Below are 1,153,433 nucleotides of genomic sequence, written 5' to 3' on the forward strand. Positions count from 1 at the left end.
ATGCCCCCCAATAATACGAACATAGCCACTGTGCAGGCCTTCAAGACCGCTCTGAATACACCTCTCCACTCAAGGCAAGAGCCACCTGAGACCTAGAGTAGAGATGCCCCCAATAATAAGAACATAGCCACTGTGCAGGCCTTCAAGACCGCTCTGAATACACCTCACTACTCCAGGAAGGGCCACCTGAGACCTAGAGTAGAGATGTCTCCAATAATAATAACATAGCCACTGTGCAGGCCTTTAAGACTGTTCTGAATACACCTCGCCACTCCAGGCAAGGGCCACCTGAGACCTAGAGTAGAAATGCCCCCAATAATAAGAACATAGCCACTGTGCAGGCCTTCAAGACCTCACTGAATACACCTCGCCACTCCAGGCAAGGGCCACCTGAGACCTAGAATAGAAATGTCCCTCAATGATAAGAACATAGCCACTGTGCAGGCCTTCAAGACTGTTCTGAATACACCTCGCCACTCCAGGCAAGGGCCACCTGAGACCTGGAGTAGAGATGTCTTCAATAATAATAACATAGCCACTGTGCAGGGAACAGCTACCTGAGACTTAGCGTACAGATGTCAAGGCCTAGAACTTTAATTTTTCGATTTTATTTTATTGATCATTTGTTAGGCGCTTATACAACAGAATTGACTTTCAAAGCGCCACAAAGATAAATGGTAAGGAAACAGGGGAGAGAAACAGCATTGGCAAAAACAGTAAATATACAGTTGTGTTCCTACCAGGCTTTGTGGTATTCAGACGTGCAAGTGCAGTGAAGAAGTGCAGGAGGTAGGAATGGGGGGGAGGGCAAGGAATGGCTAAGTGCTGGTGGGGGGCCCGGGCGGGAGGTGCCAAGGAGGAGGGAGCAGACTAAGTGCTAGTGCGTGCAACTACCAAGGGTGGGATGTAGAGCCATCAAGAGGGGGTCTGCAGGGGCAGTGCAGTTGGTGGGGGAGGTGCTGGTATTGACTGGGTAGGAAGGGCCCGTTATCCTGTGAGATTCATGAGGACCAGACCACCGGTCTCAGGGGCAGCGGGGGGATAGCAGGAAAGGGAAAGAGGGAAAGAGGTAGAGACAAGCCGAGTTTTGAGCAGTTTCCGGAACTTAAAGAGGACCGGCTCAAGGCTTAGAAGGGCGGGGAGGCTGTTCCAAAGGGAGGCACCAGCCGAGGAGAGAGACCTGCCCACCACTCTCTGATTGGAGAAGCGTTTGACAATCAGAGTTGGAGGTAGAAGTGTGGAGGGCTCCAGCAGGGGAGTATTTAGGGAGGGAACATTGGAGATAGTGTGGTCCCTTTGTATAGATTGAAATGATTTGTCTGGAGGTTCTACATCCCTCGGACAGTGACACCAATGACTCCCTATGACTGTGAATCCCAAACCTTCACAAGCCTGTTTCTTTAGCTTTTTCACATTGTTGTGGGAATTTAATGCTACCAAGCAACTTAAACCAAAGAAAGTGCCATTCATTCAGGAAAGACTTGTGCTCCAATTACAGCTGACTCAGTCAAACACATTGCTTTAACATAATTAATTAATCATTTATAACGCACTTAATACTGGTAGACCAGTCTTTAAGCGCAGGACTGGAATCAAACCTGTGTTGCTCTGCGTAGTCTTGGGTCCAAGACAAATGTGTTGCCCCTGCGCTATCCTCTTGCCAGAATCCCCTACTCTTACTTGTATTCATGTTTTTCCAGTGAAAGACCCTGTCCTACAAAAAACAGGACCTGGGCATACTCCCCTTCTTAATGCATACCTGCTCCAATCAGATCTATTTGCAGAGCCCTCATGTTTCCCCATAATATGCCCGAGTAAGTCATGTAGTCCTGTTGGCTTCCTTGCATTTTCGTAATTGGAGTCCTGAATAAAAAATGGGCAAACCGACGTTACAAATCCCAGAATGCAAAGAATACAACTAGGAATAGTATGATCTACTCATGCATGGCATGATCTACTCATGCATGGGATGCTGTACTCATGCATGGCATGATCTACTCATGCATGACATGATCTACTCATGCAGTGGATGCTGTACTCATGCATGGTGTCATCTACTCATGCATGACATGATCTACTCGTGCACGGGATGCTCTATTCATGCATGGCGTCATCTACTCAGGCATGACATGATCTACTCATGCAGTGGATGCTGTACTCATGCATGGTGTCATCTACTCATGCATGACATGATCTACTCGTGCATGGGATGCTCTATTCATGCATGGCGTCATCTACTCATGCATGACATGATCTACTCGTGCACAGGATGCTCTACTCATGCATGGCGTCATCTTGTTACGCTCACCTGGTCTCTACAGGGGCGTTGGGGAACGGTTGGAGCCCTCCCAGAACTTGGCTCCCCTGGTTCAGACTTCTTCCCCAGCTGCTGTAGTGTGGGCTGCTCTGGATGCTGGAACTGCCCCTGAGAGAATACGAGAGGCAGTGAGAATGCTGTGTTTGAACTGTGATTTCCCTCGAACTCTTCGTTCCAGAATGAGGTGAGCATGATTTTACCCATATATTCTCACCTGTTTTCTTGTGAGGATGAGCTCTCTGTCCTGCTTCTCATCAGCAGGGGCGCCTTTGATGGACCTAGTTGCTTCACTGGTCCGTGTGCGTGGCAGCCCAGACCGGCTGTGGCTGAACCACTTTGAAGGTAAGTGTTCTTAACAATGATTATTGTCCGTATCCTTTTGCAATGCCTTTTTCCCGTGATTATTGTCTGTAACACTCGTAATGTCTTTTCTCTCCCTAATAGGTGTGAAGATGGCCACGCGGATTCGCTGTGTTTGAAGCAAGTCCAAATGGGTGCCAGAGGGGAGTACGAGGTTCCCAATTATAAGGTAAGTTGGGTTTCAAGGTTGGGCGCAAGGCTTATGTGTTGCGCGACAAAGCGTAAGATATTTGTGCAGTTCGGTTTCTAGCTGTGTGTGTCCTTTCTCTTGCAGAGATGGCCTGGCGGCATCCGACGGGAGGCGACTATCCGAAGACCTGCTGGCGATTACTGGATGGAAGCTCTGTGAGGATGCTGGATGAGAAGAAGAGCTCCCGTGTAGCTAGACAACCGGAGCAGGTGGGAATGCGCTTCGACTCCGATGACAACAGGAATCAGGTAAGATGCGATGCGCTGCAGGCGATGGAATTGCAGGAGACAGGTAAGATGCTCTTCCGGCGATGGTGTTGCTGGAGTCAGGTAAGTTGCGCTTCGAGCGATGGTGTTGCTGGAAGCAGGTAAGGTGCACACTGAAGATGAAGTGTTGGAGTCAGGTAAGCTGCGCTTCAAGCAATGGTGTAGCTGGAGTCAGGTACGGTGCGCGTAGAAGATTATGTACTGGAACCAGGTGAAATGCGCGCTGAGATGACAAGCTGGAATTAAGTAAGAGTGCTTCTGGTGGTGGTAATCGTTACGCTGCAGGAAGAAGACTAACGCGAAGCGCTTGCCTGCAGGTGGGGCAGGCTTAAATAGCCTGTTCCGGCCCCGCCCTCTTGGCTCCGCCTTGTGGCCCCACCTTGTCACTCCCAGAGCCTGTTGCACGTGCACCCCAATGTCTTCTAATGGCCATGTCGGGACTGGATGCATGTGGAAAGCCAGATAGGGGTGAAGTAGCTTGCGTCTCAGACTCAAAGTGTGCAGAGCACACTTTCTTATGAGCCTGGCGCCAAAGGATTGGGTCCATTTGGACCCTATGGATGACAAAGATAGTGGCCCTTGACCCGTGACCATGACAGCACTCCCCTTCAGGGCCACTTTCACAGGCGTTGTTCTCCCGGGTCCTGGTTTGGTGGGATTGTCACGATGGAACTGTCTGATTAGTCGTGGAGCATGGACAAATTCAACAGGTTCCCATGTGCAGTCTTGAGGTCCATAACCCTCACAGTCGAGCGATCAGGTAGTGTAATTTTGATCGCACTATCTTGGAATCTAGAATGCCTTTGACTTCATATACTGGTTCTCCTTCTATGATATCAGGTTCAGGTGGTGTTTTAATCAGAATGTCTGGTTTAATTGGTTTCAGGAGAGAAACATGGACATGATCTACTCGTGCACGAGATGCTCTACTCATGCATGGTGTCATCTACTCAGGCATGACATAATCTACTCATGCAGTGGATGCTGTAGCTGTACTCATGCATGGCGTCACCTACTCATGCATGACATGACCTACCCGTGCACAGGATGCTCTACTCATGCATGGCATCATCTACTCATGCATGACATGATCTACTCATGCATGGTATGCTCTACTAACACATGGCGTGATCTACTCATGCATGGTGTCATCTACTCATGCATGGCATGATGTACTCATGTATGGTGCCACCTACTCATGCATAGCGTGCTCTACTCATGCATGACATTCATGGCATGATCTACTCATGCATGGTGCCATTTATTTATGCATGGTGCCATCAATTATGCATGGCACAATCTAATCATGCATGGTGTGATCTACTCATGCACGACATTCATGCTGTGATCTATTCATGCATGGCATGTTCTACTCATGCATGGCATGTTCTACTCATGCATGGTGTGATCTACTCATACATGCCATGTTCTACTCATGCATGGTGTGATCTACTCATACACGTCATGTTCTACTCATGCATGGTGAGATCTACTCATACATGGTGAGATCTACTCATACATGGTGAGATCTACTCATGCATGGTGTCATCTACTCATGCATGGCATGGGAAACCTGGGCGTGGTGCTTTTCTTCGATCCCTTCACATTCCCATATAAATCTCACGTATGCGCGTTTGGAAGGTCCGAGTCTCATTTCACTGTTACTTGCAGTAAAAAGGCCTGTTTTCTGCTGTGATTCCCATAAACATTAATCATGTCCAATGCATTTCAGTAATGGTCCACATTGAGCCATCATGTCACGGCCAATGCCAGGTGACACTTACTGCAACCTCTAAGGGTGAGAGCAATGTTTCCACTCACATGTAGGCTTCCCCAGGCATTGGTGGAATCTTTACAGCTACCTGGACCCAGTGGATCCTTCGCTGGCTTAGCTTGCTCCCTCTCTCTGCAGTCTCTTCCCTCTCTGTGTCTGTCTCTATGTGTGTCTGTGTGTGTCTCTCTCTCTCTCTCTGGGTGATAGTCGCGTTGTCAGGTGCACATTGGCTAGAGTCACCACAGTTACAATTATCACTAGCCAGTGACTATTGGCGAGTGCAAAGGTTCCGCCTTGATTGGAGATATTCATTGGAGATATCCGTTGTCATCATGTGTGCCCTACAGACATGTTGCCATCACAGTGAGGGTGCATTGCTTGTGGGGCGAAGTGAAGGCGATTGAGATGGGCCCTGTGGCGGGTGCTGGGGTTCTGAAAGATCGTCTAAGGGAGCAGAGAACCAGGCTGCAGGCTCTACAACTGTGCTTGTATTTTCATTTCTAAAGTACTCTTTTGTGTGCATACTTTAGCAAATGTGTGGGTTGTGCAGCACAGGCAACAAATCAGTGGCTAGCACACGAAATTAAGCATTATCTTGGTGCTCACAGAAAAAACAGATCATTGGTTCGAATCTTAGCACAACCCTTTCCAAGAAGGAAGGACACTGTTCATTTGTAAGATCCACTTATATATGTATAATGTAGTCATAATAAGAATGATACACGTATCTTACTGAACAAAGAATATAACACAAGCTACACTAACCATACACATGTGTTTATTTTCAGATACAAGGTTATCACTCCAGGTTTAAGATTCCTGTGCACTCCCATTGTACTCTTTTGAAATACCCCTATGAGAAAGGGGGAGGGACAAATAGCAGCAATGAGGGTCCACGGCTGCTTTGTATAAAATGAAGCAGCAGTTGGGAACATAAGAATGACCGCAGATATTTACATTTGACAATTATCTCTGTGATCATGGGTTTGCGTGCTCATTAGGCATGCTGGGATTGGGGCTCATTTCATTTTTCACTACACTCACCAAAGTATTCAGGTGTTTCTGGCCATGAGCCACTTAAACTCCTTTAGACAACCTCACAGTTCGGAATTGATATGATGCGGAAGTGACATCTGTCAATCTTGTCTGTGAATGGCAGCAGTGACAATGGGGAGTAAGTAAATGGGCATTTTCTGACTAACCTGGCCCTTACCGTTCACGGGCAAAGGTGAAAAGAACAGCTTGTGCACTTGTGGTCTTGGCGTTTCTTTAGACTGATGAGTAAGGCAGGTGATTCAGAAAGTGACTGTCTACCATAACTGAAAGGAACAATGACCCCAGACAATTAAAAAAAAATGTTTTAAAAACAGGCACTCTGTTGGGGTAGCCCTCCTGCTCCTCATGCTTCTTCTACTATATGAGGAGAGAGTCGCTGCTTTTGGGAGACCGGTAGCATTTTAGAGGGTGTAAGGCCGGGTTTTAGGCTATGGATGTGCATTGGGAGAGTTACATTTGCTTTGTACACACCTAGGTGAGTACAAGTTGCAATAGTGTTCCTGACTGCAGTGGAAATCATGTCCTATGCTCTGCTCAGCACAACACACCCATCTCCTGAGTGTTGCCTCACAGAATGCCCAAGGATGTGGGCGCCATGATGTTCATTTATTGTCATGATTAATGTTTGTCTCAGAGGTGGGGGAGGTGGTGCTTCGTTGCTGGAGACTCCTGGGAGTTGCGGGAGACTTTGCAGATTTGCTACAGTGGCATCATCCCTTTCTCCCACTCCCCGGCCTCTCCCTCCATTGCACAGGAGTGTAAATAAGTGTAAATGATGTATATGGTCAAAACGTGTGTTCTCTGCCTCCACCACCTCCATCAGCTGCTCACTATTCACTATGATTGTAAATCACCCTGCTAAGGTATTGCGCTACCCCCAACAGCTGCTCACTATTCACTATGATTGCGAATCCCCCTGCTAAGGTATTGCGCCACCCCCATCAGCTGCTCACTATTCACTATGATTGTCAATCACCCTGCTAAGGTATTGCGCCACCCCCATCAGCTGCTCACTATTCACTATGATTGTAAATCACCCTGCTAAGGTATTGCGCCACCCCCATCAGCTGCTCACTATTCACTATGATTGTCAATCCCCCTGCTAAGGTATTGCGCCACCCCCATCAGCTGCTCACTATTCACTATGATTGTGAATCCCCCTGCTAAGGTATTGCGCCACCCCCATCAGCTGCTCACTATTCACTATGATTGTGAATCCCCCTGCTAAGGTATTGCGCCACCCCCATCAGCTGCTCACTATTCACTATGATTGTGAATCCCCCTGCTAAGGTATTGCGCCACCCCCATCAGCTGCTCACTATTCACTATGATTGTGAATCCCCCTGCTAAGGTATTGCGCCACCCCCATCAGCTGCTCACTATTCACTATGATTGTGAATCCCCCTGCTAAGGTATTGCGCCACCCCCATCAGCTGCTCACTATTCACTATGATTGTAAATCCCCCTGCTAAGGTATTGCGTCACCCCCATCAGCTGCTCACTATTCACTATGGTTGTATATCACCCTGCTAAGGTATTGCGCCACCCCCATCAGCTGCTCACTATTCACTATGGTTGTAAATCACCCTGCTAAGGTATTGCGCCACCCCCATCAGCTGCTCACTATTCACTATGGTTGTAAATCACCCTGCTAAGGTATTGCGCCACCCCCATCAGCTGCTCACTATTCACTATGGTTGTAAATCACCCTGCTAAGGTATTGCGCCACCCCCATCAGCTGCTCACTATTCACTATGGTTGTAAATCACCCTGCTAAGGTATTGCGCCACCCCCATCAGCTGCTCACTATTCACTATGATTGTAAATCACCCTGCTAAGGTATTGCGCCACCCCCATCAGCTGCTCACTATTCACTATGGTTGTATATCACCCTGCTAAGGTATTGCGCCACCCCCATCAGCTGCTCACTATTCACTATGGTTGTAAATCACCCTGCTAAGGTATTGCGCCACCCCCATCAGCTGCTCACTATTCACTATGATTGTAAATCACCCTGCTAATGTATTGCGTAACTCACCATTCTTATTCATTATGTGCACTGTTTCTTATATAAGCATTCCGATTTTACTTCCAACAATACAATTATAAGCTCTGCATGCCTGGCAGAAGGCCCCATGAAATAAAATACACCTTTGCCCAGTCCTGTTTGTTTAGATGACAGCAGGCTGCATGCTGGGAATCAATGCTAATGCGTAAAGGACTATATATAATGGGAGAAGTGAAACTACAACTCCCAGAAGCCAACGCACCGTTGGCTAAAAGGCCAGAGACTGAAGGTGAGCCCATTCACATGGGTCCAGCTGGCAGCAAAAACTCCCGACCACATGAAAACAACAGGGAAGGCAACTCACCAGGCCTGGCTCTTGCTCAGCCCCTTCCCTCCAGTGATCTTGGGTGGATTCCTCTCCTGTGATCTTGGGTGGATTTCACCCTAGTGATCCTGGATGAATTCTTCTCCTGGGATCTCTTGCAGAATTTAGGACAACACCCACCCAGGAAGAGAGGAAGAGCCTGGGAATCAGGGGTCCTGAGTAGGAGCCCAGCGTTGCACTGAAGCTGCTCCCAACAGGAGACACTAATGTCCCGCGCATGCGCAAAGTTGATAGCAGTGTTAACCTCCAATGCGGCCATACTGCACTCTGGCCGATAGACCATGATGCAGCTCCATTAAAGTGAACACAATGAAAAAGGCATCCCCGTTTCTCACAGGGTGCCAGCACACTGTGCATTATTCTGTGCAAGGTTTTTTTTGTTTTTTAACATCACTGTAACTAAGGTGTTTTTACTAAATATATTCATTGTTGTCAGGTCTTTACTCTGTGTACTCTTGGAAGCCAAAAGTAAGACACACATTTGTACCAGCTGGAGCTGCGAGCACGGTCAAGGGCCTGGATTACAGACCAGGTTCAAATCCACGCTGCAGAGGGAAATCTGGAGGGATTCTACACCTGGAGCAGGGAAACAACACATTCCTGGATTGACCACATTTTTCTCTCTACCAGTTTGGGCAAAATATCTGCCGCTCTTACACGGGGGTATTGTTGGGGAAGTGATCATCTCCCCATACATCATACTATGCACTTACCTTTAGGTACACATGGGGCCTCATTACACGGTAGGCGGTAGCCATGGCGCTATTAGCGCTATGGCTACCCCTTCACCTCATTCCGGGTCCGTGTTCCCGGAATAGGGACTTACTGGGTCATTCCGACCCTCCGACCCCATTCCGGGAACCATTCCCCATTCCCATTTGAGCCCCTATAGGGCTCAATGGGAATGGGGATGGAGCTAATAACGGTACCGCAATTTGCGGTACCGTTATTAGCTCTGGGGTCCCTTAACGGGTCCCTTCCATAACGCCTGGTAAAACCAGGCGTTAAGGAAGGGACCCGCTAAGGGACCTCGTAGTAGGGCGGTAAAGGATTACCGGCACCGGTGCCATTACCGGTGCCAGCATAGCTCCCAACCATTTGAGTCGCAAAAGCGGGTGAAAACACCCGATTTTGTTTTTGGCGGGTGAGAGGCCCATTGAAATGAATGGGCCTGCAGGAGGCTTGGCGGGTGAGTCCACTCTTTACAAGGCGGGTGACACCCGCCAAAAGCGTGTGAGTTGAGAGCTATGGGTGCCAGTAATCCCTTACTCCCTACCGTGTAATGAGGGCCATGGTCTTGTTCCTTAGCGAGGAGGTGTGGGGGGGTGCCATAAGATGGAATATGAAGGCATACAGTATTTTCATTGAGGCATGGGAAAGATTATGGCATTTTAAGTTGGACAGTGGTGAGAAACTAAAATCTGGCAATTAGAACATCAAGTTGCAAAAGTGCTTACGGCAACTCTCTGGCAACGGTTGTTTTCAGGGGCACCCCATGCATACTAACAACTATGGCATCAATATCCAAAAGGCAAAGGCAAAACAGAGATTGATATCAGAGCATGTTATAGAGTTAGCACTACTCATTTCCTCTTTTTGGAAGCAAAGAGGAAAATCATGCTAGAGTATAAGAGATCACTGAAACTCATTAGCCGCAAAACACACATCAAAAGAAATCAGGAGATGGTAGAATCTCTGGTTGGAAATGATGCGCAAACCTTTTTGTCAATTAAGGGGGATGCCACGAAGAAAAAACACCAATTATCCGGGGATTGTCAGATAAAGGCCCAGGATTGGGAGCAATATTTGAGTGAAAAGTACTCCCGCCCAATGAATGAACAGACTCAGGACTTTGAGTACCTTTGCAACAGACAAAGTTACTCAACTGGGATCTTGAGGATGTTCGTTGGGCCCTTGGGAAAGCCAAACCCTCATTGGCCTGATAACATCCCTCCCCTAATTATTAATAAACACGTGGAGCTGTGGCGCCTCCACTCAGGGACCTTTTCAGACATATTTCACTTTCCTACAGGGTTCCAGATACCTGGAAAAAATCCCTTATTATCACTATTTACAAGAAAGGGGATAGACAAAATCCAAGGAATTTTAGACCAATTGCCTTACTTGACTCCCACAGCAACATCGTTGGCAGCCTGCTGTTGAAAGAACTTAAAACCCATATTAACACACTTAAACTACTAACAGAACATCAAGGGTTTTTGTTCAGGGATGGGTGCGCCCCCTAGACGCCTTTACTATGGTTCCTATAAGGGCAGCCGTGAAGCAAAAAACTTTGGGGACTGTATACCTGGCCTCTATTGACCTGTCAAATGCGTTTCACATGGTCAGTAGAGGACGGCTTTGGAACATCTTGTGGCAATGGGCATTTCTCCTCAGTTTGGGTGCTCTCTCTTCTCACAGTGAGAGTGAGATTGGACAGGGAGTGGGCAGTGAGGCCCCTGTAATTACATGAGTTGTGTTGAGACAGGGATGCGTGGTAGCCCCAACCCTCTACAATCTCTATACGTCAGATCCAAGTGGATTATGGGAGGGGGCGTCTTACTATTCCATTGAGGTTGGATACAGTAACTTTGGACTGGTTTGCTTTCGCTTACGATACAGTCCTATTTGATCTTACTGCGATCATTCGGATCATTCGATCAGCAACGGAAGCCGACCATGTTCCATACATACGCGGTAGAAAATAATCTAAAAATAAATGGCCAACAATCGAGAGTACTCATTTTCTCAACAAAGCAAACCCCAAAAACTATGAGCTGGCGGGTGGGGAATGAACAATTAGACAGAGTAAACTCACTGATTTACCTGAGGTATGAGGTTGCAAATACTACTTCCATTCAATCTGGGTTCCAATATATTGACGCTAAATCTAGCCCACTCTTAACCAAAATGAAACACATACATGCCCAGCTATGTCACTTTACTTTAAAGCCATTAATACAGTTGTACCTGTCGCAGGTGGAACCTGCTATATTATAAGGCCTTGACATTAACTTGAATGATTTGGGTGATAAGCTGAATCCTACACAGGGCATGCTATGGAAAAAGACCTTGGGCTTAGCAACCTCGTTACCTGATGTAGTGGTAAGACATGAGTTTGGGCTTCTATCTCTGTCCATCAGAGCAACCTGAAACCACCTTTACAATCTCTGTATGAGGGGTGGAGTATCGGACACAATTGTGATTCTGGGTTTTCAATTACCAAATTGAAACAACAAATGTATGACCTTCTGGTTGGCATAATAATTATTTAGTATTTATATAGTGCCACAAACCCTCAGGTATCTGAGAGCTGCTTGTTATTACCCACGGTGTGTGGTGCTCATTTATCGACCACGGAAGGATGAAAGGCTAAGTTTGGTCCTGCCGGGATTCGAACCTGCGTCAGCAGGCTCTGCACAGATGTCAAAGCGAGTGCTCTACTCGCTGTGCGATCGCACCGGCTTAGGCTCCACCAAAGAAGAGTTGATGATAAATCTTTCTAAGGTAAAAAAGAAACTCTTCCACCACGACCGGGCTAAAACTAAACATGAGTTGGCTAAATACAAACTTTGCAAAGAATATGCAAAACTTAATAATAATAGGGAACAACCTGCACAATACTTAGTTATTTTTCCTTGCCCGAAACTATGGAGCTTGTAGCTCCGCTTTCAAATAAACCAATTGCTGACTATGGAGAGAATGAGAGGTTGGACTAAGGTGGGGGAAAATATAGGATGTCGTCTCTGTGGGAGGATTGATATGGCAGAAACGATAAGGCATCTAGTTTTGGACTGCGTGGCTTTGAGAGAAGCCAGAATAAAACACCTCAAAACTGAGGTAGGCAACAAAGCCTTATGGTGCAGCTTATGAGAGGGGACCTACAGAGCTTGATCTTGGCCCTATGAAGTCTGCTCTCTACAATTCTGGGAATTTGGAAGACTCAATATTGGGTGTAGATGAGGGAGGGTAGGAGGAGACTTAAATGTCTGTGTTTCTTGTGTACTCTTTTTTTCTCTCCTTTTCTGCTCTCCATTCGCTCTGTTCCCTTACATCTTCCTTTCTTGATTAATTCAGTTTTATATGTTGTTTATAATATGTTAAAATGTGTAATGTCTTGTTTAAAAGATTTTTCTGTGAAAGGTTTCTACATGCATTTTGTTTAAATCCATGCTCCACCACTTAAAATGTGTGATACTGAGCACATACTTTCCTCTCACTGTGCCTTATCTGCCACTATTTGAAGGGATCATTCGCAGTGTACACTATAGATAAAAAGCTTGAGTCACTCACAGATCAGGAAGCTACAGTGTCGCTGCACGATGTACTCCAATTCCAGCCATTCGTATATTGCATCACAAATTAATATAACACTCCATGGTGATGCACTCAACTATGAAGGACTGATGCTTTTCCAAGCTCCGACTTCAGTTTCTGGCCCTGATGATGTGTTATGTCCCGCTCCCGGGACACAAGAGCGGGACACGTAGCTACCAGGATCACCCGGATGACAGAGTACTGCTGCGATCAAGCAGCAGGGCGGACTGCAGAGGGGCACCCTGCAGGGTCCAGGTTACATAGCTCTCAACTCACACGCTTTTGGCGGGTGTCACCCACCTTGTAAAGAGCTGACTCACCCGCCTGTTAGGCCCGGACTGGGCCTTTGAAAGGAGGACAGACACACCGGTGGAGAGTATACGTCTATCTTTATTCTCGTACATTCATGAACTGCCCGCTCGTACTCCCTCCCCTATTTCTGACGTCCTTCCCCACGTGATGTCTCTCACGTGACAGGGTTGCAGTCTCTTAAGGAGACACGAGCCCTGCAATAGCATAGCCCCGTAACATCACCCCCGGACGAAATGTCCTTGCATCGAGTTCAGCACTTTTCGACCAGGCGTGCTGGTTTCTTTATAGCACGTTGGGGCCGGGTGCTGGTGCCCTCTTGAGGATCTTCTTCAGGCCTCTCTGTCCTCTTGATTCCTGGCCGGGGAGAGAACCTTGGAGGCGTCCACAATGTGTCTCGCCTGTCCACTATCATCGTCTCAGGGTCTGGGGTTTGGAGTCTCTTGGCGTCTGCGGTTGTTGCCAACTTGAACTTTGAGCAGTTCCTTGTGATTTCTCTTTCTTCGTGTTCGGCGGTCACCATTGTTCCTTTAACGGCCGTGACCTGTAGTGGCTGCGGGGAGAACCTTGAGTCGGACTTCTTCACCGTTGGCTGTTGGACAAAGACCTCATCTCCTACTTGAAAGTCTTTCGGATGTGCTCGCCGCTTGTCATCGGTTTGGATGCGGGCTCGTTCTTTTCTCTGCGCGTCTCTTTCTAGGAGTTGTGGATCTGTTTCCGGTTTGTTCAACGGGTGTTGAATGATCCTTGTGTGAACTTGGTACTTTACCATAAGTTCAGCCGGGGTCTTGTTTGTCGCTTCATGTGGCGTGTTTCTGTAGTCTCGAAGCATCCTGCACAGAGCTTGGTGGAGATCTACATTTTCTAGCTTGGCTCTTTGTACTGTTTTCTTGATAGATGACATGAACCGCTCCGCCATGCCGTTAGCCTAGGGCCAGAGTGGCGTTATTTTCTGGTGTTTGAACCCCAGGTGCTTTGCCAGTTTTGAGAAATCATGTCCACAGAAAGGGGGTCCGTTGTCAGATTTGTTCACATCTGGTATGCCCCATTCGCTCACTACTTCATCAAAGATTGCCGCTACTTGTGCAAAGGCGGTGGATGATGATCGTTTGACAATGGGGAAGCGTGAGTGTTCATCAATGAACAGGAGTAAGTATTCTCCTGACTCTAGGGGGCCGTAGAAATCTACCGCCAACCTTTCCCACGGACGTTCCGGGATCTGAGTCACTTGTAGAGGTGCGGGTGCTTCCTCTCTGGCTGTGCATTGGCATGCCATGCAGTTTCTTACCCATCGATCAACTAGGGCATCGAGAAAAGGAAACCATACGTGGCGTCGTAGTTGGCGCTTGGTGTTGTCCGCGCCTCTGTGGCCTTCATGTGCTGTCTTGATTATTTCTGACCTCAGGGCCGTTGGGATTATTATTCTGCACCCTCTGAGAAGTATGGTGCTGTCTTGTATGGCTAGCTCTGAGTGAACTCTTGCGATCCTTTCCAGTTCGTCTCGGTTTGCTCCTGGGTGTGCTGACAGTGCTCTCTTCTAGTCTTTCCACTTGTTGTGTTCTGTGAGTTCAATCGCCAAAGCCATGGATGGGTCCGCTGCTGTTGCGAGTGCCACTGTTTCCAGTGACATTGCCGGAGGTAGTGCGTTGGTGGTGACATAGCTTATGTATTCTATGTCACCTTGTCTTGGTGTTGACGTTCCGGAGGGGTGTCTCGACAGGTAATCGGCTGGATTATGCTCGCCCCCCGGTCGATGAATGATGTGATAGTCATATTCTTGCAGCCGGATGCCCCATCGTTCGATTCTGGGGGGCATTTTCGTCCGTGGGTTCCCAAACAGCGACAGGAGGGCCTGGTGATCTGTTATGAGGGTGAATCTTTTCCCGATGATAAAGTTGTGAAAATGTTCACATGCCCAGACTGCTGCTAGACTCTCTTTTTCCGCTTGGGAGTATGCGGCCTCGGGGGATGCAAGTGCTCTGCTGGCATATGCCACTACATGCCTTGGGTGAGCGTCAGCGCCGTTGGTCTGGGCGAGTATAGCACCTAGTCCCACCGGACTCGCGTCGACCACTATTTCCGTGTGCCAGTCTGGGTCGAAGTAGGCCAGTTTCCACGCTTCTGCCAGAGACTGTTTAATGGAGTCAAACGCATCCTGGCATTCGGCGGTCCAGGCGAAGAGCATGTCTTTCTGGAGTAACTTCCGAAGGGGTTCCGTGATGGTGGCATAGTGGGGTATGTATCGGGCGCAATACCCTGCCATGCCCAGGAAGGAGCGGACATCGGCAATCTGTCTTGGAGCTTGCAGATTGAAGATAGTGGCCACTTTGTCGGGGTCTGGTGTCATCCCGTCGGCCGAGAAGATGTGACCGAAAAATTTCAGCTTGCTTTTGCTAAATCGGCATTTGTCCACGTTTAGCGTGAGGCCTGCGTCCTGGATGGCTTTGCACGTGGCGCGAAGAGCGGCATCATGTTCTTCACGGGTGCGCCCAAATACCAGAATGTCGTCACTATAGTTCAGTGTGCCTTTGATCGGACGTATGATTTGCCTGATGGCTTCATGAAAAATTTCCACAGCTGACGAGATGCCAAAGTTTAGGCGTTTGTACCGAAACAACCCGTCGTGTGTGGCAAACGTGGTGATCCCCCTGGATTCGGGGTTGAGTACCATCTGGTGGTAACCCTGGTTCAAGTCCAGTTTTGAGAAGAGGGTGGATTTATTCAATTGAACTATCATATCTTCAATCCGTGGACCAGGATGCCTTTCGCGCTGGATTGCTGTATTGGCTATGCGCATGTCGACGCAGAGTCTGAGACGTCCACCGTCCTTTGGTACTATTACCAATGGGGATACCCATGGAGTCGGACCCATGGCTGGTTCAATTATCCCATCATTTAGAAGTTGATTGAGTTCTGCCGACACTGCGGCCTGAAGATGGAACCCGACTCTTCTCGGGTGTTGTGGTACAGGTCGGACGGTGGGATCTATGTGAAGTTTCACAGGTGGTCCTTTCAGTTGACCTAGGCCTTTGCAGATGAGAGGGAACTCTTTCAGGATGTCATTGCGCGACGTCATTTCAGTTTGGGTGAGCGCAGGTGAGAGGAAGAGCACTTTCTCCCTCGTCTCCGGTGTTGGGTCTGTCGAACGGATTATGTCCCCTTCACAGACATGTATGTCGATGAGTCCCAGGCACGACGCTGTCCTGTAACTGAGCAGGCATCTGCCTTTGGTAGGGCTGCGAATGACGTGGATGTCCGTCGTGGTGGATTGATTATCATGAATGAGCCGTCGGCTGAAAAATCCAATCGAATGCAGAGGAGTTGTGGCACCCCATTGGTAGATGTTAGAGTTCAAGGGTGTCAGGGGCGGCCGGTTGGTGATCTGATTGAACTCCTTCTCACCCATTATGTTAACGGTGGCTCCCGAGTCTACAAGGAAGCAGAATTGTTGCCCTGCTATGTCAACAGGTATCTTGGGTGCCTCACGGGCTTCGCCTTCGTCCATGATGAGATTCACATATTCATCGTGTGGATACTGATTGTATTGGTCGAATTCCTGTTGGCTCCCTTGCGAGCCTCCTTCATAGTGTGAAAATTGGGTCGGGGCCCATCATATTCATCTCTGATGTGGGACACTTGCTCCTCACCTTCGGGCTCTTGACTGTCATCTATGGGGTACACCTCTTCGACTACTCTGGCGTATCTCTGTGGATTCTGGGCGAATGGACGTGGTTGGTAGGCTTGGGTTTGGGGGTTCCTAATAGGCGTTTTGAATTGAGGGGCGATCGGGAACTTTTGTGTCGGGAATGGTCTGCCTTCTCTGCAAACTGACTGGAAGTGTCCCTCTCTGCCGCAGTTGCCGCATCTCTGTGATATAGCGGGGCAGGTCCCTGCGTGGGGGAAAGACATTCCACAGCGGTAGCATTGGCGTTGGGTCCTCGGCGTCGTAGAATAGTTGGGGTTGGCGCCTTTGTCCCCTTTTCTTGCGTGGCTGGCCTGTATTGCTGCACGGTTTCAGCTTTCTCTTGTCTCGTCGAGGCGGTGTTCGAAATTTGGGACACTTGCTTTTCGACTCTCTTTAGAATTCTGGCCATCTGGCTCACTTCCTCTATGGTGATAGGTTTTTTGAGGAGTTGTTTCTTTAAGGTTTGAGACAAACAGCCTTCAATAATCCTCAACCGTATGGCTTCGTCGAGTGAGAAGGCTTCAAATTGACAGTTGGCCCCTTTTATTCGTAGGCGGGTTATGAACTCATCAATAGTTTCATCGACTTTCTGCGTGCATAGGTTGAATGTGTATCTTTCATAGTCTCTGTTGGGTTCAATAACTAATCTTCTGTTTATGGCCGCTATTAGTGTTGGAAAGTCAGCTTGTTCTGCGGGGGGAATGGTCTTGGTAAGGAGTGTGATGTCATAGCCCGCCAGATTCAGGAACATGCTTTGTAGTCGAGGGGACTTGCCTTCCCCCGCTGCGTCAATGAAAGTGTTAAAGTCCTCTAGCCAATCAGTCCATCTTGGACCTTTGTCTGCTTGTGGCATCATTGAAAACGGGGGAGGCATGCGCCATGCTGTCGTTGCTGTGTTCCCCTCAGGGGATGGGGCATTCAGTGGTTGTTGGGCCTGAGGTGAGCTCATGTTGAGGGTTTATGCGGCGGGGCAAGGTATGCCTGAGTATGTGTGGTGGCTGTGTTGTCTGACCCACCTCTTTTTTTTTCCGATGATTTCTGGGCTTCCGTTGCACCTGTTGGTGGGTCGCCGTGCAGTCGGCGTGGGGCGCTACGGAAAGACACTCCTAGGTGATCAGCTCCTGTTGGGCCGCGTAGTGCCTGGCACGTGGGTTCTCTGCAGTAGTCCGGAGCCTGGTGGTGTAGCAGCTGTGTCTCACGACGCGGGCGTGGGGTCACCCGCTCTTTTTCTGTTCATTAATTTTCCTCTTTTTTTTTTTTTCCAGGAATGGACCTGGGATCAGGCAACGTCGCTGGGACCACACGGGTGGAGGAGGCGGAAATGTCCGCAGCGCAGATGCGCTGTATGCGCGGTGAGGAGGAGGCGGGCCTGGGATCAGGCTCAGCGCCGGGCTCCGAAATGCCTGCGGCGCGGATGCGCTGTCAGCGCATAGAGGAGGAGGCGGGCCTGGGATCAGGGTTGTGCGCCGGGCTGGAAGGTGCCTGCGGTGCGGATTGGAGCAGGATCGTTGCTCGCAAAGGAGGAGGACTCGGTGGTCTGGTAGGTTAGCTCGTCGCCGGACTGGGCCTTTGAAAGGAGGACAGACAAACCGGTGGAGAGTATACATCTATCTTTATTCTCGTACATTCATGAACTGCCCGCTCATACTCCCTCCCCTCTTTCTGACGTCCTTCCCCACGTGATGTCTCTCACGTGACAGGGTTGCAGTCTCTTAAGGAGACACGAGCCCTGCAATAGCATAGCCCCGTAACACCGCCTAGCCTCCTGCACGCCCATTCATTTCAATGGGCTCTCACCCACCAAAAACAAAATTGTGTGTTTTCACCCGCCTTTGTGACAGGAACGGTTGAGAGCTATGAGGTTGCCAGACCATGTGCCAAGACTGTTGGCACCCAGCTTACATTGTGGGACAGGGAGCACCCTGTCGGTCGGCACCCAGGCCATTACGTGAGTAACCCGGCCAGCGTTACCCATCAAGGGGTACTGGCATACGGGTGCAAAGTTGCCCAGCAGGGGCTCTGCGACTACTCAGGACAGGAGGACAGTGTTGCACATCAGGGTCACCCTCCTGGTGTAGGGCCCTATATGGCAGGCCTTCTGCTTGGTGCGCAGTGCTGCATGCTGCAAGGACGACACACCAGGCAAAAGTCAGTTGATTCCAAGACTGACGAGCGCAAATCCGCTCATTACTTTTATTAGTTTGGTCACGTGGTCACCGACAGCACGAGACCTGGGAGATACCATGCTCGGAGGAGGGGTGACACACCACAGCCGGGTGTCTTCTAATCTTATAGAAAGGGCCCCACTAATCTCAGAACTGGCTTCCTTTAAGCTAGAGTGCTGCATCAACATGAAGGTATGGCACTGCCCCGTTAGTGTGATAACAAAACATAGTGCATATGTTTAGGCAGGAGGGAGACAGGAGAGGGGTTAAACTAAGTGAAAACCTCAACACATCAGGGAGGGGGAAGAATAGTGTCCATGTGGGGAAACAACAGTGGCTCTGGCAGAAAAGAGAAAAGGGGGGCTGCACAAAGAGCAATGCATGATGCTAACCTTAACTTAAAAGAGTGCAGCGGTTTTGACCACACCCTCCCTTACCAGAACCTTTACAGGGCTGGTCATAAAAATGTCACAGAGAGCAGTGTGCACGGTGTTTTTACGTCTAACTGACACGTGCTGCAATGTGCCACGGACATGACGTTTGAGAGTTAATAAATCGGGCTGTGCTTAAGCACAGGCAGGGCAAGAGTTATCACTACCTACTAGTGTGCGTGGTTCTTCAGTACAGCCTCCCCGTACTGCTGAAGGTAAATGCAGCCTCCCACATGGCGCATCCTAATATCTGGGGATGGGGTCCTGCGCCTCATTACCGCAGCACTGCCGTGTTTCTAACATAGATGGTATGCCCGGATATCCCCCATGTCGTATCACACTGGGATCTGCCTTCGACACTGCGGGCTCCACAACAAAGTGTTCAAGACTTGGTACGCTTCCTCGTTTGTGGCGAGGAAGTGCCTGGACAGATCATGCCCTGAAGGCCCAAGAGAGAGAGTTGCTGGGTGGTGGCTGCATCCGGGGCACTGTGCCGCCTGTTTGACGCATGATTCAATGCTGCTGTGACTCGCACGCTACAAGCTTCAGGGGTCTTCCAGGGGACTCGTCATAGAGCTTCTGCGGCCGCCGATCGGCTCCACACATGTTGCAGCTGCTTCGCTCCTGCATCACTATCAAATACGGACAGTGAGGAAAGGGGAGAATGCCGGATCAGGCATTAAGAGGTGGGCCAGGCTGTGAGTGGTGGCATATTCTAGCCTGGAAGAGTAAGGTGAACCCTGCACCAAGTGTTTGCGTCTTTGCAAGCATGCAGTGCTCATGCAACACATACCTACCACGTAAGGCGACAATGTCCATGTCCGGCAGGGATGAGGCATGTGCAGAGGAAGAAAGCAACATATCTTCGTCCGCCAGTAGAGAGCCACTTTCCCGAGACTGCGGCTGGTCCATGTGGCCAGACAATGGTACTGCCACCATTTCATAGCAGCCTGGTGCCAGCATGTCATTTATCGTGCTCCTGGCCACATTAGGCTCCTGAGGGACCCTATGGGCAAGAGGGTGGGGATGTTGCTGCTGCAGGAGTGACAGAAAACACCACAGAAAGAAACATGTAACTCCTTTACGCTTGGAATGAGTTGCACAAACAATTCAAGACTCTTCCACAAGGGAATGGGTCTTATGTGGACTCTGGAGCTGCCCTGATGAACTACATCTCCCCTATGGTGAACATAGATCAAGAACTATTCCAGCTATGCCAGGCAAAACAACACCTGGCAGAATCGCTAGATGACTTCTGCACAAAGTCGAGACAGCTGGCTGCTAACGTGTGCGTTCCCAGATGAGGAAGGGGAATAGGAGGACAGATCATTCAGAAATGATTCTCCTCCCAACTGAGAAAGCAAATCATCAAGGAGACATACCTTCTGCTGCTAGGAATATTAGAGCTAGGCAGGCGTTATCTCAATGGCACCAACAGAACACTGACCCTCATACACAATGGATAAACCTATTCAGATGCAGCAAAACTGCAATGTATGTAAGAATCCCCCGCCTGGATCTGCCGACCCCTGCAAGGGAGGAGGTTTGCAGACACAGCAGGGAAACCCTCAAGGAGGGAAAAACCCTGTAGTCAAGTCTTCTTATATTGCGTTTTCACGGGCTCCTCTCGAAAGCTTTCTGCGATAGGTATTTATCTGTGTCTAGCCGAGAAGGGCAGCAGACTAGCGACCGGCTGAGTGAGCGGGCTTCAACAGGAATTGAAATCTCTTGGGACCAGGAGCGAAGGTGGGTTAGAAGCGAGAGAATAGACCACACATGATTCTACAAACAAGAGGTATATAGTGTATAAAAGTAGCTGCAAGAAGCAGAGGGAACGAGTAGGAGTCCGAGAAGGAACAGGAGTCGGAGATCGAGCTGATAGGAATACTGGGAAACCTGCTATCGGAGAACGGAGCGCCGAGACGCTGATGGCCTGTACTGTGAAAAGGCTGGAAAAAGCATGGCGAGGGAGCCGTGTCTCCAAGGAACCAGAAGGGTCTACAGAAGGGGATTGCATCGTATGCTGCTCTCCAAAGGCAAGTCTTTGAAAAAGTGCTCGTTCCTCTGGGCCAGTGAGATAGCCCATGATTGTGGGAAGGGCAGGCGAGTAGCCTCTGACCTCGACACGAGACACTGTAAAAGCGACCTTGAAACAATCAAAACCAGTGAGTTCAAAGTGAGAAGGGAGACCGGTTTGTGAAAGACGCAAAGCGCGAGAGATAATTTGTTGCAAGGCAAGGACAAGCATAGGGTGAAAGACACGCTGAAGAGAAAGCTTCAATTGCCCATTATGAACCTGTAATGTGGAAGCGATAATTCATGAAAGCCAGAGAGTGATCCTGCACAGGGCTGAGTAAAAATTGTGCGTTCTAGAAAGTCTCTGATATGAAGAGTTGTTGAATGAGTTGATGAACTGTAGGGGAAGGGAACCCCTGATGAAACCAGAGCAAGAGAGTCTTGTGAAAATGAAATATGATGAAAGTGAAAGCAATTGAGAAATCATATGAAGTGTGAAATGTGGAACTCCTGAGAGACGGTGACAGGAGGGGCTTCTGAGTCTCTGGAGAAAGAAAGGCCTGCGAAGTCTAAAGGAACTTTGTATGCACTATTTGAACCCAAGGAAATTCGTTGGATCCCAAGTAAATCAAACTTGGGCAAGGCAGCTATGGGACAGCTCCAGTGCCATCCTGATATCACTTTGATGCACCATTTATTTTGATCCAATCCGTACACATTATTGTTCTAGAGAAAGTGAGGGCAAGCATAGGTTCGACACAGACATCTTTATTATTTTGACCGACAGACATTAGACCACCTTTGACTTAGTTAAATGGTCGAGATTACTCCCATTTAGAAACAGGGCCAGTTAGGAAGTCTCCAACCCCATCTCACGTTAATAAAGGTTTTCAAACTTGATTCCTTGTGTCTGTGTCTATCTCTTGATTCCATGCCTGCCTCACACCAGTGACTGATGTCTATTAAGCAAAATCACATGCAAATTGTGATTCAATTTCAAAGGTAAAGGAGCATCACACAGGCTAGCGGTATAAGAGATGTTCGATAGCGCCTCTGGTGGGACACAGCCCGTCGCTCTTGACAGAAAACATAGATCTTCTTCTTTAGACTTTATTTTGGTTTTAAGTAACAATAAACGTACAGAACAGAAATAAAATGCATTGGCCCTCATTAGGACCCTGGCGTTAAGGGGTTGACGGCGCCATAAAAGGTGTCGGCGCCATTAAACCCTTAACGCCTTACTATGAGGTCCCTTTGCGGGACCCGACCTTAACAGCTGGTCTAGACCAGCCGTTAAAGTAGGGGCCCCGCAAAGGGACTCTCGAGGTAAGTACGGTACCGCAATTTGCGGTACCGTACTTACCGCCTTCCCCATTCCCATTATGCCCTATGGAGCAAAAATGGGAATGGGGAAGGGCCATGGTGGCATGGGGAATTACCGCCCCATCAACCTTGGAATGGGGTGGTAATTCCCCATTCCGCCATGGTAGACTCCGGCATGGACCATGGTGCTAATAGCACCATGGTTTTCCGCTGGAGTCCTAATGAGGTCCATTGACTAAAAGATTTTAAAATCTTAATACATACTGATACATTTATAAGATAGAATAAGAGTCATAAGATATGGGCCACATTATGAGTTTGGTGGTATCTTGGTGGTAAATCTGCTGAGCTCCACCAAATGTATTTACTGTTACCGCCACTTGTTCTGGAGGAATTACTGCTGGATTACAAGTGATGGTACGCCGGTGTTAGTCCCCATTTATGGAGTCCATATGACTCCATGGGGATTTTAGCAGAATTAGCACCAGTGGTAAATCTGTTACCATTACATTACCCCGTTTTTTGGCCACCCAATGAAATCATGATGCCCATCGTCCCATGGATAATATAATGGGTAATCACACTGAGTATCATAATTCATAAGTGGCTTTAAAGCAAAACAACATCAAATTGCAGTTTTCAAAATACATTTAAATAGATGAATAATTAAACCAACAATAAACTGTTTTCCATGTGTAATACACAATCAATAACACCAATTATTATATTTCATTACTAGAAAACTGCATAGTAATATCAGATTGCAGTATTAAAGGTACATTTAAATAGACGAAAAAAAGGATTAGGAACAGCAGTGGAGAGTAAACTCTAATCATATAATAGTCTACTATTACGCTGCAACCAGGATCTATAATTCATTCTATCTTGGATAAGTTCATAACGGCTCATGGCAATGCCAAGATCCTACATCTTATCTTTTTTTTTTTGTTGACACAATTTTTTTTATTTGAATTCAGCTGAAAAAACTCAACTTTTTCAAAACATTTTATCATTACACAATTAGTAACTTCACAAAACAAAGGATTGAGAGAAGAAATAAAAATATAAAAATCACATAAAAATCACAAAATCAGATGAAAATCACAAAATCCTGCCTCGAATAAGAAGATGTATTTTTTACATAAAAGTAATTTAAACAGGTAAAACAGAAGAACCCCATAAAAGGAGAAGATCAAGAACACTGATTAACCTATAGTGGATAACATAATCGATTTCGTGAAACAACCTCCATTTAAAACATAATTAAACAAAATACGTCGAGAACAGGAACATCACACATAAATATGTTTCATCTGATTCTCTAATCAACCTCCGGGTCTTTGATCGCATTTAAATTCAAAGCATTGAGAAAATTAAAGGTGGCTATTTGAATGCTCATGATTTTGGTCTCCAAAATAGTAGGCCATCGGTTTTCAAAAGACATTAAACCAAAATAAGTTAAGTGCTTTTTGAAAAATCTTACTCTTACATTTACGAGAGCTGGACATTCCACAATGATGTATTTCAAAGTTTACTTTGTGTCTGAGTTGCAACAGAACCTACACTGGTTGTCTTTTGGACCGATGAGATTTCTTCTAACAAGAATATCACGTGTTGGATACAAATTGAATCGTAAACGCTGTATTACAGATCTGAACTGAGGAGAAGGCACTATGCACAAGTATGGTTCCACAATATAATTTTTTTTTAAATCAAAACCATGTGCTTTAAAGTCCCTATATGTTAGGCATTGGGCTCTGGTCTCTATCCAATCTGTATCATAGATCTTGGCCTTTGCTCGATCCGGGTTGGTCACCAGCGTTTCGATCGTCACATCAGCCTTCGCCAACACTCCAAATATGCATGAGGACCAAGTGCGAACAAACATATGTGGAGACGTTAGCATATAGCCAGCCAAGCATGCTAGAATGGTATCATTTTGATAGTACATTAGGCATTTACGAAAGAGCGCCCACAGGCGCCACTTGTAGATGGATACTAATGAGGAAAGGCCCAATTCATGACTCAGCCACGGCCCAGGAACACATACTGGAAGGTGGAGCACACTTCTCCAATATTTTTGCCTCTAATTTATTCAAAAATGAAGCCGAAATAATGGTTTTAGTCTCTAATCCATAGAGAATTGTTGGAATCACCTTTTGACGCCAGTATGTCACAGCAGGACAAATGGAAAATCTGCCATATTTATATAAAATGAGCCGTGTCTGCAAGATGGCTGAATTAAGTTTATGAGTGATCATGTTTAGATGGGAATCAATTTGACGTGATGGTACGCCCAGATAGAGATACGTTGGAACAATCTCAACACTCACGTTTTTGACCTTCCAGTCCATTTTTGCTCTTTGATTTAACCTTGGTGGAAAAAGCACAATTTGTGTTTTGGTAAAATGATGATCAACTCATTCTTATCCAAACAGGAGCTTAAAGTTGACAATAGAAGCTGTAAACCTATAGGGGTTTTAGAAATTAACACTAGATCATCAGCATACCACAATGCTTTAACAGCCGTACCTTTAATATTTGGAGAACCCGAACAAACCTGAGCAAAAGCAAGCATGACATCATGTATGAAAAAATGGAAGAGGGCTGAAGGAAGGATGCATCCCTTCTTCAACCCTCTATGTGTTGCAATTTCCGCAGACAGCAATCCCATTATAGATAGCCTAACCTTAATAAAGGTATCTGAATGCAAGGCATAAATAATGTCACACCAGGCGGCTGGGCACTTTGCATTCAGCAATATCAACATGAGCTTAACTCTTGAAACTGAGTCGAAAGCTGAATGTAAGTCAACGAAAGCAAAGTAGAGTAGTTGTTTAGATGTTTGTGCATGTGCTTTCAAAGCATTCAACGTGAGAAGATTAACTGCTGTGCCAAGTCCCGCGCCAAAACCTGTTTGCTTGGGATCAGGTTGTTCACATGAGCGTATCCATTGAACAAAATCTCTCAGGACTAGCCTTGAGAAGATTTTCCCCGGAGCATCGAGTAGGGCGATGGGGCGATAGCTTGTTGGCAGGCCACGATCGCCCTTTTTAAATATTGGCACAATCAGAGAGGACCGCCATGAATTCGGTAGATTCCTAGAGTGTAGTATTTGTTGAAAAAGAATGTTGAGAAAACTAGCCCACTTTTTGGGATTCTCCTTAAACATAAAGTTGGACAGGCCATCCGGTCCGACTGCACGAGAGGCTGAGGATTTATATATACGTTCCACAATTAATTCCTCAGAGCACTCAAGATCCCACTTTGTCATCAATTGTGTCTGGTACTTATAAAAAGTGAAATTTTCATCTGCGTATAAGTGAGCAAAGTGTGCGAGCCATTGGGCTTCTGAAACAGCATTCAGTTCTACACTTGCTTGTGTTTGGTTTGATGTACTACCAAGTGATGCCCAAATCTACGCCACATTTTTGTTGTGAATTGCACTCATGAAAGCCTCACCATCAGATTGAAATAAGGTGGCTTTTCTTGCACGCGACCAGTTACCATATCTACATTTAATGGTCCATCTAACAGCAATGCGTTGATTTAGAGGAAGTTTCGAGGCTGCTCTCAGATCCTTTCTACAAGCTGCTTTTGTTTGATGAAGGATCAAATCAAACCTGTGATTATGATTCACCCGGAGCGTTCCTTTAACAGAATAGATATTTTTGAAGGCAGTTAAGACCTCCACATATGACAAGAGTCATGATCTATATTCAGGATGGCCTTGTTTAGAGCAAGGAGGGAATTCTCAGTCCATCTAAAGCAGGACTTTGCATTATTGACTACTAACATTTGATTATACCACTGTCGCTTATTTGCCTCTAGGGCACAATCCCAATGCCAATGTAATTGATTGTGATCACTAGCTGTTTGCGGAATAATTTCGAATTTTGTTTTCTTGTGAAACAAAGAATCAGACAAATATACACAATCTATGGTGGATGTTGACGTGCCCCTTTGCCAGGTGTGCTGTGCGGGGATGTCCCCTATCACGGCACCATTTGCCATATGGAAATTACGATCTGCATCAAATCATGATGTCCTACTTCCAAACGTAGTTTACGCCATGGTGGTAAAGTCACAGCCCAGGCGGTAACTTACCGCCTGGGTCGTAATGAGGCCCATAAACAGGGTTGAGTGTGTGGCACCTCAGCAGTAATTCTTTCCTTGTTCACAGTCAGTGTTTTGTTTTCTTGGATAAGACGCTCGGGATCTTGCGCAACCAATAATCCCATTTTAAATAAGTCCATTTTAGCTTTCCAGATCGTATTGAGAACTAAGCCCGATTTGATCCAGAGACGGGCAATGGACAAATTGTGATCACAGATGAACTCAACCTGATCAAGGTCATTTGAGGATATATCCTCTAGGCTATCTACATCACAGAATATGGTCAGTATGCTGGTTCAGCATAGATCATATTTTTCAAAAGGTTCATCTCGACATTTCACAATGAGAGAGTGACAATTATTAAAAGCATTTTTAGTTTTTCCCTTCGGCTGTGGATGGTTCAAGCTAGCCATTGGAGTATTATTCCTCCTTTTAGGTGAGGACCTAGCAAGGTTCTGAGGGCCTTGAAGGCAGGACTCTGTGCTAGGCCTCACACAGACATTGACGTGTTTGACAAATAAAGGGCAGGGCACAGGTTCCTTATGTATGGGATGATCAGTTTTCGCCATTGCAGTAGCAATTACAGTCACAGCAAGATCAAGAGGATTGGTTCCATGGCTTGGGAAACCCGCTGTATCAAATATGCGTCAACAGCTGTTTTTATCGCTAAAGTGCGTTCATGTAAGTCACTATCTTCTGGAGATTCATTAGGGTCACCTCCAGTAGTAGCAAGACCATCAATATGATCCTTATGGCTTTGTGAGTTTGACCCCTTGTTTGATATAGCACCAATTAGATCAACTATCTCCGTCAAGGGAGCATAGTTGGTTGGTTGTGCACACGGCATCTGAGTATTGGAACTTACAAACACATTTGGCACAATAGAAGGTGGGACAGGGCAGGCAAGAGGGACAGAACTTAACGCCGGAGTCTGTGTCAAAGTTTCAGATATGTACGTAGACTGGGGCAGTCTACACGTAAACTGTAATTGCTTTTTTGATACAGTTTGTGATTGGATGGGTGGTGAGATGAGCAGGCTGGCAAAGAAGGTGGTATTTGAGTTATAGATACATTGTGTGATTGTGCAACTTGATTAGGTTGTCCTAATCTTGTATGTTTTCTTGTGGTCAATTTGGTCCTGGTACCTTTTCGTGTCCCGCACTTTTTATGGTTTGGGATTGCTATAGAAGGTCCTCAGACACGCCTTGTGATCGAGACAACCCCTGGATAGATTTCGGATTTGCATTATACTTTGGATTAGTCATGTCCAAAGGAACCGTTGAACTCCAATCTAATATTTGTTGGATTTGTTTTGATTGATGTGACATTTTTGCATCCATGGTTTCAAATAATTTAAACAAACTAGCTACGGTGGTGTTAACTGCCGCTAAAGTTATTTCAATAAGAAGCACATTTTCTGAAGGGTTGTCTAAATTATCAATAGGCAATCTGTGCCGCGGCGTAGGTTGCAGAAAATAATCTGCAATGGAGTGCACAGAATGTATGGTAGTGTCCATTGAGCCAGGAATAGCATAATCCCTTTTATCCGAAATGGGTGAGCAACTCGTGTTGCCAGAGCTTGCATGTAACGAGATGTCTGCAACCACAGGCGACAGTTCGCTGCACTCATTGGCAGAAGGCAAGTGTTGAGATTTGGTACGGTTCATTTTGTTCGGTGTTGCCGCTATGTTTAGAATAGTGCGATCTGAGATATCCGACAGAGTCGGAACCTTGGACGGGTCACCATTCGAACAAGCCATCGTTACAACAGGGTGCTGTACATTTGTTACTGTAGAATCAGAAGTGTGTCCCTCTTCCATGCACTCATTTCTTTTCGCACATAAGGTTCAAATGTCTTTATTAGAGAGAGGGGTTCTAAGAACAATTGTTAAAGTGATAGATTTTCTAGCGGTCCGAATCTTGGGTTTTCATTTTTCAGTTGCGTTTCTTGGAGTTTTTTAAAACAAACTTGCAGTGTCCGGCATGTTAGTTCTCAAAGTGTAGAAGTAAGGTTGCATTTGTTCTCGCTAAACAAAGTGACAACGCGCACACCCCACGTGAAGTAGACTTGTATCAAAAGGCGCGGAGCTACGTTGTTTCAGCAAGAATTCACATGCACAGAAGCCCAAAGTGTTCTGCAAGCAAGGTGACGTACAGGTTATAAATAGGGCACTAGGCAAAACAAAAATGAAGATAATGCAAGACGTTAAGTATATAAGTCTACCTACTTGTACTACAAGGGCAGACACTCAATAAGACCACTTTTCCCCTGCGCAGATTGAAACACGTAAGAAAATGGGACCAGCATGCAGCACCGCGGCAAAGCGGCCAAGCGGGTACTGTTCGGTGCTCTGCTTGATGCACGTATTCTGGTGCGCGCACACCCCACGTTAAGTAAGCTTGTAGCAAAAGGGGCAGAGCTACGTTGTTTCAACACAGATTCACCGTGCACAGAAGCCCAAAGTATTCTTAGGGTTTAGTATTCAGCAAATCAAGTCACGACCACAGGAAGGAAGATCCAAAACAAGCGCCAAGCGAGTACTCTTTGGTACTGTACTCGGTGTGTGCCTACATCTTATCCACCATGCCTGGGACACATAGGTGGAAATCGCAAAGATGACTTCTGGATGTTTCGATTTCTTGCACAGCGCTTCTGCCTCGTTGAGAGATTGTATTCCTCTATTACTTAAATATAAATGTACATGTTTGTTGCGTGCCCCTTTACGCCTAGGGCACAGAAGTAGAAAATGTTGTAAGCTTTCAACCGCTTCAGAACAAGATGGACATTGATCTGACTGGTGCTTATTCCAACAAGACTTAAATGATGCGATTAGCAAAGTGCCCAATCACAATTTTATGTATAAGGACCTTTTGAATGGATCGTCAATGAAGCACAGATACACTTGTTTGATATTTAAGTTAGAATTGCCAAACACTTGTTGATGTTCTTCCCCATGGACCACTCTACATGTGCTTCGATGTTAGCCCAAGTTCTAGATGTAGCAGGATATTTAGCATGCTGTACACAATGACTGTGGCCAGAATTTTTATAAAAGAGTTGTCAATTATGCTCTTTCTAGAGATGTTGCAGCACCCCCACAAGTCTGCACCGAGCATCGCCGCTGGCAGGATCTGCATTTGGTAGATTATCAAAGCCGAGAGGAGAAAATTGTAACCAAAAGATTTGGAATAGGTCAAGATTGAACTGCTCATTTTCCTTAGGATCAGGTTAGTTTTAGCAATATGGTTTTGCGAATTCACGTTTCACCCATACCTGATTCTGAGGTAATCAAGGAAAGGGACATCCTCGATTCTAGTTCCCACAATCTAGAGTTTTCCCCAAACCTCAGCAATTTGGTCTCATCTGTGTTAATTGTGTTAGTTGACAAAATGTTCTTTAAGTTTAATCAGGCCACCTGGGGTGCAGGAAATGAGTACACCATCACTGTCAAACATTTGCAATGGAATCTTTTCACCCTATGCTAGGAACGTCAGATGTGTGTGTGAGACGGTATATTACCCAGCACCCCACTGAAGAACACATTAAACAAGATGGAGGCTAGAATACACCGTTGTCTAACATCTTTACCAATAGAAAAGTTTTACTGCATTACTGCAGTGTTTTCCACACGATTTCGGATTTCAAGTGCTGCAACTAGATCATTTTTTTTCTTCATGTAGCTAATTCTCGCTGAACCAGGACTCGCTTTTCAATTGGATTGAGGACATTGCTTTATGATTTTTGGTAAAAAAGGGAGCAAGACTAGAGGTGACCCTTTCATATGAACACCATATTTATCACTTCATGGTAAATCAATGGAATAATATTCTTGAAGTCACTGTCTCGCCAACTCAAATGCCTATTATTTATTGATGGACGTAACAGGTGGGCCGTCTCAAACGATATACATTTGCCAAGTCTGTGGTTAGGGTTATATTCAGGGGGTAGTGAACACTTTCACCTCTTTGGACAACTTCTAATGACTCTGCAGGCTGCCAGTTTCTTATACCAAAAAGTATATAATCAATATTGGTAATGGTCCTGGCGTTATGATAAGTAGGCTGAGGTGGTATATCGCCGGTTAGTGGCCCATAACATGCCCTAATACCAAATTATGAAAAAGCTGGGCAATCTGTAAAGCAAAATTATAGGATTTCCTTAGCTTTTGTAGAGGAAGGGGAGGAGAATCCCAAATCAAGTCCTCCTCAATAGGAACGAACATTTCATGTAAGGGTTCACTGAAGGTTTAGTTCGCCTACAATTAACAAAATAGTTGTGTTTAATTTATCACCCACCCAATTGGCTACCAAGCTATACAAAGTTCTCATATCATTTAAGACATAGGGCCTCATCACGAGTCTGGCGGTAACCCTTAAATGCGGTGGTAGCGCTATTACCGCCACTTTTAAGGGTCCGCCAGATCATGGCCTTGCCGGATTTCCCCCCAGCTCTGAGCGACTGGGTGCAGCTCTGAGCTGGGGGGAAATCTGCAGCAAATTTGGTGATTTTTGGTGCTATTACGGGCGGCGGGAAATCCGCCGGCAGTAATAGCGTGAATTTTTCCCATTGGGACCAATGGGGAATGAGGAACTCCTGAATGGGCCCAGTGGGGAATGGGCACTAACCGTTCTGCCAAACCCGTGATCCGGCGCTAATGGTGCTGGGGGTTTGGCGGTAGGGCTAATAGCACAGATGGTAATAGCGCCGGCGTTACCGCCTAACTCGTGATGAGGCCCACAGAGTGCCTCATTATAACACTAACCGGTCCCGGTTAGTTCACCAGCACCCTTGTTTCCAGACCGGCAAATTACAAGATTGCCTACCAGAGCCGATGCACCCGACAGGTCTGACCCTGCCGAGCGAAGCGGCCACAGTGGTCAGAGCTGTCACGGAAGCACCGGCAATGTTAGATTTTGAATAGCGAAACTGTATCCCCTCATGGGATTTCGATAAATAGGCCTTGTATATCTGGTAAACCTGTATCGATACATTTTATGTGGGCGTTCAATTTTACACTAACCCACATAGATAGCCCCCACTTGGCCATCCTATCTTATGGGAGACTGCAGAACTATGAAACACATATAACCCTCCAAATATAAATGGCTATAGGTCCATGTTTACTGGAAACATATTAAGTCTAAAGATCTAATGAAATCAACACAATCGAGGTTTTCCAGATGTTTGGGCAGGCCAGCTGTGTTCCAAGACACAAGATTGATCACCTGCATAAGGTCCCTCTCTTTTTTTCATTCAACAGTATTACCAAAAAACTGTCAAGCGTGTAAGGGAATATCAAAAACTGATTCAAGCAATGTTCAAGGGTATCTGTTCTGGATTGGGCAAGCGGGGAGGGGAATGTCAAACACTGATTCATGTGATGTTGAAGGGAATCTGTTCTGTGTTGGGCAAACGGGGAGGGGAATGCCAAACACAGATTCATGTGATGTTGAAGGGAATCGGTTTTTCGTTGGGCAAGCGGGGAGGGGTACATCAAACACTGATTCATGTGATGTTGAAGGGAATAGGTTCTGGATTGGGTAAGTGGGGAGGGGAATGTCGAACACTGATTCATGTGATGTTGAAGGGAATCGGTTCTGGGATGGGCAAGCAGGGAAGGGAATGCCAAACACTGATTCATGTGATGTTGAAGGGAATCGGTTCTGGGATGGGCAAGCAGGGAAGGGAATGCCAAACACAGATTCATGTGATGTTGAAGGGAATCAGTTCTCGGTTGGGCAAGCGGGAAGCTGGATGTCAAACACTGACTAATACGCTGTTGAAGGGCATTAGTTCTGGGTTGGGCAAGGGTTGTGAGTGGCTTCTGCATGGATTAAATCAACTGGGGATCGACCTCTCCACTCAATGGTAAGTCCTGCTGGAGGAATAGTGTGGATGTCAATTGATCAAAGACCGTATGCAAGTTCTGCATTACGGAAGTCAATTGTGATATAATCTTGGCTACCTTCCCCTAGAGCATGTAAACTCCTAGCTCCAATAGTATCATCTCTCACGATAGACAAGCAGTGTTTCGGATGGCGTATCCAATAGATGCATGCATTGATAAGACTGCCTTTCCCCTCCTGTTATCCTGATATTAATTACGGTACATTATTCATGTATAATATTCCTCCAATATGCTTATAACCAGCAGGTATAAATAGGGCTGTATGTCTTTTCTAAACTTGGTACCTAACCTCCCCAGGGCCGATAGCCCTTCACCACCACAGTATGAGGTGCATCATCTGAGGCTTTGGGGCCTTTTCCCCCTAATTTCTAGGTGGAATAAGCCCCATGTTTGGGGATGGACGGATCTTAATATGATGTTCAATCACCTGGAAAATGGGATTTGGTTAGAAGGTATTTGATTAGTTGGCATTAAATGGGAAGCAACTGTGATCCTAACTTGTGCCCTACCCACTGGTGGATTCATCAAAGTAGTTAGGTTTTTCAGATTTTGCTTGACTCGGCCAACTCTTTTTTTTAAATAACCAATAGATTGTCGCAAACTTCTAATTTCAGCCAGTAACATACAGTAATTGGAACAAGCCCACCACTGTGTGCTCAACGTGAGGGATCTGGGACTTGATTTTCATTTTTCTCATCATGGTTCAACATAGGAGTGGCAATAGTATTATCTGGGTTAGGGGCCGCTATGCCAGTACACTGCACCTTGACCAAGGAGTCCTGATTGACCAAATTAGTTAGTGGATCAAAGCAATTGGAAATTTCAATTCCTTCAGAGATACCAAAAGGAACTTGCAAGGAGTCTTCCGCCTCCGATGGTCCAATTGATGGTTGATTATTGGACAGTTGGTCACTTGAGGTAATCACTGGACCCTGCTTGGTGCAATGCATCTGAACTGGAAGGACATAATTGCATCGCCCCCATTTGGTTACACAGTTTCAGGGTCACAATAGGATCGCAGTCAGAGAATTATGTCATGTGGTGGTAACTTTACATGCTTTAGATTTAGGAAAAAATCATTGTGTTTGGTGGGTTTTCACAGAGTTCTTCCATGTTGTCCCCTTCGGTGCTTCTTGCTGCTTATCTGAAACAGGGAGGCCTGATACAGGTGCTCCAGCTGGACCATTAATATTGTCCTGAATCCCATTTAGAAACAAGTTTACCTTTGTTAAGAGTGTGACCAGGCAGGCCACATTCTTTGAGCCATTGACAGGTGAAATGTGTGGCGTAGCTTAATGCTTCAACATCCTCTTTGAAGTAAAATGTAAAGAGTATCATAAAATATGGAACCAAGTCAGTGGGGCATGCCCGACTGGCTCAAGGGGCAGCTTGCACACCATAGGCCAGTCCCACTCAAGTAGAGAATAGGAAAGATATGATAAAGTGATTGTACTACAAATACACGGGATAAATCACAAGTTAAAAATCAGTTGTGATTAATGGACCAGGACACAAATCACACTATAAATCTGTAGCTGGATCAAGACGGCAAGAAAAACAGCTTCAACAAATAAATGAAAGTAAAGCTGCAAAGCAGGGGCTGTATAGAAAACACACAGCCTCACAGCCCTTCACATAGTGCCACAGACTTCCTCGCTCTTGTCCTCTGGCTTCGCTGAGGACTCCTGTCAGGAGTCCTTTGTAACAGGGTGGCTTAGGCCAACAGAACAGCAAAGCAGCGGCACATGATCCTGTGGAGGTGGTGGACTGGTTTACCCTTGTCCCCGGTCTTCTCCAAGGGCTCGCTATCAAGCACCTTTTGGAGCAGAGTGGGCCAGGCCAACAGAACAGCAAAGCAGCAGCACAGGGTCCTGTGGAGGCGGCATGCCCAACCCTTGATGCCGAGCTTCCCCAAGGGCTCAATAGCTAGAGCCTTTTGAAGCAGGGTGAGCGGGGACAACAGAATAGGAAAGCAGCAGCACATGATCCTGTGGAGGTGGTGGACTGGTTAATCCTCGTCCCCGGTCTTCGCCAAGGGCTCGCTATCAAGCACTTTTTGGAGCAGAGTGAGCGGGGACAACAGAACAGGAAAGCGGCAGTACAGGATGCTGTTGAGGTGGCGGACTGCCACAGACTGCCTTGTCCTTGTACTCAGGCTTCGCAAGGGCTCGATATCCAGCCTCTAGATTTCTGCAGCAGCTAGCCAACCTGCTGAGCTATCAGACTGGGAATGGTGCATGAACCATGCAGGTTAAAAGCAGATTAATGTTGTGGGTGCTTAACCTATGAACTGATTCTATTTAACATATTTTAAATTGGCAACATTCACACAAAAGGTATCCTGGAGCTGGGTGCTTGGGCCACAGGAGAGCGCAGCACGGCTGCTGATTGTGGACATTTGCAGGACTTCCAAGATTCCCTAACGATCTGATTATCATCAGGAAATGGAACAGTGGTTGGAAGGGAATTCTACTTGTTGGCCTCTATATCACCGCTAGCCTTTAGATAGAGCACTTGCGGAACTGTTAGGAATATGCATGTTTCTCTTTGCAAACTATCTCTTGATTTAATATAACATAAATAATGCACCATTGTCATGAAAGTCTGTTATGTCTGTTCCTGGTCCCTTTTTATCTTTCTGCACTTCATATGGTAACGGAGGGAGGTGTGTTATGTCTGGTCCTGGTGCCTGTATGTTTGTTCAAGGTGAGTGGTGATGTCAGTGTAGAATGCCAGTGTGGAACCCTGTGTGCCTGGGAAGAAATGTTGTGTGGTGAGAGTTCTGACACAGGCAGTTGATGAAGATGTAGCCTGAGTGGTGGGAGCCAGTGGTCTCTCCACAAGATCTTCCTAGCTCCTTTGATGATTATCTGATGTAAACTTGAATACCTGATGTGGTTCTGGTGGGTTAACAAGTTTTATTCAGTAAACATACAGAATGCTATAATTTATTAAACAGTCAAAGGCAAACAACAACAATGAATCCAATTGAGCTTTACAAAAGCTCAACAACAAGAGTAAAATACCCAACAATAGTCATAAAAGATCCAAAGGTAAGGGAAGAAAAGAGAAAGAAAAAGAAGATAGACAAAGAAAGAGAACCGAAATTCAATAATATGTACAGATCTACTGACCAAATAATAAGACTGTATGCAACAATACAAACCAACAAATAAAAACAGGTTAGCAATGAAATAGAAGCAATTACAGAAACTCAGCGGCCCAAATCAATGACCTATACTAACCGTAGACTTCAAGGAAACTACTCCAGATGTCCTCAAACTTATCCAAGTCCCCAGCATTCTTGAAGATGTTTTTCTCATAGGTTGATATTGTGAGCAGCTCATCCACCCATTCATCAATATTGAAGGAGCTGCTGGACTTCCAGGACCTCAATATCATTCTCTTTGCGACCATGCATGCCCGGAGTAACCAAGTTGTCCTGCCAAAGGTGAGCTCCTCCAGACTAGATACATCTCCCAGAATCATCAAAGAAGCTGACATGGGGACTGCACAATTCAGGACCAATCCCAATCTCTCACATACACACTTCCAAAACTGTTTTGTCTTTGCACAAAACCACATTAAATGACCGAGGGTGCCTCTTGCACCCTTACATATCCAGCAAATATCAACATCCAAGAGTTGTCTCCTGAATAACCGTACAGGTGTCCAGTATGATCTAAAGAGAATTTTTGTTTGAGAAGCCCTTAGGCCCCAGTCCAGACTCACCAGACGAGTATTCTCACAGCAACGTCGACAACACTGCAAATCAATCTCTTCTCCCAGCTCATCTGCCCAGATGTCAGGTAAACTTGGATCGCCTTGACGGTGAGCTTTCAGAAAGCCATACATCATAGCAGCCGAGTGAAAAGCAATCAAACATGTCTGTAGAGCTAACCACGCAGCATTCTGACTAGGCAATTGTGGCACACCAATGCAGTTAAACTACAATATTTTTCAATTACCTATAATCAGCAAAGGTACAATCCGCCATGTTATGGGCCTGACTCAGTTGCGCATATGAGATCCAATTGTTACCATCTATTAGATCACGAAGTTATTCAATGCCCGGTAAAAACCACTCAGGCCAAAAAAGCATTTTAACTTGATGTTTCTGGGACGGCTTGAGCCAAATGGAAGCATCCAGGTGTAGGTATGGATCTGCCTTCATGCTTTTGGAAATTTCACACCAACAATCCTGCAAGAAACTCGTTAAAGGGTTCACCTGTTTCGATTTGACTTTCTTGATAGTCAGCAGAGCCTTTGGATCCAACTGGGATAATGCACTACCAGTCAATGTAAACTCTCATCATCAGAATCCAGTCAATGTAAACTCTCATCATCAGAATCCATGATCTTGCAGAGATGGCCAGCTGAAAATGACAAATGGTAATCATTGAAGTTCATCCCACCCAGCTTCAACGGAAGCTGCAATTTCCAAATAGCAAGCCTTGGTGGTTTCCCATTCCAGATGAACTTCTGCATAATTCTATCAATTTCTTTACAAATGTGACGTGGTATCTTGACTGGTAGCATTGACAGAACATAATTTATTCGAGGAGCCAGGTTCATCTTTATACAGTTGATCTTGCCCCATGTGGATAACTTTAAGAGACTCCACCTCTCCAGATTAGATCCAATTTTTGGGAGGAGGTGTCTGAAATTCATCGCTGGTAGCTTTACCACCTCTGCACCAATCCATATGCCCAGATATTTTATCTTCTCCAAACACCATTTGAATTGGAAATGAGCACACAAGTGTTGCTGACACAAATTATTGAGTGGTAGAATTTCAGATTTGCTCCAATTAACTTTATAGCCTGAAACAATTGAAAACCGTTGGATGTCACACATCAAGTGGGGTATACCATTAGCTGGATCCTGGAGAGCGACCAAAAGATCATCCGCATATAACCAGAGTTATTGCGATCTATATATCAAGTTATTGCGATCGCTTCCGAGTATTGATTGAAGGTTAACATTCGCTCTCATGCAGATTGCCAGCGGTTCTATTGACAGGATGAATAACAGTGGCCAAAGTGGGCAACCCTGTCTTGTGCCTCTATGAAGTTTAAATGCATCTGAAATGAGGCCATTTGTAAGCACGCAAGCCGATGGATCTGTGTACAACGGTTGCACCCATTGTTGAAAGTTATGACCAAAATTCATTTTTTCCAAACAAGAAAACAAAAAGGCCCACTCCACACGATCAAATGCCTTTTCGGCGTCCAATAATATTACTGCATTTGCCACTGGCTGATTATGTCCCCTTTCAATCGACAATAACAGGCGTCTCATGTTGTCAGCTACTGCTCTACCAGTAACAAAGCCAACCTGATTGACATGAACCAGAGTTGTTAATACTGGTTCCAAACGTTCAGCTAGCATTTTAGCAAAGAATGTTACAATCGCAATTGATTAGACTAATCGGCCTGTAGTTTTCACATCTTATGGTGGTTCTGTCTTTTTTCTTCAGTACAGTTATCAATGCATGGCGCATTGTTTCAGGTAAAGACCCAGTTTTAAAAGCGTCTTCATAAACTTCGCATAGGAGCTGCAAAGCTGAATCTGGTAGAATCTCATAAAACTCGCTTGGCAGTCCACTAATTCCTGGAGATTTACCCACATTGAGTTTTGAGATTGCCAGCCGTACTTCTTCAATTGTAAACTCACCCTCAAGACTTAATGATTGTTCTTCTGAGAGCTGAGGTATATCATAGCAGTGAAGATAGTTTACGATCTCAGACGCATCACAGCTCAGTTCAGATTGATAGAGCTTTTCATAAAAGTCCCGAAATAAAGAGTTCATCTCCTTTTGTTGAGTTTTCAAATTATTATTTTGACCTTCAATTGCAGTAATGAAGCGTTCACTCTCGGACACCTTCAATCTGTAAGCCAACAATTTCCTGCCTTTTCTCCATTTTCAAAGTAATTAATTTTTTGTCTGAAAAGAGCATAGTCTACTTGGCTGGAGATCAATTGATTCAATTCGTACTTGTTTTTTGTCTCCTCATCTTTGCTACTTGCAAATTGATTGTCTAATTGCTTAGCTTCAGCGGATAGCCTGAGCATTTCTTTTTCTTTTAAGTTTCTCTGTTTGCCAGTTTTAGAAATCAACACACCACAGACAAAACATTTCAGAGCCTCCCAGACATTGGAAATTTTAACATCTTTAGTCTTCTTTATTTGAACAAAGTAGTCAATTTCTTCAATAACCTCATCCTTAATTTGATCATTGTTGAGAATATTGGAATTCATTCTCCATCTTGACGATTTAACCAAAGTATGTTCCAATGACAGACATATAGATACAGGAGCATGATCCAACCGGGCAATGAGACCAATTTTGGAATCATAGCAACTCGAAATCACTTGTCCTGAGGTAAAAAAAAAATCAATGTTAGAATATGTGTCATGACATTGGGAGAGAAAATATAATCTCTATCACAGGGGTGTTCCAACCGCCAGATGGCTGCCAGGTTGAGGTCACCCATTAAACTATCCAATGATCTTTTACTCCTTGTCGGATTCTTTGAGCGGTCTCCATTTGAAAAATCTAATGCCAGGTCCAGCACCTGATTGAAATCACCAGCAACAATGATTGAATCAAAATCGAAGTGGTTCTGATGAGCATTAAACCAATGAACTATTCTGCTGACCAAGTGTATCCTTTTTACAAGACTGGATCTTAACAAAGTCCTTGTCCAACATACACATGTCTTATACCTATATGAGGGAAGCGTCTCTTGCTCTGTGCACTAGTGTGGACAGTCTCTAGTGTGGCACCTTCCATGGCTATCAAGATGTGAGCTCTGAGTGAAGCTTTTCTCACACTCTGTATACTGGTATGGCCGACCCCTAGTATGGATCTTCTGATGCTTCTGCAGATCTGATCTCCTAATGAAGCTTTTCACACACTCCGTGCACTGGTATGGTCGCTCCCCAGTATGGATCCTCTGATGATGCTGCAGAGCTGAGCTCTGAGTGAAGCTTTTCTCACATTCTGAGCATTGGTATGGTCGCGCCCCAGAATGGATCTTCTGATGCATGTGCAGATTTGAACTCTGAGTAAAGCTTTTCTCACACTCTGTACACTGGAAGGGTTTCTCTCCGGTGTGGGATCTCTTATGAGTCATCAGCTTTGATGCACGATTAAAGTGCTTACCACATTTTGTACACCCATAGGGCTTCTGTCCGGTATGGATCCTCTGATGCATGGACAGATTTGAGCTACAAGTGAAGTTTTTCTCACACTCTGAGCACTGGTATGGTCGCTCCCCAGTATGGATCCTCTGATGCTTATGCAGATCTGAGCTCTGAGTGAAGCTTTTCTCACACTCTGAGCACTGGTATGGTCGTACTCCAGTATGGATCTTCTGATGCCTGTGCAGATTTGAAATCTGAGTGAAGCTTTTCTCACACTCTGTACAATGGAAGGGTTTCTCACCGGTGTGGGATCTCTTATGATTCATCAGGTTTGATGCACAATTAAAGTGCTTACCACATTCTGTACACCCATAGCGCTTCTGTCCTGTATGGATCCTTTGATGCAGGTGCAGATCTGAGCTCTGAGTGAAGGTTTTCCCACACTCCGTACACTGGTATGGCTGCTCCCCAGAATGGATCTTCTTTTGCATTTGCAGATTTGAACTCTGAGTGAAGCTTTTCTCACACTCTGTACACTGGAAGGGTTTCCCTCCAGTGTGGGATCTCTTATGAGTCATCAGGCTTGATGCACAATTAAAGTGCTCACCACATTCTGTACACCCATAAGGCTTCTTCCCTGTATGGATCTGTTGATGCTTGATGAGGTTTGAGGGGAAACAAAAGCTTTGCTTGCACACTGTGCATTGATTGGGTTTCCCTCCAGTATGCCATTTCTGATGCTTGATCAGAACCGAGATATGAGTGAAGCTTTTCACACACTCTGAGCACTAGTATGGTTGCTCCACATAATGGATCTTCTGATGCAGGTGCAGACGTGATCTCTGAGTGAAGATTTTCTCACACGCTGTACACTGGCAGGGTTGCCCCCCCAGTATGGGTCTTCTGATGATTCTACAGATTTGATGTCACAGTGAACCTTTTATCACACGATGTAGACTGGTAGGGTCGCTCCACAGTATGGATCCTCTGATTCTGCTGCAGATCTGAGCTGTGGGTGAAGCTTTTCTCACACTCTGAGCACTTGAAAGGTCTTTCCCCCATGTGGGCTCGCTGATGTATTCTCAGGTGTGACACCCAATTAATGTGCTCATCGCATTCCGTGCTCTCGTAGGACTTCTCCCCAGCATGCATCCGTTGATGACTGCTCGTTCTCTGTTGAAAGAAGAAGAGGGACACTTTATTATTTTTTGTCCTTGTGCAGCCTGAAATAGAACAGATCTAGCACAGAGCTGTTAATCCTCGTTTTACACCCCGCTCACAAACCCAGCGAGTGGTCCTGTGATAAGCCACGCTAGCAAGCCTTTACCAATCAGGGTAGAGACATGAGAAAAATGTACTTGTTGATAAAATCCTACACGGACTTACATGTACAATACTAAGTACAAATCTAGGAGTATTTGCCCCCCATAGATGAATAGAAGAGACATGGGTATGAATTTCACTTTCACTCTTTGATGCAGTATTTCTCTAAAACAGGACATTCATTGGGGGGGGATAGAATTATCAATGAGTAGCTATTGACTATGCGACTATATTCCATCTAGAGGTTCTGAGGGAAATCTGATAGACAATGAAAGTGGAGCTCGGATTTATGATGCCCTTAGGTACCCCAAGATGGAATAAACCCCATGACTGGTAGCTGCTCAATCATAATGTTATGATGTTTATGGCCCGTGTCTTTTCACACTCAATGAGCTGCTCCCTGGGACCAGCGGTGCAGGGGGGGGGGCATTAGGGAAATATATACAACAGCAAAAATAATGTTAAGCAGCCCTCAAGGAGAAACAAGTGCACCCCCAACCCCTGACCATCGCCATGACAGTTCCCTAACAGAACCATAGCTCCTGTGCGGTCAAATGCAGTGTGGCCTGTGGCAGCACCACAGACAAAGCTTTCACAAGCAGCCAGAATCACCACTCCTGTGTGGTCAAATGTATTGTGGCCTGTGGCAGCCGTAGAGCAAAAGCTTTCACAAACAGCCAGAATCACAACTTCTACACTGTAGGGGAAGCTACTGTTGTATATGGCTGGGGTGCTGAACTTCTCCTGCTTCCCTCAGTTCTCATATGACATGGGGGAGGTAGTGAGAACGCTGGAAACCTGGTCCATGATATTACATCTATTGATTATGAATTCCATAATTCTCTGCTGCAATGTTACAGTGAGACGATATGGCACTGGGAAAAGGGAAAAATTGCCTTTGCTATACACAACAACGCTATTATTGAATATGTCTTGGGAAGATGGTGTGCTGAATGCGTGTTCTCTCCCCTCTGCTAGCACTCATTCTAAACTGTGTGCATCCTGCTAAATTATAATAAAGACAAGCAGATATTACATAAGTGCTGGTTCATGTGTTATCTCAGAAGGATCAAACTGATACACGGTGTGGACCAAGTTGAGGGTGGATACAGGCGAATGTGTGCCTCTAAGGTGAGGCAGGTGCAGTGCATAGAAGATGGGAGTGGTAACAATCGATGGAGACGCAATAATTACTTTATAATAAGCTAAATGGCGGTAACATACTCTAGCTCATCTAAAACTACAGACTATCCTACTCTTGGCTCCCAAGTTGCCAATTGATGGCTGTGCGTGTTGCATGCATTATAGAAGATCGTTTGGTGTATTATATATTTTCCTTCTCCCCCTTTCGTCTTCTCTGTCACCATCACTTGGGGAATAATATTTCTACCAACGCACCAAAATTCTTCAGTGGTAGTCCAATACTTGCTGCCACCAAATAGAGCAAATTTCCTCGTCTCTCTCAAAATATATCCAACACATCTTTGGAACTTTTAAAGTACTATATTTAGTCCAATGAAGGATCGAAATATAGAAGACACACTAGCCAGTCTTGTATAATAAGAGTCCAATAATACTTAATTCTTAAGAATTGATCTTCAGCCTAATACTCGAAGGCTGGCTCTGATGTTTGAATTTTAGAGTATACAATATCATACATTATATATAAGTAGAACATGTTACAATTAGTATTATTCCCCAAATTCTGTTCCAGCAGCTACATACTAAAAGACAACTAAGACAAATACGTGTTTCGCACAGCAGTCTTTGATGTCTACCATGTGTTCCCAAGACCAAAAAAGAGCAAAAGGAACAGACAACAAGACAACAAGACAAAAAGAAAAAGTAAAGATACAGAAAATATTCTGAGAAGATATTTGGAACTCACTATATATCCACATATTGTATTAGGGACATTTAGATGAACTCGCTGACAGGCGCAAACAACATAATCCTGTGAGGTGGGTTTTATCAGTAATCCAATGCAAAGAGATTTATGCAACACGGCTGTAGACAAACACACCCAAAAATAGAGAATAGCTATGATCAGGGCCCCAGAAAATATTCTGAAGTTGGAGTAGATTAGTCATTGGGCCTCATTACACAGTAGGCGGTGAGCCATGGCGCTGTTAGCGCCATGGCTCATGCCGGTAAAATACCGGCACCGCCTTGGCGGAAAGGGGATTTACCGCCCCATTCCAAGGTTGGAGGGGCGGTAAATCCCCCTTCCGCCATTGCCCTTCCCCATTCCCATTTCTGCCCCATAGGGCTCTATGGGAATGGGGAAGGCGCTAATTACGGCACCGCAATTTTGCGGTGCCGTAATTAGCTCCGAGGTCCCTTAGCGGGTTGGTTTTTAACGCCTGCAAAAAGCAGGCGTTAAAGCACCAACCCGCTAAGGGACCTCGTAGTAAGGCGGTAATGGTTAACGGTCACCGTTACCATTAACGGCGGCCGTTAACCATTACCGCCATCCGTGTAATGAGGCCCATTGTTTGTAAAGTTGGGAGTTAAATAGGAATTCCCATTCCAGAATGATTATTTGTTTGCAGACAATAACATATATATTTTAACCTTAGAAATGTTAACTTTTTGTAATCGATTCTTGATTGTACCTCAAACTCATGGAAGCTAATAGTTGTATTTTGCCATAAATGTTTGTCTTCGGATTTCAAAGGAATATTATTCCATCATCTTCCCGTGGTGCTGCTCTGCTGGTACCCCTGATCTGTGTCGGTGACAAGGGACTGAAGGGATGATGGGTGTGTGATACAGTTTTGAAAGGCAGCGACACAATATGAACATCATCTGAGAGCCCCTGACCTGATTACCATGGACATAGGGTGACTGGAAGGTGTGTAGGTGGGTGCGAGTGTGTGTGTGGTTCTCAGACCTGCCATAGTAGCATGCACGTAAGAGCACATGAAGCAGTGCAGGTGCAATGTAAGCCTCCGTCCGGCCCATGTCTTCACATGATTAACCACTCGAGAACCTGAATAGGGGTTACGCTGGCAGGGTATTATCAAGACTTATTACGTGTATGTTAAATATCCACGAGAGGTGGTGGTCTATATCACGTGGGCAGGTCAAGCTTAACTGTACAGGTTTCTAGTGGTGCTGTAAAGCCATCTTTGCTAGCGGAGGATGCTCAATAATAAAGTTAATTGTTAATGTAACCAACTAACAGGGTTAAAAAATTGAGGGGAGCCGGGAGCGATTGAGCTCCTGCTCCTAGCCTAGGAGAGCCTGGTTAGCTGAAAACCAACAGCTACCAGTAGCTACCTATGGCTCCCTGACCAGTTGGTGTCTTACAAACTTGCATATATGACATTACCTTTCAGTATTTGAGAATGCTTATAAAGAAGAATTGGGGTACATCTAGTCCACATTTAAACATAATGAATCATACAGAATAGTTAAAGTGTGCATCTCAGGTGGAAGTGAGATTTGTGGTGCACTGGGTACTCGCCCCTGGCTTCCCAGCAGTAGCTCCTGCTACTGGGTGAGGCCCGACACCCAGGAGCTGATTTTAGCTCCTGCTCATTAAATCTTATTTTAGAACCCTGACCTAAATGTATCATACTGACTCTTCAGCAAATGCCTTATTGTGTAAAACCTTTAAAAATATATATATTTCTGAGGCCACAATTTGCTAGTAAGCTCTTCTCCATAGCCCTGTTAAATAGAGTAAACATTGGATGGATAAAGGCAATATCCTGTCACCCTTGCAAACAGGTTTTCATGCAGCACTTTCTATTTATATTAAAAATGAATGGGAGATCTGCTTTGAGATCAGGAAATATGCATATTTATTTGGCTTTTTTTAGATTATTGTTTGTGTGTATAGGGGCACATTTTTTTTATAAATTTGAGAAACTGATATATAGACACCAGAATGTTCAAATCTTGAGGCTGTTACATAAATATTCAAAGGTGAGAATGAGACTGTACATGAGTCAAGCATGACCTTAACATGGCTTCATACCAGCACCTTTATTGTTCAGTCCGTACGCAGCTGATTTGAGGAGGGATATAAAAAGGCAGGAAATCTTTCTACAGAAAATCAGCTCCACGCATATACATTGGTTGGCCAATGCTGATGACGTCATTCTTTTTGATCACATGTAGAGCGATCTACGGAGAAGTCTTCAAAATAAGGTGGAATTTTCAGAGTAACATCATTTGTAAGTATATTGTTACGTTTCTAAAATGATGGGGTTTACAAAAAGAACAATAAGGAAACATGTTAAATGTAACTATCTTGGTATTTAAAGTAAGTTAAAACCCATAATGGCATCACTAAGGGGCTTTGAAAGAAGATATAGCGTATTTTCATTATCCCCAGATAGAATAGCTTATATGAACAGAATGTTCCCTATGATTGTATATGACGTTGAAGCGAGAATGGGACATATAGATAATTGGAAATAGTCTGGAAATAATGGTGGCGGTAAACCCGCCGGCACTGTTGTTTCCGGACCGACTGATCTCGAGTCCTGCAGGCGGAGGTGCCATTCCCGCCAGGTCTGACCTGGCGGGTTTCACATCGCCCGCCTGCAGGCGGACGTGGAAACACCGGCACAATCACGAGATGGTGCCGGTGTTTGCATGGCCCCCATTCCCATTGAGTCCTATGGTCCGGAAACAACGGTGGCGGCGGGTTTACCGCCACCGTTATTTCCGGACCGACTGGCTCGTAATGAGGCCCATTGTCTTGTGAACAAAGCCTCAAGACCTGTTTCTTTTTTAACAGTGTTAATTGAAATTTGGGGAAGGGAACCCCGAGGATTGAGAGGAACTATATTGCCTGGAAAAAGGTAAGCTTGAGACTTTTGGGGAACTGTTTTGAACTTGGGGAAGGGTAGCCGAAGAAGAAGCTCAGAACCTTATGTTGAACACTATTTATTTTAATATTGAAATCCCTACACAATGTTTAGCTCAATGGGAATTGGGATTTACCGAATTCTTCCTCCGGAATTCCTGGGACACGGAGGTCGTAATGCCCCGTTAATTACGGGAATCACGGAGGTGGAATGGTAATATGAGTCTGGCGGTAACCGAGCTGGAAAAACCATCACGTTACCGCCGGACTCGTAATGAGGCCCAATATCAGTAGTTCATCACGTCTCAGGGTCGCTTCGCCAAGATGTTAAAGGTTGCTCAAAGATTGTATTGTCCCGATCATTCGGACATGTATTTTTAAGCATATTCTAATCGATCTTAAAATAATTTTTTCCTATGCATCTTACCTTACTTTTTCTCATTTTTACACATGCGTGGCCATCTTGTGCTAATCTTATCCGTTGCTGCATTGCCCTAAATTCAAGTGCACTCACGGCAAGAATACAGATCGCCCACCCCTGAAACTGACATCACTAGATGCGTACGGCCCTTTTCACAACGCCAATGCACGTCTCTTGTCAATGTTATCTCTGCAAGCTATTGACGTGTTTCCATGGAAATGCCAGGACACCTCTTTCTCAACAAGTATAAACAGACTCTTTATCATTAGAAAGCATTGGAGTTACTTTTTCAATCGTTTCACTGTATTTTGTTTAGATTGCCCATGACTCATTTCTGCTCTGTTCAGACCTGTTCAGTACGAAGCCCCTGTGAACAAGTCCTTACACTAGCAGAACTAATTTCAATCGTTACTTGTGTTTTATTTAAATATTTGTCGTATAATGGCAACAATACAGCCCTACCAGTAGGAGCCTGAGTATTCCGAGGAGGAACTAATGGAAAGAGAAAGATGTGGAAACGATGGAGAATTGGACGATAGTTGGGAAGATGAATCACCAGAGCATGAGCCGGAACCTGGTCGCATGGAAGACGTTTCCACCTGGTGTACCTGCAATCGTTGCAAGGTCATGCCAACCGAGGTGGAGAACTACTGCTGCCAAGAAAACTCTGGATACTCGCCATACATAGCTGAAGAACACACACCACTCCCATGCATTACTGAGCTGCATGCCTTCAGGGCAGCCTACCTCACAAGGTCTGTGTTGAGGATTCTGATGGTGCTTATGCACAAACTTCACACAACAGTTCGCCCTCGCAATCCAAGTAACGAGTAAGTACTCTAGATGTGATGTCATTTTGACCACTGAGACGGCTACCATTTCATGTTTGTCTCCTAAATTGTCGTACCTTTGATCGATCACTGACAAATTAATTTAGTAGGTAAATTGAATATATATCTCTCGCTTTTTGGAAATCAGAGTGTTCATTCCTTATGTGTCTTTCACTTTCAACTAAAAAACTATATTTTTCTGTGGCCCAAACCATTCTGGCTTGAATGGGTGTTCACTTTTGTAATGTGTCGAGACTTCAAAGTCCAAGTTCATTTTTCCATAAAGTTACTTTTTAAAGGTGAACTATGCCATATAATTTAAGATGCATTGTCAAGTAAGGTGGTGCACTTATCAGATTCATTCAATTAAAATGTGTATGTTTCTCTTTCACAGGTGGTACAGGCTAGTGGCCTACTGTTCATTTACATGGTGGCTTTATGGGAGGCTTGGATTCCCGTGTTTGACGAGTAATACCCGCCTGTGTCATCGGAGCCATTCGCGCCAAATTCCCCAGTGACAGCGGACAGTACAGAGTATTTTCACACACTGTGCTGCAACCTCGAGTATACAATTTGTAGTATGTTTGTACCATCAACATCACCAAATTAAATAAAATACAAATGAGCATATATACGAATAGTTGTTTTAAGAGTCAAGAACACGTTCAATTGTCTATGAGGGTCATGAAAGAATGGTTGGTGACCTGTTGCGCTCACCTCGTCCGCAATAATCCATCCTCCCACCATTACCCCCCCGCTCCGGTACTGGGTGGGCATGGCCAAGGTGCCGAACACCATGTACCACCCAAAGGGATCCTCCAGACTCCCCTCTTCAAATCCCTGCCCAAGCAATCAACATATGTTTGTATCTCTTCAGCAGTGTTTTTGGCCTTTTGAGCTCACCTAATGCCCATCCCCCCCTCCAGTATCAATGGAAGTTCACACCTATGGCTGTGCGGTTGCCAGGGGGCTAAATAGGCGGGAAAACTCTAGTTGCCAAACGCCATGTACATTTCAAAGGGATCTTCTGCAAAGGGACCACTGTTCACATAACCTCACCCAAACCCGATGCCTGCAGACTCCTCTCTTCAAGACCCTGCCCAGCAATCAACATACGTTTGTATCCCATCAGCAGTGCTTGAGTCCTTTTGCGCACGCCTCATGCCCATCCATCCCCCCTCCAGTATCAATGACAGTTCACACCTATGGGTGTGCGCTCCCAAGGGGGCTGGTTGGGTGGGAACACTTTAGTTGCAAAATACCATGTGCAACTCAAAGGGTTATTTTGCATAGGGACCATTGTTCACACGGCCTCCCCAGACCCAGTGTCTCCAAACTCCCCTCTTCAAGACCCCGTCCCTGCAATTAACATATTTTTTTGTCCGTTCAGCAGTCTTCCGGGCCATTTGCACCCCAGTCGTCCCCATCCATCCTCCTCCCTAGTATCAATGGGAGTTCGCACCTATGAACAGGGTCGTACTGGGCCATAAGATTGCCTCGGGCACCAATGAAAATGTGGCACACAGTCCAAAGTCGCTATTCATTCCTTTTCAGGCACCGTTTTAATATTACCCAAAGGTGAGTATTTTTAGGAAAAGGTGATGCAAATTGTGCATTTAAAATAATATATATTCAGCAACAGTGTTCACTACTACTAGCCACTTATTGAAGTAACTCATCAAACAGGCACACATGGCCCAAAAAAGTAGGCCACTTTCATTAACAAAAAAGAACCACACAAGCATTTTGAGTTTGTGTTTCAACCGTGGCCCTATTGCCCTATAGGCTGTACAAACAGGCCTGTGCCTTTGCGCTCGCAAGGGGGCAGGGTGGGTGGGTATGACAAATGTGAAACATTGCCATCGAGGCTGAGTGGGTGTCAATGAACACGTCACACATTCACATTCACACCCACTTTTCTAATCCTTTATAAACACCTTGATATTTACCATGAGAAAATGAATTTGTTGTGTTTGTTGGTATGTAGGACGCTGGTCTGAATAAATATTCTCTATAATCTCTCAATTTATTTAAAGTAGTTTATTGAAAAGGTTACTTCATGAACGAGTTAGAGCTTTCGGTGTTCATTCACATCAAAGTTGTATTACACAAGTTTCCATAGTTACCAGATTCAACAGAATTTTAAAATGTTTCACTTTAGTATACTTCATCTATCCCCACTTTCGGGAGCCTCTATTAAATCAGTGAATTTTGACCCTTAGTAAAAACTACCATAGTGTTCTTTAAAAGTCACATAATGTTTTCGAAATGTGTTGGATGACATATCCTTCTTTGCCTAGAGCACACTGATGGAAGCACAGACCCACACCAGTGACAAAACCACTGACACGTCTAGTATCGCGATGGTGTGCCCTACCGACTTGCACAAAGTGACATTTTAGAGCGTTGTATGTGGCCGCATTTCGAATACCAATTTACCATTTCCATTGTACTATTTTCTGACAATGTACTGAAAATGAAGGAGCAAGACTCTGCATCAATTACTTTTCTGGAGTCAACATCAACCTCAGTCGCCTATCAAGTAATTATATTGTACTAGTCCTTTATATGCGAATGAACTACATGCATGTGTTATGCTTGGAATTTCAACATATTGAAAATCATTATGTATAGTATTGGTTACTTACACAAAGTGGCATGTATGGGCGTCTTTCTGCATGTGCCATCATTTGCATCTCGTTATTTAAGTTCCATTTCACTTTTAAATTCATATTAAAACAAGTACTGTGTTATAGGAGGATGCTGGAACTTCGACTACAATCACTTCCTCCTTTGCAACAGGTCCAGAGTATGAGATATGCGTACCTGCAGTTCCCTTGCTAGAATGAAAGTAAATCCTACAAAGGATATACTTTGAGACTGAAATGCATGTAACATTGCACTGTTTCAAACTTTTCTGATTTTGGTTCTAATGTTACACTTCCTCCATAATGCAGAATAGATTACAAAGCAAATACTGCAAACCAAACTACTTTTGAAGGCGACATTACAATCACTATGGGCCTCATTACACGGTAGGCGGAGGACCAAGGTGCTAATAGCACCTTGGTCCATGCCGGTAAAATACCGGCACCGCCTTCGTGGAAAGGGGAATTACCGCCCTATTCCAAGGTTGGCGGGAGGTAATTCCCCCTTCCCCCAATGGGCTCTATGGGAATGGGGAAGGCGCTAATTACGATGCCGCAAATTGCGGTACCGTAATTAGCACCCTGGTCCCTTTGCGGGTTGGTTTTTAACACCTGCTAAACAGCAGGTGTTAAAGTACCTACCCACAAAGGAACCTTGTAGTACGGCGGTAAGGGTTAACAGTCACCGGTACCATTACCGGTGACCGTTAACCCTTACCGCCTTCCGTGTAATGAGGCCCTATGTTTTGCAGGGTGATCTCAGATCAAGTCCATGTGTCATCTCAGAAGGTTATCAGGTGAAATCTGAAATGTATATTATGACCAAATCACGTACACTTTTGTCGAGGGTATGTTCATACGAATGTTCTATTTGTGTTGCAACAACAAACCTAATATATATTCACCCAAGAAACATTCGATGTTACCCGTTTCTCCAATTCATGTGGAAATATCACAGCCTGAACTAACAGTAGAGTATTGTGTGTGGTAACTGTTTTTGCATAACTAAAGTTTACCTTTATCTATTGGTCCTGTCCACAATAAATGTATAGATATCTTTCATAGACACTTGTCTAAGAGTAATGTGTGGTTCATTGCTGACTATCACTATCACTTCTCCTGAGACTTAGGGCCTCATCACAAGTCTGGCGGTAACCCTTAAATGCGGCGGTAGCGCTATTACCACCGCATTTAAGGGTCCGCCAGATCATGGCCTTGGTGGATTTCCCCCCAGCTCTGAGCTGGGGAAAACCTGCGGCAAATTTGCCGATTTCCAGCGCCATTACCGCAAGCGCGAAATCCGCTGGCGCTAATAGCACAAATTTTCCCCATTGGGCCCAATGGGGAATGAGGAATTCTCGAATGGGCCCAATGGGGAATGGGCACTAACCTTTCCACCAAACCCGTGATCCGGCGCTAAAAGCGCCGGGGGGTTTGGCGGTAGGGCTAATAGCACCAGCGCTAATAGCGCCGGCGTTACTGCCCAACTCGTGATGAGGCCCTTAGTCTTGACCGCATGCCAAGCTAACTAGATTTGTCTGGATTGTCCAGAAATGTCCCGTTTCACTAAACTGAGGGTGGCCTCCTAAACTTCGGCACATCAGGTAAGAGTTTGAAATGCATCTTGACACCCTCCTCCAGCACTTGTACACCCATAGGATCCTCCTTGCTTACCCTACGCACTAGCAGGGCGGATTGGAACAAGACCTAGTCGGAGCATAAATGTAACTTATTTGGTATGGGCATGCAATGTCACCTGTCTCGCATGAAGGTAGAGAGGGCTTCCTCAGGTGCGCAAGGGAGCGTGAATTATAGTAAGTGGCGTGCAATTGAAGGCTGTCACGGGTTACGCTCACAAGAGAATTCATACAACCCTCTGGAAAGAAGCCAAGAGATAGCTTGCAAGCTAAGGATAACAAGGTTCAATTGTACAGAATACAAAAAATATCATCAAAGGTTCCTATGCTCGAGAACGTTCGGACTCCAGAATGAATGTTGTTGCCTTTTGAGAGGCCACAGCATCAGTAATGACATCACATATAGGGTCTGAACCCACACTGTTGATTGGTAAGACAGTGGGCCTCATTACGACCCTGGCGGAAAACCATGGTGCTTTTAGCACCATGCTCCATGCCGGTAACTTACCAACTCCGCCATGGAGAAAGGGGGAATTACCACCCCATTACAAGGTTGGCGGGGTGGTAATTCCCCCTTCCTCCATGGCCCTTCCCCATTCCAATTTTTGCCCCATAGGGCTCAATGGGAATGGGAAAGGCGGTAAGTACGGTGCCGCAAATTGCGGCACCGTACTTAGCACCAAGGTCCATTTGCGGGTCCCTACTTTAACGGCTGGTAAAACCAGCCGTTAAGGTCGGGTCCCGGAAAGGGACCTCGTAATTAGGCGCTAATGGGTTAACGGCGCCGCAGCCTTTTTTTACGGCGCCGTTAACCCATTAGCGCCAGGGCCGTAATGAGGCCCAGTATACAGGATCCTTCTCCATAGGGGATGCCTGCCTACAATTGGTTTGTTTCTCAGCTGTCTGTTGATTCCCACGTGGGTCAGCTTGGCTCATCTCTCCATGGAGTGAAGGTCAGGTCTCTCATAAGTTACATTGCGAAAAGTACGATAATATGCTAAGGGCCTCATTACACGGACGGGCTTACTACGAGGTCCCTTTGCGGGTTGGTACTTTAACGCCTGCTGTTTAGCAGGCATTAAAAACCAACCCGCAAAGGGACCAGGATGCTAATTACGGTACCACAATTTGCAGCACCGTAATTAGCGCCTTCCCCATTTCCATAGAGCTCTATGGGGCAAAAATGGGAATAGGGAAGGGCAATGGGGGAAGGGGGAATTACCGCCCCGCCAACCTTGGAATAGGGCGGTAATTCCCCTTTCCTACAAGGCGGTGCCGGTATTTTACCGGCATGGACCAAGGTGCTAATAGCACCTTGGTCCTCCGCCTACCGTGTAATGAGGCCCTTTAAGTCTACTACTTCATCACTACGGAATGCACCAGGAAAGCTCATGGGGTGGTGCCTGTGGTAAGGGAGGAATAAATACAGTCACACTGACGCGTCATGTCTGGTTTTTTTTGTGGCATTCTTTCATAAAATCGAAAAAACTACCCGTCTCTGGCTTCAATCACTGAATACAGGCTGCTATTGCTATTGGGGCTAGGGCGAAAGTCAGCAACTGCTCAAAGGACACATACCCTAAAAATGTTTTAACATTTACTATATTGAAAGTGGACATACGGAAATGTAGTTTCCATTTCTGCGATCTGTTTTTTGCGATTAAAAACGTCATGTGTGCTGTATGCATAATGACTAATTCAGCGACATGCAAATGTGCGATTTGACCAAAATAATGGACACTGTACGTTATGTTATGCTGAATTATATTTATGCAGCGCACTATACAAAAAATGAGTGCGTAACTCGCAGTTTGTTTATCTGTCTAGTAATGATTGCTATGTGTGTATAGTTTAAAGAGGAGTGACTAGAGGTTTGATTATTCATTGACGACCCGCAACCACAACCTGTATGCAGGCTAGTGATATCTAAACCGCTTTGTCCCATGGAATATCCTGGTGTGCTGTCACCGTTGCATCCTTGTGCACCATAAAGTAGGGGTTGGGGGAGGGGCAGGGGCAGAACATTTTCCGTGGGCTCTTGGTTCGCTTTTCGATCACTAATCTTCCCAGTTCCGTTATAGTGCCATCTGTCTGTGGTTCAAAATAAAATGTTACTATCCTTGTCCTTTTTTTCAGCATCTGGTTCTCCGTCCCATTGGGAGCTATACCTACTTCACATCGATCTGACTGGTCCTTATAACAACACAACTTAAACGATGTGATTGGCAAAGTTCCCAATCACAATTGTATGTATAAGGACATTTTGAATACATCATTAATGAAGCACAGATACGCTTGTTTTCTATTTAAGTTAGAATTGTCTGTTGACAGTGCCAAATACTTGTTGATGTTCTTCCCCATGGACCACTCTACATGTGCTTCGATGACAGTGTGTCTACTTTTCAGGGTGATCACAGAGGTATTTAACCACAACTCCCCCAGAAGTGATCCCTTAGGTGTTTACACCATGGGAGGGAACTTGCATGTTGTTGCCCCAGCAGATCTAACAGGGCTTCCCTATATTTAATCAAAAGTGGATTGCCGGAAAAATTGCATACCCAATAGAGCACTGGTTTCAGGGTATACAGTGTTTATATCACATGTTTTATATTGAATGTCCATATATCAAATACTTTATATTGAAAACCTTTATAGTGAATGCATTTAGAGGTGCAGTTAAGGGTTAATATTTTTGGGAAATGGCCATGATGGGTTTTTAGGGGTTGGAAACAGGGGTTTGTGCCACACCCCCAAAAAAAAGAAAAGTGCATTCACTATAAAAGTTTTCAAAATAAAATATTTCGATATGAAGACATGTAACCTGGTTACAGTTTGATATTAACACCAATAGATGTAAGCCCAAGTTCTAGATGTAGCAGGATATTTTGTGTGCTGTCGGACGACGACTGTGAGCTGCTTTTTTATAAAAGAGCTTTCGATTACACTCAATCTAGAGAGTGCCCCACAATTCTGCACCGAGCATCGCCGCTGGTAGGGTCTGCATTTGGTAGATTATCAAAGCCGAAAGGAAAATATTGTTACCAAAAGATTTGGAATAGGTCAATATTTCACTGCTTCTTTTCCTTAGGATCAGATTGACTTTATCAGTATGGTTTTGCTTATTCATGTTTCACCCAAACCTGATTCCGAGGTAATCAAAGAAATGGACAGCCTTCATTCTGGTTTCCCCTATACATAGTTGCATATGGGAACGAGATCTAGAGTTTTCCCCACACCTCATCAATTTGGTCTCATCTGTGTTAATTGTGTTAGTTGACACAATGCTCTTTAAGTTTAATTAGGCCACCTGTGGTGCAGGAAATGAGGACACCATCATCCTCAAACATTTGGAGAGCCCAAGGAGTCTGTCTACAGTGATTGTTACTGGTGAATGGCGGCAGAGCCAGTACTGGGCTGTGGAGTTCAACTCCTTAAATGTTGCCAGTACGCAAGTAGCGCTGCATGAGTGGAAGCAGTCTGCGGCAAGAGCAGGAGAAGGGAGACAAAGGTAAGCCTCCTCCATCCCCGCAAGATGCCGGGCAAAGTACCATGTAAAAATAAACATTACAACTTGCGTAAATCAAAACCTTACGCCAAAACTAATGGCTATAAGAGAGCGAAGAGGGATGAAATCAATGACAGAAATAAAGCAAGTCCAATTTTGTGCAAATCCCCTCTCCCCCACAAAACAAATTCCCAAGATCAGCCCTCCATTGGCCATATCACTGCCTACTTCACAGCCGAAAATAAACCAAATGAAGAAAAAGATCTTTTGTCCAAAAACATTACTGAAGCTGAAATACACCCAAATAATAACAATAACAGCCTCCTATCGGCCGCTTCTGTGGGATAAATCGATGACCTATGTTACTGACTCTGTGGAGCATCACAAACAAACCCAGAGAAAAGCATTGAAAAGAATCTGAGCCAATACCATCCGCCCCCCAAACAATTGAAACTAAAATGGCAACCAGCCACCAAAGCATATCCACCACTCCCACCCAGAACTGATTTTGACAACAGTGACATGGCAGCCAGCGAACAAAGAGAAAGTGGTGTGGAAGATGGCTGACATAGTACCCAACAGTTAAGAGATGAAAATACTATTACAACTGGGTCACAAATATCAAATGGTCTACTCAACCTCGCCATTAATATCCTGCTAAAGTTCTGTGACCTCATATACATGGAGACATATAAACATGGAGAGCTGCTTGGAAGTCTCCACCACCAATTTAAAGGCGATACCAATAGCTCTGAACGCCCGGAACAACCCAACTGTGACCCAGTAAAACCAAATACGTCACCCATCATCATTAACACCCAAGATGAAGCTGAACAACTGTTAAGCACACACAACCAAACTAACTCCCCTCTTGCATACCCAACTCATAAACAAAGACGGAGATATGATTAATTACGTAAAATACAACAAAACCATAAAGCGAAACCTATTCCTGTCAACTCGGTGCTTAACGATCAGCTCCAACCCCTAAATTCCACCATTGCATCTGCCCCTGACCATTGAGGAAACTCAAAACGCTTAAGGAAGAGAGAGAACAGAAAGAAAAAATGAAGACAACAGAAAATGGGAACTTTGACTAGATGGCTACTACAGGAGAGCAATTCCAGCAATAATGATCCCCATAGATTGGCACCCCAACAAGTAAATCAGTCTACTACATCTGTAAATGAAACAAGCCCTAACCCCCAAAATGTGGTGAATCCTTCCACAAAGGCTAACGTCATTTCTTAAGATACAGTTGAAGGGAGGGGGAATGACAATTAAGAGCCTGAATGCATACTAAATGCTTGAGTTGTTGTTATCAGTGAAAAAGTTGAAACCAGATCGGAAAAACATATGAATAGTTCTTCGTCAGTAAACCTGTTCTATAAGATCCTGCCTCTACGGATTCTAAAATCCTGTGAGTTTGAATTCTTCAAACCAATGAAACGAGGGTTGGAGCCATTTCTTGCATTCATTGCGTGTTACCATCTACTGATTTTGAATGAATGGATTGTTAATGAAGCACAGATATGCTTGTTTGATATTTAAGTTCCAATTGTCTGTTGACAGTGCCAAACACTTTTTGTGTTCCTCCCCATGGACCACTATACATGTGCTTCAATGACAGTTCATCTACTTTTTGGGGTGAACACAGAGAGATTTATCCACAACTCCCCCAGATGTACCCGGTGTAAGTGATCCTTTATGTGTTTACACCATGGGAGGGAACTTGCATGTTGGTGCCCCAGCAGATCTAACAGGGCTTCCCTATATTTAATCAAAAGTGGATTGCCGGACCAAATGCATACCCAGTAGAATACTGGTTTGAATTTGATATTAATGTCAATAGATGTTAGCCCAGGTTCTAGATCGCTGCTGGTAGGGTCTGAATTTGATAGATTATCAAAGGCGAGATGAGAATATTGTTACCAAAAGATTTGCAATCTGTCAAGATTGCAATGATCCTTTTCCTTAGGATCAGGTTTGCTTTAGCAATATGGTTTTGCTAATTCACGTTTCACCCAAACCTGATTCTGAGGTAATCAAAGAAAGGGACATCCTTGATTCTAGTTTCCCATATGCATAGTTGCAAGCAGGAACGAGATCTAGAGTTTTCCCCACACCTCGCAATTCAATTGACAAAATGCTCTTGTGAGAAACCAAAGGGTGTCTCACCCGCTAGTCCTCGGGGACTTGTCATCCAACTGGTCAGGAAATGGCCATTGCTTTTGGATCCAGTTGCTGGGGAGGAGCAGTGTGGGAGGATCACCTGAGTGAGTGGTCTTCAGGGAGTGGGGGTGAGACAGCCGATAGTGAGATGCAGTATCCCCCTTTTTTCTGTTCATCTACCTCAACCTATTTTTTAGGATCTTCCGAAATCCCAACCCCCCTCCCCCTTTTTACACAAAAACTGGGCCGAGGAAGAGGGTGACTGAGAGTAACCAGACTAAGGGCCTCATTACACGGATGGCGGAGACCATGGTTCATGCCGGTAAAATACCGGCACCGCCTTGGCATAAAGGAGAATTACCGCCCCATTCCAAGGTTGGCGGGGCGGTAATTCCCCCTTCCACCATTGCCCTTCCCCATTCCCATTTTTGCCCCATAGGGCATAATGGGAATGGGGAAGGCGCTAATTACGGCACCGCAAATTGCGGTGCCGTAATTAGCTCCCTGGGTCCCTTTGCGGGTTGGTTTTTAACGCCTGCAAAAAGCAGGCGCTCAATCCCCCAACCCGCAAAGGGACCTCGTAGTAAGGCGGTAAGGATTTACCGGTACCGGTATTTTACCGGTACCGGTAAATCCTTACCGCCATCCGTGTAATGAGGCCCTAACTCTCTCACATCGTATGGGACTTGTCCCCTCATTCAGGTCAGCAAAGTCAGGCACTTTACACTAAGTGCATACACCTGATACCAGTTAGCTCTTCTCACATGAATAAAAGGCACCACCTAAAGACACAACCTGAGCAAGGAAGAACACAGTACGAGCAGAACTTCCAGGACAAAGGCAGATCCACTGCAGCAGAGCAACAGACCAAGGGACGAGAGCAGCAGGCCAAAATCCCCAAGGGTTCCCTACTGGAGGTCTTTGCCCAACATACTTCTTGACTCCGGTAGACATGTCAGGCCAACAAAACCGACAAGAAACCATTCTTGAGGGTGGCTTTTATCCCCTGATGACCAGCCACATTTGAATTATGGAGTCTGTGCAGAACGGCTTCACTTAGGGAAGCGGAAGGAACGTAAAACCTATCCTGGAAGAACAAGAATCCTTCATGCTCTTGGATACCAGGAGTATGCAATAGTTCCGTTCTAGCCTGGTCATTGGCAGTGTTGTGTACAAAGGTGCACAAGATGGGTTGTGTAGCCAACATGAAATGTTTGGAAGAGATGATAGGAGCATTGGCGCCTTTCGGGGTGCATCAGGATACTAGGAACGGTACAAGGCATTGGCTTTCAAATTGTGTGTGCAAGGGATGTAAGTAACTGTGAAGTCATAATGAGAAAAGAAGAAGGCTCAGCGGGCCTGTCGAGCAGTTCGACATTGAATGGATTGAAGGTATTGAAGGTTCTTATGAACCGTACTCACCTCTACCGGGAATCTCCCTCCCAAAAGATGGTGCCTCCATTCCTCGAACGCCACCTTTATGGCCAACAGTTTGTGAGACAAATAGGTGATGGTGTGTTCCAGCCCAGTATCAGGATTGTATTGCAACAGCACGGCTCCAATAGCAAAATCGGAGGCATCGGCCACAACGATAAACGGCATCTCCTCATTTGGGTGCTGAGGAACTGGTGCTGACATGAAGGCTGTTCTTAACTGATGGAAAGCATTCTTAGCATTGATATCCCAAAGGAAAGAAATCTTGCTACTGGTAAGATGAGACAGGACCACAGTGATCTGAGAGAAATGGGTAATAAAGTGACGATAAAAGTTGGTGAACCCAAGGAATTGGCTCTCTGCATTCTTGCATTGCCTTGATCTTCACTGGATCCATCCGTATATCTGACCTGCTGACGATGTACCCCAAAAATTGTTTAGAGTCCTGATAAAATAAACAATTTCCAGGTTTAGCAAACAGATGGTTGTCCGCAAGTCTCTGTAAGACCTTGGTCAAATGTAAGACATGGGGCCTCATTACGAACCAGGCGGAAAACCATGGTACTAATAGCACCATGGTCCATGCCGGTAACTTACCGATTTCACCATGGAGAAAGGTTGGTGGGGCGGTAATTGCCCCTTCCTCCATGGCCCTTCCCCATTCCCATTTTTGCCCCATAGGGCTCAATGGGAATGGGGAAGGCGCTAAGTACGGTACCGCAAATTGCGGTACCGTACTTAGCACCAAGGTCCCTTTGGGGGTCCTTACTTTAACGGGTGGTGTAGACCAGCCGTTAAGGTCGGGTCCCGCAAAGGGACCTCGTAATCAGGCGCTAATGGGTTAACGGCGCCGCAGCCTTTTACGGCGCCGTTTACCTATTAGCGCCAGGGTCGTAATGAGGCCCATGGTCTTCCTTAGAAGAAGAGAACACAAGGATGTCCTTTAAATATATACAGACAGAGATTCCAAAGAGATCCGAAAATATCGAGTCCATGAAGCGTTGGAAACGGCTGGGGCTTGCAAAGGCCAAGCGGCATCACTCCATATTCATAATGTCCCGATGGGGTTTTAAAGGCTGTCTTCCATTCATCTTCATTCTTAATTCGTACCAGATGGTAGGCTCCTCGGAGGTCAAGCTTGGAGAATATCTGAGCTTTGTGTAGCAACTCAATGATGTCTCGAATCAAGGGCTAAGGGTAACAATCTTTCTGAGTTATTTCATTCAACTGCCGGTAATTAATGCAGGAACGTAGGGTTCCTTCCTTCTTCTTCACCAAGAACAAGGGGAAACCAGCAGGAATTTTTGAGAGTACAAAATATCCTTTCTTCAGACATTCCTCTATGTATGCTTGCAGGACTTCTTTTTCCGACGAAGTAAGAGAGTAGATCTTACCATGAGGAATTATGGCTTTTGGTAACAATTTGATGGAGCAATCAAATGGCCTGTGTGGAAGTAATGGTATGTCAATGGGGTCAGAGAATACATGGTCAAAAGCAGAGTACTCCGCTGGGACATGGAGTACCGAAAAGACTCTGGATGCCAAAGGTCCACCCACAGATGAAACTGACGTGTGGGACTTCAAAGAGGACATTGAGGCGCTGCATTCTTCGGTGCAGTGTGTAGAGGCAAACACCAGCATTCGCGATTCACAGTTTATGTGCAGGTTATGAAATGTGAACCATGTTAAACTCAAAACCACAGGATAGGTGGGTGATTTTATGACATTGGGCCTCATTACGACCCTGGCGGAAGACCATGGTGCTGTTAGCACCATGGTCCATGCAGGTAAATTACCGACTCCGCCATGGAGAAAGGGGTAATTACCACCCCATTACAAGGTTGGTGGGGCAGTAATTCCCCCTTCCTCCATGGCCCTTCCCAGCACCAAGGTCCCTTTGCGGGTCCCTACTTTAACGGCTGGTCTACACCAGCCGTTAAGGTGGGGTCACACAAAGGGACCTCGTAATTAGGCGCTAATAGGTTAACGGCGCCGCAGCCTTTTACGGCGCCGTTAACCCATTAGCGCCTGGGTCGTAATGAGGCCCATTGAATGAGATAGTCTCACAGTGTTCATTAACCCAGAACTGCGGACATTCTGTGTGTTCCCGTACCACACCAGAAGACAGCGGGTCCCATCAATGACTTCCACCACCACTGCATTCTCTTTGCGTATCAATGGAATGCCCATTCTTTCTGAGATTTTGGCATCAATATAGTTTCCGGAAGCTCCACAATCAAGCAAGGCCAAGGTTTCAAACATCTTTCCGGAACAGGTTATTCGTACCTGTAACACCAAAAAAGGCAAGGACTGCATGGTTAGCAAAAGTGAATTTGGAAGGACTGAGGAAGAGACTGGGCCTGTCATCACCTTCCTCTCGAGTGAGAGGCCTGGTAGTTTTCCGACACTCACGAGGGACGAGTTGGGCATGTTCCAATGTAATGTCCCGATGCACCATAGTATAAACATAAGCGAAGAGTATGCCTCCTTCGTCTTTCCACATCAGTTAATGGCCCCCTCATGGCTCCTAATTGCATTGGTTCCGGGTTACCATCTGAAGGTCTGGGGTGGGTCGCAGGATTGATTGGAGGCCCGGATGGTTGACGTTCATCTCTCGCCTCGTCGTTCCTGTAGTCTGTGATAAATCCGAAGGACTTGATCCAGCAAGGCCTGAAGAGAGTCTGGTTCAGTGATGTGCAACAGCTTGTCCTTAAATTCATCCCTCAAACCACGTCAGAATAGGGTCTTCTAGGTGGCTTCAGGCTATAAGGATTCCAGCCAGTTGGCGTAAACGACTTATATTAGCAATGACGTTGCTGTTTCGCTGCTTAATCTGCAGTAGCTGGGTCTGGGGTATAGCTGCCGAGTTGGAAGACTTGAAGACATCCAAAATAAATTTCAACAGCGGGAAAGTCCTCCAGAATAGGGTTATTTGAGGACACCAGTGAGGCTACCCAAGCCAAAGCACTGCCGGTAGGATTCCCAAAAATGTAACCAATCTTTGCTTTATCCTGGATGAAATGAGTGGGGTGAAACAAAAAATGAATCCGGTTGTGGTTCCAGAATTCCGACAGATGCCAGGGATCCCTGTTGAATTTCAGAAGTGCAGAATGTGCCATGGCATTTTCTCCGGAAGCAGCAGTGCCGGCACCTTGAACCACTAATTGACGTAGACTGGCATTTTCCTGCATGACGGTAGTCAGTTCCCAGTAGAGAGCCTGTACTTCGCTACGTAGGTCTTGCAATTCCTCAATTTCTGGACTGGGTGAACAGCGTCTCAATCTGTCAAGAAGGGCGACACGTGGATAGGACGTACCTGCTTTCTTCACGGTTGGCGTTGATCTTGAAGCCAGGCTGTCGAGATTTCCAAGATGCCGAAAACTGAGCAGCATGGGGTACCAATCTAACACCCCCCTGATAAACAGACAGGTACTGGATCAGCTCCCAACGCCACGGGATGGCTCTTCCCCAATTTACGTGGCATCAGGACAGTGCGAGCATTGATGGGGAAAATCACTGTATATGTTGAGATCCCCGGACGTCCAAGTACGGGTCCCGGTAAAGCTGGTCCAGAGAGATGCTGGCTGAAGCGAAGACCAGGAAGGGAAAGGGGTGAACCAGAGAAGGACTGAAAGGGAACCTAGGAAAACAAGTGGGCACCCCAACAGGTCAAGAGAAGGATCCAAGGGGAAGGAAAACACAAGAACAACCAGAGGGAACCCTACCCAAGACTAGCAGGGCTAAGAATCAGGAAGGGGCAGGGAACAAAATAAGGAAGGCTGAGCACAAGACCAAACACACTAAACCGACAGAGTGTTAGTGGGAGAGAGGCACGATTCAAAGAGAACTGCATTGAGACACGACTGGCAGCATCTGCGGTTGCAGGAAATAGCCCCGGCAAGATCACGCGGCTTGGAATACAAGCGCTCGTTACTGTATGGCCCGCGCATGCGCAGAATGTAGAGAAACTGAGACTGCGCATGTGCTGACCTATGCAGTGTAACATTCCCGAAGGCCCGTTTTGACAAGACGCGGCAATGCGGGAAAGATGCCAGGCAGTATAGAGCCGCCAGCAGGGGATGACCAGGGTCTGGCGATCCCGGCGCTGCCGACAGATGACTGGCATAACACATGTTTCTTTAGCTTTTTCATAATGTTGTGCGTATATTTAATGCTACCAAGTACAGTAAACCAAAATAAGTGGCATTCAGGGAAGACTTGTGTCCCAATTAGAGCTGACTCAGTCGAACACATTGCTTTAACATAATTAATACTGATAGACCAGTCTCTAAGCGCGGGACTGGGATTCGAACCTGTGTTGCGCTGTGTTGTCTTGCTTCCAAGACAAATGCGTTGCCCCTGTGCTATCCTCTTGCCAGCATGCCCTACTCTTACTTGAATCCATGTTTTTCCTATGAAATGTGAAAATAGTCACAATATTATTCCTGGCATTCAGTGTTAATCATGTCCTATGCAGCGCTCAACACAACACAACCATCTCCTGAGTGTTGCCTCACCGAATTCCTAAGGATGTGGACGCCATGAAGTTCATTTAATGTCATGATTAAAGTCTGTCTCAGAGGTGCGGGAGGTGGTGTTATGTTGCTGGAGACTCCTGGCAGTTGCGGGAGACTTTGCAGATTTGCTACAGTGGCATCATCCCTTCCTTCCAATCCCCAGCCTCTCTCCCCATTGCATAGGAGTGTAAATGATGTATATTCTGCCTCTGCCACCTCTATCAGCTGCTCACTATTCACTATGATATGCTAATGTTAAAGATATGTATATAGTGCACCGTCACCAACGGAGTTGGTCTCCAGGCCTTAAGGCGGATCTGTAAACAAAAGGTGGACGGGATGGGTTAGTGGGTGAAGAGGGTGTAGGGCAGTGAGAGGTGGTGTACTGTTGGTAGCTTCAGTTCGGTTTTCACCATGCGCTGAGCTTGGGCGTGCAAATAGGATCGAAGCGGGTCCTCGCGTGCTGTTGTTGCAATCTATGGGCCTCATTACACGGTAGGCGGTGAGGGTTTACCGGTACCGGTATTTTACCGGTACCGGTAAATCCTTACCGTCTTACTAAGAGGTCCCTTTGCGGGTTGGGGAATTTAACGCCTGCTTTTTGCAGGCGTTAAAAACCAACCCGCAAAGGGACCCAGGGAGCTAATTACGGTGCCGCAATTTGCGGTGCCGTAATTAGCGCCTTCCCCATTCTCATTGAGCCCTATGGGGCAAAAATGTGAATGGGGAAGGGCAATGGTGGAAGGGGGAATTACCGCCCCGCCAACCTTGGAATGGGGCGGTAATTCCCCTTTCCACCAAGGCGGTGCCGGTATTGTACCGGCATGAACCATGGCGCTAATTGCGCCATGGTTCTCCGCCTACCGTGTAATGAGGCCCTATGTGTTGGTTGTTTGTTGTTACGGTGTGGTGAAGTTCGGGTGGTTTGCTGTGAGAGAGGTGGTTTTGTGGGTTTTGCGGGTTTTGCGTGCATTAAGTAAGCAGAAATTAGAGGTTTTGGTTAGTGGTTTGTATGTCTCATAATCCCTGTAGTTTAATTTATGTATCAGGTAATCATATTGATTGTAAATCACCCTACTAAGGTATTGCTCAACTCGCCATTCTTATTAATTATGTGCAGTTTTTCTGATATAAACATTCAGATTTATTTTCCTAAAATAAAATTATAAGTGCTGCATGCCTGGCAGAAGGCCCCATGAAATAAAATACACCTTTGCCCAGTCCTGTTTGTTTAGATGACAGCAGGCTGAATTCCGGGAATGCTAATGCGTAAAGGACTATATATAATAAGGGAGAAGTGAAACTACAACTCCCAGAAGCCAAAGCACTGTTGGCTAAAAGGCCAGAGTCGGCTGAAGGTGAGCCCATTCACATGGGTCGAGTTGGCAGCAATGACTCCCGATCACATGAAAACAACAGGGAAGGCAACTCACCTGACCTGGCTCTTGCCCAGCACCTTCCCTCCAGTGACCTTGGGTGGATTCCTCTCCAGTGATCCTGGGTGGATTTGATCCCAGTGATCTTGGTGGATTCCTTTCCCGTGATCCTGGATGGATTCTTCTTCAGTTATCTCTTGCAGAATTCAGGACAACACCCAGCCAGGAAGAGAGGAAGAGCATGGGAGACAGTAGTGGTGTCGCTAGGGAGAGTCTGGTGGGGGGTGGAGGGGGAGGCCAGTGCCGCCCCTCTGAAATCTTGTGCCCCCTTTGTGCCCCCCCCCTTCCTAAGGCGAGCAGTGACTGTGTTCTCTGTGTTATGTGGACACTCACTGAGGCAAATGTCTGCAGATCACAGGGCAATACACCTTTTGTCTCAAAGCTAGTATTGATAAGCAACTTGCAGCCCCTCCCATCAGAATGTAGTGCACAAAACTGCTAATGATGGGCCATTAGTCACTGAATACTTCCATGTCTGCATTCTGATTGGGGGAAACATGGGGGGTTACAGTGGAGTGTGGGCAGTTGGTGTGCACAAAACAAAAGCCTCCCTGGAGGAGTGCTTGTGACTTCACAAAGTACCTTTCATAGGTGCCACCCCCCCACTTTTGTCAATGCCCCCCCCTACTTTTCTCTTTGAACCCCTCTATGCCCTTCCAAAATTTGAGAGACAGTGGGTCCCGTGCAGGATCCCAGTATTCCACTGACCCTGCTCCGAACAGGAGACACTAATCACCGGAGCAGAAGACAGATTCTCTCGCACATGCGCAGAGGCGGTAGCGTGACTTGAGCTACGTGCAAGCTTCAGTGCGGCCTTAATAACTCTGGCTGATAGACCATTATGCAGCTATTTTAAAGGTATCACAATGAAAAGGGCGTCCCCATGTCTCACAGGCGCCCCAACATGTGGTACATTTGATGCAGTGAACTGCCAAGGGGGGATCCATAGAGATTCATATAATTATGTCTCTCCCACACTATCTGTGCATTATTCTGTGACAGGTGTCTTAACATCACTTTAACTAAGGTGTTTTCACTAAATATATTCATTTTTCTCAGGTCTTGGTCATTTCTGTTTACTGATGAAAGCCAAAAGTAATACACATTTGTACCAGCAGGAGCTGTGAGCACGGTCAAGGGCCTGGATTGCAGACTGGGTCCAGATCCAGGCTTCACCACTTCAAATGTGTGATTCTAAGCAACTCATTGCCTCTCGCTGTGCCTTATCTGCCAACATTTGAAGGGAACATTCGCAGTGTACACTATAGATAAAAAGCTTGAGTCGCTCACAGATCAAGAAGCTACAGTGTCGCTGCACAATGTACCCCAATTCCAGCCATTCCTATATTGCACATGACATAGATATGTGTTGCTTGGTTCACTCATCACAACTTAATGCCACTCCATGGTGATGCACTCAACTATGAAAGACTGATGCCTTTCCAAGCTCAGACTTCAGTTTCTGGCCCTCATGCCGGGGCCCCACACGTCTTCTAATCTAAACATGTCTTCTAATCTTAGAGAAAGGCATAGCTCTCAACTCACACGCTTTTGGCGGGTGTCACCCGCCTTGTAAAGGGCAGACTCACCCGCCAAGCCTCCTGCACGCCCATTCATTCCAATGGGCGTCTCACCCGCCAAAAACAAAATCGGGTGATTTCACCCGCCTTTGCAACACAAATGGTTGAGAGCTATGAGAAAGGGCCCCACTAATCTCAGAACTGGCTTCCTTTAAGCTAGAGCGCTGCATCAGCATGAAGGTATGGCACTGCCCCATTAGTGTGATAACAATACACATAATGTATATTTTAGGCAGGAGGGAGACAGAGAGGGGTTAAAGTAAGTGAAAACATCAGGGGGGGAGAGAATTGTGTCCTTGTGGGAAAGAACTGAGGGCTGCAAACAGAGCAGTGCATAAGGCTAACCTTAAACAACTTGTGCAGCAGCCCTGATACCACCCTCCATTACCCGAATGTTTTCAGGGCTGGCTTCAAACATTGTCACAGACAGCAGTGTGCAGGGTGTGATAACGTCTAACCGACATGTGATGCAATGTGCCGCGGACAGGACGTTTGAGAGTTAATAAATCGGACTGTGCTTAAGCACAGCCAGGGCAAGAGTTATCACTACCTACTGTTGGGGGTCTCTGGGTGCCCCCAATGCGTGCCCGCGAGCCCCTCCACCCACAGACTCCACACGGACACGTCTGTGTGCTTCGGGCTCCCCGGTCGCTCTAACGCGGCCGGGAACGCCCCGTTTATTTAAGGCGCACGCGGCGACGTGCAACGTCACGCCGCCGCGTGCGTATCCCCTCACGGGGCAACGCCACACCTACTAGTGTGTGTGGTTCTTCAGTAAAGCCTCCCTGTACTGCTAAAGGTAAATGCAGCCTCCAACATGGCGCATCCTAATATCTGGGGATGGGGTCCTGCGCCTCAGTACCGCAGCTCTTCTGTGTTTCTAACATAGACGGCACCCCACATATCCCCCATGTCGTATCACACTGGGATCTGCCTTCGACACTGCGGGCTCCACAACAAAGTGTTCAAGACTTGGTACACTTCCTCGTTCTTGGCTAGGAAGCACCTGGACAGATCGTGCCCTGAAGGCCCACGAGAGAGAGTTGCTGGGTGTTGGCTGCATGCGGGGCACTGTGCCTCCTGTTTGACGCATGATTCAATGTTGCTGTGACTTGCACGCTACGAGCTTCAGAGGTCTTTCAGGGGACACGTCATAGAGCTTCTGCGGCCGCCGATCGGCTACACACATGTTTCAGCTGCTTCGCTCCTGCATCACTATCAAATACGGACAGTGAGGAAAGGGGAGAATGCCGGATCAGGCATTAAGAGGTGGGCCAGGCTGTGAGTGGTGGCGTATTCTAGCCTGGAAGAGTAAGGTGAACACTGCACCAAGAGTTTGCATCTTCGCAAGCATGCAGTGCTCATGCAGCACATACATACCACGTAAGGCGACAATGTCCATGCCTGTGAGGTATGAGGCATGTGCAGAGGAAGGGATGAGGCATGTGCAGAGGAAGGGATGAGGCATGTGCAGAGGAAGGGATGAGGCATGTGCAGAGGAAGGGATGAGGCATGTGCAGAGGAAGGGATGAGGCATGTGCAGAGGAAGGGATGAGGCATGTGCAGAGGAAGGGATGAGGCATGTGCAGAGGAAGGGATGAGGCATGTGCAGAGGAAGGGATGAGGCATGTGCAGAGGGAGGGATGAGGCGTGTGCAGAGGAAGGGATGAGGCATGTGCAGAGGAAGGGATGAGGCATGTGCAGAGGAAGGGATGAGGCATGTGCAGAGGAAGGGATGAGGCATGTGCAGAGGAAGGGATGAGGCATGTGCAGAGGAAGGGATGAGGCATGTGCAGAGGAAGGGATGAGGCATGTGCAGAGGAAGGGATGAGGCATGTGCAGAGGAAGGGATGAGGCATGTGCAGAGGAAGAAAGCAACATATCTTCCTCCACCAGGAGAGAGCCACTTTCCCGAGACTGCGGCTGATCCATGTGGCCAGACAATGGCACTGCCACCATTTCATAGCAGCCTGGTGCCAGCATGTCATTTATCGGGCTCCTGGCCACATTAGGCTCCGGAGGGACCCTATGGGCAAGAGGGTGGGGATGTTGCTGCTGCAGGAGTGACCGAAAACACCACAGAAAGAAACATGTAACTCTTTTACGCTTGGAGTGAGTTGCACAAACAATTCAAGACTCTTCCACAAGGAATGGGTCTTATGTGGACCCTGGAGCTGCCCTGATGAACTACTTCTCCCTATGGTGAGCATAGATTATGAACTATTTCAGCTACGCCAGGCAAAACAACATCTGGCAGAATCGCTAGATGACTTCTACACAAGGTCGAGACAGCTGGCCACTAACGTGTGTGTTGCCATATGAGGAAATATGAGGACAGATAATTCAGAAATTATTTTCCTCCCAACTGAGAAAGCAAATCATCAAGGAGACATACCTTCTGCTGCTAGGAATATTAGAGCTTGGCTGGGCCCGGGGACTAGCGGGCACAGGGGCCACCCATTGGGAGCATGCAATGAAGGGTATGAGTCTGGAAGAAGTACATACAATGAAAACAGCATCCCCAGGTCTCGAGGGAGAGGCAAAATGGGACCACAGCTCGCATCCCAACAGAAACAGGATGCAACAAAGAACTTGTGTGAACAGTGTGGTGGGGTGCTCCCACACCCTCATAACTTCCCAGTGGTCGGTCGGCAGTGTGGAGGCTTTGGGAAGCTAAACCATTTTGCTAGCATGTGGGAGGCTGTCAGGCCTCTCCAGCTGTTCTAAAAGCTACCGTCATCAAGAGGATGCCCGGCAAGGGTGTCAGTGCTGTCTCCGAAGGTTCCAGAAGTGGACGCAAGCCAGGAGGACATATTTGACTACAAAGATGTATTTTTCATCTGCACTATTTACAAGGTAAGAAGCTCCAGCTGTGATATGCCGTGACAATAATGTTCAGCAGTTTTTCGGTTCTGATTGACATCAGCACAATTCCATAAGAAAACTCTCCACCGAGGTTGGCACTTTGAAGATCTGTATATTCATATATGGTGGCAAGCATCGGTTACTCCTGGAACGTGCATTCTACGCGCACATGGTGCACGACCGGGTGTCCCCACATGCCAACTTCTATGTCACCTCAGAGGCTCTGCTGAGCTGCAATGAGGCAGACGACCTGGGATTGGTGCACTTCATGTTTAATATATATGAAATAGACATGAAAAGTCTCAGGTCAGAGTTTCATGACATCTTTCAAGGAGTAGGTTGTTTGCAGGGGCAATAAGTGAGGTTACACATTGATGAGACCATGAAGGAAGCCCACTAGCTCCCCGTCAGAGAGAGAATTCACTTCACAAGTCTCCCCTTCACACATAAATGCTTAGCCAGCACTGCCCCTAAATACCTCACCAAGAAATTCAGAAAACTGAAGTGAATAGACCAACTAGACCCTCCCAGTCGATCATGCGTCTAACACCCAAATTCAAATTACAAAAATCCAGAGAACGCAGCTTTCCTCTAGTAGCAGCCAAACACTGAAATGCCCTACCTGCCCTACTCTATACCTCCGACTGGTCCTTCCGAAAGAAAAACCTAAAACCTGGCTGTTCTCACTAGACAACTAAACATAAGCCTACCCTCCTTCACCCCCCACCGTCCCACCTCCCCAGAGCCTTGACCCTGTATTGTAATGTTCCTTTTGTAACCTATGTCTGTCTGCAAATGCGCCTTGATGTCTACGGGTTTGGTGCGCTATACAAATACACAAATAAAGGCTTTGGCATTGCGGTATTCCTGTATCCCTTTCCATCTGCGGTAAAAAGAAGTGGAGGAAGAGCTCACTCACCTTACATGGGCATATATCGAGAGAGTGGAAGGCCCGACACTGCATCTCGTCACTGGTAATTGCTAAAAACCATAATCAACAAGCAAGAAGCAAAGAGATCTCACTGTCAATGTGGTGTGAGGGTACCTAGGGGGCCACTGGGCAAGGGTTTGCAATCAAAGAGTACAGAGATTTCTAAAACCACCAGTAAGTTATTATGACTAATACCCGGGAACAGCCAGGATGCTGCAAACAAGGGTCAGGGTACTGCTCTGCAAGTCTGTGGTAATGTTCACTCTCTTGATTATTATTATAAGCTGGGGGTCTGGGGGTGTCCACAATATTAGCAGGTGATGGAGAGTGCAAGCAGTGATGGCAATGAGGGGGACTGATGAGCGTATCTTGTGGCTGCTGATAGACATTGCCTATGGTTATGGTTAAGGCTGGGCTGGCAGAAGGTGTGAGGCAGGGGCTAATTTCCCCACAGCTGGTAAAACCTGCAGATGAGAACAACACACATGCATTGCTCTGATGAAGTTAAAGGTTTCAAGCTTAAAAGCAGCTGTAGATGATTGCATGTTAGGTGGTGTAAAGCCAAAGCCATTGCATTGGAGTACAGCTCGGTGAGAGATGATGCAGCAAAGTACTCTGCTTCTTCTGCTACTGCCTCTTTACTGTGAGAGATGTGTCCACTCTGCTTCTTCTGCTACTGCCTCTTTACTGTGAGAGCTGTGTCCACTCTGCTTCTTCTGCTACTGCCTCTTTACTGTGAGAGATGCGTCCACTCTGCTTCTTCTGCTATTGCCTCTTTACTGTGAGAGATGCGGCCACTCTGCTTCTTCTGCTATTGCCTCTTTACTGTGAGAGATGCGGCCACTCTGCTTCTTCTGCTATTGCCTCTTTACTGTGAGAGATGCGTCCACTCTGCTTCTTCTGCTATTGCCTCTTTCCTCTGAGAGATGCGTCCACTCTGCTTCTTCTGCTATTGCCTCTTTCCTGTGAGAGATGCGTCCACTCTGCTTCTTCTGCCTCTTTACTGTGAGAGATGCATCCACTCTGCTTCTTCTGCTATTGCCTCTTTACTGTGAGAGATGCGTCCACTTTGCTTCTTCTGCTATTGAGAGATGTGCCCACTCTGCTTCTTCTGCTATTGCTTCTTTACTGTGAGAGATGCGTCCACTCTGCTTCTTCTGCTATTGCCTCTTTACTGTGAGAGATGCGTCCACTCGGCTTCTTCTGCTATTGCCTCTTTACTGTGAGAGATGCGTCCACTCTGCTTCTTCTGCTACTGCCTCTTTACTGTGAGAGATGCGTCCAATCTGCTTCTTCTGCTACTGCCTCTTTACTGTGAGAGATGCGTCCAATCTGCTTCTTCTGCTATTGCCTCTTTACTTTGAGAGATGCGTCCACTCTGCTTCTTCTGCTACTGCCTCTTTACTGTGAGAGATGCGTCCAATCTGCTTCTTCTGCTATTGCCTCTTTACTGTGAGAGATGCGTCCACTCTGCTTCTTCTGCTATTGCCTCTTTACTGTGAGAGATGCGTCCACTCTGCTTCTTCTGCTATTGCCTCTTTACTGTGAGAGATGCGTCCACTCTGCTTCTTCTGCTACTGCCTCTTTACTGTGAGAGATGCGTCCAATCTGCTTCTTCTGCTATTGCCTCTTTACTGTGAGAGATGCGTCCACTCTGCTTCTTCTGCTATTGCCTCTTTACTGTGAGAGATGCGTCCACTCTGCTTCTTCTGCTATTGCCTCTTTACTGTGAGAGATGCGTCCACTCTGCTTCTTCTGCTATTGCCTCTTTACTGTGAGAGATGCGTCCACTCTGCTTCTTCTGCTACTGCCTCTTTACTGTAAGAGATGCGTCCACTCTGCTTCTTCTGCTACTGCCTCTTTACTGTGAGAGATGCGTCCAATCTGCTTCTTCTGCTATTGCCTCTTTACTGTGAGAGATGCGTCCACTCTGCTTCTTCTGCTATTGCCTCTTTACTTTGAGAGATGCGTCCACTCTGCTTCTTCTGCTACTGCCTCTTTACTGTGAGAGATGCGTCCAATCTGCTTCTTCTGCTATTGCCTCTTTACTGTGAGAGATGCGTCCACTCTGCTTCTTCTGCTATTGCCTCTTTACTGTGAGAGATGCGTCCACTCTGCTTCTTCTGCTATTGCCTCTTTACTGTGAGAGATGCGTCCACTCTGCTTCTTCTGCTACTGCCTCTTTACTGTGAGAGATGCGTCCACTCTGCTTCTTCTGCTATTGCCTCTTTACTGTGAGAGATGCGTCCACTCTGCTTCTTCTGCTATTGCCTCTTTACTGTGAGAGATGCGTCCACTCTGCTTCTTCTGCTATTGCCTCTTTACTGTGAGAGATGCGTCCACTCTGCTTCTTCTGCTACTGCCTCTTTACTGTGAGAGATGCGCCCACTCTGCTTCTTCTGCTATTGCCTCTTTACTGTGAGAGATGCGTCCACTCTGCTTCTTCTGCTATTGCCTCTCTACTGTGAGAGATGCGGCCACTCTGCTTCTTCTGCTATTGCCTCTTTACTGTGAGAGATGCGTCCACTCTGATTCTTCTGCTATTGCCTCTTTACTGTGAGAAATGCGTCCACTCGGCTTCTTCTGCTATTGCCTCTTTACTGTGAGAGATGCGTCCACTCTGCTTCTTCTGCTATTGCCTCTTTACTGTGAGAGATGCGTCCACTCTGCTTCTTCTACTACTGCCTCTTTACTGTGAGAGATGCGTCCATTCTGCTTCTTCTGCTACTGCCTCTTTACTGTGAGAGATGCGTCCACTCTGCTTCTTCTGCTACTGCCTCTTTACTGTGAGAGATGCGTCCACTCTGCTTCTTCTGCTATTGCCTCTTTACTGTGAGAGATGCGTCCACTCTGCTTCTTCTGCTATTGCCTCTTTACTGTGAGAGATGCGTCCACTCTGCTTCTTCTGCTACTGCCTCTTTACTGTGAGAGATGCGGCCACTCTGCTTCTTCTGCTACTGCCTCTTTACTGTGAGAGATGCGTCCACTCTGCTTCTTCTGCTATTGCCTCTTTACTGTGAGAGATGCGTCCACTCTGCTTCTTCTGCTACTGCCTCTTTACTGTGAGAGATGCGCCCACTCTGCTTCTTCTGCTATTGCCTCTTTACTGTGAGAGATGCGTCCACTCTGCTTCTTCTGCTATTGCCTCTTTACTGTGAGAGATGCGTCCACTCTGCTTCTTCTGCTATTGCCTCTTTACTGTGAGAGATGCGTCCACTCGGCTTCTTCTGCTATTGCCTCTTTACTGTGAGAGATGCGTCCACTCTGCTTCTTCTGCTATTGCCTCTTTACTGTGAGAGATGCGGCCACTCTGCTTCTTCTGCTACTGCCTCTTTACTGTGAGAGATGCGGCCACTCTGCTTCTTCTGCTACTGCCTCTTTACTGTGAGAGATGCGTCCACTCTGCTTCTTCTGCTATTGCCTCTTTACTGTGAGAGATGCGTCCACTCTGCTTCTTCTGCTACTGCCTCTTTACTGTGAGAGATGCGTCCACTCTGCTTCTTCTGCTATTTCCTCTTTACTGTGAGAGATGCGTCCACTCTGCTTCTTCTGCTACTGCCTCTTTACTGTGAGAGATGCGTCCACTCTGCTTCTTCTGCTATTGCCTCTTTACTGTGAGAGATGCGTCCACTCTGCTTCTTCTGCTACTGCCTCTTTACTGTGAGAGATGTGGCCACTCTGCTTCTTCTGCTACTGCCTCTTTACTGTGAGGCAGTAGCAGAAGAAGCAGAGTGGCCACATCTCTCACAGTAAAGAGGCAGTAGCAGAAGAAGCAGAGTGGACGCATCTCTCACAGTAAAGAGGCAATAGCAGAAGAAGCAGAGTGGACGCATCTCTCACAGTAAAGAGGCAGTAGCAGAAGAAGCAGAGTGGACGCATCTGCCTCTTTACTGTGAGTCTTCTGCTACTGCCTCTTTATTGTGAGAGATGTGGCCACTCTGCTTCTTCTGCTACTGCCTCTTTACTGTGAGAGATGCGTCCACTCTGCTTCTTCTTCTATTGCCTCTTTACTGTGAGAGATGCGTCCACTCTGCTTCTTCTGCTACTGCCTCTTTACTGTGAGAGATGCGTCCACTCTGCTTCTTCTGCTATTGCCTCTTTACTGTGAGAGATGCGTCCACTCTGCTTCTTCTGCTACTGCCTCTTTACTGTGAGAGATGCGGCCACTCTGCTTCTTCTGCTACTGCCTCTTTACTGTGAGAGATGCGTCCACTCTGCTTCTTCTGCTATTGCCTCTTTACTGTGAGAGATGCGTCCACTCTGCTTCTTCTGCTACTGCCTCTTTACTGTGAGAGATGTGCCCACTCTGCTTCTTCTGCTATTGCTTCTTTACTGTGAGAGATGCGTCCACTCGGCTTCTTCTGCTATTGCCTCTTTACTGTGAGAGATGCGTCCACTCGGCTTCTTCTGCTATTGCCTCTCTACTGTGAGAGATGCGTCCACTCTGCTCCTTCTGCTATTGCCTCTTTACTGTGAGAGATGTGTCCACTCTGCTTCTTCTGCTATTGCCTCTTTACTGTGAGAGATGCGTCCACTCTGCTTCTTCTGCTATTGCCTCTTTACTGTGAGAGATGCGTCCACTCGGCTTCTTCGGCTACTGCCTCTTTACTGTGAGAGATGCGGCCACTCTGCTTCTTCTGCTACTGCCTCTTTACTGTGAGAGATGCGGCCACTCTGCTTCTTCTGCTATTGCCTCTTTACTGTGAGAGATGTGTCCACTCTGCTCCTTCTGCTATTGCCTCTTTACTGTGAGAGATGCGTCCATTTGGCTTCTTCTGCTATTGCCTCTTTACTGTGAGGGATGTGTCCACTCTGCTTCTTCTGCTATTGCCTCTTTACTGTGAGAGATGCGTCCACTCTGCTTCTTCTGCTATTGCCTCTTTACTTTGAGAGATGTGTCCACTCTGCTTCTTCTGCTATTGCCTCTTTACTGTGAGAGATGCGTCCACTCTGCTTCTTCTGCTATTGCCTCTTCACTGTGAGAGATGCGTCCACTCTGCTTCTTCTGCTATTGCCTCTTTCCTGTGAGAGATGCGGCCACTCTGCTTCTTCTGCTATTGCCTCTTTACTGTGAGAGATGAGGCCACTCTGCTTCTTCTGCTATTGCCTCGTTACTGTGAGAGATGCGGCCACTCTGCTTCTTCTGCTATTGCCTCTTTACTGTGAGAGATGTGTCCACTCTGCTCCTTCTGCTATTGCCTCGTTACTGTGAGAGATGCGTCCACTTGGCTTCTTCTGCTATTGCCTCTTTACTGTGAGAGATGTGTCCACTCTGCTTCTTCTGCTATTGCCTCTTTACTGTGAGAGATGCGTCCACTCGGCTTCTTCTGCTATTGCCTCTTTACTGTGAGAGATGCGTCCACTCTGCTTCTTCTGCTATTGCCTCTTTACTGTGAGAGATGCGGCCACTCGGCTTCTTCGGCTACTGCCTCTTTACTGTGAGAGATGTGTCCACTCTGCTCCTTCTGCTATTGCCTCTTTACTGTGAGAGATGTGTCCACTCTGCTTCTTCTGCTATTGCCTCTTTACTGTGAGAGATGCGTCCACTCGGCTTCTTCTGCTATTGCCTCTTTACTGTGAGAGATGCGGCCACTCTGCTTCTTCTGCTATTGCCTCTTTACTGTGAGAGATGCGGCCACTCTGCTTCTTCTGCTATTGCCTCTTTACTGTGAGAGATGTGTCCACTCTGCTCCTTCTGCTATTGCCTCTTTACTGTGAGAGATGTGTCCACTCTGCTTCTTCTGCTATTGCCTCTTTACTGTGAGAGATGTGTGCACTCTGCTTCTTCTGCTATTGCCTCTTTACTGTGAGAGATGCGTCCACTCTGCTTCTTCTGCTATTGCCTCTTTACTGTGAGAGATGCGTCCACTCTGCTTCTTCTGCTATTGCCTCTTTCCTGTGAGAGATTCGGCCACTCTGCTTCTTCTGCTATTGCCTCTTTACTGCGAGAGATGAGGCCACTCTGCTTCTTCTGCTATTGCCTCGTTACTGTGAGAGATGCGGCCACTCTGCTTCTTCTGCTATTGCCTCTTTACTGTGAGAGATGCGTCCACTCGGCTTCTTCTGCTATTGCCTCTTTACTGTGAGAGATGCGTCCACTCTGCTTCTTCTGCTATTGCCTCTTTACTGTGAGAGATGCGTCCACTCGGCTTCTTCTGCTATTGCCTCTTTACTGTGAGAGATGCGTCCACTCTGCTTCTTCTGCTATTGCCTCTTTACTGTGAGAGATGCGTCCACTCGGCTTCTTCTGCTATTGCCTCTTTACTGTGAGAGATGCGTCCACTCTGCTTATTCTGCTACTGCCTCTTTACTGTGAGAGATGCGTCCACTCGGCTTCTTCTGCTATTGCCTGCAGCCTGTGGGCTGGAATAATTGCAGGTAGACAAATCCCCACCATTGTGGCCACAGTGAGATATTTGAGAGATCTCCTTCAATGAAATGGGAGCATCTCCCTTTTTGAAATAGGAATTTATAGGTACTCTCTTTTTAGTAGAATTAATTGATTAATTGGTGTAAGAAGTTGTAATTAATATTTTAAACTGATGCAATTCTGAAGTGTATTGATACTATCTACATCCATTGCTTTAAATTGGATTTGATTTTAAAGTTGATGAAATTTGATGAAATGTAATGTCTTGATTGTTTATTAATATGTAATGATTGTGGAAGATGTATTTTAACCATACACACAAATAATAATAAATAAATAAATAAATAAACCTGTGAGTAAGCGCCTTCTGCAGGTCAGTAGTGCTAGTGATGTTGAGGAACTGCTGCCTGGGGCCTACTTTAATCACCAGCAATACTCCCTCACTTACACTCATTTCTGTAACTAAATGCAGAGAAGCAATGGGCGCTCTGTTTTGTTCTGTGTTGCTCAGTGTCAGAATTAGGATGTTCTGCCAGTCCTGAGGGGCCTTCATAAAAGGTGAGCGCCGGCGCAGAGCGCTAATGAGCCATGTGTGCGCTGGCGCTCACCTTGCAGGCATTTTTTAAACTAAATAAAATGAGAGTGCGTGCCTTTCGCATCCCACTGCGCAGAGCACTAAAGGCACACACTTCTTGGCAAGAAGCTTTGCAGCATATTTAAAAAATAAATAACAGCAACGTGCGCCTAGGCCACTGTTTAGATGTAGCAAAAAACGAAGACACTGTAAAACACTTCATAAATGGGACAAAGTAAAGAAAACACTCCCCTGTGAGTACAAACAAGAAAAAAGGGAACGGTGCTGTTGCTGTCAGCATGGCTATAACATTCATAACAAAGTGACAATTCTTTTTAATCGTATTTGAACAGACCTTTGTGCAGATCCAGTTTGGGACACTTTTAATTACATTTTTTATTAGGCGTTTCCCTTTATAAACAGAAAACGCCCTGCTTGCATTAGCTGTCAATCAGCTTGTGTGCTCTATTGAGCGTCAGCCAATTTGCATCTTTGCCCCTCATTATGACCCGCCCCTGAAGTGCGGCTCATTAAAATTCAAATGTCACAGCTTGCGCCGTGCTTTGCCTCAGATCTTGCCCTTTATAAAATACGGGGCATTCTGTCAAGAAGGCGTAGATTGGGCTGAGAGCCCTGGCCATGATACTGCTATTCTGGTAGACAATAAGGGTGCACCTAGAGGATGAGAAGTGTGCCAAGAGAACTTCCCGTCTGGTTCCACTATTAATGGGGGCGAGAAAGAAAAAGGAGAGAGTGTGCAGGCCATATGGGGAGTCCATAGGTCAGGATAATGGACAGAAAAGAGGATGTCAGTGATAGTCTGCCTGGAGGAAGCTTCGACGTAGGTGTCAGCAATGGGCAACCCTGCGTTGGAGGCCAGTCGTGCTTTCTTAATATTTATCCTTCCAGGCTTCAAGAGAGAGGCAGGAAAGATGATAGAGTAGCAATTGGAATAGATAGGAGAGATGGAGAGCACCATAGTTGCAGGGGGGGTGGAGAGCAGATACGGGACTGTACAGTGCACAAGGAACTCACCAGATGACCTAGCAGCAGGTCAGGGGAAAAAGAGTCATCTGCAACAAATGAAACAATGAATCAAAGGGTAATTAGGGCTTGGGCCTAGGTTACAAAAGGCAGCAGGGAGCTGAGCCATTCACAAATATGGAGGCGCAGCCAGTAATGTGAGCATCCAGAAATGTTAGCCCAGGTAAAAGACCTAGCAATTGACACAGCAGTATTTCCAAATAGAACACTGATTTGAATTCCAAACTAGGTATAAATCGCCCAGCATTTTAGCACAGCCCGTGGATTGCGAGCAACATGATTTGATTTTCAAAATACAGTCAAAATGCAACCTTTGAATAAAGCCAGCAGATTCCAAAGTAACAAGAAGCAGTTTGGAAAATGCAGTCAGTGGCAATATTTGAATTAAGCCAGCAGAATCAGAGACATCGAGATTCAATATTCCAAAAATACAGTCAAAATGCTACTTTTAAAAGCAATCATCTAGATGTGTAGTAGTTTAGCATGAGGGTGCGAAAGGCCTAACATTGAATAACAGCACATATTTCTACAAACATCTAGATTTGTAGTTTAGCATGAGGGTGAGAAAGGCCTAACATTGAAGAACAGCACATATTTCTACAAACATCTAGATTTGTAGTTCAGAATGAGGGTGAGAAAGGCCTAACAATTGAGACGGCCAGCAATTGTCAGGCAGCAAACAATGGAGAGATTGAGGGCCAGAGTGAAGGGTTACTGTGTCAGATTAGACAAGTGAGAAAGTAAAGCAAAGTGAGAGAGGAAAGCCAAAACAAAAACAGCGTTTTAAAGAGCAAACCGAATCAAATATCCCTGAAGGGGAGGAGAGGCCCAGATCCAAGGCAGCAGACAGGCAGATGCAAAGTGCAACATCATGGCTCAGTAGACAAAACAGGAAGTACATTTCGTGGTGCTGGTATGGCAGGGCAAAACATAGTCATTGCAGCCAGGAATTACTAGACGATGCGATGAAGGCAAGTCTGTAGTGTTGTGTAGGCCAGTGAAACCAGCGTCAAGAAAGAGGGAGCAGGAAAGAGATATTGCAGGCTGTGAGGCAGTGGAATGTGAACGCGCACCCAGGAGGGGAACTTAGCGGGAACAATTGGCAGAGAAGTTACAGAGGGGTCAGTCCATAGTCAAACAATCACGGAATAGATAACGCAAACGAGGGGGAAGAGAGCGAGGACGCTTACCGTGTCGTGAAATTGCAGGAATCCGGAAAAGCATGAGCTCAAGCATGCAGGGTGGCGAGCAGGGAGCGGTGCCCCCTCCAGCCCCAGACAGGCCCATACAGGATAAGCCTCTACCCTTGTAGGTAGCCCTTAGAGGGGGCTGGCATTGACTGCCGGCTCCCTGTCCCGAACATGGTAATAGCCTCTCAGTAACCAATCACGCGGGGCACAGGAGACAGATGGTGCATCAGCACACTTCCATTCTCCCGGCGGCCATGCTGGAAAAGGCCCAGTCGGGTTGCAGGCAATGGGGGAGCCTGGAGGCCCATGGGTCTGAGGCAAGAAATTGCTGCAGCAGAGGCAGGAAGAAAAGGAAGGGTATATAGAACATGCTAGAAATAGAGAACGGACTACACCTAGGTATTGATTTAGGAGATGAGGAGTGATACCCCGGTTTGCCTATAGAGATAGTGGGTCAAGGTTCTGGAGCAGTATAAGCGGAGCTGACATGGGAGCAGAGTGGGTAGGTCAAGTGTACGGGGCCTAAATGTGATGCTGTCCATTCTCTTGCAAGAGGTGGAATAAAACCTTGCCTATTCATCACCTGAACCTTAAGTTGACTGCTCTCCTGTCTCGTTAATATACATTCCACTATACGTGAAAATGGACTGAATGGGCAGCTCAGTGCTCACACGTGACATCGGATTACTTGCGATATCTGTAGCATTTGTAGGTCAGGGTACGGAGCACAATTAAACAATGGTGTGTACAGCAATCCATATACAATATATATATACAATTACCGAGTCTAATGAGTTAGACGCACGAAATGTGCAGACCACCTAGATGGGTAGGAAAACAGGCAGTGCGAATAATAGTTAGACCCAGTCCGCCTTCAGAGGCACCTAACTAGAAGGAGGTCCGAGCCCTACGAAGAGTGGAGCCTTGTGCTCAAAAGTACCTGCACACGCGGGTGCCAACGGGCAAAGGGGAGTCTCCACGAAGGAATCAGGCAGTTCAGTTCGGTGAACAAATGAAGATGAACAGAGTTCCGCGACTCAAGCGCAGCCTTCACTGTGGGCAGAAGCAGAGCGCAAGTACGGAAAGGCGTGCTGTTTGACACAGCGGGGAAAAGCTATGGGCTACTGCAGGAGGGCGACCAGTTCCTAGCGATGCTACTCACTGGCCCCCGATGCAGGCAGACCCAGGCTTCTCTGCGTCAGTTTCAGTGCTTGCAAGTTCAGATACGAGCAGGGGACATCTCGGCGTCGTGTAGATTCCGCAGCAGCAGAAGTTAGAGTTTAGGATGTCCCAAACGCAGTGAACCCACACAGTTTGTTACCACAGCAGGGCAACGGAGCGGCCGTGTCTATTTCAGCCCAATATACACTTCTCACTTCAGACCTGGGAATGCCAAGTGTACGAATCGTGTGAGAGTGGCAAGGACTCGTAATACAGCAGCAACCTGACGGCGGTTACAGAGCAAGACTCCTGGGTAGGCTGGTCAGTCCACTGGATGGCCCAGAGACACTTCCGAAGGCTTATGTGCAGGAGATGGTGAAGATGCCGAGAATAGTTGTTCCCACTATTCCAAAGGGTCGAAGTACCAGTACAGGCCTTCTTGTTAGATCAGAGGTAGAAAGGGTTTCACAAAGCGACAGCAGTGCACAGGAGCAGTCCTTCAGCGGGTCACCAGCGATTCCTCAGTTCAGCCTCGTAGTTGCAGGATACTTGGCTCCTGTATTCCTTTGTTCGTGAGAACTCAGGAGATCGACCTGGTAGTGGTGTTTCCAGCCTCCTCTTATCCACGGTTCCCTTCGCGCCAAAACGGAGGGGACCCAATAGGAGATCTGCTCACAAAACACTCACACCATCGTGGACCTATCACGGACCACGGTGGTCCCAGGCATTCACGACACACTAGACTCTCTGGCACCCAGGATGTGTATTGGGACCAGACATCCCAGCCCACATCCTGGAGGCACACACAAGGCCTGTAGAAGCCCGCGAAAGCATCGGTGTTTCGCAGGAAAGTACATGCCCAAATAAGGAAGGCCCCGGGTCGGCTCGACCTGGGGAAGGTGAAGGGGGCAAGACGGACAGCGGGCAGGACAAAGAGCCTCGTGGTCTGGCCATTTTGGAAGCCAGGCCACCATTTTGGGCTAAGCGTGAGAAACGCGCTTAAACAGCCAAAAGGAGCTCAAAACACAAAGAAACGATCGCTGCCACCAGTCCCGTCCGTGATTCACTTGCACCGTTCGTTAACAATCCAAAGAGAGTGTCTAGGGCCTGTAGAAGACTAGAGACCCAAGAGAGCAGTAACTTAGCTTACAGTGCCCTCTTGTGCCATGTTGCGCGAAAGCTGCAACATGATAAAAGAACTATGGAAAACAGCGTTTCCCGGTACTGACTGTATTAAGGGCATGTCAGTTTCCCCGTAAGAGTGGAGCGAAAGCCCAGAGGAGTGCAGCAGAAGGCTGCGCTTCTCTGGCAAAATCTAGATCATGGTGAAAACAACAGCAAAAAGTTTAGGGTTAGGGCCTGGGGTGTCACAGCCACCAAGGAAAACAGGGATCCCCATGCATTTCCGAAAAGAGGACACCCGTGGAAATCCAGAGGTCTGACTTGCGCAAATCGCCACATAATTTATTACTCACAAGCCCGGCAAAGTCAGAAATTTGGCAATAAAAACACATTTTTCAGACATTTCCCACCACCAACCCACCGAAATACACAGACAACAACACTTGTCCTACCGTCTCACGTTGCCACATGGAAGGAAAATTACCCACAATTAAGAAATCTTTCCTAACAGCTTGCAATTAGTGGCTAGTAGTATGAGTGTCATACTTCATTTGAGAGGGGTTTTATAGATGGCTCTAGTACCCATAGGTCTCTCAGCACTGGAGACTTAACCCTTTGCCATAGGTCCCCCCCCCCAGTGCCAAGGCCTTTTTGGTGATTTCGGTATGTCACCATTCGATCCCTTGTAACTTTTTGCTACATGAGATATCTCAGCCAAATTTGGCCCCTATTTTCCCACATGTAGGCAGTCGTAACGCCACCCAAGAATGCTAGTTTGCTGGAGGGGGGTGCGAGACAACGGCCCTCATTACGACCCTGGCGTTAAGGGATTACCGGTAAGGGTACCGGTACCGGTAATCCCTTAACGCCTGATTACGAGGTCCCTTTGCGGGTCCCGACCTTAACGGCTGGTCTGTACCAGCCGTTAAGGTAAGGACCCGCAAAGGGACCTTGAAGGTGATTACGGTACCGCATTTTGCGGTACCGTAATTTCCGCCTTCCCCATTCCCATTGAGCCCTATGGGGCAAAAATGGGAATGGGGAAGGGCCAATGGTAAATGGGGAATTACCGCCCCGCCAACCTTGGAATGGGGCGGTAATTCCCCATGTCACCATGGCGGATCGGTAAATTACCAGAATTAACCATGCCGCTAATAGCGCCATTGGTTAACGCCAGGGTCGTAATGAGGCCCAATAACCAAAAAGGGAGAACATTTTGGGTTTTTTCAAAAAATGGCAATAAAATGTTGTACAAAGAAGTCTGTGTTTTTTTCCTTGTAAGAGCTAGGAACAAATGGTTTGCTGAGCTGAATTCGCCATTTCCCAGGCTTTCAAGAACAGGTTGAGAGTGGAAACCAAAAAAGCATATTTTGATATGTTAATCAGCTGTTTTGTGAGAGGTAGGCGATTTTGTCCTTTTTTATCCAATAGGACATGCGTGGACAGAATACAAGAAAAGGGTACGAAAGCTGAATGGGAAGTCAGAAAGGCATACATTTCTTAAAAGTAGACAAAATTCCAAGTTTAGGAAGGGGTGATTTGCGCAGGTCAGGCAACAACTATGTGGGGAAAAATTCCATAGTTTGGGGGAAAATCGGGAAAATGACAGAAAACAAAACACAATTTCTGCATATTTCACTCTGATCACCCACCAAAACACGCCACCAACAACACATGGCCTACCTTCCAGCGTTCCCACAGGTGTCCCGACAAAAACTGTATCTCACATGTGTGGGTGCACCTACCTGGGGGCAAAGGGAAAAGCCTAAAACACTGGTAACCCCAAGTCTTTCATCAGAGCAGATTTTGCTCATGTGGACAACGTACAGATTTGGGTCTATGGTGTGGAAGCCACCAAGGAAAACTGGGAACCCCATGCATTTCTAAAAAGAGGACACCCGTGGGAATCCACAAAGGTCTGACTTGTGTGAATCGGTGCAGAATTTATTACCCACAATCCCCAGCAAAGACCGAAATTTGGCAACAAAAAACACAATTTCCGCACATTTCACTCTGTTCACCCACCGAAACACGCCCCCAACAACTGATGGCCTACCTTCCTGCATTTCCACAGTTGCCTCGATGAAAACGGTACCTCGCATGTGTGGGTGCACCTATCTGGGCGCAAAGGGAAAAGCTTAAAACACTGGTAACCCCAAGTCTTTTCGCAGAGCATATTTTCAGGAATTTTGCTCATGTGCACACCATACAGATTTTTGCTTAGAGTGTCCAAGCCACCAAGGAAAACAGGGAATCCCACGCATTTCTGAAAAGAGGACACCTGTGGGTATCCACAGAGGTCTGACTTGCGCGAATCTGCCCAAAATGCATTACCCAGCATCCCCGCCAAAGTCCAAAATTTGGCCGAAAAAACCCAAAATTTCCACGCAATTCACTCTGGTCATCCAACAAACCCCAGATCTTTCGGCAGAGCAGATTTTGTTTGATTTTGCTCTTGGGGACAACCTTCAGATTTGGGCCTGGGGTGTCGCAGCCACCAAGGAAAACAGGCATCACCATGCATTTCCGAATAGAGGACACCTGTGGGAATCCACAGAGGTCTGACTTGCGCGAATCGCCATATCATTTATTACTCACAAGCCCAGTCAAAGTCCAAAATTTGGCAATAAAACATTTTTTTCAGACATTTCCCACCACCAACCCACTGAAACACACAGCTAACAACACTTATCCTACCTTCCCGCGTTCCCACAAGTGTCCTAACGAAAACGGTCCCTCACATGTGTGGGTGCACCTACCTGGGCACAAAGGGAAAAGGCTAAACGACTGGTAACCCCAACTCTTTCGGCAGAGCAGATTTTGTGGGATTTTGCTCTTGTGGACAACCTACAGATTTGGTCCTGGGGTGTCGCAGCCACCGACACCCCGCAAGGACAATAGGGAATCCCATGCATTTCCGAAAAGAAGACACACGTGGGAAACCACAGAGGTCGAACTTGCGCGAATCGCCCCAGAATGTATTACTCACAAGCCCCGGCAAAGTCTGAAATTTGATGAAAAAAACACAATGTTCAGACATTTCCCACCACAAACACACCGAAACACGCCGCCAACAACACATATCCTACCTTCCCGCGTTCCCACAGGTGTCCCAACGAAAACGGTACCTCACATGTGTGGGTGCACCAACTTGGCGCCAACAGAAAAGGCTAAACCACTGGTAACTTCAAGTATTCCAGCAGAGCAGATTTTGCGGGATTTTGCTCTTGTGGACAACCTACAGATTTGGGCCTGGGGTGTCACAGACACCAAGGAAAACAGGGATCCCCATGCATTTCCGAAAAGAGGACACCCATGGAAATCCACAGAGGTCTGACTTGCGCAAATCGCCACATAATTTATTACTCACAAGCCCGGCAAAGTCAGAAATTTGGCAATAAAAACATTTTTCAGATATTTCCTACCACCAACCCACCGAAATACACAGACAACAACACTTGTCCTACCGTCTCACGTTCCCACAGGTGTCCCAATGAAAACGGTCCATCACATGTGTGGGTGCACCTACCTGGGCGCAAAAGGAAAAGGCTAAACCACTGGTAACCCCAACTCTTTCGGCAGAGCAGATTTTGTGGGATTTTGCTCTTGTGGAAAAACTACAGATTTGGGCCTGGGGTGTCGCAGCCACCAAGGAAAACAGGGAACCCCATGCATTTCTGAAAAGAAGACACCAGTGGGAAACCACAGAGGTCTGACTTGCGCGAATCGCCCCCGAATGTATTACACACAAGCCCGGCAAAAAAACACATTTTTCAGACATTTCCCACCGCCATCCCACCGAAACACACCACCAACAACACATGTCCCACTTTCCCGCGTTCCCACAGGTGTGCTGAGGAAAACCATACCTCACATGTGTGGGTGAACATACCTGGGCGCAAAGGGAAAAGGATAATCCACTGGTAACCGGTCTTTCGGCAGAGCAGATTTTGTGGGGTTTTGCTCTCGTGGACAACCTACAGATTTGGGCATGGGGTTTCGCAGCCACCAAGGAAAACAGGGAACCCCAAGCATTTCCGTAAAGAAGACAGCCATGGGAAACCACAGAGGTCTGACTTGCGCGAATCGCCCCAGGAAAAAAAGTTGAAAACTGGTTGAAAAAACACAATTTTCAGACATTTCCCACCGCCAACCCACCGAATCACACCACCAACAACACATATGCTACCTTCCCGCGTTCCCACAGGTGTCCTGACGAAACGGTACCTCACATGTGTGGGTGCACCTACCTTCAGAGCAAGAGATTCTCGTCTAACCAAAATATGATGAGATTGAAAGCAATTGAGTGTGAACTGCAGAACTTCTGAGAGACGGTGACAGGAGGGGCTTCTGAGTCTGTGGAGAAAGAAAGCCCTGCCAAGTCTAAAGGAACTTTATGTGAACTATATGAACCCAAGCAACTTTATTGGATCCCAAGTAAATCAAGTTCAGGGAAGGCAGCTGTGGGGCAGCTCCAGTGCCATCCTGATATCACTTTGATGCACCATTTATTTTGATCCAATCCGTACACATTATTGTTCTAGAGAAAGTGAGGGCAAGCATAGGTTCGACACAGACATCTTTATTATTTTGACCGACAGACATTAGACCACCTTTGACTTAGTTAAATGGTCGAGATTACTCCCATTTAGAAACAGGGCCAGTTAGGAAGTCTCCAACCCCATCTCACGTTAATAAAGGTTTTCAAACTTGATTCCTTGTGTCTGTGTCTATCTCTTGATTCCATGCCTGCCTCACACCAGTGACTGATGTCTATTAAGCAAAATCACATGCAAATTGTGATTCAAATTCAAAGGTAAAGGAGCATCACACAGGCTAGCGGTATAAGAGATGTCCGATAGAGCTTCTGGAGGGGTACAGCCTGTCGCTCTTGACAGAAAACATAGATCTTCTTCTTTAAACTTTATTTTGGTTTTAAGTAACAATAAAAGTACAGAACAGAAATAAAATGCATTGAATACAAGATTTTAAAATCTTTATACATACTGATACATTTATAAGACAGAATAAGAGCCGTAAGACATGGGCCACATTATGAGTTTGGTGGTATCTTGGTGGAAAATCTCCTGAGCTACCACCAAATGTATTTACCGTTACCGCCACGTGGTCTGGCGGAATTACCGCTGGATTACAAGTGGTGGTACGCCGGTGTTAGTCCCCGTTTATGGAGTCCATAAGACTCCATGGGAATTTTGGCAGAATTACCACCTGCGCTAATTCCACTGGCGCTAATTCTACCAAAAAGACAGTTTTGGGCAGAAAAGTGGTGGAATTATCTCCAACATTTTGCTGTTTTTTTTTCCTCCACCTTACCTCTAAACCCAAATCTGTTACCACTGCATTACCCCTTTCTTTTGTGTCCACCCCGACAAAATCATAACAATGCCCATGATATAGAGGGCGCTAGAGAGCCGTCCAAGATGGCGGCCTCCCTGTGAGCTCCGTGGAGCTCCCTAAAAGATCCTTAAGAATCGTGTGTTCCGTGGCATCTATACAGTTTTCAATCCTCAGTTATTGACAGCTGTGGCGTTTCTACTTAAGCTCCTGCTTTTATTTCTTCTGACTGCCGGGGTTTCGCCTGTGGGCGACGGACTGTGAGGTCCTCCACCCCCTCCTCCCTTCGGCTGCCCGGTGAGCGCGGCCTTGCTGGGGCCGCAGCGTACTGATACGCACGGAAAAGCTGATCAGCCCACGCGAGTCGCTGCCCGCGCGTCGTCGGAACCCCCGCAACGCGGGGTGGAGCGGATGATCGTATCTCCGCGGCGCTCGTTGAGGACAGCCAAACCACCCATCACAGGCCACCGGAGCTCCCGGCTGATCGGAGGGAGCCGGCGGGAGAACGGCTGCGACCGACGACTGTCGGGCGAGCCGGCGGGCCTTGCTGGCGGCGTGGTCGACGCAGCGGAGAGCGCGGAGGAAGTGCAGCAGAAAGCCAGGTACGAGCGCCCTGCGACCCCACCGCGGCCGCGAGAGCCCGCGACAGGCCTGTCTGGCATCCAGAGCCCCCGTGACCACCGGCTGGCGACTTCCGAGGCCTACGGGCCCTGGGGCTGAGGGGAGACTAGGGAAGCGCGGCAGAGCCCCGGTGATGTTACATCTATAAAGCGAGGGACCTGCAAGTAGTCATCTCACTAGGCCCAAGACATCTAAGATCTCGCGCCTAATATCAGAAGGCCAAGTCAGACATTTGGTACAGCCGCACTCCCAGCACCGGACTGCGGCTTAGCCCAGACCAGAGCGCTATCTAAGGATGGCCTAAGCATAAACTAATCGACACATGTACTCTGAATTCACGGGCGTTCACTGCCCCTCCACCTCAGCCTGAGGCAACAGTGCAAAAACGAATCTGTGACCTGTGGACCGCGCCGCAGGCCAGAGGCCCCCCCAGCCTTTTAGCAACCAGAACACTCGGCGGACATACAGCTGAACCCTTCAGGCGCATCGCACGTTACCCTCCTGGCATCCCGACATCCATATTCACCGCAAAGATGGGGAAAAATGATAGGTCACAGAGGAAACTAAACTTTGAAGGCTGCGCCCCCGCCAAAACAACCGCCTCAACCAGCAGATCACAATCACCCGATCAAGAACAGCCCCATGAAGACGGAGAGCCACAAGAACTTGATATTACAGAAATCCTGCTGGACCTCAAGGCTGGAATAGGAGGCCTGGGGAGCAAACTAGACTCCCTTTCTCCCAAAGTCGACCAACTCCAACATAGACTAGACAAGCACGCCGACAGACTAGATACCGTTGAACAGAGGGTCTCCGACCTCGATGACGGTACATCGACCTTAACTACCAGAGTATCTTTATTAGAGGCGCAAGTGAAGGCGGTGAGCGCCAAGAACAAAGATCTAGAAGGACGCTCCCGGCGAAATAACCTAAGGATTGTTGGCATCAGGGAACATCAGCCCACCCAAAGAATGGAAGAATACATAGAGAAGATCTGCACGGACCTGTTCGGGACAGAGATCCTATCGAAGCTCTTCGTGGTCGAGCGGGCCCATAGAGTTCCCAATACGAAACCCGTTCCAGGAGCAAATCCTCGACCCATCATAGCAAAACTGCTCAATTACAGGGATCATGACGCTATTCTGAGAGCCGCCAGGGATAAGGGGGTGCTTCAACATGACGGAGACAAAATTCAATTCTTCCCGGATTTCTCCCAAGCAGTTCAGGCGCAAAGGCGTTCATTCACAGCAGTGAAACGTAGATTGCAAGAAAACCAAATCCAGTATTCCATGCTTTTTCCTGCGAAACTCTGTATACAATACGGAGGCAAAACTCAGTTCTTCAACACGCCTGAGGAGATCAATGAATACCTAGACCGCAATGGCTGCAGATCCGCTCCGAACGATGCAAACCCCCAAAGAGGAAACAGACCTAGAAGAGAGCCGCCATAAAAACCCACCCCACAGCTGTCACAGATAGGAGACATCTTGTTATCATAAAAGCAACAACATCACCACCATGGAACAAACTCACAATGCGACTGGGAGCCAGCCTCCTCTTGGAGGGCCACTAGCACCCCTAGCACAGCAATGCTAACTGTTTGGTTTACCGGGGACTGTTCACCACGGGCCAGTTGGGAGTTGCCCGTGTACGGGAGGGTGGGTATACCGTGGGCCTGTTGGGGTTTGCCCGCACAAGGGGGGAATCCAAAAGTTACCAAGCTGTTCTCGTTCAACCAATTGCGTTCAAGCACACAACAACCACAGATCATCAGCCCGAAGCCTGCAATGAGTGACAGGCCCCTCCGCACCTTCAAGTACTATCGGATCAGCATGACAGAGGTGGCATCAGCCCCCTCCCTTTTGTCGAAGCATGATGGGCCTGATTAAGACCACTACCTGGAACATCAGAGGTGGCAACCAATCCTCCAAACTCAGGAAAGTTCTTCAATACTTACGGAGACACAAGATCATTATCGCTATGCTGCAGGAAACCCATCTTACACCATCGGCAGAGCAGCACTGGGCCCGCTCATGGGGTTGCCAAAGATACTTTTCTTCGTATTCCTCGTATGCGAGAGGCGTTGCAATACTGATCGACAAGAAGGCCAGTTTCAGTCTAATCGGTTTTAGGAAAGATGAAGAGGGCAGGTTCCTGCTGGTAAGAGGTCTACTTGCGGGGAAGGAAATAGTTCTGGTGAACACCTACGCCCCCAATGTCGACGGACCGAATAACTTCAACTGGATCATGTCAAACCTGGAAGCATATACCTCAGTAACTATCATCTGGGGAGCAGATCTCAATACCCCCCTAAACCCCCATATTGACAAATCGCATGGTCCGAGCAACAGAATCTCTAACGCCAGTCGCCAAGTTACAGAAATCTGCCAGGCCTTTGAGTTATCCGACATTTGGAGACACTCCCATCCAAACTCCCAGGACTACACCTTTCACTCAGCAGTCCATAACACCAGCTCCCGCATTGACTATCTACTGGTATCGTCCCGTAGTCCGTTCAGCTGGGGCCCCTGCCAAATTCTATCACAATCCCTATCCGACCACTCCATGGTCACACTCGAATTCACGCTATCCGAGATCCTGAAAACCCCCGTGAACTGGAGATTCAAATCGGGTGCGCTTTTAGACCCCATCTTCGCAGATGAACTCCGACAGGACCTCACCAACTTCCTCGAGACAAACCAAGGCTCAGTCGACTCTCCCGGCACGCTATGGGAAACATTAAAATGCTACGTGAGGGGCGTATGCATGGCTAAAGAAAATGGCATCCTGAAGCTGATCAGGCAAGAGTTAACAGAAAGCGAACGACGTCTGAAAGACCTGGAAAATAAGCAAACAACATCCCCGGACGCGCAGATCCAGGCCGACCTAAAGATGGAACTAGTAAAATTTCAAGCAGCAGCCGAACGTGAAATGAAATTCTTGGGCCGCAGACATAAGATCAGACAGTACGGCGAGGGGCAGAAACCCGGGGCGCTCCTGGCCCGCCTTTTGAGACTTGATCAGACACCCCCTCGGGTGGAATGTATCCGAGACACGAACGGGAATCTAACATACACTGAAGAAGACATTGTGAACACTTTCCATAAATTTTACCAAGACATGTACAGCTCTCAAATCACTTGTAATCCGGAGGAGCTCCGGAACTACCTTAATGATACGGAACTATACTGGATTATCCATGACCTTCGCAAACCTTTGAACACGCCCATCACATAGGGGGAAATCACAGAGGCAATAAATTCTCTCCCAAATACTAAAGCACCTGGCCCTGACGGTCTCAACGGCGAATTCTATAAGGCTCACGCACTCACACTAGCCCCACTACTCCTTCAAGTATACGAAGAGGCCTTAGAGCGAGGGATTCTTCCGCCCACCCTTCGCGAAGCCAATGTCACTCTCATTCACAAACCACGCAAGCCCCGAGACAACTGTGCCTCTTATAGGCCGATCTCATTGATCAACCTCGACAACAAGATTCTAGCCAGGATCCTAGCTAACCGTCTCCTTTCCCTCATGCCTGCACTGGTCCTGGGTGACCAAGCCGGCTTTATTCCCGGACGCAGTACGACATACGGCATTCGCCGACTGTTTGGAGTCATCGCCGCACTTGACCCATCACAGCAGGCCATCGCAGTATTATTAGATGCCGAAAAGGCATTCGACTCTGTCGAATGGCCATATCTCTTCGCAACACTCACACAAATGGGTCTGGGGAAAACCTTTATCAGAATGGTCTCATTACTATACAATGACCCCCGCTCCTACATCACCCTCGGCTCTACCAGATCTTCCGGAGTTAAATTGGAACGGGGAACTGGGCAGGGATGCCCCCTGTCAGCCCTTATATTTGCCTTAATTATGGAACCACTCGCCTCCAGGCTAAGAACGCACCGAATCGATTGAGGCCTCACCCTGGGCCCACACAGACTGATCGTCTCCCTCTACGCGGATGACGTCATGCTGTTCATCAAAGATCCCCAAAACAATCTCAATCCGATAATGCGCGAGGTGATCCAATTTAGCAGCATCTCTGGTCTCAAAATAAATCATTCCAAATCAGTAATATTTCCGCTAACAACAGCTACCCCGCAATTCCGAGACGACCATGGATTTAAGTGGGAAAGCACCGGGGTTCGCTATCTCGGCATTCTCATGTCACTCGATCACGACGAGATATTTAAAGATAGCTATGGCCAAGTACTCCAATCCCTCCGTGAGCGTATCCAGAGATGGAAGTCGCTTCCCCTAACACTATGGGGGAGGGTTTCACTGACTAAAATGATGATTTTCCCCAAACTTCTCTATCTGTTCACGAATGTACCCCTAATACTCCCACGCTCTTTCCTGCAGAAAATTAGAAGCCTCATTTTGGAACTAATCTGGGCAGTCAAACCAGCGAGAGTCGCCTACACAACACTGACGTTACCAGTGTCACACAGTGGCCTTGCACTTCCAGACATTGAAAAGTACTACTGGGCCGCTCAGGCTCACTTTCTTAGCCATTGGTATGCCTCTGAGTACGTCCGTCCACATGTGCAGGTTGAGCGCGCCCTGGCCTCCCAAACTTCTTAACAGCTGTTATCTTCAGCAATCTCCCGGTTCCATATGGCACGCTAAACACAGTCCTATCCTCATACACCATCTGGAGGAAAATCGCCCGTAATTACGGAATACAGACAAGATACTCCCCGCTATTACCTGTCAAGTTTATTCCCGGCATTCCCCTAACCAACGAAAAAGTTTTCCTGATCTGGCTTAATAAAACCAACATAAACTCCATGGGGGACCTCTTCCCAGACGGCGTGTTCATTACCCCACAACTAATCAGGGAGAGGGGCGGCACCACTTCACTCGACATTTTCCTCTATTTCAGATTGCGTCATACCCTGCAGGCCCACTTCCCAACATTCCAGAAACAACCACCAACATGGACCCTGCTGCACAACGTGATCCAGGCCAAGGGAGAGGGAAGATTGGTGTCCATGATTTACAGATCATTGCTCGCTGACTCAACTGTGACCGCCGCTAAGGCGAAGCGCAGATGGGAAACGGCCCTTCATACCACGATACCCGAAGACGACTGGACTTACATCCTCCGGCAAACCCAAAAAGTAGTGCTAAATACTCGCTACAAGCAGACCCATTTTAACTTCGTGCACCTACACTCCCCAAAAGAAACGACATCACCACCCCGAGGCCTCAGACCAATGCGAAAGATGTGGCATCCCCTCCGCCGACTTCGTCCACCTCGCATGGCACTGTCCAGGTATAGCCCGATTCTGGTCCTCAGTTCTACAACACACGAGCGACATATTGGGAGAGGTGCTGGTCCCTGACCCAACAGTCGCGCTCTTGGGTATGACAAGACACCTGCAAACCCCGGTGCGGAAGCTGGCTTCTTTGCTCCTGGTGCTCGCCCGTAGAAGGATAGCCCTGGCCTGGGGACGTGGCCCCCTTCCCTTGCTCACCGCATGGAAGAAAGATATCCTTTACTGTCAAGACATGTGGCCTCATTACAACTCAGGTGGTAAGGGGTTTACGGCGCCGTAAACAGCGCCGACCCTTACCGCCTGAGTACGAGGTCCCTTAGCGCCATGGCGGATTTAACACCTGCTTTTAGCAGGTGTTAAAATCCATGGCGCTAAGGGACCATGGAGTTAATTACGCCACCGTAATTTACGGTGGCGTAATTAACGCCTTCCCCACTCCCATTATGCCCTATGGGGCAAAAATGGGAATGGGGAAGGGTAAATGGGGATTGGGGACTTACCGCCCCGCCAAGGTCGGAATGGGGCGGTAAGTCCGCCAACCACCATGGCGTAAACGTAGTTTACGCCATGGTGGTAAAGTCACGGCCCAGGCGGTAACTTACCGCCTGGGTCGTGATGAGGCCCATGGACACTGAGTTCACACGGACCCTTCCCCTACATGCGCGACCAGCTGACATTTGGGGTCCTTATATTCGATACTTACTCACTACCACCGATGTTGCACATTCCCAATCTCAAGCCCAACAATCAAAACCCAGATAAAGGTCCAGGTCCCACTATTCACACGAGTACCCGTAGAAGAGACTTTCCGACAGAACAAATAGCCCGATGAACATGTGATACGCAATTATCTGATGTGTATTGTGTGTGCTATGAGCGTAACGTTTGGCTTTTCTTTCCCTTTTTTTGTGTTAAGTAAACACAGGAGGTTTTTGTATGCTTATGTTAAAACCTTAAAATAAAGTTTAAAAAAAAAAATAAAAAAAAATAACAATGCCCATGATGCCCATCGTCCCATGGATAATAGAACGGGTAATCACACTGAGTATCATAATTCATAAGTGGCTATAAAGCAAAACAACATCAAATTGCTGTATTCAAAATACATTTAAATAGATGAATAATTAAACCAACAATAAAACTGACGCCCTAGTTGAGGAACTATTTTCCATGTTTAATACACAATCAATCACACCAATTATTATATTTAATTACTAGCAAACTGCACAGCAATATCAGATTGCAGTATTCAAGGTACATTTAAATAGATGAAAAAGCATTAGGAACAAAGTCCTTGTCCAACATAAACATGGCTTATAACTATATGAAGGAAGCTTCTCTTGCTCTGTACAATAGTGTGGTCATTTTCTGGTATGGCGCCTTCCATGGCTATAAAGATGTGAACTCTGAGTGAAGCTTTTCTCACACTCTGTACACTGGTAGGGCCGCTCTCCAGTATGGATCTTCTGATGCTTCTGCAGATCTGATCTCCGAGTGAAGCTTTTCCCACACTCTGAGCAATGGTATGGTCGCTCCCCAGAATGGATCTTCTGATGCATGTGCAGATTTGAACTCTGAGTGAAGCTTTTCTCACACTCTGTACACTTGAAGGGTTTCTCTCCGGTGTGGGATCTTTTATGAGTCATCAGGCTTGACGCACAATTAAAGTGCTTACCACATTCTGAACACCCATAGGGCTTCTCCCCAGAATGTGTCCTTTGATGGATGGTCAGGGCTGAGAGGTCACGGAAGCTTTTCTTGCACTGTGTGCATCCATAGGGCTTCTCCTGTGTATGGATCCATTGATGTTTGCTCAGGTTTGAGGGGAAACAGAAGCTTTTCTTGCACTCTGTGCATTGATAGGGTTTATCTCCAGTATGGCATCTCTGATGCTTGATCAGAACTGAGATACAAGTGAAGCTTTTCACACACTCTGAGCACTGGTATGGTCGCACCCCAGAATGGATCTTCTGATGCAGGTGCAGATATGAGCTCTGAGTGAAACTTCTCTCACACTCTGTACACTGGTATGGTCGCTCCACAGAATGGATCTTCTGATGCAGGTGAAGATGTGATCGCTGAATGAAGCTTTTCTCACACGCTGTACACTGGTAGGGTAGCTCCCCAGTATGGATCTTCTGATGCAGGTGCAGATGTGAGCTCTGAGTGAAGCTTTTATCACACTCTGTACACTGGTATGGGCGCTCCCCAGTATGGATCTTCTGATGCTTCTGAAGATTTGATCTCTGAGTGAAGCTTTTCACACACTCTGAGCACTGGTATGGCCGCTCCCCAGTATGGATCTTCTGATGATTCTGCAGATTTGATCTCCCAGTGAAGCTTTTATCACACACTGTACACTGGTAGGGTCGCACCCCAGTATGGATCCTCTGATGATTCTGCAGATTTGATCTTCCAGTGAAGCTTTTATGACACTCTGTACACTGGTAGGGTCGCTCCCCAGTATGGATCCTCTGATGCTGCTTCAGATTGGATCTCTGAGTGAAGCTTTTCTCACACTCTGAGCACTCGAAGGGTCGCTCCCCAGTATGGATCCTCAGATGCTGCTGCAGATCTGAGCTGTGAGTGAAGCTCTTCTTACACTCCGAGCACTTGAAAGGTCTTACCCCTGTGTGGGTTCTCTGATGTATTCTCAGGTGTGATGCCCAATTAAAGTGATCATCGCATTCCGTGATTTCGTAAGACTTCTCTCCAGCATACATCCTTTGATGACTGTTCGTTCTCTGTTGAAAGAAGCAGAAGGACACTTTATTATTTTATGACATCGTACAGCCTGAAATAGAACATATCTTACACAGAGCTGTGAATCCTCATTTTGCACCCTGCTCACAAACCCAGTGGGTGGTCCTGTGAGAAGAGAAGCTAGCAAGCCTTTACCAATCAGGAGAGAGACATGGAAAAAATTCACTGTTTGATGTAGTATTTCTCTAAATCAGGAAATTAATTGGGGAAATAGAATTATCAATGAGTAGCTATCGACTATGCGACTATATTCCATCTAGAGGTTCTGAGGGAAATCTGATAGACAATGAAAGTGGAGCTATGGTTTATGATGCCCTTAGGTACCCCAAGATGGAATAAACCCCATGACTGATAGCTGCCTAATCATAATGTTATGATGTTTATGGCCCATGTCTTTTCACACTCCATGAGCTGCTCCCTGGGACCAGCGGTGCAGGGGGGGCATTAGGGAAATATATACAAGAGCAAAAATAATGTTAACCAGCCCTCAAGGAGAAACAAGTGCACCACCAACCCCTGACCATCGCCATGACAGTTCCCTAACAGAACCATAGCTCCTGTGCAGTCAAATGCAGTGTGGCCTGTGGCAGCACCACAGACAAAGCTTTCACAAACAGCCAGAATCACGGCTCCTGTGTGGTCAAATGTAGTGTGGCCTGTGGCAGCACCACAGACAAAGCTTTCACAAACAGCCAAAATCAGATCTCCTGTGCGGTCACATGAAATGTGGCCAGTGGCAGCCCTAAAGCCAAAGCTTTCACTAACAGCCAGAATCACCAGTCCTGTGCGGTCACATTCAGTGTGGCCTGGGGCAGCACTAGAGCGAAAGCTTTCACAAACAGCCAGAATCACAGCTCCTGTGTGGCCAAATGCAAGAGCCACCAGAGACCTAGAGTAGAGATGCCCCCAATAATAAGAACATAGCCACTGTGCAGGCCTTCAAGACTGCTCTGAATACACCTCGCCACTCCAGGCAAGGGCCCCCTGAGACCTACAGTAGAGATGCCCCCAATAATAAGAACATAGCCACTGTGCAGACCTTCAAGACCACACTGAATACACCTCGCCACTCCACGCAACAGCCACCTGAGACCTAGAGTAGAGATGCCCCCAATAATAAGAACATAGCCACTGTGCAGACCTTCAAGACTGCTCTGAATACACCTCGCCACTCCAGGCGAGGACTACCTGAGACCTAGAGTAGAGATGCCCCCAATAATAAGAACATACGCACGGTGCAGGCCTTCAAGACCGCTCTGAATACACCTCGCCACTCCAGGCGAGGGCCACCTGAGACCTAGAGTAGAGATGCCCCCAATAATAAGAACATAGCCACTGTGCAGGCCTTCAAGACCGCTCTGAATACACCTCACCACTCCAGGCAAGGGCCACCTGATACCTAGAGTAGAGATGCCCCCAATAATAAGAACATAGCCACTGTGCAGACCTTCGAGACCGCTCTGAATACACCTACCGACTCCAGGCAAGGGCCACCTGAGACCTAGAGTAGAGATGCCCCCAATAATAAGAACATAGCCACTGTGCAGGCCTTCGAGACCACTCTGAATACACCTCACCACTCCAGGCAAGGGCCACCTGAGACCTAGAGTAGAGATGTCTCCCAATAATAAGAACACAGCCACTGTGCAGGCCTTCAAGACCACTCTGAATACACCTCACCACTCCAGGCAAGGGCCACCTGAGACTTAGAGTAGAGATGCCCCCAATAATAAGAACATAGCCACTGTGCAGGCCTTCAAGACCGCTCTGAAAACACCTCGCCACTCCAGGCAAGGGCCACCCGAGACCTAGAGTAGAGATGCCCCCCAATAATAAGAACATAGCCACTGTGCAGGCCTTCAAGACCACTCTGAATACAGCTCGCTACTCCAGGCAAGGGCCACCTGAGACCTAGAGTAGAGATGCCTCCAATAATAAGAACATAGCCACTATGCAGGCCTTCAAGACCACTCTGGATACACCTCACCACTCCAGGCAAGGGCCACCTGAGACCTAGAGTAGAGATGCCCCCCAATAATAATAGCATAGCCACTGTGCAGGCCTTCAAGACCGCTCTGAATACACCTCACAACTCCAGGCAAGGCCCACCTGAGACCTAGAGAAGAGATGCCCCCAATAATAATAGCATAGCCACGGTGCAGGCCTTCAAGACCGCTCTGAATACACCTCACAACTCCAGGCAAGGCCCACCTGAGACCTAGAGAAGAGATGCCCCCAATAATAAGAACATAGCCACTGTGCAGGCCTTCAAGACCGTTCTGATTACACCTCGCCACTCCAGGCAAGGGCCACCCGAGACCTAGAGTAGAGATGCCCCCAATAATAAGAACATAGCCACCGTGCAGGCCTTCAAGACCACTCTGAATACACCTCACCACTCCAGGCAAGGGCCATCCGAGACCTAGAGTAGAGATGCCCCCAATAATAAGAATATAGCCACCGTGCAGGCCTTCAAGACCACTCTGAATACACCTCACCACTCCAGGCAAGGGCCACCAGAGACCTAGAGTAGAGATGCCCCCAATAATATGAATATAGCCACTGTGCAGGCCTTCAAGACGGCTCTGAATACACCTCGCCACTCCAGGCAAGAGCCACCAGAGACCTAGAGTAGAGATGCCCCCAATAATATGAACATAACCACTGTGCAGGCCTTCAAGACCGCTCTGAATACACCTCACCACTCCAGGCAAGGGCCCACTGAGACCTAGAGTAGAGATGCCCCCAATAATAAGAACATAGCCACTGTGCAGGCCTTCAAGACCACTCTGAATACACCTCACCACTCCAGGCAAGGGCCACCTGAGACCTAGAGTAGAGATGCCCCCAATAATAAGAACATAGCCACTGTGCAGGCCTTCAAGACCGCTCTGAATACACCTCGCCACTCCAGGCAAGGGCCACCTGAGACCTAGAGTAGAGATGCCCCCAATAATAAGAATATAGCCACTGTGCAGCCCTTCAAGACCGCTCTGAATACACCACGCCACTCCAGGCAAGGGCCACCTGAGACCTAGAGTAGAGATGCCCCCAATAATAAGAATATAGCCACTGTGCAGGTCTTCAAGACCGCTCTGAATACAGCTCGCTACTCCAGGCAAGGGCCACCTGAGACCTAGAGTAGAGATGCCCCCAATAATAAGAACATAGCCACTATGCAGGCCTTCAAGACCGCTCTGAATACACCTCGCCACTCCAGGCAAGGGCCACCTGAGACCTAGAGTAGAGATGCCCCCAATAATAAGAATATAGCCACTGTGCAGGCCTTCAAGACCGCTCTGAATACACCTCGCGACTCTAGGCAAGGGCCACCTGAGACCTAGAGTAGAGATGCCCACAATAATAACAATATAGCCACTGTGCAGGCCTTCAAGACCGCTCTGAATACACCTCGCCACTCTAGGCAAGGGCCACCTGAGACCTAGTGTAGAGATGCCCCCCAATAATAAGAACATAGCCACTGTGCTGGCCTTCAAGACGGCTCTGAATACACCTCGCCACTCCAGGCAAGGGCCACCTGAGACCTAGAGTAGAGATGCCCCCAATAATAAGAACATAGCCACTGTGCAGGCCTTCAAGACCGCTCTGAATACACCTCACCACTCCAGGCAAGGGCCCACTGAGACCTAGAGTAGAGATGCCCCCAATAATAAGAACATAGCCACTGTGCAGGCCTTCAAGACCACTCTGAATACACCTGACCACTCCAGACAAGGGCCTACTGAGACCTAGAGTAGAGATGCCCCCAGTAATAAGAACATAGCCACTGTGCAGGCCTTCAAGACCACTCTGAATACACCTCACCACTCCAGGCAAGAGCCACCTGAGACCTAGAGTAGAGATGCCCCCAATAATAAGAACATAGCCACTGTGCAGGCCTTCAAGACCACTCTGAATACACCTCGCCACTCCAGGCAAGGGCCACCTGAGACCTAGAGTAGAGATGCCCCCAATAATAAGAATATAGCCACTGTGCAGGTCTTCTAGACCACTCTGAATACACCTCGCCACTCCAGGCAAGGGCCCACTGAGACCTAGAGTAGAGATGCCCCCAATAATAAGAATATAGCCACTGTGCAGGCCTTCAAGACGGCTCTGAATACACCTCGCCACTCCAGGCAAGAGCCACCAGAGACCTAGAGTAGAGATGCCCCCAATAATATGAACATAACCACTGTGCAGGCCTTTAAGACGGCTCTGAATACACCTCACCACTCCAGGCAAGGGCCCACTGAGACCTAGAGTAGAGATGCCCCCAATAATAAGAACATAGCCACTGTGCAGGCCTTCAAGACCGCTCTGAATACACCTCACCACTCCAGGCAAGAGCCACCTGAGACCTAGAGTAGAGATGCCCCCAATAATAAGAACATAGCCACTGTGCAGGCCTTCAAGACCACTCTGAATACACCTCGCCACTCCAGGCATGGGCCACCCGAGACCTAGAGTAGAGATGCCCCCAATAATAGGAACATAGCCACTGTACAGGCCTTCAAGACCACTCTGAATACACCTCACCACTCAAGGCAAGGGCGCCTTGAGACCTAGAGTAGAGTTGCCCCTAATAATAAGAACATAGCCACTGTGCAGGCCTTCAAGACCGCTCTGAATACACCTCGCCACTCCAGGCAAGGGCCACCTGAGACCTAGAGTAGAGATGCCCCCCAATAATAAGAATATAGCCACTGTGCAGGCCTTCAAGACGGCTCTGAATACACCTCGTCACTCCAGGCAAGAGCCACCAGAGACCTAGAGTAGAGATGCCCCCAATAATATGAACATAACCACTGTGCAGGCCTTCAAGACCACTCTGAATACACCTCACCACTCCAGGCAAGGGCCACCTGAGACCTAGAGTAGCGATGCCCCCAATGATAAGAACATAGCCACTGTGCAGGCCTTCAAGACCACTCTGAATACACCTCGCCACTCCAGGCAAGGGCCACCTGAGACCTAGAGTAGAGATGCCCACAATAATAAGAATCTAGCCACTGTGCAGGTCTTCAAGACCGCTCTGAATACACCTCGCCACTCCAGGCAAGGGCCACCCGAGACCTAGAGTAGAGATGCCCCCAATAATATGAACATAACCACTGTGCAGGCCTTCAAGACCGCTCTGAATACACCTCACCACTCCAGGCAAGGGCTCACTGAGACCTAGAGTAGAGATGCTCCCAATAATAAGAACATAGCCACTGTGCAGGCCTTCAAGACCACTCTGAATACACCTCACCACTCCAGGCAAGGGCCACCTGAGACCTAGAGAAGAGATGCCCCCAATAATAAGAACATAGACACTGTGCAGGCCTTCAAGACCACTCTGAATACACCTCGCCACTCCAGGCAAGGGCCACCTGAGACCTAGAGTAGAGATGCCCCCAATAATAAGAATATAGCCACTGTGCAGGCCTTCAAGACCGCTCTGAATACACCTCGCCACTCTAGGCAAGGGCCACCTGAGACCTAGTGTAGAGATGCCCCCCAATAATAAGAACATAGCCACTGTGCAGGCCTTCAAGACGGCTCTGAATACACCTCGCCACTCCAGGCAAGGGCCACCTGAGACCTAGAGAAGAGATGCCCCCAATAATAAGAACATAGACACTGTGCAGGCCTTCAAGACCACTCTGAATACACCTCGCCACTCCAGGCAAGGGCCACCTGAGACCTAGAGTAGAGATGCCCCCAATAATAAGAACATAGCCACTGTGCAGGCCTTCAAGACCGCTCTGAATACACCTCGCCACTCCAGGCAAGGGCCACCTGAGACCTAGAGTAGAGATGCCCCCAATAATAAGAATATAGCCACTGTGCAGCCCTTCAAGACCGCTCTGAATACACCACGCCACTCCAGGCAAGGGCCACCTGAGACCTAGAGTAGAGATGCCCCCAATAATAAGAATATAGCCACTGTGCAGGTCTTCAAGACCGCTCTGAATACAGCTCGCTACTCCAGGCAAGGGCCACCTGAGACCTAGAGTAGAGATGCCCCCAATAATAAGAACATAGCCACTATGCAGGCCTTCAAGACCGCTCTGAATACACCTCGCCACTCCAGGCAAGGGCCACCTGAGACCTAGAGTAGAGATGCCCCCAATAATAAGAATATAGCCACTGTGCAGGCCTTCAAGACCGCTCTGAATACACCTCGCGACTCTAGGCAAGGGCCACCTGAGACCTAGAGTAGAGATGCCCACAATAATAACAATATAGCCACTGTGCAGGCCTTCAAGACCGCTCTGAATACACCTCGCCACTCTAGGCAAGGGCCACCTGAGACCTAGTGTAGAGATGCCCCCCAATAATAAGAACATAGCCACTGTGCTGGCCTTCAAGACGGCTCTGAATACACCTCGCCACTCCAGGCAAGGGCCACCTGAGACCTAGAGTAGAGATGCCCCCAATAATAAGAACATAGCCACTGTGCAGGCCTTCAAGACCGCTCTGAATACACCTCACCACTCCAGGCAAGGGCCCACTGAGACCTAGAGTAGAGATGCCCCCAATAATAAGAACATAGCCACTGTGCAGGCCTTCAAGACCACTCTGAATACACCTGACCACTCCAGACAAGGGCCTACTGAGACCTAGAGTAGAGATGCCCCCAGTAATAAGAACATAGCCACTGTGCAGGCCTTCAAGACCACTCTGAATACACCTCACCACTCCAGGCAAGAGCCACCTGAGACCTAGAGTAGAGATGCCCCCAATAATAAGAACATAGCCACTGTGCAGGCCTTCAAGACCACTCTGAATACACCTCGCCACTCCAGGCAAGGGCCACCTGAGACCTAGAGTAGAGATGCCCCCAATAATAAGAATATAGCCACTGTGCAGGTCTTCTAGACCACTCTGAATACACCTCGCCACTCCAGGCAAGGGCCCACTGAGACCTAGAGTAGAGATGCCCCCAATAATAAGAATATAGCCACTGTGCAGTCCTTCAAGATGGCTCTGAATACACCTCGCCACTCCAGGCAAGAGCCACCAGAGACCTAGAGTAGAGATGCCCCCAATAATATGAACATAACCACTGTGCAGGCCTTCAAGACGGCTCTGAATACACCTCACCACTCCAGGCAAGGGCCCACTGAGACCTAGAGTAGAGATGCCCCCAATAATAAGAACATAGCCACTGTGCAGGCCTTCAAGACCGCTCTGAATACACCTCACCACTCCAGGCAAGAGCCACCTGAGACCTAGAGTAGAGATGCCCCCAATAATAAGAACATAGCCACTGTGCAGGCCTTCAAGACCACTCTGAATACACCTCGCCACTCCAGGCATGGGCCACCCGAGACCTAGAGTAGAGATGCCCCCAATAATAGGAACATAGCCACTGTACAGGCCTTCAAGACCACTCTGAATACACCTCACCACTCAAGGCAAGGGCGCCTTGAGACCTAGAGTAGAGTTGCCCCTAATAATAAGAACATAGCCACTGTGCAGGCCTTCAAGACCGCTCTGAATACACCTCGCCACTCCAGGCAAGGGCCATCTGAGACCTAGAGTAGAGATGCCCCCCAATAATAAGAATATAGCCACTGTGCAGGCCTTCAAGACGGCTCTGAATACACCTCGTCACTCCAGGCAAGAGCCACCAGAGACCTAGAGTAGAGATGCCCCCAATAATATGAACATAACCACTGTGCAGGCCTTCAAGACCACTCTGAATACACCTCACCACTCCAGGCAAGGGCCACCTGAGACCTAGAGTAGCGATGCCCCCAATGATAAGAACATAGCCACTGTGCAGGCCTTCAAGACCACTCTGAATACACCTCGCCACTCCAGGCAAGGGCCACCTGAGACCTAGAGTAGAGATGCCCACAATAATAAGAATCTAGCCACTGTGCAGGTCTTCAAGACCGCTCTGAATACACCTCGCCACTCCAGGCAAGGGCCACCCGAGACCTAGAGTAGAGATGCCCCCAATAATATGAACATAACCACTGTGCAGGTCTTCAAGACCGCTCTGAATACACCTCACCACTCCAGGCAAGGGCTCACTGAGACCTAGAGTAGAGATGCTCCCAATAATAAGAACATAGCCACTGTGCAGGCCTTCAAGACCACTCTGAATACACCTCACCACTCCAGGCAAGGGCCACCTGAGACCTAGAGAAGAGATGCCCCCAATAATAAGAACATAGACACTGTGCAGGCCTTCAAGACCACTCTGAATACACCTCGCCACTCCAGGCAAGGGCCACCTGAGACCTAGAGTAGAGATGCCCCCAATAATAAGAATATAGCCACTGTGCAGGCCTTCAAGACCGCTCTGAATACACCTCGCCACTCTAGGCAAGGGCCACCTGAGACCTAGTGTAGAGATGCCCCCCAATAATAAGAACATAGCCACTGTGCAGGCCTTCAAGACGGCTCTGAATACACCTCGCCACTCCAGGCAAGGGCCACCTGAGACCTAGAGTAGAGATGCCCCCAATAATAAGAACATAGCCACTGTGCAGGCCTTCAAGACCGCTCTGAATACACCTCACCACTCCAGGCAAGGGCCCACTGAGACCTAGAGTAGAGATGCCCCTAATAATAAGAATATAGCCACTGTGCAGTCCTTCAAGAACACTCTGAATACACCTCACCATTCCAGACAAGGGACTACTGAGACCTAGAGTAGAGATGCCCCCAATAATAAGAACATAGCCACTGTGCAGGCCTTCAAGACCACTCTGAATACACCTCACCACTCCAGGCAAGAGCCACCTGAGACCTAGAGTAGAGATGCCCCCAATAATAAGAACATAGCCACTGTGCAGGCCTTCAAGACCACTCTGAATACACCTCGCCACTCCAGGCAAGGGCCACCTGAGACCTAGAGTAGAGATGCCCCCAATAATAAGAACATAGCCACTGTGCAGGCCTTCAAGACCACTCTGAATACACCTCGCCACTCCAGGCAAGGGCCACCTGAGACCTAGAGTAGAGATGCCCCCAATAATAAGAATATAGCCACTGTGCAGGTCTTCAAGACCGCTCTGAATACACCTCGCCACTCCAGGCAAGGGCCCACTGAGACCTAGAGTAGAGATGCCCCCAATAATAAGAATATAGCCACTGTGCAGGCCTTCAAGACGGCTCTGAATACACCTCGCCACTCCAGGCAAGAGCCACCAGAGACCTAGAGTAGAGATGCCCCCAATAATATGAACATAACCACTGTGCAGGCCTTCAAGACCGCTCTGAATACACCTCACCACTCCAGGCAAGGGCCCACTGAGACCTAGAGTAGAGATGCCTCCAATAATAAGAACATAGCCACTGTGCAGGCCTTCAAGACCACTCTGAATACACCTCACCACTCCAGGCAAGGGCCCACTGAGACCTAGAGTAGAGATGCCCCCAATAATAAGAACATAGCCACTGTGCAGGCCTTCAAGACCGCTCTGAATACACCTCACCACTCCAGGCAAGAGCCACCTGAGACCTAGAGTAGAGATGCCCCCAATAATAAGAACATAGCCACTGTGCAGGCCTTCAAGACTGCTCTGAATACACCTCGCCACTCCAGGCAAGGGCCCCCTGAGACCTACAGTAGAGATGCCCCCAATAATAAGAACATAGCCACTGTGCAGACCTTCAAGACCACACTGAATACACCTAGCCACTCCAGGCAAGAGCCACCTGAGACCTAGAGTAGAGATGCCCCCAATAATATGAACATAACCACTGTGCAGGCCTTCAAGACCACTCTGAATACACCTCACCACTCCAGGCAAGGGCCACCTGAGACCTAGAGTAGAGATGCCCCCAATAATAAGAACATAGCCACTGTGCAGACCTTCAAGACTGCTCTGAATACACCTCGCCACTCCAGGCGAGGACCACCTGAGACCTAGAGTAGAGATGCCCCCAATAATAAGAACATAGGCACGGTGCAGGCCTTCAAGACCGCTCTGAATACACCTCGCCGCTCCAGGCGAGGGCCACCTGAGACCTAGAGTAGAGATACCCCCAATAATAAGAACATAGCCACTGTGCAGGCCTTCAAGACCGCTCTGAATACACCTCGCCACTCCAGGCAAGGGCCACCCGAGACCTAGAGTAGAGATGCCCCCCAATAATAAGAACATAGCCACTGTGCAGGCCTTCAAGACCACTCTGAATACAGCTCGCTACTCCAGGCAAGGGCCACCTGAGACCTAGAGTAGAGATGCCTCCAATAATAAGAACATAGCCACTATGCAGGCCTTCAAGACCACTCTGAATACACCTCACCACTCCAGGCAAGGGCCACCTGAGACCTAGAGTAGAGATGCCCCCCAATAATAATAGCATAGCCACTGTGCAGGCCTTCAAGACCGCTCTGAATACACCTCACCACTCCAGGCAAGGCCCACCTGAGACCTAGAGAAGAGATGCCCCCAATAATAAGAACATAGCCACTGTGCAGGCCTTCAAGACCGTTCTGATTACACCTCGCCACTCCAGGCAAGGGCCACCCAAGACCTAGAGTAGAGATGCCCCCAATAATAAGAACATAGCCACCGTGCAGGCCTTCAAGACCACTCTGAATACACCTCGCCACTCCAGGCAAGAGCCACCAGAGACAGGCCTTCAAGACCGCTCTGAATACACCTCGCCACTCCAGGCAAGAGCCACCAGAGACAGGCCTTCAAGGCCGCTCTGAATATACCTCACCACTCCAGGCAAGGGCCCACTGAGACCTAGAGTAGAGATGCCCCCAATAATAAGAACATAGCCACTGTGCAGGCCTTCAAGACCGCTCTGAATACACCTCACCACTCCAGGCAAGGGCCACCTGAGACCTAGAGTAGAGATGCCCCCAATAATAAGAACATAGCCACTGTGCAGCCCTTCAAGACCGCTCTGAATACACCACCACTCCAGGCAAGGGCCACCTGAGACCTAGAGTAGAGATGCCCCCAATAATAAGAATATAGCCACTGTGCAGGTCTTCAAGACCGCTCTGAATACACCTCGCCACTCCAGGCAAGGGCCCACTGAGACCTAGAGTAGAGATGCCCCCAATAATAAGAATATAGCCACTGTGCAGGCCTTCAAGACGGCTCTGAATACACCTCGCCACTCCAGGCAAGAGCCACCAGAGACCTAGAGTAGAGATGCCCCCAATAATATGAACATAACCACTGTGCAGGCCTTCAAGACCGCTCTGAATACACCTCACCACTCCAGGCAAGGGCCCACTGAGACCTAGAGTAGAGATGCCCCCAATAATAAGAACATAGCCACTGTGCAGGCCTTCAAGACCACTCTGAATACACCTCACCACTCCAGGCAAGGGCCCACTGAGACCTAGAGTAGAGATGCCCCCAATAATAAGAACATAGCCACTGTGCAGGCCTTCAAGACCGCTCTGAATACACCTCACCACTCCAGGCAAGAGCCACCTGAGACCTAGAGTAGAGATGCCCCCAATAATAAGAACATAGCCACTGTGCAGGCCTTCAAGACTGCTCTGAATACACCTCGCCACTCCAGGCAAGGGCCCCCTGAGACCTACAGTAGAGATGCCCCCAATAATAAGAACATAGCCACTGTGCAGACCTTCAAGACCACACTGAATACACCTAGCCACTCCAGGCAAGAGCCACCTGAGTCCTAGAGTAGAGATGCCCCCAATAATATGAACATAACCACTGTGCAGGCCTTCAAGACCACTCTGAATACACCTCACCACTCCAGGCAAGGGCCACCTGAGACCTAGAGTAGAGATGCCCCCAATAATAAGAACATAGCCACTGTGCAGACCTTCAAGACTGCTCTGAATACACCTCGCCACTCCAGGCGAGGACCACCTGAGACCTAGAGTAGAGATGCCCCCAATAATAAGAACATAGGCACGGTGCAGGCCTTCAAGACCGCTCTGAATACACCTCGCCACTCCAGGCGAGGGCCACCTGAGACCTAGAGTAGAGATGCCCCCAATAATAAGAACATAGCCACTGTGCAGGCCTTCAAGACCGCTCTGAATACACCTCGCCACTCCAGGCAAGGGCCACCCGAGACCTAGAGTAGAGATGCCCCCCAATAATAAGAACATAGCCACTGTGCAGGCCTTCAAGACCACTCTGAATACAGCTCGCTACTCCAGGCAAGGGCCACCTGAGACCTAGAGTAGAGATGCCTCCAATAATAAGAACATAGCCACTATGCAGGCCTTCAAAACCACTCTGAATACACCTCACCACTCCAGGCAAGGGCCACCTGAGACCTAGAGTAGAGATGCCCCCCAATAATAATAGCATAGCCACTGTGCAGGCCTTCAAGACCGCTCTGAATACACCTCACCACTCCAGGCAAGGCCCACCTGAGACCTAGAGAAGAGATGCCCCCAATAATAAGAACATAGCCACTGTGCAGGACTTCAAGACCGTTCTGATTACACCTCGCCACTCCAGGCAAGGGCCACCCGAGACCTAGAGTAGAGATGCCCCCAATAATAAGAACATAGCCACCGTGCAGGCCTTCAAGACCACTCTGAATACACCTCGCCACTCCAGGCAAGAGCCACCAGAGACAGGCCTTCAAGACCGCTCTGAATACACCTCGCCACTCCAGGCAAGAGCCACCAGAGACAGGCCTTCAAGACCGCTCTGAATATACCTCACCACTCCAGGCAAGGGCCCACTGAGACCTAGAGTAGAGATGCCCCCAATAATAAGAACATAGCCACTGTGCAGGCCTTCAAGACCGCTCTGAATACACCTCACCACTCCAGGCAAGGGCCACCTGAGACCTAGAGTAGAGATGCCCCCAATAATAAGAACATAGCCACTGTGCAGGCCTTCAAGACCGCTCTGAATACACCTCGCCACTCCAGGCAAGGGCCACCTGAGACCTAGAGTAGAGATGCCCCCAATAATAAGAACATAGCCACTGTGCAGCCCTTCAAGACCGCTCTGAATACACCACGCCACTCCAGGCAAGGGCCACCTGAGACCTAGAGTAGAGATGCCCCCAATAATAAGAATATAGCCACTGTGCAGGTCTTCAAGACCGCTCTGAATACACCTCGCCACTCCAGGCAAGGGCCCACTGAGACCTAGAGTAGAGATGCCCCCAATAATAAGAATATAGCCACTGTGCAGGCCTTCAAGACGGCTCTGAATACACCTCGCCACTCCAGGCAAGAGCCACCAGAGACCTAGAGTAGAGATGCCCCCAATAATATGAACATAACCACTGTGCAGGCCTTCAAGACCACTCTGAATACACCTCACCACTCCAGGCAAGGGCCCACTGAGACCTAGAGTAGAGATGCCCCCAATAATAAGAACATAGCCACTGTGCAGGCCTTCAAGACCACTCTGAATACACCTCACCACTCCAGGCAAGGGCCCACTGAGACCTAGAGTAGAGATGCCCCCAATAATAAGAACATAGCCACTGTGCAGGCCTTCAAGACCGCTCTGAATACACCTCACCACTCCAGGCAAGAGCCACCTGAGACCTAGAGTAGAGATGCCCCCAATAATAAGAACATAGCCACTGTGCAGGCCTTCAAGACTGCTTTGAATACACCTCGCCACTCCAGGCAAGGGTCCCCTGAGACCTACAGTAGAGATGCCCCCAATAATAAGAACATAGCCACTGTGCAGACCTTCAAGACCACACTGAATACACCTAGCCACTCCAGGCAAGAGCCACCTGAGACCTAGAGTAGAGATGCCCCCAATAATATGAACATAACCACTGTGCAGGCCTTCAAGACCACTCTGAATACACCTCACCACTCCAGGCAAGGGCCACCTGAGACCTAAGTAGAGATGCCCCCAATAATAAGAACATAGCCACTGTGCAGACCTTCAAGACTGCTCTGAATACACCTCGCCACTCCAGGCGAGGACCACCTGAGACCTAGAGTAGAGATGCCCCCAATAATAAGAACATAGGCACGGTGCAGGCCTTCAAGACCGCTCTGAATACACCTCGCCACTCCAGGCGAGGGCCACCTGAGACCTAGAGTAGAGATGCCCCCAATAATAAGAACATAGCCACTGTGCAGGCCTTCAAGACCGCTCTGAATACACCTCACCACTCCAGGCAAGGGCCACCTGATACCTAGAGTAGAGATGCCCCCAATAATAAGAACATAGCCACTGTGCAGACCTTCGAGACCGCTCTGAATACACCTACCGACTCCAGGCAAGGGCCACCTGAGACCTAGAGTAGAGATGCCCCCAATAATAAGAACATAGCCACTGTGCAGGCCTTCAAGACCACTCTGAATACACCTCACCACTCCAGGCAAGGGCCCACTGAGACCTAGAGTAGAGATGCCCCCAATAATAAGAACATAGCCACTGTGCAGGCCTTCAAGACCACTCTGAATACACCTCACCACTCCAGGCAAGGGCCCTATGAGACCTAGAGTGGAGATGCCCCCAATAATAAGAACATAGCCACTGTGCAGGCCTTCAAGACCGCTCTGAATACACCTCACCACTCCAGGCAAGAGCCACCTGAGACCTAGAGTAGAGATGCCCCCAATAATAAGAACATAGCCACTGTGCAGGCCTTCAAGACTGCTTTGAATACACCTCGCCACTCCAGGCAAGGGTCCCCTGAGACCTACAGTAGAGATGCCCCCAATAATAAGAACATAGCCACTGTGCAGACCTTCAAGACCACACTGAATACACCTAGCCACTCCAGGCAAGAGCCACCTGAGACCTAGAGTAGAGATGCCCCCAATAATATGAACATAACCACTGTGCAGGCCTTCAAGACCACTCTGAATACACCTCACCACTCCAGGCAAGGGCCACCTGAGACCTAGAGTAGAGATGCCCCCAATAATAAGAACATAGCCACTGTGCAGACCTTCAAGACTGCTCTGAATACACCTCGCCACTCCAGGCGAGGACCACCTGAGACCTAGAGTAGAGATGCCCCCAATAATAAGAACATAGGCACGGTGCAGGCCTTCAAGACCGCTCTGAATACACCTCGCCACTCCAGGCGAGGGCCACCTGAGACCTAGAGTAGAGATGCCCCCAATAATAAGAACATAGCCACTGTGCAGGCCTTCAAGACCGCTCTGAATACACCTCGCCACTCCAGGCAAGGGCCACCCGAGACCTAGAGTAGAGATGCCCCCCAATAATAAGAACATAGCCACTGTGCAGGCCTTCAAGACCACTCTGAATACAGCTCGCTACTCCAGGCAAGGGCCACCTGAGACCTAGAGTAGAGATGCCTACAATAATAAGAACATAGCCACTATGCAGGCCTTCAAGACCACTCTGAATACACCTCACCACTCCAGGCAAGGGCCACCTGAGACCTAGAGTAGAGATGCCCCCCAATAATAATAGCATAGCCACTGTGCAGGCCTTCAAGACCGCTCTGAATACACCTCACCACTCCAGGCAAGGCCCACCTGAGACCTAGAGAAGAGATGCCCCCAATAATAAGAACATAGCCACTGTGCAGGCCTTCAAGACCGTTCTGATTACACCTCGCCACTCCAGGCAAGGGCCACCCGAGACCTAGAGTAGAGATGCCCCCAATAATCAGAACATAGCCACCGTGCAGGCCTTCAAGACCACTCTGAATACACCTCGCCACTCCAGGCAAGGGCCATCCGAGACCTAGAGTAGAGATGCCCCCAATAATAAGAACATAGCCACTGTGCAGGCCTTCAAGACCACTCTGAATACACCTCGCCACTCCAGGCAAGGGCCACCTGAGACCTAGAGTAGAGATGCCCCCAATAATAAGAATATAGCCACTGTGCAGGCCTTCAAGACGGCTCTGAATACACCTCGCCACTCCAGGCAAGAGCCACCAGAGACAGGCCTTCAAGACCGCTCTGAATACACCTCACCACTCCAGGCAAGGGCCCACTGAGACCTAGAGTAGAGATGCCCCCAATAATAAGAACATAGCCACTGTGCAGGCCTTCAAGACCGCTCTGAATACACCTCACCACTCCAGGCAAGGGCCACCTGAGACCTAGAGTAGAGATGCCCCCAATAATAAGAACATAGCCACTGTGCAGGCCTTCAAGACCGCTCTGAATACACCTCGCCACTCCAGGCAAGGGCCACCTGAGACCTAGAGTAGAGATGCCCCCAATAATAAGAACATAGCCACTGTGCAGCCCTTCAAGACCGCTCTGAATACACCACGCCACTCCAGGCAAGGGCCACCTGAGACCTAGAGTAGAGATGCCCCCAATAATAAGAATATAGCCACTGTGCAGGTCTTCAAGACCGCTCTGAATACAGCTCGCTACTCCAGGCAAGGGCCACCTGAGACCTAGAGTAGAGATGCCCCCAATAATAAGAACATAGCCACTATGCAGGCCTTCAAGACCACTCTGAATACACCTCGTCACTCCAGGCAAGGGCCACCTGAGACCTAGAGTAGAGATGCCCCCAATAATAAGAATATAGCCACTGTGCAGGCCTTCAAGACCGCTCTGAATACACCTTGCGACTCTAGGCAAGGGCCACCTGAGACCTAGAGTAGAGATGCCCACAATAATAACAATATAGCCACTGTGCAGGCCTTTAAGACCGCTCTGAATACACCTCGCCACTCTAGGCAAGGGCCACCTGAGACCTAGTTTAGAGATGCCCCCCAATAATAAGAACATAGCCACTGTGCAGGCCTTCAAGACGGCTCTGAATACACCTCGCCACTCCAGGCAAGGGCCACCTGAGACCTAGAGTAGAGATGCCCCCAATAATAAGAACATAGCCACTGTGCAGGCCTTCAAGACAGCTCTGAATACACCTCGCCACTCCAGGCAAGGGCCACCTGAGACCTAGAGTAGAGATGCCCCCAATAATAAGAACATAGCCACTGTGCAGGCCTTCAAGACCGCTCTGAATACACCTCGCCACTCCAGGCAAGGGCCACCTGAGACCTAGAGTAGAGATGCCCCCAATAATAAGAACATAGCCACTGTGCAGCCCTTCAAGACCGCTCTGAATACACCACGCCACTCCAGGCAAGGGCCACCTGAGACCTAGAGTAGAGATTCCCCCAATAATAAGAATATAGCCACTGTGCAGGTCTTCAAGACCGCTCTGAATACAGCTCGCTACTCCAGGCAAGGGCCACCTGAGACCTAGAGTAGAGATGCCCCCAATAATAAGAACATAGCCACTGTGCAGGCCTTCAAGACCGCTCTGAATACACCTCGCCACTCCAGGCAAGGGCCACCTGAGACCTAGAGTAGAGATGCCCCCAATAATAAGAATATAGCCACTGTGCAGCCCTTCAAGACCGCTCTGAATACACCACGCCACTCCATGCAAGGGCCACCTGAGACCTAGAGTAGAGATGCCCACAATAATAACAATATAGCCACTGTGCAGGCCTTCAAGACCGCTCTGAATACACCTCGCCACTCTAGGCAAGGGCCACCTGAGACCTAGTGTAGAGATGCCCCCAATAATATGAACATAACCACTGTGCAGGCCTTCAAGACCGCTCTGAATACACCTCACCACTCCAGGCAAGGGCCCACTGAGACCTAGAGTAGAGATGCCCCCAATAATAAGAACATAGCCACTGTGCAGGCCTTCAAGACCACTCTGAATACACCTCACCACTCCAGGCAAGGGCCCACTGAGACCTAGAGTAGAGATGCCCCCAATAATAAGAACATAGCCACTGTGCAGGCCTTCAAGACCGCTCTGAATACACCTCACCACTCCAGGCAAGAGCCACCTGAGACCTAGAGTAGAGATGCCCCCAATAATAAGAACATAGCCACTGTGCAGGCCTTCAAGACTGCTCTGAATACACCTCGCCACTCCAGGCAAGGGCCCCCTGAGACCTACAGTAGAGATGCCCCCAATAATAAGAACATAGCCACTGTGCAGACCTTCAAGACCACACTGAATACACCTAGCCACTCCAGGCAAGAGCCACCTGAGTCCTAGAGTAGAGATGCCCCCAATAATATGAACATAACCACTGTGCAGGCCTTCAAGACCACTCTGAATACACCTCACCACTCCAGGCAAGGGCCACCTGAGACCTAGAGTAGAGATGCCCCCAATAATAAGAACATAGCCACTGTGCAGACCTTCAAGACTGCTCTGAATACACCTCGCCACTCCAGGCGAGGACCACCTGAGACCTAGAGTAGAGATGCCCCCAATAATAAGAACATAGGCACGGTGCAGGCCTTCAAGACCGCTCTGAATACACCTCGCCACTCCAGGCGAGGGCCACCTGAGACCTAGAGTAGAGATGCCCCCAATAATAAGAACATAGCCACTGTGCAGGCCTTCAAGACCGCTCTGAATACACCTCGCCACTCCAGGCAAGGGCCACCCGAGACCTAGAGTAGAGATGCCCCCCAATAATAAGAACATAGCCACTGTGCAGGCCTTCAAGACCACTCTGAATACAGCTCGCTACTCCAGGCAAGGGCCACCTGAGACCTAGAGTAGAGATGCCTCCAATAATAAGAACATAGCCACTATGCAGGCCTTCAAAACCACTCTGAATACACCTCACCACTCCAGGCAAGGGCCACCTGAGACCTAGAGTAGAGATGCCCCCCAATAATAATAGCATAGCCACTGTGCAGGCCTTCAAGACCGCTCTGAATACACCTCACCACTCCAGGCAAGGCCCACCTGAGACCTAGAGAAGAGATGCCCCCAATAATAAGAACATAGCCACTGTGCAGGACTTCAAGACCGTTCTGATTACACCTCGCCACTCCAGGCAAGGGCCACCCGAGACCTAGAGTAGAGATGCCCCCAATAATAAGAACATAGCCACCGTGCAGGCCTTCAAGACCACTCTGAATACACCTCGCCACTCCAGGCAAGAGCCACCAGAGACAGGCCTTCAAGACCGCTCTGAATACACCTCGCCACTCCAGGCAAGAGCCACCAGAGACAGGCCTTCAAGACCGCTCTGAATATACCTCACCACTCCAGGCAAGGGCCCACTGAGACCTAGAGTAGAGATGCCCCCAATAATAAGAACATAGCCACTGTGCAGGCCTTCAAGACCGCTCTGAATACACCTCACCACTCCAGGCAAGGGCCACCTGAGACCTAGAGTAGAGATGCCCCCAATAATAAGAACATAGCCACTGTGCAGGCCTTCAAGACCGCTCTGAATACACCTCGCCACTCCAGGCAAGGGCCACCTGAGACCTAGAGTAGAGATGCCCCCAATAATAAGAACATAGCCACTGTGCAGCCCTTCAAGACCGCTCTGAATACACCACGCCACTCCAGGCAAGGGCCACCTGAGACCTAGAGTAGAGATGCCCCCAATAATAAGAATATAGCCACTGTGCAGGTCTTCAAGACCGCTCTGAATACACCTCGCCACTCCAGGCAAGGGCCCACTGAGACCTAGAGTAGAGATGCCCCCAATAATAAGAATATAGCCACTGTGCAGGCCTTCAAGACGGCTCTGAATACACCTCGCCACTCCAGGCAAGAGCCACCAGAGACCTAGAGTAGAGATGCCCCCAATAATATGAACATAACCACTGTGCAGGCCTTCAAGACCACTCTGAATACACCTCACCACTCCAGGCAAGGGCCCACTGAGACCTAGAGTAGAGATGCCCCCAATAATAAGAACATAGCCACTGTGCAGGCCTTCAAGACCACTCTGAATACACCTCACCACTCCAGGCAAGGGCCCACTGAGACCTAGAGTAGAGATGCCCCCAATAATAAGAACATAGCCACTGTGCAGGCCTTCAAGACCGCTCTGAATACACCTCACCACTCCAGGCAAGAGCCACCTGAGACCTAGAGTAGAGATGCCCCCAATAATAAGAACATAGCCACTGTGCAGGCCTTCAAGACTGCTTTGAATACACCTCGCCACTCCAGGCAAGGGTCCCCTGAGACCTACAGTAGAGATGCCCCCAATAATAAGAACATAGCCACTGTGCAGACCTTCAAGACCACACTGAATACACCTAGCCACTCCAGGCAAGAGCCACCTGAGACCTAGAGTAGAGATGCCCCCAATAATATGAACATAACCACTGTGCAGGCCTTCAAGACCACTCTGAATACACCTCACCACTCCAGGCAAGGGCCACCTGAGACCTAAGTAGAGATGCCCCCAATAATAAGAACATAGCCACTGTGCAGACCTTCAAGACTGCTCTGAATACACCTCGCCACTCCAGGCGAGGACCACCTGAGACCTAGAGTAGAGATGCCCCCAATAATAAGAACATAGGCACGGTGCAGGCCTTCAAGACCGCTCTGAATACACCTCGCCACTCCAGGCGAGGGCCACCTGAGACCTAGAGTAGAGATGCCCCCAATAATAAGAACATAGCCACTGTGCAGGCCTTCAAGACCGCTCTGAATACACCTCACCACTCCAGGCAAGGGCCACCTGATACCTAGAGTAGAGATGCCCCCAATAATAAGAACATAGCCACTGTGCAGACCTTCGAGACCGCTCTGAATACACCTACCGACTCCAGGCAAGGGCCACCTGAGACCTAGAGTAGAGATGCCCCCAATAATAAGAACATAGCCACTGTGCAGGCCTTCAAGACCACTCTGAATACACCTCACCACTCCAGGCAAGGGCCCACTGAGACCTAGAGTAGAGATGCCCCCAATAATAAGAACATAGCCACTGTGCAGGCCTTCAAGACCACTCTGAATACACCTCACCACTCCAGGCAAGGGCCCACTGAGACCTAGAGTAGAGATGCCCCCAATAATAAGAACATAGCCACTGTGCAGGCCTTCAAGACCGCTCTGAATACACCTCACCACTCCAGGCAAGAGCCACCTGAGACCTAGAGTAGAGATGCCCCCAATAATAAGAACATAGCCACTGTGCAGGCCTTCAAGACTGCTTTGAATACACCTCGCCACTCCAGGCAAGGGTCCCCTGAGACCTACAGTAGAGATGCCCCCAATAATAAGAACATAGCCACTGTGCAGACCTTCAAGACCACACTGAATACACCTAGCCACTCCAGGCAAGAGCCACCTGAGACCTAGAGTAGAGATGCCCCCAATAATATGAACATAACCACTGTGCAGGCCTTCAAGACCACTCTGAATACACCTCACCACTCCAGGCAAGGGCCACCTGAGACCTAGAGTAGAGATGCCCCCAATAATAAGAACATAGCCACTGTGCAGACCTTCAAGACTGCTCTGAATACACCTCGCCACTCCAGGCGAGGACCACCTGAGACCTAGAGTAGAGATGCCCCCAATAATAAGAACATAGGCACGGTGCAGGCCTTCAAGACCGCTCTGAATACACCTCGCCACTCCAGGCGAGGGCCACCTGAGACCTAGAGTAGAGATGCCCCCAATAATAAGAACATAGCCACTGTGCAGGCCTTCAAGACCGCTCTGAATACACCTCGCCACTCCAGGCAAGGGCCACCCGAGACCTAGAGTAGAGATGCCCCCCAATAATAAGAACATAGCCACTGTGCAGGCCTTCAAGACCACTCTGAATACAGCTCGCTACTCCAGGCAAGGGCCACCTGAGACCTAGAGTAGAGATGCCTACAATAATAAGAACATAGCCACTATGCAGGCCTTCAAGACCACTCTGAATACACCTCACCACTCCAGGCAAGGGCCACCTGAGACCTAGAGTAGAGATGCCCCCCAATAATAATAGCATAGCCACTGTGCAGGCCTTCAAGACCACTCTGAATACACCTCGCCACTCCAGGCAAGGGCCACCTGAGACCTAGAGTAGAGATGCCCCCAATAATAAGAATATAGCCACTGTGCAGGCCTTCAAGACGGCTCTGAATACACCTCGCCACTCCAGGCAAGAGCCACCAGAGACAGGCCTTCAAGACCGCTCTGAATACACCTCACCACTCCAGGCAAGGGCCCACTGAGACCTAGAGTAGAGATGCCCCCAATAATAAGAACATAGCCACTGTGCAGGCCTTCAAGACCGCTCTGAATACACCTCACCACTCCAGGCAAGGGCCACCTGAGACCTAGAGTAGAGATGCCCCCAATAATAAGAACATAGCCACTGTGCAGGCCTTCAAGACCGCTCTGAATACACCTCGCCACTCCAGGCAAGGGCCACCTGAGACCTAGAGTAGAGATGCCCCCAATAATAAGAACATAGCCACTGTGCAGCCCTTCAAGACCGCTCTGAATACACCACGCCACTCCAGGCAAGGGCCACCTGAGACCTAGAGTAGAGATGCCCCCAATAATAAGAATATAGCCACTGTGCAGGTCTTCAAGACCGCTCTGAATACAGCTCGCTACTCCAGGCAAGGGCCACCTGAGACCTAGAGTAGAGATGCCCCCAATAATAAGAACATAGCCACTATGCAGGCCTTCAAGACCACTCTGAATACACCTCGTCACTCCAGGCAAGGGCCACCTGAGACCTAGAGTAGAGATGCCCCCAATAATAAGAATATAGCCACTGTGCAGGCCTTCAAGACCGCTCTGAATACACCTTGCGACTCTAGGCAAGGGCCACCTGAGACCTAGAGTAGAGATGCCCACAATAATAACAATATAGCCACTGTGCAGGCCTTTAAGACCGCTCTGAATACACCTCGCCACTCTAGGCAAGGGCCACCTGAGACCTAGTTTAGAGATGCCCCCCAATAATAAGAACATAGCCACTGTGCAGGCCTTCAAGACGGCTCTGAATACACCTCGCCACTCCAGGCAAGGGCCACCTGAGACCTAGAGTAGAGATGCCCCCAATAATAAGAACATAGCCACTGTGCAGGCCTTCAAGACAGCTCTGAATACACCTCGCCACTCCAGGCAAGGGCCACCTGAGACCTAGAGTAGAGATGCCCCCAATAATAAGAACATAGCCACTGTGCAGGCCTTCAAGACCGCTCTGAATACACCTCGCCACTCCAGGCAAGGGCCACCTGAGACCTAGAGTAGAGATGCCCCCAATAATAAGAACATAGCCACTGTGCAGCCCTTCAAGACCGCTCTGAATACACCACGCCACTCCAGGCAAGGGCCACCTGAGACCTAGAGTAGAGATTCCCCCAATAATAAGAATATAGCCACTGTGCAGGTCTTCAAGACCGCTCTGAATACAGCTCGCTACTCCAGGCAAGGGCCACCTGAGACCTAGAGTAGAGATGCCCCCAATAATAAGAACATAGCCACTGTGCAGGCCTTCAAGACCGCTCTGAATACACCTCGCCACTCCAGGCAAGGGCCACCTGAGACCTAGAGTAGAGATGCCCCCAATAATAAGAATATAGCCACTGTGCAGCCCTTCAAGACCGCTCTGAATACACCACGCCACTCCATGCAAGGGCCACCTGAGACCTAGAGTAGAGATGCCCACAATAATAACAATATAGCCACTGTGCAGGCCTTCAAGACCGCTCTGAATACACCTCGCCACTCTAGGCAAGGGCCACCTGAGACCTAGTGTAGAGATGCCCCCCAATAATAAGAACATAGCCACTGTGCTGGCCTTCAAGACGGCTCTGAATACACCTCGCCACTCCAGGCAAGGGCCACCTGAGACCTAGAGTAGAGATGCCCCCAATAATAAGAACATAGCCACTGTGCAGGCCTTCAAGACCGCTCTGAATACACCTCACCACTCCAGGCAAGGGCCCACTGAGACCTAGAGTAGAGATGCCCCCAATAATAAGAACATAGCCACTGTGCAGGCCTTCAAGACCACTCTGAATACACCTCACCACTCCAGACAAGGGCCTACTGAGACCTAGAGTAGAGATGCCCCCAGTAATAAGAACATAGCCACTGTGCAGGCCTTCAAGACCACTCTGAATACACCTCGCCACTCCAGGCAAGAGCCACCTGAGACCTAGAGTACAGATGCCCCCAATAATAAGAACATAGCCACTGTGCAGGCCTTCAAGACCACTCTGAATATACCTCGCCACTAAAGGCAAGGGCCACCTGAGACCTAGAGTAGAGATGCCCCCAATGATAAGAATATAGCCACTGTGCAGGTCTTCTAGACCACTCTGAATACACCTCGCCACTCCAGGCAAGGGCCCACTGAGACCTAGAGTAGAGATGCCCCCAATAATAAGAACATAGCCACTGTGCAGGCCTTCAAGACCGCTCTGAATACACCTCGCCACTCCAGGCAAGGGCCACCTGAGACCTAGAGTAGAGATGCCCCCAATAATAAAAACATAGCCACTGTGCAGCCCTTCAAGACCGCTCTGAATACACCACGCCACTCCAGGCAAGGGCCACCTGAGACCTAGAGTAGAGATGCCCCCAATAATAAGAATATAGCCACTGTTCAGGTCTTCAAGACCGCTCTGAATACAGCTCGCTACTCCAGGCAAGGGCCACCTGAGACCTAGAGTAGAGATGCCCCCAATAATAAGAACATAGCCACTATGCAGGCCTTCAAGACCACTCTGAATACACCTCGCCACTCCAGGCAAGGGCCACCCGAGACCTAGAGTAGAGATGCCCCCCAATAATAAGAACATAGCCACTGTGCAGGCCTTCAAGACCACTCTGAATACAGCTCGCTACTCCAGGCAAGGGCCACCTGAGACCTAGAGTAGAGATGCCTCCAATAATAAGAAGATAGCCACTATGCAGGCCTTCAAGACCACTCTGAATACACCTCACCACTCCAGGCAAGGGCCACCTGAGACCTAGAGTAGAGATGCCCCCCAATAATAATAGCATAGCCACTGTGCAGGCCTTCAAGACCGCTCTGAATACACCTCACCACTCCAGGCAAGGCCCACCTGAGACCTAGAGAAGAGATGCCCCCAATAATAAGAACATAGCCACTGTGCAGGCCTTCAAGACCGTTCTGATTACACCTCGCCACTCCAGGCAAGGGCCAACCCGAGACCTAGAGTAGAGATGCCCCCAATAATCAGAACATAGCCACCGTGCAGGCCTTCAAGACCACTCTGAATACACCTCGCCACTCCAGGCAAGGGCCACCTGAGACCTAGAGTAGAGATGCCCCCAATAATAAGAATATAGCCACTGTGCAGGCCTTCAAGACGGCTCTGAATACACCTCGCCACTCCAGGCAAGAGCCACCAGAGACAGGCCTTCAAGACCGCTTTGAATACACCTCACCACTCCAGGCAAGGGCCCACTGAGACCTAGAGTAGAGATGCCCCCAATAATAAGAACATAGCCACTGTGCAGGCCTTCAAGACCGCTCTGAATACACCTCACCACTCCAGGCAAGGGCCACCTGAGACCTAGAGTAGAGATGCCCCCAATAATAAGAACATAGCCACTGTGCAGGCCTTCAAGACCGCTCTGAATACACCTCGCCACTCCAGGCAAGGGCCACCTGAGACCTAGAGTAGAGATGCCCCCAATAATAAGAACATAGCCACTGTGCAGCCCTTCAAGACCGCTCTGAATACACCACGCCACTCCAGGCAAGGGCCACCTGAGACCTAGAGTAGAGATGCCCCCAATAATAAGAATATAGCCACTGTGCAGGTCTTCAAGACCGCTCTGAATACAGCTCGCTACTCCAGGCAAGGGCCACCTGAGACCTAGAGTAGAGATGCCCCCAATAATAAGAACATAGCCACTATGCAGGCCTTCAAGACCACTCTGAATACACCTCGTCACTCCAGGCAAGGGCCACCTGAGACCTAGAGTAGAGATGCCCCCAATAATAAGAATATAGCCACTGTGCAGGCCTTCAAGACCGCTCTGAATACACCTCGCGACTCTAGGCAAGGGCCACCTGAGACCTAGAGTAGAGATGCCCACAATAATAACAATATAGCCACTGTGCAGGCCTTTAAGACCGCTCTGAATACACCTCGCCACTCTAGGCAAGGGCCACCTGAGACCTAGTTTAGAGATGCCCCCCAATAATAAGAACATAGCCACTGTGCAGGCCTTCAAGACGGCTCTGAATACACCTCGCCACTCCAGGCAAGGGCCACCTGAGACCTAGAGTAGAGATGCCCCCAATAATAAGAACATAGCCACTGTGCAGGCCTTCAAGACAGCTCTGAATACACCTCGCCACTCCAGGCAAGGGCCACCTGAGACCTAGAGTAGAGATGCCCCCAATAATAAGAACATAGCCACTGTGCAGGCCTTCAAGACCGCTCTGAATACACCTCGCCACTCCAGGCAAGGGCCACCTGAGACCTAGAGTAGAGATGCCCCCAATAATAAGAACATAGCCACTGTGCAGCCCTTCAAGACCGCTCTGAATACACCACGCCACTCCAGGCAAGGGCCACCTGAGACCTAGAGTAGAGATTCCCCCAATAATAAGAATATAGCCACTGTGCAGGTCTTCAAGACCGCTCTGAATACAGCTCGCTACTCCAGGCAAGGGCCACCTGAGACCTAGAGTAGAGATGCCCCCAATAATAAGAACATAGCCACTGTGCAGGCCTTCAAGACCGCTCTGAATACACCTCGCCACTCCAGGCAAGGGCCACCTGAGACCTAGAGTAGAGATGCCCCCAATAATAAGAATATAGCCACTGTGCAGCCCTTCAAGACCGCTCTGAATACACCACGCCACTCCAAGCAAGGGCCACCTGAGACCTAGAGTAGAGATGCCCACAATAATAACAATATAGCCACTGTGCAGGCCTTCAAGACCGCTCTGAATACACCTCGCCACTCTAGGCAAGGGCCACCTGAGACCTAGTGTAGAGATGCCCCCCAATAATAAGAACATAGCCACTGTGCTGGCCTTCAAGACGGCTCTGAATACACCTCGCCACTCCAGGCAAGGGCCACCTGAGACCTAGAGTAGAGATGCCCCCAATAATAAGAACATAGCCACTGTGCAGGCCTTCAAGACCGCTCTGAATACACCTCACCACTCCAGGCAAGGGCCCACTGAGACCTAGAGTAGAGATGCCCCCAATAATAAGAACATAGCCACTGTGCAGGCCTTCAAGACCACTCTGAATACACCTCACCACTCCAGACAAGGGCCTACTGAGACCTAGAGTAGAGATGCCCCCAGTAATAAGAACATAGCCACTGTGCAGGCCTTCAAGACCACTCTGAATACACCTCGCCACTCCAGGCAAGAGCCACCTGAGACCTAGAGTACAGATGCCCCCAATAATAAGAACATAGCCACTGTGCAGGCCTTCAAGACCGCTCTGAATACACCACGCCACTCCAGGCAAGGGCCACCTGAGACCTAGAGTAGAGATGCCCCCAATAATAAGAATATAGCCACTGTGCAGGTCTTCAAGACCGCTCTGAATACACCTCGCCACTAAAGGCAAGGGCCACCTGAGACCTAGAGTAGAGATGCCCCCAATGATAAGAATATAGCCACTGTGCAGGTCTTCTAGACCACTCTGAATACACCTCGCCACTCCAGGCAAGGGCCCACTGAGACCTAGAGTAGAGATGCCCCCAATAATAAGAACATAGCCACTGTGCAGGCCTTCAAGACCGCTCTGAATACACCTCGCCACTCCAGGCAAGGGCCACCTGAGACCTAGAGTAGAGATGCCCCCAATAATAAAAACATAGCCACTGTGCAGCCCTTCAAGACCGCTCTGAATACACCACGCCACTCCAGGCAAGGGCCACCTGAGACCTAGAGTAGAGATGCCCCCAATAATAAGAATATAGCCACTGTGCAGGTCTTCAAGACCGCTCTGAATACAGCTCGCTACTCCAGGCAAGGGCCACCTGAGACCTAGAGTAGAGATGCCCCCAATAATAAGAACATAGCCACTATGCAGGCCTTCAAGACCACTCTGAATACACCTCGTCACTCCAGGCAAGGGCCACCTGAGACCTAGAGTAGAGATGCCCCCAATAATAAGAATATAGCCACTGTGCAGGCCTTCAAGACCGCTCTGAATACACCTCGCGACTCTAGGCAAGGGCCACCTGAGACCTAGAGTAGAGATGCCCACAATAATAACAATATAGCCACTGTGCAGGCCTTTAAGACCGCTCTGAATACACCTCGCCACTCTAGGCAAGGGCCACCTGAGACCTAGTTTAGAGATGCCCCCCAATAATAAGAACATAGCCACTGTGCAGGCCTTCAAGACGGCTCTGAATACACCTCGCCACTCCAGGCAAGGGCCACCTGAGACCTAGAGTAGAGATGCCCCCAATAATAAGAACATAGCCACTGTGCAGGCCTTCAAGACAGCTCTGAATACACCTCGCCACTCCAGGCAAGGGCCACCTGAGACCTAGAGTAGAGATGCCCCCAATAATAAGAACATAGCCACTGTGCAGGCCTTCAAGACCGCTCTGAATACACCTCGCCACTCCAGGCAAGGGCCACCTGAGACCTAGAGTAGAGATGCCCCCAATAATAAGAACATAGCCACTGTGCAGCCCTTCAAGACCGCTCTGAATACACCACGCCACTCCAGGCAAGGGCCACCTGAGACCTAGAGTAGAGATGCCCCCAATAATAAGAATATAGCCACTGTGCAGGTCTTCAAGACCGCTCTGAATACAGCTCGCTACTCCAGGCAAGGGCCACCTGAGACCTAGAGTAGAGATGCCCCCAATAATAAGAACATAGCCACTGTGCAGGCCTTCAAGACCGTTCTGATTACACCTCGCCACTCCAGGCAAGGGCCACCCGAGACCTAGAGTAGAGATGCCCCCAATAATCAGAACATAGCCACCGTGCAGGCCTTCAAGACCACTCTGAATACACCTCGCCACTCCAGGCAAGGGCCATCCGAGACCTAGAGTAGAGATGCCCCCAATAATAAGAACATAGCCACTGTGCAGGCCTTCAAGACCACTCTGAATACACCTCGCCACTCCAGGCAAGGGCCACCTGAGACCTAGAGTAGAGATGCCCCCAATAATAAGAATATAGCCACTGTGCAGGCCTTCAAGACGGCTCTGAATACACCTCGCCACTCCAGGCAAGAGCCACCAGAGACAGGCCTTCAAGACCGCTCTGAATACACCTCACCACTCCAGGCAAGGGCCCACTGAGACCTAGAGTAGAGATGCCCCCAATAATAAGAACATAGCCACTGTGCAGGCCTTCAAGACCGCTCTGAATACACCTCACCACTCCAGGCAAGGGCCACCTGAGACCTAGAGTAGAGATGCCCCCAATAATAAGAACATAGCCACTGTGCAGGCCTTCAAGACCGCTCTGAATACACCTCGCCACTCCAGGCAAGGGCCACCTGAGACCTAGAGTAGAGATGCCCCCAATAATAAGAACATAGCCACTGTGCAGCCCTTCAAGACCGCTCTGAATACACCACGCCACTCCAGGCAAGGGCCACCTGAGACCTAGAGTAGAGATGCCCCCAATAATAAGAATATAGCCACTGTGCAGGTCTTCAATACCGCTCTGAATACAGCTCGCTACTCCAGGCAAGGGCCACCTGAGACCTAGAGTAGAGATGCCCCCAATAATAAGAACATAGCCACTATGCAGGCCTTCAAGACCACTCTGAATACACCTCGTCACTCCAGGCAAGGGCCACCTGAGACCTAGAGTAGAGATGCCCCCAATAATAAGAATATAGCCAATGTGCAGGCCTTCAAGACCGCTCTGAATACACCTCGCGACTCTAGGCAAGGGCCACCTGAGACCTAGAGTAGAGATGCCCACAATAATAACAATATAGCCACTGTGCAGGCCTTTAAGACCGCTCTGAATACACCTCGCCACTCTAGGCAAGGGCCACCTGAGACCTAGTTTAGAGATGCCCCCCAATAATAAGAACATAGCCACTGTGCAGGCCTTCAAGACGGCTCTGAATACACCTCGCCACTCCAGGCAAGGGCCACCTGAGACCTAGAGTAGAGATGCCCCCAATAATAAGAACATAGCCACTGTGCAGGCCTTCAAGACAGCTCTGAATACACCTCGCCACTCCAGGCAAGGGCCACCTGAGACCTAGAGTAGAGATGCCCCCAATAATAAGAACATAGCCACTGTGCAGGCCTTCAAGACCGCTCTGAATACACCTCGCCACTCCAGGCAAGGGCCACCTGAGACCTAGAGTAGAGATGCCCCCAATAATAAGAACATAGCCACTGTGCAGCCCTTCAAGACCGCTCTGAATACACCACGCCACTCCAGGCAAGGGCCACCTGAGACCTAGAGTAGAGATTCCCCCAATAATAAGAATATAGCCACTGTGCAGGTCTTCAAGACCGCTCTGAATACAGCTCGCTACTCCAGGCAAGGGCCACCTGAGACCTAGAGTAGAGATGCCCCCAATAATAAGAACATAGCCACTGTGCAGGCCTTCAAGACCGCTCTGAATACACCTCGCCACTCCAGGCAAGGGCCACCTGAGACCTAGAGTAGAGATGCCCCCAATCATAAGAATATAGCCACTGTGCAGCCCTTCAAGACCGCTCTGAATACACCACGCCACTCCAGGCAAGGGCCACCTGAGACCTAGAGTAGAGATGCCCACAATAATAACAATATAGCCACTGTGCAGGCCTTCAAGACCGCTCTGAATACACCTCGCCACTCTAGGCAAGGGCCACCTGAGACCTAGTGTAGAGATGCCCCCCAATAATAAGAATATAGCCACTGTGCAGGCCTTCAAGACGGCTCTGAATACACCTCGCCACTCCAGGCAAGAGCCACCAGAGACCTAGAGTAGAGATGCCCCCAATAATAAGAATATAGCCACTGTGCAGGCCTTCAAGACGGCTCTGAATACACCTCGCCACTCCAGGCAAGAGCCACCAGAGACCTAGAGTAGAGATGCCCCCAATAATATGAACATAACCACTGTGCAGGCCTTCAAGACCACTCTGAATACACCTCACCACTCCAGGCAAGGGCCCACTGAGACCTAGAGTAGAGATGCCCCCAATAATAAGAACATAGCCACTGTGCAGGCCTTCAAGACCACTCTGAATACACCTCACCACTCCAGGCAAGGGCCCACTGAGACCTAGAGTAGAGATGCCCCCAATAATAAGAACATAGCCACTGTGCAGGCCTTCAAGACCGCTCTGAATACACCTCACCACTCCAGGCAAGAGCCACCTGAGACCTAGAGTAGAGATGCCCCCAATAATAAGAACATAGCCACTGTGCAGGCCTTCAAGACTGCTTTGAATACACCTCGCCACTCCAGGCAAGGGTCCCCTGAGACCTACAGTAGAGATGCCCCCAATAATAAGAACATAGCCACTGTGCAGACCTTCAAGACCACACTGAATACACCTAGCCACTCCAGGCAAGAGCCACCTGAGACCTAGAGTAGAGATGCCCCCAATAATATGAACATAACCACTGTGCAGGCCTTCAAGACCACTCTGAATACACCTCACCACTCCAGGCAAGGGCCACCTGAGACCTAGAGTAGAGATGCCCCCAATAATAAGAACATAGCCACTGTGCAGACCTTCAAGACTGCTCTGAATACACCTCGCCACTCCAGGCGAGGACCACCTGAGACCTAGAGTAGAGATGCCCCCAATAATAAGAACATAGGCACGGTGCAGGCCTTCAAGACCGCTCTGAATACACCTCGCCACTCCAGGCGAGGGCCACCTGAGACCTAGAGTAGAGATGCCCCCAATAATAAGAACATAGCCACTGTGCAGGCCTTCAAGACCGCTCTGAATACACCTCACCACTCCAGGCAAGGGCCACCTGATACCTAGAGTAGAGATGCCCCCAATAATAAGAACATAGCCACTGTGCAGACCTTCGAGACCGCTCTGAATACACCTACCGACTCCAGGCAAGGGCCACCTGAGACCTAGAGTAGAGATGCCCCCAATAATAAGAACATAGCCACTGTGCAGGCCTTCAAGACCACTCTGAATACACCTCACCACTCCAGGCAAGGGCCCACTGAGACCTAGAGTAGAGATGCCCCCAATAATAAGAACATAGCCACTGTGCAGGCCTTCAAGACCACTCTGAATACACCTCACCACTCCAGGCAAGGGCCCACTGAGACCTAGAGTAGAGATGCCCCCAATAATAAGAACATAGCCACTGTGCAGGCCTTCAAGACCGCTCTGAATACACCTCACCACTCCAGGCAAGAGCCACCTGAGACCTAGAGTAGAGATGCCCCCAATAATAAGAACATAGCCACTGTGCAGGCCTTCAAGACTGCTTTGAATACACATCGCCACTCCAGGCAAGGGTCCCCTGAGACCTACAGTAGAGATGCCCCCAATAATAAGAACATAGCCACTGTGCAGACCTTCAAGACCACAATGAATACACCTAGCCACTCCAGGCAAGAGCCACCTGAGACCTAGAGTAGAGATGCCCCCAATAATATGAACATTACCACTGTGCAGGCCTTCAAGACCACTCTGAATACACCTCACCACTCCAGGCAAGGGCCACCTGAGACCTAGAGTAGAGATGCCCCCAATAATAAGAACATAGCCACTGTGCAGACCTTCAAGACTGCTCTGAATACACCTCGCCACTCCAGGCGAGGACCACCTGAGACCTAGAGTAGAGATGCCCCCAATAATAAGAACATAGGCACGGTGCAGGCCTTCAAGACCGCTCTGAATACACCTCGCCACTCCAGGCGAGGGCCACCTGAGACCTAGAGTAGAGATGCCCCCAATAATAAGAACATAGCCACTGTGCAGGCCTTCAAGACCGCTCTGAATACACCTCGCCACTCCAGGCAAGGGCCACCCGAGACCTAGAGTAGAGATGCCCCCCAATAATAAGAACATAGCCACTGTGCAGGCCTTCAAGACCACTCTGAATACAGCTCGCTACTCCAGGCAAGGGCCACCTGAGACCTAGAGTAGAGATGCCTCCAATAATAAGAACATAGCCACTATGCAGGCCTTCAAGACCACTCTGAATACACCTCACCACTCCAGGCAAGGGCCACCTGAGACCTAGAGTAGAGATGCCCCCCAATAATAATAGCATAGCCACTGTGCAGGCCTTCAAGACCGCTCTGAATACACCTCACCACTCCAGGCAAGGCCCACCTGAGACCTAGAGAAGAGATGCCCCCAATAATAAGAACATAGCCACTGTGCAGGCCTTCAAGACCGTTCTGATTACACCTCGCCACTCCAGGCAAGGGCCACCCGAGACCTAGAGTAGAGATGCCCCCAATAATCAGAACATAGCCACCGTGCAGGCCTTCAAGACCACTCTGAATACACCTCGCCACTCCAGGCAAGGGCCATCCGAGACCTAGAGTAGAGATGCCCCCAATAATAAGAACATAGCCACTGTGCAGGCCTTCAAGACCACTCTGAATACACCTCGCCACTCCAGGCAAGGGCCACCTGAGACCTAGAGTAGAGATGCCCCCAATAATAAGAATATAGCCACTGTGCAGGCCTTCAAGACGGCTCTGAATACACCTCGCCACTCCAGGCAAGAGCCACCAGAGACAGGCCTTCAAGACCGCTCTGAATACACCTCACCACTCCAGGCAAGGGCCCACTGAGACCTAGAGTAGAGATGCCCCCAATAATAAGAACATAGCCACTGTGCAGGCCTTCAAGACCGCTCTGAATACACCTCACCACTCCAGGCAAGGGCCACCTGAGACCTAGAGTAGAGATGCCCCCAATAATAAGAACATAGCCACTGTGCAGGCCTTCAAGACCGCTCTGAATACACCTCGCCACTCCAGGCAAGGGCCACCTGAGACCTAGAGTAGAGATGCCCCCAATAATAAGAACATAGCCACTGTGCAGCCCTTCAAGACCGCTCTGAATACACCACGCCACTCCAGGCAAGGGCCACCTGAGACCTAGAGTAGAGATGCCCCCAATAATAAGAATATAGCCACTGTGCAGGTCTTCAAGACTGCTCTGAATACAGCTCGCTACTCCAGGCAAGGGCCACCTGAGACCTAGAGTAGAGATGCCCCCAATAATAAGAACATAGCCACTATGCAGGCCTTCAAGACCACTCTGAATACACCTCGTCACTCCAGGCAAGGGCCACCTGAGACCTAGAGTAGAGATGCCCCCAATAATAAGAATATAGCCACTGTGCAGGCCTTCAAGACCGCTCTGAATACACCTTGCGACTCTAGGCAAGGGCCACCTGAGACCTAGAGTAGAGATGCCCACAATAATAACAATATAGCCACTGTGCAGGCCTTTAAAACCGCTCTGAATACACCTCGCCACTCTAGGCAAGGGCCACCTGAGACCTAGTTTAGAGATGCCCCCCAATAATAAGAACATAGCCACTGTGCAGGCCTTCAAGACGGCTCTGAATACACCTCGCCACTCCAGGCAAGGGCCACCTGAGACCTAGAGTAGAGATGCCCCCAATAATAAGAACATAGCCACTGTGCAGGCCTTCAAGACAGCTCTGAATACACCTCGCCACTCCAGGCAAGGGCCACCTGAGACCTAGAGTAGAGATGCCCCCAATAATAAGAACATAGCCACTGTGCAGGCCTTCAAGACCGCTCTGAATACACCTCGCCACTCCAGGCAAGGGCCACCTGAGACCTAGAGTAGAGATGCCCCCAATAATAAGAACATAGCCACTGTGCAGCCCTTCAAGATCGCTCTGAATACACCACGCCACTCCAGGCAAGGGCCACCTGAGACCTAGAGTAGAGATTCCCCCAATAATAAGAATATAGCCACTGTGCAGGTCTTCAAGACCGCTCTGAATACAGCTCGCTACTCCAGGCAAGGGCCACCTGAGACCTAGAGTAGAGATGCCCCCAATAATAAGAACATAGCCACTGTGCAGGCCTTCAAGACCGCTCTGAATACACCTCGCCACTCCAGGCAAGGGCCACCTGAGACCTAGAGTAGAGATGCCCCCAATAATAAGAATATAGCCACTGTGCAGCCCTTCAAGACCGCTCTGAATACACCACGCCACTCCAAGCAAGGGCCACCTGAGACCTAGAGTAGAGATGCCCACAATAATAACAATATAGCCACTGTGCAGGCCTTCAAGACCGCTCTGAATACACCTCGCCACTCTAGGCAAGGGCCACCTGAGACCTAGTGTAGAGATGCCCCCCAATAATAAGAACATAGCCACTGTGCTGGCCTTCAAGACGGCTCTGAATACACCTCGCCACTCCAGGCAAGGGCCACCTGAGACCTAGAGTAGAGATGCCCCCAATAATAAGAACATAGCCACTGTGCAGGCCTTCAAGACTGCTCTGAATACACCTCACCACTCCAGGCAAGGGCCCACTGAGACCTAGAGTAGAGATGCCCCCAATAATAAGAACATAGCCACTGTGCAGGCCTTCAAGACCACTCTGAATACACCTCACCACTCCAGACAAGGGCCTACTGAGACCTAGAGTAGAGATGCCCCCAGTAATAAGAACATAGCCACTGTGCAGGCCTTCAAGACCACTCTGAATACACCTCGCCACTCCAGGCAAGAGCCACCTGAGACCTAGAGTACAGATGCCCCCAATAATAAGAACATAGCCACTGTGCAGGCCTTCAAGACCACTCTGAATACACCTCGCCACTAAAGGCAAGGGCCACCTGAGACCTAGAGTAGAGATGCCCCCAATGATAAGAATATAGCCACTGTGCAGGTCTTCTAGACCACTCTGAATACACCTCGCCACTCCAGGCAAGGGCCCACTGAGACCTAGAGTAGAGATGCCCCCAATAATAAGAACATAGCCACTGTGCAGGCCTTCAAGACCGCTCTGAATACACCTCGCCACTCCAGGCAAGGGCCACCTGAGACCTAGAGTAGAGATGCCCCCAATAATAAAAACATAGCCACTGTGCAGCCCTTCAAGACCGCTCTGAATACACCACGCCACTCCAGGCAAGGGCCACCTGAGACCTAGAGTAGAGATGCCCCCAATAATAAGAATATAGCCACTGTGCAGGTCTTCAAGACCGCTCTGAATACAGCTCGCTACTCCAGGCAAGGGCCACCTGAGACCTAGAGTAGAGATGCCCCCAATAATAAGAACATAGCCACTATGCAGGCCTTCAAGACCACTCTGAATACACCTCGCCACTCCAGGCAAGGGCCACCCGAGACCTAGAGTAGAGATGCCCCCCAATAATAAGAACATAGCCACTGTGCAGGCCTTCAAGACCACTCTGAATACAGCTCGCTACTCCAGGCAAGGGCCACCTGAGACCTAGAGTAGAGATGCCTCCAATAATAAGAACATAGCCACTATGCAGGCCTTCAAGACCACTCTGAATACACCTCACCACTCCAGGCAAGGGCCACCTGAGACCTAGAGTAGAGATGCCCCCCAATAATAATAGCATAGCCACTGTGCAGGCCTTCAAGACCGCTCTGAATACACCTCACCACTCCAGGCAAGGCCCACCTGAGACCTAGAGAAGAGATGCCCCCAATAATAAGAACATAGCCACTGTGCAGGCCTTCAAGACCGTTCTGATTACACCTCGCCACTCCAGGCAAGGGCCACCCGAGACCTAGAGTAGAGATGCCCCCAATAATCAGAACATAGCCACCGTGCAGGCCTTCAAGACCACTCTGAATACACCTCGCCACTCCAGGCAAGGGCCACCTGAGACCTAGAGTAGAGATGCCCCCAATAATAAGAATATAGCCACTGTGCAGGCCTTCAAGACGGCTCTGAATACACCTCGCCACTCCAGGCAAGAGCCACCAGAGACAGGCCTTCAAGACCGCTCTGAATACACCTCACCACTCCAGGCAAGGGCCCACTGAGACCTAGAGTAGAGATGCCCCCAATAATAAGAACATAGCCACTGTGCAGGCCTTCAAGACCGCTCTGAATACACCTCACCACTCCAGGCAAGGGCCACCTGAGACCTAGAGTAGAGATGCCCCCAATAATAAGAACATAGCCACTGTGCAGGCCTTCAAGACCGCTCTGAATACACCTCGCCACTCCAGGCAAGGGCCACCTGAGACCTAGAGTAGAGATGCCCCCAATAATAAGAACATAGCCACTGTGCAGCCCTTCAAGACCGCTCTGAATACACCACGCCACTCCAGGCAAGGGCCACCTGAGACCTAGAGTAGAGATGCCCCCAATAATAAGAATATAGCCACTGTGCAGGTCTTCAAGACCGCTCTGAATACAGCTCGCTACTCCAGGCAAAGGCCACCTGAGACCTAGAGTAGAGATGCCCCCAATAATAAGAACATAGCCACTATGCAGGCCTTCAAGACCACTCTGAATACACCTCGTCACTCCAGGCAAGGGCCACCTGAGACCTAGAGTAGAGATGCCCCCAATAATAAGAATATAGCCACTGTGCAGGCCTTCAAGACCGCTCTGAATACACCTCGCGACTCTAGGCAAGGGCCACCTGAGAGCTAGAGTAGAGATGCCCACAATAATAACAATATAGCCACTGTGCAGGCCTTTAAGACCGCTCTGAATACACCTCGCCACTCTAGGCAAGGGCCACCTGAGACCTAGTTTAGAGATGCCCCCCAATAATAAGAACATAGCCACTGTGCAGGCCTTCAAGACGGCTCTGAATACACCTCGCCACTCCAGGCAAGGGCCACCTGAGACCTAGAGTAGAGATGCCCCCAATAATAAGAACATAGCCACTGTGCAGGCCTTCAAGACAGCTCTGAATACACCTCGCCACTCCAGGCAAGGGCCACCTGAGACCTAGAGTAGAGATGCCCCCAATAATAAGAACATAGCCACTGTGCAGGCCTTCAAGACCGCTCTGAATACACCTCGCCACTCCAGGCAAGGGCCACCTGAGACCTAGAGTAGAGATGCCCCCAATAATAAGAACATAGCCACTGTGCAGCCCTTCAAGACCGCTCTGAATACACCACGCCACTCCAGGCAAGGGCCACCTGAGACCTAGAGTAGAGATTCCCCCAATAATAAGAATATAGCCACTGTGCAGGTCTTCAAGACCGCTCTGAATACAGCTCGCTACTCCAGGCAAGGGCCACCTGAGACCTAGAGTAGAGATGCCCCCAATAATAAGAACATAGCCACTGTGCAGGCCTTCAAGACCGCTCTGAATACACCTCGCCACTCCAGGCAAGGGCCACCTGAGACCTAGAGTAGAGATGCCCCCAATAATAAGAATATAGCCACTGTGCAGCCCTTCAAGACCGCTCTGAATACACCACGCCACTCCAAGCAAGGGCCACCTGAGACCTAGAGTAGAGATGCCCACAATAATAACAATATAGCCACTGTGCAGGCCTTCAAGACCGCTCTGAATACACCTCGCCACTCTAGGCAAGGGCCACCTGAGACCTAGTGTAGAGATGCCCCCCAATAATAAGAACATAGCCACTGTGCTGGCCTTCAAGACGGCTCTGAATACACCTCGCCACTCCAGGCAAGGGCCACCTGAGACCTAGAGTAGAGATGCCCCCAATAATAAGAACATAGCCACTGTGCAGGCCTTCAAGACCGCTCTGAATACACCTCACCACTCCAGGCAAGGGCCCACTGAGACCTAGAGTAGAGATGCCCCCAATAATAAGAACATAGCCACTGTGCAGGCCTTCAAGACCACTCTGAATACACCTCACCACTCCAGACAAGGGCCTACTGAGACCTAGAGTAGAGATGCCCCCAGTAATAAGAACATAGCCACTGTGCAGGCCTTCAAGACCACTCTGAATACACCTCGCCACTCCAGGCAAGAGCCACCTGAGACCTAGAGTACAGATGCCCCCAATAATAAGAACATAGCCACTGTGCAGGCCTTCAAGACCACTCTGAATACACCTCGCCACTAAAGGCAAGGGCCACCTGAGACCTAGAGTAGAGATGCCCCCAATGATAAGAATATAGCCACTGTGCAGGTCTTCTAGACCACTCTGAATACACCTCGCCACTCCAGGCAAGGGCCCACTGAGACCTAGAGTAGAGATGCCCCCAATAATAAGAACATAGCCACTGTGCAGGCCTTCAAGACCGCTCTGAATACACCTCGCCACTCCAGGCAAGGGCCACCTGAGACCTAGAGTAGAGATGCCCCCAATAATAAAAACATAGCCACTGTGCAGCCCTTCAAGACCGCTCTGAATACAGCTCGCTACTCCAGGCAAGGGCCACCTGAGACCTAGAGTAGAGATGCCCCCAATAATAAGAACATAGCCACTATGCAGGCCTTCAAGACCACTCTGAATACACCTCGTCACTCCAGGCAAGGGCCACCTGAGACCTAGAGTAGAGATGCCCCCAATAATAAGAATATAGCCACTGTGCAGGCCTTCAAGACCGCTCTGAATACACCTCGCGACTCTAGGCAAGGGCCACCTGAGACCTAGAGTAGAGATGCCCACAATAATAACAATATAGCCACTGTGCAGGCCTTTAAGACCGCTCTGAATACACCTCGCCACTCTAGGCAAGGGCCACCTGAGACCTAGTTTAGAGATGCCCCCCAATAATAAGAACATAGCCACTGTGCAGGCCTTCAAGACGGCTCTGAATACACCTCGCCACTCCAGGCAAGGGCCACCTGAGACCTAGAGTAGAGATGCCCCCAATAATAAGAACATAGCCACTGTGCAGGCCTTCAAGACAGCTCTGAATACACCTCGCCACTCCAGGCAAGGGCCACCTGAGACCTAGAGTAGAGATGCCCCCAATAATAAGAACATAGCCACTGTGCAGGCCTTCAAGACCACTCTGAATACACCTCGCCACTCCAGGCAAGGGCCACCTGAGACCTAGAGTAGAGATGCCCCCAATAATAAGAACATAGCCACTGTGCAGCCCTTCAAGACCGCTCTGAATACACCACGCCACTCCAGGCAAGGGCCACCTGAGACCTAGAGTAGAGATGCCCCCAATAATAAGAATATAGCCACTGTGCAGGTCTTCAAGACCGCTCTGAATACAGCTCGCTACTCCAGGCAAGGGCCACCTGAGACCTAGAGTAGAGATGCCCCCAATAATAAGAACATAGCCACTGTGCAGGCCTTCAAGACCGTTCTGATTACACCTCGCCACTCCAGGCAAGGGCCACCCGAGACCTAGAGTAGAGATGCCCCCAATAATCAGAACATAGCCACCGTGCAGGCCTTCAAGACCACTCTGAATACACCTCGCCACTCCAGGCAAGGGCCATCCGAGACCTAGAGTAGAGATGCCCCCAATAATAAGAACATAGCCACTGTGCAGGCCTTCAAGACCACTCTGAATACACCTCGCCACTCCAGGCAAGGGCCACCTGAGACCTAGAGTAGAGATGCCCCCAATAATAAGAATATAGCCACTGTGCAGGCCTTCAAGACGGCTCTGAATACACCTCGCCACTCCAGGCAAGAGCCACCAGAGACAGGCCTTCAAGACCGCTCTGAATACACCTCACCACTCCAGGCAAGGGCCCACTGAGACCTAGAGTAGAGATGCCCCCAATAATAAGAACATAGCCACTGTGCAGGCCTTCAAGACCGCTCTGAATACACCTCACCACTCCAGGCAAGGGCCACCTGAGACCTAGAGTAGAGATGCCCCCAATAATAAGAACATAGCCACTGTGCAGGCCTTCAAGACCGCTCTGAATACACCTCGCCACTCCAGGCAAGGGCCACCTGAGACCTAGAGTAGAGATGCCCCCAATAATAAGAACATAGCCACTGTGCAGCCCTTCAAGACCGCTCTGAATACACCACGCCACTCCAGGCAAGGGCCACCTGAGACCTAGAGTAGAGATGCCCCCAATAATAAGAATATAGCCACTGTGCAGGTCTTCAAGACCGCTCTGAATACAGCTCGCTACTCCAGGCAAGGGCCACCTGAGACCTAGAGTAGAGATGCCCCCAATAATAAGAACATAGCCACTATGCAGGCCTTCAAGACCACTCTGAATACACCTCGTCACTCCAGGCAAGGGCCACCTGAGACCTAGAGTAGAGATGCCCCCAATAATAAGAATATAGCCACTGTGCAGGCCTTCAAGACCGCTCTGAATACACCTCGCGACTCTAGGCAAGGGCCACCTGAGACCTAGAGTAGAGATGCCCACAATAATAACAATATAGCCACTGTGCAGGCCTTTAAGACCGCTCTGAATACACCTCGCCACTCTAGGCAAGGGCCACCTGAGACCTAGTTTAGAGATGCCCCCCAATAATAAGAACATAGCCACTGTGCAGGCCTTCAAGACGGCTCTGAATACACCTCGCCACTCCAGGCAAGGGCCACCTGAGACCTAGAGTAGAGATGCCCCCAATAATAAGAACATAGCCACTGTGCAGGCCTTCAAGACAGCTCTGAATACACCTCGCCACTCCAGGCAAGGGCCACCTGAGACCTAGAGTAGAGATGCCCCCAATAATAAGAACATAGCCACTGTGCAGGCCTTCAAGACCGCTCTGAATACACCTCGCCACTCCAGGCAAGGGCCACCTGAGACCTAGAGTAGAGATGCCCCCAATAATAAGAACATAGCCACTGTGCAGCCCTTCAAGACCGCTCTGAATACACCACGCCACTCCAGGCAAGGGCCACCTGAGACCTAGAGTAGAGATTCCCCCAATAATAAGAATATAGCCACTGTGCAGGTCTTCAAGACCGCTCTGAATACAGCTCGCTACTCCAGGCAAGGGCCACCTGAGACCTAGAGTAGAGATGCCCCCAATAATAAGAACATAGCCACTGTGCAGGCCTTCAAGACCGCTCTGAATACACCTCGCCACTCCAGGCAAGGGCCACCTGAGACCTAGAGTAGAGATGCCCCCAATAATAAGAATATAGCCACTGTGCAGCCCTTCAAGACCGCTCTGAATACACCACGCCACTCCAGGCAAGGGCCACCTGAGACCTAGAGTAGAGATGCCCACAATAATAACAATATAGCCACTGTGCAGGCCTTCAAGACCGCTCTGAATACACCTCGCCACTCTAGGCAAGGGCCACCTGAGACCTAGTGTAGAGATGCCCCCCAATAATAAGAACATAGCCACTGTGCTGGCCTTCAAGACGGCTCTGAATACACCTCGCCACTCCAGGCAAGGGCCACCTGAGACCTAGAGTAGAGATGCCCCCAATATTAAGAACATAGCCACTGTGCAGGCCTTCAAGACCGCTCTGAATACACCTCACCACTCCAGGCAAGGGCCCACTGAGACCTAGAGTAGAGATGCCCCCAATAATAAGAACATAGCCACTGTGCAGGCCTTCAAGACCACTCTGAATACACCTCACCACTCCAGACAAGGGCCTACTGAGACCTAGAGTAGAGATGCCCCCAGTAATAAGAACATAGCCACTGTGCAGGCCTTCAAGACCACTCTGAATACACCTCGCCACTCCAGGCAAGAGCCACCTGAGACCTAGAGTACAGATGCCCCCAATACTAAGAACATAGCCACTGTGCAGGCCTTCAAGACCACTCTGAATACACCTCGCCACTAAAGGCAAGGGCCACCTGAGACCTAGAGTAGAGATGCCCCCAATGATAAGAATATAGCCACTGTGCAGGTCTTCTAGACCACTCTGAATACACCTCGCCACTCCAGGCAAGGGCCCACTGAGACCTAGAGTAGAGATGCCCCCAATAATAAGAACATAGCCACTGTGCAGGCCTTCAAGACCGCTCTGAATACACCTCGCCACTCCAGGCAAGGGCCACCTGAGACCTAGAGTAGAGATGCCCCCAATAATAAGAACATAGCCACTGTGCAGCCTTTCAAGACCGCTCTGAATACACCACGCCACTCCAGGCAAGGGCCACCTGAGACCTAGAGTAGAGATGCCCCCAATAATAAGAATATAGCCACTGTGCAGGTCTTCAAGACCGCTCTGAATACAGCTCGCTACTCCAGGCAAGGGCCACCTGAGACCTAGAGTAGAGATGCCCCCAATAATAAGAACATAGCCACTATGCAGGCCTTCAAGACCACTCTGAATACACCTCGTCACTCCAGGCAAGGGCCACCTGAGACCTAGAGTAGAGATGCCCCCAATAATAAGAATATAGCCACTGTGCAGGCCTTCAAGACCGCTCTGAATACACCTCGCGACTCTAGGCAAGGGCCACCTGAGACCTAGAGTAGAGATGCCCACAATAATAACAATATAGCCACTGTGCAGGCCTTTAAGACCGCTCTGAATACACCTCGCCACTCTAGGCAAGGGCCACCTGAGACCTAGTTTAGAGATGCCCCCCAATAATAAGAACATAGCCACTGTGCAGGCCTTCAAGACGGCTCTGAATACACCTCGCCACTCTAGGCAAGGGCCACCTGAGACCTAGTTTAGAGATGCCCCCCAATAATAAGAACATAGCCACTGTGCAGGCCTTCAAGACGGCTCTGAATACACCTCGCCACTCCAGGCAAGGGCCACCTGAGACCTAGAGTAGAGATGCCCCCAATAATAAGAACATAGCCACTGTGCAGGCCTTCAAGACAGCTCTGAATACACCTCGCCACTCCAGGCAAGGGCCACCTGAGACCTAGTTTAGAGATGCCCCCCAATAATAAGAACATAGCCACTGTGCAGGCCTTCAAGACGGCTCTGAATACACCTCGCCACTCCAGGCAAGGGCCACCTGAGACCTAGAGTAGAGATGCCCCCAATAATAAGAACATAGCCACTGTGCAGGCCTTCAAGACCGCTCTGAATACACCTCGCCACTCCAGGCAAGGGCCACCCGAGACCTAGAGTAGAGATGCCCCCCAATAATAAGAACATAGCCACTGTGCAGTCCTTCAAGACCACTCTGAATACAGCTCGCTACTCCAGGCAAGGGCCACCTGAGACCTAGAGTAGAGATGCCTCCAATAATAAGAACATAGCCACTATGCAGGCCTTCAAGACCACTCTGAATACACCTCACCACTCCAGGCAAGGGCCACCTGAGACCTAGAGTAGAGATGCCCCCCAATAATAATAGCATAGCCACTGTGCAGGCCTTCAAGACCGCTCTGAATACACCTCACCACTCCAGGCAAGGCCCACCTGAGACCTAGAGAAGAGATGCCCCCAATAATAAGAACATAGCCACTGTGCAGGCCTTCAAGACCGTTCTGATTACACCTCGCCACTCCAGGCAAGGGCCACCCGAGACCTAGAGTAGAGATGCCCCCAATAATCAGAACATAGCCACCGTGCAGGCCTTCAAGACCACTCTGAATACACCTCGCCACTCCAGGCAAGGGCCATCCGAGACCTAGAGTAGAGATGCCCCCAATAAAAAGAACATAGCCACTGTGCAGGCCTTCAAGACCACTCTGAATACACCTCGCCACTCCAGGCAAGGGCCACCTGAGACCTAGAGTAGAGATGCCCCCCAATAATAATAGCATAGCCACTGTGCAGGCCTTCAAGACCGCTCTGAATACACCTCACCACTCCAGGCAAGGCCCACCTGAGACCTAGAGAAGAGATGCCCCCAATAATAAGAACATAGCCACTGTGCAGGCCTTCAAGACCGTTCTGATTACACCTCGCCACTCCAGGCAAGGGCCACCCGAGACCTAGAGTAGAGATGCCCCCAATAATCAGAACATAGCCACCGTGCAGGCCTTCAAGACCACTCTGAATACACCTCGCCACTCCAGGCAAGGGCCATCCGAGACCTAGAGTAGAGATGCCCCCAATAAAAAGAACATAGCCACTGTGCAGGCCTTCAAGACCACTCTGAATACACCTCGCCACTCCAGGCAAGGGCCACCTGAGACCTAGAGTAGAGATGCCCCCAATAATAAGAATATAGCCACTGTGCAGGCCTTCAAGACGGCTCTGAATACACCTCGCCACTCTAGGCAAGGGCCACCTGAGACCTAGTGTAGAGATGCCCCCCAATAATAAGAACATAGCCACTGTGCTGGCCTTCAAGACGGCTCTGAATACACCTCGCCACTCCAGGCAAGGGCCACCTGAGACCTAGAGTAGAGATGCCCCCAATAATAAGAACATAGCCACTGTGCAGGCCTTCAAGACTGCTCTGAATACACCTCACCACTCCAGGCAAGGGCCCACTGAGACCTAGAGTAGAGATGCCCCCAATAATAAGAACATAGCCACTGTGCAGGCCTTCAAGACCACTCTGAATACACCTCACCACTCCAGACAAGGGCCTACTGAGACCTAGAGTAGAGATGCCCCCAGTAATAAGAACATAGCCACTGTGCAGGCCTTCAAGACCACTCTGAATACACCTCGCCACTCCAGGCAAGAGCCACCTGAGACCTAGAGTACAGATGCCCCCAATAATAAGAACATAGCCACTGTGCAGGCCTTCAAGACCACTCTGAATACACCTCGCCACTAAAGGCAAGGGCCACCTGAGACCTAGAGTAGAGATGCCCCCAATGATAAGAATATAGCCACTGTGCAGGTCTTCTAGACCACTCTGAATACACCTCGCCACTCCAGGCAAGGGCCCACTGAGACCTAGAGTAGAGATGCCCCCAATAATAAGAACATATCCACTGTGCAGGCCTTCAAGACCGCTCTGAATACACCTCGCCACTCCAGGCAAGGGCCACCTGAGACCTAGAGTAGAGATGCCCCCAATAATAAAAACATAGCCACTGTGCAGCCCTTCAAGACCGCTCTGAATACACCACGCCACTCCAGGCAAGGGCCACCTGAGACCTAGAGTAGAGATGCCCCCAATAATAAGAATATAGCCACTGTGCAGGTCTTCAAGACCGCTCTGAATACAGCTCGCTACTCCAGGCAAGGGCCACCTGAGACCTAGAGTAGAGATGCCCCCAATAATAAGAACATAGCCACTATGCAGGCCTTCAAGACCACTCTGAATACACCTCGCCACTCCAGGCAAGGGCCACCCGAGACCTAGAGTAGAGATGCCCCCCAATAATAAGAACATAGCCACTGTGCAGGCCTTCAAGACCACTCTGAATACAGCTCGCTACTCCAGGCAAGGGCCACCTGAGACCTAGAGTAGAGATGCCTCCAATAATAAGAACATAGCCACTATGCAGGCCTTCAAGACCACTCTGAATACACCTCACCACTCCAGGCAAGGGCCACCTGAGACCTAGAGTAGAGATGCCCCCCAATAATAATAGCATAGCCACTGTGCAGGCCTTCAAGACCGCTCTGAATACACCTCACCACTCCAGGCAAGGCCCACCTGAGACCTAGAGAAGAGATGCCCCCAATAATAAGAACATAGCCACTGTGCAGGCCTTCAAGACCGTTCTGATTACACCTCGCCACTCCAGGCAAGGGCCACCCGAGACCTAGAGTAGAGATGCCCCCAATAATCAGAACATAGCCACCGTGCAGGCCTTCAAGACCACTCTGAATACACCTCGCCACTCCAGGCAAGGGCCACCTGAGACCTAGAGTAGAGATGCCCCCAATAATAAGAATATAGCCACTGTGCAGGCCTTCAAGACGGCTCTGAATACACCTCGCCACTCCAGGCAAGAGCCACCAGAGACAGGCCTTCAAGACCGCTCTGAATACACCTCACCACTCCAGGCAATGGCCCACTGAGACCTAGAGTAGAGATGCCCCCAATAATAAGAACATAGCCACTGTGCAGGCCTTCAAGACCGCTCTGAATACACCTCACCACTCCAGGCAAGGGCCACCTGAGACCTAGAGTAGAGATGCCCCCAATAATAAGAACATAGCCACTGTGCAGGCCTTCAAGACCGCTCTGAATACACCTCGCCACTCCAGGCAAGGGCCACCTGAGACCTAGAGTAGAGATGCCCCCAATAATAAGAACATAGCCACTGTGGAGCCCTTCAAGACCGCTCTGAATACACCACGCCACTCCAGGCAAGGGCCACCTGAGACCTAGAGTAGAGATGCCCCCAATAATAAGAATATAGCCACTGTGCAGGTCTTCAAGACCGCTCTGAATACAGCTCGCTACTCCAGGCAAAGGCCACCTGAGACCTAGAGTAGAGATGCCCCCAATAATAAGAACATAGCCACTATGCAGGCCTTCAAGACCACTCTGAATACACCTCGTCACTCCAGGCAAGGGCCACCTGAGACCTAGAGTAGAGATGCCCCCAATAATAAGAATATAGCCACTGTGCAGGCCTTCAAGACCGCTCTGAATACACCTCGCGACTCTAGGCAAGGGCCACCTGAGAGCTAGAGTAGAGATGCCCACAATAATAACAATATAGCCACTGTGCAGGCCTTTAAGACCGCTCTGAATACACCTCGCCACTCTAGGCAAGGGCCACCTGAGACCTAGTTTAGAGATGCCCCCCAATAATAAGAACATAGCCACTGTGCAGGCCTTCAAGACGGCTCTGAATACACCTCGCCACTCCAGGCAAGGGCCACCTGAGACCTAGAGTAGAGATGCCCCCAATAATAAGAACATAGCCACTGTGCAGGCCTTCAAGACAGCTCTGAATACACCTCGCCACTCCAGGCAAGGGCCACCTGAGACCTAGAGTAGAGATGCCCCCAATAATAAGAACATAGCCACTGTGCAGGCCTTCAAGACCGCTCTGAATACACCTCGCCACTCCAGGCAAGGGCCACCTGAGACCTAGAGTAGAGATGCCCCCAATAATAAGAACATAGCCACTGTGCAGCCCTTCAAGACCGCTCTGAATACACCACGCCACTCCAGGCAAGGGCCACCTGAGACCTAGAGTAGAGATTCCCCCAATAATAAGAATATAGCCACTGTGCAGGTCTTCAAGACCGCTCTGAATACAGCTCGCTACTCCAGGCAAGGGCCACCTGAGACCTAGAGTAGAGATGCCCCCAATAATAAGAACATAGCCACTGTGCAGGCCTTCAAGACCGCTCTGAATACACCTCGCCACTCCAGGCAAGGGCCACCTGAGACCTAGAGTAGAGATGCCCCCAATAATAAGAATATAGCCACTGTGCAGCCCTTCAAGACCGCTCTGAATACACCACGCCACTCCAAGCAAGGGCCACCTGAGACCTAGAGTAGAGATGCCCCCAATAATAAGAACATAGCCACTGTGCAGGCCTTCAAGACCGTTCTGATTACACCTCGCCACTCCAGGCAAGGGCCACCCGAGACCTAGAGTAGAGATGCCCCCAATAATCAGAACATAGCCACCGTGCAGGCCTTCAAGACCACTCTGAATACACCTCGCCACTCCAGGCAAGGGCCATCCGAGACCTAGAGTAGAGATGCCCCCAATAATAAGAACATAGCCACTGTGCAGGCCTTCAAGACCACTCTGAATACACCTCGCCACTCCAGGCAAGGGCCACCTGAGACCTAGAGTAGAGATGCCCCCAATAATAAGAATATAGCCACTGTGCAGGCCTTCAAGACGGCTCTGAATACACCTCGCCACTCCAGGCAAGAGCCACCAGAGACAGGCCTTCAAGACCGCTCTGAATACACCTCACCACTCCAGGCAAGGGCCCACTGAGACCTAGAGTAGAGATGCCCCCAATAATAAGAACATAGCCACTGTGCAGGCCTTCAAGACCGCTCTGAATACACCTCACCACTCCAGGCAAGGGCCACCTGAGACCTAGAGTAGAGATGCCCCCAATAATAAGAACATAGCCACTGTGCAGGCCTTCAAGACCGCTCTGAATACACCTCGCCACTCCAGGCAAGGGCCACCTGAGACCTAGAGTAGAGATGCCCCCAATAATAAGAACATAGCCACTGTGCAGCCCTTCAAGACCGCTCTGAATACACCACGCCACTCCAGGCAAGGGCCACCTGAGACCTAGAGTAGAGATGCCCCCAATAATAAGAATATAGCCACTGTGCAGGTCTTCAAGACCGCTCTGAATACAGCTCGCTACTCCAGGCAAGGGCCACCTGAGACCTAGAGTAGAGATGCCCCCAATAATAAGAACATAGCCACTATGCAGGCCTTCAAGACCACTCTGAATACACCTCGTCACTCCAGGCAAGGGCCACCTGAGACCTAGAGTAGAGATGCCCCCAATAATAAGAATATAGCCACTGTGCAGGCCTTCAAGACCGCTCTGAATACACCTCGCGACTCTAGGCAAGGGCCACCTGAGACCTAGAGTAGAGATGCCCACAATAATAACAATATAGCCACTGTGCAGGCCTTTAAGACCGCTCTGAATACACCTCGCCACTCTAGGCAAGGGCCACCTGAGACCTAGTTTAGAGATGCCCCCCAATAATAAGAACATAGCCACTGTGCAGGCCTTCAAGACGGCTCTGAATACACCTCGCCACTCCAGGCAAGGGCCACCTGAGACCTAGAGTAGAGATGCCCCCAATAATAAGAACATAGCCACTGTGCAGGCCTTCAAGACAGCTCTGAATACACCTCGCCACTCCAGGCAAGGGCCACCTGAGACCTAGAGTAGAGATGCCCCCAATAATAAGAACATAGCCACTGTGCAGGCCTTCAAGACCGCTCTGAATACACCTCGCCACTCCAGGCAAGGGCCACCTGAGACCTAGAGTAGAGATGCCCCCAATAATAAGAACATAGCCACTGTGCAGCCCTTCAAGACCGCTCTGAATACACCACGCCACTCCAGGCAAGGGCCACCTGAGACCTAGAGTAGAGATTCCCCCAATAATAAGAATATAGCCACTGTGCAGGTCTTCAAGACCGCTCTGAATACAGCTCGCTACTCCAGGCAAGGGCCACCTGAGACCTAGAGTAGAGATGCCCCCAATAATAAGAACATAGCCACTGTGCAGGCCTTCAAGACCGCTCTGAATACACCTCGCCACTCCAGGCAAGGGCCACCTGAGACCTAGAGTAGAGATGCCCCCAATAATAAGAATATAGCCACTGTGCAGCCCTTCAAGACCGCTCTGAATACACCACGCCACTCCAGGCAAGGGCCACCTGAGACCTAGAGTAGAGATGCCCACAATAATAACAATATAGCCACTGTGCAGGCCTTCAAGACCGCTCTGAATACACCTCGCCACTCTAGGCAAGGGCCACCTGAGACCTAGTGTAGAGATGCCCCCCAATAATAAGAACATAGCCACTGTGCTGGCCTTCAAGACGGCTCTGAATACACCTCGCCACTCCAGGCAAGGGCCACCTGAGACCTAGAGTAGAGATGCCCCCAATATTAAGAACATAGCCACTGTGCAGGCCTTCAAGACCGCTCTGAATACACCTCACCACTCCAGGCAAGGGCCCACTGAGACCTAGAGTAGAGATGCCCCCAATAATAAGAACATAGCCACTGTGCAGGCCTTCAAGACCACTCTGAATACACCTCACCACTCCAGACAAGGGCCTACTGAGACCTAGAGTAGAGATGCCCCCAGTAATAAGAACATAGCCACTGTGCAGGCCTTCAAGACCACTCTGAATACACCTCGCCACTCCAGGCAAGAGCCACCTGAGACCTAGAGTACAGATGCCCCCAATAATAAGAACATAGCCACTGTGCAGGCCTTCAAGACCACTCTGAATACACCTCGCCACTAAAGGCAAGGGCCACCTGAGACCTAGAGTAGAGATGCCCCCAATGATAAGAATATAGCCACTGTGCAGGTCTTCTAGACCACTCTGAATACACCTCGCCACTCCAGGCAAGGGCCCACTGAGACCTAGAGTAGAGATGCCCCCAATAATAAGAACATAGCCACTGTGCAGGCCTTCAAGACCGCTCTGAATACACCTCGCCACTCCAGGCAAGGGCCACCTGAGACCTAGAGTAGAGATGCCCCCAATAATAAGAACATAGCCACTGTGCAGCCCTTCAAGACCGCTCTGAATACACCACGCCACTCCAGGCAAGGGCCACCTGAGACCTAGAGTAGAGATGCCCCCAATAATAAGAATATAGCCACTGTGCAGGTCTTCAAGACCGCTCTGAATACAGCTCGCTAGTCCAGGCAAGGGCCACCTGAGACCTAGAGTAGAGATGCCCCCAATAATAAGAACATAGCCACTATGCAGGCCTTCAAGACCACTCTGAATACACCTCGTCACTCCAGGCAAGGGCCACCTGAGACCTAGAGTAGAGATGCCCCCAATAATAAGAATATAGCCACTGTGCAGGCCTTCAAGACCGCTCTGAATACACCTCGCGACTCTAGGCAAGGGCCACCTGAGACCTAGAGTAGAGATGCCCACAATAATAACAATATAGCCACTGTGCAGGCCTTTAAGACCGCTCTGAATACACCTCGCCACTCTAGGCAAGGGCCACCTGAGACCTAGTTTAGAGATGCCCCCCAATAATAAGAACATAGCCACTGTGCAGGCCTTCAAGACGGCTCTGAATACACCTCGCCACTCCAGGCAAGGGCCACCTGAGACCTAGAGTAGAGATGCCCCCAATAATAAGAACATAGCCACTGTGCAGGCCTTCAAGACAGCTCTGAATACACCTCGCCACTCCAGGCAAGGGCCACCTGAGACCTAGTTTAGAGATGCCCCCCAATAATAAGAACATAGCCACTGTGCAGGCCTTCAAGACGGCTCTGAATACACCTCGCCACTCCAGGCAAGGGCCACCTGAGACCTAGAGTAGAGATGCCCCCAATAATAAGAACATAGCCACTGTGCAGGCCTTCAAGACCGCTCTGAATACACCTCGCCACTCCAGGCAAGGGCCACCTGAGACCTAGAGTAGAGATGCCCCCAATAATAAGAACATAGCCACTGTGCAGGCCTTCAAGACCGCTCTGAATACACCTCGCCACTCCAGGCAAGGGCCACCCGAGACCTAGAGTAGAGATGCCCCCCAATAATAAGAACATAGCCACTGTGCAGGCCTTCAAGACCACTCTGAATACAGCTCGCTACTCCAGGCAAGGGCCACCTGAGACCTAGAGTAGAGATGCCTCCAATAATAAGAACATAGCCACTATGCAGGCCTTCAAGACCACTCTGAATACACCTCACCACTCCAGGCAAGGGCCACCTGAGACCTAGAGTAGAGATGCCCCCCAATAATAATAGCATAGCCACTGTGCAGGCCTTCAAGACCGCTCTGAATACACCTCACCACTCCAGGCAAGGCCCACCTGAGACCTAGAGAAGAGATGCCCCCAATAATAAGAACATAGCCACTGTGCAGGCCTTCAAGACCGTTCTGATTACACCTCGCCACTCCAGGCAAGGGCCACCCGAGACCTAGAGTAGAGATGCCCCCAATAATCAGAACATAGCCACCGTGCAGGCCTTCAAGACCACTCTGAATACACCTCGCCACTCCAGGCAAGGGCCATCCGAGACCTAGAGTAGAGATGCCCCCAATAAAAAGAACATAGCCACTGTGCAGGCCTTCAAGACCACTCTGAATACACCTCGCCACTCCAGGCAAGGGCCACCTGAGACCTAGAGTAGAGATGCCCCCCAATAATAATAGCATAGCCACTGTGCAGGCCTTCAAGACCGCTCTGAATACACCTCACCACTCCAGGCAAGGCCCACCTGAGACCTAGAGAAGAGATGCCCCCAATAATAAGAACATAGCCACTGTGCAGGCCTTCAAGACCGTTCTGATTACACCTCGCCACTCCAGGCAAGGGCCACCCGAGACCTAGAGTAGAGATGCCCCCAATAATCAGAACATAGCCACCGTGCAGGCCTTCAAGACCACTCTGAATACACCTCGCCACTCCAGGCAAGGGCCATCCGAGACCTAGAGTAGAGATGCCCCCAATAAAAAGAACATAGCCACTGTGCAGGCCTTCAAGACCACTCTGAATACACCTCGCCACTCCAGGCAAGGGCCACCTGAGACCTAGAGTAGAGATGCCCCCAATAATAAGAATATAGCCACTGTGCAGGCCTTCAAGACGGCTCTGAATACACCTCGCCACTCCAGGCAAGAGCCACCAGAGACAGGCCTTCAAGACCGCTCTGAATACACCTCACCACTCCAGGCAAGGGCCCACTGAGACCTAGAGTAGAGATGCCCCCAATAATAAGAACATAGCCACTGTGCAGGCCTTCAAGACCGCTCTGAATACACCTCACCACTCCAGGCAAGGGCCACCTGAGACCTAGAGTAGAGATGCCCCCAATAATAAGAACATAGCCACTGTGCAGGCCTTCAAGACCGCTCTGAATACACCTCGCCACTCCAGGCAACGGCCACCTGAGACCTAGAGTAGAGATACCCCCAATAATAAGAACATAGCCACTGTGCAGCCCTTCAAGACCGCTCTGAATACACCACGCCACTCCAGGCAAGGGCCACCTGAGACCTAGAGTAGAGATGCCCCCAATAATAAGAATATAGCCTCTGTGCTGGTCTTCAAGACCGCTCTGAATACAGCTCGCTACTCCAGGCAAGGGCCACCTGAGACCTAGAGTAGAGATGCCCCCAATAATAAGAACATAGCCACTATGCAGGCCTTCAAGACCACTCTGAATACACCTCGTCACTCCAGGCAAGGGCCACCTGAGACCTAGAGTAGAGATGCCCCCAATAATAAGAATATAGCCACTGTGCAGGCCTTCAAGACCGCTCTGAATACACCTCGCGACTCTAGACAAGGGCCACCTGAGACCTAGAGTAGAGATGCCCACAATAATAACAATATAGCCACTGTGCAGGCCTTTAAGACCGCGCTGAATACACCTCGCCACTCTAGGAAAGGGCCACCTGAGACCTAGTTTAGAGATGCCCCCCAATAATAAGAACATAGCCACTGTGCAGGCCTTCAAGACGGCTCTGAATACACCTCGCCACTCCAGGCAAGGGCCACCTGAGACCTAGAGTAGAGATGCCCCCAATAATAAGAACATAGCCACTGTGCAGGCCTTCAAGACAGCTCTGAATACACCTCGCCACTCCAGGCAAGGGCCACCTGAGACCTAGAGTAGAGATGCCCCCAATAATAAGAACATAGCCACTGTGCAGGCCTTCAAGACCGCTCTGAATACACCTCGCCACTCCAGGCAAGGGCCACCTGAGACCTAGAGTAGAGATGCCCCCAATAATAAGAACATAGCCACTGTGCAGCCCTTCAAGACCGCTCTGAATACACCACGCCACTCCAGGCAAGGGCCACCTGAGACCTAGAGTAGAGATTCCCCCAATAATAAGAATATAGCCACTGTGCAGGTCTTCAAGACCGCTCTGAATACAGCTCGCTACTCCAGGCAAGGGCCACCTGAGACCTAGAGTAGAGATGCCCCCAATAATAAGAACATAGCCACTATGCAGGCCTTCAAGACCACTCTGAATACACCTCGTCACTCCAGGCAAGGGCCACCTGAGACCTAGAGTAGAGATGCCCCCAATAATAAGAATATAGCCACTGTGCAGGCCTTCAAGACCGCTCTGAATACACCTTGCGACTCTAGGCAAGGGCCGCCTGAGACCTAGAGTAGAGATGCCCACAATAATAACAATATAGCCACTGTGCAGGCCTTTAAGACCGCTCTGAATACACCTAGCCACTCTAGGCAAGGGCCACCTGAGACCTAGTTTAGAGATGCCCCCCAATAATAAGAACATAGCCACTGTGCAGGCCTTCAAGACGGCTCTGAATACACCTTGCCACTCCAGGCAAGGGCCACCTGAGACCTAGAGTAGAGATGCCCCCAATAATAAGAACATAGCCACTGTGCAGGCCTTCAAGACAGCTCTGAATACACCTCGCCACTCCAGGCAAGGGCCACCTGAGACCTAGAGTAGAGATGCCCCCAATAATAAGAACATAGCCACTGTGCAGGCCTTCAAGACCGCTCTGAATACACCTCGCCACTCCAGGCAAGGGCCACCTGAGACCTAGAGTAGAGATGCCCCCAATAATAAGAACATAGCCACTGTGCAGCCCTTCAAGACCGCTCTGAATACACCACGCCACTCCAGGCAAGGGCCACCTGAGACCTAGAGTAGAGATGCCCCCAATAATAAGAATATAGCCACTGTGCAGGTCTTCAAGACCGCTCTGAATACAGCTCGCTACTCCAGGCAAGGGCCACCTGAGACCTAGAGTAGAGATGCCCCCAATAATAAGAACATAGCCACTGTGCAGGCCTTCAAGACCGCTCTGAATACACCTCGCCACTCCAGGCAAGGGCCACCTGAGACCTAGAGTAGAGATGCCCCCAATAATAAGAATATAGCCACTGTGCAGCCCTTCAAGACCGCTCTGAATACACCACGCCACTCCAGGCAAGGGCCACCTGAGACCTAGAGTAGAGATGCCCACAATAATAACAATATAGCCACTGTGCAGGCCTTCAAGACCGCTCTGAATACACCTCGCCACTCTAGGCAAGGGCCACCTGAGACCTAGTGTAGAGATGCCCCCCAATAATAAGAACATAGCCACTGTGCTGGCCTTCAAGACGGCTCTGAATACACCTCGCCACTCCAGGCAAGGGCCACCTGAGACCTAGAGTAGAGATGCCCCCAATAATAAGAACATAGCCACTGTGCAGGCCTTCAAGACCGCTCTGAATACACCTCACCACTCCAGGCAAGGGCCCACTGAGACCTAGAGTAGAGATGCCCCCAATAATAAGAACATAGCCACTGTGCAGGCCTTCAAGACCACTCTGAATACACCTCACCACTCCAGACAAGGGCCTACTGAGACCTAGAGTAGAGATGCCCCCAGTAATAAGAACATAGCCACTGTGCAGGCCTTCAAGACCACTCTGAATACACCTCGCCACTCCAGGCAAGAGCCACCTGAGACCTAGAGTACAGATGCCCCCAATAATAAGAACATAGCCACTGTGCAGGCCTTCAAGACCACTCTGAATACACCTCGCCACTAAAGGCAAGGGCCACCTGAGACCTAGAGTAGAGATGCCCCCAATAATAAGAATATAGCCACTGTGCAGGTCTTCTAGACCACTCTGAATACACCTCGCCACTCCAGGCAAGGGCCCACTGAGACCTAGAGTAGAGATGCCCCCAATAATAAGAATATAGCCACTGTGCAGGCCTTCAAGACGCCTCTGAATACACCTCGCCACTCCAGGCAAGAGCCACCAGAGACCTAGAGTAGAGATGCCCCCAATAATATGAACATAACCACTGTGCAGGCCTTCAAGACGGCTCTGAATACACCTCACCACTCCAGGCAAGGGCCCACTGAGACCTAGAGTAGAGATGCCCCCAATAATAAGAACATAGCCACTGTGCAGGCCTTCAAGACCGCTCTGAATACACCTCACCACTCCAGGCAAGAGCCACCTGAGACCTAGAGTAGAGATGCCCCCAATAATAAGAACATAGCCACTGTGCAGGCCTTCAAGACCACTCTGAATACACCTCGCCACTCCAGGCAAGGGCCACCTGAGACCTAGAGTAGAGATGCCCCCAATAATAAGAATATAGCCACTGTGCAGGCCTTCAAGACGGCTCTGAATACACCTCGCCACTCCAGGCAAGAGCCACCAGAGACAGGCCTTCAAGACCGCTCTGAATATACCTCACCACTCCAGGCAAGGGCCCACTGAGACCTAGAGTAGAGATGCCCCCAATAATAAGAACATAGCCACTGTGCAGGCCTTCAAGACCGCTCTGAATACACCTCACCACTCCAGGCAAGGGCCACCTGAGACCTAGAGTAGAGATGCCCCCAATAATAAGAACATAGCCACTGTGCAGGCCTTCAAGACCGCTCTGAATACACCTCGCCACTCCAGGCAAGGGCCACCTGAGACCTTGAGTAGAGATGCCCCCAATAATAAGAACATAGCCACTGTGCAGCCCTTCAAGACCGCTCTGAATACACCACGCCACTCCAGGCAAGGGCCACCTGAGACCTAGAGTAGAGATGCCCCCAATAATAAGAATATAGCCACTGTGCAGGTCTTCAAGACCGCTCTGAATACACCTCGCCACTCCAGGCAAGGGCCCACTGAGACCTAGAGTAGAGATGCCCCCAATAATAAGAATATAGCCACTGTGCAGGCCTTCAAGACGGCTCTGAATACACCTCGCCACTCCAGGCAAGAGCCACCAGAGACCTAGAGTAGAGATGCCCCCAATAATATGAACATAACCACTGTGCAGGCCTTCAAGACCGCTCTGAATACACCTCACCACTCCAGGCAAGGGCCCACTGAGACCTAGAGTAGAGATGCCCCCAATAATAAGAACATAGCCACTGTGCAGGCCTTCAAGACCACTCTGAATACACCTCACCACTCCAGGCAAGGGCTCACTGAGACCTAGAGTAGAGATGCCCCCAATAATAAGAACATAGCCACTGTGCAGGCCTTCAAGACCGCTCTGAATACACCTCACCACTCCAGGCAAGAGCCACCTGAGACCTAGAGTAGAGATGCCCCCAATAATAAGAACATAGCCACTGTGCAGGCCTTCAAGACTGCTCTGAATACACCTCGCCACTCCAGGCAAGGGCCCCCTGAGACCTACAGTAGAGATGCCCCCAATAATAAGAACATAGCCACTGTGCAGACCTTCAAGACCACACTGAATACACCTAGCCACTCCAGGCAAGAGCCACCTGAGACCTAGAGTAGAGATGCCCCCAATAATATGAACATAACCACTGTGCAGGCCTTCAAGACCACTCTGAATACACCTCACCACTCCAGGCAAGGGCCACCTGAGACCTAGAGTAGAGATGCCCCCAATAATAAGAACATAGCCACTGTGCAGACCTTCAAGACTGCTCTGAATACACCTCGCCACTCCAGGCGAGGACCACCTGAGGCCTAGAGTAGAGATGCCCCCAATAATAAGAACATAGGCACGGTGCAGGCCTTCAAGACCGCTCTGAATACACCTCGCCACTCTAGGCAAGGGCCACCTGAGACCTAGTGTAGAGATGCCCCCCAATAATAAGAACATAGCCACTGTGCTGGCCTTCAAGACGGCTCTGAATACACCTCGCCACTCCAGGCAAGGGCCACCTGAGACCTAGAGTAGAGATGCCCCCAATAATAAGAACATAGCCACTGTGCAGGCCTTCAAGACCGCTCTGAATACACCTCACCACTCCAGGCAAGGGCCCACTGAGACCTAGAGTAGAGATGCCCCCAATAATAAGAACATAGCCACTGTGCAGGCCTTCAAGACCACTCTGAATACACCTCACCACTCCAGACAAGGGCCTACTGAGACCTAGAGTAGAGATGCCCCCAGTAATAAGAACATAGCCACTGTGCAGGCCTTCAAGACCACTCTGAATACACCTCGCCACTCCAGGCAAGAGCCACCTGAGACCTAGAGTACAGATGCCCCCAATAATAAGAACATAGCCACTGTGCAGGCCTTCAAGACCACTCTGAATACACCTCGCCACTAAAGGCAAGTGCCACCTGAGACCTAGAGTAGAGATGCCCCCAATGATAAGAATATAGCCACTGTGCAGGTCTTCTAGACCACTCTGAATACACCTCGCCACTCCAGGCAAGGGCCCACTGAGACCTAGAGTAGAGATGCCCCCAATAATAAGAACATAGCCACTGTGCAGGCCTTCAAGACCGCTCTGAATACACCTCGCCACTCCAGGCAAGGGCCACCTGAGACCTAGAGTAGAGATGCCCCCAATAATAAAAACATAGCCACTGTGCAGCCCTTCAAGACCGCTCTGAATACACCACGCCACTCCAGGCAAGGGCCACCTGAGACCTAGAGTAGAGATGCCCCCAATAATAAGAATATAGCCACTGTGCAGGTCTTCAAGACCGCTCTGAATACAGCTCGCTACTCCAGGCAAGGGCCACCTGAGACCTAGAGTAGAGATGCCCCCAATAATAAGAACATAGCCACTATGCAGGCCTTCAAGACCACTCTGAATACACCTCGTCACTCCAGGCAAGGGCCACCTGAGACCTAGAGTAGAGATGCCCCCAATAATAAGAATATAGCCACTGTGCAGGCCTTCAAGACCGCTCTGAATACACCTCGCGACTCTAGGCAAGGGCCACCTGAGACCTAGAGTAGAGATGCCCACAATAATAACAATATAGCCACTGTGCAGGCCTTTAAGACCGCTCTGAATACACCTCGCCACTCTAGGCAAGGGCCACCTGAGACCTAGTTTAGAGATGCCCCCCAATAATAAGAACATAGCCACTGTGCAGGCCTTCAAGACGGCTCTGAATACACCTCGCCACTCCAGGCAAGGGCCACCTGAGACCTAGAGTAGAGATGCCCCCAATAATAAGAACATAGCCACTGTGCAGGCCTTCAAGACAGCTCTGAATACACCTCGCCACTCCAGGCAAGGGCCACCTGAGACCTAGAGTAGAGATGCCCCCAATAATAAGAACATAGCCACTGTGCAGGCCTTCAAGACCGCTCTGAATACACCTCGCCACTCCAGGCAAGGGCCACCTGAGACCTAGAGTAGAGATGCCCCCAATAATAAGAACATAGCCACTGTGCAGCCCTTCAAGACCGCTCTGAATACACCACGCCACTCCAGGCAAGGGCCACCTGAGACCTAGAGTAGAGATGCCCCCAATAATAAGAATATAGCCACTGTGCAGGTCTTCAAGACCGCTCTGAATACAGCTCGCTACTCCAGGCAAGGGCCACCTGAGACCTAGAGTAGAGATGCCCCCAATAATAAGAACATAGCCACTGTGCAGGCCTTCAAGACCGTTCTGATTACACCTCGCCACTCCAGGCAAGGGCCACCCGAGACCTAGAGTAGAGATGCCCCCAATAATCAGAACATAGCCACCGTGCAGGCCTTCAAGACCACTCTGAATACACCTCGCCACTCCAGGCAAGGGCCATCCGAGACCTAGAGTAGAGATGCCCCCAATAATAAGAACATAGCCACTGTGCAGGCCTTCAAGACCACTCTGAATACACCTCGCCACTCCAGGCAAGGGCCACCTGAGACCTAGAGTAGAGATGCCCCCAATAATAAGAATATAGCCACTGTGCAGGCCTTCAAGACGGCTCTGAATACACCTCGCCACTCCAGGCAAGAGCCACCAGAGACAGGCCTTCAAGACCGCTCTGAATACACCTCACCACTCCAGGCAAGGGCCCACTGAGACCTAGAGTAGAGATGCCCCCAATAATAAGAACATAGCCACTGTGCAGGCCTTCAAGACCGCTCTGAATACACCTCACCACTCCAGGCAAGGGCCACCTGAGACCTAGAGTAGAGATGCCCCCAATAATAAGAACATAGCCACTGTGCAGGCCTTCAAGACCGCTCTGAATACACCTCGCCACTCCAGGCAAGGGCCACCTGAGACCTAGAGTAGAGATGCCCCCAATAATAAGAACATAGCCACTGTGCAGCCCTTCAAGACCGCTCTGAATACACCACGCCACTCCAGGCAAGGGCCACCTGAGACCTAGAGTAGAGATGCCCCCAATAATAAGAATATAGCCACTGTGCAGGTCTTCAAGACCGCTCTGAATACAGCTCGCTACTCCAGGCAAGGGCCACCTGAGACCTAGAGTAGAGATGCCCCCAATAATAAGAACATAGCCACTATGCAGGCCTTCAAGACCACTCTGAATACACCTCGTCACTCCAGGCAAGGGCCACCTGAGACCTAGAGTAGAGATGCCCCCAATAATAAGAATATAGCCACTGTGCAGGCCTTCAAGACCGCTCTGAATACACCTCGCGACTCTAGGCAAGGGCCACCTGAGACCTAGAGTAGAGATGCCCACAATAATAACAATATAGCCACTGTGCAGGCCTTTAAGACCGCTCTGAATACACCTCGCCACTCTAGGCAAGGGCCACCTGAGACCTAGTTTAGAGATGCCCCCCAATAATAAGAACATAGCCACTGTGCAGGCCTTCAAGACGGCTCTGAATACACCTCGCCACTCCAGGCAAGGGCCACCTGAGACCTAGAGTAGAGATGCCCCCAATAATAAGAACATAGCCACTGTGCAGGCCTTCAAGACAGCTCTGAATACACCTCGCCACTCCAGGCAAGGGCCACCTGAGACCTAGAGTAGAGATGCCCCCAATAATAAGAACATAGCCACTGTGCAGGCCTTCAAGACCGCTCTGAATACACCTCGCCACTCCAGGCAAGGGCCACCTGAGACCTAGAGTAGAGATGCCCCCAATAATAAGAACATAGCCACTGTGCAGCCCTTCAAGACCGCTCTGAATACACCACGCCACTCCAGGCAAGGGCCACCTGAGACCTAGAGTAGAGATTCCCCCAATAATAAGAATATAGCCACTGTGCAGGTCTTCAAGACCGCTCTGAATACAGCTCGCTACTCCAGGCAAGGGCCACCTGAGACCTAGAGTAGAGATGCCCCCAATAATAAGAACATAGCCACTGTGCAGGCCTTCAAGACCGCTCTGAATACACCTCGCCACTCCAGGCAAGGGCCACCTGAGACCTAGAGTAGAGATGCCCCCAATAATAAGAATATAGCCACTGTGCAGCCCTTCAAGACCGCTCTGAATACACCACGCCACTCCAGGCAAGGGCCACCTGAGACCTAGAGTAGAGATGCCCACAATAATAACAATATAGCCACTGTGCAGGCCTTCAAGACCGCTCTGAATACACCTCGCCACTCTAGGCAAGGGCCACCTGAGACCTAGTGTAGAGATGCCCCCCAATAATAAGAACATAGCCACTGTGCTGGCCTTCAAGACGGCTCTGAATACACCTCGCCACTCCAGGCAAGGGCCACCTGAGACCTAGAGTAGAGATGCCCCCAATATTAAGAACATAGCCACTGTGCAGGCCTTCAAGACCGCTCTGAATACACCTCACCACTCCAGGCAAGGGCCCACTGAGACCTAGAGTAGAGATGCCCCCAATAATAAGAACATAGCCACTGTGCAGACCTTCAAGACTGCTCTGAATACACCTCGCCACTCCAGGCGAGGACCACCTGAGGCCTAGAGTAGAGATGCCCCCAATAATAAGAACATAGGCACGGTGCAGGCCTTCAAGACCGCTCTGAATACACCTCGCCACTCTAGGCAAGGGCCACCTGAGACCTAGTGTAGAGATGCCCCCCAATAATAAGAACATAGCCACTGTGCTGGCCTTCAAGACGGCTCTGAATACACCTCGCCACTCCAGGCAAGGGCCACCTGAGACCTAGAGTAGAGATGCCCCCAATAATAAGAACATAGCCACTGTGCAGGCCTTCAAGACCGCTCTGAATACACCTCACCACTCCAGGCAAGGGCCCACTGAGACCTAGAGTAGAGATGCCCCCAATAATAAGAACATAGCCACTGTGCAGGCCTTCAAGACCACTCTGAATACACCTCACCACTCCAGACAAGGGCCTACTGAGACCTAGAGTAGAGATGCCCCCAGTAATAAGAACATAGCCACTGTGCAGGCCTTCAAGACCACTCTGAATACACCTCGCCACTCCAGGCAAGAGCCACCTGAGACCTAGAGTACAGATGCCCCCAATAATAAGAACATAGCCACTGTGCAGGCCTTCAAGACCACTCTGAATACACCTCGCCACTAAAGGCAAGTGCCACCTGAGACCTAGAGTAGAGATGCCCCCAATGATAAGAATATAGCCACTGTGCAGGTCTTCTAGACCACTCTGAATACACCTCGCCACTCCAGGCAAGGGCCCACTGAGACCTAGAGTAGAGATGCCCCCAATAATAAGAACATAGCCACTGTGCAGGCCTTCAAGACCGCTCTGAATACACCTCGCCACTCCAGGCAAGGGCCACCTGAGACCTAGAGTAGAGATGCCCCCAATAATAAAAACATAGCCACTGTGCAGCCCTTCAAGACCGCTCTGAATACACCACGCCACTCCAGGCAAGGGCCACCTGAGACCTAGAGTAGAGATGCCCCCAATAATAAGAATATAGCCACTGTGCAGGTCTTCAAGACCGCTCTGAATACAGCTCGCTACTCCAGGCAAGGGCCACCTGAGACCTAGAGTAGAGATGCCCCCAATAATAAGAACATAGCCACTATGCAGGCCTTCAAGACCACTCTGAATACACCTCGTCACTCCAGGCAAGGGCCACCTGAGACCTAGAGTAGAGATGCCCCCAATAATAAGAATATAGCCACTGTGCAGGCCTTCAAGACCGCTCTGAATACACCTCGCGACTCTAGGCAAGGGCCACCTGAGACCTAGAGTAGAGATGCCCACAATAATAACAATATAGCCACTGTGCAGGCCTTTAAGACCGCTCTGAATACACCTCGCCACTCTAGGCAAGGGCCACCTGAGACCTAGTTTAGAGATGCCCCCCAATAATAAGAACATAGCCACTGTGCAGACCTTCAAGACGGCTCTGAATACACCTCGCCACTCCAGGCAAGGGCCACCTGAGACCTAGAGTAGAGATGCCCCCAATAATAAGAACATAGCCACTGTGCAGGCCTTCAAGACAGCTCTGAATACACCTCGCCACTCCAGGCAAGGGCCACCTGAGACCTAGAGTAGAGATGCCCCCAATAATAAGAACATAGCCACTGTGCAGGCCTTCAAGACCGCTCTGAATACACCTCGCCACTCCAGGCAAGGGCCACCTGAGACCTAGAGTAGAGATGCCCCCAATAATAAGAACATAGCCACTGTGCAGCCCTTCAAGACCGCTCTGAATACACCACGCCACTCCAGGCAAGGGCCACCTGAGACCTAGAGTAGAGATGCCCCCAATAATAAGAATATAGCCACTGTGCAGGTCTTCAAGACCGCTCTGAATACAGCTCGCTACTCCAGGCAAGGGCCACCTGAGACCTAGAGTAGAGATGCCCCCAATAATAAGAACATAGCCACTGTGCAGGCCTTCAAGACCGTTCTGATTACACCTCGCCACTCCAGGCAAGGGCCACCCGAGACCTAGAGTAGAGATGCCCCCAATAATCAGAACATAGCCACCGTGCAGGCCTTCAAGACCACTCTGAATACACCTCGCCACTCCAGGCAAGGGCCATCCGAGACCTAGAGTAGAGATGCCCCCAATAATAAGAACATAGCCACTGTGCAGGCCTTCAAGACCACTCTGAATACACCTCGCCACTCCAGGCAAGGGCCACCTGAGACCTAGAGTAGAGATGCCCCCAATAATAAGAATATAGCCACTGTGCAGGCCTTCAAGACGGCTCTGAATACACCTCGCCACTCCAGGCAAGAGCCACCAGAGACAGGCCTTCAAGACCGCTCTGAATACACCTCACCACTCCAGGCAAGGGCCCACTGAGACCTAGAGTAGAGATGCCCCCAATAATAAGAACATAGCCACTGTGCAGGCCTTCAAGACCGCTCTGAATACACCTCACCACTCCAGGCAAGGGCCACCTGAGACCTAGAGTAGAGATGCCCCCAATAATAAGAACATAGCCACTGTGCAGGCCTTCAAGACCGCTCTGAATACACCTCGCCACTCCAGGCAAGGGCCACCTGAGACCTAGAGTAGAGATGCCCCCAATAATAAGAACATAGCCACTGTGCAGCCCTTCAAGACCGCTCTGAATACACCACGCCACTCCAGGCAAGGGCCACCTGAGACCTAGAGTAGAGATGCCCCCAATAATAAGAATATAGCCACTGTGCAGGTCTTCAAGACCGCTCTGAATACAGCTCGCTACTCCAGGCAAGGGCCACCTGAGACCTAGAGTAGAGATGCCCCCAATAATAAGAACATAGCCACTATGCAGGCCTTCAAGACCACTCTGAATACACCTCGTCACTCCAGGCAAGGGCCACCTGAGACCTAGAGTAGAGATGCCCCCAATAATAAGAATATAGCCACTGTGCAGGCCTTCAAGACCGCTCTGAATACACCTCGCGACTCTAGGCAAGGGCCACCTGAGACCTAGAGTAGAGATGCCCACAATAATAACAATATAGCCACTGTGCAGGCCTTTAAGACCGCTCTGAATACACCTCGCCACTCTAGGCAAGGGCCACCTGAGACCTAGTTTAGAGATGCCCCCCAATAATAAGAACATAGCCACTGTGCAGGCCTTCAAGACGGCTCTGAATACACCTCGCCACTCCAGGCAAGGGCCACCTGAGACCTAGAGTAGAGATGCCCCAAATAATAAGAACATAGCCACTGTGCAGGCCTTCAAGACAGCTCTGAATACACCTCGCCACTCCAGGCAAGGGCCACCTGAGACCTAGAGTAGAGATGCCCCCAATAATAAGAACATAGCCACTGTGCAGGCCTTCAAGACCGCTCTGAATACACCTCGCCACTCCAGGCAAGGGCCACCTGAGACCTAGAGTAGAGATGCCCCCAATAATAAGAACATAGCCACTGTGCAGCCCTTCAAGACCGCTCTGAATACACCACGCCACTCCAGGCAAGGGCCACCTGAGACCTAGAGTAGAGATTCCCCCAATAATAAGAATATAGCCACTGTGCAGGTCTTCAAGACCGCTCTGAATACAGCTCGCTACTCCAGGCAAGGGCCACCTGAGACCTAGAGTAGAGATGCCCCCAATAATAAGAACATAGCCACTGTGCAGGCCTTCAAGACCGCTCTGAATACACCTCGCCACTCCAGGCAAGGGCCACCTGAGACCTAGAGTAGAGATGCCCCCAATAATAAGAATATAGCCACTGTGCAGCCCTTCAAGACCGCTCTGAATACACCACGCCACTCCAGGCAAGGGCCACCTGAGACCTAGAGTAGAGATGCCCACAATAATAACAATATAGCCACTGTGCAGGCCTTCAAGACCGCTCTGAATACACCTCGCCACTCTAGGCAAGGGCCACCTGAGACCTAGTGTAGAGATGCCCCCCAATAATAAGAACATAGCCACTGTGCTGGCCTTCAAGACGGCTCTGAATACACCTCGCCACTCCAGGCAAGGGCCACCTGAGACCTAGAGTAGAGATGCCCCCAATATTAAGAACATAGCCACTGTGCAGGCCTTCAAGACCGCTCTGAATACACCTCACCACTCCAGGCAAGGGCCCACTGAGACCTAGAGTAGAGATGCCCCCAATAATAAGAACATAGCCACTGTGCAGGCCTTCAAGACCACTCTGAATACACCTCACCACTCCAGACAAGGGCCTACTGAGACCTAGAGTAGAGATGCCCCCAGTAATAAGAACATAGCCACTGTGCAGGCCTTCAAGACCACTCTGAATACACCTCGCCACTCCAGGCAAGAGCCACCTGAGACCTAGAGTACAGATGCCCCCAATACTAAGAACATAGCCACTGTGCAGGCCTTCAAGACCACTCTGAATACACCTCGCCACTAAAGGCAAGGGCCACCTGAGACCTAGAGTAGAGATGCCCCCAATGATAAGAATATAGCCACTGTGCAGGTCTTCTAGACCACTCTGAATACACCTCGCCACTCCAGGCAAGGGCCCACTGAGACCTAGAGTAGAGATGCCCCCAATAATAAGAACATAGCCACTGTGCAGGCCTTCAAGACCGCTCTGAATACACCTCGCAACTCCAGGCAAGGGCCACCTGAGACCTAGAGTAGAGATGCCCCCAATAATAAGAACATAGCCACTGTGCAGCCCTTCAAGACCGCTCTGAATACACCACGCCACTCCAGGCAAGGGCCACCTGAGACCTAGAGTAGAGATGCCCCCAATAATAAGAATATAGCCACTGTGCAGGTCTTCAAGACCGCTCTGAATACAGCTCGCTACTCCAGGCAAGGGCCACCTGAGACCTAGAGTAGAGATGCCCCCAATAATAAGAACATAGCCACTATGCAGGCCTTCAAGACCACTCTGAATACACCTCGTCACTCCAGGCAAGGGCCACCTGAGACCTAGAGTAGAGATGCCCCCAATAATAAGAATATAGCCACTGTGCAGGCCTTCAAGACCGCTCTGAATACACCTCGCGACTCTAGGCAAGGGCCACCTGAGACCTAGAGTAGAGATGCCCACAATAATAACAATATAGCCACTGTGCAGGCCTTTAAGACCGCTCTGAATACACCTCGCCACTCTAGGCAAGGGCCACCTGAGACCTAGTTTAGAGATGCCCCCCAATAATAAGAACATAGCCACTGTGCAGGCCTTCAAGACGGCTCTGAATACACCTCGCCACTCCAGGCAAGGGCCACCTGAGACCTAGAGTAGAGATGCCCCCAATAATAAGAACATAGCCACTGTGCAGGCCTTCAAGACAGCTCTGAATACACCTCGCCACTCCAGGCAAGGGCCACCTGAGACCTAGTTTAGAGATGCCCCCCAATAATAAGAACATAGCCACTGTGCAGGCCTTCAAGACGGCTCTGAATACACCTCGCCACTCCAGGCAAGGGCCACCTGAGACCTAGAGTAGAGATGCCCCCAATAATAAGAACATAGCCACTGTGCAGGCCTTCAAGACCGCTCTGAATACACCTCGCCACTCCAGGCAAGGGCCACCTGAGACCTAGAGTAGAGATGCCCCCAATAATAAGAACATAGCCACTGTGCAGGCCTTCAAGACCGCTCTGAATACACCTCGCCACTCCAGGCAAGGGCCACCCGAGACCTAGAGTAGAGATGCCCCCAAATAATAAGAACATAGCCACTGTGCAGGCCTTCAAGACCACTCTGAATACAGCTCGCTACTCCAGGCAAGGGCCACCTGAGACCTAGAGTAGAGATGCCTCCAATAATAAGAACATAGCCACTATGCAGGCCTTCAAGACCACTCTGAATACACCTCACCACTCCAGGCAAGGGCCACCTGAGACCTAGAGTAGAGATGCCCCCCAATAATAATAGCATAGCCACTGTGCAGGCCTTCAAGACCGCTCTGAATACACCTCACCACTCCAGGCAAGGCCCACCTGAGACCTAGAGAAGAGATGCCCCCAATAATAAGAACATAGCCACTGTGCAGGCCTTCAAGACCGTTCTGATTACACCTCGCCACTCCAGGCAAGGGCCACCCGAGACCTAGAGTAGAGATGCCCCCAATAATCAGAACATAGCCACCGTGCAGGCCTTCAAGACCACTCTGAATACACCTCGCCACTCCAGGCAAGGGCCATCCGAGACCTAGAGTAGAGATGCCCCCAATAAAAAGAACATAGCCACTGTGCAGGCCTTCAAGACCACTCTGAATACACCTCGCCACTCCAGGCAAGGGCCACCTGAGACCTAGAGTAGAGATGCCCCCAATAATAAGAATATAGCCACTGTGCAGGCCTTCAAGACGGCTCTGAATACACCTCGCCACTCCAGGCAAGAGCCACCAGAGAAAGGCCTTCAAGACCGCTCTGAATACACCTCACCACTCCAGGCAAGGGCCCACTGAGACCTAGAGTAGAGATGCCCCCAATAATAAGAACATAGCCACTGTGCAGGCCTTCAAGACCGCTCTGAATACACCTCACCACTCCAGGCAAGGGCCACCTGAGACCTAGAGTAGAGATGCCCCCAATAATAAGAACATAGCCACTGTGCAGGCCTTCAAGACCGCTCTGAATACACCTCGCCACTCCAGGCAACGGCCACCTGAGACCTAGAGTAGAGATGCCCCCAATAATAAGAACATAGCCACTGTGCAGCCCTTCAAGACCGCTCTGAATACACCACGCCACTCCAGGCAAGGGCCACCTGAGACCTAGAGTAGAGATGCCCCCAATAATAAGAATATAGCCACTGTGCAGGTCTTCAAGACCGCTCTGAATACAGCTCGCTACTCCAGGCAAGGGCCACCTGAGACCTAGAGTAGAGATGCCCCCAATAATAAGAACATAGCCACTATGCAGGCCTTCAAGACCACTCTGAATACACCTCGTCACTCCAGGCAAGGGCCACCTGAGACCTAGAGTAGAGATGCCCCCAATAATAAGAATATAGCCACTGTGCAGGCCTTCAAGACCGCTCTGAATACACCTCGCGACTCTAGACAAGGGCCACCTGAGACCTAGAGTAGAGATGCCCACAATAATAACAATATAGCCACTGTGCAGGCCTTTAAGACCGCTCTGAATACACCTCGCCACTCTAGGAAAGGGCCACCTGAGACCTAGTTTAGAGATGCCCCCCAATAATAAGAACATAGCCACTGTGCAGGCCTTCAAGACGGCTCTGAATACACCTCGCCACTCCAGGCAAGGGCCACCTGAGACCTAGAGTAGAGATGCCCCCAATAATAAGAACATAGCCACTGTGCAGGCCTTCAAGACAGCTCTGAATACACCTCGCCACTCCAGGCAAGGGCCACCTGAGACCTAGAGTAGAGATGCCCCCAATAATAAGAACATAGCCACTGTGCAGGCCTTCAAGACCGCTCTGAATACACCTCGCCACTCCAGGCAAGGGCCACCTGAGACCTAGAGTAGAGATGCCCCCAATAATAAGAACATAGCCACTGTGCAGCCCTTCAAGACCGCTCTGAATACACCACGCCACTCCAGGCAAGGGCCACCTGAGACCTAGAGTAGAGATTCCCCCAATAATAAGAATATAGCCACTGTGCAGGTCTTCAAGACCGCTCTGAATACAGCTCGCTACTCCAGGCAAGGGCCACCTGAGACCTAGAGTAGAGATGCCCCCAATAATAAGAACATAGCCACTATGCAGGCCTTCAAGACCACTCTGAATACACCTCGTCACTCCAGGCAAGGGCCACCTGAGACCTAGAGTAGAGATGCCCCCAATAATAAGAATATAGCCACTGTGCAGGCCTTCAAGACCGCTCTGAATACACCTTGCGACTCTAGGCAAGGGCCGCCTGAGACCTAGAGTAGAGATGCCCACAATAATAACAATATAGCCACTGTGCAGGCCTTTAAGACCGCTCTGAATACACCTCGCCACTCCAGGCAAGGGCCACCTGAGACCTAGAGTAGAGATGCCCCCAATAATAAGAACATAGCCACTGTGCAGGCCTTCAAGACCGCTCTGAATACACCTCGCCACTCCAGGCAAGGGCCACCTGAGACCTAGAGTAGAGATGCCCCCAATAATAAGAACATAGCCACTGTGCAGCCCTTCAAGACCGCTCTGAATACACCACGCCACTCCAGGCAAGGGCCACCTGAGACCTAGAGTAGAGATGCCCCCAATAATAAGAATATAGCCACTGTGCAGGTCTTCAAGACCGCTCTGAATACAGCTCGCTACTCCAGGCAAGGGCCACCTGAGACCTAGAGTAGAGATGCCCCCAATAATAAGAACATAGCCACTGTGCAGGCCTTCAAGACCGCTCTGAATACACCTCGCCACTCCAGGCAAGGGCCACCTGAGACCTAGAGTAGAGATGCCCCCAATAATAAGAATATAGCCACTGTGCAGCCCTTCAAGACCGCTCTGAATACACCACGCCACTCCAGGCAAGGGCCACCTGAGACCTAGAGTAGAGATGCCCACAATAATAACAATATAGCCACTGTGCAGGCCTTCAAGACCGCTCTGAATACACCTCGCCACTCTAGGCAAGGGCCACCTGAGACCTAGTGTAGAGATGCCCCCCAATAATAAGAACATAGCCACTGTGCTGGCCTTCAAGACGGCTCTGAATACACCTCGCCACTCCAGGCAAGGGCCACCTGAGACCTAGAGTAGAGATGCCCCCAATAATAAGAACATAGCCACTGTGCAGGCCTTCAAGACCGCTCTGAATACACCTCACCACTCCAGGCAAGGGCCCACTGAGACCTAGAGTAGAGATGCCCCCAATAATAAGAACATAGCCACTGTGCAGGCCTTCAAGACCACTCTGAATACACCTCACCACTCCAGACAAGGGCCTACTGAGACCTAGAGTAGAGATGCCCCCAGTAATAAGAACATAGCCACTGTGCAGGCCTTCAAGACCACTCTGAATACACCTCGCCACTCCAGGCAAGAGCCACCTGAGACCTAGAGTACAGATGCCCCCAATAATAAGAACATAGCCACTGTGCAGGCCTTCAAGACCACTCTGAATACACCTCGCCACTAAAGGCAAGGGCCACCTGAGACCTAGAGTAGAGATGCCCCCAATAATAAGAATATAGCCACTGTGCAGGTCTTCTAGACCACTCTGAATACACCTCGCCACTCCAGGCAAGGGCCCACTGAGACCTAGAGTAGAGATGCCCCCAATAATAAGAATATAGCCACTGTGCAGGCCTTCAAGACGCCTCTGAATACACCTCGCCACTCCAGGCAAGAGCCACCAGAGACCTAGAGTAGAGATGCCCCCAATAATATGAACATAACCACTGTGCAGGCCTTCAAGACGGCTCTGAATACACCTCACCACTCCAGGCAAGGGCCCACTGAGACCTAGAGTAGAGATGCCCCCAATAATAAGAACATAGCCACTGTGCAGGCCTTCAAGACCGCTCTGAATACACCTCACCACTCCAGGCAAGAGCCACCTGAGACCTAGAGTAGAGATGCCCCCAATAATAAGAACATAGCCACTGTGCAGGCCTTCAAGACCACTCTGAATACACCTCGCCACTCCAGGCAAGGGCCACCTGAGACCTAGAGTAGAGATGCCCCCAATAATAAGAATATAGCCACTGTGCAGGCCTTCAAGACGGCTCTGAATACACCTCGCCACTCCAGGCAAGAGCCACCAGAGACAGGCCTTCAAGACCGCTCTGAATATACCTCACCACTCCAGGCAAGGGCCCACTGAGACCTAGAGTAGAGATGCCCCCAATAATAAGAACATAGCCACTGTGCAGGCCTTCAAGACCGCTCTGAATACACCTCACCACTCCAGGCAAGGGCCACCTGAGACCTAGAGTAGAGATGCCCCCAATAATAAGAACATAGCCACTGTGCAGGCCTTCAAGACCGCTCTGAATACACCTCGCCACTCCAGGCAAGGGCCACCTGAGACCTTGAGTAGAGATGCCCCCAATAATAAGAACATAGCCACTGTGCAGCCCTTCAAGACCGCTCTGAATACACCACGCCACTCCAGGCAAGGGCCACCTGAGACCTAGAGTAGAGATGCCCCCAATAATAAGAATATAGCCACTGTGCAGGTCTTCAAGACCGCTCTGAATACACCTCGCCACTCCAGGCAAGGGCCCACTGAGACCTAGAGTAGAGATGCCCCCAATAATAAGAATATAGCCACTGTGCAGGCCTTCAAGACGGCTCTGAATACACCTCGCCACTCCAGGCAAGAGCCACCAGAGACCTAGAGTAGAGATGCCCCCAATAATATGAACATAACCACTGTGCAGGCCTTCAAGACCGCTCTGAATACACCTCACCACTCCAGGCAAGGGCCCACTGAGACCTAGAGTAGAGATGCCCCCAATAATAAGAACATAGCCACTGTGCAGGCCTTCAAGACCACTCTGAATACACCTCACCACTCCAGGCAAGGGCTCACTGAGACCTAGAGTAGAGATGCCCCCAATAATAAGAACATAGCCACTGTGCAGGCCTTCAAGACCGCTCTGAATACACCTCACCACTCCAGGCAAGAGCCACCTGAGACCTAGAGTAGAGATGCCCCCAATAATAAGAACATAGCCACTGTGCAGGCCTTCAAGACTGCTCTGAATACACCTCGCCACTCCAGGCAAGGGCCCCCTGAGACCTACAGTAGAGATGCCCCCAATAATAAGAACATAGCCACTGTGCAGACCTTCAAGACCACACTGAATACACCTAGCCACTCCAGGCAAGAGCCACCTGAGACCTAGAGTAGAGATGCCCCCAATAATATGAACATAACCACTGTGCAGGCCTTCAAGACCACTCTGAATACACCTCACCACTCCAGGCAAGGGCCACCTGAGACCTAGAGTAGAGATGCCCCCAATAATAAGAACATAGCCACTGTGCAGACCTTCAAGACTGCTCTGAATACACCTCGCCACTCCAGGCGAGGACCACCTGAGGCCTAGAGTAGAGATGCCCCCAATAATAAGAACATAGGCACGGTGCAGGCCTTCAAGACCGCTCTGAATACACCTCGCCACTCCAGGCGAGGGCCACCTGAGACCTAGAGTAGAGATGCCCCCAATAATAAGAACATAGCCACTGTGCAGGCCTTCAAGACCGCTCTGAATACACCTCGCCACTCCAGGCAAGGGCCACCCGAGACTTAGAGTAGAGATGCCCCCCAATAATAAGAACATAGCCACTGTGCAGGCCTTCAAGACCACTCTGAATACAGCTCGCTACTCCAGGCAAGGGCCACCTGAGACCTAGAGTAGAGATGCCTCCAATAATAAGAACATGGTCACTATGCAGGCCTTCAAGACCACTCTGAATACACCTCACCACTCCAGGCAAGGGCCACCTGAGACCTAGAGTAGAGATGCCCCCCACTAATAATAGCATAGCCACTGTGCAGGCCTTCAAGACCGCTCTGAATACACCTCACCACTCCAGGCAAGGCCCACCTGAGACCTAGAGAAGAGATGCCCCCAATAATAAGAACATAGCCACTGTGCAGGCCTTCAAGACCGTTCTGATTACACCTCGCCACTCCAGGCAAGGGCCACCCGAGACCTAGAGTAGAGATGCCCCCAATAATAAGAACATAGCCACCGTGCAGGCCTTCAAGACCACTCTGAATACACCTCGCCACTCCAGGCAAGGGCCATCCGAGACCTAGAGTAGAGATGCCCCCAATAATAAGAACATAGCCACTGTGCAGGCCTTCAAGACCACTCTGAATACACCTCGCTACTCCAGGCAAGGGCCACCTGAGACCTAGAGTAGAGATGCCCCCAATAATAAGAACATAGCCACTATGCAGGCCTTCAAGACCACTCTGAATACACCTCGTCACTCCAGGCAAGGGCCACCTGAGACCTAGAGTAGAGATGCCCCCGATAATAAGAATATAGCCACTGTGCAGGCCTTCAAGACCGCTCTGAATACACCTCGCGACTCTAGGCAAGGGCCACCTGAGACCTAGAGTAGAGATGCCCACAATAATAACAATATAGCCACTGTGCAGGCCTTTAAGACCGCTCTGAATACACCTCGCCACTCTAGGAAAGGGCCACCTGAGACCTAGTTTAGAGATGCCCCCCAATAATAAGAACATAGCCACTGTGCAGGCCTTCAAGACGGCTCTGAATACACCTCGCCACTCCAGGCAAGGGCCACCTGAGACCTAGAGTAGAGATGCCCCCAATAATAAGAACATAGCCACTGTGCAGGCCTTCAAGACAGCTCTGAATACACCTCGCCACTCCAGGCAAGGGCCACCTGAGACCTAGAGTAGAGATGCCCCCAATAATAAGAACATAGCCACTGTGCAGGCCTTCAAGACCGCTCTGAATACACCTCGCCACTCCAGGCAAGGGCCACCTGAGACCTAGAGTAGAGATGCCCCCAATAATAAGAACATAGCCACTGTGCAGCCCTTCAAGACCGCTCTGAATACACCACGCCACTCCAGGCAAGGGCCACCTGAGACCTAGAGTAGAGATTCCCCCAATAATAAGAATATAGCCACTGTGCAGGTCTTCAAGACCGCTCTGAATACAGCTCGCTACTCCAGGCAAGGGCCACCTGAGACCTAGAGTAGAGATGCCCCCAATAATAAGAACATAGCCACTATGCAGGCCTTCAAGACCACTCTGAATACACCTCGTCACTCCAGGCAAGGGCCACCTGAGACCTAGAGTAGAGATGCCCCCAATAATAAGAATATAGCCACTGTGCAGGCCTTCAAGACCGCTCTGAATACACCTTGCGACTCTAGGCAAGGGCCACCTGAGACCTAGAGTAGAGATGCCCACAATAATAACAATATAGCCACTGTGCAGGCCTTTAAGACCGCTCTGAATACACCTCGCCACTCTTGGCAAGGGCCACCTGAGACCTAGTTTAGAGATGCCCCCCAATAATAAGAACATAGCCACTGTGCAGGCCTTCAAGACGGCTCTGAATACACCTCGCCACTCCAGGCAAGGGCCACCTGAGACCTAGAGTAGAGATGCCCCCAATAATAAGAACATAGCCACTGTGCAGGCCTTCAAGACAGCTGTGAATACACCTCGCCACTCCAGGCAAGGGCCACCTGAGACCTAGAGTAGAGATGCCCCCAATAATAAGAACATAGCCACTGTGCAGGCCTTCAAGACCGCTCTGAATACACCTCGCCACTCCAGGCAAGGGCCACCTGAGACCTAGAGTAGAGATGCCCCCAATAATAAGAACATAGCCACTGTGCAGCCCTTCAAGACCGCTCTGAATACACCACGCCACTCCAGGCAAGGGCCACCTGAGACCTAGAGTAGAGATGCCCCCAATAATAAGAATATAGCCACTGTGCAGGTCTTCAAGACCGCTCTGAATACAGCTCGCTACTCCAGGCAAGGGCCACCTGAGACCTAGAGTAGAGATGCCCCCAATAATAAGAACATAGCCACTGTGCAGGCCTTCAAGACCGCTCTGAATACACCTCGCCACTCCAGGCAAGGGCCACCTGAGACCTAGAGTAGAGATGCCCCCAATAATAAGAATATAGCCACTGTGCAGCCCTTCAAGACCGCTCTGAATACACCACGCCACTCCAGGCAAGGGCCACCTGAGACCTAGAGTAGAGATGCCCACAATAATAACAATATAGCCACTGTGCAGGCCTTCAAGACCGCTCTGAATACACCTCGCCACTCTAGGCAAGGGCCACCTGAGACCTAGTGTAGAGATGCCCCCCAATAATAAGAACATAGCCACTGTGCTGGCCTTCAAGACGGCTCTGAATACACCTCGCCACTCCAGGCAAGGGCCACCTGAGACCTAGAGTAGAGATGCCCCCAATAATAAGAACATAGCCACTGTGCAGGCCTTCAAGACCGCTCTGAATACACCTCACCACTCCAGGCAAGGGCCCACTGAGACCTAGAGTAGAGATGCCCCCAATAATAAGAACATAGCCACTGTGCAGGCCTTCAAGACCACTCTGAATACACCTCACCACTCCAGACAAGGGCCTACTGAGACCTAGAGTAGAGATGCCCCCAGTAATAAGAACATAGCCACTGTGCAGGCCTTCAAGACCACTCTGAATACACCTCGCCACTCCAGGCAAGAGCCACCTGAGACCTAGAGTACAGATGCCCCCAATAATAAGAACATAGCCACTGTGCAGGCCTTCAAGACCACTCTGAATACACCTCGCCACTAAAGGCAAGGGCCACCTGAGACCTAGAGTAGAGATGCCCCCAATAATAAGAATATAGCCACTGTGCAGGTCTTCTAGACCACTCTGAATACACCTCGCCACTCCAGGCAAGGGCCCACTGAGACCTAGAGTAGAGATGCCCCCAATAATAAGAATATAGCCACTGTGCAGGCCTTCAAGACGCCTCTGAATACACCTCGCCACTCCAGGCAAGAGCCACCAGAGACCTAGAGTAGAGATGCCCCCAATAATATGAACATAACCACTGTGCAGGCCTTCAAGACGGCTCTGAATACACCTCACCACTCCAGGCAAGGGCCCACTGAGACCTAGAGTAGAGATGCCCCCAATAATAAGAACATAGCCACTGTGCAGGCCTTCAAGACCGCTCTGAATACACCTCACCACTCCAGGCAAGAGCCACCTGAGACCTAGAGTAGAGATGCCCCCAATAATAAGAACATAGCCACTGTGCAGGCCTTCAAGACCACTCTGAATACACCTCGCCACTCCAGACAAGGGCCATCCGAGACCTAGAGTAGAGATGCCCCCAATAATAAGAACATAGCCACTGTGCAGGCCTTCAAGACCACTCTGAATACACCTCGCCACTCCAGGCAAGGGCCACCTGAGACCTAGAGTAGAGATGCCCCCAATAATAAGAATATAGCCACTGTGCAGGCCTTCAAGACGGCTCTGAATACACCTCGCCACTCCAGGCAAGAGCCACCAGAGACAGGCCTTCAAGACCGCTCTGAATATACCTCACCACTCCAGGCAAGGGCCCACTGAGACCTAGAGTAGAGATGCCCCCAATAATAAGAACATAGCCACTGTGCAGGCCTTCAAGACCGCTCTGAATACACCTCACCACTCCAGGCAAGGGCCACCTGAGACCTAGAGTAGAGATGCCCCCAATAATAAGAACATAGCCACTGTGCAGGCCTTCAAGACCGCTCTGAATACACCTCGCCACTCCAGGCAAGGGCCACCTGAGACCTAGAGTAGAGATGCCCCCAATAATAAGAACATAGCCACTGTGCAGCCCTTCAAGACCGCTCTGAATACACCACGCCACTCCAGGCAAGGGCCACCTGAGACCTAGAGTAGAGATGCCCCCAATAATAAGAATATAGCCACTATGCAGGCCTTCAAGACCACTCTGAATACACCTCGTCACTCCAGGCAAGGGCCACCTGAGACCTAGAGTAGAGATGCCCCCAATAATAAGAATATAGCCACTGTGCAGGCCTTCAAGACCGCTCTGAATACACCTCGCGACTCTAGACAAGGGCCACCTGAGACCTAGAGTAGAGATGCCCACAATAATAACAATATAGCCACTGTGCAGGCCTTTAAGACCGCTCTGAATACACCTCGCCACTCTAGGAAAGGGCCACCTGAGACCTAGTTTAGAGATGCCCCCCAATAATAAGAACATAGCCACTGTGCAGGCCTTCAAGACGGCTCTGAATACACCTCGCCACTCCAGGCAAGGGCCACCTGAGACCTAGAGTAGAGATGCCCCCAATAATAAGAACATAGCCACTGTGCAGGCCTTCAAGACAGCTCTGAATACACCTCGCCACTCCAGGCAAGGGCCACCTGAGACCTAGAGTAGAGATGCCCCCAATAATAAGAACATAGCCACTGTGCAGGCCTTCAAGACCGCTCTGAATACACCTCGCCACTCCAGGCAAGGGCCACCTGAGACCTAGAGTAGAGATGCCCCCAATAATAAGAACATAGCCACTGTGCAGCCCTTCAAGACCGCTCTGAATACACCACGCCACTCCAGGCAAGGGCCACCTGAGACCTAGAGTAGAGATTCCCCCAATAATAAGAATATAGCCACTGTGCAGGTCTTCAAGACCGCTCTGAATACAGCTCGCTACTCCAGGCAAGGGCCACCTGAGACCTAGAGTAGAGATGCCCCCAATAATAAGAACATAGCCACTATGCAGGCCTTCAAGACCACTCTGAATACACCTCGTCACTCCAGGCAAGGGCCACCTGAGACCTAGAGTAGAGATGCCCCCAATAATAAGAATATAGCCACTGTGCAGGCCTTCAAGACCGCTCTGAATACACCTTGCGACTCTAGGCAAGGGCCACCTGAGACCTAGAGTAGAGATGCCCACAATAATAACAATATAGCCACTGTGCAGGCCTTTAAGACCGCTCTGAATACACCTCGCCACTCTAGGCAAGGGCCACCTGAGACCTAGTTTAGAGATGCCCCCCAATAATAAGAACATAGCCACTGTGCAGGTCTTCAAGACGGCTCTGAATACACCTTGCCACTCCAGGCAAGGGCCACCTGAGACCTAGAGTAGAGATGCCCCCAATAATAAGAACATAGCCACTGTGCAGGCCTTCAAGACAGCTCTGAATACACCTCGCCACTCCAGGCAAGGGCCACCTGAGACCTAGAGTAGAGATGCCCCCAATAATAAGAACATAGCCACAATGCAGGCCTTCAAGACCGCTCTGAATACACCTCGCCACTCCAGGCAAGGGCCACCTGAGACCTAGAGTAGAGATGCCCCCAATAATAAGAACATAGCCACTGTGCAGCCCTTCAAGACCGCTCTGAATACACCACGCCACTCCAGGCAAGGGCCACCTGAGACCTAGAGTAGAGATGCCCCCAATAATAAGAATATAGCCACTGTGCAGGTCTTCAAGACCGCTCTGAATACAGCTCGCTACTCCAGGCAAGGGCCACCTGAGACCTAGAGTAGAGATGCCTCCAATAATAAGAACATAGCCACTGTGCAGGCCTTCAAGACCGCTCTGAATACACCTCGCCACTCCAGGCAAGGGCCACCTGAGACCTAGAGTAGAGATGCCCCCAATAATAAGAATATAGCCACTGTGCAGCCCTTCAAGACCGCTCTGAATACACCACGCCACTCCAGGCAAGGGCCACCTGAGACCTAGAGTAGAGATGCCCACAATAATAACAATATAGCCACTGTGCAGGCCTTCAAGACCGCTCTGAATACACCTCGCCACTCTAGGCAAGGGCCACCTGAGACCTAGTGTAGAGATGCCCCCCAATAATAAGAACATAGCCACTGTGCTGGCCTTCAAGACGGCTCTGAATACACCTCGCCACTCCAGGCAAGGGCCACCTGAGACCTAGAGTAGAGATGCCCCCAATAATAAGAACATAGCCACTGTGCAGGCCTTCAAGACCGCTCTGAATACACCTCACCACTCCAGGCAAGGGCCCACTGAGACCTAGAGTAGAGATGCCCCCAATAATAAGAACATAGCCACTGTGCAGGCCTTCAAGACCACTCTGAATACACCTCACCACTCCAGACAAGGGCCTACTGAGACCTAGAGTAGAGATGCCCCCAGTAATAAGAACATAGCCACTGTGCAGGCCTTCAAGACCACTCTGAATACACCTCGCCACTCCAGGCAAGAGCCACCTGAGACCTAGAGTACAGATGCCCCCAATAATAAGAACATAGCCACTGTGCAGGCCTTCAAGACCACTCTGAATACACCTCGCCACTAAAGGCAAGGGCCACCTGAGACCTAGAGTAGAGATGCCCCCAATAATAAGAATATAGCCACTGTGCAGGTCTTCTAGACCACTCTGAATACACCTCGCCACTCCAGGCAAGGGCCCACTGAGACCTAGAGTAGAGATGCCCCCAATAATAAGAATATAGCCACTGTGCAGGCCTTCAAGGCGCCTCTGAATACACCTCGCCACTCCAGGCAAGAGCCACCAGAGACCTAGAGTAGAGATGCCCCCAATAATATGAACATAACCACTGTGCAGGCCTTCAAGACGGCTCTGAATACACCTCACCACTCCAGGCAAGGGCCCACTGAGACCTAGAGTAGAGATGCCCCCAATAATAAGAACATAGCCACTGTGCAGGCCTTCAAGACCGCTCTGAATACACCTCACCACTCCAGGCAAGAGCCACCTGAGACCTAGAGTAGAGATGCCCCCAATAATAAGAACATAGCCACTGTGCAGGCCTTCAAGACCACTCTGAATACACCTCGCCACTCCAGGCAAGGGCCACCTGAGACCTAGAGTAGAGATGCCCCCAATAATAAGAATATAGCCACTGTGCAGGCCTTCAAGACGGCTCTGAATACACCTCGCCACTCCAGGCAAGAGCCACCAGAGACAGGCCTTCAAGACCGCTCTGAATATACCTCACCACTCCAGGCAAGGGCCCACTGAGACCTAGAGTAGAGATGCCCCCAATAATAAGAACATAGCCACTGTGCAGGCCTTCAAGACCGCTCTGAATACACCTCACCACTCCAGGCAAGGGCCACCTGAGACCTAGAGTAGAGATGCCCCCAATAACAAACATAGTCACTGTGCAGGCCTTCAAGACCGCTCTGAATACACCTCGCCACTCCAGGCAAGGGCCACCTGAGACCTAGAGTAGAGATGCCCCCAATAATAAGAACATAGCCACTGTGCAGCCCTTCAAGACCGCTCTGAATACACCACGCCACTCCAGGCAAGGGCCACCTGAGACCTAGAGTAGAGATGCCCCCAATAATAAGAATATAGCCACTGTGCAGGTCTTCAAGACCGCTCTGAATACACCTCGCCACTCCAGGCAAGGGCCCACTGAGACCTAGAGTAGAGATGCCCCCAATAATAAGAATATAGCCACTGTGCAGGCCTTCAAGACGGCTCTGAATACACCTCGCCACTCCAGGCAAGAGCCACCAGAGACCTAGAGTAGAGATGCCCCCAATAATATGAACATAACCACTGTGCAGGCCTTCAAGACCGCTCTGAATACACCTCACCACTCCAGGCAAGGGCCCACTGAGACCTAGAGTAGAGATGCCCCCAATAATAAGAACATAGCCACTGTGCAGGCCTTCAAGACCACTCTGAATACACCTCACCACTCCAGGCAAGGGCTCACTGAGACCTAGAGTAGAGATGCCCCCAATAATAAGAACATAGCCACTGTGCAGGCCTTCAAGACCGCTCTGAATACACCTCACCACTCCAGGCAAGAGCCACCTGAGACCTAGAGTAGAGATGCCCCCAATAATAAGAACATAGCCACTGTGCAGGCCTTCAAGACTGCTCTGAATACACCTCGCCACTCCAGGCAAGGGCCCCCTGAGACCTACAGTAGAGATGCCCCCAATAATAAGAACATAGCCACTGTGCAGACCTTCAAGACCACACTGAATACACCTAGCCACTCCAGGCAAGAGCCACCTGAGACCTAGAGTAGAGATGCCCCCAATAATATGAACATAACCACTGTGCAGGCCTTCAAGACCACTCTGAATACACCTCACCACTCCAGGCAAGGGCCACCTGAGACCTAGAGTAGAGATGCCCCCAATAATAAGAACATAGCCACTGTGCAGACCTTCAAGACTGCTCTGAATACACCTCGCCACTCCAGGCGAGGACCACCTGAGGCCTAGAGTAGAGATGCCCCCAATAATAAGAACATAGGCACGGTGCAGGCCTTCAAGACCGCTCTGAATACACCTCGCCACTCCAGGCGAGGGCCACCTGAGACCTAGAGTAGAGATGCCCCCAATAATAAGAACATAGCCACTGTGCAGGCCTTCAAGACCGCTCTGAATACACCTCGCCACTCCAGGCAAGGGCCACCCGAGACCTAGAGTAGAGATGCCCCCCAATAATAAGAACATAGCCACTGTGCAGGCCTTCAAGACCACTCTGAATACAGCTCGCTACTCCAGGCAAGGGCCACCTGAGACCTAGAGTAGAGATGCCTCCAATAATAAGAACATAGTCACTATGCAGGCCTTCAAGACCACTCTGAATACACCTCACCACTCCAGGCAAGGGCCACCTGAGACCTAGAGTAGAGATGCCCCCCACTAATAATAGCATAGCCACTGTGCAGGCCTTCAAGACCGCTCTGAATACACCTCACCACTCCAGGCAAGGCCCACCTGAGACCTAGAGAAGAGATGCCCCCAATAATAAGAACATAGCCACTGTGCAGGCCTTCAAGACCGTTCTGATTACACCTCGCCATTCCAGGCAAGGGCCACCCGAGACCTAGAGTAGAGATGCCCCCAATAATAAGAACATAGCCACCGTGCAGGCCTTCAAGACCACTCTGAATACACCTCGCCACTCCAGGCAAGGGCCATCCGAGACCTAGAGTAGAGATGCCCCCAATAATAAGAACATAGCCACTGTGCAGGCCTTCAAGACCACTCTGAATACACCTCGCTACTCCAGGCAAGGGCCACCTGAGACCTAGAGTAGAGATGCCCCCAATAATAAGAACATAGCCACTATGCAGGCCTTCAAGACCACTCTGAATACACCTCGTCACTCCAGGCAAGGGCCACCTGAGACCTAGAGTAGAGATGCCCCCAATAATAAGAATATAGCCACTGTGCAGGCCTTCAAGACCGCTCTGAATACACCTCGCGACTCTAGGCAAGGGCCACCTGAGACCTAGAGTAGAGATGCCCACAATAATAACAATATAGCCACTGTGCAGGCCTTTAAGACCGCTCTGAATACACCTCGCCACTCTAGGAAAGGGCCACCTGAGACCTAGTTTAGAGATGCCCCCCAATAATAAGAACATAGCCACTGTGCAGGCCTTCAAGACGGCTCTGAATACACCTCGCCACTCCAGGCAAGGGCCACCTGAGACCTAGAGTAGAGATGCCCCCAATAATAAGAACATAGCCACTGTGCAGGCCTTCAAGACAGCTCTGAATACACCTCGCCACTCCAGGCAAGGGCCACCTGAGACCTAGAGTAGAGATGCCCACAATAATAAGAACATAGCCACTGTGCAGGCCTTCAAGACCGCTCTGAATACACCTCGCCACTCCAGGCAAGGGCCACCTGAGACCTAGAGTAGAGATGCCCCCAATAATAAGAACATAGCCACTGTGCAGCCCTTCAAGACCGCTCTGAATACACCACGCCACTCCAGGCAAGGGCCACCTGAGACCTAGAGTAGAGATTCCCCCAATAATAAGAATATAGCCACTGTGCAGGTCTTCAAGACCGCTCTGAATACAGCTCGCTACTCCAGGCAAGGGCCACCTGAGACCTAGAGTAGAGATGCCCCCAATAATAAGAACATAGCCACTATGCAGGCCTTCAAGACCACTCTGAATACACCTCGTCACTCCAGGCAAGGGCCACCTGAGACCTAGAGTAGAGATGCCCCCAATAATAAGAATATAGCCACTGTGCAGGCCTTCAAGACCGCTCTGAATACACCTTGCGACTCTAGGCAAGGGCCACCTGAGACCTAGAGTAGAGATGCCCACAATAATAACAATATAGCCACTGTGCAGGCCTTTAAGACCGCTCTGAATACACCTCGCCACTCTTGGCAAGGGCCACCTGAGACCTAGTTTAGAGATGCCCCCCAATAATAAGAACATAGCCACTGTGCAGGCCTTCAAGACGGCTCTGAATACACCTCGCCACTCCAGGCAAGGGCCACCTGAGACCTAGAGTAGAGATGCCCCCAATAATAAGAACATAGCCACTGTGCAGGCCTTCAAGACAGCTCTGAATACACCTCGCCACTCCAGGCAAGGGCCACCTGAGACCTAGAGTAGAGATGCCCCCAATAATAAGAACATAGCCACTGTGCAGGCCTTCAAGACCGCTCTGAATACACCTCGCCACTCCAGGCAAGGGCCACCTGAGACCTAGAGTAGAGATGCCCCCAATAATAAGAACATAGCCACTGTGCAGCCCTTCAAGACCGCTCTGAATACACCACGCCACTCCAGGCAAGGGCCACCTGAGACCTAGAGTAGAGATGCCCCCAATAATAAGAATATAGCCACTGTGCAGGTCTTCAAGACCGCTCTGAATACAGCTCGCTACTCCAGGCAAGGGCCACCTGAGACCTAGAGTAGAGATGCCCCCAATAATAAGAACATAGCCACTGTGCAGGCCTTCAAGACCGCTCTGAATACACCTCGCCACTCCAGGCAAGGGCCACCTGAGACCTAGAGTAGAGATGCCCACAATAATAACAATATAGCCACTGTGCAGGCCTTCAAGACCGCTCTGAATACACCTCGCCACTCTAGGCAAGGGCCACCTGAGACCTAGTGTAGAGATGCCCCCCAATAATAAGAACATAGCCACTGTGCTGGCCTTCAAGACGGCTCTGAATACACCTCGCCACTCCAGGCAAGGGCCACCTGAGACCTAGAGTAGAGATGCCCCCAATAATAAGAACATAGCCACTGTGCAGGCCTTCAAGACCGCTCTGAATACACCTCACCACTCCAGGCAAGGGCCCACTGAGACCTAGAGTAGAGATGCCCCCAATAATAAGAACATAGCCACTGTGCATACTCTAGGTCTCAGGTGGCCCTTGCCTGGAGTGGCGAGGTGTATTCAGAGCGGTCTTGAAGGCCTGCACAGTGGCTATGTTCTTATTATTGGGGGCATCTCTACTCTAGGTCTCAGGTGGCTCTTGCCTGGAGTGGCTAGGTGTATTCAGTGTGGTCTTGAAGGTCTGCACAGTGGCTATGTTCTTATTATTGGGGGCATCTCTACTGTAGGTCTCAGGGGGCCCTTGCCTGGAGTGGCGAGGTGTATTCAGAGCAGTCTTGAAGGCCTGCACAGTGGCTATGTTCTTATTATTGGGGGCATCTCTACTCTAGGTCTCAGGTGGCTCTTGCCTGGAGTGGTGAGGTGTATTCAGAGCGGTCTTGAAGGCCTGCACAGTGGCTATGTTCTTATTATTGGGGGCATCTCTACTCTAGGTCTCAGTGAGCCCTTGCCTGGAGTGGCGAGGTGTATTCAGAGCTGTCTTGAAGGCCTGCACAGTGGCTATGTTCTTATTATTGGGGGCATCTCTACTCTAGGTCTCAGGTGGCCCTTGCCTGGAGTGGTGAGGTGTATTCAGAGCGGTCTTGAAGGCCTGCACAGTGGTTATGTTCATATTATTGGGGGCATCTCTACTCTAGGTCTCTGGTGGCTCTTGCCTGGAGTGGCGAGGTGTATTCAGAGCCGTCTTGAAGGCCTGCACAGTGGCTATATTCTTATTATTGGGGGCATCTCTACTCTAGGTCTCAGTGGGCCCTTGCCTGGAGTGGCGAGGTGTATTCAGAGCGGTCTTGAAGACCTGCACAGTGGCTATATTCTTATTATTGGGGGCATCTCTACTCTAGGTCTCAGGTGGCCCTCAGGTGGCTCTGAATACACCACGCCACTCCAGGCAAGGGCCACCTGAGACCTAGAGTAGAGATGCCCACAATAATAACAATATAGCCACTGTGCAGGCCTTCAAGACCGCTCTGAATACACCTCGCCACTCCAGGCAAGGGCCACCTGAGACCTAGTGTAGAGATGCCCCCCAATAATAAGAACATAGCCACTGTGCTGGCCTTCAAGACGGCTCTGAATACACCTCGCCACTCCAGGCAAGGGCCACCTGAGACCTAGAGTAGAGATGCCCCCAATAATAAGAACATAGCCACTGTGCAGGCCTTCAAGACCGCTCTGAATACACCTCACCACTCCAGGCAAGGGCCCACTGAGACCTAGAGTAGAGATGCCCCCAATAATAAGAACATAGCCACTGTGCAGGCCTTCAAGACCACTCTGAATACACCTCACCACTCCAGACAAGGGCCTACTGAGACCTAGAGTAGAGATGCCCCCAGTAATAAGAACATAGCCACTGTGCAGGCCTTCAAGACCACTCTGAATACACCTCGCCACTCCAGGCAAGAGCCACCTGAGACCTAGAGTACAGATGCCCCCAATAATAAGAACATAGCCACTGTGCAGGCCTTCAAGACCACTCTGAATACACCTCGCCACTAAAGGCAAGGGCCACCTGAGACCTAGAGTAGAGATGCCCACAATAATAAGAATATAGCCACTGTGCAGGTCTTCTAGACCACTCTGAATACACCTCGCCACTCCAGGCAAGGGCCCACTGAGACCTAGAGTAGAGATGCCCTCAATAATAAGAATATAGCCACTGTGCAGGCCTTCAAGACGCCTCTGAATACACCTCACCACTCCAGGCAAGAGCCACCTGAGACCTAGAGTAGAGATGCCCCCAATAATAAGAACATAGCCACTGTGCAGGCCTTCAAGACCACTCTGAATACACCTCGCCACTCCAGGCAAGGGCCATCCGAGACCTAGAGTAGAGATGCCCCCAATAATAAGAACATAGCCACTGTGCAGGCCTTCAAGACCACTCTGAATACACCTCGCCACTCCAGGCAAGGGCCACCTGAGACCTAGAGTAGAGATGCCCCCAATAATAAGAACATAGCCACTGTGCAGGCCTTCAAGACCACTCTGAATACACCTCGCCACTCCAGGCAAGGGCCATCCGAGACCTAAAGTAGAGATGCCCCCAATAATAAGAACATAGCCACTGTGCAGGCCTTCAAGACCACTCTGAATACACCTCGCCACTCCAGGCATGGGCCACCTGAGACCTAGAGTAGAGATGCCCCCAATAATAAGAATATAGCCACTGTGCAGGCCTTCAAGACGGCTCTGAATACACCTCGCCACTCCAGGCAAGAGCCACCAGAGACAGGCCTTCAAGACCGCTCTGAATATACCTCACCACTCCAGGCAAGGGCCCACTGAGACCTAGAGTAGAGATGCCCCCAATAATAAGAACATAGCCACTGTGCAGGCCTTCAAGACCGCTCTGAATACACCTCACCACTCCAGGCAAGGGCCACCTGAGACCTAGAGTAGAGATGCCCCCAATAATAAGAACATAGCCACTGTGCAGGCCTTCAAGACCGCTCTGAATACACCTCGCCACTCCAGGCAAGGGCCACCTGAGACCTAGAGTAGAGATGCCCCCAATAATAAGAACATAGCCACTGTGCAGCCCTTCAAGACCGCTCTGAATACACCACGCCAGTCCAGGCAAGGGCCACCTGAGACCTAGAGTAGAGATGCCCCCAATAATAAGAATATAGCCACTGTGCAGGTCTTCAAGACCGCTCTGAATACACCTCGCCACTCCAGGCAAGGGCCCACTGAGACCTAGAGTAGAGATGCCCCCAATAATAAGAATATAGCCACTGTGCAGGCCTTCAAGACGGCTCTGAATACACCTCGCCACTCCAGGCAAGAGCCACCAGAGACCTAGAGTAGAGATGCCCCCAATAATATGAACATAACCACTGTGCAGGCCTTCAAGACCGCTCTGAATACACCTCACCACTCCAGGCAAGGGCCCACTGAGACCTAGAGTAGAGATGCCCCCAATATTAAGAACATAGCCACTGTGCAGGCCTTCAAGACCACTCTGAATACACCTCACCACTCCAGGCAAGGGCTCACTGAGACCTAGAGTAGAGATGCCCCCAATAATAAGAACATAGCCACTGTGCAGGCCTTCAAGACCGCTCTGAATACACCTCACCACTCCAGGCAAGAGCCACCTGAGACCTAGAGTAGAGATGCCCCCAATAATAAGAACATAGCCACTGTGCAGGCCTTCAAGACTGCTCTGAATACACCTCGCCACTCTAGGCAAGGGCCCCCTGAGACCTACAGTAGAGATGCCCCCAATAATAAGAACATAGCCACTGTGCAGACCTTCAAGGCCACCCTGAATACACCTAGCCACTCCAGGCAAGAGCCACCTGAGACCTAGAGTAGAGATGCCCCCAATAATATGAACATAACCACTGTGCAGGCCTTCAAGACCACTCTGAATACACCTCACCACTCCAGGCAAGGGCCACCTGAGACCTAGAGTAGAGATGCCCCCAATAATAAGAACATAGCCACTGTGCAGACCTTCAAGACTGCTCTGAATACACCTCGCCACTCCAGGCGAGGACCACCTGAGGCCTAGAGTAGAGATGCCCCCAATAATAAGAACATAGGCACGGTGCAAGCCTTCAAGACCGCTCTGAATACACCTCGCCACTCCAGGCGAGGGCCACCTGAGACCTAGAGTAGAGATGCCCCCAATAATAAGAACATAGCCACTGTGCAGGCCTTCAAGACCGCTCTGAATACACCTCGCCACTCCAGGCAAGGGCCACCCGAGACCTAGAGTAGAGATGCCCCCCAATAATAAGAACATAGCCACTGTGCAGGCCTTCAAGACCACTCTGAATACAGCTCGCTACTCCAGGCAAGGGCCACCTGAGACCTAGAGTAGAGATGCCTCCAATAATAAGAACATAGTCACTATGCAGGCCTTCAAGACCACTCTGAATACACCTCAACACTCCAGGCAAGGGCCACCTGAGACCTAGAGTAGAGATGCCCCCCACTAATAATAGCATAGCCACTGTGCAGGCCTTCAAGACCGCTCTGAATACACCTCACCACTCCAGGCAAGGCCCACCTGAGACCTAGAGAAGAGATGCCCCCAATAATAAGAACATAGCCACTGTGCAGGCCTTCAAGACCGTTCTGATTACACCTCGCCACTCCAGGCAAGGGCCACCCGAGACCTAGAGTAGAGATGCCCCCAATAATAAGAACATAGCCACCGTGCAGGCCTTCAAGACCACTCTGAATACACCTCGCCACTCCAGGCAAGGGCCATCCGAGACCTAGAGTAGAGATGCCCCCAATAATAAGAACATAGCCACTGTGCAGGCCTTCAAGACCACTCTGAATACACCTCGCCACTCCAGGCAAGGGCCACCTGAGACCTAGAGTAGAGATGCCCCCAATAATAAGAATATAGCCACTGTGCAGGCCTTCAAGACGGCTCTGAATACACCTCGCCACTCCAGGCAAGAGCCACCAGAGACAGGCCTTCAAGACCGCTCTGAATACACCTCACCACTCCAGGCAAGGGCCCACTGAGACCTAGAGTAGAGATGCCCCCAATAATAAGAACATAGCCACTGTGCAGGCCTTCAAGACCACTCTGAATACACCTCACCACTCCAGGCAAGGGCCACCTGAGACCTAGAGTAGAGATGCCCCCAATAATAAGAACATATCCACTGTGCAGGCCTTCAGGACCGCTCTGAATACACCTCGCCACTCCAGGCAAGGGCCACCTGAGACCTAGAGTAGAGATGCCCCCAATAATAAGAACATAGCCACTGTGCAGCCCTTCAAGACCGCTCTGAATACACCACGCCACTCCAGGCAAGGGCCACCTGAGACCTAGAGTAGAGATGCCCCCAATAATAAGAATATAGCCACTGTGCAGGTCTTCAAGACCGCTCTGAATACAGCTCGCTACTCCAGGCAAGGGCCACCTGAGACCTAGAGTAGAGATGCCCCCAATAATAAGAACATAGCCACTATGCAGGCCTTCAAGACCACTCTGAATACACCTCGTCACTCCAGGCAAGGGCCACCTGAGACCTAGAGTAGAGATGCCCCCAATAATAAGAATATAGCCACTGTGCAGGCCTTCAAGACCGCTCTGAATACACCTCGCGACTCTAGGCAAGGGCCACCTGAGACCTAGAGTAGAGATGCCCACAATAATAACAATATAGCCACTGTGCAGGCCTTTAAGACCGCTCTGAATACACCTCACCACTCCAGGCAAGAGCCACCTGAGACCTAGAGTAGAGATGCCCCCAATAATAAGAACATAGCCACTGTGCAGGCCTTCAAGACCACTCTGAATACACCTCGCCACTCCAGGCAAGGGCCACCTGAGACCTAGAGTAGAGATGCCCCCAATAATAAGAATATAGCCACTGTGCAGGCCTTCAAGACGGCTCTGAATACACCTCGCCACTCCAGGCAAGAGCCACCAGAGACAGGCCTTCAAGACCGCTCTGAATATACCTCACCACTCCAGGCAAGGGCCCACTGAGACCTAGAGTAGAGATGCCCCCAATAATAAGAACATAGCCACTGTGCAGGCCTTCAAGACCGCTCTGAATACACCTCACCACTCCAGGCAAGGGCCACCTGAGACCTAGAGTAGAGATGCCCCCAATAATAAGAACATAGCCACTGTGCAGGCCTTCAAGACCGCTCTGAATACACCTCGCCACTCCAGGCAAGGGCCACCTGAGACCTAGAGTAGAGATGCCCCCAATAATAAGAACATAGCCACTGTGCAGCCCTTCAAGACCGCTCTGAATACACCACGCCACTCCAGACAAGGGCCACCTGAGACCTAGAGTAGAGATGCCCCCAATAATAAGAATATAGCCACTGTGCAGGTCTTCAAGACCGCTCTGAATACACCTCGCCACTCCAGGCAAGGGCCCACTGAGACCTAGAGTAGAGATGCCCCCAATAATAAGAATATAGCCACTGTGCAGGCCTTCAAGACGGCTCTGAATACACCTCGCCACTCCAGGCAAGAGCCACCAGAGACCTAGAGTAGAGATGCCCCCAATAATATGAACATAACCACTGTGCAGGCCTTCAAGACCGCTCTGAATACACCTCACCACTCCAGGCAAGGGCCCACTGAGACCTAGAGTAGAGATGCCCCCAATAATAAGAACATAGCCACTGTGCAGGCCTTCAAGACCACTCTGAATACACCTCACCACTCCAGGCAAGGGCTCACTGAGACCTAGAGTAGAGATGCCCCCAATAATAAGAACATAGCCACTGTGCAGGCCTTCAAGACCGCTCTGAATACACCTCACCACTCCAGGCAAGAGCCACCTGAGACCTAGAGTAGAGATGCCCCCAATAATAAGAACATAGCCACTGTGCAGGCCTTCAAGACTGCTCTGAATACACCTCGCCACTCCAGGCAAGGGCCCCCTGAGACCTACAGTAGAGATGCCCCCAATAATAAGAACATAGCCACTGTGCAGACCTTCAAGACCACACTGAATACACCTAGCCACTCCAGGCAAGAGCCACCTGAGACCTAGAGTAGAGATGCCCCCAATAATATGAACATAACCACTGTGCAGGCCTTCAAGACCACTCTGAATACACCTCACCACTCCAGGCAAGGGCCACCTGAGACCTAGAGTAGAGATGCCCCCAATAATAAGAACATAGCCACTGTGCAGACCTTCAAGACTGCTCTGAATACACCTCGCCACTCCAGGCGAGGACCACCTGAGGCCTAGAGTAGAGATGCCCCCAAAAATAAGAACATAGGCACGGTGCAGGCCTTCAAGACCGCTCTGAATACACCTCGCCACTCCAGGCGAGGGCCACCTGAGACCTAGAGTAGAGATGCCCCCAATAATAAGAACATAGCCACTGTGCAGGCCTTCAAGACCGCTCTGAATACACCTCGCCACTCCAGGCAAGGGCCACCCGAGACCTAGAGTAGAGATGCCCCCCAATAATAAGAACATAGCCACTGTGCAGGCCTTCAAGACCACTCTGAATACAGCTCGCTACTCCAGGCAAGGGCCACCTGAGACCTAGAGTAGAGATGCCTCCAATAATAAGAATATAGTCACTATGCAGGCCTTCAAGACCACTCTGAATACACCTCACCACTCCAGGCAAGGGCCACCTGAGACCTAGAGTAGAGATGCCCCCCACTAATAATAGCATAGCCACTGTGCAGGCCTTCAAGACCGCTCTGAATACACCTCACCACTCCAGGCAAGGCCCACCTGAGACCTAGAGAAGAGATGCCCCCAATAATAAGAACATAGCCACTGTGCAGGCCTTCAAGACCGTTCTGATTACACCTCGCCACTCCAGGCAAGGGCCACCCGAGACCTAGAGTAGAGATGCCTCCAATAATAAGAACATAGCCACCGTGCAGGCCTTCAAGACCACTCTGAATACACCTCGCCACTCCAGGCAAGGGCCATCCGAGACCTAGAGTAGAGATGCCCCCAATAATAAGAACATAGCCACTGTGCAGGCCTTCAAGACCACTCTGAATACACCTCGCCACTCCAGGCAAGGGCCACCTGAGACCTAGAGTAGAGATGCCCCCAATAATAAGAATATAGCCACTGTGCAGGCCTTCAAGACGGCTCTGAATACACCTCGCCACTCCAGGCAAGAGCCACCAGAGACAGGCCTTCAAGACCGCTCTGAATACACCTCACCACTCCAGGCAAGGGCCCACTGAGACCTAGAGTAGAGATGCCCCCAATAATAAGAACATAGCCACTGTGCAGGCCTTCAAGACCACTCTGAATACACCTCACCACTCCAGGCAAGGGCCACCTGAGACCTAGAGTAGAGATGCCCCCAATAATAAGAACATATCCACTGTGCAGGCCTTCAGGACCGCTCTGAATACACCTCGCCACTCCAGGCAAGGGCCACCTGAGACCTAGAGTAGAGATGCCCCCAATAATAAGAACATAGCCATTGTGCAGCCCTTCAAGACCGCTCTGAATACACCACGCCACTCCAGGCAAGGGCCACCTGAGACCTAGAGTAGAGATGCCCCCAATAATAAGAATATAGCCACTGTGCAGGTCTTCAAGACCGCTCTGAATACAGCTCGCTACTCCAGGCAAGGGCCACCTGAGACCTAGAGTAGAGATGCCCCCAATAATAAGAACATAGCCACTATGCAGGCCTTCAAGACCACTCTGAATACACCTCGTCACTCCAGGCAAGGGCCACCTGAGACCTAGAGTAGAGATGCCCCCAATAATAAGAATATAGCCACTGTGCAGGCCTTCAAGACCGCTCTGAATATACCTCGCGACTCTAGGCAAGGGCCACCTGAGACCTAGAGTAGAGATGCCCACAATAATAACAATATAGCCACTGTGCAGGCCTTTAAGACCGCTCTGAATACACCTCACCACTCCAGGCAAGAGCCACCTGAGACCTAGAGTAGAGATGCCCCCAATAATAAGAACATAGCCACTGTGCAGGCCTTCAAGACCACTCTGAATACACCTCGCCACTCCAGGCAAGGGCCATCCGAGACCTAGAGTAGAGATGCCCCCAATAATAAGAACATAGCCACTGTGCAGGCCTTCAAGACCACTCTGAATACACCTCGCCACTCCAGGCAAGGGCCACCTGAGACCTAGAGTAGAGATGCCCCCAATAATAAGAATATAGCCACTGTGCAGGCCTTCAAGACGGCTCTGAATACACCTCGCCACTCCAGGCAAGAGCCACCAGAGACAGGCCTTCAAGACCGCTCTGAATATACCTCACCACTCCAGGCAAGGGCCCACTGAGACCTAGAGTAGAGATGCCCCCAATAATAAGAACATAGCCACTGTGCAGGCCTTCAAGACCGCTCTGAATACACCTCACCACTCCAGGCAAGGGCCACCTGAGACCTAGAGTAGAGATGCCCCCAATAATAAGAACATAGCCACTGTGCAGGCCTTCAAGACCGCTCTGAATACACCTCACCACTCCAGGCAAGGGCCCACTGAGACCTAGAGTAGAGATGCCCCCAATAATAAGAACATAGCCACTGTGCAGGCCTTCAAGACCACTCTGAATACACCTCACCACTCCAGACAAGGGCCTACTGAGACCTAGAGTAGAGATGCCCCCAATAATAAGAATATAGCCACTGTGCAGGTCTTCAAGACCGCTCTGAATACACCTCGCCACTCCAGGCAAGGGCCCACTGAGACCTAGAGTAGAGATGCCCCCAATAATAAGAATATAGCCACTGTGCAGGCCTTCAAGACGGCTCTGAATACACCTCGCCACTCCAGGCAAGAGCCACCAGAGACCTAGAGTAGAGATGCCCCCAATAATATGAACATAACCACTGTGCAGGCCTTCAAGACCGCTCTGAATACACCTCACCACTCCAGGCAAGGGCCCACTGAGACCTAGAGTAGAGATGCCCCCAATAATAAGAACATAGCCACTGTGCAGGCCTTCAAGACCGCTCTGAATACACCTCACCACTCCAGGCAAGGCCCACCTGAGACCTAGAGAAGAGATGCCCCCAATAATAAGAACATAGCCACTGTGCAGGCCTTCAAGACCGTTCTGATTACACCTCGCCACTCCAGGCAAGGGCCACCCGAGACCTAGAGTAGAGATGCCCCCAATAATAAGAACATAGCCACCGTGCAGGCCTTCAAGACCACTCTGAATACACCTCGCCACTCCAGGCAAGGGCCATCCGAGACCTAGAGTAGAGATGCCCCCAATAATAAGAACATAGCCACTGTGCAGGCCTTCAAGACCACTCTGAATACACCTCGCCACTCCAGGCAAGGGCCACCTGAGACCTAGAGTAGAGATGCCCCCAATAATAAGAATATAGCCACTGTGCAGGCCTTCAAGACGGCTCTGAATACACCTCGCCACTCCAGGCAAGAGCCACCAGAGACAGGCCTTCAAGACCGCTCTGAATACACCTCACCACTCCAGGCAAGGGCCCACTGAGACCTAGAGTAGAGATGCCCCCAATAATAAGAACATAGCCACTGTGCAGGCCTTCAAGACCACTCTGAATACACCTCACCACTCCAGGCAAGGGCCACCTGAGACCTAGAGTAGAGATGCCCCCAATAATAAGAACATATCCACTGTGCAGACCTTCAGGACCGCTCTGAATACACCTCGCCACTCCAGGCAAGGGCCACCTGAGACCTAGAGTAGAGATGCCCCCAATAATAAGAACATAGCCACTGTGCAGCCCTTCAAGACCGCTCTGAATACACCACGCCACTCCAGGCAAGGGCCACCTGAGACCTAGAGTAGAGATGCCCCCAATAATAAGAATATAGCCACTGTGCAGGTCTTCAAGACCGCTCTGAATACAGCTCGCTACTCCAGGCAAGGGCCACCTGAGACCTAGAGTAGAGATGCCCCCAATAATAAGAATATAGCCACTGTGCAGGCCTTCAAGACCGCTCTGAATACACCTCGCGACTCTAGGCAAGGGCCACCTGAGACCTAGAGTAGAGATGCCCACAATAATAACAATATAGCCACTGTGCAGGCCTTTAAGACCGCTCTGAATACACCTCACCACTCCAGGCAAGAGCCACCTGAGACCTAGAGTAGAGATGCCCCCAATAATAAGAACATAGCCACTGTGCAGGCCTTCAAGACCACTCTGAATACACCTCGCCACTCCAGGCAAGGGCCATCCGAGACCTAGAGTAGAGATGCCCCCAATAATAAGAACATAGCCACTGTGCAGGCCTTCAAGACGCCTCTGAATACACCTCGCCACTCCAGGCAAGAGCCACCAGAGACCTAGAGTAGAGATGCCCCCAATAATATGAACATAACCACTGTGCAGGCCTTCAAGACGGCTCTGAATACACCTCACCACTCCAGGCAAGGGCCCACTGAGACCTAGAGTAGAGATGCCCCCAATAATAAGAACATAGCCACTGTGCAGGCCTTCAAGACCGCTCTGAATACACCTCACCACTCCAGGCAAGAGCCACCTGAGACCTAGAGTAGAGATGCCCCCAATAATAAGAACATAGCCACTGTGCAGGCCTTCAAGACCACTCTGAATACACCTCGCCACTCCAGGCAAGGGCCATCCGAGACCTAGAGTAGAGATGCCCCCAATAATAAGAACATAGCCACTGTGCAGGCCTTCAAGACCACTCTGAATACACCTCGCCACTCCAGGCAAGGGCCACCTGAGACCTAGAGTAGAGATGCCCCCAATAATAAGAATATAGCCACTGTGCAGGCCTTCAAGACGGCTCTGAATACACCTCGCCACTCCAGGCAAGAGCCACCAGAGACAGGCCTTCAAGACCGCTCTGAATATACCTCACCACTCCAGGCAAAGGCCCACTGAGACCTAGAGTAGAGATGCCCCCAATAATAAGAACATAGCCACTGTGCAGGCCTTCAAGACCGCTCTGAATACACCTCACCACTCCAGGCAAGGGCCACCTGAGACCTAGAGTAGAGATGCCCCCAATAATAAGAACATAGCCACTGTGCAGGCCTTCAAGACCGCTCTGAATACACCTCGCCACTCCAGGCAAGGGCCACCTGAGACCTAGAGTAGAGATGCCCCCAATAATAAGAACATAGCCACTGTGCAGCCCTTCAAGACCGCTCTGAATACACCACGCCACTCCAGGCAAGGGCCACCTGAGACCTAGAGTAGAGATGCCCCCAATAATAAGAATATAGCCACTGTGCAGGTCTTCAAGACCGCTCTGAATACACCTCGCCACTCCAGGCAAGGGCCCACTGAGACCTAGAGTAGAGATGCCCCCAATAATAAGAATATAGCCACTGTGCAGGCCTTCAAGACGGCTCTGAATACACCTCGCCACTCCAGGCAAGAGCCACCAGAGACCTAGAGTAGAGATGCCCCCAATAATATGAACATAACCACTGTGCAGGCCTTCAAGACCGCTCTGAATACACCTCACCACTCCAGGCAAGGGCCCACTGAGACCTAGAGTAGAGATGCCCCCAATAATAAGAACATAGCCACTGTGAAGGCCTTCAAGACCACTCTGAATACACCTCACCACTCCAGGCAAGGGCTCACTGAGACCTAGAGTAGAGATGCCCCCAATAATAAGAACATAGCCTCTGTGCAGGCCTTCAAGACCGCTCTGAATACACCTCACCACTCCAGGCAAGAGCCACCTGAGACCTAGAGTAGAGATGCCCCCAATAATAAGAACATAGCCACTGTGCAGGCCTTCAAGACTGCTCTGAATACACCTCGCCACTCCAGGCAAGGGCCCCCTGAGACCTACAGTAGAGATGCCCCCAATAATAAGAACATAGCCACTGTGCAGACCTTCAAGACCACACTGAATACACCTAGCCACTCCAGGCAAGAGCCACCTGAGACCTAGAGTAGAGATGCCCCCAATAATATGAACATAACCACTGTGCAGGCCTTCAAGACCACTCTGAATACACCTCACCACTCCAGGCAAGGGCCACCTGAGACCTAGAGTAGAGATGCCCCCAATAATAAGAACATAGCCACTGTGCAGACCTTCAAGACTGCTCTGAATACACCTCGCCACTCCAGGCGAGGACCACCTGAGGCCTAGAGTAGAGATGCCCCCAATAATAAGAACATAGGCACGGTGCAGGCCTTCAAGACCGCTCTGAATACACCTCGCCACTCCAGGCGAGGGCCACCTGAGACCTAGAGTAGAGATGCCCCCAATAATAAGAACATAGCCACTGTGCAGGCCTTCAAGACCGCTCTGAATACACCTCGCCACTCCAGGCAAGGGCCACCCGAGACCTAGAGTAGAGATGCCCCCCAATAATAAGAACATAGCCACTGTGCAGGCCTTCAAGACCACTCTGAATACAGCTCGCTACTCCAGGCAAGGGCCACCTGAGACCTAGAGTAGAGATGCCTCCAATAATAAGAACATAGTCACTATGCAGGCCTTCAAGACCACTCTGAATACACCTCACCACTCCAGGCAAGGGCCACCTGAGACCTAGAGTAGAGATGCCCCCCACTAATAATAGCATAGCCACTGTGCAGGCCTTCAAGACCGCTCTGAATACACCTCACCACTCCAGGCAAGGCCCACCTGAGACCTAGAGAAGAGATGCCCCCAATAATAAGAACATAGCCACTGTGCAGGCCTTCAAGACCGTTCTGATTACACCTCGCCACTCCAGGCAAGGGCCACCCGAGACCTAGAGTAGAGATGCCTCCAATAATAAGAACATAGCCACCGTGCAGGCCTTCAAGACCACTCTGAATACACCTCGCCACTCCAGGCAAGGGCCATCCGAGACCTAGAGTAGAGATGCCCCCAATAATAAGAACATAGCCACTGTGCAGGCCTTCAAGACCACTCTGAATACACCTCGCCACTCCAGGCAAGGGCCACCTGAGACCTAGAGTAGAGATGCCCCCAATAATAAGAATATAGCCACTGTGCAGGCCTTCAAGACGGCTCTGAATACACCTCGCCACTCCAGGCAAGAGCCACCAGAGACAGGCCTTCAAGACCGCTCTGAATACACCTCACCACTCCAGGCAAGGGCCCACTGAGACCTAGAGTAGAGATGCCCCCAATAATAAGAACATAGCCACTGTGCAGGCCTTCAAGACCACTCTGAATACACCTCACCACTCCAGGCAAGGGCCACCTGAGACCTAGAGTAGAGATGCCCCCAATAATAAGAACATATCCACTGTGCAGGCCTTCAGGACCGCTCTGAATACACCTCGCCACTCCAGGCAAGGGCCACCTGAGACCTAGAGTAGAGATGCCCCCAATAATAAGAACATAGCCACTGTGCAGCCCTTCAAGACCGCTCTGAATACACCACGCCACTCCAGGCAAGGGCCACCTGAGACCTAGAGTAGAGATGCCCCCAATAATAAGAATATAGCCACTGTGCAGGTCTTCAAGACCGCTCTGAATACAGCTCGCTACTCCAGGCAAGGGCCACCTGAGACCTAGAGTAGAGATGCCCCCAATAATAAGAACATAGCCACTATGCAGGCCTTCAAGACCACTCTGAATACACCTCGTCACTCCAGGCAAGGGCCACCTGAGACCTAGAGTAGAGATGCCCCCAATAATAAGAATATAGCCACTGTGCAGGCCTTCAAGACCGCTCTGAATATACCTCGCGACTCTAGGCAAGGGCCACCTGAGACCTAGAGTAGAGATGCCCACAATAATAACAATATAGCCACTGTGCAGGCCTTTAAGACCGCTCTGAATACACCTCACCACTCCGGGCAAGAGCCACCTGAGACCTAGAGTAGAGATGCCCCCAATAATAAGAACATAGCCACTGTGCAGGCCTTCAAGACCACTCTGAATACACCTCGCCACTCCAGGCAAGGGCCATCCGAGACCTAGAGTAGAGATGCCCCCAATAATAAGAACATAGCCACTGTGCAGGCCTTCAAGACCACTCTGAATACACCTCGCCACTCCAGGCAAGGGCCACCTGAGACCTAGAGTAGAGATGCCCCCAATAATAAGAATATAGCCACTGGGCAGGCCTTCAAGACGGCTCTGAATACACCTCGCCACTCCAGGCAAGAGCCACCAGAGATAGGCCTTCAAGACCGCTCTGAATATACCTCACCACTCCAGGCAAGGGCCCACTGAGACCTAGAGTAGAGATGCCCCCAATAATAAGAACATAGCCACTGTGCAGGCCTTCAAGACCGCTCTGAATACACCTCACCACTCCAGGCAAGGGCCACCTGAGACCTAGAGTAGAGATGCCCCCAATAATAAGAACATAGCCACTGTGCAGGCCTTCAAGACCGCTCTGAATACACCTCACCACTCCAGGCAAGGGCCCACTGAGACCTAGAGTAGAGATGCCCCCAATAATAAGAACATAGCCACTGTGCAGGCCTTCAAGACCACTCTGAATACACCTCACCACTCCAGACAAGGGCCTACTGAGACCTAGAGTAGAGATGCCCCCAATAATAAGAATATAGCCACTGTGCAGGTCTTCAAGACCGCTCTGAATACACCTCGCCACTCCAGGCAAGGGCCCACTGAGACCTAGAGGAGAGATGCCCCCAATAATAAGAATATAGCCACTGTGCAGGCCTTCAAGACGGCTCTGAATACACCTCGCCACTCCAGGCAAGAGCCACCAGAGACCTAGAGTAGAGATGCCCCCAATAATATGAACATAACCACTGTGCAGGCCTTCAAGACCGCTCTGAATACACCTCACCACTCCAGGCAAGGGCCCACTGAGACCTAGAGTAGAGATGCCCCCAATAATAAGAACATAGCCACTGTGCAGGCCTTCAAGACCACTCTGAATACACCTCACCACTCCAGGCAAGGGCCCACTGAGACCTAGAGTAGAGATGCACCCAATAATAAGAACATAGCCACTGTGCAGGCCTTCAAGACCGCTCTGAATACACCTCACCACTCCAGGCAAGAGCCACCTGAGACCTAGAGTAGAGATGCCTTCAATAATAAGAACATAGCCACTGTGCAGGCCTTCAAGACTGCTCTGAATACACCTCGCCACTCCAGGCAAGGGCCCCCTGAGACCTACAGTAGAGATGCCCCCAATAATAAGAACATAGCCACTGTGCAGACCTTCAAGACCACACTGAATACACCTAGCCACTCCAGGCAAGAGCCACCTGAGACCTAGAGTAGAGATGCCCCCAATAATATGAACATAACCACTGTGCAGGCCTTCAAGACCACTCTGAAGACACCTCACCACTCCAGGCAAGGGCCACCTGAGACCTAGAGTAGAGATGCCCCCAATAATAAGAACATAGCCACTGTGCAGACCTTCAAGACTGCTCTGAATACACCTCGCCACTCCAGGCGAGGACCACCTGAGACCTAGAGTAGAGATGCCCCCAATAATAAGAACATAGGCACGGTGCAGGCCTTCAAGACCGCTCTGAATACACCTCGCCACTCCAGGCGAGGGCCACCTGAGACCTAGAGTAGAGATGCCCCCAATAATAAGAACATAGCCACTGTGCAGGCCTTCAAGACCGCTCTGAATACACCTCGCCACTCCAGGCAAGGGCCACCCGAGACCTAGAGTAGAGATGCCCCCCAATAATAAGAACATAGCCACTGTGCAGGCCTTCAAGACCACTCTGAATACACCTCGCCACTCCAGGAAAGAGCCACCTGAGACCTAGCGTACAGATGCCCCCAATAATAAGAACATAGCCACTGTGCAGGCCTTCAAGACCACTCTGAATACACCTTGCCACTAAAGGCAAGGGCCACCTGAGACCTAGAGTAGAGATGCCCCCAATAATAAGAATATAGCCACTGTGCAGGTCTTCTAGACCACTCTGAATACACCTCGCCACTCCAGGCAAGGGCCCACTGAGACCTAGAGTAGAGATGCCCCCAATAATAAGAACATAGCCACTGTGCAGGCCTTCAAGACCGCTCTGAATACACCTCGCCACTCCAGGCAAGGGCCACCTGAGACCTAGAGTAGAGATGCCCCCAATAATAAGAACATAGCCACTGTGCAGCCCTTCAAGACCGCTCTGAATACACCACGCCACTCCAGGCAAGGGCCACCTGAGACCTAGAGTAGAGATGCCCCCAATAATAAGAATATAGCCACTGTGCAGGTCTTCAAGACCGCTCTGAATACAGCTCGCTACTCCAGGCAAGGGCCACCTGAGACCTAGAGTAGAGATTCCCCCAATAATAAGAACATAGCCACTATGCAGGCCTTCAAGACCACTCTGAATACACCTCGTCACTCCAGGCAAGGGCCACCTGAGACCTAGAGTAGAGATGCCCCCAATAATAAGAATATAGCCACTGTGCAGGCCTTCAAGACCGCTCTGAATACACCTCGCGACTCTAGGCAAGGGCCACCTGAGACCTAGAGTAGAGATGCCCACAATAATAACAATATAGCCACTGTGCAGGCCTTTAAGACCGCTCTGAATACACCTCGCCACTCTAGGCAAGGGCCACCTGAGACCTAGTTTAGAGATGCCCCCCAATAATAAGAACATAGCCACTGTGCAGGCCTTCAAGACGGCTCTGAATACACCTCGCCACTCCAGGCAAGGGCCACCTGAGACCTAGAGTAGAGATGCCCCCAATAATAAGAACATAGCCACTGTGCAGGCCTTCAAGACAGCTCTGAATACACCTCGCCACTCCAGGCAAGGGCCACCTGAGACCTAGAGTAGAGATGCCCCCAATAATAAGAACATAGCCACTGTGCAGGCCTTCAAGACCGCTCTGAATACACCTCGCCACTCCAGGCAAGGGCCACCTGAGACCTAGAGTAGAGATGCCCCCAATAATAAGAACATAGCCACTGTGCAGCCCTTCAAGACCGCTCTGAATACACCACGCCACTCCAGGCAAGGGCCACCTGAGACCTAGAGTAGAGATGCCCCCAATAATAAGAATATAGCCACTGTGCAGGTCTTCAAGACCGCTCTGAATACACCTCGCCACTCCAGGCAAGGGCCATCCGAGACCTAGAGTAGAGATGCCCCCAATAATAAGAACATAGCCACTGTGCAGGCCTTCAAGACCACTCTGAATACACCTCGCCACTCCAGGCAAGGGCCACCTGAGACCTAGAGTAGAGATGCCCCCAATAATAAGAATATAGCCACTGTGCAGGCCTTCAAGACGGCTCTGAATACACCTCGCCACTCCAGGCAAGAGCCACCAGAGACAGGCCTTCAAGACCGCTCTGAATATACCTCACCACTCCAGGCAAAGGCCCACTGAGACCTAGAGTAGAGATGCCCCCAATAATAAGAACATAGCCACTGTGCAGGCCTTCAAGACCGCTCTGAATACACCTCACCACTCCAGGCAAGGGCCACCTGAGACCTAGAGTAGAGATGCCCCCAATAATAAGAACATAGCCACTGTGCAGGCCTTCAAGACCGCTCTGAATACACCTCGCCACTCCAGGCAAGGGCCACCTGAGACCTAGAGTAGAGATGCCCCCAATAATAAGAACATAGCCACTGTGCAGCCCTTCAAGACCGCTCTGAATACACCACGCCACTCCAGGCAAGGGCCACCTGAGACCTAGAGTAGAGATGCCCCCAATAATAAGAATATAGCCACTGTGCAGGTCTTCAAGACCGCTCTGAATACACCTCGCCACTCCAGGCAAGGGCCCACTGAGACCTAGAGTAGAGATGCCCCCAATAATAAGAATATAGCCACTGTGCAGGCCTTCAAGACGGCTCTGAATACACCTCGCCACTCCAGGCAAGAGCCACCAGAGACCTAGAGTAGAGATGCCCCCAATAATATGAACATAACCACTGTGCAGGCCTTCAAGACCGCTCTGAATACACCTCACCACTCCAGGCAAGGGCCCACTGAGACCTAGAGTAGAGATGCCCCCAATAATAATAACATAGCCACTGTGAAGGCCTTCAAGACCACTCTGAATACACCTCACCACTCCAGGCAAGGGCTCACTGAGACCTAGAGTAGAGATGCCCCCAATAATAAGAACATAGCCTCTGTGCAGGCCTTCAAGACCGCTCTGAATACACCTCACCACTCCAGGCAAGAGCCACCTGAGACCTAGAGTAGAGATGCCCCCAATAATAAGAACATAGCCACTGTGCAGGCCTTCAAGACTGCTCTGAATACACCTCGCCACTCCAGGCAAGGGCCCCCTGAGACCTACAGTAGAGATGCCCCCAATAATAAGAACATAGCCACTGTGCAGACCTTCAAGACCACACTGAATACACCTAGCCACTCCAGGCAAGAGCCACCTGAGACCTAGAGTAGAGATGCCCCCAATAATATGAACATAACCACTGTGCAGGCCTTCAAGACCACTCTGAATACACCTCACCACTCCAGGCAAGGGCCACCTGAGACCTAGAGTAGAGATGCCCCCAATAATAAGAACATAGCCACTGTGCAGACCTTCAAGACTGCTCTGAATACACCTCGCCACTCCAGGCGAGGACCACCTGAGGCCTAGAGTAGAGATGCCCCCAATAATAAGAACATAGGCACGGTGCAGGCCTTCAAGACCGCTCTGAATACACCTCGCCACTCCAGGCGAGGGCCACCTGAGACCTAGAGTAGAGATGCCCCCAATAATAAGAACATAGCCACTGTGCAGGCCTTCAAGACCGCTCTGAATACACCTCGCCACTCCAGGCAAGGGCCACCCGAGACCTAGAGTAGAGATGCCCCCCAATAATAAGAACATAGCCACTGTGCAGGCCTTCAAGACCACTCTGAATACAGCTCGCTACTCCAGGCAAGGGCCACCTGAGACCTAGAGTAGAGATGCCTCCAATAATAAGAACATAGTCACTATGCAGGCCTTCAAGACCACTCTGAATACACCTCACCACTCCAGGCAAGGGCCACCTGAGACCTAGAGTAGAGATGCCCCCCACTAATAATAGCATAGCCACTGTGCAGGCCTTCAAGACCGCTCTGAATACACCTCACCACTCCAGGCAAGGCCCACCTGAGACCTAGAGAAGAGATGCCCCCAATAATAAGAACATAGCCACTGTGCAGGCCTTCAAGACCGTTCTGATTACACCTCGCCACTCCAGGCAAGGGCCACCCGAGACCTAGAGTAGAGATGCCTCCAATAATAAGAACATAGCCACCGTGCAGGCCTTCAAGACCACTCTGAATACACCTCGCCACTCCAGGCAAGGGCCATCCGAGACCTAGAGTAGAGATGCCCCCAATAATAAGAACATAGCCACTGTGCAGGCCTTCAAGACCACTCTGAATACACCTCGCCACTCCAGGCAAGGGCCACCTGAGACCTAGAGTAGAGATGCCCCCAATAATAAGAATATAGCCACTGTGCAGGCCTTCAAGACGGCTCTGAATACACCTCGCCACTCCAGGCAAGAGCCACCAGAGACAGGCCTTCAAGACCGCTCTGAATACACCTCACCACTCCAGGCAAGGGCCCACTGAGACCTAGAGTAGAGATGCCCCCAATAATAAGAACATAGCCACTGTGCAGGCCTTCAAGACCACTCTGAATACACCTCACCACTCCAGGCAAGGGCCACCTGAGACCTAGAGTAGAGATGCCCCCAATAATAAGAACATATCCACTGTGCAGGCCTTCAGGACCGCTCTGAATACACCTCGCCACTCCAGGCAAGGGCCACCTGAGACCTAGAGTAGAGATGCCCCCAATAATAAGAACATAGCCACTGTGCAGCCCTTCAAGACCGCTCTGAATACACCACGCCACTCCAGGCAAGGGCCACCTGAGACCTAGAGTAGAGATGCCCCCAATAATAAGAATATAGCCACTGTGCAGGTCTTCAAGACCGCTCTGAATACAGCTCGCTACTCCAGGCAAGGGCCACCTGAGACCTAGAGTAGAGATGCCCCCAATAATAAGAACATAGCCACTATGCAGGCCTTCAAGACCACTCTGAATACACCTCGTCACTCCAGGCAAGGGCCACCTGAGACCTAGAGTAGAGATGCCCCCAATAATAAGAATATAGCCACTGTGCAGGCCTTCAAGACCGCTCTGAATATACCTCGCGACTCTAGGCAAGGGCCACCTGAGACCTAGAGTAGAGATGCCCACAATAATAACAATATAGCCACTGTGCAGGCCTTTAAGACCGCTCTGAATACACCTCACCACTCCGGGCAAGAGCCACCTGAGACCTAGAGTAGAGATGCCCCCAATAATAAGAACATAGCCACTGTGCAGGCCTTCAAGACCACTCTGAATACACCTCGCCACTCCAGGCAAGGGCCATCCGAGACCTAGAGTAGAGATGCCCCCAATAATAAGAACATAGCCACTGTGCAGGCCTTCAAGACCACTCTGAATACACCTCGCCACTCCAGGCAAGGGCCACCTGAGACCTAGAGTAGAGATGCCCCCAATAATAAGAATATAGCCACTGGGCAGGCCTTCAAGACGGCTCTGAATACACCTCGCCACTCCAGGCAAGAGCCACCAGAGATAGGCCTTCAAGACCGCTCTGAATATACCTCACCACTCCAGGCAAGGGCCCACTGAGACCTAGAGTAGAGATGCCCCCAATAATAAGAACATAGCCACTGTGCAGGCCTTCAAGACCGCTCTGAATACACCTCACCACTCCAGGCAAGGGCCACCTGAGACCTAGAGTAGAGATGCCCCCAATAATAAGAACATAGCCACTGTGCAGGCCTTCAAGACCGCTCTGAATACACCTCACCACTCCAGGCAAGGGCCCACTGAGACCTAGAGTAGAGATGCCCCCAATAATAAGAACATAGCCACTGTGCAGGCCTTCAAGACCACTCTGAATACACCTCACCACTCCAGACAAGGGCCTACTGAGACCTAGAGTAGAGATGCCCCCAATAATAAGAATATAGCCACTGTGCAGGTCTTCAAGACCGCTCTGAATACACCTCGCCACTCCAGGCAAGGGCCCACTGAGACCTAGAGGAGAGATGCCCCCAATAATAAGAATATAGCCACTGTGCAGGCCTTCAAGACGGCTCTGAATACACCTCGCCACTCCAGGCAAGAGCCACCAGAGACCTAGAGTAGAGATGCCCCCAATAATATGAACATAACCACTGTGCAGGCCTTCAAGACCGCTCTGAATACACCTCACCACTCCAGGCAAGGGCCCACTGAGACCTAGAGTAGAGATGCCCCCAATAATAAGAACATAGCCACTGTGCAGGCCTTCAAGACCACTCTGAATACACCTCACCACTCCAGGCAAGGGCCCACTGAGACCTAGAGTAGAGATGCACCCAATAATAAGAACATAGCCACTGTGCAGGCCTTCAAGACCGCTCTGAATACACCTCACCACTCCAGGCAAGAGCCACCTGAGACCTAGAGTAGAGATGCCTTCAATAATAAGAACATAGCCACTGTGCAGGCCTTCAAGACTGCTCTGAATACACCTCGCCACTCCAGGCAAGGGCCCCCTGAGACCTACAGTAGAGATGCCCCCAATAATAAGAACATAGCCACTGTGCAGACCTTCAAGACCACACTGAATACACCTAGCCACTCCAGGCAAGAGCCACCTGAGACCTAGAGTAGAGATGCCCCCAATAATATGAACATAACCACTGTGCAGGCCTTCAAGACCACTCTGAAGACACCTCACCACTCCAGGCAAGGGCCACCTGAGACCTAGAGTAGAGATGCCCCCAATAATAAGAACATAGCCACTGTGCAGACCTTCAAGACTGCTCTGAATACACCTCGCCACTCCAGGCGAGGACCACCTGAGACCTAGAGTAGAGATGCCCCCAATAATAAGAACATAGGCACGGTGCAGGCCTTCAAGACCGCTCTGAATACACCTCGCCACTCCAGGCGAGGGCCACCTGAGACCTAGAGTAGAGATGCCCCCAATAATAAGAACATAGCCACTGTGCAGGCCTTCAAGACCGCTCTGAATACACCTCGCCACTCCAGGCAAGGGCCACCCGAGACCTAGAGTAGAGATGCCCCCCAATAATAAGAACATAGCCACTGTGCAGGCCTTCAAGACCACTCTGAATACACCTCGCCACTCCAGGAAAGAGCCACCTGAGACCTAGCGTACAGATGCCCCCAATAATAAGAACATAGCCACTGTGCAGGCCTTCAAGACCACTCTGAATACACCTTGCCACTAAAGGCAAGGGCCACCTGAGACCTAGAGTAGAGATGCCCCCAATAATAAGAATATAGCCACTGTGCAGGTCTTCTAGACCACTCTGAATACACCTCGCCACTCCAGGCAAGGGCCCACTGAGACCTAGAGTAGAGATGCCCCCAATAATAAGAACATAGCCACTGTGCAGGCCTTCAAGACCGCTCTGAATACACCTCGCCACTCCAGGCAAGGGCCACCTGAGACCTAGAGTAGAGATGCCCCCAATAATAAGAACATAGCCACTGTGCAGCCCTTCAAGACCGCTCTGAATACACCACGCCACTCCAGGCAAGGGCCACCTGAGACCTAGAGTAGAGATGCCCCCAATAATAAGAATATAGCCACTGTGCAGGTCTTCAAGACCGCTCTGAATACAGCTCGCTACTCCAGGCAAGGGCCACCTGAGACCTAGAGTAGAGATTCCCCCAATAATAAGAACATAGCCACTATGCAGGCCTTCAAGACCACTCTGAATACACCTCGTCACTCCAGGCAAGGGCCACCTGAGACCTAGAGTAGAGATGCCCCCAATAATAAGAATATAGCCACTGTGCAGGCCTTCAAGACCGCTCTGAATACACCTCGCGACTCTAGGCAAGGGCCACCTGAGACCTAGAGTAGAGATGCCCACAATAATAACAATATAGCCACTGTGCAGGCCTTTAAGACCGCTCTGAATACACCTCGCCACTCTAGGCAAGGGCCACCTGAGACCTAGTTTAGAGATGCCCCCCAATAATAAGAACATAGCCACTGTGCAGGCCTTCAAGACGGCTCTGAATACACCTCGCCACTCCAGGCAAGGGCCACCTGAGACCTAGAGTAGAGATGCCCCCAATAATAAGAACATAGCCACTGTGCAGGCCTTCAAGACAGCTCTGAATACACCTCGCCACTCCAGGCAAGGGCCACCTGAGACCTAGAGTAGAGATGCCCCCAATAATAAGAACATAGCCACTGTGCAGGCCTTCAAGACCGCTCTGAATACACCTCGCCACTCCAGGCAAGGGCCACCTGAGACCTAGAGTAGAGATGCCCCCAATAATAAGAACATAGCCACTGTGCAGCCCTTCAAGACCGCTCTGAATACACCACGCCACTCCAGGCAAGGGCCACCTGAGACCTAGAGTAGAGATGCCCCCAATAATAAGAATATAGCCACTGTGCAGGTCTTCAAGACCGCTCTGAATACAGCTCGCTACTCCAGGCAAGGGCCACCTGAGACCTAGAGTAGAGATGCCCCCAATAATAAGAACATAGCCACTGTGCAGGCCTTCAAGACCACTCTGAATACACCTCACCACTCCAGGCAAGGCCCACCTGAGACCTAGAGAAGAGATGCCCCCAATAATAAGAACATAGCCACTGTGCAGGCCTTCAAGACCGTTCTGATTACACCTCGCCACTCCAGGCAAGGGCCACCCGAGACCTAGAGTAGAGATGCCTCCAATAATAAGAACATAGCCACCGTGCAGGCCTTCAAGACCACTCTGAATACACCTCGCCACTCCAGGCAAGGGCCATCCGAGACCTAGAGTAGAGATGCCCCCAATAATAAGAACATAGCCACTGTGCAGGCCTTCAAGACCACTCTGAATACACCTCGCCACTCCAGGCAAGGGCCACCTGAGACCTAGAGTAGAGATGCCCCCAATAATAAGAATATAGCCACTGTGCAGGCCTTCAAGACGGCTCTGAATACACCTCGCCACTCCAGGCAAGAGCCACCAGAGACAGGCCTTCAAGACCGCTCTGAATACACCTCACCACTCCAGGCAAGGGCCCACTGAGACCTAGAGTAGAGATGCCCCCAATAATAAGAACATAGCCACTGTGCAGGCCTTCAAGACCACTCTGAATACACCTCACCACTCCAGGCAAGGGCCACCTGAGACCTAGAGTAGAGATGCCCCCAATAATAAGAACATATCCACTGTGCAGGCCTTCAGGACCGCTCTGAATACACCTCGCCACTCCAGGCAAGGGCCACCTGAGACCTAGAGTAGAGATGCCCCCAATAATAAGAACATAGCCACTGTGCAGCCCTTCAAGACCGCTCTGAATACACCACGCCACTCCAGGCAAGGGCCACCTGAGACCTAGAGTAGAGATGACCCCAATAATAAGAATATAGCCACTGTGCAGGTCTTCAAGACCGCTCTGAATACAGCTCGCTACTCCAGGCAAGGGCCACCTGAGACCTAGAGTAAAGATGCCCCCAATAATAAGAACATAGCCACTATGCAGGCCTTCAAGACCACTCTGAATACACCTCGTCACTCCAGGCAAGGGCCACCTGAGACCTAGAGTAGAGATGCCCCCAATAATAAGAATATAGCCACTGTGCAGGCCTTCAAGACCGCTCTGAATATACCTCGCGACTCTAGGCAAGGGCCACCTGAGACCTAGAGTAGAGATGCCCACAATAATAACAATATAGCCACTGTGCAGGCCTTTAAGACCGCTCTGAATACACCTCACCACTCCAGGCAAGAGCCACCTGAGACCTAGAGTAGAGATGCCCCCAATAATAAGAACATAGCCACTGTGCAGGCCTTCAAGACCACTCTGAATACACCTCGCCACTCCAGGCAAGGGCCATCCGAGACCTAGAGTAGAGATGCCCCCAATAATAAGAACATAGCCACTGTGCAGGCCTTCAAGACCACTCTGAATACACCTCGCCACTCCAGGCAAGGGCCACCTGAGACCTAGAGTAGAGATGCCCCCAATAATAAGAATATAGCCACTGTGCAGGCCTTCAAGACGGCTCTGAATACACCTCGCCACTCCAGGCAAGAGCCACCAGAGACAGGCCTTCAAGACCGCTCTGAATATACCTCACCACTCCAGGCAAGGGCCCACTGAGACCTAGAGTAGAGATGCCCCCAATAATAAGAACATAGCCACTGTGCAGGCCTTCAAGACCGCTCTGAATACACCTCACCACTCCAGGCAAGGGCCACCTGAGACCTAGAGTAGAGATGCCCCCAATAATAAGAACATAGCCACTGTGCAGGCCTTCAAGACCGCTCTGAATACACCTCACCACTCCAGGCAAGGGCCCACTGAGACCTAGAGTAGAGATGCCCCCAATAATAAGAACATAGCCACTGTGCAGGCCTTCAAGACCACTCTGAATACACCTCACCACTCCAGACAAGGGCCTACTGAGACCTAGAGTAGAGATGCCCCCAATAATAAGAATATAGCCACTGTGCAGGTCTTCAAGACCGCTCTGAATACACCTCGCCACTCCAGGCAAGGGCCCACTGAGACCTAGAGTAGAGATGCCCCCAATAATAAGAATATAGCCACTGTGCAGGCCTTCAAGACGGCTCTGAATACACCTCGCCACTCCAGGCAAGAGCCACCAGAGACCTAGAGTAGAGATGCCCCCAATAATATGAACATAACCACTGTGCAGGCCTTCAAGACCGCTCTGAATACACCTCACCACTCCAGGCAAGGGCCCACTGAGACCTAGAGTAGAGATGCCCCCAATAATAAGAACATAGCCACTGTGCAGGCCTTCAAGACCACTCTGAATACACCTCACCACTCCAGGCAAGGGCCCACTGAGACCTAGAGTAGAGATGCACCCAATAATAAGAACATAGCCACTGTGCAGGCCTTCAAGACCGCTCTGAATACACCTCACCACTCCAGGCAAGAGCCACCTGAGACCTAGAGTAGAGATGCCTTCAATAATAAGAACATAGCCACTGTGCAGGCCTTCAAGACTGCTCTGAATACACCTCGCCACTCCAGGCAAGGGCCCCCTGAGACCTACAGTAGAGATGCCCCCAATAATAAGAACATAGCCACTGTGCAGACCTTCAAGACCACACTGAATACACCTAGCCACTCCAGGCAAGAGCCACCTGAGACCTAGAGTAGAGATGCCCCCAATAATATGAACATAACCACTGTGCAGGCCTTCAAGACCACTCTGAAGACACCTCACCACTCCAGGCAAGGGCCACCTGAGACCTAGAGTAGAGATGCCCCCAATAATAAGAACATAGCCACTGTGCAGACCTTCAAGACTGCTCTGAATACACCTCGCCACTCCAGGCGAGGACCACCTGAGACCTAGAGTAGAGATGCCCCCAATAATAAGAACATAGGCACGGTGCAGGCCTTCAAGACCGCTCTGAATACACCTCGCCACTCCAGGCGAGGGCCACCTGAGACCTAGAGTAGAGATGCCCCCAATAATAAGAACATAGCCACTGTGCAGGCCTTCAAGACCGCTCTGAATACACCTCGCCACTCCAGGCAAGGGCCACCCGAGACCTAGAGTAGAGATGCCCCCCAATAATAAGAACATAGCCACTGTGCAGGCCTTCAAGACCACTCTGAATACACCTCGCCACTCCAGGAAAGAGCCACCTGAGACCTAGAGTACAGATGCCCCCAATAATAAGAACATAGCCACTGTGCAGGCCTTCAAGACCACTCTGAATACACCTCGCCACTAAAGGCAAGGGCCACCTGAGACCTAGAGTAGAGATGCCCCCAATAATAAGAATATAGCCACTGTGCAGGTCTTCTAGACCACTCTGAATACACCTCACCACTCCAGGCAAGGGCCCACTGAGACCTAGAGTAGAGATGCCCCCAATAATAAGAACATAGCCACTGTGCAGGCCTTCAAGACCGCTCTGAATACACCTCGCCACTCCAGGCAAGGGCCACCTGAGACCTAGAGTAGAGATGCCCCCAATAATAAGAACATAGCCACTGTGCAGGCCTTCAAGACCACTCTGAATACACCTCGCCACTCCAGGCAAGGGCCATCCGAGACCTAGAGTAGAGATGCCCCCAATAATAAGAACATAGCCACTGTGCAGGCCTTCAAGACCACTCTGAATACACCTCGCCACTCCAGGCAAGGGCCACCTGAGACCTAGAGTAGAGATGCCCCCAATAATAAGAATATAGCCACTGTGCAGGCCTTCAAGACGGCTCTGAATACACCTCGCCACTCCAGGCAAGAGCCACCAGAGATAGGCCTTCAAGACCGCTCTGAATATACCTCACCACTCCAGGCAAGGGCCCACTAAGACCTAGAGTAGAGATGCCCCCAATAATAAGAACATAGCCACTGTGCAGGCCTTCAAGACCGCTCTGAATACACCTCACCACTCCAGGCAAGGGCCACCTGAGACCTAGAGTAGAGATGCCCCCAATAATAAGAACATAGCCACTGTGCAGGCCTTCAAGACCGCTCTGAATACACCTCACCACTCCAGGCAAGGGCCCACTGAGACCTAGAGTAGAGATGCCCCCAATAATAAGAACATAGCCACTGTGCAGGCCTTCAAGACCACTCTGAATACACCTCACCACTCCAGACAAGGGCCTACTGAGACCTAGAGTAGAGATGCCCCCAATAATAAGAATATAGCCACTGTGCAGGTCTTCAAGACCGCTCTGAATACACCTCGCCACTCCAGGCAAGGGCCCACTGAGACCTAGAGCAGAGATGCCCCCAATAATAAGAATATAGCCACTGTGCAGGCCTTCAAGACGGCTCTGAATACACCTCGCCACTCCAGGCAAGAGCCACCAGAGACAGGCCTTCAAGACCGCTCTGAATACACCTCACCACTCCAGGCAAGGGCCCACTGAGACCTAGAGTAGAGATGCCCCCAATAATAAGAACATAGCCACTGTGCAGGCCTTCAAGACCACTCTGAATACACCTCACCACTCCAGGCAAGGGCCACCTGAGACCTAGAGTAGAGATGCCCCCAATAATAAGAACATATCCACTGTGCAGGCCTTCAGGACCGCTCTGAATACACCTCGCCACTCCAGGCAAGGGCCACCTGAGACCTAGAGTAGAGATGCCCCCAATAATAAGAACATAGCCACTGTGCAGCCCTTCAAGACCGCTCTGAATACACCACGCCACTCCAGGCAAGGGCCACCTGAGACCTAGAGTAGAGATGACCCCAATAATAAGAATATAGCCACTGTGCAGGTCTTCAAGACCGCTCTGAATACACCTCGCCACTCCAGGCAAGGGCCCCCTGAGACCTACAGTAGAGATGCCCCCAATAATAAGAACATAGCCACTGTGCAGACCTTCAAGACCACACTGAATACACCTAGCCACTCCAGGCAAGAGCCACCTGAGACCTAGAGTAGAGATGCCCCCAATAATAAGAACATAGCCACTGTGCAGGCCTTCAAGACCACTCTGAATACACCTCACCACTCCAGACAAGGGCCTACTGAGACCTAGAGTAGAGATGCCCCCAATAATAAGAATATAGCCACTGTGCAGGTCTTCAAGACCGCTCTGAATACACCTCGCCACTCCAGGCAAGGGCCCACTGAGACCTAGAGCAGAGATGCCCCCAATAATAAGAATATAGCCACTGTGCAGGCCTTCAAGACGGCTCTGAATACACCTCGCCACTCCAGGCAAGAGCCACCAGAGACAGGCCTTCAAGACCGCTCTGAATACACCTCACCACTCCAGGCAAGGGCCCACTGAGACCTAGAGTAGAGATGCCCCCAATAATAAGAACATAGCCACTGTGCAGGCCTTCAAGACCACTCTGAATACACCTCACCACTCCAGGCAAGGGCCACCTGAGACCTAGAGTAGAGATGCCCCCAATAATAAGAACATATCCACTGTGCAGGCCTTCAGGACCGCTCTGAATACACCTCGCCACTCCAGGCAAGGGCCACCTGAGACCTAGAGTAGAGATGCCCCCAATAATAAGAACATAGCCACTGTGCAGCCCTTCAAGACCGCTCTGAATACACCACGCCACTCCAGGCAAGGGCCACCTGAGACCTAGAGTAGAGATGACCCCAATAATAAGAATATAGCCACTGTGCAGGTCTTCAAGACTGCTCTGAATACACCTCGCCACTCCAGGCAAGGGCCCCCTGAGACCTACAGTAGAGATGCCCCCAATAATAAGAACATAGCCACTGTGCAGACCTTCAAGACCACACTGAATACACCTAGCCACTCCAGGCAAGAGCCACCTGAGACCTAGAGTAGAGATGCCCCCAATAATATGAACATAACCACTGTGCAGGCCTTCAAGACCACTCTGAAGACACCTCACCACTCCAGGCAAGGGCCACCTGAGACCTAGAGTAGAGATGCCCCCAATAATAAGAACATAGCCACTGTGCAGACCTTCAAGACTGCTCTGAATACACCTCGCCACTCCAGGCGAGGACCACCTGAGACCTAGAGTAGAGATGCCCCCAATAATAAGAACATAGGCACGGTGCAGGCCTTCAAGACCGCTCTGAATACACCTCGCCACTCCAGGCGAGGGCCACCTGAGACCTAGAGTAGAGATGCCCCCAATAATAAGAACATAGCCACTGTGCAGGCCTTCAAGACCGCTCTGAATACACCTCGCCACTCCAGGCAAGGGCCACCCGAGACCTAGAGTAGAGATGCCCCCCAATAATAAGAACATAGCCACTGTGCAGGCCTTCAAGACCACTCTGAATACACCTCGCCACTCCAGGAAAGAGCCACCTGAGACCTAGCGTACAGATGCCCCCAATAATAAGAACATAGCCACTGTGCAGGCCTTCAAGACCACTCTGAATACACCTTGCCACTAAAGGCAAGGGCCACCTGAGACCTAGAGTAGAGATGCCCCCAATAATAAGAATATAGCCACTGTGCAGGTCTTCTAGACCACTCTGAATACACCTCGCCACTCCAGGCAAGGGCCCACTGAGACCTAGAGTAGAGATGCCCCCAATAATAAGAACATAGCCACTGTGCAGGCCTTCAAGACCGCTCTGAATACACCTCGCCACTCCAGGCAAGGGCCACCTGAGACCTAGAGTAGAGATGCCCCCAATAATAAGAACATAGCCACTGTGCAGCCCTTCAAGACCGCTCTGAATACACCACGCCACTCCAGGCAAGGGCCACCTGAGACCTAGAGTAGAGATGCCCCCAATAATAAGAATATAGCCACTGTGCAGGTCTTCAAGACCGCTCTGAATACAGCTCGCTACTCCAGGCAAGGGCCACCTGAGACCTAGAGTAGAGATTCCCCCAATAATAAGAACATAGCCACTATGCAGGCCTTCAAGACCACTCTGAATACACCTCGTCACTCCAGGCAAGGGCCACCTGAGACCTAGAGTAGAGATGCCCCCAATAATAAGAATATAGCCACTGTGCAGGCCTTCAAGACCGCTCTGAATACACCTCGCGACTCTAGGCAAGGGCCACCTGAGACCTAGAGTAGAGATGCCCACAATAATAACAATATAGCCACTGTGCAGGCCTTTAAGACCGCTCTGAATACACCTCGCCACTCTAGGCAAGGGCCACCTGAGACCTAGTTTAGAGATGCCCCCCAATAATAAGAACATAGCCACTGTGCAGGCCTTCAAGACGGCTCTGAATACACCTCGCCACTCCAGGCAAGGGCCACCTGAGACCTAGAGTAGAGATGCCCCCAATAATAAGAACATAGCCACTGTGCAGGCCTTCAAGACAGCTCTGAATACACCTCGCCACTCCAGGCAAGGGCCACCTGAGACCTAGAGTAGAGATGCCCCCAATAATAAGAACATAGCCACTGTGCAGGCCTTCAAGACCGCTCTGAATACACCTCGCCACTCCAGGCAAGGGCCACCTGAGACCTAGAGTAGAGATGCCCCCAATAATAAGAACATAGCCACTGTGCAGCCCTTCAAGACCGCTCTGAATACACCACGCCACTCCAGGCAAGGGCCACCTGAGACCTAGAGTAGAGATGCCCCCAATAATAAGAATATAGCCACTGTGCAGGTCTTCAAGACCGCTCTGAATACACCTCGCCACTCCAGGCAAGGGCCATCCGAGACCTAGAGTAGAGATGCCCCCAATAATAAGAACATAGCCACTGTGCAGGCCTTCAAGACCACTCTGAATACACCTCGCCACTCCAGGCAAGGGCCACCTGAGACCTAGAGTAGAGATGCCCCCAATAATAAGAATATAGCCACTGTGCAGGCCTTCAAGACGGCTCTGAATACACCTCGCCACTCCAGGCAAGAGCCACCAGAGACAGGCCTTCAAGACCGCTCTGAATATACCTCACCACTCCAGGCAAAGGCCCACTGAGACCTAGAGTAGAGATGCCCCCAATAATAAGAACATAGCCACTGTGCAGGCCTTCAAGACCGCTCTGAATACACCTCACCACTCCAGGCAAGGGCCACCTGAGACCTAGAGTAGAGATGCCCCCAATAATAAGAACATAGCCACTGTGCAGGCCTTCAAGACCGCTCTGAATACACCTCGCCACTCCAGGCAAGGGCCACCTGAGACCTAGAGTAGAGATGCCCCCAATAATAAGAACATAGCCACTGTGCAGCCCTTCAAGACCGCTCTGAATACACCACGCCACTCCAGGCAAGGGCCACCTGAGACCTAGAGTAGAGATGCCCCCAATAATAAGAATATAGCCACTGTGCAGGTCTTCAAGACCGCTCTGAATACACCTCGCCACTCCAGGCAAGGGCCCACTGAGACCTAGAGTAGAGATGCCCCCAATAATAAGAATATAGCCACTGTGCAGGCCTTCAAGACGGCTCTGAATACACCTCGCCACTCCAGGCAAGAGCCACCAGAGACCTAGAGTAGAGATGCCCCCAATAATATGAACATAACCACTGTGCAGGCCTTCAAGACCGCTCTGAATACACCTCACCACTCCAGGCAAGGGCCCACTGAGACCTAGAGTAGAGATGCCCCCAATAATAATAACATAGCCACTGTGAAGGCCTTCAAGACCACTCTGAATACACCTCACCACTCCAGGCAAGGGCTCACTGAGACCTAGAGTAGAGATGCCCCCAATAATAAGAACATAGCCTCTGTGCAGGCCTTCAAGACCGCTCTGAATACACCTCACCACTCCAGGCAAGAGCCACCTGAGACCTAGAGTAGAGATGCCCCCAATAATAAGAACATAGCCACTGTGCAGGCCTTCAAGACTGCTCTGAATACACCTCGCCACTCCAGGCAAGGGCCCCCTGAGACCTACAGTAGAGATGCCCCCAATAATAAGAACATAGCCACTGTGCAGACCTTCAAGACCACACTGAATACACCTAGCCACTCCAGGCAAGAGCCACCTGAGACCTAGAGTAGAGATGCCCCCAATAATATGAACATAACCACTGTGCAGGCCTTCAAGACCACTCTGAATACACCTCACCACTCCAGGCAAGGGCCACCTGAGACCTAGAGTAGAGATGCCCCCAATAATAAGAACATAGCCACTGTGCAGACCTTCAAGACTGCTCTGAATACACCTCGCCACTCCAGGCGAGGACCACCTGAGGCCTAGAGTAGAGATGCCCCCAATAATAAGAACATAGGCACGGTGCAGGCCTTCAAGACCGCTCTGAATACACCTCGCCACTCCAGGCGAGGGCCACCTGAGACCTAGAGTAGAGATGCCCCCAATAATAAGAACATAGCCACTGTGCAGGCCTTCAAGACCGCTCTGAATACACCTCGCCACTCCAGGCAAGGGCCACCCGAGACCTAGAGTAGAGATGCCCCCCAATAATAAGAACATAGCCACTGTGCAGGCCTTCAAGACCACTCTGAATACAGCTCGCTACTCCAGGCAAGGGCCACCTGAGACCTAGAGTAGAGATGCCTCCAATAATAAGAACATAGTCACTATGCAGGCCTTCAAGACCACTCTGAATACACCTCACCACTCCAGGCAAGGGCCACCTGAGACCTAGAGTAGAGATGCCCCCCACTAATAATAGCATAGCCACTGTGCAGGCCTTCAAGACCGCTCTGAATACACCTCACCACTCCAGGCAAGGCCCACCTGAGACCTAGAGAAGAGATGCCCCCAATAATAAGAACATAGCCACTGTGCAGGCCTTCAAGACCGTTCTGATTACACCTCGCCACTCCAGGCAAGGGCCACCCGAGACCTAGAGTAGAGATGCCTCCAATAATAAGAACATAGCCACCGTGCAGGCCTTCAAGACCACTCTGAATACACCTCGCCACTCCAGGCAAGGGCCATCCGAGACCTAGAGTAGAGATGCCCCCAATAATAAGAACATAGCCACTGTGCAGGCCTTCAAGACCACTCTGAATACACCTCGCCACTCCAGGCAAGGGCCACCTGAGACCTAGAGTAGAGATGCCCCCAATAATAAGAATATAGCCACTGTGCAGGCCTTCAAGACGGCTCTGAATACACCTCGCCACTCCAGGCAAGAGCCACCAGAGACAGGCCTTCAAGACCGCTCTGAATACACCTCACCACTCCAGGCAAGGGCCCACTGAGACCTAGAGTAGAGATGCCCCCAATAATAAGAACATAGCCACTGTGCAGGCCTTCAAGACCACTCTGAATACACCTCACCACTCCAGGCAAGGGCCACCTGAGACCTAGAGTAGAGATGCCCCCAATAATAAGAACATATCCACTGTGCAGGCCTTCAGGACCGCTCTGAATACACCTCGCCACTCCAGGCAAGGGCCACCTGAGACCTAGAGTAGAGATGCCCCCAATAATAAGAACATAGCCACTGTGCAGCCCTTCAAGACCGCTCTGAATACACCACGCCACTCCAGGCAAGGGCCACCTGAGACCTAGAGTAGAGATGCCCCCAATAATAAGAATATAGCCACTGTGCAGGTCTTCAAGACCGCTCTGAATACAGCTCGCTACTCCAGGCAAGGGCCACCTGAGACCTAGAGTAGAGATGCCCCCAATAATAAGAACATAGCCACTATGCAGGCCTTCAAGACCACTCTGAATACACCTCGTCACTCCAGGCAAGGGCCACCTGAGACCTAGAGTAGAGATGCCCCCAATAATAAGAATATAGCCACTGTGCAGGCCTTCAAGACCGCTCTGAATATACCTCGCGACTCTAGGCAAGGGCCACCTGAGACCTAGAGTAGAGATGCCCACAATAATAACAATATAGCCACTGTGCAGGCCTTTAAGACCGCTCTGAATACACCTCACCACTCCGGGCAAGAGCCACCTGAGACCTAGAGTAGAGATGCCCCCAATAATAAGAACATAGCCACTGTGCAGGCCTTCAAGACCACTCTGAATACACCTCGCCACTCCAGGCAAGGGCCATCCGAGACCTAGAGTAGAGATGCCCCCAATAATAAGAACATAGCCACTGTGCAGGCCTTCAAGACCACTCTGAATACACCTCGCCACTCCAGGCAAGGGCCACCTGAGACCTAGAGTAGAGATGCCCCCAATAATAAGAATATAGCCACTGGGCAGGCCTTCAAGACGGCTCTGAATACACCTCGCCACTCCAGGCAAGAGCCACCAGAGATAGGCCTTCAAGACCGCTCTGAATATACCTCACCACTCCAGGCAAGGGCCCACTGAGACCTAGAGTAGAGATGCCCCCAATAATAAGAACATAGCCACTGTGCAGGCCTTCAAGACCGCTCTGAATACACCTCACCACTCCAGGCAAGGGCCACCTGAGACCTAGAGTAGAGATGCCCCCAATAATAAGAACATAGCCACTGTGCAGGCCTTCAAGACCGCTCTGAATACACCTCACCACTCCAGGCAAGGGCCCACTGAGACCTAGAGTAGAGATGCCCCCAATAATAAGAACATAGCCACTGTGCAGGCCTTCAAGACCACTCTGAATACACCTCACCACTCCAGACAAGGGCCTACTGAGACCTAGAGTAGAGATGCCCCCAATAATAAGAATATAGCCACTGTGCAGGTCTTCAAGACCGCTCTGAATACACCTCGCCACTCCAGGCAAGGGCCCACTGAGACCTAGAGGAGAGATGCCCCCAATAATAAGAATATAGCCACTGTGCAGGCCTTCAAGACGGCTCTGAATACACCTCGCCACTCCAGGCAAGAGCCACCAGAGACCTAGAGTAGAGATGCCCCCAATAATATGAACATAACCACTGTGCAGGCCTTCAAGACCGCTCTGAATACACCTCACCACTCCAGGCAAGGGCCCACTGAGACCTAGAGTAGAGATGCCCCCAATAATAAGAACATAGCCACTGTGCAGGCCTTCAAGACCACTCTGAATACACCTCACCACTCCAGGCAAGGGCCCACTGAGACCTAGAGTAGAGATGCACCCAATAATAAGAACATAGCCACTGTGCAGGCCTTCAAGACCGCTCTGAATACACCTCACCACTCCAGGCAAGAGCCACCTGAGACCTAGAGTAGAGATGCCTTCAATAATAAGAACATAGCCACTGTGCAGGCCTTCAAGACTGCTCTGAATACACCTCGCCACTCCAGGCAAGGGCCCCCTGAGACCTACAGTAGAGATGCCCCCAATAATAAGAACATAGCCACTGTGCAGACCTTCAAGACCACACTGAATACACCTAGCCACTCCAGGCAAGAGCCACCTGAGACCTAGAGTAGAGATGCCCCCAATAATATGAACATAACCACTGTGCAGGCCTTCAAGACCACTCTGAAGACACCTCACCACTCCAGGCAAGGGCCACCTGAGACCTAGAGTAGAGATGCCCCCAATAATAAGAACATAGCCACTGTGCAGACCTTCAAGACTGCTCTGAATACACCTCGCCACTCCAGGCGAGGACCACCTGAGACCTAGAGTAGAGATGCCCCCAATAATAAGAACATAGGCACGGTGCAGGCCTTCAAGACCGCTCTGAATACACCTCGCCACTCCAGGCGAGGGCCACCTGAGACCTAGAGTAGAGATGCCCCCAATAATAAGAACATAGCCACTGTGCAGGCCTTCAAGACCGCTCTGAATACACCTCGCCACTCCAGGCAAGGGCCACCCGAGACCTAGAGTAGAGATGCCCCCCAATAATAAGAACATAGCCACTGTGCAGGCCTTCAAGACCACTCTGAATACACCTCGCCACTCCAGGAAAGAGCCACCTGAGACCTAGCGTACAGATGCCCCCAATAATAAGAACATAGCCACTGTGCAGGCCTTCAAGACCACTCTGAATACACCTTGCCACTAAAGGCAAGGGCCACCTGAGACCTAGAGTAGAGATGCCCCCAATAATAAGAATATAGCCACTGTGCAGGTCTTCTAGACCACTCTGAATACACCTCGCCACTCCAGGCAAGGGCCCACTGAGACCTAGAGTAGAGATGCCCCCAATAATAAGAACATAGCCACTGTGCAGGCCTTCAAGACCGCTCTGAATACACCTCGCCACTCCAGGCAAGGGCCACCTGAGACCTAGAGTAGAGATGCCCCCAATAATAAGAACATAGCCACTGTGCAGCCCTTCAAGACCGCTCTGAATACACCACGCCACTCCAGGCAAGGGCCACCTGAGACCTAGAGTAGAGATGCCCCCAATAATAAGAATATAGCCACTGTGCAGGTCTTCAAGACCGCTCTGAATACAGCTCGCTACTCCAGGCAAGGGCCACCTGAGACCTAGAGTAGAGATTCCCCCAATAATAAGAACATAGCCACTATGCAGGCCTTCAAGACCACTCTGAATACACCTCGTCACTCCAGGCAAGGGCCACCTGAGACCTAGAGTAGAGATGCCCCCAATAATAAGAATATAGCCACTGTGCAGGCCTTCAAGACCGCTCTGAATACACCTCGCGACTCTAGGCAAGGGCCACCTGAGACCTAGAGTAGAGATGCCCACAATAATAACAATATAGCCACTGTGCAGGCCTTTAAGACCGCTCTGAATACACCTCGCCACTCTAGGCAAGGGCCACCTGAGACCTAGTTTAGAGATGCCCCCCAATAATAAGAACATAGCCACTGTGCAGGCCTTCAAGACGGCTCTGAATACACCTCGCCACTCCAGGCAAGGGCCACCTGAGACCTAGAGTAGAGATGCCCCCAATAATAAGAACATAGCCACTGTGCAGGCCTTCAAGACAGCTCTGAATACACCTCGCCACTCCAGGCAAGGGCCACCTGAGACCTAGAGTAGAGATGCCCCCAATAATAAGAACATAGCCACTGTGCAGGCCTTCAAGACCGCTCTGAATACACCTCGCCACTCCAGGCAAGGGCCACCTGAGACCTAGAGTAGAGATGCCCCCAATAATAAGAACATAGCCACTGTGCAGCCCTTCAAGACCGCTCTGAATACACCACGCCACTCCAGGCAAGGGCCACCTGAGACCTAGAGTAGAGATGCCCCCAATAATAAGAATATAGCCACTGTGCAGGTCTTCAAGACCGCTCTGAATACAGCTCGCTACTCCAGGCAAGGGCCACCTGAGACCTAGAGTAGAGATGCCCCCAATAATAAGAACATAGCCACTGTGCAGGCCTTCAAGACCACTCTGAATACACCTCACCACTCCAGGCAAGGCCCACCTGAGACCTAGAGAAGAGATGCCCCCAATAATAAGAACATAGCCACTGTGCAGGCCTTCAAGACCGTTCTGATTACACCTCGCCACTCCAGGCAAGGGCCACCCGAGACCTAGAGTAGAGATGCCTCCAATAATAAGAACATAGCCACCGTGCAGGCCTTCAAGACCACTCTGAATACACCTCGCCACTCCAGGCAAGGGCCATCCGAGACCTAGAGTAGAGATGCCCCCAATAATAAGAACATAGCCACTGTGCAGGCCTTCAAGACCACTCTGAATACACCTCGCCACTCCAGGCAAGGGCCACCTGAGACCTAGAGTAGAGATGCCCCCAATAATAAGAATATAGCCACTGTGCAGGCCTTCAAGACGGCTCTGAATACACCTCGCCACTCCAGGCAAGAGCCACCAGAGACAGGCCTTCAAGACCGCTCTGAATACACCTCACCACTCCAGGCAAGGGCCCACTGAGACCTAGAGTAGAGATGCCCCCAATAATAAGAACATAGCCACTGTGCAGGCCTTCAAGACCACTCTGAATACACCTCACCACTCCAGGCAAGGGCCACCTGAGACCTAGAGTAGAGATGCCCCCAATAATAAGAACATATCCACTGTGCAGGCCTTCAGGACCGCTCTGAATACACCTCGCCACTCCAGGCAAGGGCCACCTGAGACCTAGAGTAGAGATGCCCCCAATAATAAGAACATAGCCACTGTGCAGCCCTTCAAGACCGCTCTGAATACACCACGCCACTCCAGGCAAGGGCCACCTGAGACCTAGAGTAGAGATGACCCCAATAATAAGAATATAGCCACTGTGCAGGTCTTCAAGACCGCTCTGAATACAGCTCGCTACTCCAGGCAAGGGCCACCTGAGACCTAGAGTAAAGATGCCCCCAATAATAAGAACATAGCCACTATGCAGGCCTTCAAGACCACTCTGAATACACCTCGTCACTCCAGGCAAGGGCCACCTGAGACCTAGAGTAGAGATGCCCCCAATAATAAGAATATAGCCACTGTGCAGGCCTTCAAGACCGCTCTGAATATACCTCGCGACTCTAGGCAAGGGCCACCTGAGACCTAGAGTAGAGATGCCCACAATAATAACAATATAGCCACTGTGCAGGCCTTTAAGACCGCTCTGAATACACCTCACCACTCCAGGCAAGAGCCACCTGAGACCTAGAGTAGAGATGCCCCCAATAATAAGAACATAGCCACTGTGCAGGCCTTCAAGACCACTCTGAATACACCTCGCCACTCCAGGCAAGGGCCATCCGAGACCTAGAGTAGAGATGCCCCCAATAATAAGAACATAGCCACTGTGCAGGCCTTCAAGACCACTCTGAATACACCTCGCCACTCCAGGCAAGGGCCACCTGAGACCTAGAGTAGAGATGCCCCCAATAATAAGAATATAGCCACTGTGCAGGCCTTCAAGACGGCTCTGAATACACCTCGCCACTCCAGGCAAGAGCCACCAGAGACAGGCCTTCAAGACCGCTCTGAATATACCTCACCACTCCAGGCAAGGGCCCACTGAGACCTAGAGTAGAGATGCCCCCAATAATAAGAACATAGCCACTGTGCAGGCCTTCAAGACCGCTCTGAATACACCTCACCACTCCAGGCAAGGGCCACCTGAGACCTAGAGTAGAGATGCCCCCAATAATAAGAACATAGCCACTGTGCAGGCCTTCAAGACCGCTCTGAATACACCTCACCACTCCAGGCAAGGGCCCACTGAGACCTAGAGTAGAGATGCCCCCAATAATAAGAACATAGCCACTGTGCAGGCCTTCAAGACCACTCTGAATACACCTCACCACTCCAGACAAGGGCCTACTGAGACCTAGAGTAGAGATGCCCCCAATAATAAGAATATAGCCACTGTGCAGGTCTTCAAGACCGCTCTGAATACACCTCGCCACTCCAGGCAAGGGCCCACTGAGACCTAGAGTAGAGATGCCCCCAATAATAAGAATATAGCCACTGTGCAGGCCTTCAAGACGGCTCTGAATACACCTCGCCACTCCAGGCAAGAGCCACCAGAGACCTAGAGTAGAGATGCCCCCAATAATATGAACATAACCACTGTGCAGGCCTTCAAGACCGCTCTGAATACACCTCACCACTCCAGGCAAGGGCCCACTGAGACCTAGAGTAGAGATGCCCCCAATAATAAGAACATAGCCACTGTGCAGGCCTTCAAGACCACTCTGAATACACCTCACCACTCCAGGCAAGGGCCCACTGAGACCTAGAGTAGAGATGCACCCAATAATAAGAACATAGCCACTGTGCAGGCCTTCAAGACCGCTCTGAATACACCTCACCACTCCAGGCAAGAGCCACCTGAGACCTAGAGTAGAGATGCCTTCAATAATAAGAACATAGCCACTGTGCAGGCCTTCAAGACTGCTCTGAATACACCTCGCCACTCCAGGCAAGGGCCCCCTGAGACCTACAGTAGAGATGCCCCCAATAATAAGAACATAGCCACTGTGCAGACCTTCAAGACCACACTGAATACACCTAGCCACTCCAGGCAAGAGCCACCTGAGACCTAGAGTAGAGATGCCCCCAATAATATGAACATAACCACTGTGCAGGCCTTCAAGACCACTCTGAAGACACCTCACCACTCCAGGCAAGGGCCACCTGAGACCTAGAGTAGAGATGCCCCCAATAATAAGAACATAGCCACTGTGCAGACCTTCAAGACTGCTCTGAATACACCTCGCCACTCCAGGCGAGGACCACCTGAGACCTAGAGTAGAGATGCCCCCAATAATAAGAACATAGGCACGGTGCAGGCCTTCAAGACCGCTCTGAATACACCTCGCCACTCCAGGCGAGGGCCACCTGAGACCTAGAGTAGAGATGCCCCCAATAATAAGAACATAGCCACTGTGCAGGCCTTCAAGACCGCTCTGAATACACCTCGCCACTCCAGGCAAGGGCCACCCGAGACCTAGAGTAGAGATGCCCCCCAATAATAAGAACATAGCCACTGTGCAGGCCTTCAAGACCACTCTGAATACACCTCGCCACTCCAGGAAAGAGCCACCTGAGACCTAGAGTACAGATGCCCCCAATAATAAGAACATAGCCACTGTGCAGGCCTTCAAGACCACTCTGAATACACCTCGCCACTAAAGGCAAGGGCCACCTGAGACCTAGAGTAGAGATGCCCCCAATAATAAGAATATAGCCACTGTGCAGGTCTTCTAGACCACTCTGAATACACCTCACCACTCCAGGCAAGGGCCCACTGAGACCTAGAGTAGAGATGCCCCCAATAATAAGAACATAGCCACTGTGCAGGCCTTCAAGACCGCTCTGAATACACCTCGCCACTCCAGGCAAGGGCCACCTGAGACCTAGAGTAGAGATGCCCCCAATAATAAGAACATAGCCACTGTGCAGGCCTTCAAGACCACTCTGAATACACCTCGCCACTCCAGGCAAGGGCCATCCGAGACCTAGAGTAGAGATGCCCCCAATAATAAGAACATAGCCACTGTGCAGGCCTTCAAGACCACTCTGAATACACCTCGCCACTCCAGGCAAGGGCCACCTGAGACCTAGAGTAGAGATGCCCCCAATAATAAGAATATAGCCACTGTGCAGGCCTTCAAGACGGCTCTGAATACACCTCGCCACTCCAGGCAAGAGCCACCAGAGATAGGCCTTCAAGACCGCTCTGAATATACCTCACCACTCCAGGCAAGGGCCCACTAAGACCTAGAGTAGAGATGCCCCCAATAATAAGAACATAGCCACTGTGCAGGCCTTCAAGACCGCTCTGAATACACCTCACCACTCCAGGCAAGGGCCACCTGAGACCTAGAGTAGAGATGCCCCCAATAATAAGAACATAGCCACTGTGCAGGCCTTCAAGACCGCTCTGAATACACCTCACCACTCCAGGCAAGGGCCCACTGAGACCTAGAGTAGAGATGCCCCCAATAATAAGAACATAGCCACTGTGCAGGCCTTCAAGACCACTCTGAATACACCTCACCACTCCAGACAAGGGCCTACTGAGACCTAGAGTAGAGATGCCCCCAATAATAAGAATATAGCCACTGTGCAGGTCTTCAAGACCGCTCTGAATACACCTCGCCACTCCAGGCAAGGGCCCACTGAGACCTAGAGCAGAGATGCCCCCAATAATAAGAATATAGCCACTGTGCAGGCCTTCAAGACGGCTCTGAATACACCTCGCCACTCCAGGCAAGAGCCACCAGAGACAGGCCTTCAAGACCGCTCTGAATACACCTCACCACTCCAGGCAAGGGCCCACTGAGACCTAGAGTAGAGATGCCCCCAATAATAAGAACATAGCCACTGTGCAGGCCTTCAAGACCACTCTGAATACACCTCACCACTCCAGGCAAGGGCCACCTGAGACCTAGAGTAGAGATGCCCCCAATAATAAGAACATATCCACTGTGCAGGCCTTCAGGACCGCTCTGAATACACCTCGCCACTCCAGGCAAGGGCCACCTGAGACCTAGAGTAGAGATGCCCCCAATAATAAGAACATAGCCACTGTGCAGCCCTTCAAGACCGCTCTGAATACACCACGCCACTCCAGGCAAGGGCCACCTGAGACCTAGAGTAGAGATGACCCCAATAATAAGAATATAGCCACTGTGCAGGTCTTCAAGACCGCTCTGAATACAGCTCGCTACTCCAGGCAAGGGCCACCTGAGACCTAGAGTAAAGATGCCCCCAATAATAAGAACATAGCCACTATGCAGGCCTTCAAGACCACTCTGAATACACCTCGTCACTCCAGGCAAGGGCCACCTGAGACCTAGAGTAGAGATGCCCCCAATAATAAGAATATAGCCACTGTGCAGGCCTTCAAGACCGCTCTGAATATACCTCGCGACTCTAGGCAAGGGCCACCTGAGACCTAGAGTAGAGATGCCCACAATAATAACAATATAGCCACTGTGCAGGCCTTTAAGACCGCTCTGAATACACCTCACCACTCCAGGCAAGAGCCACCTGAGACCTAGAGTAGAGATGCCCCCAATAATAAGAACATAGCCACTGTGCAGGCCTTCAAGACCACTCTGAATACACCTCGCCACTCCAGGCAAGGGCCACCTGAGACCTAGAGTAGAGATGCCCCCAATAATAAGAATATAGCCACTGTGCAGGCCTTCAAGACGGCTCTGAATACACCTCGCCACTCCAGGCAAGAGCCACCAGAGACAGGCCTTCAAGACCGCTCTGAATATACCTCACCACTCCAGGCAAGGGCCCACTGAGACCTAGAGTAGAGATGCCCCCAATAATAAGAACATAGCCACTGTGCAGGCCTTCAAGACCGCTCTGAATACACCTCACCACTCCAGGCAAGGGCCACCTGAGACCTAGAGTAGAGATGCCCCCAATAATAAGAACATAGCCACTGTGCAGGCCTTCAAGACCGCTCTGAATACACCTCACCACTCCAGGCAAGGGCCCACTGAGACCTAGAGTAGAGATGCCCCCAATAATAAGAACATAGCCACTGTGCAGGCCTTCAAGACCACTCTGAATACACCTCACCACTCCAGACAAGGGCCTACTGAGACCTAGAGTAGAGATGCCCCCAATAATAAGAATATAGCCACTGTGCAGGTCTTCAAGACCGCTCTGAATACACCTCGCCACTCCAGGCAAGGGCCCACTGAGACCTAGAGTAGAGATGCCCCCAATAATAAGAATATAGCCACTGTGCAGGCCTTCAAGACGGCTCTGAATACACCTCGCCACTCCAGGCAAGAGCCACCAGAGACCTAGAGTAGAGATGCCCCCAATAATATGAACATAACCACTGTGCAGGCCTTCAAGACCGCTCTGAATACACCTCACCACTCCAGGCAAGGGCCCACTGAGACCTAGAGTAGAGATGCCCCCAATAATAAGAACATAGCCACTGTGCAGGCCTTCAAGACCACTCTGAATACACCTCACCACTCCAGGCAAGGGCCCACTGAGACCTAGAGTAGAGATGCACCCAATAATAAGAACATAGCCACTGTGCAGGCCTTCAAGACCGCTCTGAATACACCTCACCACTCCAGGCAAGAGCCACCTGAGACCTAGAGTAGAGATGCCTTCAATAATAAGAACATAGCCACTGTGCAGGCCTTCAAGACTGCTCTGAATACACCTCGCCACTCCAGGCAAGGGCCCCCTGAGACCTACAGTAGAGATGCCCCCAATAATAAGAACATAGCCACTGTGCAGACCTTCAAGACCACACTGAATACACCTAGCCACTCCAGGCAAGAGCCACCTGAGACCTAGAGTAGAGATGCCCCCAATAATATGAACATAACCACTGTGCAGGCCTTCAAGACCACTCTGAAGACACCTCACCACTCCAGGCAAGGGCCACCTGAGACCTAGAGTAGAGATGCCCCCAATAATAAGAACATAGCCACTGTGCAGACCTTCAAGACTGCTCTGAATACACCTCGCCACTCCAGGCGAGGACCACCTGAGACCTAGAGTAGAGATGCCCCCAATAATAAGAACATAGGCACGGTGCAGGCCTTCAAGACCGCTCTGAATACACCTCGCCACTCCAGGCGAGGGCCACCTGAGACCTAGAGTAGAGATGCCCCCAATAATAAGAACATAGCCACTGTGCAGGCCTTCAAGACCGCTCTGAATACACCTCGCCACTCCAGGCAAGGGCCACCCGAGACCTAGAGTAGAGATGCCCCCCAATAATAAGAACATAGCCACTGTGCAGGCCTTCAAGACCACTCTGAATACACCTCGCCACTCCAGGAAAGAGCCACCTGAGACCTAGAGTACAGATGCCCCCAATAATAAGAACATAGCCACTGTGCAGGCCTTCAAGACCACTCTGAATACACCTCGCCACTAAAGGCAAGGGCCACCTGAGACCTAGAGTAGAGATGCCCCCAATAATAAGAATATAGCCACTGTGCAGGTCTTCTAGACCACTCTGAATACACCTCGCCACTCCAGGCAAGGGCCCACTGAGACCTAGAGTAGAGATGCCCCCAATAATAAGAACATAGCCACTGTGCAGGCCTTCAAGACCGCTCTGAATACACCTCGCCACTCCAGGCAAGGGCCACCTGAGACCTAGAGTAGAGATGCCCCCAATAATAAGAACATAGCCACTGTGCAGGCCTTCAAGACCACTCTGAATACACCTCGCCACTCCAGGCAAGGGCCATCCGAGACCTAGAGTAGAGATGCCCCCAATAATAAGAACATAGCCACTGTGCAGGCCTTCAAGACCACTCTGAATACACCTCGCCACTCCAGGCAAGGGCCACCTGAGACCTAGAGTAGAGATGCCCCCAATAATAAGAATATAGCCACTGTGCAGGCCTTCAAGACGGCTCTGAATACACCTCGCCACTCCAGGCAAGAGCCACCAGAGATAGGCCTTCAAGACCGCTCTGAATATACCTCACCACTCCAGGCAAGGGCCCACTAAGACCTAGAGTAGAGATGCCCCCAATAATAAGAACATAGCCACTGTGCAGGCCTTCAAGACCGCTCTGAATACACCTCACCACTCCAGGCAAGGGCCACCTGAGACCTAGAGTAGAGATGCCCCCAATAATAAGAACATAGCCACTGTGCAGGCCTTCAAGACCGCTCTGAATACACCTCACCACTCCAGGCAAGGGCCCACTGAGACCTAGAGTAGAGATGCCCCCAATAATAAGAACATAGCCACTGTGCAGGCCTTCAAGACCACTCTGAATACACCTCACCACTCCAGACAAGGGCCTACTGAGACCTAGAGTAGAGATGCCCCCAATAATAAGAATATAGCCACTGTGCAGGTCTTCAAGACCGCTCTGAATACACCTCGCCACTCCAGGCAAGGGCCCACTGAGACCTAGAGGAGAGATGCCCCCAATAATAAGAATATAGCCACTGTGCAGGCCTTCAAGACGGCTCTGAATACACCTCGCCACTCCAGGCAAGAGCCACCAGAGACAGGCCTTCAAGACCGCTCTGAATACACCTCACCACTCCAGGCAAGGGCCCACTGAGACCTAGAGTAGAGATGCCCCCAATAATAAGAACATAGCCACTGTGCAGGCCTTCAAGACCACTCTGAATACACCTCACCACTCCAGGCAAGGGCCACCTGAGACCTAGAGTAGAGATGCCCCCAATAATAAGAACATATCCACTGTGCAGGCCTTCAGGACCGCTCTGAATACACCTCGCCACTCCAGGCAAGGGCCACCTGAGACCTAGAGTAGAGATGCCCCCAATAATAAGAACATAGCCACTGTGCAGCCCTTCAAGACCGCTCTGAATACACCACGCCACTCCAGGCAAGGGCCACCTGAGACCTAGAGTAGAGATGACCCCAATAATAAGAATATAGCCACTGTGCAGGTCTTCAAGACCGCTCTGAATACAGCTCGCTACTCCAGGCAAGGGCCACCTGAGACCTAGAGTAAAGATGCCCCCAATAATAAGAACATAGCCACTATGCAGGCCTTCAAGACCACTCTGAATACACCTCGTCACTCCAGGCAAGGGCCACCTGAGACCTAGAGTAGAGATGCCCCCAATAATAAGAATATAGCCACTGTGCAGGCCTTCAAGACCGCTCTGAATATACCTCGCGACTCTAGGCAAGGGCCACCTGAGACCTAGAGTAGAGATGCCCACAATAATAACAATATAGCCACTGTGCAGGCCTTTAAGACCGCTCTGAATACACCTCACCACTCCAGGCAAGAGCCACCTGAGACCTAGAGTAGAGATGCCCCCAATAATAAGAACATAGCCACTGTGCAGGCCTTCAAGACCACTCTGAATACACCTCGCCACTCCAGGCAAGGGCCATCCGAGACCTAGAGTAGAGATGACCCCAATAATAAGAATATAGCCACTGTGCAGGTCTTCAAGACCGCTCTGAATACAGCTCGCTACTCCAGGCAAGGGCCACCTGAGACCTAGAGTAAAGATGCCCCCAATAATAAGAACATAGCCACTATGCAGGCCTTCAAGACCACTCTGAATACACCTCGTCACTCCAGGCAAGGGCCACCTGAGACCTAGAGTAGAGATGCCCCCAATAATAAGAATATAGCCACTGTGCAGGCCTTCAAGACCGCTCTGAATATACCTCGCGACTCTAGGCAAGGGCCACCTGAGACCTAGAGTAGAGATGCCCCCAATAATAAGAACATAGCCACTGTGCAGGCCTTCAAGACCACTCTGAATACACCTCGCCACTCCAGGCAAGGGCCACCTGAGACCTAGAGTAGAGATGCCCCCAATAATAAGAATATAGCCACTGTGCAGGCCTTCAAGACGGCTCTGAATACACCTCGCCACTCCAGGCAAGAGCCACCAGAGACAGGCCTTCAAGACCGCTCTGAATATACCTCACCACTCCAGGCAAGGGCCCACTGAGACCTAGAGTAGAGATGCCCCCAATAATAAGAACATAGCCACTGTGCAGGCCTTCAAGACCGCTCTGAATACACCTCACCACTCCAGGCAAGGGCCACCTGAGACCTAGAGTAGAGATGCCCCCAATAATAAGAACATAGCCACTGTGCAGGCCTTCAAGACCGCTCTGAATACACCTCACCACTCCAGGCAAGGGCCCACTGAGACCTAGAGTAGAGATGCCCCCAATAATAAGAACATAGCCACTGTGCAGGCCTTCAAGACCACTCTGAATACACCTCACCACTCCAGACAAGGGCCTACTGAGACCTAGAGTAGAGATGCCCCCAATAATAAGAATATAGCCACTGTGCAGGTCTTCAAGACCGCTCTGAATACACCTCGCCACTCCAGGCAAGGGCCCACTGAGACCTAGAGTAGAGATGCCCCCAATAATAAGAATATAGCCACTGTGCAGGCCTTCAAGACGGCTCTGAATACACCTCGCCACTCCAGGCAAGAGCCACCAGAGACCTAGAGTAGAGATGCCCCCAATAATATGAACATAACCACTGTGCAGGCCTTCAAGACCGCTCTGAATACACCTCACCACTCCAGGCAAGGGCCCACTGAGACCTAGAGTAGAGATGCCCCCAATAATAAGAACATAGCCACTGTGCAGGCCTTCAAGACCACTCTGAATACACCTCACCACTCCAGGCAAGGGCCCACTGAGACCTAGAGTAGAGATGCACCCAATAATAAGAACATAGCCACTGTGCAGGCCTTCAAGACCGCTCTGAATACACCTCACCACTCCAGGCAAGAGCCACCTGAGACCTAGAGTAGAGATGCCTTCAATAATAAGAACATAGCCACTGTGCAGGCCTTCAAGACTGCTCTGAATACACCTCGCCACTCCAGGCAAGGGCCCCCTGAGACCTACAGTAGAGATGCCCCCAATAATAAGAACATAGCCACTGTGCAGACCTTCAAGACCACACTGAATACACCTAGCCACTCCAGGCAAGAGCCACCTGAGACCTAGAGTAGAGATGCCCCCAATAATATGAACATAACCACTGTGCAGGCCTTCAAGACCACTCTGAAGACACCTCACCACTCCAGGCAAGGGCCACCTGAGACCTAGAGTAGAGATGCCCCCAATAATAAGAACATAGCCACTGTGCAGACCTTCAAGACTGCTCTGAATACACCTCGCCACTCCAGGCGAGGACCACCTGAGACCTAGAGTAGAGATGCCCCCAATAATAAGAACATAGGCACGGTGCAGGCCTTCAAGACCGCTCTGAATACACCTCGCCACTCCAGGCGAGGGCCACCTGAGACCTAGAGTAGAGATGCCCCCAATAATAAGAACATAGCCACTGTGCAGGCCTTCAAGACCGCTCTGAATACACCTCGCCACTCCAGGCAAGGGCCACCCGAGACCTAGAGTAGAGATGCCCCCCAATAATAAGAACATAGCCACTGTGCAGGCCTTCAAGACCACTCTGAATACACCTCGCCACTCCAGGAAAGAGCCACCTGAGACCTAGAGTACAGATGCCCCCAATAATAAGAACATAGCCACTGTGCAGGCCTTCAAGACCACTCTGAATACACCTCGCCACTAAAGGCAAGGGCCACCTGAGACCTAGAGTAGAGATGCCCCCAATAATAAGAATATAGCCACTGTGCAGGTCTTCTAGACCACTCTGAATACACCTCGCCACTCCAGGCAAGGGCCCACTGAGACCTAGAGTAGAGATGCCCCCAATAATAAGAACATAGCCACTGTGCAGGCCTTCAAGACCGCTCTGAATACACCTCGCCACTCCAGGCAAGGGCCACCTGAGACCTAGAGTAGAGATGCCCCCAATAATAAGAACATAGCCACTGTGCAGGCCTTCAAGACCACTCTGAATACACCTCGCCACTCCAGGCAAGGGCCATCCGAGACCTAGAGTAGAGATGCCCCCAATAATAAGAACATAGCCACTGTGCAGGCCTTCAAGACCACTCTGAATACACCTCGCCACTCCAGGCAAGGGCCACCTGAGACCTAGAGTAGAGATGCCCCCAATAATAAGAATATAGCCACTGTGCAGGCCTTCAAGACGGCTGTGAATACACCTCGCCACTCCAGGCAAGAGCCACCAGAGATAGGCCTTCAAGACCGCTCTGAATATACCTCACCACTCCAGACAAGGGCCCACTGAGACCTAGAGTAGAGATGCCCCCAATAATAAGAACATAGCCACTGTGCAGGCCTTCAAGACCGCTCTGAATACACCTCACCACTCCAGGCAAGGGCCACCTGAGACCTAGAGTAGAGATGCCCCCAATAATAAGAACATAGCCACTGTGCAGGCCTTCAAGACCGCTCTGAATACACCTCACCACTCCAGGCAAGGGCCCACTGAGACCTAGAGTAGAGATGCCCCCAATAATAAGAACATAGCCACTGTGCAGGCCTTCAAGACCACTCTGAATACACCTCACCACTCCAGACAAGGGCCTACTGAGACCTAGAGTAGAGATGCCCCCAATAATAAGAATATAGCCACTGTGCAGGTCTTCAAGACCGCTCTGAATACACCTCGCCACTCCAGGCAAGGGCCCACTGAGACCTAGAGGAGAGATGCCCCCAATAATAAGAATATAGCCACTGTGCAGGCCTTCAAGACGGCTCTGAATGCACCTCGCCACTCCAGGCAAGAGCCACCAGAGACCTAGAGTAGAGATGCCCCCAATAATATGAACATAGCCACTGTGCAGGCCTTCAAGACCACTCTGAATACAGCTCGCTACTCCAGGCAAGGGCCACCTGAGACCTAGAGTAGAGATGCCTCCAATAATAAGAACATAGTCACTATGCAGGCCTTCAAGACCGCTCTGAATACACCACGCCACTCCAGGCAAGGGCCACCTGAGACCTAGAGTAGAGATGCCCCCAATAATAAGAATATAGCCACTGTGCAGGTCTTCAAGACCGCTCTGAATACAGCTCGCTACTCCAGGCAAGGGCCACCTGAGACCTAGAGTAGAGATGCCCCCAATAATAAGAACATAGCCACTGTGCAGGCCTTCAAGACCACTCTGAATACACCTCACCACTCCAGGCAAGGCCCACCTGAGACCTAGAGAAGAGATGCCCCCAATAATAAGAACATAGCCACTGTGCAGGCCTTCAAGACCGTTCTGATTACACCTCGCCACTCCAGGCAAGGGCCACCCGAGACCTAGAGTAGAGATGCCTCCAATAATAAGAACATAGCCACCGTGCAGGCCTTCAAGACCACTCTGAATACACCTCGCCACTCCAGGCAAGGGCCATCCGAGACCTAGAGTAGAGATGCCCCCAATAATAAGAACATAGCCACTGTGCAGGCCTTCAAGACCACTCTGAATACACCTCGCCACTCCAGGCAAGGGCCACCTGAGACCTAGAGTAGAGATGCCCCCAATAATAAGAATATAGCCACTGTGCAGGCCTTCAAGACGGCTCTGAATACACCTCGCCACTCCAGGCAAGAGCCACCAGAGACAGGCCTTCAAGACCGCTCTGAATACACCTCACCACTCCAGGCAAGGGCCCACTGAGACCTAGAGTAGAGATGCCCCCAATAATAAGAACATAGCCACTGTGCAGGCCTTCAAGACCACTCTGAATACACCTCACCACTCCAGGCAAGGGCCACCTGAGACCTAGAGTAGAGATGCCCCCAATAATAAGAACATATCCACTGTGCAGGCCTTCAGGACCGCTCTGAATACACCTCGCCACTCCAGGCAAGGGCCACCTGAGACCTAGAGTAGAGATGCCCCCAATAATAAGAACATAGCCACTGTGCAGCCCTTCAAGACCGCTCTGAATACACCACGCCACTCCAGGCAAGGGCCACCTGAGACCTAGAGTAGAGATGACCCCAATAATAAGAATATAGCCACTGTGCAGGTCTTCAAGACCGCTCTGAATACAGCTCGCTACTCCAGGCAAGGGCCACCTGAGACCTAGAGTAAAGATGCCCCCAATAATAAGAACATAGCCACTATGCAGGCCTTCAAGACCACTCTGAATACACCTCGTCACTCCAGGCAAGGGCCACCTGAGACCTAGAGTAGAGATGCCCCCAATAATAAGAATATAGCCACTGTGCAGGCCTTCAAGACCGCTCTGAATATACCTCGCGACTCTAGGCAAGGGCCACCTGAGACCTAGAGTAGAGATGCCCACAATAATAACAATATAGCCACTGTGCAGGCCTTTAAGACCGCTCTGAATACACCTCACCACTCCAGGCAAGAGCCACCTGAGACCTAGAGTAGAGATGCCCCCAATAATAAGAACATAGCCACTGTGCAGGCCTTCAAGACCACTCTGAATACACCTCGCCACTCCAGGCAAGGGCCATCCGAGACCTAGAGTAGAGATGCCCCCAATAATAAGAACATAGCCACTGTGCAGGCCTTCAAGACCACTCTGAATACACCTCGCCACTCCAGGCAAGGGCCACCTGAGACCTAGAGTAGAGATGCCCCCAATAATAAGAATATAGCCACTGTGCAGGCCTTCAAGACGGCTCTGAATACACCTCGCCACTCCAGGCAAGAGCCACCAGAGACAGGCCTTCAAGACCGCTCTGAATATACCTCACCACTCCAGGCAAGGGCCCACTGAGACCTAGAGTAGAGATGCCCCCAATAATAAGAACATAGCCACTGTGCAGGCCTTCAAGACCGCTCTGAATACACCTCACCACTCCAGGCAAGGGCCACCTGAGACCTAGAGTAGAGATGCCCCCAATAATAAGAACATAGCCACTGTGCAGGCCTTCAAGACCGCTCTGAATACACCTCACCACTCCAGGCAAGGGCCCACTGAGACCTAGAGTAGAGATGCCCCCAATAATAAGAACATAGCCACTGTGCAGGCCTTCAAGACCACTCTGAATACACCTCACCACTCCAGACAAGGGCCTACTGAGACCTAGAGTAGAGATGCCCCCAATAATAAGAATATAGCCACTGTGCAGGTCTTCAAGACCGCTCTGAATACACCTCGCCACTCCAGGCAAGGGCCCACTGAGACCTAGAGTAGAGATGCCCCCAATAATAAGAATATAGCCACTGTGCAGGCCTTCAAGACGGCTCTGAATACACCTCGCCACTCCAGGCAAGAGCCACCAGAGACCTAGAGTAGAGATGCCCCCAATAATATGAACATAACCACTGTGCAGGCCTTCAAGACTGCTCTGAATACACCTCGCCACTCCAGGCAAGGGCCCCCTGAGACCTACAGTAGAGATGCCCCCAATAATAAGAACATAGCCACTGTGCAGACCTTCAAGACCACACTGAATACACCTAGCCACTCCAGGCAAGAGCCACCTGAGACCTAGAGTAGAGATGCCCCCAATAATATGAACATAACCACTGTGCAGGCCTTCAAGACCACTCTGAATACACCTCACCACTCCAGGCAAGGGCCACCTGAGACCTAGAGTAGAGATGCCCCCAATAATAAGAACATAGCCACTGTGCAGACCTTCAAGACTGCTCTGAATACACCTCGCCACTCCAGGCGAGGACCACCTGAGGCCTAGAGTAGAGATGCCCCCAATAATAAGAATATAGCCACTGTGCAGGCCTTCAAGACGGCTGTGAATACACCTCGCCACTCCAGGCAAGAGCCACCAGAGATAGGCCTTCAAGACCGCTCTGAATATACCTCACCACTCCAGACAAGGGCCCACTGAGACCTAGAGTAGAGATGCCCCCAATAATAAGAACATAGCCACTGTGCAGGCCTTCAAGACCGCTCTGAATACACCTCACCACTCCAGGCAAGGGCCACCTGAGACCTAGAGTAGAGATGCCCCCAATAATAAGAACATAGCCACTGTGCAGGCCTTCAAGACCGCTCTGAATACACCTCACCACTCCAGGCAAGGGCCCACTGAGACCTAGAGTAGAGATGCCCCCAATAATAAGAACATAGCCACTGTGCAGGCCTTCAAGACCACTCTGAATACACCTCACCACTCCAGACAAGGGCCTACTGAGACCTAGAGTAGAGATGCCCCCAATAATAAGAATATAGCCACTGTGCAGGTCTTCAAGACCGCTCTGAATACACCTCGCCACTCCAGGCAAGGGCCCACTGAGACCTAGAGGAGAGATGCCCCCAATAATAAGAATATAGCCACTGTGCAGGCCTTCAAGACGGCTCTGAATGCACCTCGCCACTCCAGGCAAGAGCCACCAGAGACCTAGAGTAGAGATGCCCCCAATAATATGAACATAGCCACTGTGCAGGCCTTCAAGACCACTCTGAATACAGCTCGCTACTCCAGGCAAGGGCCACCTGAGACCTAGAGTAGAGATGCCTCCAATAATAAGAACATAGTCACTATGCAGGCCTTCAAGACCGCTCTGAATACACCACGCCACTCCAGGCAAGGGCCACCTGAGACCTAGAGTAGAGATGCCCCCAATAATAAGAATATAGCCACTGTGCAGGTCTTCAAGACCGCTCTGAATACAGCTCGCTACTCCAGGCAAGAGCCACCTGAGACCTAGAGTAGAGATGCCCCCAATAATAAGAACATAGCCACTGTGCAGGCCTTCAAGACCACTCTGAATACACCTCACCACTCCAGGCAAGGCCCACCTGAGACCTAGAGAAGAGATGCCCCCAATAATAAGAACATAGCCACTGTGCAGGCCTTCAAGACCGTTCTGATTACACCTCGCCACTCCAGGCAAGGGCCACCCGAGACCTAGAGTAGAGATGCCTCCAATAATAAGAACATAGCCACCGTGCAGGCCTTCAAGACCACTCTGAATACACCTCGCCACTCCAGGCAAGGGCCATCCGAGACCTAGAGTAGAGATGCCCCCAATAATAAGAACATAGCCACTGTGCAGGCCTTCAAGACCACTCTGAATACACCTCGCCACTCCAGGCAAGGGCCACCTGAGACCTAGAGTAGAGATGCCCCCAATAATAAGAACATAGCCACTGTGCAGGCCTTCAAGACCGCTCTGAATACACCTCACCACTCCAGGCAAGGGCCACCTGAGACCTAGAGTAGAGATGCCCCCAATAATAAGAACATAGCCACTGTGCAGGCCTTCAAGACCGCTCTGAATACACCTCACCACTCCAGGCAAGGGCCACCTGAGACCTAGAGTAGAGATGCCCCCAATAATAAGAACATAGCCACTGTGCAGGCCTTCAAGACCGCTCTGAATACACCTCACCACTCCAGGCAAGGGCCCACTGAGACCTAGAGTAGAGATGCCCCCAATAATAAGAACATAGCCACTGTGCAGGCCTTCAAGACCACTCTGAATACACCTCACCACTCCAGACAAGGGCCTACTGAGACCTAGAGTAGAGATGCCCCCAATAATAAGAATATAGCCACTGTGCAGGTCTTCAAGACCGCTCTGAATACACCTCGCCACTCCAGGCAAGGGCCCACTGAGACCTAGAGCAGAGATGCCCCCAATAATAAGAATATAGCCACTGTGCAGGCCTTCAAGACGGCTCTGAATACACCTCGCCACTCCAGGCAAGAGCCACCAGAGACAGGCCTTCAAGACCGCTCTGAATACACCTCACCACTCCAGGCAAGGGCCCACTGAGACCTAGAGTAGAGATGCCCCCAATAATAAGAACATAGCCACTGTGCAGGCCTTCAAGACCACTCTGAATACACCTCACCACTCCAGGCAAGGGCCACCTGAGACCTAGAGTAGAGATGCCCCCAATAATAAGAACATATCCACTGTGCAGGCCTTCAGGACCGCTCTGAATACACCTCGCCACTCCAGGCAAGGGCCACCTGAGACCTAGAGTAGAGATGCCCCCAATAATAAGAACATAGCCACTGTGCAGCCCTTCAAGACCGCTCTGAATACACCACGCCACTCCAGGCAAGGGCCACCTGAGACCTAGAGTAGAGATGACCCCAATAATAAGAATATAGCCACTGTGCAGGTCTTCAAGACCGCTCTGAATACAGCTCGCTACTCCAGGCAAGGGCCACCTGAGACCTAGAGTAAAGATGCCCCCAATAATAAGAACATAGCCACTATGCAGGCCTTCAAGACCACTCTGAATACACCTCGTCACTCCAGGCAAGGGCCACCTGAGACCTAGAGTAGAGATGCCCCCAATAATAAGAATATAGCCACTGTGCAGGCCTTCAAGACCGCTCTGAATATACCTCGCGACTCTAGGCAAGGGCCACCTGAGACCTAGAGTAGAGATGCCCACAATAATAACAATATAGCCACTGTGCAGGCCTTTAAGACCGCTCTGAATACACCTCACCACTCCAGGCAAGAGCCACCTGAGACCTAGAGTAGAGATGCCCCCAATAATAAGAACATAGCCACTGTGCAGGCCTTCAAGACCACTCTGAATACACCTCGCCACTCCAGGCAAGGGCCACCTGAGACCTAGAGTAGAGATGCCCCCAATAATAAGAATATAGCCACTGTGCAGGCCTTCAAGACGGCTCTGAATACACCTCGCCACTCCAGGCAAGAGCCACCAGAGACAGGCCTTCAAGACCGCTCTGAATATACCTCACCACTCCAGGCAAGGGCCCACTGAGACCTAGAGTAGAGATGCCCCCAATAATAAGAACATAGCCACTGTGCAGGCCTTCAAGACCGCTCTGAATACACCTCACCACTCCAGGCAAGGGCCACCTGAGACCTAGAGTAGAGATGCCCCCAATAATAAGAACATAGCCACTGTGCAGGCCTTCAAGACCGCTCTGAATACACCTCACCACTCCAGGCAAGGGCCCACTGAGACCTAGAGTAGAGATGCCCCCAATAATAAGAACATAGCCACTGTGCAGGCCTTCAAGACCACTCTGAATACACCTCACCACTCCAGACAAGGGCCTACTGAGACCTAGAGTAGAGATGCCCCCAATAATAAGAATATAGCCACTGTGCAGGTCTTCAAGACCGCTCTGAATACACCTCGCCACTCCAGGCAAGGGCCCACTGAGACCTAGAGTAGAGATGCCCCCAATAATAAGAATATAGCCACTGTGCAGGCCTTCAAGACGGCTCTGAATACACCTCGCCACTCCAGGCAAGAGCCACCAGAGACCTAGAGTAGAGATGCCCCCAATAATATGAACATAACCACTGTGCAGGCCTTCAAGACCGCTCTGAATACACCTCACCACTCCAGGCAAGGGCCCACTGAGACCTAGAGTAGAGATGCCCCCAATAATAAGAACATAGCCACTGTGCAGGCCTTCAAGACCACTCTGAATACACCTCACCACTCCAGGCAAGGGCCCACTGAGACCTAGAGTAGAGATGCACCCAATAATAAGAACATAGCCACTGTGCAGGCCTTCAAGACCGCTCTGAATACACCTCACCACTCCAGGCAAGAGCCACCTGAGACCTAGAGTAGAGATGCCTTCAATAATAAGAACATAGCCACTGTGCAGGCCTTCAAGACTGCTCTGAATACACCTCGCCACTCCAGGCAAGGGCCCCCTGAGACCTACAGTAGAGATGCCCCCAATAATAAGAACATAGCCACTGTGCAGACCTTCAAGACCACACTGAATACACCTAGCCACTCCAGGCAAGAGCCACCTGAGACCTAGAGTAGAGATGCCCCCAATAATATGAACATAACCACTGTGCAGGCCTTCAAGACCACTCTGAAGACACCTCACCACTCCAGGCAAGGGCCACCTGAGACCTAGAGTAGAGATGCCCCCAATAATAAGAACATAGCCACTGTGCAGACCTTCAAGACTGCTCTGAATACACCTCGCCACTCCAGGCGAGGACCACCTGAGACCTAGAGTAGAGATGCCCCCAATAATAAGAACATAGGCACGGTGCAGGCCTTCAAGACCGCTCTGAATACACCTCGCCACTCCAGGCGAGGGCCACCTGAGACCTAGAGTAGAGATGCCCCCAATAATAAGAACATAGCCACTGTGCAGGCCTTCAAGACCGCTCTGAATACACCTCGCCACTCCAGGCAAGGGCCACCCGAGACCTAGAGTAGAGATGCCCCCCAATAATAAGAACATAGCCACTGTGCAGGCCTTCAAGACCACTCTGAATACACCTCGCCACTCCAGGAAAGAGCCACCTGAGACCTAGAGTACAGATGCCCCCAATAATAAGAACATAGCCACTGTGCAGGCCTTCAAGACCACTCTGAATACACCTCGCCACTAAAGGCAAGGGCCACCTGAGACCTAGAGTAGAGATGCCCCCAATAATAAGAATATAGCCACTGTGCAGGTCTTCTAGACCACTCTGAATACACCTCGCCACTCCAGGCAAGGGCCCACTGAGACCTAGAGTAGAGATGCCCCCAATAATAAGAACATAGCCACTGTGCAGGCCTTCAAGACCGCTCTGAATACACCTCGCCACTCCAGGCAAGGGCCACCTGAGACCTAGAGTAGAGATGCCCCCAATAATAAGAACATAGCCACTGTGCAGGCCTTCAAGACCACTCTGAATACACCTCGCCACTCCAGGCAAGGGCCATCCGAGACCTAGAGTAGAGATGCCCCCAATAATAAGAACATAGCCACTGTGCAGGCCTTCAAGACCACTCTGAATACACCTCGCCACTCCAGGCAAGGGCCACCTGAGACCTAGAGTAGAGATGCCCCCAATAATAAGAATATAGCCACTGTGCAGGCCTTCAAGACGGCTCTGAATACACCTCGCCACTCCAGGCAAGAGCCACCAGAGATAGGCCTTCAAGACCGCTCTGAATATACCTCACCACTCCAGGCAAGGGCCCACTAAGACCTAGAGTAGAGATGCCCCCAATAATAAGAACATAGCCACTGTGCAGGCCTTCAAGACCGCTCTGAATACACCTCACCACTCCAGGCAAGGGCCACCTGAGACCTAGAGTAGAGATGCCCCCAATAATAAGAACATAGCCACTGTGCAGGCCTTCAAGACCGCTCTGAATACACCTCACCACTCCAGGCAAGGGCCCACTGAGACCTAGAGTAGAGATGCCCCCAATAATAAGAACATAGCCACTGTGCAGGCCTTCAAGACCACTCTGAATACACCTCACCACTCCAGACAAGGGCCTACTGAGACCTAGAGTAGAGATGCCCCCAATAATAAGAATATAGCCACTGTGCAGGTCTTCAAGACCGCTCTGAATACACCTCGCCACTCCAGGCAAGGGCCCACTGAGACCTAGAGGAGAGATGCCCCCAATAATAAGAATATAGCCACTGTGCAGGCCTTCAAGACGGCTCTGAATACACCTCGCCACTCCAGGCAAGAGCCACCAGAGACAGGCCTTCAAGACCGCTCTGAATACACCTCACCACTCCAGGCAAGGGCCCACTGAGACCTAGAGTAGAGATGCCCCCAATAATAAGAACATAGCCACTGTGCAGGCCTTCAAGACCACTCTGAATACACCTCACCACTCCAGGCAAGGGCCACCTGAGACCTAGAGTAGAGATGCCCCCAATAATAAGAACATATCCACTGTGCAGGCCTTCAGGACCGCTCTGAATACACCTCGCCACTCCAGGCAAGGGCCACCTGAGACCTAGAGTAGAGATGCCCCCAATAATAAGAACATAGCCACTGTGCAGCCCTTCAAGACCGCTCTGAATACACCACGCCACTCCAGGCAAGGGCCACCTGAGACCTAGAGTAGAGATGACCCCAATAATAAGAATATAGCCACTGTGCAGGTCTTCAAGACCGCTCTGAATACAGCTCGCTACTCCAGGCAAGGGCCACCTGAGACCTAGAGTAAAGATGCCCCCAATAATAAGAACATAGCCACTATGCAGGCCTTCAAGACCACTCTGAATACACCTCGTCACTCCAGGCAAGGGCCACCTGAGACCTAGAGTAGAGATGCCCCCAATAATAAGAATATAGCCACTGTGCAGGCCTTCAAGACCGCTCTGAATATACCTCGCGACTCTAGGCAAGGGCCACCTGAGACCTAGAGTAGAGATGCCCACAATAATAACAATATAGCCACTGTGCAGGCCTTTAAGACCGCTCTGAATACACCTCACCACTCCAGGCAAGAGCCACCTGAGACCTAGAGTAGAGATGCCCCCAATAATAAGAACATAGCCACTGTGCAGGCCTTCAAGACCACTCTGAATACACCTCGCCACTCCAGGCAAGGGCCATCCGAGACCTAGAGTAGAGATGACCCCAATAATAAGAATATAGCCACTGTGCAGGTCTTCAAGACCGCTCTGAATACAGCTCGCTACTCCAGGCAAGGGCCACCTGAGACCTAGAGTAAAGATGCCCCCAATAATAAGAACATAGCCACTATGCAGGCCTTCAAGACCACTCTGAATACACCTCGTCACTCCAGGCAAGGGCCACCTGAGACCTAGAGTAGAGATGCCCCCAATAATAAGAATATAGCCACTGTGCAGGCCTTCAAGACCGCTCTGAATATACCTCGCGACTCTAGGCAAGGGCCACCTGAGACCTAGAGTAGAGATGCCCCCAATAATAAGAACATAGCCACTGTGCAGGCCTTCAAGACCACTCTGAATACACCTCGCCACTCCAGGCAAGGGCCACCTGAGACCTAGAGTAGAGATGCCCCCAATAATAAGAATATAGCCACTGTGCAGGCCTTCAAGACGGCTCTGAATACACCTCGCCACTCCAGGCAAGAGCCACCAGAGACAGGCCTTCAAGACCGCTCTGAATATACCTCACCACTCCAGGCAAGGGCCCACTGAGACCTAGAGTAGAGATGCCCCCAATAATAAGAACATAGCCACTGTGCAGGCCTTCAAGACCGCTCTGAATACACCTCACCACTCCAGGCAAGGGCCACCTGAGACCTAGAGTAGAGATGCCCCCAATAATAAGAACATAGCCACTGTGCAGGCCTTCAAGACCGCTCTGAATACACCTCACCACTCCAGGCAAGGGCCCACTGAGACCTAGAGTAGAGATGCCCCCAATAATAAGAACATAGCCACTGTGCAGGCCTTCAAGACCACTCTGAATACACCTCACCACTCCAGACAAGGGCCTACTGAGACCTAGAGTAGAGATGCCCCCAATAATAAGAATATAGCCACTGTGCAGGTCTTCAAGACCGCTCTGAATACACCTCGCCACTCCAGGCAAGGGCCCACTGAGACCTAGAGTAGAGATGCCCCCAATAATAAGAATATAGCCACTGTGCAGGCCTTCAAGACGGCTCTGAATACACCTCGCCACTCCAGGCAAGAGCCACCAGAGACCTAGAGTAGAGATGCCCCCAATAATATGAACATAACCACTGTGCAGGCCTTCAAGACCGCTCTGAATACACCTCACCACTCCAGGCAAGGGCCCACTGAGACCTAGAGTAGAGATGCCCCCAATAATAAGAACATAGCCACTGTGCAGGCCTTCAAGACCACTCTGAATACACCTCACCACTCCAGGCAAGGGCCCACTGAGACCTAGAGTAGAGATGCACCCAATAATAAGAACATAGCCACTGTGCAGGCCTTCAAGACCGCTCTGAATACACCTCACCACTCCAGGCAAGAGCCACCTGAGACCTAGAGTAGAGATGCCTTCAATAATAAGAACATAGCCACTGTGCAGGCCTTCAAGACTGCTCTGAATACACCTCGCCACTCCAGGCAAGGGCCCCCTGAGACCTACAGTAGAGATGCCCCCAATAATAAGAACATAGCCACTGTGCAGACCTTCAAGACCACACTGAATACACCTAGCCACTCCAGGCAAGAGCCACCTGAGACCTAGAGTAGAGATGCCCCCAATAATATGAACATAACCACTGTGCAGGCCTTCAAGACCACTCTGAAGACACCTCACCACTCCAGGCAAGGGCCACCTGAGACCTAGAGTAGAGATGCCCCCAATAATAAGAACATAGCCACTGTGCAGACCTTCAAGACTGCTCTGAATACACCTCGCCACTCCAGGCGAGGACCACCTGAGACCTAGAGTAGAGATGCCCCCAATAATAAGAACATAGGCACGGTGCAGGCCTTCAAGACCGCTCTGAATACACCTCGCCACTCCAGGCGAGGGCCACCTGAGACCTAGAGTAGAGATGCCCCCAATAATAAGAACATAGCCACTGTGCAGGCCTTCAAGACCGCTCTGAATACACCTCGCCACTCCAGGCAAGGGCCACCCGAGACCTAGAGTAGAGATGCCCCCCAATAATAAGAACATAGCCACTGTGCAGGCCTTCAAGACCACTCTGAATACACCTCGCCACTCCAGGAAAGAGCCACCTGAGACCTAGAGTACAGATGCCCCCAATAATAAGAACATAGCCACTGTGCAGGCCTTCAAGACCACTCTGAATACACCTCGCCACTAAAGGCAAGGGCCACCTGAGACCTAGAGTAGAGATGCCCCCAATAATAAGAATATAGCCACTGTGCAGGTCTTCTAGACCACTCTGAATACACCTCGCCACTCCAGGCAAGGGCCCACTGAGACCTAGAGTAGAGATGCCCCCAATAATAAGAACATAGCCACTGTGCAGGCCTTCAAGACCGCTCTGAATACACCTCGCCACTCCAGGCAAGGGCCACCTGAGACCTAGAGTAGAGATGCCCCCAATAATAAGAACATAGCCACTGTGCAGGCCTTCAAGACCACTCTGAATACACCTCGCCACTCCAGGCAAGGGCCATCCGAGACCTAGAGTAGAGATGCCCCCAATAATAAGAACATAGCCACTGTGCAGGCCTTCAAGACCACTCTGAATACACCTCGCCACTCCAGGCAAGGGCCACCTGAGACCTAGAGTAGAGATGCCCCCAATAATAAGAATATAGCCACTGTGCAGGCCTTCAAGACGGCTGTGAATACACCTCGCCACTCCAGGCAAGAGCCACCAGAGATAGGCCTTCAAGACCGCTCTGAATATACCTCACCACTCCAGACAAGGGCCCACTGAGACCTAGAGTAGAGATGCCCCCAATAATAAGAACATAGCCACTGTGCAGGCCTTCAAGACCGCTCTGAATACACCTCACCACTCCAGGCAAGGGCCACCTGAGACCTAGAGTAGAGATGCCCCCAATAATAAGAACATAGCCACTGTGCAGGCCTTCAAGACCGCTCTGAATACACCTCACCACTCCAGGCAAGGGCCCACTGAGACCTAGAGTAGAGATGCCCCCAATAATAAGAACATAGCCACTGTGCAGGCCTTCAAGACCACTCTGAATACACCTCACCACTCCAGACAAGGGCCTACTGAGACCTAGAGTAGAGATGCCCCCAATAATAAGAATATAGCCACTGTGCAGGTCTTCAAGACCGCTCTGAATACACCTCGCCACTCCAGGCAAGGGCCCACTGAGACCTAGAGGAGAGATGCCCCCAATAATAAGAATATAGCCACTGTGCAGGCCTTCAAGACGGCTCTGAATGCACCTCGCCACTCCAGGCAAGAGCCACCAGAGACCTAGAGTAGAGATGCCCCCAATAATATGAACATAGCCACTGTGCAGGCCTTCAAGACCACTCTGAATACAGCTCGCTACTCCAGGCAAGGGCCACCTGAGACCTAGAGTAGAGATGCCTCCAATAATAAGAACATAGTCACTATGCAGGCCTTCAAGACCGCTCTGAATACACCACGCCACTCCAGGCAAGGGCCACCTGAGACCTAGAGTAGAGATGCCCCCAATAATAAGAATATAGCCACTGTGCAGGTCTTCAAGACCGCTCTGAATACAGCTCGCTACTCCAGGCAAGGGCCACCTGAGACCTAGAGTAGAGATGCCCCCAATAATAAGAACATAGCCACTGTGCAGGCCTTCAAGACCACTCTGAATACACCTCACCACTCCAGGCAAGGCCCACCTGAGACCTAGAGAAGAGATGCCCCCAATAATAAGAACATAGCCACTGTGCAGGCCTTCAAGACCGTTCTGATTACACCTCGCCACTCCAGGCAAGGGCCACCCGAGACCTAGAGTAGAGATGCCTCCAATAATAAGAACATAGCCACCGTGCAGGCCTTCAAGACCACTCTGAATACACCTCGCCACTCCAGGCAAGGGCCATCCGAGACCTAGAGTAGAGATGCCCCCAATAATAAGAACATAGCCACTGTGCAGGCCTTCAAGACCACTCTGAATACACCTCGCCACTCCAGGCAAGGGCCACCTGAGACCTAGAGTAGAGATGCCCCCAATAATAAGAATATAGCCACTGTGCAGGCCTTCAAGACGGCTCTGAATACACCTCGCCACTCCAGGCAAGAGCCACCAGAGACAGGCCTTCAAGACCGCTCTGAATACACCTCACCACTCCAGGCAAGGGCCCACTGAGACCTAGAGTAGAGATGCCCCCAATAATAAGAACATAGCCACTGTGCAGGCCTTCAAGACCACTCTGAATACACCTCACCACTCCAGGCAAGGGCCACCTGAGACCTAGAGTAGAGATGCCCCCAATAATAAGAACATATCCACTGTGCAGGCCTTCAGGACCGCTCTGAATACACCTCGCCACTCCAGGCAAGGGCCACCTGAGACCTAGAGTAGAGATGCCCCCAATAATAAGAACATAGCCACTGTGCAGCCCTTCAAGACCGCTCTGAATACACCACGCCACTCCAGGCAAGGGCCACCTGAGACCTAGAGTAGAGATGACCCCAATAATAAGAATATAGCCACTGTGCAGGTCTTCAAGACCGCTCTGAATACAGCTCGCTACTCCAGGCAAGGGCCACCTGAGACCTAGAGTAAAGATGCCCCCAATAATAAGAACATAGCCACTATGCAGGCCTTCAAGACCACTCTGAATACACCTCGTCACTCCAGGCAAGGGCCACCTGAGACCTAGAGTAGAGATGCCCCCAATAATAAGAATATAGCCACTGTGCAGGCCTTCAAGACCGCTCTGAATATACCTCGCGACTCTAGGCAAGGGCCACCTGAGACCTAGAGTAGAGATGCCCACAATAATAACAATATAGCCACTGTGCAGGCCTTTAAGACCGCTCTGAATACACCTCACCACTCCAGGCAAGAGCCACCTGAGACCTAGAGTAGAGATGCCCCCAATAATAAGAACATAGCCACTGTGCAGGCCTTCAAGACCACTCTGAATACACCTCGCCACTCCAGGCAAGGGCCATCCGAGACCTAGAGTAGAGATGCCCCCAATAATAAGAACATAGCCACTGTGCAGGCCTTCAAGACCACTCTGAATACACCTCGCCACTCCAGGCAAGGGCCACCTGAGACCTAGAGTAGAGATGCCCCCAATAATAAGAATATAGCCACTGTGCAGGCCTTCAAGACGGCTCTGAATACACCTCGCCACTCCAGGCAAGAGCCACCAGAGACAGGCCTTCAAGACCGCTCTGAATATACCTCACCACTCCAGGCAAGGGCCCACTGAGACCTAGAGTAGAGATGCCCCCAATAATAAGAACATAGCCACTGTGCAGGCCTTCAAGACCGCTCTGAATACACCTCACCACTCCAGGCAAGGGCCACCTGAGACCTAGAGTAGAGATGCCCCCAATAATAAGAACATAGCCACTGTGCAGGCCTTCAAGACCGCTCTGAATACACCTCACCACTCCAGGCAAGGGCCCACTGAGACCTAGAGTAGAGATGCCCCCAATAATAAGAACATAGCCACTGTGCAGGCCTTCAAGACCACTCTGAATACACCTCACCACTCCAGACAAGGGCCTACTGAGACCTAGAGTAGAGATGCCCCCAATAATAAGAATATAGCCACTGTGCAGGTCTTCAAGACCGCTCTGAATACACCTCGCCACTCCAGGCAAGGGCCCACTGAGACCTAGAGTAGAGATGCCCCCAATAATAAGAATATAGCCACTGTGCAGGCCTTCAAGACGGCTCTGAATACACCTCGCCACTCCAGGCAAGAGCCACCAGAGACCTAGAGTAGAGATGCCCCCAATAATATGAACATAACCACTGTGCAGGCCTTCAAGACTGCTCTGAATACACCTCGCCACTCCAGGCAAGGGCCCCCTGAGACCTACAGTAGAGATGCCCCCAATAATAAGAACATAGCCACTGTGCAGACCTTCAAGACCACACTGAATACACCTAGCCACTCCAGGCAAGAGCCACCTGAGACCTAGAGTAGAGATGCCCCCAATAATATGAACATAACCACTGTGCAGGCCTTCAAGACCACTCTGAATACACCTCACCACTCCAGGCAAGGGCCACCTGAGACCTAGAGTAGAGATGCCCCCAATAATAAGAACATAGCCACTGTGCAGACCTTCAAGACTGCTCTGAATACACCTCGCCACTCCAGGCGAGGACCACCTGAGGCCTAGAGTAGAGATGCCCCCAATAATAAGAATATAGCCACTGTGCAGGCCTTCAAGACGGCTGTGAATACACCTCGCCACTCCAGGCAAGAGCCACCAGAGATAGGCCTTCAAGACCGCTCTGAATATACCTCACCACTCCAGACAAGGGCCCACTGAGACCTAGAGTAGAGATGCCCCCAATAATAAGAACATAGCCACTGTGCAGGCCTTCAAGACCGCTCTGAATACACCTCACCACTCCAGGCAAGGGCCACCTGAGACCTAGAGTAGAGATGCCCCCAATAATAAGAACATAGCCACTGTGCAGGCCTTCAAGACCGCTCTGAATACACCTCACCACTCCAGGCAAGGGCCCACTGAGACCTAGAGTAGAGATGCCCCCAATAATAAGAACATAGCCACTGTGCAGGCCTTCAAGACCACTCTGAATACACCTCACCACTCCAGACAAGGGCCTACTGAGACCTAGAGTAGAGATGCCCCCAATAATAAGAATATAGCCACTGTGCAGGTCTTCAAGACCGCTCTGAATACACCTCGCCACTCCAGGCAAGGGCCCACTGAGACCTAGAGGAGAGATGCCCCCAATAATAAGAATATAGCCACTGTGCAGGCCTTCAAGACGGCTCTGAATGCACCTCGCCACTCCAGGCAAGAGCCACCAGAGACCTAGAGTAGAGATGCCCCCAATAATATGAACATAGCCACTGTGCAGGCCTTCAAGACCACTCTGAATACAGCTCGCTACTCCAGGCAAGGGCCACCTGAGACCTAGAGTAGAGATGCCTCCAATAATAAGAACATAGTCACTATGCAGGCCTTCAAGACCGCTCTGAATACACCACGCCACTCCAGGCAAGGGCCACCTGAGACCTAGAGTAGAGATGCCCCCAATAATAAGAATATAGCCACTGTGCAGGTCTTCAAGACCGCTCTGAATACAGCTCGCTACTCCAGGCAAGAGCCACCTGAGACCTAGAGTAGAGATGCCCCCAATAATAAGAACATAGCCACTGTGCAGGCCTTCAAGACCACTCTGAATACACCTCACCACTCCAGGCAAGGCCCACCTGAGACCTAGAGAAGAGATGCCCCCAATAATAAGAACATAGCCACTGTGCAGGCCTTCAAGACCGTTCTGATTACACCTCGCCACTCCAGGCAAGGGCCACCCGAGACCTAGAGTAGAGATGCCTCCAATAATAAGAACATAGCCACCGTGCAGGCCTTCAAGACCACTCTGAATACACCTCGCCACTCCAGGCAAGGGCCATCCGAGACCTAGAGTAGAGATGCCCCCAATAATAAGAACATAGCCACTGTGCAGGCCTTCAAGACCACTCTGAATACACCTCGCCACTCCAGGCAAGGGCCACCTGAGACCTAGAGTAGAGATGCCCCCAATAATAAGAATATAGCCACTGTGCAGGCCTTCAAGACGGCTCTGAATACACCTCGCCACTCCAGGCAAGAGCCACCAGAGACAGGCCTTCAAGACCGCTCTGAATACACCTCACCACTCCAGGCAAGGGCCCACTGAGACCTAGAGTAGAGATGCCCCCAATAATAAGAACATAGCCACTGTGCAGGCCTTCAAGACCACTCTGAATACACCTCACCACTCCAGGCAAGGGCCACCTGAGACCTAGAGTAGAGATGCTCCCAATAATAAGAACATATCCACTGTGCAGGCCTTCAGGACCGCTCTGAATACACCTCGCCACTCCAGGCAAGGGCCACCTGAGACCTAGAGTAGAGATGCCCCCAATAATAAGAACATAGCCACTGTGCAGCCCTTCAAGACCGCTCTGAATACACCACGCCACTCCAGGCAAGGGCCACCTGAGACCTAGAGTAGAGATGACCCCAATAATAAGAATATAGCCACTGTGCAGGTCTTCAAGACCGCTCTGAATACAGCTCGCTACTCCAGGCAAGGGCCACCTGAGACCTAGAGTAAAGATGCCCCCAATAATAAGAACATAGCCACTATGCAGGCCTTCAAGACCACTCTGAATACACCTCGTCACTCCAGGCAAGGGCCACCTGAGACCTAGAGTAGAGATGCCCCCAATAATAAGAATATAGCCACTGTGCAGGCCTTCAAGACCGCTCTGAATATACCTCGCGACTCTAGGCAAGGGCCACCTGAGACCTAGAGTAGAGATGCCCACAATAATAACAATATAGCCACTGTGCAGGCCTTTAAGACCGCTCTGAATACACCTCACCACTCCAGGCAAGAGCCACCTGAGACCTAGAGTAGAGATGCCCCCAATAATAAGAACATAGCCACTGTGCAGGCCTTCAAGACCACTCTGAATACACCTCGCCACTCCAGGCAAGGGCCATCCGAGACCTAGAGTAGAGATGCCCCCAATAATAAGAACATAGCCACTGTGCAGGCCTTCAAGACCACTCTGAATACACCTCGCCACTCCAGGCAAGGGCCACCTGAGACCTAGAGTAGAGATGCCCCCAATAATAAGAATATAGCCACTGTGCAGGCCTTCAAGACGGCTCTGAATACACCTCGCCACTCCAGGCAAGAGCCACCAGAGACAGGCCTTCAAGACCGCTCTGAATATACCTCACCACTCCAGGCAAGGGCCCACTGAGACCTAGAGTAGAGATGCCCCCAATAATAAGAACATAGCCACTGTGCAGGCCTTCAAGACCGCTCTGAATACACCTCACCACTCCAGGCAAGGGCCACCTGAGACCTAGAGTAGAGATGCCCCCAATAATAAGAACATAGCCACTGTGCAGGCCTTCAAGACCGCTCTGAATACACCTCACCACTCCAGGCAAGGGCCCACTGAGACCTAGAGTAGAGATGCCCCCAATAATAAGAACATAGCCACTGTGCAGGCCTTCAAGACCACTCTGAATACACCTCACCACTCCAGACAAGGGCCTACTGAGACCTAGAGTAGAGATGCCCCCAATAATAAGAATATAGCCACTGTGCAGGTCTTCAAGACCGCTCTGAATACACCTCGCCACTCCAGGCAAGGGCCCACTGAGACCTAGAGTAGAGATGCCCCCAATAATAAGAATATAGCCACTGTGCAGGCCTTCAAGACGGCTCTGAATACACCTCGCCACTCCAGGCAAGAGCCACCAGAGACCTAGAGTAGAGATGCCCCCAATAATATGAACATAACCACTGTGCAGGCCTTCAAGACTGCTCTGAATACACCTCGCCACTCCAGGCAAGGGCCCCCTGAGACCTACAGTAGAGATGCCCCCAATAATAAGAACATAGCCACTGTGCAGACCTTCAAGACCACACTGAATACACCTAGCCACTCCAGGCAAGAGCCACCTGAGACCTAGAGTAGAGATGCCCCCAATAATATGAACATAACCACTGTGCAGGCCTTCAAGACCACTCTGAATACACCTCACCACTCCAGGCAAGGGCCACCTGAGACCTAGAGTAGAGATGCCCCCAATAATAAGAACATAGCCACTGTGCAGACCTTCAAGACTGCTCTGAATACACCTCGCCACTCCAGGCGAGGACCACCTGAGGCCTAGAGTAGAGATGCCCCCAATAATAAGAACATAGGCACGGTGCAGGCCTTCAAGACCGCTCTGAATACACCTCGCCACTCCAGGCGAGGGCCACCTGAGACCTAGAGTAGAGATGCCCCCAATAATAAGAACATAGCCACTGTGCAGGCCTTCAAGACCGCTCTGAATACACCTCGCCACTCCAGGCAAGGGCCACCCGAGACCTAGAGTAGAGATGCCCCCCAATAATAAGAACATAGCCACTGTGCAGGCCTTCAAGACCACTCTGAATACAGCTCGCTACTCCAGGCAAGGGCCACCTGAGACCTAGAGTAGAGATGCCTCCAATAATAAGAACATAGTCACTATGCAGGCCTTCAAGACCACTCTGAATACACCTCACCACTCCAGGCAAGGGCCACCTGAGACCTAGAGTAGAGATGCCCCCCACTAATAATAGCATAGCCACTGTGCAGGCCTTCAAGACCGCTCTGAATACACCTCACCACTCCAGGCAAGGCCCACCTGAGACCTAGAGAAGAGATGCCCCCAATAATAAGAACATAGCCACTGTGCAGGCCTTCAAGACCGTTCTGATTACACCTCGCCACTCCAGGCAAGGGCCACCCGAGACCTAGAGTAGAGATGCCTCCAATAATAAGAACATAGCCACCGTGCAGGCCTTCAAGACCACTCTGAATACACCTCGCCACTCCAGGCAAGGGCCATCCGAGACCTAGAGTAGAGATGCCCCCAATAATAAGAACATAGCCACTGTGCAGGCCTTCAAGACCACTCTGAATACACCTCGCCACTCCAGGCAAGGGCCACCTGAGACCTAGAGTAGAGATGCCCCCAATAATAAGAATATAGCCACTGTGCAGGCCTTCAAGACGGCTCTGAATACACCTCGCCACTCCAGGCAAGAGCCACCAGAGACAGGCCTTCAAGACCGCTCTGAATACACCTCACCACTCCAGGCAAGGGCCCACTGAGACCTAGAGTAGAGATGCCCCCAATAATAAGAACATAGCCACTGTGCAGGCCTTCAAGACCACTCTGAATACACCTCACCACTCCAGGCAAGGGCCACCTGAGACCTAGAGTAGAGATGCCCCCAATAATAAGAACATATCCACTGTGCAGGCCTTCAGGACCGCTCTGAATACACCTCGCCACTCCAGGCAAGGGCCACCTGAGACCTAGAGTAGAGATGCCCCCAATAATAAGAACATAGCCACTGTGCAGCCCTTCAAGACCGCTCTGAATACACCACGCCACTCCAGGCAAGGGCCACCTGAGACCTAGAGTAGAGATGCCCCCAATAATAAGAATATAGCCACTGTGCAGGTCTTCAAGACCGCTCTGAATACAGCTCGCTACTCCAGGCAAGGGCCACCTGAGACCTAGAGTAGAGATGCCCCCAATAATAAGAACATAGCCACTATGCAGGCCTTCAAGACCACTCTGAATACACCTCGTCACTCCAGGCAAGGGCCACCTGAGACCTAGAGTAGAGATGCCCCCAATAATAAGAATATAGCCACTGTGCAGGCCTTCAAGACCGCTCTGAATATACCTCGCGACTCTAGGCAAGGGCCACCTGAGACCTAGAGTAGAGATGCCCACAATAATAACAATATAGCCACTGTGCAGGCCTTTAAGACCGCTCTGAATACACCTCACCACTCCGGGCAAGAGCCACCTGAGACCTAGAGTAGAGATGCCCCCAATAATAAGAACATAGCCACTGTGCAGGCCTTCAAGACCACTCTGAATACACCTCGCCACTCCAGGCAAGGGCCATCCGAGACCTAGAGTAGAGATGCCCCCAATAATAAGAACATAGCCACTGTGCAGGCCTTCAAGACCACTCTGAATACACCTCGCCACTCCAGGCAAGGGCCACCTGAGACCTAGAGTAGAGATGCCCCCAATAATAAGAATATAGCCACTGTGCAGGCCTTCAAGACGGCTCTGAATACACCTCGCCACTCCAGGCAAGAGCCACCAGAGATAGGCCTTCAAGACCGCTCTGAATATACCTCACCACTCCAGGCAAGGGCCCACTGAGACCTAGAGTAGAGATGCCCCCAATAATAAGAACATAGCCACTGTGCAGGCCTTCAAGACCGCTCTGAATACACCTCACCACTCCAGGCAAGGGCCACCTGAGACCTATAGTAGAGATGCCCCCAATAATAAGAACATAGCCACTGTGCAGGCCTTCAAGACCGCTCTGAATACACCTCACCACTCCAGGCAAGGGCCCACTGAGACCTAGAGTAGAGATGCCCCCAATAATAAGAACATAGCCACTGTGCAGGCCTTCAAGACCACTCTGAATACACCTCACCACTCCAGACAAGGGCCTACTGAGACCTAGAGTAGAGATGCCCCCAATAATAAGAATATAGCCACTGTGCAGGTCTTCAAGACCGCTCTGAATACACCTCGCCACTCCAGGCAAGGGCCCACTGAGACCTAGAGGAGAGATGCCCCCAATAATAAGAATATAGCCACTGTGCAGGCCTTCAAGACGGCTCTGAATACACCTCGCCACTCCAGGCAAGAGCCACCAGAGACCTAGAGTAGAGATGCCCCCAATAATATGAACATAACCACTGTGCAGGCCTTCAAGACCGCTCTGAATACACCTCACCACTCCAGGCAAGGGCCCACTGAGACCTAGAGTAGAGATGCCCCCAATAATAAGAACATAGCCACTGTGCAGGCCTTCAAGACCACTCTGAATACACCTCACCACTCCAGGCAAGGGCCCACTGAGACCTAGAGTAGAGATGCACCCAATAATAAGAACATAGCCACTGTGCAGGCCTTCAAGACCGCTCTGAATACACCTCACCACTCCAGGCAAGAGCCACCTGAGACCTAGAGTAGAGATGCCTTCAATAATAAGAACATAGCCACTGTGCAGGCCTTCAAGACTGCTCTGAATACACCTCGCCACTCCAGGCAAGGGCCCCCTGAGACCTACAGTAGAGATGCCCCCAATAATAAGAACATAGCCACTGTGCAGACCTTCAAGACCACACTGAATACACCTAGCCACTCCAGGCAAGAGCCACCTGAGACCTAGAGTAGAGATGCCCCCAATAATATGAACATAACCACTGTGCAGGCCTTCAAGACCACTCTGAAGACACCTCACCACTCCAGGCAAGGGCCACCTGAGACCTAGAGTAGAGATGCCCCCAATAATAAGAACATAGCCACTGTGCAGACCTTCAAGACTGCTCTGAATACACCTCGCCACTCCAGGCGAGGACCACCTGAGACCTAGAGTAGAGATGCCCCCAATAATAAGAACATAGGCACGGTGCAGGCCTTCAAGACCGCTCTGAATACACCTCGCCACTCCAGGCGAGGGCCACCTGAGACCTAGAGTAGAGATGCCCCCAATAATAAGAACATAGCCACTGTGCAGGCCTTCAAGACCGCTCTGAATACACCTCGCCACTCCAGGCAAGGGCCACCCGAGACCTAGAGTAGAGATGCCCCCCAATAATAAGAACATAGCCACTGTGCAGGCCTTCAAGACCACTCTGAATACACCTCGCCACTCCAGGAAAGAGCCACCTGAGACCTAGCGTACAGATGCCCCCAATAATAAGAACATAGCCACTGTGCAGGCCTTCAAGACCACTCTGAATACACCTTGCCACTAAAGGCAAGGGCCACCTGAGACCTAGAGTAGAGATGCCCCCAATAATAAGAATATAGCCACTGTGCAGGTCTTCTAGACCACTCTGAATACACCTCGCCACTCCAGGCAAGGGCCCACTGAGACCTAGAGTAGAGATGCCCCCAATAATAAGAACATAGCCACTGTGCAGGCCTTCAAGACCGCTCTGAATACACCTCGCCACTCCAGGCAAGGGCCACCTGAGACCTAGAGTAGAGATGCCCCCAATAATAAGAACATAGCCACTGTGCAGCCCTTCAAGACCGCTCTGAATACACCACGCCACTCCAGGCAAGGGCCACCTGAGACCTAGAGTAGAGATGCCCCCAATAATAAGAATATAGCCACTGTGCAGGTCTTCAAGACCGCTCTGAATACAGCTCGCTACTCCAGGCAAGGGCCACCTGAGACCTAGAGTAGAGATTCCCCCAATAATAAGAACATAGCCACTATGCAGGCCTTCAAGACCACTCTGAATACACCTCGTCACTCCAGGCAAGGGCCACCTGAGACCTAGAGTAGAGATGCCCCCAATAATAAGAATATAGCCACTGTGCAGGCCTTCAAGACCGCTCTGAATACACCTCGCGACTCTAGGCAAGGGCCACCTGAGACCTAGAGTAGAGATGCCCACAATAATAACAATATAGCCACTGTGCAGGCCTTTAAGACCGCTCTGAATACACCTCGCCACTCTAGGCAAGGGCCACCTGAGACCTAGTTTAGAGATGCCCCCCAATAATAAGAACATAGCCACTGTGCAGGCCTTCAAGACGGCTCTGAATACACCTCGCCACTCCAGGCAAGGGCCACCTGAGACCTAGAGTAGAGATGCCCCCAATAATAAGAACATAGCCACTGTGCAGGCCTTCAAGACAGCTCTGAATACACCTCGCCACTCCAGGCAAGGGCCACCTGAGACCTAGAGTAGAGATGCCCCCAATAATAAGAACATAGCCACTGTGCAGGCCTTCAAGACCGCTCTGAATACACCTCGCCACTCCAGGCAAGGGCCACCTGAGACCTAGAGTAGAGATGCCCCCAATAATAAGAACATAGCCACTGTGCAGCCCTTCAAGACCGCTCTGAATACACCACGCCACTCCAGGCAAGGGCCACCTGAGACCTAGAGTAGAGATGCCCCCAATAATAAGAATATAGCCACTGTGCAGGTCTTCAAGACCGCTCTGAATACAGCTCGCTACTCCAGGCAAGGGCCACCTGAGACCTAGAGTAGAGATGCCCCCAATAATAAGAACATAGCCACTGTGCAGGCCTTCAAGACCACTCTGAATACACCTCACCACTCCAGGCAAGGCCCACCTGAGACCTAGAGAAGAGATGCCCCCAATAATAAGAACATAGCCACTGTGCAGGCCTTCAAGACCGTTCTGATTACACCTCGCCACTCCAGGCAAGGGCCACCCGAGACCTAGAGTAGAGATGCCTCCAATAATAAGAACATAGCCACCGTGCAGGCCTTCAAGACCACTCTGAATACACCTCGCCACTCCAGGCAAGGGCCATCCGAGACCTAGAGTAGAGATGCCCCCAATAATAAGAACATAGCCACTGTGCAGGCCTTCAAGACCACTCTGAATACACCTCGCCACTCCAGGCAAGGGCCACCTGAGACCTAGAGTAGAGATGCCCCCAATAATAAGAATATAGCCACTGTGCAGGCCTTCAAGACGGCTCTGAATACACCTCGCCACTCCAGGCAAGAGCCACCAGAGACAGGCCTTCAAGACCGCTCTGAATACACCTCACCACTCCAGGCAAGGGCCCACTGAGACCTAGAGTAGAGATGCCCCCAATAATAAGAACATAGCCACTGTGCAGGCCTTCAAGACCACTCTGAATACACCTCACCACTCCAGGCAAGGGCCACCTGAGACCTAGAGTAGAGATGCCCCCAATAATAAGAACATATCCACTGTGCAGGCCTTCAGGACCGCTCTGAATACACCTCGCCACTCCAGGCAAGGGCCACCTGAGACCTAGAGTAGAGATGCCCCCAATAATAAGAACATAGCCACTGTGCAGCCCTTCAAGACCGCTCTGAATACACCACGCCACTCCAGGCAAGGGCCACCTGAGACCTAGAGTAGAGATGACCCCAATAATAAGAATATAGCCACTGTGCAGGTCTTCAAGACCGCTCTGAATACAGCTCGCTACTCCAGGCAAGGGCCACCTGAGACCTAGAGTAAAGATGCCCCCAATAATAAGAACATAGCCACTATGCAGGCCTTCAAGACCACTCTGAATACACCTCGTCACTCCAGGCAAGGGCCACCTGAGACCTAGAGTAGAGATGCCCCCAATAATAAGAATATAGCCACTGTGCAGGCCTTCAAGACCGCTCTGAATATACCTCGCGACTCTAGGCAAGGGCCACCTGAGACCTAGAGTAGAGATGCCCACAATAATAACAATATAGCCACTGTGCAGGCCTTTAAGACCGCTCTGAATACACCTCACCACTCCAGGCAAGAGCCACCTGAGACCTAGAGTAGAGATGCCCCCAATAATAAGAACATAGCCACTGTGCAGGCCTTCAAGACCACTCTGAATACACCTCGCCACTCCAGGCAAGGGCCATCCGAGACCTAGAGTAGAGATGCCCCCAATAATAAGAACATAGCCACTGTGCAGGCCTTCAAGACCACTCTGAATACACCTCGCCACTCCAGGCAAGGGCCACCTGAGACCTAGAGTAGAGATGCCCCCAATAATAAGAATATAGCCACTGTGCAGGCCTTCAAGACGGCTCTGAATACACCTCGCCACTCCAGGCAAGAGCCACCAGAGACAGGCCTTCAAGACCGCTCTGAATATACCTCACCACTCCAGGCAAGGGCCCACTGAGACCTAGAGTAGAGATGCCCCCAATAATAAGAACATAGCCACTGTGCAGGCCTTCAAGACCGCTCTGAATACACCTCACCACTCCAGGCAAGGGCCACCTGAGACCTAGAGTAGAGATGCCCCCAATAATAAGAACATAGCCACTGTGCAGGCCTTCAAGACCGCTCTGAATACACCTCACCACTCCAGGCAAGGGCCCACTGAGACCTAGAGTAGAGATGCCCCCAATAATAAGAACATAGCCACTGTGCAGGCCTTCAAGACCACTCTGAATACACCTCACCACTCCAGACAAGGGCCTACTGAGACCTAGAGTAGAGATGCCCCCAATAATAAGAATATAGCCACTGTGCAGGTCTTCAAGACCGCTCTGAATACACCTCGCCACCCCAGGCAAGGGCCCACTGAGACCTAGAGTAGAGATGCCCCCAATAATAAGAATATAGCCACTGTGCAGGCCTTCAAGACGGCTCTGAATACACCTCGCCACTCCAGGCAAGAGCCACCAGAGACCTAGAGTAGAGATGCCCCCAATAATATGAACATAACCACTGTGCAGGCCTTCAAGACCGCTCTGAATACACCTCACCACTCCAGGCAAGGGCCCACTGAGACCTAGAGTAGAGATGCCCCCAATAATAAGAACATAGCCACTGTGCAGGCCTTCAAGACCACTCTGAATACACCTCACCACTCCAGGCAAGGGCCCACTGAGACCTAGAGTAGAGATGCACCCAATAATAAGAACATAGCCACTGTGCAGGCCTTCAAGACCGCTCTGAATACACCTCACCACTCCAGGCAAGAGCCACCTGAGACCTAGAGTAGAGATGCCTTCAATAATAAGAACATAGCCACTGTGCAGGCCTTCAAGACTGCTCTGAATACACCTCGCCACTCCAGGCAAGGGCCCCCTGAGACCTACAGTAGAGATGCCCCCAATAATAAGAACATAGCCACTGTGCAGACCTTCAAGACCACACTGAATACACCTAGCCACTCCAGGCAAGAGCCACCTGAGACCTAGAGTAGAGATGCCCCCAATAATATGAACATAACCACTGTGCAGGCCTTCAAGACCACTCTGAAGACACCTCACCACTCCAGGCAAGGGCCACCTGAGACCTAGAGTAGAGATGCCCCCAATAATAAGAACATAGCCACTGTGCAGACCTTCAAGACTGCTCTGAATACACCTCGCCACTCCAGGCGAGGACCACCTGAGACCTAGAGTAGAGATGCCCCCAATAATAAGAACATAGGCACGGTGCAGGCCTTCAAGACCGCTCTGAATACACCTCGCCACTCCAGGCGAGGGCCACCTGAGACCTAGAGTAGAGATGCCCCCAATAATAAGAACATAGCCACTGTGCAGGCCTTCAAGACCGCTCTGAATACACCTCGCCACTCCAGGCAAGGGCCACCCGAGACCTAGAGTAGAGATGCCCCCCAATAATAAGAACATAGCCACTGTGCAGGCCTTCAAGACCACTCTGAATACACCTCGCCACTCCAGGAAAGAGCCACCTGAGACCTAGAGTACAGATGCCCCCAATAATAAGAACATAGCCACTGTGCAGGCCTTCAAGACCACTCTGAATACACCTCGCCACTAAAGGCAAGGGCCACCTGAGACCTAGAGTAGAGATGCCCCCAATAATAAGAATATAGCCACTGTGCAGGTCTTCTAGACCACTCTGAATACACCTCGCCACTCCAGGCAAGGGCCCACTGAGACCTAGAGTAGAGATGCCCCCAATAATAAGAACATAGCCACTGTGCAGGCCTTCAAGACCGCTCTGAATACACCTCGCCACTCCAGGCAAGGGCCACCTGAGACCTAGAGTAGAGATGCCCCCAATAATAAGAACATAGCCACTGTGCAGGCCTTCAAGACCACTCTGAATACACCTCGCCACTCCAGGCAAGGGCCATCCGAGACCTAGAGTAGAGATGCCCCCAATAATAAGAACATAGCCACTGTGCAGGCCTTCAAGACCACTCTGAATACACCTCGCCACTCCAGGCAAGGGCCACCTGAGACCTAGAGTAGAGATGCCCCCAATAATAAGAATATAGCCACTGTGCAGGCCTTCAAGACGGCTCTGAATACACCTCGCCACTCCAGGCAAGAGCCACCAGAGATAGGCCTTCAAGACCGCTCTGAATATACCTCACCACTCCAGGCAAGGGCCCACTGAGACCTAGAGTAGAGATGCCCCCAATAATAAGAACATAGCCACTGTGCAGGCCTTCAAGACCGCTCTGAATACACCTCACCACTCCAGGCAAGGGCCACCTGAGACCTAGAGTAGAGATGCCCCCAATAATAAGAACATAGCCACTGTGCAGGCCTTCAAGACCGCTCTGAATACACCTCACCACTCCAGGCAAGGGCCCACTGAGACCTAGAGTAGAGATGCCCCCAATAATAAGAACATAGCCACTGTGCAGGCCTTCAAGACCACTCTGAATACACCTCACCACTCCAGACAAGGGCCTACTGAGACCTAGAGTAGAGATGCCCCCAATAATAAGAATATAGCCACTGTGCAGGTCTTCAAGACCGCTCTGAATACACCTCGCCACTCCAGGCAAGGGCCCACTGAGACCTAGAGGAGAGATGCCCCCAATAATAAGAATATAGCCACTGTGCAGGCCTTCAAGACGGCTCTGAATACACCTCGCCACTCCAGGCAAGAGCCACCAGAGACAGGCCTTCAAGACCGCTCTGAATACACCTCACCACTCCAGGCAAGGGCCCACTGAGACCTAGAGTAGAGATGCCCCCAATAATAAGAACATAGCCACTGTGCAGGCCTTCAAGACCACTCTGAATACACCTCACCACTCCAGGCAAGGGCCACCTGAGACCTAGAGTAGAGATGCCCCCAATAATAAGAACATATCCACTGTGCAGGCCTTCAGGACCGCTCTGAATACACCTCGCCACTCCAGGCAAGGGCCACCTGAGACCTAGAGTAGAGATGCCCCCAATAATAAGAACATAGCCACTGTGCAGCCCTTCAAGACCGCTCTGAATACACCACGCCACTCCAGGCAAGGGCCACCTGAGACCTAGAGTAGAGATGACCCCAATAATAAGAATATAGCCACTGTGCAGGTCTTCAAGACCGCTCTGAATACAGCTCGCTACTCCAGGCAAGGGCCACCTGAGACCTAGAGTAAAGATGCCCCCAATAATAAGAACATAGCCACTATGCAGGCCTTCAAGACCACTCTGAATACACCTCGTCACTCCAGGCAAGGGCCACCTGAGACCTAGAGTAGAGATGCCCCCAATAATAAGAATATAGCCACTGTGCAGGCCTTCAAGACCGCTCTGAATATACCTCGCGACTCTAGGCAAGGGCCACCTGAGACCTAGAGTAGAGATGCCCACAATAATAACAATATAGCCACTGTGCAGGCCTTTAAGACCGCTCTGAATACACCTCACCACTCCAGGCAAGAGCCACCTGAGACCTAGAGTAGAGATGCCCCCAATAATAAGAACATAGCCACTGTGCAGGCCTTCAAGACCACTCTGAATACACCTCGCCACTCCAGGCAAGGGCCATCCGAGACCTAGAGTAGAGATGCCCCCAATAATAAGAACATAGCCACTGTGCAGGCCTTCAAGACCACTCTGAATACACCTCGCCACTCCAGGCAAGGGCCACCTGAGACCTAGAGTAGAGATGCCCCCAATAATAAGAATATAGCCACTGTGCAGGCCTTCAAGACGGCTCTGAATACACCTCGCCACTCCAGGCAAGAGCCCCAGAGACAGGCCTTCAAGACCGCTCTGAATATACCTCACCACTCCAGGCAAGGGCCCACTGAGACCTAGAGTAGAGATGCCCCCAATAATAAGAACATAGCCACTGTGCAGGCCTTCAAGACCGCTCTGAATACACCTCACCACTCCAGGCAAGGGCCACCTGAGACCTAGAGTAGAGATGCCCCCAATAATAAGAACATAGCCACTGTGCAGGCCTTCAAGACCGCTCTGAATACACCTCACCACTCCAGGCAAGGGCCCACTGAGACCTAGAGTAGAGATGCCCCAAATAATAAGAACATAGCCACTGTGCAGGCCTTCAAGACCACTCTGAATACACCTCACCACTCCAGACAAGGGCCTACTGAGACCTAGAGTAGAGATGCCCCCAATAATAAGAATATAGCCACTGTGCAGGTCTTCAAGACCGCTCTGAATACACCTCGCCACTCCAGGCAAGGGCCCACTGAGACCTAGAGTAGAGATGCCCCCAATAATAAGAATATAGCCACTGTGCAGGCCTTCAAGACGGCTCTGAATACACCTCGCCACTCCAGGCAAGAGCCACCAGAGACCTAGAGTAGAGATGCCCCCAATAATATGAACATAACCACTGTGCAGGCCTTCAAGACCGCTCTGAATACACCTCACCACTCCAGGCAAGGGCCCACTGAGACCTAGAGTAGAGATGCCCCCAATAATAAGAACATAGCCACTGTGCAGGCCTTCAAGACCACTCTGAATACACCTCACCACTCCAGGCAAGGGCCCACTGAGACCTAGAGTAGAGATGCACCCAATAATAAGAACATAGCCACTGTGCAGGCCTTCAAGACCGCTCTGAATACACCTCACCACTCCAGGCAAGAGCCACCTGAGACCTAGAGTAGAGATGCCTTCAATAATAAGAACATAGCCACTGTGCAGGCCTTCAAGACTGCTCTGAATACACCTCGCCACTCCAGGCAAGGGCCCCCTGAGACCTACAGTAGAGATGCCCCCAATAATAAGAACATAGCCACTGTGCAGACCTTCAAGACCACACTGAATACACCTAGCCACTCCAGGCAAGAGCCACCTGAGACCTAGAGTAGAGATGCCCCCAATAATATGAACATAACCACTGTGCAGGCCTTCAAGACCACTCTGAAGACACCTCACCACTCCAGGCAAGGGCCACCTGAGACCTAGAGTAGAGATGCCCCCAATAATAAGAACATAGCCACTGTGCAGACCTTCAAGACTGCTCTGAATACACCTCGCCACTCCAGGCGAGGACCACCTGAGACCTAGAGTAGAGATGCCCCCAATAATAAGAACATAGGCACGGTGCAGGCCTTCAAGACCGCTCTGAATACACCTCGCCACTCCAGGCGAGGGCCACCTGAGACCTAGAGTAGAGATGCCCCCAATAATAAGAACATAGCCACTGTGCAGGCCTTCAAGACCGCTCTGAATACACCTCGCCACTCCAGGCAAGGGCCACCCGAGACCTAGAGTAGAGATGCCCCCCAATAATAAGAACATAGCCACTGTGCAGGCCTTCAAGACCACTCTGAATACACCTCGCCACTCCAGGAAAGAGCCACCTGAGACCTAGAGTACAGATGCCCCCAATAATAAGAACATAGCAACTGTGCAGGCCTTCAAGACCACTCTGAATACACCTCGCCACTAAAGGCAAGGGCCACCTGAGACCTAGAGTAGAGATGCCCCCAATAATAAGAATATAGCCACTGTGCAGGTCTTCTAGACCACTCTGAATACACCTCGCCACTCCAGGCAAGGGCCCACTGAGACCTAGAGTAGAGATGCCCCCAATAATAAGAACATAGGCACGGTGCAGGCCTTCAAGACCGCTCTGAATACACCTCGCCACTCCAGGCGAGGGCCACCTGAGACCTAGAGTAGAGATGCCCCCAATAATAAGAACATAGCCACTGTGCAGGCCTTCAAGACCGCTCTGAATACACCTCGCCACTCCAGGCAAGGGCCACCCGAGACCTAGAGTAGAGATGCCCCCCAATAATAAGAACATAGCCACTGTGCAGGCCTTCAAGACCACTCTGAATACACCTCGCCACTCCAGGAAAGAGCCACCTGAGACCTAGAGTACAGATGCCCCCAATAATAAGAACATAGCAACTGTGCAGGCCTTCAAGACCACTCTGAATACACCTCGCCACTAAAGGCAAGGGCCACCTGAGACCTAGAGTAGAGATGCCCCCAATAATAAGAATATAGCCACTGTGCAGGTCTTCTAGACCACTCTGAATACACCTCGCCACTCCAGGCAAGGGCCCACTGAGACCTAGAGTAGAGATGCCCCCAATAATAAGAACATAGCCACTGTGCAGGCCTTCAAGACCGCTCTGAATACACCTCGCCACTCCAGGCAAGGGCCACCTGAGACCTAGAGTAGAGATGCCCCCAATAATAAGAACATAGCCACTGTGCAGGCCTTCAAGACCACTCTGAATACACCTCGCCACTCCAGGCAAGGGCCATCCGAGACCTAGAGTAGAGATGCCCCCAATAATAAGAACATAGCCACTGTGCAGGCCTTCAAGACCACTCTGAATACACCTCGCCACTCCAGGCAAGGGCCACCTGAGACCTAGAGTAGAGATGCCCTCAATAATAAGAATATAGCCACTGTGCAGGCCTTCAAGACGGCTCTGAATACACCTCGCCACTCCAGGCAAGAGCCACCAGAGATAGGCCTTCAAGACCGCTCTGAATATACCTCACCACTCCAGGCAAGGGCCCACTGAGACCTAGAGTAGAGATGCCCCCAATAATAAGAACATAGCCACTGTGCAGGCCTTCAAGACCGCTCTGAATACACCTCACCACTCCAGGCAAGGGCCACCTGAGACCTAGAGTAGAGATGCCCCCAATAATAAGAACATAGCCACTGTGCAGGCCTTCAAGACCGCTCTGAATACACCTCACCACTCCAGGCAAGGGCCCACTGAGACCTAGAGTAGAGATGCCCCCAATAATAAGAACATAGCCACTGTGCAGGCCTTCAAGACCACTCTGAATACACCTCACCACTCCAGACAAGGGCCTACTGAGACCTAGAGTAGAGATGCCCCCAATAATAAGAATATAGCCACTGTGCAGGTCTTCAAGACCGCTCTGAATACACCTCGCCACTCCAGGCAAGGGCCCACTGAGACCTAGAGTAGAGATGCCTTCAATAATAAGAACATAGCCACTGTGCAGGCCTTCAAGACTGCTCTGAATACACCTCGCCACTCCAGGCAAGGGCCCCCTGAGACCTACAGTAGAGATGCCCCCAATAATAAGAACATAGCCACTGTGCAGACCTTCAAGACCACACTGAATACACCTAGCCACTCCAGGCAAGAGCCACCTGAGACCTAGAGTAGAGATGCCCCCAATAATATGAACATAACCACTGTGCAGGCCTTCAAGACCACTCTGAAGACACCTCACCACTCCAGGCAAGGGCCACCTGAGACCTAGAGTAGAGATGCCCCCAATAATAAGAACATAGCCACTGTGCAGACCTTCAAGACTGCTCTGAATACACCTCGCCACTCCAGGCGAGGACCACCTGAGACCTAGAGTAGAGATGCCCCCAATAATAAGAACATAGGCACGGTGCAGGCCTTCAAGACCGCTCTGAATACACCTCGCCACTCCAGGCGAGGGCCACCTGAGACCTAGAGTAGAGATGCCCCCAATAATAAGAACATAGCCACTGTGCAGGCCTTCAAGACCGCTCTGAATACACCTCGCCACTCCAGGCAAGGGCCACCCGAGACCTAGAGTAGAGATGCCCCCCAATAATAAGAACATAGCCACTGTGCAGGCCTTCAAGACCACTCTGAATACACCTCGCCACTCCAGGAAAGAGCCACCTGAGACCTAGAGTACAGATGCCCCCAATAATAAGAACATAGCAACTGTGCAGGCCTTCAAGACCACTCTGAATACACCTCGCCACTAAAGGCAAGGGCCACCTGAGACCTAGAGTAGAGATGCCCCCAATAATAAGAATATAGCCACTGTGCAGGTCTTCTAGACCACTCTGAATACACCTCGCCACTCCAGGCAAGGGCCCACTGAGACCTAGAGTAGAGATGCCCCCAATAATAAGAACATAGCCACTGTGCAGGCCTTCAAGACCGCTCTGAATACACCTCGCCACTCCAGGCAAGGGCCACCTGAGACCTAGAGTAGAGATGCCCCCAATAATAAGAACATAGCCACTGTGCAGGCCTTCAAGACCACTCTGAATACACCTCGCCACTCCAGGCAAGGGCCATCCGAGACCTAGAGTAGAGATGCCCCCAATAATAAGAACATAGCCACTGTGCAGGCCTTCAAGACCACTCTGAATACACCTCGCCACTCCAGGCAAGGGCCACCTGAGACCTAGAGTAGAGATGCCCCCAATAATAAGAATATAGCCACTGTGCAGGCCTTCAAGACGGCTCTGAATACACCTCGCCACTCCAGGCAAGAGCCACCAGAGATAGGCCTTCAAGACCGCTCTGAATATACCTCACCACTCCAGGCAAGGGCCCACTGAGACCTAGAGTAGAGATGCCCCCAATAATAAGAACATAGCCACTGTGCAGGCCTTCAAGACCGCTCTGAATACACCTCACCACTCCAGGCAAGGGCCACCTGAGACCTAGAGTAGAGATGCCCCCAATAATAAGAACATAGCCACTGTGCAGGCCTTCAAGACCGCTCTGAATACACCTCACCACTCCAGGCAAGGGCCCACTGAGACCTAGAGTAGAGATGCCCCCAATAATAAGAACATAGCCACTGTGCAGGCCTTCAAGACCACTCTGAATACACCTCACCACTCCAGACAAGGGCCTACTGAGACCTAGAGTAGAGATGCCCCCAATAATAAGAATATAGCCACTGTGCAGGTCTTCAAGACCGCTCTGAATACACCTCGCCACTCCAGGCAAGGGCCCACTGAGACCTAGAGGAGAGATGCCCCCAATAATAAGAATATAGCCACTGTGCAGGCCTTCAAGACGGCTCTGAATACACCTCGCCACTCCAGGCAAGAGCCACCAGAGACCTAGAGTAGAGATGCCCCCAATAATATGAACATAGCCACTGTGCAGGCCTTCAAGACCACTCTGAATACAGCTCGCTACTCCAGGCAAGGGCCACCTGAGACCTAGAGTAGAGATGCCTCCAATAATAAGAACATAGTCACTATGCAGGCCTTCAAGACCGCTCTGAATACACCACGCCACTCCAGGCAAGGGCCACCTGAGACCTAGAGTAGAGATGCCCCCAATAATAAGAATATAGCCACTGTGCAGGTCTTCAAGACCGCTCTGAATACAGCTCGCTACTCCAGGCAAGGGCCACCTGAGACCTAGAGTAGAGATGCCCCCAATAATAAGAACATAGCCACTGTGCAGGCCTTCAAGACCACTCTGAATACACCTCACCACTCCAGGCAAGGCCCACCTGAGACCTAGAGAAGAGATGCCCCCAATAATAAGAACATAGCCACTGTGCAGGCCTTCAAGACCGTTCTGATTACACCTCGCCACTCCAGGCAAGGGCCACCCGAGACCTAGAGTAGAGATGCCTCCAATAATAAGAACATAGCCACCGTGCAGGCCTTCAAGACCACTCTGAATACACCTCGCCACTCCAGGCAAGGGCCATCCGAGACCTAGAGTAGAGATGCCCCCAATAATAAGAACATAGCCACTGTGCAGGCCTTCAAGACCACTCTGAATACACCTCGCCACTCCAGGCAAGGGCCACCTGAGACCTAGAGTAGAGATGCCCCCAATAATAAGAATATAGCCACTGTGCAGGCCTTCAAGACGGCTCTGAATACACCTCGCCACTCCAGGCAAGAGCCACCAGAGACAGGCCTTCAAGACCGCTCTGAATACACCTCACCACTCCAGGCAAGGGCCCACTGAGACCTAGAGTAGAGATGCCCCCAATAATAAGAACATAGCCACTGTGCAGGCCTTCAAGACCACTCTGAATACACCTCACCACTCCAGGCAAGGGCCACCTGAGACCTAGAATAGAGATGCCCCCAATAATAAGAACATATCCACTGTGCAGGCCTTCAGGACCGCTCTGAATACACCTCGCCACTCCAGGCAAGGGCCACCTGAGACCTAGAGTAGAGATGCCCCCAATAATAAGAACATAGCCACTGTGCAGCCCTTCAAGACCGCTCTGAATACACCACGCCACTCCAGGCAAGGGCCACCTGAGACCTAGAGTAGAGATGACCCCAAACATAAGAATATAGCCACTGTGCAGGTCTTCAAGACCGCTCTGAATACAGCTCGCTACTCCAGGCAAGGGCCACCTGAGACCTAGAGTAAAGATGCCCCCAATAATAAGAACATAGCCACTATGCAGGCCTTCAAGACCACTCTGAATACACCTCGTCACTCCAGGCAAGGGCCACCTGAGACCTAGAGTAGAGATGCCCCCAATAATAAGAATATAGCCACTGTGCAGGCCTTCAAGACCGCTCTGAATATACCTCGCGACTCTAGGCAAGGGCCACCTGAGACCTAGAGTAGAGATGCCCACAATAATAACAATATAGCCACTGTGCAGGCCTTTAAGACCGCTCTGAATACACCTCACCACTCCAGGCAAGAGCCACCTGAGACCTAGAGTAGAGATGCCCCCAATAATAAGAACATAGCCACTGTGCAGGCCTTCAAGACCACTCTGAATACACCTCGCCACTCCAGGCAAGGGCCATCCGAGACCTAGAGTAGAGATGCCCCAAATAATAAGAACATAGCCACTGTGCAGGCCTTCAAGACCACTCTGAATACACCTCGCCACTCCAGGCAAGGGCCACCTGAGACCTAGAGTAGAGATGCCCCCAATAATAAGAATATAGCCACTGTGCAGGCCTTCAAGACGGCTCTGAATACACCTCGCCACTCCAGGCAAGAGCCACCAGAGACAGGCCTTCAAGACCGCTCTGAATATACCTCACCACTCCAGGCAAGGGCCCACTGAGACCTAGAGTAGAGATGCCCCCAATAATAAGAACATAGCCACTGTGCAGGCCTTCAAGACCGCTCTGAATACACCTCACCACTCCAGGCAAGGGCCACCTGAGACCTAGAGTAGAGATGCCCCCAATAATAAGAACATAGCCACTGTGCAGGCCTTCAAGACCGCTCTGAATACACCTCACCACTCCAGGCAAGGGCCCACTGAGACCTAGAGTAGAGATGCCCCCAATAATAAGAACATAGCCACTGTGCAGGCCTTCAAGACCACTCTGAATACACCTCACCACTCCAGACAAGGGCCTACTGAGACCTAGAGTAGAGATGCCCCCAATAATAAGAATATAGCCACTGTGCAGGTCTTCAAGACCGCTCTGAATACACCTCGCCACTCCAGGCAAGGGCCCACTGAGACCTAGAGTAGAGATACCCCCAATAATAAGAATATAGCCACTGTGCAGGCCTTCAAGACGGCTCTGAATACACCTCGCCACTCCAGGCAAGAGCCACCAGAGACCTAGAGTAGAGATGCCCCCAATAATATGAACATAACCACTGTGCAGGCCTTCAAGACCGCTCTGAATACACCTCACCAGTCCAGGCAAGGGCCCACTGAGACCTAGAGTAGAGATGCCCCCAATAATAAGAACATAGCCATGTGCAGGCCTTCAAGACCACTCTGAATACACCTCACCACTCCAGGCAAGGGCCCACTGAGACCTAGAGTAGAGATGCACCCAATAATAAGAACATAGCCACTGTGCAGGCCTTCAAGACCGCTCTGAATACACCTCACCACTCCAGGCAAGAGCCACCTGAGACCTAGAGTAGAGATGCCTTCAATAATAAGAACATAGCCACTGTGCAGGCCTTCAAGACTGCTCTGAATACACCTCGCCACTCCAGGCAAGGGCCCCCTGAGACCTACAGTAGAGATGCCCCCAATAATAAGAACATAGCCACTGTGCAGACCTTCAAGACCACACTGAATACACCTAGCCACTCCAGGCAAGAGCCACCTGAGACCTAGAGTAGAGATGCCCCCAATAATATGAACATAACCACTGTGCAGGCCTTCAAGACCACTCTGAAGACACCTCACCACTCCAGGCAAGGGCCACCTGAGACCTAGAGTAGAGATGCCCCCAATAATAAGAACATAGCCACTGTGCAGACCTTCAAGACTGCTCTGAATACACCTCGCCACTCCAGGCGAGGACCACCTGAGACCTAGAGTAGAGATGCCCCCAATAATAAGAACATAGGCACGGTGCAGGCCTTCAAGACCGCTCTGAATACACCTCGCCACTCCAGGCGAGGGCCACCTGAGACCTAGAGTAGAGATGCCCCCAATAATAAGAACATAGCCACTGTGCAGGCCTTCAAGACCGCTCTGAATACACCTCGCCACTCCAGGCAAGGGCCACCCGAGACCTAGAGTAGAGATGCCCCCCAATAATAAGAACATAGCCACTGTGCAGGCCTTCAAGACCACTCTGAATACACCTCGCCACTCCAGGAAAGAGCCACCTGAGACCTAGAGTACAGATGCCCCCAATAATAAGAACATAGCCACTGTGCAGGCCTTCAAGACCACTCTGAATACACCTCGCCACTAAAGGCAAGGGCCACCTGAGACCTAGAGTAGAGATGCCCCCAATAATAAGAATATAGCCACTGTGCAGGTCTTCTAGACCACTCTGAATACACCTCGCCACTCCAGGCAAGGGCCCACTGAGACCTAGAGTAGAGATGCCCCCAATAATAAGAACATAGCCACTGTGCAGGCCTTCAAGACCGCTCTGAATACACCTCGCCACTCCAGGCAAGGGCCACCTGAGACCTAGAGTAGAGATGCCCCCAATAATAAGAACATAGCCACTGTGCAGGCCTTCAAGACCACTCTGAATACACCTCGCCACTCCAGGCAAGGGCCATCCGAGACCTAGAGTAGAGATGCCCCCAATAATAAGAACATAGCCACTGTGCAGGCCTTCAAGACCACTCTGAATACACCTCGCCACTCCAGGCAAGGGCCACCTGAGACCTAGAGTAGAGATGCCCCCAATAATAAGAATATAGCCACTGTGCAGGCCTTCAAGACGGCTCTGAATACACCTCGCCACTCCAGGCAAGAGCCACCAGAGATAGGCCTTCAAGACCGCTCTGAATATACCTCACCACTCCAGGCAAGGGCCCACTGAGACCTAGAGTAGAGATGCCCCCAATAATAAGAACATAGCCACTGTGCAGGCCTTCAAGACCGCTCTGAATACACCTCACCACTCCAGGCAAGGGCCACCTGAGACCTAGAGTAGAGATGCCCCCAATAATAAGAACATAGCCACTGTGCAGGCCTTCAAGACCGCTCTGAATACACCTCACCACTCCAGGCAAGGGCCCACTGAGACCTAGAGTAGAGATGCCCCCAATAATAAGAACATAGCCACTGTGCAGGCCTTCAAGACCACTCTGAATACACCTCACCACTCCAGACAAGGGCCTACTGAGACCTAGATTAGAGATGCCCCCAATAATAAGAATATAGCCACTGTGCAGGTCTTCAAGACCGCTCTGAATACACCTCGCCACTCCAGGCAAGGGCCCACTGAGACCTAGAGGAGAGATGCCCCCAATAATAAGAATATAGCCACTGTGCAGGCCTTCAAGACGGCTCTGAATACACCTCGCCACTCCAGGCAAGAGCCACCAGAGACCTAGAGTAGAGATGCCCCCAATAATATGAACATAACCACTGTGCAGGCCTTCAAGACCGCTCTGAATACACCTCACCACTCCAGGCAAGGGCCCACTGAGACCTAGAGTAGAGATGCCCCCAATAATAAGAACATAGCCACTGTGCAGGCCTTCAAGACCACTCTGAATACACCTCACCACTCCAGGCAAGGGCCCACTGAGACCTAGAGTAGAGATGCACCCAATAATAAGAACATAGCCACTGTGCAGGCCTTCAAGACCGCTCTGAATACACCTCACCACTCCAGGCAAGAGCCACCTGAGACCTAGAGTAGAGATGCCTTCAATAATAAGAACATAGCCACTGTGCAGGCCTTCAAGACTGCTCTGAATACACCTCGCCACTCCAGGCAAGGGCCCCCTGAGACCTACAGTAGAGATGCCCCCAATAATAAGAACATAGCCACTGTGCAGACCTTCAAGACCACACTGAATACACCTAGCCACTCCAGGCAAGAGCCACCTGAGACCTAGAGTAGAGATGCCCCCAATAATATGAACATAACCACTGTGCAGGCCTTCAAGACCACTCTGAAGACACCTCACCACTCCAGGCAAGGGCCACCTGAGACCTAGAGTAGAGATGCCCCCAATAATAAGAACATAGCCACTGTGCAGACCTTCAAGACTGCTCTGAATACACCTCGCCACTCCAGGCGAGGACCACCTGAGACCTAGAGTAGAGATGCCCCCAATAATAAGAACATAGGCACGGTGCAGGCCTTCAAGACCGCTCTGAATACACCTCGCCACTCCAGGCGAGGGCCACCTGAGACCTAGAGTAGAGATGCCCCCAATAATAAGAACATAGCCACTGTGCAGGCCTTCAAGACCGCTCTGAATACACCTCGCCACTCCAGGCAAGGGCCACCCGAGACCTAGAGTAGAGATGCCCCCCAATAATAAGAACATAGCCACTGTGCAGGCCTTCAAGACCACTCTGAATACACCTCGCCACTCCAGGAAAGAGCCACCTGAGACCTAGCGTACAGATGCCCCCAATAATAAGAACATAGCCACTGTGCAGGCCTTCAAGACCACTCTGAATACACCTCGCCACTAAAGGCAAGGGCCACCTGAGACCTAGAGTAGAGATGCCCCCAATAATAAGAATATAGCCACTGTGCAGGTCTTCTAGACCATTCTGAATACACCTCGCCACTCCAGGCAAGGGCCCACTGAGACCTAGAGTAGAGATGCCCCCAATAATAAGAACATAGCCACTGTGCAGGCCTTCAAGACCGCTCTGAATACACCTCGCCACTCCAGGCAAGGGCCACCTGAGACCTAGAGTAGAGATGCCCCCAATAATAAGAACATAGCCACTGTGCAGCCCTTCAAGACCGCTCTGAATACACCACGCGACTCCAGGCAAGGGCCACCTGAGACCTAGAGTAGAGATGCCCCCAATAATAAGAATATAGCCACTGTGCAGGTCTTCAAGACCGCTCTGAATACAGCTCGCTACTCCAGGCAAGGGCCACCTGAGACCTAGAGTAGAGATTCCCCCAATAATAAGAACATAGCCACTATGCAGGCCTTCAAGACCACTCTGAATACACCTCGCTACTCCAGGCAAGGGCCACCTGAGACCTAGTGTAGAGATGCCCCCCAATAATAAGAACATAGCCACTGTGCAGGCCTTCAAGACCACTCTGAATACACCTCGCCACTCCAGGAAAGAGCCACCTGAGACCTAGCGTACAGATGCCCCCAATAATAAGAACATAGCCACTGTGCAGGCCTTCAAGACCACTCTGAATACACCTCGCCACTAAAGGCAAGGGCCACCTGAGACCTAGAGTAGAGATGCCCCCAATAATAAGAATATAGCCACTGTGCAGGTCTTCTAGACCACTCTGAATACACCTCGCCACTCCAGGCAAGGGCCCACTGAGACCTAGAGTAGAGATGCCCCCAATAATAAGAACATAGCCACTGTGCAGGCCTTCAAGACCGCTCTGAATACACCTCGCCACTCCAGGCAAGGGCCACCTGAGACCTAGAGTAGAGATGCCCCCAATAATAAGAACATAGCCACTGTGCAGCCCTTCAAGACCGCTCTGAATACACCACGCGACTCCAGGCAAGGGCCACCTGAGACCTAGAGTAGAGATGCCCCCAATTATAAGAATATAGCCACTGTGCAGGTCTTCAAGACCGCTCTGAATACAGCTCGCTACTCCAGGCAAGGGCCACCTGAGACCTAGAGTAGAGATTCCCCCAATAATAAGAACATAGCCACTATGCAGGCCTTCAAGACCACTCTGAATACACCTCGTCACTCCAGGCAAGGGCCACCTGAGACCTAGAGTAGAGATGCCCCCAATAATAAGAATATAGCCACTGTGCAGGCCTTCAAGACCGCTCTGAATACACCTCGCGACTCTAGGCAAGGGCCACCTGAGACCTAGAGTAGAGATGCCCACAATAATAACAATATAGCCACTGTGCAGGCCTTTAAGACCGCTCTGAATACACCTCGCCACTCTAGGCAAGGGCCACCTGAGACCTAGTTTAGAGATGCCCCCCAATAATAAGAACATAGCCACTGTGCAGGCCTTCAAGACGGCTCTGAATACACCTCGCCACTCCAGGCAAGGGCCACCTGAGACCTAGAGTAGAGATGCCCCCAATAATAAGAACATAGCCACTGTGCAGGCCTTCAAGACAGCTCTGAATACACCTCGCCACTCCAGGCAAGGGCCACCTGAGACCTAGAGTAGAGATGCCCCCAATAATAAGAACATAGCCACTGTGCAGGCCTTCAAGACCGCTCTGAATACACCTCGCCACTCCAGGCAAGGGCCACCTGAGACCTAGAGTAGAGATGCCCCCAATAATAAGAACATAGCCACTGTGCAGCCCTTCAAGACCGCTCTGAATACACCTCGCCACTCCAGGCAAGGGCCACCTGAGACCTAGAGTAGAGATGCCCCCAATAATAAGAATCTAGCCACTGTGCAGGTCTTCAAGACCGCTCTGAATACACCTCGCCACTCCAGGCAAGGACCACCTGACACCTAGTGTAGAGATGCCCCTAATAATAAGAATATAGCCACTGTGCAGGCCTTCAAGAACACTCTGAATACACCTCACCATTCCAGACAAGGGACTACTGAGACCTAGAGTAGAGATGCCCCCAATAATAAGAACATAGCCACTGTGCAGGCCTTCAAGACCACTCTGAATACACCTCACCACTCCAGGCAAGAGCCACCTGAGACCTAGAGTAGAGATGCCCCCAATAATAAGAACATAGCCACTGTGCAGGCCTTCAAGACCACTCTGAATACACCTCGCCACTCCAGGCAAGGGCCACCTGAGACCTAGAGTAGAGATGCCCCCAATAATAAGAACATAGCCACTGTGCAGGCCTTCAAGACCACTCTGAATACACCTCGCCACTCCAGGCAAGGGCCACCTGAAACCTAGAGTAGAGATGCCCCCAATAATAAGAATATAGCCACTGTGCAGGTCTTCAAGACCGCTCTGAATACACCTCGCCACTCCAGGCAAGGGCCCACTGAGACCTAGAGTAGAGATGCCCCCAATAATAAGAATATAGCCACTGTGCAGGCCTTCAAGACGGCTCTGATCAAACCTCGCCACTCCAGGCAAGAGCCACCAGAGACCTAGAGTAGAGATGCCCCCAATAATATGAACATAACCACTGTGCAGGCCTTCAAGACCGCTCTGAATACACCTCACCACTCCAGGCAAGGGCCCACTGAGACCTAGAGTAGAGATGCCCCCAATAATAAGAACATAGCCACTGTGCAGGCCTTCAAGACCACTCTGAATACACCTCACCACTCCAGGCAAGGGCCCACTGAGACCTAAAGTAGAGATGCCCCCAATAATAAGAACATAGCCACTGTGCAGGCCTTCAAGACCGCTCTGAATACACCTCACCACTCCAGGCAAGAGCCACCTGAGACCTAGAGTAGAGATGCCCCCAATAATAAGAACATAGCCACTGTGCAGGCCTTCAAGACTGCTCTGAATACACCTCGCCACTCCAGGCAAGGGCCCCCTGAGACCTACAGTAGAGATGCCCCCAAAAATAAGAACATAGCCACTGTGCAGACCTTCAAGACCACACTGAATACACCTAGCCACTCCAGGCAAGAGCCACCTGAGACCTAGAGTAGAGATGCCCCCAATAATATGAACATAACCACTGTGCAGGCCTTCAAGACCACTCTGAATACACCTCACCACTCCAGGCAAGGGCCACCTGAGACCTAGAGTAGAGATGCCCCCAATAATAAGAACATAGACACTGTGCAGGCCTTCAAGACCACTCTGAATACACCTCGCCACTCCAGGCAAGGGCCACCTGAGACCTAGAGTAGAGATGCCCCCAATAATAAGAATATAGCCACTGTGCAGGCCTTCAAGACCGCTCTGAATACACCTCGCCACTCTAGGCAAGGGCCACCTGAGACCTAGTGTAGAGATGCCCCCCAATAATAAGAACATAGCCACTGTGCAGGCCTTCAAGACCACTCTGAATACACCTCACCACTCCAGGCAAGAGCCACCTGAGACCTAGAGTAGAGATGCCCCCAATAATAAGAACATAGCCACTGTGCAGGCTTTCAAGACCACTCTGAATACACCTCACCACTCCAGACAAGGGCCTACTGAGACCTAGAGTAGAGATGCCCCCAATAATAAGAACATAGCCACTGTGCAGGCCTTCAAGGCCACTCTGAATACACCTCACCACTCCAGGCAAGAGCCACCTGAGACCTAGAGTAGAGATGCCCCCAATAATATGAACATAACCACTGTGCAGGCCTTCAAGACCGCTCTGAATACACCTCGCCACTCCAGGCGAGGGCCACCTGAGACCTAGAGTAGAGATGCCCCCAATAATAAGAACATAGCCACTGTGCAGGCCTTCAAGACCGCTCTGAATACACCTCGCCACTCCAGGCAAGGGCCACCCGAGACCTAGAGTAGAGATACCCCCCAATAATAAGAACATAGCCACTGTGCAGGCCTTCAAGACCACTCTGAATACAGCTCGCTACTCCAGGCAAGGGCCACCTGAGACCTAGAGTAGAGATGCCTCCAATAATAAGAACATAGCCACTATGCAGGCCTTCAAGACCACTCTGAATACACCTCACCACTCCAGGCAAGGGCCACCTGAGACCTAGAGTAGAGATGCCCCCCAATAATAATAGCATAGCCACTGTGCAGGCCTTGAAGACCGCTCTGAATACACCTCACCACTCCAGGCAAGGCCCACCTGAGACCTAGAGAAGAGATGCCCCCAATAATAAGAACATAGCCACTGTGCAGGCCTTCAAGACCGTTCCGATTACACCTCGCCACTCCAGGCAAGAGCCACCAGAGACCTAGAGTAGAGATGCCCCCAATAATAAGAACATAGCCACTGTGCAGGCCATCAAGACTGTTCTGAATACACCTCGCCACTCCAGGCAAGGGCCCCCTGAGACCTACAGTAGAGATGCCCCCAATAATAAGAACATAGCTACTGTGCAGACCTTCAAGACCACACTGAATACACCTAGCCACTCCAGGCAAGAGCCACCTGAGACCTAGAGTAGAGATGCCCCCAATAATATGAACATAACCACTGTGCAGGCCTTCAAGACCACTCTGAATACACCTCACCACTCCAGGCAAGGGCCACCTGAGACCTAGAGTAGAGATGCCCCCAATAATAAGAACATAGCCACTGTGCAGACCTTCAAGACTGCTCTGAATACACCTCGCCACTCCAGGCGAGGACCACCTGAGACCTAGAGTAGAGATGCCCCCAATAATAAGAACATAGGCACGGTGCAGTCCTTCAAGACCGCTCTGAATAACCTCGCCACCCCAGGCGAGGGCCACCTGAGACCTAGAGTAGAGATGCCCCCAATAATAAGAACATAGCCACTGTGCAGGCCTTCAAGACCGCTCTGAATACACCTCGCCACTCCAGGCAAGGGCCACCCGAGACCTAGAGTAGAGATGCCCCCCAATAATAAGAACATAGCCACTGTGCAGGCCTTCAAGACCACTCTGAATACAGCTCGCTACTCCAGGCAAGGGCCACCTGAGACCTAGAGTAGAGATGCCTCCAATAATAAGAACATAGCCAATATGCAGGCCTTCAAGACCACTCTGAATACACCTCACCACTCCAGGCAAGGGCCACCTGAGACCTAGAGTAGAGATGCCCCCCAATAATAATAGCATAGCCACTGTGCAGGCCTTCAAGACCGCTCTGAATACACCTCACCACTCCAGGCAAGGCCCACCTGACACCTAGAGAAGAGATGCCCCCAATAATAAGAACATAGCCACTGTGCAGGCCTTCAAGACCGTTCTGATTACACCTCGCCACTCCAGGCAAGGGCCACCCGAGACCTAGAGTAGAGATGCCCCCAATAATAAGAATATAGCCACTGTGCAGGCCTTCAAGACGGCTCTGATCAAACCTCGCCACTCCAGGCAAGAGCCACCAGAGACCTAGAGTAGAGATGCCCCCAATAATATGAACATAACCACTGTGCAGGCCTTCAAGACCGCTCTGAATACACCTCACCACTCCAGGCAAGGGCCCACTGAGACCTAGAGTAGAGATGCCCCCAATAATAAGAACATAGCCACTGTGCAGGCCTTCAAGACCACTCTGAATACACCTCACCACTCCAGGCAAGGGCCCACTGAGACCTAAAGTAGAGATGCCCCCAATAATAAGAACATAGCCACTGTGCAGGCCTTCAAGACCGCTCTGAATACACCTCACCACTCCAGGCAAGAGCCACCTGAGACCTAGAGTAGAGATGCCCCCAATAATAAGAACATAGCCACTGTGCAGGCCTTCAAGACTGCTCTGAATACACCTCGCCACTCCAGGCAAGGGCCCCCTGAGACCTACAGTAGAGATGCCCCCAAAAATAAGAACATAGCCACTGTGCAGACCTTCAAGACCACACTGAATACACCTAGCCACTCCAGGCAAGAGCCACCTGAGACCTAGAGTAGAGATGCCCCCAATAATATGAACATAACCACTGTGCAGGCCTTCAAGACCACTCTGAATACACCTCACCACTCCAGGCAAGGGCCACCTGAGACCTAGAGTAGAGATGCCCCCAATAATAAGAACATAGACACTGTGCAGGCCTTCAAGACCACTCTGAATACACCTCGCCACTCCAGGCAAGGGCCACCTGAGACCTAGAGTAGAGATGCCCCCAATAATAAGAATATAGCCACTGTGCAGGCCTTCAAGACCGCTCTGAATACACCTCGCCACTCTAGGCAAGGGCCACCTGAGACCTAGTGTAGAGATGCCCCCCAATAATAAGAACATAGCCACTGTGCAGGCCTTCAAGACCACTCTGAATACACCTCACCACTCCAGGCAAGAGCCACCTGAGACCTAGAGTAGAGATGCCCCCAATAATAAGAACATAGCCACTGTGCAGGCTTTCAAGACCACTCTGAATACACCTCACCACTCCAGACAAGGGCCTACTGAGACCTAGAGTAGAGATGCCCCCAATAATAAGAACATAGCCACTGTGCAGGCCTTCAAGGCCACTCTGAATACACCTCACCACTCCAGGCAAGAGCCACCTGAGACCTAGAGTAGAGATGCCCCCAATAATATGAACATAACCACTGTGCAGGCCTTCAAGACCGCTCTGAATACACCTCGCCACTCCAGGCGAGGGCCACCTGAGACCTAGAGTAGAGATGCCCCCAATAATAAGAACATAGCCACTGTGCAGGCCTTCAAGACCGCTCTGAATACACCTCGCCACTCCAGGCAAGGGCCACCCGAGACCTAGAGTAGAGATACCCCCCAATAATAAGAACATAGCCACTGTGCAGGCCTTCAAGACCACTCTGAATACAGCTCGCTACTCCAGGCAAGGGCCACCTGAGACCTAGAGTAGAGATGCCTCCAATAATAAGAACATAGCCACTATGCAGGCCTTCAAGACCACTCTGAATACACCTCACCACTCCAGGCAAGGGCCACCTGAGACCTAGAGTAGAGATGCCCCCCAATAATAATAGCATAGCCACTGTGCAGGCCTTGAAGACCGCTCTGAATACACCTCACCACTCCAGGCAAGGCCCACCTGAGACCTAGAGAAGAGATGCCCCCAATAATAAGAACATAGCCACTGTGCAGGCCTTCAAGACCGTTCCGATTACACCTCGCCACTCCAGGCAAGAGCCACCAGAGACCTAGAGTAGAGATGCCCCCAATAATAAGAACATAGCCACTGTGCAGGCCATCAAGACTGTTCTGAATACACCTCGCCACTCCAGGCAAGGGCCCCCTGAGACCTACAGTAGAGATGCCCCCAATAATAAGAACATAGCTACTGTGCAGACCTTCAAGACCACACTGAATACACCTAGCCACTCCAGGCAAGAGCCACCTGAGACCTAGAGTAGAGATGCCCCCAATAATATGAACATAACCACTGTGCAGGCCTTCAAGACCACTCTGAATACACCTCACCACTCCAGGCAAGGGCCACCTGAGACCTAGAGTAGAGATGCCCCCAATAATAAGAACATAGCCACTGTGCAGACCTTCAAGACTGCTCTGAATACACCTCGCCACTCCAGGCGAGGACCACCTGAGACCTAGAGTAGAGATGCCCCCAATAATAAGAACATAGGCACGGTGCAGTCCTTCAAGACCGCTCTGAATAACCTCGCCACCCCAGGCGAGGGCCACCTGAGACCTAGAGTAGAGATGCCCCCAATAATAAGAACATAGCCACTGTGCAGGCCTTCAAGACCGCTCTGAATACACCTCGCCACTCCAGGCAAGGGCCACCCGAGACCTAGAGTAGAGATGCCCCCCAATAATAAGAACATAGCCACTGTGCAGGCCTTCAAGACCACTCTGAATACAGCTCGCTACTCCAGGCAAGGGCCACCTGAGACCTAGAGTAGAGATGCCTCCAATAATAAGAACATAGCCAATATGCAGGCCTTCAAGACCACTCTGAATACACCTCACCACTCCAGGCAAGGGCCACCTGAGACCTAGAGTAGAGATGCCCCCCAATAATAATAGCATAGCCACTGTGCAGGCCTTCAAGACCGCTCTGAATACACCTCACCACTCCAGGCAAGGCCCACCTGACACCTAGAGAAGAGATGCCCCCAATAATAAGAACATAGCCACTGTGCAGGCCTTCAAGACCGTTCTGATTACACCTCGCCACTCCAGGCAAGGGCCACCCGAGACCTAGAGTAGAGATGCCCCCAATAATAAGAACATAGACACTGTGCAGGCCTTCAAGTCCGCTCTGAATACACCTCGCCACTCCAGGCAAGGGCCACCTGAGACCTAGAGTAGAGATGCCCCCAATAATAAGAATATAGCCACTGTGCAGCCCTTCAAGACCGCTCTGAATACACCACGCCACTCCAGGCAAGGGCCACCTGAGACCTAGAGTAGAGATGCCCCCAATAATAAGAATATAGCCACTGTGCAGGCCTTCAAGACCGCTCTGCATACACCTCGCCACTCTAGGCAAGGGCCACCTGAGACCTAGTTTAGAGATGCCCCCCAATAATAAGAACATAGCCACTGTGCAGGCCTTCAAGACGGCTCTGAATACACCTCGTCACTCCAGGCAAGGGCCACCTGAGACCTAGAGTAGAGATGCCCCCAATAATAAGAACATAGCCACTGTGCAGGCCTTCAAGACAGCTCTGAATACACCTCACCACTCCAGGCAAGGGCCCACTGAGACCTAGAGTAGAGATGCCCCCAATAATAAGAACATAGCCACTGTGCAGGCTTTCAAGACCACTCTGAATACACCTCACCACTCCAGACAAGGGCCTACTGAGACCTAGAGTAGAGATGCCCCCAATAATAAGAACATAGCCACTGTGCAGGCCTTCAAGGCCACTCTGAATACACCTCACCACTCCAGGCAAGAGCCACCTGAGACCTAGAGTAGAGATGCCCCCAATAATAAGAACATAGCCACTGTGCAGGCCTTCAAGACCACTCTGAATACACCTCGCCACTCCAGGCAAGGGCCACCTGAGACCTAGAGTAGAGATGCCCCCAATAATAAGAATATAGCCACTGTGCAGGTCTTCTAGACCGCTCTGAATACACCTCGCCACTCCAGGCAAGGGCCAACTGAGACCTAGAGTAGAGATGCCCCCAATAATAAGAATATAGCCACTGTGCAGGCCTTCAAGACGGCTCTGAATACACCTCGCCACTCCAGGCAAGAGCCACCAGAGACCTAGAGTAGAGATGCCCCCAATAATATGAACATAACCACTGTGCAGGCCTTCAAGACCGCTCTGAATACACCTCGCCACTCCAGGCGAGGGCCACCTGAGACCTAGAGTAGAGATGCCCCCAATAATAAGAACATAGCCACTGTGCAGGCCTTCAAGACCGCTCTGAATACACCTCGCCACTCCAGGCAAGGGCCACCCGAGACCTAGAGTAGAGATGCCCCCCAATAATAACATAGCCACTGTGCAGGCCTTCAAGACCACTCTGAATACAGCTCGCTACTCCAGGCAAGGGCCACCTGAGACCTAGAGTAGAGATGCCTCCAATAATAAGAACATAGCCACTATGCAGGCCTTCAAGACCACTATGAATACACCTCACCACTCGAGGCAAGGGCCACCTGAGACCTAGAGTAGAGATGTCTCCCAATAATAAGAACACAGCCACTGTGCAGGCCTTCAAGACCACTCTGATTACACCTCACCACTCCAGGCAAGGGCCACCTGAGACCTAGAGTAGAGATGCCCCCAATAATAACAACATAGCCACTGTGCAGGCCTTCAAGACCGCTCTGAATACACCTCGCCACTCCAGGCAAGGGCCACCTGAGACCTAGAGTAGAGATGCCCCCAATAATAAGAACATAGGCACGGTGCAGGCCTTCAAGACCGCTCTGAATACACCTCGCCACTCCAGGCGAGGGCCACCTGAGACCTAGAGTAGAGATGCCCCCAATAATAAGAACATAGCCACTGTGCAGACCTTCAAGACCGCTCTGAATACACCTCACCACTCCAGGCAAGGGCCACCTGATACCTAGAGTAGAGATGCCCCCAATAATAAGAACGTAGCCACTGTGCAGACCTTCAAGACCGCTCTGAATACACCTCACGACTCCAGGCAAGGGCCAACTGAGACCTAGAGTAGAGATGCCCCCAATAATAAGAACATAGCCACTGTGCAGGCCTTCGAGACCACTCTGAATACACATCACCACTCCAGGCAAGGGCCACCTGAGACCTAGAGTAGAGATGCCCCCCAATAATAAGAACATAGCCACTGTGCAGGCCTTCGAGACCACTCTGAATACACCTCACCACTCCAGGCAAGGGCCACCTGAGACCTAGAGTAGAGATGCCCCCCAATAATAAGAACATAGCCACTGTGCAGGCCTTCAAGACCACTCTGAATACACCTCACCACTCCAGGCAACGGCCACCTGAGACCTAGAGTAGAGATGCCCCCAATAATAATAGCATAGCCACTGTGCAGGCCTTCAAGACCGCTCTGAATACACCTCTCCACTCCAGGCAAGGCCCACCTGAGACCTAGAGTAGAGATGCCCCCCAATAATAAGAACATAGACACTGTGCAGGCCTTCAAGACTGCTCTGATTACACCTCGCCACTCCAGGCAAGGGCCACCCGAGACCTAGAGTAGAGATGCCCCCAATAATAAGAACATAGCCACCGTGCAGGACTTCAAGACCACTCTGAATAGACCTCGCCACTCTAGGCAAGGGCCACCCGAGACCTAGAGTAGAGATGCCCCCAATAATAAGAACATAGCCACTGTGCAGGCCTTCAAGACCACTCTGAATACACCTCACCACTCCAGGCAAGGGCCACGTGAGACCTAGAGTAGAGATGCCCCCAATAATAAGAATATAGCCACTGTGCAGGTCTTCAAGACCGCTCTGAATACACCTCGCCACTCCAGGCAAGGGCCACCTGAGACCTAGAGTAGAGATGCCCCCAATAATAAGAATATAGCCACTGTGCAGGCCTTCAAGACCGCTCTGAATACACCTCGCGACTCTAGGCTAGGGCCACCTGAGACCTAGAGTAGAGATGCCCCCAATAATAAGAATATAGCCACTGTGCAGGCCTTCAAGACGGCTCTGAATACACCTCGCCACTCCAGGCAAGAGCCAAAAGAGACCTAGAGTAGAGATGCCCCCAATAATATGAACATAACCACTGTGCAGGCCTTCAAGACCGCTCTGAATACACCTCACCACTCCAGGCAAGGGCCCACTGAGACCTAGAGTAGAGATGCCCCCAATAATAAGAACATAGCCACTGTGCAGGCCTTCAAGACCACTCTGAATACACCTCGCCACTCCAGGCAAGGGCCACCTGAGACCTAGAGTAGAGATGCCCCCAATAATAAGAACATAGCCACTGTGCAGGCCTTCAAGACCGCTCTGAATACACCTCGCCACTCCAGGCAAGGGCCACCTGAGACCTAGAGTAGAGATGCCCCCAATAATAAGAATATAGCCACTGACCAGCCCTTCAAGACCGCTCTCAATACACCACGCCACTCCAGGCAAGGGCCACCTGAGACCTAGAGTAGGCATGCCCCCAATAATAAGAATATAGCCACTGTGCAGGCCTTCAAGACCGCTCTGAATACACCTCGCCACTCCAGGCAAGGGCCACCTGAGACCTAGTGTAGAGATGCCCCCCAATAATAAGAACATAGCCACTGTGCAGGCCTTCAAGACGGCTCTGAATACACCTCGCCACTCCAGGCAAGGGCCACCTGAGACCTAGAGTAGAGATGCCCCCAATAATAAGAACATAGCCACTGTGCAGGCCTTCAAGACCGCTCTGAATACACCTCACCACTCCAGGCAAGGGCCCACTGAGACCTAGAGTAGAGATGCCCAAAATAATAAGAACATAGCCACTGTGCAGGCCTTCAAGACTTCTCTGAATACACCTCGCCACTCCAGGCAAGAGCCACCTGAGACCTAGAGTAGAGATGCCCCCAATAATAAGAACATAGCCACTGTGCAGGCCTTCAAGACTTCTCTGAATACACCTCGCCACTCCAGGCAAGAGCCACCTGAGACCTAGAGTAGAGATGCCCCCAATAATAAGAACATAGCCACTGTGCAGGCCTTCAAGACCATTCTGAATAACCCTCGCCACTCCAGGCAAGAGCCACCAGAGACCTAGAGTAGAGATGCCCCCAAAAATAAGAACATAGCCACTGTGCAGGCCTTCAAGACCGCTCTGAATACACCTCACCACTCCAGGAAAGGGCCACCTGAGACCTAGAGTAGAGATGCCCCCAATAATAAGAACATAGCCACTGTGCAGGCCTTCAAGACCGCTCTGAATACATCTCCCCACTCCAGGCAAGGGCCACCTGAGACCTAGAGTAGAGATGCCCCCAATAATAAGAATATAGCCACTGTGTAGGCCTTCAAGACCGCTCTGAATACACCTCGCCACTCTAGGCAAGGGCCACCTGAGACCTAGAGTAGAGATGCCCCCAATAATAAGAACATTGCCACTGTGCAGGCCTTCAAGACGGCTCTGAATACACCTCGCCACTCCAAGCAAGAGCCACCAGAGACCTAGAGTAGAGATGCCCCCAATAATATGAACATAACCACTGTGCAGGCCTACAAGACCACTCTGAATACACCTCACCACTCCAGGCAAGGACCACCTGACACCTAGAGTAGAGATGCCCCCAATAATAAGAACATAGCCACTGTGCAGGCCTACAAGACCACTCTGAATACACCTCACCACTCCAGGCAAGGACCACCTGACACCTAGAGTAGAGATGCCCCCAATAATAAGAATATAGCCACTGTGCAGCCCTTCAAGAAAGCTCTGAATACACCTCACCACTCCAGGCAAGGGCCCACTGAGACCTAGAGTAGAGATGCCCAAAATAATAAGAACATAGCCACTGTGCAGGCCTTCAAGACCACTCTGAATACACCTCGCCACTCCAGGCAAGGGCCACCTGAGACCTAGAGTAGAGATGCCCCCAATAATAAGAACATAGCCACTGTGCAGGCCTTCAAGACCGCTCTGAATACATCTCCCCACTCCAGGCAAGGGCCACCTGAGACCTAGAGTAGAGATGCCCCCAATAATAAGAATATAGCCACTGTGTAGGCCTTCAAGACCGCTCTGAATACACCTCGCCACTCTAGGCAAGGGCCACCTGAGACCTAGAGTAGAGATGCCCCCCAATAATAAGAACATTGCCACTGTGCAGGCCTTCAAGACGGCTCTGAATACACCTCGCCACTCCAAGCAAGAGCCACCAGAGACCTAGAGTAGAGATGCCCCCAATAATATGAACATAACCACTGTGCAGGCCTACAAGACCACTCTGAATACACCTCACCACTCCAGGCAAGGACCACCTGACACCTAGAGTAGAGATGCCCCCAATAATATGAACATAACCACTGTGCAGGCCTACAAGACCACTCTGAATACACCTCACCACTCCAGGCAAGGACCACCTGACACCTAGAGTAGAGATGCCCCCAATAATAAGAATATAGCCACTGTGCAGCCCTTCAAGACCGCTCTGAATACACCTCACCACTCCAGGCAAGGGCCCACTGAGACCTAGAGTAGAGATGCCCAAAATAATAAGAACATAGCCACTGTGCAGGCCTTCAAGACCACTCTGAATACACCTCGCCACTCCAGGCAAGGGCCACCTGAGACCTAGAGTAGAGATGCCCCCAATAATAAGAACATAGCCACTGTGCAGGCCTTCAAGACCGCTCTGAATACACCTCGCCACTCCAGGCAAGGGCCACCTGAGACCTAGAGTAGAGATGCCCCCAATAATAAGAATATAGCCACTGTGCAGCCCTTCAAGACCGCTCTGAATACACCACGCCACTCCAGGCAAGGGCCACCTGAGACCTAGAGTAGGGATGCCCCCAATAATAAGAATATAGCCACTGTGCAGGCCTTCAAGACCGCTCTGAATACACCTCGCCACTCCAGGCAAGGGCCACCTGAGACCTAGTGTAGAGATGCCCCCCAATAATAAGAACATAGCCACTGTGCAGGCCTTCAAGACGGCTCTGAATACACCTCGCCACTCCAGGCAAGGGCCACCTGAGACCTAGAGTAGAGATGCCCCCAATAATAAGAACATAGCCACTGTGCAGGCCTTCAAGACCGCTCTGAATACACCTCACCACTCCAGGCAAGGGCCCACTGAGACCTAGAGTAGAGATGCCCAAAATAATAAGAACATAGCCACTGTGCAGGCCTTCAAGACCACTCTGAATACACCTCACCACTCCAGACAAGGGCCTACTGAGACCTAGAGTAGAGATGCCCCCAATAATAAGAACATAGCCACTGTGCAGGCCCTCAAGACCGCTCTGAATACACCTCACCACTCCAGGCAAGAGCCACCTGAGACCTAGAGTAGAGATGCCCCCAATAATAAGGACATAGCCACTGTGCAGGCCTTCAAGACCGCTCTGAATACACCTCACCACTCCAGGCAAGAGCCACCTGAGACCTAGAGTAGAGATGCCCCCAATAATAAGAACATAGCCACTGTGCAGGCCTTCAAGACTTCTCTGAATACACCTCGCCACTCCAGGCAAGAGCCACCTGAGACCTAGAGTAGAGATGCCCCCAATAATAAGAACATAGCCACTGTGCAGGCCTTCAAGACCATTCTGAATAACCCTCGCCACTCCAGGCAAGAGCCACCAGAGACCTAGAGTAGAGATACCCCCAATAATAAGAACATAGCCACTGTGCAGGCCTTCAAGACCGCTCTGAATACACCTCACCACTCCAGGCAAGGGCCACCTGAGACCTAGAGTAGAGATGCCCCCAATAATAAGAACATAGCCACTGTGCAGGCCTTCAAGACCGCTCTGAATACATCTCCCCACTCCAGGCAAGGGCCACCTGAGACCTAGAGTAGAGATGCCCCCAATAATAAGAATATAGCCACTGTGTAGGCCTTCAAGACCGCTCTGAATACACCTCGCCACTCTAGGCAAGGGCCACCTGAGACCTAGAGTAGAGATGCCCCCCAATAATAAGAACATTGCCACTGTGCAGGCCTTCAAGACGGCTCTGAATACACCTCGCCACTCCAAGCAAGAGCCACCAGAGACCTAGAGTAGAGATGCCCCCAATAATATGAACATAACCACTGTGCAGGCCTACAAGACCACTCTGAATACACCTCACCACTCCAGGCAAGGACCACCTGACACCTAGAGTAGAGATGCCCCCAATAATAAGAACATAGCCACTGTGCAGGCCTTCAAGACCGCTCTGAATACACCTCGCGATTCTAGGCAAGGGCCACCTGAGACCTAGAGTAGAGATGCCCCCAATAATAAGAATATAGCCACTGTGTAGGCCTTCAAGACCACTCTGAATAACCCTCGCCACTCCAGGCAAGAGCCACCAGAGACCTAGAGTAGAGATGCCCCCAATAATAAGAACATAACCACTGTGCAGGCTTTCAAGACCACTCTGAATACACCTCACCACTCCAGGCAAGGGCCACCTGAGACCTAGAGTAGAGATGCCCCCAATAATAAGAACATAGCCACTGTGCAGGCCTTCAAGACCACTCTGAATACACCTCACCACTCCAGGCAAGGGCCACGTGAGACCTAGAGTAGAGATGCCCCCAATAATAAGAATATAGCCACTGTGCAGGTCTTCAAGACCGCTCTGAATACACCTCGCCACTCCAGGCAAGGGCCACCTGAGACCTAGAGTAGAGATGCCCCCAATAATAAGAATATAGCCACTGTGCAGGCCTTCAAGACCGCTCTGAATACACCTCGCGATTCTAGGCAAGGGCCACCTGAGACCTAGAGTAGAGATGCCCCCAATAATAAGAATATAGCCACTGTGCAGGCCTTCAAGACGGCTCTGAATACACCTCGCCACTCCAGGCAAGAGCCAAAAGAGACCTAGAGTAGAGATGCCCCCAATAATATGAACATAACCACTGTGCAGGCCTTCAAGACCGCTCTGAATACACCTCACCACTCCAGGCAAGGGCCCACTGAGACCTAGAGTAGAGATGCCCCCAATAATAAGAACATAGCCACTGTGCAGGCCTTCAAGACCCCTCTGAATACATCTCCCCACTCAAGGCAAGGGCCACCTGAGACCTAGAGTAGAGATGCCCCCAATAATAAGAATATAGCCACTGTGTAGGCCTTCGAGACCGCTCTGAATACACCACGCCACTCCAGGCAAGGCCCACCTGAGACCTAGAGTAGAGATGTCCCCAATAATAAGAATATAGCCACTGTGCAGGCCTTCAAGACCGCTCTGAATACACCTCGCCACTCCAGGCAAGGGCCACCTGAGACCTAGTGTAGAGATGCCCCCAATAATATGAACATAACCACTGTGCAGGCCTACAAGACCACTCTGAATACACCTCGCCACTCCAGGCAAGGACCACCTGACACCTAGTGTAGAGATGTCCCCAATAATAAGATCATAGCCACTGTGCAGGCCTTCAAGACCACTTTGAATACACCTCGCCACTCCAGGCAAGGGCGACCCGAGACCTAGAGTAGAGATGCCCCCAATAATAAGAACAAAGCCACTGTGCAGGCCTTCAAGACCACTCTGAATACACCTCGCCACTCCAGGCAAGGGCCACCTGAGACCTAGAGTAGAGATGCCCCCAATAATAAGAATATAGCCACTGTGCAGGCCTTCAAGACCGCTCTGAATACACCTCGCCACTCCAGGCAAGGGCAACCTGAGACCTAGTGTAGAGATGCCCCCAATAATAAGAATATAGCCACTGTGCAGGCCTTCAAGACGGCTCTGAATACACCTCGCCACTCCAGGCAAGAGCCAAAAGAGACCTAGAGTAGAGATACCCCCAATAATATGAACATAACAACTGTGCAGGCCTTCAAGACCGCTCTGAATACACCTCACCACTCCAGGCAAGGGCCCACTGAGACCTAGAGTAGAGATGCCCCCAATAATAAGAACATAGCCACTGTGCAGGCCTTCAAGACCACTCTGAATACACCTCGCCACTCCAGGCAAGGGCCACCTGAGACCTAGAGTAGAGATGCCCCCAATAATAAGAACATAGCCACTGTGCAGGCCTTCAAGACCGCTCTGAATACACCTCGCCACTCCAGGCAAAGGCCACCTGAGACCTAGAGTAGAGATGCCCCCAATAATAAGAATATAGCCACTGTGCAGCCCTTCAAGACCGCTCTGAATACACCACGCCACTCCAGGCAAGGGCCACCTGAGACCTAGAGTAGGGATGCCCCCAATAATAAGAATATAGCCACTGTGCAGGCCTTCAAGACCGCTCTGAATACACCTCGCCACTCCAGGCAAGGGCCACCTGAGACCTAGTGTAGAGATGCCCCCCAATAATAAGAACAAAGCCACTGTGCAGGCCTTCAAGACCACTCTGAATACACCTCGCCACTCCAGGCAAGGGCCACCTGAGACCTAGAGTAGGGATGCCCCCAATAATAAGAATATAGCCACTGTGCAGGCCTTCAAGACCGCTCTGAATACACCTCGCCACTCTAGGCAAGGGCCACCTGAGACCTAGTGTAGAGATGCCCCCCAATAATAAGAACATAGCCACTGTGCAGGCCTTCAAGACCACTCTGAATACACCTCACCACTCCAGGCAAGAGCCACCTGAGACCTAGAGTAGAGATGCCCCCAATAATAAGAACATAGCCACTGTGCAGGCTTTCAAGACCACTCTGAATACACCTCACCACTCCAGACAAGGGCCTACTGAGACCTAGAGTAGAGATGCCCCCAATAATAAGAACATAGCCACTGTGCAGGCCTTCAAGGCCACTCTGAATACACCTCACCACTCCAGGCAAGAGCCACCTGAGACCTAGAGTAGAGATGCCCCCAATAATATGAACATAACCACTGTGCAGGCCTTCAAGACCGCTCTGAATACACCTCGCCACTCCAGGCGAGGGCCACCTGAGACCTAGAGTAGAGATGCCCCCAATAATAAGAACATAGCCACTGTGCAGGCCTTCAAGACCGCTCTGAATACACCTCGCCACTCCAGGCAAGGGCCACCCGAGACCTAGAGTAGAGATACCCCCCAATAATAAGAACATAGCCACTGTGCAGGCCTTCAAGACCACTCTGAATACAGCTCGCTACTCCAGGCAAGGGCCACCTGAGACCTAGAGTAGAGATGCCTCCAATAATAAGAACATAGCCACTATGCAGGCCTTCAAGACCACTCTGAATACACCTCACCACTCCAGGCAAGGGCCACCTGAGACCTAGAGTAGAGATGCCCCCCAATAATAATAGCATAGCCACTGTGCAGGCCTTGAAGACCGCTCTGAATACACCTCACCACTCCAGGCAAGGCCCACCTGAGACCTAGAGAAGAGATGCCCCCAATAATAAGAACATAGCCACTGTGCAGGCCTTCAAGACCGTTCCGATTACACCTCGCCACTCCAGGCAAGAGCCACCAGAGACCTAGAGTAGAGATGCCCCCAATAATAAGAACATAGCCACTGTGCAGGCCATCAAGACTGTTCTGAATACACCTCGCCACTCCAGGCAAGGGCCCCCTGAGACCTACAGTAGAGATGCCCCCAATAATAAGAACATAGCTACTGTGCAGACCTTCAAGACCACACTGAATACACCTAGCCACTCCAGGCAAGAGCCACCTGAGACCTAGAGTAGAGATGCCCCCAATAATATGAACATAACCACTGTGCAGGCCTTCAAGACCACTCTGAATACACCTCACCACTCCAGGCAAGGGCCACCTGAGACCTAGAGTAGAGATGCCCCCAATAATAAGAACATAGCCACTGTGCAGACCTTCAAGACTGCTCTGAATACACCTCGCCACTCCAGGCGAGGACCACCTGAGACCTAGAGTAGAGATGCCCCCAATAATAAGAACATAGGCACGGTGCAGTCCTTCAAGACCGCTCTGAATAACCTCGCCACCCCAGGCGAGGGCCACCTGAGACCTAGAGTAGAGATGCCCCCAATAATAAGAACATAGCCACTGTGCAGGCCTTCAAGACCGCTCTGAATACACCTCGCCACTCCAGGCAAGGGCCACCCGAGACCTAGAGTAGAGATGCCCCCCAATAATAAGAACATAGCCACTGTGCAGGCCTTCAAGACCACTCTGAATACAGCTCGCTACTCCAGGCAAGGGCCACCTGAGACCTAGAGTAGAGATGCCTCCAATAATAAGAACATAGCCAATATGCAGGCCTTCAAGACCACTCTGAATACACCTCACCACTCCAGGCAAGGGCCACCTGAGACCTAGAGTAGAGATGCCCCCCAATAATAATAGCATAGCCACTGTGCAGGCCTTCAAGACCGCTCTGAATACACCTCACCACTCCAGGCAAGGCCCACCTGACACCTAGAGAAGAGATGCCCCCAATAATAAGAACATAGCCACTGTGCAGGCCTTCAAGACCGTTCTGATTACACCTCGCCACTCCAGGCAAGGGCCACCCGAGACCTAGAGTAGAGATGCCCCCAATAATAAGAACATAGACACTGTGCAGGCCTTCAAGTCCGCTCTGAATACACCTCGCCACTCCAGGCAAGGGCCACCTGAGACCTAGAGTAGAGATGCCCCCAATAATAAGAATATAGCCACTGTGCAGCCCTTCAAGACCGCTCTGAATACACCACGCCACTCCAGGCAAGGGCCACCTGAGACCTAGAGTAGAGATGCCCCCAATAATAAGAATATAGCCACTGTGCAGGCCTTCAAGACCGCTCTGCATACACCTCGCCACTCTAGGCAAGGGCCACCTGAGACCTAGTTTAGAGATGCCCCCCAATAATAAGAACATAGCCACTGTGCAGGCCTTCAAGACGGCTCTGAATACACCTCGTCACTCCAGGCAAGGGCCACCTGAGACCTAGAGTAGAGATGCCCCCAATAATAAGAACATAGCCACTGTGCAGGCCTTCAAGACAGCTCTGAATACACCTCACCACTCCAGGCAAGGGCCCACTGAGACCTAGAGTATAGATGCCCCCAATAATAAGAACATAGCCACTGTGCAGGCTTTCAAGACCACTCTGAATACACCTCACCACTCCAGACAAGGGCCTACTGAGACCTAGAGTAGAGATGCCCCCAATAATAAGAACATAGCCACTGTGCAGGCCTTCAAGGCCACTCTGAATACACCTCACCACTCCAGGCAAGAGCCACCTGAGACCTAGAGTAGAGATGCCCCCAATAATAAGAACATAGCCACTGTGCAGGCCTTCAAGACCACTCTGAATACACCTCGCCACTCCAGGCAAGGGCCACCTGAGACCTAGAGTAGAGATGCCCCCAATAATAAGAATATAGCCACTGTGCAGGTCTTCTAGACCGCTCTGAATACACCTCGCCACTCCAGGCAAGGGCCAACTGAGACCTAGAGTAGAGATGCCCCCAATAATAAGAATATAGCCACTGTGCAGGCCTTCAAGACGGCTCTGAATACACCTCGCCACTCCAGGCAAGAGCCACCAGAGACCTAGAGTAGAGATGCCCCCAATAATATGAACATAACCACTGTGCAGGCCTTCAAGACCGCTCTGAATACACCTCGCCACTCCAGGCGAGGGCCACCTGAGACCTAGAGTAGAGATGCCCCCAATAATAAGAACATAGCCACTGTGCAGGCCTTCAAGACCGCTCTGAATACACCTCGCCACTCCAGGCAAGGGCCACCCGAGACCTAGAGTAGAGATGCCCCCCAATAATAACATAGCCACTGTGCAGGCCTTCAAGACCACTCTGAATACAGCTCGCTACTCCAGGCAAGGGCCACCTGAGACCTAGAGTAGAGATGCCTCCAATAATAAGAACATAGCCACTATGCAGGCCTTCAAGACCACTATGAATACACCTCACCACTCGAGGCAAGGGCCACCTGAGACCTAGAGTAGAGATGTCTCCCAATAATAAGAACACAGCCACTGTGCAGGCCTTCAAGACCACTCTGATTACACCTCACCACTCCAGGCAAGGGCCACCTGAGACCTAGAGTAGAGATGCCCCCAATAATAACAACATAGCCACTGTGCAGGCCTTCAAGACCGCTCTGAATACACCTCGCCACTCCAGGCAAGGGCCACCTGAGACCTAGAGTAGAGATGCCCCCAATAATAAGAACATAGGCACGGTGCAGGCCTTCAAGACCGCTCTGAATACACCTCGCCACTCCAGGCGAGGGCCACCTGAGACCTAGAGTAGAGATGCCCCCAATAATAAGAACATAGCCACTGTGCAGACCTTCAAGACCGCTCTGAATACACCTCACCACTCCAGGCAAGGGCCACCTGATACCTAGAGTAGAGATGCCCCCAATAATAAGAACGTAGCCACTGTGCAGACCTTCAAGACCGCTCTGAATACACCTCACGACTCCAGGCAAGGGCCAACTGAGACCTAGAGTAGAGATGCCCCCAATAATAAGAACATAGCCACTGTGCAGGCCTTCGAGACCACTCTGAATACACATCACCACTCCAGGCAAGGGCCACCTGAGACCTAGAGTAGAGATGCCCCCCAATAATAAGAACATAGCCACTGTGCAGGCCTTCGAGACCACTCTGAATACACCTCACCACTCCAGGCAAGGGCCACCTGAGACCTAGAGTAGAGATGCCCCCCAATAATAAGAACATAGCCACTGTGCAGGCCTTCAAGACCACTCTGAATACACCTCACCACTCCAGGCAAGGGCCACCTGAGACCTAGAGTAGAGATGCCCCCAATAATAATAGCATAGCCACTGTGCAGGCCTTCAAGACCGCTCTGAATACACCTCTCCACTCCAGGCAAGGCCCACCTGAGACCTAGAGTAGAGATGCCCCCCAATAATAAGAACATAGACACTGTGCAGGCCTTCAAGACTGCTCTGATTACACCTCGCCACTCCAGGCAAGGGCCACCCGAGACCTAGAGTAGAGATGCCCCCAATAATAAGAACATAGCCACCGTGCAGGACTTCAAGACCACTCTGAATAGACCTCGCCACTCTAGGCAAGGGCCACCCGAGACCTAGAGTAGAGATGCCCCCAATAATAAGAACATAGCCACTGTGCAGGCCTTCAAGACCACTCTGAATACACCTCACCACTCCAGGCAAGGGCCACGTGAGACCTAGAGTAGAGATGCCCCCAATAATAAGAATATAGCCACTGTGCAGGTCTTCAAGACCGCTCTGAATACACCTCGCCACTCCAGGCAAGGGCCACCTGAGACCTAGAGTAGAGATGCCCCCAATAATAAGAATATAGCCACTGTGCAGGCCTTCAAGACCGCTCTGAATACACCTCGCGACTCTAGGCTAGGGCCACCTGAGACCTAGAGTAGAGATGCCCCCAATAATAAGAATATAGCCACTGTGCAGGCCTTCAAGACGGCTCTGAATACACCTCGCCACTCCAGGCAAGAGCCAAAAGAGACCTAGAGTAGAGATGCCCCCAATAATATGAACATAACCACTGTGCAGGCCTTCAAGACCGCTCTGAATACACCTCACCACTCCAGGCAAGGGCCCACTGAGACCTAGAGTAGAGATGCCCCCAATAATAAGAACATAGCCACTGTGCAGGCCTTCAAGACCACTCTGAATACACCTCGCCACTCCAGGCAAGGGCCACCTGAGACCTAGAGTAGAGATGCCCCCAATAATAAGAACATAGCCACTGTGCAGGCCTTCAAGACCGCTCTGAATACACCTCGCCACTCCAGGCAAGGGCCACCTGAGACCTAGAGTAGAGATGCCCCCAATAATAAGAATATAGCCACTGACCAGCCCTTCAAGACCGCTCTCAATACACCACGCCACTCCAGGCAAGGGCCACCTGAGACCTAGAGTAGGCATGCCCCCAATAATAAGAATATAGCCACTGTGCAGGCCTTCAAGACCGCTCTGAATACACCTCGCCACTCCAGGCAAGGGCCACCTGAGACCTAGTGTAGAGATGCCCCCCAATAATAAGAACATAGCCACTGTGCAGGCCTTCAAGACGGCTCTGAATACACCTCGCCACTCCAGGCAAGGGCCACCTGAGACCTAGAGTAGAGATGCCCCCAATAATAAGAACATAGCCACTGTGCAGGCCTTCAAGACCGCTCTGAATACACCTCACCACTCCAGGCAAGGGCCCACTGAGACCTAGAGTAGAGATGCCCAAAATAATAAGAACATAGCCACTGTGCAGGCCTTCAAGACTTCTCTGAATACACCTCGCCACTCCAGGCAAGAGCCACCTGAGACCTAGAGTAGAGATGCCCCCAATAATAAGAACATAGCCACTGTGCAGGCCTTCAAGACTTCTCTGAATACACCTCGCCACTCCAGGCAAGAGCCACCTGAGACCTAGAGTAGAGATGCCCCCAATAATAAGAACATAGCCACTGTGCAGGCCTTCAAGACCATTCTGAATAACCCTCGCCACTCCAGGCAAGAGCCACCAGAGACCTAGAGTAGAGATGCCCCCAAAAATAAGAACATTGCCACTGTGCAGGCCTTCAAGACCGCTCTGAATACACCTCACCACTCCAGGAAAGGGCCACCTGAGACCTAGAGTAGAGATGCCCCCAATAATAAGAACATAGCCACTGTGCAGGCCTTCAAGACCGCTCTGAATACATCTCCCCACTCCAGGCAAGGGCCACCTGAGACCTAGAGTAGAGATGCCCCCAATAATAAGAATATAGCCACTGTGTAGGCCTTCAAGACCGCTCTGAATACACCTCGCCACTCTAGGCAAGGGCCACCTGAGACCTAGAGTAGAGATGCCCCCAATAATAAGAACATTGCCACTGTGCAGGCCTTCAAGACGGCTCTGAATACACCTCGCCACTCCAAGCAAGAGCCACCAGAGACCTAGAGTAGAGATGCCCCCAATAATATGAACATAACCACTGTGCAGGCCTACAAGACCACTCTGAATACACCTCACCACTCCAGGCAAGGACCACCTGACACCTAGAGTAGAGATGCCCCCAATAATAAGAACATAGCCACTGTGCAGGCCTACAAGACCACTCTGAATACACCTCACCACTCCAGGCAAGGACCACCTGACACCTAGAGTAGAGATGCCCCCAATAATAAGAATATAGCCACTGTGCAGCCCTTCAAGAAAGCTCTGAATACACCTCACCACTCCAGGCAAGGGCCCACTGAGACCTAGAGTAGAGATGCCCAAAATAATAAGAACATAGCCACTGTGCAGGCCTTCAAGACCACTCTGAATACACCTCGCCACTCCAGGCAAGGGCCACCTGAGACCTAGAGTAGAGATGCCCCCAATAATAAGAACATAGCCACTGTGCAGGCCTTCAAGACCGCTCTGAATACATCTCCCCACTCCAGGCAAGGGCCACCTGAGACCTAGAGTAGAGATGCCCCCAATAATAAGAATATAGCCACTGTGTAGGCCTTCAAGACCGCTCTGAATACACCTCGCCACTCTAGGCAAGGGCCACCTGAGACCTAGAGTAGAGATGCCCCCCAATAATAAGAACATTGCCACTGTGCAGGCCTTCAAGACGGCTCTGAATACACCTCGCCACTCCAAGCAAGAGCCACCAGAGACCTAGAGTAGAGATGCCCCCAATAATATGAACATAACCACTGTGCAGGCCTACAAGACCACTCTGAATACACCTCACCACTCCAGGCAAGGACCACCTGACACCTAGAGTAGAGATGCCCCCAATAATATGAACATAACCACTGTGCAGGCCTACAAGACCACTCTGAATACACCTCACCACTCCAGGCAAGGACCACCTGACACCTAGAGTAGAGATGCCCCCAATAATAAGAATATAGCCACTGTGCAGCCCTTCAAGACCGCTCTGAATACACCTCACCACTCCAGGCAAGGGCCCACTGAGACCTAGAGTAGAGATGCCCAAAATAATAAGAACATAGCCACTGTGCAGGCCTTCAAGACCACTCTGAATACACCTCGCCACTCCAGGCAAGGGCCACCTGAGACCTAGAGTAGAGATGCCCCCAATAATAAGAACATAGCCACTGTGCAGGCCTTCAAGACCGCTCTGAATACACCTCGCCACTCCAGGCAAGGGCCACCTGAGACCTAGAGTAGAGATGCCCCCAATAATAAGAATATAGCCACTGTGCAGCCCTTCAAGACCGCTCTGAATACACCACGCCACTCCAGGCAAGGGCCACCTGAGACCTAGAGTAGGGATGCCCCCAATAATAAGAATATAGCCACTGTGCAGGCCTTCAAGACCGCTCTGAATACACCTCGCCACTCCAGGCAAGGGCCACCTGAGACCTAGTGTAGAGATGCCCCCCAATAATAAGAACATAGCCACTGTGCAGGCCTTCAAGACGGCTCTGAATACACCTCGCCACTCCAGGCAAGGGCCACCTGAGACCTAGAGTAGAGATGCCCCCAATAATAAGAACATAGCCACTGTGCAGGCCTTCAAGACCGCTCTGAATACACCTCACCACTCCAGGCAAGGGCCCACTGAGACCTAGAGTAGAGATGCCCAAAATAATAAGAACATAGCCACTGTGCAGGCCTTCAAGACCACTCTGAATACACCTCACCACTCCAGACAAGGGCCTACTGAGACCTAGAGTAGAGATGCCCCCAATAATAAGAACATAGCCACTGTGCAGGCCCTCAAGACCGCTCTGAATACACCTCACCACTCCAGGCAAGAGCCACCTGAGACCTAGAGTAGAGATGCCCCCAATAATAAGGACATAGCCACTGTGCAGGCCTTCAAGACCGCTCTGAATACACCTCACCACTCCAGGCAAGAGCCACCTGAGACCTAGAGTAGAGATGCCCCCAATAATAAGAACATAGCCACTGTGCAGGCCTTCAAGACTTCTCTGAATACACCTCGCCACTCCAGGCAAGAGCCACCTGAGACCTAGAGTAGAGATGCCCCCAATAATAAGAACATAGCCACTGTGCAGGCCTTCAAGACCATTCTGAATAACCCTCGCCACTCCAGGCAAGAGCCACCAGAGACCTAGAGTAGAGATACCCCCAATAATAAGAACATAGCCACTGTGCAGGCCTTCAAGACCGCTCTGAATACACCTCACCACTCCAGGCAAGGGCCACCTGAGACCTAGAGTAGAGATGCCCCCAATAATAAGAACATAGCCACTGTGCAGGCCTTCAAGACCGCTCTGAATACATCTCCCCACTCCAGGCAAGGGCCACCTGAGACCTAGAGTAGAGATGCCCCCAATAATAAGAATATAGCCACTGTGTAGGCCTTCAAGACCGCTCTGAATACACCTCGCCACTCTAGGCAAGGGCCACCTGAGACCTAGAGTAGAGATGCCCCCCAATAATAAGAACATTGCCACTGTGCAGGCCTTCAAGACGGCTCTGAATACACCTCGCCACTCCAAGCAAGAGCCACCAGAGACCTAGAGTAGAGATGCCCCCAATAATATGAACATAACCACTGTGCAGGCCTACAAGACCACTCTGAATACACCTCACCACTCCAGGCAAGGACCACCTGACACCTAGAGTAGAGATGCCCCCAATAATAAGAACATAGCCACTGTGCAGGCCTTCAAGACCGCTCTGAATACACCTCGCGATTCTAGGCAAGGGCCACCTGAGACCTAGAGTAGAGATGCCCCCAATAATAAGAATATAGCCACTGTGTAGGCCTTCAAGACCACTCTGAATAACCCTCGCCACTCCAGGCAAGAGCCACCAGAGACCTAGAGTAGAGATGCCCCCAATAATAAGAACATAACCACTGTGCAGGCTTTCAAGACCACTCTGAATACACCTCACCACTCCAGGCAAGGGCCACCTGAGACCTAGAGTAGAGATGCCCCCAATAATAAGAACATAGCCACTGTGCAGGCCTTCAAGACCACTCTGAATACACCTCACCACTCCAGGCAAGGGCCACGTGAGACCTAGAGTAGAGATGCCCCCAATAATAAGAATATAGCCACTGTGCAGGTCTTCAAGACCGCTCTGAATACACCTCGCCACTCCAGGCAAGGGCCACCTGAGACCTAGAGTAGAGATGCCCCCAATAATAAGAATATAGCCACTGTGCAGGCCTTCAAGACCGCTCTGAATACACCTCGCGATTCTAGGCAAGGGCCACCTGAGACCTAGAGTAGAGATGCCCCCAATAATAAGAATATAGCCACTGTGCAGGCCTTCAAGACGGCTCTGAATACACCTCGCCACTCCAGGCAAGAGCCAAAAGAGACCTAGAGTAGAGATGCCCCCAATAATATGAACATAACCACTGTGCAGGCCTTCAAGACCGCTCTGAATACACCTCACCACTCCAGGCAAGGGCCCACTGAGACCTAGAGTAGAGATGCCCCCAATAATAAGAACATAGCCACTGTGCAGGCCTTCAAGACCCCTCTGAATACATCTCCCCACTCAAGGCAAGGGCCACCTGAGACCTAGAGTAGAGATGCCCCCAATAATAAGAATATAGCCACTGTGTAGGCCTTCGAGACCGCTCTGAATACACCACGCCACTCCAGGCAAGGCCCACCTGAGACCTAGAGTAGAGATGTCCCCAATAATAAGAATATAGCCACTGTGCAGGCCTTCAAGACCGCTCTGAATACACCTCGCCACTCCAGGCAAGGGCCACCTGAGACCTAGTGTAGAGATGCCCCCAATAATATGAACATAACCACTGTGCAGGCCTACAAGACCACTCTGAATACACCTCGCCACTCCAGGCAAGGACCACCTGACACCTAGTGTAGAGATGTCCCCAATAATAAGATCATAGCCACTGTGCAGGCCTTCAAGACCACTTTGAATACACCTCGCCACTCCAGGCAAGGGCGACCCGAGACCTAGAGTAGAGATGCCCCCAATAATAAGAACAAAGCCACTGTGCAGGCCTTCAAGACCACTCTGAATACACCTCGCCACTCCAGGCAAGGGCCACCTGAGACCTAGAGTAGAGATGCCCCCAATAATAAGAATATAGCCACTGTGCAGGCCTTCAAGACCGCTCTGAATACACCTCGCCACTCCAGGCAAGGGCAACCTGAGACCTAGTGTAGAGATGCCCCCAATAATAAGAATATAGCCACTGTGCAGGCCTTCAAGACGGCTCTGAATACACCTCGCCACTCCAGGCAAGAGCCAAAAGAGACCTAGAGTAGAGATACCCCCAATAATATGAACATAACAACTGTGCAGGCCTTCAAGACCGCTCTGAATACACCTCACCACTCCAGGCAAGGGCCCACTGAGACCTAGAGTAGAGATGCCCCCAATAATAAGAACATAGCCACTGTGCAGGCCTTCAAGACCACTCTGAATACACCTCGCCACTCCAGGCAAGGGCCACCTGAGACCTAGAGTAGAGATGCCCCCAATAATAAGAACATAGCCACTGTGCAGGCCTTCAAGACCGCTCTGAATACACCTCGCCACTCCAGGCAAAGGCCACCTGAGACCTAGAGTAGAGATGCCCCCAATAATAAGAATATAGCCACTGTGCAGCCCTTCAAGACCGCTCTGAATACACCACGCCACTCCAGGCAAGGGCCACCTGAGACCTAGAGTAGGGATGCCCCCAATAATAAGAATATAGCCACTGTGCAGGCCTTCAAGACCGCTCTGAATACACCTCGCCACTCCAGGCAAGGGCCACCTGAGACCTAGTGTAGAGATGCCCCCCAATAATAAGAACATAGCCACTGTGCAGGCCTTCAAGACGGCTCTGAATACACCTCGCCACTCCATGCAAGGGCCACCTGAGACCTAGAGTAGAGATGCCCCCAATAATAAGAACATAGCCACTGTGCAGGCCTTCAAGACCGCTCTGAATACACCTCACCACTCCAGGCAAGGGCCCACTGAGACCTAGAGTAGAGATGCCCAAAATAATAAGAACATAGCCACTATGCAGGCCTTCAAGACCACTCTGAATACACCTCACCACTCCAGACAAGGGCCTACTGAGACCTAGAGTAGAGATGCCCCCAATAATAAGAACATAGCCACTGTGCAGGCCTTCAAGACCGCTCTGAATACACCTCACCACTCCAGGCAAGAGCCACCTGAGACCTAGAGTAGAGATGCCCCCAATAATAAGGACATAGCCACTGTGCAGGCCTTCAAGACCGCTCTGAATACACCTCACCACTCCAGGCAAGAGCCACCTGAGACCTAGAGTAGAGATGCCCCCAATAATAAGAACATAGCCACTGTGCAGGCCTTCAAGACTTCTCTGAATACACCTCGCCACTCCAGGCAAGAGCCACCTGAGACCTAGAGTAGAGATGCCCCCAATAATAAGAACATAGCCACTGTGCAGGTCTTCAAGACCACTCTGAATAACCCTCGCCACTCCAGGCAAGAGCCACCAGAGACCTAGAGTAGAGATGCCCCCAATAATAAGAACATAACCACTGTGCAGGCCTTCAAGACCGGTCTGAATACACCTCACCACTCCAGGCAAGGGCCACCTGAGACCTAGAGTAGAGATGCCCCCAATAATAAGAACATAGCCACTGTGCAGGCCTTCAAGACCGCTCTGAATACATCTCCCCACTCCAGGCAAGGGCCACCTGAGACCTAGAGTAGATAATAAGAATATAGCCACTGTGCAGGCCTTCAAGACGGCTCTGAATACACCTCGCCACTCCAGGCAAGAGCCACCAGAGACCTAGAGTAGAGATGCCCCCAATAATATGAACATAACCACTGTGCAGGCCTTCAAGACCACTCTGAATACACCTCACCACTGCAGGCAAGGGCCCACTGAGACCTAGAGTAGAGATGCCCCCCAATAATAAGAACATAGCCACTGTGCAGGCCTTCAAGACCACTCTGAATACAGCTCGCTACTCCAGGCAAGGGCCACCTGAGACCTAGAGTAGAGATGCCCCCAATAATAAGAACATAGCTACTATGCAGGCCTTCAAGACCACTCTGAATACACCTCACCACTCCAGGCAAGGGCCACCTGAGACCTAGAGTAGAGATGCCCCCAATAATAAGAACATAGCCACTGTGCAGGCCTTCAAGACCGCTCTGAATACATCTCCCCACTCCAGGCAAGGGCCACCTGAGACCTAGAGTAGAGATGCCCCCAATAATAAGAATATAGCCACTGTGTAGGCCTTCAAGACCGCTCTGAATACACCTCGCCACTCTAGGCAAGGGCCACCTGAGACCTAGAGTAGAGATGCCCCCCAATAATAAGAACATTGCCACTGTGCAGGCCTTCAAGACGGCTCTGAATACACCTCGCCACTCCAAGCAAGAGCCACCAGAGACCTAGAGTAGAGATGCCCCCAATAATATGAACATAACCACTGTGCAGGCCTACAAGACCACTCTGAATACACCTCACCACTCCAGGCAAGGACCACCTGACACCTAGAGTAGAGATGCCCCCAATAATAAGAACATAGCCACTGTGCAGGCCTTCAAGACCGCTCTGAATACACCTCGCGATTCTAGGCAAGGGCCACCTGAGACCTAGAGTAGAGATGCCCCCAATAATAAGAATATAGCCACTGTGTAGGCCTTCAAGACCACTCTGAATAACCCTCGCCACTCCAGGCAAGAGCCACCAGAGACCTAGAGTAGAGATGCCCCCAATAATAAGAACATAACCACTGTGCAGGCTTTCAAGACCACTCTGAATACACCTCACCACTCCAGGCAAGGGCCACCTGAGACCTAGAGTAGAGATGCCCCCAATAATAAGAACATAGCCACTGTGCAGGCCTTCAAGACCACTCTGAATACACCTCACCACTCCAGGCAAGGGCCACGTGAGACCTAGAGTAGAGATGCCCCCAATAATAAGAATATAGCCACTGTGCAGGTCTTCAAGACCGCTCTGAATACACCTCGCCACTCCAGGCAAGGGCCACCTGAGACCTAGAGTAGAGATGCCCCCAATAATAAGAATATAGCCACTGTGCAGGCCTTCAAGACCGCTCTGAATACACCTCGCGATTCTAGGCAAGGGCCACCTGAGACCTAGAGTAGAGATGCCCCCAATAATAAGAATATAGCCACTGTGCAGGCCTTCAAGACGGCTCTGAATACACCTCGCCACTCCAGGCAAGAGCCAAAAGAGACCTAGAGTAGAGATGCCCCCAATAATATGAACATAACCACTGTGCAGGCCTTCAAGACCGCTCTGAATACACCTCACCACTCCAGGCAAGGGCCCACTGAGACCTAGAGTAGAGATGCCCCCAATAATAAGAACATAGCCACTGTGCAGGCCTTCAAGACCCCTCTGAATACATCTCCCCACTCAAGGCAAGGGCCACCTGAGACCTAGAGTAGAGATGCCCCCAATAATAAGAATATAGCCACTGTGTAGGCCTTCGAGACCGCTCTGAATACACCACGCCACTCCAGGCAAGGCCCACCTGAGACCTAGAGTAGAGATGTCCCCAATAATAAGAATATAGCCACTGTGCAGGCCTTCAAGACCGCTCTGAATACACCTCGCCACTCCAGGCAAGGGCCACCTGAGACCTAGTGTAGAGATGCCCCCAATAATATGAACATAACCACTGTGCAGGCCTACAAGACCACTCTGAATACACCTCGCCACTCCAGGCAAGGACCACCTGACACCTAGTGTAGAGATGTCCCCAATAATAAGATCATAGCCACTGTGCAGGCCTTCAAGACCACTTTGAATACACCTCGCCACTCCAGGCAAGGGCGACCCGAGACCTAGAGTAGAGATGCCCCCAATAATAAGAACAAAGCCACTGTGCAGGCCTTCAAGACCACTCTGAATACACCTCGCCACTCCAGGCAAGGGCCACCTGAGACCTAGAGTAGAGATGCCCCCAATAATAAGAATATAGCCACTGTGCAGGCCTTCAAGACCGCTCTGAATACACCTCGCCACTCCAGGCAAGGGCAACCTGAGACCTAGTGTAGAGATGCCCCCAATAATAAGAATATAGCCACTGTGCAGGCCTTCAAGACGGCTCTGAATACACCTCGCCACTCCAGGCAAGAGCCAAAAGAGACCTAGAGTAGAGATACCCCCAATAATATGAACATAACAACTGTGCAGGCCTTCAAGACCGCTCTGAATACACCTCACCACTCCAGGCAAGGGCCCACTGAGACCTAGAGTAGAGATGCCCCCAATAATAAGAACATAGCCACTGTGCAGGCCTTCAAGACCACTCTGAATACACCTCGCCACTCCAGGCAAGGGCCACCTGAGACCTAGAGTAGAGATGCCCCCAATAATAAGAACATAGCCACTGTGCAGGCCTTCAAGACCGCTCTGAATACACCTCGCCACTCCAGGCAAGGGCCACCTGAGACCTAGAGTAGAGATGCCCCCAATAATAAGAATATAGCCACTGTGCAGCCCTTCAAGACCGCTCTGAATACACCACGCCACTCCAGGCAAGGGCCACCTGAGACCTAGAGTAGGGATGCCCCCAATAATAAGAATATAGCCACTGTGCAGGCCTTCAAGACCGCTCTGAATACACCTCGCCACTCCAGGCAAGGGCCACCTGAGACCTAGTGTAGAGATGCCCCCCAATAATAAGAACATAGCCACTGTGCAGGCCTTCAAGACGGCTCTGAATACACCTCGCCACTCCATGCAAGGGCCACCTGAGACCTAGAGTAGAGATGCCCCCAATAATAAGAACATAGCCACTGTGCAGGCCTTCAAGACCGCTCTGAATACACCTCACCACTCCAGGCAAGGGCCCACTGAGACCTAGAGTAGAGATGCCCAAAATAATAAGAACATAGCCACTATGCAGGCCTTCAAGACCACTCTGAATACACCTCACCACTCCAGACAAGGGCCTACTGAGACCTAGAGTAGAGATGCCCCCAATAATAAGAACATAGCCACTGTGCAGGCCTTCAAGACCGCTCTGAATACACCTCACCACTCCAGGCAAGAGCCACCTGAGACCTAGAGTAGAGATGCCCCCAATAATAAGGACATAGCCACTGTGCAGGCCTTCAAGACCGCTCTGAATACACCTCACCACTCCAGGCAAGAGCCACCTGAGACCTAGAGTAGAGATGCCCCCAATAATAAGAACATAGCCACTGTGCAGGCCTTCAAGACTTCTCTGAATACACCTCGCCACTCCAGGCAAGAGCCACCTGAGACCTAGAGTAGAGATGCCCCCAATAATAAGAACATAGCCACTGTGCAGGTCTTCAAGACCACTCTGAATAACCCTCGCCACTCCAGGCAAGAGCCACCAGAGACCTAGAGTAGAGATGCCCCCAATAATAAGAACATAACCACTGTGCAGGCCTTCAAGACCGGTCTGAATACACCTCACCACTCCAGGCAAGGGCCACCTGAGACCTAGAGTAGAGATGCCCCCAATAATAAGAACATAGCCACTGTGCAGGCCTTCAAGACCGCTCTGAATACATCTCCCCACTCCAGGCAAGGGCCACCTGAGACCTAGAGTAGATAATAAGAATATAGCCACTGTGCAGGCCTTCAAGACGGCTCTGAATACACCTCGCCACTCCAGGCAAGAGCCACCAGAGACCTAGAGTAGAGATGCCCCCAATAATATGAACATAACCACTGTGCAGGCCTTCAAGACCACTCTGAATACACCTCACCACTGCAGGCAAGGGCCCACTGAGACCTAGAGTAGAGATGCCCCCCAATAATAAGAACATAGCCACTGTGCAGGCCTTCAAGACCACTCTGAATACAGCTCGCTACTCCAGGCAAGGGCCACCTGAGACCTAGAGTAGAGATGCCCCCAATAATAAGAACATAGCTACTATGCAGGCCTTCAAGACCACTCTGAATACACCTCACCACTCCAGGCAAGGGCCACCTGAGACCTAGAGTAGAGATGCCCCCCAATAATAATAGCATAGCCACTGTGCAGGCCTTCAAGACCGCTCTGAATACACCTCGCCACTCCAGGCAAGGCCCACCTGAGACCTAGAGTAGAGATGCCCCCCAAAAATAAGAACATAGACACTGTGCAGGCCTTCAAGACTGCTCTGATTACACCTCGCCACTCCAGGCAAGGGCCACCCGAGACCTAGAGTAGAGATGCCCCCAATAATAAGAACATAGCCACCGTGCAGGCTTTCAAGACCACTCTGAATAGACCTCGCCACTCTAGGCAAGGGCCACCCGAGACCTCGAGTAGAGATGCCCCCAATAATAAGAACATAGCCACTGTGCAGGCCTTCAAGACCACTCTGAATACACCTCACCACTCCAGGCAAGGGCCACGTGAGACCTAGAGTAGAGATGCCCCCAATAATAAGAATATAGCCACTGTGCAGGTCTTCAAGACCGCTCTGAATACACCTCGCCACTCCAGGCAAGGGCCACCTGAGACCTAGAGTAGAGATGCCCCCAATAATAAGAATATAGCCACTGTGCAGGCCTTCAAGACCGCTCTGAATACACCTCGCGATTCTAGGCAAGGGCCACCTGAGACCTAGAGTAGAGATGCCCCCAATAATAAGAATATAGCCACTGTGCAGGCCTTCAAGACGGCTCTGAATACACCTCGCCACTCCAGGCAAGAGCCAAAAGAGACCTAGAGTAGAGATGCCCCCAATAATATGAACATAACCACTGTGCAGGCCTTCAAGACCGCTCTGAATACACCTCACCACTCCAGGCAAGGGCCCACTGAGACCTAGAGTAGAGATGCCCCCAATAATAAGAACATAGCCACTGTGCAGGCCTTCAAGACCCCTCTGAATACATCTCCCCACTCAAGGCAAGGGCCACCTGAGACCTAGAGTAGAGATGCCCCCAATAATAAGAATATAGCCACTGTGTAGGCCTTCGAGACCGCTCTGAATACACCACGCCACTCCAGGCAAGGCCCACCTGAGACCTAGAGTAGAGATGTCCCCAATAATAAGAATATAGCCACTGTGCAGGCCTTCAAGACCGCTCTGAATACACCTCGCCACTCCAGGCAAGGGCCACCTGAGACCTAGTGTAGAGATGCCCCCAATAATATGAACATAACCACTGTGCAGGCCTACAAGACCACTCTGAATACACCTCGCCACTCCAGGCAAGGACCACCTGACACCTAGTGTAGAGATGTCCCCAATAATAAGATCATAGCCACTGTGCAGGCCTTCAAGACCACTTTGAATACACCTCGCCACTCCAGGCAAGGGCGACCCGAGACCTAGAGTAGAGATGCCCCCAATAATAAGAACAAAGCCACTGTGCAGGCCTTCAAGACCACTCTGAATACACCTCGCCACTCCAGGCAAGGGCCACCTGAGACCTAGAGTAGAGATGCCCCCAATAATAAGAACATAGCCACTGTGCAGGCCTTCAAGACCACTCTGAATACAACTCGCCACTCCAGGCAAGGGCCACCTGAGACCTAGATTAGAGATGCCCCCAATAATAAGAACATAGCCACTGTGCAGGCCTTAAAGACCGCTCTGAATACACCTCGCCACTCCAGGCAAGGGCCACCTGAGACCTAGAGTAGAGATGCCCCCAATAATAAGAATATAGCCACTGTGCAGGTCTTCAAGACCGCTTTGAATACACCTCGCCACTCCAGGCAAGGGCCACCTGAGACCTAGAGTAGAGATGCCCCCAATAATAAGAATATAGCCACTGTGCAGGCCTACAAGACGGCTCTGAATACACCTCGCCACTCCAGGCAAGAGCCACCAGAGACCTAGAGTAGAGATGCCCCCAATAATAAGAATATAGCCACTGTGCAGGCCTTCAAGACCGCTCTGAATACACCTCGCGATTCTAGGCAAGGGCCACCTGAGACCTAGAGTAGAGATGCCCCCAATAATAAGAATATAGCCACTGTGCAGGCCTTCAAGACGGCTCTGAATACACCTCGCCACTCCAGGCAAGAGCCAAAAGAGACCTAGAGTAGAGATGCCCCCAATAATATGAACATAACCACTGTGCAGGCCTTCAAGACCGCTCTGAATACACCTCACCACTCCAGGCAAGGGCCCACTGAGACCTAGAGTAGAGATGCCCCCAATAATAAGAACATAGCCACTGTGCAGGCCTTCAAGACCACTCTGAATACACCTCGCCACTCCAGGCAAGGGCCACCTGAGACCTAGAGTAGAGATGCCCACAATAATAAGAACATAGCCACTGTGCAGGCCTTCAAGACCGCTCTGAATACACCTCGCCACTCCAGGCAAGGGCCACCTGAGACCTAGAGTAGAGATGCCCCCAATAATAAGAATATAGCCACTGTGCAGCCCTTCAAGACCGCTCTGAATACCACGCCACTCCAGGCAAGGGCCACCTGAGACCTAGAGTAGGGATGCCCCCAATAATAAGAATATAGCCACTGTGCAGGCCTTCAAGACCGCTCTGAATACACCTCGCCACTCCAGGCAAGGGCCACCTGAGACCTAGTGTAGAGATGCCCCCCAATAATAAGAACATAGCCACTGTGCAGGCCTTCAAGACGGCTCTGAATACACCTCGCCACTCCAGGCAAGGGCCACCTGAGACCTAGAGTAGAGATGCCCCCAATAATAAGAACATAGCCACTGTGCAGGCCTTCAAGACCGCTCTGAATACACCTCACCACTCCAGGCAAGGGCCCACTGAGACCTAGAGTAGAGATGCCAAAAATAATAAGAACATAGCCACTGTGCAGGCCTTCAAGACCACTCTGAATACACCTCACCACTCCAGACAAGGGCCTACTGAGACCTAGAGTAGAGATGCCCCCAATAATAAGAACATAGCCACTGTGCAGGCCCTCAAGACCGCTCTGAATACACCTCACCACTCCAGGCAAGAGCCACCTGAGACCTAGAGTAGAGATGCCCCCAATAATAAGGACATAGCCACTGTGCAGGCCTTCAAGACCGCTCTGAATACACCTCACCACTCCAGGCAAGAGCCACCTGAGACCTAGAGTAGAGATGCCCCCAATAATAAGAACATAGCCACTGTGCAGGCCTTCAAGACTTCTCTGAATACACCTCGCCACTCCAGGCAAGAGCCACCTGAGACCTAGAGTAGAGATGCCCCCAATAATAAGAACATAGCCACTGTGCAGGCCTTCAAGACCATTCTGAATAACCCTCGCCACTCCAGGCAAGAGCCACCAGAGACCTAGAGTAGAGATACCCCCAATAATAAGAACATAGCCACTGTGCAGGCCTTCAAGACCGCTCTGAATACACCTCACCACTCCAGGCAAGGGCCACCTGAGACCTAGAGTAGAGATGCCCCCAATAATAAGAACATAGCCACTGTGCAGGCCTTCAAGACCGCTCTGAATACATCTCCCCACTCCAGGCAAGGGCCACCTGAGACCTAGAGTAGAGATGCCCCCAATAATAAGAATATAGCCACTGTGTAGGCCTTCAAGACCGCTCTGAATACACCTCGCCACTCTAGGCAAGGGCCACCTGAGACCTAGAGTAGAGATGCCCCCCAATAATAAGAACATTGCCACTGTGCAGGCCTTCAAGACGGCTCTGAATACACCTCGCCACTCCAAGCAAGAGCCACCAGAGACCTAGAATAGAGATGCCCCCAATAATATGAACATAACCACTGTGCAGGCCTACAAGACCACTCTGAATACACCTCACCACTCCAGGCAAGGACCACCTGACACCTAGAGTAGAGATGCCCCCAATAATAAGAACATAGCCACTGTGCAGGCCTTCAAGACCGCTCTGAATACACCTCGCGATTCTAGGCAAGGGCCACCTGAGACCTAGAGTAGAGATGCCCCCAATAATAAGAATATAGCCACTGTGTAGGCCTTCAAGACGGCTCTGAATACACCTCGCCACTCCAGGCAAGAGCCAAAAGAGACCTAGAGTAGAGATGCCCCCAATAATATGAACATAACCACTGTGCAGGCCTTCAAGACCGCTCTGAATACACCTCACCACTCCAGGCAAGGGCCCACTGAGACCTAGAGTAGAGATGCCCCCAATAATAAGAACATAGCCACTGTGCAGGCCTTCAAGACCGCTCTGAATACACCTCGCCACTCCAGGCAAGGGCCACCTGAGACCTAGAGTAGAGATGCCCCCAATAATAAGAACATAGCCACTGTGCAGGCCTTCAAGACCGCTCTGAATACACCTCGCCACTCCAGGCAAGGGCCACCTGAGACCTAGAGTAGAGATGCCCCCAATAATAAGAATATAGCCACTGTGCAGCCCTTCAAGACCGCTCTGAATACACCACGCCACTCCAGGCAAGGGCCACCTGAGACCTAGAGTAGGGATGCCCCCAATAATAAGAATATAGCCACTGTGCAGGCCTTCAAGACCGCTCTGAATACACCTCGCCACTCCAGGCAAGGGCCACCTGAGACCTAGTGTAGAGATGCCCCCCAATAATAAGAACATAGCCACTGTGCAGGCCTTCAAGACGGCTCTGAATACACCTCGCCACTCCATGCAAGGGCCACCTGAGACCTAGAGTAGAGATGCCCCCAATAATAAGAACATAGCCACTGTGCAGGCCTTCAAGACCGCTCTGAATACACCTCACCACTCCAGGCAAGGGCCCACTGAGACCTAGAGTAGAGATGCCCAAAATAATAAGAACATAGCCACTGTGCAGGCCTTCAAGACAGCTCTGAATACACCTCACCACTCCAGACAAGGGCCTACTGAGACCTAGAGTAGAGATGCCCCCAATAATAAGAACATAGCCACTGTGCAGGCCTTCAAGACCGCTCTGAATACACCTCACCACTCCAGGCAAGAGCCACCTGAGACCTAGAGTAGAGATGCCCCCAATAATAAGGACATAGCCACTGTGCAGGCCTTCAAGACCACTCTGAATACACCTCGCCACTCCAGGCAAGAGCCACCTGAGACCTAGAGTAGAGATGCCCCCAATAATAAGAACATAGCCACTGTGCAGGCCTTCAAGACTTCTCTGAATACACCTCGCCACTCCAGGCAAGAGCCACCTGAGACCTAGAGTAGAGATGCCCCCAATAATAAGAACATAGCCACTGTGCAGGCCTTCAAGACCGCTCTGAATAACCCTCGCCACTCCAGGCAAGAGCCACCAGAGACCTAGAGTAGAGATGCCCCCAATAATAAGAACATAGCCACTGTGCAGGCCTTCAAGACCGCTCTGAATACACCTCACCACTCCAGGCAAGGGCCACCTGAGACCTAGAGTAGAGATGCCCCCCATAATAAGAACATAGCCACTGTGCAGGCCTTCAAGACCGCTCTGAATACATTTCCCCACTCCAGGCAAGGGCCACCTGAGACCTAGAGTAGATAATAAGAATATAGCCACTGTGCAGGCCTTCAAGACCGCTCTGAATACACCTCGCGACTCTAGGCAAGGGCCACCTGAGACCTAGAGTAGAGATGCCCCCAATAATAAGAATATAGCCACTGTGCAGGCCTACAAGACGGCTCTGAATACACCTCGCCACTCCAGGCAAGAGCCACCAGAGACCTAGAGTAGAGATGCCCCCAATAATATGAACATAACCACTGTGCAGGCCTTCAAGACCGCTCTGAATACACCTCACCACTGCAGGCAAGGGCCCACTGAGACCTAGAGTAGAGATGCCCCCAATAATAAGAACATAGCCACTGTGCAGGCCTTCAAGACCGCTCTGAATACACCTCACCACTCCAGGCAAGGGTCACCTGAGACCTAGAGTAGAGATGCCCCCAATAATAAGAATATAGCCACTGTGAGGCCTTCAAGATCGCTCTGAATACACCACGCCACTCCAGGCAAGGCCCACCTGAGACCTAGAGAAGAGATGCCCCCAATAATAAGAATATAGCCACTGTGCAGGCCTTCAAGACCGCTCTGAATACACCTCGCCACTCCAGGCAAGGGCCACCTGAGACCTAGTGTAGAGATGCCCCCAATAATAAGAATATAGCCACTGTGCAGGCCTTCAAGACGGCTCTGAATACACCTCGCCACTCCAGGCAAGAGCCAAAAGAGACCTAGAGTAGAGATGCCCCCAATAATATGAACATAACCACTGTGCAGGCCTTCAAGACCGCTCTGAATACACCTCACCACTCCAGGCAAGGGCCCACTGAGACCTAGAGTAGAGATGCCCCCAATAATAAGAACATAGCCACTGTGCAGGCCTTCAAGACCACTCTGAATACACCTCGCCACTCCAGGCAAGGGCCACCTGAGACCTAGAGTAGAGATGCCCCCAATAATAAGAATATAGCCACTGTGCAGCCCTTCAAGACCGCTCTGAATACACCACGCCACTCCAGGCAAGGGCCACCTGAGACCTAGAGTAGGGATGCCCCCAATAATAAGAATATAGCCACTGTGCAGGCTTTCAAGACCGCTCTGAATACACCTCGCCACTCCAGGCAAGGGCCACCTGAGACCTAGTGTAGAGATGCCCCCCAATAATAAGAACATAGCCACTGTGCAGGCCTTCAAGACGGCTCTGAATACACCTCGCCACTCCATGCAAGGGCCACCTGAGACCTAGAGTAGAGATGCCCCCAATAATAAGAACATAGCCACTGTGCAGGCCTTCAAGACCGCTCTGAATACACCTCACCACTCCAGGCAAGGGCCCACTGAGACCTAGAGTAGAGATGCCCAAAATAATAAGAACATAGCCACTGTGCAGGCCTTCAAGACCACTCTGAATACACCTCACCACTCCAGACAAGGGCCTACTGAGACCTAGAGTAGAGATGCCCCCAATAATAAGAACATAGCCACTGTGCAGGCCTTCAAGACCGCTCTGAATACACCTCACCACTCCAGGCAAGAGCCACCTGAGACCTAGAGTAGAGATGCCCCCAATAATAAGGACATAGCCACTGTGCAGGCCTTCAAGACCGCTCTGAATACACCTCACCACTCCAGGCAAGAGCCACCTGAGACCTAGAGTAGAGATGCCCCCAATAATAAGAACATAGCCACTGTGCAGGCCTTCAAGACTTCTCTGAATACACCTCGCCACTCCAGGCAAGAGCCACCTGAGACCTAGAGTAGAGATGCCCCCAATAATAAGAACATAGCCACTGTGCAGGCCTTCAAGACCACTCTGAATAACCCTCGCCACTCCAGGCAAGAGCCACCAGAGACCTAGAGTAGAGATGCCCCCAATAATAAGAATATAGCCACTGTGCAGGCCTTCAAGACCGCTCTGAATACACCTCACCACTCCAGGCAAGGGCCACCTGAGACCTAGAGTAGAGATGCCCCCAATAATAAGAACATAGCCACTGTGCAGGCCTTCAAGACCGCTCTGAATACATCTCCCCACTCCAGGCAAGGGCCACCTGAGACCTAGAGTAGATAATAAGAATATAGCCACTGTGCAGGCCTTCAAGACCGCTCTGAATACACCTTGCGACTCTAGGCAAGGGCCACCTGAGACCTAGAGTAGAGATGCCCCCAATAATAAGAATATAGCCACTGTGCAGGCCTACAAGACGGCTCTGAATACACCTCGCCACTCCAGGCAAGAGCCACCAGAGACCTAGAGTAGAGATGCCCCCAATAATATGAACATAACCACTGTGCAGGCCTTCAAGACCGCTCTGAATACACCTCACCACTGCAGGCAAGGGCCCACTGAGACCTAGAGTAGAGATGCCCCCAATAATAAGAACATAGCCACTGTGCAGGCCTTCAAGACCGCTCTGAATACACCTCACCACTCCAGGCAAGGGTCACCTGAGACCTAGAGTAGAGATGCCCCCAATAATAAGAATATAGCCACTGTGAGGCCTTCAAGATCGCTCTGAATACACCACGCCACTCCAGGCAAGGCCCACCTGAGACCTAGAGAAGAGATGCCCCCAATAATAAGAATATAGCCACTGTGCAGGCCTTCAAGACCGCTCTGAATACACCTCGCCACTCCAGGCAAGGGCAACCTGAGACCTAGTGTAGAGATGCCCCCAATAATAAGAATATAGCCACTGTGCAGGCCTTCAAGACGGCTCTGAATACACCTCGCCACTCCAGGCAAGAGCCAAAAGAGACCTAGAGTAGAGATACCCCCAATAATATGAACATAACAACTGTGCAGGCCTTCAAGACCGCTCTGAATACACCTCACCACTCCAGGCAAGGGCCCACTGAGACCTAGAGTAGAGATGCCCCCAATAATAAGAACATAGCCACTGTGCAGGCCTTCAAGACCACTCTGAATACACCTCGCCACTCCAGGCAAGGGCCACCTGAGACCTAGAGTAGAGATGCCCCCAATAATAAGAACATAGCCACTGTGCAGGCCTTCAAGACCGCTCTGAATACACCTCGCCACTCCAGGCAAGGGCCACCTGAGACCTAGAGTAGAGATGCCCCCAATAATAAGAATATAGCCACTGTGCAGCCCTTCAAGACCGCTCTGAATACACCACGCCACTCCAGGCAAGGGCCACCTGAGACCTAGAGTAGGGATGCCCCCAATAATAAGAATATAGCCACTGTGCAGGCCTTCAAGACCGCTCTGAATACACCTCGCCACTCCAGGCAAGGGCCACCTGAGACCTAGTGTAGAGATGCTCCCCAATAATAAGAACATAGCCACTGTGCAGGCCTTCAAGACGGCTCTGAATACACCTCGCCACTCCATGCAAGGGCCACCTGAGACCTAGAGTAGAGATGCCCCCAATAATAAGAACATAGCCACTGTGCAGGCCTTCAAGACCGCTCTGAATACACCTCACCACTCCAGGCAAGGGCCCACTGAGACCTAGAGTAGAGATGCCCAAAATAATAAGAACATAGCCACTGTGCAGGCCTTCAAGACCACTCTGAATACACCTCACTACTCCAGACAAGGGCCTACTGAGACCTAGAGTAGAGATGCCCCCAATAATAAGAACATAGCCACTGTGCAGGCCTTCAAGAACGCTCTGAATACACCTCACCACTCCAGGCAAGAGCCACCTGAGACCTAGAGTAGAGATGCCCCCAATAATAAGGACATAGCCACTGTGCAGGCCTTCAAGACCGCTCTGAATACACCTCACCACTCCAGGCAAGAGCCACCTGAGACCTAGAGTAGAGATGCCCCCAATAATAAGAACATAGCCACTGTGCAGGCCTTCAAGACTTCTCTGAATACACCTCGCCACTCCAGGCAAGAGCCACCTGAGACCTAGAGTAGAGATGCCCCCAATAATAAGAACATAGCCACTGTGCAGGTCTTCAAGACCACTCTGAATAACCCTCGCCACTCCAGGCAAGAGCCACCAGAGACCTAGAGTAGAGATGCCCCCAATAATAAGAACATAACCACTGTGCAGGCCTTCAAGACCGGTCTGAATACACCTCACCACTCCAGGCAAGGGCCACCTGAGACCTAGAGTAGAGATGCCCCCAATAATAAGAACATAGCCACTGTGCAGGCCTTCAAGACCGCTCTGAATACATCTCCCCACTCCAGGCAAGGGCCACCTGAGACCTAGAGTAGATAATAAGAATATAGCCAATGTGCAGGCCTTCAAGACGGCTCTGAATACACCTCGCCACTCCAGGCAAGAGCCACCAGAGACCTAGAGTAGAGATGCCCCCAATAATATGAACATAACCACTGTGCAGGCCTTCAAGACCGCTCTGAATACACCTCACCACTGCAGGCAAGGGCCCACTGAGACCTAGAGTAGAGATGCCCCCCAATAATAAGAACATAGCCACTGTGCAGGCCTTCAAGACCACTCTGAATACAGCTCGCTACTCCAGGCAAGGGCCACCTGAGACCTAGAGTAGAGATGCCCCCAATAATAAGAACATAGCTACTATGCAGGCCTTCAAGACCACTCTGAATACACCTCACCACTCCAGTCAAGGGCCACCTGAGACCTAGAGTAGAGATGCCCCCCAATAATAATAGCATAGCCACTGTGCAGGCCTTCAAGACCGCTCTGAATACACCTCGCCACTCCAGGCAAGGCCCACCTGAGACCTAGAGTAGAGATGCCCCCAAAAATAAGAACATAGACACTGTGCAGGCCTTCAAGACTGCTCTGATTACACCTCGCCACTCCAGGCAAGGGCCACCCGAGACCTAGAGTAGAGATGCCCCCAATAATAAGAACATAGCCACCGTGCAGGCTTTCAAGACCACTCTGAATAGACCTCGCCACTCTAGGCAAGGGCCACCCGAGACCTCGAGTAGAGATGCCCCCAATAATAAGAACATAGCCACTGTGCAGGCCTTCAAGACCACTCTGAATACACCTCACCACTCCAGGCAAGGGCCACGTGAGACCTAGAGTAGAGATGCCCCCAATAATAAGAATATAGCCACTGTGCAGGTCTTCAAGACCGCTCTGAATACACCTCACCACTGCAGGCAAGGGCCCACTGAGACCTAGAGTAGAGATGCCCCCAATAATAAGAACATAGCCACTGTGCAGGCCTTCAAGACCGCTCTGAATACACCTCACCACTCCAGGCAAGGGTCACCTGAGACCTAGAGTAGAGATGCCCCCAATAATAAGAATATAGCCACTGTGAGGCCTTCAAGATCGCTCTGAATACACCACGCCACTCCAGGCAAGGCCCACCTGAGACCTAGAGAAGAGATGCCCCCAATAATAAGAATATAGCCACTGTGCAGGCCTTCAAGACCGCTCTGAATACACCTCGCCACTCCAGGCAAGGGCAACCTGAGACCTAGTGTAGAGATGCCCCCAATAATAAGAATATAGCCACTGTGCAGGCCTTCAAGACGGCTCTGAATACACCTCGCCACTCCAGGCAAGAGCCAAAAGAGACCTAGAGTAGAGATACCCCCAATAATATGAACATAACAACTGTGCAGGCCTTCAAGACCGCTCTGAATACACCTCACCACTCCAGGCAAGGGCCCACTGAGACCTAGAGTAGAGATGCCCCCAATAATAAGAACATAGCCACTGTGCAGGCCTTCAAGACCACTCTGAATACACCTCGCCACTCCAGGCAAGGGCCACCTGAGACCTAGAGTAGAGATGCCCCCAATAATAAGAACATAGCCACTGTGCAGGCCTTCAAGACCGCTCTGAATACACCTCGCCACTCCAGGCAAGGGCCACCTGAGACCTAGAGTAGAGATGCCCCCAATAATAAGAATATAGCCACTGTGCAGCCCTTCAAGACCGCTCTGAATACACCACGCCACTCCAGGCAAGGGCCACCTGAGACCTAGAGTAGGGATGCCCCCAATAATAAGAATATAGCCACTGTGCAGGCCTTCAAGACCGCTCTGAATACACCTCGCCACTCCAGGCAAGGGCCACCTGAGACCTAGTGTAGAGATGCCCCCCAATAATAAGAACATAGCCACTGTGCAGGCCTTCAAGACGGCTCTGAATACACCTCGCCACTCCATGCAAGGGCCACCTGAGACCTAGAGTAGAGATGCCCCCAATAATAAGAACATAGCCACTGTGCAGGCCTTCAAGACCGCTCTGAATACACCTCACCACTCCAGGCAAGGGCCCACTGAGACCTAGAGTAGAGATGCCCAAAATAATAAGAACATAGCCACTGTGCAGGCCTTCAAGACCACTCTGAATACACCTCACCACTCCAGACAAGGGCCTACTGAGACCTAGAGTAGAGATGCCCCCAATAATAAGAACATAGCCACTGTGCAGGCCTTCAAGACCGCTCTGAATACACCTCACCACTCCAGGCAAGAGCCACCTGAGACCTAGAGTAGAGATGCCCCCAATAATAAGGACATAGCCACTGTGCAGGCCTTCAAGACCGCTCTGAATACACCTCACCACTCCAGGCAAGAGCCACCTGAGACCTAGAGTAGAGATGCCCCCAATAATAAGAACATAGCCACTGTGCAGGCCTTCAAGACTTCTCTGAATACACCTCGCCACTCCAGGCAAGAGCCACCTGAGACCTAGAGTAGAGATGCCCCCAATAATAAGAACATAGCCACTGTGCAGGTCTTCAAGACCACTCTGAATAACCCTCGCCACTCCAGGCAAGAGCCACCAGAGACCTAGAGTAGAGATGCCCCCAATAATAAGAACATAACCACTGTGCAGGCCTTCAAGACCGGTCTGAATACACCTCACCACTCCAGGCAAGGGCCACCTGAGACCTAGAGTAGAGATGCCCCCAATAATAAGAACATAGCCACTGTGCAGGCCTTCAAGACCGCTCTGAATACATCTCCCCACTCCAGGCAAGGGCCACCTGAGACCTAGAGTAGATAATAAGAATATAGCCAATGTGCAGGCCTTCAAGACGGCTCTGAATACACCTCGCCACTCCAGGCAAGAGCCACCAGAGACCTAGAGTAGAGATGCCCCCAATAATATGAACATAACCACTGTGCAGGCCTTCAAGACCGCTCTGAATACACCTCACCACTGCAGGCAAGGGCCCACTGAGACCTAGAGTAGAGATGCCCCCCAATAATAAGAACATAGCCACTGTGCAGGCCTTCAAGACCACTCTGAATACAGCTCGCTACTCCAGGCAAGGGCCACCTGAGACCTAGAGTAGAGATGCCCCCAATAATAAGAACATAGCTACTATGCAGGCCTTCAAGACCACTCTGAATACACCTCACCACTCCAGTCAAGGGCCACCTGAGACCTAGAGTAGAGATGCCCCCCAATAATAATAGCATAGCCACTGTGCAGGCCTTCAAGACCGCTCTGAATACACCTCGCCACTCCAGGCAAGGCCCACCTGAGACCTAGAGTAGAGATGCCCCCCAAAAATAAGAACATAGACACTGTGCAGGCCTTCAAGACTGCTCTGATTACACCTCGCCACTCCAGGCAAGGGCCACCCGAGACCTAGAGTAGAGATGCCCCCAATAATAAGAACATAGCCACCGTGCAGGCTTTCAAGACCACTCTGAATAGACCTCGCCACTCTAGGCAAGGGCCACCCGAGACCTCGAGTAGAGATGCCCCCAATAATAAGAACATAGCCACTGTGCAGGCCTTCAAGACCACTCTGAATACACCTCACCACTCCAGGCAAGGGCCACGTGAGACCTAGAGTAGAGATGCCCCCAATAATAAGAATATAGCCACTGTGCAGGTCTTCAAGACCGCTCTGAATACACCTCGCCACTCCAGGCAAGGGCCACCTGAGACCTAGAGTAGAGATGCCCCCAATAATAAGAATATAGCCACTGTGCAGGCCTTCAAGACCGCTCTGAATACACCTCGCGATTCTAGGCAAGGGCCACCTGAGACCTAGAGTAGAGATGCCCCCAATAATAAGGACATAGCCACTGTGCAGGCCTTCAAGACCACTCTGAATACACCTCGCCACTCCAGGCAAGAGCCACCTGAGACCTAGAGTAGAGATGCCCCCAATAATAAGAACATAGCCACTGTGCAGGCCTTCAAGACTTCTCTGAATACACCTCGCCACTCCAGGCAAGAGCCACCTGAGACCTAGAGTAGAGATGCCCCCAATAATAAGAACATAGCCACTGTGCAGGCCTTCAAGACCGCTCTGAATAACCCTCGCCACTCCAGGCAAGAGCCACCAGAGACCTAGAGTAGAGATGCCCCCAATAATAAGAACATAGCCACTGTGCAGGCCTTCAAGACCGCTCTGAATACACCTCACCACTCCAGGCAAGGGCCACCTGAGACCTAGAGTAGAGATGCCCCCCATAATAAGAACATAGCCACTGTGCAGGCCTTCAAGACCGCTCTGAATACATTTCCCCACTCCAGGCAAGGGCCACCTGAGACTAGAGTAGATAATAAGAATATAGCCACTGTGCAGGCCTTCAAGACCGCTCTGAATACACCTCGCGACTCTAGGCAAGGGCCACCTGAGACCTAGAGTAGAGATGCCCCCAATAATAAGAATATAGCCACTGTGCAGGCCTACAAGACGGCTCTGAATACACCTCGCCACTCCAGGCAAGAGCCACCAGAGACCTAGAGTAGAGATGCCCCCAATAATATGAACATAACCACTGTGCAGGCCTTCAAGACCGCTCTGAATACACCTCACCACTGCAGGCAAGGGCCCACTGAGACCTAGAGTAGAGATGCCCCCAATAATAAGAACATAGCCACTGTGCAGGCCTTCAAGACCGCTCTGAATACACCTCACCACTCCAGGCAAGGGTCACCTGAGACCTAGAGTAGAGATGCCCCCAATAATAAGAATATAGCCACTGTGAGGCCTTCAAGATCGCTCTGAATACACCACGCCACTCCAGGCAAGGCCCACCTGAGACCTAGAGAAGAGATGCCCCCAATAATAAGAATATAGCCACTGTGCAGGCCTTCAAGACCGCTCTGAATACACCTCGCCACTCCAGGCAAGGGCCACCTGAGACCTAGTGTAGAGATGCCCCCAATAATAAGAATATAGCCACTGTGCAGGCCTTCAAGACGGCTCTGAATACACCTCGCCACTCCAGGCAAGAGCCAAAAGAGACCTAGAGTAGAGATGCCCCCAATAATATGAACATAACCACTGTGCAGGCCTTCAAGACCGCTCTGAATACACCTCACCACTCCAGGCAAGGGCCCACTGAGACCTAGAGTAGAGATGCCCCCAATAATAAGAACATAGCCACTGTGCAGGCCTTCAAGACCACTCTGAATACACCTCGCCACTCCAGGCAAGGGCCACCTGAGACCTAGAGTAGAGATGCCCCCAATAATAAGAATATAGCCACTGTGCAGCCCTTCAAGACCGCTCTGAATACACCACGCCACTCCAGGCAAGGGCCACCTGAGACCTAGAGTAGGGATGCCCCCAATAATAAGAATATAGCCACTGTGCAGGCTTTCAAGACCGCTCTGAATACACCTCGCCACTCCAGGCAAGGGCCACCTGAGACCTAGTGTAGAGATGCCCCCCAATAATAAGAACATAGCCACTGTGCAGGCCTTCAAGACGGCTCTGAATACACCTCGCCACTCCATGCAAGGGCCACCTGAGACCTAGAGTAGAGATGCCCCCAATAATAAGAACATAGCCACTGTGCAGGCCTTCAAGACCGCTCTGAATACACCTCACCACTCCAGGCAAGGGCCCACTGAGACCTAGAGTAGAGATGCCCAAAATAATAAGAACATAGCCACTGTGCAGGCCTTCAAGACCACTCTGAATACACCTCACCACTCCAGACAAGGGCCTACTGAGACCTAGAGTAGAGATGCCCCCAATAATAAGAACATAGCCACTGTGCAGGCCTTCAAGACCGCTCTGAATACACCTCACCACTCCAGGCAAGGGCCACCTGAGACCTAGAGTAGAGATGCCCACAATAATAAGAACATAGCCACTGTGCAGGCCTTCAAGACCGCTCTGAATACACCTCGCCACTCCAGGCAAGGGCCACCTGAGACCTAGAGTAGAGATGCCCCCAATAATAAGAATATAGCCACTGTGCAGCCCTTCAAGACCGCTCTGAATACCACGCCACTCCAGGCAAGGGCCACCTGAGACCTAGAGTAGGGATGCCCCCAATAATAAGAATATAGCCACTGTGCAGGCCTTCAAGACCGCTCTGAATACACCTCGCCACTCCAGGCAAGGGCCACCTGAGACCTAGTGTAGAGATGCCCCCCAATAATAAGAACATAGCCACTGTGCAGGCCTTCAAGACGGCTCTGAATACACCTCGCCACTCCAGGCAAGGGCCACCTGAGACCTAGAGTAGAGATGCCCCCAATAATAAGAACATAGCCACTGTGCAGGCCTTCAAGACCGCTCTGAATACACCTCACCACTCCAGGCAAGGGCCCACTGAGACCTAGAGTAGAGATGCCAAAAATAATAAGAACATAGCCACTGTGCAGGCCTTCAAGACCACTCTGAATACACCTCACCACTCCAGACAAGGGCCTACTGAGACCTAGAGTAGAGATGCCCCCAATAATAAGAACATAGCCACTGTGCAGGCCCTCAAGACCGCTCTGAATACACCTCACCACTCCAGGCAAGAGCCACCTGAGACCTAGAGTAGAGATGCCCCCAATAATAAGGACATAGCCACTGTGCAGGCCTTCAAGACCGCTCTGAATACACCTCACCACTCCAGGCAAGAGCCACCTGAGACCTAGAGTAGAGATGCCCCCAATAATAAGAACATAGCCACTGTGCAGGCCTTCAAGACTTCTCTGAATACACCTCGCCACTCCAGGCAAGAGCCACCTGAGACCTAGAGTAGAGATGCCCCCAATAATAAGAACATAGCCACTGTGCAGGCCTTCAAGACCATTCTGAATAACCCTCGCCACTCCAGGCAAGAGCCACCAGAGACCTAGAGTAGAGATACCCCCAATAATAAGAACATAGCCACTGTGCAGGCCTTCAAGACCGCTCTGAATACACCTCACCACTCCAGGCAAGGGCCACCTGAGACCTAGAGTAGAGATGCCCCCAATAATAAGAACATAGCCACTGTGCAGGCCTTCAAGACCGCTCTGAATACATCTCCCCACTCCAGGCAAGGGCCACCTGAGACCTAGAGTAGAGATGCCCCCAATAATAAGAATATAGCCACTGTGTAGGCCTTCAAGACCGCTCTGAATACACCTCGCCACTCTAGGCAAGGGCCACCTGAGACCTAGAGTAGAGATGCCCCCCAATAATAAGAACATTGCCACTGTGCAGGCCTTCAAGACGGCTCTGAATACACCTCGCCACTCCAAGCAAGAGCCACCAGAGACCTAGAATAGAGATGCCCCCAATAATATGAACATAACCACTGTGCAGGCCTACAAGACCACTCTGAATACACCTCACCACTCCAGGCAAGGACCACCTGACACCTAGAGTAGAGATGCCCCCAATAATAAGAACATAGCCACTGTGCAGGCCTTCAAGACCGCTCTGAATACACCTCGCGATTCTAGGCAAGGGCCACCTGAGACCTAGAGTAGAGATGCCCCCAATAATAAGAATATAGCCACTGTGTAGGCCTTCAAGACGGCTCTGAATACACCTCGCCACTCCAGGCAAGAGCCAAAAGAGACCTAGAGTAGAGATGCCCCCAATAATATGAACATAACCACTGTGCAGGCCTTCAAGACCGCTCTGAATACACCTCACCACTCCAGGCAAGGGCCCACTGAGACCTAGAGTAGAGATGCCCCCAATAATAAGAACATAGCCACTGTGCAGGCCTTCAAGACCGCTCTGAATACACCTCGCCACTCCAGGCAAGGGCCACCTGAGACCTAGAGTAGAGATGCCCCCAATAATAAGAACATAGCCACTGTGCAGGCCTTCAAGACCGCTCTGAATACACCTCGCCACTCCAGGCAAGGGCCACCTGAGACCTAGAGTAGAGATGCCCCCAATAATAAGAATATAGCCACTGTGCAGCCCTTCAAGACCGCTCTGAATACACCACGCCACTCCAGGCAAGGGCCACCTGAGACCTAGAGTAGGGATGCCCCCAATAATAAGAATATAGCCACTGTGCAGGCCTTCAAGACCGCTCTGAATACACCTCGCCACTCCAGGCAAGGGCCACCTGAGACCTAGTGTAGAGATGCCCCCCAATAATAAGAACATAGCCACTGTGCAGGCCTTCAAGACGGCTCTGAATACACCTCGCCACTCCATGCAAGGGCCACCTGAGACCTAGAGTAGAGATGCCCCCAATAATAAGAACATAGCCACTGTGCAGGCCTTCAAGACCGCTCTGAATACACCTCACCACTCCAGGCAAGGGCCCACTGAGACCTAGAGTAGAGATGCCCAAAATAATAAGAACATAGCCACTGTGCAGGCCTTCAAGACAGCTCTGAATACACCTCACCACTCCAGACAAGGGCCTACTGAGACCTAGAGTAGAGATGCCCCCAATAATAAGAACATAGCCACTGTGCAGGCCTTCAAGACCGCTCTGAATACACCTCACCACTCCAGGCAAGAGCCACCTGAGACCTAGAGTAGAGATGCCCCCAATAATAAGGACATAGCCACTGTGCAGGCCTTCAAGACCACTCTGAATACACCTCGCCACTCCAGGCAAGAGCCACCTGAGACCTAGAGTAGAGATGCCCCCAATAATAAGAACATAGCCACTGTGCAGGCCTTCAAGACTTCTCTGAATACACCTCGCCACTCCAGGCAAGAGCCACCTGAGACCTAGAGTAGAGATGCCCCCAATAATAAGAACATAGCCACTGTGCAGGCCTTCAAGACCGCTCTGAATAACCCTCGCCACTCCAGGCAAGAGCCACCAGAGACCTAGAGTAGAGATGCCCCCAATAATAAGAACATAGCCACTGTGCAGGCCTTCAAGACCGCTCTGAATACACCTCACCACTCCAGGCAAGGGCCACCTGAGACCTAGAGTAGAGATGCCCCCCATAATAAGAACATAGCCACTGTGCAGGCCTTCAAGACCGCTCTGAATACATTTCCCCACTCCAGGCAAGGGCCACCTGAGACCTAGAGTAGATAATAAGAATATAGCCACTGTGCAGGCCTTCAAGACCGCTCTGAATACACCTCGCGACTCTAGGCAAGGGCCACCTGAGACCTAGAGTAGAGATGCCCCCAATAATAAGAATATAGCCACTGTGCAGGCCTACAAGACGGCTCTGAATACACCTCGCCACTCCAGGCAAGAGCCACCAGAGACCTAGAGTAGAGATGCCCCCAATAATATGAACATAACCACTGTGCAGGCCTTCAAGACCGCTCTGAATACACCTCACCACTGCAGGCAAGGGCCCACTGAGACCTAGAGTAGAGATGCCCCCAATAATAAGAACATAGCCACTGTGCAGGCCTTCAAGACCGCTCTGAATACACCTCACCACTCCAGGCAAGGGTCACCTGAGACCTAGAGTAGAGATGCCCCCAATAATAAGAATATAGCCACTGTGAGGCCTTCAAGATCGCTCTGAATACACCACGCCACTCCAGGCAAGGCCCACCTGAGACCTAGAGAAGAGATGCCCCCAATAATAAGAATATAGCCACTGTGCAGGCCTTCAAGACCGCTCTGAATACACCTCGCCACTCCAGGCAAGGGCCACCTGAGACCTAGTGTAGAGATGCCCCCAATAATAAGAATATAGCCACTGTGCAGGCCTTCAAGACGGCTCTGAATACACCTCGCCACTCCAGGCAAGAGCCAAAAGAGACCTAGAGTAGAGATGCCCCCAATAATATGAACATAACCACTGTGCAGGCCTTCAAGACCGCTCTGAATACACCTCACCACTCCAGGCAAGGGCCCACTGAGACCTAGAGTAGAGATGCCCCCAATAATAAGAACATAGCCACTGTGCAGGCCTTCAAGACCACTCTGAATACACCTCGCCACTCCAGGCAAGGGCCACCTGAGACCTAGAGTAGAGATGCCCCCAATAATAAGAATATAGCCACTGTGCAGCCCTTCAAGACCGCTCTGAATACACCACGCCACTCCAGGCAAGGGCCACCTGAGACCTAGAGTAGGGATGCCCCCAATAATAAGAATATAGCCACTGTGCAGGCTTTCAAGACCGCTCTGAATACACCTCGCCACTCCAGGCAAGGGCCACCTGAGACCTAGTGTAGAGATGCCCCCCAATAATAAGAACATAGCCACTGTGCAGGCCTTCAAGACGGCTCTGAATACACCTCGCCACTCCATGCAAGGGCCACCTGAGACCTAGAGTAGAGATGCCCCCAATAATAAGAACATAGCCACTGTGCAGGCCTTCAAGACCGCTCTGAATACACCTCACCACTCCAGGCAAGGGCCCACTGAGACCTAGAGTAGAGATGCCCAAAATAATAAGAACATAGCCACTGTGCAGGCCTTCAAGACCACTCTGAATACACCTCACCACTCCAGACAAGGGCCTACTGAGACCTAGAGTAGAGATGCCCCCAATAATAAGAACATAGCCACTGTGCAGGCCTTCAAGACCGCTCTGAATACACCTCACCACTCCAGGCAAGAGCCACCTGAGACCTAGAGTAGAGATGCCCCCAATAATAAGGACATAGCCACTGTGCAGGCCTTCAAGACCGCTCTGAATACACCTCACCACTCCAGGCAAGAGCCACCTGAGACCTAGAGTAGAGATGCCCCCAATAATAAGAACATAGCCACTGTGCAGGCCTTCAAGACTTCTCTGAATACACCTCGCCACTCCAGGCAAGAGCCACCTGAGACCTAGAGTAGAGATGCCCCCAATAATAAGAACATAGCCACTGTGCAGGCCTTCAAGACCACTCTGAATAACCCTCGCCACTCCAGGCAAGAGCCACCAGAGACCTAGAGTAGAGATGCCCCCAATAATAAGAATATAGCCACTGTGCAGGCCTTCAAGACCGCTCTGAATACACCTCACCACTCCAGGCAAGGGCCACCTGAGACCTAGAGTAGAGATGCCCCCAATAATAAGAACATAGCCACTGTGCAGGCCTTCAAGACCGCTCTGAATACATCTCCCCACTCCAGGCAAGGGCCACCTGAGACCTAGAGTAGATAATAAGAATATAGCCACTGTGCAGGCCTTCAAGACCGCTCTGAATACACCTTGCGACTCTAGGCAAGGGCCACCTGAGACCTAGAGTAGAGATGCCCCCAATAATAAGAATATAGCCACTGTGCAGGCCTACAAGACGGCTCTGAATACACCTCGCCACTCCAGGCAAGAGCCACCAGAGACCTAGAGTAGAGATGCCCCCAATAATATGAACATAACCACTGTGCAGGCCTTCAAGACCGCTCTGAATACACCTCACCACTGCAGGCAAGGGCCCACTGAGACCTAGAGTAGAGATGCCCCCAATAATAAGAACATAGCCACTGTGCAGGCCTTCAAGACCGCTCTGAATACACCTCACCACTCCAGGCAAGGGTCACCTGAGACCTAGAGTAGAGATGCCCCCAATAATAAGAATATAGCCACTGTGAGGCCTTCAAGATCGCTCTGAATACACCACGCCACTCCAGGCAAGGCCCACCTGAGACCTAGAGAAGAGATGCCCCCAATAATAAGAATATAGCCACTGTGCAGGCCTTCAAGACCGCTCTGAATACACCTCGCCACTCCAGGCAAGGGCAACCTGAGACCTAGTGTAGAGATGCCCCCAATAATAAGAATATAGCCACTGTGCAGGCCTTCAAGACGGCTCTGAATACACCTCGCCACTCCAGGCAAGAGCCAAAAGAGACCTAGAGTAGAGATACCCCCAATAATATGAACATAACAACTGTGCAGGCCTTCAAGACCGCTCTGAATACACCTCACCACTCCAGGCAAGGGCCCACTGAGACCTAGAGTAGAGATGCCCCCAATAATAAGAACATAGCCACTGTGCAGGCCTTCAAGACCACTCTGAATACACCTCGCCACTCCAGGCAAGGGCCACCTGAGACCTAGAGTAGAGATGCCCCCAATAATAAGAACATAGCCACTGTGCAGGCCTTCAAGACCGCTCTGAATACACCTCGCCACTCCAGGCAAGGGCCACCTGAGACCTAGAGTAGAGATGCCCCCAATAATAAGAATATAGCCACTGTGCAGCCCTTCAAGACCGCTCTGAATACACCACGCCACTCCAGGCAAGGGCCACCTGAGACCTAGAGTAGGGATGCCCCCAATAATAAGAATATAGCCACTGTGCAGGCCTTCAAGACCGCTCTGAATACACCTCGCCACTCCAGGCAAGGGCCACCTGAGACCTAGTGTAGAGATGCTCCCCAATAATAAGAACATAGCCACTGTGCAGGCCTTCAAGACGGCTCTGAATACACCTCGCCACTCCATGCAAGGGCCACCTGAGACCTAGAGTAGAGATGCCCCCAATAATAAGAACATAGCCACTGTGCAGGCCTTCAAGACCGCTCTGAATACACCTCACCACTCCAGGCAAGGGCCCACTGAGACCTAGAGTAGAGATGCCCAAAATAATAAGAACATAGCCACTGTGCAGGCCTTCAAGACCACTCTGAATACACCTCACTACTCCAGACAAGGGCCTACTGAGACCTAGAGTAGAGATGCCCCCAATAATAAGAACATAGCCACTGTGCAGGCCTTCAAGACCGCTCTGAATACACCTCACCACTCCAGGCAAGAGCCACCTGAGACCTAGAGTAGAGATGCCCCCAATAATAAGGACATAGCCACTGTGCAGGCCTTCAAGACCGCTCTGAATACACCTCACCACTCCAGGCAAGAGCCACCTGAGACCTAGAGTAGAGATGCCCCCAATAATAAGAACATAGCCACTGTGCAGGCCTTCAAGACTTCTCTGAATACACCTCGCCACTCCAGGCAAGAGCCACCTGAGACCTAGAGTAGAGATGCCCCCAATAATAAGAACATAGCCACTGTGCAGGCCTTCAAGACCACTCTGAATAACCCTCGCCACTCCAGGCAAGAGCCACCAGAGACCTAGAGTAGAGATGCCCCCAATAATAAGAATATAGCCACTGTGCAGGCCTTCAAGACCGCTCTGAATACACCTCACCACTCCAGGCAAGGGCCACCTGAGACCTAGAGTAGAGATGCCCCCAATAATAAGAACATAGCCACTGTGCAGGCCTTCAAGACCGCTCTGAATACATCTCCCCACTCCAGGCAAGGGCCACCTGAGACCTAGAGTAGATAATAAGAATATAGCCACTGTGCAGGCCTTCAAGACCGCTCTGAATACACCTTGCGACTCTAGGCAAGGGCCACCTGAGACCTAGAGTAGAGATGCCCCCAATAATAAGAATATAGCCACTGTGCAGGCCTACAAGACGGCTCTGAATACACCTCGCCACTCCAGGCAAGAGCCACCAGAGACCTAGAGTAGAGATGCCCCCAATAATATGAACATAACCACTGTGCAGGCCTTCAAGACCGCTCTGAATACACCTCACCACTGCAGGCAAGGGCCCACTGAGACCTAGAGTAGAGATGCCCCCAATAATAAGAACATAGCCACTGTGCAGGCCTTCAAGACCGCTCTGAATACACCTCACCACTCCAGGCAAGGGTCACCTGAGACCTAGAGTAGAGATGCCCCCAATAATAAGAATATAGCCACTGTGAGGCCTTCAAGATCGCTCTGAATACACCACGCCACTCCAGGCAAGGCCCACCTGAGACCTAGAGAAGAGATGCCCCCAATAATAAGAATATAGCCACTGTGCAGGCCTTCAAGACCGCTCTGAATACACCTCGCCACTCCAGGCAAGGGCAACCTGAGACCTAGTGTAGAGATGCCCCCAATAATAAGAATATAGCCACTGTGCAGGCCTTCAAGACGGCTCTGAATACACCTCGCCACTCCAGGCAAGAGCCAAAAGAGACCTAGAGTAGAGATACCCCCAATAATATGAACATAACAACTGTGCAGGCCTTCAAGACCGCTCTGAATACACCTCACCACTCCAGGCAAGGGCCCACTGAGACCTAGAGTAGAGATGCCCCCAATAATAAGAACATAGCCACTGTGCAGGCCTTCAAGACCACTCTGAATACACCTCGCCACTCCAGGCAAGGGCCACCTGAGACCTAGAGTAGAGATGCCCCCAATAATAAGAACATAGCCACTGTGCAGGCCTTCAAGACCGCTCTGAATACACCTCGCCACTCCAGGCAAGGGCCACCTGAGACCTAGAGTAGAGATGCCCCCAATAATAAGAATATAGCCACTGTGCAGCCCTTCAAGACCGCTCTGAATACACCACGCCACTCCAGGCAAGGGCCACCTGAGACCTAGAGTAGGGATGCCCCCAATAATAAGAATATAGCCACTGTGCAGGCCTTCAAGACCGCTCTGAATACACCTCGCCACTCCAGGCAAGGGCCACCTGAGACCTAGTGTAGAGATGCTCCCCAATAATAAGAACATAGCCACTGTGCAGGCCTTCAAGACGGCTCTGAATACACCTCGCCACTCCATGCAAGGGCCACCTGAGACCTAGAGTAGAGATGCCCCCAATAATAAGAACATAGCCACTGTGCAGGCCTTCAAGACCGCTCTGAATACACCTCACCACTCCAGGCAAGGGCCCACTGAGACCTAGAGTAGAGATGCCCAAAATAATAAGAACATAGCCACTGTGCAGGCCTTCAAGACCACTCTGAATACACCTCACTACTCCAGACAAGGGCCTACTGAGACCTAGAGTAGAGATGCCCCCAATAATAAGAACATAGCCACTGTGCAGGCCTTCAAGACCGCTCTGAATACACCTCACCACTCCAGGCAAGAGCCACCTGAGACCTAGAGTAGAGATGCCCCCAATAATAAGGACATAGCCACTGTGCAGGCCTTCAAGACCGCTCTGAATACACCTCACCACTCCAGGCAAGAGCCACCTGAGACCTAGAGTAGAGATGCCCCCAATAATAAGAACATAGCCACTGTGCAGGCCTTCAAGACTTCTCTGAATACACCTCGCCACTCCAGGCAAGAGCCACCTGAGACCTAGAGTAGAGATGCCCCCAATAATAAGAACATAGCCACTGTGCAGGTCTTCAAGACCACTCTGAATAACCCTCGCCACTCCAGGCAAGAGCCACCAGAGACCTAGAGTAGAGATGCCCCCAATAATAAGAACATAACCACTGTGCAGGCCTTCAAGACCGGTCTGAATACACCTCACCACTCCAGGCAAGGGCCACCTGAGACCTAGAGTAGAGATGCCCCCAATAATAAGAACATAGCCACTGTGCAGGCCTTCAAGACCGCTCTGAATACATCTCCCCACTCCAGGCAAGGGCCACCTGAGACCTAGAGTAGATAATAAGAATATAGCCAATGTGCAGGCCTTCAAGACGGCTCTGAATACACCTCGCCACTCCAGGCAAGAGCCACCAGAGACCTAGAGTAGAGATGCCCCCAATAATATGAACATAACCACTGTGCAGGCCTTCAAGACCGCTCTGAATACACCTCACCACTGCAGGCAAGGGCCCACTGAGACCTAGAGTAGAGATGCCCCCCAATAATAAGAACATAGCCACTGTGCAGGCCTTCAAGACCACTCTGAATACAGCTCGCTACTCCAGGCAAGGGCCACCTGAGACCTAGAGTAGAGATGCCCCCAATAATAAGAACATAGCTACTATGCAGGCCTTCAAGACCACTCTGAATACACCTCACCACTCCAGTCAAGGGCCACCTGAGACCTAGAGTAGAGATGCCCCCCAATAATAATAGCATAGCCACTGTGCAGGCCTTCAAGACCGCTCTGAATACACCTCGCCACTCCAGGCAAGGCCCACCTGAGACCTAGAGTAGAGATGCCCCCCAAAAATAAGAACATAGACACTGTGCAGGCCTTCAAGACTGCTCTGATTACACCTCGCCACTCCAGGCAAGGGCCACCCGAGACCTAGAGTAGAGATGCCCCCAATAATAAGAACATAGCCACCGTGCAGGCTTTCAAGACCACTCTGAATAGACCTCGCCACTCTAGGCAAGGGCCACCCGAGACCTCGAGTAGAGATGCCCCCAATAATAAGAACATAGCCACTGTGCAGGCCTTCAAGACCACTCTGAATACACCTCACCACTCCAGGCAAGGGCCACGTGAGACCTAGAGTAGAGATGCCCCCAATAATAAGAATATAGCCACTGTGCAGGTCTTCAAGACCGCTCTGAATACACCTCACCACTGCAGGCAAGGGCCCACTGAGACCTAGAGTAGAGATGCCCCCAATAATAAGAACATAGCCACTGTGCAGGCCTTCAAGACCGCTCTGAATACACCTCACCACTCCAGGCAAGGGTCACCTGAGACCTAGAGTAGAGATGCCCCCAATAATAAGAATATAGCCACTGTGAGGCCTTCAAGATCGCTCTGAATACACCACGCCACTCCAGGCAAGGCCCACCTGAGACCTAGAGAAGAGATGCCCCCAATAATAAGAATATAGCCACTGTGCAGGCCTTCAAGACCGCTCTGAATACACCTCGCCACTCCAGGCAAGGGCAACCTGAGACCTAGTGTAGAGATGCCCCCAATAATAAGAATATAGCCACTGTGCAGGCCTTCAAGACGGCTCTGAATACACCTCGCCACTCCAGGCAAGAGCCAAAAGAGACCTAGAGTAGAGATACCCCCAATAATATGAACATAACAACTGTGCAGGCCTTCAAGACCGCTCTGAATACACCTCACCACTCCAGGCAAGGGCCCACTGAGACCTAGAGTAGAGATGCCCCCAATAATAAGAACATAGCCACTGTGCAGGCCTTCAAGACCACTCTGAATACACCTCGCCACTCCAGGCAAGGGCCACCTGAGACCTAGAGTAGAGATGCCCCCAATAATAAGAACATAGCCACTGTGCAGGCCTTCAAGACCGCTCTGAATACACCTCGCCACTCCAGGCAAGGGCCACCTGAGACCTAGAGTAGAGATGCCCCCAATAATAAGAATATAGCCACTGTGCAGCCCTTCAAGACCGCTCTGAATACACCACGCCACTCCAGGCAAGGGCCACCTGAGACCTAGAGTAGGGATGCCCCCAATAATAAGAATATAGCCACTGTGCAGGCCTTCAAGACCGCTCTGAATACACCTCGCCACTCCAGGCAAGGGCCACCTGAGACCTAGTGTAGAGATGCCCCCCAATAATAAGAACATAGCCACTGTGCAGGCCTTCAAGACGGCTCTGAATACACCTCGCCACTCCATGCAAGGGCCACCTGAGACCTAGAGTAGAGATGCCCCCAATAATAAGAACATAGCCACTGTGCAGGCCTTCAAGACCGCTCTGAATACACCTCACCACTCCAGGCAAGGGCCCACTGAGACCTAGAGTAGAGATGCCCAAAATAATAAGAACATAGCCACTGTGCAGGCCTTCAAGACCACTCTGAATACACCTCACCACTCCAGACAAGGGCCTACTGAGACCTAGAGTAGAGATGCCCCCAATAATAAGAACATAGCCACTGTGCAGGCCTTCAAGACCGCTCTGAATACACCTCACCACTCCAGGCAAGAGCCACCTGAGACCTAGAGTAGAGATGCCCCCAATAATAAGGACATAGCCACTGTGCAGGCCTTCAAGACCGCTCTGAATACACCTCACCACTCCAGGCAAGAGCCACCTGAGACCTAGAGTAGAGATGCCCCCAATAATAAGAACATAGCCACTGTGCAGGCCTTCAAGACTTCTCTGAATACACCTCGCCACTCCAGGCAAGAGCCACCTGAGACCTAGAGTAGAGATGCCCCCAATAATAAGAACATAGCCACTGTGCAGGTCTTCAAGACCACTCTGAATAACCCTCGCCACTCCAGGCAAGAGCCACCAGAGACCTAGAGTAGAGATGCCCCCAATAATAAGAACATAACCACTGTGCAGGCCTTCAAGACCGGTCTGAATACACCTCACCACTCCAGGCAAGGGCCACCTGAGACCTAGAGTAGAGATGCCCCCAATAATAAGAACATAGCCACTGTGCAGGCCTTCAAGACCGCTCTGAATACATCTCCCCACTCCAGGCAAGGGCCACCTGAGACCTAGAGTAGATAATAAGAATATAGCCAATGTGCAGGCCTTCAAGACGGCTCTGAATACACCTCGCCACTCCAGGCAAGAGCCACCAGAGACCTAGAGTAGAGATGCCCCCAATAATATGAACATAACCACTGTGCAGGCCTTCAAGACCGCTCTGAATACACCTCACCACTGCAGGCAAGGGCCCACTGAGACCTAGAGTAGAGATGCCCCCCAATAATAAGAACATAGCCACTGTGCAGGCCTTCAAGACCACTCTGAATACAGCTCGCTACTCCAGGCAAGGGCCACCTGAGACCTAGAGTAGAGATGCCCCCAATAATAAGAACATAGCTACTATGCAGGCCTTCAAGACCACTCTGAATACACCTCACCACTCCAGTCAAGGGCCACCTGAGACCTAGAGTAGAGATGCCCCCCAATAATAATAGCATAGCCACTGTGCAGGCCTTCAAGACCGCTCTGAATACACCTCGCCACTCCAGGCAAGGCCCACCTGAGACCTAGAGTAGAGATGCCCCCCAAAAATAAGAACATAGACACTGTGCAGGCCTTCAAGACTGCTCTGATTACACCTCGCCACTCCAGGCAAGGGCCACCCGAGACCTAGAGTAGAGATGCCCCCAATAATAAGAACATAGCCACCGTGCAGGCTTTCAAGACCACTCTGAATAGACCTCGCCACTCTAGGCAAGGGCCACCCGAGACCTCGAGTAGAGATGCCCCCAATAATAAGAACATAGCCACTGTGCAGGCCTTCAAGACCACTCTGAATACACCTCACCACTCCAGGCAAGGGCCACGTGAGACCTAGAGTAGAGATGCCCCCAATAATAAGAATATAGCCACTGTGCAGGTCTTCAAGACCGCTCTGAATACACCTCGCCACTCCAGGCAAGGGCCACCTGAGACCTAGAGTAGAGATGCCCCCAATAATAAGAATATAGCCACTGTGCAGGCCTTCAAGACCGCTCTGAATACACCTCGCGATTCTAGGCAAGGGCCACCTGAGACCTAGAGTAGAGATGCCCCCAATAATAAGGACATAGCCACTGTGCAGGCCTTCAAGACCACTCTGAATACACCTCGCCACTCCAGGCAAGAGCCACCTGAGACCTAGAGTAGAGATGCCCCCAATAATAAGAACATAGCCACTGTGCAGGCCTTCAAGACTTCTCTGAATACACCTCGCCACTCCAGGCAAGAGCCACCTGAGACCTAGAGTAGAGATGCCCCCAATAATAAGAACATAGCCACTGTGCAGGCCTTCAAGACCGCTCTGAATAACCCTCGCCACTCCAGGCAAGAGCCACCAGAGACCTAGAGTAGAGATGCCCCCAATAATAAGAACATAGCCACTGTGCAGGCCTTCAAGACCGCTCTGAATACACCTCACCACTCCAGGCAAGGGCCACCTGAGACCTAGAGTAGAGATGCCCCCCATAATAAGAACATAGCCACTGTGCAGGCCTTCAAGACCGCTCTGAATACATTTCCCCACTCCAGGCAAGGGCCACCTGAGACCTAGAGTAGATAATAAGAATATAGCCACTGTGCAGGCCTTCAAGACCGCTCTGAATACACCTCGCGACTCTAGGCAAGGGCCACCTGAGACCTAGAGTAGAGATGCCCCCAATAATAAGAATATAGCCACTGTGCAGGCCTACAAGACGGCTCTGAATACACCTCGCCACTCCAGGCAAGAGCCACCAGAGACCTAGAGTAGAGATGCCCCCAATAATATGAACATAACCACTGTGCAGGCCTTCAAGACCGCTCTGAATACACCTCACCACTGCAGGCAAGGGCCCACTGAGACCTAGAGTAGAGATGCCCCCAATAATAAGAACATAGCCACTGTGCAGGCCTTCAAGACCGCTCTGAATACACCTCACCACTCCAGGCAAGGGTCACCTGAGACCTAGAGTAGAGATGCCCCCAATAATAAGAATATAGCCACTGTGAGGCCTTCAAGATCGCTCTGAATACACCACGCCACTCCAGGCAAGGCCCACCTGAGACCTAGAGAAGAGATGCCCCCAATAATAAGAATATAGCCACTGTGCAGGCCTTCAAGACCGCTCTGAATACACCTCGCCACTCCAGGCAAGGGCCACCTGAGACCTAGTGTAGAGATGCCCCCAATAATAAGAATATAGCCACTGTGCAGGCCTTCAAGACGGCTCTGAATACACCTCGCCACTCCAGGCAAGAGCCAAAAGAGACCTAGAGTAGAGATGCCCCCAATAATATGAACATAACCACTGTGCAGGCCTTCAAGACCGCTCTGAATACACCTCACCACTCCAGGCAAGGGCCCACTGAGACCTAGAGTAGAGATGCCCCCAATAATAAGAACATAGCCACTGTGCAGGCCTTCAAGACCACTCTGAATACACCTCGCCACTCCAGGCAAGGGCCACCTGAGACCTAGAGTAGAGATGCCCCCAATAATAAGAATATAGCCACTGTGCAGCCCTTCAAGACCGCTCTGAATACACCACGCCACTCCAGGCAAGGGCCACCTGAGACCTAGAGTAGGGATGCCCCCAATAATAAGAATATAGCCACTGTGCAGGCTTTCAAGACCGCTCTGAATACACCTCGCCACTCCAGGCAAGGGCCACCTGAGACCTAGTGTAGAGATGCCCCCCAATAATAAGAACATAGCCACTGTGCAGGCCTTCAAGACGGCTCTGAATACACCTCGCCACTCCATGCAAGGGCCACCTGAGACCTAGAGTAGAGATGCCCCCAATAATAAGAACATAGCCACTGTGCAGGCCTTCAAGACCGCTCTGAATACACCTCACCACTCCAGGCAAGGGCCCACTGAGACCTAGAGTAGAGATGCCCAAAATAATAAGAACATAGCCACTGTGCAGGCCTTCAAGACCACTCTGAATACACCTCACCACTCCAGACAAGGGCCTACTGAGACCTAGAGTAGAGATGCCCCCAATAATAAGAACATAGCCACTGTGCAGGCCTTCAAGACCGCTCTGAATACACCTCACCACTCCAGGCAAGAGCCACCTGAGACCTAGAGTAGAGATGCCCCCAATAATAAGGACATAGCCACTGTGCAGGCCTTCAAGACCGCTCTGAATACACCTCACCACTCCAGGCAAGAGCCACCTGAGACCTAGAGTAGAGATGCCCCCAATAATAAGAACATAGCCACTGTGCAGGCCTTCAAGACTTCTCTGAATACACCTCGCCACTCCAGGCAAGAGCCACCTGAGACCTAGAGTAGAGATGCCCCCAATAATAAGAACATAGCCACTGTGCAGGCCTTCAAGACCACTCTGAATAACCCTCGCCACTCCAGGCAAGAGCCACCAGAGACCTAGAGTAGAGATGCCCCCAATAATAAGAATATAGCCACTGTGCAGGCCTTCAAGACCGCTCTGAATACACCTCACCACTCCAGGCAAGGGCCACCTGAGACCTAGAGTAGAGATGCCCCCAATAATAAGAACATAGCCACTGTGCAGGCCTTCAAGACCGCTCTGAATACATCTCCCCACTCCAGGCAAGGGCCACCTGAGACCTAGAGTAGATAATAAGAATATAGCCACTGTGCAGGCCTTCAAGACCGCTCTGAATACACCTTGCGACTCTAGGCAAGGGCCACCTGAGACCTAGAGTAGAGATGCCCCCAATAATAAGAATATAGCCACTGTGCAGGCCTACAAGACGGCTCTGAATACACCTCGCCACTCCAGGCAAGAGCCACCAGAGACCTAGAGTAGAGATGCCCCCAATAATATGAACATAACCACTGTGCAGGCCTTCAAGACCGCTCTGAATACACCTCACCACTGCAGGCAAGGGCCCACTGAGACCTAGAGTAGAGATGCCCCCAATAATAAGAACATAGCCACTGTGCAGGCCTTCAAGACCGCTCTGAATACACCTCACCACTCCAGGCAAGGGTCACCTGAGACCTAGAGTAGAGATGCCCCCAATAATAAGAATATAGCCACTGTGAGGCCTTCAAGATCGCTCTGAATACACCACGCCACTCCAGGCAAGGCCCACCTGAGACCTAGAGAAGAGATGCCCCCAATAATAAGAATATAGCCACTGTGCAGGCCTTCAAGACCGCTCTGAATACACCTCGCCACTCCAGGCAAGGGCAACCTGAGACCTAGTGTAGAGATGCCCCCAATAATAAGAATATAGCCACTGTGCAGGCCTTCAAGACGGCTCTGAATACACCTCGCCACTCCAGGCAAGAGCCAAAAGAGACCTAGAGTAGAGATACCCCCAATAATATGAACATAACAACTGTGCAGGCCTTCAAGACCGCTCTGAATACACCTCACCACTCCAGGCAAGGGCCCACTGAGACCTAGAGTAGAGATGCCCCCAATAATAAGAACATAGCCACTGTGCAGGCCTTCAAGACCACTCTGAATACACCTCGCCACTCCAGGCAAGGGCCACCTGAGACCTAGAGTAGAGATGCCCCCAATAATAAGAACATAGCCACTGTGCAGGCCTTCAAGACCGCTCTGAATACACCTCGCCACTCCAGGCAAGGGCCACCTGAGACCTAGAGTAGAGATGCCCCCAATAATAAGAATATAGCCACTGTGCAGCCCTTCAAGACCGCTCTGAATACACCACGCCACTCCAGGCAAGGGCCACCTGAGACCTAGAGTAGGGATGCCCCCAATAATAAGAATATAGCCACTGTGCAGGCCTTCAAGACCGCTCTGAATACACCTCGCCACTCCAGGCAAGGGCCACCTGAGACCTAGTGTAGAGATGCTCCCCAATAATAAGAACATAGCCACTGTGCAGGCCTTCAAGACGGCTCTGAATACACCTCGCCACTCCATGCAAGGGCCACCTGAGACCTAGAGTAGAGATGCCCCCAATAATAAGAACATAGCCACTGTGCAGGCCTTCAAGACCGCTCTGAATACACCTCACCACTCCAGGCAAGGGCCCACTGAGACCTAGAGTAGAGATGCCCAAAATAATAAGAACATAGCCACTGTGCAGGCCTTCAAGACCACTCTGAATACACCTCACTACTCCAGACAAGGGCCTACTGAGACCTAGAGTAGAGATGCCCCCAATAATAAGAACATAGCCACTGTGCAGGCCTTCAAGACCGCTCTGAATACACCTCACCACTCCAGGCAAGAGCCACCTGAGACCTAGAGTAGAGATGCCCCCAATAATAAGGACATAGCCACTGTGCAGGCCTTCAAGACCGCTCTGAATACACCTCACCACTCCAGGCAAGAGCCACCTGAGACCTAGAGTAGAGATGCCCCCAATAATAAGAACATAGCCACTGTGCAGGCCTTCAAGACTTCTCTGAATACACCTCGCCACTCCAGGCAAGAGCCACCTGAGACCTAGAGTAGAGATGCCCCCAATAATAAGAACATAGCCACTGTGCAGGTCTTCAAGACCACTCTGAATAACCCTCGCCACTCCAGGCAAGAGCCACCAGAGACCTAGAGTAGAGATGCCCCCAATAATAAGAACATAACCACTGTGCAGGCCTTCAAGACCGGTCTGAATACACCTCACCACTCCAGGCAAGGGCCACCTGAGACCTAGAGTAGAGATGCCCCCAATAATAAGAACATAGCCACTGTGCAGGCCTTCAAGACCGCTCTGAATACATCTCCCCACTCCAGGCAAGGGCCACCTGAGACCTAGAGTAGATAATAAGAATATAGCCAATGTGCAGGCCTTCAAGACGGCTCTGAATACACCTCGCCACTCCAGGCAAGAGCCACCAGAGACCTAGAGTAGAGATGCCCCCAATAATATGAACATAACCACTGTGCAGGCCTTCAAGACCGCTCTGAATACACCTCACCACTGCAGGCAAGGGCCCACTGAGACCTAGAGTAGAGATGCCCCCCAATAATAAGAACATAGCCACTGTGCAGGCCTTCAAGACCACTCTGAATACAGCTCGCTACTCCAGGCAAGGGCCACCTGAGACCTAGAGTAGAGATGCCCCCAATAATAAGAACATAGCTACTATGCAGGCCTTCAAGACCACTCTGAATACACCTCACCACTCCAGTCAAGGGCCACCTGAGACCTAGAGTAGAGATGCCCCCCAATAATAATAGCATAGCCACTGTGCAGGCCTTCAAGACCGCTCTGAATACACCTCGCCACTCCAGGCAAGGCCCACCTGAGACCTAGAGTAGAGATGCCCCCCAAAAATAAGAACATAGACACTGTGCAGGCCTTCAAGACTGCTCTGATTACACCTCGCCACTCCAGGCAAGGGCCACCCGAGACCTAGAGTAGAGATGCCCCCAATAATAAGAACATAGCCACCGTGCAGGCTTTCAAGACCACTCTGAATAGACCTCGCCACTCTAGGCAAGGGCCACCCGAGACCTCGAGTAGAGATGCCCCCAATAATAAGAACATAGCCACTGTGCAGGCCTTCAAGACCACTCTGAATACACCTCACCACTCCAGGCAAGGGCCACGTGAGACCTAGAGTAGAGATGCCCCCAATAATAAGAATATAGCCACTGTGCAGGTCTTCAAGACCGCTCTGAATACACCTCACCACTGCAGGCAAGGGCCCACTGAGACCTAGAGTAGAGATGCCCCCAATAATAAGAACATAGCCACTGTGCAGGCCTTCAAGACCGCTCTGAATACACCTCACCACTCCAGGCAAGGGTCACCTGAGACCTAGAGTAGAGATGCCCCCAATAATAAGAATATAGCCACTGTGAGGCCTTCAAGATCGCTCTGAATACACCACGCCACTCCAGGCAAGGCCCACCTGAGACCTAGAGAAGAGATGCCCCCAATAATAAGAATATAGCCACTGTGCAGGCCTTCAAGACCGCTCTGAATACACCTCGCCACTCCAGGCAAGGGCAACCTGAGACCTAGTGTAGAGATGCCCCCAATAATAAGAATATAGCCACTGTGCAGGCCTTCAAGACGGCTCTGAATACACCTCGCCACTCCAGGCAAGAGCCAAAAGAGACCTAGAGTAGAGATACCCCCAATAATATGAACATAACAACTGTGCAGGCCTTCAAGACCGCTCTGAATACACCTCACCACTCCAGGCAAGGGCCCACTGAGACCTAGAGTAGAGATGCCCCCAATAATAAGAACATAGCCACTGTGCAGGCCTTCAAGACCACTCTGAATACACCTCGCCACTCCAGGCAAGGGCCACCTGAGACCTAGAGTAGAGATGCCCCCAATAATAAGAACATAGCCACTGTGCAGGCCTTCAAGACCGCTCTGAATACACCTCGCCACTCCAGGCAAGGGCCACCTGAGACCTAGAGTAGAGATGCCCCCAATAATAAGAATATAGCCACTGTGCAGCCCTTCAAGACCGCTCTGAATACACCACGCCACTCCAGGCAAGGGCCACCTGAGACCTAGAGTAGGGATGCCCCCAATAATAAGAATATAGCCACTGTGCAGGCCTTCAAGACCGCTCTGAATACACCTCGCCACTCCAGGCAAGGGCCACCTGAGACCTAGTGTAGAGATGCCCCCCAATAATAAGAACATAGCCACTGTGCAGGCCTTCAAGACGGCTCTGAATACACCTCGCCACTCCATGCAAGGGCCACCTGAGACCTAGAGTAGAGATGCCCCCAATAATAAGAACATAGCCACTGTGCAGGCCTTCAAGACCGCTCTGAATACACCTCACCACTCCAGGCAAGGGCCCACTGAGACCTAGAGTAGAGATGCCCAAAATAATAAGAACATAGCCACTGTGCAGGCCTTCAAGACCACTCTGAATACACCTCACCACTCCAGACAAGGGCCTACTGAGACCTAGAGTAGAGATGCCCCCAATAATAAGAACATAGCCACTGTGCAGGCCTTCAAGACCGCTCTGAATACACCTCACCACTCCAGGCAAGAGCCACCTGAGACCTAGAGTAGAGATGCCCCCAATAATAAGGACATAGCCACTGTGCAGGCCTTCAAGACCGCTCTGAATACACCTCACCACTCCAGGCAAGAGCCACCTGAGACCTAGAGTAGAGATGCCCCCAATAATAAGAACATAGCCACTGTGCAGGCCTTCAAGACTTCTCTGAATACACCTCGCCACTCCAGGCAAGAGCCACCTGAGACCTAGAGTAGAGATGCCCCCAATAATAAGAACATAGCCACTGTGCAGGTCTTCAAGACCACTCTGAATAACCCTCGCCACTCCAGGCAAGAGCCACCAGAGACCTAGAGTAGAGATGCCCCCAATAATAAGAACATAACCACTGTGCAGGCCTTCAAGACCGGTCTGAATACACCTCACCACTCCAGGCAAGGGCCACCTGAGACCTAGAGTAGAGATGCCCCCAATAATAAGAACATAGCCACTGTGCAGGCCTTCAAGACCGCTCTGAATACATCTCCCCACTCCAGGCAAGGGCCACCTGAGACCTAGAGTAGATAATAAGAATATAGCCAATGTGCAGGCCTTCAAGACGGCTCTGAATACACCTCGCCACTCCAGGCAAGAGCCACCAGAGACCTAGAGTAGAGATGCCCCCAATAATATGAACATAACCACTGTGCAGGCCTTCAAGACCGCTCTGAATACACCTCACCACTGCAGGCAAGGGCCCACTGAGACCTAGAGTAGAGATGCCCCCCAATAATAAGAACATAGCCACTGTGCAGGCCTTCAAGACCACTCTGAATACAGCTCGCTACTCCAGGCAAGGGCCACCTGAGACCTAGAGTAGAGATGCCCCCAATAATAAGAACATAGCTACTATGCAGGCCTTCAAGACCACTCTGAATACACCTCACCACTCCAGTCAAGGGCCACCTGAGACCTAGAGTAGAGATGCCCCCCAATAATAATAGCATAGCCACTGTGCAGGCCTTCAAGACCGCTCTGAATACACCTCGCCACTCCAGGCAAGGCCCACCTGAGACCTAGAGTAGAGATGCCCCCCAAAAATAAGAACATAGACACTGTGCAGGCCTTCAAGACTGCTCTGATTACACCTCGCCACTCCAGGCAAGGGCCACCCGAGACCTAGAGTAGAGATGCCCCCAATAATAAGAACATAGCCACCGTGCAGGCTTTCAAGACCACTCTGAATAGACCTCGCCACTCTAGGCAAGGGCCACCCGAGACCTCGAGTAGAGATGCCCCCAATAATAAGAACATAGCCACTGTGCAGGCCTTCAAGACCACTCTGAATACACCTCACCACTCCAGGCAAGGGCCACGTGAGACCTAGAGTAGAGATGCCCCCAATAATAAGAATATAGCCACTGTGCAGGTCTTCAAGACCGCTCTGAATACACCTCGCCACTCCAGGCAAGGGCCACCTGAGACCTAGAGTAGAGATGCCCCCAATAATAAGAATATAGCCACTGTGCAGGCCTTCAAGACCGCTCTGAATACACCTCGCGATTCTAGGCAAGGGCCACCTGAGACCTAGAGTAGAGATGCCCCCAATAATAAGAATATAGCCACTGTGCAGGCCTTCAAGACGGCTCTGAATACACCTCGCCACTCCAGGCAAGAGCCAAAAGAGACCTAGAGTAGAGATGCCCCCAATAATATGAACATAACCACTGTGCAGGCCTTCAAGACCGCTCTGAATACACCTCACCACTCCAGGCAAGGGCCCACTGAGACCTAGAGTAGAGATGCCCCCAATAATAAGAACATAGCCACTGTGCAGGCCTTCAAGACCCCTCTGAATACATCTCCCCACTCCAGGCAAGGGCCACCTGAGACCTAGAGTAGAGATGCCCCCAATAATAAGAATATAGCCACTGTGTAGGCCTTCGAGACCGCTCTGAATACACCACGCCACTCCAGGCAAGGCCCACCTGAGACCTAGAGTAGAGATGTCCCCAATAATAAGAATATAGCCACTGTGCAGGCCTTCAAGACCGCTCTGAATACACCTCGCCACTCCAGGCAAGGGCCACCTGAGACCTAGTGTAGAGATGCCCCCAATAATATGAACATAACCACTGTGCAGGCCTACAAGACCACTCTGAATACACCTCGCCACTCCAGGCAAGGACCACCTGACACCTAGTGTAGAGATGTCCCCAATAATAAGATCATAGCCACTGTGCAGGCCTTCAAGACCACTTTGAATACACCTCGCCACTCCAGGCAAGGGCGACCCGAGACCTAGAGTAGAGATGCCCCCAATAATAAGAACAAAGCCACTGTGCAGGCCTTCAAGACCACTCTGAATACACCTCGCCACTCCAGGCAAGGGCCACCTGAGACCTAGAGTAGAGATGCCCCCAATAATAAGAACATAGCCACTGTGCAGGCCTTCAAGACCACTCTGAATACAACTCGCCACTCCAGGCAAGGGCCACCTGAGACCTAGATTAGAGATGCCCCCAATAATAAGAACATAGCCACTGTGCAGGCCTTAAAGACCGCTCTGAATACACCTCGCCACTCCAGGCAAGGGCCACCTGAGACCTAGAGTAGAGATGCCCCCAATAATAAGAATATAGCCACTGTGCAGGTCTTCAAGACCGCTTTGAATACACCTCGCCACTCCAGGCAAGGGCCACCTGAGACCTAAAGTAGAGATGCCCCCAATAATAAGAATATAGCCACTGTGCAGGCCTACAAGACGGCTCTGAATACACCTCGCCACTCCAGGCAAGAGCCACCAGAGACCTAGAGTAGAGATGCCCCCAATAATAAGAATATAGCCACTGTGCAGGCCTTCAAGACCGCTCTGAATACACCTCGCGATTCTAGGCAAGGGCCACCTGAGACCTAGAGTAGAGATGCCCCCAATAATAAGAATAAAGCCACTGTGCAGGCCTTCAAGACGGCTCTGAATACACCTCGCCACTCCAGGCAAGAGCCAAAAGAGACCTAGAGTAGAGATGCCCCCAATAATATGAACATAACCACTGTGCAGGCCTTCAAGACCGCTCTGAATACACCTCACCACTCCAGGCAAGGGCCCACTGAGACCTAGAGTAGAGATGCCCCCAATAATAAGAACATAGCCACTGTGCAGGCCTTCAAGACCACTCTGAATACACCTCGCCACTCCAGGCAAGGGCCACCTGAGACCTAGAGTAGAGATGCCCACAATAATAAGAACATAGCCACTGTGCAGGCCTTCAAGACCGCTCTGAATACACCTCGCCACTCCAGGCAAGGGCCACCTGAGACCTAGAGTAGAGATGCCCCCAATAATAAGAATATAGCCACTGTGCAGCCCTTCAAGACCGCTCTGAATACCACGCCACTCCAGGCAAGGGCCACCTGAGACCTAGAGTAGGGATGCCCCCAATAATAAGAATATAGCCACTGTGCAGGCCTTCAAGACCGCTCTGAATACACCTCGCCACTCCAGGCAAGGGCCACCTGAGACCTAGTGTAGAGATGCCCCCCAATAATATGAACATAGCCACTGTGCAGGCCTTCAAGACGGCTCTGAATACACCTCGCCACTCCAGGCAAGGGCCACCTGAGACCTAGTGTAGAGATGCCCCCCAATAATATGAACATAGCCACTGTGCAGGCCTTCAAGACGGCTCTGAATACACCTCGCCACTCCAGGCAAGGGCCACCTGAGACCTAGAGTAGAGATGCCCCCAATAATAAGAACATAGCCACTGTGCAGGCCTTCAAGACCGCTCTGAATACACCTCACCACTCCAGGCAAGGGCCCACTGAGACCTAGAGTAGAGATGCCCAAAATAATAAGAACATAGCCACTGTGCAGGCCTTCAAGACCACTCTGAATACACATCACCACTCCAGACAAGGGCCTACTGAGACCTAGAGTAGAGATGCCCCCAATAATAAGAACATAGCCACTGTGCAGGCCTTCAAAACCGCTCTGAATACACCTCACCACTCCCGGCAAGAGCCACCTGAGACCTAGAGTAGAGATGCCCCCAGTAATAAGGACATAGCCACTGTGCAGGCCTTCAAGACCGCTCTGAATACACCTCGCCACTCCAGGCAAGAGCCACCTGAGACCTAGAGTAGAGATGCCCCCAATAATAAGAACATAGCCACTGTGCAGGCCTTCAAGACTTCACTGAATACACCTCGCTACTCCAGGCAAGAGCCACCTGAGACCTAGAGTAGAGATGCCCCCAATAATAAGAACATAGCCACTGTGCAGGCCTTCAAGACCGCTCTGAATACACCTCGCCACTCCAGGCAAGAGCCACCAGAGACCTAGAGTAGAGATGCCCCCAATAATAAGAACATAGGCACGGTGCAGGCCTTCAAGACCGCTCTGAATACACCTCGCCACTCCAGGCGAGGGCCACCTGAGACCTAGAGTAGAGATGCCCCCAATAATAAGAACGTAGCCACTGTGCAGGCCTTCGAGACCGCTCTGAATACACCTCACCACTCCAGGCAAGGGCCACCTGATACCTAGAGTAGAGATGCCCCCAATAATAAGAACGTAGCCACTGTGCAGACCTTCGAGACCGCTCTGAATACACCTCACGACTCCAGACAAGGGCCACCTGAGACCTAGAGTAGAGATGCCCCCAATAATAAGAACATAGCCACTGTGCAGGCCTTCGAGACCACTCTGAATACACCTCACCACTCCAGGCAAGGGCCACCTGAGACCTAGAGTAGAGATGTCTCCCAATAATAAGAACACAGCCACTGTGCAGGCCTTCAAGACCACTCTGAATACACCTCACCACTCCAGGCAAGGGCCACCTGAGACCTAGAGTAGAGATGCCCCCAATAATAAGAACATAGCCACTGTGCAGGCCTTCAAGACCACTCTGAATACACCTCACCACTCCAGACAAGGGGGGCACCTGAGACCTAGAGAAGAGATGCCCCAATAATAAGAACATTGCCACTGTGCAGGCCTTCAAGACCGCTCTGAATACACCTCGCCACTCCAGGCAAGGGCCACCCGAGACCTAGAGTAGAGATGCCCCCCAATAATAAGAACATAGCCACTGTGCAGGCCTTCAAGACCACTCTGAATACAGCTCGCTACTCCAGGAAAGGGCCACCTGAGACCTAGAGTAGAGATGCCCCCAATAATAAGAACATAGCTACTATGCAGGCCTTCAAGACCACTCTAAATACACCTCACCACTCCAGGCAAGGGCCACCTGAGACCTAGAGTAGAGATGCCCCCCAATAATAATAGCATAGCCACTGTGCAGGCCTTCAAGACCGCTCTGAATACACCTCACCACTCCAGGCAAGGCCCACCTGAGACCTAGAGAAGAGATGCCCCCAATAATAAGAACATAGCCACTGTGCAGGCCTTCAAGACCGCTCTGATTACACCTCGCCACTCCAGGCAAGGGCCACCCGAGACCTAGAGTAGAGATGCCCCCAAAAATAAGAACATAGCCACCGTGCAGGCCTTCAAGACCACTCTGAATACACCTCGCCACTCCAGGCAAGGGCCACCCGAGACCTAGAGTAGAGATGCCCCCAATAATAAGAACATAGCCACCGTGCAGGCCTTCAAGACCACTCTGAATACACCTCACCACTCCAGGCAAGGGCCACCCGAGACCTAGAGTAGAGATGCCCCCAATAATAAGAATATAGCCACTGTGCAGGTCTTCAAGACCGCTCTGAATACACCTCGCCACTCCAGGCAAGGGCCACCTGAGACCTAGAGTAGAGATGCCCCCAATAATAAGAACATAGCCACTGTGCAGGCCTTCGAGACCACTCTGAATACACCTCACCACTCCAGGCAAGGGCCACCTGAGACCTAGAGTAGAGATGTCTCCCAATAATAAGAACACAGCCACTGTGCAGGCCTTCAAGACCACTCTGAATACACCTCACCACTCCAGGCAAGGGCCACCTGAGACCTAGAGTAGAGATGCCCCCAATAATAAGAACATAGCCACTGTGCAGGCCTTCAAGACCACTCTGAATACACCTCACCACTCCAGACAAGGGGGGCACCTGAGACCTAGAGTAGAGATGCCCCAATAATAAGAACATAGCCACTGTGCAGGCCTTCAAGACCGCTCTGAATACACCTCGCCACTCCAGGCAAGGGCCACCCGAGACCTAGAGTAGAGATGCCCCCCAATAATAAGAACATAGCCACTGTGCAGGCCTTCAAGACCACTCTGAATACAGCTCGCTACTCCAGGAAAGGGCCACCTGAGACCTAGAGTAGAGATGCCCCCAATAATAAGAACATAGCTACTATGCAGGCCTTCAAGACCACTCTGAATACACCTCACCACTCCAGACAAGGGCCACCTGAGACCTAGAGGAGAGATGCCCCCCAATAATAATAGCATAGCCACTGTGCAGGCCTTCAAGACCGCTCTGAATACACCTCACCACTCCAGGCAAGGCCCACCTGAGACCTAGAGAAGAGATGCCCCCAATAATAAGAACATAGCCACTGTGCAGGCCTTCAAGACCGCTCTGATTACACCTCGCCACTCCAGGCAAGGGCCACCCGAGACCTAGAGTAGAGATGCCCCCAAAAATAAGAACATAGCCACCGTGCAGGCCTTCAAGACCACTCTGAATACACCTCGCCACTCCAGGCAAGGGCCACCCGAGACCTAGAGTAGAGATGCCCCCAATAATAAGAATATAGCCACTGTGCAGGCCTTCAAGACCGCTCTGAATACACCTCACGATTCTAGGCAAGGGCCACCTGAGACCTAGAGTAGAGATGTCTCCCAATAATAAGAACACAGCCACTGTGCAGGCCTTCAAGACCACTCTGAATACACCTCACCATTCCAGGCAAGGGCCACCTGAGACCTAGAGTAGAGATGCCCCCAATAATAAGAATATAGCCACTGTGCAGGCCTTCAAGACCGCTCTGAATACACCTCGCCACTCCAGGCAAGGGCAACCTGAGACCTAGTGTAGAGATGCCCCCAATAATAAGAATATAGCCACTGTGCAGGCCTTCAAGACGGCTCTGAATACACCTCGCCACTCCAGGCAAGAGCCAAAAGAGACCTAGAGTAGAGATACCCCCAATAATATGAACATAACAACTGTGCAGGCCTTCAAGACCGCTCTGAATACACCTCACCACTCCAGGCAAGGGCCCACTGAGACCTAGAGTAGAGATGCCCCCAATAATAAGAACATAGCCACTGTGCAGGCCTTCAAGACCACTCTGAATACACCTCGCCACTCCAGGCAAGGGCCACCTGAGACCTAGAGTAGAGATGCCCCCAATAATAAGAACATAGCCACTGTGCAGGCCTTCAAGACCGCTCTGAATACACCTCGCCACTCCAGGCAAGGGCCACCTGAGACCTAGAGTAGAGATGCCCCCAATAATAAGAATATAGCCACTGTGCAGCCCTTCAAGACCGCTCTGAATACACCACGCCACTCCAGGCAAGGGCCACCTGAGACCTAGAGTAGGGATGCCCCCAATAATAAGAATATAGCCACTGTGCAGGCCTTCAAGACCGCTCTGAATACACCTCGCCACTCCAGGCAAGGGCCACCTGAGACCTAGTGTAGAGATGCCCCCCAATAATAAGAACATAGCCACTGTGCAGGCCTTCAAGACGGCTCTGAATACACCTCGCCACTCCATGCAAGGGCCACCTGAGACCTAGAGTAGAGATGCCCCCAATAATAAGAACATAGCCACTGTGCAGGCCTTCAAGACCGCTCTGAATACACCTCGCCACTCCAGGCAAGGGCCACCTGAGACCTAGTGTAGAGATGCCCCCCAATAATATGAACATAGCCACTGTGCAGGCCTTCAAGACGGCTCTGAATACACCTCGCCACTCCAGGCAAGGGCCACCTGAGACCTAGTGTAGAGATGCCCCCCAATAATATGAACATAGCCACTGTGCAGGCCTTCAAGACGGCTCTGAATACACCTCGCCACTCCAGGCAAGGGCCACCTGAGACCTAGAGTAGAGATGCCCCCAATAATAAGAACATAGCCACTGTGCAGGCCTTCAAGACCGCTCTGAATACACCTCACCACTCCAGGCAAGGGCCCACTGAGACCTAGAGTAGAGATGCCCAAAATAATAAGAACATAGCCACTGTGCAGGCCTTCAAGACCACTCTGAATACACATCACCACTCCAGACAAGGGCCTACTGAGACCTAGAGTAGAGATGCCCCCAATAATAAGAACATAGCCACTGTGCAGGCCTTCAAAACCGCTCTGAATACACCTCACCACTCCCGGCAAGAGCCACCTGAGACCTAGAGTAGAGATGCCCCCAGTAATAAGGACATAGCCACTGTGCAGGCCTTCAAGACCGCTCTGAATACACCTCGCCACTCCAGGCAAGAGCCACCTGAGACCTAGAGTAGAGATGCCCCCAATAATAAGAACATAGCCACTGTGCAGGCCTTCAAGACTTCACTGAATACACCTCGCTACTCCAGGCAAGAGCCACCTGAGACCTAGAGTAGAGATGCCCCCAATAATAAGAACATAGCCACTGTGCAGGCCTTCAAGACCGCTCTGAATACACCTCGCCACTCCAGGCAAGAGCCACCAGAGACCTAGAGTAGAGATGCCCCCAATAATAAGAACATAGGCACGGTGCAGGCCTTCAAGACCGCTCTGAATACACCTCGCCACTCCAGGCGAGGGCCACCTGAGACCTAGAGTAGAGATGCCCCCAATAATAAGAACGTAGCCACTGTGCAGGCCTTCGAGACCGCTCTGAATACACCTCACCACTCCAGGCAAGGGCCACCTGATACCTAGAGTAGAGATGCCCCCAATAATAAGAACGTAGCCACTGTGCAGACCTTCGAGACCGCTCTGAATACACCTCACGACTCCAGACAAGGGCCACCTGAGACCTAGAGTAGAGATGCCCCCAATAATAAGAACATAGCCACTGTGCAGGCCTTCGAGACCACTCTGAATACACCTCACCACTCCAGGCAAGGGCCACCTGAGACCTAGAGTAGAGATGTCTCCCAATAATAAGAACACAGCCACTGTGCAGGCCTTCAAGACCACTCTGAATACACCTCACCACTCCAGGCAAGGGCCACCTGAGACCTAGAGTAGAGATGCCCCCAATAATAAGAACATAGCCACTGTGCAGGCCTTCAAGACCACTCTGAATACACCTCACCACTCCAGACAAGGGGGGCACCTGAGACCTAGAGAAGAGATGCCCCAATAATAAGAACATTGCCACTGTGCAGGCCTTCAAGACCGCTCTGAATACACCTCGCCACTCCAGGCAAGGGCCACCCGAGACCTAGAGTAGAGATGCCCCCCAATAATAAGAACATAGCCACTGTGCAGGCCTTCAAGACCACTCTGAATACAGCTCGCTACTCCAGGAAAGGGCCACCTGAGACCTAGAGTAGAGATGCCCCCAATAATAAGAACATAGCTACTATGCAGGCCTTCAAGACCACTCTAAATACACCTCACCACTCCAGGCAAGGGCCACCTGAGACCTAGAGTAGAGATGCCCCCCAATAATAATAGCATAGCCACTGTGCAGGCCTTCAAGACCGCTCTGAATACACCTCACCACTCCAGGCAAGGCCCACCTGAGACCTAGAGAAGAGATGCCCCCAATAATAAGAACATAGCCACTGTGCAGGCCTTCAAGACCGCTCTGATTACACCTCGCCACTCCAGGCAAGGGCCACCCGAGACCTAGAGTAGAGATGCCCCCAAAAATAAGAACATAGCCACCGTGCAGGCCTTCAAGACCACTCTGAATACACCTCGCCACTCCAGGCAAGGGCCACCCGAGACCTAGAGTAGAGATGCCCCCAATAATAAGAACATAGCCACCGTGCAGGCCTTCAAGACCACTCTGAATACACCTCACCACTCCAGGCAAGGGCCACCCGAGACCTAGAGTAGAGATGCCCCCAATAATAAGAATATAGCCACTGTGCAGGTCTTCAAGACCGCTCTGAATACACCTCGCCACTCCAGGCAAGGGCCACCTGAGACCTAGAGTAGAGATGCCCCCAATAATAAGAACATAGCCACTGTGCAGGCCTTCGAGACCACTCTGAATACACCTCACCACTCCAGGCAAGGGCCACCTGAGACCTAGAGTAGAGATGTCTCCCAATAATAAGAACACAGCCACTGTGCAGGCCTTCAAGACCACTCTGAATACACCTCACCACTCCAGGCAAGGGCCACCTGAGACCTAGAGTAGAGATGCCCCCAATAATAAGAACATAGCCACTGTGCAGGCCTTCAAGACCACTCTGAATACACCTCACCACTCCAGACAAGGGGGGCACCTGAGACCTAGAGTAGAGATGCCCCAATAATAAGAACATAGCCACTGTGCAGGCCTTCAAGACCGCTCTGAATACACCTCGCCACTCCAGGCAAGGGCCACCCGAGACCTAGAGTAGAGATGCCCCCCAATAATAAGAACATAGCCACTGTGCAGGCCTTCAAGACCACTCTGAATACAGCTCGCTACTCCAGGAAAGGGCCACCTGAGACCTAGAGTAGAGATGCCCCCAATAATAAGAACATAGCTACTATGCAGGCCTTCAAGACCACTCTGAATACACCTCACCACTCCAGACAAGGGCCACCTGAGACCTAGAGGAGAGATGCCCCCCAATAATAATAGCATAGCCACTGTGCAGGCCTTCAAGACCGCTCTGAATACACCTCACCACTCCAGGCAAGGCCCACCTGAGACCTAGAGAAGAGATGCCCCCAATAATAAGAACATAGCCACTGTGCAGGCCTTCAAGACCGCTCTGATTACACCTCGCCACTCCAGGCAAGGGCCACCCGAGACCTAGAGTAGAGATGCCCCCAAAAATAAGAACATAGCCACCGTGCAGGCCTTCAAGACCACTCTGAATACACCTCGCCACTCCAGGCAAGGGCCACCCGAGACCTAGAGTAGAGATGCCCCCAATAATAAGAATATAGCCACTGTGCAGGCCTTCAAGACCGCTCTGAATACACCTCACGATTCTAGGCAAGGGCCACCTGAGACCTAGAGTAGAGATGTCTCCCAATAATAAGAACACAGCCACTGTGCAGGCCTTCAAGACCACTCTGAATACACCTCACCACTCCAGGCAAGGGCCACCTGAGACCTAGAGTAGAGATGCCCCCAATAATAAGAATATAGCCACTGTGCAGGCCTTCAAGACCGCTCTGAATACACCTCGCCACTCCAGGCAAGGGCAACCTGAGACCTAGTGTAGAGATGCCCCCAATAATAAGAATATAGCCACTGTGCAGGCCTTCAAGACGGCTCTGAATACACCTCGCCACTCCAGGCAAGAGCCAAAAGAGACCTAGAGTAGAGATACCCCCAATAATATGAACATAACAACTGTGCAGGCCTTCAAGACCGCTCTGAATACACCTCACCACTCCAGGCAAGGGCCCACTGAGACCTAGAGTAGAGATGCCCCCAATAATAAGAACATAGCCACTGTGCAGGCCTTCAAGACCACTCTGAATACACCTCGCCACTCCAGGCAAGGGCCACCTGAGACCTAGAGTAGAGATGCCCCCAATAATAAGAACATAGCCACTGTGCAGGCCTTCAAGACCGCTCTGAATACACCTCGCCACTCCAGGCAAGGGCCACCTGAGACCTAGAGTAGAGATGCCCCCAATAATAAGAATATAGCCACTGTGCAGCCCTTCAAGACCGCTCTGAATACACCACGCCACTCCAGGCAAGGGCCACCTGAGACCTAGAGTAGGGATGCCCCCAATAATAAGAATATAGCCACTGTGCAGGCCTTCAAGACCGCTCTGAATACACCTCGCCACTCCAGGCAAGGGCCACCTGAGACCTAGTGTAGAGATGCCCCCCAATAATAAGAACATAGCCACTGTGCAGGCCTTCAAGACGGCTCTGAATACACCTCGCCACTCCATGCAAGGGCCACCTGAGACCTAGAGTAGAGATGCCCCCAATAATAAGAACATAGCCACTGTGCAGGCCTTCAAGACCGCTCTGAATACACCTCACCACTCCAGGCAAGGGCCCACTGAGACCTAGAGTAGAGATGCCCAAAATAATAAGAACATAGCCACTGTGCAGGCCTTCAAGACCACTCTGAATACACCTCACCACTCCAGACAAGGGCCTACTGAGACCTAGAGTAGAGATGCCCCCAATAATAAGAACATAGCCACTGTGCAGGCCTTCAAGACCGCTCTGAATACACCTCACCACTCCAGGCAAGAGCCACCTGAGACCTAGAGTAGAGATGCCCCCAATAATAAGGACATAGCCACTGTGCAGGCCTTCAAGACCGCTCTGAATACACCTCACCACTCCAGGCAAGAGCCACCTGAGACCTAGAGTAGAGATGCCCCCAATAATAAGAACATAGCCACTGTGCAGGCCTTCAAGACTTCTCTGAATACACCTCGCCACTCCAGGCAAGAGCCACCTGAGACCTAGAGTAGAGATGCCCCCAATAATAAGAACATAGCCACTGTGCAGGTCTTCAAGACCACTCTGAATAACCCTCGCCACTCCAGGCAAGAGCCACCAGAGACCTAGAGTAGAGATGCCCCCAATAATAAGAACATAACCACTGTGCAGGCCTTCAAGACCGGTCTGAATACACCTCACCACTCCAGGCAAGGGCCACCTGAGACCTAGAGTAGAGATGCCCCCAATAATAAGAACATAGCCACTGTGCAGGCCTTCAAGACCGCTCTGAATACATCTCCCCACTCCAGGCAAGGGCCACCTGAGACCTAGAGTAGATAATAAGAATATAGCCAATGTGCAGGCCTTCAAGACGGCTCTGAATACACCTCGCCACTCCAGGCAAGAGCCACCAGAGACCTAGAGTAGAGATGCCCCCAATAATATGAACATAACCACTGTGCAGGCCTTCAAGACCGCTCTGAATACACCTCACCACTGCAGGCAAGGGCCCACTGAGACCTAGAGTAGAGATGCCCCCCAATAATAAGAACATAGCCACTGTGCAGGCCTTCAAGACCACTCTGAATACAGCTCGCTACTCCAGGCAAGGGCCACCTGAGACCTAGAGTAGAGATGCCCCCAATAATAAGAACATAGCTACTATGCAGGCCTTCAAGACCACTCTGAATACACCTCACCACTCCAGTCAAGGGCCACCTGAGACCTAGAGTAGAGATGCCCCCCAATAATAATAGCATAGCCACTGTGCAGGCCTTCAAGACCGCTCTGAATACACCTCGCCACTCCAGGCAAGGCCCACCTGAGACCTAGAGTAGAGATGCCCCCCAAAAATAAGAACATAGACACTGTGCAGGCCTTCAAGACTGCTCTGATTACACCTCGCCACTCCAGGCAAGGGCCACCCGAGACCTAGAGTAGAGATGCCCCCAATAATAAGAACATAGCCACCGTGCAGGCTTTCAAGACCACTCTGAATAGACCTCGCCACTCTAGGCAAGGGCCACCCGAGACCTCGAGTAGAGATGCCCCCAATAATAAGAACATAGCCACTGTGCAGGCCTTCAAGACCACTCTGAATACACCTCACCACTCCAGGCAAGGGCCACGTGAGACCTAGAGTAGAGATGCCCCCAATAATAAGAATATAGCCACTGTGCAGGTCTTCAAGACCGCTCTGAATACACCTCGCCACTCCAGGCAAGGGCCACCTGAGACCTAGAGTAGAGATGCCCCCAATAATAAGAATATAGCCACTGTGCAGGCCTTCAAGACCGCTCTGAATACACCTCGCGATTCTAGGCAAGGGCCACCTGAGACCTAGAGTAGAGATGCCCCCAATAATAAGAATATAGCCACTGTGCAGGCCTTCAAGACGGCTCTGAATACACCTCGCCACTCCAGGCAAGAGCCAAAAGAGACCTAGAGTAGAGATGCCCCCAATAATATGAACATAACCACTGTGCAGGCCTTCAAGACCGCTCTGAATACACCTCACCACTCCAGGCAAGGGCCCACTGAGACCTAGAGTAGAGATGCCCCCAATAATAAGAACATAGCCACTGTGCAGGCCTTCAAGACCCCTCTGAATACATCTCCCCACTCCAGGCAAGGGCCACCTGAGACCTAGAGTAGAGATGCCCCCAATAATAAGAATATAGCCACTGTGTAGGCCTTCGAGACCGCTCTGAATACACCACGCCACTCCAGGCAAGGCCCACCTGAGACCTAGAGTAGAGATGTCCCCAATAATAAGAATATAGCCACTGTGCAGGCCTTCAAGACCGCTCTGAATACACCTCGCCACTCCAGGCAAGGGCCACCTGAGACCTAGTGTAGAGATGCCCCCAATAATATGAACATAACCACTGTGCAGGCCTACAAGACCACTCTGAATACACCTCGCCACTCCAGGCAAGGACCACCTGACACCTAGTGTAGAGATGTCCCCAATAATAAGATCATAGCCACTGTGCAGGCCTTCAAGACCACTTTGAATACACCTCGCCACTCCAGGCAAGGGCGACCCGAGACCTAGAGTAGAGATGCCCCCAATAATAAGAACAAAGCCACTGTGCAGGCCTTCAAGACCACTCTGAATACACCTCGCCACTCCAGGCAAGGGCCACCTGAGACCTAGAGTAGAGATGCCCCCAATAATAAGAACATAGCCACTGTGCAGGCCTTCAAGACCACTCTGAATACAACTCGCCACTCCAGGCAAGGGCCACCTGAGACCTAGATTAGAGATGCCCCCAATAATAAGAACATAGCCACTGTGCAGGCCTTAAAGACCGCTCTGAATACACCTCGCCACTCCAGGCAAGGGCCACCTGAGACCTAGAGTAGAGATGCCCCCAATAATAAGAATATAGCCACTGTGCAGGTCTTCAAGACCGCTTTGAATACACCTCGCCACTCCAGGCAAGGGCCACCTGAGACCTAAAGTAGAGATGCCCCCAATAATAAGAATATAGCCACTGTGCAGGCCTACAAGACGGCTCTGAATACACCTCGCCACTCCAGGCAAGAGCCACCAGAGACCTAGAGTAGAGATGCCCCCAATAATAAGAATATAGCCACTGTGCAGGCCTTCAAGACCGCTCTGAATACACCTCGCGATTCTAGGCAAGGGCCACCTGAGACCTAGAGTAGAGATGCCCCCAATAATAAGAATAAAGCCACTGTGCAGGCCTTCAAGACGGCTCTGAATACACCTCGCCACTCCAGGCAAGAGCCAAAAGAGACCTAGAGTAGAGATGCCCCCAATAATATGAACATAACCACTGTGCAGGCCTTCAAGACCGCTCTGAATACACCTCACCACTCCAGGCAAGGGCCCACTGAGACCTAGAGTAGAGATGCCCCCAATAATAAGAACATAGCCACTGTGCAGGCCTTCAAGACCGCTCTGAATACCACGCCACTCCAGGCAAGGGCCACCTGAGACCTAGAGTAGGGATGCCCCCAATAATAAGAATATAGCCACTGTGCAGGCCTTCAAGACCGCTCTGAATACACCTCGCCACTCCAGGCAAGGGCCACCTGAGACCTAGTGTAGAGATGCCCCCCAATAATATGAACATAGCCACTGTGCAGGCCTTCAAGACGGCTCTGAATACACCTCGCCACTCCAGGCAAGGGCCACCTGAGACCTAGTGTAGAGATGCCCCCCAATAATATGAACATAGCCACTGTGCAGGCCTTCAAGACGGCTCTGAATACACCTCGCCACTCCAGGCAAGGGCCACCTGAGACCTAGAGTAGAGATGCCCCCAATAATAAGAACATAGCCACTGTGCAGGCCTTCAAGACCGCTCTGAATACACCTCACCACTCCAGGCAAGGGCCCACTGAGACCTAGAGTAGAGATGCCCAAAATAATAAGAACATAGCCACTGTGCAGGCCTTCAAGACCACTCTGAATACACATCACCACTCCAGACAAGGGCCTACTGAGACCTAGAGTAGAGATGCCCCCAATAATAAGAACATAGCCACTGTGCAGGCCTTCAAAACCGCTCTGAATACACCTCACCACTCCCGGCAAGAGCCACCTGAGACCTAGAGTAGAGATGCCCCCAGTAATAAGGACATAGCCACTGTGCAGGCCTTCAAGACCGCTCTGAATACACCTCGCCACTCCAGGCAAGGGCCACCTGAGACCTAGTGTAGAGATGCCCCCCAATAATATGAACATAGCCACTGTGCAGGCCTTCAAGACGGCTCTGAATACACCTCGCCACTCCAGGCAAGGGCCACCTGAGACCTAGTGTAGAGATGCCCCCCAATAATATGAACATAGCCACTGTGCAGGCCTTCAAGACGGCTCTGAATACACCTCGCCACTCCAGGCAAGGGCCACCTGAGACCTAGAGTAGAGATGCCCCCAATAATAAGAACATAGCCACTGTGCAGGCCTTCAAGACCGCTCTGAATACACCTCACCACTCCAGGCAAGGGCCCACTGAGACCTAGAGTAGAGATGCCCAAAATAATAAGAACATAGCCACTGTGCAGGCCTTCAAGACCACTCTGAATACACATCACCACTCCAGACAAGGGCCTACTGAGACCTAGAGTAGAGATGCCCCCAATAATAAGAACATAGCCACTGTGCAGGCCTTCAAAACCGCTCTGAATACACCTCACCACTCCCGGCAAGAGCCACCTGAGACCTAGAGTAGAGATGCCCCCAGTAATAAGGACATAGCCACTGTGCAGGCCTTCAAGACCGCTCTGAATACACCTCGCCACTCCAGGCAAGAGCCACCTGAGACCTAGAGTAGAGATGCCCCCAATAATAAGAACATAGCCACTGTGCAGGCCTTCAAGACTTCACTGAATACACCTCGCTACTCCAGGCAAGAGCCACCTGAGACCTAGAGTAGAGATGCCCCCAATAATAAGAACATAGCCACTGTGCAGGCCTTCAAGACCGCTCTGAATACACCTCGCCACTCCAGGCAAGAGCCACCAGAGACCTAGAGTAGAGATGCCCCCAATAATAAGAACATAGGCACGGTGCAGGCCTTCAAGACCGCTCTGAATACACCTCGCCACTCCAGGCGAGGGCCACCTGAGACCTAGAGTAGAGATGCCCCCAATAATAAGAACGTAGCCACTGTGCAGGCCTTCGAGACCGCTCTGAATACACCTCACCACTCCAGGCAAGGGCCACCTGATACCTAGAGTAGAGATGCCCCCAATAATAAGAACGTAGCCACTGTGCAGACCTTCGAGACCGCTCTGAATACACCTCACGACTCCAGACAAGGGCCACCTGAGACCTAGAGTAGAGATGCCCCCAATAATAAGAACATAGCCACTGTGCAGGCCTTCGAGACCACTCTGAATACACCTCACCACTCCAGGCAAGGGCCACCTGAGACCTAGAGTAGAGATGTCTCCCAATAATAAGAACACAGCCACTGTGCAGGCCTTCAAGACCACTCTGAATACACCTCACCACTCCAGGCAAGGGCCACCTGAGACCTAGAGTAGAGATGCCCCCAATAATAAGAACATAGCCACTGTGCAGGCCTTCAAGACCACTCTGAATACACCTCACCACTCCAGACAAGGGGGGCACCTGAGACCTAGAGAAGAGATGCCCCAATAATAAGAACATTGCCACTGTGCAGGCCTTCAAGACCGCTCTGAATACACCTCGCCACTCCAGGCAAGGGCCACCCGAGACCTAGAGTAGAGATGCCCCCCAATAATAAGAACATAGCCACTGTGCAGGCCTTCAAGACCACTCTGAATACAGCTCGCTACTCCAGGAAAGGGCCACCTGAGACCTAGAGTAGAGATGCCCCCAATAATAAGAACATAGCTACTATGCAGGCCTTCAAGACCACTCTAAATACACCTCACCACTCCAGGCAAGGGCCACCTGAGACCTAGAGTAGAGATGCCCCCCAATAATAATAGCATAGCCACTGTGCAGGCCTTCAAGACCGCTCTGAATACACCTCACCACTCCAGGCAAGGCCCACCTGAGACCTAGAGAAGAGATGCCCCCAATAATAAGAACATAGCCACTGTGCAGGCCTTCAAGACCGCTCTGATTACACCTCGCCACTCCAGGCAAGGGCCACCCGAGACCTAGAGTAGAGATGCCCCCAAAAATAAGAACATAGCCACCGTGCAGGCCTTCAAGACCACTCTGAATACACCTCGCCACTCCAGGCAAGGGCCACCCGAGACCTAGAGTAGAGATGCCCCCAATAATAAGAACATAGCCACCGTGCAGGCCTTCAAGACCACTCTGAATACACCTCACCACTCCAGGCAAGGGCCACCCGAGACCTAGAGTAGAGATGCCCCCAATAATAAGAATATAGCCACTGTGCAGGTCTTCAAGACCGCTCTGAATACACCTCGCCACTCCAGGCAAGGGCCACCTGAGACCTAGAGTAGAGATGCCCCCAATAATAAGAACATAGCCACTGTGCAGGCCTTCGAGACCACTCTGAATACACCTCACCACTCCAGGCAAGGGCCACCTGAGACCTAGAGTAGAGATGTCTCCCAATAATAAGAACACAGCCACTGTGCAGGCCTTCAAGACCACTCTGAATACACCTCACCACTCCAGGCAAGGGCCACCTGAGACCTAGAGTAGAGATGCCCCCAATAATAAGAACATAGCCACTGTGCAGGCCTTCAAGACCACTCTGAATACACCTCACCACTCCAGACAAGGGGGGCACCTGAGACCTAGAGTAGAGATGCCCCAATAATAAGAACATAGCCACTGTGCAGGCCTTCAAGACCGCTCTGAATACACCTCGCCACTCCAGGCAAGGGCCACCCGAGACCTAGAGTAGAGATGCCCCCCAATAATAAGAACATAGCCACTGTGCAGGCCTTCAAGACCACTCTGAATACAGCTCGCTACTCCAGGAAAGGGCCACCTGAGACCTAGAGTAGAGATGCCCCCAATAATAAGAACATAGCTACTATGCAGGCCTTCAAGACCACTCTGAATACACCTCACCACTCCAGACAAGGGCCACCTGAGACCTAGAGGAGAGATGCCCCCCAATAATAATAGCATAGCCACTGTGCAGGCCTTCAAGACCGCTCTGAATACACCTCACCACTCCAGGCAAGGCCCACCTGAGACCTAGAGAAGAGATGCCCCCAATAATAAGAACATAGCCACTGTGCAGGCCTTCAAGACCGCTCTGATTACACCTCGCCACTCCAGGCAAGGGCCACCCGAGACCTAGAGTAGAGATGCCCCCAAAAATAAGAACATAGCCACCGTGCAGGCCTTCAAGACCACTCTGAATACACCTCGCCACTCCAGGCAAGGGCCACCCGAGACCTAGAGTAGAGATGCCCCCAATAATAAGAATATAGCCACTGTGCAGGCCTTCAAGACCGCTCTGAATACACCTCACGATTCTAGGCAAGGGCCACCTGAGACCTAGAGTAGAGATGTCTCCCAATAATAAGAACACAGCCACTGTGCAGGCCTTCAAGACCACTCTGAATACACCTCACCACTCCAGGCAAGGGCCACCTGAGACCTAGAGTAGAGATGCCCCCAATAATAAGAACATAGCCACTGTGCAGGCCTTCAAGACCACTCTGAATACACCTCACCACTCCAGACAAGGGGGGCACCTGAGACCTAGAGTAGAGATGCCCCAATAATAAGAACATAGCCACTGTGCAGGCCTTCAAGACCGCTCTGAATACACCTCGCCACTCCAGGCAAGGGCCACCCGAGACCTAGAGTAGAGATGCCCCCCAATAATAAGAACATAGCCACTGTGCAGGCCTTCAAGACCACTCTGAATACAGCTCGCTACTCCAGGAAAGGGCCACCTGAGACCTAGAGTAGAGATGCCCCCAATAATAAGAACATAGCTACTATGCAGGCCTTCAAGACCACTCTGAATACACCTCACCACTCCAGACAAGGGCCACCTGAGACCTAGAGGAGAGATGCCCCCCAATAATAATAGCATAGCCACTGTGCAGGCCTTCAAGACCGCTCTGAATACACCTCACCACTCCAGGCAAGGCCCACCTGAGACCTAGAGAAGAGATGCCCCCAATAATAAGAACATAGCCACTGTGCAGGCCTTCAAGACCGCTCTGATTACACCTCGCCACTCCAGGCAAGGGCCACCCGAGACCTAGAGTAGAGATGCCCCCAAAAATAAGAACATAGCCACCGTGCAGGCCTTCAAGACCACTCTGAATACACCTCGCCACTCCAGGCAAGGGCCACCCGAGACCTAGAGTAGAGATGCCCCCAATAATAAGAATATAGCCACTGTGCAGGCCTTCAAGACCGCTCTGAATACACCTCACGATTCTAGGCAAGGGCCACCTGAGACCTAGAGTAGAGATGCCCCCAATAATAAGAATATAGCCACTGTGCAGGCCTTCAAGACGGCTCTGAATAACCCTCGCCACTCCAGGCAAGTGCCACCAGAGACCTAGAGTAGAGATGCCCCCAATAATATGAACATAACCACTGTGCAGGCCTTCAAGACCGCTCTGAATACACCTCACCACTCCAGGCAAGGGCCACCTGAGACCTAGAGTAGAGATGCCCCCAATAATAAGAACATAGCCACTGTGCAGGCCTTCAAGACCGCTCTGAATACATCTCCCCACTCCAGGCAAGGGCCACCTGAGACCTAGAGTAGAGATGCCCCCAATAATAAGAATATAGCCACTGTGTAGGCCTTCAAGACCGCTCTGAATACACCTCGCCACTCCAGGCAAGAGCCACCTGAGACCTAGAGTAGAGACGCCCCCAATAATAAGAACATAGCCACTGTACAGGCCTTCAAGACTGCTCTGAATATACCTCGCCACTCCAGGCAAGGGCCCCCTGAGACCTACAGTAGAGACGCCCCCAATAATAAGAACATAGCCACTGTGCAGACCTTCAAGACCACACTGAATACACCTCGCCACTCCAGGCAAGAGCCACCTGAGACCTAGAGTAGAGATGCCCCCAATAATAAGAACATAGCCACTGTGCAGGCCTACAAGACCACTCTGAATACACCTCACCAATCCAGGCAAGGGCCACCTGAGACCTAGAGTAGAGATGCCCCCAATAATAAGAACATAACCACTGTGCAGGCCTTCATGACCACTCTGAATACACCTCGCCACTCCAGGCGAGGACCACCTGAGACCTAGAGTAGAGCTGTCCCCCAATGATAAGAACATAGCCACTGTACAGGCCTTCAAGACTGCTCTGAATACACCTCACCACTCCAGGCAAGGGCCACCTTGGACCTAGAGTAGAGATGCCCCCAATAATAAGAACATAGCCACTGTGCAGACCTTCAAGACCGCTCTGAATACACCTCAGCACTCCAGGCAAGGGCCACCTGAGACCTAGAGTAGAGATGCCCCCCAATAATAAGAACATAGCCCCTGTGCAGGCCTTCAAGACCGCTCTGAATACACCTCGCCACTCCAGGCAAGGGTCACCTGAGACCTAGAGTAGAGATGCCCCCAATAATAACATAGCCACTGTGCAGGCCTTCAAGACCGCTCTGAATACACCTCGTCACTCTAGGCAAGGGCCACCTGAGATCTAGAGTAGAGATGCCCCCCAATAATAAGAACATTGCCACTGTGCAGGCCTTCAAGACGGCTCTGAATACACCTCGCCACTCCAGGCAAGAGCCACCAGAGACCTAGAGTAGAGATGCCCCCAATAATATGAACATAACCACTGTGCAGGCCTAAAAGACCACTCTGAATACACCTCGCCACTCCAGGCAAGGACCACCTGACACCTAGTGTAGAGATGTCCCCAATAATAAGATCATAGCCACTGTGCAGGCCTTCAAGACCACTTTGAATACACCTCGCCACTCCCGGCAAGGGCGACCCGAGACCTAGAGTAGAGATGCCCCCAATAATAAGAACATAGCCACTGTGCAGGCCTTCAAGACCACTCTGAATATACCTCGCCACTCCAGGCAAGGGCCACCTGAGACCTAGAGTAGAGATGCCCCCAATAATAAGAACATAGCCACTGTGCAGGCCTTCAAGACCACTCTGAATACACCTCGCCACTCCAGGCAAGGGCCACCTGAGACCTAGATTAGAGATGCCCCCAATAATAAGAACATAGCCACTGTGCAGGCCTTAAAGACCGCTCTGAATACACCTCGCCACTCCAGGCAAGGGCCACCTGAGACCTAGAGTAGAGATGCCCCCAATAATAAGAATATAGCCACTGTGCAGGTCTTCAAGACCGCTCTGAATACACCTCGCCACTCCAGGCAAGGGCCACCTGAGACCTAGAGTAGAGATGCCCCCAATAATAAGAATATAGCCACTGTGCAGGCCTTCAAGACCACTTTGAATACACCTCGCCACTCCAGGCAAGGGCGACCCGAGACCTAGAGTAGAGATGCCCCCAATAATAAGAACATAGCCACTGTGCAGGCCTACAAGACGGCTCTGAATACACCTCGCCACTCCAGGCAAGAGCCACCAGAGACCTAGAGTAGAGATTCCCCCAATAATATGAACATAACCACTGTGCAGGCCTTCAAGACCGCTCTGAATACACCTCAACACTCCAGGCAAGGGCCCACTGAGACCTAGAGTAGAGATGCCCCCAATAATAAGAACATAGCCACTGTGCAGGCCTTCAAGACCGCTCTGAATACACCTCACCACTCCAGGCAAGGGTCACCTGAGACCTAGAGTAGAGATGCCCCCAATAATAAGAATATAGCCACTGTGAGGCCTTCAAGATCGCTCTGAATACACCACGCCACTCCAGGCAAGGCCCACCTGAGACCTAGAGTAGAGATGCCCCCAATAATAAGAATATAGCCACTGTGCAGGCCTTCAAGACCGCTCTGAATACACCTCTCCACTCCAGGCAAGGGCCACCTGAGACCTAGTGTAGAGATGCCCCCAATAATAAGAACATAGCCACTGTGCAGGCCTTCAAGACGGCTCTGAATACACCTCGCCACTCCAGGCAAGGGCCACCTGAGACCTAGAGTAGAGATGCCCCCAATAATAAGAACATAGCCACTGTGCAGGCCTTCAAGACCGCTCTGAATACACCTCACCACTCCAGGCAAGGGCCCACTGAGACCTAGAGTAGAGATGCCCCCAATAATAAGAACAAAGCCACTGTGCAGGCCTTCAAGACCACTCTGAATACACCTCGCCACTCCAGGCAAGGGCCACCTGAGACCTAGAGTAGAGATGCCCCCAATAATAAGAACATAGCCACTGTGCAGGCCTTCAAGACTACTCTGAATACACCTCGCCACTCCAGGCAAGGGCCACCTGAGACCTAGAGTAGAGATGCCCCAATAATAAGAATAAAGCCACTGTGCAGGTCTTCAAGACGGCTCTGAATACACCTCGCCACTCCAGGCAAGAGCCACCAGAGACCTAGAGTAGAGATGCCCCCAATAATATGAACATAACCACTGTGCAGGCCTTCAAGACCGCTCTGAATACATCTCGCCACTCCAGGCAAGAGCCACCTGAGACCTAGAGTAGAGATGCCCCCAATAATAAGAACATAGCCACTGTGCAGGCCTTCAAGACCACTCTGAATACACCTCGCCACTCCAGGCAAGAGCCACCAGAGACCTAGAGTAGAGACGCCCCCAATAATAAGAACATAGCCACTGTGCAGGCCTTCAAGACTGCTCTGAATACACCTCGCCACTCCAGGCAAGGGCCCTTCTGAGACCTACAGTAGAGACGCCCCCAATAATAAGAACATAGCCACTGTGCAGACCTTCAAGACCACACTGAATACACCTCGCCACTCCAGGCAAGAGCCACCTGAGACCTAGAGTAGAGATGCCCCCAATAATATGAACATAACCACTGTGCAGGCCTTCAAGACCGCTATGAATACACCTCATCACTCCAGGCGAGGGCCACCTGAGACCTAGAGTAGAGATGCCCCCAATAATAAGAACATAGCCGCTGTGCAGACCTTCAAGACTGCTCTGAATACACCTCGCCACTCCAGACGAGGACCACCTGAGACCTAGAGTAGAGATGCCCCCAATAATAAGAACATAGGCACGGTGCAGGCCTTCAAGACCGCTCTGAATACACCTCGCCACTCCAGGCGAGGGCCACCTGAGACCTAGAGTAGAGATGCCCCCAATAATAAGAACATAGCCACTGTGCAGACCTTCAAGACCGCTCTGAATACACCTCACCACTCCAGGCAAGGGCCACCTGATACCTAGAGTAGAGATGCCCCCAATAATAAGAACGTAGCCACTGTGCAGACCTTCAAGACCGCTCTGAATACACCTCACGACTCCAGGCAAGGGCCACCTGAGACCTAGAGTAGAGATGCCCCCAATAATAAGAACATAGCCACTGTGCAGGCCTTCGAGACCACTCTGAATACACCTCACCACTCCAGGCAAGGGCCACCTGAGACCTAGAGTAGAGATGCCCCCCAATAATAAGAACATAGCCACTGTGCAGGCCTTCGAGACCACTCTGAATACACCTCACCACTCCAGGCAAGGGCCACCTGAGACCTAGAGTAGAGATGCCCCCCAATAATAAGAACATAGCCACTGTGCAGGCCTTCAAGACCACTCTGAATACAGCTCGCCACTCCAGGCAAGGGCCACCTGAGACCTAGAGTAGAGATGCCCCCAATAATAAGAACATAGCTACTATGCAGGCCTTCAAGACCACTCTGAATACACCTCACCACTCCAGGCAAGGGCCACCTGAGACCTAGAGTAGAGATGCCCCCCAATAATAATAGCATAGCCACTGTGCAGGCAAACAAGACCGCTCTGAATACACCTCGCCACTCCAGGCAAGGCCCACCTGGGACCTAGAGTAGAGATGCCCCCCAATAATAAGAACATAGACACTGTGCAGGCCTTCAAGACCGCTCTGATTACACCTCGCCACTCCAGGCAAGGGCCACCCGAGACCTAGAGTAGAGATGCCCCCAATAATAAGAACATAGCCACCGTGCAGGCCTTCAAGACCACTCTGAATAGACCTCGCCATTCTAGGCAAGGGCCACCCGAGACCTAGAGTAGAGATGCCCCCAATAATAAGAATATAGCCACCGTGCAGGCCTTCAAGACGGCTCTGAATACACCTCGCCACTCCAGGCAAGAGCCAAAAGAGACCTAGAGTAGAGATGCCCCCAATAATATGAACATAACCACTGTGCAGGCCTTCAAGACCGCTCTGAATACACCTCACCACTCCAGGCAAGGGCCCACTGAGACCTAGAGTAGAGATGCCCCCAATAATAAGAACATAGCCACTGTGCAGGCCTTCAAGACCACTCTGAATACACCTCGCCACTCCAGGCAAGGGCCACCTGAGACCTAGAGTAGAGATGCCCCCAATAATAAGAACATAGCCACTGTGCAGGCCTTCAAGACCGCTCTGAATACACCTCGCCACTCCAGGCAAGGGCCACCTGAGACCTAGAGTAGAGATGCCCCCAATAATAAGAATATAGCCACCGTGCAGGCCTTCAAGACGGCTCTGAATACACCTCGCCACTCCAGGCAAGAGCCAAAAGAGACCTAGAGTAGAGATGCCCCCAATAATATGAACATAACCACTGTGCAGGCCTTCAAGACCGCTCTGAATACACCTCGCCACTCCAGGCAAGGGCCCACTGAGACCTAGAGTAGAGATGCCCCCAATAATAAGAACGTAGGCACTGTGCAGGCCTTCAAGACCGCTCTGAATACACCTCGCCACTCCAGGCGAGGGCCACCTGAGACCTAGAGTAGAGATGCCCCCAATAATAAGAACGTAGCCAATGTGCAGGCCTTCGAGACCGCTCTGAATACACCTCACCACTCCAGGCAAGGGCCACCTGAAACCTAGAGTAGAGATGCCCCCAATAATAAGAACGTAGCCACTGTGCAGACCTTCGAGACCGCTCTGAATACACCTCACCACTCCAGGCAAGGGCCACCTGAGACCTAGAGTAGAGATGCCCCCAATAATAAGAACATAGCCACTGTGCAGGCCTTCAAGACCACTCTGAATACACCTCACCACTCCAGGCAAGGACCACCTGAGACCTAGAGTAGAGATGCCCCCAATAATAAGAACATAGCCACTGTGCAGGCCTTCAAGACCGCTCTGAATACACCTCACCACTCCAGACAAGGGGGGCACCTGAGACCTAGAGTAGAGATGCCCCAATAATAAGAACATAGCCACTGTGCAGGCCTTCAAGACCGCTTTGAATACACCTCGCCACTCCAGGCAAGGGCCACCCGAGACCTAGAGTAGAGATGCCCCCCAATAATAAGAACATAGCCACTGTGCAGGCCTTCAAGACCACTCTGAATACAGCTCGCTACTCCAGGAAAGGGCCACCTGAGACCTAGAGTAGAGATGCCCCCAATAATAAGAACATAGCTACTATGCAGGCCTTCAAGACAACTCTGAATACACCTCACCACTCCAGGCAAGGGCCACCTGAGACCTAGAGTAGAGATGCCCCCCAATAATAATAGCATAGCCACTGTGCAGGCCTTCAAGACCGCTCTGAATACACCTCACCACTCCAGGCAAGGGCCACCTGAGACCTAGAGTAGAGATGCCCCCCAATAATAATAGCATAGCCACTGTGCAGGCCTTCAAGACCGCTCTGAATACACCTCACCACTCCAGGCAAGGCCCACCCGAGACCTAGAGAAGAGATGCCCCCAATAATAAGAACATAGCCACTGTGCGGGCCTTCAAGACCGCTCTGAATACACCTCACCACTTCAGGCAAGAGCCACCTGAGGCCTAGAGTAGAGATGCCCCCAATAATAAGGACATAGCCACTGTGCAGGCCTTCAAGACCGCTCTGAATACACCTCACCACTCCAGGCAAGAGCCACCTGAGACCTAGAGTAGAGATGCCCCCAATAATAAGAACATAGCCACTGTGCAGGCCTTCAAGACTTCTCTGAATACACCTCGCCACTCCAGGCAAGAGCCACCAGAGACCTAGAGTAGAGATGCCCCCAATAATAAGAACGTAGCCACTGTGCAGGCCTTCGAGACCGCTCTGAATACACCTCGCCACTCCAGGCGAGGGCCACCTGAGACCTAGAGTAGAGATGCCCCCAATAATAAGAACATAGCCACTGTGCAGACCTTCAAGACCGCTCTGAATACACCTCAGCACTCCAGGCAAGGGCCACCTGAGACCTAGAGTAGAGATGCCCCCCAATAATAAGAACATAGCCCCTGTGCAGGCCTTCAAGACCGCTCTGAATACACCTCGCCACTCCAGGCAAGGGTCACCTGAGACCTAGAGTAGAGATGCCCCCAATAATAACATAGCCACTGTGCAGGCCTTCAAGACCGCTCTGAATACACCTCGTCACTCTAGGCAAGGGCCACCTGAGATCTAGAGTAGAGATGCCCCCCAATAATAAGAACATTGCCACTGTGCAGGCCTTCAAGACGGCTCTGAATACACCTCGCCACTCCAGGCAAGAGCCACCAGAGACCTAGAGTAGAGATGCCCCCAATAATATGAACATAACCACTGTGCAGGCCTAAAAGACCACTCTGAATACACCTCGCCACTCCAGGCAAGGACCACCTGACACCTAGTGTAGAGATGTCCCCAATAATAAGATCATAGCCACTGTGCAGGCCTTCAAGACCACTTTGAATACACCTCGCCACTCCAGGCAAGGGCGACCCGAGACCTAGAGTAGAGATGCCCCCAATAATAAGAACATAGCCACTGTGCAGGCCTTCAAGACCACTCTGAATATACCTCGCCACTCCAGGCAAGGGCCACCTGAGACCTAGAGTAGAGATGCCCCCAATAATAAGAACATAGCCACTGTGCAGGCCTTCAAGACCACTCTGAATACACCTCGCCACTCCAGGCAAGGGCCACCTGAGACCTAGATTAGAGATGCCCCCAATAATAAGAACATAGCCACTGTGCAGGCCTTAAAGACCGCTCTGAATACACCTCGCCACTCCAGGCAAGGGCCACCTGAGACCTAGAGTAGAGATGCCCCCAATAATAAGAATATAGCCACTGTGCAGGCCTTCAAGACCACTTTGAATACACCTCGCCACTCCAGGCAAGGGCGACCCGAGACCTAGAGTAGAGATGCCCCCAATAATAAGAACATAGCCACTGTGCAGGCCTACAAGACGGCTCTGAATACACCTCGCCACTCCAGGCAAGAGCCACCAGAGACCTAGAGTAGAGATGCCCCCAATAATATGAACATAACCACTGTGCAGGCCTTCAAGACCGCTCTGAATACACCTCAACACTCCAGGCAAGGGCCCACTGAGACCTAGAGTAGAGATGCCCCCAATAATAAGAACATAGCCACTGTGCAGGCCTTCAAGACCGCTCTGAATACACCTCACCACTCCAGGCAAGGGTCACCTGAGACCTAGAGTAGAGATGCCCCCAATAATAAGAATATAGCCACTGTGAGGCCTTCAAGATCGCTCTGAATACACCACGCCACTCCAGGCAAGGCCCACCTGAGACCTAGAGTAGAGATGCCCCCAATAATAAGAATATAGCCACTGTGCAGGCCTTCAAGACCGCTCTGAATACACCTCTCCACTCCAGGCAAGGGCCACCTGAGACCTAGTGTAGAGATGCCCCCAATAATAAGAACATAGCCACTGTGCAGGCCTTCAAGACGGCTCTGAATACACCTCGCCACTCCAGGCAAGGGCCACCTGAGACCTAGAGTAGAGATGCCCCCAATAATAAGAACATAGCCACTGTGCAGGCCTTCAAGACCGCTCTGAATACACCTCACCACTCCAGGCAAGGGCCCACTGAGACCTAGAGTAGAGATGCCCCCAATAATAAGAACAAAGCCACTGTGCAGGCCTTCAAGACCACTCTGAATACACCTCGCCACTCCAGGCAAGGGCCACCTGAGACCTAGAGTAGAGATGCCCCCAATAATAAGAACATAGCCACTGTGCAGGCCTTCAAGACTACTCTGAATACACCTCGCCACTCCAGGCAAGGGCCACCTGAGACCTAGAGTAGAGATGCCCCAATAATAAGAATATAGCCACTGTGCAGGTCTTCAAGACGGCTCTGAATACACCTCGCCACTCCAGGCAAGAGCCACCAGAGACCTAGAGTAGAGATGCCCCCAATAATATGAACATAACCACTGTGCAGGCCTTCAAGACCGCTCTGAATACATCTCGCCACTCCAGGCAAGAGCCACCTGAGACCTAGAGTAGAGATGCCCCCAATAATAAGAACATAGCCACTGTGCAGGCCTTCAAGACCACTCTGAATACACCTCGCCACTCCAGGCAAGAGCCACCAGAGACCTAGAGTAGAGACGCCCCCAATAATAAGAACATAGCCACTGTGCAGGCCTTCAAGACTGCTCTGAATACACCTCGCCACTCCAGGCAAGGGCCCCCTGAGACCTACAGTAGAGACGCCCCCAATAATAAGAACATAGCCACTGTGCAGACCTTCAAGACCACACTGAATACACCTCGCCACTCCAGGCAAGAGCCACCTGAGATCTAGAGTAGAGATGCCCCCAATAATATGAACATAACCACTGTGCAGGCCTTCAAGACCGCTATGAATACACCTCACCACTCCAGGCGAGGGCCACCTGAGACCTAGAGTAGAGATGCCCCCAATAATAAGAACATAGCCACTGTGCAGACCTTCAAGACTGCTCTGAATACACCTCGCCACTCCAGACGAGGACCACCTGAGACCTAGAGTAGAGATGCCCCCAATAATAAGAACATAGGCACGGTGCAGGCCTTCAAGACCGCTCTGAATACACCTCGCCACTCCAGGCGAGGGCCACCTGAGACCTAGAGTAGAGATGCCCCCAATAATAAGAACATAGCCACTGTGCAGACCTTCAAGACCGCTCTGAATACACCTCACCACTCCAGGCAAGGGCCACCTAATACCTAGAGTAGAGATGCCCCCAATAATAAGAACGTAGCCACTGTGCAGACCTTCAAGACCGCTCTGAATACACCTCACGACTCCAGGCAAGGGCCACCTGAGACCTAGAGTAGAGATGCCCCCAATAATAAGAACATAGCCACTGTGCAGGCCTTCGAGACCACTCTGAATACACCTCACCACTCCAGGCAAGGGCCACCTGAGACCTAGAGTAGAGATGCCCCCCAATAATAAGAACATAGCCACTGTGCAGGCCTTCGAGACCACTCTGAATACACCTCACCACTCCAGGCAAGGGCCACCTGAGACCTAGAGTAGAGATGCCCCCCAATAATAAGAACATAGCCACTGTGCAGGCCTTCAAGACCACTCTGAATACAGCTCGCCACTCCAGGCAAGGGCCACCTGAGACCTAGAGTAGAGATGCCCCCAATAATAAGAACATAGCTACTATGCAGGCCTTCAAGACCACTCTGAATACACCTCACCACTCCAGGCAAGGGCCACCTGAGACCTAGAGTAGAGATGCCCCCCAATAATAATAGCATAGCCACTGTGCAGGCCTTCAAGACCGCTCTGAATACACCTCGCCACTCCAGGCAAGGCCCACCTGGGACCTAGAGTAGAGATGCCCCCCAATAATAAGAACATAGACACTGTGCAGGCCTTCAAGACCGCTCTGATTACACCTCGCCACTCCAGGCAAGGGCCACCCGAGACCTAGAGTAGAGATGCCCCCAATAATAAGAACATAGCCACCGTGCAGGCCTTCAAGACCACTCTGAATAGACCTCGCCACTCTAGGCAAGGGCCACCCGAGACCTAGAGTAGAGATGCCCCCAATAATAAGAATATAGCCACCGTGCAGGCCTTCAAGACGGCTCTGAATACACCTCGCCACTCCAGGCAAGAGCCAAAAGAGACCTAGAGTAGAGATGCCCCCAATAATATGAACATAACCACTGTGCAGGCCTTCAAGACCGCTCTGAATACACCTCACCACTCCAGGCAAGGGCCCACTGAGACCTAGAGTAGAGATGCCCCCAATAATAAGAACATAGCCACTGTGCAGGCCTTCAAGACCACTCTGAATACACCTCGCCACTCCAGGCAAGGGCCACCTGAGACCTAGAGTAGAGATGCCCCCAATAATAAGAACATAGCCACTGTGCAGGCCTTCAAGACCGCTCTGAATACACCTCGCCACTCCAGGCAAGGGCCACCTGAGACCTAGAGTAGAGATGCCCCCAATAATAAGAATATAGCCACCGTGCAGGCCTTCAAGACGGCTCTGAATACACCTCGCCACTCCAGGCAAGAGCCAAAAGAGACCTAGAGTAGAGATGCCCCCAATAATATGAACATAACCACTGTGCAGGCCTTCAAGACCGCTCTGAATACACCTCGCCACTCCAGGCAAGGGCCCACTGAGACCTAGAGTAGAGATGCCCCCAATAATAAGAACGTAGGCACGGTGCAGGCCTTCAAGACCGCTCTGAATACACCTCGCCACTCCAGGCGAGGGCCACCTGAGACCTAGAGTAGAGATGCCCCCAATAATAAGAACGTAGCCAATGTGCAGGCCTTCGAGACCGCTCTGAATACACCTCACCACTCCAGGCAAGGGCCACCTGAAACCTAGAGTAGAGATGCCCCCAATAATAAGAACGTAGCCACTGTGCAGACCTTCGAGACCGCTCTGAATACACCTCACCACTCCAGGCAAGGGCCACCTGAGACCTAGAGTAGAGATGCCCCCAATAATAAGAACATAGCCACTGTGCAGGCCTTCAAGACCACTCTGAATACACCTCACCACTCCAGGCAAGGACCACCTGAGACCTAGAGTAGAGATGCCCCCAATAATAAGAACATAGCCACTGTGCAGGCCTTCAAGACCGCTCTGAATACACCTCACCACTCCAGACAAGGGGGGCACCTGAGACCTAGAGTAGAGATGCCCCAATAATAAGAACATAGCCACTGTGCAGGCCTTCAAGACCGCTTTGAATACACCTCGCCACTCCAGGCAAGGGCCACCCGAGACCTAGAGTAGAGATGCCCCCCAATAATAAGAACATAGCCACTGTGCAGGCCTTCAAGACCACTCTGAATACAGCTCGCTACTCCAGGAAAGGGCCACCTGAGACCTAGAGTAGAGATGCCCCCAATAATAGGAACATAGCTACTATGCAGGCCTTCAAGACAACTCTGAATACACCTCACCACTCCAGGCAAGGGCCACCTGAGACCTAGAGTAGAGATGCCCCCCAATAATAATAGCATAGCCACTGTGCAGGCCTTCAAGACCGCTCTGAATACACCTCACCACTCCAGGCAAGGGCCACCTGAGACCTAGAGTAGAGATGCCCCCCAATAATAATAGCATAGCCACTGTGCAGGCCTTCAAGACCGCTCTGAATACACCTCACCACTCCAGGCAAGGCCCACCCGAGACCTAGAGAAGAGATGCCCCCAATAATAAGAACATAGCCACTGTGCGGGCCTTCAAGACTGCTCTGAATACACCTCACCACTTCAGGCAAGAGCCACCTGAGGCCTAGAGTAGAGATGCCCCCAATAATAAGGACATAGCTACTGTGCAGGCCTTCAAGACCGCTCTGAATACACCTCACCACTCCAGGCAAGAGCCACCTGAGACCTAGAGTAGAGATGCCCCCAATAATAAGAACATAGCCACTGTGCAGGCCTTCAAGACTTCTCTGAATACACCTCGCCACTCCAGGCAAGAGCCACCAGAGACCTAGAGTAGAGATGCCCCCAATAATAAGAACGTAGCCACTGTGCAGGCCTTCGAGACCGCTCTGAATACACCTCACCACTCCAGGCAAGGGCCACCTGATACCTAGAGTAGAGATGCCCCCAATAATAAGAACGTAGCCACTGTGCAGACCTTCAAGACCGCTCTGAATACACCTCACGACTCCAGGCAAGGGCCACCTGAGACCTAGAGTAGAGATGCCCCCAATAATAAGAACATAGCCACTGTGCAGGCCTTCGAGACCACTCTGAATACACCTCACCACTCCAGGCAAGGGCCACCTGAGACCTAGAGTAGAGATGCCCCCCAATAATAAGAACATAGCCACTGTGCAGGCCTTCGAGACCACTCTGAATACACCTCACCACTCCAGGCAAGGGCCACCTGAGACCTAGAGTAGAGATGCCCCCCAATAATAAGAACATAGCCACTGTGCAGGCCTTCAAGACCACTCTGAATACAGCTCGCCACTCCAGGCAAGGGCCACCTGAGACCTAGAGTAGAGATGCCCCCAATAATAAGAACATAGCTACTATGCAGGCCTTCAAGACCACTCTGAATACACCTCACCACTCCAGGCAAGGGCCACCTGAGACCTAGAGTAGAGATGCCCCCCAATAATAATAGCATAGCCACTGTGCAGGCCTTCAAGACCGCTCTGAATACACCTCGCCACTCCAGGCAAGGCCCACCTGGGACCTAGAGTAGAGATGCCCCCCAATAATAAGAACATAGACACTGTGCAGGCCTTCAAGACCGCTCTGATTACACCTCGCCACTCCAGGCAAGGGCCACCCGAGACCTAGAGTAGAGATGCCCCCAATAATAAGAACATAGCCACCGTGCAGGCCTTCAAGACCACTCTGAATAGACCTCGCCACTCTAGGCAAGGGCCACCCGAGACCTAGAGTAGAGATGCCCCCAATAATAAGAATATAGCCACCGTGCAGGCCTTCAAGACGGCTCTGAATACACCTCGCCACTCCAGGCAAGAGCCAAAAGAGACCTAGAGTAGAGATGCCCCCAATAATATGAACATAACCACTGTGCAGGCCTTCAAGACCGCTCTGAATACACCTCACCACTCCAGGCAAGGGCCCACTGAGACCTAGAGTAGAGATGCCCCCAATAATAAGAACATAGCCACTGTGCAGGCCTTCAAGACCACTCTGAATACACCTCGCCACTCCAGGCAAGGGCCACCTGAGACCTAGAGTAGAGATGCCCCCAATAATAAGAACATAGCCACTGTGCAGGCCTTCAAGACCGCTCTGAATACACCTCGCCACTCCAGGCAAGGGCCACCTGAGACCTAGAGTAGAGATGCCCCCAATAATAAGAATATAGCCACCGTGCAGGCCTTCAAGACGGCTCTGAATACACCTCGCCACTCCAGGCAAGAGCCAAAAGAGACCTAGAGTAGAGATGCCCCCAATAATATGAACATAACCACTGTGCAGGCCTTCAAGACCGCTCTGAATACACCTCGCCACTCCAGGCAAGGGCCCACTGAGACCTAGAGTAGAGATGCCCCCAATAATAAGAACGTAGGCACGGTGCAGGCCTTCAAGACCGCTCTGAATACACCTCGCCACTCCAGGCGAGGGCCACCTGAGACCTAGAGTAGAGATGCCCCCAATAATAAGAACGTAGCCAATGTGCAGGCCTTCGAGACCGCTCTGAATACACCTCACCACTCCAGGCAAGGGCCACCTGAAACCTAGAGTAGAGATGCCCCCAATAATAAGAACGTAGCCACTGTGCAGACCTTCGAGACCGCTCTGAATACACCTCACCACTCCAGGCAAGGGCCACCTGAGACCTAGAGTAGAGATGCCCCCAATAATAAGAACATAGCCACTGTGCAGGCCTTCAAGACCACTCTGAATACACCTCACCACTCCAGGCAAGGACCACCTGAGACCTAGAGTAGAGATGCCCCCAATAATAAGAACATAGCCACTGTGCAGGCCTTCAAGACCGCTCTGAATACACCTCACCACTCCAGACAAGGGGGGCACCTGAGACCTAGAGTAGAGATGCCCCAATAATAAGAACATAGCCACTGTGCAGGCCTTCAAGACCGCTTTGAATACACCTCGCCACTCCAGGCAAGGGCCACCCGAGACCTAGAGTAGAGATGCCCCCCAATAATAAGAACATAGCCACTGTGCAGGCCTTCAAGACCACTCTGAATACAGCTCGCTACTCCAGGAAAGGGCCACCTGAGACCTAGAGTAGAGATGCCCCCAATAATAGGAACATAGCTACTATGCAGGCCTTCAAGACAACTCTGAATACACCTCACCACTCCAGGCAAGGGCCACCTGAGACCTAGAGTAGAGATGCCCCCCAATAATAATAGCATAGCCACTGTGCAGGCCTTCAAGACCGCTCTGAATACACCTCACCACTCCAGGCAAGGGCCACCTGAGACCTAGAGTAGAGATGCCCCCCAATAATAATAGCATAGCCACTGTGCAGGCCTTCAAGACCGCTCTGAATACACCTCACCACTCCAGGCAAGGCCCACCCGAGACCTAGAGAAGAGATGCCCCCAATAATAAGAACATAGCCACTGTGCGGGCCTTCAAGACTGCTCTGAATACACCTCACCACTTCAGGCAAGAGCCACCTGAGGCCTAGAGTAGAGATGCCCCCAATAATAAGGACATAGCTACTGTGCAGGCCTTCAAGACCGCTCTGAATACACCTCACCACTCCAGGCAAGAGCCACCTGAGACCTAGAGTAGAGATGCCCCCAATAATAAGAACATAGCCACTGTGCAGGCCTTCAAGACTTCTCTGAATACACCTCGCCACTCCAGGCAAGAGCCACCAGAGACCTAGAGTAGAGATGCCCCCAATAATAAGAACGTAGCCACTGTGCAGGCCTTCGAGACCGCTCTGAATACACCTCACCACTCCAGGCAAGGGCCACCTGATACCTAGAGTAGAGATGCCCCCAATAATAAGAACGTAGCCACTGTGCAGACCTTCGAGACCGCTCTGAATACACCTCACCACTCCAGGCAAGGGCCACCTGAGACCTAGAGTAGAGATGCCCCCAATAATAAGAACATAGCCACTGTGCAGGCCTTCAAGACCGCTCTGATTACACCTCGCCACTCCAGGCAAGGGCCACCCGAGACCTAGAGTAGAGATGCCCCCAATAATAAGAACATAGCCACCGTGCAGGCCTTCAAGACCACTCTGAATAGACCTCGCCACTCTAGGAAAGGGCCACCCGAGACCTAGAGTAGAGATGCCCCCAATAATAAGAATATAGCCACCGTGCAGGCCTTCAAGACGGCTCTGAATACACCTCGCGACTCCAGGCAAGAGCCAAAAGAGACCTAGAGTAGAGATGCCCCCAATAATAAGAATATAGCCACTGTGCAGGCCTTCAAGACCGCTCTGAATACACCTCGCGATTCTAGGCAAGGGCCACCTGAGACCTAGAGTAGAGATGCCCCCAATAATAAGAATATAGCCACTGTGCAGGCCTTCAAGACGGCTCTGAATACACCTCGCCACTCCAGGCAAGAGCCAAAAGAGACCTAGAGTAGAGATGCCCCCAATAATATGAACATAACCACTGTGCAGGCCTTCAAGACCGCTCTGAATACACCTCACCACTCCAGGCAAGGGCCCACTGAGACCTAGAGTAGAGATGCCCCCAATAATAAGAACATAGCCACTGTGCAGGCCTTCAAGACCGCTCTGAATACATCTCCCCACTCCAGGCAAGGGCCACCTGAGACCTAGAGTAGAGATGCCCCCAATAATAAGAATATAGCCACTGTGTAGGCCTTCGAGACCGCTCTGAATACACCACGCCACTCCAGGCAAGGCCCACCTGAGACCTAGAGTAGAGATGTCCCCAATAATAAGAATATAGCCACTGTGCAGGCCTTCAAGACCGCTCTGAATACACCTCGCCACTCCAGGCAAGGGCCACCTGAGACCTAGTGTAGAGATGCCCCCAATAATATGAACATAACCACTGTGCAGGCCTACAAGACCACTCTGAATACACCTCGCCACTCCAGGCAAGGACCACCTGACACCTAGTGTAGAGATGTCCCCAATAATAAGATCATAGCCACTGTGCAGGCCTTCAAGACCACTTTGAATACACCTCGCCACTCCAGGCAAGGGCGACCCGAGACCTAGAGTAGAGATGCCCCCAATAATAAGAACAAAGCCACTGTGCAGGCCTTCAAGACCACTCTGAATACACCTCGCCACTCCAGGCAAGGGCCACCTGAGACCTAGAGTAGAGATGCCCCCAATAATAAGAACAGCCACTGTGCAGGCCTTCAAGACCACTCTGAATACAACTCGCCACTCCAGGCAAGGGCCACCTGAGACCTAGATTAGAGATGCCCCCAATAATAAGAACATAGCCACTGTGCAGGCCTTAAAGACCGCTCTGAATACACCTCGCCACTCCAGGCAAGGGCCACCTGAGACCTAGAGTAGAGATGCCCCCAATAATAAGAATATAGCCACTGTGCAGGTCTTCAAGACCGCTTTGAATACACCTCGCCACTCCAGGCAAGGGCCACCTGAGACCTAGAGTAGAGATGCCCCCAATAATAAGAATATAGCCACTGTGCAGGCCTACAAGACGGCTCTGAATACACCTCGCCACTCCAGGCAAGAGCCACCAGAGACCTAGAGTAGAGATGCCCCCAATAATAAGAATATAGCCACTGTGCAGGCCTTCAAGACCGCTCTGAATACACCTCGCGATTCTAGGCAAGGGCCACCTGAGACCTAGAGTAGAGATGCCCCCAATAATAAGAATATAGCCACTGTGCAGGCCTTCAAGACGGCTCTGAATACACCTCGCCACTCCAGGCAAGAGCCAAAAGAGACCTAGAGTAGAGATGCCCCCAATAATATGAACATAACCACTGTGCAGGCCTTCAAGACCGCTCTGAATACACCTCACCACTCCAGGCAAGGGCCCACTGAGACCTAGAGTAGAGATGCCCCCAATAATAAGAACATAGCCACTGTGCAGGCCTTCAAGACCACTCTGAATACACCTCGCCACTCCAGGCAAGGGCCACCTGAGACCTAGAGTAGAGATGCCCACAATAATAAGAACATAGCCACTGTGCAGGCCTTCAAGACCGCTCTGAATACACCTCGCCACTCCAGGCAAGGGCCACCTGAGACCTAGAGTAGAGATGCCCCCAATAATAAGAATATAGCCACTGTGCAGCCCTTCAAGACCGCTCTGAATACCACGCCACTCCAGGCAAGGGCCACCTGAGACCTAGAGTAGGGATGCCCCCAATAATAAGAATATAGCCACTGTGCAGGCCTTCAAGACCGCTCTGAATACACCTCGCCACTCCAGGCAAGGGCCACCTGAGACCTAGTGTAGAGATGCCCCCCAATAATATGAACATAGCCACTGTGCAGGCCTTCAAGACGGCTCTGAATACACCTCGCCACTCCAGGCAAGGGCCACCTGAGACCTAGTGTAGAGATGCCCCCCAATAATATGAACATAGCCACTGTGCAGGCCTTCAAGACGGCTCTGAATACACCTCGCCACTCCAGGCAAGGGCCACCTGAGACCTAGAGTAGAGATGCCCCCAATAATAAGAACATAGCCACTGTGCAGGCCTTCAAGACCGCTCTGAATACACCTCACCACTCCAGGCAAGGGCCCACTGAGACCTAGAGTAGAGATGCCCAAAATAATAAGAACATAGCCACTGTGCAGGCCTTCAAGACCACTCTGAATACACATCACCACTCCAGACAAGGGCCTACTGAGACCTAGAGTAGAGATGCCCCCAATAATAAGAACATAGCCACTGTGCAGGCTTTCAAAACCGCTCTGAATACACCTCACCACTCCCGGCAAGAGCCACCTGAGACCTAGAGTAGAGATGCCCCCAATAATAAGGACATAGCCACTGTGCAGGCCTTCAAGACCGCTCTGAATACACCTCGCCACTCCAGGCAAGAGCCACCTGAGACCTAGAGTAGAGATGCCCCCAATAATAAGAACATAGCCACTGTGCAGGCCTTCAAGACTTCTCTGAATACACCTCGCCACTCCAGGCAAGAGCCACCTGAGACCTAGAGTAGAGATGCCCCCAATAATAAGAACATAGCCACTGTGCAGGCCTTCAAGACCGCTCTGAATACACCTCGCCACTCCAGGCAAGAGCCACCAGAGACCTAGAGTAGAGATGCCCCCAATAATAAGAACATAGGCACGGTGCAGGCCTTCAAGACCGCTCTGAATACACCTCGCCACTCCAGGCGAGGGCCACCTGAGACCTAGAGTAGAGATGCCCCCAATAATAAGAACGTAGCCACTGTGCAGGCCTTCGAGACCGCTCTGAATACACCTCACCACTCCAGGCAAGGGCCACCTGATACCTAGAGTAGAGATGCCCCCAATAATAAGAACGTAGCCACTGTGCAGACCTTCGAGACCGCTCTGAATACACCTCACGACTCCAGACAAGGGCCACCTGAGACCTAGAGTAGAGATGCCCCCAATAATAAGAACATAGCCACTGTGCAGGCCTTCGAGACCACTCTGAATACACCTCACCACTCCAGGCAAGGGCCACCTGAGACCTAGAGTAGAGATGTCTCCCAATAATAAGAACACAGCCACTGTGCAGGCCTTCAAGACCACTCTGAATACACCTCACCACTCCAGGCAAGGGCCATCTGAGACCTAGAGTAGAGATGCCCCCAATAATAAGAACATAGCCACTGTGCAGGCCTTCAAGACCACTCTGAATACACCTCACCACTCCAGACAAGGGGGCACCTGAGACCTAGAGAAGAGATGCCCCAATAATAAGAACATTGCCACTGTGCAGGCCTTCAAGACCGCTCTGAATACACCTCGCCACTCCAGGCAAGGGCCACCCGAGACCTAGAGTAGAGATGCCCCCCAATAATAAGAACATAGCCACTGTGCAGGCCTTCAAGACCACTCTGAATACAGCTCGCTACTCCAGGAAAGGGCCACCTGAGACCTAGAGTAGAGATGCCCCCAATAATAAGAACATAGCTACTATGCAGGCCTTCAAGACCACTCTAAATACACCTCACCACTCCAGGCAAGGGCCACCTGAGACCTAGAGTAGAGATGCCCCCCAATAATAATAGCATAGCCACTGTGCAGGCCTTCAAGACCGCTCTGAATACACCTCACCACTCCAGGCAAGGCCCACCTGAGACCTAGAGAAGAGATGCCCCCAATAATAAGAACATAGCCACTGTGCAGGCCTTCAAGACCGCTCTGATTACACCTCGCCACTCCAGGCAAGGGCCACCCGAGACCTAGAGTAGAGATGCCCCCAAAAATAAGAACATAGCCACCGTGCAGGCCTTCAAGACCACTCTGAATACACCTCGCCACTCCAGGCAAGGGCCACCCGAGACCTAGAGTAGAGATGCCCCCAATAATAAGAACATAGCCACCGTGCAGGCCTTCAAGACCACTCTGAATACACCTCACCACTCCAGGCAAGGGCCACCCGAGACCTAGAGTAGAGATGCCCCCAAAAATAAGAACATAGCCACCGTGCAGGCCTTCAAGACCACTCTGAATACACCTCGCCACTCCAGGCAAGGGCCACCCGAGACCTAGAGTAGAGATGCCCCCAATAATAAGAATATAGCCACTGTGCAGGCCTTCAAGACCGCTCTGAATACACCTCACGATTCTAGGCAAGGGCCACCTGAGACCTAGAGTAGAGATGCCCCCAATAATAAGAATATAGCCACTGTGCAGGCCTTCAAGACGGCTCTGAATAACCCTCGCCACTCCAGGCAAGTGCCACCAGAGACCTAGAGTAGAGATGCCCCCAATAATATGAACATAACCACTGTGCAGGCCTTCAAGACCGCTCTGAATACACCTCACCACTCCAGGCAAGGGCCACCTGAGACCTAGAGTAGAGATGCCCCCCAATAATAAGAACATTGCCACTGTGCAGGCCTTCAAGACGGCTCTGAATACCCCTCGCCACTCCAGGCAAGAGCCACCAGAGACCTAGAGTAGAGATGCCCCCAATAATATGAACATAACCACTGTGCAGGCCTACAAGACCACTCTGAATACACCTCGCCACTCCAGGCAAGGACCACCTGACACCTAGTGTAGAGATGTCCCCAATAATAAGATCATAGCCACTGTGCAGGCCTTCAAGACCACTTTGAATACACCTCGCCACTCCAGGCAAGGGCGACCCGAGACCTAGAGTAGAGATGCCCCCAATAATAAGAACATAGCCACTGTGCAGGCCTTCAAGACCACTCTGAATATACCTCGCCACTCCAGGCAAGGGCCACCTGAGACCTAGAGTAGAGATGCCCCCAATAATAAGAACATAGCCACTGTGCAGGCCTTCAAGACCACTCTGAATACACCTCGCCACTCCAGGCAAGGGCCACCTGAGACGTAGATTAGAGATGCCCCCAATAATAAGAACATAGCCACTGTGCAGGCCTTAAAGACCGCTCTGAATACACCTCGCCACTCCAGGCAAGGGCCACCTGAGACCTAGAGTAGAGATGCCCCCAATAGTAAGAATATAGCCACTGTGCAGGTCTTCAAGACCGCTCTGAATACACCTCGCCACTCCAGGCAAGGGCCACCTGAGACCTAGAGTAGAGATGCCCCCAATAATAAGAATATAGCCACTGTGCAGGCCTTCAGGACCACTTTGAATACACCTCGCCACTCCAGGCAAGGGCGACCCGAGACCTAGAGTAGAGATGCCCCCAATAATAAGAACATAGCCACTGTGCAGGCCTACAAGACGGCTCTGAATACACCTCGCCACTCCAGGCAAGAGCCACCAGAGACCTAGAGTAGAGATGCCCCCAATAATATGAACATAACCACTGTGCAGGCCTTCAAGACCGCTCTGAATACACCTCACCACTCTAGGCAAGGGCCCACTGAGACCTAGAGTAGAGATGCCCCCAATAATAAGAACATAGCCACTGTGCAGGCCTTCAAGACCACTCTGAATACACCTCACCACTCCAGACAAGGGGGGCACCTGAGACCTAGAGAAGAGATGCCCCAATAATAAGAACATTGCCACTGTGCAGGCCTTCAAGACCGCTCTGAATACACCTCGCCACTCCAGGCAAGGGCCACCCGAGACCTAGAGTAGAGATGCCCCCCAATAATAAGAACATAGCCACTGTGCAGGCCTTCAAGACCACTCTGAATACAGCTCGCTACTCCAGGAAAGGGCCACCTGAGACCTAGAGTAGAGATGCCCCCAATAATAAGAACATAGCTACTATGCAGGCCTTCAAGACCACTCTAAATACACCTCACCACTCCAGGCAAGGGCCACCTGAGACCTAGAGTAGAGATGCCCCCCAATAATAATAGCATAGCCACTGTGCAGGCCTTCAAGACCGCTCTGAATACACCTCACCACTCCAGGCAAGGCCCACCTGAGACCTAGAGAAGAGATGCCCCCAATAATAAGAACATAGCCACTGTGCAGGCCTTCAAGACCGCTCTGATTACACCTCGCCACTCCAGGCAAGGGCCACCCGAGACCTAGAGTAGAGATGCCCCCAAAAATAAGAACATAGCCACCGTGCAGGCCTTCAAGACCACTCTGAATACACCTCGCCACTCCAGGCAAGGGCCACCCGAGACCTAGAGTAGAGATGCCCCCAATAATAAGAACATAGCCACCGTGCAGGCCTTCAAGACCACTCTGAATACACCTCACCACTCCAGGCAAGGGCCACCCGAGACCTAGAGTAGAGATGCCCCCAATAATAAGAACATAGCCACTGTGCAGGCCTTCGAGACCACTCTGAATACACCTCACCACTCCAGGCAAGGGCCACCTGAGACCTAGAGTAGAGATGTCTCCCAATAATAAGAACACAGCCACTGTGCAGGCCTTCAAGACCACTCTGAATACACCTCACCACTCCAGGCAAGGGCCACCTGAGACCTAGAGTAGAGATGCCCCCAATAATAAGAACATAGCCACTGTGCAGGCCTTCAAGACCACTCTGAATACACCTCACCACTCCAGACAAGGGGGGCACCTGAGACCTAGAGTAGAGATGCCCCAATAATAAGAACATAGCCACTGTGCAGGCCTTCAAGACCGCTCTGAATACACCTCGCCACTCCAGGCAAGGGACACCCGAGACCTAGAGTAGAGATGCCCCCCAATAATAAGAACATAGCCACTGTGCAGGCCTTCAAGACCACTCTGAATACAGCTCGCTACTCCAGGAAAGGGCCACCTGAGACCTAGAGTAGAGATGCCCCCAATAATAAGAACATAGCTACTATGCAGGCCTTCAAGACCACTCTGAATACACCTCACCACTCCAGACAAGGGCCACCTGAGACCTAGAGGAGAGATGCCCCCCAATAATAATAGCATAGCCACTGTGCAGGCCTTCAAGACCGCTCTGAATACACCTCACCACTCCAGGCAAGGCCCACCTGAGACCTAGAGAAGAGATGCCCCCAATAATAAGAACATAGCCACTGTGCAGGCCTTCAAGACCGCTCTGATTACACCTCGCCACTCCAGGCAAGGGCCACCCGAGACCTAGAGTAGAGATGCCCCCAAAAATAAGAACATAGCCACCGTGCAGGCCTTCAAGACCACTCTGAATACACCTCGCCACTCCAGGCAAGGGCCACCCGAGACCTAGAGTAGAGATGCCCCCAATAATAAGAATATAGCCACTGTGCAGGCCTTCAAGACCGCTCTGAATACACCTCACGATTCTAGGCAAGGGCCACCTGAGACCTAGAGTAGAGATGCCCCCAATAATAAGAATATAGCCACTGTGCAGGCCTTCAAGACGGCTCTGAATAACCCTCGCCACTCCAGGCAAGTGCCACCAGAGACCTAGAGTAGAGATGCCCCCAATAATATGAACATAACCACTGTGCAGGCCTTCAAGACCGCTCTGAATACACCTCACCACTCCAGGCAAGGGCCACCTGAGACCTAGAGTAGAGATGCCCCCCAATAATAAGAACATTGCCACTGTGCAGGCCTTCAAGACGGCTCTGAATACCCCTCGCCACTCCAGGCAAGAGCCACCAGAGACCTAGAGTAGAGATGCCCCCAATAATATGAACATAACCACTGTGCAGGCCTACAAGACCACTCTGAATACACCTCGCCACTCCAGGCAAGGACCACCTGACACCTAGTGTAGAGATGTCCCCAATAATAAGATCATAGCCACTGTGCAGGCCTTCAAGACCACTTTGAATACACCTCGCCACTCCAGGCAAGGGCGACCCGAGACCTAGAGTAGAGATGCCCCCAATAATAAGAACATAGCCACTGTGCAGGCCTTCAAGACCACTCTGAATATACCTCGCCACTCCAGGCAAGGGCCACCTGAGACCTAGAGTAGAGATGCCCCCAATAATAAGAACATAGCCACTGTGCAGGCCTTAAAGACCGCTCTGAATACACCTCGCCACTCCAGGCAAGGGCCACCTGAGACCTAGAGTAGAGATGCCCCCAATAATAAGAATATAGCCACTGTGCAGGTCTTCAAGACCGCTCTGAATACACCTCGCCACTCCAGGCAAGGGCCACCTGAGACCTAGAGTAGAGATGCCCCCAATAATAAGAATATAGCCACTGTGCAGGCCTTCAAGACCACTTTGAATACACCTCGCCACTCCAGGCAAGGGCGACCCGAGACCTAGAGTAGAGATGCCCCCAATAATAAGAACATAGCCACTGTGCAGGCCTACAAGACGGCTCTGAATACACCTCGCCACTCCAGGCAAGAGCCACCAGAGACCTAGAGTAGAGATGCCCCCAATAATATGAACATAACCACTGTGCAGGCCTTCAAGACCGCTCTGAATACACCTCACCACTCTAGGCAAGGGCCCACTGAGACCTAGAGTAGAGATGCCCCCAATAATAAGAACATAGCCACTGTGCAGGCCTTCAAGACCGCTCTGAATACACCTCACCACTCCAGGCAAGGGGCACCTGAGACCTAGAGTAGAGATGCCCCCAATAATAAGAATATAGCCACTGTGAGGCCTTCAAGATCGCTCTGAATACACCACGCCACTCCAGGCAAGGCCCACCTGAGACCTAGAGTAGAGATGCCCCCAATAATAAGAATATAGCCACTGTGCAGGCCTTCAAGACCGCTCTGAATACACCTCGCCACTCCAGGCAAGGGCCACCTGAGACCTAGTGTAGAGATGCCCCCAATAATAAGAACATAGCCACTGTGCAGGCCTTCAAGACGGCTCTGAATACACCTCGCCACTCCAGGCAAGGGCCACCTGAGACCTAGAGTAGAGATGCCCCCAATAATAAGAACATAGCCACTGTGCAGGCCTTCAAGACCGCTCTGAATACACCTCACCACTCCAGGCAAGGGCCCACTGAGACCTAGAGTAGAGATGCCCCCAATAATAAGAACAAAGCCACTGTGCAGGCCTTCAAGACCACTCTGAATACACCTCGCCACTCCAGGCAAGGGCCACCTGAGACCTAGAGTAGAGATGCCCCCAATAATAAGAACATAGCCACTGTGCAGGCCTTCAAGACTACTCTGAATAGACCTCGCCACTCCAGGCAAGGGCCACCTGAGACCTAGAGTAAAGATGCCCCCAATAATAAGAATATAGCCACTGTGCAGGTCTTCAAGACGGCTCTGAATACACCTCGCCACTCCAGGCAAGAGCCACCAGAGACCTAGAGTAGAGATTCCCCCAATAATATGAACATAACCACTGTGCAGGCCTTCAAGACCGCTCTGAATACATCTAGCCACTCCAGACAAGAGCCACCTGAGACCTAGAGTAGAGATGCCCCCAATAATAAGAACATAGCCACTGTGCAGGCCTTCAAGACCACTCTGAATACACCTCGCCACTCCAGGCAAGAGCCACCAGAGACCTAGAGTAGAGACGCCCCCAATAATAAGAACATAGCCACTGTGCAGGCCTTCAAGACTGCTCTGAATACACCTCGCCACTCCAGGCAAGGGCCCCCTGAGACCTACAGTAGAGACGCCCCCAATAATAAGAACATAGCCACTGTGCAGACCTTCAAGACCACACTGAATACACCTCGCCACTCCAGGCAAGAGCCACCTGAGACCTAGAGTAGAGATGCCCCCAATAATATGAACATAACCACTGTGCAGGCCTTCAAGACCGCTATGAATACACCTCACCACTCCAGGCGAGGGCCACCTGAGACCTAGAGTAGAGATGCCCCCAATAATAAGAACATAGCCACTGTGCAGACCTTCAAGACTGCTCTGAATACACCTCGCCACTCCAGACGAGGACCACCTGAGACCCAGAGTAGAGATGCCCCCAATAATAAGAACATAGGCACGGTGCAGGCCTTCAAGACCGCTCTGAATACACCTCGCCACTCCAGGCGAGGGCCACCTGAGACCTAGAGTAGAGATGCCCCCAATAATAAGAACATAGCCACTGTGCAGACCTTCAAGACCGCTCTGAATACACCTCACCACTCCAGGCAAGGGCCACCTGATACCTAGAGTAGAGATGCCCCCAATAATAAGAACGTAGCCACTGTGCAGACCTTCAAGACCGCTCTGAATACACCTCACGACTCCAGGCAAGGGCCACCTGAGACCTAGAGTAGAGATGCCCCCAATAATAAGAACATAGCCACTGTGCAGGCCTTCGAGACCACTCTGAATACACCTCACCACTCCAGGCAAGGGCCACCTGAGACCTAGAGTAGAGATGCCCCCCAATAATAAGAACATAGCCACTGTGCAGGCCTTCGAGACCACTCTGAATACACCTCACCACTCCAGGCAAGGGCCACCTGAGACCTAGAGTAGAGATGCCCCCCAATAATAAGAACATAGCCACTGTGCAGGCCTTCAAGACCACTCTGAATACAGCTCGCCACTCCAGGCAAGGGCCACCTGAGACCTAGAGTAGAGATGCCCCCAATAATAAGAACACAGCTACTATGCAGGCCTTCAAGACCTTTCTGAATACACCTCACCACTCCATGCAAGGGCCACCTGAGACCTAGAGTAGAGATGCCCCCCAATAATAATAGCATAGCCACTGTGCAGGCCTTCAAGACCGCTCTGAATACACCTCGCCACTCCAGGCAAGGCCCACCTGAGACCTAGAGTAGAGATGCCCCCCAATAATAAGAACATAGACACTGTGCAGGCCTTCAAGACCGCTCTGATTACACCTCGCCACTCCAGGCAAGGGCCACCCGAGACCTAGAGTAGAGATGCCCCCAATAATAAGAACATAGCCACCGTGCAGGCCTTCAAGACCACTCTGAATAGACCTCGCCACTCTAGGCAAGGGCCACCCGAGACCTAGAGTAGAGATGCCCCCAATAATAAGAATATAGCCACCGTGCAGGCCTTCAAGACGGCTCTGAATACACCTCGCCACTCCAGGCAAGAGCCAAAAGAGACCTAGAGTAGAGATGCCCCCAATAATATGAACATAACCACTGTACAGGCCTTCAAGACCGCTCTGAATACACCTCACCACTCCAGGCAAGGGCCCACTGAGACCTAGAGTAGAGATGCCCCCAATAATAAGAACATAGCCACTGTGCAGGCCTTCAAGACCACTCTGAATACACCTCGCCACTCCAGGCAAGGGCCACCTGAGACCTAGAGTAGAGATGCCCCCAATAATAAGAACATAGCCACTGTGCAGGCCTTCAAGACCGCTCTGAATACACCTCGCCACTCCAGGCAAGGGCCACCTGAGACCTAGAGTAGAGATGCCCCCAATAATAAGAATATAGCCACCGTGCAGGCCTTCAAGACGGCTCTGAATACACCTCGCCACTCCAGGCAAGAGCCAAAAGAGACCTAGAGTAGAGATGCCCCCAATAATATGAACATAACCACTGTGCAGGCCTTCAAGACCGCTCTGAATACACCTCGCCACTCCAGGCAAGGGCCCACTGAGACCTAGAGTAGAGATGCCCCCAATAATAAGAACGTAGGCACGGTGCAGGCCTTCAAGACCGCTCTGAATACACCTCGCCACTCCAGGCGAGGGCCACCTGAGACCTAGAGTAGAGATGCCCCCAATAATAAGAACATAGCCAATGTGCAGGCCTTCGAGACCGCTCTGAATACACCTCACCACTCCAGGCAAGGGCCACCTGAAACCTAGAGTAGAGATGCCCCCAATAATAAGAACGTAGCCACTGTGCAGACCTTCGAGACCGCTCTGAATACACCTCACCACTCCAGGCAAGGGCCACCTGAGACCTAGAGTAGAGATGCCCCCAATAATAAGAACATAGCCACTGTGCAGGCCTTCAAGACCACTCTGAATACACCTCACCACTCCAGGCAAGGGCCACCTGAGACCTAGAGTAGAGATGTCTCCCAATAATAAGAACACAGCCACTGTGCAGGCCTTCAAGACCACTCTGAATACACCTCACCACTCCAGGCAAGGACCACCTGAGACCTAGAGTAGAGATGCCCCCAATAATAAGAACATAGCCACTGTGCAGGCCTTCAAGACCGCTCTGAATACACCTCACCACTCCAGACAAGGGGGGCAACTGAGACCTAGAGTAGAGATGCCCCAATAATAAGAACATAGCCACTGTGCAGGCCTTCAAGACCGCTCTGAATACACCTCGCCACTCCAGGCAAGGGCCACCCGAGACCTAGAGTAGAGATGCCCCCCAATAATAAGAACATAGCCACTGTGCAGGCCTTCAAGACCACTCTGAATACAGCTCGCTACTCCAGGAAAGGGCCACCTGAGACCTAGAGTAGAGATGCCCCCAATAATAAGAACATAGCTACTATGCAGGCCTTCAAGACCACTCTGAATACACCTCACCACTCCAGGCAAGGGCCACCTGAGACCTAGAGTAGAGATGCCCCCCAATAATAATAGCATAGCCACTGTGCAGGCCTTCAAGACCGCTCTGAATACACCTCACCACTCCAGGCAAGGGCCACCTGAGACCTAGAGTAGAGATGCCCCCCAATAATAATAGCATAGCCACTGTGCAGGCCTTCAAGACCGCTCTGAATACACCTCACCACTCCAGGCAAGGCCCACCCGAGACCTAGAGAAGAGATGCCCCCAATAATAAGAACATAGCCACTGTGCGGGCCTTCAAGACCGCTCTGAATACACCTCACCACTTCAGGCAAGAGCCACCTGAGGCCTAGAGTAGAGATGCCCCCAATAATAAGGACATAGCCACTGTGCAGGCCTTCAAGACCGCTCTGAATACACCTCACCACTCCAGGCAAGAGCCACCTGAGACCTAGAGTAGAGATGCCCCCAATAATAAGAACATAGCCACTGTGCAGGCCTTCAAGACTTCTCTGAATACACCTCGCCACTCCAGGCAAGAGCCACCAGAGACCTAGAGTAGAGATGCCCCCAATAATAAGAACGTAGGCACGGTGCAGGCCTTCAAGACCGCTCTGAATACACCTCGCCACTCCAGGCGAGGGCCACCTGAGACCTAGAGTAGAGATGCCCCCAATAATAAGAACGTAGCCACTGTGCAGGCCTTCGAGACCGCTCTGAATACACCTCACCACTCCAGGCAAGGGCCACCTGATACCTAGAGTAGAGATGCCCCCAATAATAAGAACGTAGCCACTGTGCAGACCTTCGAGACCGCTCTGAATACACCTCACCACTCCAGGCAAGGGCCACCTGAGACCTAGAGTAGAGATGCCCCCAATAATAAGAACATAGCCACTGTGCAGGCCTTCAAGACCGCTCTGATTACACCTCGCCACTCCAGGCAAGGGCCACCCGAGACCTAGAGTAGAGATGCCCCCAATAATAAGAACATAGCCACCGTGCAGGCCTTCAAGACCACTCTGAATAGACCTCGCCACTCTAGGCAAGGGCCACCCGAGACCTAGAGTAGAGATGCCCCCAATAATAAGAATATAGCCACCGTGCAGGCCTTCAAGACGGCTCTGAATACTCCTCGCGACTCCAGGCAAGAGCCAAAAGAGACCTAGAGTAGAGATGCCCCCAATAATATGAACATAACCACTGTGCAGGCCTTCAAGACCGCTCTGAATACACCTCACCACTCCAGGCAAGGGCCACTGAGACCTAGAGTAGAGATGCCCCCAATAATAAGAACATAGCCACTGTGCAGGCCTTCAAGACCACTCTGAATACACCTCGCCACTCCAGGCAAGGGCCACCTGAGACCTAGAGTAGAGATGCCCCCAATAATAAGAACATAGCCACTGTGCAGGCCTTCAAGACTGCTCTGAATACACCTCGCCACTCCAGGCAAGGGCCACCTGAGACCTAGAGTAGAGATGCCTCCAATAATAAGAATATAGCCACCGTGCAGGCCTTCAAGACGGCTCTGAATACACCTCGCCACTCCAGGCAAGAGCCAAAAGAGACCTAGAGTAGAGATGCCCCCAATAATATGAACATAACCACTGTGCAGGCCTTCAAGACCGCTCTGAATACACCTCGCCACTCCAGGCAAGGGCCCACTGAGACCTAGAGTAGAGATGCCCCCAATAATAAGAACACAGCCACTGTGCAGGCCTTCAAGACCACTCTGAATACACCTCACCACTCCAGGCAAGGACCACCTGAGACCTAGAGTAGAGATGCCCCCAATAATAAGAACATAGCCACTGTGCAGGCCTTCAAGACCGCTCTGAATACACCTCACCACTCCAGACAAGGGGGGCACCTGAGACCTAGAGTAGAGATGCCCCCAATAATAAGAACGTAGCCACTGTGCAGGCCTTCGAGACCGCTCTGAATACACCTCACCACTCCAGGCAAGGGCCACCTGATACCTAGAGTAGAGATGCCCCCAATAATAAGAACGTAGCCACTGTGCAGACCTTCGAGACCGCTCTGAATACACCTCACCACTCCAGGCAAGGGCCACCTGAGACCTAGAGTAGAGATGCCCCCAATAATAAGAACATAGCCACTGTGCAGGCCTTCAAGACCGCTCTGAATACACCTCACCACTCCAGGCAAGGGCCACTGAGACCTAGAGTAGAGATGTCTCCCAATAATAAGAACACAGCCACTGTGCAGGCCTTCAAGACCGCTCTGAATACACCTCACCACTCCAGGCAAGGGCCACTGAGACCTAGAGTAGAGATGCCCCCAATAATAAGAACATAGCCACTGTGCAGGCCTTCAAGACCACTCTGAATACACCTCGCCACTCCAGGCAAGGGCCACCTGAGACCTAGAGTAGAGATGCCCCCAATAATAAGAACATAGCCACTGTGCAGGCCTTCAAGACCGCTCTGAATACACCTCGCCACTCCAGGCAAGGGCCACCTGAGACCTAGAGTAGAGATGCCCCCAATAATAAGAATATAGCCACCGTGCAGGCCTTCAAGACGGCTCTGAATACACCTCGCCACTCCAGGCAAGAGCCAAAAGAGACCTAGAGTAGAGATGCCCCCAATAATATGAACATAACCACTGTGCAGGCCTTCAAGACCGCTCTGAATACACCTCGCCACTCCAGGCAAGGGCCCACTGAGACCTAGAGTAGAGATGCCCCCAATAATAAGAACGTAGGCACGGTGCAGGCCTTCAAGACCGCTCTGAATACACCTCGCCACTCCAGGCGAGGGCCACCTGAGACCAAGAGTAGAGATGCCACCAATAATAAGAACGTAGCAAATGTGCAGGCCTTCGAGACCGCTCTGAATACACCTCACCACTCCAGGCAAGGGCCACATGATACCTAGAGTAGAGATGCCCCCGATAATAAGAACGTAGCCACTGTGCAGACCTTCGAGACCGCTCTGAATACACCTCACCACTCCAGGCAAGGGCCACCTGAGACCTAGAGTAGAGATGCCCCCAATAATAAGAACATAGCCACTGTGCAGGCCTTCGAGACCACTCTGAATACACCTCACCACTCCAGGCAAGGGCCACCTGAGACCTAGAGTAGAGATGTCTCCCAATAATAAGAACACAGCCACTGTGCAGGCCTTCAAGACCACTCTGAATACACCTCACCACTCCAGGCAAGGACCACCTGAGACCTAGAGTAGAGATGCCCCCAATAATAAGAACATAGCCACTGTGCAGGCCTTCAAGACCGCTCTGAATACACCTCACCACTCCAGACAAGGGGGGCACCTGAGACCTAGAGTAGAGATGCCCCAATAATAAGAACATAGCCACTGTGCAGGCCTTCAAGACCGCTCTGAATACACCTCGCCACTCCAGGCAAGGGCCACCCGAGACCTAGAGTAGAGATGCCCCCCAATAATAAGAACATAGCCACTGTGCAGGCCTTCAAGACCACTCTGAATACAGCTCGCTACTCCAGGAAAGGGCCACCTGAGACCTAGAGTAGAGATGCCCCCAATAATAAGAACATAGCTACTATGCAGGCCTTCAAGACCACTCTGAATACACCTCACCACTCCAGGCAAGGGCCACCTGAGACCTAGAGTAGAGATGCCCCCCAATAATAATAGCATAGCCACTGTGCAGGCCTTCAAGACCGCTCTGAATACACCTCACCACTCCAGGCAAGGGCCACCTGAGACCTAGAGTAGAGATGCCCCCCAATAATAAGAACATAGCCACTGTGCGGGCCTTCAAGACCGCTCTGAATACACCTCACCACTCCAGGCAAGAGCCACCTGAGACCTAGAGTAGAGATGCCCCCAATAATAAGGACATAGCCACTGTGCAGGCCTTCAAGACCGCTCTGAATACACCTCACCACTCCAGGCAAGAGCCACCTGAGACCTAGAGTAGAGATGCCCCCAATAATAAGAACATAGCCACTGTGCAGGCCTTCAAGACTTCTCTGAATACACCTCGCCACTCCAGGCAAGAGCCACCAGAGACCTAGAGTAGAGATGCCCCCAATATTAAGAACGTAGGCACGGTGCAGGCCTTCAAGACCGCTCTGAATACACCTCGCCACTCCAGGCGAGGGCCACCTGAGACCTAGAGTAGAGATGCCCCCAATAATAAGAACGTAGCCACTGTGCAGGCCTTCGAGACCGCTCTGAATACACCTCACCACTCCAGGCAAGGGCCACCTGATACCTAGAGTAGAGATGCCCCCAATAATAAGAACGTAGCCACTGTGCAGACCTTCGAGACCGCTCTGAATACACCTCACCACTCCAGGCAAGGGCCACCTGAGACCTAGAGTAGAGATGCCCCCAATAATAAGAACATAGCCACTGTGCAGGCCTTCGAGACCACTCTGAATACACCTCACCACTCCAGGCAAGGGCCACCTGAGACCTAGAGTAGAGATGTCTCCCAATAATAAGAACAGAGCCACTGTGCAGGCCTTCAAGACCACTCTGAATACACCTCACCACTCCAGGCAAGGACCACCTGAGACCTAGAGTAGAGATGCCCCAATAATAAGAACATAGCCACTGTGCAGGCCTTCAAGACCGCTCTGAATACACCTCGCCACTCCAGGCAAGGGCCACCCGAGACCTAGAGTAGAGATGCCCCCCAATAATAAGAACATAGCCATTGTGCAGGCCTTCAAGACCACTCTGAATACAGCTCGCTACTCCACTCCAGGAAAGGGCCACCTGAGACCTAGAGTAGAGATGCCCCCAATAATAAGAACATAGCTACTATGCAGGCCTTCAAGACCACTCTGAATACACCTCACCACTCCAGGCAAGGGCCACCTGAGACCTAGAGTAGAGATGCCCCCCAATAATAATAGCATAGCCACTGTGCAGGCTTTCAAGACCGCCCTGAATACACCTCACCACTCCAGGCAAGGGCCACCTGAGACCTAGAGTAGAGATGCCCCCCAATAATAATAGCATAGCCACTGTGCAGGCCTTCAAGACCGCTCTGAATACACCTCACCACTCCAGGCAAGGCCCACCCGAGACCTAGAGAAGAGATGCCCCCAATAATAAGAACATAGCCACTGTGCAGGCCTTCAAGACCGCTCTGATTACACCTCGCCACTCCAGGCAAGGGCCACCCGAGACCTAGAGTAGAGATGTCCCCAAAAATAAGAACATAGCCACCGTGCAGGCCTTCAAGACCACTCTGAATACACCTCGCCACTCCAGGCAAGGGCCACCCGAGACCTAGAGTAGAGATGCCCCCAATAATAAGAACATAGCCACCGTGCAGGCCTTCAAGACCACTCTGAATACACCTCCCCACTCCAGGCAAGGGCCACCCGAGACCTAGAGTAGAGATGCCCCCAATAATAAGAATATAGCCACTGTGCAGGTCTTCAAGACCGCTCTGAATACACCTCGCCACTCCAGGCAAGGGCCACCTGAGGCCTAGAGTAGAGATGCCCCCAATAATAAGAATATAGCCACTGTGCAGGCCTTCAAGACCGCTCTGAATACACCTCACGATTCTAGGCAAGGGCCACCCGAGACCTAGAGTAGAGATGCCCCCAATAATAAGAACATAGCCACCGTGCAGGCCTTCAAGACCACTCTGAATACACCTCCCCACTCCAGGCAAGGGCCACCCGAGACCTAGAGTAGAGATGCCCCCAATAATAAGAATATAGCCACTGTGCAGGTCTTCAAGACCGCTCTGAATACACCTCACCACTCCAGGCAAGGGCCACCCGAGACCTAGAGTAGAGATGCCCCCAATAATAAGAACATAGCCACCGTGCAGGCCTTCAAGACCACTCTGAATACACCTCCCCACTCCAGGCAAGGGCCACCCGAGACCTAGAGTAGAGATGCCCCCAATAATAAGAATATAGCCACTGTGCAGGTCTTCAAGACCGCTCTGAATACACCTCGCCACTCCAGGCAAGGGCCACCTGAGGCCTAGAGTAGAGATGCCCCCAATAATAAGAATATAGCCACTGTGCAGGCCTTCAAGACCGCTCTGAATACACCTCACGATTCTAGGCAAGGGCCACCCGAGACCTAGAGTAGAGATGCCCCCAATAATAAGAATATAGCCACTGTGCAGGTCTTCAAGACCGCTCTGAATACACCTCGCCACTCCAGGCAAGGGCCACCCGAGACCTAGAGTAGAGATGCCCCCAATAATAAGAACATAGCCACCGTGCAGGCCTTCAAGACCACTCTGAATACACCTCCCCACTCCAGGCAAGGGCCACCCGAGACCTAGAGTAGAGATGCCCCCAATAATAAGAATATAGCCACTGTGCAGGTCTTCAAGACCGCTCTGAATACACCTCACCACTCCAGGCAAGAGCCACCTGAGACCTAGAGTAGATATGCCCCCAATAATAAGAACATAGCCACTGTGCAGGCCTTCAAGACTTCTCTGAATACACCTCGCCACTCCAGGCAAGAGCCACCAGAGACCTAGAGTAGAGATGCCCCCAATAATAAGAACGTAGGCACGGTGCAGGCCTTCAAGACCGCTCTGAATACACCTCGCCACTCCAGGCGAGGGCCACCTGATACCTAGAGTAGAGATGCCCCCAATAATAAGAACGTAGCCACTGTGCAGACCTTCGAGACCGCTCTGAATACACCTCACCACTCCAGGCAAGGGCCACCTGAGACCTAGAGTAGAGATGCCCCCAATAATAAGAACATAGCCACTGTGCAGGCCTTCGAGACCACTCTGAATACACCTCACCACTCCAGGCAAGGGCCACCTGAGACCTAGAGTAGAGATGTCTCCCAATAATAAGAACACAGCCACTGTGCAGGCCTTCAAGACCACTCTGAATACACCTCACCACTCCAGACAAGGGGGGCACCTGAGACCTAGAGTAGAGATGCCCCAATAATAAGAACATAGCCACTGTGCAGGCCTTCAAGACCGCTCTGAATACACCTCGCCACTCCAGGCAAGGGCCACCCGAGACCTAGAGTAGAGATGCCCCCCAATAATAAGAACATAGCCATTGTGCAGGCCTTCAAGACCACTCTGAATACAGCTCGCTACTCCAGGAAAGGGCCACCTGAGACCTAGAGTAGAGATGCCCCCAATAATAAGAACATAGCTACTATGCAGGCCTTCAAGACCACTCTGAATACACCTCACCACTCCAGGCAGGGGCCACCTGAGACCTAGAGTAGAGATGCCCCCCAATAATAATAGCATAGCCACTGTGCAGGCCTTCAAGACCGCTCTGAATACACCTCACCACTCCAGGCAAGGGCCACCTGAGACCTAGAGTAGAGATGCCCCCCAATAATAATAGCATAGCCACTGTGCAGGCCTTCAAGACCGCTCTGAATACACCTCACCACTCCAGGCAAGGCCCACCCGAGACCTAGAGAAGAGATGCCCCCAATAATAAGAACATAGCCACTGTGCATGCCTTCAAGACCGCTCTGATTACACCTCGCCACTCCAGGCAAGGGCCACCCGAGACCTAGAGTAGAGATGCCCCCAAAAATAAGAACATAGCCACCGTGCAGGCCTTCAAGACCACTCTGAATACACCTCGCCACTCCAGGCAAGGGCCACCCGAGACCTAGAGTAGAGATGCCCCCAATAATAAGAACATAGCCACCGTGCAGGCCTTCAAGACCACTCTGAATACACCTCCCCACTCCAGGCAAGGGCCACCCGAGACCTAGAGTAGAGATGCCCCCAATAATAAGAATATAGCCACTGTGCAGGTCTTCAAGACCGCTCTGAATACACCTCGCCACTCCAGGCAAGGGCCACCTGAGGCCTAGAGTAGAGATGCCCCCAATAATAAGAATATAGCCACTGTGCAGGCCTTCAAGACCGCTCTGAATACACCTCACGATTCTAGGCAAGGGCCACCTGAGACCTAGAGTAGAGATGCCCCCAATAATAAGAATATAGCCACTGTGCAGGCCTTCAAGACGGCCTTCAAGACGGCTCTGAATACACCTCGCCACTCCAGGCAAGAGCCACCAGAGACCTAGAGTAGAGATGCCCCCAATAATATGAACATAACCACTGTGCAGGCCTTCAAGACCGCTCTGAATACACCTCACCACTCCAGGCAAGGGCCCACTGAGACCTAGAGTAGAGATGCCCCCAATAATATGAACATAGCCACTGTGCAGGCCTTCAAGACCACTCGGAATACACCTCACCACTCCAGGCAAGGGCCACCTGAGACCTAGAGTAGAGATGCCCCCAATAATAAGAATATAGCCACTGTGCAAGCCTTCAAGACCGCTCTGAATACACCTCGCGATTCTAGGCAAGGGCCACCTGAGACCTAGAGTAGAGATGCCCCCAATAATAAGAATATAGCCACTGTGCAGGCCTTCAAGACGGCTCTGAATACACCTCGCCACTCCAGGCAAGTGCCACCAGAGACCTAGAGTAGAGATGCCCCCAAAAATATGAACATAACCACTGTGCAGGCCTTCAAGACCGCTCTGAATACACCTCACCACTCCAGGCAAGGGCCACCTGAGACCTAGAGTAGAGATGCCCCCAATAATAAGAACATAGCCACTGTGCAGGCCTTCAAGACCGCTCTGAATACATCTCCCCACTCCAGGCAAGGGTCACCTGAGACCTAGAGTAGAGATGCCCCCAATAATAAGAATATAGCCACTGTGTAGGCCTTCAAGACCGCTCTGAATACACCTCGCCACTCTAGGCAAGGGCCACCTGAGATCTAGAGTAGAGATGCCCCCCAATAATAAGAACATTGCCACTGTGCAGGCCTTCAAGATGTCCCCAATAATATGATCATAGCCACTGTGCAGGCCTTCAAGACCACTTTGAATACACCTCGCCACTCCAGGCAAGGGCGACCCGAGACCTAGAGTAGAGATGCCCCCAATAATAAGAACATAGCCACTGTGCAGGCCTTCAAGACCACTCTGAATACACCTCGCCACTCCAGGCAAGGGCCACCTGAGACTTAGAGTAGAGATGCCCCCAATAATAAGAACATAGCCACTGTGCAGGCCTTCAAGACCACTCTGAATACACCTCGCCACTCCAGGCAAGGGCCACCTGAGACCTAGATTAGAGATGCCCCCAATAATAAGAACATAGCCACTGTGCAGGCCTTAAAGACCACTCTGAATACACCTCGCCACTCCAGGCAAGGGCCACCTGAGACTTAGAGTAGAGATGCCCCCAATAATAAGAACATAGCCACTGTGCAGGCCTTCAAGACCACTCTGAATACACCTCGCCACTCCAGGCAAGGGCCACCTGAGACCTAGAGTAGAGATGCCCCCAATAATAAGAACATAGCCACTGTGCAGGCCTTCAAGACCACTCTGAATACACCTCACCACTCCAGGCAAGGGCCACCTGAGACCTAGAGTAGAGATGCCCCCAATAATAAGAATATAGCCACTGTGCAGGTCTTCAAGACCGCTCTGAATACATCTCCCCACTCCAGGCAAGGGCCACCTGAGACCTAGAGTAGAGATGCCCCCAATAATAAGAATATAGCCACTGTGCAGGCCTTCAAGACCGCTCTGAATACACCTCGCGACTCTAGGCAAGGGCCACCTGAGACCTAGAGTAGAGATGCCCCCAATAATAAGAATATAGCCACTGTGCAGGCCTACAAGACGGCTCTGAATACACCTCGCCACTCCAGGCAAGAGCCACCAGAGACCTAGAGTAGAGATGCCCCCAATAATATGAACATAACCACTGTGCAGGCCTTCAAGACCGCTCTGAATACACCTCACCACTCCAGGCAAGGGCCCACTGAGACCTAGAGTAGAGATGCCCCCAATAATAAGAACATAGCCACTGTGCAGGCCTTCAAGACCGCTCTGAATACACCTCACCACTCCAGGCAAGGGTCACCTGAGACCTAGAGTAGAGATGCCCCCAATAATAAGAACATAGCCACTGTGAGGCCTTCAAGATCGCTCTGAATACACCACGCCACTCCAGGCAAGGCCCACCTGAGACCTAGAGTAGAGATGCCCCCAATAATAAGAACATAGCCACTGTGCAGGCCTTCAAGACCGCTCTGAATACACCTCGCCACTCCTGGCAAGGGCCACCTGAGACCTAGAGTAGAGATGCCCCCAATAATAAGAACATAGCCACTGTGCAGGCCTTCAAGACCGCTCTGAATACACCTCACCACTCCAGGCAAGGGCCCACTGAGACCAAGAGTAGAGATGCCCCCAATAATAAGAACAAAGCCACTGTGCAGGCCTTCAAGACCACTCTGAATACACCTCGCCACTCCAGGCAAGGGCCACCTGAGACCTAGAGTAGAGATGCCCCCAATAATAAGAACAAAGCCACGGTGCAGGCCTTCAAGACCGCTCTGAATACACCTCGCCACTCCAGGCGAGGGCCACCTGAGACCTAGAGTAGAGATGCCCCCAATAATAAGAACGTAGCCACTGTGCAGGCCTTCGAGACCGCTCTGAATACACCTCACCACTCCAGGCAAGGGCCACCTGATACCTAGAGTAGAGATGCCCCCAATAATAAGAACGTAGCCACTGTGCAGACCTTCGAGACCGCTCTGAATACACCTCACCACTCCAGGCAAGGGCCACCTGAGACCTAGAGTAGAGATGCCCCCAATAATAAGAACATAGCCACTGTGCAGGCCTTCGAGACCACTCTGAATACACCTCACCACTCCAGGCAAGGGCCACCTGAGACCTAGAGTAGAGATGTCTCCCAATAATAAGAACACAGCCACTGTGCAGGCCTTCAAGACCACTCTGAATACACCTCACCACTCCAGACAAGGGGGGCACCTGAGACCTAGAGTAGAGATGCCCCAATAATAAGAACATAGCCACTGTGCAGGCCTTCAAGACCGCTCTGAATACACCTCGCCACTCCAGGCAAGGGCCACCCGAGACCTAGAGTAGAGATGCCCCCCAATAATAAGAACATAGCCATTGTGCAGGCCTTCAAGACCACTCTGAATACAGCTCGCTACTCCAGGAAAGGGCCACCTGAGACCTAGAGTAGAGATGCCCCCAATAATAAGAACATAGCTACTATGCAGGCCTTCAAGACCACTCTGAATACACCTCACCACTCCAGGCAAGGGCCACCTGAGACCTAGAGTAGAGATGCCCCCCAATAATAATAGCATAGCCACTGTGCAGGCCTTCAAGACCGCTCTGAATACACCTCACCACTCCAGGCAAGGGCCACCTGAGACCTAGAGTAGAGATGCCCCCCAATAATAATAGCATAGCCACTGTGCAGGCCTTCAAGACCACTCTGAATACACCTCACCACTCCAGGCAAGGCCCACCCGAGACCTAGAGAAGAGATGCCCCCAATAATAAGAACATAGCCACTGTGCAGGCCTTCAAGACCGCTCTGATTACACCTCGCCACTCCAGGCAAGGGCCACCCGAGACCTAGAGTAGAGATGCCCCCAAAAATAAGAACATAGCCACCGTGCAGGCCTTCAAGACCACTCTGAATACACCTCGCCACTCCAGGCAAGGGCCACCCGAGACCTAGAGTAGAGATGCCCCCAATAATAAGAACATAGCCACCGTGCAGGCCTTCAAGACCACTCTGAATACACCTCCCCACTCCAGGCAAGGGCCACCCGAGACCTAGAGTAGAGATGCCCCCAATAATAAGAATATAGCCACTGTGCAGGTCTTCAAGACCGCTCTGAATACACCTCGCCACTCCAGGCAAGGGCCACCTGAGGCCTAGAGTAGAGATGCCCCCAATAATAAGAATATAGCCACTGTGCAGGCCTTCAAGACCGCTCTGAATACACCTCACGATTCTAGGCAAGGGCCACCTGAGACCTAGAGTAGAGATGCCCCCAATAATAAGAATATAGCCACTGTGCAGGCCTTCAAGACGGCCTTCAAGACGGCTCTGAATACACCTCGCCACTCCAGGCAAGAGCCACCAGAGACCTAGAGTAGAGATGCCCCCAATAATATGAACATAACCACTGTGCAGGCCTTCAAGACCGCTCTGAATACACCTCACCACTCCAGGCAAGGGCCCACTGAGACCTAGAGTAGAGATGCCCCCAATAATATGAACATAGCCACTGTGCAGGCCTTCAAGACCACTCGGAATACACCTCACCACTCCAGGCAAGGGCCACCTGAGACCTAGAGTAGAGATGCCCCCAATAGTAAGAATATAGCCACTGTGCAAGCCTTCAAGACCGCTCTGAATACACCTCGCGATTCTAGGCAAGGGCCACCTGAGACCTAGAGTAGAGATGCCCCCAATAATAAGAATATAGCCACTGTGCAGGCCTTCAAGACGGCTCTGAATACACCTCGCCACTCCAGGCAAGTGCCAACAGAGACCTAGAGTAGAGATGCCCCCAATAATATGAACATAACCACTGTGCAGGCCTTCAAGACCGCTCTGAATACACCTCACCACTCCAGGCAAGGGCCACCTGAGACCTAGAGTAGAGATGCCCCCAATAATAAGAACATAGCCACTGTGCAGGCCTTCAAGACCGCTCTGAATACATCTCCCCACTCCAGGCAAGGGTCACCTGAGACCTAGAGTAGAGATGCCCCCAATAATAAGAATATAGCCACTGTGTAGGCCTTCAAGACCACTCTGAATACACCTCGCCACTCTAGGCAAGGGCCACCTGAGATCTAGAGTAGAGATGCCCCCCAATAATAAGAACATTGCCACTGTGCAGGCCTTCAAGATGTCCCCAATAATATGATCATAGCCACTGTGCAGGCCTTCAAGACCACTTTGAATACACCTCGCCACTCCAGGCAAGGGCGACCCGAGACCTAGAGTAGAGATGCCCCCAATAATAAGAACATAGCCACTGTGCAGGCCTTCAAGACCACTCTGAATACACCTCGCCACTCCAGGCAAGGGCCACCTGAGACTTAGAGTAGAGATGCCCCCAATAATAAGAACATAGCCACTGTGCAGGCCTTCAAGACCACTCTGAATACACCTCGCCACTCCAGGCAAGGGCCACCTGAGACCTAGATTAGAGATGCCTCCAATAATAAGAACATAGCCACTGTGCAGGCCTTAAAGACCACTCTGAATACACCTCGCCACTCCAGGCAAGGGCCACCTGAGACTTAGAGTAGAGATGCCCCCAATAATAAGAACATAGCCACTGTGCAGGCCTTCAAGACCACTCTGAATACACCTCGCCACTCCAGGCAAGGGCCACCTGAGACTTAGAGTAGAGATGCCCCCAATAATAAGAACATAGCCACTGTGCAGGCCTTCAAGACCACTCTGAATACACCTCGCCACTCCAGGCAAGGGCCACCTGAGACCTAGAGTAGAGATGCCCCCAATAATAAGAATATAGCCACTGTGCAGGTCTACAAGACCGCTCTGAATACATCTCCCCACTCCAGGCAAGGGCCACCTGAGACCTAGAGTAGAGATGCCCCCAAAAATAAGAATATAGCCACTGTGCAGGCCTTCAAGACCGCTCTGAATACACCTCGCGACTCTAGGCAAGGGCCACCTGAGACCTAGAGTAGAGATGCCCCCAATAATAAGAATATAGCCACTGTGCAGGCCTACAAGACGGCTCTGAATACACCTCGCCACTCCAGGCAAGAGCCACCAGAGACCTAGAGTAGAGATGCCCCCAATAATATGAACATAACCACTGTGCAGGCCTTCAAGACCGCTCTGAATACACCTCACCACTCCAGGCAAGGGCCCACTGAGACCTAGAGTAGAGATGCCCCCAATAATAAGAACATAGCCACTGTGCAGGCCTTCAAGACCGCTCTGAATGCACCTCACCACTCCAGGCAAGGGTCACCTGAGACCTAGAGTAGAGATGCCCCCAATAATAAGAACATAGCCACTGTGAGGCCTTCAAGATCGCTCTGAATACACCACGCCACTCCAGGCAAGGCCCACCTGAGACCTAGAGTAGAGATGCCCCCAATAATAAGAACATAGCCACTGTGCAGGCCTTCAAGACCGCTCTGAATACACCTCGCCACTCCTGGCAAGGGCCACCTGAGACCTAGAGTAGAGATGCCCCCAATAATAAGAACATAGCCACTGTGCAGGCCTTCAAGACCGCTCTGAATACACCTCACCACTCCAGGCAAGGGCCCACTGAGACCTAGAGTAGAGATGCCCCCAATAATAAGAACAAAGCCACTGTGCAGGCCTTCAAGACCACTCTGAATACACCTCGCCACTCCAGGCAAGGGCCACCTGAGACCTAGAGTAGAGATGCCCCCAATAATAAGAACATAGCCACTGTGCAGGCCTTCAAGACCACTCTGAATACACCTCGCCACTCCAGGCAAGGGCCACCTGAAACCTAGAGTAGAGATGCCCCCAATAATAAGAATATAGCCACTGTGCAGGTCTTCAAGACCGCTCTGAATACACCTCGCCACTCAAGGCAAGGGCCACCTGAGACCTAGAGTAGAGATGCCCCCAATAATAAGAATATAGCCACTGTGCAGGCCTTCAAGACCGCTCTGAATACACCTCGCGACTCTAGGCAAGGGCCACCTGAGACCTAGAGTAGAGATGCCCCCAATAATAAGAATATAGCCACTGTGCAGGCCTACAAGACGGCTCTGAATACACCTCGCCACTCCAGGCAAGAGCCACCAGAGACCTAGAGTAGAGATGCCCCCAATAATATGAACATAACCACTGTGCAGGCCTTCAAGACCGCTCTGAATACACCTCACCACTCCAGGCAAGGGCCCACTGAGACCTAGAGTAGAGATGCCCCCAATAATAAGAACATAGCCACTGTGCAGGCCTTCAAGACCGCTCTGAATACACCTCACCACTCCAGGCAAGGGTCACCTGAGACCTAGAGTAGAGATGCCCCCAATAATAAGAACATAGCCACTGTGAGGCCTTCAAGATCGCTCTGAATACACCACGCCACTCCAGGCAAGGCCCACCTGAGACCTAGAGTAGAGATGCCCCCAATAATAAGAACATAGCCACTGTGCAGGCCTTCAAGACCGCTCTGAATACACCTCGCCACTCCTGGCAAGGGCCACCTGAGACCTAGAGTAGAGATGCCCCCAATAATAAGAACATAGCCACTGTGCAGGCCTTCAAGACCGCTCTGAATACACCTCACCACTCCAGGCAAGGGCCCACTGAGACCTAGAGTAGAGATGCCCCCAATAATAAGAACAAAGCCACTGTGCAGGCCTTCAAGACCACTCTGAATACACCTCGCCACTCCAGGCAAGGGCCACCTGAGACCTAGAGTAGAGATGCCCCCAATAATAAGAACATAGCCACTGTGCAGGCCTTCAAGACCACTCTGAATACACCTCGCCACTCCAGGCAAGGGTCACCTGAGACCTAGAGTAGAGATGCCCCCAATAATAAGAATATAGCCACTGTGCAGGTCTTCAAGACGGCACTGAATACACCTCGCCACTCCAGGCAAGAGCCACCAGAGACCTAGAGTAGAGATGCCCCCAATAATATGAACATAACCACTGTGCAGGCCTTCAAGACCGCTCTGAATACATCTCGCCACTCCAGGCAAGAGCCACCTGAGACCTAGAGTAGAGATGCCCCCAATAATAAGAACATAGCCACTGTGCAGGCCTTCAAGACCGCTCTGAATACACCTCGCCACTCCAGGCAAGGGCCCCCTGAGACCTACAGTAGAGACGCCCCCAATAATAAGAACATAGCCACTGTGCAGACCTTCAAGACCACACTGAATACACCTCGCCACTCCAGGCGAGAGCCACCTGAGACCTAGAGTAGAGACGCCCCCAATAATATGAACATAACCACTGTGCAGGCCTTCAAGACCGCTCTGAATACACCTCGCCACTCCAGGCGAGAGCCACCTGAGACCTAGAGTAGAGATGCCCCCAATAATAAGAACATAGTCACTGTGCAGACCTTCAAGACTGCTCTGAATACAACTCGCAACTCCAGGCGAGGACCACCTGAGACCTAGAGTAGAGATGCCCCCAATAATAAGAACATAGGCACGGTGCAGGCCTTCAAGACCGCTCTGAATACACCTCGCCACTCCAGGCGAGGGCCACCTGAGACCTAGAGTAGAGATGCCCCCAATAATAAGAACATAGCCACTGTGCAGACCTTCAAGACCGCTCTGAATACACCTCACCACTCCAGGCAAGGGCCACCTGATACCTAGAGTAGAGATGCCCCCAATAATAAGAACGTAGCCACTGTGCAGACCTTCGAGACCGCTCTGAATACACCTCACGACTCCAGGCAAGGGCCACCTGAGACCTAGAGTAGAGATGCCCCCAATAATAAGAACATAGCCACTGTGCAGGCCTTCGAGACCACTCTGAATACACCTCACCACTCCAGGCAAGGGCCACCTGAGACCTAGAGTAGAGATGCCCCCCAATAATAAGAATATAGCCACTGTGCAGGCCTTCGAGACCACTCTGAATACACCTCACCACTCCAGGCAAGGGCCACCTGAGACCTAGAGTAGAGATGCCCCCCAATAATAAGAACATAGCCACTGTGCAGGCCTTCAAGACCACTCTGAATACAGCTCGCTACTCCAGGCAAGGGCCACCTGAGACCTAGAGTAGAGATGCCCCCAATAATAAGAACATAGCTACTATGCAGGCCTTCAAGACCACTCTGAATACACCTCGCCACTCCAGGCAAGGCCCACCTGAGACCTAGAGTAGAGATGCCCCCCAATAATAAGAACATAGACACTGTGCAGGCCTTCAAGACTGCTCTGATTACACCTCGCCACTCCAGGCAAGGGCCACCCGAGACCTAGAGTAGAGATGCCCCCAATAATAAGAACATTGCCACTGTGCAGGCCTTCAAGATGTCCCCAATAATATGATCATAGCCACTGTGCAGGCCTTCAAGACCGCTCTGAATACACCTCGCCACTCCAGGCGAGGGCCACCTGAGACCTAGAGTAGAGATGCCCCCAATAATAAGAACGTAGCCACTGTGCAGGCCTTCGAGACCGCTCTGAATACACCTCACCACTCCAGGCAAGGGCCACCTGATACCTAGAGTAGAGATGCCCCCAATAATAAGAACGTAGCCACTGTGCAGACCTTCGAGACCGCTCTGAATACACCTCACCACTCCAGGCAAGGGCCACCTGAGACCTAGAGTAGAGATGCCCCCAATAATAAGAACATAGCCACTGTGCAGGCCTTCGAGACCACTCTGAATACACCTCACCACTCCAGGCAAGGGCCACCTGAGACCTAGAGTAGAGATGTCTCCCAATAATAAGAACACAGCCACTGTGCAGGCCTTCAAGACCACTCTGAATACACCTCACCACTCCAGACAAGGGGGGCACCTGAGACCTAGAGTAGAGATGCCCCAATAATAAGAACATAGCCACTGTGCAGGCCTTCAAGACCGCTCTGAATACACCTCGCCACTCCAGGCAAGGGCCACCCGAGACCTAGAGTAGAGATGCCCCCCAATAATAAGAACATAGCCATTGTGCAGGCCTTCAAGACCACTCTGAATACAGCTCGCTACTCCAGGAAAGGGCCACCTGAGACCTAGAGTAGAGATGCCCCCAATAATAAGAACATAGCTACTATGCAGGCCTTCAAGACCACTCTGAATACACCTCACCACTCCAGGCAAGGGCCACCTGAGACCTAGAGTAGAGATGCCCCCCAATAATAATAGCATAGCCACTGTGCAGGCCTTCAAGACCGCTCTGAATACACCTCACCACTCCAGGCAAGGGCCACCTGAGACCTAGAGTAGAGATGCCCCCAATAATAATAGCATAGCCACTGTGCAGGCCTTCAAGACCGCTCTGAATACACCTCGCCACTCCAGGCAAGGCCCACCTGAGACCTAGAGTAGAGATGCCCCCCAATAATAAGAACATAGACACTGTGCAGGCCTTCAAGACTGCTCTGATTACACCTCGCCACTCCAGGCAAGGGCCACCCGAGACCTAGAGTAGAGATGCCCCCAATAATAAGAACATTGCCACTGTGCAGGCCTTCAAGATGTCCCCAATAATATGATCATAGCCACTGTGCAGGCCTTCAAGACCGCTCTGAATACACCTCGCCACTCCAGGCGAGGGCCACCTGAGACCTAGAGTAGAGATGCCCCCAATAATAAGAACGTAGCCACTGTGCAGGCCTTCGAGACCGCTCTGAATACACCTCACCACTCCAGGCAAGGGCCACCTGATACCTAGAGTAGAGATGCCCCCAATAATAAGAACGTAGCCACTGTGCAGACCTTCGAGACCGCTCTGAATACACCTCACCACTCCAGGCAAGGGCCACCTGAGACCTAGAGTAGAGATGCCCCCAATAATAAGAACATAGCCACCGTGCAGGCCTTCAAGACCACTCTGAATACACCTCCCCACTCCAGGCAAGGGCCACCCGAGACCTAGAGTAGAGATGCCCCCAATAATAAGAATATAGCCACTGTGCAGGTCTTCAAGACCGCTCTGAATACACCTCGCCACTCCAGGCAAGGGCCACCTGAGGCCTAGAGTAGAGATGCCCCCAATAATAAGAATATAGCCACTGTGCAGGCCTTCAAGACCGCTCTGAATACACCTCACGATTCTAGGCAAGGGCCACCTGAGACCTAGAGTAGAGATGCCCCCAATAATAAGAATATAGCCACTGTGCAGGCCTTCAAGACGGCCTTCAAGACGGCTCTGAATACACCTCGCCACTCCAGGCAAGAGCCACCAGAGACCTAGAGTAGAGATGCCCCCAATAATATGAACATAACCACTGTGCAGGCCTTCAAGACCGCTCTGAATACACCTCACCACTCCAGGCAAGGGCCCACTGAGACCTAGAGTAGAGATGCCCCCAATAATATGAACATAGCCACTGTGCAGGCCTTCAAGACCACTCGGAATACACCTCACCACTCCAGGCAAGGGCCACCTGAGACCTAGAGTAGAGATGCCCCCAATAATAAGAATATAGCCACTGTGCAAGCCTTCAAGACCAATCTGAATACACCTCGCGATTCTAGGCAAGGGCCACCTGAGACCTAGAGTAGAGATGCCCCCAATAATAAGAATATAGCCACTGTGCAGGCCTTCAAGACGGCTCTGAATACACCTCGCCACTCCAGGCAAGTGCCACCAGAGACCTAGAGTAGAGATGCCCCCAAAAATATGAACATAACCACTGTGCAGGCCTTCAAGACCGCTCTGAATACACCTCACCACTCCAGGCAAGGGCCACCTGAGACCTAGAGTAGAGATGCCCCCAATAATAAGAACATAGCCACTGTGCAGGCCTTCAAGACCGCTCTGAATACATCTCCCCACTCCAGGCAAGGGTCACCTGAGACCTAGAGTAGAGATGCCCCCAATAATAAGAATATAGCCACTGTGTAGGCCTTCAAGACCGCTCTGAATACACCTCGCCACTCTAGGCAAGGGCCACCTGAGATCTAGAGTAGAGATGCCCCCCAATAATAAGAACATTGCCACTGTGCAGGCCTTCAAGATGTCCCCAATAATATGATCATAGCCACTGTGCAGGCCTTCAAGACCACTTTGAATACACCTCGCCACTCCAGGCAAGGGCGACCCGAGACCTAGAGTAGAGATGCCCCCAATAATAAGAACATAGCCACTGTGCAGGCCTTCAAGACCACTCTGAATACACCTCGCCACTCCAGGCAAGGGCCACCTGAGACTTAGAGTAGAGATGCCCCCAATAATAAGAACATAGCCACTGTGCAGGCCTTCAAGACCACTCTGAATACACCTCGCCACTCCAGGCAAGGGCCACCTGAGACCTAGATTAGAGATGCCCCCAATAATAAGAACATAGCCACTGTGCAGGCCTTAAAGACCACTCTGAATACACCTCGCCACTCCAGGCAAGGGCCACCTGAGACTTAGAGTAGAGATGCCCCCAATAATAAGAACATAGCCACTGTGCAGGCCTTCAAGACCACTCTGAATACACCTCGCCACTCCAGGCAAGGGCCACCTGAGACCTAGAGTAGAGATGCCCCCAATAATAAGAACATAGCCACTGTGCAGGCCTTCAAGACCACTCTGAATACACCTCACCACTCCAGGCAAGGGCCACCTGAGACCTAGAGTAGAGATGCCCCCAATAATAAGAATATAGCCACTGTGCAGGTCTTCAAGACCGCTCTGAATACATCTCCCCACTCCAGGCAAGGGCCACCTGAGACCTAGAGTAGAGATGCCCCCAATAATAAGAATATAGCCACTGTGCAGGCCTTCAAGACCGCTCTGAATACACCTCGCGACTCTAGGCAAGGGCCACCTGAGACCTAGAGTAGAGATGCCCCCAATAATAAGAATATAGCCACTGTGCAGGCCTACAAGACGGCTCTGAATACACCTCGCCACTCCAGGCAAGAGCCACCAGAGACCTAGAGTAGAGATGCCCCCAATAATATGAACATAACCACTGTGCAGGCCTTCAAGACCGCTCTGAATACACCTCACCACTCCAGGCAAGGGCCCACTGAGACCTAGAGTAGAGATGCCCCCAATAATAAGAACATAGCCACTGTGCAGGCCTTCAAGACCGCTCTGAATACACCTCACCACTCCAGGCAAGGGTCACCTGAGACCTAGAGTAGAGATGCCCCCAATAATAAGAACATAGCCACTGTGAGGCCTTCAAGATCGCTCTGAATACACCACGCCACTCCAGGCAAGGCCCACCTGAGACCTAGAGTAGAGATGCCCCCAATAATAAGAACATAGCCACTGTGCAGGCCTTCAAGACCGCTCTGAATACACCTCGCCACTCCTGGCAAGGGCCACCTGAGACCTAGAGTAGAGATGCCCCCAATAATAAGAACATAGCCACTGTGCAGGCCTTCAAGACCGCTCTGAATACACCTCACCACTCCAGGCAAGGGCCCACTGAGACCAAGAGTAGAGATGCCCCCAATAATAAGAACAAAGCCACTGTGCAGGCCTTCAAGACCACTCTGAATACACCTCGCCACTCCAGGCAAGGGCCACCTGAGACCTAGAGTAGAGATGCCCCCAATAATAAGAACAAAGCCACGGTGCAGGCCTTCAAGACCGCTCTGAATACACCTCGCCACTCCAGGCGAGGGCCACCTGAGACCTAGAGTAGAGATGCCCCCAATAATAAGAACGTAGCCACTGTGCAGGCCTTCGAGACCGCTCTGAATACACCTCACCACTCCAGGCAAGGGCCACCTGATACCTAGAGTAGAGATGCCCCCAATAATAAGAACGTAGCCACTGTGCAGACCTTCGAGACCGCTCTGAATACACCTCACCACTCCAGGCAAGGGCCACCTGAGACCTAGAGTAGAGATGCCCCCAATAATAAGAACATAGCCACTGTGCAGGCCTTCGAGACCACTCTGAATACACCTCACCACTCCAGGCAAGGGCCACCTGAGACCTAGAGTAGAGATGTCTCCCAATAATAAGAACACAGCCACTGTGCAGGCCTTCAAGACCACTCTGAATACACCTCACCACTCCAGACAAGGGGGGCACCTGAGACCTAGAGTAGAGATGCCCCAATAATAAGAACATAGCCACTGTGCAGGCCTTCAAGACCGCTCTGAATACACCTCGCCACTCCAGGCAAGGGCCACCCGAGACCTAGAGTAGAGATGCCCCCCAATAATAAGAACATAGCCATTGTGCAGGCCTTCAAGACCACTCTGAATACAGCTCGCTACTCCAGGAAAGGGCCACCTGAGACCTAGAGTAGAGATGCCCCCAATAATAAGAACATAGCTACTATGCAGGCCTTCAAGACCACTCTGAATACACCTCACCACTCCAGGCAAGGGCCACCTGAGACCTAGAGTAGAGATGCCCCCCAATAATAATAGCATAGCCACTGTGCAGGCCTTCAAGACCGCTCTGAATACACCTCACCACTCCAGGCAAGGGCCACCTGAGACCTAGAGTAGAGATGCCCCCCAATAATAATAGCATAGCCACTGTGCAGGCCTTCAAGACCACTCTGAATACACCTCACCACTCCAGGCAAGGCCCACCCGAGACCTAGAGAAGAGATGCCCCCAATAATAAGAACATAGCCACTGTGCAGGCCTTCAAGACCGCTCTGATTACACCTCGCCACTCCAGGCAAGGGCCACCCGAGACCTAGAGTAGAGATGCCCCCAAAAATAAGAACATAGCCACCGTGCAGGCCTTCAAGACCACTCTGAATACACCTCGCCACTCCAGGCAAGGGCCACCCGAGACCTAGAGTAGAGATGCCCCCAATAATAAGAACATAGCCACCGTGCAGGCCTTCAAGACCACTCTGAATACACCTCCCCACTCCAGGCAAGGGCCACCCGAGACCTAGAGTAGAGATGCCCCCAATAATAAGAATATAGCCACTGTGCAGGTCTTCAAGACCGCTCTGAATACACCTCGCCACTCCAGGCAAGGGCCACCTGAGGCCTAGAGTAGAGATGCCCCCAATAATAAGAATATAGCCACTGTGCAGGCCTTCAAGACCGCTCTGAATACACCTCACGATTCTAGGCAAGGGCCACCTGAGACCTAGAGTAGAGATGCCCCCAATAATAAGAAAATAGCCACTGTGCAGGCCTTCAAGACGGCCTTCAAGACGGCTCTGAATACACCTCGCCACTCCAGGCAAGAGCCACCAGAGACCTAGAGTAGAGATGCCCCCAATAATATGAACATAACCACTGTGCAGGCCTTCAAGACCGCTCTGAATACACCTCACCACTCCAGGCAAGGGCCCACTGAGACCTAGAGTAGAGATGCCCCCAATAATATGAACATAGCCACTGTGCAGGCCTTCAAGACCACTCGGAATACACCTCACCACTCCAGGCAAGGGCCACCTGAGACCTAGAGTAGAGATGCCCCCAATAGTAAGAATATAGCCACTGTGCAAGCCTTCAAGACCGCTCTGAATACACCTCGCGATTCTAGGCAAGGGCCACCTGAGACCTAGAGTAGAGATGCCCCCAATAATAAGAATATAGCCACTGTGCAGGCCTTCAAGACGGCTCTGAATACACCTCGCCACTCCAGGCAAGTGCCAACAGAGACCTAGAGTAGAGATGCCCCCAATAATATGAACATAACCACTGTGCAGGCCTTCAAGACCGCTCTGAATACACCTCACCACTCCAGGCAAGGGCCACCTGAGACCTAGAGTAGAGATGCCCCCAATAATAAGAACATAGCCACTGTGCAGGCCTTCAAGACCGCTCTGAATACATCTCCCCACTCCAGGCAAGGGTCACCTGAGACCTAGAGTAGAGATGCCCCCAATAATAAGAATATAGCCACTGTGTAGGCCTTCAAGACCACTCTGAATACACCTCGCCACTCTAGGCAAGGGCCACCTGAGATCTAGAGTAGAGATGCCCCCCAATAATAAGAACATTGCCACTGTGCAGGCCTTCAAGATGTCCCCAATAATATGATCATAGCCACTGTGCAGGCCTTCAAGACCACTTTGAATACACCTCGCCACTCCAGGCAAGGGCGACCCGAGACCTAGAGTAGAGATGCCCCCAATAATAAGAACATAGCCACTGTGCAGGCCTTCAAGACCACTCTGAATACACCTCGCCACTCCAGGCAAGGGCCCACTGAGACCAAGAGTAGAGATGCCCCCAATAATAAGAACAAAGCCACTGTGCAGGCCTTCAAGACCACTCTGAATACACCTCGCCACTCCAGGCAAGGGCCACCTGAGACCTAGAGTAGAGATGCCCCCAATAATAAGAACAAAGCCACGGTGCAGGCCTTCAAGACCGCTCTGAATACACCTCGCCACTCCAGGCGAGGGCCACCTGAGACCTAGAGTAGAGATGCCCCCAATAATAAGAACGTAGCCACTGTGCAGGCCTTCGAGACCGCTCTGAATACACCTCACCACTCCAGGCAAGGGCCACCTGATACCTAGAGTAGAGATGCCCCCAATAATAAGAACGTAGCCACTGTGCAGACCTTCGAGACCGCTCTGAATACACCTCACCACTCCAGGCAAGGGCCACCTGAGACCTAGAGTAGAGATGCCCCCAATAATAAGAACATAGCCACTGTGCAGGCCTTCGAGACCACTCTGAATACACCTCACCACTCCAGGCAAGGGCCACCTGAGACCTAGAGTAGAGATGTCTCCCAATAATAAGAACACAGCCACTGTGCAGGCCTTCAAGACCACTCTGAATACACCTCACCACTCCAGACAAGGGGGGCACCTGAGACCTAGAGTAGAGATGCCCCAATAATAAGAACATAGCCACTGTGCAGGCCTTCAAGACCGCTCTGAATACACCTCGCCACTCCAGGCAAGGGCCACCCGAGACCTAGAGTAGAGATGCCCCCCAATAATAAGAACATAGCCATTGTGCAGGCCTTCAAGACCACTCTGAATACAGCTCGCTACTCCAGGAAAGGGCCACCTGAGACCTAGAGTAGAGATGCCCCCAATAATAAGAACATAGCTACTATGCAGGCCTTCAAGACCACTCTGAATACACCTCACCACTCCAGGCAAGGGCCACCTGAGACCTAGAGTAGAGATGCCCCCCAATAATAATAGCATAGCCACTGTGCAGGCCTTCAAGACCGCTCTGAATACACCTCACCACTCCAGGCAAGGGCCACCTGAGACCTAGAGTAGAGATGCCCCCCAATAATAATAGCATAGCCACTGTGCAGGCCTTCAAGACCACTCTGAATACACCTCACCACTCCAGGCAAGGCCCACCCGAGACCTAGAGAAGAGATGCCCCCAATAATAAGAACATAGCCACTGTGCAGGCCTTCAAGACCGCTCTGATTACACCTCGCCACTCCAGGCAAGGGCCACCCGAGACCTAGAGTAGAGATGCCCCCAAAAATAAGAACATAGCCACCGTGCAGGCCTTCAAGACCACTCTGAATACACCTCGCCACTCCAGGCAAGGGCCACCCGAGACCTAGAGTAGAGATGCCCCCAATAATAAGAACATAGCCACCGTGCAGGCCTTCAAGACCACTCTGAATACACCTCCCCACTCCAGGCAAGGGCCACCCGAGACCTAGAGTAGAGATGCCCCCAATAATAAGAATATAGCCACTGTGCAGGTCTTCAAGACCGCTCTGAATACACCTCGCCACTCCAGGCAAGGGCCACCTGAGGCCTAGAGTAGAGATGCCCCCAATAATAAGAATATAGCCACTGTGCAGGCCTTCAAGACCGCTCTGAATACACCTCACGATTCTAGGCAAGGGCCACCTGAGACCTAGAGTAGAGATGCCCCCAATAATAAGAAAATAGCCACTGTGCAGGCCTTCAAGACGGCCTTCAAGACGGCTCTGAATACACCTCGCCACTCCAGGCAAGAGCCACCAGAGACCTAGAGTAGAGATGCCCCCAATAATATGAACATAACCACTGTGCAGGCCTTCAAGACCGCTCTGAATACACCTCACCACTCCAGGCAAGGGCCCACTGAGACCTAGAGTAGAGATGCCCCCAATAATATGAACATAGCCACTGTGCAGGCCTTCAAGACCACTCGGAATACACCTCACCACTCCAGGCAAGGGCCACCTGAGACCTAGAGTAGAGATGCCCCCAATAGTAAGAATATAGCCACTGTGCAAGCCTTCAAGACCGCTCTGAATACACCTCGCGATTCTAGGCAAGGGCCACCTGAGACCTAGAGTAGAGATGCCCCCAATAATAAGAATATAGCCACTGTGCAGGCCTTCAAGACGGCTCTGAATACACCTCGCCACTCCAGGCAAGTGCCAACAGAGACCTAGAGTAGAGATGCCCCCAATAATATGAACATAACCACTGTGCAGGCCTTCAAGACCGCTCTGAATACACCTCACCACTCCAGGCAAGGGCCACCTGAGACCTAGAGTAGAGATGCCCCCAATAATAAGAACATAGCCACTGTGCAGGCCTTCAAGACCGCTCTGAATACATCTCCCCACTCCAGGCAAGGGTCACCTGAGACCTAGAGTAGAGATGCCCCCAATAATAAGAATATAGCCACTGTGTAGGCCTTCAAGACCACTCTGAATACACCTCGCCACTCTAGGCAAGGGCCACCTGAGATCTAGAGTAGAGATGCCCCCCAATAATAAGAACATTGCCACTGTGCAGGCCTTCAAGATGTCCCCAATAATATGATCATAGCCACTGTGCAGGCCTTCAAGACCACTTTGAATACACCTCGCCACTCCAGGCAAGGGCGACCCGAGACCTAGAGTAGAGATGCCCCCAATAATAAGAACATAGCCACTGTGCAGGCCTTCAAGACCACTCTGAATACACCTCGCCACTCCAGGCAAGGGCCACCTGAGACTTAGAGTAGAGATGCCCCCAATAATAAGAACATAGCCACTGTGCAGGCCTTCAAGACCACTCTGAATACACCTCGCCACTCCAGGCAAGGGCCACCTGAGACCTAGATTAGAGATGCCCCCAATAATAAGAACATAGCCACTGTGCAGGCCTTAAAGACCACTCTGAATACACCTCGCCACTCCAGGCAAGGGCCACCTGAGACTTAGAGTAGAGATGCCCCCAATAATAAGAACATAGCCACTGTGCAGGCCTTCAAGACCACTCTGAATACACCTCGCCACTCCAGGCAAGGGCCACCTGAGACTTAGAGTAGAGATGCCCCCAATAATAAGAACATAGCCACTGTGCAGGCCTTCAAGACCACTCTGAATACACCTCGCCACTCCAGGCAAGGGCCACCTGAGACCTAGAGTAGAGATGCCCCCAATAATAAGAATATAGCCACTGTGCAGGTCTACAAGACCGCTCTGAATACATCTCCCCACTCCAGGCAAGGGCCACCTGAGACCTAGAGTAGAGATGCCCCCAAAAATAAGAATATAGCCACTGTGCAGGCCTTCAAGACCGCTCTGAATACACCTCGCGACTCTAGGCAAGGGCCACCTGAGACCTAGAGTAGAGATGCCCCCAATAATAAGAATATAGCCACTGTGCAGGCCTACAAGACGGCTCTGAATACACCTCGCCACTCCAGGCAAGAGCCACCAGAGACCTAGAGTAGAGATGCCCCCAATAATATGAACATAACCACTGTGCAGGCCTTCAAGACCGCTCTGAATACACCTCACCACTCCAGGCAAGGGCCCACTGAGACCTAGAGTAGAGATGCCCCCAATAATAAGAACATAGCCACTGTGCAGGCCTTCAAGACCGCTCTGAATGCACCTCACCACTCCAGGCAAGGGTCACCTGAGACCTAGAGTAGAGATGCCCCCAATAATAAGAACATAGCCACTGTGAGGCCTTCAAGATCGCTCTGAATACACCACGCCACTCCAGGCAAGGCCCACCTGAGACCTAGAGTAGAGATGCCCCCAATAATAAGAACATAGCCACTGTGCAGGCCTTCAAGACCGCTCTGAATACACCTCGCCACTCCTGGCAAGGGCCACCTGAGACCTAGAGTAGAGATGCCCCCAATAATAAGAACATAGCCACTGTGCAGGCCTTCAAGACCGCTCTGAATACACCTCACCACTCCAGGCAAGGGCCCACTGAGACCTAGAGTAGAGATGCCCCCAATAATAAGAACAAAGCCACTGTGCAGGCCTTCAAGACCACTCTGAATACACCTCGCCACTCCAGGCAAGGGCCACCTGAGACCTAGAGTAGAGATGCCCCCAATAATAAGAACATAGCCACTGTGCAGGCCTTCAAGACCACTCTGAATACACCTCGCCACTCCAGGCAAGGGCCACCTGAAACCTAGAGTAGAGATGCCCCCAATAATAAGAATATAGCCACTGTGCAGGTCTTCAAGACCGCTCTGAATACACCTCGCCACTCAAGGCAAGGGCCACCTGAGACCTAGAGTAGAGATGCCCCCAATAATAAGAATATAGCCACTGTGCAGGCCTTCAAGACCGCTCTGAATACACCTCGCGACTCTAGGCAAGGGCCACCTGAGACCTAGAGTAGAGATGCCCCCAATAATAAGAATATAGCCACTGTGCAGGCCTACAAGACGGCTCTGAATACACCTCGCCACTCCAGGCAAGAGCCACCAGAGACCTAGAGTAGAGATGCCCCCAATAATATGAACATAACCACTGTGCAGGCCTTCAAGACCGCTCTGAATACACCTCACCACTCCAGGCAAGGGCCCACTGAGACCTAGAGTAGAGATGCCCCCAATAATAAGAACATAGCCACTGTGCAGGCCTTCAAGACCGCTCTGAATACACCTCACCACTCCAGGCAAGGGTCACCTGAGACCTAGAGTAGAGATGCCCCCAATAATAAGAACATAGCCACTGTGAGGCCTTCAAGATCGCTCTGAATACACCACGCCACTCCAGGCAAGGCCCACCTGAGACCTAGAGTAGAGATGCCCCCAATAATAAGAACATAGCCACTGTGCAGGCCTTCAAGACCGCTCTGAATACACCTCGCCACTCCTGGCAAGGGCCACCTGAGACCTAGAGTAGAGATGCCCCCAATAATAAGAACATAGCCACTGTGCAGGCCTTCAAGACCGCTCTGAATACACCTCACCACTCCAGGCAAGGGCCCACTGAGACCTAGAGTAGAGATGCCCCCAATAATAAGAACAAAGCCACTGTGCAGGCCTTCAAGACCACTCTGAATACACCTCGCCACTCCAGGCAAGGGCCACCTGAGACCTAGAGTAGAGATGCCCCCAATAATAAGAACATAGCCACTGTGCAGGCCTTCAAGACCACTCTGAATACACCTCGCCACTCCAGGCAAGGGCCACCTGAGACCTAGAGTAGAGATGCCCCCAATAATAAGAATATAGCCACTGTGCAGGTCTTCAAGACGGCACTGAATACACCTCGCCACTCCAGGCAAGAGCCACCAGAGACCTAGAGTAGAGATGCCCCCAATAATATGAACATAACCACTGTGCAGGCCTTCAAGACCGCTCTGAATACATCTCGCCACTCCAGGCAAGAGCCACCTGAGACCTAGAGTAGAGATGCCCCCAATAATAAGAACATAGCCACTGTGCAGGCCTTCAAGACCGCTCTGAATACACCTCGCCACTCCAGGCAAGGGCCCCCTGAGACCTACAGTAGAGACGCCCCCAATAATAAGAACATAGCCACTGTGCAGACCTTCAAGACCACACTGAATACACCTCGCCACTCCAGGCGAGAGCCACCTGAGACCTAGAGTAGAGACGCCCCCAATAATATGAACATAACCACTGTGCAGGCCTTCAAGACCGCTCTGAATACACCTCGCCACTCCAGGCGAGAGCCACCTGAGACCTAGAGTAGAGATGCCCCCAATAATAAGAACATAGTCACTGTGCAGACCTTCAAGACTGCTCTGAATACAACTCGCAACTCCAGGCGAGGACCACCTGAGACCTAGAGTAGAGATGCCCCCAATAATAAGAACATAGGCACGGTGCAGGCCTTCAAGACCGCTCTGAATACACCTCGCCACTCCAGGCGAGGGCCACCTGAGACCTAGAGTAGAGATGCCCCCAATAATAAGAACATAGCCACTGTGCAGACCTTCAAGACCGCTCTGAATACACCTCACCACTCCAGGCAAGGGCCACCTGATACCTAGAGTAGAGATGCCCCCAATAATAAGAACGTAGCCACTGTGCAGACCTTCGAGACCGCTCTGAATACACCTCACGACTCCAGGCAAGGGCCACCTGAGACCTAGAGTAGAGATGCCCCCAATAATAAGAACATAGCCACTGTGCAGGCCTTCGAGACCACTCTGAATACACCTCACCACTCCAGGCAAGGGCCACCTGAGACCTAGAGTAGAGATGCCCCCCAATAATAAGAATATAGCCACTGTGCAGGCCTTCGAGACCACTCTGAATACACCTCACCACTCCAGGCAAGGGCCACCTGAGACCTAGAGTAGAGATGCCCCCCAATAATAAGAACATAGCCACTGTGCAGGCCTTCAAGACCACTCTGAATACAGCTCGCTACTCCAGGCAAGGGCCACCTGAGACCTAGAGTAGAGATGCCCCCAATAATAAGAACATAGCTACTATGCAGGCCTTCAAGACCACTCTGAATACACCTCACCACTCCAGGCAAGGGCCACCTGAGACCTAGAGTAGAGATGCCCCCAATAATAATAGCATAGCCACTGTGCAGGCCTTCAAGACCGCTCTGAATACACCTCGCCACTCCAGGCAAGGCCCACCTGAGACCTAGAGTAGAGATGCCCCCCAATAATAAGAACATAGACACTGTGCAGGCCTTCAAGACTGCTCTGATTACACCTCGCCACTCCAGGCAAGGGCCACCCGAGACCTAGAGTAGAGATGCCCCCAATAATAAGAACATTGCCACTGTGCAGGCCTTCAAGATGTCCCCAATAATATGATCATAGCCACTGTGCAGGCCTTCAAGACCGCTCTGAATACACCTCGCCACTCCAGGCGAGGGCCACCTGAGACCTAGAGTAGAGATGCCCCCAATAATAAGAACGTAGCCACTGTGCAGGCCTTCGAGACCGCTCTGAATACACCTCACCACTCCAGGCAAGGGCCACCTGATACCTAGAGTAGAGATGCCCCCAATAATAAGAACGTAGCCACTGTGCAGACCTTCGAGACCGCTCTGAATACACCTCACCACTCCAGGCAAGGGCCACCTGAGACCTAGAGTAGAGATGCCCCCAATAATAAGAACATAGCCACTGTGCAGGCCTTCGAGACCACTCTGAATACACCTCACCACTCCAGGCAAGGGCCACCTGAGACCTAGAGTAGAGATGTCTCCCAATAATAAGAACACAGCCACTGTGCAGGCCTTCAAGACCACTCTGAATACACCTCACCACTCCAGACAAGGGGGGCACCTGAGACCTAGAGTAGAGATGCCCCAATAATAAGAACATAGCCACTGTGCAGGCCTTCAAGACCGCTCTGAATACACCTCGCCACTCCAGGCAAGGGCCACCCGAGACCTAGAGTAGAGATGCCCCCCAATAATAAGAACATAGCCATTGTGCAGGCCTTCAAGACCACTCTGAATACAGCTCGCTACTCCAGGAAAGGGCCACCTGAGACCTAGAGTAGAGATGCCCCCAATAATAAGAACATAGCTACTATGCAGGCCTTCAAGACCACTCTGAATACACCTCACCACTCCAGGCAAGGGCCACCTGAGACCTAGAGTAGAGATGCCCCCCAATAATAATAGCATAGCCACTGTGCAGGCCTTCAAGACCGCTCTGAATACACCTCACCACTCCAGGCAAGGGCCACCTGAGACCTAGAGTAGAGATGCCCCCAATAATAATAGCATAGCCACTGTGCAGGCCTTCAAGACCGCTCTGAATACACCTCGCCACTCCAGGCAAGGCCCACCTGAGACCTAGAGTAGAGATGCCCCCCAATAATAAGAACATAGACACTGTGCAGGCCTTCAAGACTGCTCTGATTACACCTCGCCACTCCAGGCAAGGGCCACCCGAGACCTAGAGTAGAGATGCCCCCAATAATAAGAACATTGCCACTGTGCAGGCCTTCAAGATGTCCCCAATAATATGATCATAGCCACTGTGCAGGCCTTCAAGACCGCTCTGAATACACCTCGCCACTCCAGGCGAGGGCCACCTGAGACCTAGAGTAGAGATGCCCCCAATAATAAGAACGTAGCCACTGTGCAGGCCTTCGAGACCGCTCTGAATACACCTCACCACTCCAGGCAAGGGCCACCTGATACCTAGAGTAGAGATGCCCCCAATAATAAGAACGTAGCCACTGTGCAGACCTTCGAGACCGCTCTGAATACACCTCACCACTCCAGGCAAGGGCCACCTGAGACCTAGAGTAGAGATGCCCCCAATAATAAGAACATAGCCACTGTGCAGGCCTTCGAGACCACTCTGAATACACCTCACCACTCCAGGCAAGGGCCACCTGAGACCTAGAGTAGAGATGTCTCCCAATAATAAGAACACAGCCACTGTGCAGGCCTTCAAGACCACTCTGAATACACCTCACCACTCCAGACAAGGGGGGCACCTGAGACCTAGAGTAGAGATGCCCCAATAATAAGAACATAGCCACTGTGCAGGCCTTCAAGACCGCTCTGAATACACCTCGCCACTCCAGGCAAGGGCCACCCGAGACCTAGAGTAGAGATGCCCCCCAATAATAAGAACATAGCCATTGTGCAGGCCTTCAAGACCACTCTGAATACAGCTCGCTACTCCAGGAAAGGGCCACCTGAGACCTAGAGTAGAGATGCCCCCAATAATAAGAACATAGCTACTATGCAGGCCTTCAAGACCACTCTGAATACACCTCACCACTCCAGGCAAGGGCCACCTGAGACCTAGAGTAGAGATGCCCCCCAATAATAATAGCATAGCCACTGTGCAGGCCTTCAAGACCGCTCTGAATACACCTCACCACTCCAGGCAAGGGCCACCTGAGACCTAGAGTAGAGATGCCCCCCAATAATAATAGCATAGCCACTGTGCAGGCCTTCAAGACCACTCTGAATACACCTCACCACTCCAGGCAAGGCCCACCCGAGACCTAGAGAAGAGATGCCCCCAATAATAAGAACATAGCCACTGTGCAGGCCTTCAAGACCGCTCTGATTACACCTCGCCACTCCAGGCAAGGGCCACCCGAGACCTAGAGTAGAGATGCCCCCAAAAATAAGAACATAGCCACCGTGCAGGCCTTCAAGACCACTCTGAATACACCTCGCCACTCCAGGCAAGGGCCACCCGAGACCTAGAGTAGAGATGCCCCCAATAATAAGAACATAGCCACCGTGCAGGCCTTCAAGACCACTCTGAATACACCTCCCCACTCCAGGCAAGGGCCACCCGAGACCTAGAGTAGAGATGCCCCCAATAATAAGAATATAGCCACTGTGCAGGTCTTCAAGACCGCTCTGAATACACCTCGCCACTCCAGGCAAGGGCCACCTGAGGCCTAGAGTAGAGATGCCCCCAATAATAAGAATATAGCCACTGTGCAGGCCTTCAAGACCGCTCTGAATACACCTCACGATTCTAGGCAAGGGCCACCTGAGACCTAGAGTAGAGATGCCCCCAATAATAAGAATATAGCCACTGTGCAGGCCTTCAAGACGGCCTTCAAGACGGCTCTGAATACACCTCGCCACTCCAGGCAAGAGCCACCAGAGACCTAGAGTAGAGATGCCCCCAATAATATGAACATAACCACTGTGCAGGCCTTCAAGACCGCTCTGAATACACCTCACTACTCCAGGCAAGGGCCCACTGAGACCTAGAGTAGAGATGCCCCCAATAATATGAACATAGCCACTGTGCAGGCCTTCAAGACCACTCGGAATACACCTCACCACTCCAGGCAAGGGCCACCTGAGACCTAGAGTAGAGATGCCCCCAATAATAAGAATATAGCCACTGTGCAAGCCTTCAAGACCGCTCTGAATACACCTCGCGATTCTAGGCAAGGGCCACCTGAGACCTAGAGTAGAGATGCCCATAATAATAAGAATATAGCCACTGTGCAGGCCTTCAAGACGGCTCTGAATACACCTCGCCACTCCAGGCAAGTGCCACCAGAGACCTAGAGTAGAGATGCCCCCAATAATATGAACATAACCACTGTGCAGGCCTTCAAGACCGCTCTGAATACACCTCACCACTCCAGGCAAGGGCCACCTGAGACCTAGAGTAGAGATGCCCCCAATAATAAGAACATAGCCACTGTGCAGGCCTTCAAGACCGCTCTGAATACATCTCCCCACTCCAGGCAAGGGTCACCTGAGACCTAGAGTAGAGATGCCCCCAATAATAAGAATATAGCCACTGTGTAGGCCTTCAAGACCACTCTGAATACACCTCGCCACTCTAGGCAAGGGCCACCTGAGATCTAGAGTAGAGATGCCCCCCAATAATAAGAACATTGCCACTGTGCAGGCCTTCAAGATGTCCCCAATAATATGATCATAGCCACTGTGCAGGCCTTCAAGACCACTTTGAATACACCTCGCCACTCCAGGCAAGGGCGACCCGAGACCTAGAGTAGAGATGGCCCCAATAATAAGAACATAGCCACTGTGCAGGCCTTCAAGACCACTCTGAATACACCTCGCCACTCCAGGCAAGGGCCACCTGAGACCTAGATTAGAGATGCCCCCAATAATAAGAACATAGCCACTGTGCAGGCCTTAAAGACCACTCTGAATACACCTCGCCACTCCAGGCAAGGGCCACCTGAGACTTAGAGTAGAGATGCCCCCAATAATAAGAACATAGCCACTGTGCAGGCCTTCAAGACCACTCTGAATACACCTCGCCACTCCAGGCAAGGGCCACCTGAGACTTAGAGTAGAGATGCCCCCAATAATAAGAACATAGCCACTGTGCAGGCCTTCAAGACCACTCTGAATACACCTCGCCACTCCAGGCAAGGGCCACCTGAGACCTAGAGTAGAGATGCCCCCAATAATAAGAAAATAGCCACTGTGCAGGTCTACAAGACCGCTCTGAATACATCTCCCCACTCCAGGCAAGGGCCACCTGAGACCTAGAGTAGAGATGCCCCCAAAAATAAGAATATAGCCACTGTGCAGGCCTTCAAGACCGCTCTGAATACACCTCGCGACTCTAGGCAAGGGCCACCTGAGACCTAGAGTAGAGATGCCCCCAATAATAAGAATATAGCCACTGTGCAGGCCTACAAGACGGCTCTGAATACACCTCGCCACTCCAGGCAAGAGCCACCAGAGACCTAGAGTAGAGATGCCCCCAATAATATGAACATAACCACTGTGCAGGCCTTCAAGACCGCTCTGAATACACCTCACCACTCCAGGCAAGGGCCCACTGAGACCTAGAGTAGAGATGCCCCCAATAATAAGAACATAGCCACTGTGCAGGCCTTCAAGACCGCTCTGAATACACCTCACCACTCCAGGCAAGGGTCACCTGAGACCTAGAGTAGAGATGCCCCCAATAATAAGAACATAGCCACTGTGAGGCCTTCAAGATCGCTCTGAATACACCACGCCACTCCAGGCAAGGCCCACCTGAGACCTAGAGTAGAGATGCCCCCAATAATAAGAACATAGCCACTGTGCAGGCCTTCAAGACCGCTCTGAATACACCTCGCCACTCCTGGCAAGGGCCACCTGAGACCTAGAGTAGAGATGCCCCCAATAATAAGAACATAGCCACTGTGCAGGCATTCAAGACCGCTCTGAATACACCTCACCACTCCAGGCAAGGGCCCACTGAGACCTAGAGTAGAGATGCCCCCAATAATAAGAACAAAGCCACTGTGCAGGCCTTCAAGACCACTCTGAATACACCTCGCCACTCCAGGCAAGGGCCACCTGAGACCTAGAGTAGAGATGCCCCCAATAATAAGAACATAGCCACTGTGCAGGCCTTCAAGACCACTCTGAATACACCTCGCCACTCCAGGCAAGGGCCACCTGAAACCTAGAGTAGAGATGCCCCCAATAATAAGAATATAGCCACTGTGCAGGTCTTCAAGACCGCTCTGAATACACCTCGCCACTCAAGGCAAGGGCCACCTGAGACCTAGAGTAGAGATGCCCCCAATAATAAGAATATAGCCACTGTGCAGGCCTTCAAGACCGCTCTGAATACACCTCGCGACTCTAGGCAAGGGCCACCTGAGACCTAGAGTAGAGATGCCCCCAATAATAAGAATATAGCCACTGTGCAGGCCTACAAGACGGCTCTGAATACACCTCGCCACTCCAGGCAAGAGCCACCAGAGACCTAGAGTAGAGATGCCCCCAATAATATGAACATAACCACTGTGCAGGCCTTCAAGACCGCTCTGAATACACCTCACCACTCCAGGCAAGGGCCCACTGAGACCTAGAGTAGAGATGCCCCCAATAATAAGAACATAGCCACTGTGCAGGCCTTCAAGACCGCTCTGAATACACCTCACCACTCCAGGCAAGGGTCACCTGAGACCTAGAGTAGAGATGCCCCCAATAATAAGAACATAGCCACTGTGAGGCCTTCAAGATCGCTCTGAATACACCACGCCACTCCAGGCAAGGCCCACCTGAGACCTAGAGTAGAGATGCCCCCAATAATAAGAACATAGCCACTGTGCAGGCCTTCAAGACCGCTCTGAATACACCTCGCCACTCCTGGCAAGGGCCACCTGAGACCTAGAGTAGAGATGCCCCCAATAATAAGAACATAGCCACTGTGCAGGCCTTCAAGACCGCTCTGAATACACCTCACCACTCCAGGCAAGGGCCCACTGAGACCTAGAGTAGAGATGCCCCCAATAATAAGAACAAAGCCACTGTGCAGGCCTTCAAGACCACTCTGAATACACCTCGCCACTCCAGGCAAGGGCCACCTGAGACCTAGAGTAGAGATGCCCCCAATAATAAGAACATAGCCACTGTGCAGGCCTTCAAGACCACTCTGAATACACCTCGCCACTCCAGGCAAGGGCCACCTGAGACCTAGAGTAGAGATGCCCCCAATAATAAGAATATAGCCACTGTGCAGGTCTTCAAGACGGCACTGAATACACCTCGCCACTCCAGGCAAGAGCCACCAGAGACCTAGAGTAGAGATGCCCCCAATAATATGAACATAACCACTGTGCAGGCCTTCAAGACCGCTCTGAATACATCTCGCCACTCCAGGCAAGAGCCACCTGAGACCTAGAGTAGAGATGCCCCCAATAATAAGAACATAGCCACTGTGCAGGCATTCAAGACCGCTCTGAATACACCTCGCCACTCCAGGCAAGGGCCCCCTGAGACCTACAGTAGAGACGCCCCCAATAATAAGAACTTAGCCACTGTGCAGACCTTCAAGACCACACTGAATACACCTCGCCACTCCAGGCGAGAGCCACCTGAGACCTAGAGTAGAGACGCCCCCAATAATATGAACATAACCACTGTGCAGGCCTTCAAGACCGCTCTGAATACACCTCGCCACTCCAGGCGAGAGCCACCTGAGACCTAGAGTAGAGATGCCCCCAATAATAAGAACATAGCCACTGTGCAGACCTTCAAGACTGCTCTGAATACAACTCGCAACTCCAGGCGAGGACCACCTGAGACCTAGAGTAGAGATGCCCCCAATAATAAGAACATAGGCACGGTGCAGGCCTTCAAGACCGCTCTGAATACACCTCGCCACTCCAGGCGAGGGCCACCTGAGACCTAGAGTAGAGATGCCCCCAATAATAAGAACATAGCCACTGTGCAGACCTTCAAGACCGCTCTGAATACACCTCACCACTCCAGGCAAGGGCCACCTGATACCTAGAGTAGAGATGCCCCCAATAATAAGAACGTAGCCACTGTGCAGACCTTTGAGACCGCTCTGAATACACCTCACAACTCCAGGCAAGGGCCACCTGAGACCTAGAGTAGAGATGCCCCCAATAATAAGAACATAGCCACTGTGCAGGCCTTCGAGACCACTCTGAATACACCTCACCACTCCAGGCAAGGGCCACCTGAGACCTAGAGTAGAGATGCCCCCCAATAATAAGAATATAGCCACTGTGCAGGCCTTCGAGACCACTCTGAATACACCTCACCACTCCAGGCAAGGGCCACCTGAGACCTAGAGTAGAGATGCCCCCCAATAATAAGAACATAGCCACTGTGCAGGCCTTCAAGACCACTCTGAATACAGCTCGCTACTCCAGGCAAGGGCCACCTGAGACCTAGAGTAGAGATGCCCCCAATAATAAGAACATAGCTACTATGCAGGCCTTCAAGACCACTCTGAATACACCTCACCACTCCAGGCAAGGGCCACCTGAGACCTAGAGTAGAGATGCCCCCAATAATAATAGCATAGCCACTGTGCAGGCCTTCAAGACCGCTCTGAATACACCTCTCCACTCCAGGCAAGGCCCACCTGAGACCTAGAGTAGAGATGCCCCCCAATAATAAGAACATAGACACTGTGCAGGCCTTCAAGACTGCTCTGATTACACCTCGCCACTCCAGGCAAGGGCCACCCGAGACCTAGAGTAGAGATGCCCCCAATAATAAGAACATTGCCACTGTGCAGGCCTTCAAGATGTCCCCAATAATATGATCATAGCCACTGTGCAGGCCTTCAAGACCACTTTGAATACACCTCGCCACTCCAGGCAAGGGCGACCCGAGACCTAGAGTAGAGATGCCCCCAATAATAAGAACATAGCCACTGTGCAGGCCTTCAAGACCACTCTGAATACACCTCGCCACTCCAGGCAAGGGCCACCTGAGACTTAGAGTAGAGATGCCCCCAATAATAAGAACATAGCCACTGTGCAGGCCTTCAAGACCACTCTGAATACACCTCGCCACTCCAGGCAAGGGCCACCTGAGACCTAGATTAGAGATGCCCCCAATAATAAGAACATAGCCACTGTGCAGGCCTTAAAGACCACTCTGAATACACCTCGCCACTCCAGGCAAGGGCCACCTGAGACTTAGAGTAGAGATGCCCCCAATAATAAGAACATAGCCACTGTGCAGGCCTTCAAGACCACTCTGAATACACCTCGCCACTCCAGGCAAGGGCCACCTGAGACCTAGAGTAGAGATGCCCCCAATAATAAGAACATAGCCACTGTGCAGGCCTTCAAGACCACTCTGAATACACCTCGCCACTCCAGGCAAGGGCCACCTGAGACCTAGAGTAGAGATGCCCCCAATAATAAGAATATAGCCACTGTGCAGGTCTTCAAGACCGCTCTGAATACATCTCCCCACTCCAGGCAAGGGCCACCTGAGACCTAGAGTAGAGATGCCCCCAATAATAAGAATATAGCCACTGTGCAGGCCTTCAAGACCGCTCTGAATACACCTCGCCACTCTAGGCAAGGGCCACCTGAGACCTAGAGTAGAGATGCCCCCAATAATAAGAATATAGCCACTGTGCAGGCCTACAAGACGGCTCTGAATACACCTCGCCACTCCAGGCAAGAGCCACCAGAGACCTAGAGTAGAGATGCCCCCAATAATATGAACATAACCACTGTGCAGGCCTTCAAGACCGCTCTGAATACACCTCACCACTCCAGGCAAGGGCCCACTGAGACCTAGAGTAGAGATGCCCCCAATAATAAGAACATAGCCACTGTGCAGGCCTTCAAGACCGCTCTGAATACACCTCACCACTCCAGGCAAGGGTCACCTGAGACCTAGAGTAGAGATGCCCCCAATAATAAGAACATAGCCACTGTGAGGCCTTCAAGATCGCTCTGAATACACCACGCCACTCCAGGCAAGGCCCACCTGAGACCTAGAGTAGAGATGCCCCCAATAATAAGAACATAGCCACTGTGCAGGCCTTCAAGACCGCTCTGAATACACCTCGCCACTCCTGGCAAGGGCCACCTGAGACCTAGAGTAGAGATGCCCCCAATAATAAGAACATAGCCACTGTGCAGGCCTTCAAGACCGCTCTGAATACACCTCGCCACTCCAGGCAAGGGCCCACTGAGACCAAGAGTAGAGATGCCCCCAATAATAAGAACAAAGCCACTGTGCAGGCCTTCAAGACCACTCTGAATACACCTCGCCACTCCAGGCAAGGGCCACCTGAGACCTAGAGTAGAGATGCCCCCAATAATAAGAACAAAGCCACGGTGCAGGCCTTCAAGACCGCTCTGAATACACCTCGCCACTCCAGGCGAGGGCCACCTGAGACCTAGAGTAGAGATGCCCCCAATAATAAGAACGTAGCCACTGTGCAGACCTTCGAGACCGCTCTGAATACACCTCACCACTCCAGGCAAGGGCCACCTGAGACCTAGAGTAGAGATGTCTCCCAATAATAAGAACACAGCCACTGTGCAGGCCTTCAAGACCACTCTGAATACACCTCACCACTCCAGACAAGGGGGGCACCTGAGACCTAGAGTAGAGATGCCCCAATAATAAGAACATAGCCACTGTGCAGGCCTTCAAGACCGCTCTGAATACACCTCGCCACTCCAGGCAAGGGCAACCCGAGACCTAGAGTAGAGATGCCCCCCAATAATAAGAACATAGCTATTGTGCAGGCCTTCAAGACCACTCTGAATACAGCTCGCTACTCCAGGAAAGGGCCACCTGAGACCTAGAGTAGAGATGCCCCCAATAATAAGAACATAGCTACTATGCAGGCCTTCAAGACCACTCTGAATACACCTCACCACTCCAGGCAAGGGCCACCTGAGACCTAGAGTAGAGATGCCCCCCAATAATAATAGCATAGCCACTGTGCAGGCCTTCAAGACCGCTCTGAATACACCTCACCACTCCAGGCAAGGGCCACCTGAGACCTAGAGTAGAGATGCCCCCCAATAATAATAGCATAGCCACTGTGCAGGCCTTCAAGACCACTCTGAATACACCTCACCACTCCAGGCAAGGCCCACCCGAGACCTAGAGAAGAGATGCCCCCAATAATAAGAACATAGCCACTGTGCAGGCCTTCAAGACCGCTCTGATTACACCTCGCCACTCCAGGCAAGGGCCACCCGAGACCTAGAGTAGAGATGCCCCCAAAAATAAGAACATAGCCACCGTGCAGGCCTTCAAGACCACTCTGAATACACCTCGCCACTCCAGGCAAGGGCCACCTGAGACCTAGAGTAGAGATGCCCCCAATAATAAGAACATAGCCACCGTGCAGGCCTTCAAGACCACTCTGAATACACCTCCCCACTCCAGGCAAGGGCCACCCGAGACCTAGAGTAGAGATGCCCCCAATAATAAGAATATAGCCACTGTGCAGGTCTTCAAGACCGCTCTGAATACACCTCGCCACTCCAGGCAAGGGCCACCTGAGGCCTAGAGTAGAGATGCCCCCAATAATAAGAATATAGCCACTGTGCAGGCCTTCAAGACCGCTCTGAATACACCTCACGATTCTAGGCAAGGGCCACCTGAGACCTAGAGTAGAGATGCCCCCAATAATAAGAATATAGCCACTGTGCAGGCCTTCAAGACGGCCTTCAAGACGGCTCTGAATACACCTCGCCACTCCAGGCAAGAGCCACCAGAGACCTAGAGTAGAGATGCCCCCAATAATATGAACATAACCACTGTGCAGGCCTTCAAGACCACTCGGAATACACCTCACCACTCCAGGCAAGGGCCACCTGAGACCTAGAGTAGAGATGCCCCCAATAATAAGAATATAGCCACTGTGCAAGCCTTCAAGACCGCTCTGAATACACCTCGCGATTCTAGGCAAGGGCCACCTGAGACCTAGAGTAGAGATGCCCCCAATAATAAGAATATAGCCACTGTGCAGGCCTTCAAGACGGCTCTGAATACACCTCGCCACTCCAGGCAAGTGCCACCAGAGACCTAGAGTAGAGATGCCCCCAATAATATGAACATAACCACTGTGCAGGCCTTCAAGACCGCTCTGAATACACCTCACCACTCCAGGCAAGGGCCACCTGAGACCTAGAGTAGAGATGCCCCCAATAATAAGAACATAGCCACTGTGCAGGCCTTCAAGACCGCTCTGAATACATCTCCCCACTCCAGGCAAGGGTCACCTGAGACCTAGAGTAGAGATGCCCCCAATAATAAGAATATAGCCACTGTGTAGGCCTTCAAGACCACTCTGAATACACCTTGCCACTCTAGGCAAGGGCCACCTGAGATCTAGAGTAGAGATGCCCCCCAATAATAAGAACATTGCCACTGTGCAGGCCTTCAAGATGTCCCCAATAATATGATCATAGCCACTGTGCAGGCCTTCAAGACCACTTTGAATACACCTCGCCACTCCAGGCAAGGGCGACCCGAGACCTAGAGTAGAGATGCCCCCAATAATAAGAACATAGCCACTGTGCAGGCCTTCAAGACCACTCTGAATACACCTCGCCACTCCAGGCAAGGGCCACCTGAGACTTAGAGTAGAGATGCCCCCAATAATAAGAACATAGCCACTGTGCAGGCCTTCAAGACCCCTCTGAATACACCTCGCCACTCCAGGCAAGGGCCACCTGAGACCTAGAGTAGAGATGCCCCCAATAATAAGAATATAGCCACTGTGCAGGTCTTCAAGACCGCTCTGAATACATCTCCCCACTCCAGGCAAGGGCCACCTGAGACCTAGAGTAGAGATGCCCCCAAAAATAAGAATATAGCCACTGTGCAGGCCTTCAAGACCGCTCTGAATACACCTCGCCACTCCAGGCAAGAGCCACCAGAGACCTAGAGTAGAGATGCCCCCAATAATATGAACATAACCACTGTGCAGGCCTTCAAGACCGCTCTGAATACACCTCACCACTCCAGGCAAGGGCCCACTGAGACCTAGAGTAGAGATGCCCCCAATAATAAGAACATAGCCACTGTGCAGGCCTTCAAGACCGCTCTGAATACACCTCACCACTCCAGGCAAGGGTCACCTGAGACCTAGAGTAGAGATGCCCCCAATAATAAGAACATAGCCACTGTGAGGCCTTCAAGATCGCTCTGAATACACCACGCCACTCCAGGCAAGGCCCACCTGAGACCTAGAGTAGAGATGCCCCCAATAATAAGAACATAGCCACTGTGCAGGCCTTCAAGACCACTCTGAATACACCTCGCCACTCCTGGCAAGGGCCACCTGAGACCTAGAGTAGAGATGCCCCCAATAATAAGAACATAGCCACTGTGCAGGCCTTCAAGACCGCTCTGAATACACCTCACCACTCCAGGCAAGGGCCCACTGAGACCTAGAGTAGAGATGCCCCCAATAATAAGAACAAAGCCACTGTGCAGGCCTTCAAGACCACTCTGAATACACCTCGCCACTCCAGGCAAGGGCCACCTGAGACCTAGAGTAGAGATGCCCCCAATAATAAGAACATAGCCACTGTGCAGGCCTTCAAGACCACTCTGAATACACCTCGCCACTCCAGGCAAGGGCCACCTGAAACCTAGAGTAGAGATGCCCCCAATAATAAGAATATAGCCACTGTGCAGGTCTTCAAGACCGCTCTGAATACACCTCGCCACTCAAGGCAAGGGCCACCTGAGACCTAGAGTAGAGATGCCCCCAATAATAAGAATATAGCCACTGTGCAGGCCTTCAAGACCGCTCTGAATACACCTCGCGACTCTAGGCAAGGGCCACCTGAGACCTAGAGTAGAGATGCCCCCAATAATAAGAATATAGCCACTGTGCAGGCCTACAAGACGGCTCTGAATACACCTCGCCACTCCAGGCAAGAGCCACCAGAGACCTAGAGTAGAGATGCCCCCAATAATATGAACATAACCACTGTGCAGGCCTTCAAGACCGCTCTGAATACACCTCACCACTCCAGGCAAGGGCCCACTGAGACCTAGAGTAGAGATGCCCCCAATAATAAGAACATAGCCACTGTGCAGGCCTTCAAGACCGCTCTGAATACACCTCACCACTCCAGGCAAGGGTCACCTGAGACCTAGAGTAGAGATGCCCCCAATAATAAGAACATAGCCACTGTGAGGCCTTCAAGATCGCTCTGAATACACCACGCCACTCCAGGCAAGGCCCACCTGAGACCTAGAGTAGAGATGCCCCCAATAATAAGAACATAGCCACTGTGCAGGCCTTCAAGACCGCTCTGAATACACCTCGCCACTCCTGGCAAGGGCCACCTGAGACCTAGAGTAGAGATGCCCCCAATAATAAGAACATAGCCACTGTGCAGGCCTTCAAGACCGCTCTGAATACACCTCACCACTCCAGGCAAGGGCCCACTGAGACCTAGAGTAGAGATGCCCCCAATAATAAGAACAAAGCCACTGTGCAGGCCTTCAAGACCACTCTGAATACACCTCGCCACTCCAGGCAAGGGCCACCTGAGACCTAGAGTAGAGATGCCCCCAATAATAAGAACATAGCCACTGTGCAGGCCTTCAAGACCACTCTGAATACACCTCGCCACTCCAGGCAAGGGCCACCTGAGACCTAGAGTAGAGATGCCCCCAATAATAAGAATATAGCCACTGTGCAGGTCTTCAAGACGGCACTGAATACACCTCGCCACTCCAGGCAAGAGCCACCAGAGACCTAGAGTAGAGATGCCCCCAATAATATGAACATAACCACTGTGCAGGCCTTCAAGACCGCTCTGAATACATCTCGCCACTCCAGGCAAGAGCCACCTGAGACCTAGAGTAGAGATGCCCCCAATAATAAGAACATAGCCACTGTGCAGGCCTTCAAGACCGCTCTGAATACACCTCGCCACTCCAGGCAAGGGCCCCCTGAGACCTACAGTAGAGACGCCCCCAATAATAAGAACATAGCCACTGTGCAGACCTTCAAGACCACACTGAATACACCTCGCCACTCCAGGCGAGAGCCACCTGAGACCTAGAGTAGAGACGCCCCCAATAATATGAACATAACCACTGTGCAGGCCTTCAAGACCGCTCTGAATACACCTCGCCACTCCAGGCGAGAGCCACCTGAGACCTAGAGTAGAGATGCCCCCAATAATAAGAACATAGCCACTGTGCAGACCTTCAAGACTGCTCTGAATACAACTCGCAACTCCAGGCGAGGACCACCTGAGACCTAGAGTAGAGATGCCCCCAATAATAAGAACATAGGCACGGTGCAGGCCTTCAAGACCGCTCTGAATACACCTCGCCACTCCAGGCGAGGGCCACCTGAGACCTAGAGTAGAGATGCCCCCAATAATAAGAACATAGCCACTGTGCAGACCTTCAAGACCGCTCTGAATACACCTCACCACTCCAGGCAAGGGCCACCTGATACCTAGAGTAGAGATGCCCCCAATAATAAGAACGTAGCCACTGTGCAGACCTTCGAGACCGCTCTGAATACACCTCACGACTCCAGGCAAGGGCCACCTGAGACCTAGAGTAGAGATGCCCCCAATAATAAGAACATAGCCACTGTGCAGGCCTTCGAGACCACTCTGAATACACCTCACCACTCCAGGCAAGGGCCACCTGAGACCTAGAGTAGAGATGCCCCCCAATAATAAGAATATAGCCACTGTGCAGGCCTTCGAGACCACTCTGAATACACCTCACCACTCCAGGCAAGGGCCACCTGAGACCTAGAGTAGAGATGCCCCCCAATAATAAGAACATAGCCACTGTGCAGGCCTTCAAGACCACTCTGAATACAGCTCGCTACTCCAGGCAAGGGCCACCTGAGACCTAGAGTAGAGATGCCCCCAATAATAAGAACATAGCTACTATGCAGGCCTTCAAGACCACTCTGAATACACCTCACCACTCCAGGCAAGGGCCACCTGAGACCTAGAGTAGAGATGCCCCCAATAATAATAGCATAGCCACTGTGCAGGCCTTCAAGACCGTTCTGAATACACCTCGCCACTCCAGGCAAGGCCCACCTGAGACCTAGAGTAGAGATGCCCCCCAATAATAAGAACATAGACACTGTGCAGGCCTTCAAGACTGCTCTGATTACACCTCGCCACTCCAGGCAAGGGCCACCCGAGACCTAGAGTAGAGATGCCCCCAATAATAAGAACATAGCCACCGTGCAGGCCTTCAAGACCGCTCTGAATACACCTCACCACTCCAGGCAAGGGCCACGTGAGACCTAGAGTAGAGATGCCCCCAATAAAAAGAATATAGCCACTGTGCAGGTCTTCAAGACCGCTTTGAATACACCTCGCCACTCCAGGCAAGGGCCACCTGAGACCTAGAGTAGAGATGCCCCAAATAATAAGAATATAGCCACTGTGCAGGCCTTCAAGACCGCTCTGAATACACCTCGCGATTCTAGGCAAGGGCCACCTGAGACCTCGAGTAGAGATGCCCCCAATAATAAGAATATAGCCACTGTGCAGGCCTTCAAGACGGCTCTGAATACACCTCGCCACTCCAGGCAAGAGCCAAAAGAGACCTAGAGTAGAGATGCCCCCAATAATATGAACATAACCACTGTGCAGGCCTTCAAGACCGCTCTGAATACACCTCACCACTCCAGGCAAGGGCCCACTGAGACCTAGAGTAGAGATGCCCCCAATAATAAGAACATAGCCACTGTGCAGGCCTTCAAGACCACTCTGAATACATCTCCCCACTCCAGGCAAGGGCCACCTGAGACCTAGAGTAGAGATGCCCCTAATAATAAGAATATAGCCACTGTGTAGGCCTTCAAGACCGCTCTGAATACACTTCGCCACTCCAGGCAAGGGCCACCTGAGACCTAGAGTAGAGATGCCCCCCAATAATAAGAATATAGCCACTGTGCAGGCCTTCAATACGGCTCTGAATACACCTCGCCACTCCAGGCAAGAGCCACCAGAGACCTAGAGTAGAGATGTCCCCAATAATAAGATCATAGCGACTGTGCAGGCCTTCAAGACCACTCTGAATACACCTCGCCACTCCAGGCAAGAGCCATCCGAGACCTAGAGTAGAGATGCCCCCAATAATAAGAATATAGCCACTGTGCAGGCCTTCAAGACCGCTCTGAATACACCTCACCACACCAGGCAAGGCCCACCTGAGACCTATAGTGGAGATGCCCCCAATAATAAGAATATAGCCACTGTGCAGGCCTTCAAGACGGCTCTGAATACACCTCGCCACTCCAGGCAAGAGCCACCAGAGACCTAGAGTAGAGATGCCCCCAATAATATGAACATAACCACTGTGCAGGCCTTCAAGACCGCTCGGAATACACCTCACCACTCCAGGCAAGGGCCCACTGAGACCTAGAGTAGAGATGCCCCCAATAATAAGAACATAGCCACTGTGCAGGCCTTCAAGACCACTCTGAATACACCTCACCACTCCAGGCAAGGGCCACCTGAGACCTAGAGTAGAGATGCCCCCAATAATAAGAATATAGCCACTGTGCAGGTCTTCAAGACCGCTCTGAATACACCTCGCCACTCCAGGCAATGGCCACCTGAGACCTAGAGTAGAGATGCCCCCAATAATAAGAATATAGCCACTGTGCAGGCCTTCAAGACTACTCTGAATACACCTCGCGATTCTAGGCAAGGGCCACCTGAGACCTAGAGTAGAGATGCCCCCAATAATAAGAATATAGCCACTGTGCAGGCTTTCAAGACGGCTCTGAATACACATCGCCACTCCAGGCAAGAGCCACCAGAGACCTAGAGTAGAGATGCCCCCAATAATATGAACATAACCACTGTGCAGGCCTTCAAGACCGCTCTGAATACACCTCACCATTCCAGGCAAGGGCCCACTGAGACCTAGAGTAGAGATGCCCCCAATAATAAGAACATAGCCACTGTGCAGACCTTCAAGACCACTCTGAATACACCTCGCCACTCCAGGCAAGGGCCACCTGAGACCTAGAGTAGAGATGCCCCCAATAATAAGAATATAGCCACTGAACAGCCCTTCAAGACCGCTCTGAATACACCACGCCACTCCAGGCAAGGGCCACCTGAGACCTAGAGTAGAGATGCCCCCAATAATAAGAATATAGCCACTGTGCAGGCCTTCAAGACCACTCTGAATACACCTCGCCACTCTAGGCAAGGGCCACCTGAGACCTAGTGTAGAGATGCCCCCCAATAATAAGAACATAGCCACTGTGCAGGCCTTCAAGACGGCTGTGAATACACCTCGCCACTCCAGGCAAGGGCCACCTGAGACCTAGAGTAGAGATGCCCCCAATAATAAGAACATAGCCACTGTGCAGGCCTTCAAGACCGCTCTGAATACACCTCACCACTCCAGGCAAGGGCCCACTGAGACCTAGAGTAGAGATGCCCAAAATAATAAGAACATAGCCACTGTGCAGGCCTTCAAGACCACTCTGAATACACCTCACCACTCCAGACAAGGGCCGACTGAGACCTAGAGTAGAGATGCCCCCAATAATAAGAACATAGCCACTGTGAAGGCCTTCAAGACCACTCTGAATACACCTCACCACTCCAGGCAAGAGCCACCTGAGACCTAGAGTAGAGATGCCCCCAATAATAAGAACATAGCCACTGTACAGGCCTTCAAGACCGCTCTGAATACACCTCACCATTCCAGGCAAGAGCCACCTGAGACCTAGAGTAGAGATGCCCCCAATAATAAGAACATAGCCACTGTGCAGGCCTTCAAGACTTCTCTGAATACACCTCGCCACTCCAGGCAAGAGCCACCTGAGACCTAGAGTAGAGATGCCCCCAATAATAAGAACATAGCCACTGTGCAGGCCTTCAAGACCGCTCTGAATACACCTCGCCACTCCAGGCAAGAGCCACCAGAGACCTAGAGTAGAGATGCCCCCTATAATAAGAACATAGCCACTGTGCAGGCCTTCAAGACTGCTCTGAATACACCTCGCCACTCCAGGCAAGGGGCACCTGAGACCCAGAGTAGAGATGCCCCCCAATAATAAGAACATAGCCACTGTGCAGGCCTTCAAGACCACTCTGAATACACCTCACCACTCCTGGCAAGGGCCACCTGAGACCTAGAGTAGAGATGCCCCCAATAATAAGAACATAGCCACTGTGCAGGCCTTCAAGACCACTCTGAATACATCTCCCCACTCCAGGCAAGGGCCACCTGAGACCTAGAGTAGAGATGCCCCCAATAATAAGAATATAGCCACTGTGTAGGCCTTCAAGACCGCTCTGAATACATCTCGCCACTCTAGGCAAGGGCCACCTGAGACCTAGAGTAGAGATGCCCCCCAATAATAAGAACATAGCCACTGTGCAGGCCTTCAAGACGGCTCTGAATACACCTCGCCACTCCAGGCAAGAGCCACCAGAGACCTAGAGTAGAGATGCCCCCAATAATATGAACATAACCACTGTGCAGGCCTACAAGACCACTCTGAATACACCTCGCCACTCCAGGCAAGGGCCACCTGAGACCTAGAGTAGAGATGCCCCTAATAATAAGATCATAGCCACTGTGCAGACCTTCAAGACCACTTTGAATACACTTCGCCACTCCAGGCAAGGCCCACCTGAGACCTAGAGAAGAGATGCCCCCAATAATAAGAACATAGCCACTGTGCAGGCCTTCAAGACCACTCTGAATACACCTCACCACTCCAGGCAAGGGCCACCCGAGACCTAGAGTAGAGATGCCCCCAATAATAAGAACATAGCCACTGTGCAGGCCTTCAAGACCACTCTGAATACATCTCCCCACTCCAGGCAAGGGCCACCCGAGACCTAGAGTAGAGATGACCCCAATAATAAGAATATAGCCACTGTGTAGGCCTTCAAGACCGCTCTGAATACACCTCACCACTCCAGGCAAGGGCCACCTGAGACCTAGAGTAGAGATGCCCCCCAATAAAAAGAACATAGCCACTGTGCAGGCCTTCAAGACCGCTCTGAATACACCTCGCCACTCCAGGCAAGGGCCACCTGAGACCTAGAGTAGAGATGACCCCAATAATAAGAATATAGCCACTGTGTAGGCGTTCAAGACCGCTCTGAATACACCTCGCCACTCTAGGCAAGGGCCACCTGAGAACTAGGATAGAGATGCCCCCCAATAATAAGAACATAGCCACTGTGCAGGCCTTCAAGACCGCTCTGAATATACCTCGCCACTCCAGGCAAGGGTCACCTGAGACCTAGAGTAGAGATACCCCCAATAATAAGAACATAGCCACTGTGCAGGCCTTAAAGACCACTCTGAATACACCTCGCCACTCCAGGTAAGGGCCACCTGAGACCTAGAGTAGAGATGCCCCCAATAATAAGAACATATGCACAGTGCAGGCCCTCAAGACCGCTCAGAATACAGCTAGCCACTCCAGGCGAGGGCCACCTGAGACCTAGAGTAGAGATGCCCCCAATAATAAGAACGTAGCCACTGTGCAGACCTTCAAGACCGCTCTGAATACACCTCACGACTCCAGACAAGGGCCACCTGAGACCTAGAGTAGAGATGCCCCCAATAATAAGAACGTAGCCACTGTGCAGACCTTCAAGACTGCTCTGAATACACCTCGCCACTCCAGGCAAGGGCCACCTGAGACCTAGAGTAGAGATGCCCCCAGTAATAAGAACATAGCCACTGTGCAGGCCTTCAAGACCGCTCTGAATACACCTCGCCAGTCCAGGGAAGGGGCACCCGAGACCTAGAGTAGAGATGCCCCCAATAATAAGAACATAGCCACTGTGCAGGCCTTCAAGACCGCTCTGAATACACCTCGCCAGTCCAGGGAAGGGGCACCCGAGACCTAGAGTAGAGATGCCCCCAATAATAAGAACATAGCCACTGTGCAGGCCTTCAAGATCACTCTGAATACACCTCGCCACTCCAGGCGAGGGCCACCTGAGACCTAGAGTAGAGATGCCCCCAATAATAAGAACATAGCCACTGTGCAGGCCTTCAAGACCACTCTGAATACACCTCACCACTCCAGGCAAGGGCCACCTGAGACCTAGAGTAGAGATGCCCCCAATAATAAGAACATAGCCACTGTGCAGGCCTTCAAGACCACTCTGAATACACCTCAGCACTCCAGACAAGGGGGGCCCCTGAGACCTAGAGTAGAGATGCCCCAATAATAAGAACATAGCCACTGTGCAGGCCTTCAAGACCGCTCTGAATACACCTCGCCACTCCAGGCAAGGGCCACCCGAGACCTAGAGTAGAGATGCCCCCCAATAATAAGAACATAGCCACTGTGCAGGCCTTCAAGACCACTCTGAATACAGCTCGCTACTCCAGGCAAGGGCCACCTGAGACCTAGAGTAGGGATGCCCCCAATAATAAGAACATAGCCACTATGCAGGCCTTCAAGACCACTCTGAATACACCTCACCACTCCAGGCAAGGGCCACCTGAGACCTAGAGTAGAGATGCCCCCCAATAATAATAGCATAGCCACTGTGCAGGCCTTCAAGACCGCTCTGAATACACCTCACCACTCCAGGCAAGGCCCACCTGAGACCTAGAGAAGAGATGCCCCCAATAATAAGAACATAGCCACTGTGCAGGCCTTCAAGACCGCTCTGATTACACCTCGCCACTCCAAGCAAGGGCCACCCGAGACCTAGAGTAGAGATGCCCCCAATAATAAGAACATAGCCACTGTGCAGGCCTTCAAGACCGCTCTGAATACACCTCACCACTCCAGGCAAGGGCCACCTGAGACCTAGAGTAGAGATGCCCCCAATAATAAGAATATAGCCACTGTGCAGGTCTTCAAGACCGCTCTGAATACACCTCGCCACTCCAGGCAAGGGCCACCTGAGACCTAGAGTAGAGATGCCCCCAATAATAAGAATATAGCCACTGTGCAGGCCTTCAAGACCGCTCTGAATACACCTCGCGACTCTAGGCAAGGGCCACCTGAGACCTAGAGTAGAGATGCCCCCAATAATAAGAATATAGCCACTGTGCAGGCCTTCAAGACGGCTCTGAATACACCTCACCACTCCAGGCAAGGGCCACCAGAGACCTAGAGTAGAGATGCCCCCCAATAATAATAGCATAGCCACTGTGCAGGCCTTCAAGACCGCTCTGAATACACCTCACCACTCCAGGCAAGGCCCATCTGAGACCTAGAGAAGAGATGCCCCCAATAATAAGAACATAGCCACTGTGCAGGCCTTCAAGACCGCTCTGATTACACCTCGCCACTCCAAGCAAGGGCCACCCGAGACCTAGAGTAGAGATGCCCCCAATAATAAGAACATAGCCACCGTGCAGGCCTTCAAGACCACTCTGAATACACCTCGCCACTCCAGGCAAGGGCCACCCGAGACCTAGAGTAGAGATGCCCCCAATAATAAGAACATAGCCACTGTGCAGGCCTTCAAGACCACTCTGAATACACCTCGCCACTCCAGGCAAGGGCCACCTAAGACCTAGAGTAGAGATGCCCCCAATAATAAGAATATAGCCACTGTGCAGGCCTACAAGACCGCTCTGAATACACCTCGCCACTCCAGGCAAGGGCCCACTGAGACCTAGAGTAGAGATGCCCCCAATAATAAGAACATAGCCACTGTGCAGGCCTTCAAGACCGCTCTGAATACACCTCCCCACTCTAGGCAAGGGCCACCTGAGACCTAGTGTAGAGATGCCCCCCAATAGTAAGAACATAGACACTGTGCAGGCCTTCAAGACGGCTCTGAATACACCTCGCCACTCCAGGCAAGGGCCACCTGAGACCTAGAGTAGAGATGCCCCCAATAATAAGAACATAGCCACTGTGCAGGCCTTCAAGACCGCTCTGAATACACCTCACCACTCCAGACAAGGGCCTACTGAGACATAGAGTAGAGATGCCCCCAATAATAAGAACATAGCCACTGTGTAGGCCTTCAAGACCGCTCTGAATACACCTCGCCACTCCAGGCAAGAGCCACCTGAGACCTAGAGTAGAGATGCCCCCAATAATAAGAACATAGCCACTGTGCAGGCCTTCAAGACCGCTCTGAATGCACCTCGCCACTCCAGGCAAGGGCCACCTGAGACCTAGAGTAGAGATGCCCCCAATAATAAGAATATAGCCACTGTGCAGGCCTTCAAGACGGCTCTGAATACACATCGCCACTCCAGGCAAGAGCCACCAGAGACCTAGAGTAGAGATGCCCCCAGTAATATGAACATAACCACTGTGCAGGCCTTCAAGACCGCTCTGAATACACCTCACCACTCCAGGCGAGGGCCACCTGAGACCTAGAGTAGAGATGCCCCCAATAATAAGAACATAGCCACTGTGCAGACCTTAAAGACTGCTCTGAATACACCTCGCCACTCCAGGCGAGGACCACATGAGACCTAGAGTAGAGATGCCCCCAATAATAAGAACATAGGCACGGTGCAGGCCTTCAAGACCGCTCTGAATACACCTCGCCACTCCAGGCGAGGGCCACCTGAGACCTAGAGTAGAGATGCCCCCAATAATAAGAACATAGCCACTGTGCAGGCCTTCAAGACTGCTCTGAATACACCTCACCACTCCAGGCAAGGGCCACCTGAGACCTAGAGTAGAGATGCCCCCAATAATAAGAATATAGCCACTGTGCAGGCCTTCAAGACGGCTCTGAATACACCTCACCACTCCAGGCAAGGGCCACCAGAGACCTAGAGTAGAGATGCCCCCCAATAATAATAGCATAGCCACTGTGCAGGCCTTCAAGACCGCTCTGAATACACCTCGCGACTCTAGGCAAGGGCCACCTGAGACCTAGAGTAGAGATGCCCCCAATAATAAGAATATAGCCACTGTGCAGGCCTTCAAGACGGCTCTGAATACACCTCACCACTCCAGGCAAGGGCCACCAGAGACCTAGAGTAGAGATGCCCCCCAATAATAATAGCATAGCCACTGTGCAGGCCTTCAAGACCGCTCTGAATACACCTCACCACTCCAGGCAAGGCCCACCTGAGACCTAGAGAAGAGATGCCCCCAATAATAAGAACATAGCCACTGTGCAGGCCTTCAGGACCGCTCTGATTACACCTCGCCACTCCAAGCAAGGGCCACCCGAGACCTAGAGTAGAGATGCCCCCAATAATAAGAACATAGCCACCGTGCAGCCCTTCAAGACCACTCTGAATACACCTCGCCACTCCAGGCAAGGGCCACCCGAGACCTAGAGTAGAGATGCCCCCAATAATAAGAACATAGCCACTGTGCAGGCCTTCAAGACTGCTCTGAATACACCTCACCACTCCAGGCAAGGGCCACCTGAGACCTAGAGTAGAGATGCCCCCAATAATAAGAACATAGCCACTGTGCAGGCCTTCAAGACCGCTCTGAATACACCTCACCACTCCAGGCAAGAGCCACCTGAGACCTAGAGTAGAGATGCCCCCAATAATAAGAATATAGCCACTGTGCAGGCCTTCAAGACCGCTATGAATACACCTCGCGACTCTAGGCAAGGGCCACCTGAGACCTAGAGTAGAGATGCCCCCAATAATAAGAATATAGCCACTGTGCAGGCCTTCAAGACGGCTCTGAATACACCTCGCCACTCCAGGCAAGAGCCACCAGAGACCTAGAGTAGAGATGCCCCCAATAATATGAACATAACCACTGTGCAGGCCTTCAAGACCACTCTGAATACACCTCACCACTCCAGGCAAGGGCCCACTGAGACCTAGAGTAGAGATGCCCCCAATAATAAGAACATAGCCACTGTGCAGGCCTTCAAGACCGCTCTGAATACACCTCGCCACTCCAGGCAAGGGCCACCTGAGACCTAGAGTAGGGATGCCCCCAATAATAAGAACATAGCCACTATGCAGGCCTTCAAGACCGCTCTGAATGCACCTCGCCACTCCAGGCAAGGGCCACCTGAGACCTAGAGTAGAGATGCCCCCAATAATAAGAACCTAGCCACTGTGCAGCCCTTCAAGACCGCTCTGAATACACCACGCCACTCCAGTCAAGGGCCACCTGAGACCTAGAGTAGAGATGCCCCCAATAATAAGAACATAGCCACTGTGCAGGCCTTCAAGACCGCTCTGAATGCACCTCGCCACTCCAGGCAAGGGCCACCTGAGACCTAGAGTAGAGATGCCCCCAATAATAAGAACATAGCCACTGTGCAGGCCTTCAAGACGGCTCTGAATACACATCGCCACTCCAGGCAAGAGCCACCAGAGACCTAGAGTAGAGATGCCCCCAGTAATATGAACATAACCACTGTGCAGGCCTTCAAGACCGCTCTGAATACACCTCACCACTCCAGGCGAGGGCCACCTGAGACCTAGAGTAGAGATGCCCCCAATAATAAGAACATAGCCACTGTGCAGACCTTCAAGACTGCTCTGAATACACCTCGCCACTCCAGGCGAGGACCACATGAGACCTAGAGTAGAGATGCCCCCAATAATAAGAACATAGGCACGGTGCAGGCCTTCAAGACCGCTCTGAATACACCTCGCCACTCCAGGCGAGGGCCACCTGAGACCTAGAGTAGAGATGCCCCCAATAATAAGAACAAAGCCACTGTGCAGGCCTTCAAGACTGCTCTGAATACACCTCACCACTCCAGGCAAGGGCCACCTGAGACCTAGAGTAGAGATGCCCCCAATAATAAGAACATAGCCACTTTGCAGGCCTTCAAGACTGCTCTGAATACACCTCGCGACTCTAGGCAAGGGCCACCTGAGACCTAGAGTAGAGATGACCCCAATAATAAGAACATAGCCACTGTGCAGGCCTTCATGACCGCTGTGAATACACCTCGCCACTCCAGGCAAGGGGCCCCTGAGACCCAGAGTAGAGATGTCCCCCAATATTGAGAACGTAGCCACTGTGCAGGCTTTCAAGACCACTCTGAATACACCTCCCCACTCCAGCAAGGGCCACCTGAGACCTAGAGTAGAGATGCCCCCAATAATAAGAACATAGCCACTGTGCAGGCCTTCAAGACCGCTCTGAATACCCCTCGCCACTCCAGGCAAGAGCCACCTGAGACCTAGAGTAGAGATGCCCCCAATAATAAGAACATAGGCACGGTGCAGGCCTTCAAGACTGCTCTGAATACACCTCGCCACTCCAGGCAAGGGCCACCCGAGACCTAGAGTAGAGATGCCCCCAATAATAAGAACATAGCCACCGTGCAGGCCTTCAAGACCACTCTGAATACACCTCGCCACTCCAGGCAAGGGCCACCTGAGACCTAGAGTAGAGATGCCCCCAATAATAAGAATATAGCCACTGTGCAGGCCTTCAAGACGGCTCTGAATACACATCGCCACTCCAGGCAAGAGCCACCAGAGACCTAGAGTAGAGATGCCCCCAGTAATATGAACATAACCACTGTGCAGGCCTTCAAGACCGCTCTGAATACACCTCACCACTCCAGGCGAGGGCCACCTGAGACCTAGAGTAGAGATGCCCCCAATAATAAGAACATAGCCACTGTGCAGACCTTCAAGACTGCTCTGAATACACCTCGCCACTCCAGGCGAGGACCACATGAGACCTAGAGTAGAGATGCCCCCAATAATAAGAACATAGGCACGGTGCAGGCCTTCAAGACCGCTCTGAATACACCTCGCCACTCCAGGCGAGGGCCACCTGAGACCTAGAGTAGAGATGCCCCCAATAATAAGAACATAGCCACTGTGCAGGCCTTCAAGACTGCTCTGAATACACCTCACCACTCCAGGCAAGGGCCACCTGAGACCTAGAGTAGAGATGCCCCCAATAATAAGAACATAGCCACTTTGCAGGCCTTCAAGACTGCTCTGAATACACCTCGCGACTCTAGGCAAGGGCCACCTGAGACCTAGAGTAGAGATGACCCCAATAATAAGAACATAGCCACTGTGCAGGCCTTCATGACTGCTGTGAATACACCTCGCCACTCCAGGCAAGGGGCCCCTGAGACCCAGAGTAGAGATGTCCCCCAATATTGAGAACGTAGCCACTGTGCAGGCTTTCAAGACCACTCTGAATACACCTCCCCACTCCAGCAAGGGCCACCCGAGACCTAGAGTAGAGATGCCCCCAATAATAAGAACATAGCCACCGTGCAGGCCTTCAAGACCACTCTGAATACACCTCGCCACTCCAGGCAAGGGCCACCTGAGACCTAGAGTAGAGATGCCGCCCAATAATAACATAGCCACTGTGCAGGCCTTCAAGACCGCTCTGAATACACCTCGCCACTCCAGGCAAGAGCCACCTGAGACCTGGAGTAGAGATGCCCCCAATAATAAGAACATAGCCACTGTGCAGGCCTTCAAGACCACTCTGAATACACCTCGCCACTCCAGGCAAGGGCCACCTGAGACCTAGAGTAGAGATGCCCCCAATATTAAGAACATAGCCACTGTGCAGGCCTTCAAGACCGCTCTGAATACACCTCGCCACTCCAGGCAAGGGCCACCTGAGACCTAGAGTAGAGATGCCCCCAATAATAAGAATATAGCCACTGTGCAGGCCTTCAAGACGGCTCTGAATACACATCGCCACTCCAGGCAAGAGCCACCAGAGACCTAGAGTAGAGATGCCCCCAGTAATATGAACATAACCACTGTGCAGGCCTTCAAGACCGCTCTGAATACACCTCACCACTCCAGGCGAGGGCCACCTGAGACCTAGAGTAGAGATGCCCCCAATAATAAGAACATAGCCACTGTGCAGACCTTCAAGACTGCTCTGAATACACCTCGCCACTCCAGGCGAGGACCTCATGAGACCTAGAGTAGAGATGCCCCCAATAATAAGAACATAGGCACGGTGCAGGCCTTCAAGACTGCTCTGAATACACCTCACCACTCCAGGCAAGGGCCACCTGAGACCTAGAGTAGAGATGCCCCCAATAATAAGAACATAGCCACTGTGCAGGCCTTCAAGACTGCTCTGAATACACCTCACCACTCCAGGCAAGGGCCACCTGAGACCTAGAGTAGAGATGCCCCCAATAATAAGAACATAGCCACTTTGCAGGCCTTCAAGACTGCTCTGAATACACCTCGCGACTCTAGGCAAGGGCCACCTGAGACCTAGAGTAGAGATGACCCCAATAATAAGAACATAGCCACTGTGCAGGCCTTCATGACCGCTGTGAATACACCTCGCCACTCCAGGCAAGGGGCCCCTGAGACCCAGAGTAGAGATGTCCCCCAATATTGAGAACGTAGCCACTGTGCAGGCTTTCAAGACCACTCTGAATACACCTCCCCACTCCAGCAAGGGCCACCTGAGACCTAGAGTAGAGATGCCCCCAATAATAAGAACATAGCCACTGTGCAGGCCTTCAAGACCGCTCTGAATACCCCTCGCCACTCCAGGCAAGAGCCACCTGAGACCTACAGTAGAGATGCCCGCAATAATAAGAACATAGGCACGGTGCAGGCCTTCAAGACTGCTCTGAATACACCTCGCCACTCCAGGCAAGGGCCACCCGAGACCTAGAGTAGAGATGCCCCCAATAATAAGAACATAGCCACCGTGCAGGCCTTCAAGACCACTCTGAATACACCTCGCCACTCCAGGCAAGGGCCACCTGAGACCTAGAGTAGAGATGCCGCCCAATAATAACATAGCCACTGTGCAGGCCTTCAAGACCGCTCTGAATACACCTCGCCACTCCAGGCAAGAGCCACCTGAGACCTGGAGTAGAGATGCCCCCAATAATAAGAACATAGCCACTGTGCAGGCCTTCAAGACCACTCTGAATACACCTCGCCACTCCAGGCAAGGGCCACCTGAGACCTAGAGTAGAGATGCCCCCAATATTAAGAACATAGCCACTGTGCAGGCCTTCAAGACCGCTCTGAATACACCTCGCCACTCCAGGCAAGGGCCACCTGAGACCTGGAGTAGAGATGCCCCCAATAATAAGAACATAGCCACTGTGAGGGCTTCAAGACCGCTCTGAATACACCTCGCCACTCCAGGCAAGGGCCACCTGAGACCTGGAGTAGAGATGCCCGCTAATAAAAAGAACATAGCCACTGTGCAGGCCTTCAAGACTGCTCTGAATATACCTCGCCACTCCAGGTAAGGATCCACCTGAGACCTAGAGTAGAGATGCCGCCCAATAATAACATAGCCACTGTGCAGGCCTTCAAGACCGCTCTGAATACACCTCGCCACTCCAGGCAAGAGCCACCTGAGACCTGGAGTAGAGATGCCCCCAATAGTAAGAACATAGCCACTGTGCAGGCCTTCAAGACCACTCCGAATACATCTCACAAGTCCAGGCCACCTGAGGCCTAGAGTAGAGATGTCAAGGCTGGGAATGTATTCATCTGTTGGTTCTACATCCCTCATACAATGACACCATTCTCCCTTTGACTGTGAATCCCAACCTGTCACAAAGATGTTGTCAAGAAGGGTGTCACGTGAATGGGACGTACCTGTTTTCTTCATGGTTGGTGTAGATCTTGAAGCCAGGCTGTCAAGATTTCCAAGCTGCTGAAAACTGAGCAGTGTGGGCTACCAACCCAATACCCCCCTGATAAACAGACAGGTGCTAGATCAGCTCCCTGCACTACGGGATGGCTCTTCCCCAATTTGTGTGGCATCAGAACAGTGCGAGCACTGATGGGGAAGACCACTGTAGATGTTGAGGTCCCTGGATGTCCAAGTATGGATCCCAGTAAATCTGGTCCAGAGAGATGCTGGCTGAAGAACTGGCAGTGGTGACAGCAAAGAAGACCAGGAAGGGAAAGGGGTGAACCAGAGAAGGACTGCAAGGGAACCCAGGAAAACAAGTGGGAACCCCTAGGAGGCCAAGGGAAGGACCCAAGGGGAAGACAAACCGAAGAACCAAGAACAACCAGAGGGAACCCTACCCAAGACTATCAGCGCTGAGAATCAGGAAGAGAAAGGGAGCATAACAAGGAAGGCAAAACACACTAAACAGACAGAGCGTTAGTGGGAGCGAAGCACGATTCAAAGAAAACGCATTGAGACGCCACTGGCAGCATCCACAGTTGCAGGAAATAGCCCAGGCATGAAAATGAGGTTTGGAATACAAGCACTCGTTGCCGTAGGGGCCATGCACAGAACATAGAGAAAAGGAGACCTACGCAGTGCACCAATTCCCGAAGGCCGTTATGGCAAGCCGCGGCAACCGGGAAAGACGCCAGGCAGTATAGAGCCACCAGGAGAGGATGACGAGGGACCGGCAATCCTGGCGCCGCCCACAGATAAGTGGCATAACTCATGTTTCTTTAGCTTTTTCATAATGTTGTGCGAATGTAATGCTACCAAGTACTCTAAACCAAAATAGTGCCATTCAGGGAAGACTGGTGTTCCAATTACAGTTGACTCAGCCGAACACATTGCTTTAACATAATACATTAATTAATCATTGCTAACGCACTTAATACCGCTAGACCTGTCTCTAAGCGCAGGACTAGGATTCAAACCTGTGTTGCTCTGCGTTGTCTTGCTTCCAAGGCAAATGTGTTGCCCCGTGCTATCCTCTTGTCAGCATGCCCTACTCTTACTTGTATTCATGTTTTTCCCATGAAATGTGAAAATAGTCACAGAAGTGTTCCTGGCATGCAGTGGAAATCATGTCCTATGCAGCGCTCAGCACAAGACACCCATCTCCTAAGTGTTGCCTCGCAGAATGCCTTAGAGAGGCACAGCTCCACCTCACTGATGATGCCGACTAGGCCGAAACACGTGTCTTGGGTTGCTGTTGGTACTCTTGTTCAGAGGAGAATTGCCTAGCATTTTGTTGCTGGACTGCCCCTGGGCAGGACAAAGACTGATATGCAGGGATATTTCTCCTTTGTGAAAGGGACATTGAGCTAAAGACTTGGTAGAGACTCTCCCGGGGACCTTTCACCCAAGAACAGGTCAATGGGCGGTGTTCGTGCCGGTAGGGAGACTCCCAGAACCCTCCTTGTTTTGTATATTAAGTAACGTTGGGTCTCACCCTAAGTTACCAGGGGAATCCAGACGTTGACCCCTTGCTCACTGTTCTTAGAGAGGCACAGCTCCACCTCGCTGATGAGGCCCGACTAGGCCGAAACACATGTATGGGGTTGCTGTTGGTACTCTTGTTCAGAGGAGAATTGCCTAGCATTTCAGTGCTGGACTGCCCCTGGGCAGAACAAAGACTGATATGCAGGAATATTTCTCCTTTGTGAAAGGGGCATTGAGCTAAAGACTTGGTTGAGACTCTTCCGGGGGCCATTCACCCAAGAACAGGTCAATGGGCGGTGTTCGTGCCAGTAGAGAGACTCCCAGAACCCTCCTTGTTTTTTATTATTATTATTATTATTATTATTATTATTATTATTATTATTATTATTATTATTATTATTATTTCGGTGCTGGACGGCCCCTGGGCAGGACAACAAGTGACTGCTGGGATATTTCATCTTTGTGAACGGGACAGTGAGCTAAAGACTTGGTTGAGACTTTTCCGGGGGCCATCCATCCAAGAACAGGTCAATGGGCCGTGTTTGTGCCGATACAGAGACTCCCACAACCCTCCTTGTTTTGACTAAGGATGTGGACGCCATGAAGTTCATTTACCATCATGATTAAAGTCTGTCACAGAGGTGGGGGAGGTGGCATTTTGTTGTGAGACTTCCGGGGGTTGTGGGAGACTTTGCAGATTTGCTACAGTGGCATCATCCCTTTCTCCCACTCCCCGGCCTCTCCCCCATTGCACAGGAGTGTAAATAAGTGTAAATGAGGTATATGGTCAAAACGTGTGTTCTCTGCCTCCACCACCTCCATCAGCTGCTCACTATTCACTATGATTGTAAATCACCCTGCTAAGGTATTGCGTAACTCACCATTCTTATTCATTATGCGCAGTGTTTCTGATATAAACATTCAGATTTATCTTCCAGAAGGCCCCATGAGATAAAATACACATTTGCACAGCCCTGTTTGTTTAGATGACAGCAAACTGCATGCTGGGAATGATAACACTTGGAGGACCATATATAATGGGGGAAGTGAAACTACAACTCCCAGAGGCCAACGCACTGTTGGCTAAAAGGCCAGAGTCGACTGAAGGTGAGCCCAGTCACATGGGTCGAGTTGGCAGCAATAACTCCCGACCACATGAAAACAACAGGGAAGACAACTCACCAGACCTGGCTCTTGCCCAGCCCCTTCCCTCCAGTGATCTTGGGTGGATTCTTCTCCTGGGATCTCTTGCAGAATTTAGGACAACACCCACCCAGGAAGAGAGGAAGAGCCTGGGAATCAGGGGTCCTGAGTAGGATCCCAGCGTTGCACTGAAGCTGCTCCCAACAGGAGACACTAATCTCCTGGGCATGCGTAGTGTTGGTAACGTTACTCGAGCTCCGTTAAGCTCCCATGCGGCCAATGCACACTGGCTGATAGACCATTATGCAGCTCCATTAGAGGGAACATAATGAAAAGGGCGCCCCCATGTCTCACAGGGCGCCCCAACATGTGGTCCATTTCATGCAGAGAACTGCCAAGGAGAGTTTCATAGTGATTCATATAATTATGTCTCTCCCACACTATCTGTGCATTCTTCTGTGACAGGTTTTTAACATCACTTTAACTAAGGTGTTTTCACTATATATATTCATTTTTTGTCAGGTCTTTGTCATTTCTGTGCACTCATGAAAGCTAAAACTAACACGTGTAGGAGCTGGAGCTGTGAGCATGGTCAAGGGCCTGGATTGCAGACTGATGGCACATCCAGGCTTCACCACTTAAAATGTGTGATTCTAAGCAAATCATTTCCTCTCGCTGTGCCTTATCTGCCAACATTTGAAGGGTCATTAGCAGTGTACACTATAGATAAAAAGCTTGAGTCACTCACAGATCAAGGAGCTACAGTGTCGCTGCTCGATGTACCCCAATTCCAGCCATTCGTATATTGCACATGACATAGATATGTGTTGCTTGGTTCACTCATCACAACTTAATGCCACTCCATGGCGATGCACTCAACTATGAAAGACTGATGCCTTTCCAAGCTCTGACTTCAGTTTCTGGCCCTCATGCCGGGGCCCCACACGTCTTCTAATCTTATAGAAAGGGCCCCACTAATCTCAGAACTGGCATCCTTTAAGCTAGTGCATATATGCCAACATTTCAACCCACCTGTGCGGGAGATTACATCACAAAAATCGGGAGCCAAGAATTTTCCCATTGAAATGCATTGGGCAAAGATTTATTTTAAGCGGGAGAACGTGAAAAATAGCATTATTTTTCACAGAAAAATCGTGAGTCTCCCGCCTAAATCGGGAGGGTTGGCAGGCATGCTAGTGCGCTGCATCAACATGAAGGTATGGCACTGTCTTGTTAGTGTGATAACAAAACATAACCTACATTTTTGTGCAGGGGAGAGACAGAAGAGGGGTTAAAGTAAGTTGAAACCTCAAAACATCAGGGGAAGAATAGTGTCCATGTGCGAAATAACTGCGTCACTGACAGAAAAGAGAGAAGGGGAGGGCTGCACACAAAGCAATACAGAAGGCTAACCTTAAACAACTTAAAAGAGTGCAGCAGCCCTGATACCACACTCCCTTACCTGAATGTTTTCAGGGCTGGCTACAAACATTGTCACAGACAGCAGTGTGCAGGGTGTGGTAACGTCTAACCGACATGTGCTGCAATGTGCCACGGACATGACGTTTGAGAGTTAATAATCGGGCTGTGCTTAAGCACAGGCAAGGCAAGAGTTATCACTACCTACTAGTGTGCGTGGTTCTTCAGTACAGCCTCCCTGTACTGCTAAAGGTAAATGCGGCCTCCCACATGGCGCATCCTAATATCTGGGGATGGGGTCCTACGCCTCATTATGTTTCTAACATAGATGGTATGCCCGGATATCCCCCATGTCGTATCACACTGGGATCTGCCTTCGACACAGGTGGCTCCACAACAAAGTGTTCAAGACTTGGTACACTTCCTCGTTTGTGGCTAGGAAGTGCTTGGACAGATCGTGCCCTGAAGGCCCAAGAGAGAGAGTTGCTGGGTGTTGGCTGCATCCGGGGCACTGTGCCGCCTGTTTGACGCATGATTCAATGCTGCTGTGACTCGCACACTACGAGCTTCAGAGATATTCCAGGGGACTCGTCATAGAGCTTCTGCGGCCGCCGATCGGCTCCACACACGTTGCAGCTGCTTCACTCCTGCATCACTATCAAATACGGACAGTGAGGAAAGGGGAGAATGCCGGATCAGGCATTAAGAGGTGGGCCAGGCTGTGAGTGGTGGCGTATTCTAGCCTGGAAGAGTAAGGTGAACACTGCACCAAGAGTTTGCATCTTCGCAAGCATGCAGTGCTCATGCAGCACATACCACGTAAGGCGACAATGTCCATGTCCGGCAGGGATGAGGCATGTGCAGAGGAAGGGATGAGGCATGTGCAGAGGAAGGGATGAGGCATGTGCAGAGGAAGGGATGAGGCATGTGCAGAGGAAGGGGTGAGGCATGTGAAGAGGAAGGGATGAGGCATGTGCAGAGGAAGGGATGAGGCATGTGCAGAGGAAGGGATGAGGCATGTGCAGAGGAAGGGATGAGGCATGTGCAGAGGAAGGGATGAGGCATGTGCAGAGGAAGGGATGAGGCATGTGCAGAGGAAGGGATGAGGCATGTGCAGAGGAAGGGATGAGGCATGTGCAGAGGAAGGGATGAGGCATGTGCAGAGGAAGGGGTGAGGCATGTGAAGAGGAAGGGATGAGGCATGTGCAGAGGAAGGGATGAGGCATGTGCAGAGGAAGGGATGAGGCATGTGCAGAGGAAGGGATGAGGCATGTGCAGAGGAAGGGATGAGGCATGTGCAGAGGAAGGGATGAGGCATGTGCAGAGGAAGGGATGAGGCATGTGCAGAGGAAGGGATGAGGCATGTGCAGAGGAAGGGATGAGGCATGTGCAGAGGAAGGGATGAGGCATGTGCAGAGGAAGAAAGCAACATATCTTACTCCACCAGGAGAGAGACACTTTCCCGAGACTGCGGCTGATCCACGTGGTCAGGCAATGGCACTGCCACCATTTCATAGCAGCCTGGTGCCAGCATGTCATTTATCGGGCTCCTGGCCACATTAGGCTCCGGAGGGACCCTATGGGCAAGAGGTTGGGGATGTTGCTGCTGCAGGAGTGACAGAAAACACCACAGAAAGAAACATGTTACTCTTTTATGCTTGGAGTGAGTTGCACAAACAATGCAAGACTCTTCCACAAGGAATGGGTCTTATGTGGACCCTGGAGCTGCCCTGATGAACTACTTCTCCCCTATGGTGAGCATAGATTATGAACTATTTCAGCTACGCCAGGCAAAACAACATCTGGCAGAATCGCTAGATGACTTCTACACAAGGTCTACACAGCTGGCCACTAACGTGTGTGTTGCCATATGAGGAAGGGGAAATAAGAGGACAGATCATTCAGAAATGATTTTCCTCCCAACTGAGAAAGCATATTATTAAAGAGACATAACTTCTGCTGCTAGGAATATTAGAGCTTGGCAGGGCCGGGGGACTAGCGGGCACAGGGGCCACCCATTGGGAGCATGCAATGAAGGGTATGAGTCTGGAAGAAGACTCATACAATGAAACATACAATGAAAACAGCATCCCCAGAAGTTCTCGAGGGAGAGGCAAATTGCGACCACACCTCGCAGCCCAACAGAAACAGGATGCCACAAAGAACTTGTGTGAACAGTGTGGTGGGGTGCTCCCACACCCTCATAACTGCCCGGCTGTCGGTCAACAGTGTGGAAGCTTTGGGAACTAAACCATTTTGCTAGCATGTGTAAGGCTGTCAGGCCTCTCCAGCTGTTCTAAAAGCTACCGTCATCAAGAGGATGCCCGGCAAGGGTGTCAGTGCTGTCTCCGAAGGTTCCAGAAGTGAACGCAAGCCAGGAGGACATATTTGACTACAAAGATGTATTTTTCATCTGCACTATTTCACAAGGAAAGAAGCTCCAGCTGTGATGTGCCGTGACAATAATGTTCAGCAGTTTTTCGGTTCTGATTGACATCAGCACGATTCCATAAGAAAACTCTCCACCGAGGTTGGCACTTTGAAGATCTGTATATTCACATATGGTGGCAAGCATCGGTTACTCCTGGAAAGTGCATTCTACGCGCACATGGTGCACGACCGGGTGTCCCCACCTGCCACCTTCTATGTCACCTCAGAGGATCTGCTGAGCTGCAATGAGGCAGACGACCTGGGATTGGTGCACTTCATGTTTAATATATATGAAATGGACATGGAAAGTCTCAGGTCAGAGTTTCATGACATCTTTCAAGGAGTAGGTTGTTTGCAGGGGCAATAAGTGAGGTTACACATCGATGAAACCATGAAGGAAGCCCACTAGCTCCCCGTCAGAGAGAGAATTCACTTCACAAGTCTCCCCTTCACATACATGCTTAGCCAGCACTGCCCCCAAATACCTCACCAAGAAATTCAGAAAACTGAAGTGAATAGACCAACTAGACCCTCCCAGTCGATCATGCGTCTAACACCCAAATTCAAATTACAAAAATCCAGAGAACGCAGCTTTCCTCTAGTAGCAGCCAAACACTGAAATGCCCTACCTGCCCAACTCTATACCTCCTACTGGTCCTTCCGAAAGAAAAACCTAAAACCTGGCTGTTCTCACTAGACAACTAAACATCAGCATATCCGCCCCAGAGATCAGCACTGGGGGTATAGTCACTTGTTTGATTCCTTCCACTGTAACTGAACTGTGTACATTGCCTTGACCCTGTATTGTAATGTTCATTTTGTATCCTATGTCTGTCTGCAAGAGCGCATTGATGCCTGCGGGATCAGTGTGCTATACAAATACACAAATAAATAAATAAAGACATTGGCATTGCGGTATCACTGTATCCCTTTCCATCTGCGATAAAAAGTTGAGGAAGAATTCACTCTCCTTACATGGGTACATATCATTGAGAGAGTGGAAGGCCCGACACCGTGGATCTCGTCACTAGTAATTACTAAAAAGCATAATCAACAAGCAAGAAGCAAAGAGATGTCACTGTCAATGTGGAGGGATATGTGAGGGACCCCTGGGGGCCACTGAGCAAGGATTTGCAATCTCAGAGTGCAGAGATTTCTGAAACCACCAGTAAGTTATTATGACTAATATCCGGGAACAGCCAGGATGCTGCAAACAAGGGTCAGGGTACTGCTCTGCAAGTCTGTGGTAATATTCACTCTCTTGATTGTTATTATGAGGTGGAGGTCTGGGGGTGTCCAACATATTAACAGGTGATGGAGAGTGCAAGCAGTGAGGGCAATGAGGGGGACTGATGAGCGTATCCTGTGGCTGCTGATAGACATTGCCTATGGTTATGGTTAAGGCTGGGCTGGCAGAAGGTGCGAGGCAGGGGCTAATTTCCCCACAGCTGGTAAAACCTACAGATGAGAACAACACACATGCATTGCTCTGATGAAGTTAAAGGTTTCAAGTGCAAAAGCAGCTATGGGTGAATGCATGTCTTTGGGATCACAAGCAGTTTCAGACCATGAATTCTTAATGGCGGCTATTAGGTGGTGTAAAGCCAAAGCCATTGCATTGGAGTACAGCTCGGTGGGAGATGATGCAGAAAAGGACTCTTTACTGTGAGAGATGTGTCCACTCTGCTTCTTCTGCTATTGCCTCTTTACTGTGAGAGATGCGTCCACTCTGCTTCTTCTGCTACTGCCTCTTTACTGTGAGAGATGTGTCCACTCTGCTTCTTCTGCTATTGCCTCTTTACTGTGAGAGATGCGTCCACTCTGCTTCTTCTGCTATTGCCTCTTTACTGTGAGAGATGCGTCCACTCTGCTTCTTCTGCTATTGCCTCTTTACTGTGAGAGCTGTGTCCACTCTGCTTCTTCTGCTATTGCCTCTTTACTGTGAGAGATGCGTCCACTCTGCTTCTTCTGCTACTGCCTCTTTACTGTGAGAGATGCGTCCACTCTGCTTCTTCTGCTATTGCCTCTTTACTGTGAGAGCTGCGTCCACTCTGCTTCTTCTGCTACTGCCTCTTTCCTCTGAGAGATGCGTCCGCTCTGCTTCTTCTGCTATTGCCTCTTTACTGTGAGAGCTGTGTCCACTCTGCTTCTTCTGCTACTGCCTCTTTACTGTGAGAGATGCGTCCGCTCTGCTTCTTCTGCTACTGCCTCTTTACTGTGAGAGATGCGGCCGCTCTGCTTCTTCTGCTATTGCCTCTTTACTGTGAGAGATGCGTCCACTCGGCTTCTTCTGCTATTGCCTCTTTACTGTGAGATATGTGTCCACTCTGCTTCTTCTGCTATTGCCTCTTTACTGTGAGAGATGCGTCCACTCTGCTTCTTGAGAGATGCGTCCACTCTGCTTCTTCTGCTATTGCCTCTTTACTGTGAGAGATGCGGCCGCTCTGCTTCTTCGGCTATTGCCTCTTTACTGTGAGAGATGCGTCCACTCTGCTTCTTCTGCTATTGCCTCTTTACTGTGAGACATGCGTCCACTCTGTTTCTTCTGCTATTGCCTCTTTACTGTGAGAGATGCGTCCACTCTGCTTCTTCTGCTACTGCCTCTTTACTGTGAGAGATGCGTCCACTCTGCTTCTTCTGCTATTGCCTCTTTACTGTGAGAGATGCGTCCACTCTGTTTCTTCTGCTATTGCCTCTTTACTGTGAGAGATGCGTCCACTCTGTTTCTTCTGCTATTGCCTCTTTACTGTGAGAGATGCGTCCACTCTGCTTCTTCTGCTACTGCCTCTTTACTGTGAGAGATGCGTCCACTCTGCTTCTTCTGCTATTGCCTCTTTACTGTGAGAGCTGTGTCCACTCTGCTTCTTCTGCTATTGCCTCTTTACTGTGAGAGATGCGTCCACTCTGCTTCTTCTGCTATTGCCTCTTTACTGTGAGAGATGCGTCCGCTCTGCTTCTTCTGCTATTGCCTCTTTACTGTGAGAGCTGCGTCCACTCTGCTTCTTCTGCTACTGCCTCTTTCCTCTGAGAGATGCGTCCGCTCTGCTTCTTCTGCTATTGCCTCTTTACTGTGAGAGCTGTGTCCACTCTGCTTCTTCTGCTACTGCCTCTTTACTGTGAGAGATGCGTCCGCTCTGCTTCTTCTGCTACTGCCTCTTTACTGTGAGAGATGCGGCCGCTCTGCTTCTTCTGCTATTGCCTCTTTACTGTGAGAGATGCGTCCACTCGGCTTCTTCTGCTATTGCCTCTTTACTGTGAGATATGTGTCCACTCTGCTTCTTCTGCTATTGCCTCTTTACTGTGAGAGATGCGTCCACTCTGCTTCTTGAGAGATGCGTCCACTCTGCTTCTTCTGCTATTGCCTCTTTACTGTGAGAGATGCGGCCGCTCTGCTTCTTCGGCTATTGCCTCTTTACTGTGAGAGATGCGTCCACTCTGCTTCTTCTGCTATTGCCTCTTTACTGTGAGACATGCGTCCACTCTGTTTCTTCTGCTATTGCCTCTTTACTGTGAGAGATGCGTCCACTCTGCTTCTTCTGCTACTGCCTCTTTACTGTGAGAGATGCGTCCACTCTGCTTCTTCTGCTATTGCCTCTTTACTGTGAGAGATGCGTCCACTCTGTTTCTTCTGCTATTGCCTCTTTACTGTGAGAGATGCGTCCACTCTGTTTCTTCTGCTATTGCCTCTTTACTGTGAGAGATGCGTCCACTCTGCTTCTTCTGCTACTGCCTCTTTACTGTGAGAGATGCGTCCACTCTGCTTCTTCTGCTATTGCCTCTTTACTGTGAGAGCTGTGTCCACTCTGCTTCTTCTGCTATTGCCTCTTTACTGTGAGAGATGCGTCCACTCTGCTTCTTCTGCTATTGCCTCTTTACTGTGAGAGATGCGTCCACTCTGCTTCTTCTGCTATTGAGAGATGTGTCCACTCTGCTTCTTCTGCTATTGCCTCTTTACTGTTTGAGATGCGTCCGCTCTGCTTCTTCTGCTATTGCCTCTTTACTGTGAGAGATGTGTCCACTCTGCTTCTTCTGCTATTGCCTCTTTACTGTGAGAGATGCGTCCACTCTGCTTCTTCTGCTACTGCCTCTTTACTGTGAGAGATGCGTCCACTCTGCTTCTTCTGTTATTGCCTCTTTACTGTGAGAGATGCGTCCACTCTGCTTCTTCTGCTATTGCCTCTTTCCTGTGAGAGATGCGTCCACTCTGCTTCTTCTGCTATTGCCTCTTTACTGTGAGAGATGCGTCCACTCTGCTTCTTCTGCTACTGCCTCTTTACTGTGAGAGATGCGTCCACTCTGCTTCTTCTGCTATTGCCTCTTTACTGTGAGAGATGCGTCCACTCTGCTTCTTCTGCTATTGAGAGATGTGTCCACTCTGCTTCTTCTGCTATTGCCTCTTTACTGTTTGAGATGCGTCCGCTCTGCTTCTTCTGCTATTGCCTCTTTACTGTGAGAGATGTGTCCACTCTGCTTCTTCTGCTATTGCCTCTTTACTGTGAGAGATGCGTCCACTCTGCTTCTTCTGCTACTGCCTCTTTACTGTGAGAGATGCGTCCACTCTGCTTCTTCTGTTATTGCCTCTTTACTGTGAGAGATGCGTCCACTCTGCTTCTTCTGCTATTGCCTCTTTCCTGTGAGAGATGCGTCCACTCTGCTTCTTCTGCTATTGCCTCTTTACTGTGAGAGATGCGTCCACTCTGCTTCTTCTGCTACTGCCTCTTTACTGTGAGAGATGCGTCCACTCTGCTTCTTCTGCTATTGCCTCTTTCCTGTGAGAGATGCGTCCACTCTGCTTCTTCTGCTATTGCCTCTTTACTGTGAGAGATGCGTCCACTCTGCTTCTTCTGCTACTGCCTCTTTACTGTGAGAGATGCGTCCACTCTGCTTCTTCTGCTATTGCCTCTTTACTGTGAGAGATGCGTCCACTCTGTTTCTTCTGCTATTGCCTGCAGCCTGTGGGCTGGAATAACTGCAGGCAGACAAATCCCCACCATTGTAGCCACCACAGTGAGATGTTTGAGAGATCTCCTTAAATGAAATGGGAAAATCTCCCTTTTTGAAATAGGAATGTATAGGTACTCTCTTTTTAGTAGAATGAATTGATTAATTGGCGTAAGAAGTTGTAATTCATATTTATACCTGATGGTATTCTGAAGTGTATTGATACTATCTACTTTCATTGCCTTAAATCGGATTGGATTTTAAAGTTGATGAATGTTGATGACATGTAATGTCTTGATTGTGTTAATATGTAATGATTTTGGAAGATTCATTTAACCATAAACACAAATAATAATAAATAAATAAATAAACCTGTGAGTGAGAGCCTTCTGCAGGTCAGTAGTGCTAGTGATGTTGAGGAACTGACGCCTGGGGCCTACTTTAATCACCAGCAACACTCCCTCATTTACACTCATTTCTGGAACTAAATGCAGAGAAGCACTGGGAGCTCCGTTTTGTTCTGTGTTGCTCATTGTCAGAATTAAGATGTTCTGCCATTCCTGGGGGCCTCTTTCATAAAAGGTGAGTGCCGGCGCAGAGCGCTAATGAACCATGTGTGCGCTGGCGCTCACCTTGCAGAAATGTTTTAAACTAAGTAACATGAGAGTGCGTGCCATTAGCCCCACTGCGCAGTGCGCTAAAGGCACGCACTTCCTGGTGTGACTGCATGGAGCGTTGCGTCATAGTTAAAAAAATAATTAACATCGACGTGCGCCGATAACACCGTTTAGATGGGGCAAAAAACGAAGTGGGTCTCATGACGACCCTGGCGGTAGCCGTGCTGATAAAAACGGCACAGTTGCTGCCAGAGTCATTATTTTTTTCGGCACCTGGCAATGGGGAAATACTGGGGCAATACAGCCCTGGCAGTCCCAGTAATTACCCATAGCTAGGCGCCAGGAAAAATTACTCCCCATTCCCATTCGAGTCCTATAGGACTCAATGGGAATCGGGAGGACAGTAGCACCGGCACCATTCATAACAGTGCCAGTGCTTCCATCAAGGTCTGCGAGCGGGTGCCTTTCTGCCCGCAAGGTCAGACCTGGTGGGTTGAAAGGCACCCACTCTAAGAACTCGGAGTATGTCGGTCCGGTAAAAACAGTGCCAGTAGCTTACCGGCACCGTTGTTACCGGACCGGCATATTCATAATGAGGCCCACTGTAAAACACTTCATAAATGGTACACATTAAAGAAAACAGTCCTCTGTGTGTTAAAACAATAAGGGAAAGGTGCTGTTGCTGTCAGCATGGGTGTAACAATACAAATACAGAAACACTAAGCACACCTTATTACATTTAAGTTTCTAATTAGTAGATCTAATAACTTATGGTAATGAGATGAAATCTTAACAAGAATTTAAGGTGCGTGGGAGGAACAAACAACCTTGGCATCTAGGTTGAAAAAGGAAATGAAAAACAGAAAGGGTTCCCAATCAGGGCACTCTTGTCCCCTGCACACTGTCTAAAGTCTGAATAAGTCCGATAAATCTATTGTGGGCAGTATACCATTTTTCAATTAAATTACAGTAAGTCAAAATTTGCTCCGCATATCCTTACATCTGGTGTTACAACACTGAGGGCTAAACTGCATGACAAGGGTACAGGTAAGATGTTCTTTTACATTGATTGATGTGTACAGTTTCAGTTTTAAGCAGCTGATTACTTGTCATCCACCAATGCAGCTTGTGTACACTACTGTGCGTATGGTGTACATGTTTCAAGGTTCAAGCACTGGTGTGGTTCACATCATTACTTTCTGTCCCCCCATCCCACGTGGACATCAAAAACATTCATTCTTCTGTGGCGCTAAACCGGGATGTGATCTGACCACCTGGTTATTCTATGTGTACATGGCTGCCTTGGCATGTGTGATGAGCACTTTCACCTCTGACATTCAGTGTAATGTGGTTGACACCAGACTTTCTTTAAGTCTACCCTCATCCGCATCCTATTCATCACTCATATCTAACTGTATGTCCACGACTCCGTCATGGTGTGCTGCAAACACCCTCTGCCTTAACACCAGTAGGACAGAGGTAGTTTGTATTGGGAACCCTGATCCAGCTTTGACATTTTCACAGTGGCCAGACTCCGTTGGCCCTGCAGCGGCACGCACAAACATGGATGTTGACATTTGTGGTCATCTTCAACTCCACTATCTCCTTCTCATGAAACTTTTCAGATATCTCTCGTGAGTACAACTATCAGCTAGACCTCCTCAGTGGTCCAGTGCCTTTGCTCACTTTCAAGCAGCAGGTCACAGTCTACATAGCCCTGGTTGTCTCCAGGTTGGACTTCTGCAACAGTTTCCTTATCAACTGCCCAGTTTCTGATCCACCCACTCTATGACTGGACCATGACATGACCACAAAACTTAACCTTGTGCTCAAGAGCAGGGAGCACTTCTGTGTAGCACTGAAATGCCTCCACTGGCTACCAGTGGGCACTGAAATGCCTGCACTGGCTACCCACGGCTGCAAGTGGAAAATTAGAGTAACTGCATTTTCCACAAACATTTGTGGTGCCTGGAAACTACCTATCTGGAACGAGTCATACCTAAATACTCTCCCTCACAAACACTCCACTCTTGTACCTCCAACCTTCTTCGAGTGAGCAAATTCTCATACAAGATATTGGGAGGAAGATCGTTCTTCTCAACAGGGGCCTCCCTCTGGAATGGCATCCCTGCCACATTTTGTATAATCACCTTGACTTCATACAAGTCCTCTGGGGTTTACTCTTATACTCTTCTATCTCTCTCCCTCCACCCTGCTAAAGTATCCCTCAGCTCTATACCTCGCTCACTCAATTTCTACATTCAGCCCAATGACTGGCCGCCTGATGTAGCTGAGTGTCTCACAGGTCCATGGCACGCCCGGCAGTGTTAGGCAAACTCGTCTCAGGGTCTTGCAGTGGCATCGGCCTCACAGCACTTGTGGAATGGCCCTAGTGAGTTGCATCTCTGTGCACTTACCCCCACCTCCACACACTCGATGCACTTGGAGCACCCCCAAACTTGTTCACACACTCCACCTCCACTCCCCTGTAAATGTTTGTGTACTTGCTGGTTCTGTTGCACCATGGCTGTTGATCATCTGTCTGTTCCACCCTGTCCTCACTCCCTGCATGATGGCACATTCAGTCACTTAATAAACATTGAGGATTTGCTGTCCAACAGATCCACTCTTACATCTCCTGTTAATAGTACAGTATGCAATTACTCGTCCTGTACAGACCATTAGGGGTCTTGGAAATTGAGGACTCTGAACTAGTGTTGTTTTTCAGCTTGTTCCATCCATCATTGAGCAGTTTTAGACACTTGGCTTATGTATTTGTACAGGTATCTATCTCCTTTGACATTACATACCATACCACAGTCTGGTGATAATTGGACATGACTTTGCCTTTGTACCATTCTGAATAACCGTTGCCGTTGCTGCTCTTAATAATCGTTCCTTTCGCTGCCCCGAATAATCGCTGCATTTCGTTGCCTCTGCATCATTATGAATAGCAATTTCACTGCTTGCAATAGCGGCTGCCTTTGTTGCAATATTATGAATATTCCTATCTGATGGATCCCTCCCTCGTGATCTGTGTGCTAATTTGAACAGACCTAGCCATCTGTTGTTACCCTACAGTTACCCGTTGCTTGCCCATAGTTACTTCGCATGCCTGCCAGCAAACACTATTCCGCTTCCAGTCACTATCTCCCAGCGGAGCTCTGTTTGCCTTTTGTGCACTTTCAGACTTCATAGCACTTCTGTTTTTACACCTTTGCACGCACAGTTCGTAATTGTCCATACCTACTTCTGTTAACTCTGTACTGCACTCTCTTTAACGCCTACAATCTTGCCATACTGCAGCTCACTATGTTCATGCACTACCTAATACGACACTCTCATCTGTTACTCTTCATGATAACATCCCTGGCCACGACACTCACCCACAGCCACAGCGCCCTTCCACCCCAACCCACCTCCCTTGAGATATTTAATCTCACTATGTCTAATCCAGCTAGCTGCCCTAACTACAATTGGCCATCATGCCAGAGAGCTCCCACTCCTGCCTTTACCACTGGACGGCACCATAGCAGCAGCACATCGTCGATATCCACACCTCTACCCACTAATCCATATCTGAACTCCCCTGCCCTATGGCTGGAACACTTGGCTACCAAACTCACACCCAATAAACCATGTGCCCTGTACCTAGGGAACTTCAGAATGGGTTCTAGATTCCCTCATGCAGTTTGCCATTCACAGAACCTTAACACTACATCAAAATACCCATTACCCAGCCAGTTACTCCCTGGCTCCATAAACTCCTCTCCCCCGATCACTCATGACCTCACTTCCCACTTCCCCAAGGAAACTCTGATTAAGGGTGCCTTGGTCAATGCCAGGTCACTCCCTGCTCATGTGTTGGACATCGCTGATTTTATCACAACTCAAGATCTTGACTTCCTGGCCTGGTTACATGCAGCCTCTGGACCATTACTATCCCTCACCATCCCCACTGGATATACTATCATCAGATGCGACCGTAACACCAATCAGTCGAAAGGCGGTGGTGTCGCCTTTATACCGTAATTACCTTCAAGGTCCCTTTGCGGGTCCCTACTTTAACGGCTGGTCTAGACCAGCCGTTAAGGTTGGGTCCCTCAAAGGGACCTCGTAATAAGGCGGTAAGGGTTAACGTCACCGGTACCCTTACCGGTGACCGTTAACCCTTACCGCCTACTGCGTAATGAGGCCCTAAATGTCAAATTAGCTTACTTGGTGACTTCAACCTTGGCTTTCAAGACCCTAACGACCCTAAAGCATTGGACATTGCCAACACTCTAACTGACCTGGGCTTCTCCCACCGTATCCAGGAACCCACCCATATCAAGGGGAGAACACTTGACTGGTTAGTCAACTTAAATTGCAGCATTAACCCACAGTCTAACTTACCCTGCGCTTGGTCAGACCATCATACGATTACCTTCAACATCAAAGCCAACGACCAATGACTCAAACAGGACATTGCTCCCTCAATTTGTACTAGAAATAAAATGGACATAACGAGCAAAAAACTGCTCCCTCTTACCTTACCCATTTTAAACTAAGTGTCATCATCATGCACGGACCACGCAGTATTAGTTGATATTAAGCATACGATGCTCAAAGCCATGAACGCCATTGCCCCAATCAAACTCAGGAAACCCAAACCACGTGCACACCTCAATTCGTGGTTCAAACCACATTTGACAGTGTTAGGTAAAGAAAAGCAAAACGCTGAAGCACGTTGGAAAAGTCATCCTTCTGACGCCAACAAGGACAGCCTCACTATAGTGTCCCTTAACTATAAAGAGGCTATCTTCCAAGCGAAAAAAGATACCTATAACAAGCGTATTATGCAAGCTGACTCCAACACCAAAGAGCTCTTCAAAATTCTAAAAGAACTTGAATCTCCCGCAACTCCTCCTGACACTTGCAGCAAAGACAGCACATGGTGCTCAAATATACAAAAAGTGCTCCTTGACAAAATCGCTACACTCCAATCCAAAATCAATGCTAAACAAAGTAGCCTTCAGATTGACCAGCAGCTCAACCCCCCCACTCGCATAACCACCCCCATCTCTCACACTCATAAACCCTTCAGTTTCTCACCACTAACTATCCCAGAGTTTGAAAGCATCATCAACAAACTCAAACCCTCCAACTGCCAAGGAGACACGTGCCCAGCCCCTACTATTGCGGAGGCCACACATGAACTAGCCCCTTTTATCACTGCCTATATAAACTCATCCTTCAACGCAGGCATCGTCCCGGATAACCTTAAGCATGCATGGGTCATCCCCCATTCTCAAAAAACCCACCCTTGACCTGAGCATACCCACTAACTACAGGCACATCACCACTGTACCATTCTTGCTTAAAATACTGCACCGAGCTGCTTATCTGCAGATCCAGGATTACTTGGAATCTAACAAACTCCCTGGTCTCAGGCAATCTGGCGTTTGGCTTAGGCATGGTACCGAAACTGCCCTCATTGATTTAAAAACTCAAATTGAGGATTCGAAAGATAATTGGAAACTGGCCCTTCTACTATTACTAGATTTATCAGCAGCTTTCCTTTTGGTTAGCCACCAAATCCTCTGTCGGCAATTCAAATCAGCTGCCCACTTCTCAAACTCTGCCACCTCCTGGATTAGATCCTTCCTGGATAATAGATCTATGCGGGTCTTCTCCCCTTCAGCCTCCGCTGAGCCTTCACCCGTCCATTGCGGTGTCCCTCAAGGATCTTGTGTCTCACCGACACTTTACAACGTGGTCACAAAACCGCTCTTCGATATTCTTGACTATCTGGGTGTCACCTACACTAACTATGCCGATGACACCCAGATACTCATCCCGATCCCCGGAGACCATACAGTGGGTACAAAATCCTTGATTGATGTCTACCTGGTCATTCAGGCGTGGATGGCACAACACAAGCTTTGCCTCAACAATGATAAAACGTAGCTCCTCATCCTGGGCTCCCATTATCATCTTAATAAACTAGATCTTTCATTCGAATCATTCACCATCGATGGCAATACCATCAAGGTATCCAATGATACTAAATCTCTAGACATCTACCTCAACTTTACCTTATCACTTTCCAGACAAACCAATGCTGTAATCTCAGCCTCCGCCTACATGTGCAAACTCATTACAGCCTGCCGACCCTTCCTTACTACTGCTAACTGCACCATCCTAGCTAGAACACTCATTATGTCTAAGATTGACTATTGCAATGCCCTCTATTTAGGGACAAGCCAACAAAACCTAAATAAACTTCAGGTCACACAGAACAACGCTATCAGGGCATCCCTAAATATTCCCAGGAATCAGCAAATCTTTGACACCAGACGCACTTTTACGTTGGCTCTCAGTAGCTCAGAGAATCTCCCTTAAAATGCTTGCCCTCACCCACAAGTGTCTGGCCAACCAGGCTCCCATCTACTTGGCAAGCGATTCACACCTCACACCTCTACCCAAACTCAGAGAGTTGCCCAAGCCCACTGCCTCTCCCTTCCCAGGTTCAAGCTTCAGAAAGCTCATAGGGTTAGTTTCCCGGTCGTAGCCACCAAACTGTGGAATTCTCTGCCCAACACGCTTAGATCGGAACCCGCCTTCCATTCCTTCAAGAGCAAAGCCAAACTGTGGCTCTCTTCTCAAGACAATCCTCCAATTGAATGACTCTTAACCTTGCTGCTGCCACTGTCCGGCATGCACTTTGGTTGTAATACTGTGTATATAACCTGTTTGTAATTATGCAACTTTGATTGGATATATATTCTACAATCATATATTGTATATTATGTATTGTACATATATTCTGTACCATGTCCTACAACATTTAAGCTGTATAATTTGTCAATGTGACTCAAGTTATGCGCCCAGATGCCTTTGGGCCAGGCACGCTATACAAATAAACAAAATACAAATACAAATACAAAATGACATATGGGATGGTTTATGTGACACACAGGTGATTTGATGGCTAGTTTGGTCTGCTGGTAGTGGCATACTCCCGCTTAAATGTGAATCTTTTGGAAGCACAATATGAAATTTGTTTTACTTCTAAGGGATGCACACAATGTTGCACTTCCAAGGACACATTCTCAGGGTGGTTTGGTGGTCACAGGCGATTGGCCCTTTGTCATCATTGAATGGCACCTGGAATGTGCCAGGGTTGTGTGCACTCCACAGGGGATGGATTTTAGGTGAAAAATGCCCTTTGCCCAGCCATACGCAAGCAGCGTGCATGTGGTTGGGGATGTGGGGGCACCACCATGTCCACGGTACACCACGCTGTGTTGCAACATTGTGCAGGACATATGCTGCCACAATGATCCTGCACATTACTGGTGGTATCTATAGCAGCTCACCACTGGAGTGGTCAAGGGAGCGGAAACGTGACTTCAGCACTTCAAATGTGCGCTCCACTATGGCCCGAGTTACAATATGGGCTGTGTTGTATCTTACCTGGGGCGTGTGGCAGGGTTCCGTATTGGCGTCAACATGTAGGTGCTCAGAGGGTAGGCACTGTACCCTGGAGAGGTGAAAATGCTTGTCATTGGTGTGTATGTGTATGTATGTGACATGCATGCATGTGCAGGGGAATTAATACTCACCAATGAGCCATGTGTTGCCATGCCTCCCAGTTTACAGGGCGTGACATAGGGCCTCATTACGACCCTGGTGGTAAGGCAATAACGGCACTGGTAGTGCTACCGGCGCCGTTGTTGCCTCACCGCCTCATTACGAGTTCTGCTCCCGGGTGCCGGACTGCACGTGTGGTCTGACCAGGCGTGCATACCGGCACCCGCGAACAGAGCAGGATGGTAGCAGCGGTACCGTTATTAATGGCATCGATGCTACCATCCTCTCCATGCCCATTGAGCCCTATGGGGGCTCAAATGAGAATAGGGATGTACTGGGTCCCAAAAAGTGGGAGTTACCGGGCCCGCAAAGGTCAGAATGGCCCGGTAATTCCCATTTTCCGGGACCTGGATCCGAGTTTGGGGGTAGCCATGCTGGTAAAAAACAGCATGGCTACCTCCAAACTCGTAATGAGGCCCATTCTGTATATATAACTATCATGGGTGGAGCCTGGATAGTTGCATATACAGAAGTTATGATGCCCTTGGCATCACATACAACAGGCTCTCTCTCTCCCAGTTGATGGAGTGCTAGTGTTTACGATTGTGATATATGTGCTCTGTAGCCCTCGGTGGATATAGAGCCACATGGGTGCAATCCTGGACCACGCTCTGCCTTTCTGCAGGTGTTCTGGGCATGTAGATGTGCCTGCAGACTGAGGGGCATGCAGTCATTATTGCCAACACCTGGTGTAGGCAGCGTGACTGTGGGGGCTGTGAAATGCCCCCAACTATGGCAGTGGTCCGCTAAAATGACCCAGTGGCCAAAAATGCAGTACATTGAGCCCCTTTTACAAGGGGCTCAGTGCTTAGGAGCACAGGGTGGGTGATGTAAGGTCATCTTCACACTCTGTGACCAGGTCTAAGATGATATGAGGTGGAAACCTATACATGGCATAGACCTGGCCCTTTAGGTTTTCCCCACACCTCGCAATTTTGTCTCATCTGTATTAATTGTGTTAGTTGTCAAAATGCTCTTTAAGTTTAATTAGGCCACCTGCGGTGCAGGAAATGAGGACACCATCATCCTCAAAGATTTGCAATGGAATCTTTTCCCCCATATGCTTTGAGCATCAGTTGTGTGTGTGAGATGGTCTATTACCCAGCACCCCATTTAAGAACACATTAAACAAGGTGGAGGCTAGAATACACTGTTGTCTAACACCCTTAACAACAGTAAAGTGTTTACAGCATTACTGTGTCATTATCCACGCGATTTCGGATTTCAAGTGCTACAACTAGTTGTAATTGTAATTGTTTATTTGTAAAGTGAGTATACACAAGTGAAGTGCTTCAAAGCGCTTCAAGGCGGGAGGGGGACAAGGGAAAACAGTGTCATTCTTAAGCCTTCAAGATTCCGAAAGATCTAAGAACAGTACCTAGCACACTAGGCCAGAGGCATATATACTAGTGAAGTGCTTGACGAAGGGTGAGAGGAGAAAGCGGGGGGGGGGAACACAAATCAATAAACTACATAGTCCTGGCCTGGTGACATTTCAGATTGCTTGGTGGTTGATCATCCACGCGTCTGTGCATGAGTATTTCAAGCACGACCAGCTTGGGGGGGGAGATGTAGGGAGGACTGGACAGAACAGACGGGGAGGGGTGCACGTGTGCCCATTCCAGCAGGGGCCAGGGATAAGTGCAGAGTGGTTGCCCATATCATGGAGCATATTGCAGTAGTACCAAGTAGAGGCCCGAAGGCAAGTGCAGGACTGACGGGTGAGCCTGGGACCTGTTAAGTTCTGGAGTTGCGCCCGGCGACCAGTCAGCTAAATGAGCAGGTTGGGGATGAGAAGGAGGGAGGGAAACAAGCGAAGAGAAGGAAATTAGCAGGGTAGAGGGAGAGAGAAAGAGGAAGAGAAGAGGAAGGTCTTGAGGCATTTTCCGGAACTTGAGGAAGTCCGGCTCAAGACGGAGAGAGGTAGGTAGGCTGTTCCGTTCCAGAGGTAGGCACCTGCAGAGGATAGGGATCTACCCCTAAGTCTCTGTTTGGACAAACGGCTCACCCGCAGATAGTTGGTGGAGGCCGAGCGGAGGGCTCTAGAAGGAGATTATTTGGGAAGAGAGCATTGTAGATAGTAAGGGCACAGGTCCCATAAAGCCTTGTGGCAGAGGGTCTTGAACTTGATTCTTGCAGCTATGGGGAGCCAGTGGAGATATTTCAGCGCCGTAGAGATGCAGTCCCTGGGCTTGATGCCAAGGATAAGTCTTCCGATTCTGTTCTGGATAAATTGAAGAGGTCGGAAAGTAGAAGTAGGAAGATTGAGAAAGAGACTGTTGCAGTAGTCAAGTCTGGAGAGAACCAGGGCTCTGGTAACAATGAACCTCTGGGGGAAGGTGATAAAGGGTAGAATACCTCTGAGGAGGTGCAGCTGGTAGTGGGACTTTTTGGACACGTCCGAGAAGGAGACAGTAGAGTCAAAGATGACCCAACGATTGTTTGCCTCACTGGTGGGTGGGGGCGCAGGACTAAGGGAGGTTGGCCAGAGTGAGAGTGGGATAGTGGGAACAGGGGTCCCAATGAGGACGATAGCTATCTTGCTGGCATTAAGGCAAAGGTTGTTAGCAGCACAGCAGGACTGAATTGCAGACAGACAGTCAGGAATGAGCGAGGAGGAGGAAGAGGCCAAGGGTAGCCTGAAAGAGAGCTGTGTGCCATCCGCATAGCACTGAAAGTTGGAGGTAAAGGTAGAGATTTTGTGTGCCAAAGCGGCCCTGTAGACATTGAAAAACCAGGTGATGCATTAGATCACTGGGGGACACCACAAGTAGAGAGAGTAATAGCGGAGTGGAAGGACTCAAGTTCCACCTGGGAATGACGGTCATAGAGAAAGGACGCAAGCCACGCCAGGGCCTGATCTGTGATGCCCAGGGTATCACAGAGGCGGCCGATCAGGATGCTGTGGTTTACTGTATCAAAAGCAGAGGAGAGACCAAGGAGAATGAGGACAGAAGGAGAGTCGGGTCAAGGTTTGAGAGCAGATCCTCATGGGTGTTAGGAAGAGCAGTTTCTGTGCCTCTGAATGCTCTAAAGCCAGACTGATGGTCATGGAGAAAACCAACAGATTCAGTGTTGAGGGTAAGCTGAGAAATAGCCAACTTCTCCAGGAGTTTACCTAGAAAAGGAGTGATGGAGATTGGGCGATAGTTAGCCGGAATATAAGGGTCGGCAGAGGGTTATCTGAGCAGAGGATGCACAGGAGAGTGTTTGAGAGAAGTGGGGAAGACTCCAGTGGCAAAGGAGAGGTTGCAGGGTTCTGACAAGGCTGGAGCTAGAGAGTCAATGTTGTCCTTGGTGGTTTTGGAGGGGCAAGGGTCCATCTGTTTGGAGGAGGCTATCAAAGACCGGACATGTCTAGAAATCTTTAGGTGTGACAGGAGAGAGGGAGGAGAGAAGGGGAGCAGTGGGGGCAGCCGAAGGGGGCACAGGAGATGATGGTGCACGAGTGGGTGCGGAGTAGAGAGAGGACAGGATGTTCTGTGTTTTGGCAGTGATGTGTGAAGCCAGGGCCCCACAAAGGACATGGGTGGGTGCAATAGAGGATGAGACTGCAGTAGGGTTGGCCAGCTCCTTACAGACTTTAAAAAATTCTGCCGTATTGTTGAAATCCACAGAGATGACGGCTTGAATATGGACCCTTTTCCTGCACTGGATACAGAGTCTGTAATGCATTTGCAGAAGGCGGTTGCCCAGCTTGTGAGAGGGTGCACCTGAAGAGCCCCATTTCCGTTCCGCTGCCCGGCACTTGCGTTTAAGGTCAGCTAGATCAGAGACGTACCAAGTGTTGCATTTTTTGGGAGGCTTCAGTTGGACCCTCATGATAGGGGAAAGGCTGTCGAGAGTAATCGAGATGGAAAGGTGAAAGTTGGAGAGGACTGTATCAGGGTTTGAGTCAGCTGCCAGAGCAGGAGGAGGCGAGTAGGATGAGGCAAAGGCAGCCACTGACACTTTATTCATGGGTTGGAAGACCTTGTATGTGGGAGGCAGTGCAGGGTTTGCCGGTGCTAAAAGAGAAGAGAATTTCAAGTGAGAGGACAGAAGAGAGTGATCAGTCCATGAAAGTGGAGTAATGAGAGGGATAGAGAGAGGGAGATCTGTGGAGATGAAAGCATCCATGGTGTGGCCAGAAGTGTGTGTCAGACCAGAGGGTAGAATGGAGAGAGAGAGCTAGTCGCATTTGTTGCAGAAAGCTCCTGAAGAGTAAAGAGAGTGAACTTGGATGTTGACATCCCCAAGCACGAGGAGTTGAGAGGCGGAGGACAGGAGAGAGGATGCCAGGTCAGACCATTCCGAGAGGAAGAGGGTGGAGTGGCCCGGCAGCCGATAGAAGGTGGCTGGAGTGAGAGAGGGGAGAGAGAGAGCCTGCAGACCAGGCATTCGAAAGAGGAATAGGCCTGAATGGAAATGGTAGAAACAGGGATCCATTCTGGAGAGATCAGGGCAACTCCCCCTCCTGTGCTGTTGAGCCTGGGCTTAGAGAGGATCTTGTAGCCTTCAGAGAGAGGTGTGTCAAAACTTGTGACAGAGCTGTCCTTAAACCAGGTCTCAGTGAGCGCAAGAACATCAACGTCCAGTGAGCGCAAGAACATTAAGGTCCAGGTGTTCAAGGAGGTGGCAGATGTCGGAGGAGTGCTTGACTGCAAAGTGTGGCAACGTCGAGCAGATTGCCATTTTTGAAGGACTTACAGGGGGTGCAGGGGACAGAAGTCCCAACCGTAAGCGGCGTGTGCCATAGAGATAGAGGTCATAGAAGGCAGAGGGGCTAAAGGGAGGGCAGGCAAGGGTGCCGCGACAGTAGTAGATGGCAAGGGAGCCATTGGAGGAGGGAGTTGCGAGGGCACGGGAGCCCCAGAGGCGTTGGAAGTGCATGGCAAGGGCACCAGCATGGGAGAGGCTGACAAGGTCAGTGCTGAGTGTGTGGGCAAGGGAGCCAGGATAGTAGAATACATCAAAGGAGCCATAGTAATAGAGGCAGTGTGACCAGGAGGCACTAAGAGGCCAAGGAGTGCCCTGCAGGGAAGGGAGCCAGGGAGGATGAAGGTGCAGTTGGCAAGGCAGCCAGTTAGGAGGAAGGTGTAAAGTTGATAAGGGGAGGGAGGTAACATTTCAAGAGACATTATTGATGACCCTAGAGGTTGAGGAGCAGGCAAGAAGGACCTCCCAGCGGGTGCCACCATTGATATGTGAGGAAGAGTAGGGAGAGAGCAGAGCAACCATATGAAGAGTCCATAGGTCGGGGAAGGAACAGCGAGGAAGATGTGGGTGCGAGCTCTCTGGCTAAAGCACTGACATAGGTGTCAGCGATAGGAAGGCCAGGGCTGGAGCCAAGTGTGTCCTTCTTAAGTTTCTTCCTGCCAGACTTGGTGAGCGGTGAAGGGTAGGCGATAGAGAAACAGTTGGAGAAGATAGGAGAGATTGAGAGTGCCATGAGGGGACACAGGGCGAGCTACACTTAACCCGGCTGAGCAGCTCAGGCACACAGGAGGGAGTTGACAGGGGGGAGCACACAAACAAGGAAACACAATAGGAAAGGGAAGAAACAGTGGGAGCTAAAAAGGTGAAGGAGTAACAGAGATGACGGGTCAGAGACAAAACAGAGACACGGGAGTAAGTAGGAATTTAACTGGCAGGACAAAGCAAATGCAGGATGGGAGTACATGTAAAATCTATGTTTAAACAAACCGTTACATTCATTGAATGGAGAAAAAACACCTAAGTAAAATTTTCAAACAAACCGTTACAGTCAACGCATGGAGAAAGCACACCTATGTTCAATTTTTAAACCAACAGTCACAACCAGTGCATGAAGAAAGCACACCTAAAGTTGAGTATTAAACCAACAGTCACAATCAGTGCATGGAGAAAGCACAAGAAAATCGAGTATTAAACCAACAGTCACAACCAGTGCATGGTGAACGCACACCTAAAGTAAATTTAACAAACAGTTACAGTCAAAGCATGGAGAAAGCACACCTAAGTTACATTTTTAAACAAACAGTTACAGTCAACGCATGGAGAAAGCTCACCTATGTTAAAATTTTAAACCAACATTCACAATCAGTGCATGGTGAACGCACACCTAAAGTAAATTTAACAAACAGTTACATTTAATGAATGGAGAAAGCACAACTAAAACGAATATTTTATGACACAGATATTACAGCACGGCAGCACAGAAGTGTGGGCACTGTGGTGGGAGCTCTGTAGAATTAAGAGGTAGATCTTACGTGTAAGGGTACATATATCAACAGAGCTAGGGCAATGGGCCATGTCTGGAAGGCAGAGGGTAGGAGTCATGGAGAGATGGGGAAGGCCATTGACCAACAGTGAGGGATGCCACAGCCTAAGGGATCTAGGATGCAGTACCCATCATAGTCCATGTCTTAGCCAGCAGTTACAAAGAATGAGGCCACATGTTGAGCCAGGCCCAGACAGGGCCTTAGATGAGGACTTCCAAGATTCCCAAAAGATCTGATTATCATCAGGAAAAGGCACAGTGGTTGGAAGGGAATTCCAATTTGTGGCCCCTATATCACCTGTAGCCTTCAGATGGAGCACTTGCGGAACTGTTAGGAATATGCACATTTCTCTTTGCAAAATATCTCTTGATTTTCCTGACAATAACGAATGCCCCCTTGTGATGGAAGTCCTTGTCCAACTTATACATGGATTTTAACTATATGAATTAAGCTTCTCCCACTCTGTACACTAGTATGGTCAGTCTCTATTATGGCACCCATGATGCCTGTAAAGACATGTTCTCTCATTGAAGCTCTTCTCACACTCTGTGCACTGATGTGGTCGCTCTCCAGTATGGCACCTCGGATACCCGTGAAGCAATGCACCTCTGATGCCCATAAAGCAATGTTCTACGATTGAAGCTCTTCTCACACTCTGTACACTGGTAGGGTTTCAGTTCAGTCTGAGGTGTCTAATGTGTTATGAGGCTTGATGCATGAGTAAAGTGTTTTCCACATTCTGTACAGCCATAGGGCTTCTACCCTGTATGGATGCGTTGGTGTGTGTACAGGCCTGATTTATGAGGGAAGCTTGCCTCACACTCTGATCACTCGTAGGGTCGCTCCCCAGTATGGATCTTCTGATGCTTCTGCAGGTGTGAGCTCTGAGTGAAATTTCTCCCACATTCTGTACACTGGTAGGGTCGCTCCCCAGTATGGGTCTTCTGATGCATGTGCAGATTTGAGCCACGAGTGAAGCTTTTCTCACACTCTGTACACTGGTATGGCCGCTCCCCAGTATGGATCTTCTGATGATTCTGCAGATGTGATCTCTGAGTGTAGGTTTTCTCACATTCTGTACACTGATATGGCCGCTCTCCAGTGTGGGTCTTCTGATGCTTCTGCAGGTGTGATCTCCGAGAAAAACTTCTCCCACATTCTGTACACTGGTAGGGTCGCTCGCCAGTATGGGTCTTATGATGCAGGTGCAGATTTGATCTCCCAGTGAAGCTTTTATCACACTCTGTACACTGGTAAGGCCGCTCCCCAGTATGGATCTTCTGATGCAGGTGCAGTTTTGATCTCTCAATGAAGCTTTTCTCACACTCTGTACACTGGTATGGTCGCACCCCAGTATGGATCTTCTGATGCAGGTACAAACATGAGCTCTGAGTGAAACTTCTATCACACTCTGTACACCGGTATGGCCGCTCCCCAGTATGGATCCTCTGATGCTTGACAAGATCTGTGCTCCGAATGAAGCTTTTCACACACTCTGAGCATTGGTATGGCCGCACCCCAGTATGGATCTTCTGATGATTCTGCAGGTCTGAGCTCTGAGTAAAGCTTTTCTCACACTCTGTACACTCATAGGGTCGCACCCCAGTATGGATCTTCTGATGATTCTGCAGATGTGATCTCTGAGTGTAGCTTTTCTCACACACTGAGCACTGGTATGGTCTCTCTCCAGTATGGATCCTCTTATGCTGCTTCAGTTCTGAGCTGTAAGGGAAGCATTTTTCACAATCTGTACACTGGTATGGTCGCTCCCCAGTATGGGTCTTCTGATGTGTCCCCAGGTGGGAGCTCTGAGTAAAGCTTTTCTCACACTTTGAGCACTTGAAAGGCCTTTCCCCTGTGTGGGTTCTCTGATGTATTCTCAGGTGTGATGCCCAATTAAATAGCATATTGCATTCCATGCACTCATAGGACTTCGCCACAGCATGCATCCTTTGATGGCTGCTCATTCTCTGTTGAAAGAAGCAGAGGTACACTTTATTATTGTCTGTCTCGTACAGCCTAAAAAACAATAGATCAAGTGCAGAGATTGTAATCCTCACTATACTCGAGGCTCACAAACTCACTGTGTGATCCTCTGAGAAGCCACACTTGTGAGCCTTCACCAATCAGGAGGCAGACATGGAAAAAATGCACTTGTTGAGAGAATCCTATACGGACTTACATGTACAATATTTAGTACAAATCTATTTGTATTTGCCCCCGTGCATGAATAGATGAGACCTGGGCATGAATCTCACTTTGACTGTTTGATGCAGTATTTTTCTAAAACAGGAAATTAATTGGGTAAAAATAAAATTATCCATGAGTAGATCACTTTTTAAATTTTTTTATTGTGTCATTTGGCTATTAAACAAGCCTTAAAGGAATGTTTCGGTCAAATTTTTTTATTGTCCCTACGGGTCGGCCATGTGTTTTTAAGCCTAAATCGCTCGATTTTAGAAACATTTCCTATCGACCTTACCCGAGTTTTCGTCCATTAAACGCACGCGAAAACAGGCACCAGGGCGCTGCCATTTTGTGATAATCCTATCACTTGCCGCAACACCCTGGCTGACCTGCTTTTGCGGCACTAAATCATATCCCCCGCCCCTGAGCCTGTCATCAGCAGGTGCGTACCGCCCATTTCACAACGCCAAAGCACGTCTCATGTCAACAATCGCTGCGCTTCAGCTAATGACGTGTCGCCATGGAAATGGCAGGACGCCTCTTTCCTCAATAAATATAAAAAGACCGTTTCACAACACACAGCAGCAGATTTTCGATTCCATTCCTCTCACTGTATTTCTTTGAGTATTCTGTGACTCGTTTCTGTGCTCTGGTCAGCTACCTTTGTTGCTTGTAGCCCGTGTGAACACCTGTACCATCGCTATAAATTATTTTAGTTTGTTTACCACACAATGGCTACAATAATGCCCTACACGTACGAGCCCGAGTATACCGAGGAGGAACTACTGGAAAGGGAAACACGCGAAAACGATGGGGCTTCGGACGGCAGTTGGCAGGACGAATCAATGGATGAAGACACTGGACCTAGTCGCATGGATGGTGTTTCCACCTGGTGCACATGCAATCGTTGCGAGCTAATGCCAACCGAGGAGGAGAACTGCTGCTGCTGTGAAAACTCGGGATGCGTGGCCTAAATCTCGGAAGGCAAGTCATGACCGCAATGCATCACCGAGCTGCCAGACTTCAGGGCAGCCTGCCTCACACGGTCTGTGTTGAGGATAATGATGGTGCTTATGCACGAACTTCGCGCAACTGTTCGTCCTCGTAATCCGAGTAACAACTAAGTATAATCTGCTTGTGATGCCACTGCTATTTCATAGTCTTCTACTATATCCAATATTACATATACATATCATGTTAACGCATGAAAGTCGTTCAATAGTGTGCAGTCTCTAGATAGCATTTGTCCAAGCAGAATGCCATTAGTTACAAGAATTGTCATTGACAAGAAACGTTTAATAAACTTATCTTGTTCATTTAAAAAGTTTGTAGCATTCTTTTTCACAAGTGGTACCGGCTGGTGGCCTATCGTTCCTTTACATTGTGGCTTCACGGGAGGCTTGGACACCGCGTTCGAAGAGTAATACCCGCCTGTGCCGTTCGTGCCATAAGAGAAACGTTCCCGAGTGACAGCGGTCAGTACAGGGGATTTTCCTTCGCTGTGCTGCAACCTGACCTGTACAATGTGTAAAGTCTTGTATTTTTGTGCCATCACAATAAGATACAAAATAAAACACCACATATATTTCAACAATGGTTGTTTCGATTTTTTAAATGAATGAAGTGTGTCTCCATTCAAGGATGGACGTCAGACATCTGTGCTCCGAATGGGTGAAGGTCAGGACGCTGTGAAGCGGGGTGGTCACTATCTAAGCTAGCATAATATATTCTCAATAATGCATGCAATAAATAACACTTGTTCAAAGTCTTTCAGTAGGTTATGTCTCTATAAAAGTCACACATATATCTATACTATCAATTAACACACTGGTTGAAGTGTGGGTCTGTGCTCACAAGAATCTCCGGTGTCATTTGTTATTGATAGGCAACGATATACTGTGGTAGGGGTCTAATGTTAATTGGGGATCTGCTAGGTGGGCATCATGGCGTGGTCAGTGGTCTGGCACATGAAGAGAATACCTTGCAGGGACACAGGGTTAGAATGGCAGAAAGTTTCCACTGGCGAGGGTGCGTGGGCAAGGACACGTTTGTGGAGTTGAACGAGCTATGTGCTTAGTTCAGGCTGGTTCACATGCAGGACAGTGATCTCAGAGGAAGATTGATGTGTTACATTTATTAGGTGTTGTAAATACCTCTGGAGTTTTCCAGTCAGAGTGGGAACGAGGGTGGGGGCCATGTGCTCTGCGCGCTGTACTATCGCAGTGAGGCCTGGTCACCAAGATGGAGTCGAAAGGGGGTACAAAAATGTATGCCCCGTGTCCTGTTCAGTGGTCCCATCTACGCAAATGTCAACCAAAGTTAACATCACATAAGGGCAAGGGGCAAACCCACTACTGGAGGCATTTGGTCCGAGTTTCTACTGAGAAGTAAAGGATGAGAGGGGCCTGATGGCCCCTCGCTCCCACACACTTGCCTGCATGCCCACCGGCCCATCCATCCACCCCCCCTCCCATATCAAAGGCATTTCACACCCGTGCATGAACGCTGCCATGGTGTGCTGTCAGGGGCGATAACGGCCAAGGTGCCAAACACCATGTACACTTCAAAAGGTATCCCACGCCAAAGGGGCAATCGCTCACATGGCCTCCTCAGACCCTGTGTCTGCAGGCAGGCCTCCCCTGAGGCAGGCCGCCCCCCTGCAATCCACATAAGTGTGTCTCCATTCAGCAGTCTTCCTGTGGCTTGTCTGCACGCCCACCGGCCCATCCATCCACCCCCCCCATATCAAAGGCATTTCGCACCCGTGCATGAGCGCTGCCATGGTGTGCAGTCAGGGGCGATAACGGCCAAGGTGCCAAACACCATGTACACTTCAAAAGGTATCCCACGCCAAAGGGGCAATCGCTCACATGGCCTCCTCAGAACACGTGTCTGCAGACAGGCCTCCCCTGAGGCAGGACGTCCCCCTGCAATCCACATAAGTGTGTCTCCATTCGGCAGTCTTCCTGTGCCTTGTCTGCATGCCCACCGGCCCATCCATCCACCCCCCCTCCCATATCAAAGGCATTTCGCACCCGTGCATGAGCCCTGCCATGGTGTGCTGTCAGGGGCGATAACGGCCAAGGTGCCAAACACCATGTACACTTCAAAAGGTATCCCACGCCAAAGGGGCAATCGCTCACATGGCCTCCTCAGACGCTGTGTCTGCAGGCAGGCCTCCCCTGAGGCAGGCCGCCCCCCTGCAATCCACATAAGTGTGTCTCCATTCAGCAGTCTTCCTGTGCCTTGTCTGCACGCCCACCGGCTCATCTATCCACCCCACCTCCCACATCAAAGGCATTTCGCACCCGTGCATGAGCGCTGCCATGGTGTGCTATAAAGGGCGATAACGGCCAAGGTGCCAAACACCTTGGCCAACCAACAATGCCTGCCTGTTCGATTAGCGGTTGCCCTTCGAAGACCCATGCTAAATCTGAAGGCACTACAATGCATGTATTCCTGAAAACTGTTGATCGAATAAGAGAATGGGTCAGACATTGCGGATATCCACTGGATGAGCTGGAAAGTAGAGTCCAACAAGTCTTACAGGACAAGAGGGGTGATCGATACCGCATCAGCAGCCGGCACTTTCCCTCGAACATGTACACCACATCTTGGGTAACAAAGAAGAATAAACGGCGAACGACACGATTTCATAACCCACAAACAAAATCTATATATGGGCACAGGGAACTATGCTATATTGCGCATTTTCAAATGCATTACTCAAGTATTCTGTCTCCTTACATGGCAATTTTAAATATTGGCATTTCATTATCAAACAATAATTCACCTTTACAACTGCTTGACTATCCCTTGAATCTGAAGCAAGAACATTCTACTTCCGTGACGTGCTCGCAGTTATCAACCACTTCGAGCGCGTATCAGGTAATCTTACTTGGCTATTCCGCTACAGACTTGTTTTATGCATGTCAAGTAATAGTTTTTATGTATTGTGTGCTTATTTTACCAATTGTTTGGTTAGTGCTTTCCAATTGATATACAACTTAGCTGTCGTCCCCTGGTGTTTGTTTTCAGTTGTAATTAGTGTTATCCATACTAATGCAAGTACTGTCTTTCAGGGAGATGCTGAAGCGTCTACCACATTGACAACAGCCCTAGATGTTCTTCAGCAGCACGATGTATGGATATCGACAGCTCCATCGACCGTGATCATCAGGACTGGAATACCTGTTGTTTGTTCTACACCATGGGCCTCATTACACGGAAGGCGGTGAGCCATGGCGCTATTAGCGCCATGGCTCATGCTGGCAGAAAGGGGATTTACCGCCCCATTCCAAGGTTGGAGGGGCGGTAAATCCCCCTTCCGCCATGCCCTTCCCCATTCCCATTTCTGCCCCATAGGGCTCTATGGGAATGGGGAAGGCGCTAATTACGGCACCGCAATTTTGCGGTGCCGTAATTAGCTCCGAGGTCCCTTAGCAGGTTGGTTTTTAACGCCTGCAAAAAGCAGGCGTTAAAGCACCAACCCGCTAAGGGACTTCGTAGTAAGGCGGTAATGGTTAACGGTCACCGTTACCATTAACAGTGGCCGTTAACCATTACCGCCTTCCGTGTAATGAGGCCCCATGTTTCATTCGTGGTTAGCCATTGATATGTACCTGTGCGGTCGACCCCAAGTGTGTGTTATGTTTTCAATATTGTAATCCTTACTAATGCAAGTACTATGTTTCAGGCAGTTGTTGAAGCATCAACCCCCACACTTGATGCGGAGCCTGACATTCAAGTAATTCCAGGCGAAGTGGAAGCGGGACCATGTGGATACGAATTGGCGCAACAGCTTTCGGACGTGCGCACTACATTTACAACATCCCTAGATATTCTTCTGTCAGTCTAGAAAAATGGATACCTCTACTGTGTGACCGCAAACATATTTTGGTGGCCGTGGGCCAACCGTCTCATGCACAATATGACAGAATATAGGTTTTCGAGTTTGCAAATGAACGGCCATTTTGATGTAACAAAAATCACCATTTTGTTTTCTAACCATTGCTCATTGCTTTCTGTTCCTATTGCTTTGCAGTATATTTTCCGCTTACACTGCTCGACTGTAAAACATTGTTGTCTGTACGTAAAAAGGACAAGGCTGCAGGGGCGAGAAGATCACAAGAGTTTGTTGAAACACAAACGTAGGCAACGCCAGGAAGAATGCCCGGCTCCCTCCCGAATGTAGCCTTGAAGCAGAGCTGCAGGGCATTTAATCATTTTGAAGCTGCCAGCTAGTCTCGTTATATGGTAGAATATGTTAGAATAATATAGCTAAAGGCTTGAATTATGCTTTTCTTACGGCCCCCCTTTGCTGAGCCCGCTAGAGCGTGTCGGCTCCCAGGACACGAATAGCACCTAATAGATAGCAAGGTCCGGAATGCAACTCCCCCCCCCAGTATGTAGCTTGCTTCCAAGAACAGAAGCGCTGTGTTCTATTCAACAACTGAAAGATGCCTTTGCACTCAAAAATTGCAAATTGTTACTAGAATAGATGTTTGAAGGTGTCATAGTTGTCGGAGATGTCCATCATCACACCAAGTTCAAAGCAACCCAATAAAAGGGGGGTGTTAAACATGTCATAGCTGATTGTTTGATATGCATTTTGTATATATGTAACTGATGTACATAATTCACTCTCTTGCATCCCTCAAGGTCTAGAGATACACGTTGCGGGGCGTGAGACCGAGTTGGCCAACTGAGACTTTTGCTTTGCAATAAACCCTAGCTTTGGGAATACAACCTTGTGTCTAGTGTATCTATCGTGTGTGGTGACTCACCTTGTTTCCATAGACGTTAGGGACCCCTAGGGGCCCCTTTCAAGATGGAACCCGAATAGGGACCCTACCCCACTTGTTCCATCGCATAATGTTGTAATTGAGTAAGGTGGAGAACGGCGAGGACGGGACGATCGAGCCGGGATCAAGAGGTGTTCAGGGCGGCCTGTAAAAGTGATGAGAGACTCCTTTGCAGATCTGCACACATCTAATCCCTGATCGACGTGCCTGGCTAGAGAACAAGGAGGCGAGGGTCCCGAAACGAGGCGGAAGCCAAGAAACGCAGACGCAACGTCATTTGGTGCGTCAGTATGCAGACGACTTGATCTATCAGGTGAGTCATTCCCCGATTCAAAGTAATCCTGATATTGGTTGAGAGTTGACTTTGCAAAATCAAACGCCCTAGGTAAGGTTGATTAACCAGGGGGAAGGTTGAAACATGCCTGGGGTATTGTCCACCTTAGCGGGGTTTTTCCGCTGTGGTAGACAATCTTTGGAAGATGGCCAAATTGTACCACCTGGGGGAACGCCGGCGTATGAGATGTATGTGAAGTATGGAGTGGGTGCAATAATATTCTGTGAGACTTGGCATAGGCAAACCAGAAAGCAACAATACCATCAGTGGCCGATTAATGGTAGTTTTGAGATAGCGAGGATAGACAACCTGGAAAGGGTGTTGATAAGAACGAAAGTGCGTCCTGCAGCATTTGAGACTATTAAAGACTGGAGAAAGGAAGCAATGCTCCGAATTAAAAGCAGAGCGAAGCATGCGCGCAGGCATAAATCGAAAGGTGAAGTAGCGGAAGAGAAAGAAGAGGAGGAGTGGACTGAGAGTCTAAGAAGGGCAGGTAGGCGAGACCAGTTGAATATAGAAAAGATATATCCACAACGGGAATTACACATAGCAGATGAATTGATAGAAAATATATTGACCCATACAAAACAAGGCCCAAGATCAGAAGTGAGGCCAGAAACGTCAGTAGCTATTGCCCAATCCCCGCCCGTAGCCCAAGCTCCCCCTTCGGTAGCTCAAGCCCTCCCACAGCCACAGACCACGCACGTAACACTTCCTATTAGCCAACCAGGCCCACAACAGACACTCCCTGTTCCCATTGTCCCATCCGCACCTCCCGCCTCAGACACAGACTCGGTACCGTCTGTTCCTCCTGGGGTTGAAGTTGAAACCACGGGGGCAAGAGGCGGGACTGACCAACTGGGATGCACAAGGGTAACTCGCAGTGCGATCAGCAAAGAAAGGAAGGTGGAATTGCAGCAACAGGCAGAGATGTATATAGACAGGAATGATTGGACGGCAGCATTGGCTTCGATGTCTGACTTCCGAAGAAGCAACGAAAGACAGGTAGTGTTGGAATGCATGGGCGAATATTTGGTGGAGAAATGGAAACAGATAATTGGGCAATTACCACCGCGGCGATTGATAGATTTGAATGCATTAGCATGCTGTAGGGAGAGAGGATGAAGAAGTGAGAGAATATGTATATAGACTTTTTGAGCTTAGAGATGAATTAGATAATGATTATGTCGAAATGTTTACTACACCTGCGTAGGGATATCGGGGGACCTGGGAAGGGGGAAACGGGGTCGCATAATAAACGGCAGCAGTTACCATCACCGGGACAGAAGGAGATGGTGAACGAATTATCATTGCTAAAACAGGTGGGGGCAGACTTGAAAGAATGTCTATTGAGAACACAGGTATTAATGCAGCAAGTAGTAGGACATAATAGAGGGCGAGGGAACGCACAAGGAAGGAGTAATTCGAATATGCATGGGGGAACAGTGGGACCAAACCAGTGTGCGTATTGTAAGGAGGAAGGACATTGGCAAGCGCAATGTCCGCATCTACAGAATAGAAATGGGTCTGGTTAGAGAAGACAGCATAGAGGACACCCAGGAGCAAATGGACCAAATAGGAATAGTATGCAGCAGCATCACAATAACAGAGGTAATCAAAACCAAGGCCAAAACCAAAATGCCCCAAACCAGAGTCAGGGACAGCAAATCAACAATATGGAAACCAGAGTGGGGGAAATAGAGGAAAGAGTGGGAACGTTTTTGATACACAGCCAAACACGTATTACAGTATTAGCAATGATTACACATCGGATGATGTGTTATTTCCCCAATTGGACAGCCCAGGACAGGGGTCGGAACCAGTGTTTATTCCCGTGAATCAGAGAGGACCCTACGTAGAAATAAGAGTCGGGAATGAGGAGCACCGCTTTCTTGTAGATACAGGAGCGCAGAAGTGTTCAATAGACCACCACTTGGTTCCGGATATACCACTGTCAGGGCAAAAGAATGTTTCCGTAGGGTTTGCAGGTACACCAGTCATAAACCCAGTGTCCAAACCAGTCCCAGTTACAATAGGACCATTTATTGAACATTGTCCTTTCCTTTTAACAGAAAATTGTGGGGAGAACTTGTTGGGATTAAATTTGTTGAAAAAACTAGGTTCCGTTATCCATTGCACTGCAGACGGAGTGTTCCTAACAATTTGGCCACACGATGCCCCTGTGTCAGAATTAATGTCCGAAACTTTACCAGGGGAACTAAGTAAAGTACCAACCTGTATATGGGCAATGCATGACAATGATGTAGGATGTTTAAAGATAGAGCCAGTAAAGATCATTTTGAAAGAAGGTGTTACCCTACCGCGAATACCCCAATACAGAATTTTGGCTGAAGGTGAGAAAGGATTGAGGAGTATTGTTACAGATTTGGTGAAATTAGGGGGTAATTGAGGAAATTACAGGCAGTACATGCAACAGCCTGATTCTTCCAGTTTATAAAAAAGGAGGCAATGAGGTACCATACCGTTTTATAATTGATTTGCGCGCATTGAACAAGGTAGTAGATCCACAATTTCCTCTAGTGCCAGATGTCACTACAATATTGACAATTATACCTGTTTCAGCAGAATATTTTAGTGTAGTTGATTTGAAAAACGCGTTCTTCAGTATTCCAGTGGACAAGGACAGCAGATATTTGTTTGCGTTCACATTAGGAGGATGATCATTTACATTTACGCAGAGTCTGCAAGGTTACACGGAAAGTCCAAGTATTTACAGTAGAGCATTAAAAGAGCAGCTAGACATGCTAGAATTACCCGTGGGTTATCTACTCTTGCAATACATAGACAATCTACTGCTAGCTGCTGACACAGAGGAGATTTGTAAAGAAAGCACTGTATTACTACTGTCACACCTAGCGGCACATGGCCATAAAGCTAGTTTGAAGAAATTCCAATATAATCGAAAGGAAGTGGCCTATTTGGGCTACCTACTTTCGAAAGGAGGGAGAAGACTAACGGCAGAACACATAGAAAGTATTTCTTGTATGCCTATTCCAAAGACACAAAAAGGAGTCAGAGCCATAATAGGCATGGCTTCATACTGCCGACAATGGATTGGTAATTTTGCGTTAATTGTGAAGCCATTGGTGAATTTGACTAGAAAGGATGCGGTTATGCCTTTACAGTGGGATGAGGAATGTCAGAAAGCATTTGATGGATTGAAAACTGCATTATGCTCGGCTTCAGTTTTGGGTATGCCGAATTATGAGAACATTTTTAGACTATTTGTGTGTGAAAGTGAAGGATGTGCATTGGCGGTTTTGACACAGGAACAAGGTGGAAGAAATAGGCCTTGCGGCTATTTTTCTTCTGCGCTGGACCATGTAACGCGCGCACTACCACGATGTTTGTGATCTATCGCAGTGGCTGCTGCGTCAGTGAAACAAACAGAACGGATGGTATTGGGGCACACTTTAATTCTGATGGTGCCACATGCCATAGACGTTCTATTAAATAGGACACAGACGCAACACCTCGCCTCTGCAAGATTGACAAAATATGAGATTATCTTGTTCGCGCCCCATATACAAATTATGAGGTGTAGCGCGTTGAATCCTGCAGAATTAATGCCCCCAACCATAAAAGAAATTGGGAAGGATGAATCATCCCCCCCCACGATTGCTTAATGGTCACTGAGGAAGAAACCAAGGGGAGAGTTGATTTAAGTGATACCCCACAGAAAGAACCAGATGGAGAGTTATTTTGTGACGGCTCATGTTTTAAATTACCAGATGGCACGACAACTGCTGCATATGCTATCACTATCCTAGAGAGCGTTGTAGAAAGCAAAAGAATTCCCTACAATTCGGCACAAGCCGCAGAGATAATAGGATTAACCAGAGCCTGCGAGATGTCTAAAAATTTGAATGTGAATATATATACTGATAGCCAGTATGCTTTTGGAGTGGTTCATAACTTTGGCCGACTCTGGGCTGAGAGAGGGTATTTGACATCACATGGCGCCAGAATTCAACATGGCCCTTTGATTGTACGATTGCTGTCTGCACTCCCCTTCCAAAGCGCCTAGCAATAGTGAAATGCGAGGCACACAAAAAGGTAACATGCAAAGTAGGAAAGGGAAACGCGTTTGCAGGCAGAATTGCGAAACAAACTGCCACTGATTTAAATACCAAAATGATGACGGTTCAGACTGAGGAAGTACCCTGTATGATAGAAAATGGAGTTGCCACTGTCAAGAAATGCAGGCCGAAGCTATGGCCGATGAAATACAGGGGTGGGCAGAGGGATCTGCTGAGTTGGATCTGGAGGGTTGTTGGGTGGACAAGGGAACTAGAAACTGGATGTTGCCATAGAAGTTCCCACCACCCACCAGAGGAGCAGGAGCTCCGGACCATGTCCCTGCAGGAGCAGAGGACCAACGAGGGCATCAGCTGTCCCCAAGCCCAAGCGCAGCATTTTTGGTAAGCGCTCGATCGACGCCGAAATCCGCCTGTAAAATGCGCATTTCGCCCGCGCTCCAGCATTAATTAATATTAATGCAATCTCGATCGTGGAGGCTTTGCCCACACTGCCCCAGACCAGAAGGTTACTATGAACCCAATCGCCGCCATTGCAGCACACGAGGCTCTCCCCCACTCCAAGATGGCCGCCCCCTAAAAGCAGCATCCATAGCCGACTGACCCAGGCCTCCAGCAGCCAGCTGATTGGCTGCCGGGCCTACCTATTGGCCCATTGGCCGCCGGCAGGCGAAGCCGGCCCCCTCATTCCAAGGCCCATGAGAGGCAAGGCCAGCACCTGTTTTGTGCCTGTTCGGTGCCGTGGCTGCCGTCTGCCAGACCCCCTGGCTCTTTCCACAAAGGTACTTTTACTCCTATTGACAGCCTCAGCAGTCTGATCCTGCCCATATGCATTAATGTGCGACCAAAGCCCTTTCCACATACATCATGGTTCTGCATATGCCCACACAGCCTGACCACCACAACCATGCCTTTACAGAGCCACGCGTAGTGCAAGTTTTGCATTTAGCCTATCCTTTGACTGCTTTTGCCGATCTATAATCGTATTTAGCCTACATATGATTGCTCTGACTAGCCCAGAGGCACCCTGCACCCAGACTTGCATCTAGCCTGTCTATAACTGCATTTAGCCTGTCCCTGATTGCATTTAGCCTGTCCCTGATTGCATTTAGCCTGTCCCTGATTGCATTTAGCCTGTCTCTGATTGCATTTAGCCTGTCTATAACTGCATTTAGCCTGTCCCTGATTGCATTTAGCCTGTCCCTGATTGCATTTAGCCTGTCCCTGATTGCATTTAGCCTGTCTATAACTGCATTTAGCCTGTCCCTGATTGCATTTAGCCTGTCCCTGATTGCATTTAGCCTGTCCCTGATTGCATTTAGCCTGTCTCTGATTGCATTTAGCCTGTCTATAACTGCATTTAGCCTGTCCCTGATTGCATTTAGCCTGTCCCTGATTGCATTTAGCCTGTCCCTGATTGCATTTAGCCTGTCTATAACTGCATTTAGCCTGTCTATAACTGCATTTAGCCTGTCCCTGATTGCATTTAGCCTGTCTATAACTGCATTTAGCCTGTCCCTGATTGCATTTAGCCTGTCTCTGATTGCATTTAGCCTGTCTATAACTGCATTTAGCCTGTCCCTGATTGCATTTAGCCTGTCCCTGATTGCATTTAGCCTGTCTATAACTGCATTTAGCCTGTCCCTGATTGCATTTAGCCTGTCTCTGATTGCATTTAGCCTGTCTATAACTGCATTTAGCCTGTCCCTGATTGCATTTAGCCTGTCCCTGATTGCATTTAGCCTGTCCCTGATTGCATTTAGCCTGTCTATAACTGCATTTAGCCTGTCTATAACTGCATTTAGCCTGTCCCTGATTGCATTTAGCCTGTCCCTGATTGCATTTAGCCTGTCTATAACTGCATTTAGCCTGTCCCTGATTGCATTTAGCCTGTCCCTGATTGCATTTAGCCTGTCCCTGATTGCATTTAGCCTGTCTCTGATTGCATTTAGCCTGTCCCTGATTGCATTTAGCCTGTCTCTGATTGCATTTAGCCTGTCCCTGATTGCATTTAGCCTGTCCCTGATTGCACTTAGCCTACATATGATTGCGCTGTCTAACCTAGAGGTACCTGACTCCTGCAAACCAACTGCTCGCGCCTAAAACTAAGTTAGAATGATACTAACTCTTATTTACCTATCAGCCTTTTGGACCACAATGCCAAAAATAAACCACCAACCGAGGCCTACACCACAGGGCATACCGCCCGTGGATGAAGGACTCTTAACTCCCCCCCTAGAGCCCAGCCATCAACCTTCACATTCACTTATTACCCACCAATTGCTAACATACCTCCCCTGTGACATTGCAAGTAGAAACGCAAAACTACGTTCAAGATTACCTAAAATTTACGAACCACTAGCTAGACTCAATACCTCTTGCAATAGAAGTAACACTAACATCCGAAACACTCTTCCTATAAAAATTGACCCCCATCGCAATAACCGCCCAAATAAGCAGGCCAATGCTAATAATAGCCTACCTAAAAAGAAAAGTAATGCCACCCAGGCCATAGCAAAGCCGAACCTCCAACTGAAGTGCGCCCTTATTAATGCCAGGTCACTAATAGCACACGCTACCGAAATTGCTGATCTCATTCAAATAGGAGACTATGACATCCTCGCCATAACAGAAACTTGGCTGCACCAAGCTGCAGGACCTGCCATAATGCTAGCCCTACCACATAATTACACCATACTTAGAGAAGATAGAGTCAACTCTCGAGGAGGTGGCCTAGCTATTATTGCTAAAAATAATCTCACCCTAAAAATTGAATCAAGCTCAACGACTAACTCCTGCGAATCATTAACTGCTAAACTCCTCGCATCTCCCTCTCAATCTATTACTATCCACCTTATCTATAGACCACCTGGCCCTATTGGCACGTTCGAGGAGGACATCTCCACGATCCTCTCAAACAACCTAAAAACTTCATCCCAAGCTATCCTTCTGGGAGACCTAAACCTAGGCTACAACGACCCTAAAGACCTGCAAGCAACCAATGTCACTAATATCATCTCAGAACTAGGCTTCTCCCAAAAAATCCTACAACCCACACACGAAAAAGGCTGTATACTTGACTGGGTTGCTGACTATAACTGCAATACTACGATTGTCGACATCAAACCACAAATTTGGACAGATCATGCACTGATAACCTTCCTCCTAAATGTTAACTTGACCATACCTATTGAAATTGTTCTGGCTCCCCCCCTGCCAACCAGAAACAAAAAACTTATAACTACAGAAAAACTGCTACCACTCATCCTCCCCAGACTGAACTCTCTACCTGACTCATCGGACACCTCATCACTAGTAAATGAATTCAACTCTTCTATGGCTACAGCTCTAGATACTATTGCCCCACTGAAACTGAGAAAGAGTAAGCCCAGAGCCCACCTAAACACCTGGTTTACTCCTCACCTTAAATCACTAAGACTTGAAAAACGTAAATGTGAATCTGCTTGGCGACTAGCCCCAACAGAAACAAATAAAATTACACTCATCAATGCCTCCAAGATCTACAAAAATGAAATAAAGAAAGCAAAAAGAGAGAACTTCAACAACAGAATACTGCAGGCCAAATCTGGTACGAAAGAACTATTCCTTATACTAAAGGAACTAGAAAACCCTATTCCTGTCCAGGATAACTGTGATAAAAATAAAATATGGTGCTCGAACATCCAAAAAGCACTAAATGACAAAATTGCCACACTCCAAACAAAAATTGAGATAAAGAAACAGAATATTCCACCCTCAACTAACCTAAGAGGCAAACTACCAACTAGCACTAAACTAGACCATAAATTTAACTTCTCGAAAGTAACCATACTTGAAACTGAAAAGATAATACTTTCACTCAAGCCATCCAATTGCCGAGGTGACCTATGCCCAGCCCAACTAATAAAAGACATGGCCAGAGACCTCTCCCCATTCATTTCTAAGCTTATTAATGCCTCCTTTGCTTCAGGTACTATTCCAGATAACCTCAAGCAATCTTGGGTCCTCCCCCTTCTAAAAAAACAAACATTGGACCCATCCATCCCGACTAACTACAGGCCTATCACAACGGTACCCTTCCTGTTAAAAATCCTAGACAGGGTAGCCTACCTGCAGATCCAAAAACATCTGGAGCTGCACCACCTTTTAGGCACAAGACAATCAGGTTTTAGACCTCAGCACGGAACTGAAACCGCACTCATCGATCTTAAAACTCAGGTCGACGAGCTGAGAGACTCCGGAAAGATGGCCTTACTCCTCTTACTGGACCTCTCTGCAGCCTTCGACCTAGTGGATCATGATGTGCTATGCACCCACCTAGAAACAGCTGCCCACTTCTCCATGCATGCCATCACATGGATCAAATCTTTCCTAACCGGTAGAACTATGAGAGTCTTCTCTACTTCTGCTGCTGCAGACCCAGTATCCATCACATGTGGAGTCCCACAAGGTTCTTGTGTCTCCCCCACTATGTACAACATCTTCACGAAGCCCTTGTTCGATGATCTAGATAATCTGGGTGTCACCTACACTAACTATGCGGATGACACTCAGATTCTCATACCACTCTCAGGGGATTATGAACAAGATTTGGCCTTGGTGAACAAGATTTATCTCATCATTCAGGCATGGATGGCCACCCACGGGCTATGCCGGAATGATGACAAAACGGAACTCATCATACTGGGGAACACACAAAACATCAAAAGATTAAAAGAAGAATACTCCTCCTTCGTCATAGACGGTAACACTATCAAGGTGGCAAACGTGGTAAAAACACTAGGGTTCTACCTTGATTCCCACCTCTCCCTAACCAAACAGGTGAGCGCAATGGCATCCAGCACCGCATATACCTGCAAGCTGATCAGAGCCGCAAAACCATACCTATCCACTGCCAACTGCCTAACCCTTGCCCGAGCATTAGTGCTGTCGAAATTGGACTATTGTAACGCTCTATATATAGGGGCCAATAAACACACGTTGCAAAAGATTCAAACACTACAGAACAATGCTCTTAGAGCTGCCTTAGGAATTCCAAAAAGGGAGCATATTTCAGAAGCTAGAAGACAATCCAATTGGCTCTCCACAGCGGACAAAATCAAACTTAAGACAGCTTCTCTAACCTTCAAAAGTATCAACCATCTAGCACCTAAATACCTAACTGCTAGATTCAACAGAAAAAATCTCCACTAGACCCACCAGAGAAGCATACTCTAACCAGTTAATGATACCCCCATTCAAACTAAGTACGGCCGGAGGAAACAGCTTCCCGGTCAAAGCTGCCCAGCTTTGGAACTCCCTCCCGCCCGGCCTGAGATCTCCCCAATCCTACGCTCTCTTCAGATCCAACTGTATCAATTGGATCAAAGAAAATGACCGATAGTCCATAACCACTGTTCTACAAACGTACTATGTACATAATTATATACCCTTTATCTCTCTACTGCATATTTCCTGTTTATATTATGTTATATGTATATACCATGGCCTGCATTATGTAATCTCTACTATGTATAACCACTACTTGTAATCATGTGTAACCTGTAAAGTTTAAAGTATCCTTGAACAACGCGCCCGGTTACCATCGGGTCTGGCGCGCGCTATAAATAATAAACTCAAACTCAAACTCAAACTCAAATTCGTACGTGACTGCAATGGTCACAATGGCCCACAGCCCTACCCACATCTGTGCGAAGAAGATAATACAGCACATTTCTACAGTATGGCAGAATGTAAACATAAAAAAGAATGCAGAGAGGTTGGTGCAGAACTGTATCACGTGTTTGCAACACAATGTAGGAAAGGGAACAGTGACTCCAACAGGCAGTTTTGGGCCGCCCTCTATGCCATTTGAGGTGATCCATTTTGATTTCATAGAGATGGAGAGATGCCAAAACTTAAAATACGTCTTGGTGATGATCTGTGCATTCAGTAAGTGGGTGGAGGCATATCCCTTGAAGTACTGCACAGCAATGAGCACGGCAAAAGTAATGCTTAAGGAGTACTTTTCCAGATTTGGCTTGCCCCGTGTCCTATGGTCCGATAATGGACCACATTTTGTGGGTGCAGTGGTGTTACAGATATGTGCTGGTCTCCAGATTGATAAGAGATTCCATAGTTCAAGGCATCCGAGTTCTGCCGGTCTTGTAGAGAGGCACAACGGGATTCTTAAATCAAAGATTAGCAAGATTTGTGTGGGAAGCAAGTTGAGTTGGGTGGATGCATTACCAATAGCACTATTATGCATGCGTACGTCTGTACAGGCTAAAACTGGGCTCTCCCCATATGAAATCGTGATGGGGAGGCCAGCAAATGTATGGTGCGCATCACAGCCAAAACGACTTAGTGAGGTAGAACATCCTGTGCTTAGTACTTATTGTGGCCTTTTAATGCAGAAATTGCGTTTTATTCATCAGCAGGTGCAGGAGGCATTACCAGTGAGATACACCGGTCCGGGGCACGCGCTGGAGCCAGGCGACTGAGTGCTGCTAAAAATTTTTGAAAGAAAGTCATCGTTAGCACCCAGGTGGCGCGGGCCCTATCAAGTACTCTTGGCGACGCAGACGGCAATACGGGTGGATGGAAGGAAGTCGTGGATCCATGCCACCCATGCCAAGAAGATTCCAACTTCACTGAAAGACTTGCCTGACACTGATGACCGGAAAGAGACAGCGGTCCCAGAAACGGAAGAAACTGTTGCCAGTAAACAGCCACCAAATCTGCCAAAACGAGAAGTGAAACTCGAAACAAAGCCTGAGACGATTGCCAAAGAGGGGGAAGGGCAAAGAGTGCCCCAACGTTGCCAAACAGAATCGACATCACTGCTGACCGACACGAAATCTGCCTTGCAAATACCAGCAGAAACAAATCGTGTACCCCTTTGGCGCCCACCAGGACTTGCCAACATGCCAAAGAACGGATCTGCATCACTGGCGCGGCGCACACCAGCACCTGCAGTAGCGCCACAGGCTGACTTTGAGCCTGAATCTGGAAGTGCACCGGCACTGATCACGGATCACACGATACCAGGAGTGAGGCGATACAACTTGCAGCCTCGAAAGACAAAGTGATCTGCAGTTCTTTTTTGATGTTTATGTCAACCTCTGGTTCAGCTCATGGACGGAGAAGGAACTAGAGGTGTCGAGGAGAGAAGCGTGAGAATTGTGCAAGTCGGACAATTCAAGACTCGCCGCTCCTCGGTGCAATCATAAAAGTACATGTGTCAGGAACCAGAGCGGACAAGCTGGGCGCACATGGTACTAAGGCAATGAGATAACTGATTAAAAGTACATGTGTCAGAAACCAGAGCGGACAAGCTGGGCGCACATGGTACTAAGGCAATAAGATAACTGATTAAAGGTCCTCTGAGCACTATAAGAAAGGACAAGTGATTTTGCCTAAAAATGAATAAACAAATCCAGGCTAATAAGGACAGGCAGAACTGAACTGTGACAATTCCGTTGAACTTATTGACATCAGAGCAAGCGCGACAAAGAGAGATATCCACAACGAACTGTGATAAGGAAGAAGAAGGACGACGAGAAACATGCCGGGACCGGTTCCAGCCTCCTCCTGCACCACCACCGCTGAGAATGAGTCAATTATAAAGACTGTAAGCTTAAGAAAAACACATGGTAAAACGAATTGTATGCTGGTACTGACAATAATAATGTGCTTTATGAGCGTGGTAGCACCAATATCGACAGCCCTAATCTTATGGTATGTGGAAGCAATACACCCATTAGAAATGTTTTTACCAATAATTAATATATCCACTACTGAAAGCCCGGTTCAGGTGATTACTTATACCCTGCCCCCAATGGAAGAAAGACACAGGGAAGGTTTTGGAAATAATACATTGCTATTGATCATGAACATGACACATGCAATTCTGAAGAAAACAAATTGCTGGGTATGTGCCCATTTACCACAGCATGCTGGGAAAGGAATAGGGTGGTATGTGCAGCCACTACCATTAAGTTCTGCATGTAGTGCATCTTCAGGTGCAATGTTCTATGGGAAATGGAATGAGAGTAATACGGGTCAACTAGACAGAACCAACATGAATGAGTTTGAGGAGATAATAATGAAGCCTGTGGGTTGTTCCATTTTCCATAAAGCACAAGTAATAGCCCCAGAGCCCACGAGGAAAAGTACACGAAAGATAACACGAAAAAATAGACGAGATAGATTGTCCCCACCAGAAAAGACATCTGTAATGACGTTTCGTGTAAGAACAGAAGAGGACAAAGATGCAATCCCCCCATCTTACACGGTGAATTATAGCCCAAGAACTGTCCCTCTTTGTCTAAAAATGAAGGGCTCTTTTTTAGTCAGAACATATACTGGATGCATGAATACAGTGGTATTAATATGGGAAATAGAACCAGTATATGTAGGTGATCCAGTTTATTTTATATGTGGAGAGAAAGCATATCCTTGGTTGCCCAGAAACTGGGGAGGTACATGTTACCTAGGTCTACTGTTCCCAGGAGTATTCCTCTTAGAAACAGCAGACATGGCCAGACTATCCAGAACTAGAGTCAAAAGGACGGATGAGGGTGTTTTAATAGCAACTGATGTAGCAAAATCATTCATTCCATTCTTAGGGCAGATAGTGAAATCCTATAGTATAAGGCAACTGTCCAGAATCCTAAAAAATACAATAAACACAACAACAGATATAGGGCCTCATCACGACTTTGGCGGTAACCCTTAAATCCGGCAGTAGTGCTATTACCACCGGATTTAAGGGTCCGCTAAAGCAGGACTTCGGCGGATTTCTCCCCAGATCTGAGCTGGGGGGAAATCCGCCGAAAATTCACGCTATTACCGCCGGCGGGAAATCCGCCGGCGGTATTAGCGTGAAATTTCCCCATTGAGCCCAATGGGGAATGGGGCATTCCCGAATGGGCTCAATGGGGAATGGGGATTGACATTACCGTCGAACTCGTGATCCGACGCTATTAACGCCGGGGAGTTCAGCGGTAGGGCTAATACCGCCAGCGGTAATACCACCGGCGTTACCACCCAAGTCGTGATGAGGCCCATACTATTTAACATGACGTTGGAAGAAAGAGGAATCAGGTTAATGACGCTGCAAAATAGAATGGCTCTCGATGTGGTCCTGGTTGATCGTGGGGGAATTTGCAAAATAGTGGGATCAGCGTGTTGCGTTTATGTCGATGACTACTCCCCCACGATCTTTGAAGCAATAAAGAAAATGCACGTCCTAAGCTCTGAACTCCCTACCGGAGAAGGAAGCTGGGGAATAGGATCTTGGTTTTGGGGAATACTACGTTCTTGGGGATGGAAGTTGATCTCAATATTAGTAGTGGTGTTTGGAATATTCCTAACGTGCTGTTGTTGTATACATTGTCTACCCATAGTTTGCGCTGAGGTAACTGAGGGATGTACGGAAGGATGTATGCATATGATGACAAAGAAAAAACAACCTCATGGTCGAACTGACCAAGACCCAAATGAGATGAGAGCAGTAAAACAGTTGATGGCAATAGATATTGATGAAGACAATGATGTTTACGATAGCATGAAAAATTCAGACATAAGTACTTCAGACTCATCATCACTAGAGGAGGTTTCAATAAATAGATGAGACGTTTGGCATACGACGGCCAAAGGAGGGTTTGTCAGTCTAGAAAAATGGATACCTCTACTTTGTGACCGCAAACGTATTTTGGTGGCCGTGGGCCAACCGTCTCATGCACGATATGACAGAATATAGATTTTTGAGTTTACCAATGAATGGCCATTTTGATGTAACAAGAATCGCCATTTTGTTTTCCAACCATTGCTCATTGCTTTCTGTTCCTATTGCTTCGCCGTATATTTTCCGCTTACACTGCTCGACTGTAAAACATTGTTGTCTGCACGTAAAAAGGACAAGGCCGCAGGGCCGAGAGGATAACAAGAGTTTGTTGAAACACAAACGTAGGCAGTGCCAGGAAGAATGCCCGACTCCCTCCCGAATGCTGCCAGCCAGTCTCGTTATATGGTAGAATATGTTACAATAATATAGCTAAAAGTTTGAATTATGCTTTTCTTACGGCCCCCCTTTGCTGAGCCCACTAGAGCATGTTGGCTCCCAGGACACGAATAGCACCTAATAGATAGCAAGGTCCGGAATGCAACTCTCCCCCCCGTTTGTAGCTCGCTTCCAAGAACAGAAGCGCTGTGTTCTATTCAACAACTGAAAGATGCCTTTGCACTCACAAATTGCAAATTGTTACTAGAATAGATGTTTGAAGGTGTCATAGTTGTCGGAGATGTCCATCATCACACCAAGTTCAAAGAAACCCAATAACAGGGGGGTGTTAAACATGTCATAGCTGATTGTTTGATTTGCATTTTGTATAAATGTAACTGATGTACGTAATTCACTCCCTTGCGTCCCTCGAGGTCTAGAGATACACGTCGCGGGGCGTGAGACCGAGTTGGCCAACTGAGACTTTTGCTTTGCAATAAACCCTAGCTTTGGGAATACAACCTCATGTCTGGCGTATCTATCGTGTGTGGTGACTCGCCTTGTTTCCATAGACGTTAGGGACCCCTAGGGGCCCCTTTCACTTCAGCAGCATGAGATACTGACAGCTCCATCGAGCGTGATCATATAACGTGATTACATTTGCTATACTTTCTTCCCTATTAACGCAAGTACTGTGTTTCAGGGAGACGATGGAGCGTCCACTACAATCACAACATCTCATTTAGATGATGCAGATGTAAAGAAATCGAAGAAATAAGTCGATTAAATCTGATCATATTTAAATATTCCTTGATTCTTTTAGACAAAGCATCATTTGTGGTTATCTCTTTATATGTACCTGTGCCGTCGACCCCAAGTGTGTGTATGTTTACAATATTGAAAACCATACTAACGCAAGTACTGTGTTTCAGGGAGTTGCTGATGCATCCTCTCCAATACAAACATTCATGGCAGTCCATGCAGAGCCAGAGGTATGGATACTGACAGTTCCATCGAACTAGGTCATCAGAGCTCGAATACTTGTCGTTGGATTGTTCTACACAATGTTTAAATCGTGTTTAGCTATTGAGATGTACCTGTGTGTTCGTCCTCACGTGTGTTTTATGCTAACAATATTGTGATACATAGTAATGAAAGTACTGTGTTTCAGGGAGTCGATGGAGCCTCAATCCTCAATCCGTGCTGTCTATGCGGATACAGAAAATATAGTCGTTGCAGCGCAACAGGAAGGGAAGAGATGCGGAAACGAATCGGAGATACAGCGTGCAGATGTTGAAGGTCAAGTCAAAAAAGTTGCAAAGAAAAGAAACAAAAATAAGGTTAGTTACAATCAGTTCATAACTTTAGAAATTGTTTTGTGCTGGGGACTATTTTATGTTTTTTTCCAGTCAATTGTACTATACTTTATCTTGTGTTTAAACTGAACATCCCTTTTCCAATCTGTCCTCTAGTAACCCGTGGGTGTACGAACTATACATGCACAGACAGTGAAGCGAATGAGAGATGTTGCTTGCCAGACCATTTACACTATGGAGGAACTATTAATTCAGACGCCGCGTGTTTAGACTAGAGATGCTGCTCATGTCCAATGGCCAGAACATGAATTGAATTTGTCCGGAGAATCTAGTAAAGTTGTAATGGACCATTGCTACAGTGCAACTGCAACACCACAAGAAGATGATACTGAATGTATTGAAGATAGCTCTGAAGTAGTAACAGATGTTGAAATGACAGAGAATGAACCAGCAGCAGCATTCACCGACGCATCAGAACCTGATATCAGCGATATGTCTTTCAATGCTGCTGATATGTCCTCAACGATGAGTCCGAAACAAGTGTGATGCCGGATGACAGTCTAATGAAAGAGGGCAAATACATAGTATTCGACAGTTGTTTGATGGATATTATAAGTATACTGAAATGTGGGCATTCCGTCAGAGGGAAAGTATGTGGGAAGCCATTGATTCATGTGACTCGTCAAAAACAAGGCAGTAACGTCACAATACATGCCGCCTGTAGATTAAATCATACGTTCTCATGGTCTGCACAACCGATGCTGGGGAAACTGCCAGCAGGCAATCTACTATGTGCAGCTGCATCACTTTTTAGTGGCTCCAGTTTTAGAAAGTTAAAGTCTTTCTTTCAGTTTGTGGGACTCCATTTCATTTCGAAAATGCAGTACTACAGATACCAACGTAATTATCTATTTCCGGCCATTAGTGATGCTTGGAAAATTGAACAATTGTCTCTAGCAAGTACATTCGAAGGCAAACGATTCAGGCTAGCCGGCGATGGACAGTGCGATAGCCCTGGATTTTCTGCCAAGTACTGCACCTACCACTTTCAGGACATGGAGAGTAAGAAAATGGTGAGTTTGGTGGTCATGCAGGTGTCCCAATGTAAATCCTCAGTGGCCATGGAGAAACTAGGATTTATAAAATCAGTGGAATATCTACAATCGAGGGGAATGCACATCAACCTCATAACCACGGACAGACACGTTTCAATTGCCAAGACAATGAGAGAGCAGTTCCCACATATTAAACATCAATTTGATGTATGGCATCTTGCTAAATCAATCAAAAAGAAAATCTCGGCTGCAGGGAAAAAAAAGGTTTGGAAAGTATTTCACAGTGGTCCCAGTCTATCAGCAACCAACTTTGGTGGAGCTCCAAAACCTGGGAAGGGTCAGTGGAAATCCTACTTGAAAAATGGCAGTCACTGATGCACCACTGTACCAACGTTCACCGCTGGACAGAAAACCTACATCTCCACCAATGTGAACATGGCCCTTTGTCCCCAGAGGAGGCACGGAAGAAGAAGTGGTTGGTTCCATCTTCGCCCACACACAAAGCCATTGAGAAGATTGTTTTCGATAAAACTATATCAAGAGATTTGAGGGGGCTGACAGAATTCTGTCACACAGGAGGTTTGGAAGTGTTCCACAATATGTGCCTAAAGTACAGGCCAAAGCGCTTGCATTTCAGCATGCAGGGCATGAAATATAAGACTCTACTTGCGGTCTTGGCCCATAACGAGAATGTGTGCCGTGAACAATCTAGAACTACAGGTAATGTAGGCATGCTTCGCTACACTACGGCCTTTGCAAAAAGAAGTAAGCAATGGGTGATCAAACCAGTCTATGAGGAAATGGAGTTCGACTTTGTTAAAGGCCTTATTGTTGCTGTACTCGAGAAGCACAGATATGGAATTTTGAGTGTTTCTGTGCAGAGCACTGATGCATTGCCACCAAACATTGCCACTGTGCCATGTCCACCCAAAGGAGAGCTGGTTGTGAAGTACAAATCCCGGTTTAAATAATTGTAATATGATTGTATTTTTGTAAATAAATGTTATTGTACAGTGTGCATACAAAGTATGCTAACCCTAACCCCTACCTTCACCATCCTGGGTGCCGAACAACCTGGGTGTCATCTTTGAATTCTCTCTCTATTCACCTCCTATTGCTGACCTTGTCTATATGTGTATGTATATATTTTTGTTGATGTAACTAAGTTTCGCAATCTCATGTAAATGATGCGCACTGTTAACCGAGGGGAGGCTTGCGTATTGCAAATAATAAAACAAACAAACAATAAATCTCACTTTCAACTGAACTCCTCGGGTACTTTATGCTTTCCCTGACCTTCCCCCAAAAATTAAATGTCTCCATAGTTATGGTTCTTTGGGGCTGCAAAGCTCGCGGACAACGAGGACGAAATTGGGAGTCTTAGAATGCGCCAAGCGAGCCGTTGCAGATGGGAGAGAAGCCAGTTCGCATTTGCACATTGAGGCCCAGTACATAGATGGATTCGAAAATTCAAGTTCTCACAGATGGCTTTTCTACGGGATGTTGCAAAGTAAGAATGTATGCTCATTTCGAGTGAAGGTCAGCGGCTTTGATTTTCAGCTTGCGGCCTGAAGAGGCCCACAACTCGCACTGGTAGCATAAGGTTCTATTGTTTTTTGACCTTGAGAGACAGGGACCATGCCGAAAGGAATTCATTTGAAGGAGGTGGGCAATGACGTAAGACACGATAAGGCAGAAAATTCGGAAACTAGACCGAGTTTCATGTTAGTTCAGTATACGAAAAATCGTTGTCACGAGCACAGTGGGATTTACGGACTGCATTACGCAGAGACACAATGGAAATTGCAAATATAATGTACGTAACTCTTTAGACGCTATTATACCGGAATGAAGAATTAATGAATGAATGAATGAATGAACGAAGAGCAAGTAAAACGTTTGTGGGATCGTCTTTGTACCGGCACATGGGCATGCAGGTCCACATTCCAGACGCATGTAGACAAACAGTCGTTTCTCATTGTGTATTAACCTCGATTTATTTTGTTAGTTTTAGCATTGATTTTAGAGCCGAACATTCTCCATTGCACTATCCTTGCAAGCAAATAGTTTCTGATCGGCCGTAATAAATAAAATGAATAATAATAATAAAGATCGGCTGGCGAGACTATTTATAATTTTTATGTTTTCAAAACCGGTATATCCTACCCTACTGCCACCAGTTTCATACCCCGACAGATGATTTTTTCAACCGCCAGCTGCAGCTTATTGTAAACAACTGCAGCACTTTGACGATCTTATGGGACGATCGCCAAGGGCCCATATTCCCTTACGCGGTACTAGCGGCTAGAAGCAACATATCAACCTTTACACTGGCCTAGTGCCTAGTTGATGGAACAGCCTTGCGGTTCACCGTGCGACCAAAGTGCTTCTTTTAACGAAAACCAACACCCTGTGTACCATAAAGGAACAGCGCGTGACTCACAATAAACTTTTACGGATTTGCGGATGGAGAGAAAAGAAAAAGAAAATCACATTCCGATTTAATATGCAAATTGATGAATATTTTATAAACATTTAATGTCAAATAAATGTACTTTACCAAATGTACCCTGTTGCTGTTTGATGTTAAAGTTTCATATTCCGAATTGTGGCATGCTGCGTTGTGAGTTGATCTGTGCTGGTTTCCGGGTTCTGTGTGAAGTCGCGTAGAAGACGACTGGGCGCTTTTGCCTACGCAGCACAGTAACATCACGGAGAGAGGCGGGGAATATGAATGTTTTGATAATGTCACGCTCAGGGGCGGGGGATATGATTTAGTGCCGCAAAAGCAGGTCAGCCAGGGTGATGGGGCAAGTGATAGGATTATCACAAAATGGCTGCGTCCTGCTGCCTGCTTTCGCGTGCGTTTAATGGACGAAAAATCGGGTAAGGTCCATAGGGAATTTTTCTAAAATCGTGCGATTGAGGCTTAAAAACACATGGCCGACCCGTAGGGACAATACATTTTTTTCACCGAACCATTCCTTTAAACACACTAAATACAACATTCTTATACATTACATATTTTTTCTCATATTTCATGAAAAATACAAATTCAAGAATTCATAATTATAAACAGGCATATTATCATTAATTATCATTAATTCTTTCAGCCTATCATACACATACTATAATTTCCTAATATTTCAATGAAAATTCATAATGAAGGCAGGCATTTTATCATTCATTCTTTCAGCCTTTCCTGCACATTCAACACATTTTTTAATTTTTTAATTCTTCCCATAAATGAAAGGCAGCTGCTGATACAGCCACCGAGTCTCCTCTAAACAAAGTATTCCAAAATAGATCAGAGTTAATAAGTCTAAGACTCCAGCAATTGTTCCTATATCCTTTTTCATAAAAGGTTATCATTTTGGGACGATCCGTTAAGATGTGCCTGCTTGTTTCGATTGCGTCCCCACATAATCGACATATCCAATCTTCGCATGGAAGGCCTCGCCAGATACCCATAAGCTCATTAGTCTGGAATAAATGAATTCTTAATTGTATTATGAATCGTTTCACAGCAATACAGCAACGCTTTGTTAGATATGAAAAGGGAGAGTCTGCTACAAAGCTTGGTTTAGAGGATTCAGCATATCTACTTAACTTAGACAGTCTTTCCATGTTTTGAATTCTGTCCAATATCTCAGCTTTCCTTTTCAATATCACATCAATATGTAGGCATTCATGGGCTTCTTCTGTCGTTACCTCTGAGTATTCTAGATATGCTACTGTGAAAGCTCTGAGCTCTGCCAGGTATGCATTGTTATAGGCAGACTTTCTCTCAAACCCAATATGCTGTTTAATTCATCTGTCTTCAATTTACCAGCGGACATGTTCAGACAAAGGATCACTCTTTGGACGGCCCAGCTTGTGTTAAGGGATGTGACTCCATATTCTTGACTAAGTGCCTCTACTGGAGTTCCTTTTATCTTCTATTTGTTAAAGCCACTGAATGTAGGTAGAAGGCAAGGATCCTAAACCCGTACAATAAACTGGGCACGATGCTCTCCCTATACGTTCTCAATGTCACTGGGCCTAGTAAGATCGTTGTTTTGCTCTCCCCTGTTCCCCTCCCTTGCCTTGTCGTGCTCCAAAACACTTGTGTACGAGCGCAATAGAAATAAATTATCAATATCAATATACCTCCAATAATGCATTTACATTGGAGCCTCCATTGTTGGCTAAACATTGTTCGGCTACACACCATTTCCTCCATTTATTTATTTATTTGCTTCAATTCTTGAGTAACGTGCCACATCGCCTGAAGGCTTCAAGGCACACAATATGCGAGGAATACACATCTTAGCATAATAATTCAACCCAGGGTTCTTCTTTAGGTAGAATCGTAAATACCAATATTGCTCAATCACCTCGAGGGGTTTCCCATCAAGTTTCCAACCTCTCAAAAACATAAATTCGGTTTTCTTTATGTTAATCGTCATATTGTTTTCCTTCACATAAAGATGTAGAGCCTCGATGGATCTCTGTAGTCCCACTGGAGTTAAGTTGAACAATACAGTATTGTTTGCGTATGCTAGCCATCCCGTGGAGATGTTGCTTACATTCACGGATGGTACATAAGGCTTCAGGAAGATCTGCAGCATATAAATTATATAGAATTGGGGCTAGCCCACATCCCTGTTTCCAGCCTGCATTAGTATCACAGAGACTTTCTATTTCCCCATTCTGGTTTAAACAAATGGAGACTGATGTATTAGTATAAAGCCCCTTGATGTAGTATAGCAGTCAGGGTTCTATGCCCCATTTAGTTTGTTTTCCCCACAACAAGGGGCGTGAGACACTATCGAAAGCTTGACTGAAATCTATATAACAGCCATAGAGGTTTTTACCAGCACGAGTCAATCTGGACTCTGCCATAAGACATTCCACTGCTAATATATTGCTCATGGTGCTGCAGTTCCTACGAAATCCTGTTTGGAAAGGTTCAAGTAAATCTTTCTCACACGCCCATTTCATTATTTCTTTATAGCTATAAACTATGGGAGTATATTCCATCTAGAGGTTCTAAGTGAAAGCTGATAGAAAATGAAAGTGGAGCTCGGGTTTATGATGCCATTAGGTACCCCAAGATGGAATATACCCCTTGACTGGTAGCTACCCACGCATAATGTTATGATGTCTATGGCCCCATGTCTTTTTCACACTTCATGAGTTGTCCCCAGGGACCGTCATTGCCGGGCGGTGGGAGGGGGAAGGCATGAGGGAAAGGTATATGAGAGTACAAATAAAGTTAACCACCCCCTAAGGAGAAACAAGTCCACCACCAACAAATACCCCCTGACCATCGCCATGGCAGTTCCCTAAGATAACCACGGCTCCTGTGCGGTGTAAGGAAGGCATGGTATCAAACAGCAAAGACAGACACAAGTGATCACAGTTCAAGAGTGTTTATTGAACTTCAATGGGTTGATCAAAAACCTATATAAGCCTAAATCTAAGGATGGGAGCAATCTATGACCATCACATAATTATAATGCAGTCCTATTGAAGTCTCTGTCAAAATAAAAGGACCTATACTAACAAACCTATTGCCAATCCTTACTTCTAAATATAAAAGGGTGTGGGACAATAGTGTATGCAAAAATAAAAGTGTTGAAGAAATAATACATCAGGACGTTTGAGCAGTTGGTTTACCTTCCCCATGTTTTCAGCACAGTGACACGTTTGGAATTCGCACACACTCTGGCTTCTTGGTCACGAGGATACAGTTCCAAGCATAGACATCTGGGTCTTCTGCTAAAGCATCTTTTCCAATAATAGTCTCTTACTACAGAGGGCCTGTCGTAACAAACAAATCTCAAAGTTCCATTCCTATTAAGATTTTCAAATGTACAAGTTCTCGCTTCTAATGTTCATCAGGGTCTCCCTCCTCCGGGCGTGATCTTCCTTTTTCTCACAATGTTCACACTTGGTCTCCCTCGCTCAGGCTCGGATCCTCTTGATATCTCAGTGTTTACATTTGGTCTCCCTCGTTCGGGTTCAGAGCATGGACCTCTTTTTTACCAAAATCGAAGACTTTTGACTAAGCAATGGGTTTTGCTTAAACCGCCGCAGGACCACGATTCACTTCACACAATGTTCTATTCAATCTTGTACTTTCGTTTCTCTTGGTCGGATACCTTACAGAGACCTTCGATTGAGCACATTCACATTGCCGGACCACTCTGTCAATGGTATTGCACCTTTCCTTCATAAGTTCAAACATTCATCGGCAGTTTAGCTTTACTTGCGTCTTTCATCACACCTGTTTAACAATGTTAATTCCAGTGCTCGTTATACAATGCTGCCGCTTGCAACCATGACTTCAACACAGACCGGTCTTGCATCGGTCTCCCCAACTCACCGGCTGTGTTGATCTCTCTGATGCTTCTTTGTTCTTGGAGTCAAGGACAATACCACAGGGGCTGCTGCTGTGCTCCTCCCTGCCATGGTCAGTTACACGGAGGGCCTTCGGTATCTCTGACACACAATGCATGATTCTTCAGTCTGGTTTCCTGGCCCTTTCTGCCTCAAAGGTTTCGTGAATGTAACGGTTTGTTGCCGAAAAGGTCAAGGGTATTTCCCTCCTTGCAAACCCTTCTTGGTTTCCCGTCTTTCTCCCCTTCAGCTGCCAACTGGAAACTGCTGTTCCTTCATGTGCTTTGCCTCACTCACAGTGTGCTCTCGTGCTCTGCCTTTAATCTGTATGGGGAAGTTTAATGGAAGTCAGATGGAGTGATTGTCAGCAATTGCCACACTTCACCTGACCATAGTAGCGGGACATGTCAGGTACACTGCTTGTGTGTTAGTCTGTTTTCTCCCAGAGCGGACTGTTCGTGTGGAAGTGTTGGAGAAGGGAAAGGGGGGGGGTAGGATCCAATGTATCCTTTCTGGCAGGATGGGGTAACAGTGTTGACAGGGCAGGGATAAAGTGCCTCGCCATCCGGTGTTCAACTCCCACTCCCAGAAGAACCCTCACCCAGGAGATCCTCCTGCACTGGTCGACCCCCAGAGTCTGGATCCAAAGGAGATGGATGTGCCCTGGCCACCTGAAAGACAGAACAGCGGACATTAGCGGGTGAGACACCTTCTGGTTTCTCACATACCCTTCCCCAATGTGATGCAACTGCATCTGTTTCCCAAGGAAACCGGGAAAGGAAATCGACATTCGCCTGGTCTTTGCCTTTTTGGTGTTCCAAAGTGAAACAGTTTGTTTGCAGGTCTAAGAACCATCGCATGACTTGAGGGTTAGAATCCTTTTGTTGGCGTATCAATACTAAAGGTGAATGGTCTGTGACAAGGGTGATCTTCCTTCCTAAAAGATAGTATTTTAAATGGGTGATTGCTCATTTGATGGCAAGGGCCTCTAACTCCAATACAGAGTAGATATTTTTATGTGGGGAGAGTTTTCGACTAGTGAATAGGATAGGGCGTTCTAATTCATTGAAGGTTACGATAAGACTGCTCCTAACCCTGTGAGCGAGGCATCAGTTTGTAACACAAACTCCTTTGAAAAGTCTACCACCTTTAGGATTGGGTTCTGGTACAAGGTTTGTTTAAAGTTTTTGTAACATATATTGTCCTCATCAGTACAATGAATCTTCTGGGGTTCAGCGTTCTTTAATTTGTGGGTTAACCTAGCTGTTTTATCCGAGAAATGAGGAATACACCTACAGTAATAACCAATCAATCCTAGGAACACCCACTTTTTCTCGTAGGGGCTGGACACTGCCATTCCCTACAAAGAAGCTGTGGAATTTCACTGCTGATTGGGCTAGCTTACATTAGGATGGATTGGCATTTAAGGCGGCTTTGCAGAGGGTTCTAATGATGGTATAAAGATGGAAGAGATGGTCTTCCCAGGTTTTACTGTAAATGACTATGGTCCTCATCACGAGTTGGCTGGTAGCCCTTAAATGCAGTGGTAACGAGGTTACCGCTGCATTTAGGGGTATGCCAAATCATGAGTATGGCGTGTTTACGCCAAGCTCAGAGCTGGGGGTAAACACGATAGAAATAATTATGATTCTCGGTGCAATAACCACGCAGTAATTCCACTGAAAATTCCACATTGGGTCCATAGGGAATGGGGAAAAACATTTACCGCCCAATCCTTGATCCGGCGGTAATACCGCTGGACAAGTGGGCTGTAACGCAATTAAAGTTGTGCGGTATCCCAGTCTGGATACCGCCCAACTCGTGATGAGGCCCCATGTCATTTGTAATGTAAATGACTATGTAAATGTAAATACAATGGGCCTCATTACACGGATGGCGGTGAACCATGGCGCTATTAGCCATGGTTCATGCCGGTAAAATACTGGCACCGCCTTGGTGGAAAGGGGAATTACCGCCCTATTCCAAGGTTGGCGGGGCGGTAATTCCCCCTTCCACCATTGCCCTTCCCCATTCCCATTTTTGCCCCATAGGGCTCTATGGGAATGGGGAAGGCGCTAATTACGGTACCGCAAATTGCAGTACCGTAATTAGCTCCCTGGTCCCTTTGCGGGTTGGATTTTTAACGCCTGCAAAAAGCAGGCGTTAAATTCCCCAACCCGCAAAGGGACCTCGTAGTAAGGCGGTAAGGATTTACCGGTACCGGTAAAATACTGGTACCGGTAATCCCTTACCGCCATCCATGTAATGAGGCCCAATGTAATGTAATGGAAATGGAAATGTAATGTAAATGAATATGACAAATGACTATGCACATAAATCTCTCCCATTCCAGTGCAAACATACTAAGGTAGATCCTTTGGACAGATATGTCTTGGTGTATGGGCCCCTAGCAGGGAGAGAAATTGTGTTGCTGAATGTTTACGGCCCTAATGTTGATGAATCTAGTTTTATACAGACATCTTGGACGAACTTGCCCAATATCCACTGATCCCTATATTGTGGGAGGATGGGGGGGGATTTTAACACTATCCTCGATTTGAAACTGGACAGACCCATCCACACTCAGAGAACTCATACGCGAGCTACCTCTACTATTAAAGAGGGCATGTGTTCCCTTGGGCTGGTGGATGCTTGGAGAAAATTACACACTGATGACCGCTCCTACTCATTTATTCGACGGTCCACGATTCCTTCTCCCATATTGACATGTGGTTCATCTCCAATACATTACTCGGAGGGGTTAGGGATGCCAGCATGCTGCCTCACACCTATTCTGACTATTCCCCAGTTAGTATCTCCATGACATTGCCAACACTTTCCAGGTCTCGTAACAACTGGCGCTTTAAACCGCTTGCACTGCAAGATGCAGAGTTTGCATCCACTATTGATGACCATGTGCAATTGTTCTATGAGCAAAATTTAGGCTCTGTACACTTGGGCGGTGTTCTCTGGGAAGCCTTCAAGGTCTTCATTCAGGGGATTGCGATGTCGGCAGAGTTCAGTGTCCTCTGACATAGCATACTACAGTGCGAGGACAGACTGCAGAGGCTAGAACGGGAGCTTGCTAATGATCCCCCTATGGCCACGTTGGCACAGATCAAGGAGGCCATCGACACTTTTAGGATCCATGCTGAGCGTGAAGTTAAATCATTTGATACCCCAATGTCCGCTAGGAGATACAGGGAGGGAGACAGACCTCGCAGACTGCTTCCTCGCATGGCGCGTCAAGAGAATGGCAACGGGTGCATCCCCCTCATAACAAACACCTTGAGTAACCTAGCTCACACACTCGAGGCCATCAATGAGGTGTTTGCAGGTTTCTATAAGGACCTATACACTAACAATGACACATGCGCGCGGGAAAAGATTGTTGTGTTTCTCGATACTCTTCCAATCCATCAGATATCACACGATACCAAGACCCTACTGGATCTCCCGCTCTCGCTATCCGACATTATTCAGGCAATAGACCATCTGCCATCTAGGAAGGCCCATGGTACTGATGGCCTTACAGCTGAATTTTGCAAACACTTCAAGGAGAACCTGGCCCTGCACCTTCTACAGGTCTGGCGAGAATCCCTTGTGTCCGTCAATCCCTGGCACCATGCACAAGGCAGTTATCACGGTTTTGCTGAAACCGGAGAAACTTGTGGGTCTATGGTTTACCTATCGGCCCCTATCATTAATTAGCTGATGAAGAGGACCAGCTCACATAATGACAATGCTACCATATGCAGGAGGGCTGCTCCATGATCAAGAGGGCCAGTTCACATAATGACGATGCCACATATGCATAAGTGCTGCTCCAGGATGAAGAGAACCAGCTCACAGAAGGATGATGCCATCATATGAATAAGTGCTGCTCCAGGGTGAAGAGGACCAGCTCACAGAAGGATGATGCCACCATATGCAGAAGGGCTGCTCCAGGATTAAGAGGACCAGCTCACAGGAAGACGATGCCACCATATGCATAAGTGCTGCTCCATGATGAAGAGGACCAGCTCACAGAAGGATGACCCCAGGATGCTGAAGGGCTGCTCCAGGATGAAGAGGACCAGCCAACATAAGGATGACCCCAGGATGCAGAAGGGCTGCTCCAGGATGAAGAGGAGAATCCAACATGAGGATGACCCCATGATGCAGAAGAGCTGCTCCATGATGAAAGCCAGCTCACAGAAGGACGATGCCAACATATGCAGAAGGGCTACCCCATGATGAAGAGGACCAGCAAACAGAAGGACGATGCCAAAATATGCAGAAGAGGTGCTCCATGATGAAGAGGACCAGCTCACAGAAGGACGATGCCAACATATGCAGAAGGGCTGCTCCATGATGAAGAGGACCAGCCAACAGAAATATGATGCCACCATATGCAGAAGGGCTTCTCTATGAGGAGGACCAGCTCAGAGAAGGGCAATGCTACCAGATGCAGGAGGGCTGATCCATGATGAAGAGGGCCAGTTCACATAATGACGATGCCACCATATGCATAAGTGCTGCTCCAGGATGAAGAGGACCAGCTCACAGAAGGAGGATGCCAACATATGCAGAAGGGCTGCCCCATGATGAAGAGGACCAGCCAACAGAAATATGATGCCACCATATGCAGAGGGGCTTCTCTATGATGAGGACCAGCTCAGAGAAGGACAATGCCACCATATGCAGAAGGGCTACTCCATGATGAAGAGGACCAGCTCACAGAAGGACAATGCCATCATATGGAGAAGGGCTGCTCCATGATGAAGAGGACAAGTTCACAGAAGGATGATGCCACCATATGCAGGATGGTTGTTCCTGATGAGGAGGACCAGCTCACAGAAGGATGGTGCCACCATATGCAGAAGGGGCGCTCCATGATGAAGAGGACCAGCTCACAGAAGGATGGTGCCACCATATGCAGAAGGGCTCCTCCATGATGAAAAGGACCAGCTTGAAAGCTGATCCCACCATATGCAGAGGGGCTACTCCATGAAGAAGAGAACCAGCTCACAGAAGGAAGATGCCATGATGCAGAAGGTCTGCTCCATGATGAAGCAGAAAGGAAGTGCATCATGAATCGGCATCTCCAAGCTGGGAATGTGCAGGGAGCTCTCTGCAGAACTGACTGTGTGCCCTTCCAGGACGACACTTTGCACATACCCAATACAATAAACCAATGTCCTCCATTTTGCTATGTTTGCATCTGATATTCTTTCTTCCAAACACTTGCAGCGTGGCAGATAGCCTGTGCAGTATGCAGCCTTTCAGTCAAGTATGCCAACTGTGTTCTGCTCTATGCTCTGATCACCAATGTGCCACAGGTGTGGACAACCCCTGTGATACAATCTTAGCCTTCAACCATGATACAGTTAAACCAAGGAAGAAGCAGGGCACATATTACCCCAGTAATTTCAGGCCCAGTACTAGTGGGGCCTGGGAGGCCTGCTCGCCCAAAGGGAGATCACTGACCTCCACGGCTCTTCCCACCTCAGGACACACCAATTGCATTTACCTGTGACAGCCGAAGCAGCTTAAATCTGCAAGAATAAGAATATATAGCATAAAGATCTCATGTCTGTTTCACTTTGTGTCTATTGAATTGTTTTCCAATGTTACTCTGCATATTGTCTGTGGCCAATCGAATACACGCTCATGTAAAGATTACAAAAATCTCCCCTCAAGTTAAATTAATCTCTCCCTCTAAACATGCACTCACTGACCTGTTCCAGTAGATGTGTGTGTTGAATATGAGTGGCCACCTGGAGAACCTCTTCCTCTCCCTAGATAAATGAATCGGGAGGGAATGAGCTCTCCAGGGAAACCCTCTGGGGTAAAAAACCCTGATCGCCTCAGTGGATGTAATCTTCTATATTGCACTGGATGGGGTGAGTTTCCGTTGCGGTTCCAGGTGACTGAATGCAAATACAACAAGGAAATAAGAAAGGTAAAGAATATAGAACAATAGGTTCAGGAGTAGAAATAGAGGTGAAATGATCTGGATATAGGATAAGGAAATAATTACCCTATGGAGATAGGAGATGTGCAATGAGGTATTCAGAACAGCGAGAATGCGAATTCCTTCTGAATGATTAAAATATAGAAGAAAGAAGGTTGAAGGTATTGAGTTTCCTAAATGTCGAAGTATGTTCAATCGATTGGTGAAAGGAATCTAAAATACCTGCGAAGCAGAATTCAGTCGTAAAAAATTACATGTGAACCTTGTTGTAGGAGTTCTGGAATCGGCTGTGAGCCGGAAGAGAAAAGAAGAGACGTGATGAGAAAAAGGCAGTGCTAACTAAGGCGTCAGAGCTAAACTAAGCGTGCAAAAAGATACCTGATAAGCAAGTTCCAATCGTGAGATAAGTCGGAAATGGGTCCGAAGTGAATTGCCGGGAAATGTCCGGAGAGACTGGACCGATAATGCCGGCTCAATACGTCCAGACTGGAATGAAGGTAAGCGATCCCGGATGGCTAGAAAAGGATCAGGTCTGAGTCGACCGCTGGCTCGAAAGGAACGGGTGTGACAAGGCGGAGCCTCAATTCCAGAGGAGCGGTTGGGAAGCTTTGAAAACACAGAGACAGAGAAGTATTATAATCATACAATAGGAGTTGTAGCAAGTAGTAAAGCCTAGGGGCGAACTTACGGAGCGCTGACTGTAAGGAGTAGCAACGCACTCGAGCGTTGTGCATGTCGGCAGATAACCAGAACTTTGCTGAGGGGGCGGAGCCTTGGTTGCAGGCATCCACTGCAAGGCTGGAATGCTGCAACCTGCCGGAGCCGCCATCTTGGGAGAAACAATGGCTGCCATCCGTGCCTGTGACCATCGGTGCCACAAAGACCATCTCCTTCTGTGAGATATGACACTCCCCTCCATAGTCCCAGCATCAACAGGGCACAGTGATAGGTGTGACATCACCGGCGAGCATTGTCGGATGCTATCACACCCCCCCCCCTCCAAAGTCCCAGCATCAGCAGGGCAAAGTGACAGGTGTGACGTCACCGGGGAACATTGTTGGATGCTATCACACACCCCCCTCCATAGTCCCAGCATCAGCAGGGCATATTAGAGCACCGGGATATAGGAATGACATATCAAGGACTTTCAAGGGGATCTGCTTTCTCAGACTGCAGACGTGCATCCATGGACACAAGGGGGATATCTGTAATATATTTCTTGCTTTCAACCTGTTTACTGCACATTTTACAAAAAAAGGTGTTATTGTTAAACAATGACACTCAATTTATGGAAGGCAAAAGCATCAAGGATTGAATTGGCCCTGCAAAGGCAAGGAAATCAAACGTATGGATTATTTTCTAATTTCAAGTAATGAATTAAAAGAAAACATTTGTGGGAAGAGAAGAAGAAATAAAATCAGAAATAATCTGCAAAGGGATTGGAGCATATATATTTACTTGAATGCAAAAATGTTCTTTCAAAAACTAAAAAAGAAAGTTTTATTTACAAAATTGACAAATGGACAAGTGGTCTGTTGAAAAGTTGGATTCATGAAAAATAATTGGGGGAAAAACAAAATGATGATAAACTGCTATATCTAAAGTAGAAAAATGTTCCATTGCAAGTTTCCTTCCTGCCAAAGGGTTGACAGCTCTTCAGAGTGTAGGTCCAATAGGTTTCACATCTAAAAGAATCTTTCCCCACGCCTGGGATGGTGCAGTATGTGTTCCAGTCCTTGGGAGCTCAGTTAACTCACTGCATGCCGTCACTTCAAAAAATGTGGGTCTGCTGAAGATTTCATGTTTTAATTTTAGATGTTAGATGAATGTTTTATGTGTGGCAGAACCTGAAAGCGTTATATCTACAGATTAATCGGTAGTACTGGTGATTCACGCTATGCCATATTAGTTGAAGTGCACATTGCTCCTTATCTGATTGTTAAATAATATATCATCTTCTGAGTAACACATTATCTTGTATTGAATTTAATATCTTGCTACAGCCGATACGTCTTTCGACACTTGGTCATTTTCAGGGCAAACATCTTCTTGTGTTGTTTCCCTTGTTGAAGCTTGTATCTAGACCTAATGGTCAGATCTGTGTCCTGTAAAGTTTGGTGGAACTGAGTCGTGTTCGCGCAACTTGATTATGTCCTTGTAAGATGGTTATCTTTCAGAATTGGCATATATCCCCAGGCTCTACACTCTTTAATACTGATTTGATCTTCACAGCAATACTTTTCCGACCTTGGAAGGCCCGGTTATTCCCCCTGCGCGGGACCTGCAGCCGGTACGTCCCCATTCCCATTTGAGTCCCTATGGGGAGGATGGTAACAGCGGTACCATTCATAACGGTACCGTTGCTACCATCCTGCTCTTCTCGCGGGTGCCGTTCTGCACGCGTGGTCTGGCCAGGCATGCAGAGTGCAGAGCGGCACTAGCGAGCAAACTCGTAATGTTGCGGTATGGCAACAACGGCCCTGGTAGCACTACTGGCGCCATTGTTGCCTTACCGCAACAGTCATAATGAGGCCCAAAGTTTTTTAAGAGATATTGAACAGAATTGTAGGTTTTTATTAAAGGTTTTATTAAAAGCATGTCTAAACATGGGGTTGCTCAGGAACACTCACCAGATTTCTTCGGTGTAGAATGGCGTAATGATAGTTAGAAGATGGTGGATGGCCGGATGGCCATCACCTGGATGCTTATTGTTACTGAGGTTTCATACGTACAAACTCTCTGGTTATTCATGGCATAGGAAATTTTATTTGCCCTGTTTATGACCTATATTTCCCTGCTTGGGAGAGCAGAAAGAGCAGCTCCTTGAACGCATTCTGTGAGTGTTTGCGGCATACGGCTTGGACAAGTTGGATGCAAAAGCTTGCCGTTATTTAAAAGGAAATGAGTTCTGAAAACCTGTTATCCTTCCGAACTGAATTCTGTTGTTGCTGAGTGCAAACCACCTAGCTGTGCGCATACAGACTCATGGATCGCCGCCGTGCCTGCGTGGGAGCAGGAGAACACAATGCACTGTGACATATCATTACATCACACACAGCCTAGCAGCGAGGAAACCACTGCCTACTTAATGGCTGAGATTCCAACGCTGCTACGCTATGTGCCGATTAGCATTGTAAAAAGTGCAGCTAATGCCATCCCCGCCCGTTTTGATACTTATGAACATGGCGCGCCGCTGGCTTAGCTGGCTCAATGTCTAAATCAGTATAATCTGGGACAGCTGCCCGCGCAGTCTCGTTAGAGGCTGGCACGCGGCAGTAACTGTTGTTTATGCTTCTTTTCATGGTTACCGAAAGCGCTGCTATAAGCGTGGTTTTTACGGCGGCCATGTTGTGCTGTACGAATCTCTATAGACTAGCTTCTGTAGTAAGCATCTGTGCTGTTGAATCACATTCCAGATGTTCTTTTTAAAAAAATAAATGAAGTATCTATATATCTGCTTCATGTCTGGTCGGGTATATTGGCAGAATACACTCAAAAGTACAATAGATGTAGATGATTATATAACTTCTTGATATTCTCACTTAGTCGAATAGGCAACAAACGACCCATTCAAAACCAACCAACTATGTGGGAATGTCTATAGACCAAAGCGTGGTAGTGTTGTTGATTCATTAGTGAATATACATTATGGAGATCAATGTCACAAAATGAAAAATACATAATGCATAAGTACTGTCCTACATTATACATACTTATTCATTAATGAGCATGGTATTTAAGGATCGATGTCACAACAAGATGGAGTGCATCATACATAAGTACTGCCATATATCAAACATTTACTCATATGGTAGTGAAGTCTTCCACATAAACAGGTTCATTCTATACTTGTGTTTAGGCCTCTGGTTACAGAGTCCAAATGCTGTATCCATCGTTGCTCAAGTTTCCTAAATTGGAGACCGTGGTCTCCTCCTCTAGCCAGGGTAGGAATTGTCTGAATCACAAACCAAAGGAAATCATCATGTTTGTGTTTCGCTTTTACAAAGTGGTCCACCATGGGTTTTTCTGGTACTATATTTACAGCAGCCGTGGCTTTGGTAGTATGGCATGGTAGATGTACTCTATTTACAGCAGCTGTGGCGTTGGTAGTATGGCATGGTAGATGTACTCTATTTACAGCAGCTGTGGCGTTGGTAGTATGGTATGGTAGATGCATTCTATTTACAGCCGCTGTGGCAGTGGTAGTATGGTATGGTAGATGCACTCTATTTACAGCAGCTGTCACGGTGGTAGTATGGTAAAGTAAATGTACTATATTTACAGTAGCCATCGCGTTGGTAGTATGGCATGCTAGTTGTACTCTATTTACAGCGGCCGTGGCGGTGGTAGTATGGTATGGTAGATGCACTCTATTTGCATTAGCTGTGGCATTGGTAGACAGGTATGATAGATGTACTCTATTTACAGCAGCTGTGGCATTGATAGTCTGGTATGATAGATGTACTCCATTTACAGCAGCCGTGGCATTGGTAGTATGGTATGATAGATGTACTCTATTTATAGCGGCCGTGGCGTTGGTAGTATGGTATGGTATGGTAGATGTACTATTTACAGCAGCCTTGGTGTTGGTAGTATGGTATGATAGATGTACTCTATTTACAGCAGCTGTGGTGGTGGTAGTATTGTATGGTGTATGTACTCTATTTACAGCAGCCGTGGCGGTCGTCGTATGGTATGGTAGATGCACTCTATTTACAGCAGCTGTGGCGGTGGTAGTATGGTATGGTAGAAATTATTCACAGGCCGGTGGCCTACAGGGACCTGTGTTTGACCTCATGTTCACAGGTTTGAATCCTGCCAGGTCCACTAAGCTCCTCAGCCTTACGAGGGTGATGAAAATGAGCACCATTAAGTTAGGTAACAATAAACCTCTGTTATCTGTCAATAGTGCCAAGATACCCCTCTGGTTGTTATGGTGCGCTCCGGAAATACACCCATTATGTTATTTAGAGGCTGTCATGTGTATTATTTTTTAGGACCACTTATCACTTCATATATTTCTACTTTTGTGCATATTTCATATTTCTGATAGTATTAATATTGTATGGTGAATCAGCATGCATTAGTGTTTAGCATCGTTATTGGGTTAATCTCTGAATAAGTAAGTAGGGGTTTGGCTGCTTCCAATGGTGTGGCTTTTAGTTTGTAAATATGTTTTTTTTCCATTTCTTACAAGTTAATGATAACATTATTTTACATTGTAGATAATTTCAATTCATTTATACCGGCGTGACCTGTTTTGTAATCATTTCTAGGATTATTCATGCCTAACTTCATTATCAAGTGTGAACAGGAACAGGTGATCCCCTGTTCATCCAGAACTATTAAGGACATCTCCTCTCTCGCCCCAGCTCTAGCCGGTCTCTGTTACCACTCATTTGCCACTGGCTGTTTCCCTTCATCCCTCAAGCACTCCCTTGTGCACCTTCTCCTACAAAAAGCCATCTGTGGACCCTTCCTGCCCAGATAACTATTGCCCCAACTCTACCACCCCCTTCCTGGGCACAACCTTGGGAAGGTTTGCTTTCCCCCAACTGATCCATCCCACTGAACTCGCTGGTTGCCTCCATGACCATCAATCTGTATTCCGGGCATCCAGAGGCACGGAAACTGCTCTCCTGAACACACATGATTGGCGGACCTCCTTCCTAACTAACCACCCTTCCAGGTGCAACTGGGACCTTTCTTCACCACTGTTTCACATTCTACCTGTGGCATTCCCCAGGGCTCTATCCTCTCGCCATGGCTCTTCAATATCTACTTCACCCCTCTTGCCCACTGATCTCCTCATTTCCAGTGCGATGCTGATGACAGTTTACCTTCAAACTTCCCTCTACTACCTCCTCCTCCTCCTCTCTCATTCCCGACTGTCTGACTGCTATTCAGGCATGGTGGGCTGCTAATGATCTCCGCCTTAATGCCAGTAAGACTGAGATCCTTCTGATTGGGACCCCTGCACCCTGTTTCCCTCCTGCCTTCTGGCTGCCCTCCTTGAGCCCTCTACGTCACCTTCCAGCAAGGCCAAGAATCTTGCAGTCATCTTCAACTCCTCTCTCTCACTTACCCCTCACATCTTGGACCTTGCCAAGAAGGCCCATTTTCAGCTTCATCTCCTCAGAGGCATTCGGCATTTCCTTACCTTTCCCCAGAAGCTCAATGTCTCCAGAGCTCTGGTCCTCTCCAGGCTGGACTACTCAATCTGCCTCTTTCCTCCCTCCGGCCCCTGCAGCCATTCCAAAATAGGGCGGCAAGGCTTATCCTTGGCCTCAAGCACAGGTACCACATCTCTCCTGCTCTAAAATCTCTCCACTGGCTCCTGGCAGCTGCAAGGATCAAATTCAAGACCCTCTGCATAATACACAAGGCTTTCTGGGGCCTGGGACCCCACTATCTCCAAATCTCTCTCCCCAAATTGCTCCCTGTTTGAGCCCTCCGCTTCTCTAGCTCAAACTCTCTGCTGATCCAACGCTTCTCCAGCCAGAGAGTGGGGGGCAGGTCTCTCTCTTCGGGTGGTGCCTCTCTTTGAAACAGCCTCCCTGTCCCTCTCAAACTTAAACCAGAATTCTCAAAACTCTCCTTTTCTCTAACTCCTTCCCTCTCACCCTCCCTACCTAATCCCCCCACTGCCGCTGAGGTTACAGGCTCTCTGACCAGTCTACACCAACACCCAACACCCCCCTCCCCACCGGCACTTCCCTCTGAAATAGATGGAATCTTTAGAGCTACCTGGACCTGGTGGATCATTTGCTGACTTAGCTTGCTCGCTCTTTCTGCAGTCTCTTCCCTCTCTGTGCCTGTCTCTATGTGTGTCTGTGTCTCTCTCTCTCTCTCTCTGGGAGATGGCCGCATTGAGACATTTGAGAGTAAGTAAATGTACATTTTCTGACTAACCTGGCCCTTACCGTTCACGGGCAAAGGTGAAAAGAACAGCTTGTACACTTGTGGTCTTGATGTTTCTTGAGACTGATGAGTAAGGCAGGTGATTCAGAAAGTGACTGTCTACCATAACTGAAAGGAACAATGACCCCAGACAATTAAAAAAAATGTTTTAAAATCTGCCACTCTGTTGGGGTAGCCCTCCTGCTCCTAATGCTTCTTCTACTATATGAGTAGAGAGTCGCTGCTTTTGGGAGACCGGCAGCATTTTAGAGGGTGTAAGGCCGGGTCTCAGGCTACGGATGTGTATTGGGAGAGTTAAACTTGCTTTGTACACATCTAGGTGAGTACAAGTTGCAATAGTGTTCCTGACTGCAGTGGAAATCATGTCCTATGCAGCGCTCAGCACAACACACCCATCTCCTGAGTCTTGCCTCGCAGAATGCCTGAGGGTGTGGACGCCATGAAGTTCATTTATTGTCATGATTAATGTTTGTCTCAGAGGTGGGAGAGGTGGAATTTTGTTGCGGGAGACTTTGCAGATTTGCTACAGTGGCATCATCCCTTTCTCCCACTCCCCAGCCTCTCCCCCCATTGCACGGGAGTGTAAATAAGTGTAAATGATATATATGGTGCACTGTCAGAACGTGTATCACCCCCATCAGCTGCTCATTATTCACTATGATTGTACATCCCCCTGCTAAGGTATTGCGCCACCCCCATCAGCTGCTCACTATTCACTATGATTGTACATCCCCCTGCTAAGGTATTGCGCCACCCCCATCAGCTGCTCACTATTCACTATGGTTGTAAATCCCCCTGCTAAGGTATTGCCCCACCCCCATCAGCTGCTCACAATTCACTATCATTGTGAATCACCCTGCTAAGGTATTGTGCAACTCGTCATTCTTATTCATTATGTGCAGTGTTTCTGATATAAGCATTCAGATTTATCTTCCAAAAATAAAATTATATGCTCTGCATGCCTGGCACAAGGCCCCATGAGATAAAATACACCTTTGCCCAGTCCTGTTTGCTGAAATGACAGCAAGCTGCATGCTGGGAATGCTAACACTTAAAGGACCATTTATAATGGGAGAAGTGAGACTACAACTCCCAGAAGCCAAAGCACTGTTGGCTAAAAGGCCAGAGTCGGCTGAAGGTGAGCCGAGTCACATGGGTCCAGTTGGCAGCAATGACTCCCGACCACATGAAAACAACAGGGAAGGCAACTCACCTGACCTGGCTCTTGCCCAGTCCCTTCCCTCCAGTGATCTTGAGTGGTTTCCTCTCCCGTGATCTTGTGTGGATTTCACCCTAGTGACCCTGGATGGATTTTTCTCCAGTCATCTATTGCACAATTCAGGATAACACCCACCCAGAAAGAGTCTAGGAGACAGTACGTCCTTCAGGATCCCAGCGTTGCACTGAGGCTGTTCCCAACAGGAGACACTAATCACCAGAACAGGAGACACAATCTCGTGCACATGTGCAGAATTGGTAGCCATGTTAGAGCTCTGTGTTAAGCTCTCTGCGGCCATAATGCGCCCGGGCTGATAAGACCATTATGCAGCTCCATTACAGGGAACACAATGAAAAGGGCGTCCCCATGTCTCACAGGCGCCCCAACATGTCGTCCATTTGATGCAGTGAACTGCCAATGAGAGATACATAGAGATTCATATAATTATGTCTTTCCCACACTATCTGTGCATTATTCTGTGACAGGTTTTTTAACTTCACTTTAACTACGGTGTTTTCACTAAATATATTCATTTTTGTCAGGTCTTTGTCATTTCTGTGTACTCATGAAAGTCAAAACTAAGACACACATTTGTATGCAGATGGTTCAAATCCAGGCTCCACTACTTAAAATGTGTGATTCTAAGCAAATAATGTCCTCTCACTGAGCCTTAACTGCCAACATTTGAAAGGATAATTCGCAGTCTACACTGTAGATAAAAAGCTTGAGTCACTCAGAGATCAAGAAGCTAAAGTGTCTCTGCACGATGTATCACAATTCCAACCATTCGTATATTGCACATGACATAGATATGTGTTGCTAGGTTCACTCATTACACTTATTACATGGTAGGCCTTCTGCCTGGTACGCAGCGCTGCGCACTGCAAGGACGACGCATCAGGCAGGAGTCAGTTGGTTCCAAGACTGACAAGCAGGAATTTGCTTATAACTTTTATTAGTTTGGTCACGTGGTCACCAACAGAACGAACCCTGGGAGATACCATGTTCCCAGGAGGGGTGACACACCACAGAAGGGTGTCTTCTAATCTTATAGAAAGGGCCCCACTAATCTTAGAACTAACTTCCTTTAAGCTAGTGCGCTGCATCAACATGAAGTTATGGCACTGTCCTGTTAGTGTGATAACAATACACATAATGGGCCTCATTAGGAGTATGGCGGTAAGGCAACAACGGCGCCGGTATCGCTACCGGCACCGTTATTACTGTACCACCATACAAGGAATACAGCTCGCGGGTGCCCTAGCAGCCACCTTGTCTGACCAGGTGGCCGTACCGGCACCCGCGAGCAGAACATGATCGTAGCAATGGTGCCGTTATGAATGGTAGCGCTGCTACCATCCTCCCCATTCCCATTGAGCCCTATGGGGGCTCAAATGGGAATGGGGACGTACCGGCTCTGTCACCCGCGTAAGGGGAATTACTGTGTCCGCCAAGGTCGGAATGGCCTGGTGATTCCACTTTTGCGGGTGCCGGAGCCGTGTTTGGGGGTAGCCATGCCGGTAAAACCAGCAAGGCTACCTCCAACCTCGTAATGAGGCCCAATGTATATGTTTAGGCAGGAGGGAGACAGGAGAGGGGTTAAAGTAAGTGAAAACCTCAACCTATCAGGGAGGGGGAAGAAAAGTGTCCATGTGGGCAACATCTGCGGCACTGGCAGAATTGAGAGAAGGGGGGGCTGCACACAGAGCAATGCATAATGCTAACCTTAACTTAAAAGAGAGCAGCGGTTTTGACCCCACCCTCCCTTACCAGAACGTTTACGGGGCTGGCCAAAAAAATGCCACAGGCAGCAGAGTCCATGCTGTTGTAACGTCTAACAGATGCATGCTGCAATGTGCCACGGACATGACGTTTGAGAGTTAAAAATTGGGCTGTGCTTAAGTACAGACAGGGCAAGAATTATCACTACCTACTAGTGTGCGTGGTTCTTCAGTTCAGCCTCTCTGTACTGCTAAAGGTAAATGCAGACTTCCGCATGGTGCATCTTAATATTTGACAACGGGGTCCTGCACCTCATTACCGCAGCTCTGCCGTGCTTCTAACATAGATGCCATCCCCGGATATCCCCCATGTCATAACACACTAGGGTCTGCCTTCGACACTGCAGGCTGCACAAAAAAGTATTGAAGACTTGGCACACTAGGACGTGATTGGACAGATTGTGCCCTGAGGGCCCAAAGAAAGAGAGTTGCTGAGTGTTGGCTGCATTTCGAGCACCGTGCTGCCTGTTTGACACATGATTCAATGCTGCTGTGACTCGCACACTACGAGCTTCAGAGGTCTTCCAGGGGACACGTCATACTGCTTCTGTGGCCATCGATCAGCTCCACATATGTTGCTCCTGCATCACTCTCAAATAAGGACATGGAGGAAAGGGGAACTAGGCAGATCAGGCAATTAACGGTGGACCAGACTGTGAGAGGTGGCGTATTCTAGCCTGGAAGAGTAATGTGAACCCTGCACCAATCTCAAACTGGCCAACATACTTTGGCGACAACTTGGACAGAACCAGATGTTTGGGGAGAAGCGTAAAGCCAGTCAGACTCTATCCCCTGGACCCAACACGGATGGAGTATTTTGATGCCAGTCCACAGAGCATTTAAAACGTTCTTGGGCTGCAGTAAGAGCCACAATTGCCTGTTTACAACCCTGTTGAATATCAAAAAGTAGTGCATCAAAATCTGGAAAGCATTCCAGATGGAATCCATATATACAGTGGAAAGGGCTATTCCCTAAAGAGCAATGCACAGCATTGTTATATGCAAAATCCGCCAATGTCGAGGGTTTAGCCCAATTATCACAAGCAGAAGAGATGAAACATTCTAAGTAACCCTCGAATTTTTGGTTCAACCTCTCCGTCTGTCCGTTCATTTGGGGGTTGTAGCCGATGCTCAAGGCTCACTTGAAATTTAAAGGTGAACAGACTAGTTTAGAATATCTGGATTTACACTTAGAAGCTCAATCTGAGACAATCGTATCCTGGAATCCATGGCAAATAAAAACATGATTGATGAATAAACAAGTAATTTGGGCTGCCGTGGGGATTCGGTGTAAAGCATGAAAGTGAGCCAATTTAGTTAAGTAGTCAATTGTTACCATTATGGCGGTGTGTTCGATTGAATAAGGTAGATCAATGATGAAATCTGTGGAGATCATTTGCCAAGGTCTCTTAGGTACTGCTGAGGACACCAACTGACCCAAATGTGACCTTCAGGGAACTTTGGTTTGTAGGCAGATTACACAGTTCGAAATATAATCCTGCATGTCAGATCCCATTTCAGGACACCAAAAATATCCCTGTAACAAGTCTAAGGTACTAGCTACTCATTGATGTCCGGCCATTACTGTGTCGTGGCACATCCTAAGACCTTCCTTTTGTAATGAAGAGGGCAGAAATAGTTTATGGTCATGAAAGAAAAAAACGTTGTCTTGAGTCAAATTATGTTTCCTAGTTAAGTGCTCACACATCCTGTTCAGTGACACAGTTTCCAATTTGACCATCTGCAAAACATGTGTTACAGCATAGAAAAACGTGGCCTTCGGGAATAACCTTTCTGGTTGAACTCTCGAATTGGAAGCACTGAGCTTTCTGGATAGGGAGTCTGCCATTAGATTGGCTCTCCCCGGTATTACCATAAAGGTAATATTTTAAGGGGAAACGAAATGCGCCCAATGGGCCTGCCGGCTGTTCTGGGTCTCCCCATATTGCAAACTCTTCAGGTTCTGGTGATCAGTTCTGACTTCAATGGGGTGTTTGGATCCTAAAAGGAGATGCCTCCACTGCTGAAAGGCTTGTTCGATGGCCAATAGTTCCTTTTCTATAACCGTGTAATTGATTTCTGCTGGTGATAAAGTCTTAGAGATGTACACAATGGGCATTCCTCCCCACTTGCTGATGTGTGTTTCAGTACCGCTCCCAAAACACAAGAGGAGGCATCCGTCTCTACAATAAAGCCCTTACCTTGGTCGGAATTCTTGAGGATTGGAGTGGGAGAAAAGGCTTTCTTTAATGTTTCAAAGGCGTGATCAGGGGACAGGGTCCATGTGAATCTAACACCCTTCTTCAACAGAGCTGTCAGTGGTAGGATTACTTTGGAAAATATGCTACAAATTTACAATACAAGTTTGCAAATCCTATAAATTGTTTCAGTTCTTTCATGGAACGTGGTGGCATCCATTCCTGAATAGCCAATATTTTATTGGGGTTCATAGAAATCTCTCTGGAGGACAACACGTATCCGAGATACGTGACTTCTTCTCCATCAAATTCGCACTTCTCCAATTCCTTCAACCGTTGTAATACTCATCAGACTTGACTTGCATGTTCAGAAGGGTCATGAGAGAACACCAGGATATCAACAAGATACACCACTATGGAATGGAGTAGGAGATCTTCAAAGAGGTGGTCCATAAAACGCTGGAATATTGTGGGGGGAATTTGAGAGTATGAATGGCATGTCTTTATATTCAAAGTGTTCAAAAGGGTTTAGAATGTCATCTTCCATTTATCTATAACACAGAGGGTATAATTTATAGACCGACTAGGGTCAATCTTGCATTCCTACCGTGGATCGGAAATCATGGTAACACACTATCACGGTTTGAGGAGAAAACATTCTACTAAACATATTGTATATGTATAGTTAATACCTTATACACGCTAAACAGGCTGTCCCTACCAGAACAACACCCTTTCTCTGTCTCTCCGCAGGCTCACCCTAGCATTGGGTGTAGCACCGCCTATCTAAAAGGGATAGAATGGAGAAGCTTTCCCTAATCCAACTGTCACAATTAAAAGGCCAGTTCCAAGTAGCTGGTAGCAAACTGTATGGGCATTCTACAATCAGATAATGTCAAATTCTGGGGTTTACTAGAGCTCTCTGTGCACTGTAATGTATCATTCTGTATTAGCCAATGCAGTGCCAGCTGCTAGGTATCTCCATAAACTTGAAGTGGTATACAAACACACATGTACAGCTCCTTATCTATAGGGGCCTAAAAAAGCAAAAAATTATACAAAAAAGATCTGCAACAAGGGATCTATGGCAGACCCGATAGGTCAATCAGGTCTAACTGAACTTATGATGTCTATGACAGGTTACTCAATACACAGCTCATCAGTAGCATGAGACCAGCGCGTGCTATAAAAAAGTTTGACCGGTTTCATAACCATAACAATTTAGGTCATCTTCATCAGGACGCAGTAGTGGTTCAATGTGATGGGGTCTTGTCTCCCTCATGGGCTGGAAAAGGAGCCCACTGTGGTGCTTCTTGGTCCTAGGAAAAGGTGAAAGAAACAAGGAGGTGGGGGTCACTATTTTGCCCCTTGCGGCACCATGCTAATAACAACACTATGCATATTATGGTAATCAGTGTATGTATTTCTTCACTAAGTTTATAAAATTATAACAAGTGGTCTAGGCAAAAAAGAAACCTTTTGTATTTCCAATCTTATGCCTGCTCTCTTAAACACAAAAGGGGAGGGTAGGACAGAGGTGGTGGGAAGGGGATGTCGGGAGTGCTTTGTATGCTTGTGCTACGCTTGCTATCATCACCGTAAACATGCATGAGTGGTATTCCTTATGCGCATACCGTGAGTCATGCATGCATAACATGGATTGTTGCTTACCACCGTTGCGTGGCGGACCCTCACTCATGGACTGCCCGTAGTTCTGAGTGCAGGCATGCAATGTCTTATGATCCTGTTGGTCAAAGGCAGAAGTGTGAATTCAAAACACATGTCTATGTTAAAACGGATGTAAAATGTATTGCATGTAAGTGTGCTATATTTTATCGCAAAATGCTTATCAGCAAGGAAGTATAACTCGATACACGTTCTTGTCTGTACTCAAACCTGTACATCTATTTTCAGAAGGTACCCGCTTTCATATCGTAAGGCAGGCCTCGTGGATGGGCTGGCTGTATTGCTCTGAAAGCCCTTCCTAAAGGGAAGGGAAAACAGGGAACGCGTTGGCACGCTACAGTAATCTAGATGAGCATACTTGTTTCTAGACAAAACCCCCCGGGGGCGGGAGCTTACCATAACTGGACGGCGGTGTGATTCAGGACGCCGTGTCCATTGCTACGGTTGCGATGTGCAACTGGTGGTGGGCGTAGCTAGCTAAGGTGAAAGGAGCGGCCGGCATAGTAACGCGGCTCTATGGATTGAGCGCCATCTTGTGGACATCTTGAGTCAGGCCCTTCATTGGAAGGTGTATGCTGAGGTGCCGCGAGATGATGCCTTCGCGGGGTGTACCAGAATAAGCTTTTAAATTGATAAATCTATAATTTTATACATTCATAAATTAAATACATGTCATACCACCTATTTCTCTAAAAAAAGTTACGTTCCAGTGTTACGGTCAAAGATGGCTAATAATGCCTGTATATAATGACTGGGCAACATGAAAGTAATCCAAGAATGTCAGGTTTAGGTATGGTGTAAGGTATGGTGTCGTTAGTCCAAAAGTGTTGCATGGGGCCACTTAGCCTGTGATTCACAGAGGCGGATCTTAGATACATATCGGGGCTCAGCACGCGGTCTGATCTGCATGTGCGATAGGTGCCTCAAAAAGGCTCATCTGACGCTAAGTGGGCAGTTTCTATGGATACCTGTGCGAGGATGCAGCTTAGAGTGTCATATCTAGCTAAAGACATGGTCTATGCAATAATTTGTGGATGTTCACTTTATCACGATCATCGTGGGAGAACGGCTAACTCGTTCCATTGGATTTGTTCATTAAGTCCTTCCTTATGTGTATTGAGTCTAAATATCCAATTTTGTTCTCTCCTGAGTAGGATGTTGTGATAGTTACCAACCCTCTTGGGCATTTGTATCTTTTCGATGACTGTCCATTTGAATTCTTCCGGGCGGTGTCCTGCTGTTATGAAGTGATTTACCAATGGAGCCGTGAGTTTTTTTGTCCTGAGGCAAGACCGGTGTTCAATCATTAGTTTCTTTATCGGTCTCATCGTCACCCGCACGTATTGCAGTCTGCATGGACATACTATCAGGTATATTACTCCTGAAGTATTGCAGTTGGTGAGATGGCATTGTATCCAGGGGTTCTTCAGTCCCAAATCAATTTCTTTGGTCCGTTCAGTTTGTGGACACATAGAGCAAGCGCCACATGGAGAGTGTCCGGTCGGCGGGGTGCACTGCCAGATGGTAGCAGGATGCACTTATTTGACTTCACGTAGGGTTTTAACAAGTTTGTCTCTAATGTTGGATCTCCGTTTAAGGGCAAAATTGGGTTCTTCCAATGTATGTTGTCCAGTTTTTAAGATAGGCCACAGGGTCTTAATTTCCCTTTTTATTTTGCTGACCATAGGAGAATAGCTTAGGACTGCCATGATGTTGTCATGTCGAGGTGGTTTCGGGTGCTGTTGTGAATTCATGCTTCTGGGGATATTGCGTGCTCTCCTGTAGGTGGTGTCAATGATCCTCTTTGGGTAACCCCTGTTAGCAAGTTGTACCTTCGCATTTTTGCCTTGATCTTCGTAGTCTGCTGTTTGGGTGCACAATCTTCTATATCTAAGAAATTGGCCAAAGGGCAAATTTTCTTTTAGTGCCTGTGGGTGATAACTCGAATATGTCAGCAAGGAATTCCTGTCAGTTTCTTTTTTGTACACCTTGGAACACAATTTCTCTTCCACAGCAGTGATATGCAGGTCCAAAAAATTGATTGTTTTTTTTGCTAAAATCCAACGTACATTTCAAATGCGGATTTTGTATGTTGAGCCAGGCATGAAATGCTTTTAAATCTTGTTTGGTGCCTGTAAATACCAGGAAGACATTGGGCCTCATTACACGGAAGGCGGTAATGGTTAACGGCCACCGTTAATGGTAACGGTGACCGTTAACCATTACCGCCTTACTACGAAGTCCCTTAGCGGGTTGGTGCTTTAACGCCTGCTTTTTGCAGGCGTTAAAAACCAACCCGCTAAGGGACCTCGGAGCTAATTACGGCACCGCAAAATTGCGGTGCCGTAATTAGCGCCTTCCCCATTCCCATAGAGCCCTATAGGGCAGAAATGGGAATGGGGAAGGGCAATGGCGGAAGGGGGATTTTCTGCCCCACCAACCTTGGAAAGGGGCGGTAAATCCCCTTTCCGCCAAGGCGGTGCCGGTATTTTACCGGCATGAGCCATGGCGCTAATAGCGCCATGGCTCACCGCCTTCCGTGTAATGAGGCCCATTGTCTATATACCTTTTCCAGAGTTTAATTGTGTCTAGAAAAGGATTGGACTCATTATAGATGGATTCACATTCAAAGGCATTGACATACAGGTTTGCAAGGCTGGGGGCAAAGGTGGCTCCCACGGCCGTCTCTGAAATCTGTTGGTAATAGATATCATTGCATATGAAAAAATTCCTTGTTAGGGCTATTTCCGCCACTTCTGTTATCAGCCCACGTGGTGTATTGTGTAGTTCAATCCCTGATTCCAATAGGTGTCTCACCATCGATAAAGTTGCTTGTTGGGGTATTTTAGTATATAATGACTTGATATCCATGAATTGGACAGTGTCCAGTAAATTCAACATTGCAGTTCTGAACTTTTTGATGAAATAATCTACAAACTGTGAGATGGGTTCCAAAATAGATTGTGTTCCAGATACTATGGGTCTACCCGGAGGCGGCTTGATCCCTCTATGTATTTTAGGGGTGGAGTAGAAGGCCGGTATTCGGGGATGCAGTGGTGTGAGGAAAGCTGCCTCTTTGGCGCTAATATGTCCTTCAGCCTCAGCTTCTTCAATTGATTAGCTGGGTTACCTGGAAGGGTACGGTAACTTATCAGATCTTGTAAGAGTTTATTCACCATGTCATTGTAATCTGCAGTATCCATCACAACAGTGGCTCCTCCCTTATCTACCGGTTTTATGAAAATGGCTTCATTATCTGCAGGCTTTTTAATGCTACCAGTTGTTCTTTGGTGCAGTTTGAATGTACAAACGGTATGTTAGTTTCCATTTTACTAATGCTCTTTAAAAGAGCTTGTTCAAAAGTGGTTGACTCCACAGTATTGGTGCCATATGGTGGGTAGAATTGTGAAGGTGGCTTCAGGCCGGTGGCATCTTGTTTTTCTGCTGTGCCTTCTTGAAAGTATTGTTTCAATCTGATTTTTCTCATGAGTTGATTGACCTCTATTCTTGTTTGAAATGGGTCGTAATGAGCTGTCGGCACAAAAAAAAGGCCTTTTTGTAAAATGCCCTCTTCTGGTTTGGTTAGTGTGTATGATGACAGGTTCACTGCTAATGAGCCATTGGTTGTAGTCGCCTGCGCCCTGTGCTGCGGGTGATTTACGGTGATTGGCCTTGCAATTGTTGTTTGCCTCTGTTGCCCCCTGGTTGTCCTAGAAAAGGAGGGTTAGCCGGTGGCGACGTTGCCTGATTCATGTTGAAATGTACTCTGGGATTCCCGGATCTGTTAGAGGACCCAGATGAAGAGCATGATCAAGTTCTTCTCACCCCTCTCTGCATGTTTTGAAATCTAAGCTGGGAGGCATCACGCCTGGCCTGTTTTGCTTCATCTGAAACATATTCAGCATCCACATAGGGGTAAATTTTCTCATGGGAGAATGCCGCCAGATCCTTCTTGAGTTTGGTCAATTTTTTATTTAGATTGAAGTCTTTAAATTCTTTCAAAGATGTCTCTAGTGCCAATAATTTAACAGTGTAAATGTCCAGGGATATCTTAACTTTCAAGGAACCACTCTTATCGTTTAGTTCTTTTATAAGTTGTTCTGTCACTGTTGTTGCTGTGTTAATGATAAGAATGAGCCGTTATAGTTTGTTATACTTTTGAGTAAAGACAGCAGATTCCAAAGCAACCAGATGCAATTTGCAAAATGCAATCAGTGGCAATATTTGAATAAAGCCAACAAAATCAGAGACATCTAGATTCGATATTCAGAAAATACAGTCAGAATGCTACTTTTAAAAGCATCTCGTTTTTTAGTTTAGCATGAGGGTGAGAAAGACCTAACATTGAAGAACAGCACATATTTTTGCAAACATCTAGATTTGTAGTTCAGAATGAGGGTGAGAATGGCCTAACAATGGAGTCAGCCAGCAATTGTCAGGAAGCAAACAGATTAGAGATTGAGGGCCAGAGTGAAGTGATACTGCATCAGATTAGACAAGTGGGAAGTTAAAGCAAAGGGAGAGAGGAAAGCCAAAACAAAAACTTTCGATAGTATTGATCGCAAGATATTATGGAACAAATTAATTAAATGGAAGTGCTTGCCAAGTCTTCTCTTGGCCATCAAAGATCTCCATACAAACACCAACATAAGAATCGGGCTCGACCACTTCGGAAGACTTTCACCTGCAATCAAAACTTTTTGCGGGGTAAAAGAAGGATGCCCTTTGGCATCTATTATCTTCAATCTATTCTTATCCGATATTGATCAAAGCTTAGAAGGTGTTACCTCGTTTCCCCCAAAAATCAACGACTTCCATATTGGACGTCTGCATTATGCAGACGACCTAATTCTATTGGACACAACACCAATTGGCCTTCAGTGCAACTTGAATGCCCTTGAGGAATACGTCAAGAGGAATGGGCTCACTATCAACACAGCCAAGTCGTAGATCTTAGTACTACAAGAGCAAAGGGGAAATAATGTACGAAACCAACCAAAATTCCGATGGCACCTAGGTGACATGACATTGAACACCACAATGCAACTAAATATCTGGGAATGATCATCAATCCTAATATAAATGATGCACCGTGGGTTGAAAGCATCAACACAAAATGTCACAAACTGGCAATCCCGGCTGCTGCTCTGAATAAGAAATATGGTAAATGTACACTGTTGCAAGTCCTCGCCTTTTAGAAGCAAAAGGTTGTGCCTGCCCTAATCCATGGAGCAAAATGTGCATTGGGCTGTTCTCATGAATTATGGAATACCCTGGAAAATATCTTTTGGTCACGAGTCCTGTGCTTGCCAAGGGGCACACCAACAGCATGCATTCGATATGAGTTTAGCTTAATTTCAATAAATGCCAAAGTTTGCTGGCACACGCTCAATTTATATCGCAAAAAGACAATGGAAGTGACCCTGCCACAGTTCGAAAATTCTGCATAATCCAGTAAACAGAAAAGGATGTCTGCCTATGTGGACAGATCATTGCAAAGAAATGGTAAATGAACTTAGCATTGATATGAACACCCTACAAACTAACCTTAATCACTCCAAGAAAATGCTGTGTAGACAAGACTGGATCCTAACTGGCAAACAAAGGCAAAAACATGGTATTATGAAAAACGTCCCCAGTGAAAAAAGAGGTGTAAATAAGACCCAAAACTATCTGACTAAATTCCCTGACCATTGTAGGAACTTGTATATGAAGTTTTGCATGAATCTGCTTAAAACCAGATAAAGAACAAGCCTGTGGACAAAAGATGATGAACTTATGAAGATATACAGACTGTGCAATTTACATGATGAAACGCTCAAACATAAAACGCTATCATGCACAGCGCTTCGTATAGAACCAACGAAACATCTTGGAAGATTTACGATAGCGAGACCAAGTTTAAGTGCGCAAGACTGGTGGCAAGTCCTTTTCGACGAAACAGATCGAAAACTAACAATAGCCTTGACGTTCTTTTTAGAAGTAATTACTAACCGAATTTCAACGAAAAAATAATGAGCAACATGTCGATGACTCTCAGTTTTATGTTTTGGGGCACATCTGATTGAGCTCACTGGCCACATGTAGATAAACTTAACATGGGTTCTTTCTTCTTTTACTTCTCTTATTTTTTTTTTGTTTCACTCTCTCTGACCTATTTTCTCTATGATGAATCTGTAGTGATCATGTCATTGGATATGATTATCTTTGGTATCTTAAAACATGTGCTCAATTGCGACAAGTTGTATTTTAAAGGTTTGTAATAAACCAATAAAATTAAAAAACAGGAAGTACATTTCGTGGTGCTGGTATGGCGGGGCAAAACATAGTCATTGCAGCCAGGAATTACTAGAGGATGCAATGAAGGCAAGTCTGCAGTGTTGTGTAGGCCATTGAGAGCAGCGTCAAGAAAGAGGTACCAGGAAAGAGATATTGCAGGCTGTGAGGCAGTGGAATGTGAACGCGCACCCAGGAGGGGTACTTAGTGGGAACAATTGGTGGAGAAGTTACAGTGCGCTCAGTCACATAGTCAAGCAGGCACAGAATAGATAAGGCAGACGAGAGGAAAGAGAGCGAGGAGGCTTACCGGGTTGTGAAATTGCAGGAATCCAGAAAAGCTGGAGCATGCGGGGCAGTGAATAGGGAGTGGGGCCCCCTCCAGCCCCGGACCGGGCAGGGTAACCCTCTACCCTTGTAGGTAGCCCTTAGAGGGGGCTGGCGTCCCCTTCCGGATTCCCGGCCAGAAAATGGTAATAGCCTCTCAGGAACCAACCACATGAGGCACAGGAGGAAGATGGTGTACATCAGCACACTTCCATTCTCCCGGCGGCCATGTTGGAAAAACTCCTGCCGGTTGCAGGCAATGGGGAACCTGGAGGCCCCATGGGTCTGTGGCAAGAAGTTGCTGCAGCAGAGGCAGGAAGAAAAGGAAGGGTATATAGAACATGCCAGAAATAGAGAACGGATTACACCTAGTTATTGTTTTGGGAGGTGGGAAGTAATGCGCCGGTTGGCCTATAGAGATAGCGGGTCGAGGTTCTGGAGGAGTAGAAGGGGAGCTGACTTGGGAGCGGAGTGGGTAGGTCAGTTGTATGGGGCCTAAATGTGTTGCTGTCCATTCTCTTGCAAGAAGTGGACAAAAACCTTGCCTGTTCACCTGAACTTTAAGTTAACTGGTCTCCAGTCTTGTTAATATACATTCCATTATACATGTATATGGACTGAATGGGCTGCTCACTGCTTATACTTGACATCGGATTACTTGAGCTATCTGTAGCATTTGCAGGTCAGGGTACGGAGCATGTTAGGGAGAATTCTCAAGAATGTGCTAATTTCCCTTACCTTGTGAGACCCCCAGCAACTTTGCTAGATTTCTGGGATTTGATTTTTTACCTGGGAAGAGTGTGAGTCTTTTTTTTCCCCACTCTTTCATGTACTTTGATGTGTGTTTTACTTTTGTGTTCTTTGGTTATGGAGTTTTAAAACAACTTCAAAGGCATCATCTTTTTCTTGTGTGTCACACAGCACCTTCAGTGCAGTAGCACAGGGGTGTCTTTCAGACTCCCCAAGGTTTAAATACCTTCTCTGGGAATGACTACTGTCTCCCAGAGCATGTAAAGTTAAATTGACTTTACTAGTGTTTTTAAATTTACATACCCAGCACACCCTAGCTTCCTATAGAGTGCTGGAGGGATTGCCTAGCTTTCCCTGTGTCTAAACACTCATGTAGCAGTCAGATGTTTCCCTTTTCTACTTGAAATGGGTGGTGGCAGTGGTTTTAAACAAACTACCATGATTTTTCCCAACCGCGAACACCGGTAGCTAAAAATCGGGTCAGTCGTGTTTTTCAATATGGCACCCAAGACCTATCTGTAAAAACAGACTCTGGTCGACTTTTTTCGCTGTTTCTTTTAGAAAAGGTACTTCTTGTGTTTAACTCTGTGCACCAAACCAGGTTTGATCCCTTTGTTTGTTGGCCTTTGGCGGGCATCAGTGCTGAAGCCCTCCTCTGGCGCCTGAGTGTCTGCGCTGGACAGGATGTGAAGGAGGTGCCCAAAACTCCTGGTGCTTAGTTTCCTAGGAGACCTGAATGCACCCTGGAATGATTGGCCGGCAGGCTGTCCAGCAAGGATAGCCACCCTGCTGTGTGAGCGACAGCCAGGCTGGAATGAATGGGGGAAAACTATTTAAAAGCAGGCCTCTGGGACTTGAAAAGGAGAGTCGACCACTGGAACGAAAGAACCGAAGACGAGCTGAAGGAAGATGACTGCTGCATCTCCTGGTCCACCGGTGAAGCCCTGCTGCAGGTCCGAATTGCCTGAAACTCCATCGACAGAGAAGCCCTTCAAGGTTAACTTCTTCCCTTGAGTTTGGTGGGAACAACCAACTCGTAAGCCTCCTGGACACTGTTCCCCATACTGGTCGAATTTTCTTCTGAGTGCTGTTGAAAATCCGGAAAGCCAGTGGGAAGGATACCAGTTTGTGGTCTTTAAGGCACTCACACCTTAAACTGACGTTTTGCCAAGCTTGTGCTCTCAACCCTGGGCAGTACAGGATCCTCGCGACGTCCTCCGCATTGAGTCCTATGGGCATGACATCCCAGAATGCCAATGTTGTTTTACCCCAGTGTTACCGGCAAGCCAGGTGCTAGTAAATTTTGCAAGTCTGGCAGCAACCTACTTGTAGCACCGACAGGGTTACTGCCGGACCTGTGATGAGGCCCATTAAGTCTGGGGATGTGACTAAGAGGACTTCAGGAAAAATCTAGAAGAGCTTTTAAACGTACTGGGTGATATTTTATGGACAAAGGGTTATACTTTGCCTCGCACATGGAAATTAGATTAGTGGTGCGCCATGTATTAAGTCCTTGTTCCCCTGAGGTAGCTCCTTCTTACTCTGTGATGCCGATACTCAGGAGCTGCTTTTAGCTCCTGCGCAAAAATCCTTGCTTTGATCCCTGCCACATAAGGCAAAAGCAGACCTAGAGAAACTGGGTTAAAAAACATATAAACAAATTAGCTTTGGGACAATTCTAAATCATACAAAAAAGACTTGAAATAAAGTTCTACTTTGCTGTTCGCCATATAAAACTGACACTGGTAAACTGCACAAAAATCAGGTCTTAATTTTGAAAATAGTTAAACAGCAATACCCATTTTGAAAGCTAACCAAGTGGGAGGGCTTCTTCTCATCCTGCGATATAGCAGAGGTGCTTGAGAAGTTAAAGAACTCCATAGTGCTAGGACCCAACAAATTGCGGTACCGTAATTAGCACCAAGGTCCCTTTGCGGGTCCCTACTTTAACGGCTGGTAAAACCAGCCATTAAGGTCGGGTCCCGCAAAGGGACCTCATAATTAGGCGCTAGGTGTTTAACGGCACCGCAGCCTTTTACGGCGCCGTTAAACACTTAGCGCCTGGGTCATAATGAGGCTCATACTATGGAATGGCCCGAGAGCCTTGCAATTATGTTCTGTAAGATTATATCTTCCTTAATTCTGCCTGGACCTGGACTGTATCTTTTGCTGCTCATGACTTTCAAAAAGGCAAACCAAGGGGATCAATAACTTTACAAGCTAATGGCTACAGACTAGCAGCAACAGGCCAATAGCTACAGGCTAACAGCTACAGGCCAATAGCCTTTCTAGATGCACGATCTTGCATTGCTTATATTAAAGTGACCACCACTGTACATTCAGGGTTGTCAAGGCGGAAAAGAAGGGGATTTCGGAGGTCCTAGCCAAGTAGCTGGGACAAGACCAATAACATCATTACCAAATGTATCTTGTGGGTTCCCAGAAACGGCGGGGGGCTAATATTAATAGAGTCATCATCAACAAACTGACCAGTGTGACATTGCCATACATGTAAGGCCCCTGGCGGCGCCCATTAAAACAATATTAATAGCATATAGGAAGTGGTTCATAATTAGTAGTAGTAGTCATTTGTGGTGGGAATGCCCTCCAGGTGTGGGAAATTGTGTCAAGGCTAGAATGTGTGTGTGCACTAGTGGCTGGTGTCTATTATGCAATATCACATTGAAATTGTGATTCAATTTCAAAGGTAAATGATAAGAGATGTTCCTCTTGATGGAAAACATAGCTCCTGTTCTTTAAATTTTATTTTAGTTGTAAGTAAACATAAAAGTACAGAAAAGAAATAAAATGCATTGAATACAATATTTTAAAATCTTAACACATACTGATACATTTATAATACAGAAAGCAAGTCATAAAACACGGTCCCATGGATAACAGAACGGGCAATCACGCTGACAATCATGATTCATAAGCGGCTATGAAGAGAAACAACATCAAATTGCTGTATTCAAAACACATTTCAATAGATGAATAATTAAAACAATAAAACGAACACCCTAGTTGAGGAACTATTTTCCATGTGTAATACACATTCAATAACACTAGTTTTTATATTTCAATACTAGAAAACTGCAGAGTAATATCAGACTGCGGTTCGAGGTACACTTAAATGGAAGAAAGAGGATTAAGAACAGCAGTGGAGAGTAAACCCTAACTGTATAATAGTCTACTAACAAGTTGCAACAAGGCACTATAATTCATTCTTTCTTGGATGAGTCCATAATGGCTCAATACAATGCCAAGTTCCTACATCTTATCCACCAGGCCTGGACCAAATAGGAGGAAATCGCAAAGATGACATCTATGTCTATCGTTTTCTTGCACAGAGCGTCTGCCTCATTGAGAGACTGTATTCCTCTATTACTTAAATATAAGTGTACATGTTTGTTGCGTGCCCCTTTACGCCTGAAGCACAGAAGTAGAAAATGTTGCAAGCTTTCAACCGCTTCAGAACAAGACAGACGTCGACCTGACTGGTCCTTATTCCAACAAAACTTAAACGATGTGATTGGCAAAGAGACTAATCACAATTTTATGTATAAGGACCTTTTGAATGGATTGTTAATAAAGCACAAATACACTTGTTTGATATTTAAGTTAGAATTGCCAAACACTCGTTGATGTTCTTCCCCATGGACCACTCTACATGAGCTTTGATGACAGTCATCTACTTTTCAGGGTGATCGCAGATGGATTTAAACACAACTCCCCCTGATGTACCCAGTGTAAGTGATCCCCTAGGTGTTTACACCAAGAGAGGGAACTTGCATGTTGGTGCCCGAGGAGATCTAACAGGGCTTCCCTATATTTAATCAAAAGTGGATTGCCGGACCAAATGCATACAGAATAGAGTACTGGTTTCAATTTCATATTAACGCCAATTGAAGTTAGCCAAAGTTCTAGATGTAGCAGGATATTTGGTGTGCTGTGGGATGACTGTGAGCTGCTTTTTATGAAACCGTTTCCAATTATGCTCAATCTAGAGATGTTGCAGTGCCCCACAATTCAGCACCAAGCAACGCCGCTGGTCCAGTTTGCATTTGATAGATTAAGAAAGCAGAGAGGAGAATATGTTTACCATAAGATTCGGAATAGGTCAGGATTGCACTGCTCCTTTTCCTTAGGATCAGGTTGGCTTTAGCAGTATGGTGTTGCCATATTGTTCAGGAGGATAGCTCATGGGCAACGTGCTCACCTTGGAACCAAGACGACACGGAACAACACAGGTTCGATCCCCGGTTCCGCACTTAGAGACCTCTGGGTATTAAGCGCGTTATAAATAACCTATTATATCATATAATATCAATTAATGTTTCACCCAAACCTGATTCCGAAGTAATCATAGAAAGGGACATCCTCGATTCTGGTTTACTTGATACATAGTTGCATATGGGAACGAGATCTAGAATTTTCCCCACACATCAGCAATTTGGTCTCATCTGTGTTAATTGTGTTAGTTGACAAAATGCTCTTTAAGTTTAATTAGGCCACCTGGGGTCCAGGAAATGAGGACACCATCACCCTCAAACATTGGCAATGGAATCTTTTCACCCTATGCTGGGAACGTCAGATGTGTGTGTGTGTGTGAGACAGTATATTACGCAGCACCCCATTCAATAGCACATTAAACAAGGTGGAGGCTAGAATACACAGTTGTCGAACACCCCTAACAAGAGTGAAGGGTTTAGTGCATTACTGTGTCATTGCCCACACGATTTCAGATTTCAAGTGCTCCAACTAGTTCATTTATTTGCTTCATGCAACTTTTGTCAAACCAGGACTCTCTCTTCATTTGTATTGAGGACACAGCTTTATGATTTTTGGTAAAAAAAGGGAGCAAGACTAGAGGTGACCCTTTCATATGAACACCATATTTATCAATTTACGATAAATCAACGGAATAATATTCTTGAGGACACAGTCTACCCAGCTCAAATGCCTATTATGTATTAATGGACGTACACGTGGGCCATCTCAAATGATATAAATTTGCCAAGTCTGTGCTAGGGTTATAGTCAGTGGGTAGTGAACACTTTCACCTCTTTGGACAACTTGTAATGACTTTGAATGCCGCGGACTGCCTCGCCCTCGGACTTCGCTGAGTTCTTGATATCCGGCATCTTTTGGAACGGGGTGGGCTGTGCCAACAGAAGAGCAAAGCGGCAGGACAGGATTCTGTTGAGGTGACCTGCCTTACCCTTTTCCCCGCGATTGGTCAAGGGCTCAATATTCAGTGTCTTTTGGAGCAGGGTGGGCCGTGCCAACAGAAAAGCAAAGTGGCAGGACAGGGTGCTGTGGAGGTGGCAGACTGCCTTACCCTTGCCCGGCTTCACCAAGGGCTCGATATTTAGCCTCTGTTGGAGCAGGGTGGGCGGGGCCAACAGCAGATCAAAGCAGCAGGACAGGATTCTGTTGAGGTGACATGCCTTACCCCCATCCCTGGTCTTTGTCCATGGGCTCAATAGCTAGCACCTTTTGGCATAGGGTGGACGTGCCATCTGAAAAGCAAAGTGGCAGGACGGGGTCCTGTGGAGGCGGCCGACTGCCTCACCCTTGTCCTCGGGCTTCGCTGAGCGTCTGATAGCCGGGGTCTTTTGGAGCAGGGTGGGCGCAGCAAATAGCACAGCAAAGCGGCAGGACAGGATGCTGTTGAGGTGGCGGGCTGCTACAGATTTTCTTGCCCTTTTTTCTGCAGCAGTTGGTCAACCTGCTGAGCTATCATACTGGGAATGGTACATGTGCCATGCAGGTTATAAGCAGATATTCACTGTGAGTGCTTAACCCATGAACTGTTTCTATTTAACATATTTATAACATGCAACATTCACCCCCAAAAGGTATCCTGGCACTGAGTGCATGGACCACAGGAGAGTGCAGTAGGGCTGCTTATGCAGGACTTCCAAGATTCCCAAAATATCTGATTATCATCAGGAAACAGAATAGTGGTTGGATGGGAATTCCACTTTGTGGCCCCTATATCACCACCAGCCTTTAGATAGAGCACTTGCGGAACTGTTAGGAATATACATGTTTCTCTGCAAAATAACTCTGGATTTTCTTTACAATAAATAATCCACTGTTGTCATGGAAGTCCTTGTCCAACTTATACATGGCTTTTAACTACATGAATGAAGATTCTCTCGCTCTGTACACTAGCATGGTCAGTCTCTAGTATGGCACCTCTGATGCCTGCAAAGACGTGTTCTCCGATTGAAGCTCTTCTCACACTCTGTACACTGGTAGGGTTTCAATCCAGTCTGGGATGTCTTATGTGTCATCAGGTGTGATGTATGATTAAATTGCTTACCACATTCTGTGCATTCTTAAGGCTTTACCCCAGGATGGATTCTTCGATGACTGCTCAGGGCTGAGCAGAAACTGAATCTTTTCTTGCACTCTGTGCATTGATAGGGCTTTCCCCCTGTATGGAGTCTCAGATGGTGCCCCGTGCTTGAACACTCATGTAAGTTTTTCTTGTGCTCTATGCACACATAGTATTTTCCCCTGTATGTGACTTTGATGGTTGCTCAGGGCTGAAAGGTCACCAAAGCATTTCTTGCACTCTGTGCATTGATAGGGCTTCACCCCTGCATGGATCCTCTGATGTGCCTGCAGTTGGGAGCTCTGAGTGAAGCTTTTCTCACACTCTGTACACTGGTAGGGTTGCTCCCCAGTATGAATTTTCTGATGCTGCTGCAGACATGAGCTGTAAGTGAAGCTTTTCTCACACTCGGTACATCGATAGGGTCGCTCCCCAGTATGGATCCTCTGATGATTCTGCAGATCTGCTCTACGAGTGTAGCTTTTTCCACACTCTGTACACTGGTATGGCCGCTCCCCAGTATGGATCTTCTGATGTTTCTGCAGGTGTGATCTCTGAGTGAAGCTTTTCTCACACTCTGTACATCGGTAGGATCGCTCCCCAGTATGGATCTTCTGATGCTGCTGCAGACATGAGCTGTATGTGAAGCTTTTCTCACACTCTGTACACTTGTAGGGCCGCTCCCCAGTATGAATCTTCTGATGCTTCTGTAGAGCTGATCTGCGAGTGAAGCTTTTCTCACACTCCGTACATTGGTAGGGTCGCTCTCCAGTATGGATCCTCTGGTGATTCTGCAGATCTGATCCCTGTGTGTAGCTTTTCTCACACTCTGTACACTTGTAGGGTCGCTCCTTGGTATGAATCATCTGATGCTTCTGCAAACATGAGCTATTAGTGTAGCTGTTCGCACACTCGGTACATCGGTAGGGTCGCTCCCCAGTATGGATCCTCTGATGAATCTGCAGATCTGATCTCTGAGTGTAGCTTTTCTCACACTCTGTACACTGGTAGGGTCGCACCCCGGTATGAATCTTCTGATGCTTCTGCAGGCATGAGCTGTTAGTGTAGCTTTTCTCACACTCTGTACATCGGTAGGGTCGCACCCCAGTATGGATCCTCTGATGATTCTGCAGAACTGATACCTGAGTGTAGCTTTTCTCACACTCTGTACACTGGTAGGGTCGCTCCCCGGTATGAATCTTTTGATGCTTCTGCAGACATGAGCTGTTAGTGTAGCTTTTCTCACACTCCGTACATCGGTAGGGTCGCACCCCAGTATGGATCTTCTGATGATTCTGTAGATGTGAGCGTTGAGTGAAGCTTTTCTCACACTCCGTACACTGGTAGGGTCGTACCCCAGTATGGATCCTCTGATGCAGGTGCAGATTTGAGCCCTTAGTGAAGCTTTTCTCACACTCCGAGCACTTAAACATTCTTTCCCCTGTGTGGGTTCTCTGATGTATTCTTAGGTGTGACGCCCAATTACAGTGCTCATCACATTCTATGCACTCGTAGGACTTCTCCCCAGCATGCATCCTTGGATGGCTGCTCATTCTCTGTTGAAAGAAGCAGAGGTACATTTTAGTATTTGATGTGATCGTACAACCTAAAAAACAATAGATCTAGCACAGAGCTGTTAATCCTCATTTTACACCCTGCTCACAAACTCAGTGGGTGATCCTGAGAGAAGCCACACTTGTGGGCCTTCACCAATCTGAAAGAGACATGGAAAAAATGTACTTGTTGAGAGAATCCTACACTGACTTACATGCACAATATTTAGTACAAATCTAGTCATATTTGCCTCCCATACATGAACAGATGAGCGCCGGGCATGAATTTCACTTTCATTGTTTGATGCTGTATTTTTCGAAAACAGGAAATTCATTGAGGAACAATAAAATTATCAATGAGTAGCTATTGACTATGGGACTATATTCCATCTAGAGGTGCTGAGTGAAATCTGATAGAAAATGAAAGGGGAACTCAGGTTTATGGTGCAATTAGGTAAATTAGGGAATAAACCCCATGACTGGTAGCTACTGTGAGAAACATGAAGGTGTCTGTTAAGATGGATTTCTAAACTCTGACCTGGTGGTCAGAAGTTTAGCAGGCCACCCTAAGTATAGCGAAACAGGGGAACCTTCTGGAAAAAGTCAGACCACTCTAGGTAGCTTGGCAGGCAGTCAAGACTTAGGGCCTCATCACGAGTCTGGCAGTAACCCTTAAATGCGGTGGTAGCGCTATTACCGCCTCATTTAAGGGTCCGCCAGATCATGGCTTTGTCGGATTTCCCACAGCTCTAAGCTGGGGGGAAATCCATGGCAAATTTGCCGATTTTCGGTGCGATTACCGCCAGCGGGAAATCAGCCGGCGCTAATAGCGCAAATTTTCCCCATTGGGCCCAATGGGGAATGAGGAATTCCTGAATGGGCCCAATGGGGAATGCGCAATAACCCTTCCGCCAAACCTGTGATCCGGCACTAATAGCGCCGGGAGGTTTGGAGGTAGGGCTATTAGAGCCGGCGCAAATAGCACCGGTGTTACCGCTCAACTCGTGATGAGGCCCTAAGTCTCAGCAGGGGTGAGACTGATCGGAAGCCCACAAGGAGCACACCCTGCTACAAACCACAAATTACTCTTGTACAAGTGTAAATAAAAAATATATAGACATTTATTGTCGGCCGGACCAAATAGACAAAAGTAACTGTAGTAATGCGAAAAACAGTTATACAAATCCTTAAAACATACAACTTATATATGCATTACGTTTCCTACTCAAATACAGTGATAAATGCAACCACAACCTGTAAAGAGAAGGTTAAATTAACACACAAGAGGCAGTAGGCGGTTCTTCAGAGTTCGCTCACTAGCTTTCGAGTTCAACCCTAAGAAGAGTGGAGCATTGTGCTCATCAGTACAGTTGTGCATAATTACGCACGATCTGGCAGATGAAAGAAAAAGTGGGTCTTCATTCAAGGGCTGTAGTAAGTCAGAAAGGGGCTTGAGGTAATAAAGAATAATGTTCCTCTATTCGAGTAGGCCCTGCCCTATGCAGCAAAGCAGTGTTGAACAGGGGAGAATAGCTAGGGAGCGTAGGATAACCCAGCCAAGTTTGAATACCTTTATGGTATACTTGTGCATAAAAACGATCGGCTGTGCCAGGGGACCACGGGTAAGTTATGCAAGTACTCAGCAACCCTCGGCACAGTCTGGACCAAACTTTGCCAGTTTAGTCGAGGTCGCTAGTAGGTTCGAGTCCTGCAGCTTTGTGACAGGACAGTTGCTTTTCTCTGCTTCCGAAGGAGGTAGGTAGACCATTCCAGTGCAGCGAGCATCAGGGTACAGGAGAGCAAAACAGCAAGGGGTCTACAGGGACTGTCACCAACCAGCAGTAACGCAGAAATCACAGGAGATGGTCTCGTTATGCACTCTCCTAATTCGAGACCCAGAGAAAAACTTGGCGGGAGAATGAACGGCACCACATTCAAGAGATGTCCCAAGTCTCCGGTCTGCGCCCGAGATGGCGGCTGAGCTGCCCGTTATTTTGAGGTTGAGCTGGACATTCCACTGGATGGCCTAAGGAACACTTCTGAAGGGGCTTGTTCGGTGGGTAAGCAGGGGGGCGCTGGGAGTAGGTGTGCCCACTACCACAAAAGAGCGAAGCGCCTTGGCAGGTCTTCTGGTTCAATGAAGAAAGCAGGCATCCGACAGGACAGCAGAGGGCAAAGGGTGTCAAAACCTTCTAACGCGTCTTCAGTGGTTTCACAAGTCTGTTTCTTCGTGCAGGAGAATTGGCTCCTCCTTCTGTAGTTCAGTGAGAACTCAGGTGATCGACCTGAAATGACTGCAGAGCCCCTTCTCTTATCCAGGATTAGCTTTACGCCAAAATCGAGGACTTCCAATAGAAGATCTGCTCTCTTGCAGTCATCACAGACATGGACCAATCACAGGCCACGGTGGTCTCAGTCATTCAGGCACTCCAGACATCCTGGCACCAATAGTGTGGATTGGGACTAGACAGTCCCAACCCTCTTCCTGGGCAAACGCACTTGACAGGTAGAAACCCGCAAAAGAGATCGGTTTCCGAAGGAGGCTGAATGCCAATATAAGGAAAACCCAGGTTACTAGACCTGGGTGAAGGCAAGGGGCAAAATGGCCATGGGACAGAAAAAAAAACTTTGCAGCTCAGGCATTTTTGGACCTGGCCACAGTCTTGAGCCACATGCGACTCAATAAAAAGAAGTAAAACATTATGAAAAGTAACTGCTGCCACCAGTTCATCTGAGGCATACTCATACAATCACCAAAAAATCATATGATGGTGTATATGGCCATAAAACAAAAAGCAGCAGACGGTACTAGAAGGTACATTGTGCACTGTTAAAATGTTACCAGGTAATGGCAACATAGTCAAAGACTAAGGGAAACATAGTTTCCTAGTACTGACAGTCTGAAGGATGTGTCAGTTTCCCCATAACAAGTGAGCAAACGTCAGGGGAGTTCAGCCGACGGCTGCGCTCCACTGGAAAAAGTCAGGTTAGGATGGCCAAACAAAAGCAAAAGGTTTGAGGGGTCCATAAATGGAGGGGAAAAAAGCACAAAAATTAAATCGTTCCTAACACTTGCCCCTCCCAGACTAAGGACAGCGGGACCTAATCACCCCTGGATAGGCCTCATGTTCAGGTTGGTTAAACATTCTGGAAAGCCAATCCGCATTGCTATGTTGGACACCTGGCCTGTGCTCAATGGTAAAGTGAACCATTGCCGGTTTATGGCCCACCTGAGCAAATTTGGATTCTCTCTCTTCATGTTCATCAGTCACTTTAAGGGCTGTTAAGAGGGATTTCTGAACTCTGACCTGGAGGGACAGAGGTTCAGAAGGCCAATCTAGTTTCTTGGAACAGGGTAACCTCTGGACAAGCCGGACCAATCAGGGTAGCTATGGCAGGCGGTCAAGACTAAGTCTCAAGAGGGTTGAGGGTGACTGAAAGACCTCAATGAGCACACAAAGCAAGGACACTTACAAATTACTCCAGACAGGTGTCATATTAAAAATATAGACACATTTATTACAAGGCCTTTGTAACATAGACCATAGCAAAGAATCACAATAATACTAAAGTAAACCAATACATCACAATCAACACAATATATATACAAGACCAGAGGGGTCTAACGGATTAAAAAGCACGAAATGTGTAGACCACCTAGATGGGGAGGAAAACAGGCAGTGCAAGTAATCTTTAGACCCAGTTCAACATCAAGAATACACCTAACTACGAGGTAGTCCAAGCCCTACGAAGAGAGGAGCCTTATGCTCAATAGTACATGCATGCGCTTGTGCCAAGGGACAAAATAGGGTCTCTTCAAGGGTTGCTAGCAGCTCAGGAAGGTGGATAAGGTTGATGAAAAACAAATCCCCACTATTCAAGCAGTACCTCCACTTGGGGTCAGAGGCAGTTTGAGAGTGCGGGATGGAGTCGCTATTGCACAATGGCTGTGGCAAGGAAAGGGGCCCTCTGGGGCCACTATGTGCGTGAAAATGGGCTCCTGCGCTAGGGGCCACTGGTTGGGGTATGGACTACTCACCGGTCCACGACGCAGGCAGACCCAAACTTTGCCAGTACAGTCCACTTCGCTGGCAGGATCGAATGCAACAATCAGGACGTCTCGACACCGTGTAGTTTCCGCGGTACAACAGTGATTCCCAAACGGGACAGGGGCGTTTTCTCTGCTCGGGGTAGAGGAATCAGCCCAATTCTAGTGCAGCAGGCTTCAGGGTCAAGGGGGTCACAAGTGCAGCGAACTTGCACAGGTTGTTGCCACAGCAGGGCAACACGGTAACAGCGTTTACTCCGGTCCGGGTGCACTCGTCTCACTTCAGACCTGGGAACGTACGAAATTCGGTGTGAGGGTGCCGTGGACACTGAGCAAGAAGTATACCAAGTTTTGAGGGCCTCCTGGAAACTGCAGCGGTAACAGAGCAAACGTCCCGTGTAAGCTGGTCAGCCCACTGGATGGCCCAGGGACACTTCCGAAGAGCCTTACTTGCAGGGTCTGATGAAGGTGCCGAGAATAGTTGGTCCCACTATTCCAATGGGTCGAAGAGTCTTTGCAGACCTTCTAGGATGATCAGATGCAGAGGGGTCTTGCCGAACGACAGTGGGCTCAGGGTGCCAAACCTTCCAGCGGGTCACCAGCGGTTCCTCGACTCGGCTTCTTATTGCAGGATACTTGGCTCCTTATCCCTTGTTCGGTGTGAACTCAAAAGATCGACATGGTAGTGGTGTTTTCGGCCTCCTCTTATCCAAAGTTCCCTTTGCGCCAAAACAGAGAGGACACAATGGGAGATCTGCTCAAAAACACTCACTCCATATGTGGACCAATCACGGACCACGGTGGTTCCAGGCATTCAGGACACTCCAGACTCTCTGGCACCCAGGATGTGTATTGGGAACAGACATCCCAGCCCACATCCTGGAGGCACACACACAAGGCATGCAGAAGCCCGTAAAAGCATTGGGTTTCGCGGGAAAGTGCATGACCAAATAATGACTGACTCGGGTCTGCTCGACCTGGGGAAAGTGAAGGGGCAAGATAGCCAAAGGGCAGGACAAAGAACCTCGTGGCATGGCCATTTTGGAGCCAGGCCACCTATTTGTCCCAAGCGCGGTAAGCGCGTTTTACATGGCAAGAACGTGTTAAAAAATACAGGAAAACGATAGCTGCCACCAGTCCTGTCCATAACACATCTGTACAGTTCATAAAAAGTCCAGCGAGAGTTTCTAAGGCCTTTGGAATGACTAGAGACCCAAGGGTGCGGTAAAGTAAGTTACATTGCACTCTTGTTCCATGTTGCACAAAAGCTACAACAAGAGGAAAGGACTAAGGGAAACAAAGTCTCCCAGTACTGACTGTCTTAAGGGCATGTCAGTTTCCCCATAAGAAGTAAGGGAACGCCCAGAGGAGTGCAGCTGAGGGCTGCGCTTCTCTGGCAAAGGTTAGATCAGGGTGTAAAACAGCAGCAAAGTCCTAAGAAGGCTCTCACTTGGGTCTGTTTAGTGGGGGTAGGCCAGTTGTGTACTGCTTGTACTTTACTGGGTAGAGGCTGTATCCTCCCTCCACCTACTTCATGTCCAAGGTAGACCACTGATCCTTGTCCAATCTGGCACTTACTGGCCTTTATGGTCAAGTGGGCCTTCTGAAGAGCCTGTAAAACAATCCCAAGGTGTTTCACATGGTCTTCGCAGGTGGCACTGAAAACTGCTATATCATCCAGATATGCAAGACAGAATTCATCCAACCCATTCAACACATGATTCACAAGCCTCTGGAAAGTGGCCGTTGCATTCTTCAACCCAAAAGGCATTACCCTGAACTGGTAAAGGCCCTATGGAGTTGTGAAAGCTGTCTTCTCCTTGGCATGTTCTGATAGGCTATTTGCCAATAGCCTGCAGTGAGGTCAAACGTGCTGAGGTACTTGGAGGCACCCAAGGTATCCACCAGCTCATCTGTCTTGGCAAGGAGTGGGCATCTGTCTTGGCGACAGCATTCAGAGCCCTGTAATCCACACAGAACCTCAATTCAGAAGTACCTGCTTTTGGAACCGAAACCACAGGGCTGGACCAAGGAATACTAGAGGGTTCAATCACCCCAAGATCCAACATTTTGTTGACCTCCGTCTTAATGTAAAACCTTACTTTGTCTGACATTCTGTATCCCCTACTTTTGGTAAGTACACTGTCTCCTGTGTCTATGTTATGTTTTCACCAAGGTGTCAAACCAGGGGACTGTGAAAACAGGGGAAGGAAATTGCCTCAGCAAACGTTTCACCTCAGCCTGCTGATCAGAAGTCAGGTAAGGGCCCACTCGGACACCCTCAATGGAGCTATCTGAAGGACTGCTTTGGAATAGGTCAGTAAGAGGTTCAGACTCCTCTTACTCAACATCGGAAGCCAGTAGCAGTGCTGCGATTTCAACTCTTGGGATGAAAGCCTTCAGCCAATTTACATGGAACACTTTTGGAGCCTGCCCAGGCCTTCCAAGGTCCACTAAATAGTTGACCTAACCCAGTGACTCCACCACTGTGTACGGGCCTGACCATTTATCCTGTAAAGTTCTAGGCCTTATGGGATTCATGATCAGGACTTTCTGACCAGGTGTGAAGTTGATGAGGGAAGCTTTCTGGTCATACCAATGTTTCACCAGAGCTTGTCCTGCCTTCAACTTGTCACTAGCCAAACCCATCAGGAGTACCATCCTTTTTCTGAGCCCTAGTACATAGTCTACTACGTTGGTATTAATGGGGGGAGTGGGCATCTCCCATCCCTCCTTCACTATGGCTAAGGGTCCCCTTACCGGGTGACCGAACAGAAGTTCAAAGGGGCTGAAGCCAACACCCTCCTGTGGTACCTCTCTGTAGGCAAACAGTAAGCATGGTAAAAGAAGATCCCATTTTCTTCTTTGAGGTTCTTCCAGAGCCCCAATCATACTTTTCAAGGTCCTGTTAAACCTTTTCACTACACCGTTGGTCTAGGGTGGTATGCGGAAGAGAATTTATAGGTGACACCCCATTCCTTCCACATAGCCTGCATATACTTTGACATAAAGTTGCTGCCTCTGTCAGACATAACTTCTTAGGGAAGCCAACCCTAGTAAAGATGCCAAGTAAAGCTTTTGCAACTGACTTGGCAGTCACAGTTTTTAATGGGATGGCCTCAGGATACCTGGTGGCATGGTCGACCAGCACCAGGATAAACCTATTGCCTGAGGATGTTTGGGGGTCAAGGCGACCAACAATGTCGATCCCTACCCACTGAAATGGTACCCCCACAACTGGGAGTGGTACCAATGGAGCTTGGATTGTTGAACCATTCTTACCAGATAACTGATCCGAAGCACAACTCCTGTAGTGACTTTATACTTGCACCCCCCTCTTGGGCCAGTAAAAGTGCATGGATAACCTTTGCTTGGTCCTCTTAATTCCAAGGTGACCAGCAAGGGGCACTTCATGTGCCAGCTTAGGAGGAAGGCTCTTACAGCAAGGGGAACCACCAACCTGCTATGTTCTCCTTCTGTAGACTCTGTGGGCTCACTATACAGGAGTCCACCTTCCCAATAAATCCGATGCTTCCCAGGAGGTTCATCCCCAAGCTGGGAGCAGGCCTGTTTCCTTAGGCCTTCCAGAGAGGGGCAGGGCACTCGCGTTGGCCTTTACTGAATTCTTCCCTGTCAGGACCACCTTCTACTAACAAACCGTTTAGTTGAGGATTGAGCCACAACATGCTCAATCCAAACTGAATCAAAAATATAACTGCTTTTCTACTGAAGGCAATCAAATCAAAACGGTGCAGAAAGTCAAGACCTTGGGCACCTATATGGAGGATAACCTCGACAGCAAGGCACATGTCACAGCCATTTCCTCTAATACCAACTACCATTTTAAGGTTCTGAGACAAGTTGCTCCACTAATATCAGTGGAAAACTGCATAAAACTCGTAAGAGCAGTAATTCTGCCACATGTTGACTATTGCAATGCCTTGCTAGGAGGAGCCAGTAAAACAAATGTTCAACAGTTGCAGAAAATTCAAAAAGCAGCGGTTCGAATCATCTTCCAGATGAAAAGCTCCGAACCCACTAGCGCTGCTAGAAGAAAGCTGCATTGGCTCCCGGTGGCAACTCGTATTCAATTTAAACTGCTTACTACGTGCCATAAATGCATCTTCGGAAATGCCCCTTCATATCTGAAGGAGAGGATTAGCATTTATCATCTGAATAGATGCCTAAGATCTACGGAAGGCTGCTTGTTGGTATCGCCACGTACTAAAAGATCTCGTGGATTGGGGCGTGCCTTTCATCATGTCCGGGGTGCACAAGCCTGGAATGCGCTACCAATCAATATACGTAAAACTGAGGATCATCTTCTTTTCCGTAAACAGATAAAAACAATTCTGTTCAACTAGGACCTTTTTAGTTTTCTCCACCACTGCTGTCTTTCGGCGCCTGGATGCCCACGGGCGTTGGCGCCTTATAAATCTGAATAACATAACATAATATAGTCATTGGGGTCAAATACTTCAGGGATCACCACCTCCTCGTCAGGTCCTGGTGATTGACCAACTACCTTCACCTCAGTGGTAGGTGAGTTAGGGGAATATTTTCTTTCCCTCTTTTTCTGACTCCTTTAGCCTTGGGTTTCCCCTTTGGCTGGGGCAGGGCATTGGTCTTGGCCAGTGCTCCCCTCGTTTGAGACCTTGTGCAGGGTCTGTCATCAGTGTCTCCCACAAGCCCTAAAGCTCTGCGATCATTGCCCAACAAGACCTTTCCTGGGACACTCCTCTGAATGCTCACTGGAATCCTGACTGCTGTACCATTGATAGTAACATTTACAGGTATCACTGGGAACATGAGAGGTGGGCCATCAGCCAACTTAGTGGGCATCAGAGTAGCTCTGGCAACTTCCTATGGGTCTACCAAGGTGGAATCCACTACAGTTCGACTGCACGCACTATCCCTAAGAGCTGGAGTATCTACTCCATTGATCAGCACACTGTCTTTAAAGTAGTGTTTGGTGTTATCTGGAATCCTAGCATAAGCCTCTGAGACTTTAGGCTCCCAGGAACCCAGGGAAACTAAAACTACTTCAGCTTCTATCCCACTGGGGAAGGAGTCTGAAGAGAAGGATGCTCCGGTAATCTCTTCTTCTTCGTAGGAGGAGAAGGCCAGATTAGCTGAGTGGACCCCCAAGGTTTTGACCTTAAATCTGGGATCCCCTTTTCCTTTCCACAAGCGAAACAAGATCCATTGGGTCTGTTCACATAGGGAGGCTTACTATACCCAGAGTTCTGTTTTGGAGGCTGACCTCCACTACCCTGTGAGTTCACTTGTGTCTTACCCTTATTTTTCTTTTTGTGGCCCTTTTGGGAAGATGATTTATCAGTTTCCCCACCCTCCTTATCTTTGGACTTTTTCCCTTCCTCCTGCTTACCAGGATGAGTCTTGTCCTTATGGAACACTCGATGTGAAACCCACAAATCTGCTGCAATGGCTAGCTTCTTAGAATCTATCTCCTTTGAATCTGCAAAATGCTGCTTAAGCTCAGGGGAAGAAGATGCAAAAATATGTTCCAGCATGACAAGACTTATCATACCTTCAAAGGTAGAAACCTTATAATCTTCAAACCAGCAAGCCAAGTTTTTTTAAGGATTCAGTTACATAAGATACCCAAGTACCACCTTCTTTTTTCTTATAATCTCTGAATCTTTTTAAGTATTGGGCAGGAGTCTTTCCAAACTTTAAGATGAGAGTTTGCTTCAACATTGCAAAATCTGCTCTCTCGGCTTTCGACATTTCCATAATGGCACTGCAGCCAGAATGGGGCAGTCTGCTAAGTAACCAGGCAATTTTATCAGCATTGTCAACTTGTTGAACTTCACATGCATACTCAAATGTATTCAGCCAGTCCATAATGTCATTATTTTCCTCATACACACTGAGCAGATCTTTTGGAAACCTTGGATGAGAAGAGGCCCCAGACCCATGTCCAGGACCCTTGGATCCATTGGACACTTGAAGGTTGGCCAGTTCAAACTGGTGATCCCTGTCTTTTTGTTTTTCTGCCTGCTCTATCTTTAGTTTGGCCATATTGAACTCAAGTTCCTTCTGCCTAAACAGCAGTTCTTGCTTCTTGAATTCAAGTATGGCCTCCCCATCAGCACTGGCAGAGGAATCATTCCGCATTACATCCTCCATGTCCTCATGGTCGCTGTGGATCAGTGCAGCGGGAGAACCATCAGTTCTACCAGTGAGAGCAGCCCCACCTCCTTCTGCACTGTCCTCGGAAGATATACCTCTAAGCTGAACTTCTTGCCAGTCCATGATTCTCTGGATCATTTCTACTTTTGTGCCTTGAGAGGAGACACCTCTCTCAGCACACATCTTTCTTAATGTGTTCGATTTCGAAGCATTCAAAGTTAACAAGTTACTTGTTTCCATACTGTTAGATAGGACTATGGCCTTTTAAAAGTTATACTACAACAATTCACTATGTGTCCTGGTAGAAATAACTCGAAATGCCTTCACTCGTGTGCAACACTGGATACCTTAAGTCCTATCCCACCGCTGTACACAAATTTGTTAAGAGGGATTTCTGAAATCTGACCTGGAGGGGCAGAGGTTCAGAAGGCCAACCTAGTTTCTTGGAACAGGATAACCTCTGGACAAGCCAGACCAATCAGGGTAGCTATGGCATGCGGTCCAGACTAAGGGCCTCATCACGACTTTGGCGGGAACCCTTAAATCCGGCGGTCGCGCTATTACCGCCGGATTTAAGGGTCTGCCAAATCAGGACTTTGGCGGATTTCACCCCAGCTCTTGGCTGGGGGGAAATCCGCCAAAAATTCACGCTATTACCGCCGGCTAGAAATCCGCCGGTGGTAAGAGCGCGAATTTTAGCCACTGAGCCCAATGGGGAATGGGGCATTCCCAAATGGGCTCAATGGGGAATGAGGAATTACATTACCTCCAAACTCGTGATCCGGCGCTATTAGCGCTGGGGAGTTCGGCGGTAGGGCTAATACCGCCAGTGGTATTACCGCCGGCATTACCGCCAAAGTCGTGATCAGGCCCTAAGTCTCAAGAGGGGTGAGGGTGACTGAAAGACCTCAATGAGCACACAAAGCAAGGACACTTACAAATTACTCCAGACAGGTGTTATATTAAAAATATAGACACATTTATTACAAGGCCTTTGTAACATAGACCATAGCAAAGAAGCACAATAATACTAAAGTAAACCAATACATCACAATCAACACAATATATATACAAGACCAGAGGGGTCTAACGGATTAAAAGGCACGAAATGTGTAGACCACCTAGATGGGGAGGAAAACAGGCAGTGCAAGTAATCTTTAGACCCAGTTCCACATCAAGAATACACCTAACTACGAAGCAGTCCAAGCCCTACGAAGAGAGGAGCTTTATGCTCAATAGTACATGCACACGCTTGTGCCAAGGGACAAAATAGGGTCTCTTCAAGGGTCGCTAGCAGCTCAGGAAGGTGGATAAGGTCGATGAAGAACAAGTCCCCACTATTCAAGAAGGACCTCCACTTGGGGGCAGAGGCAGGTTGAGAGTGTGGGATTAAGTCGCTATTGCGCAATAGCTGTGGAAAGGAAAGGGGCTCTCGGGGGCCACTTTGTGTGTCAAAATGGGCTCCTGCGCTAGGGGCCACCGGATGGGGTATGGACTACTCACCGGTCCCGGATGCAGGCAGACCCAAACTTCACGAGTACAGTCCACTTCGCTGGCAGGTTCGAATGTGAAAATCAGATCGTCTCGACACCGTGTAGTTTCCGCGGTACAGCAGGGATTCCCAAACGGGACAGGGGCGATTTCTCCGCTCCGGGTGGAGGAATCGGCCCAATTGCACTGCAGCAGGCTTCAGGGTCAAGGGGGGGTCACAAGTGCAGCGAACTTGCACAGGTCGTTGCCACAGCAGGGCAACACGGTAACTGCGTTTACTCTGGTCCGGGTGCACTCGTCTCACTTCAGACCTGGGAATGCCAAGTGTACGAAATTCGGTGTGAGGGTGCTGTGGACACAGAGCAAGAAGTATACCAAGTTTCGAAACCGTGGCAGTAACAGAGCAAAACGTCCCGTGTAAGCTGGTCAGCCCACTGGTTGGCCCAGGGACACTTCCGAAGAGGCTTACTTGCAGGGTTTGATGAATGTGCCAAGAATAGTTGGTCCCACTGTTCCAATGGGTCAAAGAGTCTTTGCAGACCTTCTAGGATGATCAGATGCAGAGGGGTCTCGCTGGACGACAGCAGGCTCAGGGTGCCAAACCTTCCAGCGGGTCACCAGCGATTCCTTGTCTCGGCTTCTTATTGCGGGATACTTGGCTCCTTATCCCTTGTTCGGTGTGAACTCAGGAGGTGGACATGGTAGTGGCGTTTTCGCCCTCCTCTTATCCAAAGTTCCCCTTGCGCCAAAACGGAGAGGACCCAATGGGAGATCTGGTCACAAACACTCACTCCATACATGGACCAATCACGGACCACGGTGGTCCCAGGCATTCAGGACACTCCAGACTCTCTGGCACCCATGATGTGTATTGGGAACAGACATCCCAGCCCACATCCTGGAGGCACACACACAAGGCATGCAGAAGCCCGCGAAAGCATTGGGTTTCGCGGGAAAGTGCATGAACAAATAAGGACTGACCCGGGTTGTCTCGACCTGGGGAAGATGAAGGGGCAAGATGGCCAAAGGGCAGGACAAAGAACCTCGTGGCATGGCCATTTTGGAGCAAGGCCACCTATTCGTGCCAAGCGCGGTAAACGCGTTTTACATGGCAAGAACGGGTTAAAAAATACAGGAAAACGATAGCTGCCACCAGTCCGGTCCATAACACATCTGCACAGTTCATAAAAAGTCCAGCGAGAGTTTCTAGGGCCTTTGGAATGACTAGAGACCCAAGGGTGCGGTAAAGTAAGTTACATTGCACTCTTGTTCCATGTTGCACAAAAGCTGCAACATGATGAAAGGACTAAGGGAAACAAAGTCTCCCAGTACTGACTGCCTTAAGGGCATGTCAGTTTCCCCATAGGAAGGGAGCAAAAGCCCAGAGGAGTGCAGCTGAGGGCTGTGCTTCTCTGGCAAAGGTTAGATCAGGGTGTAAAACAGCAGCAAAATGTTTGGGGGTTGACACATGGAGGGAAAATTACATTCTAATATGAAATCTTTCCTAACAAGGTTGGTAGTACCCAGTGAGTTCTAAGAGGGCTCTCACTTGGATTTGTGTAGTAGGGTTTGGCCAGTTTTGTACTGCTTGGACTTAACTGGGTAGAGGCTGTACCTCCCCTCCACCTACTTCATGTCCAAGGTAGACCACAGATGCTTGACCAATCTGGCACTTACTGGACTTTATGGTCAAGTGGGCCTTCTGAAGAACCTGCAACACAATTCTGCATTGCTCTACATGTTCCTCTCAGGTGGAACTTAAGACTGCTATAACATCCAGATATGCTATGCAGAAATCATCCATCCCCTTTAGAATATGGTTTACAAGCCTCTGAAAAGTGGCAGGTGCATTTTTAAACCCAAAGGGCATTACCCTAAACTGGTAAAGGCCTTCTGGATTTGAGAATGCTGTCTTCTCCTTGGCATTCTCTGCTAAATTTATTTGCCAGTAGTGAGGTCAAATGTGCTGAGGTACTTGGAGGCACCCAAGGTATCCACCAGCTCTTCCGTTCTAGGTAGGGGGAGAGCATCTTCCCTGGTGATAGCATTCAGAGCCCTATAATTCACACGGAACCCAAGTTCAGAGGTACCAGCCTTTGGCACTAGGACCACAGGGCTAGACCAAGGACTACTGAAGGGCTCAATCACTCCCAGATCCAACATCTTGTTAACCTCCGCCTTGATGTAGGATCTTACCATGTCTGACATCCCGTATCCCCTTCTTTTGGTAGGTACACTATCTCCAGTGTCAATTTCATGTTTGCACCAAGGTGTCAAACATAGTTAGAATAAGGAGGAGAACTGCCTCAGCAAAGTTCTTACTTCCCCTTGTTGGTCAGAAGTCTGGTGAGGGGCCACATGGACACCCTCAATGGAGCCATCTGTTGGACCATTCTGGAACAGATCATGGAGAGGTTCTGATTCCAGCTCTTCCATATCTGATGCCAGTAGCACTGCAGCTATTTCAACCTAGGGATGAAACACCTTTGGAGCCTGTCCAGGCCTTCTAAGCTCCACCAAATAGTTCACCTCACCCAGCTGCTCCACAACTGTGTAAGGCCCTGGCCATTAATCCTGTAGGGCGCAAGGCCATATGGCATTCATGATCCTGGGGTGAAGTGAACAAGTGAAGCTTCTGGTCATACCACTGTTTGACCAATGCCTGACCAGCCTTCAACTAGTCACTGGTCTGAGCCATCAGGAACACCTTCCTCTTCCTTAAACCCAACACATAGTCCACTGCATTGGTACTGACAGGAGGAGAGGGGAGCTCCCCCCTTCCTTTACTATGGACAGTGGTCCCCTCACAGGGTGACCAAAAAGAAGCTTAAAGGGGCTGAAGCCAACCCCTTCTCGAGGCACCTCTCTGTAGGCAAAGAGTAAGCATGGCAACAGGAGATCCCATTTTCTCCTTTGAGGTTCTTCCAGAGCCCCAATCATGCTTTTTAGAGTTATATTAAACCTCTCAACTAAGCCATTTGTCTGTGGATGATAAGCTGATGAAAACTTATAAAGTGACCCCCCCACTCTTTCCACATGGCTTTCATATACTTGGATATAAACTTGTCACCTCTGTCAGACAACTTATTTAGGGAAGCCAAACCTAGTAAATATGCCAAGCAAAGTTTAGCAACTGACCTGGCAGTCACGGTCTTCAATGGGATGGCTTCAGGATATCTGGTGGCTTGGTCGACCAGCACCAAGATAAAACTATTGCCAGAGAATGTCTGAGGGTCAAGGGGACTAACAATGTTGATCCCTACCCTCTCAAATGGCACTCCCACAACAGGGAGTGGCACCAATGGAGCCTGGATTGTTGAGCCACTTTTCCCAGAAATCTGGCAAGTGGCAAAACTCCTGCAATGACCTTCTACTTGCAGCCCCATCATGGGCCAGTAGAAGTGCATGGAGAACCTTTGCTTGCTTCTCTTGATTCCAAGGTGACAAGCAAGGGGGACTTCATGTGGCAACTGCAGGAGGAAGGGTTTTACTTGAAGGGGAACCACCAACCTCCTATGGTCTCCTTCAGTAGACTCTTTGGGCTCACTGTACAGGAGCTCACCCTCCCAATAAATCCTATGCTTCCCAGGAGGCCAATAAATCATATGCTTCCCAGGAGACCCATAAATCCTATGCTTCCCAGGAGGTTTCATCCTCAAGCTGGGAGCAGGCCTGTCTCCTTAGGCCTTCCAGAGATGGGCACTCACGTTGGCCCTTACTGAACTCTTCCCTATGAGGACCACCTTCAACCAAAACACTTTGGAGTTCATGATGGTCATGGGGGTTGAGTGTTTGTGACCTTGTATGATATGATATGGCATTTATAACGCACCTATACACAAGTGTTTCAAGGTGTGACAAGGCAAGGGAGGGTAAACAGAGGGAAGATAGACAACGATCCTACTAGGCCAGATGACATTGAGATTGCGCAGGTGCAGTGGAGGGGGGAAGGGGAAAAGTACTGGGGGAGGGCGAAGGGGCAGTGCAGTACATAGGATAACAGTGAAATAAATAGGACAATATATAAAAGGGTGGCCAGCTGGTGGCAAGTGCAAGGGTAAGTGCAGACCACAGGGCTCAAGTGCTAGCAAGGGCTGTAGGGATACAGAAACAGTCCCTGAGTGCAAGGATTGCCAGGGGGGCAGTGCAGATGTGCATATGGCGGGGAGGGCACCTAGGCCCAAGATCAGAGGGTAGCCCGGTAAGCAGTGCAGTTTCTGATTCAGCCAGGAGATCAGCAGGGGAGAGGAGGGGAGAAAGCAGAAGCAAAGACGAAGGTCTTGAGGTGCTTCTGGAACCGGAGATGATTCTCCTCAAGTTTCAGAGAGGCAGGGAGGCTGTTCCAGAGGTAGACCCCAGCAGAAGAAAGAGATCTACCACCAACTTGCTGCTTGGAGAAGCAACTGACCCTGAGGGAGGTGGAGGCGGATAAGCATAAAGCTCGGGAAGGAAGAGATTTAGGAAGAGAGAGTTGAAGGTATTGAGGTCCCTCCCCATATGCCCTTGTGGTCAATGCAGAGGGTGTTGAACTTAATCCTCGCTGCCACTGGGATCCAGTGCAGAGATTTCAGTCCTGGAGAGATATGATCCCTGGGCTTAAGGCCAAGGACAAGTCTTGCAGTCCTGTTTTGAATGAGTTGCAGAGTGCGGAGAGTGGAGGCAGGCAGATTTAGAAAGAGGCTGTTGCAGTAGTACAGCCTAGAGAGAACCAGAGCTCTGGAGACAGTGAGATTCTGGGGGAAGGAGAGGAAAGGAAGATTACCTCTAAGGAGGTGCAGCTGGTAGTGTGACTTTTTAGAGATGTCAGAGATGTGTGGAGAGAAGGAACGTGTGGAGTCGAAGATGTCCTCGAGGTTTTTAGCCTCACAGGTGGGAGCAGGAAGAGGGCCAAGACAGGCCGTCCAGAGAGTGACAGGAAAGGAGGGAGAAGGTGTGCCAATGAGGAGAATCTCTGTCCTGTTGGCATTAAGGCAGAGATCATTGGTGGCACACCACTCCTGGATGGAGGACAGACAGTCAGAAATTAGAGAAGGAGAAGAGGTGGCGGAGGGGAGCCTGAAAATGAGTTGAATGTCATCTGCATAGCACTGAAAGTTGGGGCAGAGAGCAGCAATGCAGTGGGCAATAAGTGCCAGGTATTGGTTGAACAGCCAGGGAGAGAGGTTAGACCCCTGGGGAACACCACAGGTAGAGATAGAGATAGAGATAGAGATAGAGATAGAGATAGAGATAGGGATAGAGATAGAGGAAGGACCCAAGTTGTACCTAGTAGGGTCGATCAGAGCGGAAGGAGGTCAGCCAAGTCAGGGCCTGACCGGTGATGCCCAGGTTATCACAGAGATGGTTGAGCAGGAAGGCATGGTTGACTGTGTCAAAGGCAGAAGAGAGATCAAGTAAGATGAGGACACATGGGGTGTTGGACTCAAGGTTGAAGAGCAGGTCTTCATGGATGTTCAGGGGAGAAGTTTCCGTGCTTCTGGCAGCTCTGAAGCCAGACTGATGGTCATGGAGACAGCCAACAGATTCAGTGTGAAGATTAAGCTGGGAGATGGCCAGCTTTTCTAGGAGTTTGCCAAGGAAAGGGTTGATGGAGTTTAGACGATAGTTAGCAGGGCAGGAAGGGTCAGCAGAAGGTATTTTAAGCAGAGGGTGCACAAGGGAGTGCTTCAGGGGGGACTGGAAGACTCCTGTGGCAAAGGAGTGGTTGGAGAAAACAGCCAGGGAAGGAGCCGGGGTATCAATGCGGTCCTTGATGGTTTTGGAAGAACAGGGGTGAACCTGTTTTGAAGAGACTTTCATAGATCAGACTTTTCTAGAAACCTTGTTTGAGGAGAACAGGGGAAAGGCAGAAAAGGAGGGAGGAGAGGTGGCTCAAAAAGAGTCAGAGGAGGAGCAGGGAGTAGAGAGATGAGGAGGAGAGGAAGAGAGGGAGGACAGGATGTTCTGGGTTTTAGAGATGAAATGAGAAGCCAGGGCCATGCAGAGGGCCTGGGAGGGGACAGGAGAGGTAGAGACTGCAGCAAATTGGCCAGCTCCTTGCAGATTTTTAAGAGTTTGGCCGAGTTGTTAGAATCCGCTGAGACTTGGGCTTGGATGTGGGCTCTATTCTTGGTGATGACAGAGAGACAGTATTGCCTTTGTAGCAGGCGGCAGGCCAGTTTTTCAGAGGATGTACCGGAAGTGCGCCAATTCCTCTCAGCCACCATGCACTTACGTTTAAGGGTGACAAGGTCTGTGTTGTACCAAGAGTTGCAATTGGCTTTGGGGTTCAAGTGGATCCTCATGACGGGCAAGAACATCAAGAGGATCAGATATAGCAGAGTGGAGAATGGAAAGGGCTGTGTCAGGGTGCGAGTCAGCCAAGGGAGGAGGGGGGGAGAAAGTGGTGGCGAAAGCCTCCACCGATACATGCTTTATGGGTAAGATAACCGAGAAGGTAGGTGGCAGTGCTGGAGTTGGCTTGGCCTGAGGGGTGGAGAGGGTGAGATAGGGGGAGAGAAGAAAGTGATCACTCCAGGAGAGAGGTGTTGTGAGAGGGATCGAAAGGGGAAGGTCTGAAGAGATCAGACAATCAGAGTGTGCCCTGCAAAGTGAGTCAGGCCAGAGGGGAGAATAGAGAGAGAGAGAGAGCGTGAGAGTCGCAAAGGTCACGAAAGAGTCCAGTGGAAGGACAGGAAGCATCCAGGTGGATGGTGAAGTCTCCTAGAAGGAGGAGTTGAGTGGTCGAGACCAGGAGGGAAGAAGAGAGGTCCACCCACTCAGAGAGGAAGGAGAAGATCTGACCAGGTGGCCGATAAATGGTAGCCACAGTAAGGGAGTGGCCAAGAGAGAGAGAGCCTATAGACAAGGACTAGGACTGCATAGGAATGACAGAGGCATGAATCCCCTCGGTGAAGATCAGGGCAACACCCCCTCTGGAGCGGTTGGATCTGGGCGTGGAGGGGATCTTGTAGCCATCTCGGAGGACATCGAGGTAAAGTTCCTCCAGGAGGCGGCAGATGTCAGAGGAGTGTTAGACAGCTGAGCAAGTGTTTAGAGTGGTAATATGGAGAAAGTTGCCATCCTTGAAAGACTTCCGGGGAGGGGTACAAATCAGAAGTACGCCCTGCAGAGATGTAGAGGAAGCCCGAGGGGGGGCAGAAGTGGAAGGAGGAGCGGGCAAAGTAGCAAAGGAGAAGACAGCAGTGGGAGGCAAGGAAGCCGCGGAGGGAATAGAGGGAACAGCAGGAGAAGAAAAGAAATTGATGAGGCGCAGCAAGTGTCTATCAAAGAGGAGAAGGTTGGCTCGAGGGCCTTGGACCAAGACGGTACCATTCTGGTAAACATTAATGATGACCTTAGAGGAGTGGAAGCAGGCCAGGAGGGCCTCCCAGTGGGTGCCATCATTAATGGGAGAGGAAGAGAAGGGAGAGAGCACAGAGACCATATGTAGAGTCCATAGGTCTGGCGAGGGGACAACAAAGAGGATATCGGTGAAGGTTTGCCTGGAGGAGGCACTGGTATAGGTTTTATCGATAGGCAGGCCTGGGCTGGAGACCAGGATGTCCTTTTTAAACTTCTTCCAACCAGATTTAGTGAGGAGAGCAGGATAGCCGATAGAGAAGCAGTTAGAAAAGATAGGAGAGACAGAGAGAACCGTAGAGTAGAAGGGGAGAGAAGAGAGGAGGGGAGGGGCAAGGGGTAAGGCAGAGCACTAGGGAAGGACACAGGGCAGGAGTAAGTAGACAATTGGACAAGATGACAGGCTTTTAGATAGTGGTAGAAAGGTTTGCTAGATGAGTGCTTTGCTAGGAGGCAAGTCACAGCACAGCACTACTTTCACAATGCAATTTTAAATACTTACACAATGCAATTTCTTTTCTTAACACTTTCACAATGCAACTTTAAATGCAGGAGAAAACACACCTAAGTTTGAGAGTCCTGAATAGTGGGGAAAAGACCTAGGCTTCACAATGCAATTTTAAATACTTTCACAATACAATTTGTTAACACTTTCACAATACCATTTTAAATACAGGAGAAAAAACACACCTATGTTTGAGATTCTGCTATATGGACAGGTTAGTAGCGTAGAGTGAGGTTCTAAACCTAACACGGTCCACTCCCCCATTCCTTAGCCGCTGATGGCTGACAGCTGGGCCACTGGTTTCCCCTGCTGACACCTGCAGACACAATATGGAGCCGCCTCTGAAGGAGCTGCCTGGGGCCCTTACCCACAGGGGCTGCACGGGCAGAGGGCTGCCCCGGAAGGGTCAGTGATGATCAGCAGACCCACCAATCGGGGAAGGAGGGCGGGGCAACAACCAGGAAATGGATGCCAGGGATGGAGAGAGGCATACAGCACTGGAGCGGTGCACTGGTAGGTGAAATACAGCAACAATAAGGCCTGGAGGGTCGCAGTGAAACCAGGCTCACCTCAAATCACAACGCCAAAGTGGCGAGGAGGGAGCTCGACGGGCCGTTAGCCTCAGGAGGCACACACACAATCCACCAATCGGGGAAGGAGGACGGCCTGGGAGGCGGGAGGGAGCAGCAACCAGGAAATGGATTCCGGGGAGGGCAGGGAGGGAGAGGGGCATACAGCGCTGGAGCGCTGCAAAGGCAGGTGAAATATAGCACAAATGAGGCCAGGAGGGTCACAGTGAAACCAGGCTCACCTCAAATCTCAACGCCAAAGAGACATGTACATGTACATGGTCTTTCTGCCATATCCCCCACAATCCCCCTAATTCGCTGCAGTCATTTCCCTGCAGAACTTTTCCAGGGACTTGCTTCTGAACACTCACAGGAATACTTACTACTGTACCATTAATATTCAGATTGACAGGCATTACTGGGAACTTGAGAGGGGCCATCAGCTAACTTGGTGGGCCTCAGGGGAGCTCTGGCAAGCTCCTCCTGGTTAACCAGAGTGGAATCTACCACAGTTCTGCTGGCTCCACTATCCCTAATGGCAGGAGTATCAACTCCACTGATCAGCACACTGGGGGTCATTACGACCCTGGCAGTAGCCGTGCCGGTAAACATTGGCAGAGCTGCCGCTGGAGTCATGAATTTTCTGGCGCCCTGGAATGGGCAATTACCGGGGCATTACAGCCCCGGCAAACCCGGTAATTGCCCATTTCCAGGCTTCAGAAAATATTACTCCCCATTCCCACTGAGTCCCATTGGACTCAATGGGAATGGGGAGGACGGATGCACATGCATCATTCATGAATGGTGCTGGTGCATCCGTCAAGGTCTGCGAGCGGGTGCCGATCCGCCCACCAGGTCAGACATGGTGGGCTGAAAGGCACCCACTCGCAGACCTCGTAGTTTGCCGTTCCGGTAACTACAGTGCCGGTAGCTTACCGGCACCATTGTTACCCGGAACAGCAAATTGTAATGAGGCCCACTGTCTTTAAAGTAGTGCTTGGTGTTGTCAGGTATCTTAGCATAAGCTTCTGAAACTCTTGGCTGCCAGAAACCCAAGGTAACTAAGACTACCTCAGATTCTATCCCACTGGGGAAGGAGTCGAAGGAGAAAAATGCACCTGTGATCATTTCTTCCTCCTCATTGGAGGAGAAGGCCAGACTCACAGATTGGATCTCCAAGGTTCTGCCTTTACATCTGGGATCCCCTTTCACAAGGTCACTTGCTCTACAAGCTACACAAGAGCCACTAGGTCTTTGTACATATGGAGGCTTACTCTAACCTGAGCTATACTTGGGAGGGTTACTCCCACTATTCTGACTCTTCTCAGGTGACTTACCCTTTTTAAACTTCTTTTGGCCAATCTGAGAAAAAGATTTTTCAGATCCTGCACCCTCCTTATCCTCGTTCTTTTTGCCCTCCTCCTGCTTACTAGAAGTAGGCTTGTCCTCATTTGACACTCTGTGACACCCATAAATCTTCTGCAATGGCTAACTCTCTGAATCCTCACCTGAAGTGGACGAACCGGAGTCCTTATGAGACGCCTTGCTTCTTTCCTTCTTCTGTTTGGTCTTGGCTTTATCCCTAAGCTGATCCTTCAAGAGCGAGGGCCTATCCTCTTCTGCCGCCACAGTGACCTCCGTGGATGACAAAAGGTAGAACACTGCAGCGACCTGGCAGGAAGTGTCCTTGCAGTATGAGGGAAAAGCCCAGTGGTGTAAAAACCCTCGGAACTAGAAGATCTCAAAGTAGCCGTAGAGTCTGTATGAGCACAAGACATCCGACCGGAATGGCTTGGTGAAGGAGGTTAGGCTACCGGAGTCAGAGAGGCACTGATGTCAATGGTAGCACCAGGTTCCAGAAGGAAATCAGCACAGAGGGAAGCTCCAGGACTAAGGAAGGGAAACAACGCTTTGAAAACAGCTGCAGGTAACGCAACTGCAAGGGGGGTATACTGCCACGAAAAGCAGCGATAGAAAAACTGTATCCAGTAGGAGGAACACAGAAGAAAGGGAAGAAGTTTTCCAGGTGTGGAAGGCAACTAAGGCAGAAGCTGGCGAGTGGTGGAAGAGAAGAAGCAGCGTTCCAGCGAGGAGGTACAGAAAGACAGCTGTAGAGACAGTGCATAGCTGCGGTGGAACAGCCTCCCTGCCACTTTCCATCTTGAGCCGGAGCTCCTTAAGTTCCGGAAACTCCTCAAGACTTTCCTCTTCTCTTTCTTCTTCTCTCTCCATCTCCCCTGCTAACCTCTGTTCTTTTTTTCACTCCACCCTCCTTAACCTCCCAAATTCTGTTCACTTTTTGCTGACTGGTTGCTTGGTTCAACTGCAGAGCCTTACAGGTCCAGGCTCCCCCGCCAATCTTTTGCACTTGCCTCTGGGCCGCTGTACTATGTTCAGCATTACTGCACTTTCAGTTTACGCTCCATGAGCGGGGCACCCTCTCTGCACATAACGCAGGGTCCTACTGGACTGGAATCTTTTGCCCCCCCCCCACCTTCCCTTCCTCGCACCTCTGTCTGAGCATGTTATGTTATGTTATGTTAAAGGTACTTATATAATGCACCGCCACCAATGCAATTTGTCCCCAGGTGCTCTGGTGGATCTATAAACAAGAAGGAGGGCGGAAAGGGTTAGTCGGGTGGAGGGGGATTAGGAGAGGGGGAGAAGTGGTGTGCTGTTGGCGGCTTCAGTTCGGTATACACTGTGTGCTGAGCTTTGGTGCAAGCATCGGATCAGGCGAGACCTTGTCTGCTGTGGGTGTTGTTTATGTGTTGTTTGTGTGTTGTTGATGCAATGTGGTAAAGTGCGTGCGGATTGCTGGGTGAGAGATAGTTGGGTGAGTTTTGGATGGGTTCAGTATGCAGAGATTTGAAAGTTGGGTTAGTGGGGTATGTATCGTGGTTCTAATACTTCTTGTTCCGTTTTAACTGTATTCCTGTGGGTGAGGTAGTTGCTGATTCCGTATAGGCCGTCTGACTGTAGCGTGTGATGGTGCGGTGCGGTCCCAGCTTTATCCTAATTAGCATTGCATGGTGTGATAGATATGTCTGATTTCTCTCCTTCCGGTGCAGGAGCTGAGGTTGGGTGCTCCCTGTTCCCTTGCTATCTATTGTGACATTAGTCTGTTGGAATTTGGAGTGGTTCAGGTGCATGTGCATCCGTCCTCCCCATTCCCATTGAGTCCAATGGGACTCAGTGGGAATGGGGAGTAATATTTTCTGAAGCCTGGAAATGGGCAATTACCGGGTTTTCTGGGGCTGTAATGCCCCGGTAATTGCCCATTCCAGGGCGCCAGAAAATTAATGAAACGTCCTAGTACTTCCGTCTTGGTCAGACTTTGTATTCAGTCTTTAGTTTCCTCCTGTCATGGCTATCTCTCAGTTAGTCGTTTGGTATATCGTGGAGTGTCTTCCTTAAAAGCTATTGTTTGATAGTTGCTTGTGTGTGATGGCGCGGCACGCTCCCAGCTGTATCCTGATGAGCATTGTGTAGTGTGATTGGATGTGTCTATTTCTCATCCTCTGATTTTGAAACTAAGGGATGGGTATTCCCTATTCCCTTGCTATCTATCATGACATGGGTCTGTTGGAACATGTCTATGGTTTGTGCCAGGGTGCTATTGATGATTAATCCTGGTACTTCCGTCTTGCACTTGCTACGTATTTGGTCTTTGGGTCCGGTCATGGCAGTCTCTCAGTTAGTTATTCGGTTTGTCGTGGAGTATCTTCCTTAAAATCCTTTACTAGTTGATTGCTTAGTGTGTCTATCTATCTATCTATCTATATTGGTTTTTTATATAGCGCTAAATCGCCCAACGGCTTCAGAGCGCTCACAAGGACAAGAACAATACAAGAAAACATAAAGAGCAAGCAGACGGAAAAAATCAGGAAAACCAGAGCATGAAGTAAAGAGAGAATTACTCAATGCCATCATCAAATAACCAAGTCTTGAGCTGCTTTTTAAAAGTCCTAATGGGCCCACAGTTTATTATAGACCGTGAATTACAAATCTTGGGGCCCCAGAAACAAAAATTGATACTGCCAACTCTTTTTAGGAGTTGGCGAGTTTGGAGTAAATCCGGATTGTTGTTGCATCGCAGGTTTCTCCTAAGAGGTGCTTTCTGCATTTTGTCAGAGAGATATTTGTGTGCCGTACCAGATAGGCATTTAAAAACTATTACAGTACTTTTAAATTTAATTCTTTGACCAACCGGAAGCCAGTGAAGATCCCTCCCCTCGGCTGATATCTTCAAACGTTTACTTAGGCCATTTACTGCTCTAACGGCTCCATTCTGGATGGTTTGCAATTTTCTTATATTCGATTTTGAAGTGCCCATCAGCAAACTGTTACAATAATCGAGTTTAGAATTAACAATAGCGCCAGCTATTATGGCCAAGTTGGGCTTAGTGAGATAAGGGTTAATTTGCCAGAGAAGGTTAGAGAAGAAGGAACAAGTAGATTTGAGATAGGAAACGTGCCTTTTGAAAGAGAGATGAGAATCCATAAACACACCTAGCGTTTTTACGTGGTCAGAGACCATAATATTGCTGTTGTTAATTTTAAAGCTTCGATATTTGTCTTCTAGATTTTTTAAATCTCTGGGGAGTACCGATTATCATTAGCTCGGTTTTGGCTTCATTAAGAGCTAACGAATTTGAAGCCATCCAGACTTGTATAGCTGAGAAAACCTCTCGTACTCTGTGTGCATCTTGCTCGTAGTCTCCAGATAGAGTGAATACCAACTGGATGTCATCGGCGTAGTTTCCAAACTTGACACCCATGGTTCGTAACATATCACATAGTAATTTTGAGAAAATATTCAATAAAAGCGGCGACAATCATGACCCCTGTGGGACTCCATATAATAGTGGGATTATTAAGGAGGAGAAATTCCCCTTTACGACTACTGTAGATCTGGGACCTAAAAAAGATTTTAACCAGTCTGCAGCAGAATAAGAGCATCTACCAAATGTGATAGGTCTTTCGGCGAGAAGTTCATGGTTGATCAAATCAAATGCTGAGGAAAGATCTAACAAAAGAAGTAATGGCGGATTCCCTTTTTCTATAATGGACGCAATATTATTCTGAATATCCAAAACAGCTGTCTCAGTGCCATGATTGGAACGAAAGCCAGATTGTTACTCAGCAAGAATGTTATTGCTTTAAACAAATTTTTTATAGTGTATGTAAGCAATCTTATCTAAGATCTTTAATAGAAACAGTACATTGGTAATGAGTCTAAAGTTACCAGGTATTGAAGGATCAAGATTATCTTTCTTTAAAAGAGGAGTGATCCAAGCCTCTTTGATGTTATTAGGTACATAAGATTCTTCGAAGGATTGATTTACGAAGTGCGTAACCCAAGGGGCCATGGTAACAGCAAAATCTTTAAAGAGTTTTGCTGGAAAGGCATCCCCCTTACAAGAGGATGGCTTTAGTTTGTGAATAATATCAAGAACCTCTGATTCTGATACTTTTTCAAAGGAGAAGACTTCCAAGGAGACTTTGGTGCCTTGGTCCGATCTCTCTGGTATCAGGAAGTGATTAGGGAGGGTATGCAATTGCTCTTTGATAGCCTGTTGGTGTTTCTCAGTTTTACTATTGAAGCCGTCGTGAATGGCTTGGCACCAGGCATTGCTTTCTTGTGCCTGATTAATAACCAATGGGTTCTTCAATTCTTGCAGAATGGAAAAGATGTATTTATTATGGGATTTGGCATGATGGATTCTATCATTGAGATGATTAGCTTTGGCATTCAGAATTATTTCCTTGCAGCGTTTAACAGCCTGTTTATAGCACACCATATTTTCGATGGACGTAACTTTTCACCAGGATCTTTCAGCTGTCCTTTTGATTCATCTAGCTATCAAGATGTCCTCTGAGAACCATTTGTTCTGATTGGCAGAGTTATTAAATTTCGCTGGTTTAAGAGGCGCAAACATGTCGAATACTGTATTATTAGCTGACCTAAATAACTGGGAGAACTTGTCAAGAGAATAATATTTCTGTAATGAGGGGAGACGCAGAACTACTAACTCCTTAAAGGCAGCATGCGTCACTTTTTTTTGGTTACGCCAAGTTTTCAAATGGTTATTCTTTTTGGACATATGGGTTGCTAGTGCTTGAGTCAAGCACTCAAAATTAATAAAATGGTGATCGGACCAGATACATTCCACAATGGTAGAGATATTAACATGGAGGTTTTTTGTAGCGATCCAGTCCAGTATATTACCGCCCTTATGAGTGGCACTGTCAACCGGTTGTTGAAACCCGATGGATTCCAACGATGAAGTTAAATCCTGGGAGGCTTCATCGAGAGGGTTATTATACCAGTGATTCATGTTCTTTGACAGATTACCTATGAAAACCATTAATTGTTCTTCAAAAAGGGAAGTGGTTTTAGGGGGTCGGTATAACAGTAGTATGCTAATAGAGGATGTGGGGTTTATGTTCAGTTTTACCATGAGAACCTCACAGTTATCAAGGTTAGGACAATTGACAGCATGCAGTTTTAGGGTCTGTTTAAAGATAATAGCCACCCCCTCCCACCTCTACTACTATCTCACATGGATTGTAAGGTTGAGTATCCCTCAGAGGTAGCAAGAAGCATGGCATGATGTGTGGATTCAAACATCCATGTCTCAGTAAGAAACAGGATATCCAGATCCAGCTCTTGAATCTTGTCAGCAATTTCAACTGAATGCTTGACAAGAGAGCGGGTATTAAGGAGACAGCATTTTAAAGTCAGAGACTTTGTACGAGGGGCCAAGTCAAGCTTAGCTTTATTGGAGTTTATAGTATTCTGAAAGTGGGGCACTTCCTCACTATGGCCCTTAGTGACTAGCTCACGGGTTAGGTGGTTCCCCAAAACCTCAGAAGTAGCAGTCGTCTCGAGACACAGAGCAAATAAATCCAAAATGGGTTCATTGGTTCCAGGCTCCCTACTCAAAGACTCCTGATTAACCATATTCCCATGAGCATTATCATGTTTAATTATTTGTGGTGTTTTAGTCAAGAATTCCCCTATATTTCCCATAAATGATGTCATGGGTGAGATAGATAAGGCTAAGTGGAGGGGGGGGGGCAGGCACACTGCGAGCGTTGAGCTTGTTTATTGACATGATTTCTTCCTGCATAACGTGAGTGTGTTTTGGCATTTCAATATACAATGCAATTCTTACCTCCGAGATGTGACTTGCATGCTTAATGGCATCCAGGACTTCTTGTAAACCCTTAATTATGAGCGGAGTAGAGAACTGTACTTCAACGTACCTTCTACAAACGCCTACTGACCGCCCCCAACGCGCGGGCACTGACACGCCCGTCGGGTAGATTTATGGTCACTAAGGGACTACAAGTATGCTGGGACTTGTAGTTCCTAGACACGTATCTGCCTTCAACAACCCTGGTATGACACAGTGTGGATCGGGATCTGTCTCTTGGTTCATCGTTGTTTTAGTTCTGTGTGTGTCCCTGTGGGCGGTCTTCTAGTTATGAAGTGAAGTGCCAGGTTTTGAGTAGTTTCCTGAATAGTAGATGGTTCTTGTGTTGCGTATGTCTACTTTGGTAGGTCGTTCCAGGATTTTGGCACTTGGTGAGAGAAAGAGGATCCTCCGAGTTTTCTTTTTTTGTAGGGTTTCGGTTTCAGGTGGATGTCATTGCTTGAATTGAGCGTTCTTGTTGGTTGATGTAGGTGCAGTTTGTCTCGCAGGAACTCAGCGTCTTGGTTGTTTACTGCTCTGTGCGCGATGCACATTGTTTTGAATTTTATTTGTTGTTTTATTGGTAGCCAATGTGGTGTTTTTAGCGCAGGTGTGATGTGTTCTCTTCGGGGCAGTTTTAGAAGTAATCTGGCTGCCTCATTTTGTATGCTTTGTAGTTATTTTAGAAGTCGTTGGGGAATACCCAAGTATAGGCTATTGGCGTAGTCTACTCGGGACATGACGAGAGCAATGGTGGTGGTTGTTTTGTTGGCAAATGATAGGAACAGTAGGATCCTCTTTGCCGTTCGCAGGAGAAAGAAGCCTTTCTTGAGTAGAGCGTTTACTTGTGGCTGTAGGGTGAGATTATTGTCCATCAGGAACCCCAGGTTTTTTTTACAGTCGGCGAAGGTGCTGAGGTTGTCCCGAGTTCCCTTGGCCAATTATTTTTGATGATCATTATTTCGGTTTGCCTGGGTTGATTTTGAGGTAGTTAGCATTCATCCAGTTGAATAGATCATGGAGGCAGTTTTCTAGCGTTGAGTTTATTTCTAGATTGTATTTTGAAGGTTATTTGTGCATCGTCGGTGTAGTTGTAGCAGGTGAGGCCGTGGCTTTTGATGATTTTGATTAGTAGAGATAGGTAGATGTTGAATAGTAGCGGTGAAAGGATGATACTTGTGGTACTCCACATGTGAAGTCTCTCGGTTTGGATTTGAAAGGTTTCATCCATATGGTTTCTGTTTTGTTTGTTAGGAACGATTTTATCCACAGTAGGGCAGTGTGTTATTCCGAGTCATTCTTTGTCTATGTCTATATGTCTATATGTTTTTAACACGCCGAAAGCCCGCAGGCATCAGGGTGCGGCAGACGGATGAAGCATAAATTACAGTTTGCACCCCAGGAAACTCATTAACCTGGCAAAGGTTGCACATATTACTTAGGAATTTAACAGTTTATTGGAAAAGGAAAGTTTTCAGTGCTTTCCTGAAACTGGTATAGTTACCCTCGTGTCTCATGGCAGCTGGTAACTTATTCCAACCTATTGCGGTCTGGACTGGGAACGATCTGCCCCATCCTGAGACCAGCTTTGCGCGGGTATATTCAAAAGACCTGCATCTGCTGATCTCAAGCATCTCCGGGGAATATAAAATGAAATTTCTTTTTGAAATAACTTGGTGCCTCTCCAAAGAGACATCTGTGGACTATCATCATGGCCTTGAACTTAACTCTGTCTTCTATTCTGAGCCAATGAAGATCTTTTCTACCTGCCAATATGTGGTCTCTATTTTTTTACACAGGGGACTGCGTCGTTTTGCATTACTTGCCACCTTTGAAGCTCTCTCTTAGCGGCTCACAGCAGCAAGGCGTTACCGTAGTATAAGCGTGACATTATAATTGCTCTCGCAATCGTTGCAGTGTTTTCTTCATTAATGAGGAGTCTTATGGCTCTTAATAGACGCAGGTAGTAGGCGTTATTTTTGTGCAGGTAATTAACTTGTGCTTCCAAGCCAACAGACGCTTCTACCATCATCCCCAACGTTTTTACTTAGGACATCACTGGAATGATGGTTTCTTTAATGGAGAAGGCTTTGTACTCAGCTCCAAGTTTGGATCTTGCCTGGTGAGACCTGAAAATCATGAGTTCTGTCTTTGTGTTATTTAGGTACATCCAATGTTTTTGCAGCCAGATGTCAATAACATTGTAGACCTCCGCTATTTTGGCGCGATCAATGCCATGGTCTACACTCAATTCAAAAATAAGCTGAGTGTCATCGGCGTAATTACTGAAAAATACGCCAATGTTTTCTAGCAGGTCGCAGAGACTTCTCATGTATAGATTAAAAAGTAATGGGGATAAGCTGGCTTCCTGAGGAACTCCAAACATAATCAGAGTTGCCTCAGAGAATTTTTCACCCTAATGTATTCTTACTTTCCTATCCTTCAGAAAGGAGGTTCATTCCAGCGCTGTAGTAGTACAGCCGGCTATTTTGTCAAGCACTGATTGAAGTAGCTGATGGTCTACCAGGTCAAAAGCTGCTCTAAGGTCGAGCAGCATAAGTATCCCGGATTTGCCTTTATCGATCTGTTCCAACATATGGGTCTGCAGGTCGAGCATGGCTGACTCAGTACTGTGGGCTGCCTGGAAACCCGATTGTTGCTTGTGTATCTCCAGGGATTCCATGTGTTTTTGCAGTTGGTTAGTTGCAATTTTGTCCAAGATCTTCAGAATGAAGTTGGAATTGTTAATAGGACATAAATTGCTAGGTCCTTTAGGGTCTAAGCCCGCCTTTTTTAACCAATGGAGTTATCGTAACCTCCTTGATAGCTTTAGGAACTAATCCCTCACTGAAGGAGGAGTTAACTATCCTAGTCAGTATGGGCACAAAAAGTTCTTTATGCTCCTGGATGATCTTTGTGGATAGAATGTTTTCCGCACATGATGTAGGCTTCATTTTAGACATTACCAGGACTAATTCCTCCTCTGGGACCGTAGAGAAAGTACATTTCTTGTTTTTAAATTTTATTTTCAATATTTGTGTTTACCCAAAAAATTGTTTTTTTACAAAGGAAGGAAGATCTTCATTTTATTTATGTAGTGTGTTTCTGTTCTTTACTCGCTTTCCTGCGTTCTTTCCTTTTCTTTTTCGATTTCAGCTAGAGCGATTTGCAGGATTTTAACTGTAGCTATTGACCAGGATGATTTTTGACCACTTAACAGGCGGGGCCACCAAGTCGCTTGCTCGCGATCCGAGAAGGGCTCTAGGATCGAGGATAAATAGCTTTTTCTACTTTTGTGCATTGCTGTTGTTTCGACTTCCTCAGCCTTTTTACATAATCTGCAGGAATTTGTTTTTGTTAGGCCTCTCATGTGCAGAATTTCATTGGTCGGTAGTAAGTTCAGTCTTGCTCTTAGAAAGAACTGTTGTGACGGTCTGCTAGGGAATTTTTTGTAAATTTCCGCTTGGTCATTTGCATTTCTTGGAAATTGTAGTAGATGACTTAGAAGTACTTCTCCGCCCTCTCAGAGGTGCTTATCCAGTCTAGTTCTTCTAGTTTTTTTTTATTCTGAGAGGGTTTTGTTGTAACTCATCTTGAGAGCATGCGATTGACTCCAGGTTTTCTCTTGTTTTTGGCCACCCACACAGATAGCATTTTTGATCTACCTGTTTTGATTTCTGCGTTAATCATTTTGACAGAGGCAAGGACCCCGGTAGCAAGATGTTTCTAAAAAGTGACATATTGTTGTTTTCCACTGTAGCTTTTAGAGAGATGAGTCCCAGCTCTCTCCTAATGGCTGGCACTGAGGTTGATTTGGGGAGGGACAACACTGACCTCCAGAAGAAACCTTCGATTTTTTCCCAAATAGCGTCTGGTAACATTAGCATTGCCTCTGCACCATATATGAAGCACGGGACCACTTTCGCTTTGTAGTACTTGAGTAGAGGAATCAAGGAGAAGAGGCCACATTTGTTATCCAACATGTGTGCTTGTGTTGTCAGTGTTCTCGTTTTTGTCCAGATGAATGTTTGCATGCTGGCTTCTGAGGAAGAGTTGTCCAACATGACCCCCAGATATTTAAATTCAGGCACGACTTCGATTTTGGTGTTTTCTAATTGCCATGATGTACCGTTGGCCCGTTTGTTTTTTTGCTCCAGAATCATGATCTTGGTCTTTTTTTGGTTGATTTGCAGCTTATTTGTTTCTATGTAGTCTGCTAAGTTCGATAGTTGGCGCTGGAGACCAATCGATGTTTGGTCAATCAAGGTGATGTCATCAGCGTAGAGCGTTCTTTGGACCGGTGTCCCCCCAATTTTCGGTTGAAATGCTTGCATGGTGGTTGTCGAGTCTTTACAGTCGCCTATGAAGGCTGTGAATAGCGCAGGTGCCAGAGGGCAGCCCTGTTTGACCCCTCTTGTTGTTGGGATTTCTTCTGATAGTGCACCGTTTCTATTCAGCTTCACCCGCATCGATGTTTCGCTATGAAGGTCTTTTATAGGTTCCAAGATCATCTTTGGACAGTTGGCCGCCCCCAGTTTTGCCCATAGTAATGGTCTGTCTACCATGTCAAACGCGTGGGTGAGGTCTATGAATGCTAGATACAGCTTTGTAGTGCCTTCTTGGGTTTTACTTTTGAGGATACTCAGGATCATGATATTGACGCTGGTACCTGAATTTTTTTGAAAACCAGCTTGAAACGGGTTGTTAAGAAGAGTCGATTTGAGCCAGGCTTGGAAGTCTTGTGGGAGAAGCGAGCCAAACACTTTTCCAATTGTGTCAAGGCACATTATTTGAAAACCATGCTGATCAGTTTCGACCATTCTTCTGGGAAATTTTTGAGGTCAATATTCGTGATTCCATCCGGACCGGGTGCCCGTGAAGCTTTTAGTTTGCAAATTACTTCTGTGATGTCCTCTTTGTTTTCCAGGTCAATCCACCCTGCATTGCTCTTTGTGCAGGCGCAACATTCCGTCTCCGATGGACCTCCGAACAGTGCCGTGAAGTGGTCAATCCAGCTAGCTTCGCTCACATTGTTCGATTGGGAAGCCTCAGTGTGAGCTCCTGCTGATTTGATCAAAGTCCAGAAATCTCCGGTGTTTTTTCCCCCCATTTCTTTCAGCATTTCATCTGAGTCTCTTTGATATAGAGTGATCCGTTGGTTTCTCAACCATGTTTTATAGGACTTTTCTTCTTTCTTCAGTTCCCTTTGTACTGCTAAAGAGTTTGTTGATTTTGCCTTCCTTCTCAGGTGTCTCAAGACGGCTCTTTTCTTTACCAGCTGCTTGTCATATTGGTGCAGAATAGGATCTCTCAGTGTGGGCTTTATTCTTATCTTCGTCTTGTATGGACTTAATAGTGCCTGATAGTCTGTTTTTTTCTCGGCTGGCGGTTTATTGCCTACCAGATGCTTGTGGTAGTTGAGTGTTAACTCTCTTATTCTTGGCTCTGTTAGCTTTAGTTGCGTCCCTCTGCTGTTACACTCGATTTGAGGTTCGCCCCTCTGTGCTGCTCATCCGGGCGTCTCCCAGGTTAGTTTAAGCAGGTTGTGATCGCTTGCAGCGGTTTTTATTACTTCAAAGGAGGTCGCCAACTTCAACATATTTTCAGACGCAAATATGTAATCGATTGTCGTGCTTGAGGTGTCTCTTTCCCACATTGGCCACCGCTTTGGATTTGGGAAGGCTTGTCCGAAGTCAAAGCAGCTCCTCGACTCCATCAGTTCCAGCCATCGTGCTCATCTTTTTTCCGACTATGAGGATCCTTGGTTCGGTGCTTCCATTGCTAGAGGGCACCTGGCATTCAGGTCTCCGCAGATTATGCTATGCGTCACGTCGGATTCTGCATAGAGCGAGTAAACTGTCTTTTCAATGGTTTTTAGGAAGCATTCGTCAGTTGTCGTTTGGGGATTCCAGTAGACAATGATAATTGCAACCAGTAGCTTTTCTTCTCGGTTATATCTGGGATCGAACACAGTCCAACTTGTCAGTACTGCCAGATGATTCAGAGAGATTGACAGTATCCGTTGAATATTGATGCCACTGCCTGAACGGACCACCAGTAGAATTCCTGCTGATGGGCGGCCCAGAGCATTTTTCTATGCCGGCGAGGTTACTATGTTGAACCCGTTGAGGTATGGTGATTCTGTTAGCCATGTTTCTTGCAAGGCTAGGATGTCAAAGTCATTCAGATTTACTCCCCCTTTTTGCATCAGGTGTTTGTAGCAGCGCGTGTTCCATGAGCCCAGATGTAAGGTGCTAGTCAACTGAGAAGGATTTTCTAGCGTCCCCGATGGTGATGCCTCTCTGCCATCGGTAGCCAATTGCGATTGTTTATGCTGAGATGCCAAGGTTTTTTGTAGCCAGGCCCACAGTTGTTTCATTGGTGAGAACAACCTTATTTTTGTAGCAGACTTTGATGGTATGAGCGGAGAAGTAGCTAAGGTATCTGCCCGTTTTACTGTAGGTGAATTTGCTGGAGTTTCGAGAGCCTCGTTCTGAGGGATGCCGTTTCTTGTCGGGACTTCTGGTGTACCCTCAGTGACTGTTTTATGGGCGTCCTGTTCCCCTTTGGAGCATACTTCGTTGAGCAGGCTGATGTTATGTTGCTTGGTTGCCTAGGCTCAGTGGGCTTTGCCTTGTGTCTGGGCATTCTGTTGGAGTTGTACAGCTCTTCCGTTTTGGACTTGTAGTGACTGCTTTCAGACTTTTGCTCTGACCTGTGTTCCTTGATGGACGTTTCTGGATTTGATTTTGCAGTATTTCCAAATGGAAGCCCCGTCGGGACAGTTCGTCCAGGGCTTTTTTGATCGAGGGTGGCAGAGCATCAGCTTTTATGTGTATGTATGCTTTTGCCGTTGACCCTCTGTGATATGGTTCAACTCTTGCATAGTCCTCTGATTTTAGGCTTTTCAAAGTTGTGATTTTGCTGAAGATGTGCCTCACTGTTCTTCTATTAAACACCATATCTTCCTTGTTTCTGGCGGATTGTTCTAGTTTCAGGGTCAGCGTAGCTGGCTTAATCTCTGTTCTTTCATATCTGGCACGTCTGTCTCACGGTGCAAATTGTTCAGTCCTCTAATGTCTTTCTTTAGGGGCTTCCCCCGTTCGTCCGGAGTAGCTGTCCTCCGGATTTCTTTGCCTCTCTGTTTTATGTGATTTGTTGGAGTGTCCCTTTTCTTTCTGGGGTGTTTGTGTATCTTTGTTGGTTTTCTGTGCCCTTTGTGTTTTCTCTTGAAATTCACCACAGTCCTTGTTTAGATGCTGTGAAATGTTTATAGAGTCCGTGTCCGCAAGAAATTCATCTGCTGTTTTCGGGGATTTCTGGACTGGGCTTTGCAGCCATTTTTTTTCCATTGTGGGTCCTAGTGGGTCTGTCCTGGGTTGTAGTTTTTCTTTTCTTGACCCCGGGTTATTGTTTTTTTTCTGGTCTTTTTCCAGGACTCAGATTCTTTGCATGTCATGTTTTTGTGCCTGTTGAGTTATGTAATTTTAGGAGCACTTGCTTTTTCAGACTTTGCGATTCCGATGTCCTGTGCTTCTGATCAGTGGGACTTTTGATGATGTTTGGCTCGTCGAATCTTAGCCTCTTGGCAGTGTCCACCTTCTGGGCCTTTGCCTTTGCGGAATGTTGTCTTGGGGAGCTTTCATTGAAGAAGGAAACCTCTGGGAGTGTGGCGCTACCTTCAGGGTTCTTACCATCCTGAGGTTTAAATATGCTGAAGTTTTAGTTTTCCCAGAGTGGGCCTTTCTATGGAGCCAGCTGCTGTCTTTCTTGCTCCGTTTGGGTGCTTTGGGTTATATACTTCTTTGTTTTTAGGTTGTCCTTTTATTTCCTGGATCTTCTCTGTTTCCTGAGACCCTCAAGTTGTTTTTGGTGGGTGGGGAACAGTTGGCATCTTTGTTATGAGTACTGATCATTTTTTCCATTGCCAGAATGTATCTTTCTAAGTATATTAGTTTTGTGTGCATCATTGCTGTCATCGTTGAGTGATCTTTCAAATTGTCATTTATGGCCTCATAGAGCTTACAGAAGGGGGCCAGCGCAATGGTAATTGCTGACATGATCATAGTCATATCTGTTTTTTTCGCGGGAGTGTCCTTTTGTAGGGGAGGCCAATGATTTCCAAGACTCTGTCGCCTCTGATGGTAATTTGCCAAGGTCTCTTTCCCCTGCGTGTAACTGGGGACTGATAGTGACCTTTGATTTTTCAGAGATTCCTTCCAAGTGTTGAGGATTGTGACTGCCCGATGCTGGCCGTGGAGGCCTCTCATCTGGGGCCGGAAGGTCCATAACTCTAAAGTACATTTCTCTTTATTTTCCTGTGGAGGAATTTCTCCCAAAGGGGTTTCTAAACTAGCAGCTGCCCTAGCTGATATAATATTATTTCTGGCTTTTAAGATTTTGGCGGCAAAAGCTTCTTGCACCCTATCACAGTCTTCCTTGGTGGGATTGTGTGGCGGTGAGAGCAGCTTAGGTTTTTCGATGCCCTTAAGAATCTCAAATAGTTTGCTGGTTGAGTTAGGAGCCTCTTCAATTTCTTTATTATAATAGTTCTTCTTTGCTTCCTTAACTCCCTCCCTATAGGATTGATCGGAGCATTTCCAGTCCTCCCTATTTTCCTGGGTAGGATGCTGGCGCCATGCTCTTTCTTTGAGTCGTTTTACCTGTTTAAGTTTGTTAGTTTCCTCATTATACCATTTAGCTTGGTTGTCATTTGTTCTGACTAACATACTCTTTAATGGAGCATTCTTTTCCACCATCTCTTGTATGTGTTTGGTGTATTTCGATAACATGTTTTCACAGTCATCGTTAGCAGTGAATGACTCAAGGATCTGCTGTAGACACGGTTTCAATTGTTCTGGCCCTAAGTTTCTGCTCCACACTTTCACATGTGGATTCTCTTGTTGTTTGATGGAAGGGTTTAGCTGTATCTCAAAAGTGACCAAGCTATGGTCAGACCAGATGCAAGGCTCTGTTTTAACCCTTGAGGATAGTAAGTTGTTAGTGCACATCCAGTCCAACTGTTTCCCCTGCAGGGTAGTGGGTTCATTGTTTATTACTTGGAATCCCAAGTTTAATATAGTATTTTCCAATGCTGTGGCTTCTTTGTCAGCTGGATTCCCCTTCCATCGATTCATATCCCCCACTAATAAGGTGGACGTGTTCTAATCTCGTTATGAGTATGCCGTGATTAACTGTGCCGAATGCTGCAGATAGGTCTAGAAGTTTCAAGACGGTGCTGTTGTCCGAGTCTGCATTTATTTTTAGGTCGTCCCATATTGAGAGGATAGCTGTTTCCTTTCCTCTCATTGGTCTGAAACCAACTTGTGCCTGGTCTAGTAGGCAGTTCTGTTCTATGAATTCTCGGGTCGTTCTGTATATGTATGTTTCGAGCAGCTTGTCTCTGTATGGGATGTTGGAGATGGGTCTGTAGTTAGAGAGGTCCTCTACATTTCCGGCTGTATCGTTCCTGTGATATTCCATGGGAGTTCCCTTTTTAAAAATTGATTTGTATATGTCCGGGTGGCAGGGGTCCTCAGGAGACCCTGAGTTATTGCTTTGATTTACCAGTTTGACGAAAGTCTCTACTGATATTTCGGGAAAGCTTCATACTTTGTTCTGATGTTCCTGCTGAGGGGATCGTAGTATGATCGGGTGGTCTGCTTTGTATGGTCCGTTGGATGGTGGTAATTTTGTTTTTGAAGTGGTTTCCTAGGTATTTGCATAGTTGTGTCGAAGGAATTTGTGTGTTGTTGCAGCCCGGTGGATTTTCTAATTCATTTATGATTCTGAAGAGTTCTTTTTGGGTTATTGGTGCTTCGAAGATTCGGTTGTCGTAGTGTTTCCTCTTTGCTTTTTGTATTTCCTTTTTGTATGCACAGTTATGTTGCAGGAATTTTAGCTTATTGGCAGTGTCATTTTTTATTCTACAATCTAGTTCCAGTTTTTCTTTTTTTCTTTTCCTGGTGCAGAGTAGTGGGGTGAACCATTTAGCCATTGCTCTTTTATGAGAAGGAGTGGAAGGTTTTTCTTTGGCAATGTTGTTGATAGTTGTTATAATCCAGCAGTGGAGCAGGGCTACTTTTTTGTCCAGGTCAGCTTCTTCCATAAATGTTGGGTGCAGTTTTCTGAGCTCCAGGAGTTCAATTAGACTGGAGTTTTTGATGGTTCTCCAGTTTCTTTTCATGGTGTTTGGTGGTTTGTCTAGTTGCCTATTTACCGGAGTGTTCATTTTGATTATGAAGGGGATGAGGTGGTCGTTCCAGAGTATTTGAATTGGGGGTGCCATGGTAAGGAGTTCTTTGTTCACGAAGATTGTCTGAAATGTATGCCCTGCTGAGTGGGTTGCTCCTTTGACTAGTTGTTTTAGATTCATTGCTGCTAATTAGCTGGTTAGAGATGTTTGTGTGGTTGTGATTTCTTCTTCGAACCAGATCTCTGAGGCCGATCAGGTGATTGTGTTTGATGGATAGGATAGTGATTGCTTCTGTGAAGGCATCTACGAAGGTTGCATCGTAGGTTGGTGGTCTGTATATCAATATGAATTTCAGGTTTGTTTTGGGGTTTACTGATAGACGTATGATTAAGGATTCATATTTATCGATGTTTAGTGGGTCTTACAGTTTGATATCCAGGTGTTCCTTGTGGATGATTGCCAGTCCACCCCCTCTTTTGTTTTTTCTGTTTGCTTGGACGCATTTGAAGTTTTCAGGCAGGCAGTTGTTGAGGGTGATCTTGTAGTTGTCCTCTAGCCATGTTTCTGTTACAAATAGGATGTTGATCCCTCCGTCGCAAAAAAGATCGTATATTTCCGTGGCATGTTTGGACATTGACCTTGCATTGATTAGATTGCAGTGGATCTTTTTGGTGTGGATTTGCCTATAGTTGTTCCTTGTTTTTGGTTTGCAGTTGTTTGGTTGCAGTGCATCTTTATTGGTGTTGATTGGCTGAGGATGAGGATCAGCAAAGGCTGCATCTTCATTGAAGCGGTCTGCTATATTGAAAGCTTGGCTGTTCAATAGCAGGGCTTCCCTATTCATGCAGATTGCTTGAACATCAGCGAAGGCTTCTTCTACATGAATCGGTCCGTTAGGTTGATGGTTGGGTTGTTGGGTATTAGTGCTTTGTCGTTTTGTCTGGTATGCCGTGGGTGTTGATGGTGTACTTCTGTTCTTGTGATGTATGGGGTGATGGGGTCAGAGACTTCCCACACTCTTCTTGAGTGATCCCGTCTTTTTTCTGGTTGTCTCAGGTGGTTCTTTGCATGTCTCGATGTCTCTGTGTCATTGGGGTATCCAGGTTCTAGGGTTGTTGCTAGGTATGGTGTGAGATATAAGGATTTTTCCCTTTCGACGTTTGTTCTGGTCGTATTGGCTTTTGGTGGTCTATTTCCTGCATTTGAGGATGTTGTTGCTGGGGTAAGTTGGATTTGTTTGTCTATATCGAATGTGGCTCTTTCTCGACGTCCATTCCTGTTCCGGGGCATTTCTGTGCTCGTGCATAGATAACGGGTCAAGTGGTCAACTTTAGTGTGTTGTGCTAGGGCAGTGGTGGTGTTTCCTCTTGTGTTGGTAAGCTTGGGTGCTGTTGGTGATGTCTGTTCTTCAGGTGGGTTGGGTATGTATCCTAGGAGCACTGTCCGGTGGGGCTGGGGGATACTGACCGTACGGTTGTCGGGTGGCCTAGGACTCAGTTCGGTAGCTGTCTATGTAGGTCTCTGAGGTATTGGTGGAGGGTTGGTACTATACTATCACGGTCTGGTTCCCTCTAGATGTGTGTCAGGTTAGTCTGAACAGAATTTGAGTACAAGACTAAACACAGCTAGGCTTGAGAATCCTGTATAGTGGGAGGAGGGTCTACACCTAACAGTGTAACATGAGTACAAGACTAAACACAGCTAGATTTTAGTGCGGGACTAACCACAGCTAGATTTGAGTGCAAGACTAAAGACAGCTAGGTTAGGGTACAGGCTAAACAAAGCTAGATTGGAGTGCAAGACTAAACACTGCTAGATTCAAGTGCAAGACTAAACACAGCTAGATTTGAGCGCAATACAAAACACAGCTAGATTTGAGTGCAAGACTAAACACTGCTAGATTCGAGTGAAAGACTAATCACAGCTAGATTTGAGAGTCCTGCACAGTGGGAGAGGGGCCCACACTCAACAATGCAATTTGGATGCAAGCCTAGACACAGTTGGAGACTTTACAATGTAATTTGAGTACCAGCCTAGGCGTAGTTAGAGCCTAACAATGTAATTTGAGTAAAATCCTAAGCACAGCTAGATTTGAGAGTCCTTTATAGTGGGAGAGAGGCCTAGACCTGACAATGCAAATTGAATACAAGAAAGTGCAGTTTGAATATAGGACACAGCTAGATTTGAGTCTTGTATAGTGGGAGAGAGACCCACACTTAACAATGCAATTTGAGTACAAGCCTAGACACAGTTAGAGCCTAACAATGTAATTTGAGTAAAAGCCTAAACACAGCTAGATTTGAGAGTGCTGTATAGTGGGAGAGAGGCCTACACCTAACAATGCAATTTGAATACAAGCCTAAGCACTTGCTGGGGTGTGGCGCAGTATATTAAGTACAGTACTAACTTGGAGGTGCAATCTATTAATCACATTACTGTTCCAAAGTATATAGAATTGTTGTGTGGCAGGGCTTCCGGAGTAGAGTTACTGCTATACTCCCCACCCTGGCCTCTCCTACCTTGTTCGTTGCTGCTGGTTGACGGCTGGCTACTGGCTTCCTCTGCGGATACCCGCGGACACTTTCTGGAGCCGCCTCTATTGGAGCCGCCCTTTGCGTTTGGGCCCTTAGCCGTGGCGGCTGCCGGGCAGAGGGTCATGGGAGGGTCACTTAGGACCGCCGTGGTCCAATCAGGGTTGGTGGACGGGCAACGGAGGTTGGAGGGAACGGTCGCAGGGGAAATGGATGCCGGGTAGAGAGGAGAAGGAAGGCTGCACACAGGCGCTGGGGGCTTCAAACTGGGCCCAAAAACGATTTTTTCAGTTGCTCAGGAGGGTCGCTGGGGCTGCTGAGCTCAGCTGATTTGGATGGATTGGGGGCACCAGCATGGTGCTTGCGCTTCAAAACACGGAAATCTTGGCCTGGGAAGCATCAATCAGGGTTGGTGGGCGGGCAAGGGAGGCGGGAGGGAACGCTCGCAGGGGAAATGCATGCCGGGGAGGGAGGAGAAGGAAGGCTGCACACGGGCGCTGGGGGCTTCAAACAGTGCCCAAAAACGATTTTTTCAGTTGGCCAGGGGGGTTGCTGGGGCTGCTGAGCTCACCTGCTCACATGCATGACCTAAATGTACCAAGACTAGTTAGTTTGTCTGTCCTGTCTCCCCCCTTTTTTGTCCCCCCCCGCCCTAGCTTGGTCGGAACTGTAACACTTCATGCACTTGCACTAGGAGAAATGCCGCCAGGCCTAGTACGCTATTTTTTTCTGTTAGATCATTCAGAAACTTCATGGCATACACATGATTACTGTGTTGCCTTGTTCCCTTCGCGCCTTAACGCGTTTTGAAGCACTCCAACTGTGTATCAGAGCTGTATAAATAAACAATTACATTACAATTGCAATTACATAGAGAGAGAAAGCCTCTTTTTCTTCCTAAAACAGGGGTTGCTATATAGGAGAGAAACGTCCATGGAAGGCGTAGTGAAGACCCAGTTAGTAATCCGCAAAACTCACCGTACGTGGGTACTGGAGATTGCATACTGCCATTTTACCAGGGGGCGAAATTCAAGCACATATCAGTGGAAGGTTTTACTAGCCAGGTATCCATGATGATATTAAAACCTTTGTTCCAGACATGTGACTTTTGTCAAAAGACCAGTACACACATTCCATTGCCTGCGACTCTGAATCCCAGTGCGGTCAAGTTCAGTGTGGCCTGTGGTAGCTCTAGAGCCAAAGCTTTCACAAACAGCTAGAATCATGGCTCCTGTGCGGTCACATGCAGTGTGGCTGTGGCAGCACCAGAGCCAAAGCTTTCACAAACAGGTAGAATCATGGCTCCTGTGCGGTCACATGCAGTGTGGCCTGTAACAGCACCAGAGCCAAAGCTTTCACAAACAGGTAGAATCACAGCTCCTGTGTGGTCACATGCAGTGTGGCCGTGGCAGCATCAGAGCCAAAGCTTTCACAAACAGGTAGAATCATGACTCCTGTGCGGTCACATGCAGTGTGGCCTGTGACAGCACCAGAGCCAAAGCTTTCACAAACAGTTAGAATCATGGCTCCTGTGCGGTCAAGTGCAGTGTGGCCTGTGACAGCACCAGAGCCAAAGCTTTCACAAACAGCTAGAATCATGGCTCCGGTGCGGTCACATGCAGGGTGGCAAGTGGCAGCTCTAGAGTCAAAGCTTTCACAAACAGCTAGAATCATGGCTCCGGTGCGGTCACATGCAGGGTGGCAAGTGGCAGCTCTAGAGTCAAAGCTTTCACAAACAGCCAGAATCATGGCTCCTGCACTGTCAGGGAAGCTACTGTTGTATGTAACCAGCGTGCTAGGCTTTTCCTGCTTCCCTGAGTTCTTATAGGATCCAGGGGAGGTAGAGAAAACGCTGGAAGCCTTGCCCATGATATCACAGCTATTGATAATTAATTCCATAATCCTCTGCTGTGATGATACAGTGGGACGATATGGCATTGGGAAAAGGGAACAATTTCCATTGCTATACAAAGCACAGCTATTTATAATTATGTGTTGGGTGTGCTGAATGCGTGTTCTCTCCCCTCTGCTACCACTCATGTTAAACTGTGTACAGCATGCTACATTTAAACCACAAGTAAATATCACACAAGGGCTGGTTCATGTCTTATCTCAAAGGGCACCAATGTCCCCACGGTACTATATTTAGTCCCAATGAAGGATTGAAATATAGAAGACACGCTAGCTAGTCTTGTATAAAAAGAGTACAATAATACTACATTCTTGAGGAGTGCTCTTCCACCTAATACTCTAGGCTCGCTCGGATGTTTGAATCTTGGAGTATATCATCTCATACATTATATATAACTAGAACATGTTACAAATAGTATTATTCACTAAATACTGTTCCAGCAGCTAAACACTAAAACAAAGACCACTAAAACCAATGTGTGTTTCACACAGTGCTATTTGATAGGAACTATAGCATGCGTTACCAAGGCCAAAGAAGAGCAAATGGAACAGAAAACAAGACAAAAAGAAACAAAAGAAAAAGATACAGAAATAATTCAGAGTAGATGCTTGGAACTCACTACATATCCACATATTGTATCAGAGAAATTGCGCCATATGAACTCATTTAGACAGCCTCAGAGTATGGAATTGACATGATGTGGCTGTGACATCTGTCAATCCTGTCTGTGAATGATTCACTGCCTCCTGGGGGACTACGAGATCAATGGCGGTAACAACAGCGGCCGTGACGATGGGAGTAAGTAAATGTACATTTTCTGACTACCTTTCACCGGCAAAGATAAAAAGAATTGCTGGTGCACTTGTGGTCTTGAAGTTTCTTGATACTGATTGATAAGGTGGGTGATTCAGAAAGTGACTATCTACCATAACTGGGCGGAACATTGATCTAAGACACATTTTTAAACAAATGTTTAGACATCTGCCACTCTCTTAGGGTAGCCATCCTGCTCCTCGTGCTTCTTCTACTATATGAGGAGAGAGTCGCTGCTTTTGGGAGACCGGCAGCATTTTAGAGGTTTTGAGGCCGGGTCTCAGGCTACGGATGTGTATTAGGAGAGTTACACTTGCTTTGTACACATCTAGGTGAGTACAAGTTGCAATAGTGTTCCTGACTGTAGTGGAAATCCTGGCCTATGCTGTGCTCAGCACAACACACCCATCTCCTGAGTGTTGCCTCACAGAGTGCCTGAGGGTGTGGGCGCCATGAAGTTCATTCACCATCATGATTAAAGTCTGTCTCAGAGGTGGGGGAGGTGGTGCTTCGTTGCTGGAGACTCCGGGGGTGCGGGAGACTTTGCAGATTTGCTACAGTGGCATCATCCCTTTCTCCCACTCCCCAGCCTCTCCCCCCATTGCACGGGAGTGTAAATAAGTGTAAATGATGTATATGGTGCACTGTCAAAACGTGTTCTTTCTGCCTCCACCACCTCCATTATTGCGCCACCCCCATCAGCTGCTCACTATTCACTATGATTGTAAATCCCCCTGCTAAGGTATTGCGCCACCCCCATCAGCTGCTCACTATTCACTATGGTTGTAAATCCCCCTGCTAAGGGATTGCGCCACCCCATCAGCTGCTCACTATTCACTATGATTGTAAATCAACCTGCTAAGGTATTGCGCCACCCCCATCAGCTGCTCACTATTCACTATGGTTGTAAATCCCCCTGCTAAGGGATTGCGCCACCCCATCAGCTGCTCACTATTCACTATGATTGTAAATCCCCCTGCTAAGGGATTGCGCCACCCCCATCAGCTGCTCACTATTCACTATGATTGTAAATCAACCTGCTAAGGTATTGCGCCACCCCCATCAGCTGCTCACTATTCACTATGGTTGTAAATCCCCCTGCTAAGGGATTGCGCCACCCCATCAGCTGCTCACTATTCACTATGATTGTAAATCACCCTGCTAAGGTATTGCGCCACCCCCATCAGCTGCTCACTATTCACTATGGTTGTAAATCCCCCTGCTAAGGGATTGCGCCACCCCATCAGCTGCTCACTATTCACTATGATTGTAAATCACCCTGCTAAGGTATTGCGCCACCCCCATCAGCTGCTCACTATTCACTATGGTTGTAAATCCCCCTGCTAAGGGATTGCGCCACCCCATCAGCTGCTCACTATTCACTATGATTGTAAATCACCCCATTAAGGTACTGGGGAACTCGCCATTCTTATTCATCATGTGCAGTGTTACTGATATAAGCATTCAGATTTATCTTCCGAAAATAAAATTATAAGCTCTGCATGCCTGGCAGAAGGCTCCATGAGATAAAATACACCTTTGCCGAGTCCTGTTTGCTTAGATGACAGCAGGCTGCATGCTGGGAATGCTAATGCGTAAAGGACTATATATAATAAGGGAGAAGTGAAACTACAACTCCCAGAAGCCAAAGCACCGTTGGCTAAAAGGCCAGAGACAGCTGAAGGTGAGCCCAGTCACATGGGTCCAGTTGGCAGCATAACTCCCGACCACATGAAAACAACAGGGAAGGCAACTCACCAGACCTGGCACTTGCCCAGTCCCTTCCCTCCAGTGATCTTGGGTGGTTTCCTCTCCAGTGATCTTGAGTGGATTTCACCATAGTGATCCTGATCCTGAGTGAATTCTTCACTAGGGATCTCTTGCCGAATTCAGGCCAACACCCATCAAGGAAGAGAGGAAGTGTCTGGGAGACAATGAGTCCTGTGCAGGATCCCAGTATTTAACTGAAGCTGCTCCAAACAGGAGACACTAATCACTGGAGCAGGAGACACTAATCTCCTGCACATGCGCAAAGGCGGTAGCAGTGTTTGAGCTTCTTGTTAAGCTCCCATGCGGCCATAATGCGCTCTGGCCATAGACCATTATGCAGCTCCATTACAGTGAACACAATTAAAAGAACGTCCCCATGTCTCACAGGGTCCTCCAACATGTGGTCCATTTAATGCAGTGAACTGCCAAGGAGAGATCCATATACAGTGGGTAATAATAAGCAGCGCTGAGGGTTCGTAGCGCTATATAAAAGCCAGATTATTATTATTATTATATAGAATCATATAATTATGCCTGTCCCACACTATCTGTGCATTATTCTGTGACATGTTTTTAACATCACTTTAACTGAGGTTTTTTCACTAAATATATTCATTTTCGTCAGGTCTTGGTCCCTTCTGTGTGCTAGTAATGGAAGCCAAAACGAAGACACACATGTGTACCAGCTGGAGCTGCGAGCATGGTCAAGGGCCCAGATTGCAGACTGGGTTCAAATCCACGCTCCACCACTTAAAATGTGTGATTCTAAGCAAATAATGTCCATACATGCCAACATTCCGAGGGACCTGGGAGGGAGATGTCAGGGAAATCGGGAGATGTAACTTTCTCCATAGGAATACATTGGGGCTAGAATAATTAAAAGCGGGAGAACGTGAAAAATAACTACATTTTTCACTGAAAAGTCGGGAGTCTCCGGCCTAAATCGGGAGGGTTGGCATGTATGAATGTCCTCTCAGTGAGCTTTATCGGCCAACATTTGAAGGGATTGTTCACAGTGTACACTGTAGATAAAACGCTTGAGTCACTCACAGATCAAGGAGCTACATGTCCTCATTACAACCCAGGCGTTAAGGGGTTAACGACTCCGTAAAAGGTGGCGGCGCCGTTAAACCCTTAACGCCCGATTATGAGGTCCCTTTGCGGGTGGCACTTTAACGCCTGCTTTTAGCAGGCGTTAAAAAACCAACCCGCAAAGGGACCTAGGAGCTAATTACGGCACCGTAATTTACGATACCTTAGCCGTAATTAGCGCCTTCCCCAGTCCCATTGAGCCCTATGGGGCAAAAATGGGAATGGGGAAGGGCCATGGCGGCATGGGGAATTACCGCCCCGCCAACCTCGGAATGGGGTGGTAATTCCACATTCGGCCATGGCGGAGTAGGTAAGTTACCGGCATGGACCATGGTGCTATTAGCACCATGTTCCAACGCCTGGGTCGTAATGAGGGCCACAGTGTTGCTGCTGCAAGGGAGGCATTGTATCATAAGTATGACACTGACACAAGAGTTACACGTTTCAAAACCTTCCTTAAATTCTTGGGGATTGGACAAACTCCTATTGTACCCTATAGCTAGGATGGGAGTAGTCTCTACCATCAAATAATAAAGAAAACACAGTCCTAATCAGTCTTTGTCAAATCAAAATGGCCTATACTAACAAAACCTAATGCCTGCCCTACCTCTTATACAAAAGGTGTGTAAAGAGGAATGTGTTTGCAAAAGAAAGTCAGTGTTTTCACATCAAAGATCAAGGTGGCTGACACACACTGGCTCAGCTTATCAAAAAAAGGCAGTTCCAAATGTGGGTCGAGGCCCGCTTGGCCTTCCACGTTAATAAATGTCATGTATTTTCAGTTCACCAAAAGTTCTTTCACAGTTCAACAAAAGTTCACGTAGGTCTCCCTCTCTCTCTCAGAAGCTAATATTCCTGGGGATTTCCCACTGCACAAAATGAAAAAGGGTCTGAGGCACTGGACAGAGTTTGTGATGAGATGGACCTCCAAAGACGGTCTCTATAAAGAGATATTACCAAACAATACACAAATGCCATATGTATACGTCCTTATGTGTCCCAGTTTCCCGCTGAAAGAATTTGGGACAATTTAATCAGATTTAGTTTAAACTGGAGGTAGTGTGGCCTAGGATGGGAATTCCTAAAAGAGAACGAGGTTGTAGGTTCTGTAAACTGCACATATTCAAGACTTTATATCATCTTGTCTTGAAATGCCCAGCACTTATGTGCAAAGGACTCTTTACAGTGAGAGATGCGTCCACTCTGTTTCTTCTGCTATTGCCTGCAGCCTGTGGGCTGGAATAATTGCAGGTAGACAAATCCCCACCATTGTGGCCACAGTGAGATATTTGAGAGATCTCCTTCAATGAAATGGGTGCATTGAAATAGGAATTTATAGGTACTCTCTTTTTAGTAGAATGAATTGATTAATTGGTGTAAGAAGTTGTAATTAATATTTAAAACTGATGGTATTGTGAAGTGTATTGATACTATCTACTTTCATTGCTTCAAATTGGATTTGATATTAAAGTTGATGCATGTTGATGAATGTTGATGAAATGTAATGTCTTGATTGTTTATTAATATGTATTGATTGTGGAAGGTTTCATTTAACCATAAACATAAATAATAATAAATAAATGAATAAACCTGTGAGTGAGAGCCTTCTGCAGGTCAGTAGTGCTAGTGATGTTGAGGAACTGATGCCTGGGGCCTACTTTAATCACCAGCAATACTCCCTCACTTACACTCATTTCTGGAACTAAATGCAGAGAAGCACTGGGAGCTCTGTTTTGTTCTGTGTCGCTCATTGTCAGAATTAAGATGGTCTGCCTGTACTTGGGGCCTCTTTAAAAAAAAAATGAGCGCCGGCGCAGAGCGCTAATGAGCCATTTGTGCGCTGGCGCTCACCTTGCAGGAATTTTGTAAACGAAGTAAAATGAGAGTGCGTGCCTTTAGCGCCCCACTGCATAGAGCGCTGCACACACTTCTTGGGGGCTGGTATGACGGAAAAGAGCATTGTAGCATATTTAAAAAAGAAATAACAGCGACGCGCGCCTAGGCCACTGTTTGGATGGCGCAACTGTAAAACACTTCATAAACGGTACAAATGAAAGAAAACAGTCCCCTGTGTGTAAAAAAAAAGAACAAAAATGGGAAATGTGGTTTTGCTGTCAGCATAAGTATAAAATTCCTAACATTTAGTAACAAAGTGACCATTTTTTGTTAATTGTATTTGAACAGACCTTTGTGCAGATCCATTTTGGGACACTTTTAATTACATTTTTTATTACGCGTTTCCCTTCATAAACAGAAATCGTCCGGCATGCATTAGCTGTCAATCAGCTTGTATGCTCTATCCAACCTCAGCCAATTGCATCTTTGCCCCCCATTATGACCCGCCCCTGAAGTGCGGCACATTAAAATTCAAATTTCACTGTCTGCAATGCGCTTTTCATCAGATCTTGCCCTTTATAAAATAGGGGCATTGGGGGGCTTCTCTGCAAGCGCAGCACAGCCTGAAGGTGCACCCCACACAGCTGGTGTTTATTAAATAGGCGCCCTGGTGTTTAAGCTCAAGCACTTTTGGTCAAAAGTGAAGTTTCCTTTTCCCATCATGAATGCAGGATAATAAAGAGCAGGTTTGCAGGGCAATGGGGGCCAAGACTGGGGAAGTCGATCACTCCTGACATTGGCCTGAAAGATCTACAGAGAGCAGACATGTATCAGCCAAGCGTCACGTACTAGCCGGTCACATGACATTCATGAAACCCCTGCATCCAGTCCTGGTTTTCCAGTTAGTAGCTGTTGGCTTTCTCGGATGTGGGCCTAGAAATCATGAACTGCAAATTGCTTTGGCTAAAAAATAACTTCTGACAAATTGACCACTATTTCTCTGCCACTACATACTTACCATGCATGGTGGTTGTCTAGCAGACATATACAATCCCTGCATTGTTTGTTTCTTTGCATTCTTATGCCGATTAGATATACCAACGTGCCACCCTCCTATAGTGGTATAGAGGAGACATGATATGGCATCATCATAAATGCCTAATTGCGTGCAAGGAGGGCATATGAATATAGAGGGAGGGGTGTTGAGTGACCGCGATATTATATCCCTCTTTGGATGCCTTTCACGTGCCCATGTATTTCATGCCCGAATGTTTGTTACTTTTTATTAAATCCAAGCGGACTGTGGGTGACGGATGTTCCCTGGAGGAGTTGGCTTTGGCAATACATGCACAAACACGCTATTGGAGCATGCGCAATGGCGTTGTTGCTGCACTCAGCACTTTTTAGACGTTTAGAAGCCCTGGGTATGGGACAACCAGTCACCATGTTTGGACTATGCCAGTTCCATCCAGCCCCAACAATGAGGCTCTATTTCAGGGCGGATATGCGTCAGAGGGTGGTACACCCCTCGCTTGAGGAAGACAAGACTGGAAGTAGATGTAAGGACTGTCCTCAACAGGAAGTACTATCTCATGGGGCATTTATTTATTTATTGAACATTTGTATGGCCCTATACAGCAAACACTGTTTCCAGGTGCCCCCAAGACAAAAGAAGCGGGAGGGGGTGGGGTAGAGGTGATAATAACAATTACAGTCCTACTAGGCCTTGTGACATTCGGATTGTGCAAATGCCGAAACAAGAAGTGCAGGGGGAGGGGGCTGACCGGGCGAGAGGAAGTGGGAGAAGTGCAGGAGGCAGGGGACCCCAGGGGCTGGTCAAGTGCTAAATGGGGCCCAGGAGGGGAAGTGTCTGGGGAAACACCGGTGGGGGTCAACTAGTGCAGGGACGGGGTGGACCAGACTCAGTAGGCTAGTCAGGGAAGGGCACCCGTAGGCAAGTGCTGCTAGAAGTGTGCAGGGTGGACCAGACTCAGTAGGCTAGTCAGGGAAGGGCACCCGTAGGCAAGTGCTGGTAGAAGTGTGCAGGGTGGACCAGACTCAGAAGGCTAGTCAGGGAAAGGCGCCCATAGGCAAGTACTAGTAGAAGTGTGCAGGGTGGACCAGAATCAGTTGGCTACTCAGGGAAGGGCGACCCGTAGGCAAGTTTGGTTGTTTGTTTATTTCTATAGCGCGCCGAACCCGGAGGTATCTGGGCGCATTTAAAATGTGTTACAGAAGTACAGAGGTACAGTTATACAGTTATGGCACATCAGGTACAGTACAGTAATACAAGTCAGCAAATTGCAAATTACAGTTTAAGGCCATATTTACAGAAGAGAAGGATATGTGCTGGTAGAAGTGTCCAGGGTGGACCAGACTCAGTAGGCTAGTCAGGGAAGGGTGCCCATCGGCAAGTGCTGGTAGAGTGTCCGGAGTGGACTAGACTCAGTAGGCTAGTCAGGGAAGGGCGCCCATAGGCAAGTGCTGGTAGAAGGGTGCAGGGTGGACCAGACTCAGTAGACTAGTCAGGGAAGAGCACCCGTAGGCAAGTGCTGGTAAGAGTGTGCAGGGTGGACCAGACTCAGTAGGCTAGTCAGGGAAGAGCACCCGTAGGCAAGTGCTGGTAGAAGTGTGCAGGCTGGACCAGCCTCAGTAGGCTAGTCAGGGAAGGGCGTCCGTAGGCAAGTGCTGGTAGAAGGGTGTAGGGTGGACCAGACTCAGTAGGCTAGTCAGGGAAGGGTGCCCGTAGGCAAGTGCTGGTAGAAGTGTGCAGATTGGACCAGATTCAGTAGGCTAGTCAGGAAAGGGCGCCCATAGGCAAGTGCTGGTAGAAGTGTGCAGGGTGGACCAGATTCAGTAGGCTAGTCAGGGAAGGACACCCATAGGCAAGTGCTGGTAGAAGCGTGCGGGTTGGACCAGACTCAGTAGGCTAGTCAGGGAAGGGCGCCCGTAGGCACGTGTTTTGACGTTCTCAACGTCTTTCTCAAATCAGGGCTAATGTTGTTGATTCAAAGTTCATTTTAAGTTTTTAGTTTATCACAAGTCATGGGTTAAATCCCTTGGTAACGCGTCCCGTGCTGAAAAGTCCTCGAATTTTCAAAGAATACGGAGAAGAAGGGTCAATTGTCTGCTTTTTCTCGCAGCACAAGGGCGCATGACTACAATTTGAAGTAACAAAAAGTTTTGTGTGCATAAAAACAAAACGGTCTTGAATATGATCCTTGCAACCACCGGGAGCCAGTGGAAAGATGTTGGGGCTGGAGAGATGCCATCCCTGGGCTTGAGGCCAAGGATAAGTCTTGCAGTCCTATTATGGATTAGTTGAAGAGGGAAATTGGAAGAAAGAGGCAGATTAAGGAAGAGGCTGTTGCAGTATTTCAGCCTGGAGAGAACCAGAGCTCTGAAGACATAGAGTTTCTGGGGGAAAGTGAGGAAAGGTAGAATGCCTCTGAGGAGGTGAAGCTAATAGTGGGCCATCTTGGCAAGGTCAGAGATATGAGATGCGAGGGAGATAGAGAAGTCAAAGATGACACCCACATTTTTAGCCTCACATGAGAGTGAGGGGATAGGGCCCACAGAGGGGGGCAAAGAGTAGAAGGGTAGTAGGGGGAAGGAGTCCCAATGAGAAGGATCTCAGTCTTATTGCCATTAAGGCAGAGATCGTTAGCAGCACACCATGCCTGAATAGCAGTCAGACAGTCGAGAAATTCAATTCTGAATACTGCCCATTTCTGGATTCATTGAGGACATTTTGGCATCTTTAAAAGGACTCAACCCACATGCTGAAGAAGCAGCTACACCAACCTTAACAAGATAACAACTTCAATTGTGAAGATTTATCTAACCTTTTTATGAGAATTTTAATCAAGGTGACATCACTCCTGAAGAAAGTCCACTAATAACTGTTGAAGACTGAAACATGTTGAGTTTGATAGCATTTGCAGACGTTTTCAGATGAGCACAAATTCATATAGATTATTAGAATATCATTACGTGGAAGATGTTCTCTATAATAAGTGAATCTATTGTATATTTAGCCTTTAGAAAGGTTTTTTGTCACAAAGACTAATAGAAGTCTTTTTATGCATGTATTGTATTTTTCTACATGTATGTGTTTTTTATTAATTGAATCTTAATAACATTGTGAATTTACATTTGAGATAATCTTGTGGCCTAACTGCTGATAGGTTCTATCTACCTCTTGTAATAATTTGTACAACATATGCAGAAACACCCTCCAAAATATTGAAAGCATTCAGGCAAACACAGACAGTGTATTTAGTTGTGTTACCTAAAACATCACACTATCAGGAAGGGAGCGAGTTCACAACAGCTGAAGAAGGGAGCGATTCCCGAAACATGTAGTGTGTAAACAGGACAAGCTCATCCACCACAGAACAATCATTAATGCATTATTATACAATCTGTAGTACTTATTCTGTATGAACTCAACCCATGCAAGCAGTGTTAACTATCCCCCTGAGAGGAGCATTATGTATAATCTTTCCTTGATTTCTGAGAAGCATCAGTTGATTTGATATATGTAATGAATGTTCTGTTTTTGCCTTAAATTTGTATCAATTAACACTTACTAATGTTCTAACACATCTCTTTATGTTTACAAACCTGAATTGCTTTTTTCTGTAACAATGTTTTCTTTAAAACTATTTCTATTCATCATTTTGAAAATCTGAATCATCATTTAGGGGCATTCCTCATAGGAGTGACCATAGGGGCATTCCCCATGGGAGTGATCATAGGGAGATTCCCCATGGGAGTGATCATAGGGGCATTCCCCATGGGAGTGATCATAGGGAGATTCCCCATGGGAGTTATCATAGGGGGATTCCCCATGGGAGTGATCATACAGGTATTCCCCATGGGAGTGATCATAGGGGCATTCCCCATGGGAGTGATCATAGGGAGATTCCCCATGGGAGTGATCATAGGGGGATTCCCCATGGGAGTGATCATACAGGGATTCCCCATGGGAGTGATCATAGGGGCATTCCCCATGGGAGTGATCATAGGGAGATTCCCCATGGGAGTGATCATAGGGGGATTCCCAATGGGAGTGATCATAGGGGGATTCCCCATGGGAGTGGACATACAGGGATTCCCCATGGGAGTGATCATAGGGGGATTCTCCATGGGATAGATCATATGGGGATTCCCCATGGGAGTGATCATAGGGGGATTCCCCATGGGAGTGATCAGACAGGGATTCCCCATGGGAGTGATCATACAGGGATTCCCCATGGGAGTGATCATACAGGGATTCCCCATGGGAGTGATCATACTGGGATTCCCCATGGGATAGATCATATGGGGATTCCCCATGGGAGTGATCATACGGGGATTCCCCATGAAGTGCCTTGCTCTTTCCCTTGATTAGCTTCAAGGAACTTCTTTAGACAGAAGTCTGTAGGGGTGCGCAGGTCAGTGAGAGCAGCGTCATCGGAGAGGGAGCAGGAAAGACATAATGCAGCCTGCGAGGCGGTAGAAGGTGAACGCGCACCAATGAGGGGTAATTAGCGGGAAAAATTGGTATCGAGGTTAGTGTGTGCTCAGTCACATAGTCAAGCAGCCACGCAAAAGATGAGTCAGACGAGGGGGCGGGGGAGAGCGAGGAGGCTTACTGGGTCGTGAAATTGCAGTAATCAGGAAAAGCATGAGCTCAAGCTTGCGGGGTGGCAAGCAGGGAGTGGGGCCCCCTCCAGCCCCAGACAGGTCCACACACGGTAATCCTATGCCCTTGTAGTTGACCCTTGGAGGGGGCCTGTATCGCCTGTTGGCTCCCGGGGCTGGAAAGGGTAATAGCCTCTCAGGAACCAATCACGTGGGGCACAGAGGCAGATGGTGCATCAGCACACTTCCATTCTCCCGTCGGCCGTGTTGGAAAAGGGCCAGCCGGGTTGCAGGCAATGGGGCACCTCGAGGCCTCAAAGGTCTGAGGCAAGATGTTGCTGCAGCAGAGGCAGGAAGAAAAGGAAGGGTATATAGAACATGCTAGAAATAGAGAACAGACTACACCTAGGTATTGATTTGGGAAGTGGGAACTGATGCACTGGTTGGCCTATAGAGATAGCGGGTTGAGATTCTGGAGGAGTATATGGGGAGCTGATTTGGGGGCGGAGTGGGTAGGTCAGGTGTATGGGGTCTAAATGTGATGCTTTCCGTTCTCTTGTAAGAGGTGGAATAAAACCTTGCCTGTTCACCTGAACTTTAACTGGTCTCCTGTCTCGTTAATATACATTCTATTATACGTGTATACCTAATTAGATATTGGGCTCTACCCCTCCTGATGGACTTAGTCACATGCTGTTCCTTCAGGCTCCAGTGCTGAGAACAGGCCACTAGAGCCATCAATAAAACCCCTCAGGTGGCCAGGGAAGGGAAGGGCTGGCGCTCTCAGATCCCAACCCTGGGGGTGGACGAGCGAGGAAGGATCACCTGGGTAGGGGTGCCCGGGGGTGTGCTCAGGAGAACAGCCCAGGTGAGAAACTGTATATTACCGGGGAAGAAGAAGAGGAGGATGAGATCCCTGAGACCTTTATAGGCTGTACCACTTCTGCCTCCCTGGCTCCCATTAAATCTCTCTTACCCAAATCCACGAACTCTCCATATAAAATAAATCCCCTATGATCCCAAACCCCATTGAACTTAGAAACGATCTCTCCCAGAATTCCTGGTATCCTGTTTCCTATATGAATACTCCCAATCATTCTTCTCCATGTCCTTCTGATAATTCATTCCTGAACACCCAGTCTACCCTGACAAAAAACTACCATTCCCACAATGCCCTCCTGTTCATTTCATGATCCCGGCTATTCCCGTTTGCTTCACAAAACCTACCAATCCTGTCCCTCTGATTATCATGTTCCGTACTCTCAGTCGAATGTGACCAAAAACTACAATTCCCACAAACCCTCTGACTCATTTCACTAAACTCACCCTTCCGAGATCAACACCAACCCTAGGACGAGAGATATAATGTGTTGTGATACTTGTTTCCCATCTTATACTATAGGACAATTAGCAACAATACGCCCACCCCCAACTTTTGTAACACAAACACTTTCCCCTACTGTGGAAAACAATGGACTAAAAACACAACTGTTTGCCTGACAAGTCAGGCAGTTGGCCTGAATCACACACACCTGACATCCCTTTCCTTTCCCCACAGGGATAAAAGGTGGCACAAGGGAGAACAGTACGCGCAAGGCAGACCGCACAACAAGACAGCTAATCAAGCACGGCAGTTCAAGAGAAGGAGAAAGGCAGCGAGAATCAAGAGGGTGACAAGGAGAGAGGTGACCTTGCCCTTTCCAATCCAAAACCTCAAAACATTCGTGGAAGAAAACGTAAGCCTGCGGACAATAGCTTGAGTGTGTTGCAGAAGATGTCAACAGTACGCAGAGCATGCTAACTCAGATAAGCAGGACCGAGGGAGACGCCTACTACTGTGGTACCAACCTTGACTCCAGATAGAAAGAAAGCCAAGCAGTTCATCACAGCCGTCGAGTCAAGGGGAGAACTGATAAGAAACTGAACTGTGTTGAATGAAAGTCACAAAGTGGCATATTGAGAAAGTTCAAAGAACTGTACATGGTAGGGGGAAGACCAGCTGCAGAGGGGACCGGCACCACGTGGGTGTTACTTAAGAAACTATGGTTGATACTTGGTTGATTGAAACTACTAATACCAGAAGGTCAAAGTGGTCATGCAGGGGTCGAGCAAAATCCCTGTACAGTCGAAGGTATTTGACCAAAGAACTGTTTAGAAAGCAAAAGGAATGGTAAAATGGCAAGAGTGAACCCGGCGGAGGGATTCCAGTAAAGAGGGGTGAAATCTAAAGTTCCATGAAAGAGTGAGTTGACAATGGAGAACTGTTGAAAAAGACATTAAGATTTGTGAATAAGAGAAAAGCCATAGTGAACCCGGCAGAGTGAGGCTAATATTCGAGAGGGTCTGCGCCCAGAAGAGGGGGAACCAGGGGTGAAGAATCATCATCCCAAATACAAGTCGAAAAGTGGAATAAAACTCTGAAAGCAAAAGAGGAAACACAGCAAATGAGAGCCAGAGTGAATCTGACGGAGGGAGGCCAATAGTCAAGCGGGTCTGAGCCCGGCAGAGGGGGATCCATGGCTGAAAGCCATCACCCAGTGACATGTGGAATAAGAAGTCGACAATAGGGAGGCTGATATTTGGCAGAGGGTTCTACGCCCAGAAGAAGGGGACCCAGGGGTGAAGAAACATCACCTCAAGTGAAATTCCAAAGAACTTTTTTGTTTGTTACTTGAATCTATCAGATCCTCGGAAGCAGGAGAGACAACCTTCGAAGATCCTGATATTGATACGAACTGTTTGAGGGGTCTGTGCCTGTAATAGGGGGACCCAGGGGTGAAACCATCATCCAACGTACATTTGAAACAGAACATTTGTTTATTTTACCGACCATCAAAGGGAAGAGACTGGTATTGAAAAGAGACTTGGCTGTCAAGGCTTCTGAGAAGTTAAAACTGGAACTGTAGTTTCGTGCTGGGGAAAGCTCGAGGAGTGTACTGGGCTGGGAAGTCCCACCTTATCCCATGCTCAAAACGTGGGGAAGGGAGACCCCTGGCAACCTGCATCCTGACTTATTATTCATGAACACTTCTTTCTTTATTGAGAAACCTATCCCACACTCTTTCTATATTTAGTTGTAAGGATTTGATTAAAGTTTTTTTTAGCATAGGACCTTTATTTTGATAAGACGCGACAAGGACTGCCTTCTTTTTCATTTGATGGTCAAAGCTTGCTCCCAACTTAGATTTAGGTTTAGATTAGCAGGGGGAGCAGCTTCAACCTTCGCAGTGCTCATCGACGGTCAGTCGTGGACGTCCTGTGAAGATGAGGCGTGCGGTGCACCTCTATGACAAGAGTTTGTTGCCAAAAAGCAGATCGATGAAGAACGTAGGCTCAGCAAGGGCGTTGGGTCGTTGGCATTGGCGTTGACGATCGGGACTCGACCACGGCTGGCTTTCGGATCTTTGTCATAATCTTTGTGGACTTCAGGTGGAGGGAAACCCATCGATGGATTCTCCTCGGCCGTCGACGACCTTGACTTTCTCCAGCGGGACAAAGCGGTTGACTCCCCAAGGGAGTCCTTGATTTCAAAGGGCCTCATTAGGAGGCAGGTGGCCACGTAATGAACGGTGCCGGTACGGGACCGGCACTGTTCATTACGGGCTGCCCTATTGAGAGGACTGCTGCAGGACCCGCTAAGGAACGCCTGGTCAGACCAGGCATCCTTAGCGGGTCCCGCTAGCAGTCCAGGATGCTAACAACGGGCCTGTCATTAATGGGCCCGTTGTTAGCATCCTCCCCATTCCCATTGAGCCCTATAGGGCTCAATGGGAATGGGGAATGTTTTTTTCCAGAGCCCAGAAAATGGCAATAACTGGGTCCGCCAAGGTCAGCATGACCCGGTTATTGCCCTTTTCTGGATCCCGGAAAAAAATCATTACCGGCGGCAGGGCACAGCAACCACCAGGGTCCTAGTGAGGCCCAAAGTGTCTTAGGCAAAGGTGGAGCGTTGCAGCTCCGGTCGTAGGCAGAACGGTGTCAAGCCGACCCCGCTTCTGGACAACATGACTCAACAGGTTTCCATCAGTCACAGCGGTCCTCTGGACCCTGGTCGACGACGATGGACTTCGATGTTTGGGTGCTTCACTTAAGGTTCTTGGTGGACCCCGTCTCCGGTCAACAACGTTTCGAGGACTGACTTCCAGGGCGCCTTGATGAATATTAACTTTGCACAATGTTCCCTCGTAGCTCGAAAAGAGTTCTCCTAGCCAGGTCTTCTATTGGAACAGTCCTTGACAGACACAGCAGCTTTCAGATTGGTGAAGGAAAGCAGTCGTAATTCTTCTTCTTCCAGCTGGGCATCAAGGTTATGCATCAAGTTTCGACTTCAGCTTCTGAACAATGCTGGAAAGTGAGAGGTACCCAGATAAACTGTTCTCTCGATCATACACACTGCTGAGCCATTCTCAGGCAGCCAATCATTCAGAAGGGTATTCAGAAGGGTATTCATGCAGGCAGGCAGCAAATCAGGCTCACAGTGCATTCAGGTGATTCACTTCCCCCCAGACAACCATAACAAGGAATGCGGATTGGGGCAAGCACCCAGCCTTTTAGCACACCACACTGCATTCATGTCAGTTTCGGGCAGGGCTGTCACACACACAGATACCAGACACCCATAACATGAAGTGCATATTGGTCACACACTCCATTCACCGAGACCCCACCCCAAGGGTGTACCCACAAAATGCAGTCACTTGGAAGGCTCCAGCCAGTCTGGCCGGGACTTCCCCGCAATGCCATATATGGAACTTCCACCCAACAGCCAGTCGGGGGAGGGGACAGAGTCAGGGCTTCCGAGGACTTTGTGAAAACAAGGTAACAGGCAATAGAAATCAAGAGGCCACAGGGGCCATCTTGTCTCCTATCAGGAATAAACAGATTCCAATATCAGGGCCTTGGTATCCCAAAATGAAGGATACTCAGAGCACATGTCAAATTCAGAATGGAGCTGCCACCAGCCCATACCCTACTCTGTTGGCCACACACAGGTGCCCATAAACATACACTAGGGGTACAGGTTTGTGCCCCCACCCATGGGTGCCATTAGGGTATCCCACGGGTTTGTTCACCACAACCAAAAAGAGGAAGAGCTGCACTGCCAGGAGTCCCAAATGGACTCCTGTGCAGAAAACAACACAGAACACACATGATAAGGGAGTACAGGGCAAGAACATGGAGGCCCTGTCCCTCCAATGCATTTCCAGCATCACAGTAACATGCTTCCTGTGACCATAATTATGATGAATACATAACATAGCCCCATGTGGAAGAAGCAAACACACTACTTAAGTCAAAGCTAGCCTATGTGACTAACAATTTTAGCTTCAACATACATGCCTTTGCGTTTATTGGCACGATAGTTGCACAGCTAGGACCAGCATTTCATTGTCATCGATTAAATATAGAACAGCCGTGAAAGCCCAAAGACAGGTACTATGTATGTTACATTAGAAATGACCTGGATAATTCTATCCATACCTGTTCATACATAAAAGTGGCCTATGCTGTAAATAACATATCATACATTCAGAATAGATGCCATTTTTACTGTTATTACAGGTAGGCTGACACCTTACTCAAGATGGTGACCAATGTCCCATTTGGACGGCCATCTTGTCAGACAGACGGCATCACAATTGCTATAGCAAAGTGGTGAGATAAAGTAAGCAGGCACAACAGTCAGCTCTTTCTTGCTTTACTGACACTGCGTGCGATCAACACTCCCTCATACACGAGAGGTAAGTTTGAACTCTGAAGTGAGCATACACGAAATAAAAATGTGTGATGATCCTTAGCATGCTGAAGTATATGTCTTTATTTAGATAAAGCACACGCTCTCAGCAAGCACAACAGGTGGTGACCGCACAGTATCAGATCTGAAGCTACTCGACTAATAGTTCCCACACATGAGAATGATGCCTTTTACTCACATTGTCACTTTAATTAAAAGCCAACAGCAATATTACTCATACCAATGCATGAGATCATTGTGATGATTGACAATTAAGGCATCCGTATGCAAGACAAAACATATAAATGAAATGGGTTTACACTATCACAGGGCCGAGTTAGAAGCACGAGCCGAAATGGTTTCTGATTAAAATATTGTTTATGTTGAATGATGGAGATAACAGGTATTCTTTATGTTTTTCTCATACATGTTTTTCATATGTATGTCTTGTGGGTGCCCTACTTATAGTCATGAGTTTTTGTAAACACACTGTTCGCATATGTTTAATTATGTGATTGTTGCGAATGGTTTGAACGGAATCTGAATTACTACGCATATCTATGGTCGGTCCTTTCCATGGGATTTGATGCACACTTCAATACACATCATGATTGCCTCATAAGTACCACTTAATTACTGTGATGATTCTGCATGTGTGTATAACCTATGGATAATTTTGATCAGGCTAGAATAAAAGGCTGTGACGAAGGACCTTGAGTCCGAAATGCATAGGCCATGTCTCGCATTTGCAACTAATTTCATTCCTATGAAATACATTTAATATATCTCTTACAACTTGAATAGTGAATCATTAAGAAGATAACAAAAGTTATCACAATACTTCATCACCTTGAGGACTAAGTAAATGAACCCTTGGTGGGTAATAGGGTGTGCGGCCCACACCAAAGGCTAATTAGCCTAGGTCTTGTTATGGATTATGGATAACAACACGCCTGGTAATACAGTCGGTCAGACATCAGGCGACTTTACAGATGAAACATACAATAGCTATAGCAAGGGGCTGCAAATGTTTGTTGAGTACAACGCACACACTTCCAAGTAATGCAAGTGTTAGTGGTAAGGAGCAGCACAGGCAGACCGTTGCTGTCGTTTGTGTTAAGAGGCCAGGAAATCGTAGCTTCCCCCTCCAGCATAGAAACCTAACAGCAAGTGGCAACTTCCTGTCTTAAACGGCATGTAGCAAGGTCAAGAGTTGCTTTTTACACCATTTCGATCTGATTAGCAGTCAAAGGACAGGTAGTACCAATAGACATGCGTTATCCCTTCAGAAGCCCAATTAATATAATGGAGTTTGAAGTTGTGTGGAAGCAAGTAACACACTTTACCCGTTCACTAAATGGAAGCCCATTTACTATAGTGGAGACAACCAGTGCAAACAGACAAAACATGTCTCTTAGGTTGGCACATAGGAATGTTGTATGTTCAAGCAAAGCAAAGTAAACACTGTTAAGCCTTAAGACTTTAACCTTGCATATAGCAGAAATGAAACATTTTAGACAGGCCAAGTCCCGCATTAGATATAAAGCGCAAGCGGACTGGGGGAGAGAGCAGAGGTTCGCACAGCAATCAGCAGACTCAGGGCTTGGGGGCTGGGAAGAGATTGGTTACAGATCCCAGAGCAGAGGCGAGAGAGGGAGAGAGAGACAAGCAGGTCCCTCCGGACAGGAAGCCGTGGGCGGTTTGTGTGCAGCACATCTTGACCTAAAGCCTGAGTCTTGCTGTGTGCATTTTGACACTAAAGGCGATGGTATGTTACACCAGTCCATAGCATACCATATCATAGCATAGCTCAACATAGTAGAAATCCCAGGTCACTCAATCTGCTAAATTATAATGATCACTTGTCCTGTTCTAGATAAATGTAAACCATGCTATTCGCTCACATAGCAGTTCTCCTCATGTGTATGGTAATGTGCTATTTCGCAGTTGCTTTAGTTATAGCATGTGCAATGCAAATTAGATCTTGTAGAGGGTAGATGTGATATTCAAAATATATGAACCTACTACCCTCATTGTCAATTACATATTTCTGAGTAGTGCATTACAATGAAGTCTCTTTGAGTCCAAAGAACTAATTTCCTGGCTGCATTACTTAAATTATGATAATGGGCACAAACACTCAGGGAGGCTGTCCCAAGCGCTAGGTCACCCACTCCAGGGGTACATATTATTATAAAACATGACTTCTGACTCCATATCCACTTCCCACAGCCTCAACTCAGGTGGAGGGAAGGGGCAGGAATAAAGCTTGACCACAGGCAATTAAGTCAGTCTTTTCTTTCTCCACATAGACTAACACATTTGGCGGGGGGACAGACCCACACCTGCCCGAGATGCACGCAGGATGGGGCAGAAATGCTGCTCATTTCCTAGACATGCCCAGTAATAGGGAGGTTCTGGGGGAGAGTGATGGAGATAGTAGCAGGAGGGGGCATTCGGATGAGGGCTTGGCCCCTGGAGTTCTGCCTGCTGGGGCTGTTCCCAAGGAGAAAAAGGGCCGAGGCACGTCTCACCAAAATAAAAGACTTGCCCTGCGTACTGGCAAAACACAGGATAGCGATGCCCAGGAAAATGGCGCTGAGGGCCCGGACTTTGAAACTTGGTGGGGTTACATAAAGAGATGATCATTGGCAGAGATCTTGGTGTGGCTCAGAGCACTGTGGCGAGGGATGCATGAAACTAACGTGGGCGTAACAGCCTGAAACACATTAGTACAGACCATGTGCCCTAACAAAGCTGAGGAGTTCAGCCCATTAGACATTACTGATAAGGGGGCTGAGAGGGAGGATGCCTGGTGGCTAGACCGTGGACACAAGGGGCACCCAATTAGAGATTGTCTTGTGGGTAATGTAAGACGAGACTTGGAAAGAGGGAGACACACATTGAAAAGAGACATACATGTACGGAAACACAGCCCACACTGATTGATGCCTCATTTCTGTACCGTTATGGAAAAACCTGTCTTTGTTGTTTTTCTGTTGGTTTGGTTGAATGGTATACATAATAAAAACATTTTTTTTAAAAGGAAAAAAATAGATGTTAGCCCAAGGGCTCCTATGCTGGAACAGGAGCCCCCCAGCATTCTCGCTGCCGCACACCCAACCGAAAAGCGCCGTGCAGAGGAGGTAAACTCCAGGCATCTTAATCCACTGCATTGAAGCCCCTCAGTGCACACCTGATCTCCGCCCGATCCGCGCTACTAACCATCAGGTATTTCCTGACATCCACAATCTTGTTGCCTCTAACAGTCCACGTGCATCAAACTGCATGCATATTTGGACTCCCTGACCCAGATCCACTAGAAACTACGAAGCAAATAACTTCTAAGATGGCTGCCGCCCAGATTTGCTCATTTGCCTGACCCTGTATTGCCGTGTGCCTGTCCTCACTCGCACCAGTTTGGCTGCTGCATTTGTATTTACTTTAGCCCAATAGCCGGCAGGCTTCTAGCCGGCCTATGAAGTAAGGCCTGTGCTGATGGAGCTGACAGAGCGCCACAGGAGCCAGGCGTCATGAATCTTTTTGCATTTGGACTGCCTGCATTTACTACTTAGGTGAGTCGAGCCCATGCTCCCTACAGCATAGATAAACATAAACATTATCACGCTAGCCCCATATAGACTACCGACTATTATCTTGTTGCTACATCTTACAGTCGGAGCGTAATTGACTTTGGTAACAAATTGCCTCTCTATGCCTAATTTAGTGCACTTATTGTTGACTTAGCTTTTGCACATTAGCGTGTGAGAATATGTGTTCCCCACAATGTCTACACGATTAGCACATTTACAACATCTTTAACCTGTTCCCTATCCAATGATATTGAATGCCTGCATATACAAATCCCCATTGTTGATTATCAATACTATCGCCTATAGTGATATCTGACTTCTCTAATACTGCCAGCCTTTACCTACATTATCTAGCATTACTATAATGTTAATTGTTGATAACTATACCCTGCTACCCTAGAGATTCTTTAATTCAACTGCAGCTGGCCTATGCACTGTTCAAGTTTCTGCTTAGTTTGATCAGCATATTGACTTAACCTAATTTGTACTATTGTGCATGCCTGAACTACTTATTTGGTCCATGTTTACAATGTTTACTACCTTCCTGCACCTGACTGCCCTTAGGTTGATAATGTCGCATATGAACACCCCCCATCCTAGATATGTCCACTAAAATCCTCACATACACTCCTAGAATGGACGCGACCTCCCCAAGCACAGAACAGACCCTAGGAAATTAACCCACTCCTAAATAGTTTCCCCGTCAAAGCCGCCCAATTGTGGAACTCCCCCCCACCCATATTAAGGACGGACCAATCATACCCACATTTTAGAACAGCCGCAAGTACCAATCAAGTACTGCCGGCTGAACGGCGGGTCCTGCTGTCGCTGCTGCCCTGAACAGCTCTGAACGGATTATTCATCCCTGCTGCATTGGAAAACATTAAAGACTGTGTCCCGGCACCAGACACGCCCCCAACCCTGTGTGCCTTGAAAACGTGCCGGCTGCGCGCACCAGCGCGCGCGCACCACCGCAAGTGCCAATCAAGTACTGTCGGCTGAACGGCGGATCCTGCTGTCGCTGCTGCCCTGAACAGCTCTGAACGGATTATTAATCCCTGCTGCATTGGAAAACATTAAAGACTGTGTCCCGGGTATATATACATATACCTTTCATGTGCTGACACTCACAGACTTTAATATGGACTTTAAACGTGCCTACAACTTCTAATCCTGTCTGTTTCTCTATCTGCAGCACCAGACACGCCCCCAACCCTGTGTGCCTTGAAAACGTGCCGGCTGCGCGCACCAGCGCGCGCGCACCACCGCAAGTACCAATCAAGTACTGTCGGCTGTCCGCTGTGCCGCAGTGTTGCGATTGTGATTGCCGTTGCACTCTGCCCTAACTTTATACTTCTTTATCCCTTTATTCAATCCTTCCCTCCTTAATTTCTCTTTCTCGGAGCTTCCACCATATGTAGGCCTGCATGTAAACCACGTTACCTTCTATGTAAACTAATCCAGTAACAGCTAAGCGGGGCAAACAAGTCCTCTTCCTGGCCCAGCCCATACGGCTGCTGTGTTACCGTCTTCACAATTTTCATATGCAGCTCGTAAACTGCTCTTCTATTGACAAACGCGTGCCCCACAGTCTGATACGATAGACACCCAATTGTATTAGCTTTTTCTAGGAAGTCACGTAGCGGAGCACTCGCCACCCGACCCTAGCGGTATCCAGTGATCACTAGGCGAATACCGGACGTCTGTCCACGAGGAGGCGAGGTGCTGGAGAAAATCAAACAGCGTCACTCTCCTAATTCCCTGAGATAGAAACTGAAAATAGTAATTGATTTACAGCGTGGCGCTTGCGAGCCAAACATTGAGGAACTCAGCTAGTGAGCAGTGCCTCGCCCGACATGCTTAGATTAACAACGGGTATGCCCCCTCATCCCCCATGCTATGCCCCGCGATTTTCGGTCCATTTACGCCCGGGCCCTCCAGTTTCTAAAATGACAAGTGGTTCTTCGACCCATGGCCTTGCAAAAGCGCTTGAAGCTGCCCCTGCTTTGACCGCTCCTTTAGAGGAGACCGCTAAACCTTTCATAACTCTCCCTGAATATCTAATTGATACCCCCCCAGAAATTTGTATGTCTGACAAAACTATCCAAGAGTGTTATGAGAACCACCCCTCCGCTTTTGATGAACGCGCTTTTTACAACTCATGTCATGACACCCAATCCCTACTTATCCCAGCTCATGACTCAAATCCCTACCAGCCCCCTCTCTATGCAGAGGTAGTGAGCGGGTCAAAGAACGGACCCCACTCCTCTGCTGCTGAGAAAGTTGATTTGAATGCGGCAAGAGCAAGAAATGATAATGATAAAAAAAAATACGAAAAAAAAACAACAACTCTGAGCCCCCCCTGTAACTACCCAATTGCACACTCAACACAATACAACGTACCAACAAATGCTGCCGTTACTGCTCTACCAAGCAAAAAGGTAACCTTGAACGACTTCACTGACTCAAGGCTTTCCAATTCCCCGGAATTGTTCCCAACAGACTGCTCTAACGATATTATCTCTTCACCGGAGTCTGTTTCATCAGGTAACACCGATGTTCCATCATTTGTGAAACCAACCCCTCGACCATCTTTTGGTTTCCCTTCACTCCCCAACTTCAATACAGAACCAGCCCTTATGGCCATAAACACTTCAATACTAGCACTCACAAAACTCTTCGAACTTTTAGACTCCCGAGTAGGCTCCCAGGATGCTCTGTTAAATAGCCTACTTGGAAAAATGGACTGGATGGCAATAACATTCCAGCATTTTTGAAAACTGAGTTAAACACTCTATGCTCAACCTTTACCCCTGTGAGAGACAGCACACCTGCCGAGGAGCCAAAAGAGCTGCTTGCTCAAAGAACAACCCCTCCGATTTCAGACCTCCCTGGGACATTGCTCGTTCCTGTGGTTGATTTGTGCTCGGAGTCCGTATCTCCTCCCTCTCCTCCACCAGTCCAAAGCCCAAATATATGAGATATTCAAGCGGCGCTCACAGAACAAGAGACGTAAACGCAAAAAACATAACAAATCAACACTTCACCAAAGTCTGAATGACACTGCAGACCTGACAATAGAAACTTCGCAAACAAATACAACAACAAAAAGAAAAACTAAGAATCAACCCTTGACCAAAAAAAACAAACTACCTGCTTCTAAAGCTAAAAAGTTTGTAGAAAATATTTCCCTACCGCCTGAACAAAACGTCCAGCCTGGGGTGACTGGGGATAAAGCGATATCTGCTCTTTCTCTTAAAGAGCCCTCCTTGAATCCCGCGATGCCCTCTAATGGTGTGATGCCTCTCGCAGGTAAGGCGCCTGTTTCTACTTCTGCATGTATTGTACCTGCATTAACACCCTGTGATACAGATTCCTTACCCAAGGATATGACAAATGAGGATCTAATTAATTTATCAGTTTACCCAAACAATATATCTATCATGGAAACAGTACACCAAAGCCTCGATCACGATAGTGATAGAAACAAACCTCGAGAGCTAATGTTCTGCATAGTACTAGATCATGAAGCAAATCCCTTCATGACCCTGGAACAAAAAAGAAGAAAACTGGTGAAAAGAGCCCCTTTTCCCAAAGACTCTCCAGTGAGAGTACAAGAACATACTGTCCAGAAAGATGTTCCTCAGCCCCCCCCTGTTGAAATTCTGAATGTAGATGATCCTAGTAATGCACCCCTTCCGGTTGAGCAGTCCGACCAAAGCCTCTATGATGCGACTGATTACCAACAAGCTGAATGGCTGCCTAGAACCCTATCAAATGAAACACTCAGACTTATCATGATAGATAGATTAGGCTCAGATCCTTTTCCAAACAGATCTACTATACTTACAATATTCCATTCCCTACCTCAGTTAAAACATGTTAACTCAGATGATATCGACGGTGTCTCCTACCCATTACCAGCTCACCAAGACACTGTGGACCTCAAAATTCGATCTTTAATTGTTAAAAACTATATTTGGGACCAACGCCAATTACTCTTTGCAAAAGGCCTCCTTTTGGAACCTATAGTCCCTCCGACCCCTGACCCTCAGAAACTACTGAGCTCAAAAAATCAAATTCCGTTCCAACCTTCTACAAATGCCTCATGTACCAAGTGTAATTCTGCAATCAAAACCCAACCCCCTGTGCCACAATCTAAATGGGCCTGGGTTTCCCCTGCCAGAGACTTAGAGAGTAATAAGCACTAGCAAACTAGGCCTTCCCTTCACCAACTTACACTCATATCCTGGAATACTCGGGGGTTTTCCCACTTACTGAACTCCAAGTCTCTATTAATCAATAACTATGATGTTATTCTACTACAAGAGACATGGATGTCCAGCACCCCGCTATGGCCAGATCACCAACTCTTAGCAATTAATGCTTCTAAACAAACTAAAGGGAGACCCATAGCGGGTATGCTTATTGCAGTAAGAATTGATTCGCAATTAACTATATCTCCATGGGAAAGTCCAGACCCTGGGATCCAACCAGCCCTACTCACGACAGAGAACAAAAACCATCCTTTCTACCCGAAAACCATGGTTATCAATATCTATTGGAATCCGCTAGCGGCAAATGCACTACAATATGCGGAGAAAATAGAGTTTATCCTCGATCAAATTCTTCTCGAAAATGACATAACCAATACAATAATTGCTGGCGACTTTAATATGAATCTGTTACTCCCCTTGGAAAAAATAACCAACATTAGACCAAATAAATGGTTATCTTTAATGAAAACCAGAAATTTCACACTATTAAATGGTACATTCCCTATGGATGTCCCCCCGAGAGCAACGTGGAAAAGAGGTAATCTCCAATCAACCTTAGACTACGTTTTCATTTCTAATAATTCAACGACATCAATAACTAACTTCCAAATCTTGGAAACGACTTCAAGCGATCACAATTTGGTGGTAACCTCTTGGAGACCGCACCCCAAATTAAACACGGATTACTATAAAGTACCGCTCGCAATTAATAAAGCAAGAACAAGACTCCGGTGGACTCCATTTCGTATAAACTATCTATCTCAACTCTTACACCAAAAACAAGAGCCCCCGAACCACACTCATTATAATGACCTGATTCAAATTATACAGGAATCGAGTAATAAATACATTAAGCCGACCTTTAACCATAAACACAAATGGAGTCCTGATATAACTGCACTCAAGGCTAAATTAAGGCTAAATTTACGATCACATGTGGCTGTAAACAACATAGCACTAAAACAAAAACTGAAAAATAAATACAGAAATCAAATTAAGCAAATAATAGCGTCTGCAAAACAAAGCAACGCAGAGGCTATGCTAAAAGCAATTTTATCGAAAAAGGCGGGTGAAATATGGGAGATAATAAACAGATCAGATAAATCAGCCGAAAAATCTATACTTTTAAATTGCATTGATCAAAAGGCATGGGTAAAACACTACGAAAATCTTCTATTTAAACAGCAAGAAGTGAATGCTCCTATAAACCAAAGCAGTCTTGTCACTAAAGCTTTGGACTTTGACCATCTGGATATAGTCATTATTATCAAAAAACTAAATAACTCTCGTGCTCCGGGCCCGGACATGATTACAAATGAAGTTCTAAAAGAAAACCCTGAAGCTTGGGCAGAGGTTTTATCCCTGATTTTTAAAAATGTTATAAACCAAAATAAATTTCCACCTTCATGGCAAACGGCAAATATAATAACCATTTTTAAATCTGGAGACAGATCTTCCCCCTTGAACTATCGCCCCATAGCACTCTTAGACGTGCCAGGGAAAATTTTAGCAAGACTTGTACTCCGAGATTTTACAAAATGGCTCTGCGATCAGGATCTAATGGATCATTACCAATCTGGCTTTGTCCCGTGCATAGGCACCTCACTAAATTTAATTATTATTGCCATACTGAAAGCTGAAGCCATTTGGCTAAAACAACCATTATATATTTCCTTAGTCGACTTTAAACAAGCCTTCGACTCTATCTCTCGCTCTTTGCTATGGGAGAAACTTGATGCTGCTAATTGCCCTGCCTACATTTTTAACTTATTTTTATTATTCTACTCGAACACGAGTGTAAGAGTCAAACTCACTACTGACGGACTCCTATCTGATACAATAAGAACAAATACAGGTTTAAAACAGGGATGTCCGTTTGCTGCTATTCTTTTTAACTTTTATATTAGCGATTTTTTTAAACAAATGCTGACAGTTCGGTCGTTCTCAGCCCGGATAGGCACGCTAACAATTCCCTACATGTTATATGCAGATGATATGGTCCTGTTCGATAAAACACCCATAGGACTACAGAGGAAACTAGGTGCACTATCAAAATATGCAGAAACAAACAAATTGGAAATCAATATCAAGAAAACGAAAATCTTAACTGTTCAAACCTCCTCAAAAAAATCCACAACCAAATTCAAGTGCTACATCTCCAACTCCCCCCTTGACATAATATATCAGTATAAATACCTAGGAGTCAACATCAACACAAGCTTAGCTGATACTCCATACAAAGAAGAGATTTCTAACAGAATGAAACTCTTGGCAACCCAAGCCCTACAAAGGAAATACGGGCGGTTCTCCTTAATACCTGCTCGTATGTTCTATTTACAAAAAGCAGTTGCCATCATAATATATGGAAGTCACACCAAGATTATGAATAAACAAATAAACTGGGACTACATTGAAGGTCTATATTGGAAAACAATATTCAATATTGCCGGTCCCCCAAAGTTTCCCAATAGCCATAATTCGATATGAACTTGGGCTATCCTCTCTAGCTGTGGCAGTCACTTGGGCAAGGCTAGCACTCTATCGGAAAGCTCTCCTTACACCAGATAATGCTAAAAACGCATTTCCGGCGGTAAAAGACTGGATGAAATCCTCAACCAACAATTTGATCTCCCCTTGGGTCGAGGAATGTAAAAAGACTCCAGATAGAGCTGATATTTCCTTCAATGACCTTGCTCTTTTCCCGGATAAGGCAAAAACTAAGCTCCTTAGATTTGACTGGATCTCAACTAGGGAACTATGCCTACATTATTCAGCCTTCAAAGCAGGTCCTTTCATGATAAAAGCATTGAACGATATTCCGAAATACATCTCATCATTCCCTGATAGATCATATGCAGATTCTTATTTGCGCTTCAGATTGGACCTAGTGCCAACGAAGGTCAAACTGGCAAAATTCTCTAAAACTACAATGCTAAACACTACTTGTAGATTCTGTAAAAACCCTAGGAAAGAAGAATCTACATGCCATCTAATATCGGAATGTTCTTCTCTCCTTGATCTAAGAATAAAACATTTCTTCAAGTTCTTTAAACATAAAATGTTACTCACAAAAGAACAACTGTGGTATGAAATATTTAATACAACAAATGTTTCTTTAATTATAGCTACAGTTCAATATCTGAATGCCTTGAATCTACTGGGAAAGTAATATAAAAGTTCTAATATGTAATGGTAGGGATCCTCTGATAATGTATCATATCACAAGTAACCTCTTGTTTCTCTGGGATTTTCACTGCTTATGTTGGATTGCTTATTGTTTCAAATCAGATGACATTCTGCATTCGACCATGTAAAAAGATGAAATAATCTTGATGTAAATATTGAAAAAGTTGATTTTTCAACTAAACCAATTTTGAATAAAAAAAAATAAAAAATAAAAATAAGTGGCTTAAATAAAATGCCAGCCACATGACCCAGTTGACCTAGCAAACAAATTGGACTTAGAACTTCGTGCGCGACCCGCACCTGCACTGCATTTTGGACTACTTACTGTATTGAATCCTCATTTGTAATGCATATGTATTACCTGTTGTATTCACACTAATCTGCATTTTGTCTATGTAATCTGTAAGCTATAAGCAACTTGTAAGCCTAAAGCATTCTTGTTCCCGTGCCCTGATACCTTCGGGTCTGGTGCACGCTACAAATAACCAAACAAACAAGTTCTTGGTGTAGCAGGATATTTGGTGTGCTGTGGGATGACGACTGAGTGCTGCTTTTTTATAAAAGAGCTTTCAATTACGATCAATGTAGAGATGTTGCAGTGCCCCACAATTCTGCACCGAGCATCGCCGCTGGTAGGGTCTGCATTTGGTAGATTATCAAGGCACAGAGGAGAATATTGTTACCAAAAGATGTGGAATAGGTCAAGATTGCACTGCTCATTTTCCTTAGGATCAGGTCGGCTTTAGCAATATGGTTTTGCTAATTCATATTTCACCCAAATCTGATTCCGAGGTAATCAAAGAAAGGGACTTCCTCTATTCTAGTTTCCCCTATGCATAGTTGCATGCAGGAACGAGAGCTGGAGTTTTCCCAACACCTCAGCAATTTGGTATCATCTTTGTTAATTGTGTTAGTTGACAAAATGCTCTTTAAGTTTAATTAGGCCACTTGGGATCCAGGTAATGAAGACACCATCACCCTTAAACATTTGCAATTACATATTTTCACCCTATCCTGGGAGCATCAGTTGTGTGTGTGAGACGGTATATTACCCAGCAGCCCATTGACAAACACTTTAAACAAGATGGAGCCTAGAATACCCCTTTGTCTAACACCCTTACCAACAGAAAAGGGTATACTACATTACTGCATCATTACCCACACGATTTCGGAATTCTTTGCTTCATGCAATACTCATCAAACCAGGGCTCCCTCTTCAATTGAATTGAGGACACTGTTGTATAATTTTTGGTAAACAAGTGAGTAAGACTAGCTGACCCTTTCATATCAATGCCATATCAATGCCATATTTATCAATTTATGATAAATCAAGGGAATAATATTCTTGAGGTCAGACCCAACTCAAATGCATATTATTTATTAACATATGTAACAGGTGGGCCGTCTCAAATTATATAAATTTGCCAAGTCTGTGGCTTGGGTTATAGTCAGGGAGTAGTGAACACTTTCACCTCTTGGGAGACAACTTCTGACTTTGCAGACTTCCAGTTTCTTACAGCAATTAGTGTATAATCAACATCTCTAAAGGTCCTGGCGTTATGATAAGTAGGCTTAGGTGGTACATCGCTGTTTAGTTGCCCATGATATACCATGATATACCCTAATACCCAAATGATTAAAAAGCTGGACAGGTGGTAAGACAAATGTATAGGATTTCCTTAGCTTTGGTAAAGTTAGGGGAGAAGAGCCCCAAATCAAGTTCTCCTCAATAGAATGACAATTTCATGTAAGGGTTCATACAGAAGGTTTAGATCTCCCACAATAAACAAAATTGTTTTGTTTAATTTATCACCAACTCAACTGGCTGCCAAATGTTCTAGGTCATACAATGTCCTACAATGTTCTCATACCATTTAAGCCACAGGGTCTGTTACCGGTATATATGTTGAAAAGCAAAAAAAGTATCAGCTCCTGGGATTTCAATAAATAGGCCTTGTATATCTGGCAAACCTGTATCAATACATTCTATGTGGGTATTCAATTTTACACTAACCCACATACATAGCCCCCCGCTTGGCCGTCCTATCTTATGTGAGGGACAGACTGCAGAAACGTGAAACATATATAACACTCCATATATAGACGCTACAGGCCATGTTTCCTGGAAACATATTGGGCCTCATTACGACTTTTGCGGTAGCCATGCCCTTAATAAGGGCATGGCTGCCACCAAAACCGGGTCCGGGTTCCCTGAATGGGGAATTACCAGGCCATTCCGAGTTTGGAGGGCCCGGTAATTCCTCCTACAGGGAACCCGGGCCCGGACCTTCCCCATTCCCATTTGAGCCCCCATAGGGCTCAATGGGAATGGGTACGGGAGCTAACAACGGGCCCAGCCCGTTGTTAGCTCCCTGGTTCCCTCGCGGGTCCTGCTATGGACGTCTGGTAAAACAGACGTCCACATCGGGTCCCGCGATGGAACCTCGTAATCTTGCAGAATGGGTTTAACGGGTCCACCACCATTAGCCGCGCCCATTAACCCATTGCGCAAAGGTTATAATGAGGCCCATTAAGTCTAAAGATCTAATGAAATCAACCCAATTGGGGGCGTCCAGATGTTGGCACAGGCCAGGAGTGTTCCAAGACACTGGTTTCAGCTCCTGCATAAGGACCCTGTCTTATTGTAATTTCATTTAATAGTATTTCAAAAACTGTCATTGGGGAGGGGAATGTCAAACACTGATTCATGCGATGTTGAAGAGTATCGGTTTTGGGTTGTGTAGCGTGATGCAGTAAGGAGGCTGACAAAGTGATATCATTTTTAGGTAGACACTTTTATTAAGTAAAGGAAGCAACCTTTCTCGCCCTACCTCTAAAAGGTGGGGCTTCCCAAGCTCAACTCAATATAACTAGGGTACTTCTCAGGCTGAAAGTGAAAAGAAATGTATATCTGGGCCCTGTATTTCTGCAGCAGTAGGCCAACCTGCTGAGCTATCATACTGCGAATGGTGCATGTGCCATGCAGGTTATAAGTAGACATTCGCAGTGGGTGCTTAACTTACAAACCTTTCTATTTAACATATTTATAACATGCAACATTCACCCAAAAGGCATCCTGGCACTGAGTGCTTGGACCACAAGAGAGTGCAGCAGGGCTGCTTATGCAGGACTTCCAAGATTCCCAAAATCTCTGATTATCATCAGGAAATGGAACAGTGGTTGGAAGGGAATTCCACTTTTTGGCCCCTATATCACCTCTAGCCTTCAGCTGGAACACCTGTGGAACTGTTAGGAATATACACGTTTCTCTGCAAAATATCTCTTGATTTTCTTTACAATAAATAATGCACCGTTGTGATGGAAGTCCTTGTCCAACATACACATGGCTTTTAACTACACGAATGAAGATTCTCTCGCTCTGTACACTAGCATGGCCAGTCTATAGTGTGGAACCTCTGATGCCTGTAAAGACGTGTTCTCAGATTGGAGCTCTTCTCACACTGTGTAGACTGGTGTGGTCGCTCTCCAGTATGGCACCTCTGATGCCTGTAAAGATGTGTTCACTGATTGAAGCTCTTCTCACACTCTGTACACTGGTAGAGTTTCAATCCAGTCTGGGATGTCTTATGTGTCATCAGGTGTGATGTATGATTAAAGTGCTTACCACATTCTGTGCATTCATAGGGCTTCACCCCAGTTTGGATTTTTTGATGACTGCTCAGACCTGGGGGAAACTGAAGCTTTTCTTGCACTCTGTGCATTAGTAGGGCTTCTCCCCAGAGTGGATTCCGAGATTGCGGGTCAGGATTCAATGGTCATTGAAGCTTTTCTTACACTCTGTGCATTGACAGGGCTTCTCCCTAGTATGTGTCCTTTGATGCTTGCTCAGGCTTCAATGGGCCTTGAAGCTTTTCTTACACTCTGTGCATTGATAGGGCTTCTCCGGTGCATGGATCCTCTGATGCGTCTGCAGTTGTGAGCTCTGAGTGAAGCTTTTCTCACACTCTGCAAACTGTTAGGGCTTCTCTCCAGTGTGGGATCGCTTATGAGCCATCAGGTTGGATGCATGATTAAAGAGTTTACCACATTCTGTACACCCACAAAGCTTCCACCTGTATGGATCCTCTGATGCTGAGACAGACTTGAGCTAAAAGTGAAGCTTTTCTCGCACTCTGTTCACTGGTAGGGCTTCAGTCCAGTGTGGGAAATCTTGTGAGCCATCAGGATTGGTGCTTAGTTAGAGTGCTTATTCTGTACACCCATTGGGCTTCTGCTCTATATGGATTTTTTGATGGTGGTGTGAGGGTTCACTGAAGCTTCACTTATAATCTGTACATTGATAGGGCTTCTCACCAGTGTGGATTATCAGATGGCGCAGCAAGTTTGAATGGTCACTGAAGCTTTTCTTACACTCTGTGCATTGGTAGGGCTTCCCTCAGGTATGTGTCCTTTGACGGTTGCTCAGGACTATGGGGTCACTGTAGCTTTTCATGCACTCTCTGCATTGATAGGGCCTCCTCCCTGTATGGATCCTCTGATACCTGGACAGACTTGAGCTCTGACTGAAGCTCTTCTCACACTCTGTGCACTGGTAGGACCGCACCCCAGTATGGATCCTCTGATGCTGCTGCAGATTTGATCTCTGAGTGAAGCTTTTCATACACTCTGAGCACTGGTATGGCCGCCCCCCAGTATGGATCTTCTGATGTTTCTGCAGATCTGATCTCCGAATGAAGCTTTTCTCACACTCTGTACATCGGTATATCGCCCCCCAGTATGAATCTTCTGATGCTGGTGCAGATCTGAGCACTGAGTGAAGCTTTTCTCACACTCTGTACATCGGTATATCGCTCCCCAGTATGAATCTTCTGATGCTGGTGCAGATCTGAGCCCCGAGTGAAGCTTTTCTCACACTCTGTACATCGGTATATCGCTACCCAGTATGAATCTTCTGATGCTGGTGCAGATCTGAGCCCCGATTGAAGCTTTTCTCACACTCTGTACATCGGTATATCGCTCCCCAGTATGAATCTTCTGATGCTGGTGCAGATCTGAGCCCCGAGTGAAGCTTTTCTCACACTCTGTACATCGGTATATCGCTACCAAGTATGTATCTTCTGATGCTGGTGCAGATCTGAGCCCCTAGTGAAGCTTTTCTCACACTCTGTACATCGGTATATCGCACCCCAGTATGAATCTTCTGATGCTGGTTTAGATCTGAGCCCCGATTGAAGCTTTTCTCACACTCTGTACATCGGTATATCGCTCCCCAGTATGAATCTTCTGATGCTGGTGCAGATCTGAGCCCCGAGTGAAGCTTTTCTCACACACCATGCACTGGTATGGCCGCCCCAGTATGGATCTTCTGATCGTCCTGTAGATGTGAGGTCTGAGAGAAGCTTTCCTCACCCTCTGTACATAGGTAGGGTCAAACCCCAGTATGGATCCTCTGATGCTGCTGCAGATTTTAGCTCTTAGTGAAGCCTTTATCACACTCCGAGCACTTGAAAGGTCTTTCCTCTGTGTGGGTTCCCTGATGTATTCTCAGGTGTGATGCCCAATTAGAGTGCTCATCACATTCCGTGCACTCATAGGACTTCTCCCCAGCATGCATACTTTGATGGCTGCTTATTCTGTGTTGAAAGAAGCAGAGGTACACTTTACTATTGTATGTCATCGTACAGCCTAAAAAACAATAGATTGGGTGCAGAGCTGTTAATTCCTGTTATACTTGCGGCTCACAAACTTGCTGTGTGATCCTGTGAGAAGCCACACTTGTGAGCCTCCACCAATCAGGAGAGAGACAATGAAAAAATGTACTTGTTGAGAGAATCCTACACAGACTTACATGTACAATATTTAGTACAAATCTATTCATGTTTGCCCCCCCATACATGAACAGATGAGACCTGGCCATGAATTACTTCACGTTCACTGTTAGATCCAGTATTTTTCTAAAACATGAAATTTATTGGGGAAAAATAGAATTATCAATGAGAAGCTAATGACTATGGCACTATATTCCATCTAGAGGTTCTGAGGGAAATCTGATAGACAATGGGCCTCATTACGAGTGCAGCGGTAAGGGGGTTAACGGCGCCGGTAAGGATGCCGGTGCCATTAAACCCTTACTGCCGCATTCCGAGGTTCCCTTGCGGGACCCACAAAGAACGTCTCGTCAGACCAGACATCCTTTGCGGGTCCCTCAAGGGGACCAGGGAGCTAATAACGGGCCCGTTGTTAACGGGCCAGTTATTAGCTCCCTCACCATTCTCATTGAGCCCTATGGGGGCTCGAATGGGAATGTGGATGGGTATTTTGAATGGGGACTTACCGGGTCCTCCAAGGTTGGAATCATCAGGTAAGTCCCCATTCAAGGAACCCAGACCCGACTTTGGAGGCCGCCATGGCGCTAATAGCACCATGGCTACCTCCAAACTCGTAATAACCACCAATGAAAGTGGAGCTCGAGTTTATGATGCCCTTAGGTACCATGAGGTGGAATAAACCCCATGACTGATAGTTACTCAATCATAATGTTATGAAGTCTATGGCACTATGTCTTTTCACACTTCATGAGCTATCTCAGGGACCAGCTGTGCAGGTTGTGGGAAGAGAAGGCAAGAGCGAAATGTATACAAGAGTAAAAATAAAGTTAACCACCCCCTAAGGAGAAACAAGTCCACCACCAACAAAGAGGTCACACTACCAGCTGCACCTCCTCAGAGGTATTCTTCCCTTCCTCTCCTTCCCCCAGAAGCTCACTGTCTCCCGAGCCCTGGTTCTCTCGAAGCTGGACTACTGTAACAGCCTCTATCTTAATCTGCCTGCCTCCACTCTCCGCCCTCTGCAACTCATCCAGAACAGAACTGCGAGACTTGTCCTTGGCCTCAAGCCCAGGGATCGTATCTCTCCAGGACTGAAATCTCTTCACTGGCTCCCAGTGGCTGCGAAGATAAAGTTCAAAACCCTCTGCATTGTCCACAAGGCCTTCTGGGGCCTGGGTCCTAAATACCTTCAACTCTCTCTTCCCAAATATCTTCCTTCCCGAGCCCTTCGCTCATCCGCCTCCAACTCCCTCAGGGTCAGCCGCTTCTCGAAGCAACGAGCTGGGGGTAGATCTCTCTCCGTGGCAGGGGCCTCCCTCTGGAACAGCCTTCCTGCCTCCCTGAAACTCGAGGAGAACCATCTCCGGTTCCGGAAGCACCTCAAAACCTTCCTCTTTGCTTCTGCTTTCTCTCTCCCTCTCCCCTGCTGAACAGCTAATATTCTTCACTGAAACTGCACTGATCCTGCAACTGGACCTCTCTAAACGGCCTCGGCCCTGGGCCCAGCCACTCTCCACTTGCACTGATGCCCTGGAACCCCTCTGCACTGCGGGACTGTCTCTGTATCCCTACAGCCCCCCCCTTCCCCAGCACTTGTTCTGCACTTACCTTGCACTTGCCACCAGCTGGCCCTATTTATTTATTACTTTACGCCACTTACCTTGCACTGCACTTCCCCCCCTCCCCTTCCCCTTGCACTTTTCCCCCTCCCCCACCCCTGCACTTGCGCGATGTGAATGACACCTGGCCTAGTAGGATCGTTGTCTGTCTCCCCTTGTTCCTCCCCTCCCTGCCTCGTCGCGCCTTGAAACACCTGTGTATAGGCGCGTTACAAATACCATATCATATCATATATCATATCATATCAAATACCCCAAGCGCATCACCATGACAGTTCCCTAACAGAACCACAGCCCTGTGCGGTCAAATGCAGTGTGGCCTCTAGCAGCAGCAGAGCAAATCTTTCACAAAAAGCCAGAATCACGGCCCATTTGCAGTCACATGCGGTGTGGCAAGTGGCAGCTCTAGAGTCAAAGCTTTCACAAACAGCCAGAATCACATCCTGCCAAATTAATTAAACCACAAGTAGATATTAGACAAATGCGGGTTCCCATGGTACTATATTTAGTCCATTGAAGGATCGAAATACAGAAACACACTAGCTAGTCTTGTATAGTAAGAGTACAATAATACTATATTCCTGAGAATTGCATAGCCACTGTGCAGGCCTTCAAGACCACTCTGAATACACCTCACCACTCCAGGCAAGGGCCACCTGAGACCTAGAGTAGAGATGCCCCCCAATAATAAGAACATAGCCACGGTGCAGGCCTTCAAGACCACTCTGAATACACCTCACCACTCCAGGCAAGGGCCACCAGAGACCTAGAGTAGAGATGCCCCCAATAATAAGAACATAGCCACTGTGCAGGCCTTCAAGACCGCTCTGAATACACCTCGCCACTCCAGGCAAGGGCCACCTGAGACCTGGAGTAGAGATGCCCCCAATAATAAGAACATAGCCACTGTGCAGGCCTTCAAGACCGCTCTGAATACACCTCGCCACTCCAGGCAAGGGCCACCTGAGACCTAGGGTAGAGATCTACCCCAATAATAAGAGCATAGCCACTGTGCAGGCCTTCAAGACCACTCTGAATACACCTCACCACTCCAGGCAAGGGCCACCAGAGACCTAGAGTAGAGATGCCCCCCAGTAATAAGAACATAGCCACTGTGCAGGCCTTCAAGACTGCTCTGAATACACCTCGCCACTCCGGGCAAGGGCCACCTGAGACCTAGAGTTGAGATGCCCCCAATAATAAGAACATAGCCACTGTGCAGGCCTTCAAGACCACTCTGAATACACCTCGCCACTCCAGGCGAGGGCCACCCGAGACCTAGAGTAGAAATGTCCCCAATGATAACAACATAGCCACTGTGCAGGCCTTCAAGACTGCTCTGAATACACCTTGCCACTCCAGGCAAGGGCCACCTGAGACCTGGAGTAGAGATGCCCCCAATAATAAGAACATAGCCACTGTGCAGGCCTTCAAGACTGCTCTGAATACACCTCGCCACTCCAGGCAAGGGCCACCTGAGACCTAGAGTAGAGATGCCCCCAATAATAAGAACGTAGCCACTATGCAGGCCTTCAAGACCTCTGTGAATACACCTCATCACTCCAGGCAAAGGCCACCTGAGATCTAGAGTAGAGATGCCCCCCCAGTAATAATATAGCCACTGTGCAGGCCTTCAAGACCGCTCTGAATACACCTCACCACTCCAGGCAAGGGCCCCCTGAGACCTAGAGTAGAGATGCCCCCAACAATAAGAACATAGCCACTGTGCAGGCCTTCAAGACCACTCTGAATACACCTCGCCACTCCAGGCAAGGGCCACCTGAGACCTAGAGTAGAGATGTCCCCAATAATAAGAACATAGCCACTGTGCAGGCCTTCAAGACCGCTCTGAATACACCTCGCCACTCCAGGCAAGGGCCACCTGAGACCTAGAGTAGAGATGTCAACCCAATAATAAGAACATAGCCACTGTGCAGGCCTTCAAGACAGCTCTGAATACACCTCACCACTCCAGGCAAGGGCCACATGAGACCTGGAGTAGAGATGCCCCCAATAATAAGAACATAGCCACTGTGCAGGCCTTCAAGACTGCTCTGAATACACCTCGCCACTCCGGGCAAGGGCCACCTGAGACCTAGAGTTGAGATGCCCCCAATAATAAGAACATAGCCACTGTGCAGGCCTTCAAGACCACTCTGAATACACCTCGCCACTGCAGGCGAGGGCCACCCGAGACCTAGAGTAGAAATGTCCCCAATGATAACAACATAGCCACTGTGCAGGCCTTCAAGACTGCTCTGAATACACCTCACCACTCCAGGCAAGGGCCACCTGAGACCTAGAGTAGAGATGCCCCCCAATAATAAGAACATAGCCACTGTGCAGGCCTTCAAGACTGCTCTGAATACACCTCGCCACTCCGGGCAAGGGCCACCTGAGACCTAGAGTTGAGATGCCCCCCAGTAATAAGAACATAGCCCCTGTGCAGGCCTTCAAGACTGCTCTGAATACACCTCGCCACTCCAGGCAAGGGCCACCTGAGACCTAGAGTAGAGATGCCCCCAATAATAAGAACGTAGCCACTATGCAGGCCTTCAAGACCTCTGTGAATACACCTCATCACTCCAGGCAAAGGCCACCTGAGATCTAGAGTAGAGATGCCCCCCCAGTAATAATATAGCCACTGTGCAGGCCTTCAAGACCGCTCTGAATACACCTCACCACTCCAGGCAAGGGCCCCCTGAGACCTAGAGTAGAGATGCCCCCAACAATAAGAACATAGCCACTGTGCAGGCCTTCAAGACCACTCTGAATACACCTCGCCACTCCAGGCAAGGGCCACCTGAGACCTAGAGTAGAGATGTCAACCCAACAATAAGAACATAGCCACTGTGCAGGCCTTCAAGACCACTCTGAATACACCTCGCCACTCCAGGCAAGGGCCACCTGAGACCTAGAGTAGAGATGTCCCCAATAATAAGAACATAGCCACTGTGCAGGCCTTCAAGACCGCTCTGAATACACCTCACCACTCCAGGCAAGGGCCCCCTGAGACCTAGAGTAGAGATGCCCCCAACAACAAGAACATAGCCACTGTGCAGGCCTTCAAGACCACTCTGAATACACCTCGCCACTCCAGGCAAGGGCCACCTGAGACCTAGAGTAGAGATGTCAACCCAATAATAAGAACATAGCCACTGTGCAGGCCTTCAAGACAGCTCTGAATACACCTCACCACTCCAGGCAAGGGCCACCTGAGACCTGGAGTAGAGATGCCCCCAATAATAAGAACATAGCCACTGTGCAGGCCTTCAAGACTGCTCTGAATACACCTCGCCACTCCGGGCAAGGGCCACCTGAGACCTAGAGTTGAGATGCCCCCAATAATAAGAACATAGCCACTGTGCAGGCCTTCAAGACTGCTCTGAATACACCTCACCACTCCAGGCAAGGGCCACCTGAGACCTAGAGTAGAGATGCCCCCCAATAATAAGAACATAGCCACGGTGCAGTCCTTCAAGACCACTCTGAATACACCTCACCACTCCAGGCAAGGGCCACCAGAGACCTAGAGTAGAGATGCCCCCAATAATAAGAACATAGCCACTGTGCAGGCCTTCAAGACCGCTCTGAATACACCTTGCCACTCCAGGCAAGGGCCACCTGAGACCTAGAGTAGAGATCTACCCCAATAATAAGAACATAGACACTGTGAAGGCCTTCAAGACCACTCTGAATACACCTCACCACTCCAGGCAAGGGCCACCAGAGACCTAGAGTAGAGATGCCCCCCAGTAATAAGAACATAGCCACTGTGCAGGCCTTCAAGACTGCTCTGAATACACCTCGCCACTCCGGGCAAGGGCCACCTGAGACCTAGAGTTGAGATGCCCCCAATAATAAGAACATAGCCACTGTGCAGGCCTTCAAGACCACTCTGAATACACCTCGCCACTCCAGGCGAGGGCCACCCGAGACCTAGAGTAGAAATGTCCCCAATGATAACAACATAGCCACTGTGCAGGCCTTCAAGACTGCTCTGAATACACCTTGCCACTCCAGGCAAGGGCCACCTGAGACCTGGAGTAGAGATGCCCCCAATAATAAGAACATAGCCACTGTGCAGGCCTTCAAGACTGCTCTGAATACACCTCGCCACTCCAGGCAAGGGCCACCTGAGACCTAGAGTAGAGATGCCCCCAATAATAAGAACGTAGCCACTATGCAGGCCTTCAAGACCTGTGTGAATACACCTCATCACTCCAGGCAAAGGCCACCTGAGACCTAGAGTAGAGATGCCCCCCCAGTAATAACATAGCCACTGTGCAGGCCTTCAAGACCGCTCTGAATACACCTCACCACTCCAGGCAAGGGCCCCCTGAGACCTAGAGTAGAGATGCCCCCAACAATAAGAACATAGCCACTGTGCAGGCCTTCAAGACCACTCTGAATACACCTTGCCACTCCAGGCAAGGGCCACCTGAGACCTAGAGTAGAGATGTCAACCCAACAATAAGAACATAGCCACTGTGCAGGCCTTCAAGACCGCTCTGAATACACCTCACCACTCCAGGCAAGGGCCCCCTGAGACCTAGAGTAGAGATGCCCCCAACAATAAGAACATAGCCACTGTGCAGGCCTTCAAGACCACTCTGAATACACCTCGCCACTCCAGGCAAGGGCCACCTGAGACCTAGAGTAGAGATGCCCCCAATAATAAGAACATAGCCACTGTGCAGGCCTTCAAGACCACTCTGAATACACCTCGCCACTCCAGGCAAGGGCCACCTGAGACCTAGAGTAGAGATGCCCCCAATAATAAGAACATAGCCACTGTGCAGGCCTTCAAGACCACTCTGAATACACCTCGCCACTCCAGGCAAGGGCCACCTGAGACCTAGAGTAGAGATGCCCCCAATAATAAGAACATAGCCACTGTGCAGGCCTTCAAGACAGCTCTGAATACACCTCACCACTACAGGCAAGGGCCATCTGAGACCTAGAGTAGAGATTCCCCCCAATAATAAGAACATAGCCACTGTGTAGGCCTTCAAGACCACTCTGAATACAACTCGCCACTCCAGGCAGGGGCTACCTGAGACCTAGAGTAGAGATGGTCCCAATAATGAGAACTTAGCCACTGTGCAGGCCTCAAGACCACTCTGAATACACCTCACCACTCCAGGCAAGGGCCACCTGAGACCTAGAGTAGAGATGCCCGCAATAATAGGAACATAGCCACTGTGCAGGCCTTCAAGACCACTCTGAATACACCTCGCCACTCCAGGCAAGGGCCACCCGAGGCCTAGAGTAGATATGCCCCCCAATAGTAAGAACATAGCCACTGTGCAGGCCTTCAAGACCGCTCTGAATACACCTCGCCACTCCAGGCAAGGGCCACCTGAGACCTAGAGTAGAGATGCCCCCAATAATAAGAACATAGCCACTGTGCAGGCCTTCAAGACTGTTCTGAATACACCTCACCACTCCAGGCAAGGGCCATCTGAGACCTAGAGTAGAGATGCCCCCAATAATAAGAACATAGCCACTGAGCCACTGTGCAGGCCTTCAAGACTGCTCTGAATACATCTCGCCACTCCAGGCAAGGGCCACCTGAGACCTAGATTAGAGATGCCCCCCAATAGTAACATAGCCACTATGCAGGCCTTCAAGACTGCTCTAAATACACCTCGCCACTCCAGGCAAGGGCCACCTGAGACCTAGAGTAGAGATGCCCCCAATAATAAGAACATAGCCATTGTGCAGGCCTTCAAGATCGCTCTGAATACACCTCGCCACTCCAGGCAAGGACCACCTGAGACCTAGAGTAGAGATGCCCCCAATATTAAGAAGATAGCCACTGTGCAGGCCTTCAAGACCACTCTGAATACACCTCGCCACTCCAGGCAAGGGCCACCTGAGACCTAGAGTAGAGATGCCCCCAATAATAAGAACATAGCCACTGTGCAGGCCTTAAAGACCGCTCTGAATACACCTCACCACTCCAGGCAAGGGCCACCTGAGACCTAGAGTAGAGATGTCCCCAATAATAAGAACATTGCCACTGCGCAGGCCTTCAAGACCACTCTGAATACACCTCGCAACTCCAGGCGAAGGCCACCTGAGACCTAGAGTAGAGATGCTCCCAATAATAAGAACATAGCCACTGTGCAGGCCTTCACAACCACTCTGAATACACCTCACCACTCCAGGCAAGGGCCCCCTGAGACCTAGAGCAGAGATTTCCCCAATAATAAGAACATAGCCACTGTGCAGCCTTCAAGACTGCTCTGAATACACCTCGCCACTCCAGGCAAGGGCCACCCGAGACCTAGAGTAGAGATACCCCCAATAATAAGAACATAGCCACTGTGCAGGCCTTCAAGACCACTCTGAATACACCTCGCCACTCCAGGCAAGGGCCACATGAGACCTAGAGTAGAGATGCCCCCAATAATAAGAACATAGCCACTGTGCAGGCCTTCACGACCACTCTGAATACACCTCGCCACTCCTGGCAAGGGCCACCTGAGACCTAGAGTAGAGATGCCCCCAATAATAAGAACATAGCCACTGTGCAGGCCTTCACGACCACTCTGAATACACCTCACCACTCCAGGCAAGGGCCCCCTGAGACCTAGAGCAGAGATGCCCCCAATAATAAGAACATAGCCACTGTGCAGGCCTTCAAGACCACTCTGATGCACCTCACCACTCCAGGCAAGGGGGCCACCTGAGACCTAGAGTAGAGATGCCCCCAATAATAAGAACATAGCCACTGTGCAGGCCTTCAAGACCACTCTGAATACACCTCGCCACTCCAGGCAAGGGCCACCTGAGACCTAGAGCAGAGATGCCCCCAATAATAAGAACATAGCCAGTGTGCAGGCCTTCAAGACCGCACTGAATACACCTTACCACTCCAGGCAAGGGCCACCTGAGACCTAGAGTAGAGATGTCCCCAATAATAAGAACATAGCCACTGTGCAGGCCTTCAAGACCACTCTGAATACACCTCGCCACTCCAGGCAAGGGCCACCTGAGACCTAGAGTAGAGATGCCCCCCAATAATAACATAGCCACTGTGCAGGCCTTCAAGACCGCTCTGAATACACCTCACCACTCCAGGCAAGGGCCACCTGAGACCTAGAGTAGAGATGCCCCCCAATAAGAACATAGCCACTGTGCAGGCCTTCAAGACCGCTCTGAATACACCTCACCACTCCAGGCAAGGGCCACCTGAGACCTAGAGTAGGGATGCCCCCAATAATAAGAACATAGCCACTGTGCAGGCCTTCAAGACCGCTCTGAATACACCTCACCACTCCAGGCAAGGGCCACCTGAGACCTGGAGTAGAGATGTCAAGGTCTGGAATTTGTATTCCTTTGTTTTTATTTTATTGAGCATTTGTTAGGCGCTTAAACAACAGAATTGAGTTTGAAAGTGCCACAAGACTAAATGTGAAGGGAACAGGGGAGAGAAGAACAACATTTACAAAAACAGTAAAGTATTCAGACGTGCAAGTGCAGTGCCAAGGTGAGACAAGGAGGAGGCCTTAAGCTAAGTGCTAGTTCAGGCGACTCCCATGGGTGGGATGTAGAGCCGCCAAGCAGGGGCCCAAAGGGGCAGTGAAGTGGGGGCTGGGGGGTGCTCGTATTGCCTGGGTAGGAAAGGCCTGGTATCCTGTGAGATTGATGAGGACCAGGACACCAGTCTTAGAGGCAGTGGGGGGAGTAGTAGGGTTGGGAAAGAGGGAAGAAAGTAGAGAAGAGTTTTGAGTAGTTTACAGAATTTAGGAGGTCTGGCTCAAGTCTGAGAGAGGCAGGGAGGCTGTTCCAAAGGGAGGTACCAGCCAAGGAGAGAGACCAGCCCCCCACTCTCTGATCAAAGAAGCGTTTGACAATCAAAGAGTAGTCGTTAGAGGAGTGGAGGGCTCCAGCGGGGGAATATTTAGGGAGGGAACGTTGGAGATAGCGTGGTCCCTGGAGCTAGAGGAGTGAAAGGCTCCAGCAGGGGAGTATTTAGGGAGGGAACGTTGGAGATAGCGTGGTCCCTGGAGCTAGAGGAGTGAAAGGCTCCAGCAGGGGAGTATTTAGGGAGGGAATGTTGGAGATAGCGTGGTCCCTTTGTATGGATTGAAATGATTTGTCTGGAGGTTCTACATCCCTCGGACAGTGACACCAATGACTCCCTATGACTGAGAATCCTAACCCATCACAAACATGTTTCTTTAGCTTTTCATAATGTTGTGGGTATTTAATGCTACCAAGTACTGTAAACCCCAAAAAAGTGCCATTCAGGGAAGATGTGTGTTCCAATTATAGATGACTCAGTCGAACATGTTCCTTTAACATAATTAATGAATCATTTACAATACACTCAATACCAGTAGACAAGTCTCTATGCGCAGGACTGGGATCGAACCAGTGTTGCTCTGTGTTGTCTTGCTTCCAAGACAAACGTGTTGCCCCTGCGCTAGTCTCTTTCTAGCATTTCCTACACTTACTTGTATTCATGTTTTTCCCATGAAAGACCCTGTCCTACAATTCCCAAAATGCAAAGAGAAAAAAACAGGACCTGCATGACGTCATCTACTCATGCATCATCTACTCATGCATGGCATGCTCTACTCATGCATGGCGTCATCTACTCATGCATGGCATCATCTACTCATGCATGACATGATCTACTCATGCATGGCGTGCTCTACTCATGCATGGTATCATCTACTCATGTATGGCGTGCTCTACTCATGCATGGTGTCATCTACTCATGCATGGCGTGCTCTACTCATGCATGGCATGCTCTACTCATGCATGGCATCATCTACTCATGCATGGCGTGCTCTACTCATGCATGGCATCATTATATATGATATGATATGGTATTTGTAATGCGCCTATACACAAGTGTTTCAATGCACGACGAGGCAAGGAAGGGGAAACCGAGGCAGGACAGAGACAACAATCTTACTAGGTCAAGTGACATTTGTTAGGGAGAATTCTCAAGAATGTGCTAATTTCCCTTACCTTTTGAGACCACCAGCAACTTTGCTGGATTTCTAGGATTTGATTTTTTTACCTGGGAATGGTGTGAGCCTTTTTTCCCACTCTTCCATGTATTCTGATGTGTGTTTTACTTGTGTGTTCTTTGGTTATGGAGTTTTAAGACAACTCCATAGGCATCATCTTTTTCTGTGTGTCACACAGCACCTTCAGTGCAGTGACACAGGGATGTCTTTCAGACTTCGCAAGTTTTAAATACCTTCTCTGGGACCGACTACTGTCTGCCAGAGCATGTAAAGTTAAATTGACTTTACTAGTCTCTTCAAATTTACAGAGCCAGCACACACTATCTTCCTATAGAGTGCTGGAGGGGTTACCTAGCTTCCCCTGAGCCAAAACACTCATCTATCAGTCAAATATTACCCTTTCCTACTTTAAATGGCTGGTTGCAGTGGTTTAGATCAAACTACCATGATTTTTCCCAACCGCGAACAACGGTAGCTAAAAATCGGGACAGCCATGTTTTTCAATATGGCGCCCAAGACCTATCTGTAAAAACAGACCCCGGTCGACTTTTTTTCACCATTTCTTTTAGGAAAGGTCCTTCTTGTGTTTGTCTCTGCGCGCCAAACCAGGTTTGGTCCCTTTGTTCATTGGCCTTTGGCGGGCTTCAGTGCTGAAGCCCTCCTCTGGCGCCAGGGTATCTGGGGTGGACAGGATGTGAGGGATCTCCTAGGAGACCTAAATGCACTCTGGCATGATTGGCCGACTGGCTGGCCGGCAAGAACAGCCACCCTGCTGTGTGATTGACAGCCAGGCTAGAATGAATGGGGGAAAACTGTTTAAAAGCAGGTCTCTGGGACTTGGAAAGCAGAGTCAACCACTGGAACGAAAGAACCAAAGACGAGCTGAAGGAAGAGGACTACTGCCATTCCTGGACGACCGGTGAAGCCCTGCTGCAGGTCCGAATTGCCTGAAACTCCATCAACAGAGAAGCCCTTCAAGGTTAACTTCTTCCCTTGAGATGGGTGGGAACAACCAACTCGCAAGCCACCTGGACACCATCCCCTCCTAGTCGAATTTTCTGCAGAGTGCTGTGGAAAACCGGATAGCCAGTGGGAAGGATACCAGTTTGTGGTCTTTAAGGCACTCATACCCTAAACCAACGTTTTTCCAAGCTTGTGGCCTCATCCCTCGGTAGTGCAGGAACCTCCCGACATCCTCCTTCTTGTCCCCATGACTGAAGCTCAGGAACAGCGAGATCTGCTCAAACTGCCAGGAACAACTGCCTCAGCTACAGCTCTTCTTCAATCTAAAAAGGTACTGTGCAAACGCGGTCCGGAAATCTTTTCGGCCATCACGAATGTTTGTGGAACTTTCCCAACTTCGAAGGCGTGTCCTTCCCTAAACATTCAACTAACTTTTTGCCTAGCCAAATTCTTCTGAACTCCGTTTGCAAAGACTTAACCGTTTACTACCAGAACTGTGCTATCCTATAGAAAGACTCTGAACCATTGACTTTGGCCCACGCCTAGGAACTGAATTGCTGATTCTTATAACCTTGTCTTTTTACCCCTTTTAAAAGTATCTGAAGTGCCATTTTGCTCACAGTTCAAGGGAGCTGAACTTGTTCAGTAACTTATAAGTCGTGTATTTGTAGTGTATTAAATATATGATATTGCTCTTGCTAGTGTAATGTTTTCAATCTGACTGTTTAAATAAATGTATATTCTTTTACCAAGAAACCTTGATTAAGTGTTTGTTTGAATCACTGTATTGGTTGTTCATTTGTGTAACTTGTTCTACTGCTCAAGCAACTCTTGAGATAAGTCTGGCTGCTCAGCAACTGCTACCACATAACTGTGTAGTACAGGCTTGTACCAAAGGTGACATTGTACTGACACTTGTAGTCTTAATTGCATGTAGTGTTCCCAAAGGGTCTGCATCTGAATTACACCATTGAGATCACGCAAGTGCAGAGGAGGGGGGAGGATGCAGTGCTGTACATGGGATCAAAACAATAACAAGTAGTGTGGCCGGCAGGTGCAAGTGTAAGTGCAGACAGTAGGTGTCCAAAAGTGCAGGTAGGGGGACTGTAGGGTTAAAGATACAGACCCAAGTGCAAGGGTTGCCAGGAGGCAGTGCAGGTATGCAACTGGGCGGGTGGGGACCTGGGCCCGAAATCAGAGGGTAGCCAGGTGACCAGTGCAGTTTCAGTCAGGAGTTCAATAGGGGCAGGAAGAGAGAAGGCAGAAGCAAAGAGGAAGGTCCCTGGGTGCATGGTATGCATGGTGTGATCTACTCCCATGCATGGTATGATCTACTCATGCATGGGATGATGTACTCATGCATAACATCATCTACTCATCCATGTGATGCTCTACTCATGCATGGCATAATCTACTCATGCACGGTGTCATCTACTCATGCATGGTGTCATCTACTCATGTATGGCATCATCTACTCATGCATGGCAAAATCTGCTCATGTATGGCATCATCTACTCATGTATGGCATCATCTATTCATGCATGGCAAAATCTGCTCATGCATGGTGTCATCTGCTCATGCATGGCATGGCCCGCTCATACATGGTGTCATCTACTCATGCACGGTGTGATCTAATAATGCATGGCATGTTCTACACATGCATGGCGTGATCTATTCATGTGTGCATGTTCTACTCCTGCATGGCATGCTCTACTAATGCATGGCATTTTCTACTCCTGCATGGCATAATTTACTCATGCATGACATGATCTACTCATGCATGACATGATCTACTCATGCATGGGATGCTCTACTCATGCATGGTGTCATCTACTTATGCCTGGTGTCATCTATTCATGCCTGGTGCGATCTACTCATGCATGGCATGTTCTACTCATGTACAGCATCTTCTACTCATGCATGGTGTGATCTACTCACTCATGGTGTCATCTACTCATGCATGGCATGATCTATTCATGCATGGCATAATCTACTCATGAATGCCATGATCTACTCATGCATGGGATGCTCTACACATGCCTGGTGCGATCTACTCATGGATAGCAATTTCTACTGATGGACGGCATGTTCTACTCATGCATGACGTGATCTACTCATGCATGGTGTCATCTACTTATGCATGGTGTCATCTACTCATGCATGGCATGTTCTACTCATGCATGGCGTGATCTACTCATGCACGGTATAATCTACTCATGAATGCCATGATCTACTCATGCATGACATGATCTACTCATGCATGGGATGCTCTACTCATGCACGGGATGCTCTACTCATGCCTGGTGTCATTTACTCATGCATGGCATGTTCTAGTCATCCCTGACGTCATCTGCTCATGGACGGCACGTTCTACTCATGCATGGCGTGATCTACTCATGCACGATATAATCTACTCATGAATGCCATGATCTACTCATGCATGACATGATCTACTCATGCATGGGATGCTCTACTCATGCATGGGATGCTCTACTCATGCCTGGTGCCATCTACTCATGCATGGCATGTTCTAGTCATCCCTGACGTCATCTGCTCATGGACGGCACGTTCTACTCATGCATGGCGTGATCTACTCATGCATGGCGTGATCTACTCATGCATGGTGTCATCTACTCATGGATGGCATGGGCAACCTTGGACTCGTGCTTTTCTTCGATCCCTTCACATTCCCATATAAATCTCAAGGTCTGACCCTAATTTCACAAAAAAGGCCTGTTTTCTGCTGTGATTCCCATAAACATTAATCATGTCCAATGCATTTCAATAATGGTCCACATTGACCCAGCATGTCACGGCCAATGCCAGGTGACACTTGCTGCAACCTCTAAGGGTGAGAGCAATGTTTCCACTCACATGCAGGCTTCCCCAGACATTGGTGCAATCTTTACAGATACCAGGGCCCGGTGGATCCTTTGCTGATTTAGCTTGCTCCCTCTCTCTGCAGGCTCTTCCCTCTCTGTGTCTGTCTCTATGTGTGCCTGTGTCTCTCTGTGGGTGATAGAGTCGTGTTGTAAGGAGCACGTTGGCTAGAGTCACCACAGATCCAATTATTACTAGCCAATGACTATTGGCGAGTGCAAAGGTTCCGCCTTGTTTGGAGATATTCATTGGAGATATTCGTTGTCATCGTAAGTGCCCTACAGACATGTTGCCATCACAATGAGGGTGCATTGCTTGTGGGGCGAAGTGAAGGCGAATCAGATGGGCCCTGTGGCGGGTGCTGGGGTTCTGAAAGACTTTTCTAAGGGTGCAGAGGCTCAGGGTGCAGACTCTACAACTGTGCTGTGCAATGTATTTTAAAGTATTAGTGTTTGTGCATACTTTAGCAAATGTGTGGGTTGTGCAGCACTGGTAACAAAACAGTGGCTAGCACACGAAATTAAGCATTATCTTGGTGCTCACAGAAAAAAACGGATCATTGGTTCTAATCTTAGCACAACCCTTTCCAAGAAGGAAGGACATTGTTCATGTTTAAGACCCACTTCGATACATATTGTAGTCATGATAATAATGATACGCAAATCTTACTGAACAAATAATATTATAAAAACACTAACCATACACATGTGTTTATGTTCTGATACAAGGTGATCACTACAAGTTTCACATTCATGTGCACTCATATTGTACTGTTTGGAAATACTCTTATGAGAAATGAGGGGGACTAATAGCAGCAATGAAGGTCCTTGGCTACTTTGCATAAAATGAAACAGCAGTTGGGAACATATGAATGATTTCAGATCTTTACATTTGACAAATATCTCGGTGATCATGGGGTAGCGTGCTCATTAGGCATGCTGGGATTGGTGCTCATTTCATTTTTAACAACACTCAGCCACGCATTCAGGTGTTTCTAGCCAGGAGCCATATAAACTCATTTAGAGAGCCTCAGAGTTTGGAATTGACATGACGTGTCATCTGTCCATCCTGTCTGTGAATGATTCACTGCCTCCTGGGGGACTACGAGATCAATGGCGGTAACGACGGCGGCAGCGACGATGGGGAGTAAGTAAATGGGCATTTTCTGACTATCTTTCATGGGCAAAGGTGAAAAGAACAGCTGGTACACTTGTAGTGTTGATGTTTCTTGAGACTGATGTGTGGGAGACTTAGACGTGTGGGTAATGGCGTTTTGTTGCTGGAGACTCCTGGGAGTTGCGGGAGACTTTGCAGATTTGCTACAGTGGCATCATCCCTTTCTTTCAATCCACAGCCTCTTCCTCCAAATGATGTATATGGTGCACTGTCAAAACTTATATGTTCTGCATCCACCACCTCCATCAGCAGCTCATCGTTCACTATGATTGTGAATCCCCCTGCTAAGGTATTGGGCAACTCACCATTCTTATTCATTATGTGCAGTGTTTCTGATATAAACATTCAGATTTATCTTCCAAAAATACAATTATAAGCTCTGCATGCCTGGCAGAAGGCCCCATGGAATAAAATACACCTTTGCCCAGTCTTGTTTGTTTAGATGACAGCAAACTGCATCCTGGGAATGCTAACATTTAAAGGACAATATATAATGGGAGAAGTGAAACTACAACTCCCAGAAGCCAAAGCACCGTTGGCTAAAAGGCCAGAGACAGCTGAAGGCTGAAGGTGAGCCCAGTCACATGGGGCCAGTTGGCAGCAATGACTCCCGATCACATGAAAACAACAGGGGAAGCAACTCACCAGACCTGGCTCTTGCCCAGCCCCTTCCCTCCAGTGATCTTGGGTGGATTTCACCCTAATGATCCTGGGTGGATTCGTCTCCAATGATCTCTTGCAGAATTCAGGACAATACACGCCCAGGAAGAGAGAAAACAGTGGGTCCCAACTAGGATCCCAGCGTTGCACTGAAGTTATTCTGAACAGGAGACACAATCACGGGAACAGGAGACACTAATCCCCCGCGCATGCGCAGAGTCGTAGCAATGTCCGAGCTCTTTGTTAAGCTCCCATGCGGCCATAATGCACTCTGGCTGATAGACCATTATATGCAGCTCCATTACAGTGAACAGAATTGAAAGGGCGTCCCCATGTCTCACAGGGCGCCCCAACATGTGGTCCATTTGATGCAGTGAACTGCCAAGGGGGGATCCATAGAGATTCATATAATTATCCCACACTATCTGTGCATTATTCTGCGACACGTTTTTTTTTGGTCAGGTCTTTGTAATTTCTGTGTACTCATGGAAGCCATAACTAAGACGTATACCATGGTCAAGGGCCCGGATTGCAGACTGGGTTCAACTGCAGGCTTCACCACTTAAAATCGTTTCCTCTCACTGTGCCTTATCTGCCAATATGTGAAGGGTCATTCGCAGTGTACATTGTTACATCCGCCCTCCGCCCCGCTGCGCGGTGATTTAGGGCGTCTCAATAAAAGCCCCGCCCCCGCGCAAGGGAGGTAGTTCCAGGCACAGACTCCAACAACGTGTGGCGTGTTTTCCTTCACTCTGGCTGGAGCTGCGCCACTGCGGCCTACCTCAGAGGCCTACTACATTCTGCCTCCGCGCGGAGCCAGAACACAACACTGGCAACGAGGGAAACGGGACCCAGCACACGCGCTCGGCGCCCGACCATCTCATTCCTCCTGCATCGCACGACCGACCAGCTTTTCTGCGAGCTGCTGGGACTGCTCTTCGACGTGTGGGCCTACCGCACAGGCAAGGCGCACCTGCGCTCACGACTGTGAACAATTGAAGAGAGGCGGCGGCCATGTCCGCCAATGATTTTATAGGCTGGCCTCAACAGGGACCATCAGAGGACGACGACACATGACATGGCGACCGCCAAGTCCACCCCTGCGCCTAGTACGCCATCCAGAATCGCAGAGAATCTGTCGGTCATGCCACCGCCAGCTCGCCCAAAAAGCAACTCGTCTACAATGATTCAGCCATTCGATCCGTTCACGGATCCATCCTCGGTTGGCCCCCGTTGGCAGCTATGGCTCCAAAAATTTGAGATGGCTATGGAGTGCAAGGACGTAACCTCGTCCAGGAAGATGAGATTGCACCTACTTCTGAACGTGGGGGACGAGGTGCTACGCATTTTCAACGCGCTAACCATCGCGGATGGCCAGGACCTTTACCAACCATCGAAAGACGCTCTGACGGCTCACTTTCTCCCGCAACTCAACCCTGACTATGAGACTTTTATATTCTGCACCACGTTCCAGGCGGAAGAGGAGACTTTGGATGCCTATCACACCCGGCTCAGGAAACTGGCAATGTCATGTGAGTTCACGGATGTCGAGAAAGAAATCCAGAGACAACTCATCAACGGCATCCAATCCGAGAAACTAAGAAGGTTGGTGTTGGGTGAGAGGGGTATCTCCTTGACGCGCATTCTGGAGCTGGGTCGTCAGAGGGATCGGGCACATGCCAGGGCCGCCAACATGGGTATGACTGCAAAAATTACAGCCGGCCCTCGCGTCATCCACGGTGGCCCAGGTCACAAATAGACAGTCCACAAGAGATGAATCCGGTGGCAATTACGTGCTGCCCAGATGGCAGCCACGGATCCCGGGGCCCACGGAGTGTGAATGGTGTGGTGGATCGCGTCACGGACGGCGAAATTGCCCGGCACAAGGCACAACATGTGAGGCATGTGGCAGGAAGGACCACTATGCCAAGGTGTGCCGTTCTTCGGGAGCTCCACTACCGCCTCCGCAGAACCCTCAGGAGAGGAGTGGAACAAAGAAGAAGCAGGGAGTCACGAGGCGCGTCGAAGCGAACAACTCGTCGACTGAGGAAGATGGGGATGACATCACAGGAACTCAACTGGACCCCGGTAGAGAGCAGCGGACCAAAGGAAGAAAAGTCTACCTAGTGTCAGCCCTGGATCGAGGGCATGATACGCAGAAGAAAGGGCTCCGGAGGCGCAAATGTCAGGTCACCCCCCAAAACCAGCAGATATGGATGACCATTGACACGGGAGCCTCGGTGAACGTCATGCCCACGTCCACGTTCAAGACATTGCAACCGCGACCAGCCCTTAAGAACACTGACACTCTCCTGTTCGCATATGGCTGCAAGAAGCCGCTACCGGTAGTTGGCAGATTCCGCACGACCCTCAGCCACGATGAGAACAGGCTACCGTCCAAAGTGTACGTAGTGAATGCGGGGATTGAATGCCTTCTGAGCGGTGATGTGGCTGAGGATCTAGGGCTGGTACAGTTCGTCAATCAAATCAAGGAAGCCCAAGAGGTCAAGAAAATCCTGGCGCAACATCCCAACCTGCTGAACGGGATTGGGTGCCTTAACGGAAAGACGATCAAACTCCACATTGACAAATCGGTCCAGCCAAGGGCCGTCAGACATCGAAGGACCCCATTCCACATGCGCAAACAGGTGGAGAGTGAACTAAAAGTGTTGGAAGAAGCAGGCATCATCGAGGAGGTGACGGGGCCGTCACCATGGGTGTCCCCGATGGTGGTCACAAGAAAACCCAAACAACCGGGAAAGGTCTGCATTTGCATTGACATGCGCCTCCTGAACACTGCCATCAAGAGGGAGCGCCACATCACGCCAACCCTCGACGAGATTGTGGCTGATCTCACGGGATCGAGAGTCTTCTCGAAAGTTGACCTGAAAGCAGGTTACCATCAGCTGAAGCTACACAAAGACTCTCGGTACATAACGACTTTTTCCACACATCTGGGTCTGCGAAGATACAAGCGGCTAAGTTTCGGCATATCTTTGGCGGCCAAAGACTTCCAACAGACCATTCAAGAAGTCATCCGGGACATACCAGGTGTCCTCAATGTGAGTGACGACATCCTGATCCATGCCCAGGACAAAGTTGAACACTCGAGAAGGCTAAAGATGCTTCTGGACCGCTTGGAGGTTGCGGGCCTAACCATCCATAAGGAAAAATTTGAGTTTTTCAAGTCGGAGATATCGTTCTTTGGCTACAAGTTCAGCAGCTCTGGCATCTCACTGGACCCCCAGAAGGTCGCTGACATACAGGCCGCAAGTCCGCCCAAGACACCCACCGATGTCCGCAGCTTCCTGGGCATAGCCACGTACTGTGGGAGATTCATCCGAAACCTGGCCACGTTGTCGGAACCCCTTCGAGAACTTACAAAGCTCAACGCGAAGTGGGATTGGCGAAAAGCTTGCCAGGATGCCTTCGAGAGCATCAAAGAGTCGCTGTCCGTAGAAACGAGAATGGCGTACTATGATACCGCTTTTCCGACTGAACTCTACGTGGACGCCAGCCCTGTCGGCCTGGGGGCCTTCCTCATGCAGGTCACCAAAGAAGGCGAGAAGAGACCCATCGCCTATGCGTCGCAAGCTCTCACAGCGATGGAGCAGCAGTACTCTCACATCGAGAAAGAGGCAATCGCCGTACTGTGGGGGTGCCGTCAGTTCCACCTATATCTGTATGGCCGCAAGTTCACAGCTATTACGGACCACAAACCCCTCCTACCCATCTTCATGGGCACCTCCTCACACCCACCGGCCAGAATAGCCAAATGGCTGCTACACCTTCAGCAGTACAATTTTGAGCTGATTTATCAGCCGGGATGCGGCAACCCGGCGGATTTCCTCTCCAGGCACCCGAGAGCGGCGACGCCACAGGAGGTTCAGGTGGCCGAAGAGACTGAAGAGCACATCTGGCAGGTGGTGCGGGCAATGAGGCCGAAGGCGGTCAGCATTGAGGACATCGCAGAGGAAACAGGCAATGACCCCTGCTGTGATTTAGTGAAGGATGCCATCATTTCGGGTGACTGGAAGTCATTCATGAAAAACACGCACAACAGGACGGAAGAGGCAAAGGCGTTCCTCATGGGAACATTCACCATCCGCGAGGACTTGTCGATAACAGAACAGGGTCTGCTGCTCCGCGGAAATCGCATCATCATTCCACCAGGCCTGCACGACCGGATAGTGGCACTCACCCATGAGGGCCACCAAGGGATGGCTCGAACTAAGGCTCACATTCGACACCGAGTGTGGTTTCCACGGATTGACGAAAAGGTGGAAAAACTTGTCAACACCTGCCTGCCGTGTCTCATAACCGGAGCCCCACCTGATCCGGAACCCATCCTATTGGCGGAACGAGACTCTGGCAGGTGGGACGCAATAAGCATTGACTTTTGCAAACTACGAGAGGGCCTGTACCTCCTGGTGGCTATCGATGACCACTCCCGATACCCCAAAGTCGAGGTGGTCGAGTCCACGGCAGCGGAAGTGGTCATCCCGGCCATTGAGAAGATGTTCGCGACACACGGACTCCCAACCACGATCAAAAGTGACAATGGAGCACCCTTCCAGGGGTGGAGTTCAAACAGTACTTGTAAGATCTGAACATCCGGTATCACCACATCATGCCCAGGTGGCCCCAGGCGAATGGGGATGTGGAACGATTCATGAGAACGATTAATAAAGTGTTGAGGCTATCGAAGGCAAATGCCAGCCCATGGAAAGTCGACCTCTATCGGTTCCTGAGGAACTACAGGGTCACCCCGCACTGCACAACTGGCGTTCCCCCAGCGGATCTCATGTTCGGCACCGTCATAAGATCGTCCATTCCACATCACCCCAGCAGAGGACCGGACGAGCTTGACAAGGGGCGCACCGATAGAAGGAGAAGGGACGCCAATGCCCACATGAATGCCAAGAGGAGGTCGCGACCAACCAAACACCAGGTGGGCGACCATGTGGTCATGTTACAGAACCCGACGAAGTCCAAAATGGATTCCCGCTACGAGACTCTAACATGAACTGTCCGTGAGACACGAGGGACCATGATAACCGCACAAAGGGGGCATCGTCAGGTGACGCGCAACGCGTCGTGGTTCAAGGCGGTACCGCGCAACCTCTGGACTTATGGGGACTGTCTCCAAGAAGATGAGGATTCGCCGCTGATCGAGGACGAACCCGAGGATCACCAGGGCGAAGAAAATGCAGGTGACAGAACATGGGAGCAGTGGAGCGAACAACACCTGGGTGAGCCGGAGGTGGAAGGTGAGAGATCTGATGAGACTGTAGAACCCACCTCCCGGGGTGGCAGATGTGGCCTGAGAACTGCCACTCAGCCGCTATCTCGGCTCAAGGACTATGTGTGGTAGTTTGAACTTTGAGATTTGTGAAAGGGGAATTGCGTTTGTATTCTGTTACATTCATAAGTAGAAGCCCATTCGTGTGGGTGTGTTCCGTTGTTGTGTTTGTTTATAATAAAGGAGGAATGTTACATCCGTCCTCCGCCCCGCTACGCGGTGACGTAAGGCGTCTCAATAAAAGCCCCGCCCCTGCGCAAGAGAGGCAGTTCCGCGCACAGACTCCAACAACGTGTGGCATGTTTTCCTTCACTCCGGCCGGAGCTGCGCCACTGCGGCCTACCTCAGAGGCCTACTACGTTCTGCCTCTGCGCAGAGCCAGAACCCAACATACACTATAGATAAAAAGCTTGAGTCACTCACAGATCAAGGAGCTACAGTGTTGCTGCACGATGTATCACAATTACAACCATTCGTATATTATGTGTTGCTTGGTTCACTCATCACAACTTGGGGGCCATATGATATGGTCGTGGACCACCTTAACACCGCTCACTGGCCTGCTACGCCCCTCTCATACACAAAGAGACGGAGGCGGGAGGTGGGGTAGAACACGTCTTTGTTGATCAAGCTTCAGACTGGAACAGCCTTCCTTTCCATTGCTAGCCCCTCCTCTTCCCACTGCCCTGTGTCCCTCCCCATGTGACATGAGTCAAATGACGACACCACAGGTCAATTCATGGAATCCAGCGCAGAAGTCCTGCAAGCGCCTCGCGCAGAGAGAGAGTGTGCGCCACGCGTGCGCCAGGCACAGCGCAAAACAGCTTTATCGCGCACCACGTATTCATGGATTTCCCGAGCCATTACCAGCCGTGGCACAGTGAACATCCAGCAGCAGCAGTTACATACATGCCAACATTTAGGTGCACCTAAGAGGGAGTTTTGAGAGAAAAAAACGGGAGATGTAATTTTTCTCATAGAAATGTATTGGCGCTGAAATTATCTTAGGCGGGAGAACGTGAGAAAAAGCAATATTTCTCATTGAAAAGTCAGGAGTCTTCGCCTAAATTGGGAGGCTTGGCATGTATGCAGATATGCCCCCAACACTGCCCCTTGCGCAGGAACAAGCCAGTGAAATGTCCAATATGGCGCAACGGCCCCGCGCTACCCTTGGCCCAGCACACAGACCCCTTCCATCGTAATCGCGTGAAACATCGGAGCGTACCCTGCTTGCGGCCGCAAAATCGCGTGAAAACTCCCTTGCGTACACCCGCGGCAGACAAATCGCATGGAAAGGGCTGCGCATGTAGTGACGGGTAATGGGGGGTCCCATATGTTGTGGGCTGCCTGCAGGCTATGGTCATGGGCTTTGGGGGTCCCCTGTGGTGTAGGCTGCCAGCAGGGCATGGTCATGGGTGTTGGGGGATCCCCTGTGGTGGGCACTGCCTGCGGGGCAAGGTCACGGTAATGGGCTGCCTGCGGGGCATGGCCATGGGTGTTGGGGGGGTCCCCTGTGGTGTGGGCTGCCTGAGGGACATGGACATGGGTGTTGGGGGGTCCCGTTATGTGGGCTGCCTGCGGGGCATGGACATGGGTGTTGGGTGGTCCCCTGTGGTGTGGGCTGCCTGCGGGGCATGGACACGGGTGATGGGCTGCCAGCGGGGCATGGTCATGGGTGATGGGGGATCACCTGTGGTGTGGGCTGCCTGCACACATGGCCATGGGTGTTGGGGGGTCCTCTGTGGTGTGGGCTGCCTGCGGGGCATGGTCATGGGTGATGGGCTGCCTGCGGGTCATGCTCATGGGTGTTGGGGGGTCCCCGGTGGTGTGGGCTGCCTGCGGGGTATGGTCATGGATAATGGGCTGCCTGTGGGGCATAGCCATGGGTGTTGGGGGATTCCCTGTGGTGGGGGCTGCCTGCGGGGCATGGTCACGGCTGATGGGCTTCCTGCAGGGCATGACCATGGGTGTTGGGGGGGTCCGCTGTGGTGTGGGCTGCCTACGGGGCATGGTCATGGGTGTTGGGGGTCCCCTGTGTTGTGGGCTGCCAGCGGGGCATGGTCACTGGTGATGGGCTGCCTGCGGTGCATGCCCATGGGTGTTGTGGGCTCCCCTGTGGTGTGGACTGCCTGCGGGGCATGGTCATATGTGATGGACTGCCTGCGGGGTATTGGGGGGTCCTCTGTGGTGCCGGGCCTTGTTGAGGGTCCTGGACCTGAAGTCCTTCCAGCGCTTCAGGACATGCTTGAAATTGCAGGGTGCCACCCCTCCTCGTTGATGGCACCCACGATGTCCTCCCAGATCCTCATCCGTCCTTCCTTGTCGGTGCGCGATGTTGATAAGAGGGCATCATAATGCCCTAGGACTTGCTCCAGGATGCCAACTTCATTGGCAGTGAAGCTGGCAGCCCTCTGCCTCTCTGCCGGCAGGTTGCCACTGGCCACAGATGGTGTTTGGTCTGACATGGCAACCCCTGAGGCAGGTGTGGGTGGGCAACCGGGTCCTGGGGCTGGGCTGTGGAGCGATGGTACAGCAGTCGGGAACCTTCTGTGTCAGCAGAGGTGGTCGCAGCAACAGGACCTCTGGCAATGTCTTCTGTGCAGGCACCAAATTGAAGGGCATGTTGGCAGCAGGCACACTGAGTGGGCTGGCAGCAGCAGATGGCTCGTAGGAGGCAACTCAGGGCATTAAGGGGCAGGTAAATGGCCTTGTGGGCAGGAGCGGGGTCTTCTGTGTGTTTTCGCATGGCCAGCATGATGCAGAGTGACTCAGCACGTGAAAAAACAGCATGTTAGCGTGCTATTCGTAGAAAGGCCCTTAGCGCATAAGCACGTAAGTGACGTGACGCGCACGGGTGGTGCCTTCAGTACCGGATAAAGGTCTTTGTAGGACACCAGTTCGCTGTACGTGCTGTTCGTGGGGACCAACGCGTGTGTTACTTCTTCTTGTGGCTTCACACGCGGTATTCTTCACTGTGGTTATAGTTTGTACTACTTGTTTTGGCGGGGGAGTGCCTATGCGCACAGGTTTTTCTTTTCCACGCAAGGCAGACATTGAATCGTACATGCTTTTTTCCCCCACTGTGGTTTCCCCTGTGTGTCGCATATCGCATTTTAGAGGTCAGAGTAGCCTGCGTGTGCCACACGTACGCATTTTCTATGTTCATCGGTGCCATGGCGTATTGCGGGACATTTATTCTACACATGTGGGCTACATGTGGGTTGCATGCACGTTTGTTTTGTTTTTTGGGGTGCCTGAGCATTGCGTGACCTGTCATTTTTCCCCTGGGGTCACAGACAGCCTCGCAGGACCACAGGGGTGCGTCTACCATCACATACCCTGCCCCCTTCACCCCAATTGCCCAGGACAATTGTGTGCACATCCCATTCGCACTAGTCCATCAGTGCCATGGTTGGGAGGCCACCAAAAGGTAAGGGCGGCAAAGCTGGGTGACCTCCCAGAGTGTTCCACAGGGGCAGGATGTCCAGCTACATGCTGGGACAGCCATGCCACCACCCCCCCCGTGGCTCAGGGTCAGACAGCGCAGGCTGCATTGGCACAGGAGGACTCCCAGGCAGATTTCCAGCTCAAGAAGGTCAAGCCACGTGTGCCTAAGATTGCTGTGAACAAGCCACGAGTTTCTGGGACAGTGGTGACATCTGCTTTCCCAAGCAGCCAGGTGGTGAAATCTGCAGGGGTGGATGCAGCCAAACACCACCCCGGCTGTGAGTCTACCAGCCAGGACTGTGTCGGTCACAGCCCTTGGCACCGAGGTAGTTGTGCCGCTGGGTCCTGGTGACAGAACCCAGCAGCCAATGACTCAAGTCAGGCCTTCCGTCCTCATGCCATTGCCTACTCCCATTGGCCAGTCCACCAGCGCCCCTGTCCATACTGACCAGAGCAGCAGTAGCCACTCAGGGTCTGCACAACCCACCAAGAGGAGGAAGCGTGTTTCTCTGCAAGAGGCTGGAACCCCAGACACAGTTTAGGCCTCCAGCACGTCAAGGAAGAAGAGTTTTAATAAAGTGGAACTGGACACACTTGTGGGATACGTTGTCGGGACACGACTGCCAAATGCTGGTGGGGCCAGGGTGCCAAACTACGTATGCCCAGCGTAAGGCCCACTGGCATTGCTTTGAGGAAAGTGTCAGTGCCATGGGATTTGAGAAGCGCACAGCTGATGATTACTATAAGCGTTGGACTGACCTCCGACGCTGTGCAAAAAACAAGCAGGCTTCTAATTACGCCTCAACTCTGGTGACTGGCGCTGGGCTAGCATCAGTGGACGATGTACTCACTACTCATGAGGAGATAGCTTCAGGGTTCATCGATGAGGGTGAAATCCAAGGAGTGGGAGAGATGCCGGATTATGATGCAACGTCCGGTGAGTGTTGATGCGTGTGTGTCCAGCCCATGTGTGTTTTGCTTGTGTGATGTGTTGAGATTGACTGCCAGTTCAGGCTATGTATTCATGAGTGCCATGTGTGACCCATTCAATGCTTGACTGATGCATGCTTGTTGTGTTGCCTTCTGCATGCAGGCTATGTGCTGCACACAGAGCCAATCCTCCTCTACACACCTGCACCCTCCTTACATGAAAGACAATCAGCAGCCTCTCTTGTCCATACCCTTGCTCCCAGACATGTTTGCTGATAGCCTGTACTGATCTTCCACTCATCACTCGGCCTATGTCGTCACATGACTGACGTCTCTGTGAGGTCACCCTGCGACCTGGTCCCCCTCAGGTGCATATTTCCTTGCCTATCTATCCCCCAGCTATGTGCATTCCCAGTAAGCCCCTATGGGTCCATGTCAAGCTACTCATTCTCCTCAATCTCCGGTATTTCATAAGTCTCATGGTATTTGGTCATCCCTTTCATGCTCACTCAGGGTCAGTGCCTCATCACACCCATTTTTTGGGTGTCCTATTCTGTCTCGAGTGTAGGACTCCCTCTGGTACAGCCTCCCCGCCTCTATGCATCTGGTGTTGTAGGTTCTCTGTGTCTTAGTGAACTTCTGATGATTACTCATGTGTTGAGCTTTCTGTCCTCCTCTCATCTGCTGTAGTCTCAGATGACTGAGGTGATGCAATAGACACCTGTCCTCACTGTCTGCTACAACACAGTACTCTGACCCACCATTCTGAGACATGCACTGCCTCCCAGCCATTCCCTGAAAGGGGGAGGGGTTACTGTATCCTGATAATACACTGCCAACACATTGCACATGATGACTGCAATTGCCCTTACACTGCCATCATCACACAACATTGACATGACTGCGTTTTTGTTTTGATCGACAGTTGAGACCGTACACATGTACTGCACTGCACCCACACACTTCTGAGCCCTGTTTCAGCCTTCTACATGCCTATTCACTTGTGTGATGTCAAGGTGACCGAGCATTTATGTATCCATGTGCCTTCCTTCACTGTATTGCAACACACTGGCATTGTTGCATCCTGTGATACGTGTGCTTTAAGTCATAGTGATTGACATGTAATGTATGGTGACATGATTTCTACATGGGCCACGGACAGTACTATCTGACTTCCATCTGGGGCTGGTTGACAGTTTTGCCATGCCTATGCTACTATGCTACGTGCCATATGTTTGTTAACATCTGTAATCTATGTGTAAGGTCTAAGCAAGGCAGGAGCTTGTGTGTGATGCAGGTGCTATGCAACATGCAGTACATGCGTAGGCTTCACATTTGACACGCATCCATGTCTGCTTTCAGGGTCACCTTCCATTTCATTTCCACTGCATGCATGCCGGAGTTTGTGTCATGTGGGACATGGCTGCTTCATGTGTTGGCTGTCAATGTTGTGGTGTCTATGTGTGTGGTATATGCTGGTGACATGTTTGCTTGTGTTTTTTTGTTGTTGTTTTTTTACAGTAATGAGGCACTTTAAGCAGAGGAGGAGGAGATGGCAGAGAGGGTGGAAGGTTCAGGGCACCAACCAAGCAGCAGTGGAGGGCGTGGTGTGGTAGGCCATGAGCATCCATTGGTGCTCCAGACCATTCAGTCCCGGACTGGCACTGGGTACACCTTTGAGGATCTCTTTGACTCTGATGCTGAATTTGATGTTGATCAATCCATGCCATTGCAGGTGAGTGATTCTGCAGTGGATGCTGTTCTGCCCGACACACCGGTAGTGGGGGTAGAACCTCAAGGGACCAGTCAGTGTTGGAATGTCCACCTGCGGTGGTAACGGGTGCAGGGTCATGCTCCACACCAGTTGCTCTTGTTCCTGGGGCAGCAGATTAACAGAGGAATACAGTCATGCAGCCACAGGCAGCGCCAGCATAGCAAGGACCAGGGCTGCTTGGGCCAAACAGGTGTGCTGTCCGGCAACGCGGTGGCTGTGCGCCACCGGGGAACACTGTGTGGGAGAATCACATGTATGTGTAACGCTCACCTGGTATCCACGGAGACATCACTCAGCCTGTTCTGACCTCTTACGACCTTGAACCCTTCCCTGGAGTCTACTCAACTGGAGACTGGGCCTTCTTTTCTTGGAAAGTGTGCTCTACATCCTGCTTTCAGCGCAGGGGTGCGTTGGTTGATGTGGGCTCGTTGCTGCCTAGTTACTTCACTGGCAAGAGTCCGACAGGTAAGTATAATGAGTCTTTTGAACAGTTCTCTAACTTCGTTCCTTTCCTTCCTTAGATGATGGCCGCCGTCCGGGGATGGCGACGTGCTGCTGAGATGAGTAGCGCTGAAGGTGAGTGAGAGCGCGATGCGCGATGCAACCCTTTCGTATTTGTATTGAACTGAGTTCTTTTTCTGTGTCTTTTAGGTGCCGCAACATTTTCAGCGTGGATGCCGGTTATGAAGAAGAAATGCAGTGAGTAAGCGCGGTATGCAGCGCCTCTAGATGTTTCCACACTAACCTGGAGTGTCTTTTCCCTCTGAAGTTCCGGACATGGAGTTCCCCCAGAGCGGCTGGGAGTCAGGTAAGCGTTTGAAGCTTGTACAGTCTTTAAAAAATAAGCGAAGATTTGCCGAATGCTTACTAATGCCTTTTTTCTGTTCTTTTCCCTTTTGCTTAGGAAGCGGCATGCCGGGATGGGAATGACACCGCCGAAGATGCCCGCAGAACAGAAGGAGTGATGAATGATGTGCAGAAGCGCCGCAAGGTAAGGCTGTTCCTAACAGTGTTCTTGTTCTTGCAGGAGCTGAGCGCAGAAGAAAGATGCAGGCCTACTGGAGACTGATCCGAACACAGTGAGTGTCACGCTGCAGGTGCAGAAAACACAAAGCATGTTTATCAGCCTGGGCATGGCTTAAATAGTCTCTGGGTATCCCAGGTGTCTCTGGGCTGAACCACACCCAAAGGACTAGACTGCACATACAGTTCTGGGAACCGAAATATGTGGGGGCATCCATCTTGTCCCCATCAATGCACTACTACAAGTCCAATCCCCAATGTTATTCTATGGGAGTGAGTGAGTCTGGTGCCACAAGCACCAAGTCTGACTCCAAGTGGGTCTTTGGAGGGATGGAGAGGCTCTTGAGGGCCATGTAGGTGATCGTGGCCTGGCTCCAGCCTGACATCTTGGAGGGCTGGGGACATGAGGGGCAGGAATCATGACAGTATGCCATTGCACAGCAACAGGGGGCAGCTATTGAGATGATGGCTCAGGTCATGGAACGTGTGGCCGATGTCATTTTCCCCCCTTTTAGGCAGGTGGAGCTCCAGCAGCAGGCAACGCGGTCCACGTGCCGCTCACGCAGGCTGAACACGTTGGCCGCCAACAGGGACCGACGACTTGAACTGGAGGCTCTGTGCACAGCCATGGCTGCTGAGGCAGAGGCCCACAGGGAAGCCCTGAGGGAAGAGAACATCTCCCTCAGACATACTCTGGCTACAGGTTTGATTGACCAGGGCACGTGGGCAGAACAGCAGATGGAGCAGCTGGAATGCACCGTCTCGGCTGAAATCCATTCAAGCGGGAAGACGTCCGTCTGTCACTCGAGGCCATGCAGGCAGAACTCCGTGCTAAATGCGAGACCTTGCAGGAGGAACTCTGTGCTACACGTGAGGTGCTGCATGGAGACCTATGTGCCATCTTTTTGCAGGAACAGGCTTACCAGACCCGCATGCTTGCTGCTTACCACACACACCTGCTGATATTCAGCCAGAGGGTGACAACAGCGACGACTGATCTCTCACTTCAGCCTAGCCGTGCAGACCATGGGCCCATGGAGGATTTCTTTTTAGTCTCAACATCCACACATGTGGGTGTTGAGGTGCACCCTGCACCCCCCCTCTCCTAGGTGCCCCCCACCTCAGTCGAAAATGGCCATTTTTTTCTTCTTCCTTTTTTTGTTTATTTTGCATTCATGTCAGTGTGTTGCTTTGTGGCATCCGAAGGCATCCACTGCGTGTTCCGGCTGGGCCCATACAGGCTTGTCTCATGTTAGTGTTTGTGGCTTCGGGTCCGGACATATATGCCACTCCTGCTTCCCCTTTCCATGGGCTCGCAAGGAAGGCACCGTGTGACAGTAACTTACACAGAGGCATTGGGCTTCCAACATATCTGTGGCCAGTCTGAAGTCCAACATGTGTATACACCCCTAGTGGGGATTCATGACGGTTTCTCCAGTGCATGGTTGCCCTGCATTTTGGTGAGTATATTGTTAACTGTGCATATTTTCATGTTGCTTATTCATGTATTGCCTTGCCTGTCTACATTGTTTTTTTTTAATTACATATTTTATTGAAAATTTTTGAACATTCATACAACATACCAACTGTTTCCCCCCACACTCCGTCTCCCTTTGCCGGGTCGATCGTCGATCTGTTCATCTCTTGCCACTCTGTACATCACCTGTCCAGCAATAAGTTCTTTGCCATGTCCATGTTGTGCTCCTGCGCTTCCCGCTCTCCCATCCCTCAGAGCAATCTCAGGTCACACGTTCTTCCCACTTTCCCCAGATTTTTGTGGCCTTTGCTGGGCATCCACACGCTGTATGAATTCTGAGTTCTTTCGCCACGCAGATGTCCATTTCGTTGGACCACTGAGCCGCTGCCGGGCACTCCGGGGCTCCCCATTTCTGCACAATGTCACGTTTTATCAGGCCCATTGCTGTGGAGAGAAGAATGCCCTCCCATTTGTTTGAGATGTTCTCATCTGGAGCCCCCAGTAACATTATTGCGGGTCGCAGTTCTATCGTGCGGCCCAGTGCTCTTGCCAAAATTTGTGAGCATTGTGTCCAGAATGTCTTGATTTTAGGGCAGTCCCAAAGGAGACGGATGAAGGTGCCCTCTTCCCCTCGGCATTTCAAACAGATTGGATCCGTTGCCCTTCCCCAACCAAAAAGGGCCACTCGGGGGTAGTATACCCTAGCTGTACCAGACTTATTCTGGAGTCTATAGAGATTTCACATGGATGTATGAGAACCTGGATCCAGTCCTCAGGCTCAATGTCCCCGACATCCTGCTCCCACCTGGCTTTGAGGTTGGTCAGCTCTGGGGTAGCAAATGCGTTAATAGCTTTGTATAGGGTGGTGGTCACCTTGGTGGGGATATGTTGTGGAAGTAAGTTGCGTTCCAGGGGTGTGTTGTCTGGGGCGTCAGCAAGTGCTTGCCTGTGGCCACTAAGTGCATGTGATAATTGTGTGTAATGGTAGTGTTCTGCTGCCGAAATACCATATTTCTGCTGGAGCATTTCAAACGAAAGAATAGAGTCCTCTGTTAAGATTTTTACTATCGTGGTTATTCCGGCCCTCACCCACTGGGACCAGGCGGGCAGCTTCCACACTTCCGTCAGCATGTGATTATTCCATAGTGGTTGTGCCATGGTAATCTTGTTCCCTCAGCCTATGTGCTTGTGGGTTACCAGACATTTCGTCGAAAAAAATGGTCGACAGGACATTTGGTCAAAACCATTTGGTCGAAAACCAAATGGTCACATTTTTTTTTAATTTTTATTTTCACTTTTTTTTTTTGGGGGGTCCCCGCCCAAACCCCCTTTTTTTCTAAAAAAACCTTTTTTCCCCTAAACTAAAACCTAAAAAATATATATATAAATAAATAAAAAAAAAATTCGACCATTTGGTTTTCGACCAAATTCCACCGACCAAATGTCTTTCGACGAAATGTCTTTCGACGAAATGTCCGGACACCGTGCTTGTGTGCCTGCCGCCAGACGATTGTGATGTGAGAGGACATTGTCTGTGCGGGGGGTCTGGATAGGCGTTGATACATCGTTTCGAGTGGTGGGGTATCTTGCCTGAAGGGCAGTTCTGTTCTGATGTGTGGTAGGTCACGGTCCCCATGGAGGAGGTCATTGACAATATTTAGTTGGCTGGCCCAGTAGTAGGACTTCAGGTGTGGGACACCAATACCCCCCTCCCAGATCGATAACTGCAGCGTGGTCAGTGCAATTCGAGGTTGCCTCCCCTTCCATATCAATTCCCTGAGGAGGCGTTCCACCCGGACAAATTCCGAGTTTGGTATGGTACGTAGAGGAACCGTGGAAGTGCCATCATTTTGAAAAGGGCCGCCCTTCCCATGAGTGTGAGGGGGAGGTGCATCCAGTGTCGCACATCCCCCGCGAAGCGGGCAGTCAGTGGGTGCAGGTTGTGACGCACATAGTCTGAGAGAACCCCAGAGACCCATATGCCCAGATAGCGGAAGCCTTCTCTTTCTATTCAGTATGGGGAGTCCCGGGGGATTGCTAAATCGTCCCCTTTTACTGGGAAGAGAACTGATTTCCTCCAGTTTACTCTAAGGCCACTGAAGTCTCCATAGGTCTTTAACATTTGGCTTATGATTGGGCATGCTTGGCCTGGGTTACTCAGGTAGAGTAATACGTCGTCTGCATAAAGGGAAAGCTTATCCTCCCGTCCATTTGGCCAACGGAATCCGGACCACGTGGCGACCTGTCGGAGCCAGTGATTCGATTGCTAGGGCGAAGTGGAGGGGAGACAGAGGACAGCCCTGCCGGGTACCTCTGGCCAGCGGGTAGGTCCCAGAGGTCCAGCCGTTCACCCTAACTGTAGCTAGTGCGGTTTCGTATAGGAGTTGAATCCAGCTAAGGAACGTTTCGCCAAAGCCCATGCAGCTCATTGTTGCCCAGAGGCTAGCCCACACCACCGAATTGAACGCTTTCTCGAAATCTATTGCGAGGAGTGCAAGTGGAGTGTTTAGGGTCGGGGCCTCTTCCAAAAGCAGGTGTAATCAGCGTAGGTTCATTCTGGTTGATCTTTGAGGCATGAAGCCGCATTGATCTTGATGTGCCAGTGAGGATATTACCCCTTGGAGCCTCTTGGCCAGTAGTTTGGCAAGGACTTTTGTTATGCTGTTGGGAAGCGATATCGGTCTATACGATGTGCACTGATCGGAGGTTTGCCTTTTTTGGGAATGACCACTATGGTGGCTGTCCGTAGATCCGGTGGGAGGGTGCCCTGTTCTTTAGCGGTGAGGAATAGATCCCGGAGGTTGCGGCCATCTTATTGCTGCCCAATTTCTTCCAGCTCTCGGCCGGGAAGCCGTTTGGGCTGGGTGTCTTCCCGGATTGTAGCTGGGTCATGGCTTCCGCTATTTCGGTTTCATCTAATTCCCTGTCTAAGTGAGTTTTCTGCAATTCCGATAATTGCGGAAGCACGATCTCATCCAGGAGGGAAGCGTCTGTGGGGACCGTTGGGGCGGCATAAAGCGTACTGTAGAATTTGGCAAATGCCTCTGCTATTTCTGGGTCTGTTTGGGCCGGCCCGTTCGGGCCATCGGTGATCTGTCTGACATGTCTATGCCCCTCCTCCCGTCTTTCCAGCCATGCCAATAGTTTGCCGGCTTTGTCCCCGTGCTCATAAATTCTTGTCTTTGAATACCAGTGCATCTGCCGTGCGTTATCAAGCGCTGTGTTATGGAGTGATGCTCTAGCCTTCAGGAGGGAGTGGTGCGTTTCCGGGGAAGCCTAGGATATATATCTGGTTTCCCATTTCTTTACTTCCTCCTCCGCCTCCGTCACCCTCTTGTGATGTTCCCTCTTTTGGTTACAGATCCAGGGTGTCATTTCCCCCCCAAGCACTGTTTTATGTGCCTCCCATAATATCACAGGGTCCTCTACCGAGCCTGTATTGATCTCAAAGTATTCATTGGATTTGTCCGTGATGTGCTCCACGAACTCGGGGAGGCCCAGGTAGTAGCCATTTAGCTGCCATGTTTTGGGCGGCAAGGGACGATCCGTACGGAGCATCACCTCCAGGGCAGAGTGGTCTGATATGCCCCGGGGATGGAAATCTGCCGATACAACCCTATATGCTTCTGGGGCCGTGAGAAAGAGGTAATCCAACCTGGATAAGGATGCATGGACCCCCGAGTGGAAGGAGAATCCATGGTCTGTAGGGTGGAGTTCTCTCCACAGATCACTCAGACCAAGCGCTGACATTGTTAAAATCCCCCCCCCCCACAATCCACACCTCTGCTTGCTGTTGTGCCATCAGGGCCGTCACCTCCCTCAGGAGACCCTCCCCCAACCCTGGCGAGGAATATATCGCTAGAATGGCCACTGTCTCTCCCCTCAGCGTGCCCCAGATCATCACACAACAGCCCGAGGGGTCCTGTACCACAGCAGATAGATCAAACGGGAGTCGCTTATGTATAAGGATCAGGGCGCCCCGGGAGCCCATCGTGTACCCTGCATGGTATGCTAGTCGGTAATTAGTTCTGCGAAAGAGCTGGCAGGTTGAACCTGCTAAGTGGGTCTCGGTAAGGAGGGCTATGTCGGGAGAGCGTCTGTTAAGGAATTGCGTGACTAATCTGCGTTTGATACTTCAGCCCATGCCATTTACGTTCCAAGTAATGATTTTGAGTGACCTGTGGCGTTCGTGGGGTGTCGTTGGGGCTAGTGCGTTTCCATAAGTGGGGTCATCTTGGCGCTGTGTGGTCATTCCTTTCTAGTGATCTGGAGTGTTGTGCCAGATGGGTGCCTGGTGCGTTTGGCCGTGGAGATGTGGCGTGTGTGTGAGGTGGAGGCATTGGCATCGGATATGGTGTGTTCGGTGGAATCTTGATCAGTGTGGACATAGTGTGATTTCCCAGAAAGTAACTAACGTAGAACTGTATCCCTTCCCCCCTCCCCATACTCCTCCCCAACATGAAGTATCTGTCGCCCAAACTCTACTGGCACTCAAAACAGTGTCACCAGATTAACTTAATGTGAACTGTGGTCACCTTCCCACCAACTTACTACTCACTTACGGGTCTGGTAACTCGGATCAGGGGCGTCGTGTCCGCCGATGGCATGGTGTGTTAGCGATGGCAGCGTGTGGCTCTCTGATCAGTTGTGTGGGAGCGACGGCTTCCCATCACCGGTGTCGATCCGGGAGGGGCGTTGCATTGCAAATGGTTGCCAAGAAAGGGATCGGTCGTTGAGGGTACTGATGGTACCGTGAGTTCCCCTCTCTGGCCAACATGGCTGTTCCAGGGACCTTGTCAGGGATCGTGGTCTTCGTCCGGGTCCGCTGGGATCTCCGGTATGGGTCGTTGGGCGGGTCCCTCTCCCTGCGGTCGGGGTCTTGGTCTACCTCTACGGTTTTGAACGGGTGCGGTCCAGTCCCCTACGATGTGGGTCTCGGCCCATTTCCAGGCTTCCTGAGGATCGGTGAAGAGGACGCTTTTACCTTTGTGCTGGATTTTTAACTGGGCCGGGAACAGCAGCTCATATCTCACGTTCATGGAGTGGAGCTTCCTTTTAAGGTGCTTGAAGGATTGTCTGGCTTTCTGGACCTCGCGGGTATAATCTGGATAGAAGGCAATTTTGGCTCCGTTATATGTCATTGTCCCTTTGGTTGGGGCCATTTGTAAAATGGCGTCCCTGTCTCGATAATTGAGCAGCCTTGCTATGATTGTCCTTGGGGGTGCACCCGGGGTCGGGCGGCCTGCGGGTATGTGGTGTGCACGTTCCACCGAGAAAAAGTTCGAGAGAGTCTTTGGCGCATACAGGTCTGCCAACCATTCCTCCAGAAAAAGTTCCATGCTGGGTCCCTCTTCGCGTTCCGGCAGTCCCAGGATGCGGATGTTGTTGCGGCGGGTCCTGCCTTTGCCCTCATCCACTCGGGCCTCCAGGGTTTCAATCTAGTTAATGCTTGCGCCAGTTCTTGGTGTACCCCACCGAGGCCATCCTCCACACCGGAGATACGTTGTTCCGCCTCCCCTCGGTAGAGATGGCATACATTTTTTGCTCCACTGAGGAGCGCGAGCTGGCGATGGCGGCCATCGCATCCTTGAGCGAGAGGGTCTCGTCCGGCGGAGGGGGGGGTCACTCCCTGGTCCTCAGTGCCCTGTACAGTGGATGTGCTTGTGGCATATTGGTCCATGGTGCTTTGTGTCAAGGTCTTTCTGCTCTTTTCTTTGCCCATGGTGTTGCTTTGTGTAGGGCCCCGTGTATCTGTCAGTGCTCGTAGAGGAGGCCCCGTTCGACAAGATTGGCTTCTTTTGCGCACTGGAGATGTCAGTGTGCTTCTGCCCGTTTTGTGTATACGTTATTGTTTCCCCCAGCGGCACTCCCTATGATCACACCGGATTCGAAATGGCAGGTCCTGCGTGGCCGTTCGCTTTAGTTCCGGGATCCGGGATTCAGGATTCCGGGCTGTTGCCACCTGTTTCAGGTTCCGGGGGGATCCGCTCTCCGTCTCCTGGGGGGGGGTCGAGTCGTCCGCACCCCATCCCCTGGCCGCACCACGTGGACCCAGCCGATGTCACAGGCTGGGGGGCTTGCGCACTCTGGTCTTCCCCGCCCCAGTAGTACCGGAGACAGATGACAGGATTCGGTGGCGGCACACCCTTGGATCGCCCTGGGATGCTAGGCGCGGCTACTGCGTTCAGCTGTTGGGGCTTGTGGGCTGCATTCGCTAATCCCTGTCATGCTTCAGCGGGTCTTGGCGGCGGCCATCTTGTTCGGAAGGTTCCCGGGTGAAATTTCCAACGCCGATATCTCGTGTTTCCCTTTGCGAACTTAACTCCTCTGGGTATTGCTCCGAGGTTCCGCCGCCCAGAGTTATCTTTATTTTGCTTTTACACGATCCATATGGCAGGATTTTACAGGATGTTTCAGGCGGCCACGGGAGCGCTGAAGATTCACGTCTTCATCGCGCGCTCGCGGGCCACGCCCCCCGCCTGTCTACATTGTTGATGCACTTCATGCTGTATGTGGTACCCTGGCCCCTTTAGCTGTCAGAGCCACACTAAAGAAGGAAGGGGGCCGTGTGGTGGCAATGTCACATTGAGACCAATCACTATAGCACAGACTTGTGCTATAGTGATTGGTCACTGTCTGACATTGGGCCTCATTACGAGATTCACGGTAAAAAACAAACTTTACCGGGTTGAAGATAATACCGCGTCCGGGTAGCATTGAATCCGCTAACAGCGGCTGATTACGTGAATGTGTGCACGCGCGTAGCAGCTTGCCAGTATCATCTGCACCGGCATGGCGTAAATTACCCCAAAACCCCTGTTAGCAGCATCATGGAATGTGCTGACACCTCCTCGCCTTCGTCCACCCCTAATTAACGGGCCCGGCAATAAATAAATAATAAATAATTTGGCATTTATATAGCGCTACGAACCCTCAGGTATCTGAGCGCTGCTTATTATTACCCACGGGAAGGATGAAAGGCTGAGTTTGGCCCTGCCGGGATTTGAACCTGCGTTAGCAAGCTCTGCACGGATGTCAAAGCGAGCGCTCTACTCGCTGTGCCACTTGACTGGCTCCGGCAACACCGGAACCGGAAGTAACATCATCGCGCCGGAACGGGAAATGGCACAGCGGCCATCTAAAAAAACACAATCCATTGCAATCCTCGAGATACAGGACCTGGAGCCTCACACCACCAGCTACATCTGCAACTACACCTCCAGCACTTTGCCAAAGGCCATATAAAAAGGTGCATCCCGCCAAATGAAGGAGAGATTTTCGGAGGATGAATTATACATGCTGGCCGACACTCTGGCAGAGGATGCAGACGGTGACTTTTCCTCAGACCTCAAGAGAGCTGCACAGCTGAAGAAGAAAGAGGTATGGGAGTTAGTGGCCCAGAAGGTCAGTGCGGTTAGCACCGCCCCGCACTGTAAAGGACGTAAAAAAATGCTAGGATGACCTGCGCCTCCCTGTTCGCAATATCTTGTCAGCTAACCAGAGCCAGGGTCTGGCTACTGTCGGCGGGTCGAACTCACCAATAAAACTCACCCGATGGGAAGAGACTTGTGCCAGCACCATTGCAATGGAGTCCATAGAGGGAGTGGGAGATATGGAACGTGGAGCGTCGTCATCGACAGATGGAGGTGAGTGTCCAAACAAAACACTGTAATGCAAAGTATGATGATGGTCCACCAATGTGACTGTAACATGACCAATGCATGGGCCATCACACACACATGGACACATCCCTGCTTAGATGCTGTCCCCAGCACTGGAGCCCCACAGAGGACCCACTTGAATTGGGCCCCTTGCCAGATGTACCATCCACCTCCACAGGGGTCCGGGATGAGGATTTGAGAATGACACAAATGGAGGGATGGCAGCAGGAGATGACCAGGCTTGTAAAATAATATGTCTCGGATGTTGACCTGATGAGGAAGGAGGCCCGAGAGAGCACTGTGGACATGAAAGGGGCCATTGAGTCCAGCACTCTACGAATCTGTGAGGAGCTGTTGGCAGTGAGGCAGGTTCTTGCTAGGATTGTGGATGCCTTGGAGGCTCAGCGTCCTGCCCCGACAGTGGAGCATGCGGCCACGGGGTCATCGTCCAGCTCCACACAGATAAGGCCCCTGTGCAGGTCTGTGCGCACCATGCGGCACCCCGACATGCCGCCCCCGGAGTCCGGCAGAGGACAGAAGTAGTAGGGTCAGCCTGCATGCACAGACTAATGCAGACTCATGTGGCATACCATTGCATGCCATGGGCCTCATTACGACCCAGGTGGAGGACCATGGTGCTATTAGTACCATGGTCCATGCCGGTGTCCGCCATGGCTGAATGGGGAATTACCACCCCATTACTAGGTTGGTGGGGCGGTAATTCCCCATGCCGCCATGGCCCTTCTCCATTCCCATTTTTGCCCCATAGGGCTCAATGGGAATGGGGAAGGCGCTAATAACGGTACCGCAAATTGATGTACCGTTATTAGCGCCAAAGTCCCTTTGCGGGTCCCTACTTTAACGGCTGGAAAAACCAGCCGTTAACGTCGGGTCCCGCAAAGGGACCTCGTAATCAGGCGTTAAGGGTTTAATGCCAGGGTTGTAATGAGGCCCCATGTGTGGGGGAGTTGTGGGAGGAGGTGGAGGGGGTGGGAGTGTGTAGGGGAGTTGTGGAGGGAGTGAGAGGGGGGAGGGGTGTGTGGGGGAGTTGTGAGGGTAGGGGGAGGGGGTATGTGGAGGAGTTGTGGGGGGAGGGAGTGTGTGGGGGATTTGTGGGGGGAGGGGGTGTGTAAGGTGGAGGGTCAGAGCACCTTTTTCAGATTTCCTGTTAAATACACCCATTGTGTACAAAAAAATCACATGACTGGACATTGATTATTGTGTATGTGTGCTTTATTGGTTTACAGTGCATAGTGTCCATGTACCCCAAACCCAGTGCCCTGAGTCCCACATTCATCCATGTGTCTTAGAAATATTGGCCTATCACAGAATGGTGCACAGCACATCCCTCCTGTGCATCGCCACCTGCATGATGATCAACCCCATCTTCTTCATTATCTTCATCCTCACCTGGTGGTTGCTGTTCAATGCCAGGCAGAGGCACGTTCCGTCGGATGCACATGTTGTGCAGCATGGCACTTGCCATGATGATCTTGGCCACCTTCTCATGCCTGTACAGGAGTGCCCCATCTGACCTGCTGAGGCAGCGAAACTGTGCCTTCAACAGGCCAAAGGTCTGCTCGATCACCACACAGGTGTGAGTATGGGCACGATTGTAGTCCTCTTCGTGCCTGTTCTGTGTATTCCGGAAAGAGGTGGGGAGCCACAGCTTCAAGGGATAGCCAGCATCACCTGCATGGGTGCAAAATAAGGTATGTGTAAGTCAATTCCTAAAATGACACCTGCACTTATCACTCACATGCCTGCAGATATTTGTTGTTCACATGCACATGTCCCTGGATGTATGCACACATTTTAACTTGCCACAATGTGTGCTGTCCCATGGTCTACAGGTGTGGGTTGGGTCATCCAGATGATGCAGGGTGTCCACTTCCTTGCTGGTTTTCATGCACTGTGGATGCCTGCCGCTGTGTTTGTTATCATTAATGTGATGTGTAGTGATTACTATGATGTTTTTACCAGCAGCCTTGGCACAAGTCTCATCATGATTTCTCATTCAGCGGTTATTATTCCCATGGTGGCATGCAGCGCTACTGTGGTGGAGGCCCAGTGACAAGCTGTGTATTCTCTTGGTGGGATTCTCTTGTATTCTCTTGGTGGGATTGATTTGTGCGCACTCATGGATGCATGTCCAGTGTTGTGTTTTGCTGCGGTCATTTACATTGTGCATACTCACAGCATGTTGCTGGATTGTATTACAGAGGGTAAGGTCTGATGATGCGCAGTGGACGTGTTGTGGGATGTGGGCTGTTTGCAAGTCAGGCATATTGTCATTGGTGTGCAGCTTCCATCTTTGTTATGGGGTTTGGGTGTCATGTTCAGTTTGGGATGCTTTGGGGCACAGTGTTTTTCTGTATGGACATTGTGCAGTCACCACCCCAGTCACACCAGGGGTAAAACCTGGTAAAACCTGCCTGCAGATGAAAACAACACAAATGCATTGCTCTGATGTAGTTAAAGGTTTCAAGCGCAAAAACAGCTGAGGGTGAATGCATGTCTTTGGAATCAGAAGCAGTGTCAGACCATGCATTCTTAATGGTGGCTATTAAGTGGTGTAAAGCCAAAGCCATTGCATTGGAGTACAGCTCGGTGGGAGATGATGCAGCAAAGGACTCTTTACTTTGAGAGAGTTTCCCACTCTGCTTCTTCTGCTATTGCCTGCAGCTTCTGGGATGGAATAACTGCAGGTAGACATATCCCTATCATTGTGGCGACAGTGAGATATTTTGGAGATATCATTTAATGAAAATGGGAAAATCTCCCTTTTGAAGTAGAAATTCATAGGGACTCTCTTTGTAGCAGAATTAATTGTTTAATTGGTGTAAACATCAAGGTAGTGCTCAATTGAGTGCTGTTTGCTGTTAGGATAGACCGCTGCAACCTTCACGGACCTTGTGATCCTAACAAACTTTGGCGTGTTTTTCGCGGCAAGCCCTCCAAGCATCGCCCCAACCCGGAAAACAGGAATTAGAAGACTGTGTGCGCGCATCAAGGGAGTGCTCAATTGACTGTTGTTTGCTGGAAGGATAGACCGCTGCAACCTGCACGGACCTCGTGATCCTAACTAACTTTGGTGGTATGGACCAAACTCTTCCTTAAAACTGGATTTATGAAATGTTGGACTACTTACAACAGTAACGTTGAATCTCTGCTGATAATATATACCTTTTCTTTTTATACTTTATGCAAGCCCTGCCCCCAACCCAGAAAACATTATTTATAAGACTGTGGGCTTCATTACGACCCACGCGGTCCGGAAATAACGGTGGCGGTAAACCCGCCGCCACCATTGTTTCCGGACCGCCTGAGTCCGACCCCTGCAGGCGGGAGGTGATGTTCCCGCCACGTCTGACCTGGCGGGTTTAACACCTCCCGCATGCAGGCGGACGAGGAAACACCGGCAGCATTACAAGATGCTGCCGGTGTTTCCATGATCCCCATTTCCATTGAGTCCCATAGGACTCAATGGGAATGAGGATTTACACCATTCCGCATTACAACCCCGGATTCCCGGATTCCCGGAAAACCGGGGTTGTAATGCCCCGGTAATTCCGGGAATCACGGAGGCGGAATGGTAATCAGAGTCTGGCGGTAACCAGTCGGTTTTACCGCCTCGGTTACCGCCGGACTCGTAATGAGGCCCTGTGTGTGCGCATCTGTGTGTGTGCATCAAGGGAATTCTCAATTGAGTGCTGTTTGCTGTTCCTTGTTCGCTGCTAAGTGGCTGAGTGGGGTTGAGGGTTTAGACACTTAAGCCGCAATGTCTGATCCTGTAACTGACCTGGTGACCACCCATAATGGTAATGATAGCAAAGATGGTAAAAACCAATTACACAGGTAAACACCATGTAATTGAGCGTAACATTGATTCCCCTCAGCCTAGCAACCACAACCTCGTAGTTGTCAGGCACCACACAAGTGCTACTCTTCCTAAAGATTCCAAAAAGCCCAGTGAATGTATTTATCCCTTCAACATCGCAAAGTATGCACCCCCAAGGTAGTGACCAATACGGAAACTCTAAAAGGTACAACGAGAATTACAAAATAATATCCCCTAACGGAAGGCCTCACTTCTTGCACTAAAGAAACCATCATGAAAGAGATTATCTCAGACCTGAACGACACACTACAATGTGTCGGAACAAAACTCATTGAAAAGGTAATGAGCCCTGTCATCCATTAAGATAGTTCTAGCAGCTCTAATATTGCTAATTTGCCAGAAGATCAACAATGTTGTGACAATGACACAATAGCGATGACTAGATCCCATGCTTATGTCATTGAAGCACATATATCAGCAGAGCCACAAGTGTTTTTGATGGTAGAAGCTGTCGATGAACCGGCAGGAAATATTGAGCTATATACAGCTGATGTAGTAATTGTCACAAGTCTCTCCCCTTATCACCTGTCTAACCTGTTTGCTTGCGACCTTCTTTTGTGACTTCTTCCACACCGTCCGGGATTTATATAAACCCACGCGCGGGTCTTTGGATTCCAGCGTGCTTTGTTCAGATTGTCCAGGACGGAACCAGGAAGGACAATGTCCGCGCGCGGAGGCACGGAAACCGTGGCTCGAGCGCAAGCGAAAATCCAGGAAAGTTTGGAAGTTTGAGGGATGAAGGAAAGGAGGAGGAATCAAGGAACCGGGAATAGACAGATCAGGAAAATAGCCCCAAGCGAACTCCGGCAGCACACGTCCAGCTACGGCGAGCAGTAGCGTTGAGACGCGCAGAGCCGCGGGGGCGTGTCTGTTTTGTTGAATGTAGAGCATGTAACGCAGAGACTGGCCATGTTGGAAGGATTACTGTGTTCAATCCCCTATGTGTCAGGGACCACGAAATCCAGCAGGGACGCAGATGGCGGTTAATGACAGTATGCCTCCTCTGAAGCCCAGCTCCTCCGGATGTATAAGATGGTATCTTTGAATCAGCCTGGGAACATTCATGTTTGACACAGGTTCCCAGGTGCAATCACTGGGAGGGTATCCTTTCAATTCGACCAAATATTGTAATTGACCACGTCGGTATCTAGAGTCACAGATTCTGGAAACCTCATATTCGAGTTGGTCATTGATAATCACTGGGGTAGATCTTGGAGCAGTTCGAGAGGGGTGAACATATGGTTTCAATAGAGAAGTGTGGAAGACTGGATGGATCCTTTTCCATGCTTCTGGTAGCCGAAGTCGAAAGGCCACTGGATTGACAATTTATTTTATAGAAAAGGGCCCGTAATACCTGGGAGCCAGTTTATTTGGTCGCAGATGTCGAGGAAGGAGTTTCGAGGATAACCAGACTTTATCACCTACTGAGTAAGAAGGCCCAGGTCTTCTTTTAGAGTCGGCATGATGTTTAATGTCTTTTCGGGCCTTCTCTAAGTGTTCTTTTGCTTCTTTGTGTACATTAATAAGGGTTTCAATCCAGGAATCAACCGTAGGAACTGGGGTAGGGTGTGGGAGAATGGAAGGTAGAACTGAAGGATGAAATACTTGACTACAGAAGAAAGGACTGGTGTTGATAGCTGAATGATCTGAATTGTTGTAAGCAAATTCGGCCACAGGTATTAAGAGTGACCAATCATCCTGGACCTTGGTGACGAAGCAGCGAAGATACTGTTCCAGAGTTTGGTTTACACGTTCAGTGGCTCCATTGGTCTGTGGGGGATAACCTGAGGACAAGGCATGTTGGATTCCCAGTACACGACATAATTGTTTCCAGAACTGGGATATGTATTGGGGTCCTCGGTCAGAAATGATCTTGGAGGGTAGCCCATGAAGCCGGAATATGTGTTCCAGGAAGATTCCGGCGAGTTCAGATGAGGATGGCAGTTTGTATAAAGGTGTAAAATGAGCCATATGAGTGAACAAATCAATGGTAACCATGATAGTTGTGTATCCCCTGGAAGATGGTAGTTCCACGATAAAATCTGTGGCGATGAATTCCTTGGGTCTTGTTGGTATTGCTGGTTGAAGCAGTAGACCTGCCGGTTTCTTATTATCATGTTTGTTCTGATTGCAGACTGCACATGCCTGGATATGGATCCGGACATCCACTTTCATCCTCGGCCACCAAAATTGTCTTTGTATTAAACGGATGGTGTTGGTGATGCCACGGTGTCCTGAATGAAAAGTATCATGACATAGGCTTGTGATATTTTGCCGCAGTCCAGGAGTGGGGATGACCACGCGATTGTCCTTGAACAGATATCCGTCCCTTGTCTTGAGTTTCCATCGATTGCTTCTCTTAAACTCCTTCCAGGTTTCAGAGGACTGAGTTTGAATTCAAATATCCTCCAGGATGGTAATTGCTTGGGCAACAAATATTGTGTGGGGAAACATCTTAGGAAAAGTCCGATCTTCAAGGGTTTCATAATCAGGACGTCTGGATGAGGCATCAGCTATTCTGTTGTGTGTTCCAGGCACATGATGGATTTGAAACTGATATTGAGCAAAAAAAAAGGCCCAACGGGCTTGACGACTGTTTCTACATTCTAGGGATTGCAGGACTTGAAGATTCTGATGGTCCGTGCGGACCTGTACCAGGTGTTTGCCTACCAGGAGAAGATGACGCCAATCAGTGAAGGCTTGGCGGATGGCTAGCAGTTCCTTTTCCAGGATGGAATAATGAGTTTCACTGGGAGTCAAGGTGCGAGAAAGATAGGCAAAGGGGTGTTCTAACTTATCATCAAGTTCCTGTTTTAGGATTGACCCGATGGCGTAGTTGGAGGCATCAGTTTCCACAAGAAAAGGGCGATCAATATCGGGTTGAGCTAGGATGGGAGCTTGTGTAAACTCCGACTTCAACAGTTGGAAGGCAGCTGGGGCATTAGCAAGTCTGAAGGGAATAACCAGGTATTCAAAATGGCCAAAAGGTGTTCTAAAGGCTGTTTTCCATTCGTCACCTTCCTCTATACGAATTAGATGGTAGGCACCTCTGAGATCTAATTTTGTAAATATTGCTGCACCTCTTACTGCTTCCAGGATATCCGAGATGAGAGGCAATGGGTAGCGGTCCTTGAGAGTACACTGGTTAAGGCCACGGTAATCTAGACATGGTATAAGCTCCTTAATATCTTTATTGGGAACGAAAAATAATGAAGCGCCCACCGGGGACTTGGATGGTCATATGGTGCCATTTTCCAAATTAGTATCCAGGTATTCCCGGAGGGCCCACTTTTCAGGTTCTGATAAAATAAACATTCTCCCGAAAGGGATCACTGCTGAAGGTTCATTATCGATGGCACAATCCTCAGGTCTGTGAGGAGGAAGGGCTTGAACTATGGCAGTCGAAAATACATCTGTGTAAGCCTGATAGGCCCTGGGAATTTGAATGATGTTAGAGACAGTGACTGGACTTTGCTGGATATCTTGCGAGTTTTCAGAGGCCTTTGGTAAGGAATCTAGGAATAAGCAGTGGAACATACAGTGTCAGAACCAAGAAACAAGGAGCCTGCTGTCCAATTGATGTAGGGGTTATGCTTCTGTAACCAGGGCATGCCTAGAACCATTGGATAGTGGGCAGATCTTATGATATCAAATTTGATCCTCTCTTGATGGTGATTTATAGAGAGTAGGATCTCTTTAGTTTGAAGGGATATGGGTCCTGAAGATAGGGGTCTTCCATCAATTGCCTCTACAGGTTGCACCGTCTCTCGAGTTTCATGTGGAATGTTGTGATTAGTGACCCAATCATGATCTATGAATATATCCATGGCTCCGCAATCCAATAATGCCAGAGTGGGGTAAGATTCTTTCTTTGAAGGCGATAGAAAGGCCTGAAGAATCACAAGCTTATTTGGTCCAGGAGAGTTCAAGGAAGGAATTGATGTGGAGCAGACATCATTCTCCCGAAACTCTGCCCCATCTAGTGTCAGGAGCTGGCGTTTCCCGAACGCTGTGGAGGAGCAATAGGGCACTCTCTGACAAGATGTTTATCAGCGGCGCAATACATACAGAGACCACTGTGAATACGGCGCATCCTTTCTTGTGGGGTAATGGGTCCACGGAATGCCCCCAGTTGCATGGGTTCTGGATCTGAGGTTGGAGAAACTGCGGGTTCTGGGCTAGAAGGGTGGTCTATGACAGCATTTTGGAATGATGATTTCGACTTCTTTTTCTCTGCCTTTCTTTCTTGGATTCGGAAATCAATTTGCAAGGAAAGGTCCAAGAGGGCCTGGAAGGAATTAGGGCGAGCTACTCTGGCTAGTTTGTCCTTTATTTCTTCATTCAAGCCTCTGCGAAAGAGAGTGAAGCTAGCCTCTTGGGACCAATCAGCTTCCTTCATAAGTTGTTTGAAACAGGTGACATAGGTAAGCATATCCTGGGATCCTTGTTGAAAATCAAGTAGTCATTCTTGAGCACTGTAACCTGTTCAGGACGATCAAACATGGCCTTTAGGGCTTCCACGAATCCATCGTAATCATCCAGGAGGGCGTCGCCCTAATTGACTAGGGAAGTTGCCCAGGTTAATGCGTTGCCAGTGAAGTGTGATATCATAAACCCCACCTTTGCTCTAGGGGTGGAAAAGTAGTAGGGCTTGAAGGTGAAATGCACCAAGCATGAATCAAGGAAGGCACGAAGGGTTGGAGAGCCATCATATTTGTCCACCACTCCTCCCAATAACACACTTTCCTTGGTAGCAGAATCACAAGACAATACCAGCTGCTTTAAGGCAGCGTTCTCAGCCTTAAGGTTTTGAACTTCTGTGGTGAGTTCCTGCATGCCTCGCATGAGGTCTTGAACCGCGGCTTCCATCCCTGTATCCATAGTGATTTTTAGGCATCTCAATCTGTCACAAGTCTCTCCCCTTCTCACCTGTCTTTCCTGTTTGCTTGCGACCTTCTTTTGTGACTTCTTCCGCATGGTCTGGGATTTATATAAGACCGCGCGCGGGTCTTCGTATTCCAGCGTGCTTCGTTCAGATTGTCCAGGATGGAACCAGGAAGGAACAATGTCCGCGTGCGGGTGCACGGAAACCGTGGCTCGAGCGCGAGTGAAAATCCAGGAAAGTATGGAAGATTGAGGGATGAAGGAAAGGAGGAGGAATCAAGGAACTGGGAATAGAGATGAGGAAAATAGCCATGAGCGAACTCCGGCAGCACACGTCCAGCTACAGCGAGCAGTAGTGTTGAGACGCGGAGAGCCGCTGGGGCATGTCTGTTTTGTAGAACGTATGGCGTGTGACGCAGAGACTGGCAAACAGCGTTCCGCATCAAACGGCCACTTTGGAAGGGTTACTGAGTTCAATCCCCTATGTGTCAGGGACCACGAAGTCCAGAAGGGACGCAGACGGTGGTCCATGACAGTAATTGCACGCAAACAATGTTTGGAAATACTAGCGTCGGATGAGAGGATGGCGAACAAATGCTTACACGTGGTCCCTTTTGCAAGCGCAGTCTCTATTGTGCCCATTGAGAAAATTGAGGATGTTTGACCATATGGGCAATGCGAGCAGCATGACAGGTGGACAGACCACCATTGCATACAATTTACGATCCCAACTAAACCCACCACTAAATTATTCTTGTACACCCCACCAGCCAAAGTCAGAAGTTCTAAGAAACTCAATAAAGATAACCTGCTCCCCTTTTTGGACCTTCCCGAATTCAAACCACCCTTCACCAACAACCCCACGATACTCGCCAACATCTGCTCCCTCACTCTTACCAATGCTATTGATACCACAGCTCCCTTAGAGGATAAGAAAGAAAAGAAATCTATGCACACGAACCCCTGGTTAACAGAGGAGCTAGCAGCCCTATGCAACCACAAACACCTGGCCCTAGCTAAGTGGCAATCAATGCCCACTCCCTCCACCCTGACAGAATTCAAAACCAGCGCCACTACATACAAAACAGCAATTTTCAAAGCTAAATTCCAATCCTTCAATCTCAGAATAACCAATGTTTACTCCAAAACTAAGGAAATGTTCACAATTTTCAAAGACCTCATCTCCCCACCCACCAAATCAGACGAAATATCTAAAGACGGAGCCTGGTGCTCCAGCATTCAAGCAGCCCTCCTTAACAAAATCAAGCTCCTTCAAGGAAAAATCCACTCTCAACGCAAAGCCTTGCCTAGCAAGGGAATCTCAACCCTGCTCATCCCCCCTTCCTCATCCCAATACCCCACTCTACTCCTTCAGAGACATCACAGAAAGGGAAGTCCTTCATCTTCTCCAACACATCAAACCTTCCACCTGCAAAGGAGACATCTGCCCACCTACTGTCATAAAAGAATGTGCCAACACTCTTACTCCTATCATCACTGTGTTCATTAACGCCTCCTTTTCATCGGAACTGTACCCCAAAGCCTCAAAGAAGCTTGGGTCCGCCCCCTCCTAAAGAACCCCTCCCTTGATCCCACATGCCCCAACAACTACTATCCCATCACCACTGTCCCCTTCCTACTAAAAATCCTTGACAAAGCCGCCCACTCCCAAATCCAACACCAGATAGAAACCAACACCATCTTGGGCAATAGGCAATCAGGCTTCCGGAAAGGTCACGGCACAGAAACCGCCCTACTAGATTGTAAAACCCAAATCACCAACATCATGGGCACTGGCAAACCAGCATTCCTGCTTCTCCTAGATCTCTTGGCCGCGTTTGATCTCGTAGATCACAACATTCTGACTTCCCACCTCTCCAACGCAGCCCACTTCTCCAAAGAAGCAACCTCCTGGATAACCTCCTTCATAGAAGGCAGAGCCATGAAAGTTTACTCCGACCAGGTCAATGCAGCCCCTGACACCATACAATGCGGAGTTCCCCAAGAATCTTGCACTGCCCCCAACCTCTGCAACCTATTTACCAGGCCACTGTTTGACCTACTGGACTCGCTTGGCATAGCATACACAAATAATGCCGATGACACACAAGTAATGCTCGCCCTTTCTGGTGACTATGACCAAGACGCAGAGGCCCTCCTCCAAATTTACACCACAATACAAACCTGGATGGCAATAAATGGCCTCTGTCTCAACAGAGACAAAACCGAGATTATACTCCTGGGTCCCAAAGAAATCTTGCCCAAGCTCAACAAAAAATATGACAACTTTTCTATTGACAACACCATCATCCCCGTCTACTTCACTGTAAAAACCCTTGGCGCCTATCTAGACCCGACCCTCTCCATGACAGGACAGGTCAGCGCCATTGCCTCAGCCTGGGCCCATACCACTAAACTCATTAATGCCATCAAACCTTTCCTTTCCCCCCAAAACTGTCTCTCCATCTCCCGTGCCACTATCGGGGCTAAGCTGGATGACTGCAATGCCATCCTTGCCGGCACCTCAGCCAAAAACCTCAACAGACTCCAGATAGTGCAGAACAATGCACTTCATGCATCTCTCAGCACCCCCAAAAGAACACATATTACTCCAGCCAGACAAGCTGCTCACTGGCTGGAGTAATATGGCTCCCGTTAAGGAGCGGGTCAAATTTAAAATCCTGAACATCACGCATAAATACATGAGTCACACAGCACCATCCTATCTAACTGAAACTATCAACAGAGTCAGTTCGACCCGTCCCAAAATAAGTCACCTTGCAAATCAACTGCAAGCCCCACTCATCAAAAGAGCTAACGCCGGAGGTCTAGGCTTCTCACACATGGCTCCCAAATTTTGGAATGCACTCCTCAGCGAACTCAGCAGAACCATCCCTCCTCATCTTTCGCAAAGCCTTCAAAACTATTTTGTTCAACTAACCTCTCACGCTCGCCTAGCAATATCTCTGCTGCCCAAATAACCTCTAAGTCATGACTGTAACTAACATATACCGCATCCTTTGTAAATTAAGCATGTATATAAATTCAACTATAACTAAACCTTACTGTAACCTTGCAACTACTATGAGTACCATGTTTGTTGTAACCACTAAACTAAAACAGCTGACCTGTAACCACTATGCCAGCTACTGCCTGTAACCAATACTTTCATTGTAACCAGCAAGTCTTTTTGTAACCGGCCCACGATGCCCAAGGGCTGTTGTGCACTCTACAAATGCTAATAAATAAATAATAAAGGTGTGAAAGAGGGGACAAGGTCATAGGAAGAGAATCCGCGTTGGTTAGTTCATCATCACCCTCCTATGATGTTGGTACTATGACTTCACAACCACAAGTAGAGCTAGATACTATTTTAGATGAGATTGTTTATGGTTGTGAGAGGCAACAACCTGAACAGGACACACGAAAACCTAGGATGAATACTGTAATAGCAACCCTGGTTAATGAGTGAGAGAGAGTTGGCTTGACAAACCCAACTCTAGAAACGCCTAGTCATATTGAACAAAACACTTGTTCAAGTAACACAAGCATTACCTCCACTGTGATGTTTGAAATGTTTAAACATGTTTTAACCAAAGCAGTTGAAAGATGTCAAAGATGGGGGGGCGCTGTTGTGCCCCGAACAAGATGGCCGCCTGAAACGTGAGCTCCGTGGCAGGCAGATCGCTCGATCCTAATCTTGTGCCTCTATGATCTACAACTTGTACCAGGCTGCTGCGATTCGCGAGCTGCTGGAGCAGGAACCATCTGGTCCAAATCCGAATGAAAACGGCGCCGGGAACTCTGTGATCGGGAACTGCCGCGACCATCCCCCATCGTCCGTGCATCAGCGCGCCGAAATCCGGCACTCGAGAAGATTCAGACAGACCAGGCCCCCGGAACCGAGACACTTTGCCACCCCTGTGGAGGCCTGTGGAGCAGTGGAACACCTCTGCGGCGACGACCGGGAGCGAACCACGTGGTTGTTTAGGCCGTACAACCCCGGCGCAGAGCACCGCAGATATCAGAACTGTAACCGCTGTGACCCTCGTGTGCTGAACTGGCGCCCGCGCTGGACGGCTCCTACTCAGGCCCTCATCGACTCCTACATCGGCCTTCATCTGGCTGTCCTCCTCGCTGGGTCCCCCCCCCAACGAAACTTCAGTGCCCGGGGTAGAGCTGTGGCACACCAACGGATGCCGGGTGCCGTGCTCCCCTCGCGGCATGGACTGGGTTGCCAGACCCTTGGTGGCCACAAGGTACGTGGGGGATGGGGATCCTCTAACACCCACACTGAGGGCTGCTAACCCCTGGCCGTCACGAAGCGGAGATAAGGGCAATTTGCTACGCTGCTCCGTGGGGGTCACCAACTGCCTGCACCCAATAGAGGACGCCCTAGGACTAGGGACTTGCTGTGGCCCGGCTCCTGCCCCGGCTCAGCTCATCCACCACGCAGGGTGCTCCCTGCAACCCCCTATGGAGTGATTGCACTGACATCCTCCTGCGCCCTCTCAGCGCGGCGCAGACCGCACTGGATTCTTGTCTGCACCTGGAGGGGCCCGGGCCCCTAGTGGCCGGGCCGCGGCCTGCTGGTTACCCTGGCTGGTGCCCCTTACACTGGCTGTGATCCCCTATAGCCCACATCATCCGGCCCCGCTGCCCCGTGCCGGTTACTCTATGACACTCGAAGCATTGCCCTGGCCCCGCTCTTCCTCCTTTCAGGGCGCCTGACTTCGGGTTCCCCAGCGCTGCTTGGCTTGTATCCTGCCAACCTTTGCCATCGAGACCACCTGCCTGGATCCCCTGGGGGCTGTGCCTCATAGGTCCCGTATGTGGCGGCGGGGGGTACCAACGACTCTCCCTCATCTCTCCTGCGTCGCATCACCGTCACAATGACTAAAGGGACTGGGAAAAAACAGAGCTCCATGAACATGTTCACGAAGACTCCGGTCAGTTCTGCTGAGGAGGTCTCAGAGCAGACCCCTGCCACTACTTCATCCCTTGCTACCTCGGAATCTCAGAACATGATGGACTTTATCCGTGAGGGTTTTAGCACGCTCCACTCGAAGTTAGACGACATGAATGGCACTATCTCCTCTATCAAGGCTCACATTGAGAGGACTGACAGTCGAGTGTTGGAGGTTGAAACCAGGGTGAGCTCCGCAGAGGATGGTCTGGGGGCGCTTCGCTTGGAGGTCACGGCTCTGTTCAATCGCGTCCTGGAGGTGGAGAAGAAAAATGAGGACTTGGAATCTCGCTCGAGGCGTAACAACCTCCGTATCATCAGGGTCCCCGAGAGTGGCATCGGAGAGCCGATGGAAGATTTTGTGGAACACACATTACTGTGCTTCTAGATTCACCGAAGCTCTCTCTGCAGTTTGCTATAGAGCGGGCACAGCGGGCCCTGACTCCTAAACCCAAGCCGGGTGCACCGCCACAACCAATTATAGCTTGTGTCCTGAACTTTTGAGACCGGGATGCCCTCCTCAGAGCCGCAAGACTCAAAGGTGAACTTCTGCTGGACGGAGCAAGGACACACCTATACCCTGACTTTACGGTGGCTGTTCGGCGGGAGCGCAAGACTTTCTTAGCTGTAAAAAGAAGACTTAGAGATCACAGAGTCAAATACTCAATGTTATACCCCGCTAAGCTGCGAGTCGAGCACAACAATCAGGGGTCATTCTTCCCGATTCCGGATGAGGCCTCCAGGTTTATCGACGAACATTTCCCAGGCTGACCTTCCTCCCCAGCTATTCCTCTACAGCTACTCAGCTTACTCGTTGGGGAGGCACCGACACCGGCTTTCCCCCGACGCCAAGAATATACCGCACCTGTACTCCTAAACAAATGTTAGTTGGATTACTCTGCATGTGTAATGCTCACCTGATTCCCGTAGAGGCGCCGGTCTTGACTGGGCGTATACCGTATCTTCAAAGGTGATGTGTAACACACGGCTGGCTCTTTGGGCTGGACCTCTGTGCACTGTATGTCTGACTCGAAGGGTAAGATGTCTGCAGATAGAAAATATGGGATTAAGGAACTGGGTTATTGAATGTCTCTCTCTTCTTCCCTTTCTCTTCTCCTGTAGAACCCCAAAGGTTAACGCTCTCACCTTAGGTAAGTGAACGCCGTGCTCTCCATCTGCCTCGGGGCAGGGTGCTGTAACCAGTTTCTTCACTGGATAAGGGGAGCAGGCCTCTTGACTTCAGAGGACTGCTGTCCGTCGTTTACTGCACGAACGGTAAGTTTCGAGTAATTCTAATGTCTTTAAAGTCTTTAGTAATGATGTTTCTTGTTTTGCAGGGTTCCGGCGATGGCGGATGACGGGCTGAAGTGAGTTGAAGATGGAGCCCGTGTGATGAATAGAAGCGCCTGGAAGCACGTAAGTAAGTGCTTGTTGCCTGCTTCACGATGCGCTCTAACTGTCTTTTTATTTTGCAGGTACAAGTTCGGAGCGGCTGCAGGGTGCCGGAATACCCACTGGGTTAGATGTGGAAAGGAGTAATGGCACGTGAGTATTAAAGTTCCCCAATGTCTTTAAACGCACCTTGTTTTGTCTTTCAGATGCGAGATGCAGCGCCGAAGGCCTCCGGAGCGTGCGAAGAGTTGGTAAGCTTTTGTCTTTCAGATACCGGAATGCAGTGTGAAGACCTCCGGAGCGCACGAAGAGTAGGTAAGCCTTTGTCTTTCAGATGCCGGAATGCAGCGCGAGGCGTTGGTGACAGCCGATGGACCAGGTAAGTGAAGAGCTGTCACTGAAGACCGTAATGCTAACCTGTTCTTTCTTGTCTTTATAGGTGTTGCTGAAGACTGGATTCAGGATGGTAAGCCTTTTTCCTTAGGCCCAGGATCAGATGCAGAAGACACGATGAGCGTTCTGCTGCAGAGGATGCAGAATAACGCAAAGCAAGATTCATCCATCGGGTGTGGTTTAAATAGCCTCCTGTAGTGCTTAGGTTTCTCCTTCCACAGCCACGCCTAGGTAAGAAAAGAGTTCCTGCTTTCCAGAAGAGTTCCAGTGTTCTGAATCTAGGGAGTGGCTCCTGCCCCACCCAACAGGAAAAGTAGTTCCAAACAGAAGAGGATCAGAGGCTCAACTGGCAGGCAAGTAAGCAGCATGGTCTGCTGCAGGTAAGTCCACCCAAGCATTATGAGCCCGGCGCTTCCAGCGCTGGGACTGGGCATATTTATGAGCCTGGTGCCACTGGCGCCAGGACTGGGTCCAAAAGGTCCCAATTGGGACTGGTTGGCACTCGGAACCTGGGTTATGGATCTGCTTCCAAGGGAGTTGGGAAAACCCTGACCTTTTGGAAGCAGGGATCATGACAGTACCCCCCCTCAAGGCCCCTCCCAAACCGGGCTTCTCCGGGGGTTTTGGCTTGTCAGGAAATGTTCGGTGAAATCTTTTGTTAGGCGAGGAGCGTGGACATATTCAGCAGGTTCCCAGGATCTCTCTTGGGGGCCGTAGCCTTTCCAGTCAATTAGGTAAAATAGTTTAGATTTGGAGATCTTGGAGTCCAGAATGCTTTTGACTTCAAACTCGAGTTCTCCATCAACTAGGATAGGTTTTGGAGATTTAGTTAGTCGGGTTTGAGGTTGCACGGGTTTTAATAGAGAGACGTGGAAGACCGGATGTATCTTCATGTGCGGGGGCAAGTCCAACTTGACCGCTACTGGGTTTACTATGGTAGTGATGGAATAGGGACCAAGGTACCTTGGGTTGAATGTGCGTGGCCCTTTTAGAGGTAGATATTTGGTGGATAACCAGACTTGATCCCCTACTTGATATTGAGGGGCTTCCTTCCGATGTTGATCTGCTCCTTTCTTGTATTGTTCTTTAGCCCTTTGAAGGTGAGAAACAGCTTCCTTAAAGGCTTGGGTGATTGTAGAATGCAGGTAGTCTACTGCTGGTGTTTCAAGATCTTGGAGAGGATCCAACTCCGAGGTTCGAGGGTGACTGCCGTACAAAAGAAAAAACGGGGTTTTCCCAGTTCCCGAATGGACAGAGTTATTGTAGGCATATTCGGCTATCCAAAGGATGTCTTTCCAAGTTTTTTCAGTTTGTTGCAGCATGCAGCGTAAATACTGTTCCAGAGTTTGATTGGTCCTCTCGGTTTGTCCGTCGGTCTGAGGGTGGTGACTGGTCGATAGTCTCACATCAATTTGAGCCGACCGACAGCAACTTCGCCAAAAATGAGAAATAAATTGACTACCTCGATCCGAAATTAGAACCGAAGGAAAACCGTGCAGTCGGACGATGATTTCGAGAAATTCTCGGGCCAGAGTTGCTGCTGTTGGCAAGCCTTTGAGCGGAATGAAATGCGCCATCTTGGAGAATAAGTCCACGATTACTAGAATCGTATTGTATCCGGAGCATGGAGGTAGATCGGTGATGAAGTCCATAGAAAGCGTATGCCAAGGGCGAGGTGGGATGTCAATAGGGCGTAAGAGGCCTGCTGGTCTTTCCTTTTGACTCTTGTTTTGGGCGCATACTCCACAGGACATTATAAAGTCTCTGATATCTTTTTTCCAAGACGGCCACCAGAAGTAGCGCTTGATCTTTTCTGAGATCTTGGCCATACCGGGATGTCCTTCCATTAAAGAATCGTGATAACAAGAGATTACTTTTTTCTGTAAATCTGTGCTGGGTAGGTATAATCGTTCTTGGAAATACAATAAGTTGTCCTTTACTGCAAAGTCCTTTCCCTGCAGATGCCAATTCTGTATGTCTGCTGGAGTTACAAGTTGCCTGGCTTTATCCTTAACTTCCTCTATGGATTCTGTGGCGATTACACCCAGAATTCTTTGTTCGGGAAGGATTGGTACAGGTTTAGGGTTGATCAAGTGTTCTTCCACTCCCATCCGAGAAAGGGCATCAGCTTTACCGTTCTTTGTACCAGGTCGATAGGTAATTATGAAGTCAAACTCGGCAAAGAATAATGCCCAACGGAGTTGTCTAGAGGATTGGGCTTTTGCGGTTTTCAAATATTGCAGGTTTCGGTGATCCGTAATCACAGTAACGGTGTGTCGGGCCCCCAGCAGATAATGCCGCCAAGCCTTAAAGGCAGACTTGATAGCCAGAAGTTCCTTGTCAGTAATCGTGTAATTGATTTCAGGAGGCGAGAATTTGCGGGACCAAAATGCCACGGGATGCAACTGATTGGTTACCGGGTCCTTTTGTGATAGAACTGCCCCCATGGCAAGGCTTGAAGCATCAGTTTCCACGATGTAGGGGAGTTCGGGGCGAGGGTGTTTTAAGATTGGTGCAGAGATAAATTTAGTCTTCAAATCCTGGAAAGCTTGTTCCGCCTCGGTAGACCATTCAAAACGTTTGTTTTTCTTTAACAAGGCAGTGATGGGCTGGACTATCCGAGAGAATTCGGGGATAAATCTGCGGTAAAAGTTAGCGAAGCCTAACATGCTTTGCACACCTTTTACGGAGGATGGTGATGGCCATTTGAGAACTGCATCGACCTTCTTTGAATCCATACGCACTCCGCCAGGTGATAATATGAATCCCAAGAATTCAACTTCAGTCACGTTGAAAACACATTTTTCCAACTTAGCGAAAAGTTTGTGTTGACGCAATCTTTCGAGGACCATTTTCACGTGTTTCCGATGTTCAGATTCCGATGAAGAATAAACGAGGATGTCGTCAATGTAAACAACAACACACACATCTATGAGCTCTCTGAGGACATCGTTCATAAAATATTGAAAGGCGGCCGGGGCATTGCAAAGTCCGAAGGGCATGACCTGATATTCAAATAGCCCATACTTGGTGCGGAAGGCCGTCTTCCATTCATCGCCCTCTTTTACTCGTACCAAGTGGTAAGCTCCTCTAAGATCCAGCTTTGTATATATGTATGCTTTTCTGACTTGGTCCAGGAGTTCAGGGATCAAAGGTAACGTATATCTATTCTTAACGGTGATCTGGTTCAGGGAGCGATAATCTATACAAGTTCTAAGGTCTCCTTCCTTTTTTGGAACGAAGAACAAAGCTGAAGAAGCAGGGGACTTGGAAGGACGAATAAACCCATTTGCCAGGTATTGATCCAGGTATTGTCGAAGGTGAAGGTTCTCAGGCTCGGTGAGGGCATAAATTCTACTACAAGGAGGAGTAGATCCAGGTATCAGGTCTATCTGGCAGTCATAAGACCTATGAGGAGGTAGAGAGTTAGCCTGATCCTTCCGGAAAACATCTTGGTATTCTAGGTATTCGGGAAGTAACTGGGGAGTCTCTGAAGAAATTGCTGCCAGTGCAACACCAGAAAGAGGGTGACAAGTAGAGACACATTCTGGAAACTGGACCGTTCTTGCTCGCCAATCGATCAGAGGATTGTGTTTCTCTAACCAAGGTATTCCTAGAATAATCTGAAACTGAGGGGCCTTGATCACATCGAACACGATCTTCTCATGGTGTCCATCTTGACTTACTAACGTCACCTCTTGAGTGGTATGCGTTACTGGCCCGGAGGCTATCTCCGTACCATCCACCGTAGTAATGACGTCCTTTACAGCCTTGGGACAAAGAGTTAGATTCATCCTCAAAACCATGTCATGATCCACATAATTGCCGATGGCACCGCTGTCGACGTAAGCTTCAATTGCATGTAATCGATCCGGATTATCAGGGCTAATGAGGACCATAGGTATCACGAAATGCGAGGTCACGGAACTGGTTTTCACGCTCGGCAAGAGGACCTCTATTCTTGTCGGGCGAGGTCGTTTCCCTGCTCAGAGTTTGTAACTTTGGTAACTGCAGCTCCTACTGCCTTCTTGGCAGGTTTCACCGGACAGTCTCGAAGAAAGTGCCCTGAGTTTCCGCAATAGAGGCATAATTGCAACTGTTTTCTCCTTTCCCGCTCCTTTTGTGTTAGAGGACCTTTCAGACCCCCTATTTGCCTGGGTTCCCCGGAGTCTACTCCTTTGGAAGGAGTTGGCGGTTTGGAAAATACTCGAGCATCAAACTTGGAACGTTCGGCCTTCCTGTTCTGCAGTCTGTGATTTATTTGAATGACTAAGTCTATATAGTCCGAACAATCTTGTGGGGGATTCACTACTTGGGCTAACACATCTTTGAGCTCTCCACGTAGACCTCTATAAAACAGCGTAATCCTTTTGTCCTCAGGCCATTGAGTTTCCACTATCAGTCTGTTGAAAGAAGCAATATAAGCCAAAAGGTCTTGATTTCCTTGTCGCAACGAAAGAAGCTCATTGTCCAAGGCCTGCCCCTGTGAATGTCTTGCGAACAGTTTTTCCATACTGAGCTGAAAAGCTTGAAAATCATGGAGGACCGGATCATCTTGATTTACTAGAGGGATCGACCAGTCTGCCGCATTGCCACTAAGGTACGAAAGCACGAAAGCTACTTTAGCTTGATCAGTTGGAAAGGCTGCTGGCCGGCATAAGAAATGCAACCGGCACTGATTGATAAATACTGCAAACCTCTTTGGGTCACCAGAAAATCGTTCGGGCGGAGCCAGAGGTACATTCCCAGGTAGGTTGATCTGCACTGGATTCATAGAGGATGTAGAAGGAAGATTTCCCCCAGATGCGGGTAACGGGGTCTGTCCGGCTTGTGACTGTAGGAATTGTCTAGCGAGATCATCTATTCGCTCCTTGGAAATAATCAGTTCCCTTCTTAGAGCGTTCATTTCCTGACGGGCTGCATGCACTTCTGCCCTTAGTTCCCCAAGTAACTGGGCTAGCTGGTCGGTATCCGAGGTTTCCATAGCGCCTGGACGGGAGTTTTGTGGTAGGCTTTGCGTTCTGTAACGCTCACCTGATTCCCGTAGAGGCGCCGGTCTTGACTGGGCGTATACCGTATCTTCAAAGGTGATGTGTAACACACGGCTGGCTCTTTGGGCTGGACCTCTGTGCACTGTATGTCTGACTCGAAGGGTAAGATGTCTGCAGATAGAAAATATGGGATTAAGGAACTGGGTTATTGAATGTCTCTCTCTTCTTCCCTTTCTCTTCTCCTGTAGAACCCCAAAGGTTAACGCTGTCACCTTAGGTAAGTGAACGCCGTGCTCTCCATCTGCCTCGGGGCAGGGTGCTGTAACCAGTTTCTTCACTGGATAAGGGGAGCAGGCCTCTTGACTTCAGAGGACTGCTGTCCGTCGTTTACTGCACGAACGGTAAGTTTCGAGTAATTCTAATGTCTTTAAAGTCTTTAGTAATGATGTTTCTTGTTTTACAGGGTTCCGGCGATGGCGGATGACGGGCTGAAGTGAGTTGAAGATGGAGCCCGTGTGATGAATAGAAGCGCCTGGAAGCACGTAAGTAAGCGCTTGTTGCCTGCTTCACGATGCGCTCTAACTGTCTTTTTATTTTGCAGGTACAAGTTCGGAGCGGCTGCAGGGTGCCGGAATACCCACTGGGTTAGATGTGGAAAGGAGTAATGGCACGTGAGTATTAAAGTTCCCCAATGTCTTTAAACGCACCTTGTTTTGTCTTTCAGATGCGGGATGCAGCGCCGAAGGCCTCCGGAGCGTGCGAAGAGTTGGTAAGCTTTTGTCTTTCAGATGCCGGAATGCAGTGTGAAGACCTCCGGAGCGCACGAAGAGTAGGTAAGCCTTTGTCTTTCAGATGCCGGAATGCAGCGCGAGGCGTTGGTGACAGCCGATGGACCAGGTAAGTGAAGAGCTGTCACTGAAGACCGTAATGCTAACCTGTTCTTTCTTGTCTTTATAGGTGTTGCTGAAGACTGGATTCAGGATGGTAAGCCTTTTTCCTTAGGCCCAGGATCAGATGCAGAAGACACGATGAGCGTTCTGCTGCAGAGGATGCAGAATAACGCAAAGCAAGATTCATCCATTGGGTGTGGTTTAAATAGCCTCCTGTAGTGCTTAGGTGTCTCCTTCCACAGCCACGCCTAGGTAAGAAAAGAGTTCCTGCTTTCCAGAAGAGTTCCAGTGTTCTGAATCTAGGGAGTGGCTCCTGCCCCACCCAACAGGAAAAGTAGTTCCAAACAGAAGAGGATCAGAGGCTCAACTGGCAGGCAAGTAAGCAGCATGGTCTGCTGCAGGTAAATCCACCTAAGCATTATGAGCCCGGCGCTTCCAGCGCTGGGACTGGGCATATTTATGAGCCTGGCGCCACTGGCGCCAGGACTGGGTCCAAAAGGTCCAAATTGGGACTGGTTGGCACTCGGAACCTGGGTTATGGATCTGCTTCCAAGGGAGTTGGGAAAACCCTGACCTTTTGGAAGCAGAGATCATGACAGCATGACTGTGCCAAGTTAAACTGTGCCAAAAATCTTTGTCAAGTTACGTTTGAAGCTTCATTGTAGGCACCATGTTCTCGCTGGATCTGCCACAGACCCGGAGCGGCGTCATCAGTCCGCCCCACAGGCCCCCAGGCGTTGATGCCACTGGTTTGGATTTGGTTAAGGTGTTTTGGGGTTGTCATTCCTCTAGTTGGGGGAGGGATGCCCACATCTCTAGTTGGGTTGGGATGGGTGTTTTGTTATAAAAAAGTTTGGCGCTGGCAGCGAGGGCGGACCGCAGGGTAATGCAGTATTAATGGGGCTACAGGGCTGCTACATCGGCCCACTTGACATTATCATCCTGGTGATATGAACGCTACCGCTCCTTAGACGGAGAACAATCTAACTTTCATGAGCTGGAATGTGAGGGGGCTGGGCAATTTTAAAAAAAATGAGACAGATACAGCTGCAAGCGGAACGGCATGGGTCCAAGATTCTTTTCTTACAGGAGACGCATGCGCGTTCTGAACATTGCATGAGATTTGCCAGAACCTGGAGCCCCCAGAGATACTTAACCAACTTCTCTACTCAAAGTCGTGGGGTTATGACTATTATTCATAAGTGTTATTTCGATTACTGCTTCCCGCAATAATTAAGAAAGTGTGAATAATCTCACCTTGACAGATCGAGTAGACCACCACAGAACAACCAAATCCAGCAGTGAAAGCTCCCCTAGGACGGCCCTGTCCTCTCCGACCCGGAGTGGGAGTAACCAGGGGAAAGAACAGGGTCGCCAGGGAAACCCTCGATAGGGAAGAAAACCCTGGTAGAATCTGGAGGTGTCGTGGATCCGGATGGCTGATGAATGTCTTCTATTAGTGGCAGTGGAAGGCAGGCAGGAAGGCTTCGTCTGGATGCACAAAGGAAAATGGTCAGAGTAAACTCGTAAAGGAGGGAATGGGAGTGGTAATTAAATGATACAGTAAAGATATCTCACTAGCAGAGGCAGGAGTGAAGAATAGGACGATTGATCTAGGGTCTCGAGCGAGAGGTGAATGGGAGACAAGAGCTCTACAAGAAATAATAATAAGGTCAGAATCAGAATCGGGAGAGAATGAAGGGAATTCTGGTAGAAGGGCACTTACGGCTAGCGGGTATCTAAGAAGAGATGAAATCAGGGCTGGAGTATTTGTGACGCCAATGGATTTCAGGGCTCGGCGAGAAATACCGAGAGATTGGAAGACCGGAATAGAAGGGGGAGGCCGGAGACGAGAGCTGAGAAACAAAAGGTTACAGAGTTAGTCGGACAAGTCAGATAGGAAAGGCAGAAATATTGGAATCCCTAGAAACAAACTCACGGAGCGTCTGTTGAAACAGAAGCGACGCAAGGAGTTGTCGGCTCCCTTGTTTGATAAAGGATCACGTGAGCAGGCAAGAGCGTCTCAGAGAGACGTGAAAAGACTAGACCGCTACCTTCAGCACGGAAGCCATCTTGAGTAGGATTCTCGGGAGTTGCGTAGTGAAGAGTACCACACAACCAGTTGCGAGCCCACAGAGACCACCTCCCACAATGTATAACAATATGAGTCTTAAATTTACACTTATTTATTCAAAAATAGACCCCCAGGGTAGATATGTTCTACTCCATGCTACACTCCAGAATAGGGAGGTGATTTTACTGAACATCAATGGCCCCAACATAGATGACCAGGAGTTTTTCACACACCTCACATCCCTTCTGGGTGGTTCCCTTTGGTTCCTATCCTCTGGGGTGGGGACTTCAACACCATTTTTGAAATAGACCTTTACAGATCTGGGTCCAGGCCCCGCCAACTCACCAGGGCAGCCTATGCTACACTGTCGTCCCTTCCTCGCCTTGCGGTTGTGGACGCATGGAGACTACTCTACCCTGAGTCCCGCGTCTATTCCTTTTACTCTTCAGTCCATGATTCCTATTCCCGAATTGATAGGTGGGTAATCTCTGATGTACTGATTAAAAATGTGGTACAATTAACGATCCTCCCTAGGACCCTATCTGACCATTCCCCGATGACCATCACCATGGGCTGGGGGCTGGACTGTGACCGAACCAGACGCTGGAGGATGAAACCTCATTCTCTCCTTGACCCTCTGTTCAGATCGGAGCTCGAGGTAGCCATTGAGGAGTTTTTTTAAATAAATAAGGATTCAGTGTCCTCGCAGGCTACCCTGTGGGAGGCCTTCAAGGCATATATTAGGAGCATAGCACTGTCCAAAGAGAGTGGCATACTTAGAACAATTCGAAGGGATATCGTTGTTAACGAAACCAAGCTATCGACTCTGGAGGCCCAGTGTTCGCTGTCTTCAACCCTTGCGACCCTTGCAGCTATAGGAGTGGAGCTGGACGTTTTTCGTTCTTTGGCGGAACGAGAACAAAAATTCCTAGATAGTCCCGGCCTGGCGAGGAGATACGGAGAGGGCGAGCGCCCCGGCCGCTTCCTTGCTAGACTCATCCGTCATGAGCTAGGTGCTCCACATATTCCTGGGATTGTTAGACCGGATGGCTCTTTAGCCATCACATCACAGGCCATAAATTCGGAGTTCTTCGCTTTTTACGAAGCCCTATACTCCAATTCGGACGAGGCCACGGAGGCGGAGGTGGACTCCTATCTTGCTGCTCTCCCCCTAACGGTCCTCTCTCCTGAGACTGCTGGGTCCCTCAATTCTCCACTCACCCCAGAGGAGTTTTCGGAGGCCATAGAATCTCTCTCCTCGAGGAAGGCTCCCGGCTCCGATGGCATCCCGGTTGAATTCTATAAATGCTATAAGACCCTCCTACTCCCTCACTTAATAGCTCTCTGGGAGGAATGGGTGGAGGCAGGCATACTCCCACCATCACTCCATGAAGCCACAATTACGGTATTGCTCAAACCTGGTAAACCTGCCACCCACTGCGGCTCATACCGCCCACTTTCCCTCATAAACTGTGATACCAAAATATTTGCCAAAATGTTAGTGACCAGGCTTGCCCCCTGTATCCCATCTATTATACACCCGGACCAGGCGGGATTCATTCCAGGTCGTTCCACCGCTCTGAACCTGAGATGGCTCTTTAATATAATTAGCAGGATTAGCCCCAATGTTCAGCGGTTGCCGCAACCCTCGACATGCAGAAAGCATTCGATTCAGTCTCTTGCAGATACCTCTGGTGGGTGCTCGAAGAATGCAAATTCGGACCGGTTTTTCGCTCCTGTGTCAAGGTACTCTACTCAGGACCTGTGGCCAGTGTCCGCACGGAGGACAGATGCTCCCCATTCTTTAATATTGCTAGGGGAAGGAGACAGGGCTGTCCGTTCTCTCCCCTGATTTTCGCTATAGCGATAGAACCTTTCCACGACATGCTTCGACAACTCCACTCACATGGAGGGCTTCGCTCGGCGGATCAAGCCGATATTATATCCCTCTATGCTGATGATGCACTCCTTCTCGTGCAGTCCCCCTCCACTAATTTACCCCCGATATTGAAAGATGTCATCCACTTCGGGCACATCTCAGGCCTCAAGGTGAACTGCGCAAAATCTACACTTTTTCTGCTCACAGAATTACCCTCCCCCCCTGATACTATGGGGTTCACGTGGGCGCAATCGAAGTTCACTTATCTGGGGATTGAAATAACACGTCAGTTCGAGTCAACCCTTGAGGAGAACTATCAAAACTACCTTGCGCACCTGGTGGCTAAGACTCTGGCATGGAGCAAATTGCCGATTTCCCTGGCAGGTAGAATAGGGTTACTGAAAATGATAGCATTGCCCCAATTACTATACAGGTTCTCCAACGTTCCCCTGTGGCCGGGCGAGGGTTTCTTCCAATCATTGACACGCAGTGTCAACTCGTTTTTGTGGCATTCGGGTGCGGTCAGGCTCAAGCTCGGTACCTTATCTACCCCGATGGCTGACGGCGGCTTCGGGGCCCCCGATTTTCTTAAATACTGATTGGTTTCTCAACTCCAATACACATCCTACTGGTTTAACACAGCAGACCCTCCTCCACATGTTAGACTCGAAAAACTGGCGGTCAGTGACTGAGACATCCGCTCCCTGGTGATACAACCCATTTCTCCGGCATGGGATACACTGAATTCGGTGGCTTGCACTTCCCTGGCGCTAACGAAAACGTGGAAATTGCTGGATACTCCTCATCCATTTCATGGCAATCTCCCACTGTGGAACATTCTCCCCGGGATCCCACGAGTACCGCAATCGACTGTGCGAAGATGGGCTGAGGCGGGATACGAGTTGCTCCGTGACGTGTTTGAGCAGGGTAGCTTTGTTGAGTGGCCCGACCTGCCGCTGCCCTTGAGGGGTGGCCCGAGTGCATGGCTTCAGTATTCATCTCTACGTAAGACCCTTAAACGAAACTACCCCATGTTTCCAGCAATGCCACCGGACGACCCCACTATTGAAGAACTGACTTCCCCCACGCCTACCAGAAGGAAAATATCTAGGCTATACGCAATGATACAATCCAGATCCACTCTGGAATTCACCGGGCTAAGGCGGGCCTGGGAGGAAGACCTCGGGGTGGAGGTGACGGACGAACGCTGGGCTCACATGTGTGCCTGTATACACCAGGTGTCTTTCAATTCCCACTTCAAATTGATTCAACTAAAGGTGTTACATGCCTGTATACACCAGGTGTCTTTCAATTCCCGCTTCAAATTGATTCAACTAAAGGTGTTACATAGGTTTCATTATACCCCGAGCAGGTTGCATCGTATGTTTAGTGATCACTCCCCAAGATGCCCCAGGTGTGGATGGGATGGCGCCGACTATATGCACATGATCTGGGCCTGTCCCTGACTCTCCCAATTTTGGGGGATGGTGTTCACAACCGTATCTGCTATTCTTGATCAACCTATCGACCCCTCCCCAATGAAGTCCCTATTCCATGACTTTCCTGGGCTACCCCGAAACTCCAAGAAACTGGCCGGCCTTTGCATGCTCCTTGCGGTACGAGCCATTCTGCTCTGTTGGCTTCGCCCCGCACCTCCCACGCATGCGCAATGGCTCAGGGCTCTCACATGGGCCTCAGACACTGAGGAAACGTGGTCCTGCCTTCAACCAGCCCACTCGAGGCCCAGGGATGTTTGGCTCAAGTTCCGCTCCTATATGTCAGATTTAAATGCGACACCGGATACAACTTTCCCAACTAATACACCCACTCATGCAGGTTGTCTATCCTGAGCTAAGGGTTCCCTTACACTGCGTTCGCACTGTATGCGTTCTTGATGGAAAATGTTCATATTAGATGCACTGACTGTATGCCTGTACTGTTTTAACTGTACCTACCTGATGCTTGCCTTGTGTCTTGTTCGCCTGTGTTTTGCTACCAAGCTGTTTAATAAAAAAACGTTAAAAAAAAAAGAAAGATGTCAAAGATTGAAGAAGAAGTTAGAAGTTAGTGCAGTCATTACTTCTCCATAAAAGTATAAATCGCTGTAGAAAAACACTACGAGAGCAAAGTACAAACACCAGACTTGAAAGTGAGTGTGAATGTGAAATCGTCCACATTGGTGAAGGATCTGACCTGAGTTGAAACTCTACAGTACACAGTTCTGAGTCACCAATGCAGCTTATACCTAGAATATCAACTGTTGTGACAGAGACTGACTTAGTAATAGGATGTAAAGCTAACAAGATAAAGTAGCATCTAAAATTAGGAGTCAAATTAGAAGAAAACGAAAGATAGTATCTCAGGCTATAATGTAGGGCAACTCTCGTTCTAAACATATGAAGAATGCTTGTGTTATAGACGATGATTCACCGCAGATTGGTATAAGAGAAGTAGATGCAGAGATAGGAGATGTTGTAATTGTGTCTAGCAATAAGGTTCAACCAGGGGTTCAAGTAAAAAGAAAGCAAACATCTATTACCAAGAGCACCATACGCAATAGTAACACACACAAGGTTAATGAAGAAGGTCAGTCCAAAATCACTAGTGAGGGGAACACTAAAAATGGGATCACGAAGCAAATTCGTGACATTCGCAGTTATATGCGGGACCAAGCCACACAGAATGGGCTACTGGAGAGTGAAAGTGAAACTGGAAATGTGTGTGCGCAGCAAAAGATATCAAAACACCTAAAAAGAGAACTAACACTGATCAGGATGACTGTGTGCTTGAGGATGTTCAGTGTTTGTTTGTAGAAGAGGTCAATACACTGTGTAATCCGAGCAGCGTAAGGGTAAAATGGGAGATAACACAAATAAGTGTTGCATCACAAACTGCTATGATCAGGTACACAAATAGTAATACAGCCAAACAAGATAAACAAACCACTACTAACAAAGCAATGGATGTGATGGGCACAATAGCCTTACAACTTAGACCGATATCCTTTGCAGACCTACACCTGCCACTAAATGGTGCGGTGGTTTCACGTATCTTGCACAACATAGTTCCCCTATGGGTGATCCCCACAGAGGATATTAATATTGTAGACCAAGATGAAACCACCACTGTTGTGGCCTCTAATATTTGGTGTCCAGTAGATGAAACACTCAACGACATCTTTGAATGTGAAATTGATCTGTCCAGGCTCGGCTACCGCTGCTTAATTGTGAACATGTTGGCCACCAATCATAGAAATATACCACAAGTGCCTTCAACAATAGACAATGGGAACCCTACTTTTACATCTCAAGGCCAAATTGTGAAAAAAATATTGAAGTTGAGAGGGGTTTATCATTTAAAGAAAGCATGAACGAAAACATGCACAGTACAATAACAGCAGTAAAGGATAGCGATGAGGGCTTTTGGCTTCTAAGGGCAACCAATGGTCTTATTACATACATTGATTTATTTGAGGTTGTGGCTTTGCAAGATACCTGGATGATAGATGTCTGGGAGATTGATGCAAAGTCCAACTCGCAGACACTAGCTGTAAAAAGGGCCCATAGGACGTCCTAAAGGGGTGATGCTTATCTCAGTACGTCATCCATGGAAAATTGAAGCAATTAATGCATCCACCAGAATGGTTCAAGCAGTCAGATTAATTGATGAGACTGTACCTAAGCATGTGATGATTGTCATTAATATCTACAATCCACCTAATGCAGTATTTAATAAACGAAACATTAAAAGGGTAATTCATAGAATTCAGCGCACAAGTGGCGCACGCGGCTAGCGCACAGTGTGCGTGTGCGACTTTCTGCGCCAGCCGCGTGCGCTAAAATCCATTTCCGCGCACAGCGTATTCATGGATTTTAACATCCAAAACCAGCCGTGGTGCAGAGTGGCGCATCGACCCTGCAGCAGCGCCAGTTACGCCCCCAACCCCTCCCCATGCGCCATGTACAGCGCACAAATCCAGTACATGGCGCACAGGCTCACAACCTCGAAAACGCCTGTAAAACTCCCTGCAAACCCCTCCGAATACACGTACCCCGCGGCGCGGGGTAGTCTCACACGTGATTGGCCCTGTGCAAGCAGGGTACGTGTATTACTGGGGTTCACGGGAAGTTTCACATGCGATTGGGCCCTGTGTGAGTGGGATACGTGTATTACTGGGTTTCGCGGGAAGTTTCACACGCGATTGGCCCTGTGCGAGCGGGGTACGTGTATTACTGGGGTTCGCGGGAAGTGTCACATGCGATTGGCCCTGTGCGAGCGGGTACGTGTATTACTGGGGTTCACGGGAAGTGTCACACACGATTGGCCCTGTGCGAGCGGGGTACGTGTATTACTGGGGTTCGCGGGAAGTTTCACACGCAATTGGCCCTGTGCGAGGGGGGTACGTGTATTACTGGGGTGCGCGGGAAGTGTCACACACGATTGGTCCTGTGCGAGCGGGGTACGTGTATTACTGGGGTTTGCGGGAAGTTTCACACGCGATTGGCCCTGTGCGAGCGGGGTACGTGTATTACTGGGGTTCGCGGGAAGTTTCGCACGCGATTTTGCTGTCAGAGTGGAGTACATGTATTACTGGGGTTCGCAGGAAGTTTCACATGCGATTGGCCCTGTGCGAGCGGGGTATGTGTATTACTGGGGTTTGCGGGAAGTTTCACACGCGATTGGCCCTGTGCGAGCGGGGTACGTGTATTACTGGGGTTCGCGGGAAGTGTCACACGCGATTGGTCCTGTGCGAGCGGGGTACGTGTATTACTGGGGTTTGCAGGAAGTTTCACACGCGATTGGCCCTGTGCGAGCGGGGTACGTGTATTACTGGGGTTCGTGGGAAGTTTCACACGCGATTGGCTCTGTGCGAGCGGGATACGTGTATTACTAGGGTTCGCGGGAAGTTTCACACGCGATTGGCCCTCTGCGAGCGGGGTACGTGTATTACTGGGGTTTGCGGGAAGTGTCACACGCGATTTGCCCTGTGCGAGTGGGGTACGTGTATTACTGGGGTTCGCAGGAAGTTTCACACGTGATTGGCCCTGTGCGAGCGGGGTACGTGTATTACTGGGTTTCGCGGGAAGTTTCACACGCGATTGGTCCTGTGTGAGCGAGGTATGTGTATTAGTGGGTTCGTGGGAAGTTTCATACGCGATTGGTTCTGTGCGAGCAGGGTACGTGGATTACTGGGGTTCGTGGGAAGTTTCAGACGCGATTGGCCCTGTGCGAGCGGGGTACGTGTATTACTGGGGTTCCCAGGAAGTTTCACACGCGATTGGCCCTGTGCGAGCGGGGTACGTGTATTACTGGGGTTCGCGGGAAGTGTCACATCTGATTGGCCCTGTGCGAGCGGGGTACGTGTATTACTGGGGTTCGCAGGAAGTTTCACACGCGATTGGCCCTGTGCGAGCCGGGTACGTGTATTACTGGGGTTCGCGGGAAGTTTCACACGCGATTGGCCCTGTGCGAGCACGGTACGTGTATTATTAGGGTTCGCGGGAAGTTTCACACGCGATTGGCCCTGTGCAAGCAGAGTATGTGTATTACTGGGGTTCGCGGGAAGTGTCACATGCGATTGGCCCTGTGCGAGCGGGGTACGTGTATTACTGGGGTTCGCGGGAAGTTTCACACGCGATTGGCCCTGTGCAAGCGGGGTACGTGTATTACTGGGGTTCGCGGGAAGTTTCACACGCGATTGGCCCTGTGCAAGCGGGGTACGTGTATTACTGGGTTTCACGGGAAGTTTCACGCGCGATTGGCCCTGTGCGAGCGGGGTACGTGTATTTCTGGGGTGCGCGGGAAGTGTCACACACGATTGGTCCTGTGCGAGCGGGGTACGTGTATTACTGGGGTTTGCGGGAAGTTTCACACGCGATTGGCCCTGTGCGAGCGGGGTACGTGTATTACTGGGGTTCGCGGGAAGTTTCGCACGCGATTTTGCTGTCAGAGTGGAGTACATGTATTACTGGGGTTCGCAGGAAGTTTCACATGCGATTGGCCCTGTGCGAGCGGGGTATGTGTATTACTGGGGTTTGCGGGAAGTTTCACACGCGATTGGCCCTGTGCGAGCGGGGTACGTGTATTACTGGGGTTCGCGGGAAGTGTCACATGCGATTGGCCCTGTGCGAGCGGGTACGTGTATTACTGGGGTTCACGGGAAGTTTCACACGCGATTGGCCCTGTGCAAGCGGGGTACGTGTATTACTGGGTTTCACGGGAAGTTTCACGCGCGATTGGCCCTGTGCGAGCGGGGTACGTGTATTTCTGGGGTGCGCGGGAAGTGTCACACACGATTGGTCCTGTGCGAGCGGGGTACGTGTATTACTGGGGTTTGCGGGAAGTTTCACACGCGATTGGCCCTGTGCGAGCGGGGTACGTGTATTACTGGGGTTCGCGGGAAGTTTCGCACGCGATTTTGCTGTCAGAGTGGAGTACATGTATTACTGGGGTTCGCAGGAAGTTTCACATGCGATTGGCCCTGTGCGAGCGGGGTATGTGTATTACTGGGGTTTGCGGGAAGTTTCACACGCGATTGGCCCTGTGCGAGCGGGGTACGTGTATTACTGGGGTTCGCGGGAAGTGTCACACGCGATTGGTCCTGTGCGAGCGGGGTACGTGTATTACTGGGGTTTGCGGGAAGTTTCACACGCGATTGGCCCTGTGCGAGCGGGGTACGTGTATTACTGGGGTTCGTGGGAAGTTTCACACGCGATTGGCTCTGTGCGAGCGGGATACGTGTATTACTAGGGTTCGCGGGAAGTTTCACACGCGATTGGCCCTCTGCGAGCGGGGTACGTGTATTACTGGGGTTTGCGGGAAGTGTCACACGCGATTTGCCCTGTGCGAGTGGGGTACGTGTATTACTGGGGTTCGCAGGAAGTTTCACACGTGATTGGCCCTGTGCGAGCGGGGTACGTGTATTACTGGGTTTCGCGGGAAGTTTCACACGCGATTGGTCCTGTGTGAGCGAGGTATGTGTATTAGTGGGTTCGTGGGAAGTTTCATACGCGATTGGTTCTGTGCGAGCAGGGTACGTGGATTACTGGGGTTCGTGGGAAGTTTCAGACGCGATTGGCCCTGTGCGAGCGGGGTACGTGTATTACTGGGGTTCCCAGGAAGTTTCACACGCGATTGGCCCTGTGCGAGCGGGGTACGTGTATTACTGGGGTTCGCGGGAAGTGTCACATCCGATTGGCCCTGTGCGAGCGGGGTACGTGTATTACTGGGGTTCGCAGGAAGTTTCACACGCGATTGGCCCTGTGCGAGCCGGGTACGTGTATTACTGGGGTTCGCGGGAAGTTTCACACGCGATTGGCCCTGTGCGAGCACGGTACGTGTATTATTAGGGTTCGCGGGAAGTTTCACACGCGATTGGCCCTGTGCAAGCAGAGTATGTGTATTACTGGGGTTCGCGGGAAGTGTCACATGCGATTGGCCCTGTGCGAGCGGGGTACGTGTATTACTGGGGTTCGCGGGAAGTTTCACACGCGATTGGCCCTGTGCAAGCGGGGTACGTGTATTACTGGGGTTCGCGGGAAGTTTCACACGCGATTGGCCCTGTGCAAGCGGGGTACGTGTATTACTGGGTTTCACGGGAAGTTTCACGCGCGATTGGCCCTGTGCGAGCGGGGTACGTGTATTTCTGGGGTGCACGTGAAGTTTCACACGCGATTTTGCTGTCAGAGTGGGGTACATGTATTTCGGGAGTGCGCGTGAAGTTTCACACGCGATTGTGCTGTCAGAGCGGGGTACTTGTATTTCGGGGGTGCGCGGGGAGTCCTACATGTGAATTGGCAGTGTGGGTCTTCCCAGGTGTCCCCTCTACCCCCCCCATGGCCCCTGAAGGCAGCCCACACCACAGGGGACTACCCTGCCCCCCTGGTCATGTTCCGCAGGCAGCCCATCCACCATGGGCATGCCCCCCCAGCCAAGCCACATGAGTGAGGGGCACCTGCCATCAGGCCCCCACACATGTCCCCCTGTACCCCCACTCCCCAGCAGTGAGGGGCACCTGCCATCAGGCCCCCACTCATGTTCCCTAGCACCCCCACTCCCCAGCAGTGAGAGGCACCTGCCAGCAGGCCCCCACTCATGTCCCCCAGCACCCCCACCCTCCAGCAGTGAGGGGCACCTGCCAGCAGGCCCCCACTCATATCCCCCCTACATGAAATAAAGATGCACAATCATGGCCCACATCTACACCAAAATACCACAGCATGCCACCCCATTCTTGAGACGCAATGATTTCCCAATCCACCCCACACTGACATGCCTATCTCAAGACACAAACCAAAAGTCAACTATGTACATCAACACCTGTCCGTCACACACACACACACTGGTTGGCATTGAATGTGTAAACCCACATTTTCACATGCATTAACCCAATGAGCGAATCCCACACATGGAACTAAAATATCAAAATGTATTATGTACAAAAATAAAGCAATGAAATGAAAGCATAAAAAAATAGCAAACATGAAATGAAAAGCATGTGCAAAACATGAAAAGTATAACCAATCCAAAGAAATCCAAAAGAAAAATAGTCCAAACTCTCCCTCCACCAACACAAATCCAAAGGAAACGTAAAAAGATAAATCCATTGATCCATGGTGAAATCAAAAGAAAAAGTTCAAATAAATCCATTGTCCAACTATGTACATTCCATTGTCAAGGGTCCATGAGCCCAACGAAAGAAATGAAACCAACCTAAGAAACTACCTAATAAAAAAAATATATACAAATGTGTGCGGCATAGTGCATTCACCACAAATCAAAGGAAAAGGAAAAGGAAACCTAACTCTAAAAACTATTTACAATGGCAGCGTGCTAGTCCGACGGCTCACTTCCCGATTTCCCGGGCCAGGGCATCATCGAACTCCCGCTCAATGTCCCGTAGGCGGTCCTCTTCCATGGCCCCGAAGGTTCGCAGGGACAATGACATGTGGACCTCCAACTCCCTGCGAATTGCCTCGAGGCACTCAGCCCGCCTCAGAGCCCTCCGCATGGAGTTCTACGCCCTGACCATTGTGGCCGTGCCTCTTCCGCCCGCTGCCGCCACACATCTATGGCCTGGCCCAACTGCTGCCACACAGAAGACACTTCCAATCCTGGGTTCTCCTGCCCTCTGGCCAATGCCTGCCCCTCCGATGTTGAAGGCCCCGAGCCATCATGGCTCCCACCTTGCTGCTGCTGCTGCTGTGCCTGTTCCCTGGCTCTTGCTGGCTGCACATCCTCCTCTGGCTGGAGTGCAGTTGTTGAGGTGGCCACCCCTGCTGGACCTCCGACTCCCAACTGTGGCAGGGATCTGTCCTCCACCAGCCTGGCCGCAGGGTCAGAGGCAGCTCCACAGGGTACCCAGGTGATACATAGGTGGGAAGATGGCATGGAGGACGACTGGCGCATAGGGGGTTCAGGTGAGGAGGGGGTCGGAACAAGGTCCAGCAAACGGAGGAATCCGGCCCTTGTGACCCGTCCCAGTAGGTCAATGCGGTCCACGAAGCATTCAAGATGACATGCAGTGTCCTCACGAAAACATTGCAGGTCACCTCGCATGCCCTGTTGACGCAACGCCATCCCACTCAGGACAGGCTCAACAAGGTCCCGGATAGCCACGTCCACAGGGAGAGGAAGGCCAGTTGTTGTAAGCGGATCCCCTCCCTGAAAACGGGTCTGGAGGTAGGCATCCCTGCTGGTGCAGGATGATGCAGTCACAGGATCGGGGACAGGATTACACACAGGCACTTCCGTGGCGGCCTGTGCTGCCTCCTGTCCCTGCCCCTGCACTGCACCACTAGCACCAGTGGAATCCCCACCTCCAGACCCTGTGTCTGTCCCTTCCACGGCCTCCTCCTCCACCAAACCCCCCACCAACCTGGATGACTCCGTGCATCTTCCTCCGTCGGACTCTGTGGGGTCTCAGCTGCCCCTTCTGCTGCCGAAGAGTCCAACTCCGAACTCCGCCTCTTGGACCTACCCTCGGCAGCTGCGGCCTGGGACGCGGCACCGGACTCCTCACTCCCTGACGAGATGACAACCTGGGAGGGGAGCCGGGCCTTGCGTCTCCGACTGGCGGTGCGATCTCTGCCGTCTTGCTCCACAGCACCCTCCCCGCACTCTTCATCAGTTGACACTGCAGACAGGGAAAGATAGAACACAAGCATCAGGGCACTGTACAATGGACTGATACACACATGACAGTTATACATGAGTGGCAGTGTCAAACTTCAGACATGTCATCGCACTCCCTAACACACATGTCATTTCTACTCACACACGAGCAATTCCACAGCAGAATTGCACCAGGCTGCACATCCATACACATACAACAGCAGCAGCATCCAAAGGTGAGCCTGACGTCACATGAAACACAGGGAGTACACAACACATGCACACAAACCAACACACTTATATGCATGTGTGCATGTCCACCAACTGTCAGAGTGATTAGATCAACATCCATGTCACATCTGGCATTGAGCCTTCTACATGTCAGTGCCACATGCATCCATGTTGCATCACAGTTGCACACTTGTCAAATACATGCACATGTACACAGTGCAGATACATGCAGCTGGAACCAACATCCATGTGTGACACCACAACCATGCCAACGTACATACACAGTAATTCAAACATGTGTGCTCCCACATCTGCAGTTGGCCGGCATGCTTACCCACACATACACCATCCATGAGTCTCACACATGAGAGGACTTGCATGTGCCAGCCTCACACCCATACATCCGTATACACTCTCCTGAACATCCGTGAAAACCTGCTCTCCAACCTCGATTCTAACATTCCCTCTGTCCTCATCCTACTTGACCTCTCCTCTGCGTTTCACACGGTCAACCATACCACCCTGCTCAATCGTCTTCATGACAACCTCAGTATCACTGATCAGGCTCTGGCCTGGCTGACCTCTGTTCTCTCTGATCGACCCTCCCAGGTACAATTTGGGTCCTTCCTATCTTCTATCGCCCTCTCCACATGTGGTGTTCCCCAGGGGTCTATCCTCTCGCCTTGGCTTTTCAACCAATACCTGGCAACTCTCGCTTACTGCATCTCAATGTTCTGCTCAACTTTCCAGTGCTATGCTGACGACACCCAACTCATTTTCAGACTTCCCTCAGCTTCCTCCTCTCCTTCCCTCATCTCAGATTGTCTAATCGCCATTAGAAATTGGTGTGCCGCCAATGATCTATGTCTAAATGCCAACAAGACTGAGATCCTCCTTATTGGTACACCATCTCCATCCTTTCCTCTCACTCTCCGGCCGGCCTCCCTTGGCACTCCTCCCACCCCCACTTGTGCGGCTAAGAACCTTGGGGTTATCTTTGACTCTACACTTTCCTTCTCCGCACACATCTCTGATGTCTCCAAAAAATCTAACTTTTTATTTCACCTCCTTAGAGGTACTCTACCTTTCCTCTCCTTCCCTCAAAAGCTCACGGTCTCCCAAGCTCTGGTTCTTTCCAAACTGGATTACTGTAACAGCCTCTTCCTAAATCTACCTGCATCCACTCTCCGCCCTCTACAGCTAATCCAGAACAGGACTGCGAGACTTGTCCTTGGTCTCAAGCCCTGGGATCGTATCTCTCCAGCCTTGAAATCCCTTAATTGGCTCCCAGTGGATGCAAGGACTAAATTTAAAACCCTCTGCATTGTCCACAAGGCTTTCTGGGGCCTGGGTCCGATATACCTTCAACTATCCCTCCGTAAATACCTCCCCTCTTGAGCCCTTCGCTCTTCTACTTCTAACTCCCTCAGGGTTAGTCGTTTTGCAAAAAAATGAGCTGGGGGTAAACCCGTGTCTTCGGCTGGTGCCTCCGTTTGGAACAGCCTCCCGGGCACCTTGAAACTTGAGGAGAAACATCTTTGGTTCCGGAAACTTCTCAAGACCTTCCTCTTTGCCTCTGCCTTTGCCCTCCTTCTCCCCTGTTGAACTGTTTCTTCTCATGGCATTCTGCACCTGGCCACCCTCTTTTCTTTCGGGCCCAGGTATCTGCTCACCCTGTCACCCTCCTGCACTGCCTCCAAGCCACCATCTGCACTAGGGTTCTGAATCTGTACCCATACAGTCCCCCTCCCACGTTTCATCTGCACTTATCAGATATACCTTTCTGGCTAACTTTCACCTGCCACTTGCTGGCTGCACTACAATGGTTTAAAGCCCTTATTTATTATTTATTCTATTTAATATTTATTTGTTTTTCTCTCCTCTGCTTCGCACTTTTCCCCCATTTTCCTTTCCCATGCACTTGCGCTTTCTTAAATGTCACTGGGCCTAGTAAGATCGCTGTTTTTTCTGTTTTTTCTCTCCCTTGTTCCCCTCCCTTTTTGCCTGGTCGCGCTCTGAAACACTTGTGTACGAGCGCAATATAAATAAAATATCATTTCATTTCATACATGGCCCTACAAAAACATATGTGCAACCTGCACACTACTGGCACACCACGACACGCACAGCGTCCAATCATTATGCATGTACACTTACAGCTCGACTCCAGAGGGGTCTGCCTCTCAAGGACCTGGACGTGGAGCGCTGGGCATATGCGTTCCAGGACCCTCATTTGGTGGTCGGACAGGTGGCCCCGGCACCCCTTGGCATCCGCTGCCTTCAAGAGGTGCCGGGCCTTGTCGAGGGTCCCAGACCTGAAGTCCTCCCAGCGCTTCTTGACATGTTTGATGTCGTGGACTGCCACCCCCTCCTCGTTGATGGCAGTCACGATGTCCATCCAGATCCTGGTCCGTCCTTCATAGTCGGCGCAAGAACTTCAAAGAGGGCATCATACTGCCCCAGGACTTGCTCCACCAGGAAACCAACTTCCCTGGCACTGAAGCTGGTGGCCCTCTGCCTCTCTGGCTGGGGGTTGCCAGTGGTGCCAGATGGTGGTGTGCCCGACATGGCAACCCCAGAGGCAGGTGTGGGTGGGCAACTGGGTCCTGGGGCTGGGCTGTGGAGTGATGGTATCCCAGTCGGGAGTATTCAGTTCCAGCAGGGGTGGTCACAACAACTGCACCCCTGCAGATGGATGATGTGCAGGCAGCAAATAGCAGGGCACGTGGGCAGCAGGCAGGCAGGCAGCAGCAGATGGAAGGAGGGAGCATGCTCGGGGCTCTGGGGGGCAGTAATTCGGCCTTCTGGGCAGGAGCGCGGTCTTCCGTGTGTTGTTGCGTGGCCAGCTTGATACTGAGTGATTTTGCACGTGAAAATCTTGCACGTCAGCGTATAATTCGAGGAAAGGTCCTTAGTGCGTAAGTGTGTCAGCACACGCACGCGGTTTCATTGGACTAAAGGCCCTTAGCGCGTAAGCGCATTTGTGACGTGACGCGCGTGGGCGTTTCCCTCGTGACGTGGCCATAGTGGCTCATGCCGTGTGGCAAAACTGCATTTCCGCGTGTGAATGCGTGTAATCCGAGGAAAGGGCCTATGCGTCTGTGATGTGACGCGCGCGGGCGTTTCCATCAACACGGGTGCATGTTCATCGTACACGTCCAAAAACTGAACGTCCGAGTGTCAGCTCGTGTAATTGGAGGAAAGGGCCTTAGCGCGTACACGCGTAAGTGACGTTGTATGTGTGGGCTGCTTTAAAAGGTACGTGTAGGACCCCATTTCCTTGTACGTGCTTTTCGTGGAGAGCGAGTGGGTGAATTCTGTACTTCTTGTCGGTTCACACGCGATTACTTCACAGCGTATCAAGTGCATACTCCCTGTTACCTCTGACAGCGTTCATTTTTTTTGTTGTGCCTGTTTCCTCAAACAGCATTCACTTCTTCTTTTGTCCTGTCTCCTCAGACAGCGTACAATTCTGCTTTTGGCGGGGGTGTTGCCAACGCGCGTTTTTTTCACGTTCTTTTTCCAGGCAGACGGTGAGACGCGCACGCATTTACCAACTGTGCTTGCCCCGTGTGTCGCGTACCCCTTCAGAGGTCATTGTAGGCTGCGTGTAACACGCATACGCTTATTTTTGTGTTCCTGGGTGCCACAGCGTAGTGCGGGTTCATTTTTCCACGCATGTGGTCTACGAGGGGTTGCATGCACGTTATTTATTGTTTTCGGGGTGCTTGTGCGTTGCGTGACTCGTCATCTTCCCCCAGGGGTCACAGACAGCCTTGCTAGAGCACTAGGGTACGATTTCCATCTAGTACCCTACCCCTTTGACCCCCAATTGCCCAGGACAATCATTTACTGCTACTCCCATATGCACAACAACATCAGTGCCATGGTTGGGAGGCGACCAAGCGGTAAGGGAGGCAAAGGTGGCCGACCTCCAAAAGGTGGGCGTGGTGGGCGCGGTAGGGGACGTGGCTAGGATTTGCAGGGTGCCCTTAGACCCCCATGTGTGGAGGACCAATCAGGGACACCCATGCCCACCCCATGGCTGTGGGAAACATAGCTGACACCATCCCAGCTTAGCCCTTGTTGGACCAGCCCATTGTGGCAACTGACCTGTGGCACAGGATGACTCCCAGGCTGACTTCCAGGTCAGCAAGTCTAAGCCACGTGTGGTGGTGCAAGTTGGTGTCACCAGGCCATGTGGATCTGGGGCAGCGATGTCATCTGCTGCCCCAAGTTGGCAGGGTGGGGAGGCTGCAGGGGCAGCTGCAGCTCTATCCACCCCAGCTCTGAGTCTCCCAGCTGGGACAGTGTCGGTCCAGGTCCATCAAACCGACGTTGCCCCTGCCAACATCACACTTTAGCCAATGCCTGCACCAAGACCTATGGTCATTGTGCCTTCGCACACTCCTAGTACCCAGTCCACCGGCGCTTCTGCCCCTATTGACCAGAGCTGCGTGAGCCACTCAGGCTCCGCTCCATCTTTGAAAAAGAGGAAGAAGGGTGCACTGGCACTACAGGCTGAGACCCCAGACACGGCTACACACTCCGGCAAGGAAGCCTAGCTTTAATGACGCCGAACTTGATGCACTTGTGACCTATGTGTCGGCACATAGCCGCGAAATGGTGGTGACTGCAGGGTGCAAGACCACACCTGGTCAACGTAGGGCACACTGGCACACCATCGCGGACCACATAAGTGCCCTTGGATTTGTGAGGCGCACAGCTGATGATTGCTACAAGCGGTGGAATGACCTGAAACGCAGAACAAAGAACAAGCTGGCCTCAAATCATGCCGCAACTCTGGTGACTGGCGGTGGGTCTCCACCAGAGGACAACAAACTCACTGAACATGAGTCTGTTGCTGGGACCTTCGTCACAGAGGAACAGATCCAAGGCGTGGGAGACCTACCTGATTACGACGCATTGTCCGGTGAGTGCCCATGCATGTGTGTGTAATCCATGTGTATGTTGTTTGGGTGACAGGTTCTGATTGAGTGCCAGGTGAGGGTGTGTACTGTGTACTCCTGAGTGTTATGGGTCACCCATGTGCTTCCTCCAATACATTCACGTGCCTTTGATTTGGGTATGACAGTATCCCTTCTGCCCATAGTAGCCAATTAGCCCCACATTACTGCTATTGCCCTTGAACTATCATCTTGCAACAACATTGTTCTGATTTTTTCTGTGTTCATTCAGGCTGATTGTTTAGATCATCCCATTTTTCATATGCTTTTCCTATCCCTAATGCCACATATGTGACATGCTTCTGTCATTGTTTACACCCCACATTGTGCCACTTTAGTTACCTGGTTATGTGAATGATTAGACCATTCAGGGCGAGGGAGTATTGGCCTGCTGAAATTTATTTTTAGGGCCTATTTGCATGTGGAACATGATAGTTGTTTCCTGTCATGTTGATGTGACCAACCATTGATGTGTACATCTGCCTACAATCACTGTCTTATTGTCCACTGGATGTGTTGCAGTGTGTGGCACATGCATATTTTGCAACACTATTCTGCATTAATCTTCTCATCATGTCCATGTGACATGGATGTGTGACAGTACTCATTCACGACATATCGCTGTAGTTGTCTAATTTACCATGGCTATGCTACATGACATCTGTGTGCTGGCATGTGTCATGTATGTGTATTGGACATGCCACTCACAGGCTGATGTGTGATGCCAGTGCTCCACAACATGCTGCAAATTTGTTGCTTTTTCATCTTGCTGTCCTCATTGTCTGCCTTTTTGACTCCCCTTCAAACTCATTGACAGTGCATGCATGCCAGGGTTATAGTCTTGTGGGACATGTGTAAACCATGTACAGGATCTCTGTCTTGTCAGGCCTATGTGTGTGCTATGGTGCTCATCCCTGTTTCCATTTCTTGTATTTCATGTTTTTGCAGGTGACAACGCACTTTATGCTGGTGAGGTTCAGGAGATGGTGCAGACCCAGGAGGATTCTCAGCTACGACCAGGCACCAGGGGGGGACGTGGTGTGGTGGTGGGTGAAAACGTTTTGGTACTGCAGACCATACTGTCAAGGGGTGTCTCTGGGTGCAGCTCCCCAGACCTCTATTCAGGTGCTGAGTCGGATGATGAGACGTATGTGCTGTCGCAGGTCAGTGCTTCTGGCAGGGATTCTGTTCTGTCCAGCCCACCTGCACCAGGAGTAGAACCCTCTGTGGGGATGTCAGTGTTGGTAAGTCGCCTTTGTATTTGTATTTGTATTTATTTATTTTTTTATATAGCGCACCAGGCCCAAGGGCAACCGGGCGCATCACTTGGTTACAGACACAGTAATAGCAGGTAAAGGCATTATATATACAAACAGATACATAAACATATGAATTAAATATACAGAGATATACAAGTGATGCATCGAATACACAGGTATGGAAAAAGGCAAGTTTAGGGCATTGGGCAGTAGAGGCAGTAGCTACTGACTCTAAGGTAAGGTCGAAGGTAGGTCATGGGTGGACAGCCAGGCTTTGGCTTTGCGTTTGAAGAGTGGGAATGCGGGTTCAGCTCTCAGGGGGTTAGGTAGCGAATTCCATAGCTTGGCTGCTAAGACTGGGAAGCTACGTCCACCTGATCTTTGTAAGTTGAAGCGTGGGATAACCAGGCAGTTAGTTTGGGCACTTCTAAGTGGTCTGGAAGTGGTGTGTCGAGCAAATCTGCAAGCTAATTAGCTAGGGGCTAGGTTGGTGAGGCTTTTGTGTGTAAGTGCCAATGCTTTAAGAGAAACTCTTTAGGAAACCGAAAGCCAATGGAGGTTCCGTCTGGAGTCTGAGATGTGCAGGTTCCTAGGGATGTTGAGGGCCGCTCTAATTGCATTATTTTGGATGATTTGTAGTTTATTTAGATTGCCTTGGTTGGTACCCAGATAAAGTGTGTTACAGTAATCAATTTTAGAGAGGACCAGAGTCCTGGCAAGTGTGGTGCAATTGGCTGGTGAGAGGAAGGGGCGGCATGCTGTGATGAGCTTACATGTGTAAGCTGCTGCAGAGTATACTGCATTAGTTTGTCTGGATAGAGAGAGTGTGGAGTCAATGTAGATGCCAAGTGTTTTAGTGTCTTTAGCAACATTGATGGTGTTGCCATCAATAGTGAAGGATTTAAACGCTGGGTCAAGTTTACTTAGTCTTTGGTGAGAGCCAAGGATGAGAAGCTCAGTCTTTTCATCGTTCAAGCACAGTTCATGCTGAGCCATCCAAGCCTGGATGACTTGGTAAATGGCATTGATGGCTAGGGAGTCAATTTTGTGGTCTCCTGTGATGGGGATAATTATTTGGGTATTGTCAGCGTTTTTAGTATATGTGACGCCCAATAGATCCGAAATGTCAAAGAGAGGTTTTGTAAAAACATTGTAGAGTGTAGGGGAAACACAAGATCGTTGGGTGACTCCACAGGTGACAGGAGAAGGTGCAGCGGTGGCAGTGGGGGAGAAGACCCTCATGGATCTATTGTCGAGGAATGAGGTAATCCAGGCAGTGGCTTTGTCCGAGAAGAGGGCAGCAGTTTTCAGGTGACGGCATAGGATTTGGTGGTTTACTAAATCAAAAGCCACAGAGAGATCTAAGTTTGCCCTTGTCCTTTAAGTCCTCAATCTGGGTTTTAAGGTCCAGAAGGTCGGTTTCGGTGCCATAGCGTGGTCGGAAGCCAGATTGCCTAAGACCTAATAGATTATTAGTTTCCAAGTACTCTTGTATCTGGAGGTATGCTGCACGGTCAAGGATTTTAAGAAGAAAAGGTACCGTAGTGATTGGCCGGTAGTTAGTGGGTATGCTGGCATCCAGGGTGGGTTGCCTTTGGCAGTTACGGATGCAGGGTCACACTCCACAGCATCTGATCCTGTTCCTGGGCCAGCAGATCAGAGGGGGAATGCAGTCCTGCAGCCTCAGGCAGTGCCAGCACAGCAAGGTGCAGATCACCTTGCCCCGAACAGGTGTGGTGCCCGCCGACGTGGTGGCCGTGCGCCACCAGGCAATACTGTATGGGAAAACTCCATGTACGGTATGGCAACCCAACAGGCAGTATCAGTAGAAATGATGGCTCAGGCAATGGAGAGGGTGGCCACTTCCATTATCCACCCTGAAAGGCAGATGGAGCCACAATAGCAGGCAACAGACTCCATTTGCCAATCACACAGGGAAGACATGTTGGCGTCCAACAGGGACTGGCGGGCGGCACTGGAGACTCTGCGCAAATCCATATCAATAGAGTCACAGGGCCACAGGAAAGCCCTGAGGGTAGAACTCCATAACCTCAGGCAGAGTCTGCTTGAACTTGAGGCTTCCCGAAATGTTAGGGCAGAACAGCAGCTGGAGCAGCTCACATGTTCGCTCTCAGCTGAGCTACAGGCAACACGTGAGGAGATCCGGGCATCCCGCGAGACCATGCGTGCAGAAGTGCAGGCAACCCGTGAGGTGCTGCATGGGGATCTCCACACTTTAATCCTCCAGAATCAGACCTTCCAGACCTGCATGCTTGCTGCCATGGAGGACCATACCAGGGCTTTTGCGTGGGCTGCCTCCCATAGTGACACCAGCTCCTGATGCAGCAGCAGAGGGTGAAGAGAGCGACAGCAGTTCTCCCACAATGGCATAGCCATGAAGGCCATGAGCCCATGGAAGTATTTTTTTTTCCGCAACATCCACGCAGGTGGGTGTTGGTGTGCACCCTGTCCTCGAACCTCCTGGGTGCCCCTCCTCTGGCCCCCACATGGCCATTTTTATTATTTTTTTATTTTTTATTTTTTACAGTGTGTTGCCTTGCGTGGCTCCCATGGGCATCCATTGTATTCCGGCTGGGCACATGCAGGCTTGTCCTGAGTTTGGGTTAGATGCTTGGGTTCGTGACACACACACCCCTCCTGCTTCCCGTTTCCATGGACTTGCAAAGGGTGTGACCAAGTGACAGTGACTTACACAGTGACATTGGGCTCCCAGGAGCTGTGTGGGCAGTCTGTAGTCAATACTGTGTGGACATCCCTAGTGGGTATTGTTGTTGTATTGTACACTGCATGGTGTATTGATATGTGCTTGTGCATCCATGTCTTCCTCATAATTTGCAGGTTCCTTCCTCATGTCTTCACAAGGCCATCTCCTTTGCAGATGGAGTTCATGTTGTATGCAGTACACTGACACATTTGCGTGGCAGCAACACTCTACAGTTGGAAGGGGTCGATGTGCTGGCTTATTTAGGTTGTAAGACTACCACTACTTTGACTTAGTACTGTCATGTTTTTGCAATGTTTCATGGTGTGTTGCTGTATTGTGTTGGTGGTAAGTATTTGTTCATGTGTGCTGTTTGTTATTGATTACTGGGAGCATATTGTCTGTGGGCAGTTTCCATTTGGGACAGTGCACTTTGTGACACTTGTGTCAGGTCTTGTGCATTGCTTTGTTTGCTTTCACATTGCATGACATGCCATGGTGTGTTGGGTGGCGGAGCTGGGGAGGGGTTGGGTGACATAGCGCTGTTTTCATGTCGTATTTTGCAAGGGGGTTATCAATTTAGCAGCATAGATGTATGTCTTATAATGACACAGCATTGGTGGTGTTTCGGTAGGTAGGGATGCACACAATGTAACACTTCCAGGTGACCAATCTCAGGCTGGTATGGTTGTGACAGTTGACTGTCCCTTATGTCATCATCATTGATTGTCAGCTGGTATGTGCCAGGGCTGTGTGCACTCCACAGGGGTGTGATTTTAGGTGAAGTAATTAGCCACCAGCTACGTACGGGCTGCCTCACCACGTGCCCTTTCCCCTCCCATGCGCAGCGGGATGTGGGGGCTCCACCATGTCCACCGGCAGGCCCCGGCGTGTTGCAACGTTGTGCAGGACACATGCTGCCACTATGATCCTGCACACTACTGGGGGAGTGTATAGCAGCTGCCCACCAGAGCGGTCAAGGGAGCGAAAGCGTGACTTGAGCACTCCGAATGTGTGCTCCACTATGCCCCGGGTTGCAGTATGGGCTGTGTTGTATCTTACCACGGGTGGTGTGGTAGGGTTCCGAATTGGCGTCATCATGTGGGTGCTCAGAGGGTAGGCACTGTCCCCTGGGGAGGTGGTGATGGGTATCATTAGTGGGTTTGTGACATTACTCAGTATCTGACATGCATGCATGCACAGTGGCATTTATACTCACCAAGCAGCCATGTATCGCCATGCCGCCCAAGTTCTAGGTCCCGGTTTAGGGTTGACATTCTGTAAATGAAACTGTCATGGGTGGACCCTGAATAGTTGGAATATACTGAGGTGATGATTCCCTTGGCATCACATACTACCTGCACGTTGATTGAATGCCAGTGCTTGCGGTTTCTATAGATGTGCTCCATTGCCCTGGGGGGGACGTAGAGCCACATGGGTGCAATCAATGGCACCTAGCACTTTGGGGAATTGTGCCACCCTGTAGAAATCCTGGACGGCAGCCTGCCTTTCTGCAGGTGTTCCCGGCAGGTATATGTGCCTGCGGACTGATGGGCGTACAGTCATGATGGCCAACACCTGGTGTAGGCAGCGTGACTGCGTGGCCTGTGACACCCCCCCCACTATAGCACTTTTCCGCTGAAATGATCCAGTGGCCAAGAAGTGCAGTACATTAAGCACCTTTTCAAGGGGGCTCAGTGCTTGGGAGCACAGGGTGGGTGATGTGAGGTCATCCTCCCACTCACTCACCAGGTCGAGTATTATGTGAGGTGGAAACCTGTACCTCCCATACACCTAGTCATCAGGCATCCCAAAAAGGCTGGTTCTGGGTGTAAAAATTCTGGGCCTGACTATCCTCCTCCTCCTGCGGTATCCCACGACCACTGCTGCAAGAAACGGTATATTCATCTTAGCGTCTGAGCTTGTTTGTTGTTTGCGCGCCCTTTTATGCTGCGCAGGTCCACGTACACCTGCTTCCTGCTGGCGTACGTGTTTCCGGATTAGCGCATCTTTTATGGTGCACGCATTAGCCCCGTTTGATTCCATGAATACGCGTTGTGGTTGCGCGTGTGGGCGTTCTGCGCATTTGCCTCCTGTACTTCCCCTGTGACGCCCACATTTTCACACGTTGTTCCCCATTCTGCGTGTTACGCCCCGTGTTACGCCTACCTTTGTTGTGTGCGTTGTGCTATGTGCGCTTTCGCTGTGCGCGTAGCGCACGCTGTTTGAAGACGTGTGCGCAAGCGTGCGCCACGCAGGATTTTAGCACACATCCATGGATTCACACGCGCATGGACCTCCATGAATCGCTGTGCGTGGGTTTCGCTGCGAGTTTCGCACTTGCGCTGCGATTCGCACGCTTGCGTGGACATTTTCAGCGCACATTAATTCCATGAATCGGCCTGCAAAACTGTAAAGACGATCCTTGATGATCTTGACCCTCATCTTCCCACATGGTTTGTAGGTGATTCGCAAATGAAAGATACACCAGGAATGATTGAATCTGCCCAATTAATTCTGCTCCACAAAATCGGCAGGGTAAAGCATGGGCGGAGATGCTATATCAACTTCACTTAATTATACTCAATGGATTTTGTTCTGGTGATGAAGAAAAAGCATATACTAGAGTTGATGGGAGAAGCGCATCGACAATCGATTATGGGTTTTTGAACCCAGCAGTATTCGTGAGGGTTGAGAATATGTCAGTCCTAATTAGGGATGAGAGTGATCATATGCCACTATGTGTGCTCCAGAAATCGTATAGAAACCTCCAAGAAAGTGACATGAATGGTAATATATTTGCCAACAATGGTTCTAATTGCATACAGTAGAACCCTGCTAATCTAGCAAAGGCAAAGTCCTTTGCGGATGTTGAGGTCACCTTTCATAGTAAATCTCTTCAGTGATGATGGTGCCCTTCCCATTGATGAATTCTCAGTCTTAGCTCATGGTATAAAAGACGTGATTAAAAAGAAAGGGAAATATAAAAGTGTTCATGAATGCTGGAATTTTAAAGCAACCAATTGTCATTGGTACGATCACAAAATTCAGCTTGCAAAAAAAGAACAACGCAAAAACATCACTGAAATTCTAGTTACTGTAAGTAGTGGTCTAAGGGAAACTGAAGCCACTAAAAGCATTAAAACACTAAATGTGAGACATCGGCAATGGATGTGAGGGCACCGAATCAAATGGGATGTTGAAGTATGGCAAGAGCTGGCATCATATGCCAGACTTGGTGACAATACTGGTATATACTGTTATGGACTGGTCCCAATTAGACATCTTACTTTTTCAGGAAACATGGTTATGTGAGCCTCCCTTGTGTGAAAACAGTACTGCCTTTTTAAATCCTCCAGCCTTGAAGGGGGTTACGAGGATGCCATTTTCAGGACTGTTGAAACTTATTAAAAAAATGTTGCCTTTGGATATCGTGAGGCTGTAGTGCGTGTGCGAAATGAGCCAGCAAATATGGCGCTGATGCAGGGCCATCTTGGACATTGATTTCCATTCACTGCAATGAAAGCCTACGTATTTCTGGGCTCAGCAAGCAAACATGTATTTCTCCTGCGAAGACACGGATACATATTATTGTCAGATTAACTCGCCGGAATCTTCCTGGAACACATATTCTGGCTTCATGGGCTACCCTCCAAGATCATTTCTGACTGAGGACCCCCAATACATATCCCAGTTCTGGAAACAATTATGTTGTATACTGGGAGTCCAACGTGCCTTGTCCTCAGGTTATCACCCACAGACCAATGTAGCCACTGAACGTGTAAACCAAACTCTGGAACAGTATCTTCGTTGCTTCGTCACCAAGGTCCACACTTCTCAATATCTCTATTGATATTTGTTGTATGGTCCGCCGAAGGACAAGTCAGAAAGGGAGTCGGAGTGCTCTGCAGGTTCAGTGATAAGGGGTAATGCGAATTAAAGCATGGAAAGAAGCTGGGTTTTTTTTCCGCTTCTAGCTGGAATGTTCCACTCTTTTTGCACCTCATGCTTATTGTCTGCTCTTCGGCCGAGGGCAGCATGGTAACCCATGAGGGGCGGGGAATCGAAAGCAGCCCCATAAAGAGAAGAGGATTTCCTCTTGGAAAAGCAGTTAGAATTTGGACCGCGGGTGATGCAGTCTCGCTGAGATGGAGGACTCTTTGCTCCAGATCCGGTTAGGACGAGCAATCTCTTTGCCTACCTGCTGTGGGACTAAGCAGTGTCGTAGTGGCTGACAAGAAGGTGTCTTCTGCAACTATCCTTACGGTGATTCGTTTTGTCTTTGTCTATGAATAACTGATTATGTGTTTATTTTTTCCTTTGTATGTTATGAGTAAATAAAGGGCCTATAATCCACCATATATATTATAATTATAACCAATGTTTCATGTGTAATTCTTTGCCTATTTGACTCCAATAACTAATTTTGCAAGGGTCCGGAGAGAGTAAGTACGAGGTCTCCCCACGTGGCCAAGAAAAAGCAAAACAGAGGCACAGCTCTCCTAGCCCCTGGATGCAAGCACTCGTAGTAAAGTAGACATACGATTATTTGAAGGAGCCTTTAATTATTGTTCTTATTAACTTGTATTGGAACCCACGAAAGTCAGTTGTGGAGCATTTATAAGTGGGGTGATGTGGGTGATTGATGAGGCCAGGGTACAGTGGGAAAATCCATCTTTTATACTGGTGGGCGATTTAAACATCAGGTGTGTTGCTTTAGAGGTTCTGGTCAGCAAGGGGGTTAAGCGAAAATTCAACTGTGAGTCAAGATCAAAAGGTATGGCTACAAGAAATGTGATCAAGAGACCTATTAATACTAAATAACAACATCACAGGAGACATACCAGCTAAGGCTTTGTGGATCAAGTCCCTGCAAAGGCAACATTGGATTACTGCTTTGTCTCCCGTAACATACACCAGGAGGTTGAATCCCTGACAGTCGTGGAGATGGAGACTAGTGATCATTCCCTTCTTAAAATCAGCTGTGCTGTACCGGTTTGGGTCGAACGTGAGAACAAAGGTTTGGTAACAGAGATTTCTCAAGGTGGGAATCGACTTCGTCTTTTCCGTCAGGATGTCCTTGATATAACCTCTAAATTACATTCTATATTGGAAATAAATAAGGGGACTCCAAATGATGTGCCTCTATTGGCCAGATATGAGCAGGAACCTGGCACAGACCAGACTTTGCTCAGAAGCATAGGTTGAACAGTAAATTGGTGAATGAATGCAAAAAATATAAAACTGACCTGAAAGCTTTGAAAAATGTGCCTCTGCTCAGTCATTCGCTTAGTAAAAAAAAGCGTCAATAACAGTATAAAAACTGGTTGCGTAGTTCTAGAGCACAATGCATGCAGGAGGACCGGGAGAACATGCTGAAGATTCTCAGTAAAAAGAATTTCAGACTCACGTGGGAGTGGTTCAATAAAGTGGGAATATCTCAGGAAGCCTGGCAAACAATTATGAATAATGAACATCAATGGTTGAACATTTTGACTCACTTTTAATGAACAAGGCAATTGATCCCCCTCCCTCAGTGGATTGGAACGACCCAGGAGTGGGAATGGAAATTAGAAAAGCCAGAAATCCTGGAGGCCATTTTAAAATTTAGTAACTCCAGGGAGCCCGGGCATGGTGGTTTATCACACTAAGCAATAAAGCAGGCACATGAAGAGTGGTCGGAATTTGTCCATATTCTATTATGTAAAGTTTTAAAAGAAAAACAAATTCCTCCTTGGAAAAGAGTGGTCATCATTCCAATTTCCAAGAAGGGGCAAAGAACCGATCCGGGCAATTATGGCCCAATAGCCCTCCTAGAAAGCCTGGGGAAAGTCTTTACTTCCATCTTATTAAAGCGTCTATCAGGGTGGGCTATAGACTTTAACCATCAAGACCCCAGGCAAACATGCTTTGTCAGAAGTATAGGTAGTAGTTTGAACCTATTCCTATTGAATCTGCTAAAGCTCGAAGCCATCAAAAGCAAGAACAAGTTATACATTGCCTTTGTGGACTTAGAGCAGGCAATTGACAGCATTAATTGAGAACGGCTGTGGTCCAGGTTGCGGGACTTGAACGGTCCTGAGGACCTGTTGGAACCAATGGAAGCTATTTACTCTGACACAACGATGGAGGTCTGTCTTAATTCTCAGGGATTGTTATCCAAAGTAATTAAGGTTAATAGGGGACTTGGACAGGGCTGTGCATTGTCCCCCATCCTCTTTAACCTTTATATATCTGATATAGGCAACTCGCAAAACATGGTTTGCGGCTTCCCACCCAAACTTAACGGGAATCCAAAACCATGGATGATTTATGCTGCTGACCTGTTACTGATTGATCAAACGCAAATAGGACTTCAAAGGTGCTTAAAATCCCTTTACTCCTACATGTTCCTAAATGACCTATGAGTTAACGCAAAAAAATCTAAAATGTTGGTATTTAATTGGGGAAACAGAGGAAACCAAAACTCTAAATTCCGATGGTATGTTAATTCACAACTGCTGGAATGTGTTCAGTCGATTATTTATTTAGGAATTTGCATTAATAAGAGTGTGGCCGAAACCCTGTGGGCTAATATTTGGAGATCAAAAGTAAAAAACCTCACTGCCCAAGGAATGATCTTGCACCATAAATTTGGCAAGTTTTCTATGATCCCGTTGATTACATTTTATAATCAAAAAGTGATCCCAATTCTTGCGTACGGTGCTGAATCATGCTTACATCTTACATGGCAAATTTGGGTAATTCTGGAAGGAATTTTTTGGAAGCAAGCTTTACGACTCCCAAAGAGGGCCTGCATTCATTTTGAATTTGGCAGTGTCCTTATGGAAATATCTTTCCTTGCTCTGCAAATCCTGAAGGCAATCCTTGCTTGCCCATACAGTCCCGCAGTTGTCCTAGGAGACAATGGGCCTCATTACGAGTTGGGTGCAAAGGGATACCGGGCACCGGTAACGACACCGGTGCCGGTAATCCCTTTGCACCCTATTCCGAGGTCCAAACGGGTCCCGCTATGGGCGCCTGGTTTTACCAGGCGGCCTTAGCGGGAGCCGCAAAGGGACCAGGGAGCAAATAACGGTACAGTAAATTGCGGTACCGTTATTAGCTCCCTCCCCATTCCCATTGAGCCCTATGGGGGCTCCAATGGGAATGGGGATTGCCTTTTTCAATGGGGACTTACCTGTCCCGCAAAGGTCAGACTAGACCAGTAAGTCCCCATTGAACCAGGTCTGAGTCAGAACCGGTTTTGGAGGCAGCCATGGCGTAAATAGCGCCATGGCTACCTCCAAACTCGGAATGAGGCCCAATGATATGTCGTCTAACATGGATCTTATCAGTGCATGGAAAACAAAATATACTGATTGTATGATAGATTGGACTCTTCAGTGGCAACTCTTAGATCCAAACCTGTATTTGTAAAAAAAACTGTGTCAACAGGATTGATAATTTAATCAGGCCAAAAGGAACATATTAATCCTTATGAAAGATTATGAGCCTCATTACGAGGTCAGAGGTAGGCTTGTCAGACACAGTTATTGACCTTTCACGGGTGCCATAGTGCTCAATGGGAATGGGGAGGTTGGTAGCACCGGTACCGTTAATAACGTTACCGATGCTACCATCATGTTTTGCTCGTGGGTGCCGGTACAGCCACCAGGTCAGACATGATGGCTGCAAGGGCACCCGCAAGCAGATCTCCTAGTATAGCGGTACGGTAGCAACGGTGCAGGTAGCGATACTGGCGCTGTTGTTGCTTTACCACCATACTTGTAATGAGGCCCTATGTCCTGGAGTGTAAATATTTAAAGCAGGTACCTAAATATCTGACAAAGTTCCTTTGTCTGGTTGTTAGAGGGCGCATTTTGGGAATGCAATTAAAGTTGTATCCCACACAGGAATTACTAGTTGCCTGGAAACAGCTGGATATGTGTCAGTTCTGTATATTCTGCCTAATCCCTCTGAAGCAGAATCATTGAAGCATCTGTTAATAACATATGTAGACTGGACGGATTGTCGGTCTGTGCTCTTGGGTCCCATAATTGCAACAGCTCCAATATTGTGTGTAGATGATTGGTGGTTAATATTTTTAATGGGGGAAACCCATCTGTTAGTTTTTGCACTCTGACAAATTCCTCAATGGATTTCTTCTGGAGTGTTAGACCCCAATCCTAGTACTAAAAGGGGACTCCAGTATGGAGAAACTGAAGTTCTATGATAAACAGAGTGGGGTGAATTGGAGAATTCTCCATTTACTTATTCATTGTATTTGTCTTTATTGATGTGCCTTGTGGGTAATAGTTTTTATATATTCTTTTTATATATCAGATGTTGTTGGGATTTGTTTTATTTCCTCTTTTTTATTTTTTACTTTGCTTATAAAGATATGGAAAGTTATTCTCTTGTTTTATCTGTTAAAGGTTTGAAATAAATCAATAAAACAATAAAATAAATAAATACTGGTATATGGAGGAATGTAAGGGGTGCGCAAAACAGTGATCTATCGATCAATGGTGTATGTGAAGGTACATGTGGGTGCACATATCGCAAAAACATTAGGAGCAGTAGAACCAGCTGACCCTGATGATCACTTTAAATGTGTACAGTGGACATGTAAAGTATCGTCTATGAGATCTCCAAGATAATTGAGCGATTGACAAATTCAAGGGCTGCAGGCCCTAATGGTACCTGTAATGGATTGCTTAAGTTATCACCATCAATCTGGACACAAGCGTTGCATATATTAAACATAAACATGGGGTAAAGTGGTATCATATCAGCTACATGGAGAGAAAGTCATATACTCCTGGTCTATAAAAAAGAGTGTTGGAAGTGATCCTGGCAACTATCGAATGCTCGCAATGTTAGATAAACCAGCCGAGATCTTTGCCAGAGTTCTACTAGATGAACTGAATACATGGATAACCACAAACAACATCCTTCCTTTGAATCAAACTGGGTTTAGGAAGAAAGCAAGCACAATACAACCTTTTGACAGTTACTGTGGTAGAATATGCCTGGTATAGACGACAATTGCCAGTTCATGCAACCTACATAAACTTTAGGGCTGCATTCGACAATGTGATGCGAAACCGCCTGTGGAACAAACGACTGTCTTGGAACATACCACATGGTCTGTTGAACATGATTATCCAGCTCCACCAATCTACAAGCATTAGCGTTTGTCTAGATGGACAGGGCAGTCTATCGAACTCATTCCCCGCAACAAGGGGAGTTAAACATGGTTGCATATTAGCTTTTTTAACCTCTACCTTGGCGATCTTGCAGGTGCACTTACCATCCCGGAGGCCTGCCCAATAAAAATAGACGCACTGAAGATAGGATGGTTAGAGTATGCAGACGATCTGCTCTTAATTGACTAAACCCAAAGGGTCTAAAATGCATGCTTGATACACTAGGAGCATATGCAGAGGAAAATGGGTTAGGCATTAATATTGGGAAAACCAAAATAATGGTATTTGCAAACAAGAAATATGTACCACCAACCTGTATACGGAAAATTAATTCTGAACCTGTTGAAATAGTAAGGCAATCCAAGTATCTGAGTGTAACTATTGATTACAAACTGAAATGGAGTGCACATTGGGAATCAACAAAACATAACTGTCTGAAGATAGCATACAGCATAAGCTAATTTATTAGTAGACAGGGAGGGTGGTCAATTCAAACAATACTCTTGTTTACTCTGCCAAAATTGTACCCTGTATGCTGTATGGTGTAGAGGTCTAGGATGAGAAATGTCATCTTCGAATAGACAAACTCGAGGCGAAAATTCTACAGATGTTATTCAGGATGCCCAAGAGACTGCCAATAGAATACATACGTCTTGAATGTGCACAATATGTATCATGGTAGAATATATTAGCAGAATGGTAATGTGCTATGAAAAGCTTGTAGTGCTTAATCATGATACCATATTGGTTGAAACTTTTAAAGCGTTCATGAATTTGGATAACTATGAACGTTTCGGCACACTTGCGAAACTATTTTCACTATCTCGGGCATGGTTGTCTGGATTTGTGTTTTCAACAGGTGGACTGCAACAAATGGCTGCTAAAAAGAATTGGTTCAAATGGTGCCTCTGTGACTGCAGTAGAGAAAGGGATGTACTAAGGCTGTCCACAACTGTTAACATTGGGTTGTTTATCCAATATTGGCAAGAACATCTTCAGACTCCTAGCTATGTAGCTGCATTTGCTAACAGCTCAGTGGCGTGAAAATATATATTGTTAAAATGTAGCATCACAAATCTACTTGAAAACCTAGGCCCAAAAAATTGGTATACAAAGAGAAGATCGTTTATGTTGATTGTGTGGCAAAACAGAGATTGAATCTACAAAGCATATCCTTGCTCCGTTTGTGAGTCTGACCAGCATATGCTATAAATAACTGAAATCATATGAGAACATGCTGAATTGTGAGGACGTCCAAGAAGTTTTATGTACCACATGGTAACCTTTTATCTGTATCGCATGAATATCCTTGAGGAATTATCAGAAAATCTTTTTTAATTAGTTATTCCTTGGTGTGACACAATGTTGTGAAATGTAACGTAATGAAACAGACTGTTTTTAAGAGTTTTATGCTATGTTATGTATTAGATTGATTTGAGAGTTTTTGTCATAGATTTCTGAAATCCTATGATAGGAATTGTGAGGACGTCCAAGAAATGTGGGTGAGGTCCATGGCAAGAATTAATATCATATAGAAACTTTTCAACTGTATCGCATTAGTATTCTTGAAGCACTATCAGGAAAGATTTTCTAATCAGTTTTATCCTTAGTGTGATATGATGTAATCGAATGTTATGAAATGTGATGGACAGTATTTAAGAGGTTTATCCCATGATATGTATAAGATTGATTTTAGAGTTTTTATGTTGTAATAGTTCTTGGCTTAATTGTTTATATACAAAGTCAATTTTGTCTAAATGTACATTAATAAATGAAATGAAAAAAAAATTGATTGGTGTACGAAGTTGTAATTAATATTTAAACCTGATTGTATTGTGAACTGAAGTGTATTAATACTATCTACTTTCATCGTTTTAAATTGGATTTGATTTTAAAGTTGATGAAATTTGATGAAATGTAATGTCTTGATTGTTTATTAATATGTAATGATTGTGGAAGATGTATTTTAACCATACACACAAATAATAATAAATAAATAAATAAACCTGTGAGTGAGAGCCTTCTGCAGGTCAGTAGTGCTAGTGATGTTGAGGAACTGATGCCTGGGGCCTACTTTAATCACCAGCAATACTCCCTCACTTACACTCATTTCTGGAACTAAATGCTGAGAAGCACTGGGCGCTCTGTTTTGTTCTGTGTCGCTCAGTGTCAGAATTAGGATGTTCTGCCAGTCCTGAGGGGCCTTCATAAAAGGTGAGCGCCGGCGCAGAGCGCTAATGAGCCATGTTTGCGCTGGCGCTCACCTTGCTGGCATTTTGTAAACTAAATCAAATGAGAGTGCGTGCCTTTAGCACTCCACTGCGCAGAGCACTAAAGGCACACACTTCTTGGGGGCTGGTATGGCGGCAAGAAGCGTTGCGGCGTATTTAAAAAATAAATAACAGCAACGTGCGCCTAGACCACTGTTTGGATGGTGCAAAAAACAAAGACACTGTAAAACACTTCATAAATGGGACAAATTAAAGAAAACAGTCCCATGTGTGTAAAAAAAAAGGGGAAAAAAGAAAAAGGCAAATGTGCTGTTGATGTCTGCATGGGTATAAAATTCATAACATTTTGGGGGTCATTACGACCCTGGCCTTAAGGGTTTAACGGCGCCGTAAAAGGTGTCGGCGCCGTTAAACCCTTAACGCCTGATTACGAGGTCCCTTTGCGGGACCTGACCTTAATGGGTGGTTTTACCAGCCGTTAAAGTAGGGTGCCGCAAAGGGACCTCGGAGCTAATTACGGTACCGCAATTTGTGGTACCGTACTTAGCGCCTTACCGAGTCCCATTGAGCCCTGTGGGGCGAAAATGGGAATGGGGAAGGGCCATGGTGGAATGGGGACATACCGCCCCGCCAACCTTGGAATGGGGCGGTATTTCCCCATTCCACCATGGCGGACTTGTTACAACACCGGCACCAACCATGGTGCTAATAGCGCCATGGTTTAGCGCCGAGGTTGTAATGAGGGCCTTTGTAATGAAGTGACAATTTTTATATATTTCAACAGACCTCTGTGCAGGTCCAATTCGGTACACTTTATTAACAGAAAACATTCGGCATGCATTGGCTGTCAATCAGCTTGTATGCTCTATCCAGCCTCAGCAAATTGCATCTTTGCCCCCCATTATGACCCGCCCCTGAAGTGCGGATCATTAAAATTCAAATATCACAGTCTGCGCTGCGCTTTGCATCAGATCTTGCCCTTTATAAAATACGGGGCATTGGGGGGTTCTCTGCAAGCGCAGCACAGCCTGAAAGTACACCCCACACAGCTGCAGGCCGATTCATGGAATAAATGTGCGCCGAAAATCCCGGCGCAGAGGGGCCAATACGTGCGCTGCGCCGAAAATCAGCGCAAAGCGCAGGGAAACCAGCGCACGTCGATTCATGGAAGTCCGTGCGCAAGAAAAGCAGAGGACGTGCGCCGAAAAAGCGCGCGGCGCAGGCCGGCGCACAGGTCAACCAACGTCGTGCGCCACGGCCACTGCGCCATCACTCCGAGCGCAGCGCACAGCTCTAAAGTAGGCGGAACACAGGGCGGGACACTCGGAATGGGGAATAAAATGGGGCACAACACTCGGAATGGGGAAGAATGTGGGCGGCACGGGGAAAGTTCAGGAGGCAAGTGCGCGGAACGCCCACACGCTCGCATACAACACGTATTCATGGAATAGAATAGGGCAAAAAAGCGCACGCTCAAAGCAGCGCACAGGCACAAACAGGCACAAACACGACCGCCACAAGAAAGCAGGCGGTAGCGTGTCTGCGCCTGCAAGAAATGTGCGCTAAAAGGCGCGCCAACAAATAGCACCTATATACAGACATAACCAATGTACAATACTGTTGCCCTCCTGGACAAATGACGTACAAAGGGGTACCCACAAACACAGACACGCGCAGAGAGAAAAAATAAACGTGTGCGTGCATACCGGGGTGCGCGATAAGTCCCACACGCGATATGGCAGGGAACGTGGAATCGAGGGGTGCGCGGGAAGTTGCACACGCGAAATGGCCGGGTACGTGGATTTCAGGGGCGCGCGGGAAGTCCCACACGCGATATGGCAGGGAACGTGGAATCGAGGGGTGCGCGGGAAGTTGCACACGCGAAATGGCCGGGTACGTGGATTTCAGGGGCGCGCGGGAAGTCCCACACGCGATATGGCAGGGAACGTGGAATCGAGGGGTGCGCGGGAAGTTGCACACGCGATATGGCCGGGTACGTGGATTTCAGGGCCGCGCGGGAAGTCCCACACGCGATATGGCAGGGAACGTGGAATCGAGGGGTGCGCGGGAAGTCCCACACGCGATATGGCAGGGAACGTGGAATCGAGGGGTGCGCGGGAAGTTGCACACGCGATATGGCAGGGAACGTGGAATCGAGGGGTGCGCGGGAAGTTGCACACGCGAAATGGCCGGGTACGTGGATTTCAGGGGCGCGCGGGAAGTCCCACACGCGATATGGCAGGGAACGTGGATTCGAGGGGCGCGCGGGAAGTTGCACACGCGAAATGGCCGGGTACGTGGATTTCAGGGGCGCGCGGGAAGTCCCACACGCGATATGGCAGGGAACGTGGAATCGAGGGGTGCGCGGGAAGTTGCACACGCGATATGGCAGGGAACGTGGAATCGAGGGGTGCGCGGGAAGTTGCACACGCGAAATGGCCGGGTACGTGGATTTCAGGGGCGCGCGGGAAGTCCCACACGCGATATGGCAGGGAACGTGGAATCGAGGGGTGCGCGGGAAGTTGCACACGCGAAATGGCCGGGTACGTGGATTTCAGGGGCGCGCGGGAAGTCCCACACGCGATATGGCCGGGTACGTGGATTTCAGGGGTGCGCGGGAAGTTGCACACGCGATATGGCCGGGTACGTGGATTTCAGGGGCGCGCGGGAAGTCCCACACGCGATATGGCAGGGAACGTGGAATCGAGGGGTGCGCGGGAAGTTGCACACGCGATATGGCAGGGAACGTGGAATCGAGGGGTGCGCGGGAAGTTGCACACGCGAAATGGCCGGGTACGTGGATTTCAGGGGCGCGCGGGAAGTCCCACACGCGATATGTCAGGGAACGTGGAATCGAGGGGTGCGCGGGAAGTTGCACACGCGAAATGGCAGGGAACGTGGAATCGAGGGGCGCGCGGGAAGTCCCACACGCGATATGGCAGGGAACGTGGAATCGAGGGGTGCGCGGGAAGTTGCACACGCGAAATGGCAGGGAACGTGGAATCGAGGGGTGCGCGGGAAGTTGCACACGCGAAATGGCCGGGTACGTGGATTTCAGGGGCGCGCGGGAAGTCCCACACGCGATATGGCAGGGAACGTGGAATCGAGGGGTGCGCGGGAAGTTGCACACGCGAAATGGCCGGGTACGTGGATTTCAGGGGCGCGCGGGAAGTCCCACACGCGATATGGCAGGGAACGTGGAATCGAGGGGTGCGCGGGAAGTTGCACACGCGATATGGCAGGGAACGTGGATTCGAGGGGTGCGCGGGAAGTTGCACACGCGAAATGGCCGGGTACGTGGATTTCAGGGGCGCGCGGGAAGTTGCACACGCGATATGGCCGGGTACGTGGATTTCAGGGGCGCGCGGGAAGTCCCACACGCGATATGGCAGGGAACGTGGAATCGAGGGGTGCGCGGGAAGTTGCACACGCGATTTGGCTGTGTGCTCCCAGGCATTACCTGTACACCCTCCACGGCCCCTGCAGGCAGCACACACCACAGGGAACTACCCTGCACACCTGCTCATGTCTCCCACCACCCCCACCCCCAGCACTGTGGGCAACCTGCCAGCAGGCCCCCACCCATGGGCAACCCATGTCTCCCACCACCCCCACCCCCAGCACTGTGGGCAACCTGCCAGCAGGCCCCCACCCATGGGCAACCCATGTCTCCCACCACCCCCACCCCCAGCACAGTGGGCAACCTGCCAGCAGGCCCCCACCCATGGGCAACCCATGTCTCCCACCACCCCCACCCCCAGCACTGTGGGCAACCTGCCAGCAGGCCCCCACCCATGGGCAACCCATGTCTCCCACCACCCCCACCCCCAGCACTGTGGGCAACCTGCCAGCAGGCCCCCACCCATGGGCAACCCATGTCTCCCACCACCCCCACCCCCAGCACTGTGGGCAACCTGCCAGCAGGCCCCCACCCATGGGCAACCCATGTCTCCCACCACCCCCACCCCCAGCACTGTGGGCAACCTGCCAGCAGGCCCCCACCCATGGGCAACCCATGTCTCCCACCACCCCCACCCCCAGCACTGTGGGCAACCTGCCAGCAGGCCCCCACCCATGGGCAACCCATGTCTCCCACCACCCCCACCCCCAGCACTGTGGGCAACCTGCCAGCAGGCCCCCACCCATGGGCAACCCATGTCTCCCACCACCCCCACCCCCAGCACTGTGGGCAACCTGCCAGCAGGCCCCCACCCATGGGCAACCCATGTCTCCCACCACCCCCACCCCCAGCACTGTGGGCAACCTGCCAGCAGGCCCCCACCCATGGGCAACCCATGTCTCCCACCACCCCCACCCCCAGCACTGTGGGCAACCTGCCAGCAGGCCCCCACCCATGGGCAACCCATGTCTCCCACCACCCCCACCCCCAGCACTGTGGGCAACCTGCCAGCAGGACCCCACCCATGGGCAAGCCATGTCTCCCACCACCCCAACCCCCCATCCACCTGGGGCACCCTCCACCAGGCCCCCACCCATGTCCCCCTGGCCCCTGGTCCTGACGATACACAATAATGGCAGTAATGACCAGCATACCCAGCACAAACACCCAGGCAAGGATTGCATGCACCCACATAGTGAATGCAATCACATGACACAACCCCAAAGGCAACTAAGCAAAAGAACACATGTCCGCCACACACACATACACAATGGGTGCAAGTCAATGTCAAAACCCATATCATGGCATGTAAGAAATCAAAGAAAAAAATGACACAAGTGTAAGATAAAATAAAAATGTATTAAAAAATAAAAATAAAGTTAACTCTGACAACTATCTGGGAAAGCAAATAAAAGGTCCATGTCCGGGAACAAAAATGAGAAACCAAAAAACAAAGGATAGAAAAAAGAATCGATTTTGTCCAAAGTAAACACAAGTAGAATGAAATGAAACATAAACCATTACGTCATGGTGTGACCAATATGAAAGTAAAAATAAATTATCTCACAAAAAAATATAACTATATTTACAGGATTGTTCAAGGGTCCATGAGCCCAACAGCACTAATTAAACCTAATACTAACTATCTAAAAAAATATGTACAAAGAAGTGGCCATTGTCCAAGCGGTCCAAAAAAAAATTTAAAATAAAGGAAACCTAGCACTAACTAACTAAAAAACTATATACAGAGGCAGCGGGCTAGTCCTGCGGCTCACTTGGTGATGTTGGCCAGGGCATCCTCGAACTCCATGTCTATGTCCTGGAGGCGGGACTCAGTCCTGGCCCCGAGGTCTCGCAGGGACAACCCCATGTGCTCTCCAAATTCCCTGCGAGCCTCCTCGAGGCACGCAGCCCGCCTCAATGCCTGATGCATGGAGATCTCCGCCCTGGCCATGGCGAGCCGCTCCTCTTCCGCCCGCTGCCGCTCCGCATCTATCCGCTGGCCAAACTCCTCCCACACGGAACACACCGCCATGCCAGGGTTGCCCTGCCCTCCGGCCGATGCCTGCCCCTCCGATCTTGATGGCCCTGAGCCATGATGCCTCCCACGTCGAGCCCGCTGCTGCCTGCGACGCCACTGCCTCTGCCAGCACGACGGCATCCAGGCTGATGGTAACCACCGACGCCGTCGTGCACGTGCCCTGCCCGATGATGCCGGCACATCTTCCATCTGCTGGGGTCCACTTGCTGTGTCGTCCACCCCTGCTGGACCTCCGACTCCCAACTGCGGCAGGGATGGGATCCCCACCGAGCTGGCTGCATTGGTTGGGGCAGGTCCACAGGGGGCCATGGTGGCATCTGGGCCGGAAGACGGCAAGGAGAACGACTGGTGGATAGCCTGCACAGAGGAGGAGAGGGCCGTCAGATTGGCCAACACATGCAGGAACCCCCCGAACATGGCCGATCCCAATTGGGCCACGTCGGCACGGTGCACTTCGTGATGACGTGCGTGCTCCTCCCGGGAAGCACGCACGGCATCACGAATCACAGCCATGCGCATCGCGACCCCAATCAGGACCTGCTCCACGCGGCCAGGGGTTCCCACGGCCGCAGGTGGAGGGGAGTCAGTTGACATGGACATCCCCTCTACCTGCGGACGGCCCTGGGACGGGGCATCCCTGCTGGTGCATGGTGGTGCACTCACAGGGTCAGGGACAGCGACATGCACAGGCCCCTCCACGGTGACCTGTGCTGCCTCCTGCCCCTGGCCCTGGACTGCACCACTTGCACCAGCAGGGATGCTCCCACCAGGCCCCATGTGTGCACCAGTGTCGGCCTCCTCCTCCTCTGTGCAAACCACCAACCTGGATGGCTCCTCACCGTCTCCCGCCGTAGCAGGCCCCTGTGGGGGCTCACCCACCCCTTCCGCTGCAGCCGTGGGGGCATCCCCGCCGCCTTGCTCCACAGCGCCGTCTCCGCCCTCTTCTTCACTAGCCGCTGTGTAGAGGGAGACAAAGAACACAAGCATCAGGCTACTGTACAATGGTCCCCTAGACAGGAAGCAATAGCAGATGAGCACCCCTGTCAAAGTACACTTCCATCATGTCCCTCCACAACACATGGGTCAGTGCAGGCGAAACACACACAGTAACAGGCATGGTGCATGCCATGCACATTTCCATGCATGTCCAAATGACTATTGAAACATTCAATGAAATGTAACTCACATGCATCATGGCTCATGCATATCACATGCACACACTACACCTCAGTCACATCCATCTGGCCACAATCACACCAAACACAGGCAAAACAAGGGTAAGGTGGGTGCGTCACTGAATCTGTGCATTGTCACACACATGAGTCATGCATCCATGGCATGCACAAGTCACAGACATGCAGGTCAGGCACACAGACATGGCTACCATATATGTACCTGGCATCAGCACCCATCCTCACCCCCATCCATGTCCAGGTACAGAGACTGCCATGCTCTCATGTCCCAAATCTGCATAGTGCTCCCCATGCCGCATTTCTACACATGCAACAACCATGTGGGTCACACATCACTGGTCGCACAGGCAGTACCATGATGTCCCAGCACACATACATGCATATATGGCACATGGCACACATACAGGCAAGTATCATAGAACCAGCTCACCGCAACATGCCCTGTCTCACACAGTGATGCTTGGACACTTACCGCTCAACTCCAGACGGGTCTCCCTCTCAAGGATCTGGGCGTGGAGCGCTGGGCGTACGCGTTCCAGGACCCTCTTCTGGATGGTACTCATGTGGCCCCGGCCCCCCTCCACGAGGCGCCGGGCCTTCACAAGGGTCCTGGACCTCAAGTCCTCCCAGCGCTTCTTGATCTTCAAGACGTTGCGGGTTGCCACCCCCTCCGCGTTGATGGCAACCACACAGTCGGCCCAGATCCTCTCCCGTCCTTCCTTGCTGGCGCGGGACGATCCAAAGAGGGCATCATACTGCCCCAGGACATGCTCCACCAGGACACCAACTTCGGTGGCAGTGAAGCTGGTGCCCCTCTGCCCCTCTGGCCTGGGGTTGCCACTGGTGCCAGATGTAGAAGTGCCCGACATGGCAACCCCAGAGGCAGGTGTGGGTGGGCAACTGGGTCCTGGGGCTGGGCTGTGGAGCGATGTAATCCCAGTTGGGAGTCTTCAGTTCCAGCAGGGGTGGACACAGCAACTGGACCCCTGCAGATGGCTGATGTGCAGGCACCAAATGGCAGGGCACGGTGGCAGCAGGCAGGCAGGCAGGCAGGCAGCAGCAGATAGCACGTGGGAGGCTGCTCAGGGCACTTGGGGGGCAGTAACTCGGCCTTCGGGGCAGGAGCGTGGTGTTCCGTGTGTTTTCGGGTGGCCAGCTTGATACGGAGTGATTTGGCACGTGAAATTCCTGCACGTCAGCGTGAAATCCGAGGAAAGGCCCTTAGCGCGTAAGTGCGTCAGCACGCATACGCGATTCTATTGGACCAGAGTCCCTCATCGCGTGAGCGCGTCTGACGTGATCCGCACGGGCGTTCCCCACTCAGCACGTGAAGACGGAGCACACGTGGAAATCCTGCACGTCTGAGTGTAATCGCGTGTAATTGGCCAAAAGTGCGCGTACACGCCATTGGCCTATGTACGTGTATTTCATCGCGTGTAATTGGCCAAAAGTGCGCGTACACGCCATTGGCCTATGTACGTGTATTTCATCGCGTGTAATTGGCCAAAAGTGCGCGTACACGCCATTGGCCTATGTACGTGTATTTCAGGGCCGCGCGGCCCCTTACACAGGCAAGTACGTCAGCGCACCTGTATGCCTGCAGCGTGGGAATATATACACGCGATTGGAGTGGGAACTCGATTCCAGGGGTGCGAGGCTCACACGCTGCCTACTACACGCGCAAGGCATTAATTTGCGCACTTTTCAATAAACAAGCCAGATGCCAGGATGAACATACCGTTCCTAGCAGCAGTGGCAGTGGGCTACCAAAGGAGGATGAGGAGGAGAGTCAGGGCCAGAATATTCACACCCAGAACCAGCCTATTCGGGATGCCTGATGACCAGGTGTATGGGAGGTACAGGTTTCCAGCACACATCATACTGGACCTGGTCAGTGAGTGGGAGGATGACCTCACATCACCCACCCTGTGCTCCCAAGCACTCAGCCCCCTGCAGAAGGTCCTGAATGTACTGCACTTCTTGGCCACTGGATCCTTTCAGCGGACAAGTGCCATAGTGGGTGGTGTGTCACAGGCCACGCAGTCACGCTGCCTACACCAGGTCTTGAACATCATCACTGCACGGCCCTCAGTCCGCAGGCACATATATCTCCCCAGGACTCATGCAGAAAGGCGGACGTGCACCCAGGAATTCTATGGTGTGGCTCAAATCCCCAAAGTGCTTGGTGCTATTGACTGCACACATGTGGCTCTACGTCCTCCCAGGGCAACAGAGCACATCTATAGAAACCGCAAGCACTGGCATTCCATCAACGTCCAAGTTGTATGCAATGGCAAGGGAATCATCACATCAGTATATGCCAACTATCCAGGGTCCACCCACGACAGCTTCATCTACAGAATGTCTACCCTATGCCGGGACCTAGAGGCTGGCCAGCATGGAGATACATGGCTGCTTGGTGAGCATGAATGCCACTCCACATGCATGCATGTCAGATACTGGGTCATGACACAACACCACTAATGATACCCATCACCACCTCCGCAGGGGACAGTGCCTACCCTATCAGCCCCCACATGATGACCCCAATCCGGAACCCCACCACGCCACCCCAGGTAAGGTACAACACAGCCCACATTGCTACACGGGGCATAGTGGAGCGCACATTCGGAGTGCTGAAGTCACGCTTTCGCTCCCTTGACCGTTCTGGCGGGCAGCTGTTATATGCTCCCCGAATAGTGTGCAGGATCATAGTGGCAGCATGTGTCCTGCACAACGTTGCAACACGCCGGGGCCTGCCCGTGGACATGGTGGTGCCCCCACATCCACAACCACATGCACGCCCGCTGCGCATGGGAGGGGAAAGGGCACGGGGGGAGGCAGCCCGTACGCAACTGGTGGCCAACTTCTTCACCTAGGAATCACAGTGCTGGCTAGTGCACACTGCTCTGGCACATGCCATCTGACAATCAATGATGACTCTACCTGACAATGTCTGCAAATTACTTGACAATGAACTGTCAGATACACATCAGCCTGAGATTGTTAACATGGAAGTGTCAATATGTGTGCACCCCTAGCTACACATACACCAGCTATGCATCACAATGCAAAGACACAACTCCATCAATCTAAAATGCATTGCCACAGGCGATTCACTACATGACAACATTGCCATGTCACCCACTCCCTTCACAGTCCCGCCACTGAGGACACCATGTCATGGTATGTGACAGCAAACAAACTGGCCATCACAACATGACACCAGTGTCACAAATAGCAGTGCCCAAAATGGAACATAGCCGCACTTGAGCAGCTAACCGCCCTGGGCCCACTACTACACACCTGTGTAAGAGTAATTTCTATCAAATTACACACCAACCCACCCTGAAGCCCACCCAAACAAGACACATTGCTTGTAATCAATGGTAGTCTCATTACCTGAATCTGCTGGTATGTCCTCACCGTCCAGGTGTACAGTGATGGCGCCATGCAAAAGTGTCAGTGCACATCTACCGACATGTAGTGTGACTCCAGAGAGTATGCCCTTGTGAAGATCTGTGTGAAATACCTGCAAAACATGAGCAACATATGTAAGTAGAGGCACATATCATACCATCATGCATAGTTAGGTGCAACAACAATGAACACTATGAATGTCTACACAGTATTGACTATGGACTGGCCAACAGCTCATGGGAGTCCAATGTCACCGTGTAATTTGCTGTCACTTGGGCACACCCTTTGCAAGCCCATGGAAAGGGAAGCAGGAGGGGTGTGGATGTCTGCTACCCAAGCATCGAAACCAAACTCAGGACAAGCCTGCATGTGCCCAGCCACAATACAGTGTATGCCCAGGTACCCACACAAGGCAACACTCTTGCAAAATAAAAATGAAAAAGAGAAAAAATGGCCATGAAAGGGCCGGCGGGGGGGGGGGGGCCACCTATGAGGTCCGAGGACAGGATGCACGCCACAATCCACCTGTGTGGATCATGGGAAAGGAAAACACCCCATAGGCTCGTGGCCCACACGGCTACTCTGTTGTGGGAGATGAGTCGCTATGGCTCTGCCCAGACCCTGCAGCTGACTCTGGAGGTGGGGGAGCTGCCTCAGATGATGGTGTGACAATGGGAGGCAGCCCACGCAAAGCACGAGTTTGCTCCTCCATGGCTGCAAGCAGGCGGGTCTGGTAGTTCTGGTTCTGGGTTATAATCATGCGGAGGTCCCCATGCAGTAACTCCCGGGATGACCTGACCTCCGCACGAGTTGCCTGCATCTCGGCCGAGAGCGTCCGTGTCAGACGCTCCAGCTGCTCCTCTGTCCTTCTATGGGATGAAGCCTCAAGCTCTAACAGGGTCGACCTGAGGTGACGGAGTTCTTCCCTCAGGGCTTCCCTGTGGCGCTGGGACTCCATGGAAAGTGATTCCCCCAGAGTCGCCAGTGCCGCCCGCCTGTCCATGTTGGACGCCAACATATCCTCCCTGTGTGCCTGGCAGATGGACTCTGTAGCCTGCTCCAGTCGCTCCATCAGCCTTTCTGGGGGGACAATGGAAGTGGCCACCCTATCCATGGCCTGTGCAATCATCTCGGATGATGCTGCCTGTTGGGTGGCCATACCGTAGATGGATTGCTCCCATACGGTATTGCCAGGTGGCATACGGCCACCACGTTGACGGGCACCACACCTGCCTGGGGCAAGGCGGACTGCGCCTTGCTGTGCCGGCAAGGCCTCAGGCTGCAGGACTGCATTCCCTCTCTGATCTGCAGCCCCAGGAACAGGATCAGAGATTGGGTGGTGTGGCCCTGCATCCGTAACCACCGGAGGCTGATCTGCCGACACTGACATCCCCATTGAGGCCAATGGCCTGGCTGCAGGTGGGTCGGACAGAGGAGATTCTCTCCCAAGAACACTCACCTGCGACTGCACATAGGTGTCATCCTCCGAGTCTACACCTGAATACTGCTCGGGGGAGGAACCCCCAGAGACACCCCTCGACAGCACGGCCTGCAGCACTTGGGGGTTTTCACCCACAAACACACCACGTCCCTCACTTGTGGTAGGTCGGCCCGGGTTGCCCTCCTGGGACGGCTCCACCACCACATCCCCAGCATCAACAAGTGCTTCGTCCCCTGCAAAGACATGAAAGAGAAAAATGGAAACAGGCATTAGCACCATGGCATGCAACAAGGGCTGATGAACAACATAGGCAGTAGTCCTACGACACATGTCCTACATGACTGGGAGTCCTCCTATGCATTCACCATCACTGGGTCTGTAGGGGAGGCTCAGGGCATACTATGTACTGATTGGACAGCAACGCCTGCTCACCTTGATGCCTAGCACTGCCATCACACATTGGGCGGTGATTGCCATGTCAAAGGCACATGCCATCACACACATGGCATGTGACATAGCCACCAAGTGAGGAGGGAGAGGAGGGCTACTTTTTTGGATTTCAACCACTCTGGTCCTGACATTGCATCGTCACATCAATTAGTATACATGTTGTACATGGATCTGCTAGTCCAAATTGGCAACGATGCACAGTGCCTTGTCTAGATCAACATAATGCAGTAAACATTGTGATTCCACCTCCCCAACACCTGTAACGGAATAATTTTGCATTCGTGAAGCACCGGTCAAGTAATGTTTGTAGGTGCAGCGGAGCACTGAGGGGTGGTGGGGCAGAAGGGGATGCCAGTCAACAATACTACTGGTGCTGGTGTCATTCATGTCACGCAAGTGCAGGGGTGGGTGGCACAATGAAGTGCAAGGGGGAGTGGCGGCTGGAAGTGCTGTACAAGGTAAGTAGGACTTGACGTCAAGGGCAGATGGTGTTAGGCGCAGACAAGTGCTGGGGGGGTGGCCTATAGGGGTACAGAGACAATCATGCTGTGCTGTGGCCTCGGAGGGGACAGGGGAGGTACACACTGCCTCTGGCTCGGCAAGGTCCTTTCAGATTTCTATGTGTCCTGCAGAGTTGTCACATGCCGCAGATATGTGCCCTTGGATTGGGGATCTCATCTTGGTGAGAAGGGTGAGGCGCTATTGCCTTTGGAGCATGTGGCAGGCCAGTTTGCCAGAGGATGGCCATGATGCAGGACATTCCCTCTCTGCCACCCGGCACCTGTGGTTTGGGTTCCCAAGATCCGAGTCATGCCAGGACTCTGCATTGGCATGGGGCTTCAGACAGGTGGTCATGACCGTGGCTAAGACATCCAGTGTACCTGACATGGAGTGGAGCATGGAGTGGGCCCTGTCAGGATGGGAGTGAGCCTAAGGGGGAGCTGGATGGGGGGGGGCATTTTGGCAGCATGAGCCTCGACTGACACACACTTCATGGGTCGGAATACAAAGAAGGTGTGTGACAGTGGTGAGGGTGGCTTTGCCTGTGGGGTGTTGAGGGTGAGCTGGGAGGAGAGGAGAATGTGATCACTCCAGGAGAGAGGAGTGCAGAGATGGACGGAGAGGGGAAAGTCAGATGAGATCAGAGCATCAAGAGTGTGCCCTGCAGAATGAGTAGGGACAGACGGGAGTCTAGAGGGTGAGAGGGAGTTGCTGAGGTCACAGAAAGGTCACGTGGGGGCGTCAACAGGCATGCAGGTGGATGCGTACCGCACCAAGGATGAGGAATTCTGTGTCTGGGGACATGAGTGAGGAGGAGAGGTGAGGACACTCAGAAAGGAAGTAGTACATTTGACCAGTTTTCCCAGACACAGTACGCACTGTTTGGAATGTCAAGGTGTGGTGGACAGTAACCTCACACAAGCCATTCCAGAGTGGAGTAGGTCTAAGTAGGTGTGACAGTGGCAGGAATACCCTCAGGGAAGCCAAGGGCACACACCCCCTGCACAGTGGTGGCGGGCCAAGGAGAGGGTCAAGGATGCAGACAGAGCTGGCCGTCTGACATGTTTCCATGAGACCAAGGATGTCAAGGTGCATAACCTCATGTAAGTGACAGTTATCGGAGGAATGCCTGATGCAGCCGCAGTGAAAGGAGTGTAATTGTGGAGGAGGTTGACAGCCTTGTAGGACTTACGGGGAGTGCTAGAGATCAGAGGTGCCGCATGTGTAGGAGTTGGAGTGGGAGGCGGAGAAGGTTCATGGGAGGGTGCAGGGAGGCAGTGCAGGATTGATGAGGAGAGAGGAGGGGGGACAGCAGGAGAGGTAAGGAAGTTGATGAGATGTGGGTAGCATTTCTCAAGGAGATTGAGGTTGGCCTAAGGGCCTTGGACTGAGACGCTCCCATTACCATGCACATCATTAGTGGTATCTGAGGATTGGAAGGAGGCCAGGAGTACACCCCAACGGGTCCCACCTATGATGGTGGAAGAGGAGCAAGGAGAGAGGACAGGGACCATGTGAAGGGTCTATGGGACAGGCAAAGGCATGTATGAGCAGATGTCAGTGAGAGTTAGCTTAGAGTAGGCTCAGATGCACTGGTCAGCAATAGGGTGGGTCGCATTGGAGGGCAGGCTGCCCTCATTTGACTTTTGGCAAGCAGGTGTCGTGCGTAGGGCACGATGGTCTGAACTGTAGAAGTCATGGAAGATAGACCATGAAGAGCAGCATGGAGTGTGAGGGAATGGGGCTCGAAACCAGACGGTACCAAAGGACCCAGGAAGGAGGTGGATCTCAAGGCTACATCCACATTATGACTGCATGTTGGTAGGCATTTATATACAGAGGACGCATTAGCATGTGGTATCATTGCATGTCAGGCATGTGAAGATGATACTTGAATGGCTGGGGGAAAGGAGAGGAATGGTATGTAAGACATCAGATGAATAGACAGGGGAGTATGAGCAACAATGTAGTGACAAAATTACTAATCAAGGGCAACTTCCATGGTGTTGGCCCATATGTGCACTGTTGCCAGTAGGGATAGTGCTGTGGCCAGATGGTGTTGCACTGAACATACTGGATGAGGCACATGGGTGCCACTATCAACTCTGCCACACACCCCCTTGACAGGCACCCAACATGAATGCTTCACACACACAACATGCACAGGGATGATACACACATGCATGTGCACTCACCGGATGATGCCTCGTAATCAGGGAGGTCTCCCACACCTTGGAGTTGTCCCTCGGTGACGTAGGATCCAGCTACAGACTCGTGTGGTGTGAGTTCTATATCCTGTGCTGGGGACCCACCTCCAGTCACCAAGGTTGCGGCATGACTTGAGGCCAGCTTATCCTTTGCCCTGCGCTTAAGGTCATTCCAGCGCTTCTGGCAATCACTAGCTGTGCGCCTCACTACTCCAAGGGCACTTATTCTGTCAGCAATGGTCTGCCAGTGTGCCTGGCGTCTGGCATGTGTGGTCTTGGACCCTGCAACGATGACCATTTCCCTATCATGATCTGACACATACTGAACAAGTGCATTAAGTTCGGCGTCTGTGAAGCTTGGCTTCCTTGATGGGCCGGACTGTGCAGCCGTGTCTGGGGCATCAGCCTGTGCCGGACGTGCACTCTTCCTCTTGCGCTTGGAAGGGGGTGGGGATCCAGAGTGTCCTACGCCGCTGTGGACACTAGGGGCAGGAGCCGTGGTGGACTCTGTACTGGGTGTGTGTGATTGCCCACTCAGCATGGGAGTAGGTGCAGGCATTGGGGGTAGTGGGATGGGGTCAGGCCTGATCTGAGGTGCATGAACTAGGACCGACACAGTCTTGGCAGGGTGTATGAGAGGTGGGGTGGATTGAGCCACACCCTGGCTACGGGGGCCAGCAGATGACCTATCTGGCATAGATGCGCGTGCCCTGATGACACCAATGTGCACCGGTGCACGTACAGTGGACCTGCTGACCTGGATGTCAGCGATGGAATCACCCTCGGACAGGTCTGGTGCCACAATGGCCTGGTCCGACATGGGCTGATCAGGGTTGGTATCAGCCACATGACTCTCAACGGGGGGGGGGGGGGGGGGGGCATGGGTGTCCCTGACTGTTCCTCCAGACTGGGGGGAACAGGGGCGCCCTGCAAGTCACAACCACGTCCCCTGTTGGATCCTCCACGGCCACCACGTGTGGCTCGGCCACCTTTGCCACCCTTACGGCTTGCACGCCTCCCAACCATGGCACTGATGGTATTGTGCGTATGGGAGTGGGTGTGCACAATTGTCCTGGGCAATTGGGTGTCAAAGGGGTTGGGTACCAGATGGTATTCGTACCCTAGTGCAGTGGCAAGGCTATATGACACCCCTGGGGAAAGATGACGGGTCACGCAACGCACAGGCACCCCAGAAAAGTAAAGGAAAGTGCACAATACCCCTCCTAGACCACGTGTGCTGATGGAAAACCCTGCACTACGCTGTGGCATCCAGTAACACAATGAACGTATGCGTGTCACACGCGGCCTAGATTGACCTCTGAAGGGGTAGGCTACACACGGGGCAAGCACAGATGTTAGATACGTGCGTGACTCACCGTCTGCCAGGTAAAAGAGCGTGAAAAAATAGCACTTTTGGTTGGCAACACCCCCGCCAAAAGAAGAGGTGTACGCTGTCTGAGGAGACAGGTCAACTGTAGAAGGGGACACTGTTTGAGGGAACAGGCCCAGGAAAACCAGTACAAGAGGAAAAAGAGAAAAGAGCTGTCAGAGGTAACAGGGAGTACGAACTGGAAACGCCGTGAAGTAAATCGCGTGTGAAACGACAAGAAGTACCGAATTCACCCACTCGCTCTCCACGAAAAGCACGTACAAGGAAATGGTGTTCAACACTACCTTTTATACAGGCCCACACGTACATCGTCACTTACGGCGTGTACGTGCTTGGCCCATTTTCACCAATCACACGCTTTGGCACTCCTGCGTGTAGGTATCTTTTCACCAATCACACGCTTTGTCACTCCTGCATGTGGATCCTTTTTCACCAATCACACGCTTCGACACTCCAGCGTGTAGCTCACTTTTCACCAATCACACGCTTTGTCAATCCTGCATGTGGATCCTTTTTCACCAATCACGCGCTTCGACACTCCTGCGTGTCCCTCACTTTTCACCAATCACACGCTTTGACACTGCACGTGCAGGTAACTATTGACGCACATATGCTGGTGACGGGTTTTCGCGCGATGAGTGGGGGGTTTTCAGGTGCACATTCACTCCCTATCAGGCTGTCCACGCGTTCTAACACGAAAGACCACGCTCCTGGCCAGGAGGCCAAATTTAAGTCCCCAAGAACCCTGAGCACGCTCCCACCTGCCATCAGCTGCTGCCTGACTGCCTGCTGGCCACGTGCCCCACAGTGCTGGTGGGTGGGGGTGGTGGGGGCCTGGTGGAGGGTGCCCCTGGTGGATGGGGGTTGGGGGTGGTGGGAGACATGGATGGGGGCCTGATGGCAGGTGCCCCTGCACTGCTGGGGGGTGGGGGGGGTGGGAGACATGGGTGGGGGCCTGGTGGAGGGTGCCCCTGGTGGATGGGGGTGCAGGGGGACATGATCGGGTGTGCAGGGTAGTCCACTGTTTTGTGGGCTGCCTGCAGGGGCCGGGGAGGGTGTACAGGGTACACCTGTGGGGGCCCACCCAGCCTATTCGCATGTGATGATTCCCACGCACCCCTGTGATACACGTACCCTGGCCAATCGCGTGTTGAACTTCCCGCTACCCCTGTAATACACGCACCCTGCCTGTTCGCGTGTGATGATTCCCGCGGACCCCTGTGATGTACGTTCCCTGGCCTATCGCGTGTTCTACTTCACGCGTCCCCCTGTAATACACGTTCCCTGGCCCATCGCGTGTTGAACTTCCCGCTACCCCTGTAATACACGCACCCTGCCTGTTCGCGTGTGATGATTCCCGCGTACCCCTGTGATTCACGTTCCCTGGCCTATCGCGTGTTCTACTTCACGCGTCCTCCTGTAATACACGTTCCCTGGCCCATCGCGTGTTGAACTTCCCGCTACCCCTGTAATACACGCACCCTGGCTGTTCGCGTGTGATAATTCCCGCGTACCCCTGTGATGCACGTTCCCTGGCCTATCGCGTGTTCTACTTCACGCGTCCCCCTGTAATACACGTTCCCTGGCCCATCGCGTGTTGAACTTCCCGCTACCCCTGTAATACACGCACCCTGGCTGTTCGCGTGTGATGATTCCCGCGTACCCCTGTGATGCACGTTCCCTGGCCTATCGCGTGTTCTACTTCACGCGTCCCCCTGTAATACACGTTCCCTGGCCCATCGCGTGTTGAACTTCCCGCTACCCCTGTAATACACGCACCCTGCCTGTTCGCGTGTGATGATTCCCGCGTACCCCTGTGATTCACGTTCCCTGCCTAGTCGCGTGTAGTACTTCCCGCGTACTCCTGATTTGGAGATTGCCCGCTTTGCTTTCCTTGTTTGCCTGCCCTGTGAAGTGGTCCGGGGTTAGCGCAGCCCTTAGCGATGATTTAGCGCTTTTGATGGCTTTTCCGTGCGCGAGGGCGTTCTTGGGGGCGTTACTGGCGCTGCTGCAGGCTCGCTGCGATTCTCTGCGCCACGGCTGTTTTGGGAGCTTGAAATCCATGAATACGCTGTGCGCGGAAATCTGTTTTAGCGCACGTGCCTGGCGCAGACTATCGCAGGCGCACGCTGTGCGCCAGCCGCGTGCGCTACTTGTGCGCTGGATTCTATGAATTAGCCTGCTGGTGTTTATTAAATAGGCGCCCTGGTGTTTAAACGGAAGCACTTTTGGTTGGTTAGACACAAGTGAGGTTTCCATTTCCCATCATGAATGCAGGATAATAATGAGCAGGTTTGCAGGGGAATGGGGGCCAAGACTGGGGAAGTCGATCACTCCTGACATTGGCCTGAAAGATCTACAGAGAGCAGACATGCATCAGCCAAGCGTCACGTACTGGCCGGTCACATGACATTCATAAACACCTCCATCCAGTCCTGGCGTCACGTACTGGCCGGTCACATGACATTCATAAACACCTCCATCCAGTCCTGGCGTCACGTACTGGCCGGTCACATGACATTCATGAAATACCTCCATCCGGTCCTGGCGTCTCCAGTTAACAGCTGTTAGCATGCCATAGGCTTGGGCCTAGAAATCATGAACTACAAATTGATTTTGGCTAAAAAACAACTGCTCGAAAACTGACCACTATTTTTCCACCACTACATACATACCACACTTTTTGTTTCTATATGTTCTTGAACCGATTACATATAACGTGCCCCTCCTTTTGCAGTATAGAGATGAGATAAGGCATCATTATAAATGCCTAATTGAGCACGGGGAGGGCACATGAACATAGTGGGAGGGGGGTAGAGTGACCGTTGATATTATAGCCCTCTTCGGCTACCTTCAACCTGCAAATATATTTCCTGCCTGGGTGTTGTTATTTTTTATTAAATCCAAGCCGATGTTCCTTGGGTGAGTTGGCTTTGCCAATACTTGGACAAACAAACTATTGGAGCATGCACAATGGCGATGCTGCACTCAACTCTTTTCAGACATTTAGAAGCCCTGGGTATGGGACAACCAGCCACCACGTTCGGACTATGCCAGTCCCATCCAGCTCCAACAATGAGGCTCTATTTCAGGGCGGATATGGGTCAGAGGGTGATACAGCCCTCGCCTGAAGAGGACAAGACTGGAAGCGGATGTAAGGACTGTCCTCAACAGGAAGTACTATCTCATGGGTATTTATTTATTGAACATTTGTATGGCGCCAATACATCAAAAATTGTTTCCTGGCACCACAAGACAAAGAAGGGGGGGAGAGAAAATAACAATTACGGTCCTACTAGGCCTTGTGACATTCACATTGTGCAAGTGCAGTAACAAGAAATGCAGGGAAAGTGGGGTGATCAGGGCTAGGAGGAGGAGGAATAGGGGGAAGTGCAAGAGGGTGGGGACCCTAGGGCTGGGCAAGTGCTAAGGTGGGCCGCGGAAGACAAGTGCCCGGGGAAACAGGGGTGAGGGTCAACTAGTGCAGGCATGAGGGTGGACCAGACTCAGTAGGTTAGTCAGGGAAGGGCGCCTGTAGGCAAGTGCTCGTAGAAGTGTGCAGGAAGGACCAGGCTCTGTAGGCTAGTCAGGGAATGGCACCCGTAGGCAAGTGCTGGTAGAAGTGTGCAGGGTGGACCAGACTCAGTAGGCTAGTCAGGGAAGGGCGCCCATAGGCAACTGCTAGTAGAAGTGTGCAGGGAGCACCAGACTCAGTAGGCTAGTCAGGGAAGGGCGCTCGTAGACAAGTGCTGGTAGAAGTGTGCAGGGTGGACCAGACTCAGTAGGCTAGTCAGGGAAGGGCATCCGTAGGCAAGTGCTGGTAAGAGTGTGCAGGGTGGACCAGACTCAGTAGGCTAGTCAGGGAAGGGCGCCCATAGGCAAGTGCTGGTAGAAGTGTGCAGGGAGGACCAGACTCAGTAGGCTAGTCAGGGAAGGGCGCCCTTAGACAAGTGCTGGTAGAAGTGTGCAGGGTGCACCAGACTCAGTAGGCTAGTCAGGGAAGGGCGTCCGTAGGCAAGTGCTGGTAGGAGTGTGCAGGGTGGACCAGACTCAGTAGGCTAGTCAGGGAAGGGCGCCTATAGGCAAGTGCTGGTAGAAGTGTGCAGGGAGGACCAGACTCAGTAGGCTAGTCAGGGAAGGGCGCCCGTAGACAAGTGCTGGTAGAAGTGTGCAGGGTGGACCAGACTTGGTAGACTAGTCAGTGAAGGACGCCCATAGGCAAGTGCTGGTAGAAGTGTGCAGGGTGGACCAGACTCCGTAGGCTAGTCACGGAAGGGTGCCCATAGTCAAGTAGTAGTAGAAGTGTCCAGGGTGGACCAGACTCCGTAGGCTAGTCAGGGAATGGCACCCATAGGCAAGTGCTGGTAGAAGTGTCCAGGGTGGACCAGACTCAGTAGGCTAGTCATGGAGGGGCACCCATAGGCAAGTGCTGATAGAAGTGTGCAGGGTGGACCAGACTCAGTAGGCTCATCAGGGAAGGGTGCCCGTAGGCAAGTGCTGGTAGAGTGTGCAGGGTGGACCAGACTCAGTAGGCTAGTCAGAGAAGGACACCCATAGGCAAATGCTGGTAGAAGTGTGCAGGGTGGACCACACTCAGTAGGCTAGTCAGGGAAGGGCGCCCGTAGGCAAGTGCTGGTAGAAGTGTGCAGGGTGGACCAGACTCGCTAGGCTAGTCAGGGAAGGGCACCCGTAGGCAAATGCTGGTAGAAGTGTGCAGGGTGGACCAGACTGAGTAGGCTAGTCAAAGAAGGGTGCCCCTAGGCAAGTGCTGTTAGAAGTGTGCAGCGGAAGACTGGTTGAAGGAGGGCCTGGCCCCAGTAAAACTCATAAGGGACACAGGCAACCAGTGGAAGTGGCAGGTAACGACTAGCAAGGGATGGGAAAACAGAGGGAGGAGGAGAAAGGGAAGGTCTTAAGAAGCTTCCGAAACTTAAGGAGATCCAGCTCAAATCAGTGAAGGGCAGGGAGGCCATTGTAGGGGGTCGCTCTGCCGATGTTACGCTGACCTGGTCTCTGCGGGAACGTTGGGGCATGGTTGGAGCCCTCCCTGGATTTGGCCTCCCTTGATCTTGCTTTAACCCAGCTGCTGCAATTTGGACTGGTCAGGTTGCTGGCAATGCCCGTGATCCACCTCGAACCCCTTGTGCCAGAATGAGATGCGCAAACGTTTTCCCATAGGCTCTCACGTGTTATTTTACAAAGATGAGCTCTCCGCCCTGCTTCTCTTCAGCAGGGGTGCTATAGACAGACCCAGTTGCTTCACTGGCCCGTATGTGTAATAATGGCCCAGACCGGCTCCGACCATTCCTCATGGGAGGTGAGTGTTGATAACAATAATTATTGTCCGTATGCTTCTGTAAAGTCTTTCCCAAGGATTATTGTCTGTATCCTTAATAATGTCTTTCGTTTACTCACTAGGTGTTGAAGATGGCTCCGCTGAGTTGCGTTGCTGACAGCGTACCCATGTGGTGTCAGAAAATAATGGAGCAGACCCCACTAGTAGGTAAGTAGGGTTTCTAATTGAAATGCAAGGCTTAGGTGTTGCGCGGCCAAGCGTTAAATGTTTATGCGGTTTCTAACCTTGTGCTGTCTTTATTTCTTTCATGGATGGCCTGGCGTCGGAAAATGGAGAACGGCCAAACGGGAAGCTGTTTGCGGCTGCGAGATGGAAGAACCACGAGGATGCCTGACAAGAAGAAGACTTCTGCGTGAACGAAGACTCTGACGAGTGAGGAAGAGGCACCTAACAGAAGATGGATTCAAGGAGACAGGTAAGGTGCACGCTGGAGATGCCTGATCGAGGTTGGGGGTGCTCCGGGCGATGGTATAACTGGATCCAGTTAAGGTGCGCGCCGAAGATGTGAAGCTGGAATCAGGTAGGTGCGTGCCGAAGATGTGAAGCTGGAACCAGAAGATGCAGAGTTGGAGACAGGTAAGAGCTTCAGACGGCGGTAAGCGTTACGCTGCATACAGCAGACTAACGTGAATCCTCAACATGCGGGTGGGGCCAGCTTAAATAGTCTGGCCCTAGCCACTCCCCTTTAGCTCCGCCTTGTGGCCCCTCTTCACCACTCCCCTAGATGATTGCATGTGCCTTCCAATGCTTCCTAATGGCCACGCCTGGCCTGGATACACGTTCCTTGGACCGAAGGTGTGCAGAGCACACTTTCTTATGCGCCATTTGGACCCTTTGGAGGGAGGAAATAAGGGCCCCTGGTTAGTGGCCATGACAGCACTCACCCTCGAGGCCCCTCTCACGGGTGTTCTTCATCCTGGCCCCGGTTTGGTGGGATTGTCTCGATGGAATTGTTTCACTAGTCATGGAGCATGGACAACTCAACGGGTTCCCAGGTGCGGTCTTGGGGTCCATAACCTTGCCAATCAATCAAGTAGTATAGTTTTGATAGTACTATCTTGGAGTCCAAAATGTTCTTAACTTCATATTCTGGTTCCCCCTCTATGATCTCTGGCTCAGGTGCTGTCGAAATCCGAGTATCAGGTTTCATTGGTTTTAGAAGGGAAACATGGAACAAAGGATGAATCTGCATGTTGATTGGTAACTACAATTTCATGGCAGCTGGATTAATGATGGCTTTGATGGGGTAGGGTCCAAGATATCTTGAACGAAAGGTCCACAGTCCCTTCAATGGAATGTTTTTGGACTCCAACCAAACTTTACCCCCGACTTGATACTGCAGGGCGTCCTTCCTGTGTCTGTCCGCAAACCTTTTTTGTTGTTCCTTGGCTCGGTTTAAATTTTCTGTAGCTTCTTTAAGCGACTGGGTGATGATGTTATGTAAGGAAGTGATTGCAGGCATTTCTAATTCGTCCAGCGGATCAAAGGAAGATGTCCTAGGATGCCGACCATTCATTGTGAAGAATGGTGTCTGTCCGGTGCTGGTATGAATAGAGTTATTGTAAGCGAATTCAGTTAGCCAGAGAATGTTTTTCCAGGATCCTTCTGTCTGCTGCAACATACATCTCAGGTATTGCTTGAGAGTCTGGTTGATCCTTTCCGTTTGACCATCGGTTTGGGGATGGTGACTTGTGGACAACCGTAGGTCGATTTGGCTGATCTTACAACATCTTTTCCAGAAGGCTGAGACGAATTGCGTTCCTCGGTCCGAAACCAATACGGATGGGAAACCGTGTAATCTGACAATCTGTTCCAAGAATACCGTGGCCAGAGTAGCAGCATTGGGAAGTCCTTTTAGAGGAATAAAATGTGCTATTTTTGAAAATAGATCCACTAAGACCAGGATTTGTTAAACCCTTCACAGGGTGGTCTATCAGTAATGAAGTCCATAGATAATGTATGCCATGGTGCTGGAGGTACTGTTAATGGGCGCAATAATCCTGCAGGACATGACTTCTGGAATTTAAGTTGTGCGCAAACTCTGCAGGTTGTAATAAACTGGGTAACATCCTTTCTCCAGGTGGGCCACCAATAGTTCTTTTGGATCTTGGCTCAAGTCTTTGCTATACCTGGATGTCCTTCCACTAATGACTCATGGTAGTTGGATATTATTTTGTTTTGCATTTCCTTGTCTTGGATATATAGGGCCTCATTACACGGATGGCGGTAAGGATTTACCGGTACCGGTAAAATACCGGTACCGGTAAATCCTTACCGCCTTACTACGAGGTCCCTTTGCGGGTTGGGGGATTTAACGCCTGCTTTTTGCAGGCGTTAAAATCCAACCCGCAAAGGGACCTCGGAGCTAATTACGGCACCGCAAAAGTGCGGTGCCGTAATTAGCGGCTTCCCCATTCCCATAGAGCCCTATGGGGCAGAAATGGGAATGGGGAAGGGCAATGGTGGAAGGGGGATTTACCGCTCCTCCAACCTTGGAATGGGGCGGTAAATCCCCTTTCCACCAAGGCGGTGCCAGTATTTTACCGGCATGAGCCATGGCGCTAATAGCGCCATGGCTCACCGCCTACCGTGTAATGAGGCCAATAGTCTTCCTTAACAATAGGGTAAGTTGTCTTTGATGGAGTACTGATCTTCTTTACTTAACCATTCTTGTTGGGCTGATTGATCCATTTGAGATTGTAGATCAGCCTTCAAGTCTTCCCAGCAGGTGGTTGTAGCAATCTGAGTCTGAATCCATACTTCAGGAATAATGGCTACTGGTTCTAATGGAGAGAAGGCGTCTTTGTCCTCTCCCATGCGTGATAAGGCGTCTGCTTTACCGTTTCGTACACCTGGCCTGTACGTTATGATGAAATTATATTCGGCAAAGAAGAGGGCCTAGCGAAGCTGACGCGAAGATTGAGCCATAGCAGTTTTCAAATATTGCAGATTCCTGTGGTCTGTGATAACAGTGACCGTGTGTCTTGGCCCTAAGAGATAGTGGGCCTCATTCCGACTCAGGCGTTAAGGGGTTTACGGCGCCGTAAACGGCGCCAACCCTTAACGCCTGATTACAAGGTTCCCTTTGCGGGATGGCTGTTTAACGCCTGCTTTTTGCAGGCGTTAAAAGCATGCCGCAAAGGGACCTTGGCGATAATTATCGCCTTTCCCCATTCCCATTATGCCCTATGGGGCAAAAATGGGAATGGGGAAGGGGCCATTGGTGAATGGGGAATTACCGCCCCACTCACCTTGGAATGGGGCGGTAATTCCGCCATCCACCATGGCGGAATTGCAACCTTAGCGGCATGGACCATGGTGCTAATAGCACCATGGTCCTCCGCCAAGGTTGTATTGAGGCCCAGTGTCTCCAGGTCTTTAGGGCTCCTTTAATTGCTAACAATTCCTTGTCAGTGATTGCGTAGTTCTTTTCTGGTGCTGAGAATTTGCGGGACCAAAATGCTATGGGATGTAACTGCCCTGTCTCGGGATCCCTTTGTGATAGTACCGCCCCCATGGCTACACTGGAGGCATCTGTTTCAACCACATAAGGCAGGTCAGGTCGAGAATGTCTAAGAACAGGCGCTGAGGTGAATGCTCGTTTCAATTCTTGGAAGGCGTTCTCTGCCTCGCAGGACCAGAAGAATTTTTTGTTTTTTTTAACGAGAGAAGTGATTGGGTGGACAATCTGTGAAAAGTTTGGGATAAATTGTCTATAAAAATTAGCGAACCCGAGCACACTTTGCACTCCTTTAGTATTTGTTGGAGAAGGCCATTGAAGAATGGCATCCACCTTACGTGTGTCCATATGAACTCCTCGTGGGATAAGCATGAAGCGCAAAAAATCGACTTCTGTGACATGGAAGAAGCATTTTTCCAATTTGGCAAATAGCAATGCTGACAGGTTTTTTCTAGGACTGCCCTTACATGACCAACATGCTCTTCCTTAGATTTTGAGTAAATTAGGATATTGTCGATGTAAACGAGGACGCAGATGTCCAATAGTTCATGAAGCACATCGTTCATGAAGAACTGGAACACCGCTGGTGCATTGCATAACCCAAAGGGCATCACCTGATACTCAAAAAGCCCATACTTAGTCCGGAAGGCTGTTTTCCACTCGTCACCCCTTTTAACTCTGACGAGGTGATAGGCTCCTCGTAGATCCAGTTTGGTGTAGATTCGAGCATTCTTCACTTGATCGAGTAATTCAGGAATGAGTGGCAGAGGGTATCTGTTCTTCACAGTGATCTGATTTAATGCCCTATAATCTATGCACGTTCTAAGGTCCCCCTCCTTCTTGGGTATGAAGAAGAGAGCCGAGGAGGCAGGAGACTTAGACGGGTGGATGAATCCATTAGCTAGGTACTGATCTAGGTAAGTCCGTAGATGCTGGTTTTCCTGCTTTGTTAAAGCGTTGATTTTGCTGCAAGGAATCTGTGCTCTGGGAATAAAGTCGATCTGGCAGTCATAAGGCCTGTGCGGAGGCAGGGTATTTGATTGTTCTTTTTGGAACACATCCTGGTAGTCCAGATACTCGAGGCGTAAGGTAGCAGAGAGCCCCAGGATGGGTTTAACTTTGACTTTCAGACTCTTTACACTCTTGTGGTAGCAACTCTTGGTGCATTCTGGAGGAAAGGTCAGCACTCAGGTTCGCCAGTCAATCCTGGGGTTGTGAGTCTCTAGCCATGGCATCCCTAAGATCATTTGGAACTGAGGTGCCCCAATAAGATCGAAGGAAATGTCTTCCCGATGACCGTCCTGACAAATCAGCATAACTTTATCGGTATGTTGCGTTACTGGGCCGGACGACAACTGAGAGCCATCCACTGTGGTGACGTTTTCCGATTGTTGTTTCTGCTGGAGAGGAAGGCCAATTTGTGTGGCCAGATTCTGATCGATATAGTTTCCAACAGCTCCACTATCAATATATGCTTCCAAGGCATGTGCCCTTGATGGTTGCTGGTGGTGGATTACAAGGACTGGAATGACCAGGTGTGAGGTCTGAACAAGATCTGATCCTTTTCATTCATGCTGTTATCCGTTGCACCTACTAATCTCTTAGGACGTTTTATTGGGCAATCCTGAAGAAAATGTCCTGTCTTACTGCAATGCAAACAAAGTTGTTGTTGCCTGGGGGCGTGGCTAGCCAGCCATGTGAGAGGCTGGAGGACATGGGAGCTCCCGCAGATCTGTCTGAATACTGTGACGGCCCGCTGGCAGTTTACATGGAAATATAACTAAAACGAGGAATTAGGACTATGAATGCAAGGGGCACATAACGTGCTGCGTTGCGCTGGATATCGATCTTCAAGGACCGAGAAAAATTGCGAGTTTAAAGACATGAGACCCCTGCGTTACCCCACCTAAAATGGCTGCTCCAGTAAACAAAGGGTGAAGATAAGACAGAAACGAGAAGAACTCGCTTGCGGCAGAGAATGACACCAGCTGATGCAGGAATTTGTGCCAAGAAGACGCAGTCACGCCGCTTGGAGGGTAGCGTGACTCGCGCTTATATGCGGGTGGTTAATGCTGCGGACGGAAGATGGTCCGATAGACTGTTGCCGTATCCCCCCTCCCGCTGAGGATAGAAGACACGGAGGAAAACAGGGACCGCCACCAGCCCTGGGCCAGCGTGAATGCACAGCAGGACACAAGCATCCAACGCGAATACATAGAACAAGCAAGTACGAAGGCGAGCAGCCGGAAGCAAGGAGAAAGGAGGAGGCCCTGGGTGTGTATGCACACGGAGCACTGGGCAGAAAACAAACTTCGTCGCACACAGCGAAAGTCCGGCACGGAGCACAAAGAGGGCCGGAAATGACACGCTAGCCCTGTGAAGACTTGGAGCAGTGAAAGTACACCAAGCAACCCCACAGGCAATAATCTGGAAATAGCACCAATCCCACTGGACTGTGTAGCATGCAGCCAGCACTAACACATACAGGGCTGGACGCAGGACTGAGTACTGAAAAGTGCCAACCAAGCAAATGAGGGAAGACAGCCTCAGGGGAAACACCACGTCTGGGCCCTGGTGAGATGGGGTGAGGCCAGCGGATACGAAGAAGCCCCAAAAGAGAAGGAAAGTGAGATTGTCAGCGCATGATAAGCACCACACCAAGAGGGTGAGAAGGGGCAGACACCAGAACTTGGACCTGGGCACATCAAACAGGTAGCGCACACCGGAAAGCACCATCATTAGGCACAACAACCTAGCCCACGCCTGGGCACTGAACACCTACTAAGAGCCGCTAGGCTGGCGCAGGGCAGCGCAGCAGAAGAACTGCCCCTGTGCCACAGGGACAGGCACACAAGCAACACAGGGAGGTCTCTCATAACCCCCAAACAAGGAGGAATAACTTATCAAGGAACGGTCCCCCGCTCCCAACTATAAACATAAGACCAAGAGACAGAATAACCTTCATGGCACTGTGATGTCCACGCTGGTGAGTGGCAGGATTGCAGGCAAGTGAGAGACCTGCAACCCAACTGGAAGGGAGATACTAAGGAAAGCATACCGAATAGGGAGGTATTTAATTAACAGACGTTACCCCACCCCGAGGGTGATCGTAGTTGAGGCCAAGAAGCCAGCACAACACTCAACGGGCCAGCAAGACAACGCCATCAGCTAGTGGGACTCTAGACCCAAGACAAACACGGCAGCACAGAAGACAATCTACGGCCAAACAAACAACAAACAACAGCAAATATAACCCCTGGTACACCGGGCGAAAAAAGCCCAGAAGCCGTTGTGGAAATGAACTAGAACAGCTAGCACTGCAGAGTCCAGCGCTATTGGTGCCTGTGGAGCATACCCCAGCAAACGCAGAGATGGCAGCAAAGGCCTCCAAATCGAAAGGAAAGCAGCCCACCATAGAGGAATATACCAGAATGCCACAGCCAACAGAAGGCACCAGAAATAGGGAAAAAACTTGCAAGCAGTCACAGAACCAGCAAGTAGTGAAAGACACATCCTAAAGGCAAGAGCAGACCTAAAGGTCACATGGGAGACCAAACTGGAGGCAGCCATGGCGAACCTCAAGACGTCACTTGAATTCAAGATTGATGCATTGCAAGTGGATGTTAACCTCCTAAAACAAGACGTTACAGCGATTGCAGAACGCACCAGCGCTCTGGAAAAGGAGATCCAAACAAACACCACCACCTGCAAGACCAACGCCGCCGAGATCCATACACTCTGCCAACAAAATTGGAAAATAGGGCAGAAGAGGTTGAAGGACGAGCCCGAAGAAATAATATACGCATTATGTTTAGTTTAGTTTATTAGGTATACATATAACAAAACAAATGTTTTATGTACCGAGATTACACATTATTACAGTATTAAAATACAAAATTATATACCAATTTACTAATAACTCACATTTAAAAAACACATTTGATTTCATACGACAGTCTTGAGGTACCCTACATAATTATACAATACAATGTAATATCAATACAATTTTCTTATAAAATATCACCATAAAATAAATTAGATTTATGTCATTACCACTCATAAACAATGGCCACAGTGTCTCAATTTCGTCAGGATTAATGGTATTATTATATGACTTCATATGTTTATATCGCAGTGCATACAGACTATCACATACAATTAGCAAATGGTGTAGTGTCTCTGTGACATTATGGCCGCACAATCGACAGAAACGCATGTCACGAGCAATACCCATTTGTGTTCCATGTGTTTCCAATGCCTCAGAAATATTAAATTTTAGTAACAAATATTGTCGCACCGTTTGAGGGCTCGGATATGCATTAATATAACTAGGGAGTTTGTAACGTGATGAGCGCTCATTATAATAGATTCCACTAAATGTTTTTGTGGATAGGTTTATCATCAGCTGTTCATAGCAGACTTCCTTCAGTACATGCTTTAATTTTAACTTCATGAGGGTCATACTCATCAATCTATATGGGGAATTCTGGCAATCCCATTTGCTATGAAATTTTTGTAGTTTGCCCATTATTCCAAATTTAGAGTTACGCACTAGGCGCAAGTAGGCAACCATATATGCACCAATGATTGTGTCTATCTGGAGACGTTTCAGCTTCTCAAAGTTAATAACGCAATGGTTAACAAATACATATACGCATTATCGGACTTCCGGAAGGCGAAGAGGGAACAAACCCTACGGAGTACATAGAAACTATGCTGCCGCAAGAAATTGGAGGAGGGGCACTTACCCAAGGATTCACGGTGGAGAGTGCCCACCGAGCACTGACACGTAGACCGGTGCCAGGTGCCCCACCAAGGCCCATTATCGCCAAAATATTAAACTACTGGAACAGGGAGAGAATCCTAGAATACTTTCACAAAGGGGGCGTGTTAAAAAAAGCAACTGCAGCAATTACAGCATATCCGGATTACAGGTTTCAGGTACAAAGATGCCGTCTAAACTTTGGAGCTGTGAAGAGGAGGTTAAGGGAAGCAAACCTAAAATACATGCTGATGTACCCAGCGAAGCTGAAAGTTTTTCACAAAAACAAAGCACTGTTCTTTGAAAGCCCAGAAGAAGCAATGGACTGGCTGGAGGCACAGAATGGCCCGCAAGAAACAGAGGAACGACAAGGGGGCAGAGACGGAAGCTGAAGCATCGGTCTCCAACTTTGAGGTGCTGTATATAAGATGACTTTGGGACTTGAATATAGTGCTGTTAAGGAGGGCTGGAAAGGGGAACAAGCCCAAGGCGGGCAAATAACATGGTAATCTTGAAGCCGGGGCACAGGGACCCCGACTCGCACACTATTATATAGTTTAGTTAGGTTGCCAGTAGGGAGGCAACCACCTGTGGGGTTTTGGCACCGAGTAAAGCGGGGCAGGACTAGATGCGGGGAGGCCTGAGATCCAGAGATGGAGCTGGGCTACAGTTGGGGATTGGGAGGGTAGGGGGAGGTGGGTCTGTTCGGGAGTTTATGGGAAGGTTAAAAAGAGAGTTAATGTTGGGTAGGGGGGAAAGCGGGAGGGAAGTTGGAAATTTAAGTAGGAGACCAAGCTTATGCATACGAATGACAGAGCTTCAGGAAGAGGCTATAGATAAGCAAAGGGGGAGAGGAACGAAGCCAGAATATGGGGGACCTTAAAGTAATTACCTGGAACGTCAGGGGGCTCAATAGCTATATAAAAAGGAACAAGGTCATGATGTACCTAAATAGGCAGAAAATTGACATTGCTGTGATACAAGAGACTCACCTCACAAAAGAGAAATTAAAAGTGATCCAAAAGAAGTGGAAGGGGACGGTCATTGGCACAACATATTTGGCCTATGCCAGAGGGGTGATCACCTGGGTGGCGTCACACGTCCCATTCCAGTTAACACAGTCCATGGTTGCAGAAGATGGGAGGACGGTGGTAATGCAAGGGTTGGTGGAAAATAAGGAGATATGCATTATTAATACATATGCCCAAAATCAGGACACAATGATACTTTAAGACCCTATACAACAAACTGAGCTTATGTATGGGAGGGGCGGTGATCTGGGGCGGTGATTTTAACTGTACATTAAATCCGAAAGTAGATAGGTCAAATGATAAGCAAGATAGGCCCTCTCCGGCTGCTAAGACCATGCAGACCCTGGTGACAGATTTTGGGTTAGAGGATATTTGGAGGATGCACCACCCACAAGATAGACAATATTCTCATTACTCTGCTCCACAGAATCTGTACACTAGACTAGACTATATGTTTGCTACGCAAGAGGTGATGGCAGAAGTTATACAGACAGAATACAAGGCAAGGGTCCTGTCGGACCACTCGCCTTTGGTTTTAATATGGCAATACCGATGTCCAAGAGCTAGGATTCCAACGTGGCGACTCAGGGCTGAAGCACTGAAGGAAGCAATGTTTAGGGAGGACTTGCGAGAAGAGATTATAAGCTACTTTGATGTCAATACTGGGAGTGTCGAGTCGGCAGGGACACTATGGGAAGCCTTCAAAGTGGTGGTGAGAGGGATAGCTATAGCCAAGTCCAAAGGGCTACAAGGAGGCATATTAAAGCAATTGCAGGCTGCAGAAACCAAATTAGAAACAGTCCTGGCTAGGTGAGGCTGCACCAAAAAGGATGCCGAAACAATAAGTCAACTGCAGCAGGAGTGCGCAGGACATTGGGAAAGACTGTGTAATTTAAAAATCTGTAGAGAGGCAACATGCGGGTGGAGACAAGCCAGGGAGGATGTTGGGGTGGTTATATAAAAGCGAGACCCCTAGATCGGTGATTACAACAATGACAAGGGTGGACGGGCAAATAGAAGACACCCACGAGAGTGTGAACCGAGAGTTCCTTGAATACTATCAAAAATTGTATGGGGATGAAGGAGGGAGTGACAGCAAGGAGATAATGGATATACTGGAAGATATAGGCATGCCACGAATAAGCGCAGAGGAACGAGAGGACCTAGATGCCCCAATCACCCTAGAAGAACTAGAAGAGGTAGTAAAACAACTACCCACTAGCAAGACCCCAGGGGCGGATGGACTCCCTAGTGAGTTTTACAAAATGTATAGAATTGAGGTGCTTCCCCCGCTACTAGCAACACTAAACAAAGCATTTGAAACAGGGCGCCTACCAGAATCCCTAAGAGAAGCAAACATTATCCCACTGCCCAAACCCAATACACCAGGTAAGGATTGTGGATCGGTTAGACCGCTATCGATGCTAAACCAAGATAGCAAAATACTTACGGTAATATTGGCAAACAGAATGAAAAGAATCATCAATAAGCTGATACACCATGATCAGACAGGATATGTCCCAGGCAGGAACATATCAGACAATCTCAGGAGACTTCACAGAGTGATAGAATATACAAAAGGGGATGAGGGTGAGATGGCAATAGTATCGCTGGATGCAATAAAAGCTTTTGATTCGGTCAAATGGCACTGGCTGACTGCAGCCCTGACTAAATACGGGATAGGGCCGGGGTACCTCAAATGGGTTAAACTATTGTACAGTGCGCCACTAGCTAGAGTCAAAACGGGGCGATCATTTTGGAAAGGTGGCAAGTAAGTAGGGGTACTAGACAAGGATGCCCGTGGTCTCAGATGCTGTACATTTTAGGACTGGAGCCCCTGGCGATATACCTGAGGCAGCAGTATGAGATAATAGGGATCAGCATAAAAGGGGAGCCGCACTTGGTCTCGCTTTACGCAGACGATATGCTGCTGTACTTACGATATCCCGAAGAAAACCTCCAATATATCCTGGAAGTGATGGAGCGATTTGCGTCGCTATCGGGTATAGCAGTGAACCCCAGGAAATCATGCATATTCCCATTGGGGAGGTATATAGGAATCCCACAGGACGAATTACCACTTTTGCAAATACCATGGGACAGAACTACGTTTAGATACCTGGGGATATACATTTACCACACGGTAGAGGCAGAACACCAACATAACATGGAGGGGGCGGTTAAAAATATAGGGAACAGTATGAGGTTCTGGACTAAGCTCCCCTTAGCAATGATGGCAAGAGTGGCGCTGCTGAAAATGGTTGCACTGCCAAGATTATTAAATTTTTTCGGGAATATACCATACCTGATACCGGGGAGATTCTTTATTAAGCTACAGAGCATATGCAGGGACTTTTTATGGCATGGGACTAGGAACAGAATCGCCCTCTGGAAGCTGCAGAACACGCATGATAAAGGGGGAATAAAATTGCCAAACTACGAGATTTACTACTAAGCTAGTCAACTGCAATATGTGGCCAAATGGCTATCAGAAGACCCGACCTCAGAATCAATATTGTTGAGACAGGAGTGTGCCCGTACTTTTTGAAAGAAGTAATATGGCTACCCAAATCAGATGTGGAAGAGCGCTCAGAGATGCTGGTACTGGGATGGAGGGTATGGCGTAGAGCATGGCAGGTCATGGAGAACACAACCCCGTGCTCTCTGCAAGTACCACTGGTCACATTGTCGAGAGGGGATGTACAACTAAGGAAGGTGATTAGGAGGCACTGGCAATTGGTGGGAGAGGTAACAGTAGGAGACATATGGCAAGAAGGAGAGATTAAGATATTCGGGGAGCTGGTTGAGGAAACAGGGTTGCATGCGGGGCAATATATCACATATAACAGATTTGTATGGCAGATCAGGGAGACATGGTCGGAAATAAGCCTAGAAGAGCCACCTGACGGCACCATCGAAACCATATGATGATATAGCAGAAGGGGAACATGAGATGTCCAGACTATATGAGCTGCTGGTGTCCAAAATGGGGAAAGAAGTGGTACAACTAAGATATGACTGAGAAGGAGAGACTGGGGTACCCATGAGTGAAGGGATGTGGGAAAGAGCTCAAGGATATCATAAGAAGGTGTCTAGGAACGCGAGGCTATAGCAAATACAGCTATATATAACCCATAGGGCATATATGACATCCCAGAGGATAGCTAAATTAAAAAATGCAGAGCGACAAGCATGCCCCAAATGCCAGGAGGAAAATGTGGGGATGATGCATATGTTTTGGCCATGCCCTGAAATTGGGAAATTCTGGGAAGAGGTAGCCCACTGGCTAAAAGAACAAGGGATCAAATTAGAAGTTCAATCAGCATGCTTAATAGGAGGATTCCCTAGGCCACGCAAATTGAAACATGTAAGTAAATTAAAGGACTTGGCATACATACTTGCCAAGCGTAGAATTGCCATGGGTTGGAAGGCATGCAAGAGACCTAGGATAGATGTCTGGAAAACAGACCTTCAGAAATGGACTGAAGCTGAAACAGCAGTGTGGCAAGAAGCGGGCAATAGAGGAGGGGAGGAAGAGGCAGAAACCCTGACAGCCTGTAAACAGTTATTGCCCACATTACATGGGCCCGCCCAGGACTGATCGAGCGGCCAGGACTCTGGCGAGGACATGGGAAACGAAACCCCTGTGGAAGAAGAAGAAGCGGACTGTGAAGTGGACCAGGCTCAGAAGGGGGGAGGTATAAGGGGAAGCAGTAGACATTGAAGAATGTACGCAAAATTTGAAATGTTAAGACATGTACTGCAAGGTTATGTTGTAAGTTATTTGGATGATAAAATTAATAAAATTGTTTTTTTTAAAAAAGTTGTTGTTGCCTCCTTCTTTCTCTCTCAGCTTTGGATATAGGGGCCGTTTATCCCCCAATCTGCATAGGTTCGGTTGGTTCTAGAGTTTTAGTTTGATTGTCTCTGGGTCGCGTGTAAACGGACCTCCCTTCAGATCTTGTGCAGTCCATTTTCCGGTCTTGTAGCCTATGGTCCAGTTGTACCGTTAGATTAATGTATTCCGCACAACACTCCGGAGGGTTGACTACTTGGGCTAGCATGTCATTTAATTCCCCATGTAACCCTCGACAGAACAGTGTGGTTCTCTGTCCTTCGAGCCAATTGGTTTGTGCAATGAGGTGATTAAAGGTGGAGGTATATGTCAGCAGATCGTGGCTCCCCTGTCTGAGAGATAACAATTTGTTGTCTAGGGCTTGTCCTTGGGTGTGCCTAGCAAACAACTTTTCCAATTCCTGTTAAAATGCACCGAAATTGTGAAGTACTGGATCATCTTGGTTAACTAATGGATGGACCAATCTGCTGCGCTGCCTCCCAAATATGAAAGTACAAAGGCAACTCTGGCACTGTCATTAGGGAAGGACCCGGGCGGCGCAGGAAATGGAGATGACACTGATCCATGAATAAAACATATTTGTTGGGTTCGCTGGTAAAACATCTGGGCGGGGCCAAAGGCACAGCCCCCGTGAGGACCACTTGGACTGGTGGTGATGGCTGCACCGAAGGGGTTGGTGCGACCACGGGTAAAGGAACTTGCCCTGCATGAGTTTGAAGCATCTGTCTTGCCAGAACATCAGTTTGTTCCCAAGCGATAATAAGATCCCTTCTTAGGGCATTAGTTTCTTGTCTGGAGGCATGCACTTTAGCCCGCAGTTCCCCCAACAATTGGGCCAACTGGTCAGTCTCAGAGGTTTCCATCACGCCCAGGCAGATATTCAGAGAGGCTTCACGTTCTGTTACGCTCACCTGGTCTCTGCGGGGACGTTGGGGCACGGTTGGAGCCCTCCTGGATTTGGCCTCCCTGGATCTTCCTTTACCCCCAGCTGTGGCGATTTGGTCTGGTCAGGTTGCTGGCAATGCCCTTGGGGAAAGGTAAGAGGCAGTGAGAATGCTGTGACTGAATTGCGATCCTCCTCGAACCCCTCGTGCCAGAATGAGATGCGCAAGCGTTTTCCTATAGGCTCTCACCTGTTATTTTGCAAAGATGAGCTCTCCGTCCTGCTCCTCTTCAGCAGAGGTGCTATAGATGGACCCAGTTGCTTCACTGGCCCGTAATGCGTTTGGGCCCAGACCGGCTGCAACCAATCCTCACGGGAGGTAAGTGTTGATAACAATAATTATTGTCCGTATGCTTCTGTAAAGACTTTCCCAATGATTATTGTCCGTATCCTTAATAATGTCTTTCTTTTTTCCAATAGATGTTGAAGATGGCTCCGCTGAGTCGCGTTGCTGACAGTGTACCCACGCAGTGTCAGAAAAGAATCGAGCAGACCCACACTAGTAGGTAAGTAGGGTTTAGGCTTAGGTGTTGTGCGGCCAAGCGTTAAATGTTTATACAGTTTCTAACCTTGTGCTGTCTTTATTTCTTGCAGGGATGGCCTGGCATCGGAAAATGGAGAACGGCTATCCGGGAAGCTGTTCACGGCTGTGAGATGGAAAAACCACAAGGATGCCTGACGAGAAGAAAACTTCTGCGTGAACTAAGACTCTGACAGGTGAGGAAGAGGCGCACAACAGAAGATGGATTCGAGGAGACAGGTAAGGTGTGCGCTGGAGATGCCTGATCGAGGTTCGGTGCGCTCCGGGCGATGGTATAGCTGGTATCAGGTAAGGAACGCATTGCAGATGTACAGCTGGAATCAGGTGTAACGCTCACCTGATTCCCGTAGAGGCGCCGGTCTTGACTGGGCGTATACCGTATCTTCAAAGGTGATGTGTAACACATGGCTGGCTCTTTTGGCTGGACCTCTGGGCAATGTATGTCTGACTCGAAGGGTAAGATGTCTTAGGTAAGTGAACGCCGTGCTCTCCATCTGCCTCGGGGCAGGGTGCTGTAACCAGTTTCTTCACTGGATAAGGGGAGCAGGCCTCTTGTCTTCAGAGGACTGCTGTCCGTCGTTTACTGCACGAACGGTAAGTTTCGAGTAATTCTAATGTCTTTAAAGTCTTTAGTAATGATGTCTCTTGTTTTGCAGGGTTCCGGCGATGGTGGATGACGGGCTGAAGTGAGTTGAAGATGGAGCCCGTGTGATGAATAGAAGCGCCTGGAAGCACGTAAGTAAGTGCTTGTTGCCTGCTTCACGATGCGCTCTAACTGTCTTTTTATTTTGCAGGTACAAGTTCGGAGCGGCTGCAGGGTGCCGGAATACCCACTGGGTTAGATGTGGAAAGGAGTAATGGCACGTGAGTATTAAAGTTCCCCAATGTCTTTAAACGCACCTTGTTTTGTCTTTCAGATGCGGGATGCAGCGCCGAAGGCCTCCAGAGCGTGCGAAGAGTTGGTAAGCTTTTGTCTTTCAGATGCCGGAATGCAGTGTGAAGACCTCCGGAGCGCACGAAGAGTAGGTAAGCCTTTGTCTTTCAGATGTCGGAATGCAGCGCGAGGCGTTGGTGACAGCCGATGGACCAGGTAAGTGAAGAGCTGTCACTGAAGACCGTAATGCTAACCTGTTCTTTCTTGTCTTTATAGGTGTTGCTGAAGACTGGATTCAGGATGGTAAGCCTTTTTCCTTAGGCCCAGGATCAGATGCAGAAGACACGATGAGCGTTCTGCTGCAGAGGATGCAGAATAACACAAAGCAAGATTCATCCATCGGGTGTGGTTTAAATAGCCTCCTGTAGTGCTTAGGTGTCTCCTTCCACAGCCACGCCTAGGTAAGAAAAGAGTTCCTGCTTTCCAGAAGAGTTCCAGTGTTCTGAACCTAGGGAGTGGCTCCTGCCCCACCCAACAGGAAAAGTAGTTCCAAACAGAAGAGGATCAGAGGCTCAACTGGCAGGCAAGTAAGCAGCATGGTCTGCTGCAGGTAAGTCCACCCAAGCATTATAAGCCCGGCGCTTCCAGCGCTGGGACTGGGCATATTTATGAGCCTGGTGCCACTGGCGCCAGGACTGGGTCCAAAAGGTCCCAATTGGGACTGGTTGGCACTCGGAACCTGGGTTATGGATCTGCTTCCAAGGGAGTTGGGAAAACCCTGACCTTTTGGAAGCAGAGATCATGACAGTACCCCCCCTTCAAGGCCCCTCCCAAACCGGGCTTCTCCGGGGGTTTTGGCTTGTCAGGAAATGTTCAGTGAAATCTTTTGATTAGGCGAGGAGCGTGGACATATTCAGCAGGTTCCCAGGATCTCTCTTGGGGGCCGTAGCCTTTCCAGTCAATTAGGTAAAATAGTTTAGATTTGGAGATCTTGGAGTCCAGAATGCTTTTGACTTCAAACTCGAGTTCTCCATCAACTAGGATAGGTTTTGGAGATTTAGTTAGTCGGGTTTGAGGTTGCACGGGTTTTAATAGAGAGACGTGGAAGACCGGATGTATCTTCATGTGCGGGGGCAAGTCCAACTTGACCGCTACTGGGTTTACTATGGTAGTGATGGAATAGGGACCAAGGTATCTTGGGTTGAATGTGCGTGGCCCTTTTAGAGGTAGATATTTGGTGGATAACCAGACTTGATCCCCTACTTGATATTGAGGGGCTTCCTTCCGATGTTGATCTGCTCCTTTCTTGTATTGTTCTTTAGCCCTTTGAAGGTGAGAAACAGCTTCCTTAAAGGCTTGGGTGATTGTAGAATGCAGGTAGTCTACTGCTGGTGTTTCAAGATCTTGGAGGGGATCCAACTCTGAGGTTCGAGGGTGACTGCCGTACAAAAGAAAAAACGGGGTTTTCCCAGTTCCCGAATGGACAGAGTTATTGTAGGCATATTCGGCTATCCAAAGGATGTCTTTCCAAGTTTTTTCAGTTTGTTGCAGCATGCAGCGTAAATACTGTTCCAGAGTTTGATTGGTCCTCTCGGTTTGTCCGTCGGTCTGAGGGTGGTGACTGGTCGATAGTCTCACATCAATTTGAGCCGACCGACAGCAACTTCGCCAAAAATGAGAAATAAATTGACTACCTCGATCCGAAATTAGAACCGAAGGCAAACCGTGCAGTCGGACGATGTTTTCGAGAAATTCTCGGGCCAGAGTTGCTGCTGTTGGCAAGCCTTTGAGCGGAATGAAATGCGCCATCTTGGAGAATAAGTCCACGATTACTTGAATCGTATTGTATCCGGAGCATGGAGGTAGATCGGTGATGAAGTCCATAGAAAGCGTATGCCAAGGGCGAGGTGGGATGTCAATAGGGCGTAAGAGGCCTGCTGGTCTTTCCTTTTGACTCTTGTTTTGGGCGCATACTCCACAGGACATTATAAAGTCTCTGATATCTTTTTTCCAAGACGGAAACCAGAAGTAGCGCTTGATCTTTTCTGAGGTCTTGGCCATACCGGGATGTCCTTCTATTAATGAATCGTGATAACAAGAGATTACTTTTTTCTGTAAATCTGTGCTGGGTAGGTATAATCGTTCTTGGAAATACAATAAGTTGTCTTTTACTGCAAAGTCCTTTCCCTGCAAATACCAATTCTGTATGTCTGCTGGAGTTACAAGTTGCCTGGCTTTATCCTTAACTTCCTCTATGGATTGTGTGGCGATTACACCCAGAATTCTTTGTTCGGGAATGATTGGTACAGGTTTAGGGTTGATCAAGTGTTCTTCCACTCCCATTCGAGAAAGGGCATCAGCTTTACCGTTTTTTGTACCAGGTCGATAGGTAATTATGAAGTCAAACTCGGCAAAGAATAATGCCCAACGGAGTTGTCTAGAGGATTGGGCTTTTGCGGTTTTCAAATATTGCAGGTTTCGGTGATCCGTAATCACAGTAACGGTGTGTCGGGCCCCCAGCAGATAATGCCGCCAAGCCTTAAAGGCAGACTTGATAGCCAGAAGTTCCTTGTCAGTAATCTTGTAATTGATTTCAGGAGGTGAGAATTTGCGGGACCAAAATGCCACGGGATGCAACTGATTGGTTACCGGGTCCTTTTGTGATAGAACTGCCCCCATGGCAAGGCTTGAAGCATCAGTTTCCACGATGTAGGGGAGTTCGGGGCGAGGGTGTTTTAAGATTGATGCAGAGATAAATTTAGTCTTCAAATCCTGGAAAGCTTGTTCCGCCTCGGTAGACCATTCAAAACGTTTGTTTTTCTTTAACAAGGCAGTGATGGGCTGGACTATTCGAGAGAATTCGGGGATAAACCTGCGGTAAAAGTTAGCAAAGCCTAACATGCTTTGCACACCTTTTACGGAGGATGGTGATGGCCATTTGATAACTGCATCGACCTTCTTTGAATCCATACGCACTCCGCCAGGTGATAATATGAATCCCAAGAATTCAACTTCAGTCACGTTGAAAACACATTTTTCCAACTTAGCGAAAAGTTTGTGTTGACGCAATCTTTCGAGGACCATTTTCACGTGTTTCCGATGTTCAGATTCCGATGAAGAATAAACAAGGATGTCGTCAATGTAAACAACAACACACACATCTATGAGCTCTCTGAGGACATCGTTCATAAAATATTGAAAGGCGGCCGGGGCATTGCAAAGTCCGAAGGGCATGACCTGATATTCAAATAGCCCATACTTGGTGCGGAAGGCCGTCTTCCATTCATCGCCCTCTTTTACTCGTACCAAGTGGTAGGCTCCTCTAAGATCCAGCTTTGTATATATGCATGCTTTTCTGACTTGGTCCAGGAGTTCAGGGATTAAAGGTAACGGATATCTATTCTTAACGGTGATCTGGTTCAGGGAGCGATAATCTATACAAGTTCTAAGGTCTCCTTCCTTTTTTGGAACGAAGAACAAAGCTGAAGAAGCAGGGGACTTGGAAGGACGAATAAACCCATTTGCCAGGTATTGATCCAGGTATTGTCGAAGGTGAAGGTTATCAGGCTCGGTGAAGGCATAAATTCTACTACAAGGAGGAGTAGATCCAGGTATCAGGTCTATCTGGCAGTCATAAGACCTATGAGGAGGTAGAGAGTTAGCCTGATCCTTCCAGAAAACATCTTGGTATTCTAGGTATTCGGGAGGTAACTGGGGAGTCTCTGAAGAAATTGCTGCCAGTGCAACACCAGGTGGAGGGTGACAAGTAGAGACACATTCTGGAAACTGGACCGTTCTTGCTCGCCAATCGATCAGAGGATTGTGTTTCTCTAACCAAGGTATTCCTAGAATAATCTGAAACTGAGGGGCCTTGATCACATCGAACACGATCTTCTCATGGTGTCCATCTTGACTTACTAGCGTCACTTCTTGAGTGGTATGCGTTACTGGCCCGGAGGCTATCTCCGTACCATCCACCGTAGTAATGACGTCCTTTACAGCCTTGGGACAAAGAGTTAGATTCATCCTCAAAACCATTTCATGATCCACATAATTGCCGATGGCACTGCTGTCGACGTAAGCTTCAATTGCATGTAATCGATCCGGATTATCATGGCTAATGAGGACCATAGGTATCACGAAATGCGAGGTCCCGGAATTGGTTTTCACGCTCGGCAAGAGGACCTCTATTCTTGTCGGGCGAGGTCGTTTCCCTGCTCAGAGTTTGTAACTTTGGTAACTGCAGCTCCTACTGCCTTCTTGGCAGGTTTCACCGGACAGTCTCGAAGAAAGTGCCCTGAGTTTCCGCAATAGAGGCATAATTGCAACTGTTTTCTCCTTTCCCGCTCCTTTTGTGTTAGAGGACCTTTCAGACCCCCTATTTGCCTGGGTTCCCCGGAGTCTACTCCTTTGGAAGGAGTTGGCGGTTTGGAAAATACTCGAGCATCAAACTTGGAACGTTCGGCCTTCCTGTTCTGCAGTCTGTGATTTATTTGAATGACTAAGTCTATATAGTCCGAACAATCTTGTGGGGGATTCACTACTTGGGCTAACACATCTTTGAGCTCTCCACGTAGACCTCTATAAAACAGCGTAATCCTTTTGTCCTCAGGCCATTGAGTTTCCACTATCAGTCTGTTGAAAGACGCAATATAAGCCAAAAGGTCTTGATTACCTTGTCGCAACGAAAGAAGCTCATTGTCCAAGGCCTGCCCTGTGAATGTCTTGTGAACAGTTTTTCCATACTGAGCTGAAAAGCTTGAAAATCATGGAGGACCGGATCATCTTGATTTACTAGAGGGATCGACCAGTCTGCCGCATTGCCACTAAGGTACGAAAGCACGAAAGCTACTTTAGCTTGATCAGTTGGAAAGGCTGCTGGCCGGCATAAGAAATGCAACCGGCACTGATTGATAAATACTGCAAACCTCTTTGGGTCACCAGAAAATCGTTCTGGCGGAGCCAGAGGTACATTCCCAGGTAGGTTGATCTGCACTGGATTCATAGAGGATGTAGAAGGAAGATTTCCCCCAGATGCGGGTAAGGGGGTCTGTCCGGCTTGTGACTGTAGCAATTGTCTAGCGAGATCATCTGTTCGCTCCTTGGAAATAATCAGTTCCCTTCTTAGAGCGTTCGTTTCCTGACGGGCTGCATGCACTTCTGCCCTTAGTTCCCCAAGTAACTGGGCTAGTTGGTCGGTATCCGAGGTTTCCATAGCGCCTGGACGGGAGTTTTGTGGTAGGCTTTGTGTTCTGTAACGCTCACCTGATTCCCGTAGAGGTGCCGGTCTTGACTGGGCGTATACCGTATCTTCAAAGGTGATGTGTAACACACGGCTGGCTCTTTGGGCTGGACCTCTGGGCACTGTATGTCTGACTCGAAGGGTAAGATGTCTTAGGTAAGTGAACGCCGTGCTCTTCATCTGCCTCGGGGCAGGGTGCTGTAACCAGTTTCTTCACTGGATAAGGGGAGCAGGCCTCTTGACTTCAGAGGACTGCTGTCCGTCGTTTACTGCACGAACGGTAAGTTTCGAGTAATTCTAATGTCTTTAAAGTCTTTAGTAATGATGTCTCTTGTTTTGCAGGGTTCCGGCGATGGTGGATGACGGGCTGAAGTGAGTTGAAGATGGAGCCCGTGTGATGAATAGAAGCGCCTGGAAGCACGTAAGTAAGTGCTTGTTGCCTGCTTCACGATGCGCTCTAACTGTCTTTTTATTTTGCAGGTACAAGTTCGGAGCGGCTGCAGGGTTCCGGAATACCCACTGGGTTAGATGTGGAAAGGAGTAATGGTACGTGAGTATTAAAGTTCCCCAATGTCTTTAAACGCACCTTGTTTTGTCTTTCAGATGCGGGATGCAGCGCCGAAGGCCTCCGGAGCGTGCGAAGAGTTGGTAAGCTTTTGTCTTTCAGATGCCGGAATGCAGTGTGAAGACCTCCGGAGCGCACGAAGAGTAGGTAAGCCTTTGTCTTTCAGATGTCGGAATGCAGCGCGAGGCATTGGTGACAGCCGATGGACCAGGTAAGTGAAGAGCTGTCACTGAAGACTGTAATGCTAACCTGTTCTTTCTTGTCTTTATAGGTGTTGCTGAAGACTGTATTCAGGATGGTAAGCCTTTTTCCTTAGGCCCAGGATCAGATGCAGAAGACACGATGAGCGTGCTGCTGCAGAGGATGCAGAATAACACAAAGCAAGATTCATCCATCGGGTGTGGTTTAAATAGCCTCCTGTAGTGCTTAGGTGTCTCCTTCCACAGCCACGCCTAGGTAAGAAAAGAGTTCCTGCTTTCCAGAAGAGTTCCAGTGTTCTGAACCTAGGGAGTGGCTCCTGCCCCACCCAACAGGAAAAGTAGTTCCAAACAGAAGAGGATCAGAGGCTCAACTGGCAGGCAAGTAAGCAGCATGGTCTGCTGCAGGTAAGTCCACCCAAGCATTATAAGCCCGGCGCTTCCAGCGCTGGGACTGGGCATATTTATGAGCCTGGTGTCACTGGCGCCAGGACTGGGTCCAAAGGGTCCCAATTGGGACTGGTTGGCACTCGGAACCTGGGTTATGGATCTGCTTCCAAGGGAGTTGGGAAAACCCTGACCTTTTGGAAGCAGAGATCATGACATCAGGTAGGTGCGCACCGAAGATGTGAAGCTGGAATCAGGTAGGTGCGCGCCGAAGATGTGAAGCTGGAATCAGGTAGGTGCGCGCCGAAGATGTGAAGCTGGAACCAGAAGATGCAGAGCAGGAGACAGGTAAGAGCTTCAGACGGCGGAAAGCGTTATGCTGCATACAGCAGATTAACGCAAAGCCTCAACATGCGAGTGGGACTGGCTTAAATAGTCTGGCCCTAGCCACTCCCTTTCAGCTACGCTTTGTGGCCCCACCTCACCACTCCCATAGATGATTGCACATGCCTTCCAATGCTTTCTAATTGCCATGCCTGTCCTGGATACACATGCATTGGACCCAAGGTGTGCGCAGCACACTTTCTTATGAGCCTGGCACCAAAGGCGCCAGGACAGGGTCCATTTGGACCCTTTGGAAGGAGGAAATAAGGGCCCTTGGTTAGTGGCCATGACAGCCAAGGAAAGAAATTTACCCCCCCACTCTCTGCTTGGAGAAACATCTGATCTGCAGAGAGTTAGAGCTAGAGATCCGAAGGACTCTAGTAGGAGGTATTTAGGGAGAGAGTGTTGTATGTAGTGAAGTCCCAGGACCCTATACGCCTTGTGGATGATGAAGAGGGTCTTGAATTTGATCCTTACAACCACTGGGAGCCAGTGGAGAGATTTTAGGGCTGGAGAGATGCGGTCCCTGGGCGTGAGGCCAGGATATGTTTCGCAGTTCTATTCTGGATTAGTTGAAGAGGGCGCAGGGAAGAAACAGGCAGATAAAAGAAAAGCCTGTTGCAGTAATCCAGCCTGGAGAGAACTAGAGCTCTGGAGACATTAAGTTTCTAGGGGAAGGTGAGGAAAGGGAGAATGCCTCTGAGGAGGTGAAGCTGATAATGGGCCTTCTTGGCAAAGTCAAAGATATGAGGTGAGAAGGAGAGAGAGACAGAGGACTCAAAGATGACACCCATGTTTTTAGCCTCACAGAGGACGGAGGGCCCAGGGAGAGGGGCCAGAGAGTAGGAGGGAAGGAGGGGGAAGGAGTCCCAATGAAAAGAATCTCAGTCTTACTGGCATTAAGGCAGAGATCGTTAGCAGCACACTATACCTGAATAGCAGTCAGATAGTCTGGAATGAGAGAGGAAGGAGAGGAGTAAGAGGAGGGAAGCTTGAAGGAGAGCTGTGTGTCATCAGCATAACACTGGAAATGAGGAGAGAAGGTGGAGATCAAGTGGGCAAGAGGTGCAAAGCAAATGTTGAAAAGCCACAGCGAGAGGTGTTACGCTCACCTGGTATCCACTGGGACGCCACCCAGCCCTGGTTGGATGATTTGCACTCTCAAACCCTCTCCCGGTCCCTTGGTAAGGCCTCTGGTTAAAGATGGGCCTGCAATATAGGAGAGCTGGATTCAATACCAGATTGTCTTTATGTTTTCCCACCTCCCTTGGCCTCAACTCCTTCCTCCCCCTTGGGCCCTCTGCTCACCTTAATATTGTGAAAGGTGGATTCTCCATCCTGCTCCTCATGGCAGGGGCGCGTAGATGTGGGGGGCAAGCAGCGACCATGTTAGTTCATTGGTGCAAGCCCCCCCTGTGGGAATCCGGGCCTGCTATGACTCCGTAAGTTTGCTGCTTTACAGTCTTTATATGCAGTTTGTATGTTCCTCTCAGTTCAAATAATAATGTTTTGCTTCTTTCCCTTTAGGTATGGAAAGGTATTTTGGTGTTGTCATGCAGTTTGAAGATGAGCATGGGCCGGTAGGCAAAAGCGCGGTGTACGCGATGCTCTCTCGTGAGTAATGTGCGATGTGCGGCGCTGTTTGGCCTTTTATATTGCTAACCTGTGTCTTTTCTCTCCTTGCAGGTTGCGATGTTCCTTGCCGAGCGCCGTAATGTTCCAGCAATGATACTGACCAGGAGATGACTACCCAGGTAAGAATTGTGTGGCTTTCTTCATTCGGGAGGAAACGTGAGAAAACGCTTAATAATGCTGTCTTTCTTTCTCCTCTTTCCAGGTTATGGTATTCCAGGATGCATGCGGTGCCGGATGATGGTGTTCGTACCTTCAGGTGAGTGGAACTGAAGTCGGCGATGGATTGAAGACAGGATACTGTTCCAGGTAAGTTTCGTAGTGTTCTTTCTCTCTCCGCAGGTCCTAGGTTTCAGGTAAGCTGGCATCAAAGAACTGGACACGGTGAGCGTTACGCTGCCCACAGCAGAATAACGCAAAGCATGTTCTGCTGTTTGGGTGCGGTTTAAATAGTCTCAGGTAAAGAAGTTCAGGTAAAATAGTCTGAGGCCTTCCACACCCAAAGTAGTCCAGGTAAAGTAGCCCCAGGCCTGCCACACCCAAAAGACTAGACCACATAGCTCAGTTCCCTGTAACTGAGCTATGTGTGTGCCTCCATGTTGGCTTAACCCCCCCAAGTTAAATAGTCCAAAGTAAATAGTCCCATTCTAATGTTGGCCTTGATGATGGTTATGAGCCTTGAGCCAAAAGGCACCAGGACTGACTCCAAGAGTGTTTTGGATGAGGTTTTAAGGCCTTTGACCTGGCCGTAACTGGAAGGCTGACCTGCCAGTGAGGGCCAGGGGCAAGGGTCATGACAGAAGATGGAGACCTGAGGCACGCCACAGGTAGAGTAAGGTAGAGGAGATAAAAGAACCCAGTTGCCCTTGGGAGAGCCAAATAGACAGGAAAGGGGTCAACCAATCCAGGCCCGGTCCGTGATGCCAAGGGTATCACAGAGCCGATTTATGAGGGTGGAGTCATTGACCGCGTCAGATAGAGGAGGATGGGAATGTAAAGAGAGTTGGAGTCGAGGTTTGAGAGCAAGTCCTCATGGATGTTCAGGAGAGCAGTTTCCGTGCATCTGGCTGCTCTGAAGTCAGGCTGGTGGTTGTGGAGACACCATACAGATTCAGTGTGTTGGATTAGCTGGGAGATGACCAACTTCTTCAAGAGTTTGCCAAAGAAGAGGGTAGTGGACATAGGGCAGTAGAGTTACCTGGGCAGGTTTGGACCACAGAGGGGGTGCACAAGGGTTTGCTTGAGGAGAGATTGGAAGACTCCAATGGCAAAAGAGTGATAACAGAACTCAGCCAAGGAGGAAGCAAGAGAGGCAATGTTGTCCTAGCGGAACAGGGAAGCACCTGTTTGGTGGAGACTTTCTTAGAACAAACTGTCTTGGTCACCTCATCCGGTGCTATATGTGAGAAGGAGAGTTGGGGGGAGACAGGGGGCCAAGGGAGGCCTGGGTGCAGGCAGAGGAGGGAGGGAGTAGAGAAGACAGAGGACGGATGTCCTGAGTTTTGGATATGAAATGGAAGGCCAAAGCTGTGTAGAAGGCCTGGGAAGGAAGAGGAGAAGGGGAGGCTGCAGTAGGATTGGCATGTTCCTTACATATTTTGAAAATTTCAGCCAAGTTGGTTGTGGCCCCAGAGATACAGGCTTGAATATGGGTCCTTTTCCTGTTGTGGGTGGAGAGTCTGGAATGCCTTCGTAGCAGGCCAGGCCAGTTTGTCAGAGGATGTGCTAAAAGCCAACCACTTCATCCGCAACTTTACACTAGGCTAAGTCGGAATCATACCACCTATTGCACTTGGAAGCAGGCTTTGTGTGGAACCTCATGGCAGAGGCAAGGATGTCAAGGGTGTTGGAGATGGAGATGTGAAGGTTAGCAAGAGCTGAGTCAGTTTAAGAGTCAATGGGCCTCATTACGACTCAGGCAGTAAGGGGTTTACGGCGGCGTAAACGGCGCCGACCCTTACCGCCTGATTCTGAGGTCCCTTAGCGCCATGGAGGTTTTAACACCTGCTTTTAGCAGGTGTTAAAATCCATGGCGCTAAGGGACCTTGATGTTAATTACGCCACCGTAATTTACGTTGGCGTAATTAACGCCTTCCCCACTCCCATTATGCCCTATGGGGCAAAAATGGGAATGGGGAAGGGTAAATGGGGATTGGGGACTTACCGCCCCGTCAACCTCGGAATGGGACGGTAAGTCCGCCAACCACCATGGCGTAAACATAGTTTACGCCATGGTGGTAAAGGTACGACCCAGGCGGTAACTTACCACCTGGGTCGTAATGAGGCCCAATTGCAGGAGTGCAAAAGCAGCTACTGACACTCGCTTCATTGGTCGAATGACAGCGAATGACAGATAGCTAGACTGGCAGTGCGGGCAGAGGCTTAGCCGGGGATCCCAGAAGCCCCAGATGGGAGGAGAGGAGAGAATGGTCAGACCAGGAGAGAGGAGTAGTGAGAGGGTTATAGAAGGAAATATCAGCTGAGATGAGCGCATCCAAGGTGTGGCGCGCTGAGTGGGTTGGACCAGAGGAAAGAATGGTGAGGGAAAGAGTCACAGTGGAACCGGAAGAGTAAAGTAGCTGCATCAAGAGTGTTGAGATGAATGTTGAAGTCTAGGTCAGAAGAGAAGAGGGGAGGTCGGCCCACTCCAAAAGGAAGAGGGTGATTGGCCCAGGGGGCCTGTAGATGGTAAGAGAGTGAGCAAGAGAGTAGGAGCGCCACAAAGCTTACAAACAAGACATTCAAAGGAAGAGTAGGCCTGCATGGGTATGATGGAAGCAGGAACCCATTTAGGGAAGACAAGGGCCACTCCATACAGTCAAAATGCAACCTTCAAGTAAAGCCAGCCGATTCCAAAGTAACCAATAGTCAGTGGCAATATTTCAATAAAGCCAGCAGAATCAGAGGCATTGAGATTCGATATTCGGAAAATACAGTCAAAATGCTACTTTTAAAAGCATCTAGATTTGTAGTTCAGAATGAGGGTGAGAAAGACCTAACAATTGAGTCAGCCAGCAAGTGTCAGAAAGCAAACAGATTAGAGATTGAGGGCCATAGTGAAGGGTTACCGTATCAGATTAGACAAGTGAGAAGGTAAAGCAAAATTAGGGCAACAGGTGAAGGAGGGAGAGAGGCAGTAAAAGCCGCTCCAGCGGCCGCTGCAGGAAAGAAGAAAGCAGAGGGGAGAGAGTGCATTGCATGGGGCCAGGATCGGGCCTTTGGAGGAGGGCCGGCCAAGCCTGCCAGCCTCCTGATTGGCCAGGATGTAGGAGGCCAAGGCCAATCTTGGGCCCCATGCACACAACAGCCCTAGCACTCCAGTGCACAGAAAAAAGGCACAGCCATCTTGGAATGGTGAATTAGCAGGATCGAGTTAGCACACACACAGACACAAAGGGATACAAAACGGAGCGTTTGCAGGCTCAAAGGTACACAAAGTTAAAAGTTGAGGACGATCGAGTCTATTTCCGCAATAATGTATCTTGAATCCATTCTTTTCCCAAAATGTGTGCTGCACACTTCTGCCCAAGGGAGCCATGCCTTCAAGGATGGTGGTGCATCCAGGGCACTGTGAGGGCATCAGGTGGAGGAGAGAGACAGGCAGTAACAGCCGCTCTGGCGGCCGTAGCAGGAAAGAAGAGAACGTGCGAAGGATGAATCATCCCTTCTTAAGTTGCAAACAAAGAACACCAAAGTGCCAAGTTTAATTCATTTAAGCCTATTAAAACCTGCAGAATGGACCACATCGTGGTCTCCTGTCACGTGAGCCAAAGATGAAAATAGAGTTCAGACTTGGAATCCTAGAACACGATAGTGAGTGCTCACACTCCCATGTATTCTGAAGGTAAGGATACTTTTACAAGGCCAAGTTCAAAGACAATCTTCATGGCAGAAGGCATGGGTGATGAGAGATGCTGGGCTAATTAGGTGGGGAATTAGTGTCATGCCCTGGCTCCCTGCACATGAGTCTGGGTTTACGTGCTTCTAATTGAACAGAATGTTCCAGACATGGCAGAAGCGTGCCAACCAATTGTAGTGGTCCACATAAAGAAGGACCTTATAGTTTGAAAACCAATGAGAAACCATGTATCTAATGTTTCTGAATATGGCATGTTTTAGAGGTAGGCATTTGTTGTCCACCTGACATGGGCAGCCAATCACAATCCTAGTTCCTATAGAAAATATACTTAGATGTTCCCCTTAAGCCAATCCAGACCTTTAGTAGGTGTTTCATTATTTGCCACATAGTATGAAGTCACCTCTGATGTATTTTTGATATATTAACTATGTTTTGTGAAAAGATCGCTGCGAGAACCTGATTATTCATCTGTTGATGTTCGTTGTAAATTGATTCTCTTCTTTTCTTACTGATCATGGTCAATCTATTTCCCTACCTCCCTATTTTTCATCTTCTCATATTCTTTTTTGCAAGGTTTCTCAGGGTTCAGCGTTGTCCCCCATGTTGTTTAATATCTACATTCAGCCGCTGATTCGCCTCATCCGTTCCTACGGTTTCCGGTGCTACTCTTATGCCGACGACACTCAGATCCTGGACCATTTGGATCAGGAACATGATACTGTGTCCACAAAGTTCCGGGACTGTCTGTCGGCAATAGGAAACTAGATGAGTGCAAATTGGCTGAAGCTGAATGGGGACAAGACCGAAGTCTTGGTGGTGGATTTTTCTTTGATCACGGCAGAATGGTCTGGTTCTTTCTTGCCTTCCACTTTGGGTGATTGTCCTACTCCGGTGAAGGTGGTTAAGAATATTGGGGTCTTTATTTCTCCTGTTCTGTCTATATCACCACATGTTAGTGCTGTTTGTAAGACTGGCCATCTCGTTCTAGAGTTCTTTGCCGTATCCTGCCTTTTTTGCCAGAAAAGCTGCGGCCCCTAGCGGTATCCTCCTTGATTACCAGCCGACTGGATTACTGCAATGCACTTTATCTGGCACGAATGAGCTACCTGCTGGCCTGAGAGCTGTAGCAGATCATCTTAAATTCTGGAAAGCTCTGAAAACATGGTTGTTCTAAGTTCCCTGCTATGGTCCGCATCTCTCTGCTATCCTTATGCAAAGATGCCTTTGGGTGATAGTGCACATAATAAATTGCCCTAACATAACATAATGTAATGCCCTGTCTTCCCACTGTAAAGACACAAATAGTTCTCCTCTTCTCTTTTTCCTCGGATGACAATGGTCCCTGTACACTCCCAATCTGCATGGGCTCCCCCTGCTCTCGTCCTGAGCATCCCACTACCTCCTTACTTCTGTCTAAGCGTACAAATGGTACCGCCTTGTTTATCCTTTTTTCCCTTTGTGCTCACTCAATCTATGATCTAACCACAGAACTTAATCAATCAATGCACTACACGATTCTGGCTGAGGTTCCACATGAGCTATCACATCCTTTATCTCCTCTCTCAACCCCTGATAAAACAAAACCGCTTGTTTAGGTTCTGGCCAAGCTGTTTCTACCACCAAGTGATTAAATTGTGTCACATAGGTAACCGAATCCTTAGTGCCCTGTCTAAGGGCTCGCAGCTCCTTTTCTTGAGCCAAAGACACATTGCGACGATCAAACAGGCGTGCAAATTCCAGTGAAAAACCCACCCAATCATACAGCATCGGATCATCCTTCTGTACTAAGGGAAATGACCAAGCTGCTGCATCCTCTGACAAGTAAGAGATAACAAATGCCGTCCGAGCATGGGTAGACTCAGACTCAAATAAATAAAATGTAGTTTACATTGGGCCTCATTACACGGATGGCGGTAAGGATTTACCGGTACCGGTAAAATACTGGTACCAGTAAATCCTTACCGCCTTACTACGAGGTCCCTTTGCGGGTTGGGGGATTTAACGCCTGCTTTTTGCAGGCGTTAAAAACCAACCCGCAAAGGGACCCAGGGAGCTAATTACGTTACCGCAATTTGCGGTACCGTAATTAGCGCCTTCCCCATTCCCATTAAGACCTATGGGCCAAAAATGGGAATGGGGAAGGGCAATGGTGGAAGGGGGAATTACTGCCCCGCCAACCTTGGAATGGGGCGGTAATTCCCCTTTCCGTCAAGGCGTTGCCGGTATTTTACCGGCATGAACCATGGCGCTAATAGCGCCATGGTTCTCCGCCATCCGTGTAATGAGGCCGATTGTGTCAGAAAAGGTGGAAAACATTCTAGGGTCCCCGACAAACCTCTCTGGTGCTGCCAGCAGAACCCTGAAATGTTGTTGCACCACCACTGTAATTGATCGACCAGATGACCCAGAAATTGGAGCTGCTGCCGTGTCCCATTGAAGCAGCGTACCTTGAGCAATTAACCCACTAACCTGCATTTTCAATGTGGCTGTCCCCTGCTAAAACTGTACCAACCCCACCTGAATATCATGCAGTGTCTGAAGCACCTCAGTTAACGGTGGAGGGGACTCCATATGGCTTAGGTGATGTTATATTCCCACTTTGGGGGTTGGTGATTATGTCACACCCCTGGAGTATTTCACAACTCTTTCCTGACTACAGAACCCAAATGCAGTTAACCCCTCTTGGTTGGCATGGACTTCTGATTTTGTATCCACAGGTAACCTTGAGACAGCCAATGGGGCGAAGTGGGTTAGGGAGAAGTTGTGGATAGGTAGGGGGTGTTAGGATAACGGGGTAGAGGGTTAGGATTCTTGAGTTGGATAGGAACGGGGAGGTACCTTCTGAACCTTCTCCTACCAGTAGTACAATATCCTTCTTAATTAAGATATTTGCTTCCTTGAACCTGTATCTCCCACCATTCATTTCTAATGAAGCCACTAACATAAGCACATGGTGTTATCAGAACATTTCTGAAACAGCTGTAGCACACAACATGAAACGGGACATACAGCAAGAAATCACATGTGCATTACATATATCGATAACACCCCAACTGGTCGTCGGGACACCCCTTTTCCTGCTGCCCAGCAGTGATGGTTTCCATAGGGCTCAATTATGAAGTTGTAGGTGATAGAACATACCCTCTTTTAGGAGTTGACAAGAGTAAGCAGCCACGAACAACACATTGTGCCCCTCACAATTTAGTTCACACCCAAAAACGTTCAGAAACTGAATCTTCGCTCTCTGCGGCATTCACTAATTGGAGTTCATGGAGATAATAGCATTATGTCATAACTCACATGGCAACAAACAAATGCATAGTGCCTCCTCTCTCCACGGCTTGCACTAATTAGAGTCTGTGGAGATAACTGTATTGTAACGCATGTGACATCGGACAAATACACAGTCTTCCATGTTGCCTACTTCACCCCCCAAAACAACCCATGTGCACTTAACTGAAGCCTGGGGGGGGGGGCGGACGGCACCTCCCCAGGCAATCCAGCTCCAGCTTTAAGCTGCCAAGCCACAATCACTGTGATGTGGTCTGTGCCTCCGTGAGGGATAGGGGAAGAGCTGTGGCTCCTCAAAGCTCCGCCCACAGTGTTCCTCAGCACCGCGCCCATGTCTGCCAGCTCCATGACCTGCTCTCCTCTGGCCCGTGCCTGCAACGCCAACAATTACCAACAAGCAGCAAGGGCCGGGGAGGAGTTTAAATAGCACGGGTCAGGTGTGTCCATGCACACTCTCAAAACCCCATGTCATCATGGGAAATGTAGTTTTCTGGATCCCTTAGCCCGCAAACAGGCCCGCTGAGCTCCCAACAAGCCCCTTTTCCTCACAACAGACTTCCTCCACCTGGCAACTCTTAACGCCAGCTCAGGCAACAAACACTCCGCTGACATCCGTCTCCTTCTTGAAGACATTGACTTCGACATTCTCGCTCTTACCGGGACATTGTTCAATGCCAGCTCAGTCACTGCTTTGTACTCCCTCCTTCCTGAAGACTTCAAGATCATCTCCAAGCCTCGACCTCACCGCATTGGCGGGTGGGGGGGGGTTGCCTTAATCTTCCCTGAATGGGTTCCTGCTTCCATCTTACCTACCCAGCTCTAATCTTCCTTTGAAAGCCTAGTTTCATCTGGTCATCTCTCCCATCTCCACCCTGACCATTGCCACCATTTACCAGCTTCCAGGCGCCACCACCATGTTCCTCTCTGAATGGGCTGACTGCTGCACTTCCTTACTTTCATCCAGATCCAACTTCCTCCTACTGGGTGGCTTCAACATCCAGTTGGACTGCCCAGGCTCTGTATCCATGCTCTTCACTGACCTCTGCACCTCCCTTCTGGGCCAACCCACTTTTCAGTCCTTACCTCCTTGTTTCTGGGCTCCATTGCTGGGAAGAGGTAAGGCCTGTCCTTCCAGTTAGCCACTGTGCCACCTGATTACAGAATACAGGTAAGCACTTCAGCCACCCCGAGAGCCAGGTTCCAGGGAAAAAAAACCTTGAGGGGGAAAAACCCCAAGGTGTAGAGAAGATGTTCCAGGTAAGTTTGGGTTGTCCTTGCAGGGACCAGTGTGAAGACTCCTGTTTCCAGGTGTACAGATCCAACAACTAGGGCTAATCCAACTAGTCCCAAATGCAGCAGCAGAAAAGAAAGGTATCCGTGCTGAAACAGGCTGGGAGAGCCACAGAAAGACTGTTGAACCGGAATGAAGATGAGAGGCAACGGAGGGAGCGGGAGCTCTGAGAAGGTAAGAGAGGCGAAGAGAGAGTGAGAAGAGGAAACTTGGAGGGCCGAGAGAGAAACGATAGTGCCATGCAGGAGGGAGGCCAGCGCAACACTGAGGGAACGCAAGGAAGGTATATCAGGAATAACCAAGAAAGAATGAAAGAGTAAGCAAAAACATGAGGTTGCAAGTCACACTAGCGTTCGGCAATAACAATTGCAACGCAAAGACCCTAACATGCTTCCTCTATTTATTTCCGGGTAGGTGTTGCCAAGCACGTAACCGAGATGACGTCACTGTGTGGCAAGTGTGTTTAGGCGCCATCTTGGTTTGGGACGCAATGTTAAAGCATCTCCAGAACGAAATCTGAGCCGACAAGCTCCAGGCAGACGAAAGCATGACAATAATACAGGAAAGTTGTTAAAAAAAATATTGTTTTGCAATGGTCGGTCCTGGGAATGGAGTGTAGTCATTCATGGTTAAAATATCACAGTGGGAGAAGATCTACAAAAATATCTATAAATCTGCATTGAGATTAATTCATCCCAGTCATGAAGACCTTTCCTGACAGAGTATCTTACAGTGATCCAATGTGTCTCTCTTTGGCGATGTCACCCTTTATACGTGATGCCTGTACCCTCTCAATGACGGTCCACTGCATCATCCACAAGGTGTGTTTTTTCTGTGAAATGTATAATAATCATATTGGATGCTGTGCCCATCCTGATGCGTGAACAGTGTTCAACAAGGCGAGTTGAAATTGTGTGTGTAGTATACCATATATATATATATATATATATATATATATATATATATATATATATATATATATATATATATCATGTTACATGTGCAGTATAGTGCATATATCCCATTCTTTGTCTTGCAGTAGGAGTGGAATCTGAGTTCCCATTTGATTTTGGTAAAAGTAAAGAATTTGGTGGTGGTGTTGGAATTGCAGGCACTACAATGGCTGCAAGGGTAGTGTCCCCATATGTGTGGTAGTCCTGACAGTTCTGTCAATGTATGCTCTTGTGGTTCTGGATATGTTCTCACCAATATTTGGTGCAAATTATTTCCTTTCTTAAATGCAAATAGAGGGCTCTTCTCTATTTGGGAGTTAAGATGGATAATCGACCAATTCTTGTTCATAGAGCGTCTTAAAAGGTTGCAAATTGGGTACTATGTCACGAAACATGTGATCATATCCGATTGGTCCTTTCTCTCTCTCTCTCGGAGAAAAAACTCTCCATGTGTATTGTTCAGCCTTCTGTGTGCAACGTTCTCAGCCTTTTTGGTGTATCCCCTTTCCCGCACTTTAAGTTGGCATTTATCAGCCTCTGTTGTGTCGTCAGTCTGGGTAGTGCAATTGCGTCTGTGTCTCAGGAACCGACCAAAAAGGTAGGGATCTTCGTAGGTTCTCAGGATAGAGACAGACCCAATGAAGCAGTGTGTTCCAGACAGACAGTTTAGTGAATGTTTTAGTTTTTTAAAATATTCTGGTTGCTCCAAATCACTAATAATGAAATGATGTCTTTGACAAATTGTACTCTGTAGTGAATAGGAAGTGTGCAGGTATTCCACTAATTAACAAAATTCAACAATTCAAGGGTTGTTCCTTCCCAGATCATAAAAAACACCATCAATACATCTTTTTTTATAGAGTTATATGTTGTGTGAATGGATTTTGTGGGCTACTCACAAAGCTTCTTTCGTAGGAATCCATATATAAATTGGCTATGCTGGGGGCAAAAGTCGCTCCCATACTGGTGCCCTTTATCTGATGAAATAATTCAGTCTTAAAAATAAAAAGGCTGCTTGTCATAGCAATTTCTGTGAGATCCATAAGGAATTATGTTGGTACTCTTTGTTGTCCCTCTCTTTGATTTAAGACAAATTCTATAATCTCAATGGATTCCCTTTGTGGGCTGTTAGTATATAGACTTTCTACATCTGAAAGTTACCAAATGTTGTTGAGTTGTGTTGTATGGTCTGACTTCAATTAAATGTATGGCATGTGTTGTGTCCTGGATATATGAAGGAATAATACTTTTCTGTGATACACTCTTCGCCTCTGGCCCCATAACTAGAGAAAGAATGTCATCCCCGATTTCCAAAGTGGGGTCAAGCCTAAGCAGGAGGTAGAAGGCTGCATTATGTACCCATCTCAAAATCTCCACTTCATATTTCGTACTGAGACAACAATACTTCCCCCTTTATACGCTGATTTGATTGTAATATTCAGATCATTACTGAAGGATTTGATAGCTGATCTTTCCCCTTTAGTAATATAAGGTTTAATGTTTCTTTTTATTTCAATCATTTTTATTCAGGAGAATTTGCAACCACATACAAACAAGTCAATCTCAAAAAGTATTCACGTAAAATCCAGAACATACTATTGACAGGGATAACAATTAATTATACTTAGTTTAATCTTAATTTTCAATTTCTCCAGTCTATGTCAGCCTAAATTAGATATTAAAGGAAGACCAAGGCGGGGGCTGGGGGCACTTCAAGCGTGGATTGATGTTTCCTTAGACTGGAAAGTGGCCAAATGTAGCACTAACTCGTCAGATCTACAATTTCTGTCAATAACTACCAGAGAGGGAGAAGGACATTTGTTGTTTAATATCTATAACAGGCCACAAGGACCCCAGGGAATGACCACGCTGAATATACTTTAAGATCTTATAAGTTTGGACAATTCCCCCACCACGTGTAGTAGTTACACTGTGGTAGCAGGGGATATGAACATTCAGATAGAACCACTAAGGAAAATAGATGGTCCTTGATTGCAGTCCCTCTCAAAAGAACTCATCGACTGGCAATAGAGTCAGCCTGCCTATTTTTTAACCTAAACTGGAGGGCATGTAATGGCCGGTTATTTAGAGACCAACCGGCCAATCTGATGTTTAAAGGTTGTAATGGGTCTTCCCATATTGACTATATTCTCATTTATGGTAACAAGTGGGGAAGAATCAGTGATTTTGAGGTCTATATGAGACCAGAAAGTGACCACTACCCCCTAACAATAGGTGTGTCAGGAATAAGGTTGGCTATAGTTTTAGCATCAGCCCTTAATAGGAACCAATTGATCATCATAGAAGGGCTGCTCGGAAATCAGTCAAATGGTCCACTATCATCGAGCGGGACACCAAGTCAATCATCTATAGTACCATTATGGAATATCTGGGCATAATATGTAATGACGAGTGTACCAATGTCAGTATTCTGGAATAGTTTGGGAAACTTACTATCAATCGGATTCTCCATATTACATTACCAGTATTAACAATAAAATGAAATACATTAATCAAGGTTAGGTGGTATGATGAAGCTTGTGCTAGGGCTAAAAAGAAGTTAGTGTCCTGTGTCAGATCTAACTCGGGGGTGGACAAAGTCAGGCTATGCCTACTAAGATCTGAGTATAAGACTCTAACCGTATCCAAAAAAAAGGGAGTTTGTGGTAGATCAGTGGTGTGTTCTTGCCAAAGCATTGGAATATAGTGATAATATCCTATTTTGGCAATTGAGCACTGCCAGAGACCTGAATAGCGATCAGACGCAGAACTGCTCTGTTAATGCAAATGCCAACCAGTCCCATTTCTCAAGGCCCCAGTGTCGACGATACCAACCAGTATGGATTACACAATCTCCACTCGCATTGAGGTCCCAATCTAGTGGAAGAGGGGCGGGCCCAGACCTAATACCTATCGACCTCTACAAAGATGAAGATCTTTAATGCAGCAATTGCATCGGGGACAGCCCCAAAATCCTTGCTTAAAGTTATTGTAATACCTATATACAGGATTCCCTGGGTAATTACAGGCCATTATCGCTGCTCGACAGTGTGGGAAAACCTCACCTCCAAGAATGGGCGACACAAATCATATCATCAGGTAGGGTTTTGAAAGAATAGCAGGACAGTAGATCACTGTTTTCTGCTACTCTTAATGATCCAGAAATACTCTGTGCTGTGGAATATGAAACTGTACCCTGTATTTCTGGATCCGGGAATGGCATTTGACTCTGTATCAAGGGGTATTTTATGGCACATCTTGACAACTCAGAATGCCCCCCCGACACTTAGTTTCAGCCATAAAGCTGCTCTACACAAAGAATCAAGTGACTGTGCGGGGGTGAGTAGACAGAACTCTATCGTGAGCAAGGGTGTGCTTCAGGGTTGCGTTCTGGCACCCCTGCTCTTGAGATATGATATGGCATTCATAATGCGCCTGTACACAAATGTTTCTAGGCACGACAAGACAAGGAGGGGGAAACATAGGGAGGACAAAACAACAATCTTACTAGGCCCTGTGTCATTCAGATCAAAAGTGCAGCCAGCGGGTGGCTCATAAGTGCAGAGAGAAGGGACTGTAGGGTTGCAGATACAGACCGGGAGGCAGTGCAAAGTGCAACTGGACATGCAGGAGCCTGGGCCCAAGTACAGAGGATAGCCAGGTGACCAGTGCATGGAGCAGTCGGGACATCAGCAAGAGAGAGGAAGAGTGAAAGCAGAAGCGAAGAGGAAGGTCTTGAGTTGCTTCCGAAATCAGAGGTGGTTCTGCTCAAATCTGTGGGTGGCAGGGAGGATGATCCAGAGGGACGCCCCAACAGAAGATAGAGATCTGCCCTCAACTCTCTGCTTGGAGAAGCGTCTGACCCTCAGAGGGTTGGAAGTGGAAGAGCGGAGAGATCAAGAAGGCAGGTGTTTAGAAGAGAAAGTTGGAGGTAGTGCGGTCCCAGGCCCCAGAAAGCAGAGATCATTGGTGGCACAACACTCCTGAAAAAGCGGTCAGACATGCTGGAATGAGAAAAGGAGAAGAGGCGGCTGAGGGGAGCCTGAAGGAGAGCTAGGTGTCATCTGCATAACACTGAAAGTTGGAGCAGAAGGAAGCGCTGTGATGGGCAAGAGGTGCCAGGTATTGGTTGAAAAGCCAGGGTGAGAGGTTAGACCCCTGGGGAACACCCCAAGTGGTGAGAGAGATAGAAGAGAGGAAAGACCCCAGTTGGACGTGAGAGGTCCGGTCAATGAGAAAGGAGATCAGCCAGGCCAGGTCCTGATCAATGATACCCACATTATCACAGAGGCGATTGAGCAGAATGACAAGGTTGACCGTACAAAGGCAGAAGAAAGAGGAGAATGAGGACAGAAGGAAGGTTAGAATCAAGGTTAGAGAGCAGATCTTCATGGGTGTTCAGGAGAGCGGGTTTCTGTGCTTCTGGCAACTCTGAAGCCAGACTGGTGGTCATGGAGACGAGCAACAGATTCAGTGTGCAGATTAAGCTGGGAGATGGCCAGTTTTTCCAAGAGTTTGCCCAGGAAAGGGGTGATGGAGATCGGGCAATAGTAAACTTGAGAGGAAGGATCGGCAGAGGGCTTCGTTAGCAGGGGCTGCACAAGGGAGAGCTTAAGGGGTGAAGGGCGAGTTCCAGTGGCAAAGGAGTGATTGCAGAAATCGTCCAAGGCTGGAGCAAGGGTGTCAATGAATTCCTTGAGTGTTCTGGATGAACAGGGGAGAATCTGTTTTGACGAGACTTTCATAAATCGGACTTGTCTAGAAACCTCATCAGGGGTGCACAAGGGAAAGGAAGAGAAGGGAAGAGGAGAGACGGAAACTGGCGGGCCAGGAGTAGAGGAGGAGGAGGAGGAAGAGGAAAGAGGGTGGACAGGATGTCCTTAGTTTTAATGATGAAGTGAGAAGCCAAGGCCATACAGTCGAGGGCACTGGGAGGGAACACTAGAGGTAGAGACTGCAGCAATGGTCAGCTCCTTGTAGATTTTGAAGAGTGTGGCCGAATTGTTAGATGCCGTAGAGACACAGGCTTGGATGTGGGCTCTCTTCTTGGCGAGGACAGAGGCCGTATTGCCTTTGGAGCAGGCGGAAGGCCAGTTTGTCAGAGGATGCACCTGATGCCCTCCACTTCCTCGCAGCCACCCTGCACGTGCGTTTGAGGGCGACGAGGTCAGAGTCATACCAAGAATTGCACTTGGATTTGAGCTTCAAGCGGATACATAGGGAGAAAAACAAGGTTATGGTTTTTAAGCCGCAAATTACAAAGCACAGCTCTTTATTAATCACAGTGAACAAACATGAGACTGGAGCAGGTCAAGCATTTTGCCTACCTGGGTATTAGGTTCCAAGAGTCAGGTGTACACAAGTCTGGCATCCCTCTGGAGAAATACAAATGGGCTACCTAATCCTTTTTTATCAAGCATGGCATTTGCACAGTTTCACTGGCGCAGGACCTATACAAGAAGCAGGTATTGCCTGCATCCATTTATGGTTCAGAGGTATGGGGTTCAGCCAAGGTAGGGAAGCTTGATATACTAGAACATAAGTTCCTGAAAAAATTGTTCCTTATACCTTATAGCGCTCCTACAGCCTAGTTTATATGGAGTTGGATGTTACCCCGATAGGTGATCTGGTTGCACTCAAGCCCATTTCATATTGGCAAAGACTCTGGAAAACGGCAGGCCTAGAGGCATACCTAGAAGACCTGATACACACAATGGGGGTCATTACGACCCTGGCGCTAAGGGGTTAACGGCGCCGTAAAAGGCTGCGGCGCCGTTAACCCCTTAGAGCCTAATTACGAGGTCCCTTGGCGGGTCCCGACCTTAACGGCTGGTCTGGACCAGCCGTTAAAGTAGGGACCCGCAAAGGGACTATCGAGGTAATTACGGTACCGCAATTTGCGGTACCGTAATTACCGCCTTCCCCAGTCCCATTGAGCCCTATGGGGCAAAAATGGGAATGGGGAAGGGTCAATGGTAAATGGGGAATTACCGCCCTGCCAACCTTGGAATGGGGCGGTATTTCCCCATTTAACATTGGCGGACTCGTTACAATACCGGCAGCAACCATGGTGGTAATAGCGCCATTGGTTACCGCCAGTGTTGTAATGAGGGCCCATGTCACTGGATAAGGGAGAAAAAGCTTAAAATGGGTCATGAAGAATTTTTCTGATTTAGTTCAGTGGACCGTATAGGCCTGGGTGTCAAGACAATTGAACACAAATGCACGATTGAGAGCAAAAGAGCAGCTACAGGAAAAAGCAGTGTACCTAAAACCTTATGCTCGGGACAACGGCTGGGTTCAACACTAATATAGATAAGATCGCCCCACCCTATGAACGATCTTTGTATGAGCTGAGGGATACTTAAAATAGCATCTTTTACACAATCATTGTCTGACTCTATGTTGGGGGCATGTCCCATGTGCAAGACACCAAGGGAAACCCGGACACATTGGGCCTCATTACGACCCAGGCGGTAAGTTACCGCCTGGGCCGTGACTTTACCACCATGGCGTAAACTACGTTTACTCCATGGTGTTTGGCGGACTTACCGCCCCATTCCGACCTTGGCGGGGCGGTAAGTCCCCAATCCCCATTTACCCTTCCCCATTCCCATTTTTGCCCCATAGGGCATAATGGGAGTAGGGAAGGCGTTAATTACGCCACCGTAAATTACGGTGGCGTAATTAACTCCATGGTCCCTTAGCGCCATGGATTTTAACACCTGCTAAAAGCAGGTGTTAAAAGCGCCATGGCGCTAAGGGACCTCGTACTCAGGCGGTAAGGGTCGGCGCTGTTAACGCTGCCGTAAACCCCTTACCGCCTGGGTCGTAATGAGGCCCATTACCTGTTAACCTGCCCCATGATATTAAACCTGAGACGCTCCTATTTGAAACCGTCCTGAGGGATGTGGGGATCCGCTGGACAGGTGAAGCTATGCCATTTTTAAGATAGTCCATGTGGCCCCATATTGCCTTTGCATTGGCGCGTTACACACATAAGGCATGGTTACAAAGAATGAGGGTCATCAAACAAACCCCCACCCAAAATACGATGAATAATGAAGATGTTCTCATATAGTCAACGCAAGATACAACAGGAATGGGGCAGGATGTGCCGTATATGATCGATTCCTGTGGGACAATGCTCTCCCCTCAGAAAAGAAGGAAAGATCTTAAACCCCCTAACGATGGAGAACGTTTATACAAGGGGGGGTAATTTGCCAGCTACCTCTTGAATCAGAAAATCTTTTACATTTTTATTTATATATCTTTTTTCTTTTTTTTATAGATAATTTTACCTCCCACCCCCTCGATACAGGTTTTCATTAATAAAATGATTGATTTTTACTATTTGACTTTATCATACCGGACTCTAAATTTGGTCTATATAACTATCATGGTTGCAGGAAATTCCCAAATGAATTGTTGCATCAAAGGTATTTTATTATCAATTTATTTTAGAATATTTAGCAGTATAAACTTTTATATAGTATATATCTTTTGATATTTAATCTCTTTAATATTTTTATTGATACTTACATTTTTTTTTTTACACCGAATAAAGTTTTTTTGATTGATTGAATTGGATTAGTAAGTAATGATTTCAGAGGACATGGTCTCAGAGGGTGTATAAAAGGAGGAGTGTGATCTGAATCCTGTGTTTGAGTCCTCTTCCCTTGTAAATAAATACTCTAATCTCATTTTACATAGAAACTGATCTATCTTGATCCTTATCCAGGCAACGTCGGCCTGATAGGTAGGGACAAAGGATAATCCTTTAGAGAGTGATTATTATTAGAATTGGTTTCATCAGACATGAGTTGTCTGGAAGACAAGAGAAATAAAGTTTGTCTCTACCATATCCATATTTGGTCTTGCTGTCTGTTGCTGCCCCTCCTGGTCTGGATCTGTGTTGGGGGTAGGGATTGCCCCTTCCTCCCCCTCGCCGGGGGAAACAACATTGGTTATCAAGTTGGTACTCTACCATCTCCCCCTGGTTGGATGGCGCAGGTCTATCTTCCCCCAAAAAGGCCTTAACCTAGGATAGGTTCCATGTTGTCTTGAGGTTCCAATGACCTCTTCTGTTGTGAAAGCAATCTGTCACAGTGTTGACAATAGCGTCACTCGCCCCGACTTCCAGGGTTTCTGTGTTGGATAAAGGGCCTACGGCTTGGATGGGAAAAGACTATCTTGGGATGTTCATCCTTAATTTCCTTGACAGCAGGGAAACGTCAACATCACTGGCCAAGTAACACAGGACCAGAGACGTTTTTATGGGAGGGCAAAAGGGGCAGTTGGCCAAGGCCCCCACCTTGGAGGGGGCACAAAGCTGCCTGATCTCAAGAAGTAAGATTCCATTGTTCACCAGTTCCTAAATAGCACACGTCAGGATATTTTATGGGGTGCTGCCGAGGGTCTAAACCCATTGCCTTTCTGTTTTGACAAATACATTCTGCCTTTATCAATTCATCATGTGTTGCTTGCTGTGTTCACTGTGGTATACATAGTTTGTGTGTTCCTTACGACACAACTCTGTAGCATTCTTTCCTTCCTGCGGGAATTATGTTGATCATGTGCAACAGGCAACGGCGAAATGCATATTGATACATTGAGTGCCACAATGGTTCAGAAGTTAGCTCAGTGTGTGAAGCCCCCACTGCAGAGATATGTGTTCATGTGCAAAATTGGAATATCAAATTCCAGCAAGGCTGGCTGAACCTTTCCTATGTCTAAAGTTTATAAACCTGCCTACTTATGTACTTGGTTTTGCAGAACAACATTTGCTCAGCAATGTACCTGTACCAGATAGGGATTGCTATAAAAACTGACATATCACACGTATGGTGAAGGTCTAGAAATTGGTTTGTTCAGATGCGGTGTTGTAAAACCTAGGTAATCGCCTCCAACGATGGCATAAACTGTTAGTCCAAGAGGTGAATAAGTATCCAAATTCAAGAATATGGAACAAAAGCATTCATGCTTGTATCCTGGATTTGCAGCAGTCGATACAGTGATCCTGGTCAAATCATCTAATATATCTTTCAATACTGTGCTGTCTTCTGTGAGGTTTGCCTTCTTGCATGCTGCTGGTATCGTATAGCCCATTACTTGATCTTTCTTCTTATGTAGGCCATTTGGGTGGAAGGGTTGGTAGACAAGAGAGCCTCAGGCGAGCATATTTTAAGGTCTGCTTGTTTGACACAAAACATTTTTGCTTTTTGGTAAATGTCTAAGGTTTTATAAACGTTTATAAATGAAAATGTCACAAGCCATGGTTTTGGAAATATTTAATGCTTTAAAATACAAAAGACATACCTAGATTAAATCTGTTAAATCTCATAGATTGGTATGCTGGTACTTATATACTTCCTTTGATGATGGAGAGACTGGAGCTATAACCATTCCAATTTTGCATAACACCCTTCTATAATATTTTGTTTAAAAATGGTCATCTTTGGTAATGTGATTTGTGTACTTTCCAAGTCCGTTTTTTATAAAAGGAGATTGTTTTAGTTCACGGTAAGAACTGGAAAAGAAAGTGTTCAAATGCAGAAATTGCAGAGTTGGTACAAATCACAGCTTCACCCCTTAACCAATGTGTGATCCTGGCCATCTCATTTAATCTTGTATTGCCTAACCTCTCAATATTGCCGCTTCCTAAACCTTTCAAAATTGTCAGCTCTTCAGAGTGATTTCCTTCGCAGGGTATGATCTTCATAAAAGACTTATTCATGGTTTCACTGGCTATAGGGTTGCTTTCACTTTAATAGCGAGCATATTTATATCGCACACCACAGGCATTTTTTCCTTTGATATCTAATGGTAACACTATTTGAAAACCATATCCCACTTCTAATCTCAGTCTGTCTGGATAAAGACACCTTTCTCGTAGCTTCTAATCTGCATCCACTATAAATGCTATGGTATGCGTAGCTTTCTTTTCCTTCCAATGTGTGTCTATCCATGCATGAGCACTTTTGCATTCTGTGAGGCAGCTAATGTGAGTTCTCTGTCTATTATGGGTTACATGTACCTTTCACATATGGTCCTGCATTAATACTACACGCTACATACTTTCCTGGATGCTCTTGATAAGAATTATCCCATATGCACTAGAACAGTAACCTCCTTGTAGACTGCTAATGTTAGTCTTCAAATGCTACTTGTTTATCATTCTGATTAGAGCAAGAATGAAGAGGTCAAGGGGACTTAAAGGGAGTAAACGTGCTTATTATGCTGCGAGAGAGCATGTCAACCTATAGATTGTGAGTGCGACGAGTTGGGCGCAACCAGTATTCTTGTTCCCTTCATTCCTTTGGTTTGGTGGAGGAGGGCCCCAAAGATGTCTGTGCCCAGAGCCCCAAAAGTGCTTAAGATGGCCCTACAAAGGACATGCACGTTACCTGGAGAAAGGTTGTTATTTCCCCAAACACTTTAATAGTTCAGGTCATTACCACAGCTGGAAAAAGGATGCAAAAACAACCACGAATATGAAACATGTGTAAACGGGCACGGGCCCATGCCAGGGGCTCTGCGGCATAACACATGCACCTAGGCAGTGTGCTCTAGAGAGGCTGCACAAGAACATCCCAGCAAAGCAGACATGCATACACTTTCAAACCATGTTCACTGTAAAGTGCACCTTCAATGTCATTCCATTTTATGCAGAATTGCACTTAACACAAGCAAGGTGCAGAATATGAACCCATAACTTTGTGGGCTTAATTTCATTGCATCTGACATTCAATTATTTATTTATAGTGCAGCTAAAGTGTATCACTAGTATGCCTCACGTGCAGAACCCAGGCATATTGTGTAAATTACTTTCAGTAGTTCCCTCCAAATGGATCCCAGGGTTACTCTATGTCGTAACACCTGTGCGACAAGCAGAGCAGGGCACATAGCACCCCCACTCTGTGCCACACCTCACTGCAGGAATGTGATCTGAACAAAGATGTGATTATGGGGGCCCCACACATGATATATGATATCATAGGTTATTTATAATACGCTTAATACCCAGAGGTTACTAAGCACGGACCCGGGGATCGAACCTGTGTTGCTCCGTGTCGTCTTGCTTCCAAGGCAAGCACGTTGCCCCTGAGCTATCCTCCCGACACATCCGTTACCACTACAAAGTAGCCAAATGGAAAGCCATACTCTGAATCCAGGTGTGTTCAGACATAGGGCCTCATTACACGGAAGGCGGTAAGGGTTAACTGTCACCGGTAATGGTACCGGTGACCGTTAATCCTTACCGCCTTATTACGAGGTGCTTTTGCGGGTAGGTACTTTAACGCCTGCTTTTTGCAGGCGTTAAAAACCAACCCACAAAGGGACCTCGGTGCTAATTACGGCACCGCTAATTTGCGCTACCGTAATTAGCACCTTCCCCATTCCCATTATGCCCTATGGGGCAAAAACGGGAACGGGGAAGGGCAATGGTGGAAGGTTGAATTACCGCCCCGCCAACCTTGGAATAGGGCGGTAATTCCCCTTTCCACCAAGGCGGTGCCGGTATTTTACCGACATGAACCATGGCGCTAATAGCGCCATGGTTCACCGCCTACCGTGTAATTAGGTCCATAGCACTTTATTTAACATGTGTTCGATGCAGTCTTCATATCTGGTATCACATGCAATGGGCCTCATTACGACCCAGGCGGTAAGTTACCGCCTGGGCCGTGACTTTACCACCATGGCGTAAACTACGTTTACGCCATGGTGGTTGGCGGACTTACCGCCCCATTCCGAGGTCGGCGGGGCGGTAAGTCCCCAATCCCCATTTACCCTTCCCCATTCCCATTTTTGCCCCATAGGGCATAATGGGAGTGGGGAAGGCGTTAATTACGCCACCGTAAATTACGGTGGCGTAATTAACTCCATGGTCCCTTAGCGCCATGGATTTTAACACCTGCTAAAAGCAGGTGTTAAAAGCGCCATGGCGCTAAGGGACCTCGTAATTGGCGGTAAGGGGTCGGCGCAGCTAACGCTGGCGTTAACCCCTTACCGCCAGGGTCGTAATGAGGCCCAATGACACCTATATAAGTGCCCAACATAGTATCCTGTAGTGCCCCTGTGCCGTCCGGACCAAGTGACCCCTCTGTGCTTAGAAAGCACCACAGTGTTGTCCTCAAGGTCTCCCCGACTCTCAGCTGCACACAGGATACACCCTGTGATTCTGGGTATAACGCACACAGGGAGAGTGCTAGAAACCAGGGGGAAGGCCTGTATGTGGCAAAGCCCCTGTCTGCACAGCAGAGCAGGACTGAGAGAACATGTATGTGCACACAGGACACAAACACACGTATTTTACTTACTACTTGTGGTAGCCTGGGGTAAACACTGTCAGCTAGTAACAGGTAGTAGTCTTCCTGAATGGGGTATTTTTAGGAAAGTCACCATATATTTTATTTTCAAAAGCATAACAATTCTTGCAGTAACACATACTTTCTGCCCATGAATGAAAAGAGGTTTGTTTTTTCCTTGTAGATATGATATGGCATTTATAAGGCGCCTGTACACAAGTGTTTCTTGGGCCAAGTATTGACCATCTTGACACCAGATAATAATATAGACGAGCTTTTGTTTCTAGCATGCACTGCTTATGCCTCTCGCCTTAGTGCATCAACACAGCCATGCAGCTGACATCACGGGACAGGCATCTGCTTGTATTTGTCTTGGGCGTGGTTGCATAATTTTAGGGAGTCAATCAGACGAATAGGCTGCCAACTGGACGGGTAGGCCGCGAGGATATCAGAGGCGTGAATAGGTGCAGGAGCAAGATGCGGATCTGACACTTGCAGATGCAGTCTGCGGCATACAGAAAACGCTTCATTTAGGGCGCAATACAAAATGGAAGGCCAAATGAAAAGTAGAGTTGGCATGAACGGATGCTCGGGTAAACAGAGGGCTCATCATGGTAAATGGGATTTTCACCTCCACAAAAAAGCCGCATTTAAAGGCTGGGCCTATCACGAGGGCGCTAAATGGGCTGTTGTACCTCCAGCTTTTTTTCTGGAGGTGAAAATCCCATTTAGCGCCCTGTTTTCAGTGCAATTACTGCCGGTTGTATTAGTGTGCAGTATTTACAATGAAAAGGCCCCATTGGATCCTATGGACCCAATGGGGAATGGGGATTTACCGTTAATGCCCAACCCGTGATCCGGCGGTAGTACCGCCGGACCGGTGGTTCTAACGCTATTACAGTTGGGTGGTATTACAGCTGGGATACTGCCCAACTCTTGATGAGGGCCAGAATCTTTACAATGGAGCAGGTGTGACCAGAAGCCACACTATCCCTCACTGGGGTGGCACAGTGCTAGTGGACACAAGAGGAGGAACAGTGTCATGCTGGCATACAACCATTCCTTTTTTTAAGGCACAGAAGGAATGCAAGGACTTGTTCCATTCACCCACTCTGCCTGCATAAAAGTTGAAAATCACTTAACACTGTAAAGAAATGTGTTAAGTCAGAAGTCGTCTTCAGCATCTTTTTTATGCAATGGTGGACTCGAAAGGGACCCCACTCCATCATGACATGCTGCGTGCACTCGCCACAGGCTTTCTTGCAATGGTCCCTTCACTGGTCTGGATCGAATTCCACAAAGAAGGGATTGTAAGATATTTTCCATTCAGCATTGTTTTTTCTGAATATGAATTATAGACATTAGTTAAACAATTTAGGCAGCACACAAACATAGCTTCTACAGTTTTTATATCACATGACTTTTTCCTTCTGTCGATAGTTCACCAAGGCAATACATTTCATGCTTCATTATGCAGGAACGACAGTGTGCCACCTTTAACATAATGGGTACATTCCAAGTACATGACACAGGACTAGACTACGAATGATGCCTACATGTGCCAATCTCAGTACTCTCGTAGCCAGTAGCACACAGTGTGAAAAGGCATCTATTCTGTGTTAGTCTAAACTCTCACATTGAAGTGCACTATTCAAGACTCCATTTTGTTTCTTGGCTCACTTGGTGGGTTCTCATTTGCATGCAGAAAATGATAGCAGCCTGAAGGGCTAGAAAATGTGTCTTTGCAAGGAATACTGAGCTCAATGTTTTTATGAGCTTTGGGCCTTGAACAAGCAGGCACGATAAAATGGTAGTTGACGTGTCTTCCTGGATCCTGACTTCCGAGGATAATTGTGCGACTAGTGATTAGAGAAAGCATAATATGTTGTGTACATTCCAGTAAGGATGAGTTAAGTGAACTACCAAGCCGAAATGTGAAGTGACCTTTTGGTCAAGACAAACATTGATAAGCTATGCAAATAATGTCTCCTTTCGCTGGAAACAGGGTGAACCTTGCTGCTCTGAGAACAGTAAATTGTACAGACATGACGTACAATGAGGACCCATGTGTTTTTGTGGAAAAAGCATATGTTACGCAGGTCATAAACGATCTGTAATGCAACAACCAAAGCAGACCCCGCAGTGTACTTAAGGCTGACTGGCCGCCATGTAAATTGCAAAATTTCTCTATGACTGTCCGCAGACATAGTTGAACCTGGGTCCGCTTGAAGCGATAATAAACTTGTTATATATTTAATTTGTGACTGTGTTCTTTATTTATTTGCAGTACCTCATTTTGAGATGTACCCCAGTACATTATTATTAATATGGTATTTATTGAGTGCAGACCTAGCTTCGAGAAGCAACAGAGGTATATATTGCTTAAAGACCCAATAAGACATTCATTTGGGTTACATATACCTAACTGCACCCCTTAAAGTGTTAGGGCGGCCACCTTAGCAGAAAGAATGTTAATCTACGCCACAATGATGGGATGAAGCACAGCCCTCATGCTAATTCCATTTTAATGAGGGGGTGGTATCATAAATTACCTCACAGAGGGGTTTTTTGTACAATGGTATAGCAATGCAATATCTCGACCCGTGTGCATATACGCAAGCCAACAGCTTCCTCTAAACCTATTCTCACATTGGTGTTCACATGTGCTAGACGACTAGCTCACCCTCCAAAAATACAAGCCTGTGCTAGGGTTCAACTCTGCTCCCCAATGCCACCACCCATACAGAGCCCTACTGTAGTCCTTTGCAAGCTCCACTTCTCCTCCGACAATCTCATGGGAGTCCCGCACTATTCAGATGCCTCTCTTAAGGAAGATCTGAGCTTTAGCAATCGTACGCTCTACCAAAATGGAAAATCCTTATTTACCTCTGCTCACCGCTGCCATGCACGATTGCTTTTCAAATTTAGGAATCTTCATGGTGTTCTCCTGATATCTCCCCCTCGCGATTAAGAACCACTCATTGCCCACCAAGCACAGCCTCCCAATTTCAAATATATATCCTCTTCACCCCATGCCCCTACCACCAGTTGAACTCCTTCGCAAGGGTGCAGGTGGCAACCACCTAGTGTAGGTTCTGTGAAGTCATCTTGGGTTAGACATTACACTATGTGCACTTCTAAGGTTTTTCCCAGGGCAGAGCGCCTCATGGTTGAACAGATTGAAGCTCAAAGTACACACAGCGCCCTGGGAAGGTCGCTTCCCCGCATGTACCTTTTATGTGGCTGCTCAGAGTTGAGGTCTGACTGATACAGGCTGTATTGTGTATGGGTCCATGGATGTGTCAGGTATGACACATTCAGATAACCGGCTGCTTTTGTAGGGTTGGTTATCTGTATGTACTATTAGGGGCTTGATAATAGTAATAACAATAATAATATTGCGAAAAGCACATTTATATATAGAACCTCATGTTGGAGTCCTTCTGCTTTTGAAAAAATGTAAAAATAGATCTTAGCACCCAGGCTGTGCGGTTTACCATTCAGAAGGCTCAGAATGCAGTCATTCTCTAAAGGCATTGCCCTGCATTATGAGAACTCAAAGTGGCTTTTCACACCTCCCCATCCCTGCACTCACCCCTGTCCCTTCCCTGATTCCCCACCAACTTTCGTTCTGCAGCTTATCCGGCTATGACTTCAACGCAGCTTTGCTGCTTCATAACATCTGCCATGGAAATGTAAAGGGGGCACCTTCTCCTCAGAGGAGAGCCTGTTCACAGTCCTGCAGGCAGCCATGTTGTCCAATCGTTGTTTCCCTTTGCAGTTGCTGTTGATGCTTATAATGGCCGCATTAGCATCCGGGTCCCATTGACCAAGTGCTAATAGCTTTTTGGCACTCACCTGTGGCCTTTGCCAGCCTGTTGATGGCCCTAAACTCGTGCTTACCAGGGCTTCCGAGCCATAAACAATCACTATATCTCAGTGAGAGCTATCAGACTTAGTAATTATTATTATTACACAGCTCAATGGAAGTCAATCTACAGCCAAAAAAAAGATGAAGGGAGGAATCATCTCTGTTGAGATGCGCACATGGCTGCTGGGTGCACACAAGATCTCTGAAGCTACGGCTAAGTTCACTGAGTTATCTTACAGACGAAGAGTAACTAAAACATCTCTTGAGCTTTTCAATCATTAGGCTTCTCTCCTGATTGGGCTCATTGACAGCTGCTCAGAACTGAGAAGTCACAGAAGGTGTTGGGGGAACTCTGTGGATTGGTAAGACTTCACCCCCGGTATGGATCCTCGAATGCTGGTACAGTTGTGATATGAACGTAAAAGTTTTCTCACACTCTCCACACTAGCAAACCTGCTCTCCAATATGGCTCTTCTGATGCTTGTACAGGTTCGAGCTGCAACTAAAGTTTTTCTCGCACTCGGTACACTGGAATGGTCTTTGCCCTGTGTGGCAGATCAGATGTTGTCTTAGGTGTGAGGCCTGATTAAAGTGCTTACCACAGTCTGAGCACCCATAGGGCCTCTCCCCTGTATGTGTCCTTTGGTGGCTACTCAGAGCCGAGGAGTGAGTGAAGCTTTTCTTGCACACTGTGCATTCATAGGGCTTCTCACCTGTATGAATCCTCTGATGGCGGTACAGATCTGAGCTGAATGTGAAGCACTTTGCACACTCCGTACACTGGTATGGCCGCTCCCCACTATGGATCCTTTGATGGGTGTTTAGGGTGGAAGATGTTCTGAAGCTTTTATTGCAATCTGTGCATTCGTACGGCTTCACCCCTGTATGAATTCTCTGATGCCGGTAGAGATCTGAGCTGAATGTGAAGCACTTTGCACACTCAGTGCACTGGTATGGCCGCTCCCCAGTATGGATCCTCTGGTGGCTTTTCAGAGTGGATGACGTTCTGAAGTGTTTCTTGCAATCTGAGCATGCATACGGTTTCTCCCCTGTGTGGATCATCTGATGAGTTTGCATGTTCAGCTTCAGAGCAAAACATTTCCCACAGTCTGTACACTGGTACGGCTTTTCTTCCGCATGTGAACTTTGACTCTTTGCTGAGTGTTTTGATTTCTTTGTCAGTTTTTTGGACCGGCCGTGTCCATCTTCTGTGGAATTCTTCCTATAGATATTCAATCGTCTCTGGTTTTTCGGCAGGCTCCTTCTTTTGGTAATGACGCCATTCTCTCCTGAAAGAAACAGATGTAACAGGAATTATTCAATGCAATTATATAGCCTACAAATGCATGCACCAAGTATAGATCTGTGCACTGCTATTACCATTCCACCACAGACACACTGGGGTCATTGTGTAATAGGTGGATTGGTAAAACCTGGCGTAAACGCTGTGTGTAATGCACTGATGATGCCTTGAGTTTCCGCTCTGGGATATTTTCATTCCCTTTGAAAGTGGAGAAGAAGCCCAAAAGGGAATTCATATTTCTGTTGTGCATTCCTCCTCAGTATTCAAAGTGCACAATTGATTCCTATGGCAGATTGTAAATGCCATCTCCAAAGCGTAATTTGCTGGCGATATTCACACAACAAATAGTAAAAGCAATAACGATTTTACTTTTTGCTTTGCAAACTTTTGGAATTGCATCCAGGATAAGCAAAGCACGTAAGTGCTAAGGTTGATGGGTCCCGGCGGGCAGCGAGCACATTCAATAGACCGAGCCCCAATGCCTGATCCTGGGCAAACCGCCTGCTCCTCAGTGATGTTAAGGCCTTAAAAGAATGAGCTTAAAACCCCTGCACAGTTTAAAAATATAAAATAAATGAAACCACAAGAAATCCTTCTGGGAACACAGAATTAAAGCAGGCAGAATGCACTTGCTCTTGGATTACAATTCTTTTGCAATGTGCCCCTTTCCCCTGCCCTGCCCTGCACTATAGTCCCTGTTATAATGCACAGGGAATACCCTGGCACTAATCATGCTTTGAATATTTGCTATAATTGAAAACCTTTTTAGAAAACATTGTAAAATAACTGCAAATGTAAATAATTATCTTTGCCTGGAAGATGGATTCCTTCCCTCCCAACTGGTATCATTTATTTTTCCAATTCTAGAAACTTAAGTTAATGTTACAAAGGGGGGCTCAGGTGTGCATTCAAAATAAAAAAAAAGATGGAGTAACGGCGAGCCCAAAGTGAGTGAAAGGGGAGGAGGAATAAGCAGACCATTTTGGGGATAGTCGTCTCTTCTACTTTGTGAAGTGTTTATGGCACATATGGAAACTTGAAAACTAATAAAGAATGTTGAATTAAAAGGAAAGACTGTAAAATAATTATTGGGATTCACATGCAGACCACATGGCCCCTCCTCAGCAAAGGGAGGCCTAGTAGATAAAGCACACTGCAACCCATCAACACCATAATGGCTGCCTGCCCCTGCACAACTTTCTTTCTAAAGAGGGAGCGCCTCCTACCCTCGCCCCTATCCATCCTACCTGATCCCACCTCTCCTTCCAGTGCTGCATAATAATGTCATTTTGTATATTTATTTTATAGTGTTATGATTTTAATTAAACATTGCACATTACAGTTCAGAATAAAAAGTACAATATCTAAAAATAAAATACAAATGCATCAACGTAAGAAGAGAAAAAAGGAAGATAAAAAAATAACAACCAAAATATTAGAGCCCAGTTCATTGCATGTATTTGTGATGTAATGTTGTATATTTGAATCAGTTCATTGCATGTGTTTGCGATGTAATGTATATTTGCATCAGTTCATCCCATGTATTTGCGATGTAATGTTGTATAGTTGCATCAGTTCATTGCATGTATTTGCGATGTAATGCTGTATATTTGCATCAGTTCATTGCATGTATTTGCGATGTAATGCTGTATATTTGCATCAGTTCATTGCATGTATTTGCGATGTAATGTATATTTGCATCAGTTCATCCCATGTATTTGCAATGTAATGTTGTATATTTGCATCAGTTCATCGCATGTATTTGCGATGTAATGCTGTATATTTGCATCAGTTCATCGCATGTATTTGTGATCTATTGTTGTATATTTGTATAGTACTCATCTTTAGTTTGAAGCAATTGCCACTAGGTCAATGTTCCTTTTCTAAGTCATGCGTTTCTTATACTTGTACACTTTGCTTTGTTTTGTTCCCAGTCTATGTCCCACTTTGTTCACACCCTCATAAACCGGCTGACCACTTCATCTCATTTTACGCTAAGCAGAACCTCCAGTCTCTCTCCGCCGATCCATGCACCCGCTAAGTAAGTCTCTGCATAACCTGTCAAGCAATGTCTGTACTATATGGCATAGGATTCCAAAGATTCCCTCCCTCGGCCAGACAAGGTGCAGTGTTTCTTCTTTTTTTTCCGGCGGCCGAGTGCCGCTCTACACTCAGACATACCTCGACTGCTGCAAGTTGCATTTCGCCGACACCCGATTTGTATCTAACCTGCCATTACAAGCTTCTTGTCATCATTCCTCCTGTTTTTTTGTCCCGCTCATCATCCTTGTTTCTTCGGGTGCTGTTCCCCCGCTCCAGGAGTCAATGCTTATCCCGTTATGCCTCCTCACATACTGCAGCCATCCATATCTGCTCCGCTACCGAGGTAGTGAACTTTGCTTCTAGCCCTCTGTGTCCCGCTCTGGGAGCGTATTATTGACTTCTCGGTCTTGTCCCGGCTTATTTAATGAAGCCCCTGTACCATGAGGAGCGACTTCTGCAATGCAATGCGATGAACTTACATGAATTTCCCTGTCCACATTGTTTATTTGATCAAGCCCCCCCCCCCCCCCGATTCCCCCGAAACATGAGGCACTGCTTTTTGCAATGTGTGGGACCGACCTGATCTGTCGCTGCCTAGTTGATGAAGCCACTCGTACCATGAGGAGCTCCTTCTACAATGTTACAACTTAAGACCTGGCACTTAACTAGGTTATCTATTGCACTATCAGGCTGTATCCCATGTAACTAATGTATGAATGTCATGTCAACATGCCTGTAACCAATGCTGTAACTGATTACCCAAGTAACCTTATCATGCACTGTCTGTAACCCATTCCAGTGCAAACAACCATTGTAACCAATCCTCTTAAACTAAAGCGCCTAGATGCCCCAGGGGTTTGTGTGCTATACAAATGTCAAAAATAAAATAAATATATACATTCTGATAAGAAACGACATCCCTGTTCTTCCAATAAAAACACATTAAAAAAACATGTCCCATGCATCACCGCCTCAGTGAAACAGACAATCATTGGAAATTGAACTATGCTATCCATTCTGTAGCCTAAAATCCACCGTTCTTGTAAAAAGGTCTACCTAAACACTAAATGAATACAAAATATAAAAAAATAATAATAGTTTAAAAAGGTTTAGTGAGCATAAGTGTGTGGAGGAGTGATATAGGTCTAAGCCAAACACAGACAAGACGGACAAGATGGAGAGTGGAGGCAGCGGGGTCCCTCTTGGTCAGAGGTTATGGCATAGTACTGGCACCCCAAAAGGTAGATACAAATCTAATGTTAAGCTCGATTCTGGCCTCCCCGGTATCCCGGTTTAGTGACGTTTTAGCCCTTATATTTCTCTATTTGGAAATAGTTTCTACGATTCTGCTGTTTTTCAATGTCTCGAGAGGCCAGCCCAATGTATGGAAAAGCTTCCGATAATGACAAACAAAGCAGGATGACCATAACACAGCCATCGCAGGTTACACCATGCCACAGAGGCAGCGGCAGGACTAGGTTCAGTGTCATAACACAGCCATCGCAGGTTATGCCTTGCCACAGAGGAGGCGGCAGGACTAGGTTCAGTGTCATAATACAGCCATCGCAGGTTACACCCTGCCACAGAGGCGGCGGCAGGACTAGGTTCAGTGTCATAATACAACCATTGCAGGTTACACCCTGCCACAGAGGCGGCGGCAGGACTGGGTTCCGTGTCATAACACAGCCATCGCAGGTTACACCCTGACACAGAGGTGGCGGCAGGACTGGGTTCAGTCTCATAACACAGCCATCGCAGGTTACACCTTGCCACAGAGGCAGCGGCAGGACTAGGTTCAGTGTCATAACACAGCCATCGCAGGTTATGCCTTGCCACAGAGGAGGCGGCAGGACTAGGTTCAGTGTCATAACACAGCCATCGCAGGTTATGCCTTGCCACAGAGGAGGCGGCAGGACTAGGTTCAGTGTCATAATACAGCCATCGCAGGTTACACCCTGCCACAGAGGTGGCGGCAGGACTAGGTTCAGTTTCATAATACAGCCATCGCAGGTTACACCCTGCCACAGAGGCGGTGGCAGGACTGGGTTCAGTGTCATAACACAGCCATCGCAGGTTACACCCTGCCACAGAGGCAGCGGCAGGACTAGGTTCAGTGTCATAACACAGCCATCGCAGGTTATGCCTTGCCACAGAGGAGGCGGCAGGACTAGGTTCAGTGTCATAACACAGCCATCGCAGGTTATGCCTTGCCACAGAGGAGGCGGCAGGACTAGGTTCAGTGTCATAATACAGCCATCGCAGGTTACACCCTGCCACAGAGGTGGCGGCAGGACTAGGTTCAGTTTCATAATACAGCCATCGCAGGTTACACCCTGCCACAGAGGGGGCGGCAGGACTAGGTTCAGTGTCATAACACAGCCATCGCAGGTTACACCCTGCCAGAGAGGCGGCGGCAGGCCTAGGTTCAGTGTCATAACACAGCCATCGCACAGCCATTGTGAACAGTTCCCAGGTTACACCCTGCCACAGAGGCGGCGGCAGGACTAGGTTCAGTTTCATAATACAGCCATCGCAGGTTACACCCTGCCACAGAGGGGGCGGCAGGACTAGGTTCAGTGTCATAACACAGCCATCGCAGGTTACACCCTGCCAGAGAGGCGGCGGCAGGCCTAGGTTCAGTGTCATAACACAGCCATCGCACAGCCATTGTGAACAGTTCCCAGGTTACACCCTGCCACAGAGGCGGCGGCAGGCCTAGGTTCGGTGTCATAACACAGCCATCGCAGGTTGGTTCAGTGTCCAAAAACAGAGAACATTCTCTCCCTGAAATTAACATTATTTAAAACATATATTTTCCAGAGTGGCCTGTCTTCAGAATCAGGTCTTACGTTATTGGTCAGAGCCATTTCTGGCGGTTCCTAATGAGCACCTCACAAGCAGTGGAGGGGGCTGGAATCAGAGCAGTCTCCAAAGAGCACCTCTCATGCAGTGGAGGTGGCTGGAATCAGAGCAGTCTCCAAAGAGCACCTCTCATGCAGTGGAGGTGGCTGGAATCAGAGCAGTCTCCAAAGAGCACCTCTCATGCAGTGGAGAGGGCTGGAATCAGAGCAGTCTCCAAAGAGCACCTCTCATGCAGTGGAGGGGGCTGGAATCAGAGCAGTCTCCAAAGAGCACCTCTCATGCAGTGGAGGGGGCTGGAATCAGAGCAGTCTCCAAAGAGCACCTCTCATGCAGTGGAGGGGGCTGGAATCAGAGCAGTCTCCAAAGAGCACCTCTCATGCAGTGGAGGGGGCTGGAATCAGAGCAGTCTCCAAAGAGCACCTCTCATGCAGTGGAGGGGGCTGGAATCAGAGCAGTCTCCAAAGCCATGAAACATGATCACTCTGATCACTCTGAAATTACCTACCTAAAAATAAAGAAAATAACATCACAATCTTTATTAATGCATACCTTTGGAAGTCCCAACACCTCGCTCACAATAAGGAAAACACCTGCCATATACTTAATGTGTATAAGTCAAGAGGTGCAGACTGATCAACTCCCTGACAAATAATGAGTGCTCCGAGGCCAACACCGGCTATGTAATGATTGCTCATCCCGGTAAATACACCCTGACATACAACGAGTTCTCATTCATCAACATCAGCTTTCAACCGTGATCACTTGTGTCGGTCTTACTTGTTGTCACCATGAGTTCCTCACACTACGGAAAATTCCCTACATAAAGGGATAACTAAGATGCTCGACAGTCGTCTTTTCCAATATCCATCATGGGTCAACCCCTGACATATAATGAACCTGCAATGGTCAACAGCAGGCAAACAAAGCGTTGTCACTGGTCACTATAAAGATCTTAATACTTCAGCTGATTTAGTTAAAGAAGGGGACTGATTGCATGCAACTTCCTTTTGGTCCCTATCACAGCATATCTTGTAGTGCTACCCTCTGACCAGGTGTGAGTAGTGTACTTTATCTTCAAGTAAACGGCATTACATGAAACCAGGGTAATTTATTACATGTATGTCTCACCTGCTGCTAAACGTGTACTCCACCCTCCTTCAGAATCCTGACATTCTCTGGCAAATGCCTCCTCATCTTCAGAGTTCACACACTTCTTAAGGACCTGAGGTTCACTGTCAGACGTTCCTTCCTCTTCTTCACTCTTCCCTTGGTTCATTGGATTCTGACAATCCTGGGGAGAGAGCTCCTCTCCCACCTTAATCTTCACCCAATCCTCGGAGCCCCAACAATGCCCTGAAGAAGCGTCTTCCTCTTCTTCAATCTTCACCAGGTTAATGGAGTGTGGACATTCACTGGAAGATGGACCCTCTTCTACTTCAACCTTCACCACGTTAATGGATTGAGGATTATCCCTGGAAAATGGACCCTCTCCAACTTCACCCTTCAGCCGCTCCCTGGAGCCCTCACAATCTGGGACAGAAGGTGCTTCTCCTTTGTTTCCCTTCACCTGGTCCATGATGACCTGGCAATTCTTAGCAGATGGCTCCACTACTTCTTCAACACTTAGTGATCTGACACAACGCTGTATTTCCTGTGAAAGAGAGACAGAGAGCAAGAGATGACACTTTAGAATATTGTCCACATGTATCTCACTTTTGAAGTCTGCTGTTGAATCTGTATTCCCCCAGAAATTACTGTACATAGCTTGGATTTTGGAGTTTGTGGAACCAAAGGGTTTCAATTACATGCCTACACAACCTAAATGAACTCCACATCAATAATGTTTCTCCTACAGAACCAAGCAGTGATTTCTTAAAATAATGACAACAGAGAGTACAACAACTGTTACTAAAAGCAACGTTGGCAGATGGTGGCGCTGTAGTGTAACTGATAATACACCAGAGATAGTAGTTACCGTACAGACATAAAAAGGATACACACTTAGGGTCTTGTGCCCATAATCACAAAAGGTACAATCTACATGCTTACATCTATGAGTGACAGAACCAGTAAGGCAGGCTTGGCGCCTGGAGGGTCTCTAGTAAGTGGCAGTGTGGGGGTTGGAAGCATTCCCTCACCAGCTGGTACGCTGAGCTTTAAGCAGGTCTTGAACAGTTTCAGTGTAGGAACTGCGTGGATGGCCAGGGGAGAGCAATTTAGTGAAACGGGGTGGGGAGAGAGACGGAATGGAAGGGGGAAGAGACAAAGCGGGCTGCGGGGAACAGAAAGGCTGTGAATAGGAAAGGCAGCACAAAGTCGGAGAGGGAGAGTAGAGAGCGATGCAATCAGCAAGGCAAACAGCAAGACTATGGGCCTCATTACGACCCAGGCGGAAAACCATGGTGCTATTAGCACCATGGTCCATGCCGGTAACTTACCGACTCCGCCATGGAGAAAGGGGGAATTACCACACCATTACAAGGTTGGCGGGCGGTAATTCCCCCTTCCTCCATGGCCCTTCCCCATTCCCATTTTTGCCCCATAGGGCTCAATGGGAATGGGGAAGGCGCTAAGTACGGTACCGCAAATTGCGGTACCGTACTTAGCACCAAGGTCCCTTTGCGGGTCCCTACTTTAACGGCTGGTGTAGACCAGCCGTTAAGGTCGGGTCCCGCAAAGGGACCTCGTAATCAGGCGCTAATGGGTTAATGGCGCCGCAGCCTTTTACGGCGCCTATAACCCATTAGCGCCAGGGTCGTAATGAGGCCCTATGAGTAGATTTAAAGATAAGGAGTAGAAAACTAGAGAAGGATCTCTTTTGCTTTAAGACCTACCCAGTGTGGCATTGGAATTATGAGGTGGGAGAGGATCTGAGTAGGTTACAGAGGGTGCGTGGAGCAAATTTCATGCGACAGCAGTTTGTTGAATGGGAGTGAAAAAGTAGGAGAAGCCCAAGGATAAAGCAGTACTTTTTGCCAATTGGGGAGTGAGCTGCATGCAGATCTTATGTTGAGATGGTCACATCTGGTGTGCTGGCAGTGTTAGCAATTTATTAAGAGAGCCTGGGGTCCTTATCACAGAGAAGGTTGTGGGCCTTCGTTGACGGAGTTCGGGAGGAAATGAGCTGCGAAAAGAAAAGTGTTGTTAGTATTGGATTTGGAGGCAAGGAGAAAGATAACTTGAGGCTTGGAATAGTTTAGCATCAGGTAGCGTAGAGTCAATTGGCAGTGAGGCCGAGGTTACATGTAACAGAAAGCATTTCAATGCTATTTTCTGTAACTTTAAAACTTTACATGGAACTGTCCAGTGCTGAAATGTTGGCACTGGCCAGCTCCTTGTAACGTTATAATTTTCTTTTTGTATATTGGGGGGGGTTCACCCCCCCAAAACCCTTCCAAACTTCATGCCCACCCCCCAACCCTAACTCTAATCTTAATATAACCCTTAATCTACCCTAGCCCCAACCCTAACTCCTAACCCCAATATAACCCTTAATCTACCCAAGCCCTAACCCTAATGTAACCCTTAAACTAACCCTGGTCCCAACCCTAACCTCTAACCCTAATGTAACGCTTAATCTAACCCTAGCCCTAGCCTCAACCCTAACCCTAATGTAACCCTTAATCTAACCCTAGCCCCAACCCTAATCCTAACCCTAAACCTACTGTAACCCTTAATATAAACCTAGCTCCAACCCCAACCCTAACCCTACTGTAACCCTTAATCTAACCCTAGCTCCAACCCCAACCCCAACCCTAACCCTAACCCTAACCCTAACCTCTAACCCTAATGTAACGCTTAATCTAACCCTAGCCCTAGCCTCAACCATAACCCTAATGTAACCCTTAATCTAACCCTAGCCCCAACCCTAATCCTAACCCTAAACCTACTGTAACCCTTAATATAAACCTAGCTCCAACCCCAACCCTAACCCTACTGTAACCCTTAATCTAACCCTAGCTCCAACCCCAACCCTAATCCTAACCCTAAACCTACTGTAACCCTTAATATAAACCTAGCTCCAACCCCAACCCTAACCCTACTGTAACCCTTAATCTAACCCTAGCCCATACCCTAACCCTAATGTAACCCTTAATCTAAACCTAGCTCCAACCCCAACCCTAACCCTACTGTAACCCTTAATCTAACCCTAGCCCCAACCCTAACCCCTAACCCTAATGTGACCCTTAAACTAATCCTAGCCCCAACCCTAACCCCTAACCCTAATGTAACCCTTAATCTAGCCCTAGCCCCAACCCTAACCCTAATGTAACCCTTAATCTAAACCTAGCTCCAACCCCAACCCTAACCCTACTGTAACCCTTAATCTAACCCTAGCCCCAACCCTAACCCTTACCCAAACCCTAGCCCTAACCCTGACCCTAAAACTAATGTAACCCTTAATCTAACCCTAGCTCCAACCCCAACCCTAAACCTACTGTAACCCTTAATCTAACCCTAGCCCCAACCCTAACCCCTAACCCAAACCCTAGCCCTAACCCAAACCCAAACCCTAATCCTAACCCTAACCCTAACCATTTCGATACTACCATCGAATTATATGCAACAAAATGGTCATTCGATGGAATGGCATTTCGTTGTTTATAATTCGAGGCTATGGTGTTCGAGGCTATGGTGTTCGATGGATTGACCGGAAAACGGAATTCTTAGATAGATGGGTGAAGGAGGAAAAGGGGTTAAAGATAAAGGTTAAAGATAAAGGATAAAGATCATCGTGACAGTGCATCATGTAATCTGTTGAGGCAGAGGTTGAGGCATTCTCTGGCTGCTCGTGTCACTACAGGATCTCTGTATGGAGCTCAAATTTCCCCGGTACTACGTGCTTTGCACTGGCTTCCGGTCAGTCGTAGAATTGAGTTTAAGTCATTAGGCCTCATTACGACCCTGGCGGAAGACCATGGTGCTATTAGTACCATGGTCCATGCCGGTAAGTTACCGACTCCGCCATGGAGCAAGGGGGAATTACCACCCCATTACAAGGTTGGCGGGGCGGTAATTCCCCCTTCCTCCATGGCCCTTCCCCATTCCCATTTTTGCCCCATAGGGCTCAATGGGAATGGGGAAGGCGCTAAGTATGGTGCCGCAAATTGCGGCACCGTAATTAGCATCAAGGTCCCTTTGCGGGTCCCTACTTTAACGGCTGGTCTACACCAGCCGTTAAGGTCGGGTCCCGCAAAGGGACCTCGTAATTAAGCGCTAATAGGTTAACGGTGCTGCAGCCTTTTACGGCGCCATTAACCCATTAGCGCCTGGGCCGTAATGAGGCCCATTATCATTGTTCATCGAGCACTCCACGGACTGGGAGCAGAATATCTTCAGTCTAAGTATGTTCGCTATCACCCTGCTCGTATGCTGCGTTCCTCCTCAGCGGAACTGCTGGTAGTCCCCTCATACCGCCGTGAACGCATTGGAGGCCGGGCCTTTTCGGTTGCGGCGGCTCAAATGTGGAACAACCTTCCTCCTACTATCAAGGCTATATCCAACCATCTAGCCTTTAGAAAATCTCTGAAGATCCTGCTATTTTAATTCTATGTGGTTTCTTCTGGCTGTTCTCCTCACCTCCACCCCAGCGCCAAGATACCTTTGGTGACCGCGCGCTTTAAAAGTTCAATTAACATAACATAACATTAGATAGCTGGGTGAAAGAGGGAAAGGGGATAACGTTAAAGTTATCATCGTGACAGTGCATCATGTAATCTGGTGAGGCAGAGGTTGAGGCATTCTTAGATAGCTGGGTAAAAGAGGTAAAGGGGGAAAAGGTATAAGTACCATCGTGAAAGGGCATCGTGTAATCTGTTGAGGCAGAGGTTGAGGCATTCTGAGATAGCTGGTGAAAGAGGGAAAGGGGATAACGGTAAAGTTATCATCGTGAAAGGGCATCGTGTACTCTGTTGATTGTACTGCAGGCATTGCCACCACCCCCACCTGTAGTGGTAAAACTAAATCCACTCGGAGTGGTGACAAAACCTAGGGAAGGGTTGGGTCCCAGCTTCTTTTAGCAAGGAAATGTACGATTCGCAGAGATATTTGTGCAGGTCTCTTTAGATCCAGAGCACCTAGATAATAGCGTTTATGTAACAGGCCTGTTTTCCTATTTAATAAAATAAATCAAATCTACTAGATCTAGAAAAGCATGCATTCTCTTCACGGATCCATTAAATGCCCCTAGCATCTGGCATAATATGAAACAACTTATCTTCACGGATCCATTAAATGCCCCTAGCATCTGGCATAATATGAAACAACATATCTTCACGGATCCATTAAATGTCCCTAGCATCTGGCATAATATGAAACAACATATCTTCACGGATCCATTAAATGCCCCTAGCATCTGGCATAATATGAAACAACTTATCTTCACGGATCCATTAAATGCCCCTAGCATCTGGCATAATATGAAACAACATATCTTCACGGATCCATTAAATGTCCCTAGCATCTGGCATAATATGAAACAACATATCTTCACGGATCCATTAAATGCCCCTAGCAACATATCTTCACGGATCCATTAAATGCCCCCAGCATCTGGCATAATATGAAACAACATATCTTCACGGATCCATTAAATGCCCCCAGCATCTGGCATAATATGAAACAACATATCTTCACGGATCCATTAAATGCCCCCAGCATCTGGCATAATATGAAACAACATATCTTCACGGATCCATTAAATGCCCCTAGCATCTGGCATAATATGAAACAACATATTGATACACTCACAACAGTCCTTGTTCCTTCATAAATTGGCACAAATACTATGGGACTTTGCTATTTAATTATTTTAAAGAATGTAGAGATAATTTACAATAGCAAGTGTTTTCATAGCCATTCGTGTTCAAAATCCACTTCATTTTTTTCTTAGGCTTAAAAGGCCTGTGCTCCTGTTTACCGTTAGTTTTAGCTCAGATCTGTTTCAATTGCGACTATATTTTGTAAAAATGAATACTTGCATGACGTTATAAAATCATGTGCTTACTTTTCATTCATATTGATTTGATATAACATATAGTTACTTCTGGGCAGTGAAAAAAAGGTTTCCAATATTCTGTAAAGGGTCACTTTTTTCAGTGTGTCTGCTGGCATCGTTTAGGCGGTCTGCCCCCTGCAACTCTGCTTGTCTCCCATCTGTCTTGTCTTGGCATCCTCCACTGTGTAGCAATCACTCTATGGCCCTCATTACGACCCTGGCAGAGAGGGTATTACGCCGGCGTAGTGCCTGGCGTACCTCTCCGCCGTACTACGAGTTCCCGTAGCGCCATGGTCGGAATTACGCCTGCTTTTTGCAGGCGGTAAAAACCATGGCGCTACGGGACCTTGTTGTTAATTACGCCACCGTAATCTACGGTGGCGTAATTAACGCCTTCCCCACTCCCATTATACCCTATGGGGCAAGAATGGGAATGGGGAAGGGCAAAATGGGGATTGGGGATTTACCGCCCCGCCAAGGTCGGCATGGGGCGGAAAATCCGCCAACCACCATGGCGGAATTGGCAGCTTAGCGCCATGGACCATGGTGCAAATTGCACCATGGTCCTCCGCCAGGGTCGTAATGAGGGCCTATGTGATTTCCACCTCATCTACTTATAGCCTGCTTGTACACTGTTAATTGACTGACCTTAGGCCAAACCACCATAGGACAGTGGTCTGAGCACCGAAGTTGGTCCGCTCTGGTTACAGGCTAGGGAATGCCCATACTTTCAGCTATACACAATTTTGCAGGTGTCCAACCTGTGTGTGTGTGTGTGTGTAGCTAATCTCCGGTCTCAAGCCAGACCTTGCTATTTGATTAACAAAATGTTAAAAGGTAATGGCCTCTTTTATGGGTTTTCTTGTTCCGGTACCAGTCACCATGTATGATGTGGGTCTGTCCGGCATTAGTGACATCTGTGAGTGGCCTAAACGTTGTCTTGCAGCTTCTGACACGTAGACACATGCATTGTTTATTCAAAGGGTCTCTTCAGCTTGGACTCTCACTGGCAAGAGAATACCAACCCTGCAATATCTATCTCTAAGCTTCTACCGGCTTCCGGAGAATCTGTTCTGAAAGGCAAGGGACGTGCTGGCAAGCTTCTAAGAGCAGGCAGTAACTGAAATTAAACCTGTTCATTTGACTGCGCTCACCTCTGGACACTGAAGACAGCAATCCATGGTGTCTTAAAACAATATACATTTTTAATAGCTCCAACCCAAGCTATTTGCTGGCAGTGTACATTGCTCTGTGCAATAGGTACAATTTTAGTACAGCATTCCAATATTTACAATACTCTTTTCACCATATAATTACTTATATGACAAATGCCTATGGTAGACGCTGGAGGATGAGAAGTGTACAGTATACCCAGAAAGGAGGTTAGGATAGGATAGGATAGGGAGGAGTAGGCTCAAGACCGAACCTTGGGGGACACCCACTGGAACGGAGTCGAGGCGATGGCGTCGCAAGCGATGGAGCAGAAGTGGTCAGAAAGGAAGAAGGCAACCCATTTAAGTTACCATTTCATTGCAGCCAAGAGAGTAGAGAGTTTGGAGTAGGGAGGGATGAGCCAGAGTGTCAAAAGCTGCAGAGAGATCATGTACACTGAGGATAGAGGAGAACTGAGAGGAGTGATCAGTAATTAGAAGGTTCTAGACGGTGGTGCGAGCAGTTTCCGCGGTGTGTTTACACCGAAATCCTGATTGGTTCTCTCACAATGCAATCCCCTCCAATGAGGTTGAAGAACACTCTCTTGAAGATGATGGCATGGTGGGTAGGAAAGAGGCAAGTATGTAGAATGAGGGATGGCTGGGGCTTGCAGCAGATCTCTTTGTGAAAGCATGAACGTGGATAGAAAGGTTGCAGTGCTAGGAGAGGTAGAGGTGGTGATGGTGGTGATGGGGCAGGCTCTTTGATCATTTGAGGTGCGATAGGATCAAAAGGAACACAAGCTGGGTTGGCTGAGCGATGGAAGGTTAAGAGTATGGTGACGGTGGGAGAACAGTGGTAAAGAGAAACATGGGTTGGGATGATGGCTGGTGGAGAGAAGGAAAGCCTGTAGGGTGGACAAGAGTCAACATCGAGGCTGGGTGCCACCACAAGCCGCGTGATGCTGGACCCAGGGGTCAGCATGGGGATGATCCCCTGGCTACCCTCACAATGCCACGCACAGGTTGAGGGTGTAAAACTGCAGGGTTAAGCGATAATCTCACACACACACACACACACACACACACACATGCACACGCACACGCACACGCACACACACACACGCACACGCACACACACACACACGCACACACACACACACGCACACACACACGAGAAACAATCAGACAAGGCTTTGCACCTGTGCCGAAACCTGGTGGGTGCTTAATGCATCAGCGGAAGAATTCCCAGACCCATTGGAGGAGGGGAGAGGGGAAAGTGATTGCAACAGATGAGAATGCATGTGAGCAATTCACTCTGCACAGGCTGTAGGCTACCTCAGAATCCAAGATGGCCGGTCCTGGAGGCAATCCCTCGGTCGTGTCCCAACTGCGCAGAACATCGTGCAATTAGCTTGGAATGTGATAGTTCCAATCTGAGCTAAACAATCCAAATGGAATGTGTCCAAATGTCCACAGGTGAAAGCAATGTTTGTAGCAGAGCCCCAATTACCACCCCAACTGGGATATAAGAAGGAAAGAGAATCAGACCCATGGTTGTGGAAGTTTTGAGAGGGAGCAGGAGAAAATTTGGCACACCTGGAGGAGCACAAGGAGCAGGGAGAGAGTTGGAGCGGGTGGCAAGAGAGAGTACACAGGTGATCAAGAGGATAAAGGAGGAGCTGAGAGTTATCAGGATTATGAGAACATAAGGAGAGAGGAGGATGGTGAGAATTATCAGGAAGAAGTAAGGAGAAAATCAGAAGGGGAGAGGAGGTGGGCAGCAATTATCAGGAGGCGAAGGCGAACATCAGAAGGAGAGAAGAGGAGTGTGAGAATTATCAAGATGAGGTGGAGCAGACCATCAAAAGAAGCACAGGATGAGGTGGAGAAGAATATGACAATGAGAGAGGAGGAAGGTGAGCACTGCCAGAAGGAGAAGTGAATCACAATGTCAGAGGAAAGAAGGAGGATGTGTTTGCTGAGAAGAACAAGTCAGGCCCTGACAGGCTGTAACGCTCACCTGATTCCCACGGAGGCGCTGGTCCCGGCTGAACTGCTGTAGTCTCTTCAATTGAGAAGCGTAGAGCTCGGATGACTCTCTGGACTGGGCTTCCTCTTATTGACCATCTGGCTTGCAGGGTAAGGTTTCTGCAGGCGGAAGAAAAAAAGGTTAATGACCGTTTGGCTGGACTTCCTCCTCACTAATCGCCAACTCTCCGAAAGTCCAATGTCCTGGTGAGCTCTCACCTTAGGCGTATAAATGCTGGGCTCTCCATCCTGCGACTTATGCAGGGGTGCGTGGGTTCCAGTTACGTCACTGGAGGTCCTCAAAGTCTTGTGTGGCCTTAGAAATGGCACAGGTGCTGAGATGCCAAAAGGTGATGCCGCCGTTACTGCACGAGTGGATGCCAGTAGGTATAAAGAGTTTATAGTCTTGAAGAGATGGGCACCTTTAATGAAGTCTTTGCATTGTCTTTTTCAGGTGAGTGAATGCTGAGGGCGTGGTCACTGACAGCGCGACAAGTGCGGTTGTTCGTAGGTATGGGAATTTCAGTCGCGGATGCACGTGGGGAAACACGTAAGTGTTAGGCTTTCTTGCAGTCTTTAATGGCACTTAAATAATGTATTTTCTTGTTTTCAGGTGCCGCGCTGCTGCGGTTGAAGAGATCGTAATACGCGCACAAAAGCAGGTAAGAAAAGTAAATGCGGCCACCTTCACCCGATTCCTACTTAACAATGTTCTTTGTCTTTACAGGTGCCGTTAGGCTGCTGAAGAGAAGGCCGCGAAGAATCTGTGAAAGCACAGATGGATCAGGTAAGCGAGCGCGGCTGCGAACGTGTTGCAACTTGCTAACCTTATGTTTCTTTTGCTTGCAGGTTCTGCCGGTGTCTGGATTCCTGGATGGTAAGTATAGTTCTCGTGTCTTTCTTCCACAGGTTGCTGAGCTGAAGCTGGAGATGTCACTGGAATGTTGGAGCTGACTCGGTGAGCGTCCTGCTGCAGATGCAGAATAACGCGAAGCACGTTTTCCCAATCGGGTGTGGTTTAAATAGTGTTGGAGTGATTGGGTGTCTTCTTCCTCAACCTCGCCCAGGTAAAAGAGTTCCTGTGTTCCAGAGCTAAGGAGTGGCACCAGCCCCACCCAGGTAAGAAAGTAGTCCCAGTTCAGGGAATAGTTCCTCCCAGCAGAAGGCTGGGGACTTCATCCTGCCAGCATTTGCAAAGGTGAGTATGCAGCATGGTCTGCTACAGGTAGGTACGAAGAACAGAGCCGAGGATGCAGGAGACTTTGATGGGCGAATAAATCCATTGGCCAGGTACTGGTCCAGATACTGTCGCAAATGAAGATTTTCAGGCTCGGTAAGGGCGTAAATTCTACTACAAGGGGGAGTGGCTCCAGGTATCAGTTCTATTTGACAGTCGTAAAATCTGTGGGGAGGCAGGGTATTAGCCTGTTCCTTCTGAAAGACATCTTGGAATTCTTGATACTCTGAAGGCAATTGCGGTCCTTCGGATGTTGCTACCACTAGGCCAATACTGGGTCGAGGATAACAAGTAGGTGCACACTCTGGGAAATGTATCGTCTTTGCTCGCCAATTGAGGAGTGTGTTTCTCCAACCAAGGGATCCCCAGAATTATTTGGAACTGAGGGGCCTTGATCACATCGAACACGATTACCTCCCGATGTCCATCTTGGCCTAATAACGTCACTTCTGTGGTGGTATGGGTTACCGGTCCGGAGGCTATTTCCGTACCATCCACTGTGGTAATGACGTCTTTAATTACCTTAGGACAAAGGGGTAGGTTCATCCTGGAAGCCATCTCGCGGTCTACATAATTTCCAATCGCTCCGCTATCAATGTATGCTTTAATGGCATGCAAACGATCCGGTCGTTCTGGATTTATGAGGACCATTGACATTATGAAGTGCGAGGTCAAAGAACTGGTTTTTACGCTCAGCAAGCGGACCTCTACACTTGTCGGGCGAGGTCGTTTCCCGGCTCGGGCTTTTCGCAATTCTTATCAGAAGCTCCCACTGTCTTCTTCGGAGGTTTCACCGGGCAATCTCGGAGGAAATGTCCTGAATTTCCACAATAGAGACATAGCTGCAATTGTCGTCTCCTGTCACGTTCTTTCTGGGTTAGGGGACCCTTTACGACCCCTATTTGCATAGGTTCTACGGCTTCAACTCCTTTGGTGTGAGTTAGTGGCTTAGAGAATACCCGAGTTTCGAACCTGGAGCGGTCTGCCTTTCTGTTTTGTAGTCTGTGATCCAATTGGACCACTAAATCAATGTACTCTGAACAATCTTGAGGGGGATTCACGACCTGGGCTAGGACGTCTTTGAGTTCGCCACGCAAACCCCTGTGGAAAAGCGTGATCCTCTTGTCCTCAGGCCATCTGGTTTCTACGATTAGTCTGTTAAATGACGCAATATAAGCCAGAAGATCCTGATTGCCCTGCCGTAGGGAAAGGAGCTCGTTGTCCAGGGCCTGCCCCTGGGAATGTCTTGCGAAAAGTCTTTCCATATTGGCCTGGAAGGCCTGGAAATTGCGAAGAATCGGGTCATCCTGTGTAACCAGAGGAATTGACCAATCAGCGGCGCTGCCGCTAAGATACGAAAGCACAAAGGCTACTTTAGTCTGATCAGTCGGAAAAGCAGCTGGTCTACAAAGAAAGTGCAATCGGCACTGATTTATGAATACCGCAAACCTCTTAGGGTCACCAGAGAAGCGTTCGGGCGGAGCCAAAGGCACATTTCCGGGGCAGATTGATTTGAACAGGATTGTCTGAAGCCGCCGGGGTATAGGTCCCTCCTGAATTTGGTAGAGGGGTTTGCCCCGCTTGTGTTTGTAATAACTGTCTGGCGAGGTCATCAGTTCTTTGGACATAATCAATTCCCATCCTCAGGGCATTCGTTTCCTGGCGGGCAGCATGTACTTCAGCTCTTAATTCCCCTAGTAACTGGGCCAGTTGATCAGTGTCGGAGGTTTCCATAGCACCTGGGTAGGAGGTTATTGGAGGGCTTCATGTTCTGTAACGCTCACCTGATTCCCACGGAGGCGCTGGTCCCGGCTGAACTGTTGTAGTCTCTTCAATTGAGAAGCGTAGAGCTCGGATGACTCTCTGGACTGGGCTTCCTCTTATTGACTGTCTGGCTTACAGGGTAAGGTTTCTGCAGGCGGAAGAAAAAAAGGGTTAATGACCGTTTGGCTGGACTTCCTCCTCACTAATCGCCAACTCTCTGAAAGTCCAATGTCCTGGTGAGCTCTCACCTTAGGCGTATATATGCTGGGCTCTCCATCCTGCGACTTATGCAGGGGTGTGTGGGTTCCAGTTACGTCACTGGAGGTCCTCAAAGTCTTTTGTGGCCTTAGAAGTGGCACAGGTGCTGAGATGCCAAAAGGTGATGCCGCCGTTACTGTACGAGCGGATGCCAGTAGGTATAAAGAGTTTATAGTCTTGACGAGATGGGCACCTTTAATGAAGTCTTTGCATTGTCTTTTTCAGGTGCCTGGATGCTGAGGGCGTGGTCACTGAGAGCGCGACACGTGCGGTTGTTCGTAGGTATGGGAATTTCAATGACACCTCAATAATGTCCCTTGTTTTCTGTTTTCAGGTCTTCAGATGTTGCGGGCGTTGTTCGTCCGTTGCCGTTGCACGTGCGAAGTACGTGAGTATAATGATCTGTGACCTTATTATAGCACCTCTAACAATGTTCTTTTCTTATTTGCAGGTGTCGGGACCTTGCGGGCGTTTTCCCAGTCGCGGATGCACGTGGGGAAACACGTAAGTGTTAGGCTTTCTTGTGCAGTCTTTAATGGCACTTAAATAATGTATTTTCTTGTTTTCAGGTGCCGGGCTGCTGCAGTTGAAGAGATCGTAATACGCGCACAAAAGCAGGTAAGAAAAGTAAATGCGGCCGCCTTCACCCGATTCCTACTTAACAATGTTCTTTGTCTTTACAGGTGCCGTTAGGCTGCTGAAGAGAAGGCCGCGAAGAATCCGTGAAAGCACAGATGGATAAGGTAAGCGAGTGCGGCTGCGAACGTGTTGCAACTTGCTAACCTTATGTTTCTTTTGCTTGCAGGTTCTGCCGGTGTCTGGATTCCTGGATGGTAAGTATAGTTCTCGTGTCTTTCTTCCACAGGTTGTTTAGCTGAAGCTGGAGATGTCACTGGAATGCTGGAGCTGACTCGGTGAGCGTCCTGCTGCAGAATAACGCGAAGCACGTTTTCCCAATCGGGTGTGGTTTAAATAGTGTTGGAGTGACTGGGTGTCTTCTTCCTCAGCCTCGCCCAGGTAAAAGAGTTCCTGTGTTCCAGAGCTAAGGAGTGGCACCAGCCCCACCCAGGTAAGAAAGTAGTCCCAGTTCAGGGAATAGTTCCTCCCAGCAGAAGGCTGGGGACTTCATCCTGCCAGCATTTGCAAAGGTGAGTATGCAGCATGGTCTGGTACAGGTAGGTCCACCCAAGCACCTTTGCAAGAATTATGAGCCTGGCGCCCCTGGCGCCGGGACTGAGGTTCCTTATGAGCCTGGCGCCAGAGGCACCAGGACATGGTCCAAAGGGCCCCAATAGGGGTTTGCTGGAGCCGGGGACGAGGGTCGTGAGCCTGCTACCGGGGATGCTGGGCTTGACATGGCTTCTCGGGAGCAGTGCTCATGACACAGGCGGGAGGCAACTAATGTAGATGTGAACTGTGATAGGTCAGAGGATGGACACAGACTCTTTAAGAAATATTTTCCAACAAGGTTTATGAAATAATAAGGTGTAACCCTAACGATGCCTATGGCTACTGTGAGAAACCTGAAGACGTTTCCCTAGCTAGATCCCGGGGATCTGTCATCCAGGTGGCCAGGACACGGCCATCGTTATTGGACCCAATTCCTGGGGGTGGACCAGTGAGGGAGGATCACCTGGTGGGGGGTCCTCGGGATGTCGGACAACGATGAGTGAGACGTGGTATCCCCTTCCTCTAACACCTTTTCCCCATTCTTTATCATAGGATGTTCCAATCCACTGCCCTCACACCCCCTTCCAACACAAAGGGCCTCATTACACGGAAGGCGGTAATGGTTAACGGCCACCGTTAATGGTAACGGTGACCGTTAACCATTACCGCCTTACTACGAGGTCCCTTAGCGGGTTGGTGCTTTAACGCCTGCTTTTTGCAGGCGTTAAAAACCAACCCGCTAAGGGACCTCGGAGCTAATTACGGCAACGCAAAATTGCGGTGCCGTAATTAGCGCCTTCCCCATTCCCATAGAGCCCTATGGGGCAGAAATGGGAATGGGGAAGGGCAATGGCGGAAGGGGGATTTACCGCCCCACCAACCTTGGAATGGGGCGGTAAATCCCCTTTCCGCCAAGGCGGTGCCGGTAATTTACCGGCATGGTCCAGGGTGCTAATAGCACCCTGGATCACCGCCTTCCGTGTAATGAGGCCCAAACACTTTTGCACAACACAAAGGACAATGGACTAACACCAGAGCCGTCTACCTAACATGTCCCAATTCAAGGGTCAGGCAAAGTCAGGCAATTGATCAGAATCACACACACCTAAAGGCCATTTCCCTTCCCCACAGAGATAAAAGTTGGACCCAGAGAGCACAGTGGGAACAAGGCGAACACGGCAGACAGCACGATGAGACAGCTATCACACGGCAGTTCAAGGGAAGGAAAAAGGTGGCAGGAATCGAGAGGGTGGCGAGGAGTGAAGTGACCTTGCCCTTGTTGTCCCATATCCGCAGAACCTTCATGGAAGAGAGCCTAAGACCACAAACAATAGCATGAGTGTCTTGCAGCCGATGTCAACTGTACACGGAGCAAGCTTATGCCGATAAGCAGGAGCGAGGGAAGTTCCTGCAGTCTTGGTACTGGCCTTGACTGCTGGAAAGTCAAAAGCCAAGTAGTTCATCACAGCCGGTGAGTCAATGGGAGAATCGACAAGAACTGAGCTGTGTTGAGTGAGAGACTTGCAACCAAGTTCAAGGAACTGTGAATGAACTGTAAAAGTGCTAAGGAGAGACCAGCTGTAGAGGGAAACCGGCACCACATTGGTGCTAAGTGAAGAGACTCTGGTCGATCCCCATCTGAGAGAAAACTACAGATACCAGCAGGCCATAGGAGAGCCAGCAGAATAGGTCAAAGTGGTCATACTGATGGTCAGGCAAAATCCCTGTACAATCGAAAGACTTTGATCTGCAAATTAGGTGAAAAGCAAGGGAAGTGAATCCCAAATTGAGAGAAACAAGGGACGTGAATCCTGCATCGAGAGAAAGGAAGGGATGCGAGTCCTGCATTGAGAGAAAGCAAGGGAAGTAACACTTGAGAGTAAAGTGAATGTGAAGTCAAGAAGGGTCAGCGGCCAGAAGAGGGGGGAGCCAGGGGTGAACCCATCACCCAACGAATATCGGAAACAAACTTTCATTTGTTAAAGGAACTTTCATTTTTGCTAGCTGAACACGCCAAGCCCTTGAAGGCAAGAGACTTTCAAGTGAAACGAGACTTGGCCATCGACGGTCCTGAAAGCGGCCATTAGAAATGTTGTCTCGTGCTGGAGAAGCTGAAGACTGTACTGTGCTCCAATCGCCCATTTTATCCCATGGTCAAAACGTGGGTAAGGGAGACCCAGGCTACTGCATACTGACATTTTAAGAACACTTCTTGCTTTTCTTGAGAACTATCCTGCACCCTTTTTTGTATTCGTTTTGAGGTTTGGAAATAGGTTTCTTTAGTATAGGCCCTTCTTATTTTGACACAACGCCACTAGGACTGCCTTAAATTTCATCTGATGGTCGACGCTTGCCCCCATCTTAGATTTAGCTTTAGTCTAGGCGCTTTTCCAACCTGCATACAGAATTCATTGTTCAATAAACACCCTTGAACTATGATCACTTCTGTCTGTCCAACATGTTGTCACCATGAGTTCCTCACACTACGGAATATTCCCTACGTCAAGGAATAAGTAAGGTGCTCGACAGTCGTCTTTTCCAATATCCAAAAAGAATCTGTACAATGACCAAACCTAACAGTCTCTGACCCTATCACTATTCCAAACAAAAATAAAAGGGGCAAGAGAATGACTCCCTTCTCCTGCTCGGTGCTTCCAGCACTTGCCTTCTCAATATGCCCTTTTCAATAGTTCTTGGTAACTCTTATCAGTTCATTCAATTATTTCCTCATTTTACTATATGCATCCATCACTTTAGATATGGTTTTACTTGGTTCAGGTTGCTCTTCAGCTTTTCACACTCTTTCTTTCTTAGGTCCCACTCTTCTGTTTGGGACACAGGTTTAAGCTTTCTTTCTTTCCAGGACAACGAGTTATTCACTTTATTATTCCTGCCTTTGGGTCGCTCTATGGGCCTCATTACGAGGAGTGCTGTAGAGGGTTAAAGGCGTCGGTAGAGCTGCTGGCGCCGTTAATCCTCTACCGCCTCATTACGAGGTCTGCTCGCGGGTCCCGCTAAGAACGTCTGGTAAAACCAGGCGTCATTAGCAGGACCCGCTAGCAGACCAGGATGCTAACAATGGTCCCGTCATTAACGGGCCCATTTTAAGCATCCTCCCCATTCCCATTGAGCCCTATGGGGGTTCAATGGGAATGGGGATGTACCGGGTCCGGGTTCCAGGTATAGGGAATTACTGGGCCCTCCAAGGTCGGAATGGCCCAGTATTTCCCCATTTCAGGAACCTAGACCGGGTACCCGGTATTGGGGTAGCCATGCCGCTAAAAGCGGCATGGCTACATCCATACTCGTAATGAGGCCCTATGTCTTTCTGTCTTTTATTCATGACACTTAAGTTCATTAAGACTGACATTGAGCTTTTCTTACTCTCCTTCACCTCCCTTTGCGGGATCGTTATTATTTCTTTTCTTGTATTTGCACAGTTCAGTTTTAACAAGGATATCACATTTCCATTCTCTTCCCCTTCAGGGATCAATATTATTCTCTTTCTCCGACTGTCACAATTCACATTCAACAGATTTATCTTCAGGGTTTTTTTCATTAGTACTGAGACAAGTACATTTTGTTGTATAATACTTGTCCGTGTCCTTCCCATGCCTCCACTGTGCCCCTTTACCTTCGGTCTCACCAGGAAATATCTTTAACGTTCGGTTCCGGCAACAGTTTTGTTTCTCCACTGCACTATTGAGCTGACTTCCTCTGCATCTCTCGCATACATTGGTTGCTCATTCTCTCGGTTATTCAGAGTCTCAAAGGGGAGCCGCTCGGCTTGTTGCAGCTTCCCTGTGGCAATATCAGCATAATTGCGTGGGCTAGTTGCCCACCACGATTCTCTCATGGTCATGCCACCATCATTTCACGAGCCCCATTCAACTCGTCCCTTCTCAGGCTCTCGGTTACGCGGACTTCCTAGCATTCTCTCTGCTGCTTCCCAGCAGATATGGATTTTGTGGGCGAAACATTCTCCTGCGGCTCTGCCACTTCCAAGGTTCACGTTACATGAGTACCTCCCATGCTTGAAGATACCTTCCTCTCTCGCATCTCGTCTCCCTTTTCGCCTCGTACTTGATGATTGTTCCTCTTTCAATCCACTCGTCTCAGTGGATTGGTCACTTTTTCTTAAAGATACAGGGCTTCATTACACAGAAGGCGGTAAGGGTTAATGGTCACCGGTAATGGTACGGGTGACCGTTAACCCTTACCGCCTGATTACGAGGTCCCTTTGCAGGTTGGTACTTTAACGCCTGCTTTTTAGCAAGCGTTAAAAACCAACCCGCAAAGGGACCAGGGTGCTAATTGCGGTACCATAATTAGCACCTTCCCCTTCCCATCATGCCCTATGAGGCAAAAATGGGAATGGGGAAGGGCAATGGGGGAAGGGGGAATTACCGCCCCGCAAATTGTGGTACCGTAATTAGCTCCACTGGTCCCGTTGCGGGTTGGTTTTTAAAGCCTGCAAAAAGCAGGCGTTAAATTCCCCAACCCGCAAAGGGACCTCATAGTAAGGCGGTAAGGATTTACCGGTACCTGTAAAGTACCAGTACCGGTAAACCCTTACCGCCTACCGTGTAATGAGGCCCAATGGGTTCCTATGGAATCCGCCTGCTTTTTGCTGATGTAAAAAGCAAGTGGATTCCAAAGCAATTCACAGCATTTATGCAGGTATGAAATGACCGTATTTGTATGGCGGAGAGGATTTATTTTATTTATTTGAACATTTATAAAGTGGTTTAGGGCCAGAGGTAAATGGGGAGGCGCTCATGGATATACCACTCCAGGCCCCCGAATCTGTGGAGCAAAATGAAAACCCAGCACTAATTTCCAACTTGGCATCGCGAGACGACACACCAAGGGTGGGAAATGCGATGAGCAGGCGATCTCAAACAACGCCATTGGAAGAAAAGGCAAGTGAACAATTGTGGAAGTTGCCCGTGACATCTCTGAAGAAGAAGCATCATTTTTGAATGCACTACTTCTGAGCCTTTGTGGTAATAGATTTCAGGGCGGCCCAGTAATAAGGGCCACTGATGTTGCCAGATGTTCTAGAATTACAATAGTAACATGGAATGTACACAGAATTGCAAAACATCTTCCTAATCAGGAGTGGGCGGAGTTCACAAAATTCTTTGATATTATAGCCATGCAAGAAATATGTGGACTGGAAGATGTCAATGTAGACAATATTCTTCGACCAACAAAAAAAATCCCTAAGGGGTGTCTGAGTGGATGGCTTATTACTTGGTTTAAATGTGCTATTTTGGTGTTTGTAGTGGCGTTTAATGTGGCGATAAGCTCCCGATCCAAGGGCTGGAACGAGGGGTAACGTCGAAAGGGCCATTAACGGGGGCTCCGGGACATTACCCCCATTCCAGCCCTTGGAACGGAGCTAAATGGCATTAGCACCCCAGGGTACCAAAGCAGTGACCCAGGATGATAAAAAAAGGATTTTCCTCGGTTCAACGGGACACTGTATGCGTCCCGTTGAATGAAAGGAAAATCCTTTACAAAGATGGCCGCCATGGAAAGGGAAGGCGGGGCTCCTCTTCCCTTTTCATGGTGGCCAGCGGGAGGCAAGGGGACGGAGTGGAAGCTGCAGTGCCAAAATAAGGGAAGTATGGGGGAGGAGAGGTGTGAGGAAAAATGAAAAGGGGGGGAGGAGGAGGATGGAGGGGGATACATGGTGGCGGGGGGACCAATCGGGGATGCAGATTTTCACCGGCAGTTCAAGCCTGCGTTCCTAGCCACCAGATTGGCTGCCATCACCCACCAGGGTGCTAATAGCTCATATAATGATAATCTGGCCGTGACAGTTGGTTAATTATAGAATGCCGAATTCTCCTAATAGATTTATATAACAGAGCGGAGGGGAAAAAGGTTTGGATTATGTAAGCCATTTAGAAAAAAAAAGTATGCTGAATGGGTGGTGGCGGAGAGGGGTGCAGGATGATGAACAAACAAGAAACTAGAAGGAAATAAGAAAATAATGTTAGGTGAAGTCAATCCCCAATTTGAGTCCCTTTCAATCTTAGATAGCCTATTAGATAAGGAGGACGATTTATACGGCAATAACAAACAGCACTTCCCAAACCTAAGCGGCACAGACAGTATGCTCTTACTGTGGCCCAGTTTTGGAATAAGAAAGGCCGAATGACATACCAAGAGGGTTCCACGTCAGCGAATGCTGAACACTGGTAGAGGGTGAAATAGGTGATCACCGTAGACCACTTTCTAGAAGTGCTCCATGCAGAGCCGCAAGGGAAACATGATCAATCTTTTATCAGTAATCGTAGAACAATGGGCCTCATCACGAGTTGGCCGGTAATGCCGGCGCTAATAGCGCTGGCGTTATCTGCCCTACCGCCAAACCCACTGGCGCTATTAGCTCTGGATCACGGGTTTGGCAGAACGGGAAATCCCCATTCGCCATTGAGCCCATTCGGGAATGCCCCATTCCCCATTGGGCTCAATGGAGAAATTTTGCGCTCTTACCGCCGGCGGATTTCCCGCTGGCGGTAAGAGCGCGAGCCGAAGCTGTGATTTGGCAGACCCTTAAATGCGGCGGTAATAGCGCTACTGCCACATTTAAGGGTTACCGCCAAACTCGTGGTGGGGCCCAATGTCTTGGTCTAAGGCAATCACCCTTTTTTCTATTATAAAATAACTCCTGTTCTAGAACAATTGGTTAATGTAATGGACGATTCAATACAAGGGCTGACATTAATGTTACAGTCTTATGGCAGAATAGTCGGTGCAAAAAAATGTTTTATTACAAAGGAGGTAATTTTATAACACCCATGAATTGCACTAGAGGGGGCTGTGTGCATTTGCACTCACGTGCAAAAGGTCCCCTTCACGCACTGTTGGTCATTTCCAAAACAAGATGAAAATGTGAACAGCAAAACATGGTGGAAATTGCTTTAAATGTATTGCCTGCTTTCCAACCTGTAAACCTAGGAAAATGTCCCTGGAAAGGTACTAAGTATCCTAGCAGGCGGTGATGGGCTAGGAGAAGGATGGAGAGAGAGCAGTCCTTATCCAAACTACCTGGTTGCCAAACCAGCCACTTTTATAAAACTGAAAAATGGTGCTTGAGGCTAATCTGAATACATTTAATTATCGACTGTCCAGTCACCATACAAGAATAAGAAGAGTAAGGCAGCTGTGTAATCTACATCCACCGCATTACGTATTCCACAATCATTTGCATATATCACTGAATGAATTGGCAAAAGAAAACAAGTGGGACAAAACCTTTACTTGCAGCAATGCTAGAACCTCTGTTGTATTTTTTTATCGTCAACCGGTTTCAGCAGATTAAGGCATTTTAAACCGCCTTCATCAGGACAGTAGGCTCTGTAATGGATCATGAGCCCTCTTGGATTCAGTTCTGTTGCCACAGTAAAAAATCACGGCTAGCCAACTTTGTGCTGTTGAGACCACACACTTGTCATGCATGAAACAGGCGTCATCTGAAAAATGCAGCGCACAGCGCACAGCTACCATAACATTGGTCACACAGCGGCCATCTTATGGTGTGTATTAAACATACTAGTCTAGCCTCTAATACCAAGAGCAGACACTTTACTCTCATCAATTATGCGCTCAACAAATCTTGGCTCAAATGCGCTATACCTGGCGTCTATGTGTGTACAAAAACACAGTATAGCATCTAACCACCTCATTCTGGGGGTATTCTTCATGTAAAAGCCCTGTCTCTATTCAAAATCTGTAATTCCCTCATCTGACTTGAATAGTTACCACAATTGGTACCATTCAGCATTTACATTACGGTCCTCTATAGTAAGATATTGGCCCTCATTCCGAGTAGGGCAGTAAGGGATACCGGGCACCGGTAAGGAGACCGGTGCCGGTAATCCCTTACCGCCCTACTACGAGGTCCCTTAGCGGGTCCCTTCCTTAACGCCTGGTCTGACGAGGCGTTATGGACTGGACCCGTTAAGGGACCTGGGTGCAAATAACGTGCTTGGGATAAGCCAGCCAGTTATTTGCACTCTCCCCATTCCCATTGAACCCTATGAGGGCTCAAATGGGAATGTGGAATGGTTTGGTTAATGGGGACTTACCGGTCCCTCCAAGGTTGGAATGGACAGGTAAGTCCCCATTGAACCAAACCGGAGTTGGTACTGATATGGGAGGCAGTCATGGCGCAAATAGCGCCATGACTACCACCATACTCAGAATGAGGGCCATTGACATGGCATCGGTGGTTACCATAACTGGTGCCATTAAAAGTTTTCATTTCATGCTTTCATTTCATGCCATGTATGTGACTCTTGGTCCGGTTCGATTAAGTGTGTGGGAATTCTCTACGAAGTGTTTTGCAAGTGGTGCTATCATGATTTTATTTTTAATACAGCTCCTGTGTTCCATCATTCCGGTTTTGACCAATCATGTGGTTTCCCAAAATAGTGTTAGATCACATGCACATTGAATCAAATAGATTAATTACATTTTTTGACTCAACATTTGTGCACTTCATTTGCTCCCAGTCATGTCCCCATTTTGTTTTTCAGATTCTCTAGTATATTACAGCATGGCCTACCTTACCATAAGCGACACAACCACCATGCAGAATGGCTGCTTTCTCGTGAGAAACATTACCAGTGAAGTGTTAGCGCCAGTGCTTTAAATGGACAGGTACTTGCCAGTTCCGAGTGCCTGCACTTCTTTTAATAGAAAGCCGTAGTAGCAACAGTTTTCAGCGGGAAGCCAATACATTTAATGGAGGAGTACCGGCACTTACCAACCTTAAGCAGGTACTTTGAGATAGTGAGTACCTGCACTTATGTGTTTCCATTGCAAGTATTGGTTAGCAGCATGATATTTAACAACACGGTCCAGAAGGAATGTTGGGGGCTCTGGAAGGCAATCCTACCTTGGGTTCCTACCCAGGAGGTTAAGCTTCCCTGTCTGACCTTGCCCTCTGTTGGCTTCAATCTTGAAGCTATCACCTGTCCCATCTTAGATGGGACAGAGCTGGATCCCAGCTTCCTACTCTGGATAGAGGAGTGAGGCAGCTAAAATACAACCTGTGTCCGTTTTTTAAAAAGCAGAGTGACATGGGCTGCACTAACAGCTACAATGAAGTCTGTGTGGACACAAGTTATGTTATGTTATGCAATGCAATGTTAGGGTGTACACCAGATCGTGGTCCGTGGAGTGAAAAAGAATCGGGCAAAGGTAAACAGAGAATGGCAAAGAGGGAGACAGTGGGAGAACAAAACAGGCGGACATGGGTCACTACAGGAAGGGAAGGTTAACATGAGGTTGCTTGATAGTGATAGCTGGGATGCATGTTAAGAGGTATGGACCAAACAGGTCATGGAAAGATCAAGAAGTGTCCATAATGGGCACATTCAATTCTCTTGCCGGGCAGCAAGCCATTGTAATCCTTTTGTTTGTTTTCTTTAGTCGTGTTTGGGGTGTGTGATGGCCTTGAGATGTGCTCGAGAGTTCCTGTGAGTTGTGGGAGCTTTACACCAGGTATTCTGAATGAGTTCCCGTATGAGGAGTACTCAGGAACCTGGTACTGCTGAGTCCGCTGACAGGTGTCAGAGCCAAGAGCTGGCTGCGTGCTGAATGGCAGCTGGGAGAGATAAAAGGGCATTAAGGCAGAGAATCTCCCCCATAGCTATGCTAGGCCAGCATCCAGAGGTGGGGATAACTGAAGTAATGGAAGGAATATCCCTTTTCCTAGTAAAGAGTGACCATCGGGTAAAAGATGACATTCTGGCTGGATGCAAGGGGTGAAATACCTATGAAACCTTGAGACCTAATAGTACATGTCCAAAAACAAGTGCCCTGGGACAGAGGTGGAAAAGCCCAATGCAACAGTAGTGCCCCTCCAGGAGGCATCCCCCAAACACCCAACAGAGAAGCGTCAGGGTACAACTGTTGCCCCAAAAACCAGCCCTTTGTCAAGCCACCTCTCCTTAAAGAGTGTGAGCGTCAAGGTGAGGTCTGAACAACTCACTGGGATCAGTATCCCCCTCCCCCGCCGAAACAGCGCAATGGGGACCAGGCGCTCCGCAGCCCCACAAGCGGCAGCAGCATCCATTATATGGGGCTGCAGGGGTGTTGCTAGGTCTGGAAAATATCCGGGGGTACGCTAATGTCGGGACTGTCGAGACTCGGGGCTAGCTAGTCTTTTGGTTGTAGCTCCTGTGCTTCTATCCAGGGCTACAACAAAAAGATCGGGGGCTATAGCCCCCCCCCCCCGCCCCTCTTAGCAAGCCTCTGTGGGGCTGGACGGACACACGCCTCTCTGCAGCATGATCTAAAGGCATGCACTTGCTTCTTGTCATGACTGGATCCATGTTGTGGGATTTCATGAAACAGTTATGCTTTCAGAGACCCCCTACGCAACACAGCATTACTGGATCAGGTTCAGAACATTACAAACTAAGCAGTTCTGAGATCTAGTGTCAAATATCCAGCTTCTAAGGGGTTAAGAGGGAATCATCAGAAGCCTGGGGTGGGGGAGTGGCTCTGCCAGGTAACTTTGACGCCATCATTAGCATGTTTTCACCTGTAGTCTTTCGGGTCAGACACAGTGCTACTGGCGTGTGCTGTCCTATTAGCCTCACATCAAGTCACCCCCTTTATTGGTCGCAAAGACCCCAGGTACTGATCTTCCCTTCAGAACATGAACAGCGAGGGGTCCCAGTGTGTGGCTGAGCCCCCACCCCCCTTACACGGGGCAGACATGGGCTGAGAAGGTGCCCCCTTCCTACCTGAGCAGAAGCCCGTACCTCTGATCCCTCCTGAAGAGAGTGCAACGAGCAGACCCCCAAAAAGCAGCCGAGAATGGGGAATAAGCACAGAGGACGCAGAATGGCCCCTCCCGAAAATGGGGCACAACACGCGGCCCCAGTCCCCATGCCCAAGAATGGGACACTCTAAGAGAATGGGGAGTAACCCCCTACCGGGAATGGGGCATAAGCCGCATTGTCTGTCGTGAATGTGGGATAATCACAAAGAGAGCGCGGTTCCTTTCTCCTGTCCGAGAATGGGGCATAACGCGACGGGCTTCTTTCGGATCCCATTCACGGCCTTACCTTGTGTGGATGAGGAGTAACCGCAGAGGATCACACAGCTCCCCTTTCCTTGGGCTGAAATCACATCCCCATCTGTGAGCTCAGGGGTAGCTAGCCTGGCTGGTGGAGACGATGCCAAGGGCATCCAGTCTTTTAAAATTGAATTGCCAAGCTGCTATGCTTCTTTAATTCTGTACATTAAGTGCCTGATTAATGGAAATATACGCAGAAATCCTTCAGTGGGCGCATGCCAAGAAGGACACTGCGCGAATCTGCATGCAGAATGATAAATGTGCACCCCACGTATTCATGGAATTTACTGCACAAAGTAACCGTAATCGCAAGTCGCGGTCAGAACGACCTGGACCACGCCACACAAATCATTAACAGCCAAAACAGCTACGTTTGCACGCTTCCCCTGGTGCAAATAAACACATCTTTCAACAGTGCATGAGGTCACCCGCAAGCAGGCCTGCACCTCCCGGACCCTGCGTGAAGTCCCCCGTAACTGTATCTGGCACCCCGACAACATGCATATAAAAAATAGTAACTCAGTAATTACTCAGGATATCTGCGTGTGAACCCCCGTAAACTATAGCTACACCTTGCTAAACTGCATACGCGCAAGTTAGATCGGAACCTCGGTTGAGTACACGCACCCTGAAATCCGACATGAAACCCCACCTCTGCGCTGCGATTCCTACGCGTAAGTGTACTTATCAGACATGCCAACATTCGGGAGCCCCTGGGAGGGAGATTTCACCAAAGCAATCGGGAACATGTATTTTTCCAATGGGATTGCATTGGGGGTATCATTATTTTAGGCGGGAGTGTTGGCATGTATGGTACTTATGCCTGCCTTCAGGTGGCGGATAGTATGAACAACATAGCTCTCAACCATTTGTGTCACAAAGGCGGGTGAAAACACCCGATTTTATTTTTGGCGGGTGAGAGGCCCATTGAAATGAATGGGCATGCAGGAGGCTTGGCGGGTGAGTCAGCTGTTTAGAAGGCGGGTGACACCCGCCAAAAGCGTGTGAGTTGAGAGCTATGTGAACAACTTGCGTGGCCTTTTCCCGGCCAAAAGGTTGCACAATCGAATCCATGAATAGGTTTTCTGCCATGCAATTTTGGGTGCGTGAGGGACTGCCTGCAGGCCCCATTTATGAGCATGTTCTCCCCCATTTTTGGTGTTCTGCCCGTTCCCAGCCCCCTGCACAAGCTATGCCCATGCTCTGCATGGAGTCTCCGGCAAAGACGGCTCGCACAGATGTGCCAAACCTGTTCGAACTCCCCGCAAGTGCAGGAAAGTACAGCGCATTCGATTCCATGAATCGACGAACAGGGATTTGCGCGCAGAATGGCGCACAAGTATCCTATTTTCCATGCAAATAATCCATGAATCGGGCCCTGAATGTGCGTATTGCGTGTTGCCATGAACTCCCTCCAGCATATCAGTATCCAGCAGCATTCTTATCACCTCTTTGCTTTTCTACTCCAGCTTCAACAACATAAACTCCTTTTGTCAGCAAAGTGCTAAAAAGCACTTTTTTAGCAGGCGTTAATTCCCCCAACCCGCAAAGGGACCTCGTAGTAAGGCAGTAAGGATTTACCGGTAACGGTATTTTACCGGTACCGGTAAATCCTTACCGCCATCCGTGTAATGAGGCCCAGTGTCTGTGCTTCCGTGAAACTCTGCGGGCGCGGGCGGGTGGCTGCCGTTCTGCCCGCCAGGTCAGACCCTGGCAGACGGTACGGCCCCCACTCGCAGAGTCGTAGTGTTCCAGTCCGGTAACAATGGTGCTGGTAGGCTTACCGGCACCGTTGTTACTCGACCGGCACACTCAGAATGAGGCCCAGAGTTTACTAATAGATGCTTGTGAGAAACCACAGGGTGTCTCGCCCGCTAATCCCCGGGGATCTCGCTCTCAGGTGGCCAGGGCACAGCCATCGCCTTTGTATCCAGACCCTGGGGGTGGACTAGTACGGGAGGATCACCTAGGTGAGAGGTCTTCAGGGAGTGGGGTGTGAGGCAGCCAATGGTGGGACGCAGTATTCACCCCCTTTTTTTTCATCTACCTCAACCTATTGTTTAGGATTTTCTGAAGTCCAAACTCCCCTCCCTTTTTACACCAACACATTGCCGAGAAAAAGGGTGCTTGAGAGTAACCAGACTAACTCTCTCACATCGTACTGGACATGTCCCGTTCATAGCTCTCAACCATTTATGTCGCAAAGGCGGGTGAAAACACCCGATTTTACTTTTGGCGGGTGAGAGGCCCATTGAAACGAATGGGCATGAAGGAGCCTTGGCGGGTGAGTCAGCTGTTTACAAGGCGGGTGACACCCGCCAAAAGCGTGTGAGTTGAGAGCTATGCCCGTTAATAAGGTCAGGCAAAGTCAGGCACATTACACTAAGTGCATACACCTGATACCAGTTAGCTCTCCTCACACAAATAAAAGACGACACCTAAAGACACACTCTGAGCAAGGCGGAACACGAGTACAAGCAGAACTTCCAGGTCTAAGGCACACCTACTGGAGCAGAGCACCAGACCAAGGGATGAGACCAGTGGGCCGAAAACCCCAAGGGTTCCCTACTGGGGGTTGTTACCTCCGACGGACCATGAAAGATACGTGGAGAAGGCCAGATCCCACAAGTGAAGATTGCATTGTGTTTCAAGGACACCAGCGCATACATACCAACATTCTAACGCACATAGAAGGGAGTTTTGGGAGAGAAAATCATGAGACGTAGTTTTCCCCATAGGAATGTATTGGCGCTGGAATTATTTGTCATGGTACATGCTCCCAAACCCCTGAAACTGGTGAGCCCATCCCTGACACTGGCATACTTAAGGGCTTATCAAGCCCCAAATAGAATCTCCTGGACTCAGTCCTGGCGCCGCTGGCGCCAGGCTCATAATTGGTGTTGACTTCATGGGACTTTATTCTCAGCTTAGTGAGGCTGAGCCTTTCAGTACAGGGTGTGGCTGTGGGACTACTTTACCTGAAGAGGCAGGATACGGTTAAGGGACTATTTGCCTGGAACTACTTGCAAGGCTATTTAAACCGCACCCTGCAAACAGAACACGCTTCGTGTTATTCTGCACTCCTGCAGCATAACGCTCACCATGTCTGCTCAGCTCTTGAACCTCTTCGGCCACGCCCGTCCAGAGTTTTCTATCCATCGGCACCTGTGAATGGAAAAGAGAAGAACAGGAGTTATTAAAGCGACGAAGGCCTTACCTGCGCTCTAACATCCCAGCCTTGCCTTCCGCTTATTTACGGACCGCCGCATCTGCAGAAGAAGCAAAAAGAAAGGTACCCGCACGGACAGCAACACTCACCTAGGGTCGGCATCTTCCAGGAACTCCATTGAGCGGTTCCTCCCTCATCTTCCTGAAATATCGCCGCACCTGCTGAATAGAAAAGACACAGCAGGTTAGTCACGCACAGCAAAGGAAAGCTTTTCAAAAGACATTCAGCGCGCCTCGCAAAGCGCATTACTCACCTGCAAGAAACCTGCTCATCATTGTAAGGAGAGTCAATCCTTCACCCGAAAACCGCTCAACTCCGCGCCTGAAAGGAAAGAACAAACATAAGTTAAAAAGTGGGTGATAAAGACTTTAAGCAGCTATTCCAAGAAGCCATTGGTATAGAGACTTACCTGCTTACTCCGGTTCTTCCAAAATCAGCAACCTTCATCGGATCAGTGAAGTAACTTGACCTTTGGAAAGACAGTACATACCGCACCCCTGCCAGAGTGTGCAGGACGGAGAGCCCACTTTTAAAAAACCCAAGGTGAGCCAGAGGAAGAGAAGGAAAATCGGAAGGCAGTGAAGCCAGATCCGGCTCCATTCAGTTGGCTAATATCTTGTTTCGACTTTGCAGGCGAACGCCTACCAAGGTGAGAACGAAGGGAAGACGCGGGCTAGCACCCTCAATTAAGCAGCACAACGCCAGTGCAGACATCATCCTTCGGCCACGAGCTACGCCCCCGTGGAGACCAGGTGAGCGTGACATTATTTTAGGCGGGTGAACGTGAAAACAAGCAATATTTATCTCGGAAAAGTCGGTAGTCTTCCGCCTAAATCGGGAGGGTTGGCATGTATGCCAGCGACCCTCCCAGGTGAACGGCAGAGTTGGGAAGGCGAGGCCAAGCCTGTGGTAATAGCCTTGACTTGTGAATTGGAACTAGCAAAACAAGAAAGAAGCACACGCAGCCGAGCAGTTGGCAAGTGACCTGAGAGAGCTGCGTGTGTTAAAGTGAATGAATTAGCAACATTGTATCATAAGTTAAAGCTGCATGCGTGGGGCTGAGACGCAAAGAAAGGCAGACCTGTGAATGAACTTTGAAGTAAAAAGCAGCTGTGAGATCAGCAACACTAAGTAATGGAGTGGTCCGACGAAAGGAAGTAGCCCAGTCTAAAGTCTCTGTGAAAGCTACATTGTTTGAAGCTATCAAGAAAAGTGCTGCAAAAGTGAATTAGACGAGAGTAAACATGAACTTTGAGTCTAAGTGGTCCTGCACTGGTCTGTAAAGAGAGCCACGGACAAAGTTAGAGAGTTCAGAATAATCACTAGTAGGATCACAAGCTGCTAAGCCTGTGAGAATGGAGTTGAAATCAAAATGTAATTCCTAAGTGAGAAAAGCACAGCTAAAGGCAATAAGGTCAGTACCCCAAGCCTAAACAGTACCTCGAGTTAGAAGAAGAGTGGTCCAGCTGGATTTCGTCTTGCCACAGCGATGCAGACCCTGGTTCCTGAGCCTCAGTCGTGGGAACAAGAGGGAGGATGTCTCGAGGGCTCCTGCAGTGGTACTTGGGAGGTCATCAGCAACTATAGACATTTTTCAGTTCAGTGGCACTTTGCGGTTTCAACACTTAGCAAACAGCACTGATGCGGATCACGGACACCGGTTGGACTCTCTTCGCTCCCTTGGTCCTGCACTCTGGTTAGGGGTCTCTGGATCTGGAGATCCTGCTTCTCGAGGGGCCTTAGGAGGCTCCTAGAGCTTTTAGCCATGTTTGTTCCGTGGCAGACGTTACACTCGACTATTGACACTCGACCCCTGGCATTGGGCTCCCACAGCAATAGAGAGGCACAGCAAGTCGGGGATGGTGGTCCAGTGGAGTTCATCTCAGGATTAGTTGGTCCCACTAAGCCAAGGGAAGAAGTCGTTCCATCCGCAGCTTCTCTGTCACAGTGAAAAGAGAGGTCAGCACTGCAGCACGGCTTCCCTGGGCAATTCAAAGGTCCAGGAGGTTGCAGCAAGCTTCGTTCATGGTTTCTTCATCAGGTGTTTCTCCCAGTGGTCGACTCTGACTGTAGTCCCAAAACCCTCACCTTTTAATTCAGGTTTCTCTCATTCATGCACAGACTAGGCTGCGGTAGAAAAGCACAATGGTAGGAAAAACTAAACCACTGCCACCAGCTATTTAAAGTAGTGAGGCTAACATAAAAATGTTACCTGAGAAAGTAGGACAAGGGGCTACTAAGTAACCCCCAGCAATCCACATAATATGGTGAGTGCCGGACCTACAAAGAGAAAAGATAAGTAAAGTCAATTTCACTTTACTATTCTTGGGGACTGTAGTTCACCCAAGAAACGGTATTTAAACCTCAGTGACACTGTGTGGCACTATACAAAAAGCAGATGCCAATGGAGTTTGTCAGAATCCAAAAACAGTGAAAACACAAAATCCAAATCAGGTAAAAACGCATGAGAGATTGAGAAAAAGGTCCCACTCACTCAGGAGTTACAAAAGAGCTGGGGGTCCCTAAGGTGGGAGGATTTTAGCACAAAAATTAAAATTATCCCTAATCCTCACCAGGATGGATCTCCTGTTGCAAGTCGGTTAAACTGTTTGCTGAGTCCAACCGCAATCTTTTGTAACCCTTGCTATGGCACTTTTTAATATTTGTTTTCATTTGCAAGCTATATGACCTACAAATACATCTCTCATATTTAATGTATAGGGAAACAGAGTTAACAGTCCCTCAGAAGTTGTGAAAACCTCTGAACCTACAATAGGGTTTTTCAAGGGGTTCTTAGAATGAAATCCCTTAGACCTAGAGGGGCCTCCATGAATTCTCATCACCTCTCTCACCTGAGCAGGTTGGGTCTCCGGTATCTTTGTTGGAGGGGCTGTGGTCAAGCAAGGTACATGCTTCCACTTCCTCTTAGATCTTGTTGTTCCTGGCTTAGAAGTTTCCCTCCTAACACTAGGATGTACTCTGGAGTCTTCAGCAGAATATCCAACAGTCTTAAGGTGTTTAGCCTTCGAATGGTCTTTCCTAGTGTAGAGGAAGAGCCAAGCACCCCCACTCCACCTGCCCCGCCTACATTACCTGAAGCGTATGAACCAAATTATGTGACATATACTGAACAGGTGAACCAACAAAGAGAAGAGCGCGGGCTCTGTGCAGTAGCCATAAGAATACCTATACCTAAGAGAATATGGGAGGTAAAGTACCCATTGAGAAAACCATATTGCATCCAAGACAATATGATGGCCATTTGAACGAGATTCCTGAAGAAACAAAGAAACTAAATGACAAAGATGAATGGTGACGTCCTACAAAGTTGAATCGACACCCATATAGAAAGATAACCAGACCAGAGAGGCAGACGATTTATAAAGAACAAAGAAATACCAAGGATAAGTGACATCTTGGGATCAAGATAAAGCGACTTATGCCACAAACCTGATGAATAAACTTAGTTTAAACGTGTACAGATGCAATGTAACGCAAGCAGCAAAGTAATCATGAATCTAGCAACCTGCTTTTAAAAATAGTTAGATCGCGGCAAGTGCCAACATATACATATATACCTCATAGATGCATATGGACAAGTAAAGGATGGATGTTTCCACTATGTATAAAGCAGTACTGAACAACGAGAAAGGCCTCATTGTATTGTTGCAGTTGAGAAAAGCCATTAAATTAAACAGAATAAAAGTGCAGCTAAGGAGTTCACTGAGCCAAGAAGGCTGGTCTTATCAAACTGGAGTTGGCTGACATTAGATACAATTAACGTGAAAGAACAGAAGCTCCTATTCAAAGAAGGTCAAGCAAAAACAAAAGACGTCAGAGGACTATTGAAGAATAAAATCAAATACAAAAAAATAAAATCAAATACAAAAAAAGGCTCAATTCATGGTGTCCAGTCACGTGATGGAAGAAGGTTGGACGAGCAAGATGATCACACCTATTCACGGAAGCCGGATAGTACCCATACTCCTTAAAAATTCTCAGAGAGCACAGTACAAACTCAAGGCCAACTTCAGAGCACTAATTGACAGTGGACCATTGAGTAGATGATGGATGATATTTTAATTGATGGGAAGCTGGTATCAAGACGAGCTTATCTGCACCTGGTTGTTCAGTCTGCATGCTGCTAACGTAGGTAGGAAAATTACTGACAGAGCTTAGAGCCAACCAATTGTAGAGGACCACGTAGTTGGGGGTCCTATAGTATGTGTAGCCAATGTGACGCTGTATATTTAGTGACGTTTATAGTGGCCATGTTGAAGGGAGGGCGTAGTAGCTTAGATGTTAACTATCCAATTGTCTCTTTCCGTTACTCCATACAGATAAAAAACCTATGCTTAGTTCTTCACCTAGAACCAACCCGCTTTTCGATAGGTTTTGGTAGTTTGTCACATAGGATGACATTGGTAATGACGCAGGTCAACACGTCAGCTATGACCAATTATGGGTATAAGAACCCAACTTTTTTATGAAGTAGTTAGAGTCAGAGTATGGAGCGATTGCTGATGTTCGTTGTACTCCCTGTTTTAAGATCCTTGACATTAAAACAGACAAACTTTGCCGATTTGTGTTGTCTTGATTATTGATGTATGAATAAAATCTGAATCCCCATCTATCTCAAGGGTACCGTTACTCATCCTAAAGGGCTGGAAGCCTCCAGTTCACTTGGTAGCAGAGGATGGTTAGATAAGATACCATTGGCTGTCGACATAAGTAACTTTAGAGTTGCGGCAATACCCGCACAACCTTTGCCATTCGGCTGTCAGGACATGAAGCTCCCCGTAGATAAAGGTTAGAATAGGTAAATCCTTGCAAGGAAAGATTTGACAGGGCCCCTATTTTAAGATAGAAACCCCTCCCATATCTACGAGAAGCGGATTGGAAAGCGGCTCGAAGAGGCGATAATGAAGGCAGTGATCCTGAGGGTCCAAAGATGAAAAATATGCGAACGATGAGTGAATAGACCAAAGAGTGTGGCAAAGGGATGCATGCATAGTAAATAATGATGAGTAACGGAGGGAAGCGGGATAAAATATAATGCAAGAGTAAGAGTGTAATATATATATGTGTATGGGAAACAAGATATTTATTGACTTGAGTGTGGCCAAGTAATATATGAGGAAAAATAGTTGTGAGTGTAGCCACGCTATGAAGATACACCCTGTTCCTAGGCTTTAAAGAGCGCTAGCAGAAGCTTTAATCCAGAGCCCCTTTACGTGGGACATATAGACGACGAAATTGATTAAAGACAATCTTAAAGGAATTAGCTTAAGTTCCAAATCGGAGCAGATGTAGAGGGTAAGGCGAGTCTTAAGAAAAGATTGTGAGTAAAACGTACATGTGGCTGGTCAAATCTGTCTGTTTTGTTTTATGTGGTTGTAAGGTGTGATGACGTCAGAGTTGAACAGAAAAATGTTTTAAGAAATAGGAAAACCGTGAAGTTGAGACGCGAAAATTGATTGTTGTATGATTAAACTTTGACGGTTGTTTTTTTAGCAAGATTAAAGTAAAAGAAAAATGGTATTGTGACGGGATTGGAGCTTGCGATGGTTGGTGCTTGCTCATAAGTGTATTTTGATTGAGACGTAAACTGGAAACGGCCATTAACGTATAAGCAAGTGGTAGCAAAGAGAAAAGTGAAGGTTAGAAATGGAAGAAGTTACGCCATTAGTGCACCTTTGCAAACAGCTAGAATGGGTTAAAGGGACCGCAGACAAAATGTTCAAGCCATGGCCACAATGCACGTCATTATCAAGAGCAGTTCTGCAGCACATGACGACATGTTTGCATGCTGCGTACACAGGAAAATAGTTAGAAAAGCGCCTTGCGAGTCTAGAGCTTTGGAAAATGTATGAACACGAAAGGGAGGAGGAGCCTGCTTTAGATTGGATACTCAGTATATGCAAAGAGGGGGTGAAGAGCAGCGATGGGATATAGCAATCCGTCATATGAGTCACCTCTGCAAAGTAGTGACGAGGGCCAAGATAGAGACACTGAGAACAAATGGGAGGTCAGATTTTACTTAAATTTGACGGAAAAAGTATTGAAGATGTAAGACAAAGAGGAGATCAAGACGAACAAGACAGAAAAGATAAAGAGAGGGAGGAAAGATTGAAAAATGAAGGAGCGAAAAGAAAAGGTAGACAAAGATGAGAACAGTTATATCAAGATGAGTAAACTAAAAAACAAGAGAAAGCACAGGAGCAAAGAAAACGTGACAATAATAAGAGAACAGCCGATGAACAGGAAAGGCTAAGAGAAAAAAGAATAGAAGATGATGAACAGGAAAAGATAAGAGAGAAAAGAATACAGAGGCGAAGGGATGAGGAAATAAAAAGGGCATATTGTCATGATGCCCGCTCCCGGGGAGCCGGTTCAAGCCCTGCGTCCCCGAAAGCGGACACCAAGTCCCCAAGGAAGGACCCAGCAACCCCATATAGGGGCCCTTTGGACAGTGTCCTGGCGCCTATGGCGACAGACTCATAAAAGACATCAGTCCTGGCGCCATAGGCGCCAGGCTCATTATGGAAGTGCTTGGGTGCACTTACCTGATGCAGACCATGCTGCAGGATCCCAGCCTCCTTGAGGCCTGAAAGGAACTACTTTACCTGTGGGACTAATTTACCATCCGGGCGTGGTCGGGGAAGGATACATACCTGATTGGAGGAAGGATACATACCTGGAACTTCTTCCAAGGCTATTTAAACCCCACCCGAACAGCCACACGTGCTTCGCGTTGTTCTGCATCTAGCAGCTGGACGCTCACCGTGTCTGCTCCTGCATCCTGACTTCTGCCACGCCTGCCAGCATCCTGGATCACCTGCAAAGGAAGAGAAGAAGAGAACAGAAGAAGGAAAAGTCCTTACCTGCTAAAACCGCATCCCGGAGACATCTCGCCGACAATCCTGAAAAGGAAGACTTTTATTTAAAAGCTCATCGCGTCGATCACTGCAGCGCCACATTCCACTCACCTTTACAGGGCCCCTCCATGTTCACCAGTGATCATCCGGATTCGCAGTCACTCCCCAGCGCCTAGGGAGAAAAAGACCAGAACAAAAGGTGAGAGAGAGAAGGGAATAAGGAAAGCTAAATCTCCATGTTAAGACTTACCTGTTGATGCATTCCCTCTCCATTTCGGGTCCGCGCCGCATCCTGGCATTTCCGGACCCCGGCCCCTAGGGGGAAAAAGAGACATCAGCGTTAATGAGTGAATGAAAAGACATTACCAAAAAACGCTCATTAAAGATTTACCTGATTTCTACAAGGATTTCACCTCTCATCTTGGGTCGGTGCCTGTTCCCCGGCATTCCGTACCCCGGCCCCTATGGGGAAAAAGACACTAGCATTAGTACATTAATGCATGGACACAAGGGGAACCTCTTATCAAAAAACTTACCTGGAAGCCAAGCAAGTTTGGTTCTCACCAATCCAAAAATCCAGTGAAGTAACTGGATACCAACGCGCCCCTGCATCAGAAGCAGGATGGAGAGCTCGTCCTTCCAGACCCTAAGGTGAGACGCTACGAGGAATCACAGAAGGGTTTCGAGGAGGGTGAGAGGGGAAAGTGGGAGGCTGATTGCATTACCCCGCAGACAGTTAATCCCCTATTTTCGCCTACAGAAGGATACTTCTGTGAGCCAGACAAGCCAGATTTGGGGGCCCGGTCCAGTCCGTCTTCTGAACCCTGCGCATCACCTTAGAAGAGGTCACAGCAGCGCGAACCAGGCCAGCGCCTCCGTGGGAGTCAGGTGAGCGTTACACATATGAATGAAGGGATATGAAAAACAAAGAGGAAGATAGAGTAAGAGAAGAAGCGAGAAAGCGCAGAGAAGTCGATGACGACATGGAACGTAAAAGAAGACAGAGAGCACGTGATCTTGAATATTTGGAAAGAGAAGTAAGAAATCCCAATCCACGGGTAGCATGGGAAGACATAGAGGAACTCTTTCCTAAATCCGAGTCATTACCAGGCACGTCTAGAGCAAATCTAGAAGATGAGTTTGACTCACAAAGCATTGGGGACACAATTGATAAAGTATACCATGAAATGCAGGCCCAGAAAGAATCACAAGGGAAGGAAAAAAATGATCGCCTCAAAAGCACTCAGTTGTATGACACGAAGGAAGCCTCTTGTAGTGAGGGACATAAAGAACTGTCTTTAGACAGACTAACATTAAATAGAGATGATGATGAGAGAAGTTGGTCAAGTTGGGCACAAGAAGTATCAGACGAAGAAAGGGAAACCTTCCTGAGGGAAGAGAGAAGTGATACATGTGGTCCAAAAGGATGTTCACCTACGGATAAGGGAGTAAGATGGTCGGATTAAAAAATACCTATGTATCAATGGCTCTCGCATTCCAATTATACCAAGACCTATCATTTGTCACCCTCCACAAAAGAAGGCTGATGCAACCAATTACGAAAGTCCTCCATGCAAAACAGATACAATATAGGTATACACACCCGTTCGGCCTTTCATTCGCGTGGGAGGGCAAGCAGAGGAAAATTAACAACTGTGATGAGGGCCGCTCGCTCCTACAACTGGAGGAGGACCAAACCCGCTCTGACGGCAGACGCCAGCACAATTCCCCAGGCACAGCGGGTAAACCCTGGGAATGGACAACCGAAAGAAAACGGAAATCGAGGAAAGCAGAAGTGACCAAGGACTTGCAACAGAGCCAAGAACAATTGGTAAGAAAAGAACAGCATAATAACCAACCAACAAAAGTGTTAATAGTCACAGAACAACCTCAGCGGACTACGCTGCACTGATCCAAAAGGAGGTGTCCGCACGGTGGACGGAGGACAATACATCTTGGAAGCTGTATCAGGATAGGGTAAGATCCTGGCAGACCAAGGACTGGGAAAATTCTAAGCCCCAATGCCCGGAGATGACAGATGGTGGATTCCTCGGAATCCAGGCCACATGTATCCCCAGACAGGGGGTTGGCGGGTGGGGACAGGGGTGGGGGGAGGAGGGATGGGCGGGGAGAGAACCAAGAGGCACAGAAAGAGATTGAGTCAGAGGTCCAGCGGAAGGAAGGGGAATTGGGTTTGGGACATAGAAGGTCCCGGTACAAGAAGCAGGAAGGGAGATTAATACAATGGTGTAAATCCCGGCACGATGGAAGAAGTGAATATAATTTCAATTAATGTCCAAGGACTGAACTCCCGGCTAAACATGGAGCGATCCTGGGTAGACTAGGAGCGATGCATGCAGAGCTAGCACTCCTCCAGGAGACACATCTCCTGCAGAAAGATGAAAAGAGGATGCGCAACAGGTCTTACCCGCTACAATTCTTCTGCTCAAGCAGGAAAAAATCAAAAGGGGTGGCTATCCTGTGCAGTCGCGACCTGGGGTTCCAGAAACAACACGTGTTGAAAGATGTGGAGGGCAGATATGTGGGGGTCAAAGGCACAATCGAGGGCAGATGTACACATTTTTGGCAGTCTATGTACCCAATGAAAGACAAGACCTGTATATTGTTAGACTGCTCCAGAAAGTGGGAGGGTGGTGCGAAGGCCATATAATCATAGGGGGAGACTTCAACTGTGTAATGGTCCCAAAGCTAGATAAAACGCTCCCCCCAACAACTGTGGACCAGAGAAATAGGCAGGCCCTAGGTAAGCTCTTTCGGGATCTGGGGGTGATTGAAACGTGGCAGTTTTTCAGGGATGAAAATAGAGAATATATGCATTTCTCGGCAGTCCATGGCGGCTACTCGAGAATAGACATGATTCTAGTCTCCTCCACATTGATCCCTAATGTCACGAATATAGAGATTGACGTACAGTACCTCTCGGAACACGTTTCAGTGTCCATTACAATAGATCTAATGAGTGGCAGAAATAGACCACGCCCACAGAGGAGACTAAACAAATCAATCCTAAGGGATATTGCCCTCAGAACACACATGGAAAATGCCATAAACAACAATTTCAGAGAGAACGACAACAGGGAAGTGGATTGAAGGGCAATATGGGATGCGGGGAAGGCTGTGGTCCGGGGGGAATTTATTGCTCAAGGGCCCACCACACTAGGGAGAAAGCTATTATCACGCGTAAACTAGAGGAAGACCTGAGGGAGGCTGAAAAGTCACATAAGACCTGACAAATGCCGAAGATGAAGACACTGCGGGTGCTCAGGAAGCTTAGAGCTAAATTAGAGAACCACACAGCAGACAAAACGGCGCAGGCACTACTAAAATCCAAACAATCATACTATACACACGGGGGGAAGGCAAATAAATTCCTTGCAGCTAAACTACGCAAAAAAGAGTATGCAACAACATCAAAAGGCTGAAAGATAGTCTAGGGGGGCTACATACGAGGGACGAGGAAACATTTGAATTAATGGTCCAATTCCATGAGGGGCTACTATCCAGCGAGAACCTAGATAAAGCTAAACAAATAGCCTATATGTCTGCACTCCGGTTGTCACAAATTACAGAACAAGACAAAACTAGGCTAGGGGACCCGATTACAGTCCAAGACATCAGCGATGCGATAGCAACCCTCCTAAGTGGGAAGACCCCGGGTCCATATGGCCTAGGAAATGGCTATTATAACTCATTCTACGCAAAACTAATAGCCCCCCTCACGCGGTTATTCAATGTAATTAGAGATAAAGCAGCGGTATCACAAGATATGGAGAAGTCAGCCACGATATTAACCTTAAAACCGGAAAGGAACCTGATTGTGCCAATTCCCGACCTATTGCCCTCCTTAACACAGATGCAAAACTGTATGCTAAAATAATAGCTAACCGTCTGATGACCGTCTTACTAGGAATAATACATGAAGACCAGGCAGGTTTCATAAGTGGGAGACACACACAAGACAACATTAGGCGGGCAATAGACGTTATTGATTGGGGTACAAGAACAAATGTGAAACTCTCAATAGCGGCCCCAGATGCTAGGCGTGCCTTTGACAGTGTGAACTGGGATTACCTGAAATTGGTGCTGGAGGGGTTTGGATGTGGACCTGCCTTCATTAGAATGGTCTTGGCAAATGATCACCTCCCGTCCACATACCTTCTTGTAAATGGCCAAACCTCTAGACAAATTGACATTAGAAGAGGCACACGCCAGGGCTGTCCCTTTTCCCCACTGATTTTCGCAATGGCAATGGAACCTTTTGCCACCCACATAAGAAATGACCCAAATATTAGGAAGTGGTTAGCGGGAAGACCCAACATAAGATTCCGCTCTACGCAGATGACATCATGCTCCATATGACAGATACTAAAAATACACTACCCAGGATAGTAGCGGAACTACACAGATTTGCAGGGGCATCAGGATTCACAATAAATTAAGCAAAGTCTAAGGCATTAAACATCACAGAGAGGAGGGAGGATTTAATACCCCTGGAGAGCCTCTTCCCCGTAAACTGGGAAAAGCAATCCCTGAGCTACCTAGGGATTCACATCACCAAAACCCTGGGGAACCTATTCAAAGCAAACATTGTGCCTCTCTGGAAATGCCTTCAAGAGGACTTGCAGAAGTGGAATATGCAGGAACTCTCTTGGTTTGCAAGAATAGCAGCTACAAAAATGACATTACTCCCCAGACTCCTGTATGCAGTGAGCTCCATCCCGGTAGATATCCCACCAAAACTAATTACATGATTACAGAGTGCAATCTTTAAATTTATATGGCAAAATAAGAAACCCAGAATCCAAAGTCGAATCATGATGCGTCCAGTGCTACTTGGGGGGCTGCGGGTCGCGGACATAGAAAGGTACATTTTAGCAGCACACCTAACGCCAATGTTGAAGTGGGCGGGTCAGAACCCCCCAGCTGCTTGGAGTAAGAACCAGCATAATCACCTACAATGACCCTGTTAAAAATCTTACATTATTTTAAGCCGGGAGCCAACGAGAATGGGGGAACGTTATTGGAAACCACCAAGCATACTCTACAAAGCTGGGATCAGGCACTCCGCAAGGGTAAGATACATAATGGACTAAGCCCACTGTCACTGCTAGCACACAATACAGACTTCTAGCCTGGACTGGACTCAAAATGTTGGGAAGGATGGAACAAGGCCGAAACACTGATGCTAAGGGACATGTATCAAGAAGGCTCCCCGGTCTCATATCGCTCCTAATGATTCTGGACTTGTCAGCAGCCTTTGACCTGGTGGACCATGCCATTCTGTCCACCAGGTTACAGGCGCATGCTAACTTTTCTCAAGATGTGGTACAGTGGGTCAGGTCCTTCTTAGAGGGGAGGCAAGTCAGAGCAGCCAGTGATAATACTGAAGCTAAACCTACCACGCTTTTGTATGGCGTTCCTCAGGGAGCCTGTGTGTCGCCTTGCTTCTATATCTTAATGTTTCCCTTCTTCCAGATGTTGGAAAGAGAAGAGATCATTTTCACAAACTATGCAGACGACACACAGTGCGTTATCCCTATATCAGGATCATATGTGGAGGACGAATGCCGGATCAATGAAATTTACAAAATAAATCAGGATTGGATGGTGATAAATGGCCTGGCCATCAATAGCTCGAAAGCCAAGCTTCTACTTATTGGTTCAGAGAATAGCCTAGAGAAGCTGGAACCAAGCTATAAATCAAATAGATGTCATGAATAAAGTCAAAACGCTGGGTATTTATTTAGATAAGAACTTGAACATGAAGGCACAAGTGAACAGCCTTGTTTCCTCAGCGTCTTACTTTATTAATCTGTTCCGCTGCCTTAGACTATTTGTGTCAGAATCAAATTCTGAAACACTGGCAAGGGCCATTATTGGATTGAAGATCGATTATTGCTGTGGCCTTCTGGTTGGCCTGCTACTATCAGACTTTCCTTGTCTCAAAGTCCTACAAAATGGAGCGGTTAGGGTAGTGAAATACCTGACAAGAAGAGATCATGAGTCGGAGGCACGCCGAGGTTTACTATGGTTACCTGTCCAGGCTAGGGTTGCTTTTGGGCTTATCCTCATCACACACAAATGTGTACACGGAATCCTGCCTATGTACCTCACAGAAATGATCAATTCTAAAACCAAGAACGCTAGAACTCTCAGATCGGACAAAACCAACACTCTAATTGTCCCACATTTGAAAACTAAAAAATCAAGGGGTGCTGCTTTCATATCTGCAGCTCCCCAGAAGTGGAACTCCCTTCCATCTATATCGAGAGTTACTGCATCCAACGAGGTCTTCAAGAAAGGCTTGAAAACTGCTTTGTTCTCATAGAGTGGCGTCTCTCTTTAGCATCTGACTTCATCCCCCTCTAGGAAGGGTTTTCTGCTAACTCTTTCCTCTTCTTCAGCTCTTTTGAGTCTTTTTTGTCTGAGTTTTGTGTTTAAACGCCCTTAAGCCTTAGAGTACCTGGCGCGCTATATAAATGTCAAAACATAAACATTTGAGGGCTGCAAACAGAAATGTGGAATCGGCGAAAAACACAGATACAAATATTTACAATTGTGCCATTGGCTCTCCAATCCAGAAGTAAGAAGGCTGGTCTGCGAACGCCTCTGGACCTAGAACTTCCAATACAAGAAGGTTCATCTACGAAAGGTATCACTCAACTATATAGACTGCTAGACAAGGCACAAGCAGCAGACCCCCTACAATATAAGAAAGACTGGGAAAAAGACACAGGGGAGGAGATTCAGGAAGAGGAATGGAGCCAAAGATGGACCATAGCACATAAACTATCTAAATCGACGTCATTTAAAGAATCTGCGTACAAAATCTGCTACCAGTGGTACCTAGCCCCTAATCACCTGCACAAATTGAATCCTGCATACCCCCGACCCCCGGAGTGCTGGCATCAATGTGGAGATAGGGGTAATCTGTTTCACATGTGGTGGACGTGCACAAAAGTGGTTATATTCTGGAAAGAAATTCTGGGGCTCATCAAGGACATAACAGGATCCGAATTGCCATGGTCCCCAAAGGTAATACTACTAAGTGCTGTGACAGAAGGTAAATATGCTGCATCAGGGAACAGGGCGGCCCTGATTACACACCTGCTGACAACAGCTAGAATGACAATTGCCCACCGTTGGAAGACGACCGAAGGCCCCACCACCTCCTGGTGGTGGGTCAAAGTGTGATGGGTCATGGCGATGGAAAACATTTGCGCCACTAATACTGGGAAACACCTGAAATTTCTGGTGATATGGGACCTACTCCAGGACTATGTACGGGAGAGTGAAGCCCATTTCTTCAAACCGCGCCTACTCAAGAATATACATGTTCGCTAAGAGACATGGAGCGCCTGTTCCCCAAAACCTAGCTCAGAGAATAGAGCTGGAGTGAGATCGAATACTCTTGGTTAAAACTAGGGGAAGGGGTGGGTGAGGGTGGAGGGATTAAGGGAGAAAAGAAAGTTAATGACAGAAAATTGAAGACTTTACCGTTGCCTTTGTTAAAGCTGAAAGTTGAAACTAATTGTAGTGATGCATGATAGTGCAAAGCACAACAGTCACATGTTATGTTCTTTATTGAAAATAAAATTGGTTAAAAAATAAATAAATACCTATGTCTAGGGCACCAGAGCAACTGACACAGTCAGACCAACATAAGGGGCAACCCCATGGTCAGAGGGGGGAGTCCCCGCCTTACGTAAGCAGGTTAAGATCATTGTCAGGCAGACGGCGATGTGGGAATATTACTCCAGCGGTAGATAGACAAATGATGAGAGATGAGGATGAGTTTGGAGCATCACAAATTCCTCTTGTTGGAAAAGTGAGGGGCCAGGCCACAATATATACCATGGCCCCAGATGGACAGAGAACATTTAAAATGTAAACTCCCAAATTTAACTTCCGGCGCTGAAAAATGGATACATGAGTTAGAAAAAATGACGTGAGGGAACACATTAGCTATAGGGGATATTAAAGGTCTTATAATCGCCATACTTGGTGAGATAGCTGAGGACGTATGGACACGGGCAGGTTACCCTGGTGTAACTATAACCAACAATGCGCACGATGGAGCACCATTTAACAATTGTAGAGCAGCATTTTGGAAAGTGCTTCGAGTGCTATATCCGGACATGTCCGATATGGGAGCTATAATGACGAGAAAAATGAAGGAAAAGAATTGCAAAAAGGATGATGCACGAAAAGGTGAAGAAGCAGAATTAGTTCAGAAAGAACAGTCCGAGTATGCCATTGAAGGGGCAATGTTAACTAATGTAGGTGGATCAAATTTGCAGAAGGCAGTGCACATGCCACGAGCAAATAACCAAATACAGTTTGATCAGATAAATAATGGATATGGTCCACGAGGAAGTGGATATCGAGGGAGAGGTTGGCAAGGGCATTGGCAGAATAATCAGGGAGGGTTCCAGAATATGCAAAATGGTAATCAAAACATGCAATATGGGCAGATGGGAAGACAGCCGCTTGTATGTTGGAAATGTGGAATGACAGGGCACATAGCTCGTATGTGTAGAAACCAAGGGATGGTACAGAATGATCAGTTTTCAAGGCAGGGAATGCCAAATCCACCTGCATATTCGCAGCAGGGTGGAAATGGATTTGCGCAAGACCAAACAGTGCAGCAGCAAGCGCTGAGAGTGCAGCAAGGCCTGCAATCACAGCAAGTAACAGGTAATTAAACGCAAGGACAATCGCAGCAATCTCCTATGCAACTTCAGCAGAACACAAACACAGAACCGTCAATGACACGTAGAATAGGAGGTGTTACTGTTGATGGAGGAAATCCATTAACGGGTGATGGAGTGAGACTGTACCCGAAATAGGACAGCTCACTGGGAGACCTGATGTGTTCAGTCCTTTCTATTACACCAAATCCTCATGAGGAGCCATGGGTAGACGTAATTATAGGCAGCAAAGCTTTTTCCTTCTTAGCGGACTCGGGTGCAACACGCTCATGTATACGTGAGGGCAAATTTTCAATGTCTGGCGATGTATACTCAGGGCTTTACAGGAGCAAAAAGTCGAGTTCCTTTTACAGAAGAATTACCAGTCTCCAAAGGAGAATGGGATATGAAAGTGACCCTGCTTTATTCAAGGCAAACACCTGTCAACATATCAGGACGAGATTTAATGACAAAAATGAATATGACCATTTCATTTACAGATGATGGCATAGTATGCTCAACTCCGGGAATGCATTATTTCAACGTGAGCAAAATAATCAGGGCATACACAGGGCAAATAGCGCCTAGAGCGATACCGTTGGAACCTGAACTGTTCCATTATGGGATATGTGTTTTGTTAACATGGCTGCCAGGTCTAGTAGGCAGAACCATGAGAATACCAGATGAGTTTCTATTTATACCTCAGATACCCATGGACGAAGAGCAAGGGCACATTTTCCCTTTAGACATATAAGCAGCTATAGACTGAGGAAATATGGCTTTGCTTGATGCAACTGATGATAAAGGTAGACGATGGAGCACAATAATTGCCACTGAGGAAGGCTGCAGAGTGAATGATGTCACTGATGAGGACTTGTTTGGAGATGACATATCTGATGATTTTGTTATATTTGAAATGTGCATTACTTATTGGGTCAAGGCGATCAATAGAGAAGTTCTGCAGAGAATGATGCTAGCAATTAAGCGTCCTGAATATTTTGATGAAGATATGACATAAGTGCCAACTTCATTGTGGACTACTGGCCCCTATGATGTAGGCTTACTGAAAGGAGTTGGGGAAGTGAAGATTAAATCGAAACCTGGAGCGATTTTACCTCGAGCACGACAATATCCCATGTCTTGAGAGGCAGATGAAGGCATCTTTAAGACAATATCAACCCATGATGGACCAGGGTATCTTAGTGACATCAGAGTTACCATGTAATACATCAATTTACCCAGTGAAAAAGGGGAAAGGGGTGTCTTGGAGACTAGTGCAAGACCTTCGCCCAATAAACCAAATTGTAGAGGCTGATGATTATACTTGCTGACAAAGGTTACAAAGTTGACAAGGAAAAGTTACAATATTGTCAACAAGAAGTGTTATACATAGGCCAATTGATTTCACATGAGGGAAAGAAGGTCACCCCTGAAAGAGCTGAGGCTATTTTAAAAACAGCTAAGCCACACACGATAAAACAGGTGCAGAGTTTTGTAGGACTATGTAATTATGTCACGGCATGGGTCTTTGACTACAGCTTGTATACAGGGCCCTTTTACAGGCCTTGAAAAAAACACAGGCAATGAAAGAAAAAATCATGTGCACTAAGGCAATGGAAGAAGGGTTTGACGAATTGATAAAAGCAATCTGCACAGCCCCAGTTCTAGGGGATCCCCAATCATCCAGAAGAATTATTTTTATTCTTGCATACAGATGGTACTTCTATGACAGGAGTACTCACACAGAGAACAACGTTGGGGTACAAGCCCCTTGCATATTATGGTGGAATTTTGGACCCAGTAAGGAGAGGTCACTTTCCATGTGAACAAAGTTTGGCAGCCGCCGCGTTCGCCATAGAAAAGGCTACAAGCATAGTGATGGGATGCTCCATGACATTATTTGTTGAACACGCCTTATTTGCCATTTAAGAAAAACCAAAAGGCACGCTGACTACTCAAGGGGCTTCTGCCTACGAGGTAATTATATCAATTCCAGCAATTAAAATAGTTTGATGTAAAATAGTGAATCCATCTATGTTTACTGCTGAGCCAATCACCGAAGGAGAACCTATACACGATTGTGCAGACTATGAAGAGTTCTCTGACAAGCTCCCTAGAGTAAAGGAGAATGCGCTTGCAGAGAGAGAGATTTTCTTCATTGACGGGTCTAAAAGGATCGATCAAAATGATGGGCAAAGATATACAGGTGCCGCGGTATTGAAACATCTAGCAAATGGAGAATTTCGAGTGCTTGTGAGTACTCGATTGCCATCTCATTATTCAGCACAAGCTGCAGAGTTATTGGCGCTGATACTCGCAATTGAGAATCACGCAGACCAGTAAGTATCAGTGTACAGTGACTCCGCCTATGTGACGTCGACGGTACATGCAGGAATAGCACGCTGGAAAACGAGGGGCTACCTCTGAGCGGACGGCACGCCAGTGCAGCACGCAGCCTTATTGGACAGGCTCATTAAGGCACTACAACTCCCGGTGGGCATAGCAGTCGTTAAATGTGCAGCTCACATGATTTTATCTCACGTGGAAATCGAGCAGCAGACACTGAAGCCAAGCACATAGCAAATACAGATATAGAGATGATGAATTTTGAAACAATTAATGTGAATGAAAGAATGACGGTGATGATGATTGTGCATGAGGGATATAATCACATGTCTAAAACACAGATAGTGGAGCTTCAAGCAGAAGCACCACAAGACGAAAAGAACTTGTGGAAGCGAAGAGGGTGTTCTTTAAACCCCTGAAGCATTGTGGTGACAAGACAGCACTGGTAAACCAGTGATGCCTATAGCCTTATTAAGGGTTGCGCTAGAACAGTTACACTACCCTGCGCATACAACAAGGGAGAATCTTGCTGTAACTATTGCTGAGGATTGGTTCGTAACAAACCTGATGGAGCATGTTGCATTTTTTATGGAAATTATATTGTTTGGCTGGGCATACACTGCGCATAGTGAGAGGAGTCATCCCAAGACACAATGGCCCTTTTCAGTACTTGTATATCGACTATGTCGACATGATACAAGTTTGCAATGGATATAGATACCTACTTGTTGTAGTTTGTCCTTTCTCTAGATGGATAGAGGCAGGTCCATGCACACTCCCAGACTATACCTGTGCAGCTAAGGTCTTGGTGCATGAAGTGTTTCCTAGATGGGGAGTGTGCGAAGTAATGAGATCAGATAATGGACCTCACTTTGTTAATACAGTTTTTGAGCAGATCACCTCGTTGCTTGGTATAAAACACAAGTTTTCTTTGGCTTATCATCCGCAAGGAAACGGGATCTGTGAAAAGCTCAACAGCCTGTTAAAAGAAAGAATAGCAGAATTGAAGCTTACTTTAAAAAAAGGGTGGTTGCACTACCTACCGCTGGTATTGTATGCATTGAGGAACCAACCAGGCTCTGACCACCATCTTACGCCGCACGGAATTGTGACAGGAAGGTGAATGAGAACACCTTTAATGCCTCCATCCCGAGTTAGAAGTGATGCTCAGCCAACGTCAGAAAATTTAGGACTTGAATTGCAAAACTATTTAAACTGTTTAACCTCTAGTTTTTCTGTGATTTCAGTATAGTTGCAGAGACGAGGGTGTAGGGCAGTACAGAACACAGAAGGAGATGCTTCAACAATCCAAACTCCCAAATTTCTACATCCAAGAATTTACCCAGGATATACGGTCATAATTCGTAACCACACAAGGAAAAAGTGGGACGAGCCCAGATTCAACGGTCCTTTTGTTGTTGAGGACGTGAAGCCATCTGCTGTCAAATTGCAGGGTAGGCGAGCTTGGATCTTCCTGGGAGACATCAAAATGTACTCTGGAGAGACCCCTCTGCCTGCAACACACCACAAAGAAGCTACACTCATCAGGTAAGAACCACAGCACGTGCAGACGAGATCTATGACGAGGAAGAAGGACGCATAACCTGACAAGCGGAAAGCGTGAAGAACCTTTAGTTGGACTGTGGTTTGATTTTGGACACTCCCTCTTGAGCTATAAATAAAAGGGTAAAATTATACATTTGAAAACTCTGTGCATCCTAGTTGCAGAGTAAAAGAATATCTGCATTCTTAAAACACCACAGTAGTTTATTGACTTTGGACTGAGGCATACTTAAGCCTTGATAAGAATAAGGATATGCCAAATTTGATTGTGGACACAGCTATTGAAAGAGAGTACAGTACCCCGATTCTTTTTACACAGAGTTCCTGTTTGGTTCTACTCATGGTGTTACCCAGTGATGGCTTTTCTAGGTTCATACTTACTTATCTTGATTGCGTATTACGTTCTTATCCTACTTTGTTGGAGAGAACTTGTCGCATTCCAGCTTATATTCAAAATCCTGACAATGAAAAGCTCATCAGAAGATTGCTCATAATCATCACTGAAGAGTTTTTGAAGTTGCCTGAGTTCAGTGAGAAAACACAAATGCCCTTATCAACCGACGCAGCACATAGACTAGTCAGTGTGGTGTTCTTTCGTCTAATTGAAGAATACCCGCATCTCGTTGGAAGACACATGGATGTGGTAACTTTCCTGAGAGATCCAAGAAACACTGCGAACTTGAATGTGATCCTGGAAGGAATAATCATCTAGGTGGCAATCTATTCTGAGAGAAATCACAGAGCTCTGTAGAAACTTTCATTCGAGGGACAGATCGAGGAATTGAATGAAGGACAAAACTCTTTGTTTTTGCTGACAGGGAAGCAATATGTCATCTGGACTGAAGCAGATTTGAGGCATCAATTGGGAACTAATAAATGAAGCAGATTTCATAGAGGCTCACCAAAGGCATTTTTCTTCACGATAAAGGAACATTGCATCCCGACTGGTGAAAAAACTGGTCCCCGAGAAAAGGATAAAGTCACTTCTTAAGGCATCTAGAAAAGCAGATAGTTGATCGAGGACGAATGCTGAATGAAGACAACAGCTGCCAGAAAGCAATCTAAAAATGCAGAGCCATCAAAGTTTGTTTTTCCTTCCGTAGCATAAAATGTTCAAGATGGGGAATCAAAGTAGTAATATTGTGTTTCCCTACGAGGATAGACGTGCGCATTGTCCAAAAAGTAGATGCTGTCGACTAACTTACCACTGCATCATCTACACATGCATTATATTCATACTCATTTGTCTTTCACTGACAGTGAGAACTGCATTCTATATAGGAGCACATGATGCTAAAACTCCTGTATATGTTTCTGAGCAGAAGGAAAAGGTAAGCGTGGCAACTACAAGACAGCCTAGACCCTACATAGTTATTCCTGTCCCAAGAAAAAATGGGAAGATACCTGAGTTTGAAATGGATGTTGTCAGTAATAAATCACACATAGCACTTGGTTCAGAAATTGCTTTTAAATGCCGGAAACAGGGTCAGCGAATCAGACAAAGTAAGGGGTCGACAAAGGTTGAGCCTACACAAATAAGGCATGCAGACACACCTGGTGCAGTGACAAGAGGCCCAAGCACAAGTCCCACAGAGAAATTACGTGCAGAGATTATAGCAGAATCTTTATGGCTGTTTTTAGCTGCTGCTAGAAAAAGACAGGTGGATAAAGAAAAACTTGCTGAACTTTCTGCTATGCAGGGAACCCGGATGGATGTTCCTGCGACCCAGCCAGCCAGAAGAAGCTATGGTGATGCATTTAAAGAAATAGTCATAGAAAAATACATGAAGACTTTGAGAAACAAAAGAAGCTCTCAAGAAGATAATTATGAACTGAAGATTATCTGGACAGCAGAGCACACTTGCGAAACAACATATGGTACCAACACATGAAAGAAGTTGGAAGAAGGACGTCAGATGAAGAATGTTTTGTATGTGCACTCCTGCCATACAGCATGGGGAAGTCAAAGATCTTCACAGCTATTGAAATAGATGTCTTGACTGCTGTGGAATATATTGACCCACTCAACAGCATGTCCCCACATCACCAAGCTGCAGTTGCGCAGAAACCACAAAATGGTTGTGCTGACTCCTGTGAGCACCATGGCTCAAATCTACGTTTTGCAACAACAGAAATGGCTGCACCATCCTCCCAAGCACACATCGGGCAGGATGGAACATAGGGGGCACATTGAAGGAAATTGCCAGTGTGTTCCGACATAAATAAAAGGAAGAAAGTGGAAAAAGCAGCATTGCTTTGCTTCAAAAGCCAAAATCCCCATTGAAAAGAAACCCTTTTTCACCTTTAAAAAAATGAAAATGCAGCTTTGACGCTAATTCCATCTGTTCCTTTAAGACACTGTGATTAATAAGCCCTACCAAGCCCTGTGTGTCTAACTGTGCCTCAGCAAAACTAGGCATGATTCTGAATTGACAAGCCCTATCAAACTAACTCTAAAAGAAAATCAACCAGGAACTTTACTTTGACTTACACGGGAAATGCAGTCATTTGTTTTTGCAAAAGTATCCAAAACCCAGCTGTTCAGAGAGAGACTCTAACTAGCTGAGCCATGTCTGTTTCAATCTATCTGTGCTGCAGAGCAACTCCAGCTATGAAGAGCATAACTATAGCTGCAAAGCAGTGTGTGAAGCTGCTGGAGATCAAAAGTCGAATTTAAGAAGGAAGGCCAGCTGCACCATGTGTAAAACATTTGGCCTTTGCAAATTAAAGAAAAACAAACGCCTGTGTGTTGGAACAGTACACTGGTGAATTAAAGCCTGCCAGTCTTTGGCAATATGAAGGGGTTTGTTACTGGTGAGATTAAATAACATGAGTTATTTTATGCAACAGGCTTGTTTAATGCTGGATCTAAGATTAGAAAATAAAGGTTAAAACTATGGTCGCTGGAGTTGCAAGTGGAAAAACAGGTTTTCTGCTTGGAGGGGTGGCACCAAAAGGAAGGCTTTCTCTCAGCATATACTGACAACCCCCTGTTAAGTACGGGGTTAAACAGACTTTCGTCTCTGCTGGGACCCCGACAATGAAGCTCCCAGGGAAGGAAGTCTGAAGTGTGAAGGGGCAATAAATCTTCAATCAGGGAGAAACCCCAACATGCTCTGAAGGAAATGATAGTTGTCAGGAGTTGAAGGAAAGAAAAAAAAGATCCAGGAACAAAGGGACTGCCATTTGTTCCCAAAGACTATTTCAGGAATAAACTTTAAAGACTTATATCTCTGCAGCAAGACTTTGAAAAATTGTAAACATTTTGCAGTTTAAAAGTGATTTTTTGTGTGCGTTCTTTTGAGACAATGGTAGAATTCACTGACATCTTGGGGATAGAAAGGGCAACGTATTGAGGATAAATCGAAAGGTATCAATGTTGCAAACACACACAGGATTGGACTGATATGTACTGCACATAATATGTAACCTGTGTATATAATTTGCTAATTGTATAAATGTATGTTTTTTGGCAAAATCGGATTTTAAGTAAAGTAATTGTGGGAGTTTTTGGACATGATGAAACTCACCTCATAAATCTTACGCCATCCCCTTGGAAATCCAACCAGTTGAGAGCAAGGCTGAGACTAGCACCCCTGTCCAATCCAACTCGTTTTTAGGCATGCTTAGTTAACCCTGCCCAGCATAAACTTTGATGATGTCATTATGCATTATAAATAAGGGTCCCTGACAAGACTCTAGACAGACACTCTTCCTGATTTCCTGCGCTGCATTCCTTTTCCCGTCATCTTCCAGAACCAAACTCCAACTATAAGGCCAAGTATCGTTGATCCTACTCCAGCGCCAACTGCAAAACCCAAGCAGCACTGATCCCATTCCCAGCAAGGCCTCAAATCTAAGAACCCACTAAATTTCCCATTAACAAGGGGAAAGCAGTGGTACCTTTTGCATCCTGATACAGCCTGGCTTGCTGCCACTCACTGCATGCTGCTGCAATCCTGCTACCCTGATGACCTTTAGTATCAAGTGACCAGAATTGCCCGTCCAGTCCTTGCCAGCTGGTGGCCAGAACTGCACAGCTGTTTGCCAGGTGCCCTGCCTTGTAGTGACCAGACCCCGTTGACTGTCCAAAAGCCCAAAACTAAAAAGTGGATTGTGAGTATTTCATCGCCCCATAGAAATCGCTAGTATCCCTTGTCTTGCATTGTCCTCATCCCATCCCACTCTATAAGTCATCCTATCCTTATCCTGATAACTTGTCCAACTGTCAGAATTCTCTGTGCATTTTGTCATTTTGTCATTAATGTCATTAATCTCCAAGCATCAGCACTACTTTTCTCTTAATTTCTGTCTTGCATAGATCATATGTCATTAGCGATATTTTGATTAAATAAAGTATTTTTCCTTAAAGAAAAGGAGTACACTGTAATTTTAGGCGGGAATTGCAAAAGTGTAAATTTTAAATGTGTTATTTGACTGCAATCTGTTTTAAACTTTCCACCCATTTCTGAACTGTATGCTTTTGGTAATCCATTCTTTGTGATTGTTAGTATCTTTGCATTGTTGCTTTAGTAAGGAATCGTATTTGCTTCAAGGTTAACACACATCCATTATTGATTTATCCATTTCCTAGTGTCATTTCACCACATTGCAAGGGGTTTAAATTCTGTTTCCTCTCTTATTTGTGGAGGGAAGGTCAGATTTAGATTATGTTTTCAGTTTCTTATTCTTGAGTACCTGCTGCTTCTTTGTATCCAGAATTGATTATTGGTTCTTACCTACCCTTGAGTCCCAATATGCCGTGGATCAATCCCTTGAAATACTGACACTTCTGGGGTCGGAACTGGATGCGTTCCGCAGCCTGGATTAGCGGGAGGTCAATTTTCTTGATAGCCTCCATTTAGTGAGGAAGTACGGCGAGGGAGAACGTCCGGGCCAAGTATTGGCCAGGCTGATACGCTGAGAATTCGGAGCCCCCAGCATACCGGCGATTGAGAGACCTGATGGCACACTGGCCACTTCACCACAAGACATCAACTCAGAATTTATGTCATTTTATTCCTCCCTATACTCGAAAGGTGATGGCCACCAGATAGCAGTAATCGACTCCTATCTTGAAAATCTCCCTCTCTCTCTCTCCTCTCCTTGGACGCCAGTGTTTCCGTGGAGAGACAGTTCACTCCTGAAGAACTTTTGGAAGCCATTGATTTGTTGGCATCAGGTAAGGCCCCAGGCCCTGATGGCCTCCCCATTGATTTCTATAAAAGATTTAAATCTCTCCTCGTTCCACACCTGCTGGCCCTATGGGAGGAGGCATGCGAGAAGGGCATACTCCTCCCACCCTCTGTGAGGTGATGATAACAGTCCTTCTCAAACCTGGTAAATCCCCCACCCAATGTTGCTCATACCATCCCCTTTCGCTAATTATCTGTGATGCCAAGATATATGCCAAATTACTAGCTAACCGATTAGCCTCATTCATGCCCCACATCATTCACCCTGATCAAGCGGGATTTGTTCCTGGCAGGTCCACTTCCCTGAACCTGAGAAGACTCTTCAATGTGATCAATAGGGTCGATCCAGAAGTGCAGGCAGTGGCAGCCACCTTAGACATGCAGAAGGCATTTGACTCAGTGTCGTGGGAGTATCTTTGGCAAGTCCTGGAGAAATGCAAATTCGGTCCCAACTTTTGTACCTGGGTTAAATTTCTATACACCAGTCCATCGGTCAGAGTCCGCACCGAAGATAGGTGCTCTGTCCCCTTCCAGATAGCCAGAGGAACGCGACAGGGCTGCCCCTTTTCTCTGCTAATATTCGCGATAGCCATGGAACCCTTTGCGGATATGATGTGACAATCACACTCTCATAGAGGTTTGCGCACGGCGGGCCAATCCGATATGGTCTCCCTGTATGCTGACAACGCCCTCCTTTATATTCGCTCCCCAGAAACCAACCTTGCCCCGATCCTGAAGGATGTGGTACGTTTCGGATACATATACAGACTGAAAGTAAATGGTTCTAAATCTGTCCTATTCCCACTTACAGATTGCACGCAACCCCCCACTGACCTAGGGTGATTCACATGGTCCCAATCCAGCTTCACTTACCTGGGGGTGCTGGTCTCCCGACACACGGATCGACTGCGAGAGGACAACTACCAGAATTACCTCACAACCCTGGCCACCAAAACTGCTAGCTGGACTAGACTCCCCATCTCCTTAGCGGGTCAGATAGGAATTCTTAAAATGGTGGTGCTACCCCAACTCCTCTACCGTTTCACTAAACTCTCCCTTTGGCCAGGTGAAGACTTCTTTCATTCACTACGCCATATAACTAACAACTTCCTATGGCATTCCGGTGCAGTCCGACTCAAATTAACTGCACTGTCCGCTCCTATGGATTTAGGTGGATTTGGCGCCCCTGACTTTATCAGATATTGGTTGGTAGCCCAGTCCTAATTTTCTTCACACTGGTTCAGCACCACAGACCCCCCTCCCCATGTCCGACTGGAGAAACCTACGGTCAGCGACCGAGTATTTGGCTCCCTTATTCTTAAAACTGTCCCAGCTGACCCTGACCCAGCGGACCCGGTTGCTAGCACATCATCTGCCATCACCAAGATCTGGAAACTGGGTGACACCCCATACCCTTTCCACGGAGACCTTGCGCTCTGGAACTTCTTCCCTGATGTACCACACATCCCACAATCCATTATATCCAGATGGGCTAACGCAGCCTTCTTGACGTTCTGCAATGTCTTTGAGCAGAGCATCTTTATTGAATGGGCGGACCTTCCACCGCCCCTCAAGTGGAAGCCATCAGTATGGCTTCAATATTCGCTGCTCCGCAAAAGTATCAAAGCCAAATACCCCAACTTCCCTGCAATTCTGCCTGACGAGCCCATAATTGCAGGGCTGTGCTCCTTTGATTCCTTTAAGGGGAAAATATCAAGGCTTTACACTCTACTGCAGACCAGAGCTCCCCCTTCCTTTACTAAATTGAGACAAAGGTGGGAAGAGGACCTCAAAGTTGAGATTACTGATGAATGCTGGTCCCGAATGTGCACGCGCACCCACAACGTTTCCTACAACTCCCGCTTTAAGTTAATACAATTTAGTTACTTTAGTTTAGTTTATTCATTTGTAATCAGGGACGTCATTTCACCAAAATGCCAGGGGTAGCGGAAGTGACATCACATGACCCTTGACCTCTGATGGCTTCACAGGAAGTGATGTCATTTGACCACGCCCCCACGTGACATCACAGGAAGTGATGGCACACAACCTTTCGCCCCTTGACAACACAGGAAGTGGCATCACATAGCACTGTTCCTCAGTACACTAAGAAACATGGTTATATCACTGTAATATGATATACATTTCATACAAGCAACGATCACCATATGCAGCGTTAATATCAGTGTGTACAGGCCCATATTACCAAATGACTGTGAATCTAAGCATTTACACTTATCTTGGCTTGCCTACAGTTACGGTAATCTCGAGGTTCCGGACAATTGCAATAGAAGCTGCTCCTTCTTGGTGTTGGTGTTCTCCGACCATCCTGTTCTCAGTCCTATGCCACAGGATGCTGAAACCTGGCATAGAAGAAAATGGCAACGCATGGTCATGGTGCACAATTACACTTAAACTTATGCAACATGCACCTAACTTAAAAAAAGAGGCAAAGGAGAATGCAGCAAAGTACCCCAGCAGTGAGCACTTAGCTCAGTGGGTTATCTTACCAGCTATCTGTCCTTAAATGTGCATACCACATCATTTGGTAATGTGTTAGCTATGGGGGGTAACATTTCTTATTAACATAACACTTATTATTAGAGTGCTTAGAAGCAGCAGGGATATGTCTTGCTGAATTAGTAAACCTTGTAAAATTGGTGGGTAGATAGCCTCATAAATGTTTATTTTGCACTGCACAATTGATTCTACAGCATATTGTGTCACTATTGGATAGCTCAGAGTTTAAATCATATGGCCTTTTTCTCTTCCCTTTGCAAAAGGTGCTGTGAAATGTGCTGTTTTAACCAGGAGATGGTTAAAGCTCCCTTGCATCACTCAGTGGGGGAATCTCTTCCACTGTTGCAACAATCAAAAGCTGCCACCCATTAATATATGCACAGTAAGTGAACATATTGTGTAGTGAAATAAACACATTCCGTTCAATTGAGCTATCCCTTTAGAAGAAAGGGCACAAGACAAATGAGTATTCAAAAAAAGTAATCAACACTGGAAAAATAACATGAGAGAGGAGAATTTCCAATAAGTATGCGGGCAAAGTATAAAAGGTGGTCACCTTTTAAACCCAACCATTTATAATGAAATATTTCAAGGAAAACAAAATCCAAACAGTAGGCGTGTGCTTTTATGACACATGCCCTCTCATCCTGACCCTTCTCACCCCCATGTTTGGCTTTCAACAATACCCTGTTTTATAAAGAGAACCCACACTGCAATTTCTGACCAAAATTGGAAAGAAATGTGCTTGCACCACTACCACTGACTACCTATAAGAAGTAATTTGTACGCACTGATATATGGGAAGAAATGGACTCACAATTCTGGCTAACACCACCAGGAGGAAGCAATGTGCTCACACTGCCATGGCTGACACCACATGGCAGAAACTAGTGCTCACACTGCTATCACTGACCCCACAACCAGAAAATAATCGGACCTGCAGGAAATTATACTGCTATAGCTAACAGCACCTGGAGGAAGCAGTGTGCTCACACTGACATCACTGATCCAGCTGCAGGAAGCAATGTGATCAGTCACACTGCTATTGCTGACCCCACCTGGAGGAAGCATTGTGCCTGCCTTTTATTAAAGGCACCCAATGTGCTCTCACTGCTATTACTGACCTTATCTGGTGGAAACAGCCAGTAGTCAGTGCCGTGGGTGCGAAGGCCCCCACCATGGTCAGCAGCATCTGGAACCCATGGCCACACCACACCAAGGAGCTTCATAGTCCACAGCACAGCCGAGGGAGCTGGCCAGCATGCACCCACCCGCCCTGGTGAACTCTCTGGTGAACTCTGCTGGAGTGCCTGCAGCCTGCGCAGCCCCCGTCATGCCGAATTGTGTTATCCCGCAATCTGGAGAAAGTGAAACAAAGGTCTTACTTTCAACACCAAGTGTGCCCTGGGAAAAACAGCAGCTGCCGTCTGAGGAAAAGGAAACGCAGCTTCAGTAATAGGAACATCTTTTCATGCTGGTAATGTTGCCTGCAGTTACTCTGTCTCTACGCATACCGACATTTGCTTTTGGACCATTTCCTCTGTGCAGCATGCCTGGAATCGGCAGAAACATACCACCATTGCAAAGGAAGAGCACGTTTACAGTCGGCTCTCTTTGAACATGGAAGCACAGCATGTAATGCACACATTTGCTCTGCAAGTACACAAGGAAACTTGCATTTACAGACTGTCTACTTGCAGAGCAAATGTGTCCATTACAGTTTGGACCATTAGGAAACCAGTGTGCACTTGTTTATTTAGGTTTTCAAAACGTACTGCTCTGCTTTCACAAAACCATTTCCAAAGCATGGCTAATCATATGAATACAACATAGCAGAGCCGGGTCGGACAAAGTTCATGGTTGCTAAGCAACCATGAACTCTAGTCACAAACGCTCCAGCCAGCCTCCAGACCTAGTGGAGCCGTGCCCGCCTCCCAGGCAGGCATCATGGAGTTTGCTTTGCCCCGCGAAGCAGCCTGCCTTGCTACATAAACAGTGTACTCTATTTTTTTCAGAGAGTTATTTGTTAATATACTGCAACAACATATATCATAGCAGTGTCTACATTACGTATTGGTTACCTTGACCAAACCATATTCTGTCAATCAGTTCATATGGCACATCTGTAGATGTATTTGTTTGCATTGCACTTTGCATCTATTCTTTTAAAGGCAATAAAAAAAATGAAAAACTGAGAATTCCTATATTGATGAAGATGCATGTATAGATTTTCAGAATATGGTTAACTCACAATTGCAATCTTAAATTCTGACAAAACTTAAAGACAAACGACTTCACTTCGGTCATTTGCTTTCCGATGGTTACTTCTATTGCTCAGACGAATTCCTCATCTCCAGACGCCCCTCAGCCAGCTGGAGCCACACAGCTACCATGCCGGCATGAGCCCCAAGAAGCAAGGCCATACCCGTACACACTCTGGGTTACCAGCGCCACCTTTCCTGTTTCACCATGTTATGCTCTAAAAAACGTCCTTTTTTATTGTCTAACTCGCAAGACATGGATAATGTAAGCAACGATTTGCAAGTCCAATGTTTGTGTTTCAAATTAAATATGACATATACAGTATGCCGTTACTGGGGTGCATGGATTTTACCCATATGGGTATTTCATGTAAATGTATCAACAACTCAGAACGAGCAATGGCATTGTAAAAACGAAAAATGTGAAAGTGCTCACAGAATGTTCCATCCAAGTGTGCGCATTGCGGGTTTGGTTTCATGATACTCCTTGCTGGACTTCAACAACTTCTGAATTTTCCTGCACCCAACTGCGGACACGAGCATGTGTTTTCACAAAATTTCAAGGGTCAATAAGGCAAGGCACAGTGACCTCTCATGTAAACAACCCTTTCACTCAACCCGTTTCTGCCAAGAAAGCTGCCTGTTCAAGAGGACAGGCTGTACTGTGGAGCATGCATTATTGTTCGTGAGAGCGTACCTGTGCTTGCCGTCAGCTTCGTCTTCGGCTCGATCCTGAAGCGCATTTCTTTCACAGCCTCTTCAACTGAAATTCCAAATATCACTGTGTTCTTCGTGGTCAGAGTGTCACCGAGGGGCTCACTAGAGGGAATGCTGCCATCTAGGGACGGAGAAGACCTCTCTTCACAAAGCAATGGGGAGGTGGAAAGCATGCTTTTAAAAATATAGTTTTAAACCAAACTGAACCCAGAGGTCGCAAAATAATTACAGAGGTCGCAAGGGAATCGGCAGAGGTCGCGCGTGCGACCTCTGGCGACCCCCAAATGACGTCCCTGTTTGTAATGCGCACCAAACCCGAGGGTAGGAGGGCGCAGGAACAGCAAGGTTATTCAAAGCTTAGTTACACTTCACATAGCATTGCATTGCAGTAGTTACAGTAATTACCATCGGATAGAAAACAGTTACATCAATCATGATAAAGACAAAGAGGAATGCAGGTTACAGGTATACATATTTACAAGGTGGGTATGCAGGTTTACGAGTAAACTTATTTACAAGGTGTGTACCGGGTCTGGATAGGATGGGATTAGCGGTCATTGTTCTTTATCCAGTGTATGTAGTTGCGCCTAAAGTGTGAGTAGGTTTGGGGTGTCCTTAGTGGGGGTGGTAGGGAGTTCCAGTGCTGGGCTGCTTTCACTTGGAAGCTGTTGCCCCCCATTTTGGTGCGTTTGAATCTGGGGACAGTGAGTAGATTAGTGTTGGAGGTTCTGGTAGGTCTGTTAGACGAGTATTTGCTTATTCTGTCGACTAAGTAGCTAGGTGCGGCGTTTTTGAGGCACTTGTGTGTAAGTGAGGCTACTTTGAGCATGATTTTGTCTGTAGTTTTGAGCCAGTTATGGGCTCTCCTGGTGTTGGAAATGTGTTCTTTCTTAGGGATGCTGAGCGCTGCTCTGAGAGCATTATTTTGCAGCGTCTGTATTTTGTTGATAACCTGTTTGCTAGCTCCTACGTAGAGTGCATTGCAGTAGCCCAGTTTTGATAGTATAAGGGCTCTGGCTAATGTAATGCAGCTCTGGGTGGATAAGAAAGGTTTGGCTGCTCTTATGAGCTTACGTGTGTAAGCCGTGGAGGAGGCCAAGGAGCTAACCTGTTTATGGAAAGAGAGGGAGGAGTCAATGTATATTCCCAAGGTTTTCACTTCCTTGGCTACTTTAATTAGGTTCCCGTCTATTATGAAGCTGGTGTAATTGTGGTCTAGTTTGGCTAGGTTTGCAGTGGATCCAAGTATGATGAGTTCAGCATTGTCATCATTCAGGCATAGACTGTGTGATGCCATCCATGCCTGGATGATGAGGTACACCCTGTTAACCAAGGCCAAATCATGGTTGTAGTCTCCCGTCAACGGGATGAGGATCTGGGTATCATCGGCATAATTAGTGTAGGTGATACCCAGACCATCTAGATCATCAAACAAGTGCTTCGTGAACACGTTGTACAGTGTAGGTGAGACGCAAAAACCCTGGGGTACTCCGCATGTAATGGGGATGGGGTCTGCGGCCGCTCTGGTAGAGAAGACACGCATGGATCTATTGCTGAGGAAGGACTCGATCCAGCCGATGGCTTCTTGGGAGAAGTGGGCAGCAGAGTCGAGGTGATTGCATAGGATTTTGTGATCAACCAGGTCAAATGCTGCGGATAGGTCTAGGAGGAGCAGTAGGGCAGTTTTCCCATTGTCTCTCAGAGTGTCAATTTGAGCCTTCAGGTTGATAAGGGCTGTTTCTGTCCCGTGTTGGGGTCTGAAACCTGATTGCTGAATACCGAGTAGATGGTTAGATTTGAGGAATTTTTGTATTTGTTGGTAGGCTGTCTTGTCTAAAATCTTGAGCAGAAAGGGAACGGTGGCAATGGGTCTGTAATTAGTGGGAATGGACGGGCCGAGAGAGGGTTTTTTGAGAAGGGGGAGGACCCAGGACTCTTTGAGGTTGCTGGGGACGGTGCCTGAGGAGAAGGAAGCGTTGATAAGTCTTGTGATGAATGGCGAGAGGTCTCTTGCCGCATCTTTAATGATTTGAGGGGGCAGAGGTCGCCCTGACAATTGGATGGCTTTAGACTAAGGATGATTTTTTCCACTTCTAGAGTGGAGACCTTGGAGAAGCTAAAGCGAGAGGGGGTAGGCAACGGGAGTTGGGGCGTGGGGCGAGGGGGTAAGGTTGGTGGGGTTGGTCTGTTTAGTTAAGGATTCTTTCTTGTTTTTAATTTTAGTTTTAAGGTTTGTGACTTTATTGTTTAGGGCATTTTGGACACTCGAGCACCATTGTTAGTCCTTCACACAGGTGTCAGGAATTAGCACTGGTGTTTCCAGTTCTTTAATTATCGTAAATAGCTCTTTGGTACTGGAGTTAGATTGCACAATTCTCATGTTGTAGGACTCTTGTTTGGCAGCTATAATTTCTTTTTTGTAGTTGGACCTTATTTTATTGAGTATTGATTGGTCTGTGGGAGATTGTCTCCAGGCTTCTTCCTTTTTGCGTTTTTCTGTTCTGAGAGTTTTAAGGTGATTAGAGAACCAGTGGTTGAGGTGCTTTTTGGGTTTGCATTTTCTAAGTTTTGAAGGTACAATGGAGTCTAAGGCTGTGCGCATGATTTTGTTATAGCCTTCGACGAGGTTGTGGGGGTTGAGGGTGGCACAGAGTTGGTTAAGTGTGGGGAGGATCAGAGGGATCAGATTTTCCACTGTGATCTTTTTCTTACTTCTCGTGGGAATGGCAGAGGCTATCTCGTTGTTGATGATGATGGGGCTCGAGGCTTCGAGGTTGAAGGAGAGTAGGTGGTGGTCGGACCAAGGTTGGGGGGAGTTGTCTTTGATGGCAGCCACGCAGTTGAAGTCTGCAACCCAGTCAAGTGTTCTCCCTTTGTTGTGGGTGGGGCCAGATACATTTTGGGTGAAGCCTAATTCAGATAGGGTATTGTTGATGAGGGTGGCGTGGTGATCTTTGGGGTCTTTAAAACCTAGGTTGAAATCTCCAAGGAGAAGGCTCTGTGAGGAGTTTTTTCAGGTTGTTAGTGATGATGGTGCTAAGGTCTTCCTCGAAGGATCCTAGAGGTCCGGGAGGTCTGTAGAGTAGGTGGATGGATATAGTTTGGGAGTTAGTAGTGGGCAGCTTGGCTGTAAGTGATTTGCATGATGGGAGGTGGGTTGAGGAGTCAAGTCTGATGTTGAGATGTGTTTTGGCAATTATAGCCAGGCCACCGCCTCTTGAATCTGTCCTATCCGCTCGGAGGATGGTGTAGTCGTGTGGGATGGCTAAGTAGAAGGCTGGTCCAGCGGCTGTGTGGAGCCAGGACTCTGTTATGGCTAGGAAATCTAGATCTGCTGCTAGAATGAAGTCCGCTATATCTGTAGCATGGGCTATTATAGAGCGAGCGTTAATGAAGGCTCCTTTTATGGGTGCGTCTCTTGTCTTAGTGGGGGTGGTAGTGGTGGCTGTGTTGTCGGTTTTGTGTCTGGACGTAGTAGTTTGTAGGGTGGGCTTGGGTCTTTTCATCGTAAGGTTGGCACAGGTGCTAGCGAGATAGGAGCAGTTGGTGAGTTTGGGTTGGGTCAAGTCCCTGGCTCTTGGCTCGTACAGTTTAGGAAGTCTGGACCGTAGTCTAGCGTTTCTTTCAGAGAAGCTGCATAGTAGGGAGGTAAGGGGTAGCATGATTGTGGCGAGAGGATCTGAGGGTGGTGGTGGGGTGGTGCAGATGGAGGCCAGGCTCAAGGTGGAACTAGATGGGCATGAGAGATTAATGAGGTGGAGAATAGTTCTCAGCAGTATTGAGTAGGTGCCTGGTAGGAACATTGTAATTTAAAGTGTTGCATAGATATCACCACACCCCAGATAGATTACACCGCATGTTCAGTGACCTCGCTTCCAGCTGCCCTAGATGTGGATTTGACCAAGCCCCCTACATTCAAATGATCTGGTCCTGCCCGCGGCTTACTCGATTCTGGTCCGAAATATGCTCCACATTATCAGCCATACAATAGACCCATCCCCAGCGCGTTGCCTCTTCCATGACTTCCCACAGCTGGGTCGCGATTCAAGGAAACTAGCTGGAATCTGCATGGTACTGGCTGTACGCTGCATTTTGATGAACTGGCTTCAACCCAGAACACCCACATATGCACAATGGCTCAGGACAGTCACATGGGCTCATGACACAGAGGATGCCTGGGGTATATTGCAACATCCGCGCTCGAGACCGAGGGACATTTGGCGGAAATTTCGTACTTATATGTCGGCCATGACTTCGAACTCAGACACGGAACCCTCCACCGCTGCCCTCTCCCCCCCACTATTGCCTACCAGCGAACTGTGACTCTCAGACTCTGTAGCCGGGACTTCACCCAGGTCCCACACCCCTCGTAATGTAACGAAAATGCCAACACTGTACTGTGAAGTATGCTTTGTGTAAAGGTTTATTTTGTTGATTACGTGTGATCATCTATGTTCTCTTGTGTGTTGTTGAGTCAAGTAAATAAAGGTTTTTAAAAAAAAGAATTGTTTATTGGTGGTTTGAGGGAAAATTGCAGGGGGAAATTTTAACTTGGGTGCTATCTGTCCTAAATCAAAAAGTGTTCCTATTCGGCTGTGCTGTGTATATGCTCCACTAAAAAGTCAAACCCAGTGCATTGCTCACATTCTCATTGTAACTATCACCCCATTGGTGATTGCTGCCCCATGTTAAAAAGTGTGTGATTTCTTTTGAATTTTAAATAAATAAATAAATATTGCATTTGACCAACCAGCCTGGTTTATGGTCCATTGTGACCCAGTGTATTTGAAAAGGGGGTGTGATATGAGTGGTGTATCATCCCAAAAATGAATCCACATAAATAAGGAGAAAAGCACCTCAGTTAGGCACTATATACTAGGCCGAGACCAAGGTGTGCGTGTCGCCTGATTGAAATCCTTTACAAAACTGGGGGCACGTAAGCCGGTATTTGGGTTTTGCTTGCCACCCGTGACAGTCTAACACAGCAGACTAACCTGCAAGGTAGTAATACTTTGTGGGGTTGGAATACTGGGTTACACTGTACAAGCGCCTCCCAAAACAAATACTCTTAAGTACCAGGCCTGTGTATAAAATTCAAGCTACGTCAACCCCAAAATAGACAGAAAAAGCAATAGAATACAGGTTACCTGTACATAAATAAATAAATTAATAAAGAAAGAGCATGTCCAAAATGACAGTGGTAGAAATTAATATGGCTAGGGAACACCTTCTGCACAAGTTATTTGTCAGAGGTGAGTGGCCGGAACAGGATGAAAAAGTCTGGCTACAACAAATAAATGGATACATGGCAGGACAGTGGCCTATTACACCAACTCTGAGCGAGCTATATATGACCCTAAAAATCGCCAGAATGACAGCCTACCTGTATCTCCACATGGGAGTGATGTGGGAAAAGCAGAAGGAAAATGAAACTCTAGCGCAGAATCAATCTGAACTATTAAATAAAATCCAGATTGATTTAAGTTTAGCAGAACAAACATTACAAAAGAGCCAAGAGTTCGAGGTAGAATCTGTAAACCTCATCATGAAATTAAAAGAGGATTTGGCTCGCCAACAGAAAAATAATGCAGATCGAGAGGCCCAACTAGAAACAGCAAAAATAGAGTGTCAGTAAAAGGTTGACTCTCTAGAAGAGAGTTAACAGAAGCTGACTCAACAGTTAACCTATAACAGGGGCTGCGCAGAGCAGATAGTTACTCTACAAAATCAGATAGATTAATTGAAAGAGGAAAATAATACGTTAATCTTGCGAGACCTCCACTCCCAAACAGAATTTGATGAAGAGCGCCAGAAATTCAATATCATCAGGCAACAAAGGGATGACTTGGCTGAACAGAGAGGTGCCCTAAATCAGGAGAAAGATGCCCTATGCCAGGAAATCAGCAAATTAAAAATAGAGTTACAGGGGAGTGAGTTAGCCCTCCAGAAACTCAATGAACTATAAACATGTATGGGAATCTACTGGAGCATGCCACACGGGTAGAAGGTGCTCTGGAAGAGAACACCCAGACCAAAAGATCCTAAAACTCAGGAGGTGAGTCTCCTGCAGCAGAAATTGTCTCATTATTCCCAGACCATACAGGAAGTGCAGAGAGACAATGAGGCTCTCTGTGAAAAGAATGATGGGCTCAACAAACAAGTGGCAGCGCAAGAGCGGGTCATAGAGGCCAGTAAAGCCTTGATAGCTGAACAAAAAGCTCAGATCTGTGCTTCTTATCTAGAAGCAGGGGCTGAAAATGAGAAACTAGCAAAGTTGAGTAAGAGGGTGCTAGATTTAATCCTAACCGGAGGGACCCCGAACAGGTAGAGAGGGACAGGGTAACCCCTATCATAGTATAAGAACCTCTATGCTCAGGGACTCCAAACCATTTAATACTGTGAACACTGCCAACTTGTCATGATGCCTACCCCCGGGCATCCGGATCGAGTCCATCAGCCCCGGGAGCAGGCATCCAGATACTCATTAAAACCACAACAGCCCCGGCTGGGGGCTGTTTGGATTCAGTCCTGGCGCCTTAGGCGCCCGGCTCATCATAGAAATCAGTCCTGGCGCCATAGGCGCCAGGCTGATAGACTTTACTTACCTTATGCAGACCATGCTGCAAATGAGTCCAAGCCAACGTGAGGCCTGGGTGGGACTATTTTATTACAGGGACTATTTTTTACTCGGGTGTGGTTCTGGGGAACTTCTTACCTGGGACTACTTTGCAGGCTATTTAAGCCACGCCTGAACAGCAGCTCATGCTTTGTGTTATTCTGCATCCAGCAGCGTAACGCTCACCGTGTCTGCAAGTCAGCATCCAGTCTTCTGCCATGCCCGCCTCGAATCCGGAGCTCCTGGACAAAAGGAAAAGAAAGGAGAAGAGGTTTGATCAGAGACATTATTTGATTCCTTACCTGATTCCGGACCCAGCACATCTCCGAGCCTGGAAAGGACATTATTTCAGCACGCGTCGCTTCGCCAGCAGCAGCGCCGCGTTTTACTCACCAGTCCACCGCATCTTTCAACTCGGTGCTGCCTCCATCATTTTCTTCATTGAAACCCATCACCTGGGGGGAAAACAAAAGGAATAACTAGGTAAGCCGAGAAAACCGACAAAGACAATCTCTTTGCCACCATAGGCTTACCTGCTTTACCACCGGGGGTATTATCCTTTAATTCGCCGCATCTTTCTATGCCGCACCTATAGAGGGAGAGAAAACAGCAAGTTAAACTCATGCAACTTTTACCAGACAGTGTTTGGTAATACAGACTCTTACCTGAACGCCATCAGCTGCCTCCGGCAATATTCTTTTGGACCCAGCTGCAAGCTAACGAGGGAATGGAACAAGAGTGAACATCGGACATATTGAACTCTTTGAACTTTATAGATACTGGAGTCAATATTCCTCCGGAACTCCTCCAGTACCTTCAAACCAGTGAAGTAACTGGTATCTACGCGCCCCTGCATGCCATGCAGGATGGAGAGCTCATCATTTAAAAACATAAGGTGAGGTTACCAAGAGGGGATATCGGAGGTGATTAGTGGGGAGAATGAGAACAGTTGGGGGGGCCATCACTAAAGTCCACGGGTGGCTAAATCCCTTTCTCCACTTGGAGGAGAATACTTCTACGAGTCCAGCAGACAAGATTAGGCGGGCCAGTCCAGACTGTCATCTCTTCACTACACATCACGTTGGTGGAGACCGCAGCTGTCCGGGTCCGATCGACGCCCCTGTGGGAACAAGGTGAGCATAACAGAACACGAAGCCTATCTACAAATCCCCACCCGGGCGTAATGGAGACCTCAGAAACCGACCAACTAGCCCAATTGTAAGGAGAACTTAGGGCAGAAGTGCACTCCGTGCGCCAAGAAACTAATGCCCTCAGGAGAGAACTGATTGTGTCAAAGGAGCGCACTGATGATCTTGCCAGACAACTGCTGCAAAACCAAGCCGGGCAAAGACCACTACCTGGACTTGGGAGGAATTCAACCCCGTTTCATCGAGCAGCCCTGTGCAAGTGGTTCTACCAGGGAGAATTCCTTTAGCTCCACCCGAACGCTTTGCTGGGGACCCGAAAAGGTTTGCCGTGCTCATGAACCAATGCCGCTTGCACTTTTTATGCAGACCAGGAGCTTTTCCAAACGACCAAGCCAAAGTAGCCTTTGTACCGTCATACCTTAGTGGCAGCGCAGCGGATTGGTCAATTCCATTACTCAACCAGGATGACCCTCTTCTTCGGGATTTTCAGGGTTTTCAATTGAGCATGGAAAGACAATTCCCCAGACATTCACAGGGACAGGCCCTGGATAACGAACTTCTATCCCTACGACAAGGAAACCAGGACCTGCTAACTTATATCGCAACCTTCAATAGGTTGGTGGTGGAAACCGGATGGCCAGAGGTAAAGCGAATTACATTATTTCATTGTGGACTTCGGGGTGAACTCAAAGATGTTTTGGCCCAAGTTGTGAACCCACCTCAGGATTGCGCAGAATATATAGACTTAGTGGTCCAGCTAGACCACCGACTTCAGAATAGAAAAGCTGATCGAGCTAAGTTTGAGAATCGGTATTGGTTAAACCCAATGTTACTCCCAAAGGAACAGATGCATCAGAACCAATGCAAATTGGCAGGGTTAAGGGACCCTTAACTCAAAAAGAAAGAGAAAGGAGACGACAGATGCAGTTGTGTCTGTACTGTGGGGCCTCAGGACATTTTCTACGGGATTGCCCTATAAAACCATCCAAGAAAATAGTCGGAGTTGTTGAAAGAAATCAAACAGAGCCTGATTCAGGAAACGACCAGGCCCGACAAGCATAGAGGTCCGCTTGCCGAGCTTAAAGAAGGACACTCAGACCTCGCACCTAATCATACCAATGGTCCTTATTGATCCAAGGCAGCCATCACGTATGCCCACAGTTAGGGCATACATTGATAGCTGGGCCGTAGGAAACTATGTGGACCACGAATTGGCTTCTAGGATGAATCTACCTCTCTGCAAAAAGACCACTTCGGATGTTATCACCACAGTCGATGGAACTGAAATTGCCTCTGGGCCTGTAACTCATTCCACCACAGAGATGACACTGTTGGGTCAAGATGGGCATCGAGAGACTATTGTGTTTGACTTAATCAAAGCCCCGCAGTTCCAAATAATACTGGGGATACCTTGGTTGGAAACACATAATCCTTGTATTGATTGGCGAGAGAAGAGAGTAACCTTCCCGGAGTGTGCACACACCTGTTACCCGGAAGAAACCTTGAACAAAAGCCTGGCCACAGTCGCTAATCCAGTCATGCAGTTACCTCAGGAATGTCAAGAATTCCAGGATGTTTTCCAAAAAGAAGAGGCAAACACCTTACCACCTTATAGATCATACGATTATCAAATCGACCTCAGACCCAGTGCACAACCTCCATGCAGTAGGATCTACGCCCCTTACGGAACCCGAAAACCATCACCTACGACAATACTTGGACCAATACCTTTCTAATGGCTTCATTCGTCCATCTATGTCCCCCGCATCTTCAGCTTTATTCTTCGTGCCCAAAAAGGAAGGTGACCTCAGAATGTGCATAGTCTACCGCGCATTAAACCAGATCACGGTGAAGAACCGATATCCATTGCCTCTGATCCCCGAATTACTAGACCAAGTAAAGGATGCTTGCATCTACACTAAATTAGATCTCTGAGGGGCATATCATCTGGTACGTGTAAAGAAGGGCGACGAATGGAAGACCGCTTTTCGCACCAAGTACGGATTATTCGAATATCAGGTGATGCCCTTCGGGTTGTGCAATGCACCAGCAGCCTTCCAGTATTTTATGAACAATGTCCTTCGTGAACTCATTGACGTCTGTGTTGTTGTATACATAGACGATATTCTAGTGTACTCCTCCTCAGAATCAGACCATGTTAAGCACGTTCGTGCAGTCCTTGAGAAACTACGCCAGCACAAGTTATATGCAAAATTGGAAAAATGTGTTTTTCATGCTACAGAAGTTGAATTCCTTGGATTTATCCTGACTCCAAAAGGAGTCTGAATGGACCCTCGAAAGGTGGACGCAATTCTCAAGTGGCCATCACCCAGTTCAGTTAAAGGGATGCAAAGCATGCTTGGATTTGCTAATTTCTACCGCAGATTTATTCCTGACTTCTCATATGTTGTACACCCCATCACAGCACTTTTGCGAAAAAACAAATGCTTCTTGTGGACCGAAGAGACTGAAAAAGCATTCCAAGAACTGAAATTGAAATTCACGTCGGCACCTGTCTTAAAGCATCCATGCCCCGAGCTCCCATACATAGTTGAAACCGATGCATCCAGTTTAGCCATGGGAGCTGTCCTGTCCCAGAAGGATCTGGAAACCGGTCAACTTCATCCAGTAGCATTTTGGTCCAGAAAATTCTCGGCCCCCGAATTAAACTATGCGGTTACCGATAAAGAGTTGTTAGCCATCAAATCCGCCTTCAAGGCTTGGCGCATTATCTTCTCGGTGCCAGGCATACCATTACTGTAATCACCGATCACAGGAACTTGCAGTATTTAAAAACAGCCAAGGCCCAATCATCGCGTCAACTTCGATGGGCCTTATTCCTTGACAAATTCGATTTTGTGATCACTTATCGACCAGGTTGTAAGAATGGTAAGGCAGATGCTTTATCCTGAATTGGGATGGGAGAAGCATATTCGAACCCGGAACCGGTGCCTATAATTCCTGAACAAAGAATTCTTGTGATAACTACTCTACAGACCTTATAAGATATTCATTTAAAGATCCAACAACTTTTCGATTTAGCAGCCCTGCAGGACTGGGTTAAAAAGGGCCCAGATTATTCAGTTGTCAATGACCTACCTTACTATCAAGGGCGTCTATTTCTACCACACAAGGAACTATAAGAACAAGTCATCTCCAATTACCATGAAGCTCTGATGGAAGGGCACCCAGGTACTGCAAAAACTGAAGCTAAAATTAAAAGACAATTCTGGTGGCCCACCTGGCGAAAAGATGTAAAGTCATTTGTACTGTCTTGTGGCATCTGCGCCCAGAACAAAAGTCAAAAGAAGAAACCAGCTGGTCTTTTACAACCTTTAGATATTCCACCCACACCATGGCACACTTTGTCTTTAGACTTTATTACAGATCTACCGCCATGTAATGGATTCAACACCATTCTAGTTATTGTGGATCTTTTTTCCAAGATGGCCCACTTTATTCCTTTAAAAGGATTACCTTCTGCTTCAATCTTGGCCAAGGAATTTCTCGAAAATATTGTTCGAATACATGGATTTCCTTCCGTATTGATCTCTGACCGAGGTAGTCAGTTGATTTCGCAATTTTGGCAGAAGTGTTGTCAATTGGCACAAATCGACGTAAGGTTATCAACCAGTCACCATCCCCAAACCGATGGTCAGACGGAGTGAACCAACCAGACTCTTGAACAATACCTACGTTGTATGCTCCACCAAACCGAAAGTAATTGGAAGGACATTTTATGGATTTCTGAATACGCATACAATAACTCTGTACATTCAGGAACCGGACAAAGCCCCTTTTATACCATATATGGACATCATCCTCGAACCTCAGAACTCGATTCGCCCCAGCATTTAGAAATGCCGGCAGTAACTCATCTGCATTCTACTATTACACAAGCTTTTAGAGAGGCAACAAAACATTTGAAACAAGCAAAAGAGAAATACAAGAAAAATGCTGATCAACAGAGAAGTGGGACCCCACCATATCAAAAGAGAGACCATATTTGTTTGGTTGGCTACAAGACATATACCTCTGAAAGGAACTCAGACTTTTAATCCTAGATATTTGGGACCTTACACCATTAAGGCCATTACCAACCCGGTGGCCGTCAAATTAGAATTACCCTCTAATATGCGGATTCATCCTGTCTTTCATGTTTCACTTCTAAAACCAGTTCAACCCGGGACAAGATTAACCAAACCACCTGACCCCATCCTAATAGATGGAGAACCTGAATTCGAGGTAAAAAACATCCTGGACTCTAAAATAGTTAAATCAAGACTTTTTTATTTAATCGACTGGAAGGGTTACGGACCACAAGAAAGGTCATGGGAACCTAGTGACCACGTTCATGCTCCTCGATTGATGAAAAAATTCCATTGGGACTTCCCAGACAAGCCAGGGCCAAGGGGAAGAACAACTTTAGGAGGGACCTGGGGGGGGGAGTGCTGTCATGATGCCTACCCCCGGGCATCCGGATCGAGTCCATCAGCCCCGGGAGCAGGCATCCAGATACTCATTAAAACCCCAAAAGCCTGGCCCCAGGCTGGGGGCTGTTTGAATTCAGTCCTGGCGCCTTAGGCGCCAGGCCCATCATAGAAATCAGTCCTGGCACCATAGGCGCCAGGCTCATAAACTTTACTTACCTTATGCAGACCATTGTGCAAATGAGTCCAGCCAACGTGAGGCCTGGGTGGGACTATTTTATTACAGGGACTATTTTTTACTTGGGTATGGTTCTGGGGAACTTCTTACCTGGGGCTACTTTGCAGGCTATTTAAGCCATGCCAGAACAGCAGCTCATGCTTCGTGTTATTCTGCATCCAGCAGGGTAACGCTCACCGTGTCTGCAAGTCAGCATCCAGTCTTCTGCCACGCCCGCCTCGAATCCGGAGCTCCTAGACAAAAGGAAAAGAAAGGATAAGAGGTTAGATCACTGACATTATTTGATTCCTTACCTGATTCCTGACCCAGCACATCTCCGAGCCTGGAAAGGACATTATTTCAGCACGTGTCGCTTTGCCAGCAGCAGCGCCGCGTTATACTCACCAGTCCACCGCATCTTTCAACTCGGTGCTGCCTCCATCATTTTCTTCATCGAAACCCGGCACCTGGGGGGAAAACAAAAGGAATAACAAGGTAAGCCGAGAAAACTGACAAAGACAATCTCTTTGCCACCATAGGCTTACCTGCTTTACCACCGGAGGTATTATCCTTTAATTCGCCGCATCTTTCTATGCCGCACCTATAAAGGGAGAGAAAACAGCAAGTTAAACTCATGCAACTTTTACCAGACAGTGTTTGGTAATACAGACTCTTACCTGAACGCCATCAGCTGCCTCCAGGCAATATTCTTTTGGACCCAGCTGCAAGCTAATGAGGGAATGGAACAAGAGTGAACATCGGACATATTGAACTCTTTGAACTTTATAGATACTGGAGTCAATATTCCTCCGGAACTCCTCCAGTACCTTCAAACCAGTGAAGTAACTGGTATCTACGCGCCCCTGCATGCCATGCAGGATGGAGAGCTCATCATTTATAAACATAAGGTGAGGTTACCAAGAGGGGTTATCGGAGGTGATTAGTGGGGAGAACGAGAACAGTTGGGGGGGCCATCACTAAAGTCCACGGGTGGCTAAATCCCTTTCTCCACTTGGAGGAGAATACTTCTATGAGTCCAGCAGACAAGATTAGGCAGGCCAGTCCAGACTGTCATCTCTTCACTACGCATCCTGTTGGTGGAGACCGCAGCTGTCCGGATCCGATCGACGCCCCTGTGGGAACCAGGTGAGCGTAACACAACTTCATGTCTACCGGTTCACATGAGCCAGAAACCATGAGGCTGGCAGAATTCAAGAGACCAAGCATGATGGAAATAACAGATCAGCGCACCCCAGAAATTGATGGACGGGCGTCCCTGTATAGCTACCCAAACATTCAGGCTGATGTCTCTGACAAGGAAGTCTCCTATGAGGGGTGGGTCAGGGAATTAGATCCACCGAAATATTACTTTCCAAGGGACTAGTTGGTCCAATTTAATGAAAAACCCAATGAAATGAAGTTCAAAAAGAGTATCCTGAAGACGTCTACCCAATTAAGGCAATGGGGAGAATACTCTGCCAACCCAGGGAGTAAAGAGGAGTCAGAAGACTACTCGCCTGTGCCCAACAGGAGTGGAGAAACTAGGCCCCACCATTCTGCGAGCCCCTCTCAAGCTCACAGAACCCGGAAGAGCCTAGATGATCATGAGGGGACCTCAACTCGTAGCGCCTCTGAGGACGAGTGGACTCCAGTGACTAAGGGAAATTGTGAAATACAGATTGACTACCCCTCTCTTTTAGTCTTGTATGGATCCCAGGTCAGGAATCAGAGCAACCTGTGTATTACATTGACTAGGTTATCGCTTAGTTGAGAGAAATTGCGCAACAACTGCAATTTATTACAAAATATGTATCTTTTTAATAGTCATAAATATATCTTAAAAAACTTTTCAGACATGATTCTCAATCATTCCATTCATTCGTCATACATACATTCTAACAGGGGAGTTCTACAACTGAGGAAAAGACTTGTGCATAACAGTTGTTCAATATATGCAATTTAGACATTGGAAAAAGACATTAGACTTTCCTTAGGCAGTCGACATATGTTTCGGCCCCTTATAGTATACCACTTATGTCAACAGTGGTCACAACGGTAAGTATCGGGCCATCTTCAGGACAATTATTACTTAATGGTGGATCAATCTTCTTCCCCATTAGCACACTAACACATCTTCAAAAAATACATAAGTGTACATATATTAGTTATTTTAAACATGTTTGCTTAAAAGAAAAAAAGAGAAACTGTATATCTCAACTTCACTGATTTGAGTACGATAGCTAGTTTTTTTCTAGACATACACTCTGAAAACACCTGGTCCATAAACTATAATTAAGACTATTGAGAAATGACAGACTTCCGGGTGTAGCAACAAAGTTAGACTACCCTAGTCTCAAGTTTCTATATTGAATACGAAACATTAAATTCTGAATGTTGTGTTCTTATTGGTTTAATTTACACAAACTTTTTATTGAAGAAGAATTATTGAAAAAAGTTGTTAACAAAAATTATTGGAAACAGAGAGCTAAAGAGGACTTACACATGTGCGTCTTCTGTTTGTGTGTCTTTGAATGCCGTCTTGCTATGGCTATGGCTGACTCGATGTCTTACATGCTGTTGCTACGTAAGGCTCTTAGAGATAGTGTACAGTGGACTTCTCTGATGTTCATACCTGTAGTGAATTGGAAAACAACTCCTTAGATATAGAAATCTCATGGATGCCAGATTGTTGTATACTAAACAAACTTGACTTACAGGTTAGCTGCTGCTATTTGTATATTGGGAACTGGTCTTGCTTTTGCTGCGTGTGGCCAAGTTTCCTTTTTTACATGTTATTTGGGCATATGTTCCAATAATGGGTTTGTTGCCTAAAAGGAAAAAATAATAAAAAATAAAAAATAATGAGGGAGCACATTAATATGTAACTTCCCAGCTTAGAGCAACCTATCTCTTCTCATTAAGTTCTCCTTGTGGACCATGCAGGGCATCATGCTCTTATGTGGTTTAATATAGCCACTTATTGTGAATGAAGACAAAACAACAAAAGAGCTGACACAAATTTGCATTGTTATAAGCCCGTTCTGGCAAAATGCCTTGAAAACGTTGGATTATACTCTTGCATCCTGAATCCAGCCGCCAGTAAACCAGCTTTAACTTTGATAATGCAAGACAGTTTGATTATGCTCCTCCCTCCTACATAGGGCCACCAATCAGCCAGCTTTAACATTGGTAACGAAGGGCAGACCCTGGGGTGTTTTTAAAGGAAAGCGCTTCTTGTTCAACGGTATTGCGTGAAGGGCATATATTCCTCGTGCCCCGTGACAATACAATAACAAACAGGTGTGGTTATGCATTTTGACCCCTCTCAAGGCACGAGGCATTAACCTTGCTTACCTTTTTCTGCTCCGTCCGTGCACTGGAAAGGGAGCTTGTCTCTGCGAGTGGACGAGAACGCTTGTTCTAGAGAAAAAACTGGTTTAAATGGAATCACGTGATTTGCGTAAGCCTTCTCGTGATATCACTACGTGTATGAGGGGCTGGTGGGACTTGTAGTGTGGTAAAAAGAACTCACCTAATTTCTTTTTTCTCCCTTTTAAAGAACTTGTACATGCCCTGTGTTCGCGTGTGTGAAATAAGGAACTGCATCTGCATGTCGCTAAATGAATACTCGTCTTGCTGGCTGAAAATTCACCCATTATGGCTCTGTTTCTGATAATATTGCACGGTTTGTTATGAACGCTGCCAGAGCCATTAAACGTGCTGCCTCATTTCTATAGACTCATTTTGATGAACCTCTTTTGTTGTTGTTTTCGAAAATATTGGACACAATGTTGTAATGTGTTAGAAAAAGTTTGTAAAAAAGAGGCAGAGGTGGTAGGACATTGCAAATGTCTTTATAACAGTGTATTCCATTCTATGGCGATGTTGAGGCCATGCTTGACAGTATCGAGACTATATATCCATTTTTGTTCACATCTTGTGAGGTTCAGGTCCATATTACCACCGCGAGGGGATGGTTTAATGACTTGAATGACACACCATAATAACTCAGTACATTTGTGTTGTTTCTGAATGTAGTGTGCAACCAGTGGTTTATTGTCAATGTTGTTACGAATACAGGATTTGTGTTTGCAGATCCTTTGGCGAACCTGTCGTTTGGTTTTCCCTATATATACTAGGTCACATGGACATTTAATGGCATATACAGCCCATTTAGTTAGACAATTGGTGAAAATCTTCAGCTGTATTGTATTGTTACCTAGTTGGATAATTTTCATTGTGGCTGTTTGAGGACAGACCGAACAATTGCCGCAAAGGTGGTGACCCGTAACCGGTGGTAGACCCCAGAGTTGAGTGGTAGACCCCAGAGTTGAGTTTGGGTGGTGGTCGCCCTTAAAGGGCTAGGATACGTGTGAACTAAAGAATCTTTAATATTGCGTTGTCTTTTGAATGCAAAACGGGGCATAGAGGGATTAAAGTCCTCCGTTTTGATCATGTGCCAATGTCGTTTGATGATCTTCCTCAGATGGCTACTAATCGGGCTGTATGTGCTTACACATGTTATTTTTTCTTCTTCTTTGTTCCGCTGCATTGGTTCTAGACAGGCGGTTCTGTTGATATGTAATGCTCTTTTGTATGCCTGATGGACAGTCTTTTTGGGATACCCTCTGTCTTGTAACCTTTTTTTTTAAAGATTTGCCGTGTTGTTTGTACATCTCGACTTGTGTACAATTCCTGCGGATGCGCATAAACTGCCCATACGGAAGGCCCTCTTTTAGGCTCAGTGGATGGAAGCTATGATAGTTCAGCAACATGTTCTTATCTGTTGGTTTTCTGTAAAGGGACGTTTCTATCTCTCCTGTATTTGTTTTTTGTATTTGGAGATCAAGAAACGGGATAGTATGTGAATCTGTATGAATGGTAAACTGTATGTTGGAGTTTTGAGTATTTAGCCATTCATGAAACTTTACCAGATTGTCTGATGTATAAATTGAAAGGGGCTCAAGAATTGAATTAATGGCTGCCACAATAGGTCTCCCCGGAGGGGTTTTGTCATTTTTATGAATTTTGGGGATGATATAGAATGCCAGGGTAGTGGGGTGTATATTGACTAAAAAATCTTTTTCCTCCGGATCTATCCATCCTTCTTCGGTGGCATGCTTCATGAGACTCATTATTTCATCTTGGAGCCTGGGTGTGGGGTCTTGGAACATGGCTACGATATATAGACGACGTCTATATGATCTGGAGAGATACATCAGACAATCTGATAAAGTTTCATGAATGGCTAAATACTCAAAACTCCAACATACAGTTTACCATTCATACAGATTCACATACTATCCCGTTTCTTGATCTCCAAATACAAAAAACAAATACAGGAGAGATAGAAACGTCCCTTTACAGAAAACCAACAGATAAGAACATGTTGCTGAACTATCATAGCTTCCATCCACTGAGCCTAAAAGAGGGCCTTCCGTATGGGCAGTTTCTGCGCATCCGCAGGAATTGTACACACGTCGAGATGTGCAAACAACACGGCAAATCTTTAAAAAAAAGGTTACAAGACAGAGGGTATTCCAAAAAGACTGTCCATCAGGCATACAAAAGAGCATTACATATCAACAGAACCGCCTGTCTAGAACCAATGCAGCAGAACAAAGAAGAAGAAAAAATAACATGTGCACATACAGCCCGATTAGTAGCCATCTGAGGAAGATCATCAAACGACATTGGCACATGATCAAAATGGAGGACTTTAATCCCACTATGCCCCGTTTTGCATTCAAAAGACAACGCAATATTAAAGATTCTTTAGTTCACACGTATCCTAGCCCTTTAAGGGTGACCACCACCCAAACTCAACTCTGGGGTCTACCACCGATTACGGGTCACCACCGTTGCGGCAATTGTTCGGTCTGTCCTCAAACAGCCACAATGAAAAGTATCCAACTAGGTAACAATACAATACAGCTGAAGATTTTCACCAACTGTCTAACTAAATGGGCTGTATATGCCATTAAATGTCCATGTAACCTAGTATAACTAGGGAAAACCAAACGACAGGTTCGCCAAAGGATCTGCGAACACAAATCCTGTATTAGTAACAAAATTGACAATAAACCACTGGTTGCACACTACATTCAGAAACAACACAAATGTACTGAGTTATTATGGTGTTTCATTCAAGTCATTAAACCATCCCCTCGCGGTGGTAATATGGACCTGAACCTCACAAGAGGTGAACAAAAATGGATATATATTCTCGATACTGTCAAGCATGGCCTCAACATCGCCATAGAATGGAATACACTGTTATAAGGACATTTGCAATGTCCTACCACCCTATGCCTCTTTTTTACAAACTTTTTCTAACACATTACAACATTGTGTCCAATATTTTCTAAAACAACAACAAAAGAGGTTCATCAAAATGAGTCTATAGAAATGAGGTAGCACGTTTAATGGTTCTGGCAGCGTTCATAACAAACCGTGCAATATTATCAGAAACAGAGCCATAATGGGTGAATTTTCAGCCAGCAAGACGAGTATTCATTTAGCGACATGCAGATGCAGTTCCTTATTTCACACACGCGAACACAGGGCATGTACAAGTTCTTTAAAAGGGAGAAAAAAGAAATTAGGTGAGTTCTTTTTACCACACTACAAGTCCCACCAGCCCCTCATACACATAGTGATATCACGAGATGGCTTACGCAAATCACGTGATTCCATTTAAACCAGTTTTTTCTCTAGAACGAGCGTTCTCGTCCACTCGCAGAGACAGGCTCCCTTTCCAGTGCACGGACGGAGCAGAAAAAGGTAAGCGAGGTTAATGCCTCGTGCCTCGAGAGGGGTCAAAATGCATAACCACACCTGTTTGTTATTGTATTGTCACGGGGCATGAGGAATATATGCCCTTCACGCAATACTGTTGAACAAGAAGCGCTTTCCTTTAAAAACACCCCAGGGTCTGCCCTTCGTTACCAATGTTAAAGCTGGCTGAATGGCGGCCCTATGTAGGAGGGAGGAGCATAATCAAACTGTCTTGCATTATCAAAGTAAAAGCCGGCTTACTGGCGGCTGAAATCAGGATGCAAGAGTATAATCCAACGTTTTCAAGGCATTTTGCCAGAACGGGCTTATAACAATGCGAATTTGTGTCAGATCTTTTGTTGTTTTGTCTTCATTCACAATAAGTGGCTATATTAAACCACATAAGAGCATGATGCCCTGCATGGTCCACAAGGAGAACTTAATGAAAAGAGATAGGTGGCTCTAAGCTGTGAAGTTACATATTAACGTGCTCCCTCATTATTTTTTATTTTTTATTTTTTATTATTTTTTCATTTTAGGCAACAAACCCGTTATTGGAACATATGCCCAAATAACATGTAAAAAAGGAAACTTGGCCACACGCAGCAAAAGCAAGACCAGTTCCCAATATACAAATATCAGCAGCTAACCTGTAAGTTCAGTTTGTTTAGTATACAACAATCTGCCATCCATGATATTTCTATATCTAAGGAGTTGTTTTCCAATTCACTACAGGTATGAACATCAGAGAAGTCCACTGTACACTATCTCTAAGAGCCTTACGTAGCAACAGCATGTAAGACATCGAGTCAGCCATAGCCATAGCAAGACGGCATTCAAAGACACACAAACAGAAGACGCACATGTGTAAGTCCTCTTTAGCTCTCTGTTTCCAATAATTTTTGTTAACAACTTTTTTCAATAATTCTTCTTCAATAAAAAGTTTGTGTAAATTAAACCAATAAGAACACAACATTCAGAATTTAATGTTTCGTATTCAATATAGAAACTTGACACTAGGGTAGTCTAACTTTGTTGCTACACCCGGAAGTCTGTCATTTCTCAATAGTCTTAATTACAGTTTATGGACCAGGTGTTTTCAGAGTGTATGTCTAGAAAAAAACTAGCTATCGTACTCAAATCAGTGAAGTTGAGATATACAATTTCTCTTTTTTTCTTTTAAGCAAACATGTTTAAAATAACTAATATATGTACACTTATGTATTTTTTGTAGGTGTATTAGTGTGCTAATGGGGAAGAAGATTGATCCACCATTAAGTAATAATTGTCCTGAAGATGGCCCGATACTTACCGTTGTGACCACTGTTGACATAAGTGGTATACTATAAAGGGCCGAAACATATGTCGACTGCCTAAGGAAAGTCTAATGTCTTTTTCCAATGTCTAAATTGCATACATTGAACAACTGTTATGCATAAGTCTTTTCCTCAGTTGTAGAGCTGTTAGAATGTATGTATGACGAATGAATGGAATGATTGAGAATCATGTCTGAAATGTTTTTTAAGATATTTTTATGACTATTAAAAAGATACATATTTTGTAATAAATTGCAGTTGTTGCGCAATTTCTCTCAACTAAGCGATAACCTAGTCAATGTAATACACAGGTTGCTCTGATTCCTGACCTGGGATCCATACAAGACTAAAAGAGAGGGGTAGTCAATCTGTATTTCACAATTTCCCTTCACAGATCGTCCCTTCCATCAGATTGACCCCCCATCAACAAAAAATAGGGATTACCCTTTATTCAAACCTCCAGTGACTAAGCCAAAGAGGGCAAACAAACTCAAGCAGGCTATGGCAAAAGACCCCATTAGGCAGATTAAGGTCCTTAGGAGCGTCATAACCCCCTACTATAAAATGCAAAATATTCTGTTTGGGAACACCTGGAGCTCTATGAGCAGATGATGGACACTTTCCATATGAAAGACAACCAAAACTGCACAGAGTATGTAAAATGGACATTCTCCCTTGAGTACTCCAGTTTCTTTGCTGGGCTGGAGGACCAGAACCATTCAAGATGGTCCACCTACAGGGCGGCCATCTTGAAACACTTTTCCACCCACAGAAACCCCACAAGAGGCTCGCAAAGCGGCCTACAATCTGCAGTGCGGGGAAGATCAGGCCCCACGAGAGTTTGTGCAGGAGCTCAAACGCGCCGTCGCACAAACCACTAGGATGGTGCGCACGGATAGCAGCGAATTTGTAACCACCTTCTTTCATGCACTCCCAAGTATATTATGACCCAGCTGGTGAAGGGCTTCCACGAGAAAAGATCTCTGGACTGGGTCGTAGATCAGGCGACCCGCATTTATGAGCTCCAAAGCCCTACAGAAAATAAAAATTGGAACAAAAACCCCAAACCAGCCAACACCCCTGCTGCTGGTAAGGTGGCAGAGGTGAATGTTGCCCCAATTTTAGACCTAGAGATGGGGAAGCCTAAAAATACACCTGCACAAAGTCAGCAAAATCAAAGACCCAGAAGGCCTTCTGGCCAGTCACAAACAGGTGGCAGTCAGGGAGGCAATCCCACCAATGGTACCCCTAACTCCCCTAATTATATCAGCCCCCGATACAAGGTCAACCGACCAATCATGGGGTATGTATGGACATCCCCGGGCCGAAGTGGGGGGGATCCAACCAGGTAAGTGCTGCCCCGGGAAACTTCCCTCCTAACTTCCCTCAGGAGGGCAGGAATTCCCCAAATGCTGGGTTAAGCTTCTTTCCCCGATACTGACAAAACCCCAACCTGCAGGACAATCCTTCTTTCTTTCCCTGATTTCAGGAACCCAGACAACCCAATCCGGGAGAGGTGAGGCCAAGGGTGGAGGGTTACCAAAATTCACCATATCCAGTGTACTACGGTCGAAGGGATAGTTACCCTTCCCGTGATCCACCTAGGGTTGACCAGAGACCCCCGTACCAGCCAGAACGGGTGCCCCAACTGGAGCGTCTGGAACCTAACCCAGGATCTGGGTCGCATTTTGAGGGCTCAACAGAACCCTCAGATGAACATGGCAGCTCAGAACCCCACTTCCTTCCTTACTTGTGAAAATCCCCTGGACTCCCAGGAACAAAAATCTACTGCCCCCAAAAATCTGCAACCCAAGGAACAGAGGGTGGGTAGGAGAAATAAAGAACTCAAAAAGACCCATTCAGAGAAGGAGGACTCCTCCCAAAGAAAATTGGGTCCCAAGAGATCGAGATGAAGACTCGGTGGGAGTGGGGACTGATTCTGAATCACCCATCCTAGAACCCCAGAATGAGCATCAAGAAGACATAATATTAAAAGAGGGTTCCCAAACTTCCCAAAGCCATTCCGGTGACTGTCTCCAAAAAGGGGGGGCAGCAAGAATCAGAAAAGGAGGAGCCCAAAACTCCTTGAATCTCCGAGTGCAAAATCTTTCTTTCAGATTCCCAAACTCCTACACAGAATTATGCCCAAACTACTCCTGTGACGCAGTCGAAATAAGGAAATTGACCCCCAGCTCGCTCCCAAAATGCACATTATCTTTGCCCCCCTGAGGAGATGGAGGGTAGATTTTATGCCCTGGCAAAGTGCAGGGGCAATGTACATTTTCGGCACTGGTGGATACTGGATCCCAAGCCACTCTTCTGTCTAAAAGCACCTTTGTTCAGATAAATTCAGGAAGGGGCGAGAGATACCAAATCCCTCTCACCCCTCTTCCTGGACAACTCCAGAATTTCAATGGGAATGAAATTCCTGTCGAGGGGACTGCAGAGCTGGAAATTAAAATAGGGCGCCACAAGATGAAGCACCCGGTCATAGCCGTGGCTCCAGAGGGAACCCCCTGTCTATTAGGGAATGACATCCTTCGTAGGTTGTCTCCCCTAATAGACTGTGTGAACAAGGTACTCTGGACCCAGACTCACAGACCAATCAAATTAAAACAGCGTGTAAACCATGTTAGTCTAAATGACACATGCCACATGATTGAACAAAAACCAGATCAAATTAAGTTTCATCTTCAAACTAATGAAAACCCGATGTTACAATAATTGCTGTGGGACAACAAACCGGTGATGGGAACTCCTCTCCATTCCTGAAAATCAACCTTCCTTCCAGTCTTTTAAATTCTATATGAATTCACAATCTGAAAATCCCAATTCTATAGCCAAAATTGATAGCAAACTTGCACAAAGTGTAGCTGGCATTCAGAAGAAGGGTGAACAGCTCTTCCTTCTTCCTGATTCATTTAAATGACAGGAAGGAGTCTGTCCTCGCCCGAGTTGACTTGAATAGCGAAGAAAGCTTCATCAGCAAAGTATTATTCAGGAAAATCCCAAAAGACCAGACCCTGCCTGCTGTTGAGTCAGTTGATCAGTGGGTATGGGGCCTGGAAATTCCCTGTTCCAAACATCTTCTGCTTAGCAGTTGTATAATAAACATTTCTAGAGGTGACAAAAGCATAGTGTTACGAAAGGTGTATGAGGTTGGTCTTTATGGCGCCGCTGGCGTTACATGCCTGTCCTTCATACCATTACTCCCAAGATGGCGCTGCACGCACATGCCGATAGTCCAGTGTTCCCACAGTTACCTGAGGAAACTCCTCCCCCAAATGTGGTCATGGTACATCTGCAGCCGGAACGGAAGGCGCAGTGCGTTGCTACTGCCTATAGTGGTTACGCTCCGTAAGTTATCATTCAGGAATTACCCGTTACCGATATATTGCTCATTTAACCTGCTACCGCAGTTTACTCTTACTAACTCTCTCTTCCAACACCTCCTTCTTTCTAGACAAACACCATCTGTCCAATTCCGTTCTAACGGGCTGGAAGTTGTTCAATGACAATTTCTACCAACAAACTTTCGGCACTGCTATGGGTGCAGCATACGCACCAAGCCTAGCTATAATCTTCATGGCAGAATATGAAAAGACCTTCATACTTAGTGAGGCCAATCCATTTTATAACAACATCCGCCTCTGGTACCGATATATTGATGATGTCATCTTCATCTGGCATGGAAACAAACAAGAACTGGACAACTTCTTAAACTGGACTAACAATCAAACTCAAGAAATCCAATTCACTATGAGCCATAACAATGAGAAAGTCAACTTCTTAGATCTCAACATATTGGCTTCGGATGGCAAATTGACATGTTCCATCTTCAAAAAAGAGACGGATCGCAACACCACACTTCAATACAGGAGTAACCACCCTAAGAGTCTCCGAGATAACTTGCCCTATAGGCAATTCTTAAGAATCAGGCGCAACTGCACGGACACCAAGGATTTCAAAACCCATGCCACAGAACTACAACACAAACTTGAAGATAGAGGTTATCCCAAAAAACTACTTAAGGATACCAAGAAAAGAGCACTCTACACTCTGAGAGAAGTATTATTGGTCCCTAAAACTCGCAACCATAATTCTGAAGACTCCTTGGCGTGCATCACTACATTTAATGCCAACACATCACAATTTAAAGGGATCATCAAGAAACTGTGGCCCATCGTCCAGTTGAGCCTGCCAGAAGAACCACTACACAAAATGGCCCTGAAGAGATCCAAAAATCTTAAAGACCTCCTAGCTCATGCTAGAAACAAACGCAAGGAGTCAAGATCAACCCTGTGGAATATGCGAGGCATCCGTGGGCATCACCCCTGTGGCAGTTGCTCAGTGTGCAACCAAACCAGAAAACTACGATCCTTCCCGACAGATGAAAAAGAATGGGAAATACGCCATTTTTCCAATTGTAAGACATCCATTGTCATTTACCTGATCGAATGCCCCTGTCATCTAAGATACATAGGTCAAACATCCAGACCAGTGAACAGAAGGATAGGGGAACATAAGTCAAGAATAAGATGCAAAATACACAATGCACCCCTTGTCTCTCATTTTCTTGAGTACCAACACAACTGTGACTCCTTCAAATGGTGGGTTGTAGACAAGGTTACCGACTGTTCCAATACTACCAATGCTTTGAATTTCAAAGAAGCATGTTGATTTTCAAACTACAGACCATCTCGAAGGGTCTCAATGAGCTCACTCCGTTTGAATATCTATAAACACAGTTTCCTGTTGTTTTCCAGCTTCCCACCTTTCCAGTCCACTGTTCCCCCAGGGACTCTTTAGGCAGTCGACTTGGGTAATGCTAACACCACAGATGCCTAGGCGATGCCCACCAGTCCCCTCAGGCTTCTTTTCCTGCAGGATTATACCCTTCTGTCCTGCTTTTATAACCTCCCCTCTCGCAGACTCATGTCATCTGCTTGGCACACAAGTAGTTTAGCTGCTGCAGTTTCCTCACCTAAAACTCAGCAACTTTTTTCACCAGAATATACACTCCAGCTGTCCCCGGACCTGCACAGCTACGCCCGTCCCGACAGTGCCCTCCACTTTTACATGTAACAGTAAGCAAAGCCGCTGTTGCACTTGGTCGTATCGAGAGACACTCTCAGCACCGGCTCGATTTCAGCCTTAGCTGCCCGCACTGGATTACGCGTTGATTCATGTTCCATCTCATTGATGACCCGACCTCGATGCCACGGCGCACGCGCGAGGATGACACACTATTCCTCCACGCATGCACAGTGCTTATACTCCCAAACAGCTCACTCTGACATGAACGCGAGCGCCATTCCTGTTCGTATACAGCACGAGCGGCTCGCTGGAGCCATTGAGGTGAGCCTTTCTCCCCTTTCAATACAACCAGGCCTGGCAGTACCCCCAGCACCTGGCATCCTTTATAGCAACATCTAGCCTTGGTCATCTATTTACTCTCCTTCTTGCTCCCCAGATTCTCAACCTGAGCCCCTGGACTCCAGGCAGGAACTCATCTCCTGCCCCAGAAAATACTACGCTTTCCATGGGAGCCCTGCAGTACCGCCCCATCGCTACTGCATCAACGAGGTACCTCCATTTTGGTTTTCCTTGTATTTCTTTCTTTCTTTCTCTCTTACAACATAGACCCACAGTCAGGGATCTATGTTATCTATGACTAACACCAATACACGTGTCCTGCTATTTTCAGATCACCCCACTATGAACATTGTTCTTACCAGGACACCGACCACCAAACCATGAGGGTCCTAACTACCAGCATCTGAACCTCTCCCTCATATGCAAGGTTAGTGGCTGGGACTGGAGGGACAACCCTCAGGGTAGCCTCTCACGGGCCTTTTCTAAGACTCATAGTAATGATCCACCTCCTGGACCATTCAACAACATACTTTTATATTGCTTTTATCTATAGGGAGACCTGCTTTACCTGGCCCCAGAAGAAGGCTATTACCTTTTCACAGCCGAAACGTCTATTGTCATTGTGCCTTGACTCTACATCTTCCAGACCGATGACCAGAATCCTTACTACCACCTTCATGTTGACGTCGCCTTATAGCAGACCCTATTTTTAGGTTCCTTTAAAGCATAGTGCTGTGTAAATGTTGCTTGTGACTAGGATAACATCTCAACAGGTTGACCAATATGATGTAATACTTGGCAACACTTCAAGACAACACAGCACCAGTATAGTAGTGTGTAGGGAACACACTATACTAACTTGGTAAATGTACTGTTTTGATAAACTGTTGGTACATTTCTAAAAAAGTCACCCTTATATTCTGCACTGTATGGACTAAACAGGCGTAATTGAGTGACTACCTGTCACCACTGAACATGTCATGCTATTTAAATATGTCTTTAATATTTGGAATACATGTACTCTTGTTATAGATAAACTCACTAAGTTGATGACAAGGTTTATTTTCAAATTTCTTTTCATGCTTAAATTGTTCTCATGTTGAATTTTTCGTATTTACATTGAATCACCAATGTTTGAAATGTGTGACCTAACTAATAAAGGTCACTGAAATTGTTTTCTCCCCAGGACTTGGATTTGTACTTTCCTCCAACGATACATACTTATATAGATGTGTTAAACTTTAATATGGAGATGTGTTTAAACTGTCACTACAACAATCCACTGTAGTATAAATGTTCGAGGACAGGACCACCCCCCTGTACAAAATACCTATCTAGCCTTCACATCCTGCCCGACCATAGGCTATCCCTTATGTTACAAAAATGGAAGTTGTTACAGTCACAGAATCGGCAACCCGTAGCGTTTGCAGCATAGTAGGTCTTATTTCTCTCCTTCGTCTTCCTTACTCTCTACTATCTGTAGGAATATCGTGCCTTTACACGCCCACCCTTTCTTGCCATATCATTCAGGTAACCGCTGATACCCGGACTACAAGTCCCAGCATACACTTCCAGATTCACACTTCTGTCTCGAGCTGTGCCATACATTGGCTCGCTAGGTGGAAAACTAAACAGCAGTCTCCTCCCTTTCTTTCTATCCGATTTACATACAAACACTTACCTTCTTCCTTTGTTGTCCCAGAGCTCCCCCGGACCGCTGATCCTTCAAGGTGCCCGTATCCGGAGTCCTTCGACATCTACTTCCACTACCAGGAAAGTGTCACTCTGGCGGAACAGTCACGCAGCTAGTCTACACGTCCTCACTCCAGTGGAATCCCGACCACGACCTACAATCTAGTTCACGAGCCACACAAGGTTTTTTCCCTGTCGAGGGTTTCCCTGCGGCATCCTCTTGTTGCTGTGTCTGAGGCGAGGAGAGCGTGAAGTAGGTGAATTCTCTATAGCTTCAAGCCGATTCCGAAGACCAGGTAGGACACTTTGTTGTTGCTGGAGAAACAATGGAATGGTAAGCCTGTCCACATGGAAAACTTTGATAAATTGTATCAGATAGCAACGCCTGTATTACAGCTGTCACCGGCTCCCACTCAGTGTTCCCCTTTTGAACAATTGAACAAAGGAGAGTGACACATGTGGCAACAGGTACAACAGCTGGTAGCAGCTATGCAAGCGCTCTCAGTTGAGGTCCGGCAACTTAAACAGGAAAATGCTAATTTATGACAACAAGTCTGTAGCTCTGCCCAGAGCTCCGAAGTTCCTCCAGGTTCACTACCTTGTGGGAGATTGGATGGAAATCCACATACTGTTAAAGAATATTTAGAATCATGCACGGTACAATTTGCATTTAAGGCAGCCTTCTTTCCAAGTGACCGTGGCAAGGTTGGTCACATGATCTCCCAAATGATCGGAGCAGCGTTAGCGTGGGCCACTCCATTGGTGACCAGTAACAACCCTGTACTGGACTCATATCAAGCTTTTTGCAATAGTGTCAAAAGCATGTTTGGGAGACAGGAAGTCACTATCGCATCCCAAGAACGTTTGTTAGACCTAAAACAAGGAAGTCAAGACATTTTGTCTTATATCACTAAGTTTAAACAAATGTCGGCCGATACCTCCTGGGCTGACGATGCTCTAATCACCATATTTAGGCGAGGTCTGTCAGAGGAACTAAAAGACGAAGTCTCTCGAGTCCCTCGTCCACACAATCTGTCGGAGTTCATTGCTTTAATAATGCAATTAGACTATCCACTTCAGGAAAGGCATTGTGAAAAGAGGAAGGGTCGCCCACTAAATCCTATCCAGAAGGAGTTTCCCCTTTAAACAAAGCCGTACCCACAGAAGAACCCATGCAATTAGGAATCACACAAGGCCCCCTTTCACCAGACGAACGTTCCAGACGAAAGACTCAGGGGTTATGCATGTATTGCGGAGCAAACACACATACAGTAAAGGAATGCCTCATAGTCCCCCTAGGAAGGCGGGAAACGCCAGCGCCCGACCGTAAACGGAATGACGGTGCAGGCCTTAGGTACGGTTACAGGTTCCCTACTCATGGCTCACTCAAACCCTTCAAATACTCCAGAAGACTCCATGATAGTGCTTGAGGTATCCTTGTCCTGGGATAATATCCAGTTACAAAAGTTGTCCGCCTTAATAGACAGTGGGGCCGCAGGAAACTTTATAGACGATACCTGGGCTAAACACCATGGCATCCCCAGAAGGGCAAAATCCATAGTGATTACTGTTGAAAGTGTGGATGGTAGTCCATTAACCTAGGGACCTATCATAGATCATACTTGTCCAATAAGGATGACCATTTCAACTCATCAGGAACCTCTAGTGCTGGACATTATCAGGACGGCCCATTACCCGGTCATTCTAGGGATACCTTGGTTAAGGAGACATAATCCCTACATTAATTGGTCAGCGGGCACCCTGTTTCTAGGTTCGGAACATTGTGTACAACAATGTTTAGGAACAAGAAATACTTTCGCAGACAGGTCTGCAGTCAGCAAGGGGCTCCATCAGATTTCTACCTTACCTCCAGAATACAAACAATTTCACGAAGTCTTCTCTCAGACAGAATACTCTTCACTTCCCCCACACCACAGGGACGATTGTGCTACTGACTTAATTCCTGACAGTCCGCTACCTTTTGGAAGAATGTACATCCCCTCCGCAAATGAAAAAGAGGTCCTAAAAGAATATCTGCATACACATCTGCAGAATGGGTTGATTACGGCGTCCAACTCCCCGGCCGCAGCTTCTTTGTTCTTCATTGCCAAACAGAACTCTACAGAACTCTGTCTGTGTATTGACTTTAGGGGCCTTAACAAAATCACAGTTCCAGACAGATACCCTATGCCCCTCATACCGGACATATTAGAGGCGGTCAGAGGCGCTAAAGTATACACCAAACTTGATTTACGAGGAGCCTATCACCTGATTCGCATAAAAGCGGGAGACGAATGGAAAACGGCATTCTGCACTCCCTTCGGCCACTATCAATACTGAGTCATGCCTTTTGGTCTCACCAACACCCCAGCAGTCTTCCAAAGGTTCAAGGACCATATATTCGCAGACATTTCATTACACTATGTCATCATTTGTTTAGATGATATCTTGATTTTTTCACATTCATTATCTACCCATATCCAAGATGTCAGTACAGTCCTTGCTCGTCTACAGGAAAACCATCTATTGTGTAAAATAAAAAAGTGTGAATTCCAGAGGACTTCAGTCACATATTTAGGTTACATTCTATCCCCACAAGGCATCTCTATGGATCCCGCCAAAGTTTCTGCCATAAGTGACTGGCCGTCACCCAGATCAGTCAAGGACATACAGAGATTTTTGGGTTTTGCCAATTTTTATAGGCGTTTAATTCCACATTTTTCTTCTTTAACTCAACCTCTAACACAACTCCTTAAAAACGGGATTCCATTCATATGGAGTCCTGAGACCCAAAACTCTTTTGAAACATTGAAGACTCTATTCACTAAATCTCCCATTTTGGCAGTCCCAGATCCCATTCATAGTGGAATCGGATGCTTCTCAATACGCAATTGGCGCAGTACTTTTACAACCGGATGCACAGAGCATGGAGAGGCCTGTGGCCTATTTGTCCAAAACCTTGACCCTGCAGAAATCAACTATATTGTCCTGGAAAGGGAGCTTCTTACCATAAAACGCGCCTTTGAGTAATGGTGACATCTACTCTTAGGAGCTCGGCACCCCATTGAAGTTAGGACAGACCATCCAAACCTACGCACCCTTCAGTACGCACAAACATGGAATAGTCGCCAAGCAAGATGGGCTCATTTTTTTTTCAACTTTTCGCATCACTTTCACTTTTATCCCAGGTAGAGTGAATTTGAAGGCAGATGCCCTGTCTCATATGATATGATATGATATGATATGGTATTTGTAACGCGCCTATACACAAGTGTTTCAAGGCGCGACGAGGCAGGGAGGGAGGGAAACAAGGGGAAGACAGACAAACGATCCTACTAGGCCAGGTGTCATTCAGATCGGGCAAGTGCAGAGGTAAGGGGAAAAGGAGAAAGTGCAGGGGGAGGAGGTGGGGGGAAAGTGCAGTACACGGTAAGTAGCGTAATAAAATAATAAATAATAAATAAAAGGGCCAGCTGGTGGCAAGTGAGAGGTAAGTGCAGAGCAAGTGCTAGGAAGGGGGCTGTAGGGATACAGTGACAGTCCCACAGTGCAGGGGGGGCCAGGGAGGCAGTGCAAGTGGAGAGTGGCTGGGCCCTGGACCGAGGTCGCTGAGAGTGGCCAAGATGCAGGTTTAGTGCAGAATTTCAGTGGGGAGTTAAGCTGGTTTAGCAGGGGAGAGGGAGAGAGAAGGCAGAAGCGAAGAGGAAGGTTTTGAGGTGCTTCCGGAACCGGAGATGGTTCTCCTCAAGTTTCAGGGAGGCAGGAAGGCTGTTCCAGAGGGAGGCCCCTGCTGCGGAGAGAGATCTACCCCCAGCTCGTTGCTTCGAGAAGCGGCTGACCATGAGGGAGTTGGAGACGGATGAGCGAAGGGCTCGTGAAGGAAGATATTTAGGAAGAGAGATTTGAAGGTATTTAGGCCCCAGGCCCCAGAAGGCCTTGTGGACAATGCATATGGTTTTGAACTTAATCCTCGCAGCCACTGGGAGCCAGTGAAGAGATTTCAGTCCTGGAGAGATACGGTCCCTGGGCTTGAGGCCAAGGACAAGTCTCGCAGTTCTGTTCTGGATAAGTTGCAGAGGGCGGAGAGTGGAGGCAGGCAGATTAAGATAGAGGCTGTTACAGTAATCCAGCCTTGAGAGAACCAGGGCTCGGGAGACAGTGAGCTTCTGGGGGAAGAAGACGAAGGGAAGAATACCTCTGAGGAGGTGCAGCTGGTAGTGTGACTTCTTAGAGACGTCAGATATATGAGGAGAGAAGGAGAGTGTGGAGTCGAAGATGACCCCAAGGTTTTTAGCCTTGCAGGTAGGGGCAGGAAGGGGGCCAAGGGAGGCCGGCCAGAGAGCTGCAGGGAAGGAGGGAGTGGGAACCCAGAGACAATAAGGTATTCAAACCAGAACCTATGTTCCCCAAGGCAGTCTTCATTCTGGTTATCCATCAATTCTTGCAAAAAACAGAAGACAAAGTACGAAGGTTGTTAATCACCAATCCAGACTTTCCATTACATCAAATCTTAACATGCAGTAAAGTGCTCCTCTTTAAGGCAGACAGAATGTTCGTACCGAATGAATTACTTCGCAGAGAAGTATTGAGATTATGTAATGACTCTCGAGCCGTGGGACATAGAGGTTTTGCGAACACTTTGGATCTAGTTCTCAGACATTTTTGGTGGTACACCGTGCGGAAGGACATACAAGATTACATCGCCTCTTGTGCTGTTTGCCTTCCGACTAAATCTCCTCGAAGACCACCCTTGGGAGAACTGGTACAGACACAACTACCTATCAGACCATGGCAAATCATTTCAACAGATTTTATAGTGGATCTCCCTCCTTCAGACCACTGTACCACCATCAAGGTCACAATAGATTCATTAACCAAAATGGCAAATTTCATCCCTCTTCCTACAGTGCACTCTGCGGTTCACATGGCCCAAGTCTTTTTGAATCGTATCTTTGCATTACATGGCCTTCCGGAAACCATAATTTCAGACTGTGGACCACAATTTACATCACGTTTCTGGAAGCATCTGTGCAACACTCTTGGTATCTCCCAAGCCTTAAGTTCGGGCTTTCATCCGCAATCAAATGGTCAGACAGAACGTCTTAACCAGACCTTGGAGGGGTATCTCAGATGTTATATTTCTGCAGCCCAGGATAACTGGAAGGATTTACTGCCACTCGCGGAATTCGCATATAACAATGCTACTCAATTCCGCCACCCGAGTCAGCCCATATTGTTGTACTTATGGGTTTCATCCATCCATTTTTCCCACCTCTATGCCACAAACCTCGTCTTTTCCCAGTTTGGAGAATTTAGTGGGTTCCATTCAACAAGGTCATCAAAAGGCAATCAAGGCTTTACGTATGGCTCAGGATAGGTGCAAGAGACAAGCCGATACGCACCGGTCTCTGGCTCCTGTCATTCATATTGGGGACCATGTATGGTTAGCAAGTACATTTCTCTCCAGGCGGCTCGTTCCCTCTAAATTGTCTCCTAAATTCTATGGTCCTTTTAGGGTGTTGGAACGGATAGACTTAGCTGCCTTTAAATTGGAACTTCCTCAAACCTGGAGTCGGATTCACCCCACCTTCCATGTATCCCAACTGAAGCCAGATTTTAGAAAGCGTTTTTCGTCGGAACCCTACTGGTACACCTCCACCTGTACTTACGGACACTGGTCCTGAATATGAAGTGTCTGGCCTATGTGATGCTCGTTATCACAGGGGTGTTCTCCAATTTTCGGTAGATTGGAAGGGTTATACCCAGGCGGAACGTTCCTGGGAACCAGCATCAGCAGTTCACACCCCACGCTTGGTTCGTGCTTTTTATCACTGTCACCCGGGTAAACCGGGCTCCACCTCCCTTGGGATGGGGCATACTGTTACGAAAGGTGTACGAGGTTGGTCTTTATGGCGCTGCTGGCGTTACATGCCTGCACTTCATACCATTACTCTCAAGATGGTGCCGCATGCACATGCTGACAGTCCAGTGTTTCCACAGTTACCTGAGGAAACTCCTCCCCCAAATCTGGTCACACCATCCGTCTAATTCCATTCTAACGGGCTGGAAGTTTTTACAGTCACAGAATCGGCAACCCGTAGCATTTGCAGCATAGTAGGTCTTATTTATCTCCTTCGTCTTCCTTACTCTCTACTATTTGGAGGAATATCGTGCCTTTACATGTCCACCCTTTCTTGCCATATCATTCAGGTAACCGCTGATACCAAGACTACAAGTCCCAGCATACACTTCCGGATTCACACTTCTGTCTCGAGCTGTGCCATACATTGGCTCGGTAGGTGGAAAACTAAACAGCAGTCTCCTCCCTTTCTTTCTATCTGATTTACATACAAACACTTACCTTCTTCCTTTGTTGTCCCAGAGCTCCCCCGAACCGCTGATCCTTCAAGGTGCCTGTATCCGGAGTCCTTCGACATCTACTTCCGCTACCAGGAAAGTGTCACTCCGGTGGAACAGTCACACAGCTAGTCTACACGTCCTCACTCCAGTGGAATCCCGACCACGACCTACAATCTAGCTCACGAGCCACGCGAGGGTTTCCCTGCGGCATCCTCTTGTTGCTGTGTCTGAGGCGAGGAGAGGGTGAAGTAGGTAAATTCTCTATAGCTTCAAGCCGATTCCGAAGACCAGGTAGGACACTCCTTTGTTTTTGTTGTTGCTGGAGAAACACTGAATGGTAAACCTGTCCACACGGAAAACCTTGATAAATTGTATCACATAGAACACAATTGTTGGATCGTGCAAAGGGTTCCTTCTGCCTTTTACATGGGCAGTCACATCCTCAACCGACTCAATATTAATTTGGATCCCAGTTATTGCCAAGCCCGGTCCCAACTGGAGAATAAATCCCAGGGCCCTGGCAGTCCTAAAGAAAGCCTTCCGGTCAGCTCCAGTGCTACCGTAGGAAATTGAAGTTCAAAAATGGAGAAGAGGTCACCATCCCAGGCCTAGCCTACAGAATCCGCATCCCCAAAGGCGAATTGACAGAAGAGAAATGGGTCCATATTAATCAGCTAAAGAGTTGTCACCCTAGGCACACTTTGCAACAAATTGAGGAGCCCAGAGAGAATCAAACAGAGGAGACCTCGGAAATATGAGAATAAGGAAAAGAAGAACCAGAAGGGAGCTGATAGGATTTATAAATATGATGATGTAACCAGAAGTATTTTCTTCATTATCAATGGTGATCATTGAAGGTCTGCGTATCCCACTGCTGTCAACCCAATTGGAGGGTAGTTAGTGGGAAATTGTCATAACCGGGTTGTGTTCTCTTTTATAGATTCATACTGGTTGCGCCTATCTAAAGACCAAGGAGGACCTCCACGGCAATCTGGAAGGGAGAAATCAAAGGAGATCCGGGAGTGTCGCTCCACACCATCAAAGGAAAATACAAGAGAAAGCTGGGGGTGTTGTTCCACGTTCTGACCAGAGACAACGAGAGGAGCAGGACGCACCACTCTCTGATGGAAGAAGGACTCATACCTGACTGAACCTGCTTTGTCCCATGAAGAAATCCCACTTGCCCGATTCTCCCTCGACTTGAAGTCTCAGAAGAATCCCACAAAGATGTGTGGGATATATTGACCCACTCAACAGTATTCCCCCCATCACCAAGATGCAGTTGTGCAGAAACCACAAAATGGTTGCGCTGACTCCTGTGACTGCAACGGCTCAAAACTGCATTTTGTAACAACAACAAAAATGGCTGCACCGTCCTGCCAATCACACATAGGGCAGGATGGAACACAGGGGGCACATTGAAGGAGCTTGCCAGTGTGTTCCGACATAAATAAAAGGAAGAAAGTGGAAAAAGCAGCGTTGCTTTGCTGCAAAAGCCAAAATCCCCATTGAAAAGTAACCCGTTTACACCTTTAAAAAAAATGCGGCTTTGACACAAATTCCCTATGTTCCTTAAAGCCACTGTGATTAATAAGACCTACCAAGCCCTGTGTGTCTCACTGTGCCTCAGCAAAACCAGGCATGATTCTGAATTGACAAGCCCTGTCAAACCAACTCTAAAAAAAAGAAATCAACCAGGAACTTTACTTTGACTTACACTGGAAACACAGCCATTTTCTTTGCAAGAGTATCCAAAACTCAGCTGTTCAGAGAGAGACTCTAACTAGCTGAGCCATGTCTGTTTCAATGTATCTGTGCTGCAGATCAACTCCAGCATTGAAGAGCATAACTATAGCTGCAAGACAGTGTGTGAAGCTGCTGGTGATGAAAAGTCGTGTAAGAAAAAATGGGCCTTTACAAATTAAAGAAAAACAAATGCCTGTGTTTTGGAACAGTACACTGGTGAATGAAAGCCTGCCAGTATTTGGCAATATGAAAGGGTTTGTTGCTGGTGAGATTATATAACATGGGTTATTTTATGCAACAGGCTTGTATAATTCTGGATCTAAGAACAGAAAATAAAGGTTAAAACTATGGTGGCTGGAGTTGGAAGTGGAAAAACAGGTTCTCTGCTTGGAGGGGTAAGACCAAAATGAGGGCTCTCTCTCAGCAGATACTGACAACCCCCTGATAATTACGGGTTTGAACATACTTTCGTCTCTGCTGGGACCCTGACTCCCAGGGAAGGAAGTCTGAAGTGTGAAGGGGCAATAAATCTTCAATAAAGGGAGAAACCCCCACCATGCTCTGAAGGAAATGACAGTTGGCAGCAGTTGAAGGAAATAACAAAAAAAATGTCCCAGGGACAAAGGGACTGTCATTTGTTCGCAAAGACTATTTCAGGAATAAACTTTAAAGACTTCTATCTCTGCAGCAAGACTTAGAAAAATGTAAACATTTTGCAGTTTAAAAGTGATTTTTTGTGTGCATTCTTTTGAGACATGGTAGAATGCACTGACACCTTGGGGACAGAAAGGGCAAAGTATTGAGGATAAATCAAAAAAGTATCAATGTTGCAAACATACATTTTTGTACATACATCCCTTGGGATAATTCACATCTGTGTATAACGTTATGGAATTTTAGGGCAAATCTTTCATTCTCAAAATTACCAAAATGTATCAGAAGGCAAAACAAGGTCCCACAGACTGGAGGATTGGACTGATATGTGCTGCACATAACATGTAACCTGTGTATATAATTGGCTAATTGTATAAATGTATGTTTTTTGGCAAAATCGGATTTTAAGTAAAGTAATTGTGGGAGTTTTTGGACATGATAAAACTCACCTCATAAATCTTACGTCATTCCCTTGGAAATCCAACCAGTTGAGAGCAAGGCGGAGACTGGCACCCCTGTCCAATCCAACTCATTTTTAGGCATGCTTAGTTAACCCTGCCCAGCATAAACTTTGATGATGTCATTATGCATTATAAATATGGGTCCCTGACAAGACTCTAGACAGACACTCTTCCTGATTTCCTGCGCTGCGTTCCTGTTCCCATCATCTTCCAGAACCAGACTCCAACTACAAGGCCAAGTATTGCTGATCCTACTCCAGGGCCCACTGCAAAACCCAAGCAGCACTGATCCCATTCCCAGCAAGGGCTCAAATCTAAGAACCCACAAAATGTCCCATTAACAAGGGGAAAGCAGTGGTACCTTTTGCATCCTGATCCAGCCTGGCTTGCTGCCACTCACTGCATGCTGCTGCAATCATGCTACCCTGATGTCCTTTAGTATCCAGTGACCAAAATTGCCCATCCAGTCCCTGCCAGCCGGTGACCAGAACTGCACATCTGTTTGCCAGGTGCCCTACCATATAGTGACCAGACCTGGTCGACTGTCCAAAAAGCCCAAAACTAAAAAGTGGATTGTGAGTATTTCATCACCCCATAGAAATCCCTAGTATCCCTTGTCTTGCATTGTCCTTGTCCCATTCTGTAAGTCCTCCTATCCTTATCCTGATAACTTGTCCAACTGTCAGAATTCTCTGTGCATTTTGTCATTAATCTCCAAGCATCAGCGCTACTTTTCTCTTCATTTCTGTCTTGCATAGATCATATGTCATTAGAGATATTTTGATTAAATACAGTAATTTTCCTTAAAGAAAAGGGGTACACTGCGTGAAGGGTTACATCTGCAGCGTAACTTAGAGAATTCACGGGTGGCATTCCTCTTTTCTTAGTCCTTAAATCTAGTTAAAGTAAAACTGTTCTTTTCACAAACTGATTTCCTTTCCAATTTCACCCTTCATTTTACTCAAAGCGCACCTCCTTCTATATTGCATAACTCTTACAATTTACCAGCTAGAGACTTACTTTTAATTCTATTTTGTACCTGTGATCTATATGTATTCCACAACATAGAACCGCCCTCCAAATAAGTGTATTTCACCCATTTTTATTAAAAGCTGTTTGGGAAATTTTAGGCGGGAATTGCAAAAGTGTACATTTTAAATGTGTTATTTGACTGCAATCGGTTTTAAACTTTCCACCCATTTCTGAACTGTATACTTTTGGTAATCCATTCTTTGTGATTGTTAGTATCTTTGCATTGTTGCTTTAGTAAGGAATCGTATTTGCTTCAAGGTTAACACACATCCATTATTGATTTATCCATTTCCTAGTGTCATTTAACCACATTGCAAGGAGTTTAAAATCTGTTTCCTCTCTTATTTGGGCAGGGAAGGTCAGATTTAGATTCCGTTTTCGGTTTCTTATTCCTGAGTACGTGCTGCTTCTTTGTATCCACTCAGAATTGATTATTGGTGGGTTGAGGGAACATTGCAGGGGAAAATTCTAACTTGGGTGCTATCTGTCCTAAATCAAAAAGTTCTCCTATTCTGCTGCGCTGTGTATATGCTCCACTAAAAAGTCAAACCCAGTGCATTGCTCACATTCTCATCGTAAATATCACCCCATTGGTGATTGCTGCCCCATGTTAAAAAGTGTGTGATTTCTTTTGAATTTTAAATAAATAAATAAATATTGCATTTGACCAACCAGCCTGGTTCATGGATCATTGTGACCCAGTGTATTTGTAACCGGGGTGTGATATGAGTGGGATATCATCCCAAAATGTATTCCACATAAGTAAGGAGAAAAGCACCTCAGTAAGGCGCTACATACTAGGCCGAGACCTACGTGTGCGTGTTGCCTGATTGAAATCCTTAACACTGCACACTGCATAGTGCTCCTAGCTTTCTGTAGTACAGAGGCCAGTTCATGGGTCCAACAGCCTCTCTCAAATGCACAACTGAAGGAACAGATCCGAATGAAGAGAACTATGTTCAAGACATAAAGACAAGAAACAATGCTAAGACAAAGAACATTGTGATAAGATACGAGAAACCCGTAATAAAAAGAACTGGAAAAAGAAGAGAATTGAATAAAAAACGGAACGTTCCAGGACACTCTACAGAAGACATCCGCAGATGAAAAAACAGAGGCCACATGCAGATTTGAGGAACTGTTTTATCACCAGATGACTGGGAAGAAGGAGTAGTGATCTGCAGAGACTGGGTAATAATGGCTTACTACCAACCAACAATCGAGAATGCACAAATGTTGTGTAAACCATTATGGCCAAAATGTGCTAAACTAATGACATGGGTCGAAGACAGAGGAGGACCCCTGCAGATAGTACCAATGGACAGTTCTAAATTATGCTTCAGGAACAATGGTACAAGAAAAATGGGGGGGAATCAGAACTGTAGACAAATCTTCGATATGTTCTCTCATTGCTCCACAATGGATGGCAGATATGTTCAGGTTTTTAGGAGCTTTGTTATTATTAGTGATGCTTGGATTCTGTGTGATCAAGATAATAATCTCACAATGCAAGAAGACAGCAAAGAAAGCCATAGGGATGAAAATCAAGATTGATGTTGAACCAGGATGGAAGCCTAAAGATCTGACTGATGAAAAAATCAGAGACTTCGTGAACGCCAGTATTCATACCCCATCTATCTCAACGGTACCGCCACTCATCTTAAAGGGCTGGAAACCTCCAGTTCACTGGTATTCCACCAGTTTCGAAAATTACCAGTTCTCACAGGCCTAGATAGGATTCCAACATGTCTATCCACCTCTTCCTCCGAAGCAGTGTCGGTCAAAGACTGTACAATTGGAGTGGCAATGATGGAGCATGGTTTGGGCTACCATTTCCCTAATATTGCAGTCTTGGGTTTGCCTTTGTTAGAGGTTAACTTACTAACATAAGGACTTACAGTGGGGTTCTCTGTAGAGGGTCCCACAGGCTTAGAGTTATCTCTTAGGGTTGCATCTCAAGCCAATCTGGTTTGTTCCTGCATCTTCCTACTGGGAGACCTGGGGGTACTGGACACTACTCCTAGAGTTTGGAAGTAATTTCCCAACAGGACTCTCCCAGGCACTCTTTCACTGTGCACTGACAGGGAGTGTTACTCTCATATTGTTGCACTGAATGAGAGCTGGCCGAATTGGAACCGTTTGGACAGGGCCTCCAGCAAATCTAGTGGGACCTTTGGGTGCCTTAGCCACATCCTCAGGTTTGAAAAAAACATTCATCCACTACAGTTCTGCTGGCCCCAGTGTCTCTCATGGCAGGAATCTCCTGACCATTTACAAGAACACTGTCCATATAATATTATTTGTCGTTATCAGGAATGGAGTTATACACATCCATATTAGTTTTCACACAGACCCCGGGACACTAAAGATACACTGGCTCAAACTCCAAAGGGTTCTTCAGCCAGTAGGTGAAAGTGTGCACTAGACATTTATACTTCTCCCTCAGGGATGAAGACCAAGAAGGCGGTTCTGACCCCTGAATGTGTACCCTTGCATCTGGGATCCCCTTTCACATGGTCCACAGACACACATACAAAATGTTTCCCAAATGCTCTCTCGAATGGGGGTTTCTGCTGACCTCCCTCTGGTTGGGCACCAGAGGGTTCACAAGACCTACCAGGTTTCCCATGGAATCTACCCTTTATGTTTGGGGCCCTCTTCTGGGGGGGTTTGAATTCGAAACTTAGCTATCCTCATTTCTGTGCTGCTTTCCTTCCTCCTTGTCTGCAGCCCCGGAATCCTTATGAGTGGCCCGGTTGGCTACCCATAAGTCAGCAGCCTGTGCTAGCTTTTTGGGACCAATTTCCTTAGAGTCAGCCAAGTGCTGTCTCAGCTCAGCAGAGCAGGCATCAAAAATAGATTCAAGCAAAAAAGAAATTCTCATTCATTTAAAGGTGTTTACTTTGTACCCCTTAACCCAACCATCTATGTTCTTCAAACATTCACATACCCAGGTAACCAAAGGGGTGCCATCAGTATTTCTGAGGGTCCTAAACCTCTCAAGGTACTGGGAAAGGATCTTCCCAAATCCGGCTATTAATGCCAGCTTAACTGATTCATAGTCCTTTCTGTTACTGGCACCCAACTCCATAACAACATCAAAACCATTCTGGGGGAGCTCAGACATGAGCCATGGAGTCAAATCATTCCCACTTATTCCTTGAAGACTATTGGTGTATTGAAATATACTCAACCAATCCAACAAATCAAGTTTAGGTTCATACATACTTACTGCTTCTTTAGGCAGGCAAGGCCTCTTGGGACTAGCAGACCTAGAGGACCCTGAAAGGGAAGCAGAATCAAGGGACATCTTTTTCATTTCCATTTCATGCTGCATTTCTCTTTCTCTAAGTTTCACCTCTTGATGTTTGTTTTCAGATTGTACATCCAGTTTTCTGAATTTCAATTCTAATCTTAGTCTTTCAAATGCAAGATATTATGGGCTTAGATTTGGACCTTGTGGGGTCACGATAGGAAGTGACTGAGGTACAAGGCCACACTGTGGAAGAGGGTGGCTACCTTCTGCAGACTCCTCTCCCTCCTCTTACTCTTCTTGCTGGTTGGAGTTTAACTCTAAACTAGCATTTAGAGATAATCCTGGGTATAGACTCCCTGTGGGCGGGATGTTAGGGGGATTCCCTAAACCGCGGAACCTTAAGCACGTAAGCAAACTTAAAGACCTGGCGTACATACTGGCAAAGCGAAGGATTGATATGAACTGGAAAGCGAATAGGAGACCTAGTGTGGAGGCCTGGTGGCAAGATCTCCAGAATTGGACAAGTGCCGAAACAGTAATATGGCAGGAGGCCACGAACAGGGTTGGGGAGGAAGAGGCAAATACGTTGGTAGCTTGGAGACACCTGTTGACATGAAATTCAGAGAATGAGGACCCCTTAAGTGATGGGAATGTAGAAAAGCCTATAGAAGCGGCTGAGGGGGAAGGAAGTGGAGTGTAGGCTCGGGAGGGTGTAGGGAGGGAAGTACATTTAAAGACGTGGTTTCGTTCTGGTGTTTGTAGTGTGATGTTTTGATATGTGCTGTTTATACTTAACCCAATAAAACTATTTCAAAAGGAAAAAAACTCTAAACTAGCATCCTCATCATTATCTTCCACATCATTTTGGTTAGTAGGTGTTACAGGCCTGCTACCCAAGCTTTGGTGATTTAACAACCTTGTAATTAATTCACATTTTCTTCCTTTCAGAGGCAGACCCCTAATTTTACACAGATCATTCAGTTGATCTACAGTTAGGCTAGTGAGGGCTAACTCATTAAAGTTATCCATACTATATATGTTACAAGTTGCTTATCTTTTTGGTGGAGCTTTAGCCCTGTGGCTGGTTTAGTTGGACACAAGTGCATCAAATAGTCAATCCCACCGCCTGCCACCAGTGTTACATGGGAAAATAGGATAATGGGCTACTAGGTAACCCCCCAGCACTCAACATACAATGGTGTGTTCTGGACCTACAAAGAGAAAAGGTAAGTAAAGTCAATTTCACTATACTATTCCTGGGAACTGTAGTCCACCCAAGAAAAGGTATTTAAACATTAAGAGAAATCTAAAGGATTTCTCAGTAACACTGCACTGAAGGTGTTGTGTGTCACTGTACAAAAAGCAGATGCCTATGGAGTATGTCAGACTCCAAAAACTGTGAAAACACAACATCCAAATCTGGAAAAAACACATGAGAGATTGAGAAAAAGGTCCCACTCACTCAGGAGTTAAAATTAAAATGTTCTAAGTCCAGCAAAAGAGCTGGGGGTCCCTAAGGTGGGAGGATTTTAGCACAAAAATAAAAATTCTCCCTAACAAAGTCACTATGATGCCTTGGTGCAGTAGGGCTTGTACTGTGTCTCTGATCCCTTCCTCTGCTTCTCTGGACGGTGTATACTGTTTAGCTCATGCTTTTAATGTTATGTGTACTGGGGTCACTTCCTTCAAGAGCTCTACATCATGTGGGTTGGTGGTCCGCGACTGGGAAAGGTACGTACTCTAAGTCTGCCTCAATGAAGGCAGGTGGGGCTGCTACTGCCATTAGTGGGCACTGCACTCTTCTGTATTATACCATGATCTCACAGGGGATGCAAATCGAATATTATTTCGCTAACATTGTCATTGTTTTCAAACAAGTCTGCATCGGTTACTTCTTTCAGGGGCATAGTGGGGTCAATGCAAAGTACAGTGCGCTGTTCACACCAATGACTGTCTGTATTCAACACAACCAATCCCTGCAAATCCAGCGGCAGTTTAGTGCCTGTAGCCAGCTCAGGGGACACCAAAGGTCGGAAAATTAAATCATTTGGTACTCTCCAAGAATGTTTTGCAATTCGTGGCACACCTTTGACAAGCACTTTATTGCCATATCCAGGTCAAATAGCATTCCGCGAACGACTACGGCCCTTGTCAATGCATATATCACCATCATTGCCCAGATCGCACACATTCCTGTTGTGGAACAAATGATGCCGGTGTCTGTAAACGAGATTGTCATGTTCAACTTGCCGAGCATATCTCAGCCCAACAGGTTGAGAGGAGAACTCTCAGAGTACAATAAGAGGGTGCGTACCACCTTCCCCCAATCTTTACATCCAAATCCTTTGCATACGGAACCATGGAAATTGCCCCAGAGAATCCCAGCATCTCCAGACTTTTGCCCAATAATGGAAAACGCCCTTCACTGATGCATGACTTTGCAGCACCTGAATCAACCATAAAGGTGAATTATTTTTCTCCTATTTCTGCCCCCACCAAGGGTTCCTCGTCAGGGTTGAGGGTCATCGACAGGACTGGGCATGAAAGAGCTCTCTGTGGGCTGTCTTAATCAGGGTAGGTGTTAGCTCCCGGGAAAACAAAAAGGGGTTTCCACCTACCACGATCGCACCTATAAAAGGGGCAGTCATGCCATTTGGAGTCCCGCTACAAGGACTGGGTGGGCTGTGAGCTTGCAGATGTCACAGGGATAAGCCGGTGGTCCTTGGGGAGATGGGCCATAGCTATACCCCCCTCTTTTCCTCCTCCTGCACTCTCTTATGAAGCGTCCCCACTTTCCACAATTCCAACATTGTTAAGGCCCCATCTGTCATCCCCTTGGCCTGTTCCTCCAAAGCCCCAACCTCTTGCTCCTCAGAACCCACCTCTTCCTCATTGCTATCACTGTTTGTTGGGGTATTGTGGACCCCTGCCCCACTGCCCTTGTCCTCCTTGCACCCACACTGCAGCTATTCTGGCAAACTCTTTGACAGTGTTCATTGTTTCCATTCATTGTGGAGCTGTTACTGAGGTTTCGACACTTATTCTGTACTAGTTTTGCTTCCTCTGGCTGCCATCTTTGGGCCATTTCCGTGTCACCCTCTTTTATTTGTTTGCAGTGGCGCATTATAATGCTTTGTATCTCTGCCCATCCCTCGATGCCCACAATTTTATCTAGAGCTTTTGCCCTTCCTTTGGTAACCCCTTTTTAACAATGAAATAGAAGAAGAGGATCAACTGGTCCCATGAACCCCCCGTCTCCTCCCCCTTACATCTCTTGGACCTTAAGAATGAATTGAGCAGAGTTTTCATCATCCCCCATGCTACACTGCATTATGGATTGTAAATCAGGTGTGTCCGAGAAGGCTGGTTGTAGCGCGTCTCATATCTGGGACCTTATTCTATTGAATGATGCAGCATCATGTGCATCGTCAGCTAGGGTTACTACTGCGTACCCTGCTTTCACCCACCTACTGTGGCCTGATCTCCGATAGCCACTACTAGTAAACGTGTTATATCCCTGATCACTAGGGGTACACTAGTTGTCTGCTTTTCAAATGCATAGATCCACTTTCCCGGGCCAGGAGTTCTTTTAATAAATTGTTTTTATCCATCTGTGCCCAGGGCACATAGTGTGGTCTACCAGCACCCTTGTGTTTTAGGGGCATTTGCATTTTTACTTTATTTCCCTCACTCTTTTTTGCATTTCCCTTCTTCCTTGCTACTGCCATCCGGCCAAACCTGCTTCTCAATGTTCCGTCCCACAAGCTCTCCACCCTAGGGGTCCGCTTGGGTGCTTGCTCTGCTTCCTCATCATCTTCGAACTCATCAAACTTAGTCCACCCATCTTCCTCTCCTCTACGGGGGCCAATATTCTCATAACCTAGGCTATCTGCTTCACCATCGCGTTTTACATGCACAGTTTGTATGGGTGCGTTATCTATCCTAAATAGAAAATCTCCTGATTTCCGTTCATGCGCCCCCCTCTTCTGATGGTTTGTCTGCTTTAATCGCAATCTCTGCAGCATGCAATCTGGCTAATTCAGTGCACGTTGTCGCCAGTGCTACCTCCAGGTCTCTCTTATTAACGTCTACGTGTGCTGAGATCTCCGGTGGAAATGCATATGAGGGAGGTGGGGCTGTTGCCGGCGTTGACACATAAGTTGGGCTGGTATACCCCACTGCGGGATGGGTTGCTAATGGATATATTCCCTCATGTTCCGCTAGTGCCATTCCCTCCTCTCCTAGACCTGAACCTTTATTATCGCTGTGTGCTCCTCCTCCCCCTTCACGCTCTTCTGTGTCCTCAAACGTTTTCCAGGGGTCTAATATTTCTCTTCTCTTCTGTAGCTATTGCCCCTCATATTTGGCTGTCAAAAATGTAGACATATGTTCCAGAATACTTCTAATGTGAGAGCCTTGCTCTGGCCAGGAGTCGGGCATCCCCCCTCTTCTCGTCTCCATCACCCATTGCTTGTGGTACTTGTCAATCTTGTCATGGTACAATGGCAAGGCCCTACACATGTACTCTATGGCCATTTCCCCTCCTATTGTATGGGTTATTTCTATGCCTCTTCCGGTGTACTGCACGCTGCTGCTGCTTGCCAACATAAATCAATTCTTTAGCTCTCTCTCCTTATAAAAAGTCAAAAAATGCTTTCCCCCTCCCTCTTCTCACATGCCCATTCATACACTCCATATACTCCAACACAATGCCCTTCCTCTGGCTTCTACCAATACACAATAAAGACAGGAATAAAAAAAAAAAAAAAAATAACAAGCCAAAATAACAACCACTACTATTTCCAAGCCTACTAATTATACGAGATTTCTACTTTTTTTCCTTATCCTCCGCTTTATTACACTCTGTGGTAACACTGTCTTCCCACACTCGGGAAGGCTCCCTGTCATTCCATTTGACTTTCCTTAATATTCTCCTTAAAAAATTCCACAATAATGAAAATGAAATAAGCCAAAGGCACAACATGCCAACAATCTCACCCTCCACGTTTCTTCTCTTTCACACTTTTCCATCTATTTGTTCCCCACTTGTTACCACTTGCAAGAGTATACTGACAAGCACGCGTTCACTCAAACTCCTCCGTCACAGGGTCCCAATAACACCAGTCTACACTCTCCTTGCAGTAGCGCCCGTCTTCAATGAGCAGACAGGAATTCTGCAAAGACGGCTCCTGTAAAACCACTCGACAATATGGGGTTTTGGGGCTGGTCGCTGTAGGTGGGTGCGGCCCCTCCAGAGAAGCTGCGTGAGGCCTCTGCATGCACGAAAGGTGCTGGGATCACATCAGGGTTACCAATTGAAGGCATGCTCCTAATCACACATTTGATCACACCAGAAAAAATACGACCTGCTAGGGAAAAAGGCCCAAGAAACTCTTGGAAGGATAATATGTTTTATTCTCATACAATAATAGGTATCAGCAAAGAACGCTGCGGCTACGGAACGTTCTGAGCTCTGAAAGCACAGGCAGTACGTTATAACTACAAACAGTGTCACTTGTGACGTAATATTTGATACAATTCTACCATCCCTATTGAATGGGCACTACACATATAGAGCCTGCTCCATATGGGATGCCAGGCAATTGCTCCATCTTCATCTGTCCAGCTCCGTCCACGTGGGTACTGCTGGGCTCATCATCTCCAGGGAACCAAGGTCAAGCTAGCAATTAATTGCAAACTATGAAACATTGTTGCTTTCTCATTACACTGTGCACCTGGGAGGCCCAGGGACGGGCACAAAGGGGGTCTTAGATCATGCTAACCCACACATCCTTCACTCACTCCTTATTGCATCATCCGCACCTAAGGTTTCCATCCTCGTTTTGGACTATAATGTATACCTCCCTGTACCTCTCATTACAAATCTTGTCATTGTGAACTTAGGATGACACAGCCATGACCTTAGATCTTTTATGGCCCATTGGTTTATGTGTGGTGGTCTGGGGTCATCTACCATTGTGGAATTCAGGGGGCTGTGGGACTGGGACAGTTGTGGAGGCTATAACTGGTGGTTGGCTGAGTGGGGGTCGAAGGCCTGCGTTGGCCCAGCTGTGATAAACTGTGAGGACTAGGTCTGGTGTAATCCTTCTCCAACAATATGGTGCCCTGCAGACCTCTCTCAATTTTACCAACCCCTAGGGATATGATGCCCTGCTCACCCTTTGTACTAGCCCCTGTTTTACCCTCAGACACTCTAAGGATATGGTGCCCTGCTCACCCTTCCCCAACCCAGGAATATGGTGCCCTGCTCACCCTTCTCTAACCCAGGGATATGGTACCGTGCTCACACTTCTCTAACCCAGGGATATGGTGCCCTGCTCACTCTTCCCCAACCCAGAGATATGGTTCCCTGCTCACCCTTCTTCTGCTGACTCCTGCTCTACCACTAATAACCGTTGCTCGCTACTCCCACCACCTCCTACGTCTACTGCCAACCACTACTACTTCCGCCACATTAATACCCCACTCCACTACTCCTACTTCTACTACTCACACTCCTCACACAAATACGCAACAGACCCCTTCCTTAACAATATCCTACGCACTTGAAAACGCTATCGCCTTCACTGGTCTCTCAGACGTCCTCTACCTCCTCCTGTCCTCACCCAACTAACCCGCACATTTACACAGGCTTACTTAAATACCCCACCCCTCCCTGGATTGACCACTGACCTTCACCAATAGCTTACCTGGATCCAAGGGGTGTGACATGGGAAGGTTAAGGCAGGGCTTAAACGGGCTACTAAGCCCTGCCCCTTTTCCATCATGGACCCTGCTAGAGTCCCGGGACGCTGGATTCCATTTGATCCCATATGCTCTTAAAAATAATAATTTGCCCAAATCCCTGGTGGTTTAGTGGGTTATGCCCCATGGAGCCTTTAATACATTTTAAACATCCCTGGTGGGTTAGTGGTGGCGCTATCTCCTCTCTGCTGGTGTTGAGATTAAGCGTGGCATGCTGTGCTTCCCTTATCGGTGTTGCCTGCCTGTGTTGCTGATAATCGCAGCAACCCGCAACAGATACGCTGTTGCTGCTGCCGGGCTGCTTGTCTTCTTTGTGGTCTGGAGGCTGCCATCGCTGCAGGTAAGGAGGCGTGGGGAGGGGTTCTGCCCACACGCAGGCACCTCCCCTCCCTACACACTCCTTTGACAGGGCCACAACACTGTCACCGTGTATATAAAAATATGAGAAATATTGAAAAATAGCACTCCAGATGAGAGAAGTTACCCATTGAAGAAGTGAACAGGGAATTGACGGATGTTTGGAAATCAGATACAACCCGTCCAGCTTAACAGACAAACAGGAGGATGTAAGATGTGTATCTGCACCAGATATATCAAGAACATCTAAAAAGGAACATAACCAGGAGTCTTAAACCCTAGCTTCTTCTGACAAAGAAGACTCTGATGCTCCTCTCGAGATAACCCAAGAAGAAGATCATTTCTTTAATATATGTTGGCAAATGAGCTATCTCAGAACAGATGAACCCTTTTATGGGTATCCCGGCTACCAAGCGGAAGACCCTGAGTACGACCTGAAAATGGACCAGCAGGAAAAAGAAAAGATTTTCTTCCTGAACTGTCCATCCAGAGGCCTTGACATGTTGTCGGCCAGGGTGGACCAGTACCTGTGGTCAGGAAATAAAACTAGGATTCCAGCCACTATAAAAGTAAGATCTGTCTGGGCCCAATTAGACACTGGGTGTAAGAAGTCAGCAATACACCCAGAATTATTACCTAGAGGGTGGAAGGGAACTGGAAAGAGAGAAGTTGGATGTTTGCATGGGGACACTAGAAAATACCCGGTGACTAAATTCCCTCTTGCCATTTTGGGAAAAGACACTTGGATAACAACCACAGTGATTCCCAAATTACCAGTCCCATTGATTGGAAGCAAAGTTTCCCATTCACTACACTGGGTCTCACAAATAACCCAAATGGAACTGGGAAAAAGAACTCAAAGGCTATATGGATTCCCCACTGAGGAACACTCTTATTGGAAAACATCAGAAAAATCATCATATACCTTAGAAGTGCAAGCCACTTAGTTAAGGGGAAGGGTATGCAATGAATCCAAGGGTAGCATCTCCTTTTGTCGGAAAACAAACAGTGACACACCACATCAAACAGGGCACTTGAATAAAACAATCCTAATAATGGGGGGATATAGTACTGGCCCTGCACGGATGCAGTAGAGAAGTACCAGCAACGTTCTAGTTGTTGGTTAACTACTGAAAATATTCTTCCAATAAAAAGGGAAAACAGACAAGACAATACACACACAAGTAGTAGCAGAAGCAGTAAGAGGAGTGGTAGTAGTGGACTAGGACGTGACCGCAGTGGACACCAAAAGAAGAGTCATTGGAGCAGCTGGGAGAGTTGTAAAGGCAGATGGCAGAGAGAAATCAGGCCGAGAGGTGGACGGAACAAAAGAGGCAGTAGCAGTCACAGCAAGAAAACAGGAGAAGAACAGAAGATCTGAACTTCCAACAGCAGGGGAGTAACAAAGCAGCTGACTGAATTTCGGAGACGCTTGCCATCTCCTTTGAATGGAGAGCGTGGCTTACACACAGCAGGCGGTAACCCAGAAAGACTCAGGCAGCGATATCCTGGGAAGCAGAGAGGTTACGGTCAGAGTGAAGTGGGCGCTTACCATAAAACTTTGAATCAACAGTAATGTACAGCAGTGGTAAAGTACCTGGAGTTAGGGAGAGTGCCCCGGCAAGCAGGGTTGTTTTCGGCAGGTTTGCTGCCGGATCGAAGGGGAGACATGGAGGTCAGAGACTTACAGGCCGATTCATGGAATCAACGTGCGCCGAAAAAACGGCGCACGCGTGCGAAAACGTGCGATTCGCAGTGAAATAGCGAAAATCGCAGTGCAAGTGCGATTATCGCACAGAAAACATCGCACATCTATTCATGGAAGTCCGTGCACGCGCAAAATGTGGGATGTGCGCTGAAAAAGTGCGCGGCGCACGCTGGCGCATGCTGGCACATGCTGGCACACAGGTCATCGAACGCCGTGCGATAAGGCCACAGCGAATTCGCACATAGCGCGGCGCACATAACAAAAGTAGGTGCAACACGGGGCGTCACACGCAGAATGGGGAACAACTCGTGAAAATGTGGGCGTCACGGGGAAGTACAGGAGGCAAGTGCACAGAACACCCACATGCTCGCCTACAACACGTATTCATGGAATCGAATAAGGTAAAACAGCACACGGCCAAAGACGCGCACAGGCCCATACATGTCCGCCACACGAAAGCAGGCGGTAGCGTCCCTGCGCAGGAAAAAAATGTGCGCCAAAGTCCTACACGCACGAGAAGGCCCACACACGATCGGGCCTGGGGGAGCGTGTGCGTGTATTTCAGAGGTGCGCGAGAAGTTTCACACGCGATCGGGCCTGGGGGAGCGTGTGCGTGTATTTCAGAGGTGCGCAAGAAGTTACACACGCGATCGGACCTGGGGGAGCGTGTGCGTGTATTTCAGAGGTGCGCGAGAAGTTACACACGCGATCGGGCCTGTGGGAGCGTGTGCGTGTGCGTGTATTCCAGAGGTGCGCGGGAAGTCTCACACGCGATTGGGCTGCGTGCGGGTATTTCCGGGGTGCGCGGGAAGTTTCATACGTGATCGGGCCTGGGGGAGCGTCTGCGTGTATTTCAGAGGTGCGCGAGAAGTTCCACGCGCGATTGGCCTGGGCGCGTGTATTTCAGAGGTGCGCGAGAAGTTCCACATGCGATTGGCCTGGGCACGTGTATTTCAGAGGTGCGCGAGAAGTTCCACACGTGATTGGCCTGGGCGCGTGTATTTCAGGGGCTCGCAGGTGTTTTCACACGCGATCGGGCCTGGGGGAGCGTGTGCGTGTATTTCTGAGGTGCGCGAGAAGTTCCACATGCGATTTGCCTGGGCGTGTGTATCCCAGGGGTGCGCGAGAAGTTCCACACGCGATTGGCCTGGGCGCGTGTCTTTCAGAGGTGCGCGAGAAGTTTCACACGCGATTGGCCTGGGCGCGTGTATTCCAGGGGCTCGCGGGTGTTTTCACACGCGATCGGGCCTGGGGGGACCTGGGGGAGCAGGGTACGTGTATTTCAGGGGCTCGCGGGTGTTTTCACACGCGATCGGGCCTGGGGGAGCGGGCTACGTGTATTTCAGGGGTTCGCGTGAAGTTTTTCACACGATCGGGCCTGGGGGGAGCGGGGTACCACTCACCGTCTGCCTTGCATGTAGAAGAACGCGTAGCCAACACCCGCTGTGAAGTAATAGCGTGTGAACCCCAACGGATGGAAAACACACGCACCGCACGAAAAGCACATACAGAGCAGTGTAAAGGCACGCGGGATCTCCAAGCCCTGCCAGGGCAACGTCATGCGCGAAACGTCACAGACGCGCTTACGCTGTAAGGACCTTTGGTCCAATGAAATCGCATACGCGTGCTTACGCGCTTAGGGCCTTTCCTCGAATTTCACGCTGACGTGCAGGATTTTCACGTGCCAAATCACTCCGTATCAAGCTGGCCACGCGAAAACACACGGAAGACCACACTCCTGCCCAGAAGGCCGAATTACTGCCCCCCAGTGCCCCGAGCAGCCTCCCACATGCCATCTGCTGCTGCCTGCCTGCCTGCCTGCTGCCACCGTGCCCTGCCATTTGGTGCCTGCACATCAGCCATCTGCAGGGGTCCAGTTGCTGTGTCCACCCCTGCTGGAACAGAAGACTCCCGACTCGGATAACATCGCTCCACAGCCCAGCCCCAGGACCCAGTTGCCCACCCACTCCTGCCCCTGGGGTTGCCATGTCGGGCACATCAACATCTGGCACCAGTGGCAACCCCCGGCCAGAGGGGCAGAGGGGCACCAGCTTCACTGCCACTGAAGTTGGTGTCCTGGTGGAGCAAGTCCTGGGGCAGTATGATGCCCTCTTCGGATCGTCCCGCGCCAACAAGGAAGGACGGGAGAGGATCTGGGCTGACTGTGTGGTTGCCATCAAAGCGGAGGGGGTGGCAACCCGCACCATCCAGAAGGTCAAGAAGCGCTGGGAGGACTTGAGGTCCAGGACCCTCATAAAGGCCCGGCGCCTCGTGGAGGGGGGCCGGGGCCGCATGAGTTCCATCCAGATGAGGGTCCTGGAAAGTGTATACCCAGCGCTCCACGCCCAGGTCCTTGAGAGGGAGACCCGTCTGGAGTTGAGCGGTAAGTGGCCAAGCATTGCTGTGTGAGACAGGGCATGTTGCAGTGTGCTGGTTGTCTGATACTTGCCTGTATGTGTGACATAGGCCATGTACGCATGTATGTGTGCAGGGACATCATGGTAATGCATGTGCGACCAGTAATGTGTGAACCGCACGGTTGTTGCATGTGTTTAAATGCGACATGGGGAGCCCTATGCAGATTGTACACATGAGAGCATGGCAGTCTCTGTTCCTGGACATGGGTGGGGTTGAGGGATGGGTGCTGATGCCAGGTACATATATGGTATCCATGTCTGTGTGCCTGACCTGCGTGTCTGTGACTTGTGAATGCCATGGATGCATGACACATATCTGTGACAATTTACAGATTCACTGATGCAGCCTAGTCATCCTTGTATCCACTGTGATTGGGGTGTACGGGGCCAGATGGATGTGACTGAGGTGAAGTGTGTGCATGTGATAGGCATGACCCATGATGCATGTGAGTTCCATTACATTGTATGTTTCGAGAGTCCATTGGACATGTATGGAAATGTCCATGGCATGCACCATGACTGTCACTGTGTGTGTTTTGCCTGGACTGACACATGTGTTGTGGAGGGACATGATGGAAGTGTACTTTTACAGTGGCACTCATCTGCTATTGCTTCCTGTCTAGGGGACCATTGTACAGTACCCTGATGCTTGTGTTCTATGTCTCCCTCTACGCAGCGGCTAGTGAAGAAGAGGGCGGAGACGGCGCTGTGGAGCAAGGCGGCGGGGATGCCCCCACGGCTGCAGCGGAAGGGGTGGGTGAGCCCCCCCAGGGGCCTGCTACGGCGGAAGACGGTGAGGAGCCATCCAGGTTGGTGGTTTCCACAGAGGAGGAGGAGGCCGCCTCTGAGGCGCACATGGGTCCTGGTGGGGGCATCCCTGCTGGTGCAAGTGGTGCAGTCCAGGGGCAGGAGGCAGCACAGGTCACCGTGGAGGGGCTTGTGCATGTCGCTGTCCCTGACCATGTGGGTGCACCACCATGCACCAGCAGGGATGCCCTGTCCCAGGCCCGTCCGCAGGTAGAAGGGATGTCCATGTCATCTGACTCCCCTCCACCTGCGGACGAGCGGACCCCTGGCCGTATGGAGAAGGTCCTGATTGGGGTCGCGATGCGCACGGCTGTGATTCGTGATGCTGTGCGTGCTTCCCAGGAGGCGCACGCACGTCATCACGAAGAGCACCGTGCCGACGTGGCCCAATTGGGATCGTCCATGTTCGGGGGTTTCCTGCATGTGTCGGCCAATCTGACGGCCCTCTCCTCCTCTGTGGAGACTATACGCCAGTCGTTCTCCTTGCTGTCTTCCGGCCCAGATGCCACCAGGGCCCCCTGTGGACCTGCCCTGACCAATACAGCCAGCTTGGTGGGGATCCCATCCCTGCCACAGTCGGGAGTCAGAGGTCCAGCAGGGGTGGACACCACAGCAACTGTACCCCAGCAGATGGAGGATGTGCCGGCATCATCAGGCAGGGCACGTGCACGACGGCGTTGATGGATTCCATCAGCCTGGATGCCGTCGTGCTGGCAGAGGCAGTGGCGTTGGAGGCAGCAGCGGAGTCAACGTGGGAGGCATCATGGCTCGGGGCCATCAACATCGGAGGGGCAGGCATCGGCCGGAGGGCAGGAGGACCCAGGACGGGAAGTGTCTTCCGTGTGGCAGCGGTTGGGCCAGCATATAGGTGCGGAGTGGCGGCGGGCGGAAGAGGCGCGGCTCACAATGGTCAGGGCGGAGAACTCCATGCGGAGGGCCCTGAGGTGGGCCGAGTGCCTCGAGGCAATCCGCAGGGGGTTGGAGGAGGAGATGGCGTCGTCCCTGCGGACCCTCGGGGCCATGGAACAGGACCGCCTCCGGGACATCGAACAGGAGTTCGATGATGCCCTGGCCCGGAACACCACGGAGTGAGCCGCTGGACTTGCCCGCCGCCTTTGTATATAGTTATATAGTTAGTGTTAGGTTTCCTTTAATTTTTGTTTTTATTTGGTTGCGATTGGACAATGCGCCACATTTTTGTATATAGTTCAGTTTTTAGTTAGTTGTCATAGTTAGGTTTCATTTGGTTGGGCTCATGGACCCGGGATTATCTTGTAAATAGTTCTTCAATGGATTTTTTTATTTTTTGGATTTTTTTCATCGCCATGGAGCAATGGTTTTTGTTTATCATTTACACTTGGATTACTTTTCTGACTGTGACTTTGGACACCATTCATTTTGATTGTGCTGTGTGTTTTTGATTTTTTTCATGGACATTCATCTTCTTTTGGTTGTTTTGCTTTGTGGTTTTTCTCATTTCATTTCCATTCAAGTTGATTTTCAATACATTTTTATTTTCATCCTTCAATGTGTCGTATCATCTCATTGCTTTCATGCATGTCATGTTGGGTGTTTTAACCTTCACTTTCAGCCATTGTGTGTGACAGACATGTGTTCATTTGCATTATTTACATTGGGTGTGTAACATGTAATTGCCTTTGATATGTGGGTGGATGTGATAGTTGGTTGGGCCTTTTGGCAGGGGAGGATGGCCATTACGGACATGATTGGGGATTGTTGGGACCCAGGTGCAGGGGGGCATGGATGGGACATGGGCGAGGGCCTGGTGGAGGGTGCCCCTGCACTGCTGGAGGGTGAGGGGGGGTGGGGAACATGAGTTGGACATGGGTGGGGGCCTGCTGGCAGGTGCCCCACAGTCTTGGGGGTTGGGGGGTGGGGAGCATGAGTTGGACATGGGTGGGGGCCTGCTGGCAGGTGCCCCACAGTGGTGGGGGGGGTGGGGAACATGAGTTGGACATGGGTGGGGGCCTGCTGGCAGGTGCCCCACAGTGCTGGGGGGTCGGGGGGGTGGGGAACATGAGTTGGACATGGGTGGGGGCCTGGTGGAGGGTGCCCCTGGTGGCTGGGGGTGCAGGGGGAGATGCGTTGGTGGGCAGTAGTGCAAGTTGACATGTGGGTTGGCTGGCGGGCATGGCCATGGTGGATGGGGTGCCTGCAGGACATGTGCAGGGTAGGCCCCTGTGGTGTGAGCCACCTGCAGGGGCCGTGGAGGGTGTAGAGGGAACACCTGGGAGGACCCACACGTGCAATTCACATGTGGTGCTCCCCACGCACTCCTGTAATACACGTACCCTGATGAAATTGCGTGTGGTGCTCCACGCGCACCCCTGTAATACACGTACCCTGATGGAATCGCGTGTGGAACTTCCCGCGCACCCCTGAAATACCCGCACGCAGCCCAATCGCGTGTGAAACTTCCCGCGCACCCCTGAAATACCCGCACGCAGCCCAATCGCATGTGAAACTTCCCGCGCACCCCTGAAATACACGCGCCCAGGGCAATCGCGTGTGGGAGTTCCCGCCCACCCCTGAAATACACGCGCCCAGGGCAATTGCGTGTGAAACTTCCCACGCACCCCTGAAATACCTGCACGCAGCCCAATCGCGTGTGAAACTTCCCGCGCACCCCTGAAATACCTGCACGCAGCCCAATCGCGTGTGAAACTTCCTGCGCACCCCTGTAATACACGCGCCCAGGGCAATCGCGTGTGAAACTTCCCGCGCACCCCTGAAATACACGCGCCCAGGGCAATCGCGTGTGAAACTTCCCGCGCACCCCTAAAATACACGCGCCCAGGGCAATCGTGTGTGCAACTTCCCGCGCACCCCTGAAATACACGCGCCCAGGGCAATCGTATGTGGGAGTTCCCGCGCACCCCTGAAATACACGCGCCCAGGCCAATCGCGTGTGGAACTTCCCGCGCACCCCTGAAATACACGCGCCCAGGGCAATCGCGTGTGAAACTTCCCGCGCACCCCTGAAATACACGCGCCCAGGGCAATCGCGTGTGAATCTTCCCGCGCACCCCTGAAATACACGCGCCCAGGGCAATCGCGTGTGGGAGTTCCCACGCACCCCTGAAATACACGCGCCCAGGGCAATCGCGTGTGGAACTTCCCACGCACCCCTGAAATGCACGCGCCCAGGGCAATCGCGTGTGAAACTTCCCGCGCACCCCTGAAATACACGCGCCCAGGGCAATCGCGTGTGAAACTTCCCGCGCACCCCTGAAATACACGCGCCAAGGGCAATCGCGTGTGAAACTTCCTGCGCACCCCTGAAATAGAAGCGCTCAGGGCAATCGCGTGTGGGAGTTCCCGCGCACCCCTGAAATACACACGCCCAGGCCAATCGCGTGTGGAACTTCCCGCGCACCCCTGAAATGCACGTACCCAGGGCAATCGCGTGTGAAACTTCCCACGCACCCCTGAAATACACGCGCCCAGGGCAATCGCGGGTGAAACTTCCCGCGCACCCCTGAAATACACGCACCCAGGGCAATCGCGTGTGAAACTTCCCGCGCACCCCTGAAATACACGCGCCCAGGGCATTCGCGTGTGGGAGTTCCCGCGCACCCCTGAAATACACGCAGCCAGGCCAATCGCGTGTGGAACTTCCCGCGCACCCCTGAAATACACACGCCCAGGGCAATCGCGTTTGAAACTTCCCGCGCACCACTGAAATACACGCGCCCAGGGCAATCGCGTGTGTAACTTCCCACGCACCCCTGAAATACACGCGCCCAGGGCAATCGCGTGTGAAACTTCCCGCGCACCCCTGAAATACACGCGCCGAGGCCAATCGCGTGTGGAACTTCCCGCGCACCCCTGAGATACATGCGCCCAGGCCAATCGCGTGTTGAACTTCTCGCGCACCCCTGAGATACACGCGCCCAGGCAAATCGCGTGTGGAACTTCTTGCGCACCCCTGAGATACACGCGCCCAGGCCAATCGCGTGTGAAACTTCTTGCTCACCTCTGATATACACGCACACGCTCCCCCAGGCAAATCGCGTGTGGAACTTCTCGCGCACCCCTGAAATACACGCACCCAGGCCATTCGCGTGTAATACTTCTCGCGCATCCCTGAAATACACGCACACGCTCCCCCAGGCCAGATCGCGTGTGAAACTTCTCGCGCACGCGTGTTCCCGACACCCGTAATATGCGTTCCCTGCTTTGCGTTTGCTGTTTGCCAGTCCGGTAAACTGGTACAGGGTTGGCGCAGCCCTTTGCGATGGTTTTGCAATCTTGATGGCTTTTCCTTGCGCAAGGGCGTTCTTGGGGGCGTAACTGGCGCTGCTGCAGGGTCGCTGCGCCACTCTGCGCCAAGTCTGCTTTTGGAGGTGAGAATCCATGAATACGCTGTGCACGGAAATTGATTTTATCGCACGCGGCTGCCGCAGACATTCGCACGGGCACGCTGTGCGCCAGCCGCGTGCGACACTTTTGAGAGGAATTACATGAATCGGCCTGTTTGTTGGCTGGTGCCAGTGGAGATACTTGGAGCGTTCTCTTGGAGCGTTGGGGTGTTCTCTTGGGGACATGCTGGCGAGCGGTATGCAGTGATTTTGTTGGGGAAAACCAAAGAATGCATTTTTAAAGAACCCAAAACAATGAAAAAAACATGAATTTTCTAAAAGTGTACACATGTGGTGGGGAATTGGAATAGTAGTTTTGGGGTGGGGAGATAGTGTGGAAACAAAGGTGGGCCTGGAGGGAGGGAACCCCCCAAAAACAACAAAAGTCAAATTTGTTATTCATTATTATAAATCTCTATAAAATCATATGTAACACTAGCGAGCAGGAGACTGCATTGTGGGACAGAGCGGCAGAGGTGCGTGTCACTGAGACCACCAGAAGTAGATGAGAGGCAACCTGGTCTGCGTTGCCGGATTAAAAAAAGGTACGACTTTGCGAGAGTGCACAACAGCATATCCAGTGTGTGATTGCAGGGTTGATTAGCAGAGAAATATAAAACCAGCCTCTCAACCCTCAAACTGTTTAATTTTCATAAATAGTCTCAGTTCCGCCAGTCATAGACTAGGCTAGCATATCCAGCAGCCACACCTGAGTAAAAGGACAGACACGTTGGGAGTGTATGCTACTCTTCCTCGTCCCAGTGATTCTGGGAATTGACATTAGCTGTACTTGGCAGGAGAGTATACCAGGTTTTCACAAAGGCTGCGGGAACACTGGGAGAGTGATTGCCCTCTGTAATTGGTAGGTGGAAAGACATGGGGAAGTGGATTGTTCCACCTGGCATAACTGTACTCTGTTTAAGTTGCAGCAAGCCACTTCCTCTAACAGCGAGTGGACTAACAACTGGGAAAATCTTACTTGCGAAAGTGTGGAACTTTTCTTTGGATCTTTTTTACAATTGTCTTTCCACATTTGGAACTTTGTGCATTAGGAATTGAGGAAGGCTGCAAGAGATCAGCTGAAAGACATTTATTTTTCCCTTCTGTAGCATTCAGACTGTGAGGGCCACAATATGTAGACACTTGGACAACCTTGTAGCCACATTTAATGCCAGGAATCTGGTCTTCCATTTCGATGGTTCAACATAAGGTTCAAGCGGCAATTTTCATGACTCAGACACACTGGAGAGTGTGGGACCAGTAAGAGGGTATTGCTGTCATTCCATTACAAGATCATAGAAGGACATGATGGTGCCAACGACGCAGGTCTGTTTTCCTGAAATGCAGGGAGAGTAGGGCATGTCTAGACCAATGAAAGGAGACCAGGATCAACATTGATATCTTTGCAACTGCCAGCACCTTCGATTTTGATGGAGGTCCTCCTCTGTCCTTTACCTCCAATTTCTGCCATCAGGCAGCATGGCCACCACCATCCACATGGCTTCTGTGATTCACCAGTGATCTGCCTACCATGCATTCAGTACCTACATTGTCACTGGCACTGGAAACTGACGCAACCCTCAGCACCCCCAAAGAGGGTACCTGGCACCTCCTCCAATGTCTGACATTTCTAACACTCCATGCCACTTCTGGTGGCATCAGAAGGATGCTTCTTTGGCAAAGATCATTTGATGCTATTTTTGTGGAGATTCAGCATTCATTTGCTACAGTACCTACCCTCTTGGAGTGATACAACTTTCCTCGTTCCACTCCCTACAAGAGCAGTATTTTCTGGACTTGTTTATTGTACATGGGAGCTCAGACAGACAGTTATTTAAGTTCGCCTTATAGGCCTCAGCAGGGTTTTATTATGATTAACAATAATGTTTTCATCTACACCAGAGTCGGTGTTTGTATTCGTGACATTGATACCTTAAGCCGGGTTGACAGGGAGTAGTCTTCTCTTGTGTTTCAGTACAGTTGAAAATACTGAGAGACGGTCCCATTATTTAATTTAAACTGCAGTCCGTCGGGAGTTTAAAGCATCTTGACTTGGGAAATATATTGCTTACCCAGGCTGCAGAAGGTCTTCATGCTATGCACAAACTCCCGGCATCCATGAGCAAGTGCCAAGGGATGTCCATGATTTAATTGATTCCGAAATTACAGAGGGAGAAAAAAACAAAAGCTATTTGTCCGAAAATTAATTTCTGTTTTTCACCCCGTGGTTTTCAGACAACCTGCTCCCATATACCCCCTTACTCAACATTTGGCGGGACACTTTGCTGGTGCCGCTGACTTGATGTGTCACTGCGGTACCTGTTACCATGACTTCCGTGATCGGGAACCGGTGTTGCAGGGTCCTCTTTTTTTGTGGGAAGCCGGGTACACTCCTCCAACCCCATGTGAAACAGCATCCATTTTGGTTAGCCTAAGCCCTCCATTTTGTTCACAAATCAATTTTATTTTGTGTCTCCTATTTTCTCTCCTTAAACTAAATATGTTCGCGGCATGAGAATGCTGTGATGGCACATACATGCTTAGTTCAGTGTTTGTTCAGCCTTGGACCTTGAACAGCCAGGCCCAAGTGAGATAGGAGATAATATATGCCTTCCCCATCTCTGTCTGCTAATTGTGTGGGTTTCAAGATGTATGTGCCAATGATTAACAATGCAGGAGACGTTCTGTGATTACCAGGAAAGGTGTATCCTAAATAAACTACAGATGCACAGTGACCTTTGGTCGGACAAACATAGATTAGGTGGGTGAGAACGTGACCTGGCGCTGGGAATGGTCTGAACTCTGAGAAACCATTACAGTGAGCAAGGATGCGGGGGACACCCCTGCAACCCCGGCACCCCCTGTTCACTGTAATGGCACCGAATGGGAGACTTGATCAACATTTTTGTACGGTTGAAATTCGATCAAATCTCCTATTCATTTTTTTATCCGATCAATTATTGATATTGATACTTTATTTGCATTGCGCTCGTGCATAAGTGTTTCAGAGCGTGACAAGGCAAGGGAGGGGAACAAGGGAGAACAAAAACAATGATCACAATGATCTTACTATGCCCAGTGGCATTGAGAACGTGCAAGTGCATGAGAATTATAAGGATTCCAGTGCTAAGGCAGTGCAGGGTCTTGGGAAACTTCAAAAAGTGACAGGACGGAGAGTAAGAGTCTGCTATAAGGTGAACTTAATGTCTCTTAACAAAGCTTGTCTTGTCTATAGCAGCATGCCTGGGTAGTATTGATTAGCAAAGTTTGCAATGATCATACAATTGCTATTGAGGTATGAGATGATGATTTTGATTCAGTGCCTGATGCCTGTCAGAGTTTGCAATTACTGTGATCATAGACTCTGCAGCGGATCCAGCAGCGGCCCTCATCACGTCATAATATGAGTACAGTTCCTGATGCTTGTAGGCTCATGGGTTGAGCCAGCAGCCGTAACGAATACTTGCAATCCTCCTAGACCCAGGTCTTTCCCTTTATTAAGAGTAGCGATCACTAGGAGTATTTCCTCCAGTGGCATAGGTTCCTAGAAGCTTTCAACACCAATTTAATTAAAGTCTTTTGATGGTGATCACTGTAGGTGCCTATCCACAATATAATTGCATGCAAGTTGTACATTCCATACCAGATACAAACATTACACCCCTAAGCTTTCAGTATTCAATTTCTGCCCGTCCACCTTTTCTGAAAGACTGCTGATCATGTCCTCGTCTTATTTGCCCCGCCATCATGCCTAGATCAAATAGAATAACCCTGGACGTAATCTCAGAGTAAACTTGAGAACTAAGGAGATCCTGGTGAGGTCCCTCTGAGGGTGCTTCCACATACGCTTATGCCAGAAGGATCTGCCTAAGCAATTCCTTTTCCTGATGTACACTGTTACCTTTTTGGAAACGTCCTACTTGAAGATATGGTATCTTAATGCATCTTTGTAAGTATTCCAGTTATTGAGAAGATGTGAATTGTCTTGCATATTAACACTAAAATACATAGTGGTGAATGAGGGAATGGATGCATTGAATGTCTCATCCTTTAGTGGGTCTGGGTTAAACCTCCATCTTTTGAAGAGTCATGACTCATACTCAGAAATTACAATAGGGCTTATTGCTGCATCAGTTGGCACAGGGACCCTCTGTTTTGAACGCAGTCTATATGAGATAATGAGCCATGCACAGTGGATATAAATTCATATTCTGCAGGATGGAACAGTCTCCACGTATTTTGTAACCCTGTATTTTCCACAACACTTGTCTAGGCCCTGTGAGATTGAACATCGGGGAGGAAGGATAGCCCAGGGGCAATGTGCTGTCTTGGAAGCAAGACAACGCAGGGAAACACAGGTTCGGATCCCGCGCTTAGAAACCATGTATTAAGCGCGTTATAAAAGAACAATTATAATAATAATAAAAACGGGGAAAGTGTCCTCTTTAGACTTCCTGTCTAACGTTACAGCACTAGTCCAGTTCAGGAAGGAACTCAAAGAGCTTATTCTTCAGTCAGTACCTAGATGCCACAGAGCCTCCTTCTGTTCCTGCACCACATCTCACCCTTATGGTTGGAATATTCCAAGCCACGTATGGTGACCTCCCTCCTTATCGCCTATGTTACCCTCAATAGCATGTACACAACTCTGCTGATTCCTAGCTCGGGTTGCAATATATAAAACCTCAAATACAATGCCTCATTACGGGTCCAGCGGTAGCCGTGCCGGAAATACCGGCAGACTGCTGCCGGACCAGTAATTCCATTCCACCTCCGTGATTGCCGGAATCAATGGGGCATTACAACCCGGTGACCCGGTAATTCTGGAGGTGGAATTATGTTAAGCCCCATTCCCATGGAGTCCAAAAGGACTCCATGGGGACCATGTAAACACTGGTTCCGTCTATGACACAGCCAATGTTTCCATGTCCGCCTGCAGGCGGGTGGTATTACTTCCGCCAGGTCAGACCTGGCAGGAGTGACACCTCCCGCCTGCAGGACTCTGAATCAGCTGGTACAGAAACAACGGAGGCGGCGGATTTACCGCGACCATTGTTTCCGGACCGGCTGACATGTAATGAGGCCCAATGACTTTGTTGCAACCATCACCTCAAAAATATGACGTGTTTCTAAAGACATAACGTGTTTTTCAGTTAAAGCCAAAACTGATTAGTTTTCACATTGATTTGGACCATATTTATTGAGGATAGAAACCTGTGATATCTAAATCAGATTCACCATCCCCCATCTTCATCGAGTATTAGTTAGGTTTGTGGCATTGAGGTTTTGATGTAATTGGATTGCATTCTGACCTTCCTTAGTCGTCGCCAGGCAATACATGATTTGGCTCGCACATTGGGCCTCATTTTGAGTTCTATTTTGAGGGAAACAAGTGGTTGCAATTCTGTTATATCTTTGATGGAAACGGAATTACTGCCACTTTTACCACACTGACGAATTCTGAGTTGCATGGAGTCACAAGGAGGACAGTAGTAAGAGGAGAAACATTAGGAACTGAGAGGGAGAGGAGTATGTGGGTGTGATAGAAAGGCGACCGAATCAGGCAGAGTATCTATACGGCACGATCCAATACCCCTTTTTGGATCACTAACCACTGGATAGAATAGGGGCAGCCTCAGAAGTCCCTGAGGGAGTTTAGACACAGAAGGCATTCTGCTGTGAGGAATTCACCTCCAGTACAAGTGAGAGCATGGACAGTAGGGTGCAACCTGCAGTATACGCTAACTCAGGGAGTAGGGATGCCGAAGAAAGGGAGTATTGGTGCTTTTTAGACCAGAGCGGGTCAAGTCTTGGGCCCTCAAAAATAAGATAAAAGCCCTTGAACTGTTTCTGAGACAGATTTCTTCTTAAAGCATCTATGACAGCAGGTAGGTTGAGCCGAATTGTACAGGATTCAACGATGCTGAAAAGCCACGCCATCCAAGGCTGCTAGTAAGTTAGTTAATGTAACAGACTAAACACAACCTACTAACATTCAATATAAGGTTCATTGTGTAAAACTGTATTAAAACAAATAGATGTTTCTGCTTGAAGGCTCTATTTTGGGACAGGGCAGTATGCTGTTTTCCCTGTCCATGTCCATACAGCTGTATGGAAAGAAATCTTGTTGCTTGTTGGCCGACTGGGAAGTGAATTGGAGCTTCTCCAAGACCCTCAATGAAGGATTGCTGAGCATTACACCTAAGGCAGGACCACAGTACAAACCATCAGAGCATATAGCAATAGGAAAAAAGTCATTGTAGAGAAATACATAGAAGTAAAATATAATTAGAGCCAATACAAGGGGACATGAATTACATCACCCAATGTTGTCCAAGTTTCCAATCTCGATATCTTCACACCTTATCAGTCTGGCGAATGTCTTAAGATCCTAACAGTCTTCTTACATTCTGGTTTTATTGTTCATAGTGACCTTGAAGAGGCTTTGATGATACAGGCCATATTACAGATATGTACAAAGGAGCAGGTTTGCAGCTAAATTAGAAAGATGGGGTTGGATCGCCAATAACAATCATTTGGCGACTCTGAAAGGCTATAATACGGTGATGCAGAATCTAACACATCAATTCAAAAAACCACAGTTAGCTTAAAATATGTCCATACCCTGCGATGCCAAGATTCAATAAACTACCAGTATTGGCATTTATTGGTTCAGAATATGCCATTCAGAAGGAGGACAGGATTTGTTGGTTGTGTAGTATAGCTGGTAAAATGGAAACGGCCCGCCATGATCTTTTGGAGTGTCTGGTGCATGTCTCTTTATACATGACACCATTGGGACCTTTTTTTGCAAACCTGGATAATATCAAAAGTGACACTTTTTGGTGCTATTGCCTAAATACAACACAATAAATCATTGCACTTCATCATGTGTGGATTGGAGTAATGGCTTCTGGGCCCAATGGTTTGACAAATGAGGCGCAAGTCATGTATCATTTATTTAATAGCGTTCTGATGACTAGAAGATGTCCAGACTCATGGAGTCGGGCAATAATTGTTCCCATCTATAAGAAGGGCGGTCGGGCTGACACTGCCAATTATCGCCCAATCACCTTTTGGATGCTGAAAGTAAAATATTTTCAGGACTAATTTTAAAGGAATTGGGAGGACTAGGCCGACGTAAGAATATTTTATCAAGACATCAAATTGGATTCCAGAAGGGGCTCTGAACAATACTAGATGGTCTCATAATGAACATCATTAATGATACAACTGGGAGGAAGAATGACCAATAATATATGGAGCATGAATTGATGTATCCAAAGCATTTTATACAGTCAATAGGGGCAGATTGTGGTACAAATTGAAAATCTGATGGCTCCATGAAGGCTTTTTAGTGATAATTATACATCTACATGAGAATACAAGCATTCAGGTTAGGTTGGACATCCAAGGGCATTTATCAGTGCAAATTTCAACTAAGAGGGGTGTGAGTCAGGGTTGCAATTTTGTCGCCTTGCCACTTCAACCTGTTCTTGGCTGACCTTCCTGAAACTCTATCTCTTCACACCCTCGCAACCCCCAGAATCAGCTCATGTAATGTTAATTGGATGGCCTACATGGATGATATAGTCTTGTTAGACTACACTCCCTAATTCCAACGCACGATTACTGCCTTTGATAAATATGCCGGCTTGAATGATCTTATAGTCAATCCTGCATAAACTACTATTATGTTTTTTCGTAATTCTTTAAAAAGAATTGCACTATACAATTGGAAGCTGGGCAATCGGTCCTTACCAGTAACAAAAGAAGCCAAATATTTGGGATTTCAGTTGAGGGTGAGCCCTTCGATTAAGGGCCTATAGGCAGCGATAGACAGGTAAACAGTCCAATTAATATGCCAAATGAAAAAGATCTTGTATACCTATTGTAGATTCTCGTTGCTTCCCCTGATTAAGTTTGATTAAGTTGTATAAGGGGAAGGTTATTCCGATGATTCGTTATGGCATGGAAATCAATCCTAGTGCCCGTAAATTCAATTGGACAAGATTGGAGGGGTGCATATGGAAGAAGGTTCTGAGCCTTCCAAAGTCCTTACCAATGGCCCGTGTGCGTTACGAGCTCGGTCTCCAGTCCTTACGAGCTTGTTTGGACTGGAAAATCATAGCACTATAAAAATTGGTGATATTGCCTAGATATAGGAGTTCTATTGTATTGGGTCAATTTCAACTTTTGTTCCATTCGAAAATAAGACGTTTGTAAACGCTTACAGTATGTGATGAGTCAGAAACATCTGTTATTGAAAATCCCATGAAGGTAAAACGTTCCCTGCTGAGAATGGACTGGATATTATCTAGAGGGTTCTTCAGTGCAATGGAGTTTTTCAAAACATTTCCCATTGCGGACAAACCTAGAGGCTTTGTTCTCCCATGTGTGACGATTTCCTAATTCTAAGTGGAGATCTGAATCATTAAGATTCCTTCTAAACTGTATTGTCACTAAAGAAGTTTAGAGAAGGAAGGAAAGAGGAGCCTCAAAAAGGGTATTGCGATTTGTGTGGGATTGGGGTGACCCAAGACTTGAAACATCTATTAATTAATTGTACATCAACCAAAGCTCTAAGGCTTAAGTGTTTTGAACGTTTTGTGTCTCATGACGAATGGTTGGATTCAGAAGATTTTTATTTTAGACTGTCAGCTGGAAATTATCATTGGAACTTCTCAGATTGTTAAATGAATTACATTTTATAGAATTATATAATTATAGTTTTAGTATGGAATTGATAATTTAGGGTTGGGTTTGGTTTGGTTGGTTGTGGCTTAGTCCTGTTTTTGATTTGTTTTCCTTTCCTTTTTTATTTTGTTTTCCTTATTACATTATTCATGTGTAAAAAAAAAAATGTGTGCAAAATTTTATGGAAACATGACTAAACATTAAAAAAATGAATTGGCGTAATGGCCACAGGGAACTTGTTAAATTGAATAGGAATATGGGGCAGCAGTATTTTATATTAGATGAACTGTCATTATGTAATGGATGTATTACACATTTTTTTGTGTATTGATTTTGATATATGTATGTGATATTAACTATTAATTTATGATTGTTTAATATAAACATTCTTATGAACTGTATATATAATAAATAAATACAAAATACTACCGGTTAACCTGTCATAGCACATCAGGAGTGCCAGGAATGTCTTTCACCTTGCTGCACTTTCCCTTGCTGCATCCTGCAAAAAGAATAGCTTACGACCATTCCATGTTACTTGGCCTTTCTCCAGGCTTAGCAGCTTTACGTACACCACGGGGCTCCAGAAACAATATGAGGATACCTCTTGGTTTCCCTTCGAGGCATTGGCGGTGGCTGCTGGTGCTCCCAGTCTGTCGGCGATCTGCATGTTCAGATGTTTGTCCACCTTTGGGCCAAGATCCCGGTGATGAAAAATGCTAGTAAGGAGTTGCATTCTATCCCTTCATAGTCTCTGCTAGGCTATTATCAATATTATTAAATGAATAGCACAATCCTAGCTTGGGAGCAACAGGGCACTGTACAGGTGATATTTTTGCTTCCATTCCCTCTTCTCCTGGTGTCCCTTCAATCATAGGGATCAAATACAACCCAGTTTAATTCTTTGAAAAAACACAGCTATACTAGAAAAAGCTACACATAATTAAATAGCCTTAGTAATAATAATGATAAGATGTATTCAATGACCCATTGGAAAGGAGTGTCTGCTCTGAATAGTCTGTTAATACAAAACAAATGTGGGCCCCTTATGCATATGTATTGACATAACCTAGCGTGGCATCACAGAAAATATTCATGATAGGCAGGTGGGTGTCCCCTGAACCCATGGGTACCCTGGGAGCAAGTCAAGATAAGAGAATAAACCATGGAATCCTACAGTATGAATACGACCATCATGCCCCGGCCAGGGGGAGGACATGGGCAATAACGGTCCGCCAGCCCAAGCCAAGGTAGGCCATATCTGTGGGCTGTTGCCGGCCTCGTCTGCCTCCCTCCCGGGGCATGAATGCCATTCGCACCCCGGGGTTCATCCGGGTGGGAATGGTTTTGTTTTCTTCCCGTGGAGATTGGCTGCTTGTGCAGCCAATCTCTCGAGCGAAGAAGAACAAAAGAAAATGTTTAAAAAGATACCCGCTGCCATATGTCCCTTTTCCATATCTATGGTGGTGGCCGGGAGATGGGAGGAGCACTGGAATCAGAGAACAGAGCTCCGGTCCAGCAGGTAAGTGGGGAGGATGGGGAGAAGGTGGTGAAGTGGAATCAGAGGATTTGGGGGCGGGGCAACAGGGAGAGACTTCCTGTTGCCTCCCCACATTACATTTTTTTTTTAAATGGCGCCCCATTTTTTGGGAGTGGCCTCTTATGATTGTTTGCAGCGGCCTGAGAACGCCTATAGGAATCAATGGAGGTAGCACTCTAAAAATAATACTTTCTTTATCGTACATAATATATGTGACATCTTCTTGAAAAACATGCTAAAAACTGAAATCCAACCATCAAGCGAGCACATACAATAATGTAAGTGCATAATAAATAACTATATGTGCCATTTTTAACATTTCATAAGACATGGAAAGAAAATTTGTTTCCACAAATTTAAATGTGCAAATTTAAATGTGCAGTGAGAGAGTAGTGAGAAAATAATAATGTGTCGCACGCTTGAATTCAGTGGTGAAGCCAGATGTGAGACAATTTGCTTCAGATGTGGTAATGTGGTCAAACTCCCTAGAGCCGGTGATGAGGAAAGCCACGTCGTGGTGGGTCGATTTGACGGAGCCAGGTGACCAGCCAGTTGCACTTGGAGGAGGGTGTTACCCCCATCGATTTTCATGATCATTAGGGCCTAACCTACCATTTGGATACCCTAGGCCTGAGGTTCCATTCCATTTGCAACATGAGGAATGTTAGCCCTGCAATATGATATATATAGGATACACGACAGGAAAAGTTTCCATCAGGCTCACTGGACACTGGTCACGGATCAGGAGAGACGCAGCGTCTAACAAGATCATTTAACATTTCAATGAGAAACACGCAGCAGATGAATTGCGACGGACAATCTTCATCACGCAGAAAGGGCGGCTTCATTGAACACCTCAAACAAAGAGAAACATAACGGATAACACCAACTGATTGCGTCAGAAGAGGACTCAATGACTGAGGTGAGCTGGCTTCTACGCAGAATTAGGAAAAATCATGAAACATTATTTGAACACCATGTTGCCACTAATTTCAAATGACTTTTACGCAGTTAGAAAATACATTTTGAAACATTGTTTTAACACTATCATTTCAAGCAAGAGTGCGCGGGCAAACCGCACTTTACATTTTTCACAGGCTTGCTCTTAAAGTAATGATCTGGCGCCACAGGTCCTTACTCCACAGCCCTTTATACTACTTGCTAATACATACTACCTGTGTTCAACCCGTTATGAGCTTTTGAAATGGGGTATTCACATCAAATCAGTGATTTCCGTGTTTCTTTGTTTTTGACCCATAACCTATCCAGCGTGAGCCTGGCTCAAGGCAATAGAAGCATTTCTGCAATTGTTCACGAGTGTCCACACAAGAAACGACAACAATGGCGTAGTCCCCTTCACATTAATCTTTTCTGATACTGACAACTTCCTGTATTCATGTTTACCTTCACCCACTGTCCACAATGTGAGACGTGGTGACGTCACACGTTGTCCTCCAGTTCGTACTTTCTCAAGAATCAATTCTGCCACTATTGGGAATTTTCGTAATCAGGACACGATACTATTCATCACTATTTCCTTTTACATCAACCAGCTGTGATACTGACGATTGCCGGCATGCATATTAACATATATCTACTATTCACAATGTGAGATGTAGTGATGTCACGTGTGTGATCTCAGATGAAGCCCCCATATATAAACAGTCTTGCAAGATGGCGTGATCAGCACACTGCCCATCACAGCAAAGACCCTCGGAAACCAGCCCTACTGTGACAAGGCCACACAGACCATGAAGAATACTAACCCATGACTACATACTGAACCCGAAAAGATGGAGAATCCCAACCCACAACTACATACTCAACCCAAGAAGATGGAGAATCCTAACCCAGGACTACATACTCATACTTGAGGCCCCTGTCTGGAGCCTGTCAGAGCCTGAAACCCTGCCTTCCGAGTAGGCCAACCACGTATTCTCTTTCCCGGCCTGAAGCCCACTCCATCCTTGATGAGTCGTGCCACCATATTACAATCGTTAAGCCCACGGCTCTTTGCTTTATTTCCCTTGTGCCTACCTACCCGCGCAGCAATCTTCTATTGGCATCATCAATATTGATCTAGCACTGCTCCTGCAGCTACTGCCATAGCCCGGTCCCCCTTCAGCACTCGCAACGCGAGACATTCTCGCTGATGCTGTCTGAGGCTGCCCTACGATTTACGCACCTTCCCGCTTGCACCCCCTTCCCAACAGAATTGCCATCAACACCGCTCAGTACCTGCATTAAGTCTTGTTCAGTGAGGGAGCTTTCTCTCGCTCAACCATCAACCTGAGTGGAAAGGCTCACTTTCGTGTGATACTCCGAGCTGGACATATGCACAACCACAACATAACGGCCATTAACACTTAAGCATTTCCTCCTTCTGATGCGCTCCTTCAAAGCATTACCACAACGTTCCACATTATCTTGATTTTTACCGGGTGTTGTCTGCCACAGGCACTTGCTTGCCTTTGAAAGTCTGTAACTCAGTTGCCTTTGCACGTATGTCATCGTTTCATATGCTGTGTCATTAGAATGTTGTCGAGACCTTCGCATGCCTAGGGGATTTATTTCCCCAACTCTGATGTTTGCCTGAGCGCACTGGTCCTAGACAAATTGCATCTCTGAGGAGCCCATTTCACCATGATCAACCAACAAATGTGTTCCTAAGACATGTTGTGCATGCTGTAACATCACAGAATAGCTCTACTGCATGTGATCCTTTGCTAACACTGCTACCTGCTTTAGTTCAATTGTCTTAGGTGGTTTGCCCTGCCAGCCTCAAAGTTTAATGCCTTGGCGTTAACAAGTACCAGCATTAGAACTTCATCGCTATTCCTGAGTTTGCCGCGCTTGGCACACTTGACTACATCCTTGCTGTATTTTGGCAACCTCCTTTTATCTCTCCAGTGTTCCTCAACACTCGCAGAAAAGTTATCACAGGCAGCCTCCTGCTGCCTAAACCCTACAGACCCCATGGCCAACCTACGCATGGTAACCTTAACTATGGCTACCTTTCTACCTCTACTCAACTCCATACCTCCTACCAAGTTCCTTCCTGCTCCCAGCCAGACTGGACCTCAGCTACTGCTACACACGGAGCCTCAACTAACAGCCACTGCTGCCTCACTGCTACACAATGGATCCAGCGGTTTGCCACCCGCCGTACACCAAACCAACCCTATCCAGTAAATACTAGAAACGCCAGACTAGGTTCCCGATTAAAGCTCAATTGGTCACCTAAAGCCTGTAGTATAATGCACCATCAACCAACCAACCATTCAACCAAGACTACTAGAGACACCCAGAATCCTACAAGCATTAGCAGCTCCACCTTTCAACCTGATCGGAAACCCTTATACCCAAGTACACCTGCACCAGAATCACTTCCTCATATCAAAGGAGCCCTTATAAATGCCAGGTCTCTGTTAGCTCACACTATTGATATAGCTGATCTCATCTCTTCGAACCACATTGAGTTCCTAGCTACTACGGAAACGTGGTTACATCTACCCTCTCACTAGCTATTTCTGCTAATTCTCAGAACAGATAGCAGAGGAGGGGGAGTAGCAATCATTGCTAAAAATGATTTAGGCCTTAGAGAAATCACGAACAAACCTTTTGCCTCTGGAGAACTGCTCTCAGTCAAACTCTCACTATCAGCGGCACACACCCTATCCATACATCCCTTGTACAGACCCCCAGGCTCACTCACCTCTTTTGAGGAAGACATCACGCACCTCCTCGCTTGTAACACTAAACTAGCCTCTCAAACTGTGCTGATGGGAGATCTGAACCTTGGTCTCAATGACGCAAACAACAAAAAGGCCACAGCCTTGGCCAATACCCTTTCCGAACTAGGCGTCTCTCACTGTATCTCTTGCCCGACACACAACAAAGTTAGAACCCTGAACTGGATAGCAGACTTAAACTGCATTACCAAGATCCTTTCTAACTCTCCTTGCGCGTGGTCAGACCACCATGTAATTTCCTTTACCATCCTGGACTGCCTTCTACCAAACCTCGGTGCCCCTCTATCGCCTCCTGCGCTGACTAGGTCACTCTGGAAAACCTATTGCCTCTACTCCAGCCTATCACAAACCAACCTAATCTCAAACACATGGACTTGTTCTCTCTGGTAGAAATGTATATTCACACTCTTCTCCAGGCCATGGACAAAGTTACTCCTTTAAAAAGGCGCAAAGCCGACAAACCTCCAGCTCATCTCAATAGGTGGTTCACCCTAGACTCCAAAGTACTGTGTACAATCAAAAGAAATGTGGAAGCTAATTGGAGAAATTTTATTACAGATGTGAACAAAGCTCTATTTACAACTGCCTCTAATAATTACAAAGCGGCTATTCTAAATACAAAAAGAAACACATTCAACAATAGAATAGAAACCTTAATGCCAAATCAGGCATTAAAGAGCTATTCACCATCCTCAGAGAGCTAGAGTCTTGTCTCCAGTACCACCCTCTGATTCCTGTACTAGAGATACATCCTGGTGCTCCAATATTCAAAAAGCACTACAAGATAAAATATTGCTCCTACAAACCAAGACAGAAGCAAAAAACCGCAGTATCACCTCTGGCCATAATCTCCACGAGCTGCAAGATCTACCTCCCAAACCTTGTCGCTCATTTGAATTCTCACCTGTTACAATCAGGGAAGTAGAAGGAATCATAACCAGTCTGAAACCTTCAAGATGTCAAGGCGACACTTGCCCAGCAACAGTCATTAAAGAAGGAGTCAAGAAACGTGCTCCCTTCATCACGTCTGTGATCAACGCCTCATTCAGAACTTGCATAGTCCATAACAATCTTAAAGATTCCTGTGTCACTCTGCTTCTTAAAAAAAACTATTCTGAACCCAAGTATCCCTACCAATTTCAGACCCATAATAACAGTACCCTTTCTCTTGAACATTTTGGATAGAGCGGCGTACCTCCAACTCCAAAACCACTTAGAAGCCAATAGCCTTCAAGGCCTGGGTCAATCTGGGTTTGGACCAAGACATGGTACTGAAACTGCCCTCATTGATTTAAAAATCCAGGTGGACGAATTAAAAGGAAATATTGCCCTCCTCCTCCTACTTGATTTATCAGCTGCCTTTGATTTAGTCGTCCTCAAAATCCTTACCAGACACCTGACATTAGCAGCTGCATTTTCCACGAAGGCCGCTGCCTGGATACAAACCTTCCTAGCAGAGAGGACTATGAGGGTCTTCGCGCCAACAGCCTCGGCAGACCCTGCCCCTATCTCCTGTGGAGTACCACAAGGGCCTTGTGTTTCCCCAACGTTATACAATATTTTCACGAAGCTCTTATTCGACCGCTTGGATGATCTGGGTGTCACCTACATTAACTATGCAGATGACACGCAGACCCTCATCACATCTGATGCATATTATGTTACTCACATGACTTAATAAGACTGCATCTAAACACATTTACTGTTTGAGTATTAATGTTTAAAAAAAAAACATGTCTTTTGTAGTGTTGGTGTGAAACTATTCATAGCCTCATGTGAAAATAGTTGCAAGCAAGCAGCGCATTTGCTGCACACAGTGGTTCAACCCATATATTTTGTTCGAAATGTGTTGAACAAAGCATAGTGGTTTAGGAGGACTTACTAGGATAACTCCCCTCTATCGATAATCTGAATGATGCCTTCAGCCACCTGGATGGTGTCTGTCTCTGTGCTGCATTTGGGATGGAACCTGGATTGTTAATCCTTGAGCAGACAGAGTTGCTTCATTGTTGTACGTAGCCGATTAGCAACTACCTTCTTGATGACTTTTTCAATAAACAGGAGGCTTGTGATAGGCTGGTAGTTTGCCAAGTCTTCTTGGTCAAGGATGTTTTATTCAGGAGTTGGCATATAAACCCTCTTTTTGGAATGTCTGGGGAAGTACCGCGCTGATGGAGGCATTGCCAATCCTAAGAAGGGCAGTTAGGGCAGGACTGGTAAGTTCTTTAAGGATAGGGGAAAGGAGGATGTCATTTGGGAAAGCCGTCCGTATTTAAGGGAGCAAGTATGTATGAGAGGTCCTCAGGCAAGAAGGGAGAGAAACTAGTCCAGGGTTGAAAGGCCCATGGTGGGATATTGGGGTAAGGGATCACAGGATTTGGATCCTTCGATGTGGACCCTGATTGCATCAGTATTGTTGATAAAGAATGTATTGATAGATTTACAGTTCTCCTGGGAATTCTGGTCCTGGTGTAGGGCTCAGGCAGTGTTTCACTACTGTGGATAGGGCTTTGTTGCTGTAATGCTGCTGATGTAATAAAAAGCCTTGACTTCAGATATCATGGACCATCATTTGGAATGTAAGGCCGTGAGGGATAGAGGATCCTCCGGTTGTTGACTTTGCACCAGCATTTATTCGAGAACTCTACTGAACCGTTTGGGGACGGAGAACTTGACTATACTAGAAGGCGGACGGTTTGGTTCGGCGCAGCCCAATTTGTCCAGGGCCAGAATCAAGTTTCTGAAATTTGTATTCTCAACATATTTATTGTGCCTCCTCGTTGCTACAACCTTAGCTTCCAATATCTCAAACCTGGGCGACATACTGTATATCACTGATCCTCTCTGTAAGGAAGGCATGGTTATCAGAATCACGACGAACACAAGGAGTACAATCCAAGGGTGTTTATTGAACGGTATATGGGTATGAAAATTGCCTAATCTAAACCCAAATCTAAGATGGGAGCAAGCTACGACCATCAAAGTAAAGAAAACGATGTCCTAGTGGTGTCATGTCAAAGCAAAATGGGCTATACTAATAAACCTATTACCAAATCCTTACTGTATATAACAAAAGGGTGTGGGGAAATGATATGTATAACAAAAGAGTGTAGTGCAAACTGAAATGTCCAAAAGGGTTTCGGTAGTTCAGGACTGCTGAACTAGTACACTCCCTTCCCCATGTTACATCACGGGACAAGGGGGAACAGTGGCCTGACTGTGAGCACCCCTTGAGTCTATAGGCATCAGGAAGCCATTTCTTCAAAAAAAGGCTGGATCCCTTGAATCAATGTCTTTGGCTTGGCATCACAAGACCTTTCCCAAGCTCCCACCATGCGCGATTCCCCCCGTGCCCGGCTTTCTCGTGATACCCCTTTGTTGGGCTCACCATCGTCTTTACACCACTGTTCAGTCACTTCATCAAAATGCGGGATTCACTTTCCATTGCTTTCACTTGGCATCCCTCCATCGGGTTCACTGTAGCCTTCAAATCAGTTTAGTTAACTTTACCAGTTCTACTAGCTTATAACACTCGCAAGCTCTTAATGTCTTTAAACAAATATTTGGTTCACTTTCACTGATTCACTCAGGACAGGGCTCAGACCTTCCTCAGTAGGCAGTTCTGCTTCCCTCGATCAGACGCAAGCCTTCAAAACCGCTAGCATCACACTTATTACTTCGCAATCCTTTATGCTTTCAATTTAAAGTACTTGCCAGTTCAATACAGAGACTTTCGATAGGCGATTGCGTCTCACCGGGTCACTCTGTTATATTGTTGCAAGTGTGTTTACTTTCAATAATCGGGCTTCTCTTTCTCACGGCTGCCGTCATACACGCAACCCACAATACTGGATACAGTTCAAAGGTTTATACTAGCCTCCTCTCCCAAGGCCTTCTGGTATCTGAAGTTCTTAGTAAGCATGACAGGGCTAATTTTGTCAAAGACCTTCGACTGTACAAGGGGGAGGGGGTGCTTGTACCCTTGACTTTACCCTCGTGTGACCACTCTGACTATTCTCCTCCTCTCTCAGTTACACTTTCAAGTGCTTCAGATTTCTTTTGCATCTTCTCTCACACGCACAATCTCTGCATTCTTCATTTGTGCTACAATGTGCATTCAATCGCGATTTCTTGACAACCCAACAAGCACTTCAAATGTTAATGTCCTTTTCATTTATCAACACAAGCCAGTCTCTCATTTCACTCACCGGCAGCGGCTGATACAGTTTATCAAGCCCTTCCATCTAGTTAAGGCTTTTGTTCCAGCATGGCTCACCTCCTTTCAAGTGCTCACACCGCACATGAAGGAGGTACCGCTGTGACCTTCTGCAGTAGCAGGGAGTTGCCCCTTTGGGATTCTGCAGCGACCTTCACCCTGCAGCTGGTAGGACCACAGCCTTTCTTTCGCCTCCTGGTCCCGTCTGCTCTGCTTACATGGTCCTGTCACCTTCCCAGGATTTCCTGCCCTTCCGTTCTGTTGGTCTTGCTCAATCGGTTGCCTTTCTCGCCTTGCTCCCCGGATGCTCTCATGCGCCGCCTTTTATCCCAGTGTGGAAAGGTAACAGGATTCCGGTGCAAGTCATTAAGGTTAAGTGCCTGACTCTGCCTGACCCTGATGTTGGGACATGTGAAACTGACTGGCTGTGTATGAGTCTGTCTTTCCCTGAAGCGCTTTGTCCTGCAGCAAAGTATGTGTAGGAAAGGGGGGTGGGGTACGGTTCTTAGATAGAAAATGGAATGAGTGTGTTCTACAGGAAAATGGGAACAGGGATACCGCGTCTCTCCTCCAGTGCCCCACTCCCACTCCCCAGGGATCCCTCATGCAGGTGATCCCCCCCCCCCACACTGGTCCATTTCCAGGGTCTGGATCGGCTGTGCCCCACCCACCTGGATGACAGATCCCAAGGGATTGGTCGGTGAGAGACCCTTTGGTTTCTCACATCTCTACTGCTGCATCAAGATGCTTGATACTGTCATCTGTGATGAAGTTCCCAACCTCACCCTTCAGATAGTAGATGGGGAAACCAAGTGGTCCGAGTGCCGCCTCCAGCAGTGCCTTGTGGTGTGGCATGGGGAGTCTTGGTGGAGAGTTTACTACGGAAGCCAGATAAAAATGGATCTCTGAGGCTATTATCCTGAAGATCACCAGCTTAAGGACTTATGAATAATAGGAGGGACAGAAACTGGCCGATAGCATGCTAGGACATTTGGGTAAGCAGAAGGTTTATTCAATAGGAGTAAGACAGGTGCAGATTTGAAGGGGGCAGAGAAAAGTCCAGAGAGGTTAACAAGCTCAGAGATTGAGACAAAGTCTTTGACCATTTGGGGAGCAAAATGGTCTTTAGGAGCACAAAATGAGTTGGCACTGCAAAGGATGGGTGCCAATTCAATAGGAGAGGTGGATATGAGTAGTTGGGAGTAGAAGAGGTAGGGGTAGAGATGGTGGACAGAAGGAGCTTTGGGATGAGCGAGAGAGGGCTGTGAGTGTCACAAATTTTAGTATAAATGTAGCATTACGGGAGGTGGTGATGGAACACTTGTGTATAGGCGCGTTATAAAAGCCATATCATATTGGCTTGGGAGGTGTGTGAGAAAAGATTGGAGGGTAGATGAAAGTTTGCTTGGGTGATTGCAAAGGGAGAAAATTAGGTTTGTGAAGTAGGAGGATTTGGCAAAGTCCAGTGCAGCTGCTAGGGCAGAAAGGGGATTTGTGTAGGTTAGAAGTAGAGAAGGTGTTTGTAATTTATGCCAGCATCGTAGGTCACAGAACATGTTTGTTTTGAGGATCTGAATTTCAGAGATGATCAAGGCTGAGAGCAGAGATGGGGAGGTGTGAATGTGCAAGCAGGATAGTGCTGGTCAAATGGGTCATAGTCCGTAGTGAGAGTCAGAGAAACCATAGTGAATGGAAGAGGCATGAATAGGGTAAAAAGAGACAGGAGAGTGGTCCATACATCAACAAGGTAAGGGGGCAAGACAGTCCTGCCTGAATGTTCTCTTAGTTATTGTTGAAGAGGGGAGATGAGGGGTAGAAGGTGGAGAGACTGAGATGCTAAAGTGAGCAATGGCGTGATCAGAAGGAGAGGGATCAATGGAGAGGCCAGAGGAGGCGATCCAAGTAGAGTGTGTTAGGGAGAATTCTCAGAAATGTGCTAATTCCCTCCACCTTAGAGACCCCCCCCAGCAAATTTTCTGGATTGTGAGGACTTGCTTTTTTTAACCTGGAGAGAGTGTGACCCTTTTCCCCACTCTCTTATGTATTTTATTATGATTTTGAACACTTGTTTCTTTTGGTTGTGGAGTCTGACAAACACAAAGGCACCGCCTTTTACATTGTGTCACACAGTACATTTAGTGCAATGACACAGGGAAGTCTTTCAGATTTCCCAAAGGTTTAAATACCTTCTCTTGGATAAACTCCTGTTTCCAAGAGCAGTAATGTGAAATTGACTTTACTTACCATAGTAACTTTCTAGACCCAGCACCCCTATTTTACAATAGAGTGCTGGAGGGGTTACTTAGTATCCCCTTTGTCTAGCTTCTCATGTAACATTTTTATGTTACCCTTTGCTCGATGAATGGCTGGTGGCAGTGGTCTTAACTACCATGGTGTGCATTTATCACTGGCTGCGTTCGCAGCTACAGTAAAGCACCCAAGGGTCGAAATGGCCCCAGTCTTCTTTTTTCTCCATTTCTTTGTAGAAAGGTCCTTCTTGAGATTTAATCTGCGCGCCAAACCAGGTTTGGTCTCGTTAATTTTGCCTTTGGTGGGATTCACGAGTGAAGCCCGCCTCTGGCTCCAGGGTGTCTGGGGTAGGCAGGAAGTGAGGGAGGTGCCCGAAACTCCCTGCGCTTAGTCTCCTAGGAGGCCCAAATGCACTCTGTGATGATTGGCCAGCTAACTGTTCGACCACTGGACGAAGGAACCGAAGAAGAACTTGAAGAGGATGCCTGCTGCAACTCCTGTACCGTTGGTTTGCCCAGTGAAGCCCTGCTGCAGTACCGAAATGCCAAGCACACATTGACAGAGAAGCCCCTGCACGACGACTTCTCCCCTTGAGTTGGTGGGACCAATCAACTCCAAAGTAAGCCACCTGGACATCCATATTGGAGCTGGTTTAATTTCCACAGAGTTGCTGCTGGAAACCGTATAACCAGGGAGAGGAACACCAGATTGTGTGTTTTGCTTTTAAGCTGGCCTAGAGCTTCGTGAAGATGCTCCGGACTCCCAGGAAGCAGGACTGACCAAGCCTGAGCCTAGTCAACAGAGTGCGGGACCCCATAAGCAAGGAAAGTCCATCTCGACAGCCAGGAACCGCCTGTTGCAAGTTTTGACCGTCCCAGTGCATTTCAGGAGTCCCCCGACGTCCTCCCTCTTGTCCTCATGACTCAGATCTAGGAACAGTGAGATCTGACGAGCTGCACAGGAACAGAAGTCATCAGCTGCATCTTTTTCTTCATTTCTAAGGTACTGTACAAAGTCTGAAGAACTTACCTCTAACTGTAGAGTGCTTGCAACTTCTACAACTCACAAGTCGAATCAGCTTGTGGCCTTACATTTGATTCTTCTTTTCATCAAAGACTCCTATGAACTTGTGCAAAGAGGTTTCCATTTACTTACCAGAAGTGTTTCATCCTATACATGAATTTTCCATTGGCTTTGGCTTAGCCTATTGAATTGTATGACTTTTCTTGAGGGATCCTAAAAGTATTTGCCTGCTTAAGAATATTTATGGTCTTGTTGTTCTGATAACCTTTGCCTTTTACCAACTTCTAAGAATATTCTAAATGCCAACCGTAAGATATTAATGTCCCCAGCACCCTAGTTATTGAATTCACATGTGGGTGTAGGTTGTGTCTATGGGCCATCCCAAAAGGGTCTTTACTGATTTAGAAACTAAGAGTGTACAGTATTGAAGTGTATTTGTGTGTTATTATATTGCTACCTTCTTAAGAAGGCTTATTCTATTAAATAAATTAATAATTGTTTATGCAAGAAACCTTGAATAAGAGTTTATTTGAATACTTGTAACTGTGAACCTCTGTGTAACTCCTGTTTAGCTCACATTGACCCCTCTTGAAATAAACCTGGGTGCTCAACACGCTACCAAAACTATGTAGTACAAGCTTATACCAAAGGTTGGGTTTCCTATACCTGTAGTCAGAGTTCTGTGTAGTGGTCCCAGAGGGTGCTGCATACAAACTTTGCCTAACAGAGAGAAAGACCAGATCAAGAGATTGTCCACCAGGCTGGTCGTAGAGGGAGTGGTCAGACAGGAAGGAGTTACTTTCAAGGCAGGTGACTGCAGAGGGGTTGGGGCAGTTAAAGCTCCCCAGCATCAGAATGTGGATGTCAGTAGGAAGTGTGATGACTCCTGCGGCGTCATCAGCAATCCCCAGCCTAAAGTCTCCTCCTATGCTGTCATGATGCCTACCCCCGGAGCGCCAGGCCCAGCAGCCCCGGGAGCAGACATCACGCCCCCGGGTAAAAGCCCAGCGGCCCTTTATAGGGGTTCTTTGGACTCTGTCCTGGCGCCGTTGGCGCCAGACTCATGTTGGACATCAGTCCTGGCGCCATAGGCGCCAGGCTCATAAGGGGAAGTGTTTGGTGCACTTACCTGAAGCAGACCATGCTGCACACTCACCTGATGCAGACCATGCTGCATGAAGAACCAAGCCAAATGAGGCTTAAGAGGGACTATTTTTCTGAAGGAACTATTTTGTTACTTGGGTGGGGCTGTGGAAGAATACTCACCTGGAACTTCTTCCAAGGCTATGTAAGCCACGCCCGGACTGCCACACGTGCTTCGTGTTGTTCTGCATCCCAGCAGCTGAACGCTCACCGTGTCTGCTCCTGCACCTGGACTCCAGCCACACCCGCCTCGAACCTGGAACACCTGTAAGGGAATAAGAGAAGAGAAAGGTGAAAACCAAGAACTTATTCAACCTTCTTACCTGCATCCGGAATCTTCACGCCAGCATTCCTGAAGGAAGACTTCCATTTAAAAGCACCGCGTTGCTCGCTGCAGCGCCGCACTTCACTCACCTGTTCCCGAGACGCCGCCCGGCTCCATCGCGGTTCTCAGTGCCGGTCGCCACATCTCTGCACCTAAGGGAGGGAAGAAGAAACAAAAGGTGAGCAAGGGAACACAAGAGGAAAGGCGAATTTTCAGCCATATTACTTACCGGATATTCTTGGTGAACCATTCCACATCTCGGGTCGGCGCCGCATCTTTGGCAGGTACCGCACCCCGGCCCCTATGGGGAAAGGACAAAAGACATTACTGGGGAATTATAAAGACATTTAGAGGGGTCGCCCTCATCACTCACTCACCTGATTTTACCACCGGCAATTTAAACCCTCCACGCATCGCCTTTTTTCTGCACCTGAAATAAAGGACAGAAAAAACAACATAAAAGGAGGCTCACACTTGAACTTTTGCATCTTCATACTTACGGCGTATCGCTCAGAAAGGTCAACTGGATTTGCCAGCGCCATTCTGAAAACCAGTGAAGTAACTGGACGAACGCGCGCCCCTGCACCAGAAGCAGGATGGAGAGTTCATCCTTCCAAACCATAAGGTGAGCTTAAACCGGGGGTTTTGGAGGAAGTCAGATGAGAACGAAGGGGGAAAAGTGGGGAGGAGCAAGCACATTATTCAGCAGACAGTTAATCCCCTTTCTCATCTGCAGAAGGATATTCCTACGGGCCAGACAAGCAAGATTTGGGGGTCCTGTTCAATCGGTGGTCCGAATTCTGCGCATCACGCTTGAAGAGGCCACAGCAACCCAGACCAGCGCCTCCGTGGGAGCCAGGTGAGCGTTACAGAACGCAAAGCCTTCCTACAAATTCCCACCCAGGCGCTATGGAAACTTCTGAGACTGACCAGTTGGCCCAACTACTGGGGGAATTACGGGCCGAAGTACACGCCGCTCGTCAAGAGACTAATGCTCTCAGGAGGGAAGTGATTGTAACAAAGGAAAGAGCTGATGACCTGGCTAGACAGCTTTTGCAAGGTCAAGCTGGACAAACTCCTTTACCCGGTTCCGGAGGGAACCCCGCTCCTGTGTTTTCCAGTAACCCGGTGCAGATTAATCTACCTGGAAACATGCTGCTGGCCCCACCCGAACGCTTTGCTGGGGGACCCCAAACGATTCGCCGTATTCATGAATCAGTGTTGTTTGCATTTCCTGTGCAGACCTGGGGCCTTCCCTAATGACCAGACCAAGGTAGCCTTTGTATTGTCATATCGCAGCGGCAGTGCTGCCGATTGGTCAGTTCCACTGGTAACTCAAGATGACCCGATTCTTCGTGATTTTCAAAGATTTCAAGCAAGCATGGAAAGGTTATTTGCTCGTCACTCCCAGGGGCAGGCTCTAGATGACAAACTTCTATCTCTGCGACAGGGCAATCAAGACCTCCTTTCCTACATTGCAACCTTTAATAGACTAATTGTGGAAACTGGGTGGCCAGAGGATAAAAGAATCGCGTTATTTTATCGAGGTCTACGCGGAGAACTTAAAGATGTCCTGGCCCAAGTTGTAAATCCGCCCCAAGAGTGCTCAGAATATATAGACTTAGTGGTCCAATTGGATCACAGACTGCAAAACAGAAAAGCAGATCGGTCCAAGTTTGAGACCCGGGTGTTAGTCAAGACCCACGCTAACCTCAAGGGGGCTTAAGCCTCTGAGCCAATGCAAATCAGAGGAGTTAAAGGACCTTTAACGCAAAAGGAACGTGAAAGAAGACGGCAGATTCACTTATGTCTTTATTGTGGATCCTCTGGACACTTTCTACGAGATTGCCCGACAAGGCCGCCCAGGAAGGTGGTAGGAGCCGCTGATAAAATCCATGAAACCTCTATATCGGGAAACGACCCCGCCCAACAAGCGTAGGGGTCCGCTTGCCGAGCTTGGAAACAAACTCTCAGACCTCGCATTTCACTGTGCCAATGGTCCTCGTAGATCCGGAACAGCCTAAGCGGTTGCATGCAATAAAGGCATACATCGATAGTGGGGCTATAGGAAACTACGTGGATCGTGAATTGGTCTCCAGGATTAACCTCCCCCTGCGTCCTAAAACCAGCAAAGATGTCATCACCACAGTCGATGGAACCAAAATTGCCTCGGGACTGGTAACACATTCCACAGCTGAGGTAACACTTGTAGGTCCGGACGGCCATCGGGAGGCAGTTGTGTTTGATGTAATCAAGGCTCCAGAGTTTCAGGTTATTCTCGGAATCCCTTGGTTAGAGACACATAATCCTCTAATTGATTGGCGAGCGAAGAGAATAACCTTTCCGGAGTGTGCACAAACCTGCTACCCAGAAAATCTGAAGATCAGTCTAGCATCAGTAACCTCTGTCTCCATGCAACTACCTCCAGAATACCAAGACTTTCAGGACGTCTTCCAAAAGGAACAGGCCAACACGTTACCTCCTCACAGATCGTACGATTGCCAAATCGATCTGGTGCCCGGTGCACAACCCCCTTGTAGCAGGATTTATGCCCTTACTGAGCCAGAGAATCTGCATTTGAGACAATATTTAGATCAATACCTAGCCAATGGTTTCATTCGCCCGTCAAAGTCTTCGGCATCCTCGGCTTTGTTCTTCGTGCCAAAAAAAGAAGGCGACCTTAGAACTTGTATCAATTACCGCGCATTGAACCAGATAACTGTTAGAAATCGTTACCCTCTGCCTTTGATCCCTGAACTCCTTGACCAGGTGAAGGACGCTTGCATATACACCAAGTTAGATCTCCGGGGGGGCTTATCATCTGGTACGAGTAAAAGAAGGCGACGAATGGAAAACGGCCTTCCGTACAAAATATGGACTATTCGAATACCAGGTGATGCCTTTCGGGTTGTGCAACGCGCCTGCTGCCTTCCAATTCTTCATGAACGATGTCCTTCGGGAACTCATCGATGTCTGTGTTGTCGTGTATATCGATGACATTCTGGTGTACTCCTCTTCGGAATCTGATCACAGAAAACATGTCAGGGCCGTCCTTGAGAAACTGCGCCAGCACAAACTGTTTGCAAAGCTGGAAAAATGCGTTTTCCATACCACCGAGGTTGAGTTTCTTGGATTCATCCTGACACCTAAAGGGGTCCGAATGGACTCACGGAAAGTGGATGCCATCCTCAAATGGCCATCACCTAGTTCGGTGAAAGGTGTCCAAAGCATGCTTGGTTTTGCCAATTTTTATTGCAGGTTTATCCCGGAATTTTCATGGGTGGTGCAACCCATCACTGCACTCTTGCGGAAGAATAAATGTTTTGAATGGACCGAGGAAGCTGAACAGGCCTTTCAGGAATTAAAAGCTAGATTTACATCTGCGCCTATTTTGAAACATCCGCGTCCTGATCTCCCATATATAGTCAAAACCGATGCATCCAGCTTAGCCATGGGAGCTGTCCTGTCTCAGAGAGACCCCGAAACCAACCAACTGCACCCCTTAGCATTTTGGTCCAGAAAGTTCTCACTGCCGGAGATAAATTATGCAATCACCGATAAAGAATTATTAGCCATTAAGGCTTGGCGACATTATCTTCTTGGCGCCAGGCATACCATCACCGTGATCACTGAAATTTACAATATTTAAAAACTGCCAAGGCTCAGTCTTCACGACAGCTCCAATGGGCTGTATTCTTTGCTGAGTTCGATTTTGTAATCACCTACCGTCCCGGCTGTAAGAATGGCAAAGCGGACGCGCTATCTCGAATTGGAATGGGAGAAATGGACACAAACTCAGAACCTGTGCCGATAATTCCCGAACAAAGAATCTTGGGGATAACCACTTTACAAACCCTTGAAGACATTCAAGCACGGGTAAAACTATTCCTGGACTCTTCAGCCTTGCAGGATTGGATCAAAAGGAGGTCTGCCTTTTCAATCAACGATGGCTTACCTTACTTCCAAGGACGTTTATTTTTGCCAGAAAAGGAATTGCAAGAACTGGTTATTTCCCGTCATCACGATACTCTGATGGAAGGACATCCTGGCATTGCCAAAACAGAGGAAAAAATTAAACGACAATTCTGGTGGCCGTCCTGGCGAAAGGATATTAAATCTTTCGTGATGTCCTGTGGAGTTTGCGCCCAAAACAAAGGTCAAAAAAACAAAACCCGCCGGTCTTCTTCAACCCTTAGACATTCCACCAGCACCTTGGCACACCTTGTCACTAGATTTTATCACGGACCTGCCCTCTTGTAATGGATACAATACTATTCTGGTTGTGGTGGATTTATTTTCCAAGATGGCCCATTTTATTCCGTTGAAAGGATTACCTTCAGCTTTTGTTCTTGCCAAGGAATTCCTCGAAAATGTCATCCGTCTGCATGGATTCCCGTCCATACTAATCTCCGATCGGGGAAGCCAGTTAATTTCTCATTTTTGGAAAAAGTGTTGTCAACTGGCACAAATCGACGTAAGACTCTCAACCAGCCACCACCCACAGACCGATGGTCAGACGGAGAGAACGAACCAGACCCTTGAACAATATCTACGATGTATGTTGCACCAATCGGAGGGTAATTGGAAGGACATTTTATGGGTGGCTGAATATGCATACAATAACTCGATACACTCTGGAACTGGTCAGAGCCCCTTTTACACCCTATATGGACATCACCCTCGTACTTCAGACCTGGACTCACCTTTGAGCCTCGAAATGCCCGCAGTGGACCATTTGCATTCTACGATTACTCAAGCCTTCAAGAATGCTACTGCACACTTACAGCATGCAAAAGGGAAATACAAAAAGAATGCGGATCTGCATCGAAAGGAGGCGCCTCCATACCAAATAGGGGATCAAGTATGGTTGGCTACCAAACACTTATCGCTCAAGGGACCTCGGACTTTTAATCCAAGGTATTTAGGCCCTTACTCGATCAAAGCTATAATTAACCCAGTGGCAGTCAAGCTAGATCTACCAGCTAACATGCGGATTCACCCCGTTTTTCATGTGTCGCTTTTGAAACCAGTGCAACCAAGAACCAGATTAATAAAGGCACCTGAACCAATCCAGATAGATGGGGAGCCTGAATTCGAGGTGAAGAACATTTTGGACTCTAAGATCTCAAAATCAAAACTTTTCCATCTAATTGATTGGAAGTGGTACGGGCCTCAGGAAAGATCTTGGGAACCCAGCGACCACGTACATGCACCTCGGCTAGTAAAAAGGTTCCATCGGAATTTCCCGAACAAACCGAAACCTCCTGGGGAAACGACCTTGGGAGGGGCCTTGGGGGGGGGGGGAGTGCTGTCATGATGCCTACCCCCGGAGCACCAGGCCAGGCCCAGCACCCCCGGGAGCAGGCATCACGCCCCCGGGTAAAAGCCCAGCAGCCCTTTATAGGGGCTCTTTGGACTCTGTCCTGGCGCCGTTGGCGCCAGGCTCATGTTGGACATCAGTCCTGGCGCCAGGCTCACAAGGGGAAGTGTTTGGTGCACTCACCTGATGCAGACCATGCTGCATGAAGAACCAAGCCAAATGAGGCTTAGGAGGGACTATTTTTCTGAAGGAACTATTTTGTTACTTGGGTGGGGCTGTGGAAAAATACTCACCTGGAACTTCTTCCAAGGCTATTTAAGCCACGCCCGGACAGCCACACGTGCTTCGCGTTGTTCTGCATCCCAGCAGCTGAACGCTCACCATGTCTGCTCCTGCACCTGGACTCCAGCCACGCCCGCCTTGAACCTGGAACACCTGTAAAGGAATAAGAGAAGAGAAAGGTGAAAACCAAGAACTTATTCAACCTTCTTACCTGCATCCGGAATCTTCACGCCAGCATTCCTGAAGGAAGACTTCCATTTAAAAGCACCGCGTTGCTCGCTGCAGCGCCGCGCTTCACTCACCTGTTCCCGAGACGCCGCCCGGCTCCATCGCGGTTCTCAGTGCTGGTCGCCACATCTCTGCACCTAAGGGAGGGAAGAAGAGACAAAAGGTGAGCAAGGGAACACAAGAGGAAAGCCGAATTTTCAACCATATTACTTACCGGCTATTCTTGGTGAACCATTCCACATCTCGGGTCGGCGCCGCATCTTTGGCAGGTACCGCACCCCGGCCCCTATGGGAAAAGGACAAAAGACATTACTGGGGAATTATAAAGACATTTAGAGGGGTCGCCCTCATCACTCACTCACCTGATTTTACCACCGGCAATTTAACCCCTCCACGCATCGCCTTTGTTCTGCACCTGAAATAAAGGACAGAAAAAACAACATAAAAGGAGGCTCACACTTGAACTTTTGCATCTTCATACTTACGGCGTATCGCTCAGAAAGGTCAAGTGGATTTGCCAGCGCCATTCTGAAAACCAGTGAAGTAACTGGACGAACGCGCGCCCCTGCACCAGAAGCAGGATGGAGAGTTCATCCTTCCAAACCATAAGGTGAGCTTAAACCGGGGGTTTTGGAGGAAGTCAGATGAGAACGAAGGGGGAAAAGGGGGGAGCAAGCACATTATTCAGCAGACAGTTAATCCCCTTTCTCATCTGCAGAAGGATATTCCTACGGGCCAGACAAGCAAGATTTGGGGGTCCTGTTCAATCGGTGGTCCGAATTCTGCGCATCACGCTTGAAGAGGCCACAGCAACCCAGACCAGACCAGCGCCTCTGTGGGAGCCAGGTGAGCGTTACACATGCAGCCAGGGAAAAGCAGCTGCTACCTGATCCTAACCCTGGAGGTGGAATAAGGGGGAGGATCACATGGGTGGAGACGACTACCAGGGGGATGTGGTAACTTCGCTTGCAGAGACACAGTATTCATCTTTTTCTGAGGGCATATCATCTCCATATACCTAATGGCATGTTTATCAATTTACAAGCCCCCCACACCATATAACTACTCAAAGAATATGTCATGGAAATCATTTAGACAGAATAAGGTTGGCATCTCAGGCGTTCAAGAATCGATTGTGAAATCTGCTCTTGGTAGAAGTCCTCATTCCAATATAGGACTACAAACCCTTCTGACAACCTCCCCTCACACTGATAACCCTCAGTATATAAAACAGTCACCTTTAACGGAGTGTAAAATGATCATTACTGTTGTGGACTTCAGTGCCTATAAAGCAGCTTTAGGTAGTGGGATGAGGAATAAGGGCTAAAAGGCAATAAAGATTAGGACTGCCATTAACCAAAAGGTGCAGTCTAGTCACTGCAGACCTGAGCAGGACATTTAAATTCCAAAATGTTCCCCAGCTGAGAGAATATTGTGAAGGAGATGCAGAAGGCCGTGTGGAAGGGATTGCTGGAAGAGAGGCTGGCCGAGGTACAGGAGCAGCCACTGACAGAACGACGCCAGTGGACACGGTCATGAAGTGTGCAGGCTAATGGCTTTGCAGAGGATGCGCAGCGGAAAGTGGCTAGCAGAAGTCCATCTGATGATGAGAAGTTTCCCCGATGGAACACTCAGTGTGTTGGTGAGCGAGGAGCCACGGGAGAGGTGCGCAGACCACTGGCGGGCGAACAGCTGGGACACCAGAGGTCCGGCACAACAGCTGACAGTGAGAAGAAGACACCAAAAGGCAGTGAGTCGGCCCAATGCTAACGCTGGCCCAGGGGTGCTCCAAATGTGGCAAGTGCTAAAAGCACACAATTTGAAATACCAAACTGTTAAAGAAACTAAGCAGAAACCATATAATTTTGAACTGCGCATAATTAAAGAAGCAGAGCAAGAGTGGCAAGAATGTAAGTTCCCTTCTATGAGACTACCATTGGGGAAAGCTTATAACCGGCATTAGCAACAGTCAGTGGGATGTGCGAAAATCATCCTAAGACATCAAGGGCTTGCATCATCGTGTAGGAGATATCACTTGGGGGAAGCATATAACCAGCATTGCCAACAGCCAAGAGGCTGTGTGAAAAAAAACAAAAAAAAAACCAACCAGGGCATATATCCTCACACAAGAGATATACCATGGGGAAGTCTTATGGCCAGCATTGCCCACAGCCAAAAGACTGTGAAACCATACAGAGGCGACAAGGACACAGCTTTCCCTTTTTGGGATATCAACTGGGGGAAGCTTGTAACCCTCACTGACAGCAGTCAAGAGGCTGTTCAGAAGTAGCTAAAACTGGAAATCTTGAATGAAGGACAGTGCCAGAAAACTCTCTCATGGCTTTGCTATTGCGGTAATTTCAGCACAGCAGGAAAAGCCAAAATGATGTGAAAGGAAGCAGCCCCCTGCGAAGCCGTGATAGAGTTTTCTGGCACTGTCCTTCATTCAATTTATCTTAGGTCCCATCTCCTATTTACAGTCTCGGATGAAGAGTCGGTTTAGACTCAAAACACGTGTCAGGCTACTTTGCAAATAAATCCATCGGACTTATAACCACATCTCTCTTCAATTACTTGCAACACATGCCTATATTGCACTCTTGTGCGCAGTGCGACTGAGAATTGCCTGTGCTCTAAATGTTCCTGAACTGATCCAGGAGAAGGGAACTCAACCCTGGTCCCAAGGGGTGTTTACTAAATAAGTTTGAAATATCAAATTGACTTGTTGAACTGAAAGAAAGCCATATATTCCATGTTTAATTTTATTGTATGTATTAGAGTGAGGGTCAGAGACTTTTTGGACATTCAATCACTTTTCTTTAGCTTTAGTTTGCCAGGCAGAGACCTCCTTGTTAGGATAGGGAAATTTAGGTGTTCATTCCGCCCTTTTCATTTTATAAAAAGGCACAGCTTGAGAAAACGATGTGTCCGTCTTGCATTTCTGACCCCTCACACAATTGACTCAAGGAGAAGGTTCAGATCCTGGATGGAGTGGAGAGTACCAGGAAGTGAATAGAGAGCCAGAACAATCAGAGACGTAGGAAGGAGTAGGATAGTGGCATGTTCAAAAGAGGAAGAGGTAATGTAAGACTTTTAGCTGTGTTCACATCCTGAATTAGCCGTGTTCACATCCTGTTTTAGCCGTGTTCACATCCTGCTTTTCATAGCAATGTGCCGACTGGTTACGCCCTTTGTTCTGTTATCTGTTCCCGCCCCTTTTCATCTCCCATTGTTTCTTCCCTATCCTGTTTGTCTCCCTGTGTAATTGCTGCCTCCTTGCATACCTCCTACCACGCACCTCAACAGCTCTGCCTGATTAAGTGTACTGCACTCTATGACCCTCTATGGCACTTTCTATCTCCCCCAGCTTTTCTGTTTCTCCATGTCCTATGCTTCACCTCTCACTAAATCTGGCAGGAAGATCACTGGCACCTACGTCAGTGTTCCCGCCAGAGAGACTCTCACTAATATCCGCTTTGTCGTTCCCTCATCCGACCTATGGACCCTCCATATGGCCGCTCTTTTCTCTGCTTACTCTTCCTAACACATAAATGATGCCACTCGTTGGGAGGCCCTTCTTGCCTCCTCTTCAACCTGCAGGGCCATCCTAAATGTCTATCAAAATAGTACCATCCTGGTACAAGGACCTCAACCCAACCTTTTCCTTCCTCCTCATGGGATCACTTGCCAACTGCCTCTGCGGCTGCCCAGGTTCCATTGCCAACTATGCCTACCTTGGCTAGCTTGCCTCCTACCTACCTCACCACCTCCCTCACACTCCCCTCTTGTCGCTTTCAACTGTACAGGCTCCCTTGCCTACTCACACCACACTGACAACCTCGTCAGCCTGATCCACTCTGCTGCCCTGGGGACCCACGGCTGCTGCATTTGGGGCTCCCTTGCCTCCTGCGCCCCTCCCACACTGGCCCCCTTGCCATCTTCCACTATCCTGGTTCTCTTGCCTGTACCCTCCTCACTGACACCCTTGTCATCCTCGCCTACTCTGCCAACTCCTAACCCTATTTCTCAGGCACTATTGCCACTTGCGGGGGGCCCTCTGTTCCCTGCACCCCCCCCCTGTGAAAGTCCTTCTACAGTGGCAACCTGCTCCATGTCGCCACACTAAATTATCAATCTGCGGTCAAGCACTCCTCTAACATCTGCCACCTCCTTGAACTTCTGGACCTTGATGTTCTTGCTCTTGCTGAGACATGGTTTAAGGACAGCTCTGTCACAAGTTTTGACACACTCCTCCCTGAGGGTTACAAGATCCTCTCCGTTCCCAGGCCCAACAGGCCAGGAGGTGGAGTAGACTTGATCTTTCCTGAGTGGATCCCTGTTTCCATGATTCTCATTTAGGTCTACTCCTCTTTTGAATGCCTGGTCTGCAGGCTCTCTCTCTCTCTCGCGAGTCGCCTCTCTTACTCTGGCCACCTTCTTTCGCCCGCTGGGCCAGTCCGCCCTCTTCCTCTAAGAATGGGCTGACCTGGCCTCTTCTCCTCTTCCAAACTCCTCCTGCTGGGGGATCTTAACATCCACCTGGACTCTCCTAACTCTTCAAGGCCTTTCTGAAACCTGTGTGACTCCCTTTCTCTTTCCATTCTATCCTCCGATCCAATACATACTGTTGGCCACACCTTGGATGCTCTCATCTCCACAGACATCCCACTCGCTATTCCTCTCACTATCTCACTCTCATGGAGTGATTATTCTCTTCTCTCTTCTCCTTTAGCAATGGCACACCCTACACCACCCCCTGCCTTCACGAGTGTCAGTGGTTGCCTTTGCCTCCACCTACTCTCCTCCTACTTCTGCGGCTGACTCCCACCCTGATACAGCCCTCTCTAACTTTCACTGTTCCAACTCTCGACATTCTTGCCCCTGTCATGAGGGTCCACCTGAAGCCTGCCAAAAAGTGCAACTCTTGGTACGACTCCAATCTGGCTGCCCTTAAACACAAGTGCAGAGCAGCGAAACGGAAATGGGGATCTTCAGTTGCACTATCTGACAAACTGGCCTAGCGCCTTCTTCAGCAATATAGACTCTGCATCCACTCCAATAAAAGAGTCTACATTCAAGCCTGGATCTGCGTGACATCCAAGAACATGGCCAAACTTTTAAAACTATGCAAGGAACTGGCCAACCCTACTGCAGCCGCATCCTCTCCTGCACCCACCCAGGCCCTTTGCTCGGCCCTAGCCACACATTTCACCACCAAAACACAGAACAACCTGTCCTCTCTCTCTTCTGGTCCTCCTCCTGCACCAAGATCCCTTGGGCCCCCCTCGGCCACCCCCACCCCTCCCCCTCTTCTGCTCCCTCTCTCCTGACACACCTGATGAGGTCTCAAGACAAGTCTGTTCTATGAAAGCCTCTTCCAAGCAGTGGACCTCTCCCCCACCAAAACCATCAAGGACAATATTGACACTCTCACTCCAGCCTGGGCCAACCTCTGCAACCTTTCTTTCACCACTGGAGTTTCCCCTCTCCTCTCCTGTGCACCCTCTTCTCAAAAAACCCTCTGCCAACCGGTCTATTCTGGCAAACTATCACCCAATCTCCATCACCCCTTTCCGGGGAAAGCTCCCAAAGAAGCTGGCTATCACTCAACTTACCCTCCACACTGAATCTGTTGGTTGTCTCCATGACCATCAATCTGGTTTTAGAGCATCCAGGGGCACGGAAACTGCTCTCCTGAATACCAGTGAAGACCTGCTCTCAAATCTTAACTCTAACTCTGCCTCTGTCCTCATTCTACTCGACCTCTCTTATGCTTTCGGTACTTGTGGTTTCCCCCAGGGATATAACTTATCCCCCTGGTTTTTCAATGGCTACATGGCCCCCTTGGCCCAGAGGATCTCTACCTTTACCTCTAACATTCAGTGTTATGCGGATGACCCAGAGCTCCTTTCAGGCTGCCCTTGGCCTTCTTGCTCATCCCCGACTTTCTATCCGCAACTGAGTCTTGGTGTGCTGCTAACGATCTCTGCCTTAATGCCAGTAAGATAGAGTTCACACTCATTGGGACCCCTGCTTCCACTTTCCCACTGGCCAGCCTCTCTTGGACCTGAACCCTTACGTACCAATGAGGAAAAAAATCTAGGGGTCATCTTCAACTCCACTCTCTCTTTCTCTTCTCACTACCAACTGCACCTCCTCAGGGGTATTCTACCTTTTCTCACTTTCCCTCCCTCCCCCCAAGAGGCTCACCACCTCGAGAGACCTGCAACAGTCTCTTTCTCAATCTTCCTACTTCTACTCTCCCTCCTCTACAACTCATTCAGAACAGAATCGCAAGACTTATCCTTGGCCTCAAGCCCAGGGACGGCATCTCTCTGGAGCTGAAATCCATCCACTGGCTCCCCATGCCTGCAAGGATCAAATTCAAGACCCTCTGCATAATCCATAAGGCGTTCTGGAGCCAGGGCCCGCACTATCTACAACGCTATCTTCATAAATACTCTCCCTCCAGAGTCCTCCACTCGCTCTCCTCCAACTCTCTGCGGGTGAACCGCTTTTCCAAACAGAGATTTGGGGGAATATCCTTATCCTCTGAAGGGGCCTCCCTCTGGAACAGTCTCCTTCTTGAGCAGGAACACCTTAAGTTCCAGAAACTCCTCCATCCCTTCCTCCTTATCTCTCCCTCTCCCCTGCTAACCCCCATGCTTTTTCTCCCCACCCTCCTTCCCCCTAACTCTGTTAGTTTTTGCTGACTGGCTGCCAGGTTCACCTCCAGTGAAAACAAAGAGGAACTCCAGATACCCCGGGAACTAAGTGGAGTGGAAGACTGGAATGAAACGAAAGTGTGTTCCCGTGTAAATAGTATTAGGCAACTGATTGAAAAGCTACTAGCAATTACTCTACTGGTAACTGTCCCGAATAAATCATATAATTTAGTTAAACTTTTTAACACGGGAACACACTTTCATTTCATTCTGGTTCACCTCCAGAACCTTACGGGTCCCAAACTCCCCCGCCAGTGTTTTGCACTTGCCTTCAGGCCGCTGCACTATGTTCAACATTACTGCACTTTCAGCTTACGCTCCATGAGTGGGGGAATCTCTCTACACTTAAACCAGGGACCTTCTGGACTGGACTCGTTTGTACCCCCCTCAGCCCCCTCTTCCTCACACCTCTGGCTGTGCGCAATCATGATCTAAATGTACTATGACTAGTTAGTTTGCCTGTACTGCCCCCCCCTTTCCTGATTTTTGTCCCCCCTCCCTAGCTTGGTCACAACTAACACTTCACGCACTTGCACTAGGAGAAATGCTGTCAGGCCTAGTATGCTACTTTTTTGTTAGATCATTCGGAAACTTCAAGGCCTAAGAATGATTACTGTATTCCCTTGTTCCCGTCCCGCCTTGAAGTGATTTCAAGCACTCCACCTGTGTATAAGCACTGTATACATAAACAATTATGGGATGAGGGCAAAGTTGAGAACCCTATTGATAAGAAACTCCACACTTCTGCCTTCCCAACAGGTTGGAGAGAGTGGGAGAAGGTAGCAGAGTCAGTGTGGAGAGATGCTAGTGTAGCAGTGCCATGAGGGGAGATCCTAGTTTATGTGATAGCAAGGAGTGAAAGTTGAGTGTTGGAAGACTTGTTGCAGAGTGATTGTGCATTCCAGAGGCCAAGGGAAAGATTGATAGAAGATGGGGGAGAGGAGCAGGTGTTGTGCTGTAGGTTAGGGTGTTATGAATGGACTTCTGCCCTGCAGGCGTACAAGGATGATGTGATGAATCCAATGGAGTGATCACAGATTCCCTGTAGGTGACCTCCTCCCATGTGGCCAAGGGATGGCAGTTGCTACCTGATCCTGACCCTGGTGTTGGCTATATGAGGGAGTATCACATGGGAGGTGACAACTACTGGGGAGATGTCATGACTTCATTGAACGATATGATAGGTTATTTATAACATGCTTAATACCCAGAGGTTTCTAAGCAGGGACACGGGGATCGAACCCATGTTGCTCCGTGTCGTTATGCTTTCAAAGCGAGCACGTTGCAGCTTAGCTATCCTCCCGAGATGCAGTATCCCCCCCTTTCCCATGAAGAAGACCCTCTAATACCCGAGACCTTAATGGTCTATTGTTAGCCGTCTGTTCCCCTTGCAGAGGAAGTAAAGAAACCTCTTCCCAAAATTCTTTAGGTCAAAACCCTCATCTATGACCCAGACACACACAGCTCCAACAAAACCCATTTTGCTTCTGAAATACCTTTATGTGAAAATATTCAATCATGTAAAACCACTGAGGAAAAAAAAGCTAAACACTATATATCCAATGACACCCATGGACTCCAATTCCCATAATAACCAAAGTACTGAGACGAGGAGGATGAAGGAGTTGGAGCAAGGTAACAGGAGCCTGAAGCTCAATATGCAGACTAGTTGTTCTAAAGAATTACCTCTTTGAGGGACATTTAAAGATGGCAACCACAATACTGAGTGTGACAGAGCAGGCGAAGACGTTGGTTCTACGTAGAGGCTTTCGAGCATGGGAGACACATACCGGAGTGGCAGAGCAGAGGCATCTGCCAAGACAGAAGGAAAAACACATTGCATGAGCAGAACGTGCCGTGGAGAAGCCGGGAGCCCCAGGGGTTTTCTGGCACGCAGCAGCTTGAAGAGGCAGTGTTCTCCATACCTGTGACCGCAGAAAAGCGAAAGAAGCTGGAAGGATGTCTGCACAGTCCAGAGTGGAAAGCGAGCCTCAGAGCCATGCCGCAGAAGCACAAACCGGACCGGAGACGCTGGAGAGATCCGGTGAGTCAACCCAAAGCAAGTGGGGACCTCCGGGCATCAAAGCGACTGTGCCAACAACAATTTAAGTGTTTGAGATTGCTAATACCAAAACTACAAGAAGATTATTTGAATGCGGAAAAAGCAAAGTTCAGATTCAAGCCCCAATAACATACGGATGCATGAGATGTAAGTGTGGGGCAAGGTTTGAACGAGCATTACCGCAGACAAATATACTGAGCCAAGAAAGTTGTATTGTCAGAATCACTGATAGGATCATCAACAGTTTTACTCACCTGGGTCTTACGTCACTCACTGGGGATTAGTGCAGGGGAGCTCCGTGATGATTTGCAGTCCTGGAGTCTCGTAGATAAGGGCAACCCTCTCCGGAAGCCTGAACGTCTGCTGGTTCAAAACAGCAAACAGATTGACGCAGGGTGTGACAGCCAAATGACAGGGAAAAAACATCTTAAAGAGAGGAAAATACCTGCGTGTTGTTTCTTTGAAGGATGTAGTTATCAGTGTAGGAGAAATGAGTCGAGGAGTCTCAGTTGAATCCATAGCCGGGAGCATGAGGAGCCAACTCTCAGACTTGGTAGCAGTTAGAGATTCACCCTTGAAGTTTCCCACCTCCTCCGCCTCCTCACCTGTGTACGCTTCGTCGGATGAGCTCTCGGAAGAAATGTCTCTTCTTTCTCGCCAGGAGTGGTTAGACTTTTCTTAGCAGGTTTTAGGATAAGCTCTTCTGGAAGCCACTCTGCCTAAAAGCAATAAGCCGGCAATAGGGGCTTCCAGTGAGTCCACCCCATTTCAGGGAAAAGCCTTGCTGAAAAACCCTGATGTAGACCTTCTGTTGATGGTATCTTGAATCCCAGGTAAATATGATCTTCTCTCTGTGTTGGTTACTTTTCCGACTGTAAAGACTACAATTCCCAAGATGCACCGGAACAGGATGCGTGGCTGCCAAGGAACTTGGATACACCAGAGAGGGATCTCAGTCGTCCTAACCAACAGGAAGGGAATCCAGAAGGTAAGTGGAGTAGGAGGAAGTAAGTATCGAAATAAAGTAGGCTGCACCGAACCACGGTAACCGTAACCGCTACTGAGCCCAGGGAAAGCGTTAAAGGATAACGCGGAAGAGGCGGCTCAGGAGCGGAACAAAAAGGAGGAAGACAAAGAGGGAGGAACAGGTTCAGAACGGAGGAATGAGTGAAAGCGTGTAGTATACGGAACACTCGAGCAGCGTGTAAACCCGGAAGGAAGCGCAGGGTTGCAACGCGCCGAGTGAAGCTTCCGACGCGTATTTAAACACGTCATCAAAAACAAAGACTGAACACTAGTATGCTGCACTAGCTTTACTGAAGCGGAGATGGCTCATCCCTTCCTCCATTGCTCCCATAGCTTCTAGTGGGGATGATTCATGACAGCATGACCCCTTTTCAATGGCACTCCTCCTGGTTTCCCAGGATGTAATCTATGAAAAAGGCATAGGAATCGAGGGGCTTTGAGATTTCTTGCTGGCTCCCAGGTTCTTTCTGACCATGGATACCCCTTCCATAGTATAAGGTATTGTAGTGTTCCCTGTTTGTATCTTGAGTAAAGAATACGGGACACTTCATATTCTTGCGGAGGAATTGATCTTGTGACTTCCTTCTTGTACCTCCTATGATAGGAGTCAGGTATGTACTCCTTGAGTAGTGATGCGTGGAAAACTGGATGGATTCTTCGTAAGGACTGCGGCAAAGATAGCTTAAACGCCACTGGGTTGATTCGTTCAGTTATGGTAAATGGACAATGTATCTTGGAGCAAACTTTCCTGAATGGACTCACCTGGGTAGGAATTTAGTAGAGAGCCAAACCTTGGTTCCGACCTGCCATTCTGGATTAGATAGTCTTCCAAGATCAGCCCATTTCTTGTATCCTTGACGACTACTCAGCAAGGTCTCTTGTGCTTTTTTATGGGTTTCCTTTAGGATGCTCAACACCTGATCAAGTGTTGGTACCTTAGTAGGCTCTAAATCAGAGAAGGGTAAGTGTCTGGGGTGATACCCATAGGTACAGTTTAATGGGCTCATGCCTATGGCTGAATGTATGGTGTTGTTGTATGAGAATTCTGCGACTGGCAGGAGTTGGTACCAGTTGTCTTGTGCTTGATTGCAGAAACATCTTAGGTATTGCTCAAAAGTGGCGTTAAGACGCTCTGTTTGACCGTTACTTTCTGGGTGGAATCCTGAAGACATGGCTCTCTGAATTCGAAGTTGTTTACAAAGAGAAGTCCAGAATTCGGAAGTGAATTGCGTTCCTCTATCCGACACAATAGTTGAAGGTACACCATGGAGTCGGACCACATCTCGAAGGAATACTTATGCGGTGACTGAGGCAGATGGTGCCCCTTTCAATGCGGAAAAATGAGCCAGCTTACTAAATGAATTTACAACTACCATGATAGCCGTAAGATCCATGGATTTGGGTAGCTCCACAATGAAGTCCATCGAAATATGTTGCCAGGGCCCGGTTGGAGGCTCCTCTTGTTGTAAAAGACCCAAGGGTTTGGCTGTACTGTATTTGTTCTGGGCACACGTGGGACAGGAAGAAACGTATTCTTTGGTATCTCTGACTTCAGTAGGCCATCAAAAATGTCTTCTGATTAACTCCAAGGTGGCTGCTTGACCCTTGTGTCCTGCAGTAGGTGAGTCATGACACCATGATAAAGCCTTGGACTGGAGTTCTTGTGTAGGTATACAGCTGGTTCTCTTTAAACCAGTATTTCCCCTTCTTGTTTATTGATCTTTCATGTGGTATAGAGGTGTCCTTTTGAGCGTCATACACCTGTTGGAGAAACAAGTTAACAGTGCCTATAAATCTCTTTCCGGGTAACAAGAGTTCTTGTATGGTATATTTTCCGGATTCTTCTCCATAACTCCGGGAAAGAGCATCTGCTAGTTGATTGTTCTTCCCAGGCACATAAGTGAGCTCGAAGCCGAATTGAGCAAAAAAATAGGCCCACCTTGCGTGACGTGAATTCCGGCATTCCATTTGTTGTAATATACTCAGATTTCTGTGATCGGTACGTACACAGAAAGGATGTTGGGCTCCTTGAAACAAATGCCTCCATTTCTCACAGGCTTTTCTGATAGCAAGAAGCTCCTTTTCAAGTACCGAATAGTTCCTTTCACTTGGATTTAGAGTCCTTGAAAAGTATGCAATGGGATGTTCTAAGTGGTGGTCTTTTTTCTGCAAAAGAGCAGCGCCTATAGCTCCGTGGGAGGCGTCGGTCTCTAGCATGAAAGGTAAAGTTTGGTCAGGCTGTCTGAGTACTGGTGCCGTGGTAAAAGCCTCTTTCAGTTGGTTGAATGCTTGGTCAGCTTCTGGACTCCATTCCAATTTAACCCCTTTTTTCAATAAAGCAATGATGGGTAGGATCATCTTTGAGAATCCGCTGATGAATTTTCTGTAGAAATGTGCTAAACCCATCAACGTTGTACATCTTTGACTGAACCAGGTATGGGCCATTTGGTTATTGCTTTCGTCTTGTGTGGGTCCATCTCGATTTGATTAGCACTTAAGATGAAGCCTAAGTATGGAACGGTTGTACTTTCAAATACGCATTTTTCCGGTTTGGCTAGAAGGTTGTTTTGCCGGAGTCTTTGTAGCACCTCTCTGACATGTTGACGATGAGTTTCCAGTGTGTTTGAATAAATAAGGATATCGTCTAAATATACAACAAAAGATGTGAATAATAGATCTGAAAAGACTTTGTCCATGAAACGTTGAAATTGAGCAGGAGCGTTGACCAAGCGGAAAGGCATAACACGATACTCATAATGCCCTAGGGGTGTCCTGAACGCTGTTTTCCACTCGTCCCCTTCTTGAATTTTGAGAAGGTAATACGCATCCCTCAGATCCAGTTTTGTGAACCATTTTGCCCCCTGTACAGCTTCCATGATATCCTTAATGAGAGGCATTGGATATCTATCTCTGATAGTCGAGCTGTTGAGGCCTCTATAATCTATACAGGGTCTGAGTTTGGTGGTTCCCTTCTTGGAAATGAAGAATAGCGATGCTCCAGCTGAGGAAGTTGATTCTTGAATCAAACCATTTTGTAGGTTGGTGTTTAGGTAATCCATTAAGGCTTCCTTTTCTGGGAGGGACAAAGGGAGCATCCGTCCGAATGGAACTACTGCACCTGGTAATAGATCTATTTTACAGTCCTCCTGTCTGTGAGGGGGTAAAGGTCGAGGTTGGATGCCCAGAAAAACATCTGTATATTCTCTGTATGCCATGGGAACAGTGTTCACACTGTGTATAGGCACCGGTTCTCCACCCACTGAAACTTGTGCTGAAGACAAAACCTGGTGCACTAAAATACAAGCAGCCTTACTCGATAAAATATTGCTGCTACAAACTAAAATCGAATAAAAGAAACTCAACGTCAGTACCGACGCAGGCCTCCTCATACCTCAACTCCCTGCTGGGAAATCTTGCAACCCTTTCAATTTTACTCCCTTATCCACTACATAAGTGGAAAACATCATCTCTAGCTTGAAACCACTGCGATGCCAAGGCGACATCTGCCCGGCATCCATAATTAAAGAGGCTACCAAAGAACCTACACCTGCCATCACGTCGTTCATAAACTCTTCCTTTGAATCCAGCACTGATGTCATTTAACTCGTCTCTATAGACAGCATCAACATCCCAGTATCCAAAGTGGTCAAGACACTTGGGGGTCTGTCTCGACTCTTCTTTGACCTTGACAAAACAAGTGAACGCTGCAGCTTCAGCTTAAATTGATAAACTTATGTAGACCTTTCCTCTCTCCAACAATCTGCTCCACCCTAGCCAAAGCACTTCTATTATCCGAACTGGATAACTGTAACGCAGTCCATTTAGAAACCAGCAAGCGAAACCTAAATAAGTTATAGATACTTCACAACCATGCTCTAAGAGCAGCAATCAACATACTGAGATCCCACCATATATCTGAAACTAGATGCAAAACTCACTGGCTGTCAATCAAAAATAGAATCTCTCTCAAAACCCTGGCCCTCACTCACAAGTGTTTATCCAATTCAGCACTCAAATATCTGATCTGCAAATTCACCAAAAATCAGTCCGACCAACCTACCAGAACAGCCCAACTACATTGCCTTAGAGTCCCTAGGTACAACCACCAAAAATCCGGCAGTAGCAGCTTCACTGTATTAGCCTCCAAACTTTGGAACTCTATACCCATAGATCTTAGGGCAGAACCTCCACTCACTCTTTCAGAGCTAGAGCCAAAATCTGACTCTCCGCCCAGCAGACCAGGTAACTCATTATGGTATAAAAGTATTCATTCTGCTATCTGTATATACTTCAATGTTCTTTCTGTGATCGCTCCATCTTACCCAGTCAACTTCTGTAACTTGCCTCAGACTGTACTTTTTGACAGGTCTTATATTTTTGCCTGTTGTAACCTTGCACAATTAACTGAAAATGCACCCAGATACCTGAGGGTTAGATGCGCTATACAAAGATATAAAAAAAACTAAATAAAAATGATAGGAACTGGTATAGCCGGAGGAGTTGTTCTGAAGCTGATGGGTCTCTATCACCTGTGTACATGGGGAAATCAAGAAATATACCTGGAGCAAGAACCCAATTAATCTTGAACGAAAGACAATCCAAACAGAGGTGGTTGTTATGCAAGGTTTAAAAGAGCCATCACCACTTGGGACCAACCTAACATATTTTTACTGTTATTTCCATAACAATCAAGAGAGGAAGAGACAAGCCAAGGACGAGTGGAACATCCATCGGCCTGGCAACAGGATGATGGTGTGACAACTGAACGGAGATAAAGAAGGTTCAGAAGAAAAGCAGAGCGGACAGTGGAAAAACATCAGCAGAGAGCAGACAAGAGGCTGGTAATAAGCATACAGATGTGTGAGGATGGGGAGCGGAGTTTGGAGAGAGAAGATGAAACATCAAGGAGAAGGTGAGGGAGAGTGGAAAGTAGAAGATGAAGTAGAATATCAAAAGGCTTGTCCTCGATTGATTTCAGTCTCCCATTATGGACCTTGACGAAAGGTTGGAGTGCCTCCACCTTGTCCAGGAACATGTCCCGTAGTAGGTCAGAAGGCTAGGGAAGAGAGGGTTGTTTTTCACAATTTTGAGGAATGATGCTCCAGGGCATGAGCGATATCCCTTCTGGTGGCTCCTTGGGGATACTGGAGGGTTACGTGCCTGGCCTGTGTGCCTTGGAGCCATTATTGCTGCAAGAGCAATGTTGTACCAACAGTAGTAGATTTACCAGGGGAGTATGCGTACTTTATCAGATGTCAAATCACCAAATCAATAACAGCCCCAGTAGGGGGGCAGGTTATGGCTCCAAGAACTTCAAAAATACCCATTGACTGGATAGTTTACCCATGACAGCATTCAAGACATGGAGAATTCCTGACTTCAATCCAGAGAGAGATTCCATGAGAACCAGCTCACAAGCCTAAATGTCTATGAGCTGCTAATATTGTATCTCCACCCAAGACCATATATCTGTACACAGATTAGGATAAAAGACAATAGCAAATACACACTTAGAGCTTGACGATTCTTTATGTTGGTAAACAAGAAGAATTGTACATCATGAGGTAACACAGACATGTGCCTCACTCCGGTCACAGCCTCTTCAAATTAACCAAGGGGTGTAATTCATAGCATTGGTAACAATAGCCCATAATAACCAACATTTCAGTAGGGTGCATGTTGAAACACCTGTTTGGGTCCATATCTTGCTGCCACTGCACTCCAATCTGGTTTGCCCCACACAGTCACCAAGATTCTTTCCTTGGTTGTAAAGGAACAGAGTTTCACAAGCACACCTCTCTTGGCCTTCCCTTTCTATCAACATGTGTGTGTTTAAAATGGGACACATATATGTTCTTCCACTGCTGGTCCATCATTACAGGGTTCCTGCCACACTAGTCGTGTGCATAAGCAGATGCACAGAAAAGTATCACCAAAGTAATAGAGCCAATCATGGGTGCAACTTGTTGAAATGACAGTCTTTCAAATGTATATTGCATTTGGCCACAGTTCAATGAATATGAACTAAGCACATGGATGCTGTTTGTTACTGTTCTAGACTAACATGCATGTAATTATTGCTGATCAGCATGCAGTTTCTGCACTAGGCCTTCGTATTTTCCACTCCACCTGTGTTGTTTCCTCACTTTTCTGGAGGTCCTTTATGTTTAACTAGTAGAATAGCTCGTGTACAGGAAGACCTTTTCAGAGTGTAAATATATTCTGTGGTGTATTTTAACATAATTTATGTTAATAGAAAAACTTTATTGTAAAGGAACTTGCTCCTTTAACATGGAGAAATAGGAAACTCAAACAAAATCTCACAGAATCCATTGACAGTTCAACATAGTACATACGGCCAATTGTTGTATCTGCTCCTCATGGTCTTCGATTCCACTTACATGTTTTGGGCTCAAATATATAATATTGAGGGATGTCAGAATAATACAATTCATGTGCAGCATGATTCAAAGTAGACATGAGATCATAAAATACAGTAAATTGAAGTCAAATAAAGTTTAAAACGTACATGAAGAATATTATTGATATAATACATACCAAGAAATATTACAATATATTACTACATAATACATAGGTACATTAAAAAAAGTAATTTATTTTGTTAGAGAAATAGTGCGTAATCAAATGAATTTCTGTTTATATGTTTTTTAAAAATGTATTTATTTTCTTAGTGTCTGCAACTTAAAGTATGCTGTTAAAGTGGTATCCCTGTCTTGGGCCTTTTCTGTAGCTAATTGTATGTTATCATTGTTGAAATACACATTGTGTTCGCTTGGAAGATGAACCTGAAGACTTATTGTTGTATACGTAAGGCAACAGCTCCCTCACGCGGTGATAACAGGCAAAGCGGGCAGTGCGGCTTCGGACATACATACATCTGGCCTTTTATAATACAGTATGATGAGGGCATGATTGGTTTTTGTACTACTTCTGTTGCTTCTTTCTTAATATTTATTGTTCAATTTACCCATGGGGCTAATGGCAAAAGATGAGGGTACATGTATATATACATTTAGTTACAGAAATGTTGTTCCATCATAAACCAGGTTTACAGAAGACTTAACCAGAGAAAGGACTTGGTCAATTGAACATCCAGCACAGACCGGACCTGCCACCTCAGGTGCACTCTCCAATTTCCTCTCAGGTTTAATGCAACATTAAATTGCTTACCACACTCTGCAATCGCCTAGGGTGTGTTCCCAGAATGCATCTTCTGATGCTTGCACAAATCCATCCTCCGGTTGAAGCTCTTCTCACACAACTTACATTGGTATGGCCATTCCCCAGTATGGATTTTCTGATGGGTGAATAAATTTGACTTCTGAGTGAAGCTTTTCTCACACTCAGTACACTGATATGGTCTATTCCCAGTATGGATAGTCTGATGTTTGAACAGTGCTATTCTCTGAGTAAAGCTTTTCTCACATTCTGTACACTGGTATGGTCTCTCCCCGGTATGGATCTTCTGATGGGTGTACAGAGTTGATCTGTGAGCAAAGCTTTTTTCACACTCAGTACACTTGTATAGTCTTTCCCCTGTGTGGGATCTCTGATGTAATATCAGGTGTGATCCCCTATTAAAGTGTTTACCACATTCTGGGCAACCATAGGGCTTTTCCCCGGTATGAATCCTCTGGTGGATTTTCAGATTTGAGGATGTTCGGAAGCTTCTCTTGCACTCTGTGCATCCATAGGGCTTTGCCCCAGTATGAATCATTTGATGTGCTCTCAGTGTTGAGGTGTCACTGAAGCTTCTCTTGCATTCTATGCATTCATAGGCCTTTTCTCCAGTATGAATCCTATGGTGGCTTCTCAGATTGGAAGCTGTTCTGAAACTCCTCTTGCACTCTGTGCATTCATAGGGTTTGACCCCAGAATGAATTCTCTGGTGGCATTTCAGATCGGAAGATCTTCGGAAGCTCATCTTGCACTCTGTGCATCCATAGGGCTTCTCCCCAGTATGAATCCTTTGATGGAGCCTCAGTTTTGCAAGGATACGGAACCTCCTCTTGCACTCGGTGCACTTATAGGGCTTTTCCCCTGTATGAATCCTCTGATGACTGTTCAGCTGCAACTTCTGAGTAAAGCTTTTCTCACACTCTGTACAATGGTACGGTCGCTCCCCAGTATGGCTCTTCTGATGGTGGTAAAGATTAGCGCTCTGGCTGAAACCTTTGCCACACACTGTACACAGGTATGGGCGCTCCCCTGTATGTAGCATCTGATGCTGATACAGCACTGATCTCCGAGTGAAGCTTTTCTCACACTCCATACACTGGTAGGGTCGCTCCCCAGTATGGAGCTTCTGATGCTCGTACAGATTGGAGCGCTTAGTGAAGGTTTTCCCACATTGCCTACAATCATAGCACTTTTTGCCCATGTGTAAACATTTGTGTTTGAGAAGTCTGGGCCTGTACGAGAAGCTCTCCCCACCAATGTTGCAAGGTAAAGCTGCCTCTGTTGTGTGGATCCTCATATGTATTATGAGCTGGGATTGCACCATGAAGATCTGATCACAGTACGTGCACCTTCCAGCATTCACCCGCAGAATCTTGGTAGGAGCTCCATTTCCTGTGGAAAGAAGCAAAGGTTGCAGGTATAAATTCATGCCTATGCTCAGTATAAAAGTCATCAATACACCTAGTGTAGTGTCATGAATGATTTACTGTTCCTGTTGCCCTCAAGCACACTGATCCTAAGCATACCCATTGGTCACCTGTCCAAAATATTAAAAAAATGAACACCAAAAAATATTGGAACTTGAGCAGAGTTCACCAATTTATGATCACAAATAAAATACACAGACGAAATAAAAACTGAAAAATAAAACATACCTGGTCATTTGTGCAATACAATGACAGCATAATAAGCACAAACATAATGCAATGGCCAGTTCCTACTACGGATTTAAAGGGGAGATTCTGATATGAATCCAACTTCCACTATTAAAGTTTTTATTGGAACTAATTCTACTGAGAAAATACTGCGGTTCATAGATTTGATGAAATTACTAAGTTGTTGAGGGATTCCGTTTTTTACACTTTTATTATGGGGTTCAAGTATTTGCAGAAACTTTGAAGACAGGTTTTGGGTTCTTTTTTGAATGTTGGCAAGTTTCTTGGTGCTAAATAATATGGCAAATCGACACGAGAAAAAAAAATAGCATTGCAACACTATTTCTGATCAGGAAATAGTGCGGCCACTGGTGGGGACCACATAACACATAGAAAAAGTTCAAACTTTACTTGGATGCTTAGCAGGAAAGGGTGGAGGGAGGCCTAGAGGCGGGGACACACCTTAAGAGGGAGATTCCAAGGCAACTGTTGAAGGAAGGAAGGACATATCAAATCTATTGGGGACATATCTAATTGGGTCTAGAGTGCAGAGCTCAATCGCTGTTTTGGAAGCTCGATCATGAACCAATGATTTTGGGGATTATGCATTAGTTGACTCAATTTCCTTGCTTGCATTTGGCCATTTTTCAGGTGGGCACACAGAGTTATCTTGTTCTTTTGCCTTGTTTTAGCCCTTTTGGTTGGAGATTAAGGTAAAGTCATTTGAGCTGTGTTTGTTAATATACGCCTCAGTTTGCGAGAAAAAAAAAAGTCTGAAAAATCATAGGTTCTCGTTGTCATTTTGGAGCATAAAAAGGCTACTTTGTGTTTGAGACTTCAGTTCTGAGCTTGTGTTGATACACGAGTACTCAGAGCACTGACTGTTCCGGTAAAGAAAAAAGCAGAGTCTCTAAAGTAAATTCAGTGTAAAGGACATGAACGCATTTGCGATTCTTGTCGAGAATATGAGCAATGGAAATTGTCTGCTGCAACTAAAAAAACATTGCTCCTTTTTGATGCTCATGGCGAGGAACCTCAGAGCTTCAGATCCATGCCTGTCTCACTTAAGTTGGTCAATAAAATGCTACTGTAGTTTATATCAATTTTCGGCTTCGTACTGGTGACTTGAGCCGTATGTCATATTTGCAAGTTTCATGAGGGACTTGACCTGCACGTTCAGGTTGGCTCTCATTTATCCCTAGATCGTGAAGTAAGATCTCGATCTCATGTACCAGATAATTTGCTTCTGTGATGGGCGTAGTCTCCTGGGCCGAGTAATAAACATTGTTGTGTGGGGAGATGTAAGAGAATTTTCCACGTAGTCATTTTTTCTTTGGGATAAAATGAGTGTTAATTATTTAAGAAAACTTTGTCCTTAATAAGATAACGTCATCTTAAAATGCAGATTAGATGAAGGTGCTAAAAGGGAGTGCTCGACTGGCTCAAAAGGGGACCACAGTCTGACTTCAGCAAAACCAAAGTGTGTAGGCTGGAAGGTTATGAATTCAGCTTAACCACTGGCAGAGCTCTGGGCAACCCTCCAGACCACAGTTGTTCTGCCTGGAAATACATTACAGAAGGAGAAAGACCATGTGCAAATCATGCTTGGTCCCAGCCCAAAAGGGGCAGTGCAGTCCGAACTTCTAGATCACATCCCTTCTGCAGAAGACCACTAGCATCCCCATATATGTTTTGGCAAATCCACAGTCTGATACCACCCGCCCCCCCCCCTCAGATCAGGATGGTGCTTCAGAAGAGAGGACACCTGTCTAGCAAACCACAGTCAAAGCACACAGTGAAAAGACATGTCTGTGTAGCATCTCCAAGAATGTGCTGGTCCCATAGTCATCTTTTAACAGACATAACATTCTTCGAGGAGGACATTGTCTATGGGGAACATGTCCCATATGTGCAAAGGTTTAATCCCCAGGACACCAGAAAACTCAGAATAATACAGGAAAGTCATCCAAAACATTCCTTGACTGTAGGATTAATTGAGAGCCAGGGCCGGGTATGGACTAATACTGAGTCGTCGGACCTAAATCCCTTTGAAATGGCACAGGGGCACCATAAGAAATATATGAGTGTCATAAAACCATGAATAAGGCTGAGCTAACCAATCACATCAATGGCTTGACGTACTTTCACAATACATGTGCTGCAGAACAATTGTCCATGTTAGAAATGGCCCAAACAGTGGTTGTCAAAAGGTACATAACATTCACAAATAAGTGATGTGGTTCATACATGTGCTATGAGCCTGATTATGTTTTGTTGTCCTGCAAAGTGGTGGATATAAAACAAATATGAAATCCTGTATCAGCAAATCCAAGGTTATTCTCACTTTGTGGGGCTTTTGTGTAGGAGAGGTTTTCCTCGGCTATCATGGAGGCAAGGGAGGGGGTAGGGTGCGACAGGGGAGAGATTGCTCTTCAAGTTACAGGAGTACAATTCATCCTAAAGTAAGAGTGTGTGTAAAACCAGAGGGGGAGAAAGAGGGGAAGAGACTCCTTTAAAAGGTGCACAGGAGATGCTTTGGGCTACAAAATCCACTGAATTCCAGTATGGTGCATGAGATGCAGGGCGCCACAAAGTAACCTGCACCGATTGTGTGAATACTGATGTATAGCTGTTCACAGTCAGTCTGGTGTGAAAGAGACAGGTGGAGAGAATAAGGCGCTTGACGTGTGTAGAGAGGGCTAACAGAGAAGGACAACCTCTGAGGGAGGGGTGACAGGTAGGTCACCATTTGTTGCTGTAGAGTTTTACACTGTATGTTTTAGGACACAGTAACTTCAGTAGCATCACTTAGGACACTCTTCAGAAGCAATGCTACAGCATCTTAGACATCAGCCAGTTCATGTTCACTACCTACACCAGGCCAAATGTATGATTCTCCACAAGAATGGAGCACCATCTTTATTGTATATCTATCTGGAAAAAACAGAAAAATATTATACATTCTTGGGAGAACCAAAACTGCCTAGACCCAGTTGATAAAGGGATTCTCATAGATATGTCCTATAGAGTCTCTGGAGGATAGCTTAGGGTCAAAGCGCTCGCCTTGGAAGCAAGCCGACACAGAGAACAACAGGTTCGATCCCCGGGTCCGCACTTAGAAACCTCTGGGTATTAAGGGCGTTATAAATAACCTATCATATCATGAGCCTACCGCCACAACTGGAATTACGGACTATAGCACACACTAACTTTCTGGTTACAGGAGACAGGCACACTGGATGCCAAGAAGAGGACGTCATACAGCACGAGGGGAAGAGCTAATACAGCAGCACCATCACAGCAGCAAGAAGCTCTACACAAATAAGAAATTGTGGCGGACATATTTATAGCCTTATATGCCAGGCTCAGAACTATGAAGTATTCCTACCACTGGGATATTGAGAGAGAAATCCTTTCCAGTCACTCTTGTTTATAAACTCTAAAGTCAAATCCGTGCATATGGGTCATCTTCCAGTACATAAGTAAAAGGGTGAGAGGAAGGTGGAGAGAAATCCCAACCAGTAGAATACAGAGAAAATGTAGAAACTGGACAGAAGGAAGAGGAAGGTGGAGAGAAATCCCAACCAGTAGAATACAGAGAAAATGTAGAAACTGGACAGAAGGAAGAGGAAGGTGGAGAAAGATAACAAATCTGGAGAGTGCAGAAGCTACAGAGCAAGAGAAAGGAAGGAAGAGAGAAAGGAGAAATCAGAGATAAGTGGAAGAGAAGACCCTGTAGGAGGAGTAGAAGAGGAAGGGAAGCTTAAACTCTAAACCAGGAAGAAACAGGGAGCAGGTCACCATGTATTCGTGGAGGAAAAGCAGAGCTTGTGGCCAAAAAGAAGGCCGGGTGGAAAGGCAAAAGAGAGAAGAGAAAAAAAAGTTAGACGTCTAGATCAAAGAGAAACTACTTGTGCTTCCATCAAGTAAATGGCGTCATGAGGATAACGCCAAAGCTCTAGCCAAGGAAATGGTTGTGAGATAAGGTTGAGGGCTGGTCAATGAAAAGGGACAGAAAAAGAAGGCTGTGACTTTAAACCAGACTAAAAAAACCCCCATCACTGGCAGATCCCTTGTAGCTAATGCTACAATCAAGTAGTCTAAATGAAACGAAGCACCTCCATCAATTCAAAACCACCAATAGTACGATGAAAGAACTAAAAATCCAATGTGATAATATTAAGAGGAGAAAAGAAAAAAACAAAATGGTACCAAATATTCTTCACTACAGTCTCTTCAAAACTGTAGTCACTAGGAAACTGGAAAAAAAGTTCAAAATAATTACTTAAATGGCTTGTATGCTGTGAACCCTCCTGTATTCACTTTTTCTGCTCGTCATCTAGAAACAATGTTAAAGCGACGAAACTGTTTGGCAAGTGTCACACTGAAACCCGCGCTGCGCTTGCATAAACACTCACCAACCTGGCAGTTGTCCTCTCACTAGAAGCAGTGGCCAACCCTTCTCCTGGGCTGCAGGACCTTCCTTCCATTGGCCCCTACGGCTCCACAGCCGTGACAGCAGGCAAACACTATCTTTTCCGGCTTCCCGACAAAAGGACCAGCACCATCTTTCCACGCATGCACGGTAGCCAGGACTTTACGTGTTCCCAAGGCAACAGGGTATGCCAAAGCCGGTGTCTGCCTCTCCCGCGTTTGTCTACTATAAAAGGAGACAAAACGCAGCAGTGTCTTAGCGCTCCTGGTTGAGTAGGTTGCCTCTCCTCTGAAATGTTCTCCCTTGCACCTTGTCTTGCCCTTGAAATATTCTGCCTTACTCTTCCTTTTTCTTCCCCTTTTTCTAAGTGCTCCTTATTCCTCTGACCATGGTTCTCCTCTTCCCAGTATATTGCTTCACTCATCTGGGCTCTAGTTCTTTGTTTTCTCCCTTCCTGACCCCCCTCTGCCTTTACGTCCCTTTAGGAGAGTTGGCAGTCATTTTTCCACACATTTACTTGTTTTTCCTGCCCAGTTTCCCCAGCCATTCCCCGATATGTAATTTGTCATCGGATCCTGCCGTCACCCAGCAGACCAGAACATTAGGTACCCCTCGTCAGTGGTTGCTTAGTCCTTGTACCACGTAAATAGAGATGTAGCAAAGAAAACCGTGGTGCAGGGAGACTGCCTCCCCTTTGTGGTGGTACAGTCCTATTCCCCAACTGTTGTGGGGGTGGTCCTCTGTATTACACCCCCGTCTCCCAACACATTACTGTCTGAAGATCATTGTGGATACCCGGAATGATCCAGGTACACAAGGCAAGCTTCTCGACAACAAGCTTAAAATTAGCGTTCCGCTTATGTCGCGTGCACTTACACAGTGTGACCTTTACCAAAGAAAATTCAGAGAAAGAAAAGGTCGATGCACTGGCCAAGGAAACATGAGAGAGTGAGCTGTTCACTAATACCCATATAGGGGCAGAGGAAATGGCCTGGGGAGAAGACAAGCCAGAGAGAGAGAGGCCTGGCACTAAGCAAGGGAGTGGACAAGCCTGAAGAATTAATATGGCAGTTACCCCGGAGAAATATTTTATAGTGAGTAAAACATGTAAAGGCCCAGGGAAACTATCTACCACCCCGACAAAGCAAATAAAACATCTTAAAGTCAAATTGTTTGTTTGTTTCATTTCTACAAGTAGTCATAAAACAGACATAGTGAAATACTGTCTGACATTAGGTCACAAGGGACACAAAGCTTTTAAATGCAAGCTACAGTTGTGCATGGAAACAGTGCATTTTTTGGGATACCACATTATGTTAGACCACAGATGTATAGCAGGTTCCCAAACAGAACCTATGCTGAAGGTCCCAAAAGCCCATATTATAACGCAGATGAGGGCATTTTTGTGAACAGAAGATTATTGCAGACCATGATTATTGGGTTTGCAAAAACAGTAAAACCATTACAACAGTACACTAAAGTGAACACACCAGACCCCATCCAGTAGACAGAGGTAGAAGAGGCATGTGACTCAATTATGGGAACATGTCAAGTGCACCAGCATTAGGGTTACCATACTATAAGCAGAAATACACACTGTACTGCCATAAGAGAGGTGGCTGCCCATTAGCTGTCTTCACACATGAACATGAACACTATCAAATATCAATTTGCATGCCTCCCATGTATAGAAAGTGGCTGTTCTGGGTTTAAAGGAATAAGTAGAGGAGCTTTGCATGCTGTGGCTTCTTCAGCATGGTGTCTACATGCCTTGCTCACCATGAGACTAGTGTAGGCTCAAATGTCTGCCCATAAATAGGTGTTGTGTCCTTAAGCAGGTTGCTCACAAACCTAGAGTTTTGGTACCCATGATATAAATGAGGAAATCAAATGTGAAGTTTTTTGCTCATTTTTCAGGTAGCTTTTGCAAACTTAGCAAATTCAGATTTCCGACATACAACCCCTCCCAAATGTTGTTGGGGACCTAGAGAAACAAGCGGAAGGGCTTTGCCATCAGTTATCTTGGGTATAGCTTCAACATGCTCAGGCTCACCATGCAGTGAGTAAATTCCAGACTTACCCCCTGGTGCAGCGAACACCTCCTCTCCAGCTATCTGTCCTCTTGGCGCTACAGCCCAGAATACAGTAGAGTCCCAGGATACATTTGGTCTAGTTGTACACATAGCTTCTCCACATTTTTCTTCCTGTGCCTCTGTGTGCATCTTATCTCTCGCTGTCATCCCAACTATCTACACAACCTTGCTTCTCCCTACCACTACTGAATGTTCTACCACACTCATTTGCCCCTCTGACAGGCAAAGTGTTTTAAAGCCATTTAACTATGGCATGAGGCCCTATAGAAATGCAAGACAACATAACGTGATACAGAACATCTTTGGAGCCTTTGCTGCAGCAGGACAATCCCATGTCTTAGGTCAGTGGTGGCAGCAGCCACAGCAGTACAACAACGGGTACCCTTAAAAGCAGGAGTTATACATGCGATAGTTTATTTTTGTAATTAAAAACAAAAACACAACACATATCACTGTCATGATTCACAAAGTATGAGACATGGTTGTTGAATTCACCAAATATTACCTTACCCTAATGCCAGGTACTTAGTAAAACTTCCTACTAACTACTCCATTAAGCAGAGACGCCCATGGCTTTGAGCCACAAGACTGTGTAGCCATCACTGACAAAATCTTGCAACCAAGGAAAGACCTGTTTGATACATGCACGCCAAATGCAGAGATACAATGCTTTGTGGATGGGTCTTGTTAGTTATAGAGACAACCCCTTCCAATCAGTAGCAGGATATGCAGTTTGTTCCTTGGCGGACATTAAAGGGAGTGGAAAGTTGCCAAAAGATAGGTCAGCAAAAGTAGCAGAATTAGTAGCACTGACACAAGCATGTAAACTAGCTGAGCAAAAGACAGTCAACATATTCACAGATTACCAGCATGTCTTTGGTGTAGCTCACAGTTTTGATCAGATGTGGCCAAACCACCACTTGTAATCTTGTGGTACTACTGCCAGAGGTAATACCTCTAGTGGTAATACGGCTGGACCAAGTGGCGGTATCAGCAATTCCGTTTGGTGGTATTGCAGTAGATTAACTGCTGGAATACCGCCAAACTCGTAATGAGCCCCATTATCCTGTTCAACTATTAAAAACCATGACTTTATAGCAGACATCCTAGAAGCACTAATATTACCAAAACAGATAGCCATTATCAAGTGGGCAGCACACCATCCTCTCAATGATGAGATCACGCACGAAAATGGGTTAGCAGATGCAGCTGCAAAGCAGGCATTTATTTCCAACTCTCAGGCTCAATACATTTTACACACCCACTCCAAATGCGGAGATACAATGATAATTTTTCTGATTTCTGTTTCTCAGCAGCCATGCCCTATAAATAAAACGTGCAGTTCCGAAGACCATGTATGAAAAGCAAACATTCTCTCAGGTATCTGGCATTGGGGATTACACTTCTATCATCCACCTAGAGGGGTGAGGGCAGGAGCCCCTCCAACCCACCAGCCCAGCAGAGGATCCAGATCAGGACCCAGGCACGGAGCGTGCTATCAGAGCAGGGCCTGCCTGACCCTGTCCATACAAGGTGCCTGACTCGCCCATGCCGGGCGCATCGCGGCACGATATCGAGGCTGAACCTCGATTTGAACAGAAAGAACCGCCGGCAGGCGGAATCGCCGGCCAGTCCTAAGGCCATACAAAGGCCTGTTCTGCGCCCCAGGTCCCCCACTTCGATCATCCACCTAGAGGGGTGAGGGCAGGAGCCCCCCCAACCCCCCAGCCCAGCAGAGGATCCAGATCAGGACCCAGGCACGGAGCGTGCTATCAGAGCAGGGCCTGCCTGACCCTGTCCATACAAGGTGCCTGACTCGCCCATGCCGGGCGCATCGCGGCACGATATCGAGGCTGAACCTCGATTTGAACAGAAAGAACCGCCGGCAGGCAGAATCGCCGGCCAGTCCTAAGGCCATACAAAGGCCTGTTCTGCGCCCCAGGTCCCCCACTTCTATCATCCACCTAGAGGGGTGAGGGCAGGAGCCCCCCCAGCCCAGCAGAGGATCCAGATCAGGACCCAGGCACGGAGCGTGCTATCAGAGCAGGGCCTGCCTGACCCTGTCCATACAAGGTGCCTGACTCGCCCATGCCGGGCGCATCGCGGCACGATATCGAGGCTGAACCTCGATTTGAACAGAAAGAACCGCCGGCAGGCGGAATCGCCGGCCAGTCCTAAGGCCATACAAAGGCCTGTTCTGCGCCTGTTACGCGCATGGGAGCGCGGAGTGGCCACCACCTCTGCTCAACTTGCAACTTACCCAGTGCCAGAACCCTCTCGCATAAGGAGAACGCATTGTAAGTACATGCAAGTACCGGGACATTACTGTATGCATGGACTCTTAGCCACTCCCACTTAGATGGGTCTATGGTCTCTAGTACTGGTCACATACATACCACACCTGTTTGTTGTATTGATTGTTGTGGCATTTAGACCACTCTATTGTGTTGCGCCCTATGGTCGCATATAGACCACTCTATTGTGTTGTGCCTTATGGTCGCATAGTGACCACGCTACTGTGTAATGCCCTATGGTCGCATATAGACCACACTAATGTGTGGTGCCCCATGGTCGCATAGTGACCACGCTACTGTGTTTGCCCTATGATTGCATAGTGACCACTCTTTTGTGTTGTGCCTTATGGTCGCATAGTGACCACTCTATTGTGCTGTGCCTTATGGTCGCATAATGACCACGCTATTGTATTGTGTCTTATGGTCGCATAATGACCACGCTATTGTGTTGCGCCCTATGGTCGCATATAGACCACTCTATTGTGTTGTGCCTTATGGTCGCATAGTGACCACGCCACTTTGTTATGCCCTATAGTCGCACAGTGACCACGCTACTGTGTAATGCCCTATGGTCGCATATAGACCACACTAATGTGTGGTGCCCCATGGTCGCATAGTGACCACGCTACTGTGTTTGCCCTATGGTTGCATATAGACCACGCTATTGTGTTGTGCCTTATGATTGCATAGTGACCACTCTTTTGTGTTGTGCCTTATGGTCGCATAGTGACCACTCTATTGTGCTGTGCCTTATGGTCGCATAATGACCACGCTATTGTATTGTGCCTTATGGTCGCATAATGACCACGCTATTGTATTGTGCCTTATGGTCGCATTTAGACCACACTACTGTGTTGTGCCCTATGGTCGCATATAGACCACTCTATTGTGTTGTGCCCTATGGTCGCATAGTGACCACGCTATTGTGTTGTGCTTTATGGTCGCATAGTGACCACGCCACTTTGTTATGCCCTATAGTCGCACAGTGACCACGCTACTGTGTAATGCCCTATGGTCGCATATAGACCACACTAACGTGTTGTGCCCCATGGTCGCATAGTGACCACGCTACTGTGTTATGCCCTATGGTCGCATAGTGACCACGCTACTGTGTTATGCCCCATGGTCACATTTAGACCACACTATTGTGTTGTGCCTTATGGTCGCACCGATGTCCTTCATCCGCCAATCCTCTGCACGGCGCATCGCCCCTAGCACACACATTATGCTACTTTGCCTTACCGTGATCATGTTCCCCTTCTGTGTCATGCAAAGTAATATACTCTGCAACGGTAACAGCTACATAACCCATAAAAATGGACTAGCTAGACCCGCCTGCCCAAGACATTACCCTATCGTCTGCCCCACACCATTCCTGCCCACTACTCCAGCCTTCCTCCCGGTCTCACAATCTGCTTATCCTACCCATGACCACGCACAGCATTACGATGTCCTAGACAATAAGAGTGCAGATAGATCCAAGCAGAACCCTACCGACATTAGAGCACCCTGCCCCACCCATCATCACAGCCCCTCCACGATGACCGACCCTACTGTCTCTCAAGCAACCACCCTTATCCCTACCGATCGCAACAATAGACTTGGTGCCAGAATCCACCACAAAACTAGCAAACACCCAGCTAAACTACCCAACAAAACTAACAAGTACACTATAACCCCCATCAACTCTACCCTCCATACACTAAAAGGAGCTCTTCTAAATGTTAGATCACTAGTCGCCCATTCCATAGAAGTCGCCGACATCATTCTGACTAACAACCTAGACTTCCTTGCTATGACAGAAACTTGGTTACATGAGGCTGCGGGACCATCCCTTACCCTAGCCATCCCTGACAACTACACTATCCTCAGAGTAGACAGACCTAACGCTCGAGGAGGTGGTGTAGCCCTTATCTTTAAGTCCTCACTTGATATCAGACTAGGCTCCTCTCCTCTACTCAAATCATGTGAACACCTTACAGTTAAACTACAAACCTCCCCGAAGAGTACTATCACTATGCACCTAATCTACAGACCCCCGGGTCCACCTGGCTCATTTGAGGAAGATATCACCTCCCTAATAGTCGAAAGCTCCAAACCTTCAGCACAAATGATTATACTGGGAGACTTCAATCTCGGGTTTAATGACCCTCTTGACACCCCTGCCATTGCCCTGGCCACGGCATTAGAGGAGCATGGCCTCCTTCAACTCTGCTCCAAACCCACCCACTCGAAAGGCAGAATCCTTGACTGGGTAACCGCCCTCAATTGCAACATCACCCTAAAGGACCCTGTACAGCTCATCTGGACGGATCACCACTTCCTCCCCCTTGACATTAATATCAACAACCTAGTGCACAAAAGGCCTATTATTGCTCCGGCCTGCCTAACTAGGAAAAAGAGCAACATCACAGCTGAAGCCTTAATGCCTCTGGTGACCCCCATTCTGAACGCCCTACCAACTACAACTGACTTAAACTCGCTGGTCAACGCCTATAATGACTCCATGGCTAAAGCTATCGACACCATTGCCCCATTAAAAATGCGCAAAGGGAAACCTAAAGCGCACCTGAATACGTGGTACACCCCAGAGCTCAAACTTCTCCGACTACAAAAAAGCAAACTTGAATCACTATGGAAATCGGTGCCTTCAGTAGACAATAGAACTAACCTTACCAATATCTCCACCCTCTACAAAAATGAGATCACACGTGCTAAGAAAGAATCTCTTAATTCCAGGATCTCACAGGCAGGCTCCAGCACAAAAGAGCTCTTTAACATCTTAAAGGAATTAGAAAACCCCACTCCTCCCGAAGATACCTGCACAAAGGATAAACCTTGGTGCACAGGGATCCAGAATGCCCTTGCCAACAAAATTTCAGGGCTCCAAACTAAAATTGGAAACAAACGGCAACAGCTCACTCATGACCCCACCTCCAGATCCACCCATCCCCCACTCACCGCCACTAGCTCAGGCTTCACCTTCAAAAAGGTTACCATACCTGAAGTACAAAAAATTATAGCATCCTTGAAACCCTCGAACTGCAAGGGGGACAGTTGCCCCGCACAGATCATCAAGGATGCTGCCAGGGATCTCTCCCCCTTCATCACCAAATTAATAAACTTGTCTTTTTCTAACAACATGGTCCCAAGTAATCTGAAACAATCCTGGGTCCTACCCTTGCTAAAAAAACAGACCCTCGACCCAGACATACCCACAAATTATAGACCCATTACCACTGTCCCATTTTTACTAAAGATTCTTGACAGAGTGGCCTATTTACAAATTCAGGATTACCTTGAAACTAACCTATTACTAGGTACTCGCCAATCTGGCTTTCGTCCCCAACATGGGACGGAAACGGCCCTTGTTGATCTCAAGAGCCAGATAGACGAAATCAAAGATAAAGGAAGGGCTGCCATCCTGCTTCTCCTCGACCTCTCCGCTGCCTTTGACCTGGTTGACCACAAAATCTTGTGCAACCACTTATCATCGGCAGCACACTTCTCCCACTCGGCGGTCACATGGATCCAATCCTTCCTGGACAACAGGACCATGCGAGTCTTCTCACCCATAGCAGCAGCCGACCCTATTCCCATTACCTGCGGTGTCCCACAAGGATCTTGTGTTTCACCCACTTTGTATAATATATTTACAAAGCCCCTATTCGATAAACTGGACCATCTGGGTGTCACCTACACCAACTACGCAGATGACACCCAGATACTCCTCACTTTATCAGGCAACTACAACGCGGACGCCAACAGGATCGGTGAAGTCTTTTCCATCATTCAGGCATGGATGGCCACACATGGCCTCTGCCTGAACGATGACAAGACTGAACTGCTCCTTGTCGGCTCACCCAACACTATCCGGAATCTCAGCCCTAGCTACTCTAGCTTCATCATTGACGGCAACACCATTCCCACTGCCAAAAGTGTAAAAACTCTTGGTTTTTATCTCGACACTAACACCAACTTCGCCAAACAAATTAATATGACCGCCTCAGCCACTGCTTACACTGAGAAACTAATCAGAGCCTGCAGATCCTTGATATCCCCCAACAATTGCCTTACTCTAGCCAGAGCACTTATACAATCCAAACTGGATTATTGCAACAGCCTGTATGTAGGCGCCAATAAAACGGTTGTCAATAAATTGCAAGTTCTGCAAAACAATGCACTCCGTGCCGCCCTTAATATTCCCAGAAGAGAACATCTCAGCCACAAGAATCACATGCAAATGGCTCTCCATCCAACAAAAAATAGACCTAAAAACTATCTGCCTCACCTACAAAGCTCTTAACCACCTGGCCCCACCTTATTTAACCGATAAATTCACCTTAAGACAGAATATTAGAACCACCAGATCCTCTAATACACTACAACTGACAGTGCCCAAATACTCCCTTAAAAGAGCCGGTGGATCCAGCTTCCCAGTTCTAGCCTCACAATTATGGAACACTATTCCATTGGACATCAAATCTACCCCTACATTTCAACCTTTCAGAACTAAGATCATCACCTGGTTACTCAACAAATAACTAGCACTGTATGTATGTATGTATCCGCTACGATGTTACTAATTCTACTATAACTGCTTTCATAACTGCTTTTGTAACTATACATATGCTGCACAAATGTACAAATGTTCCTACCTATGCCAGTAACCTGATGCTTAAGCGCCCATATACCTCTGGGTCAGGAGCGCTATACAAAATAAATAAACAAACAAACAAACATGACGAATGCCTGTGTTATTCAGGATGGGTCGCAGGTACATGTATCTTAAGTGGTGGGTCTTGTTGCAAATTAGTAAAAAGTGCTCAGTCTTTTCTGAGAAAGCGCCACACATTGGGCAGAGGTCAGACTGTATCCCAAGCCAGCCTTTGGTTACACAGGCTACTGGCAGAACCCCAAGTGTAAATTGAACATAGAGCGACTTCTCCATTGGTATAAGAATTGTATCCAGATAAACCTTGCAGCCTCGTTCAGATATGGATTCAAGGTATACTGCTCCAAATGTCAATTTAGTGGCATTGTCAATCAGGTCAACGTACATTGACATGTCTGCCCTAGCTCTCAGGCTATTCAGGTCCCATACCGGGGGCACTTGGTGCATATTCCATAAATCTGCCATATCCAACTGAAAGAGACAGACCTTCACGTGAGCAAACCACTATAAGCTCCCCCCTCTCAAGGTTCATGACATGAGACAAGGCGATCCTATATGTCTCTAGACCCCATCAGTCCAGACCCTTGCCCAAAACAGTATTGGTTTGAGTGAGATCTGAGCTGCTATCCTGACATGGTCAAGTTCTAGGTGGACCAATGCCGACACGGATAACAATAATAGTTTCTTTAAGAATTTATTTTCACAGGTGGACAAGTCAGCAATATTAACATGGCCCCACAATTCGGATGCCGGTATGGCTTGTTTGTGGAACAGTTCCAATGCAGGGGAAATTGCACCTCTACCGTGTTTAATAAAGAAGGATAGAATTCCGCTGCAATATTTGGTCATAGAAAGTGCTGACTTTGCCACCTGTGGCTTCGAGCCCCCGGTGTCCTCAAAACGAACTCCAAGGAAGTGGGTAACTTGCTCAATAACAGCATGTGATACAAACAATCTTAATGTTCTCCTTTTAGCATGTGGTGGCCTAAAGACCATCACAACTTCCGCTCAGAACATTTGGTATGGAAAATTGGCAGAGCATGCCTCAGACCCTGGGGCGTGGTGGACAGAAGGACTGCGTCTTCCACATAAAAGGGCGCCGGATATTTATCTGCTCCCATCCTGGGGATATTCCAGCACTCACTTAGGAAGCCATCAATCATTTCCTGAATATAGACATTACATTTTTCTTATTTTTATTGTATATGGTTACAGATTAACCTTTCACAATAAACAAATTCATATTATCTCAATACATATCTAGGGACAACAGTTTTTTATCACATTAAACTACATAACAATTAAAAGATTACAAAAGGACTAATCATCATAAATAAATTTCTTAGTGATGATTGGTTGTAAGTACTTAAGAATAGAAAAAAGAAAGCAGAAACTAAGGAGAAAGAATATAGACATTAAATAAAAAGGGTGCCTGGGTACAGCCCTGCCTTAATCCCACATTAACCTTAAAGTCCACAGTCTGCCCCCCCCCCCACCTCCTCAGGCAATATCTGACAGTAACTTTGTTGGCACAATACAACAAACGTGTAATGGCCACCAAGTCGGGCGCAGCACTGCGCTTCAGCAAGATATCCCATAATAACTCTTGAGATGGTATCGAAGGCCATTTTGAGATCCAAGAAGACCACAGAGATACATTTTCTTTAGGGCAGTGTATTTGGCGATAATCAAAAAGAAAATAAAGCAGTATATCGTACCCCTGTTTGGCCTAAACTCAGCTTGTAGATGGCTACCCACTTAGTCACGGTCAGCCCACTCTGGAACAGTTTGAGGATAAGCTTCCCAAAAAGCTGACCAACACCATCCAGGAGTGCGATGGGACGGTAGCTAGCGGGGCAATCTTTCCCACCCTTTTTGTCAATGGGAACAATTATCACCCTGTGCCAGGAAGCAGGTATCTCACCACTACTCAGGATGGCATTAACAGCCTGCATAGCACCGGGGCCCATATCTCTACTTCATCCTGCTGGGATCAAATTTGGGACGGTCGCCTTCTGGTTTTTGAGGGTGTTAAGAGCAGCTGCCACCTCGTCAACTGTGAAAGAGAAAGTGGCAGGGGATAATGGTATATAAACCACTGAACTAGGGGCATGTTAGGATTCTATTTGATAGACATTTGACATATGGGATCACCATTCACTCCCTCCAATATTACATAGCAACTCTCTATCCCCATTCAATTCCGTGGCAGTGACCATCTTACAACAGGAACAGGCACCCATTAATTGCAAAGCTCCATGTAACCTACCCCATTGGTTAATCACAAATGCTCTCTTCTTCCTCCTAATTAACCCTTTATAATTTAATCTGGGGGATCGTAGGAGTGACTTATCAAGCCCTTCTAGACTTTTAACGTACAGAACTAACTCCCTTTTACCACTATAACATGCATCACCTCCTCCTCACTTCCTGGTCCTCCTTCCCGCCTCCCTGCCCGCCCACACCCCCCTCTGATTGGTTGTCCTCGCAGCCGCTCTGGGACTACGGAACAACCGCTCACCACGCTTGCTTCTTTGTTGAGCCAGAGCCGGTTCGAGCGGTCACCCGTAGCCCCGTGTGGCCTGCTGCTGAGGCTGCCTTCCTAGCCCCGTTGGGCTCCAGTAAGCCTCCTTCTGTTTTCTTTGTTTTGTTTTTTGCCTGCGCTCCGTGCGTGTTTGTGCTGCCCCCTCCCTCCTCCTCACTTCCTGGTCCTCCTTCCCCTCTCCCTTCCCGCCTCCCTGAACGTCTACACCCCCTCCCCTTCCTCTCCCCCTGCCTTATATCCCCAGCCCCCCCTGCCCGGCAGCCCCCCCTGCCCGGCAGCCCCCTCGGCTAAGGGCCCCTTAGGCAAAGGGCGGCTCCTACGACTGCGGCTCCCTGTGTGTCTGCAGGTGTCCGCAGGGGACGCCAGGCGCCAGTTTCGCCTTGCCGGCCCACCCCACCTACACCTGTTCACCTCATGCGCATGGTGCCTTCACCTTACTGTCTTTCAAAGTTGTGGCTACTTGGGTGTCTTCTCCCCTTGCAGGTTTGTCAAACTTAGGTGGCCTCTCCACTGGGTGTACCTAATACGCATTTACCGTTGTTTTTCTGAAAAGTGGTAAACTTGGCCTTGCCGCTCACTTCCTGTCTTCGTACTTTCATATCGTCTGTCTTCCCCCCCACTCCCTCCTACTCCATGGTGCTCTCTATCTCGCCTATCTTCTCCAACTGCTTCTCTATTGACTATCCTGCTCTCCTCACTAAATCTGGTAGGAAAAAGTTTTAAAAGGACATCCTGGTCTCCAACCCAGGCCTCCCTATCGCTGACACCTACACTAGTGCCTGCTCCAAGGAAACTCTTACTGACATCCTCTTTTTTGTGCCTTCGCCAGACCTATGGACCCTTCATATGGTCTCTGTGTTCTCTCCTTTCTCCTCTTCTCCCATTAATGGTGGCACCCGTTGGGATGTCCTCTTGGCCCCCTTCAGCTCCTCTAAGGCCATCATTAATGTCTACGCTAATGGAACCGTCTTGGTCCAAGGCCCTCAGGCCAACCTTCACCTCTTTGATAGACGCTTCCCACGCCTCATCAACTTCCTTTCCTCTCCTGCTGTCCCCCCTCCTCTGTCCTCGGCTACCTTGCCTCTACCCTCCCTCCCTGCCCCCTCTCTTCCTCCTTCACCTCCTCCTTCTACACCTCAGCAGGGCAGATCTGTACCCCTCCCCGGAAGTCCCTCAAGGATGGCAACCTTCTCCACATTGCCACTCTTAACTCTCGCTCTGCCATCAAACATTCCTCTGATATCTGTCACCTTCTTGAGGAACTGGACCTGGATGTCCTCGGTCTCACTGAGACATGGTTCACGGCCAGCTCTGTCACCAGCTTTGACACACTCCTACCTGACGGTTACAAGATCCTCTGCATGCCCAGGCCCAACCGTGCAGGAGGGGGGGGGCTGTGGCCCTTATCTTCCCTGAGTGGATTCCTGCCACTGTCACTCCTACGCAGACCTACTCCTCTTTTGAGTGTCTTGTCTGCCGACTCTCTCTCTCTCTCTCCTAGCCATTCCCTTACAGTGGCTACTATCTATCGGCCACCTGGTCAAATTTCCTCCTTCCTCTCCGAGTGGGCTGACCTCTCCTCCTCACTGCTGGCCTCAACCACTCAACTCCTCTTCCTTGGTGACTTCAACATCCACCTGGATGCCTCCTCTCCCCCCTCTGGACTCTTTCGTGACCTCTGCGACTCTCACTCTCTATTCTCCCGTCTGGGCCTACCCATTCTGCAGGGCACACTCTTGATGCTCTGATCTCTTCTGACCTTCCCCTCTCCGTCCCTCTCTCCACTCCTCTCTCCTGGAGTGATCACTTTCTCCTATCCTCCTACCTCACCCTCCCTACCCCACAGGCAAAGCCACCCTCATCACTGCCACCCACCTTCATGGTCATCCGACCCATGAAGCGCGTGTCAATTGAGGCTTTCGCTGCCACCTTCTTGCCCCCCTCCTCCCCCTTCGGCTGACTCCCACCCTGACACAGCCCTCTCCACACTTCACTCTGCTATATCTGATAGTCTTGATATCCTTGCCCCTGTCATGAGAATCCGCCTGAAGCCCAAAGCCAAATGCAACTCCTGGTATGACTCAGATCTCGTCACCCTAAAACGCAAGTGCAGGGTGGCAGAGAGGAAATGGCGTGCTTCATGTACATCCTCTGACAAACTGGCCTGCCGCCTGCTCCAAAGGCAATACCGTCTCTCCGTTCTCACCAAGAAGAGAGCCCTTATCGAAGCCCGCATCTCTGCTGCATCTAACAACTCGGCCGAACTCTTTAAAATCTGCAAGGAGCTTGCCAACCCTGCTGCAGTCTCTACCTCTCCTGTCCCCTCCCAGGCCCTCTGCACTGCACTGGCCTCTCACTTCATCTCTAAAACTCAGGACATCCTGTCCACACTCTCCTCCTATCACCTCCCTCCATCTCTTCCTGGCTCTCCGCCTGGCCCTTCTGCAGCCACCCCTCCTCCCTCCTTCTCTGCCTTTCCCCTTTTTTCTGCTGACAAGGTTTCCAGACAAGTCCGATCTATGAAAGTCTCGTCTAAACAAGTTTACCCCTGCTCCTCCAAAACTATCAAGGACCACATCAACTCCCTGGCTCCTGCCCTGGCTGACTTTTGCAACCACTCCTTTGCCTCTGGAGTCTTCCCATCCCCCCTTAAGCACTCCCTTGTGCACCCTCTTCTTAAGAAACCCTCTTCTGACCCCGCCTGTCCGGCTAACTATCGCCCAATCTCCATCACTCCCTTCCTGGGCAAGCTCCTGCAGAAACTGGCCCTCTCCCAACTCAACCTCCATGCTGAATCTGTTGGTAGTCTTCATGACCATCAATCTGGCTTCAGAGCTGCCCAGAAGCCCGGAAACTGCTCTCCTGAACATCTGTGAGGACCTGCTCTCGAACCTCGACTCCAACACTCTGTGTGTTTTCATTCTGCTCGATCTCTCTTCTGCCTTTGACACTGTCAGCCATGCCATCCTGCTCAACCGTCTCCGTGATAACCTGGTATCACTGGTCAGGCTATGGCATGGCTGACCTCTTTCCTTTCCAATCGACCCTCCCAGGTCCAACTGGGGTCCTTCCTCTCTGACATCTTCTTCTCTACCTGTGGTGTCCCCCAGGGATCTAATCTCTCTCCCTGGCTGTTCAACCAGTATCTGGCACTCCTTGCCCAACGCATCGCCACTCTCTGCCCCAACTTTCAGTGCTATGCGGACGATACCCAGCTCATTTTCAGGCTACCCTCGGCCTCCTCCTCTCCTTCCCTCATCTCTGACTGTCTGTCTGCTATCCAGAAATGGTGTGCCGCCAATGACCTCTGCCTTAATGCCAGTAAGACTGAGATTTTACTCATCGGCACACCCACTCCCTCCTTCCCTGCAGCCTCTCTTGGCCCGCTTCCTGCTCCTACTTGCAAGGCAAAAAACCTCAGGGTCATCTTCGACTCCACACTGTCCTTCTCTCCTCATATATCTGACGTCTCTAAGAAGTCACACTACCAGCTGCACCTCCTCAGAGGTATTCTTCCCTTCCTCTCCTTCCCCCAGAAGCTCACAGTCTCCAGAGCCCTGGTTCTCTCGAAGCTGGACTACTGTAACAGCCTCTATCTTAATCTGCATGCCTCCACTCTCCGCCCTCTGCAACTCATCCAGAACAGGACTGCGAGACTTGTCCTTGGCCTCAAGCCCAGGGACCGTATCTCTCCAGGACTGAAATCTCTACACTGGCTCCCTGTGGCTGCGAGGATTAAGTTCAAAACCCTCTGCATTGTCCACAAGGCCTTCTGGGGCCTGGGGCCTAAATACCTTCAACTCTCTCTTCCTAAATATCTTCCTTCCCGAGCCCTACGCTCATCTGTCTCCAACTCCCTCAGGGTCAGCCGCTTCTCGAAGCAACGAGCTGGGGGTAGATCTCTCTCTGCGGCAGGGGCCTCCCTCTGGAACAGCCTTCCTGCCTCCCTGAAACTTGAGGAGAACATCTTCGGTTCCGGAAGCACCTCAAAACCTTCCTCTTTGCTTCTGCTTTCTCTCTCCCTCTCCCCTGCTATATTCTTCATTGAAACTGCACTGAAACTGCACTGAATCTGCACCTGGGCCACTCTCACCGACCTCGGTCCTTGGCCCAGCCACTCTTCACTTGCACTGCCTCCCTGGCAACCCCTGCACTGCGGGACTGTCTCTGCATCCCTACAGCCCCCCCTCCCAGCACTTGTATGCACTTACCACCAGCTGGCCCTATTATTTATTTATTTTTTATTCTACTTACCCTGTTCAGCACTTCCCCCTCTCCCCTTCCCTTTGCACTTTTCCCTTCCCCCTACCCCTGCACTTGCGCGATCTGAATGACACCTGGCCTAGTAGGATCATTGTCTGTCTTTCCCCTCTGTTCCCCCCTCCCTGCCTCGTCGCGCCTTGAAACACTTGTGTATAGGCGCGTTACAAATGCCATGCCATGCCATGCCATGCCATGCCATGCCATATCATATCATATCATACCAACCAACCTTGGACGACAAATATTTCTTGACTGCACCCACCGGCTGAGACAAGAAGTTCCTCTTGAGTAGTTCAAATTCACAAAGTACCATCTCATCACCAAGGTCTTTGTCGCAAATTGCTGTGAAGTTACTCAGCATGGAGGCATAGATGGGGACTTAAAGACCCTTCTTCAGCATATTGTCCAGTGTAACACCCTTTCGGGCATGGCCTGCCAATGCCTTCAACTGGTCAATATAATCCACCATGGCTTCATCCGCCCCCCCCCCCCCCCTACCAGGAAAGCCTAAATACTGCTACTAGCGGGCGGTGGTCACTCTCTGGTCTACTACAAAGTCTCCAATCCTTCCCTGAGATGAGTATGTAATCGATCAGAGAGCCCTTGTTCACACCAGTGAATGTTTTTTTTTGCAGGTTGGTCATTTTCAAAACAGCCATTACAGGCCCTAAAGTTTGTTTGAAACAGAATGTACACAGACTCTAAAGCGAGGTGATGTGCCCAGCTGGGCGAAACAGCAATAAAACAGTGAATAACCCAGGCCTCATCTTGCTGATTCCAAATGTCTGTAAGTTCATTATGGGGTTCCAACTGTAGGTTTAAAGCGCCCACAATAACAATTCAGTAGTGGCATTGTAAGCTACAGCTCAAATCTTCAGCCAATTCCTGGAGACAGGCCACAGTCATCAATCCCTGTGAAGGTCTGTTACACAGGTTAACTAGGAGTGAGTACCACATCGTCCTTTGCCAACCACATTTATTGAATTTGTAAAGTAGAGAACCGAGGGAGTCAGAAAATCAGGAGGAATTTGGGGAAACCTACAGTGGAGATGGTTGTAGAAAGATGAGGAAAATCAGAGAATTTGAAGATGGAACTCAGGAGTTCGAAAGCAGGGACAGGAAAATGAGGAGGAGAGGACACAGGCTGCCTTGGAAATTAGGCTTTTGCAAATCATTGCAGAGGTAGATGTAGGCAGGGTTTCGTCGACCAGAGATAGTACCTTGGGGGCAGGTCAGTTCCCTAGTGGAAGCTCTGGAGTTTGCCAGTCAAGGCTGAGCCTGTGTCAATACCTTGAAAAAGTCTAATGCGTATGGGCTCCAACGCAACTTGGTCTGGCGCAATTTGCAGCAGATCTCGAGTTTCGCGGGGTGCTGGCAGTAAATCCCCATTCCTATTGGGTTACAATGGGGTTGGTGGTGCCATTACCAGAGGTAATAGCGCCGGAAATGGCATTGAAGCCGGCAAATTCACCTCCAGCTCGATTGGGCGGAGCAGTAAATGCGGCAATAATATCATTAGCACCGCATTTTCCCACTCTGCCCAACTCGTGCTGAGGCTCAGTGCAAAAGGGAGCAAAAGGCCCTAGGGAAGACTTCCTGTAACATCTAGGACACAGGCATGATCACCAAGAACCGAAGGAAACAAAGGAATTGCTGGGGACATTCAAAACCCCAGAACTGTGAATGACTAACATATTTCCATATTAGGGGAGGATACTACAAAAACTGCACAAGGGGCCCATTCCTTATCTGGCAATACGTTTTCACAAAACAAGAAAAGACGGCTAGCAGCACCAATCTGAAAAATAGTGTGATTTTAGCCCAACATTGCAAGAAAATTGAACAGAGGTGGTTCCGATCAGTTGCGCTCTATACTCCGCCTCTAAATAAAAGTCAACAATTATAACGGGTCCTACTGGCCTTCAACCTATCAAAAAATAACAATGGCCCTAATTACGAGTTGGCCAGTGCAGAATTAACATGCCGGTATTACAGCCAGGGCAGAATGAATGTGCCGGCATTTCCTTATCCCGGCATGTTTTAGCACTGGCTAACTACAAGTTTGCCGTTGAGGTGCCAGGAATTACCTCCAACTAAAAGCTGGAGGTCAGTCCAGCACCTTACTGGCAAAAACCGCTGGTATTACCGGCACTGGCATTCCCAGTGCCGGTAATAGTGGTAAATCCCCCCCACCCCCATACAGTCCAATGGGAATGCCCCATGGAGTCCAATCAGACTCCATGGAATGGGGATTTACCACCATCACGGGCACTCATGATCCGGTAAACTCGTAATGAGGGCCAATGTCTGTTAATTCAGTCGTCTGTCTAAATCAACATTTATTTCCTGCAAAAGCCAACACGTGTTTCGACTTCACACGGTCCTCTTCAAGGCTGTATTCATACATTAACGGTAACCACCAAAAAGCATTAATACAATTGTGTTAAAATCACAAAAATGTCAACATACATATAAACAGTTTCCCACAAAAACGTGAACCAACGAAAAACATCCAGAAAAGTTAAAACAAAAAGAGGGGTGAAAAAGGGCAGACAGAGAGAAAAGGAAAGAAAAAAACATGTTATCAAACTGATGCATCTACTTGTTACCATATTACATTAAAAGAAATAAACATCACTGCTGTGTCTGGCTCGCTCCCTCATGGAGAATACCTAATTAGTTATAGTTGGAAATATATTACATTGTGGATAAATATTTTTCACACGTAAATTACGTCGGTGACGTGATGGGAAGGAGATTAACCTATCCCACCCCCTAATTGCTTTGGGGTGAGGCAAACCCCATGAAGAAACCTGTGATGTGCCAGGGGGAGGGGGCGTGCTAAGAGACCATGCACAAACATAATATTGTAGATGTTTATACGTAGTGTGCACATATAAACAGGAGCCATTTTGTAGATATAACAGAAACATTGGGCCTGCATGGCAGCGCGGTAGACACAGGCCACGAACCGGTTTAAGAAACCGGAGTAGGTTCACGCGCTGATGAGAAAGGTCTTCACTGTTAAATTCCACCCTCCTTTGTTCTAAAAATGTTGCAAAATATTTAGCACCAGAAAGAATTCATCCTGCAAGGCCATGAGGCAGTGCTAGGCACCTCGCTGCACATGTTATCACAACCAGGCCACAGCAAACCAGTGACGCCCTCCCAGCCAACTACAATTTATAGCCCCTACAAATTGAGTTCCAAGACCCATGAATTCCAAGATACCAGCTGACCCCACGCCAACAACCAAAAACCAGACATCCATAAAAGATCTAAAAGAATGGTCACCCTAGCGTTACTTTACAATGGCATGAATTGTAATGAGAGGTACTGGGAGGGATACATCATAGTTCAAAAGCTAGGCTGGAAGCCTTGGATGCCAGACGACGCAACTGGGATGTGTGAAATGTGTACAGATCACAGTGACCTGGAGCCTCCCCATACCAGCCCATGATCATGCCAGTTGCCGTGTGTAGTAATCAAGTAGATTTTTATAATAACACATTTAATTGTATTTTTGACCTTGGGTCCCTGGAGACGATGAGCCCAGCTGACCCCACATGATGGAAGACAGATGGACAAGGCTGGGGCCTATCGGGTAGGCGGACCATGCATAGGGTCGCACCAACCAGCCGTGCAGGTTTTTACTGTATATCGATGACGCTGTGCCCCTTTTTAAGCTATTGCTTGCACCTTTTTTGCCCAGAACATTCCTGAGCAGAGTTCTTTGCTGACACACCTATTTTTTGTATCATTAAAACGTGTTATCCTTGCCTTTTTTCCCCTAGTCGGTTGTATTTTTTCTGGTGTGAGCATGTAGAGGTGTGCCTTCAATGGGTGACCCTGACGTGATCCCAGCGCCCCCCCATACCGGTGGAGGTGTCAAGGCAGCTTCTCCGAAGGAGCCGCACCCACCTACAGCGACCAGTTCCAAAAACATGCATTCCGCAGTGGCCGTGCAGGAGCCGTCTCAGCAGAATTCCTGCCTGCTCTTTGGGACTGGCAGTCTCCAAGGATAGTGCAGGCCGGTGTTGTTGGAATCCCGTGACGGAAAAGTTTGGGTGAACACGCGCAAGTGAGTATAGCCTTGCAAGTAATAACAAGTAGGGGACAGATGTATGGGAGAGTGTGAAGAGCGTGAGTGCATGGAGCGTGAAATTGCTTGTGTTGTGGTTGTGGGTGTGGCTGGTTTTATGGTTTGGTATACATTTTCTAAGGAGAATATGAAGGAAAAGAAATTGGAATGGTAGGGAGCCTCCCAGAGAGAGGGGAAAAGGTGGTACCACAAGCATCGTATAATGGAGGAAAAAGCCAATGAATAGGAGCCCCATTTAATTAGAGGGCTCGGGAGTAGTAGTTGCTCCTATTTTAGCTTTTTTTGTTTGTGTTTTATTGTGTAGGAAGGGGTGGTTTTTGTGATTATTGGTGTGCGGAGAGTGTGCTGAGTGTGAGAGAAGGAGGGGGTGGGAGAAATAGTTCTTTGATTTTTTGTGTGGAGGTGAGGGTGACAGACTAACTTTTGTGAAGAACAGCAGCAGCGTGCACAGCGCGCTAACATAGGCGTAGAGACAGTGAGGCGCACAGTATATTACAATGGTTGAAGAGACACCCATAGAGTATATGTGTAAGGCCCTGCCATTGTATCAGGACATAATTGAAAAATACCACAACCAGTGGGTGACGGAGACAAGAGGAGGAGGGTGCCCCTCTCATGGCCAGAGCAGGGATCCCATAACAAGGGAATATTAGAACATATGTCATTTGTGACAGCTAAGTACACAGGGAAACAATTACAAAAAAAGGAAGGAAATATTAGATCCTTGAAAGAGTGCAAGGTAGAGAACTGACAGGGCTATGGGAAGGACAATTGCCCAGGAAGTGAGGGCAGGGCAGTGATAGAGCACAGAGGGATATACCCACCGACAGCTCGCCCCACAGTGGGCTATAGTAACCCAACATCTATATTCACAGCAGCAACAACCCCACCGCCCCCCATATATGTCCCCTCGGAATGCCTCAGCACATGCCGGTGTGAATAAGAGGGATTTAGAGGTGACATTGGCTTCAGCAAGAGCAAAATTGAATAGACTGCAAACAGTGCAAAACGAAGTGAAAGCAGACAGACAGGAAGAGTAGGCACCAGATGGATGGAAAGCAGGAGATTTTCTATTTAGGATAGATAATACACCCATAAAAAAATGTGCCTTTAGAAAGGGAAAGAAGTGAAGGGGCGGTCAGCCTAAAATATGACCATGTTGACGGGTGGAGTTCATTTGACGAGTCCGAGGGTGAAGAGGATGAGGCGGCAGAACAAGGACATGAACAAACTACTCAGGTGGAAAGTTTATGCGGATGGCGGTAGCAAGAAAAAAGGAAGTGGGAAGAAGGCTGAGGGGAACTTGGTATGAATGCAAATCCCTCTCCTACATAAAGGGGCCGGCAGGCCTCATTATGTGCCATGGGCACAGATGGACAAAAACAACCTATAAAAGCGCTTCCAGCCATTACGGACAGTTTATACGATCGTTGTGACCATTCATCCTGACGTCAGAAGCCATTCTGGCCATTTAGCGTGCTACTCAGCAGAACAACTATCAGAAGCTCTTCACAGGGCACTCATACTTACCAAGCTAACACAATCATATAAACTGCCTTGATAAAGACCCTTGTGGGGTCGAAACACGCGTCGGCACCTTGAACACTAATAAAAACAGTAATGCAAAACAACCCTGAACATGATTGATCCTTCTCTCATGGGTTTTACCGAAGAGGTTTACTTAGAATCTCAATATGATGTGCCGGTTTCTCTTGATTCCCACCCCAATTCTACCCTTTCAAATCCTTGGAACAAATGAGTACTGTCCTATGAGAATCTACAAACGGGCAGCAGGACTGTCAGGACCAGTCATACTGCAGGTGGCGTCAGCCATGAAAGCACTGAGAAATCCAGTAAAGTACATGTGAACAAGTCCACAATGAGATATTCCAAGAGGATTCTCTGTCCGTTTTTCAGGAAAAGCTTCCAAAGACAGAGAAAAGCCCAAAGACTGCATTTCCCAGCAGGCCCATTTGAACACGAGCCTGCCAGCAATAGGAATGACACACCCTGGGGTGCACGCATGCGTGATTCACGCCCGCGAGGCCCCGCACGCAATACTGACTATCGTAGAGATCGGACAGGTTCAAGAGGAGCTCCTGCAGGCAAGCCACAGTGGGGCATTCACTCGCCTGACAAACCGCAGGCCCCACACGCCCAATCAGATAAGTGGAAGCAAAGCGCATTAAAGTCACGTGTTGTGGTTGACTAACCTCTATCTACGCATGCATGCTTTTGTACGATATGCGGCCGAGGCACAGACCTTGCAGAGTATTACGAATTGGGGGAAAACCTTAACCTGCATGCTCAGGATGTGGGGCAAATGTATTGAATGTTGCAGTGCGAACAATAAGCTCATGGTAATAGCACCCTGAGCGGCAAGGTCGCAGAATACACAACCGAGTGACCGCATGACTGGCAACACAAGTTCAGTTTTCTAGTAGCATAAGGACTGCTTCCGCTGCGCATACTCATCATTTCCTTGGCATTTTCTAGTGGACCTCTCAGAACACTCCCAGGCCAGCACAAAGACGCCCGTGTGGTACCGTGGGAAAGAAACCCAGAGCTAAGTAGATTTTCTTTTATTACACTAATGTGAGGTGCAAAGAAATCGTTGTTAAAGTCATTTGCACTATTTGTACTGTGCAAATGTAAGATTCAGCCTATTGTATGCACACCTGCATGGAGTAATGCAGGGTGAGTTGTGAGTCACAGTATTTTGGGAGTACAACTCTTGGGTATTAATCTTACCACAGTGTACCTGGTTAGAAGCTCCAGGCAAAGGCTTCAGCGTCGTTCTGGGCTAATGGAGTGTGAAATGTGTGGCGTGAAGTGAATGCAAGGGCAGAGACCCACCATCAAACCCATCAGAGCTGCAGCAGGAGGCGAGGAGCATGTTTACCCTAACACCCCCTACCCATTCACAACCACTACGTAACCCTCTTTCCGGTTATCCTTGAAATCCTCAACCCATCCAACCAGCGGACCCTAACCCTCTTTGCCTGGCGGGTCACATGGCCTGTGATATTTGCAGAATCCCAGGTGCCAAGACCCAACAGGGAGTTAGGCGTTTGTGCTGCCTCTGCGCAAGTCAAGACAGGGCGAAGAACCGGACAGATTTGCTAGCCCACGTGTAATCAGGCCCCCAGGCAGCACGATCAACCATGGATTATATGGTTACCCTGTTGCAGGAGCTCAAGGCTGAGCTGACTGTGACTAGACAAGATTATATGACCCTGGCTGGTCAGGTACATACTCTTACAAGGCAAAACTTAGCTCAGGAGACCCCTTGCCCAGAGTTTCGTCCACTCCGGTTCAAGTGTCCACAGAACCGCCATTCCCGTTGGCAGCCTCAGAAAGGTACCATGAGGACTCCACAGAAACTATGCCAATTCATAATACAGTGCCAGTTACACTTTTTGACCAAGCCTACAGTTTTTCAGACGGCACAAGGCCGTACGCTTTTGTGATTTCACATTTGGTTGGGGATGCTGCGTCTTGGGCTACACCCTTGGTAAGCAAGGACGATGCACTCTTATGCAGTTGGGATGAGTTCCTGGAAGAATTTGGCAATATCTTTAATCGACGGTCAGCGTCATTGATCAAGGACATGGAATTGCTAGCCCTCTACCAAGGGGGCAAGGACCTAGTAACCTATGTGATCACTTTCAAACGGCTGGCCGTGGAAACACACTGGCCACAGGAAAAAAGGATGGCCTTATTGCATCAAGGTTTAAGTGACGAGCTAAAGGACTCGATAGCACAAGTGGATCCCCAGCCGGACAATTGCTCCACAATGACAGACGTGGTGTGCCACTTAGACCAGAGGCAGAATGAACGGAGGCAAGATCGACGGAAATGGGAATCCAAGCCACTAGCACCTGGATCATCAGACGCCCGCCAGAGTAATCGAGAAAAACGCTGATGAACCCATGCAGATAGGGTTGGTGCGGGGGCCGCTGTCAAAGGACAAGAAGGAGAAGAGGTGGCGGGACAAGTTGTGTTTGTACTGCAGGAAGTCCGGCTACTTTGTTCGAGAGTGTCCCACCAAATCAAAGGGAGAATCGTCAGGAAACGCTAGTGCTTGCCCGTGAGGGTGGTCCAGGGGAGCATATCTGAAGACACCCCGAAGGTCTTAGCCAATACTCACATCAGCCAGGACGCCCATGTGATGCTAGCAGGCCACTTGAGTTGGCAGAATAGACTGGTTCCTGTATCCTTGATGGTGGACTCTGGGGCCACAGTCAACTTCGTCGACGCAATGCTGGCGCAGCAATTGGGCCTTCCATCGAGAAGGAACAGGTGGAGGAGGTCAAATCAGTCGATGGCTCCACGCTGATATCAGGCCCCATTACCAAGCAGACTCAGCCCCTGCAGTTGGAGTGTGGGGGACACCATCAATGTCATTTTGGCCCCACAATTTGGTTTAACCTTAGGTTTACCTTGGCAGAGACTTCACAATCCAAAGGTGGACTGGGCCTCGGCACTTGTACAGTTTCAATCCACTCACTGTGCTGAGCAATGTAGGGTCCTACAGAATAGTACCGGACCAATCAACCATAGTATCGGAAGCACAGAGAATATGTTACCTGCGGAATATGAGGAATAAAAGGATGTCTTTAGAAAAGTTTCTGCTGAAACCACACCACCACATTGGATCTTCGACTGTCAAATAGATCTCGAACCCAGTACCATAGTACCAGGCAGCAGAATCTATGCCCTGACCGAAGCAGAAAATGAATATCTAAAGGAGTACATCGAATCGAACCTAGCCAATGGGTTTCCTCGCACTTATTCTTCGTGTCAAAGAAAACGGGGGACTTGAGGACATGTATCGACTACAGAGCAATCAATCGATTATCACTGTAAAAAATCAATACCTCCTTCCCCTAATACCTGTCTTGTTAGATCAGGTACGAGGATCGACAATCTACACAAAACTCGACCTACGCGGTGCGTACCATCTTGTACGTGTGAAGTAAGGTGACGAGTGGAAGACTGCCTTCTGGACCAAGTTCGGATTATACGAATACCAGGTAATGCCCTTTGGGCTTTGTAATGCACCAGCCGCTTTCCAACATTTCCTGGATGAGGTTTTACGAGGCTACCTGGACGTCTTCGCTATCGTCTATTTAGACGTTACTCGTATCTACACGCAGAACAAGGAGGAACACCGGAACCACGTAAAAGCAGTGCTGCAACGGTTCAGGGAACACCTGCTTTATGCTAAGTAAGACAAATGTGAGTTCCATCGGTCAACCGTGGAGTTCCTAGGCTTCCTTCTATCACCCCAAGGAGTCACTTTGGATAAACAGAAAGAACAGGCCATTACCCACCTCTGTGAAAGACGTGCAAACTGTGCGAGGGTTTGTCAATTTTTAATCAGCGGTTAACCGGCTACTAAATAAAGGAGTACCCTTTAAGTAGAATTTGGCTGCTGAAGAAGGATTTCAAGCACTCAAGAGCCTTGACAACAGATACAGTGTTGATGCACCCAGACCCAACTCAACCATATATAGTTGAGACAGATGCGTCTAGTTACGCAATAGGAGCTATCCTCTCACAGCGAGATGATACGGGACAGCTACATCCAGTGGCCTTTTATTCACAAACGCTATTACCCGCTGAACAGAATTATGTGATTGCCAATCGAGAATTACAAGCAATAAAAACTGCCTTTGAAGAATGGCGCCATTATTTAATGGGGGCTCAACATACCATCACAATCATCAGAATCTGCAGTTTTTGAAATCTGCTAAGGCACTCCGTCCTCGACAACTGCGATGGGCAATGTACTTCGCATATTTCAATTTTGTAGTAACCTATCGGCTGGAATGGAAAACAGAAAAGCAGACATATCGCGCTACCCGGAACAAAGCCTCAACCAAACGGAAAGGACAGAAGAACCTAAATCTATTGTGAATCCTGCACGTATCATCGGGAATATTGTGGTAGATGGTATGTTTGAAGACATCCGGAAGGCCATGACAGCGCAGGAACTTGCTCAATGGGATTCCCCAAGCAAGGAACAGACAGTGAAAGACTGTTTGCCTTTCTACAAAACCACCTTGTACCTGCCTACCACAAAGATTTGGCAACAGGCAATGAAATGGTGTCTTGATTCACCCTTTGTAAGACACCAAGTAGAAGCCAAAACTATGGAATTAGTCAGCAGACATTTCTGGTGGCATCACATGAGGAAAAGACGTCCAACAATACGTAACCAGCTGCGAAAAAACTGTGTATGAAACAAGATGGAGCATCAGAAACCAGCGGGTAAACTGCAACCACTACGGACGCCAACAATGCCCTGGCACACCGTTTCACTAGACCTCATAGTGGAACTTCCCATAAGTCAGGGATTTATGACCATTCTGGTTGTCATAGACTCCCTAACTGAGTTCCATGGAACGGCACACCATTGGCAAGCACTTTGGTCGATTTGTTTCTGCGGCACATCATTCGACTTCATGCAATTCCTCAATGCATCGTCTCTGACAGAGGTCTGCAGTTCACATCACGCTTGTGAACATGAGCCTGCCGGCAATAGGACAACACACCCTGGGGCGTGCGAAGGCACGAGTCATAACCGCGAGGCCATGCTTGCAATACTGACTATCTGAGGGATCGGACGTGTTCAAGAGGAGCTCCTGCAGGCAAGCCACAGCAGGTCATTCACCCGTCTGAAAAACCGCAGGCCCCGCACCCCTAATCAGATAAGTGGAAGCAAAGTGCATTAAGAGTCATGTGTTGTGGTTGACTAACATCTATCTACGCGTACATGCTTTTGTACGGTACGTGCCGAGGCACAGACTGCTGCAACTTGCAGAGTGTTCCGAAATTGGGGAAAACTTAACCTGCATGCTCAGGATGCAGGGCAAATGTGTTGAACGTTGCAGTGTGAACAACAAGCTCATGGTAAATAGCAACCCTGAGCGGCAAGGTTGCAAAATACACTACCGAGTGACCGCATGACTGCCAATACAAGTTTAGTTCTCTAGAAGCATAACAGATTGCTTCCGTTGTGCATCCTCATCATTTTCTTGGTATTTTCTAACTGACCTCTCACAACACTCCCAAGCCAGCACAAACTTGCCCCTGTGGTGCCATGGGAAAGAAACCTGCAGCTAAATAGCTTTTCTTTTGTTACACTAATATGAAGTGCAAAGCAATCATGTTCAAGTCATTTGTACTGTGTGTACTGTGCATGTGTAGGATTCATCCTATTGTATGCACACCTGCATGGAGTAATGCAGGGTGAGTTGTCAGTATTTTGAGGGTACAACTCTTGGGTATTAATCTTACCACACTGTACCTGGTTAGAAGCTCCCCGCAAAGGCTTCAGTTTAGTTTTGGGCTAATTGAGTGTGAATGTATGGCATGAAGTGAATGCAAGGGCAGAGACCAACCTTCAAACCCAGGAGGGCTGCAGCAGGTGCCGAGGAGCATGTTTACCCTAACACCCCCCTATGGATCCACAACCACTACCTAACCCACTTTCCGGTTATCCTTGAAACCCTCAACCCATCCAACCAATGGACCCTAATCTTCTTTACCCGGCGTGTCGCGGTGGCCTGTGGTATTTGCAGAAACCCAGGTGCCAAGACCCAACGGGGAGGTACGTGTTTGTGCTGCCTCTCTGCAAGTCAAGACAGGGCAAAGGGCCGGACAAGGGCGTATGCCACAAAAAACTCTGATCAGCGCAGCATCCCTATGTTCCCAGTGCTCTAAACCTTGACAACATATGCAATACACATTACACTGAAGGCTGAAGCAGTGCTGCCCCGGGTGAAACAGTACCCACTATCAAGCGAGGCAGAAGAGGGGAATAAAGGACACGATACAGGCACTGCTCAATCAGGGGATAATAGTGCTGACCAGCTCACCGTGCAATACTGTGATCTACCCTGTCAAAAAGGCCACGGGGGGCAATTGGAGTATCATCCAGGATGTACACCCCCTAAATGATGCAGTACAGAAAACGTCCTGTGGTTCCAAACCCATCCACCATTTTGTGTAGCATCCCCAAAGAAGTGACCCACTTCACAGTGTTAGGATTTCAGGAACGCCTTCTTTTTTGATAGCATTTAACCCTGACTCACAGAACCTTGCTGCCTTTACCCATGGTGGGAAGTGCTACGAACATATTCGCTTGCCCCAAGGGTACTGCAAAAGCCCAAGCATCTTCAATGGAGTACTACACGCCTACCTAAGTAACATCCAAGTGCCCAGCACGGTCATCCAGTAAGTGGACAACTTGCTTGTGTGTAGCGACAATGAGCACAACTGCTGAAGAAACTATTACCCTTCTGCAACTTTTGGCCCACAAGGGGTACAAGGTTGACCAGAACAAAGTCTAGTATTGCCAGCAGGAAGTGCTGTACTTGGGCCAATTAATATCAGAAAACGGCAAAAGAATAATACCAGATAGAGCAGCATCTGTGTGTGCCACGCCCAGACCTGAGACAGTGAAGAAATTACTGCAGAGCCTGGATTCTAGACTTTGCAGCGTATGCAAAGCCTCTCCTGCGAGGCCTCAAAGAAGCACAGAAGGGCAATCACAAACTCAAATTGACAGGGCACATAGTACAAAATGTCAAAAAAGGAAGTAATATCCACAGCCCAAGTTCTCGCCACCCCAGGCTACACCCAGGAATTGTAAATATTCTCACATTCAAACGGCAAACTTATGACAACCATCCTATCACAAAAAAGTATAATGGTCCACAAGCCATTGGCCTATTACAGCAGTACACTCTATTCAGTTATGCAATGGCAATTCGCGTCCGAACAAGCACATGCTGTGGCTGCCTTCACAATCGAAAAAAGTTCCACAATCGCGATGGGGCGCTCATTAACTTTGCACGTGGAACATTCAATATTCGCCATCCGAGAGTGATCGAAATCTACCCTAACCACACAGAGCCTTGGCATATGAGATCATCCTCTCCAGCCCAAACATACATGATGTGTGCTGCAAAATAGTGAATCCTGCTAGGTTTCTGACAGAAGTGTGTACATTAATACATGACTGTTCCACATAAGAAGGGGAGGAGGATGACATTCCCAAAGGATAGCCCAATGCTGTGGGAGGGGGGGGGGGGGAGGAGGTGGTCTTTGTCCTGATCAATTGTCGCTGACCCGACAAAGGCATACGGGTAGTAGTGCACCTCGAGGGAGGTAAATATAAAACACTAGTGATGAAAAGACTACCCATGCATTTTTTGGACCAAGCAGAAGAGCTTGTGGCGCTCATCGAAGCACTATATGCTTCACCCAGGTGCCACATGACCATCTATTCGGACTCAGCATATGTCACTACAACACTGCATGCCCCGGGTTGTCACAATGGAAGAGGACGGGTTTCCAGAGGGCAGACGGTTCCACAGTACAACATGCTGAACTGCTAGATGCATTGATTTCCGCATTGTCACAACTCTCTGTGGTGGCGGTCGTCAAATGCGCTGCTCACACCAATAACAGACGAAATTTCATTGGGAAAGTGTGCCGAACGCTGCAGACAAAATGGCAGCCTATCTTCCTGTCCCAATAATTTCCGAGTATGTCCCGACGACACCAACACACGATCATCAAGACATACCATATACATCATTGCCTGTTGCACAGCCGATTGAGCTGCAAAGCAAAGTGACAAATGAAGAAAAGGAAATGTGGTCCAAAAGAGGGTATAAACAATCCCTGACAGATTTGTTATGGGGTATGGGGCCAGCAACGCTCTGGTAAAGCAGTAATGCCATGAGTTGCTAGCAATAGCTTTAGACCAACTTGATCACCCCGTCCACAGCTCGAGAAGGATTGGTTTGTCCCCAATCTTCAGAAGCACCTCACAAACATGATCATATTTTGCACCACGTGTCAAAGTTTCAGCACAGGCATGATACTCTGGACCCTACAAGGCACCTTGCGCCGCCCTATTGGGCATTCCGCGGCTACACATAGATTAGGCAGACATGGGAGAAAGATGCAATGGGTCACGCTAATTAATCGTCGTTGTTTGCCCTTTCTCACAGAGGGTCGAGGCAGGTCCTTGTGCACACCAAGATGCCAAATGTGCTGCTCAATTCCTTGTCTGTGAAGGTTTCCCCTGATGGGGTGTTAAGGTCCAATAACGGCACACATTTTTTCAACAAACTCTTTACAAGAGATCACAGCACTACTTGCCATTTATTTATTTTTTTATTGTGTTTTGATTTATAAACAAGTTATAAACCTTTCACCTATACATTAAAGTAAATAAAAACTGAAAAATATACAAATTACATAAGTAACACATGAAATATAAATGTAGGATACACTTTAAAAACTTGTGCAGTTTGTTAAAGAACAGAACAAGGCAAATGTTGGCACAATTCCTCCATGCGTTTCATATTTTCATTGCGCACAAAGTCAGGCACCAGGTTTATGTAAAACACCCATGATCAACTTGTGCCCAATTTGTTGCAACTGGGCGAATCCCACCTCAACCCCAATGATACTACTCACAATTCTGCCCACTATTGTGTGCAGCAAGAAGTCCCACTTAGAGGAATGGAATGGATATTTAAACCAATCATAGGTAAAAGGCCTCCAACCTTATTCTGAGGACCCTAAATAAGGCACACAGGGATCGGACGTGTTCAAGAGGAGCTCCTGCAGTCAAGCCACAGCAGGGCATTCAGCCACCTGACAAACCGCAGGCCCTGCACGCCTAATCAGATAAGGCATGACAGTCACCCCACATCAACCACTGCATGGATCCCAGAAGCCCTGCTCTTGGCTCTGTTAGGGCATGACAATCCAAGCCATCAGTTCTAAGCTTGTCCCATTTACCTGTCTGCTCCAGTGTAAGGAATTGATTGAGACGGAAGTGTAGGTATTGTATCCGGCTTTTAGAACATGGAAAAAGTGTTATATATTTCATAATGTCCTCCCTTTTCCTAATACATTTAGCATATTCTGCATAGAGAGTGTAAGATGAAAACACATCTGTTGTCTCGCAGCAGTCATGTTTAAACAACTTTTTGACGTTACACACATTGATGATTAGGTCCTCCTTCGTGGAGCCAATTTGTGTTAACATTTCATTCATACAGTGCCTCATTATAAGCTTGCCGGTCCGGAATCAAGGGTTTGCATACAGGAAAACTATGAGTCTGCCTGCTGGAGCCGCTGTGCTCGACAGGTCTGACCCTGTTGGGAGCAGCGGCCATGGTAGGCAGACCAGTCGCGGGAGCACCGGCACCATTAGATACGCTGCCGGTGCTTCCATGTCCCACTCCCTCTATGGGAATAGGGACTTACATTTTACCGATGCCTGACTTCCCGGGCCGCCAGACTCTGAATCTCCAGGTGGCACTGGGAAGTCAGGCGCCAGTAAAACTTTACGAGTTTTGGCAGCAAACCGCCAGTAGCACCGGAATCCATGTTATTGTCTACTGCATAGCTGTGAAAAAGACAAAGCTTCTTATGCAGACTAATAGGGGTTTTGTCGAATAATACAATAGGTCTGCTAATATGATCCAATACAATTTGACTGTAACCATTTTGACCGGATTTGTTTTACCCGCCTCCCATATTCTACCAATATCAGACGTGGGGTCTGGGGTTGGGGTCTAGACACATCCCTGACGTAACCCCACATACGTAGGTATCTGTCAAGGCTCCCTCCCGGTTCAACCTGATCCTCGCAGCAGTGTTTGTGTGAAGCTGAGCCATGAGTTGTACCACCTTTAGCGGCACCTTCCAGGCGAGCAGCTTTGTCCATTTCCAATGCATTAGACATATCAATGGAGGCCATGTAGATGGACCCCCACTACCTCTTTTTTCACGGCAGCTAGTAGGTGGAACATGGTAAAAGCAAGGTCTGCATTCCTGGCCGAAAACCCACCTGATATTGTAGGTTATTTGACAAAATGTTGGCCTTGAGATCTCTCAATAAAAAGGAGGCAAAAATGTTACTAGAGTCGTCCAGCAAGGCAATAGGCCTATAGTTTTTTGGGTCGGCACAATCTCCTTGCTTATAGATAGGTAAGATGTTGGATTCTCGCCATGTATGTGGAACCCTATGATGGATAACCCTAAATAGGTTTACCAATGTATGCAACCAGGCTCCCGGGTCTTTTTCTTTTTTTTATCAGCATTGGTGGAATACAGTTCAGATCTCGTATCCTAGATGGTCTAGCTCTACCAATTGCCCACATTATGTCCTCCTAGTCCCATGTGTATGCCATTTGGTAATCTCTTCCCTCATAGATAGCAGTACCCACACCTTCCAGCCATGGCAAACTATATTTAGCACTCAGAAAGGCCACCCAATCTTGTTCCTTAATAGGGCATTCCATGTCAACTTTTGGACCCTTACGTTTCCCTCCTATAAAGGACCTCAACTTTGCTCTATCATTCTCTAGTACCATTTTTAAAATTCTTTGGCTTTCTCCAAGATAGGATTCTTGTCTAAACTACTTCAAGAGTCGCCTGTGGGTTGTCACAATTTGCCTGTTGGACTCGGAATAATCGAGGCTTCCAATATCTTTGGAAGCCAAGGCCCGTAGTGTGTTTCTCTTAACCCTCTTTGCATCCCTCACTCCTTTGATCAAAAGTGTGTAGATGCTCCCTAGTGTAGAGAACTTGACCTCTGTTATTAAGTTGCTTCATACAATGTAATCGGGTGTGGTTAACGTTTTCAGCAAGGAAGCATTCACTGCTACAACCCACATTGCTCATAAGGTGCTCCTATCTCGTCATAAACGTTCTACAAGAACCGCCCCTTTCTGGGGCCAAAAAGGCAGTGCAAGGATCCAAGCTTGCCATACGAGAAATTCGTAGTGAGAGAATTATTGGAAAAAGGTCACTGCCAGAGGCTGCGCCATTAGTCAGGGGTTCACATGGCTTTCCTAGTTTGGCTGAGACATAGAAATGGTCAATGCAGGATCTTTTATGTCCTCTGCACCAGGTGAAAAAAACATTTCCTATCTCCTCCTCCGCGGGAAGGCATATATAAGTCCCAGCTCATTAAATATGAATTCCACAAAGCTCCCAATTCGGCAACCCTTGTGCATTTTGTTGTTTTCACTTCTTCTTGGCTTTCTGACTATAAACCTCTACACATTACACCTTTTGCATTTAGATCTCCCCCCACCAATGATATGCAGATTTTGTTTTTTCTCCTACCATCCCAAAAGTAGATCCTCTATTTCAGCATGTCTATCCGCCAGAGACAGATTTTCAATATTCCAGTAGACATTAACCAACAGAACGTTCCCATGCAAACTAGGGGAAGAAATATTGATTGCAAGTAAGTAATTTGAGCATGTTATGACCTATGTGTGCATTTAAGGTTTTGGTCAATGGCAATTATAAGACCACCCTAGGGGGCATTCTGAAGCACCTCTAGCAGCCACTTTACAATGTGTGTGATAGCCCTATACATCAACCTTTTCCAATGACATTGTTTCATGCATAAGGATTATGTTGCCTTGCCACCAGCTTGCCGCACTTTTACTTATGGATTTTATTTATTCTATTTATTTCATTTTACTGTCAATCCCATGTACTGCACTCTGCCCTCCCTCCAAACCCCCTCGCACTTTTCCCCTTCCCCCGCACTTGCGCGATCGCAATGACACCTGTTCTAGTAAGATTGTTGTCTCTGTCTTCCCTCTGTTCCCCCTCCCTTGCCTCGTCGTGCCTTGAAACACTTGTATATAGGCGCGTTATAAATGCCATATCATATTATGTTAGCAAATTCAGGTAAAGTCCCACTCAATTTCTGGAAGCCACAAGCGTTCCACAAGACTATTTTAAATCTGTCCAGTGTTAGATACATTTTTAACATTTCTAGTGCGGCCTCAAGCCACAACCAGTCCTCAACCCGTTTTTGCAGCAGTTCTAGTGCCCTCTTGATGGTCAGAAGTGGGCACGGTCTGCTGTGTTGATGTAACATGCGCCAAGAACCTGCTTACATGTTTTGAGCCGTCAGGTTCCGTCAGCTCATAGCCCAAGGTTTTAAGGACTTCCCTCTCTTTCCAAACAATTTGGGCGATCAAGTTAGAGGTATAATGGCATACTGCTTTCTCAGCTCCTTTTTTTGGAAAGGCAACCCTTTCTATGTTGTCAGATTGCAAGGCCTGCAAGGTCGGTATTGATTGGAATCCCTTGATCATCTGGCCTCTATTCATGTGCATTTGTCCACAAATTAAGGGGTTGATTGTCCAGCCCATAAGTTTCTTGGAATTTGTCATTATATACTTACAAATTGTGCATGACTGCTGGCTTTTTTACTTTGGCCCTTTTTCCACGTCAAGGTTTTTCTGAACAGAGGCATGGGCATGAGTTTGCCAAAGGTATATTTTGGTCTGCACTTTCCAGGTTTATTGCAGTTTGAAAAACTGACATCACAACCACAGGAACCGTCACTTTGTTGCCTTTGGTCGGGTTGCCCAGAAACCTAGTGATTTTGCTTTGCTTCCCTTTTCTGTGTTTCTTTGAGGCCTTGCCTTTGTTTTCCAAATTTGAGTCCAAGGCTTCCTCATGTATTGACCTCGATTCCAGTTCATCGTGTTCTTCGTCGGTCAGTGCGTTTATACATTTCTTTGAGTTGTTTCATCTATTTCTGTTCTGGGCTGGTAGATACTTTGTCTTTTTCTCTTCCTGTGATTTTGCCTTTTTTTCCGTTGTCTTAATTTTTGTTCATCCTACTTGCTCCTCTATGGAAGGTGTAGAGTCCCCAAGGGAGTTCACAGAATCTCTCTCGATTTCCTTCGTTAACTGGGCTACCGGGTTTGGTTCATCCATTTCAATTACTTGTCACAATTTTCCTCATAGCACAAAGCCGCCAAATGGGAGGGGCTGTCAGGTGGCTCACTATGTGAGTCAACCAGCACAGTTCCCTGTGACATGGATGCCCCATCCATGTTGCTGGTTAAATCTGTATGCACCATGTTGCAATTTCTCCCATTACTGTTTTTGTCATTCCTCTGATCCTTGCAGTAGTAGCTTGACATTTTGATCTACTGAGTTTATTTTTGTGGCTTTCTTGTACTGCTTCTATGATGTTATCGTAAAGTTTAAGCAGTGACTCCAAAAGAAGTTGTAATGCCGAGCTAGAGGCTGGCCCCAGTGAGTCTACTTGCAGCAATATATTTGATTCACGCTGCACATGGTGATGTTTTTTGGGAGTGAAGTAATGGTCACTTATCGCTTTTTAAAAGATGGACCTTGGTCTGCCTATAATGGTTTGGTCAGGGGGGGGGGGATGCAGCTGTATGGCAAGGGGCGCAAAGTCAGGTCTCCGGTTTGCCCGCCAGTCCCATTTGTGCCGACCAATCCAGATTCCAGCTCCGATATCCTCATGCAGTATGCTTGCTTCGCAATTCCCTCTGTATCATTATAAAGTCGTTCGAAGGAGGGTTCCAGCACAGAGCAATCTCCCAGTTGGGTTTCGCCAATTCCATCAATGCAGTCATTTTCCTATACCATGCTTGGTTCATCACGCACCTCCAGACATGCGTTTCCCTTATTTGCCAACTCGATTTGAGGGTACATTTCTGGTGACATATGCCCCCTGCCAGTGGCAGTACAGCTGTTGCTCACCACCACCTCTGAGTAACGGATGGTTGTAAAGGGTAAGTTGGTCGCGACTTGACTAAGGTCATTTAAAATTCCACCCAAGCGATGTGTTTCCTGTGTCCCCACAATCTGAGATATCAGCGCATTGCTCCATGAGCAATTCATCCATACGTTCTCTCACTTGTGGGTCCGTTTTCTCAGTTATTACCATATTCACTTCTCGTGCTCTAAGAGCGGGCAGCCCCTTTCTGTAATCATTCATTTATTGCTTCTTAGTTTGGACATGTTCTATCCCCACCTCCACAGGGTTACCGGTAAATGGGCACCCTCTTTGCTCTCTTCGCCCTTGCCGCCCAAGACCAGCAAGACCACTTCCCAATCCACTGGCAGTCCGTGCCAGACTGTGGATTTTGTACGCTGTGTAAACTAAGGCAGAAAGGGGCTCCTACCAGGAGCAGCGAACAGCAGAGCAGCAAATAAAAGCAGACCAACATGATCAGCAAGACCACTTCCCAATCCACTTGCAGCCCGCTTGGAATTAAGCACCGGATCTGTTCAAATTACCACCCCAAGCCAACAGCATTACGTGTGACGTCACCATTCGTATTTATATTTACCCAGGCAAAATGGTGGAGTAAGCACAGACGGAACGTCGCTTTGAAAGCCCACCTGGGAGTTGGGCCTAAATCACCCAACGTATTGGAAGTGAGTCGTGTCTTAGTGGGGTTATTAAGGAAAAATTGCATTGAAGCTTTGAATATGCAGTGAACACTGGTTAAAGGATTTTGAAAAAAGACTGAATAGCACTTGTTAAACAGTCAAGTTTTAGGATTCACATATTGATTTAAAGGTGCCAATATGATGCTGGGCATGATTTATGAGCTGCGGACTCAAGTTTAAGTAGATTTGCTACAGACACAATCAAGGGAGTTTTATGCTTCTACCATTGTGTTTGGATTTTAGTGATGTACTGATGAAACAAGTTTTTACGTCTTGGAGTTTTCCGGTATTATTTGCGCTGGGTAAGGAATGATAGACGAATTTAGGAAAGATGGAGCATTAGCACTTTGCACTGTGAGCACGGGTGTGCATGTGGTCCAGGGGCTTTTTGGAATTTGATTTAATGGATTAGTTGTTCTTTCATTAAAATGATTAAATCCGTGTGATTAGACAGGGTGTAAAAGGTTGGTATTTGTGGGAGTGGCACGAACAATTAGGTATTCTCCAAGAGGCAGCAAGACGAACACGGCGGTGATGTTCATTTCTTTTTATGCAATATGGTAACAAGTAGATGCAACAGTTTTCTAACATGCTTTTTTCTTTTTTCTCTTCCTGTCCTTTTTCATCCCCCTTTTTGTTTTCACTTTTCTTGATGTTTTTCCATTGGTTCACATTTTTGTGGGCAACTGTTTATATGTTTGTTGCCATTTTTGTGATTTTAACACATTCTTAATGCTTTCTGGTGGTTACCATTGATGTACAAATACAGCCTTGAAGAAGGCTCTGTGTAGTTGAAACATGTTGGCTTTTGCAGGAAATAAATGTAGATTTAGACAGACGACTGAATTAACAGAGACATTATTATTTGATTGGTTGAAGGCTAGTAGGCCCCATCATATTTGTTGACTTTGATTTAGAGGCAGTGGGTAGAGCGCAACTGATCTGATCCACCTTTGTGTTCAATCTTTGGGAAGGGAATTGAGCTTGTGATTTAACAAACTTAGACCTTTTGTACTTGAGAAGATTTTTGTTGTTATTGCAAGGCGTTACTTTACATTTATCATTCATTTGGTTTGGTCATGTTAATATCCCTAATAAACTAGGTTAAATATACCGTTCCATGTCCGCCTATCGGCTATGTGACAAAACACCCAGCACTGCAGGCCTGCAATATGTCCTCATAATTGAGATTTGCAGGGCTGAAATATGGACATCAACCTATCCATTTACCATGCATTATTGTCTAGATTCTGTTGCCAAATGAGGAATGGAAGTAGGGCAGGTACCCTTGCAAAATGTATCTGAAAAAGGGAAATGGGATGCAAAGTTTAAATGGAGCAGTCTTACCCACCTCACTAGAGTGGCATGGAGATGTGATCAAGTGTTTGCAAATATTACTGAAGATCCCGAGATGGAGAAGGTACTTACTTGTAATCCTAGTTTTCTAGCAACAGAATCTTCATTTAATTCACAAACAGCCCACCCACCTCCTCAAAGGGTTCATGAACAGTGGAGTATGCATCCTAATGCGGGAGATACCTTAGTCTCCTTGCGTCAGGGAAAACAAACGGAGAGGACAGCTGTCACTGCACTGCATGATGGGATACCCGAGCAGCCTGCTGGCCGCAAAGTGAAAGCTATCTTTGCTCTCAGTTTGTTGCATCACTCAAAACGTAGCACGAGTATTCATTGTAAAAAATGGGAAAAGCCATTGTATACATTATATATTTATTTAAAAATGTATATTGTAATGAAACAAATGCTCTCAGATACAGCACAAAGAGGGAGCTATTCAATGTTTATGAATGTAAGGACAATGCCCATGATGGAAACCTAGGATTGCAAGTAAGTAATGTTTAACTCATCCAGATTCCCAGGAATTACACGCAATTTCCTCACCTGTAGACGTGCTGGCGGCTGGTTTTCGCTCACTGCCCTGATCGTCATTGCAATAGGTTGCTTCATCCTCGTGTGCCCAGGATGCTATTAAACAGATAAATTACATAACAGTAAGTATGTCACTACGATATACCAAATTGACTTTTGGCTAGTATCGGGTACTAAAGGAGAAGATGAGGGTGGCTCAAGGGTGCAAATAGATTATACAAACACACACATACATGCATACATCTCAGAAGCACATGAAGTGCATCATGTAAAAACCTCACACTGCTGATGTCCAGGAATTGCAGATTATTTCCTCACCTGTGGAGCGGCTGGGGCTTTGTTCTCTCTGACCGTCCTGAGCCTCACTGCAATTGGGTGCTTCATCCTCCTTTATGCAAAATGAAATAATGTCATGTCCTGCGATATAATTAATAAAAAGACGAGCATTATGACAAAAATATCAGGCAATATTAAGTGCATGGTCAGAGGAAACCGCTACTTGCATTTATATCAAAGGGTCATTCTGGGAAATTAGTCGGAGGTGAAAAACCAAAGCTGTCAATACAATGATCAGACTCAAAGAAGTCCCAGAATATTCTCCAAGTGCACTGCATTAGTGGCAGTCCACCTGAAGAAGTCCAAGAAGGTGATGCCCGAGGCCTGCATGTGTGGGATACATGCTATAAACAGACATAGGTCTACTCTGACCTCGATGACTGGCTGATGGAGATTGAAGAAAGGTCTTACAGCTGATGTGCTGCACTTACAACAGTTTTGCCTGCTGGTAGAGACAAAATCAAAAGGTCAATACTGAAGTGACCACAGCACGTCAGGAGTGAGGACACAGGTCAGTTTAAGTTTCCTTCACATATAACCCCACCAGCAACGTTGCAGCCGTTCTCCCCCCTACATCCCTCTCGTCAGCCTCCACACCTTTCTCGATCCTTTCTTCCATTCCATCCAAGTCATCACGCTAGCTGCCAGCATCCTACACACCTCACCTTCATTAACCTAACAGAAAATCTTTGAACTCCCAGCTCGCTACACAAGTCTGACCGTTATACAACTTGGCATAGCGTCCCCATAACCATCTCGACGGCCCACTCTTCATTGGCAGATTCATAGTCCCCTTCCTTTTCACTCACCCTCACAACCCAATTCATATTCTACGTCTGTCCATCCTCCATCAGGACAGACCTGTGGAATGCCCTTTACGTGGTTGAGACCATCGCATTAGTCCTTGTTTCAAAGGGTCAGGCAGCTTAACTCTCACAATCTCGCCTTCCTGCACACGTCTCTCTTTGACTGCCTTCCTCCCATCATATCTGACCGACGGGGACTTAATTTGCTGTTAGGCTTTTTTCCCTGTAGTCGCATGTGTTTATTTTGTATTTATGCATTGGTTATTTATAATGCACCTATACAGCAAGTGGTGTTTCAAGGCGCAACAAACCAAAGGAGTGGGAGACAGAGATGAAGAATATTAAAAGCGGTCCTGTATCATTCGGATCGTGCAAGTGCAATAGCTAGAAGTGCAGCGGAGTGGGGAGGAGTGGGACGGGGGGGAGAACCGGTCAGAGCAGAATGTGCTAATGCGAAGGCGGGAGAGAAAGTGAAAGTCGGAGTAGAGAGAGCGCGCAAGTGCTGGGTCGGGAGGAGAAATGGGGGCGAGAGGGCCCCTGGGCTAGGCGAGTGCTAAGGGGTGGCTAGGTGGACAAGTGACAGGGGAATGCAGCGAGTATAGAGGAATGAAGTCCAATGCTAAGTGCGAGGACGGTGCTGGACTGCTTCAAGGGGTGCAGGTCAAGTCAGGCTAGTGCAGGGGGAGGGAGTCCGGCAGGGCAAGTGCTGGTTGGGGGGGAGAGGGGAATCAGGGGAGAATGAGGTGGTGGGGTAGACTGGGCGAGGAGGGCCTGGTGCCCTGTATGAATCAGAAGGATTCAGGCAGCCAGTCAAATGCAACAGAGGGGGGGCATTAGCAGAGGAGGAGGAGGGGGAGAAGGAAGGAAGGAAGAAGAGAAAAGGAGGGTCTTGAAAAGCTTCTGGAACTTCAGGAGATTCGGCTCAAGTCTGAAAGGGGCAGGGAGGCCATTCCAGAAGGAGGGTCCTGTGGAAGAGAGATCTAGCACCCACTCTCTGCTGAGAAAAGCATCTGATCTGCAGAGAGTTGGAGCTAGAAGACCAAAGGGCTCTATCAGGGAGGTATTTAAAGAGAAGGAGTTGGATGTAGCGGGGTCCCAGGACCCAGAAGGCCTTGTGTATAATGCAGAGGGTCTTGAACTTGATCCTTGCAGCAACCAGGAGTCAGTGGAGAGATTTTAGGGCTGGAAAGATGGGTGCCTGGGCTTGAGCCCAAGGTTAAGCTGCAGTCCTATTTTGGATTATTTGAAGGGGACAAAGGGAGGACCTAGGCAGATTGAGGAAGAGGCTATTGCAGTACTCCAACCTAGAGAGCCAGAGCTCTGAAAACATTGAGTTTCTGGGGGAAGGTGAGGAAAGGGAGAATGCCTCTGCGGAGGTGCAGCTGCAAGTGGGCCTTCTTGGAAAGGTCCGTGATGCAAGGAGAAAAGGAGAGGGAGGAATCTAAGAGGACACCAAGATTTCTTTACTCACAAGAGGGTGAGGGGAGGGGGCCCATGTACGGCAGCCAGAGAGCAGGAGTCCTAATGAGAAGGATCTCAGTCTTACTGGCATTAGGGCAGAGATTGTTAGCAGCACACAATGCATGAATAGCAGTCAGACAGTCAGGAATGAGAGAGGAAGAAGAGGGAAGCTTGAAGGAGAGCTGCGTGTCATCTGCATAACAATGGAAGTGAGGAGAGAAGGCGGAGATCGAATAGGCTAGAGGGGGAAGGTAGATATTGAAGAGCAACAGCGAGAAGATAAAGCCCTGAGGGATGCCGCAGGTGGACTACGATGGAGGCGAGAAAATGGCCCCATTGAATCTGGGATGGTTGGTCAGAGAGGAAGGAGGTCAACCAGTCCAGAGCCAGGTCTGTGATGCCAAGGGTGCGTCAGTGCCGATTTAGAATAGTGGCATGATTGACCGAATCAAAGGCGGAGTAAAGGTCAAGAAAGATGCAAATGGAAGGAGTTGGAAATTGAGATTTGAGAGCAAGTCTTCATGGGTGTGTTCAGGAGTGCAGTTTCTGTGCCTCCTGCTGCTCTGAAGCCAGACAGGTGTTTGTGGAGACCACCAACAGATTCAGTGCGGTGGATCAGCTGGGCCATGACCAGTTTATCCAAGGGTTTTCCCAGGAAGGGGGTAATGGAGATAGGGCGGTAGTTAGCAGGGCAGGAGGGGTCGTCAGAATGCTTTTTGAGGACAGGGTGCACTAGGGATTGCTTGAAGAGTAGCGGGATGGAGCCATTGGCAAAGGAGTGATCAAAGGAATCAGCCAAGGCTGGAGCAAGGGAGGCAATGCTGTCCTTAATTGTTCTGGAGTGGAAACGATGATCCATTACCCTGCTGAACAACACCTTTTCTCAATCCCCCCTCATTGGCCCATGCCCATTTTACAAAATCTTTTATCACCTTGTTAAACCTTTCTGCAACACTGTTGGCCTGGGGATGATGGCCGTAAATGTATGCTCTATGCCATGCTCCAACAATAATTAAACACTTAATTTGACCTGAATTGAACCCCATTGTCAGTCAATATCTCACAAGGATAACCTTCAAGCTTGAACACTTGTTCCATGAAGTCAATCACATCTCTCGTCGTTCTACTCAGTGTAATCTTCACTCCCACCCATTTAGACAGAATGTACACCAACACAATACAAAACTTGTGAATATCCTTACTTTGTATTAATCCCACGATATCCATGCCTACATTTTCCCAAGACATCTTTGGTACATGTACTCGCGTCATGGGGCGCTCCCTAGGCATTAGATTCTTCTCACTTAAGAGACATGAAACACAATTCTTACCACTCTTTCTACCACAAGATCAGTCAGGCCACCAAAACCCAGACCACATAGCTTGCTTTGTCTTGGTTACACCCTGATGGCCCTCATGGGCAATCTCCACAATCTTTTTTTCTCACTGCAGAAGTATTATTCTGTCAACTCTCATTACATGCTCCCTAGATACTTGCAACTCGTCAGGCAATCCACAATCCTTCTAAATTTGTTCCAGCTACACGCTTAAAGTCGCACTACCTTCCAATTCACCCTTCACTCTCATCAAGACCGCATCTTCATTCATACTATTTATCCACTCCTCCTTTGACACATCCTTTGCTCCACACTCAATACACATTCTTCTTCATTCCCTTCTTCCTCATTATCTTCACTCTGAATCATACAAGACAAATAGTCAGCAAGAATATTTCTTTTTCCGGGGCCATATTCTACAACAAATTGATAGTCCTGGAGAGCCCTCACCCACCTCCTTATTCTCGATGATACACCATCCAGTCCTTTTTTTCTGCAGGGTCTCTTAACAGTTTCTGCTCAGTCTGGATTATAAATCTTGTGCCCCATAGGAATGTCCTAAACTTTTCTATCAATGACTCAATGGCTAACAACTCATTTTCGATAGTGGAATAATTGATTTCTGCTCCCTTAAGAAGGCGAGATGCAAAAGCAAGAACATTTTCCTTGTCACCTTCAACTTGTGCGAATACAGCTCCCAATCCAGTATTGCTGGCATCCATAGAGATTATGGTCTTTGTGCCAATTTTTAAATTCTTAGGAATGGCGTCGAGTCTAAAGCCAGCTTAACTATATTGAACTTATCAGCACATTGCAAATTCCACTCATATGGAGCACAGTCTTTAAGGAGGGACCTCATACTCCTTTTAATCAGCAAAATGGGGTATACCTTTCTAGTAGTATTTGGCCGTATCAAGGAAGAAGCGCAGTCCCTCCTCATGTGGTTCAGTTGCACATTTGATGTCAGTCAATTTATGTTTCACATTAATGCCACCAGCAGACACTGTGTGGCCCAAATACTCCATCTCCTTCCAATTGAATGTGCATTCATCTCTACTCAATGTTAGAACGTGTTCCACTAGCATTTTCATGACCTTTCTCAACCTTATCTACACCGAACACCAAAACATCATCTTGAAAGCATATCACCCCTGGCTCGTCCCCGAATATTTCATGCACTATCCTCTAAAATACATATACTGCAGATACAAGTCCGAACGGCATTAAAGAATATGCATAAAGTCTTAGTTACTTCGTTCCATTTACTCTGTCTTCTATTTAATTTGGGGCTGCAAAGTCCGCACAGCGTGAGGGCATAGCTCCTATCAGATCTCCTCAGAGTGTCATTTAGTTGCCAGGATGGTCTGCACGCTTAAGGAAATGGGTGAGGCGCCTCGTCACCAAATTGAAGTGAACACAGCATGTCAGGAGTGAGGAAACAGGTTGGCTTATTGAAGTTTGATTGCCATACAACCCCACCAGCAGCATAGCAGCAGTACTCTCCCTCTACATGCCTCTGATCTCCCACCGCCTCATTCTCAATCCTTTCTTCCATTCCATCCACTCAGTCACGCTCTTCCATTACATCTACTCTGTCACGTTAGCTGCCAGCATACTACACATACTTAGAAGGGTTCTAATCTTTATCAAAGGAAAGGTGTCTCCTACCGAGGAAAGACTCAACAATAGACTGCATCAACCCTACTGTTGACATCTCAGCGACAGCAAGACAAGTATCTTCTCTTCTGTTCTCCATGGCATCCTGCATCTTTATCATCCCAAATGCAAGACGACATACAAGACAGCTATAGGCATGCAGAGGACCAATGGTCTCAAAAACAAGACCACTCAGAAGAATAGCAGACGTTTCAACCCCAACAAACGAGTCATTATGCTAACATTCCAAAACGTTGAACCGGATGAAACCAGCCCTCTCCCAACTGATTGTACCAAGTAAATCAGCTGTGACAGATGCCTCCCAGAGCCCAGAGAGGATGGAAGCCCTGCATGGCAATACTGATGACATAAGGTCTCTGGTCAAGCAAGGGGAAGAACTGCCACCTGAACATGGCGGAGCCAAGAGCTGTTCTCTGTCGCAGAGCGGAATCAATGAGCCACACAAACAGAAGTAAGTTAATAGGAATGGGTTTATTATGGATGGAAGCCAAAGAAGGTGCCCAGTCAGGGCAGAAGCCTTACAAAATGTATTTGGTTAAGAGGGAAGCGGAACTGGAAAGCATAATTCCTTCTCCAGTCTTCCCCAGCTTCCTGGAGAAGAGGCGAGCTTTCCATTTTATTCAATGTTTACACATATTGATGCAGAGCCCAAGATGGGGAAGTAAAAGTTTTCTAATTGAGCTTCCCATCATGGGAATCTTCAATACATTCATAAACAGCCATCCCGACTCCCCCAAAGAATCCAGCACAAGGTAGATTATGTGCTTTCATTCAGGCAATGACTTGCTCTCTTTCTCCCACGGAATACACACCGAGGCCGAAGTGTCACTGCACTGCATGATGGGATACCAGAACGCCATGGCTGGCTTAAAGTGACAGCTGCATGTATTGTCTGTATTCATCTGACCAACCATCCAATGGGCACAGAAAGTGATGTATCTGTACAAAGGCAGCAAAATGTGCTTTTATGGCAGCCCAATGTTCAAAAACGAAAGCAGAGCCAGAAAAACAATTTATACTAAGTTTCAAAAGCATCTATTATAATAAAAATATTGCTACTAGATCCCCCACCGAGGGGGAGCTGTTGAATGTTTATGAATTTCATGAAGATTCCCAAGGGAAGAATAGTATTACAAGTAAATATCTTTTCGCTCTCCTGGCTTTTAATGATAACACGTTATGCACTCACCTGTGGAACTGCTGGCGATTTGCATCCTTGTACTGTCCTGATCGTCATCGCCATCAGAGGTTTCTTCCTCTTTTACACCCAACACTGTTAAATAAGTAAATAAAATCTTAAGTATGACATCACAACATACAAACTGTGGACTATTGGTTAGTCGCTGGTATTGAAGGAGGAGATGTGCGTTACTCTAGTGTTACAAAGCACACACATTTAAGTTTCAAAACACAAAAGGTTGTCCTGTTGTAAACATACAAATGTTCTGATTTCCGGTAATTCCACATTGCTTTCACACCTGTACCAGGTGAGCCTTGTTGTCCTAGTTTCCTGATCGTGACAGCCATAGGGTACATCATCCTCTTGGATGTGAAACAAAAACATTTCATGTATTGTGATCATTTCAATAAAAGAAATCTAGAGTGTATTGACACATGATGACAACAATATTTGTCAGGGAGGTTTTCCTGTTGAGTAAAAACAAAATGTGTGGTCACGGGGTGCACCATTTACATTTATATTAAATGGACATTAAGGGAAATTAGTAAGAGATGAAAAACCAGAACCTCCAATGCAATGTGCTCCCATCTAGGGTCATATCTGCCCCAAGAGTATTCTCCAAAAGCACTGCAGTGGGGTGGTCCACCTGAGGAGTTCCAAGAAGGTCCAAGTCTACCCGTGACTGATTAAAGCAAATTTAATTTCAAATTTCATTGTAGAAAGTGAAACAGGTCTTTCAGGTGACGGGTCTACACAAGCCTTCTCTGACAGAAAGACAAAATGTTCTATGCTTTGAAGCAGCTATAAAACACTGTATTTCTGAAGTTTAAAAAATCTATTTCATTGAAAATAATGTTGTGACGAAATGTATTATTAATATACCATGGTTTTATTTCTATAAAAGTAGGGGAGTCTGATGTCTGCACACCCATTGGACATCATAGAGCTAGAAGTGAAATCTGACAAGACCAGAGTGACGTCATAGAGGAAAGATACTGAGACACACTGAAACGAAATGCAAATACTCAAGAATAAAGATGTAACTGAAGTAACAAGAGAAACATGCAATCGAATATGAAGAAATCATATATGCAACGAAGATAAAGTAACCTGCTAAAAAGTAAGTGTATATATGCAGAACCGCAAGGTAGATGAGACATATAGAAGCTTGCTGTAGAGGAGAACATAACGTGGCTAGAGTGGCCATGAAGGAAAGATGGCCGTCAGTCTCGTATTGAAACCAATCAAGCTACCTCAGAGACAGACCAGGGCTGCAGAGTCAGGAGACGCTGGAAAAACAGCTTTATGTGAGGAATAAAGAGTAGTCTATTGGCCTGGGATCAAGAATGCTATTTCAAGGAACAATTGCAAGGAACAAGGTGAGTCAAAAGGATAAGCCATGTACGTAAGACATATTTCTCTTAGTTTAAGCAACAAAGAAAACATCCACAAGAGCCAAGTATGGGACAATTATGGATGTGGAGAACATATGCAAGATGGAGTGAGCAAGTCTCCAGATGCCAAGAAGGGTAATGACCCCCAGCTCAACTGAATCAAATAGCAGTAAATAGAAGGTTGAGATGAAGATATTTGTGGTCTCCTCTCACAGGATTCAGAAGTCGAAAACAAGGGCTATTCATTACGCCCAAACAAAGATAATGGTGTGCCTACATTCACTTGAATGCCCCAGAACAGACAACAGGCTTCAAGGTCAACTACAAAGGAGCAGCCTTGGCTTGGGGCCTCACCAATGAAATGGACTAATTGGGAAAGTGGGGAGTAGTCAGACGTTCCTCTCGGCACCTGATTTCGTTTTGCTTACGTGCGTGCGTGCCAACCAATCAGAGGGTCTATGCAGCAACATGCTATACAATGGTGCAACAATCAACCTGCTGCCATCTTTCCACTATAATTAGTATTCTATGTATTTAGAGGTGGTTTAATGTGTGCCCACCAGATAAGGGGCAGCCAATGAAGTTATTAACACATATACTATAGTTACATATGTTCCCTTAACCAATCCCTCCCTTTATTAGGTTTTACAGTTTGCCACATAGGACAACGCATATCGAGGTATGAAGGCTTTGTATAATCACATTTGCCCTACTTTATTTTTATGCTAATAATAAAGTAGTATTTTGCCATCATTTTTGATTCTGTCCGGTTATTTGGGTCCGAGACTATTATTGGTAATTACATCTAGCACGTGAGATGCTTCAAGGTGCTATAGCACATTTTGGTAGAAGTGCGGATGGTTCTGATCTAATCGACCGAGGCCGAGAAAACCGTGGAGCTTCCTGTGGAGATCGGTGCATAAACACACATATGAGAAGGTGTCCCTTTGACAAAATTCCTGTCCGGTCCCCGCAGGTACTCTGTGGACTGGTCAATTGGGGAAGAGTCGATGCCGAGGGACTCGAGCTGAGTCAAGTAGAACATCGAAGGTGGCAAAAATAGGGGGAGGGACTGTATTGTAAATATATGTATAGAAGTAACATGACTTTGGGGGATTTGAAGGAAGAGGAATGGGTCCCTAGGTTCCGGGTTCCAAGAGGGGTCTACGGGACGCACTAAAACTCTATAAAGATTTCTTAGACAAGGCCAAAAAGAAGAGTGCGTATCAAACTCCAAAATGAGGTAAAAAGTGAGACGAGAGATCATTACTAGAGATAGTAAAGAAAGGCGTACGCAGAAAATTTTAATGTGCACATGTGTATGAGGTTATAAATATGTCAGTATACAACTTTTATTGTGTCTAGATTAGGAGATATAAAACGATAGTAAATAATTAAGGTGATCATCAGATTTTTAAATCAAGAGATTGATGCCAATCAAAGAGTCTTAAAATATCAACGATAAAACAACGAGAGTTAAAATTGATACAGTGAAAACCAAGGAATAAAAAGAATATAATTGCATAGATTTTTAAAGTGGATAAAAAATAGTCTTTTGGGTAATAATTAGCGGTGATTGATGTGCATGCTCAAACTAATCAGTGTGGTATACTTGATAAAATAAATAAAGGAATAAAATATCTGATAAGTATTGACAGTCGAGATCGGCTTGTCATCATGGGGGACACTCATCATTTACACTTATTCAGGACACTACCAAGATATACACCCAAGATAAGACAGTATCATGCAGAGTGGGTCAGAGGCATGACTAATAAATCACTCATGCTGTGGTCTCAAGAGGGTTCATTGTCAAAAACAGTATTGCGACATATGACAACATATTTGCATGCTACATAAAACGGGAAGAAGTTACAGTAAAGGTTGGACATTTTAGAGTTCTAGAAAATGTAACAGACCGAGAAAGAAGATCCGCCTCAGAAGAAGTGGATGCTTTATCAGCATAAAGGAGGATATAACACCTTTGGCTCCTCTTTCCAGTCCTGAAAAAACTCCACTTTCCCCTTCTCAAAACACGAGCACAGATACTGAGGAACAAGGATTTTATCCTTTAAAGGAATTGAAAGCAGCAGCAGGGTATGTTAATCTGACATACGAGGCCCCCACTTCTAACAGTGAGGACAACATGGAGGAGAGTAATATATGCCAACACACGATGAAAGTAAAGAGCATTATGAGAGAAGAGATAGAGGAAGAATCAAGGAGACAAAAGGGATGTGAAAGATGAGACTAAGGAATTAACTATAGTACAGAATGGATGGGAGGACAGATATTACTTAAGTTAGATAAGGGCATTGATGGGGTTCGAGAAAAATGAAGAGCGTGAAAAGAAAGAACATATAAAGAGAAGGAAAAGGAGGAAGTGAAAGGAAGAATAAAGAAGGAACGAGGCAGGAAAAGAAAAGGATACTAGAAGAGAAGAGGTAAGAGGAAATAAAAAGAATGCAAGTACACAGGCTGCAAAGAAGGCAAGAGGAAGAAGAGAAAAGAGATAAGACGAAGGGAAGTAGCGGACTTAAGGATGATGAGATAGAGCTATTTAAATAGACGTATAGTGCAGATCGAAGCACAATAACGACTTGAAGAGAGAGGGCACTACAGCCCTGCAGGGAGTTGCAAGGGATACCGAGAATACAGACATGGGCTGACGAACATGAAGCGATCATAGGGAAGAGCATTGGGGATTTATATAGGCAAATGAGACAAAGATTGGAATAAAACCCAAGAGAATGTTGAAGGGAAACCGGAGGAAGGTCAGGTGATGCATTAACAGAGAAGCATAGAGCGCCATCTTTAAGTAGACTAGATCTTGATGAGGAAAAGGATGAAAATCATACAAGCTCAGGCATAATAATGTCAGATGAAGAAAGGGAAGAAAATGAGAAAGCGCGAAGAGAGGGCCAGGTGTTTTTTTGAAAGATTTGAGTCTAGAGAAAAGGGTAAAATGGTCAGACCTAGAGGACCAGAAAGAAAAAAAATACCAGAATCGACACCATACACTGGGCGACCACAAGTATGGTCACACAGTGTTGGGGATGTATCCCTGCCTTATGTAAGCAGATTAAGGTCAGAACCAGGACAGAGACAAATGCGCGAGACTATCCCCACCTGGAAAACACAAAGCGTAGGTGGGTATAATTATGGATCAGGGTTTTCACTATTCCCATTATTAGAGAAAGGTGGAGGACGACCACAATACATTCCGTGTCCACAAATGGATAAGGATAATTTAAAATGTCAATTACCTGGTTTGAATTCAGATGCGGGAAAATGGATTCATGAGCTAGAAAGGACGACGTTAGCTACATGTGACATAAAAAGCCTGCTAGCAGCCATTCTAGTGGAGAGGGCTGACAAGATTTGGAAGCGAGCAGGTCATGCAGGTGTGACTGCACGACACGATGGAGCACCATTTAATAATTGTTGAGCAGATGTATGGGGGTGTTCAGAGTACAAAATTCCGACGCATCAGATATTCAAGAGAGATGGCGTCTTGAGATAAGGGAACTGTGGGATAAAAAGTGGCATTATTTTACCACATTTTATGTCAGGGACTGTCCAAGCCAGTGCAACAGCAGATGAGGAAACCGGTAGGGATGAAAGCAAAGCCATGGCGGGAAATACAATTGACCATCATGCACCATTGCGGATTGTTACAAGTGAAGAAGAAGAAAGCAGAGTGTAGAAAGCAGGAGGAAGAGAAGTTAGTTCACAAAGAATTGTCAAAACTACTATAGAAGGAGCAATATTAACGAGAAGGAACAGGTTACTTACCTGTACGTGTTGTTCTCCAGCATGGGTCTAGCATGGATTCACATGCTCATGAATATTCCCCGTCAGGCTGGGAATCCTCGGTAAAGAAAAAATCAGTTTCTGTTTCACTTCTGGACTGTATTTCTCCTAACAACCAATCACTGGTCTCTGGGTTTTACTGCCCCCAGTCAATGACTGCCCTCTACCTAAGCCCCTCCTCTGGCAGCTATCTTCAAATTTGGTAGCACGTAAAGTGGCAGTAGGACCAAGAGAAGAGTCGCACAGGGGTAGTCGGGAGGGTTCGCATGTGAATCCATGCCAGACCCATGCTAGAGAACAACAGTTACAGGTCCTTCTCCAGCATGGGGTCTGGCATGGATTCACATGCTCATGAATAAAGAATACATAGCAGTACACACATGCACAACCACAGGAGGTGGCAAGGCTCAACATTAAGCATCTCTTACCTCCTCACCAGGCTCACCTTGAAGCAAACAGGTTGCGCAGCACTGCTGAGCCGACTCTGGACTCCTCCCTGGAATCCCTGTCAACGCAGTAGAACTTGGTGAAGGTGTGCGTCGACCTCCATGTAGAAGCCCTGCAGATGTCAAGCAGGGGCACACTTGACAGAAACGCAGTAGTTGCAGGGATTGCTCTAGTCGAGTGGGCTCTTGGACGGCCAGGCAACGGTCGGTTTGCCAACCGGTGACAATGGGTGATGCAGCTGGAGAGCCACCTGGAAATGGAAGCCTTGGAGAGGGCCTTATCATGGTTTACAGGGCCAAAGTTCACAAAAAGTTGCGCGGTCTTCCGGAAACTCTTTGTGCGGTCCAAATAGAACTTCAGCGCTCTAGCCTCATCCAGCGAGTGCAAAGTCCTCTCAGCCGGTGACGGGAAGAATACAGGTAACACTAAGTGCTCGTTTAGATGAAAGTCCGCTGGCACCTTGGGCATGAAGGAGGGGTGCGTCAGTAGCACTACCCTCGTCTTGAAGAATGACAAATAAGGTGGTTTACCAGAGAGGGCCTGGATCTCTCCCACTCATCGTGCGAAGGTGATGGCCACCAGAAAATCTGTTTTCCACGACAAAAATTACAGTGTGCCGAATGCATAGGCTCGACCGGAGGACCCATGAGCCTAGTCAGCACCACATTGAGCTCCCACACCGGGGCCGGAGCCTTCACAAGCGGGAAGAGCAAAATAGTCCTTTGACGAACTCCTTGACCAATCGATGCGACCATAAGGATGATCATCCAGAAAATCTTTTGTAGCGGGAGATAGCCGTCAGATGAACTTTGATGGAAGCGTGGGACAGTCCTGCCTTGGCCATCGACCATAAAAATGGAAGCACCTGCGGAGCAGTAACTCGTAGAGGGTCGATCTTTTGAGTACGGCACCAAACGGCGAACCTCTTCCATTTGTGCCCATAGCATTTGAGAGTAGATGAAGCTCTGGCTTTGGCGAGCACCTCCTTGCAATCCGCTGGGAGATCGTAGCTTCTGAACTCTAACACCGCAGGAGCCAGGCCGTCAGGTTCAGCGATCCTGGGTCGTGGTGCAGAATTGCGCCTCCTTCCCTGGTGGGAAGATCTGCAACTGCCGGACCTTGACTATAGGGCATGCTGACATGTCCAGAAAGTCTGGGTACCATATCTGTCTCGGCCACGCAGGTGCGATGAGAATCATCCTGCACCGGGACCGTCTGAGTTGATTGACTAATCGAAGAAGCAACGGCAACAGAGGGAACGCATACAGAAACAGGCCGTCCCAGGGGAAAGAGAACACATCCCCCATGCTCCCCGGCTGGGGATACCTGCTGGTGAACCTACGTCACTTGGTGTTCGCCGCCGTCACAAACAGATAGATCTGGGGATTGCCCCATCTGCGGAACAGGTGATCCACTTGGTCCTGCCGAAATTCCCACTCATGGCAAGAGCGCAGCTCCCTGCTGAGAGAGTCGGCGACAGTGTTCTTCCCTCCTGCCAGATGGAACAGGAGAGCGCCGGGGTCTGGTTTCCCCCTGCTTCCTGATGTAGAACATTGTGGTGGTGTTGTCCGTGAAGACCCGTACCACCTTGCCCTTGAGGGACGGAAGGAAGGACTTGAGGGCGCAAAACACTGCCCGCAGCTCCAACACATTGATGTGCAACGTCTTCTCCTCTGGTAGCCACAGGTCTCTTGCATGAAGACTTCCGATGTGTGTTCCCCATCCTTCCAGGGAGGCGTCCGTCGTGACCGTCTCCTGATGAGGTGAAGTCTGGAAATCCACGCCTGCGGACCCCCCACTATCGCTCGACGGAAACTCTTGTCGAGTGTGATCTTGTCCTCAAAGCTTCCTGACACTTGTATCCAGTGGACGCATCCGTAGCCTGCACAGCCGAATGAGGTATATGCATGACGACATCATGCCAAGCAGGGACTTGATGGACCTCACGCTTGCGATCTTCAGGGCCAACAGCTGTTGGACCTTGCCCAAGATGACCACTATCCTCTCCTTCGACAGAGACACCAGACACGACACTGTGTTGAGTCGGGCTCCCAGACACTGCGTGTCCTGCGATGGAATCAAGCAGGACTTTGCATAGTTCACTGAGAACCCCAGATCCGCCAGGAGTTGGACGGTCCTCGCGGTGTGTTTGATGGCGATGTCCTTTGAGCTTGCCCAGATGAGCCAGTTGTCCAGGTATGGGTAGAGGTGGATCCCTTGTAGACGCAGCTGCGCCGCCACCAGCGCCAGGCACTTGTTGAAAACCCTTGGCGCTGACTTCAATCCGAAGGGAGGGGCCTTGAACCATGAAGCGTTGGAACTTGCGGTGGCCCTTGTGTATGGGGATGTGGAAATAGGCGACGATAGAAAATCCCCCTCTTCCAGCTGTCCTAGCACATGCTGAAGAGTCACCATCCGAAACTTTTGAGACTTGGATGTACTTGTTCCAACAGCGGAGGTCCAGGTCTTCTTTTTGACGAGGAAGTAACGAGATTACACTCCAGACCCCGCAGCCTCTTTGGGACGAATTCTATCGCACCCTTTTTTAGCATGGCCCGCACCTCCCGCAGAAGCTGAGGGACCACTGGTGGTATACGGGGGCACTTCCGTTGGAACTCTAGGGTGTGTCTGTGGGCGAAAGCATCCAGCACCCAACAGTCAGTGGAGAGGGTCTTCCACACACTGACGAAGTTCACCAGGTGGCCTCCCACCGGGGTGCTCGGGTGGGGGCCCCCGACGCCACGGTCGGTTCAATCCTGTTTTGACGTCAAAGCGGTGCCCTGGGTGCCTTGGCGATGACATCCTCCTCCAGATTTGGCCCGCCCCCTGTAGGTCCCCTGTAGGTCCCCTGTGCCGATGAGCGGAAGGGTTGGCGGTAGGACGAAGCACCTCCCCCAAATTCTTTGGAAGAACCCTGGGACTTCCCTCCGGAGGTCCAAAAGCACAGCAGCCATTGCTGAAGTGTGGCCTAGGCACGAACCGTCTCAGTGTCCGCCTTGATGGCCTGAGGAGACTCGTCCACAGTCTTCCCGAACAAATTGTCCCTGTCGAAGGGCATGTCCAACACCTTTGACTGAACGTCCTGGTGGAAATTAGTGGCCCGAAGCCAACCCCACCAAAGTCAAATGCTGTTGCCCATTTGGTGGAAACCCTGTGTCGGCGATGTCCGTGGCCTCCGTAATGGCGTGGTCCGATGCAATATCACCTTCCTGTAGGATCTCCAAAGCTTCCACCCCCTTGTCATCAGGAAGGAAATCCAGGAGGGGAGCAATCTTGAACCAAAGCTCCCTGTCATAAAATGTGCCACAATGGCGAGGGCGTTTGCGGCCTTGATGGTCGTCGCTGCTGACGTGATAACTCTTCGCCCCATGGCATCCAACTTCTTCCCCTCACTGTCCAGGGGGGGGCAGGATGCCACCGAAGAGGAGGCGCCCAAAGATTTCTTCTTGGCCGCAACCAAAATCACAGAGTCCAGGGACAGCTGGGACCGTAAGCACTTGGGCGCAGAGTCCGGCACCCTGCATTTCTTCTCATAGCGGTCCCTCTTCCCCGGGGCCAAGGAAGGGTTCTTCATGAGGGGCAACCTTTCATCCCAAAATGTCATCAAAGAGCGGGATTGAAAGTACGGTCTTCCTCTTCGTCTTGCGGCGCTGGTAAAGGAAACCCTCTTTCTTCTTCCCTTTCTCATGGACAAGCTGGAACAGCTCCAAGGCTCTCAAGATCATTGCGTGGAACAAGCCTATGTCGTCGGGCAGTGAAGATCTGGGCGGCGGAGATGGGAGATCCCCCAATCCGCTGTCATCTGTGCCTGTGCCATCGTTGCCGTGTCCGGATCCGTATCGTCCCTTGGGGGGGAGGGGGAAGAAAGGCGAAGGGTGGAAAGGAGGTGGAGGGTGAACTTTCCTCTACTTGGATGGCGGTTTCTCCGATGGTCTGGGTGCCGCGGGCGGGGTCTTCCACACGAGATGCCTCCTCTTCCAGATCTTCGAGCATAGGGCATGCAGAGCAGTGAGAATGTCCACCGAGACGTCTCCAGGTGGTTGCTGAGGATGCGGCGACGGAGGCGAGGGCGGTTGCGGCTTAGGCCGGTCCTCCAAGCCCTCAATGCACAGTTGCTCCTCGTCGTCATCTTCGTCTTCGCCCTCGTCGGGATCCTTACCATAGGGCCTGCTCTCGACGCAACATTCCTCCTGGAGGTTGGTATGCTCCTCCTCAGAGGAGATATCCGAGCCCTGAGGGGCTACCGTGCCCCCCCTTCTCTGCGACCAAGGGAAATGGTTTTGGGGAAATGATAGGCATCATCTTCTCCGGTGTCTTTTCAATGGGTTGAAAAGAGGACTTCCTCCCGTCAGGCAGGGATACTCTCGACTTTGGGGCTGTGCCCTGCGGATCCACCTCAGCGGCCTTCGTGAGGGACGCCACCACTCCTCCTGGTGGGGGCCTTTGTCAGATGTACCTGGGCCTTCACATCCTTGGTTGAGGCCGAGGCCTTCACCTTAGGGGGGAGGGTCTGAGCCCCACTCCCCTTTGGCCTTCTCAGTAGGGCCTGTCTGGGTCTTCTCCAGGAGCTTGTCCTGATGGTCCGACTTCCTCTTCTTAGAATAACTTGAGTTGGCTCGTGGTCGAAGGTACTGGAGACGCTGTACTCGGCCTGGCAGCTGCAGAGTCCATCCCAACGGCGCTCCCGGTGGCAGTGGACTTGCGGTTCTTAACCTTATGTTGGGCCCCCGTGGGAGGGGCGCCCTCAAAGGTCTTAGAAGACCGCTCAACCTTCTTCTGGGCAGGGGAGGCATGCTGCCGGGACTCACCGAGAGCAGGGGCCTTGACCTGCAGCCACTCGTTGAGACGCCTGTGTCGGTCGTTCAGCATGCAGGGTACCATCTCCTTACAAGACGCACAGTCATCCTCCATGTGCGCCGGGTCCGAGTGCAGGCAGTAAAGGCACATGGAATGTCTGTCGTCCAAAAAGACATTCCATAGGTTGCAGCCGGGGCAAACCTTGAAGAGAGGTGCCGAGTCCTTCTTTACATCTGCCATGTCCACGCGGCGTAGGCCTTGAAGAAGCTTCTGGAATCCTCCAAGAAGAAACTCAATGAAATTTGCCCTTGATGAGGCGCTGGAGAATCCGAAAATGGATCCCCGTTAATCGGAAGGTGGATCAATAGAGCAAAACCCTTAGGAAAAATCGCAAAACGCAGTAAAAGTTTGAGAGCTATACCACAAGGACTCCCAACACTTGAACGTGCGGTAAGAATCTGAAGATGGCTGCCAGAGAAGGGGCTAAGGTAGAGGACAGTCATTGGCTGGGGGGGGGGGGGAGTATGACCTAGAGACCAGCGATTGGTTGTTAGGAGAAAGACAGTTCAGAAGTGAAAAACTGATTTTTTCGTCATCAAGGGTTCCCAGCCTGACGATGGGGAATATTCATGAGCATGTGAATCCATGCCAGACCCCATGCTGGAGAAAGGAAGGTGTGGCGACACAAGAGATGCGACCAGTGCAGAAAAATAATGCATTATACCCTATGGATCAGAGTGGGCACCATTTTCAGCCAAGATGAAGAGGGAATGGACATAGGGGAGGACAACGAGGTGGATTTCAGAACCCTCAGGGAGGAGCATTTAATGGCAGACAACAGCAACAATGTTGGCATTGTGGGAGGTTGGGATACATAGCCAGACCATGTAGAAGTAGAGGGGGCATGCAGCAAAATTGGCAAGCTCCAATAGGGGGGATGGGTTATGTTACACAAAATAATACAGAACCACAGGAATATTATGCCCAAGATCACACACGGAATCAGGCACATACACCGCAACAGCAGCAAGCTCCATTACAAATGCAATCACCACAAGGGCAACCACAGCAAGTGCCTATGCAAGCACAACAGATACAGACTCAGCAAGCACATACACAATAGGCAATGGTATCACAATGGACCACAAATGTAGAAATACCAGAATCACCCACACTAGAGAGTGTGGCCCTCATTGCAACCCCGGCGTTAACCAATGGCGCTATTAGCGGCATGGTTAACGCCGGTAACTTAACGATTCCGCCATGGTGAAATGGGGAATTAACCACCCCATTCCAAGGTTGCCGGGGCGGTAATTCCCCATTTACCATTGGCCCTTCCCCATTCCCAGTTTTGCCCCCATAGGGCTCAATGGGAAAGGGGAAGGCGGTAATTACGGTACCGCAAATTGCGGTACCGTAATTACCTTCAAGGTCCCTTTGTGGGTCCCTACCTTAATGGATGGTCCAGACCAGCCGTTAAGGTCGGAAGCCGCAAAGGGACCTCGTAGTAAGGCGTTAAGGGGTTAACGGCAACCCAACCTTTTCCGGCTACGTTAACCCCTTAACGCCTAGGTCGTAATGACCCTCTGTGACTGTGGTAAGAGGATCACAGGTACAGGGATGAATTTATATCCACAAAATAGACAGCCCACAGAGCGACGTGATGTGTTCAGTACCATCAATGGTACATAATTCCCCAAGAGGAACCAAGGGTCAAGGTAAGTATAGAAGGCAAGATATTTTCGTTCCTTGTAGACACTGGAGCAACTTGTTCCTATGTCCAGGAGGAAAAATACCCAATGTCAGGCATTGCCATGAATGTGCAGGGATTTTATTATGCGATGAGTTTAGTTGCTTTTACAGACAAATTGCCAATCTGAAAAAAAATAAAATGTATTGCCATTTTTCTAATTCAAATACAGTGATTACACGACATTTATACATCTAGTTGTAAGCTCATACTTTATAGTACGACAGGCCAATAAGCTTCAACAGTAGAAACAACAGAACAACAAGGGGAAGGGTGGTGGTAGAGTGGGGGGCTGAGGGAGCCATTATTAAGGAGAAGTGGGAAAGGAAAATAAAATAAATGAACCAACCAAAAAAAACTAATTTCATTAGTATAGTGCATATCCTGGTGTTCTCAATCCGTATTGCTTCTCATTGCATGCAGGGCATTAATATTTGAAAGTTGAAGTCTGTTTGAAAAGGGAGGGTGTGTAGTATGCTCCACAGATGACAAACTTTACAGTAAAGGCTAATACAAATCCCAATCTCCTCTAAGGCAGTTCATGGTGATTTGTCGCCAGAAGAGTAGAGAGCAGTGTGAACCAGTTCCTTCCATGCTTCAAAAAAGGAGCTCCACCACACCTCCATGTACATTTATGGCGTGTCCCCATGCCGACGTCTCAGCTGTGTTCCAGCTTTCTATTTCTTTCAGCCATATCTCATACTGTGGACCCCTACTCGATTTCCAAGTCATGGCTATACACCTCTTGCCCAGTATACAGGCTAAGTCCATGAACCTGCTGGAGATATGCTTGTGTTTACTCTTTCAAGTTTACATTCCCAGTATGCATTCTTGTGGTGTCCATTTGTATCTGGCGATCCCTGCACCATCGCAGGTGCATTTAATTCTTGTCCAAAACTTGCACAGGGTCACATTCCCAGAACATGTGCATTATATGGCCATCAGCCTGACCACATCTAAGACAGTTGGATGTCGCAACCTTACTAAATTTGGCATCCCTGGCCTGGGTCAGATATGTAAGATATAGGACATTGACCTGGAGAAGTCAGAACCGCGTGAGACGTGTTTACCATGGCTGAGCGCCCACATCCACTGTTTATCCATGAAATCTTCTCCCAGATCTGCCTCCCATCCCACCCTGAGTTTTACTTGGTCAATGATTGTGCTTTCAACTAGTGCCTTGTATACTCTAGATAACGGTCTCCATTCGTTTCCTAATTCGTACATAAATGTAAGGAGTGTATTTGGATGGGGTTCCGTTGGCCAATCCGGCCAGACACGTTTAGCAAATTTAGTTATCTGCTATACCTTAAAAACTGCCTTCCTGGGAGACCTTCCTTTTCAGTGAGGTCTGGAAATTCTCTTTAAATGCCACTCTCGTACATATCCCCCACGTTCCAATTCCAACATCCACCCAGCATCGTGCTACTGTAGACTCCTGAGAGTCCCACGGTGTACTCACCAATATAGATCTGTGAGGGGAATATGGGTGTGCGAGCTTCAGGATTCTCATAGTTTGCCGCCAGACTGGTCTGCCTAGTGTCAGTAGTAGCGGGTGGAGTATCTGCCTGCTCAGTGCGTGCCAAAGAGCATCTCGCAATCGCACAGGACGAATCAGGGCCCCTAGCAAAGTATGTACTGTGTTAGGTTTGTGTGCTAACCCTTTGGCAGTGAAGCTAAGTGGAGCTACCAGATAGTATTCTAGTTTTGGTAACTGTATTCCGCCTTGCTCAAAGGGGAGTGACAGTATTGTTGTTGTTAGGCGGAAACCTGTGCAGTTCCCTCTGGGACCACTGCAAAAGATTTAGGACTACAGGTGTTTGGCAGTAACCCCACTTGGTAGCAGTCTGTACCACACAGATTCACTTGGTAGCTGTGGCTGAGCAGTCAGACTTCCCTCAAGAAGAGTTAAGCAGTATGTGGAGTGTACAAAATAGGGCAATTCTTCACAGTAAGACAAGCAAACACGCAACGAGGCTTAGTGTAAAGATATTAAGGTATTTATTTATAACGAAACATCTATGGAAAACACTATGGCACTATCACGGCAAACACTTCAATCACAATTACTCTACGAAGAACAAACGATCAATCCCTCTAACAATATTTCGACAAGTCTAGGTTGTACCAGCATCACTTTTTTGCAGACAGAGGTGTATGCCTCAACCTAGATGGCACTCTAATATTAGTTAGGACGGGAGAGAAAAATAAGCAGATTACGAAATCAACACAGTTCAATACTTCACGGGAAAAATGCAAGGCAAGAAGGCAAGAACCACAATAGATCATAAAGTTCATAGGCCAGGCCCACTCAGAGAGAGGCAAGGCGATATGTCCCAAAAAGTCTCTAGTGGAAATGCGTTCGAGTCTTTGTAGCAAATTGTTATCGGCAGATTGAACCAGTTCAGAACAATACGTGAGAAAGCTTGGAGGCGACCCAACGGAAAGGAGAGGATTAAGACACCTCACTCGAACCGATCGAAAGGGAAGCCAGGCGGAAACGGTACCTTGTTTGTGGAGAGACAGCTCCGGCGGGGGCAGTTGTTCCTGGTGGTGGATGCACGTCGGGTCTTTGCCAAGAGTAGAGATGATCTCGTCGTCGAAGAAAAGTGAAGTCCGGTGCACCACCAGGGTAGAGACCAGCCGCGGAGTGCTCCGTCACAAGGCACCACCTTTTGGTTGTGGCACAGGGGTAGTGGCTATCCGGTTGCCGAGGTGCTCTGCACGGGCAATTAGACCACTGCGTCCTGAGGCGAAGAAAAAGCAAAGGGGACTGGTTGTTCCCACCAGTCAGGGGAAGAGACTCTCCGGCAGGGAGAGCTCCTCTGTCGTCGGGAAGTGGTGAGTCGGTTCCGCAGGGCTCCACCGGAGGTGTCGTCGTGCAGGTCGGCTCAGCGTTACCCTCGTCGGATTCTTCGGTCCTGTGGCGACTTCTGAAAATCCAGTCCCAAAAGCCCTGCTTCCATGCAGAAAACCCCCATTCATTCAGCCTAGCTGTCAATCAACACATGCTAAGTGGTGAGCGGAGAGGCTCACCACTTGGGCCAATCACACCAGAGTGCGACCGGAGTTGGCAAGGCAACTCGGTCCAGGGTGCCTAAACCCCCTCCCACACCCCTGCGGCAACCCAGACAGAATGGCACCACTTTGGAAGGTCTCTGTACAGAGGCCCGCCAAAAGTGGAACAAAGGGCTCAACCTTTGGTTTAGGAGTCACAGAGACTAACACAGACGCCATTTTAAAAACCGAGTTCTGGCAGAAAATACCATCCGATAAACTTATTTAATATAAGTAGACCGGTGGTACGTTCGAGATTAACGAGGAAAAGTATCAATCTCCAACAATGGGACGAATCCCATAGGGTTATGTTCGGGGTCGAACATAACAAGTAGTTTCCACTGCCACCAGTCAAAACTCGACGAGGGGGGACGGGACAGTGCCCCCTCGAATAACAGATCTAGGAGTAATCGAATTACCCCTACTAGCACGTCCACAATAAGATGGTTGGTACTAGTTCTGTTAGTAAATTTAGGTCTAGTAAAGCCAATGGTGACTTTACATGCCCGGGGAGACAGTAGTCAGTCCCCGGGTATGGAGTCTATGGTGGAGGTCCGCTAGGACGCCCCAGTGTTACGGCACGTAGGGTGCGGTGTAACACACATAGAAAAACATATGAGACCCTATGGAGTAAAAGACCCCATAGCCCATAGAACACATTGACATTCAAAGGAATTACACACATTCATGTCCAAGAGTGGGAGGAAAACAGTCTCACTCTTGGCAGGATGGAAAAAAACAAACTCCAGAAATCCAGCAAAGCTGCTGGGGGACTCACTAGGTTAGGAAATTCAGCCTAAACAGAGAATTTTCCCTAACAGTTGTGGACAGTCTATGCCTCTCGGGACGCCATAAAAAGGTTCTTAGTATGACTTGTAAATCCAGAAAGAAGGGAGCTGTAATATAATACGTGACATTTATGAATACGTATAACAAACGTGGTACTATGCTATGATCATCTTTTTAACGGCCACCCTGCCCATAAGTGAGAGAGGTTGACGGGACCAAAATACCATTGATCTTTTAATTCCCTGCACCGCTCTGTGTGTTTAGAGCATGTGTTTGTTCCGGAGTGTGCGCACCCCTTATGCCCAGGTACCTCAAGGAAACGTGCTCCCACTTCAATCCCCAGTCCGTGGTTAAGGTTAGCTTAGTGTCAATTAGCCCTGCCAGGGGGAAAGACATGATCGTATTGATTGAATGTGATCCCAGAGAGCCTTGCAAAGTTGCCTAATATTTCAAGTATCAGGGGAGGTTGTGGTGTGGTTGGGTCAGGTAATGCAACACATCGTCAGCGTACAATGAGAGTAGGCGAGTGGTATCTCCTATACGTATCCCAGCCTTGAGGTAGTCCTGCCTAAGGTATACAGCAATAGTTTCTGGTGCTAGCGAATAGAGCATTGGAGAGAGAGAGGGCACTCTTGGTGGGTCCCTCTCTGAATGTACCATAGTTTGGATACATGTTGCCCCATTCTGACTCTAGAGGTGGGGGAAGTGTTAAGTATCTTGACCCATCTTCTGAAATGTGGCCCAAACCCAAAACTCTTTAATGCAGCCTCCATTCATTCCCAATAGACAGAATCAAAAGCTTTAACTGCATTTAGTGATGCTACTATGTTTTGCTTTGGCCGCCCTTTGTCTGTTAAATTACATGTTGTAACCTGCGTAAGTTGAAAGTAGTGTTGCGATCCAGGACATAACCGGTTTCGTCCACATGTATTAGTGTTGATATGCATCTCGTAGTCGGGATGCCAACATTGTCGTCAACAGTTTTACATCGTAATTGAGCATAGCCAATGGTCTGTATGAGTCACACATATCTGCAGGTTTCCCCGGTTTAAGAATGGGACCTATCCATGTTTCTCTCATGGTGTCCAGAAGTGTCCCTGTTTCAAAGGTCTCCTCAAAGACTTTCAAGAGTGTCGGGGCTACTGTGCTTTTGTAAAACTCTGCAGGGAGGCCATACTCTGCCGGCGTCTTTCCCGAGCCGGTAGCAGTAATTGCATCACTAGTTCTTCTAAGGTGAACGGTTGGTCTGAGAGTTCTCGTTAGCTGGCAGTGAGCAAAGAGAGCTTAATTTCAGTGAAGGCCTATGCTATGTCATCTGTGTGGACGCAGGTTTTATGGCTATATAGTGCGGCATAATAAGTGGCAAATACATCATTGATTGCTGATTGCGCCCTCCATGGTTCCCCACATTCGTCTCTCAAGAGAGTGATCGATGTTCTGGGGTGTTCCCTGCGGCATAGCCAGGCAAGGAGCCTCCCTGTCTTGTGCCCTTCTGTGTGTGCAGGCAGAACTGGCGGTGTAGTCAAACTTGGATAATCGCTCCCAAGGGGTTTGATGGTCGAGACGGGCTTCCCTAAGGGTTCGCTCAGCGACTCTCTCTGTAGGTTGCATCTTTTCCAATACCCTCACTTCTTTTAATTATAAGGAGCCTCAAGAATATCTAAAGCCCCTTCCATCCCTGAGAACGTGGAGGTTCTTCATGAACATCCGTCTTAATCGTCTTGATGTCCCTGAAGTCAAAGGGGCATAGATTGGAATGCCAGCTCACGAAAGAACCTGCAGACTTTGCTGTAATAAGTTAGAAAGAGAGACAGCAAGACATGTGCTTACAAATTGCCCATTGATGAAATCCATCTATGCATATTACTATTCTAAATTTGTAAAAGATCTGGATAATATAACCCATGAATACTTCTGGTTAAAATGTTTCTCTGGATATAGTCGTAGTAGAATCATCGCTATAACACAAGTATGGAAATGTGTAAATAAGCAACTACAGAAATTTGAAAGTGACGTGAGACTTTTGGAGGAAGGAAAAGCCTTTGCTCCTAAATTGAATATATCTCATATATATGTGATGAATATAGGATCCATTTGTGTGTGATTTGTGCCTTGGGATTCGATTGATGCCTAATGAATTTCTTTTTACTACCACTACAAATGGGCCGTGTTAGATGAATTGTTCTGTATTGGTATTTTACTAAGGATATGCAACTGTGTTATATACTGTTGCTCGATATCCTTTTTATATAATTTTGATATTGTTAACATGTGGAAATAATTTTTCTATTTTAGTAATTTCTTTTCTTTGCTGTAATAACTTCCTGCTGTATAAGAATTAAGGATGTGATGTTCTTTTTCTTTCAAATCATTTTTATCTAAGAATATGTTCAAGTTTATTAAACTATATACACAATAAAAAATTAAAAAAATACCCTCACTTCACTTTCTAGAGCCTTGAGCTCCGCTTTTAGCTGTCTCCGAACACCTCCAGCCCCTGCGATAACTTCTCCTCTAGTGACCACCTTTAGGGTTTCCCAGACTAGCCCCATCTGTCTACGCTGCCAATGTTTTCTTCGAGGAAAAGTGCCAATGTTTCTCTAAGTTGTTCTCTAAAGGCCAGGCCTAACAGTGCATTGGTAGGCATGTGCTACGTCGGGACCGGAGTACGTGGGACTGCACAGTTCCACAGCACAACGAGGGGGCGGGAGTGGTCTGATATTACACGGGCCATAGATCCTGCGCTAGCAATAGTCTATAGGTGTTCAGTACTCAGAAAGATGTAATCTAGCCTCGTGTGAAGGTCGTGTGGAGAGGAGTAAATGGAGTATTCCCTCCGGTCTGGGTGAATCTCCTGCCATACATCTGCTAAGACTAGTTCCATCAGTGCTGTATTGAGGGCTGTTGTCGCTGGGGAGGTTTGAGGCCGAAGCGGTATAGACCCGTCTTGTGTTATGTCGTCACACACGCAGTTAAAATCTGCGCCCCATTTAAAGAAGGCATTCCTGTGGGGGGTTATCCAGGCTGTCAGTGTTTGCATGTGTGCCAGCATAACATGGTTTGGAAAATAGGAATCAACTACAACTACCCCCACGCTGCCTATAAACCCCTTAAGGATAACGTATCTTCCCTCAGCATCACTATCACAGCTCAGGAACTGAAATGGTAGTGAGCCATCGACTCATGTGAGTACACCTCTTGCATGCTTAAGAGCAAGGGGTCCCATATACTGCGTCTCCCCAGTATTTTAACTTCATCTAAATGGCCATGGCCTTTGTCCCCTGATTCTCAGAGTCTTCATACGTGTCCAGATTGTTGTGTTCTACCCGCATCGTTACTGCCTCTGGGGTTTCAAAGAACCTTGATCTGCCACCATACATCACTCTAAGTCTTGTGGGATACGTGAGCATGCATCTTCTTCCTTTCTTCTGGAGCCTTGCTTTAACTGTAATTAATCGGTTCCATTGCTGCTGCACTAGGGGGTATAATCCAGGTAGATGGCTACTTTTGAGCCACTGCGCTCAATCTCTCCACTATCTCTGGAGAACTGCAGCAGTACCTCTGTAACCAAAATTCAGTATTCTGGCTATAATCGGGCAGGGGTGTGACCCAGGAGGGGCCTTCTTTTGGAGAGATCGGGGCACTCACTCTACTGCAAATCCTTGTGACAGCTGCCCGAGCCAACTTCCTGCAGCAACAGGTTTTCGATATAGGTCGTAGGGTCTCTGCCCTCTGTGTCCTCTGGTATGCCAAGAACCCTGACATTATTTCTGCGGTTTCAGCCCTCTGCTCAAGGCAGCGATTTTTAGTTTCCAGCATTTTCAGCCTGACAGTTAGGTCTGTGGCAGTGGTTTCTTTTAGCTGTTCCTCTGTGTTCGAGACTCGCTCTGCCAGAGTTTGCACATTTGACGTAGTAGTTGTACATCTATTTTAACCTCATCTATTGTGTGTTCTAGCAAGGTTCTTAGGGCTGCAATCGCTGCTAGCACCTTTGGCCTCATTACAACCCTGGCGTTGGACCATGGTGCTATTAGCACAATGGTCCATGCCGGATTCCGCCATGGTGGATGGCGGATTTACCGCCCCATTCTAAGGTTGGCGGGGCGGTAAATCCCCAGTCACCATGGCCCCTTCCCCATTCCCATTTTTGGCCCATAGGGCTCAATGGGAATGGGGAAGGCGCTAATTACGGCACCATAAATTACAGTGCCGTAATTAGCACCAAGGTCCCTTAGCGGGATGGACTTTAACGCCTGCAAAAAGCAGGCGTTAAAGTGTGAATCTGGCGTTAAGGGTTTAACGGCGCCGCAGCCTTTTACGGCGCCGTTAACCCCTTAACGCCAGGGTTGTAATGAGGCCCCTTGTCTTCTTGTGAATCTGAGCGGGCTTCCGTGTTCATTATTCCTGAACCACTTCCTGCTGCTGTTGGTACCTGTATCTTCCCAAGTCCTGCAAAGAAGTCCATTATATTGCCTTTCTGTTTGCTCTTTGTAGCGGGCATATCGTCTGCCTAGGCAGTTGCTGCTTGTCTGAACGTCGATGTGCCTCAGTGGTGCACTCAGTGGGTCCCGTCTTTGTTGCCTCTCAGATTTCTATTAAGATCGCTGGTCTGTGTGAGCATGGCGTGGTGTAGCTGTCTGCCGCAATAATTTACTCATTGTTCTGGTGTCTTGTCGCCTGTAGCCCTGCACTACCTCCACTTGGGAGTGACCGCAATCCCTATGCGTTGAGGTGGGGTATATCTCCGGAGTGGGCTGCTCTCTGGGGTCTGAGGCCCAAAGAATTCTATCGTACTTGGGCTTTACAAATAGGTGGCGCTTGCACTAGTGATTAGCAAGTTGGGATGAGCTTGTCTGGTCCTGACAGGGGGCACTGCTCACCGGTGAAACAGGATTACCCTGTAGTTCATTAAATGCTGGTAGGCTCATCAAGGGTAGAGCCCCACAACCAGCCAAACGTCTGTTCGAAGAGCGCTGGCACAGCCACTCACCGTAATGATCAGCTAGACCGCAGTAGCTTTGTTTTCAGTAGTCCATAGTCGTCATGTATTAGGCACTTTCTGGCTGTGTCGGCTTCAGAGGCCTGCCTTACGTGCTAGTGGGTGCAGTCTGAGCTTTGCTCAGCGGAAAGAGAGAGGGATTTTTACCGCAGAGGTGGACGTTGTTGCTTCCTTCTCACATGCGTTCCACGGAGAACTTACAGTCTGCCGTTTCACCTCCTAGCTGCGCTTCGCATTCCTACAGAGACCACCTTGCTTCCGGCTTCGTAATAAGCAGGTAAGCCCTGCACTAGTGCTCAATTAGCTAATGGGGTCCCCCGTTTACTCAGCAGGTTCCCTTTTATCTCTGGCAAGCACCCGCCAACTGGAAGGTGCAGATCAATTTGTTCATGTGCGCGGTCTCCTGCGCAACTTTTCAGGCAGTCTTTATGTTCATAAGTTCAGGGTTCTTACAATTATCTGCAGTACAGGGGGAGCCCGCTGTTTTGTCACCCTATGCAGCTTGTTAGTTTATGGATTCTGCTATGGCAACCGGGCTCCTGGCTAATTCATTTACTGCTCGTCTTTACGACGTGGTACCTCTTCCTTCAGCATCTCATACCTATGAAGCCGCTGGTCTTCGGTCGCAGATTCAGCGTCCTCACGCCGCTCCCACAGGCAGTGGGGCCCACCAAGCTCTGTCGCACACCCAGGCCTCGGGCAGTCTCTCAAGGAGGTTGCCGGTACTTGTGCCGAGGCGTGCGTCAGCAATATGCGAAGTGCAGCTCCGCTAGTGCCCGGGAAACCTCAGGGCACAAGGGAGTGCACCTGTAGTTGCTCCAGTGCACCGTTTTCCACGACCGCCAGTCTCCTTCATTTGCTGCTCAGGTTTCCTTTGGCGCAGCTTCTGCAGAGTGGTGCTGCGCGTGTAAGCCGCCACCTTGCCTACTTTATTTTCTTGTGCACTCATCCAACTTTGAGTCAGTCTTTCAGCTTCTCCGTAGCCTAAGGTATGCCCAAACTCACTCGATCCAGTCAGTAGAGATTGCGAGACAATTATCTCTACAAGCTAGGTATAGGAAAACAGACTAATAAGCGCCGTTTGTAGAATCATCGTAGGATGTATGCTAGAGCTCGATGTAAACGCAGCCTTACAGCATGAGCTCCAGACCACGCCCCCACAAAATGCTAATCTCTATAGGAGAACACAACAGGTCAATGCCATTATTATATTCTCAGCAGACACCAGTTAATATATTAGGACGTGACTTAATGACAAAATATGACAATGGGCCTCATTACGGGTCCGCCAGTAACCGTGCCGGTGATACTTGCGGGCTGATGCCGGACCCGTAAATATTTACCAGCACCTGACTTCCCGGTAACACCAGGGGATTACAACACCGGTGGCCCGGAAAGGCACATTTTAAGTCCCGATTCACAGAGTCATATGGGAATCTATGGGAATGGGGACCACTGAAGCACTGGCACCATTGTTGATGGTGCCGGTGCTTCCGTGACGGGTCTGCCTACCGTAGCAGCTGTGCTCGGCAGGGTCAGACCTGTCGGGCATGGTGGCTCCGGCAGGCAAACCCGCTGGTAACCTTAACGGCACCATTTAGAATGAGGCCCAATGTCTTTAACTGATGAAGGAATAGCGTGCTCCACTCCAGGGTACATTACATGAATATGAAGATATTCATATTAGCTTTTACAGGCCAGAAAGCATTGCAAGGAGTCCCTTTAGATACAAAAATGTTATCATGGTTACCCAAGTTGGTAGGTAAAATATTGAGAATACCTGAAGAGTTTTTGTTCAGTTCAGAAATACTTATGGATCATGGAGGACAGGTTATCCCTTTAGAGCTAGAAGCAGCAGTGGTCAGAGAGGAACGAGTGGGTGTCCATGGAACAGATAAGGAGGGGAGAGGATGGAGAGCAGGGAGAGTCCTCAGTGAAGGAAATAGGTTAACAAAGAGCTCTTTAGGGATGATTATTCGGATCATGAATTAGTGTTTATCATATGTCTCACTTATTGGATTAAAGTGGAGAGCAGAGAAATATAGCAGAGAATGTCAATAGTAAAAAAGAAACTAATTTTTCCAGGAAGATTTGGAGAAACTGCCAAGTATTTTATGGACCACCAGTCCATATGACGTGGGCCTATTGAAAGGAGTAGGAGCAGTTAAAATCAAGCTTAAATCAGGAACAATTTTGCCACAAGCAAAACAATATCCCATGTCGCGAGAAGCGGATGAAGGTATATTCAAGACCATTTCCACTTTAATGAAGCAAGGAATATTGGTGTCATTTGAGACCCCATGTAACACAGATCCTGCTACGATATTGTGTAATATCCCATCTAAGACTAAATATTTTACAGTTATAGATCGAAAAAACAAGTTTCAATTCCCCTTCTTGAGGACTCACATGATTTGGCTTCCTTTCCGTATACAAATATCCGCCTGAAACATACTCATTTGCCCCAGGGGTACTGTGATTCCCACTCTATTAACAGGGTCATTCAGATGGACCTGGGTAATGTACAGCTGCAGAGTGCAATAATTCAGTATGTAGAGTACATAATTGTGTGCAGTGAGATGGGAAAGGTGCAGTGAAGCCTCAGTCCGACTCACGACCATATTAGCAGAGAAAGGATTGTTAGGGAGAATTCTTTCTTAAGGCTAATTTCCCAAAACTAGTGAGTCCTCCAGCAGCTTTGCTGGATTTTTGGGGTTTATTTTTTTCTCCTGCTATGAGTGAGACTCTTTTTGTCCCACTCTTAGACATGATTTGAGATATCCTTTGACTTTGTAATGTGTTTTATGGGCTATGGGGTCTTTTACTCCATAGGTTTGCATGTGTTTTTGGTAAGTGTGTTACAGAGCACACTCAGTGCAGTAACACAGGGGTGTCATAGTGACCCCCAAACATAGACTCCATACCCTGGGACTGACTACTGTCTCCCAGGGCATCTTGAGTCACCATTGACTTTACTTGTCTTAAATTGTGTTTGCAAAGGTAGCGGGCGCCCCTCTCTCGACAGAACAAGGCGTGATAACCTGTTCAGTGGTTATTAACCACTTGAGAGTTTGCAGCCACTGCTTTTACTCACTGTGCCTTTCACAGATGGGAAATTACCATTTGCATATCAGTCTTTGTCCTGCCCAGGGGCAGTCCAGCACCGAAATGCAATGGCAATTCCAACCTGAACAAGAGTACCACCAGCAACCCCATACACGTGTTTCACCCTTGTTGGGGATCATCAGTGAGGTGAAGCTGATGCCTCTCTAAGCACAGTGAGAGGGAGACCACGTCTGGTTGCCCCCAGGAGACCTAGGGTTACCAATCCCAGGTTCCTTGAAATTTAGTTTGCAAAGGTAGCGGGCGCCCCTCTCTCGACAGAACAAGGCCTGATAACCTGTTCAGTGGTTATTAACCACTTGAGAGTTCGCAGCCACTGCTTTTACTCACTGTGCCTTTCACAGATGGGAAATATCCATTTGCATATCAGTCTTTGTCCTGCCCAGGGGCAGTCCAGCACCGAAATGCAATGGCAATTCCAACCTGAACAAGAGTACCACCAGCAACCCCATACACGTGTTTCACCCTTGTTGGGGATCATCAGTGAGGTGAAGCTGATGCCTCTCTAAGCACAGTGAGAGGGAGACCACGTCTGGTTGCCCCCAGGAGACTTAAATTGTGAACAGAACCAGTACAAACCATCATATTGTGGAAGTTATGGTAGGGGTAATTAGATTGGCCCTGGGTCTGTTTTTCGAGGGGGGACTGTGCAGCCCCCCCCCCCTCGTCGAGTTTCTGGCTGGTGGCAGTGGTTACCACGCAAAATATTCCACCACAATATTTCCTATGGGATTTTCCCATTCATTTTAAACGCACCACTTTTTTGATACTATGTTAAAGATACCGCTGGGTTATTTATTTAATATTTACTCCCCGGTTGGGTCTTTTTGCCAGGACTCAGTTTTAAAATAGCGTTTGTGTTCGCCTCTGTAACTCCAACCCAAGTTGAGCCCTTTGTTCCACTTTTTGGCGGGCTTCTGCACAGAAGCCTCCAAAAGTGGTGCCACTCTGTCTGGGTCTACAGGATGTGTGGGAGGGGGGTTTAGGCACCCTGGACTGAGTTGCCTCGGCAACCCAAGTCGCACTCTGTTCTGATTGGCCCAGTGGTGAGCCGCCCGGCTTAGCATGTTTGAGTGACAGCTAGGCTGAGTGAATGGGGGTTTTCTGCATAAAAGCAGGGCTTTGGGGACTGGAACTTCAGAAGTCACCACAGGATCAAAGAATCCGAAGAGGGAGAAGCTGAGCCGACCTGCAACGGCGACACCACCGGTGGAGCCCTGCTGAACCGTCTCACCACTTCCCAACGACAGAGGAGATCTTCATCCCGGAGAGTCTTCTTCCTCTGAGCTGGTGGGGATAACCAGTTCGCCCTCTTTTTGCCTTCCTGGATCGTCTCGTGGTCGAGTCGCCCGTGCCAAGCACCCTGGCGGCCGGATAGCCACGCTTCACCACTACCGCAAATAAAAGGGTAGTACCTTTTAACCGGGAAACTCCGCGGCTGGTTTCTTCCCTGGCAGTGCAACAACCTCCAGATTTCCTCCACGTCAAGATCTTCTCTTCCCCTGGACGAAGCACCGACTTGCATCCGCTGCCAGGAACAACTGCCCCCGCTGGAGCTTTCTCACCATTTCAGGTACTGTGTCCCGCCTGGTCTCCCTTGCAACAGACTGATCAAGGTGTCCCGTAAATCCTTGACTCTCTATCCTGGGGTGACTTGGGACCTCCTAACTAACTTTTTCTGAACTGATCCAACCCTTTTTGAACTATCTGCAAAGACGTTTTAAAGTATCATTCAACTGTGTGATCTTGGACACATTCCGCCTTGCTCTCTCCAAGAGTGGGCCTGGCCTATGAACTTTCTTGCTCTAACAGTAGACTCTGCCTTTCTGACTTGCTGTGGTTCTTTTTAAAAAGTGTTGGTATTGTATACTTTCCTAATTCTGCCTTATCCCTCCCTTTTTAACGAACTTATTGGAGTGCCATCTTAGGTTAAGCGCTCACCTCTGTCTGAAAATAAGTAGTGTTTTAACTAAGACTTGTTCAATAAGTAATCAGGGATGTATATATATTGATAGTGACTGTGTTTGAACTTGCTTGCCATATTAGTGTTAGTGTATTTTACAAGTGAGTTTTTAAATAAATAATTATATACTTTTATACCCAAGCTCTGGTCAGTGTTTGCTTGTGCTACTGTATCTCTGTACCTTTTTGTATACTCTGTATACTGCCTAACTCTTCTTGAGAGAAGTCTGGCTGCTCAGCCACAGCTACCAGGTAAATCTGGGTGGTATAGACTTCTACCAATTGGGTTTACTGCCAACACCTGTAGTCCTAAGCCTTTTGCAGTGGTCCCTAAGGGAACTGCACAGGTTTCTGCCTAACAAGGATACACGGTACACAAGTTAGAATATTGTCAGGAAGAAGTCCTGTACATAGGAGAGTTCATCTCTCAAGAGGGGAGAAAAGTGACACCTGAAAGAGCAAAAGCAATTATGAAGACTTCAGAACCTAAAACAGTGAGGGTAATGCAACAGTTTTTAGGCCTATGTAACTATTGTAGGGCCTGGGTTTTCGATCAAGGTACATATATTCAACCACTTTTAAAAAGGACTAAAAAAAGCACAGGTAGACACAAATAAGATAACATGGACAGATGAAATGACTGAAGGATTTGAGGAATTAAAAAAGACATTACTCAAGCTTGTATTATTCAGGCAAGATATGGCAGGTTCTCAATGTCACCTGCCTTGACTGTTTTTTAAACACAAAGTTGCACCAATTCTTATGTATGGGGCAGAAGCGAGACCTTGGCAAGCTGAAGCATCTTGGCTAAGGATGGAGGGTTTGTATTGGAGATCAGTGTTAGCTTTACCTCAGTCTCCTCTATGTCGACTATACGGCATGAACTTGGAACTGTTTCGATCTACGCTATTTATATATGGAAACATTTTTCTCTATACAGACAATATCTAATGTATGGAAAACCCAATTGTATCATGAATACTTTGTCAAACTATGTCATGACAACTAAACACAAAATGATGCAATGCTGGAGAGCTAAAATCCAGGAAAGCCTTGGAAGCTAAGGCGATCTCTAACACTTTATCGATAACTGATCCGACCAGAGCAACAACAAAAAATAAATAAGCCGATGGCTGGGCGAATGGATAAGAACAAGGGAGAAATGCTCCAAACTGCACTTATTTGGAGATCATGCTTTCATGCCTAAAAAGCTACACTCCCCAGAGCCTTCTATGATAAGATTCTTTACTCTAAGATAAGGAACTTGTAGATAATACTATAGGTACATATGTTCCCTGAATCAATCCCTCCCTTTAATAGGTTTAACAGTTTGCCACGTAGGATGATGGCATAGATGATACATATCAAGGTATAAAGCCTTTGTGTAATCACATTTGGATGGGAGTGTGCGAATTAACGCCTGTTATTTGCCAGATTGCCCTACTTTATTTTTATGCTAATAATAAAGTATTATTTTGCCATATTATTTGAATCTGTCTGGTTATTTGGGTCTGAGACTATTATTGGTAATTCCATTTAGCACGAGACGCTTCAATGTGCTAGAGCACATATAAGGAAGGCATGGTATCATTAGTAGACAGACACAATGGATACAATTTCAAAAACTTTATTTGTTATTTTGGTTGGGTTGGTAGAATTTCCAACTATCCCTAACTCTAGAATGGGAGTAGTCTCAACCATTAAACAAATAACGAACATGTCCAAGTCAGTCTAGTCAACATAAAAAGGCAAATACTAAAGAAACCTAACTTTGCCCTCCTTCTCAAAATGACAAATGTGTTAAGAAATACAAAAGAAAAATATGTCTCAAAAGAAATGTCAGAATGGTTTAAGTAACAAGCAGCTCCCTTCCCCCACGTTCAGCTCACAGGATCTAAAGAGTTTCTTAAAAAGGATAGTTGGATGGCATAGTTCTATCACTTCGGCTTACTGGTACAATTCAAAAGTTGAGGCTTGGGCTACAAGTTTCTGGGAGTTCTTCCTTAGGCTTCATCTGCCTTCTCATAAACACACAGTTTTAGTTTCGACCTGCACTTTCGCACAGTGCAACACAGGCTTCCCTCCACCAGAATGTTGCCTGCCTCTTTTCACATTCATTTTCTCAATTTCTCACATTTCTGCACAGGTTTCCCTCTGCCAGGCTCAAGCCGGTCTTTCACTTCATGGGGGTTCCCTTCTCCACATTTTGTCTCAGGTATCTTTTCACTGTCGACTACTTTCGAAACTGCAAGGATTTTACATAGACCTCTGCATGACCACCAACCTTTAAAGAATTTGACGATCCACAATCTTCCTGGTATTTGTAGTTTCTTATTTTCTTTAGTTTGCTTCCTTGGCCTCTTTCAAAATTCATATGCAACACCAATACTTCTTGGTATTTCTTTCTCTTGCTTTTCTCTTTTGGCCTCTTTCCAAGTTCATATACTTTGTCCCATTGGCATTTTTAGGGTTCACATTCTTTGCTTTTCACTCATTCAACCTTCTTACAGGATAGCAGTTACTTTCTTGCCTTTGGTTCCCGTTGCAATACACTTCAACTCAGAACATTTCACAGAGACTTTCAAATGTGTGATCTCGCCTCCCAGGATGTCTGATCGCGCCGCCCAAGACTATTCGGTTACTTTGTATCCATTTCCTTCACAATTCAGCAATTGTCCTTTCCATTACGCGTTTTATCGGCACACGTACAACCTTCAACTTTCGGGTTACAGTTACTTGTGCTTTTAACACAAACCGGGCTTTTGTTGCCTTTGATAGCTCACAGGTGATGTTAATTGGTCTTCTTTCATCAACATGCTTCATGCAGCAGTCAAGGCCGTTACCAACGCCTCCTCTGCTCCTCCACAACTATGTTCACCCGGCAGGGTCATGGGCCGCTTCCAAGCACCTTCAAGGTTTCTCTCTTCCGCTCACTTGGTTTCAGTCTTGGAATGCTTATGGCTTCTGGAAAGTGTGGAGTGCTTGCCTGGCTCGCTCCCGATGTTTGCAACTGCATATCCGCCCTTTGGCTTTCCAACTTCCATAGCCTAGTTTGCATCAACCCCAAAAGAGCTGTTCCTTCTCGTACCACGCATCACTCCCTCAGTGCATGTTCGCGCCAACGTTTATCCTGACCGGGAGCGTTAACAAGTGGCAGGTGTGCATAGTTAGGCTTACAAACCTGACTCTGCCTGGCCTCATTACAGGGACAGAGCAAAAATCCAAAATCCTTGTTCCGCAGTACAAGAAGAGTGGAGTGCACTCCAGGAAGCGGTTTGGAGCCAGCGATCTTCGCCAAACAGAGGCAGGAAAGCAAAGTTAGTCAAGCAAAAAAATGGATTCTTTAATAAATTATGTCCAGGACAGGAAAGATTACACGAAAACAACAATGCGTTTCGTGGCAAACACACCGCTTGTTCACATATACACACACACGAAAAACTTTGTTAAAAAGGGACGTTATGGTTACAAGTAAAACCGAAAACCCCCAGAAATTCATCAGTTATGTTAAGCTACAATGATTTTAGATGGGTACATTCTTTAATAGATTAAGTAGTGCATGATAGGTCTCCCGATCACCCGTGACATCTCGTTACCAACAATATAAACACAACTCCTTGTAGGGATTTTTCATCAAAATTTATTTCACATGAGAGGTCATCAGTGATGTCAACAATGATATTTGTGATGTCATCTTTGATGTCCTGGGTGTTAGTCTTAGCAGTGCACGGTGGTGGCGCGAGTTATGGTTGCTTAGCTTACCATAAATGGAGAATTTCTGGGGGTTTTCAGTTTTACTTGTAACCATAATGTCCCTTGAACAATGTTTTTTCATTGAATTTCATAGGTTTTTATTAGTGCATGCTATTTTCCTACAACTTACTAATATCATACTTACCAAATATATGTCACGCTCACCTGGTCTCCACAGGGGCGTGCTCGTGTGCGTAGGGTGTCTGTCCTGATGCTGCTCTGCTGGCTGGTGATGCTAGCTTGCGTCTCCCCTTAGTCCTTGCTTCAGGAGATGTTAGCCTGCAAGTTGAAACAAGATATTAGCTCCCGAAGGGAGCTGGTCAGTGGTTTCACCTCCTTCCGGTCTATCCTTCACTTCTTCTGGCTCATCTCTGTTTTTTAATGGGCAAGCTCTCCGTCCTGCACACTCTGGCAGGGGCGCGGTTCACAATCTTACCTGGATCGAGTTACGTCACTGATCCGAAGGAAGTTGCTGAAGTAGAAGGCCCGGGAGAGTCTCTATTCCAATAACTGCTTGGAATGACTGCCTTTAAGTCTTTCTGTTCAAGATAACTAATGTCCGTTATTGTCTTACAGGTGCGGCGTTAAGCGACCTTCGGATGATGGATGACCCTCCTGACAATGATGCTCAGGATTCCTGCTGGTAAGTATTGCGCTGTGCTGGGCGCGCAAATGTTCGCCTCTGTAGCTTTCCTTTGCTAAGTGCGACTAACCTGTTTGTCCTTTTCTGTTCAGCAGGTACGGCGCAAGTCCTGGAAGAAGAATGGAAGATCCGTGTGGTGGTGTCGAGCTGCGGTGCGCTGCTGAGTGAAAAACTGTCCGATGAAGTTCCTGGAGCGGGCCGATCAGGTAACTACCCGAGAGGGTGCTTTTCGTTATGTTCTGCAGATGCGGCGGTCCGTGGGAAAGCAGGAGATGAGATCTGGATGTACTGCAGGTAAGGCCTTCGATGCTTAAATAACTCCTGTTATTCTCTGTTTGCAGGTGCCGATGGATGGAAGACTCTGGACGGGCGTGGCAGAAGGAAGCAAGCACTGATCTGACACGGTGAGCGTTAGGCTGCAGGTGTGCAGAATAACACAAAGCGTGTTCAGATTGTTGGGTGCGGTTTAAATAGCCTTGCAAGTAGTTCAAAGAAAATAGTCCTCTTCTCCGTATCCCTTCTCTCAGGTAAAGTAGTTCCAGGCCACACCCTGAACTGAATGGCTCAGCCTCTCAGAGTCAAGTTAATGGACCATGTAACTAACACCTCCATGAGCCTGGCGCCAGCAGCGCCAGGACTGAGTCCAGGTGAGCCTGGCTGGGGCCTGATAATACAGCACCCCCTCCCCCCCCCCCCCCAAGGCCCCTTAATGGCTGATCCACTTATTGGACCTGGTTTGTTTGGGTGATTACGGTGGAATCTTTTCAATAACCGTGGAGCATATACATTCTCGCTAGGTTCCCATGATCATTCATGCGGTCCGTACCCTTTCCAGTCTATCAAGTAAAAGAGTTTTGATTTGGTGATTTTTGAGTCCAGAATCTCTTTAACCTCGAACTCGGGTTCTCCGTTCACTGTGACCAGTTTCGGTGGTTTCACAACTCATGTTCCAGGTTGCACCGGTTTCAAAAGTGAGACCTGGAACACTGGATGAATTTTCATGTGCAGGCTTAAGTCCAATTTCATAGCCACTGGATTGATTATGGCCTTGATGGTATATGGACCAAAATATCTGGTATTGAAGGTACGAAGCCCTTTAACGGGTATGTGCTTTGACACCAACCAGACTTCATCCCCAACCCGAAAACTTGGAGCTTCATGTCTATGTGCGTCGGCTGATTTCTTGTACCTTTCCTTAGCCCGCCTAAGATGATCTCTTGCTTGCTTGAAGGCTTGGGAGATGGTAGAGTGCAAACTTTTCACAGCTGGCAATTGTGTTGAATCTGTTACTCGGAGGAAGGTCTGTTATAAAATCAAGAGATAGTGTATGCCAAGGCATTGGTGGAATGTCTAATGGCTGAAGCAGGCCTGCTGATTTTTTCTTTTGGGCCTTGTTTTGAGCGCAAACTCCACAGGATAGCACAAACTGCTTGATGTCCTTACGGCATGTTGGCCACCAAAATTGTCGTTTGACCTTGGCCTCAGTTTTTGTAATTCAAGGATGACCTTCTACTAATGAGTCATGGTAATGTGAGATGACTTTTTCCTGAACTTCTCTGCTGGGTAGATAAAGACGTACTCGAAAATAGGGTAGTTGGTTAGTGACCGAATGGTGAGGACTTTTGGTCAGCCAGTCCTTTAGGGTGTTGGAATCCATGAGATGAGAGATACTCTCTTGAACGTCTTCTAATGTTAGAGACGTAGTAATTCCAAGAATCTTCTCACCAGGAATGATAGGCACTGGGTCGGGATTGGCGTTTTCCTCGTCTACTCCTATACGGGACAGTGCGTCTGCCTTGCCATTTCGACAGCCAGGTCGGTAGGTAATTACAAAGTCAAACTCAGCAAAAACTAACACCCATCGGAGTTGACGAGATGATTGGGCTTTTGCCACCTTCAAGTACTGTAAATTGCGATGATCAGTAATTACTGTGATGGTGTGTCTAGCTCCGAGGAGGTAATGTCGTCAGGCTTTGAAGGCTGCCTTGATGGCTAACAGTTCCTTGTCCGTAATCGCATAGTTCAGGTCGGGAGCCGTAAATTTCCGTGACCAAAAGGCTACCAGGTGCAGTTCACCAGTTTCGGGATCCCTTTGTGAAAGGACTGCGCCCATTGCCAAACTGGAAGCATCCGTTTCGACCACGTACGGTAGATCTGGACGAAGGTGTTTCAAGATCGGGGCTGAGATGAATCTTTGTTTTAGTTCCTGGAAGGCTTTTTCAGCTTCTTCAGAACATTGAAAACGCTTGTTTTTGCGCAACAGAGTGGTGATGGGGTGCACTAGTTGCGGGAATCCTGGAATGAAGCGCCGATAGAAGTTTGCAAATCCGAGCATACTCTGAACTCCTTTAATCGAGGTTGGCGACGGCCAGTTGAGAATGGCATCCACCTTTCGTAAATCCATGCACACACCATGAGGGGTTAGAACAAATCCGAGGAACTCAACCTCAGTAACATGGAAAAAACATTTCTCCAACTTTGCAAATAGCTTGTGTTGTCGAAGTTTGTCCAAAACTGCTCGGACATGTTTCACATGTTCTTGCTCTTAACGGGAGTATACCAGAATGTCGTCGATGTATACTACAACATACACATCAATCATTTCTCGCAAAACATCGTTCATGAAATATTGGAACGCCGCTGGGGCGTTGCAAAGGCCAAAAGGCATCACCTGGTATTCAAATAGCCCATATTTGATGCGGAAAGCGGTCTTCCATTCATCCCCTTTCCTGATCCGCACCAGGTGGTAAGCTCCGCGGAGGTCTAACTTGGTGTAACTGGGCATCTTTAACTTGATCCAATAAGTCAGGAATCCGAGGCAAGGGGTAACGGCTTTTAACAGTGACCCGAGTCAATGCGCGGTAGTCGATGCAAGTCCTAAGGTCACCTTCCTTTTTAGGCACGAAGAATAACGGTGAAGCCGCCAGGGACTTGGATGGGCGGATGAAACCGTTAGCCAGATACTGGTCTAAATATTTTCTCAAATGCAGGTTCTCGGGGTTCTGTGAGAGCATAGATTCGACCGCACGCAATCGGTGCTCCTGGTACTAGGCCGATCTGGCAGTCATACGACCTGTGAGGGGGCAGTGTGTTGGTTTGATCCTTTTGGAATACATCCTGATAGTCTTGATATACCAGAGGTAACGAGTTGGTTGGTTTCATGATAGTTGTCGCTCCAGTGACCAAAGGTCCTTTAGTTGGATAACAAGTCTGAACACAGTCGACTGAGAAGGTCAGCCTCTTGGCCATGCCAGTCTATGCAAGGATTGTCAGATTCCAACCATGGCATACCCAGAATTATCTGAAATTGTGGGGCCTCGATTATATCAAACACTATGGTTTCCCGATGACCGTCTTGGCACAAAAGAGTCATCTCAGCCATAGAGTGTGTTACCGGACCCGAAGCTATTTCAGTTCCATCGACTGTGGTGACTAAGTCTGTTGTTGCCTTTTCGCAAATGGAAAGGTTCATCCTTGAAGCCAAATTCTTGATCCATAGAATTTCCAATGGCTACACTGTCGATGTATGCTCTGACTGCATGCATTCGAGACGGTTGCTGGTGGTTTATAAGGACCATAGGCAAAACTAGGTGCGAGGTCTGGGAGTCCTTCTTTTCACTCGGGAAGCGGACATCTACGCCTGCCGGGCGGAGAGGTTTTCCGGCTCAGACTCTGTTTCAACCTTACCAGCGACTCCTACTGCCTTTTTGGGTGGCTTCAATGGGCATTCTCTGAGAAAATGGCTGGCTGAACCACAATATAAACACAACCATTGTTGTCTTCTCCTATCCCTTTCAGCCTTGGCTAATGGCCCCCGTACTCCACCGATTTGCATGGGTTCTGACACATCGGTGGTCCTGGAGGCATTTTCCTTGGGGGGCACGAATACTCTAGAATCAATTCTAGCACGATCTGCCTTACGGTTCTGCAGTCTGTGATCTAGCTGGACTACCAAGTCTATGTACTCGGCACAGTCCCTGGGCGGGTTCACCACTTGAGCTAAAACGTCCTTTAACTCCCCTCTCAGACCACGGTAAAAAAGCGTTGTTCTCTGGTCGTCCGGCCAATCAGTTTCCACAACCAGTCTGTTGAAGTTCGCGATGTATGTTAACAAATCCTGATTGCCCGGACGCAAAGACAAGAGCTCATTATCTAATGCCTGACCTTGACAACGCCGGACAAACAGCTTCTCCATATCCAATTGGAATCTTTGGAAGTCTCGCAAAATGGGATCATCCCGACTGACCAGCGGTACAGACCAATCAGCAGCACTGCCGCTAAGATATGAAAGTACAAAAGCCACTTTGGACTGGTCGTTTGGAAAGGCTCCTGGCCTGCATAGAAAATGTAGACGGCACTGGTTCATAAACACTGCATACCTTTTCGGATCCCCAGCGAATCGTTCTGGGGGTGCCAAGGGTACAGCTCCTGGGGGGACCACCTGAACCGGATTGCTTGATGCGGGGGGTACCGCTGACCCCACCCCGGGTAGTGGCGTCTGCCCCGCCTGTGACTGGAGCAGCTGTCTGGCGAGATCGTTGGTGCGCTCCTTGGCTACAATCAGTTCTCTTCGTAAGGCATTGGTTTCCTGTCTAGCAGAACGCACCTCGGCCCTGAGTTCCCCCAAAAGCTAAGCTAGCTGATCAATTTCCGATGTTTCCATGACGCCCAGGTAGAGAATTTTGTGTAGGCTTCGCGTTCTGTCACGCTCACCTGGTCTCCACGGGGGCGTGCTGATGTGCATAGGGTTTCTGTCCTGATGCTGCTCTGCTTGGCTGGTGATGCTAGCTTGCGTCTCCCCTTAGTCCTTGCTTCAGGAGATGTTAGCCTGCAAGTCGAAACAAGATATTAGCTACCGAAGGGAGCTGGTCAGTGGTTTCACCTCCTTTCGGTCTATCCTTCACTTCTTCTGGCTCACCTCTGTTTTTTAATGGGTGAGCTCTCCGTCCTGCACACTCTGGCAGGGGCACGGTTCACAGTCTTACCTGGATCGAGTTACGTCACTGATCCGAAGGAAGTTGCTGAAGTAGAAGGCCCGGGAGAGTCTCTATTCCAATAACTGCCTTTAAGTCTTTCTGTTCAAGATAACTAATGTCCGATATTGGCTTACAGGTGCGGCGTTAAGCGACCTTCGGATGATGGATGACCCTCCTGACAATGATGCTCAGAATTCCTGCGGGTAAGTATTGCACTGTGCCGGGCGCGCGAATGTTCACCCCTGTAGCTTTCCTTTGCTACGTGCGACTAACCTGTTTGTCTTTTTCTGTTCAGCAGATACAGCGCGAGTCCTGGAAGAAGAATAGAAGATCTGTGTGGTGGTTTCGAGCTGCGGCGCGCTGCTGCATGAAAAACTGTCCGATTAAGTTCCTGGAGCGGGCCGATCAGGTGAGTAGCTAACCGAGAGGGTGCTTTTCGTTCTGTTCTGCAGATTCGGCGGTCCGTGGGAAAGCAGGAGATGAGATCTGGATGTACTGCAGGTAAGGCCTTCGATGCTTAAATAACTCCTGTTATTCTCTGTTCGCAGGTGCCGATGGATGGAAGACTCTGGACGGGCGTGGCAGAAGGAAGCAAGAACTGATCTGACACGGTGAGCGTTACGCTGCAGGAGTGCAGAATAATGCGAAGCGTGTTCAGATTGTTGGGTGCGGTTTAAATAGCCCTGCAAGTAGCTCCAAGAAAATAATCCTCTTCTCCGTATCCCTCCTCTCAGGTAAAGTAGTTCCAGGCCACACCCTGAATTGAATGGCTCAGCCTCTCAGAGCCAAGTTAATGGACCATGTAACTAACACCTCCATGAGCCTGGCTGGGGCCTGATAAACCCCCAAGGGGGCCAAAGTCCGGGATGGCCCCACCAGTTTCAGGGTTTTGGGTGCCTGCACCATGACAATATAGCAATATTTGGGTCCAATTTACAAAGTGTCACCTTAAAACTCTGCCGTTTCCCACCTTCTAGAATCATTTGTAACACTTCTATACACTTGTTGCAACTATTTCAACTGGTTTGGCATCCGTACACGTCTACGAAGATCGGACCTTCCGGACAGTGCAACATGACCATACGCTGGCGCACAGCATAATGACGTGTCCGAGAACCCGTCCGCACTTCACGATAAGATCTGTGCTTTGCGGACAGTTCGGAATTGCATTTCGACTGATCTAGGAACTTTCAACTTCAAAATTTCCCTTGCACAGCGCCTACACCTATTTCTACTCATTGGGCCTCATTCAGAGTTCGGAGGTAACCACGCCGCTATTTGCGGCATGGCTGCCTCTGAACTCGTCCAAACTCCGGCCTGGTGAATGGAGTAATTACCGGTCCATTCCGAGGTCGGAGGGACCGGTAATTCCCCATTCACCAGGGCAATTCCCCATTCCCATTTGAGCCCCCATAGGGGAAAGGGAAATGGGAAAGGGGCAGGCGGCAATAACGGTACCGTAAATTATGGCACCGTTTTTGACCCCGGAATCCCTTTGCGGGTCCCGTCCTTAAGCAGGTAAGGGTTTAACGGCACCAGTCTCGTTACCGGTGACTGTTAACCCTTACCGCCCTACTCGGAATGAGGCCCATTATCCATTAACAATCTGGTATGCAGTACATACTTTTAGCAAAACTGCCATTTATCTTAAAATGGCATCAGCTAATGCCATCCCTCCTCCCCAAGAGCCACCACCACTGCTGTAATCAAGGAGCATGAGAAACACTGCCCCCTAGCTTAAAATAAACACACGCGCAACATTTTCCCCTGGCCACATGCCCCTCCATATTAGTGTTTGGTGCTTCTTCCCTCATTTCCCTCCCCACCTTTCGTTCTAAACTCTCCTGCCAAAAAAAAAAAAAAACATCCGAAAACAACAAAAAATATGTTCCTTTAGGAACCACCTTTCACAGATAGAAAATAGAACTTAAAAATAAAAAAATAAAAAACAAAAGTATAGTCTCCATCTACTTTACATTTCAGATTTTCCAACATTTCCATTTGCATTTTGTGTTCTGGTAATGGGCCTATTGTGGTGTTCATCCCCCGTTTCAGGGACTGGAACGGTGGATACCAGCCCGGTAGCCCTAGTTATCAGCCAAAGCGAAGCGAGGGTGGATAACAAGGTTTCCGGACAATTATCCCCCCATTCCAGCCCCTGTAATGGGGGATGAAGGCTATTAGCACCCTAGGTTCCCAAAGCGGGAACCCGGGGTGCTAAAAAAAGGATTTGACTTCGTGCACCGGGACGATGCACCATGCTAAGGGAAGGCAGGGTTCCATACAGGGCCCAGCTTCGCTTTCCATGGCAGCCTGCAGAAGGCGAAAAGAGAACCCCATGACCATATTACCACGAGCACATTTTTCTTCCCTTTCAAACCAAACCCAATTTCGAATAACTTTACTACAAAGCCAGTCCCAGGTGGACATGGCCACTTTAACCCCATGTGTTGTCCCTCGTGGTCATGGCCAGTAGCCAGATTGTCCGGATCATGACCTTATTCCATGACCTGGACAATCTGGCCACTGCCCATGGCCACAGGCTACACACCTTGGTCACCCAAGGTACATCACTATTTTGTGTACCTACATTATGACACTTGTCAAAAAATAAAACACAGGCACATTTGCAAAACCCTGCTTTCAGGTCCTTGCCAATGCTCCTTACACAAGGTTGCTGGAAATTAAGTGTAGATTCGTAAAATGACACCTCATTTGTAAGCCTTTACATTATTTTGGGACCCACCCTCTAATTTTGCCCCCTCTTAGCAGCATCCCACCAAACTTTTAAAACTCATTCGGAATCAGGTCAGGAATATAATTGCAAAATTCCATGAAGTTTCATTAAGTGGCGCCAAAGTTATAAGCCATCCAAGAACTGCTTTTCACCAACCCTGTAATGCAGAGGTGTCCACGCATTTCACAGGACTGCTCGCAAACATTTGGTGAGGATTCGTCTACGGGGCGCGATGTTATAAGCCGCCCAAAAAGTGGTCTTCCTATGGGTTTAGCAACTTAACCATAACTACACGCTTCCAATACATTCATCAATTGTAGTCTCTCTTTATTAACTGCTTACATCCACAGGCAACCAAAGAGGTTAGCATATTATTCTCCATTCATGAAACTACCCCAAATTTCTTTAAGATTACAGTTGCTCTTGCAATTAAAATTAATACAATGTGCCCATATAAAAACCAGGGAATACAATTACAGATGTTTGACAGCAGCTATCATTCCCACAGAACCTGCAAGTTCTTAAAACTCAAGGTATCCCTCTCCTTGTGCCGGTAACTTCAAAGTAAGGCAGATGACGCTGCAATCGTAGGAGTCACACCTCATTTAAAGGCACAGAGAACAATCACATATTGAAGTGTCACATCCAGTGTAAGAAGTACTTAATACATTTTCAGTGAAATTTCAGGCATAATTTCAGCGATAATGTAATTGTTTCAATTTAGTCATAATCTTTGTCGTTGCTTAATAAAGATCTTCCTCGACCAGAGAATTAATTTCCAGTTTTCTTAAGACAGCTTTACAGCTTATGTCAAAACACGATCTATTAGTGATTTCCTAATATTACTATTAGTAAGAGTATGTGGCGTGCATTATAGATGTAAAGAGTGTCTGTTGGCCAAAGCATGTGAAGTCATTAAGCCAAAATCTATATAAATAAATGTCAATGGTGTGCCTTGTGCCAAACCCAACATGAACCTACACCTTTTGTCTGTCATTTTATTCGTTTGTGCATTTTTAGCAAACGCATACTCCCATATAGTAAAGTCAGAGTGATTTTGAGCCTGTAAGTCTCATTTATGGGGCCTGGGCTATATCCACCGTAGGCTACAGTGGAGCGCTGCAAAGCCGACATATCCTGGTTGATCTTGACAGTTGTACAACGACAGAGTTCTTTCCAGTTTAGCTCTCGGATTATCAATACACCTAGATCCATATAAAAACAATTTAAAAAGGTATTTTTGTAACCAGTAGCAGGTCATTAAACAAAATGATAGCATTAAGTATCAAAGCCTCCTGTCACTTACTGTAACATCACTTTCGGTCATTTCACACTGATGTCAATACATATGCAAATTAGGGCTCCTGCACATCCTTTGTCACACATCATAGAACCGGCCCTTGATATCGATAAGGGCATCATTCTGTACACAAAATTGCATACATCCTTTCCAGAGGCTGTGGCTCACTGACCTCTATTGCTTTCTCAAGTATGTTGGCTACCCCTTTTGAGAGGATGTTGCCTCAATGGGCTGCAATTGAGAATATTGTATATACCCCATGATATTTTGACTCCAAAAGTATCTATGTTAATAAAAACATGTTGTTCATATAAGCTGGAAATAAATGTTGCACTCCATTATTTTCTGCAAAATAATGTATAAGCACTGATCTACATATTGTTACATTTTGTTGAAAACACTTGAAAAACACCACTGAAAATAACAAAACAAACACTGAAAACCAAAAACCCGGAACATAAATTACTCTGTTTTATCACAATTGATTTGATCCAATGCCGTTATGAACATGCATGCATGCAATTAGAATTCTCCGTTATCCCACATGAGTGTCACCTAAACCATGAAAGTGAAATTGCACCAAATCGTGGAGGAAGGTTTACCAGTTCATCACAAGCATCACCCTTTGCTACGTAGAGGTTAAATAAAGTGGTGGCTCGCACACAACCCTGTTTAAACCCGTTTTATGGTCTTATACTCTTACTTAGTCCTCCGTTAATATCCAGTCTCAATTTTGCCACGATATCCGTGTGCAAAGGCCTACTTGGAAGCAATTCCCCATTCATCCACTGGCCTATGCTGCTTATCCTGCAATCGAACGCTGCTGAATAATCACAGCGCCTATGAAATCCACGAAGATGGCCATGGCGGAGAACCAGGATTAGGAGTAACCTTTCACTCTATTGACTCCCAGCAATTACACACCATTTACCCAACTGTGGAACTACTGAAGACTGGTTTTCTTTCACGGTCTTGATTGTAAATGAAATTGGCCGCTTCATCCTCTTTTATGTAGAATTCTGTTCAATAGATAATACAATGCCTAAGTATGATACTACATGGACAATCGTATAAAGTCTGGCACATCCAGGGGTAGATGAGGATCACTCAGTGTAAATAGACGATGCACGGCACACAGACATGTACATTTCATAATCACATATATTGCTTTTGTAAACACCCCACTACCCAGTAATTACACATCATATGCTCACCTGTGGACCACCTACTACTTTGATGTCTCTGTCCCGACCGTCGCTGCAATCGAGGCTTCATCCTCCTTCACGCAGAGCACTTTTAAATAAATAATACAATTCTGATACTAAGACTAATACACTAGGAAATACACAACGGTTGCCTTTGTGGAACATCTGGCAGTGCAGGGAGCAGACGAGGATGTCTTTTGGGTATAAACAGACAACAGAAAGCACACACATGTATATTCCAGAAGTGCATTAAGTTGTCCTCTTGTAAACATGTCACTCTGCCGATTTCCAGTGATTGTGCAGGGCTGGCTCACCTGTGGACCAGCCGGGGATTTGTTGTCTCTCGCTGTCCTGATCATCACTGTGAAATGGCGCACAATCCTCTTTTATGCGAGACAACATAATTCCTTGTCCTGCGATATAATTAATAAAAAGAGAAGTATAAATAAATGTCAACATGTTTGTCAGGGTGAAAAAGCAAAATATGTGGGGAGCAATGGGTGCACTGTTGACCTGCATATCCAGGGCCAAAAATGTAGCTGCGGGTCACCCTGTGCATGTCCAACTGAGTCAGAGATGTGATTGCCCTGTACATATCGATCTTTCCAAGTGCCAGCTGAAATGGATAGACTGTCAAGTTACACAGTTAAATCTCTCTCATAATCTCCTTTGTGCCAAAATGGTAAAATTACACAAAAGGGCTGCTTGATATAAATATGCATCATACAGGAATGGGCCAATCTAAGTCACAACATGGTCACACGTGCACCTGCTCTGAGCTGAGAAGCAATCATGCATCGGCTACACTCAATTATTCCTACAACTCAAGGCCATCTGCAACAAGCCGAGGCAGATCACTAAATGATCGCAATCAGCAATGCATCCAAGAACTAATTCCTACTCCTCACCAACAACACTGAACACCCAGACATACAGACCTGGCTATCAACCATGAACCCTGAGGATTTCACACCCAAGCTCACCTCCTGCGCCAAGTCTCTCGGGTTCCACATCGACAAACACCTCTCCTTCACACATAGCTATGAAAACTTAGACAGCTTGGCATTAGCCCTCCCTCTGCAGAAAGTCAAGCCCTTCACTGACAACAAGCAACAACTCAGAAGCATCTGTAATTTGACCATGACCAGCAACTTGTCAACTCAGTAATCACAATCTGCAAGGAACCAACTCACTAACTATCCACAAAAGGTACAGTGTTGACTCACTAAGCATATCCCACTAGTGGTCAACTCACTAACTATCCACTAAATGCAATGTATCAACTAAGAAACCACCTGCAACGGGCCAACAAACGAACCACAAAATGCAATGCGCAAGGTGTAAACCAACCAACCACAAACAGCAACATGTCTATCTTGTTCTTCCTCTTGAGGATATCAAATATTACAGGAGGAAAGGAAGGAGTATTACAATAACACACGGTAGTGCCGCCGGCATCCAGATTCTTTACAGATCCTACAGGTTTCATGGTTTCAAGGCCAAGAGGTTTAGGGAATTCCATCATGGAACTGGAGTCCTTGTCCGCATGAGGGGAGTATCTCCCTGTGAGATCATCCTTTCTGCTACCTCTAGGGGGGAATATTGCATAGCGGGCTCACCTGTCATGCATGCTGGACGTGGTCCTACCTCCCACGCTCGTAGATCAGCTAGACCGTTCTATTCCAAATGGCGGTTGTTCGACACGTTGCCAGGAAAACGACGTTAGCACTTTTCACGTCGCTAACATCACGTGTATTCTGCTTCGTCACGTGAACTACGGCATTACGTATTTAAGCAGCGTGGAAACTTCACTCGCTGCTTCTGATCGAATCATTTGGCGTTGTGTAGCTGATCCTCCGGTCTGCATCCTTGCAGGTTACTACAGCTAACTTTTGGCCTTCTATAGCGTGTTTTCCGCCACACGCTGATTCCTGGAGCTGTTTGGTTGCGTGTAATTCCACACGCGCATGCTATCTTCAAACGCGGCTGGCCTGGGCTGCGTGGATCCTGTTCGCGTGTAAATCCACACGCGCACGCTATCTTCAAACGCGGCTGGCCTGGGCTGCGTGAATCCTGTTCGCGTGTAAATCCACACGCGCACGCTATCTTCAAACGCGGCTGGCCTGGGCTGCGTGAATCCTATTCGCGTGTAAATCCACACGCGCACGCTATCTTCAAACGCGGCTGGCCTGGGCTGCGTGAATCCGGTTCGCGTGTAAATCCACACGCATATGTTGTCTTCAAGCGCTGCTGGCCTGGACTGCGTGAATCCTAATCGCGTGTAAATCCACACGCGCACGCTATCTTCAAGCGCTGCTGGCCTGGACTGCGTGAATCCTGCTCGCGTGTAAATCCACACGCGCACGCTATCTTCAAGCGCTGCTGGCCTGGACTGCGTGAATCCTGCTCGCGTGTAAAATCCACACGCATATGTTGTCTTCAAGCGCTGCTGGCCTGGACTGCGTGAATCCTAATCGCGTGTAAATCCACACGCACACGCTCTTTTCTTCGCGGCTGTCCAGAACCGCGTGTACTTTGTTTATACCTTAAAAGGAGCTCTATTTCCAACTCCTGCATCTGTGTTGTTAACAGGGGGATTGATTCATTTCTATACTTTACACTACGTGGGAAGGAAACTTATCAAGGATAATTGGAAGGTGACAGTGAACAGTACTTTGGACGCTATCCTGTGGTGCATTCAACCCGGTATCTAGCGTGAGCCTCGTTCCGTTCGGGATAAGTCTCCCTTACTAATCTTCCCTTCCTTGTCGTTTGTTCTACCTTGGATTCCTCAAGAGACTCTGCTGGATTCATCTGCCCTAGACTCAAGGTCAGTGTGTGCATTCATGACATTTCCTATTCCACCATACCCAGGTCGGGGCAGTTATTCATGATACCTTATTTTGTTCTAGGCTGACTTCTTATACCTTACCCACGCCCTTTCCAGTGATCCATCGCTCTGCCTGTTTTACCAGTCAGAGAGTTGTATCATTTGGAAGGTCTTAACTTGACTTCACAACTATCAAAACGTCACGTGAACAGGGATCCGGAAGACCCTACCACCTGTATCCTTTTAAGTACCGTATCCTTTTCAGTTAATACTTTGGTGCTTTCTGACATCACCTCCTTAGCCTCACAGGGAAGGGCTCCTCACTGGGAAGAAGTGACGTGATACCATGAATCATCACATCTAGCAGAATCAATACAAATTGGATTAGTAAAATACTATCCAGGCCGGCCAGAATGATGACGTTTTGCATTTATGTTTATTGTCCAAACACCTTGAAGCAGCCATAAGATGGCAGGTAGTACTCCCCAAAATGCCCACATAAATAATACAAAAAAAAAAAAAGAGGAGCAACACTCAGTTTGTGAAAAGGGGAACATAACGCCCAATGTAGGACCTGGAAGGTAAGATCTTGTAAGCAGGCTCTACACCCCTGTTTTGACCCCAGATGTGCATGCTACTCTCACCCGTGGCTTGAGATGGCCCCTCATGGGGTGCTCTCAGCAGATGTATCCCTCCAAGATGGTCTGGTTCCCTTGACTTTTGTATATAGATGGTGTGAGAAGAGATAGGGACAATCCCTAATGGTCGCTACTGTGCCTGCCTAATGAGGGGGAGACAGAGGGTCAAGCCTTGTTTAGGGGAAAAGGCCGAAATGGCATACAAACTTTAAATGAGATGACTGGTAGCAAGGTTCCAAGGCAGTTCCAAAGATAGCAGGTACAGGGAAGTGATGAGGAGGCACAGAAATGAAGGAGAATATGGAGAATGACAGCAGTAGCAAGGGAGACTGGGAAGGGAATACAAGGAGAAGCATCACACCCAGGAGTATTCAGGAGGGAAAGGGTTGAAATGTGAGGTGTAGCCCATCTTCTGCATTCAAGAAGGTAAAGAGCACGATGGCAGCCATCTTGGAGAAACACTCGACTGGCAATGCTAGTATGCCCTCTTCCCTTCCGCTGGGATCTGGCTTCCATGTGTGAGCAGAATGGAATCTACGGAGCAATTGAGGTGCATGGTTACGGGTGGCTGATTCCCACATTCTCTCCGAAGGGGAATACCCCTTCCAATCAACAAGATGTAGATTCTCTCTGAAATAACAGAAGACCCAAATCTCGGCTACTTCGTATTCCTTTTCCTCATCAGGCGGAGGCTTAAGACTTGGGATTGGATGCAAAACAATGGAAGAACTGGTCAGGTTGGTAAGGTTTCAGTAGTAATGAATGAAATACTGGGTGGATGCGTTTCTAGGCCATGGGTATCTTAGTCTTAAAGCCACTGGATTGATCTTGGCGCTGATGGGAAACAGTCATACAAAACCAGGTGATAGTTTAGAAGGACTGATCCAATGTGGTAGATATTAGATGGACAAAAAGACTTTGGTTCCAGCCTCTGAATCTCGGTTTGGTCTCCTATGCTGGTTCCAGCCTCTGAATCTGGGTTTGGTCTCCTATGCTCATCGGCATACAATTTACCTTTCTTTTTTGCCTGTTCAAGATTGTTGCATGCTTCCTTGTGATTCTGTATGATTGTGTCACAGCCCAAAGCTGGCAGTTATACAGAGGAGCAAATGGAGAGCGGTAGGTGTTTCCGATGTATCCCAGTGGCACAAAAAAAGAGGTCATGTTGGTTGCAGAATGTATGGTATTGTTGCATACGAACTCAGCAGTGGGTAACAGATTGACCCAATTATCCTGACTAGAAGATAAAACGCACCAGAGCTAGTGTTCCATAGTGTGATTCAATCTTTCAGTCTCCCCATTAGTCAGAGGGTGGTATACTGTTTACAAAGTGCGGACCAAAACCGGGAGGTATATATTGAGACCATCAGTGATGACTGAAGCAGGTAAACCATGGAAGCAGAACATCTCCTTTGGGAAAGCGTTGACTATTTGGGGAGGAGACAGAACCCTAGGTAGTGTTGTTACGCTCACCTGGTTTCCACAGGGGTGTCGAGCGGAACTGGACAGCCACGGTCACCACCAACGTGATGCATAGTGTAGAGATGACTGACTGGACTGGACTGGCCCACCTAGCTTCGTCTGCTTGACGCGTAGAAGAAGTCTCCAAAAGGCGGAGAAAGGGAATTAGCCACCCGTGGATTTGAGTAATAGCCCCTCACTGCGTCCCCATTTATCACCTCTGATATTCCCGTTCACAAAGCTCACCTTATAGTTTTGAATGATGAGCTCTCCATCCTGCGAGGAATGCAGGGGCGCGTTGATGGCCAGTTACTTCACTGGCTTGAGGATATTGGAAGAGTTCTAGACAAATCTTGGCTCCAAACCTCCTGGCGAAGGACCATAAGTATATCGTTCTTAAGAGTTCAAAAATGTCTGAATAATTACTCTTGTCCAATTCCTTTGTTTATCTTGCAGCTTAGACCCAAAAGAAGATCGTCTTGTGGCAGCTAAAAGCGTTCAGGTAAGAGTCTGTGTTATCCCACACTGTCCGTTAAATGATGCCAAGGCTTAACTCGCTGCTTTCTCTTTTCTTACAGGTGCGGCGTAAGAAGATTTGGCGTGCTGGTGAATAATACCTCCAGCGGTAAAATCAGGTAAGTATCTGGTGGCAAAGAGATTGTCCTTGTTTGTTCCCTCGGCTCACCTTGTTGTTTTCTTGTCCCCCTTAGGTGCTGGAATGCGGCAACATATTGATGGAGACAGCGCCGGATCGTAGAGATGCTGCGAGGAACGGCGAGTATGGCTGCTGGCGATGCGACGCGTTTAAAATAAAGTCTGTTTCTGGTTCAAAGGTGCAATGAATCTGGAATCAGGTAAGAAACCCAATAATGTTCTTGTTCTAACCTTTCTTCTTCTTTCCCTTCTTTCTAGGCGCTCTGGACTCGAGGCGGGTGTGGAAAGATGCTGGATGCTGACTGCAGGCACGGTGAGCGTTACGCTGCAGGATGCAGAATAACGCGAAGCATGTGCTGCTCTTCGGGCGTGGTTTAAATAGCCTCCAAAGTAGTCCCAGGTAAGTATACCTCCACAACCACAACTGAGTAACAAAATAGTCCCTACAGTAAAGTAGTCCCTTCCAAGCCTCACATGGGCTTGGATCTCTTGCAGCATGGTCTGCAGCAGGTAAGTTTTAACATATAAGCCTGGCGCCTATGGCGCCAGGACTGATGCCCCATATGAGCCTGGTGCCATAGACGCCAGGAATGTACCCATATAGCCCCTAACAGGGGTTGCTGGGCTTTCTCTGGGTAACATGATGTCTGCTTCCGGGGTTGATGGACTTGGTCTGGATGCCCGGGGGTAGGCATCATGACAAGTGGGGTGAAATGTGCCATTTTTGAGAAGGAATCAACAGTAACCACGATAGCTGTAAAATCGTTGAATGGAGGCAATTCAACAACAAAGTTGGTGGAAATGTGTAACCACTGCCCTTTAGGTACCAGAAGTTGCTGTAGTTTTCCTATAGGTTTTGAAGTAGAATATATGCATAGAGAACAAATGAAACATGTAGATCCATATTCCTGCACGCCTCTCTTGACCATGGGCCACCAAAAGGTGTGCATTATCAATTCAAGAGTAGCAGCCGTACTTTTATGTCAGACTGTCTTACCATCACAGGACCCAGACAAGACTTGTTGTATCAGATGTGGGAACTAGACCTTTTCCAAAAAATAGGAGACCTTCAACTTCTTGGAATTGGCTGCAATGCAGTGTTTTTGAAGGGACTTATCCAATGGAATCCTTCTTGATCTTTTCTAGGAACGTGATTAAGGAGAACACACATTGCTTGTCAGCAAGTATCTGCCTCTTCTGAAGCAGTCTTGCAGGAGTCACTGTAGTGATTTCTAGAAAGACCATCAGCAACTGTTTGTTTGTTTATTCACTTATTACGCGCTCCAAACCCTGAGGTAACAGGGCGCAAATGTTCTCATTGCCTGGTATGTGTGTCAACAGAAAATTGTACTGTGAAAAGAAGTATGTCCAACGGGCTTGGTGACTATTGTGACACTCAATCTCTTGTAATACCTTGAGGTTTGTATGATCCGTGCAGACTTCAAAATGATGCGTCACTCCCTATAGTAAATGTTGCCATTTGGTGCAAGCTTGTTTGGTAGCAAGAAGATCCTTTTCATTAACAGTAATTTAGTTTGCTGGCATTAGGCATTCTCAAATAATATGCTACAGGGTGTTTCTGTTGGTATGTGTCAGTTTCTTTAAGAAACACCCGAATATCTCCATAGGATGCGTCTGTTTCAACGATGAATTGCGACCGTTGATCAGGTTATGCCAGGACAGGTGTAGAAAGAAATGTTGGTCTGAGACCCCAAAAGGGTGGTTCAACTCATTTGTCCCAGCAGAAGCGTGTGTTCTTCTTCAGTAGTCTTGTAATTGGAAGAAGAAGTTTGGAAAAGTTCTTAATGAATTTTTGATAAAAATGTGCAAGTCCTGGAAATCATTTTCTGTCCTTCACAGAAGTAGGTGATGGCCATAGCATGACAGCAGGCACTTTGTGTGGGTCCATTTCGATACCTTGTCAGAGAGGATGAATCCAAGATAAGGAAGAGAACGCACTTCAAAAAAACGTTTTCTGGTTTGATCATGAGCTGGTGCTGGCATACTCGTTGCAAAACCTCCATAAAATGTTGTTGGTGAAGATGTTTAGAATAGGAATACACAAGGATGTTGTCTAAGTACACAATGACTGAATGAAACAGCCGTTCAACAAAGACATGGTTGACAAATCTTTGGAAGGTGACCGGTGCGTTAGTCCAAAAGACATCACTTCATATTCATAATGACCTAATCAGGATCTGAATGACGTCTTCCATTCATTTCAGTTGTGTAACCTAAGAAGATGATACGCTCCCCCGAGATCCAACTTGGCAAACATTGAGGCCCCCTGTACTGCTTCCAGGATGTCGTGACTCTGTTAAGGCAGCAGTAGTCGATGCAAGGTCAGAGTTAGTCTTTGTCCTTTTTGAGCACGAAAAAGAGAGAAGTGCCTGCTGAAGGTTTGGACTCTCTTATGAGTCCATTATGGACAGTCACTGCTTCCCTTACTATAAGTACCACTTTTAGTGTGGGTAATTACCTGGACGCTATACCTACCACCACCCAACTTAGATGCACCCAGCGCCTTGCACACTGCACCCATGGACTCCTCACTTAGACTTGCTGACTCCTACCTAAGTATTGCACCGCAAAACAGCAACATCTACCTTAACGATCCGGCCTTATGGCTTGGCCATTTCGCCAAAAAGCCCTCTCCTAACCTACCGTGCTCCATCGCTCTCAGGAACGAAAGACTAGGCTCCAGACTCATGGGCAAGAAGGGTCACCCTATGTACCCAAACTTACACTCGAAAACAATGACGCATAGCCTGCCCTTACAAACACCCACTTCACCTATGCCCTCTCACCCTCAGACCAACACAGCGCCTAAAAGCAACACTGGTTTAATCAAAGCTGCATTGATCAATGCAAGGTCCTTAGCTGCCCATGCTCTGGACATCGCTGATCTCATCAAGACTCAGGAACTTGACTTCATCGCCATTTCTGAGACTTGGTTACACGCGGCATCTGGCCCTGCACTCTCTCTAGCCATCCCCACTGACTACTCCATTATAAGATGTGATCGCACCTCGAGAGGTGGAGGAATCGCATTTATCTCTAGAAACTCATTAGGACTCAGAACCATCCCAAGCACTAAGGTGGAATCCGCAGAGGTACTCTCTGTCAAACTCGGACTGTCAGCCAACCAAACGGTTACCATCCACCTCATATACAGACCCCCTGGTCCACCCACATCCTTTGTGGATGACATTGCTGCTTTAGCACTCGACAATGCAAAATCTAACTCGAAAACCATCATTCTTGGCGACCTCAACCTAGGACACCAAGACCCTAATGATACTGTGGCCCTCGACCTTGCTAATACCTCATCAGATTTAGGATTCTCACACCACATACAAGAACCTACCCACATTAAAGGGCGGTCCCTGGACTGGTTCAGTGACACCAATTGCAATATTAGCGTACTGTCCAACGCCCCTTGCATCTGGTCTGACCACCACGTCATCACCTTCAGTATTGAAGCAGCCTTACTACCTACGCCTCCGGTCGCCCCAGCCACCCTCACTAGAAATAAAAAGAACATTACTGCGGAAAAACTACTCCCCCCTCATCCTTCCCACCCTAAGCAATGCTCATGACACTTGTACAGACCCTACCATCTTAGCCGACATGTACAACCAGTCAGTGCTTGCAGCCATCAACTCTATTGCCCAACTGAAACTGAGGAAACCCAAACAACAAGCTCACCTCAATTCATGGTTCACTCCCCAACTCAGAGTGCTACGCAAAGAGAAACGGACGGCAGAGTCACGTTGGAGAAGTCGCCATTCCGACGCCCACAAGGACGGTCTCCTGATAGCTACCCTTAACTACAAAGTGGCCCTACTTCAGGCAAAAAAAGATTCCTACAACAACCGCATTATGTCTGCCCAGTCTAACACCAAGGAACTCTTTAATATTCTCAAGGAACTTGAGACACCTGCAGCCACCCCCCCCGCCCCCCCGACTCCTGTACTAAAGGTAGCTCTTGGTGCCCAAATATTCAGTCAGCACTCCTGGGCAAAATTGCCACCCTCCAATCTACAATTAGAGATAAACAGAATGCCCTACAGTCTGACCAACCATTGACCACACCCGCACTCAGTACTCACCAAGTTAATCTTTCTCATAAACCTTTCTCTTTCTCCCCTCTCACCATCATTGAAGTAGAGGGAATCATAAACAACCTCAAACCATCCAATTGCCAAGGTGACCCTTGCCCAGCACCAATTATCAAGGAAGCATCTCACGAATTAGCCCCTTTCATTACAGCCTTCATAAATGCTTCTTTCAAGACAGGTATTGTCCCGGATAACCTAAAGGATGCCTGGGTTATCCCACTCCTCAAAAGACCCACCCTTGACCCTAACATCCCTACTAACTTTAGACCAATCACAACAGTCCCATTCTTGCTTAAGATCTTGGACCGTGCAGCTTACCTGCAGATTCAGGATTACCTCGAACTAAACAATGTTCTAGGCTTGAGACAATCAGGATTCCGCCCTAAACATGGCACGGAATCAGCTTTGATTGATTTAAAAACGCAGATGGATACACTAAAGGACAATGGGAAGTTAGCCCTTCTCCTCCTCCTCGATCTTTCTGCGGCTTTTGATTTGGTCAACCACCAAATACTATGCCAACATCTTAAATCCGCAGCCCATTTCTCTGACTCTGCCAATGCTTGTATCCACTCATTCCTGAGCAATAGATCTATGAGAGTCTTCTCACCTATGGCTTCAGCTGACCCCTCCCCCATTCACTGTGGCGTTCCTCAAGGATCATGTGTATCCCCTACGTTGTATAACGTATTCACTAAGCCCCTCTTCGATGTGCTCGACTATCTGGGTGTCGCCTACACCAACTACGCGGACGACACCCAAATACTCATTCCTATCACGGGAGACTACACAGCTGACACCAAAGCCCTCAATGATGTCTACTCGGTCATTCAGGCTTGGATGGCACATCATGAACACTGCCTTAACGATGACAAGACCGAGCTCCTACTTCTAGGTTCCAACCATCGGCTTAACAAACTAGATCAGACCTACAATTCATTCTCCATCGACGGCAACGACATTAAGGTCTCCAAAGACACCAAGACCCTAGGCGTCTATCTTGACTCCACGCTTTCCTTGAACAGACAAACAAACGCAGTTAGGTCAGCATCTGCCTATACTTGCAAGCTTATCACCGCTGGTAGACCCTTCCTTAACTCGACCAATTGCATCACCCTCACCAGAACTCTCGTCATGGCCAAAATTGACTACTGCAGTGCCCTTTACTTAGGGACAAGCCAGTCTAACCTCAATAAACTGCAAACTGTACAAAACAATGCCTTAAGGGCAGCCTTAAACATCCCGAGACGTTCCCATATCTCCTCTGTCAGATCGGACCTATGTTGGCTCCCGGTAAAACAAAGAATTGCCCTGAAAACGCTAGCCTTGACTCACAAATGTCTTAACAACAAAGCCCCACCTTACCTGTCTGCCCGCCTCACGTCCAATTAGAGCAGCCAAACTCACAGCCTCACGTTGCCTAGATTTAAACTCCAAAAAGCGGGTGGGGTGAGCTTCCCTGTTCTAGCCTCCAAACTTTGGAACAAGCTTCCCACTCCTATCAGAACTGAACCATTGTTCCAAGCCTTCAAGAACAACGCCAAAACTTGGCTGTTCTCCCATGATTTATGAGACCCTTACTCTATCTAGTACTCTTGTGTGTTTTAGGCCATGCTTATACACCTCACTGTACTTACACTACAATCTGCTATGGCACTCTTTCTGTACATCTCGGTATATTACTGTATATTGTGTGTAATTTCTTTGTAATTAACTAATTCTGTAAATTAATGTACTTAATGTAATGTAATTAATTGCTGTAACATGTCTTCAAGATTATGCGCCCGGTTGCCCATGGGCCTGGTTCTTTGCGCTTTATAAATAAATAAAATACAAATACAAGACATTGTTATACAGGTACTCCTTAAGCACTTTCTTTTTCCAGTATAGAAAGTGTGTACATGCAGCCGAATGGAATAGAAGCACCTGGGACCAGGTCAAATGTCACAATCCTCTGGTCTATGTGGAGGTAGTTCCTTGGTGATCTTGTCCTCAAATATATACTGTGAAAGTCGTGGTAGACAGGAGGAACACAATTGACACAGATAGACGACACAGCATTAGAATCTGGGTCATGTGCATGAGTGATATCTGAATCGCTGGACAGGTTTTCATAACAGGCCTTTATGCAACCATTGGAATTTAGATGTACACTATTGGTGACCCAGTTGATGTGTGGATTGTGCTTTTGTAACCATGGTATGCCCAGGATAACTGGAAAAATTGGCAGCACAAATGAGATCAAAGGATAGTATCTCTTGATGATGGTTGATTTTCATGGAGATTAGAGAGACCTTTACATAATGGGGCCTGAACTAAGGGGTCGACCATGGATCTCTTCAACGGGTTGGTGGGCTTATTTGGCTTCCTTGGGGATTAGATTCCCTTCAACCCAGAGCGTATCCATGAAAATACACACGGTTCCACTGTCTAAAAGAGCCAGAGTCTCAATGGGAGGACCGTTCTTGATCGATAAGATGATACGAAGAACCATCAATCGGTTGTCTAGAGGATTAGTAGAAACGCAAGCAACAGTGGAGGAACTACACAAAAACCTTGTCCCCTCTATTGCAGTTCTGGGTTTACGTGGTGGTACATTAGGGCAATTCAGAAACAAATTACCTTTTGTACCAATAAAGACAAAGACCTTGTTCCATTCGTCTTTGTCTTTCCACTGCTGTAAGGGGATCGTGGGATGCTACTACCTGCATAGATTCTTCTTTAGATACTTGTTCTGTCGACGGTAGCGAGAGATGTTGCCTGGCACAGGGGTAGTTTCCCCCAGTACTTTTCTCATCCTTTCATTCAGTTCGTCAGTATTCAATTTGTAGAACCATAGAGATCAAATCAGCAAGAGAGTTGGGGTGAGCAACATTAGCCAATTTGTCTTTTAAAATCATCATCGAGTCCTATTCTGAATATAACATATTGGGCGCTCTAAGGCCAACCTGCTTCAACAGCGGTTCTTTTAAATGAGGTTACATAGGTGGGAGCATCCAAGGATCCTTGTCAGATGTCCAGAAGAATTTCATAGGCATAGAAAGTTATTTTGGGGTAATCAAAAATGTCTTTCAAGGCTTGTATAAAATGCAGTATAGTCTGCCAGGAGAGGACTGGAAGCAGTGACTAACAGAGTTGCCCAAGCCAAGGTATTAACAGTCCTTTTAGTAATCATATAGCCAATATTTGCACAGTCAGGGGCATAGGCAACAGCCTGAAACATGAAATACTGTACTAGAAAATCAAAAGTATGGAAGTCTCTGTTGGTCATCATATGCTGTAGTGTTGCGTTCTCAGCTTTAAGGTTCTGCACTTCAGCAGTGATGCCTTGAATGGTGTTGACAAGTTCCTGTAATTGATACATCTCATCAAGGTTTGCCAGGCACTGCAAGCTCTCACCTGTGGCTTGAGATGGTCCCTTGTAGGGTGCTCTTTCAGCAGATGGTTCACTCCGAGATGGTCTGGTCCCCTTGTGTTTTGTATGGAGACGGTGTGAGGAGATAGGAACGATCCCTAACAGTCACTACAGTGCCCAATGACAAAAGGGGAACCAGATGGTTGAGCCTTGTTCAGGGCAAAAGCCAAAATGGCATTTAAACCACTAATGAGATAACTGGCAGCAATGTTCCAAGGCAGCTCCAAAGATAACATGTACAGAGTATAAAGGCAGGGACCAGGAGGCACACAGAAGGAGGATAGGGAGAACGACAGCAATAGCAGGGGTGTCTGGGAAGGGAACACACGTAGAAGCGCCTTACCCGGAAGCATTCAGGAAAGAAAGGGTTGCAATGCAAGGTGCAGCCTGTCCTCTGCCTCCTTGAAGGGAAACAGCATGATGGAGGGTGCCATCTTGGTGGAAAACCAGAACGGCAATGCTAGCTGCCAGTCCAATGTAATGGAACAGCTAGCGTCCCCTCGCCATCAATGCCGTACTGACCAGCGTGTTGCTATGACAGCTGCCCTCTATTAACAGGACAGGGTAACTGCAGCCCAGGTTGAGAAGGATATACCAAGGATGGATTATGCAGATTAACTCCCATAAGCGCCTGGCCTCAGCCTGAGATGAGCCCTGCCTCACACACCGCTATAACCATCCACATAAGGTTCCTACCAAGCCTCAAGAACCTCCTGGTCTGGGGCTTTTTGATTACAGCGAAACCATGGTTCAAAACCCACCCCCTCATTAAAATGTGCCCAACCACATAGGCCAATACCATCACAAATGCAACACACCAAGATGCCGGACTTCCATACAGCTACGACCACCTGTTACTCTGGATCCCTTATGGACACTATCTAACCAGTGCAGACGAATCATAACCACACAAACACCAACACAAAACACTACTACACACCCGAGGCACAGAATCTTACCCATAGGGTTGCAATGTGCGACGCTGCTCAAAAATGACCACAAGCAAAAACACTCACAGATGCCAGTTCCTCGTGGTTCTGAACCCATCCTCTCACACTCCCCCCCCGTCCCCCCCATTTACCCCTCCAGCCCCTTTTTCTGCAGAGCCACGTGAGGGCCTGGAGCCTGCCCCTGGGTGGTAGCAGTGCTCGGTACACATCAACTTAACATAACATAATGCCAGTAATGATAATATAAGAAAACATGCCCACCATGCCTCTGCCACACACTCCTGTTGGGTTTGTCTTTAAAAATGTCTTGTCACAACAAGAAAACATGTACAAACTGATTGCACAATGTAGGTGAGTCTAGATGCACAATAATGCTCATGTTTGCTTTACCAGTGATTCCCAGTAAAAAAAGCCACACCACAGTAAGAAATGGCTTGACTGGATGCTCTAAATGCCAGTCTAGACACAACACTTAACTTTCTTGCTTTGCCATAGAATCCCAGTAAAAAAAAATGTCATGCCACAGCAAAGAATGGCAAGACTTGAGTGCCCCAAAATGTCAATGCAGCCACATAAAATCAAATATCCTTTCTAAAAAATCAACAGCATGTTGTACTGGCATCTATGATGGATACCCATTAAAAAGTGAATCGGGATTGGGATTCCAAGATGGCCGTGTAGGGGAGAGCAGCGTGATCGTGGAGTTCTCACCCCCGGGGCAAAAGACAACGACTAAAAGATTTAAGCTGCAGTAGTGGAGTGCAGCAGCCCGGATTGCTGGTGGACTTCGGCAGAGTCGCGTGTGCGGCCTTTGTCTCCGAGGTGTCTGAGGTGCGGTGGCACTGTGTCCGCAGCTGGTGCAGGCTGAGCTGAGAGACACGCTCGCACACCACGAGCAAGAAGAACCACTCAGGGAGACTTGGCACAGGCGAGGACCCAGTGAGGCTGCGAGGCAGGGTGGTGGAAAGCAGCTGCTGTTGGATGGAGGTCGGCAGAGGAGCCAGTCAGGAAGGAGCCGTCTGCGATATTGGAGGCCCACCAGATCAAGGCGGGACCAAGCGCGCCAGTGCTGGAGTAGCAGCGTCTCAACAGAGAGATCAGGAGTATCCGGAGGGGCCATACCCATAGCCCACGGCTGAGAGCTGCACAGCGAAGAGCGCCCAAGAGGCCCGGGAGGGACCACACAACGAAATTCAAGAGGCAGGAAGGCGGCGACCTGGAGGCCTCGACGTCCCCCTGCCGCCATCACAGGTCAGCACGCACCCTGGGCCAAGGAAAGGGTGCAAACAGGCAGAGGCTGGCCAGTGCAGGCAGTGATCACCAGCTTAGGGCAGAAAGACAGTGAGAAGCAGGGAGCGCTGCAGCAGGGCCCCTGCCCAAGCTTTGAAGTCAACACTTTGCAGAGAAGGGCCCAGAGGAGGTTCTGTGGCGTTATAGGCGGCGTGGCTGGAGACCGATTTGAGGTACATTTTGGAACTGCATATAGTGCCTTAGCCAGCACACACCCATCCAGAAGCACAGCAAGGGAGACAAGGGAGCAAGAGGCGCACCACGGATAGGAGACAGTGACCGGTGGGGCCATGGCCTCCCTGGGCCAATCCTGAACCTGAGCAGAGGGCTAAAGTGTCCATCTACATCCGTGGTGGTAAAGGAAGAATAAGGGAGAGGCCATTAGGACTCAGGGCAGAGTGATCCTGGCACCAGGGCCTGGAGGAGGGTCATTTGAAACCAGAGGAGGATAAACAGTGGCTCACCTGCGCAGAGATAGCACATGGTTAGAGGGGAGTGCCAACACCCCCTGCATGGTCAAGGACGGACCCACAAAGCAGCAGAGGGAGGTGGTTCCTATGCCCTGAAAAAGTGGCCAGAAGCGGTCCAAAGGCGATATCAAGGAGAAGAGGAGGGGGTATGGCTCCCCCATCAGACCTGCTTACGCACTACATCCAGAAACGAGGGGAAGGATATGCACGCTGCCCCTAAATCAGTGAATAAACCACATGAGGGTAATCTGCAGAGACTCTGGCGCAGAGACAGTGAGGTACCAGCTGGGGCAGGAGAGGATTTGGGGGCATTGGCAGGCACCGCAACACATTAAGTGGTCACCCAGGAGGCCCTACGCCATAGCGAACACCATTCAATTGCAGTTGTGCATGATGCGAGCGGAACTGGCTCAATCGCTGCAAGAGGTGAAGGGGAAATAACGAAACTAGAGGAGCAGGCCAATACAGCGGAGAGCACTATTCAAGAGGTCGCAGAGGACCCAATGAAGATCGACGAGCTGGTAGAGCAATTAGTAAGGGTCACACAAAACAGATCCAGAGAGAAGACTTTGAAAACCGCTCGAGAAGCTCTAACTTCAGAACAAAAGGCCCTGCTGAGGCAGTGGTGGACAAGGATCAACGCACGATGGTGCAGCAAATGTTGGTGGACCTGCTGAGGTGGAAGACAGGGATAGAGCTGGAATGCATACACAGATTTGGGCCAAAGAGGGGAGAGCCAGGGGCCAGACCTAGAGATATAGTGGTAGCCTTACACAAGTACGGGCAGAAGGAGAAGGTGCTGGCTGCTTCCAGATCAATCAGCTACAATGGCTCAGAACTTCAGCTATTCCAGGACCTAGCCCAGACACCCTGGTGAAGCGTAGGATGATGAGAAGGGAAACAGCATCGGGTCACCACCTGCAGGGAAGGTACGAGGGTCCTGAAGATTGAGAACGAAGGATCACTAAGGCAAGAACAAAGACGGGCGAGAGAACCGCTCAAGTGGAACATGTGGGAGTGGACAAAGTTTTCAACATGGGGCTATAAAAACGGGGCCCAAGGGGCCCAGTTAAACCCCCCCCCCCAACGAGGGAGCAGGAGTTGAAGGTGCCCACACGCCCATCGACACAGGAGCGCCATGCTGAGGGAAAGGGGGGTTACAGGAAGGAATGTTGTTGCATGCCTGGGGAGGTACAGGATGTCTTGGTTTATCTACATGGGTCTAGGGGGACCGGCACAGTTTTACTATGGGTTGTTACAAGGACTCAATTTCAGAGACGGAGGGTCGGGGGGGAGTTACAGGCTGGTTGAGCTCGCCCTGAGGGCTAATGGGAGTATGGGGGTGTAGGGGTGCGAGATTCCAATGGCAGCCACTCAGTGAGAGCCACAAGGTAAGATGACCATGGGAAAGAGGGAAGTGCTTTGGGTGACCTCCCTAAGCACCAGGGAGCTTAATTCACCAGTTAAGAGAAGGAAGTTGGAACAATTCTTGGGGCAGGGGAATTCGGGAATTGTAGCCCTCCAAGAGATGCACATCGGAGGCGAGACGGCCATAAAGTGAAACTCAAGGGGTACCAACACCTGTTCCAATCCAACCGCCCAGGGAAGACGGGCGGGGGGTATTAATCGCTATTAGAGACATCGCAGGATTCCAGGTCATAGCTACAGAGAGGGACACAGAGGGTAGGTATCTGGCAGGTTCTTTTCAATGGCAGAGGAGGACACAGTGGCAGCAATCTACGGCCCCAATACGGGGCAAGATGGGTTCTTGCAAGCGACACTGACCAAATTGAAGACTTTTGCCAAAGGGCAGATAATATTGGTAGGCGACTTTACTCTGGCGTCGGACCCAAGAGAAGACAGGAGCGTAAGGGTGTTCCACAACCAGGTGGCGCCATCTGCCTGCTTGAAGGAACACATGGCCCAATTGGCATTGGTAGATGGCTGGAGGGAACTAAGGGGGGGGGGGCGCTAGACATTTTATCGCTATGGTCATATATCCTTCTCAAGGATAGATCATGTCTGGATTTCAAGGTCACTATTGGGTAGGGTCGCGGGGATAGAGCTAGGAGGGATCACCCTGTCAGACCAAGCGCCCATAACGATGACCTTAAATATGGGTCAGAGCAATCCAGGCCAATGGCGGTGGAAGTTCCCTAGCCACATCCTAATAATAGTTCAAATGGCAAATAACGCGCGGAGTACACTGCAAAGGGAATATCGGCTGATAGGGGCCAATTAGATGTTTTGCAGACTAGAGATGAAGAGCGTTTATTGCTCTACCTCCAACTGAGGTATTATGTCAAAGCCAATAAGGCAAAAAGCCTGTTAGCAAGGATGATTGGGGAAAAAAGAAGCATTGAGGACAATCCTTAAAATAAAGCAGGGGTTGGGGGTAAAGAAAACACTGTCTACTGGACATCATTTCGGTGTTCACAGAATATTATTCATCCCTGTACACATCAGATTCCCCTGAGGATGGAGCACAAAGGGAATACCTGTCCCGGTGCCCTCTCCCTAAGATCACTCCTCAAGAATGGGAAGAACTTTAGAGAGACATTACTCCCAAAGAAATAATGGTGGCTATAGCTGCCTTGCCATCAGGAAAGGCCCCAGGCCCAGACGGCTTTCCAGGGTGTTTCTACAAAACCTTTAGAAAGGTACCGACACTGCGCTTAGTCTAGCTCTTCAACTCTTTTGAGGGGGGGTGTATCACCACAACAGTGGAAGAAGCCAAGGTTGTTGCAGTTCGTACTGGCAAATTGCCCTTATTAATCTAGACACAAAGATCTACACCAAGGTTCTGGCATCATGCCTGGATAAGCTCCTCCACAAACTGATCCCTACCAGTCACGATTTATAAGGCATAGGCAAACCACGGATAACATTTAAAAAAAAGTAAATAAATCTAGAACCCCTGCACTTATACTAGCATTGGATGCCGAGAAGGCATTTGACCAGGTTAAATGGCCATTCCTCTTCCATACCATGGAGGTTATGGGATTCGGTTCTAAATTAATTTCAATGGTAAGAGCTAACTACTAAACTCCCTCCTTCTCCTTACGCCTGGCAATCAACTGGCAACTTTCCCAGAGGATCAAGGTCTCACGAGGCACTGAGCAGGATTGCCCGCTCTCCTATGCCATCCACCTGTACCCGCTCTTGGCCTGCATTAGGGCCTCTACAGATATTAGGGGGATTCCCTTTGGTGGTGAGGAGCAGCGTTTGCTGATGACATGCTCCTCTTGATCAGGGAACCAGAAACCTCATTCCAAGGGATCTCGCAGGAACTTCTTCTCTTTAGGGAGGTGGAAGGGTTAAAAATAAGTGCCGACAAGTCAGAGTTATTAACCATGACTGCCCCCTCAGAAAAGGTTCAGGAATTGCGGGGTACAGTACCCTATAGAGGGGCAGAAACTCGTATTAGATATTTGGGGGGTCCAGATTACTGGTTCTCTGGGTGCTCCTTACCATGCTAACTACCCATCTTTAGCGGGAAGGCTGCACAGGATGCTGGCGGAATGGGTGCCCTCAGTAATATCCTCGGTGGGGAGGCTAAATGTACTTAAAATTGGGATTTTGCCAATAAAACTGTACTATTTCAAGGCTCTGCCAGTGGGGTTTCACCAAGGTTTCTTCAGGACCCTTCAAAAACATGTGGGGCCGTTCTTTTGGAACCACAAGAGACCCAGGGCAGCTATACAGATGCTAATGTCTCCCAGAAGCAAGGGAGGGCTGGGAGTGCCAAACCTCTGCCTCCATTTTCATGCGGCTCAAATCAGAGTGATCCAGGAGCGATCACGGGAAGGTCTGGTGCCGAATGGACAAAGCGGTGGTGGGCTCGCCGCTGGACGAGGTGTTGTGGCGACCCAAGGAGGATAGACCTGCAAACATGTACTGTAGCAGGATAGGAGCCCTTGTGAGGGATTCATGGGATGAGCTGGTGCAAAGGGTGAACTTGACCACCTTCCCCTCCCTGCTAACATAGCTGTTTAGGAATCCCAAGTTCACACCGGGTATGGAAAGGAGTGCCTTCATGGGTGGGAGGCTGCAGGGTGCCACAAACTGTGATATATTCTCGGGTCAGGACATTGAATCCTTTCCACAGTGCAAGCAGGACTTCGGGCTAGATCTGGGGGAGAGGTATCACTACGTTTACGAACGCAATGGTCAGGTGAGCGGCCACCAGGGATCTCACACCCTTTGACTGGTTTGTAATAATGGACATGGGGACAGGCATTTGGTAGGAGAGTTATAGGGGAGTATAGCAGAAGGGGGACAGGCATTTGGTAGGAGAGTTATAGGGGAGTATAGCAGAAGGGGCAAGGAGCCAGGCAAGGCACTATATGGAGCAGCGGGAAAGTGCAGTAGGTCAGCCGCTGGAGGGGGAACTTTGAACTCAGTTATCGGTAGATATCCCCAAGCTCACGCAGGCCACCCAGATACAGGAGACGTGGGTTAAGATAATGGTCCATTGGCATCTCACCCCAGAAGACCTACATACATTCTACCCAACTGCGCCAGCGCTCTGCTGGATGGTATGTGGGGAACTGGAATATTGGAAGCCTATCTGTTGGGAATTCCCAGTCGTATAGGCTTATCGGGCTATGATCCATACAGCAATGAATAGTATTTTTGGGAATCAGATGCTGGACAACATAGGGATGGTCATCCTTTGAATGGGCGGCGTTCTGGAAAATCTACCCTCAAAAGCCCAAAGAAAGACATACGTCATCCTGTTATTGGCAGCAAAGCTTGTGGTGGCACAAAAATTGAAACAAACAGCTGGCCCCACAGAACACAAATGGGTTAGTAAAATCTGGACTTTCGTGGCACTGGAGTGGGTGACCTATTTGATTCAAGGGGATCACCAAAGGTTTCTCTCAGACTTAATGAGATTGCTGGGGTTGGTGCGTGTACTCACTCCACTTGGGGAGGACGCCTTCACAGGAAGCTGGGAGGAGGTATGGCTGAAGTTTCTAGGGGAGGTGAGGACTATGGGGCGGGGGGGTTCCTCAAACAGTGCAAGGGCCTGTACACCGGCTGGCGAGAGAGCTGGCCACTCACAGAAACTTGGGACCGTGAGCCATCTACAGAGTTACATGTTTTCTTTCTGTTGGAAATGCTAATAAAATACATTTTTTTTTAAGTGCATTGTTCCTGTCCTGACCTTACCAGCTAGAATCAGTTTGATGGCCCAGCACAAGCACGCACACATTCTTTGCCTCAACATTCATGCGCTTATTCACACACAGCATTCACTCACTCATTGCATGAGAGGATCAGAAGTGACCTTCCCATACATTTTATATCCCTCTGCACCGGTTCCAAATAGGCACAGGGACATTTTTCCTCCTGTGCTTTGAAAAGGGCACCTCTTTTGAAAATTAGGAATTTACTTGAAAATTACCAGAATCCCCTTTCCACCCTCTGTGTTGCGCAGTTTTGCATTTGGCGGAAAAAGAGCAGCTCAATGTGCACAACTATGATGCACACATTTAAATGTCCTTTGAACACGGTTCACCACCTTTTTGGCACAAGTGAAGTGACCATCTAATCAGTTGCACCAAACACATTTAGAATATCGTGGCACAATGGTTTATCCCTGCTGATCACTTCTTTACGCTGTACGTTCATTTCAGAGAGTGTGGTTTCAGGTGTCAGAGCGGAATTTGGAATGGGAAAGGCCACACAGGAAGGAAAGGGTGCATGGGGTTTTTACTGTGTCTGCAGTCATTAACCCCAGATTTGCTCATGAGCAGGTATTGTGTTAAATACCATTAGCTCCTGAGCAAATACTGTGAGTGGAATAGTTGGCCCCAGAGTACATACTGTGCATGCCATCATTCTCGCAGACTAGGTATTGTGTCTGTGGTTATAAGCCCCAGGGTAGGTATTCTGTCATATGTAACAGATTAGCAGGAACTCTATCAAACATCATTAGCCACAGCACTTGCCTGGGCACTCCGTGGCCTTTGCCATTGTAAGCCTGCACTTATGTATTACAGCTGATAGTTCCCTAGCACTTCCTACACTGGGCACTTACACCTGCTGCTCACTCATGAGCATGGGTACTGCAGCACTTACCCCACGCCCCTTTCTGCACTTGCATGCTCTGAATGCGCACAAGGCCTGGTAGGTTCGTCTTTATCCTCCAGTCTATTAATTCTTTTATATCCCATGTTCCCTCCCTGTTGCCCTGTGGGCGCTTTGAAACACAATGTACTTGTTGTACAAGTGCCTAACAAATGCAAAATAAATACAAATACTGTGCCTGGATTCGTTAGCCCAGATCCGGTACTGTGTCTGTAATTATTTGCCCCAGGGCAGGTACTGTCAGATGTAGCTGATGAGCAGGCATTGTGTCTGCACACATTTGCTCCAATCAGGATGTAATGGGTCTTAACCATTAGCGTTAAGGAAGGTAGCCTCTGCTGCTATTAGCCGGGGTGCAGCCATTAGACCTAGAACATACACTGTGCCTGCAGTTATTACCAGAGGCGTAGCCAGGATTCTCTAACAAGTGGGGCCTGAAGTTAATGTAGTTGCGCCCACCAAGGTGACATAACATCTGTAAATGCCCACAGCATGCTACTGAGTAGGTATTCTACACCTCAGGTTATTATCCACAGAAGGGTCATTAGAGCCAGAGAAAGTACCGGATCTGCAGTCATTGGCCCTGGGAATCATGACTCAGAGCAGGCACTGGAACTGTCCTATACCGTAAATGAGCTTCGGAGCAGCTACTGTGTCTACAATACCAACAGCCACAACAGGCGGCTCCGTGTCATTTAGAAAGTCACGCCCTTACAATGTTTCATTTGAACATGTGATGAGCGCAATGCAAGGAATGGCAGCTGCAGCCTCTCACTGCAACCTGCACTTCCAGCTCCGCTCACTAACATGACACCTCAGGGGTGAGAGTGACCTGAGGTGATGGAGGCTAAGAGAAATGCCAATAATATTCACTCCCATGGGCCGGATGCAGGCACTCACCTGCAGCTGCTGCTGCTGGAAACTGAGCTTTCGGCAAAGGGGGGGCTTGTGGTGCTTTCATTATCAATAACACACTCAATTAAAGTCCCTATGAGACCCGATAGCATTGTGTGTTTGTTTAAAACTGTGCCGACACTTTCTGAAATGCCTTTAATATGCTATAAAGTAGGACGTTTCCGACGTACGACGTGTACGTGCTTAGAGAGAGCATGGCGGGTGCACGGGCAGGCATTTATTTATTTATTGTATACTTATAAGGCGCTTATACATCTCGTTTCGAAGCGCCAGGTGTATTTAGGTGCCGGTGGGATTGTTTTTCCTATTTTGATTTTAGTTGCAACAGCAACATGTGTATTCTTGGCTTGCCTACATTTCAAAAAGAAAAACCCTGAGATTTTCGTCACACAACGCCCCGCCCACATCCACTGAAGACTCCGCCCACCGCCACGCCCACTGTTGCCCACCAGCCCTGCACAGCACAGAAACAACTTTTCGCCTTGCACTTGGGTTCACTCATTTAAAAAAGTGAACGCGCCCAGGGGCCCTCACTATTTGCTCCAACCCACCCATCTGTGTAGAAAGTTCACATGCATGTGTGAGCAGTTCTTCTATAGGCCTGCCTTTTCTCCTTCATCCTCCATTTTCTCTTCAACTTTTTTATGCGTACTCTGAATTTCCACACAAATATTGCTATAATAGAACTATTCGTTTTTGAAGTCGTCAAAAACTGCAATCCACATTAGGCTAAATAAGAAGGCCCAATAGGCCGATGAGGACAGTAAGTAATTAGCTGAACCTACTAACCCCACAACCTATGTGACTGTTAATGTTAAATAAATGGCATATGGATGTGCCGAACTACGCGCCCTCCCGCATTGTTGTGTGGGTGGTCCATGTTTGGGGCCTAACTGTTGGAGGGAAGTGAAGTTGGATTCGGGAGGGGGCGGGATGAGGGAAGGGAAGGTGTTTCCCAGTTGGGAGTTCAGATACGTGTTAAGGAGGAATAAAGAAAGTTCAACTTTGCCTGCAGTGTGCGCTGCCTGTTATTTTAAGAGGTGCAGGCCTGATTGCGGAAGCACTGCATGTGTAAGAGCGTGGTCCGTTCTTACTTACTTCCTTCTGCAGTGGCATAGAAGCGGAGGTAGTCCTAGTTTCCCCGGGTCCCTGCAGCCTAAAGTCTCAGAGGCTTATGATAGCATTCCAGACAATACCAAGTACTACTTTAAGGACAGTATGGTAATCGGTGGAGTAGATACTGCTGCCCTTGGGGATAGTGGGGCCAGCAGAACTGTGTTCCACTTTGGTAAACCCAGAGGAGCTTGCCAGACCTCCCCTGATGCCCGCCAAGTTAGTTGATGGCCCCCCTCTCAAGTTCCGAGTAATGCCTGTAAATCTTACTATCAATGGTACTATGGTCAGGATTCCAGTAAGCATATAGAGGCAAGTCCCAGGTAAGGTCCTGCTGGGGAATGATCTCAGAGATTTAGGTTGTGTGGGTGACACAGCAGAAAGACCATGCGCAAGGTCACAAACACGGGCTGCTTTGGCCAAGACCAAGGCAAAGTCCAAGCCAAAGGGGAAACCCACGGCTAAAGGAGTCAAAAAAGACGAGAGGGAAAGAACACATTCCCCCTAACTCACCTACCACTGAGGTGGAGGTAGTTGGCCAAACACCTGAACCTGACAAGGAAGAGGTGTTGCCTGAAATTCTTAATTCACATGACCATCCTGAACTCCAAAGTTTATTGATTGAAGGTGGTCCTGATAGGGTTGAGTTTAGTGAGGGCCAACGTGAGTGCCCATCTTTGGAAGGCCTAAGGAGACAGGTCTGCTCCGAGCTTGAAGGTGAACCTCCTGGGAAGCACAGGATTCATTGGGAAGGTGGACACCTCTACAGTGAGCCTTCAGAGTCTACAGAAGGAGACCATAGGAGATTGGTGCTTCAACTTCATGTAAGACCCTTCCTCTTGCAGCTGGCTCATGAAGACCTCCTTGCTGGTCACTTTGGCATCAAGAGAACCAAGCAAAGTTTAGCCATGCACTTCTACTGGCCCAAGATGGGGGTGCAAGTAGAAGGTCACTGCAGGGGTTATGCCACCTGCCAGTTATCTGGAAAAAAGTGGCACAGCAATCCAAGCTCCATTGGTACCACACAGAGTTGTGGGGGTACCATTTGAGAGGGTAGGAATTGACATTGTTGGTCCCCTTAACCTTCACACATACTCAGGCAATAGGTTTATCCTGTTGCTGGTCGACCATGCTACCAGGTATCCTGATGTCATCCCATTAAAAAATGTAACTGTCAAGTCATTTGCAAAAGCTTTACTTGGAATATTCACTAGGGTTGGCTCCCCTAAAGAAGTTGTGTCTGATAGGGGCAGCAACTTCATGTACAAGTACATGCAAGCCACGTGGAAGGAGAGTGGGGTTGCTTATAAGTTTTCCTCAGCATATCACCCCCAAACCAATGGCTTAGTTAAGCGGTTCAATAGAACCCTCAAAAGCATGATCCTGGCTCTGGAAGAACCCCAGAGGAGAAAATGGGATCTCCTTTCATGCTTATTGTTTGCCTACAGAGAGGTACCTCAAAAGGGGATTGCTTCAGCCCCTTTGAGCTTCTTTTTGGTCACCCTATAAGGAGACCCTTAACTGTAGTCAAGGAGGGGTGGGAGATGCCTACTCCCCCTATCACTACCAATGTAGTAGACTATGTGCTAGGTCTAAGGAAAAGAATGGTACTCTTAATGGGTTGGGCAAGCTCTGTTGAAACACTGGTATGACCGGAAAGCTTCCCTTTTCAACTTCACACCAGGCCAGAAAGTCCTAATCATGAACCCCATAAGGCCTAGAGCTTTACAGGATAAATGGTCAGGCCCTTACTCAGTAGTGGAGTCACTGGGTGAGGTTAACTATTTAGTGGACCTTGGAAGGGCTGGACTGGCTCCAAAAGTGTTCCATGTAAATGGGCTCAATGTTCCAATCCCTGGGGTTGAAATAGCTACACCGTGGTTGCTTCAGATGTAGAGAAGGAAGTGTCAGAACCTCCTCCTGATCTGTTCCAGGCCAGTGCTTCAGACAGCTCCATTGAGGGTGTCAAAGTGGCCTCACAACTGACTTCTGATCGGTGAGGTGAGAAGTTCGCTGAGGCAATTCTCCCCCTTAGTCTCCCTAGCTCCTGGTTTGACACCTTGGTGCGAGCATGACATTCACACAGGAGATAGTGTACCTACCAAAAGTAGGGGATACAGGATGTCAGATAAGGTGAGCTCTTAAATTAAGACAGAGGTCAGCAAGATACTAGATCTGGGGGTGATTGGACACTCGAGTAGTCCTTGGTCCAGTCCTGTGGTTCTGGTTCCAAAAGCAGGTTCATCTGAGTTGAGGTTCTGTGTGGATTACAAGGCTGCGAATGCTGTCACCAAGACAGATGCACACCCTTTGCTTAGAACAGATGAGCTGGTGGATAGCGTGGGTGCCTCCGAGTACCTCAGCACATTTGATCTCACTGCAGGGTATTGGCAAATAGCTCCAGCAGAACTTGCCAAGGAGAAGACAGAATTATCAACTCCAGAAGGCCTGTTATCAATTCAGGGCAATGCCATTTGGATTGAAGAATAAACCTGCCAATTTTAAGAGGCTTGTGAATCATGTCCTTAATGGGTTGGATGCATTCTGTCTCGCATATCTGGATGATACAGCAGTGTTCAGTGCCACCTGGGAGGATCATGTGAACCACCTTAGATTTGTGTTGCAGGCTCTTCAAAAGGCCCGCTTGACCATAAAGGCCAGCAAGTGCCAGATTGGTCAAGGTTCAGTGGTCTACTGTAGAGAAGGAGCCAAGGACCTCCACTCACAGCTCTTCTCCCATGTTGCCTATATTTTGGGAGCCGGAGTGTGAGACATGTGCCGTACCAGTAAAAATACCTATACCGAAAAGGATCACGGAAGTAGGGTTCCCATTTAGAAAACCTTACATGCACTCACGAATATATGATGGCCATTTGAATGAAATCCCGGAGGAAGTGGGAAAAACGAGCGAGAGAGCAGACTGGTGACATCATACAGAGCAGAGATGACGCACTAATAAGAAAAGATTGAAAGAGTATAAGCATTACATAAAAGCAAAGAGGGAGGTGTTAGAGATAAGCAACATTTCAGGCTCTAGATGAAGATGCTCATGCTACAGAAATAATAAAGAAGATATCAAATCATTTTACAATTGTACAGTTGCAGCAACGCAAGCAGACAAAGTATTCTTAAGGCTGGTTACATAGTGAATAGATAACGGCGATGTGCCAATGTATATGCATAGCAATGTATGGGCCATGGATGATTCCACAACGCACTTTAGCAGAGTCTGGACTCAGTGAATAGAAAGGTTTTTTCAGTGTGGCGCAGTAATAAAAATAAGCTAATAATGAAGGTGGATCGAAGAAAGGTTTGGTTGACCCAGAACCAGAGGATCAAGGCCACCGTGAGCCTGAATTTTTTTGCAGAAGCTACAATATGTGTGAAGAGGACAAACGCTTGTCTAAGGTGAGGTGTAAAAACATTAAAGACCTCACAGGTTCTTCATTTAATAGAGTTTAAATACAGCAAATTGCTCTGAAACATGGTCTCCAGTGACATGGTCGAATGGAAATAGAAATTGGGATGAGCTACAACGAAACTAAAGGACAGAGTATGCCTATAATCCCTTTTCTTCTCAGGCTCAGAGAACATCTGCAAGGCCAATCTTCAAAGGGATAATTGATTGTCAGACTGTAGAGTGATGATAGACTAATGAAAATTAGACAATCCAGACCAGAGATAACAACTGATTACTCTTTCAATTTGTAATCGTTAGCTATTTATTTTGCAACAATCCATATATCAAATTACACAATGACAAATATATATAAAATATGGCTCTTTGAACTTAGAACAAACACATCCCTCCAAACAAACTTCATTCACAACTTCTTCATGCATTCATCACATTCACAAACGATAGAAAAATTATATTTTGTTCATATCACAAAAACAATAGCAGTTAAAGCATTTCTTAGTTCAACACTTGATTGATTTACAATGTGTCCATCTGTCAACATTCAGAGGATAGAAAAACTGTTTGTCGACATGTTTCGGTTGAGTTCTTAACGGGGGCAATGAATTCCCTTTGTGTATTATATTCAACCTTCTTCAGGACAAGAGACGATCGCCAAATCCGCGTGGTCTCATAGAAAAGTGGGGGTGTATAAGGCAAAGAGGCATTGGGTCTATAAAATAAGGAAAATACAAAAAAGATGTTATCTCTGTTTCATAAAAACCCATTTATTGAGTAACAGCTAGCTAATAGAGCTGTGTGCGAACCGGCTCACCTCCTCTGATTTTTTCAGTGGCTGGAGTGTCGGTTCAGTGGAATAAATCCCAGCATGAAAGATCTCTAATAATGAGCTTCACGTCGTACGTCCTACAAAATAAGGGACATATAAACTCGTAAGTTTATAGAAAGAGTATAGCATACTATTAGAAATGAACATTAGTAAATCGGTACTCACTCAGTTAGAGTAGTGGGGCTCGAAAGAGTGCCCGAGCTGTAGGTTCAATCAGACTGCAGGGGAGGAGACAGAATGTAAGTGCTTCCAATTATACACCCATATATAGCGTTACTATTATCACAATATGAAAAGCTTGCTTTAAGAGTTCTTGTAAATGTCAGCTCCATAGAATAGAAAAATGTAATGGGCCCACAATAGGGAGACATGAGCCTACACATCTAAACCTCAGAATATCTGAGTATCTACAGTGAACTCTAACTCACTCGCAAAAAATGGAGAAATGATGCTTACTTCTTTGGTTCCCTGTAATGAATCCCTTGGGAGAGAGTATCCGTTGCTGGTCAGTCGCAGATAAAAATGTCACGAAGCTGTAACAACAGTGCATGGTTTCAGATATGGAGCCAAATGAGCATGGACTGGCATAGGCTATATCTGCTGTTGTTTACTTACTTGGTGTTTTCCTCGGCTAGGTCCGTCAATGTATGAATCTGTTGGCGCTCCTCCGCTAGTGCTCGCGGCAACCCGGCGTACGTACCAAATAGCACCAATGGACGCGCGGCCGCTCGGAATTATGGTCCGTGTGGTATGCGGCTGCTCGGCATTATGGACAACGTAGTTCCCGAACTATGGCGGAAACGAAAACTGTCTCCACAGGGATGTACGTCTTGTGAGGTATACACACAATTACCGAACAGTTCCCGGATGACGATAGCGGTAAATGTGCTGTCTGTGGCAACCGGCTGCTGTACATACTCACTGAGCGTAAAGGGAAACAAAGTCCTGATTGCTAGTGCCTGGTTGATAGAGCTAGGCATTGTGGGATATGTGGTCCCAAATATCCAAAGGCCTCAGTTGCTGTTATTTAGTAACCTAAATCGTGAAACCTAACCTCCCATGTCACAGGGCTATGAAAAAAGGCTACAGATGAATGAGAAAGTCTGATACTCATTTTAGGCCGCCATAGTGTTATGTACTATTCAGGACATTCCATTCCACCGAAATATTTAACCCATGGCGGACCGTATCTAGAGAATAGATCCATTTCTGTTCCAGGCGGTGTAGGGCACTAGCCATATCCCCGCCTCTTGATTTGGTGCATATGGTTTGTAGTACAAACCACTTGATGTCTGTATCTTTATGGTGAAGTCTGTCAAAGTGGTCCACCAGAGGTTTGTCAGCTGTATGGTTTCTAATACACGAGCGGCGTTCCCCAATACGTATTCTAACTTCTCTTGTGCTTTTTCCAACGTATAGTAAGTTACAAGGACATGAGATGACATAGATTGCATTTTTTGTATGGCAGTTAGTGTGATTCTTCATCGTCCATGTGTTGATCCCATATTGAAAAGTATGTTTGGTCTCAGTAAAGGGACATACACTGCAGTTCCCGCATTTGTAATGTCCAATAATGGGTGGAAGTCCCCATTGGTTCAAAATCGAGTTCTCTTTGGGTTTTTCATAGTAAGCGTGCACCAACTTTTGTCGCAAATTGCAATTTCGTTTGAATGCAAACATGGGTTTCTTTGATAATGTACCCGGGTTCTTGATTAAATCCCAATTCCTATTGATGATTTTCTTGATAGCATTGCTGATAGGATTATACGTTGTAACACAGACCAATCTCTCGTGGATCTTTTTTTCTTGACTCTGTAGAATGAGAGCCCTGTTGGTGTTGGCTGCTCTCTTCATATTCCTTTTTACCAGTTGCTTAGGGTAGCCCCGTGTATCCAGTCTTTCTTTGAGTTGTGTAGCGTGTGTTTGATAATCGACCCTATCTGTGCAATTGCGTCGAATCCTCAGAAATTGGATACACGGGGCTACCCTAAGCAACTGCTAAAAAGGAATATGAAGAGAGCAGCCAACACCAACAGGGCTCTCATTCTACAGAGTCAAGAAAAAAGATCCACGAGAGATTGGTCTGTGTTACAACGTATAATCCTATCAGCAATGCTATCAAGAAAATCATCAATAAGAATTGGGATTTAATCAAGAACCCGGGTACATTATCAAAGAAACCCATGTTTGCATTCAAACGAAATTGCAATTTGTGACAAAAGTTGGTGCACGCTTACTATGAAAAACCCAAAGGCCCTCATTACGACCCTGGCGGAAATTGACTGACCGGACCGCAACAGCGTAAATAGCGTTTCCGCCATAGCACGAAGGAGCAAAGTGCGGCCAATCACGACCCATCGGGCACGAGCATTAGGCCATGGCGGAATCCGAAAGGCTGCGATGGCGGAAATGACCCCAAAACGGCCCTTACCGCCGCCGTACGCTGCACCAGGTGCAATACCGCCACCCATCTTAGCGGTCACCGTAATGAGCGGTCACCGTAACGAGCGTGCACCGCAAATTACGGCCACCGTAAATATACGGAAACGGAAGTAAAAGCATGTGGCCGGAACGGGAAACAGCACGCCGCACAACTATAAAATCCGAATCCCAACACAACCATAAAAAATCCGACCCTGACACACATCCCAACCCGTTAGCAACCCCAGTTAAAAAAATAAATATGGGAAAGGTAGCCAAGAAAGCGTGTGACCGCAAGCGGCAGGTACACTTCTCCCGAGAGGAACTGACCGTGCTCACCGAGACCCTACAGGAAAATTCCGCCGTCGTCTTCTCCAGTCAAATGACCAGGACGGCCCTTGCCAACAAGAAGGCCATATGGGTCCTGGTGGCACAGCGCGTAAGTGCGGTGGGGACAACACCCCGCACGCCACAGCAATGTCGCAAGCGGTGGGACGACCTGCGGATCCGCGTACGCAGCATACTTTCTGCGAACAGGAACATCGCCACAGCTACCGGGGGGGGTTCAGAGTCGCCCATCAAGTTGACCCCCTGGGAGGAAATCTGCGCCTCCACCATAGGAATGGAGAGCATAGAGGGAGTCGGAGGGATGGAGAAAGGAGTGCCGACATCCGGAGAATCAGGTAGGTTGGCCAAGAGAAACAATGCGAAATCCACAAACCACGAACATGTGCAGTACCATGTGACCCCATAGTGCAATACATACTTAGCCCTGACAGCGCCCTCTAAAAGTCAGAATGAACAAACAAATCAATCAAGAAGCCATAAACAACCCCTACATGTGCAGCATGCACCCCCTAACTGCAGGCAGCCAAATGAATGCATCCTCAATCCACACGAAAATGAGACCACCTCCAAGGCCCAGTCCCAAATCAGCCTCATGTACCACCCCAATGCATTTGATACGTTGCCATTCCAAATCCGACAGACCCATAACTAACGCTCGCCCCTCTTTACTCCACCACAGGGTCCGATACCAACGACGAGCTGCAGGACACCCCTACCAGCACGCCTGCAAAGAGGGCCAGGACCAACGTCCCAAGAGCCTCCACCTCAGGTGCAAGGATCAAGACACGGCAGCAGCAGGAATCAAGTGGCAGCACACTGGAGGGGACTGCAACAGGCACCCCAGCAGCCAGCAAGTCCACAACCCCAGCACCACAGGTCCCCCCAAAGAACGTATCTGATGGCACTGCCTCTGGTGGTAGCAGCACCATAGGTGACACAGCTGTCATGCCAGCATGCTCCGACACGGAAAACAGTGCTGGCGACGTAGGTACCATCCATGACCTTTCCCAATCCCCCTGCATGTTCCATCCCCTACACCATGACGAAACCACGCAGGGGCACCCTGAAGACGACGACTGGCCAACCCCCACAAGTCCTGTGCCAAGGCAACATGTGTTGAGCAGCCCCCCTGTCACACCACCGCAAATGTCCATGGCCCAGCAGAGGCAACAGTCCCTCGACCTGCTGATCGAGCAACAGCAGGAAGCGTCCACGCTACTCAAGGACCATGCAAATGAATGCGGGGGTTCCAGGGCAGCCATGGAAACATCCACCGAGACACTCAGGGCACAAATAGAGAAAAGTAGTGAGAGCCTCAGGGGAGAAATGGAGAGAAGCACCGAGAGCCTGAGAGCACAAATGGAGAAAAGCACCGAGAGCCTGAGGGGGGAACTGCATGCGACGTCCAAAGACGTCTGTGCTGAACTTGCTGCTGTGCGCCGTGTGCTCTCGGAGCTCTCACAAACCCTCAGAGACATGCATGGACGCGAGCAGGCAGAGACCTCATCCGTGGCAAGTTCCGTCCAGGGCAGCCCCCAACGCAGATCTGGCAGGAACCTGCGCTCCACGGGCAGGGGTGCCCCTGATACCCGTAGAGGGGGCTTGCAATAGCGTCTACCCACGGACAGCATGCATATTTGGACACTGGTGTTGGGGGGGGAGGTAGTAGGGTGGAGGGGGTGTGTTGGGCTTCACTGGGTGGCGGGTCCATAGGGTGTATAAATCAAATCACATCAACAATACAGCACCTCATTATCATCCAATGACATGTGTGGACATTGATATTTGCGTACGAGGCCTACATAGGCGTACAGTCCACAATGTGCCTGTACTACACACACACAGTGCCACAGGTCCCCTTTCCGTGTAATAGGCACCATGCGTGGTTGCTAGAAGCATGCATCTATGATGCTCTGTCGGATTGCACGTGCATCCTGTGCCTCATGGACTCCTTGAGGTGCCTCCACATCCCCACCCTCATCATCATCATCATCTTCAGGTGCATGCAGTACAGCGTCAGGGGGCATGGGCACATTCCTACGTATGCACATGTTGTGCAGCATGACACATGCCATGACCATCTTAGAAACCTTCTCATGGCTGTATATGAGTGCCCCGCCAGACCTGCTGAGGCTGCGGAAACGAGCCTTCAGTAGGCCGAATGCCTGTTCAATGACCACACGGGTACGTGAGTGGGCATGGTTGTAGTCCTCCTCATGCTCGTTCTGTGGGTTCCGGATTGGTGTAAGGAGCCATCTCTTCAGTGGATACCCGGCATCACCTGTATGAGACGAATAAAGGGTGTCAGTGGAATGATAGTGCTAAGTAGCCCCCCCCCCCCTGCAAGGTCATTGACGCATCAAATGGGCCACGATGTCATGCATGGAATGAGACTCACCGAGTAGCCAGGATCTGTGCCCTGCGTGTCGCTCCATGTAGCGTGGTATTCTTGTGTTCCTCAGGACCATAGAATCATGGGTAGATCCTGGAAATCTGGCACAACAATGCGTAAATATCTTGTTGGAGTCACACACCATTTGCACATTGATTGAATGAAATTGTTTCCGGTTGCGGTACTGGACCTCCATGGCATGTGGGACAACCAATTCAACATGGGTGCAGTCGATGGCACCAATGCAACCCGGGATGCCGCCAAGTGCATGGAATCCCACTTTAGCGTTGGTAATCTCCTGGTACGTGCGTGGTAGTGTGATGTGGTCGTCGGCGTGCTTCAGGAGGGCATCGTGCACTTGGAAGAGTGTCCGTGAGAACAGTGGCTGTGAAATGCCATGCAACTGTCCCACTGTGTGCTGGTAGGTGCCTGTGGCCAGGAAGTGGAGTGCAGACACCACCTTCAGTAGGGGTGGGATGGCGGTTGGGCTATCTATCATGCTCACGAGGTCAGCATGTGTCATGTCCACAATGGCGATTATGGTGTCCCGGTCCAAACGGTAGAGGGTGTGGATCTGCTCAGCAGTGAGGTTGAACGGATCGGCTCGGAGGCGTGGGATTGCGGGCCGCCTGCGTGGTGGTAGTGGCAGTGCTTGTGGGCCTTGCTGACCCTGCCTTGCCCTCCTCCTCCTCCTCCTCCTCCGTCTCCCCTGTGCGCCCGGTTGTTGTACCTGTTGTTGTTCGTCGTCTTCTTGTAGTTGTAGCACTTGCAGTGCTATCTGGTACCCCAGGCCCAACATCGCTAGTCCTGCCGGTAGCATTTTGGAGTGGGAGTGGTTGTGGGAGGGGTTTGGGTCTGCAATATATGTGCTGTCGGCCTGTATGGCCTCCACCTGTGCTGATTGAATGAATCTGTGGCAGATGCAATCCCTTCTGGTCGAGCACGGCCCGCACGTAAGGCTGCATTTGGCCGCATGGCATCTTGGGATTGGAATCATGTATCAAATCCCGATGGCAGTGTGATGTACTTTGACTGATTTTCATGCTATGCTCCCATTGTTACACATGCTATAATTGCAGCCGCTTACATACCTGTGAAGAGTCAGTGGTATGTAGGGCTCGATCGATGGCCGACCCTCATGCAGCACAGTAACGTACTTCACCGACGGGCGTGGCGTCCCATTTGTGATTGCAGCCAGTTAGCATCATGACACACAGCCGCACTACATTGATGTAATTGTGAATGCAAGCGTTCACAGAAGCCTTTTCGACGTAATGTTGCAAGTGAGGAATTCGAAGGCCAGCATATTGGGTTTTGAAGTAGCGGCGAGGATACGCCCACAGGTCTGGCTGGAAATGTAACGTTCTATTGTAGAATGTCCTTGGGACATGGCCCATAACGAGCAGGCAATGAATGATATGAATTGAAGGGGATGCGCAATAGCGTAGTGGACGATGAGGCAGGACGTTCCCAAATCCATCTTGCTTCACAACACTACAGATCCGGCCAGGGGCACAGTGGTTTTTGCGGACTGCATTACGCACAGACGCGATGGAAGTTTCACATATTATGTGAGTGAATATTCATGCGTTTTCATTGCGGGATGAGGGAATGATGTGTGGATGCATGGACTGATGAATCCGTTTAGGGTCTGCCATGTACATGGGTTTTTTGGTTCACTCCCCTTCCCCTGCGTTTTGTGATGCAAGGCTGCCATAGTGGGACATACGTCTCTCTGCCCTTGTCGGATCCTCCCTGTCTCGACGCGCCTTCATACACTTGTGTCTAGGCACGTTACTAATCCCATGTCATGGGTTCTATCTTGACGGACGCATGCACAGTAACCGACGTTGCCAATGGTGTATTTGGCTCGATTGGTTTCGTTGTGATTCGAAACTGGATTAGGGGTGTGTATATTCCTTTGGAGTGGGCTAGCATGCATATGGGTGTGGATTTGGTGTGTTGAATGAAGATTGTAATGCATCATGAGACCCGTAATGCAATCGGTTGATTTGTGTTTCTTTTGGGTGACAGGTATCTCCTGCCCTATTGCAGATGCCATCTCTACGCCACTCCTCCAGATGGTTTTTACTCTCGACTCCTGCAGCTTCGGGTGAATCAGTGGAGCACCATTTCGATCATATGGGACGATCGCCAATGGGCCACATGCCCTTACGCTGTACTGGTGGCTAGGTGCAACATTTCGGCCTTTCAGCTCGACTAGTGCCTGCCTCATGGGACGGACCTGCGGTTCTTGCCGCTTCCATGTTGCCTTTTGGAACGTTGATGTAAGCCCTGTGTGCCATGATGGTACAGGGCGTCACACAAGTGGAAGCCGGTCAATTATTGCAGATGCAGCCCTCGGTGATGATGGTTGTTTTGGTGGGATTTTGCAAATTGCTGTGGGGCCTTTGTCATTTGGATGTGCATTTAAATTGTATTCCGATATTTGTCGTGTTGCGTTGTTCTTTGCAGGTGATGTGGCGATTTTCGCTTTGTGGCGGTATGTATTGCGTGATGATCTGCTTTGTGTTCCGCCTTCTGAGTTGAGTTGTGTGGTACAGTACTGGCCGCGTTTGCCTACGTAGCACAGTATGGTCACGGATAGAGGCTGCCATTGTGTCTGTTTACATGATGTGCTGTTCAGGGGCGGGGGATTGGCTTTTGGCCGACTGGTGCCTGTCAGCCAGGTCGATTGGTGGAATGATGGGTTGTTCAGAATGTGGCTGGTCACAGGTGACTGTGTTTGCGTGCGTTTGTTGGAGGGGGACTGGGGTCATGTCCATTGGAATAGCTTCTGTATTGATGCCATCTGTGCCCTGCAGCTCCCATCGGCCCCTCTTGGGATGAGCCTGGCTGCTCAGTCACTCTGCCAACTTGTGTGGTACATGCTTCTGCTGATGGTTGGTTTGTTTACTGGCATGAGTACAGGGCTGGTGCAATCCCCCTCAGGATGCTGTTGTGGATGTTGCCTTGCGCTGGTGGCAAGCGATGGGGGACTACTGTTGTTTTGTGTCATGTGTTCTTGATTTTCATTTTGATGTGTTGTACCTTCACATGCCTGTGCTGCGTCAGTACGGCTATGGTGACATGCCGTACATGGATGCCCACTCACGGGGCGCTTTGAGCCCCTGCATGCTTTTCTACGTTGGCATGCATGGGTGAATAGTGGATTTCACTGGTTGCATAGTGTGAGTACATTGCGCCTGCCAGGAGTTGTGCAATGAGGCCAGGGAGTGGAGTACAGGCACTCAGTGGGCCATTTACGGTTGGTTCGCGTTGCCGTATTTCTCGCCATGGCGGAATGGTACTTTACGACGTGCTTGATGGCGTTCAGTACATGTCCGCTAGGGTCAGAATTCGCGTACCGTTGCGCCATGGCGGTGATTCCGGTTTTGCAAGGCGCGCGTGCGCGTACTTGGTGCAGTTAGCGTTGCCGTTCACTGCGGTGTCGCTAATGGCATCGTACTTTACGGTGACGGGTCATGATCGCAACGAGCGGTGTTCGATGGCGGTATTGCATTTCCGCCATCATTTTTCCATTTCCGCAAGGGTCGTAATGAGGCCCAAAGAGAACTCGATTTTGAACCAATGGGGACTTCCACCCATTATTGGACATTACAAATGCGGGAACTGCAGTGTATGTCCCTTTACTGAGACCAAACATACTTTTCAATATGGGACCAACACATGGACAATGAAGAATCACACTAACTGCCATACAAAAAATGCAATCTATGTCATCTCATGTCCTTGTAACTTACTATACGTTGGAAAAACCACAAGAGAGGTTAAAATACGTATTGGGGAACACCGCTCGTGTATTAGAAACCATACAGCTGACAAACCTCTGGTGGACCACTTTGACAGACTTCACCATAAAGATACAGACATCAAGTGGTTTGTACTACAAACCATATTCACCAAATCAAGAGGCGGGGATATGGCTAGTACCCTACACCGCCTGGAACAGAAATGGATCTATTCTCTAGATACGGTCCGCCATGGGTTAAATATTTCGGTGGAATGGAATGTCCTGAATAGTACATAACACTATGGCGGCCTAAGATGAGTATCAGACTTTTTCATTCATCTGTAGCCTTTTTTCATAGCCCTGTGACATGGGAGGTTAGGTTTCACGATTTAGGTTACTAAATAACAGCAACTGAGGCCTTTGGATATTTGGGACCACATATCCCACAATGCCTAGCTCTATCAACCAGGCACTAGCAATCAGGACTTTGTTTCCCTTTACGCTCAGTGAGTATGTACAGCGGCCGGTTGCCACAGACAGCACATTTACCGCTATCGTCATCCGGGAACTGTTCGGTAATTGTGTGTATACCTCACAAGGCGTACATCCCTGTGGAGACAGTTTTCGTTTCCGCCATAGTTCGGGAACTACGTTGTCCATAATGCCGAGCAGCCGCATACCACACGGACCATAATTCCGAGCGGCCGCGCGTCCATTGGTGCTATTTGGTACGTACGCCGGGTCGCCGCGAGCACTAGCGGAGGAGCGCCAACAGATTCATACATTGACGGACCTAGCCGAGGAAAACACCAAGTAAGTAAACAACAGCAGATATAGCCTATGCCAGTCCGTGCTCATTTGGCTCCATATCTGAAACCATGCACTGTTGTTACAGCTTCGTGACATTTTTATCTGCGACTGACCAGCAACGGATACTCTCTCCCAAGGGATTCATTACAGGGAACCAAAGAAGTAAGCATTATTTCTCCATTTTTTGCGAGTGAGTTAGAGTTCACTGTAGATACTCAGATATTCTGAGGTTTAGACGTGTAGGCTCATGGGTCTCTGTCTCCCTATTGTGGGCCCATTACATTTTTTCTATTCTATGGAGCTGACATTTACAAGAACTCTTAAAGCAAGCTTTTCATATTGTGATAATAGTAACGCGATATATGGGTGTATAATTGGAAGCACTTACATTCTGTCTCCCCCCCTGCAGTCTGATTGAACCTACAGCTCGGGCACTCTTTCGAGCCCCACTACTCTAACTGAGTGAGTACCGATTTACTAATGTTCATTTCTAATAGTATGCTATACTCTTTCTATAAATTTACGAGTTTATATGTCCCTTATTTTGTAGGACGTACGACGTGAAGCTCATTATTAGAGATCTTTCATGCCGGGATTTATTCCACTGAACCGACACGCCAGCCACTGAAAAAATCAGAGGAGGTGAGCCAGTTCGCACACAGCTCTATTAGCTAGCTGTTACTCAATAAATGGGTTTTTATGAAACAGAGATGACATCTTTTTTGTATTTTCCTTATTTTATAGACCCAAGGCCTCTTTGCCTTATACACCCCCACTTTTCTATGAGACCACGCGGATTTGGCGATCGTCTCTTATCCTGAAGAAGGTTGAATATAATACACAAAGGGAATTCATTGCCCACGTTAAGAACTCAACCGAAACATGTCGACAAACAGTTTTTCTATCCTCTGAATGTTGACAGATGGACACATTGTAAATCAATCAAGTGTTGAACTAAGAAATGCTTTAACTGCTATTGTTATTGTGATATGAACAAAATATCATTGTTCTATTGTTTGTGAATGTGATGAATGCATGAAGAAGTTGTGAATGAAGTTTGTTTGGAGGGATGTGTTTGTTCTAAGTTCAAAGAGCCATATTTTATATGAATATATTTGTCATTGTGTAATTTGATATATGGATTGTTGCAAAATAAATAGCTAACGAATACAAATTGAAAGAGTAATCAGTTGTTATCTCTGGTCTGGATGGTCTAATTTTCATTAGCTTTATTGTTTTGCCTGATAGACCACAGACTTAAAAGCAGGCGCCCCTTATATTTTGTCTACTTGAGTGATGATAGACAACAGGTTAATGAGGTGGGAAGCTATGGTTATGACCAGCCCACCAGCACCTGGGTGCCAACCTGCGTGCTGCTAGCGTGTGTGGAATATTACAGAGGTGTACGAGGGTGCCAACCAATTATAGAGGGCCATGTAATAGAGAGCGTAACCAATGCAGTTTGTGTAACCAATGGGACGTCATGTTTTTGTTTTGTTTTTGTTTGTTTTATTCGTATTTATATAGCGCACAACAGCCCGAGGACATCGTGGCACTTGTTACAGTACAAAGCTTAGTTACTTAGTTACATGGTCATTAGCAATTTATATACAGGTTGCAATATAGTTACATAGTCATTAGCAGTATATATACAGGTTACAATATAGTTATATTACATTTTTGTTATATTACAATATACATGGCAGAAGTGGAGGAGACAGTCTTCCACTTGCTAGTTGAGGAGAGTGGCCTTGAGGTTGTTGCGGAAGACAGTGATGGAAGTTTCAGCTCTAAAGGTGGCAGGGAGTGAGTTCCAGAGTTTCGGTGCAATATAGGATAAGCCTAGACCTCCCGCTGTGGCTCTCTTTATGTGTGGTCTGTGTAGCTGGTTGGTGTACTGAGCTCTGGTGGGGCAAGTGGATGTGGTCCTTGATATTGCTTCAGATAGGTATGCTGGAGCATTTTTATTAATGCATCTGTGAGTGATGGTGAGGCTTTTCAGAGTAATACGGTCTTTGACCTGGAGCCACTGGGCTTCACGTCTGGCGTGGGATATATCTCTTCTAGGGATGCTCATGGCAGCTCTGAGGGCATTGTTTTATGTGGTTTGCAGTCTGTGAATGTTTTTGGCGGAGGTGCCAGCTAGGAGGGTGTTGCAATAATCGAGTTTGGCTCCTATAGTTGCTCTAGCTATGGCCAAGCGGTTGGGGGTGGATAAGTAGGGTTTAATGGCATTGATGAGTTTGGTGCTGAACGCTGATGCAGAGGCTATGGCGCTGACTTGTTTGTTCATCGATAGATTTGCATCAATGTGAACACCTAGAGTCTTGACAGAGGATGATACGGAGATGGTTGAGTTGTCTATGTTGAAGTTGTTGTATTGGGGGCTTAGTTTCGATAATGTGTTTGTCTGGCCCAGGATGAGAATTTCAGTCTTCTCCCCGTTAAGACCGAGGCCATTGATTGCCATCCAAGCTTGGATAGTGGCATAGATGTTGTGAAGGGCCGTGGCGTCTTGGTGATAGAGTCCAGATAGGGGTAAAAGTACTTTAGTGTCATCTGCATAGTTTGTATATGCAACACCCATGGAGTCAAGTAGGTCGAAGAGGGGTTTTGTGACGAGGTTATAGAGTGTGGGGGCTGTACAAGATCCTTGGGGGACACCGCAGTTTCTAGTGGTAGGATCTGCGTTAGCTGTACCGGAGTAGACCTTCATGGCTCTTCCTTCAAGGAAGGAAGTGATCCAGGATGCTGCTTGATTAGAGAAATGGGCTGCATGGGTGAGGTGGGTGGTGAGTGTTTGGTGATCTACCAGGTCAAAAGCAGCTGATAGATCGAGGAGGAGCACCAAGGCAGGTTTGCCTTTGTCCATGATTTGTGAGATTTGATTGTTTAGGTCTATAAGGCGGATTCTGTTCCATGCCCGACATGGAAGCCAGATTGTCTTTTGCCTAGAATGGAGTTAGCTTCTATGTATGATTGGATCTGGATGTGAGCTGCTTTGTCCAGGATTTTTAGGAGGAACAGGACTTTATTTGACGACGTTCGTAGTGACCTACACTAGAGGAGGGCTTAGTTACCCACATGATGTTAGAAACACAATCACCTTCTCTGACCAGTATGGAACGTATACCTAAATGTTCACTTTAAGCCTATCATTCTCCTGAATAGTTTTTTGTAGTTTGCCTGTAGACTGACGTCAGTGATGACAAGTTTTTAGTATATAAGCTACTTTTTTTAATTAAATGTTTTGTGTAAGAAGATAGAGCGTGTTTGTTGATGTTTGTTGCACTACCTGTTTTAGATAATTGATATTAAATCAGACTTACTTTGCCAACTACACGAGTCAGTCTGATTATTGATGTTTAAGTATATTCTGCATCCCCATCTATCTCGTATTGCTACCCCGTCTTTAAGGGCTTGTGTTGGTTGCATGAGTTCACGTGGTAGCAGAGGATGGTTCAAGACCCATCGACATAAGTAAGGTTTGGGGTCCTGATAATATCGGACGTCCTCTGCCATTTAGCTGGAGGTATGTAAAGCTCCCTGTAGATAGCGGCTGTTAGTATAAAAAAACATGCAGGTACAGGTGCGACGGCGCCCTCGTTTTCATGCGAAATTCCCTCCCAACTTCTACAGGAAGCTGAGCGAACCGAAGGTTAAAGCGGCCGGTTGCGGGGGAGGCGATTCCGACAGTCGAGAGTCAAAAACGCAAATAGTGAGTAGATGGAGTGAGATGGCAAACTGAATCAGCACTGAGTGGGGAGAGTGATAACGGGGAAAGAGTAATGGAGGGTTGGCTGGGGTATTTTATTTTTATTTTAGGACGAAGAGCATCATAGTTTAAGACAAAGAGCGTTAGAATTTGAGGTATACAGATGAGGAGCGATCTATATGATAAAGTCCAGAATCCTAGGTCAAGGACGTCTAGAAGGAATTTGTCCTATATTCCGAGTGGAAAGATATAGGATACAAACGATCAAGGATCGTTAAAGAGGACAGTTGATACTCCGATCTCAGTCTTTATTAGGGGCAAAAAGAATAGTCATGAGGAGCGTTGACAGAAGAATATGTGGGCCGGCCAGTCTATCAATTTGTATGTTTGTATATTATGTATGTTGTATGTGGTAAAGAAACAATGAAATCTTGAAGAACGAAAAAGCAATAGACTGTGGTGAAAGGCTGAAAAATTGATGATTTATTTATTTAATATACTAATGCTGTTCATAGAACAGGTAGATTGAAGTAAAGTGAAACATAGAGGTTTGGAGCTGCGACGATTGCTGCATGCTCATATTGGATTATTTTTCTGAGAAGTATTTTGTAAACAAAGATAAAGTATTAACAAGTCAAGAGTGATTAGTCATGATGGAGGATATTACTCTGCTCACTTGTGCAGGCAGTTGCCAAAACACGCACCCAAGCTCAAGCAATATAGTGCAGGATTGGTTATGGGTGCAGCAGTCAAAGGACCCGATTCATAGAATTTAGCGCAGGTTAGGCGCAAGCGCTGCATGCCAAGAAGGAGCGTGCGCCACGCGTGCGCCAGCCGTGACACAAACAATTGCGCAGCACGCGTATTCATGGATTAACCGAAGCATCACTAGCCGTGGCGCAAGGAACATCAAGCTGCGCCAGTAATGCCCGCAACACGCCTCCACGTGCAGCAAAAAGCCAGCATAATGCCTAACATGGCGCAAGCCCCTGCGTCATCCCTGGTCCAGCATACAGCCCCCCCAGGCAAATCACGTGAAAATCCACTGCAGACGGGGCACACGCCGAGTTACCATGCGATTTGGCTGGGGAGCATCCGGGGTACACAATGAGTCTCCACGCGACTTGGCTTGCGTGCGTCCGGGCTATGCGATGAGTTTCCACGCGACTTGGCTGGGGTGCGTCCGGGGTACGCATTGAGTTTCCACGCGACTTGGCTGGGGTGCGTCCGGGGTACGCGATGAGTTTCCACACGACTTTGCTGCTGTGCATCCAGGGTACGGGAGTTTCCACGCAACTTGGCTGGGGTGCATCCGGGGTACGCAATGAGTTTCCACCCGACTTGACTGGGGTGCGTCCACGGTACGCAATGAGGTTCCACGCGACTTGCTGGGGTGCATCCGGGGTACGCAATGAGTTTACATGCGATTTGTCTGGTGTCCATCCGGGTATGCGCTGAGTACCCACGCGATCACTCCACCCGCACCCCAGCAAAAACGTGTGGAAACTCAGCGTGTACCCCGGACGCACACCAGCCAAACCGTGTGGAAAATCAGCTCATACCCCAGACACACACCAGCCAAATCGCGTGGAAACTCAGCACGTACCCCGCGAAACACGCACAAATCCCCTGGATGATGACCCCCTCCTCACGAGACAGCCACATCCCAGCCACCATCAACCGTGACCACACCCCACAGGCAGCCCACACCACATGGGACCCCCATCACCCATGACCACACACTGCAGGGGGCCCCCACCACATGGGACCCCCATCACCCATAACCACACCCTGCCGGCAGCCCACACCACATGGGACCCCCCATCACCTGTGACCACACCCTGCAGGCAGCCCACACCACATGGGACCCCCATCACCCGTGACCACACCCCGCAGGCAGCCCACACCACATGGGACCCCATATCCCCCGTGGCCACACCCCAGGCAGCCCACACCACATGGGACCCCTCATTACCCGTGACCACACCCTGCAGGCAGCCCACACCACGTGGGAACCCTATCACCCGTGACCACACCCCGCAGGCAGCCCACACCACATGGGACCCCCATCACCCATGACTACACCCGCAGGCAGCCCACACCACATGGTGCCCCCCATCACCCGTGACGGCAACCTGCAGTCAGGCCCCGCCTCATGTCCCCCCAACATATGTGAGAGCAACCTGCAGGCAGGCCCCGCCTCATGTCCAGCCCCCAACACCTGTGACAGCAACCTGCAAGCAGGCCCCGCCTCATGTCCCCCCCCCAACATCTGTGTCGGCATCCTGCAGGCAGGCCCTGCTTCATGTCCCCCCCTCACCTGTGATGGCAACCTGCAGGAGGCCCAGCCTCATGTCCCCCCCAACACCTGTGACGGCAACTTGCAGGCAGGCCATGCCTCATGTCCCCCCCAACATCTGTGACGGCAACCTGCAAGCAGGCCCCACCTCATGTTCCCCCCCCAACACCTGTGTCGGCATCCTGCAGGCAGGCCCTGCCTCATATCCCCCCATCACCTGTGATGGCAACCTGCAGGCAGGCCCCGTCTCATGCCCCTCCCAACACCTGTGATGGCAACTTACAGGCAGGCCCCGCCTCATGTCCCCACCCCAACACCTGTGATGGCAACCTGCAGGCAGGCCCCGCCTCATTTCCCCCACAACACCTGTGACAGCAACCTGCAGGCAGGCCCCGCCTCATGGGACACCCCCCACCCGAAAAAACAGTGTGGACCAATACACATTCAAGCAGCACATTTCAAATGAAATGCCACCACATGCTGCACACTACAAGTGCACCTTAACACACGATCCATTCGACATGCAGCCCAGAACATGCCCCATGGCATTGTAATACAAAAATTACACATGCATGCATGTGTGCACACACATGTACAACATTGGTTGGCATCAGGGACAGATTTGAGGAAGAGTGAAACTTGCTCTAAACCATCGAGACCAGACACCACTTCGATTCTCAAGGTGAAAAATATATTAAAAATCTGTATCAGTCATAATTATTCAAATCAATATATAAAATCAGCATGAATTACATCAACAAATAAAAGATTCTGAAAAGGCAAAAACATTTAATGATCAAAAAATCAAAAATCAAAGATGCGGTCCATGTCCATAAATGTAAGTCCACATGAAAACACAAATGAAAAGAAAGCCATTCCTCCATGGTGAACAGAAAAGGATCTGGTAAAAAGACAACTATATACAAACAACCAGGGTCCATTGTCCCAAACCATGTTAAGAAATCCTAAAAAATACCATTAAAAAAGAACTATGTACAAAATGTGAAGCAAAGACCAAAAACTCCAAATAAAAGTGAAAAATAAATTAAACCTACCCCTAAAGAACTATATACAATGGCAGCGGGCTAGTCCTTCGACTCACCGTCCCCTCAAAGTCTCAGCCAGGGCATCATCGAACACTGTGTCTACTTCCCCTAGGCGGGCCTCAGCTCTCCCCTCAAGGGCATGCAAGGACTCAAACATGCTCCTCTGAAACTCCCGACAAGTCTCCTAGAGGACCTCGGCCCACCTCTCTGCCCGACGCAGTGTATTCTCCACCCTAGTGAGTCTAGCCTCCCGTGCCTGTTGCCACTCTGCTCCAATCTGCTGCCCCAAACGCTCCAACACGGAAGACATCCTTGTTGTAAGGTCCACATTTGCCTCCTGCATGATGGCCGATACCAGCCCCTCTGCTGTTGAAAGCCCTGAGTCCTGTCACCTCCTACGGAGAGCCTGCTGCTGCCAAAAGGCCTGGTGCCTGCACCTCAAGGACACCCTCCAGGATGATGACGACCCCCGGGGCTGTCGTGCACGTGCCCTGCACCTTGGTGCCTGCTCTTCCTCCATTGCCTCAGCTCCTGTCGCTGGCTGGACCGGCGTGGTGACCACATCTGCTGATTCAACCTCGACTCCCTCCCGACTCTGGCAGGGATGGGATCTTCACCAGATTGGCCGCCGGGGTTGGGACAGGTACACTGGTGGTATCTGGGCTGGAAGACGGCAGGGAGGACGACTGGCGCACAGAGGAGGAAGACGAGGAGGGAGGCACATAAGTGGCCAGCCCACAGACCCATTGCAAGACCAGGAAATGTGCAAGCCAGTTCAAGAGACAACAGACCTCATTGTGATGACGTGCAAGCCCCCGATTGGAAGCCTGCACCTCATCACGGTTGGTGCCTGTATGCCTCATGACACCAACTAGCACAGGTTCCACATAGTCCCGAATGGCAACATCCGCAGGCATTGGTGTTTCCGTTTGTGTGGAAACATCCGCCACCTGTGGATGGGTCCGGCCTGAGGCATGCCCGCAGGTTCATACTGATGCACTCGCAGTCACGGGCAGGAATAAGCACAGGCACCTCCACGGCGATCTGCGCTGCCTCCGGCCCCTGAGTCTGGTCTGCACCAGTCACACCTACATCATCACCCCCGCCGGGCCCCATGGACTGGGCTGATGTGGCCTCTTTCTCCCCAGCCAACCTGGATGCCTCCCCACAGTCTTCCGCATTGTCTTGCCCCTGTGTGGGCTCACCTGTCCCTCCTACTGCTGAGGAGTCCTCCACCACCTTCACCCTCTTGGACCTATCCTCAGCAGCTGCAGCCGTTGACTCCGACACAGCACCAGCCTCCTCACTCCCAGAAGATGACAGTGCCTGGGAGGACGAATTAGGCCTTGCGTCTGTGCCTGGTGGAGGCATCCCTGCTGCCTTGCTCCACAGCACCTTCTCTGCCCCCTTCTACCATCGTCGCTCTGGAGGGGGAAACAAAGAAAACAAACATCAGGGGACTGAACATATGTATATTTGGCACAATGTAAATGTACATCAGTGGCACTATCAAAGGTCACAACCATCATCACTGTCCACTACACACCGGGAAGTGCTATTCACACACTTGCACAATCATGTATGTCATGCGCAACAGACATTCACATCCATGTACAAGGCACTGTCAGCACATCAAAATTGTGGATCTACCTCACATACATCATGGGACATACACATCTCATTCGCACACATCACCTGACAGTCATGCATCATGCCATGGAGCTATCACGTCAGAGTGCACTTGAGGACAACTTGGTGTTGCTGGGTGCCGAAGCATACTGCGTAATGTTTTTACTTCACACGTGGGCTACCGACGGGTAATTTTATTCCCAGGGGTTACATTAGCCTAGCTGGAGAACAGTGGTACGTTTTACATCATGTACCCTGCCCACTCACTGACATTGCCTAGGACAATTGATAGCTGCACCTCCCATTGCGCTAATCCACCAGTGCCACGAATGGGAGGGCAACAAGTGGGAAGGGGTCAAAGGCAGGCGAGGTGGCAGAGGTGGGTGAGCTGGCCGAGGCGGCAGAGGTGGGCGAGGTGGCAGAAGTTTCTTAGGTGTCCAGGTCCGTGCAGGGAGAGCTAGGCCCCCCACCCGACAGGGTCAGGGAGATGCAGCTGATGCTGACGTTTCCAGCAGCCAGGGTCAGGAAGCTGCAGGGGCAGCTGTGGCTACCATTACCCAGGCTCAGGGTCACCAAGCAAGGACTATAGTGGTCCTGGCCCAGGCCCAGAGTGACTCAGGGGCAGATTTCCATCTCCCTAAGGGTAAGAGACGTGCAGTGCAAGATACTGGCACCAGCTCAAGGGGTCCCGGGACAGCAACATCATCGGCTGTCCACAGCAGCCAGTGTTTGGAAGCTGCAGGGGCAGCTGTGGCTACCACCACCCAGGCTCAGGGTCCCCCTGCCAGCCCTGTAGTGGTCCCAGCCCAGGGCCAGGGAGACCATGGTGCACATGTCCATGTCCCTAAGGGCAAGAGGTATGTGGTGCAGGGACCTGGCACCAGCACCAGGCGACCTGGATCAGCAATGTCATCTGCTGGCCAGACCAGCCAGGGTCAGGTAGCTGCAGGGGCAGATGCAGCCCCATGTGGAAATGAAGACATACACACCGGAGGATTAGTGAACTGCTTTATTGTAGCCAACCTGGGCCCAGCAGGACTCAGCCATCACCTCTCCAACTGCTCATTAGTGGAACTCAGAACCCCCCACGTAAGTAAACAAACCGTGTACAGCAGGGTTGGAATCCTACCACGGTAGGATTCCACCCAACTAAATAACACATATCACAACACTTCTCCCACCCCATAACCTTACAGAAACACAGAACATTCACACAACCATTCATCACTACGCACCCCCATTCAATCAAAACACTAGGAAAGAAAGGAAAGAACAAATGGATATAAAGCACAACTGGAACAACCTACTGTGGCAATAAGCCACGAGACGCGGGGCCAATGCCGCCCCAGGCAATGCCCCCGGGGCCGTAGTTACAGGCCCGAGCATAGCAGGCCCGGAACAGAAAGAAAAAATAAATATGTCAAAAAAATGGCCGCCGGGAAAGGGAAAATGTAGTCTGTTTTCCCTTTCCATGGCGGCCATCGGGAGCGGGCGCGCTGGGAACACTCTGTTCCCAGCGCGTTTGCTCCCGTCAAAAGAAGAAAAAAGAAGGTAAGTAGGGTTGGGAGGGTGGGGAGGGGATAATTTGCAGGGGAGGGGGGTGGAGGAAAAAAAAAAACTTACCTGAGTCCCCGGCAGGGGACGAAGGCAGCCTCCAGCCATGGGGAGGCTCGGAGCGGGGATTGCCCCGTTTCGAGCCTCCTCATAGGCTAAGGGGCCGCCACGCCCCCCCGCCGGGAACCAAAGGCACATACAGCGTGCAAGGGATTCCCGGCCGGGTAATGCCCCGGTGAGGGCCAATCGGGATGCATGTTGCATTCTGGTTGACCCTTACCGGGTACTAATGTACAATAACACCCAAAACGTAATAATTAAATTTAGAAGGTAACTTCCTCTCCCGCATGGGGTAACTGTTGATCCTGACGGGGGCAGTAAGACTTGAGGGGGCAGTAAGACTTGAGGTGGCAGAAGACTCTGTACTCACACTAGCACCTCCACAAACAAAGGCACCCTCAGCAGAAACAGAATCAGCACCAACATCACGACACCTTGACGGTACGCCAGCGTCTGCACAAGGGAAATCAAGACTTGGATTCACAGTTGCCTCGGAAATAGAATCCCTGAAAGAAAGATCGGGAGCAACCCCAGTGCAACCCGCACCTCTACAGTCTTTAATGGACTTACTCTCCGCTTGGGAAACTTGGGACCTTTCTACAACCACCACCCACCTCATGCTCCACCTGGACCCATCATCAAACTTAACATATCCTCGTCCTGTCTTCATCACCACCCAAGGTTTCATATACTTGCTACAACCCTTGGGCACCAGCCTTGGGTTTCTGATCTGGACGCGTTCCCCTAGCTTCACTGACAGGGGCTTCCTACACGCCTACTGTTTCTGCATGAATGACTCTTGCTTACAACGCACCCGATTCAAAACATCTTGCATGTCAACCTGCGAATGGATACCACCTCCCAACGCCGGCACCCTCAGCTTTGTACCAGGTTTCCTTTCCTGCATCAGCTCAAACGGGGAATGTTTGTTTGTTTGTTTGTTTAGTATTTATTATGCGCACCGGACCCTGGGGTATAAGGGCGCAGAGAGTAAGAAGATGTACAGCTTGGAGCATAAATTACGGGTTACAGTTACATGTTACAGATAATTACCAGTTACAGATGCAAGTTTACAAATACAAGTTTACAATCATATGGTACAGATGCTGTGTAGCAGACAGGCGTAAGCATTTTCATATATTCATTTGGCAGTAGCTGTCGTCAGCCAGTTAATTACAATTTGCCTGAATTTGGAAAAAGAATGTTCTAGCCTCGCGGTAGTAGGTAATTCGTTCCACAATTGAGCAGCTTTGACTGGGAAACTAGCTCCGCCTATGGTGGTCAGTTTAAAACAAGGTACTTGGAGGCGATTGGTGTAAGCAAGTCTGGTTTGTCTTGTGGCGTGTGATCTGGTGAATCTGTCCTTAAGGTATTGTGGGGCTTTGTTGTGTAGAGATTTGTATGTGAGGGATGCAGTTTTAAGTCTGATTTTCTCATGGGTGGAAAGCCATTTGTGTTTCCTTCTTGTTTCTGTAATGTGTTCTCTCCTGGGGATGTTCAATGCTGCTCGGAGGGCCTTGTTTTGCTGTATCTGGATTTTGTTGATGATGGATTTAGTGGCTCCTATGTACAGTGCGTTACAATAATCTAGTTTAGAGATGATAAGGGCTCTGGCTAGTGTTAGACAACTGTGCTGGGATAGGAATTGTTTTCCTGCTCTAATGAGCTTGCATGTGTAGGCTGTTGAGGAAGCTAGGGAATTTACCTGTTTGGAGAATGATAAGGTAGAATCAAGGTAGATCCCTAATGTTTTGACTTCTTTAGCAACTTGTATGCAGTTCCCATCTATGATAAAGGAGGAGTAATTTGTACTTAGTTTATTGATGAGGGGTGCTGTGCCTAGGATAAGAAGCTCAGTTTTATCATCGTTCAGGCATAATCCATGGGTTGCCATCCATGCCTGAACGATGCTGTATATTTTGTTCACCAGTGCTAGATCTTTTTCGTAAACCCCCGTGAGTGGGAGGAGGATCTGGGTATCGTCAGCGTAGTTAGTATACGTGATACCCAGATGGTCCAAATCATCAAACAGGGGCTTGGTGAATATGTTATATAGCGTTGGTGAAACGCACGATCCCTGTGGCACACCGCAGGTAATAGGGATGGGGTCTGCAGCTGCTGTAGGTGAGAAAACCCTCATGGTGCGGTCAATAAGGAAAGATTGTATCCATGCTATGGCCTCGGTGGAGAAGTGTGCTGCAGAGGCTAGGTGGTTACATAGGATTTTATGGTCCACCAAATCAAAAGCGGCCGATAGGTCTAGTAGCAGGAGGAGTGCTGGTTTTCCAGAATCTCGTACTTTGTCTATTTGAGCTTTAAGGTCAATCAATGCAGTTTCTGTGCCGTGAAGAGGGCGGAAGCCAGATTGTCGGGAGCCTAATAGTTGGTTTTGTTCCAGGAAATTCTGGATTTGGATATATGCCACCTTGTCCAGGATCTTCAAAAGGAACGGTACTGTAGTAATAGGTCTATAATTGGTAGGTATAGTGGGGTCTAAAGTAGCCTTTTTTAAGAGTGGGAGCACCCAAAACTCTTTTAAGTTACTGGGGATAATGCCTGAGGTAAAGGAGGCATTAATTAACTTAGTGATAAATGGTGCTAGATCTCGTGCGGCATCTTTGATGAGTTGTGCTGGACATAGGTCTCCTTTGCAGTTGGAGGGTTTTAGACCGAGTATTACTTTCTATACTTCTAGTATGGAGACTTTGGAGAAGTGGAATTGCGTAGTGGGTTTGAAGTTAGGGAGTGTCTTAGTAGGCGGTAATATATTGGACGCTAATGTCTCACGTTTTAGTTCTATTTTCTTTTGAAGGTTTCGGACTGACCCGTAAGTGCTAAAGGAGTGTATCTGTATGCCTTAAGAGCCTCATAAACCACATTCTTCTATGGGAAACCATTGGCCAGGGCTAACTGAATGGCCCCCTTTATGCACCAATTCATTTGCTCCAAAAGACCATTTGCTTCTGGATTGTACACTGAAGCCTTGTGGTGGCGGATGCCAAGGTTCCTCAAAAACTCCTGCATATAATTGGACACAAATTGTACCCCGTTATCGGTAACAATACCAGCTGGTACCCCTTCTCTGTCAAAAAACTTACTTAGAAATTCCACAACTTTCGCAGCCGTCACAGTAGACAATGCAGTATTCTCCACCTACCTGGAAGTGTAATCAACCATCACCACTATAAACCCGAGACCACCACCCAAGGTGTCCATAGGACCCATTATGTCAATGGTCACTTTTGACCACACCTCCTTTGGGACTTCGACAGGATACACAGGCTGGGGAGACAGAGCCTTACTGTTGTCGCTCGCGGAACACGCCACACACTCCTTTACCACATCTTCTACGTCAAAATCCATCCTATGCCCCCAATACAACTCTCTCAACCTCCTCCTTGTCATTGACCTCCCCAAATGACCCTCGTGAGCCAAGGCCACCAGCTTGCCCTTGAGCGACTCCGGTGGAACCAATCTCTGGCCCCTAGCAACTCCAGAGGATCCTTCTGACAGTTCATGCCACACATGACCGTAGTGCTTGGTCAAACTATCACTCAAAATTCCACTTTTGAGAGCAGACCTGACCTCAATTAACGTGGGATCACGGGAACACTCCTCACTCCACACCTGCTCACCAACCGCAGGAACAATACTTGCTACCAAGGTACACTCATCCCCATCCACCTTGTGCACCTCATCAATGCTTCCAGCACGGGGAAACCACAAGCAATCTGCTATGGCATTCTTTACCCCAGGAACATATTCAATTCTGAAGTTGAATTCGCTCATGTCCGCCATCCACCTCATAATTCTTGATGAGGCATGCGATAACCCCTTTGTGGTCAAAATATGCTCCAAAGGCTTATGATCCGTACGAAGGGTGTATTCCACTCTCCATAAAAAGGTTCTAAAGTGTTTCAAAGCCCCTACAACAGCCAGAGCCTCCCTTTTTATGACAGCATATCTTTGTTCCACATCTCTCAGTACTCTGGAGGCAAAAGCAATAGGGTGATACTCGCCACCATCCCTCTGCTCTAATAAAGCACCAATTCCATATTCACTGGCATCGACCGTCAGAACAGTTTTCCTGCAGGGAGAAAATGAACCTAGAGAAGTAGCTTGATCAACTTCCCTCTTTAAACCCTCAAATTCCATTTGACACTCGCCGGACCACTCAAAGTGAACGCCCTTCTTCAGCAAAGCTCTCATGCTGATGGCCTTGTCGGCATAGGAAGACACAAGGCAACTATAATATTCGACGAGACCCATGAATGACCTGAGCTGCTCTTTGTTCACGGGAGTTGGGGCATCCTTCAACACCTTTACTAAGTCCTCCTTGGGATGAATTCCCTTTATATACAAAGTATGCCCAAGATAAGTAACACTGGGTACACCCACCTTACACTTGCTTAATTTGACAGTGAGACCGCTACTTCTCAGCACCTCCATCACCTGCAATACTCTCCTATCATGTTCAGCGCAACACTTGCCCCAGACCAAAATGTCATCCTGAAAGCACTCAACTCCCTGGATGTTCACAAACAGTTTCTGCATGATTCTTTGAAATACCGCAGAGGCGGATGCCAGCCCGAAAGGCATTCTACAGAACTGAAAAGCACTAAACGGGGTCACGAATGACGTTAATGGGCAAGAATCAACATGAAGATCTATCTTTTGGTAAGCGGACGAAAGAACAAACGTGGAGAAACAAGAAGCTCCTCCCACCAAAGTGAGCATCTCGTTTATATTAGGTAGGGGATGCCTGTCTACCCAGACGCAAGAGTTTAAGTCCCTAAGATCCACGCACATCATCATGTTCCCATCTGCTTTTTGCGCCAACACCACCAGCGCCAACCATTCAGAACTCTCCACCTCTTCTATAACACCGGCTTCCTGGAGCTTGACCAGCTCACACCTAAGCCCCTCCCGAGCCAATATGGGAACCCTCCTGACTTTATGAATACTAGATATGGCCCCTCTTTTCAGTATTATTTTGTGAGAGAAACCCTTTAATTTACCCAACGTTGAAGCAAAAACAGTCGGAAACTTCCTTTCAAGGTCTTCCGCAGTCAACCCCATGGCCATCATGGTACTCTCCTTGTCCTCACTCACACTCAACACCGGGACAGCCTTACCAGGACAAATCTTGATCTCCAATTCCGCTTGCTCGTCCCACCCGACAACAGGATACCCTTTGTGAGCTACATATGGCTTCCCTCGGGTCCTACGCCCCTCAAATTCAATGGGGGCCCACTCAAACCCCAGAACCTTTATGGGAACTCGGCCATAAGCACATGGATTAATGTCTGAAGGAGACGAATTAGTTACTTGCTTCTGAAACTTCGCGACGTAATGTTCAGGGGAAATGATTGTGTAAGGGGACCCAGTGTCGACCATCATCTCTATGGGTGCTTCATTGACCATCTGGGTGGCCCAAGAACCCTTTCCTCCCATGGTTGTTAGCCACACTCAACAATAATCCTTCTCGCACACCTTCACTCACGGGGTCAGTGCAGCCCACATACCCCACCACTGTCACATTTTCTCCATCTTGATCAGCATCCACCATCCTGACAATTTCTGTTGGGTACAACACTCCTACACATGTGAGCATAGTGCCCCCTCCCTTTGCACTTCCTACAGTCAACAGTGGAAGCGGAACACTCCTTTGACCCTGTCGGATGCCCTCGCCATCCGCACTTTTTGCACACATCCCTCGGCAAGGACGTCCCTTTTGTGTCCTTGGGTCTGCCTCTGTGATCATCGGCTCTCCGGGGCATCACCGCATGTACGTTATCTCCCTTGTCCGTCATCTCCCTGACGCTCTTTTTGGACTCCTCAATGGCTCTAGATATTTCTATTACCTTTTCCAGAGGCAGATCCCTCTCTATCCATAGTCTCTCCCAGACTCTGGAGTCACTGGTACGCATCATGACTTGATCACGAATATACTCGTCAATCGAACCTGTGAACTTGCATGTGGCTATCAAGGTTCGCAGAGCTGTTATGTACGAGTCAATGCTTTCGCCGGTTCCTTGTGCTCTGGAGAAAAAATGGTACCTTTCCAGTACCACATTGGTTCTTTTTCCAAAACGCGCCTCCAACTTCCCTAAGGCTGTCTCATATACGAGTATCACACCTTCGCTTGCATCCCCCCCTTCTCCACCATTCGTATGGGGGGCACACACATTAGGACCAGGAAGATGTCTGAATATCCTGAGCCTCTCAGTGCCCAGGCAATTTAACAAAGCAGCCTCTTTGTCATCATCCGTGAGCCTGGCCTGCCCACAGCCCTAAGATGCACTTTAAAAGTGTCAGCCCATAGGCTTTTATGGCAGTCCCGTTTCAAAGGTTCTGCTGATTCCTCCCACTTCTCATGTTATGGCCCTTGCAGGGATTCACTGCCCTTGAAGTCTTCCGAGAGGTTCTGTTAAACAAGGAGAGGGTGTTGCGCCCCTCTCCTTTGCGTCTCCAATACAGGCTGGGAACTCGGCATGAAGAAGAGAGGAAGCTCCAAACCCCCCACTCCCTCTGGAGGTTCACTCCCTTCAAGTCCTCATTGGCGGGGAAGAGGGCATGTTGCCAACGCTGGCAGCTGCCGACCACGGGCCCCTCCCTCGCTTGAAGCCCCTCACCGATGTGCACACGGGCGTGGCGCTGGAAACGCCTCCTACCTTGACAGCAGAGGTGGCGGCGCGCTCAACCCAGACCGGGGAGCGCAGGCCTCTGCGTTGTAATGACAGTACGCTAGCTGTACGCAGGATACTCCAGGAGTCGGCAGCGGGAGCTGGCAATGGGAATCTTCGCTCGCTGCCCACCGGATACACTAGGAGGCAGCGGCGGGTGCTGGCAATGGGAATTTCCTCTTCCCCACAGTTCGGTCAGCGCCGGTTGGTTACTGTTTTTTCTTCTGCTGGGCCTTCTGGTCTGTAAATAGGCGCGTGGGTTGGTCAGGTTGGCTATCCACATCGCCAGTGTGGAAACAAAGGCATACACACCGGAGGATTAGTGAACTGCTTTATTGTATCCAACCTGAGCCCAGCAGGACTCCGCCATCACCTCTCCAACCGCTCATTAATGGAACTCAGAACCCCGCACTTAAGTAAACAAACAGTGTACAGCAGGGTTGGAATCCTACCACGGTAGGATTCCACCCAACTAAATAACACATATCACAACAACCCACCCACCAAGGCTCAGGGCCCCCCTGCCAGGCCTGTAGTGGTCTTGGCCCAGGGTCATGAAGACTAAAGGGCACATGTCCATGTCCCTAAGGGCAAGAGGCGTGTGGTACAGGGACCTGCCACCAGCACACAGGTACAGATGCCTGCAAGGCTACCTACAGTCACTGCATCAGTGGCTGATGCCTCAGCACCGTCCACCAGTGCTCATGCCCCTACTGACCCAGGTGGTCCCAGCTACTCAGGGTATGCACAACCTTGCAGGAAGGGAAAGTGTGCAGTATGTAAAGACTGGAGGGGGTGTCTGTACTCATGCTCTCTATACTGCAGAGGAGAGGCACAGAGGACCCCAGCCAAGATTCTCTATTTGGTCAAATGTGGGCGAGCAATCAAGGCCTAGCTTCTCAAGAGGTGATGCAGGCTGGTTCTTAAGTACAGAGTAGTCCCCAAGCACCCACAAAGGAATGTCCACAAACTATGTTAGTGAAAACACAGTCAGGGTAATTCATAGAAATTCGCACAAAAGTGGCGCACGCGGCTGGCGCACAGTGTCCCCGTGCGATACACTGCGCCAGCCGCGTGCGAAAAAATCCTTTTCATCGCACAGCGAATTCATGGATTTTAGCCTCCGAAACCAGCCGTGGCGCAGAGTGGCGCAGCGACCCTGCAGCAGCGCCAGTTACGGCCCCAAAAACGCCCTCGCGCATGGAAAAGCCTTCAAAATTCCCAAATCATCGCAAAGGGCTGCGCTAACTCTGGACCAATTCACAGGGCTGCCAAACAGCAAACGCCAAGCGGGGAACGTGTATTTCAGTGGTTCTCTGGAAGTTTCACACGCGATTGTCCTGGGTACGTGTACATCAGGGGTGCGTGGGAAGTAACACACGCGATTCCATCAGGGCATGTGTATTCCAGGGGTGCGCGGGAAGTGTCACACGCAAAAACAGCAGGGTACGTGCATTTCAGGGGTGCGCGGGAAGTATCACACGCGATTCCATCAGGGTACGTGTATTCCAGGGGTGCGCGGGAAGTATCACACACAAAAGCATCAGGGTACGTGTATTCCAGGGGTGCGCGGGAAGTATCACACGCAAAAGCAGCAAGGTACATGTATTCCAGGGGTGCGCGGGAAGTATCACACGCAAAAGCAGCAGGGTACGTGTATTCCAGGGGTGCGCGGAAAGTATCACACGCAAAAGCAGCAGGGTACATGTATTCCAGGGGTGCGCGGGAAGTATCACATGCAAAAGCAGCAGGGTACGTGTATTCCAGGGGTGCGCGGGAAGTATCACACGCAAAAGCAGCAGGGTACGTGTATTTCAGGGGTGCGCGGGAAGTATACACGCAATTCCATCATGGTAGGTGTATTCCAGGGGTGCACGGGGAGCACCACACGTGAATTGCACGTGTGGGTCCTCCCAGGTGTACCCTCTACATCCTCCACAGCCCCTGCTGGTAGCCCACACCACAGGGGCCTAGCCTGCACATGTCCCGCAGGCAGCCCATCCAACATGCCCATGCCCCCCAGCCAGCCCACATGTCACCTTGAACTACTGCCCACCAACGCATGTCCCCCTGCACCCCCAACCCCCAGCATCCAGGGGCACCCTCCACCAGGCCCCCACTCATGTCCAACTCATGTCTCCCAGCACCCCCACCCCAAGCAGTGCAGGGCACCCTCCACCAGGCCCCCACACATGTCGCCCTGCACCCCCACCCCCCAGCATCCAGGGGCACCCTCCACCAGGCCCCCACTCATGTCTCCCAGCACCCCCACACCCCAGCAGTGCAGGGCTCCCTCCACCAGGCCCCCACACATGTCCCCCATCACCCCCACCCCCCAGCATCCAGGGGCACCCTCCACCAGGCCCCCACTCATGTCCCCGTGCACCCCCACCCACCAGCATCCAGGGGCACCCTCCACCAGGCCCCCACTCATGTCTCCCAGCACCCCCACCCCCCAGCATCCAGGGGCACCCTCCACCAGGCCCCCACACATGTCTCCCAGCACCCCCACCCCCCAGCAGTGCAGGGCACCCTCCACCAGGCCCCCACTCATGTCCAACTCATGTCTCCCACCACCCCCACCCCCCAGCAGTGCAGGGCACCCTCCACCAGGCCCCCACTCATGCCCCCCTGCACCCCCACCCACCAGCATCCAGGGGCACCCTCCACCAGGCCCCCACACATGTCTCCCAACACCCCCACCCCCCAGCAGTGCAGGGCACCCTCCACCAGGCCCCCACTCATGTCTCCTATCACCCCCACCCCCCAGCATCCAGGGGCACCCTCCACCAGGCCCCCACTCATGTCTCCCAGCACCCCCACCCCTCCAGCATCCAGGGGCACCCACCACCAGGCCCCCACACATGTCTCCCAGAACCCCCACCCCCCAGCAGTGCAGGGCACCCTCCACCAGGCCCCCACACATGTCTCCCACCACCCCCACCCCCCAGCAGTGCAGGGCACCCTCCACCAGGCCCCCACACATGTCTCCCACCACCCCCACCCCCCAGCAGTGCAGGGCACCCTCCACCAGGCCCCCACACATGTCCCCCTGCACCCCACCCCCCAGCATCCAGGGGCACCCTCCACCAGGCCCCCACTCATGTCTCCCAGCACCCCCACCCCCCAGCATCCAGGGGCACCCTCCACCAGGCCCCCACTCATGTCTCCCATCACCCCCACCCCCCAGCAGTGCAGGGCACCCTCCACCAGGCCCCCACTCATGTCCCCCTGCACCCCCACCCACCAGCATCAAAGGGCACCCTCCACCAGGCCCCCACACCTGTCCAACTCATGTCTCCCACCACCCCCACCCCCCAGCAGTGCAGGGCACCCTCCACCAGGCCCCCACTCATGTCCCCCTGCACCCCCACCCACCAGCATCCAAGGGCACCCTCCACCAGGCCCCCACACATGTCGCCCTGCACCCCCACCCCCCAGCATCCAGGGGCACCCACCACCAGGCCCCCACTCATGTCTCCCAGCACCCCCACACCCCAGCAGTGCAGGGCTCCCTCCACCAGGCCCCCACACATGTCCCCCATCACCCCCAGCATCCAGGGGCACCCTCCACCAGGCCCCCACTCATGCCCCCCTGCACCCCCACCCACCAGCATCCAGGGGAACCCTCCACCAGGCCCCCACTCATGTCTCCCATCACCCCCATCCCCCAGCAGTGCAGGGCACCCTCCGCCAGCCCCCACTCATGTCCAACTCATGTCTCCCACCACCCCCACCCCCCAGCAGTACAGGGCACCCTCCACCAGGCCCCCACTCATGCCCCCCTGCACCCCCACCCACCAGCATCCAGGGGCACCCTCCACCAGGCCCCCACTCATGTCTCCCATCACCCCCACCCCCCAGCATCCAGGGGCACCCTCCACCAGGCACCCACTCATGTCTCCCAGCACCCCCACCCCTCCAGCATCCAGGGGCACCCTCCACCAGGCCCCCACACATGTCTCCCAGAACCCCCACCCCCCAGCAGTGCAGGGCACCCTCCACCAGGCCCCCACACATGTCCCCCTGCACCCCCACCCCCCAGCATCCAGGGGCACCCTCCACCAGGCCCCCACTCATGTCTCCCAGCACCCCCACCCCCCAGCATCCAGGGGCACCCTCCACCAGGCCCCCACTCATGTCCAACTCATGTCTCCCAGCACCCCCACCCTCCAGCAGTGCAGGACACCCTCCACCAGGCCCCCACACACGTCTCCCACCACCCCCACCCCCAGCAGTCAGGGGCACCCTCCACCAGGCCCCCACACATGTCCCCCATCACCCGCATCCCCCATCACCCGCACCCCCCAGCATCCAGGGGCACCCTCCACCAGGCCCCCACTCATGTCCCCCTGCACCCCCACCCACCAGCATCCAGGGGCACCCTCCACCAGGCCCCCACTCATGTCCCCCTGCACCCCCATCCCCCAGCATCCAGGGGCACCCTCCACCAGGCCCCCACTCATGTCTCCCATCACCCCCACCCCCCAGCAGTGTAGGGCACCCTCCACCAGGCCCCCACTCATGCCCCCCTGCACCCCCACCCACCAGCATCCAGGGGCACCCTCCACCAGGCCCCCACACATGTCTCCCAACACCCCCACCCCCCAGCAGTGCAGGGCACCCTCCACCAGGCCCCCACTCATGTCTCCCATCACCCCACCCCCCAGCATCCAGGGGCACCCTCCACCAGGCCCCTACTCATGTCTCCCAGCACCCCCACCCCCCCCAGCATCCAGGGGCACCCTCCACCAGGCCCCCACACATGTCTCCCAGCACCCCCACCCCCCAGCAGTGCAGGGCACCCTCCACCAGGCCCCCACTCATGTCCAACTCATGTCTCCCAGCACCCCCACCCCCCAGCAGTGCTGGGCACCCTCCACCAGGCCCCCACTCATGTCCCCCTGGACCCCCACCCACCAGCATCCAGGGGCACCCTTCACCAGGCCCCCACTCATGTCCAACTCATGTCTCCCACCACCCCACCCCCCAGCAGTGCTGGGCACCCTCCACCTGGCCCCCACACATGTCTCCGAGCACCCCTACCCCCCAGCAGTGCAGGGCACCCTCCACCAGGCCCCCACACATGTCCCCCTGCACCCCCACCCCCCAGCATCCAGGGGCACCCTCCACCAGGCCCCCACTAATGTCTCCCAGCACCCCCACCCCCCAGCATCCAGGGGCACCCTCCACCAGGCCCCCACTCATGTCCCCCTGCACCCCCCAGCATCCAGGGGCACCCTCCACCAGGCCCCCACTCATGTCCCCCTGCACCCCCACCCCGAGCATCCAGGGGCATCCTCCACCAGGCCCCCACTCATGTCTCCCAGCACCCCCACCCCCCAGCAGTGCAGGGCACCCTCCACCAGGCCCCCACTCATGTCTCCCAGCACCCCCACCCCCCAGCAGTGCAGGGCACCCTCCACCAGGCCCCCACACATGTCCCCCATCACCCGCATCCCTCATCACCCGCACCCCCCAGCATCCAGGGGCACCCTCCACCAGGCCCCCACTCATGTCCCCCTGCACCCCCATCCACCAGCATCCAGGGGCGCCCTCCACCAGGCCCCCACTCATGTCTCCCAGCACCCCCACCCCCCAGCATCCAGGGGCACCCTCCACCAGGCCCCCACTCATGTCCCCCTGCACCCCCACCCACCAGCATCCAGGGGCACCCTCCACCAGGCCCCCACTCATGTCTCCCAGCACCCCCACGCCCCAGCATCCAGGGGCACCCTCCACCAGGCCCCCACTCATGTCTCCCAGCACCCCCACCCCCCAGCAGTGCAGGGGCACCCTCCACCAGGCCCCCACTCATGTCCCCCTGCACCCCCACCCCCCAGCAGTGCAGGGCACCCTCCAACAGGCCCCCTCTCATGTCTCCCACCACCCCCACCCCCCAGCAGTCCAGGGCACCCTCCACCAGGCCCCCACACATGTCTCCCAGCACCCCCACCCCCCAGCAGTGCAGGGCACCCTCCACCAGACCCCCAAACATGTCTCCCAGCACCCCCACCCCCACTAGTGCAGGGCACCCTCCACCAGGCCCCACTCATGTCCAACTCATGTCTCACAGCACCCCCACTCCCCAGCAGTACAGGGCACCCTCCACCAGGCCCCCACTCATGTCCCCCTGCACCCCCACCCACCAGCATCCAGGGGCACCCTCCACCAGGCCCCCACTCATGTCCAACTCATGTCTCCCACCACCCCCACCCCCCAGCAGTGCAGGGCACCCTCCACCAGGCCCCCACACATGTCTCCCACCACCCCCACCCCCCAGCAGTGCAGGGCACCCTCCACCAGGCCCCCACTCATGTCCTCCTGCACCCCCACCCACCAGCATCCAGGGGCACCCTCCACCAGGCCCCCACACATGTCTCCCAGCACCACCACCCCCCAGCATCTAGGGGCACCCTCCACCAGGCCCCCACTCATGTCCCCCAGCCAACATGTCATCACAATCTAGATCCCTGGCCCTTATGGTCAGCCTCCAAATGCCAAACACCCACCCGAGTATTGCATCCACCCACTTAGAAATGGCAATAACATGATAGAACCCCAATTGCAAGTTTGGAAATGAACACATGTCCCTCACATACACCCAATGGGTGTCAGTGAATGTCAAAACCCATATCATGAAATGCATGAAACCAATGAGATGATACTACACATTGAAGTTTGAAGAAAAAATATGTATTAAAAGCAACATAAATTGAATAAAAAATAAACAAACAATAATGGAAATTAAAAAAAAAAACCAGCATGTCCGTGAAATAATGCAAAACCACAAATCATAATCCAAAGGAAAGGTGTCCAAAGTCACAATCCACAAAAGTAAATCCAATGGAAAATTAAAATCGAAAACCATTGCTCCATGGGTAAATCATAAAAAAAAGGAAAATCCAACAGTCAACTATATACAGATACACAATCCAGGGTCCATGATCCCAACAGAAGAAATGAAACCTATCTAATAACACTACCTAAAAAAAAACTAGATACAAAAATGCGGCCCATTGTCCAAAAGGTCCAAAAAAATGCAAAACCAAAGGAAACCTAACACTAACTACAGAACTATTTACAAGGGCAGCGGGCTAGTCCGACGGCTCACTTCGGGATGTTCCGGGCCAGGGCATCATCGAACTCCTGCTCAATGTCCCGGAGGCAGTCCTCCTCCATGGCCCGAGGGTCCACAGGGCCGTCGACATGTTCACCCCCAACTCCCTGCGGATTGCCTCGAGGCACTCGGCCCGCCTCAGCGGCCTGGTGGAGGGTGCCCTGCACTGCTGGGGGGTGGGGGTGCTGGGAGACATGAGTGGGGGCCTGGTGGAGGGTGCCCTGCACTGCTGGGGGGTGGGGGTGCTGGGAGACATGAGTGGGGGCCTGGTGGAGGGTGCCCCTGGATGCTGGGGGGTGGGGGTGCAGGGGGACATGTGTGGGGGCCTGGTGGAGGGTGCCCTGCACTGCTGGGGGGTGGGGGTGGTGGGAGACATGTGTGGGGGCCTGGTGGAGGGTGCCCCGCACTGCTGGGGGGTGGGGGTGGTGGGAGACATGAGTTGGTCATGAGTGGCGTCCTGGGTCCTCCTGCCCTCCGGCCGATGCCTGCCCCTCCGATGTCGAAGGCCCCGAGCCATCATGGCTCCCACCACGTTGCTGCTGCTGCTGTGCCTCTGCCCGTGCACTGCCTCCTGCTGCCTGCACATCCTCAGCTGGCTGGGGTGCAGTCGTTGATGTGGCCACCCCTGCTGGACGTCCGACTCCCGACCGTGGCAGGGATGCCTCCTCCACCAGCCTGGCCGCACCGTCAGAGGCAGCTCCACAGGGCACCCAGGTGACTAATGGGTGGGAAGATGGCACGGAGGACTGGCGCATAGGGGGTTCAGTTGAGGAGGGGTCTGAGCAAGCCCCATCAAACGGAGGAATCCGGCCTGGGTGACCTGTCCCAGTAGGCCGACGCGGTCAACGAGCCATTTGAGATGACGTGCAGTCTCCTCATGAAAAGACTGCAGGTCACCTCGCATGGCCCGTTGACGCAACGCCACACCAGTCAGGACAGGCTCAACCCGGACCCGGATAGCCACGTCCGCAGGCAGAGGAAAGCCAGTTGTCGTGAGCTCATCCCCTGCCTGAAAACGGGTCTGGACGTAGGCATCCCTGCTGGTGCAAGATGATGCAGTGACAGGATCAGGGACAGGAGTGCACACAGGCACCTCCGCGGTGACCTGTGCTGCCTCCTGTCCCTGGTCCTGCACTGCACCACTAGCACCAGTGGAATCCCCACCTCCAGACCCCGTCTCTGTTGCTTGCACGTTCTTCTCCTCCACCAAACCCCCCACCAACCTGGATGACTCCGTGCCATCTTCCCCCGTTGGGCCCTGTGGGGTCCCAGCTGCCACTTCTGCTACCGAGGAGTCCAACTCCGACCTCCGCCTCATGGACCTCCCCCCGGCAGCTGCGGCCTGGGACGCGGCACCGGACTCCTCACTCCCCGACGAGATCACAACCTGGGAGGGGAGCCTGGCCTTGCGTCTCCAGCTGGCGGTGCGATCCCCGCCGCTGTGCTCCACAGCACCTTCTCCGCCCTCTTCATCAGTTGACGCTGCAGACAGGGAGAAATAAAACACGGGCATCAGGGCACTGTACAATGGACACATACACACATGACAGTTGCACATGAGTGGCATTGGCAAACCTCAGACATGGCATCACAATCGGCAACACACATGTCATTTCAACTTGCACACATGAGCCATACCACAGCCATATCGCAACTGCCAGCACCATCCATACACATACAACAGCATGAGCAGGCAAAGGTGAGCCAGACATCACATGCAACACAGGGAGTGCACTACACATGCACGTACACCACCACACTTGCATGCATGTGTACACCTCAGCCAACTGTCACAGTGTTCAGATGGGCATCCATGTCAAATCTGCCAATCAGGCTTCCACATCCCGCTGTCACATGCATCCATGTTGCATCACTGTTGCACCCTTGTCAAATACACACACATGCACGTGTACACAGTGCTGATACATGCAGCTGAAAACAACATACATGTGTGACATCACGAACATGCCTACTTACATACACATTCATCCAAACATGTGTGCCCACACAACTGCATTTGGCATGCAAGCCTACACACACAAGCACCATCCATGTCTCACACATGACAGCCCTCGCATGTGTTAGCCTCACGGCCCTGTACACCCCCACCCATTCTCGGCCCCATACAAACAGATGTGCAACCTGCACACTACTGGCACATCACCACACGCACAGCTTACAATCATGATGCATGTACACTTACCGCTCGACTCCAGACGGGTCTGCCTCTCAAGGACCTGGACGTGGAGCGCTGGGGATATGCGTTCCAGGACCCTCATCTGATCTTCCGACAAGTGGCCCGGCGCCCCTTAGCATCCGCTGCCTTCAAGAGGCGCCGGGCCTTGTTGAGGGTCCTGGACCTGAAGTCCTCCCAGCGCTTCTTGACATGTTGGAAGTCGCGGACTGCCACCCTCTCCGCGTTGATGGCAGTCACGATGTCCGTCCAGATCCGAGTCCGTCCTTCCTTGTCGGCACGCACACTTCCGAAGAGGGCATCATACTGCCCCAGGACTTGCTCCACCAGGACACCAACTTCGGTGGCAGTGAAGCTGGTGCCCCTCTGCCTCTCTGGCCGGGGGTTGTCAGTGGTGCCAGATGTTGCAGTGCCCGACATGACAACCCCAGAGGCAGGAGTGGGTGGGCAACTGGGTCCTGGGTCTGGGCTGTGGAGCGATGGAATCCCAGTCGGGAGTCTTCGGTTCCAGCAGGGGTGGTCACAGCAAAAGCACCCCTGGCTGATGTGCAGGCAGCAAATGGCAGGTCACGTGGGCAGCAGGCAGTCAGGCAGCAGCAGATGGCAGGTGGGAGCGTGCTCAGGGTTCTGGGGGGCAGTAAATCGGCTTTCTGGGCAGGAGCTTGGTCTTCCGTGTGCTTACGCGTGGCCAGCTTGATACGGAGTGATTTGGCACGTGAAAATCCCGCACGTCTGCGTGTAATTCAAGGAAAGGCCCTTAGCGCGTAAGCGCGTCTGCACGCATACGCGATTTCATTGGCCCAAAGGCCCCCATGCGCATCTATGACGTCACGCGCATGGCCGTAGAGAATGGCGCGTGTAAAAAAAAAAAGACACGTCCAAGTGTCAAAGCGTGTAATTGGTGGAAATGGCCTCATCGCGTATGCGCATCTGTGACGTGTGTATAAAAGGTACATGTAGAACGCCATTTCCTTGTACGTGCTTTTCGTGGAGAGCGAGTGGGTGAAATCTGTACTTCTTGTCGGTTCACACGCGATTTACTTCACGGCATTTCAAGTTCGTACTCCCTGTTACCTCTGACAGCTTTTTCTCTTTTCCTCTTTTTCCTGGGCCTGTTTCCTCAAACAGCGTTCTCTTCTACTGTTGTCCTGTCTCCTCAGACAGCGTACAATTCTTCTTTTGGCGGGGGTGTTGCCAACACGCACACGCGCATATTTTTCACGCTTTTGTTCCTGGCAGATGGTGAGTCGCGCACGTATTTAACATCTGTGCTTGCCCCGTGTGTTGCATACCCCTTCAGAGGTCATTCTAGGCTGCGTGTGACACGCATACGTTCATTCTTGTGTTTCTGGGTGCCACAGCGTAGTGCAGGTTTTTTTTTCCACACACGTGGTCTAGGAGGGGTTGCGTGCACCTTACTTCCCTTTTTTGGGATGCCTGTGCGTTGTGTGACCCGTCACCCAGGGGTGACATACAGCCTTGCTAGAGCACTAGGGTATGATTACCATCTGGTACCCAACCCCTTTGACCCCCAATTGCCCAGGACAATAGTTCACAGCAACTCCCACACGCACAATAACATCAGTGCCATGGCTGGGAGGCGAACAAGCCGTAAGGGTGGCAAAGGTGGCCGAGCCCCAAGTGGTGGCCGTGGTGGATCCGGTAGGGGACATGGCCGTGACTTGCAGGGTGCCCCTAGCCCCCCATGTGTGGAGGAGCAGTCAGGGACACCCATGCTCCCCCCCCCTGGTTGAGGGTAACGTGGCTGACACCATCCATGCTCAGCCCTTGTTGGACCAGCCCACTGTGGAACCAGACCTGGCACAGGGTGACTCCATGGCTGACTTCCAGGTCAGCAGGTCTAGGCCACGTGCGCCGGTGCACATTGGTGTCATCAGGCCAGGTGGATCAGGGGCAGCTAGGTCATCTTCTGCCCCGCGTAGGCAGGCTGGGGAGGCTGCAGGGGCAGCTGTGGCTCCATCCACCCCACCTCTCACACACCCAGCCAGGACAGTGTCAGTCCAAGTCCATCCTGCTGACATTCCCCCTGACACCATCACACTTGAGCTAATGCCTGCACCAACTCCCATGCTGAGTGTGCAATCCCACACTCCTAGTACAGAGTCCACCGGGGCTCCTGCCCCTAGTGTCCAGAGCGGCGTAGGACACTCAGGATCCCCACCACCTTCCAAGCGGAAGAGGAAGAGTGCTCGTCCAGTAGAGGCTGATGCCCCAGACACGGCTAAACAGTCCGGCCCGTCAAGGAAGCCCAGCTTCAATGAGGCCGAACTGAATGCACTTGTAGAGTATGTGTCCGCACATGACCGTGAAATGGTGATTGTTGCAGGATCCAAGACCACACCTGCACAACATCTGGCACACTGGCAGACCATCGCGGACATCATAAGTGCCCTTGGATTCGTGAGGCGCACAGCTAATGAATGCTACAAGCGCTGGAATGACCTGAAGCGCAGGGCAAAGAATAAGCTGGCCTCAAGTCATGCCGCTACTCTAGTGACTGGAGGTGGGTCTCCAGCAGAGGACATAGAACTCACTCCACATGAGCATGTTGCTGGGACCTACGTCACGGAGGAACAGATCCAAGGCGTGGGAGAACTGGCAGATTATGAGGCATTGTCCGGTGAGTGCACATGCATGTGTGTGTGTCATCCATGTGCATGGTGTGTGTGTGAGGGCTTCTGTTTGGGTGCCAGGTGAGGGTGTGAGTGTCTGAGTGGTTTGGGTCACCCATGTGCTTCATCCAATACATTCTGCGCACCAGCATTTGGTTATAGCAGTATCTCTTTGTTAGGCGGAAACCTGTGCAGTTCCCTCTGGGACCACTGCAAAAGATTTAGGACTGCAGGTGTTTGGCAGTAAACCCACTTGGTAGCAGTCTGTACCACACAGATTCACTTGGTAGCTGTGGCTGAGCAGTCAGACTTCCCTCAAGAAGAGTTAAGCAGTATGTGGAGTATACAATATAGGGCAATTCTTCACAGTAAGACAAGCAAACACGCAACGAGACTCAGTGTAAAGATATTAAGGTATTTATTTATAACGGAACATCTATGGAAAACACTATGGCACTATCACGGCAAACACTTCAATCACAATTACTCTACGAAGAAGAAACAATCAATCCCCCTAACAATATTTCGACAAGTCTAGGTTCTACCAGCATCACTTATTTGCAGACAGAGGTGTATGCCTCAACCTAGGTGGCACTCTAATATTAGTTAGGACGGGAGAGAAAAATAGGCAGGTTACGAAATCAACACAGTTCAATACTTCACGGGAAAAATGCAAGGCAAGAAGGCAAGAACCACAATAGATCATAAAGTTCAGAGGCCAGGCCCACTCGGAGAGAGGCAAGGCGATATGTCCCAAAAAGTCTCTAGTGGAAATGCGTGTGTCTTTGTAGCAAATTGTTATCGGCAGATTGAACCAGTTCAGAACAATACGTGAGAAAGCTTGGAGGCGACCCCACGGAAAGGAGAGGATTAAGACACCTCACTCGAACCGATCGAAAGGGAAGCCAGGCGGACACGGTACCTTGTTTGTGGAGAGACAGCTCCGGCGGGGGCAATTGTTCCTGGTGGTGGATGCACGTCGGGTCTTTGCCAAGAGTAGAGATGATCTCGTCGTCGAAGAAAAGTGAAGTCCGGTGCACCACCAGGGAAGAGACCAGCCGCGGAGTGCTCCATCACAAGGCACCACCTTTTGGTCGCGGTACAGGGGTAGTGGCTATCCGGTTGCCGAGGTGCTCTGCACGGGCAATTCGACCACTGCGTCCTGAGGCAAAGAAAAAGCAAAGGGGACTGGTTGTTCCCACCAGTCAGGGGAAGAGACTCTCCGGCAGGGAGATCTCCTCTGTCGTCGGGAAGTGGTGAGTCGGTTCCGCAGGGCTCCACCGGAGGTGTCGTCGTGCAGGTCGGCTCAGCGTTACCCTCGTCGGATTCTTAGGTCCTGTGGCGACTTCTGAAGATCCAGTCCCAAAAGCCCTGCTTTTATGCAGAAAACCCCCATTCATTCAGCCTAGCTGTCAATCAACACATGCTAAGTGGTGAGCGGGGAGGCTCACCACTTGGGCCAATCACACCAGAGTGCGACCGGAGTTGGCAAGGCAACTCGGTCCAGGGTGCCTAAACCCCCTCCCACACCCCTGTGGTAACCCAGACAGAATGGCACCACTTTTGAGGGTCTCTGTACAGAGGCCCGCCAAAAGTGGAACAAAGGGCTCAACCTTTGGTTTAGGAGTCACAGAGATGAACACAGACGCCATTTTAAAAACCGAGTTCTGGCAGAAAATACCATCCGATAAACTTATTTAAGATAAGTAGACCGGTGGTACGTTAGAAATTAACGAGGAAAAGTATCAATCTCTAACAATGAGACGAATCCCATAGGGTTATGTTCGGGGTCGAACATAACAAGTAGTTCCCACTGCCACCAGCCAAAACTCGACCAGGGGGGACGGAACAGTGCCCCCTCGAGTAACAGATCTAGGAGTGATCTAATTACCCCTACTAGCACGTCCACAATAAGATGGTTTGTACTAGTTCTGTTAGTAAATTTAGGTCTAGTAAAGCCAATGGTGACTTTACATGCGCGGGGAGACAGTAGTCAGTCCCCGGGTATGGAGTCTATGGTGGAGGTCCGCTAGGACGCCCCAGTGTTACGGCACGTAGGGTGCGGTGTAACACACATAGAAAAACATATGAGACCCTATGGAGTAAAAGACCCCATAGCCCATAGAACACATTGACATTCAAAGGAATTGCACACATTCACGTCCAAGAGTGGGAGGAAAAGAGTCTCACTCTTGGCAGGATGGAAAAAACAAACTCCAGAAATCCAGCAAAGCTGCTGGGGGACTCACTAGGTTAGGAAATTCAGCCTAAACAGAGAATTCTCCCTAACACTCTTCCTCCAACATTAGACATCTAGCCCAATACCACGCCAGTTGCCCTTGAAGTGTCATCTTGCCACAACATTGTTGTTTATTTTCCTCAGTTTATTCAGGCAGATTGTTTGCATATCACCACTTTTACTAGGCATTTCTCAGTCCTATTGTCACATGTCTGACATGGCTATGGTACAGTGGACTGGCTTTGTTTCCTGGACATGATTTGTTTAGACATGTCCCTGTGCTATAGGACCATTTTGGACTGGCAGCTCCAGGTTAAACGTTTGAACCATTTCAATGAAAACATCTATTTCATGAGAAAACTAGACTGAATGAACAATTGGTGCCCTCCTCTCCCTCTTCACTTTATGGCTAGGGTACATGGCATCTGTGTGATGGCATGTGTATTTGACCTGCCAATCACAGGCCAATGTGTGATGCCACTGCTAGGCAGCATGCAGCAAATGTGTTCATCTTCCATCTTGGTGTCATCAATGTGTGCCATCTGCCTCCCCTTCACACGCAGTGACGGTGCATGCATGGGAGGGTTTTTGTCATGTGGGACATGTGTCAATCAAGTACTGTTTCTGTAGCTTCTCAGCCCTAATTGTGTGCCATAGTGCTAGTGCCTATTTCCATTTGTTTTCTTTTATGTCTTTGCAGGGGATGACGCACTTGATACTGCTGGGGTTGTGGAGATGGTGCAGACCCAGGAGGGGTCTCAGGCCCGACCGACCACCAGTGAGGGACGTGGTGTGGTGGTGGGTGAGAACCCACAACTGCTGCAGGTCATGCTCTCAAGGGGTGTCTCTGGCTGCACCTCCCCCGAGCTGTATTCACGTGTCGTTTCGGATGATGAGACCTATGTGCCGTCGCAGGTGAGTGTTTCTGGGAGGGATTCTGTTCTGTCCGACCCACCTGCACCAGGGTTAGAACCCTCAATGGGGATGTCAGTCTTGGCAGGTACGCCTTTGGTGGTTACGGATGCAGGGTCACACTCCGCAACATCTGATCCTGTTCCTGGGCCAGCAGATCAGAGGGGGAATGTAGTCCTGCAGCCTCAGGCAGTGCCGGCACAGCAAGGCGCAGTTCGCCTTGCCCCAGACAGGTGTGGTGCCCGCCGACGTGGTGGCAGTACGCCACCTGGCAATACCGCATGGGAGCAATCCATATACGGTATGGCAACCCAACAGGCAGCATCATCAGAGATGATGGCTCAGGTCATGGATAGGGTGGCCACTTTCATTGTCCCCCCCGAAAGGCTGATGGAGCGACTACAGCAGGCAACAGACTCCATCTGCCAGTCACACAGGGTGGACATGTTGGCGTCCGACAGGGACAGGCGGGCAGCACTGGCGACTCTGCGGGAAGCCATTTCCATAGAGTCCCAGGGCCACAGGGAAGCCCTGAGGGTGGAACTCCTTCACCTCAGGACGACTCTTGTTGAGCTTGAGGCTTCAACAAACAGAAGGACAGAACAGCAGCTGGAGCGTCTCACACGTACGCTCTCAGCTGAGATGCAGGCAACTAGGGCGAGGTCCGGGCATCCCGTGAGTTGTTGCATGGGGACCTATGCACAATTATCCTCCAGAACGAGACCTTCCACACCCACATGCTTGCTGCCATGGAGGACCAGACTAGGGCTTTGCGTGGGCTGCCTCCCATCGTGCCACCACCTCCTGATGCAGCTGCAGAGGGTGAGGAGAGCGACAGCAGTGATTCTCTCACAATAGGGTAGCCGTGCAGGCCATGAGCCCATGGAGGTGTTTTTTTTCCGCACGATCCACACAGGTGGGCTTTGGTGTGCACCCTGTCCTCGGACCTCCTGGGTGGCCTCTCCCACTCCCCTGGGCCCATTAATGGCCATTTTTGATTATTTTTTTTTTGGACAGTGTGTTTAGGCACTGTCCCCTGGTGAGGAGGTGATGGGTATCATTAGTGGGGTAGTGACATAACTCTGCATCTGACATGCATGCATGTGCAGTGGCATTCATACTCACCAAGCAGCCATGTATCCCCATGCCGCCCAGCTTCTAGGTCCCGGCTTAGGGTAGACATTCGGTAAATGAAGCTGTCGTGGGTGGACCCTGGATAGTTGGCATATACTGAGGTGATGATTCCCTTGGCATTACATACTACCTGCACGTTGATGGAATGCCAGTGCTTGCGGTTCCTATAGATGTGCTCAGATGCCCTGGGGGGACGTAGTGCCACATGGGTGCAGTCAATGGCACCTAGCACTTTGGGGAATTGTGCCACACCGTAGAAATCCAGGGCGGCAGCCTGCCTTTCTGCAGGTGTCCTGGGCAGGCATATGTGCCTGCAGACTGATGGGCGTGCAGTGATGATGTTCAAGACCTGGTGTAGGCAGCGTGACTGCGTGGCCTGTGACACACCACCCACTATGGCACTTGTCCGCTGAAATGATCCAGTGGCCAGGAAGTGCAGTACATTATGGACCTTCTCCAGGGGGCTGAGTGCTTGGGAGCACAGGGTGGGTGATGTGAGGTCATCCTCCCACTCACTGACCAGGTCCAGTATTATGTGTGGTGGAAACCTGTACCTCCCATACACCTGGTCATCAGGCATCCCAAAAAGGCTGGTTCTGGGAGTGAAAATTCGGGCCCTCACTATCCTCCTCCTCCTCCTTTGGTAACCCACGGCCACTGCTGCTAGGAATGGTATATTTATCCTGGCGTCTGAGCTTGTTTGTTGCTTGCGCGCACTTTTATGCTGTGCGGGTCGACGTACGCCTGCTTCATGCGGGCGTACGTGTTTCAGGATTGGACCATTTATTTTTTGGCGCGTTGTAGGCGACCGTGTGAATCTTCCCGCCCACCCCAGGAATACACGTAACACGCTCTCCCAGGCCCAGTCGTGAGTAAATATTCCCGCCCACCCCTGGAATACACGTACCCCACTCTCACAGGCCCAGTCGCGTGTGGAACTTCACGCGCACACCGAAATACACGTACCCTCCAAAATCGCGTGTGAAACTTCACACGCACCCCGAAATACACGTTCCCAGGGCAATCGCGTGTGGAACTTCCCGCGAACCCCGTAATACACGTAGCCTGCTGGTATCGCGTGTGGAAGTTCACGCGGACCCATAATACACGTACCCTGATGGTATCGCATGTGAGACTACCCGTGCACCCCAGGAATACACGTACCCAGGCAAATTGCACGGCTGGGGGGTGGGTGTGCTGGGAGACAGGAGTGGGGGCCTGGTGGAGGGTGCCCCTGGATGCTGGTGGGTGGGGGTGCAGGGGGACATGAGTGGGGGCCTGGTGGAGGGTGCCCCGCAGTGCTGGGGGTGCAGGGAGACATGAGTTGGACATGAGTGGGGGCCTGGTGGAGGGTGCCCTGCACTGCTGGGGGGTGGGGGTGATGGGAGACATGAGTTGGACATGAGTGGGGGCCTGGTGGAGGGTGCCCTGCACTGCTGGGGGGTGGGGGTGATGAGAGACATGAGTGGGGGCCTGGTGGAGGGTGCCCCTGGATGCTGGTGGGTGGGGGTGCAGGGGGACATGAGTTGGGGCCTGGTGGAGGGTGCCCCACAGTGCTGGGGGGTGGGGGTGCAGGGAGACATGAGTTGGACATGAGTGGGGGCCGGGTGGAGTGTGCCCTGCACTGCTGGGGGTGGGTTTGATGGGGGACATGAGTTGGACATGAGTGGGGGCCTGGTGGAGGGTGCCCTGCGCTGCTGGGGGGTGGGGGTGATGGGAGACATGAGTGGGGGCCTGGTGGAGGGTGCCCCTGGATGCTGGGGGGTGGGGGTGCTGGGAGACATGAGTGGGGGCCTGGTGGAGGGTGCCCCTGGATGCTGGTGGGTGGGGGTGCAGGGGGACATGAGTGGGGGCCGGGTGGAGGGTGCCCCACAGTGCTGGGGGGCGGGGGTGATGGGAGACATGAGTTGGACATGAGTGGGGGCCTGGTGGAGGGTGCCCCTGGATGCTGGGGGTGGGGGTGCTGGGAGACATGAGTGGGGGCCTGGTGGAGGGTGCCCCTGACAGGTGGGGGGTGGGGGTGCTGGGAGACATGAGTGGGGGCCTGGTGGAGGGTGCCCCTGGATGCTGGGGGGTGGGGGTGCTGGGAGACATGAGTGGGGGCCTGGTGAAGGGTGCCCCTGGATGCTGGTGGGTGGGGGTGCAGGGGGACATGAGTGGGGGCCTGTTGGAGGGTGCCCTGCACTGCTGGGGGTGGGGGTGCAGGGGGACATGAGTGGGGGCCTGGTGGAGGGTGCCCCTGACTGGTGGGGGGTGGGGGTGCAGGGAGTTATGAGTTGGACATGAGTGGGGGCCTGGTGGAGGGTGCCCTGCACTGCTGACGGGTGGGGGTGCAGGGAGACATGAGTGGGGGCCTGGTGGAGGGTGCCCCTGACTGGTGGGGGTGATGGGAGACATGAGTTGGACATGAGTGGGGGCCTGGTGGAGGGTGCCCTGCACTGCTGGGGGGTGGGGGTGATAGGAGACATGAGTGGGGGCCTAGTGGAGGGTGCCCCTGGATGCTGGGGGTTGGGGGTTCTGGGAACATTAGTGGGGGCCTGGTGGAGGGTGCCCCTGGATGCTGGTGGGTGGGGGTGCAGGGGGACATGAGTGGGGGCCTGGTGGAGGGTGCCCTGCACTGCTGGGAGGTGGGGGTGCTGGGAGACATGAGTGGGGGCCTGGTGGAGGGTGCCCCTGGATGCTGGTGGGTGGGGGTGCAGGGGGACATGAGTGGGGGCCTGGTGGAGGGTGCCCCTGGATGCTGGTGGGTGGAGGTGCAGGGGGACATGAGTGGGGGCCTGGTGGAGGGTGCCCTGCACTGCTGGGGGGTGGGGGTGATGGGAGATATTAGTTGGACATGAGTGGGGGCCTGGTGGAGGGTGCCCTGCACTGCTGGGGGGTGGGGGTGATGGGAGACATGAGTGGGGGCCTGGTGGAGGGTGCCCCTGGATGCTGGGGGTGGGGGTGCTGGGAGACATGAGTGGGGGCCTGGTGGAGGGTGCCCCTGAATGCTGGTGGGTGGGGGTGCAGGGGGACATGAGTGGGGGCCTGGTGGCGGGTGCCCCACAGTGCTGGGAGGTGGGGGTGATGGGAGACATGAGTTGGACATGAGTGGGGGCCTGGTGGAGGGTGCCCCTGGATGCTGGGGGTGGGGGTGCTGGGAGACATGAGTGGGGGCCTGGTGGAGGGTGCCCCTGACTGGTGGGGGGTGGGGGTGATGGGAAACATGAGTGGGGGCCTGGTGGAGAGTGCCCCTGGATGCTGGGGGGTGGGGGTGTTGGGGGACATGAGTGGGGGCCTGGTGGAGGGTGCCCCTGGATGCTGGTGGGTGGGGGTGCAGGGGAACGTGAGTGGGGACCTGGTGGAGGGTGCCCCACAGTGCTGGGGGGTGGGGGTGATTGGAGACATGAGTTGGACATGAGTGGGGGCCTCGTGGAGGGAGCCCTGCACTGCTGGGGGGGCGGGGGTGATGGGAGACATGAGTGAGGGCCTGGTGGAGGGTGCCCCTGGATGCTGGTGGGTGGGGGTGCAGGGGGACATGAGTGGTGGCCTGGTGGAGGGTGCCCCACAGTGCTGGGGGTGAGGGTGCAGGGAGACATGAGTTGGACATGAGTGGGGGCCTGGTGGAGGGTGCCCTGCACTGCTGGGGGGTGGGGGTGATGGGAGACATGAGTTGGACATGAGTGGGGGTCTGGTGGAGGGTGCCCTGCACTGCTGGGGGGTGGGGTGCTGGGAGACATGAGTGGGGACCTGGTGGAGGGTGCCCTGCACTGCTGGGGGGTGGCGTTGCAGGGGGACATGAGTGGGGGCCTGGTGGAGAGTGCCCCTGGATGCTGGGGGGTGGGGGTGCTGGGAGACATGAGTGGGGGCCTGGTGGAGGGTGCTCCTGACTGGTGGGGGTGGGGGTGCTGGGAGACATGAGTGGGGGCCTGGTGGAGGGTGCCCCTGACTGGTGGGGGTGCTGGGAGACATGAGTGGGGGCCTGGTGGAGGGTGCCCCTGGATGCTGAGGGGTGGGGGTGCTGGGAGACATGAGTGGGGGCCTGGTGGAGGGTGCCCCTGGATGCTGGTGGGTGGGGTTGCAGAGGGACATGAGTGGGGGCCTGGTGGAGGGTGCCCCACAGTGCTGGGGGGTGGGGGTGATGGGAGACATTAGTTGGACATGAGTGGGGGCCTGGTGGAGGGTGCCCTGCACTGCTGGGGGGTGGGGGTGCAGGGGGACATGAGTGGGGGCCTGGTGGAGGGTGCCCCTGGATGCTGGGGTGTGGGGGTGCTGGGAGACATGAGTGAGGGCCTGGTGGAGGGTGCCCCTGACTGGTGGGGGTGGGGGTGATGGGAGACATGAGTGGGGGCCTGGTGGAGGGTGCCCCTGGATGCTGTGGGTGGGGGTGCTGGGAGACATGAGTGGGGGCCTGGTGGAGGGTGCCACTGGATGCTGGTGGGTGGGGGTGCAGGGGGACATGAGTGGGGGCCTGGTGGAGGGTGCCCCACAGTGCTGGGGGGTGGGGGTGCAGGGAGACATGAGTTGGACATGAGTGGGGGCCTGGTGGAGGGTGCCCTGCACTGCTGGGGGGTGGTGGGGGTGATGGGAGACATGAGTTGGACATGAGTGGGGGCCTGGTGGAGGTTGCCCGGCACTGCTGGGGGGTGGGTGTGATGGGAGACATGAGTGGGGGCCTGGTGGAGGGTGCCCTGCACTGCTGGGGGGTGGGGGTGCAGGGGGACATGAGTGGGGGACTGTTGGAGGGTGCCCCTGGATGCTGGAGGGTGGGGGTGCTGGGAGACATGAGTGGGGGCCTGGTGGAGGGTACCTCTAACTGGTGGGGGGTGGGGGTGATGGGAGACATGAGTGGGGGCCTGGTGGAGGGTGCCCCTGGATGCTGGGGGGTGGGGGTGCTGGGAGACATGAGTGGGGGCCTGGTGGAGGGTGCCACTGGATGCTGGTGGGTGGGGGTGCAGGGGGACATGAGTGGGGGCCTGGTGGAGGGTGCCCCTGACTGGTGGGGGGTGGGGGTGCTGGGAGACATGAGTGGGGGCCTGGTGGAGGGTGCCCCTGGATGCTGGGGAGTGGGGGTGCTGGGAGACATGAGTGGGGGCCTGGTGAAGTGTGCCCCTGGATGCTGGTGGGTGGGGGTGCAGGGGGACATGAGTGTGGGCCTGTTGGAGGGTGCCCTGCACTGCTGGGGGTGGGGGTGCAGGGGGACATGAGTGGGGGCCTGGTGGAGGGTGCCCCTGACTGGTGGGGGGTGGGGGTGCAGGGAGTTATGAGTTGGACATGAGTGGGGGCCTGGTGGAGGGTGCCCTGCACTGCTGAGGGGGGGGGGGTGCAGGGAGACATGAGTGGGGGCCTGGTGAAGGGTGCCCCTGACTGGTGGGGGGTGGGGGTGATGGGAGACATGAGTTGGACATGAGTGGGGGCCTGGTGGAGGGTGCCCTGCACTGCTGGGGGGTGGGGGTGATAGGAGACATGAGTGGGGGCCTAGTGGAGGGTGCCCCTGGATGCTGGGGGTTGGGGGTTCTGGGAACATTAGTGGGGGCCTGGTGGAGGGTGCCCCTGGATGCTGGTGGGTGGGGGTGCAGGGGGACATGAGTGGGGGCCTGGTGGAGGGTGCCCTGCACTGCTGGGGGGTGGGGGTGCTGGGAGACATGAGTGGGGGCCTGGTGGAGGGTGCCCCTGGATGCTGGTGGGTGGGGGTGCAGGGGGACATGAGTGGGGGCCTGGTGGAGGGTGCCCCTGGATGCTGGTGGGTGGGGGTGCAGGGGGACATGAGTGGGGGCCTGGTGGAGGGTGCCCTGCACTGCTGGGGGGTGGGGGTGATGGGAGACATGAGTTGGACATGAGTGGGGGCCTGGTGGAGGGTGCCCTGCACTGCTTGGGGGTGGGGGTGATGGGAGACATGAGTGGGGGCCTGGTGGAGGGTGCCCCTGGATGCTGGGGGTGGGGGTGCTGGGAGACATGAGTGGGGGCCTGGTGGAGGGTGCCCCTGAATGCTGGTGGGTGGGGGTGCAGGGGGACATGAGTGGGGGCTTGGTGGCGGGTGCCCCACAGTGCTGGGAGGTGGGGGTGATGGGAGACATGAGTTGGACATGAGTGGGGGCCTGGTGGAGGGTGCCCCTGGATGCTGGGGGTGGGGGTGCTGGGAGACATGAGTGGGGGCCTGGTGGAGGGTGCCCCTGACTGGTGGGGGGTGGGGGTGATGGGAAACATGAGTGGGGGCCTGGTGGAGAGTGCCCCTGGATGCTGGGGGGTGGGGGTGTTGGGGGACATGAGTGGGGGCCTGGTGGAGGGTGCCCCTGGATGCTGGTGGGTGGGGGTGCAGGGGGACATGAGTGGGGGCCTGGTGGAGGGTGCCCCACAGTGCTGGAGGGTGGGGGTGATGGGAGACATGAGTTGGACATGAGTGGGGGCCTGGTGGAGGGAGCCCTGCACTGCTGGGGGGCGGGGGTGATGGGAGACATGAGTGAGGGCCTGGTGGAGGGTGCCCCTGGATGCTGGTGGGTGGGGGTGCAGGGGGACATGAGTGGTGGCCTGGTGGAGGGTGCCCCACAGTGCTGGGGGTGAGGGTGCAGGGAGACATGAGTTGGACATGAGTGGGGGCCTGGTGGAGGGTGCCCTGCACTGCTGGGGGGTGGGGGTGATGGGAGACATGAGTTGGACATGAATGGGGGTCTGGTGGAGGGTGCCCTGCACTGCTGGGGGGTGGGGTGATGAGAGACATGAGTGGGGGCCTGGTGGAGGGTGCCCCTGGATGCTGGCGGGTGGGGGTGCTGGGAGACATGAGTGGGGACCTGGTGGAGGGTGCCCTGCACTGCTGGGGGGTGGGGTTGCAGGGGGACATGAGTGGGTGCCTGGTGGAGAGTGCCCCTGGATGCTGGGGGGTGGGGGTGCTGGGAGACATGAGTGGGGGCCTGGTGGAGGGTGCTCCTGACTGGTGGGGGTGGGGGTGCTGGGAAACATGAGTGGGGGCCTGGTGGAGGGTGCCCCTGACTGGTGGGGGGTGGGGGTGCTGGGAGACATGAGTGGGGGCCTGGTGGAGGGTGCCCCTGGATGCTAGGGGGTGGGGGTGCTGGGAGACATGAGTGGGGGCCTGGTGGAGGGTGCCCCTGGATGCTGGTGGGTGGGGTTGCAGAGGGACATGAGTGGGGGCCTGGTGGAGGGTGCCCCACAGTGCTGGGTGGTGGGGGTGATGGGAGACATGAGTTGGACATGAGTGGGGGCCTGGTGGAGGGTGCCCTGCACTGCTGGGGGGTGGGGGTGCAGGGGGACATGAGTGGGGGTCTGGTGGAGGGTGCCCCTGGATGCTGGGGTGTGGGGGTGCTGGGAGACATGAGTGAGGGCCTGGTGGAGGGTGCCCCTGACTGGTGGGGGGTGGGGGTGATGGGAGACATGAGTGGGGGCCTGGTGGAGGGTGGCCCTGGATGCTGTGGGTGGGGGTGCTGGGAGACATGAGTGGGGGCCTGGTGGAGGGTGCCACTGGATGCTGGTGGGTGGGGGTGCAGGGGGACATGAGTGGGGGCCTGGTGGAGGGTGCCCCACAGTGCTGGGGGGTGGGGGTGCAGGGAGACATGAGTTGGACATGAGTGGGGGCCTGGTGGAGGGTGCCCTGCACTGCTGGGGGGGTGGGGGTGATGGGAGACATGAGTTGGACATGAGTGGGGGCCTGGTGGAGGGTGCCCGGCACTGCTGGGGGGTGGGTGTGATGGGAGACATGAGTGGGGGCCTGGTGGAGGGTGCCCTGCACTGCTGGGGGGTGGGGGTGCAGGGGGACATGAGTGGGGGCCTGGTGGAGGGTGCCCCTGGATGCTGGAGGGTGGGGGTGCTGGGAGACATGAGTGGGGGCCTGGTGGAGGGTGCCTCTAACTGGTGGGGGGTGGGGGTGATGGGAGACATGAGTGGGGGCCTGGTGGAGGGTGCCCCTGGATGCTGGGGGTGGGGGTGCTGGGAGACATGAGTGGGGGCCTGGTGGAGGGTGCCACTGGATGCTGGTGGGTGGGGGTGCAGGGGGACATGAGTGGGGGCCTGGTGGAGGGTGCCCCTGACTGGTGGGGGGTGGGGGTGCTGGGAGACATGAGTGGGGGCCTGGTGGAGGGTGCCCCTGGATGCTGGGGAGTGGGGGTGCTGGGAGACATGAGTGGGGGCCTGTTGGAGGGTGCCCTGCACTGCTGGGGGTGGGGGTGCAGGGGGACATGAGTGGGGGCCTGGTGGAGGGTGCCCCTGACTGGTGGGGGGTGGGGGTGCAGGGAGTTATGAGTTGGACATGAGTGGGGGCCTGGTGGAGGGTGCCCTGCACTGCTGAGGGGTGGGGGTGCAGGGAGACATGAGTGGGGGCCTGGTTGAGGGTGCCCCTGACTGGTGGGGGGTGGGGGTGATGGGAGACATGAGTTGGACATGAGTGGGGGCCTGGTGGAGGGTGCCCTGCACTGCTGGGGGGTGGGGGTGATAGGAGACATGAGTGGGGGCCTAGTGGAGGGTGCCCCTGGATGCTGGGGGTTGGGGGTTCTGGGAACATTAGTGGGGGCCTGGTGGAGGGTGCCCCTGGATGCTGGTGGGTGGGGGTGCAGGGGGACATGAGTGGGGGCCTGGTGGAGGGTGCCCTGCACTGCTGGGGGGTGGGGGTGCTGGGAGACATGAGTGGGGGCCTGGTGGAGGGTGCCCCTGGATGCTGGTGGGTGGGGGTGCAGGGGGACATGAGTGGGGGCCTGGTGGAGGGTGCCCCTGGATGCTGGTGGGTGGGGGTGCAGGGGGACATGAGTGGGGGCCTGGTGGAGGGTGCCCTGCACTGCTGGGGGGTGGGGGTGATGGGAGACATGAGTTGGACATGAGTGGGGGCCTGGTGGAGGGTGCCCTGCACTGCTGGGGGGTGGGGGTGATGGGAAACATGAGTGGGGGCCTGGTGGAGGGTGCCCCTGGATGCTGGGGGTGGGGGTGCTGGGAGACATGAGTGGGGGCCTGGTGGAGGGTGCCCCTGAATGCTGGTGGGTGGGGGTGCAGGGGGACATGAGTGGGGGCCTGGTGGCGGGTGCCCCACAGTGCTGGGGGGTGGGGGTGATGGGAGACATGAGTTGGACATGAGTGGGGGCCTGGTGGAGGGTGCCCTGCACTGCTGGGGGGTGGGAGTGCAAGGGGACATGAGTGGGGGCCTGGTGGAGGGTGCCCCTGGATGCTGGGGGTGGGGGTGATGGGAGACATGAGTGAGGGCCTGGTGGAGGGTGCCCCTGGATGCTGGTGGGTGGTGGTGCAGGGGGACATGAGTGGTGGCCTGGTGGAGGGTGCCCCACAGTGCTGGGGGTGGGGGTGCAGGGAGACATGAGTTGGACATGAGTGGGGGCCTGGTGGAGGGCGCCCCTGGATGCTGGGGGGTGGGGGTGCTGGGAGACATGAGTGGGGGCCTGGTGGAGGGTGCTCCTGACTGGTGGGAGTGGGGGTGCTGGGAGACATGAGTGGGGGCCTGGTGGAGGGTGCCCCTGACTGGTGGGGGGTGGGGGTGCTGGGAGACATGAGTGGGGGCCTGGTGGAGGGTGCCCTGCACTGCTGGGGGGTGGGGTTGCAGGGGGACATGAGTGGGGGCCTGGTGGAGGGTGCCCCTGGATGCTGGGGGGTGGGGGTGCTGGGAGACATGAGTGGGGGCCTGGTGGAGGGTGCTCCTGACTGGTGGGAGTGGGGGTGCAGGGAGACATGAGTGGGGGCCTGGTGGAGGGTGCCCCTGACTGGTGGGGGGTGGGGGTGCTGGGAGACATGAGTGGGGGCCTGGTGGAGGGTGCCCCTGGATGCTGGGGGGTGGGGGTGCTGGGAGACATGAGTGGGGGCCTGGTGGAGGTTGCCCCTGGATGCTGGTGGGTGGGGTTGCAGAGGGACATGAGTGGGGGCCTGGTGGAGGGTGCCCCACAGTGCTGGGGGGTGGGGGTGATGGGACACATGAGTTGGACATGAGTGGGGGCCTGGTGGGGGTTGCCCTGCACTTTCGGGGGGTGGGGGTGCAGGGGGACATGAGTGGGGGCCTGGTGGAGGGTGCCCCTGGATGCTGGGGTGTGGGGGTGCTGGGAGACATGAGTGAGGGCCTGGTGGAGGGTGCCCCTGACTGGTGGGGGTGGGGGTGATGGGAGACATGAGTGGGGGCCTGGTGGAGGGTGCCACTGGATGCTGGTGGGTGGGGGTGCAGGGGGACATGAGTGGGAGCCTGGTGGAGGGTGCCCCACAGTGCTGGGGGGTGGGGGTGCAGGGAGACATGAGTTGGACATGAGTGGGGGCCTGGTGGAGGGTGCCCTGCACTGCTGGGGTGGGTGGGGGTGATGGGAGACATGAGTTGGACATGAGTGGGGGCCTGGTGGAGGGTGCCCTGCACTGCTGGGGGGTGGGGGTGATGGGAGACATGAGTGGGGGCCTGGTGGAGGGTGCCCTGCACTGCAGGGGGGTGGGGGTGCAGGGGGACATGAGTGGGGGCCTGGTGGAGGGTGCCCCTGGATGCTGGTGGGTGGGGGTGCCGGGGGACATGAGTGGGGGCCTGGTGGAGGGTGCCCCACAGTGCTGGGGGGTGAGGGTGCAGAGGGGCACATGAGTGGGGGACTGGTGGAGGGTGCCCCTGGATGCTGGGGGGTGCGGGTGCTGGGAGACATGAGTTGCGGCCTGGTGGAGGGTGCCCCTGGTTGCTGGGGGGTGGGGGTGCTGGAGACATGAGTGGGGGCCTGGTGGAGGGTGCCCCACAGTGCTGGGGGGTGGGGGTGATGGGAGACATGAGTTGGACATGAATGGGGGCCTGGTGGAGGGTGCCCTGCACTGCTGGGGGGTGGGGGTGCAGGGGGACATGAGTGCGGGCCTGGTGGAGGATGCCCCTGGATGCTGGGGGGTGGGGGTGCTGGGAGACATGAGTGGGGGCCTGGTGGAGGGTGCCCCTGACTGGTGGGGGGTGGGGGTGCATGGAGACATGAGTGGGGGCCTGGTGGAGGGTGCCCCTGACTGGTGGGGGTTGGGGGTGCTGGGAGACATGAGTGGGGGCCTGGTGGAGTGTGCCCCTGGATGCTGGGGGGTGGGGGTGCAGGGGGACATGAGTGGGGGCCTGGTGGAGGGAGCCCTGCACTGCTGGGGGGTGGGGGTGCTGGGAGACATGAGTTGGACATGAGTGGGGGCCTGGTGGAGGGTGCCCTGCACTGCTGGGGGGTGGGGGCGGTGGGAGACATGAGTGGGGGCCTGGTGGAGGGTGCCCCTGGATGCTGGGGGGTGGGTGTGCTGGGAGACATGAGTGGGGGCCTGGTGGAGGGTGCCCCTGGATGCTGGTGGGTGGGGGTGCTGGGGGACATGAGTGGGGACCTGGTGGAGGGTGCCCCACAGTGCTGGGGGGTGAGGGTGATGGGAGACATGAGTTGGACATGAGTGGGGCCCTGGTGGAGGGTGCCCTGCACTGCTGGGGGGTGGGGGTGCAGGGGGACATGAGTGGGGGCCTGGTGGAGGGTGCCCCTGGATGCTGGGGGGTGCGGGTGCAGGGAGACATGAGTGGGGGCCTGGTGGAGGGTGCCCCTGACTGGTGGGGGGTGGGGGTGATGGGAGACATGAGTGGGGGCCTGGTGGAGGGTGCCCCTGGATGCTGGGGGGTGGGGGTGCTGGAGACATGAGTGGGGGCCTGGTGGAGGGTGCCCCACAGTGCTGGGGGTTGGGGGTGATGGGAGACATGAGTTGGACATGAATGGGGGCCTGGTGGAGGGTGCCCTGCACTGCTGGGGGTTGGGGGTGCAGGGGGACATGAGTGCGGGCCTGGTGGAGGATGCCCCTGGATGCTGGGGGGTGGGGATGCTGGGAGACATGAGTGGGGGCCTGGTGGAGGGTGCTCCTGACTGGTGGGGGTGGGGGTGCTGGGAGACATGAGTGGGGGCCTGGTGGAGGGTGCCCCTGACTGGTGGGGGGTGGGGGTGCTGGGAGACATGAGTGGGGGCCTGGTGGAGGGTGCCCCTGGATGCTAGGGGGTGGGGGTGCTGGGAGACATGAGTGGGGGCCTGGTGGAGGGTGCCCCTGGATGCTGGTGGGTGGGGTTGCAGAGGGACATGAGTGGGGGCCTGGTGGAGGGTGCCCCACAGTGCTGGGGGGTGGGGGTGATGGGAGACATGAGTTGGACATGAGTGGGGGCCTGGTGGAGGGTGCCCTGCACTGCTGGGGGGTGGGGGTGCAGGGGGACATGAGTGGGGGTCTGGTGGAGGGTGCCCCTGGATGCTGGGGTGTGGGGGTGCTGGGAGACATGAGTGAGGGCCTGGTGGAGGGTGCCCCTGACTGGTGGGGGGTGGGGGTGATGGGAGACATGAGTGGGGGCCTGGTGGAGGGTGCCACTGGATGCTGGTGGGTGGGGGTGCAGGGGGACATGAGTGGGGGCCTGGTGGAGGGTGCCCCACAGTGCTGGGGGGTGGGGGTGCAGGGAGACATGAGTTGGACATGAGTGGGGGCCTGGTGGAGGGTGCCCTGCACTGCTGGGGGGGGTGGGGGTGATGGGAGACATGAGTTGGACATGAGTGGGGGCCTGGTGGAGGGTGCCCGGCACTGCTGGGGGGTGGGTGTGATGGGAGACATGAGTGGGGGCCTGGTGGAGGGTGCCCTGCACTGCTGGGGGGTGGGGGTGCAGGGGGACATGAGTGGGGGCCTGGTGGAGGGTGCCCCTGGATGCTGGAGGGTGGGGGTGCTGGGAGACATGAGTGGGGGCCTGGTGGAGGGTGCCTCTAACTGGTGGGGGGTGGGGGTGATGGGAGACATGAGTGGGGGCCTGGTGGAGGGTGCCCCTGGATGCTGGGGGTGGGGGTGCTGGGAGACATGAGTCGGGGCCTGGTGGAGGGTGCCACTGGATGCTGGTGGGTGGGGGTGCAGGGGGACATGAGTGGGGGCCTGGTGGAGGGTGCCCCTGACTGGTGGGGGGTGGGGGTGCTGGGAGACATGAGTGGGGGCCTGGTGGAGGGTGCCCCTGGATGCTGGGGAGTGGGGGTGCTGGGAGACATGAGTGGGGGCCTGGTGAAGGGTGCCCCTGGATGCTGGTGGGTGGGGGTGCAGGGGGACATGAGTGGGGGCCTGTTGGAGGGTGCCCTGCACTGCTGGGGGTGGGGGTGCAGGGGGACATGAGTGGGGGCCTGGTGGAGGGTGCCCCTGACTGGTGGGGGGTGGGGGTGCAGGGAGTTATGAGTTGGACATGAGTGGGGGCCTGGTGGAGGGTGCCCTGCACTGCTGAGTGGTGGGGGTGCAGGGAGACATGAGTGGGGGCCTGGTTGAGGGTGCCCCTGACTGGTGGGGGGTGGGGGTGATGGGAGACATGAGTTGGACATGAGTGGGGGCCTGGTGGAGGGTGCCCTGCACTGCTGGGGGGTGGGGGTGATAGGAGACATGAGTGGGGGCCTAGTGGAGGGTGCCCCTGGATGCTGGGGGTTGGGGGTTCTGGGAACATTAGTGGGGGCCTGGTGGAGGGTGCCCCTGGATGCTGGTGGGTGGGGGTGCAGGGGGACATGAGTGGGGGCCTGGTGGAGGGTGCCCTGCACTGCTGGGGGGTGGGGGTGCTGGGAGACATGAGTGGGGGCCTGGTGGAGGGTGCCCCTGGATGCTGGTGGGTGGGGGTGCAGGGGGACATGAGTGGGGGCCTGGTGGAGGGTGCCCCTGGATGCTGGTGGGTGGGGGTGCAGGGGGACATGAGTGGGGGCCTGGTGGAGGGTGCCCTGCACTGCTGGGGGGTGGGGGTGATGGGAGACATGAGTTGGACATGAGTGGGGGCCTGGTGGAGGGTGCCCTGCACTGCTGGGGGGTGGGGGTGATGGGAAACATGAGTGGGGGCCTGGTGGAGGGTGCCCCTGGATGCTGGGGGTGGGGGTGCTGGGAGACATGAGTGGGGGCCTGGTGGAGGGTGCCCCTGAATGCTGGTGGGTGGGGGTGCAGGGGGACATGAGTGGGGGCCTGGTGGCGGGTGCCCCACAGTGCTGGGGGGTGGGGGTGATGGGAGACATGAGTTGGACATGAGTGGGGGCCTGGTGGAGGGTGCCCTGCACTGCTGGGGGGTGGGAGTGCAAGGGGACATGAGTGGGGGCCTGGTGGAGGGTGCCCCTGGATGCTGGGGGTGGGGGTGATGGGAGACATGAGTGAGGGCCTGGTGGAGGGTGCCCCTGGATGCTGGTGGGTGGTGGTGCAGGGGGACATGAGTGGTGGCCTGGTGGAGGGTGCCCCACAGTGCTGGGGGTGGGGGTGCAGGGAGACATGAGTTGGACATCAGTGGGGGCCTGGTGGAGGGTGCCCTGCACTGCTGGGGGGTGGGGGTGATGGGAGACATGAGTTGGACATGAGTGGGGGCCTGGTGGAGGGTGCCCCTGGATGCTGGGGGGTGGGGTTGCAGGGGGACATGAGTGGGGGCCTGGTGGAGGGTGCCCCTGGATGCTGGGGGGTGGGGGTGCTGGGAGACATGAGTGGGGGCCTGGTGGAGGGTGCTCCTGACTGGTGGGAGTGGGGGTGCTGGGAGACATGAGTGGGGGCCTGGTGGAGGGTGCCCCTGACTGGTGGGGGGTGGGGGTGCTGGGAGACATGAGTGGGGGCCTGGTGGAGGGTGCCCTGCACTGCTGGGGGGTGGGGTTGCAGGGGGACATGAGTGGGGGCCTGGTGGAGGGTGCCCCTGTATGCTGGGGGGTGGGGGTGCTGGGAGACATGAGTGGGGGCCTGGTGGAGGGTGCTCCTGACTGGTGGGAGTGGGGGTGCAGGGAGACATGAGTGGGGGTCTGGTGGAGGGTGCCCCTGACTGGTGGGGGTGCTGGGAGACATGAGTGGGGGCCTGGTGGAGGGTGCCCCTGGATGCTGGGGGATGGGGGTGCTGGGAGACATGAGTGGGGGCCTGGTGGAGGGTGCCCCTGGATGCTGGTGGGTGGGGTTGCAGAGGGACATGAGTGGGGGCCTGGTGGAGGGTGCCCCACAGTGCTGGGGGGTGGGGGTGATGGGACACATGAGTTGGACATGAGTGGGGGCCTGGTGGGGGTTGCCCTGCACTTTCGGGGGGTGGGGGTGCAGGGGGACATGAGTGGGGGCCTGGTGGAGGGTGCCCCTGGATGCTGGGGTGTGGGGGTGCTGGGAGACATGAGTGAGGGCCTGGTGGAGGGTGCCCCTGACTGGTGGGGGTGGGGGTGATGGGAGACATGAGTGGGGGCCTGGTGGAGGGTGCCCCTGGATGCTGGGGGGTGGGGGTGCTGGGAGACATGAGTGGGGGCCTGGTGGAGGGTGCCACTGGATGCTGGTGGGTGGGGGTGCAGGGGGACATGAGTGGGGGCCTGGTGGAGGGTGCCCCACAGTGCTGGGGGGTGGGGGTGCAGGGAGACATGAGTTGGACATGAGTGGGGGCCTGGTGGAGGGTGCCCTGCACTGCTGGGGTGGGTGGGGGTGATGGGAGACATGAGTTGGACATGAGTGGGGGCCTGGTGGAGGGTGCCCTGCACTGCTGGGGGGTGGGGGTGATGGGAGACATGAGTGGGGGCCTGGTGGAGGGTGCCCTGCACTGCTGGGGGGTGGGGGTGCAGGGGGACATGAGTGGGGGCCTGGTGGAGGGTGCCCCTGGATGCTGGTGGGTGGGGGTGCCGGGGGACATGAGTGGGGGCCTGGTGGAGGGTGCCCCACAGTGCTGGGGGGTGAGGGTGCAGAGGGGCACATGAGTGGGGGACTGGTGGAGGGTGCCCCTGGATGCTGGGGGGTGCGGGTGCTGGGAGACATGAGTGGCGGCCTGGTGGAGGGTGCCCCTGGTTGCTGGGGGGTGGGGGTGCTGGAGACATGAGTGGGGGCCTGGTGGAGGGTGCCCCACAGTGCTGGGGGGTGGGGGTGATGGGAGACATGAGTTGGACATGAATGGGGGCCTGGTGGAGGGTGCCCTGCACTGCTGGGGGGTGGGGGTGCAGGGGGACATGAGTGCGGGCCTGGTGGAGGATGCCCCTGGATGCTGGGGGGTGGGGGTGCTGGGAGACATGAGTGGGGGCCTGGTGGAGGGTGCCCCTGACTGGTGGGGGGTGGGGGTGCATGGAGACATGAGTGGGGGCCTGGTGGAGGGTGCCCCTGACTGGTGGGGGTTGGGGGTGCTGGGAGACATGAGTGGGGGCCTGGTGGAGTGTGCCCCTGGATGCTGGGGGGTGGGGGTGCAGGGGGACATGAGTGGGGGCCTGGTGGAGGGAGCCCTGCACTGCTGGGGGGTGGGGGTGCTGGGAGACATGAGTTGGACATGAGTGGGGGCCTGGTGGAGGGTGCCCTGCACTGCTGGGGGGTGGGGGCGGTGGGAGACATGAGTGGGGGCCTGGTGGAGGGTGCCCCTGGATGCTGGGGGGTGGGGGTGCTGGGAGACATGAGTGGGGGCCTGGTGGAGGGTGCCCCTGGATGCTGGTGGGTGGGGGTGCCGGGGGACATGAGTGGGGGCCTGGTGGAGGGTGCCCCACAGTGCTGGGGGGTGAGGGTGATGGGAGACATGAGTTGGACATGAGTGGGGCCCTGGTGGAGGGTGCCCTGCACTGCTGGGGGGTGGGGGTGCAGGGGGACATGAGTGGGGGCCTGGTGGAGGGTGCCCCTGGATGCTGGGGGGTGCGGGTGCAGGGAGACATGAGTGGGGGCCTGGTGGAGGGTGCCCCTGACTGGTGGGGGGTGGGGGTGATGGGAGACATGAGTGGGGGCCTGGTGGAGGGTGCCCCTGGATGCTGGGGGGTGGGGGTGCTGGAGACATGAGTGGGGGCCTGGTGGAGGGTTCCCCACAGTGCTGGGGGTTGGGGGTGATGGGAGACATGAGTTGGACATGAATGGGGGCCTGGTGGAGGGTGCCCTGCACTGCTGGGGGTTGGGGGTGCAGGGGGACATGAGTGCGGGCCTGGTGGAGGATGCCCCTGGATGCTGGGGGGTGGGGATGCTGGGAGACATGAGTGGGGGCCTGGTGGAGGGTGCCCCTGACTGGTGGGGGGTGGGGGTGCATGGAGACATGAGTGGGGGCCTGGTGGAGGGTGCCCCTGACTGGTGGGGGTTGGGGTGCTGGGAGACATGAGTGGGGGCCTGGTGGAGTGTGCCCCTGGATGCTGGGGGGTGGGGGTGCAGGGGGACATGAGTGGGGGACTGGTGGAGGGTGCCCCTGGATGCTGGGGGGTGGGGGTGCTGGGAGACATGAGTTGGACATGAGTGGGGGCCTGGTGGCGGGTGCCCTGCACTGCTGGGGGGTGGGGGTGCTGGGAGACATGAGTGGGGGCCTGGTGGAGGGTGCCCCTGGATGCTGGGGGGTGGGGGTGCTGGGAGACATGAGTGGGGGCCTGGTGGAGGGTGCCCCTGACTGGTGGGGGGTGGGGGTGATGGGAGACATGAGTGGGGGCCTGGTGGAGGGTGCCCCTGGATGCTGGGAGGTGGGGGGGCTGGGAGACATGAGTGGGGGCCTGGTGGAGGGTGCCCCTGGATGCTGGTGGGTGGGGGTGCAGGGGGACATGAGTGGGGGCCTGGTGGAGGGTGCCCCACAGTGCTGGGGGGTGGGGGTGATTGGAGACATGGGTTGGACATGAGTGGGGGCCTGGTGGAGGGTGCCCCTGGATGCTGGGGGGTGGGGGTGCAGGGGGACATGAGTGGGGGCCTGGTGGAGGGTGCCCCTGGATGCTGGGGGGTGGGGGTGCAGGGGGACATGAGTGGGGGCCTGGTGGAGGGTGCCCCTGGATGCTGGTGGGTGGGGGTGCAGGGGGTCATGAGTGGGGGCCTGGTGAGGGTGCCCTGCACTGATGGGGGGTGGGGGTGATGAGAGACATGAGTTGGACATGAGTTGGGGCCTGGTGGAGGGTGCCCTGCACTGCTGGGGGGTGGGGGTGCAGGGGGACATGAGTGGGGGCCTGGTGGAGGGTGCCCCTGGATGCTGGGGGTGGGGGTGCAGGGGGACATGAGTGGGGGCCTGGTGGAGAGTGCCCCTGGATGCTGGTGGGTGGGGGTGCTGGGAGACATGAGTGGGGGCCTGGTGGAGGGTGCCCCTGACTGGTGGGGGGTGGGGTGCAGGGAGACATGAGTGGGGGCCTGGTGGAGGGTGCCCCTGGATGCTGGGGGGTGGGGGTGCAGGTGGACATGAGTGGGGGCCTGGTGGAGGGTGCCCTGCACTGCTGGGGGTGGGGGTGATGGGAGACATGAGTGGGGACCTGGTGGAGGGTGCCCCTGGATGCTGGGGGTGGGGGTACAGGGGGACATGAGTGGGGGCCTGGTGGAGGGTGCCCCACAGTGCTGGGGGATGGGGGTGCCGGGAGACATGAGTTGGACATGAGTGGGGGCCTGGTGGAGGGAGCCCTGCACTGCTGGGGGGTGGGAGTGATGGGAGACATGAGTTGGACATGAGTGGGGGCCTGGTGGAGGGTGCCCTGCACTGCTGGGGGGTGGGGGTGATGGGAGACATGAGTGGGGGCCTGGTGGAGGGTGCCCCTGGATGTTGGGGGGTGGGGGTGCTGGGAGACATGAGTGGGGGCCTGGTGGAAGGTGCCCCTGGATGCTGGTGGGTGGGGGTGCCCGGGGACTTGAGTGGGGGCCTGGTGGAGGGTGCCCCACAGTGCTGGGGGGTGGGGGTGATGGGAGACATGAGTTGGACATGAGTGGGGCCCTGGTGGAGGGTGCCCTGCACTGCTGGGGGGTGGGGGTGTAGGGGGACATGAGTGGGGGCCTGGTGGAGGGTGCCCCTGGATGCTGGGGGGTGCGGGTGCTGGGAGACATGAGTGGGGGCCTGGTGGAGGGTGCCCCTGACTGGTGGGGGGTGGGGGTGCTGGGAGACATGAGTGGGGGCCTGGTGGAGGGTGCCCCTGGATGCTGGTGGGTGGGGGTGCAGGGGACATGAGTGGGGGCCTGGTGGAGGGTGCCCCACAGTGCTGGGGGGTGGAGATGATGGGAGACATGAGTTGGACATGAATGGGGGCCTGGTGGAGGGTGCCCTGCACTGCTGGGGGGGTGGGGGTGCAGGGGGACAAGAGTGCGGGCCTGGTGGAGGGTGCCCCTGGATGCTGGGGGGTGGGGGTGCTGGGAGACATGAGTGGGGGCCTGGTGGAGGGTGCCCCTGACTGGTGGGGGGTGGGGGTGATGGGAGACATGAGTGGGGGCCTGGTGGACCCTGGATGCTGGGGGGTGGGGGTGCTGGGAGACATGAGTGGGGGCCTGGTGGAGGGTGCCCCTGGATGCTGGTGGGTGGGGGTGCAGGGTGACATGAGTGGGGGCCTGGTGGAGGGTGCCCCACAGTGCTGGGGGGTGGGGGTGATGGCAGACATGAGTTGGACATGAGTGGGGGCCTGGTGGAGGGTGCCCCTGGATGCTGGGGGGTGGGGGTGCAGGGGGACATGAGTGGTGGGTGCCCCTGGATTCTGGGTGGTGGGGGTGCAGGGGGACATGAGTGGGGGCCTGGTGGAGGGTGCCCCTGGATGCTGGTGGGTGGGGGTGCAGGGGGACATGAGTGGGGGCCTGGTGGAGGGTGCCCTGCACTGATGGGGGGTGGGGGTGATGGGAGACATGAGTTGGACATGAGTGGGGGCCTGGTGGAGGGTGCCCTGCACTGCTGGGGGGGTGGGGGTGCAGGGGGACATGAGTGGGGGCCTGGTGGAGGGTGCCCCTAAATGCTGGGGGGTGGGGGTGCAGGGGGACATGAGTGGGGGCCTGGTGGAGGGTGCCCCTGGATGCTGGTGGGTGGGGGTGCTGGGAGACATGAGTGGGGGCATGGTGGAGGGTGCCCCTGACTGGTGGGGGGTGGGGGTGCAGGGAGACATGAGTGGGGGCCTGGTGGAGGGTGCCCCTGGTTGCTGGGGGGTGGGGGTACATGGGGACATGAGTGGGGGCCTGGTGGAGGGTGCCCTGCACTGCTGGGGGGTGGGGGTGATGGGAGACATGAGTGGGGGCCTGGTGGAGGGTGCCCCTGGATGCTGGGGGGTGGGGGTGCTGGGAGACATGAGTGGGGGCCTGGTGGAGGGTGCCCCAGGATGCTGGTTGGTGGGGGTGCAGGGGGACATGAGTGGGGGCCTGGTGGAGGGTGTCCTGCACTGCTGGGGGGTGGGGGTGCAGGGAGACATGAGTGGGGGCCTGGTGGAGGGTGCCCCACAGTGCTGGGGGGTGGGGGTGATGGCAGACATGAGTTGGACATGAGTGGGGGCCTGGTGGAGGGTGCCCCTGGATGCTGGGGGGTGGGGGAGCAGGGGGACATGAGTGGGGGCCTGGTGGAGGGTGCTCCTGGATTCTGGGGGGTGGGGGTGCAGGGGGACATGAGTGGGGGCCTGGTGGAGGGTGCCCCTGGATGCTGGGGGGTGGGGGTGCAGGGGGACATGAGTGGGGGCTTGGTGGAGGGTGCCCCACAGTGCTGGGGGGTGGGGGTGATGGCAGACATGAGTTGGACATGAGTGGGGGCCTGGTGGAGGGTGCCCCTGGATGCTGGGGGGTGGGGGAGCAGGGGGACATGAGTGGGGGCCTGGTGGAGGGTGCTCCTGGATTCTGGGGGGTGGGGGTGCAGGGGGACATGAGTGGGGGTCTGGTGGAGGGTGCCCCTGGATGCTGGTGGGTGGGGGTGCAGGGGGACATGAGTGGGGGCCTGGTGGAGGGTGCCCTGCACTGATGGGGGGTGGGGGTGCTGGGAGACATGAGTGGGGGCCTGATGGAGGGTGCCCCTGACTGGTGGGGGATGGGGGTGCAGGGAGACATGAGTGGGGGCCTGGTGGAGGGTGCCCCTGGTTGCTGGGGGGTGGGGGTGCAGGGGGACATGAGTGGGGGCCTGGTGGAGGGTGCCCTGCACTGCTGGGGGGTGGGGGTGATGGGAGACATGAGTGGGGGCCTGATGGAGGGTGCCCCTGGATGCTGGGGGGTGGGGGTGCTGGGAGACATGAGTGGGGGCCTGGTGGAGGGTGCCCCTGGATGCTGGTGGGTGGGGGTGCAAGGGGACATGAGTGGGGGCCTGGTGGAGGGTGTCCTGCACTGCTGGGGGGTGGGGGTGCAGGGAGACATGAGTGGGGGCCTGGTGGAGGGTGCCCCTGGATGCTGGGGGGTGGGGGTGCTGGGAGACATGAGTGGGGGCCTGGTGGAGGGTGCCCCTGGATGCTGGTGGGGGTGTGCAGGGGGACATGAGTGGGGGCCTGGTGGAGGGTGCCCTGCACTGCTGGGGAGTGGGGGTGCAGGGGGACATGAGTGGGGGCCTGGTGGAGGGTGCCCCTGGATGCTGGGGGGTGGGGGTGCAGGGGGACATGAGTGGGGGCCTGGTGGAGGGTGCCCCTGGATGCTGGGGGGTGGGGGTGCTGGGAGACATGTGTTGGTGATCAGTAGTGCAAGGTGACATGTGGGTTGGCTGGGGGGCATGGCCATGGTGGATGGGTTGCCTGTGGGACATGAGCAGGGGTGCAGGGTAGTCCCCTGTGGTGTGGGCTGCCTGAAGGGGCCGTGGAGGGTGTAGAGGGAACACCTGGGAGGACCCACACGGCCAAATCACGTGTAGCATTAAATACACGTACCCTGCTGAAATCGCGTGTGAATCTTCACGTGCACCTTGGAATACACGTGCCCTGCTGAAATCGCGTGTGGAACTTCCCGCGCACCCGAAGTACACGTACCCAGGTGTTAGGATGAATTCTCTGTTTAGGCTGAATTTCCAACCTATTGAGTCCCCCAGCAGCTTTGCTGGATTTCTGGAGTTTGTTTTTTCCATCCTGCCAAGAGTGAGACTCTTTTCTCCCACTCTTGGACATGTATGTGTGTGTAATTCCTTTGAGATGTCAATGTGTTCAATGGGCTATGGGGTCTTTTACTCCATAGGGTCTCATATGTTTTTCTATGTGTGTTACACCGCACCCTACGTGCCGTAACACCGGGGCGTCCTAGCGGACCCCCACCATAGACTCCATACCCGGGGACTGACTACTGTCTCCCCGGGCATGTACAGTCACCATTGGCTTTACTAGACCTAAATTTACTAACAGGACTAGTACAAACCATCTTATTGTGGACGTACTAGTAGGGGTAATTCGATTACTCCTAGCCCTGTTACTCGAGGGGGCACTGTCCCGTCCCCTCTCGTCGAGTTTTGGCTGGGGGCAGTGGAAACTACTTGTTATGTTCGACCCCGAGCATAACCCTATGGGATTCGTCCCATTGTTGGAGATTGATACTTTTTCTCGTTAATCTCTAACATACCACTGATCTACTTATCTTAAATAAGTTTATCAGATGGTATTTTCTGCCAGAACTCGGTTTGTAAAATGGCATCTGTGTTCGTCTCTGTGACTCCTAAACCAAAGGTTGAGCCCTTTGTTCCACTTTTGGCGGGCCTCTGTACAGAGACCCTCCAAAGTGGTGCCATTCTGTCTGGGTTACCTCAGGGGTGTGGGAGGGGGTTTAGGCACCCTGGACCGAGTTGCCTTGCCAACTCAGGTCGCACGCTGGAGTGATTGGCCCAAGTGGTGAGCGTTCCCGCTCACCACTTAGCATGTGTTGATTGACAGCTAGGCTGAATGAATGGGGGTTTTCTGCCTAAAAGCAGGGCTTTTGGGACTGGATCTTCAGAAGTCGCCACAGGACCTAAGAATCCGACGAGGGTAACGCTGAGCCGACCTGCACGTCGACACCTCCGGTGGAGCCCTGCGGAACCGACTCACCACTTCCCGACGACAGAGGAGATCTCCCTGCCGGAGAGTCTCTTCCCCTGGCTGGTGGGAACAACCAGTCCCCTTTGCTTTTTATTCACCTCAGGACGCAGTGGTCGAATTGACCGTGCAGAGCACCCCGGCAACCGGATAGCCACTACCCCTGTACCGCGACCAAAAGGTGGTGCCTTGTGACGGAGCACTCCGCGGCTGGTCTCTTCCCTGGTGGTGCACCGGACTTCATTTTCTTCGACGACGAGATCATCTCTACTCTTGGCAAAGACCCGACGTGCATCCACCACCAGGAACAACTGCCCCCGCCGGTGCTGCCCTCCACAACAAGGTACCGTGTCCGCCTGGCTTCCCTTTCGATCGGTTTGAGCGAGGTGTCTTAATCCTCTCCGTTCCGTTGGGTCACCTCCAAGCTTTTCTCATTCGTTGTTCTGAACTGGTTCAACCTGCCGATAACAATTTGCTACACAGACTTGAATGCATCTCCACTAGAGACTTTTTGGGACATCGCGCCTTGCCTCTCTCCGAGTGGGCCTGGCCTCTGAACTTTACGATCTATTGTGATTCTTGCCTTCCTGCCTTGCATTTTATCCGCTAGGATTGAACTGTGTTGACTTCATGACCTGCCTATCTTTTTCTCTCCCGTCCTAACTAATATTCGAGTGTCATCTGGGTTGAGGTATACACCTCTGTCTGAAAATAAGTGGTACCGGTAGAACCTAGAGTTGTCGATATTGCTAGGGGGATTGATCGTCTACTTCGTAGAGTAATTGTGTTTGATTTGTTTGCCGTGATTTGCCTTAGTGTTTTCCATAGATGTTCTGTTATAAATAAATGCCTTAATATCTTTACACTAAGCCTCGTTGCGTGTTTGCTTGTCTTGCTGTGAAGAATTGTCCTATTTTGTATACTCCACATACTGCTCAACTTTTCTTGAGAGAAGTCTGACTGCTCCGCCACAGCTACCACGTGAATCTGTGTGGTGCAGACTGCTAGCAAGTGGGTTCACCGCCAACGCCTGTACTCCTAAATCTTTTGCAGTGGTCCCAGAGGGAACTGCACAGGTTTCCGCCTAACACCATGCCAATCGCTTGTGGAACTTCCCGCGCACCCTGAAACACACGTACCCAGGCTAATAGCGTGTGGAACTTCCCGCGCACCCCGAAGTACACGTACCCAGGCCAATCGCGTGTGGAACTTCCCGCGCACCCAGAAACACACGCACACGCTATTTTTCACACCGCGGGTGTCCGTGTTTGTCGGTACCCCTTTGCACCTCATTTGTCCTAGAGGGCCACTGTATGGACCATTCATCATGGCTGTATATGGGTGCTTTTTGTTAGCGCACATTTTGGCACACATTTATTTCAGGCGCAGGGATGCTACCGCTTGCTTTCTTGTGGTGTACTTGTGTGGCCCTGTGCGCGTCTTTCACCGTGCGCTGGTTTGCCCTATTCGATTCCATGAATACGGGTTGTAGGCGAGCGTGTGGGCGTTCCGCGCACTTGCCTCCTGTACTTCCCCTGTGACGCCCATATTTTCACGCGTTGTTCCCCATTCCGAGTGTTACGCCCCATGTTCCGCCTACTTTTGTGATGTGCTCCGCGCTATGTGCGATTTCGCAGTGGCCGTGGCGCACGATGTTGGATGACCTGTGCGCCGGCGTGCGCGGCGCACTTTTTCAGTGCACATCCAATGTTTTTCTCGCGCACGGACTTCCATGAATCGATGTTCGCTGGTTTCCCTGCGATTTTCGCACATGCACTGCGATTTTCGCACTTTTACTGCGATTCGCACGTTTTGGCACCTCTGCGCAGGATTTTTTGGCGCACATTAATTCCATGAATCGGCATCAGTATTTATATAATTAAGGTTCAAAGTTATATACACAATTACAAAAACTCACTTTGTGCTCAGTTAATCTACAAGGGCAAATATATACACATTTCTATGTGGTACCACAATTAATGTCAGATTTCATTAAAGTGCATCAACTGTAGGGTGGTCAAATGTCACGTAAATCAATTAATAACAGGAACCAACAATAGATATAGGAGGAAAGCAGTTGGTTAGAACAATGGGCAGAATACTGGCCCCGTTTACCGAGGCACACTTCTGTATGAGGATCCCCCCCAGCTGGGCAAACTGTAAATAAAGATATATCGTACAAGCCCAGTCCATCTAGTGTTCACAAGAGTCTTATTTGCTTCTAAATAGTTCTACAACCCCAATGTACCTTGAATCGCAGAGTTCGACGACGGGTCGTTGACGGATCCTTCTTGAGCGGCTCCCTTTAAGTGTCAGAAATCCGGGAACCTGGTTCCGCGTTGACCCGTCGTGAAGAATATATTTCTTCCTACCAATGTGATTCTCAGGAGTACGAAAGGACAGTCTAAGAATCCAATTGATCGGAAGATGGTGTAGAGTCGTTGGGATCGTAGAGCTGAGCGGCCCGCAACTTCCCGGTAGATGATGGTTCCAGGTTCCAGCCAACGACTGCAGAATATTATACTGATTACAATCAAATACACCCCTTTCAAGAGAACACGTAACAAAATCTCAACAGACTAACCTGCAGAAAACGGTTTAACCAGAAGTGTTTCATGCAAGAATGTCCTCTATACTGGGGTACTCTGGAGACCAGAAGAAGAGAAAAGACAATCAGTACCAGAGAATGAGTGGAAGAAATAATGGTAAGGAAAGGTAGGTTTCTTACCCTTTTTTCCCTGGAAGTGAACGTCCCTGGCAAAGTCCTTCTTCTTTCCTGTAGGAACAGTGTGATGGTATCTGCCCTCTGTTCGGTGGACCAAACAATCCAAGGTGTAAGAAGTCACTAGTCCAGCAACCACCTATTCCCGCCGGCACGAGGACGCCTAAAAGGTGCTCAGGAAGTCTCTAGTCCAGCACCAAGCCTGTACCCGCCGGCACGAGGACGCCTACAGCACCCTGGGGAAGGACAGGGAAGGGATTGGAGAGGGAAAAGGAAGGAAGGAAAGAACGAAGGTAAGAGGTCTCCCAAGCTTCGAGGTCCGATTTCGACAAAACCAAATCACTAGGCAAGAATAATCCATAAACAATCCGAGGTCAAGATACAAGAACAGGTAAGGATAATCCAAGAGCAATCCAGTAAACGTAATCCGAGATCAAACAAAACCACTAAATCTGAGCAAGAAAAAACCGCTGTCACTATTGGATCAGAAGCAGCGAGAAGTGGGCGCCAGATCATTAAGTACTTGAAGTACCGGCACCAAGATGGTCACGTGACCCAACACGTTTTCTATCACGTGGAAGATGCTGCGTCCACTGACGTAGTCTCCATGGCAACTTCCACGTGAGGCGTCGGGAACGCAGTTCCCGACGCAAATGTGTTCCGTGCGTAGAGCGTGGATACCGCAAGCCCGCCTTCTGTATGGTGGTATAACGGGACAGAAGCTTTTGGTGAGGATGAGACACGTGAACCGCAGGGGTGATACAAGACCTGGAGCGTTTTCTGACAGTATCCTCCCCCAAAGGACCCCCATGCCCCCGAGAGGCCAAAAATTGGGAAACCAACAACGGGGCATGCACATTCTGCTCCGGTTCCCATGTCCGTTCTTCCGGACCGTAACCCTTCCAGTCCACTAAGAAATACCTGGTACCACGAGAAACCCTGGTATCAAGAATGGAATTGACCTCATACTCCTCCACCCCTTGAACCAATATCGGAGACGGAGAAGCCGGTATCCTGGTGCTGTCTACACAAGGCTTAACCATGGACACATGGAAAACCGGATGTATCTTCCAAGAGTGCGGAAGTTCTAATTTGACCACCAATGGACTCAAGACGTCCTTTATAACATAAGGACCTACAAAACGTGGCAACAAGCATCGTCGACCTGGAATGCGTAGGTTCTTAGTGGACAACCATACCCGTGTACCTGGAATGTAGACGGGTGCAGGACGGCGATTCCGATCCGCGTACTTCTTCGCCTGTTCTTGTGCTTGTTTCAGATGTTCCAGCACCCTATCACGGACCAGAGACAAATCTTTGATACAAGATTGAACTGCCGGACAATCCTCAGGTAGATTCCAATCAAGAGGAAGGGTGCGTGGGTGTTGCCCATACAAGGCATAGAATGGCGATGTTCCCGTTGATGAATGGCTGGAATTATTATACGCGAATTCCGCCAAAGGAAGAACTGCTAGCCAGGATTCCTGATGTTGAAGGATGAGACACCTGAGGTACTGCTCCATGGTAGCGTTAACCCGCTCTGTTTGACCATCCGTCTGGGGATGGAACGCTGTGGAACACCGTTCATCTACCCCCAAAGAGAACATTAGATGCCTCCAAAAACGCGACGTGAACTGGGACCCCCTGTCAGAAACCACAATCTCAGGCAACCCAAAAAACCTGAAAACATGTCGCAAGAACAACTCTGCCAGCTTAGCAGCTGATGGCAGGCCTTGGCAAGGCACAAAGAGAGACATTTTAGAAAAGCTGTCAACCACCACCCATATGGTATCAAACCCATCAATCAAAGGCAACTCCACCACAAAGTCCATGGTAATCATCGCCCAAGGTCTGGCTGGCACTGGTAATGGTTGTAATAACCCCATAGGTTTCGCTGAATGGGACTTACACTGGGCACAGATGGCGCAGGTCAAGATATATTGCGAGACGTCTCTTCGCATGGAAGGCCACCAACACCAGCGTTTGAGGAGTTCAAGAGTTTTCTGGGAACCAGGATGCGCTGCGATAGCAGCGTCATGACACAAAGAAATAGCTGTACACCGGGTATCCTGATCAGGCATATAAACTCGACCCTGGACATAAGGAAGACCATGCAGAATATCCATGTTATAGTCTGCCAGTTCTGTGGGCTCTTTATCAACCCAGTTCTGGAGCGTTGACTTCAAAGTGGGTTGTAGAACACAACTACAGACCACTTGTGTAGGTAATAACAAAGACCCATCCTGTGGACGTGAACCATCATTACCCAGGCTTCTGGATAGCGCGTCCGCCTTGGAATTCAAGACACCTGGGCGGTAAGTCAAACTAAAGTTGTACATGGAAAAGAATTCATGCCAACGGGCATGTCTCGCAGTGGTGCACGTCAGGGACTGCAACGCCAACAGGTTTCTGTGGTCAGTAAAAACCTGGACCGGTAATTCCGTCCCAAGGAGATGATGACGCCAGATCATAAATGCGTCTCTTACGGCCAACAATTCCCGTTCAGTAACGGTGTAGTTACGTTCATAGGGCGTTAATTTGCGCGAATGGTAGGCGACTGGATGCAACTCCTTGGTATCAGCGCAGGTTTGGGACAAGACAGCCCCTACCGCGACATCCGAAGCATCAGCTTCGACAACGAATGGACGTTTGACATTTGGGTGTAGCAACACCGGGGCTGTAGTGAACGCGGCTTTTAAAGACTCAAACGCTATTTGGGCGTTATCGTTCCATAAATAAGGTTTCTTGTTACTGGTCAATTCGGTGAGGGGTGCAGCAATCGAAGAGAATTGTCTAATGAACCGCCTGTAAAAGTTCGAAAACCCCAGAAATGATTGTAACTCCTTCCTTGAAGTTGGTACAGGCCAGTTTAAGACAGCTTTCACCTTATTGCTACTCATCTGCACTCCTTTATTGGTGATGTCATATCCAAGGAACTCGACCTCACTCGCATGGAATACACATTTTTCCAGTTTGACAAAAAGACGATGCTCCCGCAAGCGTTGTAAGACTTGTGAAACATGACGTACATGATCTTCCATGGATGGAGAATAGATGAGTATATCATCTAAATAGACAATAACGAATCTGTCGATCATGTCGCGTAGAACGTCGTTGATGAAATTCTGGAATGTGGCCGGGGCATTGCAAAGCCCGAATGGCATCACCAAATACTCGAATAGGCCATATCGTGTCTTAAAGGCTGTTTTCCACTCATCCCCTCGACGTATCCGGACCAAATTGTACGCACCCCTTAGATCTAATTTGGTGAAGAATTCTGAAGACCCTAACTGATCCAGCAAGACAGAAATCAACGGGATCGGGTATTGATTACGGATAGTACCTGCATTGAGTTCCCGATAATCAATACAAGGTCTTAAGTCCCCCTCCTTCTTGGGTACAAAAAAGAGCGGTGAAGCAAATGGAGAGTGAGAAGGCCGAATAAAACCTAACTCGAGGGCTTTATCCAAATATTCTTTAAGGACGACTTCTTCCTTTTGTGTAAGGGAATAGATACGTCCCGAAGGTGTCTTGGCATCCGGTTTGAGAACAATGGGGCAATCATAGGGCCGATGAGGCGGCAGGATCTCTGCTTTCCCCTTGTCAAAGACGTCCTTATAACTTGTGTATTCGACAGGTAATACGATGTTAACAACAGCTCCGATTGTAACCACAGAGTTCAACAACGCCCGACTAGGAGCTTCAGGTACTTCATACATGGACTCTAGGGAACTGCAGGATCGAGGGCGTTGCTGAGCACTGAAAGCGATAACCCCGGTCTCCCAGTTAACGACCGGGTTATGAAGCTTGAGCCACGGTAAACCCAGGATGAGTTTGTATTGCGGTGCCATAATGACGTCAAATGTGATGATTTCCGAATGCTCGGCGCCAATAGTTAACAACAACGGAATGGTATGTTCAGTAACAAGCCCCGAAAGTAGGGTTGAACCGTCAACCGCATTGACTACCTCCGGAACACTTTTTGACAACAAGGGAATACCCCATTTCCGAACGTATTGGGCATCAATGTAGTTACCGGTTGCCCCTGAGTCAAGAACAGCTGCAGAACTCCAAGGAGTGACCTGATCGTAACTCAACATGACGTCAATGTAAAAAGGCGTGGACAACGAGGAACCCTGCAGGGAAGAGCTCGGCGTAGGGGTTCCTTCTACGACCGGGCCTTGGCGTTTCCCGACTTGCGGGGTCTCTTTGGACATGCACTAAGCAGATGAGTAGAGGAACCACAATAAAAGCACAGATTGTTCCGTCTACGATGTTCTCGTTCTTCTGTCGTTAGCGGGCCCCTAACTGCCCCAATTTGCATAGGCTCGTCACCGCCAGAAACAGGGATTGGGGATATAGTGGTATTGACCGTAATCATTCTCTTCTCCCCCTTTCTTTCGGTACGTCGGGCATCAATCTGGAGTACTAGATCCAAGAAATCAGAAAAGGACGTAGGAACCACCGGAACCGTAGCTATGGTATCCTTTAACGTATCCGACAGTCCTTTATAGAACAGAGCGGCTTTCTTATCTTCCGGCCAACCAGTTTCAGCCACCAACTGATTGAACTTAGCCAAATACGATAATAAAGGAGTGTCCCCCTGACGGAGATTCAGCAATTCCAGATCCGTGGCCTGAGTCTTGTAGCGAGTATCAAACACCCTCGTCATAGCACTGATCAATGCATCGCAGTCGAACAACAGCGGACTGCCTTGTTCCAACAAAGGATTCGCCCAAACCGCGGCCATACCTCCAAGGTTAGATAAGACAAAGGCTGCTTTAGTAGTCGCATCAGGAAACGAGGTAGGCCGACACAAGAAATGCAGTCTGCATTGGTTAATGAATGTCCGAAAGGATTTTGGATCCCCAGTAAACCTTTCTGGGGGAGCAAGCGGGAACTGAGCGGCCATGTACACATGCGTAGAATCAGGTCTGACCGAAGGCCCTGCCTGACCTGAAGCGGAAGCGGAGGCCAAAGATGGTATTCCTGTAACCACTTCCCTGATACCGGCTTGCATTTCATCAATGCGCCGGTGGGTGTCAGCCTGGGTGGCCGTCATATCGGCACGTAGGTCGGCCACTAACTGAACCAAAACGGCCAACGGGTCATTCGCGGCATCCATAATAAGGCTTCTGATTCTGTCAGAAATCCGGGAACCTGGTTCCGCGTTGACCCGTCGTGAAGAATATATTTCTTCCTACCAATGTGATTCTCAGGAGTACGAAAGGACAGTCTAAGAATCCAATTGATCGGAAGATGGTGTAGAGTCGTTGGGATCGTAGAGCTGAGCGGCCCGCAACTTCCCGGTAGATGATGGTTCCAGGTTCCAGCCAACGACTGCAGAATATTATACTGATTACAATCAAATACACCCCTTTCAAGAGAACACGTAACAAAATCTCAACAGACTAACCTGCAGAAAACGGTTTAACCAGAAGTGTTTCATGCAAGAATGTCCTCTATACTGGGGTACTCTGGAGACCAGAAGAAGAGAAAAGACAATCAGTACCAGAGAATGAGTGGAAGAAATAATGGTAAGGAAAGGTAGGTTTCTTACCCTTTTTTCCCTGGAAGTGAACGTCCCTGGCAAAGTCCTTCTTCTTTCCTGTAGGAACAGTGTGATGGTATCTGCCCTCTGTTCGGTGGACCAAACAATCCAAGGTGTAAGAAGTCACTAGTCCAGCAACCACCTATTCCCGCCGGCACGAGGACGCCTAAAAGGTGCTCAGGAAGTCTCTAGTCCAGCACCAAGCCTGTACCCGCCGGCACGAGGACGCCTACAGCACCCTGGGGAAGGACAGGGAAGGGATTGGAGAGGGAAAAGGAAGGAAGGAAAGAACGAAGGTAAGAGGTCTCCCAAGCTTCGAGGTCCGATTTCGACAAAACCAAATCACTAGGCAAGAATAATCCATAAACAATCCGAGGTCAAGATACAAGAACAGGTAAGGATAATCCAAGAGCAATCCAGTAAACGTAATCCGAGATCAAACAAAACCACTAAATCTGAGCAAGAAAAAACCGCTGTCACTATTGGATCAGAAGCAGCGAGAAGTGGGCGCCAGATCATTAAGTACTTGAAGTACCGGCACCAAGATGGTCACGTGACCCAACACGTTTTCTATCACGTGGAAGATGCTGCGTCCACTGACGTAGTCTCCATGGCAACTTCCACGTGAGGCGTCGGGAACGCAGTTCCCGACGCAAATGTGTTCCGTGCGTAGAGCGTGGATACCGCAAGCCCGCCTTCTGTATGGTGGTATAACGGGACAGAAGCTTTTGGTGAGGATGAGACACGTGAACCGCAGGGGTGATACAAGACCTGGAGCGTTTTCTGACATTAAGACAGGAGCCACGGATCGGTGAGATCCCTCGAGGAAAAGGGGTGAACACGGTCGTTGCGCAGCAGCTTCGGTTCTTGCAGTGCTCGTTGATGATCGGTCGAAAACGTCCTGCAAGCTAAGACGTGCGGTGCTCCTCAACGACGAGTGTTCGTTGCCCCAAAGATTCAATTAAGAACGTTGGCCCAGCAAGGGCATCGGGTCATTGGTGTTTGGTGTCGGCGAACGAGACGGCACCATGGCTGGCTTCAGTAGCTTCGTCAGCGTCTCTGAGGTCTTCGGGTGGCGGGAAACCCACTGGCGGATTCTCCGCTGTCGTCAGCGGCCTTGACTTTCTCCGGCAGGACGAAAGCGGCCAACGAGGATGAGCAAGGGAGTCCTTGTTTCAATGTTCTTAGGCAAAGGAGCTCTGCGGCTCCGGTCGGTGACAGCGGTCGTCGACGGTGATGGACTTCAATGTCCAAGCGCTTCTCCTCGTGGTTCCGCAGCGATCCCATCTCCGGTCGGCAGCCTTTTGTAGGTCTGTCTACCGGGAGTTTTGGCAAAGATCAGCTGGTGCATGATGGCTCCTCGTAGCTCGGGAAGAGATCTCCTAGCCAGGTCCACTCTTGGATTAATTCCTTGAAGGCACAGCAGCTTTCAGATTTGCGAAGGACAGCAGCAGCAGTTCTTCTTCTTCCAGTGGGCTTCAGAGTTAAGCATCAGTTTCAACTTCAGCTTCTGAACGATTTCTAGCAGCCAGAGACCTCCAGATATACTAGTTTATCTCCCATTCATTCTGCAGCATCACACTCAGGCTACCAATGACTCAGAAGGGAATTCTGGCAGTCAGGCAGCCAATCAGGCGCACAGTGAATTCAGGCCATTCCCTTCTCTCCAGACACTCACAACAAGTAATCTGTATTGGGACAAGTACCCAGCCATTCAACACTCCACACTGCATTCATACCAGTTTCGGGCAGGGCTGTCTGTCTTTGTGTCACATACCAGATACTAGTCCTCCCCAACAAGATATGCGTATTCGTCACACACTCCATTCACCCAGGTTCCACCCCACGGGCGTACCCACAACATACAGTCATTGGGAAGGCTCCAGCCAGTCTGGTCGGCACATCCCCACAACACCTTATCTGGAACTTCCACCCAACATCCAGTCAGGGGGAAGGGACAGAGTCAGGGCTTCCCGGGACTTCGGGAAAAGTAAGGTAACAGGCGATACAGAGCAAGAGGCCACCAGGCCATATTGTTTCCTATCAGGAATCCACTGATTCCAATGACAGGGCATGGGCATCCCAAAATCGAGGATGCTCAGGGCACCTGTCAATTCAGCACAGAGCTGCCACCAGCCCATACCCTGCTGTGTGAGCCACACACAGGTGCCCAAAAACATACACTAGGATTACAGGGTTGTACTCCCACCCATGGTTGCCATAAGGGTATCCCAAGGGTCTGTTCACCAAACCAAAAGAGAGAGCTGCAACGCCAGGAGTCCCACATGAACTCCTATGCGGAAAACACAACAGAACCCCACATGATGAAGCAATAAAGGACAATGATTCGGAGGTCCTGTCCCTCTGATGCATTTCCAGCATCACACAGTAGGCAAACTGGCTCAGTCCCGAGGCACGGCACAGGGGACCCGCACAGCGAGGAAGAGGAGCGTCAGTGATGACGAACTCCAGATCCTCTTGGACAACGTGCAGGAACACGAACATGCCATGCTTGTGCGGGCAGGTAGCACACATATGCACGCCCAGCGTATGGCCCACTGGCAGTGTGTCGCCGATCGTATGAGCGCCTTGGGCATTGAGAGGCGCACCGCTTCTGAGGCAGTGAAGCGTTGGAATGACCTCTGGCGCCGAGTTAAAGATAAGCTGGGTGCCAACTACGCTTCTTCTCTGGTGACTGGAGGTGGGCCAGCAGAAGAGGAAGAAGAACTCACTCCACATGAGGATATCGTTAGTCATATGATTGATGTGGAGCAGGTCCAAGGCATGGGAGACCTGCCAATTTATGTGGGGATGTCTGGTGAGTGCTGATGCGTGTGCGTCCAGGATATGTGGCTGTTGCTTGGATGAAGTGTGTTGATTGACCGGCAGTTCGGCATGCATTTACATGACTGCCATGGGTGTACCATGTCATGGTGGAGAGACACATGCTTGTTGTCCTGCAGCCCACATATGCACAATGTGCTGCATACGATGACAAACGACATCTGCACACCTGCGCACTCCTTCCATTTCGCTCTCTGTCCGGCCTAGCTTGGCCCTCTTACTGCTATAACCAGTGATGGCATATAGCCTGTGACCATATGCCACTCCACAATCTCCTTCTCTATGCACATCTCTAATGTCTCTGAGTGGTCACCCTGCCAGCTGAACCTACGCTGGGCTAACCTTCCTTTCCTCACCGTCCCACGGCAGCTCACTGTCTCCAGAGGACTGGTCATACCTATGGTGTGGTACTGCAAGGACCTCAAGCAAGATTTCTGTGCTTTGAGTAGGTTTCCTCTGCGACTCATCAAATCTTGGACTGTGTGAATTGCCCTTTTGTCTTGGGGGCATGTGTTGTATCTCCATGGGACTGTGATGATGGCAGTGGCTCACAGTCGGTACGACTGTTGGTTTACAAACCCGGTGCATTTTTGACAGGGCCTTATGGCCACTTCCACCAGCCCACCACATTTCCATGGATGATCATGTTGTTGTATTTGACATGTACTGCACTGGCCACTCCCACTTACAACCACAGGGATCACCTTCAACGTGCATATTCACTTGCGTGATGTCAATGTGACATGACCTCATGGTATGTGTGTGTCCGGCTTCACCGTATCACACCAGACTTGCATCATGGCACCTTGTTGGACTTGTGTGTATTTAATTAGTGAGTCACATGTCATGTCATCTCACATCTATCATACATGGCTATGGGACAGTAGTCCGCAAGTTTTGTCTCATGCAATTTGACAGTCCAGGCATGCTATGCTACATGGCATATGTGTGTTTGCAACATGGATGTTGGTGAATGAACTATGCCAGTCAGGTGCTCAATGGTTGGAGCAGGTGCTGTGCACCATGCACTACATGTGATATTTAGCCCTTGCACACACGTCCATGTCTGCTTTCATGCTGTCTGTCTCTTGCATTGACACTGCATAAGTGTGGGGGCATGTGGCATGGCAGGTTGATGTGTTGCATGGCGACATTGTGATGCCTATGTGTGTGGGCTATGCTATTTACATGGATATTCATGGGTTTTTCTGTCCATGTGCAGGTGATGAGACACTGGATGCAGAGGAGGAGGTACAGGATACTGAGCCACAACCGTCCACCAATGGAGGACGTGGTATGGTAGCCCAGGAGGATCCACTGGTGCTGCAGTCCATCCTGGACATGACTAAGTCTGAGTCAGCCTCTGAGGAAGCCTATGGCTCTAGTGGTGAAACAGATATGGACACCTCTGTGATGTCGCAGGTGAGTGCATCGACTGTGGGTGCTGTTACATCCCAAACGTCTGAAGGGGGGAAGACCCCTCACCGGGCCAGTATGTGTTGGTAAGTCTGTCTGTGGTGGTTATGGCTGCAGGGCCACTCTTCACAGTATTGAGTCCTGGGCTTGGGCCAGCTGATCAGGGGAGGCATGCAGTCCTGCAGCCACAGGCAGCGTCATCACATGAAGGGGAAGGTTCCCTTGGCCAGGGAAGGAGTGGGGTCCGCCAACGCGGTGGCCGTGTGTTAGCTGGCAATACTGTGTGGGAGCAGTCCATGTATGCTGTTGCACAACAACCGGCTGCTTCACATGAGATGTTGGCACAGGGCATGGATAGGGTGGCCAATTTCATGATACCCCCAGCAAGACAGATGGAGCACCGGCAGCAGGCATTGCGGTCCACATGCCGCTCACACAGGCTGAACATGCTGGCCAGCAACAGGAGGCGACGGGCAGACCTGAGGGATCTGCACGCATCCTTGGCTTCAGAGGGTCGGGCCCACAGGGAAGCCCTGAGGTTGGAGTATAGGTCCCTCAGGACTACACCAGCAGTAGATGGCCTGGACAGCAGATGCAACTGATGACTCGTGCCATCACAGAGGAACTGCGTGCATCCCGTCAGGTGCTGCATGGAGACCTCCGAGCTATCATGTTGCAGATGCAAGCATCTCAGTCCCGCATGACCACTGCCATTGAGGACCAGACCAGGGCTATATGTGGTGAACCTCCCTTGCCACTACCACATTCTGATGTACCACCAGAAGGGGACGACAGCAACGACAGGTCTCCTGATTCCTGAAAGCTGTGTGGCCCATTAACCCATGGAGGCTTTTTATTTCTCTCATCATCCACACATGTGGGTGTTAACGTGCACCCTGCACTTCTTCCCTCCTAGGTGCCCTCCCCACAACCCCCATGGGCATTTTCTTTTTCTTTTTGTGTCTATTGTGCTTTTATGTGACAGTGGGCCTCATTACGAGTTTGGAGGTAGCCATTCCATTAATAAGGGCATGGCTACCCCCAAACTCGGGTCCCGCAAAAGGGGACTTACCCGGCCATTCCGACCTTGGAGGGCCCGGTAATTCCCAATCGCGGGACCCGGACCCGGTACATCCCCATTCCCATTTGAGCCCTGATAGGGCTCAATGGGAATGGGGAGGATGGTAGCAGCGGTACCGTTAATAACGGTACCGCTGCTACCATCCTGGTCTGCTCGCAGGTGCTGCTCTGCGCGCCCGGTCTGATCAGGTGTCCACAGCGGCACCCGCAAGCAAACTCGTAATGTTGCGGTGAGGTAACAACGGCACCGGTAGCACTACCGGTGCCGTTGTTGCCTTACCGCAACACTCGTAATGAGGCCCAGTGTGCTGCTTTGTGTGGCATCCGAGGGCATCCACTGTAGATTCCAGCTGGACCCATGCAGGCTTGTCTCGTGTTGAGACCCTCCTTTTTTATGCCTTAGGGTCCAGACACATATGCCAAATCTGCTTCCCCTTTCTGTGGGCTTGCAAGGAGTGCATCGTATGAAAGTAACTTACACATTGGCAATGAGCTTCAATGAGGTCTGTGGGCAGTCTCAAGTCCAACATGTGTATACACCCCTAGTGGAAATCATGTTTGGTTATCCATTTTGGTTTGTACATTAAGACCCGTGCTTTGTTGATGTTCCATCTTCATGTATTTTGTTGACTGACTCCATTGGTGTTGGCCTTCCAGCTGTATGCTATTACTTACACCCTTTAGTTAGCAGTGCCAAACGAAAATGTCCAAGGGTGACATGCACAAGTCCTGACACATTGAGGCAGAATTGCTATTATGCATGGTCACGGTAAGATGGATTCACTCTTGGGTGCTGTGTGTCTGGTATGTTGTACTGGCCAATGGATGTTCCTGTGTACATTGTTAGATTTCTGAGTGAGAATTAGTTGTTTCTGGACTTGGTCCGTTGATTGTTGAGCACTTCGTGACACTGTTGTGTGTTGGCCATTTTTTTCTCTGTTTGGGAATTACATGCCATGGAATGGTGTGTGCGACAGGCGACATGAGGTGTGTGAGGGTTTAGGTGACAACTCGGCATTTAGATGTGTACTTTGGCATGTTGTTGGTGGAATATGCCATCTTACATAAGTTCCTTTTGTACACACCAGATTGTGTTGCCTTTAGTACTAAAGGATGCACACAAAGTGGCACTTCCAAGGCCACATTTTCAGGGTGGTAAGGTTGGGACAGATGATTGTCCCTTTGTAATCATCGATTGTGACCTGGCATGTGCTAGGGCTGTGTGCACTTTGCAGGTGTTGGATTTTAGATGAACAATTGTGCCACAAGCTCGGTACGGGCAGCCTTGTGACATGCCCTTTCCCCTCCCATGCGCAGCTGCCGTGCATGTGGTTGGGGATCTGGGGGCACCACCATGTCCACCGGTACGCCATGCTGCATTGCAATGTTGTGCAGGACATATGCTGCCACAATGATCCTGCACGCTACTGGTGGTGCATATAGTAGCTCACCACCAGAATGGTCAAGGGAGTGGAAGCGTGACTTGAGCAATCCGAATGTGCGCTCCACTATGGCCCTAGTTACAATGTGGGCTGCGTTGTATCTTACCTGGGGTGGTGTCGTGCGGTTCCGTATCAGCATCATCATGTAGGTGCTCAGAGGGTAGGCACTGTCCCCTGTGGAGGTGAGATGGGTTGTCAGTGGTGTGGTTTAGTCTGTGTGAGTCATGCATGAATTTGCAGGCCAATTTGGACTCACCAATGAGCCATGTGGTGCCATGCCTCCCAGCTTCCAGTGCCCGGTGTAGGGGTGACATTCTGAATATGAAACTATCATGGGTGGACCCTGGATAGTTTGCATATACAGAGGTGTCGATTCCCTTGGCATCACATACAACCTGGACGTTGATGGAATGCCAGTGCTTGCGATTGCGATAGATGTGCTCTGTGGCCCTAGCTGGACGTAGGGCCACATGAGTGCAATTGATGGCACTGAGCACTTTAGGGAAGTGTGCCACCCCGTAAAAGTCCTGGACCACGGCCTGCCTTTCTGCGGGTGTCCTGGGCATGTATATGTGCCTGCAGACTGAGGGCATGCAGTCATGATTGCAAACACCTGGTGTAGGCAGCCTGACTGTGTGGCCTGTGAAACGCCCCCAACTATGGCAGTTGTCTGCTGAAATGCCCCAGTGGGCAATAAATTCAGAAAATTGAGCACCTTTTCCAAGTAGGTTCAGTGCTTGGGAACCCAGGATGAGTGATGTGAGGTCATCTTCCCACTCCCTGACCAGGTTAAGGATGATATGAGGTGGAAACCTATACCTGCCATAGATCTGGTCATCAGGCATCCCAAAAAGGCTGGTCCTGGGTAGAAAAATACGTGCCCTGGCTATCCTCCTCCTTCTAGGGTGTCCCACGATCATGGCTGTGAGAAATGGTACATTAATCGCAGCGGTATACGCGTGTTAGCTTTTGCGCACACTTTATATGCATTGTTCTCGTGTATGCGGTGGCGCTTGCGCCAGCTTCCCCGGACGTGTTTCCGGATTAGCGTATCTTTTTTCATGCGCCGGGGTGGCCTGCTCGATTCCATGAATACATGTTGATAGCGTGTGAGTGGGAGTTGAGAGTATTTTGCTGAGGTACTTCCCACGTAACGCCTACATTTGCGCTTGTTGTTCCCCATTTCACGTGTTCCGCCCCCTTTTTAGGTGACTGCACTGGACAGTGTGCGCATTCCCTGGGCGTCTTGCGCAAGGCGTTCCTGGTGTCGCAGTGACATGTTGGACCCGTGCGGGTTCGACGCAAGTCTCAGGTAAGCCACGTGCAATGTGTTCCATGAATCGGCAAATGGGCGCTTTAGTGCATTTTGCACACAAGCGCTCCTTTTTCTGTGCTATTTTGTTCCATGAATCGGGCCCAAAATGTTCATGCCGTGGCCACAAGGGAGATCTCTTTCTAAAGCAGTTTTGCAGGACAAGGCGACATATTTGCATGCAGCATATACGGGAAAGAAGCTAGAAAAGAGGCCTGAGGACTGGATGCTTAACGAGTGTAATGAGGGGGGTGTTGAGCCTTCTGCTCCCCCTACCACACCTGAAGTAAATGGCGATAGTTCAAAAGATGAAGGAGTATATCCATTGAGAGAGCTTAAGGCAGCGACAGGGTATAGTAATCCGATACATCAGTCGCTTGCATATAGCAGCAACGAGAGTCCAGAAAAAACTCCAGAGAGGGATGTAATCCCTAAAGTCTCACAGGACAAGGAGAGATGTGACAAATCAGGTATGTCTTTAGACATAGAAAGAGAAAGAGATGGAAAGGAGAGAAAGACAGAACTGACGAGGTAGTGCCCATACAAAACAAATGGATGGGTGGTTAGATATTGCTCAAACTTGATGGAAAGAGCATTGAGGAAGTAAGGCAAAAGGAAGATCAGGATGAGCAAGATAAATAGACAGGGAATGAGAGAAACAATTGAAAGAAGATGCGGAAAGAATAGACAGAGACGAGAGCAACTGTATCAGGAAGAGCAGCTAAGAAAGGAAGAAAAAGCAGAGGAGCAAAGAAAATATGACAATAGTCAGAGAGCAATCAGAGAAGAAGAGGAAGAACAGAAATTAATAGATAAAAGAATTCAAAGATGAAGAGATGAAGAAGTGCGTAGAGCAAATGAGAGAGGGGAAGACAGGTAGAGGAAAGGGTTGGAGAAGAATCTAAGAAAACAAAGGGAATTCGATGAAGAAATGGAACAAAAGAGAACGCAAAGGGCACGCGAGATTGATCGCATCAGGAAAGAGTTAATGGATCTGGTCCAGTAGTGGCATGGGAGGACATAAGGAATTCTTCCCATTGCAAGAACTAATGCTTGGACCGTCTAGAGCATATCTAGAGGATAATTTGGATATAGGAGCTATAGGAGAAAAAATCGATAAGGTTTATCATGAAATGAAGACCAAAAGTGAGGCAAAGGGTAGGGGAAAAGATGATTGATTTAAGGTGCGCAGTCACGAGACAAGGAGGGAGGTCTATTTAACCTCAAGCATTTGGAAACATTAACATTGAACAGAGACGAGAAAGAGGGAGCCACAGTAGTTGGGGGCAAGATATGTCAGACGTAGACAGAGAAACCTTCCATGGGGAGGAGGGCGTTAATGCATGTGGTCCAGAGGGATGTTTCCAGACAGATAAGGAAGAGGGATGGTCAGATCTAGACCTACCTAAACCGAGGAACCCAGAACCACTGGCACGGCTAGATCGACCTAAAGGGTGATCCCATAGTTTGAGGGGGGACTGCCACCTTATGTGAGTAGATTAAGGGCATTACCAGTAAGGAGATGTGCAGAACCATTGTCCCTGCTATGGACAGACAGACGATGAGGGACAAATGTGATTTTGGGATCTCACAGTTCCCGTTGTTAGAAAAGGGAGGGGCCAGTCCGCAGTATATTCCCTGGCCCCAGATGAATAAGGATAATTTAAGGTGTAAACTCCTGAGTCTGACGTCGGGTGCCGGTAAATGGATCTATGAATTAGAGAAAATGACAGGAGGAAATATGCTAGCCGTATGGGACATTAAGGGTTTTTCTAGCATCTATACTTGGCTATACTTGGGGAGAGGGCTGATGACATTTGGTCGAGAGCAGGATACGCAGGTGTCACTGCCCAGAGCATAGCTCATGACGGAGCACCGTTTAATAATTGTAGAGTGGCAGTCTGGAAAGCGCTTATAGTACAGTTTTTCCTTATACATCAGATATGGGAGCTATAATGGCACAAAAGATGCAGGAAGGGGAATATCTGCTTATTTACAGAGCAGTGGAGTTTGGAAACGCTGGAACTCTGCGGAAAATCTATACTGGTATTCTATCATATATTATGTCAGCGGTTACCAGATAAGGTACAGAGACAGCTCAAGAAACTAGTGGGTATGGAGGCGAAACCATGGGCAGAAATACAGCTGACCATCGCGCCTCATTGCCGATTGTTGAAAGAGAAAAAACAAAAGAGAGACGATGCTAGGAAAACTGATGAGGCTAAGTTAGTACAGAAGAAGTTATCAAACTATGCTATAGAAGGTGCGATGCTAACTAGTAGAGAAGGGGCAGGAGCACAGCAAGCAGTAGGTATGCCACCGGTGAATAACGAATGGCAGTTTGATTAAGGAGAGAATGGATGTATATCGCGAGGTAGGGGAAACATTTGCGGAAGAGGAGGCTTTCAGAATAATCAGGGAAGCTTCCAGAATAACGAAGGTGGGTTTCAGACTATGCAGAATGATAATCAAGGCATGCAGGGAGGGCAAATTCAAAGACTTCCTCCTGTATGGTGTAAATGTGGAATGACAAGACACATAGCACGAACATGTGGGAGTCAATGGTATGTACGGAATGGGCAGTTTTCAAGAGGGGGGACCACTTATCCTCCCCAGAAAACCAATCCCCGGTTACCACCGAAGGCCCTGCTACAACCGTTACCTTTGATAAAAGAGCCATTTTCCCAGATAGGAATGGACATAGTGGGACCATTAGAACCCAACAGCCAAGGATATCAGTACATCCTAGTCATCGTAGACTATGCAACACGATACCCCGAGGCTTTCCCCATGAAGGGAACAAGCGCCACACAGGCCTGTAATTTGCTAGTCCCTTTCTTTTGTCGAGTGGGACTCCCAGACGAGATACTGACTGACCAGGGGCGGATTTTCATATCCGGGGTAATGCGGAGAGTCTGCCAACAGCTGAACATAAAACAGATCCGTGCCACCGTATATCATCCACAGACGGATGGGTTGGTAGACCGTTATAACAAGACTATCAAACAAATGTTAAAAAAGGCAACTGAGCCCATGGGCACTAACTGGGACCGGGTATTATTCTAGGTACTCATGGTGTTACGTGATACCCCACAATCGTCCACCGGGTTCTCCCCTTTTGAGTTGTTGTTTGGTCACACACCCCGAACAGTACTTGATCTAGCACGCAGCGAATGGGAAAACCAAGAGGAAGAAACCCAACTCATAGATTATGTGATTAATCTTCAGGATACCCTAACACACATGAGAGAGCTGGCTAGGGAGAACCTGAGCCGGTCACAACGGACACAAGAAAAATATTACAACCGCAACACCCGAGTAAGGTCCTTTCGGAAAGGCAACAAAGTACTGGTAGTATTGCCCACGTCTTACAATAAGATGCTGGCCCAATGGAGGGGTCCCTATACCGTACTGGAGGTATTCGGCCCGGTCAACTACTTGATAGAACAACCAGACTGAAAAGAGAAAACCAAGAACTATCACATCAAACTACTGAAAGCTTGGAAAGAACCAAGCACAGCTCCAAGCGGAATGAATGTAACGTGTCCAGATACACCAGACAGTAGTTCTGAGGTCTCTGCCCTGCAGGCAGTGCAATGGGGACCGAACCTGTCGGAAAAAGAAAAAACAGAACTCCTAGAAGTCCTTAACCCTCTGAGAGAGGTCTTCTCATTCTTTCCAGGCAGAACTCCACTA

General features: G+C 49.3%; 4 protein-coding genes and 1 pseudogene across 8 annotated transcripts; all 5 read right to left on the reverse strand.

Moving 5' to 3' along the window:
• Positions 1 to 93,778: 93,778 nt before the first annotated feature.
• On the reverse strand, positions 93,779 to 518,001 carry LOC138489326 (zinc finger protein 850-like). The gene is made up of 4 exons (XM_069617026.1): positions 517,825 to 518,001; positions 473,443 to 474,581; position 473,374; positions 93,779 to 95,153 (listed from the first exon to the last, which is right to left on the reverse strand). Exons 2-4 carry the CDS (start codon positions 474,576 to 474,578, stop codon positions 93,987 to 93,989), a joined length of 2,304 nt encoding a protein of 767 aa, XP_069473127.1. The 5' UTR covers positions 474,579 to 474,581; positions 517,825 to 518,001; the 3' UTR covers positions 93,779 to 93,986.
• Positions 518,002 to 533,595: 15,594 nt separating this feature from the next.
• LOC138489324 (zinc finger protein 420-like) lies at positions 533,596 to 630,875 on the reverse strand. The gene is made up of 2 exons (XM_069617023.1): positions 630,692 to 630,875; positions 533,596 to 538,750 (listed from the first exon to the last, which is right to left on the reverse strand). The coding sequence occupies exon 2, from the start codon at positions 538,745 to 538,747 to the stop codon at positions 537,332 to 537,334; it is 1,416 nt and encodes a 471-aa protein (XP_069473124.1). The 5' UTR covers positions 538,748 to 538,750; positions 630,692 to 630,875; the 3' UTR covers positions 533,596 to 537,331.
• LOC138489551 (zinc finger protein 271-like) lies at positions 611,485 to 613,921 on the reverse strand (annotated as a pseudogene).
• Positions 630,876 to 776,460: 145,585 nt separating the features above from the next.
• LOC138489328 (zinc finger protein 501-like) lies at positions 776,461 to 810,914 on the reverse strand. The gene is made up of 3 exons (XM_069617027.1): positions 810,842 to 810,914; positions 786,590 to 787,112; positions 776,461 to 780,542 (listed from the first exon to the last, which is right to left on the reverse strand). The coding sequence occupies exons 2-3, from the start codon at positions 787,035 to 787,037 to the stop codon at positions 779,698 to 779,700; spliced, it is 1,293 nt and encodes a 430-aa protein (XP_069473128.1). The 5' UTR covers positions 787,038 to 787,112; positions 810,842 to 810,914; the 3' UTR covers positions 776,461 to 779,697.
• Positions 810,915 to 946,945: 136,031 nt separating this feature from the next.
• LOC138489330 (zinc finger protein 271-like) lies at positions 946,946 to 1,062,568 on the reverse strand. 5 transcript variants are annotated; one of them, XM_069617030.1, is made up of 6 exons: positions 1,062,506 to 1,062,568; positions 1,039,995 to 1,040,093; positions 998,945 to 999,028; positions 992,457 to 992,555; positions 992,151 to 992,234; positions 946,946 to 949,294 (listed from the first exon to the last, which is right to left on the reverse strand). In XM_069617030.1, exons 1-6 carry the CDS (start codon positions 1,062,564 to 1,062,566, stop codon positions 947,910 to 947,912), a joined length of 1,812 nt encoding a protein of 603 aa, XP_069473131.1. In that variant the 5' UTR covers positions 1,062,567 to 1,062,568; the 3' UTR covers positions 946,946 to 947,909. The 5 variants fall into 5 exon arrangements, with proteins under 5 accessions (XP_069473131.1, XP_069473132.1, XP_069473133.1 ...); XM_069617031.1 differs by having other exon boundaries at positions 1,039,690 to 1,040,093; positions 1,062,506 to 1,062,527; XM_069617032.1 differs by lacking the exon at positions 1,062,506 to 1,062,568 and adding an exon at positions 1,039,690 to 1,039,768.
• Positions 1,062,569 to 1,153,433: the final 90,865 nt, after the last annotated feature.

Source organism: Ambystoma mexicanum, chromosome 9 (assembly GCF_040938575.1).
Source record: "Ambystoma mexicanum isolate Mex_15411 chromosome 9, UKY_AmexF1_1, whole genome shotgun sequence".
Taxonomy (NCBI): Eukaryota; Metazoa; Chordata; class Amphibia; order Caudata; family Ambystomatidae; genus Ambystoma; species Ambystoma mexicanum.

Excerpts from the sequence above, each read along its gene's own strand:
- LOC138489328 (XM_069617027.1), bottom strand. The coding sequence starts at position 787,037 with ATGGACCAGGTGAAGGGAAACAAAGGAGAAGCACCTTCTGTCCCAGAT. Across the intron at positions 780,543-786,589 it reads GAGTACACGTTTAGCAGCAG|GAGAGAATGGCGTCATTACC; the intron begins GTGAGACATACA and ends TGTTTCTTTCAG.
- LOC138489324 (XM_069617023.1), bottom strand. The coding sequence starts at position 538,747 with ATGAGCAGCCATCCAAGGATGCATGCTGGGGAGAAGTCCTACGAGTGC.
- LOC138489330 (XM_069617030.1), bottom strand. The coding sequence starts at position 1,062,566 with ATGAAAGCACCACAAGCCCCCCCTTTGCCGAAAGCTCAGTTTCCAGCA. Across the intron at positions 992,556-998,944 it reads AATCGCCAGCAGTTCCACAG|GACATGACATTATTTCATTT; the intron begins GTGAGTGCATAA and ends ATTATATCGCAG. Across the intron at positions 949,295-992,150 it reads AGCCGCCAGCACGTCTACAG|GAAATGGAGCTCCTACCAAG; the intron begins GTGAGGAAATTG and ends TTCTTTCCACAG.
- LOC138489326 (XM_069617026.1), bottom strand. The coding sequence starts at position 474,578 with ATGAGCAGCCATCAAAGGATGCATGCTGTGGCGAAGTCCTATGAGTGC.